The sequence below is a fragment of the Giraffa tippelskirchi genome, chromosome 10, assembly GCF_054371585.1.
Source record: "Giraffa tippelskirchi isolate mGirTip1 chromosome 10, T2T-mGirTip1v1.2.pri, whole genome shotgun sequence".
Classification (NCBI taxonomy): Eukaryota; Metazoa; Chordata; class Mammalia; order Artiodactyla; family Giraffidae; genus Giraffa; species Giraffa tippelskirchi.
The window spans coordinates 85,340,948-86,295,492 of record NC_137284.1 but is presented as its reverse complement, the minus strand read 5'-3'; the positions used below and the strand labels follow the sequence as shown (position 1 = coordinate 86,295,492).

General features: G+C 36.2%; 1 protein-coding gene, 4 long non-coding RNA genes and 1 other non-coding gene across 8 annotated transcripts; 1 reads left to right on the top strand and 5 right to left on the bottom strand.

The window, feature by feature from the left end:
• Positions 1-114,859: 114,859 nt before the first annotated feature.
• LOC145524086 (uncharacterized) lies at positions 114,860-222,374 on the bottom strand. Its single transcript, XR_014067150.1, has 2 exons — positions 220,956-222,374; positions 114,860-116,342 (listed from the first exon to the last, which is right to left on the bottom strand). It is a non-coding gene; the product is annotated as an uncharacterized LOC145524086 (long non-coding RNA).
• Positions 221,785-632,525, top strand: LOC145524088 (uncharacterized). The gene is made up of 3 exons (XR_014067151.1): positions 221,785-222,830; positions 440,847-441,034; positions 630,880-632,525. It is a non-coding gene; the product is annotated as an uncharacterized LOC145524088 (long non-coding RNA).
• LOC145524090 (uncharacterized) lies at positions 239,592-253,655 on the bottom strand. The gene is made up of 2 exons (XR_014067153.1): positions 253,576-253,655; positions 239,592-241,856 (listed from the first exon to the last, which is right to left on the bottom strand). It is a non-coding gene; the product is annotated as an uncharacterized LOC145524090 (long non-coding RNA).
• LOC145524089 (uncharacterized) lies at positions 272,224-309,767 on the bottom strand. Its single transcript, XR_014067152.1, has 2 exons — positions 309,620-309,767; positions 272,224-279,751 (listed from the first exon to the last, which is right to left on the bottom strand). It is a non-coding gene; the product is annotated as an uncharacterized LOC145524089 (long non-coding RNA).
• LOC145524913 (U6 spliceosomal RNA) lies at positions 367,059-367,164 on the bottom strand. The gene has a single exon (XR_014067946.1). It is a non-coding gene; the product is annotated as a U6 spliceosomal RNA (small nuclear RNA).
• Positions 632,526-849,384: 216,859 nt separating the features above from the next.
• Positions 849,385-933,600, bottom strand: HGF (hepatocyte growth factor). 3 transcript variants are annotated; one of them, XM_081535616.1, is made up of 19 exons: positions 933,335-933,600; positions 932,917-933,046; positions 925,817-925,982; positions 920,100-920,212; positions 917,199-917,313; positions 911,601-911,743; positions 905,322-905,442; positions 903,851-903,969; positions 885,824-885,998; positions 882,437-882,564; positions 871,424-871,526; positions 863,315-863,448; positions 859,374-859,412; positions 858,058-858,154; positions 855,570-855,644; positions 854,582-854,728; positions 854,000-854,106; positions 853,734-853,879; positions 849,385-849,663 (listed from the first exon to the last, which is right to left on the bottom strand). In XM_081535616.1, exons 1-19 carry the CDS (start codon positions 933,542-933,544, stop codon positions 849,487-849,489), a joined length of 2,445 nt encoding a protein of 814 aa, XP_081391742.1. In that variant the 5' UTR covers positions 933,545-933,600; the 3' UTR covers positions 849,385-849,486. The 3 variants fall into 3 exon arrangements, with proteins under 3 accessions (XP_081391742.1, XP_081391743.1, XP_081391744.1); XM_081535617.1 differs by lacking the exon at positions 933,335-933,600 and having other exon boundaries at positions 932,917-933,260; XM_081535618.1 differs by lacking the exon at positions 933,335-933,600 and having other exon boundaries at positions 911,601-911,728; positions 932,917-933,260.
• Between the last annotated feature and the right edge of the window lie 20,945 nt (positions 933,601-954,545).

The window sequence follows — 954,545 nt, the reverse complement described above, 5'->3', positions numbered from 1 at the left end:
ACCCCAGGACAAGCTGCCCTCGAGATACAGGAATGTGCTGCAGCAGGCTAGGGGGCCAACTAAACAACTCTGCTCCTTTCTCACTCCGCGGTGGAGTGAGCAACTTACAGGGTGTGTTCCAAGGTTTTTGTTTGTTACCGGCTGCTCTGGGAAGGCATTCAGGATTAAGCTTGGCCTTAAATATCAAAGTGCAAAGCAGTTTTTGCCAGAAAAGGATCACAGCATCCTTTTAAGGCAAATAGATGGGTTTTTAAAAGGCATGAGTCTCGTCCTTTTCCTGTAGAACATTTTCTAAAACCGGTCGACATAAAACAGTCTCATCGCAGAAGTTTATCCTTTTAATGGGTATTGTTTCCTATTGTGCTTCCTTAATGTCCCCAAAGTACTTTGTCGACCTCTCCACGTTCACTCATATACAATACCCTACCTTCCGGGATACTCCCAAAACATAATTACAAGAAATTATTTCACAGTTGTGTAGAGGAAGCTTGTTTTGAATTATGCCAACAGATAGAGGTTTACGAATCTAGACATCAAGGGTATATATTTCCAGCACTACCTTCAGGTAACCTTGTCAAATTCTGGAACTAACGTTGATGTTTAAGTGAAAATTATTTCTCTGGATCACAATTAACTAGATATTTGTACTTGGGGAGACATGAGCTTCCACCTCCATAAAATGAGCAGGTACTTGCTTAAAATTCACTGTGAGCTACAGCCAGTAGATGTCACTATACAGAGAGAACATGGAGTGTAGTTTCTCCACCTTGTTTCTTGTAATTTTCATTATGAAGTAAGTTAGATCACTAAATTCTTATAAATTATCATAGAAAATACTTCTGAGAGTGCAAAAGCTTTGATGGAGTGGGACAGCTGAGCTAAATCTCACTAGGAAGAAGAGAAGAAGTGATTAACAGACATCTTTCATGTATCTAAGCACCACTTCTTAGGTAGACATGTTATGTCGGCTAACTTTTTCTGTGCGGCTAGATATGAAGGGATTATGCCAAATAAGAATGCAAACTTATGTTCAAAAATTATATTCCATGACCAATATTATCTTCAGACACAAACTATGTTTATGAAAGAAATGTCAAATTAAGTGGATCTGTTCTTTTAAAAAAAATCTAATACAGTTAAATTATTTTTGTGATAATTAGTGAAATAAAAATGTGAGCAGCTCCTTGACATGTTCGTAATAATGAATTTAACTGACAAAACATCTGACAGTATTATAAACCAGATGTAAACATGACTAAACACTATGCATGGTTTTCTCTGAAGTACTTCTGAAACTGATTAAGATCTGAGTTATAGTGACCACTATTACTTTCCTACTAATGTATTTGTATATATCCTTCAGCATTTGTAAATTAGGGAGGGAAAAGAATAAATCATTAGAAGAATGCAGTGAGCATTAACAAACTGTATAATCCTTAATTTCAAAATGTGGAGTCATTAGACACTTGCTGCTGCAGTTGCTTAGTTGTTTTAGTCATGTCTGACTGTGTGACCCTATGGACTACAGCTCACCAGGCTCCTCTGTCCATGGGATTTTCCAAACAAGAATACTGCAATGGGTCGCCAGGTCCTCCTCCAGGGATCAAACCCAGGTCTCCTACATTGCAGACAGATTCTTTACCTCTAGCCACCAGAGAAGCCCCATTAGACACTGATTAATCTGTAAACCCATGCAAAGTAGAATATATTTACACAGGGAACCAAGATAAAGAAATGCAAGGTGAAATGCATGCCAAATTTACTACCAAACTCACTTTACTAAAGCCGGAAGAATCATCTCAATTCTTCAAAAGGCTTTAGAGAGTACGACAAATAGCTTATATTTAACCAGTCTATGAAACTTGTGCTATGATTCTCTCTTTCTTTGCTGAATAAACTTCTTTCAGTGTATTTAACTGAATGGTATTTGCCCAGTACTGAGACATTAACAGTATTTGTGCAGGACTCAGACATTTACCATTGACCATGCCTCAAAATGAGTCATGAAAATATTGATAGGCATTAGTCAAGTCAGATTCCAGCACAAGGACACAATTACTTCTCATGTTTGACTGAAACTTGGGCCATATAGTGAAATTTTAAGAGGGTCGATAGGTGACCATAATAAGATTTATCTCTTCCCCTCTTTTTCCAAACTACTTAGAAGCCTAAAAAAACCTTGACAGGACTTATATAAGAAACATTGCTGGCCAGTGCCACTTTTCTTGGATGCAGTTTTTGACCCTTTCCTCATAGGTGGGAAATAACATGAGCTAGTTGAGGAAGAGGGCCTTCCCTGGTGTCTCAGATGGTAAAGAATCTGCCTGTAATGCAGGAGACCGTAGTTTTATCCTTGGGAGGGGAAGACCCCTGAAGAAAGGAATGGCTACCGACTCCAGTATTCTTGCCTGGAGAATTCCATGGACAGAGGAGCCTGGTGACTCAGTGACTAATACTTTCACACAATCAAGTAAGCTAGTTTGGGAAAGGTGAACACTACAAGGATATACAAGAGTAATGACACTATTAAATTCTGAGGCTACTAATTACAAAGTTTACCCTCATCAAAATGTTTTTGGGAAAAAATCCTTGTTAAAATACTAAAATCGTTCTCATTGAGATATTAAAGGAATGATGTTATAGATTCTTGTACAATGAAGTTTTCCTAATGAAGTATAGTGACCTTATTTTTTATATTTTTGGTGGTTCTAAATTTAAATTCTTGCACTGATTTTGAGCAATGTATAGATCATGTATATTCTAGTACTTTTGCATATTATGTGAACAGCATTCCTGAAAGAAATTACTATTTTACACATGAGAACAGAGAAGGTTAGCCCAAAGTCTCATGGATAGTAAATACTTGACTAGAAAGAGAAACTCGGGCATGAATGACTTGTCTAATTTTTTTCAATATGAGTTATTATTGTACATTTCCTCCCTTCTCTAATTCTCTTCTCCTCTTTAACTTTCCTGCCTCCTAATTTCCTCATTTGCTCAAATTATAGATAATAGCATTTTAAATCTCCTGAACCATATCTTTAGAACGTTTGTATTGCAAACGGTTATTTACTTTGTTCACATCAACATTCACTTTTGGTTACCTTAGTTGTTCTGAGACCAAGCCAGTCAAACAGTTCTGGTCTAGAAATATGTGTGTGGAATTGCTATCTGCATGGTTAATAGGCTTTAGTATTTCCTCCATTAAAATCATTCCTATTTTTCAATACGATGAGTGTATCTCTACTTTCACTCGTAACCCATTGCTAATCTATATCCTTGACCCTTGATCTCTTTCTCTTTTGATGTGTTCTAAACCCTAGGCTTCTCAACTTGTAAAGTTCCTGGCATTAAACAAGATAAACTGGTGATAGTTTGCTCTGGAGAGAGAAACTGCCAGAAAAAAATTGCTGCTTTTTTGTAGCTTTTTGCCTTTGTAATTTTATAGCAGGTGAATGTATAAGATTTTATAAAATGTGAAATCTAGTTCAGCATTACTTTAAATACTTTTAAATTGTTCATACACAATAAAGTTCTATATTTCCCAACTCAGCCAAAATAAGAGCATGTTCTCTCTAATGTCTATATATTACTGTATTTCAAACACAGAAGTAGAATGGTAAGGAATTTCAGTAGTTAGAGTCTGTTAGTGATTTTATTTTATATTTCATGTGCACATTACAAGCTTGTAAAAGAGTGTTGTGGTCACTCATATATTATCATCACAGGGGTAAAATGTGAACTCTGCATTTGTTTTCTCCTTATAGGAATATTTCATGGGAAACTTCATGAGGGGAGTGGTATCTGTCTTCAAGATCAACTATAAACAACTGCTGCCTTCTCATACTGTTCATGGCAGAAAGTGAAGAGAAACTAAAGAGTCTGTTGATGAAGGTGAAAGAAGAAAGTTAAAAAGCTGGCTTAAAATTCAACATTCAAAAAACTAAGATCATGGCATCTGGTCCCATCACTTCATGGCAATAGATGGGGGAAAAAAGTGGAAACAGTGACAGATTTCATTTTCTCGGACTCCAAAATCACTGTAGATGGTGATTAAAGTCATGAAATTAAAAGATAGTTGCTCCTTGGAAGAAAAGTTATGACAAATCTAGACAGTGTATTAAAAAGCAGAGATATCACGTTGCCAACAAAGGTCTGTCTAGTCAAAGCTATGGTTTTTCCAGTAGTCATGTATGGAGGTGAGTTGGACCATAAAGAAGGCTGAGTGCCAAAGAACTGATGTTTTCAAACTGTGGTGCTGGAGAAGACTCTTGAGAGTTGCTTGGACAGCAGGGAGATCAAACCAGTCAATCTTAAAGGAAATCAATCCTGAATATTTATTGGAAGGACTGATGCTGAAGATGAAGCTCCAATATTTTGGCCACCTGATGCAAAGAGCTGACTCCCTGGAAAAGACCCTGATGCTGGGAAAGATTGTGGATAGGAGGACAAGGGGACAACAGAGGATGAGATGGTTGGATGGCATCACTAACTCAATGGAATTGAGTTTGAGCAAGCTCTGGGAGTTGGTGATGGACCAGGAAGCCTGGAAAGATGCAGATCATGGGGTTGCAAAGAGTCAGACAGGACTTAGCAACTGAGCAACAACAACAACAACAACTGTAGTTGCAAAGTAAATGATAGTTTCTTAATAAATATAGTTTGTTAATTGAATATATGCACACACACACACACACACCATCAGACTTTGCTTAAGAAAGGCAAACTGCTTTGCTACATCTATTGAATCCTGAGCTTTGTTTCTCTATCTGGCAGTATAAAACTCTTTCCCACATGTTCTCACAGGAGAACTACAAGAGGCCTATGTAAGTGCCTCTGATTGTCAGATGTGTGTAACAAGGCTCAAAAATAATTACCAACTGGAGCAATGAGTTCAGGATTGTTAGTTATAGCTGATTCCCATCTACAGTTTTTTAACCTGGTCAGAGGCTTTTTCCACGTTATCTTCAAATTTTACTACTTTTCTATTCTTCATGAACCTTAAGTGGTTGATTAGAAAGTAGAATATTAAACTGTATAAACAACTTTTACATCCTAACAAAGGCAGTCTCGTAATGAAAATTACATGACAAAGTCGTCTTCTCTATCATTGATCTCTGGGAGATAGAGAAGGCTGTGCAATAAATTTAAAAAGCATCAACTACTTGTTATTAATTTCAGTCATGATACTTAGTGCTTTGAAATTTCAAGTAGCATTTAATAACTTCAAAGGAGATAAACAATTTTAATTTTTTAAAAAAATGTGACATAAGATAACGCAACTTTGGGGTACATTTCAGCGAAATAGCTTTTCTTTGATGGATTGTATCCATTGCAATGGGCTTGTTGAATTTTACACCAGAAGTGTACCAGAAAAAGGAGTATGATTTAGAAGAGAATATGTTATTTAATGAGCTTCCCAGGTGGTACTAGTGGCAAAGAACCGGTCTGCCAGTGCAGGAGATGTAAGAGATGTGGGTTCAATCCCTGGTTTGGGAAGACTCTCTGGAGGAGGGCATAGTAACCCATTCCAGTATACTTGCCTAGAGAATACTATGGACAGAGAAGCTTGGCAGGCTACAGTCCACAGGGTCACAAAGAGTCAGAAATGACTGAAGCAACTTAGTACACACGCACATGTTATTTAATAGATATTTTACAAAGACTATTTCTTTTAAACTCCTTAATGGTCCTAAAAAGAAAATATAAGTGCTTACATTATGCAAATAGAAAGCCAATGCAAAAAATTGAGTCACCTGCTTTTACTTGGGCCCTGTCTCTAGGCAGGGAATTCAGGTCTGCCTGTGTCAGAGTCCACTTCTCACTACTATTAGTACATTGGTTCAGTCCAGTAAGCAGGAAGAAGTGGAAAACTTTACCTTTCCTCCTAGGCTATTTAGGTCCTGAAGAAGGTTTTTTGTTTTTGTTGGATACTAAACACTTTATCTCACACATCTGAATTATAAATTCAGATGTTTTATTATCACCATGAAATTATAGGAAGTTTCAAAGCAAAATCACTATGTATTTTTCCTTAGCATTTACAGAATAGCTAGAACTCCGATGATTAATGAACAGCCTTGAAATATAGATGGAGACGTATTTCAAGAAATACAGGTAGAAGAAGGAATCAGTAATAAATTGACTAGGTAAAAGACCACACAATTATGAAACAAAATTCCTGAATAATTTTTTATCATCTATCCAAACACATTTATAGTTATATATTAACAACTTAGTTCTGTTCCTTTAAGTCTAGTTTGTTACTTGCATAAATACAGTAATGGCCAATCCAGAAACAAATCTGCACAATGAATTCAAGCCTAAGTAACATGAGGTTCAGTGATATCAAGGAAGGTCAAACCTGATTTTTAAATGGCAAGTTACAGGTTACCTGTTATGCCAGTTGTCACTATTCAGGGTTACTGAATAGTCTTTTGTTCATTCCCTGGGGATAATGTTCCAGCTTATTTTCATGGCTCAGACATTCCTTTTCACTGACTGGTCCAAGATAATCCTTCATTCCCCTCTCACCTATTCCTTCCCCTTGCTCCTTAAACTTCTATGTATCAAATGCCCCGCCTTACAATTGTTTGACCATACTGTAGCTTGTCACCCTCTGTAGTTTTCACATGCCATTTCCTCTGTTTTCCTCTACCTCACCCACTTGGCAAATTCTTTCTCATTCATTGAGACTTACCTCAATCCTCTCTGTAGAACACTCCTATGATCCTAGGCAAACATTAGTGAAGTGTTGGATATTATACATAAAATGATAAGAATATCAATTTTGATGTCAAATACATTTTGATTTATATTTTTGATACATAACTTACTATTTTGAGTATTGTGTGGTTTCCAGTTTTATTTTTATTATTTTTAAAATGAGAATTATACCAACTGATGGTTAATTAGATATTATAATGTATGATAACACCTCTCTCATTATTCCCATAAATTTGTTTATCCCTCTGCTGTATACTTAAAAAAAATATGTATTTATTTATTTTTTGGCTGTGCTGAGTCTCTGTTGCCGCACTGGCTTTCTTCTAGTTGTGGTGAGAGGGGGCTGCTCTTCCTTGCGGTGTCGAGCTTCTCACTGCAGTGGCTTCTCTTGTGGAGCACAGGTTCAATGGGCATAGGGTCTATGGACATGGGCTTCAGTAGTTGTGGTGCACGGGTTTAGTTGCTCTGCAGCATGTGGGATCGTCCCAGACTAAACATTGAACCCGTGTCCCTGGCACTGGCAGGCAGATTCTTAACTTCTGGGCGACCAGGGAAGTCTCTGCTGTATATTTTGTTACCATCGTGCCAAAATGTTCTCCATTAACTCCGCTGCCACAGGACAGGACATAGACCTCTAGATATTTTGTAGCCAAAAGCAAAGCCAAGTCGGCACACAGTGAATGCTTGATAAATGTTTGCTCAATTAACTACATCAAACTTTTCTTTCAGTAATGTTTTGTGGACCTGCTGCTGCTGCTGCTGAAGAAGCCTAAATAATATATTTTATTGTTACTAATAGTGTTTCATTTCAATACATGGAGTTTCTTACTGGCTTTTAAAGTAACTACTTTTCAAGGTTCATAACTTTACTCCCAAATATAATTATGTTTGTATTTTCCTCTTCAGGCTGTATTTGAATTTTAATTTTAATTTGTAAAATCTGTGAGAACATTTGAATTGGCTTCATTCTTGATAATCAACTGCTATAAGAACATGTGGTATGAATTAATTCAAACTTTAAACTTTGAGGTTTAAAATTAAAATTCAGAAAACATGTTTTGAGTTCTCTGTTTAAAATTTAAAACAAGGTTCTGGGAAACTCCTATCACATTAAACATAAAAATAACAGCATACATGATTAAAAAGAACCTAGTAGCAGCAATTCTTGGCATAGAAAGGGAAAAAAATATCTATTTCCAATAACTGAATATAATTTTGTTTCTTCTCATGTTTAACTCTAGAGTTGTTTCATTTAAGCTTTCTTCTACCAAGATCTTAATTTGAAGCAACAAGAACATGATCTTTTAAGATTTAAACTTTCTACAGATTTTATTTTCATATTCTGTAGATTTTATCCCAATTTCATTACTTTTAGGTATATATCATTTAACAAAATATCATATATTAAATATCTTGGATTACCTAATGCCGTAATAGTAGCACGAGTTTTAAAAACTTGCTTTATCAAAGGGTTCTTCAATCTATCCAAAAATTTATTTAGTTAGCATTCATGTTAAAAGCATATATATTTTCAGAAAATATCTATGGTTTAAATGAAGAGCTATAAAAAATAACACTAATAATACCAATTCAGTTTTAAAATTCTATGAAGGGTCTTCCCTGACAGTGTAGTGGTTAAGTTAAGAATCTACTTGCCAATGCAGGGGACACAGGTTCAATCCCTGTTCTGGGAAGATTCCACATGCTGCAAGGCAACTAAGCCTTTGCACCACAACTGCTAAGCCCTCCCTCTATAATCTGTGAGCCACAAATTACTGAAGTCACCATAATGAGAAGTACATGCACCGCAACTAAAGAAAGCCTGCATGCAGCAACAAAGACCCAGCACACCCATAATTAATTAAAAATAAAATAAAATTCTATGATGAGTAAACTAATGCAAAACATTTATAATTATAAGCATATTATTTTAGGAACACATGGTATATTATTTTATTTATCTACAGCAAATTCATATCAGCTAGAAAAAAAAGCATTTGTACTTCCTGGTAATAGAAAATATGAAATTTTTATAAAAGTTTGATAAATTTTATAAACTTCAAAGATTTTATTAAACTTTTATAACATTTTATAAAAGTTTTTTTATAAAATCTTATTGAGAGACATTGAGCTCCAGCCATAGAATTAAGTGCTAGTGTTGGATATTTTTCTATTGATTCCTTAGAAAGTATAAATGTGCACCTGTAACCCCAGAAAATTCATTACATTGTAAGATTTTCATCTGTAGAACTTTTCTTTTCATAATGAACTATTTATTTTCCTGGAGTTAAAAACACCACCTCTCCTATCCCCATACATATCCATATATTTTGAAGAAATATTAAAAGTTTCTAGGAATATTCTGACTCTGGATCTACAGTTAAAGAATAAACACTAAAAGATAATATAATTCTATTAGAACATAGGTATACTGAAGGTATCACCTCAGTTTTGAAAATACAAATTACAAGTTGCATCCAAATATTAATGCTGTCATTTGTCTATGGATGTATGTATAGACCGAATATAAAGGTTTCTAAAAGGCAACAATTTTTGACATACAAAATATTTCATTATTTAATGTATAGACCAACTGTTAAGGTTTCTAAAAGGCAACAATTTTTGATATTAGGAAATATTTCATTATTTGACTTCCATTTAAATATCTCTTGGGGGCTCCCCTGGTAACTCAGCTGGTAAAGAATCCACCTGTAATGCAGGAGACCCTGGTTCGATTCCTGGGTCGGAAACATCCCCTGGAGAAGGGAACAGCTACCTACTCCAGTATTCTGGTCTGGAGAATTCCATGGACTATCCGTGGGGTGGCAAAGAGTCAGACAAGACTGAGAGACTTTCACTTTCACTTTAAGTCTCTTGAGTGTGCATAAGCTCTTGGTCACAATATATTGTTTCTCCATGGAATTTATGTGCTTTATATACTTTAAAATTATATGCACATACATGCCCTGGGGTATGATTTGGTTGTATATCACTTTTATACAAAATATGAATGTTTGATTCTTATAGTCTTTCATTTTCATTTAAGGCACTCTAACTCCAAAATGTTTTGTTTTTTTTCTTTTGCATTTCCTCTCTTATCAGAATTTTTTTTATTAGTTTAGGATTATTATTTGAGTGAAACCAAAACATGATGAGAGTATCTGCAAATTGAAACACAATAATTTACTTATACGAGAGAAAGTAGCCTTTGGCAATATTTTAAACACTGACTGCTTCAACAATTCACTGGCTAATACTCAGCAAAGTTTTTGCATGTGTTATGATTTTATCTTCTCAGATTTTGAAGGGCAAACAAATGTGCTTTACTATTAAAGTTTAGCATTTTCCTCATATTTAGATTTAGAGAAAATAATCCATTCACTTCTCAGTTTCACTATTTTTAAGTTATGATACAAAATCACAGACTGGCATAGATCTAAGTATAAATCTACTTTTCTCAGACTGCAAACTGGTAATTAATTGAGTCACATAGATGATCCATATTTTACTTAACTTGTCAATATATATCATAGTTTAACCCAAAGAAGATCCTCCACTAGTATAAAAGCATTTCTCGAAATGTTTGTTTAACACTCTTACAGTCAGGTACCTTGTCTCTTTTCTCTTCTACTTTTTAGTCAAAACCTCCCTGTCCGCTATTAAATATGGATGTCTCTAAGGAAACAAAGTTTTGCTGTGCACAATATCAAAGAAGGTTGGAAGTCGAGGGAAATGGTGATATTTTCTAACAGAGAGCTGTGTAGGTAAATTTGCATTTTGCAAGGAATAGCTCTTAGCATTTACAGCGTGTTACGTTCAACATATCTTACCTTATACTCCTCACCTAAGATTTAAAAACAAGGAAAGCTAAGCAAGGGAATAAATCTGAATGAAACACAGGAGAAACAGAATGTAGTACTCAGGAATCTACATTCTTTTCCACCTCCCTTAGGTCATCACTGGCCCTGCTACATCCTTTTGGACATCTTTTCTCTATGTTAAGTCATGGTCACATTGTCTTGACTATAGTTTGAATGGTTTTTTAAATTATGTCAGCCTCACTTGGGAGGAACTGTGGATTGAACTGTATCCCTCAAATGATATGCTGAAGTCTTAACCCTCATACTTGTGAATGTGATCTTATTTGGAAACAGAGTCCTTGCAGAGATAAGTTAGAAGGAGGTCATTGGAGGGGGTCCTTAATCCAATATGACTGGTGTCTTAAAAAGAAGAAGGTCATATGAATTATGGTGACAGTTTGGAGTTATGTTACCACAAACCAAGGAGCACCTGGGGCTACCAGAAACTGAAAGGAACAAGGAAGGATTCTCCTATAGAGAGTTCAGAGGAAACATGGAACTCTCAACACCTTGATTTTGGACTTCTAAACCTCGCAACTGTGACAGAATAATTTCTGTCGTCCTTTGAGCAAGAAAGAATTCTGCAGCAGATGACCACTGCTAGTAAACTGCAACACTGGTTCTTCTCTGAGTCTGCTACCTGCTAGGCCATCTTGCAGATTTTGTATTTGTCAGTCCACATTAACTGCATGAGCCAATTCTTTAAAATAAATCTCTTTCTATGATATGCATACCCTACTGGTTCTATTTTTCTGGAGAACCCTAATGCATATATCCTCAAGGGTTATGGTTAGTATATATATGTGTGTGTGTGTGTGTGTGTGTGTGTGTGTGTAGCACCTAGCTATATACATTGATAAGCAATAACACACAGTAACAGCAAGCACATCCAATACCTAGATCTTGGCTTCAAAATATTATTTTCCAATAAAAAGGTACCATGGATCCTTGGAGAAATAGCTGTTTCTAGGATCAGGGTGAAAGAAAAAAAAAAAGATAAACCCAGATCATCTTATAGCTTCAAAGAAAAGGAAATGTTCAAAAATCAAAGGATGGAAATACTTCAAAGAGACATGACTAACTTAAAAGAGTTCCCAATGGGCTAAACTGGAATAATTTGAGCAATAAAATAAATAACATCATGTGTGTGTACTCAGTCATTCAGTCATGTCCCACTCTTTGTGGCCTCATGTACAATAACCTGCCAGGCTCCTCTGCCCATGGAATTTTCCAGGCAAGAATACTGGAGTGAGGTGCCATTTCCTACTTGAGGATTTTCCTTATCCAGGAATAGAACCCACATCTCCTGCATAGGCAGGCAGATTCTTTACCACTAGCGCCACCTGAGAAGTCCAAATAGCATTATAACCTGAACTATAAAATAAGTATATATGAGTTCATACTGATATAAATAAATGACTGAATAAATAAATAAATGTTTCTTCCCAGAAGAATTCCAAATAATATGTGTAGCTACTTCATGCTACAAGAGGTAAACAGTAATTCCTGTCCCTATCCTCTAGTCCAGTTAAGACTGGACTAGACCTAAGTTCTTTACTTTCAAAGAACAGAACATCAAAAGGAGAAATAGTGAGTGTACAGTGGAGAAATGTAGAAAACACTACCTCAACCAAAAAAGAATAATGCCATGAATGATGTAATCTAAATAACATGTACTTCTGATATGATGTGAAGACAAGGACACTTCATCTCTGTTGTACTCATTCTAAAACCTTTAGCCTCAGTCTAATTGTCATTAAACAACATACAAACCAAGAGGAGAAGACATTATGCAGAATACCTGAACAGTACTCTCTAAAGATTGTCAAAGTTATAAAAACAAAGAGAGAGAAACTTCCACAAACCAAAGAAGAATGGGGAGGCCTGACAACTAAATGCAAGGTGCTACTTTGGATCTGGAATGTAAAGAGGATGTTTATGAAAATCTTGGTGGAATCCAAATAAAGTCTAGAGTTCAGTTAACAGCAATGTGCTGATGTCAGTTTTTTAGTTTTGATAAATGTATCATGGTAGTATAAATTATTAATGGGGAAAACTGAGCAAGTGTATATGAACTCTGTACTCTTTTTGCCCCTTTTCTCTAAATCTAAAGTTATTACAAAATAGAAAGTTTATTTTTTAAAAAGTAGTACCAATTTTAAAATAGTAGAGATGGACTTACAATTCTCTGGCCAAGTACTCTCTTTCTTTAGTCCCATTTTAAACATGTATAAAGACCTATGTTAATATTTCATAATTTTAGAGATAATCTTTCATGTTCATGGAATTACTGGTGGAAGCAGAGATCTCACACAATATTTAATTTACTTTCAATCTTCTATCCCTGTAAAAGAGAAACTGCTATCACTTTTTGTTACTCTTTTAGTTTTATTTTTATTATAATCTATATTCTTACACTTTCACTCCTTATTCCATCAACAATAGCCAGTATCTCCTGAATCATTGTTTAAGATTCGTGTGTTATTACCACCCACAGCCTCTCCTTCAGCTCTTCTCTAACTTCCTCTCTTCAGTCACTTGAGGATTTTCTTATTTATTGTCAAGGTTGGTTACAATATATTCTGTTCTATAGCAATAAGTGACCCTTCTGGTCTCTACCTATAGCTTAGTTTTAAAATTGAAAGGCAATATGAGGTAGTTTTTAAAATTCAGTTTCATCTAAATAGTGTTTACCATGGAACTATGTCAAAATGTGATAACATTTTCTTTTCTACCTAGTTTCATTCATTCTTTCATACCATCATTTATATTTTTCCTGTAGTTTAAGGTGACTTTCTTTTTTGTAACTTTTACATTTTCTGTTCTTTAAAATTCTCAAAATAACAAACCTATGAAATCTTCTTTTTTACCTCATGAAGTAATTTCCTTCTCTAACTTCTTCTTCTTCTCCAATATGGGCTGATTTATCCATAAAACATTTTGGTCCATATCTATATGACTCAATGATTGAATTCTTTATTTTCTATATTCTATATGTCTGTCTTCATTTTTTTGATGTTAGTTTGTTCATTTATTTCTCTTTTTTCTGGAACTCACATTTAAGGAACCACCTAAAAAAGGGCTATGTGGAAAGTAACCTCCTGATAGCTTAATTGTGTGGCAGTGACTTTATTTGTTCACCATTCTCTCCATATGGTCCAGGATGAAGACTGACCAACTTTGAAGGCATATATCACTTTATTCCAGAATTCAATTTTGCTGTTAAGAAATCTGATGGTAGTTTGAGTATTATTTCTTTGTAGTTTAAGCAGTTTGACCTTTTAAGAACTCCTTTTTGTCCTTGCTATACTGAGCTTCTATAATACTTTTCTAAATGTGTATCTTTTTCACATACTCTGCTAAACAATTAATTAGTCCTCTTAACCTGTAGACTTACACCTACATCTTTCAGAAGTATCTGTTAATTTCTTTTTAATCCCTTTCCTTGTATATTCTCTCTTTATGCTTTCTAGAGATTTTTACTAGTTTGATGTTCAGTCCCAAGGATTGATCTTCTCTGTCTTTTATCTTCTTTATCTTCTTGAGAAATTTCTTTGACTTTATCTATTAAGCTTCTTAATTAATTATTTTCGGTGCAATAAATTATTAACTGCTAAGTAATATCTTCTGTTCTCTGACTACTTCTTTGTCATAGAATGCTATATTATGAAAGCAGTATATCGTTTATAAAAATCTAATGACCCTATTAAATTCTTGGATGTTTTATTCTCTTTTGTTAATTATCCATTTCCTTAGGGTCATTTATTCATCTGTTCACTTGGCTTTCTTATAGTTCATACTTTTCTAAACTTTCCTGTCAACTTTGGTTATCCATTTATGTGGACTCATGATGATGAGTTTTTCTGATGTGTGAGGTATTTGCTCATTGTCAGCCTGCTTAGGATAAGGTCAGAAAGCTGAATTGTCACATATTTGGATCCTCAAATCAGAATGTAGATGGTCGTATTATAGGGTGGCTACACATGTAAAAACTTTAAGAGGTTAATTTTTGATCTCATAGTTAAAAAGATAGCTGTCAAGTGTTCTGTATTAAATTGTGAGAAATAGAGTAGATTAACTATTCCATTTACCTGCCATAAATTACTCATCACCTTTTATGGTAACCGGAAAATCTGGTTCCAAAACATCCTGTAGGTTTGACTCTTTCCTACTAACTGTTACTTTTTCCTCATATTCTTTAGGCCACAGATTTTTCTATCCGTCTGCAATAGTACCACTTTATCATCTGCTTTCTGTCTTCTAGAAATGCGTCAAAAGCTTATGGGTAGCCCCATTCTGATCGCTTTGTTGTTACATATCAATTTTAAGGTAAAGTTCAGTTCAGTTCAGTCGTTCAGTCGTGTCTGACTCTTTGCGACCCAGGCAGCACGCCAGGCCTCTCTGTCCATCACCAACTCCTGGAGTCTACCCAAACCCATGTCCATCGAGTCGGTGATGCCATCCAACCATCTCATCCTCTGTCGTCCCCTTCTCCTCCTGCCCCAATCCTACCCAACATTAGGGTCTTTTCCAATGAGTCAACCCTTCACATGAGGTGGCCAAAGTATTGGAGTTTCAGCTTCAACATCAGACCTTCTAATGAACACCCAGGATTGATCTCTTTTGGGATGGATTGATTGGATCTCTTTGCAGTCCAAGGGACTCTCAAGAGTCTTCTCCAACACCACAGTTCAAAAGCATCAATTCTGCGGCACTCAGCTTTCTTCACCGTCCAACTCTCACATCCATACATGACCACTGGAAAAACCATAGCCTTGACTAGACGGACCTTTGTTGGCAAAGTAATGTCTCTGCTTTGAAATATGCTATCTAGGTTGGCCATAACCTTCCTTCCAAGGAGTAAGCATCTTTTAATTTCATGGCTGCAATCACCATCAGCAGTGATTCTGGAGCCCAAAAAAATAAAGTCTGACACTGTTTCCGCTGTTTCCCCATCTACTTCCCATGAAGTGATGGGACCAGATGCCATGATCTTAGTTTTCTGAACGTTGAGCTTTAAGCCAACCTTTTCACTCTCCTCCCTCACCTTCATCAAGAGGCTCTTTAGTTCTTCTTCACTTTCTGCCATAAGGGTGGTGTCATCCGCATATCTGAGGTTATTGATATTTCTCCCGGCAATCTTGATTCCAGCTTGTGTTTCTTCCAGCCCAGCATTTCTCATGATGTACTCTGCATAGAAGTTAAATAAGCAGGGTGACAATATACAGCCTTGACGTACTCCTTTTCCTATTTGGAACCAGTCTGTTGTTCCATGTCCAGTTCTAACTGTTGCTTCCTGAACTGCATACAGGTTTCTCAAGAGACAGGTCAGATGGTCTGGTATTCCCATCTCTTTCAGAATTTTCCACAGGTAAAGTTCAGTAGGGAATAATATAATTAAGAACAGTTAATCTACCATTGTAAACAAAGCTTCCCTTCTCCCAACTTGCTTTCTGTTTGGAATTACGGTTCTTCAATCTCACCTCAACACTGGTAAAAATAGTTCCACACTGGCAAAATTTACTAAGAAAAATGGGATGCTCATAAAATAGCTTTCTGTAGGCCTTGCTTATTAGATGCTGGTTGTTTTAAGGGCTTAATATAAAAGATACTTGTTGTTCAGTCACTCAGTCATGTTCTAATCTTTGCTACCCTATGGACTGCAGCACGCCAGGTCTCTCTGTCCTTCACTGTCTCCCGGAGTTTGCCCAAACTCATGTCCATTGAGTCGATGATGCCATCCAACCATCTCATCATCTGTCATCCCCTTCTCCTCCTGCCTTCACACTTTCTCAGCCTCAGGATCTTTCCAGTGAGTCAGCTCTTCCCATCAAGTGGTCAAGTATCAGAGCTTCATCTTCAGCATCATTTCTTCCAGTGAATATTCAGGGTTGATTTCCATTAGGATTGACCGGTTGGATCTTCTTGCTGCCCACTGGACTCTCAAGAGTGTTCTCCAGCACCACAGTTCGAAAGCATAAATTCTTCGGCACTCAGCCTTCTCTGTGGTCCAACTCTCACATCCATACATGACTATTGGAAAAACAATAGCTTTGACTAGATGGACCTTTGTCAGCAAATTGGTGTCTCTGCTTTTAAATACACTGTCTATGTTCATCATAGCTTTTCTTCCAAGGAGCAAGTGTTCTTTAATTTCATGACTGCAGTTACCATCTGCAGTGATTTTGAAACCCAAGAAAATAAAGCCTGTCACTGTTTCCATTTTTTCCTCATCTATTTGCCAAGAAGTGATGGGACTAGATGCTATAATCTTAGTTTTTGAATGTTGAGTGTTTAATCAGCTTTTTCACGCTCCTCTTTCACTTTCATCAAGAGGCTCTTTCATTCTTCACTTTCTGCCATCGGGTGGTGTCATCTGCGTATCTGAGGTTATTGGTATTTCTCCTGGCAATCTTGATTCCAGCTTGTGCTTCATCCAGTCCAGCATTTGCATGATGTACTCAGTATATAAGTTAAATAAGCCGGGTGACAATATACAGCCTTGATGTACTCCTTTCTCAATTTTGAAACCATCCATTTTGAAATACAGTATATGTGGTATAAAGAAGACTATCTTCTCTCATTTAACTCTTGGCCCCAGATCCTCACCTACTGAATTAAAAAAAAAAAAAAAATCTCTGAGCTCTCTTCTAAATTGATTTTATTTTAATTTTATACATAAACTCTGTTAGAGATTGTTTTCATAATTTTAAATAACATCTCAATAGTATAACCAAACAATATTTTTCAACAATTTTAAGGAACTCACAGAAGCAGTTTTGAAATATGAAAGGAAAACATATCTTGGAATTTGTCCACATAAGTCTTCCTATTTAATTCCACGTGTGAACTTAAATACAGCTTTATTATACACTATGCTTTCTAATTTGTTAAATTAATAAGAATATAAGTACTAAACACATTCACATAAGATTTATCATGCATTCTCTAATCTTGAAGACTATGTAGTTCTCTACATCTCCTTATAATGACATTTTTTTTTTTCATCACTAGACAGTACAATTACCTTCTCATGTAGAGCAGGGCTATGATTTCAACGACATTTTAATGGATTATAAGCGGATCTTGACCCTGAACTTATCTTATTTGTGTGTGACTTTCTGTAAACCATTAGGCCTACATCCTTTATTCAATTAAATTGTGTTAAGCAAAGCTGGTACATTCATCACTTGTGATTCATTTATTTTGTCAATATGATGAAATAATATTTGTAACTGGCTTTTACACAAATGGTGAATTACTGATAAAATTAGATAGTTATTTTCAATTATGGCATAAAAAAATATTGGTGAGCCAATTTTGGATCAGTACATTTGAGCTGAAATTCCACTTGATGATGTTTCCAGTGTCAGGAATAGCCTCTGTCTAATGTACAGCCATTTTAGTAAGGGCTATGCCACCTTGTCTTTCTCCACTGGAGGTATTTAAAAGTTTTCTTATGGGCTGCCCAGTCTCTGAAGTACTTATTGTAAAAACTTGGTCATCTTTATTTTTGTATGTAAAGTTGAATTATCAACAGACGTTTTGCTTCCACCATACTCCCATATCCCAGTAAAAAAGATATTCACTCTCCATTGGCCCAGAGAACTGAAATAAATGTGTTAATATGTCAAAGGCTATTTGTCATTTATCACTGTACAGGAATTTATAGAGTCCTGGTATCACAGAATAAGAAAGATCTTAGAGGTCATGCTATATCATGTTAGATTACATTATACCTTCTGTACCCTAGAAGTGTGTGTTATATGTCATATTGTATAGACTTAATATTGATATACTACTTTCGTATTAATTTTGTATCCTAGGTATACGTTTAAATCTTAATTTTGTTATTCAATTAAAACTGCATCCCCTGGAGGAGGTAATGGCAACTCATTCAAGCATTCCTGCCAGGAAAATCCCATGGACAGAGGAGCCTGGCAAGCTACAGTTTCAAAGATTCAGACATGACTGAGTGACTGAACACACACACACACATACACACACAGGGTGCTTTACTATGTAAATGACATAATGCTTAGCACTTTCAGTTCAGTTCAGTTCAGTTCAGTTGCTCAGTCGTGTACGACTCTTTGCGACTCCATAAATCGCAGCACGCCAGGCCTCTCTGTCCATCACCAACTCCTGGAGTTTACCCAAACCTATGTCATCGAGTCCGTAATGCCATCCAACCATCTCATCCTCTGTCGTCCCCTTCTCCTCCTGCCCCCAATCCTTCCCAGCATTAGGGTCTTTTCCAATGAGTCAACTCTTCCCATGAGGTGGCCAAAGTATTGGAGTTTCAGCCTCAACATCAGCCTTCCAATGAACACCCAGGACTGATCTCCTTTAGGATGGACTGGTTGGATCTCCTTGCAGTCCAAGGGACTCTCAAGAGTCTTCTCCAACACCACAACTCAAAAGCATCAATTCTTTGGCACTCAGCTTTCTTCACCATCCAACTTTCACATCCATACATGACTACTGGAAAAATCATAGCCTTGACTAGACGGACCTTTGTTGGCAAAGTAATGTCTCTGCTTTTTAATATGCTATCTAGGTTGGTCATAACCTTCCTTCCAAGGAGTAAGCGTCTTTTAATTTCATGGCTGCAATCACCATCAGCAGTGATTTTGGAGCCCAGAAAAATAAAGTCTGACACTGTTTCCACTGTTTCCCCATCTACTTCCCATGAAGTGATGGGACCAGATGCTATGATCTTAGTTTTCTGAATGTTGAGCTTTAAGCCAACTTTTTTACTCTCCTCTTTCACTTTCATCAAGAGGCTCTTTAGTTCTTCTTTACTTTCTTCCATAAGGGTGGTGTCATTTGCATATCTGAGGTTATTGATATTTCTCCCAGCAATCTTGATTCTAGCTTTTATTTCTTCCAGCCCAGCATTTCTCATGATGTACTCTGCATTTAAGTTAAATAAGCAGGGTGACAATATACAGCCTTGATGTACTCCTTTTCCTATTTGGAACCAGTCTGTTGTTCCATGTCCAGTTCCAACTGTTGCTTCCTGACCTGCATACAGGTTTCTCAAGAGGCAGGTCAGGTAGTCTGGTATTCCCATCTCTTTCAGAATTTTCCACAGTTTATTGTGATCCACACAGTCAAAGGCTTTATCATCTAATTTAATTTTCACAATCACCCTGAAAAATTTTTTTATTACCAATTACAGAAAGGGGAGCAATGCTGAAGGAACAGTCTTTGAGAGAGTGAGCATCTCATTTCATATCTCACAGAGCAGGAAATCAAAGTCAAGTCTATCTTTCTTCACGGTCTGCATTGTTAGTCACACTGTTCTTTGGTGCTTCATACTTTTGTTCTGCAAAACTGCTGACATTGTTCTCACTTTAGGGTCTTCACTGTAACGGGTCCCTCTTCTGGGAATGCTTTCTCCTTCATCCTTGCATAATTCCCAACTTTCAGTCACTGAGATCTCAGTTGAAATGTCAGTTTTTCAGAGAATTGTTTCTTGTTCATTTATTTATCACTTTCATTTATTCATTTTTTAAATTTTTTTTTAATTGGTTTATTTTCTATGTTTTAACTTTACAATATTGTATTTGTTTTGCCATACACTGACATGAATCCACCATGGGTGTACATGTTTTCCCCTTCCAGAACCTCCATTCCACCGCCCTCCCCATCCCATCCCTCCAGGTCATCCTGGTACACCAGCCCCGAGCAAGCCCCTGGCTTACTTCACTCTGTATAATAGGCTCCAGTTTCATCGATCTCATTAGAACTGATTTGAAAGTATTCTAATGGCTGAGTAATATTCCATTGTGTATATGTACCACAGCTTCCTTATCCATTCATCTGCTGATGGGCATCTAGGCTGCTTCCATGTCCTGGATATTATAAACAGTTCTGCGATGAACATTGGGGTACACGTGTCTCTTTCAAGTCTGGTTTCCTCAGTGTGTATGCCCAGCAGTGGGGATAGCTTTCCCACGAAAAGCAAATATTCATTTTTAAAATGACTCATTTTACTTTATATTCTTACTTGTTATGATTAAAATTTCCATAACTTTTTATGTATCTTCCTTTCTTCCTTCTTTTCTTCCTTTCTTCCTTCCCTCTCTCCCTTTTTCCATTTCTTTCTTTCTATAGTCCTTTTTAGACATTTCACTAGAATGTAAATTTGTGAAAGTAATACATTTGTCTCCTTTACAACAATTACTTAGTCCAATGCCTGGCATGGAGTCGCTCTCAAAGATTATGACTTGAATGAATCAATGAACCTATATTTACAGACTCTCAGCATTTTTTTGTTATTATAGTCTCATCAAAGGAGTTAATGATATTTTTAAAAAAATAATGTATTTTCATATACACTATTTCACCTAAGATATGCACCATAATTTACTTATTCTCATTTTTAAAAATTATTTAGTTTCATTTCCTTTTTTTGTCTAGATTAAAGTTTCTCAACCTTGGCAATATTGACATTTTGGCCCAAATAATTCTTTGTTGGGTATAAAGGTTGGATGCTATCTCTTGCACTGTAGAATTTTATAGCTGCAAACTTGATCTTTACCCACTAGTAACTCCATCTCCAAGCTGTGAATACAATAGTGTATACAGATATGGCCAAATCGCCCCTAGTTGGGAACCATATCTCTAAATTCAGCTGCAACAAATATCTTTAGCTATAAAGCTTCTTTCCATATGTAAAAGTATTTTTAAGGGTTAACATCTCAGATATGTTTTGTAGATGGAAAAGCATAGGCTTAGAGAGTAAAATATCTTGCCAATGGTAACACTTATGAAGTGGCAAAGTTGGACTTTATCCCCAATCAGCATGAGTTTAGGACTTTGTGTTTAACCACTGAGTTTCAGGATCCCTAAATGAAGGTCCCATAAAGTCTGGTCCCAGACTACAGAATCTTGCATTTTGATCCTTTCCTTCACCCTACTTCTACACTTTTTTCTCAGATTATCCTGTTCTCTCCCATCTTGCTTCTAGTAATATATTTTGCTATTTTGTACTTGGAGATTCCTATTCTCTCTGTCTCTTCCTTTTCACTCACCTCTCTCTCTGTTTTGGTCAAGTTCCAAAGAAGCAGACCATCAGCCAAGGACATATGTGCAACTGATTTATTAAGGAAATGACCATGAGGGATACTAGTTAAAGAGTTGGAACAAGCAGGAGAGAGAAGGGAAGGAAGCCAAGCAATGGTGCAGACTCAGTCTAAGGCATAAGTCCTGCAGAAAATAATGCAAGCCTGATCATGCAGAGAGCTCTGGAGTTATACACATTATGCCTTAGAGGTGCCCCGACTGGAGGCAAGAAAGCTGGATTTCACAGCATCTGTCAGTCTTCTGTCATTGTGAAGGAGGTAGAAGATAGGCTGTTGAATACACAAAAACCATTAACAGCCCACCACTCCACACAGAAAAAGTAAAAAGGATCCAAATGAATGCGTGAAGAGTCCCCACACTGATGACTACATACTTCTCAGGTATTGAGTCAACTCTATCCTAAAATTTACCATCTGCTTACTGTCTTCTGTTGTTTTTACTACTCTACTGTGCTGTGCTGTGCTTAGTTGCTCAGTCCTGTCTGACTCTTTGTGACTTCATGGACTGTAGCCTGCCAGGCTCTTCTGTCCATGGGATTCTCCAGGCAAGAATACTGGAGTGTATTGCCATGCCCTCCTCCAGGGGATCTTCCCAACCCAGGGATCAAACCTAGGCCTCTCACACTGCAGGTGGATTCTTTACCATCTAAGCCACCAGGGAAGCCCAAGAATACTAGAATGGGGAGCCTATCTATTCTCCAGTGGATCTTCCTGACCCAGGAATCAAACCATGGTCTCCTGCATTGCAGGTGGATTCTTAACCAACTGAGCTTCCAGGGAAGTCCCCGACCACTCTACTAGGTCCTGGTTAATAAACCAGGAACACTTAAGCTAGCCGTGAGCAATTGTTCTGGAACCAGGAGTTCTAGGATCGTCTCCTCTGAGAATCTTTTTTCTTTGTCACATACATACACACACACAAAAACTGAGTTTGTTTATGTGTGTGGAAATTCACTGGCACTCTAATAAGAGGTCCCTGAACCAGAAGTAGCCTCTTGGGAACTCCCATCTCAAGGCTTTGTCTTAGGCAGAACTGGAATTTTTAGCTTGAGGAAAATGGTAATTCCTTTACTTAGGGACAGGTGGAACATTCATGGGGAGCTAAATTTAATTTTACAGCTAGAAACTGATCATCTTTTGATTCATAAATAGGAATTCATTGTTAAAAGGAGTATACCAGGGACAGGCAGAAAGGCCACAGCAAAGCCAATTACTGTTCTATTTTAGTGCCGTAAAGAAATTGTCACATGAGCCTTGACACACAAATTCCTAAATACTGAAGATCACGCAACTATTGCCCAATAAAACAGAATGATTATACTTGGCCTTAACTGTCCAGTTTCTGTCATAAGAATCAGGCACTGAATAATACCATGATACACAACTGAGAGACACATTTTTGAACTTCTTCACATGAGAGACTGTGAACACAATCCTAAAATAAATATCAAACCATCAAAACCCCAATGCAAAATACATATTCTCTGGCATATCCTATCACTTACAAGAAAAATTTATACAATTGATATCCTTGACAATTGATACAATGACATTGATACAATGTCATTTGATACAATGACAATTGATACAGTTGATATGACAATACAATGACAATTGATAGACAAGCATCATTTATGACATACTTCTTTCGTTCTCTCTGCTGTGCTGTTTGGTCACTTTCTTTTTCTCTCTTCTCTTTCCTCTCCCTTTCCCCATCCACCCCCTCCAAGTTAGTGTTTATTGCTTAGGAAACAAGTTTATATATCCTCTAGTTACCTCTTTTCCAACAGAGATATTTCACTTTTCAACTGCAAAAATCAAGGTATTTTTCTAATGAATCCATTCGAAAGATGAATTCTAAAGTCCACTGAAATACTTGTTTTCAATGTGTTTCAAATAAACTGATGATATTTGAGTAAGTTATTGTAAGCAGAAGACTTCTTAATATCGTAGTGCTGACAAAAAGTAAGTTTCTATAATCAGATTGTTATTAAAGAACTCTGATTCTGAATAAAAGGCTCAGTTTTCTCTTCTACATCCAAGAAACACTGCCTGATCCATGACTCTTGCCAGGACTCTCATAGCTGCTTCAGACAGCCAGTTGCAGAAACTCTGGCTGAGTCATGTCTCTGCTCAACTACTCAGTAATGACCCATCTCTAGGGACATTCCTGAAATGTGTCAGAGATGTATTTCTAGTCTCCACCCATTTCTCTGTCATGCCCTAGGCCATGTCCACATTGGTGGCATTTCCAGTGCAATGCCCACTCCAGAGGATAAAAGGAAAGTTTGCAGAATAGCTACTGAATATTACTCAATAAATCAGTTACTGAAGCAATGAATAGAATGGAATGCAAAATTCTTGGCTGCTAGCCCTAAATGGAACCACTTCCTTCCTATGAGCAAGCAGTGGTTAACAGATTGGCTTGGAGACCTGGGGAGTAGAATAACTCTACGTAGTTAATTTTACTCTGAAAATATGGAAACACCCTTTTCTAGGGGAGGAATTATGTTATTTCTTTTCCTTTTTCCCTCTTGGGCCATTGAGTATTTACTCAGATAATATACTCAATAAATAAATGTTTGCTGATTTTGATTATTAAACAAATTGATTCAAAGAGTTACTGAATGAACATTTGCTGATTTAAGAAATAACATTATGATTTATGTATAAAGTGTATTAGTTAAGTTCTGAAAATACTATATTATTTCCCTGGAACAAATATTCTACCTTTATCCCAGGAAAGCCTCCAAAAGAAAATTGATACTGCCAATCTGGAAAGATAGTCATCTGAGAATAGAAAGTATAAAATGTAATAAAAAGATGCTGGAGACAGTGAATTGTAGAGAGAATGCACCAATAACTCTTCTTTTCTCCCCTATTTTCCTAATAGTCATATCTGCATGAAAACCAAAAGATAGAAATGAACAAGTTTTCTTTCAGACTCAAGATAACTGCTTCATATCACTGTTCCCTAATTACCTTTTTCAACATGCTGGATGATGTTAACTTCTAAATTATCTCTAATTTGAGCACTTCATTTGGTGCCCCCCACCTCCATCTCCCCTCAAATGTTCTAGAGCTGTTAGAACTGCTCCCTCATGGACTTCACCCTTGATTTACAGATAAAATCTACTTCCTCCAGTAATTGTAGCCATTCATCCTTTTAGTCCATACTTCAAAATGCCACCAAGTTTTTTGTTTTTTAATATATATGAGTATTCCACGTGCATATGTGTGTGCTAAGTTGCTTCAGTCATGTCTGATTCTTTAACCCTATGGACTGTAGCCCACCAGGCTCCTCTGTCCATGAGATTCTGCAGGTAAGAACACTGGAGTAGGTTGCCAAGCCCTCCTCCAGGGGATCTTCACAACCCAGGGATCAAACCCAAGTGTTTTATGTCTCCTACATTGGCAGTTGGGTTCTTTACCACTAGCACCACCTGGGAAGCCCTGAGTCTTCTACTTCTCTGTTTAAATTTTACGTGGCATACCATTTCCCAGAATATAAAATATAAACTCTGGCATGGTAAAAGAGCTTTCCAGGGTGACCTTAACCAGCCTTTTCCTTGCTTGTCATATAGTGGGTTCCAAGCTCAGAGTGCTCTAAATCACTCATTGTTATGACATGTGGTTCCCTTTCAAGTCTCTATGGCTTTGCATTTGCTCTTCCCTTTAGCTGAAGTAACTTCCTTTCTCACACTACCACTTTTTGTCAGTTTTAGGATTTGGCTTGAATGCTATCACATATGTGATATCTGCCTGAATCTCCCAGGCAGAGATAATTATTTACCTACTCTGTTCTTCAGAAGCCAACAAAAACACTGAGTGTCTAAACTGTGTTAGGTTGCTGTACTAAGCATAAGACATGATTGTTGTCCTTTGAAAGATCATGAAGTACTTGGATCTGTGAAGGTATTCCAATTACAACTTTTGTTTTTGTTCTGTTTTTACTTTTTTTCGACGGTCCTCCCTAAACTCTGAGCTCTTTAAAGAACTGTTTGTCAACACTGAATGTGACATTTAGGCAGAAATCACTGTAGGCATAGCACATTGGTTTTGAGAGAGAGGCAGAATGCACATGTAACAAAGAGCATTACAGGATCTTCCCATTACTAGCTGAGTATTGGCCAGTTCATTAATTAAAGATAAACATTTACAACTTTCCAAAAAAACTATCAGGTTTTAAAATTATTTAAATGGAGCAACAACTGCAGATCTACCTGGGAATAAGCTTGCTATTAATTATCTTTAAAACAGAGTTAGAATAGGACTGAGAACAGTAGGCAGTTAAAGAAAGTGGATTATGGATATCATTTTAGAAGAAAGCCAAGGCATTAGATTTACTCCCTTAATAAAGCAAATTTCCTTTGAAGGGGTAACACATGAAAGAGTTATCTTAATATGCATTTATTTATTAACTTTTCAAAAAATTTATGTTGATGTTCTTCCTCTGTGTAAAAGAAAGTGTTAGATAGAGTTGATATAGCAGATAGATATAATCTCCTATGGAGTTTACAATCTGAGGGCAAAGAAAGACAATGTGCAATAACATAAATTATAAATAATCAGTTAACTATTTCATTGTAATTTTGTTTTTGTTTATTTTTTTCATTTAATTTCTATTTTATATTGGAGTATAATCGATATGGCTTAGGTGGTAAAGAATCTGTCCACCATGCAGGAGATCCAGGTTCAATCCCTGGGTTGGGAAGATCCTCTCGTGAAGGGAATGGCTACCCATTCCAGTATTCTTGCCTGGAGAATTCCATGGACAGAGGAGCCTGACAGGCTACAGTCTATGCAGTCACAAAGAGTCAAACATAACTGAGCAACTAACACTTTCACTTTCTTCTTTCATAGTTGGTTTACAATGTTGTGTTAGTTTCACGTGTACAGCAAAGTGATTCAGTTATATATATATAATTTTTATATATATATATATATATATACATATACCCATACATACTACTATATATAATCAACAAGGACCTACTATACCACACAGGGGAACTCTACTCTATATTCTATAATAACCTACATGGGAAAAGAATCGTAATTTTGAGACATGGGTGAAGAAAGAATAGAACAGAATAATGCAATCTAACCTTGTAGTCAGGTAACTTTTCTATGAAGACCTGATATCTAAGCCATGATGTGAGGAATGGCGGGACTTAGTTAGATGAAGAGGGGATGACAGAGTGTTCCAGGCTGAGGGAATCATCTATGCAAATGCCCACAGTTTAACGGTATAGAATGCAATCAAGGATATGAAGGCAGATACAGTTGGAAAAAACCTAGGGAGAACATGCATTAAGCTGGGGTGTAGAGAGTAATCAGATTTTGGAGGATCATATTCAGAAGTTTGAATTTCACTGTAAAAGCAAGGAGTAGGCATTTTCTCTTACCTATAAGAAGAAGAGATTTGAATATAACATTGATCTCATCAGATTTTCTGGCTAAAGAATCATAGCTCATACTTAGATAATGTTGATATGAGGAGTCTAGGTAGCATATAAGAAGTGAAAACACTTGAAATGAATTTGAATTTATAGGACTTGATGTTGCTGCTGCTAAGTCACTTCGGTCATGTCCGACTTTGTGCGACCCCATACACGGCAGCCCACCAGGCTCCACCGTCCCTGGGATTCTCCAGGCAAGAACACTGGAGTGGGTTGCCATTTCCTTCTCCAATGCATGAAAGTGAAAAGTGAAAGTGAAGTCGCTCAGTCATGTCCGACTCCTAGCGAACCCCATGGACTGCAGCCTACCAGGCTCTGCCGTCCATGGGGTTTTCCAGGTGAGAGTACTGGAGTGGGTTGCCATTGCCTTCTCCGGGACTTGATGTTAGATTGGACATAAAGTTAAAGGAGAGAGAAGTATCAAAGATGATTATTTGCTTCCTGGCTTAAGCAATTAGGTGGAAGTCCAAGTTACTCTATGCCAATGGAACAAATAGGAGGGGGCCTGCTGGCTATGAGGAGATGGTGTGTTTACTTTTGGATACACTGGATGTGAGGTAGCTATAGTACATCTGGATGGGGCTACCAGTAGGCAAATGGTTAATGGTAGAGTGGAGTCAGATGACATTATAGGATTCAGATTTCTATTCTAGACTCTTCTACCTACAGCAGAAAATTAACTCATTGGAGAAGATAATGAAGCCCTGGGAAAAGTGTTGAGTGGTAAAGGAAGAAGGCCAAAGAAGGAGCCCTGAGGAACTTTAGCTTTTAAAAGTTTAATAAAGAGGTGTCAGTTATCAGACTGAAAGTATATATGAAGTACTTTACCAACTATTAGCCAGATAGCAATTTAAGAGGACAGAGCACTTTTATAAAGAGAATACAAAAGACTTAATGGTGTTTTATTATGATTTTTTTCTGAAGAAAAGAGAAATTACTTTTCTAGCAAATTAGTTATGTGACTCCCAACATTGTGTTATTAGAAAAGCATTATAAATGCCTGTGTGCTGTGTTTAGTCACTCCGTCGTGTCCGACTCTTTGCAACCCCATGGCCTGTAGCCTGCCAGGCTCCTCTGTCCATTGGGATTCTCCAGTCAAGAATACTGGAGTGGGTTGTCATGCCCTCCTCCCGGGGATCTTCCCAACCCAGGGATTGAACCCAGTTATTCCACATTGCAGGTGGATTCTTTACTGTCTGAGTCAACAGGGAAGCTCATGACTACTAGAATGGGTAGCCTATCCTTTCTCCAGGGGATCTTCCCAACCCAGGAATCGAATCGGGGTCTCCTGCATTGCAGGAGAATTCTTTACAAGCTGAGATACTAGGGAAGCCCTATAAGTGCCTATAACTATTAAAATTTAAAAAAATAATTTAAAAATGTTAGTCTTGGGAAGAAATGAAGTATTTCATCCCACAGATAAAAATCTGTAAGCTAAAAATCAAACTTTTATGTCATATGTCACCACTTTGACATTCTTCATTGTTTAGATAACTTAATTAATTTTGTCTTTACCAAATATTGACTTCAGAGATGATCACATTTGTTTAAACATGAGTTGTTTTTTAAATTTACCTACCTATGATGAGATGGTATCTTTTTCTGAGAACATAGTAGTGTTCTTAGAAGTCCCTGATGGAACAGTAGTTGGTTTTAAATCTACCTGCATATGATGAGATGGCATCATTTCTGAGACCATAGTAATGTCCTTAGACGTCTCTGCTGGACTTCTAAGAAGTCCATGCTGGAATGGTGAACTAATGCTGATATGTGTAGAAAATTTGTGTACAAAATTTCATTTTGTCAAAAAAATAACATGATTAAGCATATGCCAGAATACCGTTTATAGATTTTTATGTTGGAATTTAATAATTTAGTTTAGAAAGTAATTCTTAGTTAAATCTAATTTCTGATTCACTGATTGCCTTTCTAATAAAAAATCTTTTGAGGATTAAATTTTCCTTTGCAAAAAACAAGTAAAATGGTCCAGAGACAATGTCACTATTGTCTATTAGCGCCACAGATAGATTTGAACTAGAAAGTAAACTTTGCATTCACAAATTTCTCTAAAGCAAAACCAAATATCCTGGATTTTTGGAAAGAACTTTAAGTAACTCTTGAAATGGGAGACAATTCAGAAACAGGACAGACAAATACAAACAAATCTTCCAAGTCAAGAGGGTTTCTGAAATATTCAAACAATGAGAAAGAACAATATTTGCTCTTGGAATCATGAAAACATGATTGTTAAAACTTTCATTTAATAGTAAGTGGTTTGAATATTTGAGAACTAGACAGTTCCAGAAATCTACTTCTCTTCTAGAAGAAGTAACTTTTGAGTTATATTTAGAAGAATGAGGATTTCTATGGCAGAGAATGACAAGAAGGCTGTACTACCTGAGAGAAGATATGAAGGGTATGTGAAAGTGAAAAGATGTTGGAGGAACCAGATGGTATTATGGTGTGCCTACAGCACTGGGTGCCTAAAAGGAAGTACCAAGAGGTTAGGGTGAAATGGAAGGACACTAGACAGCTGCTATTTGGTCTCCCTTATTCTGAGAAAAGTTGTCTCCTCTCTCAATCATCTGCTCCTCATCTAATTCAAAAATATGTGATTCTACTTGGGGTTGTCATTTATGTTATACTGCTTGGCTCCCAATCCCATTGCTATCACTAGAATAGAGAGGTGGCTCTTGCCAGGTTGATTGGAATTCTTCTCTAGGATTTTATTTTTTAGTTGAAACAAAGTGCAGCTACATCTTTGTCTTTTCTGCAGTTTGCAGGATAGTAACCCTCCAAGATATCCATGTTCTAATTCATGGAGCCTATAGGTATTGTTCAGTTATATGGCAAAGGGAAATTAAGGTTGCAGATGGAGTAAAGGTTACTAATATGCTGATGGGATGGGGAGGGAGGGGTGTTCAGGATGGGGGACACATGTACACCCGTGGCTGATTCATGTTAATGGATGGCAAAAACCACTACAATATTGCAAAGTAATTAGCCTCCAAGTAAAATAAATTAATTAATTTAAAAAATAAACATAAAAAAAGGGAGATTATCTTGAAGTATCCAGTAGGGCTAAGTGTAACCACAAAATCTTTAAAGGTGGAAAAGGAAGGAAGAAGTTGTTCAGTCACACAGCCGCGTCCTACTCTTTGTGATCCTATGGATGGCAGCACACCAGGCTCCCTTGTCCTTCACCATCTCCTGAAGCTTGCTTAAACTCTTGTCCATTGAGTCAGTGATGCCATCCAACCATCTTCACCTCTGTCATTCCTTCCTCCTCCTGCCTTCTATCTTCCAGCATCAGGGTCTTTTCAAATTATTCAGTTCTTTACATCAGGTGGCCAAAGTATTGGAGTTTCAGCTTCAGAATTAGTCCTTCCAATGAATATTCAGGACTCATTTGCTCTAGGATTGACTGGTTTGATCTCCTTGCAGTCCAAGGGACTCTAAAAAGTCTTCTCCAGCATGACAGTTTGAAAGCATCAATTTTTTGGTACTCAGCCTTCTTTATGGTCCAGCTCTCACATTCGTACATGACTGCTGGAAAAACCATAGCTTTGACTATATGGACCTTTGTCAGCAAAGTATAATGTCTCTGCTTTTTAATACACTGAAGAAGTCAGAATAATAAATACCAGTTTATTTGGTAGCCTTGAGAAACTGTAAGGTCTTCAGGTAATTTAAAATTTCAGTTTCCCATTCTCCCTTATATCTTGTGTTTCCTTGAGCATGTTTTCTTCCTTTGGTGTCCTTGTTAATACAGAGTTAGGTACCATATTTTCTTGGTCCTCTGACTTAAGCTTTATATCTTAAAATATTTATTAGTTTGGGATGCATAGTACCATGGACCCTTGAACAACATGGTTTTGAACTGCAATGGTACGTTTATACATGGGTTTTTTTCACTAAATGCATACCACAGTACCAAAGACACTGAGGTTGATTAAATTCAAAGATGTGGAACTGCAGATAAGAAGGGCCAACTGCAAAGTCAATACTCAAATTTTACACTTCAAGGAGAGTGGAAGTCCCTAACCCCCATGTTGCAGGGGGTCAAATGTATTATTGATATCACATTTAAAATAATACACATCATGCTCCTATTTTTCTTTGAATGTTGTTATCAAATCAATACTCCCTACAACCAATAATATCTTAGAATTGAGGAAATGTGCTAATTAATGTCTAGTTGTCATGAGAATTAAATGAGTTAGTACATGTAAAGCACTGAATGGTATTAAGTATATAAGTATCATTCAACAAATGTCAGTTATTATTGTCAATAAATATCATCATGAATTATGCTAGGTAGAATAGTGAAATCATTAGGAGCACAGTTTTTGAAGCCTGAGCTCAAATCTTACTTTGCCATTTATGGCCTGTAGGTGATGACTAGTTACATAATTTTTCTAAGCTTTGGTTTCTTCTTATTAAAAATGGAAATATAAGGCTTACATTAAAAAGGCAATGGGATTAAATGAGACCATCTACTTTATGAATCTATCATAGTGGTGAAGCAAAGCAAAATCTTAACTCAGGAAATAGCAATCTGCTACCAAATAGTTGCCAATCATTAGAACATTCAGCAATCTGAATTTTGGGCTCTGTTCTCAAGACTAGAATTTGTCAGCAGGTGTTTTCAGGAAATGGAGAGAGAAGAGAGAGCAGAATGTATCTGATGTGTCTGGTCTTGGCTTGCATCCTTATTCCTATATCTAGTATCACTGCTTCTGGTTTTAAACTTGATGACATCTCTGGGCCTAAAATGACAGATGATCTGTCTTGTTGCTGTTGTTTATAGAAAGGGATAGAAAATTGTCATTGGATATTCTGATAGTGACCTTGAATACAAGTTTTGGCAGATTCATGCTGTGATCCTTTGGCTTCTGTGTAGAGGTCTCTTAGTTTGGTGTGTGATTCCAAATGTTTTCATTGCTGTCATATAATTGGCGGGAAGATGGGTGGTTGGTAAATACGGCATGCTATGTACACTGGTACTGGCCTTGCAGAACTGATTGGTCAGTTTTCAGTTTTGTAAAGCCAGTTGTCAAACACAGTCATTACTGAAAATTAAATTACATACAATTAAATTATATTGAAAGCAAGGTAATAAGCCCCTAAACCCACCACTTTCTAATTATTTTTACTACATAATATTTATTCTTGTGTGGCTATTTACATCAATCGTATTTGTATGGTGAAATGTTATTTAATGGTATGCTATTGCACATCACCACTCTTCAACACTGCTCACTGACAGCACTTTGGTAGTCTTAAATTAGCCAAAATGGACTCCAGAATAGGGTCTTCTTTCCCAAGTTGTTTCTTAAGCATTTACCAGGACACTACTAGAGTTAGCATAAAGTTGGGCACATTAGAGTTTAATGGAACTATTGTTAAGCAATCATCATGCACAAGGGCTCTTTCTAGAGGGATATATTAGGAGTTTGGAATTAACATATACACACTGCTGCTGCTAAGTCGCTTCAGTCGTGCCCGATTCTGTGCAACCCCAGAGACGGCAGCCCACCAGGCTCCACTGTCCCTGGGATTCTCCAGGCAAGAATACTGGAGTGGGTTGCCATTTCCTTCTCCAGTGCATGAAAGGGAAAAGTGAAAGTGAAGTCGCTCAGTCGCTACTATATATAAAATAAACAGCAAAGTCCTAGTGTAAAGCACAGGGAACTATACTTAATGTTTGCAATAATCCATAAGGGAAAAGAATTTGAAAAATAATATGATTAATTGAATCGTTTTGCTTTACTCCTGGAACTAACACAACACTGTTAATCAGCTATATTCAATCAAAACAATTTAAAAAACTGAACCTATAGAAAACAGTAAAATCATTTATTGCCACAACACAGGTATATAATACAATTATACATATATATATATATATATATATATATTTCTTGTTTCAATGTTATTCTTTGCATTCCTCTATCATTTATTTCATTCGAATTCTGTCTCCTATTATGCACCTGAAAACATACTGGAATTTCTTTTTGTCTTGTTAATTGTTTCAGTCAGTAGGTAACTTTCTTAAGAGGAATAAAAAGATAAAGTAAAACGCTTTGTACTCAGTTTTCTAGACACTACTACGAAATCTACATTTTACAGAATTTGAAATAGAACTACTTACATTCCAATACATATTCTGAGGGTTAAATTCTAGAAAATAATTTTGAAAGCAAGTATTCATAAACTGGTTGCTAGAAGTTTTTCCTTGGTTGTGTTTGGCTTGGGTGATTAACTAATGATTTGCTAATTTTTGGAGATCTAAATATTCACTCATTACCTGCTGAGAGATGAAAACTAAATTATCTTCCTTTAATTACTATTTCATTTATAACACTTAAAATGCTAAAATAAGTTATCATAGAAATATAAAGTCCAATCAGTTTTAACATATCTGATAATAAACTAGCTAATAAAAAATGCCATTTACCAAAAAAATATCTGTAGGTATATTTTTAGACTTTTGGAGAATCCTTCTTAGACTATCTTTAAGAGAAGAAACAGTTTGATAATACAGAAGGTCATCAGAACTCTAGTACTTTATCTTTTAAAATCTCTAGTATAACCGGTTCTGTCTTTCCTATTTTGAGTACTGTGGATCATTGCCAGAACATGCCTGAGGCTTTTGAAACTTTATCCTCGGATTCCAGAGGGTCTCTCACATCACAGAACTTTCTTTGATTTTGTATATCTACTAATCCAATGCCTACTCAGATGATGTTCCCAGGATAGAACCAGGGGGCCCCATAGTTTGGCACTCAGTTTGTATGACATGGCATGAAGAATTATAAAAGAGAGAAAAGCTATATATTATTACCTAGAAGACTGACTAAAGTTATTTCAATAACAAACTGGATATGATTTATATATTGTATATATTTCACATGATTTTAGAATTTTCCCCATTTTTGAGATTATATTCTATTTTAAGGACCAAGAGCCAGTGCTTAGCCTAGGCGTTGAAATGATTTTGAGTGATAAAGCAAAAACTATGCAAAATCATGATAATTAATGATTAATTTTTGTGCCATCTTATTTATTCAATATCTATCGTTCATGTACTTAGAATGTGCTGGATATTGAATAGACTCTAGAGAGCAGTGATTTGTTTAAAAAGAGAGACATATTTCTTGTTCTCAGGTACTATGGAGTGTTGTGGAGAAGACAGGCACTAGAGAATAATTATGAGTACATAATAAGTGTTACAAGAAGCATAAGGTAAAGTGGTACTCTATAACACAGGACTCAACACAATCTGAAGAAGTTAGGGGATGCTTTGCAGAGGAAATGATGTTTCTATTCAAGTTGGAAGGAATCAAAGGTGTTAATTAACCAAAGAAGGGGGTCAGCATTAGTGGTTTACACGCATCTCTCTCTTACTCATATTTTATACTATTGTCCTCGTATTACTTATCTTAGTCTGTTCAAGCTACTGTAACAAAATACCACATGGCTTATGATCAACAAACATTTATTTCTCACCATTCTAGAGGCTGAGAAGTTCAAGACCAAGATGCAGGGCTGGGTGTCTGGTGAGGGCCTGCTTCCTGGTTCATAGACAGGCAGTCTTCTAGCTATAACCTCACACGGGAGTAGAAGAAAAGGAGCTCTCTGGAGTCTTGTTTTATAAGGGCACTAACACCATTCACAAGGGCTATATGTACATGATGTAATCAACTCCCCAAGCCCCAACTTCTAAAGCGATCACACTGAGAGTTAGAATTAATCATATAAATAATGGGTGAACATAAACATTCAGTTTACAGCATCACGGTTTGAACTATTCTGGATAATATGGCTGTTGAGGGGATTCATTTATAAAGAGAAGTGAAGAGACTACGTTTAAACTGAGTGTATACCGAAAATATATACAACTGAGTGTATACTGAGAATACAGTTAAACTTACAATCCCCTACCCTCCACCCCATGCCGCCTCATACCCATAACCTCATTTTCTATTATTCTGAAACTTAAGCAGGAATGCTCAAGTTTAAGTCAGGAATCCACTGGGATAACCTAAAAGAAACTGATTTCTGGGGGAAGGAATGAGAGTAGTCTACATGACTTACTACTGATACATTTCTTTATCCTCTACTCATTTATCCCCTCTCCAATATTTATGTATTAAATATAATTATAAGCAAGATGTTTTATGTATGCATATATATGTTTCCCTTCCCCTCCTAGAGAGATGCTTCATAGCCAGTCACTTAATTTTCAAATAAGTCTGAGCTTAAAATAATAGGATTGTCAAAAATGTCAGAAAAATGGACTAACTTAACTATCATCAGTTAAATATTTACCTGTGTTTTCTTCTTATTCTTTTGTGGCATAATTTGAAATTTAATTATTTAAATACATATGGTTTAGTTTGTTATATACTGTAAGGCAAATATTGATTTTATCCTATATTATTTGTAGAATAATAAATGTCCTCATCATCAATTTGCAAGGCATCATTTGTTATGTACTATGTTCCCATAAGTTATAAGGCTTATTTCAGGGTTCTTTATAATTATCTTTTAATCTGTATGCTGCTTTTTAGAACAATCTCTTTGATATTTTAAGTCTTAGAGTTTCATACAAACTTGCACAGCTGATCTAATTCTTTTTTATATTTTCTTTTTTTTAATGTATACGTTAAAACTGTTCTGTTTAGTTACCAAAAACAGTGCACTGAGGTAGTGATTTGGAGATCTTTAACCTATAAAGTCATCAAGAAAATTAATCACTATACAAAATAAGACTTCATTCAGTGACCTAGCTTTCACATACACACACACACACACACACACACACACACACACACACACACACGTATTTCTTATATAGTCTGTGTATTTATTGTTAAAGTTATTCCTAACATTGTAGATTTTAGATGCTATCACAAACGTGGTTTTTCTCGATGGTCATTCTAACAAGTTCATTCTAAAAGATATAAAGTTAAATCCTTTATTTTTTTTTTACATAATATACAAATAATTCAAATGTAGATTCAGTTCAGTTCAGTTCAGCCGCACAGTCGTGTCTGACACTTTGTGACCCCATGAACCCACAGCACGCCAGCCCTCCCTGTCCATCACCAACTCCCGGAGTCTACCCAAACCAAGGTTCATCAAGTCGGTGATGCCATCCAACCATCTCATCCTCTGTTGTCCCCTTCTCCTCCTGCCCTCACACTTTCCGAGCATCAGGGTCTTTTCAAATGAGTCAGTTCTTCGTATCAGATGGCCAAAGTATTGGAGTTTCGGCCTCAACATCAGTCCTTCCATGAACACCCAGGACTGATCTCCTTTAGGATGGAGTTGGATCTTCTTGCAGTCCAAGGGACTCTCAAGAGTCTTCTCCAACACCACAGTTCAAAAGCATCAATTCTGCGGCGCTCAGCTTTCTTTATAGTCCAACCCTCACATCCATACATGACCACTGGAAAAACCATAGCCTTCACTAGATGGACCTTTGTTGGCAAAGTAATGTCTCTGCTTTTTAATATACTGTCTAGGTTGGTCATAACTTTCCTTCCAAGGAGTAAGCGTCTTTTAATTTCATGGCTGCAATTCACTATCTGCAGTGATTTTAGAGCACAGAAAAATAAAGTCAGCCACTGTTTCCACTGTTTCCCCATCTATCTGCCATGAAGTGATGGGACCAGATGCCATGATCTTAGTTTTCTGAACGTTGAGCTTTAAGCCAACTTTTTCACTCTCCTCATTCACTTTCATCAAGAGGCTCTTTAGTTCTTCTTCACTTTCTGCCATAAGGATGGTGTCATCTGCATATCTGAGGATATTGATATTTCTCCCAACATTCTTTATTCCAGCTTCTGCTTCCTCCAGCCCAGGGTTTCTCATGATGTACTCTGCATAGAAGTTAAACAAGCAGGGTGACAATATACAGCCTTGATGTACTTCTTTTCCTATTTGGAACCAGTCTGTTGTTCCATGTCCAGTTCTAACTGTTGCTTCCTGACCTGCACACAGGTGTCTCAAGAGGCAGGCTAGGTGGTCTGGTATTCCCATCTCTTTCAGAATTTTCCACAGTTTATTGTGATCCACACAGTCAAAGGCTTTGGCATAGTCAGTAAAGCAGAAATAGATGTTTTCCTGGAACTCTCTTGCTTTTTTGATGACCCAGCAGATGTTGGCTATTTGATCTCTGGTTCCTCTGCCTTTTCTAAAACCAGCTTGAACATCTGGAAGTTCACGGTTCACGTATTGCTGAAGCCTGGCTTGGAGAATTTTAAGCATTTCTTTACTAGCGTTTGAGATGAATGCAATTGTGCAGTAGTTTGAGCATTCATTGGCATTGCCTTTCTTTGGGATTGGAATGAAAACTGACCTTTTCCAGTCCTGTGGCCACTGTTGAGTTTTCCAGATTTGCTGGCATATTGAGTACAGCACTTTCACAGCATCATCTTTCAGGATTTGAAATAGCTCAACTGGAATTCCATCACCTCCACTAGCTTTGTTCAGAGTGATGCTTCCTAAGGCCTACTTGACTTCACATTCCAGGATGTCTGGCTCTAGGTGAGTGATCACACCATCGTGATTATCTGGGTCGTGAAGATCTTTTTTGTACAGTTCTTCTGTGTATTCTTGCCACCTCTTCTTAATATCTTCTGCTTCTGTTAGGTCCCTACCCTTTCTGTTCTTTATTGAGCCCATCTTTGCATGAAATGTTCCCTTGGTATCTCTAATTTTCTTGAAGAGACCTCTAGTCTTTCCCATTCTATTGTTTTCCTCTATTTCTTTGCATTAATCTCTGAGGAAGGCTTTCTTATCTCTCCTTGCTATTTTTTGGAACTCTGCATTCAAATGGGTATATCTTTCATTTTCTCCTTTGCTTTTCGCTTCCCGTCTTTACACAGCTATTTGTAAGGCCCCTACAGACAGCTATTTTGCTTTTTTGCATTTCTTTTTCTTGGGGATGGTCTTGATTACTGTCTTCTGTACATTGTCACAAACCTCCATCAGGTACTCTGTCTATCGGATCTAGTCCCTTAAATCTATTTCTCACTTCCACTGTGTAGTCATAAGGGATTTGATTTAGATCATACCTGAATGGTCTAGTGATTTTCTCCACTTTCTTCAATTTCAGTCTGTATTTGGCAATGAGGAGTTCATGATCCGAGGCACAGTCAGCTCCTGGTCTTGTTTTTGCTGACTGTATAGAGCTTCTCCATCTTTGGCTACAAAGAATATAATCAATCTGATTTCAGTGTCGACCATCTGGTGATGTCCATGTGTAGTCTTCTCTTGTGTTGTTGGAAGAGGGTGTTTGCCAAGCTGGAATCAAGATTGCTAGGACAAATATCAATAACCTCATATATGCAGATGACACCACCCTCATGGCAGAAAGTGAAGAGGAACTGAAGAGCCTCTTGATGAAGGTGAAAAAGGAGAGTGAAAAAGTCAGTTTAAAACTCAACATTCAGAAAACTAAGATCATGGCATCTAGTCCCACCATTTCCTGGCAAGTAGATGGGGAAACAATGGAAACAGTGACAGACTATTTTCTTTGGCTCCAAAATCACTGCAGATGGTGACTGCAGCCATGAAATTAAAAGACACTTGTTCCTTGGAAAAAAAGCTATGACAAACATATGCAGTATATTAAAACAATAATGAACTGAACAATAATGTAGATTCCCATCCTGTAATCTTTAGTTTTTGTAATCTTTATTTTTTGGGGCTCCAAAATCACTGCTGATGGTGATTGCAGCCATGAAATTAAAAGACGCTTACTCCTTGGAAGGAAGGAAGGTTATGGCCAACCTAGATAGCATATTTAAAAGCAGAGACATTACTTTGCCAACAAAAGTCCGTCTAGTCAAGGCTATGGTTTTTCCAGTGGTCATGTATGGATGTGAGAGTTGGACGGTGAAGAAAGCTGAGCGCCACAGAATTGATGCTTTTGAACTGTGGTGTTGGAGAAGACTCTTGAGAGTCCCTTGGACTGCAAGGAGATCCAATCAATTCATCCTAAAAGAGATCAATCCTGGGTGTTCATTGGAAGGTCTGATGTTGAAGCTGAAACTCCAATACTTTGGCCACCTCATGCAAAGAGTTGACTCATTGGAAAAGACCCTAATGCTGGGTAGGATTGGGGGCAGGAGGAGAAGGGGACGACAGAGGATGAGATGGTTGGATGGCATCACTGACTCGATGGACCTGGGTTTGGGTAGACTCCGGGAGTTGGTGATGGACAGAGAGGCCTGGCGCGCTGTGGGTTCATGGAGTCACAAAGAGGCGGACACAACTGAGAGACTGAACTGAACTGGACTGAATCTTTAGTTTTTTGTTTTGTTTTAATAATTTTATTTATTTGTTTGTTTGTTTATGACTGTGCTGGGTCTTCATTTCTGCCTGGGCTTTTCTCTAGTTTGGGTGAGCAGGGGCTACTCTCTAGTTGTGGTCCTTGGGCTTCTCACTGCAGTGGCTTCCTTTGTTGCAGATCACAAAATCTAGGGCAAGCAGGCTTCAGTACCTGTGGCACATGGGTTCAGTAGTTGCAGCTCTTGGGCTCATCATTTGTGGCACATGAGCTTAGTTGCATCATAATATGTGGGATCTTTATGGATTGGGGGTCAAACGTATGTCTTCTGTATGGGCAGTAGGATTCTTCACCAGTGAGCCCTCTCATCCTGTTATTCTGTTATCTTTTATATGATTCCAATGTATTTAACGATTCCTAATATAGTTACATTCATTCTTATTCAACTGTTGCTTTTTACATATTTCCAAGAAATGCTGCATCTCACTTAAAACACTTTAACTCATGAGTAACTATTATGCACATTTTAATTAAAGTGAGTTGCTTATGTGTGTGTATTTATGAGCTACCATGCACAACATTGGTGACAACCAAGGAATATAGCTCAAATTTCACTTCCTCCATGAAGCTTCTGTTTACCACTTAAATATAAATAATTCTTCCCTTGTAAACTTCTAAAATATTTTGTTTCCAACACTCACACAGACTTACCACATACAATTAAATAGAATTTACTTTTATGAATAGTTTTCTTTTCATTCCTTTTTAGCAAAGTATAGTGATATCAGTCACAGGGTCAGAAATTAGACTAACTGGTTTCAGTTCTAAGCTCTGTTTCTTAACTATATGTGTGACCTTCAGCAGGTTTCTAGTGCACATTTTCTGATCTCTCTGTACCACAATTCCATCATATGTAAAATAATATTAAATAATATTTATAATTTACTTAAAATTTTAGACTGTTTTCTAAAAGTTAATGAAATATATTAAATCTCTTAGAACACTTCCTGGCACATAAAACACGCTCAATTATTTGTAAGTAGATAACAACAGTAGTTGTTTAAAATAGGTTACCTTTGTGTTGTACTTTATTGTTAATGTTAAATATATATTTATATAGTATATATATATATACACTACATATGTATATACTACATATATATATATTTATTATATATGTAATGTTTATACATATATATATACACATATACTACATTTCATTTAGTCATCCCAATAAATTCACAAGAAAGTTGAAGCTTGTAGAGATTAAATTACTTGCCCAAAGGCACATTCTTAGTAAGTGAGGGAATTGCAATTCCAACTCATTTGGTCTCATGGTAAAACCTCTGCTCTTTAGCAGCATACAGTTCATGTTTCCAACCAGCACCAAAGGACAAGGGTCTCTTCTGTATAAAGTTACAGATTCACACATGGCATAAGAGAAGCCTTATACAGACAACTCAAATATCACAACTGCTAACACATATGCCAGTGGTGCGCAAATTTTGTTGAACTGTAGAAACACTTTGGGTTGGAAATTTTTTTTTTCCTTTTTAAAAAAAAAAATCCCAATGCTCAGGGTACTCCTCAATCACTTAAATATGCATCTCTGAGGGTGGGATCAAGCCATCAACACATTTAAAACATCCTAGATGATTCCAGTGCATAACCAAGATAAAGAACCAGTGATTTAGAATAGTGATTATAATTGGAACCAGTCAAAATTTAGAGAAATCAATCCCCTAGTCTTCTAGAAGGGTTAGACAGGGTTTTACAGAAGAGGTTATTCTTGACTTAATATTTGGAAGATAAGTTTGCTAAGGACTCCTGGGGAAAATAATGAGTAGGGGACTGAAATAAATATGAATGAACAGAATGCAGAGAAAGTGCATGGTGTACTGGGGCAATTGCCATAATTCTGCACTCCTGGTTGTACTGTACCATCCCTTGAATGATTTTGTTTGTGTAATAATGTTTGCAATTCTTCATTCATCATTTTTTATTCTAAAAACATGACTTCATTTCTTCCCACTTGCCCTTTGAGAAGCCATCCATGTGTGTTTTGACTATTCAAACTAATCCCACTTGATCATTTTCTTACATTTTGCTTATCATTTATTTGTATCTGGTTTTAATTAAAGTGTTTATTATAATATATTGAATTTTTGTCATCTGTGTACATGTTCAATCAGTTCAGTCATGTATGACTCTTTGTGACCCTATGGACTGTAGCCCACCGGGCTCCTCTGTCCATGGAATTCTCCAGGCAAGAATACTGGAATGGGTCGCCATGCCCTCTTCCAGAGGATCTTTCTGACCTGGGGATCCAACTGGCATCTGCCTGTGTCTCCTGCATTGCAGGTGGATTCTGTACCCACTGAGCCACCTGGGAAGCCCTTCTGTAGTCTATTTACTTTAAAATATCAGATAATAGATCTATTCTATTAGATTGTGCACACTTCAATGTAGGGTAATTTATTTTTTCAGTAATATATCTGTATATATTATGTACCCCGTAAATCATTTTTTAGGGACTTTCCAGGTGGTGCAGTGGTAAAGAATATGCCTGCTCATGCAGGAGACACAAGAAACACTGAGTTGATCTCTGGGTCAGGAAGACCCCTAGAGTAGGAACAAAGATCACTTTTTACTTAAAACAGTGTTTGTTTCTAGAGAGGGAAATGGTAACCCACTCCAGTATTCTTTCAGGGAGAATCTCATGGTCAAAGGAGCCTGGTGGGCTGCAGTACATGCAGTTACAAAGAGTCAGACACAACCGAGCAACTGAGCATGCAGTGTTTGTTTACTGTGGAATTGTTGTGCATAAATCTGTGTTTTTTTTTTAACTTTCACCTATACATCTTTTCTATATTTCATATTTCTATAACTATTAAATATCATTTTTGAAGAGTACAATTGAAAATTTAATGCCTTAAGATGATGTGTATGTGAGTAAATGTATATACCTATATAACATATCTATGAGGTAAAGTGTTAAGTTAAAAAATATCTGGAATTTTGAAAAATGCGTTAAAATTTAAGTCTATGACAAGAAGACATTCTGCTCCAGTAATTCACATATGTACTTCAAGCTGCGTTACTAATAAATCAGAGATTAAAAAAAAATGGTTACAGATGGGATAACAAGTTGGGTGTAAAAGAAATGTTTGTAAGGCCTATTGTTATGCTTCAAACTTATATGCAAATGACTTCCAAGAATAATTGGGCAGAATGTGATTTGAGTCATAACTTAAAATTCAAAAGAAAACAATAAAAAAACAAACTAAAATTCTATGCAAGTCTAAGAGGGAAAAAGTTGCTTACTACATATCCAAAGTAGAAAACATAAAGCACTGAGATTTTTTTTTTTCAATGGGAATTAGTAGCAAAATGCAATGTATGGCTTGAAATCACATGGTTGACAGTTTTTGAAATACTCACTGGTTTCCAGTATGAAACCAAAAGATAAACATCTCCTGTCTTTAAAATGTAGTAAGCCAAGACGTGTCTGAACTATCGAATGAAATTCTGCAGTGTTAATTGCCCCTGTGAGAGAAACATAATGTACAAGTGGAACTAATAAATTAAAAGTTCATTGACCAATTTGAAGTGGGATCTTCATAATCTGGTTGCAAATTTCACATATTCAAAAGAAACAGCTGTTGACATGACATTTCAAATAACAGGACAAATTTTACAGGCTTTGGTGAAGCCCTGGAAACATCCTTTGGATGGAATGGAGTATTCATGAAGTAATTGCTCTAAAACAGTATTCCCTGGAACCATAATTAATAGTTGTTGCCAAATCCATTGTCACCCAGATATCTTGTTCTACAGAAAAAGACAAAGAAAGCAACTGATTTTCATTTTACCTCCATAACATGGTTTCAAACATGGTACATCAGAGATTAAAAAAATGAAGATATGACAAATATATATTTTTAAAGGTTTCCATCAATGAAAAACGTAAATTCTTAGGACTTCCAAATGCATATCACTCTTACAAATAGTCCTCTAGAACTCTTCAACTTTATAATCACATTAAAAGATGAATCTAGTATTTTCAAAGCTGACATCATATACTGACAAAAACAAAGATCTAGGGATCGGATTTTGTATGTGTGTGTGTGTCTGTGGTTTCCCTCACAATTTGTGTGACCTCAGGTAAACCACTATATTTTTGTGAGCCTCTTTTATTTTTTCTGCAAACTAGCAATTATACTAGATCAGTGGTTTTTCACTTTTTGGACATTGTGGTTTACATGCAGTAAAAGGTTCATTTCACTGCTGAGCCAATGCACCGGGGTCTTACTAGTAGGGCTTGATTCAGGTACAAGTCCCTGAGTAACAGAATCACTTGTACTAATTTGCATTAATGAATATGCTCAGGATTGAATTTGGTATTAAAAAAAATCAAGAAACATAGTGCTGAACTTCACTTTCTTAATTGATAACAACATTTACAAAAAGTTCAAGTACATGTATGAAGATGACTGGAGACAGTGTGAAATCTGCACAAGATGAGTTAACTCTGAAGAGAAAGTTAATGTGTTAATGGTACTACAGGGTGGCCATTTAACATAAAATACATTCTCTGTGGATGTTGTCTCCCAATCCAAGTTTCAAAGCGTTAAAATACACTTTACAAAATTTAAATTCTAATTAATTAGTTGCAGAGCCCTCCCAAATGCCACAACAGAACTTCTTGTATTTTTGAAACCATTAAACTAAACAACATTGTATAGCAGTTACATGATTTACAATTACAGAATTCTAAAAAAATAAAAATATATATTATTGGTTAATAAAATTGTTGCTGGATTACTTTATTATTGGCAGATATTTTGACAGAAGTCACTGCAGTCATGACCAGCTCCTTGCGACTCTATGTATCATAGCTCACCAGGTTCCTCTGTCCATGGGATTCTCCAGGCAAGAATATTGGAGTGGGTTGCCATGCCCTTCTCCAGGGGATCTTCCCAACCCAGGGACTGAACCCATGTCTCTTACATCTTCTGCATTGGTAGGTGTGTTCTTGACCACTAGCGCTGCCTGGGAATCCCCTTGACAGATGTGCTTTGCTTATTTTCTTTGTAAAGGAAACATGTAGAAAAATAAGTTCCATATTTAAGCTTTGTTCCTCTCATGCTATATTGTTGAATTTTTATGTAGTAAAATTTGAAATAATATGGAAAAAATTGGTTACATAACCAATTTCTATGGTGATCCAAACTCATTTTGAGTCCAAAGTGCTTACACCAATGCAAAAATACCTTGTTTTTTATTCCTAAAAATTGTTTGTGTTCTTGTATGTATGTGGGTACAAAGAATATCAGTGGAGGTTTGCACAGTCCAAAACTAAAAGCATTGAGAAGGTTTGAAAATAAGTAGAAAGGCCAAGACTAAAAGAATCTTGTTTTTGGATGTGTTTATAAAGAAAATCTTTCAACGGGTCTTTGAACATGTATCATTTTGATCCTTTTCTTCTCCTCTAACTATGTATAAGTGATTAACCTGCCAATTACACCTTCAGAATATCTTATATATCTGCTTCCTATCTCATTCTCGTTGTAGGCCACATAGTCCTGCCTATCTGTTTGTATTACTGCAAAAAATATGGTCTCTGTGCCTCCAAAACTCTGCCTCTTTTCTCTAGTTCTCTAGATTAATCAATATGAAAATGATTTTATATTGTCAATTTCTTTAACAAAAATAATAGAGAAATGCCACATTCCTCCTATGATTATTTCCAAGCAGTTCAGAGTGAAATTCATAACATATACACACATATACAGAGTTTTCCAGTCTAATCTATGAACATTCTTAAACACACTGCTGCATATATTCCAGTCTCCTTAGTGTTTCACCTTTTTCTCTTATTTAAAAATTCCAAGTTTATCTTAAGGTTTAAAAAGATATATTCTTCCTTATTTCAACAGAATTTTCATACTCTTAACAGTAATGAAGGATTTTCATTTCATTGTATTCATATAATTTTATTTTCTATTTATTTATTCTGATTTTATTTCTTCTTTTGAGGATATGGTAATTTCACCTGAGATGTAGCTCTTGCTTCATTGATCTTACTTCCCTGTGAGAATTTTTTTTTTGGAAAACTTGCAGCACTTTTATTTCACGATATAGGAAATACAGTTGCCATACACAACAGTAACAGGACATTAGCCAAATGATGTGAGAGAAATTTATGTTGGTCATGTTAGTTTAAACTTTCCTACAATGATTAGCCTTGTAAATACTAGACCCAATTGCAATTTACTCACATGTGCTATATGATTTTTTAGTGATGTTCAATTACTTCCCTGTAATTCATTTGTTCAACAAAGATGCATTATGTTCTGTTCAAGGTGCTAATGATATAAAGGTGAACAAAGAAGAGACAGCCCCCTACCTCTTGAGAGTTTAGATTCCAGTCTGGAAGAAAGGCAATAATCCAAGATAGTTCAAGTGGATATGACTGGGGATAAAGAGGCACTGTAAGAGCTTACAGCAGGGCTTTGACCTAAGGAGGGATCCCAGGGAACTTTCCCTGAGGCAATGCTTGCACTGAACTCAGAGGAGGAACAGGCAGACATTAATTTGTTAAAGAAGACAGGGAGAAGTATTCCAGCAGAGGATATAGCATTGTTAGCGATCTTGCAGTAGAAGGGACCAGGACTGGTTCTGGACCTGAAAGAAGAGCAGAAAGGTTTAAAAAGGGTAAGTGAGGAGGCAAAGTGCTAGAATTTGAGGCTGGGGAAAGCGATGCAGGCCAGACCCAGTTTGGTGTTAATATCTTATAATGAGAGTTCTTATCATGCTAAAAGCATAGGGAAGCCAAAGAGGAGCTTTAAACAGGGCAAATGATATATGCAGAAAAATGACTCATTACTAACTGGTGACTAAGCATATAGGATTTGTAGGCTTTAAGCATTCACAGTAAGAGTAAGCACTTGGGAACTGTTAAAAAGCACATTAAATGCTATGCTATTTTGTTTATATTAAACACTTAAGTTACAACACAAAAGCACATTGTTTGTGCTGACATTTGGAGACTGTATGATATATCCAATAAAATGGCAAACCAGAGTCTTTTATAAATAATCCATTAATTAAAGTCTAGGGCTGGCTCAATGTTTTTTAAATTAAAATGCTGGGACTAAAGAAGTGACTAAAATGTTTATGTAACAGGATTTTGATGTATCCATGGATTCTTAAGCAATTTTACTTCTATATTACTGGTTTGCTTCTGGCTTAGGTTAGAAATGACTTGAAATTGTTACCTCTTGACAGCTGCTGACATATTTGAAATTAATCTATTCTAGGCTTAGCTCCTAGAGCAGATGTCCATGTAGCAAAGCCAACCTTCTAACTGCCACCAATTGGTTTCTTCTTCAACAAAGTCACTAAAAAAGCTGGGATCAAGTTGTTTAATCACATCAATAAGAAGTGGAAGAGAGCACTTGGATTATTTTTTCCTCATCCCTTGAGACAACAACAAACCTGCTTTCCAGCCTTTATCCTGAAGTATTTTGCCTAGTCTGATTTAAATGTATTAAATGATATGAATTCTTTGCTTCTTTCATAAAGCCTCTAAACAGTCTGCTCTCCTTACCCCCAGTTATCCATGTCTTTGCTTCCTTAGTAAACATATTAGAGAATTCCCGCTTTTTTTCTGTATTCCCAGGATTCAGACAGTAAACAGGAAGGCTCATTAAAGTCATGAAGAAGAAATGAACTGGAGAAATGAACTGCCACCCACTCAGTGGGTGGTCCTTGTGTATGGAAATAAAATTTATCAGAAGGGAGGAACTGTAGTAACTGTGAACCATCCATAACACAGTAAGTATGACATGACAATCAAATATTGGCCAAGAAAGAAAATCACTATAAATTCTAAACAAATATAAAATACATTAAAGGTTGGAAAGCAAAGTGGGAATCTGTGATCAGGAATATTCTGTTTGCTTTATTTTTGAGGCTGAGTAAAATGCATATGACCGTAACATGTTCATTTTCAATAAGCACACCTTACAATGTGTTAGTGGGTAAGTAGTGTGGAAAGAAGTTACCAGATGTGCTGCAGACTGACTGTTTGTGTCTATCCCCATAATTCATATGTTAAATACTAACCCCCAGTCTGATGGCAGCATTTGGAAGTAGGGGCTTTAGGTGGTTATTAGGTCATGAGATCAGAGCACTCATGAATGGGATTAGCACATTTGTAAAAAGAGACCCTGGAGACCTCCCTTCCCCTTCCCATTCACCATGTGAAGATACAGGGAGAAGACAATTGTCTGTGAGTCAGGAAATATACTCTTAAAGACACCACATGCACCAATGTTGGACAGCCCAGACTTTAGAACTATTAGAAATAAACTTGTGTTGTTTATAAGCCACTCACTCTATGATATTTTGTTACAGCAGCCCAAATGGACGTGTGTGTGTGTGTGTGTGTGTGTGTGTGTGTGTGTGTGTGTGTGTGTACTCAGTCATGTATGACTCTTTGCGACCGCATGGACTGTAGCTCATCAGGTCCTCTGTCCACGGAATTCTCCAGGCAAGAATACTGTAATGGGTTGCCATTTCTTCCTCTAGGGGATCTTCCCAATTCAGGGTTCAAACCTTCATCTCCTGTGTCTCCTGCATTGGAAGGAAGATTCTTTACCACTGAGCCTGGGAATCCCCTCCAAATGGACTAAGACAACATGTATTTGAAATTACCAGAAAAAAAGCATTTCTATTCATTAAGAGTAGGTTTCATCACTTTATGGCAAATAGAAGGGGAAAAGGTGGAAGCAGTGACAAATTTCCTCTTCTTGAGTTATAAAATCACTGTGGATGGTGACTGCAGCCATGAAATCAGAAGATGATTGCTTCTTGACAGGAAAGCTATGAAAAACATAGATGTATGTTGAAACGCAGAGACATCACTCTGCCAACAAAAGTCAGTATAGCCAAGGCTATGGTCTTCCCAGTGGTCACATATGGTCATGAGAGCTGAACCGTAAAGAAGGCAGAGCACCAAAGAACTGATGCCTTCGAATTGCGGTGTTGGAGAAGACACCTGAGAGTCCCTTGTACAGCAAGGAGATCAAACCAGTCAATCTTAAAGGAAATCAATCCTGAATACTCATTGAAAAGACTGATGCTGAAGCTGAAGCTTCAGTATATTGGTCACCTGATGCAAACAGCCAACTCATTGAAAAAGTCCCTGATGCTGGGAAAGATTGAGGGCAGACGGAGAAGAGGGTGTCAGAGGATGACATGACTGGATGTATTACCGATGCAATGGACACGAACGTGGGCAAACCCCAGGAGATGGTGAAGGACAGGGAGGCCTGCTGTGTTGCAGTCCATGGTGTCACAAAGAGCTGAACACAACTGGGTGACTGAATAATAACAACAACAGGTTCTTTCTACATTTTGAGAAAATAACTTTTAAAGGTGTTCTCATGTTCTTATAATATGACATCATAAGATTTCTTATTTTACAATGTAGGGAACTGAACTTCAGTAGTGTAATAAGAAGCAAATCTAGAATTAGATTCAGGGATCTTATCTTTCAAAGACTACTTATTTCTCTTTTATCTTTGGTTAAGTTTTTTCTTTTATGGTAGGTTTTTTTTATCATACATGAAAGCCAGTGAAATGATTCTGAGCTACAACAAAGAAATCTTGAAGTAATGAGGGTAGAAGTAAGGAGGGGGAAATCTGTGTGATGGGCAAAGTATTTAACAGTTTGCTGTTTCACACATGGAAAAACAATCTTAAGTTCATCTAACACCTGTTTTTTCCAGATTCTGATATATCTGGCTTACATAAACTCCTTTATTTTCCTTTTTGTGTAAAGGATTTTTACTGCTAATTGGCTATGGGGAAACAATGTCAAAGGCAAAAATACTGTGGAAAATTTACAAAACTCATGAGTTTGATCCCTTATCTTTATCTTCTCACTTCTTTATAGAGTTTAATAATAATTCTAAACAGATATTGTGAACGTTCCATAAAAAGGAGAAAGAAGAGTTTTAAGAACCAATACTTTCCCTGTAGAAATTGTTCACAGATATTCAGGCTTTCTAGTGTTCGCTTGTTGGGAGAAAATTAATAGAAAAAGTCTGATGACTTTGTAACTATGCCATGATGTAGTAAGTCTATATAATTCCTATTTTGATTTAGATGTTACCAGTATGACTCTACAAAAATTTATCCTCCACAGAGTATCTGGCAAATGAATTCACCTCTTGATCTGTTTTAAAAATGAAGTGTTTGGAGGGCAAACTTTGACTTAATCAATAGAAACAGTAGGTTGTATAAATCTTAGATTAACTAGAAAGTATGTCAAAAAATAGTTTAAAGAATTAGGTTGTTCTTTGTGATAGAAAATCTTTAGTAAAATGTATTGCTTGGCTTGCATTACTGGGAGCATCATGCCTTAATTCAGCTATCCCACCCTCACATAGCTCACGAAGATTTCATGTTACTTTTTCTCCATGTTTGATTTTCTATACACACACATACAGATTGAAAAATTCCTTGGTCCAGAATAATTTTTAGTAAAATTAAAAATAATAGTTATATCTAATGAAGGAGGAATAAAAATGTGGTTCTTTAGTCACAAAGTATTGTTATTATTGGAGAAGGAAATGGCAACCCACCCCAGTATTCTTGCCTGGGAAATCCCATGGACAAAGGAGCCTGGTGGGTGGGCTACGGTCTATGTGGTTACAAAATAGTTTAACATGACTTAGCAACTAAGCAACAACAATTGTTATTACTCTTGTGGAAACTGGTTAAATAACTACTCTAAAGTGAATCAAATCAAATATTGTATAAATCCAAATCCAATTAGGAGATAAAACCACACAGTTATCTGAGCAAGAGAAGTTTACTGCAAACACTTGTTAACTGTAACAGGGGATTGAAAAAACAAGGTATTGGCTAGTAAGAAAGAGAACTCTAATGAATCTGGCAATGAAACATATGAGGAATAGTTAGTAGCCAAGGGCTGAGGTAAGGTGTCCAAAGAAGAGTCTCCTTTTCCCCACCCCAGGTCTGAGATCTCAGCTCACTGGAAGACAGAGGAGTTATTACGGTGGATCTTGTAGGAATCTGTCCTTCAGGATTTGCCAGTAGTAACTATCTTGATATCTGGGGAAAGTTTCTCATGGGGAGATTTCATATCAGAGGCACTCCACTATGCAATCACCCATGGGGTATGCCAGGGGTAGCTGCTGGTCCCTGAGTGCTGCTGATAACTGTTTGCAGAAGCCTAGGGCAGGGGAAGCCACCAGTTTCAACATATAGGTTTTGTTACTCAGGATTGGTAATACCAACAGATCAGGAGATTACTGACTTTGAAAAGATAGATTATTTTACTCACATATCCCAAGAGGAGAGAGCATGCCAAGGTATCAGCATCAGTGAAGAGGTAAAAAATTAGGAGAAAATAGGGGAAAGAGACTCCATGGGAAGGAAAAGGTAAGGCAGTATAAGCAAACTCATGATTGGTTAGTTTGAATAATTCAAGCAGGCTCTGGACACAGGATCTATCCTGAGTTGTCTGGTACCTGATCCTGGGAATATTAGAGCAGGGGGATAGTGGCCCAGAGTGTGAGTCTGATGAAGATGTTTGGGGATATGGGCTCTGGACTGGTTAGTATGTATATATATATGAAATAAGTTCTTGAAGGTGAATTGTTTGCTAACTTTGGAAATCAGCTAACCCTGGGAAAGCAGTCTCTTCAGGGTCAGCAAAGTTCCAGTATGTCAAATTTTCAGTATAGAAAATAAAAGACATGGTAATACACAACCCCCCAGTGTAGAATCTGGGCACTAGGAATGCTTCATGCACTGTTAGAATTAGGTGCCTTTATTGTTGGAACCAAGCACTGGAGAAGCTGTCATTGTCTAAATCTTCCAGGAGAGCACACTAGAAAACTCTCACCGACAATATCTTTTCAGCTCCTTCCATAAAGCTTAACGTCAGGCCAGGGGATAACAGTAAAATCTTTAAAGGGACCATCTATGTTTTTGCAGAGTAGGTAATTAAATTTGGATTTAGACCTAAAAGCAATATAGATCTATGTTCAGTTGTTGACTCTGATATTTGAATGTTTCTATTCAAGTTAATTTAACACACTGTCTTTTAATTCAATTTATTTATTTTAATTGGAGGCTAATTACTTTACAATATTGTAGTGGTTTTGCCATACATTGACATGAATCAGCCATGGGTGTACATGTGTTCCCCATCCTGAACCTCCTCCCACCTCCCTCCCCATTGCATCCCTCTGCGTCATCCCAGAGCACCAGCCCTGAGCACCCTGTCTCATGCATCGAACCTGGACCGGCAATCTGGTTCACATATGATAATATACATGTTTCATTGCTATTCTCTCAAATCATCCCACCCTCGCCTTCTCCCATAGAGTCCAAAAGACTGTTCTATACCTCTGTGTCTCTTTTGCTGTCTCGCATATAGGGTTATGGTTACCATCTTTCTAAATTCCATATATATACGTTATTATACTGTATTGGTGTTTTCCCTTCTGGCTTACTTCACTCTGTATAATAGGCTCCAGTTTCATCCACCTCATTAGAACTGATTCAAATGTATTCTTTTTTAATGGCTGAGTAATATTCTATTGTGTATATGTACCACAGCTTTCTTATCCATTCATCTGCTGATGGACATCTAGGTTGCTTCCATGTCCTGGCTATTATAAACAGTGCTGTGACACACTGTTTTAAAACCTCATTTAGTGAATCAAAATGGAGTTAGAGCGGTCCTTTGGGTCTGTCCAAATTTCAGTTGAGATAGCTGGTCCTTTATATCCCTACATTGATCTGTCTTGGATATAGTTGCCCAAGTAGGGTCAAAACTGAGGCAGGGTCTTGTGTATAATGGTGTTTGAGAAATCTGTTTTTAATTCATGTTGTTATTGTTATCATTAACACTATGATTTATTATACAATGCAATGGAATTCTTGTTCTATCCTCAGTTGAAAATTTCTCCCACTTTGAGAACTAGGATTTCTGAATCTTTAATGCATAGAATTGCAAGGACAGATAGCACAGACTCCCAAGTGGATCACTGGAAATGATGCTAAGTGAAACTATTTTTGCTACTATCATTTTGTTCCTGTATTGTTATTTCTATGAGGAGTAAAGTGCTATGTAAAGATATTTATGAAGAGTTTATACTCTTCTACTGCATCCTAGAAGATAGTACCCCATTATCATACATTATTATAATGTGTCATCATCAAATTACCTCTTTAACGGGACTTAAACATGCTATTCTACCTGACCTGTTAGGCCAATAGATTTTAGATTGTGTGGTGTATGAAATGATAATTGCCCATGGTCCAACTCTGAAATTTCCTTTGCTCTAAAATATGACCCTTGTTCTGATGTCATATTCATGTGCGGTCTCACAAAAGTGAATCCTACAGAAAAGAGAAACAAAAATGTACCAGAATTATCTGTCTGTTTCTATCAGCATGAATTTCTGGTTGTCCCTTCCGTGTTAGAAGAGGTCCAATGTAGTCAGTTTGACACTTGTCTTATATAAACAATTCAACATTAGTCTCTGTTTCTAGAAGATTGATTTCTGGGACCTATGCATAAACTCTATCTCTACTTCCACGGCTGCTTTACTCAGGTGTCCTCAGAGCCAGCACCAGAGTGGTTAATGAGAAAGGCTTGACTAACTACAACTAGACAAATAATTTTGTCTGTTGAGTTGTTTAGTGCCTCTTCTCTGGTAGATGCTCTTTGATGCATATGAATGTGTGATAACACAGATTTCATACTTCATTCCTACTTCTATATGCACATTCACATGTCTCTTTTCCAGAACTTCTTTGTCCTTCTAAGATCCTGATCAGCCAGGCAAGCCCTTGTCCCTGCTGTTGATTTCAAGCATATTCTAATCCATAGTCACTTCTTGTTTCTTAAAAAGTGGAAGACAGGGTGAATTTCCCAGAGTTTTGTCCTTTGGGAGGACCCTAACCTGCCTTAGATGCTTTACATTCATTTGAATATACTAGATCATAAGCAATTGGGAATAAAGCTACTCAAACTTCAGACTGGTTCACCTGGAGAATTGTCTCTTGCTCTGAGTCTCATGATTTTAGGATTTCAGTTTTATTTAGAGTGGGCTCCCAGTGGGTTCTTCTTTAAATCAACTAAGTAAGTGAATTATTTACATTTGACCTTAGCCAAAAGGCTGAGAACTGATAAGTGAATAATTTAAATAACTCCAAATTCTATATGGTTAGCACACTGAATTGTATTCCTGCTAAGGACCCCCATATCAATAAATTCTGGTCCAACTTACAGAAGTTAGAATCTTCCGTATTTATTCTAGCTCCCTCAAAATTAACTTCTACCCACATTACTCCAGAATCTGTTATTAGCACAGTGCAAACTTGAGAGTAGGGTATTTGTAGAAGTAAAATAGAGTTATGGCCCAGGCTAACACAGCTTGCAGGTCTAGAATTCCCACAGCATAGTAGTTGCCAACCAGGGACAATTTTATCCCCACGCTTTCTCCAGGATTGTCACTGTCAGGAGACATTTATGGTCGTTACAGCTACAGAAGTGCCAGTGGTATCTACTGGGTAGAGTTCAGAGGTGCTACTGGGTATCTGTTGGGTAGAGTTCAGGATGCTGTTAAACATCCTACAAAACACACAATAATCTACACACACTCACACAATTATTTGGCCAAAATGCCAATATTGCTAAGGCTGAGAAACATACTGAACTCAGAGAAGTGGTTGTGTTGAGAGAAGATCCACTGTTGGAGGGGCTCGATGATAAACCTTTACCGAAAGGATTTGGTGATGGCTCTCTAAGCCAGAGATAACTGAAAGAGAAATTATTATAGAACTAGAGTCACTAGTGTCAATGGAAATGATAGAACAGTTATTAGCCAGAATCCTGAATATATATTTAGAATAATTGGTAATTGGCACAAATCCACTTTGGGTCCTTGGTCTGTGGGTTAAGAGTTATCATTGTTCTGTATTTCTATAGGCATCTACCTCCCTTTCCAAATCACTCTGCTCTGATGAAAAATCTATATGATTAATAGAGGATAAATATGTTCCTAATTAGAGAAGGACCAATAATCAGCAACCATGATAGGAATATAAATAACCGATATTTCCCACTAAGAATTTAAAAAAGATTCCCTCTGATCAGCAGACATCATCTGCAGTTATGCATCTACACCATCTTTCCCTGCTCATAACAACATGGGCTTCTCATTCATAAGGATCCAGAAAAATTAGAGTTTATTTTGTTTTAGGTGCAAATTTGTCACAATAACACATCAAACAACAGTAATAGAAATAAGAACAAAAGTAAACTTGGTTCTGCTTATTCATCTACATACCAAACATACTATATTATTCTTTTACTTTTTCTTCTTAGGTCCAGACTGACAACATAAGCATATATCTCCAATTCAAATAACTTAGCTGCCACCTATAGAGTAACAAATTCAGAATTTTATACCCAACAGCAGTCTTACAGTTTCATTTTAAAGATAAACAAATTTTGTCTAAGGAAACTGAAATCACTTTCCCAAGGTCGGACAATGTTTCAGTAGGCAACAACCTAGATTTGCATATTTCTGTTTAATGCTAAACAACAAAATAATAGTACCAGAGACAGTCAGACTAACTTGACTTAATTAAAAATCATGTTATGTAATTCCATTTTAAATGAACTTTATTTACTTGAGCCTAAACATATTACTAGGCAAAAATTAAGACATTCATAGTAAATATATGCTATATTCTTTATTAGATTTAGCAGTTTATTTGATATGCCCCAAAGATTACTTTTGTTTCTAATGTAATTTTCAATTTTCAGCTGAAGACCAAGAGAGTCCAGAAATTGAGAAAGTGCATATCAGGGTTTTGCTTTGATAATGAACATACTCTTGACAATTGCTTTGTTCTTTGTGCTTCTGTTTCAACACTAATAACTCTGCCTTTGTTCTCCACCTAATCACAGTGGGGTGCACATAAATAAAAGTTCAGGAGAGTGGTTGTTGGAAAGACAAAGTAGTATGAGATAAAGATCTTAAATAGAATTTTTCTGGTGCATAATTTGAGAGAAACAGGCTAAATAGTGGCTGAGCATGTTTGAGCAAGATATTCAGTGGAGAAGAGAGGTAAAAGGAGAGTGGGGATTAATAGAATGTGTAGGATAATTTCTTGCTCCTAAAGGCTTACGGTATAAACCTCTTTTTCCTGATTTGGTGTAGCCATTGGTACTAAAGGTCATTGGTTCTCATCCAATTCAGGGAAAATAAAACATAATTCTATGAGTCTAACGGTACAAAGAAAAATAAATGTGCACACTAAAAGTGTAATTTCATGGATACTCTCCAAAACCTGACTATACAAATGTGAACTGTAAAACATAAAGTAAATATTCCTATTTTATCATATACACTTTTCTAATACCATCCAAAATGCTGCAGACTGGAATTTCAAACAGGATAAAGAACTTGACTAAAGCCTATAATTTTGCTTAATGACAGGTATGTCAAAAGCTTCCTTTATTCTGGCTACTGTAGTTCTCCCTCATCTAAATTTAGTTCTAAATTTCTTCCTGTGTTTATTGTTTCATTTTCTGAACTAATGATAACAGTATTCATTCTACAAATAGTTACTGAAACACCATTAAGCCACAAAACTAACTGCTAAATATCAGAGGGGAATTGTCCCTGCCCTAATAAGATCTTACAACATTAATTAGTAAAATTAACTGCAAGCACAACTGTGTTCAGCAACCCAATCCATGCAATCAGGTGGCTGAAGAGAAACTCAAAACTATTTATTATAGTTTGAATTTTCAAATAACCAATTTACCTAAAAAGGCCATTCTATTCAGTTATTAAAAAGCACAGTGGCAAAAGATCACTGAAAAAAAATTACATATTTTCAATTTCCTCATATAATACACATCCTGAATGTTTATCTGATTTTTAAAAGTGTTAATCCCATTCCTCAAATATATTCAAAACTCTTCTTTCATATTTGTATTGAAAGATTAGTTTAGAAAGCTCTGTGTGATTTTATATTTATCTTATTCTAAGTTATTTAATTTCATTGTGATAGAAGAGGATACTTTATGAGATTAGCTTCCTTTTTAATGAAACACTTTATATTGAATATATTGTCTATTTTAAGAAATATTTCATGTGCACTAAAAGAATATTTCTTCTACAATTTAGGGGTAGGGTCAAAATGGTTGATAGTAATGTTAAATTAATTAATTTGAGCAATCACTTACACAGAGATGACTGCTGAAATCTCCAAATACAATTTTGTATTTGTTATTTTCCTCCTTTTTCTGTCAAATTTAGCTTTATCTTTGTAAAGAATGAACTCTTATTATTTTACAATTCAATCTATCTTTATTTTTAAAGTACATGTTTTATAGATAGAATATAGCTGAGTCCTTTTTCTTTTTTAAATTATGGGTCTTACAGAATTATCCTTCTAAAAATCTCTGCCTATTAACAGAAGGAAGAATATTAATAGAAAAATTCAGATGGCTTTATAACCTTGCCATAATATAAAAACTCTATATAATTCTTATTTTGATTTAGGTGTTATCAGTATCATTCTACCAAAATGTATCCTCCATAACATGTATGGCAAATGAATCAATCTCTTTATCTGTTTGAAGAGTGAAATGCCTGGGGGGCAAACATTGGGTGACTTTCAGTTATAAATCTGTGGAAAAGAAAATATAGTATTTTTTAACACTGCATGGCCACAATGTCCTTTACAGCAAAATGACCTGAGAAATGGATCCTTATATCACAATTTTACAATCAATTATTTTGTAAATGGAAATAAAAATGTGATGAAATACCTTATGCACAGTCTTTTATGTTGTTGTATGAGAATAAATCTGTTCAAAGAAAATGTCAGATCATAGTCTAATAGGAAAGTAAGGCAAAGAATCCAGTTTCATCTGATTTTAATAGAAAGGAGAATGACTTGTTATTAATTCAAGTGGACACTCTGACTGCTCTTCCTCTGCCCTTACATGATGGCACCACTGTTCCTCTGTGGTCACTGCCTGAACCAAGCCTCAGGCTCATCTGGAAACAACGCCTGACCCCACCCCCTCTGCCCCCATCCCCATCTCGAAGGGTGCAGAAATAGTAACTGTCTCTACTTCCCCCTCTCAAATTTTTAATAGCTTATTTAAGTGTTTAATCCATAGTCTTTACTGTATATTTGCCTTTACTGGTGGGATTTTTCCTTTCCTACAAATTCCTACTTATTGTAGCCTGTACTTTTCCACTTAGTGAAGAACCTGTAACATCTTTTTAAGGGTGATTTACTATTGGTGAACTGTTTGTCCGAGAAGTTTATTATCTTTTCTTCAATTCTGAATAACTGTGGCCGTTAGATCATACTAGGTGTATTTTTTTTTTCTTCCCTTTCAGCACTTTAAATATATCATGCCACTTCCCCTGGTCTGCAAAGATTTGCAGAAATACCAGCTCATAGCCTTATGGGGGTTCCCTTGCATTCCCTCTTTGTTTTTCTCTGCTGCCTTTAGCACTCTCTCTTTTTCTTTAATCTTTGCCATTTTAATTGTGATATTTCTTGGTGTGGGTCTCTTTGGGTTCTTCTTGTTTGGGACTCTGTTTCCTGTACCTGGGCATCTATTGCCTTCTTCATTCGGACTTAGGAAGTTTTCAGTCACAATTTCATAAATACATTTCCATCCCTTTGTCTCTTCTCCTTGGGACCCCTACAACGCTATGGTTCCTTAAACTTGCCTCATTTTTGCTTGTTTGCTTTTCATTTTGCTGTTTTGACTGGGTGATTTCCATTATTCTATCCTTCAGATCACTTATGTCTTCTAAATCACTTAGTCTGCCATTTATTCCCTCTCTAGTGTGCTTTTCCTTTCAGTTATTTTATTCTTCAGCTCTGACTATTGTTTTTTATATTTTCTAGTTCCTTGCGAAATTCTCACTGTGTTCATCTATTTTTTTTTCCAAGTTCAGTTAGCATTCTTATTAAAAACGCTTTAAACTCTTTATTTGGTACATTATTATCTGTTTTATTAGTTTCTTTTACAGTTTTTTTTTCTTGTTATTTCATTTGAAACAAATTCCTTTGTCTTCTCATTTTGTTTAAATTTCTCTGACTCTATGTAATTAGGTGAAACAGTTACCTATCCAGCCTCAAAGGGGTGTCCTTGAGTGGGAGTGTCCCTTTGCAGTCTGAATGTGCCCAATGGCTTCAATGAGAGAGCTGGATCTGAGGTGGGCATGGATCATGCCTTCCCCTAGGTCTTGTTGGTAGCCATCCCCTTGATGGAAGGTAGGACAGGGATGGGAGAACTAAAGCCAGAGCCAGTTGTGAGCTGGGGCTTCTATTATACTCAGTACTCTTGCCTTCATTTTTGAAGGACGTTTTCATTAGCTGAAGAACTGAGGATAGGGTTTTTTCCGCAACATTTTAATAATGTTCTTCTATTATCTTCTGGCCTCTGCCATTTCCAGCACTCTTATAATTGCTTCCCTATATGTTCTATGCCTTCCTCTACCTCTGACTGACTGAAATATCTTGTTTGTTTTTTCTTTTTAGCAATTTGATTGTGATGTCCAATGTGCAATTTTCTTTATATCTATTTGTATTTGGTTTTGATGAGCTTCTTGTTAGTGTTTTGCACCAAATTTAAAAGAGTTTCTATTATTTTTCAAATATTTCTCTTTCCAAGTCTCTTCATATTCATTTTTACTTCAAGTATAAATACACTAGGTGAATTGATATTATCTTGTGTTATCACATCAGTTTGTTAAATTTTCAAATATTTTCCCCCTTTCTGTTCTTCATATTAAATAGCTGCTACTGATTTTTCCTCAGGTTTATTAACATTCCCTTCTACTATATCCAATATAATATTAAGATCATGTGATGGGACTTAAATTTCAGATAGTGTAATTTTTAGTTATAGAAATTCTATTTGATTCTTTTAAAAATAATTTCCATTCTATCTCTGAGATTCCTCTCTGATTCACTTCAGTTCAGTCATTCAGTTGTGTCTGCCCCTTTGCAACCCCATGGACCGTAGCACGCCAGGCTTCCCTGTCCATCAAACTCCCGGAACTTGCTCAAACTCATGCTCATTATGTCAGTGATGCCATCCAACCATCTCATCCTCTGTCATCCCCTTCTCCTCCTGCCTTCAATCTTTCCCAGCATCAGGGTCTTTTCCAATCAGTCAGTTCTTCACATCAGGTGGCCAAAGTATTGGAGTTTCAGCTTCAGCATCAGTCCTGTGAATATTCAGGACTGATTTCCTTCAGGATTGATTGGTTGGATCTTCTTGCAGTCCAAGGGACTCTCAAGAGTGTTCTCCAACACCACAGTTCAAAAGCATCAATTCTTCGTTGCTCAGCTTTCTTTATAGTTCAACTCTCACATCCATACATGGATGTACAGAAAAACCATAGCTTTGACTAGATGGACATTTGTTGGCCAAGTAATGTCTCTGCTTTTTAATATGCTGTCTACGTTTCTAGTAGCTTTGCTTCCAAGGAGCAAGCATCTTTTAATTTCATAGCTGCAGTCACCATAGGCAGTGATTTTTGAGCCCAAGAAAGAAAGTGTGTCACTGTTTCCATTGTTTCCCCATCTATTTGCCATGAAGTGATGGGACTGGATGCCATGATCTTAGTTTTCTGAAAGTTGAGTTTTAAGCCAACTTTTTCACTCTCCTCTTTCACTTTCATCAAGAGGCTCTTTAGTTCCTCTTTTCTTTCTACCATAAGGGTGGTGTCATCTGTATATATGAGGTTATTGATATTTCTCCTGGCAATTTTGATTCCAGCTTGTGCTTCATTCAGCCAGGAATTTTGCATGATGTACTCTGCATATAAGTTCAATAATCAGGGTGACAATATACAGCCTTGATATACTCTTTTCCAAATTTGGAACCAGTCTGTTGTTCCATGTCTGGTTCTAACTGTTCCATTTTGACCTGCATCCAGATTTCCCAGGAGGCTGGTAAGGTGGACTGATATTCCCATCTCTTGAAGAATTTTCCAGTTTGTTGTGATCTACACTGTCAAAGGCTTTGGCATAGTCAATAAAACATAAGTAGATGTTTTTCTGGAATTCTCTTGTTTTTTCTATGGTGCAATGGATGTTGGCAATTTGATCTCTGGTTCCTCTGCCTTTTCTAAATCCAGCTTGAACATCTGGAAGTTCATCGTTCACGTACTGTTGAAGCCTGGCTTGAAGAATTTTGAGCATTCCTTTGCTGGTGTGTGAGACGAGTGCAATCATGCAGTCGTTTGAACATTCTTTGGCATTGGCCTTCTTTGGAATTGGAATGAAAACTGACATTTTCCAGTCCTGTGGCCACTGCTGAGCTTTCCAAATTTGCTAGCATATTGAGTGAAGCACTTTAACAGCATCATCTTTTAGGATTTGAAATAGCTCAACCCGCCTTGCAGGGCTGCTGCCTCAGGCAGCTCCATCCGGGGACGTGATTCAACAGGGTGCTGTTGCTGGGTGGTGTGAACAGGACGAGGGGAAAGGTGAGCCAACAGTGAGGGGCTGTGGACTTTGTGAGTGTTCAGGAGTCTCTGGAAGAGGCGTGGGTTGGCAGTGGCCTGCTGCAGGGTCAGGGGCACTGAGTGCAGCAGTGCATGCATGGGACCTTTTGAAGGAGGTTGCCATTATCTTCATAACCTCCACCATAGTTTGGTCTCAGGTCAAACAACAGGGAAGGAACACAGCCCTACCCATCAACAGAAAATTGAATTGGAGATTGACTGAGCATGGCCCTGCCCATCAGAACAAGACCCAGTTTCTCCCAGTCACTCTCCCCCATCAGGAAGCTTCCATAAGCCTCTTATCCTTTAGCAGAAGGAAGACAGAATGAAAACCACAATCACAGAAAACTAATCAAACAGATCACATGGACCGCAACATGTCTAACTCAATGTAACTATGAACCATGCCACGTAGGGCCACCCAAGATGGTCATAGTGGAGAGTTCTGACAAAAGGTGGTCCACTGGAGAAGGCAATAGCAAACCACTTCAGTGTTCTTGCCTTGAGAATCCCATGAACAGTATGAAAAGGCAAAAAGATAGGACACTGAAAGATGAACCCCCTTGGTCGGTAGGTGCCCAATATGCTACTGGAGATCAGTGGAGAAATAACTCCAGAAAGAATGAAGAGACAGAGCCAAAGTGAAAACAACACCCAGTTGTGGATATGACCAATGATGGAAGTAAAGTCCAATGCTGTAAAGAGCAATATTGCATAGGAATCTGGAATGTTAGGTCCATGAATCAAGGTAAATTGGAAGTGGTCAAACAGGAGATGACAAGAGTGAACACAGACATTTTAGGAATCAGTGAACTAAATGGACTAGAATGGGCGAATTTAATTCAGATGACCATTATATCTACTATCGTGGGCACGAAGCCCTTAGAAGAAATGGAGTAGCCCCCATAGTCAACAAGAGTCTGAAATGCAGTACTTGGGTGCAGTCTCAAAAATGACAGGATGATATCTGATTCACTTACTCTCATAATAATTTCCTTTAAGCCAGTCATTGAACATATGTAGTAGCTGTTTTAAACTCCAAGTCTGATAATTCTGTTATCTAGGTGGTCTCATGCTATGGGTATACTGAACACCTTTTATCTTAATTATGGATCAATTTTTTCCTATTCTTTGTACATTTAATATAATTTTAAACTGTATACACTAACCACTGTGAATGATACATTATACAGATATTGGATTCTGTTATATTCATCTGAGAAGTAGTCATTTATCTTTTGGCATTTAGTTAAATTACCTACTGATGCCATTAACTTGTAAAAGCTGGGCTTAATACTTTGTTAAAGTGTTTGAATTTTGGCCTTTTTTTTTTTTTATACGTGTTTCTTTTTTTTTTTTAAATTTTTTTAGTTTACAATATTGCATTGGTTTTGCCACACATTGACATGAATCCGCCATGGGTGTACATGTTTTCCCCTTCCAGAACCCCCCTCTCACCTCCCTCCCCATCCCATCCCTCTGGGTCATTCTGGTGCAACAGCCCTGAGCACCCTATATCATGCATCAAACCTGGACTGGCGATTCATTTCACATATGATAATTTACATGCTCCAATGCCATTCTTCCATAGCATCCTGTCCTCGCCCTCTCCCATAGAGTCCAAAAGACTGTTCTATACATCTATGTCTCTTTTGCTGTCTCGCATACAGGGTTATCTTTACCAACTTTCTAAACTCCATATATATGCATTAGTATATTGTATTGGTGTTTTTCTTTCTGGCTTACTTCTCTCTGTATAATAGGCTCCAGTTTCATCCACCTCATTAGAACTGATTTGAATGTATTCTTTTTAATGTCTGAGTAATATTCCATTGTGTATATATACCACAGCTTCATTATCCATTCATCTGCTGATGGACATCTAGGTTGCTTCCATGTCCTGGCTATTATAAACAGTGCTGCGATGAACATTGGGGTGCACGTGTCTCTTTCAATTCTGGTTTCCTCGGTGTGTACTCCCAGCAGTGGGATTGCTGGGTCATATGGCAGTTCTATTGCCAGTTTTTTGAGGAATCTCCACACTGTTCTTCATAGTGGCTGTACTAGTTTGCATTCCCACCAACAGTTTAAGAGGGTTCCCTTTTCTCCACACCCTCTCCAGCACTTATTGCTTGTGGACTTTGGATAGCAGCCTTCTGACTGGAGTGAAATGGTACCTCATTGTGGTTTTGATTTGCATTTCTCTGATAATGAGTGAGATGAGTGCAATTGTGCGGTAGTTTGAGCATTCTTTGGCATTGCTTTTCTTCGGGATTGGAACGAAAACTGACCTTTTCCAGTCCTGTGGCCACAGCTGAGTTTTCCAAATTTGCTGGCATATCGAGTGCAGCACTTTCACAGCATCACCTTTGAGGATTTGAAATAGCTCAACTGGAATTCCATCATCTCCACTAGCTTTGTTCATAGTTGGGCTTTCTAAGGCCCACTTGACTTCACACTCCAGGATGTCTGGCTCTAGGTGAGTGATCACACCATCGTGTTCATCTGGGTCGTGAAGATCTTTTTTGTACAGTTCTTCTGTGCATTCTTGCCACCTCTTCTTAATATCTTCTGCTTCTGTTAGGTCCATTGCACTCATCTCACATGCTAATAAAGTAATGCTCAAAATTCTCCAAGCCAGGCTTCAGAAATACGTGAACCGTGAACTTCCAGATGTTCAAGCTGGTTTTAGAAAAGGCAGAGGAACCAGAGATCAAATTGCCAATATCCGCTGGATCATCGAAAAAGCAAGAGAGTTCCAGAAAAACATCTATTTCTGCTTTATTGACTATGCCAAAGCCTTTGACTGTGTGGATCACAATAAACTGTGGAAAATTCTGAAAGAGATGGGACTACCAAACAATCTGACCTGTCTCTTGAGAAACCTGTATACAGGTCAGGAAGCAACAGTTAGAACTGGACATGGAACAACAGACTGGTTCCAAATAGGAAAAGGAGTACGTCAAGGCTGTATATTGTCACCCTGCTTATTTAACTTCTATGCAGAGTACATCATGAGAAACGCTGGGCTGGAAGAAACACAAGCTGGAATCAAGATTGCCGGGAGAAATATCAATAACCTCAGATATGCAGATGACACCACCCTTATGGCAGAAAGTGAAGAAGAACTAAAGAGCCTCTTGATGAAGGTGAAGGAGGAGAGTGAAAAAGTTGGCTTAAAGCTCAACGTTCAGAAAACTAAGATCATGGCATCTGGTCCCATCACTCCATGGGAAATAGATGGGGAAACAGTGGAAAGTGTCAGACTTTATTTTTTTGGGCTCCAGAATCACTGCTGATGGTGACTGCAGCCATGAAATTAAAAGACGCTTACTCCTTAGAAGGAAGCTTATGGCCAACCTAGATAGCATATTTAAAAGCAGAGACATTACTTTGTCAACAAAAGTCCATCTAGTCAAGGCTATGGTTTTTCCAGTGGTCACGTATGGATGTGAGAGTTGGACGGTGAAGAAAGATGAGCGCCACAGAATTGATAGCGCCACAGAATTGATGCTTTTGAACTGTGGTGTTGAAGAAGACTCTTGAGAGTCCCTTGGACTGCAAGGAGATCCAATCAATCCATTCTAAAAGAGATCAATCCTGGGTGTTCATTGGAAGGTCTGATGTTGAAGCTGAAACTCCAATACTTTGGGCACCTCATGCGAAGAGTTGACTCGTTGGAAAAGACCCTAATGCTGGGTGGGATTGGGGGCAGGAGGAGAAGGGGATGACAGAGGATGAGATGGTTGGATGGCATCACCGACTCGATGAACATGGGTTTGGGTAGACTCCGGGAGTTGGTGATGGACAGAGAGGCCTGGTGTGCTACAATTCATGGCGTCGCAAAGAGTCGGACACGACTGAGCGACTGAACTGAACTGAACTGAACTGATAATGAGTGATGTTGAGCATCTTTTCATGTGTTTGTTAGCCATCTGTATGTCTTCTTTGGAGAAATGTCTGTTTAGGAAAATTCTTTAAAAATTGTGTGAGAGTGTGTTCTCCCTTGGTTTCAGTGGCAACCCATCTAACCTAGCACATTTCAAATTTCAAACTATATCTCTCCAGCAGTGACTGGCAACTGAAATCTTATTCAACATATTCTTTCTACTTTTTGTACCTGCTGGATTTCTTGTAGTCTTTCTTGCTAGTCAAAAGGTAAACCAAGGATAAGAGGGGACTTAAATGCAAATTTACAGGCTTCTATGTTTGGGCTTCCAACTTTTCTGAGTTCATCTCCTCAGTTTGTAGCCACCTGGCAACCCCAAACTCTGTCCCCTGGCACTAGACCTCAAATCAATTATACCGTAGTTTTCTGCTTGATCTTTAATGTTTCCCCTGAACATGCTGGATTGAGTAATGCTCAGGGAAAAAAAAAAAAAAAAGGAAACATAGGCCTCACCCAGAAAAGTTCATTTTCTGAAGCACCAAATTCCATCAAACTTCTGTGTGCTTTGTGCCATTTTCTAGTGCTTTCATTTACTTTAAAAAAATATAATTTGTTAATATTTGTTGTTTTTAGGAATCTTAGTTTTATATAAGCCACTATAACATCAGTAAAACTGGCAAATGATTTTTGGAATTCTATTCCTTGAAGACTTACTGGGTCCCTGATATGGTTCACAAATAGCTACAGAAGGTGAAGGAAAATTTAGGTGCATAGAGAGCCTCATCTTTCTATTGCTACTTGAGAAACAGCTGATCACTACTTTATGTTTTATTTTATCCATCATTGTTGTTCCTTGTAAGATTTTGTTTAGAAAATAAAATCTGCTGAGAGTAAATTGGAAAATCACTAGGCCCATAATTTATTCAACAAATTTTAAATAAAACCATGACATGTGCTGTAACAGACTTTGAATTTTAATTTCAGTTAATAACTGATGATAAAGTCTACAGTAAAATTTTTAGTGATATAATATATTGCATTTTTTTATGTCCAGTATTTACTATTCATATGTCTACAGATACTGAAATGACTATCACTTTCAGATAGAAAAAAAAAAAAAAAAGAAAAAACAGAACTATTTCACATTTTACTAAGGTGTATATTTTATATGTAAGTTTTAGGCCATGAAATTTTTTGACATAAATTGTTAGAGTCTTCCTATTCCAGATTTCTAATAACAGGGATAACTATTTTGAATCTCCTAAAGTTAATCATATAACAAAAGAAACAATTATGATAAAGTCACTATGAAAAAGGTCAATAAATAATTTATTACATAATCAACATAAGGATAGTTATACAAGATGACAGTAAATATTACATAGAAAATTTTGCTATTTAAATTTAAACAGTGACATGTGTATCTAATTACTTAACTACTGTTTCTTTCTAAACATTTGACCAGGCAGCATAATGTTCTTATTTTGAGACAGACTATTCTAATACCTCCATTTTTTTTAATCAGGAAAAAGTCTCTATCAACGAAAAATATAAAGTTCATTTCCAAATAAATTGGGTTTAAAATTTTCAGTTAATATGCTAATAAATAGTGTTACAACTTTAATAACACTTGTTTGGGTGAGAGGAAGTGAGTTTTGCATTTCAGCTGAGGAAGAAAAATATGAAAAAAAATTAACCATCATTAGAAAAAAACTTATCTAATCTTTTAAAGAATGTTGGGAAGCATATTTTTGAAACTTTTTTTCATCAAGTTGTTTTGCAAAGTAAGTAACTCAACTTGATTTTGCTTAAATACACTATTTTACAAAAATTAAATTTACACCTATGCTGACTACAAATTTTTGTTAATGGAAAATATATCACAATTGTCTAAATGAGGCTGAACGAGAATTTACAGTATAGTTGGCTGGTGGTGAATTTAACTATCAAAAATATTAAATAATTAAAACCTACCACACTAACAGGAAATTACAAAATTGAGAGACCGAATGTTGAGGAACATTTACCAATTTCCCTTGGAATTATCCTTTCCTCAAAGGAACAGTATCTTATCCCTCTTCATTTTGTTCTTATAGTGCTTATTCAGCATTGAAACAGAGGATGAGATGGTTGGATGGCATCACCGACTCAATGGACATGAGTTTGAGCAAGCTCTGGGAGTTGGTGATGGACAGGGAAGCCTGGCGTGCTGCAGTCTGTGGGGTTGCAAAGGGGCGAACACGACCGAGTGAACTGAACTGAGCATTCAAACAAGACCTATGTGCTATATCACGAAAAGCAATGACTATATATTCATTTAACCTTATATAAATGCATAGTTAAACACATATATTTTTCCAACTTTAAATTCTGTAACTGCTTCCCCTAAAGGTTTCATAAGGGTGCAGAATTACTCAGAGCACACACCTAGATTAAAAGACAAACCGCACGTTCTGTAGACTGTAAATCCGAGAGTGTCTCATAGTAATATCATTCCTGAATGTGTTTTAGAAACTTCTGCCAGATCCCAGGTCTGGAACTTGTTACACATACAGGCAAGTGAGCTAAATTTTGAACAAAGGCAAAGAAGAAAAACTGCCAGCACAAATTCAACCCCTAAAGCACTGAAAGATTCTTGTATGTCTAATCACCATCTAGGGAAAGGAGACAGGAGTAGAAGATGAAGTAAATTTGTCTTTGGATCAGTTGTAAGCATGACCTCTTTCATATAATTTATGCCTTTGTGCTGATGTGACCTGAGAAAACAAATTGACTCTAAATTCCGTAAACAAATAGCATTTTCTTTTGGAACACAGTGTTTATTATACAAGGCAATTCTTGCTTCATCTTTTATTTGAACAAATTTTTATCTCATAAATATCAATGACAAAAAAGAATGCGTGTAGTTGTAGCTGTGAAAAACAAACTGTCAGTTTAAGGGCTAGTGATGGAATTAGTCAGGCAGGGATTTGTCTTTTCCTGAGCACTACTTCTATAAGCCATATTTAATTAAGAAAGATAGAATTCGGCCCTCTTACAAGGATAAGGTGTGTTCCAGATTGTTATAGTAAAACTAAGTTTCTCCACATAATAAATTTAGAATAACCTACAGCTTTCCAAAGCTGCTCATAAAAAGAAGTATATTGCCTGAGATTTTGAAGCAGCTGGAGTTGATGAGAAGGGCAGGCAAGGAAAAGGCCAACAAGACTATAGACATATGGGGCAATGAAAGAGTCAACTATGAGATACTGTCAGCTTTGAGTATGGTACAAATATTCTGAACATGCATGTCATATTTTGAATGTAAGAATGGTAAGTATTAGGTTGGTGCAAGCATAATTGTGGTTTCAGATCATGAATTTTAATTCATTAAAACTAGGCTCAAACACATCTTTATTAATCAAAATAGGAACCATTACAATCAACACACCTTTGCCAATGAGAAATGCATTTGCTTATTCCTGTAACATAAAAATCCATGCTTTGGGATTTGATGTACTCTTAGAAAGCATTTTCTACATTCTGATGATTGAGGAAGTGTTTTCCTTGCACAAAGCTGTTGGAAAGCTTGAAAAAGTGGTAGTCGAGAGGTCAGGTGAACATGGTGGATGAGACAAAATTTTGTAACCCAATTTGTCCAACTTTTGACACATTGGTTGGGCAACACATCATTGAGGATTGTCATGGAGAAGAATAGGGCCCTTTCTGTTGATCAATGTCCACTGCAGGGATTGCAGTTTTTGATTCATGCCATCAATTTGCTGAGCATACTTCCCAGATGTAATGGTTTCATGGGGGTTTAGAAAGCTGTAGTGGAACAGACTGGCAGCAGACCCTCAACAGTAACCAGGACCTTTTTTGGTGAAAGTCTGGCTTTGGGAAGTGCTTTGGAGCTTCTTCTTGGTCTAACCACTGAGCTGATCATTGCTAATTTCATATAAAACCCATCTTTCATCGCATGTCACAATCTGATCAAGAAATGATTTGTTGCTGTTGCATAAAATAAGAGAAGATGACACTTCAAAATGATAATTTTCTTGATTTGTGGTCAGCTCATTAGGCACCCACTTACAGAGCTGAATTTTTCACCTTTCCAATTTGCTTCAAATGTGCTGATTGTAGAATGGTCAACTCTGAATTATTTGCCAATTTTTCATGTCGTTGTAAGAGGATCAGCTTCAATGATTGCTCTCAATTGGTAGTTGTCAATTTCTGACGGCCAGTCATTATGCTTCTCATCTTCAAGGTTCTTGTCTCCTTTGTAACACCTCTTGAACCACCACTGCACTGTACGTTCATTAGCAGGTCTTGGGCCAAATGCATTGTTGATGTTGTGAGTTGTCTCCACCACTTTATGAATTATTTCAAACTCAAACAAGAAAACTGTTTTAATTTGCTTTTTGTATAATGATTCCCATAGTCTAAAATAAATATAAAATAAGCAACAATAAGCCATTAGCAAAAAAAAGTGATAAATATGCATTAAAATGATGTATAACATAACCACATTTATTTAAGAATGTATTCCAATATCAAATAGCAAATTTCAACAGTGCAAAAACCACAATTACTTTTATACCAACATAATAGTTATGCTATACTATGTTCTGTGCACTTGAAAGTAATGCTCCATTTCACCACATACTTCAACCTTTACTCCTGACTTTTAAATAAAAATTTTTTGTATAAAATGCTCCTGTGCAAACATAATTTGAGATTTATAAATAAGGAGAATATCCCATCATTGGGTTCATGTAGAACAAAGAAAAGGAAAGGCTGCTAAGTCTATTTCAGGCAAAGACTATGACTAGAAGAAATATAAGAACCATTTGGGAGGATTGAGAGTAGTATGCTTTACTATTGGTAGAAGAAAATTTTGATACCCTTTCTTAAAATTGCTTCCTGGTGGCTCAGATGGTAAAGAATCTGCAAGCAATGAAGGAGACCTGGGTTTGACCCCTCGGTCGGGAAGATTCTGTGAAGGATATAGCTACCCACTCCAGTATTCTTGCCTGAAGAATTCCATGGACATAGCAGCCTAGTAGACTACAGTCCATGGGGTCACAAAGCGTTAGACACAACTGAGTGACTAACACTTTCTTAAAATAAATCAAGTGATTAAAAAATAAAATGAGATATGACAAGTGCTGAAATGGGAGGAGGGTTTTTCTTCAGGCAGTGTGGGCAGACAAAACCTCTTTGGGGAGATCATATTTGAGCTAAGGCATAAATGAGGAGCAGTAGGAAACCAATGAAGAAATAGGGGAAGAGTAGTAGAGGAGGAAGAAAAATTTCAGAAAAGAAGCCAGTGTAGCTAGAATACAATGGATCAGGTTGACTGGTGAGATAAGAAAAGAGGACAGGTAGGCTGTGCTCAATCACACTGGCCTTGCACATTGTCATACACAGGTTTCCTTAGAAAACAGAACCTGAGATAAGCTTGTATGCTAACACTGTATTGGGAAGAGGGTAATCTCAGGGTAACAAACGTGAATAGGAAAGGCAAATGAGGCAGGAAAGGAGTAAAAGCAAGTACAAGTAGAGCTTTACTAAGCTAACCACAAATTGTTGCTCAATTATGAAAGGCATCTCTGAAGGGCCCGTACAGAATACCACGACAGTCTTTTATCACAACAGTCTTTTAGGGTAAATGGAAAATGACAAAATCTATTTCCTTCCACATTTTGTCTTTCATTTATCAGATTCTGCCACATGGGGACTACTGTCTTAGCATCCCTGGCCTATGTAGGCACCTGCTGGAGGTACCAGAGACCTTGTGTGAAAGGCTGGGTGAACATTAGGCAGTGTAGTTACAGTAGCCTCTGCTACAAGATGGTAGGATGAAGATCATGAGGAATCCAGACTAACTTGGAGGTGAGGCTGAGACAGCTGGGGAAATTAGGAGATAATGTTGTAGACCAGTAGCTAGAGTTCTTCAAAGATTTAGGATATTTTTCTAATTTCAAATTAAGCCACCAGGATTGTTTTAAGCAAAAAAAACAATATTCTCTCATTTGTGAATTTAAACAATCACTGTCTGCTGTGTGGTTAAAGAGACATGGAGAACAGCTTGATAGTGGGAGACAGAGATTATCAGCATAGTGTACATCTGTGTGTGTTTAACTTGTCACTTCCACCGAGAGTTTGAAAAGATGAGAAAGAGAATTTTCAAGTTTTCCCATTATGGAAGTCTTCAATGGTTTTTATATGAAATATTATTGTTATGTGTTGAAACAAAAGCATGATCAGAGAGAGTCAAGAAAAGAGAAGGTTATAATGTGAAGGCCCTGAAGGCACTAAAGTAAGACTAGGCAACCATTTGGAGACATTGTAGGGTAATTTTGTCCAAGACAATGCTTTATTTTTAAAGGGATAATTTAAAGGAATATCTAAGTATCAGAAATGATCCAATCTTGATACAGAAATCTATGAAGTAGGACAAAATGCAGTAACTGTAGGACAATTCCCTAGAGTGTGGTGAGAGATGAGTTGGGATGGAAATGGAAGAGTTGGCCCTGGAGGAGTAGAGGTGCTTCCGCAATTTCAACATTAAAATTCTAGTCAAGAACTATTTCACATCTAGATATGACTATAAAAATGCCCACTTACTTATCAACTTAGAGTCAATCTTTTAGGAATCACAGAGCTAAGCTTTAGAATTGAGGTCCAGGTTCCACATATATGTCAAGACTGATATTTGCCACCAGAGAAAAACTGAAGAATCTTATATTTAAAAATTGTCAACTGTTGCTATCATTTACAAAAACTAATTACGTGGAAAACCACATACTCTTTCAAAAGAATGTAATATGAATCTTGCATTCTGAATTGTGTTTTCAGTAAATTTAAGCCAATTACTTTACTGTCTATTATACTTTTCCCAATAAGGATGAACTGAAATGGGCATTTTCATATATGAAATAAAACTGAAGGTAAAACTGAAAACTGAAACAGCCTTGTGAAAAGAAATTTCGTCATTATGATATCCATAGCATCACACCTGTACATGCCGTTTGATTACAATATGCTTTTTTTCAGAAACGTATCTACGAAAAAAACCTTTAAAATAAGTAGAGAAGTGTATGGTATAAAATGTTTATTGCACTAGTGTTTATAATAACAAAATATAAGTGATGATGCAAGTATCTAATAATAATAATAATAGTTGTTGTTGTTCAGTTGTTAAGTCATGTCTGACTCTTTGTGACCCCATGGACTGCAGCATGTGAGGGTCCCCTGTCCTTTGCCTCTTTTGGAGTTTGCTCACATTCATGACCATTGAGTCAGTGATACTATCTAACCATCTCATCCTCTGCCACCCCTTCACCTTGTGCCTTCAATCTTTCCAAGCACCAGGGTCTTTTCCAATAAGTTGGCTCTTTCCAACAGGTGGCCAAGGTATTGGAGATTCAACTTCAGCATCAATCCTTCCAATGGATATTCAGGGTTGATCTCCTTTAGGATTCACTGATTTGGTCTCCTTGCTGTCCAAGGGACTCTTCTCCAGCACCACAATTTGAAAGCATCAGTTCTTCAGTGCTTAGCCTTCTTTTGGTCCAACTCTCCCATTCACACATGAATACTGCAAAAATCATAGCATGACTATACAGACCTTCGTTAGCAAAGTGATGTCTCTGGCTTTCTAACACACTGTGTAGGTTTATCACAGCTTTCCTTCCAAGGAAGCAAACGTCTTCTAATTTCATGACTACAGTCACCATCCACAGTGATTTCGGAGCCTAATATAAAATCTGTCACTTCTTCCACTCTTTGCCCTTCTGTTTGCCATGAAGTAATGGGACCAGATGCCATGATCTTAGTTTTCTGACTGTTGAGTTAAACCCAGCTTTTTCATTCTCTGCTTTCACCTTCATCAAGAGATGCTTAGTCTCTCTTCACTTTCTGCCATTAGAGTGGTATCGTCTGCATATCTGAGGTTATTGATATTTCTCCAGGCAATCTTGATTCCAGTTTGTGATTCATCCTGCCTGACATTTTACATGATGTACTCTGCATATAAGTATATAAGTTAAAAAAACAGGGTGACAGTATACAGTCTTGTTGTACTCTTTTCCCAATTTGGAACCTGATTGTTGTTGCATGTCCAGTTCTAACTGTTGCTTCTTGAGCTGCATACAGGTTTCTTAGGAGACAAGTAAGGTGGTCTTGTACTCCTATCTTTTTAAGAATTTGCCACAGTTTGTTGTGATCCATACAGTCAAAGGCTTTAGCCTAGCCCAGGTGTTTTTCTGCAATTTACTTGCTTTTTCTATGATCCAACAAATGTTGGCAATTTGATCTCTGGTTCCTCTACCTTTTCTAAAGCCAGCTTGTACATCTGGAAGTTCTAGGTTCATGTACTATTGAGGCCTAGCTTGAAGGATTTTGTGCATAACCTTGCTAGTGTGTGAAATGAGCCTAATTGTATGACAGTTTGAACATTCTTTGGCATTGCGTTTCTTTGGGATTGGAACGAAAATTGAATTTTTCCAGTCCTGTGGCCACTGCTGAGTTTCCCAAATTTGCTGGCATATTGAGTGCAGCACCATCTTTTAGGATTTCAAATATCTCAGCTGGAATTCGATCACCTCCACTAGCTTTGTTCATAGTAAAACTTCCTAAGGCTCATGTGACTTCACACTTCAGGACGTCTGGCTCTAGGTGAATGACCACATTATCGTGGCTATTAGGGTCATTTAGACCTTTTTTGTTTATTTCTGTGTATTCTTGCCACTTCTCAGTCTCTTCTGTTTCTAAGTCCTTACCATTTCTGTCCTTTATTGTGTCCATCCTTGCATGAAATAGTCCCTTGATATCTCCAATGTTCTTGAAGAGATCTCTAGTCTTACTCATTCTATTGTTTTCCTCTATTTAAACTAATAATACATGTTTTAATAATAATATTTACAAAAATATTCAGTTCAGTTCAGTCGCTCAGTCATGTCCGACTCTTTGCGACCCCATGAATTGCAGCACACCAGGCCTCTCTGTCCATCACCAACTCCCAGAGTCTACCCAAACCCATGTCCATCAAATCAGTGATGCCATCCAGCCATCTCATCCTCTGTCGTCCCCTTCTCCTCCAGCCCCCAATCATACCCAGCATCAGGGTCTTTTCCAATGAGTCAACTCTTCGCATGAGGTTGCCAAAGTATTGGAGTTTCAGCTTCAACATCAGTCCTTCCAATGAACACCCAGGATTGCACCCATTAAGTTAGTTTTCTTATTGTTATGTAACGATATCGATATATTTTGTTAGACTTTAATAAAATACTTTGTTAGATCATTTCTAAGTAAGACATGATGGCAAATAGGCACACATACTGCGAAGAAAATGGTAGTTTCTCCATTCCAATATTCTTGCCTGGAGAATTCTATGGACAGAGGAGCTGGCAGGCTATAGTCCACAGGGTCATAAAGAGTCCCACATAACTTAAGTGACTTAGCATGCACACACGGGCACACATATCATTAAACATGCTTAAATTTATACAAAAAAAGTGCCTAAAAGAAAATGCATGCAGATTCACAGAAACATGAAACACAGTTACAACTCCATTGCCATTTACTACTAAATATTCTATGAGTTTTTTTGAAAGGACTTTAAAAGCATGTATGTTGTATACCTGTAACAATTCCCTCAATGCCATTAGATACAATCAGCTGAAGCACAATGGAAGGTATTGATGTTTACCAAAAAATGAAAAGTCATGCTACTATACATGGATTTGATCTGCACATTAGTAAATTCCAACTTAAGACAGAAGCAATAGTGTCTTTTCCACATACTACCAAGTGTTTCTTTGTTTCTGAGTAGGCCTGATTTGCTACCCAGTCATGTAACAAATCTCATGTTCTTGCCATCTCTCCACTGAAATCCCTAACTATGGGATTGGAAAGCTTTTCTTAGATTCATGTTGACTGTTTGTTTTCAATCTGGAATTTCTTTTCCAAATGATTATTTTGGGTCCTGCCAAAAAAATCCATAAAAGAAATTAGAATGTAGTGTCTCAGTAATCAAACGCACATTTTCCATAGGCTCCCTCTCTTTTTTTAAGAAACACTGAATTTTAGAGTTCAATATAGGCAACCAGACTAGTTAGAGGGAAAGGAAAACTAAAAGAAACAAACAAATGGATGATTCCCTTCTCATTAGTTAAATTTGAAAATGATTATTATCCACTACAATCTTTCTTCTTATCCCTGGGAAGTAGTAGAAAACAATGAATCCATTTGTTTTACACTGACCTAATTTGGAGATGTAATCTTTGCAATATTTCCTGAGGTATCTTCCTTTCACCCCTTCATGAGTCTAATTTTTCCAATTGCCTATGAATAAGGAGGCCAAGGCAATTAGGGGTTTTATCACATAAATAGAGTTACTTAAATGCTATTTTCTTTCCACTATATATCAAGCACCATCATAACAAGCTCATTACAAGTTACCACACTGGATGGTCTAAGAATTGATAAGGTTTGCACCATCATGTTTTTGAAGATGAGGGGGTAAAAAAGTAATTGTGACAACAGCCACATTTTCTAGAGGATGCTGAGAATTGATGCTTATCCATTTTTCTGGATGATTTCTTATACCTCTTCAAAAGAAAAACATATCAAATTTTATATATCAGCAATATGAAGTGAGGACAGTCAGTGAGAAGCATTAAAGCCATGATATTAAAAATTCCTTCACTGGGTGGGCTACATATAGTAGATATGTCTTTGTAGACATATTCTTTAGGGGTTTCTGCAATGGTACAAATGTAAAACCCAAGAAATACAATTGTGCAGTGAGATGGAGAATAAATGTTGCCAAATAATCAATAAAATATATAAAAACATCTGTTTTGAACTACTATTAATGGTTGAAGAACCACCAGTATGTAAAAATAGTAAGAGAAATATCCTATATTTATTTTATCTCATAAGAATCTAATTTTTTAGGTTCTTAGGAAATGAGTGAAAACTATTTCACTAGATATACTTATCTGAATATTCTCTACCTATATGTGTTGTTATTGCTGATGATTCTTTGAAAATGCAATATTTTGAAATGTACAAGATTTTGATATTTCATAAATTACATGAATCTTTACCCTTCTGGGATAAATTAACTGCTAAAAATACACTGCTCTTGTCAATTGCTATCTATTCTTATCAGTTATTATCTTTTCTCATGAATAAATATCACTTTTGCTTTTTCCTAAAATATTAAACAGAATCCTACTCTATGTTATAATTATATTTGGCCCTTGAATTGCAAGGGTCTATGTATCTGCATCTGAGACACAGATCAAAATTTCTATCTGTGGTTGGCTGAGCTCATGAGGGCAAAGCCCCCGACAGGAAATCCCCATTGGGAAGGCCAACTATGGCGCTGAATCCTCTTGGATACTAAGGGACAATTGTATATACAATTTGCACATGCAGATAAATTACCTTCAGAATAACATTTATAGAGCTGAAACTGATGTCATTGATTAACTAGTTCATTTTTGTCATGTTTCAATAATTGGTAGCATTTAGTTGCTAAGTTGTATCTGACTCTTGTGACCCCACAGACTGTAGCCTGGCAGGTTCTTCTGTCCATGGGGTTTTCCAAGCAAGAATAGTGGAGTGGGTTGCCATTTTCTTCTCCAGGAGATCATTCCGACCCAGTATCAAACCAGCATCTCTTGCATTGTAGGTGGTCTCCTGCACTGCAGGCAGATTCTTTTCTGCTGAGCCATCAGGGAAGCCCGGTTCCAATAATTAATATATCATAATTGTTATGACTTTAAGTAGCTACAAATTCTATGCTTTCAAACTGTGGTGCTGGAGAAGACTCTTGAGAGTCCCTTGGACTGCAAGGAGATCAAACCAGTCAATCCTAAAGGAAATCAATCCTGAATATTCATTGGAAGGACTGATGCTGAAGGTGAAGCTCCAGTAATTTGGCCACCTGATGCGAAGAACTGACTCACTGGAAAAGACCCTGATGCCGGGAAAGACCGAGGACAGGAGGAGAAGGGTGCAACAGAAGATAAGATGGGTGGATGGTATCATCGACTCAATGAACATGAACATGAGTTCGAGCAAACTTCAGGAGGTAGTGAAGGACAGGAAGACAGTGTGGTGCAGTGCATGGAGTTGCAAAGAGTCGGACAGGGCTGACTGAACAAGAAAAAAGCTCATTAATCTATAAGTCTCAGATATCTAATATATCTGAAGTATTTCCATTAAACATATATTTTAGCATATTTAAGGCAACTTAATTGTTTTACATTTTCAGACTTTGAAGCTTTGGCTCTCAATCCACTTCTTTAAGTATCTCTGTTGAACAAACCATAGGAAAGGTGTTAGGTAGTTAGAATAGAAAAAGGAGTCCAGAATGGCGGTGGCTAAAAAAACAAGGAAGGGAAAAGCCCATGAAAATAGAACAAAGGAAGGTCGGAGGACAAGAATGAGGACCTCAGGTAGAACAAACAGCATTCCCGGCTAGCCCAATTTACATAGGGCAGGCCCAGGGGGAGGGAAAAAGCATATAGAAAGAGGAGCCAAAGGGCCGGGGGCCTCTCTCCCTCTCTCCCACTCTCTCGGCCCCTCGCCCGCTCTCCCTCTCTCTCTCCTCTTCGCATCTTTTGGGTTGGCATGCCCTCACGCCTCGAGGATGTATTTTCCTTTAGTTTCTAAATAAAATTGAGCTGTAACACTGATCTGTCTGAGAGCTGTGACACGGTCTGTCTGAAGGCTGTAACTCTGGTCTGTCACTTCAAATTTTTGTTGTGACGAAACAGAACCAAAGAAATTACACACTCCCCTAACAAAGGGGTTCATGTGAGAATGAGAATTTAAGGTCAAATCAATTTGGGATTATTCATAAAAGTAGTAAAAAGAAATGACAACCCACTCCAGTAATCTTGCTTGGAAAATTCCATGGACAAGAGGAGCCTAGTGGGCTACAGTCCATGTGGTTGCAAAGAGTTGGACACGACTGAGTGCCTGAGCACACACACATAGTAAAAAGAAAGATGTATTTTTGATTTATGGGTTTAATTTAATGCCAAACTAAAAGAGAATTAGGCAGTATTTCTCCATTTCTTACCCCTAGTTTCTTTTGTATATCTAACTCATGCACACATTTTTAATTTAGTTTTTATTTGTTTAGATTTTTAAGAATCAGAGTTAAATGTGGACTAAGCAAAACAAAGAAATATAACCATTCTACTAATAAATATTTTTAATTTTACAATTCAAATAATGAAATCTATATTAAGTCCAGTTCAAAAGAAAGGGAAAACTCAGAAAAACCTAAATGGTTGTGTGTGTGTGTGTGTGCTGACCAAATATTCTTGTATGTGTACTTGGTTTGTATTCTGAATATATATCATCCAAATTCTTGAGAAATGCAGGAAGAATAATTGTTAAGCATATTTCCAAAGAAGACATACAGATGGCCAACATTACTAATCATCAGGTAAATCAAAATCAAAATCACTGTGAGATGTCACCTCAGACCTATCAGAATGGCTATTATCAAAGAGACAACAAATAACAAGGGCTGGTGAGGATGTGGGGCAAGGAGAATCCTTGTGCACTGCTGATAAGAATGCAAATTGATGGAAATACTATGGAAAACAGTATGGAGATTCCTCAAAAAATGAAGAATAGAAAACTACCAGGAAGCCCACTTCTGGGTAGTTTTCCAAAGAAACAAAAACACTAATTCAAACAGATATATGACCCCACTATGTTCACCACAGCATTATTCACAATAGCCAAAATATGGAAGCAACCTAAGTGCCCATGCAGAGATGAATATAATGTAATATATATTGGAATATATGGAATGGAACATTACTCAGCCATAAAACGGAATAAAATCTTGCCATCTGGGAAACATGGACGGGGACAGAGGGATTTATGCTAAGTGAAGTAAGTCAGACAGGTAAAGACTCATACCATATGATTTCACATATATAATAAATTTAAAAAATAAAAAAAATAAGTGTATCAATATAACAAAAGAGAAACAGAGTCATAGATACAGAGGACAAATCATTGCCAGAGGAGAGAAAGGTAAAGGGGTGAGTGAAATAGTTGAGGGAAATTAAGTGATATAAACTTCCAGCTATAAAATAAATGAGTAATGGGGTGAAATATAAAACATTGGGAACAGAATCGATAATAATGTAATATCTTTGGTGACAAAGGTGCTCTAAAGGTACAAACTTTCAGTTACAACATAAATAAGTACTAGGGATGTACTATACAACATGATTATTCAAATTAAGACATGTCGGTTCTACTGAGATGGATGAAACTGGAGCCCATTATACAGAGTGAAGTAAGCCAGAAAGAAAAACAACAATACAGTATACTAATGCATATATATGGAATTTGAAAGATGGTAACGATAACCCTATATGCGAGACAGAATAAGAGACACAGATGCATAGAACAGTCTTATGGACTCTGAGGGAGAAGGTGAGGGTGGGACGTTCTGGGAGAATAGCATTGAAACATGTATATTATCATATGTGAAACAGAACACCATTCCATGTTCGATGCATGAGACAAAGGCTCAGGGCCAGGGCAATGGGATGACCCAGAGGGATGGGATGGGGAGGGAGGTGGGTGGGGGGTCCAGGAAGGGGAACACATGTAAACTCATGGCTGATTCATGTCAATGTATGGCAAAAACTATTACAATATTGTAAAGTAATTAGCCCCCAACTTAAATAAATAAATTTATTAAAAAAAATAAATAAATAAAAATAAATAAGTACTAGGGATGTACTATACAACATGATTATTCAAATTAAGACATGTATATCATTATGAAAGTTATTAAGATTGTAAATACTAAGAGCTCTCATGATAAGGAAAAGTGATTTTTCATTGTATCTATTTGAGTTTATGAATACTCACTATGCTTATTGTGGTAATCATTTCATGATATATATACATTAAAAAATTATGCTGTAAACCTTAAATTTAAGTGATGCTATATTTAGAAAAGGCAGAGGAACCAGAGATCAAATTGCCAACATACATTGGATTATCGAAAAAGCAAGAGAGTTCCAGAAAAACATCTACTTCTGCTTTATTGACTATGTCAAAGCCTTTGACTGTGTGGGTCAAAACAAACTGGAAAATTCAAGAGATGGGAATACCAGACCACCTTCCTTGTCTCCTGAGAAATGTGTATGAATGTCAAGAAGCAACAGAAAGAACTAGACATGAAACAACAGACTGGTACCAAATCAGGAAAGGAGTACATCAAGGCTGTATATTGTCACCCCGCTTATTTAACTTATATGCAGTGTACATCATGAGAAATGCCAGGCTGGATGAAGCACAAGCTGGAATCAAGATTGCCGGGAGAAATATCAATAACCTCAGATATGCAGATGACACTACTCTTATGGCAGAAAGTGAAGAAGAAGTAAAGAGCCTCTTGATGAAAGTGAAAGAGGAGAGTGAAAAAGTTGGCTTAAAACTCAACATTCAGAAAAAAGATCATGGCATCCGGTTCCATCACTTCATGGCAAATAGATGGGGAAACAATGGAAACAGTGACAGATTTTATTTTGGGGGGCTCCAAAACCACTGCAGATGGTGATTGCAGCCATGAAATTAAAAGACACTTACTCCTTGGAAGAAAAGCTATGACCAACCTAGACAGAATATTAAAAAACAGAGACATATTACTTTGCCAACAAAGGTCTGTCCAGTGAAAGCTATGGTTTTTCCAGTAGTCATGTATGGATGTGAGAGTTGGACTTTAAAGAAAGCTGAATGTTGAAGAATAGATGCTTTTGAACTGTGGTGTTGGAGAAGACTCTTGAGGGTCCCTTGGACTGCAAGGAGATCCAACCAGTTCATCTTAAAGGAAATCAGACCTGAATGTTCATTGGAAAGACTGATGCTGAAGCTGAAACTCCAATACTTTGGCCACCTGATGCAAAGAATTGACTCACTGGAAATGACCCTGATGCTGGGAATGATTGAAAGTGGGAGGAGAAGGGGATGACAGAGGATGAGATGGTTGGATGGCATCACTCACTAGATGGACATGAGTTTGAGTAAGCTCCAGGAGTTGGTGATGGACAGGGAAGTCTGGCATGCTACAGTCCATGGGGTTGCAGAGAGTTGGATACCACTGAGCAACTGCACTGAACTCAACTTATACTACATTGGCCACAACAGTGAAATAAATGCTACTCACCATTTAACTAATGAATATAAAAATGAAAATTAAGATTTTGTGAAAACTCTTTTTCAAGTGTCCAGAAAGTCTGACTCATTAGAAAGAGGCCAGAGAAGATAGCAGATTATACAAATCATTACATAAGTTCTTAGAAGCCAGAATAAGACTGATTTGGTGAGAGAATCTGCACAGAAAATTGAGTGAGTCAAAGGATCGGAATAAGCTAAAAGACAATCTTTCACTAGTGGCAGAATAAATGCAGATAGAATATTCTGTGTATTCCTTTCCTATGAAAAACTTAAGGCACTGTTCCCCACTCCCTCAGATGTAATGATTAATTCAACTACAGTCCTGAGAGTGGTGGTGGTGGTCATGGTGGTTTAGTTGCTAAGGTGTGCCTGACTCTTGCAATCCCATGGACTGTAGCCTGCCAGCCTCCTCTGTCCAGTAGTTGATGGTAAAACTAAGGTTGGGAAAGGGAATCTTTGTTACACTCAATCTTTCATTCACTTGACCTTGGAAGTCCTTCTCTCTCTGAAACATGGATCAGATAGATCCCATGATGATTGTGTTAATTTAATTAATTCAGACCCTCTTCTCTGAGAACATCAGGAACAAGTGAAAGCAATATTCCCATTAAGCACAATTCATCAGAAAAGTAAGTACAACTCTTGGAAAAAGCATGGCAGGAGCTGTATGGCCAAAGTGAGACAGCCTTGAAGAGCACCCTCATAAAGCTAGAGAACAAAATGAATCTGGCAATGAGGAGGGGTGTAATAATGCAAAGGCAGAATCTAAGTCCTTCAGCAGATGACAGTACCCAGAGGTGCTGCAGAACTGTGGGGAAACATCATTAGGAATGATGGGAAAAGCCATCATTGTAAGCAAAGAGAGCATCTAATTCAGGGTTTTAGAGTTAGAACACACTAGGATTCAAAGTGGAGAAGGCAATGTCACCCCACTCCAGCGCTCTTGCCTGGAAAATCCCATGCACTGAGGAGCCTGGTAGGCTGCAGTCCATGGGGTCGTGAAGAGTAGGACATGACTGAGCGACTTCACTTTCCCTTTTCACTTTCATGCATTGGAGAAGGAAATGGCAACCCACTCCACTGTTCTTGCCTGGAGAATCCCAGGGATGGGGGAGTCTGGTGGGCTGCCGTCTGTGGGGTCGCACAGAGTCGGACACGACTGAAGTGACTTAGCAGCAGCAGCAGGATTCAAAGTCCTATTCAGCAAATGAATTACAAGTGAGAGGAAAACAAGGATTTGGAAGGCCATTATTTGGGCAATGACAATGCCTGGCTATATGCAATCCTATGATGCTCACTTAAATGATGAACTATTCAATGCTCGGAATACTCAAGACTGTGCACGTTCTGTTTCTGGCTTGGGGAAATCTGTAGAGTAGCAAAAGAAGGATGGGAGGGGGATCAAACGTGAGCTCTGATTTAGAATAGAACTTTGTGACTACACATACAACATGAAAAGTCGTGAAGGTTTTGGTTTTGATGTCTTAGTGAAATGTCAGGTGAAGAACTTTACTCTCTCTACCGTTAAACTCTGTATAATGTAGTTCTTGACTACCATGATGCTGTGAGAAAACCATTTGATAGCTCATTTTCATAAATCATTAGAGACATGCAAACCCATTAATAGTAAATCTAGGATTCACTAGACTCTAAAGGAAAAAAGAAAACCCTAAAACTATTCTATAGACAAACATATTTAGAAATTCAAATCTTCAACCTTTGAGTATAATTTATATGTAAGCTCAAACCATGTGAGAAATTAGAGGCTGCCAAGGAATTAGAAGCAGAAGAGAAACAACCCAGAAAACATTTTCTCATTCTGAGGTGGCCGGTTGCCTGCCATTTCCATGTGCAGCAGATGGCAAAAAGGCAGTGAGGGTGGGAATGGCTGGCACTTCATAGACTGCCAGGCTCCGTCTGGGCTCTTGACAAATATTAATTAAATGAACTGAATCCATTGAAGAGTGCTGTCCGTGCTGCCAATTATGACAACCATTCTGTTTTATGTATTATCCTCATGTTAGCATGGCTTTGGTATATCTTTATAAAGACTGAATGGGCTACCAAGAGGTGACACTCAAAGTCACACTTTTTTTTTTTAAATCTACTTTAGAAACATCTTATTAAAGCCATATTCTAGTGATATCTTGATTGGCATTTCATCTGCAAATAAAGTTATACTACTTTAGCAAAATCAATCTTTTTTGTAATAGAGACTAGGAGAATTTCAGGTTTTTTCTTTGCTTGGCCTGGGCATGTGGTGGACAAGGAGGAAAAGGACACAACACACAATAAATGCATGAAGGGGATTTATATTCCTGGGCTTCATAATCCATGTAACTTCAAAGTTGTGAAAGTGTTACCCGGGCTCCTGAACTGAAAATGATTTAGAGGGATCTGTGTGCCTCTCTTCAGCAAAGAGGAGGTTATAGAGCTGCAGCCTCCAGGTGATCTGGGGATTAGCAATTCCCTGAAAGACTAGAATTGAGCAGCCACAAAGAAATCTATATGTTAAAAGCACCCCCAAATTAAGGTGTGTTGATTCTATTTTATATGAAAGGATTTCCCAAGTTAAAGTGCCTTAGGAATACACCCTCTTTGTTATAGCAATCTACCCAGAATGTATGCTGGCCTCACAAGCCTGTGGGTTCAGACAAGGATTCATTAATATTAATGCCCAAATCCCATGGGCTGTCTCTCAATGGCAAGATACCACTTTCCCTCCTAGTGTGAAATATCTGAAAATGTTGGCTGGTTACTTCTTGGAGCCCTCTGTCTCAGTTCTGTTCCCTTTACTCCAGCCTCTTGTTAATGAACACTGTCAGGCAATATCTTAAGGGGAGGCACCTGGTCACTGGCATTTTCCCAGAATTTTTTAAAAGGAAAGATTTAGGCTCCAGAGTTGCCTATGGGAATGATGTCTCTTTCCTCTGTTATGTCCTGTCATTTGTGCTCCAACATAGCACAGTTAGTGCCTGGAGCCCCGCCTGAATGCAGCTCCCTCTAGTTTTGGTTTATCAATAAATAACATTCAGGAATGAGGATAAACATTGCTTTCCCAGGGAAGCATTTCCTGACTTGTAGAATATGTTAGAACATGAGAATATTTATGAGCTCATAATTCTCTATATGTCTATCATGGTAGTAAGTAATTCCATTTTCCCTAGCTTCTTGTCTGTCTCCCCCCTCTAAACTCTTTATTTGTAAGGGCAGAATCTTTGTATGTTTATATAGCATAGTGTTCCTTACCAGGGCTACCACTGTACTAGTTCAGTGGACACTATTCACATTGGATTCTCTGAAATTGGGTAGCAAAGGTCCTGATTCCCAGCATTAATAAAACATGGTAGAGATTAATAAGTAATTTTCAATGAGTAAATCCTCTTACGCATTTCTATCTTTCAGCTACAGCTTTATTTAAAATCACACATAAAACAAACTTCCACAAATATCAAATAGTGCCGACACTCCTGGGTGATGACGTCCTTTGGTTGAGCAGACACTTACATTCTGAATTCTAAATTATACTTAAATAGGACTTTCCTTCCAAACATTAAAAAACAAACAAAACTGAGCTCATGGCATCTAGTTCCCTCACTTCATGGCAAATAAATGGGGGAAAAGTGGAAACAGCTATAGATTTCATTTGAGCTTCAAAATCACTGTGGATGTTGACTGTCATCAGGAAATTAAGAGATGCTAGCTCCTTGGAAGGAAAGCTGTGACAAACATAGACAGCATATTGACAAGCAGGGACATCACTTTGCTGACAAAATTCCATATAGTTAAAGCTATGGTTTCTTCCAGTAGTCATGTACAGATGTGAGAATCAGACCATAGAGGAAGGCTGAGCACTGAAGAATTGACACTTTCAAATTGTGATGCTGGAGAAGACTACTGAGAGTCCCTTGGACAGCAAGATCAAACCAGTCAATCCTAAAGGAAATCAACCCTGAATATTCACTGGAAGGACTGTTGCTGAAGCTGAAGCTCTGATACTTTGGCTACGTGATGTGAAGAGCAGATTCATTAGAAAAGACACTGAACTGGGAAAGACTGAGGGCAAGAAGAGAAGGAGGTGACAGAGGATGAGATGGTTGGATTTATCGCCAACTCAATGGACATGAATTTGAGCAAACTCTGGAAGATAGTGGAGGACAGAGGAGCCTGGTGTGCTATAGGCCATGGGGTCACAAAGAGTTGGCCATGACTTACAGACTGAACATCAACAAAATATTAATATTTAGACAATGTCTTATGAAGAAAATTCAGTAGAGCCACAGGATAGAGCATGATACAGATGTATAGATATTTAATACAATTTGGTAAGAAACTAACCTCTCTGAATAAAGAGAAGTGAGCATATAAAGATTATTTGAAAAAATACACTGCAGAAAAGGAAACAGTATACTGAGGCAAATGAGATAATACCAATGGGTAAAATGACCTTTAATTATTTGGTGAATTAGAAAAATAAATGGATGAAAAACGTACACACGTGCAACTTACAACAATGCCTAAGTTATTGATGCTCCATGCACTCTGCAAAGCATTATATTTAACCATCTCAAAAATCTGGCTCAGGAAACTAAAACAGGGGCTCTGTATAAACCTAGAAGTGTGGGATGGGGAGGGAGTTGGGAGGGAATTTCAAAAGGGAGGGTGTATATGTATACCTATGGCTGATTCACGTTGAAGTTTGACAGAAAACAGCAAAATTCTGTAAAGCAATTATCCTTCAATAAAAAATAAATTAATAAAAAAAATCTCATGTTGAAAGTATAAATATTACCCCTATTTTACATGTGAAGATATGAATAAAGCCAAAATTTAGGAAACTTTCCCAAGTGCACAAAATCAATAAATGATAGTGCTGTGACCCAAATCCCAAAAGCCCAACTACAGAATGTATTCTATTAATTAGTATATATATATGGTCTCTAATGTATTTTCAATTTCAATGTCATTTAAGGTGTCTAGACAAATGGGGATATTATGTATTTCAATATATGTATTATTTAAAGTCATTCTTTTCCTATCTAGTGTCAATAATTTGATTTCCCTCATTGAAAAACATGAACATATTTTTATGTTTTATTGTGTACTATGTAATCGTAATGTTTGTGTCAGAAATATCTATAATTCAATGCAATGATTTCTATTGTTTACACAGCTGGCATTATTCAGCATCACAAAATAATAAATTAACTAGGGTGTGTGTGTTAGTCACTCAGTCGTGTCTGACTCTTTGCGACCCCATGGACTGTAGCCCACCAGGCTCCTTTGTCCATGGGATTCTCCAGGCAAGAATATTGGAGTGGGTTGCCATTTTCTTCTCCAACTAGGGTAGATGGTGTCAATCACTAAAGCACCCAAATAAACGGGTCACTTTCATTTCAAGTGAACAAATAATAATCTATAAATGTAATTCAGCAAGAATTTTAGTATTAGTCAAATATGCTTGTAACACTCTTTTGGCAAGAGAAGAAACAATAAAAAATATCAATTTAAAGTTGTGTGTCTGTGTACATTAAGTTGGGTTCTAAATATGATTTAAGGAAATATTTTTAATGGATTAATGGAAGTAGTACTAGAGGAAAACCTAAAAGAGAATATAAAAGTAGAATCAGCATATGGTACAGCCCAAAGAAGATGGTTCATAATATATTGCAAATAATTTCTGTCAGTGGTTCTGGATATTTCTTGGAATTCTTCTTTTGGGCAATGTAAACAATAAAATATCAATACTGTTATTTATGAAAATATCAATGGTAATGAGCAAATAGATAAATTGTTGACTTAATTCATGGAACATTTATATTAATTTCATTTATTAAAAATATGGCTGCTATTATTATTATACACTCAACAGTTCATAGTTCAGTGGATGGAAAACTGGTATCGAACTGCTCTCTTCCTCCAAATATTGAAAAAGAAATCTACCATTTCTTAAAAAAAGGACCAGCAATAATGACCCTATCTGCTGCTTGCACATTTTCTGCTTTGTAGAAATCACTTGAAGTGCTTTCCCAGGTTCAATTCCTGGGTTGGGAAGATCCCCTGGATAAGAGAATGGCTACCCACTCCAGTATTCTTGTTTGGAGAATTGCATGGACAGAGGAACCTGGCAATAGGGTCGCAGAGTCAGACATGACTGAGTGACTAACACAACACACTTGCCCATCAAACAAATCTATGGTAGTAGGTACGATTTATTTAACAGATATGCACTGTAATAGCTGAAAAATAATGACTTGGGGAGATCACAACTGGGGGAGGATTTTAATGTGAAAAGCCACTCTGAATGTTCCAGTGGGCAGTGCCAAACAGAAACACGGTAGATGACAGATGGCAAATATATCCCTGCCAACTGACAACTGCAGTTCCCATGGTCAAACACTTCCTATGCTGTGCAGTTCCCAGGTCAAGGAGTCTTCATTCTATACCTGGGTCAAAGATACATGTAATTATCTTTAAAACACAAATGTTTTGAGTTATTATATATCATACTATGTATGTTCCATATAATGAAAATATAAATAATTGTTTAAAAAGTTAGGGTATTGAAAAATCTATTTGATCATTCATATTGTGCTACACTATTCTGGAATGTGTTTTAAGTATTATAGAGTACCAAGTCTTCAGTCTTTTGAAAAAAATATTTTCCCACAATGGAAACTAAAATGGAAAATCATTCAAAAATGTTTTGCCAAGTTACATGCTTTTATGGGCACTGGAATTAGGGAAATGACTAAAACTGTCTAAGAAGAAATTTTTATTTCAAGCTTTTCTGTGTGCAACTGATGTTTTAGAAAAAATTATTTGGTCCAGAGTTTCTCCAGATTTGTATACATTAGATTAGTTGAAATAAAAGTTACTGTGTTCTGTGTTGATATTGCTATGTTACACTTATATAATTCTTTATTCTAATTTACTAAAAGGAAAAGGATTACTTGTTCACTTAGAAAAATATGATCATTAGCAGATCTTCAAATATGTAACCACAGATTAGAAATGCTGACAGTGGTGGTTAGTTAAATCCAAAAATCTTTTTGTATTTCAACTTTGGCATTACATGGAAGTCACATGTTAGTCTCTAACAATTCCTCTGAAAATGGAGATATATACAAAGAAAGGTGACACATCCTATGCCCACAATTGATACTGGTCATAATGAAAAGCAGCCACTCCTCCAGATCAGCAGTATTTCCTATGACATTTTTTCTCATTCACTCTGAAAACAGAACTGAGAAGTTTGGCCAGATACAATCTTGCTGCAACTTGGAAGCTAATAGTTTCCAGTTGCTAATTTATATTAAAGCTTAGCTATGCCAGCCTCAAAAATGAGACTGAATACAGAGCCAGATGACCTTAAATAACCAGAAATGAGCAATCACCTAAGCATTAATAATTTGCATATGACATGCTCCTATTTGGAGCCAAGATACATAATGAAGAGCAGAACTCAGAAATGAGTCCCTCAATTTGTCTATCCATGTCATCATAGTAATCTAATAATTGCCTTATTTCTACATAATTTCCCTTCTATCCAAGTCATAGCCTAGTATCAAGAATGAATCATTGAGATTTCATTTTTTTACTATTTCAGAGGACTAATTATTTATATAATCATAAAAATTTTTTCAAAGGACTGATGCTGAAGCTGAAACTCCAATACTTCGGCCTCCTGATGTGAAGAACTGACTCATTGGAAAAGACCCTGATGCTGGGAAAGATTGAAAGCAGGAAGAGAAGGGGACGACAAAGGATGAGATGGTTGGATGGCATCAGTGACTCAATAGACTTGAGTTTGAGTAAACTCCGGGAGTTGGTGATGGACAGGGAGGCCTGGTGTGCTGCAGTCCATGGGGTCGCAAAGAGTCAGACACAGCTGAATGACTGAACTGAATATGTCACCCTTGAAACTTAGTGGTTTAAAATAAGAGCTATTGAGTTAGCTCACAATTTGTCAGGTTGAAAAAATGGGCTGAATTTGGTGGGCAGCTTTCCCACAGATCTCAGCTAATTTCATTCATGAAGGACTCACTTGGAGATTGATGGGCACTGGTTGGTCTGGAATGACCCCAATCAATACATTGGTAGATGGCTGGTAGGTGGCTGGTGCAACAGAGGTGACTGGGTCTTGGATTTCTCTTCATTCAGTGGGCTAGCCTGGGCTCACTTACTTGGTGGTTGCAGAGTTTCATGAGCAGCAAGAAAAGGACAAGCCTCAATGCATAAATATTTTCTAATTCTCTGCTCTTCGCATGTCTGCTATTGCCTTATTGGCACAAACAAGTCACATGGCTAAGCCCAGCAACAGAGTGTGTGGACATCCAGAATTTCAGTGAAAGGAAATGTGGATATTGTGGTTATTCTTGCAATCAAACATGCTTATAAAACAAGATTTTAACACAGAGAATTGAACTCTGTCTGGGTTTATAGTTTTAGTGATGCTTATTAGAAAACATGGAGAAGGAAATGGCAACCCATTTCGGTGTTCTTGCCTAGAGAATCTCATGGACAGAGGAGCCCGGTGGGCTGCTGTCCATGGGGTTGCACAGAGTCAGACATGACTGAAGCGCCTTAGCAAGCATGCATAGCATTAGAAAACAAGGCCAAAAGTTGCCACAGGGCTCGGTTTTCAATAGGTCAAAAAATTAGATAAATGCCTTAATCTTCAAATTTAACACTGAATAACATTTACTGAGCTTTTACTACTTGCAGCATATCAGCATTTTACCTACATTATTTCATTTTACTGAGAAAACACACAATGAGGCAGCTGAGTGCATTATTTATGAGTACAGGCTTGAAGTCCAATTACCTTTGTTCAGTCCTAGCTATTACTTATTACCAGTGGGGTTTTGGTTAAATAGTCTGTTTCATAGTGCTCTTGTGTTTTCATGTATTAGTATACAGACTCCCTTGAACTGTGCTAACATATCCTGAGTATTATATAAGTTACCACTACTATTATAAATTACATACTATTATCTTCTCCATGTCATAGGGAAATGGAGAATTAACTAATCAGAATAGGGAAATTAACTAAGCAAAGAAACACAGAGTATGCATTCAAGTAGAAGAGAGTTTGATTCAAAATTCCATGATTAATCTAATGAATTCTTTTTTTTTTTGTAATGGAAAGATGAATATGGAGAGTATTTTTATACCTACATAATGTTTTAAATGTAAATAATTACCCACTATATTAAAGAATTTAAAAATTCAAACCATGGTATTCTTTTTCTTATTAACATTATGCATATTTTGACCTGAAGAATTTTGAATAATTGCCTCTACTCTAACATATGATTTCATAATTAACAATTCCCAAGTTATATCTGTTAAATTTCTATAAAAATAATACATGCTCTTTCTTTCTGAGCATTCTACTTATACATATGTACTTTGCCATGTTCTAGTATTGAGGATTGATTAGCCTATTGAAAAAGATGCTGAAAATAACATGTGGTTAAAAACATTTGGATTTTAATTCCAAATCTTCCACTCATTTGATCTATGAAAAGGCAATTTCATGTGATTCAACTTAGTATACATACTTAACTTAAAAGACTGAGCAAATTCTAGTTATTATTATTACTATTATTAGTATAATACCATGAAAAGATGTAATTTTCTTGATTTCTCCTTAATTAATTAAAGGCAAGTGCATTTTAGTTAATGTGACATCAAAGTATAAATGAATGGAAAGTGACCTAGAAAGGGAGAGGAAAAAAAAAGAGACTAGAAGATGCTATTGTTGCTAGCTTTGAAGACAGAGGGCAAGAGGCAAGAAACGTTAGGTGGCTCTAACGTTGTAGAAGTCAAGAAGCAGATTTCCCCTCGAGGTTCTAGAAGAGACTAACCTTGTCTAGACTTTAAAACTTTTGGACTCTAAGAGTACTTGTGTTGATTTATAAGTAAATAAATAAAAATTAGTAAAAACTAGAATATCTATGACATGGAAACATTCTAAAAGAAAAAAAAAATGCCAGTAAAAAATTCAAATGAATCCAAATACTCTGAAGATGTATTTTCTTTCTCCTAAATATTCCACTTGATTTCATTTTAATCTGAGGAAGCTGATGTTTCTATCAAATAATATATTAACCTTTGCTGAAAAGAAGTAGAACATAAATACAAGAAAAATAACTGAAGAGGCATCTTCTGAAAATTAATCACAAGTCAAAGAAGCCAAACATTTCTGTTTAACTGTCAATAGACTTCTTGGTAAGTTATATCAAAACACTTCCTCCCACTCACCTATGAGCACCTTTGACATAGGAAGCAAGACTATACAGTGGAGAAAAGGCAGCATCTTCAATAAATGGTGCTGGGAAAATTGGACAGCTAGGTGTAAAAGAATAAAATTAGAACACTTCCTAACACCACACACAAAAATAAACTCAAAATGGACTAAAGACTTAAATGTAAGGCCAGAAACTATAAAACTCTTAGAGGAAAACATAGGCAGAACAGTCCATGACATAAATCACAACAAAATCCTCTATGACCCACCTCCTAGGGTAATGGAAATAAAAACAAAAATAAACAAATGGGACCTCATTAAACTTAAAGGTTTTGCACAGCAAAGGAAACAAAGCAACTGGTAAAGGATTAATCTCCAAAATACATAAGCAGCTCATACAGCTCAATATCAGAAAAAAACAAACAGCCCAATCAAAAAATGGGCAGAAGAGCTAAACAGGCATTTCTCCTAAGAAGACATGCAGATGGCCAATAAGCACATGAAAATATGTTCAATAGCAGTCATTATTAGAGAAATGCAAATCAAAACTATAATGAGTCACACCAATCAGAACGGCCATCATCAAAAAAGCTACAAACAACAAATGCTAGAGAGGATGTGGAGGAAAGGGAACCCTACAGTCCTGCTGGTGAGAATGTAAATTGATACAGGCACTATGGAGAACAGTATGGAGATTCCTTAAAAAACTAGGTATAAAACTACCATATGATCCAGCAATCCGACTCCTGGGCATATACTCAGAGAAAAACCATAATTCAAAAAGACACATGCAACCCAATGTTTATTGCACCACTGTTTACAGCAGTGAAGACACGGCAGCAACCTGAATGTCCATCAACAGAGGAATGGAAAAAGAAGATGTGACACATATAGACAATGAACTATTACTCAGCCATAAAAAGGAATGAAACTGGGACATTTGTAGATAGGTGGATGGACCTAGAGACTGTCATACAGAGTGAAGTTAGTTAGAAAAAAGAAAAACAAATATTATTTATTAACACATATATATGGAATCCAGAAAAATAGTATGGATGAACCTATTTGCAGGGAAAGAATGGAGACACACACATGGAGAATGGACCTGTGGACACAGTGGGGAAGGAGAGGGTAGGACAAACTGAGAAAGTAGTATTGGCATATATACCTTATCATGTGTAAAACAGATAACTACCAAGAAGCTGCTGTATAACACAGGGAGCCCAGCCCAGTGCTCTGTGATGACCTAGAGGGGTGGGGTGGGAGGGGGAAGGGAGGCTCAATAGGGAGGGGATAGAGAGATAGATAGATAGATAGATAGATATAGGATATATATATATATATATATATATACATACACACACACACACACATATATGTATATGTATGTATGCTGCTGCTGCTGTCGTGTCAGTCATGTGCAACTCTGTGCGACCCCATAGACGGCAGCCCACCAGGCTCCTCCATCCCTGGGATTCTCCAGGCAAGAACACTGGAGTGGGTTGCCATTTCCTTCTCCAATGCATGAAAATGAAAAGTGAAAGTGAAGTCACTCAGTCGTGTCCGACTCTTAGTGACCCCATGGGCTGCAACCTACCAGGCTCCTCCATCCATGGGATTTTCCAGGCAAGAGTACTGGAGTGGGTCGCCAGTGCCTTCTCCGATATGTATGTATGTATATAAGTTATATATTGGAGAAGGAAATGGCAACCTACTCTAGTGTTCTTGCCTTGAGAATCCAATGGACAGCAGAGTCTGCTGGGGTATAGTCCATAGGGTTGCCACGAATCAGTCACAACTGAAGTAACTGAGCACGCAGGCAGATATAGGTATGTATATATACAATTATGACTGATTTGTGTTGAAGGGCAGAAACCAACACAACATTGTAAAGCAATTATCCTCCAGTTAAAAAACAGTTCCTATATTTACACATTATATAATAGCAATATTCTATATTTTGTACATGACATAATAAAATTTCACAATATGTTGCTTTTTTGTTTGTTTCTGTACCAAGACATCTTTTTCTTGGCTGCCACACATTTGAATGTATCACCTTCAGCTTCTGTGATTTCTTATTATCTACTCCTGGCACTGTAACTACACCTCTTCAATTTTCCTGACCACCACATTCATATTCATATTCTCTAAAGAATGGAGCTAGGTGATATACTGGTGGCTCAGATGGTTAAGAATCCGCCTGCAATGCTGGAGACCTGGGTTTGATCCCTGGGTTGGAAAGATCCCCTGGAGAAGGAAATGATAACCCTACCAGTATTCTTGCCTGAAGAATCCCATGGAGAGAAGAACCTGGTGGGCTACAGTCCACGGGGTCAAAAAGAGTCGGACATGGCTGAGTGACTAAGCACACACAGGTGATATACCATCCCTGCTTGTAACTATCTATATCCACTAATTTACATTGGAACTAATGAATAAATAATTTGAGTTAATGTAACTACTATGATACGAACATACTAAAATGATTTCAAGAACTGGTTTACATATGTGAAGTTGATGGCCTGGAGCAAGAAAAGGGTTTCCTAGAGAAAAGTCAACCAAAGGAAGGAATTATGATGGTGAGCCAGAGGCAGACACAGAGACAGCTGGTAGAGCAAAGGAAGTTCAAGTGTAGGTTCATGAGTTATGTTAATTCTAACCCAGGTGCCTTGGCATTGTATTTCAGTGCTAGAAGATGGAGGCTCTTTGCATAATTTGAAGAATCTGCTCAAGGTATAATCTTTTAAAATAGAAGCAAATTTAGTTTAGTATGCTGCCTATTTACCAAGTTTAATGTTGCATATGAGTGTTGTTTCCTTACTTTATCAGAGTAGACATGTTGTACATCTGCTACAGTGTCCAAAGGTAGGTTTCCAAATCTATTCCAGAGTGGCACATTTCTGATTTCACCAGGTCCTGTAACAGTGATGCCCTCAGAAGGTGAACTGGAAACCATAAGCATTGTACTTTGGAAAACTGGACCAGCTGCACTCTTCTGACTCGCCTTCTAAGAACCACTGACAGAACTGTTTTAATTTCTGTAATATTCTTTGTCTTAAGCAAGCTTTTGTTGGATGTCCTAAATGGGCATAACATGGGAAAAAAATGCTCCTTTTTATTTTGGAAGAGCAGAATAAAGGTAGAAGATGATGCCTGAGATTTACCAACATCTAATGTCCTCTTGGGAATGACCTCATAGAAATATTAGTACCACATCTATGGATCTGTGGCAGACTTGGCCACCCAAATCCAGCTCTGCTGCTTCCGGGGAAAATTACACTGTAAAGTGATTCATAGGCAGCAATGTTCTTGCAGGTAGGCAAGGTGATTCTACGAGCATGGAGACTTGGGTACTATCACTGTATGTTTGCAGAGGTTGGAGAGTAAGGCCTCAGTCCACATTCCACAGGGGTTAAAAAACTGAGGCTCATGTTACAGCTCAAAACTTAAAATTATATATTCATAAAATTTTATAAAATAAGTACAAACTTGGTACATTTATTACTACTTCAAACTAACTAACACTCTCAAGAATGGATCTAAATATCAGTGTAAATTGTTACCAGACTTTTCTTCTTTCTACCTGGAAAAATAATGTAAAATATGCTTTTTAAATGCACACAATATGGTTTAATAACTTTTGATTCTTGCTCCCTTCTCTTTCCTCCCTTTAGCTCTTGGCTGACCTAACCAAGACTAGAGCCACTCCCTTATTTTCCACCAAAGAATGTGTTCACTCGTCTAACCTACAATAGCCTGATGTTTCTAATCAAATCTAAGGATGTGGAATTTAGTCTGAAAACATCAGCATTTCAGTATAGATGAGTGACTACAAGTGTCACTCTCTGCTTCTTAAAATACATTAAAGATAATTGAGGTGATTCTCCAAGTTCAGATTGTTTTAGTAGTTTTGACTAATTTAATCAGTCAAATTTTATTTGCTTTAAATTAAGGTATTTTTCTTTTATGATATTTTAATTAGTATGTGCATAGATAAACTTCATTTCCTATGGCACAAATTCAACTCAATTTGTTGAAAAACCAAAGATTCTCTTTTGGAGGTGGCAGTATTGGGCACCAGAGAGTTTTGCTGTCTATTTCTTTAACTGGAATGTCTTTTACATAATGGATGTTCAGTATACAGTTACTGAGCTGAACTACTGAATTGATCTATGATTTAAAATAGTGAAACCAGTATGTAAGTTTAGACCGGCTGATAATTTATACAGCAATTCAAGGGTTCAGAGGCAGTGTCATAGTAGAGGCTCAGTGTCTGCAAAAGAATCAGATGATTTCAGGATTCTCCTCTGTTATCCAAGAGAAAGCACATGCTCGTCATAGATAAAGAGCCAGTGATTCTTTGCTCTGGTGACAGATGCATGGATATCAGACTACAAATTCATTTGGTCAGATGAATCACAAAGAACATACGGATGGCATCAATATTTTGTTAACCATGTTAGGCATATTAATATAAAATATTAAATATCAGTATAATTGACAATTAAAAGTAGATAGGTAAATGGTACCAGAAGTCTGGGAAACTGGGAGGCAAGTGAGAATATTATTAAAGTGATCCAGGCTTATTTCACTCAATAATATAGATTTTGCCCTGTTCTTATGTGGAACATGAGTTTTGCCTTTTTTTAATTTATTTTTTAATTGGAGGAAAATTGCTTTACAGCATTGTGTTGGTTTCTGCTGTACAACAATACAAATCAGTCATAATTATATCTATCTACAATATCTATATCTATCTATCTATATCTATACCCCACCTAATGAGGAGTTTTGTATTTTTTAAAGTTTATTTTATAGTATTCCATTTTAAGCACCTACCACAATTTATCAATTTCATTATCGATGAACATTTCCCTCCCCAGTTTGGGACTCTTAGGAATAATGATTCTATTAACATCCTTGAATTTGTCTTGTGGTGCACATCTGAATGCAGTTCTGTCAGGTATACACCTAGGAATGGAATCATTGGCTATGTATAAGTCTAATATTACAAAAGATTGCCAAACAATTGACAGAGTAATTGTTTTCCTTTATTTGCCCATTGGCAGTGTATAAAAAGTCCTATACTATTAAATTTGCACCAACACTTTGTTATGGTCTTTTAATTGTACCCATTCCTACAGGTGTTTAGGGGTGATCTGCAGTTTAAATTTGAATTGTTTATCTCATTGGTAATGATGTTAAAAAATACTAAATATTTTATATGAGAATTTATTATCCTTCCTGAAGTGCTCAAAATAACTTTTTTAGCTGAAGCATAGCTGATTTACAATATGGTGCTACTTTCGGGTATACAGCAAAGTGACTCAGTCATATGTATATATACACATACATATGTGGTGGTTTAGTTGCTAAGTCATGTCTGACTCTTTGTGACTCCATGGACTGTAGCCTGCTTGGCTCCACTGTCCATGGGATTTCCCAGGCAAGAAAACTGGAGTGGGTTGCAGTATCAGAGGCATCTTCTCGATCTAGGGATCAAACCCGTGTCTCTTGCATTTCCTGCTTGGCAGGCAGAATCTTTACTATACATATGAATATACACATATATGCATACACATATGTAATTATTTTCCACCATGCTGTGCTTTACTCATTTGCTTTAGTGGTGTCCAACTCTTTGACCTATAGACTGTAGCCCGCCAGTCTCTTCTGTCTATGGGATTCTCCAGGCAAGAATACTGGAGTGGGTTGCCATGCCCTCCTCCAGGGGAATTTTCCCAACTCAGGAATCAAATCCAGATCTCTGGTGTCTCCTTCATTGCAAGCAGATTCTTTACCCACTGAGCCACCTTGGAAGCCCTATTTTCCACTATTGGTTATTAAAAGATACTGAATATAGTTTTCTGTGCAATATAGTAAATCTTCAAGCATTAGCTTATTTATTTTATGTATAACAGATTGTGAATATTCCTAATTTATCCCTCCAACCCCTTTCTTCTTTGGTAACCATAAGTTTATTTTCTATGTCTGTGAGTCTGTTTATGTTTTGTACATAGACTCGTTTGTATTATTTTTTGATTTCACATATAAATGATATGTAAAATTTGTCTTTGACTTATTTCAATAACTATAGCATTCTCCAGGTCCATCCATGTTGCTGCAAATGGCAATATTGAATTATTTTCTATGACTGAGTAATATTCCATTGTATTTACAAAACATCTTAAGTCATTTGTCTGTTGATAGGCACTTGGGTTGTTTCCATGTATTGGCTATTGTAGATATTGTTGCTAGTAACACTGGTGTGCATTTATCTTTTTGAATTCAAGTTTTCACCTTTTTTGGATATACACCCAGGAGACGGATTGCTGGATCATACGGTAGCTCTATTTTTATTTTTTTAAGGTAACTACAAACTGTTTTGCATAGGGACTGCACCAGTTTATATTCCCACCAACAGTATAGGAGGGTTCTATCTTCTGCACACTTTATCCAGCATATTTAATTTATAGACTTAATGATAGACATGCTGATAGATGTGGGGTGATATCATACTGTGGTTTTGATTTGCATTTATCTAATAATTAGTAATGTTGAGCATCTTCTCATGTGGCCATTGGCCTCTGTATGTCTTCTTTCGTTAAATTTCTATTTAGGTCTTCTCTCTATTTTTTGATTAGATTCTTTGTATTTTTGATATTGAGTTGTAATAGCTGCTTGTATATTTTAGATATTAATTTTCCTTTTCCTATTTGCTTTTGTAGTTCTTTGTTCATTTCTTCCTTTTGTTGGTCCTTTTGCGGCTTGATGGGTTTTTTTGTATCAATAGCATGCTTGAATTCCTTTTGTTTTGGTTTTTGTGACTCTTTTGTATGTTTTTAACTTGTAGCTACTCTGAAGTTCAAGTATGTTGGCCCGTACCTATATCCACTTGATTTAAACTGATAGTCATACAAGTTCAAACATCCTCAAAGATCTATATTTTTATATTGTGTTCCCCATTTTGTGATTTTTGATGTTTTACATCTTCATGCTTAACCTTCTACTGCTAACAGTAGTTATAATAACTTTTACAAAAATTTTAAATTATTTAAAATCTATGTACTGGCTTATTTAAATGCTATTCAATCCTTCTATATATTTGCCTTTCAGATTTGTTTTTTTCCTTTGCTACAGATTCTTGCTTCTTTTCTATTTAGAGACCTTTTCATATTTCTTTTAGGCTGTGTGCTGTTCTTAGGCACTGAGTCATGTCCAACTCTTTGCGATACCATGGACTATAGCCTGGCAGGCTCCTCTGTCCATGGGGACAGTCCAGGCAAGAACACTGGAGTGGGTAGTCATGCTCTTCTCCAGGGGATCTTTCCAACCCAGGAACGAACCCAGGTCTCCCTCATTACAGGTGTATTCTTTACAGTCTTATTCACCAGGGAAGTCCAATATTTCTTTTACATTAGGTTTAGTATTGCTGAGTCTTTTTAGTTTTTGCTTTTCTGAGAAATTTTTATCTCTCTTATTCTAAACGACACTCCTGCTGAGTAGTGTCCTGGTTTGCAGGTTTTTCATTTTCAAACTTTTGATATGTCATGCCACTTTCTTCTGACTTGTAAGGTTGCTGCAGAAAAATCAGGCAAAAAGATAGGACACTGAAAGATGAACTCCCGAGGTCGGTGGGTGCACAATATGCTACTGAGGAGAGTGAAGAAATACTCCAGAAAGAATGAAGAGATGGAACCAAAGCAAAAACAACGCCCAGCTGAGGATGTGACTGGGGATGGAAGTAAAGTCCAATGCTGTAAAGAACAATATTGCATAGGAACTTGGAATGTTAGGTCCATTTATCAAGTTAAACTGGAAGTGGTCAAACAAAAAATGGTAAGAATGAACACTGACAGTTTAGGAATTAGTGAACTAAAATGGAACGAAATGGGCAAATTTAATTCAGATGATCATTATATCTACTATTGTGGGAAAGAATCCCTTAGACAAAATGAAGTAGACCTTGTAGTCAAAAAAAGTGCCTGAAATGCAAACTTGGGTGCAATCTCAAAAATGACAGAATGATCTCTGTTTGTTTCCAAGGAAATCAATATCACAGTAATCCAAATCTATGCCCCAACCACTGATGTCGAAGAAGCTGATTTTGAATGATTCTACGAAGACCTACAAGACCTTCTAAAACTAACAAAAAAAATATGTCCTTTTCATCAGAGGGGATTGGAATGCAAAACTAGAAAGTCAAGAGATACCTGGAGCAACAGGAAGTTTGGCCTTGGAGTACAAAATGAAGCAGGGCAAAGGCTAACAGAGTTTTGCCAAGAGAGCCCACTGGTTATAGTTAACACCCTCTTTCAATAACACAAGAGACAACTCTACACATGTGTATCACCAGATGGTCAATACCAAAATCAGACTGATTATATTGTTTGCAGTCAAAGATGGAGAAGCTCTATACAGCCAGCAAAAACAAGACTGGAAACTGACTGTGGCTCAGATGATGAACTCCTTATTGCCAAATTCAGGCTAAATTGAAGAAAGTAGGGAAAATCAGTGGACCATTGAGGTATGACCTAAATCAAATCCCTTACAATTATACAGTGGAAGTGACAAATAGATTGAAGGGATTGGATCTGATAGAGTGCCTGAAGAACTATGGATGGAGGTTCATGAAATTGTACTGGAGGCACTGATAAAAACCATTCCCAAGAAGAAGAAATGCAAAAAGGCAAAATGGTTGTCTGAGGAGGCCTTACAAATATCTGAGAAAAGAAGAGAAGTAAAAAGCAAAGGAGAAAATGAAGGATATACCCATCTGAATGTACAGTTTCAAAGAACAGCAAGGAGAGATAAGAACACCTTCCTCAGTGATCAGTGCAAAGAAACAGATGAAGACAATAGAATGGGAAAGACTAGACATCTCTTCAAGAAAATGAGATATACCAAGGGAAGATTTCATGTAAAGATGGGCACAATAAAGGACAGAAACAGTACGGACCTAACAGAAGCAGAAGATATTAAGAAGACGTGGCAACAATACACAGAAGAACTATACAAAAAAGATCTTCATGACCCAGATAATCACGATGGTGTGATCACTCACCTAGAGTCAGACATCCTGGAATGAGAAGTCAAGTGGGCCTTAGGAAGCATCACTATGAACAAAGCTAGTGGAGGTGATGGGAATCCAGGTGAGCTATTTCAAATCCTAAAAGATGATGCTGTGAAAGTGCTGCACTTAATATACCAGCAAATCTGGAAAACTCAACAGTGGCCACAGGAATGGAAAAGGTCAGTTTTCATTCCAATCTCAAAGAAAGGTAATGACAAAGAATGTTCTAACTACTACACAATTGCACTCGTCTCACATGCTAGCAAAGTAATGCTCAAAAGTATCCAAGTGAGGCTTCAACAGTACGTGAACCAAGAACTTCCACATCTTCAAGCTGGGTTTAGAAAAGGCAGAGGAACCAGAGATCAAATTGCCAACATTCACTGGATTACAGAAAATGCAAGATAATTCTAGAAAAACATCTTCCTCTGCTTTATTGACTAAGCCAAACCCTTTGACTGTGTGGATGACAACAAACTTTGGAAAATTCTTCAGGAGGTGGGAATACCAGACCACCTTACCTGCCTCCTAAGAAATATGTATTCAGGTCAAGAAGCAACAGTTAGAACCGGACATGGAACAACTGCTGGTTTCAAACTGGGAAAGGAGTGCATCAAGGCTTTATATTGTCGCCCTGCTTATTTAACTTATATTCAGTGTACACCATGCAAAATGCCAGGTTGGATGAAACACAAGCTGGAATCAAGATGGGAGGGAGAAATATCAACAACCTCAGATATGCAGATGACACCACCCTTATGGCAGAGAGCAAAGAAGCCTCTTAATGAAAGTGAAAGAGAAGAGTGAAAAAGCTGGCCTAAAACTCAACATTCAAAAAACAAAGATCAGGGTATTCAGTCCCATCACTTCATGGAAATAAGATTGTGAAACAATGGAAACAGTCAGTCCTTCTTCTCTTGGGCTCCAAAATCACTGCAGATGGTGACTGCAGCCATGAAATTAAAAGACGCTTGCTCCTTGGAAGAAAAGCTATGACAAAAGTAAACAGTATGTTAAAAAGCAGAGATTACTTTGCCGATAATGGTCCGTCTAGTCAAAGCTATGGTTTTTTTCAGCGACTGAACTGAACTGAACTTAGTTGTATAGGAAATCTTCTGCCAGTTCACTGTTGGTTTTCTGTGAGAAATGTTATACATGTAGATGTATTTTTGATGTATTTGTGGGAGGAAGTGAGCTCCATATCTTCTTACTCTGCGATCTTGATCACCCTCCCCCATATAATTTTTAATCTTTTATTTTTTTAACTAGGAGTCTGCCTTTCCCTTCATGATTGTAGGGATTTTGCTTGTATGTTTTTGTTTGTTTTTAATATACACACTAAATAAAAATTCTTTGTCAGGTTGATATATTGCAAATATCTTCAACTCTAAGACTTACTTTTTCATTGTCATAAAGTTATCTCCTGATAAACAGAATTATTTATTTTTTAATGTTGTTGTTCTGTCACTAAGTCATGTCCAACTCTTTGTGACTCCATGGTCTGCTGCACACTAGGCTTCTCTGTCCTTTATTATCCCCTGTGGTTTGCTCAAATTCATGTCCATTGAGGCAGCGATGCCATCCAACTATCTCATCTTCTGTTGCCCCTTTCTCCTTCTGCCCGCAGTCTTTCCCAGTATCAGGGTCTTTTCCAATGAGTTGGCTGTTCACATCAGGTGCCCAAAGTATCGGAGCTTCAGCTTCAGTATCTGTCCTTCCAATGTATATTCAGTGTTCATTTCCTTTAGAATTAACTTGTTTGATCTCTTGCTGTCAAAGGACTCTCAGGAGTCTGCAACCAACTTTTCAGAACTCAGCCTTCTTTATGGTCCAACTCTCACATCTGTACTTGACTACAGGATAACCATAGCTTTGACTACATGGACCTTTGTTGGCAAAGTGATGTCTCTGCTTTTTAATATGCTGCTTAGATTTGTCATAGCTTTTCTTCCAAGGAATAAGAGTCTTAATTTTATGGCTACACTCACCACCTGACAGAGACACTGCTCAGAGAATGAAAGTTGCTCCCAGAAAGTCAGCTCATCACATTGTGGTCCACTTCCCTGGGATTCTGGCCCCTTAAGTCCTAATAGCTTCAGCAACTCTCCAATGATTTCAAACAAATCCCTTCCCGCCTTTGTAGTTTTAGCCGTCTGTGCTAGCTCTTCTCTCTAGGAATGTTAGTCAGCCAAAGTTATTGGGAAATTCCCAGCAAATTGGTTTTGATCATTCAAGAGTTATACATTGTTTTGAGTGTCAGAACTGAGTGATTTAACAAGTATTGCACAAGTTTTAATAAAATCCATAAAAAAATATGAAAAAAAATTGCTATATATGTGAAATCCTTAAATAGGCAACCCAAACGCATTACACCAATGGAATGGTTCTCATTTCTGAAACATAATTGAAACAGAATAAAAAATATTCAAGTTTTTCAGAGTCTGAGAAGAGATCACATATGATATAAAATGGCAAAAAAAAAAAAACCCTTATCAATACATAGTTGCTTGGATTTAAAATGGAAAGGATATACTGAGTGCAGTATAGAGGAACTTCTTTTGCAATCAGTGGAAGACCTGAAATATTAACTGCTCCTTAGTTTTCTGACTAGAACAGAGCCAAGAAATAGGATTGTGCTGTAATCAAATGTATAGTGAAAGCTTCAATGACAAGAAATAACAATTTTACAGAAGTTGAGATGTTGCATATCATGAGGTTCAGGAACTGTTACTGTTGGACAGACTACTTCAATTTTATTCTGCCAAGGGGCATTAATAAAGAGCTGGCTATTGCCAACAAGATTAAGACAATGAAAACAAACTTATTAAAATAATTTTAAAATCCTGTTGATCACTTTTGGCTGAAATTATACTTAGGATGCAAATTCAAAAAAATCAATCCTGTATTGCTGGGAGGGATTGAGGGCAGGAGGAGAAGGGGACGACAGAGGATGAGATGGCTGGATGGCATCATCGACTCGATGGACATGGGTTTGGGTGGACTCAGGGAGTTGGTGATGGACAGGGAGGCTTGGCGTGCTGTGGTTCATGGGGTTGCAGAGTCAGACACGACTGAGTGACTGAACTGAATTGAATTGATTCTCTATTTGCTATATTAATTCTTCCAGGACTAGATCTAATACCAATTTAAATGTAAATCAAACCACTCATTCCTTTTCAGAGTTAGACAGGACAATATTCAAATGTTTTAGAGGGGTGGAGAAAACATCTATGCTTTTATTTTATGCATCAGAGTTGTATTTTCCTAAAAATAGGGTTCAAATTTTTAAAAATTTGGAGAAAAATTATTTTAAATTTGTGGAATATATATTTTAAGTCTGAAAAAAGTCTATATATATAGAAAGTAATATTGTTACAATATTTTTATTAACAAAGAATCATCTATTCATGCTCTAATAATTGGATGTTACCCAAAAATTCCTATATATTTTAGAGACATTGTAGAAATTTATAAACATAAATAAAAGCACTAAATATTCAAATAGCAACAATTGGGAAAGCCAAGAGAGAAATGATTTTATTTCCAGACATAAAACCCCTGTACTGTTATGATTTGTAAATGTAGAGGCTGCTGACTCATTGGTGACTTACATACTCATGACAGAGTAAAATTATGACTCAGTGTTTCCATTTCTTACTCACTCTTGTTTATAATTTGGTATTACTTAAATCATTATTTTACATAATTTATAAACACTTCTTCATCTTTCATGAATGTAAATCTATTATTTTATAAACTCTATATATTTGTTTCCTGTATCTAATTAGACACTTTCTAATGTGCCAAACTCATTTCTGTTTTCTTATGATTTAACCTATGAATGTTGTGTTGTGTTGTGAAGAATTTACATGAGAATTAGAAAACACAAAATCTAATCCTTGTTGTCCAACTACTGACTGATTTGGGTTGGGTGAGACACCTTGTAGTCTTTGAGTTGTTTGTTTTTAGAATGAAGTAGTTTTTATATATGGTCTCTGAGCTTTAATTTAAATTATATGATTTTACTCCATTTTTTCTCCTTTCATTTAGAGTAAACTTATATTATAACTTAATTATTCTCAACTGGATAGAGTTTAACATTTATATCATTGAAATTTTGTTTATATCTAAAACTATTAGACTCCAGACTCTCAGGAAATCTGATTAGTTATTTTATAGCTTTTGGACATTGTCATTGACTTTATCTCCCATGTGTATTTCAGGTGAGCTGATTATGCAATAAAAGAAAAAAAACATTTTTAAAGAAAACATACTGTCAAAGATTTTACTAACAAACAGACGACCAATTGCCAAAGCACCATTTATTCAGAAGTCTCTGCATTGATCTGTAACTTCAGCTTTGTCGAAAATTTAGTTTTTATTTGTATCCATCTGTTTTAGGCTACAATATTCTGTTATACAGTTCACATTATTCATTGTCTTAATTATTGCAGTTTCAAATTAAGCCTTGATATCTGGCAAAGCAAATTCAGCCAGTTTTCTCCTGTTACAGTATTGTCTTGACTTTTCTTGACCCTTTGAACTCCCATATATAGTTTAGAATTTACAAATAAGTTCTACCAAAAAGACTTTTTTGGTCTTGGTCAGGATTACACTGACTCAAAGATCAAAGTGGGGAAAATGAGATCGTTAAAATATTGAATCTTCCAATCCATGAACAAGGTATATTTCTCCATTAGACAAGTTTCTCAATATTTTATTATATTAATAGCTTTACACAATATGCACAAATATTGTGCCCCTATTTTGTTAAGTCTAATTCTAGGTCCTTTATATTTGTTTACCCTATTGTAAATTATATTATATATATATATATATATGTATATACATACACACAAACACATTAGTATAATTCAGGTACATATATTTTTCTGATTGTTGCTCATAATCTTTGTATGTATTGTTACTTTTGAATATAAATGCTAGACAGAATCTTGTCTATGAAAACACTTGAAGCCTAGGATGAAGATGGGTTCTTTCAGAGATAATTTTTATTGATTTTTTTAAAAAATTCATTTTTTTTAATTGAAGGATAATTGCTTTACAGATAATTGCTTTCATGTTTTCTGTCAAACATCAACATGAAACAGCCATAGGTGTACATATGTTCCCTCCCTCATGAACCCTCCTCAGCCCACCCCTCTAGGTTGATACAGAGCCCACGTCTGAGTTCCCTGAGACATACAGCAAATTCATCGGATATCTGTTTTACACATGGTAATTAAGTTTCCATGTTACTGTCAGTCATCTGGAGGCACTGAGTCAAGGGTATTTTAAAGTAAATTCTTGGTTTAAGGGGTTTTTGGATCACCTTATTGGACTATATTATGAACTCAGGCTGTCAACCTGTACAATATCTGACTTATGGTTACAAATCAAATTTTCACAAGTGATTTTTTAAAAATCTTTTGTGCCAAGTTTCAGGACAGTCTGTTTCCTAGTAGCACTCAGCTTGGGGAAGGGGATTTCTAGTCCATCCTTACAAATCAAGTGAAGATTTTTGGTGGGTGGTCTTTAAAGTTAGTCTTCAACTCTATCCATCACCTCAGGTTCTGAAGCTGAGTTCTTGTAGCATCCAAGTTCCAAAAGTTTGCAAAAGCTGATGCTCAAATTCAAGGAATTAATAAAAAATTCCCCAGAAAAAGGCAAATTTAGTGTCCCTTTAATTTTGGCCTGAATTCTTAATTTCTTGCCAGTTCTTGGGAGAATTTAATATTTTTATATAATTTTTACAGTGGGTCACCTGGGCACTTAGATAGCCGTATTAAGTGAAGCAGAGTTTTCACATGTGTATTTATTTAATGTTATTTAATTATATATGAATATTATTTAAATAAAAGCAATATTTAAATTTTTAAAATTAGCACTAGGATAATAATAATTATGATATAATAGATAATGAATAACTACTATTATTGTTATTATTTCCAAAATCTGGTCACTGAAAAATGTCTACAAGCAATGGCAACCCAAAAGGAATAAACATTATTCATCCATGATTTGGCCCTCAAATATTATTCCCCATTAAACACAACTAAGGATTTTGCAAAAAATACTGATTTCAGACATGAAACAGAAAACACATAATGAACCTTGAGAATTTCAGCGAGCCATGAAGTATTTATCAATTGTTATTTTGTGGGAACAACATGGAGTTCAGTATAAAAGAGCTCATATTTTCCAAATACTGGGTAATTTTAACATCAAAAAGAATTTTTACTGGTAATTTTACAAAGCACATTAAAACTGTATACTGAATTAATAGTGTAGAGAAAGAATGTGTGAAAGAAAAACAAAAAAAAGTAAAAATAAGAGGAAGGAGTAGAGAAGCTCATTGTACACAACTGGAAGTAACCTGACACCAGTTCCTTACTCTTAAAATCAGCAACTAAATATTTAGGAGTATATATAACCAAAGATGTGAAAGACCTACACTCTGACAATTGTAAGTCACTCATGAAGGCAACTGAAGATGATGCAAATAAACAGAAATGTATCTCATGTTCATGGATTGGAAGAAGTAATATAGTTAAAATGATCATAGTACTCAAATCAATCTACAGATTTAATGCAATCTCTATCAAAATACCCATGACATTTTTCACAGAACTAGAAGAAATAATCCTAATATGGAACCACAAAAGTCCCCACAGTGTCAAAGCAATCTACTGAATGAAAAAAGAACAGAGTTGGAAGTAACATACTCCCTTACACCAGATTATACTACTAAGCTATAGTAAGCAAAATAGTATGGGATGAGCACAAAAACAGACACATAGATCAATGGAACAGAATAAAGGGATAATAAATAAACCCACACACTTAGAGTCAATCTCTGACAAAAGAGGCAAACATATACAATGCAGGAAAGATAGAATCTTCAATAAATGGTGCTGGGAAATCTGGAACAGCTACAAGTAAAGAACGAAATCTGAACATATTCTCATACCATACACAAAAGGAAAAACCAAAAAATTGGTTAAAACCTTAAATGTAAAACCAGAACACATAGATTTCTCGAACACACTTTGACATAAATCAGAGTGATATTTTCTTTGGACCTGCACTTAAGGATAAGGAAACAAAACCCAAACTAACAAATGTGACCTAACCATAATTAAAAGATCATGCATAATGAAGGAAACCAGCAACAAAATGAAAAGGCAACATAATGAAGAAAATATTTGCAAATGATATGACCAATAAGGGGTCAATATCCAAGATATATAAACAGTACATACAACTCAATATCAAAAAAGCCAATAAACAAATTAAAAAAAAAATGAACAGAAGTCCTGAATATATATTTTTACAAAGAAGGTATTCAAATGTCCAACAGGCACATGAAAAAATGTTCAGCATTGCTAATCCTCAGAGAAATGTAAATCAAAACCACTGTGAGGTACTACCTCACCTCTGTCAAAATGGCTATCATCAAAATGTCTACAAATAACTATTGATGAGAAGGTGGAGAAAGGGAACCCAAGTGTACTGTAGATGGGAAGGTAAATTAGTGCAGCCATGATGGAAAACAGTATGGAGGTCTTTCAAATAAATAAAGGGAATACTATATAAAATATATTAGAATATAATACTGCATAAAAAAATACCATATAATATAGCAATTCTACTCCCAGTATATATGTGAAGAAAATGAAAACACTGATTCAGAAAGATACAGGCACCTTAATATTCCAAGTAGTAGGATTTACAAGAGCCAAGATATTGAATTAAACTAAGCGTCCATCAACAAAAAAATGGATAAGCAAGAAATAGTATACATATGCAACAGAATATTGTTCAGTCATAAAAAGAATGAAATTATGAAATTCTTCTATTTGCAACAACATGGATGAATCTAGAGGGTATTATGCTTAGTGAAATAAGTCAGAGAAAGATAAATTCTGTTATCACTTATATGTGAAGTCTAAAAACTAAAATGAATAAATATAAGAAGCAGAAATAGCCACCCAGATACAAAGAACAAACTAGCAGTTGCCAATGAGGAGAGGAAAAGTGGGGACATTGAGATAGAGGTATGGGATTAAGAGGCATAAACAGCTATGTATAAAATAAATAATCCCTATGTCAGCATTTTAACTTTAGTTAAGGCTTCCTAAATTTTGGACATATTTATGTACTTCCAGATAAACAATATGTGGTAAGTGGATACAGGAGATATCCACTCAGTTCAGTTCAGTTGCTCAGTAGTGTCCGATGCTTTGTGGCCCCATGAACTGCAGCATGCCAGGCCTCCTTGTCAATCACCAACTCCCGGAGTCCACCCCAAACCCATGTCCATTGAGTCGGTGGTGCCATCCAATTATCTCATCCTCTGTCATCCCCTTCTCCTCCTGCCCTCAATCTTTCCCAGCATCAGGATCTTTTCAAATGAATCAGCTCTTCACATCAGGTGGCCAAAGTATTGGAGTTTCAGATTCAAAATCAGTCCTTCAGTGAACACCCAGGACTGATCTCCTTTAGGATGGACTGGTTGGATCTCCTTGCAGTCCAAGGGACTCTCAAGACATCAGTAAAAACAGATTTAGAGCAGAAACTTTTTCACTAGTAAAATGACTACAGAAATCATTAAACGATGGCTTTTAGCTCCCAGTGTCTGAAGTTCAAAGGAGGAAGGATTAACTTGTACTAAATCATCTGTTTTTGTCCAAATCATTTTTTAAACAAAGTTGGAATTTATGAATAGGACTGATATATTTTTCTTGGAAATAGCTAGTAATTCTCCAAAGACCAAAACTGCGGGTGTACCTAAAGAGCTTGTCTGGCTTTAATTTACTGATATATTTTGACTTACCAATTGACCTTTTCATTCTCAAATGCTAAGGATCTCTTGACTTCATACACCAGACATCCTGGAGTATGAAATCAAGAGGGCCCTAGGAAGCATTACTATGAACAAAGTAAGTGGAAGTGATGAAATTCTAGCTGAGCTATTTCAAATCCTAAAAGATGATGCTGCAAAAGTGCTGCACTCAATATGTCAGCAGATTTGGAAACCTCAGCAGTGGCCACAGGACTGGAAAAGGTCAGTTTTCATTCCAATCCTAAAGAAAGACAAAGTTAAAGAATGATCAAACTACCATACAATTGAGTTCATTTCACATGTTAGCAGAGTTATGCTCAAAATCCTTCAAGCTAGGCTTCAGCAGTACATGAACTGAAAACTTCCAGATATACAAGCTGGTTTAAAAAGGCAGTGGAACCAGAGATCAAACTGCCAACATTTGTTGGATCATAGAGAAAGTAAGGGGATTCCAGAAAAACATCTACTTCTACATCATTGACTACACTAAAGCCTTTGACTGTGTGAGTAACAACAAACTGTGGAAAATTCTTAAAGAGATGGGAATACCAGACTACCTTCCCTGTTTCCTGTGCAGGTCAAGAAGCAACAGTTAGAACAGGACATGGAACACTGGACTAGTTCAAAATTCAGAAAGGAGTTGTTTTTGGTTTCGTTTTTGAACAAAATTCAGAAATGTTGTATATTGTTATCCTGCTTATTTAACTTATATGCAGAGTACATCATAAGAAATGCTAGGCTGGATGAATCACAAGCTGGAATCAAGATTGCTGGGAGGAATATCAACAACCTCAGATATGTAGATGATATCAGTCTAATGGCAGAAAGCAAAGAGGAACTAAAGAGCCTCTTGATGAATGAAGAAGAGGAGAGTGAAAAAGCTGACTTAAAACTCAACATTCAAAAAAGTAAGACCTTGGCATCCAGCCTCATTATTTCACAGAAAATAGAACAGGAAAAAGTGGAAGCAGTGACAGATTTTATTTTCTGGGCTCCAAAATCACTGTGGACAGTGACTGCAGCCATAAATTATAAAACACTTGTTCTTTGGGAGGAAAGCTGTGACAAAACAAGGCAGCATATTAAAAAGCAGAGACAGCACTTTGCCAACAAAGTTCCATACAGTCAAAGCTATGCTTTTTCCAGTAGTCGTGTACACACGAGAGTTGGACCATAAAGACCTGAGTGCCAAAGAACTGATGTTTTTGAACTGTAGTGCTGGAGAAGATTCTTGAGAGTCCCTTGGGCAGCAAGGAAACCAAATCAGTCAATCCTAAAGAAAATCAACCCTGAATATGCATTGGAAGGACTGATGCTGAAGCTGAAGCTCCAATACTCGGGCCAACTGGTACAAAGAGCCAGCTCATTGGAAAAGACTCTGATGCTGGGAAAGATTGAAGGCAAAAGGAGAAGAGGGTAGCAGAAGAATCTCCGGCAGAGACAGGAAAATCTTGCGAGCTGCAGTCCATGGGGTCACAAAGAGTTGGACAGGACTTATCAACTTAACAACAATAACAAATTTGAGTGAAAGCACAGAACTAGTACTTATATTTAAAGCTAAAATAAAGCTATACAAAGGCTAATATGAAACACTACTAAAAGCATTAGGATACATTGGGTAAAGGAAAATAAAAAGACAGACAAACTTTATATGCATAAACATGACATTTACATTTAGTTTCAAAATAATACATTGCATAGTTTAGGAACCTTCTGTTAATAAATCCAAAAATATCATCAAGGATTTAATTCAATCAAAATCTTCAAGAGATATGACTAATTTAAGACATCTAAAAAATCTTTAAATGTAGAATTAGAATAGTTCATCTGGTGGGCTACTGTCCACGGGGTTGCAAAGAGTTGGACATGACTGAGCGATTAACACTTTAACTTCACTTTCACAAAATGTAATTATATTATATTGTCCTGTCATATTATTTAGGGTATTGTTTCCTATTCTTGGAGTAACATTTGAAGAAAGACTCTAGTAAACTAAATCATGCCAACTAGAGAATACAATGGAAATTATGATGATAAGAGGTCAGGAAATAATTTTATAAACCTTGCAAAGTAATAAACATAACTTTATGCTTTTTATTTTACCCATATGCATAGGCATAAAGCATATGCTGTTTTATTTACATATTTACATCTACATATGCTTTATGCATATGCTTTATGCTTTTTTATTTACCCATCCCCTGCTGTAAGCTTAGTCCCAACATCATTGCTGAGTTTAGCCTTAAAAAAATTGTTAAAAAGTTTCACTTGTCAAAACTCTATAGTGCCTCCATTAAGTGCTTATAAGGGTCTACAAAGCTGTGTACAACCCTTTCTCTCACACCACTCTGATGTCCTCATCTGCTACTATACTCCTGTTTGTTCACCCTGCTCCAGTCAGACTGGCTGCTTTGAGGTGCTCTTTGCCTTGGTTCTTCTTTCTACCTGGAACACTCTTCTCCCAAACTGTCGCAGAGGTAATTCTCTTACCTCTTTCAAGTTCTTGCTCAATACCACCCACCTAGGTGAAGGCGGTTCTGATTACTCTATTTAAAATTGCAAGTCACATCTATTTCAGTGCCTTCCTCCTTTTCCCCCACATTTCTTATTTCCATAGCACTTACCAGTGCTTACAAACTACATATTTTACTGATTTATTATGGCTGATGTTTTGTTTATTTGATTTGTCTGTTTTTGGTTACCTTTCTCTGTTAAAATGAAAATTCCATGGGGACAAGAATCCTTGTTTTGTCTACAACTCTATCCTGGAGTCTCAAAATAGAGCATGAAACAAATAAGATGTTGAAATTTTTAATTGAACTCAAGTGATTTGTAAGCTGATCTTTCAAAAAAAGAAAAAAAAAACAGAACACTTTAATGTTGGGAAGGCAATTAATACTGTAATAGATTTAGTCTCTTCTGCTCTGGATACAGTACTAATAGAATTTTTATGCCCTCTACAGTGTCCAGTATTAAGTATGTTCTCTACAGTATTTAGTATTGTCACCATTAGCCACATAGGGCTATTGAGATTTTAAATATGCTAAATACTGTGGCTGAAGAATTTTCAATTTTATTTAATTTTAGCTCATTTTAATTAAAATTTATATAGTCACAGAAGTCTAGTGGCAGTCATATAGAACAGTGAAGCTCTAGAAGGCATGAACTAAAGCTACTGAGTAAACATTAATAGGAAGGAGACTTTTGTTTAATTAAAGACGAACATTTCAATCAGGCTCTATCCAACAAAGAAATGAACTGCCTCATGAATAGAGTGTGCTCTACCTAAATGAAGTAACGCTTTAACAATGATTAAAGAGTCACTTACCAGAATTGCTACAGCAGAGATTCTTGCTTGGATGGGTTAGTTGTACTACTACATCAATGTAATTTCCAAATTCAATAAATCATATTATTATATGATTGCTACCTAAAATTTGTGTCTACAATAACTTAGTGGGAGGGAAATCAGTATTTCAAAAGTAACAAATGGTGTATACTAAAAACAGGTAACTTTGTTCTTTAAACCCTGAATTAGTGAAGGGCTATTGGGAAGAGAGTATATTTATAAAGATGACACAGCGAAATAAATTTCTTGCCAGTACATCTGGATATGAACTGTAAAGAGCATAGACTTTGCAGTCATACAAAAACTTGGGTATAGGTATTCTCTGATAGTTGAAGGCCACCAGATGTCCATTAATATCATTTTTCTTTACCTCCATGGTAACAGAATTTGGTTTGGGTCATGGCTGCCCACCTAGGAAGCACATGTCCCTAAGCCCCTGTAGTAGTTGTAGATATGTGCCTAAGCTCTTGGCACTGAAGTATAAGCAGAAGTGACATGTACAACTTTTGCCTTCCTAAATTAAAAGGGAAACTCTCTCTGGACATCTGCTCTTATCCTCTTTTCATTGGCTAGAATGACATGAATCAAAGTGACTTCATACATTTTTTTTTTAGCATTATAGCTTATTCAATAAATTAAGAGAAGATCTATTAAAGTTTTAATCTAAAGAAACACTAGTTAAAAGGTAAACATTTGGCATGTCCCCCAAAGCAAAATGAGAAATGTTTCAGATATCTGGTTTCCTCAGAATCTAATTTCTTTCCCGATAGATTAATGTCAGCTTCCCAAGTAGAAATTTCAGAAATATTCAGAGGTCAACATGACAAGTAAACTTTTTGACTGCTACTAGAGCTGGTGACATTTGAAATTCTTCACAAGAAAAATAAAAGGGCTATTTAAAGCAATGACAAAGATATTGGTGGGTAGGCACCTTTCCTTTTTTTCCTAAATGGTACTTAGTGTTTGACAACAAATACACTTAGATTTTAGGTTGTAATTTTAGATGGCATTCAGAGGATGTGAATCAGTTTCCTGATACAAACATGTAATTAAAATCAAACAATGAGAATAGATAAACATGGTATTGCCCAACAGATTGCTTAATGATGGACTTCCTTTTCCCCTTAGTTGAAAGGTAAGGGTTCATTGCAACTATTCAGCAATCTAAATACAATGTGTCTCTTAAAATATTTTTTGACAAAAGCTGTAGTCCTCTGATTATATATTGATATTTCCTCATGGGCAAATGTCGAGTTTAACAGGAATTTTATTAAGCAAAATCATTTCCCCAAAGAGCTTTGCCAAAAGTTAAACTGAAATGACTCACTGTTTTACTCCTTATTTTATTTCTGATATAATGAACCTAACAAGTTCACTATATTTTAGAGCACCTCACAAGTAATATCATAATAAATGGGATATTCAATTTATAATAAAAGCAAATATTAAAATTTAGCCAACTTACCTCATAAGGTAGTATTAAGATTTAAAACAAAAAAAAATCTATTTCGGCTGTTTTCTCTTGTTAGTCATAGTCTCAAAGTTTGAGCAAAACACAGTCAATTTCAACATTCATTAGAAGTTCAAGTTTAAGCAAGTTATAGAAATGATGTGTGATTAGGTCTGTTTTGTAAAGAAGAGCACTGAGATCCTGAAGATTTTCTCAAAGGTAAAAACAATCTGTTACTTAACAAGAGTTACTGTGGGAACTCTGATATGCATTAAGTTAAAAGTTGTAAATAAATATATTGTAACATGTCAGTATGCCAAAAGTCAACTTTATAAAACATAATCTTTTTGTTTCCACATAACACACAGTGATTTCAGAGATTAGAAAGTGGAAGAAACAAGAAAGATATTTAAATTTTATTATCCTTGTAAATAAGCCAAGTCTTTGCTCTAAACCTCCAAATACCCTGATAAAATGAACAAATTCATTACTTCACTTTCACAATCACTTTATTTCATTCCTAAAACTCTTCAGTAATCCAGCCACATCAAAGGCCACTTCCTAATTTTCCACTTTAAAATTAGCTTTCTGATGCCATGATCTGAAGTCCATGAACAAGAAAGTAGAAATGGAGGAAAACTGAAACATGTATAACAACTGTAAATAAAAGTGAGATGAAGATTCTACATTTCATTTTAATTTGCTATGCTTTTGTTTTGCTTCTACTTTTAGATAATTTTTCCTATTAGCACTAGTATTTTAGGTTTCAAGCTTTTTAAAACTGTTGTAGGTGAACGGTCTTTGCATTTTCATCTTTATCCATTTAAAAACATTACTTTAAGCAAATATTATTATAGTTATGTCTCATTTTATGAAATCCATTGAATACAATCTAGATTATAAAATATTTTTTTAAAAAGTGATTTTTGCATTATATACTTATTTTTCAAAGTGTTTTGAAATTAGGACAGATATTCATTCCTTTAAAAAGTAAGTTCAGGGATTCCAGCCAGAAAAGACATATAAATTCATTTCTCTATGCTAAGTATGACAATAAAAAACCTTGGAAATAACACAAGAACCAAACAAAGGAGAATTCTGAAAAAGCAAAATGAAACTTTTTAAAATTTAATGAGGAAGACAGTGTTAATTAAAGACCCCAAGGCTGCAAGAACAATATGGTGGCAGGAGTTGTTTACAAGCCCCCCACCTAACAGAAAATCACATCCTATGCCCAGCATTTCTTGACTCTCAAACTAGTAACAAAAAGGTAGTCCAGGTAGAGTACTTTCTCCTCCTCTCCAAATGAATATCCTATCATTCAACAGGTGTTAAACCAAGATGACAATCATGTTAGGATTACCTGAGAAAGATTGTAAAGTGCTCATCACAAAAATGCTTCAACAAGAAATTACAAACATGCATGACCCTAATGGGGTAATAAACTGTCTTAACACAGAAATAGAAGCTACCAAAGAAAACCATTTTAGAACTGGAAAGATAACAATTAAAAAATAAAAACTTATGAAAATTATAATATGTTCATTATTATGAAAAGCTGATATGGCTAAAAAAAAGAACATGATTAACCTTTAAGATTAGTGCTAAAATAAACTGAAATCTTTCTTGATAAATTGTGACAATAATTTCCATTTATGATGATTTTTAAATACTCAACTGATTTTTTTTTATTTTTTCAGAAGTAAGCTAATTTGGTTTTAAAAATGAGTTTACTACCAGTGATTTAAAACTAAAGACTATATTTCCCTAAAACCTATCTGACCTTAAGAGAAAATATTTGCAGAATGTGTTTGCAATTCTTTTCAAACTATCTACTAAGAAACAGTATGCTCTACTCATTGAAACCTGATTGAAGACACTTAGTATCCATTTGGATATTTTTAAAACTCAGTACAATATTTCCTACTGGAATTTCCTTGTGAAATTACAAAAGAACCCAACTTTCATGCATATTCGCTTTTAAGGTAATTAATATTATTTGATGCTAACTGTCTCTTTACTGAATGAAATAGGAAAACTTACTCTGAAAAACGGAGAAAGCAGTGGCACCCCACTCCAGTGCTCTTGCCTGGAAAATCCCATGGACGGAGGAGCCTGGTAGGCTGCAGTCCATGGGGTCGCTAGGTGTCGGACACGACTGAAGTGATTTAGCAGCAGCAGCAGCAGCAACTCTGGAAAAAACAATACTTTTATAAGACAAAATTTGTGAGCTTTTTCATAAGCTAGCTTTTTAATTCTCTGAATACTTTCAGATAGGGACTACAGGATGTAAACTATTCAGTTTTGTGAAGAACAAAACATGGCAAAAGAGAATATTTTACCCAAAGAAGATGAGGGATTTAAATAAATGGATTTCTATTAAGCTAACTGAAAGGACTGGAAGGGAATTTTTGTGCAAAAAGAGATTTGATGATCATTTATGTCATTCTTCAAAGAAAACTAACAACATTTTCCTTTTTTAAAAAGTAATTTTTATTAGAGTATAGTTGTTTTACAATGTTGTATTAGTTTCCAAGGTATAGCAAAGTAGATCAGCTATATGTGTACACATATTTCTTGTTTGTTGGATTCCTTCCCATTTAGGTCACCACAGTGCACTGAGTAGAATTCCCTGAGCTACATAGTAGGCTCTCATTAGTTATGTATTTTAACATAATGTATCAATAGCGTATATATATCAATCCCAATCTCCCAATTCATCCCACTCCTTCTCCTCCTTGGTATACATATGTTTGTTCTCTATGTCTCCATCTATATTTCTGCTTTTCAAATAAGATCATCTATTCCATTTTTCTAGATTTCATATATATATATATATATATATTAATATATGATACTTCTTTTTTTCTTTCTTACTTCCTTAACCCTGTATGACACTCTCTAGGTCCATCTACATCTCTAGAAATGACCCAGTTTCATTCCTATTTATGGCTGAGTAACAGCCCATAGTATATATGTATCTCATCTTCTTTTTCCATTCCTCTGCTGATGAACATTTAGGTTGCTTCCATGTCCTGGTCATTGTAAATAGTGCTACAATGAACATTTGGGGTACATGTGTATTTTTAAATTAGGGTTTGCTCTGGGTATATGCCCAGGAGTCAGATCGTTGCATCATATGGTAGATGGAGAAATATACAATGTTCTTGGATTGTAAGGATCAGTATTGTGAAAACGACTATACTACCCAAAGAAATGTACAGATACAGTACAAACTGCCAATGGCATTTTTCTCAAAATTAGCACAATGAGTTTTACAATTTGTATGAAAAAACAAAAGACCATGAATAGCCAAATCATTCATTTATTTATTTTTTTTAGTTTTCTGAATTTTTTTTTAATTAATTAATTTTTTATTGAAGGATAATTGCTTTACAGAATTTTGCTGTTTTCTGTAAAACCTCAACATGAATCAGCCATAGGTATACACATATCCCCTCCCTTTTCAAGCTCCCTCGCATCTCCCTCTCTATCCCACCCCTCTAGGTTGATACAGAGACTGGGTTTGAGTTTCCTGAGCCATACAGAAAATTCCCGTTGCTATCTATTTTACATATGGGAATGTAAGTTTCCATGTTACTCTTTCTATACATCTCACCCTCTCCTCCCCTCTCCTCATGATCGTAAGTCTATTCTCTATGTCTGTTTCTCCATTGTTACACTGTAAGTAAGTTCTTCAGTACCAATTTTCTAGATTCTGTATATATGTGTTATAATACGGTTTTTATCTTTCCCTTTCTGACTCACCTCACTCTGTATAATAGGTTCTAGGTTCATCCACCTCATTAGAACTGACTCAAATGTGTTCATTTTTATGGCTGAGTAATATTCCATTGTGTATATATACCACAACTTCTTTATCCATTCATCTGTCATTGGACATAGGGGTTGCTTCCACGTTCTAGTGATTGTAAATAGTGATGCAATGAACAATGGGATACGTGTGTCTCTTTCAAATTTGGTTTTCTCAAGGTATACTACTAGAAGTGGGATTGCTGGGACATATGGTGGTTTTATCCTTAGTTCTTTAAGGAATCTCCATACCATCTTCCATAGTGGCTGTATCCATTTACATTCCCACCAACAGTGCAAGAGCATTCCCTTTTCTCCACACCTTTTCCAGCATTTATTGTTTGTAGACTTCTTGATGATGGCCATTCTGAATGGTGTGAGGGGATATCTCACTGTGGTTTTGATTTGTATTTCTCTAATAATGAGCGATATTGAGCATCTCTTCATGTGTTTGTTAGCCACTTGTCTGTCTTCTTTGGAGAAATGTCTGTTTAGGTCTTTTTCCCACTTTTTGACTGGGTGGTTTGTTTTTCTGGTATTGAGTTGTATGAGCTGCTTGTATATTTTGGAAATTTATTCTTTGTCAGTTGTTTCATTTGCTATTATTTTCTCCCATTCTACGGTTGTCTTTTCATCGTGCTTAGAGTTTCCTTTGCTGTGCAAAAGCTTTTAAGTTTAATCAGATCCCACTTGTTTACTTTTGTTTTTATTTCCATTACTCTAGGAGGTGGGTCATAGAGGATCTTGCTTTGATTTATGTTATCAAGTGATCTGCCTATGTTTTCCTCTAAGAGTTTTATAGTTTCTGGTCTTACATTTAGATCTTTAATTCACACTGAGTTTATCTTTGTGTATGGTGTTAGGAAGTGTTCTAATTTTATTCTTTTACACGTAGCTGTTCAGTTTTCCCAGAACCATTTATTGAAGAGGCTGTCTTTGCCCCACTGTATATCCTTGCCTTCTTTGTCAAAAAAGAGGTACCCATAGGTGCATGGGTTTATTTCTGGGCTTTCTATCTGTTCATTGGTCTATATTTCTGTTTTTGTGCCAGCACCATACTGTCTTGATGACTGTAGTTTTGTAGTATAACCTGAAGTCAGGAAGCTTGATTCCTCCAGCTCCATTCTTCTTTCTCAACACTGCTTTGGTTATTCAGGGTCTTTTGTGTTTCCATATGCATTGTGAAATATTTTGGTCAGGTTCTGTGAAAAATGCCATTGGTAATTTGATAGGGATTGCATTGAATCTGTAGACGGCATTTGGTAGTATAGTCATTTTCACAATATTGATTCTTCCTACCAAGAAACATGGAATATCTCTCCATCTGTTTATGTCACCTTTGATTTCTTTCATCAGTTCAGTTCAGTTCAGTCGCTCAGTCATGTCTTACTCTTTGCGACCCCATGAATTGCAGCACGCCAGGCCTCCCTGTCCATCACCAACTCCCGGAGTCTACCCAAACCCATGTCCATCGAGTCAGTGATGCTATCCAACCATCTCATCCTCTGTTGTCCCCTTCTCTTCCTGCCTCCCAATCCTACCCAGCATTAGGGTCTTTTCCAATGAGTCAACTCTTCGCATCAGGTGGCAAAATTATTGGAGCTTCAGCTTCAACATCAGTCCTTCCAATGAACACCCAGGATTGATCTCCTTTAGAATGGATTGATTGGATCTTCTTGCAGTCTAAGGGACTCTCAAGAGTCTTCTCCAACACCACAGTTCAAAAGCATCAATTCTGTGGTGCTCAGCTTTCTTCACAGTCCAACTCTCACATCCATACATGACCACTGGAAAAACCATAGCCTTGACTAGACGGACTTTTGTTGGCAAAGCAATGTCTCTGCTTTTAAATATGCTATCTAGGTTGGCCATAACCTTCCTTCCAAGGAATAAGCGTCTTTTAATTTCATGGCTGCAATCACCATCAGCAGTGATTTTGGAGCCCAGAAAAATAAAGTCTGACACTGTTTCCACTGTTTCCCCATCTACTTCCCATGAAGTGATGGGACCAGACGCCATGATCTTAGTTTCCTGAACGTTGAGCTTTAAGCCAACTTTTTCACTCTCCTCTTTCACTTTCATCAAGAGGCTCTTTAGTTCTTCTTCACTTTCTGCCATAAGGGTGGTGTCATCCCCATATCTGAGGTTATTGATATTTCTACCAGCAATCTTGATTCCAGCTTGTGTTTCTTCCAGCCCAGCGTTTCTCATGATGTACTCTGCATAAAAGTTAAATAAGCAGGGTGACAATATACAGCCTTGACGTACTCCTTTTCCTATTTGGAACCAGTCTGTTGTTCTGTGTCCACTTTTAACTGTTGCTTCCTGACCTGCATACAGGTTTCTCAAGAGACAGGTCAGATGGTCCGGTATTCCCATCTCTTTCAGAATTTTCCACAGTTTATTGTGATCCACACAGTCAAAGGCTTTGGCATAGTCAATAAAGCAGAAATAGATGTTTTTCTGGAACTCTCTTGCTTTTTCGATGATCCAGCGGATATTGGCAATTTGATCTCTGGTTCCTCTGCCTTTTCAAAAACCAGCTTGAACATCAGGAGGTTCACAGTTCAAGTATTGCTGAAGCCTGGCTTGGAGAATTTTGAGCATTACTTTACTAGCATGTGAGATGAGTGCAATTGTGCGGTAGTTTGAGCATTCTTTGGCATTGCCTTTCTTTGGGATTGGAACAAAAACTGAATTATCCAGTCCTATGGCCACTGCTGAGTTTTCCAAATTTGCTGGCATATCGAGGGCAGCACTTTCACAGCATCAGTGTCTTATAATTTTCTGTGTACAGTTCTTTTGTCTCCTTATGTAAGTTTATTCCTAGATATTTAATTCTTTTTGTTGCAATGGTGAATGAGGTTGATTCCTTAATTGCTCTTTCTGATTTTTCATTATTAGTATATAGAAATGCAAGTGATTTCTGTGTATTGATTTTGTATCCTTCAACTTTGCTAAATTCACCGATTAGCTCTAGTAATTTTCTGATACTATCTCTAGGGTTTTCTATGCACAGTATCATGTCATCTGCAAACAGGGAGAGCTTTACTTCCTCTTTTCTGATCTGTATTCTTTTTATTTCTTTTTCCTCTCTGATGGCTGTAGCTAGAACTTTCAGACCTATGTTGAATAATAGTGGTGAAAGTGGACACTCTTGTCTTGTTCCTGTCTTAGGGGGAATGCTTTCTGTTTTTCACCATTGAGTATCATGTTTCCTATAAGCTAATCATATATGGCCTTTACTTTTTTGAACTAGGTTCTTTATATGCCCATTTATAGAGAGTTTTAAACATAAATAGGTGCTGAATTTTGTCAAAGGCTTTTTCTGCATCTATTGGGATGATCATATGGTATTTATTTTCACCTTGATAATATGGTGTATCACATTTATTGATTTGCATATACTGAAGAATGCTTGCATCCCTGGAAAAAACCCAACTTCATCATGGTGTATGAGCTTTTTGATGTGTTGCTGAATTCTGTTTGCTAAAATTTTGTTGAGGAATTTTGCATCTATGTTCATCAGTGATATTGGCCTGTAGTTTTCTTTTCTTGTGTTGTCTTTGGTTGTGGTATCAGCGTGATAGTGGCTTTGTGGAATGAGTTTGGAAGTGTTCCTTCCTCTGCAATTTTTTGAAAGAATTTAGAAGCATAGGCGTTAGCTCTTCTCTAAATGTTTGTTAGAGTTCTCCTGTGAAGCCACGGTCCTGGGCTTTCATTTTTTTGGGAGATTTTTGATCACAGCTTCAATTTCAGTGCTTGTAATTGGGTTGTTCATAAATTCTCTTTCTTCCTGCTTCAGTCATGGAAGATTGAACTTTTCTAACACTCTGTCCATTTCTTCCTGGTTATCTATTTTATTGCCATATAGTTGTTCATAATAGTCTCTTATAATTCTTTGTATTTCTGCATTGTCTGTAGTAACCTCTCCTTTTTCATTTCTAATTTTGTCGAATTGATTCTTCTCTCTTTTTTCTAGATGAGTCTAAGCTAATGCTAAGTCGCTTCAGTCGTGTCCGACTCTGTGTGACCCCACAGACGGTAGCCCACCAGGCTCTGCTGTTCCTGGGATTCTCCAGGCAAGAATATTGGAGTCGGTTGCCATTTCCTTCTCCAATGCATTTAAGTGAAAAGTGAAAGTGAAGTCAATCAGTCGTGTCCGACTCTCTGCGACCCCATGGACTGCAGCTTACCATGCTCCACCGTCCATGGGATTTTCCAGGCAACAGTACTGGAGTGGGATGCCATTGCCTTCTCCAGAGTCTAAGCTAAGGGTTTGTCAATTTTGTTTATCTTCTCAAAGAACCAGATTTTAGTTTTATTAATCTTTAATATTGTTTCTTTCAATTCTTTTTCACTTATGTCTGCTAGGATCTTTATGATTTCTTTCCTTCTACTAATTTTGGGTTTTTTTCTGCCTCTTTTTCCAGTTGCTTTAGGTGCAAAGTTTGTCTATTCGATGTTTTACTTGATGTTTCTTGAGGTAGGGTTATATTGCTATAAACTTCCCTCTTACGACTGTTTTTACTGCATCCCATAGATTTTGAGTTGTAGTGTTTTCATTGTCATTTCCTTCTAGAAATTTTTTTCATTTCCCTTTACATTATTTCAGTAACCTGTTTGTTATTTAGAAACGAGTTGTTCAATCTCCATGTGATTGTGTCTATTACAGTTCTTTTCTTGTAATTGATATCTAGTCTCATAACATTTTTCGATGATCCAGCGGATATTGGCAATTTGATCTCTGGTTCCTCTGCCTTTTTCAAAACCAGCTTGAACATCTGGAAGTTCACGGTTCACGTATTGCTGAAGCGTGGCTTGGAGAATTTTGAGCATTATTTTACTAGCATGTGAGATGAGTGCAATTGTGTGGCAGTTTGAGCATTCTTTGGCATTGCCTTTCTTTGGGATTGGAATGAAAACTGACCTTTTCCAGTCCTGTGGCCACTGCTGAGTTTTCCAAATTTGCTGGCATATCGAGTGCAGCACTGTCACAGCATCATCTTTTAGGATTTGAAATAGCTCAACTGGAATTCCATCACCTCCACTAGCTTTGTTCATAGTGATGCTTTCTAAGGCCCACTCGATTTCACATTCCAGGATGTCTGGCTCTAGGTGAGTGATCACACCATCGTGATTATCTGGGTCGTGAAGATCTTTTTTGTACAATTCTTCTGTGTATTCTTGCCACCTCTTTTTAATATCTTCTGCTTCTATTAGGTCCATACCATTTCTGTCCTTTATCAAGCCTATCTTTGCATGAAATGTTCCTTTGGTATCTCTAATTTTCTTGAAGAGATCCTTAGTCTTTCCCAATCTGTTGTTTTCCTCTATTTCTTTGCACTGGTCTCGGAGGAAGGCTTTCTTATCTCTCCTTGCTATTCTTTGGAACTCTGCATTCATATGGGAATATCTTTCCTTTTCTCCTTTGCTTTTCACTTCTCTTCTCTTCCCAGCTATCGAAAAAGCAAAAGAGTTCCAGAAAAACATCTATTTCTGCTTTACTGACTATGCCAAAGCCTTTGACTGTGTGGATCACAAAAAAACTGTGGAAAATTCTGAAAGAGATGGGAATACCAGACCACCAGACCTGACTCTTGAGAAACCTGTATGCAGGTCAGGAAGCAACAGTTAGAACTGGACATGGAACAACAGACTGGTTCCAAATAGGAAAAGGAGTGCATCAAGGCTGTATATTGTCACCCTGCTTATTTAACTTATATGCAGATTACATCATGAGAAACTCTGGGCTGGAAGAAACACAAGCTGGAATAAAGATTGCTGGTAGAAATATCAATAACCTCAGATATGCAGATGACACCACCCTTATGGCAGAAAGTGAAGAAGAACTAAAGAGCCTCTTGATATAAGTGAAAGAGGAGAGTGAAAAAGTTGGCTTATAGCTCAACGTTCAGAAAACTAAGATCATGGCATCTGGTCCCATCACTTCATGGCAGATAGATGGGGAAACAGTGGAAACAGTGTCAGACTTTATTTTTCTGGGCTCCAAAATCACTGCTGATGGTGACTGCAGCCATGAAATTAAAAGACGCTTACTCTTTGGAAGGAAGGTTATGGCCAACCTAGATAACATATCTAAAAGCAGAGACATTACTTTGCCAACAAAAGTCCATCTAGTCAAGGCTATGGTTTTTCCAGTGGTCATGTATGGATGTGAGAGTTGGACGGTGAAGAAAGCTGAGCGCCACAGAATTGATGCTTTTGAACTGTGGTGTTGGAGATGACTCTCGAGAGTCCCTTGGACTGCAAGGAGATCCAATCAATCCATCCTAAAAGAGATCAATCCTGGGTGTTCATTGGAAGGACTGATGTTGAAGCGGAAACTCCAATACTTTGGCCACCTCATGCGAAGAGTTGACTCATTGGAAAAGACCCTGATGCTGGGTGGGATTGGGGGCAGGAGAAGGGGACGACAGAGGATGAGATGGTTGGATAGCATCACTGACTCGATGGACATGGGTTTGGGTAGACTCCGGGAGTTGGTGACGGACAGGGAGGGCTGGCGTGCTGTGGGTTCATGGGGTCACAAAGAGTCGTACATGACTGAGCGACTGAACTGAACTGAACTCATAACATTGTGGTCGGAGAAGATGCTTGATATGGTTTCAATTTTCTTCCATTTACTGAGGTTTGGTTTGTGACCCAAGATATGGTCTATCCGGGAGAATGTTCCACATGCACTTGAGAAGAAGGTGTATTCTTCTGCATTTGGCCAGAATGTCCTGAAGATATCAGAGATCCATCTCATCTAATGTATCACTTGAGACTTGTTTTCTTATTAATTTTCTGTTTTGATGATCTGTCCATTGTTGTGAGTGGGTGTTAAAGACTCCTACTCTCAATTTCTCCTTTTAATGTCTGTTGGTGTTTGTCTTATGTATTGAGGTGCTCCTACGTGAGGTGCATAGATATTTACAATTGTTATGTCTTCCTCTGGGATTGATCCCTTGATCACTATGTGGTGCCCTTCCTTGTCTCTTGTAATCTTCTTTAAGGTTTGTTTTGTCTGATATGAGGACTGCTACTCCAGCTTTCTTTTGCTTCCCATTTGTATAGAGTATATTTTTCCATCATCTCACTTTCAGTCCACATGTGTCTTTAGGCCTGAAGTGGGTTTCTTGTAGACAGCATATATATGGGTCTTGTTTTTGTATCCATTCAGCCAGTCTGTGCCATTTGGTTGGAGCATTTAATCTGTTTACATTTAAAGTAGTTATTGATACATATGTTCCTATTGCCATTTTCTTAATTGTTTGGGGTTGATTTTGTAGATCTTTTTTCTTCTCTTGTATTTCTTGACTATAGAAGTCCATGTAGCATTTGTTGTAAAGCTAGTTTGCTGATAGTGAATTCTCTTATCTTTTGCTTGTCTGAAAAGCTTTTTATTTCTCCATCAGTTTTGAATGAGATCTATGCTGTGTGCAGTAATCTTGGTTTTAGATTTTTCCCTTTCAGTACTTTAAATATATCCTGCCCTTCCCTTCTGGCCTGCAGAGTTTTTGCTGAAATATCACCTGTTAAGCAAATGGGGTTTCCCTTGTATGTTACTTGTTGCTTCTCCCTTGCTGCTTTAAATATTCTTTCTTTGTGTTTAGTCTTTGTTAGTTTGAATAGTATGTATATTGGCATGTTTCTCCTTTGGTTTATCCTGTATGGGGCTCTTTGTGCCTCTTGCACTTGATTGAACATTCCTTTTCCATGTTGGGGAAATTTTCAACAGTAATCTCTTCAAAAATTTTCTCATACTCTTTCTTTTTCTCTTCTTCTTCTGGGACACCTATAATTCGAATGTTGGTCCATTTAATACGGTCCCAGAGGTCTCTGAGACTGTCCTCAGCTCTTTTCATTCTTTTCATTTTATTCTGTTCTTCAGAAGTTATTTCCATCATTTTCTCTTCCAGCTCATTGATTCATTCTACTGCTTCAGTTACTCTGCTGTTGATTCTTTCTAGAGTATTTTTAGTTTCATTAATTGTGTTGTTTGTCTCTGTATGCTTATTCTTTAATTCTCCTAGGTCTTTGTAAATTGATTCTTGCATTTTCTCCATTTTGTTTTCAGGGTTTTTGATCATCTTTACTATCATTATTCTGAATTCTTTTTCAGGTAATTTTCCTATTTCCTCTTCATTTATTCGGACTTCTGTGTTTGTAGTTTGTTCCTTCATTTGTGCAGTATTTCTCTACCTTTTCATATATATATATATATATATATATATATATATATATATATACATTAGTTATTGTGTTTGAGGTCTCCTTTTCCAAAGCTTCAAGGATAGTTGAATTCTTTCCTTGAAGAAGGTTGAATTCTTTCTTCCTTTTGGTTTCTGCCCTCCTAAGGTTGGTCCAGTGGTTTTTGTGAGCTTCATATGGGGTGAGATTTATGCTGAGTTTTTGTTTGTTTGTTTGTTTTTCCTCTGATGGGCAAAGATGAGTGAGGTGGTACTCCTGTCTGCTGATGACTGGGTTTGTATTTTCATTTTGTTTATTGTTTACATGAGGCGTCTCTCACAGGGTGCTACTGGTGGTTGGGTGATGCCAGGTCTTGTATTAAAGTGGTTTCTTTTGTGTGAGTTCTCACTAACTGATACTCCCTAGGGTTAGTTCTCTGGTAGTCTAGGGTCTTGGGAGTCAGTGCTCCCAGTCCAAAGGGTCAGGGTTTGATCTCTGGTTAGGAACGAAGATTCCACAAGTGGTTTGTTATGGTATTAAGGGAGAGTAAAAAAATATCCAAAAATGAGAAACCAAAGATGAACCCCAGACAAGTGGCAGTTACAAAATCAGGCAAATAATAATTAAAATAATGGAATATACACATATACATATACACCCATGAGCAAAGTGAAAACACTCCAACAAAAATAAAGCACAGTAGATTGATCTGGTGAACAAAGGAAATCAAAAATTATATTTACAAGTTAAGAACAAAACTAAATTAAGCACAAACTGGAAAACAAAACTAAAGCAAGGTGCCAAGTGGGGAATAAACCAATGAAAACAAAACTAACAAATATGCTGAGAGGACAGGAAAGAAAGAAAAGAAAGAAAGAATAGATATGCAAAGTTAAATAGGGGTAGATGAAGAAGATTTATATACATTAAATATTAACTTCAAGGGGAAAAGTACAGTAGGAAAGGCAAACGAAGGTATAAATGTAGAAAAAATATAATAGGTTTAAAAAATTAAAAATTAAAATTAAAAAAGAGAGAAGTGAGAAAGATGGATGAAGAAAGGAAAAAGGGGAAAAAAAGGAAAATTCCACAGAACTGCAAAAGCCCAATGTAGAGGCCGAGGTTTATAACAACAATAGAAAGTGTGACTGAATATACACATATACATATACACCTATAAGCAAAATCAAAACAGTCCAGCAAAAATTAAGTACAACAGATTGACCTGGCAAACAAAGGAAACCAATAATTATATCTACCAGAACAAAACTTATTAAAGCACAAACTGGAAAACAAAGCTAAAGCAAGGTGCCAATTAGGGGATAAAGCAATGAAAATAAAACTAACAAATATGTTGAGAGGAAAGGAGAGAAAGAAAAAAAAAGAAAGAATAGATATGCAAAGTTAAATAGAGGTACATAAAGAAGATTTATATGCATTAAAGATTAACTGCAAGGGGAAAAGAACAGTAGGAAAAGAAAACAAAGGAATAAATGTAGAAAAAATAATAATAGGTTTAAAAAATAAAAATATAAAAAGAGAAAAGAAAAAGAAGAGGGACACTCCACAGAACTGCAAAAGCCCAATGTAGAGGCAGAGGTTTATGACAACAATAAAAAATGTGACAGATGGAAAAAAAATAAAAGCTCAAAAGCTTAATTGGATTTGTTAGTGCCAGTAAAATCGACAACTACAACAGAGGGGGGAAAAAAGAAAAAAAAATCCAAAAGAATCTACAGAACAAGTATAAAAAAAAGAATAATAAATGTTGAGTCACTGCTGTCAGAGTCCTTTCCTGGGCTGGTAATATAGTCCACTTTACCTCCCTAGGATGCCCTCCAACACTCTACTGATCTCTGGACCTGCTGTGGGGGCAACTCAGATTCTAATCTTGTCCTACTCCTGTGTGTTCTTGCCCCCAACATCCACAGCTATCAGAGCTAGTGCATTTTCTTTAGTGGGAGCTCTCAGTGGCCTTTTATACATTTCATAGACAGAGTCTGCCTAGTTGATCATGTTGATTCAATCTGCAGCTTGTAAAGCTGGTGGGAAGGTTTTAGGTCCTCTTCCTTAGCCACACTGCCCCTGTGTTTCAATTGTGGTTTTATTTCCACCTCTACATGTGGGTCGTCGACTGGGGTTTGGCTCCTGAGGCTGCCCTGGAGGACTTGGGTTTGCCCTTGTGAGGGCCAGGTGTGGAAGTGGTGCAGCTGCTTGGTTTGCAGGGGTTCTGGCAGCACTAGGTACTCAGAGGTGTTGGCGGCTAGGGCAGCAGGAAACATAGTGTTCTAGAAGGGTATGGCAACCAGTATTGGCTAATACACTCCAGTATTCTTGCGTGGGCAACCCCCTCTCTGACAGAGAAGCCTGGTAGGCCACAGTCTACAGGGTTGCAAAGAGTCGGTCAGGAACGAAGGGAACCTGTGTGCATAAACACAAGACTTTTTTTTTTTTTTTCCTTTCACCTGTGGCAGCTCTATCCCAGTGAGAGCTGAGCATGAAGGTGGTGCAGCTGCTTGGGTTGCAGGGACTCTGGCGGCACCAAGTGTTCAGGACCACAAACCACCTCCGTGGCAGGAGTTATGACCCTATCTTTTTTTGAGCCTGTTGTAGCTGGCGATCAGAAGGCCTCTTTGGCAAGTCTCTCTTATAGCTCCATCATTTCAGGCACTTAAGAGGGATCCCTTGCCTGGGATCCTTCTCTGTTGTTCTGCACGTCAGGTACATAGAGAGGCCCTCCTAACTGGGTCCTACTCTGTAGATCAGCGCATCAGTCACTTGAAGCAGCACCCTGGATGAGGTCCTGCTCTGTGGTTCAGTGCGTCATGCGTTTGATGGGCCAGCTTCTCTATTGTTCAGCTGCCAATGCTGGTGTGTGGGGAGAGGGAGGCTATGGATGGTGCCATACGTGTGACTCAGCAGTATCGCCTTGCTTCCATGGCTGCCCGGCTTTCTTCCACAGGCATTTCCCACCACGATCTCCTCCCTCATATCCCCTCGATCTGTCCCTCCGCAGTCAACAGCAGCCCTCACACTGGGATTGCTCTATAATCCCTAAACTCCAGCTACCCACTGCCACCCCTTGCAGGAGACCTGTGTTCCTGCCCTCCACATGTATGGCTGCGGCAAGGACTGTCTAATTCTCATTCCATTTAGGCTGCCACAGATCAGCTGTTTCACTCTCAGCCTTAAATGTTTCTCCTCTGAGTCAGACAATTGCCCAGCTATGGGGATCAGACCCCTGCTTCAGTTCCCCCACCTGCAGAGGGCAGGTCCAGTCCTACTAATACTCCTGTTTTTCCCCCTAGTTCCTTCATCATACTGAGTTTTGCATGGTTCTATGTATTATTTTCCACTGGTTAGCTCCTCCTGTCTGCTCTCAGCTGATGTTCTGCATGCACTACTGTGTCTGAAGGTGTATTCCTGTTGTATCCGTGGAGAGAGATGTACTCCACATCCACCTACTCCTCCACCATCTTGTTCTCCCAATCCTGAATAGTCAAATCCTTCTTGAGAAAAAAAAATACAGCTGGAGGAATCAGGCTCTCTGACTTCAGACTATACTACAAAGCTATAGTAATCAAGAGAGTATGGTACTAGCACAAAACCAGAAATTTAGATCAATGGATCAGGATAGCAAGCCTAGAGATATGGTCCTATGCACTTATGGTCACCTAATCTATGAAAAAGGAGGCAAGAATATATCAATGCAATGGAGAAAAGACAGCCTCTTTAATAAGTGGTGTTGGGAAAATTTGACAGTTTCATGTAAAACAATGAAATTAGAACATTCTCTGATACCATACACACAAAAAAACTCAAAATGGATGATGACCTGAATGTAAGGCCAGACACTGTCAAACTCTTAGAGGTAAACATAGAACATTCTTTGACATAAATTACAGCAAGATATTTTTTGACCCACCTCTTAGAGTAATGAAAATAAGAACAAAAATGAACAAATGGGACCTAATAAAACTTAAAAGCACAGCAAAGGAAACAATAAACAAGACAAAAAATCAATCCTCAGAATGGAGAAAATATTTGCCAATGAAGCAACTGACAAAGGATTAATCTCAAAATATACAAACAGCTCATGAAGCTCAAAATCAAAAAACAAACAGCCCAAGCAAAAAAATGGGCAGAAGACCTAAATAGGCATCTTTCCAAAGAAGACAAGCAAATGGCCAAAAAAAACATGAAAAGATGCTCAATGTCATTAATTATTAGAGAAATGTGAATCAAAACTAAAATGAGGTATGACCTCACATCAGTCAGATGACCATCATTAAAATGATGTCAAACAGTAAATTTTGGAGAGGGTGTAGAGAAAAGGGAACCCTCTTGTACTGTTGGTAGGGATGTAAGTTGATACAGCCACCATGGAGAACAGTATGGAGGTTTCTTAAAAAACTGAAAGTGGAACATTTTAAAACAGTCTTTATATGCTGTGCAATAAATACATCAATGAAATCAGAAAAACCTATGTTTAACAAATTTAATCTGATTCCCTCTGTAAATATGAATGTAAGATGAAATTCTTGAAACATACAACTATTAAGTGCCTATAGTGTGTCAGATACCAAGTCAGAATATTTGTATTTCCTTCTTTCATCAACCCTATGATGTACCTAGTGTTACCTGAATTTGAAGGAATGATGAATTATGACATCAGATTAAATACCTTTCTTCAACTTATACACTTAAGATAGGAGCAGAGTCTGGAAAAAAAAAATCTGCTTTCATCCAGAATCCATCCTTTATCAACCCCATCATGCTATCTCAAATTATTGCCAATTATAATTAGGCTGCTCAGGAGTTCAGGCAGAGAAGAGCTAAGACAGATTTTTAACCACATAGCTAAATGTTGTTCTCAAATTCAGATTAGAGCTGTCACCTTTCTTCAGGGAATATTCATTTAATTTCAAAGAATACAGTTGAGAAGAGTGTCAACAAATACTCCTTATCACAAGACAGTAGACACAAGTAAGGTAAAGTTTCTGATAAAAAGAAAACAAAACAACAACAACAACAACAAAACAGCTGTTTTCCTAACTGCTTTTCTCCATTTCCAGCTGCTCTGACCTTTCATCTGGCAGTAGGAATTTAAAGACAGCTGTTGCAAAGATTATGATAATAGGCTTCCTACATTAACTGATCTTCTGGAGAGACTAATAGCTTTGATCTATTGCTATTAGGTCCAACGTAGTGCTGGAAATAGGAAAACTAGTCTTGTTCAGTTCAGTTCAGTTCAGTCGCTCAGTTGTGTCCGACTCTTTGAGACCCCATGAACCACAGCACGCCAGGCCTCCCTGTCCATCAACAACTCCCTGAGTCCACTCAAACCCATGTCCATCTATTCAATGATGCCATCCAGTCATCTCATTCTCTGTCGTCCCTTTCTCCTCCTGCCCTCAATCTTTCCCAGCATTAGGGTCTTTTCCAATGAGTCAGCTCTTCACATCAGGTGGCCAAAGTATTGGAGTTTCAGCTTCAACATCAGTCCTTCCAATGAACACCCAGGACTGATCTCCTTTAGGATGGACTGGTTGGATCTCCTTGCAGTCCAAGGGACTCTCAAGAATCTTCTCCAACACCACAGTTCAAAAGCATCAATTCTTTGGTGCTCAGCTTTCTTTATAGTCCAAATCTCACATCGATATATGACCACTGGAAAAACCATAGCCTTGACTAGATGGATGTTAGAAAAGTAATGTCTCTGCTTTTTAATATGCTATCTAGGTTGGTCATAACTTTCCTTCCAAGGAGTAAGCGTCTTTTAATTTCATGGCTGCACTCACCATCTGCAGTGATTTTGGAGCCCAGAAAAATAAAGTCAGCCACTGTTTCCACTGTTTCCCCATCTATCTGTCATGAAGTGTTGGGACCGGATGCCACAATCTTAGTTTTCTGAATGTTGAGCTTTAAGCCAACTTTTTCACTCTCCTCTTTCACTTTCATCAATAGGCTCTTTAGTTTTTCTTCACTTTCTGCCACAAGGGTGGTGTCATCGCATATCTGAGCTTATTGATATTTCTCCCAGCAATCTTGATTCCAGCTTGTGCTTCATCCAGTCCAGTATTTCTCATGATGTACTCTGCATATAAGTTATATAAGCAGGGTGACAATATACAGCCTTGACGTACTCCTCTTCCTATTTGGAACCAGTCTTGTTCCATGTCCATTTCTAACTGTTGCTTCCTGACCTGCATACAGGTTTCTCAAGAGTCAGGTCTGGTGGTCTGGTATTCCCATCTTTCTCAGAATTTTCCACAGTTTGTTGTGATCCACACAGTCAAAGGCGTTACCACTCAACTAAAAGTTGATCCAAAATTGGATATGGAAATAGAATTATCTTGTTTCATTTTATTTAAATTACAGTGTAATTTAAAAGGACTAGCAGAATAAGACTGTATACTAATGGAATATTGTTTATTAATAATCTTGGCTTTCTAGGAACAGAAAACTATCTACTACAAGAGTAACAGCAATTGGGTATTATCTTTCCAAATCCCAGAAATTATTTAGCAGCTATATTAAATAAGTCTTAAGTGACAGAAATATTTCTCCAAAAGAACATAAACCAAATCAAATATTAATGATTCAGCCCAAAGTGATTTTGAGAAGAAAATGATGTAATTATAAAGATATGTCAAAACCATAAGTAGTTTACTCTGAGTTTTATTTACTGAAGTTTTATATTTCATTTGGAACAGCCAGTGCATCTTAGAACTGGCTTTTCTAGAACTGTTTAGTTTTCCACAAGGTTCATGTCAAAAGTTTCTACTCTAATCACTCTCCCACAATTATCCCCATTACTCACTCTCCCAAAACCACCTGTCTCCTACTTGGTTGAAAATTTCTATACTTTGAAATTCCTTTATATCCCCAATCTCTCTTAGCCTCCAGATTGTTTTTACAAGTTTGCCCATGATGTTATCATTTTCCATGGTTTGAAAGGGTCTAGTTTTGGTCTAGCCTCTCCCATTGTGCTCATTAATTTAAAAACCATTTTATCCACTTTTCTTCTGAGCCAGAAATTATGCTAAGAATTAAGAATCCAAAGATGTGAGTAATGTCCCCCTGCAGGCACTTGCTACCATCTCCTCCACAAACAATTACATTCTATCCCACTTGCATCACCAGGCTTACACTTTCCATGGATTTGTTTTTCTCTGAATATAAAGTACACTGAGAAACAAAGACAAAAAACAATCTCTCCCTATTTACTGTCCTATCTCTTGCCTTGCTGTTACTTTTCAATTTCTTAGTAAGATTCGTAACTATAAAACTATAAAATTTTCATTTACTGATCACCAAGTACATTGTTAAACTTAAAACTCCTACTTCTATCACACCACTTTTCTGAAATTTACTTGAAAGTCATCTATGGTCTTCCAATGGTTTTCTTTGAAGTTCTTTGAAGTTTTCTCTATGGCTTATTTTAAAATATTTGATAGCTTTTGGAATCAGCCCTTTCATTTCTGGCTTTATGATGCTATTTTTTTTTTTATTACTGCCCTCCCAAATTCTATTTTCTTCCTTGTCTTTGCTGACACATGGGCTTCTGTTAGATCCTAAATGTAGTTATTCCCTAAGTTTCTCTTCTATTTTTCCTGATTTTCTACAAAACTTTAATTTTCCTCTTTTTTGGGAGGTAGGGGGTTTAGAAATAGCTAACCTCTTTTAGGGGTCAAGATGCATGTATCTAAGACAGAGGGTAGAAAGAAGGGTTTGGCAAGAACTCTAGAAACTTTTTCTTTTTATTTAATTTTTTTCAATTTAACCTGATGATAGGTTCTTTTATATTATCCAAAAGTTATACTAAATCAACACTAACTCCATAATTAATGAAAATAATTGTTTATGTGATGTTAGCATTTAACAATGGACTGGTTCTACATTGAGAAAGGAGTACATCAAGGCTGTATAACACTCTGCTTATTTAACTTGTATGCAGAGTACATCATGCAGAATGTGGGGGTTGGATGAAGCACAAGCTGGAATCAAGATTGCCAGGAGAAATATCAATAACCTCAGATACGCAAATGCGATCACCCTTATGGCAGAAAGTGAAGAGGAACTAAAGAGTCTCTTGATGAAAGTGGAAGAGGAGAGTAAAGAAACTGGCTTAAAACTCAACATTCAAAAAACTAAGATCATGGCAACTGGTCCTATTACTTAATGGAAAATAGATGGGGAAACAATGGAAACAGTGACGGACTTTATTTTCTTGGACTACAAAATCACTGCAGATGGTGACTGTAACCATGAAATTAAAAGATGTTTGCTCCTTGGAAGAAAAGCTATGACCAACCCAGGCAGCATATTAAACAGCAGAGATATTACTTTGACGACAAAGGTCTGTCTAGTCAAAGCTATGGTTTTTCCAGTAGTCATGTATGGATGTGAGAGTTGGACCATAAAAAAGCTGAGCACCAAAGAACTGATGCTTTGAACTGTGGTGTTGAAGAAGACTCTTGAGAGTCCCTTGAATTGCAAGGAAATCCAACCAATAAATCTTAAAGGAAATCAGTCCTGAATATTCATTGGAAGGACTAATGCTGAAGCTGAAACTCCAATACTTTGGCCACCTGATGCAAAGAACACTGGAAAAGACCCTCTGGAAAGACTGAAGGTAGGAGGAGAAGGGGAGGACAGAGGATGAGATGGTTGGATGGCATCACTGACTCGACGGACATGAGGTTGAATAAACTCTGGGAGTTGGTGATGGACAGGGAAGCCTAGTGAGCTGCAGTCTATGGTATTGCAAAGAGTCAGACATGATTGAGTGACTGAACTGAGCATTTATAAAGAAGAAACCATTGGATGATAAGTCATATACTTCTAATATCATTATCAAAAAGGAGAGAAGGGTGCATTCTATAGGGAAAGAACCTTTTTAATCAATGTTCAGATACCAATTATTCAAAAGGTAGACCTTGCCTACAGCAAGGCATTGAGTAGCCTGGGTCATTGTTTTATAAACCTCAGGCAAGTTGTATTTATTATTGAAGAGAATTGGGGGAGAATTTGGGGAAGAAACAACACATATCTGTTGTATGTTCCAGTATGGTTTGGTTTAGATGTTTCCATAGGATTTTTTCTTTTATACCAAAAGCATCAGAACTTTCTGATATCTTATTTCAAGACAGGATACTGACATCTTGGTTAATCATAATTTTGCAGCTGAACCCACAGAATTGTTAAGTATCATTCTAAGACTAATAAATTTTATGTCAAATAAATAGTGTATCACTTTTACATGTGTTGTTGTTAATATATTTTAATTCCTCTTGGTATAACAAACTCAAGATTTATTTGATTCTTCCTGAGGATAAAATAGAAACTTAGTATCTGACTGCCTCATGTTCTCTAAGAAAATTTCTGCATCATAAACTTCGTCTTTTTATTCTATTGCCAAATAGAAAGACTCCTCAAAACTGTAATCCTATATTATTTTTAATGTGAAACCCTGCCACTTGAAGTTCATGAGATGATTACTAATGTAAATAAATTCAGGCCCCAAAGGCATATTACAAAGGAATAATAACAAGTTATTTAATTAACACTTAGTTAAATTTCCTATTACGTTTATTGTAGCTTGAGTTTCATTCACATAATTACTACTATTCTATAATGATATTTTGCCTAGACATGTTTTAGTAAACTGATTAATTGGTCTAATAATCTTGAGTGCAAATGTTTCTGTTTTCATTCATTTTATCAGTTTTATCTAACAATTTGTGTGAAATATTGAATATTTTATAGTCTATTAGCTATAGTGAATAAACTATAAAGGATAGAGGATGAGATGCTTGGATGGCATCACTGACTCGATGGACATGAGTTTGAGCAAGCTCTGGAGTCTGTGATGGACAGAAGCCTGGCATGCTGCAGTCCATGGGGTTGCAAAGAGTCAGACACGACTGAGCAATTGAACTGAACTGAGCTGTAGCTAAGTTAATTTTTACTTGAATATATACTACTTTGGACACTCTCTTTTGGAATTGCTATGTAAGTCTAGACAAAAGTTAAATATCATGTTATTCCCTAGGATTAAAAAATAAACATCTTTGTTGAAAAGTACATTTTTCTTTTTAAAAAGTCATCTTGATAATAATTTATATATTGTAGATACTTAAGTAACCTTAGGCCATAATCTTGCTTCCAGAATTTCTGCAACACCAACCCTCCTGGTTATCTGATAAGTAGCTACTATTTACCAACAAATATTTTTCAAAAATTAATCCTTTTTTAAAATCGGTATGTGATATAAAAGAGTAGGAGGCATTTAAGTTAAACATTTGCTTCTTTGACTTTATTAAATGGGAGATGTATTCAAAGACAACCTGCTCTAATGTGCTTTCAGTTGCTAGCCTTTGTGGAAATAGCCTCAGGTAGGAATCCTAGTCTTAGAAAGATGGGCCTGTGGTCCTAAGATTGGATGAATAATGCTTACCATGATATCATGGGGATATGAATACCACTTACTTAAAAAGGTGTATGATATACCTGAATCTTAAGGCAGGGTAGAATGTCAGTAGGTGGCCAAATAGAGAGAAACATGGTTACTGCAGAGGTCACTATAATAATCCTATCTAGCCCAGTGAGGGTATCCATTATTTTAGGTGACACTGCTTTTGAATTTAGCTTTAAAAACAAACAAACAAAAAATATAAAATTAATGGTTATGGGGAGGCTAGTATAGGCAGGAAGAATTGTATGCTTAAAGGTGAAGAACTTTGTAACATTAAAGATTTGGATAGTATTTCAGGTTAGCTTAATGTAGATGAAGGTATATAGTGCATAGCTATTAATATAGCAGTCAGTCAGTTCAGTCGCTCAATTGCGTCCGACTCTTTGCGATCCCATGGACTGCAGCACGCATGCCGGGCTTCCCTTTCCATCTACTAATATATAGAAAGCTAATATGGTAACAGATTATGTCATGCCCTATAGATTTGTACTTTATTTGTTAAGTACAATCATTGGCAGGAGGGAGACCAATAATTTTCGTTTCCCTGACCTTTTTAAAAGGGTGATATGAAAACAGCTTTGTTTTTAAGAAACAAGCAAAGCAGCCACTGGAAAAGAATTTGCATGTTATGTACTGGGGCAAGGAAACCAGTTTCAAGAACTTATTCTTTCTCTTTCTTTTATCTTTTTCTTTCTTTCTTTTTTGGTTAAAGAAGTAGGATAGTGATCATTAAGATAGGGTAATTATCATTGGGATGGATAAGAAAGGATAGAGGGACAGATATTAGCAAACAAAAACAATAAATCACAAGAACATAGAAAACAAACTTAATGTGGGAGAAATGAGAGCCTTTGAGCCAGAATAAATGGGACAACAATGCAAAATAGGAACTGGCAAGTGTGGGAGGAGGTGTAGCTCAGAGGTGGAGGGCAAGAATTGTGGATTTGTTTTCAGGCATGATGAATTAGGGCAAAAGGATAACAACCAGATGAGAAAGTTCAGGAAACATTTTGAAAATCAAAAGGGAAATGGTAAGAGACTGAGATTTGAAAATCATGCATTACAAAGTCAAACAAACAAAACTAGTAAATGTTTTTGATAGTCAATGATATTTATGTTTTAAAATGAGTATTGTACTGCCACACAAATTCTGGACTTCATGTCTTTTGCATGAGTACTTTTCTAAATAATTCAGTGTAATAATTATGGTGCAAATGTTATGCTGTAGTATGGGGTCTGTTCTTAGGAATAAGCTTTAATTGTAATTGTTTAGTATTTTCTATAACCAGCTTTATCTGTGCAAAGTTTCTGCTTGTGCTTGAACTTCCCATGCTAGTGCTTTCACCATAACAAGCTGAGGAATGCAGAACACTCCTCCAAATCTTACTTTGGCAGAAAAATCTTTCATGGGATTTTAAGCTTAAATTCAGTTGTATTTGTGATCTCTCAGAGCAACATCACATTTAACTGGATTTAATAATTTGTTTTTTTTTACATGATCAACAACATGAAATTCAACTAACCTAACCTATTAACGTAAAAACACAAGAGTAGTGGGGGTAGAATCATATGATATTAATAGAATTTCTAGGAAATATTTTAGAAAGATAGGAACTAGGATTACGTAGCAACTAACTGAGGCTTTTGTGGGAATCATATTTTAAAAATTTAATAGTGAAGGTAACAGCTAATAGTCAAATGAATGTAAATTAAAATGAGAGATCATGCTTAATCCTATCAGTTTGATAAGTAAGTAGATGCAAGAAATATAAAAATAGATTTATCATTGAAACCTATTATTATAGGGAAAATAATCCTCTCCTACATTGTTAGGAATTGAAAACTGGTTACATTTTTGCAGGGAAAACTGCATATATGAAAATTAAAAATACTATCTTTTCATTCTGAGTCCCATTTCTAGGAACACAGGATGCCAAAGATAGGGACATTAATAAAGATAGGGCTGTTGTTTAGTCAAAAATTGAAATTAAAAACTTAGCTTCATAGGAAGGGATAAACAAATTTGGGAACACCATGTGATTAAATATGCAGTCATTTAAACTAACAATTTAGATAAAAAAACTCACAATGAATTTATTAAATGAATAAAACTATTAACTATAGAAGAATATGGATGATTTTATACATGTATATATGTTTAATACTATATGCATGGCTTCACTTTGATTAGAACAAAAATGGTCAAGTATTTACAGACTCTGACCCCATAGCTATCAAACCAAAGGAAATTTGTCCCATAAAATAGCCTCTTTTCCCTCTTCTAAATCTTGGCCTTTTTGGATATACATCAGGAGCTACAGTCATTGAAGAGGGAAAGCTCTGGGAACTATTCCAGTCTACAATACCAATTTTCAATCATGAAATGAATTTATTTTACAATATTTGTATACTTAGAGAAGGTTTTTATTCCAAAGAACCTACCAATTTGTGCCCTGGCAATCTGAACTATTCAAAACGGGTTTAGGGATGCCTAAAGGTGGGCCCCTCCACCTTTGGTTTGGCACAGTTCTTGGGCTGATCTCCTAGACCTAGCAAAGACTTCTCCTATACCTCAGCATATATTGAAATGTTATAATTTACTGAATGTATTGAAACTTGTAATGTACTTATGCTTCATCTTTCTAACTAGACTGCATCTCTTAAGAGCAAGGACAAGTTTCTTTCAGAACCTACAAGGTCATATAGAATTGCTGTTGAGAATTTTTGATTGATAATCAATATAAACACATTATCTTTGCCTGGCATATATGACCTAGGCATATGCATGAATAAATTATGTCTTTGCCATTTTGTTAACAAAGAAAATTGTTAATGTCTCTCCTATTCCCTTGGTGATATCTGCACTATGTGTGCGTGCTAAGTCACCTCAGTTGTGTTCAACTCTGTGCAAACCTATGAAGTGTAACCTGCCAGGCTCCTCTATCTATGGAATTCTCCAGGTGAAAGTACTGGAGTGGGTTCTATCACTGAGTTCTGGTGAGAGCTCTCTTCCTGGCTTATAAAACCACCTTCCTCACATGGCAGAAAATAAAAATAAAGTTCTCTAATATCTCTTCTTTTAAGGGCACTAATCCCTTATGAGGGCCCTACCCTCCTGATCTCATCTAAACCTATCTCTGAAGGGCACCATCTCTAAATACCAACATATTGATGGTTAGGTCGTCAACATATGAATTTTGCAAGGAATACAGTTAGGTCTCTAGCACTAAACTTCACCAATTTCAAGCTATTCTTGGTCTCTTACGGTAACTACTGCTAAGCAAGAATTAACATTGTTTCCATACATAGAAATACTTAGATGTCAACTTTCAACTCTTCATCTAACCAAACAAGAATCCAGCTAAACAAATGAGTTTAAATACCTTCCATAATCCCACAGGGAAAGAGTATCAACTCCTACATAAATAATGCATTACAGCTTGAAATATCCTTATTTCTCATCAGTTCTTGCATTTAGATGCTGTAGCAATTTGAAAATAGATATAGGAGCTAGATAAGGAGGATATTAACAACTTCATTGGATGTAAAGCTAGATTTCAGGACTGAATTTAAAGTCCAACTGGACTTCTACTCTTTTCTTCCTGAATGGAACCAAACCATACATTTACAGGTTGAGTTGCTGGACAATGGACATATCCTACAACAGGGGCAGAGCTGCCTGGGTGAGATCACAACATAGAAGCAGCATGGAGAAGAACAAGTATAGCCTGTGGGTAAGCCCATTCAAGAGAGTATCCCAGGTAGCCTCAGATACGTCTACTCAGAAACTTTCCAGTTTTCCACTCTAAAAATGTCCCTTCTCCTTCTATGTGGAAGAATTAATGATAAGTAGATCAAAGGTAGACACCTATACACAACTAAAACTTTCTCAATTAATGAGCTGAGGCAGGAATGAGAAAAAGTGGGAGAGCTGTTCTGTGTTGTTTTTTTTTTTCTTTTCTTGTTCATTAGTTTTCCATTCAGAATGTACACAGAAAACTCTCAGAGAATAAAAAGCTGAAGTACTACAAGTTCAAGCAACATTTTTCTAATTATATAGAAAGATTATTTATTCTTTCATAAGTGACAAGGAATGATGCATCAACACTTACAAGTTATGCATCAAGCGAATGGACAAGGCAAGACTAAGATCCTTTAACAATGAAAAGATAAAATAGTCATGGTTGAAATAAAAATTTCTTTAGATGGGAGCTTTTTTTTGTTTAGCAAAATATACTGATAAAACATTTAGAGTGAAAGACTCTGATAAGAAAAAAGAAAAGTTTTAAACTATTCTACTTAGAAAATGAATTAAAATGGGATAAGGCCTCATAGTAGAGACAGGATGGGATAGAGAGAAGAGATCAACAGTTTCACAAAAACAATGTATTGCAGTTTGGAGGAACTTATTTCTACTATTTAGATTGTAAACATAATTGAGAAATTGATACAGAGATGAGATAAGAATTAACATATTAACATTAAAACTGAATTGGAGACTGTGACTTGAATGTGGAGGCAAATGGGACTTCCTACTTCTTCCCTCCCATATTGAACTAAGCCATAAAGAAGCCAGAGAAAAAAGGATGGGACTGCATATAGGCAGAGGAAATCTTCTCCCACCTTTAATTGCTGTTCATAGAGGGTGGCAGTTATTAAGAAGTCTCAGGTACTGACCTGGCTGCTAAGTGTGTGGTGGTTCAGAGGGAAACTGAGAGATGTGGCAGATGTGGTATAGAGAGGCAGATGTGGTAGGTAACTGTTGATTATGCCTTTTGCCAAATACACAGTCTTGGGGGTGGCTGCTGCTGCTGCTGCTAAGTCGCTTCAGTCGTGTCCGACTCTGTGCGACCCGACAGACGGCAGCCCACCAGGCTCCCCCGTCCCTGGGATTCTCCAGGCAAGAACACTGGAGTGGGTTGCGATTTCCTTCTCCAATTAATGAAAGCGGAAAGTGAAAGTGAAGTAGCTCAGTTGTGTCTGACTATTAGCAACCCCATGGACAGAAGCCTGCCAGGCTCTTCCGTCCATGGGATTTTCCAGGCAAGAGTACTGGAGTGGGGTGCCATTGCCTTCTCCTTGGGGGTGGCAGTAGTTGTTAATTGCTGGGTTTTACTCAGTAAAGCAAGCACTGAAGCAAAAATGAATATCTCAGTCCACATTTCATGAGACAGTAACTGGCTACAGGAGTATTGTGGCCCTTCACATCACTGAGCCTCTAGAAGGAGAGAAGATGTATTCTTCATCATTAAGGAGAAGGTTCCAATTGAGACAAGTACACAAATGTTTCAGAGATAGAAGAATGCTAAGTAAATTAAATTGCTTGCTCTGAGCATAGCTAGACCTGGTAGATATCTGTCGAATTCTAAGGCAAAAGGAAAGGGGTGGGGGTTAAATATACTTTCCTCAGTATCATGTTTATAGCTATCTCTAGCAGTCAATCTGAGGAATTTAGACTGTTTTTTCAACACAGAAAATTAAAAACATAACATATGGTCACTGTCACCTTGAGTGATTTGCAGTTTTTGAGGCACCAGCAGAATAAAGTCCTTCTAGGAGGTATTGATATAATGGCAATGGTGGGGTCTCTTCACGTTTTAGAACTAAGGACTACAGATGAAAGAACATGACATACAGTGAGGAGAATTGGGAGGGGGTGATAGGTCATCCAGCTATAAAGGACAAACTAGCAAGGTTTAGAAATAATGTCACTGTGATCACAATTTGTACCCACAGTTTTGTTTGGCTGGATTATCAGATTATATTTAACTTTTAAAATTTACTTTTTCTCTTTTAACCTCCCTCCTGATATGCTTTTCCTGTCTTTGATGACTGGAAAGTAGTGTGACATTTTAAGATTATCCTTCACTCAACACTTTGGAGATGACAGTGGTGTCAAGAAGTCTAAAACTGAGGAAACACAGGGGAAAGAAGTGGCACTCTTAGTGGCAGCAGTGTCCATGAGGCAGTAGCAAGAGCAACAACGGTTCATTCATTCTTCACTGATGTGCTAGTGCAGCAAATGCAGATAAAAGTAAGTATATTTTAAGACTGAGTTCCGTGAGTAGTGCTAATGACTCAGTTCTCATACAAGGAGCATTATATGTTTATAGAAATAATCACATAGGACCTCGTCCACCTTGTGTGTGTGTGCGTGTGTGTGTGTGTGTGTACTAGGTTCTGATATCAATCTATAAATCTTCTTTACTCAGGTAATTACCACTGGCTAGCATGGATAAGAAAATTGTTTTGATTAATCCTGCTATAGTTTTGAAGACCATCCTCATTTGCTTCTGGCAAGTCTAAGAAAGGACTGAAGGAAATTCCCTGTTTTCCATATGCTGGTACCAACTGTTACATAATCTAGTCATGCCATCTCCTGCCAATGTTTAAAAAAAAAAACCTCATTTAAAAACGTTTGCTAACATTTTTAGTTAAATTTGAGAAGATATTATTTTATTTAAAATAGAAATGTCTTATCCTCAAATAAAATATGAACATCTTAAGTTTCCATGAAAAATGTTCAATGACAAACACATCTGTAAATCTCTCGTATGTCCAGTCAATGTTATTTTGGTTATACCACATTGGTTTATTTAGAAATGAGGTCAACCTCTTTCATTACATCAAGATGACCATCAAAAAGAACATTTTTAAAAAAAGACAACAGCACGCACTTATATGAAAATATACGCATTTCCAGAGCAATGGCGTATTGAGGATACCTTATAATATACCAAGAACTACAAAGCAAAATTAACCAACCTCTTCTAAAATAACTCAAAAAAACCAAAAAAGTGTTTTCACAGTTGTCAGAAGCCCTAGTCAACAAGGAATCCAGCTGAATAAAGCAATAGAAAAAGTGGCTGGTAACATGAGTTGACATCAAAAGTTTTATGAAATTCCAAGCTTGAATAAATTTCTTGACAAACAAAGTGTAGAACAAAAAATGAAATAGTATATTACATTGTTCCTTCTTTGGGGCTCAAATGAAGTATATTTTAAAGTTTACACAGAAGTTTTAACCACAAATTTCACACTTAACGAAAAGACAGCTTGCTCCAAAGGACTAAGGGAAACAAAAAGTGTGAATGTGATGCAAATTTTCTAAGGAAGCTACTGTAGAAACAAGGTGTAGAAACTGTTGCAGAAACAGTCTAATTGGTAGTTAAATCTGTGACATAAAAGTGGTATTCATACATAAGAGCATAAAGTAAAATATAAGCTTAGGATCATAAGAACAAAATAAAACAGAAAGCAAGAGGATATTAAAGAAGAATTTTATAACATTTTAGTTAAGTATTTAAATATTTCAGTTGAATTGGCCAAACTCTGTGAGAAGTTTTCTCAAATTATTTTGGCTAAAATTGTTTGGATCAACTGACTTTCATCTTTATATAATTGGCAAAGTTATTTATATCATGGGAAAGAATTTTAATATGCCTTAACTACACGATATAGATGATAGATATAGACAAATACATACATACACATATTCACAGGTAGATGGTTTTTTGTCTTTTTTTACACTTACCAAAGCATATTTCGGATGCTTGACTTTTCATATAGCATAACCCAAGGAATGAATGTTCTGATAATTTGGACTTCAATTACTATGATTCATGTCACAGCTGTCTCTCATCATAAACTAATAAACTTACCTCTTTATTTCTGAGCACTGAAAGCTGGTTTTTGTTTGTTTGTTTGTTTGTTTGTTTTAAGGCACAGGGCCAGAGTGTATACTCAATGTTTTATTTAGTTAGGCCCAGTCAGAATTCAGCAGTCTTCCTATGTATAAGGTATAGTTCGAGATGAGGCAATGAAGAAAGGAAGATGACCTCAACGGAGACACGTTACCTTTATTCAGGCAAGGAGGGGCGACAGTCAGTCTAACAACCAGGCTAAGCGTGTGCGGGATGAGGGAGGCTTCATATTTAAGTGAAGGTTTTGCAGAAGCGATAGAGGAAGATTTAGTCAGGCAGGGCGTTTTGGGTAATCTTTAGCTGAGATGGCAATTTGTGGATGAACAGGGGTGGTTGTTCTCGGCCGGGGGTGCAGGGTCCTGGGCTGATGCAATCTGCCTGGAGTGTCAGAGTGGGACTTAAAGTTCAGTTTTGTCATCCCTGAAGTCAGGTGGTTCAGCAAGGGCCGTTGAAGTCATTATCTTCTTTTTCCAGGCCTGAGGACTTTGAGGTCTTTACCTTCTTTTCTAGGCCCGAAGACTCCTTCATTCCAGACCCTGAAATCATAAAAAAGATGGGGAAAAAGGGCGCTGTATCTCTCTGGCTACTTCCTGCTGGGTTGGGGCAACGGCTCTGGGTCTGGAATGGAGGATTGTCCTAGGGCCTAGGGTCCCCTTTTTCTGGTGTTGAGATGAGGCTCTCAAGAAGGAGAATGGTGTTGACCTGGTCTCAAGAGATGGTCCAAATCCGATCTTGGAGAAACCTTTGAAAGAGATTGAAGAAACACAGTCCAAATAAGAGGAGAAAGATAAAAAGTACTAATGGTCCCAAGAGAGGGAGCAACCCAAAGTAGGTCCAGTTGGAACAGGTTTTGGGGATGGGAAGATTTTATAACTCTTTTTTTGCAGCATTTGATTCTGTCCCTAAGTTCTCTGACCCTTTCCTGGACTATGCCTGTTTTGTTAACAAAATAGCAGCAGTCCTCTCCTAGGAAAAAGCAGGTTCCTCCCTTTTCCGTGGTGAGAAGGTCCAGGGCTCATCTGTTTTGTAGGCCACAGAAGCTAATGAGTTAATTTGTTTTTGGACTGAAACAAAGGATTCCACCACCTGTTCCATATCCTCATTAAGTTCTTGGGATAGCTTGTAGTAGAAATGGGCTGAGGTCGAGATGCCACCAATCCCTGTGCCCAGGGCTGCCGCTATGCTGGTCCCTATCAGGAGGGGTGCCACGATAGCTCGTTTTTTCCTGTGGGAATGTTCCACTTGGGGGTCGACTATCTGTTGTATCTCTTCTTCTTTGAGGATTGTTAAACCTGGGGTCAGGAAGACCAAGACGCAAAGTCCAGGGGAGTCAGGGGGGAGACATGAATATGCACAGGTTCCACAGAGAATGAAGATTCCTGGGTTGGTGCAATTATTTGTGCTGTTCCAGAGAACCCAAGTGGAACAGAAGGAGGGAGTGGAGTTTGTAAGACCAGTGTAGTTGGAGCTAGAATAGTTGATACAGGTTAGGTTTGAAGGGGCTGAAAGAAGGATATTGCCAGAAACTGGCCCAATGAGTTGTGTGGTGTTTTGTTGGGGAGGGGCGGTATAGTTGCCCTGTGACAACCACATGGAGGGTAAAGGGATTGCTATGTGTGGTGATGGAGACAGTGACATGCATATCCAGCACAGGGATGTGTGTTGTGTGTGTTGGAAGAATTGGAAGGAGGAGTTAAAAAGGTGGGTCAGGTGTTGCTTGTCAGAGGGAGGATTTAGGAGAGGCTGTAGTTGGGAAAGGAGGTCCAGGCGTCTATAGGGCTTGGAGGTCATCTGTAACTGGGAAATTAGGTTTTCCATAACCTGTTCTTGGTTCTTTTTATGCTGCTGATCTTGTGCCCCTCCCCACTACCTAGTGGGTAGTGGGATAGAAATATATGTCTTTTCCATTTGGCTTATAGCAGTTGCTCATGGCACTCCATGTCTCCTGTACTTTAACAGTGAGTAGGGCTTTGGACTTTCTTGCCATCATGTTCATGGTGCATGGTTTAGAGGCCATGTTATAACACGAGGAATGGACATAGGAATGAATTTCATCGCAGGGGTAGGAACTAGCCAGAAGGCCGGGGAGTGTAGCAAGGATAAGGAAGAGTCATGGGTCTGGTAGTTAGGCTGTGCAGAGGAAATAGAATCCTAGGAGTAAATTTTACTGCTGTAACATAGGTGGCACCGATGATGAGATGGAGGATGGGTGACCAGTCCTGAGGGGAGACAGTTGTTAGGCCTATAGCAAGGGCTAAGGTTAAGAGTGCGGTTATGGCTAGAGAGACGGGGAGAGACCAATCAAGGCAAGAGGTGGAAGGCCTCGAGTTTGTGGTAGCTTGAATCTGAAAAGGAAGGATGTTCATAAGGATGTAGAAAGATGTAGAGAATGAGAGTAAAGAAATCAATTTCGGGGAGAGGTCAATCAAGGCAAGAGGCAGAAGGGCTTGAGTTTGTGGTAGCTTGAATCTGAAAAGGAAGGATGTAGAATGATGTAGAGAATGAGAGTAAAGAAATCAATTTCATCTGGAGTCAGGTTGTAGAAGGTTCCCTGAAGCCACAGTTGAGACACCAGTGTGGTCAGGTCTTCGAAGGACGTTCCTGTCGGGTCGCTGGTCCAGAGGTCTTATAGTAGTTGGGTCAGGCATAGTCGTAGGTTGAAGAGTGTCCAGGTCATTCAGTGTCTTCTTGGATGGTCGACAGAAGTTGTCACTGGGTGATTTTTAAGGAAGTGGGCCCTGTGAGGGAGACCTGATAGGTGTCCAGTAAGACGAGCAGCACAGAATTAGAGGTAACGCTTTTTAGGCGAGAGAGGTGTAGCAGGGAAGCAAACTTTTCGAGCTTAGCTGCAGCTGGGGTAAAAAGGATGATTTTGAATAAACTCTGACACTTTGGGGTTAGGTCACCCTGGGGATTTTCAGACAGATAGACCATGTCCCCAATTTGTAGAGGGGGTGAGGGGGATTGGGGGTCAGGAGCGGGCAAGTTGTGGTTGATGTATTCCCAGAGGGCACTGCGGAGTTCTACTAACAGAGGGGAGTGCAGGGAGTTTGGTATGGGAGGAGGTTTAGGGGGAAGTCTGGGAGGGATTATGGGTCTTCTGTACATAACTTCAAAGGGGCTTAGCCCAAAGAGTTGATTTCTGTGAGGAGAACCTGGGCCACAGTGTGGGCTCTTTTGTTTGTGGTGGGAAATGCTTCTATCCATTCTGAAACTGTGTCTACAAGGACCAGGAGATATCTGACTCTCTGAACTGGGGGCATATGAGCAAATCTTGTGCTGGGAGACTGCTTCGCATTTGATGGGTTGGAAAGGATGTAGCTTTAAGGTTGGAATTGGGATTAGTTTCTTGACATGTCTGACAGGAAAGGGTAAGGTCATCTAAATATTTTTGGTCAGCTGTCAATAAGGGGAAGTGATTGTGGATGAACTGTTGGAGTACCTTGGATGAAGGGTGGAAGAGTGAGTATAGATAGGAGATAATTTCTCTTGTGGTGGGAGGGTCGGATGGGGTCAGGGCTAAAATGACAGGGGACTGGAGGGAGGGATGGGATAGGGCTACCTCCTTTGCTTTTTGGTCTGCAGTATTGTTATAGGTTGATATGAGACTCCCCTTTTGATGTCCCCTACAGTGGAGGATGGCAGCTCTGTCTGGCAAGAGTGCAGCCTCTAGAAGTTTGTGGATCATGCCAGAATTAATAATGAGGGATCCCTTTTGGGTGTGGAACCCTCTTTCCCTCTGTATTAGGATGTTTGAGTGAAGGATGTTATAGGCATATTTGGAGTCTGTGTAGATGTTAACTCTTAGATTTTTAGCCAGGGTCAAGGCTCAGTTGAGGGCTATTAGTTCTGCCTGTTGGGAGGTGGTGTGAGGTGGCAGAGGTGAGGCTTCAATTATCTGTATCCCATGGTTGTGATGAAGGTCTCTCTGAATGATAGCATATCTTGCCACAAAGGGTGGGGATTTTTGAGAGCTGCCATCAATGAACCAGTATGGGGTGTTAGGGTCTAAACCAGCTGATCTGTCAAGTGTTGGAAGGGATTTTGGGTAAGATCCACTGTTAGACTACAGTTATGTAGGGGAAGGCCTGCTGTAGAAGGTGTGATTAATAAACTGACAGGGTTAAGGGGAGCACAGGGAGAGAATACAAGCTGGGGATCGAGGAAAAAGGCATGTAGAATCTGTACCCTGGAAATGGGAAGGGAGACAAAAGCCGGGTGTGATAGTAGGTCTGAGGGTGTGTGGAGAACAGACTGTTAAGGGGGCATGCCTAGAGAATTTGCTTGCTTCAGGTACCAGGGCTGCAATGGCAGCCATGGCTTGTATACAGGGAGGCCACCCCTTGGTCACCATGTCAAGTTGTTTTGATAAAAAGGCTATGGGAGCCCAGATGTCTCCAGCCCACTGGCATAGAAGTCCCAGGGCCTGTACTTGGTTGGAATGGGCAGAGAAAAAATGGCCTGGTGTAATCTGGCAGGTGGAGAGTTGGCACTCGGAGGAGGCTATGGGTGAGCTGGCGAATAGGATAGGCTAGTGAGGAGGGGTTCATCTAGGGATCCTTTAGTTGCCTCATAGAGCAGCTTTGCAATGGGGGAGACATTAGGGATCCAGATACAGAAAAAGTTTAGGAGGCCAAGGAGAGACAGGAGTTCCCGTTTTGTTTTTGGAGGAGGAGAGTCAATTAAGGCCTGGATTCTGTCTGGAGGAATGGTTCTTTGTTGGTGGGATAGGGAAAGCCCCAGGTAGGTGACTTTTGCCTGGGCTATTTGGGCTTTGAATTGGGATACCCGATAATTCCAGGACCCCAGGGCCCCGAGGAATTTGGCAGTATGTTGGAGGCAGAGTTTTTGGGTTGGGCTAAGAAGGAGGAGGTCATCTACATATTGGAGGAGGTAACTAGGGGCCAGGTCGAGTGTTTCTAAGTTCTTTTGTAAAGCCTGTCCAAAAAAGTGGGGGCTGTCTCTGAACCCTTGGGGGAGAACTGTCCATGTTAGTTGTTGGGAGACATGTGTCTCGGGGTCCTGCCAGGTGAAGGTGAAGAGGGGTTTTGAGAGGGGATGAAGGGGGATGGTTAAGAAGGCATCTTTGAGGTCTAATACCGTGAAGAAGGTTGTAGTCAGGGGAATGGCAGACAGAAGGGTGTAAGGATTGGGAACTACTGAGAATGTTGGAATGATGGCCTCATTGATTTTTTCGTAGGTCTTGGCCAGTCTCCAAGAGTTTGGTCCCTTTCTTACCGCCAGGATGGAGGTGTTGTGTGGTGAATGGGTAGGAATTAAGATGGAGGCTTGAAGAAGATGGTCAATGATAGGCTTAAGCCCCTTGTGGGCCTCCGGGGTGAGAGAGTAGTGTTGTTGGATGATTATAGTCAAGGGGTCTTTTAGGGTGATGTGGACTGGGGGATGATGTTTGGCTATGGATGGGTGATCAGTATTCCAGACTCGGGGGTCTATGGCGGGTAGGTCTAAGGGGAGGTCAGGGGTAGGGGATGGGATGGTCTAGGTGCCATCTGCATGCAGAACATAGAGACTGCATTGAGAGGTGTTATGGTTATAGAAACCACTAATTTGGATAACAAATCTCTCCCTAGGAGCGCCACTGTGCACTGAGGCATTATGAAGAATGAGTGTATGAGGGGCAAGTTTCCAAATTGACAGTAATGGAAGGCTGATTCTTGGACTCAGTGAGACTCCAGAGACCCCCTTGATTGTGATCTCTGAGTTTTGGGTTGGGCCAGAGTAGAAGGTTAAGAGAGAGAAGGAGGCTCCAGTGTCTACTATGAAGGAGATCTTTCTCCTGGCTACTATCCCGTCAATCCTGAGTTCCAAACTCATGTCTGGGACATGGGCCAGGGGGCTGGAATGGGCCAGGTCCCGTCATTGGAACAGTTCTTGTAAGGTTGGGCTGGGGGTCTGGGGAGATGTGGGGACCTCCCCAGGGGCACCAGAGCATCCCTGTGGACATTCCATCCTCCAAGTCTGGGAGTTAGGGACCTCCCCAGGGGCACCAGAGCATCCCTGTGGACATTCCATCCTCCAAGTCTGGGAGTTAGGGACCTCCCCAGGGGCACCAGGGTGTCCCTGGGGACAATCCATCTTCCAGTGTCCCCACTGGCCACAGGTCGGGCACACTTTTGAGGGGGGCTGTGGGTTTGGGCATGCCTTCGCCTAGTGTCCTGGCTGGCTGCATCAGAAGCAGGGTCCGGGGGGCGGGGGTGGGGGGTAGGGCAGAGTCTTAAGCCCCGGTCTGGGATGACTTGGGCCAGGCTGATCTCGTCCCTTAACTGCTGCCGCCAAAAAGGCATATTTAGCTTTTCTCTCAGGGTCTTTTTCTCTGTTAGCCTCCTCCTCTCTATTATTGAACACCTTGAAGGCTACTTCTAGGAGGTCCCTTAAGGGGGGCGGGTCTCAGGGCCCTTCTCTAGTTGTTGAAGCTTGAGTCTAATGTCAGGGACGGACTGGCTGATGAATTGAACATGAAGGTAGAGTAACCCAGCAGGGGTGGTGATATCTAGGTTGGTATACTTCTGGACAGCCTCGGTGAGGCGTGCCAAGAATAAGGTTGGATTTTTGTGCAACCCTTGGGTGACTTCCCTGACTTTATAATTGACATAGCTATGAGCATTTTTCTGCATGCCCTCTAGGAGGCAGGTGATCATGTGATTGAGTCTCCTAATGCCTGGGTCACCGGGCTGGTATGTCCAGTGGGGTTCTCATCAGCCACTGGGTTAGCACGGTCTTGATTATGTAAGTGATCAGTCTTTTTTCATCTGGAGTGTGAGTGGCATTTAGAATATAATATACATCACTCCATGTGAGATTATAGGCCTGGGTGAGCCTCAGGAATTCTTTTCTGTATTTGGTATGGTTTTCACAAAATGATCCTAACTTTTCTTCGATCTGGCTCATGTCTGACAATGAAAATGGCACATGGACGCGGGTGGGGCCCTCTGGTCCTGCCACCTCTCTCAGGGGAAACATGTGTTGGGTATGTGATCACGTGGCAGAGAAGGAGGGAAGGAGGGAGGGGGAATTGGAGGAATGGGGTAGCAGGGTTGGGGGAGACTCAGGAGAAGTTTCAGAGTCAGTATGTGAGTTCGGTGAGTGGGAGGGGGGGGTTGATGGTGTGTCTGTTAGGGAGGGGGCTCGTCTGCAGGGTCAAACTCCAGGGGTGCAGAAGGTCACGGTTGGTTGTTAGCTGAAGAAGAGCCCTTTTGTTTGGGAGGCAAGGTGTATAGAAGGACCTCATAGGTGGAGCAGGCCTTGCATAGGGAGGGCCTTCTCCAAAGGCCCCAAAATGATTGAGCATATGGGACTTCCGACCACTTGGCATTCCTTTTGAGGACGCTGGTAAGATTTTGAAGGATGTAAAAGTCAAATGTGCCAAATTCAGGCCAGTGGTTTTGATTGTTCAATTGGTACTGAGGCCAGATCTGTATGCAGAGCCGTTTCAAGAGGCTAGCTTTGAGTTCAGTGAGTATGAGTGGTTTGAGATTTCTGAGGACACAGGCCAGAGGGGAATCTTTTGGGATAGATAGGCCAGACCCCATGATTGGGAGGCAAGCAGAGGCTCCTATTGTGAGTTTGGGTCATCACCCGTAGTCACAATAGGAGTTATGAGAAGAGAGCTCTGTATAGAGGCGGAGCATCCCCCGCCGTTGCTTACAGAGTGACCTTATGCCAGGGGTCCCCGGGACCCGGAGAGGACAGTATTCTAGGGTACCTCTAGAACACTATCCAGATCTTACCTTAATCTAGGGGCTGGAGTGAGTGGAATGTTGGATGCGGAGTGGTCGAATGGCAAGGGTTCCCTGTTCCGGAGGTCATCAGAGAGAGAGAGAAGAGGGGGATAGAGCCAGAGGCCTGGGGATTTGTGAGTCACCAATAAAACCTTAGGACAAGGTTTGCACTGCTTACAAAGGCACAGGGCATCCCCGAAGGGATGCAGAAAGTAAGCTCCATGAGTGGCCACACTCCCAGATTCTGGGATAACGGAAACCAAGGAGAGAGGGGGAGAGAGAGAGGTGGGGAGAGAGGCAAGTGCCTCACCCTCTCCCAGGTTTCGGCACCAAAAATGTAAGTAAAGCTCCAGACGAGACAATCAAGAAAGGAAGACGACCTCAACGGAGACAGGTTACCTTTATTCAGGCAAGGAGGAGCGACAGTTGGTCTAGTGACCAGGCTGAGCGTGTGTGGGAGGTGCTGATACCCGGGATGGAACAAGGGACCTCCTTACACTATGAACACCAGTATTGACATCCATCTGCTTGTTTGTTACACATTTTTTAACTTATATGTATTATTTATGGTGACTATAGGCTTTTACCACCTTAGACTATAACAGCAGGGCTGCCATATCTATATCTAAACTGATGTTTCCTATACTTTTTCTGCCCCAAGGGTAACATTAGTTGAAAGAAAGGACACTTTCAAATAATCTATATATAGTGTTTCCTTCATTTAGCAAATATATAGAGAATATATGTTGTGTTGTAGAAATAATGCTCAACACTAACCAAGTGAGAAAGAAAGACCAGCTTCTTGGAGTTTATATTCTCATGGCAGACACAGATGATTAAATACACAATTATTCTGTGATGTTTATGATACTGAGCTTGGTAGGTCAGTAGAATTTTAATAGAGAAAGTGATGTGTCAAAATTAAAACAAAGAGAATGAGTAGAATTTTACTAGAGAAAAGAACAAGTGGAGTAGTGGAATGACTTTTTTTTTTTGGACAACAGGTATTCATTTATATGCCATGTGTCAAACTTAGCCTCTGAGGACACAGCAGTCAACCAAACATACCACGTCCTTGTTCTCATGGATTTGCATTCTGTTTGAGGAGACAAAGAAAATCAATTTAAAAACATATAAGTAAATTATTTGAGATGGCTAGAGTGATATGAAGAATGAAAATTGGGTAGTAACGCAAATTGTTTGCTTCCCCAGCATCTATTTGCTCTGATTTTTTGGGGGCACCGGGAGTGTTTACTCTTTTCTCATACAGCTCATAAACTTCTAGGAAAGCTGACGTCTCACTCAGTAAAAGGTATGAACACAGTAGTTCTAAGAGTAATTTCATTTCTTTGCAAGTGGTTGGTTAAGCAACCCAAACCTAATTAAAGCAGCTTTTGCATTCACCTGATTTTATGTCATTTCAGGAATAGTAATATAACACAATCATAGCTGATGAAACATGAGGGGAATATTGTACTTAACTTCTAGGGAAAAAGTTGCTTTACTCTTAAGAGAAATGAAAAAAAAAAATGGCTTCTTTCTTTCTATGGTTGGGATTCCTACAGCTGGTGCTGCCACTGCCATATCCCGAATGAGGCCGAGATAGAATCTTAGAGAAACCAAGCAATCAATCTCTAGTTGAATGATATTGATTTCCACCTTGATATTCGGTTACGTCAGTGACCATAGTTAAATAAATCAATTTAACTCTTAACTTCTATTACTAATCTGAAACTGCTATACAGAAACTGGAGAAATGTTTGATGTATGTATTAGAAAAGAAGTCATGGGAACAGGGGATAGTGTAGGTACTGCTTCAGACTAGCCGGTCAAGAACTGTCTTTCTGAAGAGGTGATACTTAAGCTGAGATAAGAAGTCAGCCATGCTAAGCCCTGAGAGCAAACCCATCCAGGAAGCACAAATAACAAATCAACAGTCACAGGATTCAACCAAGAATAAGAAGGTATGACACTCAGTTCAGTTCAGTCGCTCAGTCGTGTCCGACTCTTTGCGACCCCATGAACTGCGGCACGCCAGGCCTCTCTGTCCATCACCAACTCCCGGAGTCTACCCAAACCCATGGGCATCGAGTCAGTGATGCCATTCAACCATCTCATCCTCTGTCGTCCCCTTCTCCTCCTGTCCCCAATCCTTCCCAGCATTAGGGTCTTTTCCAATGAGTCACTAGAGATGAGCAATGTTCTGAAGATACGAGATTTGTGACTCATGCAGATGTTTAAGATTCATTCTGCTGCTGCTGCTGCTAAGTTGCTTCAGTTGTGTCCGACTCTGTGTGACCCATAGACGGCAGCCCACTAGGCTCCCCCGTCCCTGGGATTCTCCAGGCAAGAACACTGGAGTGGGTTGCCATTTCCTTCTCCAATGCATGAAAGTGAAAAGTGAAAGTGAAGTAGCTCAGTCGTGTCCGACTCTTAGTGACCCCATGGACTGCAGCCTACCAGGCTCCTCCATCCATGGGATTTTCCAGGCAAGAGTACTGGAGTGGGGTGCCATTGCCTTCTCCGAAGATTCATTCTAAGAGCCATTAAAGCATCTGAAGTTTGGGGATGACAAATTATTATATTTTTTCTTCTAAGTAATATTAAATCTGATGTTTTCAACTACCATTAAAATGTGTTGCATACTTTATGGTAATCATGTTTCATTTTAGAGTGTTTATAAAGTTAAAAATTAACATTTTTCTTATGTGAATTTCTCTTGTAGCAAAGCATCTGATGGCAGGAATTTCTTACAGAACAAATGGCAATTAGTAAAATCAGTTAAGAAGTAAAGATCAAAGAGAGTTTAATTTTAATGAAAAATAAATGAAGTTTAGAAAGTTTGTTTTTTTAAAATTCTTGTAGAAATCAAAATACATTAAGATTGCTGGGAAGCACTGCAAAATAATGTTTTTGTTTTAACCTAAAATACAGCACACACACACACACACACACACACATACACACACACATATATACATACATACGTAATAGAAAATCATGTTAGACAGAATAAGACAATTTTGAAACAGGTATTAAAATCAATTACAAGAAGATCACCTTTCCTATAGAATCACAAAAGGCAGGCATTTCAGAGGAATCTTCAAACAAAAGCCAGCTACTTAAAGATGTGGCAGAAGTGTTCAGAGAAATTTTGAATTAAATAATGGATTTTTTACTGGGTGTTTATCATGACTACAGGATTACTCTTGTCTGATTCACCAACTGTTAATCTCAGGAAACAATTCATATTTAGACTTGCCACAGGGTGTTACAATTAACTTTATATGTGCCCTGATACACTGTATACATGAAGGTTAAATATCAGAAATATATTTCTTGATATCAAGAAATTAGCAATATGACACAAATCCAGAGGAGAAAAACAGAGACTTTTGTAAATAAGTGACAGGAAAGGAAATATAGAGATGATAGCGACCTGGGGTAGCCAGAGACACTGTGAGGTATATTTGAAAAGAATTCCAGTTCCAATTGTTCCATTTAATGCCTGTGTGATCTTGCTTAAAACCCTTTGCTACCTCTACTTTTAGTTTTAACATCTGTAAACTGGAAATAATGCATGCATTTTTGTTCTAAGAAATGAGACTGTGTGAAAGTATTTTTTAAGCTCTAGAACGGTGCTAACATGGTAGCCACTAGACATATATGGGAACTTAAACTGAATATAATTAAATAAAATTAAAAATTAAATTTCCTAGTCACACTAACCACATTTCAAGTACTAACAGCCAATGTGATTGGTGGCTACTATATTGGAAGAACCACATGGACATAGAATATTTCTATCACCACAGAAAGTTTTGTTTGACAGCACTGCTCTGGACAGCAGTGAAACAAATATCAACTGCTTTTCCAACTTGTCTTCATGGTCACATAATAAGATGCTCCAGTTAATAAATGAATCCTTTTAGTAAATGAACACTATTAGAAATAAAAATGGAGAAGTTACAACTAACTGTAGGACAGAGAAGGAAAAGTGGCAAAAATCTATCTTATTACTAAAGAGCTAGTTATACAGTGCTGTGTTAACTTTCTCCAAAACCTCAATCATTTTTATTGCAATTCCAAGGAGAAAATAATTCTATTTTATAGGCTCAGAAAACGCAATCAGGAGTAAAAAATAATTCTGTAGTCATAAAGAAAAGTTGAAATCATATCATATTTTAGAAGAGGCTTCAAAAAACTATGACATTATAAATTTTGAAAAATTTTAACGTATAGCATATTCAACACTAAAGTGTACATCTTCAAAGTCTATAGCTGAATAAAATCCTACTTGTGTATGTATAACTATGACCCTTTTAGTCCCAAGAAGGCTCCCTTGTGGTCTTCCCACTCAATAAATCCCCCTCCACAAAGATAACCACTCTTTTGACTTCAATTACTAAGAGCTTAGTTTTGCTGGTTTTTGCCTTCATATAAGTGACACTATGTAGGCTATACACTCTTTCTATGTCTTCCTTTCCAATGTTATGTCTGTGGTGTTAAGTCATGTTTTCAGAAGTAGCAAAAACTAAATAATTCTTTTCTAGAAATAAGATCAATTTTGATATTAAGCTCTCCTGTTCTGGTGAAGTGAGATCACCACCAGGAAAGCATAGAAGAAAAAAAGGGAGAGGGTCTAAGCCAATACTATCAGAAATGAAAATGGAGAAGTTACAACCAAAACTACAGAAATAAAAAGATCATAAGAGACTATTATAAGCAAATTATACAATGGACAATTATATAATTGTTTTATACAATTATAAAATGGACAATGTAGAAGAAACGGACAAATTCTTATTAATAGAAAGGTATACTCTTCTATGACTTAACCAGGAAGCGACAGACAATATGAATAGATCAAATACAAGTACTGAAATTGAATCAGTAATTTAAAACCTTACAACAAACATAAGTCCAGGACCTGATGGCTTCACAGGTGAATTCTACCAAACATTTAGAGAAGAGTTAACACCCATCCTTCTGAAACTATTTCAAAAACTCCAGAGGAAGGAACACTTCCAAACTCATTCCGAGAGACCACAATCACCCTGATACCAAGACCCAACAAAGACATCACCAAAACATGAAATTACAAGTCAATATCACTGATGAACATGGATGTGTGCATGCGTGCTGAGTCGCTTCAGTCGTGTCTGACTCTTTGCAATCGCATGAATTATAGCAAGCTAGGCTCCTCTGTGGAGAAGGCAATGGCACCCCACTCCAGTACTCTTGCCTGGAAAATCCCATGGGTGGAGAAGCTTGGTAGGCTGCAGACCATGGGGTCGCTAGGAGTCGGACACGACTGAGCAATTTCACTTTCCCTTTTCACTTTCATGCATTGGAGAAGGAAATGGCAACCCACTCCAGTGTTCTTGCCTGGAGAATCCCAGGGACGGCAGAGCCTGGTGGGCTGCCATCTATGGGGTCGCACAGAGTCGGACATGACTGAAGCGACTTAGCAGCAGCAGCAGCAGCAGGCTCCTCTGTCCAGGGGATTCGCCAGGCAAGAATACTGGAGTGGGTTGCCATGACCTACTCCAGGGGATCTTTCTGACCCAGGGATCAAACTCACATATCTCATGTGTCCTGCGTTGGTAGGCAGGTTCTTTAGCACTAGCGCCACCTGGGAAGCCCAGAACATGGATGCAATCCTATTTAAAGAATAAACAATCACATAATTGTCCTCTAGAGCATCCAACTATCTAAACATTAGAGCTGGATAGCTTTGAGGTTTAAAACTTTTCCTGTGTACAATAGTGCATGCAAATAGAGTTACCACATCTTAATAGGTGCTAAGTCATCTGATACTATTTACATAATCATTATTCTGTAAAAAGAAACAAAACAAACAAACAAAAAACCTCTCTTTGCCCATTTTGCACGTCTATGAGCTTGTGAGGTAAGACATTTTCTTCTCATTTATAGATGGAGAAACAATGCTCACGGATCTTAAATAATCTTCCCCATTAAGCCAATGACAGCCTGGCTTTACTGCATCTGACACCAAACTATGATTGCAAACATCTATCCTTCTTTGTGTTTCTTTGAGTGTGAAAATAATTTTAAGGCAATATTATAAGTTCTGTGCATCTTTATATCTCAGTTTATATATAAAACCTTATCCTCTAAACCTCAAATCAGAACTTTTAGAAAAGAGAGAATTTATCTACTTATAAAAGCTAAAGGGTAATGCTGGCAAAATGGAAATGATTTTATAAACAGTGTAAACAAAACACATCAAAATAGAAAGCTTAAAATTTTGTGGATCTCAAATGATGTTTATATATTTTTATAACTTAGGAGCTGTATTGTTATAAAATGTGAAATTGTATTCTATAAAGCTATGTACTAATGTAAACTTCCAAGTTTCTTTTTATTATTTAAAGCAAGGGTTCCTCTTATAGAACAAAGAAATAACAAAGCCATAAAATAAGGACTTTGTTTATATCCACTGAATGGTTTTGCATTGCATATTAGAGGGTAAAATTTAAGAATAACACATATAGGTATTATTACTCTCAGCATGACAATTCAGTTCAGTTCAATCACTCAGTTGTGTCCGCCTCTTTGCGACCCCATGAACAACAGCATGCCAGGCTTCCCTGTCCATCACCAACTCCCAGAGTCCACCAAAACCCATGTCCATTGAGTCAGTGATGCCATCCAACCATCTCATCCTCTGTCATCCCCTTTCCTCCTGCCCTCAATCTTTCCCAGCATCAGGATCTTTTCAAATGAGTCAGCTCTTTGCATCAGGTGGCCAAAGTATTGGAGTTTCAGCTTCAGCATCAGTCCTTCCAATGAATATTCAGGACTGATTTCCTTTAGGATGGACTGGTTGGATTTCCTTGCAGTCCAAGGGACTCTTAAGAGTCTTCTCCAACACCACAGTTCAAAAGCATCAATTCTTCGGCACTCAGTTTTCTTTATAGTCCAACTCTGACATCCACACATGACCACTGGAAAAACCACAGCTTTGACTAGATGGACCTTTGTTGACAAAGTAATATCTCTGCTTTTCAATATGCTGTCTAGATTGGTCATAACTTTCCTTCCAAGGAGTAAGCGTCGTTTAATTTCATGGCTGCAATCACCATCTGCAGTGATTTTGGAGTCCAGAAAAATGAAGTCAGCCACTGTTTCCCCATCTATTTGCCATGAAAAGATGGGACCGGATGCCACGATCTTAGTTTTCTGAATGTTGAGCTTTAAGCCAACTTTTTCATTCTCCTCTTTCATTTTCATCAAGAGGCTCTTTAGTTCTTCACTTTCTGCCATAAGGGTGGTGTCATCTGCATATCTGAGGTTATTGATATTTCTCCCGGCAATCATGACAAGTAGACATATTCTAATTCAAAGGTGGGGAAATGGGTCAATCTGTGTTGGGAAAGTAAAGCTAATTAATGTAGAATATACAGAATTAGATGTTGGTAATAAGTTGACACAATTTAGGTCTCCATTTCGGGGAGGGGGAAATCCTTTAGAAATATTATTTAAAGTTAAAGGCATAATAGGTTCTCTTTTGTCATGTCAGCTCAGCAAAGTTAAGAGCTATATGATACGCAACGTTGTACATGGTAACTATAAACATATGAGATAACAGCTGAGCTATTGTCTTGGTCTCCAGGATTCACTTTAGAAAACTCTTGAGATCAAAATATAGAAGCTTTTACACTTGGATATTTAATACAAATATCTTTTTGTCTTCTTCTAAACTTGTAGCTTTTGTCTAAGGCTTTTTCTGTTTAGCTTCTTTTAGATATACTGAGGTCTCAAGAAACAATTAGACAAAACTATTTCATAAATGTGCCATGTTATATGGGGGATGGAGAGAAGTCTGAAAAAAAACATAGAATTGTTAATGAAGCCCGTCTTCCCTGAAAAATACTCACTTTCAGTAATCTCAGAGAGGACTGAGTCAATGAATCTGATACATAAGTATGTTTTGAGTAATCTAAATAGTTGCCATGATGTTTACACAGGATCTAAACTTTTTAGAAAATTCAGCACATTTCACCCAAGCACAATCATGTTCAGGTCATTTTTATCCCATTTTGTATCCAGGGCCTTGTTAAGTAGGTAGCTTTAAAAATATCTAAAACAACTAAAGAATGAAAAGTGAGTTCACTCTAACATTTCAAGAGGAGGAAAAAAGGGGCCATAGCAATGGTTTAAGCCAAAGAACCTTTAAATAAAACCACTTTAGATAACTGCCATGATAAATGACTGGATTTCCACGTGTAGGTCTTGCTTGGCTGGCTTGCTTAACTGTGGTAAGGATTTTTATTTCTAAAATTCAGGAAGGCAGATTTTCACAAAAACAGTTCTTGTGAGTTAACTGATCTCTCACAAGGCGTGTGTTCCAGCTCTGGAGACTATAGTGTGTTTTCTGTTGGATTGAGCTAAAACAGACATTTATGAGGGAATTCTTCCACTCTACTCTCAGCTGCTAGTTGGTTGGAGTTTGCTGCCAGTGAGCCAAAGGTCATGAATTTGATACCTGAACAGATCATTTTGTTTCACAGAGAGAAAGCTCTGTAACAAAGACACAGATTACTGGTTTATTCTTGCCAGTGCCAGCTGAGTTCCAAGTGTGAGGCTATTCCTGTAAGAGGGACCAGGCTTTCTAAAGACCTGATGGGTACCCCAGGGAACAACAAATACATGCTCTTCCATATTAAAAAAAAAAAAAAAATCTACCAAAATGTAAAAACAACCATTCACAAATAAAATAGGATATGATTTTTTATTGTGATATCTGGAAAAACAATATTAATGCAAATCAACCTTGAAAAAAATAATTTCCAAAATTTTAACTATTATGTGTATTTTTAAGGGTTTTCCTGGTAGCTTGCCTGGTAAAGAATCCACCTGCAATTCAGGAGACTCCAGTTTGATTCCTGGGTTGGGAAGATTCCCTGGAGAAGGGATAGGTTACCCACTCCAGTATTCTTAGGCTTCCTTTGTGTCTCTGAGGGTAAAGAATCTGACTGCGATGCAGGACACCTGGGTTCAATCCCTGAGTTGGGAAGATCCCCTGGAGGAGGGAATGGCAACCCACTCCTATATTTTTACCTGGAGAATCCCCATGGATAGAGGAGCCTGACAGGCTATAGTCCATGGGGCTGCAAAGAGCTGGACATGTCTGAACAACTTTCACATGTTTTTTTAAAGTTGTGTTTTTTATAAAGTTGACTAGACTTTTGGCGGGTGAAAATAAGTAACCTATTTCTGGTCTAACACATTAAAGTTAGGATGGTTAACAAAGAATCAATCAATTGTTTTAGAAGAGTGTTTTAACATTATATTCATCTGTGGTAAATTTTAGAAATGTGTGACTTATTTATGTGACAAACTTTAAATGCATTATTCCATTTCCATCTTTGCAACTATTTCCCTTAATTAAATAAGTATTTTGTCAGTTCTACATGGCAGAATATTGTTTTTACCTTTTATTGTACATTTTAAAATTAATTTTATTTAAAATTGGTGTTAATTACCCCTCCCATCACATAACTGGTAAGTAATCCAATTAATTTTATATCTGATATATCTCTGGAAACAGACTTTAGGGCAAAATCCTTCACCTGAACTTAATGTTCTCTTGTTGGTCAGTTTGCTTCTAAAATCACAGTAATCTTTCCAAAATGATCTTTCTAGAACACAGTTTCACAGTAGGGAAAACGTGAGATTCTATGATCCATATTCTTTCCTGTTTTTCTTGTTCACTATAACCCTATTATGTCGAACTGCAGTTTCCTAAATATGCATGCCTACTAATGGTTCCACTCTTTACACACTGTCTGAAATTTCTTTTGTCTTCAATAGACATTCTCATCCCATTTCCCCTGTAAAACAAAACACAAACAGCGACTGAATTGTTGGCTTCCTGTATACAGTATTCACATACTAGAAATTGAGCAGGAGCCAATAGGCCCCTCCACAGCTCCCAGGGATGAATCATGATTAGTCTACATCCATCATAGTATTTCTCTCTTCTCCTTTCTTTTGCCAGTGGTCACTTTCAGCATAAGCATGTGAGTCTCTGAGCCAGAGGGACTGTGTTCTGGAGGCTCCCAGTAAAGTTCCCCTCACTCTAAAAGCAAGGAGACAAGATAGGAATTTCACTATGTTTCTACTGGTTAGAGTTTTGGGAGGATGCGGTAACTCTAAATACTTTTGGGGGAAGAACTCAGGGAAAAAACTAACTCTGAGAATGGCAGAGAAGAAAAGGAAAAGAAACTTAGTTCCTTAATTATGTCCTTAAGCCACTAGATTAACCCTTGACTAAACTTTCAGTCTTGCTATTAAAGATGAAAATTTTCACATTATTTAAGCCACTTTTAAATAAGTCTTCTGTTCTTTGCCATCAAAAGCATCCTGATACAAGCTCCCATAGCTCCCAAGACACATATCTTTGGTGATACATACCTTACCTTAGCTTATATCCATTTACTCTGCAAAGTCTTCCTTTAATTCCCACCCTCTTAGAATTCACCTTCCCTTTTTGTCATTAAGGTCACAATCTTTTGCTGAAAAATCCAAGACACTTCTTTGTGTGAAAGTGTTAGTTGTTCAGTTGTGTCTCACTCTTTGTGGTCCCAAGGACTGCAACAAGCTTCTCAGTCCATGGAATTCTCCAGGCAAGAATACTGGAATGGGTTGCCATTCCCTCCTCCAGGGGATCTTCCTGACCCAGGGATCGAACTTGGGTCTCTTGCATTGTAGGCAGATTCTTTACCGTCTGAGCCACCAAGGAAGCCTACTTTGTGTGCTTAGCACCTATTTCGTTCTTGCCATGTGTATGTGAACAACGCATAAAAAAATTAGTAACTACTGCAATTAATCAATTTCTTTAGGCACACAGAGTTCCAGGTCTGACCTTCATATAAATAATAAGCAAATTATTTTTGTTGATGAAGATAAATGACAATTCTATATGTATATAAGTGTTATTTAACCATAAAACACCAAAGCCACGGGGAAAAAATAAATCACATTTTTTAAGAGTTTTGATATTAGTAAATGATTTTGTTATAACATCTTATATTGGTTAAAAAAAAAAACTTTGCCCTTCAAAGCTCATAATATACATAACTGCATTTTGTTCTTTACAGTACCTTGTAAATGTAGGGGAGAGTATAATTTCACATACATCTTCCAGGTAAAAACCCCTTATTTATAGAGAGGTTAATTAACTTACCCAAAGGATTGAACTACCTAGAGCCTCTGTAATAGGAAAGAATAAATCTGACTCCATATTGGATTTTGTTTCTTTTCTATTACAGAGGCTCTAGGTAGTTCAATCCTTTGGGTAAATTAATCCTTTAAACTTTGCATTTTAATACTTTTTCTACAGGTTAATCACTAAACACATGCTGCCTACAGTTTAAAGTATACATAATTGTCCATCCCTGGAATCCCTGGCTCTCATGCCAGTACGTTTGTTTGGCTTGCGGGAAACATCCTTACCAGGTCAACCTATAAATGGTTGCAGGAAAGAAGAAATTAGCATATCCCCTCAGACAAGGACCCTGGAGAAGGAAACGGCAATTCACTCCAGTATTCTTGCTTGGAGAATTCCATGGACAGGGGAGCTTGGCAGGCTACAATCCATGTGCTCAGAGTGTTGGACATGACTGAGCAACTAACACTCAGACAAGGAAATATCTGCAATAACTCATCACCTTTTTTACTTTACCCCTCAGCCCCCCAACCCTCACTTCTATAAAAGAAACTAGCATTCAAACCCAGGCAAGATGGTTATTTGGGCCACTAATCCACCATCTTCTCTGCCGACTTTGCCAATAAAGTCTCTTTTTTTCTTGCCCCAATAACTTGTCTCTTGATTTACTGGCCTGTTGTGTGGTAGGCAGAATGAGCTCAGACTAGGCAACACTTCCTTTTCCAAAGCACCCTTAGGCTTACATCCTTTCTTCAGGTCAGTTCTCTTTCTCTCATTCTATCTGGGTACATTATCTATTGAAAGATTGCTACCAATGGATTAGACCCATAGTTCTTACACTGCTGCTGCTAAGTTGCTTCAGTCGTGTCCGACTCTGTGCGACCCCATGGACGGCAGCCCACCAGGCTCCGCCATCCCTAGGATTCTCCAGGCAAGAATACTGGAGTGGGTTGCCATTTCCTTCTCCAGTGCATGAAAGGGAAAAGTGAAAGTGAAGTTGCTCAGTCGTGTCCGACTCGTAGTGACCCCATGGACTGTAGCCTACCAGGCTCCTCCATCCATGGGATTTTCTAGGCAAGAGTACTGGAGTGGGGTGCCATTGCCTTCTCCGATAGTTCTTACACAGTGCTGATAAAAGTTTGGTCCTATACCCCTGCATCAGAGCCATCTGACATTCTTGTTAAAATTGCTAGTCCCAGTGTCTCATCCTAGACCTTCTTAATTATACTGATTGGGTTTTTTGAAGCTGAAGAAACAATGCTTCTGCGAGTGTATCAGGTGATGGAGACATAATTTTCAGAACCACGATTCTGTGGTTTCATTCTTACACTGTTTTACTTGCTCATAGTAGCTATCACCTATAATCCTTATTTTGTAATTAATTGTAATTTAATCAATTGTAATCCTTATTTTCCAAGGTCATGACTTTTGTTAAAGTAAGACTAACACTAGTCCCTTTGACTACATCTCCATCAAGACAGACTCTTTTAGAAGGGATATATTCTCTTCAGTAATAGATAAGCAGAAAATATAAATACAGATGTCCTCTGAGAAGTTAAATTCATCACTCTGTACTGAAATAGTCAGGGCAAAGTTGCTCTCCCACTGTCCATTTTCTGTTTTGGCAAATGCTGTGGTGGTCACTATATCCCCACACATGGGAGCTGTATTGTGAGAATTTAATTTATGGGATTCAATTCTTCTTATTTGGTAATAAGAGAAAAATTTCTTTACCATTTTGTGCTTAAACCTATTTGCTGGTGCATAGACAGTACTCAATTGCATTTAATTTTTTATAAGTACATATCAAATTACCAAAGATTTAGCAACTCAAAACAATACAAATGTATTTTCTCCTTATTTGTGATCTTAGACTCCAGAATAGCTTAACTAGGTCCTCTGCACAGAGCCTCAGAAGGTTGCAATCAAGATGTCATCCCGGAAGCACCCTCAGAAAATCAAAGTTGCCTTCAAGTCCTGCCACATAGGCCCCCCCACTTCACCCTCCACAACATACACAGCTTACTTCTTCAAGGCCAGAGGAATATTCTTATGATCACTAAACTCTTTTTTAAAGGGCACACTTGATTAGGTCAGACTCCCCCAGGAAATTTCACTTTTCATTAACTAGAAGTCAATTTTTTAGGGACTTTATATTTATAAAAGCCTTCCACCTTTATCATATAATGTAACCTAATTACAGAAGTGAAATCCATCATACTAATAAGCCCTGCCTACACTTGCATGGGTTGGGAATTATGCGAGTATGTACATCAGGACGCAGAAATCTTGGAGCCCATTTTATTTTATTTATTTTATTTTATGCTTGTATAATTGTACCTTGACAAAATCCAATATAATCAACTGAAAAATTTATAAAACAATCAGTTAACATAAAATGTCACTAGTAATAAAATTACTAGGAACCCATTTTAGAATCCTGGCTACCACAGCAATAAGTATTTGCTTGTTTTGAATTTCTTTGTTTTTTCACTGGTTGTTGTGTTTTATTAAAATAGCATGTCTATATGTCTAGCTATCATCAATGACTTTTGGTCTCCTTCCCTTCATGTGGGAAATCATATTTTAAATATTCTTATATATGCTTCCAGAATATTCTATGCATTTAGAACTAATTTTCACATTGCTTTTTTTCACCTAACAATCTCCAAAATCTATCAATAGCAGCACATATACATCCACCACATATATATGTATATATGTGCACGTAATATTTCATTGCATATATGAACTACATTATTTAACTAGTCCTGTATTAATAGAAATATATTTAATCTTTTATCATTATACATATTTTTCTATTTAGATCATTTTGCTTGTGTTCATATATTATGGGATAACTTCCCAGAAGCAGAATTCAGATAGTAAGTGCTCTTAATCTTCTGATATATATAGCCAGTTTTTTTCTTTTTCAAAGACGTTGTATAAAATGTATATGGTTTCTTTATATTATTATTGATACAGCACTGGAGAAGTTGTAGCATTCCCAATCTGATAAGTAAACAATGACACTTTATTATTACTATACTTTGTGTTTTCTTAACTATGGGTATGATTGAGTACCATTTGATATATTTAAAAACCATCACGGCATCTGGTTCCATTCCTTCACAGAAAATAGATGGGAAAAAAATATGGAAACAGAGACAGACTTAATTTTCATGGGCTCCAAAATCACTGTGGACAAAGACTGCAGCCATGAAATTAAAAGACACCTGCAAACCTAGATAAAGTATTAAAAAGCAGCAACATCACTTTGCTGACAAAGGTCCATATAGTCAAAGCTATGGCTTTTCTAGTAGTCATGTACAGATGTGAGAAATGGACCATAAAGAAGGCTGAGCACTGAATAATTGATGCTTTCCAACAGTGGTGCTGGAGAAGACTCTTGACTTGAAGAAGACTCAAGAAGGCTCTTGAAGACGCTTGGACAGCAAGAAGATTAAAACAGTCAATCTTAAAGGAAGTCAGCCCTGAATATACATTGGAAGGACTGATATTGAAGCATCCATACTTTGGTTCCCTGATGCAAAGAGTTGACTTATTGCAAAAGACCATGATGCTGGGAAAGACTGAGGACAGGAGGAGAAGGTGGCAACAGAGGATAAGTTGGTTGGATGGCATCACCAACTCAATGGACATGAGTTTGTGCAACTCCAGAGGAGAGTGAAGGACAGGGAAGCCTGGTGTGTTGCAGTTCATGGGGTCACAAAGAGTCAGACATGATTGATCGACTAAACAACAACATATTTTTCTTGATAAAATGTTTACTTAAGCCCTTCACTAACTTCTATCCTATAGCATTTCTTGTCCTCTGGAACATAGTGGAATACTCAAGGAATAGAACTTATCCCAGAGAAGCAGAAAGTGTACTCTTCTAATGCCTTCAAAGCATAATGTGTCATGTGAGGTTTCGCATCATCAGGAAATTCTATGATTGGCACTTCAGTCCATGGGACGACTGTTTTCTTCTCACTCCCTTCTATTGCACTCAAGCACAATCATGTGCACATCATTTTGTTTCTGGGGCCTTGTAAGTAAGTAGCTTTAAAAATGCTTATGTTGAAATAAACAGGCACAAACTCAGAAAAATCTGCCTTTGAACCCCAGTTGTGATATCAGTCCATGTATAAATCTTTTAACCAGGCTAAAGCTCAGTGGTTGTGAGGCTTAAATTATTTATGTGTGAATAAGTTAAAGTATTTCATGAAAACAAGTCATCTCACTTTTGGATACTGGTTTACTATACGATTTACTATACGATTGACTATACTATACGGTTTACTTTTGGATACTGGTTTACTATACGATGCCAACATTTTCTAAAAATTCTAATTTTAATCCACAGGTGTTACAAATGATGTAGCACAAATAAATATACACAAATGTCAATCTTCTTTGTTATTTTACTCAGAAGAAGATGAATATAAGCCCTAAACAAAAAATAATGTTTTGGGAGTTTGAAGTCTACAACACTATGAAAATATAAGATTTTGCAAAATTCATTTTCTTAAGTTGTTAATAACATTTATCCATTTCATCAACCTGAGCTTAAAAATGCTTATTCTGAAATAAGTACTATAAAAATGTAAAGAAAAATAACCTTGTGGTCTACAACAATATGAACAATACGAGAAATAACAGTGTTCAAATGAAATTAAACAGTGTTCAAATGAAATTAAAAGATGCTTACTCCTTGGAAGGAAAGTTATGACCAACCTAGACAGCATATTAAAAAGCAGAGACATTACTTTGTCAACAAAGGTCCGTCTAGTCAAGGCTATGGTTTTTCCAGTGGTCTTGTATGGATGTGAGAGTTGGAGTATAAAGAAAGCTGAGTGCCGAAAAATTGATGCTTTTGAACTGTGGTGTTGGAGAAGATTCTTAAGAGTCCCTGGACTGCAAGGAGATCCAACCAGTCCATCCTAAAAGAGATTAGTCCTGGGTGTTCATTGGAAGGCCTGATGTTGAAGTTGAAACTTGGTGTGCTGCGGTTCATGGGGTTGCAAAGAGGCGGACACAACTGAGCGACTTAACTGAACTGAACTGAACTGAAATGGGGGACAACACCTGAAAAGTTACGTCAATAGATAGGAGTAAAGGAAACTCTTTCTTTGAAAAGCTTAAGAGGATAAATTTGTACTGTCATTACACTCAGGCTTTTACTAAGGCCCTAAAGAAAAGTATCACCTTAAAACTTTCTTTAAATGTGCTTTCTAAAACATTTTATTTAAAAACATTAATGACTATCAGCAAGTAGCATTTTTTAAACTTCATATATTAATTTGGGAGGAAATCCTTAGTAACTAAGACTTTACACTGGAAAACTCTGAGATCATAAATATAATGACTAATCTAGCCCCCTGCTTCACCAGCCCTTCAGCCTTCACATCAGAAGTGTGCTTGATTTCTACCTGAAGGTTTATTCCCACCTCAGATCATTTTATGTTGTAAAAACAAATAAGGACAGATTCATGTTTCATAATCAAGGCAGGCTGTCTGCTGGTCCCTTCCACTGGGGTGAGGAAATGTGTGTAGGGTCGATGGGCATAAAGGCCGTGTGAAAGGTTATTCCCTGCTAACCCTGGGCTGGGCGTTCTCAGTGGTGTCAATATGATACTCATGAACCTGACTCTTCAATTATACATTGATTTGCTCTCAGACCAGGAAGTGAGGAGAGGCTGCCATAAGAACAGTATGTAAGATGCTCACATGCACCTTATAAAATACACTCAGAAAATATACAGACTTTAAGAACTCCACAGTATGTTTAACTTGGCCAGGATTGCTACTCCATCTGTTTCTCTAACAGTAAGACTCTAAAATGGAAGGGAACTATATGCTTGTCTAAAAGTAAAATACTCTGTTGGAAGAAAGGGGAGAGGTGGGAAGAGCTGAGGAAAACCTCTCACTGCAATTAGTGTGGGGTACCCTGTTAGAAAATCACCTACTTAAAGGCAGAAGTTGAGTCAGTCTTATTCATATTTGTAATTTCAGTGACTGCACTAATGAACAAAGATGTCAACTTTATATATAATGAAGATTCTGAAACCTGTGGCTAGGGAGTAAAGGACCAACGAGGCTATTTAGATGGAAAATTTTAAAAACGTTTAGTAGAAAGGGACTGGGGGTTTATGAAATTTCCCCCTTACTGTGTATATGTATAATCCATAATCTTATAGCTTTATACAAAATCTTTTAGTTGAATTCATGTCTCCTATCTCAGGCCATTTGACTCTTCAACTCACTGTCTTTCAAAGAATCAGATTAAGTTAGAAGCATAAAGTCATTTACTGACTATTTCAGTGCATTAAGCAAGCTGCTTGACTTGCTGGAGCCTCAGTTTCCTCAACTATAAAATGGTAACAATCATATCAACTTCACTGTTTCTCAATAATTTCAGGCTGCCTTGCATATATGATAAATTGTTATTATTCTGACAGTCATGAAAGCATTTTATCTGGGTTTCTAAAACTGTTTGCTAAAGCCTTCTATCATCTGACACTTCTATTATCTTTGTCCTCACTCTCCAAGATCCTGTCTGTCAACAATGTGTGGATCTCTTTGACAGAACAGGCTTTTCTTGTTGAATTTCCTTGTACTTGCTGCCAATGAAACCTGTCCTGACCACCTGTATCCAACATCAGCTCCCAAGGGATCTATTAATATCCAGAACCTGGAACTCCCAGTCTGGCTACCTCCCTGACTCAAGGTTCCATCACTGGTTTCCTCAGTGAACACATTTTTGAATTTAGCAAAACGCAGTGATAAATTCAACATATATTCAAGTGAAATTCACTATGAGTGCTTTGTGTGAAATTTCTTCACTTCAGATCCTCCTTTTTCTAGATAATTTATGAACTCACTTTAAGCTTCCACAATGTCAAAGTGGAAACTGTGAGATAAAATGTCATGGCTTAGCATAGCAAAGGAATACAAATAAGCTAGTACTTTTATTAATATGCCTAGTATATTCTCGTGTGGTTGCTTTCAAATGTAATTTGGAGTTTATGCTGAGTTGTGTCATAGAATTGGACTTGTTTGACAGACTCAGAAAATTCAAAATCCCAATTATAGACACAATGTTTTCCAAACTCTAATATATGCATACATACTTCATTAGAAAAACCTACTTCAAGTGGTATTCTGTTCACCCATTCTTTAGCAGTTTTGTTATTTAATACTATTTATTGGTGCTGCTGCTGCTAAGTCGCTTCAGTCATGTCCGACTCTGTGCGACCCCATAGACAGCAGCCCACCAGGCTCCACCGTCCTTGGGATTCTCCAGGCAAGAACACTGGAGTGGGTTGCCATTTTCTTCTCCAGTGCATGAAAGTGGAAAGTGAAAGTAAAGTCACTCAGTTGTGTCTGACTCGTTGCGACCCCATGGACTGCAGCCTACTAGGCTCCTCCATACATGGGATTTTCCAGGCAAGAGTACTGGAGTGGGTTGCCATTGCCTTCTCTGAATACTATTTATTATTATTACATAATTACAGTGTTACATAACATTATTACTATTAACATAGAGATTACGATTAAATGTTTTCTTATCAGCAAAGAAAATTAAAATGTACTTGTTACACCTGTCTGCCGCTGCCCCCGGTCCCTGGCCCAGCCTAGCCCCTGTCGGCCGCCGCCCCCGGCCCCCGGCCCGGCCTAGCCCCTGTCGGCCGCTGCCCCCGGCCCCCGGCCCCCGGCCCGGCCTAGCCCCTGTCGGCCGCCGCCCCCGGCCCCCGGCCCCCTGCCCCCGGCCCCCGGCCAGGCCTAGCCCCTCTCGGCCGCCGCCGCCGCCCCCGGCCCCCGGCCCCCGGCCCGGCCTAGCCCCTCTCGGCCGCCCCTGGCCCCCGGCCCCCGGCCCGGCCTAGCCCCTGTCGGCCGCCGCCCCCGGCCCCCGGCCCGGCCTAGCCCCTCTCGGCCGCCGCCCCCGGCCCCCGGGCCCCAGCCCGGCCTAGGCCCTCTCGGCCTTCGCCCCTGGCTCCCGGCCCCCGGCCTGGCCTAGCTACGGGCTAGGCCGGGCCGGGGGCCGGGGACGGCGGCGGACAGGGCCTAGGCCGGGCGGGGGGCTGGGGCCGGCGGCAGTGGCTGCGGCGAGAGGAATTACCCAAGGCCCAAGGTAAGAGAAACCCAAGTAAGACGGTAAGTGTTGCGAGAGGGCATCAGAGGGCAGACACACTAAAACAAAAATTACAGAAAACTAGCTAATCTGATCACACGGACCACAGACTTGTCTATCTCAATGAAACTAAGCCATGCTGTGTGGGGCCACCCAAGACGGATGGGTCATGGTGGAGAGGTCTGACAGGAAGTGGTCCACTGGAGAAGGGCATGGCAAACCACTTCAGTATTCTTGCCTTGAGAACCCCATGAACAGTACGAAAAGGCAAAAGGATAGGACACTGAAAGATCAACTCCCCAGGTCAGTAGGTACCCAATATACTAATGGAGATCAGTGGAGAAATAACTCCAGAAAGAATGATGGGATGGAGCCAAAGCAAAAACGATACCCAACTGTGGATGTGACTGGTGATAGACGCAGAGTCCGATGCTGTAAAGAGCAATATTGCATAGGAACCTGGAATGTTAGGTCGATGAATCAAGGCAAACTGGAAGTGGTCAAACAGGAGATGGCAAGAGTGAACGTCGACATTCTAGGAATCAGCGAACTAAGATGGACTGGAATGGGTGAATTTAACTCAGATGACCATTATATCTACTACTGTGGGCAAGAATCCCTTAGAAGAAATGGAGTAGCCATCATGGTCAACAAAAGAGTCCGAAATGCAGTACTTGGAGGCAATCTCAAAAACGACAGAATGATCTCTGTTCGTTTCCAAGGCAAACCATTCAATATCACGGTAATCCAAGTCTATGCCCCGACCAGTAACGCTGAAGAAGCTGAAGTTGAACGGTTCTATGAAGACCTACAAGACCTCCTAGAACTAACACCCAAAAAAGATGTCCTTTTCATTATAGGGGACTGGAATGCAAAAGTAGGAAGTCAAGAAACACCTGGCGTAACAGGCAAGTTTGGCCTTGGAGTACAGAATGAAGCAGGGCAAAGGCTAATAGAGTTTTGCCACGAGAACGCACTGGTAATAGCAAACACCCTATTCCAACAACACAAGAGAAGACTCTACACATGGACATCACCAGATGGTCAACACCGAAATCAGATTGATTATATTCTTTGCAGCCAAAGATGGAGAAGCTCTATACAGTCAGCAAAAACAAGACCAGGAGCAGACTGTGGCTCAGATCATGAACTGCTTATTGCCAAATTCAGACTTAAATTGAAGAAAGTAGGGAAAACCACTAGACCATTCAGGTATGACCTAGATCAAATCCCTATGAGTATACAGTAGAAGTGACAAATAGATTTAAGGGACTAGACCTGATAGACAGAGTGCCTGACGAATTATGGACAGAGGTTCGTGACATTGTACAGGAGACAGGGATCAAGAAAATCCCCATGGAAAAGAAATGCAAAAAAGCAAAATGGCTGTCTGAGGAGGCCTTACAGATAGCTGGGAAGAGAAGAGAAGCAAAAAACAAAGGAGAAAAGGAAAGATATTCCCATCTCAATGCAGAGTTCCAAAGAATAGCAAGGAGAGATAAGAAAGCCTTCCTCAGCGATCAGTGCAAAGAAATAGAGGAAAACAACAGATTGGGAAAGACTAGAGATCTCTTCAAGAAAATTAGAGATACCAAAGGAACATTTCATGCAAAGATAGGCTCGATAAAGGACAGAAATGGTATGGACCTAACAGAAGTAGAAGATATTAAGAAGAGATGGCAAGAATACACAGAAGAACTGTACAAAAAAGATCTTCATGACCCAGATAATCACGATGGCGTGATCACTCACCTAGAGCCAGACATCCTGGAATGTGAAGTCAAGTGGGCCTTGGAAAGCATCACTACGAACAAAGCTAGTGGAGGTGATAGAATTCCAGTTGAGCTATTTCAAATCCTCAAAGGTGATGCTGTGAAAGTGCTGCACTCGATATGCCAGCAAATCTGGAAAATTCAGCAGTGGCCACAGGACTGGAAAAGGTCAGTTTTCATTCCAATCCCAAAGAAAGGCAATGCCAAAGAATGCTCAAAATACCGCACAATTGCACTCATCTCACATGCTAGTAAAGTAATGCTCAAAATTCTACAAGCCAGGCTTCAGCAATACGTGAACTATGAACTTCCAGATGTTCAAGCTGGTTTTAGAAAAGGCAGAGGAACCAGAGATCAAATTGCCAATATCCGCTGGATCATCGAAAAAGCAAGAGAGTTCCAGAAAAACATCTATTTCTGCTTTATTGACTATGCCAAAGCCTTTGACTGTGTGGATCACAATAAACTGTGGAAAATTCTGAAAGTGATGGGACTACCAGACCATCTGACCTGTCTCTTGAGAAACCTGTATGCAGGTCAGGAAGCAACAGTTAGAACTGGACATGGAACAACAGACTGGTTCCAAATAGGAAAAGGAGTCCGTCAAGGCTGTATATTGTCACCCTGCTTATTTAACTTACATGCAGAGTACACCATGAGAAACGCTGGGCTGGAAGAAACACAAGCTGGAATCAAGATTGCCGGGAGAAATATCAATAACCTCAGATATGCGGATGACACCACCCTTATGGCAGAGAGTGAAGAAGAACTAAAGAGCCTCTTGATGAAGGTGAAGGAGGAGATTGAAAAAGTTGGCTTAAAGCTCAACGTTCAGAAAACTAAGATCATGGCATCTTGTCCCATCACTCCATGGGAAATAGATGGGGAAACAGTGGAAACAGTGTCAGACTTTATTTTTTTGGGCTCCAGAATCACTGCTGATGGTGACTGCAGCCATGAAATTAAAAGACGCTTACTCCTTGGAAGGAAGGTTATGGCCAACCTAGATAGCATATTTAAAAGCAGAGACATTACTTTGCCAACAAAAGTCCATCTAGTCAAGGCTATGGTTTTTCCAGTGGTCACGTATGGATGTGAGAGTTGGACGGTGAAGAAAGCTGAGTGCCGCAGAATTGATGCTTTTGAGTTGTGGTGTTGGAGAAGACTCTTGAGAGTCCCTTGGACTGCAAGGAGATCCAATCAATCCATTCTAAAAGAGATCAATCCTGGGTGTTCATTGTAAGGTCTGATGTTGAAGCTGAAATTCCAATACTTTGGCCACCTCATGCGTAGGGTTGACTCATTGGAAAAGACCCTAATGCTGGGTAGGATTGGGGGCGGGAGGAGAAGGGGACGACAGAGGATGAGATGGTTGGATGGCATCACTGACTCGATGGACATGGGTTTGGGTAGACTCCGGGAGTTGGTGATGGACAGAGAGGCCTGGCGTGCTGCGATTCATGGGGTTGCAAAGAGTCGGACACGACTGATCGACTGAACTGAACTGAACTGTTACACCTGACTCCATGTACTTGAGTTCTGGACTTTCCTCTCTTAGGTGGAAATTGTTTGTTTTTGTGGCTAAATGGTGGAAGAGCTTCTTGAAGGCATCCTTTCCTGGTCTCTAATTTGGAATATCTAAGTAAGCTTTTGCATCTGGTCCCATCACTTCATGGCAATTAGATGGGGAAACAATGGAAACAGTGACAGATTTTATTTTCTTGGCCTCCAAAATCACTGTGGACAGTGGCTGAAGCCATGAAATTAAAAGCCACTTGCTCCTAGGAAGAAAAGCTACGACAAACCTAGACAGTGTATTAATAAGCAGAGACATTACTTTTTCTACAAAGGTCAAAGCTATGGTTTTTCCAGCAGTCACGTATGGATATGAGGAGAGTTTGACAATAAAAAAGACTGGGTGCCAAAGAATTAATGTTTTTGAACTGTGGTGTTGGAGAAGACTCTTGAGAATTCCTTGGGCTTCAAGGAGATCAAACCAGTCAATCCTAAAGGATATCAACCCTGAGTATTCATTGGAAGGACTGATGCTGAAGCTGAAGTTCCAGTACTTTGGTCGCCTGATGCAAAGAGCTGACTCAATTGGAAAGGATCCTGATGCTGGGAAAGATTGAGGACAGGAGGAGAAGGGGATGACAGAGGGTGAGATGGTTGGAAGGCCTCACTGACTCACTAGACATGAGTTTGAGCAAACTCTGGGAGATGGTGAGGGACAGGGGAGCCTGGTGTGCTACAGTCCAGGGGGTCACAACAAGTCTAACATGACTAAGTGACTGAACAAGCTTTTGAAGCTGAACTATTGTATAATCCTTGTTTGAACTTCAGGAAGGGAAGAGACTTATCTGATCCTTGCTGGCTATTGAGATGGTCATGCATTAACTAAGCCACCCCTATAGGTTCCTGAGAATGCTGGAAAGGGAATTGTGCAGGTTTGTCTCTGAGAGCTCTAGCCTTGAGGTCCTTGAGGCAGTCAGTACAGAGGGACACTGTAAGCTAATCTGTGACCAGAGAACAATGCTTGACTAAAAAAAAAACATGAGGAGCACTTGTGGTGACAGTGAGCAGCAGGAACTGAAATCAGACATTTTCTCCCCCACTTTCTTTAGCCTGAGCAAAACCATAAGATTCTTGTGTACTGCAAAGAATGGGTAAGAAGGCTATACACATGAGCTGCTATTGGGCCTGGAAGGTAAGGTCACAAGGTTTCCCTAACCATAAAAAATACTCACTGATATAACTTGACTTATGATTTCATTTGTTTCATGGGTCCATGTCTCTGACCCATTTATGTGTTCACCCATATGTACTTTAGAAACACTTGAGAGATTATTCTAGAATTACTGTTTCTGCCTCCACCTGAAGCAAAACTCAGTAATGGGTTTCTATGAAGTCACTCTATAATGAGTTCATGTGAGTGCAGAATACCTGCCCCTGGCAGGAAATATAAAGCACAAGTCAGATATCAGCTATTCTCAGTCAACCAAGCAGTTCAACACTGTTGGTTTTCTACATTCCACAAAATGAAGTCAGAGGAAAGTCTGTCTGACCCAGCTTACAAAGTCTTGCTTAACTGTCCTCTATGGCATCTCTTTCAAGGTGGATACAGTCCACAGACACACATCTTGGTGATGGCATGGAACCTCTGTGCAAAACAGAAAATTACACCCTTTCTCTTCCTGTGTGGCTGTAAGCTAATGGTAAAGTTTCAGGGGGTTGGTACGCAGCAGGCAAGCTGAATTCCAGGCGCCAGTTTCCTCTGTTGGCTGGATACTCTCATATTCAGGAGATAAACCACACAACCCTGTGTGGTAGCCCTAATTCCTTGTTCAGCTTTCTGAAACTGGTGATCCTTGGATAGAAATCAATAAACCTTTGTAATGATTTTTAAAAGTATTCTCACTTACTTATAATTCCTCTTTTAAAGTATCAGAATACATATATAAGCAGTGGAAAATTAGTTCAATGCACTAAGAATCACCTGCATATATTTCACAAGGCATATGCATCAACACATTATGAATGGTTTTACTATGGAAATTTAAGAATAAAAATAGAATTGTGGTCTTGCAATTAACTTTAGGAGTAGAAAAGCAAATTTTGATAGAAAAGAAAGCAGATATTAGGAAAAGACAGGATGTTGGTACTGTGGAGGATGACAGAAAGGATTTGGCAACAATGCCAGGAGGATGGACCCTGGGTGTTATCCACTTAGTTTTGGGGTTTGGAACCCCGAGCTGTGACAGCACCTTCTTGTGAAAGGGCTTCAGAAAATTTAAACAGGTCTCTAAGCAACAGACACATCAAAAATGCATCTACATGTGGAATAACTCTCACAGAACATTTACTGAACATTGCAGAAGACCTTAGGCTTCCAAAAAGGCAAGACAATCTTCACATAACTGGACTTCAGTGCTGGATGCCTCATGCCAAACAACCAACGAGAGGAACACAGCAGACCAGCTGTCTGAAGTCATACCAAGTTCATTTACACTCAAAACACACCACCTGACATGGCCCTGCCCATCAGAGGAATAAAATTCAGCTAAACCCACCAGAGTCCAGGCACCAGTCCCTCCCAGCAGGAAGCCAGCACAAGCTTCTGGACCAACCTCACCCACCTGGGGGCAGACACCAGAAAGAAGAACTATAATCCTGCAGCCTGCAGAAAGGAGACCACAAACACAGAAAATTAGACAAAATGAGATTACACAGAAATATTTTGCAGATAAATGAGCAAGGTAAAAACCTACAAGACAAAATAAATGAAAATCAAATAGACAGTCTACCTGAAAAAGAATTCAGAGTAATGATAGTAAAAATGACCCAAGATCTTGGAAACAGAATGGAGACATGGGTCAAGAAAAGACAAGAAATGCTTCACAAGGAACCAGAAGAACTAAAGAACAAACAGTGATGAACAACATAATAATTGAAATAAAAAAACAACTCTAGAAGGAATCAATATCAAAATAACTGAGGCAGAAGAATGGGTAACTGAGCTGGGAAACAGAATGGCAGAAATAACTGCCACAGAACAGAATAAAGAAAAAAAAAAAGAATGTAAGGAAAAGAGGACAGTCTCAGAGACCTCTGGAACAACATTAAATGCAACAACACTCAAATTACAGGGGTCCCAGAAGAATAAGTGGAAGAGAAAGGATCAGAGAAAATATTTGAAGAGATTATAGCTGAAAACTTCCCTAACATGGGAAAGGAAATAGCTACCCAAGTCCAGGAGGTGCAGAGAGCCCCATTCAGGATAAACCCAAGAAGAAAAATGCAGAGACACATATTACTCAAACTAAAGTAAATAAATACAAAGAAAAATATTAAAAGCAGCAAGCGAAAGGCAACAAATAACACACAAGGGGATTCCCATAAAGTTATTGTGAAATTTTCAACAGAAACTCTGCAAACCAGAGGAGAGTGGCAGGATACATTTAAAGTGAAAAAATAGAGAGGCCTACAACCAAGATTACTCTACACAGCAGAGACTTAATTCAGATTTGAAGGAGAATAAAAAGCTTTACGACGTGCAAAAGCTAAGAGAATTTAGCACCACCAAACCAGCTTTACAACAAATGCTAAAAGAACTTCTAAAGTTAGGAAATGAAAGAGAAGAAAAAGATCTACAAAGACAAATCCAAAACAATTAAGAAAACGGTAATAGATACATACATATTAATATTTACCTTAAGTATAAATGGATTAAATGTTCCAACTAAAAGACATAGACTGGCTGAATAGTTATGTTAGTTATTTCGAATACAAAAAGGAGTCCAAAATGGAGGTGGCTAAAAGAAGACAAAGAGAGGAAAAAAGCCCGAAAAAAAGGCAACAAAGGAAAAATCCATAGACCAGAGTGGGAACGTGAGATGAAACAGACATGCCCCCTTCCTGACTGGTGACAGGTGCTAGCCCTAATTTGCATAGTGCAGGCTTTGGGGGTGGGGGTGGTGTTGAAAGGGGGAAAAGACAAGAAGTATGAAAAGAGGGAGCCAAGACTGGTTGAGGCCTCTCCTTTGGGGTTGGCCCACCCTCACTCCTTGGGGTGTCCTATCCTTTGTTTACTGAATAAAACTCTGAGCCATAACTGAGCTGTAACACTGGTCCTCCTTTTCAAATCTTTGTTGTGGCAAGACAGAACTGAGGAAATTATGTACTCTCCCAACATACCCAAAAGCAAGACTCATATATAGCTGTCTACAAGAGACCTACTTCATTTGTAGGGACACATACATATTGAAAGCAAAGGGATAGAAAAAAATATTCCATGAAAATGGAAATCAAAAGAAAGCTGTAGAGTGATACACATATCAGAAAAAATAGACTTTAAAGTAAAGAATATTATAAGAGACAAGGAAGGACAATACATAATGACCAAGGGAACAATCCAAGAAGAAGATATACCAATTGTAAATATTTATATGGGGGCTTCCCTGGTGACTCATTGGTAAAGAATCTGCCTGCCAATGCAGGAGATGTGGGTTTGATCTCTGGGTTGAGAAGACCCCCTGGAGAAGGAAATGGCAACCTACTCTATACTTGCCTGGGAAATCCCATGGACAGAAGGAGCCTCACAGGCTATAGTCCATGGGGTCACAAAAGAGTCTAACATGACTTAGTGATTAAAGAACACAACAAAATATTTATGCACCCAATATAGGAGCAACTCAATACATAAAGCAAATGCTAACATCCATTAAGGGGTAAATTAAGAGGAACACAATAATAGTGGGGGACTTTAACACTCCACATATATAAATGAATAGATCATCCAAACAGAAAATTAATAAGGAAATACAAGCCTTAAGTGACACATTAGATCCAATATAATTAATTTATGTGGCATTTCATCTGAAAGCAGCAGCATACACTTTATTCTCAAGTGCAAATGGAACATTCTCCAGGACAGATCACATCTTTGGTGACAAATCAAGCCTTGGTAAATTTAAGAAAACTAAGAATACATCAAGAATTTATTTTTCCAACCACAAAGCTATGAAGTTAGAAATCAATTACAGGGGAAAAAAAACTAAAAACACAAACACAGGGAGGCTAAACAATTGCTACCAAATCTAACTAATGGATCACTGAGAAAATTTAAAAATACCTCGAAAAAATTGAAAATGAAACACAATGACTCAAAACCTAAGGATGCAGCAAAAGCATTTCTAAGGGGGAAGTTTACAACACTACAACCCTATGTCAAGAAACAAGAAAAATCCCAAGTAAACAACCTAATCTTATACCTAAAACACCTAGAGAAAGAAGAACAAACAAAATACAAAATTTGTAGAAGGGAAGAATTCATAAAAATAAGAACAGGAAAAAAAAATAGAAACAAAGAAAACAATAGCAAAGATCAATGAAACTAAAAGCGTTTCTTTGAGATCTATCAAAAATGTTGATAAAGCTTTAGCCAGACTCAGCAAGAAAAAAAGGGAGAGGGCTCAAATCAACAAAATTAGAAATGAAAAAGGAGAAGTTACAACTGACACTGCACAAACACAAAGGATCATAAGAAACTACTACATGCAAATAAATACATGCCAAATAAACTGGACAACAAACAAAAAGTGGACAAATTCTTAGAAAGGTGCAAACTTTCATGACTGAGCCAGGAAGAAATAGACAATATGATCAAATCAATTTCCAGTACTGAAACTGAATCAGTAATTTAAAAACTCCCACAGACAAAAGTCCAGTACCAGATGGCTTCACAGGTGAATTCTATCAAACATTCAGAGAGGAGCTAACACACATCCTTCTCAAACTTTTCCAAAAAACTGAAGAGGGAGGAACACTCCCAAGTTCATTCTACAAGGCCAATATCACACTGATACCAAAACCAAAAATGTCACAAAAAAGACAGCTACATGCCAATATCACTGATGAAGATAGACACAAAAAACCTAAACAAAATACTAGCAAACAGAATTCAACAACACATTAAAAGGATTATATATCATGATCAAGTGGGATTTATCCCAGGGATGTAACAATTTTTCCATATATGCAAATCAATCACTGTGATACATGATATTAAGAAATTCAAGATTAAAACCATATGATCAACTCAATAGATGAAAAAACTTTTGACAAAATTTAACATCTATTTATGACTTAAAAAAAAAACCTCTCTAAAAAGTAAGAATATAAGGAACTGCTTCAAAATAATAAAGGCCGTATATGAGAAAATCACAGCAAAGATCATTTTCAATGGTGAAAAGTGAAAGCATTTCCTCTAAGATCAAAAATAAGACAGGGATATCCACTTTCACCACTATTATGGAAAGATACAGTAACCAAGACAGTATGGTACTGGCACAAAAACAGAAATATAGTCAATGGAATAGGGCAGAAAGCCTGGAGAAAAACCCATGTACCTATAATCACCTGGGAGAAAGGAGCCAAGAATACTCCAGTATTCTTGCAATGGAGAAAAGAGTCTCCTCAATAAGTGGTACTGGGAAACTGGATAGCTACATGTAAAACAATGAAATTAGAACACTCTCAACACCATACACAAAAATAACTCAAAATGACTTAAAAGAACTAAGTCTAAGCCTGGATACTATAAAACTCTTAAAGGAAAAGAGGCAGAACACTCTGATATAAAATGCAACAATATCTATTTTTTTGACCCACCTCCTGGAGTAATGAAAATAAAAAAAAAAATTAAACACATATGGCTTTATAAAACTTAAAAGCTTTTGCAAGGGGAAGGAAACCAGAACAACATAAAAAAAAACAAACAGAATTGGAAAAAATGTGTACAAATGAAACAACTGACAACTGAATTAAGTTTCAAAATATAAAAACAGCTCATGAAGCTCACTATTAAAGAAAAAAACTGCAAATAAAAACAACTCAATCAAAAAATGGATGGAAACCTAAATGGACATTTCACCCAAGAAGACATACAGAAAGCCCAGAGGCACATGAAAAGATGCTCAATATCACTAATTATTAAAGAAAACAAGTCAAAACTGCAATGAGGTATTTACCTCATACCAGTAAGAATGGCAATCATTAAAAAAAAAAAAAACTACAAATAATAAATGTTGGAGAGAGTGTAGAGAAAAGAGGACCCTCTTACATTGTTGGCAGGACTGTAAACTGAAAGCTACTATGGATAACACTATGGAGGTTCCTAAAGAAACAGAGATAGAACTACCATATGACCCAGGAATCTCGTTCTTGGGCATATACTTGCTGCTGCTGCTGCTAAGTCGCTTCAGTCGTGTCCAACTCTGTGCGATCCCATAGACGGCAGCCCACCAGGCTCCTCCATCCATGGGATTTTCCAGGCAAGAGTACTCGAGTGGGTTGCCATTGCCTTCTCCGTGAGCATATACTTGAATAAAGCCATAATTCAAAAAGATCCATGCACTCCAAAGTTCACTGCAGCACTATTTACAATACCAAGGTTATAGAAGTAACCTAAATGTCTATCAACAGTAGAATGGATAAAGATGTGGTATATATATATACAATGGAATATCACTCAGCCATAAAAAGGAACAAAATTATGCCATTTATAGAGACATGGATAGGCCTAGAGATTGTCACACAGAGTTAAATAAATCAGAAAGACAACAACAAATATTGTACAGTATCATTTATATGTGGAATCTAGAAAAATTATAGAGATGAACCTATTTGCAGAGCAGAAATAGAGACACAGACATACAGAACAAATGTACAGATACCAATGGGGTAAGTAGGGGTCGGATGAATTGAGAGTTTGGGGTTGATATATATACAGTGTGTGTGCTAAGTCACTTCAGTTTTCTCTGACTCTTTGTGAACCTATGGACTGTAGCCTGCCAGGCTCCTCTGTCCATGAAGATTCTCTGGGTAAGAATACTGGAGTGGGTTGCTGTGCCCTCCTCCAATGCAATCTCAAAAACAACAGAATGATCTCTGTTCATTTCCAAGGCAAACCATTCAATATCACAGTAATCCAAGTCTACACCTGACCGGTAATGCTGAAGAAGCTGAAGTTGAACGGTTCTATGAAGATCTACAACAGCTTTTAGAACTAACACCCAAAAGGATGTCCTTTTCATTATAGGGGACTAGAATGCAAAAGTAGGAAGTCAAGAAACACCTGGAGTAACAGGCAAATTTGGCCTTGGAGTACAGAATGAAGCAGGGCAAAGGCTAATAGATTTTGCCAAGAGAATACACTTGTCATAGCAAACACCCTCTTTCAACAACACAAGAGAAGACTCTACACATGGACATCACCAGATGGCCAATACTGAAATCAGATTGATTATATTCTTTGCAGCCAAAGATGGAGAAGCTCTAAACAGTCAGCAAAGATAAGACTGGGAGCTGACTGTGGCTCAGATCATGAACTCCTTATTGCCAAATTCAGATTTAAATTGAAGAAAGTAGGTAAAACCACTAGACCATTCAGGTGTGACCTAAATCAATTCCTTTACGATTATACAGTGGAAGTAAGAAATATATTTAAGGGACTAGATGTGATAGACAGAATGCCTGATGAACTATGGATGGAGGTTCGTGACACTGTACTGGAGACAGGGATCAAGACCATTCCCAAGAAAAATAAATGCAAAAAAGCAAAATGGCTGTCTGAGGAGGCTTTACAAATAGCTGTGAAAATAAGAGAAGTGAAAAGCAAAGGAGAAAAGGAAAGATATACCCATTTGAATGCAGAGTTCCAAAGAATAGCACGGAGAGATAAGAAAGCTTTCCTCAGAGATCAGTGCAAAGAAATAGAGGAAAACAATAGAATGGGAAAGACTACAGATCTCTTCAAGAAAATTAGAGATACAAAGGGAACATTTGATGAAAAGATGGGCTCAATAAAAGAAAGAAATAGTACGGACCTAACAGAAGCAGAAGATATTAAGAAGAGGTGGCAAGAATACACAGAAGAACTGTACCAAAAAGATCTTCATGACCCAGATAATCACGATGGTGTGATCACTCAGTTAGAGACAGACATCCTAGAATGCGAAGTCAAGTGGGCCTTAGGAAGCATCACTACGAACAAAGCTAGTGGAAGAGATGGAATTCCAGTTGAGCTATTTCAAATCCTCAAAGGTGATGCTGTGAAAGTGCTGCACTCAATATGCCAGCAAATTTGAAAACCCAGCAGTGGCCACAGGACTGGAAAACATCAGTTTTCATTCCAATCCTAAAGAAAGGCAATAGCTCAACATTCAGAAAAATAAGGTCATGGCATCTGGTCCCTACACTTCACGGCAAATAGACGGGGAAACAGTGGCAGACTTTATTTTTTTGGGGGGGTCCAAAATCACTGCAGATGGTGACTGTAGCCATGAAATTAAAAGACGCTTACTCCTTGGAAGAAAAGTTCTGACCAACCTAGACAGCATATTAAAAATCAGAGACATTACTTTGCCAACAAAAGTCCATCTAGTCAAGGCTATGGTTTTTCCAGTAGTCACGTAAGCATGTGAGAGCTGGACTATAAAGAAAGCTGAGCACTGAAGAATTGATGCTTTTGAACTGTGGTGTTGCAGAAGACTCTTGAGAGTCCTTTGGACTGAAAGGAGATCCAATCAGTCCATCCTAAAGGAGATCAGTCCTGAGTGTTCATTGGAAGGACTGATGGTGAAGCTGGAACTCAAAATATTTTGGCCACCTGATGCGAAGAACTGACTCATTGGAAAAGACCGTGATGCTGGGAAAGATTGAGGGCAGGAGGAGAAGAGGACGACAGAGGATAAGATGTTTAATTGGCACCAGTGACTCAATGGACATGAGTTTGGGTAAATTCCGGGAGTTGGTGATGGACAGGGAGGCCTGGCGTGCTGTAATCCATGGGGTCACAAAGAATCGGACACAACTGAGCGAGTGAACTGAACTGAACTGACTATGGACGACAATATGGAGGTTCCTCAACAAAACTAAAGTCAACTATGATATGACTCACCTATTCCACTCCTGGGTATACATCCAAAAAAAAAAAAAAAATGAAAATACTAAATGAAAAGATATGTGCAACCTAATGTTCATAATACCATTATTTACAATAGCTAAGATAGGGAGCAACCTAAGTGTCCACCAATAGAATGTTAAAAATTTACATAGAAGCCTTAACCAGGATCAGTTGTATATACTGTTCAGATGGCCTCAACACAACATTACTCTCTCACAGCTATGTTCCTAGGCAGCTTTTAACACAGGGAAGGCAAGCAGAGTGCACATCTCAAGGACAAGCAAGGGCTTGATGGGCCTCTGCCCAGGAGGTCTAATTCATATGTCAACCAGTTGTAATGTCCTTTCAAAGACCTCCCCCACAAAAAATTAATCTTCCAGATTGTTTTGGTTTAAGATGTTTAATATGAATTTCAAAACTAGTGAAATATTATAAATGACTTTAAATGTACAACTTTAAAGATGATTTGATCCCACTTTATTAGCAAAACTGATCCTTAATATAATAATTCAAATAGAATTGAACTGTTTTGAAAAACTGAACTGTTTTATTCCAAATGAGTTAATTTCAGCCAAAAAAAATAGCTTACCATATATTCATTGAAGTTCACAGTTGCTAATCTGAAAAGTGGTTTGGCATCATGAAAATAAACCTCAAATTCTATTATGACAGTCTAAATGAGAAAGAGGATTGAACTGAGATGGTATTTCAGGCCAAAAACTCACAAATAAATCCAAAATCACTTTTCTGTAAACTACCCAGACACTTAATTATGTAGAACTTTAAAAAATTTTATTTTCCCTGTCCTTGATAGTAAAATCCTAGAAGCTAGTTTTTTTTCAGAAATTATAAAGTTTTATTTTTAAAATAGTTTTTTAAATATTAGATCTTATTATTCACTGTGTTTTAGAAATGGAGCCAAGAGAATATATCTGCTGTGAATATGATACATGAATCCATTTAAAGGTTAAATATTAAACTAAATATAATAAAATAAATATTAATAAATATCAAACTAAAATATTAAACAATATTAAAGTTGAATATTTAATACAAACATAAGAATTTAAGGATGTCAGATGTGCAACACTGTTAAGATTTTGTAAAATAATTAATAGTAAAATTAAAAGCCATTTCCTATATTATTTTGCAACACATAAAACGTCACAGTATCTTAACACATATGTATCATATATATACCTATACATTCATACCTACATATTATATTTTATAATATGTTTATAGGTAATGAATTTATATTTAAATGAACTTTAGGTTTGAAAATGATCTTTAAAGTCAACTTCTACTTAGTAGAGAGATTCCCTGAAAGAGGTCTTATGATGTTTTTTGAATGGGACAGGGACTTTACTTCTTCCAAGGAATTTCATTTATTGTTGAACAACTGACTTGCTGTATTCATCAAATATTCTGTCCTCGCATATAGTTGTTTCTCAGCAAATGTATAATGAATTTACAAATTGAAAGCCACATAATTCTTAACTTTCATCAATTAATCCTAGTTCTACTTCTGTAACTACATAAAATCAGTCTCATCCTCTACTCTGTAACACTTGAAAGTAGCTGTTTTGAGCTTCCAAGTCTACTTATTCAGCATAAACACATCAACAAATAATTTTCCCCAGGGCAAAAACTATTTCACAAAGGATATTCATTACATTCAGATTTCTATTTTCTTCAAATATAAAGCACACAATGAAACAGCCTAAGTGCAAATTAAACAACTGAAATACACTCTGGGGTTATATTTCTATTAATGAAAGTCAAGATTTTATTTAGTGAGTCTCAGCAGACTATTAAGATTCATTGCTCTTGTGGTTAAAATCATTTCTATTGTTGTAGTTGTTCTTGCTTGTATGTTTGGCTTTCAGTTTTGTTTTGTTTTTAAACAATTAAGCTAACTTTTGCACATCCTATACTTTTAAAATCAGGACAGATGAAAACATAGCCCCTATAAAAGACACAGGCCATTGATTACAGTCCTTTTCCTTGCAAGCCTGAGATGCCAGCTCAGAATTTTTCTCATCTTTTGGTGCTGACTTATAATATTATACTAATTTGTCTACACTTCTAATCTTGATTTCAGGATGTACATATATATATATACAGTTAAACTTTAAATAATGTGGGGGTTAGGGTTGCCAACCCTCCTAGCACTCGAAAATCTGTGTAATTTTACTGTGGGCCCTCTGTTTCCATAGTTCCTCATCTCCACATTCAACCAACTGCAGATCGTGTGGTACTGTAGATGTATTTACTGAGAGAAATCCACATACACGCAGACCTGTACTGTTCAAACATGCTGTTCAAGGGTATTCACTAACTAAATTGCATTTAACTAAATTAGTCTGTATTGCTATCTTATTTGATATGTATTTGATTCTCAATTTTTCCAATTAACTTATAAGCTACTGTCCCTAACTTGCTCTCTGAAAATAAGATTTTTTTTTTCATCTTTTTCTAGATTGTCCCAATCTGATATTGGTCCACTCTTCTATTGTTTTTGAAATATACAGTTGGCAGACAATTACTTATCTTATATTCTTTATATTTTTATACTAATAGACTTCATTGCGGGCCTATTAGTTATTGGCCCTATTTTCAACTACTCCTTCCTCACAAACTTTTTTTTTCTGAAAATTGCTTCCTTCCCTTTCATTTGATCATAACTGCAGAGAGAGAAATGTTAACATTCATAAAGCGGGAAATGGTTGCATTAGGAGATGATCATTTCTTTCATTTTCCTGGTTAAGAATTTAGTCTATGTAAACTTGTAGTCCTTAAAATAATTATGAAGAGTCTAACTTTGATCTTTAGTTAGTCCAGTTTCTTCTATTCTTTATCTCTGAAGATTGTTAATCTTAACTGAGGAAACAAGAGTGAAAAAAAGTCTTTGTAATAGAAATAAATTTATTGCATGTCCATATTTTAGAGGATTGAAAAGAAACTATTTAGGGTATTAAATTTAATTATGATGGATATTGACTCACTGTTTACAGATTTAAAATATATCCTAGAGTGATTAATTTTAAATATTGTCTATGATACACAACATATTTTTATAATGAGAGCACATTTAGATGACTGTTTATGATGTGTAATCTACAATTTATCTCAATATTCTTTCTGCTTAATGCCAATCATTGTAGGGCTAATATTTTAAATAAAAAATTCAAGATCTATGTTCCTGTATGTGTATCCAGATGCTGGCAAAGTCTATTTCAAAGTATTAAATCATACAGTTCAGTTCAGTTCAGTCACTCAATCGTGTCCGACTCTTTGCGACCCCATGAACCGCAGCAAGCCAGGCCTCCCTGTCCATCACCAACTCCCAGAGTCCACCCAAACCCATGTCCATTGTGTTGTGATGCCATCCAACCATCTCATCCTCTGTCGTTCCCTTCTCCTCCTTCCCTCAATCTTTCCCAGCATCAGGGGCTTTTCCAATGAGTCAGCTCTCCACATCAGGAGGCCAAAGTATTGGAGTTTCAGCTTCAACATCAGTCCCTCCAATGAACACCCAGGAGTGATCTCCTTTAGGATGGACTGGTTGGATCTTCTTGCAGTCCAAGGGACTCTCAAGAATCTTCTCCAACACCACAGTTTGAAAAGCATCAATTCTTCGGAACTCAGCTTTCTTTATAGTCCAACTCTCACATCCATACATGACTACTGGAAAAACCATAGCCTTGACTAGACGGATCTTTATCGACAAAGTAATGTCTCTGCTTTTTAATATGCTATCTAGGTCGGTCATAACTTTCCTTCCAAGGAGTAAGCGTCTTTTAATTTCATGGCTGCAATCACCATCAGCAGTGATTTTGGAGCCCAGAAAAATAAAGTCAGCCACTGTTCCCCCATCTATTTGCCATGAAATGATGGGACCAGATGCCATGATCTTAGTTTTCTGAATGTTGAGCTTTAAGCCAATTATTTCACTCTCCTTTTTCACTTTCATCAAGAGACTCTTTAGTTCTTCTTCACTTTCTGCCATAAGGGTGGTGTCATCTGCATATCTGAGGTTATTGATATTTCTTCTAGCAATCTTGATTCCAACTTGTGCCCAGCGTTTCTCATGATGCACTCTGCATATAAGTTAAATAAGCAGGGTGACAATATACAGCCTTGACGGACTCCTTTTCCTATTTGGAACCAGTCTGTTGTTCCATGTCCAGTTCTAACTGTTGCTTCCTGACCTGCATTCAGGTTTCTCAAGAGTCAGGTCTGGTGGTCTGGTATTCCCGTCTCTTTCAGAATTTTCCACAGTTTATTGTGATCCACACAGTCAAAGGCTTTGGTATAGTCAATAAAGCAGAAACAGATGTTCTTTTGGAACTCTCTTGCTTTTTCAATGATCCAGCAGATGTTTGCAATTTGATCTCTGGTTCCTCTGCCTTTTCTAAAACCAGCTTGAACATCTGGAAGTTCATGGTTCATGTATTCCTGAAGCAACCACAATCATAAGTTGGAAGTCATCCAACATTGATAAGAAACTCTGGGTCTCAAAAAGATTTTTTTCTATCCTCTTTCAGTGTACGGCAATGGCTATTGATTAATTCATTCCTTCTATTATGACTTTTCAGTTTTCGATAAAAACAGAAAAATCACTAAATGGTCAAACACTATTCTAATACCTATTCCCTAACTCTGACTGTTCCAGCTTACTTTAATTCAAGGGACTCTCTTGCTTGATTTTTTCCTTCTTCAATATTCATGGCTGGTTGGGCTTCCCTGGTAGCTCAGCTGGTAAAGAATCCACGTACAATGCAGGAGACCCCGGTTCGATTCCTGAGTGAGGAAGATCCTCTGGAGAAAGGACAGACTACCCACTCCAGTATTCTTAGGCTTCCTTGGTGGCTCAGGCATTAAAGAATTCCCCTGACAAGGCGGGAGTCCTGGGTTCGATCCCGGGGTTGGGAAGATTCCTTGTAGGAGGGCATGGCAACATATTCCAGTATTCTTGCCTGAAGAATACCTGTGGACAGTGGAGCCTGGCGAGCTACAATCCATGGGGTCACAAAGAGCTGGACATGACTGAGTGACTAAGCATAAAGGGCTCTGTTTGGCCCCTTTGACATTCCACAGACTGATTTTTAAACTTATTTGTTGGTGTTAAACATCTGAGTGATAGAAAAAAAAAAACTCATATCTCTGATAATGAATCATAAAACTATGGACCTTTTAGAGTAGGTTCTTTAAGAGGCATCCTGGAAATTCTTAGAAGCAAAATGCCTGAACAAAGGTTGAGTGTAGGAAGGACAACCATTAGCTGCTAGAGCCAGAGCCAGGGATGCTTTAAATCTTCCAGTGGGTAAAAAAGGATATCCAATGCAGTAGGACAGTAACTGTAAACTCAGAATAATCTATAGCAAATGTATAACAGGGGAGAACTGAAGCAACTTTCATCAGACTTAGGGAAAATATTATTATTAAACTAAATAGTACACTAAATTCAGTGATCTCATCTAATTTTGCCAATAAGTATCATTTAAAATATATTGTAAAGAGAGCGTATAGGAGTTTCAGCTTCAGCATCAGTCCTTCCAACGAATATTCAGGACTGAACTGAGTGACTGAACTGAACTGAAAATATTTTGTAGTATTGCATAAAATATTTCCGCAACAATGATTATATAGCTATGTTGAAAAATATTTATACTGAAAATAAATTTATCTTTGGATTATTTGTAATTTTTCAGCATTCTGATATCTGAAACTAGTCTTAGAGGTATAGCATACATAGCCTAGATTCAGTTCAGTTCAGTCCGACTATTTGCGATCCCATGGACTGCAGCATGCCAGGCCTCCCTGTCCATCACCAACTCCGAGAGTTTATTCAACCTCATGTCCATCCAGTAGGGAATGCCATCCAACCATCTCATCCTCTGTTGTCCCCTTCTCCTCCTGCCCTCAATCTTTCCCAGCATCAGGGTCTTTTCCAATGAGTCAGTTCTTCACATCAGGTGACCAAAGTTTTGAAGTTTCAGCTTCAGCATCATTCCTTCCAATGAAAACTCAGGACTCATTTCCTTTAGGATTGACTGGTTTGATCTCCTGGAAGTCCAAGGGACTCTCAAGAGTCTGCTCCAACAGCGCAGTTCAAAACCATCAATTCTTCGGTGCTCAGCTTTCTTTACAGTCCAACTCTCACATCCATACATGACTACTGGAAAATCCATAGCTGTCACTAGACAGACCTTTGTTGGCAAAGTAATGTTCCTGCTTTTTAATGCACTGTCTAGGTTGGTCATAGCTTTTCTTCCAAGGAGCAACTGTCTTTTAATTTCATGGCTGCAATCACCATCTGCAGTGATTTTGGAGCCCAGAAAAATAAAGTCAGCCACTGTTTCCATTGTTTCCCCATCTATTTGCCATGAAGTAATGGCACTGGATGCCATGAATCCAGTTTTCTGAATGTTGAGTTTTAAGCCTGCCTTTGCACGCTCTTCTTTCACCTTCATCAAGAGGCTCTTGAGTTCTTCTTCACTTTCTGCCATAAGGGTGGTGTCATCTGCATATCTGAGGTTATTGATATTTCTCCTGGCAATCTTGATTCCAGTTTGTGCTTCATCCAGCCCAGCATTTCTCATGATGTACTCTACATATAAGTTAAACAAGCAGGGTGACAATATACAGCCTTGACATACTCCTTTTCCTATTTGGAACCAGCCTGTTCTTCCATATCCAGTTTTAACTGTTGCTTCTTGACTTGCATACAGATTTCTCAGGAGGCAGGTCAGGTGGTCTGGTATCCCCATCTCTTTAAGAATTTTCCATAGTTTATCGTGATCCACACAGTCAAAGGCTTTGGCATAGTCAACAAAGCAGAAGTATATGATTTTTCTGGAACTATCTTGCTTTTTCGATGAACCCACGGATGTTGGCAATATGATTTCTGGTTCTTCTGCCTCTTCTAAATCCAGCTTCAATATTGGAAGTTTACAGTTCATGTACTGTTGAATCCTGGCTTGGAGAATTTTGAGCATTACTTTGCTAGCGTGTGAGATGAGTGCAATTGTGTGGTAGTTTGAACATTCTTTGGCATTACCTTTCTTTGGGACTGGAATGAAAACTGACCTTTTCCAGTCCTGTGGCCACTGCTGAGTTTTCCAAATTTGCTGGCATATTGACTGCAGCACTTTAACATATGTAACTTTAACATCATGGGCATGCATGTGCCGGAGGCCACACTATACCATGCCTCAAAAGTGTCTATTCACTAAAAAGACATAAAAATCTTAAATGTATATGCATCAAGCAACAGAGATTCAAAATATCCTATATTACTATTTCTTTTTCCAATCCATTCCCTATTCCAACTTATATATGAAATATAAGCTATTCAATTTAGTTCTGGGCACCAGCGATAAAATATATATTTTGGCATGTGGCATATATAGGAATATACACTTTATATAGGATAGTCCATCCTATCAAATGTTGTAAGATAGGGGATTATTTTGACACTACATTTCTAAGATAGATTTTGATTGTGATGCTACTTTATTGTCTCATTTTAACAGCTAGCAATTTATTGATGTGATATCTGTTTCAACTAAGATAATTTTTATCTTCTATGTGTAAATAAGTCTCATTTTAACTTATCACTTGTATTTACTCTAGTGTTCCTCCTTTTACACAGCTCTCTTGATCATAAATATCTTTGTTATGGAATGGCTTTCTCTTTCTGCTCTTTAAACTTACTTAAAAGGTTGTAAGCATATGATTAATTTATTATATATTCTAATACACTTGTAAACATGCATTTATGTATTTAAATACATACATAAATTATAAATTATTTTTTTTCACTTTTCATTTTATTTTAGTTGATGCATCATGGTAATTATTTCTAAATTGTGTACTTATAGTATAAAATCATTTTTATCTATAATTTCATTTATGAGTAGTAAAGAGAATATATTTGTCACATAGAAAGTATATTGAGTTTCATAGGTTTGAAAACCACTGTCTTATAGTATATAAAAATTTTTGGTACATGAACACATGTGCACAGAGCTGGCTTCATAGCCATGAGACCTATATAATTATATAGAACCCTATGCTTAGAAGGTCCTCACAGTTAATTTAATGATCTTTGTCACCACAGCACAACTTTTAATACATCTTGAACAAGGGCTCCACATTTCATTTTACTCTGGATCTTGCAAATTAATACAACAGACAATTTGAAGATGGCTCACAGAAAATGCTGATATTGCTTTCTCTGAATGAGCATATTTCTATAGCTACTCTCTTTCTAGATAATTTCATCAAATATCAATTACCAAATTCAAAAATTAGATGATAATTTTCCCAATAATAAATTCTTGTTCTTGACTCATTCTTTCTAGAACTCCACACTCATGTTTTGGAGTGCCCAATAAATATCTCCCCACACTTCAAGTCAGCTTTTCCCCAAATTTCCAAGGTTCAGTGACCAATAACATCACACATTAATTCACCATGTTGTACAATTGCGACCACTAATTCATTATTTCTCCCCATACCACATCATCTTCCTCTTCTGTGACCTAATTGAACCTCATCATATTGGTAACTTTGTTTGCAGACAATGTCTTCGATCCATGCATCTACATTATTATATCCTCTTTATTAACCCGCTTTTGATTTCTTATTTCAAAATACCATCAGTTTCTCTGGTGGCTCAGATGGTAAAGAATCTGCCAGCAATGCAGGAGACCTGGTTTCGATCCCTGGGTTGGGAAGATCCTCTGGAGAAGGAAATGGCAATCCACGCCAGTATTTTTGCCTTAGAGAATTCCATGGACAGAGGAGCCTGGCAGGCTACAGTCCATGGAGTCGCAAAGAACTGGACATGACTAAGCGACTGATGCTTTCACTTGACTAATTATAAATAGGTTTTCGATGTACATGAACTACTGTATGACTATTACAAATTGCAAACAAAATGGGACGATTTTTGGTAGTTTTGTTCACATTCTGCAGAATGTCTGTTACCCCTGGCAGTGGTGCTGCTTAATCATTGTGGAAGCAAAAAATACTCCTCTAAATTTCCAAAACATTTTCTGAAGTCTGAACTTTCCCCATTGATAACTACTGTTCTAGGCAGTATGTATGGAGATAATAGAGATTCATCCACAAGATAGCCACACTAAAATTTCCTCTGCAATTCTGGAGTACTGATGAGGAATTTTTCTTAGCTTCAGCATTCTAAGAAAATAAAAACACACTTCTCATAACAAAAATGTGTCTGTATAATGAAATAAGAGTTAAACTCATGAAAGGGTGCCAGGAAAGTGCTAGTAGAGAGATGGAACAAAAATTTATATAAGGTCCTAGAATTAACACAATACAGTACAAGGAATGTTGTTGGTTCTAGAGGATGGTAGAAGGAGGAAGAGAGAATGGGAGAAAGTTTTGAAAGTCATTTTACCTACTTTTACTAAGAGCAATGAGAGCCATTTTTAATGAATGATAAAAATCAGAATGATAAAATCAGATTTTATGAATGATAAAATGATAAATGATAAAATCAGATTTGTATTTTGTAATCTTGATGTAACTTGGAGTGGGGAACAACAAGCTTGGAGCAGGTGGTACAGTTAATTTTCTGATGGCTTCAAGTGAGAGATGTTACTGCCCTGGACAGGACAGGTCCTGTGTATGGAGCAGAGTAGAAGACAGAAGAGCTGTTTAGAAGGCAGAATTCCCTGACCTGGTAACTGGGTATACAAAGTGAGAGTGAGAGAGAGAGATAAGTCTGGGATTTTTCCTAGGTATTTGGATCTTGAAACTGGGCTAAAGTATTCCACTCACAGTCCATTTTTCATAAGAATGGGAACAAGACATTTAGATTGAAGGGCAATAGGGACACAAGTTGGAAGAAGGTATAAAGTGAGATTAAAGATTATTGAAGGAAAAAGGACCAGTCCACAGTATCTACATTGTTTCTTTCTCTTTCTCCCTCTCTGTATCTACTCCACTCCCCAAACTGGAAACATTAATTTTCAAAAGAGCACATTATATCTTTGTTGCCAAGAATATTTTATTTTTACATACCCCAAATGGATTTTAAAGTCATGACAAATTCACAGATAATAAGATCACATCTGTGCACTTAGTAACAACAAAGTAAACACAAATCAGAGTAGTATACCTTTAGTGCCAGTATTATTTTGTACACTATTTAGACTCACTAGCCTAAAAACAGCAAACTTTAGATAAGACAATTTATATATGAGATAAACAAGAGAAAGCAAGAAATATTGCTCTGTAGAGTCTTTTATTTGCTAGAGAACAAAATTTGATGTCTGACATTGCTGGGCAGGGTGATAACAAAAAAGCTAAAAGCAAGTTTCAGATTTAAAAATTCTAGTACCAGATGGGCAGTTGAAGTGTCCAATTGGCTGCAAACAACAAATGATAAAGGAATCTTTTAAAAAGATTTTTAAAGACTTTAACTTCTTTACAAAACTCCAAATTAAATGATCTAACAATAAAAATATACCTCTGAAATATTACAAACAGAATAATAACATCTCCAGGAAAACTTGTAAGGAGTTAAGACTAATTGGGATAATATGAACACATGCATTCATTTTATGTTATAAGGAAGTCCAAAGAGGACTTATAATGCAAAGAAAATACGAAGAATGACATTTATTTGTCACTTTGTTTATTTAAGCTCTGATGCTGATGAGAGCAATTTTAAGCCAATATTGTTTTGCTGTCTTTGAGCTCCTGAGGCATTCTGTTAGCACTTTCATTTTACAGCCTGACAGATTTAGTCAGTTTTCACTTTTCATAAGTCTGTGAACCTCTCAAGATCTGAAGCCCTTTAAGGAAGAAAACATCTTATTTTTCTATACACCAGAAGACTAGCACAGAGTCTCCAGAAGACTAAAAGTAAACACTAAAAGAAAGATATATATTAAATCAGTTTTGTGTACTGAAGATTGTAATATGAATGAAAACATTAATATCATTCTAATTTAACTCTGACTTTTACTAGATGTGTTAGATACAGGAATAAAACTTTTATTGTTGAAATACTATTAATTGATTCTTGACTCTGATAATTAATGATTTATGGTATATTTTCAAGGTAAAGAACATGTCAGAAGAACTGGCAAAATAATTTTTTCTTTTGCTTTGAGATTCAAGATTTACAGATTTCCAATAGCACATCAATAGTAACATTCTAGATTCTTATGTTTTGTATTTTAGGTCCCCTGAAGACATATAATCTATTCTTTAGGTGAAATAAAGTTTAAGTAAGTAACATTTGTTTACTTAAACAATCTTTGCTTAGTAACTTGAGTCTCCATATTCAATACACACTTGCCAGGCTGTAGACAATAAAATTCAATAAATGGGATGAAGACATTTCTCATTTTAAAAGTTTGTTTTCATTTTAAACTTTTTTCTAAGAAAGGCTTTTGTTAAGATGTAGTCAGCAGTTGGCCTGTTTGACTCTTCTTCAGTTTGAGAAATGAGGATAAAACTGAAAATTTTTAAACTTGACTTACTGAAAGGATGGAAATATGAGTACAACTTAATCCTCATACTCAATAATTTTACAGTCCAGCAAGAGAGGAAAAAAAATAATAAATAAACAAACACAAATAAACACTTCAAATATTGAAAAGTAAAACCAGAACAAAGAAAGCAGCAATCTCTGGGTGAATTTCCCAGTGAAAATTGTATCCCTCTCCTTGAAAAAAATACAATAAAATTGTATAGTTATACAGCTATATTATTTATTATTTGTTTGTAGTGATCTCAAGCTTATATACCTGAGCTACCTGGTGTGTATTATCATATATGTTATCTCTACCCCTCACCTCCCAATTTAACATATCCTAACATCTGAAAGATTTTGCTTCTATTTGTGGAATCACTCTTCTTACCACTTCATTTCATAAATGTATCCATACAAGTACTAGTCCTGTGTTTTAAATCACACTGAGAAGGGTTACTTGAGAGTGAGGCTCTCTAACAATATCTGTTGAGGTAACCAAATTTTACACAGGAACCTACCTATTGGACTATTTACAAAGTCTGTGTGCATTTTTTTCTTTTTATTTTTTTATTAAAGGATAATTGCTTTACAGAATTTTGTTGTTTTCTGTCAAACCTCAACATGAATCAGCAATAAGAATAGATATATCCCCTCCCCTTTGAAACTCCTTCCCATCTCCCTCACCATCCTATCCCTCTAGATTGAAGCAGAGCCCCTGTTTGAGTTTCCTGAGCCATACAGAAAATTCCTGTTGGCTATCTATTTTACATATGGTAATCTAAGTTTCCATGTTACTCTTTCCATACATCTCATCCTCTCCTCCCCTCTCCCCATGTCCGTAAGTCTATTCTCTATGTCTGTTTCTCCATCGCTGCCGTGTAAATAAATTATTCAGTAATATTTTTGTAAACTCTGTATATATGCATTAGAATATAATATTTATCTTTCTCTTTCTGACTCACTTCACGCTGTGTAATAGGAGGTTGATGCATCATCAGAACTGACTCAAATGTTTTTTCTATGGCTGAGTAATATTCCATTGTGTGTATGTACCACAACTTCTTTATCCATTCCTCTCTCAATGGACATCTATGTTGCTGCCATGTTCTAGCGATTGTAAACTGCTGCATTGAATAATGGGATACATGTGTCTCTTTCAATTTTGGTTTCCTCAGGGTATATGAGTAGGAGTGGGATTGCTGGGTCATATGGTAGCTTTATTCCTAGTTTTTTAAGGAATCTCCATATCATCTTCCATAGTGGCTGTATCCATTTACATTCCCACCAACAGTGCAAGAGCATTCCCTTTTCTCCACACCCTTTTCAGCATTTATTGTTTGTAGACTTTTTGATGATGGACATTCTGACTGGTGTGAGGTGGTATCTCATTGTAGTTTTGCATTTCTCTAATAATGAGCAATGTTGAGCATCTCTTCATGTGTTTGTTAGCCACTTGTCTGTCTTCTTTGGAGAAATGTCTGTTTAGGTCTTTTTTCCACTTTTTGATTGGGTGGTTTGTTTTCTGGTATTGAGTTGTATGAGCTGCTTATATATTTTTGAAATTAATCCTTGGTCAGTTGTTTATTTACTATTATTTTCTCCCATTCTGAGGGTTGTCTTTTCACCATGCTTAGAGTTTCTTTTTGCTGTGCAAAAGCTTTTAAGTTTAACCAGGTCCCACTTGTTTACTTTTGTTTTTATTTCCGTTACTCTAAAGTGGGTCATAGAGGATCTTGCTTTGATTTATGTCATCAAGTGTTCTGCCTATGTTTTCCTCTAAGAGTTTTATAGTTTCTGGTCTTACATTTAGGTCTTTAATCCATTTTGAGTTTATTTGAGTAGTGTGCTGAGAACTATTCTAAATTAATTCTTTTACATGTAGCTGTCCAGTTTTCCCAGCACCATTTATTGAAGAGGCTATCTTTGCCCTATTGTATATTCTTGCCTCCTTTGTCAAAAAAGAGGTACCCATAGGCGCATGGGTTTATTTCTGGGCTTTCTATCTTGTTCCATTGGTCTATATTTCTGTTTTTGTGCCAATATCATACTGTCTTGATGACTGTAGCTTTGTAGTATAATCTGAAGTCAGGAAGGTTGATTCCTCCAGCTCCACTATTCTTTCTCAAGACTGCTTTGGCTACTGAAGGTCTTTTGTGTTTCCATATGAATTATGAATTTTTTCACTCTAGTTCTATGAAAAACGCCATTGGTATTTTGACGGAGATTGCATTGAATCTGTAGACTGCATTTGGTAGTATAATCATTTTCACAATATTGATACTTTCTACCAAGGAACATGGAATATCTCTCCATCAATTTAAGACATCTTTTATTTCTTTCATTAGTGTCTTATAATTTTCTGTGTATAGCTCTTTTGTCTCCTTAGGTAAGTTTATTACTAGATATTTAATTTTTTGTTGCATTGGTGAATGGGTTTCATTCCTTAATTCCTCTTTCAGATTTTTCATTGTTAGTATGTAGAAATGCAGGTGATTTCTGTGTATTGATTTTGTATCCTGCAATTTTGCTAAATTCACTGATTAGCTCTAGTTATTTTCTGACACTATCTTTAGGGTTTTCTAGGTACAGTATCATGTCATCTGCAAACAGTGAGAGCTTTACTTCTTCCTTTCCAATCTGGATTCCTTTTATTTCTTTTTCTTATCTGATGCCTGTAGCTAGGACTTCCAGAAGTATGTTGAATAAGACTGGTGATAGTGGACACCCTTGTCTTGTTCCTGATTTTAGGGGGAATGCTTTCAGTTTTTCACCATTGAGAATAACGTTATCATATATGGCCTTTACTACGTTGAGATAGCTTCCTTCTATGCCCATTTTTTGAAGAGTTTTTATCGCAAATGGATGCTGAAATATGTCAAAGGTTTTTTCTGTATCTATTGATATGATCATATGGTTTTTATCTTTCAATTTGTTAATATGGTGTATCACATTGACTGATTTGCAGATATTGAAGAATCCTTGCATCCTTGGAATAAACACAACTCGATCATGATGTTTGAGCTTTTTGATGTGTTGCTGAATTCTGTTTGCTAAAATTATGTTGAGGGTTTTTGCATTTATGTTCATCAGTGATAGGTCTACAGTTTTCTTTTTGTGTGTTTTCTTTGTCTGGTGATGGTGGCCTCAGAGAATGAGTTTGGAACTGTTTTTCATCTGCAATTTATTGAAAGAGTATTAGAAGGATAGGCATTAGCTCTTCTCTTAATGTTTGGTAGAATTCTCCTGTGAAGCTATCTGGTCCTGGGCTCTTGTTTTTTTGGGAGACTTTTGATCACAGCTTCAATTTCAGTGCTTGTAATTGGGTTGTTCACAATTTCTCTTTCTTCCTGTTCAGGCTTGGGAAGATTGAACTTTTCTAAGACTCTGTCCATTTCTTGCAGGTTATGCATTTTTATTGCCATAGTTATTCATAATAGTCTCTTATAATCCATTGTACTCCTGCATTGTCTGTTGTAACCTCTCCTTTTTCATTTGTAATTTTGTTGATTTGATTCTTCTCTCTTTTGTTCTTGATGAGTCTGGGTAAAGGTTTGTAAATTTTGTTTATCTTCTCAAAGAACCAGCTTTTAGTTTCATTAATCTTTGCTATTGTTTCTTTCATTTCTTTTTCATTTATTTCTGCTCAGGTCTTTATGATTTCTTTCCTTCTACTACTTTTGAGGGTTTTTTTGTTGTTGTTGTTCTTCTTTTTCCAGGTGTTTTAGGTGTAAAGTTAGGTTGTCTATTCAAAGTTTTTCTTATTTCTTGAGATAGGATTTCATTGTTATAGACTTCCCTCTAGGAACTGCTTTTGCTGCAGGCATTTTGAGTTGTCATGTTTTCATTGTCATTTATTTCTGTGATTTTTTTTCCTTTTTGATTTCTTCAGTAAGCTGTTGGTTATTTAGAAATGTGTTTAATCTCCATGTATTCGTATTTATTACAGTTTTTTTTTCTTGTAATTGATATCTAGTCTCATAGCGTTGTGGGAAAGATTGAAGACGGGAGAAGAAGGGGACGAAAGAGGATGAGGTGGTTGGATGTAATCACTGACTCAACGGACATGAGTTTGGGTAAACTACAAGAGTTAGTGATGGACAGGGAGGCCTGGCATGCTGCAGTCCATAGGGTCATAAAGAGTTGGACAGGGTCTTTTCAAATGAGTTAGCTCTTCACATCAGGTAGCCAAAGTACTGGAGTTTCAGCTTCAAAAACAGTCCTTCCAAAGAACACTGAAGAGCACGGCAGCTCCAACAGCGCAGGAGCACGGCCAAGAGGAGCTACCCCACACCCAAGGTCAGGGGAAGCAGCCAAGAGAAGCTACCCTACGTCCAAGGTCAGGGGCAGCGGCCAAGAGGAGCTACCCCAAGTCCAAGGTAAGGACCAGCAGCTGTGCTTTGCTGGAGCAGCTGTGAAGAGATACTCCATGTCCAAGGTAAGAGAAACCCAAGTAAGACAGTAGGCGCTGAGAGAGGGCATCAGAAACCACAGCCACAGACAACTAGGCGATCTGATCACACAGACCACAGCCATGTTTAACTCGGTGAAACTAAGCCATGCCGTGTGGCACCACCCAAAACGGACGGGTCATGGTGGAGACGTCTGACAGAATGTGGTCCACTGGAGAAGGGAATGGCAAACGACTTCACTATTCTTGCCTTGAGAACCCCGTGAACAGTATGAAAAGGCAAAAAGATAGGACACTGAAAGATGAACTCCCGAGGTCTGTAGGTGCCCAATATGCTAATGGAGATCAGTGGAGAAATAACTCCAGAAAGAATGAAGGGATGGAGCCAAAACAAAAACAACATGCAGTTGTGGATGGGAATGGTGATAGAAGCAAGGTTCAATGCTGTGAAGAGCAATATTTCATAGGAACCAGGAATGTTAGGTCCATGAATCAAGGTAAATTGGAAGGGGTCAAACAAGATATGGGAAGAATGAACATCGACATTCTAGGAATCGGCGAACTAAGATGGACTAGAATTGGTGAATTTAACTCAGATGACCATTATATCTACTACTGTGGGCAGGAATCCCAAAGAAGAAATTGAGTAGCCATTATGGTCAACAAAAGAGTCCAAAATGCAGTACTTCGATGAAATCTCAAAAACGACAGAATGATTTCTGTTCGTTTCCAAGGCAAACCATTCAATATCACGGTAATCCAAGTCTATAATCTGACCAGTAGTGATGAAGAAGCTGAAGTTGAAAAGTTCTATGAAGACCTACAAGACCTTCTAGAACTAACACCCAAAAAAGATGTCCTTTTCATTATAGGGGACTGGAAACAAAAGTAGGAAGTCAAGAAACACCTGGAGTAACAGGCAGATTTGGCCTTGGAGTACAGAATGAAGCAGGGCAAAGGCTAATAGAGATTTGCCAAGAGAATGCACTGGTCATAGCAAACACCCTCTTCTAACAACACAAGAGAAGACTCTACACATGGACATCACCAGATGGTCAACACCGAAATCAGATTGATTATATTCTTTGCAGCCAAAGATGGAGAAGCTCTATACAGTCAGCAAAGCCAAGACGAGGAGCTGACTATACCTCAGATCATGAACTCTTTATTGCCAAAAAATCAGACTGAAATTGAAGAAAGTGGAGAAAACCACTAGTCAATTCAGATATCACCTAACTCAAATCCCTTATGACTATACAGTGGAAGTGAGAAATAGGTTTAAGGAACTAGATGTGACAGACTGAGTGCCTGATGAACTAAGGACGGAGGTTCATGATATTATACAGGAGACAGGAATCAAGACCATCACCAAGAAAAAGAAATGCAAAAAAGCAAAATGGCTGTCTGAGGAGGCCTTACAAATAGCTGTAAAAAGAAGAGAAGTGAAAAGCAAATGAGAAAAGGGAAGATATACTCATCTGAACGCAGAGTTCCAAAGAACAGCAAGGAGAGTTAAGAAAGCCTTCCTCAGCGATCAATGCAAAGAAATAGAAGAAAACAAAAGAATGGGAAAGACTAGAGTTCTCTTAGAGTAAATTAGAGATGCCAAGGGAACATTTGATGCAAAGATAGCCTCAATAAAGGACAGAAATGGTATGGACCTCACAGAAGCGGAAGATATTAAGAAGAGGTGGAAAGAATACACAGAAGTGTACAAATAAGATCTTCACAACACACATAATCACGATGGTGTGATTACTCACACTCAGTTAGAGCCAGAAATCCTGGAATGTGAAGTCAAGTGGGCCTTAGGAAGCATCACTACGAACAAAGCAAGTGGAGGTGATGGAATTCCAGTGGAGCTATTTCAAATCCTGAAAGATGATGCTGTGAAAGTGCTGCACTCAATATGCCAGAAAATTTGGAAAATGTAGCAGTGGCCACAGGACTGGAAAAGGTCAGCTTTCATTGAATCCCAAAGAAATAGAATGACAAAGAATGTTAAAACTACTGTACAATTGCACTCATCTCACATGCTAGCAAAGTAATGCTCAAAATTCTCCAAGCCAGGCTTCAGCAATACGTGAACCATGAAATTCCAGATGTGCAAGCTGGTTTTCAAAAAGGCAGAGGAACCAGAGATCAAATTGCCAACATCCGCTTGATTACAGAGAAAGCAAGAGAGTTCCAGAAAAGCATTGATTTATGCTTTATTGACTATGCCAAACCCTTTGACTGTGTGGATTACAAGAAACTATGGAAAATTCTTAAAGAGATGGGGATCCCAACCAACCTGACCTGCCTCCTGAGAAATCTGTATGCAGGTCAAGAGGAAACAGTTAGACCTGGCCATGGAAGAACAGACTGGTTCCAAATAGGAAAAGGAGTATTTCAAGGCTGTATATTGTCACCGTGCTTATTTAACTTATATGCAGAGTACATCATGAGAAACACTGGGCTGTAGGAAGCCAAGCTGGAATCAAGATTGCCAGGAAAAATATCAATGAACTCAGATATGCAGATGACACCACCCTTATGGCAGAAAGTGAAGAAGAACTAAAGAGTCTCTTGATGAAAGTGAGAGAGCAGAGCAAAAAAGTTGGCTTAAAGCTCAACATTCAGAAAACTAAGATCATGGCATCTGGTCCCATCACTTCATGGCAAATAGATGGGGGAACAGTGGCTGACTTTATTTTTCTGGGCTCCAAAATCACTGCAGATAGTGATTGCAGCCATGAAATTAAAAGACGCTTACTCCCTGGAAGGAAAGTTATGAACAACCTAGATAGCATATTAAAAAGCAGAGGCATTACTTTGCCAACAAAGGTCCGTCTAGTCAAGCCTACGGTTTTTCCAGTGGTCTTGTATGGATGTGAGAGTTGGACTATAAAGAAAGCTGAGCGTCGAAGAATTGATGCTTTTGAACTGTCTTGTTGGAGAAGACTCTTGAGAGTCCCTTGGACTGCAAGGAGACCCAACCAGTCCATCCTAAGGGAGATCAGTCCCGGGTGTTCATTGGAAGGACTGATGTTGAAGCTGAAACGCCAATACTTTGGCCACTTGATGTGAAGAACTGACTCATTTGAAAAGACCCTGATGTTGGGAAAGATTGAGGGCATCAGGAGAAGGGGACCACAGAGGATGAGATGGTTGGATAGCATCCCCAACTCAACGGACATGGGGTTGGGTAGACCCCAGGTGTTGGTGATGGACAGGGAGACCTGGTGTGCTGCGGTTCATGGGGTTGCAAAGAATCGAACACGACTGAGAAACTGAACTGAACTGAACAGTGAGGACTGATTTCCTTTAGGATGGACTGGTAGCTTTGTGTTTTAGTGATGCTTCCTAAGGCTCACTTGACTTCATATTCCAGGATATCCGGCTCTAGGATGTCTGCCAACATCCGCTGGATCATTGAGAAAGCAAGAGGTTTCCAGAAAAGCGTAGATTTCTGCTTTATTGACTATGACAAAGCCTTCGACTGTGTGGATCACAACCAACTATGGAAAATTCTTAAAGAGATGGGGATACCAGACCACCTGACCTGCCTCCTGAGAAATCTGTATGCAGGTCAAGAGGCAACAGTTACAACTGGACATGGAAGAACCCCTGGCTCCAAATAGGAAAAGGAGTACATCAAGGCTGTATATTGTCATCCTGCTTATTTAACCATTGTGATTTTCTGGGTCATTAAGGTCTTTTCTGTACAGTTCTTCTGTGTATTCTTGCCACCTCTTCTTAATATCTTCTGCTTGTTTTACGTCCATACCATTTCTGTCCTTTATTGAGTTCATCTTTGTATGAAATGTTCCCTCAGTGTCTCTAATTTTCTTGAAGAGACCTCTAGTCTTTCCCATTCTATTGTTTTCCTCTATTTCTTTGCACTGATCACTGCAGAAGGCTTTCTTAGCACTCCTTGCTATTCTTTGGAACTGTGCATTCAGATGGGTACATCTTTCCTTTTCTCCTTTGCTTTTCACTTCTCTTCTTTTCACAGCTATTTGTAAGGCCTCCTCAGACAGCCATTTTTCTTTTTTGCATTTTTCTTGGAGATGGTCTTTATCCCTGTCTCCAGTACAATGTCATGAACCTGTGTCCATAGTTCATCAGGTACTCTATCAGATCTAGTCCCTTAAATCTATTTCTCACTTCTACTGTATAGAAGATTTGATTTAGGTCATTCCTGAATGGTCTAGAGCAAAAGAGAAAAGAAAAAAAAAAAAAAAAAGAAAGAAAAAAGAAAATAGGGAAAAATAAGGAAAACTGCACAGAACTGCAAAAGCACAATGTAGAGGCAGAGGTATATGAGAACATTAAAAAGTATGACTGAATATTCATATCCATATACATCCCTACGTAAAGTCAAAACAGTCCAACAAAAATAAAGTACAATTGATTGACCAGGTGAACAAAGGAAACCAAATATTATATCCTCCAGAACAAACCTAACTAAAGCATAAGCTGGAAAAGAAAACTAAAGTAAGGTGCCAACTGGGGAATAAAGCAATGAAAATAAAACTAACAAATATGTTGAGAGGAAATGAAAGAAAGAAAAGAAAAAATAGATATGCAAAGTTATATAGAAGTAGATAAAGAAGATTTATATAAATAATATCTGCAAGGGGAAAAGAACAGTAAGAAAAGCAAACAAAGGAATAAATGTAAAAACAGTAATAATAGGTATTAAAAATTAAATTAAAAAAAAAAAAAAGAAAACTCCCCAGGTCTGCAAAAGCCCAATGGTGGGGTAGGGGTTTATAACAATAAAAAATGTGACTGAGAAAAAAAAAAAGTTCAAAAGCTTAATTTGATTTCATAGTGCCAATAAAATCAACGACAACAGAAGGGGGAATATTAGGGGAAAAAAAAGAAAACAATTCCAAGAGAATCTACAGTAGAAGTCAAAACATAAAAAGTATAAATGTTTTTCTTGCATCACTGCTGTCAGAATCCTTTCCCTTGCTGGGAGTCACAGTCTTCCTCCCCTCTCTAGGATGCCCTCCAACAATGTGCTGATCTCTGGAGCTGCTGTGGGAGCAGCTCAGATTCTAATCTGGTCCTACTCCTGTGTGTTCTTGCCTCCAATGTTCACAGCTATCAGAACTAGTGTGTTTTCTTTAGTGGGCACTCTCAAAGACCATTTATGTATTCCATAGAGACAGAGTCTGCCTAGTTGATCCTGTGGATTTAACCTGCAGCTTGTACAGCTGGTGGGAGGGTTTTGTGTCTTCTTCCTTAGCCACACTGCCCGTGTTTCAAGTGGTTTTATTTCCACCTCTGCCTGTGGGTCATCCACTGGGGTTCGCTCCTGAGGCTGCCCTGGAGGACTTGGATTTGCCCCTGAGGCCAGGTGTGGAGGTGGTGCAGCTGCTTGGGTCGTAGGGGTTCTGGCAGCACCTGGTACTCAGGAGAGTTGGTGGCTAGGGCAGCCAAAAATATAGTGCTCTAGAAGGGTATGGCAGCCAGTATTGGCCAATATGCTCCAGTATTCTTGCCTGGAGAATCCCCCTCCCTGACAGAGAGGCCTGGCAGGCCACAGTCTACAGGGTCACAAAGAGTCAGACACTACTGAAGCGACACTGTGCACATACACACAAGACATTTTTTTGCCTGTGACATCTCTTCCCAGTGAGAGTTGAGCCTGAAGGTGGCACAGTTGGTTGGCTTGTGTGTACCCTGGTGGCACCAAGTGTGCAGGGACATGGATTGACTCTGCCGCAGGAGTTATGGACCTATCAGAGTCTTTTTTCGAGCATCTTGTAAGCTGGTGATCAGAAGGCGTCTTTGGCCAGTCTTTCTCATAGCTTCACCTGTTCAGGCACTTAAAGGGGCACCCTGGGTGGGGTCCTGCTCTGTATTTTGGTGCATCAGTCACGTAAAGGAGCACCCTGGGTTGGAGTCCTGCTCTGTAGTTCAGTGTGTCATGGGTTTGATGGGCCAGCCTCTCTATTGTTCAGCTGGCGATGGAAGCATGTGGGGAGAGGGAGGCTATGGTGATGGCTCCACCCCTTATGTGTTACTCAGCAGTATCGTCTTGATTCCATGGCTGCCGGGCTTTCCTCCACAGGCACTTCCCACCACAATCTCCTCCCTCACATCCCCTCGATGCGTCTCTCCGCAGTCAACAGCAGCACTCATCCTGGGATTGCTCCACTATCCCTAAACTCCAGCTCTCAGCTGCTGCTCCTTCCAGGGGACCTGTGTCCCTGTCCGGGGTATGTACGGCTGAGGTAAGGATTGTCTGATTCTCATTTCATTTAGGCTTCCACAGATCAGCTGTTTCACTCTCAGCCTTTAATGTTTCTCCTCTGACCCAGACAATTGCCCCGATGTAGGGATCAGACACCTGCTTCAGTTTCTCCACCTGCCAAGGGCAGGTCCAGTCCTACTAACACTCCTGTTTTTCCCCTAGTTCCTTTGTCCTACTGAGTTTTGTGTGGTTCTATATATTCTCACCACTGGTAAGGTCCTCCTGTCCACTCTCAGCTAGTGTTTTGCATGTACTTCTGTATCTGAAGGTGTACTCCTGATGTATCCATGGAGAGAGATGTACTCCATGTCCACCTACTCCTGTGCCATCTTGTCCTTCCTGTGTGCATTTTAATATGAAATTTCATTTAAGTAAATTTATATGGATAGCAGGAATTGTCTTTGCCATGACATTTTGAAGAAAACAGAAGCATTATTATTTTTAGCACATAGACAGAAAATAAATAACATCCCCTAAATATTACAGACTCTATTTTTTAAAGCTCTAGGATATTTGGGATAGCCTTGAAATGTGTTTTCTAATTTATTTTCCAATACTATTTTTTATGGATCAGAATTTTTATAAACCATAAAGCACGATTTATTCATTTCCTTGGTTCTTCTATCATCTGGCTTTTGCTAAACTCTAAGCACCTAGAGAGCAAGACATATTTTTTGCTTCATATCCTAAAAGCTTACTTCTATTTCATGGACCTCATAGGAGTATCATAAAAATTCATAAATTATTGAAGAGTATCTAAAAGTTGGGTTTCAATCTCTCCAAAGTTGAGATTCTTCACATTAAATTAGGCCATTAGGAATGTATAGTTTTATTTCCAGGCAATTAAGATTTTCATCAATCTGATTTATTATTTATACTACTAATTTTGGGGCTTCCCAGGTGGTGCTAGTGGTAAAGAACCCACCTGACAAAGCAGGAGACATAAGAGATGCAGGTTTGATGCCTGGGTTGGGAATATCCCTTGGAGGGATACATATATCATATATATCATATATGTTGTGTGTGTGTGTATGTGCACGTGTATGCTTAGTTGTGTCCAACTCTTTGCAACCTCATGGACTGTAGTCTACCAGGCTTCTCTGTCCATGAAATTTTCCAGGCAATAATACTGGAGTAGTTTTCCACTTCCTTCTCCAGGTGATCTTCCCAAGTATCGGACATGGGTTTTCTACATCTCCTGCATTGGCAGGTGGATTCTTTCCCACTGAGCCACCTGAGAAGCCCCATATATGTCCTAGTAACATACAAAGAAGCCTACACTTTTTTGTTGCATTGCTCTTTAAGATCAAAGTAAAGCTTTAACAGATTTCTAAATGCTCACTTAAACTACCTAATGGTTTCTCACCTGCCCTGAGCAAGGGCTATATATATCCTTCAGGATTAAAAGGGAATAATAAGAATGAAAGGAAAGAAAAAATAAACTGTTGACTAGGAAAGACTGATGAAGGTTAAAATTTGATCAAGAGTTGGACATGAATGTTTGACATCAAAGCCTTCAATAATTCTTCCAGGATGGAAATACCTAGAGGCTGAATTATTTGACTGAATTCAACTTTGTTGTATTATGATAACTGAAAACTGTTTATTCTCCTTTACTTTTACTAAAATAATCAATACCACAAACCATTGGTTCATATATTTCAAGAAGTCAAGAATTCCCTGTGGTTTTTAAAATAAGTTTGAATAATTTTTTCTTAATAACATATAACTTGAAGATAGATCTAACTGCGTCAAGTTAGGTACAATAAGCAAGCATAGCTATACTTTGAAATAAGCTTGGTCTTAGAGATATAGAATTTGATATGCTTAGAAACTCCATAACCAAGGGCTATGATTGAAGAAGAGTAACAAAAATGTTATATTGATAAAATAAGATAGCTAAGAGATATATTGAGTACAATATTTTTATTGGTTTTCCTCAAGGTGTAAATTTTATATATAGCTTTATATTTTATCCTTGTTGTTCAGTTACTAAATCGTTTCTGACTCTTTGTGACCCCATGGACTGCAGCATGCCAGGCTTCCCTATTCTTCACTATATCCCAGATTTTGCTGAAACTCATGTCCATTGAATCAGGGATGTCATCCAACCATCTCATCCTCCTTAACTCGCCATATTTCCTATACAAAGGAAAGTGTTTTCTAAACTACTTTTTATCTTTTATAATAATTTTTAACTGATTTTAACAGTTATCTTTCTATATATGTATACATAAGTACTTTACATAGAATAGTTTTCATTTTCCCAGTGAAGTTATAACATAGATATGTGTCACTTATTAAAGGTCCAACTTTTTGCAATCACACAGACTGTAGACCTCCAGGCTCCTCTGTCCATGGGATTTTCCAGGCAAGATTACTGGAGTGGGTTGCCATTTCCTATTCCAGGGGATCTTCCCAACCCAGGGATCAAACCTAGGTCTCTTAAGTCTCCTATAGTGGCAGGCAGATTCTTTCCTACTGTGACACCTGGGAAGGCCACAACATAGATATTTTTTTTATTGCTTAGAGATAAGAAAACATTAGAGAGTATAAAGATAATATAATAACATAGACATTATTATTTAAAGATTAGAAAACTGAGACACAGAGAGTATAAATTGAAAGAGAGGTGCCTGACTAGTAAGAGAGGAAACTGTCTAATCTTAATAGTTAATCAAAAGCCATTTATGCCATGCTGCCTTTCAAGAATACATGTTTTAGTGAATGGGCTTATGAAATTAATACATTTATCAACAAGTGTGGAGTTTGAACAAAGAAAGAAATAGAAAGAAAGGGGCAAGAAGGAGAAAGGAAGGAAAGTACGGAGAAAGGAAGGAAGGAAAGATATTTCTATAGGACAAAATAAATTCCTATGAGTTTGAGATAGCAGGTTATATAGATACATATGCTTATATATGTATAAAGGAGGGGGGTAACCAACCCAACAGCATAAGCATATCAAATATTAATATTTTTATTAGAAGAAAGAGTAGTGATACAATAAATATGTGATACAACAAATAAAAAGGGATACAATAAATATACCTTAAACTTGTTTTAAAATCAAACTACTAGTGTTTTTTCCATATGTTGGTATCAGCTTTTTTTTTTTTTTCCAATGATATTTCTATTTTTAACTCTTCCAACCTTCTGGATTAAGACTAAAAACCAAACTAGAGTTTGCTTCCAGAAACAGCAATAGAATGGACAACTGCAAAATTTTGGTGCTATCAGCAGAGAATATACCCAAAATCACATGGGTAAAAACAAAATTGTTTGGAAGAGTTTTTGTCCAATGTGGAAAGTGAAGGATGCTAAAATATAACTGAGAAACATTTTACTTTTTTAAATGGGAAGTAGAGTGGTAAATTTTTAATAAAATATTTCTTCACATTCTTAATTATTCATAATAATCCTAAACATTCAAAATAAAGGATGAATGTACCATGTTGTCTTACCTTATCAATCAGTCTTTTTTTTATATCAATCAGTCTTAATGCATCTTTTAACACCATGAAAAACAACCTCTTTTATGAGATTTTTTAAAATAAAGTAATATCATTTTGAATGATACCCTATTTGATAGACCCAAATACTTTAAAGAGTTAATGGATATTCTTTTCACTTAAAATTTGAAACAAAAATTTTCTGCATTAATGTAACAAATATCAAAGACACTTACTTCTAAACTATTAAGATGTTTTGAGTATCAAATGTATATGAAGAAATTTTAGAAAGTATTAAATGCTGTTTTTTTAAATGTTAGGTAATATAGTTTTCCTTATTTTTCAAATTGATAAACAAGTATCAGATCAGGCAGTGACTAATTTTCCATAATAAATTGTCTATGATTTAAGTTAGCTTTCCTGTGTTGTTCATATCCTTAACATCTGTTTCTTTCTGCCATCTAAGTCATTTTTTGGCATACATGTATATCTGTGTACATACATTTGTGTGCTTATGCTTTACATGTATAAGCACTGTTTATGTCTGAAAAAGTATATTTAGAATAATTTTCAGACTATAACAATATAATCTCAACATCATTTTTGACACGTTCTGGATATGCTTTTCAGAAGTATTTTGTAAAATGGCAGGAAGCCAGCAGCAATATATCAAAATTTATGATAGAAATGATAAAATTAATCATTTTAGACTTCATTATCTCAGATCCTTAGATATTTAGAAATAAACACATTATTGATTTAATTTCACTCTCTTCACAGATATTTTCTTAGTATGAGTATAGTCTCTTTTTACTCCTATATAATATATTAAAGTTGTAAAAATAAATGTTTTTACTTAAATTATAGTAACCCTTTGGGCAAAGTTGATGTTGAAAAAAAACTCTTAAATATATGTCATAAGTTTGACCTACTCCACATTTGTTGAGTAAAAGTAGCAAGTGTTACGTCATGATTTTTTTTTACAGGAATGATGTTTTAACTGATTAATACAATTCTATTCAAATCAAAATCACACAATTGCCTTTATCAAAAATTAGTAACAGACATGGAATAACTTTTCTATTGTTTTTACAATTTGGTTTCATTAGTAGGTGTGGACAAACTTGGAAAGAAATACCTGCAGACAAGTGCTGATGGTCTCTATCAACATGATAAAAGATTGAAGATATATAGAATGATATTTTTGACAGGAACAAAGGTAAAAGAAATGAAATGTACATACTATAAACAAAATAAAATATTTGCATTTCTAAGTACTTTTTAAGCTATTTTTAAAATCAGAATACAGCATATGTGGTTGATCTGTGTAAGATTCTCTGAGATAAGCAAAGAATTCTCAATTTTTATTGTTTGACTTGCTTTATCTATTTATCCTTTAATTCATTCATCAAGCCTACAGCAAATATTATTGAATGTATAAGTCAAGTTTTGAAAATAATTTCAATTAGAATTTGCTTTTTGTTTTCTTAAATTGATTTTTAACTTTAATCTGCTAAATCACTATATTTTGACTCTCAAGTTAATTTACATACTTAAAAAGGATGAATCATGGAGCTTGCTAAGAAGTGATTGTCACATTTATATTTAGGGATATGATTTGGTTTTCTTCTTTTTAAAAAGCTATTGCTATTTTAGTTACTTTGAAAACTGAGAAGACTGCTAAACCACTCTTTAAACTTTGGTTGTTTGTTTGATATATTTCCTCACTTAGACATTACACTAAACTCTGTACTATAGTTTCTATAAGCCAGGATATACTTCTGAAAAACATATATTAAAATTTCATTTTACAATTCCCATTCTCAACAGAATTTTCATTTAAATTCCTCTGTGTAGAAGTCTAAGGGCAGCGAGAATAGAGCCAAGCCCATGTACTGAGAAATTATATTTCCTTATTAATATGTGAGCTTTTTTTATCTTGAATGATCTAACAATCTATGAAGTCACTTGCATTCTTTGTGATTTTAATTTGCTAGTGTCACTCAAAATTAGGAAAATAATTTTGTTTTTACTTTGGAATCTAATTTCTTGATATTTTCTTTGTATGAAATGTCAAGGAAAAAAGTACTGCAAGTTGCAACAGGTCATGCTGTCACATAAAGTAACAGGTTAAGTACAATGAAATCTTATTACCAAATGTAGGAGCAAATGTACTTGAGGCTAAGATAATCGCTGTGGGAGAGTCAAAAGCATACTTTAACTTCCTCTTATTTTTTCCTTTCATCACTGCCCAAGATAATATTAGAAGTAAGCACTATGTGAACAATAACTTGACACCTTAATGCCTCATGGAATTAGTAGCATTCTTTCAGCTTACTCTAAAACATTTTCCATATAATTTATTTGGAATAAATAATTTGCTAACAATTTATTTATTTATTTTGTCTTAAACAGTCACTCTGTTAAGGAAAAACCTGCCTGTTTTAGGAAAGATCTCTCAAATGCCCGTGGTAAATATTTCTTTTGTAATTTGGGCATTGGCTCTGATTTCTTCCATGACAAGTCAAATTTGTTTCAACCTTTAAAAATAAATAAAGTAAACACAGAAGTAAAAAAGAAGGGTGAGATGAGGAAGAAAGAAGTTCAAAGTTTATATCATCTTAGTCTACTACCATGATTAACTTCTTATTTCAAAAAGAGCTTACCTGGTAATACTAGATAAGTCTAGTAGCATCCACACATGTATACATACATACATATGTAAATAAATAAATGGTTTGAAAACAAACATTTCCTAATAGGAAACAACAGGAAGAACAGTGTTTAGAATCACAGTAAATTCTTGTGAAATAAGTAAAAACTTCTTATGCTCCAGTCAAACCAACTTGAAAGTTAGAAAAACGATTGGCCAAAATCACTCAAAGGTGTGAGAATTTTGTCACTGTTTTCTTCAGAAGCTAAAACATGTAGTTTTCACCCAAATATAAAATAATAATGACAGCCTCCTCCATTTTAAAGTGAATTTTAAAAGTTACATTAATTTGGGAGTAATTACATTAATTACTACTATTATGATAAAGGATACACAATTTAAAGGACTGCCTCATTTTTATTCTTTCAGCTTCAGATTGATCTTGGCATTCTATACATCTTATTTGGAAAAGTGTGAACTTTTCATTGCAGTGTGTATTTTGCCTTATTCTGTACTGTGCTGTTGTGTTTTGTTTTTTTTTTTTTAACTTTTCTCATTATAGATGTACCTTGCCATTGCCTGTTGCTTAGCAATTGGTATAACTAATTAAGTGCTCAGAAAGAGTCATGTGCATGGTACCAATTACTATAAATAATATATAAGAATAATTGATTATATTTAAAAGGTGCTTCTACTAAAGCAATTTACTCTAAAGGTTTTATAATGAATGAATGATGGCACTTGAAATGCGGATTCAAAGAACTTCTTCAGGTGGATGCACTACAAACCCCATACTGAAATAAATGTAAAATAAAACCAATTCTTTGCTGCTGCTCCTTCTAAGTCGCTTCAGTTGTGTCCAACTCTGTGCGACCCCATAGACAGCAGCCTACCAGGCTCCGCCGTCCCTGGAATTCTCCAGGCAAGAATACTGGAGTGGGTTTAAACACAGCATTCAAAATAGATTACATAAACATTGCGTTACTTAAAATAGTTTAAAAGACAGCAAAATAGTGACCCAGAGAGTTTCAAGTGACTTTCCAAAGTAACAGATAAATATATGTTTGAAATCCATGAAGTTTTTTCATTGCATTCAACAGTTACAAAATAATTGAGGTCAATTTTAAAGCTGCAAATTTCTTTTTTTTTTGAAAAGGGCAAGTAAGGAGTTAACTCCTATTTTTACCTTGTACAAATGCAAACTGCAGCAATTTTTATTTATTTAATTCACTATTCCAGAGAAAACTCACTATATTTAGTGCAATTATCTCCTATGAGAACATAAATAAAGTTTTCCAGGAGTGGTGATAGATTCATTTCAATCATTTTACTCTGAGGCAGACATCCTGATTGATCGATATAGCATTTGACCCAATTCTTTGTCCAAACACATACAATTACAGAATGATATCATTTGGGAATTTGCTCTAGGATTTATCATTTGATGAAGGGCTAATCTTTTACTTCTTGACTTTGCTATTTCCCGTCTAGACAACTACACAATGGCATTTTTGAGGATAACAATGCTGTTCTTTCAATTTTGTCTTCAAACTTTACAAAATGATGCAGTTGATTTTTAGCATCATTAACTTTCTGGAGTAAAACTTTTCTCTAATGATTACAAATAACCATGAGGCAGTCTTCTTCATCCTTTTCCTTGACCCCTATTCCTAGCTCCCTAATCCTTCTCTCTCTCTCTGCCAGGATATACAGCTATACAGTTCATACTCTTTCCATAATTTACACAAAGTTTTTGGTGTTAATTGTATTAAGGAGTAGCCAGACTAGTATTAAATATCTGAAATCAGCATATTCGGGGGGGGTGTATCATATTTTCTCCAGTGATATAAAAATTGTCATATCCTCTAATTCTATTAAATAATACATTAGATGTTTGTGCTCCCTTTTAAAAAGCTTTAGAAGACTGATAATAAATTAACATGAAAGAACATTTCAGAAAATTAAATTATAGTAACTTAAAAAAAAAAAAAACACAACTTCATTGTACTAAAAAGTCAGGAATGGTCTGATACCATTATAAGAATCAGTACCATGGACCAGGAAGAGCAGTTTCCTACATTTGAGTGGTGTCAGAGCATAACTCTAGATAGAAGTTGGTTATCTACTTATAAACTACTTCCTTTTAGTACTGTATAAATTTAGGTTTGTTAGGAAGGGGTGATGATGTTTAACTATATGGCTGGTTTCGAATATATGAGTAGCTTCCTTGATATCAATCATACTCCTCACAGAAACATTTAAGTTTTATTTTATTCGGTTCTACCTTAGCTACTTATTACTGAATGAAATATATATTTCTGATGTAGACTGCTTAATAAACATTCTTCCTTTACAGTTAAACTTCATTTTAGGCCTATACTGCGTGCTAAGTAGCTTCAGTTGTGTGACTCTTTGCAACCCTATGGATGGTAGCCTGCCAAGCTCCTCTGTCTATGGGATTCTCCAGGCAGGAATACTGGATTGGGTTGCCACGGTCTCGACCCAGGGACTGAACCCATGTCTTTTTTGTTTCCTATATTGTCAGGTGAGTTCTTTATTACTAGCACTACCTGGGAAGTCCAGGTCTATAGTAAGGGAATTTCATTTCTCTTATGAGAAATCTCTCATGTGTACAATTTTTTTTTCTCAAGGTCTTATAATGAAAAAATAAAAAAGAAAAACAGATAAGATTTTAATAAAACTTCATATACAATGTTGGTTGCTTTAGCCTAAATGTTATCTATTAAAAAAACAACAGCACTCCATTTTTCAGGTCTGAAAATAGATTAAAAGGCAATTAAAAGACAACTGTGAGAACTAGAACAACAACAACAACAAAAATACACTAAAATTTGTATGCAAACACAGAAGACCCCAAATAGCCAAAGCAATGACAAAGAAAAATGGAGCTGGAGGAATCAGGCTCCCTAACTTCAGACTATCCTACAAAGCTACAGTTATCAACACAGTATTGTACTGGCACAAATATAGAAATATAGATCAATGGAACAGGATAGAAAGCCCAGAAATAAACTCATGTACCTATGGTCAATTAATCTAAAACAAGGGAAGCAAGACTATATGATGTTGGAAAGACAGTCTCTTCAACAAATGGTGCTCAGAAAACTGGACAGCTACAAGTGAAAAAAAAAAATGAAATTAGATCATTCTTTAACACTATACAAAAAAAAAAGCTCAAAATAGATTAAAGATCTAAATATGAGACCGCACACTATAAAACTCCTAGACGAAAACAGAGGCAGAGATAAATCATAGCAGTATCTTTTTCACTTCATCTCCCAGAAGCATGAAAATAAAAACAAAAATAAACAAATGGGACCTACTTAAACTCAAAAGCTTTCCCAAAACAAAGAAAACAGTGAAAAAAACACTTGAAAAGACAACCACATATTGGGAAAAAATAATTGTGACTGATGAGACTTACAGGGGAATAGTATTCAAAATTTACAAACAGTTCATGAGGCTTAATCTCATCAAAACTAACAAACCAATACAAAAATGGGCAGAAGACCTAAACAGACACTTCTCCAAAGAAGATAAATAGATGGCCAAGAGCTACATGAACAGATGCTCAACATCACTAATTATTAGAGAAATGCAAATCAAAACTACAATGAGATATGACATCACACCTGTCAAAAATAGCTATCATCAAAAAAATCTGCAAACAATAAATGCTGAATACGGTCTGGATAGAAGGGAAACCTCCCACACTGTTGGTGGCAATGTAAATTGATACAGCCACTATGGAGAACATTATAAAATTTCCTTAAAAACTAAAAATAGAGCTACCATATGACCCTGCAATCCTATTCCTGGGCATACACCCAGAGAAACACATGATCCAAAAGGATACATGCACCCCAATGTTCATTGCAGCACTGTTTATTATAACAGCCATGACATGGAAGCAGCCTAAACATCTACAGACAGAGGAATGGACACAGAAGAAATGACACACATATGCAATGGAATGTTACTCAGCCATTAAAAAGAATGAAACAATGCCATTTGCAGCAACATAGATGGATCTAGAGATTATCATATTAAATGAAGTAAGTCAGAGAAGGTGAAATATCGTATGGCATTCCTTATTGTCGCTCTTTAGTCACTATGTCCAACTCTGCAACCCCATGCAACCACCAGGCTCCTCTGTCCATATTTTCCTGGCAAGAATACTGGAGTGGGTTGTCACTTCCTTTTTCAGGGGTTCTTCCCAACCCAGGGATGGGACCTGAATCTCCTGAGTTTTCTGCATTGGCAGGTGGGGATTCTTTACTGCTGAGCCACCAGGGAAGCCTGATGTTCCTTATATGTGGAATCTAAAAAGACATGATATAAATGCACTTATTTGCAAAAGAGAAACACACTCACAGACTTAGAGAATGGCCCTATGGTTACTAAGTGGTAAAAATGGCAGGGAGAGATAGGGAGTTTGAGATCAACATGTACACACTGCTATATTTAAAATGGACAATCAACAAGGTCCTACTGTATACCACAGGGAACTCTGCTCAATGTTATGTGGCAGCCTGGATGGGAGGTGAGTTTGTGGGACAATGCATGCATGTATAAGTATAGCTGAGTCCCTTTGTTGTCCACCTCAAACTGTCACAACATTGATAATCAGCTATACTCTAATATAAAATAAAAAGTTAAGAAAAGAAAATGAAACTCTTACAAAAGATAAAAATTAAAAAAAAATGAAATAGAACTGTGAACTACCTTTTTTTGGGGGGGAAAGGGGAACTGTCCCAAAGTTTTGTATTGTAACATTTGTTAAAGCAAGTACTTTGGATGGTATTACTCATGTTATCTATGGAATGCTAATTAAGTTTCAAAAAAGAAATCAGTTAAATGTAGCTTATACATCATTATTCTCATTTTGTATTTTATTTTAAAAATTAAAATGTATATAATTTATAAAAAACCTACCTATAAAAAAATATATTGTGATAATTTCTATTAACCAAATTGATTTTCAAATGCAATAAAATAGATTACAAATGATATATATGTATGTATGTGTGCATAAATAAATCTCTTTCTTGGATCACAGCCTTGTCATGGCTAAGGGGCTTGCATAACTTAATGAAGCTATGAGCAATGCTGTGCAGGGTCACCCAAGACGGATACATCATAGTGAAGAGTTATGACAAAATGTGGTCCTCTGGAAAAGGGAATGGCAAGCCACTCTAGTGTTCTTGCTGCAAGAACCCTGTGAGTGGTATGAAAAGGCAAAAAGATATGAAACCAGATGATAAGCACACCAGGTCAAAAGGTGTCCATTATGCTACTGGGGAAGAGCAGACAGCAATTACTAACAGATTCGGAAAGAAAGAAGTGGCGGGGCCAAAGTGGAAACAAAATTAAAAGATGCTTGTTCCTTGGAAGAAAAGCTATGACAAACCTATACAGTGTTTTTAAAAGCAGAGATACCACTTTGCTGACAAAGGTTCATATAGTCAAAGCTATGGCTTTTCCAGTAATTATGTATGGATGTCAGAGTTGGACCAAAAAGAAGGCTGAGTACCAAAGAATTGATGCTTTAGAGTTGTGGTGCTGGAGAAGACTCTTTAGAGTTCCTTCAACTGCAGGGAAATCAAACCGGTCAATCCTAAAGGAAATCAACCCTGAGTATTCACTGGAAGGACTGATGCTGAAGTTGAAGCTCCAATACCTTGGCCATCTGATGTGAAAGCCAACTCACTGGAAAAAGACCCTGATGCTGAGAAAAATTAAAGGCAAAAGGGGATGTGAGTGGCACTGGATGAGATGGTTAGATACCATCACTGACTCAATGGTCGTATGTTTGAGCAACTCTGGGAGACAGTGAAAGTAAGGGAAGTCTGGTGTGCTGCAGTCCATGGGGTCTCAGTCAGACATGACTTAGAGATTGAACAACAACAACAACAATAATATATATAAATGTATAGATATAAAAACTTACTACTTTTTAAAACATTACCTCATAAGGCTCTAGTTAAATTAATTTAATAGACAAAGTACATATTTGTATTTGATTATACAGACAAGTGTTAAGGCCAGATTTCTAGGACATTAAAAAACATACCATTATATAGTGAGTTTCTATGGGGTAGATTAAAATATTTGGCAATTTTTCAAAACAGAATTTTAAAACGAAGAGACATATTTTGTATTTTCAGAGATCTGTGTTACTATTTCCCATTTTTAATAAAATAAATTTGATTGAGTCTCCTTTTGTAAATTTATATACCTTTTTAATGAAGAAGTAAGAGCCTCTTCATTTTAAGTAGTGATTCTAATTACATCCAAGTTGGACTTACTAAATTAGCAAACACAATTCACCCATGTCTGTAATATATAAAAGAAGACTAGAAACTTGAACAGAGAATTCAAAGTAGTAGTGAGTAATCAGCTTAGGCAAAGTGCTGTGATGTTTCCCTTTCTTCCTATATCTACAATCTCAATACAAACAAGAAGTGCTCCAAAAGGGTTTCATGCTACTGACTCTGCTCCTGGAAGCTTTCTAAACAGCAGAAACTCACTAGGCTATCTCTGGGGCTACTAGGCCAGAGTATATTGAAATAATTTTTGAGCAAGTCTGACATACATTGCCATAGCTTGGGGAATATTTATGAACAAAACATCTGGAGTTGAGTATCATCTGGGTCCACAGGGCAAGGTAAGGAGAAAGTCATGCAACAAAAGCACCCTGCACCCTTGTAAGCAACATCTGGTAAGGATATAGATCTATCCATTGGCCTAGCAAAAATGCTGTACAAATAGCCAGGCTCGAACCATCCTGACAGCATCCTATGAAAGAGGGAGCTGTGTTGGGGAAAAGGAGTCCAGAAATGTAACTCTACAGAGAGTACTTCCAGGAAGTGGGAAACTGAATGGAACCATGACATATGCAGAGGTCCATGGGAGTCTCAGAAGTACCCATTAATACAACCAATAAAAGAATTCACATTTAGGGCCTAACACACAGAATGCTCAGATGATAATAAAACCAATCAGAAAAGATATGTTCTCATCTTCCCTCAAAATACACTGGAAAAGGAAATGAGATGCAGAAATAAAGGGTAAGAAGTTGAGAGGAAAGAGTGAAAAATACCATGTTTGCCTCCCCACTATCAGTCCCCAAGCCAAGTGAGATCACAGCTACATTGGTAAGTGGGGAGAGGCTTTGCATTATGAGATTTAAGTTTTAAATTAAAGTGGACTGGACTTTTTAATACCAAGAGGAGTCAATTTCTAAAATGAGACTTGTTCTTACAACTGAAATTTATATCAAAAGATTCTATGCAAAGCTAGGAAGGAACTATCAGAAATGTTCTAAAGCACTAGTTAGGAGGAAAGGGGGAAAAAAGCCATTTTCTTTTCTGTTACTTCACTAGATTCAATTCTTTTATTAAAAGGGTTAAATGCATGTCACTTCTCCAGAAATTCATAGTCCAATGAGGAATTAGTTGTATAAGTTGTTTTAATACAAGGGGAGAAGTGAAAAGCAGCATATGCATTCACTAACAGGAGAGGAACCCTATCTAGTGACCTTATGAGAGATACTTATGTCTAAACTGGAACCTTAAGTGTGAATCTCTGAGTTATGTAACACATGGCAAAAGCTGAGTGATGGGTTGTAATGAGTGTATTAGCCAGAGGGAGTTCTTTTCAGGAAGATTCCTATGTAAGGAAAAATAGTACATTCTTAGGAACTCAGTCCAGTGTGAATATACCTCTCTGAAGAAATATCTTTCTCCTCCTCAAAATATTTTGTGGAGAGATGTGTGAGAAACCTAATGGGTAAGAAGGACCAGCACAAACAGTAATTTAAAAGCCGTGTTTTGTTTTGGTTGTCTTCATCTCTGCAGAAACATTTGCTAATCATGCATAGGAAAATCAATTAATGGATCTCGAGCCCTTCACCAGAGACCAGCCAAAACTCAGTAACAAGGTACAAACTTCAAATAAAAATAAATTTAAAGAACAGCTAAGTAAGAAGTTCACTTACCAGATCCAGTGTAAGGAAACACCACATCCTCATAGGCACCATAATGGAGGTCAAACTACGTTGGCCAAGACAGCTCTTCCTTCTCAGGATCCCCGCCAACATCTTGTTTCTCTGCTTCAGGTGTCGCTCCATCTCAGAGGCGCCATTTTCTTAGTCCGATGCGGCGGCGGGCACCGAGGCCTCACGCTTCGAAACTTCCTCTTCCAATTGGGGTTCGCCAGCACCTGCTGCCTGTCCAGGTAGCCCTGAGCGCTTTCTCTATGCGCCTGTAGGCCTTAGTGTCCAGCAGTTTTGCTTTGTGGCCCATTATCTGCTGGAGGTCCTGGCTGAAAAGCACCGACAACTGTGAGGCTTTCAGATGCCTCCGGGAAGGAGAAGGGCTGGATGCTCAGTGCCACACCAGACTGCTTCCCCGTGGAGTGGGTGGTGCGGGTGACCTTCCTTAGGGCCTCCTGTGGCTGGGAAGGGTTCTTGTTAAAGGGGATGGTCCTGGACAGCCTGCGGCTGCCTAGGGCCATGCACACTCTCTCAATTAGCAGCTCCTTGGTGAAGCGGGGCTGGTTTCTCTCCAGCAGCAGAACCAAGCCCAGAGCAGCTTTTGTCTCTGGTACAGAGAAGCCTTTCAGCACCGCCTCCGTGTGTACCAGCAGCCAGCCAACCCAAGCATGGCCCAACTGGTGAAGCGCAACCACGTCCCCACGACCCTCTGAGAAAATCCTGCTCAGTGGAGTGGCACGGGCAACACTGCGTGGCGTGTGGTGCTGGAGGGAAAACCCGTGTTGGCCGCGAGATCTTCGCCGAACTTCCCGCGAGGGTTCCATACAGAGCTCGGCTACGCTGAGCCGGGATTGCCGCTGACAGACACTACCGGTGAACACGGCGGGCCCAGGTCAGTGCCAGTCTTTTCAGGTGCTGCTTGAAAAAACCTCTTGCCTTTCCCGCCGTGTGAAAAGGTGGGTGAAGACTTGGTCCAGCGGGCCTGGCCTCAGCTTTGTCAAAAGTGTCGGTTTGGTTGGTGGACGCCTGAGCTGTGACGTGGTTCGTGGTGCCCGGTCCACCCATTTCCACAGAAACTGGTTCAGAATACGTCCCTCTTCCTTGTTGGAGAAGCCAGACCTGGTAGTGGGGCGCTTCTTGCCCACGGAGTCAGTCTCCTCGATGTACACGACTCCCGGGTGTGGGGGCGGGGGCGGGCTTCCCTGAAGAGGCTGCATAAATGCGCAGAGCTGAGGCCTCGGTTGACCGCCACAAACTCCTGACTGGCCAGTGCCAAAGAAGACACAGGCTTCCATCTCTGCCATCTTGGTCAGCGGCATGTTCCCACAGCCCGGGAGAACAGCAGTGCCCCCTTTGGAACTTTGGCACCGAGCTGAAGAAAGCTCTCCAGGCTCTTCAGATAATCACAAACATATCGGCTGCATTCCTGCCAAGTCTTTACGACTGACTCTTCTGCACCTTGTTGTTCACAGTCATGAAACGTCCCTCCCCATCACTCCAGTCAAATGGTAACATGCACAGGCAAGCCCATCGCTGATTTCCCCAAGGCCGAGGGAGCATTTCCTAAGAAACCCTGTGCTTGTAAGAAATTTGGGTCCTGGTCTTGCTTCCGTATTCAGTTCATCTTCAGCCTCCAGATGTTTCTCTTCTAAACTGTCCATAACTGCCCCTGCATTTAGTACATCCAGGCCAGTTGAGGCGGCCAAACACCACAAGTCCGGCTGCAGGCCGACTTCCACTATATCTTCCCCGGGCACCCAGTGGACTCATGGGGCCTCGCTTGTGGCCAGCACCTGATAGACACAGTCGGTCCAGGAATGTTGGTCCCGCCAGCAATGAGGAGTGCGGCAGCTCGGGCGCCACAGCGACGGGGACAAGGTAGGGTGGACCTCCTGCCTCTTGCGTAGTTTCCTCTTGTTCATGTTCAGGGCTCTTCCACCTAGTTTACGCAGAATTCGTTGTTTCTGCTTCATCCTTGAGGTGTTAAAGAGGTTAGATACCACCTAAAAGTCTCCTGAGTCTGACCGGCTTTTGGACTAGGTGTATCAGCAAGAATCCGCTGCTGCTGCTGCTGCTAAGTCGCTTCAGTCGTGTCCGACTCTGTGCGACCCCATAGACGGCAGCCCACCAGGCTCCCCCCGTCCCTGGAGATCTCGTCAAAGGTCTTGGAGAGCTGAGGCACCTGCCAGCTCTGTGAGGCTTGGCTTCCACCTGTGAAGCATGTTTGTCTCCTCCCTGCCTCACGCATGCCTGGGCTCCTCCCCAGACCCTTGTTAAAAAAGTTTAGACTATAACTGCTTACTTTTTAAGGGGAAGTTATTTTGCATGGAAATTATGTTCTTGATAGAAATTATGTTCTTCTCCCTTAAAGCACTCCTCAAAATATCATACAATGTGGTATACTTTTGGTATACATTTTTGTGGTATACATTGTTGTTCTAATAATCTTCAAGCTTCACTACCTTTCCAACCAGATATTTTTCCCTGAGATTGTCTCTGAGAGAAATTCCAAACCACTGTGTAAATATTATCAACCTTTTAATTGTATATACATTATAGATTTAGAGAATACTAATACAGCTTTCATTTCATTGAATTGTACTATTTTAGCTTTTTTGGAAGATTATGGGTTAGTTTCCTGTTTTGTTTTAATGGAAATACAAGTGCAGTGAAAACAACTTGATAAACGTGTGGAATGATTTAAATTAATAAAAGCCTACTATGTGTTTTCTAAGAGACCCAAACACTAGATGTTTGGCCTTCCTATTTCTATGTAAGATGTTGATTAATAGCAGCTACTGCTTTTGCATCTCTCCCAAGGCTTATGAATAACAAACTTTACCTCATTTTGTTAGGCATAAAATGCATGACTTTTGGTTCTTGTCTGGGGATCTATTTGACTCACATTGTACATGTTTTAGAAACATTACTGAAGATTTAGACTGAGTGAATACCCAAGGGCCTAGGTAAACCAGTATCTAGATTGAGTCATTATTTAAGTACTATTTAACAAAATTACACTTGAATCACCTGGGAATATTTTGAGGTGGCAGCTACTCACTTTAATTTATTCAAGAGGGAATCAAGTCATAGAAGAGGAAAAAAAATCTCTTTATTCGTATAACTGTCACTGCTAACCAGTGATACAACGGACATTTTTTCCTAGGCGGGGTTATTGATTTGGAAAGGACAATTCTTTAGCTGCTGTATAAGTAAACAAAACTGTCAGGGCTATGTGTGTGCTTTTTTACCAATTGGTAAACTCTACAGTAAAGGATTGGGCCATTGCATTTTATTTAGAGCTAAAAAGAGAAAGTAAATATTTCTACAGAGTATACATGTTTTATCCCAAATTATAGCTTCAAAATGTTACAAATTTTTACATACTGACTGTGACTAGGGCATTATATAATTACTATCAATTTTAGTTTTTTTTTAATATAATTACCTCATTTAATGGTTACAATATTAATATTTTTCATTTAAGGGGTTACATAATGGGGAAATGCTGAATAGAATGTTTTCCTGATAGAACACTGTAAAAATGATCTGCTTATCCCTTTTTATAGCTGTTCTTTTGCAAAGGCTGATTATAATTTTAAAAGAAAGACAAATGCATATTTTACCTGCTGAAAAAAATATGACTATACTAGTCACATTTAAATATAATTTGCCATTAAAAGAAAGCATTTTGTAATTTGAAATTATGAGAAAAATGTTTAGATACATTTATAAAAATTTACATTTAAGAGAGACTCAATTCCCAAAATATCATTCATGAAATCTTTAGTAAAAAGCTTATGACTTTATCATAAATACATTAATAATCTGTGCCCAGTAACTACCTGTGATAAATATTAGACATTCTAATAGAAAACAGGAGTAATGTCAAACATTGATTTCTAATTTCCCAAAGGTCTAAGAATAAATAGTGTTAGTCTTTCTTTGGGATTTTTCAAAAATAGGTTAGAGTTCCAATAAGTTCTTCTCTGGCTGCAAACGTCCAAATAAAGTTGTATATAACTATATAAAATAATATGATTAAAATATCTAGTTTTAATATAAAAATATAAAATATCTGATATATCATTTTCCTACTCTTAAAAATGTTCATAATTTTCTTAATTGCCAGTTCTGCTTAGTTGTAGGTTATTTTTAAACGTGACTATTTTAAGTAACATTAATTTAACATCTCTTAGGCTTATTATCTAAGATATATTTTTCCCTAGAGTTATAATACAAACAATTTTTAAAAATAAGTAAAATACATGCATTTATAATAGAACATACTTCAAGTTGCAGCTTCTTGTACTGGAAAAAGAGTGCATTGTTCATAATGGTTGTACCGTTTACATACCCACTGATTGTCAAGAAGTGTTCCATTTCTCCGCGCTTTAGGTACATAGACTTCTGATCGTAATTTTCTTGTATCTTCTAGTATCTATACTATTTTTATACCCCTCCATAATTTTATGTTTTCACTCTCTAAGTTGTATTTTTCCAGTGAACTTTGTAATCTTTTCATTTATTCCCATCCTTTTCCCTCATATCATAGATTTTCACTTCCCTTGTTTGGAATTAATCATTTGCATTTTTTTCTCTATCTAATAATTATACTACTTGTGGTTCCAATTTTTTTCAACAAAAGTGTTAAAGTGAATATAAAAATCTATATGTTCTATTTACTCTTATTTTAGTCTCAATGGATTTGAGGAATTTTTTCTTAGCAGCAAATCCATAGTTTTTATAATCAAACATGACATTTCTAATTAATGAGGTGTCTAAAATGAGCAATTTGTTTAAACGAGTTTCTCCTATTTTTTCCCTAATTTATCTTATTGAAGTATAGTTGATTTACAATGTCCTGTGCCTATTTTGATAAGAGGAATGTATTACTAACTTTTAAAATCTGTTTATAGAGATACAAAAGGAATAGAACTACCATAAATTAACAATAACATTCTGTATCATGAATATCTGACTAATATTTTGCATATATTTTCTGGATCAATTTAAGGACATCCTGAGGTTGTTTAAAGAAATACTTTTACATGTAAAAAGGGACAGATCAAATAACCTTTCTTATTTTACTAGTATAGTATTACTTTGATTTCTATTTTATGTAAATATAGTAGTATCTTAGTTCATTTGTTCAATCTCTGATTTCCTTTTAGGGTTGGTGAAAGGAGCCATGATCCACTGATTCAATAATATATACAAGTTTAGCAGAAGTATGTACCTTTAGAAGTTATGCATGAAAGGATATACTAAATAACTTGACTAGGGTGGCCACTGACCTTAGAGTTTAGGAAAGCATATGTCTTTAGGATGAAAAAAGAGCAAACCAAAATGAGAGGCTATGAAAGAAGATTAGGAGGAATTTAGAGCAATAGTATAGATTGAGCATCTTCTCTGTGTAAAGGATTACTTAGGTGTTGTGGAGAAGGGCACGATAACAAAATTAAAGAATAAGATTGCTTCTCCCATGTTGAAAGGAATCTAGAGATTCATGGAAATAAAGAGCAATAGTAAAAGGAAAAACATCAACAGCTTAAATTACACTTTTCTTAAGTGCTCTGCCCTTTTCAGGTTCAATCCCTACAGCGTCAACAAATGACTTGCCAATGATACTGTGAAAGAAAAGTCAAAGGTCACTCTACTAACTGATCAACCTCAGTGTCCTTTTACATAAACAAGAGGGCTGCTCTTCTATAGGATCTATGGTTTAAAACTATGTCCCTAAATTTGAGTATTGCCAGATATATTCATTCTTTTTTTTCCTTCAATAGTATAGACAGTTTAAATGTATTTCTGGAAAAAGCTGGTTAGGGATTCATACAGATGTACTTTGAGAAAAAGTATTGTTTTGGAGATCATTAAAGGTGTGAGTCAGCAATGGAGATATCAAAAGTTGGAATTATTTTAAATGTGATAAATTAGTTTTAAATGTTCTTTAGGCATTTTAGTGAAATTTTACTTGCATAATTACAGGATGAAGGGTCAAGAAAGGGTTGATATATCAACATAAATAATACACAGTGTTTGCGCTTAAGTAGCTAAGAGTCTGGTCAGAAAGACACCTACATTACTAAATATAATGCACATGTGATGTATTTAGTTAGTGTGATCAAGTCCAGTGGATTGCAGGAGAAGAATTCCTAGTGGATGGCACATTTATCTTAGAGTTACCAGAATTTCCTATGGGGTATGTGGTGTGTGTGTAGCATTAAGAAAGATAACCAAAAACTCAAGATAAGATAGTAAGAATAGATACAAAGTGTGATAGCCCATAGTCAAGATGTCTCCTTTAAAGGATACTGCAAATTAAAATAATGAGTTCAATTGATGAGTTTTCAAATTATTAGAACAAGGTCCTTTTAAGATACTCAAGGAAAATGGAAATCTAACTTTTGAGAGTCTCAGTGCAGCATGCTCTTCTCCATTCGGTATTCCCCAGACACATGTGATTTCACAGATCTCAGAGGCAAATGTCACAGTTATTTTGTTCTCATTGATGTAAACTATATTAACCACACAGCAATGCATATTTATACTAGTCTGTTTCCGGACACACAAATCTGCTCTGTTCTCTTTCCTCTACTCCCACCGCTGATATACAGATGCATGTGACTGCACACAAGAACATAATACTAAAGAAAGATTTATGTTTCTGCTTGATGACTGTTAAACACAGCCCTTGGCTATGTGAAGATCACTAAAACATACACAGGTAGAACATATTTATAGAAAGAGAAGCAGCATCAAGTTCAGGAAGTTAATTCTAGAAACTAGCTATCAAATAGGATTAGCTTAGCTTCACTAGAGACTTTTCCTTCACATATTATGCTTTCTTTCCTTCTGTGAAGATTATTATTTTGCCCTCCAAACATCCAGTGCTAACTGAACAAAATAACTTCCTTGTCTAGACATTGCCTAATAGACCATGGTGGAGAGGGCAGGAGGATGTGGAAGGTTTACAACAGAAATTAATATCTGTACAATCAGTTAAAGTCTACATGAGCAGATGTTTTCAGAATAAAAGTATTGCTTTGACTTGACATGTACTTCTTGTGGAGGAGAATTAATTGACTAGAAGGAATATATTCAGAATAGAGCACAGGACACTTCAAAACTTTGTTTATGAAAATAGTGCACTTTCAATTTTGGAGAAATGAGTAATTTAGTATAATTAAGTAAGCAGTAGGATATATAAGTATATATAAGATAGTGGATTAAAGAAAAGAAAAAAAAGAAAGCAGGTACTACCTTGTTCTGTTATTGTATGTGCACACCAAGAGTGAACCTCTGTTCACCAAAACTAACAATTTTTCCGTCGATGTCTGAAACCTCCTACTGTGATCAAAAAGATTTTGAGCAGGACTTGTATGTATCTCATTGGATTTTAAATTCCCATAACAAGCCCTTTTGTTCTCTCTTAGAGTGTCCCTGCCCTTGATGCTGTAAGATAAAACTAAAGCTACTTTCATATTCTATGCATTTCCAAAAAGTTTTTGTCAACTATATGACAGAAATGGGTATAATAATTAATGTGTGGATAAGCATAGCATCCCTTCTTTGATTTCAACACAAGAGATTGTCTACTAGATTAACTGCAGAAATTGTGTGAAATTATGGTTAAAAATTGAGATATAGTAGTGTGTGAGAAACAAAGACCCAAGTTTAAAACACATAGCAAAGTACAGATGAGATAGTATAACCTAAAAGAAGACTGATACAAGAAGTAGTGGATGAAGAGAAGAGGGTTTGGAGAGTGGGTGAAGAATTAATTGGAAGGTGATGACAGTTGTTTGTCTCTTTCCTACTGTATATGTTTGTGTATATGACTGTAAGAAAGAGAAAGTAGATTTTTAAGAAATTTTGCTATTCTGAGTATTATTGCCTTTTGGCATTTTTAAGAAAATTCATAAGGGTAACTGACTACATCTGTAAATACTATATTTGGGTCTTATAAGTTTTGCAAAATAAAATCAATCCTCTCATACAAATAGGAAATGAACATGTGCCAAATATTTGATTTAACTCATTTGTTAATAAGGGACACAGTTAAATGTTACAGAGAATGGTTCAGGGAGACTTCAAAGTACTACACATATAGGTAAATTAAGAATACCAAAATGGGAGAACAAGATGGCTGAGGAGTAGGTGGACGTGGAGTACATCTCTTTCCATGGATACATCAAGAATACACCTTCAGACACAGAAGTGCATGCAAAACACCAGCTGAGAGTGGACAGGAGGACCTGACCAGTGGAAAAGAATATATAGAACCATGCAAAACTCGGTAGGACAAAGGGACTAGGGGGAAAAACAGGAGTGTTAGTAGGACTAGACCTGCCCTCGGCAGGTGGGGAAACTGAAGCAGGGGCCTGATTCCCTACATTGGGGCAATTGTCTGAGTCAGAGGAGAAACATTAAAGGCTGAGAGTGAAACAGCTGATCTGTGGAAGCCTAAATGAAATGAGAATCAGGCAGCCCTTGCCATAGAAATTCATACCCCTGATAGGGATGGAGGTACCCTGGAAGGAGCAGCAGCTGAGAGCTGGAGTTTAGGGATTGTGGAGCAATCCCTGTGCGAGGGCTGCTGTTGACTGCTGAGAGACAGATCGAGGGGTTATAAGGGAGGAGATTGTGGTTACAAATGCCTGTGGAGGAAAGTTGGGCAGCGGTGGAAGCAAGGTGATACTGCTGAGTCACATGTAAGGGGTAGAGCCATCACCATAGCCTCTCTTTCCCCACACTACAGGATTGGCAGGTGAACAATAGAGAGGCTGGCCCATCAAACTCCTGAGGCACTGAACTACAGAGCAGGAGGACCCCACCCAAGGTGCCCCTTTAAGTGCCTGATGCGCCGATCTACAGAGTAGGACCCCAGACAACGTTGAAGGGGGTGGGGGAGTGGAGGCCTTTATGTGCCTGGCGCGCTGAACAACAGAGAAGGACCCCAGGCAAGGGAGCCCTCTAAGTGCCTGAACGCGCGGAGCTATGGAGAAAGACTGGTCAAAGGCCTTCTGAGCGCCAGCTACAAGAGGCTTGAAAAAAGACTCTGATTCGCCCATAACTCCTTTGGTGGAGGCAGTCCATGTACCTGCACACTTGGTGCTGCCAAGGACCCGCAAGCCAAGTAGCTGTGCCACCTTCACACTCAACTCTCACTGGGGCAGAGATGCCACAGGCAAAATAAAGTTTTGCGTCTATGCACACAGGATCACTTTGATAGTGTCTGACTCTTTGCGACCCTGTAGATTGTGGCCTGCCAGGCTTCTCTGTCAGGGAGGGGATTCTCCAGGCAAGAATACTGGAGCATATTGGCCAATACTGGCTGCCATACCCTTCTAGAGCACTAGATTTCTGGCTGCCCTAGCCGCCAACTCCCCTGAGTACCTGGTGCTGCCAGAACCCCTACGACCCAAGCAGCTGCACCACCTCCACACCTGGCCCTCACAGGGGCAAACCCAAGTCCTCCAGGGCAGCCTCAGGAGCAAACCCCAGTGGATGACCCACATGCAGATGTGGAAATAAAACCACAATTGAAGCACAGGGGCAGTGTGGCTAATGAAGACCCAAACCCTCCCACCAGCTGTACAAGCTGCAGGTTAAATCCACAGGATCAACTAGGCAGACTCTGTCTCTATGGAATATTTAAATGGTCATTGACAGCGCCCACTAAAGAAAACGCACTAGTTCTGATAGCTGTGAACATTGAAGGCAAGAATACACAGAAGTAAGACCAGATTAGAATCTGAGCTGCCCCCACAGCAGGTCCAGAGACCAGCACAGTGTTGGAGGGAGGTGAGGTGGACTGTGACTGTGACTTCTAGCAGGAGAAAGGACTCTGGCAGCAGTCACTCAAGAAAAACATTTATAATTCTTATGTTTTAACTTCTTTTGTAGATTCTTTTGGATTTTTTTTTTTCTTCTCTTTTCTCCTTTTCCACTTCTGTTGTTGCTGTTGATTTTATTGGAACTATGAAATCTAATTAAGCTTTTGAACGTTCTTTTTTCCTCAGTCACATTTTTTATTGTTGTTATAAACCCCTGCCTCTACATTGGGCTTTTGCAGTTCTGAGGAGTATTCCAGTTTTTTCCTCTTTTATTAATTTTAATTTTTTAAACCTGTCATTATTTTTTCTACACTTATTCCTTTATTTCCTTTCCCTGCTGTTCTTTTCCACTTGAAGTTAATCTTTAATGTATATAAATTTTCTTTATCTACCCCTATTTAACTTTGCGTATCTATTCTTTCTTTCTTTCCTTTTCTCTCAACATATTTGTTAGTTTTACTTTCATTGCTATATTCGCCAATTGGCACTTTGCTTTAGTTTTGTTCCCCAGTTTATGCTTTAGTTAGTTTTGTCGTGGTAGACATAATTTTTGGTTTCCTTTGTTCACCTGGTCAATCCATTGTACTTTATTTTTGTTGGACTGTTTTGATTGTGCTTAGGGGTGAATATGTATACGGGTACATTCAGTCACACTTTTTATTGTTGTTATAAACCTCTGCATTTACGTAGGGATTTTGCAGTTCTATGGAGTTATCCTTTTTGTTTGTTTGTTTGTTTTGTTTTGTTTTCTTTCTTCTGTTTTTTTCCTCTTTTTTATAATTTTAACTGTCAATTTTTTTAAATCTAGTATATTTTTTCTATATTTCTTCCTTTGTTTTCATTTCCTACTGTTCTTTTCCCCTTGCAGTTAATCTTTATGTATATAAATTTTCTTCATCTACCTCTATTTAACTTTGCCTATCTATTCTTTCTTTCTTTTCTTTCTTTCCTTTCCTCTCAACATACTTGTTAGCTTTATTTTCATTGCTTTATTCCCCACTTGGCATCTTGCTTAAGTTTTGTTTTCCAGTTTGTGTTTTAGTTAGTTTTCTTCTTAACTTGTAAATATAATTTTTGATTTCCTTTGCTCACTGGGTCAATCTATCATACTTTATTTTTGTTGGACTGTTTTGACTTTGCTCATGGGTGTGTATATATATATATATATATATATATATATATACTCACACACACACACACACACATATATATATAATGTTTATATTCCATTATTTTAATTATTATTTGCTTGATTTTGTAACTGCCATTTGTGTGGGGTTCATCTTTCTTTTCTCATTTTTGGATATTTGTTTTAATCTCATGTAATGTCATTAAAAACCACTTGTGGAATCTTAGTTTCTGACCAGAGATCAAGCCCTGAGCATTTAGAGTGGGAGCCCTGACTCCAAGACGCTAGACTACCAGAGAACTAACACTAGGGAGTATCAAATAGTGAGAACTCACACAAGAAAACCACTTGAATACAAGACCTGGCATCACACAACCACCAGTAGCACCCTGTGCAGGACACCTCATCTAAACAACAAACAAAACAAAAATACAAACCCAATCATCAGCAGACAGGATTAACACCTCACTCAGCCTTTCCCATCAGAGGAAAACCAAACAAATAAACAAACAAAAACTCAGCACAAATCTCACCCTATACTAAGCTTACAGAAACTACTGGACCAGACTTAGGAGAGAAGAAACCAAAAGGAAGAACGAATTCAACCTTGAAGCTTGGGGAAAGGAGACCTCAAACACAATAAGTTATAAAAAATAATGAAAAGGCAGAGAAATACTATGCAAATGAAGGAACAAACAAGAAACATAGAAGTCCAAATAAGTGAAGAGGAAATAAGCAAACTACCTGAAAAAGAATTCAGAATAATGTTAGTAAAGATGATCAAAAACTTTGAAAACAAAATGGAGAAAATGCAAGAATCAATTAACAAAGACCTAGAAGAATTAAAGAATAAGCATACAGAGACAAACAGCACAATTACTGAAATTAATAATACTCTAGAAGGAATTAACAGCAGAATATCTGAAGCAGAAGAACGAATCAGTGAGCTGGAAGATAAAATAGTGGAAATAACTTCTGAAGAGCAGAATAAAGTAAAAAGAGTGAAAAGAACTGAGGAAAGTCTCAGACCTCTGGGATAATATCAAATGCACCAACATTCGAATTATAGGGGTCCAAAAAGAAGAAGAGAAAAATAAAGGGTATGAGAAAATTTTTGAAGAGATTATAGTTGAAAACTTCTCCAACATGGAAAAGGAAATACTCAATCAAGTGCAAGAGGCACAAAAAAGTCCCATATAGGATAAACACAAGGAGAAACACACCAAGACACATACTAATCAAACTAACAAAGACCAAATACAAAGAAAGAATATTAAAAGCAGCAAGGGAGAAGCAACAAGTAACATACAAGGGAAACCCCATTTGCTTAACAACTCATCTTTCAGCAGAAACTCTGCAGCCCAGAAGGGAATGGAAGGATATATTTAAAGTTCTGAAATTTAATCTTTAATGTATATAAATTTTCTTTATCTACCTCTATTTAACTTTGCGTATCTATTCTTTCCATTCGTCTCAACATAGTTGTTAGTTTTACTTTCATTGCTTTATCACCCAATTGGCACCTTGCTTTAGTTTTGTTTTCTAGTTTGTGCTTTAGTTTTAGAAAGGGAAAAATCTACAGCCAAGATTACTGTACCAGGCAAGGATCTCATTCAAAATTGATGGAGAAATAAAACCTTTTCAGACAAGCAAAAGTTAAGAGAGTACAGTACCACCAAACCAGCTTTACAACAAATGTTAAAGGGACTTATATAGTCAAGAAATACAAGAGAAGAAGAAAGATCTACAAAATTAACCCCAAACAATTAAGAAAGTGGCAATAGGAACAATATATATCAACAATTACTTTAAATGTAAATGGATTAAATGTTCCAACCAAAAGACACAGAGTGGCTGAATGGATATAAAAACAAGACCCATATATATGCTGTCTACAAGAAACCCACTTCAGACCTAAAGACACATATAGACCGAAAGTGAGTGGATGGAAATATATATTCCATGCAAATGGGAAGCAAAAGAAACCTGGAGTAGCAGTCTTCATATCATACAAAATAGATGTTAAAATTGGAGAAGGAAATGGCAACCCACTCCAGTACTCTTGCCTGGAAAATCCCATGGGCGGAGGAGCCTGGTAGACTACAGTCCCTGGGGTCCCAAAGAGTTGGACACGACTGAGCGACTTCACTTTCACTTTTCACTTTCATGCATTGGAGAAGGAAATGGCAACCCACTCCAGTGTTCTTGCCTGGAGAATCCCAGGGACGGTGGAGCCTGGTGGGGTGCCATCTATGGGGTCGCACAGAGTCGGACACGACTGAAGCGACTTAGCAGCAGCGGCAGCAGATGTTAAAATAAAGAAGATTACAAGGGATAAGGAGGGACACTACATAATGATCAAGGGATCAATCCAAGAAGAAGATGTAACAATTGTGACTATCTATGCATCCAACATAGGAGCGCCTCAATACAAAAGACAAACTCTAACAGACATAAAAGGAGAAATTGACAGTAACACAATAAGAGTAGGAGGCTTTAACACCCGACCCACACCAATGGACAGATCATCAAAACAGAAAATTAATAAGGAAACACAGGTCTTAAATGATACTTTAGAAGAGATGGATCTCATAGATATCTTCAGGATATTCCCTCCAAATACAGAAGATTACACCTTCTTCTCAAGTGCACATGGAACATTCTCCAGGATTGATCACATCTTGAGTCACAAATCAAACCTCAATGAATTGAAGAAAATTGAATGACATCAAGCATCTTCTCCAACAACAGCACTATGAGACTAGATATCAATTACAAGAAAAAAAATATAATAAGTAAAAACACATGGAGATTAGACAACACATTTCTAAATAACCAACAGCTTAATGAAGAAATCAAAAGGGAAAACAAAAAATTCATGGAAACAAATGAAAATGAAAACATGATAACTCAAAACATATGGTATCAGCAAAAGCAGTTCTAAGAGGGAAGTTTATAGCAATACAATCCTACCTCAAGAAATAAGAAAAACATTGAATAGACAACCTAAATTTACAACTAAAACACCTAAAAAGAAGAAGAAAAAAAAATTAGTAGAAGGAAAAAAATCATAAAGATCTGAGCATAAAAAATGTAAAAGAAATGAAAAAAACAATATGAAAGATAAATAAAACTAAAAGCTGGTTCTTTGAGAAGATAAACAAAATTCACAAACCTTTAGCTATATTTATCAAGAGCAATAGAGAGAAGAATCAAATCAACAAAATTGGAAATGAAAAAGGAGAGTTTACAACAGACAATGCAGAAATACAAATGATTATAAGAGACTATTATGAACAACTATATGGCAATAAATGAATAACCTGCATGAAATGGACAGATTCTTAAAAATTTTCAATCTTCCACAACTGAACCAGGGAAAAATAGAAATTATAAACAACTGAATTACAAGCAATGAAATAGAAGCTGTGATCAAAAATCTCTGAAAAAACAAAAGCCCAGGACCACATGGCTTCACAGGAGAATTCTACCAAACATTTAGAGAAGAGCTAGTGCCTATCCTTCTAAAACTCTTTCAGTAAATTGCAGAGGAAGAAATCCTTCCAAACTCATTCTACAAGGCCACCATCACTCTGATTTCAAAACGAGACAAAGGCAACACACAAAAATAAAACTACAGGCCAATATCACTGATGAGCATAGATGGAAAAATCCTCAACAGAATTTTAGCAAACAGAATTCAGCAACACATCAAAAAGCTCATACACCGTGATCAAGTTGGATTTATTCCATGGATGCAAGGATTCTTCAATATACACAAATCAGTCAATCTCACCATATTAACAAATTGAAAGATAAAAACCATATGATCATCTCAATAGATGCAGAAAAAGCCTTTGACAAAATTCAGCACCTATTTATGAGTAAAACTCTTCAAAAAATGGCATAGAAGGAAGCTACCTCAACATAGTAAAGGGCATATATGATAAGCCTACATTCTCAACATCATTCTCAGTGGTGAAAAACTGAAAGCATTTCCCCTAAGATCAGGAACAAGACAAGGGTGTCCACTATTTCCAGTCTTATTCAACATAGTTCTGGAAGTCCTAGATACAGCCATCAAAGAAGAAAAAAGAAATAAAAGGAATGCCTATTGGAAAGGAAGAAGTAAAGCTCTTACTGTTTGCAGATGACATGATACTGTACACAGAAAACCCTAAAGATGGTGTCAGAAAATTACTAGAGCTAATCAGTGATTTTAGCAATATTTCAGGATAGAAAATCAATACACACAAATCACTTGCATTTCTATATACTAACAATGAAAAATCAGAAAGAGCAATTAAGAAATCAATCCTATTCACTATTGCAACAAAAAGAATTAAATATCTAGGAATAAACTTACCCAAAGAGACAAAAAACGTGTACACAGAAAATTATAAGACACTGATGAAAGAAATCAAAGATGGCATAAACAGATGGAGATATATTCCATATTCTTGGATAGGAAGAATCCATATTGTGAAAATGACTATACGACCAAATGCAATGTATAGATTCAGTGCGATCCCTATCAAAATACCAATGGCATTTTTCACAGAACTAAAACAAAAAATTTCACAATTCATATAGAAATACAAAAGACCCCGAATAACCAAAGCAGTCTTGAGAAAGAAGAATGGAGCTAGAAGAATCAAGCTTCCTGACTTCAGGTTATACTACAAAGCTACAGTCATCAAGACAGTATGGTACTGGCACAAAAACAGAAATACAGACCAGTGGAACAGTATAGAAAGCCTAGAAATAAACCCATGCACCTATGGGTACTTCTTTTTTGACAAAGGAGGCAAGAATATACAATGGGGCAAAGACAGCCTCTTCAATAAATGGTGCTGGGAAAACTGGAGAGCTACGTGTAAAAGAATGAAAGTAGAACACTTCCTAACACTGTATACAAAGATGAACTCAATGCGAATTAAAGACCTAAATGTAAGACTAGAAACTGTAAAATTCTTAGAGGAAAACATAGGCAGAATATTCGATAACATAAAGCAAGATCCTCTATGACCCACCTCCTAGAATAATGGAAATAAAAAACAAAAGTAAACAAGTTGGAACTGATTAAACTTAAAAGCTTTTGCACAGCAAAGGAAACTCTTAAGCATGCTGAAAAGACAACCCTCAGAAGGGGAGAAAATAATAGCAAATGAACAACTGATAAAGGATTAATTTCCAAAATATACAAGCAGCTCATGCAACTCAATACCAGAAAAACAAACCACCCAATCAAAAAGTGGAAAAAAGACCTAAACAGACATTTCTCCAAAGAAGACAGACAAGTATCTAACAAACACATGAAAAGATACTCAACATCACTCATTAGTAGAGAAATGCAAATCAAAACCACAGTGAGATAACACCTCACACCATTCAGAATGGCCATCTTCAAAAAGTCTACAAATGATAAATGCTGAAAAGGGTGTGGAGAAAAGGGAACACTTGCATTTTGGTGGGAATGTAAATGGATAGAGCCACTATGGAAGACAATGTGGAGAGTCCTTAAAAAACTAGGAATAAAACCACCATGTGACACAGCAATGCTGCTCCTAGGCATATACCCTGAGGAAACCAAAATTGAAAAAGACACATGTATCCAATTGTTCATCACAGCACTATTTACAATAGCTAGAACATGGAAGCAACCTTGATGTCCATTGACAGATGAATGGATAAAGAAATTGTGGTATATATACACAATGGAATATTACTCAGCCATAAAAACGAACACATTTGAGTCAGTTCTGATGAGGTGGATGAACCTAGAGCCTATTACATAGAGTGAAATGAGTCAGAAAGAGAAAGATAAATATTGTATTATCACGCACATATATGGAATCTTGAAAAATGGTACTGAGGAATTTTTACAGGGCAGCAATGGAGAAACAGACATAGAGAATAGACTTATGGGCATGCGGAGGGGAGGAGAGGGTGAGATGTATGGAAAGAGTAACGTGGAAACTTATATTACCATATGTAAAATAGATAGCCAAAGGGAATTTGCTGTATGGCTCAGGAAACTCAAACAGGGGATCTGTATCAACCTAGAGGGATAGGATGGGGAGGGAGAAGGAAGGGAGGTTCAAAAGGGAGGGGATATATGTATACCTCAGATCATGAACTCCTTATTGCCAAATTTAGACTTAAATTGAAGAAAGTAGGGAAAACCACTAGACCATTCAGGTATGACCTAAATCAAATCTCTTACAATTATACAGTGGATGTGAACAAATATATTCAAGGGATTAGATCTGATAGAGTGCCTGATGAACTATGGACAGAAGTTCATTACATTGTACAGGCAGTGATCAAGATCATTTCCAAGATGAAGAAATGCAAAACGGCAAAATGGTTGCATGAAGAGGGCTTCTAATTGCTGTGAAAACCAGAGAAGTGAAAGGCAAAGGAGAAAAGGAAAGATACATACCCATGTGAATGCAGAGTTCCAAAGATTAGCAAGGAGAGATAAGAAAGCCTTCCTCAGTGAACAATGCAAAGAAATAGACAAAAACAATGGAATGGGAAACACTAGAGATCTCTTTAAGAAAATTAGAGATACCAAGGGAACATTTCATGCAAAGGTGGGCACAATAAAGGGCAGAAATGGTATGGACCTAACAGAAACAGAAGATATTAAGAAGAGGTGACAAGAAACACAGAACAGCTATGCAAAAAAAGATCTTCATGACCCAGATAACCACGGGGGTGTGATCACTCACCTAGAGCCAGACATCCCTGGAATGCAAAGTCAAGTGAGCCTTAGGAAACATCACTAGGAAAAAAGCTAGTGGAGGTGATGGAATTCCAGTTGAGCTATTTCAAGTCCTAACAGATGATGTTGTGAAAGTGCTGCACTAATATGCCAGCAAATTTGGAAAACTCAGCAGTGGCCACACGACTGGAAAAAGTTAGTTTTCATTCCAATCCCAAAGCAGGCAATGCCAAAGAATGTTCAAACTACGACACAATTGCACTCACCTCACACGCTAGTAAAGTAATGCTTAAAATTCTCCAAGCCAGGCTTCAAAAGTATGTGAACCATGAACTTCCAGATGTGTAAGCTGGATTTAAAAAAGCAGAGGAACCAGAGATCAAATTCCAACATCTGGTGGATCATCAAAAAAACAATAGAGTTCCAGAAAACACCAACTTCTGCTTTTTTGACTACACCAAAGCTGTTCATTGTGTGATACACAACAAACTGTGGAAAATTTTTTTTTTTTTTTTTTAAACTGTGGAAAATTTTTAAAGAGATGGGAATACCAGACCACTTGACCTGCCTCTTGAGAAATCTTTATGCAGGTCAGGAAGGAACAGTCAGAACTGAATGTGGTAGAACAGACTGGTTCTAAATAGGAAAAGGAGTATGTCAATGCTGTATATTGTCACCGTGCTTATTTAACTTATATGCAGAGTACATCATGAGGAATGGTGGGCTGGAAGAACCACAAGCTGGAATCAAGATTGCCGGGAGGGAGAAATATCAATAACCTCAGATATGCAGATGACACCACCCTTATGGCAGAAAGTGAAGAAGAACTAAAGAGCCTCTTGAAAGTGAAAGAGAAGAGTGAAAAGGTTGGCTTAAAGCTCAACATTCAGAAAACTAAGATCATGGCATCCAGTCCCATCTCTTCATGACAAATAGATGGAGAAACGGTGGAAACAGTGGCAGACTTTATTTTTGGGGGCTCCAAAATCACTGCAGATGGTGATTGCAGCCATGAAATTAAAAGACGCTTACACCTTGGAAGGAAAGTTATGACCAACCTAGACAGCATATTAAAAAGCAGAGACATCACTTTGTCAACAAAGGTCCATCTAGTCAAGGCTATGGTTTTTCCAGTAGTCATGTATGGATGTGAGAGTTGGACTATAAAGAAAGCTGAGCGCAGAAGAATGGGTGCTTTTGAACTGTGGTGTTGGAGAAGACTCTTGAGAGTCCCTTGGACTGCAAGGAGATCCAACCAGTCTATCCTAAAGGAGATCAGTCCTGGGTGTTCATTGGAAGGACTGATGTTGAAATTGAAACTCCAGTACTTTGGCCACCTGATGCGAAGAGCTGACTTATTTGAAAAGACCCTGATGTTGGGAAAGATTGACACCAGGAGGAGAAGGGGACAACAGAGGATGAGATGGTTGGATGGCATCACCAACTCAATGAACATGAGTTTGGGTAAACTCTGGGAGTTGCTGATGGACAGGGAGGCTGGCCTGCTGCGGTTCATGGGGTCCCAAAGAGTCGGACACAGCTAAGCGACTTAACTGAACTGAACTGAGGGACAAACTGAACTGAGGTGTTAATTTGTTTTAAATTGAAGTTTTCACTTCCAGGTCCTCAGTTTCAAAGAATTAGAAAAACTACATCAATTTGCCTAATGAATAGATATTGAGCACCAAATGCTAAATAAAGATGTAAGTAATTATAGTACTTGGATGGCCATTAAGTTGAACCTATACAATTGATTTTCTCCTTTTCTGGGAAGTCCTTACAAAACTGTAGTTAATCATTTATTTGAAAGATATGTGATAGGTAAAAGTGTTTTACAGATTCACAGGTATCATTCTATAAATATATTTGTGGTGATATGCCAGTATCTACTGATTTTCAATTTTGATGCATGAGACTTAAGATTTAAAATAATATAGCATTTTAATTAAAGCTAAATTGTAGTTATACCTAAGAAAATCAAAACATTTTTTTTAACATTGTCTGATTAAAGGCTTAGTCTTTAAACATAAAAGCCAATCTAAACATGTACAACACCACATCATGAGAATGAGTTACCAAAGTGCTTCTGGTTTGCTTCATCTATGTTAATAACACTTTCATTTCAAGTATGATGTATATCCCTATTAAAATGATGTAAATATAGGAAGTTTAGTCTGAGAATTGCTTGTGTAATTTTTCTTGTTTTGTATTTTGTTAGTACCTTGAAAATGAGATTAGTCACTTTAAAATAGTTTTGTCATTTCCCAGACGATTTACTGTGTGTAGATTTTAAGCTTTAGTTTAGGGTTTGTACCAAATAACTCACTGAGTCAATAGGAACAAATTTCAGAAATTAGTACATTTAACAATAACAAAACACGAAAAATAATTTGAATTGTTAATTTTAATTAGGTTTTTGGATAAAACTTACATTATTCACCAATCTTGCCTCAAATTGGCCATGGAGGACATAAATTTAATGACTTAAGAACAAATTACTACTACGATTTTCCAAGCAAATAGCAAGCATAGCATCATTATATGGGAAACACACATTAAGTAGCTTGTTAACAGCAAATACAAAACTGCGGGTTTTTATACTTTGTCCTATGTTGAGGGGTTAAAAAAAAAAAGCAATAAACTGGTGCAAGTAATAAAATAGCTGCTGCTAAACATCAAATTAGGCTCAAAGAAACAGCACACTTATTAATCATCATTAAAGTTATTATCAGGCATATACTGTGAGAAGTTTGTAGTTTAAACTCCTTTCTTTCAAACTAGGTACAATTGAAATTATAGTACCATATAATGCTGTGGTTCTGACCAAGATTCTCTCTTTAACCAAACATTAGTCAGACTCCTTTGAGCCCCTTTTCAGACTACAGTTTTTCTTTGGGCCTTGTCCCGAAGCCCTCCTACCCAGTTTTAGCAAGAATCCTGCTAAATCATTTTAGACAGACTTTCTACCCTCAACAGAAACAACAACAGAGAAAAATTCCACTCTACCTTTGATGTCTTCTGTTAGTTTCCATCCACTGATATCACGTTCCCCAGCCTCTATTCAATAGCTGTATCTGCAGCTGTCCTTGCTGTACTTAGGGTTGAGCTTAAATTCTCTCCCTCTTTACAGTAATCTTGACACCTATAGCAGTAATCTCGAATAAAGTCTTCCTTATCATTTAACAAATGTCAGAATATTTTTTCTGTAACAAATCAAAGGATATATTTGAGCCAGTTTAGTACTTCGTATGTCTCTGATCAATAATTGACACAATAATGATGATTGGGTTTACTCCAGATACCTATTGCCCTACCCACTATATCATGTCTCTATAAAAGGTTCTTCACTTTGTGATAATAGGGTTGAAATGAGTTAATTGGCTTTTTCCCTAGTCATTTGAATGTCTGAATGAAGATTTCATGCTATTTCCTTCCCAGCACTACTTTGGAACCAGAGTACCAAGTCTCCCTTTTATTTTTTATTTGGATGCTATACATTTTGAGTGTATATCACTGTTAGCATTCAACACCACATAATTTACTTCTGTCTCTGTGAATAACTTCAGTTGATTGTTCATATATATATCTTCCAACCACTTCTACTGACCTCATTCTCATGATTTCCAAGTTGACATTGGCTATCAATGCAGCTCTTCAAGTTCACATCATCTGAATCTCCTCAGTAACCCTGACCTTTACTTATCTTTACTCTAGATTGACCACCCAGTAATACAGCCCTGTTTTGAGCCACATCATCATATTCACATTCAGCAACTCAGACTCTGTAGTATATGTAACCAAAACTTCCTGTCTTGTTTTCTTTCCCATTTCCCATTTCTGAAGACCCACTAAATCTATTCTCTAACTTGGCTAAGAATACCAGTTTCTCAAGTTCTGTTTCTTTAATTCTCTCTTTAAATATATACTTGTGGATTTTTTGCATCTTTTCTCAGAAAACTTTTTGTAAAATCCTTTTTTCTGGGTTCTTTGGACCATTCTAATTATTTGTACTAATTGAATTCATGGTAGTTTTTGTGGGTGAGCCATCCAGAATTTCCTTGTTAATGCCTGCAATCTAAGTCTCATTCTTCAGTCTTCTTTAGGTATATGAACCCAAATATCTATTGGATAATTTTGCTGTTATGCTTAAACTATAAAAAAAAAAAAAAAATCTTTGGTACCATGAATTCTCATAAACATAGTCTGTAAAACCCCAGGGCCCACAATAAGCAGTTTAACTTGGCTAAAGCGCAGGGCATATTTGCACCAGTAAGGAAGATAAGGCTTGAAAAAAGGTTTGGGAGCTCTCTAAACTAACATTTTTATCTTTTCTAGTGATTCTAAAATTGGAGTTTAAAGTTACTCAAGGGATCTGTGGATAGAAATATATTTAAGAAAATTGGTTTTCTTAGGGAACAATCAAAGACAATATTGAGTTTATAAATGCATTTCAGAGTCCAGAATCTATAGTTGATAAGCAGCAATGACTCCATTGGGATGCTATGTGGCTTCTTTTGGCCTTGAGACTTAAAACTAAGAAGAAAAGTTATCTATCCCATATACACCCAATGAATGATGGTAAAGCAGGGCCACAAAACCACACTCGTGCAAAATTAGTCCCACTTGAAAGAGAATAGGAGTCAAGAAACAGTCAATAGTCTATCTCCTGTCTGAGCTTACTGTGAAGGCCTCTTATTCTGGAGGTCAGAAATTTCTTTAAGGAGGCTATGCTTCTCCTGGAGAGCTATTTTGTACCTCTCCTTTATTTTTCCATTATTTATAAAAATAAATATCATTCTCTTTTGTATTTTATTATTCAAAGAGAAATGTCATTTCTGTTTGACCAGGCCTAAAGTAAAGTGGCATAACTTTCTTAAGCTCACTTCCTTCTCCTTACATTTGAGGAAACACAGTTCAGTTCAGTCACTCAGTCATGTCTGACTGTTTGCGACCCCATGGACTGCAGCACGCCAGGCTTCCCTGTCCATCACCAACTGCCAGAGCTTGCTCAAACTCATGTCTGTCCAGTTGGTGATGCCATCCAACCATCTCATCCTCTGTCGTCCCCTTCTCCTCCTGCCTTCAATCTTTCCCAGCATCACGGTCTTTTCCAATGAATCAGTTCTTCACATTAGGTGGCCAAAGTATTGGAGTGAGGAAACACAGTTTACTGTAATTCCCAAAGAGTCACATGCATTTCTAAGTTCAGATTCATGACTTCTTGGGCAGTTACTACCCTCTCACTCTGTTTGGTTCAGGTCTGTTCTTGTGTTGGGATCATCTAGCCTCTTATTAAAAATGCAGATTCCTGTACTTTACTCAGTCACAATCTCAAGAGGTGAGGTAAGAAGCAGAGTCTGACGATATGCATTTTACAGACCTGTTAAATAATTTTGTTCCTGCGTGACTTTGGGAAACTATTTGATTACTTGGAATGTGATTCTTTTAAATAGGTGACATTTTTGAGTTATTCAGAGGTAAAAAGGTGGGGCCTGGGAGCCTAAAATAAGGTAATTTCAGAGCAGCTTCATGGAAATAGATTCCAGAAATATTTTGGAGGTAGAATCCACAAAAGCTGGAAACATTATAGGTAGGGAATATTTACAAAATTAAGGATTCAGGATGAAATTCCAAGTTTTGCATGGGAAAAAGCTGGCTTAAAACTCAACATTCAAAAAATTAAGGTCATGGCATCCAGTCCCATCACTTCATGGCAAATAGATGGGGAAAAATGGAAGCAGTGACAGACTTTATTTTCTAAAATCACTGCAGACATTGACAGCAGCCATGAAATTAAAAGGCGCTTGCTCCTTTGAAGAAAAGCAGTGACAAACCTAGACAGCATATTAAAAAGCAGAGATATCACTTTGCCAACAAAGGTCTGTCTAGTCAAAGCTATGGTTTTTCTGGTAGTCATGTATGGATGTGAGAGTTGGACCATAAAGAAGGCTGAACACAGAAGAATTGATGCTTTCTAACTATGGTGCCAGAGAAGACTCTTGAGAGTCCTTTGGGCAGCAAGGAGATCAAACAAGTCAATCCTAAAGGAAATCAACTCTGAATATTCATTGTATGGACTAATGCTGAAGCTGAAGTTCCAATACTTTGGCCACCTGTTATGGAGAGCTGACTCACTGGCAAAGACCCTGATGCTGGGAAAGTTTGAAGGCAGGAGGAGAAGGGGATGACAGAGGATGAGATGGTTGGATAGCATCATTGATTCAATGGACATGAGTTTGAGCAAACTCCAGGAGACAGTGAAGGACAGGGAAGCCTGGTGTGCTGCAGCTCATGGGGTCTCAATGAGTTGGACACGACTGAGTGACTGAGCAACACCAAAGAGTGCAAAGGAGGGTTCTCCATCAAGGTAAAAATACGAAAGAAAGTTTCTCTTGTTGATTCACAGGTGTCTGTGAAGCCCAGGCAGGGAGCATCTGTTAATTGAGCGATGAGAAGGTAAAAGAAGAAAGTAGAGTTTTCAGTCTCTGAAGACAGAGAATTTTGAATGATTCTGTTCCAGTGATTTTCATCTGAGGCTTGATTAGCATACACTTTCCCCAGGTCCTTATGCTAAAAAAGAACTAACTCTTTGTATAGCCTTTTATACACTGGAAAGAAATTGTAGTTCTTTTAAAGTTTTGAGATTTCCTTGAAAGGATGATGTTCTATGATGTATTTGTGAGGGGAAAAAAAAAGACTTTTGCTTGGCAAATTGTTTTTGAGCCTTAACAAGTCAATTCTCTTCTATTAACTATGAACTAGAATTTTGTTGACATTCAAAAGAATGTGTTATCCTGTCTCCTACCTTGTTTAAGACCTTGAAAGCATTACCTCTTTTACCTCTTTTCAGAAGTAGATGTTAACAAACAAATTTAAACTAGCAGTTTTTCCACAATTTCAAGACAAAAATTCCCTTGCCTGGAAATTGCACAAAGTCTCAATCCCCCAGATCCTTGGTTAGACAAAAGGATAGATAAAATGTGTGGCTGCAACCATATATGTAAAGTATCTGCTGCTTGTGCTTTTATTTATCAGAAGTATATATTCACTCGATTCACTCTGACTTAATTGAATCTTTCCATTCGCTCTGACTGTCCACAGCACTTCTCCATTTAATAAAGATAAAAAAGAAGAGAAGATTCAGAAAATGTGTCCATGCCATAGGAAGATAAAGCAAAAATGTCCCTGGAGGCTCTCTCAAATGATTCTGACAATTATAGCAGGGTACTATGGGGACATATCAATATATCATTGTGTCTCCCAGAAGCGCTAGTTCAGCTTTCCCCTCCCAAGTGGGATCATTTTGCCTGACCCAAGTACTCTGACCTTTATACTGCCCCACTGACTTGTCATCCTTTCTGCCACCGTTCCACGTACCCTGCCTGTGTTTTGAGACAACCTGCAAAATCTATAAGACATCTGTACTTTCATTCTAGAGAAAGTTAAGAAATTAAAAAATTAATGAAAAATATGAGGTGTTAAAATATATATATATGTGTATATATATATATTTACTCTTTTTTATCTGCTGAAGATGTATGTATCTGGATACATTTTCAATGATACTCTAACTTATCTTTGTATTTTTTTAAATGTTGTGTCCATTTCTATTATATGTTAAGCAATTATGAGCACTTCATTTATTCCACACAAAATTTTGTGTGTGTTAAATAGAATAGAAAAAATATGTAGGTATTTTTTGGGGGCTCAGTATAAATCATTTATAGTTTCTAAGGACAAAACAAGATTTGCTTAGTTTGATGTTGGTAGGTTATGTTTTTGTTTTTTCTATGATTGTATAACAGTAGAATGAAATATATTCACAAATGAGAGGTAAGTATTTATTTACTTTTTGAAAAAAAAACCCTTAAGATCCACTTAAATCTGTCCTTTATCTGAGAGGCCTTGAAACCTGACCTGGAGGTTGAGGTTTGTGAAACCACTTTCAATGTCTGGTTCTGACATTCCCCACATGGAATAGAGAGAATATCCTGTTTTTACAATACATTAAGAACAAATAGTTTGAAGCTGTATTGAATTATCTGTAATCAGTAGAACACTGATGTGATTAAAAATGATAGATCAGTGGAAAAATTCTCCCAGAGAACTAAAAGTAATGTCTTATTGGGAACGATTTTATCTGATAATCTCAGTTCACCAGTATTCAAAATATTCAAATTTTGAATCAAGAAAGTATTCTTTGTTGGTGTAACACATATATACCTTTAATATTCAAATAAAGTACAAAACATTTGAAAACTGTTGAAAGAGAAAAAAACTGTTTGAAATAATAGAAGAGGTTGGGAATATTTTATTCGACAAAGTAATGCAGTAAAAAATCCATAATGACAGAGTTCATTGATTCAAAAGTTTTGATCATTATTAAGAATTTTACAAATATTTGTTTATTAAGAGACTGTTTAGATAGTAATTTTGGAGATATTTTGGACTGTTTTTTTTATCGTTTTCTATTACTAATTATATTTACTAGAGACATCCTAAATAAGTCAATAAGATGGTGTGCTCCTAATATACAAACAGTTTTAGCACTCTACAAACTTCAGAGGGGTTAAAAAAATAGCTATAGATCATTTGAAATTATGGAAAATAATTTCTTCTGAAACACACTTCACTGCATTTTTTTTGTTTACAGCCAGACATGTAATTAATTTTATACAATTTGTATTTGAGGTTGTTTTTATTTAACTAAGTCATATGTTCATATCACATATGTTTGAATTTGAGTTTTATAAAACATTTTTTTTAGGAAGAAAGAAATAGTTCCAAATAGTTTTCTTAAAAAGTTGATTATTGTTTTCTTAATGTTTCTGAGGCCAAAATGCTAATTTATGGCTCTTGTACTTTTTGATGTTAATACTCATTTGAATCAACTTCTGATGAAAGAGGAAGACAAGGTACTTTGCTTAACCGTAATCTTTAACAATGAAGAAAGAAAATAAAGTAATCTTTTCCACATATTTTTGGCAAATAATTTTTCAAAAAAATTTATTTTGTCTCCCTCACATGACAGCTACTATATGAGGGAAGATGCTTTGAGTACTGACATCACTTGTTACTCAAAAGACTGTTCAACCTAGCAGCATTGATTACATATTTTTTCATGCATTTACTTTTTTCTTCTTTATCTCATTCTGTAAAGATAAATATATTGAGCACCTACTGTGGGTCGGGCACTAGCACATAGATTACTCCTGTAATTTTCATCAGTTCAGTTCAGTCGCTCAGTCGTGTCCGACTCTTTGCAACCCCATGAATCGCAGCACGCCAGGCCTCCCTGTCCATCACCAACTCCCGGAGTTTACCCAAACTCATCTCCATCGAGTCGGTGATGCCATCCAACCATCTCATCCTCTGTTGTCCCCTTCTCCTCCTGCCCCCAATCCTTCCCAGCATCATGGTCTTTTCTAATGAGTCAACTCTTCGCATGAGGTGGCCAAAGTATTGGAGTTTCAGCTTCAACATCAGTCCTTCCAATGAACACTCAGGACTGATCTCCTTTAGGATGGACTGGTTGGATCTTCTTGCAGTCTAAGGGACTCTCAAGAGTCTTCTCCAACACCACAGTTCAACTGTTCAAAAGCATCAATTCTTCGGCCGTCAGCTTTCTTCACTGTCCAACTCTCACATCCATACATGACTACTGGAAAAATCATAGCCTTGACTAGACGGACCTTTGTTGGCAGAGTAATGTCTCTGCTTTTCAATATGCTATCTAGGTTGGTCATAACCTTCCTTCCAAGGAGTAAGTGTCTTTTCATAATAATGCTATTAATTTGATGCTATACTTACACTACAGATGAGGAATGTTAAGAGTTAGTTCAGTGACTGATCTGAGATCAAAATTTTCCTCAGTTCTTTAAAGTGAAGAACAAACAGTTTTACAGGCTCTTGAACACAACTATTTGTCAATAAATAATGGATTAATTGATTTAGTCTTTATTTGATTGCTATAATTACTCTCTTATAATGTATTCCCCAATATTATTGCCTTGATTTTACATATATAACATATATAAATAAGTTAACTGAATTTCATACTCAGCATTTGTTTCAGGAGTTCTCAACCAGGGGTAGCAACAGAGCACTGCCTCTTTCCAAACCTTAGAAATGTTGGAAGGGGGGTGGTTTTGGTTGTTACTAGTTGATGGGCTTCCCAGGTGGCTCAGTGGTAAAGGAACTGCCTGCAATTCAGGGGATGCTGGTTTTAAAGATCCCCTGGAGAAGGAAATGGCAACCAACTCTTGCCTGGGAAATTCCATGGACAGAGAAGGCTGGCAGGCTACAGTCTGGGGTCACAAAGAGTTGGACATGACTTAGTGAATGCCTCAATCACTCACTCACTCAGTTGATGGGTACTTCTAGTATTTATTATCTCAGGATGCAGAGGAGACTTCCATATAATAAAGGACTATCCTTCCCAAAATGCCAACAATAATACTTTGGAATAACACTGAGAGAAAAATCAGCACAAAACTCAAACTGATGTTTTTTGCACTGATGCTTCCATAATGTGATCTTACTAGTTCATGCAATGTTTTTAAATTTGGGGTCTGATAAATCCATTAGTGAGTCATGAAATCAATGTAAATTTTGTGATTGAGATTTTTAAAAATAAACAAAATAGACAGTATCAAATTGTACTGCATATAGTTAGGGTAAGTATTATTATAAACACCTTTTATTCCAGTTATATATTTTTTCTTCTAGTTTTATTGAGATATAATTCCCATATAGCACTGGGTAAATTTAGGATATATGGCATAATAATTTTGCTTTCATATGCCATTAAATTTTAACCACAATAAATTTAGTGAACATCTATCATCTCATATAGATACAAAATTAAATAAATAGAAAAAAATTGCCTGTGATGACAACTCTTAGGATTTACTTACCAACTTTCGTATATAATACAGAGCATGTTAATTATAGTCATGTTGTACAGTACATACCTAGTACTTATTTATCTCACAACTGGAAGACTGTACCTTTTGAGTGCCTTCATCGAATTGCCACTCCCTCCAATCCCTGCCTTTAGTAACCTCAAATCTGATTTCTTTTTCTGTGATTTTATTTGTTTGTTTTTGAAGTATAGTTGACCTACAAAATTATATTAGTTCCTGGTATACAACATAGCTATTCAGTATTTCTATACATTTCAAAATGATTACTATAATAAGTCTATTTACCATCTGTCACCAAAGATATTACATAACTATTGACTATATTCTCCACAATATAGTCAATGAATAGATGAATGAAGAATATGTACTTTTCATAACTTTGACTCATTTATTTTGTAACTGGAAGTTTGTACCTTCTAATCTCCATCATCTGTTCTCTCCCTCCCTTGACCTTTCCTCTGGCAACTATAGTTTGTTCTCTGTATCTTTGACTCTGTTTTCTGTTTAGTTATGTTTGTTCATTTGTTTTTTTAGATTCCACATATAAATGAAATCATACAATGTTTGTCTTTCTCTATCTGACTTATTTTACTTAACATAATTACCTCTAGACTCATTCATTTTGTCACAAACTGGCAAGATTTTGTTACTTTTCATGGCTGAGTAGTATTCCTATTTAATATTTTTATTTTTTATTTTTTTAATATTTTTAAATATTTTTGAGGAATCACCATACTGTTTTCCATAGTGACTACACAAATTTACATTCCCATTAATATTTATGTGTAAATGTCTTATGTATACAGGGTTACTAGGAACATTTATTGCTTTCTTAGAGTTGGCAAAAAGAAAAAGGAAAAACTTTAAAAACCATGTACATAAGCTAAAGTTGGCTTTTTTTATGTTATTACATATGATCTCACTTGGGGACATTAGACAATTAAGTCACTCCCAGCTCATTAAATCAGATACCAGTTAAACATGAAATAATTGTATGTAAGTCAAAGCAACAACTTAATGTTATTGAGAAGATTTTAATGAAGGAAACAAGACTTCATTAACAAAGGAAAATGAAGAAAAATATGTAAATATATTTCAACACAAATGATCTAAGAATTCTGAAAAAGAAAGATCAATATGGACTTAAATAGTCAGGATGTTGAATGAACTATATTTTGAAGGAATAGCGGAATTTTACTTGAGCAAGAAGAGTAAATAAAAAGTAATTTCTCCTTTGTTGAGAGACTAGAAGAATATAAGTATATAACTCGTTTAGTTTCATAACTCATTTATTTATTTGAAAGTAACCTGAAAAATTTAACTTGCTTATCTTGTTTTTTAAATTTTTGATACTTGCAAATTCATAATATATAATTTAAAAATAATTGGAAGCTAATTCAGGTGACTTTCTCCTAATGGCAGTAGATTCTAACATAGCAAAAGATGTAAGTCTCCAAAATAATGTAACAAACAGAAAGTGACCTAGTATGAATGCCAAATATGAGCTTTGTGTTTCCATCATCTTTTCATCACATGCTCAGTGAGCTATGTAGCATTAGCATAATATTTGGTGTCAGTATAGTGCCAACAAATACTTGTGGAGTAGATGAATGAATGAAATTCATTCATAGAAATTAATTTTTCAGTGTATTAAAACATTATATATTTAAACATAAACTCTTCAGAACTCTATAGTGACAGTGAAAGTAGCTCAGTCGTGTCCAACACTTTGTAACCCCATGGACCATATAGCCCATGGAATTCTCCAGACCAGTATACTAGAGTGGGTAGCCTTTCTCTTCTCTAGGAGATCTTCCCAACCCGGAGGTCGAACTCAGGTCTCCTGCATTTCAGGCAGATTCTTAACCAACTGAGCCACAAGGGAAGCCCAAGAGCCCAGAACTCTATAATAAAAATGGAAAGTAGATTACTTTTATCTTTTTTATCTTCTTAAATTTTAAGAACTTTATCAGTCAGTGATCATTTCCTCTATTTAAATAATTCAATGTGGTGTTTTCTGAAACAAGTTCATTTTCATGAGGGAAGTGAAGCCATAAATTGTTTTCATTATAAATATTTCACAAAGTATTAAATTTTGAGTATATAGCTCCAATAACATTTCAATTCATATGCATTTTTATTTGTTAACTATTATTTGGGAAGAATATATATTTATGTGTAAATATATTTTAACACAGATGATCTAGCAATCCTAAAACAAAATTCTGACACAGCTGTCAGAATTCCTACATTATGAGACAGTCAAAATTATCCCATGAATTATTCCCTTCAAAACTCTTGCTTACATAATCTACATGCAGTCACTTTAGAGCCAACAGCTGAATTGCATTCTAGTTTTTGTGGTAAAAACTTTTATAGAAAAAAAAAAATGAACTTAATTCTTAGTTTGTGCTGCCTCTGTGGAACTGAAGAAATTATGGTGGTGTTTGTAATGATTAATGAACAATTGATCAAAATGACAGCTATTTTTCATATTTAATTTGTAGCTTTGGAAAATTATTGTTACATACAGATAAGAAATAATTGTTACAACAGATTTATCCATAATTATATTTATTCTAGCTAGGTTTATATTAGGATAGTTTTTTCCTAATAAAATAAAGTATATTACAAAAGATGCCTCAAAGAAAAACTGATATCTTAGAATTTTATAGCATTCATGTGATTTTATACAACCATTTTATGTCCTTTTACATAAGCAAACAAATTTATAAAACTCTTATTCTGATTTTTAGATTTAATTTTCACCATTTTTATTTTTGCAGAATCTGTTGCAGAAATTCTGTCTCTGAAACTGTATTTTAACTAAATATAAAACACTCCACATTCATTCATACAAGCCTGATATGTATGGTTATTCATCTTTCAGATGTTCAGTGACTGATGAATATGGAGTCCATGCCCACTGTAACATGTATGTTTTTTTCATTACTACCCAGAGTAAGTCTGGGTAGTTAGATTTGTAGCACAAACAGTTTTTCTTGGCTGTAGCTCCTTGGTCTGTGGTTGAGCACTTGGCTCAAAGAAACTCATCAAACTACAGGTGAAACTTTTCCAAGAATTTTAAATACATTGATGGTGGGTTCTGAAGTTGAATGGTGATGAACATTGTTAGTTTGGTGTTTTGACAAAGGAATATAAGTTGCAAGTTGATTATGGGGATGAGAAAATATTCATTGGGCAGGAAAACCATAGTGTTAAGTGAATGGTATTAACTAGCTGAGAGTGTGAGAAAAGGAAAATCTCTATAGCCCTAAAGAGAGAAAGAGGAAATGTGTTATGTTTTCTGCATAAGAATGCCTGTACCGCCTGTATTTTGACTTCAAGTTGATGTTTTAACATTTTTCTATTATTGTTCTGTGTGAGTTTCCATCCTTTATAAGAAAAGAGCTTTGACACAGTATTGCTGTAAATTGACTTACTACAAAATCCTTTTACTTTACTTTATGCAGCAAAGGAACAAAGAACATGATATAAGGTAATATAACTGACTAGTTATAACCATTTGTGTCTATATAAAAATAATACTAGTGTAAAGATTACTGTAGGATAGTTGCATTTTTTTTTTAATTGCAGTGGCATTTAATAGCTTCCAATTAGCAAGGAATTATATTCCCAGGATTTAAATCTAGATGTTAAATACCCTGATGTGCAGAACCCTTAGAATAAACTAGCTGGAATTTGTTCAATTAGAATAAATTAGCCAGTTCTTTTTTGAATAATGAGATGATCTGAACTTGTGTGCCCTGCAACCATCTCCCCATTCATATGTTAAAAACCTAATGCCCAAGGTGAGGTTAATTAGGAGATGGGATCTTCGGGAGGTGATTAGGTCCACCAGATGAAGGCAGAGTGCTCTTAAATGGGACAGAAAGCCCCTACTCACAAACATTAAATCTCTTTCAAATAACAGTGGACCTACTTTATAAATGTAAAGCAGGACCCATTTGTTTTAACCCATTTCCTAGCCACTTACTTTGGGCAGCAGTGGATTTTCTGTATCTTAAGGAACTCTTTCTTCCTTTTTTCATCCATTCCCCAGCTAAAGGCAGTTTACTATGAGAGATTAAAAAAAAAATCTAGGATTAAAGAAGCGTTATCCCCTGATTTTTTTTTGATACGGTGGCTGTGTCTTAAGCAAACACCCACTCCAGTATTCTTGGGCTTCTCTGGTGGCTAAGACAGTAAAGAATCCACCTGCAATGCTGGAGATCTGGGTTTGATCTCTGGGTTGGGAAGATCCCCTGAAGGAGGGCATGGCAACCCACTCCAGTATTCTTGCCTGGAGAATACACATGAACAGAGGAGCCTGGCGGGCTACTGTCCATGGGTTGCAAAGAGTTGAACACAACTGAATGACTAAGCATAGCACACAGCAAGAAGCAAACACTGAGATTTGTAATTGCAGAATTAACTCACTGATTGGAGAATTGAAAATGACTAATTTCAGACATTTTCAGGTAGCATGCATGTAGAATATATATCATTTTATCTTACCTAGAAAAATAAAAGCAGATTTACCTGTGTACCAGTTTTATTTGTGTAGTGTGTAGTAGTCAATCAGTCATGTCCATTTCTTTGGGAACCCATGAACTGTAACCCATTTGGCTCCTATGTCCATGGGATTCTCCGGGCAAGAATACTGGAGTGGGTGGCCATTCTCTGCTCTAGGGGTTCTTCCTGACCCAGAAAACGAACCCAGAACTCCTGCATTGCAGGAGGATTCTTTAACATCTGAGCCAAATTATGTAGTACATACATATTTAAATCCACAAACTCCACTACAACTTTAACTTGTTATGGTGGGTGATCTTTTTATCCTAGTTTTATTATTAAGGAAACTGTGACTTAAAGAAGTGAAGTAATTTGAAAATATTAGCTAATTCAGTTCAGCTCAATTCAGTTGCTCAGTTGTGTCCCACTCATTGCGACCTCATGGACTCTAGCATGCCAGGCTTCCATATCTGTCACCAACTCAAGGAGCTTGCTCAAACTCATGTCCATCCAGTCAGTGATGCCATGCAACCATCATCTCATCCTCTGCCGTCCTCCTCTCCTCCTGCCTTCAAACTTTCCCAGCATCAAGGTTTTTTCCAGTGAGTCTGTTCTTCACATTAGGTGGCCAAAGTATTGGAGTTTCAGCTTCAGCATCAGTCTTTCCAGTGAATATTCAGTGCTGATTTCCTTTAGGATTGACTGATTTGATCACCTTGCAGTCTAAGGGACTCTCAAGAGTCTTCTCCAACAACACAGTTCAAAAGCATCAATTCTTCAGCGCTCAAATTTCTTTATAGTCCAACTCTCACATCCATACATGACTATTGGAAAAACCATAGCTTTGACTAGACGGACTGTTGTCAGCAAATAATGTAGCTGTTTTTTAATATGCTGTCTAGGTTGTTCATAGCTTTTCTTCCAAGGAGCAAGTGTCTTTAATTTCATGGCTGCAGTCACCATCTGCAATGATTTTGGAGCCCCCCAAAATAAAGTCTGTCAGTGTTTCCATTGTTTCCCCATCTCTTTTCCAAGAAGTAATGGCATTGGATGCCATGATCTTAGTTTTTTGGATGTTGATTTTAAGCCGACTTTTTCATTTTCCTCTTTCACTTTCATCAAGAGGCTCTTTAGTTCTTTGCTTTCTGCCTAAGGGTAGTGTCATCTGCATATTTGAGCTTATTGATATTTTTCCTGGCCATCTTGATTCCAGCTTGTCCTTCATCCAGCCCGGCATTTCACATGATGTACTCTGTATAGAAGTTAAATAAGAAGGGTGACAATATACAGCCTTGACATACTCCTTTCCCGATTTGGAACCAGTCTGTTATTCCACGTCCAGTTCTAACTGTCACTTCTTGACCTGCATACAGATTTCTCAAGAGACAGAAAAGATGGTCTGGTATTCCCATCTCTTTCAGAATTTTCCACAGTTTCTTGTGATTCACACAATCAACGGTTTTGGCATAGTTAATAATGCAGAAGCAGGTGTTTTTCTGGAAGTCTCTTGCTTTTTCTGTGATCCAACGGATGTTGGCAATTTGATCTCTGATTCCTCTGCGTTTTCTAAATCCATCTTGAACACCAAGAAGTTCTCTGTTCATGTACTGTTGAAGCCTGGCTTGGAGAATTTGGGGCAGTACTTTGCTAGTGTGTGAGACAAGTGCAATTGTGTGGTAGTTTGAGCATTCTTTGACATTGCCTGTCTTTTGGATTGGAATGAAAACTGACTTTTTCCAGTCCTGTGGCCACTGCTGAGTTTTCCAAATTTGATGGCTTATTGAGTGCAGTACTTCCACAGCATCATCTTTTAGGATTTGAAATAGCTCAACTGGAATTCCATCACCTCCACTAGCTTTGTTCGTAGTGATGCTTCCTAAGGTCCACTTGACTTCACATTCCAGGATGTCTGGCTCTAGGTGAGAGATCACACCATTGTGGTTATCTCGGTCATGAAGATATTTTTGTATAGTTCTTCTGTGTTTCTTGCCACCTCTTCTTAATATCTTCTGCTTTTGTTAGGTCCATACCATTTCTGTCCTTTGTTGTGCCCATCTTTGCATGAAATGTTCCCTTGTTATCTCTAATTTTCTTGAAGAAATCTCTAGTCTTTCCCATTCCATTGTTTTCCTCTATTTCTTTGCACTGATCACTGAGGAAGGATTTCTTATCTCTCCTTGCTATTCTTTGGAACTCTGCATTCAGATGAATATATCTTTCCTTTTCTCCTTTGCCTTTTGCTTCTATTCTTTTCTCAGCTGTTTGTAAGGCCTCCTCAGACAACCACTTTGCCTTTTTTGCATTTCTTTTTCTTGGGGATGGTGTTCATCACTGCCTCCTGTACAATGGCATGAACCTCTGTCCATAGTTTTCAGGCACTCTATCAGATCTAATCCCTTGAATATATTTGATCACTTCCACTGTATAATCCTAAGGGATTTGATTTAGGTCATACCTGAATGATTTAGTGGTTTTCCATACTTTCTTCAATTTAATCTGAATTTGGCAATAAAAATTCATGATATGAGCCACAGTCAGCTCCCAGTCTTGTTTTTGCTGTCTGTATAGAGCTTCTCCATCTTTGGCTACAAATAATATAATCAATCTGATTTCAGTATTAACCATCTGGTGATGTCCATGTGTAGAGTTTTCTCTTGTGTTGTTGGAAAAGTGTGTTTGCTATGACCAGTATGTTCTCTTGGGAGAACTCTGTTAGCCTCTGCCTTGCTTCATTTTGTACTCTGAGGTTAAACTTGCCTGTTACTCCAGGTATCTCTTGACTTCCTACTTTTGCTTTCCAGTCCCCTATGATGAAAAGGACATCTTTTTTTGGTGTTAGTTCTTGTAGGTCTTCACAGAACCATTGAGCTTCAGCTTCTTCAGCATACTTGTTGGGGCATAGACTTAGATTACTATGATATTGAATGGTTTCCTTGGAAACAAACAGAGATCATTCTATCATTTTTGAGACTGCATCCAAGTACTGCATTTTGGACTGTTTTGTTGAGTATGAGGGCTACTCCATTTCTTCTAAGGGATTCTTGTCCACAGTAGTAGATATCTAATTAGTAAGTGATGAAACTGAGTCTTGAACTCAAAACTTTTGATTACAAAGCTTTGGTTCTTTTCATTCAATGAAAATGTCATCCTTTTAGAAAAATGCTTCACAATATAATGACACCATATACATTTTTAAAACTCCTGTCTAGGAGGATATCAAATCTATTTGTTTATTCATTAATCAGAAGAAAATATATAAAAGAAGCAAAATCACATGTTTTATTTATATTATCCATATTTTCCTTACATCTGCTTCTTTCTCATAGTTTCTCTTGAGGCAAGGGAGACTTTACTCTGTGTAAATCAGATACAGATTATTTTACATATTATATACCTTAAAGTTATATTAAATTTTTCATTTTGAAAATCTTCAAAGTATCAAAAAATTCTGTTTGTTTATTAACAACAAAAGGAAATTCTGAAGTTGCATTCTCAGATTAAAAAAAAACAAAGTGTTGTGAAGTCCAAAATGTAGTCACTAGTTACATGAATACTTGGTGGAAAATAATTAAAATTAAGTAAAATTTAATTTTCTTCCGTTTCACTAGCCACATCTCAGGGGCTTAAAAGTCATTTGTAACTAGTGGCTACCAAATTGCACAGTACAGATATAGAACGTTTCCTTCAAAGTAGAAAATTCTGCCAGAAAACACTGAGATATAATCTTAGCATTATGATTTAGAGTGAAATCTGAAGGCCAAACTGGCTTTCCACCTGTTTTTGTAAATAAAGGTTTATTGGAATATGTCCATATCCATTTTTTTTACATTTTTTATACCTCTGTTTGCACAAAATGGCAGAGTTGAATAGTTGGGAGAAAGACTACATGGCTGCTAAAACCTAAAATAGTACTTTATTCTTCATAGACGAACATTTGCCAGATTCTGAACTACAGCCCCTCTTCTAAGCAGTTGATAATTGGCATGATTTTCTGGACATGAACATTTGTCATCTTCTTCCTCTTCAGTTTCCTCTTCCTTATTCATCTTTTCTCTCATTTATGTTGTTTCAATCATATATTCCTTTACTTGATTTGCAAAGCTTGAATGAAAATCTCTTTAGAAATTTCTTAGTAACTTGTTAATGTAAAGAAATACCTAGATCTAGTTTCCTGAATACTTTCATAAATTTTTAGCCACTCAGACATTACAATAAAAATATAGTAGTGTTTTCAATAAAAGTCACAGAGAATATCATTATCCTGACATCTGCATCTCAGATGTGAAAAGGAAGTCATCTTTCTGTTTTATGGGCCTAACTAAAGAAGAAATTTCTTTAGGGGTGCAATCCCATACATATCTCTCTTTGCTTATTTCTTTGCAAGAGAAACTTCATATTTCCACTATCAATGCATGATACTATTTTTCATTCCAGATAGATTTATTTTAAAAATGTCTGAAGACAAGGCAAAGACAATCCTTTCTTCTTATTTCTTTCTTATACAATAAGATTATAAGACTGCCATTGGCTCTTTCCTGTAATGGAATGAGAATTTTCTTTGACTAATCTCATATGGGGCAATAATAGGTACATAAAATACAAGTTTTTATTGCCAAAAACATCCCTGCTGCTGTAGGGTAATTGCAGTTAAAATTTGAAGTTAACTACAATCTTGAGTTATATAGTCAGTCAGTTCAGTCCCTCAGTCGTGTCCGCCTCTGTGACCCCATGGACTGCAGCACACCAGGCTTCCCTGTCCATCATCAACTCCTGGAGCTTGTTCAAACTCATGTCCATCCAGTTGGTGATGCCATCCTACCATCTCATTCTCCGTCGTCCCTTTTTCCTTCTGCCTTCAATCTTTCCCAGCATCAGGGTCTTTTCCAGTGAGTCAGTTCTTTGTATCAGGTGGCCAAAGTCGTGGAGTTTCAACTTCAGCATAAGTCCTTCCAATGAATATTCAGGACTGATTTCAATTTAAGTTTGAATTTGGCAATAAGGAGTTCATGAACTGAGCCACAGTCAGCTCCCAGTCTTGTTTTTGCTGACTGTATTGAGCTTCTCCATCTTTGCCTACAAAGAATATAATGCTCCTGTTGATGAAATTGTTGGAGAAGGGAATAAATCAATACCTGTAAAACCCGTAGAACAGATCTTTGATAAACTCTTACTAAGTTTTAGAAAGGTCTGTTTTATACAAGTAGAAAGATAATGTGCATCAGAATCAGAGAGTTTTGTTTTTAATTCCCAGTTCTGTACTTCTAGTCATGTTAAATTCTCCAAGCCTCAGTTTCTTCAGCTTTGAGTGTAGTTGTACTTGTCTTAGTAGCTATAGTAAAGGTCAGTGACAACACGTGTAATACAATGCTTGTTATATGATAGATACTTAATAAATGACAGTTTATAATAACTTAGTAGTGTAAGTACAGAGATTCCAAATTATTAATAGCTGACTGATTTAGTCAGTCTGGCCAACAAACGAATGTACAATTATGGGTTGATTTACTCAAATCTCCTATGAGACCTGTCTTGTAAAATCTGTTGAATAAATGTCTAACTAGTGAATTTCTGCTTGCCTTTCAAGAAAGGCTTACTTTTTATTTGCTAATGTGGGGCTTCCATTCCAGTGGAATAAGCTGAGAATCATGATTTCACAGATTTCATGATAACTGGAAACAGGCTGAAATGTATGTAAGCTAACCCTCTCATTCACAGATGTGGACAGGGAGGTCCAAAAACTTTAAACTATCCCCCAGAGTTGTACAGCTATTTGGTCAATAGTTTGTACAGCTATTTCTTCCAGGAAGCTGAACTGACCCCAGCCCATAATGTTCCTTCTATTACTTTGCATTTAGCATTTATTACATATACCTTTTGTATATTTGTTTATATATCTTCAGAGTTGCTCTACAGCTTCTCATATGTACATGTAATTTTTCTCCAGGTTCTAAGGTTCTTGAAAGCAAAGATCTTGGGGTCTTCTCCTTTAAACCCTTCCAAACAAACACAGTAGAGTTATGGGGAAAAATGCCTTTTTAATCAGTGAAAGGATTATTATAAGTTCCACAGTAGAGTTAAAATTCTAGCATGTAGGGTACCTTAGTCAGCTTGGGCTTCCATAATAAAACACCATAGACTGAGTGGCTTAAACAACAAAAATTAATTTCTCACAGTTCTGGAGGCTGGAAAGTCCAAAATCAGGGTGACAGCAAGGTTGAGTTTTTTGAGGGTTCTTTTCGTGGCTTGCAGATGGCCTCCATATTACTGCGTCCTCAGACAGGGAAAGCCAGCAGGCTCTCTGGTGTCTCTTTTTAAAAGAAAACTAATCCAGTCATGAAGGTCTCACCCCCTATGCCCTCTATATCTAATCATATCCCTAAGGCCCCATCTCCAAATCCCATCAGATTGGGGGTTAAACCTTCAACATAAGAATTATGGGAGCACACAATTTAGTCCATGGTATAGGGACAAGTTTTCTAATATAATTAAATAAGCATTCCCATTCAGATCAATCTTTTCACATCTAAACATTTCAGACATTAAAATTCAACAACCACATAAATATATGACCATAACTTTCAGAGCTGGCTCTATTTCATTGTTCATATTATTACCCAATTTTGGAATATTTTAGTAACAGTTGTTTGAATGGAGAACAGAAAACACATCTTCTATTCCTAAAATTCTGATATGAACCAGTAGATTTCCTTGCCTCCTGTTCTCCAGTTACCACGATTATGAGCCAACATATATGTTATACTGTGATTTTAACGAGGCCATTTTCACTAAACATTAACAAAAGTTAAATGTAAAGCTTTTAAAATTGCTAAGTGATGTGTGATACAGACTTTCTCAGTCCTTTCCTTAATCAAACATGCTCTCTGATCTTAATCAGTGATTGCTGTTTCTTGGTTTCATGGGTATGTTAAGGTGAAGGTTATCTGAGTTAGAAACCAGGTGTAAGGGGGGCCAGAACTAAGATCAAGGTAATAGAATGAGCTAATGCCATGTTTGTATGTTCATGTTACTGGGCTAATAAAAAAATGATTCTACATTGTAACAGATCTGCATTTATTATACCAAACAACTATATCAAATAGACATCAACAAAACGTTTTAGTCAGTACTTATCATTAATGAGAATAGTCATGTCCTAGTATTGGGCTAGAAAAAATCGTTGACAATATTTCACCTCATTCTCTCTGTAGTTTTTTTCCCACATATTCTCAATGACCTGCACATAAAGTCATTTAAGATTATATATTAATATATTATTGATGTACACATTTATATATCTTGAAAATAAAAATGAACAAGTGAATGATTTGTTTTTCTTTCCCAAATTAAGGGACTTGTATTAGCAGCAATTTATCAAGGTCTTATACTGAAGAATTCAGTAATATACAGATTCTCCAAATTATTTAGATTAAGTTCACTTTCTTCCCTGTAAATACCTGATATATTCATACACTAATGCTTGTAGATTTCAGGTGTACTTTAAATTTTCTGATTTCTCTATTAAAGATTAGACTAATTTAGACTATATAAAACATTGTATTAAAAAAATTATCAGGATTACAAATAAGGATTAGAATCTTGCTATCATGAGTATCTGGCTTCCCAGATGGTGCTAGTGGTGAAGAACCTGCCTGCCAGTGCAGGAGACATAAGAGACATTGGGTTTGATCCCTGGGTTGGGAAGATCCCGTGCAGGAGGGCCTGGCAACCCACTCCAGTATTTTTGCCTGGAAAATCCCATGGACAGAGGATCCTGATGAGCTACAGTCCACAGGGTTTCAAAGAGTCAGACATGACTGAAGCAACTTAGCATGCATACATGCATCATGAATATCATAAGTGTAATTAAGGAAGGGTTATTAATTTCAAACAAGTGAAACCAACTCTGATTAGTTTAATGGAAAGATAAATTATTGAAAAGATATCTGTTACCTTCCGGAACCAGCAGGAAGGCTACTGAACTGGGCTAAGAAAAAAATAGCAGGGCTAAAGGGAGACCAGGCAGCCAGGAATAAAGCTACCAGGACATCATGCTCTCAGCCTGGTTAGAAAATTGTCTCTGTTGCAAGGACCACTGGATATTCCCTGCTGAGCTGCTGGAATTCAATGAAGCTGCTGCTGTGGTCACTGAACTGTGGCTATTTTTACTACCACCGCACTGTTTCTGAGGATTTGTAAACTGTCAGTACAGAAGCACAGTCTAGGGCAGGCGAATCTAACTGGTAAACTGGAGATCTCAGACTTGGACTTTGTCACATGTCTATGTCTGAGCTGCCAAGGGTTTATGAGAACATGAATCTGGCCCTTTCAGTTTCAGAAGAAAGACTTAACTAGGCCTTATGAAGAGTCCAACTGCCTAACCCATAGGAGAATTGTTTCAATGAAAATCAGCCAAAACAGCAAGCAATATCTATCTCACTGTCTTTTGTTGATTTTAACTTTCTGCCTCTACTATGACTCTAATCTTTGGCTACTTAGAAGCCTCAAACAATTGTATTTTTCCAAATGATTAAACTTACCTAAACTGTTGTTTATACCTCTACCTGAATTTCTCAGGCATTGGTGATGATCTTTATTACCAATAATTTTGTTTTTCAAAATTATTCTTCCTACACATTTCTAGGTTTTAGTACAGATTTTCCTTCAGCTTTGACTCACTATCAATAATAAAAAGTTAAATTAGACCAAGGTGACATCTTCTTCATAAGATGACCTTAATTCTACTGTATTTAGTTTAAATTGTGGTGAACAAATTGAACTAGTATCCTACTAGATAGTTTCTCTTTTATTAGGTGTTAGGTATGGTATTTGGCTGTTACTTGTGAATTCTAACTAAGAATGTGTTATTGATACACAGACAGAGGAAAATTGCTGTTTGTTCTCAGATGACCTGGTCTTTTCTATATTATCAAACATACCAACATAGTCTTAAATTAATAAACAACTCTGTTATTCAACTTCCATAACAGAACCCATCAATATTAATTTTATCCAGATAGGCTTATTAACCTCTCTTTGTTGATCAAGCTTATTTATTATTAGTATAAAAGCCTATCTATTGGGTAAATGAAAGAAGTTGAATTTATGAGCATTAGCAATTGACAATAAAGGGGAATATTAAAAATAAGACAAACACATACATGTAACCAAATTTGGAAAAAGAAGGGAAAGAGGAGAAGAGTAATGTAAAGTAACTTTAAATTCATTGAAAGATCTCATCAGACATGGGTTACATTTAATAAATTATGATATAGTAAAAGCATTCCACTTAGAGCTATATAGTCTAACTTCAGAAGAAGTGTGAACAGAATTATTCAAGTGCTGTTACCTCTTAAGAGTTAAATTTTGTGTTGGTGTTATATATATATATATAATGTATAATATATATATCTATGTAGAGAGAAGAGATGAGTCAGTGATGGATATAGTGATTTTATTCTATAAACTTAAGATTTTGTTGTTTTGTTTGTATATGTACATATTTATATGAAATAAAAATATACTAAATAAAACCCACAACAAAACATCTAACCAATATTAAGGAAATAATTTTAATGATGATAAAGTGAATTCAAGCTTCTTTTTATTGGAGTAAAAGAGAAATGAAAGCAGAATAAGGGGGCACAATAAAAAGAGATTAGATAATAAATAATGATATAGTTATATGAATTCCTTTACCATTATGAAATATGATGTTTTAAATATTTTATTGACTGCATATCAGTTAGAACTATGTTTGGATCATGAAACAGAAAATTCCAAAAGAACAGTTATTTAGTTAAATTAAATTTTCTGATTCATAAAAGAAGCCTGGGGAGAAACAGACCAGTGCTCTTGTGGACTTCAGTTTACTCTCTTCCAGCTGTCATTCTAAGAACATGGCTGCTAGACTCAGAACATGACTGCACCTCAGAACATGGCTGCTACTCTCTTTTTTTTTTTTTAAGAATGCTTTTTAAAAAGCAGACTCAGAAGAAACAGTATCTGCCTCCTAGACAGAAGGTGTGTATGCTTACGGACTGAGAATGAAAATTTCAGCTCCATGAGTGCGGATATTACCTGGGCTTCTTCTCATAGCCCTAGGGAAGGGCTATGAATTGGTTTTCAGAAAACTAAGAAAATACTGATATTCGACCACTACTATTGCTGTGAGAAATAAAGGTCTTTATCTATGTCCCAGGCATCTCATATCTTCAGCTAGCTTCTGAGAGACTGTAGTAGGCTAACTTGCTTGCTTGCAGGAAGTTTGAAATCTCAGAAACTTTGCAGTTCTTGACAGCCTCACACAATATTTTGGCTAATATTCCTTTGTACATAACTTAGGCACATAAGCACACCTAGCCCGAAAGGAGGCTAGGAAATGTTATCATTTAGCTTAGCACTAAAATTGGTATCCCTATTGGCTCAGACAGTAAAGAATCTGCCTGCGATACAGTTTGATCCCTCAGTTGGGAAGATCCCCTGAAGGAAGGCACTGCAGTTGTCTTGCCTGGACAAGAGTTCCGTGGATAGAGGAGCCTGGTGGGCTACAGTCAATAGGGTCACAAAAAGTTGGACATGATTGAGTGATTGACACTTTCACTTCAAAATTGGTGTGTCATTACCAATGGAGGGGGATGGTAGGTTTACTAGTAGGACACAAAAACTCACTGCTGTTTCCTAAAAATGTTTGTTCATAATTTATTTTTAAGTGGAAAAAAAATGCATGTGTGTGTTGCATAAATAAGTCGCAGTTTAAAGAATTTATAACAAACATTCATAGAAATTTTGTTTGGGTACTCCAGTGTTCTTGCCTGGAGAATCCCAGGGACGGAGGAGCCTGGTAGTCGGTTGTCTATAGGGTCACACAGAGTTGGCCACGACTGAAGCGACTTAACAGCAGCAGCAGCAGCAGTGAAGGTACATTAGCTTGCTAGAGCTGCTATAGAAAATACCATTATCTAGGTGGCTTAAACAACAGAAGTTTATTGTCTTATGGTTTTGGAGGCTAGATATTAGATCAAAGTGCCAGTAGTGTTGGTTCATTCTGAGAGTTAGGAGGGAAGGATCTCTTTCTGCACTCTCACCTTGGCTTATAGATAGCCATCTTCTATCTATGCCTTCTCACGTGATAGTCTCCCTTTGTGCCTGCCCCTCTGTCCAAAATTTCTTTTTTTTTTTTTAATAAGAACACAGTCACATTGGGTTAAGACCCACTCTCATGATCCCATTTTACTACACCTAATTACATCTGCAAGGAATCTATTAATATTTCCAAATAAAATCACATTTTGAGGGACTGGCAGTTGGAATTTCAATATGAATTTTGAAGGAGCATAACCCATAACAGACAGTATGGAAGATTTTTTCTTTATTTTTTCTCTCCAAGTAATATTATATCGCTTTTTTATTATTATTTTGATAATTTTAAAAGACATATTTAAAAAATAGAAGTCCAGAATGTTTTATGTGTTTATTATGTAACAATATTCTTAATAATCTCAAACTATGGTTTAATGTTACCCACATTTTTTTTTAATCTTTAGTGAAAAATGTTTAGTATCTGTATCAATAAGTAGATGACTGCTTCCAGATTTGCCACAACAGGTTGTTGCTCCTCTCTTCTAGTACGTTTTTATAATACGTGTTCTATTTTGCTTTGCCTTACCAGTTTGTTTAAATCCTCAAGGCTCCATATATTCACAAAATTATTCAACACGTATACTTAGTCTTTGAACTTGTGTCCTACAATAGAAGTGTCTTCAACTCTGAGACTTAAATCATGCACTGTATTTCTGACTTCAGTGCTGAATTGGTGGGAAATCTATCAACTATGCTTCATTCCCGGTGACGCAGACACTGAGTGGGAGTTTGTGAGTGATGACTTTTCCAGTAGAATGTGAAGGTAATTGTAACAGTTTGACACACAAGAACAAAGTGACTGCTTTAGGCATGAGGACATAGGGAACCAACCAAGATAAAAGGAAGACTTGAAAACAAAGACTACATTCTGAACTAGTTCTTTCCAAATACTTTACTGTGGAAGAGAACTTGTAAATGAATAACCACTATTGAATAGCTGCCATAGAAACAAACAGAGAGCTATTCTACTATTAGTTGCATTTTCACTCAAAGGTTACTTATTTGTTCCTGAAAACTCAAATATCCCATATCACCCGAAGTATGGAGTGCTTAGGAGGAATGCTTAGGTAACCAACTTAGACCAAAAGAAGAGGTAAGAAATGAGAATAATGAAGAATATAATTTGACCACAAATGAGGAAGTTTAAAGCCAAGGACGAGAAAGGGATGGAGGAGAGGCAAGCTCACATTTGATGTGGGGAAATGTGTGGTTCATTTTACTAAGCCCCAGAATAAAACATTAAAGTTAACATGATATTCAAGGTTATGTAAAGATGGATCATTATATTCTTAGAAGTACCATTCCCATATAGCAATATGTGTGTGTGTTTTTAACTCTGGTTACCATAAAAGACTAGAGCTTCATGTAAATATTCTTTTGTTTGACATCAGCAATATGATGGAACTCTTAAACATCAATCTCCTTTTAGCAATTTAATACTGTATGCATAGTTCTGTGTCTGATTTGTTTTTTTTTATTTAGAAACAAATTAACTATTTCTATAATTTATTTTATTTATTTTCTTAATTTTAAAAAGATATTTTATCTCTCATAAATCTGGTTTATTTACTTATTCTCCAGTCAATCTCTAGTGTTATTTTATGTTTCCTGTAAAACTTTCACTGACAACTACCACAAACCTCCCATGAGAAATCACACAGAAAATCAAAGGATTTCACAAAACTTGTCATTTTGGTTAATAAAATGTTAATTTTAATTTGTTTATCTAACAGTTACATTTATTAAGAATTCATACATTCAGTTAATTTTTAAAGTTTATTGAGTTTTTCCATAATGAATGATTCAATATCAGTTTCTTAATGACTCCTCTCAAATTTCAAAGATGAGTCAAAAGTTCAATAGAAACTTCAACCTCAGGGGTTCAGGTATGGAACTATATAATACTATTTATATGTAAAATATAGAGTAAATGGAATTTTATATAAGCAATACTTTACATGCTGTTGGCTTCCAAGAAGCATGACTCACACAGAGTCTAAATGTGTCCTTTATATTCTACTCTAAGTGTCAGTTTGAAGACCTGTTTCAATGTTAATAACTCAAGCCAGGAGGGATTTATCATTTTCCAAGCTTTAAAATGAGTGCATCTGAGAAAATAAAATATTTTGTATCAAATCTCATAAATAATAATTTTAATCTCAGTGAGATGCCTCAATCATAAAAAAGAGGAAAAAGAAGCAACTACTTTAAAAAATACTAAAGAGAAATGTTCTGATATGATAAATACTGTTAGGTATCTATATTTTATACCCCAACTTCTTCTCCCCTTTTGATTTAAACAAAAGCATACATTGTGTGTTTGATACCTAACTAGATCATTTTTAGATAACTCCTACATTTCCATAACATATCAGTAATAATCCTGTAACAATCACTAATAATCGTTTAAGTCATTTTTAAATTCAAAAGCAAATGTGAATTTTAAAGAGAGTAACATTTAAACTTTAAAAATATTATTCAAATTCAATAAAATATTTTGTATTATTTGAAATATATCCTTTATTGCTACTCCCCAAGCTACACTACCCCTGTCATATGCACTATCTATTTAACATAAAAAAAAAGTAAATACTCACCTGGTTACATGGAATGATAGAATTAAACTTACTTTTTTGCTTTTTTTTTTTCATTTTTATAGTCACTCTGCTTTCACCATTTGCTTAGAATCTGCTAGTTTAAATACAAGACAATGTGAATACATGTGGGAGATGTAGACAAGATCTTTATCCGGAATGAACTTGAATGATACAGAAACATTAGGAACTTAGTATAGGACAAACACATGTCACAGAGTCTGTGCCTATGTTTACATTGAAGAATACAGATGTAAAAGAGTTGGTTTAAAAATACTTGGGAAGAATCTCAAAGTTACTTTCCCAATAAATATTATTTATATGCTCATAGGATGTGAAACATTTGTATTTAAAGAGACTACTTGATTTGCTGGGCCTTTTTTCAGATCTGTTCAACATTAAAAGCACAGATATAAAAGATTTTTCTTTTTAACCTTGAAAAATGATCTACTGAATTTGTAGGTTATCTGCAAAACTAGATCAGAGGATGCTAATCCATGAGAAGTGGTGTCTCCTCCTCCTATTTTTTCTATCCATTAAAACCAAGAAATGCATATAATTTAACCATGCTTGCTTTGGGTAATAACCAGCATGAGGTTGCAATGCATTGAATCTGCTTTCTAAGGAAGTACAATATTTTACATTTTTAATGCATCACTGAGCAGAGGTCAGATAGAGTAGTTCTAACAAAACACATCACAGCACATCAAACTACCCACAGTATAGTAACTCAACATGCCCTGTGTATATTTCTCCCACTTTAACGAGTGGGTCATCAATCTCTCAGCCAACATAAACCCAGCTGTAAATTTATGGTATTATGCTTCCTGACATGTTCCTGCTCAGCTTTTATGATTGTTCCTAATATATGATCATTTGACCAAAAAAAACCCAAACAAACAAGATATTTATTTTTGATTGGAAGATCAACTTAAAATGATTAATGAGAACTTGGGTAAGCCACATAAACTATCAAAAATAGTAAGTGTTTGTCCAATAGAAGAGTTATAATTATTCATCTGGTTTTCTTTAAATTTCTTTAGAGCTGTTTAACTAAATTAGTAACGAGGGCCATCATCTTGAGTAGATGTAATTCATGTCAGATGGTAGAATTTACATAATCCCTAAATTGAAAATTTAAAAATTGCACAAATACAAATAAGATAATTAGAAATTCTGTAACTGAGAAAATAAATATTTCACTTAGTGTACATGATAAATAGCCTATATATAAATACTACCTAAAGGTAGTTCATTTTCCTTGCTGTTTAATATATGTTTGGAGAAATTTATATATATATATATGTACATACATATATATATATAATTTTAAGAACAAAACTGATATCACACTTCAACTGCAAATGAGAATAATTGAAGAGTCTGTGGCTTATTTGAACAATTCTTTCATGGATATATGATTGTATTTTCATACAGTAAAATTTTAGGTTTAGATTTTTATTCCATCTTCTTTTCAATAAATCTAAGCATCTAACATGTGTACATATAACATCTAACACATGTACATATATGTTTAATTTAAAAATACATCTATTAAGCAATTATTTAATAACATTTGAGCATTATACATGTTTCGAGGATATGAAATGAGTAGGATATGAATCCTCGTTTAAAGAACTTTCAGTCTAGTGAGGAAATAATGTTGTTAGATAAGGTGTTTTGTTTCTCTTTAGATAACACAATAGGAAGTATGCAATTCAGGCACCTTAAAAACCCATATTCTCTTAATCAATGAGATAGAGGTCAAATGTGACCTCTATCTCGTTGTTATATATGTGTGTGTGTGTGTGTGTGTGTGTGTATATATATATACATATATATATATATAATATATATATATAGTTAATTTATAATTTGCATTTGCAGTGCACAAGAAAAGGACTCAGATATTCTTTTTTAGATTCTTTTCCAATACAGGCCATTTCAAGATATTGAGTATAGTTTCATGGCTATACAACAGGTCCTTATTATCTACCTAATTTTTCTATAACAATGTTTATATGTTAATTCCAAACACCTAATTTACTCACCCACCCTTCCATGTTCCTTTTGGTAATCATAAGTTTGTTTCTATGACTGTGAGTCTAATTCTGTTAGTAAATAAGTTAATTTGTACAATTATTTGAGATTTCACATATCACATGATATGTGATACTTGTCTTTCTCTGACTTACTTCACTTAATATGATAATCTCTCGGCCCATCCATGATGCTGCAAATGGCATTATTTCATTCTTTTTTATGGTTGAGTACTATTCATCATGTATATGTCTCTCAGTTATGTCCAACTCTGCAACCCCATGGACTGTAACCCACCAGGCTCCTCTGTCCATGGAATTCTCTAGGCAAGAATAGTTGAGTGAGTAGCCATTCCCTTCTCCAGGGAATCTTCCCAACCCAGGGATTGGACCCGGGTCTCCTTCACTGAAGGCAGATTGTTTACCTTCTGAGCCACAGGGGAAGCCCTATGTATATGTACCACATCCTTTTATCTATCCATGTGTCAATAGATATTTAGGTTGCTTCCATGTCTTGGCCATTGTTAATAGTGCTGCTATGAGCATTGTTGTGCATGTATGTTTTCAAGCTAGAGTTTTCTTTGCATATATGTGCAGAAGTGGGACTGCAGGATCATATGGTAACTCTATTGTTAGTTTTTTAAGGAACCTCCATACTCTTCTCCACAGTGACTGTACCATCTAACTCAAATTGTTTTGATATGTTCTAAAGATTCATGGGAAAAGGAGTATGCCAAGACTGTATATTGTCATCCTGCTTATTTAACTTATATGCAGAATATATCATGATAAACACTGGGCTGGAGGAAGCACAAGCTGGAATCAAGATTGCCGAGAGAAATATCAATAACCTCAGATATGCAGATGACACCACCCTTATGGCAGAAAGTGAAGAAGAACTAAAGAGCCTCTTGATGAAAGTGAAAGAGGAGAGTGAAAAAGTTGGCTTAAAGCTCAACATTCAGAAAACTAAGATCATGGCATCTGGTCCCATCACTTCATGGCAAATAAATGGGGAAACAGCGGAAACAGTGGCTGACTTTATTTTTCTGGACTCCAAAATCACTTCAGATGGTGACTGCAGCCATGAAATTAAAAGATGCTTACTCCTTGGAAGGACAGTTATGACCAACCTAGACAGCATATTAAAAAGCAGAGACATTACTTTGCTAACAAAGGTCTGTCTAGTCAAGGCTATGGTTTTTCCAGTGGTCATGTATGGATGTAAGAGTTGGACTGTGAAGAAAGCTGAGCTCCGAAGAGCTGATGCTTTTGAACTGTGGTGTTGGAGAAGACTCTTGAGAGTCCCTTGGACTGCAAGGAGATCCAGCCATCCTAAAGGAGATCCGTCCTGGGTGTTCATCGGAGGGACTGATGTTGAAGCTGAAACTGCAAAACTTTGGCCACCTGATGCGAAGAGCTGACATTTGAAAAGACCCTGATGCTGGGAAAGATTGAGAACAGGAGGAGATGGGGATGACAGAGGATGAGATGGTTGGATGGCATCACCGACTCTATGGACATGGGTTTGGGTGGACTCCAGGAGTTGGTGATGGACAGGGAGGCCTGGCGTGCTGCGGTTCATGGGATCGCAAAGAGTCGGACATGACTGAGCGACTGAACTGAACTGAACTGAAAGATTCATGTTGGATACCTGACCTGGCCACTGGAAATAATGAAAATGCTGCTGCTGCTGCTGCTGCTAAGTCGCTTCAGTCGTGTCCAACTCTGTGCGACCTCATAGACGGCAGCCCACCAGGCTCCCCCATCCTTGGGATTCTCCAGGCAAGAACACTGGAGTGGGTTGCCATTTCCTTCTCCAATGCATCAAAGTGAAAAGTGAACGTGCAGTCACTCAGTTGTGTCTGACTCTTAGCGACCCCGTGGTCTGCAGCCTACCAGTCTCCTCCGTCCATGGGATTTTCCAGGCAAGAGTACTGAAGTGGGTTACCATTGCCTTCTCCGAAAAATGATGCTATCTCCTGAAAATAAAGAGTGTTATACTCTATAAGAGTATAATACTCTATGTAAAGAGTGTTATACTCTATACATTTGTTTCACTTATAATAAAACATTGCTAAGTTTCATATTATATTTATGATCCATCAAGTAATATTCTATGTATGTAATGGCATGTTAACTCACAACAAATGTATGAGGTAGAAACTATTATTATTCTCACTCTACAGATGAGGATACTAACATTCCGAAAGGTTAGATTAATTGTCCAAGTTCATAGGGCTAATAAGTAGCAAAACTGGAATTTGAACCCAGGTATCGTTGCTCTAGCAAGCATTTTCTTAATACACTGTCTCATTAAGAAGTTTAAGAATTTAAATAAATGTATATTTTTTACAGTTTTTTCCTAAGATTTGTGTGCTTTTTTAATGATTTAAAATTTTACATACTGTAAATTTTTCTGTTATATAATTCCATGAATTTTAATATGTTCTTAGATTGGTATAACCACCACCAAAGAACGGGTACAAGACAATTCTGTTACCTCCAAATTCCCTCTTATTGCCATTCATAGTCAAGCACTTCCTTCATTCCTACCCCCGAACAATCACTGATACATCTCTTTCTTTAGTTTTTCTTTAAGAGAATGCCATATTCTCTTACATTATACATTATATAATCTTTAGACTGACTTTTTCACTTAGCATAATGCATTTGAGATTCATTCATATATCAATAGTTCATTTGTTTTATTGCTAAGTAGTATTTTATTTTATGGATGAACCACAGTTTGTTTATATATTTACCAATTGAAAGATGTTTGAGTTGCTTTTCCTATTTTGGAGCAATAATAAATAATGCTATTTGTATGAATAATGCTATTTTTGTAACAAACCTTTCATTTTTCAAGGACAGGGTTTCTCAACCTCAGCACTGTTACAATTGTATTGGTTAATTTCTTATTATAGGGAACTATCCTGGGGATTATAGGATGTGTTTTAGCATCCCTGGCCTCTACCAACTAGAGACCAGTAACATAAAGAGGTATGACAAACAAAAATAACTCAAGACCAATAGATATTCCCTCAACATTATTCTAGGATAAATACCTAAATGTGGATTACTGAGTCATATCAGTATATATTTAACTTAATAAAACTGGTACAACTTTATTCCAGGGTGGTTGTATCAATTTACATTCCCACCAGCAAAAAGCATCAACAGACCATGACATTGTTAACTTTTTTCTTTGTTACTTCAAAAAGAATTTAGCCATTCTAATAGATGTGAATGAGCTAATTCCCTGGTAGCTCAGCTGGTAAAGAATCTGCCTGCAATGCAGGAGACCCTGGTTTGATTTCTGGGTTGGGGAGATCCCCTGGAGAAGGGATAGGCTACACACTCCAGTGTTCTTGGGCTTCCGTGGTGGCTCAGACTGTAAAGAATCTGCAATGCAGGAGACCTGGATTTGATCCCTGGGTTGGGAAGATCCCCTGAAGAAGGAAACAGCTACCAACTCCAGCATTCTAGCCTAGAGAATTCCTTGGACAGTGGAGCTTGGTGGGCTACAGTCCACGGAGTTGTAAAGAGTCCACCATGACTGAGTGACTTTCACTTTCAGTAGGTGTGTAGTTGTACCTCATATTTTTAAATCTGCAATTCTTTATAACTATTTTTGTTGGACATCTTTTCCATGTGCACACTTGCCATATGTATATCTTTGGAAAGAATCTGTCTGGATATTTCACTCATTTAATTTTAATTTTTTTATTGTCGAGTTTATATGTTCTAGATACAAATCATTTATCAGATATTTGATTTGGAAATTTTTAATCTCAATATGTGGTTCATTTTTTAGAAAAAAATCTTTTGTGAGGAAAACACTTAATCAATGAACTCCGACTTACCAATTATTTGTTTTACAAATCATGCTTTTGTTGTCTTATTTAGGAACTCTTTGCCTAATCCAAGGTTATAAAGACTTCTCCTATGTTTTCTTTTAAGATTTTTTAGTTTTATGTTTTCTAGTTATTTTTATGTTCTATTTTGAATAAATATTTTGTATTGAATGAAATATAGTTTGAAATTCTTTTATTTGGATCCATTCATATGTATATTCAGTTGTTCCAGCACTATTTGTTAAAAAATATTCTTTCTCCAATAAATTGCCTATGCACCTTTGGTAAAAATCAATTGATTCTATTTGTGTGGGTCTAACTCAGCATTATATGTTCTGTCCTTTCTATGTGTCTATTTTTTCACCAAAACAATCTTTTAATAACTGTGGGTCAGCAATCAGTCTTAAAATGGGTAATGTGATGCCTCCAAGTTTATTCTTCTATTGAAAGATGTTTGACTTTTCTTATACATTTTTTTCTGTATAAATCGTAAAACTAGCTTGATTAAATTTGTAAAATCATTTGAAATTTCAATTAGGTACTGTGAAGCCTCTAGATCAATCTAGGGAAAATTGCAATTTTTTTTTTTTTGGCTTTATCATACTGTCTAGAGCCACTAATACAGAGTTGAGTAGCAGTGAAAAGAATAGACCAGTTCAGTTCAGTTCAACCACTCAGTCGTGTTCGACTCTTTGCGACCCCATGGACTGTAGCACACCAGGCTTCTATCACCAACTCCTGGAGCTTGCTCAAATTCATGTCCATCTAGTTGGTGATACCATCCAACCATCTCATCCTCTGTCGTCCCCTTCTCCTCCTGCCCTCAGTCTTTCCCAGCGTGAGGGTCTTTTCCAGTGAGTCAGTTCTTCTCATCAGGTGGCCAAAGTATTGGAATTTTAGCTTCAGCATCAGTCGTTCCAATGAATATTCAGGACTTCTTTCCTTTAGGATTGACTGTTTGATCTCCTCACATCCAAGGGACTCTCAAGAGTCTTCTCCAATACCACTGTTCAAAAACATCAATCCTTCCACGCTAAGCTTTCTTTATAGTCCAACTCTCACATCCATATATGACTACTGGAAAAACCATATCTTTGACTAGACAGACCTTTGTCAGCCAGTTAATGTCTCTGCTTTTTAATATGGTGTCTAGGTTGATCAGAGCTTTTCTTCCAAGGAGCAAGAGTCTTTTGATTTCATGGCTGCAGTCACCATCTGCAGTGATTTTAATGCAACACTCAACTCAACACTCAATACGCGGCATTCAAAGAATAGATACCCCTGCCTTATTCTGCTCTTAGGTATGAAACATTCAATTTTCACCATTAATTGTGAAGATAGATTCAGTTATTTGTTGATGTCCTTTATCAGTTTCAGAATTTTCCTTCTATATCTAATTTCCAGGGAGTTTTTATCATGAATGGACAATGAATATTACCCATCTCTATTGAGATGATTAGGGGTTTTTACTTCTTTTAATATGTAATATATAATTTTAATATGTTGGATTTTTTAAAATGTCGAAGTAACTTTGCAGTTTTGAGATAAACTCCATATGTTCATGATGTATCATTCTTGTTTATTTATTGTATTCACTTGGCTAACAATTTGTTGAAATTTGTGTTTTCATGAAGAATATTGGACTGCACTATTTTCATTTACTGTCTTTATCTAGTTTTGATATTAGAGTAATGGTTACCTTATAAAATGGCTTGGGAAATGTTTTTTTTTTTCTGTTTTGTTTTCTAGGGGAAATTTTGTAGACTTGGTACCATTTAGAAAGTTATTGGAAAAATATACTAAGAAAACCATCTGGTCTTGGAGTTTTATTTTCCTAGAGGATTTTAGAGTATGAATTTAATCTGTTCAATAGAGAATGATTTTAGTTATTTAAGTTGTATTGAAATTATTTTTTTAATCTGTCTTTCAAATAATTAATCCAGTTTATCTAATTTGTTTGTTGAATGTATGTATGCTCACAGGGTTCTTTGTAGTGTTTTTTAGTATCCTATTGATGTCTGTAATATTCTCCATTTTGTTTCTGATGATGCTAATTGAGTCATCATTTTTAACCCCCTCATTTTGACTAGATCCAGTTGATCTTTTCAATCAAGCACCTTTTGATTTAATGCTTTTCCCTAAGGTCTTTTGTTTTAAATATCATCCATTTCTCCTTTTATTGTTATTATTTCCTTCCTTCTGTGTGTGTTGAGTTTTGTTTGCTCTTTATTTCTTGTTTCTAAAGTAGAAAGCTTAGCTTATTGATTTGATTTCTTTTTTCTTTCTAACATAGTATTTAAAATATAAATTTCCCTCTATGCAATTGTTTATCTACATCTCTCAATTTTGGTTATGTTACATTTCCATCTTTATTCAGAACAGACATTTTATTTCTTATTTCACTTGTGACTTTTCTTTGACTTGAGGATTATTTAGAAATATATTGTTTACTATCAAAATACTTGAGTTTTAACATATACCCTTCTGTTTTTTTAAAAAAAAAAAATTTCATTATGGTCATGGTATATAATTTTAATCTTTTAAATTTAATAAAATTTGTTTTCTGACCCAAATATATTTTTTCTTGGTGAATGTTCCATGTGTACCTGAAAAGAATGTGCATTCTTTCTGATACTAGGTGCAGTGCTCTTTATATGACAAGTTGGTTGAAGTTTTCCATATTCTTACTGATTTTCTGTCTACGTGTTCTGTTGATTACTGAGAAATGAGCATTGAACTCTCTAATTGAAGTTGTGGTTTTGCCTATTTCTCCTTTTATTGCTTCATGTATTTTGAAGCTCTTTTTTTAGCGTAGACACATTATTATTAGATCTTTATGATGAATTGTCAGTTTTATAATTATGTGAAGTGACTGAGCCCACATGCATACAATGTCCTTTTTTATTTCTGCTAGTTTCTCCTTTTTTTGAAACCCACTTTTCAGATATCATTATAATATAACCACTTTGGCATCTTTTTATTAGTGCTTACATGCTGAATCTTTCCCTATTTTATTTTTCCTTTAACCTTTTATCATTATTTTTCAAGTAATTGAGGGCAGTGTATATTCTGGTCTTTTAAAATAATTCAACATGACAATCTCTTTTAACAAAATGTGTTAAATTATTTACATTTAATAAAATCATTGATGTGGTTGAATTTAGTTCTATTTTTTATTATTAATTTTTTGTTTGTACTCTCTTTTTTTCTATTTCTGTATTCTTGTCTTCTTTTGGTTATTTAAATTATTCAAGTATTTAATTTATCTATTGAATTTTTCATTATATGTCTTCTATGGTTTTTATTCATTGCTATAGTGCATTAAAATATACACACCTACATTCTACTTGAGGTAATATTTTACTTGAAGGAAAATACAATGGTAGAACCATATAGGTCCCTTTAACATTCTTCCTTTATGCTGCAGTTGTGATATGTATTTCATCTATGTCCCATTTTAATTATAAAACTACTGAAGACTCTCTGGAAAGGATTTCCTCACTCTTTAAAAGTACTCAAACACATTTCAATTTGCTTTCTTTAGTGGTTCCTGGAAATGTAATGTTTTTAGGACTGTGGAAAAATTTGCGAGAGGAAAAAGTTAGCATGTGGAAGAAGTAACATGGAAGGAATAATTTTTCTTTTTTTTTTAAAGAATGAGAAAATCCCTACCAGGTAGTCTCTTGCAAGTTTCCTTTATGGCTTATTGGGGAAAATTAGAACTGAATTAGGAATTTATTCCAAAATGAATAATCTTACCCTCATTCTTTTAAATTATTCCATCTTGCAGACTCTCCAGTTTCATATTGTTGTAAAGTGAAATTATCTTACTAAGCTGCATTTATGCTTTTTCTTGAATCCTAAAGCATCCTACATTTCTAGAATTTAACTGAAATCAAAGGATAATGCCATTCACTTAGGCAAAATAATAGATTGGCACTAACTATTGTATTTATTTACATTACCAGAAAAAGTGGAATTTTTGTACAAGGAAATTATTGTTAGGAGTGGAAGGACAGGTTCAGAAACTTCTCTTTAGGAGGATGTATATGTAAAGAGAATTGTGTTTGCCTTTTGTGTGTGAAAAATTGGGATATGTAATTATAATCTCTTTGGGGTTAAAAAGAGGTATCTCATCTAAGTATTAAGCATTATTTCTTTGACACTCACTGTCAATGCATTTGTAATTTCTAAAATCTCTGTTGAACATATTTTTCCTCATTTGTTACTAATAGTCTTCAAGGATTATTCTATTATGTTCGTGAGCAAGTCTTCTCAATTAGACTACAGCAGGGCAAACTATTGCCTGCATACCAAATCCTGTGCAATGCCCGTTTTTGTAAATTAAAGTGAAAAATGTTAGTTCTCAGTCATGTACAACTCCTTGTGATCCCATGTACTGTAGCTTGCCAGGTTTCTCTATCCATGGGATTCTCCAGGCAAGAATAATGGAGTGGGTAGCCATTCCCTTCTCCAGGGGATATTCCCGAACCAGGAATCTAACCCAGGCCTCCCACATTGCAAGTAGATTCTTTACCGTCTGAATCACCAGGGAAGCCCCTTTTGTAAATTCAATATTATCCAAATTCAGCCACATCCATTCATGTACCAATTATCTATGGATCCTTTTTCATTACACTAATAGTTGAATAGTTGCACTAGTGACCGTACAGCCCACAGAACCTAAAATATTTATTGTCTGGCCTTTTACAGAAAAGTTTGCTGACCCTGACCTAGGTATCCAGTAGCTGTTTTCCTGTATCCTACCTTACGCTTATACAGTGATGTGACACTCTACATGATTATCATCCCTGCATCTGATACTCACATTATCAATTCAGATATTAATGTTGTTCATAAGTCTAGAAGCCACTAACATATGGGCCTTTATAATTACATGTTTACAGCCATGTTGTCAGAGTGCCAGATATGACTGGTTGTCATTTTCAAGGATATTTGTGTTCCTTTGAAATCCTTGACATGATAGAGCTGATCTGTGTTCGCGTGTGCCCTAAGTGTACATTGCCATGCCAAGTTAAGTATATAAGCAGAAATTATACAAATCTCTCCCTTTTGTGACACTGTTTTGAAGTTACTATTTTTCATGTCTGATATGTTCAGAATCTTAATGAAACAGCTTATTTCCAGGTTTGGATCCTGTTTTCTTTTATACATTGTTTCAAGCTTTGCTCATGATTCATTGACCAGGACAGAAAATAGATCTTGGTTACCAACACTATTTTGGACACAGACTTTTCTTTCTTTCTAGGAAACCAAAATTTTTTTTTCTTTACATCTTTTGTGCCTTTCTCTCTCCCCTGCTTGAGAATGAATTTCTTGTAAGAAAGTTGCTTGTGCCTTTAGGTAAATAAACAGCTAGCAGATCATCTTCACCAATCCTCTAGAGGCTTAAATGCATATGTCTGCATTTCAGCTGGGCATAATTTAAGTTCTAATTGTAAATCATTTAATCATGAGTCCACTGTACTCAATCCTTAAAACAGCTCTGGAGGAAGATATTACCCACACTACTATATAAAGGGAAAATTAAAACTTAGAGAGATTATGTAAATTCTGTTTTAAACAATATAAACTGAGTGAAAACAGCCTTCTAACTTGTATTCTTGCTATCAGACCAGAGTGCCAACATCTGGGATAGTCACAAACTTCTTTTTATATTTAATCACTGTATTTCTATATTTAAAAATCAAAACTACTGTAGAAAGACTAAAAAGTAGCCCTAAGTCAAGGAAATAAGACAAAATGGCAGCTTTGAAATTGGGAAAGAACAGTTTCATGATTTACCTGTTGTGACTTAGCATATTAATTGATTTATGTGAAAGAGCTTCAGAATTTTTTCTGTAAGCAACATCTGCTAGAGCTCTTTCCTTCCTCTGAAGGCTTCTTAAATCAATGATAATGTCCCAAGCGCTTGGTCCCACAGCAACATGGCCTTCCTTCACTAAGCCAGTACCTTGGTCTATTACATAAGTCATTAAATTTCACTGAATTCCAACCATTTAGAGTACCTGTAATGGGCGGAAAGAAGAACAAAGCACTTTCGCTACATGATCTATTGTTCTGGTCTTCAAAGATAGTATCCTTTCAAACTGGAGAGAAGCAAATGGGCTCACACAGGCAGTCCATCAAACCTTTGTGATTAGCTCGTTACTCTCTAAAAAAAAATTAAACTTATGGGGGTGGGGGTAAAATATTTTACTTTGTTGTTAAAGATTTCTAGTCTTTTGACTGAAGCTTTTGAAAAGCTATAAGCAATAGTAAAATAGCCTGCCAAGTAAATAGTTCCTTGAAATGGAATTTAAACAATATAATTTATACAGTTATAGTAGTCATATAAAATAACAATAAAATTTAAAATTATTCAGAATTTCATTTTAAACACCTTTACAAGATTTGCAACTTAGTAAAGTTTGCATCTCTTTTCTATTGAAGCTAAATGGAAATTTATCAAGCACTGGCTGATAGTTTTTATTTTGTCTTAAATAAACTGAACAAAAGATTTTAAGCATTTTATATATTTTCATGAAGTATGTGAAAAACATCAACAGTGCTTTTCCATAATTTGCTATTCTGTCCAAGAACTGTAAGCTTGGTCTGTAGCATGTCAGCCTTTCTTTATCTGAACTGTATTATTTATACTTCTGTTTTGCTGCAGTTTTGTTGTTCTTAATTCTATCACCTTTTTTAAGAATAAAAAAGCATGATGGTTTAATTTGTAAAGTCAAGAGTTATTTGTTCTTGATTACAACACTCAACATGAAAATTGCTTTCATCTCTTGGTACAGAAATGGCATCATGACATTTTCCTGGGATATTTAATCCAGATAGACTTTTTCCTGAATAACTTTTATCTTTGTGTCTTCCACCAATTACCTTTTCTCCCATTTCACAATGATCTGTAAACTTTTCCATCCAGGACACTTGAGAAATAAGGTCCTTAGTTCAGCTGAGTAAACATAGATGGTGCAAAATCATTGATTTTTCAATGGATTAATATAGTGTCATTCCTAGCTCAAGATCCTAGCTTAGTCAGCTTGTCTTTTGATGATTTCAAAGGCACTTGGAAAATGAAAGTTAAGTAGTCTGCACCATTATCAGTATGCAACAGGGCTTCAATTCAAATTCAAAGTGTCTGTTTCTAAAATCTTAATTTTAGCATAATTTGAGTTAAGAATGAATTACTTACTGCAACAAAATTATGATCAGAACATTAATTTTACCTTTGGTTTACCCCATACTCTTTAATATCTTTCAGTATTTATTATTATACTGCCCCACTGTGAACTCGTACCACAGTTGAAATGCTCTATGAACACTAATAAAATTTTAAACAAAAATTCCAGGTCAGAATTCATAGATTCTTACATTCCAAGTCTACCTTGTAGTCTTATATGCAACAGAAATTAAGGTCTATCAAAAGTAGAGAGTCCAAGCAGGAAAAAATTAGCTATAGTTTATATAATAAGCATTAAACAATCTAATATATGACAAGATTTTTGTTTTCTAATCTGCTATAGTCATTCAAGTGGATACTATAAAAAACCAACAACAATAGGTTGTACTTGGAAATTGTATGAGTCTAGCATTGAGGGCTTGGATTATAGACTCATCTTAATATACCCCAAATATCCTTGTAGAAGTCCTATCTCATCTCTCACTTTCAATTTATCACTGGTTAACAATAGTGTAGACTTGTTACTATGCCTGAGGGGCTCCCTTCTAGAACTTGCTTCGTGTCTAGTTTCCTCTCTTAATTAGATGGTTTATGATATTATACAAAGATACTATACTGCAAGTAAATTCATTAACCTATGAGATCATCCAGAGCTCATTCATTAGTCATAGTTCCAGATACATGGTTGATAGTCAACAATTATATTAAATAAATTCACCTATAAATAAGAAAGCTTCTGGATGTTATTTTAGAGTTCACTTATCTCTTATCATTTGAGTATCATTTGTTAAATGATCGTCTATCTTGAATTTCCTGAAGACAGTACAGTGGATAAATCATTTGTCCTTAGAAAGTAGACTTATTATGAATCAGAAACTGTAGATATTCAGTGATTAGCAAAAGAGACAGGCTTCCTTTATAACATAAAATTTTCATTCTAGTTCAGGAGACTAAAAAAAATTCAGACTAAGCAATTGCAAAGTATTAATGTCACAAAGAAAACAAATAAGGGACTAGAAAAGGCAATAATAGAATGAAAATTTAGTTACATAGAGTGGTCAAAGAAACAAATCTGATTAGATAATACCTAAGCTGAAAACTTGAGGATGAGAAGAAACTGATGTGGAAAGCTAAGAAAAAACATTGCAAACACACTGAAAAAGGAATGTTTTAATGTGTTCAAACCAGAAAAAATACCAGTGAGGCTACGGTGTAATAAATAGAGAAGTATACACAATGAAGTTAAAGAAACAGACAGTTGCTACATATTGGAGGTCTACAGCCATGGAAAAGAATTTCAGTATTGTTCTATGTATAGGAAGAAACAAAAAGTTTTTATCCGAGAAATGATATGACTTAACTGTAGAATGTAAAGATTATAAGTGGGAAACTCAGTTTGAGGTGTCTGATCTTGTAATAAATAGTGGTAAAAGATAGTAGTGGCCTGTGTTTCAGTTCAGTTCAGTTCAGTCATTCAGTTGTGTCTGACTCTGTGTGACCCCATGGACTGCAGCACACCAGGCTTCCCTGTCCATCACCAACTCCCAGAGCCTGTGTTTGGGTAGTGGCAGTGGAGAAGAGCCCATTATACAAATTTGAAATATATTTTTGTAACTATTATAAACAAGATATTATGCCATATCATATGTTGAGGATGAGGGCAAGTGTGGAATTTATGATGAGTCTCATATATTTAGTTTTAACAAATTGATGAATAGTGATGCCATTTACTGGAGTGTGGAATATTGGAAGTGGGTAAATATTTGGGGGGTAGGGTTCGGTGAGACTCTGTGAAGATGTCTGGCAGACAACCTGATGGATGGAATACAATGCAAATACTAACTCTGAGCTTGATATTAAAATCTGTGAGTTAAACTTTCAGTAATTTAAAGAGAGGAGTATGGATGACATCACCTTTAAAAAAGGATGGCTTTTGTTTGTTTGTCTTTTGGTGAGAAGAAAACCCAGAACTGAATTTTGAAAAGCATCACAATTAAGTACCCAAGTGGACAAAGAAGAACTACAAAGCAAGGAGGAAGACCAACAAGGTATTAGTGTTGTTAAATCGCTCAGTCGTGTCTGACTCTGCGACCCCATGGATTGCAGCACTCCAGGCTTCCCTAATTCCAACAACACAAGAGAAGACTCTACATGTGGACATCACCAGATGGTCAACACTGAAATCAGATTGATTATATTCTTGCAGCCAAAGATGGAGAAGCTCTATACAGTCAGCAAAAACAAGACTGGGAGCAGACTGTGACTCAGATCATGAACTGCTTATTGCCAAATTCAGACTTAAATTGAAGAAAGTAGGGAAAACCACTAGTCCATTCAGGTATGACCTAGATCAAATCCCTTATGAGTATACAGTAGAAGTGAAAAATAGATTTAAGGGACTAGATCTGATAGACAGAGTGCCTGATGAACTATGGACAGAGGTTCCTGACATTGTAAAGCAGACAGGGATCAAGACAATCCCCATGGAAAAGAAATGCAAAAAAGCAAAGTGGCTGTCTGAGGAGGCCATACAGATAGCTGGGAAGAGAAGAGAAGCGAAAAGCAAAGGAGAAAAGGAAAGATATTCCCATCTGAATGCAGAGTTCCAAAGAATAGCAAGGAGAGATAAGAAAGCCTTCCTCAGCGATCAGTGCAAAGAAATAGAGGAAAACAACAGATTGGGAAAGACTAGAGATCTCTTCAAGAAAATTAGAGATACCAAAGGAATATTTCATGCAAAGACAGGCTTGATAAGGGACAGAAATGGTATGGACCTAACAGAAGCAGAAGATATTAAGAAGAGGTGGCAAGAATACACAGAAGAACTGTACAAAAAAGATCTTCACGACCCAGATAATCACGATGGTGTGATCACTCACCTAGAGCCAGACTTCCTGGAATGTGAAGTCAAGTGGGCCTTAGAAAGCATCACTCTGAACAAAGCTAGTGGAGGTGATGGAATTCCAGTTGAGCTATTTCAAATCCTCAAAGGTGATGCTGTGAAAGTGCTGCACTCGATATGCCAGCAAATTTGGAAAACTCAGCAGTGGCCACAGGACTGGAAAAGGTCAGTTTTCGTTCCAATTCCAAAGAAAGGCGATGCCAAAGAATGCTCAAACTACCGCACAATTGCACTCATCTCACACGCTAGTAAAGTAATGCTCAAAATTCTCCAAGCCAGGCTTCAGCAATACGTGAACCGTGAACTTCCAGATGTTCAAGCTGGTTTCAGAAAAGGCAGAGGAACCAGAGATCAAATTGCCAATATCCGCTGGATCATCGAAAAAGCAAGAGAGTTCCAGAAAAACATCTATTTCTGCTTTATTGACTATGCCAAAGCCTTTGACTGTGTGGATCACAATAAACTGTGGAAAATTCTGAAAGACATGGGACTACCAGACCATCTGACCTGTCTCTTGAGAAACCTGTATGCAGGTAGGGAAGCAACAGTTAGAACTGGACATGGAACAACAGACTGGTTCCAAATAGGAAAAGGAGTCCGTCAAGGCTGTATATTGTCACCCTGCTTATTTAACTTATATGCAGAGTACACCATGAGAAACGCTGGGCTGGAAGAAACACAAGCTGGAATCAAGATTGCCGGGAGAAATATCAATAACCTCAGATATGCAGATGACACCACCCTTATGACAGAAAGTGAAGAAGAACTAAAGAGCCTCTTGATGAAAGTGAAAAAAGAGGGTGAAAAAGTTGGCTTAAAGCTCAACGTTCAGAAAACTAAGATCATGGCATCTGGTCCCATCACTTCATGGTCTGTAGATGAGGAAACAGTGTCAGAGTTTATTTTTGGGGGCTCCAAAATCACTGCAGATGGTGATTGCAGCCATGAAATTAAAAGACGCTTACTCCTTGGAAGGAAGGTTATGGCCAACCTAGATAGCATATTTGAAAGCAGAGACATTACTTTGCCAACAAAAGTCCATCTAGTCAAGGCTATGGTTTTTCCAGTGGTCATGTATGGATGTGAGAGTTGGACAGTGAAGAAAGCTGAGCACCGCAGAATTGATGCTTTTGAACTGTGGTGTTGGAGATGACTCTTGAGAGTCCCTTGGACTGCAAGGAGATCCAATCAATCCATCCTAAAAGAAATCAATCCTGGGTGTTCATTGGAAGGTCTAATGTTGAAGCTGAAACTCCAATACTTTGGCCACCTCATGCGAAGAGTTGACTCATTGGAAAAGACCCTAATGCCGGTAGGATTGGGGGCAGGAGGAGAAGGGGACGACAGAGGATGAGATGTTTGGATGGCATCACCAACTCGATGGACACGGGTTTGGGTAGACTCCGGGAGTTGGTGAAGGATAGAGAGGCCTGGCATGCTGCAGTTCATGGGGTCACAAAGAGTCGGACACGCCTGAGCGATTGAACTGAACTGAACTGAACTGATGCTTCCCTATCCTTCACCATCTTCCAGAGCTTGCTCAAACTCATATCCATCGAGACAGTGATGCCATCCAACCATCTCATCCTCTGTTGTCCCCTTCTTCTCCTGCCTTCAGTCTTTCAGAGAATCAGGGTCTTCTCCAATGAGTTGGCTCTTCGCATCAGGTGGCCAAAGTATTGGAGCTTCAGCTTCAACATCAGTCCTTCCAATGAATATTCAGAGTTGATTTCCTTTAGGATTGACTGGTTTGATCTCCTTGCTGTCCAAGAGATAGTGTTAAGGAATTTAACAAGATATAGTGTCAAGGAACTCAAGAGAACTTAAGTTCTGAAGTCCTTAAATGTTAAGGAACTTAAGATAAAACTGTGTTTCAAGAAAGGAGGATGGAAACATCCATATTAATGGTAACTGCAAGGTCTGTTAACATAAAGAGAAGGTAGTATTCATTGGATTTGGCAACATGGAAGTTTTTGATGACCTTGATGTGTACTTTTGGAAAAGTGATAGAGCTAGAAGACAGACTGAAGTGCATTAAATGCATTAAAGGTAACTGGAAAGTAAACAAATGCAATATATTTTCTATAAAAACAGTCAGAGAATTGGAGTTGAAAGCAGATATAAGGTCAGTGGAAGGCTTTTATAATATAGCCTAGAGTATAATATGCCTTCATGCTTATTGGAATGCTTCAAAAGATATGAAAAGCCTGATGATGATGGAATGAGAGGAGGCAAACTAAGGTTCATTCATTGGGAAGACAAGTGTAGAGGGGATCCTGGAAACTTATAGATAGATAGTTCTTTGATAGATGTTGGTGGATATGGGGTATTTACTCCATTGTTACAGTTGGAAAGAAAATGGAATGCCTATTAATGTAAGTCTACAAGCTTACCAATGGTAAGGTGAAGCAGTTTGAGTTTAATGTTTTCCATTTTTCAAAGAAAGATGAGTATAGATAATCTGATAGAGACTCTAAGAGTATGAAGGGAGTTAATAATTGAAGAGGAGATGTAAACTCTTTTCTTGGTATACAAAAAAAATGAGAAACATATTAGATTTTCTTGGTAGAAATGAGTATCTGTCTGAAATTTGTGATTTAACATCTGTATCTGCCTCTGTCTTCACATGGCTTTATCCTCTGTGTCTTCACATAGCCTTCTCCTCTGAATCTCTGGCTTTGACTTCCGTATCTTCTCTTTCTCTGTCTTATAAGGATAACTGTCATTATATTTAAGCCTCACCTGAATAAACATGAATGATCTCATTTTGAGATCCTTAACTGAATTATATCTGCAATGACCTTTTTTTCTAAATAAGGTCACATTCATAGGTTCTGGTAGACATATATTTTCATGGGGGGCATCATTTGACCAACTGCATTAGGGTTTACTGAAGCACCATTATTTTATTTATTAAACCATCTGATATGTTGAAAATACTACATGCTGAATGTTCAAGTGTCAGCATATGTCAAGATGTAAGAGAATGGACTATCAGAGTATGTGGCTTTATTTTTAAACACTGCACAGAAGTTAATGGACTGAACACTTTTAGGCTCCTCACTTTTAATATGAAAATAATAAAGTTTATCTACTTGAAGGCTAGGAATCATCAAAAACAATCCTCTGTGGTCTCTTTTGCTTAGAAGACTTCTGTATATTTCACCCAAAGCATCGTGTTTTTTAAAATTATCTTAAGACATGAAGGTGTGGTACCAAATGATAAAATAATACACATTTTTTCCTTCTGAATCACACTATGAAAACATGGGACACCTCCTACTAAAACACACATTTTCACTTAGAAGTAATGATAAAGAAGTACACATCATTTATTACTGAAAAATTATTTTGAACTCATGTTCTAGATTACACGGATATTTTTCTCACAATTATCTCTCTCAAAGGGAAAGAAAAGCTATTCTCACATACTTTACTTAAAATGTATTAAACTCAACTTATATTTAAAGCAATAGAAAGATCATTAAAGTATGTGTTAGACAATTTTAAAATATATTGTGATTCTATATTATGATCAGCTAAGACAGATCAAGAGCCAGGGAAAGTGAGAAATAAATGTAAATAATCAGAAGGAAATAGAAATTCATTAGAAATGAATCTTGGTGAGCTAAAGTCTCTCATCACAATTTTGTCATTACTGTGTGCATTGTCACAGCAATCCCCAACCTTTATGGCACCAGGGACCAGTTTCATGGAAAACAGTTTTTCTACAGCCAAGGATGGCAGAGGTAGGGAGTGGGTATACTTCAAGCAATAGTGGAGCGATGGTTCAGGTAGTAATGCAAGTGATGAGGAACCACAGGAAGATTAAGCTTTGATCACTTGCCCACTGCTCACCTCCATCTGTGTGGCTGGGTTCCTGACAAGCCTCGGACCAGTACCAGTCCATATCCCGGAGGTTAGGGACCCCTGGATTATCAGTTTACTATCACCTGTTATCTGTGTTCCTTCAGGAATTAAAAGACACTGCTATTCAGGGCACAGTAGGTATTGGGAACAATAAACTCCTATTCTCAGCTATTTATTCTTTATTCTTGGAAATTTAACTCTAATGATGGATGTTAACTAGACTTAAATTGTAGTGATCATTTCACAAATGATGTATTTGTGTTGTATGCATATATTGAATAATTATGTTGGAAACTTGATACTGATAAAATATAGTTATATATCAATTATACTTAAGACACTTAAGAAAATGTTTAAATACTATAATAGCTCTACAACACACATTTAAGGGAGAGGGAGAACTATTTCTGTACTTAAGAGTCAGCAGCAAGGAGAAATCAAGCCTAGGACTGTATTGGATCCCAGGCTCACGTCTTTTTCCTCTCTTACTTACCATATTTGAGGGCCAAATCCAGAATAAAATTTTATATTAACAAATGGAATTCAGAAACCACTACATTTTGTAATGAATAAAAAATTAACATAACAATTTAGAATATTTATTAGATAAATAATAACAGTCACTAATATAAGCTCAATACATACTATCTACTAAAATTCATGTTTACTACTTATATAAATAAGTAAAGAATTACCTCATTCGATCTTCACAAAAACTCAGTGAATTAGTATTGCTGTTCTCTTTTATAAAGGAAAAAAACAGGCTAAATGAGATTAAACCACTTGCCCAAGCTAACAGATAACAAATGGAAGACATAAGATTCAAAGTCAGATCAATTTGTCACATCATCTTTTCCATGGGAGCATTTTCTAGCATATTTTTCTTACTCAGCAGTAAAAACAGAGCTAGTAGTTCAAGATTATTTCCTACTACAAGTTGAAAAACTTTAGTAGTCTTCTAAGGCACCATAAAATACACCATTTGTTGCAAGTCAAAAGTCATCAGATAGTTGTCATCATAAGACTGGCCAGGGATATTGCCTTCCCTATCTGTACCTTGATTGAATTGCCAATTTCTCCTACATTAATGTTCCCACAGTTCTTACCTGGCAGTCCTGTCATCTTCTAAATTTGGAGAAGAGGGACACTGGTAGTGATGTCTAATACAGCCACAATCGTATCTCAAATAGAAACAATTTCCACTACCATAGGGCTTCCCTGGTTGCTCAGCTGGTAAAGAATCTGCCTGCAATGCAGGAGACCTGGGTTTGACCCCTGGGTTGGGAAGATCCCCTGGAGAAGGGAAAGGCTATGCACTCCAGTATTCTGGCCTGGAGAATTCCATGGACTACTCCATAGGATCACAAAGAATTGGACATGACTGAGCGACTTTCACATTCACCACTACCATAGATAGAAATTAAAAAGTACAGAACCTATTTGATTTTCTAATTACTCTCTACAATTAAGTTATTAATTCAGCATAAAACTCTAAAATTTGAAAAGTTTCTGATTTATGCAACATTTTTACAGTATTCAAATAAACATTTTAATAAATTTTAAATGAGAAAATATCCTCAACCATATCAACTTAAATATTATAATTAAAGTGCACAACCCTCAATACTTTCTTGTTCATATTGTAATATATTAATCAGAGTGTAACAAACAACTATTTAAATACTGGTCTGTGCCTATTGGGTTTCCCAGGTGGTGCTAGTGGTAAAGAACCCACCTGCCAGTGCAAGAAACATAAGATACGAGTTCAACCCCTGGGTCAGAAAGGTCCTCTGGAGGAGGGCATGGCAACTCACTCCAGTACTCGTGCTTGGAGAATCCTATGGACAGAAGAGCCTGTCAGGCTACAGTCCATAGGACTACAAAGAATCGGACACAACTGAAGTGACTGAGCATGCACAGTGTGCTGCCTGTCACTGTTATTTTCACCTTTTAGCTGAAGCTAACATTGGTCAACATTATGTAAACAGTTATTTTATTATTCTCAGTACAGAATTTAAACTGAGAACAAGATAAAAACCAGCTGCTAAAAGCCTGAAGCTCGTAGTAAATCAAATGGAGGTACACAGAATATCTCTGAAACTTCAAATTATAAGAGTTTTAAATGTAACCCATACAAGTACATGCCTCCTGAGAAATCTGTATGTGGGTCAAGAAGCAATAGTTAGAACTGGACATGGAACAATGGACTGGTTCCACATTGGGAAAGGAGTAAGTCAAGGCTGTATATTGTCACCCTGCTTATTTAACTTAAATGCAGAGTACATCATGAGAAATGCTGGGCTGGAGGAAGCACAAGCTGGAATCAATATTGCTGGTTGAAATATCAATAACCTCAAATACACAGATGTCACCACCCTTATGGCAGAAAACAAAGAAGAACTAAAGAGCCTCTTGATGAAAGTGAAAGAGTAGAGTGAAAAAATTGGCTTAAAACTCAACATTCAAAAAACTAAGATCATGGCAACCAGTCCCATCACTTCATGGCAAATAGATGGAGAAACAATGGAAACAGTGACAGACTTTATTTTTGGGGGACTCCAAAACCACTGCAGATGATGACTGCAGCCATGAAATTAAAAGATGCTTGCTCCTTGGAAAAAAACTACAGCAAATTTAGACAGCATATTAAAGAGCAGAGACATTACTTTGCCAACAAAGTTCTGTCTAGTCAAAGCTATGGTTTTTCCAGTAGTCATGTATGAATGTGAGAGTTGGACCATAAACAAGGTTGAGCACCAAATAATTGATGCTTTTGAACTGTGGTGTTGAAGAAGACTCTTGAGAGTCCCTTGGACTGCAAGGAGATCAAACCAGTCAATCCTGAAGGAAATCAGTCCTGAATATTCATTGGAAGGACTGATGCGGAAGCTGGAATTCCGATACTTTGGCCACCTGATGCGAAGAACTGACTCATTGGAAAAGACCCTGATGCTGGGAAAGATTGAAGGCAGGAGGAAAAAGGGTTAACAGAGGATGAGATGGTTGGATGGCATCACTGACTGAATAGACATGAGTTTGAGCAAGCTCCGGGAGTTGGTGATGGACTGGGAACCCTGGTGTGCTTCAGTGCATGGGATCACAAAGAGTTGGCCATGACTGAATGACTGATCTTAACTGAACTGAGTAAAAGTGTTACATTTAAATATGCCTATATGTGGAGTTTGAGATACATCCAAACTTAAATTAGAACCTAGCCAACATATAATCTATTTCTATAATGCTCCATAAGATAAATAATTATGTTAATAATTGAACATAATGGAGATTCTAAAAAAAACATGTTTTAATACTTGAGTTTTGTGCTTATTCATTCTAAATATTGATATCTTGTTGTTGTTCAGTTGCTAAATCATGTCCGGCTCTTTGTGACCCCATAGACTACAGCATGCCATGCTTGCCTGTCTGTCACTATCTCGTGGAGTTTGCTCAAGCTCATGTCTATTGAGTCAAATGATGCCATCCAACCATCTCTTCCTTTGTTGCCCCCTTTCCATCCTACCCTCAGGGTTTCCCAGCATCAGGATCTTTTCCAGTGAGTCGGCTTCTTCACATCAGGTGGCCAAAATTTTAGTTTCAACTTTAGCATCAGCACAGCTTTAGCATCAGTCCTTCAAATGAATATAAGGGTTGATTTCCTTTAGGACTGATTGGTTTAATGTCATTGCAGTCCAAAGGACTCTCAAGAGTCTTCTCCAGCAATACAATTCGAAAGCATCAATTCTTTGGCACTCAACCTTATTTATGGTACAACTCTCATATCCACACATGACTACTGGAAAACCATAGCTTTGACTATATGGACCTTTGTTGGCAAAGTTACGTCTCTGCTTTTTAATATGTTGTCTAAGTTTGTCACAGTTTTTCTTTCAAGGAGAAAGTGTCTTTTAATTTCATGGCTGCAGTCACTGTCCGCAGTGATTTGGAGCCCCAAAAATAAAATCTGCCATTATTTCCACTTTTCCCCCATCTATTTGCCATGAAGTTATGGGACCAGATACCATGATCTTAGTTTTTCTGAATGTTGAATTTTAAGCCAACTTTTTACCTCTCCTCTTTCACGTTCATCAAGAGGATTTTTTTTAGTTCCTCTTTGCTTTCTGTCATTAGCATAGTATCATTTGAATATCTTGAGGTTGTTGATATTTCTCCCAGCAATCTTGATTCCAATTTTTGAGTCATCCAGCCCAGCATTTCACCTGATGTACTCTTCATGTAAGTTAAATAAACAGGTGACAATATGTGGCCTTGATGTACTCCTTTCCCAATTTGGAATTGGTCCATAGTTCCATAACTGGTTCTAACTGTTGCAACTTCACCTTCATACAGTTTTCTCAGGAGGCAGGTAAGATGATATGGTATACCGATCTTAAGAATTTTGCAGTTTGTTGTGATCCACACAGTCAAAAGTTTTAGTGTAGTCAATGAAGCAGAGTAGTTTTCTGTTTTTTGTTTTTTCTGGAATTCCCTTGCTCTTTCTATGATTCAGCAGATGTTGGCAATTTGATCTCTTTCCTCTACCTTTTCTAAATCTAGCTTGTATATATGGAAGTTCTTGATTCGTGTACCTTTGAAGCCTAGCTTGAAGAATTTTGAGCATTATCTTGCTAGCACATGAAATGAGTGCAATTGTATGTGAGGCAGTTTGAACATCCTTTGGCATTGCTTTCTTTGGGATTGGGATGAAAACTGAGTTTGCCAGTCCTGTGGCCATTGCTGAGCTTTCCAAATTTGCTGGCATATTGAATGCAGCACTTTAACAACATCATCTTTTAGGATTTTAAATGGTTCATCTGGAATTCCATCACCTCCATTAGCTTTGTTCCTAACGCCCACTTGACTTCACACTCCAGGATGTTTGCTTCTAGGTGAATGACCACACCATCATGGATATCCGGGTCATTAAAACCTTTTTTGTACAGTTCTTCTTTGTATTTTTGCCACCTCTTCTTAATCTCTTCTGCTTCTGTTATTTCTATCCTTTATCGTGTCCACCTTTGCATGAAATGTTTTCTTGGTATCTCCAATTTTCATGAGGAGATCTCTAGTCTTTCCCATTCTATAGTTTTCCCCTATTTCTTTGCATTGTTCACTTAAGGTTTTCTTATCTCTCTTTGCTGTTCCCTGAAACTCTGCATTGAGTATGGTGTATCTTTCCTTTTCTCCTTTGCCTTTTGCTTCTCTTCTTTTCTCAGCTATTTATAAGGCCTCCTTAGACAACCACTTTGCCTTCTTGCATTTCTTTTTCTTTGGGATGGTTTTGGTCACTGCCTCCTGTACAATGTTACATACTGATATCTTGATCTATATTAAAAATTAAGCAACGAGGATCATATGTAATGAGAGTGTTTATTCCTAAAGAGATCATTGGTGATTTTTATTCAGGAAACAAATGATGCTTAAGCACCTAGTCCTGGAGAAAAATCAGCCATAACTCAGTGGTTCTCGTTTCCTCTTCCCATTTGAATACTGATTTGGTTTAGCACACCATTCTCAGTCAAGCAGCAGACATTACATGAAAACTGTAACAATGGAAAGCAGATCTCTGAGACTCCCCTCCTGAAAAGATCTGAGAGCTCCCTTTTTAAAATTCTGTTAAATTCCTAGATTCTTTAATTCTTCCTATGTCACATTTCAACTACCAATTCCAATTTGAAAAAGGAAGATGTTTTAAAATATCAAAAATTGTCTCCTATGAATGAGGAAGAAAATTTACAACATTAATAGTTAATACTGCAGACCAAAGACAGGGAATGAAACCTATTGCCTCCTTCCAACATACATATTTTAACAAGAACATACATATCCATGATCCAGTTGTAACCAGTTTGTATGTTACCCAGGTTGTTTCATTTTCTAAAATAATCCTGCCTATGATATAATAATGAAGACCATAAATGTGCTCTCAGCTAATCCCTATGGCTTGAAATGCATTATAAAATGAACTTTCTATATAAAAATATTTACTGAATGAGAAGAAAATATTAACAAAATTTGTATTATTACATTATGAAGCTTATTCATTCTTTTTTTATGCTCATTAAGAAGTCATATTATGAAGTCATCCTTCTTGATAAAGGAGAAGTCATCTTAAAGTAGTTTGGGTTTGTCTCCTTTCCCATTTTCATACCTAAGTATAATAATCACACACAAAAATCCACATGGGGATTTATGTTATTCAAAAGGTTCCCTTTTCATATTCCTAATTTATAATGTTTTTAAAATAGTGTTATTATTTCCTTGCCATTTGGAGCTTTTTCACATGAGCATATGCATTGTGATCTAGAAAAAATTGCTTAATAACCAATGAAACATTCTGATAGCTTATTTACTTTCACATGTCACCTATTTCTCTTGTTAGCTTGTATATAAATTTTGGATTCGTGATTAGTTCTAGTGGTTGCTAATTTTACTTTTAATAATTTAAACAGTTCATGGTAAATTTACCTTCTCTATCTTCCTTTTATATTCATTAATACCCACGTCTTATCAAACACTCCTGAATGAATTTTTTGACTCACTGAGGTTTTACTAAGTTTCTGGGCAAGAATCCATATCAGATAAAGTGACACATTCATCTGTGATGGATTTCTGCATGCATCACTGGTGAAATCCTGGAAGGGCCACTGGAATCAATGGATCATGTTCTTTATGTTCAAGGTACAGATTGCCTAGGTTCATCACACACAGAAACTCTTGGTTTTGCTTAAACTTGCTTTGAGTCAAATAGCCCCACACACATCCAAGACAAACACTACCGAGGGATTTATTTTCCTCAAGAAGCTGTGCAGTACCAGCCAAAGAAAGCAAACATCAAGGGAAAAAAGCTCTTATGATGTAACTAGAACTCACTCTCAAAATTCTATTTCTCCCTCTCCGAGAGAATAATTGAAGGCAGTTTGGTGGTCAAAGGTCAATCTATGCCTAAAAGGATTTATTGCAGAACTTCTTGACTTTTTTTTTCACCACATGTTTGAAAAGTAAGATTAAAAACTCCTTATTTGCCTGAAACAAAGAGAGTTCCTGCATGAGGTCAATAATCTGTCTGTCATTCTTTTCCTTCACATTCTTCCTAAAAGGGAAAGAGAAAAGCTACACTGTCTTTGGTACTGGGATTTTTTTCTTTCTTTGAAATAGTCTCATCTATAAAAATGTTATAATTTTTATTCATTTGTTATCAATTTAATGATATTACTGATTGTTAGAAAAGTAACTTTAGCCTGAGGTTAAATTCATTAATATTTTATAATAAATTTTAATATGAGTGGTATAATTTACTGTATACAACTCCAGGGAGTGTAATATATGTAGATTACAATGTGAATGCCCACCAAGAAATTATGTAGCTAATGCAGCACTGTAGCAGTTGAAATAATATGACAAATGACACTATCATGGAATGAAAAAGAGAAAGAGAAGGAAGAAAGGAAAGAAAAAGAAGAAAGGATATACAAAACTTTAAATTCTGTATATATGCCTCATAATATCATTTCCCTATCCTCAGAATAAAAAAACTTATTTTCATTTCATTATTTTGAGTCCACAAAACTCTCTTGGACTAAATGCAATGTGAGTCTCAGACCAAATTCTGTAAGATAGTATATAAACTTATTGTACAAGCAAGTAAATTGAAAGAACAAGATATATATACTGTTTTGGATGATAATTTTTCCTGAGAAAATATTTTCATGAGTTAAAAGCAAACTACTTAGTAACATGTGGATTACATTTTTTCTTCAAATACACAAGGGTTTAAAGAAATATTAGTTTGAGCATTTGGCAAAATAGTTGACAAATTTTTTGAAAAGTTATCTGGCTTAAAATATGACCGAGTTCACCCATCCCTTTCAGAGACCAGCTGTTGATGTGTCATGAAAGCAGAAAAAAAAAAAAAAAAAAGGTCAGTTCAGCTGTGTCTGCAAGCAGGCGTGTCAGATGCAGATACTTATGCAGGAGGTCACTTTATGTGTGTGCCTGCATTGCCAAAAAAAGAATGAAAAACGTTCAAACTCTAGTAGCAAATTTGTAAACTTATATTGGTAGATGAGGTATTTACAGAACATAGCACATTCTTTTCAAAGCATACATTTTTGGAATGGCAACAATGAAGAATTTCATCTTCATGGAGAACCCATGTTTACATCTTATGGGACGGGCAAATGTGCTAAACCTGCCAGCATGAAATAATTGGCAGCAAGGGTGAGAAAAAGAAAAAAAAAAATCATTTTAATGGTGAATTAAAATCTCAGGAGTCCCCAGACTGCTTCTTCCTTAGGGGAAATGCAAACAGTGAATTGAATAGAAGTTTTCAATGGCTGAGATCAAAAGCAAGCTTCCACAGTGTTGCCCCAAAGGCAGGGCAGGCTGAGGGAATAAGCCGCACAGGGTTGGTTGCTTAGGTGATTTGATTTCTGAAGCTGCTGACTGTTTATCAGTCAACCACCATCATTCGTTATTGTCCTGAATATTACTTTTAAAAAGTTTATAGTTTAGGCCATTGTAAAACAACTTTAATTTTCCTGTTAGTGATTTAACAGGGAATAAAGTATAGGATTGCAGATGAATGAGCGCTCCCCATAGTAAACCTTGCTCAATCTACAATTTTTCCAAGATGTGGTCTTGATACAAGGTGGTAGATATGGCCACTGATGTGCTCTGTACTCTTTCTTCAGGTAGATATTCAACAAGGATAACTCAGAAAAACCCTAGCTGAGAAAGTAAAGTGCTCTAGTGTGGAAGATTAAGTAAGGGCCATTAGAAGAAAGGATAGTAACAGTATTATGCCTTTTATTTGGAGGTTTATAGTTCTTCAAAACTACCAAATATATTATTCATGGATTTGATCCTTACAGCAGCCCTAGATTCCTGACTAAACTGAATAGAAATAATAACCATGTCAACACAAGGTGTTCATATGATTTACTGTGATGTTGACTTGTAGACCCCGTCTCCATTCAAATTGTAGTAGTCATTCTTCATCTCTCCAGGTTGTTTGCTTACATCAAGGATTGTGTATTAATTTCAGCTTCAGGTAAATGAGCATGTTTGATAGTTTGTTTCAAACTTCAAAGAAAGATCCAACGTTTCTTTTCCTTGTATATGCCTTACATTCTTCACCCTTAGAAAAATAACTGTTCTTACACAGTTTCCAAGCCATATTCTACTTGATGAGTAATTGGTGAGTGTATCGTATAGATTTTCCTTGCTGCAAGAGAGTGAGAAATGAGTGTGGAGCTGGATTGGGCATATTTAGCTCAGCCAACCTACAGCATGCATCACAGACCCAATTCTATAACTCATTGGGAGAATGAGTGGGGCAATTATGGTCCTGTCTAGACTAGTGATGACTATCAGGAGGCTTTCAAGCTCACCTAACTTCATAATATGATGGAAAATTTTATTTCTAATGCTGTCTTTTAGTCATTCAAATTAGGGGATTAAGAAAACTAAAAAGAAAAAAAAGAAAAACCTGTCTGGCAACCAGATAGTTTTTTAACAAGCCCATTTACTTCCACCAGAAGAATAGTTCAAGGCACAGAGAGTGAGGATTGATGGGGACATCAATTCATGGGAAGGTTCATATTTTACATCTTTTAGAGCTGGGACAAAAATTCACAGCAGAATTAGGCATCTAAATTTTAGGAACTAGTATGTTAATTCTCTTTCTGATTACCCATTTTGAACTCCTCTTAAATGCCCAGAAAAAAAAAAAAAAAACCCTACAGCTTAAGAGTTAAAGGTATAACTTGGGTACAATAGATAGAATTGAATCTGATTATCTCTGCTTTCACAGTATATAGCAAAGTGTGCTAAATGATGCAGGGAAAGCTTTCTTGCTTAAGCTCTGAAATTAACATTGTATTATGTCTTTGAACCTCAATTTCCTCTTTAGTTTCTTTGAATGACTGATATATAAGGTATATAAACTCACTTTGAAATTTCAAAATATTACATATATATTATGAATATTTTAGAAATGCAATGAAATATATCCAATTTCTTAATTATACAGACATAATATTTAATAGCTTCAAATGCTAGGGATATTCTCCTTGACATCTTTCTATACCATAAACAGGTAAAAATATGATTCTTTTTTCTCTATAAGTTTTAATAAAAATAATTTCATATTTATTTAAACTATGAGTTTTGAACTTTTATATTTTCTTAATTGTCATTTGTAGAAATGAAGTTTATCAATGATCTAGAGCAAGAGAAGAGCTTACAAATTGAAAATAATAGCATGATAAATACCACTAGGAAAACTCATTATTTTGGTAGAGATTGATGAAGCTTCAACTGTAATTCTTAATATAGATACACTTTGCAAGCATTTGCCTTTTTGTTTATATCAGGCATCTGAGCATTTCTGTTTTGGAGAGAATACTCTCCAGTATGAGTCTTCATGAGAAGAAATATTCTCTACCTAAATATGTAAGACAAGGGAGACAAATATAATCTCTTCCCTCTATGAGTCACCAGGGCATGGATAGTGCCCTATACTTGGCCACTGCTGCTAAGTCACTTCAGTCGTGTCCGACTCTCAGATCCTTATTAGAGATTTTGGATCTTAAATTTATGACACTAAGATGTAGAAACAGTTGCAAAGTCATTCTTGGAAAAGGGGGAATGGTAACAGTTCGCAGTGATGGTAGCCTTCTGAGCCCAGCAATTGTACTGTGTGCCAAGTGGCAGAAATGTCACCCCAGTTGCTACTGATAGTTTATGAATTTGGCTATTTGTGGACGTGGCCTTTGTTGCACTTCTTTTTCTCTACTTCCCTTAGTACCTGCCTGTTTACTAAAACATTGTCAGGTGCATCCATCAGTTTGGTGAGCTACTTAATATTGATACAATATATTGTATTTTGTTTTGTTTGTGGTGGTTAGTTTTTATCCTTCACAAGACTCCCACCTGATCCTTACACAGTTATCTCTGTGAATGTATCTATTCGCTAGCATCTTAATGCCATATGTAAAACAAATTCATGCCTTATTAATGATCACTCTCCCATGTACTTAACTTTAGTATCTCAGTTCAGTTCAGTCACTCTGTCATGTCCAACTCTTTGCGACCCCATGGAATGCAGCACACCAGGATTCCCTGTCCATCACCAACTCCTGGAGCTTGCTCAAACTCATGTCTATCCAGTTGGTGATGCCATCCAACCATCTCATCCTCTATCATCCCCTTCTCCTCCTGCCTTCAATCTTTCCCAGCATCAGGGTCTCTAACAATGAGTCAGTTCTTTGCATCAGGTGGCCAAAGCATTGGAGTTTCAGCTTCAGCATCAGTACTTCCACTGAATATTCAGGACTGATTTCCTTTAAGATTGACTGGTTTGATCTCCTTGCTGTCCAAGGGACCCTCAAGAGTCTTCTCCAACACAACAGTTCAAATGCATCAATTTTTCGATGCTCAGCTTTCTTTATGGTCCAACTCTCACACCCATACATGACTACTGGTAAAACCATAGCTTTGACTAGACGGACTTTTCGGCAAAGTAATGTCTCTGTCTTTAATATGCTGTCTAAGTTTGCCATAGTTTTTTTCCCAAGAAGCAAGCATCTTTTAATTTAATGGCTGCAGTCATCATCTGCAATGATTTTGGAGCCCAATAAAATAAAGTCTGTCACTGTTTCCATTGTTTCCCCATCTATTTGCCATGAAGTGATGGGACCAGATGCCATGATCTTAATTTTTTTAATGTTGAATTTTAAGCCAATTTTTTCACTCTCCTCTTTTACTTTCATCAAGAGGCTCTTTAGTTCCTCTTCACTTTCTGCCATAAAGGTGGTGTCATCTGCATATTTGAGGTTATTGAGTATTTTAGTATCTGCTCTATGATTATTTTAAAACACTAAAAAGTTCTTTAATAGATGACAGAATGAGAGCTGTGTCTTCCAAAGGTAATAAAAGGAACAAGCAAACAAACAAAAACCCATAAATTATATAAATTCAGTGAATCATTTCAGTACTTTGGAAAAATCAAATAATATGTTAACTATTTGGTTATAACTTTTGTTTTAAAATATATAAATATTTACAAATAAATAACAGCATTACCTTTAGGACAGAATTGGGAAATCATTCAAGCTGAAAAATAGATAAATAGAGCCAATAGAAATATTTAGACTAGCATTTCTAGCCTCATTTTTATGTTACATCATTTTTTTTCAGGAAATAACTTTGTATTTTATATTGGACTATAATTAACAAGGTTGTGTTAGTTTCAGATGTACAGCAAAGTGATTCAGTTATATATATATATATGTATGTGTTCTTTTTCAAATTCTTTTCCCATCTAGGTTGTTACCTAATATTGTATTTAGGTTGTTACATAAAATATCCTTGTGCTATACAGTAGGTCCTTGATGGTTATCCATTTTAAATATAGCAGTATGTACTTGTCAATCCCAAACTCCTTAACTATCCCTTCTCCCCATTCTTCCCCCTGGTAACTAAGTTTGTTCTGAGTTTTTGAGTCAGTTTCATAGATAAGTCCATTTGTATCTTTTTTTTTTTTTAGATTCCACATACAAATGATGTTATACGATAGTTCTTCTTCTCTGTCTGATTCATTTCACTCAGTATGATAATCTTAGGCCTACCCATTTTGCTGTAAATGACATTCTTTCATTCTTGTTAATGGCTAATATTCCATTGTATTATATATATGTACACATCTTGTCCATTCCTTTTTTGATGGATATTTATGTTGCTTCCATATCTTGACAACTGTAAACAGTTCTACAGTGAACATTGGGGTATGTGTATTCTTTCAGATACATGTTTTTCTCCAGATATATGCCTAGGATTATGTTGTAGAATCATAAGGTATCTCTATTTTTAGGTTTGTAAGGAAACTCCATACTGTACTCCATAGTGGCTATATCAATTTACATTCCCACTAACAGTGTAGGAGAGTTCCCTTTTCTCCACATCCTCATCAACATTTATTGTTTTTAGATTTTTTTGATGATGGCCATTCTGAGTGGTGTGAGGTGATACCTCATTGTAGTTTTAATGTGCGTTTCTCTAATAAATGCTCTAGCAATATTGAGCACCTTTTCAGGTGCCTCTTGGTCATTCGTATGCTTTTTGAGAAATATCTGTTTAAGTCTTCTGCCCATTTTTTGATTGGGTTGTTTGTTTTGATAACATTAAGCTGCATGAGCTGTTTTTAAACTTTGGAGATTAATCCCATGCTGGTAACATCATTTGCAAATATTTTCTCCCACTATGTGGGCTATCGTTTCATTTTATAGTTTCCTTTCCTGTGCAAAAGCCAAAGAAAGAAAGAAAGAAAGAAAGAAATACAGATGGAAATACAATGGAACAGGATAGAAAACCCAGAGATAAAACCACACCTATGGACTGATGGTCAATTAATCTGTGACAAAGGAGGCTTGATTATACATTGGACAATCTCTTCAACAAATGATTCTGGGAAATCTGGACAGCTACATGCAAAGAAATTAGACCATTCCTTAACACCATTCACAAAAATAAGCTCAAAATGGATTAAAGACCTAAATGTGAGTTGAGACAGTATAAAACTCTTAGAGAAAAACACAGGAGGAACACTCTTTGACCCTAATCACAACAATATATTTTTCTGTCTGTCTCCCAGAGTAACAGAAAAAAAAAAAAAAAAAAGAAATGGGACCTGGTTATTTTATATTTCAAGTATCAACTCTGCATCTGATGCTTCCTATTTTCTTGGGAAATGTATCCTTCTCAGTGGGCCATGTTTATTTAATTTTAAAAAGTAAGTGGTGGATTGAAAGTTTCCAAACTTCTCTTTCAGTTTGGAAGTTCTGTGAATATGATATATATGTAACAGATATTTAGCCAACAAATCTTTCATCCTCTTCTTAAAGGGCATATATTGAAATTGATGGTATATATATGTGTATATATATATATATATACATACATATGTACATATATATGTGTGTGTATGTAATTACATAGGAATGATCCTACTAAAAAGCAGTGATCCTGCCATGTGTGAAATAGACATAGCATGGGAAGCTGCTGTATAACACAGGGAGCTTAGCTCTGTGCTCTATGATGACCTAGAGGGGTGAAATGGGGAGCATGGGAGGTAGGCTCAAGATGAAGGAAATATATGTATACTTACAGCTGATTCACTTTGATGTATAGCAGAAATGAACACAACACTATAAAGTAAATATCCTCTGATTAAAAATGTTAATAATTTTTTTTTTAATATATCCAATGGGGGGAGAAAAAAAGAAAGCAATGATCATCAGGATGAACAAGCTAAGATACATCCATTGTAGCATGATTTTTAAAAAATGGGATACTTCCACTTAACCAACATAGATTTCTTCCCTGCATCTCCCCAACTGAATTGCTGACTTAAAACTCTCACAATAAAACTGATGTTAGTAAACATATTTTAAGGCACCTTTTAGCAAGAATAGGCATTGTCAAAATGCAAATTTGGAATCCTATATAAGAATGAGGACAAGAATTTGAAGTTCCTTTCTTTAAAACTTGACCATTCATTGATGTTACTATTTCTGTGAAAATATTAGATATTCCTATTATTAGATATTAATTATTAATAACTATAATGCCTAACATAGTGAGGCTAGAAAATGGTGCACAAAGATAGAAGAGGTGAAGTTCTTATTCTCAGGAAATGTATAGTCTCTGCTGCACATGAAGAAGAATGTGTAGAATAGTACAGAGCGATATAATTGTATAGCAGATAACTTCTAGATTCAGTACATGGATTTTTGCCACCAACTCAAAAATCTCTGGGACTACATACGTACTTTGCTTTTGAAAAGAAAAAGAAAAAGTTTATAATGTGATATCAGCATTTCTCATTTTGTTTCACCAAAGCAAAATAAAAATATTATTTACCTCCTAGACTATTAGTGACTCAGTGAAAACTGGCAGATGCTGGCCTCTTGGATCTTGCAGCTCAGGGTGAAGTCAGCTTTGGAATTTTTATTATCTAATTTTGGCCTTAAGGGTTGGCTGCAGAAGCTGCCTCAGAAGAGGCGCAAGAGAAAACAACTTCTCTTACAGAAAATCCCCACCCTTTTTCAGTGAGTCAGGGTTACTGGGTGGATCTTTGGCAAATCAACCCAGAGCTATCTGTTGAATGAAGTTAAAAAGAACCTGTTATTTCCAAATTATTATTTTTCAGCCGAAGCAATGTGACAAAATAGAACAAAAACAAAGTATGCTAAAGAGAAATTAGGAAGTAGATTTAAAAGCTGCTAATCTTTTGAAAGTGAAATTCGTTCAGTAGTGTCCAACTGTTTGCGACCCCATGGGCTATACATAGTCCATGGAGTTCTCCAGGCCAGAATACTGGAGTGGGTAGCCTTTCTCTTCTCTAGGAGATCTTCCCATCCCAGGAATCGAACCCAGGTCTCCTGCATTGCAGGTGGATTCTTTACCAGCTGAGCCACTAGGGAAGCCCCAAAGTGAAAGCGAAAAGCGTTCAACTTTTAAGTAATGCCAAGTCATGTTTTAGTTCATTGTTCACTTGTCAAGTATACAGTTTAACTTTTAATGGAAATGATGCATTTGCATAATTAAAAAGTAAATTTTTTCACTATAGCTTAAGATAAATAACTGAAGTTTATTTAATGCCTCCACTTCCTTCCCAGAGGCTTCCCTGATAGCTCAGTTGGTAAAGAATCCTCCTGCAGTGCAGGAGACCCTGGTTCAATTCCTGGGTTGGGAAGATTCGCTGGAGAAGGGATAGGCTACCCACTTTAGTATCCTTGGACTTCCCTTGTGGCTCAGCTGGTAAAGAATCTGCATGCAATGGAGGAGACCTGGGTTCGTTCCCTAGGTTGGGAAGATCCCCTGGAGAAGGGAAAGGCCACCCATTCTAGTATTGACCTAGAGAATTCCTTGGACTATATAGTCCATGGGGTCACAAAGAGTCGGACACGACTGAGTCACTTTCACTTTCACTTCCTTCCCAGTGCCCAACTCCCCAGATCCAAGTGTTTTCAAATCTTTCAGCTGTTTCTTCTGGTCTTCACTTTCATATATCTAAATAATAAAAACTAACATCATGGCAACCAGTCCCATCACTTCATGGCAAATAGATGGGGAAACAATGGAAACAGTGACAGACTTCATCTTCTTGGGCTCCAAAATCACTACAGATGGAGACAGCAGCCATGAAATTAAAAGACGCTTGCTTCTTGGAAAAAAAGCTATGATACGACTTGACAGCATGTTAAAAAGCAAAGCCATTACTTTGTCAACAAAGGTCCATATAATCAAATCTATGGCTTTTCCAGTAGTCATGTATGGATTTGAGAACTGGACTATAAAGAAGGCTGAGCACTGAAGAATTGATGCTTTTGAACTGTGGTGTTGGAGAAGACGCTTGAGAGTCCCTTGGACTACAAGAAGATTGAACCAGTCAGTCCTAAAGGAAATCAGCCCCAAATATTCATTGGAAGGACTGATGCTGAACCTGAAGCTCCAAAACTCTTCACTTTGATGTGAAGAGCTGACTCATTTTTAGAAGCAGCAGCATTGATTACATCAATTATTCTCAAAGTGTTGTAGCGCCAGTGTTGACATCACCTGGGAACTTCTTAGGAACACAAATTATTGTGCCCTGCCCCAAACCTGTGAACAACTTTGGGGGCGGATTCCAGAAATCAGTGATTTAATTAGACTTCTAGGGGATTGTGATGTATACTAACCTTTGAGACCCACAGTTCTCTTAGAACTTGTGTGTACTCAATCATACTGACTCTTTGTGACCTCATGGACCATAGACCACAAAGCTTCTCTGTCCATGGGATTTTCCAGGCAAGATATTGGAGTAGGTTGCCATTTCATTCTCCTGGAATAGCTCTTTTACATTTGGACCTTATGATGGACTAGTGAAAATGAAATGAAGATGCTGATACTGATATGCTAAAGTATTAAGGTAGATGTCAAAAGACCCAGAGAAGTGGGCATATTAGAAGAGAATTATTATATGATATCAGGAACTATGTTACCCACGTGGCCCAAAGGTCATTTTCTTTCCTAAGATAATTAAAATGAATTAGTGAGAGGACATAAGCATCTTTGAAGATGTTGTCCATGTTGTCAGCTATAATATAGTGTTGATAGCAAGAAGTGCTATCCTAGAATTGAACTTCTCATTAACAGTAGAGCTGATAAGTTCCCATAATAGGAAAAAAAAAAAAGTGATGATACCTAATCGTCAAAGTGTATATAATTACCATAATGGCAAGAAAGGTATGGCAGTCCTGATCCTTCTATCTGTAAGAAGCTATTGTGATGACTAATAGATCATGTTTTTCCCAGTAGTAAGAGAGATGAGCTGCCAACTATTGTTTGACTTGTGCAACCAGAAACAAGTAAATTTTTTAAAAAAGTAACTAGAAAAATATCCAAGTAAATAAACAAATAAAAGACCTACCACAGCAGAAAACCATAATTTCTTGTCCAATTCCTACATTTGAGCCAAATTACAAACTCAGAATTTATTCTCACAGTAATATGGGTTCTTTTGAAGAGCTTCATAGTCTTAGTTCAGAACTGTACACATATATACTATTCCCACGAAACCTTTCCCAAAGGAACTAGAATAAAGGTATCATGAGAATGTAGAAACTCAACCTTCAAGAGTTGTGCCCTACAACTGAGAGCTGAGACTTGAGCTGTAGCTCAAGCTACAAGTTTGAGCTGAGACTGCCTGTGAATTTGACATACCCTGATGTACCTCAGTTTGCGTGGAGTATTATTATTATAAAGGCCAGTTGATAAGCTAAGTTCTGTCCCAAATTCATTTCACAGTGATGTCAATGGGATGCTGGACTCATCCAGTGGTCATTTTCCCAGCTCACAAGTATATAATTGGGAGGGTTATACTAAGAGACAGGTGGAACTTGCATTGCATCTCTAGTCTGTGGAATAGGAGCTATTAGGATAGTAAAAAATTTCAAATGAATGTCCTTAAAATTTCTCTCTTCTCTACCTTCACTCAAGATATTAAATCAGAAGCAAAAGTCACGAGGAATTATAAAGATTGGTGCCATCCTCAAAGAATTACAAGTGTGGTTATCTTTATCATATTAATTAATTCACCTACTGCATCCTGGAAGAAATCAGACTGATATGGAAAATGATAATAGATTACTCTGAACTAAATTTAGTATTAGCTCCAATTACAGTTGCTTTGCCAGATATAATATTTCTGTGTGCTAATATAGCATCTTGCACCTGGTTTATTTGATCTAACCATAAAATATGATCTAAAGCAGCTTGCTTTTATATGAGAGGGACAGCAGTACACACTGTTTGCCTTTGTCCAAGGCTTGTGTTAATCCTTCTTCTTGCTATCACTGTATTGTGTAAAGAAGTTAGTTAGTTTTATGTTTTGTAGAATATTCTACTGATCAAATATGTCCATGACTATAGGCTAATTTAACTTGTTAGACAAGAAATGCTGAGTTCTCTGAGTCTACTAATGAGATAATGTCAGAGTATAGAAGCTAAACTCTAGAAAGATCTATTGGCCTACTGTATTAGTGAATATTTTAGGGATCAAATGATCAGGAGCATGCCATGGTAAATGACAAGTTACTATATCCTGAATATCCTGCTATTGAAAAAGAGACATAGAGCTTTTTGGACCTCTGAGTTTTGGAGAAGTATATTCTCTAATTGAGAATCCTTCTGTGACCTATTTATTTTATGACTCTGAAGTCTACAGATCTTGAATGAAACTTTAAACGAGTCAGGGCTCTGCAACAGGTCCAGAGTGCAGTGTAAATTTCTCTGCCACTTGACAGATCTGATAGAGCTAGAGGTATCCTTGGAAGACAGGTATAGGTTGATAAGAATTCTACAAGGGTCTGTAATCAAACACGATAGGAAATGGCAGTATGGACCTCTAGTGTTCTTGAAAAGAAATAGTAAGATGGTAGATCTATGCTATATCAATAGTTGCAATTCACATATAGTCCAAATATTCCTATTGAGAAGCAAACATTATAGGCTGGATTGAAGAAAAATGTAGCTGTGTATTGCTTACATTAAACACACTTCAAATCACACCAATAAGTACAAAACAAAAAGGAAAGAGAATGATTTATTAGGCTAACAGCTAACAGTAAAAGGGTACTAATACTAAAGTAGATTTTATAGCAAAAATATCAATACAATGCAAGGATTCCTCTTTAATAATGAAGAGACCAATTTTTAAAGATAACATAATTACAAATGCTTATATACCTAATAACAATGCTGCAAAATACACTAAGTTAAAACCAATGCAACAGGAAAGAATAAGGGAATAAATATGCAATATAGCTGGAGATATAAACAACCTACTCTAAATAGGTGATACAATAAGTAAATAATCAGTGAGGGTAGAGAGACTTGAAAAACACTATTAACTTGAATTAATTGGCATTTATAGAACTGCCATTTCAAATAGATTGTACATTTTTTCTCAATTGCACACAGAATATCAGAAAATCCATATTTGGGCTCATAAGACAAGTGTATATTGTTTTAAAATAATTTAAGTAATAAAACATATTGCATAATCATAATGGAATTAACTTAGAAAACAATAACAAAGATAATGTGTAAAACTACCACAAACTTGGAAAATTAAAAAACATAATACTTAATACATAAGGGCCAAAGAATTCAAAGAGGATATTAGAAAATGTTTTGAACTAAATTAAAATTAAAACATGTAATATAAAAATTTGTGGGCTACAGCTAAAGTATTATTTGAGGAAATTTTATAGTGCCAAATGTAGAAGAAAATGAAGGTCTCATAATAGTGACTTTAGCTTCTGCCTTAAAAGGCCAGAAAGGGAAGAGCTGGTTAAACAAAGTGAATGAAAAGGGATGAAGATGAGAGTAGAAAACAAATAATTGGAAAACAAAATAACAGAGAAAAGTCAATAAAACCAAAAACTGTTTCTTTGAAAAGATCAATAATCTTGATAAAGTTTTAGTCAGGTAAGTAGACTCATAAAGGAGAAACATTGGGAGGATGCACAAAGTACTAATATTACCTCAGAAATGGAGATGGTGACATCACTCCAGATTTAGAGGTGTTAAAAGACTAATAAGGGAATGTTAGCAATACCTTTTTGCCAATAAACTTGACAATTTAGATGAAACTGACAAATTGGTAGAAATATACAAATTAGGAAAGATCTCTGGAGAATGAATCAATAAACTAAATTAACCCCATGTGTATTTAAGAAGTGAATCAGAAGTTAAAACTCATTGCCCAAAGAAAATTGTCACCTCAGATGGCTTTTGGGTTTTTACTGTGGAATTCTACATTTAAGACAATTTTATTGAATCAAACCAAATATTTCCAGAAGTGGGAAAAAGAAACCTAACAACATTATTTGTTGGAAAACTTTTTTTTCATGGCCTGTTCTAATTTAGAATTTAATATTCTGTGACTCAATAGATTTCTTATTTGTTTGATCTAGTTTTAGTTGTGTTTATTTCATGCTTAACTAAAAATATCATGCTTATACATGTAAAGAATCCACCTGCAACTGAACCACCCCGGTTTGATTCCTGGGTCGGGAAGATCCGCTGGAGAAGGGATAGGCCACCCACTCCAATATTTTGGGGCATACTTTGTTGCTCAGCTGGTGAAGAATCCACCCACAATGTGAGAGAGACCTGGGTTTTATCCCTGGATTGGGAAGATCCCCTGGAGAAAGGAAAGGCTACCCACTTCAGTATTCTGGCCTGGAGAATTCCATGGACTATATAGTCCCTGGAGTCACAAAGAGTTGGACACGACTGAGTTACTTTCACTTCACTCCACTTGATACATGTGGAAACATATTTATGTAAATACATAGAAACATGTAATCTGGTTATCAAAAGACAGTTATGATATTATTCTATTATAAAAATGATATTTCATAGGGGAAGAAAAAAAATCAGTGAAATGAAATGAAAGAAGTTTATGAAAAACCAAGACAATATTTATACTAACAGGAATAAAACTATTCAAATATGGGCAAGACATTTATGGAGAAATCATTTATATTTTTGCTAACTGTCCGTAGAGAAGAGGTATAGAGATGGACTTTTACATTGTATACATTGATAAGAGGATGCAACGTTTTTATAATGTTAATTTTCTTTAAAATTATATATTGAGTCAATGCAGTTCCAGTCAAAATTCAAATATTTTTAGAATCTTGATGAACTTATTCTAAAGTACATGTGAAAAAATAAGAGGTGCTTAAATACATAAATTTAAAATGACATTTATCTTTATCAAGTAGCAAAGATTGCTTTTTCCTTTTTTTTTTTTAACATGATATTCAATGTGGTTGGTATCTACAATGTGACAGATGCTTTTAATACTACTGGAGTGTAAGCTGTTATCACCATTTTGGAAATATCCTATGAAAATCCTCCTTATGTCTCTGAATGGCTAATGTTTCATTAATTTAAAGACTGTGTAAAACATATAAGTAAGTTATGAAACATAATAAAATATACACCCATGAAACAAGTACTCAGTTTTAGAACTAATCCACTATTGCTAATGTCCTAGGTACTGATATGATATGCCTATATTGCATCCTCTTATCCTCATGCTATTTCCTTCAAAAATAATTTAAATTTTGGATTTTTCTCTGTTATGTATTTTTTAAATGAAGTTTTAACAAAATAGAAATATATTTTGAAAAATATATTACTTATTTTACTGTTTTTATGGGAAATCCTATACAGGATGAGGCCATAATGAGAGATATTAAGAGAAAGATTGACTCTTTTTTAATTCTTTAAATGTTTAAATTTTTATAGTGAATTGAATGATGGACCCCTAAAAGATATATCTACATTTTAATTTCCAGTATCTGCAAATGTTACCTTTTTTGAAAAAAGCATCTCAGCAGATGTAATGAAGGATCTAGAGATGAGAGACACCACCCTGGATTATCTGGATGGGCCCCGAATCCAGTGCCAAGGGTTTTAGTGAAAGTCAACAGAGGGAGACTACACGCAGAAGAGAGGCCATGTGACCACCAAAACAGATTGGAATGATGAGGTCACAGAGAAATCCCTGGAGCCAACAGAATATGGAAGAGGAAGGAAATGAATTATCTCTTAAAGCCTCTGGAGGGAGCATTGCCTTTCTGAATTTCAGATTTCTAGCCTTCAGGACTGTAGGAGAATAAATTTCAATTGTTTTAAACCATCACATTTGTGGTAATTTGTCTGCAGTGTCAGAAAACCAAGTGCAGTGTTTCAAAGTAGTTTAAATTTTTTTTTCCGTATATATTTCTTTTTGTCCAAAGTTTCTATAATCAATCTGCTTACAATAATTTTGGTAATAACATAGAGTAATAAAAATTTTAAAAGACATTTAAGAGGATTCCATAATTGCAAATATAGCATGCTAGGGTACTTTTTCTTCTACCAGTGGTTTGGAATGTGAAACTATGCTCAGAAATTAGGGAGACAATCTGAAGTTTTTCTGGAGATTAACACAACTCTTAGCTGTAAGGGAAGTCATATAATTCTTTTTCTTCAAGCAGTGTCAGATCCCAGTAAGAAATCAGAATGGTTTTAGTACAATAAAGAGCACAAAGGCAGACGATGTAACAGTAAATGGAAGTTGAAATGCCTAGGGAAAGTGGACTAAAAACTTGATGCTAACCTGGGCTGAGATACAGCAGGCTTCTCTTGATTTTAAGAATGACTTAGAGCAGGTTTTACTCAAGCCTGAGATAATCTCAAAATTAAATTACAGTGATTAAGAATACTTGAAAAAAACTACGAATGGAGCCTAACTTTAGCTAGTTTATACTTTTTTTCTAAATTGTTTTGCTAATATTTAAGTACATGATCAGATACTGTACTTTAATTTGCTGTTCTAATAGAAAATTTCCTTTCTATAGGAAAAGCCCAAGTGAGGTGGAAAGATTTGAGAGCTGAAACTAAAACCAAGGCATCTCCATGCATTTGTTGGGTGCAAACCAAAATCTAGATCAGTATATCTATGGAGTAATAGTCTCTGGAATGCTGGCTTTACAACTTCAAATCTGTTGGTAAACATCACCAAATGTTAACTAAGGAAAGTAGGATGTGGTCACTGTCCTCTGGATGGCAAGAATATAGGGAGACAGGGACTCTCACTTATTTTAAAACTACATTCCTTTGATAGTAAATGTGATTTTGATAAAGAGTTTTATGAAAGAAAAGATACAGGCGATTTTATTAACTTGGCATTCATTTAACTCATGAAAAATTCATGAAATTATAATAAGCAAATTCTCAGGTAGATTAAGTTGATTAATTTCTAGATATCATCAATTAAAAAATATTTTCATATGAAATATGAAATACTTCATATGAAATACTTTTCTTGTACTTTCATATTCTCTTCAAAATTAAGCTAAAGTACCTTAATTTATATAAATCACAGGTGTGTTAAGTATGATTGAGGCCATATTTTTTTTTCAGATGACTATTTTTGGCACTTGTTTTTGTGTAAGACATATTATTATATATAAGCTAAGGAATACATGGTGAAAAAATTTCAGTTATGTTTGTTTTTCCTTATTGAGTTTTATATTCAGGTTCCATTTATTTGCACAGGTATTGAATAGAACCTAATTAAAGGAAATATTTAAATATTTCATTTCATATCAGATTTTCATATCATGCCTCCTCCTTGTTGACAATACCCGCCAGATGGGAATGTACATGTATAATCTGGAAATCAGCTATCATCACTATCCCTAAAGGTTTAAATCTCTTTGTATGCGTTTCTTTTCCCACATCTCTGAAAATCCCAAGAGGAACTTTCCATCACCAAGATCCCTTCTGGCTCTATTTTTCTACTTCTGCTTAATTAGTTTAGTGTATAGATTATCTTCCTTTTCCCCAAATGTAGTTCTTATTAGACCTCACATGGACCCAGATGTCAACCTCAGGCCATTTTCTTAATGTTCACAGATATAACCTCTTTCACTTAAAACTGTGCTTGTGTGTAGTCCTATGCATGATTCAGTGGAGGGGAAGAGGGAAGTATCTCAGAAACAGAAACAGCTTAGAAATAAGAATTGAACACCCTGTCCACAGTAGTAGGAATCCTTTTCTCCCACCATTGTAATTGCCTAGTACCATCTAACCAGTTTCTATCTCTGGTTTTTGTTTTTTTTTTTTTCCTTTCACAGTTCTTTTCTTCTTCAACCCTTGCAAGCTAACTGAGTAGAAACTTGCATATTCATGTATGGACCAAAGGCAATGGCTTAACTTGGGGACTCTAAACTAAGGAGTTTGGTAAAGCCATTGAAATGGCAAAAAAATGAATGGATAGAAAATAGACTATAACAGAGGAAAATCCAGCATTTCAAAGTAGAAGAGAGAGTGGAATTAGCAAAGGGACACTGAAAAAAGTAAACATTGGTGTTGGAGGAAATCCAGTGGAGTGTGGAATCTTAGAAATCAATTTATACAATCATTCTGAAAAGGAGGAAATTATCAGCCATATCAAATGGTGGTGGAATTAAACAAGAATATAATTTAAAATTGACACTCTAAGAAGACAAGGTAAAAGTCATTGATAACCATGTCAAGAGCAGTTTTAGTAAAATGTTTTGAATAAAACTTTAGGATGAGTCAGAGGAGAAATTTGGGGGTAAGAAATTAGAGATAAGGCATATAGGCCTTTACAAGTTCTATTCTAATGTAATTTTAATTAGATTTTATTTCAACTAAAGAGAGAGATGGGACATAGGGGACTTTATTATATTAAGATAGATGAATTTCAGAATGATTATAGGCTGATGATAATGATAAATCAGAGGAGGGAAAATTATGATACAAATAAAAGAAAAATAAAATAAGAGATGTGAGGTATAGAAAGGGTTGAGTTTAGGTAGAAGCTGAGAGAGTTCATCTCTTTTGATTAGAGGCAGAATATAGCAGTAGATGAAGACAAATCTCTAGACTGTGATATGGAGTATTTTTTGTTTAATTATCTACATTTTCTTAGTGAAATAAGAGCATATATTATTTATTGAGCCAAGAGAAGGGAGATAGTATACTTTCCAAATTGCTTGCTTTAGTATAAATTGTAGCAATGTATGTAGTAGCGAGTTATCTGAATATCACCTTCAACAGTGTTAGGCTTTTTGTATGACTTCAAAATTTTAAATTTGCTTATCTTTGATAATCTGAAAGTGAACTTTAAAATAATTATATCCTTATAAAAAAATAAAGGAGAGACTAAACGTAGAAAAGGATCAGTTTTACTGAAGGTATGACTTCTCAGGGGTTTCCCAGGTGGTGCAGTGGTAAAGAATCCACCTGCCAATGCAGGAGATGCAAGACACATGTTCAGTCCCTGGGTTGGAAAGATCCCCTGGAGTAGGAAATTGATATCCACTCCAGTATTCCTGCCTGGAAAAGTCCATGGACAGAGGAGCCTGGCGGGCTACAGACCATGAAGTCATGAAGAAGTGTTGGACACGGCTGAGTGCCACACACACGCACGACTTCTCAAGAAATTTGTGTTTGTTTTACAATCTTTGCGTTATTGGTAACTGTGCTTTGGAATAAAATCCAAGATTCAAGAATGACTGGATCTTACTCAAGTTGTACCTCATCCAAGAAATTCATGGTAAATAGCCCTGTGGAAACAATCAACACCAGGATAAGAGTCTATACAATCTGCCCTGAAATGAACTTTTAACACAATATTTCTGATTTCCTTTCTTCAGTTAATAAAAATACATACATAATATTATGAATATGTTCTCTCGCAACTCCATAAAATTAAAAGTCTAATAAAACTATTAAGCCAGATAACAACATACAAAACTTGAAACCAGTTTTCCAATACATGGTTATGGAAACTGGATTTATTTACCTTCTAATTTTTGTGTCATGTTGCTTTCCTTAGCCATTGAGAAAATGATCAGTAAAAGAGGGAAAATTAAAGCTGAATAAATATGGAAGTTTCTTTCCACTTCTGTCACTATTTATTGGTTCAGTAAGGGATTTCCATGGTGATTTAAGATCAATTCCCTGAAGATTAAGCTATAAAATTTAGACTACATGAACACTACCAGAAGTTAAATCTCTCATGGATAGGTGGTTAGCTGAGGCATATTTAGCCAAAGATCCAGTCTGTGAGTTTGAAATTAAGTGTGGTTTGCCAGAGACAATATTGCTGAAAGTAGCTTTGCCAAAATATTTTTGGAGTTAAAGTTATGATGTGTTCTCCTTAAAGATACAGTTACTTAGGTAGTGTATAAACTGCAATTCAAGATTTTAGGGTTCAATTGTGATTTATTTCCTGCATACTTCCCTAGGCTGAAAGTGTTGCTTAACCTTTACATTGGGTTAAAGGGATTTAAATATAATACCTAAGAACATAGTCAAATTTATTAGGAATGTATTAATAATGTATCTATTCTTTTTCAATATCCATGAAATAATTTTCCATAATACTTTTTTAAAAAGCAGAACACATGCACATACATGTACATACATATAATGTAAATCTCTCTCTCTCTCTAGATATATATATATATATATATATATAGTGTGTGTGTGTGTGTGTGTGTGTGTGTGTAAACCTATATACACATGTGAAAATGATAGTCGCTCAGTCATTTCCGACTCTTTGCTACCCCATGGACTATAACCAGCCAGGCTTCTCTGTCCATAGGATTCTCCAGGCAAAAATACTGGAGTGGGTAGCTATTGCCTTCTCCAGGGGATCTTCCTGACCCAGGGATAGAAGCTGGGTCTCCAGCACTGCTGTCAGATTCTTTATCATCTGAGCCACCCTGGTTCGATCCCCTATAAAAAGGAATGGCTACCTACTCCGGTATTCTTGCCTGGAGAATTTCATGGGCAGAGGAGCCTGATGGGCTGCAATCCATGGGGACACAAAGAGTTGGATATGACTGAGAAAATAACATCTTCACTTTCATATACATATATATACATGTGTGTATTTGTGTGTATGTGTATTTTACTTCTTCCCAAATTAGTCTTAGAACTTTTGCTTGGGAGTTAATGTTATTAATTAATAGGATTCTTAATTTGATTTCTTTTCTATATTTGTAACCTTTCAGTCTCAATGACTTCTCCTCTACTTTGACCCTCTTATTGAACCGGTTCCTAAGCCTTATTAATTAATCTTTTCTGATATTTTCTATTTAATTATTCATATCTATTCTTTTATCCATCTTGGTCCAAGTCCATTGTACTTTATATCTAGATTACCAAAATTGCCTCCTATAGCCCTCTTTCCCCTTTTTCTTGGTCATAGAGCCATAATTCTTTCCCTGAGCTTCTTCATGGTTACATGTGCCATATCACTGATGAACAGACAATGCAATATAAATGGGAGTAACATGTATCACCTATAGCTGACATTCTTATTCTGCTTTGTTATACTGTATGGATACTTTGTGATGGTAAAAAATATTCTAAAGCTTAACTTTGAATATAAAACTTCATTATGCTTCAGTGGTAACTTGATTTGAATATTTCATCAAATATGTGTGTGTGTGTGTGTGTGTGTGTGTGTGTTTTAATCAACTTTGGATTTCTTTTTCCAGAGAATCCTCTAATATAGATTCTGTGTACATATACAAGGCACCTTCACATAATTAAAATTTTGTGTAAAAGCAAAAAGCTAACATTAACAGAAGGTAAATGATATTGCCATTTATTTTGTTTCTTAGATTTTAGATAGTTTCAGTTCTTTGTTTCAGGATAATTTTTTCTTCATTTTTCCATAGTAGAGGCTATATCTGAGGGGTGTAAACAGGTAAAACACACAATGCTTTAACAATGTGGTTTCCTAGATACTATATGATAGAAGCCCTAAGGTAAAATCAGACTGTTCCTTGTTGTCTGCTTCTAAAGTAACAGAACACTCATCATAACAACCTGGAGGAAGTCTATCAGATAGTATGGCTACAGATGATGTATGTTTTAGAGTTCTCAGAGGCACTTTTTAGGTCAGTAATGCATTTTTTCTCATAAGTTCATTCAAAAGTGAACCAATTCTATTCTAGAAACTCTTCTGTCATATTTATAAATGACATTACAGAAAATCAATCTGTATTTTGGTAGCCACTAAGATTGTCCCAGTAGGAAATGGTCTTATTCTTTTTCTGAAGTGAATCAATTTCATTCTGCATCTTCCTTAACCACCCCTTGGAGACTTTCCCACAGTCTTATGCTTCTTTAAATAGAGTGCTCATGAACCTTGACTTGCTCCAGACAGTCTTGGAACAAGCCAGTTGTTCTGGAATAACACTTACAATAGGGTGATGAATTGTAATTTAAAGGTAATGCCTTTAAATCTCACCCCAATCTTTACTTCCTTTAGGTATGGTCACTGCATATACTATTTTATAATATAATTCTTTCATATCATAATATTATGACACAATTATAAGTATTTTAAAAATCCTTAAGATCACTTTAAAGCAAGTTTTGTGTCTTATTACTTTTGTATTCCTTAGATACATATATTCTAGAGCACTCCTTCACATGTCTTAGTGCTCAAAAAGTACCTATTGAATGAATAAGTGAATGAATCAGTGTGAGGAATTTAAGAAGGAAAACTTGGAGTCTGTTGAGCAGAAATTTAGTCGCTCAGTCGTGTCTGACTCTTCGCGACCCCATGAATTGCAGCACGCCAGGCCTCTCTGTCCATCACCAGCTCCCGGAGTCTACCCAAACCCATGTCCATTGAGTCAGTGATGCCATCCAGCCATCTCATCCTCTGTCATCCCCTTCTCCTCCTTCCCCCAATCCTACCCAGCATTAGGGTCTTTTCCAATGAGTCAACTCTTCGCATGAGGTGGCCAAAGTATTGGAGTTTCAGCTTCAACATCAGTCCTTCCAATGAACACCCAGGACTGATCTCCTTTAGGATGGATTGATTGGATCTCCTTGCAGTCCAAGGGACTGTCAAGAGTCTTCTCCAACACCACAGTTCAAAAGCATCAATTCTGCGGCGCTCAGCTTTTCTTCACCGACCAACTCTCACATCCATACATGACCACTGGAAAAACCATACCCTTGACTAGATGGACTTTTGTTGGCAAAGTAATGTCTCTGCTTTCAAATATGCTATCTAGGTTGGCCATAACCTTCCTTCCAAGGAGTAAGCGTCTTTTAATTTCATGGCTGCAGTCACCATCAGCAGTGATTCTGGAGCCCAAAAAAATAAAGTCTGACACTGTTTCCACTGTTTCCCCATCTATTTCCCATGAAGTGATGGGACCAGATGCCATGATCTTAGTTTTCTGAAAGTTGAGCTTTAAGCCAACTTTTTCACTCTCTTCTTTCACTTTCATCAAGAGGCTCTTTAGTTCTTCTTCACTTTCTGCCATAGGGTGGTGTCATCCGCATATCTGAGGTTATTGATATTTCTCCCGGCAATCTTGATTCCAGCTTGTGTTTCTTCCAGCCCAGCGTTTCTCATGATGTACTCTGCATATAAGTTAAATAAGCAGGGTGACAATATACAGCCTTGACGTACTCCTTTTCCTATTTGGAACCAGTCTGTTGTTCCATGTCCAGTTCTAACTGTTGCTTCCTGACCTGCATACAGGTTTCTTAAGAGACAGGTCAGATGGTCTGGTATTCCCATCTCTTTCAGAATTTTCCACAGTTTATTGTGATCCACACAGTCAAAGGCTTTGGCATAGTCAATAAAGCAGAAATAGATGTTTTTCTGGAACTCTCTTGCTTTTTCGATGATCCAGTGGATATTGGCAATTTGATCTCTGGTTCCTCTGCCTTTTCTGAAACCAGCTTGAACATCTGAAAGTTCACAGTTCACGTATTGCTGAAGCCTGGCTTGGAGAATTTTGAACATTACTTTACTAGCATGTGAGATGAGTGCAATTGTGCGGTAGTTTCAGCATTCTTTGGCATTGCCTTTCTTTGGGGTTGGAACGAAAACTGACCTTTTCCAGTCCTGTGGCCACTGCTGAGTTTTCCAGATTTGCTGGCATATCGAGTGCAGCACTCTCACAGCTTCACCTTTGAGGATTTGAAATAGCTCAACTGGAATTCCATCACCTCCACTAGCTTTGTTCGTAGTGATGCTTCCTAAGGCCCACTTGACTTCATTCCAGGATGTCTGGCTCTAGGTGAGTGATCACACCATCATGATATCTGGGTTGTGAAGATCTTTTTTGTACAGTTCTTCTGTGTATTCTTGCCACCTCTTCTTAATATCTTCTGCTTTTGTTAGGTCCATACCATTTCTGTCCTTTATCGTGCCTATCTTTGCATGAAATGTTCCTTTGGTATCTCTGATTTTCTTGAATAGAACTCTAGTCTTTCCCAATCTGTTGTTTTCCTCTATTTCTTTGCATTGATCGCTGAGGAAGGCTTTCTTCTCTCTCCTTGCTATTCTTTGGAACTCTGCATTCAGATGGGAATATCTTTCCTTTTCTCCTTTGTTTTTCGCTTCTCTTCTCTTCCCAGCTATCCGTAAGGCCTCCTCAGACAGCCGTTTTGTTTTTTTGCATTTCTTTTCCATGGGGATTGTCTTGATCCCTGTCTCCTGTACAATGTCACGAACCTCTGTCCATAGTTCATCAGGCACTCTGTCTATCAGATCTAGTCCCTTAAAGCTATTTGTCACTTCTACTGTCTACTCATAAGGGATTTGATCTAGGTCATACCTGAATGGACTAGTGATTTTCCCTACTTTCTTCAATTTATTTCTGAATTTGGCAATAAGCAGTTCATGGTCTGTTAGGTAAGTACTATCCTTGCTCTTGCAAAGAATAACCCCATACCAACATTTTCTTCATCAAAAAGTGTTTGGATTAAAGAAATATGATGTGGTTTGCTTTTATTTTCCAGTTTATTCTTTCCATCTTCTTTAAGAAATTAAGGTTTAAGATGTTAAAAGCACATAAGGATTTTGTAGGGGGATGTTTTCTGTTTCTCGATAACAACTCATATTTGAATTTTGAAATATTTCCAATAACAGAAATCCTCTGGAAACTCTTTTTCCAGGTTAAAAACCGTTGGCATTTACTTTACTAAAAGTATATTTTCATGTAGTTAGCTCTAGCCATTGACAAAACAGAATTGGCTAAAAAATACATGCAGCAAGAGCACTGCAAACATTTTTTGAAACTATTCTACAAATGAGAAGATAAAATGGTAAAATGCATTGTAAAATGGTATTAAATACACATTTAAGATTCTCATTTTGTATGGAGTACATTTATTTTAAAACTTGTTTAATGAAGAATAAATGTTAATTTCCTATGTTCTTCTGTCACGTTAATGGAGTTTCTTTCAGAAGCATGTGTTTCTAATACAGATTTGCTAAAAAAAAAATAAATTCTTCAACAGATTTGATGTTCAGTAAATCAGAACTCATAAACCAGCGACTGTATCCTACACACATGTGAGATGGCTCCTGTAAATATAGTATTTATTAGATTTCTCCTTACGTTTACTTCAATCACATTTTAGCCATTTAATTTTTTTCTTTTAAATCTATATTGAAAACCATGACATCTGTATTTAAGCAAAACTGTGTTTCAGAGTATCATGAAGTATATATATCCTGCATAGCTTTCAATCCTCCATATTTTTAATTGTTTTTTTCATAAAAGTTTAAACTATAGAATTTTTATTCAATAATTTCTTGAGTAAGCCTCACAACTAGAAATATCTTGTTTGTGTAAGTTGCTATATGCATATAAAATTGTAATATATCTAAAAAGCAATTCATAAAAATACTTCAAGACCTTTGAATTTAGTATTTATTTTGTGTTGTGTGTATATACTAAAGCTTTCATTTTAATGGAAAATTAAAAACAAATATAAAAACAAAAATAATGTATGTTGCCTATCATATGTGTTTCTTATGTAAACCTTAAATGCTTCTTGGTGGTAATATAAAATTTCTTTTCACTACTTAATGAGAAAGATGTTGAAGTCTTAAATGACTTTAACAATTTTAAATGTCTTCTTCAATATTAAAATTGGAAGGTGTTAAATTTAAGATTTAGTCCAAATATGTCTATATATTCCATGTTCTTTATGCTGTATCATGTTGCCTCATTTGTATTGCTACTGAAAATGAGTTTTTAAAATTAAAGTTCATTTATCAAGGGTAAAGAAACAGAATTGAAGTTCGAGATTATACAGATTAAATCCTAAAGTTAGATTGCATGAATTGGTTCTCCTATTATTTTTAACCTTCTAATTAAGCTTTATGTTAATTCAAAAATCAATTAAATGTTGAGCACTTAGCTATGGTTAACATTGGTGAGGGTCAGCTTTGCCAACCACTAGGCCATTTGCATACAGTAGAATAAGAACTATTATGATTCCCATAATACAGATGACGAAAATAAGACAGTAAAAAGTTATGTAGCTTGCTCAAATTTTTTTTTTTTAATAAATTTATTTATTTTAGTTGGGGGCTAATTACTTTACAATATTGTAATAGTTTTTGCCATACATTGACATGAATCAGCCATGGGTTTACATGTGTTCCCCTTCCTGGACCCCCCACCCACCTCCCTCCCCATCCCATCCCTCTGGGTCATCCCATTGCCCCGGCCCTGAGCCCTTGTCTCATGCATCGAACATGGAATGGTGTTCTGTTTCACATACGATAATATGCATGTTTCAATGCTATTCTCCCAGAGCGTCCCACCCTCACCTTCTCCCTCAGAGTCCATAAAATTGTTCCATGCATCTGTGTCTCTTATTCTGACTCGCATATAGGGTTATCGTTACCATCTTTCAAATTCCATATATATGCATTAGTATACTGTATTGTTGTTTTTCTTTCTGGTTTACTTCACTCTGTATAATGGGCTCCAGTTTCATCCATCTCAGTAGAACCGATTCAAATGTATTTTTTTTAATGGCTGAGTAATATTCCATTGTGTGTATGTGGTACATTTATTTAGTGGTACATTCTGGTTTACTAGAAATGAGAATTGTTCCCTAAACATCATGTAGCATATACTCATCTAGTTACAGTGAGTTGATTTTATAAATCAGGCTTTCAGTAAATAATTCTTATGCAAAAGATGCATGAGACAGTTTATTGATGAGATTTTTTTTTAATGGAAAAAGAACAATGAAATATATAATTTGAGAGCAGGTAATCCTCAGGTTAGGTTAAATATCCATGTTATGTTGTGTAATAGAATATGTGTGTTGTTGTTGGTGGTGTTCAGTTGCTAAGTCGTGTCTGTTTGTCACTCCATGGTGTGACTCTTGGTAGCAGGCCTGGCTCCTCTGTCTTTCACTGTTTCCCAGAGTTTGTTCAAATGCATGTCCATTGAGCTGGTGATGCTATCTAAACATCTCATCCTCTGCCACCCCCTGCTCCTTTTGCCTTTAATCTTTCCCAGCGTCAGGGTCTTTTCCAGTGAGTTGACTCTTCTCATCAGGTAACCAAAGTATTGAAGCTTTGGTTTCAGCATCAGTCCTTTTAATGAATAATTCAGGGTCAATTTCCTTTAGGATTGACTCGTTTGATTTCCTTGCTGTCCAGTAGACTCTAAAGAGTCTTCCTCAGCAACACAATTTGAAAGCGTTGATTCTTTGGCAGTCAGCCTTCTTTATGGTTCAACTCTCACATCCATACATGACTACTGGGAAAACCATAGCTTTGACTATATGGACCTTTGTCATACATCAAAGATGTATTTGTCATGGTATCAAAAGATGTCTCTGCTTTTTAAAGTGCTGTCTAGGTTTATCATTGCTTTCATTCCAAGGAGCAAGCATCTTTTAATTTCATGTCTTCAGTCACCATCTGCAGTGATTTTGAAGCCCAAGAAAATAAAATCTGTCACTGCTTCCACTTTTTACCCTTCTGTTTGCCATGAAGAGATGGGACCAGATGCCATAATCTTAATTTTTTGAATGTTGAGTTTCAAGCCAGGTTTTTCATGCTCCTTTTTCACCTTCATCAAGAGACTCTTTAGTTCCTCTCTGCTTTCTGTCATTAGAATAGACCTACATATCTGAGGTTGTTGATCTTTCTTCTGGCAATCTTGATTTCAGCTTGTGATTCATATAGCCTGGCCTCTGCATGTTGTACTCTGCATGTTAAATAAGCAGGGTGACAATATACAGCCTTGTCGTACTCCTTCCCAATTTCGAACCAGTCCTTTGTTCCATGTTCAGTTCTAACTGTTACTTCTTTACCTGGATATAGGTTTTTCAGGAGACAGGTAAGATGGTCTGATATTCCCATCTTTTAAGAGATTCTTGTCCAGAGTAGTAGATGTAATAGTCATCTGAATTCAATTCATCCATTCCTGCTTGTTTGGTTCACTGATTCCTATGTTCACTCTTACTCTTACCCTCTCCTGCTTAAGTATGTGCAATTTACCTTGATTCATTGACCTAACATTCCAGATCTATGTAATATTATTCATTATAATATTGGACTCTGCTTTCACCATCAGACACATCCACAGCTGAATATTATTTCCACTTTGGCCCAGCTGCTTCGTTTGATCTGGAGCTATTAGTAACTGCTCTCCACTCTTCCACGGTAGCATACTGGACACCTTCCAACCTTTGGAGCTCATATTCCAGTGTCATATCTTTTTGCCTTTTTATTCTGTTCATGGGGTTCTCCTGGCAAGAATATTGGAGCAGTTTGCCATTTCCTCCTCCAGTGAATCACATTTTGTCAGAACTCTTCACAATGATCTGTCTGTCTTGGTTGGCCCTGAACAGCATGGCTCATAGCTTCATTAAGTTACACAGGCACCTTCTCCACAAGGCTGTGATTCATGAAGAGAAGTATGTGTATGTTATGATCTTATTATAAGCTCATTTCTTGTCATTAAAGACAATAGTGTAATCTGTTTAGTTATAGAGCAGTGTGAATGTACTTAAGACTATTGATCTATACACTTAAAAGTGGTTAAGATGATAAATTTTATATTATATGTATTCTGCTACATTTATGAAAATGTCAGATTGGGGAACAACCAGCATTTATGTGCCTCATCATGGGCTGCACTGAAAAATACAAAAATATATGGTGAATGATAAAGTATGTATAATTGCTCATTCAAACTTCACGTTAAAGTAGTGAACTAAAAATAAACCTTAAATAAGTGTAATTGAGAGCAGTATTTTTCACCACTCTAACAAAAACCTATATTTAATTTTGCATGCAGTTACCATTTACATGGGCTTCCATTTAAATGGACTTCCCAGGTAGTGCTAGTGGTAAAGAATCTACCTGCTAATGCAGGAGATGTAAGAGACTCTGGTTTTATCTCTGGGTCTGGAAAATCCCCTACAGGGGCATGGCAACCCACTCCAGTAGTCTTGTCTGGATAATCCCTTGGACAGAGGAGCCTGGTGGGCCAGAATCCACAGGGTCTCAAAGAGTCGAACATGACAGAAGTGACTTGGCACGCACACACCATTTATATACAAAACACACATGTGTACAATATCTTTTTTCTAATGCTAATGTTCATAGAAATCATTTATTTTTTTTTGTTTTTACAAAATTGATGGGAAGATTATATACATATTATCACCAATTTTTAGGTGTGTCCACTTAAGTTTTCAAAATCACTTAATTAGAGAACACAGGATGATTAGTTAGATTATGTCCTAACCATTTTATGCAAATTCCCAAAATTAAAGAAATAATTTTCCTTAGTAATATATCTTTTGAAAAACAAGCTAAAAAATAAAATTTACTGTATAATTATTCATACTCAAATGGGAATAGTGGTATTTTAATGGCATTTTGTATAAATAATAAATGAAATCATTAAGATTACCCCCTTCTCTTTCTAATTATACTTCAAGTTTCATTCCTTTTTTTTTAAAAATAGCTCTATTCTTGATCAATTAAAGCATGTAAAGCTTTTAAATAGAATCTTATTAGTGAACAGCACTGCTTTTTTGTGGGGGAAAGGTATCTTGGGTTTTGTAAACAAATATGGAACAAAGTTTAGGCTTCCCTGTCCATCACCAACTCCCAAAGCTTACTCAAACTCATGTCCATCAAGTCGATGATGCCATCCAACCATCTCATCCTCTGTCGTGACCTTCTCCTCCCACCTTCAATCTTTCCCAGCATGAGAGTCTTTTCCTGAGTCAGTTCTTCGCATGAGGTGGCCAAAGTATTGGAGTTTCAGCTTCAGCATCGGTCCTTCCAGTGAATATTCAGGACTGATTTCCTTTAGGATGGACAACCTGGATCTCATTACAGTCCAAGAGACTCTCAAGAATCTTCTCCAACACCATAGTTCAAAAGCATCAATTCTTCGGCGCTCAGCTTTCTTTATAGTCTACCTCTCACATCCATACATGACTACTGGAAAAAACAGATTTTTGGATAATTTTAAACAGATAGAAATACCAGACCACCTGGCCTGTCTCTTGAGAAACCTGTATGCAGGTCAGGAAGCAACAGTTAGAACTGGACATGGAACAACAGACTGGTTCCAAATAGGAAAAGGAGTACGTCAAGGCTGTATATTGTCACCCTGCTTATTTAACTTGTATGCAGAGTACATCATGAGAAATGCTGGGCTGGAAGCAGCACAAGCTGGAATCAAGATTGCTGGGAGAAATATCAATAACCTCAGATATGCAGATGACACCACCCTTATGGCAGAAAGTGAAGAAGAACTAAAGAGCTTCTTGATGAAAGTGAAAGAGGAGAGTGAAAAAATTGGCTTAAAACTCAACATTCAGAAAACTAAGATCATGGCATCTAGTCCCATCACTTCATGGCAAATAGATGGGGAAACAGTGGAAACAGTGTCAGACTTTATTTTGGGGGCTCCAAAATCACTGCTGATTGTGATTGCAGCCATGAAATTAAAAGACGCTTACTCCTTGGAAGGAAGGTTATGACCAACCTAGGCAGCATATTAAAAAGCAGAGACATTACTTTGCCAACAAATATCCGTCTAGTCAAGGCTACGGTTTTTCCAGTGGTCATGTATGGATGTGAGAGTTGGACGGTGAAGAAAGCTAAACGCTGCAGAATTGATGCTTTTGAACTGTGGTGTTGGAGAAGACTCTTGAGAGTCCCTTGGACTGCAAGGAGATCCAATCAATCCATCCTAAAGGAGATCAGTCCTGGGTGTTCACTGGACGGACTGATGTTGAAGCTGAAACTCCAATATTTTGGCCACCTCATGCGAAGAGCTGACTCACTGGAAAAGACCCTAATGCTGGGAAGGATTGGGGGCAGGAGGAGAAGGGGATGACAGAGGATGAGATGGTTGGATGGCATCACTGACTCGATGGACATGGGTTTGAGTAAAGTCCGGGAGTTGGTGATGGACAGGGACGCCTGGTCCGCTGCGATTCATGGGGTCACAAAGAGTCGGACACGACTGAGTGACTGAACTGAACTGAACTGAACTGAAAATTCACTTATTAAGCTGTTCATTTTTATATGAAAAATGAATGCTTACAAAGTATTTATACATGCGTGCTCAATCGTTTGTGACTCTTTGCAACTCCATGGACTGTAGCCTGCTAGGCTCTTCTGTCCATGGAATTTTCCAGGCAGTAATACTGGAATAGGTTGCCATTTCCTTCTCTAGAGAATCTTCCTGATCCAGGGAATGCACCCTCATCTCTTGTGTCTCCTGCTTTGGCAGGCAGATTCTTCACCATTGAGCCACAGGGGAAGCCCTATAAAGTGTGTGATAAGTGAACTTGCTCAGTCATGTCTGACTCTTTGCAATCCCAAGGACTATAGTCTACCAGGTTCCTCCATCCATGGAAATTTCCAGGCAAGATTACTGGAGTGGGTTGCCATTTCCTTCTCCAGGGGATCTTCCTGACCCAGGGATCGTACCCAGGTCTCTTACATTGCAGGCAGACATTTTACTGTCTGAGCCACCAGGGAAGCCTGTTATACGGTGTGTGCTACTGCTACTGCTAAGTCGCTTCAGTCGTGTCCGACTCTGTGCGACCCCATAGACGGCAGCCCACCAGGCTCCGCCATCCCTGGGATTCTCCAGGCAAGAATACTGGAGTGGGTTGCCATTTCCTTCTCCAGTGCATGAAAGGGAAAAGTGAAAGTGAAGTCGCTCAGTCGTGTCCGACTCTCAGCGACCCCCACCAGGCTCCGCCATCCCTGGGATTCTCCAGGCAAGAGTACTGGAGTGGGGTGCCATTGCCTTCTCCGTGTAGGACGGTTCAATTTCTTTGTTGACTTCAGTGTTTTACAGACCAAATACTCTGGCAAGCACTGTGTGAAGAACTCAAATGTAAAATTATGTAAAATTCATTTATGTTTTCGTGTTTTTGTCTTTTAGACATTAAAGAACCAGCAGGATATATTATTATTTAAGATATGTCAAACATGCTTCATAATTTATAGTAAAAAAAGTTAATTTGCATGTGACTTCCAGATATAGTTGATGTTTTTGTAGTTGATTTTTTTTTTCTTTTGTATTGTTGAACTATCTCAGTCATTTATAAACTGCTCCTTGATACCTAGTTTACCTGTGAAATTGGAGCTTATAAACATACATAAGCTCTAAAGTAGAATATTCTTGCCTTACTTATTTACATATTCACAAATAGTGCTCAGATGGTAGAGTAACAAAATTAAAAAAGGCAGAGAAAGAGAGAAAGCGAAAGAAATAGATGGAAAAGTAGATCTTCAATGAGTATTCATTTGTAACTAGAGACAATGCCCCTGCTACAAATTAGATGGGGCAGAGTTAATCCAATCTAATAGGACTTCTTTTCTTTTCTTTTTTTGTTTTTCTGTCTTGGGTTTCCTTTCTCCATCTCTCTTAAGGAAACTTCTAAATCACCACAAAAATCAGAACAAAAGAAAAACAGTTTTAAGGAATTCAGGTTATCACATCTCATTTATAAAAAATATCATTTCCATACTTTCTCCTACATAAGTCAGGGATCCACTTTTGTTTTTGCAATTTTTTAAAATATATTGGGGTGATATTTCAGTAAAGGTTTATGTTGGATTTTAAGTAGAATTACTCTTCATAGAAGTATGAGTTAATATGCATAGATATCTTCATGCACTCAACGTCTCACACTAGTGTCTAATAGGTACATGAATTTGATTACAGAATCCTGAAATATATGTACTGTTTTATACTTTTATTTGTTAAGTAACCATTTATTTTGGCTGCTTCTAAGAAGTTTGCTGGGAAATAAGAATACACATATGCATAAGACAGTGTTTTTCCTTCAGAAACTTGTGATTCAGTGGAGAGAATGGAGACTATTCAACACATTTTATATTAAATGATTTAGAAACAGAAAGAGGGTGCCATGAATTGACATTATCACTTGAGGTATCTAGTTTACACTTATCAATTAATAGGCTTTTTGAAGGAAGAGGTACCTGAGATGGATTCTATAGGCTAAGTAGGAATTCCCCCTGGAGGCAGGAAGAGCTCTTGGGTTTAGAAAAAGCATGTATAGTGAGACCAGAGGGTGGAAATATTTCAACATGGCTGACAGCAGATGATGACACAACTTGTAAAATATGTTAAAAAGATTGTTCTTTAATCCTAATGCTGTTTAGTGCGGTAGCATGTTTATATTTGCATGTAAAAACAATCACTCTTTGACAGGAGAAGAAGTAATCTAAAGGGGAGTAACAGCAGATAAAACAACATCAATTAAGAAGTTTTCCATAGCACTTAAGGTAAACAAATGTTGGTGGCTTGAGTAGCTTCCAAAAAAATGGAACAAGTAAACAAGTTGGGGAGAGCATTAAGAAAGACAAGTAAAATGTGATTCCAAAGTAAAGGCTAACCAGGAAGATAGAGGTGGTGGTAGTTCCACAGAAGTAGATGTGAAATCCGAGAAGATGATTTATTTTTAGGTACATTGAAGCAACAGTTAGAACCCGACATGAAAGAGTGGACTGGTACAAAATTGGGAAAGGAGTACATCAGGCTATGTATTGTTCAGTTCAGTTCAGTCGCTCAGTCGTGTCCGACACTTTGCAACCACATGAACTGCAGCACACCAGGCCTCCCTGTCCATCACCAACTCCCTGAGTCCATCCAAATCCATGTCCATCCAGTCGGTGATGCCATCCAGCCATCTCATCCTCTGTCGTCCCCTTCTCCTCCTGCCCTCAATCTTTCCCAGCATCAGGGTCTTTTCAAATGAGTCAGCTCTTCACATCAGGTGGCCAAAGTATTGGAGTTTCAGCTTCAACATCAGTCCTCCCATTGAACACCTAGGACTGATCTCCTTTAGAATGGACTGGTTGGATTTCCTTGCAGTCCAAGGGACTCTCGAGAGTCTTCTCCAATACCACAGCTCAAAAGCATCAATTCTTCGGTGCTCAACTTTCTTTATAGTCCAACTCTCACATCCATACATGACTACTGGAAAAACGATAGCCTTGCCTAGACGGACCTTTATTGATAAAGTAATGTCTCTGCTTTTAAATATGCTGTCTAGGTTGGTCATAAATTTCCTTCCAAGGAGTAAGCATCTTTTAATTTCATTGCTGCAATCACCATCTGCAGTGATCTTGGAACTCAGAAAAATAAAATCAACCACTGTTTCCACTGTTTCCCCATCTATTTCCCATGAAGTGATGGGACCAGATGCCATGATCTTAGTTTTCTGAATGTTGAGCTTTAAGCCAACTTTTTCACTCTCCTCTTTCACTTTCATCAAGAGGCTCTTTAGTTCTTCTTCACTTTCTGCCACAAGGGTGGTGTCATCCGCATATCTGAGGTTATTGATATTTCTCCTGGCAATCTTGATTCCAGCTTGTGCTTCCTCCAGCCCAGTGTTTATCATGATGTACTCTGCATATAAATTAAATAAGCACAGTGACAGTATACAGCCTTGACATACTTCTTTGCCTATTCGGAACCAGTCCATTGTCCCATGTCCAGTTCTAACTGTTGCTTCCTGACCTGTATACAGGTTTCTTAAGAGATAGGTCAGGTGGTCTGGTGTTCCTATCTCTTTAAGAACTTTCCACAGTTTATTGTGATTCACACAGGCAAAGAATTTGGCATAGTCAATAAAGCAGAAATAGATGTTTTTCTGGTACTCTCTTGCTTTTTCGATGATCCAGCGGATGTGGGCAATTTGATCTCTGGTTCTTCTGCCTTTTCTAAATCCAGCTTGAACATCTGGAAGTTCATGGTTCACGTATTGCTGAAGCCTGGCTTGGAGAATTTTAAGCATTTCTTTACTAGCATGTGAGATGAGTGCAATTGGGCGGTACTTTGAGCAATCTTTGGCATTGCCTTTCTTTAGGACTGGGATGAAAACTGACCTTTTCCAGTCCTGTGACCACTGCTGAGTTTTCCAAATTTGCTGCCATATTGAGTGCAGCATTTTCACAGCATCATCTTTCAGGATTTGAAATAGCTCAACTGGAATTCCATCTAGCTTTGTTCGTGGTGATGCTCCCTAAGGCCCGCTTGACTTCACATTCCAGGAAGTCTGGCTCTAGGTGAGTGATCACACCATCATGATTATCTGGGTCGTGAAGATCTCTTTTGTACAGTTCTTCTGTGTATTCTTGCCACCTCTTCTTAATATCTTCTGCTTCTGTTAAGTCTCTACCATTTCTGTCCTTTATTGAGCCCATTTTTGCATGAAAATTTCTGTTGGTATCTCTAATTTTCTTGAAGAGATCTCTAGTCTTTCCCATTCTATTGTTTTCCTCTATTTCTTTGCACTGATTGCTGAGGAAGGCTCTCTTATCTCTCCTTGCTATTCTTTGGAACTCTGCATTCAGATGGCAATATCTTTCCTTTTCTCCTTTGCTTTTCACTTCCCGTCTTTTCACAGCTATTTGTAAGGCCTCCTCAGACAGCTATTTTGCTTTTTTGTGTTTCTTTTTCATGAGGATGGTCTTGATTCCTGTCTCCTGTACAATGTCACGAACCTCCGTCCATAGTTCATCAGGCATTCTGTCTATCAGATCTAATTCTTTAAATCTATTTCTCACTTCTACTATATAGTCATAAGGGATTTGATTTAGGTCATACCTGAATGGTCTAGTGGTTTTCTCCACTTTCTTCAGTTTCAGTCTGAATTTGGCAATAAGGAGTTCATGATCTGGGCTACAGTCAGCTCCCAGTCTTGTTTTTGCTGACTGTATAGGGCTTTTCCATCTTTGGCTGCAAAGAATGTAATCAATCTGATTTCAGTGTCGACCATCTGGTGATGTCCATGTGTAGAGTCTTCTCTTGTGTTGTTGGAAGAGCGTGTTTACTATGACCAGTGCATTCTCTGTGTATTGTTGCCCTGCTTATTTAACTTATATGCAGAGTACATCATGCGAAATGCCTGACAGAATGAAGCTAAAGCTGAAATTAAGAATCCCGGAAGAAATATAAATTATAGCTTCAAATATGCAGATGACACCATCCTAATGGCAGAAATCGAAGAGGAACTAAAGAGCTTATTGATGAATGTGATAGAGGAGAGTGAAAAGCTCGCTTAAAAAGCTGGCTTAAAATCAACGTTCAAAAAATGAAGATCATGGCATCTGGTCCCATCACTTCATGGCAAATAGATGGGGAAAAAATGGAATCAGTGACAGACTTTATTTTCTTGGACTCAAAAATCACTGCAGATGGTGACTGCAGCCATGAAATTAAAAGACCTTTTCTCCTTGGAAGAAAAGCTATTGCAAAACTAGACAGCATATTAAAAAGCAAAGACATCACTTTGCCAACAAAGTCTGTATAGTCAAAGCTATGGTTTTTGCAGTAGTCATGTATGGATGTGAGAGTTGGGCCATAAAGAAAGCTAAGCACCGAAGAATTGATGCTTTGGAACTCCTGTGCTAGAAAAGACTCTTGAGAGTCTCTTGGACAGCCAGGAGATCAAACCAGCCAATCCTAAATGAAATCAGCCCTGAATATTCATTGAAAGGACTGATGCTGACACTAAAACTCCAGTATTTTGGCCACCTGATGGGAAGAGTCAACTCATTGAAAAAGGCTCTGATGCTAGAAAGATTGAAGGCAGGAGCAGAAAGGGGATGACCAAGGATGAGATCGTTGGATAGCATCACTGACTCAATGGACATGAGTTTGAGCAAACTCCAGGAGATGGTGAAGGGCAGGGAAGCCTGGCGTGCTGCAGTTCATGGGGTTTCAAAAATGGAACATGACTGATTGAGTGACTGAACAACAACAGCATTGAGCTTGAGTAGTGAAGAGAATCATTATATACTTGAATAAATATTTCTGGCATTTAGGAATGAAAGTCAGATTTAGAACAGTATTTTCAATCATTAAAATATAAAAGAGATAGCTCAAGCCATGTAAATAGGATGGCATCTCTCAATTCAAAATCCTGGGAGCATTAATTTTTTAAAGAATATCTAAAGAAGAAGAGCTAATAAAGGAAAATAAATTGGCCAGAAAGACAGAACTAAGAATGAAAATATATTGTGTATGTGTGTTCAGTTGCTCAGTCATGTCTATTTGTGACCCCCATGGACTATAGCCCATCAAGCACCCCTGTCCATGGGATTTTCCTGGCAGAAGCACTGGGTTGCCATTTCCTATTCCAGGGGATCTTTCCCACTCAAGAGCTGATTCTTTACCACAGCACCACTTGGGAAGCCCAGAAATATATTACAAAATGCAAAAATCTATAGAGCATATTTCAGAAGGTAAATAAGATTGTAGAGTGTCTTTAAATTTAGGGATAACTCAGTCATTAGAGTTTTGCAAAAATATTTTGGGGATGATTGTGGACAAATCTATTTTAAACAATGAGTATGTGCTGTGTGCTGTGCTGTGCTAAGTCACGTCAGTCCCGTCCGACTCTTTTCAATTCTCTGGACTGTGGCCTGCCAGGCTTCTCTGTCCATGGGATTCTTCAGGCAAGAATACTGGAGTGGATTGCCATGCCCTCCTCTAGGGGATCTTCCTGACCCAGGCTTTGAACCAGTGTCTCTTAAGTCTCCTACGTTGGCAGGTGGGTTCTTTACCACTAGTGCCACCTGGGAAGCCCAAACAATGAGTATATATTGAGGTAATTATATTAGCTATAAATGTAAATAGAGTAGTAACTGAGAATCTGTAGAGTTGAAAAGGGCTGTGTGTTTTATTCTCTTACATATTTTACTTAATAATTTTGTGGTGGGAGATGTTTGTACATGTTTAAAACCTAATGTGAAAGAACTGATAGGATAGGATGGGTTTATTAGACAGAGAAAATAGAGTCAGATCCAGGTAGTGAAGGTGGATGTGAGGATTCAGGAGATAGATGCATCATGATTTTATCTTTTATTGTGGTAAGAAAGTGGGTAAAGAATTGTGAAACCCAAGATTCCATGAGAGGAGAGGTTCATGAGGCTGTTCCTGGTCTCAGTATGACTCCATCTTGATACAGTGTGTATACAAAAAGCCTAATGTGCTTTAAAAAACAAAATGAAACAAAAAATTATCAACCTGATCCTTCTGAGTCCATGTGTGTATGTATGCTAAGTTGTTACAGTCATGTCTGACTCTTTGGGACCCTAGGGACCATAGCCCTCCAGGCTCCTCTGTCCATGGGTTTTTCGAGGCAAGAATACTGGAGTGAGTCCATACACAGCTGTTCTCTGAAAAATAAATACCACCTCTTGTGAAAGCTTAGAATCACAATTTCAACAATCCTTTTAGTTTATCTTGTATAAAGTTACTCAGCCCTTCCCTTGCTTCTGATCTGAGATGATATCAGAGTTGTCCCTAAAGGAGTGTAAGGACTTGCTCTCCTTGAAGAGTTAGGGAAAATGACCATCTTATGCTGATCCTTGGGTCTGAGCTGTCTGTTGCTCACTGGTCATTCCTGCAGGCTAGGTTGTCCTCTGATGCACAAGTCCAAGTTGGATGAACTGTTATTCATTTTGCTCAACCAATATTGGTAGGAAGTACTGCGCATTTCTCTTTTATGAATGCAGTTTTCACTCTGTTCTTGCCAGCTCTGGACCCAGGATTAACCACCTCTCTCCACCCTCTACTGTGAGGTCATCACACTCTTCCTTGGAGGCTATAAAGCAATTCTTCAATAATTAGAGTTCATGTTTCCTAGGGACTGAAAGCAGCTTAGGCAAAGTTAAATGCTTTACATCTTTTATTTATTTATTTATTTTGTTCTGACCAAGTGTGCCAAGTTGCTGTGTGTCAGGGTTATAATGTACTTTTTCCCCCAGAATCCAGAAATAGATTCAAGCCCTTTTGCTTTACAGTACATATTATCCTCACTTATTTAAGAAACTTCCCAGTAAAGAGTTTCAATGAGTCAAAGAAAGTTTGTACATTTTTCTGTCATTTTCTTAAGAGTTACCTTTTACTGTACTAAATCCTTCTTTCTGAATCGTTGTTAAGCCTTACGTGAGGCTTAACAAAAAAGCCTCACTTTTTTACCCTATAAATAAATCCTAGGAGATGGTCCTCCAGGCTTGTGCTTGATATGATAAATAAGAAAGAAAAAAAATTAGCAAATTTGCCCTACTTTGCCAAGAGATCTAGTACCAGCCTTCTCTTGGCCTAAATAGAAGTTGTTATGAAACCAGGAGCATGAGTAATGTATAAACACCAACAGACTTGTTATGAGCCTAGTATTGGAATGTCCATGGCAGAGCAACTTCCAGACATAAGTACCAATGATCCATAAGCTGCATCTTCAACAGAGTCAGATGTAACAGATTTAGAACAGAGCACCATTGCCTTGAGATTAACATCTGGTTTATTTCCTAAAGCAGAAGGATAATAAGGCAGCTATCTGAAATAGGTGGTAGAGTCAACAGCCCAAATACATTAGTGAACATGTCTTGAGACTTTACAAAGGACTGCTAGTCTAGAATTTCAGCCCAGGCTGTATATTAGAATCTCCTGAGCCAGCTCTTAGTGATCCAGATGCCCAGGCAATGCCCTATTAGAATCTCTAGGTTGAGGACTCATATTTTTAAAACTTGCTGCTGCTGCGGCTGCTAAGTTGCTTCAGTCGTGTCCGACTCTGTGCAACCCCATAGACGGCAGCCCACCAGGCTCCCCCGTCCCCGGGATTCTCCAGGCAAGAACACTGGAGTGGGTTGACATTTCCTTCTCCAATGCATGAAAGTGAAAAGTGAAAGTGAAGTCGCTCAGTCGTGTCCGACTCTTAGCGACCCCATGGACTGCAGCCCTCCAGGCTCCTCCGTCCGTGGGATTTTCCAGGCAAGAGTACTGGAGTGGGTTGCCATTGCCTTCTCTGTTAAAACTTGCTAGGTGATTCCAATGTGCAGCCTAGTTTGAGAAACACTGCATCATAGGATGAAACCTAAAAAGAGATCGGAAGTCATGCTTTTGTGAAATCAGGGGCCGATATGCTTTTGAAATGTGGTGCTGGAGAAGACTCTTGAGAGTCCTTTGGGCTGCAAGGAAATCAAACCAGTCAATCCTACAGGAAATCAGTCCTGAATATTCATTGGAAGGACTGACACTGAAGCTGAAGCTCCAATGCTTTGGCCGCCTGATGGGAAGAACTGACTCATTGGAAAAGACCCTGATGCTGGGAAAGATTGAAGGCAGAAGAGGATGAGATGATTGGATGGCATCACTGACTCGACGGACATGAGTTTGAGCAAGCTCCAGGAATTGGTGATGGACAGGGAAGCCTGGTGTGCTGCAGTCCATGGGATCTCAAAGAGTCAGACATGACTGAGTGACTGAACTGACTGACTGACTGATGCTGTCATAACCTCTTTTCAATGTGGACATATGTTTTTTTTACAAACTTTAAGATGTTGTTATACTTATTATTTCCCTAAAGCTTGTGTGTAGTGGGACACGTGGCCCTTTGCTATGTTTTTCCTGTGTTGTTCTAGACCTATGATACCTTTCCATACTATTTTCCAAACTGCATTTGTGAGAAACAAGAAACTCTTGGTTAAAATACATGAAAATAAGTCTGAAAAATTAAATAACAAGATAGAAGATTCATAGTTCTTAAAAGAGTTATTTTTAACAGAACTTAAACTAAATTTTTCACCTTTATCACTTAAATGAAAAAACAAAATGAAAAACCCCTTAGTTTCCAGATGCAAACCACCAAAGTTCTAAGCTCTGAATTTAAGGAAATTAAATTATGTGCAAAAACTATCAATTACAGAAAAATTATCATTCAGAAGTTCTGGAAAATAGTTCACTAATATTTGTAAATCAAACCAGTATTTCAGTGCAATGACAAATGTGATCTAGTTCACTTAATGAATATATTCTCCAGGGAACCTACAAAAGCCTTTACATTATTTGATTTCCAAGACAGGCCCATACATTGTTTATCAATGCATACTCTCCTTTTTAAATTGATATTTTTTATAATGCAAAAATCATGTTTCCTTGTGTAAGTATTAATTCACATATTTCACTGTTGCTGTCATCCTAACAGCATTCATGGTGAGAAAACATTACACATTGCCTAATGTGAATGTTAGCCTTGTAGGAGATAGCTCAGGATAAATTCCACCCTTTTGGGTCCATAACAGCCATCGCAAGGAAAGTGAGTATGATTAACAAATTTTGGAGAGATTAATAAGCCTTCATGTCTAAGAGTTTAAAAAACTAAAATACATATGTTTTATTTTATATGTTTATATTTACATGAAGACATACATAGAATATAGGTACTATATACAAAATAAGAGATGCGAAGAGGAGAGAAGACATCTGGTAAAGTGTTTGGGTTAGCAAGCATCCAGTTCTGTTGCCCAAAATAATGTTTTCAAACAAACCACAGGTAAGAAAAAAAAAAAAAAAGAATATATATATATATAATCTAATAGATGGGCTTCCCAGGTGGCACTAGTGGTAAAGAACCCACCTGCCAATGCAGGGGACATAAAAGCTGTGGATGGGTTCGATCCCTGGGTTGGGAAGATCCCTTAGAGGAGGAAACCCACTCCAGTATTCTTGCTTGGAGACTTCTATGGACAGAGGAACCTGGTGGGCTATCATCCATAGGGTCACAAAGAGTTGGATAAGACTGAAGCGACTTAGCACATGCATAATCTAATAGATAATTAGATGTATTATATTGGAATAGTCCGAAGCTTACTTCAATTGCAATTTTGACAGTTAATTCCCTTAAGACCTTAGATAAGTTATTTATACTTTCTGACAGTGCTAAGAGTGTGATATTTGAACAAATGGCATACATTAAGTGTCCAACCCATACATCATGCTCCAGAAGCGTTAGTTGGGTAATTCACAGACTAAGACTTGAGTGATGAGTTCTAGGCAGCACGACTACTCATTGGCAGAGCTGAGCCCAGAATCACCTGTTTTTGGCTCCTCTCAAATATTTTTACTTTTCATTCTACCTCTTAAAAGGCAGAAGAGAGGTTCTAATTCTTTAGGCTTCTTAGAATTTGCATCAGAACCCCCAAGCTCTTTTGAAAGGAAGAGACCACAAAATACCTTTTAATGTAAGATGTCTGGAGGTAACTATAGAGATAATTCTCAAGTTCTTTAAAATTAGAACTTTGAGGTCATGATAGGAAAATATTTTGAAATACTCATCAATGTGTTTTTAATTTTGAATTTTTCCCCATATGCTGCTTCTCCCCATTTCAGGGAGACTATTTTAGGTTTACTATCTCAAGGAAGAGAAAATGGAGCAAGGAGAAGACTTAAGAAAAAAATAACTTTTTGTGTTTCAAATTTCAAAGTATACTTTTGAATTCAAGGGAGACACAATAGTCTTGACCAAAAACGTTGTAAGTTGCATGATAAGGAGTCTGTTAAGCTTTGAAACTAAGATCCTGACCTAAATAACGGACATAGAAAAATAAATATTCTGTTAGGATGAGTTTTTCTCACCTGGTAAATCTTCATAAAAAATCTGGGAGTGAGATGAGTGAGATAGAAAAGAAAGATAGCTATGGACAAATGCTCTCTTGAAGTAAAAATTATTGAAGTCATTGTACCCCTGGACAGAACAAGAGAATGTTTACCTTCTTGTTTGGGAGACTATTAACACTTAGGAAATTCCTCAAACCATGGTTTTGAGAATACAAAAGTGATGCTAAAATGGGTTTTTTTACTGATAGACATGAGTCCCAGAGCTTCTCTGAGCCCCAACAGATCCTAGAAGTGAGCATTCATATCATTTTATTTCTCTTGCATTACTCTGAGTGTCACAGCTATGATCTGGAAAGTGAGCACTCTGGAGGGACAGAGATGAGGGGCCATTGTGGAATGTAGCACAGAAACTTCCAAATATAACATGAAAGCCTCAGCTTGTGTGGAAATAAATGAAGGACTGATTATACCCAAGGCATAGACAACAGTGAGAGGCTGCAGAGCAAAGAAATGTGAAGCTCTAGTTCTGGAGACCCACTATTATGTTCAGACTTCAGCTCTGTCTCTTAATTGCTCCTAAAACTTGGCTCAGGTTTTTAACTGCTTTGTGCATCAATATTTCATTATGAAAACATGGATAGTAATAACTGTACTTTATTGAAAGTGAAAGTCCCTTCAGTCGTTTCCGACTGTTTGCAACCCTATGTACCATGGCCTGCCAGGCTTATCTGTCCAGGAAAGAATATTGGAGTGCGTTGCCATGCCCTCCTCCAGAGGATCTTCCTGATCCAGGGATTGAACCAGTGTCTCTTACATCTCCTGCATTGGCAGCAGATTCTTTACCACCAGGGCCACCTGGGAAGCTCCAGTACCTAGTATAGGGATGTATAAATATTCCATTAATGTTACAACACTTTTATTTTTAATGGTTTTACTAGCAGTGCCTGCTATGGACAAAAAAGACTAGATTCCTACTCCCCACTTTCACAACATCCTATTAGATTACCTATATTCCCTGCGATTTAGAACTTATAAGCAGGTCAAAGGTTGGGGAGGGACAGGAAAAAACTATAAATTTACTGGGGAAAATTCAAAGGACTATTTAATAAGGTTCAGGTTTCTGCACACAGGTAGTAGTATAAATTAAATTTTATGTATCTAAATCTATATTCATGTATGTTGTGTATATACTCATATACTCATTTATTTGACATTTAAATATGTGGTCTGTGAAACTCATGCCACCAAAAATTAAAGTTTTTTTAACTGAAAATTGATTTTTGGAATGGAAGTAAGACATTTGTTACTGATAGCTATATATCTCTGTCTATATATGTGTATGTCTCATGTTTGAAAGTTGATGTTATTATTGCAAAATAATTAAAGACTCTGCTAAGTTATTAAGTGACATAATGGCATAGATTTGGGACTAAAATTATCTATAATAATGTTTTTAAAATAATCTGTTTCATAGCTCTAATTTACTAGCAGGTAATAATAAATGACTATTGTCTATCCACTGGCAACTCACCTGAGAATAAACCCATTTTCAATTTGTTCCATAAATTTGATCATTACATTTTGATTCTGATTTAAAAAAGGAAAAATAATATTTTTGACAAAATATTGGTATATGGTAAATATATCTGGGAAGACTGAAAGCCAAAATATCAGAAGTTAATCATGTTTTACTGAACATGCTTACCATTTTAAGGATCTAAAACTTGTAACTGGAAAATTCCTAAGACTTTCAGCCTAAATAAAGGAGTATAAAGAATGTCAAGTTGCTTTTAATCTTTATAAGAGGAAAGTGTAAGTACCTCTATTCATTCATGTGTCTAACTGCAATTCTGTGAGGCACCTCAACTCACAAAGGCAGATGTCAGTAATTAAAAGCTTGGTTTTGAGGCTGTAGGAATTACTGCATTCTGTAGCATTCAACGTGGGAAAAGATACATTCATAGGAACTCAGAAAATAAAATAGTTTTAAAGAGAGGAGGGCAGTGCAACAAAATTCATGTTTTACATATTTTATCCAAAATTGTAAGTTTGTTTACCGAAGAGCCTTCTCTGTTCCCACTCCCCTCTTCATCTCCGTTCTCCTTTTCCTTCACTTTCTCAGTAATCCCGTTTTAGATTGCCTCTGGGCTAACAGGTACACTTAGATGCAATGCTTTAATAACAAACAACTTCTAGGTTATATACCAGGAATTTTATAGCTTCAGTTCATTCTGCAACTAGACTTGAGAAAGGAAATGTGGCATAAAAAATACTGGATCACTTTCAATCAGATAAAATTATGGTCTATAAGAGGCAGTGTTCAACACCTGCAAATGACTGTAAGCATTCATTCATTCTGTAGGTAAATATTGATCTCTGACTGCCAGACACAGTTCCATTACATGATGGTGTTAAATCTTTTTAGCTAAATGCTTCCAAGGTCCATCTTAGTGAAGATTAATAAATGTCAAGATTATCCATCAGTTTCATGGAATACTATGAATCAGTAATTTATATGTATATTTTATTTCATATATCATGCAGTTGCCACAGGGAATGTGAAAAAAAAAATAGAGTGTAGTGGCTGATAACTCTCTTTAACACAAAAAGTAAAATATTGGATGATGGTTGTAATGAGAAGAACATATGAAGAAAGGTCACAGAAAAGCATGTTGGCATAAACAGAGCAGGCAGTGCTAGATTTACTAACTTGGGTGAAGAGAGTACACTTTTGAGAAGCGAGTGTCAGAATGTGTTAGCTGCAACACTCTTCTGCTCAAAACTTGGCAATGGTTAAGATCTGAAGGTGTAATAGGGTCTTAGCCTCCTTTCATAAACAAGTAGAAAACTGGACAAACAATGTCAAACAGTTTTAGATGTTACCAGAAGTGCAAGACTATTATCCTTGGAAAACAAAATCACAGTAACTTTACGCTTGGAGAAAATTTATAGAATGTAGTACAGTGAGGGGAACCTAAACTGATATCAGTGGTTTTGTTATGTTGACAACATTAGAACTGGGCTTTTAGTATGCTAAAAAGGACTTTTAGGATGGCTCAGATTTACAATATAGAAACATAAAATGAGAGAGAGACACTAAAATAGTTCCAGAAATCTACCTAGGGGCCTTCCTGATTTTTAAGAATTCTAATCTGCATACATTAAGAGTAAAACCCCAAAGAGCAGACAAAGAACATCTTCAAAGGAAAGAACAGTTACCAAGGAGTTATAAGCCAAACAGTTCCCAAGATCATGCAAAGCTAGGCAGTATTCAAGTTCTAATCATCCAGAGTGGAGACACATTAATATAAGGGACATTGCGTGGAGAGACAACAGAAGAATCATGTCTTAGTTGCAGGGTAAAATTAACACCAGAGGAAATACTACTCTAGACTTCCTCTTGAAAAACTTTTAAAAACTGTAAAAGGATCAAACTAATCAACAAGTAACTTAACTGCCTACTAAAACAATGTCCATTACTCTTTAAAGAAATATCAACACTTAACAACATAACACAGATGTCAGCACTTGACAATATAACATTCACAAGCATCTAATGCAAAAATTACACTCCTGAAGAATCAGGAGAATGAGTGTGGTATCGAGAGACATTCATCAATGTAAATATTCTAAAAAAAAGAATGACAGGAGTTTGGAAATTTGCCAACAAAGACATAAAATCAATTACAAACATGCTCAGAGATTTAAAGGAAAATATGAACATAATGAAAGATAAACGGAAAATATAGAATAACTAGGGGCTTCTTTGGTGGCTCAGACTGTAAAGAATCTGCCAGCCATGTGAGGGACCTGAGTTCGATCCCAGGGTTAGTAAGATCCCCTGGAGAAGGGCATGGCAACCCACCTTAGCATTCTTGTCTGGAGAATTCCTCGGACAGAGGAGGCTGACGGGCTGTAGTCCATGGGGTTGCAAGGAGTCGGACACAGACTGAGCAACTAACGCTTTCACTTTCAATATAGAATAACCAAATGGAATACCTGAAAATATAAATATAAATCTGAAATGAAAACTTCACTGGATAGGGTTAGTATCAGATTATACTCTCCAGAACAAAGCAATATTAGTAAACTTGTAAACATGGTATCATAAACTATCATAAAATGAAATATAGAGATTAAAAATGAAAAAAATACAGAGAAAAAGAAACTGGTGGAGCAAGATTAATATATGTGGGCAATCTAACATATGTGAAATTGGATTCCAATAGAGGGGAAAGGGTAAGAAAAAAAATGTTTTGAATTATGGCCAAATTTTTATAAATTTGATGAATATAAGCCCAAAGACCCAAGAGAGTCAGCAAACACCAAGAGAAAGTGTGAAGAAAATTACACCAAGGCAATTCATAATTAAGTTATTTTTTAAATTAGTAACAATACAGAGAAAACCTAAAAAGCCACAAGAAAGATACAAAGCAGGAGTAAATACAATATGATCCACGTGCCAGAATTGTCATGAAGCCTGTTTTTTGTATGACCCAAAAGATGAAAACTTTTTATATATTTTTTTAAAGTAGAATATGCAACAGAGACAGTATGTGGCCCACAAAACCTAAAATATTTATCCCTCTTATGGAGTAAAGGTGGCCTTCCTAGTGGCTCAGTTGTAAACAATCTGCCTGCCAGTGCAAGAGATGCAGGTTTGATCCATGGGGCAGGAAGACCCTCTGGAGAAGGAAATGGCAACCCTCTCCAGTATTCTTGCCTGGGAAATCCCATGGACAGAAGAGCCTGGTGGGTTGTAGTCCATGGGGTTGCAAAAAAGTAAAGCACAACTTAGTGACTAAACAACAACAGTGGAGTAAAGGTAAATATTATTGTAGACTTCTCTTCAGAAATTATTGAAGCCTGAAGACAATGCGATAAAAAGGGAAAAACAAAGAACTGAAAGAATAAAAACCATCCCCTAAAATTCTTTGCTTAATTTATTTTATTTATTTATTATTCTTAAATATCTTTCATAAATGAAGCCCACATAAAACCTTCACAATACCAAAGCTGAATTTCTATGCAGAACTGCAGTGTAAGGGATGTTAAAGCATTCCCTTCAAGCAGAAGAAAAGCAATTTCAGATGGAAACATTGATCTATGCAAAATTGTGAGAGAACCCAAATTGCTAAATATGGTGGAGAGCAGGGACATTGTTTTCTTATTGTTTAATTTATATAAATAATAATAAGTAAGGGTAAAGGATAACTCTTCCTTACAGGAGAATTTCAGTTAATAAATGTAAACATATGAGGGAAATGCAGTATCACCATTAGAACACTATAATATTTATTGCAGACCAATGCATGCTAAGGGTTTCCCTGGTGACTCAGATAGTAAAGAATCCGCCTACAATGCTGGAGAACTGGGTTCGATCCCTCGGTTGGGAAGATCCCCTGGAGGAGGGCGTGGCAACCCACTCCAATATACTTGCCTAGAGAATCCTCATGGACAAAGGAGCCTGGCAAACTGCAGTCCATGGGGTCACAAAGAGTTGGACATGACTGAGAGACTAAATTCAGCACAATGGATGCTAAAATAGTAGAACAAAAGTTTAAGGTGAAATACAGTATTTTATAGCTTCAAATTACATCATCCCAAATATTTATTAGTTACAAATGGAAAATAATGCTATCTTTATGTGAAGAAATTTGGCAGAGATTACCTTAACCAAGTGGTAAATGTTAACATAAATAATACTAAGCGGTATATATATACATCGTATTTCCCAGAAGGCACCAAATGGACTTTTCTTCTTAAAGTCCATAACCTCAATCTAATCATGAGAAAACATCAGATACACAAAAAGTGGAGGACATGCTACAACATACCTGACCATTATTGTATCAAAGTGTTAAAATCATTGAGGATCAGGAAAGACAGAACTGTCACTGATTACAAGAGATTAAGATAAGAAAACTAAATACAGTGTGGGATCCTGGACTGGATCTCAGATTAGGAAAATGATATTTAATGGGAAAAAACGGTGAAATGTGAAAATATGTATATATAGTTTAGTTAATAAATTATAACAAAGTTAATTTCTTAGATTCTGTAATTGTATAATAGCTATGCAAGCTGTTAACATTATGGGAAACTGGGTGCAATGTGCAAGAGAACTCTCCACACTACCTTTGCAACTCTCTGTGACAAACTGTTTCAATATATAAACTTAAAAACATTAAGTGAAAATTTAAAATAACAACAATATATTGTGATCAAACAGCTCAAAGAACAAAAGCCCCTCAAGCTAATTTATATCCTGTCTTTCCCATTGAGTTACAGTATAACCTGGGGAAAATCACATAACCTTGCTGCAATCATGAATGGAATTCTCTTTATTGGACAGATTAAATTTATTACTATATGTAAAGCCCTTGATGTATGACCTCCTAGTACTTGGTATACATACTGCCTGAAAATACTAAATAATGCTGTTAGGATAAATATGTGAGGAAAAATTACAGGAATATAAAATTAAAAGAAAATCTCTAGCCTAGTACTACAAGATCTTTCAAAATAAAGTTAATCAAGCAACATTCTGTTACATTTACTGTTCGCTGGCTAAATTGTTATCTGAGGCAGGCAAAAATAAAAACCAAAAAAAAGAGAAAAAATATATACTAAGTTTGGCAAATAAATTGGGAAATGTAATTTTACTTTATTTTATTATTTATTTTAGTTGGAGGCTAATTACTTTACAATATTGTAGTGTTTTTTGCCATACATTGACATGAATCAGACATGGGTTTACATGTGTTCCCCATCCTGAACCCCCCTCCCCCCTCCCTCCCCTTCCCATCCTTCTGGGTCATCCCATTGCCCCAGCCCTGAGCACTTGTCTCATGCATCGAACCTGGACTGGCGTTCTGTTTCACATATGATAGTATACATGTTTCAATGCTATTTTCTCAGATCATCCCACCCTCACCTTCTCCCACAGAGTCCATAAGACTGTTCTATGCATCTGTGTCTCTTTTCCTGTCTCGCATATAGGGTTATCGTTACCATTTTTCAAATTTCATATATATGCGTTAGTATACTGTATCGGTATTTTTCTTTCTGGCTTACTTCACTCTGTATAATGGGCTCCAGTTTCAAACACCTCATTAGAACTGATTCAAATGTATTCTTTATAATGGCTGAGTAATATTCCATTGTGTATATGTACCACAGCTTCCTTATCCATTCATCTGCTGATGGACATCTAGGTTGCTTCCATGTCCTGGCTATTATAAACAGTGCTGCGATGAACATTGGGGTGCACGTGTCTCTTTCAATTCTGGTTTCCTCGGTGTGTATGCCCAGCAGTGGGATTGCTGGGTCATATGGCAGTTCTATTTCCAGTTTTTTAAGGAATCTCCACACTGTTCTCCATAGTGGTTGTACTAGTTTGCATTCCCACCAACAGTGTAAGAGGGTTCCCTTTTCTCCACACCCTCTCCAGCATTTATTGCTTGTGGACTTTTAGATAGTAGCCATTCTGACTGGCGTGAAATAGTACCTCATTGTGGTTTTGATTTGCATTTCTCTGATAATGAGTGATGTTGAGCATCTTTTCATGTGTTTGTTAGCCATCTGTATGTCTTCTTGGAGAAATGTCTGTTTAGTTCTTTGGCCCATTTTTTGACTGGATTGTTTATTTTTCTGGAATTGAGCTGCGGAGTTGCTTGTATATTTTTGAGATTAATTCTTTGTCCGTTGCTTCATTTGCTAGTATCTTCTCCCATTCTGAGGCTGTCTTTTCACCTTGCTTATAGTTTCCTTTGTTGTGCAAAAGCTTTTAATTTTAATTAGGTCCCATTTGTTTATTTTTGCTTATATTTCCAATATTCTGGGAGGTGGGTCATAGAGGATCCTGCTGTGATTTATGTCGGGGAGTGTTTTGCCTATGTTTTCCCCTAGGAGTTTTATAGTTTCTGGTCTTACATTTAGATCTTTAATCCATTTTGAGTTTATTTTTGTGTATGGTGTTAGAAAGTGTTCTAGTTTCATTCTTTTACAAGTGATTGACCAGTTTTCCCAGCACCACTTACTAAAGAGATTGTCTTTTCTCCGTTGTATATTCTTGCCTCCTTTGTCGAAGATAAGGTGTCCATAGGTACGTGGATTTATCTCTAGGCTTTCTATTTTGTTCCATTGATCTATATGTCTGTCTTTGTGCCAGTACCATACTGTCTTGATGACTGTGGCTTTGTAGTAGAGCCTCAAAATGTAATTTTAAAATTAACTGTTTCGTGGGTATTGTTAGATATACAAATCTATTGTTTAGTGTACAAAAAAAAATAAAAATGGAAATTTTATTTATAGAAAGTTGCAAATGAATAATCTCATTTTAAAACTGTCACAAAGCTAGCAAGAATAGGTTTCTTTTATAGACTACCTTAATTTTGTTAAATTAGACTACTGAAATGTCAAAATTTTATCAATGAAGATATTTAAAAGAATTATTGATAGCAATCATTTTCCATATTTTTAATTATGTTTAAATTTCCAATAAGATTTTTGTACATGGGCTTTCTTAATAATAATCTAGTAAGAAAATTACATGTAAATAAGGAACGATTTTGTTTTAAATTTCAAAAACAATGGCAGCATTTTTCAATGCAGCAACTAAATTTTATTTAATATATAAGATTTCCCAGAAGTTTTTGATTTTGGGGCAAAGGTTACATATTTTATTATAGAAAAATAACAAATCTTGATTTTTATCTGCCAAATTCACTACTCTACTTAGGAATTCAAACATTTTTATAGAAATATACTCAAATATTTTCAAGAAATCATCAAAGTACAGTAAGAGTAGATGGAATAGGAAGACATTTCTCTCTTTATTTCTGCCCTAGGTTGAGAGAAGCCAGAGGGATGAAAAGTAAAGTCAAACATTACAATATACTCATAAAGAATGTTCTTATTTTAATTAATTAATGAGTCTTTCTTAAAGAAGGAGTTTTGAAAAGATTCTTTTTGAAGTTATTTGTAAAAATGTCAGATTAAAAAAATCATTATCCAAAATAAAGAAAACTAATTCGAAGAAAAATCAGGGTTATGTGCAGTTGTTAAATCCCATACTCTCCAAGTTTCTACTTTGTGGAATTCTTTGTGATCTTTCCTCCACTGTGAATTTGTTGCTTTTGGTATTAAGCCTATACATTTTGATGTTCATTATCTTGATTTCACTTTCTATTTATTTCTCCAATTCACCAACTCACTTTCTCATTCTCTTCTGCCCCTTATTTTCTTGTTCCCAGTATTCAGACATTTGCTAGAGTATTATTTTAGGCCTTCCCTGGTGTCTCAGGTGGTAAGCAATCTGCCTGCAATGCAGGAGACCTGAGTTCTATCCCTGGGTTGGGAAGAAACCCTTGAGGAGGAAATGGCAACCCACTTCAGTGTTCTTGACTGGAGAACTCCATGAACAGAGGAGCCCAGCCGGCTACAGTCCATAGGGTTGCAAAGAGTTGGACATGACTAAGGGATTAACACTAGAGTATTATATATCATCATGTTCATAGTAGAATATAGCCTATAAAATCATTAGAATCTTAGCATAACAGAGGGAAGAAGGCATAAACAAACATTTCTAGCACTATAAAGTCTACATTTGAGGGGAGAAACATAAACTTCTATGGAAAGAAAATTGAATGATAAGTAAATAATTGTTTCCTTAATAGTCTCAAGAATGTCTAGTACAAAGTGTGGGAGTCAAAAATGTATATGTATACAGGGACATGTGCACATGTCTTTGCTTTGCGCATGTTTTCATTTATGTGTATACATACATTTGTATGACATGTATGTATGTGTGTGTACATGCACATGCTCTCATGCACACATATGTATATGCAGATACATATTTGTATGTATATGTGTGTTTTCTGATGTCTGTACATGTATAGGTATACAAAAGGTATAAATAATATATTCATGAGCATGCCTGTGTTTTCAAATGATGTGCACACATGAAAATAAGCAAGAGAAACAGTGATTTTTATAGCAGTAATCGACATGAATGACCAGTTGTAGCCATTGAAAACACAAAAGGAAGACTATGAAAAAATATCAAAAGTAATATTTGCCACATTGTATTGGCCATGAGATAACCTTTATTTGTTGGTAAAATGTTCTCTTACATGTTGAAAATATTTGGATGATTTCTTACTGAAATAAAGAGCAATTTGTTTTGAGGACCTTTTGTTGTACCTTGAAACAATTGCAGAGATAATAGCTACAATTTTAAATGTATATAGCTGGTGGAACAAAACTGATGTAGAATCTCTAGCAAGCATTTCTAACTCAAGTGTTTTCAAGCTGCTGTATACTTTAATCTGGCTCAGGTCAAAATGTTAATTCTTAAACTCTAAACCTAGGGATTCAGTAAATATTGATTGTGTTCCAGAAATCTAAAATTTTATGTACCCTGGGTAATTTTTGCAGTTGGCTGATAGATCACACTTTGAGAAAGAGTACAGTGCTGCAAATTGAATTTCATAATTTTTCTCCAATATAAGAAATTAAATAGAGCAGAAAATATGAATTTCTGTGTAGGGTGTGCCAAGTAGACAAAGATCCTATAAAGTTACTTCTTGTATTAAAAATGTTAACATTTGTGGGCATGTGTGTGACTACATGATTTTGGCTAGTATGGGAATTGCATATGTTATGTTTTAATGTTAAGCAAGGAGTAGGCTATATCAGACTTGGACCAATAGACTTTCAGGACTCTTTTGATGCATGTTAATTAAATAGCATATGCTTGTGAGGTACCAGGACCAAAGGTAAGAGACAGAGTTATTTAAAACACATATTTAAAGCCATCTCAGAATTCAGTCATTAATCATTCATCTACTGATAAAAGTATGGTAGCAGTCAAGTGGAACCCACCTGCCATACTTCACCTGGAAAAGTCCATCTTGAGGTTGCAACAGTCCAGTGGAATGTTGATGGCAGCACTGGCTAAGCATATGTGACAGGAGAGTGCCACTGACTGCAGCAGTCAAAAGAATCCAGAGCCACTTACTGAAAATGCACATTAAATAACACATTAGACCAAATCCAATGATTTGGGGCATTCATAGTCTTTGAAACACTATATTATTACTGACTGTTCTTAAAGGACAAGCTATGCTAGTGGGGATATGGATGTCCTGTGCTGCCAATTCTTTGTGTCATTTGCCGTAAACATGAATTCAGACAAGCTGTTACTCAACTACATTGTATTTCAACAAAAGCTAGAAACTCTATTACTCTGTGTACTTGCCTTTTGTGGAACAGAATAAAGAGCAACATATGTACTAATGAAATATACTGGAATCCTTTGGCCCCACTGTGATGGTCTTTGGATGTATAGCAGTTCACAGGCAAAAGACAATTTCATATGTTCATTTTGAGGAAGAAAAGAAAGCTGGTCAGTCTCTATTCTGCTAGTAACACTAACATATCAATCTTGTCAAATCATTTTAAATATAACCAAATTCATGAATGGTCAGTTAATTTGATGACATTCAGAATAGTGGAAAATCATGATACAGTATCCAAATAAATTATTTATTTTGCTTCTGTGTAAAGCTATTTTAATAAAATGTCTGTTAATTAGAGGAAGTCAAATATAAGTAAGCAAGATTTTCAGAAATAAAGTCAGCAATACCATGAATCATTCTCATATAGTGATACTCGTTAAGAATGTATTCTAACACGATGTTAAGTAAAGCACATGAATAAAATTATTTCTTTCATCTCATCATGACATATGGATAGTAGAAAATAGACATAAAATTGTCTAATGGAAATAAAAGAATAAATAGCAGAAACTGTACTCAAATAGGCATAAGTTGTGCTTAAAAGTGAATATGATTAAAAGTATTAAAGAATATATACTTTGTATTTATTTATTCTTAATTTATTCACTTATTCTATAAGGGCAAACATATTCTAGATACTGGGGATATAGCAGTAAACAAAAAAGGACAAAATCCACTGTTCTCATGGAGCTTACATTTTAAAGGAGGTAGGAAGATATGTGAAATAAATAATACATAAGCAAAATACAATAATTAGCAAATACAAAATACAAAATACAATAATTAGCAATACAATAATTGCAATCTGTAATTGTTAGGGAGGAAAATAAGTCAGGGACACTGCATATATGTATTTGGACTTTTGGTGAGGACAAGTTGAAAGTTTAAACAGTGGGCCGGGAAATATGTCATTGAGAAGCTTAGACTTAAGTAGAAATCTTAGGTTGTTGAAATTTATGTGGATATCTCTGGGAACATCTTATCTCTGAAAAGACCCTGATGCTGGGAAAGATTGAAGGCAGGAGGAGAAGGGGACGACAGAGGATGAGATGGTTGGATGGCATCACCAACTTAATGGACATGAGTTTGAGTAAGCTCCTGGAGTTGGTGATGGACAGGGAAGCCTGGTGTGCTGCAGTCCGTGGGGCCGCAAATAGTCGGACCCGACTGAGCGACTGAACTGAATTGAACTAGGAACAGCATTCCAGTCAGAGGGAATAGTAACAGATAAGACCAGCATAAGCTGATGCCAAGTGTATTTAAGAAAGGCAAGGAGACTGTTATGGGAATAACCAAAGGAAAAATATTCCAGGAAAATAATTCAAAAAAAGCAAAAACTAAACAACAGAAGAGCTAGGTTGTGTAGTCTTGTAAGATAATGTAAATTAAGGACTTTGGCTTCCTCAGTAACAAGTGAAGGCTTTTGAAGGCTCTCAAATCTTAATCATTTGGGAAGGTATAAAATTCCTCTTTATAACATTTATAGTATTGCTGCTGCTGCTGCTAAGTTGCTTCAGTCGTGTCCGACTCTGTGCGACCTCATAGACGGCAGCCCACCAGGCTCCGCTATCCCTGGAATTCTCCAGGAAAGAATACTGGAGTGGGTTGACATTTCTTTCTCCAGTGCATGAAAGGGAAAAGTGAAAGTGCAGTTGCTCAGTCGTGTCCGACTCTTAGTGACCCCATGGACTGTAGCCTACCAGGCTCCTCCATCCATGGTATTTTCCAGGCAAGAGTACTGGAGTGGGGTACCATTGCCTTCTCCTATTCAAAATGTCAGTAAATGAGCTAGAAACCAGAAACATGGGAGTGAAGAAATGAGATGTAGTACCATCCCTCACTGAGCTGACAATCTGGTTGGAAGATAATCATTTAAAACAAGCACACTTATTTAAGTAAGGGACTAGGGAGCAATGTGAGGTCTTTTAAGAGCACTGTGAGGTCCAATTCTCATGTCTAATAATCTCCCAAAAACCCTACCTTCTAAATATCATATTGAGTGTTAACATTTAAACATTAATCATAGAGGGGGCTGTAGCAAACATTCAGACCATACAGAGAAAATGACTAACTAATGTTTAAAAATACTCCCAAGAAGTCAAGTAATTCAAGAATTACAAATCATCTACTATATTTTCAGAGAAGCCATTACTAGAGCCTTGTGGAAAACAGTTTCATTGAAATGGCATGAACTGTAGAGCTGAAAGTGTGAATGTGAAGAAAAAATAGATGTAGAAATTGTTGTAAACTGGTGTGGTACTCACATACTAAAGTTTTGGAAAGGAGGTTCTATTTTGTCCCATCAGTCAGCATACAAATTCTGAATTAAGTTTGCCCAAAGAAAGGCATAAAGTTGCTCTTTGCTAGATGGTAGGCATCAGATCACATCCTGATGAGTTTGGCCCAGAAATAAATACAGTGTTAACTGGAGAGGAAAACATGCAACTCCAGAGGGTCACTGGACAGCTGCATGGTTTGCCAGTAGCATACCTTATTGAGGGCAAATTCTTCAGATAATTGCAAACACAAAGTCTGCAACTCAAGCCAGGGTTATGTTTCTGAAACCCATCTATAGAGAGTAGGAAACGAAAGTTTGCCAAACACATGGGCCAAGAGTGAAGCCGGTGTTGTTCCAGTTGAGTTACTGCCAAGGAACGCAAACTATAGAGGAACTGGGAGAATTTAAGGATCTAAACTGTCAGAGCAATAGATTATATACAAATGGGTGAACGAAGGAGGAAGACTGGATAATATCAAACACGATGCTAAAGACGAGAACAACGGGAAACTAGGAGACAAATTGTGTCTGACAAGAGAGGAGCAGCAGCCCCATCTGGGTTCTGAGTCATGAGCCAGGGCCTTGGCTCTGCCCTTCTAAAATGTTAAATCAGTATGTCAGAAAGCAAGCTCAGAAAAATGAATGACTGATTGTTAGCTTCCCTGAGTCCCTGTACCCTGTTATATCCTCTCTAGGGTTCTTAAACTTTAGATACTCAGGCCTGAGGATCTATCATGAACAGAGAGAGTAGGGGGAGAGATTTATTATATTTTTTACAAGTTAGTGACAGGATTTGTTGAAAAATTACAAAGAGTCCTTGACATGTAGAAAAATCACAAAGCGTCCTTGACATGTAGAAAAATCAGACAGATGAATTCAAGCAATAATACATTTAAGAACTATGCAAGTGAAGGAAAATATGAACACCCATCTATATATGTTTTCAGGGGCAAAATCTGCCCCCTAAAGAAGTAAAGTACTCTAAGGGTAGTCATAACTCTGGCCACTTGATTGATTCCATTGACGTCTTGTCACCAGTGAAATTATGCTGGGAAAAGTTCTGATTCTCAGAGTTCTCCTAGGAAGCTGCAAAGTTACATCTACTTCACATTTGTCCATAATTAATTGTTGAATCAATTTTAAGATCTCACATTAGAAGCCAGTAAGATTAATAGCATTATTCTTCCAATGGGGAAAGTGAAAGTGGAAGTCTCTCAGTCATGTCTGACTGTTTGTGACCTCCTGGACTACACAGCCCATGGAATTTTCCAGGCCAGAATACTGGAGTGGATAGCCTTTCCCTTCTCTAGAGGATCTTCCCAACCTGGGGATCAAACCCAGGTCTCCCGCATTTCAGGCTGATTCTTTACTAGCTGAGCCACAAGGGAAGCCCAAGAATACTAGAATGGGTAGCCTATCCCTTCTCCAGTCGATCTTCCCAACCCAGGAATCAAACCGGGGTCTCCTACATTGCAGGTGGATTCTTTACCAACTGAGCTATCAGGGAAGCCTTCCTTCCAAAAGGGAAGTCATATTTTAAATTTAGTTATATTATTCTTGGTAAATATGAGATTATGCTCAATTTGGAACTACTGTATTACTTGTTATAAAATAGTAAAACATTCTAAAGCAAGCATGGGGGATATGTATGTCCAAATAAGGCAAAATTATTATTCTCTGGAAGTGAGGATAGCAGTTCATAGCAGATGCATCATGTATTTTCCCCATGGTGAATCAAGAGAACATGCATAATAAAATACAAGTGACAATACTCTTAGCAATAAATGGTTTAAATTGAAGTAAGAAATTCCCTAGTGGCTCAGCTGGTAAAGAATCCGTCCGCAATGCGGGAGACCTGAGATCGATCCCCAAGTTGGGAAGATCCTCTGGAGAAGGGAAAGGCTACCCTCTCCAGTATTCTGGCCTGGAAAATTCCATGGGCTGTGTAGTCCATGAGGTCGCAAACAGTCGGACACGACTGAGAGATTTTCACTTTCAAACTTTGAGGGAAAACATCAAAAGCATCAATAAGGATATTTCTTATTTCTTCAAGATAAACTGGTCAAGATGAAAGTAACAGTGAATGACTAGTCAGTGAATGGTGTGACAGAGAGTAAATATTCACTTCACTAAGTGAATATTTGACCATTTTACTTGGCACAGCATTCATATGCTTCTGTTATAACAAAAACATGAGGTCACCAAGAATTACTGATCTTTGTGAATATTTTGTATAATAAAATATATATGTGCATACCTATACATAGAGTTTTGACAAGCTAGAAAAAATGGAGTAGAAATGTCAATTATAACTAAAAATTTCCATTATTCTACTAATATAAAGGAAGTATCTCTCTCTTGAGATTTGAACTCACCCTCAAAGAATTCCACAGCTTTGCCCAACAGTGTCTGTCCAGTTTATCACAAAATTTTATTCTGCCATGCATGTTAAGTTTTAAAACCAGGCATTTATGAGCATATACTCCTGCTGTTGCAGATCTTTGACTACAGTACAGAGTTGCTTCGATCTTTCAACCAAAGCTACATCTGGTTTACACCACTGTGCACTGTACTTTGTTTTTCAAAGATCAGCTGTTGACCTCAGAGCCACAAGGAGTCCTCCATAACATTCCATCTCCTCCATCTTGAAACACTGCCATCAGTTTGAGGTTTACATGTTAACTCTTAACCTCTCAACCGTCCTAGTTATAACATCTACCAATACTCATTGTTGTTTCACTCACTAATAAGCTTTTGCCTTATAAGCATGTTCTCCTGCATAGATAGCATCATTCTTGACAATATCAACATCCATGTGGCTGGCACATCCAGCACCTGGTCTTTCATTTCTTTTTAAAATTTTCTCATTTAAATGGCTTTTTCTTCTGCCCTATCTTTCAGTCACTCCAGTGGTTGTTACCTTCTGGAAATTGTGATTATCAAAAGCTACATTATAACTTAATTTTCTAAAACTGAGATTCCACTTTCTGATTAGTTATTAAAATGTGTTCTGATTTTTGATCCATTGAATTCAAACTCCATATCCTGTTTTACAAAGTCTTGTTTGACCAAAGATAAACTTATGTGCTAGGGTTAAACCTACCCTTTTTCCAGTAGCATGCCTCCTGTCTCACCTGCTTAATGATTTTGTTCCACTTTGCCTCTCAGTCCTTGTCCAGTACCCCTACAAGATCAAAGCTACAAGATCGTATCTATCAAAATGTCATATTTCCATCTTAAAAAGCAAAAACAACTACAGCAAAAAGCACTTGACCCCACATTCCCTTTGCTGCTATTAAAGCAAAACTCTTCAAAAGATATCTGTAGTCACTGATTTTACCTCCTATTCTCCTATTTCTTCTGATCTCTCTCCAGTTATGCTTTTGCTTTCGCTGTTTTACTGAAACTTCTTTTGGCAAATTCCCCAGTGTGGAAAAAGATTTGTGTAAGTTATGTGATATTAAATTATCCTTGACTAGAAATTATAATTGAAGCCACAAACAACAGACTTCAGTTAATGTTTTAGTGAGGAAACTTGAATAGAATTAGAAAGATCTTGACCCAGATTCTTGGAAAAGACAAAGCCCTTACTTAGCCTATATATTATTAGGTTTACATAGATAAGGGGAAAAAAAGTTAGCAAACCATTGCATATTTTTTCCTACATAAATTTTAACTTAAATTTATGTTTTTTTGTGTCTTCATAGAGAGGAGTTTCTAATTGTATTTGCCAAGTAAGGCAGAGTTTTCAAGTAATGCTAAGAGGATAATTTTAATGTTTCTCAACACTGTGCATGTAAACTTTGAAACTATTAAGGTTTCTTACAAGAAATTACATTTGTTAAACTATGTCCTATAAAAATATTTTACTCATCTAGATTGTAAGAATGTTTGTCCTAGGAAATTATTTATAATAGTTAACTCGCAATCTGTACACTGACTTTTTTTCTGACTTCATAGTCAAATGGATTGACTTTACTTATGAATCAGCAAGTATTTGAATACTCTTTGATTTCATTTTCTCCCTAAGAGTCCATTGCTAATGAAACTCACGACTCAAAAAGCAATAAAATTGAATTTTTCTCTATCAACAATAACTTATAGTTTGTCAAATCTAATGAATGATTTTCAATTCTCAAATTATATGACTTCTTAGATATCATGTCTGCCTTCCCCAAAGGCTTTCTTCATCTGCTTGATGCTCTCCTGATCTTTTCACTGAGTATATTAGCTACTCCCTCTCAGGCTTCTTTGTGGAGCCTCTTCATCCTCACCAACTTCCCTCAGGGCTTTTCTACTCATCCAGTAAATTCAGTACTTTGTATACTTTAAATTTGTATCTCTGGTACTCGACTCTACTCTGGAATACTGAGTCACTCTGTGTGTGTGTGTGTGTGTGTGTGTGTGTGTGTGTGTGTGTGTGTGTGTGTGTGTGTGTGTGTGTGTGTGTGTACACTTAATCAAGTCCAGTTCTTTGCAACCCCATTTACTGTAGCCCACCAGGCTGCTCTGTCCATGGGATTGTCCAGGCAAGAACACTGGAGTGGATTGTCATTTCCTACTCCAGGGGATCTTCCTGACCCAGGGATCAAACCAGCATCTGAATCATTCCCAATTCACTACCTCCTCTTGGCATCTTAGGCAGAACTCCTATTTTCCCTACCCATACATATCATAAAATTGAGCCTCCAATCTAAATGACACTTTCTTCCTTTCTTTCAGTTACTCAAATATAAAATATAAGTGATATCTCTTACTTTATCTCTCACTTAATATCAGCATATCAAAAAATCTTATCCTCATCCACCTAAAATATATACAAGTGTGACCACTCTTTCTAACCTCCAGTCTATCACCATGGATAAACAGCCATCATCTGTTGGCTGGACTATGTGCTCCCTTTCAGTCCTTCCTCAACCACACAACAACTAAGATGCCATGATCTTAGTTTTCTGAATGTTGAGCTTTAAACCAACTTTTTCACTCTCCTCTTTCACTTTCATCAAGAGGCTCTTTAGTTTTTCTTCGCTTTCTGCCATAAGGGTGGTGTCATCTGCATATCTGAAGTTATTGATATTTCTTCCAGCAAACTTGATTCCAGCTTGTGCTTAATCCAGCCCAGCATTTCTCATGATGTAATCTGCATATAAATTAAATTAGCAGGGTGACAATATACAGCCTTGAGGTACTCCTTTCCTGACTTATAACCAGTCTGTTGTTCCATGTCCAGTTCAAACTGTTGCTTCCTGGCCTGCATACAGATTTCTCAAGAGGCAGGTCGGGTGGCCTGATACTCCACTATCTTTCAGAACTTTCCACAGTTTATTGTGATCCACACAGTCAAAGACTTTAGCATAGTCAATAAAGCAGAAACAAATGTTTTTCTGAAACTCTCTTGCTTTTTAAATGAGTCAATAGATGTTGTCAATTTGATCTCTGGTTCCTCTGCCTTTTTAAAATCCAGCTTGAACATCTGGAAGTTCATGATTCACATACTGTTGAAGCCTGGCTTGGAGAATTTTAAGCATTACTTTACTAGTGTGTGAGATGAGTGCACTTGTGTGTGGTAGTTTGATCATTCTTTGGCATTGCCTTTTTTGGGGATTGGAATGAAAACTGACCTTTTCCAGTCCTGTGGCCATTGCTGAGTTTTCCAAATTTGCTGACATATTGAGTGCAACACTTTCACAGCATCATATTTTAGGGTTTAAAATAGCTCAACTGAAATTCTGTCACTTCCGCTAGCTGTTCATAGTGATGCTTCCTAAGGCTCACTCGACTTTCCACTCCAGGATGTCTGGCTCTAGGTGAGTGATCATAACATAGTGATTATCTGGGTCAAGAAGATCTTTTTGTATAATTCTTCTGTGTATTCTTGCCAGCTCTTCTTAATATCTTCTACTTCTGTTAGGTCCATAACGTTTCTGTCCTTTATTGTGCCCATCTTTGCATGAAATATTGCCTTGGTATATCTAATTTTCTTGAAGAGATCTCTAGTCTTTCCCATTCTATTGTTTTCCTCTATTTCTTTTCATTGATAGCTGAAGAAGGCTTTTTTGTATCTCTCTTTGCTATTCTTTGGAACTCTGCATTCAAATGGGTAGGGTATATCTTTCCTTTCCTCCTTTGCCTTTCACGTCTCTTCTTTTCACAGGTATTTGTAAGGCCTCCTCAGACAACCATTTTGCCTTTTTGTATTTCTTTTTCTGGGGCTGGCCTTCATTCCTGCCTCCTGTACAATGTCAGGAACCTAATCCATAGTTTTTCAGGCACTCTGTCTAGCAGATCTAATCCCTTGACTCTATTTCTCACTTCCACTGTATAATCATAAGGGATTTGATTTACATCATACCTGAATGGTCTAGTGGTTTTCCCTACTTTCTTCAATTTAAGTCTGAATTTGGCAATAAGGAGTTCATGATCTGAGCCACAGTCAGTTCTCAGTCTTGCTTTTGCTGACTGTATAGAGCTTCTCCATCTTTGGCTGCAAAGAATATAATCAATCTGATTTCGATGTTGACCATCTGGTGATGTCCATGTGTAGACTCTTGTCTTTTGTTTTTGGAAGAAGGTGTTTGCTATGACCATTGCGTTCTCTTGGCAAAACTCTAGTAGCCTTTGCCATGCTTCATTATGTACTCCAAGGCCAAATTTTCCTGTTACTCGAGGTATTTCTTGACTTCCTACTTTTGCATTCAAGTCCCCTATAATGAAAAAGACATCTTTTATAGGTGTTCTAGAATGTCTTGTAGGTCTTCATAGAACCATTCAACTTCAGCTTCTTCAGCATTACTGGTCAGAGCATAGACTTGGATTACTGTGATATTGAATGGTTTGCTTTGGAAACGAACAGTGATCATTCTGTCGTTTTTGAGATTGCTCCCAAGTAGTGCATGTCAACCCACTCCAGTGTTCTTGCCTGGAGAATCCCAGGGACTGCGGACCCTGGTGGGCTACCCTCTATGGGGTCGCACAGAGTCGGACACGACTGAAGTGACTTAGCAGCAGCAGCAGCGGTGCATTTCAGACTCTTTTGTTGACTATGATGGTTACTCCATTTCTTCTAAGGGATTCTTGCCCACAGTAGTAGATATAATGGACATCTGAGTTAAATTCACCCATTCCAGTCCATTTTAGTTCGCTGATTCCTAAAACGTCAACGTTTACTCTTGCCATCTCCTGTTTGACCACTTCTAATTTGCCTTGATTCATGTACCTAACATTCCAGGTTCCTATGCAATATTGCTCTTTACAGCATCGGACTTTACTTCTATCACCAGTCACATCCACAGCTGGGTATCGTTTTTGCTTTGGCTCCATCCCATCATTCTTTCTGGAGTTATTTCTCCACTATTCTCCAGTAACATATTGGGCACCTACCGACCTGGGGAGTTCATCTTTCAGTGTCCTCTCCTTTTGCCTTTTCATACTGTTCATGATGTTCAAAGGTAAGAATACTGAAGTGGTTTGCCGTTCCCCTCTCCAGTGGACCACGTTTTGTCAAAACTCTCCACCATGACTCGTCCATCCTGGGTGGCCTTGCAAGGCATGGCTCATAGTTTCATTGAGTTAGACAAGGCTGTGGTCCATGTGATCAGGTTGGTTAGTTTTCTGTGAGTGTGGTTTTAAGTCTGTCTGCCCTCTGAGGGAGAAAGATTAGAGGCTTGTGGAAGCTTCCTGATGGGAGAGACTGACTGAGGGGGAAACTGGGTCTTGTTCTGATGGGTGGGGCCATGCTCAGTAAATCTTTAATCCAATTTTCTGTTGATGGGTGGAGCTGTGTTCCCTCCCTGTTATTTACCTGGGACCATGAAGGAGGTAATGAAGATAATTGTGACCTCCTCAAAAGGTCCCATGCAGGCACTGCTACACTCACTGCTCCCAACCCTGCAGCAGGCCACTGCCAATCCACGCCTCCGCCGGAGACTCCTGGACACTCACAAGAAAGTGTGGGTCAGTCTTTTGTGGGGTCAGTGCTCCTTTCTCCTGGTTCCTATTGTGCACAAGGTTCTGTTTGTGCCCTCCAAGAGTCTATTTCCCCAGTTCTGTGTAAGTTCTGGGAGCTCTATGATGGGGTTAATGGTGACCTCATCCAAGAGGGTTTATGCTATACCTAAGTCTGCTGCACTCAGAGCCCCTGCCCCTGAGTCAGTCCACTGCTGACCTGTACCTCTACAGGAGACACTCAAACACAGTTCTGTCTCAGTTTCTGTGGGGTCTCTGGGTCCTGGTGTGCACAAGGTTTGTTTGAGCCCTCTGAGCATCTCTGACTGGTATGGGGTTTGATTCTAAATGCAATTTTGCCCCTCCTACCATCTTGCTGGGGCTTTTCCTTTGCCCTTGGATGTGGGTATCTCCTCAAAGTCACTCCAGTGTCACACAGCTGCCACTCCTTGTTAGCTTGTCCTGAAGATCCTGGAAAAGCCCCCAAGATGATAGCTTATGTGAATGGTGTCAGTTTTGTGATCTCCAAAGAAGAAGATTTTGCTTCAGGCCCAGGGACCAGGCTTGATCACTCAAGAGCTTTTTTAATAGCAGAATTTTATTAAAGTATGAGAAGGGACAGAAAGCTTCTGACATAATATCAGAAGGGGGACAGACAGTGCCCCTTTATATATATATATATATATATATATATATATATATATATATATATATATATATAACTAGAAAATATTTCAGAAATGCCGGCTTACCTAGATGATGAAGAAACGGTTTGCAGAAGAGAAAATCTGAAAGATAATTAATATGAAAAATGTTTAACAAAACACTTTGCAATCATTAGATTTTCAAAATTCAGATAAAGGAAGGATGAGGAAACAAGATGTCCTATGCTGCATATGGTAGTACTCTGGGCATCAGTTTGGCTTTACCTGTAGATGCTGATCCAATATCCAATGATCCAATATCCAATATCCGATGATCCAATATCCACTGGATCATCAAAAAGCAAGAGAGTTCCAGAAAAACATCTATTTCTGCTTTATTGACTATGCCAAAGCCTTTGACTGTGTGGATCACAATAAACTGTGGAAAATTCTGAAAGAGATGGGAATACCAGACCATCTCACCTGTCTCTTGAGAAACCTGTATGCAGGTCAGGAAGCAACAGTTAGAACTGGACATGGAACAACAGACTGGTTCCAAATAGGAAAAGGAGTCCGTCAAGGCTGTATATTGTCACCCTGCTTATTTAACTTATATGCAGAGTACATCATGAGAAACGCTGGGCTGGAAGAAACACAAGCTGGAATCAAGATTGCCGGGAGAAATATCAATAACCTCAGATATGCGGATGACACCACCCTTATGGCAGAAAGTGAAGAAGAACTAAAGAGCCTCTTGATGAAGGTGAAAGAGGAGAGTGAAAAAGTTGGCTTAAAGCTCAATGTTCAGAAAACTAAGATCATGGCATCTGGTCCCATCACTTCATGGGAAATAGATGGGGAAACAGTGGAAACAGTGTCAGACTTTATTTTTTTGGGCTCCAAAATCACTGCTGATGGTGATTGCAGCCATGAAATTAAAAGACGCTTACTCCTTGGAGGGAAGGTTATGGCCAACCTAGATAGCATATTTAAAAGCAGAGACATTACTTTGCCAACAAAATCCGTCTAGTCAAGGCTATGGTTTTTCCAGTGGTCATGTATGGATGTGAGAGTTGGACGGTGAAGAAAGCTGAGCGCCGCAGAATTGATGCTTTTGAACTGTGGTGTTGGAGAGGACTCTTGAGAGTCCCTTGGACTGCAAGGAGATCCAATCAATCCATCCTAAAAGAGATCAATCCTGGGTGTTCATTGGAAGGTCTGATGTTGAAGCTGAAATTCCAATACTTTGGGCACCTCATGCGAAGTGTTGACTCATTGGAAAAGACCCTAATGCTGGGTAGGATAGGGGGCGGGAGGAGAAGGGGATGACAGAGGATGAGATGGTTGGATGGCATCACCGACTCGATGGACATGGGTTTGGGTAGACTCTGGGAGTTGGTGATGGACAGAGAGGCCTGGCCTGCTGCAATTCATGGGGTCGCAAAGAGTCGGACACGACTGAGCGACTGAACTGAACTGAACTGTAGATGCTGAAAGTACACGCACTGCATGTGACCTATGCAGTGACCCAGCATTCCCCGGCCTTGGTTTATGTCCAAGAGAAATTCTGGCATATGTGCATGTGAAGACTCCTTATTGCAAGCTTGTTGCACATTATAGTGAAAAATGGGAACTATTTCAAATACCGTGTGAAATTTATAGTATAGTTGTGTGGTGGAATACTTTAAAGCAATTTAAATGAATAAATAAGATCTTTAACAACATAGATAGAATCCAAATAATAATGTTGAGTGAAAAAGAAAAAAAAAAGTTAAAGAGCATCACATAGTATGTCATATTTATAAAATACAAAGCTGAATATTTATGGATGTGCTAAATAAAAAAAAAATGGCCTATGTAAATGTCAAATTAATGCTAGTAGGTGTTCTGAAAGTGGAGGATGGTGACTGGGCCTATGAGAGTCATATTAGGGATCACAAACTTGCCTGTGTTACAAGCTGTGTAAAAATGAAAGAAATTCTGTAAGACATGTATATTGTTACTGGTTTTATGAAAATTGTTAAGCTACTTTGGTAATTTAATATTTTTTTTTCAAAAACAGCTAACTGAATAGTAATAAAGTAGATTGAGTTTTTGGTTGTAAATCAAGATTCTTGAAATATAAGTGAGAAACTAGTTGTAAGGGAAAACAAATTGCAAAGGGGAAACTAATAAATAACTAGAACCTAATACTACTAAACTCCAAGCAGCAACTAAAACTTAGGGTGAGGAGGTAAAAAAAGGGGAGAAGAAGAGAGAAGGCAGGAGTCATGTTAGCTCTGAAGCATTTTGTGAGTATCATTTTTGTTATTTAGTTGCTCAGTCGTGTCCAACCCTTTTGCGACCCCATGGACTGTAGCCCACCCGGCTCCTCTGTCCATGGGATTTCCCAGGTAAGAATACTGGGGTGAGTATCCATTTCCCTCTCCAAAGGAACTTTCTGACCCAAGGATCCAACCTTGATCTCCTTCATTGCAGGCAGATACTTTACCATTGAGCCTCTTGGAAAGACCATCATCTTATTTAAATCTTGTTAAAATCAACAAATAGCTGGCAAGTTGTAATCTTCGCTAAGCCTAAATGTCAGGGTAAAGAGAAGCTCAGAGAGTTAAAACAAGCTCCAGGATACAAAAAGTTCTTTTGATTCTAGGGCATTTAAATATGTACTTTAGTTTTGACTGACTCAAGGATCAGGGAAAGGAGTAAAGACTTAGAGAGAGACAAATAAGAGTATCTTCTATAGCAGCAGGCCCCCAACCTTTTCAGCTCCAGGGATGGGTTTAATGGAAGTGGATGGTTTCCGTATGATTCAAGTGCATTACATTTATTGTGCACTTTATTTCTATTATTATTACATTGTGATATATAAGAAATAATTATACAACTCACCATCATGCAGATTTAGTAGGAGGCCTGAGCTTGTTTTCCTGTAACTAGAAGGTCCCAAACGAATAACGAATATATATATATTCACTTCAGTTCAGTTCAGTCACTCAGTCGTGTCCGACTCTTTGCGACCCCACGAATCACAGCATGCGAGGCCTCCCTGTCCATCACCAAATCCAGGAGTCTACCCAAACCCATGTCCATCGAGTCAATGATGCCATCCATCCACCATCTCATCCTCTGTCATCCCCTTCTCCTCCTGCCCTCAATCTTTCCCAGCATAAGGGTCTTTTCCAATGAGTCAACTCTTCGCATGAGGTGGCCAAAGTATTGGAGTTTCAGCTTCAACATCAGTCCTTCCAATGAACACCCAGGACTGATCTCCTTTAGGATGGACTGGTTGGAACTCCTTACAGTCCAAGGGACTCTCAAGAGTCTTCTCCAACACCCATCAATTTTATATATATATATATATGTGTGTGTATGTATATATGTATGTATCTGTTATAAATTCTGTATAGGTATGTATATTTTGAGAGATCTACAAAAGAATGTTCACTAAAATTAATGTTATTTTATTCCTTTGAAAAATATCATTAGATGCCATGTTCCAGGCACTGTTCTTGGTATTGAATTTACAAATGTCATCAATAAAAGACATACTTCCCTGGAGAAAACATTCTATTATAGAGTTATTATAAGAATTAGTGTTTCAAACAATTTCTCCTTTTGTTTCTTTTATTTTTAATTTCTGAGAAGAGATTTAAATGATAATAATATAGCTTTTTTTCTGAAAATAAGCAGAAATTTCTTTTTATAAATAGCATTGAGATTTAAAATAAAAATGATCAATACTCATTTATTTGATTTTAAAGAATAAATGATGGTAATTTAGCAAAATTAGAATGTGTAAGAAAATCCCCCCCAAAATAAATATATAGTCACTTAAGCAAGGGTATTGGAAAAGTAATTCTCTCACAGATTGTGGTATTAAGTGTGCTTGGTATAGATTTTTTGGATGCCAAGGTGTCCTTCATTAAAGTCTAAATGTACATATGAAGGGTAACCTAAAGAAGTAATCTACTTAACCTAAGTAAATACTCTAGAATGGGCATAGTTGATTGTGAAAGCATATTTACGGAAAAAATCTACAGATTTAAAAATTTTATGTTGACTAAATAAATTAAAGTATTATATTACATAGCCAGGAAAGAATGTTCTATATCAGAGATCATCAAACTACAGCCCGAGGACCTAATCTAGCCCACTACCTGCTTTTATAAATAAATTTTATTTGAAAACACTCATGTAAATACATATAAGTATTATCAATGGCTGCTTTCATGCTAAAATAGCAAAGCTGAGTAGCTTCCTTAGAGACTTTTAGGTACTTAAAGCCTAAAACATTTATTCTCTGGCTTTGGGCAGAAAAAGTTGCTAATACTTTGTATTGATAATTATAGAAATGAAAATATATTTGTAGTTTAATAGATTGTATTATATGATACCTCCTTTATCCTGTAAACTATGCGTATATACTAAAATACACATTCTTAGCAAAACAACCTCTATTGAGTATTATGTGAGTAGTAGTAGTTAGTTTAAGTTTATGTGTATAATTTAGTTCTCACAGCACTCTTATGCACTGTTAGTCCATTTTACAAATAAACGGAGGCTCTGGGAAATAGAATTTGTAAAAGATGACAGTGAGCTGGTAACAGAGGTAGGATTCAAAAGCTTGCACATGCATTTTTTTTTCTTTATAGCTATACTTCAAAATGTTAAAAGTTTCTGGATTCTTAGATTACTCTTTTAATCTTAATGTTCTTTTCTTATACTTATGCTATTAAATTTATTATTAAAAAATAAAACTCCAAATATTCAATAGCTGTGAACTTGAAAGTTGACCAAATTTAACTCCTGTCATTTGTTGACTATTTCTTCATTTTGTACTTCAGAAAACTACACTTGCATGTTTTTAGGGTTCTTGGTGTTGGAGAAGTGATACAATAACTGTCAAACCAAAGCACCAATTATTTTTTGTCATCAATGAAACTCTGATAGGGCTGAGAGATATAATTTTATATTGCTTTGTTGCAAGGACTCTGATACTTAATGATAAAAGTCTATGAGCAGAATATTAAGAAATGAAGAAATCAAGATTGAGCATTTTTCCTTGTTCTTCTCAAAATTTCTTGCAAGAGTAACTTATTTTCCCTGTTGGTGGTTTCTCTCTTACACCTTGAAGTAAGAATTCCACACTACATTGTGATGTCAGAGGACATAGACATTGTAAGTTGGTAACCTTTTGTCAGCCATCTTTAGCCTCATCTTTTTCTTTAGCATTTGACATTATAGTTTTCCTCTTCTTTAAATAATTCTCTCCTTTGAAATATTTTACCTTGCATTATTTCAGCACTCTTCCTACTCATCTGCAGTGTTGTTCTTCTCTACCATGTCAGTTCCTTACCCTCTCATGCATGGCCTCTGTGACAGGTCCTTATCACCTTTTCATGTTCCCTTTCACATTATGTCTTAGCAACATTGAGAAGCTTTTGGTTTGAAGAAACAGCATTATGTTATCATCTTTGTGTTGCTGCTCAGTTTGTGCCCTTCTAGCACATATTTTCTCCCTTCTTCCAATGATTAGTGTCTGCTCATTTTTTGACCCTTTACCGAGATGTTCCAGTCTCCAGAAAAGCCTCCTTAATTTACTAAAGGAAATATAGTTTTTACTTTGTTTGGATCTTCATTTTAGATTTTTTATAACTTTTAAAAAGTGTATTTTGAGAGCTGTATTCTGCCAATTCTGTTTCCCTATGTACAGTGGGCAACATGAGTGCTTATAGGGACTGCTTCTTACCCATTTTTAAGACATTTCTATAGCACATACTACATTAAATATGGTATGTGTACAATAACAATTTGTTGTTGTTAATATTTATTTAAGCAAAAATTATGAGACTAGCAAAGCACATTTTTTTTTTTTTTTTGGTCATGTTCTGTGAGTAAATTTGGGTACTACAAATTTTTTGTTAAGCATACCTGAGAAAAGTCCTTGATTTCCATGTGTAGCTAGTATGAAAGGGTAGAGGTATATAAGAAAATGTGCAAGGCTTAGGAATTTGTACTTCTTACACATAACTCACAATTTTAGATATGTTCTTATCGTGATGAAATCTGTGTTTGATTATAACATATATAAATATGTATTAAAATCTGTATTCTATTACTGTATAAAATTCAGGTATTTTGAATTATGTATTGTGCCTATATTTCATTAATTGGAGATATTATTTGTAGTATATGCCAGATATTAGATACACTTTTGGTATTTAGAAAGGTGAGAATAATAGGTTATTGCTGCTGCTGCTGCTACTGCTGCTGCGTCGTGTCAGTCGTGTCCGACTCTGTGCGACCCCATAGACGGCAGCCCACCAGGCTCCACCATCCCTGGGATTCCCCAGGCAAGAACACTGGAGTGGGTTGCCATTTCCTTCTCCAATGCATGAAAGAGAAAAGTGAAAGTGAAGTCATTCAATCGTGTCTGACTCTTAGCGACCCCATGGACTGCAGCCTACCAGGCTCCTCCATCCATGGGATTTTCCGGCAAGAGTACTGGAGTGGGTTGCCATTGCCTTCTCCAAATAGGTTATAGTAGCTGGTTTTAATATTTTATGTTGAATTTTATAAGAGTAATTTGAATAGATAAATCTCAGAGATCTTTAATGTACTATAAGTTGTTGTATCTATCTTTGTCTTAAAAAGAAAAAAGACCTTTTATTTCATTTATCATAATTAATCAAATCTAAAATACTGTCTGTCTTAATGTGGGTTATTCTGAAAATAGAGCCTGGGATCTTTAGGTTGAGCCCAGGAACTGCTACAGTAACTGCAACTGAAATCATGGTGCATCCAGAGCTGTGGGATCACACATTATAAGTGTCTAGTCAAAGCTATGGTTTTTCCAGTAGTCATGTGTGGATGTGAGAGGTGGACTATAAAGAAAGCTGAGTGCCGAAGAATTGATGCTCTAGAATATGGTGTTGGAGAAGATTCTTGAGAGTCTCTTGGACTGCAGGGAAATCCAACAAGTCCATCCTAAAGGAAATCAATCCTTACTATTCATTGAAAGGACTGAAGCTGAAGCTGAAACTCCAATACTTTGGCCACCTGATGTGAAGAGCTGACTCATTTGAAAAGACCCTGATGCTGGGAAAGATTGAAGGCAGGGGGAGAAGGGGATGACAGAGGATGAGATAGTTGGATGGCATCACCGACTCAATGTACATGAGTTTGAGTAGGCTCCCGGAGTTGGTGATGGACAGGGAAGCCTGGTGTGCTGCAGTCCATGGGGTCGCAAAGAATTGGACATGACTGAGCGACTGAACTCAACTGATACCGAAAACACACCATTATTTTCTTTCTTAATAAGAAAGAAAAAAAAATGCTGTATTTATACTATGGTATAATGCTTTCTTATCTCTTAGACATTTTATTTTATACTTATTTAAAATGATCTTTTAGATTTTATACATAGATTTTTAAAATCCCCTTTACATATATGTGTGTGTATGTGTGTGTGCAAAATAAATTAAGTAATGTATTTGTAAAATTTAATATTCATAGTCTGACAATTATGAATGATATTTTGACTCAGAGTTGTCAATATTTTTATTTTATATGTAGATTATAATGTGTGACATGAAGAGTTTTGACAGTATAGCAAATCTTAAAAGTGTGCTCCTCTTTTGTCTCTTGGACTTTCAAGTCCCAATATCCTTTCTGCTTTTTTTTTCTTTTTAACTTTTTATTTTGTATTGGAGTATAGCTAATAACAATGTTGTAATAGCTTCAGGTGGACAGCAAAGGGATTTGCCATACATGTACATGTATCCATTCTCCCCCAAACTCTCCTCCCATCCAGGCTGCCACGTAACAGTGAGCAGAATCCCCCATGCTATACAGTAGGACCTTGTTGGTCGTCCATTTTAAATATAGCTGTGTGTACATGTCGATCCCAAACTCCCTAACTATCCCGTGCCCCATCTTTTCCCCTGGCAACCATAAGTTCATTCTCTAAGTCTGTGAGTCTATTTCTGTTTTGTAAATATGTTCATTTGTATCATTTTTTGATTCTGCCTATAAGCAATAGCATGTGGTATTTCTGTCTTACTTAAATCATTCAGTATGACAATTTCTAGGTCCATCCATGTTGTTACAAATGAGATCATTTCATTCTTTTCAACGGCTATATAATATCCCATTGTATATATGTACCATATCTTCTTTATCCATTCCTCTGTTGATGGACATTTAGATTGCTTCCATGTCTTAATTATTGTAAGCTGTGCTGCAGTGAACATGAGGGTGCACGTATCCTTTGGTGCCATATTTTTCTCCAGGTATATGCCCAGGGGTGTGATTGCAGGGTCATGTGGTAGTTCAGTAAATATGGAACACTTCGCAAATTTGTGTGTCATCCTTGCACAGGGGCCATGCTAATCTTCTCTCTGCTTGTTTTGATTCACATGGACAGGCAATGACAACTGTCACAACTGCTTCCTGGCTGGAGCCATTTTAGGACCCATCCTGATTTCAGAGATTTTTAAATGTAAAAAGAAAATCTTCACCTTAGATTAGATGAAACATGGCATTTAGACTATATAAAGTAATCACTGAAAACATTCATTAACTGGTTAACATATCTATTGCTCTCTCCATTTCTGTAGTATATATGTTTATATGTTAGTGTGTATGTTTATTATTAAGATAAATACTGATCAAAGATTATTTAAATCAAACAATGCCAGAGGGAGTGTTCTAGGTTGTTTTTATTAAATTAAAAAATATTATGTAGTTTTAAAGTTGAATAAAGTAAAATTTCACTTATTTCTTTAGCAAAGTAATTTTTTGTACATTGTTCCAAATGGTGATTAAACTATTAAAATTGATAAATATTAGCATTATAACATTTTATGGTTTTGATCTTTAGTTCCTAGGTGTGTTCATATTTCATAAGCCTAGAAGTCTATGAAACTGAGGGGGAAAAAGGAAAAACAGATGCCATTTATTAAAACTGCATGTTTAATGTTGAGTCCTTTTAGGAAGAAAATGAAGGGTAGGTTACATGGAATGGAGACAGAGCTAAAATACATTGAGGATTGAAAAGTCGGTAATCTATGCTGGAAGAATCTTGTTGCTGTCATATTCTTGGAATAATGTTTCTAGTTCATATTTTTACATGCAACCATATTTAGGAAACTGAGTTGCCAAGGTTATAAATTTGATATTTCATTATTTTAAACAACATACCATCCTGATATGTCAAATATTTCTTTATAGATTTCATAAAAACACTACATCTAAAAGTTGGAAGAAAAAGAAAACTTTGAAATATGATCATTAAATATGTTACACAAATATTTTAAGACTTTGAAAGTTGTTTTCAAATTTTTGCACACATTTTGATACTTAATTTTGGTAAGTTTCATAAAACGCATACCAAGGTCATTTAAGCTGTCCTCAGGAGATAGTCTTGAATATTTTCATTAAAACAATTCCTTCCATGTGGGACTAAACCCACATTTAACAATACTTAAGAGATCAATAGAAGCTGTTCTCATTTTTCTTTAGTTATATTATTTTTAATTTTTTTAAAAAATTTTACTTAAATAGGGTTGGTTTTTGTACCTTTTGCTTAGCTTTGAACAGAAGAGTAAATTGCCTCTTAAAGATATGTGAAGGCAAACTTTACAGAACATCACAGAGGATCAATAAGGAACGTTGCTTTTACAAAGCTTACAGTTGTCTATATTATAAACCATTGAAACTAACGATCACTTCTTATACTGTTTATGCATAAAGAAGGTGATTTTTAACTAAACTTGTGTCATAATTAATTATGTAATTACCCTTTCCAGTTACCAAATATAAATTTAATTTTCAAATTAAAATTTGAGCTAAATTTTAAACCACAGTTTTTAAATGTATTTATTATATCTATTCAAGCTTTCATATATATCATATACACACACACACATATATATATATATAAATTATAAAGGCAGCATACTAAGTTGCTTCAGTTGTGTCCGACTCTTTGTGACCCTATGACCTGTAGCCCACCAGACTCCTCTCTTCATAGTATTCTGCAAGGAAGAATACTAGAGTAGGTTGCCATGCCCTCCTCTAGGGGATCTTCCCCACCCAGGGTTCCAAACTACATGCCTTATGTCTCCTGCAATGACAGCAGTTTCTTTACTTCTGTCACCACTGGGTTGGCCCACAAATTACATATCAGTTCAGTTCAGTTCAGTTGCTCCATCGTGTCCGACTCTTTGCGACCCCATGAATCACAGCACGCCAGGCCTCCCTGTCTGTCACCAACTCCTGGAGTTTACCTAAACTCATGTCCATCGAGTCGGTGATGCTATCCAACCATCTCATCCTCTGTTGTCCCCTTCTCCTCCTGCCCCCAATCCTTCCCAGCATCAGGGTCTTTTCCAATGAGTCAACTCTTCGCATGAGGTGGCCAAAGTATTGGAGTTTCAGCTTCAATAACAGTCCTTCCAATGAACACCCAGGACTGATCTCCTTTAGGATGGACTGATTGGATCTTTTTGCAGTCCAGGGGACTCTCAAGAGTTTTCTCCAACTCCACAGTTCAAAAGCATCAATTCTTTAACATATAATTGTTTATATTTATGTATGTATATATTTATATATATATGGGCTTCCCTTGTGGTTCAATGGTAAAGAATATTCCTGCTTTGCGGGAGACCTGGACTCTATCCCTGGATTAGGAAGATCCCCTGGAGGAGGGCATGGCAACCCACTCCAGTATTCTTGCTTCGAGAATCCCCATGGACAGAGGAGCCTGATGGGCTGCAGTTCATGGGGTAATAAAGAGTTAGACACAACTGAGCAACTAAACACAGCACAGCACATGTGTGTATATATATAATTGATGTGTATATTTCAGTAGGGTTAACACGGAGTTAGTTGATGATAGAGTATACAATATAGGACAAAATATTTTGATTTGGTCTTTAAACTTCTTGTATCAATTTATGCCTTAAGCCACTTAACTGACTTGATCAGTGTGTGTGGCAAGTGAAAACACAACAAAAACTTCATATCTTGCTTCATTCCTTAATCTGGTTATCCATTTCAAGCCACTATTTACCACATAGAGGCAGGACCAAACCTCAGTGGAAGCCTCAGAAGTATGGGAAGGAACAATGGATGGAGAGTCAGAAGAACTGCAGGTGTGTGCTTCAGTGTTATCTTTTATCACTCAGGTAACTTTGGAAGTGACACATCTCAGCAGATCTCAGTCACATGAATTTTGAAATGAGAACAGTGGACTGGTGATCTCTACTATTACTTAATTATGAAATATTGTCCATAATCCAATGCAGATATTTCACTATTACTAAAAAAATCAAAGGTGCATCCCAGAAAATGAATATTATCTTAATTTTAATTATTGAAGTCCATATTTGCACTTCATTTTCAAACATAATCTACTCAATTCCCTAAATTTCTATTATTATAAATTATATGCCTTTTATGAAATTAACATTGAGAGAAAATGACACCATTATAATCAAGAAAATTTAGATGTTGTCAGTTTTAAAGAAAAAATTTGGAAAAATACAAAGAAAAATGACCTGTAATGAAAATATCAAAAGACAACCACTCAAAAATAATATTCTGATCATACAATCACAAATGATGCCAGTAGAAATGAGGGGGCATCTAAAGATCAGCATAGCTACATTTTGAAAGAAAGAATGGAATCCAGAGATGAGTAAAAGCTTGGAAAATTGTGTATTTAGTAAACAAATGAGGGAAAGACTATAAAATATTTGGGCATATTTGAAGGGCTTTTCCAGGCCTGATTTGGTGAATGCAAAACTCCACTGGAGGACTAGATTAATAGATGACAAAGAGGAAATAGAAAAACTTTTACAATGCCACTCTTGCTATTACACCTAATAACTTTCTTTAAGTTGTTGGGTAAATCAAATTTATTTTTTCTCAAATATTTAATATATTCTGTTCTCTCTGCATATGTGGTTTTCCCTCTCTTTTCTGGCTAATTTTACTCTTCCTTCAAGACTGTGTGCAGTCTTCCTGTTATAATCTTTACACATCCAATTTAGCTTATAATTTTTTTTACATTTTTATTTTGAATAGTTTGTTTAACCAACCATACAGAAAAAAATATCTGTTTGGGAATAGGAGGCATATTTGGGATAACTCAGTGTCAGCCATCCAGCACTGTACCAGGCACATAAGAAAAAAAAAAAAAAGAATATTTGAAAAAATTAAGCAAATGAAGAAAATATTTATGGCTACTAGACTAGAGATTGCATATTGTCTCCCTATAATCCACGTATCTCCTCACCCTTTAGTATAGATTACTTTCAATTTGTCTGACCATTTAGCTGGAGAAGGAAATGGCAACCCACTCTAGTACTCTTGCCTGGAAAATTCCATGGGCTAGAACCCATGGGGTCGCAAAGAGTCGGACACGACTAAGAGACTTCACTTTCACTTTCAACTGCCAAACTAGACATTTCCAGACTCGCTTATAACTAGGTTTGTCCACATAACTGAGTTCTGGCAATGATATGTGAGCAGTAAAGCTATAACTCCAGAGCTGAGCCCTTAAATGAAAGGACAAGTCCTCCCTTTGCTATGATCTATATATGATGGGAGCTGGTACAATCCTCCTGGAACAGAAAATGAAAGCTATATTTTGAGAATGATAGGACAGAAAGTGAAAGAGCTAGATAATGTTGTGGAATTAAATATTAGGCATGGTCCATTTACCTCAGATTCAGCCATGAGGAAAAAAAAAAAAAAGTTTTCTTAAGCTATGGTATTATTTGTATTCTTGTCATAGTACTTAAAACCTATATTTTAACTAATACAGCTTTCAACAGTATCATCTAAAATGGATTCCAGGGATATTTCAATTACTTAATGATAATTAAGCACTGGTACTTGAAAACAAAAGCCATACTTTTCTTAATCATTCACTGAAGAATAATTAGTGATTTTGTTAGATGAGGGGGAAAAAAAAGCAAATTTAAACAAGAGCTGGATTGAAATTAAACCTTTGTTCCTTTTTAACTTTCTTCTCTCATTCCTTTTATGTTGGGCAACATTTCAATTATAATTTCAACCTCTGTTGTAAAGAGCAATTTTAAACAAACGGAATATGAGCAATAGAATTGTTAAGGGAAACCATGGCAATAGAAAAAAGCTTTCTAAAACTTAAGGCAAAATGCATTTCAAAGGAAGTGTGTTAGTCTTAGAAAATATTGATAATAGTTCAAAAGCTTCATGGAGTCTGGCTGTTTTTTTAATTTTAATATACCTAAGTAATCTAGATACGGAGACCAGCTGCAAATATATTTAATTTGTTGATACCCAAAGATGAAGTCTGGGGTAAGTGTAAGGTGAAATGAATGAGAGGTTAGAATCTTCTTGGTAGAGATATAATATCTTACATGTGGTTAAAGAGAAACTAAACAAAAGAATACAGGATTTGAAATAAACTCAGACTTAAAATATAAATGAAAATACATTACAACAATATCAAAGTATCACCTTTAAGTCATGACTATAATGCAGTTATAGTAGCTAACTTATCACAAAGTAAAAATGTCCTGGTAGAATTAGTAACCTAAATTAGTATTCTTGCATATGCATATCTACTTGAGACTATAATAATTTGGCAAATGTTACACTGGTATCTAAGATGATTTCACTAATGGGTATAGTGGTTACACATATGACAATAGAAAAAAGGATGATTTGCAAAGAAGTAAACAAAGCACTGAACACAATTGGAAAATTTAAAACAAGTTATATACATCAAGGAGTGTTTTTTTTTTTCCTTTCTTTTTTCACAGCTAATCCTAAATGGTGAGAGTTTTGGCATAGGAGAATTTGAGTTCCTATGACTGATTCTTATGGTGATTTTGCTCAAGTCCTTTATATTTCAAAATGTGGTTCAATATATTTTTTTCAGAAGTAACATGAAAAATTAATAAATATTTTAGCAGCAGTAAACAGTATTAATCATTTTCTGATATCTATATTTTTATGTCAGGACCCCTCATTTGGACCACAACCTTGTCTAACTCAATGAAACTATGAGACATACCATGTAGGGCCACCCAAGATGGATGGATCATGGTGGAGAGTTCTGACAAAATGTGGTCCACTGGAGAAGGGCATGGCAAACCACTTCAGTATCCTTGCCTTGAGAACCCCATGAACAGCATGAAAAGGCAAAAAAGATAGGACACTGAAAGATGAACTCCCAAGGTCAGTAGGTGCCCATATGCTACAGAAGAGTGGAGTTATAGCTCCAGAAAGAATGAAGAGAAGGAGCCAAAGTGAAACCATTGCCCAGTTGTGGATGTGACTGGTGATGGAAGTAAAGTCCAATGCTGTAAACAGCAATATTGCATAGGAACCTGAAACGTTAGGTCTATGAATCAAAGTAAATTGGAAGTCGTCAAACATGAGATGGCAAGAGTGAACATTGACATTTTAGGAATCAGTGAGCTCAAATGGACCGGAATGGGTGAATTTAATTCAGATGACCATTGTATCTACTACTGTGGGCAAGATTCCCTTAGAAGAAATGGAGTAGCCCTTATAGTCAGCAAAAGAGTCTGAAATGCAGTACTTGGGCGCAATCTCAAAAATGACAAAATGATCTCTGTTTGTTTCCAAGGGAAGCCATTCAGTATAACAGTAATCCAAGTCTATGCCCCAACCACTAATGCTAAAGAAGCTGAAGCTGAACGGTTCTATGAAGACCTATAAGACCTTCTAGAACTAACACACATAAAAGATGTCCTTTTCATTATAGGGGACTGGAATGCAAAAGTAGGAAGTGAAGAGATTCCTGGAATAACACTTAAATGGAGAAAGTCGGGAAACCACTAGACCATTCAGTTATGACCTAAATCAGACACCTTACGATTATACAGTGAAGTGACAAATAGATTCAGTGGATTAGATCTCATAGTCAGAGGGCCTAAAGAATGATGGGTGGAGGTTCACGACACCGCAAAGGAGACAGTGATCAAAACCATCCCCAAGAAGAAGAAATGCAAAAAGGCAAAATGGTTGTCTGAGGAGGTCTTGCAAATAGCTGAGAAAAAAAGAGGAGCAAAAGACAAAGGACATAAGGAAAGATATATCCATCTGAATGCAGAGTTTCAAAGAATAGCAAGGAGAGATGAGAAAGCCTTCCTCAGAGATCAATGCAAAGAAATAGAGGAAGAAATCTTTGCTCCTTGGTCAATGATGAGTTGACTGTATTTGTATAAGTCCATGTCGGACCTATTTCTTGTTTTCCATTGCCCTATGTCTTATTCTAGTATCACCAATGCCATACTGTCTTGAGTACAATAGCACTGAATAGTCTTGAAAATGAATGGTGTGAGTACTTCGAGTTGTTGTTTTTCTTCAGTATTGTGTTAGCTATTTTGAGTCATTTGCTTTTGCTTGTGGCGCTAGTGGTAAAGAGCCTGCTTGTCAATGCAGGAGACTTTTGAGATGCAGGTTAGATCCCTGGGTCAAGAAGATCCCTGGAGAAGGGAAAGGCAACTCATTCCAGTATTCTTGCCTGGAGAATCCCATGGACAGAGGGGCCTGGTGGGCTATGGTCCATAGGGTCGCAAACAATCGGACATGACTGAAGCGACTTAGCACAGCACAGCACATAAACTTCCCGGTTTGTTGATATTGGTGAAGTGTTAGTTGCTTAGTTGTGTAGCTTGCCAGGCTCCTCTGTCAATGGAATTCTCCAGGCAAGAATACTGGTGTAGGTAGCCATTCGCTTCTCCAGGGGATCTTCCTGATCCAGGGATTGAACCCAGGTCTCCTGCATTGCAGGCAGATTCTTTACCATCTGAACCACAAGGGAGGTCCACTGATATTTACAAAGGAGGTATAAATTTCAAGTAGATCCAGGTGGTGGATAGTGCTGATCGGGTTAACTGTATCTTTACCAACTTTTTTCCTACTTATCTATTACTGAAAGAGACTGTTGAATATGTTATTTATAATAGTGAATTTGCCTGTTTCTCCTTTTAGTTCTATGAAATTTGTCTCACATATTTTGACATTCTGTTGTTGCATACATGTTAAACATTTGTTGTGTTCTTAGAAAATTAACTCCTTTATCATTATGTGATTTTCCTCTGTATCCATGATGTTTTTTTGTGTTTTGATGAAGCGGGCCTCTCCTGAAATCAATATAGGTACTTCTGCTTTCTTTAGATTGATGTTAGTATAGTATGTCTTTCTTCATCCATTTATTATTGATTTGTCAGAATCTTTATATTTAAGGTTGATTTATTGTAGACAATGAGTAACTGTTGTTTTTTTTTTTTATCCATTCTGATTGTCCTTCAGTTTTACTAGGTTTATGGCATTTACACTTAAAATTTATTCTTATGTTTAAATTAATGTCAACAAGATTGGAAATCATTTTCTCTTCATTGGATTTGTTTGTGTTTCTTTTTTTTCCCTCTGTTTCTTCCTATTCTGGTTTAAGCTGAGCATTCTATATGATCTAGTTTTATCTACCCTCTTAACATACCAATTATACTTAAAAAATTTTATGACTTTTTTGGGGTTTCCAATATACGTTTCAAATTAATACATTAATCTAAGTCCACCTTCAAATTATACTATGCCACCTTATACATTTCCAATTTCTCCTTTTTGTAATTTGTTGTATTAATTTAACCTACCTAAATAGTATAATCACACAAAATGTTACTGTAACTACTTTAAAAGTTATCATTTGTCTTCTCTTTAAAGGATTTCTTTGAATGTTTCTCGCAAAAGAGATGAGCTGGTGATGAATTCATTGTTTTTATTTCTCTGAAAAACTATTTATTCATCAATTTTAAAGAACAATTTTATTTAAAGCATGTAGACTTATGGATATCTTTCTTTTTTTTTCTTTCAACAATTTAAATATTTCATTCCATTTTCTTCTTGTTTGAATGCTTTCTGATAAGAAGTCTGTCATAATTCTTACCTTTATTCTACAAGTAATGCATTCCTTTCTCCCCTGTCCTGCTCTCAGCCCTGACTTCATTCAAGATTATCTTTTTGTCTTTGGTTTTCTGAAATGTGACTGTAATAAGCCTAGATATAATTTTAAATATATTTAATTTGCTTTATGTTCTCTGAGTTTCTTGCATCAGTGGTTTTTCTAAATTAGTGGCTATCACTAATTTTGGAAAGTTTTAGGCTGTTATAAATTTACATATTTCTTTGCTCCATCCCCTCTCTTTACCTTCTAGTTTTCCATTTACATGTTATTGTTGTTGCTGTTTAGTCTCTAAGTCATTTCCGACTCTTTTTGTGACCCCATAGACTAAATTCCCAAGCTCCACTGTCCATGGGATTTCTCTGGTAAGAATACTGGAGTGGGTTGCTATTTCCTTCTCCAGGGCATCTTCCTGACTCAGGGATCAAACCCACATCTCCAGATTGCAGGTAGATTCTTTACCACTGAACCACCTGGGGCTTCCCAATCTTTTGAAATGATGCCTGCTCCTTTTAGTATTTTATTCTTTTTTTTTCTTTGCAATTTAGTTTGAATGGTCTCAACTGATATATCTTCAAGCTTGCTGATTCTTTCCTCAGCCATGTCTACTCTGATGATTAACCCGTTAAAGATATTTTTCATTTCTGAAACAATATTTTTGTTCCTATCATTTTCTATGATAACTTCTTAGAGTCTCCATTTCTATTCTGATGTTACTTATCTGCTTTTTTCATTGGATCCTTATGTTAATCATAGTTAATTGTTTTAATATTGTTTATTTTTTGGAGTGCTTTATAGTTAATAGAAAAACTGAGAGGAAAGTAACAAGATTTTCCATATATCCTCTGACCTCACATATACACAGTATCAAAATCTCACACCAGAGTTTTGCATTTGTTACAGTTGATGAACCTACACTGACATGTTATTATCACCCAAAGACCATAGATTTACATTAGAGTTCATTCTTGGTGTTGTACGTTCTTGGTTTGGACAAATGATATGTATCCACCATTATACTACAATACATAACAGTTTCACAACCCTAAAAACTGTGCTCTGACAGTTCATCACCCTCTACCCCTTAACCCTTAGCAACCATGGCTCCTTCTACTGTCTAACTGGTTTCATCTTTTCCAGAGTGTCATATATTTGGAATAATACAGTATATAGACTTTTCAGATTAAACTCTTTCACTGAGAAATATGCATTGAAATTTCTCCATGTCTTTTTATGGCTTGATAGCTTATATCTGTTCCGTGGTGAATAACATCCCGTTGTCTGTATGGTTCACAATTTATTGTTCTATTCGTCTACTGAAGGACACCTTGGTTCCTTCCAAGTTCTGTCTATTATGAATAAAACTTCTGTAAATATTTGTGTGCAGTTTTCTGTGTGAGCATAATTTTCAACTTCTTGGGCAAAGGAGCAAACTATCATCCAAAATGATTATATCATTTTGCATCCCCACTAGCGGTACATGAGAATCCCTGTTGTTCCCATGCTGGTCAGCACTTGGTAGTGCTAGTGTTTTGCATTTTGGCCATTCCAGTAGGTATGTAGTGTTAGCTCCTTGTTTTGATTGGCAATTCCTAATATGATACTGAGTATCTTTTAATATGCTTATTTGATATCTGTATGTATCCCCCCACCCAATACATTGAGGTATAGTTGACAAATAAAAATTGTATCTATCTACTATGGTCTGAATGTTTATACCGCACCAAAATTTTCATGTTGAAATCCTACTGTCTGATGAAGTGGTATTAAAAGTGGACCTTTGTCAAGGGCTTATGCCTTGATGGTGGAACCTTCATAAATGGAAATAACGCCTTATAAAAGTGGTTCCAAGAGAAATTCCTAATAATTTTTGCCCTTTGAGGATACAGTGAGAAGTCTAAAACCTGGAATAGGGCCCTCACCAAAGTATACCAGTGCTATGATGTTGCACTTTCATCCTCGGAAACTAGGAGCAGTACATTTTTGCTGTTTATAAGCTTCCTGTATGCTACTACAGTAGCACAAACAGACTAAGATAATATTTAAGGTATATAACATGATGGCTTTATATGCTTGCACTGTGTATCTTCCTTAGCCACATATCTGTTCAAATGGTTTCCCCATTTTCTATGTGGGCTATTTGTTTCCTTACTGCTGAGTTTTAAGAGTTCTTTGTACATTTGGATAACAATTTTTTTTTTATTTAATATGTCTTCTGCAAATATGCTTTCCCAATGTGACCTGCCTTCTTATTCACTTGAGAGCATTTTTCCATAACATATTTTAATTTTAATGAAATCCAGTGTATCACATTTTTTTTCTTTCATGAATTATGCCCTAGTGTTGTGTTTTAAACATCATCACCATACTTAACATTATCACAACTTTCTCCTATGTTCTCTTCTACGAGTTCTATAGTATTTCATTTTATATTTAGGTCTATGATCCATTTGTGCTATTTTTGTGAAGAGTGTGAAGTGTTTGTTTAAATTATCTCTTTCTCTCTCGCTCTCTCTTTTTTTTTTTTTTTTGTTATGTGGGTGTCTAGTTTTTCTACCACCATTTGTTGAAAAGATTATTTTTGCTCCATGGCATCCTTTTTCTCTTTTGTCAAAGATTAGTTAACTATATCTTTGTGGATGTACTTCTTTTACATTGACCTATTTGTTTATGCTTTTGCTAATACCACACTATCCTAATTATTGTAGCTGTATAGTAAATCTTTAATTTGGATAATGCTAGTCTTCAAATTTTTGTCCTTGTTTAATATTGTGTGGCTATTCTGGGTATTTTGGCTATTCTGGGTATTACAGAAGGAAATGACAACCCACTCCAGTATTCCTGCCTGGAAAATCCCATGGACAGAGGAGCCTGGTAGGCTACCGTCCATGGGGTCGCAAAGAGTCGGACACAACTGAGCAACTTCACTTTCACTTTCATTCTGGGTATTTTAGCTTTCCATATAAACTTTAGAATCAATTTGTTGATATCCACAAAATATCTTGCTGAAATTTTGACTGTGATTGTGTTAATAGATCAATTTGGGGAAAACTGATATCTTGGCAACCTTGACTCTCCCTATCCATGACCACAGGATAGTTCTCCATTTGTTCATTTTTTAAAATTTATTTTATTCATCAGAGTTTTTTTAGTATTTCTTACATTGATCTTGGGTGTTCATTGGAAGGACTGATGTTGAAGCTGAAACTCCAATACTTTGGCCACATGATGCGAAGAACTGACTCATTTTGAAAAGACCCTGATGCTGGGAAAGATTGAGGGCAGGAGGAGAAGGGGACAACAGAGGATGAGATGGTTGGATGGCATCATCAACTCTTTGGACATGGGTTTGGGTAGACTCCGGGAGTTGGTGACGGACAGGGAGGCCTGGTGTGCTGCAGTTCATGGGGTCGCAAAGAGTCGGACATGACTGAGTGACTGAATTGAACTGACATTGATCTTATATATTTTTGTTAGATATATAACTAAGTACTTAACTTTGGTGTGCTATGATGTTATAATTTTAAAAATTTCAAATTACATTTGTTCCTGGCTTGTATGTAGAAAAGCAGTTTATTTTTTTTATATTAATCTAGTGTTCTGCAAATTTTCTAGGGTGATTATTATTTCCAGAAGGGATTTTTTGGTCAGTTTTTTTTTTTAGATTTTCTACATAGGCAAGCATGTCATCCTTGAAAAAAGATATTTGTATGACTTTATTTCTAATATGTACATCTTTTAGTTCTTTTTCTTATCTTCATGCATTACCTAGAAGTTCCAGTACAATGCTGAAAAGAAGTAGTAAGAGAGGACATCCTCATCTTGTTCCCAATCTCAGCATAAAAGCTTCTAGTTTGTCAACATTAAGTACAATGTTAGCTGGGTGGATGTTCTCTATCAAGTTGAGAAAGGTCTCCTTTATTCCTAGTTTACTGAGAGTTATTATGAATAGGTGTAGGATATTGTCAGTTGTTTTTCTGTATCTATTGATATGACCACATGAGTTTTCTTCTTTAGCCTGATGTAATCGATTACTTTAATTGATTTTTGAGCATCATACCAGCTTTACATACCAGAGTCATGGTGTATAATTATTTTTATATGTCGTTAGATTTAAACTGGTAATATTTTGTTGAGGTTTTCACAAGAGAAAATGGTTTATAGCTTTTTGTTGTTGTTGTTATTGTTGCTATTGTTTTCTGTAATGTCTTGATCCGGTTTTGGTGTTAGGGTGATGCTATCCTCATTGAGTATGTTAAAAGATATCCCCTCTACTTCTATCTTTTGGAAAATATTATGGTGAAGTGATAAAATTTCTTCCTTAAATATTTAGTAGAAATTTCCACTGAAGCTACCTGAGTCTTGCCCTTTTTTTTGGAAGATTATTAAATTTTGATTCAATTTATTTAATAGATATAGGCCCATTCAGATGCCTATCGTTTCTTGTATGAAATTTGGTGGATTGTGTCTTTCAAGCAATTGGTCCATTTCATGTACATTATCAAATTTGTGAGCATAACATTGTTTATAATACTCCTGTATTATCCTTTCAATGTCCATGAAATCCTTAATTATGTCCTCCTACTTTCATCTCTGATATTAATGATTTGTGTCATCATAGTTATTTTAATTTGCTTGTCAGTTAATTTTAAAAATTGTGTAGTATTTAAGTGTGGTTCATGCATTTGCTTTGTCTTTAGAGACTGCATTTTTTCTGGCATGCCTTATAATATTTCAATGAAACTCCGACATGTGGTATTGAGCACTAAAAACTAAAAACTGTGGTAAATAGGTCTTAATGTGAGATCTTATGTTAATCATGCTAGCAGTCAGACTGTGTTTGCTATAGCCATAGGGTTCCAGAGGCTTTAGTGTCCCCCTATTGTCCTTGTTTTTATCTCCCTTGGTGCTTTGGCACTTTTATAGGTACTAATCCTGAAAGGAACTTTGTGTCTTGCATCTTTTTTGTCCATAATAATTGTATATCTGCTATTGTGCTGTATCCCTGTTGGTGTGATGATAAGGTGTGGGGAGAAATGTTCTATGACTGTGATTAAATTTTGTTCTTCTGGTGGACCTATGTCCTTGAGTTGTGATCTTAACTGGTGTTTCCAAGCATCCCCCACCACCTAGGTAAGGTAGAAATGTTAGAAGGTTCTGGAGTGGGAGAAATGCCATTCCCCCAGGTAGATTAAAAATATGGTAAAATTATTTTCTCCTGGAGAGGACACCTTTGTTATGGAAAGTGCTCTGGTATCATCATATTGGTTACTTTTCCCTTCTCAAATGCCATATGTATAAGAGGATTTTTTTTAGTTATGCATCATGAAAACTTGATCAGGTTTCTGAATGGAACACTTATGAAAGTGTGGGAACACACTTACAACCATGTTCCCCAGGAGTTTCTCACTCTCATAATAGTCTAAACTCAGCCTCTAGCAATTGTGTCCCTCCCAGTATACAGATAAGCAGATTATAATTGTGATTTTCTGAGTTTGCCTAACTTTCCAGATCATGGAGTACAGGTTTGACTTGTAAACTCAATTCTCTGATGGGTCCAAGAAGAATAACTGACTTGCAGTTTATTTAGTTTTTACCTGTAAGGATGGAGTGATGATTTTTAAGTTCCTTACATGTCTGAGCTAAAACTAGAAGTATGTAATAAAGTTTTTATTTCTTTTCAGCATAGAGGAACCTGGAAAATGTTTTAAACATTCTTAAATGTCTATTGTGAGTCAGATACTATTTTAAGCTTTGGCCATGTAGTATTGAAAAAAACTGGTTAAAATCAAGTACTATTTCCTTCTAATTTCTACCCTCTGGTCCTGTTTGCCTGACAAACTTTAAAAGGAAAAATCATAACAGACACCCTTGATTGCACACAATTTAGTAACTGTTTTTAAGCATGACCTCTTAGAGTTGGAGGTAGGACATAATGGAGATACTGTGGAGTGCCATTTTTTTTTTTTTTTTTACTAGCAGTATTTGGATTTGAAGCCCACATTTTATTTAATTAGCACACTGCTTATTCCTACTTTCCTTTCCTCTTCTGCTTTCAACTGTGAGTCATCCCAAAAGGGAAGATAGACCTACTTGCGTTAGGAAATGAGTTCTATTAAGAGATAAGAAATAGAAACTTTGATGAAGTTTCACATATATTGAAATCTCTGATATCAATCATTAGGGACAGCAGATAATTCTGTTTTTTCATTGCAGCATTTATTCAACAGGCACTTCTAAATAGCAGCTTTACTTCAGATTCTGGTTTAGTTGTAATAATAATTAAAGCATATTCATTACTGCTAAAAATTTCAAAGTCTATTAATGGAGATGCACATACTAAAAAATTAGTGACATACATAAAGATAAAGTCTGTGTTAGATCTGTCTACCTACAGACTAAATATTTACAAGAATCACATATTAGTGCATAAATTTGATTTAAACAGTATTGTTCACTTATTATAATAGTTCACTTGTTAATGTATTTTCCAACTTAAGAAACTTCCTTTTCACTTGATTCTTTCCATTTTACTTAAGTGTTTACTCAAACATAACTTTAGTGAGCACAAGGTAACATTATTTCTGAAAGTCATGTCAGTCCTTAGGAGATAAAGTTAGAAAATAGGCAACTTTACACTCATGGATGGTATTCCACATTATAATTTATTAGACTTTACCTGCTTAATTCTAATGCTAGAAAAAGTAAATATCCCTATATTTCTGTGTCTTATAATCAGAGATTTTTTTTTTTCCAAATGGAAACAATGTGTATATAACTAATGTGACTATATGAGTTTGCATATGAGTATTTTGGAAAGAATGAAAATTGGAAGGTGAAGAGAAAGTGGAAAACACTTTTATCCATGAGTTAATTTCAATACCCTGTTGATTCTGTATTTTCATATATTGGATCTTGTCACTGACAGTATTAATGAAATAATAAGAGAAACTTATAGCTGGGTATAGTTACCCATGTTTCAAAGCCATCTGGTTTAAATCTCACTAGATCTCTAAAGATCTTAATTATATTTTAATAATTTACTCTTAAAAGAAAGTATTGTTTTAATCTGATTTTAAAAGCATGAAAAATATTTGCCAAAGCCTATTGTTATTAATTTCACTGGCTTACAAAGTAAAAAAAAAAAAAAAAAAATGATGCACACAGATATCATAATCTAGAAAGACCATTTGAAATTTAGTTCAGATTTTGGTGTTAATAATATGACCTTTCCATTGTATATAATAATATGAGGAAGGGAATGCCATGGTTAGATAGTTTTTTTTTTAAGAAGAATAATATAAAAATATTGAAAATATGTGCTGATAGAGTAAGAAATAATTATAGAAAGAAAATTTAGAAATCTGTCTTAATAATTATTCAGGAGATGGGTAATGAGTATCATACTTTATTTGTGATAATGAAAATAGAATGAAAGACACATTGCCCTTCAGTCGTATAAGCAATAAAGTGAAACTGAAGATAAAGTTGACTACTCTTTAAGTATCAGGTGTGTGGCAAAATGTTTGAAAACATCACTTAATGCTAAAGACAAAAATAATATAAATATTATTGTTCCATTTTAGTAGATGTGGGTTTTAACTGTGATCATTATATGATATGTTCACTATATGATTTGCTCACTATTGAACAGTGATATTGTTGGGAGTCCACCTGGTCTAAATCCACAAATTCTCAAATAGTGTTTGCCACTGTTGATGCTGTACTATTTCAAGCCTAAATGACGGTAATGCTCTTATCTCTGGCAAGTGGTAAATGAAAAATACCAAGTATACAGGGGATGATAGTAAGTTTTAGCTTGCATTCGTTTGAGTTTAAAGAGCCTGTAGATTTTTTTTCATTCACAGAAATCCTGTCTGTTTTATATGTGATTATAATGGAAAATTTGCTGTGATTCATAAGCACATTTTCCCAAAACATGTTTTCCAAAACAAAGAAAATGCACCTGAATACAGTATGCACTAACTTAAGTAATTATGTGATACTCATTCAGTCTATGCTCCTTTGCATCACATCCTCTTCGTAAGTGCTTCTTTCCTCCCTTTTCTTATTTTGACACATCTCTATAATTTGGACTTGGTGGCTCAATGGTAAAGAATCTGCCTGCAATGAAGGACACTTGGAGGAGACACAGGTTTGATCCCTGGGTTGGAAGATTCCTTGGAGAAGGAAATGGCAACCCACTCCAGTATTCTTGCCTGAAAATCCCCATGGACAGAGAAGCCTGGTAGGCTACAAGTCCCTGGGGTTGCAAAGAATAGGACATGACTATGCACACACTGCACTGCATAATTTGGATTCATTCCTTCTTATGCTACCATAAAATCACCTTTATGTTTTTAAGGTCAAATCTTTATTTTCTGGAATATTTTTCCATTAATTAGGAATTTTACATCTCTTTTAAACTGCTAACTATTTTTATTGGAATTTTTATTGTTTTGTTAGTACTCTGGCACAAAGTAGCATAGTTCTTAGTGGTGTATTCCAGCCACAGTTTTCCCTTAAGCCCTGTTATTTTTAAGGCGTGATTCTGCAGGATAGGAAGTGTGTTCAGTCACACTATATTGTGGTATATTGTACTATAACAGAAACACTTGAGTGAGTTTTGAGACTTAAAAGTCAAGATTGATACTGATATATAAATTTGGGAGAAATCACCATATAAGAAGTTGAAGTAATGGAAATAAATAACGGTTGTCCTGTTGAGAACTAGAAGAGAAAAGAACTGATGACAGAACTGTGGGAGACATTTTCAGGAGAGGTTTAAGGAAGAAAGGGTCAATGAAAGAACTGATTCTTCTTGGCTCGTTTGTTCCTTGTACTATTTATTCATTTATTCAACAGATATTTACTAGGCTATGTTCTCATGGAGGAGGAGATTGTGAAAGTGGCCTGGTTTCTTCTTTAATGCAGTTATAAATTTTAAATAAGCACAGATTACATAAACTCTATCGTTAAATCAGATTGTCCTGAATTTTTGCACCAGTCCCTTGTGAAATCCAGTTCCTATTCAAAAGGGACCAGAAGCTCTGCCTTTGATTTCCTGTAGAATTTGAAAAACAAGTATGACTGGCTCCAAGTTGGCTTGAATTTCATTGGTACCAAGGGTAGAAATTGGGATACTTTGCTTGCCTGATTCATTTTCCAGTCTGTATTTCCCAGGTATAAACACCTTAAAATAAGTCATCATTCCTTTGTGAATTAGCCAAGAGACACAACAGAGCAGCAGAAACTAATTAATTCTGTTCTCTTAACTTTCTTTGGTGAAGCAAGTCATTAAAGCAAATGTGTAAGTGTATTGCATGCACTAATTTAGAGCTTGATAGGGTCGTGCTATCTGGCAACCAATATGTTTATTTGCATTTATTTTTTAGTCAGTACTTATAGATCTCACTAGAGTTTCCAACCATGATCAGTGTGCTATTAGAATACAATCTCTCTTTTTCAGTCATGGTGGTCTTTTCACATAAATGTTTCAAGATATACAGCTGCCAATTTCAAGCTATAGACTATATTTTTATAATTTCAACTCAAGATATTAAAGTATATTGATTAAATATCCAGATTTATACAATATTTAAAGAAATGATCCTCCAATTAAAAAAATTAATTAATTTTTAAAAAGAATTGATGAATTGTTGATAAATATAGTCTATTTGAAATTTCCTAATTTTGGTTTTTAAATTATGGTGTCAGCATGGTTACTTAAAAAAGTAGTTTTATCGTCAAAAGCACTCCTCTCTCAACACCAGTCTATTAAAAATCTGGTGGAGATTGGTTCCCAGCAATAATGTTGAAAATGATTTTTTAGAGTCTTTAATAATATCAAGATAATTAATTATGAATAGCAAAAGTGAACTAGCTTGGTAAACCTAAAAAAGCTTTATTTATTTTATCCCAGAATACATGAAATATAAATATTTTGTAAAGGTATATGTTTTATATATATATGCATGTTTATACCAATGCATAATACATTATTATATACACCAATATGTAATGTATACCATAATATATATGTGTGTTTATGTGGGTGTGTATATATGTACATAACATATATGTAATGTAATGTGTATATGTGTATATATATCTAGAGAGAGAGATTTGTTTACCTATTTGCAAGATTTTTTGATTAGCTTTATATTATCAAATATCACAACTATGAATTCATGCTGAACAATTACAGTGGTTATATACTGTCCAAAATAATTTGTATTTTTCTATGAAGAACTGTACAAAAAGGATCTTCATGACCCAAATAATCATGATGGTGTGATCACTCACCTAGAGCCAGACATCCTGGAATGTGAAGTCAAGCGGGCCTTAGGAAGCATCACTACAAACAAAGCTAGTGGAGGTGATGGAATTCCAGTTGAGCTATTTCAAATCCTCAAAGGTGATGCTGTGAAAGTGCTGCACTCGATATGCCAGCAAATCTGGAAAACTCAGCAGTGGCCACAGGACTGGAAAAGGTCAGTTTTCGTTCCAATCCCAAAGAAAGGCAATGCCAAAGAATGCTCAAACTACCGCACAATTGCACTCATCTCACATGCTAGTAAAGTAATGTTCAAAATTCTCCAAGCCAGGCTTCAGCAATACGTGAACCGTGAACTTCCAGATGTTCAAGCTGGTTTCAGAAAAGGCAGAGGAACCAGAGATCAAATTGCCAATATCCACTGGATCATCGAAAAAGCAAGAGAGTTCCAGAAAAACATCTATTTCTGCTTTATTGACTATGCCAAAGCCTTTGACTGTGTGGATCACAATAAACTGTGGAAAATTCTGAAAGAGATGGGAATACCAGACCATCTCACCTGTCTCTTGAGAAACCTGTATGCAGGTCAGGAAGCAACAGTTAGAACTGGACATGGAACAACAGACTGGTTCCAAATAGGAAAAGGAGTCCGTCAAGGCTGTATATTGTCACCCTGCTTATTTAACTTATATGCAGAGTACATCATGAGAAACGCTGGGCTGGAAGAAACACAAGCTGGAATCAAGATTGCCGGGAGAAATATCAATAACCTCAGATATGCAGATGACACCACCCTTATGGCAGAAAGTGAAGAAGAACTAAAGAGCCTCTTGATGAAGGTGAAGGAAGAGGGTGAGAAGGTTGGCTTAAAGCTCAACGTTCAGAAAACTAAGATCATGGCATCTGGTCCCATCACTTCATGGGAAATAGATGGGGAAACAGTGGAAACAGTGTCAGACTTTATTTTTTGGGGCTCCAGAATCACTGCTGATGGTGACTGCAGCCATGAAATTAAAAGACGCTTACTCCTTAGAGGGAAGGTTATGGCCAACCTAGATAGCATATTTAAAAGCAGAGACATTACTTTGCCAACAAAAGTCCGTCTAGTCAAGGCTATGGTTTTTCCAGTGGTCATGTATGGATGTGAGAGTTGGACGGTGAAGAAAGCTGAGCACCGCAGAATTGATGCTTTTGAACTGTGGTGTTGGAGAAGACTCTTGAGAGTCCCATGGACTGCAAGGAGATCCAATCAATCCATCCTAAAAGAGATCAATCCTGGGTGTTCATTGGAAGGTCTGATGTTGAAGCTGAAATTCCAATACTTTGGCCACCTCATGCGAAGGGTTGACTCATTGGAAAAGACCCTAATGCTGGGTAGGATTGGGGCGGGAGGAGAAGGGGACAACAGAGGATGAGATGGTCGGATGGCATCACCGACTTGATGGATATGGGTTTGGGTAGACTCTGGGAGTTGGTGATGGACAGAGAGGCCTGGCGTGCTGCAATTCACGGGGTCGCAAAGAGTCGGACACGACTGAGCGACTGAACTGAACTGAACTGATGCCTAAAATATTTGGAATATTATGCATTTGATTTATTTTAGTTATAAAATTGAAGTTTAGGCTTTGATAGTATTTTTTTTGAATTACCATCTTTATGTATAAGGAGCCAGTGAAATCAATGATATTTCATTCAGTTTGAAATTGGTCTATTTGATGACTGATATTTTTATACATTCACACGTTAATTAATATAATTAAAATTCACTATGTATCCTTATTCAAGTGGACAATACTAAAGGAAATATTATCATTGTGTCTCGAAGTCGCTCAGTTGTGTCCGACTCTGCGACCCCATGGACTGTAGCCTACCAGGCTCTGTCCATGGGATTTTCCAGGCTAGAGTACTGGAATGGGTTGCCAGTTCCTTCTCCAAGGGATCTCCCTGACCCAGGGATGGAACCCAGGTCTCCCACATTGTAGGCAGACGCTTTATCATCTGAGCCACCAGGGAAGTTTATTCTTATCATTAAGGTCATATCAGATGACATCTGTAAGAAGTGGAGAGTTTTTTAAATGATATGAGAAACATATTGCAATATTTCATGGACATAATCAAATGTGTTTTCTTTATATTAAGTCATGTTCAGTTCAGTCCATTCTGTCGCTCAGTTGTGTCCAACTTTTTGCGACCCCATGAATTGCAGCACGCCAGGCCTCCCTGTCCATCACCAACTCCCGGAGTCTACCCAAACCCATGTCCATCGAGTTGATGATGCCATCCAGCCAGCTTATCCTTTGTTGTCCCCTTCTCCTCCTGCCCCCAATCCTTCCCAACATTAGGGTTTTTTCCAGTGAGTCAACTCTTCGCATGAGGTGGACAAAGTATTGGAGTTTCAGCTTCAACATCAGTCCTTCCAATGAACACCCAAGACTGATCTCCTATAAGATGAACTGGTTGGATCTTATTGCAGTCCAGGGGACTCTCAAGAGTCTTCTCCAACACCACAGTTCAAAAGCATCAATTCTTCAGTGCTCAGCTTTCTTTATAGTCCAACTCTCACATCCATACATGACTACTGGAAAAACGATAGCCTTCAGTAGATAGACCTTTGTTGGCAAAGTAAGGTCTCTGCTTTTAAATATGTTATCTAGAAATAAACCTACTCAATTATAAAAAAGAAAACTACAAATTTATTATTTGATTGAATACATTTAGAGTCAAATTATGTGAAGAAATGAAATAAGTTCATGTTTAATGTTTTGGCAGACTACAATAAAATAAAGGTAGTTGCAGCATTAAGGACACTGATAAAGAATTCGAGTATTCTTATACATTACTTTTAATATTTCCACAATCTATGGTCTTACTTGCTCTTTTATTAAATTAATTATTTGACTTGCATAGATCAAATATTATGCAAGTGCATTTTGTATGATATATTAGGGAAATATTGAATAGAGAGATCACATTTCTTTTAGATATATAAACTGCTTCACTTAAATATCTTGAATGTACTAGTTAAAAGAAAATGTTAGATTTATACCAGTTGAAAAATACAAATTGGAGTGATTTAATTTGAGGCATAGACTTCACATCACACTTCCCCATTCACTCATTCACCTGCTCATGTGGTGTGCATATGTAGAGTGTAATGTAGACCTTTAGATCCTATTCAAATAGATATTTGTGTCTGAACAAATATTAAACATCCTATGTGTCCAATTTATTTTTTAAAATGCCACCATTTGACATACAGTAGCCCTTTCACTGCCTTTCACATAATATCTTTTGCAGTTATGTTTGTTAAGATATGGAGCTACATATCAAAATGTGTTTGTCAAAATGGATTTGAATATTTCATTGTTGAGTTAAATGGCTTTAAAATATGTCATGAAAAATATTTATCAGAAAATATAAGTTCTGTAGAATATTTTTAAGTAATCAAATATATCAACATTGTAAAAATATAAATTCTTCATGTAAAATATGAAAATAGCATAATCTAATTTCTTTGTTTCTTATTGATAAACTTTGAGATATAGCTTTTTTTAGCTAAATAGACTTATTAAGTAACAATTTTAAGGAAGAAAACTTGAAATATATTTTTGCTTTTACAATACTTTACTGTTTTCCATCCAATCTATTTACATTTTTAATTTATTCATCCTCAACCTACAGAGTATTTAAAACTGTACATTTTCAGATGTAAAAAATTGCTCTCATTTCTCTTTTTTGTTAGATGCCATATATTTCATTATTAGAAATTAATACAGAAGAACTGTGGATTTTTCATCTTTATTAAGGATTATTATGACATTCTAAGTGTTTTTATTGTGTGATGCTTCATCTAGTATTAAAATGCAAACAAAATTTTTGCAATCTTTTCCATGTCAGTTATACTTAAATATCCAGGTACTCATGGCATTTCACTTAGTAGTCATTCTCAGTAGGGTGCATCACCCTCCAGGGAGGATTTTTAACACATACAGAGAGTTTTTTGGTGGTTACAATGAATGGAGTCTTTATGACATTTAAAGATTGGAGGGGATCTTCTATTTCTTCCTGGTTCAGTTTTGGAAAGTTATACTTTTCTAAGAATTTGTCCATTTCTTCCAAGTTGTCCATTTTATTGGCATATAGCTGTTGGTAGTAGTCTCTTATGATCCTTTGTATTTCTGTGGAGTCTGTTGTGATCTCTCCATTTTCATTTCTAATTTTGTTGATCTGATTCTTCTCCCTTTGTTTCTTGATGAGTCTGGCTAATGGCTTGTCAATTTTGTTTATCTTCTCGAAAAACCAGCTTTTAGTTTTGTTGATTTTTGCTATGGTCTCTTTTGTTTCTTTTGCATTTATTTCTGCCCTAATTTTTAAGATTTCTTTCCTTCTACTGACCCTGGGGTTCTTCATTTCTTCCTTCTCTAGTTGCTTTAGGTGTAGAGTTAGTTGATTTATTTGATTTTTTTCTTGTTTCTTGAGGTATGCCTGTATTGCTATGAACCTTCCCCTTAGTAGATGTCCATCAGCAGACGAATGGATAAGGAAGCTGTGGTACATATACACAATGGAATATTACTCAGCCATTAAAAAAAAATACATTTGAATCAGTTCTACTGCAATGGATGAAACTGGAGCCCATTATACAGAGTGAAGTAAGCCAGAAAGAAAAACAACAATACAGTATACTAATGCATATATATGGAATTTGAAAGATGGTAATGATAACCCTATATGCGAGACAGAATAAGAGACACAGATGCATAGAACAATTTTATGGACTCTGAGGGAGAAGGTGAGGGTGGGACGTTCTGGGAGAATAGCACTGAAACATGTATATTATCATATGTGAAACAGAACACCATTCCATGTTCGATGCATGAGACAAGGGCTCAGGGCCGGGGCAATGGGATGACCCAGAGGGATGGGATGGGGAGGGAGGTGGATGGGGGGTCCAGGAGGGGGAACACATGTGGACCCATGGCTGATTCGTGTCGGTGTGTGGCAAAAACTATTACAATATTGTAAAGTAATTAGCCCCCAACTAAAATAAATAAATTTATTAAAAAAAAAAAAAAAGATTGGAGAGGATAGATTAGCTAATCCTAGAATGTTTGGCAAAGCAGTCCTTCATTATGTTCGAGTTTCCTTTGTAATATATATGTAGGTAAATAATTTACTTACGTGAGCCTGGGCTCTTTTTTTATTTTCCACTTAAGCACAAAATACATTTTATACATTTTGTATATACACTAAAATTTCCAGAAATATAAATATTATGTATAATGAAGGGAAGATCATAATTTTCCCCTTTTGACTTAACCTGAATTAACCATTGTCCAAACCACATCACTAAAGGCAATGCCATGCTAGTTTTACCTGTCTACACAGTTAAATCAGTTGGCATTGATAGTATTTGCAGTTACGATTATTAAACACAAAAGTTCAAACATTTGACTACTTCAGTATGTCTCCCAGTTAATCATCCCCAAACACTAACATTTTGAAATATCTTACTTTATTTTTTACTTTTTTTATATTAAATTAGACTAACATTTTTCTGTAGTTTTTATTTAGGTTTATTATCTAAGAATCTCACAGTTGAAGAGTAAATTTCTGTTTTAAAAAAGTATATATTGCTTTTGAAAAGTCTGTGACTAACAATGAAAAGTTATGCTTCACATAAGTCTTTTCTGTGAACTTCAAATAAGTTTATATGGAGGTATATAATATACACGAGGGCTTCCGTGGTACTTCAGTGGAAAAGAATCTGCCTGCCAATACAGGAGATGTGGGTTCTATCCCTGAGTCGGAAAGATCCCTGGAGAAGGAAATGGCAAATCACTCCAGTATTCTTGCCTGGGGAATCTGATGGACAGAGGAGCCTGGCAGGCTCCAGTCCATGGGGTCGCAAGAGTCAGACACAACTTAGCAACTAAACAACAAAAATAATATACATACAATAATGTGATGGATTTTAATTTATAAACATTTATGTAGCATCTCAGTCAATATACCCCTGAAAGAAAGAAACTCTTGCCTTCATTCTTAATTCTATCACCAACGCATTAGAGACATTAGTATTAGTTAGTATTGCCTGTTCTTGACTTATTGATAAATGACACTCACATGTTTGTATATTGATTTTTCCATTTTGAAACACTTTTCTGAAGTTTCTGCTTAGGTTTTTTTGGGTTGTTTGTCTTTTATTACTGATTTGTAGGAATACCTTATATAGGTAAAATACTCTGGATGAGTCTTTTATTGAAGATTTTATGTGTGTGTGTGTGTGTGTGTGTGTGTGAGACTACAGTCCATTGGGTCACAAAGAGTCTGACACGACTGAGTGACTAAGCACAGCATAGCACAGTACATATGTGTGTGTGTGTGTGTGTGTGTGTGTTTTAAGTCAGTTTCAGTCATGTCTGACTCTGCGACTCTATGGACCAGCCCACCATGCTCGTATGTCCATGGGATTCTCCAGGCAAGAATACTGGATTGGGTTGCCATGGCCTACTCCAGGGGATCTTGCTGACTCGGGGATTGAACCCACCTCTCTGTAAATCTCCTTCACTGGCAGGCGAGTTCTTTACATCTAGCACCACTTCGGAAGCCTATATATATATATATATATATATATATATATATATATTTAGGTATATTTAAATATATATGACGTTATACTATGATAAATACTCTCACTAAGTCTCAGTTATGCCTTTTCATTCTCTGAATGGTGTCTTTTGATGAAAAAAGAAAGAGTGTTCCAGAAAAACATCTACTTTTGCTTTATTGAGTATACCAAAGCTTTGAGTGTGTGGATCACAACAAACTGGAAAATTCTTCAAGAGATGGGAATACCAGACCACCTGACCTGCCTCCTGAGAAATCTGTATGCAAATCAAGAAGCAACAGTTAGAACCAGACATGGAACAACAGACTGGTTCCAAATCGGAAAAGGAGCATGTCAAGGCTGTATATTGTCACCATGCTTATTTAACTTATATGCAGAGTACATCATGTGAAACACTGGGCTGGATGAAGCACAAGCTGGAATCAAGATTGCTGGGAGAAATATCAGTAATCTCAGATACACAGATGCTGCTGCTGCTGCTAAGCTGCTTCAGTCGTGACTGACTCTGTGCGACCCCATAGATGGCAGCCCACCATGCTCCCCCGTCCCTGGGATTCTCCAGGCAAGAACACTGGAGTGGGTTGCCATTTCCTTCTCCAATGCAGGAAGTGAAAAGTGAAAGTGAAGTCACTCAGTCGTGTCCGACTCTTCGTGACCCCATGGACTGCAGCCTAACAGGCTTCTCCGACCATGGGATTTTCCAGGCAAGAGTACTGGAGTGGGGTGCCATTGCCTTCTCCGGATACACAGATGACACCACTCTTATGGCAGAAAGTGAAGAAAAACTAAAGAGCCTCTTGATGAAAGTGAAAGAGGAGAGTGAAAAAGTTAGCTTAAAACTGAACATTCAGAAAACTAAGATCATAGCATTAGGTCCCATCACTTCATGGTAGATAGATGGGGAAACAATGGAAACAGTGACAGACTTCATTTTGGGGACTCCAAAATCACTGCAGATGGTGACTGCAGCCATGAAATTAAAAGACGCTTGCTCCTTGGAGGAAAACCTATGACCAACCTAGAAACCATATATATTAAAAAGCAGAGACATTACTTTGGCAACAAAGGTCTATCTAGTCAAAGCTATGGTTTTTCCAGTAGTCATGTATGGATGTCAAAGTTGGACAATAAAGAAAGCTGAATGCTGAAGAATTGATCCTTTTGAACTATGGTTTTGGAGAAGACTCTTGAGAGTCCCTTGGAGTCCCTTGCAAGGATATCCAACCAGTCCATCCTAAAGGAAATCAGTCCTGAATATTCATTGGAAGTACTGATGTTGAAGCTGAAACTCCAGTACTTTGGCCACCTGATGCTAAGAACTTAGTCATTTGAAAAGACCCTGATGCTGGAAAAGATTGAAGGTGGGAGGAGAAGGTAATGATAGAGGATGAGATTATTGGATGGCATCACTGACTCAATGGACATGAGTTTGAGTAAACTCTGGGAGCTGGTGATGGACAGGGAGCTCTGGCATGCTGCAGTCCATGGGTTGCAAAGAGTCAGACATGGCTGAGCGACTGAACTGATGAAAGCAAATTATACATTCAGTGAAGGAATTTATGAATCATTTATTTTATGGTTAGTTCCTTATTTTACCCTCCTTAAGAATTGTTTGCCTAGCAAGCATTATGAAGGTATCTATATTTTTCATTAGTTTTATTGTTTTAGCAATAGCATTGGCCCAGAGTACTGTTGCAGTACACTGTGTGAGATTGTATGCTATAAGCATCAGAGATCATCTATTCCATTCCATTTGACAAATGTTTATTGAGTACCTTGCTGTGCAAAATGTAAGAATAATATTTTAAAAGTTGAAATCTGCTCAGATTCTCCCCATCCTCAAGAAGTGTAGACATAATATGGAAGGCAAAATAGATAATAAGGTTAAAGCATAGTAAAATGACTTCTTAATTTAAATAATTTACTGTTTGAATATAAATATTTACCTGGAAATCAGTGAAGGCTGCAAAGTTATGCTGATATTTAAATTGGAAATAGGTGATAAATAATACAGTAAGGATATAAGAATACTTAAGTATACCTAAAGCCAAGGAGTGGTTGGGGCACTTTAAGAAATGTAAGTTATATTACACTGTATATATGTACCATATCTTCTTTTTCTATTCATCTATCAGTGGACATCTAGGTTGTTTCTGTGTCCTGGCTATTGTAAATAGTGTTGCAATGAACATTGGATACATGTGTCTCTTTGAACTGTGATTTTCTCAGAGTATATTGCCCAGTAGTGGGATTGCTGTCTCATATGGTAGTTTTATCCCTAGTTTGTTGAGGAATCTCCACACTATTCTCCGTAGTACCTGTTCAAATTTACATTCCCACCAACAGTGTTGTAAGCTTCCCTTTTCTCCACATCCTCACCAGCATTTATTGTTTATTATTGGAGCATTATTCAGCCATTAAAAGGAACAAGTTTGAGTCGGTTGAGTGAAGTAGATGAACCGGAAGCCTGGTATACAGAGCAAAGTACATCAGAAAGAGAAAAACAAATATTGCATATTAACACATATATATGAAATCTAGAAAAATAGTACTGAAAAACCTATTTACAGAGAAAAAATGGAGATGTGGATGTAGAGAACAGACTTGTGAGCACAGCAGGGTAAGAAAAGGGTAGGACAAATTCAAAAGAGTAGCATTGACATATATACACTATCATGTGTAAAATAAATAACTAGCAGGAAACTGCTGTGTAACACAGGGAGCCCAGCGGGGCACTCTGTGGTGACCTAGTGGGGTAGAATGGGAGGAGAGGCTCAAATGCAGAGGATATATATATAGTTATGACTGATTTGTGTAGATGACCATCACAACATTGTAGAACAATTATCCTCCAATTAAAAATAATAAAAAGAAAGCAACATTGGTTAATAGAAGGATATAGATAAATTAAGATAAAAAGATAATTTGAACAGTCACAAAGACTATGTAAAAGACTCTAGAGTCTATACTTTTGGCAGTTGATGTAAGTGAAATTCTCCATGTTAGGGAGTTAAATAATTTGAGTTATGTTAAAATTTTAACACAAGGAAAGGATGGAGATGTCAAATTGAAGACACTTACTTAAACAGGCTAATTGAGTGACTTAGACACCAACAAAAGCAATTGGAATGGAAAAACAAGACAGAAGGGACATTGAGTCAACTCACAAATATAGGTTAAGTAAAAGTTTCATATGATTAACTTTTGCAACTAACCAGACATGTGGCTTGTGGTAAGAGACCTGTTTAGAGATGGTGAGTGAAGAGTATATGTTTTAACTAAAATAACTAAATAATGTGGCTTACTCCAACAAACTAGAGAGGAAAAAACAAAAATATATTTTAATGTAAATCAGAAAATAAAGTCAGATATAATGAGTTGGAAACTCAAGGTTGGCTATCTCTGTAATATGTGTATGTATGTTTACTCTGTCGTGTCCAGCCGTTTGTGATCCCATGGACTATAGCCCACTAGACTCTTGTGTCCATGGAATTTCCTAGGCAGGAAATACTGGAATGGGTTGCCATTTCCTACTGCAGGGGATCTTCCAATCCAGGCAGGAATCAAACCCATGTCTCTTGCATCTCCAACATTGGCAGGCAGATTTTTTTTATCATTCTGCCACCTGGGAAGCCTATCTCTGTAATAATGACAACCATTAATTTATAAAGAGCCTGCTTTTTGGTTGGTATACATCATCTTGTTCAGTCCTCACAAAATAACACTATGAGGAGGACAATAGTATTAACATTAAACAGATAAGAAAGCTGAGTCTTACAGAAGTCATGTAATTTGTTCAGTTTGGTACTAACTCACTACCTAGGTGGTAAGTGGCTGAATCAGGATTCAGTCCCATTTTTCTGTGACCCTAAATGCCATATTCTTTCCACTGATAGTCACTTTGCATAGTTGCCAGTTGCTAAATTAATACTCAACTGAACTAACTCTTCAATATATGAATGAAAATGAGAGGAATGACTGAAGCTTAAACAATCACCATAACCCATTCACTACATTCCCTCTAAATAAAACTATAGATCTATGGAGGGCCACGTAGAAAAGTTAGGAGGATAGTTACATTATGTGTATAGGAACCCTACCTTTCATCTTAACTCTATTCTTTTTAATTTCTTTTCCAGAGAGCTATTGGTTACATAGATATGTAATTTTGTTTCTTATCAGATTATAAGAAGGTACTGTTTCATTGAAAACCATAATTTCTGTGCTAATCTTAATTTTATTGTTCCTTTATAACCAAATAATACATACACTTTTGACTCTCTCCCTTCACCACATATGAGACCCACTGAACACCCCAATTGACTCAGCCCTGTCATCATTGTCTGTCTTCATCTCCCGGATCAGTAAGGTACTCTAATGTCATAAGCTTTGGTGACCTAGAATCAAATTCACTATATATTTAGCCCAACTCTGAACTTACACATCATATCTAATAACTGGGCTTTGGGATTGATTTTCTGGTGATACAGTCCTTCCTTTAGTTTCTTGGTCTTACTTACCTAATTCATATGCTGATGCTTTAGTTCCTACCTTTGTAACCAATGCTATACCCTGATTTCTCCAAGATTGGGGACTTTTCTTTTTTTCCTAAAGTTCTAATCTACTGAAATCACAGTACTTGTAGGCCACCTGGCCTTCATAGGACATATTGACTACTTCTGTGTCACCATTTAAGATCTCTGTTCTTGGGCTTTCCATTACTAGTCAGAGTTCATCTGCAAAGATACTTAGATGTTACTATGTTTTGAACAAACTGCTATTTGACTAGACTGCTGCATATCATAGGTCCCACTATTCCATTTCTTTGTTTCGAGCTTTTTTTCACCATTACTGAAGGCAGGAGATGCTTTTTCTGAATCTTTAGTTTCCCATAGTTTCATATGCATTATTTTTTATGTATTTTTATTTGTATAATTTGCATTGTAGAAATATGTATATAATTTTGCCTGACTGTAGAAAAATTTGAGTTACAATCTCATTCTCTCACTCAAATCTTCAGTAGGTCAAACTTAACGGCCCTTTCTATCTAATGTAGAATCAAAATGCCATTTTTGCCAGCAAAGCACAAAATAATATATGAGCATAAATTATGTTTGTTTGCTTAATAAACAGTTACAGAAAAACTTAAATATTAGTTTCTCACTTGTAAAATGGGAGAAAGAATTTCTACCTCGTTGAGTTTTTTTTTTTTTTTTTTTAATATTTATCCGTTTCTGGCTGTGTTGGGTCTTTGTTGCTGCTCCTGTGCTCTCTCTGGTTGCAGAGAATGGGAGCCACTCTCTACTTGTGGTGTAGGCACGTCTCATTACAGTGGCTTCTATTGTTACAGAGCACAGGCTCTAGGGAGCTTCCCAGGTGGCGCCAATGGTAAAGAACCCTCCTGCCAATGCAGGAGACATAAGAGATGTGGGTTTGATTCTTGGGTGGGAAAGATCCCCTGGAGAAGGGCATGGCAACCCACACCAGTATTGTTGCCTGGAGAATCCCATGGATAGAGGAGCCTGGCAGGCTACAGTCTCTAGGGTCGCAAAGAGTCCTACACGACTGAAGGGACTTAGCACATCCACAAGCACAGGCTCTAGGGCATGTGAGCTTCAGTAATTGTGCTATGTGGACTCAGTAGTTGCAGCTCCGGAGCACGTGACTCTGGAGCACATGCTCAGTTACTAATGCAGCAGCTTAGTTGCTCCATGACATGTGGGATCTTCCCAGACCAAGGATAGAACTGTGTTTCCTGCATTGACAGATGAGTGCTTTACCATTGAGCTACCAGGGAAGACACCTCACTGAATTTTTATCATAAATTGTGTTAGTACCCCTAAAGGGCTTAGAACAGTGCCTGTTATTGAACATATTAAATGTTCGATAAAGTGAACTTATTTGATTATTACTATTCAACTATTTATTTGATTTTATTCAGACTTGCATAATAATGGGTTCTTTGTACATAGATTCATAATAAAAACTAGTGTGATTTAATCATTTAAAAAATAAAATTAACATTAGAGTATGCTTTATATTGATTATTTTAAATTACTATTTAAAAGGAGAAGTTCTAACAAGTGAAAAGTAATCCCAACCTCTTTTTCTTTTATATTAGAATTGTATATGCCAAAATATATATGAGGAACAAAGTGAAAATATGGTAAAAGAACCATTAAATTGGTTTTACTCAAAGTTGAATGTTAAAGATTCACTATTACTTCACTTACACACTGTAAACCATGGTTGAATTTATTAGCATTTACTCATAAGAAGACTTTATAGGTTGATGCTGTAATCTTGGTATTCAGTTCAGTTCAGTTCAGTCACTCAGGCATGTCCGACTCTTTGCAACCCATGGACTGCAGTATGCCCATCACCAGCTCCCAGAGTTTACTCAGATTCATGTCCACTGAGTTGGTGATGCCATGCAACCTTCTCATCCCTGTCCTCCCCTTCTCCTCTCACCTTCAGTCTTTTCCAGCATCGGGGTCTTTTCAATGAGTCAGCTCTTCACATCAGGTGGCCAAAGTATTGGAGTTTCAGCTTCAACATCAGTCTTTCCAATGAATATTCAGGACTGATTTCCTGTAGGATGGACTGTTGGATCTCTTGCAGTCCAAGGGACTCTCAAGAGTCTGCTCCAACACCACAGTTCAAAAGCATCAATTCTTCAACACTCAGCTTTCTTTATAGTCCAACTCTGACATCCATACATGACAACTGGAAAATCATAGCTTTGACTAGACGGACCTTTGTTGGCAAATAATGTCTCTGCTTTTAATATGCTGTCTAGGTTGGTAATAACTTTCTTCCAAGAAGCAAGTGTCTTTTAATTTCATGGCTGCAATCACCATCAGCAGTGATTTTGGAGCCCCCAAAAATAAAGTCTGCCACTGTTTCCCCATCTATTTGCCATGAAGTGATGGGACCAGATGCCATGATCTTAGTTTTCTGATTGTTGAGCTTTAAGCCAACTTTTTCACTCTCCTCTTTCACTTTCATCACGAGGCTCTTTAGTTCTTCAATTTCTGCCATAAGGGTGGTGTCATCTGCATATGTGAGGTTATTGATATTTCTCCCAGCAATCTTGATTCCAGCTTGTGCTTCATCCAGCCCAGTGTTTCTCATGATGTACTCTGCATAAAAGTTAAATAAACACGATGACAATATACAGCCTTGAGGTACTCCTTTTCCTATTTGGAGCCAGTCTGTTGTTCAATGTCCGGTTCTAACTGTTGCTTCCTGACATGCATACAGGTCAAGAGGCAGGTCAGGTGACCTGGTATTCTCATACCTTTCAGAATTTTCCACAATTTATTGTGATCCACACAGTCAAAGGCTTTGACATAGTCAATAAAGCAGAAATAGATGTTTTTCTGCAACTCTCTTGCTTTTTCGATGATCCAGCAGATGTTGACCATTTGATCTCTGGTTCCTCTGCCTTTTCTAAAACCAGCTTGAACATCTGGAAGTTCGCGGTTCATGTATTGTTGAAGCCTGGCTTGGAGAATTTTGAGCATTACTTCACAAGCGTGTGAGATGAGTTCAATTGTGTGGTAGTTTGTGCATGCTTTGGCATTGCCTTTCTTTGGGATTGGAATGAAAACTGACCTTTTCCAGTCCTGTGGCCACTGCTGAGTTTTCCAGATTTGCTGGCATATTGAGTGCAGTATTTTCACAACATTATCTTTTAGGATGTGAAATAACTCAGCTGGAATTTCGTCACCTCCACTAGCTTTATTCATAGTGATGCTTCCTAAGGCCCACTTGACTTCACATTCCAGGATGTCTGGCTCTAGGTGAGTGATCACAGCATTGTGGTAATCTGGGTCATGAAGATCTTTTTTGTTCAGTTCTGTGTATTCTTGCCACCTCTTCTTAATATTTTCTGCTTCTGTTAGGTCCATACCATTTCTGTCCTTTATTGAGCCCATCTTTGCATGAAAGTTTTCCATGGTATCTTCCATTTTCTTGAAGAGATCTCTAGTCTCTCCCATTCTATTGTTTTCCTCTATTTCTTTACACTGATCAAAAATAATTCTTCTTTACATGTAGAGAAAGCAATGGACATTACAGTTATTAATATTATGAATACACTAATGTATTTTCACTTTTACAGAAGCAAAACTTTTTTCTATTCTTTACCTAGATGGTTTAAAGAAAAATAAAAATTGCCCTGTTAATTTATTTTCAGTGATAAAAATGTGAAAAACATTAATGCTTCAAAAAATTCATAGAATCAACTAATGCATTTGTATTTTGTATATCAGTATAAAATTGGAAATAAATATAAAACAATTTCTTCAATTTTCTCCTCCAAGATTTGCTTTTACCTCAAACTTTTTTTTATTTTATAATATTTTTCTCCTTTAGCTTAAGTAGTCTACAATGTGAAATGGATCTATAACAATAATGATGGCATCTGGAAGACATTTTTAGCAATAGACAAAGCCAAAAGTCAAAGGAATGCAACATGTGGAGAAAATATTATAACTTCAGCTATGTGGTTAGGTATTTAAATGCCCTTGGGCAGTTGATTCCTTCCCTTTGATATGCAATTTTAAAATGCTAATGCTAATACTGCACTGTTATTTCCAAAATATTGACATATTTTGGTATCTATCATCCAGTTTCATTACTCTGCAAGACTTGAACTAGACTGCATCATATATGATGAGAAGAATCCTTCATTTACTTTTATTACTATTTTTGTGAATTAAATCTCTTGAACATTCACAAATTCTATGGTATTAAATAATTGTGGGTAAATATTTCAGGAAATAGATTTATTCTCTGTTATGCAAATCAAATGCAGGGTATCAGAGTAAATTCAAACCACTAGATTAAGAGGAAATAAAATGCAGATATGCTGTCTAAATCTGTCCTTTGAATATGTGAGAGATTCTTAGACTGTCCCAGAGAGAGAGTGAAAAAGGAAAGAGACAGATGGCATTTAATGTTAAAAATGAAATTTGTTCAATGACTTTGAAAGTCTAAATTTTAGTCTTTTATTTCATTTCCTTTGGATATCTTAATGTCTCATCATAGAGTGCTCATATCTCTTTTTATTTCAATTTTTCCACTGTTTCTGTGTGTATATGTATATGTATAATGTTTATAAATATGTATGTGTGCATATATCTATCTACCTACTACTTATCCACCTACCTACCCAGGCTATGCACAGAGAATGAGTTGAAATGGAACATGAAAACAGCTGGAATCTGCATAATTACAAACATAGTTCTATAATTATGAAAGGAAAATAAAATAATTTTAAAATGTGACCTTCTGAGTAAAGCAGTAGATTCCAAGCATCTGTCTAATTCTTCATTTAACTTTCCCTATTTCAAGAAGGATCCTCCTGTTCACTTGTATCCCCTACCTTTCTCAGTGTTTACCTCAGCACATTAATCACAGGGACAGTCTTGCAATTCTTCTTTGTTCTGGTCTTAGTATTTTATTAGTAGAGGCTGAGCTATTCCAAATAGGACCTTCTAGGCAGCCTCATATCTTAAGGATATGAAGACAAAAGTAGTATTGGCTCTTTCTTTTCCTTATACCTTATTTCTAAAATACTAAACAACACTCTTAACCCTATGGTAGATGATTACAGCTTTTCTCTTTAGACCGCTGTGAAGCACATTCAGTATATAACTCAGTTCTTAATTCATGGACTGTTAATCTTCTGGTTCATTTTATTCACTGAAGAAGAAGTGTATTGTTTCAAGACATGTCTATATTCTATAGACAAGATATGTCTATATTCTTATAGCAGAAGTTCTCTCTCTTAACTGCCCAGCTTTGCAAACATAAAGACTCATCTTTTGACTGATAGGGTCAAAGATGAGACTATATTATTCTTTTTCTTTTCCAATGTTTTGATGTGGTTTCCAACAATTTTTGTTTGTTTGTTTTCATTTCTAAGGTAATGAAAATTGGCTTTGGAAAATTCATTAATAAATATTCCTGTTGGGAGTTGTGAATGGGGAAAATTAACATAGCTTAAACTGATCATTGAAAATTCTGAAATCTTTTGGACAGATATTTTCAGGGCTTGTCATTCTAGGAATAGAGGATGCCTTGTTAAGCCTTTAATTCTGCTCCCTGGAAGTAGCTTCCTTATTCATCAGTCTCTTTCAGAGACTTTTCCTTTTCTAGTCATCATTAGCTACCTGTGACTATGCTGTGACATTAGCTTATTGAAGGCTGACCAGCTTTCTTAACGTGCTTTTGGCTCTTACCAAAAGAGCTATGATTTTGGTTTTACCCACTGGTTGTTTAGGGCTTAATTTTTTATGGTCTCAGCTAGTGGTTCTGTGACAATACAGTAGAGTAGAAAATATCGTAGATTTATCTAGTTGATTCTCAGTTCCATATGCATAGAGTTCCATTACACTTTTCATAATATAATTCTATAATCTGCTATATTTCTTTGTCCATTCCTTTAGATCCTTTATCTTTCCATTTAAGATTGTACCTTTCAGGCTTTGGGAAGAACATACTTTTAGTTTTCACAAACAATCCCCACCCCTAGCCATTTTGTCCAACTGAAAGCTCCTACTATGTGCCACCTTATCTATTCAAAGTTTTAACAATGAACTATATAGTTCTTTTGACAGATGAGAAAATTGGGAAGTTAAGTAATTTGCCTAAGACCACAAAAACTGTCAAGTGACAGATCTGGCATTGAACCTGGGCAGTGTGATTCTATATGCTACACAATTAAACACTGAGTTCCACTACTTTCTTGATGAAAACAATCATTTACTTTTCCTAGAGCAGCACAGATGTGAGCTATGTGAGCATCTTTACATTAGTACACCTAAAAGCATCACAATTCATCAAAGATGTTACTCTAAACTTTTTACTTGAAATCATTGAATTTTGAATTATTTTACTGTCATTTTTCTTTTAATTTCTTCAGCTCCAAGGGATATAAAACCTATTTTTCAAATGTTAATAACCCTGTGTACTCTAGTGTTATAAAAATCTAGTTCAGACAAGGAAATGATTTTCTCTTACCAGATTGCCATGAAGCTCAGAGAATATGCTACTTGTTTAAACAAAAACAGAGGTTGTATGCATTTTACAATATGAAGATAAATTGAAATATGAACTGTATTTGAGGTGATCTCAACTCTTACAAATGAACTTTCTATGTAAGCACTCAAATCTAGGTTTTTGCTTTCCCATTTATGCATAAATGAGTCTAATATCATAGAAGATCTAATTTGAGAAAAGTTATTAACAAAGTTTACAGTTCAAGTACAATATAGTACAACTTATATAGTATATGGCCACTTATTTTTAATATTCTATACTGTCTTTCCTTTGAGATGAATCACACCAGTTTCCAGCTATTCCTGATACTTCGTATCTAAATCTTCCAGCAAAGAAGACACATATACTTCAAATTTTTCTCCTTCAAAATGCACTAGTCTTATGTCTTGTTTCCCAGCTTTGTTCTCTTCTGGGGTATAAATAGGAAGTTTATGATTAAGTTGCATATACTAATGGGTAAATGGATACTAATGGCTAAACTTATGTTCTTTTTCAAGAGATCTAATCGCATTTTAACAGAGCTTTCTAATTTTCTAGGATTTCTAATGTCACAATCCAAGATATTGAGATGAAAGCAGTAGTAATTTCAGACAACCTTCAAGTTAATAGGATAAATAACTTCCAAAATTTAGATTGAGTACTGCTCAAATCATCTGAAGCAAAGACATTTTATAGTCACTATTAAGTCTAATTATTAGTACTCTTAGAAAGTCATGTTTCAATATTTTTAGTAATATACACTACTCTTTGAATAAACAGATTAAACCATTTAGATATGAAAGGTTGAAATAAATTTAGCTATTAATTTATGATTTACTTTGATTTTCTTTACCCATGAATAGAGGATACAATAATAATTGAATAATTAGCATTTGCTTTCTAAATTTTTTAAGAGAAAATATACAATATTCATAGCATACAATAATGAGGTATGTGGAATTAATAGTAGGCTTTTGAGGTGAGAGAGAGACAGAGACAAACACAAAGAGACAGATAGATTGTGTGTTTCAGTGGGAGTGATTTTGAAAAAGTCACAGTCTTTTCTACAAGTTTTCCAATAGAAGATAAGATTTACTGTATAAGACCAATTATTTAGAGAGTTTGTTATTTTATTTCTTCTGCTCTGAAGTGTCACTGAAATGGAAATTGTTGCAGTGAGACTGACTAGTGATGATAACTCTGGTCAAAACTGACCTTTACTCACTTGATTCGTGACAGTCTAACAAGTCTTGGCTTCGTTAACAGCAGTGTATTCAGATAGATTCTCTAAAATAGGGTGACAAAGCTTTATTTTATTTAATTATAATTGATTTCTCTTATCTTGGTTTCATGTACAGAGAAAGAGAATGACAAGAAAAGAGAAGGAAAACTTTTGAAAAATGTTTATAGTTTTATTTCCTGACTCTCAATTGTAGAATAGAAGTATTTATTTTTGAAATATTTATTTTGAAAATTGATTCATATAACAAATATTAAGACTTTGTTATGTTTTAAGAACAAACCACAAGGTAAAAGGATTATACCATCAATATGTAGGTAACCGACTGTCCTATTTTGTCGAAGACTATCTTGCTTTTAAAACTGAAAGTCCCACATCCTGGGAAACTTCTTTAGTTCAGTTCAATTGCTCAGTTGCGTCCGACTCTTTGCAACCCCATGAATTGCAGCACGCCAGGCCTCCCTGTCCATCACCAACTCCCGGAATCTACCCAAACCCATGTCCATCGAGTCAATGATGCCATTCAGCCATCTCATCCTCTGTCGTCCTCTTCTCCTCCTGCCCTCAATCTTTCCCAGCATCAGGGTCTTTTCCAATGAGTCAACACTTCGCACGAGGTGGCCAAAGTATTGGAGTTTCAGCTTCAACATCAGTCCTTCCAATGAACACCCAGGACTGATCTCCCCTAGGATGGACTAGTTGGATCTTCTTGCAGTCCAAGGGACTCTCAAGAGTCTTCTCCAACACCACAGTTCAAAAGCATCAATTCTGCGGCGCTCAGCTTTCTTCACTGTCCAACTCTCACATCCATACATGACCACTGGAAAAACCATAGCCTTCCTTTACCAGACGGACCTTTGTTGGCAAAGTAATGTCTCTGCTTTTAAATATGCTATCTAGGTTGGTCATAACTTTCCTTCCAAGGAGTAAGCGTCTTTTAATTTCATGGCTGCAATCACCATCTGCAGTGATTTTGGAGCCCAAAAAAATAAAGTCTGACACTGTTTCCACTGTTTCCCCATCTATTTGCCATGAAGTGATGGGACCAGATGCCATGATCTTAGTTTTCTGAATGTTGAGCTTGAAGCCAACTTTTTCACTCTCCTCTTTCACTTTCATCAAGAGGCTCTTTAGTTCTTCTTCACTTTCTGCCATAAGGGTGGTGTCATATGCATATCTGAGGTGATTGATATTTCTCCTGGCAATCTTGATTCCAGCTTGTGTTTCTTCCAGCACAGCATTTCTTATGATGTACTCTGCATATAAATTAAATAAGCAGGGTGACAATATACAGCCTTAACGTACTCCTTTTCCTATTTGGAACCAGTCTGTTGTTCCATGTCCAGTTCTAACTGTTGCTTCCTGACCTGCATACAGGTTTCTCAAGAGACAGGTCAGGTGGTCTGGTATTCCCATCTCTTTCAGAATTTTCCACAGTTTATTGTGATCCACACAGTCAAAGGCTTTGGCATAGTCAATAAAGCAGAAATAGATGTTTTTTGGAACTCTCTTGCTTTTTCGATGATCCAGTGGATGTTGGCAATTTGATCTCTGGTTCCTCTGCCTTTTCTAAAACCAACTTGAACATCTGGAAGTTCACAGTTCATGTATTGCTGAAGCCTGGCTTGGAGAATTTTGAGCATTACTTTACTAGCGTGTAAGATGAGTGCATTGTGCAGTAGTTCGAGCATCTTTGGCATTGCCTTTCTTTGGGATTGGAATGAAAACTGACCTTTTCTAGTCCTGTGGCCACTGCTGAGGGAAAAGTCAAAGTATTACTCTTTGCCCACCTACTTCTAATAGAACTTAATTGTAAGGAAAAGTAACTTCAAATAATCTGCTTTTTATCATTATATACTTTTATTTTATCCAATACTGTAGCTCCTTGTCTAATTTGGTTTACAGACTTGTTTTGTTTGGTGTGTTTTTTGTTGCGACATAAAAAAATTGCCCCAATACCAACAACACAGTTTTTATCTCAGTTTCTATGGGTCATGGATCTGGTCATAATTTAGAGGTTTGTGACTGAAGACTTCATTCCTCCCTTGCAATTGTTTTGAGGCCACCACCCTCAGTTGCTTGCCAGTGGGGCTCGCCAGCGTGCTAATTTGCTTTATCAAGGGCAGCAGAAGAATGGGCCTGCTTGCAAGACAGAAGTCATAATCTTATTTAACAGCAGTAAAGCAATTTGCTGTATTTTATTCTTTAAAAACATGTCATAGGTTCAGTCCACATTCAAGGGGAGGAAGTTACATAAGAACATAAATAGTAGGAGGTAGGGACCAAAGGAAGGCATTTTAAAGGCTTATCTATCTTACTTGGCTGTCAGAGAGAGCCAAGTAAGAGAAATTAGTTATATATATATATATATAAACTAATATATATATATAAACTTTGTGTATATATAAATTTTTATATATATATAAAGTTAAATATATGTTTATATATTTAGTCATATATATATATACTTAAGAGAAATTAGTTATATATATATATATATACAAAATTATATATCATCATTATATAGCATCATATTCTATGTCTATAACATACCACCCCTTCTAGTCATCATTCTTTCTCCCAAAGTTAATGATTTTTCTGAATTCAGGCACTATTTATTGCTTTCATCTCATTCTGACCTTCATATGAGTGAAAACATACAGTCAGTACTGTTTCGTTTCTAGCTTGTTTTAGTCAACATTTTTTCTTTGAGCTTCATATATATCACACATATATCATCAGCTTATTTTCCACATTGTTATCCAATATTTCCTGTACTAATATCTCATGATTTACTTATTTATTTATTTGGCCTTACTGTACAACTTGTGCTTTCTCAGTTCCCTGACCAGGGACTGAATCCAGGCTATGGCAGTGAAAGCCTGGAATCCTAACCACTAGGCCACCAGGGAATTCCCAATGTCTCATGATTTACTGATACATTACACTGTCTCAATTAAGGAATAGATGTTATAAAGAATCATACTGCATTATAAACTTTTAGGCCTCCATTTCCTCTTCTAAACCTTTTCCCTACCTCAGGTTTACTTCTCTTCCAGTCTTTCATGTCCTCATGGTGTCCTAGCCTTGCATGGTGTTCCTGATTTAATGTTACCATATTTTGTAAGATTTATACTCTATGAAATTTTTTAAAGGAACTTTTATAATAATATCTGCATGTTAATGGAAAACACCTCCTAGCTGAGAGGATAATTAGGGAGGAGGAGGCTATCTATTAAAACACACCTGACCAAATATATTCACTTCATCTGTTGGTGAGGATAGGTTAGACTTTCAAGATGCTTATCATACAGTAGTTACAGTTGAGAAATAATTTCTTCCACAGAATATCAAATATGATTATATGTGATAATGTGCTATCAAGTCCTTCACCATATGCGCTAAAGTAAGGTGTGTATTCTCTAAGTATGTGTGCGCGCTCAGTCGCTTCAGTCATGTCCGACTCTTTGTGACCCTATGGACTGTAGCCTGCCAGTGTCCTTTGTCCATGGGATTCTCTAGGCATGAATACTGGAGTGAGTCGCAATTCCCTTCTCCAGGGTATCTTCCTGACCCAGGGATCGAACCTGGGTCTCCTGCATTGCAGGCAAATTCTTTACCACTGAGCCACTGGCAAAGCCCATTCTCTATACCGAGGTGGTACTGAAATAAAAACAGAGACATATATGTGCTCTCTTGAATAGAAGATGTTGGAGAATGTAGAAGGAGAAAAATACATTAGCTACAAATTCAAGAATTAGTTATTTGAAGTGTTTTAAAATTATTAAGCCCTTTATGCAGTTCTTTAAAGCTTATTAATATGTTGAAAGTATTACAGGAACTTCAAATTTATTCCCCTGGAGAATACTGAACATATTTCCTAAGTTCTCCCATTTAGTATTTGTGATTCTGTTTGCTCCAAATTCTGCCTTTCTTGTTCATGTTTGGTGAGTGATTTCCATTTTAATCTTAAAACTCAGATGTATATGTGTGCTGATTTTCAGAAAAACAAACTGAATATTCAGTTATGGGTGTGGTAACTTTCATGTTTGCACATTTGGAATTTCCCATGTGTTGAAATCCTTGCTTTGCTTTTAGTTTTGGGAGTATTCATATCTCCCGAATAATCTCAATCAGCATGATTATTGAGGAGGAGAGTGGGGCACTCCCTTAAAGTTATGTGCCACGAGGAAATTTCGACACTTTCACCATGTAGCTTATTTCAAATAAACAAAAAAAAAAAAAAAAATGGAAGTGGTTCCTGCATAATAAATCCCTGCTGTGCTATGCTGTGTTTTCATGACTAATTTCTTCACTAACCACAGCTTTGCAGCCCACAACTTTAAAACACCAGGCATTCTTTATAAAAACATGGGCTTACTGTTAGGGTTGTGCTTTTTCTTGTCCACAAACTCCCCAGTGACTTGTTAACTGACCAAACATAAATGCCTTCAAAAGACTATGGAAAATGCAGTTGTAAGATATTTTTGGAACCATAAAGGAACCTTCCTATTATAGAGTCAAAAACTAAAATAACAGTAAAGAATAAATTATTACCCTAAAAATTGATTTGATACCTTTAATTTCTCTTCACAGAAATATTAGTTCTGCTAGAAACATTGAGGAATTATCTAGTCATTTCCCATGATTAAACCAAATGACAGACCATCTCCGTTAAGATGTCTGAGTGATTTACCTGAGGCTAAGAGCAGAATTTGAAATAAGTAATTGAACTAGTATTTGTTTTACCTCATATCTGCTTTATGACTACTTAAAAAAACAGAATCTCCAGTCCCAAATACTTGTCTAGCATTTTCTACTTTCTTCATTTTCTGTTAGCTCCACTAGATATTGTTAACATCTCTTGAATATTTTTGATTTTACAGAAAAAAAAGCTATTTGTTTCAAGTGAAATCTAGTTATTTAGCAGTGAGGTCCTGATCAAAACCAGGAGTCTTCTCTGTCAAGCTTCTCTATTCCCAAGAACAGAACCAAGGTTGTTCTCAAATTTCAGATAAATATCTTGAAATTTGTAATTTGTTTTTCTCCTTTAGCATTCTCCATGATTCAAGCACAACATCTTCTTTCCATTGTCATGGGCTGGGAATCTCTTTAGGAGTCTGCTGATTGTGCAAATGAGTGGCAAGGTTGAACTAAGGTACTGACTGAATAAGTAGTGAATACAGATATTTAAAGTGTCCATTAATGGAAAAAAAAGCAAGCAAAGTGAATTACCTCACTTTCTTGTCCCTTCTCTTTAGCATTTACAGATAATATATTAAAACACTTTTTCAAGCTTCAATATTGTTGGCATTTGCTTTGCTCCTACTTCTTGCTGGGAGAATTGCATACCATCCACCTTTAGAAGCTTAGTTCTGTGAGCATGCTATTTTATGTTATTCTTTCCTTTCTTACTCATTGCTAACTGGAGCAGAGTTAGACAGCGGGTACCCAATCCTTTGGCTTGGTGGAGGCAATCTGTTTCTTCCCCTGATAGCTTGGAATAAGGGCAAGGGGGTGATAAGGGTGTGGCGGCTTGTGCTGGAGCTAAGAGGAAAATCACATATTAATGATCTCATTCATAACTATTTGTCCCTACTGTGTTCCTGTTGTTTGCATTCCTCTATTTCAGCCCTTATGAATATTTTGAACTTACAGCTTGCATTTTGCACGTGTGTGTGATAAGTTATTTCAGTCATGTCTGACTCTTTGTGACCCTACGGACTGTAGCCTGCCAGGCTCCTCTGCCCATGGGATTCTCCAGGCAAGAATACTAGAGTGGGTTGTAATTTCCTTTCCCAGGGATCTTCCTGGAGCAGGGATGGATCCTGCATCTCCTGCATTGGCAAGTGGGTTCTTTACCACTAGTGCCACTTGGGAAGCTCGGTTTGCATTTTATTTTGTTTATTTCTGCTTCCTTACAATGGAAGAGACCTTGCTAGGTGCTGTGGTTTACTCATTTTTATCCTATTCTGTTTAGGATAATTAACTATTAAATAAAGTATGAATTGAACAATCTTGCTACTTTTTTAAAAATTAAATTTTTGTCCTCTTTTATTCAGTTCTTTTGTTCACCCTAAGATGTATTACAATGATCTTGTAACTTTATTCAATTATGTGTATTTATAATCCTTTTAAAGATAATGAAGACCAGTTTAAAATTTGAACATGTGTTCTGCCAGCCATTGCTTCTAGCTCTGAAACCCAATTGTATGATATCTAATCTATCAATGCTGAAAACATGAAACAAAAATCCTCTGTGAAATATTATTTATACTCTCAGGTCAGGTCACTGACTCATGGTATTTACTTTTTAGTGTATTTCCACAACTTTCGATACCAACCTAATAGTTTTATAGTTTAGATAGTGTTTATTAGTTTAGAATGAATATACAATATTGAGATGTGATCAAAATTACTCTAAAGTTCAAGTAAAACAGAAATATAAAGTGCCATATAATATCTCAGTCTAGTACTGTCTCATAGGAGATATTTTATATGATAAAAATATACTATACATATTGAGAAAAATAATTTACTCGAAATTATTATTTTTTTGCAGAAGTCTCTTTTAAGGTTATTTCCACAAAACACTTAATGGTAGATAGTTTTGTATGAAAATACAGCATGGAAATAAATGGTTAGATGTGTAAATACTTACATTATTTCATAAATTTATTTATTTCAAATTACTTACAAAAAGGATAGTGTGTTCCAAAATACATTCTTATTATCTTCTATGGGTAAGTACTATTCTATGACATGAGGATATAGCAGTTAAAAATAGACAAAATTCCCAACCCTCACAGAACTTTACATCCTAGAAAGAGAAGAAAATGTAATTAATGACTAGTACTCCAGTACTAATGACGCTGTAGAAAATTTAAAGCAGAAATTAGCAGACTGTGATGCCACAATTTCAAATAGCAAAGTGAGTGGGCTCACAGAGAAGAAAGGATCTGTAAAAGGAGAGGTGAGATACTATGCAACCATTAGGGGAAGAGCAGTCAAAAGCCCTAAAGTCTTGAGCTTGCTGATTTTAAAGAAGAGAAATGAGGCAAGAGCAGTTGGAGTTGAGTAAGTTAACAGGAAGAGCACACAGGAGACTGAGAGGTGCTGGTGACTTGGAAGAGGTTATTAGCAGTGGAGGTGGTGAGGTGGGTACTGCCCTATTATGAATATACATTTGACCCTTGAACAACAGGATTTGAACTGCTCAGGTCCACTTACACTAGGATTTCTTTCACTAAATATATACTATATTACTCTAGGATCTCTGGTTGTTTGAACCCAGGGATGCAGAACTGGGGGTGAGAGGGCCAACTGTAAAGTTATATTTAGATTTTCAACAGTGCCTAAGGTGGTGCCCCTATGCCCAAAGTTGTTCAAGGATTAATTGAACTTTGAAGTTCTACCTGACAGGATTTACTGATAATTAGGTAGAAGTTGTGAGAAAAAGAGAGGAATTCAGGGTGACCAGGATTTTGGTAGAGAAACTGGATTATTTATCTGTGTGCTGTTGTTCAGTCACCCAGTTGTGTCTGACTCTTCACAACACCATGGAATGCAGAACCCCAGGCCTCCCTGTCCCTCACCATCTCCCAGAGTTTTCCCAAGTTCATGTCCATTGCATTGGTGATGCTATCCAGCCATCTCATCCTCTGACATATCCTTCTGCTCTCAATCTTTCCCAGCATCAGGGTCTTTTCCAGTGAGTTAGCTGTCACATCAGGTGACCAAAATATTAGAGCTTCAGCATCAATCTTTCCGATGAGTATTCATGGGTGATTTCCTTTAAGATTGACTGGTTTGATTTATGTCTGTAATAATGAATAAAATACAATTGAAGTCTAACTTTATGTATTTTTATTGTTCCATTGAATTTCTGGAAATTCTGACTGAAGGTATCAGAAAAAATTAGTAATAAGATGAAATAACTCCTTTGGCATTATATGATATTTCCCTTTATTACTCATGATTTTGTAATATTTAAGATTTGTTTGGTTTATCTTTTATTTCGTGCTTTGAAATTTTGTTTGTTCTACATTAACTTTTCAAATTCTCAATTTAAAAATTTCACTGTTCTATACTATCATTGATTCATCATTTATCTGACTGAAATAGGGCAGAGCTTCAAGTTAAGGCTAAACCAGTATGACCACTACGGGGTGCCTGGGGATCTAAATTGAAACACATTTATTAATAAGCATTTATAACTCATGTTGTACTCATTTTTCAATATTTAATCCTCATTTTTCACATCCATGTTTTGTGGTAGATAAAACTTTCCCTAATTTAAAGTATAAACAATGGAGTCCATATTACTTACTGTACCCAGGGCTATGCAGGTATTAAATTGTGAACTAGTATGGAAATAAAAAGTAGAGAAATCTTTCACGTCTATATATTATTGATACACAAACCCAAAGTGCTCTGTTCACTACTTAGGTAGTCACTGTGTCTCCCAGAGTGGAAAGCAATAGAGCACAGGAACAGTAATTGACAAATCATTTTAATTTGCTTGTAAGATGAATAGCTACACGTTTAACATAATTAAATTTTAGATATGATGTCCCTAGATCACTTTTACCAATTGATATATAAATTATGCAATTTCTTGGCAGTCTTCCATTTCTCATTTATGACTTACAATTTCATGTGAAAACAGTGCTAAACTTATAATCAAGGGAACTGGTTTCAATCCCAGTTCTACAATTTGCTGAATTTGTGATATTGAACAAATGTTATTTATTCTGTGTCTCATTTCCTCATTAGTAAAATGGAAAAAATAAAAAAAATTTGTTTGTTTCACAATTTGTCATGAGGATCAAATAGAATAGATTATGTGAAAAACTTTGGAAAGTTAAAAATCTCTATTATTGATCTGTAGAAAATTAAAAAATTTCCATTGAATTTTCCCTGGGGACTTAAAATATTCTGTGGAGCTCTATTAACTTCTGATATTCCAGTTTCTAGCACAACTACATCATGAAACTTTGGCCTGATTTCCTCCTCCAGGTGTAGCCATTCTTTGCTGGTTACTTAAATTTTTAAGGTTGAAGTCTCAGAAAAACCTTTTGCCTTAATGAGATTTGGCTCCCAATTCCCTCTCAGAAAAAGAATTTCCAGTCAGGAAATGACTCACAAACTTATTTAATTTCATTTAGAATTTACCTACCTGAAAATTCTGCTGTCTCTGTCCACTAAGAGAGCTGAGTCCTAGTCCAAGCTATTCACTTTCAGAGTTCAGTGGCTTTAGTAGGTTGCTTTATCCTTCCAGGTTGCATTTTCTTAACTTCCACAAGTAATCACTAATAAAAGTAATTCTCACATTGTGTCAATACGTCTTTAGAGTGTCATGTTTAACTGAAATAGGAAGAAAATAGTTTGTTACTAATCAGAATCTACTAATTTTTGGAAATCATTTACTTTTATTTTTCCAATAAATTAGAGAATTTTCTGTTTGTTTCCCTAAGTGGGAAATAAAATGGTTCCCAAATGTGGCGTACAAACTGTTACATCTAAAAATGCACATTGCAATGGAAAAATATGAGACTCACTGGTTTAGAAAAATTACTTCTAAATTCTATGACTCTTAAATTTTTGAAATTTTTTAAATGTTCATTTCTTAGGGCATCTAAAAGCATCAAAGTATAAGTGGTATCTTAGTATTGATTGTGGTGAAATGGGAATTATTAGAACAATTTAAATAGTACCTACCTGCTCCTATGCAGGCTGAGTGAATGTCAGGTGTGATTATAGACATGAAAGCAGAGAATGGGAGGAACTTAGCAAAGAGGGATCTTGTTCAGTTGTTCAATCGTGTCTGAACCTTTGTGACCCCAAGGACTACAGCACAGAAGGATTCCCTGTCCTTCACCATCTTCCGGAGATTACTCAAACTCATGTTCATTGAGTCACTGATGCCATCCAACCATCTTGTCCTCTGCCATGCCCTTCTCCTCTTGCCTTCAATCTTTCACAGCATCAGGGTCTTTAACAATGAGTTGGCTCTTCGCATCAGATAGCCAAAGTATTGGAGCTTCAGCCTCAGCATCAGTCCTTCCAATGATTATTCAGGAATGATTTCCTTTAGGATTGACTGATTTGATCTCCTTGCTGTCTAAAAAACACTCAAGAGTCTTCTCCACACTACAGCTCAAAGGCATCAATTCTTCATTACTGTGCCTTCTTTATTGTCCAGATCTCACATGACTACTGGAAAAATCATAGTTTTGACTATACAGACCTTTGTTGGCAAAGTAATGTCTCTGCTTTTTAATAAACTCTCTGGGTTTGTCATAGTTTTTCTTCCAAGGAGCAAGTGTCTTTTAATTTCATGTCTGCAGTCAGCATCCACAGAGATTTTGGAGTCCAAGAAAATAAAGTCTGTCACTGTTTCCATCGTTTCCCCATCTATTTGCCATGAAGTGTTGGATCTGGATGCTTTGATCTTAGTTTTTGAATGTTGAGTTTTAAGCCAACTTTTTCACTCTCCTCTTTCACCTTCGTCAAGAGGTTCTTTAGTTCCTCTTTGTCTCTGCCATAAGGGTAATGTCATCTGCATATATGAGGTTACTGATATTTCTCTCAGCAATCTTGATTCCAGGTTGTCCTTCATCCAGCCCAGTGGTTCTCATAATGCATTCTGCATATAAGTTAAATAAGCAGGGTGGCAATACATAGCCTTAACGTACTCCTTTCCCAATTTTGAAACAGTCCATTGTTCCATGTCCACTTCTAACTGTTGCTTCTTGACCTGTGTACAGGTTTCTCAGGAGGCAGGTAGGGTGGTCTGGTATTCACATCTCTTTAAGAATTTTCCAGTTTGTTGTGATTCACACAGTCAAAGTCTTTAGCATAGTCAATGAATAAGTGGACTTTTTTTCTGGAATTCTCTTGCTTTTTCTGTGATCCGATGGATGTTGGCAATTTGAGAACCCCCAGAGAATTTCACTTTGAAGGACGATGGAATTTGATTATAGAACTTCCAAAGGACTGGGGAAACAGAGACTCTTGGAGGGCATAAACAAAACCATTGGTGCATCAGGACCCAGGAGAAAGGAGCAGTGACCACATAAGAGATTGAGCCAGACTTGCCTGTGAGGGTTTGAAAGTTTCTGGTGGAAGTGTGGGTGGAGAGTGGCCTGAAGGGTCAGGAAACTGACTGCAGTGGTACTGGGAGGAATGGTGTGCTGGTGTAAGTCCTTCTGGAGGTGGTCATCATTACCCATTTGTGGTGTAAGATGACAGAGTAGAAGGACGTGTGCTCATCTTCTCCTGCGAGAACCCCAAAACTACAACTCACTGCTAAACAACTGTTGACAGGAGAATGTTGGATCCCAACAAGAAAAGATACCCCACATCCAAGCACAAAGGCGAAACCCCAACAAGATGGTAGGAGGGGTGAAATTGCCTTTAAAGTCAAACCCCTTACCTGCCAGAGAGGATCAGAGGGCTCAAACAAACCTTGTATGAACCAGGACCCAAGACCCCACAAAGACTGAGCCAGAACTGTGTTTGAGTGTCTCCTGTGAAGGTATGGGTCAGCAGTGGCCTGCTGCAGGGTCAGGGGCTCTGGATGCATCAGACATGGGTATGACATAAGCCCTCTTGGAGGAGGTCACCATTAACCCCAGCATAGGGCTGCCAGAATTTATACAGGACTGGGGAAACAGACTCTTTCTTGGAGGGCACAAACAGAATCTTGTGCACACCAGGACACGAGAGAAAGGAACAGTGACCCCACAAGAGACTGACCCAGACTTGCCCATGAGTGTCCAGGAGTCTCCAGCAGAGGCGTGGGTCAACAATAGCCTGCTGCAGGGTTAGGGGTGCTGAGTGTAGCAGTGGGTGCATGGGACCTTTTGAAGGAGGATCCCATTATCTTCATTATCTCCACCATAGTTTGGCCTCAGGTCAAATAACAGGGAGGGAACACAGCCAGACCCATCAACAGAAAATTGGATTAAACATTTACTAAGCATGGCCTCATTCATCAGAACAAGACCCAGTTTTCCCCTCAGTCAGTCTCTCCAACCGAAAGCTTCCATAAGCCTCTTATCTTTCTCCATCAGAGGGGAGACAGACTTAAAACCACAGTCACAGAAAACTAACCAATCTGATCACATGGACCACAGCCTCATCTAACTCAGTGAAATTATGAGCCATGCCAAGTAGGGCTACCCCCAAGAGGGACGGGTCATGGTGGAGAGTTCTGACAAAACGTGGTCCACTGGGAGAAGGGAATGACAAACCACTTCAATATTCTTGCCTTGAGAACCCCATGAACAGCATGAAAGGCAAAAAGATAGGACACTGAAAGATAACTCCCAAGATCAGTAGGTGCCCAATATGCTACAGGAGATCAGTGTAGAAATAATTCCAGAAAGAATGAAGAGATGGAGCCAAAGCAAAAGCAACACTCAATTTGGATGTGACTGGTAATGGAAGTGAAGTCAGATGCTGTAAAGAGCAATATTGCATAGGAACCTGGAATGTTAGGTCCATGAATCAAGGCAAATTGGAAGTGGTCAAACAGGAGATGGCAAGAGTGAGCCTCGACATTTTAGGAATCAGTGAACTAAAGTGGACTGGAACGGGTTAATTTACCTCAGATGATCATTATATCTATGAATGTGGGCAAGGATTCTTTAGAAGAAATAGAGTAGCCATCATAGTCAACAAAGAGTCCAAAATGCAGTACTTGGATGTAATCTTAAAAGCAGCAGAATGATCTCTGTTCGTTTCCAAGGCAAATGATTCAATATCACAGTAATCCAAGTGTATGCCCTGACCAGTAATGTTGAGGAAGCTGAAGTTGAATGGTTCTATGAAGACCTACAAGACCTTCTAGAACTAACATCAAAAAAAGATGTCCTTTTCATTATAGGGGACTTGAATGCAAAAGTACGAAGTGAAGAGATACCTGGAGTAACAGGCAAATTTGGCCTTGGGGTACAAAGAAAGCAGGTCAAAGGCTAACAGAGTTTTGTCAAGAGAACACACTGGTCATAGCAAACACCCTCTTCCAACAACACAAGAGAAAACTCTACACATGGACATCACCAGATGGTCAATACCGAAATCAGATTGATTATATTCTTTACAGCCAAAGATGGAGAAGCTCTATACAGTCAGCAAAAACAAGACCAGGAGTTGACTGTGGCTCAGATCATGAACTCCTTATTGCCAAATTCAAACTTAGATTGAAGAAAGTAGGGAAAATCACTAGACAATTCAGGTATGACCTAAGTCAAATCATTTATGATTATACAGTGGAAGTGACAAATAGATTTAAGGGACTAGATCTGATAGAGTGCCTGATGAACTATGGACGGAGGTTTGTGACATTGTACAGGAGACAGGGATCAAGACCATCCCCATGGAAAAGAAATGCAAAAAGGCAAAACGGCTGTCTGAGGAGGCCTTACAAATAGCTGTGAAAAGAAGAGAAATGAAAAACAAAGGAGAAAAGGAAAGATATTCCTATTTGAATGCAGAGTTCTAAAGAATAGCAAGGAGAGATAAGAAAGCCTTCCTCAGCGATCAATCAAAGAAATAGAGGAAAACAACAGAATAGGAGAGACTAGAGATCTCTTCAAGAAAATTAGAGATACCTAGGGAATATTTCATGCAAAGATGGGCTCGATAAAGGACAGAAATGGTATGGACCTAAGAGAAGCAGAAGATATTAAGAAGAGGTGGCAAGAATACATAGGAGGACTGTACAGAAAAGATCTTCACGACCCTTTTAATCACAATGGTGTGATCACTAACCTAGAGCCAGACATCAGGAATGTGAACTCAAGTGGGCCTTAGAAAGTATCACTACGAACGAAGCTAGTGGAGGTGATGGAATTCCAGTTGAGATATTTCAGATCCTGAAAGATGATGCATTGAAAGTGCTGCACTCAATATGCCAGCAAATTTGGAAACCTCAGCAGTGGCCACAGGACTGGAAAAGGTCAGTTTTCATTCCAATCCTTAAAAGAGGCAATGCCAAAGAATGTTCAAACTGTCTCACAATTACACTTATCTCACAAAGTAATGCTCAAAATTCTCCAAGCCAGGCTTCAATAGTACGTGAACCGTGAACTTCCAGATGTTCAAGCTGGATTTAGAAAAGGCAGAGGAACTAGAGATCAAATTGCCAACATCTGTTGGATCATAGAACAATCAAGAGCATTCTAGAAATACATCTACTTCTTTATATGAAACACCAAAGCCTTTGACTGTATGGATCCCAACTAACTGGAATATTTTTAAAGAGATAGGAATGCCAGACCAACTGACCTGCCTCCTGAAAAACCTGTATGCAGGTCAAGAAGCAATAGTTAGAACTGGACATCGAACAACAGACTGGTTCCAAATCGGGAAAGTGGTACGTCAAAGCTGTATATTGTCACCCTGTTTATTTAACTTACATGCAGAGTACATCATTTGAAATGCCGGGATGGATGAAACACAAGCTGAAATTAAGATTACTGGAAGAAATATCAATAACCTCAGATATGCAGAATGACACCATCCTTAATCATGGCATCCAGTCCCATCACTTTGTGGCAAATAGATGGGGAAACAATGGAAACGGTGACAGACTTTATATTCTTGGGCTCCAAAATCACTGCAGATGGTGACTGCAGTCATGAAATTAAAAGACGCTTGTTCAGTGGAAGAAAAGCTATGACCAACCTAGACAGCATATTGAAAAGCAGAGACATTACTTTGCCAAGAAAGGTCCATCTAGTCAAGGTTCTGGTTTTTCCAGTAGTCATGTATGGATGTGAGAGTTGGACCATAAAGAAAGCTGAACGCTGAAGAATTGATGCTTTTGACCTGTGGTGTTGGAGAAGACTCTTGAGAGTCTTTTGGACTGCAAGGAAATCCAACCAGTCCATCTTAAAGAAATCAGCCCTGAATATTCATTGGAAGGACTGGTGTTGAGCTGAAACTCCAATACTTTGGCCACCTGATCGAAGAACTGAGTCATTTGAAAAGACCCTGATGCTGGGAAGAATTGAAGGCAGGCAGAGAAGGGGACGACAGAGGATGAGATGGTTGGATGGCATGACCGACTCCATGGACATGAGTTTGAGTATGCTCAGGGAGTTGGGGATGGACAGGGAGGCCTAGCGTGCTGCAATCCATGGGGTCGCAAATCGTCTGATACAACTGAGCAACTGAACTCAACTGAACTGAAAGAACTGTAAAATATGGTGGTTACCATAATAATTTGATGCTTTTTAAAAATGTAATTTGTTGTTTGCCTTTATTTTTATGTATTTTTAAGACACTGTAATGCAGAATCAAGTACGTCAGAAAGAGAAAGACAAATACATTGTATTAACACATATATATAAAAAATTTAGAATGATGGTACCAATATCCTACGTGCAGGGCTGGAAAGGAGACGCAGATGTAAAGAACAGACTTTTGGACTCACTGGAAGAATGGGAGGATGAGATGATTTGAGAGAAAAGCATTGAAACATGTACATTACAATACGTAAAACAGATGAGCAGCACAAGTTCAATGCATGTAGAAGGGCACCCAGAGCCAGTGCTCTGGGACAACACAGAGGGATAGGGTGGGGAGAGAGGAAGGAGGGTGGGGTTCAGGACTGGGGGACACATGTATACCTCTGGCCAGTTTATGTTGATGTATGTCAGAATCCATCACAATATTATAAAGTAATTATCCTCCAGTTAAAATTAATTAATTTAAAAAAGACAGTGTAATAGATATTGTTATATACATTCATTATAATGTCATTAAAATGAGTATGCATGTGGCTTACAAATATTCATAGTTATATTTTTTATGGAATCTTCTGTAAGTGTCCTTATGGCCAAGTGGAAGAACATTTTTAAATTAAACAAATATAGGCATGAGCTGAGATTTTGCCACTTAATGGCTGTTAGACTTTGAACTTTAGTTTATTCATCAGTAAAAAAAAAAAAAAAAAAGGAAAATTAACATCAGCTCTTTAAGATTGCATACAAATCTCTTTAAAACTTCTGTATACTTAAAATTCCTTTCCCATATCTGTTTATTCATTAGGAAAGAAGCAAAGTAAAAGTAACTGACTTTTCCAAAGCAAGTACATTATAAACTGGGATCTCTCCTTTGTTATGCTGGCTTCTTTTTTAGGGTCTTCTTGTCTTATTATTAATCAGATTTCTATTTGAGAATATGTATGTGGTCATAATCAAGTATTTAGCTCTCTTTGCTCTTCTCCACTATAACATTATTTTTAAACTGTCTGTTTTTTTCCAGTTGTAGGCAAATGATATGAAGCACTGAATATATTAAGTCATTTAAAAATTGTTCCATCACTAGAAAGAGGTTGGTGATAAAGTTGTTTACTTACTTTTTTTCTTATGTATGAACTTAAAATTATTACCTTTTCTGACATTCATCTGCACAATTGCCTAGATGGATAATAAAACCCCTTTTCACTTACTGCAGTTTCCCATGGGGCTGAAATTCATCTGCTTTGCATTATTGTATATCCCTGCCACGTGGATCGTTTATATCATGTTAACTTTAAAAGGGACTGAAATTGTGCTTTACAGATAAAAAGGAGAAAGGAATTGAATCAAAAGTTCAGGATAAACAAATGATATCCTAACATTTAACAGAATTATTTTAATATATTCAGTTAAAATTACCATTCCTATTTGAATGCAGAGTTCTAAAGAATAGCAAGGAGAGATAAGAAAGCCTTCCTCAGCGATCAATCAAAGAAATAGAGGAAAACAACAGAATAGGAGAGACTAGAGATCTCTTCAAGAAAATTAGAGATACCTAGGGAATCTAGGTATCTATGCATTGAGAGTATCACACATAATTTTTATGCACTACATAAAAATTAACATTGGTTGTCTGTGTGCCAAAAAGTTCAAATGGCATAAAATAAAAACAATTAACTAGAAAAAATTTCTTCATTTATTGTAAACAATAAATTTCTATGTCTCTGAAAACACAAATCAAAACCAAAAACATACAAAAATTTCAATTTAAAATTGAGTGAAAGACACTAATAAACAGTCCAAAAAAAGAACAACAAAGTCAGTAAGTACTTGAAAAGATATAACACAAATACAAGTTAAAGCAAAATATTTTATTTGTGTTATACTGGTAAAATTGTTAAGAGGTTACCAAGAATGCAGAGGAAAGATTATCCCCCTATGCTTTCAGTGAGGGAATAAGATAAAAGGCAAATCCTTTCAAGAAGCAAAAAGAAAAAGAGAATGTGTGAAAAGCCACACACACACAAAATGTTTCTTGATCTAAAAGTTTTAATTTCATATAATTATTCTGACACTATATTTAAGAATAGGAATAATTTGTATACTGTTGTTTATAATAGCTATTAAAATAAAGCTTTTTATTTGTATCTGTTATCATGGAAATATGAACATGTTGTGCTATTCATTTTTAAATGATCAAAAATATATTCAGAATAATCTCTTTGTTGGAAAAAAGACTATATATACATACACACACGTAAATGTATACGCCTACATTCAATTCAGTTCAGTCACTCAGTCGAGTCCGACTCTTTGCAACCCTATGGACTGCAGCATGCCAGGTCTCCCTGTCCATCACCAACTCCCGGAGTTTACCCAAACTCATGTCCATTGAGTCGGTGATGCCATCCAAATATCTCATCCTCTGTCGTCCCCTTCTCCTCCTGCCTTCAGTCTTTCCCAGCATCAGGGTTTTTCAAATGAGTCAGTTCTTTCCTTCAGGTGGCCAAAGTATTGGAGTTTCAGCTTCAGCATCAGTCCTCCCAATAAATATTCAGGGCTGATATCCTTGATGGACTGGTTGGATCTCTGTACTGTGCAAGGCACTCTCAAGAATCTTCTCCAACCACAGTTCAAAAGCATCAATTCTTCAGCATTCAGCTTTCTTTATAGTCCAACTCTCACATCCATACATGACTACTGGAAAAACCGTAGCTTTGACTAGACAGACCTTTTGACTAGACACCTATACAACAGGTTGTTTACAAAATAATTCTCTTTAGGTGGTAACATTGATGAATTTAATATATTATTTATTTCATTTACTCATTGTTTTAGTGAATATAGTATTTAATTAGAAAATAATACAAGCTCTAATAAATTAAGTAAAGTAGTAGGTGAGGATAAAGAAGACAAATACAAGCAAAACAAAAATAATTAATTTATACTATGAATTCTAAATACCTGATCACTGACTATCATTGGTATTGTATGAATTCCTTATTTATGTTTGCTATAGTCCTGTCTTTTTATAGTCCTGTATGTTTGGAAATATTGATGAAACATTTTTTAGTCTAAATTTTAATAAATCTATTATAGACTTCCATAATTTCAAACACTTATATGAATCTTTTGTACATAGGGATTACATAAAAGATGACACATGCCCAACAGTTCTTCCATCACTGTTGAACTTGCAAAGGTTCCTTTGCATCTGAAGCTTAAAGAACCTCTGATTTGTGGTTCTGCATTTTTGCTTCGTAAAGTACTCACCTGCTTGTATATTCTGCACCTATAAGTTGACACATTGACTGCTCAATTACCCATATTTCTTTGGCATATTAAATAATGTTAAGGTTAATGTCTCTTTTTTGCATTGTTTTTGAAACTTGGAAAGCTTCTTGCCCCAACTATTTTCCATAAGTATTTATTTAAGATTCTAAAAGCAGGCCTTTCCCATTTTACTATATCCTTGGTTTCTGGCTTGGCAGATTGGTTAGGTTATGTGACTATATTTTGGGTTATCCTTTTTGGTATTCAGTGTTGACTTATGACTCATAGGTGGCTTGATTTTTAAATGATACGTGCAGAATATATGAAAGAGGTGTTTTGAAAGGGTTACGTAGTATGACATAATAACAATAGAAAAAGGGTTCTATGGCATGACATAAAAAGAAAAAATAATATTTGTTGAGATACAAAAGAAAGTAGAGTTATATTGGTGATAATACATCTTAACAGAAGGACATACCAATCAATGTTTTCAATTACACAAAATTCTTCCATCTGGTACAATTCTAGCAAGAAAATAAATATGAAGGTGGAGTACTGAATTTCATTTTACAGGGTTAATAATAATAATAAAGTAGAGCAGAAAAAAAGTCTATTCATGTACTCATTTCTTTTGCAGCAGCATACAGCTGGGTTCTATCTTTTATTGTATATATTATTTAAGAATTCTATTTCTTTAAACTTTGATCATGTGGTTTTCTTACATCTGGTTTTATTTGGCACTTGTTAGAAAGAGTGTATAAAAGGTTAGTTGAACGTGTATACTCATCTATAGTAAAAAGAGTGTGAATCTTTTACAAAATATACATATATAATATTTATGTGCAATTTAATTGCTATTTATATTGACTTAATAAACATCTGTCAGTATGGTTTAAAATGATTTAAAGTAGTTAAAATGATAAGATGTTATTTTAATTCTAAATCTCACTTTTGGTTGTTACTACCAATCTATTTCATATATATTTAATCTACTACCATGTATATATTAAAATATGTGTATTTTTTCTGTAACTTAGCATTGATTGTGAAACAGTGTAATTACAAGTTGAGATTTCAGATTCTGCTCAACTCTGTGACCCTGAGCAAGTAACCAAACCTCTCATTGACCCAGTTAACTTAGCTGAAAAATGGGTTTAATCATAACATTTACCTCACAGTGTGATTGTAAGTATTCAAAGTGATAATGCACATAAAATATTTAGAATGGTAGCTGGTATGTAAACACTCAAAAATGTTTGCTGTCACTATTTTACCTTTACCATTATGTTGCTTCTGTAAGTATTTGCTGTCTCTTTAGAATAATTATTTTAGGATGAAGTGAATCAAATAATTGTTATCAAAACAGTATTATCCAGCAAAGTTTATCATTATTGAATTCCAAATGTTACTCAAATGCTGTATTCTTTTTTTCCAAAGTAATTGTTCTAGTCTTTATTCATTGTAAGGGCATTTATTTGAAAAAAAAAATAAGATACACAAGAACAGAGAAAAGTAGAATGGTATCTTTTGTAAAAAAGGGGAAACGAGAGTATTCATATATATTAGATACTAATTTAGAGCCAGTTAAATATTTTGTACTAAACTCCATGTAAGCTAAATAGAGTACCACTGCATACATATCTAATGACCTTTGTATGCTTTTTTGTTTGTTGATAAAACCTTGGATAATTAAACAAGTAACTAATTCAAAGTACTAGTAAAGAAAGTATTGTTCTCTGTACCAGTGTACGTACCAAAGGTGATCCATGAACTTTGGAAAAAAAAACAATGCTGTGCTTTCATACCTGATGAAAAGTGCAGTTCTTCCTTCCCCCGCATTTGATAGCTTAAAAAATAAACATCTTTTTCAACAGTTTCTGTGGGACAAAAATCTGGGAGCAACTTAGCTGAATGGTTCTAGCTCAGGGTTTCTCAGGGCCTTGCAGTCAAGTTGTCAGATGAGACTACTGTTATCTCAAGGCTCAACTAGGACTGGAGAAACTGCTTCCAAGCTCACTTTTGGGGTTGTTGACCAGTTTCACATTATCCTGGCTATTGAGTGGAGGTCTCCATTTCCCCCTACATCACTGCCTAAATATCTTTACAAGGTTGTGATTGGCTTCCCCCAGAAGAAATGATCTAAAATTGAGTGCACCCTAAAAATGGAAGCTGCAGTCTTTTTATAATGTAACTTTGGCAGTGATATAACTCATCACTTCTGCCACTTTCTCTTAAAATCAAGTCACTAAGACCAGTCCACACTCAAAGTTAGGGGAATTAAGTCCCACTTCTGGAAGGATAAAGGATGAAAAAAATTTTGGACATACTTTAAAAATATCTCACCGTCAGAATAAAATCAGTGAGTTGTCCTTTTTCTCTTTAACATATCATAATTCAAAGTATCAGGTAAGGTGACTATGGATGAGAATTAATCTATAATAAACAACATAAAGAACATCTATTTTTTTAGAGAGAAATTGAAACCTCTAACCAAAGACTTCCACACATTTTCATATTTCTGCACTTGTATTTTGTCTTTCATATTTTGAAGTTGATTTGAAAATATATATATACATATGTATGTATAATACATACATTTGTATATTTGGATAGGAGTAAATACTTTAATATTGATATATGAACACTAAATATTTTAAATTATTTAAAATTAAAATGGTTGTTTATAAAGTTACCATAGTTAAATTATGCTCTCTAAATACAGATATTTGATGCTTTATTTAAAATTCCTATAATTCATTTCTATTCACAGGTTTCAAATTGAATCATTTCCCATACATATCATAAGTTAGGCAAAACTTTAATTCAACTAATGCATTTTTATCTGAGGATATTTTTATTTAGTAATTTATATTAGTATTTCCTTCTTTAAGGCACTTATGCTATTAAAAAGTCAACTATTTTCCTGAACTGCTTGTTACTCGTACTTTTTCTTTTCAACTTGGGAAAGTGCATCATGATGTTGCTATTGTTTTAACTATACATCCCTGACTCCTTTGCATCCTCGTATCTATTCCTTGTCCATCATAGTTTGGTTTATATAAAATTTGGAGATAATATTGAAAAAAGAAATACAAGCAATTACCATTTGAAATCCTTAAGTTAGGATGTCTCAAATGAATATTGACCTGAACATTAAAGTAGGAAATCTAAAGACATAAAATATCAAGAAAACTAGGAGGAAGAAAGGGAAAACAAAGTAGTATTTCAGCAGTATTATATGATTGGGAAATGGATTTGAACCGAGGCAAGAAGGATAATCCTAGTCTTCAGTTCAGTTAAAAGAAGGGTTTCTCATACTAAGTTACTCAGATTGGGAGTTAGAGGGGAGAAATCCAGGAGCTGTTTACTGGATCTTCAGGAAAAGACCTATTCAGTGCCACAAAATAAACATATTCATTTGCTTGATCAGGTGCTGGAGCAGTTAGATTAATTTGGCTGCTGTATAAACCAACTGCTGAATTAGGGATTTTAAATATTTACAGTATACATTTAAATATAGAAGATAATGTACTATACTGAGAGCAGGAAGAACTAGTTTAAATTTTAGATACACTACCAATTTTATATGGTACATCCAAATCATACAAATATTCATATTGTTTTGGTAGCATCTAGAGACTTTCCAACATGCTTTTCTGACCTATATCAGAGGTTGATTGTCACTCTTTGCTACAATCAGAGCCCTATAATAGCTATTTGCACTTAGCACTCAGTGTCTACAAGCTTCTCTGCATACTCCCATGGAATGTAAAGAAATTAACAGAGAAAATATTTGCATATCACACTTCCTTTATAATAGGATTTTTTTTTTTTTTTTTTTTTGTCTACACAGCTGTGTTAGCAGGCAGCAGTCTCTTGCATAGTTCTCATTGCATACAATTTCAGTGGTATTTTCTGCCTGGCTGACTTGGATATATAGGATTTTTCTAACACCCACTCTAAATGGTATGCTGGACACAGCACATACTAGCTTATAAAGGCTGATTGCTAAACTTTCAGAATATTTACCAAATGGCAGTTAAACTATTGGTAGCTTGAAATTGGCTATAGTGGGATATCAATGTCTTTCCCCTCTCCAGTCTCCACCTGGGCCTCCAAATTTCAGGAGCATCCTGCCCTCTATCATAGCCAATCTGAGATCTGCTTTCTCAGCTGGTTTTTCCCAAAAGCTTAAGTTTGAGAAACTGGATTGCAAACTTCTTTTCTATCTTTTCTTGAAAACTGATTTTGTTGTACTCTTGCTTTGCTTGAACTTAACACACCCTTTTGAACTGTGGTGTTGGAGAAGACTCTTGAGAGTCCCTTGGACTGCAAGGAGATCCAATCAATCCATCCTAAAAGAGATCAATCCTGGGTGTTCATTGGAAGGTCTGAAGTTGAAGCTGAAACTCCCAATACTTTGGCCACCTCATGCGAAGGGTTGACTCATTGGAAAAGACCCTAATGCTGGGTAGGATTGGGGGCGGGAGGAGAAGGGGACGACAGAGGATGAGATGGTTGGATGGCATCACCGACTCGATGGACATGGGTTTGGGTAGACTCCGGGAGTTGGTGATGGACAGAGAGGCCTGGCATGCTTCAATTCATGGGGTCGCAAAGAGTCGGACATGACTGAGCGACTGAACTGAACTGAACTGAACACACCCTCTGAACTCTTATTTCTCCCTTGCACATCATACATGCCTACAACTGAAATTGTGTAGATTCCTTGTGTCCTTCGTTAATTCTACTTCATGATTATTGGTTTCCCTCTTCATTTTCCTATATTTTCTATCCCTTCTTACATGTCTCACCAAAAGTTCAAGTGAGACCTGAGTGTCAGAGGATGCTCCTGATAGCTAATGTTAACAGAGATAAAACTTTTTTAGAAAAAGGGATATGTGTGGGAATTTGATTCTTTCTTTGATGCTCCAGTGTATAGTATTTTCTGACATGGCTTTAGAAATTTCATTTTTGTAATCTGTGGAAATGGAGACAGTTGGACTCATTGTGCATTTAGAAATCCAGCCTCTAATGGATCTGAATTATATGGATCATTAATTGGGAATGTGAAAAAAAGTTTTCTTGGCACTATAACAAAAACATATTTGAAAAGTTGTAGCCAGACTGTCAGCATGACGACATGATGTCATAGGAATTGACTTGGATGTGAAAAGTACCTGAATCAGCCATTTATTCTAAATTTAGTTAGTAGAGTGATGATTGCCAACAGAATTTGTAGCTGAAAACACTGAATACCTACGCTTATTTGCCTATACATATTTCTCTAGTATAATTTAATGTTACCTCCTTCAACATATTATTACTTTCAACAATAATCTAATTAATTTATGAATATTTTAAAACTATTCAAATAATTTAGAAATATAAAGATACACTAAAGCTCTATTCACCTCTCCTCAATTGCAATTACATTGTCTTCTCCAGAAGGGTTACTGTCAACAATTTAATATCAATCCTATTATCTAAATACCTTTCATTTTAAAAACTTAAGTACTTTTCATAAGTAGGACTTTATTATGCAAATTATTTTATAATCATTTCATTAAAATGTATATATTTGAAATTTTCATTTCATTATATATAACTCTTCTTAATTGGATTCATAGTGTTTTAAAACAAGTATATACCAAATTTATTTAATTATTTGCTTTTTGATGGATACTAGGTCAGTTTAATTTTTTTTGTTGTTCAGGTGCTAACTCATGTCCAACTCTTTGCTATCCCATGAACTTCAGCACTCCATGCTTCCCTGTCCTTCACCATCTCCCAGTTTGTTCAAACTGATTGTCCATTGAGTCAATGATGCCATCCGACCATCTCATTCTCTGTTACCTGCTTCTCCTTTTGCCTTCAGTCTTTCCCAGCATCTGGATGAGCTCTTAGCTTCAGTATCAGTCCTTCTGATGAATATTCAGGGTGTATTTCCTTTAGGATTGACTGATTTGATCACCTTGCAATCTAAGGGATTCTCAAGAGTCTTCTTCAACACTACAATTTGAGAGCATCAATTATTTGACATTCAACTTTCTTTATAGTCCAGCTCACATCTTAACATGATGACTGGAAAAATCATAGGTTTAACTGTATGGACCTTCATCGGCAAAGTGATGTCTCTGCTTCTTAATATATTGTCTAGGTTTGTAATAGCTTTTCTTCCAAGGACCAAATGTCTTTTAATTTTGTGGCTGAAGTTACCATCCACAGTGATTTTGGAGCCCAAGAAAGTAAAATCTGTCAATATTTCCACATTTTCCTCATCTATTTGCTATGAAGTGATGGGACCAGATACCATGATCTTAAATTTCTTGAATGTTGAGTTTTAAGTCAGCTTTTTCACTTTCCTCTTTCACCCTCATCAAGAGGCTATTACTCTTTGCTTTCTGCCACTAGAGTGGTATTGTCTGCATATCTGAGGTTGTTGATATTTCTCCTGGCAGTGTTTTTCCCATTATAAAAACTCAGAGTTGAAAACTTGCAACATAAGTGTTTGTATGTACTTTTGTAAAATAAATATCTAAAAATGGAATTACTGAATTAAAATGAATATCATGTTAAACTGTGAGAGATACTTCCAGATTGTTCACCAAATGAGTATGTACCCTTGTCCTCCTGTGAAAACTGTATACAAATATCCATACTCCACTTTAAAATAATCAATATCATATTCTAAAGACATTTTTATTCCCATTATTCGTGAGAACATACCATTTTAGGTATAGTAAAAGTTATGGTCTTTCTAGTAGTCATGTGTGGATGTGAGAGTTGGACCAGAAGGAAGGCTGAATGCCGAAGAATTGATTCTTTCAAATTGTGGTGCTGGAGGAGACTCTTAAGAGTCCCTTGGACAGCAAGAAGAACAAACCAGTCAAGCCTAAGGAAAATCAACCCTGAATAGTCATTGGAAGGACTGATGCTAACGCTGAACCTCCAGTACTGAGGCCACCTTATTGAAACAGCTGATTCACTGGAAAAGACCCTGAAGCTAGGAAAGATTGAAGGCAAAAGGAGAATAAGGTAGCAAAAGATGAGATGGTTGGATGTCATCACTGATTAAATGGACATGAACTTGGGAGAACTCTGGGAGATAGCGAGGGATAGGGAGGCCTGGCATGCTATAGTCTGTGGGGGTCACAAAGAGTCGGGCACAACTTAGTGACTGAAAGAACAGTAACAACCAGTTCATAAAGGCAAATGTAAATGTGATATGAACTTAATTGATTTTCAACTTCATTGATTTTCTCCTCTCTACTCTTTAAGGGAAAAGGCATCCTATACCATGGGGGAAGGTAACGAAATGGAAAAATCCAATATTTGGTTGACCATTGGGAGGATAGACAGGAATGTGAATAATCTACAATTAAAATGACTGGAAGTAAGTGCTGCCTGGGAGGGACATATGTAAAGAGAAAGATGCTTGATAAATATTTAACACAGAAATAAGTAACACTTGGCCATTACTGATGGTTTTTCAAAGAGATGTCATGCAAATAGTTCAAGTTTCAGAACAATGATGAAGAGAGGTGAGGATAGAAATGAACCTGGTCAGTTGTAGTTTGGAAAACACTGAGCAGAAGGAAGCTTATCTGTGTGTGGAGAAATTGTACCTTAGCCATGAGGAACTCCCAAAGAACTTCCACCTCTACAAACTAGATATTAAAACCCATATGGTTATATAAGAACCAGGATGGATTAATGGATTTAATGAAAAATTGGAAAATGGTCATGCAGGATAAATACAAAAAAAGCTAGGTTAAAATGCAATAAAAATATTCTTAAAAGGGAGATTGCTTCTAATAATATCTAGAAAGTCTTTGTTGAAAAGACTTCTTTTCTCATTCAATGGTCTTAGCCACTTTGTCAAAGATCAACTGACCACAAATTTATGAGTTTATTTCTGGACCTTCAGTTCTATACCATTTGTCTATATATCTATCCTTATGCAAAAGCCACACTATCTTGATTACTATAGATTTTCAGTAAATTTTGAAATTAGGAAGTGTGAGTACAATTTTATTCTTCTTTTTCAATATTTTTTTTAGCTTTTCTGTATCACTTGACGTGCCATATGGATTTCATAATTAGCTTCTATTCAATCAATTACTGCAAAAACAACAAAAAGTAGAAATTTTGATAGAGATTTTGTTGCAAATATAGATCAACGTGGGGAGTAAAGCCATTTTAGCATTATTAAATTCTAATTCAAGAGCATAAGATCTTTTATGTTCATTTATACAGATCTTGTTTCCTCTCTTTCAATAGTGTTTTATAGTTCTCAGTGTACATGTCTTGCATTTTTTTGGTTGAATTTATTCCTAAGTAATTTATTCTTACTGATGCTATTGTAAATAGAATCATCTTTAAATTTTCACTTCTGGGATTATTTATTGTTACTAGAAAAAATGAAACTTTTTTTTCTATTAATTGTGTATCCTTTAATTTTGCCAAGCTCATTTCCCAATTGTTTAGTGTGTGGGTGTGTTTGGATTTTTTAGAATGTTCAGCATATGAAATCACATGATCTGTGAATATAGATACTTTCACTTCTTTTCTTCCAATCTAGATGCCTTCTATTTCTATTTCTTGCCTAATTTTCCTAACTAGAAAATTCAATAGAGTGTTTTAATAAAAGTGGTAAAAGTGGACATCCTTGTTTTGTCCCTGATCCTTGGGGAAATTTTTCAGTGTTTCACTGTTGAGTATGATATTAATGTAGATTTTTAACGGATGCCACATATTATATGGAGCAAGTTCCCTTATATTCATAATTTGTTGAGTATTTTTTTTTTCTGTGTGTGAAAGGGTGTATGTTTTTTATCAAAAAACTTTTCTGTGTCAATGAGATAATCATGTTGATTTTTAGACTTTGTTCTACTAATAACATGTATTTTGTTGATTAATTTTCATATAACAAACCACCCTTGCATTCCTACAATAAACTTCAATTGATCATGATGTATCATCCTTTAGCTATATTTTTGGATTCAGTTTCCCAGTATTTTATTCAAGAATTTACATCTACATTCATAAGAGACATTAGCTTGTAGTTTTCTTGTGATGTCTTTGACTGGCTTTGGTGTCAAGATGATCTTGGCCTCATAGGATGAGGCAGGAAGTTTCCTTTTTGTTGTTCTGAAAAAGTTTGAAAAGGATTGATGCTGATTCTTCTTAAGTGTTTGGTAGAATTCCCAGTGACGCTATCTGGTTCACAGCTTTTTTTAATTCAAGTTTTTTTTGTTACAATTTATTTACTTGTTACAAATCTATTCATATTTTCTATACCCTTTTGAGTTAATTTTGATAGTTTTTGTGTTTATAAGATTTTTTACATTTCATCTAGGTTGTCTAATTTGTTGGCTGCTTCAAGATCAGCAGATGAGAACTTAGCACCACATAAGGTCTTTCCTGAGCATGCAAACAGCTCTAAACATGCATTTCACTTTCCAGGTTCCCAGGAATATGTTGGAGTTTTTCAAAACCCTTAATAATATATCATTCCTCAGCCTTTTCTCCTAAGCATATTGATTATTCTGTTACTTAATCAATTGTTATTTATTTCCTCTGGCAGCAGCACCTAAGAAATTAAAATAGCCTATAAGTATTTTTGAAAAATGACCACCTGCTGCCCTCTGGAAGAAATTTTAGCACTGGAATAGTTCTAAATCAGATGTTAAAAAAAAAAAAAAAAGTCTTTTGAGCTGTTCTTCCAAGGAGCTACCAGCCAGATCAGAATAAAAAATTAATTGATTCCTTATGAATGAGGTTCATTGGGGTCCTGATTCTTTCAATACCAGAAATGTGGACTGTTATTTTTTGACTATTATTAGGCACAGGAGTGGAAGATGGGACTAGATGCCAAATTTTTACTGCTCTTACTTGTAATCAGCTGTTTTCTTGAATGGATATACCTATGTTGCTGTAAGCTTTCGATAAATTTCAAGAGGTCTGTTCATTCAGACAGATTTTGCCCTTTCTAAAATTACTTTCGTGGAAGGTTGTATTTTGGAGATCCCTTCTCTGCTGGTTTGGTGATGTCACTAATTCAAATTTTGAAGCCCTAGCAACTTAACAAACACAATAAATGTTGGTTGGTTGAATGAACACTCTAACACATGAATAAATTTCAGGTGGCACAACACTTCATGTAAAAAAAATGAGTTCTTTATAAGCTAAATAGTATTTCAGTGGAATAGGATGTAAGATGTAAAATTACTTACTTACCAACATTTTAATTCCTAAAATGATATTTTCCATGAAGGTTACATATTTTCAAGGCTGTCATTATGTATTGTTCTGACATTGGTCATCAGAAAGCAAAACCAGTTATACAGTTATGTTCTGTTGCATAGATATTCCTAACATCTCTTTATAAATAGCATGAGGTCAATACAATAGGAAACATAAGAAAACATGGTCAGTTCTTAAAAATGAAAAGAGAAGGCTAAGCCATGCATAATCCAGCAAAAGGAAATATAGCTGTAATCTTGAAGTATACAATTAAAAATAAATTCTGACAAGAGTTTAAAGAGAAGGTTTATGCAGTGAGCATGATACTAAAAATACTGTTTTATATTTTTAAAGCTCACTAATTGCTATTAAAAGTATTGGTGAAGAAACTTCTAGGAAGTATACAGATATCTCAAAATAAATCTATATTGTGTAGCTATCCTGGTACCAATAAAATTAATATTCAGATTAAATAGTTGATTGTTTTTGCTAGAAAGAAGAGCATCTTTGGTATAATTAAGTTTTGCCATTTAATACCTTTGTGATATTAGGCAAGACATTTAGTTTCTTAGTTGATAAACCATTTTATATTTAATATGGAAATAAAGATAATTTATCCGATTGATGTAAATATTGAATGCAACTGAGAATGGAAAAACATTGCCTGACATAGAAGACATTCAAAAAATATTTCATTTTTATTTTTCAAACTGAAATAATATATCTATTACATTTTTGATTTGTACTAGTTGAATTTTTCCAATCTCAATTAATAAAATTCTTTGTACTATCTAATAAATATTATTTGACAGTTTTGTTTTTGTGTCTCTTTTCCCTAAATGATGGTAAAATATGAAACCATATATAATGTGGAAAGAAAGAAGGCATTTATCACAGCAAGAAAATGCAGCGGTGATTAGCATCTGTATACCATGCCTGAAAAAAATATTTTAAATATTTATTTTATCTATTCATTTACTTTTTTATTAAGGATAGTTTATTGACAGTATTATATTAGTTTTTGTTGTACAACATAGTGATTCAATATGCACAATACAGTGTTATTGACTATAGTCCCTGTGCTGCACATTACACCTCTGTGACATTTATTTTATAACTGTTAGTTTGTACCTCTTAACCCTCTTCACCTGTTTCACCCATTCCCCCATTCCCTCTCTTCAGCAACACCTAGTTTGTTCTTTGTATCTGTGAGTGTTTCTGTTTTGTTTTATTTATTCATTTGTTTTCTTTTTTTAGATCTCACATGTAAGTGAAAGCATACAGTATTTGTCTTTCTCTGTTTGACTTAAAAATATATTTGGAAAGACTAAAATATGAATGTTTGAAATATTATTACTTTCAATGTTTTATACAATTAGAGTCTTCTAAGAATCGGTTTTTTAACTGACAAATAAAACTATGTAACCATGTGATAAACTTGGCACCAATAATAATGGATGAAGTCTGATTTTAGTTGAAAACGTTATAAACTGTGAAATATTCTTTCAAGGCTAATTTTGACTATATAGTCACTATTTGAAAACTCCTAGTTTCCTAACAATAGAGATCTGCCTGCTCTCAAATCAAAGCATGGAATCATTATTCCACCATTCAAACATAAATTGATGAAGGTTCTTTTATTGTTTTTCATTCTGTAATGGATAAGCCATATTCTTATTATCATTATTGATCCTGTGATATACTACATTAGAAGGCTTAAAATCATTGAAATGTAACATCCTCCCCCTATCAATTGTTGCCTAGAATATATGATCAAAGGAATAGGTAATATGCTTAAATCTAATATCATTATACTTATAGTCAATCTTGCTGGCAGTCTTCTGCCAGTCTAATTTAATAACTCAGTAAGAATTATTTTTGTGTTGTTTCTATATTGGTCTAATATGGTTCACACTGACATATCAAGCAACTCTCTCTATACTGTTGCTGTTCCTGGAAGCCTCATATGTAATGCATTAGAAAAATTGAGGGGATAAACAATTTAAAGGCAATACCTGCCTGTGTAAGGAAGCAGCATCTTGTTTTATGCATATGAGAAGCAGCAGCAGGAGCATCTAATCAGATGTCCTTCTTATGTTCCAATTTTGCTTTTCACTATGTTGTGAGAAAGTATAAAACTATGCTTGAGGAGGTAGCTGATAGATAAATTAAATGCTGGGTTGAAATGAGTGAAAGAAATAATACTCGTGCTTTTCACACAGTGGTAATTAAGATAATTAAGACCATTCCCCTAAAAGTATAAGGAAATTGGAGAGCAAAGCTATTAATATTTATAGTTCTAGAGAATAAAAATCCACTCAGGTAAAGCTTCCATTGGGCTTCCCTGATGGCTCAGTGGTAAAGAACCTGCCTGCCAATGCAGGAGATGTGGATTCAATCCCTGGGTTGAGAAGATCTCCTAGAGTAGGAAATGGCAACCTAATGCAGTATTCTTGATTGGGAAATCCCATTGACAGATGAGCCTAGCAGGCTATACAGACCATGGGTTAGTAGTAACTAAACAACAGCAACAAAAGCTTCCATTAGGCCTAAAGCAGCTGAAATAAATTGATTTGATTGTATCCTATGTAGTGAGTACTGTGGGTATGTTAACCTCTCTAGTGTCCTCTTTTTCAATTTAAATATGTCACCTTATAAATAAAAGGATCAGATATGACATTTATGCTTGTTTATTAACTAACTGTACTCTGACTGAAACCTACTCATGCAAATATTTTTTAATAAAACAGAAAAAGAGCCACAGACATAAAGAACTGACTTTTAGACTCAGCGCGAGAAGGAAAGGGTGGGATGATTTGAGAGAATAGCATTGAAACATACATTATTATATGTAAAATAGATGACCAGTGCAAGTTTGATGCATGAAGTAGGGCACCCAAACTGGTGCTCTGGGACAACCCAGAAGGACAGTGTGGGGAGGGAGGTGGCAGGGTGGGGGGATTTCAGGGTGGGGACACACATGTATATCTGTGGCTGACTCATGTTGATGTATGGCAAAAAATCCATCATGATATTGTAAAGTAATTATCCACCGATAAAAATAAAGTAATTAAATTAAAAATTTTATTAGCTTTTGTCATGTGCTGTATGCTGTGCTAAGTCGCTTCAGTCATGTCTGACTCTTTGCGACCCCATGGACTATAGCCTGCGAGGCTCCTCTGTTCATGGTATTCTTTAGCCAACAATACTGGAGTGGGTTTCCATGCCCTCCTTCAGAGGATCTTCCCGACTCAGAGATTGAACCCACGTCTCTTGCATCTCCTGCATTGGCAGGCAGGTTCTTTACCACTAGCACCACCTGGAAGCTTTTGTCATAGTTGTGAAATAAAAACGAAGATATTTGAAACTTGCTAGATAAGTGATTGGGAGATTCGTGAGAGTAGAGGGGATAGGTTGGTATTTTGGAGAGGAGAGTAGCCTGAAGTTGGTAGTATCATTAGTTGAATACAAAATAAGTCTAAAAGGCTGCTTGAATATGAATAAGGTGTTTTGTTTTTTTTTTTTAATATTATTTGGTACCCAGGAAGTACCAAGCTTCTCTTCTAAGTGATTATTTCTTTTTCCTTTTTATCTGGCAGCTATTGTTGTTCTTTAAGGGTAGGAGAACATCTATATCAGATTCTCCAGAGTTAGGTTATTTTCCTTTCTTATTGCAAGCCTGCCACATGATCGCTTCCTTGAGAATGTCCACTATTTCATTTTTTCTTAGAACTTTTCTGAATATTAATCAAAACTTCTTCATCTATTTACTTCCAAAAAATTGTACAAGTACTGCAATGAATATGATATTGTTTTTCTACCCTAGCATTTAATAATTTGTGTTTATGGTTCAACATTTCTTATCTCTATCTTTTCATTCTCTGGTTTTGAAACTGGGATGCAATCTCTTTAAAAAAAATAGGGATATTATTACATCAGCAAAAATATTGACATTTTCATTGTGAATCACGATGCCTCTAGGAATCAGCCAGATGCTGATTGTAGTGATTTCAGAGTTGCACCATATGTAAAGAAGCAAAGCAAGTGCCAGATGATTCATAATCATGCAGAAATATTCAGGTAATAATTGCTATATCAGCTAGGACAGAAATAGTTCCAATAGAATCTAATTATTTATCTATCTATCATCATCTATCCACCTCAGAATGAAAGAAAGATTTATTATAAGGAACTGGCTTATGTGATTGGGACAGGGGTAGGGGGATTGACTAAGCACATTCAAAATCAGAGTAGGTTGTCAGGAAGGGCAGGCTAGAATTCTTTGGCAGGAGCTGATGCTGTTGTCCATAGATAGAGTTTCCTTTTCAAAGAAACCTCAATTCTGCTCTTATATTCTATCAACTTATATTCTATCAAGACCAAGCACTCCTAGATAATCCAAAATGATCTCCTTTAAGGTCAACTGATTTTTAATGGTAATGATATCTAGAAAATGCCTTTACAGCAACACCTAGAATAGTGTTTGATTGAATAACTGGGCAGTCATAGGCTTTCCAGGTTGAAAGATTAAAGTAGCCATCAAAGTTGCCAAATTTGCTTTTTTAAAGAAAAACCTAAAATCCTGACTTTTAAAAGTGTCAAATAATCTGATTTTTAAATGAAACAAAATGTTTTCATTTCAAGTTAGATGACTAACTCTGTTTATTTGCTCAGGACTATGATTTTTACTGGGACATTAAGACTTGCAGTGCTAAACCCGAGATCATCCGAACTGAGCAAACTAAGATGGTTGGTCACCTACTTTCAAACAAACAAAATTTATATATTTTGAGACTGTCTCTTTGAATTTAAGGCCATCCTAAATTCCCAGAAGATAAAGAGGTGCCAATGCAACTAAATAACCCTGAGCAGATGTTATCAATCTGTTATCTGTCCCAGCCCATCTTGGGAACACAAGGTGTTTGCATCAGTAGCATTTTCACTGGACCAAGATTGTATCAGTCAAGGCAAGGGATGAGAGTTTAGGGAGTGTAAGTCCCTAGCGGAATATTTATTAGAAATTCCATGGAGGTACATTTAAGGAAAAATTTTCACTTGATTGTGATATGTATTTCTGTTTCAGTGGGGCAAAGTGAAGTACTATACTATGGAAATACATGGTCTTACAAAGTTGTTAAGGCCATCACTAAAGAAAGGTAAATCTAGCATGAGAACTGAAGAGTGAGGATAGAGTTCTACATGTGAAAACTTAGAGGGAAAATGGAAATTAGAGGGCCTATGACATACTTGGATAATATATGTCTCAACAATGTTTGCATGTTCTGAATATAATGTGAATTTTCTTGGTTTGTTATCAAAACATCTTTGGATGTAGGCTGATTAGATAATAATCAAGCTCAGTTAAATAGTATAAATTTTATAGGGTATTAAAAATATATGTTCCAAATACAAAATCCCTTGGTGAGCTCAGTATGTTCAACTTGAGGCTGACTTCCACGTAAGAAAGCTTGAAGATTTAACCCAAACACATTCTTCAGTAAACGGCTACCTTATTTCTGTAAGTAGATGCACTACCACCTGTATGGACCTGGTAGAAGCATTCAAAATTCGTTAGATGCACTTTGATTTTTAAAATAATAAGTAGTCCTAATTTGGGAATTATTTTTTGATTATTAGATATATATTTTGAACTTGGCTGTGTTGATCCTCTTTAAAACAAAAATTTGAGCCTCATTTCAACATAATTTTTTGTCCTTGTCTTGTGTATTATTAAATTAATCCACAGAATAAATATCCTAAGAAATATCTAGAACTTTAATTGCTTCTTTTGTCAATAAGCATCACTATGTTATCTGGTTATTCTGTGAAGTCTGCACAGTCTTGACTTATTTACTTTAGAATGGGTTTCTATGTTCTGGAAAAGGCTCTCTTTTATTTATAAAACTTACTTGGAAAATAAAATGTGACGAAAATATAGCTGTAAGATAGCCCCAAATGTGCTACTTTAAATGCTTAACTAAACTCAAATTAATAGTTGTTATGCTTAGGACTATGTGAACTTTTAATTGTTTCAGCAAAATAAAAAAAAAAAAAATGTCAAAAATTACAAAATAAAACCTATGCCAAAGACATGAATGCAAAACTGACAGAAGAAAGGGAATCCATAATCAAGTTTTTGGGTATTGGAAATGACAGTTTGGGAATTGAAAGTGAATTTTGTTCCAGTGTTCTTTATGCTGCCTTGCATATGAATGATTCCATTATTTTTGAATTTGCAATTGAATTAACTGTGGATTGATGATCATATTGAAGATAATTTTAACTTTTTAATGGTATTTCTCTAGACATATCTATTTGCTGTAGCTACTTAAGACCAGAAAGAAATTCAATATCTTTTCTGATATAGGCTTTGTATAGTATAATGAGCTCATTTTATAATCCATGCCAAAACATTATTCAGTATCACAGTAGACTCTCAAGGGGTAGTAAGAGTACAGCATGAAGCCATGCATAAAGCATGCTTTTTTAAGAATTATTTTTCTTTAGTGTTATAATCAAGACATATGGGATACATTTAGATCTAGTTTGCTTTTAGTAAAACTTGTCTAATTTTGACAATTGTTTAAAGCAGGCACCATTATAATTAAAAGCTGTTTATTATTCCAAGTTGTAATGAACAATTGATGCAAATAATTGTCCCTGTTTCTAGTAACTAGAAGTTGTATATCATCACAAATTAAAGAATCTTAATTTTAGAGTTGTATTCTATTACTAGAATACCTTCTTTTCAGCAAGTTAAAATCTTTAGATGAATATATTATTAATGGCTTTAGAAGCCAAATCACACATGGAGTATTGTGTTTTATAAAGTGAATTCATCAAAATACAGATGAATTGGTTAATTAATTAGTACTAAACAATTATTTAACCTTAATAAAGTCCTTGGCAGCTGTGGGATTTGAACCCATGCCCTCGAAGGGACTAGAGTCTTAATCCAGTGCCTTAGACTGCTTGGCCATACTACCTGCTCAAAACAGCAGAATAATCTCTGTTCGTTTCCAACACAAACCATTCAATATCACAGTAATCCAAGTCTATGCCCCAACCACTAATGCCGAAGAAACTGAAGCTGAATGGTTCTGTGAGGACCTATAACCCTTCTAAAACTAACACCAAAAAAATATGTCCTTTTCATCATAGGTGACTGGAATGCAAAAGTAAGAAGTCAAGAGATACCTAGAGTAACAGGAAAGTTTGGCCTTGGAGTATAAAATGAAGCAGGGCAAAGGCTAACAGAGTTTTGCCAAGAGAACACACTGGTCATAACCATCACCCACTTCCAACAACACAAGAGATGACTCGACTCTACACATGGACATCACCAGATGGTCAGTACCGAAATCAAATTGATTAATAATAAAAATACTTGAAAGTAGCATTATATATATATAATGCATACTGTGAATTATAGGTTATATCTAGTCTATTAGAAAGAGGTAAATCACTAGCCTACATGAGGATGCATCTACTCATACTATATACTTTGTCAGTCTAGAAAATCATCTTTAATATGCTCCGACTGTAAGGAGCTCTACCTTAAAAGTTATAGCAACGCTTTAAATATGTTCAGATTTTTTTAGTGTAAAGTTTGTTTTGAAATAATGTGCAATAATGTATTAGACTCTTTGGCATAAAAATTATTGTTTATATAATGGATATATTTTGTTTATATAAAGACTCCAAATGAATTTAATTTTAAATTGCATTGTGAGGTGTTGTTTTTTTTTTTTTTTGGTATATGCAATTAGGAAGACAACACAAAGTATGATGAGAAAAAAGAGCTGAAATATCTTAAAGCATTGTAATTTCTCATTACTCCATTTTTTGAAAGTTTTCATCATTCTCTGACTGGTAAATCCTTTTATATTTCTAGAGTAGGATGAAAGCTCTAAAAACTGCAATATTAAATATAAAGAGTCATTCTGAAGTAATCAATCCTTTAGAAAAGATTTAAAGTTTTAAATTAGGAGTTAGTGACTAAAGATTTTTTAAAATACTATAAATGTTGACTATCTTTTCTAGCTGTTCATGTTAAGATTTATACATTTAAGCTATTTGAATTTTAATGTTTAATTTTACTTGGAAATTTTTTGCATCCTGATATAAGTCAAGCACTGTTTTAGGTTGTACTGTGGGTATTTATGATGACATGATGCTAGCAAAAATTATATTATTTAAATGTTCATGAGGAAAATAATTTTTATTATTCAAAGTGACAATATTATATCTTAATAATATTATTGTTAGAAATATTATATAAATATTAAATTTAATAGTTCAGAAACTTTTCTTTTTACATTTAACAATAATCCATATGTCAAAGAAAGTGGCACCATATTGCATATTCTGAGTTTTTCTATGCATTAAACAAAATGCTAAAACCAGAATTATGATTAATATTTCCTGTAAATGAGAAAAATTGTCCACATTCTCAAGGTTTTTTTTAGAGCCAAGGTTTATAGTAACTTGAGAGGAAGGTACAGACCTTTCCCATATATTCACTATTTACATACATGCCCAGCTTTCCCCATTAACAACATCACTCACCAGAGTGGTGCATTTGTTACAAGTGATTACCTGTATTGAAATACCTTAATCATCCAAAGCCCATATTTACATTAGATTTCTTGGTGTTGAACATTCTGTGAGTTTGGACAAATATATATATAAAGACATGGAACCATTCTTAAAGTATTTTCACTGCCCTAAAATTGTGCTCTTTGTCTTTATCCCACCAAATTCTGGCAATTATTGATCATTTTACTGTCTCCCAAGATTTTGTCTTTTTCAAAATATCATTTAGTAGTTGAAATCACATAGTATGTAGTCTTTCCAGATTACTTCTTTCACTTTTTAATATGCATTTGAGTTTCCTACATTTCTTATTGGGCTTCCCTGGTGGCTCAGACAGTAAAGTGTCTGCCTGCAATGTGGGAGACATGGGTTCGACCCCTGGGTCGGGAAGATCCCCTGGAGAAGAAAATGGCAACCCACTCCAGTTCTTTTGCCTGGAAAATCCCATGGACAGAGGATATATCTTATCATGTCTTGAATATTCATTTATTTTGGCATTGAGGAATATTCCATTGTCTGGATGTACCCACCTTTTATTTATCCATTCACCTATTGAAGGACATCTTTGTGGCCTCCAGTTTTCGGCAATGATGAATAAAGCTGCCATAAACATCCATGTACAGATATTTGTGTGTATATAAATTTTCAACTCTTTTGGATAAATACCAAACCCAAGAAGTTGGTATAGGAACAATATTATTAACTAAACTAAAAAATAAAATACCTTAAGTATATAGCTCAATGGATTTTCACAAACTGAATATACTGGGTAATTTCATTCATACAAAGATCAAAAACAGGCAAAGTGAATCTATGTGGTTGGAAGTTAGGATGCTTATGGAGGGTAGGTGAGATGACTGGAGAGGGCGTGAAGACAGGCTTTTGGGGTACTGATCATGTTCTAAAAAATTTGTTTTAATATCTTGCAAGGCAGTTTTTACTTCTGCTGAGAATCTCTGCTCAAGGGAGGCATGATGCCACATATTCACCTGTTTCTCCAATCTTGGAGCAGTGGTTTGTCCTGTGTCTTCACCTCTCTTATGAATCCAAGAAAAGTTGGTTCTGTTCAGCTTTGTTCTTATTGTTAGGACAGAATGGTGACTTCTAAATCCCTTACTCATGAAGCCAAAAAACAAAATCCATTTAGAGACTTTTTACAAATCCTTATTTGTGTTATTTATATATAGTCAGCACCCAATATAGAACACTTTAAATATAAAATTATGTTACATTTTTATTTAGTTATGAAATACATTTGAAAGTGTAAATGGAATGGAATTCTACATTATTTATTTAAAGATCAAATATTCTTGAAAGGAATTTGGATAAATCAAATTCTCTGATTAGTGTCCAAAACAAAATCACAGCTATGTAATTTCCAAACATATATATCTTTCTTCTTAGCTATATTTGGCACAGAAAGATTATATATGTGAGCAAATAATACAGTAAACAAGTAAGAGAAAGACATAAGCAAGCAAAATAAGCAATTAGTGCTACTTCTGAATTCAGATTCTAGAAGCTAAATGTTGTTCTATATCTGTTTTTATCTCTTATTTTTATAACCAATTATCAAAAAAATGTAACTTGTCAAACTAATAGGGACGAAAAAATGCTACTTACAGTGATGACTAGTTCTAAAAGAATAAAAACTGCTTTACCAAGATTGTACATAGACTGGATCAACATCACAGATCATTCTAAGTATATATAAAAATTCTGCAAAAAAAATAATCTTAGTTCAGTAAAAGGCAAAAAGAGAGGCATTGGCATAGAATATGATGTTTTCCTTTTATGACGAGTAAATTGTTCATGTCATACCCTTCATCTAACTCTCATATTAGCCTTCTATTTCTAGAGTGCTGATTTTGTAATCACTCTGTACTCTTCTTTTTTAAAATTTATTGGTATATGAATTAAATATAAAATGTGCTCATAGGATGAGGTGAGTTATGAATAATTTTCACAGTCTGCTAGTTTTTGTTTTCCTAAAACTTATTTTTTTATTGTTTGAAGAATTTGGTTCAAATACTGTTTGGAAATATAATATTAAATTGACCTCAGGCATTTCATGTGCAACTTTTGAACAGTCACTTCTTGTTTTTACATTTAAGATGGAAGATACTGTACTTAGTAGGTACTGTACTAAACTGTACATCTTAGTAGGCTTATGGAAATCATTAAAGAAAAACTGACATTTCAGGATAGAGGAGATACCTGAAAAACTGATATTTTCAGATAGTCAGAAAAAGAGTGGGATTTAATTAGAGAGGTTGGCTTATATGGGTTTTAAGAATAGTTAAAGTAATAAAAGTGCAGTGGGAAATATGTGCAATTCTCTTTTGATTGCTTATGAGACTAATTCATGGGTTGAGAGTAAGGAGAAGGGAAGGATTACCAGGTATTAGAGAGGGAAGGAGAAGCTATGAAATTAAATCATAGAGAGTCAGAGAGCAAACTGACTAAGGAAATTTAGTTGGATTACTTGTAGCAATAAGAGCAAAATTGATGTCAGGTAATCATGACTTTAAAGTCAGTATAATGGTATAAAGTGTTTGGCAAGGGAGTTGAGGAGGCGTTTGAGGATGTTATTACAAAAAGGGGCCATGGAACCAAGGACGTGTCTGGAGGCTTTAGGAGCAAAACAGATGTGAGAAACAGTGAAAACTGTGTAGGTCCTGGAAAAGTGAAGACTGCGTTTAGCAAAATCTATCTTGTAACAATGGAAGTAGATGCCTGAACAGAGGTTGGGGATGACATCATTGGTAAGGAGGAGATAAGGAAATAGTGATGTGAGATTGGAAGCATCATTTCCAAGCATACTGAAATCACCAAGAACATTTACAGTACTGATTAAGAGAGAGGAAATAATTGTTTTTTACAAATCTGTGGGTGTTGGTGACTTTCTAGGAGAATGACACTCACTGAGGGTCACTGTTTTAATCAGCCTCTGATGGCAGAATTGAGTTTGATAGAAGGTGGGTGACACTGAAAGCATAAGGATCTAAATAGAATCACCCAAATTATGATGAATTATTAACATAGGTAAAATATTGCCTAATAGATTGGTCTGCATTCAGTTTTGCTCTTTAATTTTAGTTCCTAAAAGTTGATAAAAATTGCTCATTAATTCAGATATGTAATTCTTTATATGTTTCTGATAAAACAGAGGAAAAACTTTTAAACATTTTCAAATAACCAAAAGCAAGGTCAATTTTCATTTACTATTAATTGCAGAATTCATAACCAGACTACAGACTGTAAGTATGCAGATGAGCCTCACAATGGCCAAACATTGTGCTGTCACTATGCAGCTTCTCTGGTGTTTTAGCCTTCAGGCTGAATGAGTGCATGCTCGGTTCCTTAGTTCCTCGGTCCCTTAGTCCATAGGGTCTTTGCAACCCTATGGACTGTAGCCTACCAGGCTCCACTGTCCATGAAATTTTCTAGGCAAGAATCCTGGGGTGGGTTGCCATTTCCTCCTCCAGGGGATCTTCCCAACCCAGGGATCAAACCTGAGTCCCCTGTGTTGGCAGGCAGGTTCTTTACCACTGCACCAGGTGGGAAGCTTAGTCTGGGTACAGGGACTAAAAACTCATTTAGTGGAGCTCTAAAAAACTTTCATTTTGTGAATATGAAGAAGGTAATGAAAGAAAATCTGAAATAAAACTGACTCTAACGGAAATTGAATTGTCGTAGAGCAGTTTTCTTTCTCACTCACTTCTCTCTTCTAGCATTCATTTCTCTCTAATCTCAAACTGTTCTTTCATACCTTTTCTTACTTTATTGTCTTTTTTGCAGACCAGTTCATTATTGCTGCATGAGTGCATTAATGAGTGCATGCTCGGTTCCTCAAAAGTGGCAGTCCTCAGCCTTGATTCTCCTCACAGTAAACTCATTCCAGTTAAAAATTTAGCATAAGCCCCAGTTTGTTTTAAGGAAAATGAAAATTAACATGTAATGGTGCTTCTGTCCCTATGGAATAGCATTCTAGGATCAGAAAAATCATATTGATGTAATGTGACATAACTTCTTGTTTTTATGCCCTTACCTTGACTAAAAGCATAAACAAATACATTTATTAAACCTTGTTCATTGATCTCTAGGGGCTTCCTAGGTAGCTCAAATGGTAAAGAATCTGCCTACAATGCGGGAGACCCAGGTTCGATCCCTGTGTCAGGAAGATCCCTTGGAGAAGGGCATGGCAAAACACCCCAGTATTCTTGCCTGAAGAATTCCATGGGCAGAGGAGCCTGGTGAGCTAGAGTTCACAGGGTCTCAAAGAGTCAGACATGACTGAGCGACTAACACACATTGACTTCTAAGGTCATGAGCAATTTCTCAAGTAGAGTTCCATTGAGAGAATCTTCTTCAGAGTGCATTTTCATCTATTAATTATATACATTTTTAAAAGATAACCATGAGTTGAACCAAATGATAGTAGAATAACATTCCCCAAACAATTTTACACTACACTTTAAGGGCAAAAACAAAGTCATGACTTCTTTTTCTGAAGTAGAAAAGGAAGTTAAATTTTCTTTCATTTCAAGGTACTGAGACAAGGCCATCATTTGAGAATATAATGTGAATTAGTATAATTGTTCTTAAATGATAAATGAAGTAATGTCTAGTAGCACATGTTAGTAATCTCTTCAGAAAGGTGAAAGGGATCTTAGTTAAAAGATTGGACATGGAGGCTGATGTCACTTCAAACAGCAAAAAATTTGAAAGAAGGTTTATTAGTCACATAAGGGACTTCTGGAGAGAGAAAGGTATGTGTAAGGCAGGGTGGAAAGGCATATGCAAAGAGCAGAGAAAGAGTTGGCCCTCATGGGAGCTAATGAATGTGGCTGGACAATGGTTCCATCCAAGGCAAGGGCTGGAGAATTCAAACTTGCCACCAGTGACTAGTTTTGTATATATAAAGAAAGTATAAAAAAAATTCTGTGTGTGTATTAGCAGAGAAAGGAAGGGTGCAAGTTTAAATGTTTTTGTCAATAAGTAAATAGTTGAACATCAAAAATGGAGTTAGGCTCTTACACCAAGTTAGGAAAAGTATTGATACCTTGTGTGTGTGTGTATTTGTGATTTTGCGACACTCCTTGTTGCTCATAAAATGACATGTTTAATATCTAGCAAATTTTCAGAATACTGGTACAATAGGATTTAAGAACTTAAAGAAGACTTTGAAATCATCTGGTTCAATTCTTCCATTTTATAAAGGGTACTAAAGTTTCTGAGTTTCAGGGACTTATTAAAGATAACCCAGCTTGAAAGTGTCCAGAGGTCCAGGTCAGTCCCTGGGCTACTAATTTCAAAACCAGTACTCTTTCTAGTTTCATGTAATTACTGCTTGCAAAGAAACTAACTTGGTAAATTCAGATGTATATGAAAAAATTCTTAATTAAATATTTCTGATAAAACATTTGAACAATATGAAGTTTCTAATTCCAATATACCATGAAACCATTTAAATTTGACTTATTTTATATACATCCACTGTACTACTTCCTGGTGTATATGAGAAGTTTCATTAAAAAACTATATAAGGGAATTAAGCATGAACTCTGAATATATATGTAATAATTAGACTTGACTCTGCAGAATTGTCAGTGTTTTCCTTTGTCTGATTCAGGGTGATAGGATGCTATATCCATAGAGCCCCCAGGAAGCCTCTCAAGATCTGTGATGTAAAGGCATATGTCCCTGGATTGTGGTCTAAAATAATCACTCCTGGGAAATGTTCCAGGAACCACATGCTCTTGGGTAACTGAAGAAGCTCCCTTTATATTTAGAGGTCTTTGCTGTTCTTCATCACACTGAGGGGTTTGTTTTAGACAACTTGAGAGCAGGTGAAAATTATAGAGATTCCAAATTATTAAATAATTATGTATTATTTATATAAATGCAGCTTATGGTTAGAAACTAAACTTTTATTATTAATTTTATGATTAAAATATTTGGCAAACATTTAAAATTGCATTTTAAATCTCTGTTGCATTTTAAATCTACTCAGCACCTAGATCTTGGTTTATAAAACCATTCTTCAATGAAAAGAAGCAGGGCTCATTGTAGAAATAACTGAGTCTAGGATGGGGGACAGGATCATTTTGTGTGCCAAAAACTAAGGAATTGATATAAATGTTAAAGCCTGCAATGGCGGAGTCTATCAAAGGGCTATAAGGGGCATCCAAAACAGTTGTCAATGACCAAAGCTGGAAGAATTTGAGCAAGAAAGTAAGTAAAGTGGTATTGGATTATAACCCAAAGTATAAAATAAATATCCATAAATTTATACTGATGTAAACTAATTAATCAGCTAGCCAGTGAATAATGTAGGAGAGATAAATCTCCCACTCAAAGTAATTCCAAATAATTTATATAGCTATTCAATTCTTCAGTCTTAAAGATGGGTAGCATAATTCTCCTTTCCTAAAGTTTTAACTTCATTTAGATTTTCTTCCAAAGTGTACAGTATGAAAAGTGAGAAAACAAAAGAATAACTTGATATGGAAAAACCAGGCAAACTACATCAAAATAACTAATCAAAGTTAACAAGTGATAAGTGATAACTCATGCTGATACTATACCCTTGCTATGATGTGATGAAAATGACAGTTGGCCTCTGTCGTCTTCCTCCTTAAAACAAATTACCCTTGTGTACTCATGTCCCAAGTTGAGGGGCATAATACAAAAAAAAAAAAAAAAATCTGACCAGAAATCCTTAAAACTCTCAAGGTTATCAAAAAATAAAAAAAATCTGAGAAAATGTCACAGTCTAGAGAAGTCTAAGGAGACATGATCTTTAAATGTAATCTAGTGTCCTGGATAGAATTCTGGAATCAATAAGAACAGTAGGGGAAAACTGAAGAAATCTGAGTGAAGTATGGACTTCAGTTAATAACAGTGATTCAATATTGGTTAATTAATTGTACCACACTAGTGTAAGATATTTGGATGTGGGGTAGATGGGAACTCTCTATAGTATCTTCACCTTAATTTTGTAAACCTAAAATGATTCTAATATAAAAAGCTCATTAAAAATACTTCTGAGTGAATGATACACATACATTTAAATATGTTTCCATAATATATGCTATTATGAAGTTTGGATATAAATATATATTTATTCTCTTTTAAGAAAAAAATAAGAAATTCTAAATACCTCTATTTATACGTAGATTTTTTCTTATTGATCTCACTATGATTACCTGGTTTAAAAATAGCTGGCTCTGTACTTTTTTTTCTGAACAAATTTTACAATTAAACTTTTTAAATTATAAAAACAAATTTATAAATTAAAGTATTTACAATTAAATACAGTTAAATGAATTGGCTTTTTCAACAGTGAACAGATGTATGGTATCTGATAACTCCTTAGATTTTTGACAGTACTTTGAGTACAATCTGGGAATCTTTGTAGTAGTATGATTATTAATTCTTGTAATGAATAATTCTAAAGTATTCATTGTTCATTAGAAAGGTATTTCTTAATATCAGAGAACCAGGCACAGGGTATTTTTAACTGGTTTTTATTGTTGTTTTCTTCCAAATGTTACAGAATTTGGAGTCTTTTTCAAATGTAAAACAGGTTTATAATTTGGAGAAAACTCTTAGCACTTAATTTATGCAATATGTGTGTCTTGTATGTAGATGAATATATGTGTATCATATGTGTATTTATAAGTCTGAATATCCTGTTCTTTCCAGGAAAATAGTTATACAGATTTAACTGATAGAAACCTTAAACTGCAGTTTGTTTATTTATTCAGATGCAAAAATTTAGGGCAATAGATCATAGCTATTTTTAGGTAAATGACTACTGAAGCTACAATTCAGTCTTTCTTGATTTACAGAGTAGAATTAACTAGCCTGGTGGAAAATTCTATAAAGAAGGTGTGAAATAGAAGAATCTTACATCATCAAACATGAGTGAAAAGTATACACATTTTTCTGGTGAGAGCACACTGATTTGAACTTCCATTGCTCTCTAAAATGTCTGTATTCTAAATTTCTATAGTTAATTTTTGTACATTTATCATTAACAATGTCCAAAGCTTTTGCTTTCATACTTTTATGATTAATTTTCACTCAATCAAAATAGATGTTGGGGAGAGTCATGAAGGGAGTTTATACATAATTTGATTCTAGAACAGTGGTATTTTAAAGTTATAATCTAAGTTTGTTTGAACGTGTATTTGAAACTACTTTGTAACCTGTAGGGTGTGAATAGTACTTGTTTGTTTCTTTTTACTTTTTTTTGTTTTTTAACACCTACTGGATGGCTTTACTGCATTTTCTCCTATTCAGTACTACCATCAAAAATGACTAGAAAAGAAAAAAAGATCATAAGAATGTAAAACTTGCATAGTTGGAATTTTAGAAGACAGAATCTCAAACATATTCTTACTGGAGGACAGAGTCTCAAGGAGATGAAGTGGCTGCCGACGTACATAAAACTGCAGTATTGGAAACTGGAATGTCTTTTCACTCCTGGTCCAGTACTCTTTCTGAATATTTGCATTATTTCTAGGTAATTTATAGACTATAATCTTTCTTACACCTCATGCGTGCACACACACATATGCATAAATATCACACAGCAACAGCTGTGTTTTTTTTTCTTTCAGACTGATGTTTAAAACTGCTTTACACAGATGTCAATTTTATATTTACAGCCATGTAGTTTAATTCTTAGAACAAAAGTATGAATGCATTCTTTAGATAGCAGCCAAATTTGTATATGTTCTGTTGGTGTGTGTGATTTGAAATGGGTTATTTTACATTAAAGGATCTGTAGTTAACAGACTTACTTTGGGAAATATCAGGTCCCTTGATCACTTCTCTTGATTTTTTCATTGAAAAAGCAAGAGAGTTCCAGAAAAACATCTACTTCTGCTTTATTGACCATGCTAAAGCCTTTGACTCTGTGGATCACGACAAACTGGAAAATTCTGAAAGAGATGGGAATACCAGACTACCTGACCTTTCTCTTGAGAAATCTGTATGCAGGTCAGGAAGCAACAGTTAAAACCGGACGTGGAACAACAGATTGGTTCCAAGTTGGGAAGGAATATGTCAAGGCTGTATATTGTCACCCTGCTTATTTAACTTATATGCAGAGTACATCATGAAAAATGCTGGGCTGGATGAAGCACAGGCTGGAATCAAGATTGCTGGGAGAAATATCAATAACCTCAAATATGCAGATGACACCACTGTTAAAGTGAAGAAGAACTAAAGAGCCTCTTGGTGAAAGTAAAAGAGGAGAGTGAAAAAGTTGGCTTAAAGCTCAGCATTCAGAAAACAAAGATCATGGCATCTGGTCCCATCACTTCATGGCAAATAGATGGAGAAGCAGTGGAAACAGTGACAGACTTTATTTTGGGGGCTCCAAAATCACTGCAGACAGTGACTGCAGCCATGAAAATAAAAGATGCTTAGTCCTTGGAAGAAAAGTTATGACCAACCTAGACAACATATTGAAAAGCAGAGACATTACTTGCCAACAAAGGTCCATCTAGTCAAGGCTATGGTTTTTCCAGTAGTCATGTATGGATGTGAGAGTTGGCCTATAAAGAAAGCTGAGTGCCGAACAATTGATGCTTTTGGACTGTGGTGTTGGAGAAGACTCTTGAGAGTCCCTTGGACTGCAAGGAGATCCAACCAGTCCATCCTAAAGGAGATCAGTCCTGAATAATGAAAGGACTGATGCTGAAGCTGAAACTCCCATACTTTGGTCACCTGATGTGAATAACTGACTCATTTGAAAAGATCTTGATGCTGGGAAAGATTGAAGGTGGGAGGAGAAGGGGACAACAGAGGATGAGATGGTTGGATGGCATCAGTGACTCAATGGACATGCGTTTGGGTAATCTCCGGGAGTTGGTGATGGACAGGGAGTCCTGGTGTGCTGCAGTCCATGGGGTCGCAAAGAGTCGGATACAACTCTGCGACTGAGCTGAACTGAATTGATCACTTGTCACTGCTGTTCACTTTCAAAATTGGTCTTAGTCATTTAAAGAAGGATTAATCCACAATTCCCTAGAGTGTGTACTCGTTTAAGTAAATTTTTGAAAATGTTACCTGTCTGCAAAAAAAAGTTTAATAAGTTGATTATTTTCCAATCCTCAATGCTATCCAACATTTCTTGGTGGTAGAAGAGCTCTAGAATACATAATGAGCTGTTTTGTCCCCCTACCCTTGGTGTGTATATGTGGTGTGTGTGAGGCAGGAGGCAGGAAGTGCGTGTATGTGTGTGCTTGCTAATAACAAACAATGAAAGAGAACCCTTACTAAATATATGAAATAGTCTGCTTAAAGGGCAGAACATTTATTAAATGTTGGGGAATGTATCTGAGAGTTCACAATTTTTCTCTTAATTCTTACAGTTATGGTTTACAGAGGCGGTCCAAAAGCTGATGTGGAAGGAGTATTCCATTTGGTTATAAAGCATCAAGAAGACACAATTAATCTTAGTTAGATACATAGTCTGATTCATGCATTCTAAGCTGATTACAGTCTTATTCTAGTACAGCAAACTCATATTTCTTTTCCTTTAGAAGAATATTTTATAATAATAAAATTGAAGCCACAAAGTATGAGATAATTAAGAGAAGAAACTTTTAACATCACCTTCTGCCTAATGCCTTAGAGATGCATTTTCATCAAAACTCCACCTAAAAGGATGCATGTTTTAAGATTTGGCTATTTTCCTTTCAAATGTGGTGGAATGTATTACTGGCTTATTACATTTTTGCTTTTTATGAGCTGTATGCTCCCCTCCCTAACCTCACACAATTAAATGTCATATCCCTGAGGATTCTGAAAATGTTTTTAAAAGTTGGCACAAATATTAAATTTAACCTCTATTTCTACCTTAGTTATCATAGCCGTTCTAGTAGTTATAGAGGAGAAAGGGCATGCCTTTGTCCACAAGATACCTAGGAGTCTTGTGGACTCTAAATTTGTAGGGCATCATACAAACTCAGAAGAAAAAAGTCATATTGGTTCATGTCTTCATTTCTAACACACACACACACACACACACACAATCACACACATTTCTAAAGAATTGTGATTTATGTATCGTGTGAAAACAAACTTTTGTTGTTGTTCAGTCACTAAGTCATATCCAAGTCTTTGCAACCCCATGGACTGCAGCACCCCAGGCTTCCCTGTCTTTCACTGTCTCCCAGAGTTTGCTCAGATTTATGTCCATTGAGTCAATGATGTTATCTGACCATTTCATCCTCTGCCACCTCCTTCTCCTTTTGCCTGCAGTCTTTCCCAGCATCAGGGTCTGTTCCAATGAGTTGGCTCTTTACAGCTTCAGAATCAGTCCATCCAGTGAATATTCAGGATTGACTTCCTTTAGGATTGACTAGTGTGATCTCATTGCAGTCTAAGGGACTCTCAGGAGTCTTCTCCAAAACCACAGTTTGAAAGCATCAATTCTTCAGCATTCAACCTTCTTTATGGTCCAACTCTCACACCAGAAACAAACTGCTTAGGGAAACAAAATGTAGTGAACAATACTTGACTTGAGATCATCTTAGGTTTATCAAGTAAATAAAAATTTTCATATTTAATAATCAAACTTTAATTTTATTTCCCAGAAAGAGGAATATATACCACTATGTAAAGGTTTTACCCATTCCAGTTGGGCAAGCCTGTTTAATCTTGACTCAGCCACAAAGGAGTTGTAAAATCATAGGCAAGATTTTTTTTTACTTTTTGGAGACTCAGTTTTTTCTCAGCTAATAGAACTAGCAGGATTGTTTTCATTGTTAAATAAAACATCATGCATAAAAGGCTGGTATACTTATAGCATATACTTAAATGCCAATGATTAAATGACAGCTATCCTTGTTGAGAAATAATTTTGCTATCATAATGACATTTTTAGTTAGCATGCTTATTATTAAAATGATGTCTAGATACTATAAGTAATTTGAGGGTAGGTCCATATCAGTGCAAGTTGAATTAAATTGAATTGATTTTACAAAACTTTTGCAAAATATATGTTAATTTTAGCGAGTTTCTTCCATTTGAAGCATAGTGAATTTCTTTTTCATTTCTAGGGCAAGTGAAATTCATGCTGGATATGATAATTATTAATTAGATTTAAGCAGTCTGTCAAGCTAGATTTGTGACTAAAGTCCCACACTGAGAAAACTTCAGCAACAAAAGGGAAATAAATAAATGATGAGACTGTTGAACAATTGAAGTTGTATACAGAAAGATATTCCAAGGTCTTCAAATTGTTTAGATATCCTAGGCTTATTTGGAAATGATCTGTAAATTTTATAGACATAAAGAATTATTCCCACTGTATTTAAATCAGGACTGGACAACTGAGTCTAATTTAAGTGATGCTTTTATATTTGGATCTTCCCCAGATTGAATGGATGACTCGAAATACTTAATCACTAGACAATTCTAAAAGAATTTACACACATGTTTGGTTCACTCTAAATGGTCACAATGAATACTGAAAACCAGTATTCATTTCCAGTGTACAGGGAGCTAATTAAATAACTGAACTCTAGTAAACATGTTCTGTGAGATTAATACAAGTCATTCTTATAATAAATTTTGTGTTATATTTTTATAAAACCAGGAACACAAACCAATTTTACTTAAAATAAAACTGGAATACTTTCTGTTTCCATGCAGAATAAAAACCTTAAAAGTATGTGTAAAATTTTAAATATTATGTCTGAGACAATTTCTATAGTGATTTTTTTAGCCTAAAATTCAGGGCCACCGAAAACAGACAGGTCATAGGGGAGAGTTCTGATAAAATGTAGTCCACTGGAGGAGGGAATGACAAACCACTCCAGTATTCTTGCCATAAGAACCCTACCAACAGTATGAAAAAGCAAAAATATATGACACTGGAAGATGAAGCTCCCCGCCCCAGGTTGGAAGGTGTCCAACATGCTACTGGGGAAGAGCAGAGGGCCATTACTAATCCAGAAAGAATGAAGCATCTGGCCCAAAGAGAAAATGACACTCAGTTGTGGATGTGTCTGGTGGTGAAAGTAACGCCTGATGCTGTAGGGAACAATATTGCTTAGGAACCTGGAATGTAGGTCCATGAATCAAGGTAAAGTGTAACCTTTGTCTTATGTTGATAAGAACTGAACCTTTCTCAGTTTGGGCTATAGTCCACAGGGTTGAAAGAGTTGGACATGAATGAGCACACATGGAATTTAAATCTCCACCTAGATTTTTGGTAAGCTTTATATCTATTAACAGTATCTAGTCTTACGGGTAATCCTTTACTTCCCAGAAATGCAATTACAGATAGTTCCTACCATCATAAGTATATGTCCTCTTGAGTCTAGAAAATCCTACAAGAGGCTTCAGTGTACTATGGGCTTTGATGTAGAGAGTCTTGACTGTAAAGAAATGGCATGCCTCTTCACTCTCTCTTCTAACTTCCAGTGGTTGGTTAATTACTAGATGTAATAAACACACACACACACACACACATCTGGTGCCAAGATGATTAAATAGAACATTTTTGAATGTTTACAAATTACTAGTCATTACTTTGATGCAAGTTTGCAATGATTTAAATGTATTGTTCATCTTCAAATATTATTTTGATATTTTACAACTTTTATCTTGAAGAGGAAGATGGTAGAATTGTAAACAAGATAACCTCTGAAATGATTAAAGATTGTGTGTGTGCATGCACACCTGCACTCAAAGCGCAATGGGAGAAAATGCAGATATTTCAGAAAATAACAAGTCTTTTATTTTTTGTTCTGTCTTCCTAATTCTTAATTTTCAGGTTTTAGAATCTCATTAAGCATTATTGTCTTTTGATCCAGTACCCGCTCGAACTCTGTCAGATCATTCTCTCTTGTTGTTTAGTCATTAACTTGTTTCCAACCCTTTTGCGACCCTGTGGACTGTAGCCCTCCAAGCTCCTCTGTCCATGGGATTTCCCAGGCAAGAATACTGAAGTGCGTTGCCATGTCCTTCTCTAGGGGGTCTTCCCGACATAGGGATAGAACCCGCAGCTCTTGCACTGTCAGGTGGATTTTTTTTACCACTGTGCCACCAGGGAAGCCCTGATTCTCTCTTACTTCTATCCAGTTTAACCCAAGAAAACAAGAATACACTGAGGACGCTCTCACTGTGGATATTTGTTCTGGTGAACATCTAAATAAATCACTCCACCGCCTGCAAGTTTCATTCTGTTTCTTCCTGTTTTCTTTATCGAGGCCTTTCCTGGACTGCCTTAATCCAAAACAAGCGACCATCCTGTCACTTGCCTTTCCCTGTCTCTTTGGATCTACCTATTGGTTAGGCAAGGCTATGAAAGTGATCCTGAATATACTTATCTAGGAGTATATTAATGGAGCTATGGAATTATTTTATAAAGAATGAGCCTTTAATCCTAAATTAAAGATGAAAGTTCTAAACAATACACCAAAACAAAAAATTTTATGTAGTACACAGGTCTGTTTTTGCTTTTGTTCTGTAGGCTTGGGTGTCATATACAAGAAATCATTGTGAAGAACAATTTTAGGAAGTTTTTCCCTATTTTTTTTTCTGGAGTTTTATAGTTTCTGGCCTTAACATTTAAGTCTTTAATCCATTTTGTATATTTGTGTATTTTTGTATATGATATAAAATATGGATGCAGTTTTATTCTTTTGCAAGTGGGTATTCAGTTTTCTCAATAACATTTGTTAAAGAAACTATTATTTTTTCACTGTTAGGTATTCTTAGTATCTTTATAAAAATTAACCATATGTGTGTGTTTTTTTCTTTTTATAGGAGGAATATTGCTTTACAATGTTGTGCTGGTTTCTGCCATACAAAAATGCAAATCAGTCATATGTACATGTATGTATATATATATATATATATATATATATATATATCCCCTCCTTTTTGAATGCCTGTCCACTCACCCAGTCTTACCACTGTACATCATCAGAGAGCTTCAGGCTGAGTTTCCTGTGTTATATAGCAACTTCTCACCACCTATCTGTTTTATACATTTTAGTATATATCTTTTGATGCTACTTTACTACAGGCACAGATTTAAACTGTGTGTGTAGTAAAGTGGACTACTTCGTCCCACTCTCCCCTTCCCCGCACTCTGTCCACAGGTTCATTCTCTATATCTACATCTTCATTCCTTCCCTACAAATAGGTTCATCAGTACCATTTTTCTAGATTTCATATATATGTGTTAATATACAGTATTTGTTTTTTCTCTTTCTGAGTTACTTCACTGTATAACAGGCTCTAGGTTCATCCACCTCACTACTACTGTTCCTTTTTATGGTTGAGTAATATTTCATTGCATATATGTACCACATCTTCTTTATCCATTCATCAGTCAGTGGACATCTAGGTTGCTGCCATGCCCTGGCCTTTGTAAATAATGCTACAGTGAACATTGGGATACATGTGTCTTTTAAATTGCAGTTTTCTCAGGATATATGCCCAGTAGTGGGATTGCTGGGTCATATGATAGATGTATTCCTAGTTTTTTTTTTTTATTTTAAGGAATCTCCATTCTGTTCTCCATAATGGCTGTATCAGCTTACATTCCCACCAACAGTGCAGGCAGTTTCCCTTTTCTACACATCCTCTCCAACATTTATTGTTTGTAGATTTTTTTTGATGGTGGCTATTCTGACTGGTGTGAGGTGATTACCTCATTGTGGTTTTGCTTTGCAGTTCTCTAATAATGAGCATATTGAGCATCTTTTCATGTGTATGTCTTCTTTGGAGAAATGTCTGCTTAGGTATTCTGCCCATTTTTTGACTGGATTGTTTGTTTGTCTGATATTGAGCAGCATGAGCTATTTATATATTTGGAGATTAATCCTTTGTCAGCTGCTTCATTTGATTTTCTCTAATTCCGAGGGTTGTCTTTTTATCTTATTTACATTTCCTTTGCTGTGCAAAAGTTTTTAAGTTTAATTAGGTCCCATTTGTTTACTTTTGCTTTCATTTTCCATTAGTCTGGAGGTGGGTCAGAGAGAACCTTCCTGCTATTTATGTCTAAGAATGTACTGCCTATATTTTCCTCTAAGCTTTATAGTTTCTGGCCTTACATTTAGGTCTTTAATCCATTTTGAGTTTATTGTTGTGTATGATGTTGGGCTTCCCTTGTGGCTCAGCTGGTAAAGAATCCACCTGCAATGCAGGAGACCTGGGTTCGATCCCTGGGTTGGGAAAATTCCCTGGAGAAGGGAAAGGCTGTGCTTTCCAGTATTCTGGCCTGGAGAATTCCATGGATTGTACATTTCATGGGGTCACAAAGAGTCAGACACAACTAAGCAACTTTCACTTCACTTATGATGTTAGAAATTTTTTAATTTCATTCTTTTACATGTAGTTGTCCAGTTTTCCCAACACCAATTATTGAAGAGGCTGTCTTTTATCCATTGTATATTCTTGCCTCCTTTGTCAAAGGTGCCCATAGGTGTGTGGGTTTATTTCTGGGCTTTCAATCTTGCTCCATTGATCTGTGTTTCGGGTTTTGTGCCCCTGCTATACTGTCTTGATGACTGTAGTGTTGTAGTATAGTCTGAAGTCATGAAGGTTGATTCTTCTAGCTGTTTTTCTTTCTCAAGATTGTTGTGACTATTCGGTCTTTTGTATTTCCATACAAATTGTGAATTTTTTTGGTTCTAGTTCTGTGAAAAATGCCATTGGTGATTTGATAGAGATTACACTGAGTCAGTAGATTTCTTTGGGTAGTATAGTCATTTTAAAAATATTGATTCTTCCAGTCTAAGAACAACAGGGTGTATCTCTCCATCTGTTTGTGTCGTCTTTGATTTCTTTCATCAGTGTCTTACAGTTTTCTGCATACAAGTTTTTTATCTCTTTAGATAGGTCTATTCCTAGATATTTTATTCTTTCTGTTACAATTATAAATGAAATTGTTTCCTTAATTTCACTTTCTTATTTTTCACTGTTATGTATAGGAATGCAAGGGTTTACTATGTATTAATTTTATATCCTGCAACTTTACTAAATTCATTGATTAGCTCTAGTAAATTTCTTGTGGCATTTTTAGGGCTTTCTATGTATAGTCATCTGCAAACAGTGAGAATTTACTTCTTTTTTTTCCAATCTGGGTTCCATTTATTTCTTTTTCTTATCTGATTGCTGTGGCTAAGACTTCCAAAACTGTGTTGAATAATAATGGTGAGAGTGGACACCTTTGTCCTGTTCTTGATCTTAGAGGAAATTATTCATTTTTGAGAATAATGTTTGCTGTAGGTTCGTTGTATATGGCCTTTATTATTTGGAAGTAGGCTCCTTCTATGCTGATAGGAAATAAGAAATCTATGTCAAGATAAAAAAGGCATTTTAAAAAGTTGTACTTCCATACATTAATTAATCCCTTAAGTTAGAAGAAATTTTGCTTGGAAAATTTCAAAAAATCACTACAAAAAGAAAATATTTCTGCTGAATCCAGGATACCAGGCTCTATTAGAAGGGAAATACCTTCTGAGCCATAATTCTGCATCATTTTATGGCTTAGATCCATAGAAAATAGTTCATTTAAAAATAAATATCTGCGTTGTTGTTAACAGATTTTTCTGATGAATCAGCTAATTCTGGCTTTGTATAAAGCTCTGATCTATACTCAGCTTAAAAGTCACCAAATATTTTCTTAGCAGTGCGGAAACCAAAGAGCAAAGGAAACAATCATATACTATATCCTTTATACCCTTCATAAGAAAATATTATTATATAATCTAATCATTTGATTTTGCTTAATGTTAAGTTTATATAACTTGTATTCCTTATTCCAAAGTTTTGATGTCAAAACTTACATAATATGGAAAAGAACATAAAACTGGTAAGTAAATGTCTTCATAGCCCAAATGTAATATACCTATTACTTTCTGAGCTTAATTTTTTTTATGAAAGACAATTGTTTTTATATTATTATTGTATTACAATCTCTCATGTAAACACAGGTAATTTTAGGAAAGAAAAATAACCTTTGCATATTATTATAGAGCTTTATTTCATCATTGAAATAAAAAGGTTATCAAAATTTGAGATTCTTCAAATTAAACACTTTTTTCATGGTACATCTACCCTTCTGAATTATTTCACCAAAGTTACTTATTCCCACTTACAGAATATTAAGTTGTCTAAAACTCATATTCATAGTTCAGTTCATCTAATACCCATTTCTACTTTGAATATTTTTTATCTTGCTCCTTGCAGCTTGTATCATCCTGAGACCAACAATTTAGTAATTTCCTCACTTATTTTACAAATATTCATATTCGATAATAATATACATAATATATAACAGTGAAACATATTAATTGTCGTGTTACCAAATTATATAGTATCTAAACTTGAACAATTTTGAGAGTGGGTTGGAAAGATGATAATAAATGCTCCCTGGATATCAGGAGTAAACTGAGATTTGTTTCCCCAGGCAAACTGCCTTACTTGACCAACCTAATTATGTAAGTTGAGTGAAGGTCAGAAGCACAGAGCGTTTGAGACATTTTAGCTGGAGAAAGGAAATAAATACAAAAGCTGAAAAAAATTGCACCATGGTGTATTTTATTGAAGACTAAAGTGTTACAGTTTATATGTGTTCTCACAGGTGGGCCTCTCTTGTGGCTCAGCTGGTAAAGAATCCGCCGGCAATGTGGGAGACCTAGGTTCAGTCTCTAGGTTTGGGAAGATCCCCTGGAGAAGGGAAAGGCTACCCACTCCAGTATTTTGGCCTAGAGAATTCCATGGACTGTATAGTCCATGGGATCACAAAGAGTTGGACATGACTGAGTAACTTTCACTTTCACAGGTAATAGACATAAGCATTTGTGTTTTCAAATCTTCAATGTCAAAAACAAAAATGTTAGATATTTTGATTGTCCTGCTAGATGGTGAATATGCAGAGGAAATAAAGAGAGGAATAAGGAAAGAAAACACAGTATCAACATGAAATTTGAAGTCGCTGACATCAGTCTATTGAGTGCCAGGCATTTTACTATATACTGCAGACCAAAGATTACATTTCAGTCACTGTCCTTGAAAGGCTCACTCTGGTGAGAAGACCAACACAATCAAATATTTAAATAAATGGCAAGTGCTATAATCAACATTCATAAAGTTATGTAAAAACATATATGATGGGGAAAAAATATCTTTGAGAACTAGGGAGATGGTTCAAAAATGTCTTTTGCTAGATACAGATGAAGGACAGAGGAGGAGAGTATGGGTTAACTATATTCCCAGAAAATGAACAGAATATTCTAAGCCAAAAAATGCCTTTAGTTATGGTTGTAGTATAGAGTACATGTTTGAAGATAGTGTAAAGGTGGAGATGGTTGCAAAGTTCATGACATGAAAGATTTTTGTATACAAAATTTGGAATTTTACTGAATTTGAGATTTTAGTGAATGTGACAGAATGAATTTATTTTTATTTTTCCAGAATTTGTGGTAGGGAAGTTTTAACTAGAGAGTTACCCTTGAACTTCAGAAATATTATGCTTATGCTGATTATAAGAATGGATTAGGGAGTTACCATACCAGAACCAAGAGGACAATTTAGAAAGATTTTGAAGCAAGAAATTATCAAGGTCTATATTAAGGAAATTTAACAAAATATGCAACAAGAAAAGATAAACAGATATTACAGAAGTCAGGTGAGGTGAGTTGGTTAAAGATGACTTTAACGAAAATCTCAGGGTTCTTAGGGAGAATGGAGATCCAGGATGCTGTGGCGTTTCTCAAAAAAGAGAAGTTGAGGCTGAAAAACCTACAGAATATTTAGGTGGAGATACCCAGTAGAAAATTAGAAACCTAAAGCTCAGGATAAAAAATTAGGAGTAATAATCAATTGAAAATTATACTTCATATGAATTTACCTACCATATATTTGTGAATATCATCCATCACCAGCCAAGATCATCTTCCACTCTGATGATTTTTTTTCAGTTAACTTATTTTTCCTATTGATCTTTTATTGATTTTTCAAGATTCTAGTTAATATGCTTGGTTATAGACACTACTGTGTGAATTTCTGCCTGGGGGAGGGGAAGCACTACTGTAAGAAATAAATGGAAAACATATTTTACTGTCAGCATAAACAATTTTTCATGATTAAACAAAGATTTAAATTTGGGTCAACAAATATTTATTGAATTTATCTCCAGGCACAATGCTGGAGGTAAAGAAAATATATACTATCACTCTTAGTCATCAAGGAGTTTGCAGTTAAATTGAAGAGAATTGAAATTTAGATATATCAGTGTAAAAACAGAAGTGTGTAAGGTATCCAGGTGTTACAAAGAAGCATTGATCAACTCTATCTTTGGATAGAGTTAAGTTCAAAATGGACTCGACACATGATGGTTCTAATTTTTTCATTTATTTTTAATAATTTTATTTAAATATTAAAAAATACAACTAGAGAAGAAGACATGTTTCTTAGAATTGTCCCCTAAATTTGTCTTAAAGTTTATTGACTAACCACTAGGAAAGTGAAACTTAATAGTCATCTATGTATAATGTTAATCCCTAACATTTTGTTACAGATCATGAAAAATACATTCAATGAAACACATGTCTTAGGTTTTTCTTGTTTTTTTTTTAATACTGGGTTAAGTTTTATCAACATTCTCTTACTTCACTAAAGGAATCTGACAGCATGCATTATAACCATATGGCTTTTCTCTCATCTCAAAATAATGGTTTACATGGATTTTTATTATAAAAATAAAAACAACTGGCTACAGAGTAAGTGATTTCTCAGAATCACACCTAACTATGATATAATGTTACGAGATTCAAGGAGAAAGTAGCCAAGTTTTTCATAGTGAATACTTTAAATAAAAGAAAAAAATCTTTTGTTCCAAAGAGAATTCTATTTCACTTTTTCACATAAACATTCTCTCCTACTGAAATCTAAAGTAACTTAGAAAGTTGACATAAATGTTAGTATTTGCAAATTATTTATAAAATTATAATTGTAAAATTAATTATGTTTTGTGGAAACATATGTAAATGGATTTAAAATTCTCTTATTGGTTCTATAAAATCAAATAAGCCACTCTGTGTCTCAGGTCTATAACAGAAATATCAAACACTGAGATTGGATACACTGTGACTCTAATTGAATTCTCAGTAGAATTGCCTATTAAAGTTGTAAGAAGTATTTTTGTCTATGAATTTTATATAGGATAAAACCAAAGCACAATGCTACTTTTTATGATATACATTAGAGCTGTCATAGTTCAAATATGATTCTAAATGTACTTCTTTTAGGAAAAATCAATTTTAAAAATTCTTTATTATGGTTAAATTTGTTTAAACTATTTTATTTTATATTTGTACTTAATAGTTAATAAAAATTTTATTTTAATATTTCTTACAAAGCCCTTTTATTTTTTATTAAAATACCCAAAGAACCTCTTGCATTTCTTCTACTTAATGTTTAGAACAAAATTAAATAAATGTTACATACTCAGAATCAATTTCTAAAATAGAATGAATGCTGCAGTTGATGGATCTTCTTATTGGAAATAAACAAAGGAGTTATTTAGGCTTCAAATTGGTAGTAGAATTGTTATAATTTTCATACCATTATCTCAGCTCCAATAATTCTGTACAGGATTACAATTGGAGACAGATGGTTCTGTGTCTCTAGCAATTGATTATATGATTTTGTAAACAGATAATATCAACTTAGAAGAAATCATAGTCACAACCTTTCGTTAGCATTTGAGAAAATCAGCCCCTAATCCAGTTTAGGTAGATCAAATTTAATGTGGGAGAGGACCCTTTAACCTTGCAAAAGAACACAGGCAAGCGGAAAGAGCTACTGCCAGAACAGATTTTGCATGTGAACTCTTACAAAAATTCTATCTTACCTTTACTTTTCATGTGAATGAGTAAAACATGAATATTAATAGCACCTATTTTGTAAGCTTGTCATAAACAGTGTCTGTTTTGTAGGTAAATACCATGTAAATTTTATGACCCCATTTCTTCATTTTCTTTCTCTGATGGTTCCTAGGAACTCCAGATTCTTCTCACTCTATTATGCAAAATAACTAAACTCCTCAGACTCTTACATGTAGGTTTTTTTTATCTCTCTTAAATGTTCCTGAAATATACTGAATGTATTCTGATACAATACTTAGACTCTGATGAAGCTGCTTAATTAATTACCCTTCTGTAAGATCCAATAAGACGTGAAATGTGCCTGTCCTATTTATAGTTGTATGTCAAGTAGGTAACACTACTAAGTAGGGAAGAGAGAGAGGAAGGCAGGCCGGCAAACTACTCCAGCTGTTAATTCATCTAAGTGCTATTACCCAAACCTTCATTTACTTAATTCTGAGCTTTATAATTCATTTCACTCTAGATCCAAGGGGCTTCCCAGGTGGCCCTAGTGGTAAAAGAACCTGCCTGCCAATGGAGGAGATGTGAGAGATGCAGATTCGACACCTAGATGTGGCAGATACCCTGGAGAAGGGCATGGCAACCCACTCCAGTATTCTTGCCTGGAGAATATCATGGACAGAGGAGCTTGATGGGCTGCAGTTTATAGGTCACAAAGAGTTGGACACTACTGAAGCAACTATGCACAAATGCATAGATCCAAAAATGTTTAGACCCTTTCTCTTCCCTCTTGGCAACAGATGAGTTTCGAAATTCTAATTTAAAAATATATTTTAGAAAGTTATATATGTTATATATTATGGAATACTTCCTTACGGAAGTGTACCCAGAACTATAATTAAAATATTAAAATAATGACATATGAATATTTACACTAACCTGTCTAACAAGTAAAATATTGTAAATAGCCTCATATCAATCTAAATCAGATCTTTCTTTCTTTTTCATCCTTTCTTCCTTCTTCCTCTTCTTCTATCCTCTCTTTCTCTGTTTCTTAACAAGTGAGAGGTTTCCTCAGTTTTCACTACTGATAGGATACATTAAAAATAGGTTTTCAGAAATTTTAGGATTTGGGAATTGCAAGTAAAGGATTGTAAACTTGTATAAGAGTGGTTAAGAAATTATGAACTGAAAATTTCACTTGGATTGAAGGACAAATATTAGGATAAAATTATTTTAGGAAGTTGTGATAAAGATTAGATTTCTTTAAAGTTCTCTTTGAGTAAAAGGCTTTTCATATACTAACTGATATATATATATAGCTGCATGTAAGCCTAGTTCATTCTCCACGTGGAATGGAACAGAGACTGGACATTTATATAACTCAAAAAGTCAATTGCTAACTGAATAACCTCCGTGCTTTCCCTGCTTAGGATGATCTTACCTTATCAGTTATATACAAATGCCATTGATTTAATAGCTTATGCCAGATCTCCTTATCTTCTCTTAGGGAGTAACTTAGCATTAATTCATATGTTCTCTTATACTCATCTGAAACACTACTGAGATTCCTCTCACTTTTCTTTAACTTTTCAGTCTTATTCTCCTAAATAGCCCCATACAGCAGCTGCTCTTTCAAGATTTCACATAAGCCAGAAGCTACTTTGTCTTTATTACTACTTACAGGACCACAGAGCTTCCTTGTGATCACTCTTCATGCTCGCAGTATGTTACATTGTTCTGGTTAATCAACATTACTTCACACCAACAGGATGGTACTCTCTCTCTTAATTTCTCTGAAGGTATTCCACAAAAGAATTGCTTGGGCTTCTTATTCTTTAAAAAAAATTATATACACACATAAGTGCCTTTTCTCTCAAAGAGTGACAAGGGGTTATCCACAATGAGCCTGAAAGTATTTTCTCCCCTAGATCTTGTCAGGGCTAGTCCATCAGACCAGATTCTTTCTTTTACGATGGAGATTTCCCAAAGGTATTTCATTGTTAATCATATGCCTCACCCCACCATGGCTCTATCTTAAATTTTGCTTTTCAGTGCCTCCTACCTCCTAGATATGTGGCACACTTGTACCAGCCTGAAACTATCCATGTTAATTATTGCATTTGGTTCAACTTCTCTGACACATCATAGCCCCAATTTTGATATGACAGAGACCCTCACTATTAACATAGCCATACTCAATACAGGGTGGGAATGGGAAGAGTAGGTAGGTGGAAAGCTTAGCATTAGTTGGATAGTTGTTTTCATTTCATGCTTTGTTCAAGAGAGCTGGCTACAATCCCATGTAAGGCAACTTGTCTCGCTTCCATCCTATGAAGAATCATGCTCTTAAAGAGTAATTCTGTTGATGGAAGTGTGGTCTATTGGTGCTTTAAAAAGACTGAAAAATCAGTTAATCAGCTGTTGAGTGATATCCGTAAAGTGCTTTACTTTCTCTAAAATTATGGACTCTTGGCTAGCTACTTAAATAATTCAGTTTTCCACCAATAATACCTGTACTTTTCTACCAAAATATGTTATACTATGCATTTGTAACCTTCATTTTGATATGAAGAATCAATACATAGAACTACAAAAAATAAGTTTTAGAGTCTAGCTAGGTAAAATTATGGACATAAGTAATCTATCTTTTCTTATGTCATTATAAAATATGTTTGTGATTTTTGTTTATTATTAAAGGAATCAGATAACAAAATCACTCTTTTTTTCTTAAGCTAGTAAAACAAATGTATGATGAAAAGTGTATTTGTTTACATTGTTATTTAGTCCTATACTTATTTATTACCCCTGAAGTTTAATGTAGAATTAAAAACAAAACTATATAACTGGCAGAATTAATTGCCTAGAAGTATATTTCTATATACAAAAAGCAGATAGTTATTTATATATGGCTGGTGGTTTAGTCGCTAAGTTGTGTCCAACTCTTGTGACCCCATGGACTCTAGCCTGCCAGTTTCTGCTGTCCATGGGATTGTCCATGGGATTCTCCAGGCAAGAATACTGGAGTGGATTGCCCTTTCCTTCTCCAGGGGATCTTCCCAACCCAGTAATCGAAACTGAGTCTCCTGCCTTGCAGGCAGATTCCTTACTGACTGAGCTATGAGGGAAGATTATATTTGGCTAATACAACATAATTCTTCAGGATGAATAGGTTAATAATAGCTATATTTATCCCCAGTTTCACAAAGGGCATTGTATTTCAGAGATTAATAGGAGTATTAATAGGATAACTAATTTGTCAGCACCCGCCCTTATTTAGTTATAATTATTTAGTTTCAGGTAATAAAACATTTACATTTCTTAAAGACAAATATTTCATTTTGAATCTAGAGAACAAAATCTGGAATAGTTGTGCATAATGCTTTTAGCCTCAACCAAATGACACTTAAGAACAAATAAAATCAGACTCAGGTGTTTCCAAAATCTTAAGCAATACCTAAATACAAAATTCAGATTGACCTTTTCTCATACACAATGAATATTAAGATATTTAAGATAGCAGATTAAATGAAACATTCAAACAGCTTCATTTCAAGAAATCTGAGACTGTAAATATGTGATTGAGTGCCATAATTTTGGTAAAGCAAAACCTGCTTTTTAAGACAATATAAACTTTAATATTTTAAAAATAAAAGTGACTTTATTTGAAAGGTTAAAATTCAAAATGAGTCTCAGCAAGGCAATGAGTCAAAATAACAAATAAAAAAGTCAGGGGAACAGCTGGTACCCAAGTATATACTGAGAGACCAGAGCTCAATAAAGAGTAACAGATAAAATCCAAGAATTGTTAAGATTCAGTTTCTTTTCAATGCAATGACCAATCTGGTTCCCTGCTTTCATTAATGTCTAAGCTTCACCACTGAGTACAATTTGATTCCCATGTCTTATTCCAGTCCTCGACTTTAAATAACGTTATTTATAGTCAAGGATTCTAAGGAATCAGAAACCCAGTGGTATGAAAACATGCCAGGTTCCTCTGCTCCCCTAATAACTCAAAGCCAAGCTTGAGTACACACTTTCTCACTTTCTTGACAAAAGCAAGCCATTTTGAGACTTGCTTCAAGAAACTTGGCCTCAGTTTTAAACTTTAATGAGTACTTAATTTTTTTTTAATAGAATTGCAGTCCTGCTTTGCTTTCTTTAGAGATGAGGACATTGCCTCTTGCATAATGAGGAAGCTCTGGCTGCTATAGATGCCATTTACATAACTACACCTCACTTATAAATCACACTGGTAAAATGGATGTCCCACACTATGCCTCTTGACAATTCTGGATACTGAAACCACTGTTCATTTGCTTCAGAAAACTAAACACCTTCTTATCTACACTTGCCAGCAGAAATGATATTTGCATCAAAAGTTGGTTTCTGTTCACATCCATTTTCCAATATCATGTAAGGCCAGTCTTATTGCCTGAATTTAAATCCCAGTTGGAACCCCAGTTCCAGAGGTCTGGGAACTGCAGTCTGTAGTTTTCCATCTAAACTCAAAAGATACTAGAAGGAAAGTAGAATACTTATTGAATGCCAGTCTACTATATCCATACAAGATGCCATAATATTTTTTAAACCTGAACCATATGTTTGTGTCATATCCAACAGCCACCAGACTACAAAATGATGACATTAAATAAAATAATTTTAAGTTATGGTGTATTAAACTTAATTGGTTGTGACAAATGCAGAAAAGAAATGCAGATTGGAAATGTAAAGCTTCAAGAACTGCTTAGGTGCATTCATAGATAAGTGATAGGTTTTTTACTGCAAACTAAATGGCACCCCACTCCAGTACTCTTGCCTAGAAAATCCCATGGACAGAGGAGCCTGGTAGGCTACAGTCCATGGGGTCGCTAAGAGTCGGACACGACTGAGCGACTTCACTTTCACTTTTCCCTTTCATGCACTGGAGAAGGAAATGGCAACCCACTCCAGTATTCTTGCCTGGAGAATCCCAGGGACGGCAGAGCCTGGTGGGCTGCCGTCTATGGGGTCGCACAGAGTCGGACACGACTGACGCGACTTAGCAGCAGCAGCAGCAGCAGCAAGGATGTTTTAGATTTCGTGTTTATAATCTTTTGAGATGAATTTCAGGACAGCATCTCTCAACTCATGTGTGAGTGCATGCTCAGTCTCTCAGTCATGTCCAAAGCTTTGCAACCCCATGGACTGTAGCTCGCCAGGCTCCTCTGTCCATGGAATTTTCCAGCCAAGAATACTGGAGTGGGTTGCCATTTCCTACTCCAGGAGATATTCCTGGCGCAGAGATTTGATCGAGCCCATGTCTCTTGCATCTCCTGCATTGGCAGGTGGATTCTTTACCACTGTACCAATTCTATAATCACTTAAAGAACTTTAAACAAAATGCCAATGTTCAGGCTACTTTGGTTTATTCAGTCAGAATTTCTGTGTGCTTAAAGATTCATGGGTTAATCTAACATGCATTCAGCTTGAGCATCACTTGCTTCACATGAAAATCAGTCCTGTTGGAGACACATCTCTATTAACTAAAAACATAAAGGCTGTTGAACCCATGGGTTCCATCTAGAATAGTATTTATTATGATTATTAAAAATGGAGTATATATAGAGATGTAGGTTTTATTTTTAGGTACATTATCACTAGATTACAAATGAGAGGCTATATAGAGTATTTTATGATGACAAATTAGACTTGATTTGGAATTAACTTCAGAAATGGAAATTCTGATTTTGCATGGACTAATATATCCATTGCTTTAGATGGAAGGCATTACATTTTGAGGAAAATACAAACTTTCCTTAAAATTATTTCCTTAAAATAATTCTGTGATTTAAGAAAAAAGTGATCATATATCACTAATAAAATATAATCTGTTAAAAATAGGCTGTATAAAGCTGTATAGTCTCATGGTCATTTTTTATTATCACATATTAAATATAAATACATATTTTAAAATTATGACACAGTATAGGAAAATTATTAACATTTTGTAAAAATTAAACATGAATTCTTCTAAAATTCAACATTTAGCATGGTGTTGCACACTATAAACATCTAATAAACTGTTTTTTTTAGTAGATTCATATTAGAATTATGCAGCAAGGGAAAAGAAAATCACTTCCAAGAGAGAAAAAGCACATTACTCATCTTCTTGAAATTCTCTTTACATAAACTAAGGCTCGTTTCTACACAGTATTAAGTAGTTTTCTGGGGTGGAGTTGCGTTCCTTGTGTTTTTCTACATTCCATCATTATTTATCAAATGTCCCAACTTGGGTTTTGGAAATATTGATCATACACATTGCTTAATAAACCTTTGAAACTTTATGAGTAAATAGGAAAAAACGAAAAAGATTTCAAACTGTAAAATTAAGGGGATGGTACAGTGATGAAAGATAAAAGAATATCAATGTACTGGATCTAAATAATCTCTTCAATGATTTATAATTTTAAAGAAAACAATTAAAAATAATCCAAACCTCATGTTTTTCTTTAAGATTTGGCTTATTCTTATTTTCCTCCATTTTTTTAATGCACAAACCTGAAATTTTTAACAGCCTAATTTAAAAAGTACCTACTTTTCTACATAGTTTGATCTAGTCAACAGGATTCCTCATGCCAAAAACAAGTAAGCTTTAATATTCACAAGTAGGGGCTTCCTGGGTAGCTCAGCTGGTAAAGAATCCACCTACGATTCAGGAGACCCCAGTTCAATTCATGGATTGGGAAGTTCCCCTGGAAAAGGGATAGGCTACCCACTCCAGTATTCTTGGGCTTCCCTGGTGGCTCATATGGTAAATCCACCTCAATGTGGGAAACTGGGTTCGATATCTGGGTTGGGAAGATCCCCTGGAGGAGGGCATAGCAACCCACTCCAGTATTCTTGCCTGGAGAATCCCCATGGATGGAAGAACCTGGTGGGCTACATTCCATGGGGTCACAAAGAGTCAGACACAACTAAACACTGCACAGCAGCATTCACAAGTAAGTCTATTTGAGCTTTGATGATTTATTGGTTTTTGTCACTATGTTCTTATTCCCACTGAAAAATATTTACAATATTTAGGTATTTGGACTATTTTGATTACATTCCCTCCCCCTTATACTACTCTGTGTAAGCAAGTAGCTGATATGGAACTAAATTTTTCCAGAATACATTGTGGGTTGGGTTGCTCAATATCCACTCAACTCCCTTCTAGCATGCCATTCTAAATATGGGCAATGTTTGAGAAACAAAAAGTAAATGTAAGAGACTCCTTTGCAGCCACTGTTTTAGAATCTTCCAAACAGAAACTCTAGCAGAGGATTTGGAGAAGGAACAACTTGAGCTACAGGTGTAGATAGGTACAATGTGTGAGTATATAAGAGCAAGCATTTTGTTCTGTGATAGCTCAAGCAGAGACTCTAGCATCTGGTTCTTGTTGTCATAGATGCCAAGTGGCCTGAGCCAAGGCCTGTATGGTTTCCACCGGAACAGCCTTGCAGTTGAATGTTTACGTTGGCTGCCTTTGTTCTAGGCTGCATCTAGCCACTCTCCCACCTCTAACTACTTTAAAGTTGCTATCAGTCACACAGTATGTTCTGATAAATCTTTTCGTGCTTAAAATAGTTGAGCACAAAGTTAACCCAGTTAAAATGGATTTTATTGTCTTCTTACTGAAATGCTAACCAAAGAGTCTGCTAAAGATGTTTGGTAGCAATTTGTACTTAAACACTTTAGGAAATTGGGAAGGTGGCACAGAAAAAAAGGCAGTACAATTACTCTGAAACATAGTCTAGAAGGAGTTGCATTGTGACTTGTGATATCTCAACAGAAATTTCGCCCATCAACTTAATTGTCTTACAGGAATTTCTGTCTTTAAGTGACCTCACCCACAAAATTTTCCTTGGTTGTGTGTTCAACCTTAACTAAAAATAGGCATGCGGGTTTTTTCAGCACCATTTACTTGACAACAAACAGGACTTGAAGTCACTTTGCCTCAAGTCTTTTCAGTCAGTGAGTGGAATCACCCACAGATTTATTCATTTATTCATCTTAGTCCCAATAATAGACTTAACTTCTGATTATAGTTTGGTTTGACTCCATATGTTGGGCTAGGTGCTTACATAAATCCCCTTGCTTTAGGACCTAGTTGGTCTCTTTCTCTATTTTCTTAGAGAAAATAGAAATTATATTATTTTCTCTTTTGGCCACTGAGGCTCTTTCCTACAAAAGTTGACTCATATATCTTATGCTATAAACAGAAAGAGATATAGCATTTTTATAGAGCAAATTTTTTAAATAGAAATAACTGTTACTTCACGTGAAACAATGAGTTTAGATGTTAGTTACTTATGTAATATAACAAAAGGGCAAATTATTTGTGTATAAGCATGATTTGCATGAATACTTGGCGACTCTTGATAAGGGGCATAATCATACTTACTTAGCCCGATATAATCAGTGATGCTCTCTACATAGCTCCCCAGCTCAGATTTCCATCAATAAAAATAATCCAAGTTTTTAGTGGACAATTAATCTATCAAGTCAACCTGATACTATTATGGCTATGATTGTGTTATATTTGTTAGTAGCAGTAAATACAAAATAAACAAGATAGTTTATCACTATAAAATTATAGCGATAGGGGCTAAAACTATCCTAAAAATAACACAGTATATATGTATAAGGGGTTTAAAAGATATAGAAACTAATGAGACACCACAATTTCCCTCTGCCAATCTTGCCTCACCACATCTCAGTACATATAATCTCTACATCTTTAGTTTATATTAGTAAAAGGCAGCTCTCCTTTTCTGAGTCTTTACTATTCTAGCTGTAGCAAACCAACTGAAGAGGACAGAATATTGAAATATTACATCGTTACTCTGTTGAATTCCTTAGCAAGTGCTATCCCAAACTTGATGTCTTATAACCCTGAAGATATATGTCTTCTAGTGGTATTAGGGTTGGAAAACCACCCCTGGAGTAATAAGATCAAGTATGATCAGTGTGATTGTGACATTCTGGCCCAGCTTCACTCAAGGTCTTGTATGACACAGACTCCACAATCTCAGTTAAAATTGAAAACCACAGCTTAATGAATTTGTATTTTAATACTTAGAAAGAATATGATCCACGGAGTAGTATTATCTGTACACTCACAAGGAAGTCATTAAAGTTACTTTTGGATGAGAAGTTAAAACATTTAGGAATGTTTTCATTTTGGAAGAATGTACTCCTAATCTAATTATAAGACTATTGCTAAAATCATGGCTGGGTACCAGGTAGTTCCTGCATGTCATTATCTCTTCTGATAACTGTTAGACAGGAGAATGTATTAAAGGAGGCCAGAAGATATTTTCACTTCACTTCCAAATCTATGAGAACACATCTAATTTCAATCTATGTCTCTAGCATCCTGACTTTAAGAGATTTTAAGAGGTAAATTTACAGTTTGGCACATCTCTGGAACTGGCAGGCAGTCTCAAGGAGGTTAATAGTGAGATTGATCAAATTAATATGCAGTTTTCACACAAGTTGTTGTTGTTCCAGTTGCTCCATCATTGTCTGACTTTGCAACCCCATGGACTGTATACAGTGCACCAGGCTTCCCTGTCCACCATTTCCTAGATCTTGCTCAAACTCATGTCCATTGAGTCAGTTATGCCATCCAACCACCTTGTCCAACCACCACAGATTTGAAAGGGAAAAAAAAAAAACAAAAAAACAGCATGGTCCTTTCAGGAAATAGAGGGGATGTTTTGATGGCTAGACCATATGAGTGGAGAAACAATAGAAGATAAAGACAGAAAGGAAAATATGGGCTTTGTGATAGTCTACACTGAAATATATGCTAAACATTCCTACATTATTCACAGTAGACAGTTCAGACCTATTGAAAGATTTTCAACAGGAAAGCAACATTTTTAGATTTTACATTTTGCTATATAATTCTGGTAGAGGAGTAATTAGTTTTTAAAAGGTGACATTTGTGGAAATAAATAAGAAGTTTTAAAAAGGTAACATTTGTTGAAATAGCGGCAAGTTGGAAACTAACTACTCTGAGTATTTGCTTGAGAGTATGTATGTGAGATGCTGACGAGGCATTCTTGACACAGTATATTTTAATACTAGAGCTTTTGACTAGGCTGGTGATTAACACGTTAATGGTTTGATTGATTGATCTTTGTAGGTATATATACACACATATACATATATGGATGGATGGATATATAAATAGAAACTAACTTACACTCCTCTTTTCTTGTTCTATCTCTTTGATTGGGAATGGTTTTTATGACCACATGTGACAACTCTAGAGCACACCCCTCATTTAATGTTAATGTTTCTGTATTAAAATATAAGAAAACAAAACCTATTTTTAACGCCGTATAGCATGCATGTTGTAGGTCTTAAGTAAAATAATTATGAACACTTGAAACACATTTAAGTATATCTGGCTCAAATAAATGATTGAGATCATAGATCATAGCCAAAACCCTTTATTTCTATCTTATATTTATGATATTAAGAAAGTACAATTGTCTACATTGGCCAAAAAAATTAATAAACAAACTGTGATTTAGTTAGTCTTTGATAAAAATTAATAGAATTATGAATTCTAACTATTGGGATACTTGAAAATTAAATGATTGGGCTCTATGAGTTTATTCTGGAAGATGAAGATATGAACCTATAAAAAAAGTGTAACTGTTACCGCAGAAGTTTTCAAATATGTGAAAAAAATTCTTTGTTTGAAAGAGAATGGTGAATTTTCATAGGTAAGGTTGGTGCTTATTTGTTGTTGTTGTTCAGTCGCTCAGTTGTGACTGACTCTTTGCGACCCCATGGATTGCAGCATGCCAGGTTTCCCTGTCCCTCACCATCTCCTGGAGCTTGCTCAAACTCATGCCCATTGAGTTGGTGTTGCCATCCAACTATCTCATCCTCTGTCATCCCCTTCTTCTCCTGTCTTCAATCTTTCCCAGAATCAGGGTATTTCCTAATGAATTGGCTCTTCGTATCAAGTGGCAAAAGTATTGGAGCTTCAGCTTCAGCATCAGTCCTTCCAATGAGTATTCAGGATTGATTTCTTTTAGGATTGACTGATTTGATCTCCTTACACTCCAAGGGATTCTGAAGAGTCTTCACAACACACAGTTCAAAGGTATCAGTTCTTCAGTGCCCAGCTTATTTATAGTCCAACTCTCACATCCTTACATGACTACTGGAAACACCATCGCTTTGACTATAAAGACCTTTGTCAGCAAAGTGATGTCTCTGCTTTTTAATATGCCATCTAGGTTTGTCATAGCTTTTCTTCCAAGGAGCAAGCATATTTTAATTTCATGGCTACAATCACCATCTGCAGTGATATTCAGTTCAGTTCATATTGGAGCCCCCCAAAATAAAGTCTGTCACTGTTTCCATTATTTAGTTTTATATAATTTGCTTTTGCTTTATGTGGGTTTAGAGAAAGGCACCAATGAAGCAGAGAGGGAAATAGGGAAAGCTTAGGCTTGTAGAAGATGTAGGGTCAAGGAGATCTTCTGTACAGCCAATTTGGTGATTTTCAAACAACAAACCAATACCCTCATATTTTAATATTACTATGTTGGCTGCTAAATGGATGCAGCAAGTTGGCAGTAGATATTGTGTTGCTTCAGATGCAGACTTAGAATCAAGGTAGTGAAAGTAAGGATATAGAGAAATGCAAAGATAAGGAGGCATTGTTCAACTGAGAAAATAAAAAGTGATAGATTTGATATGGAAGGTGAATAAGGAGATGTTGAGAGGTCCAAATAACTCCCAGGTTTCTGATTTTGGAATCAAAATGATTGGTGACCTTTATTTTACTGAGCAGCTTCTTTGTGCCAAAACTATTCTAGATATTGGTGATAGTTCGGTGAAGTAGACAAGCCAAGTCTCTATCTTCATAGAAATTTTATTCTTGTGATAGAGACCAATTATAATCAAATAAGCAAAAAGAAATGGCTTTTTTTTAAAGCAAAAATAAAGTTTGACAATGAGACAGAAATAAAAGAAAGAGATATAAGAAAGAGCTATTTTCAGAAGAGGAGTAGGATGGCTCACTGAAAAAATGACATCTGAGCCAATACTTGAGAGAAGTGAGAATATCAGTGAATGGTATTTCTATTACCTTTGGCCTAATTATATCCCTATCTGGACTTTGGGGAGATTCCAATTCCAATTTCCAATATATTCTCTTTTTTTCTGTTTTTTTAACAATGCAACTGGGGAGCTACTTTTCATCACTTGTTAAGCCAAGTTTTGAAACCAGTGCAGCTGGCTAGCTATCTTAATGCTTTCTGTTACAGTATTGCTGGTAACTTCCTTTTCCAAACTTTTCATGCTGTTCTATACACATTTTATTTAAATCATGATCCCCAGAGATGAATAATCATTTCTTGAATTCCAAGAATGTTGAATCTCTAAAATAAGAAATGAGGATATTAATCATTTCTCATCTCTCCCAATCACCACCATACAGGTGTGAGCTTAACTTAGTCTTACATTAAGATCACAAGCACACTGCTAGTTTCTTCTTCTAGAGATTTGTTCAGATTTTTTAAAACATCTTGTCAAAGCTCTGAAATTTTCAGATGGTTCTGGCTGTGAATGAAAAAAATAAATCTTTGTTGTAATATGTTTGTCCCTGTTACCCATTCAGTGATTTAAAGAGAATAAAGAACAGTTACAGCTAAATTTAAGTTTGTGTTCATGTTGTTATTGATGGGGTTAGAAGACATGTATAGTACATATATATGTGTGTTTTATTAATATATGCCTATGTATATACACTATATTATCTAGATTATATATAAATTATAGATGGAATCACATGGATAGATTAATTAAAATCTTTCATATTCACCAAGTAGCTTTGGCTTCCCAGGTGGCGCTAGTGGTGAAAAACCCACCTGCCAATGCAGGAGACAGACATAAGAGACGTGGGTTTGATCCCTGTGTCAGGAAGATCCCCTGGAGGAGGGCATGACAACCCATTCCAATACTCTTGCCTGGAGAATCCAATGGATAGAGGAGCCTGGCGGGCTACAGTCCATGGTGTTGCAAAGAGTTGGACACAACTGAAGCTACTTAGCACAGCAGAGCACAGCATAAGTAACTTTTCGTGAAAATTCCTGTATTTCATCTTATTTGAAGTTTATCAGTGAATTACTTTAAGTGTTAGAAGTTGTGCTTCTTTGAACCTGAATTCTTCCTAAAACTAAAGACATAAAATTATCTAATATGGTTGGACTCTGATAATGACAAAGCAAAATTAGAAATCATATTGATACTACACGAATAATATTACTTCTCCTCCATTACTCTGCTATGTCTTCTTCCCCTCTTTCTTTTTTATGATCTAATGTTCATCAGGTATGAGGCTAATAACATTCTCAACACAAGGATTTAGCACATACTGGAAACATCTACATTCCAGAGATGAAAGCCGCTTTACAAATAATTTAATTAATATGATGCACTGCTGTGCAAGGAATACATCTATTGCTGAGCTCTATATAACTCATTTATCTACACTTTATGAATTTAAAAAATAAATGCTTAACATTCTAAACAACTTTATTTCAATTAGTGTACAAACCAGAAGAAAAGGACATTTACCAAGGAAAGTTGGTAACCACTTTTTTCTATTATTACACACCATGAAAAATTCATCTTATAGGTTCATACTTAGTACTTATTTACATACACATTTGTTTCATGCACATATACTTCTGCATGTTTATATAAACTCACATACCTTCATTCACATATTTTAAAAATGTTTTAATGGAAATAAAAGGTTGATGAAGTGAAATAGGCTTACTACAATTTGTTATTTATGATACTGTAATATTTTCTATTTCTTTCCACTCTTTTTGTTTGTTCATTTTTAATGCTTGAATTTTTAAGGCTGCTAATAATCATTGAATTGATTTTACAAATTGCTAATGGGTTGTAACTCACAATTAGTAAGATATTAGTGTACATTATATAATTTATATGAAAATAATAAATAATGGAAGAAAGAGAAAGAAAAGGAGGGAGAGAAGGAAAGAAGAAAGGAAGAAAAACATCTCTGAATACAAATACATGCTCTATAATCTTATGAACATAAAAAAATATGGAAGAGTATAAACCAAATTATTAATCTTGATTGCTTTGGAGAGGTAAGGATAGGAATTGAAAATGGAAAATATTTGAGGTCTCAGTATAAATGTTTTATTTACACAACTCTTTTCACTGGATTTCTCTTACATTTATAGTTTAAAAGATTCAATAATTATATGTATAGATATATATTTATATATGTGTGAGTGTGTATTTTTGTGTTGTTTTAGTTGATAAGTCATGTCCAACTCTTTTGCAACTCCATGGACTGTAGCCCCCCCTGGACTGTAGCCTGAAATCCTCTGTCCATGGGATTTCCCAGACAAGAGTACTAGAATGGGTTGCCATTTCCCTCTCCAGGGGATCTTCCCGACCCAGGAATCAAACCTTCATCTCCTGCATTGGCAAGCAGATTCTTTACCCCTAAGCTACCAGAGAAGCCCCGTGTGTGTGTGTGTGTGTGTGTGTGTGTTTGTGTGTCTGTGTGTGTGTGTGTGTGTGTGTACATATATAGATATAGTATTTGATATATATAGGGCATATATATATATATATGGAAATATTGAAAAGTGCAATATTTATATGTGTCTGAGAAAGAAAGATTTTGAGGTAGAGATAAATACGGACAGAAATTTTCAGTGTTGAATTTAATATACTGTCATAGATTTAACATTGTCACTTATTTTGCAAAAAAAAAAAAAAAATCATAATGAATGCCCTGACTTTTGCAAAGTTTAAAATCCATTTCATGAAGCCATATAAGGGCAACCAACTTCCTGACAAAAATTTACTTGGCATCCCCGTGCAAAGAATCCAACCAGACCAAGGTGATCGTAGGCTGTTTTGGTTAACGTGCACATCTCACGAGAATATATGCAAAGAATATTTTCATGATTTGCCCAAGAAAAGGCCCTAGAAACAGATTTATTAATTTCCTTGTAAGATTTTATTTTTTATTCTACCAGTGGAGAATTGACTAATTAATATTTAATTTGAGTCATTTAATAGGTTTCACTCTAATTCATGCTTTTACCTCTGAAGGCTTTTTTATTTGTTTCCTTACAGAATTACAACTCCCCATCACTTGTAAGGTTTTGCCAAAATCCACAGAATGGTAAGAATTGAAAACATCAAAGATACTTTAAAATTGTCTTGCACACCAAGATGATGACCATATTCATACTGAGAATTTCCAAATTCACAGAAATACTTTTACATTAAATTAGTAAATTTATCAATTTCTTTCTATCTCCTGTGTGGAATCATTTATGTCAGTGTAAAAATGTTTTTGACTCTTGATTTGGATGCTTACTTTAATGGATGGTAAATTAGCTAAGAAAGATAGTTAAAAGCATTGTTTAAATTATTTATGTGTAGTTAAAAAGATATTTTGGAATATATTCTTTAGTTCCTTAATGATATGGTGCTATTTTCAAAGGCACCTCTTTCAGATAATCACTGAGTGAGAGAGAAGCTGAATTGTGAATTAACTTGACAACACTCATTTTATTATTTTTCTTTCCCGAAATAAGTCATGAAAGCACAGAAGTAGAGACAGATTTTGATCAATCTAGACTACTTCTTATTTTACAGATTTCTAATTACTTTAACCTAATTTGTCTTTTATTCTTAGTAAAGTCAGTGTTCAAAGTGAACATTCCTACCCTTTTTGACAAAATTTCAAGTGAAAAGTTTAATCGTACTACTTTAGTGTCAGAAAACAAACATCGTTTTATGTTGCATTTGAATTGAGTCATATTCTTTAATAGACTCTTTAGTACACTTGAATATTTAATAGTATATTCTTTTTAATATCGTGTAATATCTGTCAAATATAGATGCCCTATAAATATTTGTTGAGTTAATGAATTAATGATTAATACTTGAATTCTTAAATTGATTTCAGCTAGGCAAATAGACATTTAGTAGTCTTTAGTTGGATGTATTTCCAGAGCAATTTTTAGAAATTACCTTGGTACAGAAGTTATTTTCTGAGTAGAAAACTTTAGTGATCCCTTAATTGTGCAATTTTAAGCTTGAAAACTAGTCTACTATCCTTCATGATACAACTTACAAGACACCTTGTATTATTGCTGTATTTTATTTTGGCGAGGGTAACAATCAGATCTCAAGCTAGGTAGAAAATAGTCTTGATACCAATTTCTCACATACACTAATTTAGGAAATTTTTAAGAATTCTGGAAAAATAATGAGAAATTGTATATAGAGGCCAAGAGGACCTCATTAAAAAGGGGCTAAGCATAGTCAAAGCTACGATTTTTCCAGTAGTCATGTATGGATATGAGAGTTGGACCATGAAGAAGGCTGAGGACAAAAGAATTGATGCTTTTAAATTGTGGTGTTGAAGAAGACTCTTGAGAATCTCTTGGACTGCAAGGAGATAAAATCAGTCGATCCTAAAGGAAACCGGCTCTGAATATTCACTGGGAGTACTGATGCTGAAGCTCCAATACTTTGGCATCTGATGCAAAGAGCTGACTCATTGGAAAGGACCCTGATGCTGGGAAATATTGAGAACAGGAGAAGGGGGCAACAGAGGATGAGATGGTTGGATGGCATCACTGTCTCAATGGACATGACTTTGAACAAACTCCAGGAGATAATTAAGGACAGGAAAGCTTGGCAAGCTGCAGTCCATGAGACTGTAAATACTCAGACATGACTAAGCGACTGAAAAATAACAGCAAGGATCTCTACCCTTTCCCTTTCTACTTCATTAGTCTATTTCTATCTTAATTATCCTGGATAATCACACTGGAAGGAAAGTGAGACCCCAAGGAGATTTTTACTTCCTTAGAAGATGTCTGAACCAATTGTCATGGCTGTTAAGATCAGGTGGATGTAAGGGAGACGTAGGTCTGATGACTCAAAGGAGCCAATACTGGCATATCTTCTGATCATGCTACAGGGCCCTGATCACATAACTATGCTGTGAAGAAAAAGCTGTTTGTATAATCAGAAAGACTGAGGACATTAGGAGCCCAAGTGCACTTGGGTCTGAGAACACTATAGCTGATTGTTAGTTAGTTAATTACTTCAGTCGCTCAGTCATATCCGACTCTTTGAGACTCCATGGACTGCAGTATACCAGGCTTCCCTGTCCATCACCAACTCCCAGAGCTTACTAAAACTCATGTCCATTGAGTCGGTGATGCCATCCAACCACCTTATCCTATCCTCTGTCATCCCCTTCTTCCTCCCGCCTTCAATCATTCCCAGCTTTGGGGTCTTTTCCAATGAGTCAGTTCTTTGCATCAGGTGGCCAAAGTATTGGAGTTTCAGCTTCAGCATCCATCCTTCCAATGAATATTCAGGACTGATTTCCTTTAGGATTGACTGGTTGGATCTCCTTGCAGTCCAAGGGACTCTCAAGAGCCTTCTCCAACACCACAGTTCAAAAGCATCAATTCTTCTGCGCTCAGCTTTCTTTATAGTCCAACTCTCACATCCATACATGACTACTGGAAAAACCAAAGTTTTGACTAGACGGACCATTGTTGGCAAAGTAATGTCTCTACTTTTTAATATGCTGTCTAGGTTGGTCATAGGTTTTTTCCCAAGGAACCAGTGTCTTTTAATTTCATGGCTGCAGTCACCATCTGCAGTGATTTTGGATTCCAAAAAATAAAGTCTGTCACTTTCCATTGTTTCCCCATCTATTTGCCATGAAGTGATGGGACTGGATGCCACGATCTTAGTTTTCTGAATGTTGAGTTTTAAGCCAACTTTTTCACTCTCCTCTTTCACTTTCATCAAGAGGCTCTTTAGTTCTTCTTCGCTTTCTGCCATAAGGGTGGTGTCATCTGCATATCTGAGGTTATTGATATTTCTCCCGGCAATCTTGATTCCACCTTGTGCTTCATTCAGTCCAGCATTTCTCATGATGTACTCTGCATATAAGTTAAATAAGCACGGTGACAATATATAGCCTTGATGTACTCCTTTCCCAACTTGAAACCAGTCTGTTGTTCCATGTCCAGTTCTAACTGTTGGCTCTTGACCTGCATACAGATTTCTCAGGAGGCAGGTCATGTGGTCTGGTATTCCCATCTCTTAAAGAATTTTCCACAGTGTTTTGTGATCTGCACAGTCAAAGGCTTTGGCATAGTCAATAAAGCAGAAGTAGATGTTTTTCTGGAACTCTCTTGCTTTATTGATGATTGTAGCACTGGTTAAAAACTTTATCTGTTCTTCTTCTGCCCAAACTATTGAGCCTCCTGTTTTGCTGGTCTTAGTGTACCTTCATTACCCCATTGCTTCCTTCACAGAAAAAATGAGACACTAGACTCCAGAGTTTTGTATTCACAACTGAAGAATTAAGAAACACAAGTTATAAATGTAGTCATTCAGATTTAGAATTTGAATGCAATAAGTTAATGAGGAAACAGTGTCAAGTTTCTTAAACTGAGGATAGCTGAATAGACTTTTTCAGTTCTTGGCATTTCTTAAAGGGCATGCTATGTCTAAGAATTTTAGGGGTAAAGCTTGATCCAATTAATAACAGAGGAAAGGGACTATTTGGGTAACAGTTTCTTTTGTTTTGTTCTTGTACTCTTACATTCAAGCCCTCATAGATACTGATCTCATTTCAAGGACTTTGTCTTTTCTCCTATGCATATCTGGAGGTTTTCTAATTTAGAGTATTTGATGATCCCTCTCTCTATAGTCATCTATTGCTGATTAACAAATTACCCTAAAGTATAATGGCTTTAAACAAGAATCAGCAAACTATGTTCTCCTAACCAAATCCCACCTGGCCTTTTGTATAGCCTGTGAGCCAGGTACTTATAGTGGTACTTATATTTGTATGTGGTTGGCAAAATAAAAATAAGTGTAATATGTTCTGATATGTAAAATTTATATAAAGTTCAAATTTCAATGTCCATAAATACATTTTTGCTAAAATATGCCCATGCTTACTTGTTAATTATTGTCTATTAAGGCTACTTTTATGGTAAAATAACAGAATTGAATATTTTCAAAAGACACCATTTTTTCTGCAAAAGCTAAAGTTTATTCTGTCTGGCCGTTTACAGAAAAGTTTTGCTGACCCCGTCTTAAAATGATGATGACCGTTTATAAACTCTCGTGATTTCTGTTTGTAAGGATTCAAAGCAGCCAATTCAACAGTTCTGATTTAAGGTTTCTTATGAGGTTTACAGTCAGATGTTGGCTGAGAATGCAGTTGTCAAAAGGCTTGACTGGAATTAAACAACATCCCCAGCCGACCTCTGACCATGAGGCTGACTGCCACAGTCCACCCTCTTTCCTTCAAATATTCATGTGACTTTCTTAGAAAAAAATAGACTCAATGCCATCCAAAGGCCCCAAAGTTTCCACTCTACAAATCATCAACTCAAATGCAAGGATCTTATCTTCTATAATAGTTACAGGTATTCCCTTGCTTCCTTGGAACCGTTTCCTCCTGTTCTGAAGGCCTGTGAACAAAAAGGGCCTAGTTATGGTTCCCATATACTCAGCATAGGACAGTGGTACAGGCAGAGTGAAACTACAGAACAGTCCTGATCTAAAGGAAGGAGGGAGGCACATAAGGAATCAGTCAATCAGTAGCACTTCTGAAGACCAGCTGGCACAGTTGCTACAACCACATAGGTCTCAAAGCCAACTAGGACCTGGGCAGCCAGCTCTTACAGTAAGGGAGGGGTACACTTATAGTCTCCAAGAGCATCAGGTGTGCAAGCTTGTTTGAGAAATTTCAGGAAACTGAACTTCTTCAGGAGCCTAGAGGAATTTGAGAAGATTTTACAGATCTTGCTAATTAAGTTTGGAGATATTTAGTCTTTTTAGAGATAATATGCCTTGTTGTTCTACTCAATTTGATTTAGCCTAGGAAATACAAATTCAGATGTTGCAGAAATCAAACTTTCCTCTGAATAGAATGTTTGTTATGCTTGTTACCTTATGGAGGAAAAGGTTAATTGTAAATAGTTATTTTAACATCCCTCATGTGGAGCCTAAACATTTCCAAAATCTCTCTTTTAGAATATGTGTGTGTGTGTGTGTGTGTGTGTGTGTGTGTGTTCACATGTTCACTGTCCTCTAGATTTCTCCAATATATTTAGGTATTCCAGACTTAGGAATGATAAATCTAATGGTTGACTTGCTGAATAAAGTGGAGAAAGGTTAAATTAAATAAAGATAAGAAAATATCTAGGTCATTACTAACATTAAAAAAATCTATTTCAGAACCATAAGAAAAAAATGAGATATTGTACTTTCATAAGTCACCTAGTAAACAGACCCACAAATAGCCCAAAGATTTTATTTTTTCAAGTTGAAAATAGCTTGTTAACTTGAAGGAATGTATATTAAATTTTTAATAAAAACATAAATATGTAAAATAGTATTTTAAACCATTTGAAATATTTATTTAAAAATGAACAATATAGATGTATAATATATAAAGTGAAGCTCTTCCCTCATGCCTCTCCATACAGAAGTAACCACTTCTTACCCCTTTGTACAATTCAGTCTGGTTTTTGTGCCACACAATATTTCTCCCTTAATAGCTGGTATTACTAAATATATTGTTCTACAACTTATATTTCTCAGTTTGAAAGCCCAGAGATCCTATTTTTTTCATGTGCATGCATGCATATACTTTTGCCTATTCCTTAATGACTAAATCATTAAAAGTTCAATCCACTTTATCCAGACCACATCTCCCATACCAAACAATGTGAAATGACCTTAATGTTTCTTTGCTCTCCTATACACTATGGTCTAGATAACAATTACTTTAGAATTATTTTCTTATTTATTCCCCTTGTAACTTTCTTTATGACTCTTCATAATTTGTTGGACATATGGAAAGTGCTCCATAAATATTTTTTGTTTTATGCTGCATCCCATTTAAACTGAGCTAGAGTCAGTTCACTGTAAAATTAAGAGCATTGTCTTTGGCCAGAAGCATTTGGGTTCAGGCCCTGGACTTACCATTTTCTAGCTAATATATCATCATCTTGGGCAAGCTACTTAACTTATCCTCATGCTCATAAAATGGTGCCAATTATTAGTTTTTCCCTTCTCTATTTTTATTTTTCCTTCATTGTCTTAGAAACAGCTCATCTCTCTGAACACTTCTGGCTGTCTCTTCTTCCCCTGGGTAACCAAAGTAACTATAGAACCAGCCCCCCTTATTCCAGTTGCATTTGAATAGCTTCCCCAACAGAGTCCTCCATGACAGAGCAGTGGAAAACATTTGGGAGTCTCATACCACTTTCAGACTCAGGTGAAGAGCTGCCTTGTGGTATGAGCTTCATCTTAAAGAACTGGAGATTTAGTAACCTATGGAGAGAAATTTGACCAGTGAGAGATAAGACTCAGGAGGTGTCCACAGATCATTTTGTTTCTATTACTGAGAGTTAATGTGAGAACTAGTACTAGAAAAATACCTGTACTTAAAAAATCTATTGCCTTATAAAACAATGCAAATTATATTTTAATGGTATATATAAATAAGTGGTATGTGTGTGTGCTTAGTCACTCAGTCATGTCCGACTCTTTACCATCCTATGGAATGTAGCCCGCCAGGCTCCTCTGTCCATGGGATTCTCTAGGCAAGAATACTGGAGTCAATTGCCATGCCTTCTTCCAGGGGATCTTCCCAAACCAGGGCTCAAACCCAGGTCTCCCACATTGCAGGCAAATTCTTTACCATCTGAGCCACCAGAGAAGCCCAAGAATACTGGAGTGGGTAGCCTAATCCTTCTCCAGGGGATCTTTCCAGCCCAGGAATCAAACTGGGGTCTCCTGCATTGCAGGTGGATTCTTTATCAGCTGAGCTACCAGAGAAGCCCAAACATATGATATGGGATAGAAAATATACTTTATTCAGATGTACGATTTCATTGGGAATCCATATGTAATAATTTACAAATTATTCTTAGTCTATTCATAAAGTGAATATATTCATATTCAGTGTCTTCACTTTTAGGCCCAATAGTTCAACCATCTTTTAATTGCTGTCATAATTGAATTCTTGCTATCTTAATGAATCTTTACTTTTATCTATAAGTATTTTATCCCATCCCCAAGTTCTATTATAACATATCCAGATGTACACATAATATGAAAAGACCAAGATTTTATATTCCCCAATACTTGCTGTTATAACCCCCAAGGAAGCATCATTGTCTAGTTGAAAAAATAAACCAAAATACAGAATTCTAAACTCAACTTACCATACCAGTGTACGTTACTTGTTAGAAGTGTAAGTACAGCCAGGAATGTTCCTCTTTGAGTGTTAGAGCTGTGACATGAGCTACATTAGATGGCTTCAAAAGAGCCTTCTAGCCCTAATACACTATGAGTTTTCTTGCAAAGTGAGTGTATACATACCTACACCCACACACGACTCCTACACATAACCCAGTATATTTATCTTGACCCCCAAATAGCTCATTCAACTTAATGTTTATTCTATCATAGTTTTTTAAATTTTTATTTCACTTGGAATTTCATTTTTTCTACTATTCATCAAATACGTGTCAAGCAACTACAATTGTATCTTTCATTGAAAGGTGTTGGGGATATGATGGTAAGTAAAACATGGCCCCTGCCTTCGCAACTAAGACTTCTTACATGGTTCCTTGGGGCAATAATCCTCAGTTCGCTTATGACTTCTTGCTGGTGATACTCAGATGTGTCCCCCACAGCAAACCTCTGAAACTGCTGACCTCTGAGCAACTCTTCTTTTAAGACTGAGATGCATCTAGTCTCTCCTTGTTACAGGTGCTAAACTAGAGACCTGATGTCCTTGGCTGGGATCCAGATAGTTGAGGCAGCTTAGAGAAATATGGTTTGTAACCACTGTGGCTGTTCCTTGCTGTCTACAGTGTCATCACCCCCAAGTAGTGCTTATTTTCCAAGTCATAGTGGCTTGACTGTGGTGATTTTTTAAATGTAACTTTCATTAAGGTTTATAATCAGTAAAAAACTCCCTTTGTCTCCAAAATTTTAGTTTGAATAATCCACCTTTCGATGTTCATATGCAAAAGCATATTCCCAAAGTGTGTCAGGGACAGACAAATGGCTATATAAGGAGAATTTTCGCTAGTTAGCACATGCTGACTCTTGACACAGCCTGTTCTTCTGGGAAGTAAAGTGTGATAATTCCTATAATCAGAGATGGCCAGAGAATTGGTATCTAAAAGACAGAAGGGGAGGGAAAAGTTTAGCACTTTAAGAATCCTGAAAATACTTAAATAGAGCTGAACATCTAGAATCAACTTGAACTGAACATTACTATTCTAGACTTCAAGCAAATGGCATGTAGGCCATTGTTCAGCAAAATCCTAAATAAAATTAAAATACTACTTTTTCTCATGGGAGTCAATTGTTTAAACTTCCAATGTCAATTATTTTACAATACAGAAGCAGTGATATTCTGAGATGATAGTAATAATAATATATTATATGCAAGCTTCAGCATATATTTATGTGTATATATGTACACAACACATTGTAGTATTTAGCACTCTGTTGTGAACCTCTATTACTGTGTTTATCAACATACTTTTAATTTGTTGTTTACTTTTCTGTTTCCTCTGTGGATTCCAGACAAGGATATGTAGGGACTGTATTTATTGTTCAGTGTTTCATTTTGGTAAAAATGCCTGACAGAAGAATGGCTGCTATCCAAAAGTCTACAAGCAATAAATGCTGGAGACGGTGTGGAGAAAAGGGAACCCTCTTACACTGTTGGTGGGAATGCAAACTAGTACAGCCACTATGGAGAACAGTGTGGAGATTTCTTAAAAAACTGGGAATAGAACTGCCATATGACCCAGCAATCCCACTGCTGGGCATACACACCGAGGAAACCAGAATTGAAAGAGACGCGTGTACCCCAATGTTCATCGCATCACTGTTTACAATAGCCAGGACATGGAAGCAACCTAGATGTCCATCAGCAGACGAATGGATAAGGAAGCTGTGGTACATATACACAATGGAATATTACTCAGCCATTTAAAAAAAATACATTTGAATCGGTTCTATTGAGATGGATGAAACTGGAGCCCATAATTCAGAGTGAAGTAAGCCAGAAAGAAAAACACCAATACAGTATACTAATGCATATATATGGAATTTGAAAGATGGTAACGATAACCCTATATGCGAGACAGAATAAGAGACACAGATGCATGGAACAATTTTATGGACTCTGAGGGAGAAGGTGAGGGTGGGACGTTCTGGGAGAATAGCATTGAAACATGTATATTATCATATGTGAAACAGAACACCATTCCATGTTCGATGCATGAGACAAATGCTCAGGGCCGGGGCAATGGGATGACCCAGAGGGATGGGATGGGGAGGGAGGTGGGTGGGGGGGTCCAGGAAGGGGAACACATGTAAACCCATGGCTGATTCATGTCAATGTATGGCAAAAACTATTGCAATATTGTAAAGTAATTAGCCCCCAACTAAAATAAATAAATTTATTTAAAAAAAAAATGCCTGACAGAATCTGCTAAAGCTAAATATACATGTTCTCTGACTCAGAACTTTTATTCCTGGGTATATATTCAACACAACTGCATACAGGTATGCATCAATAGATTTGCCCATGAATATTCTCAACTAGATGGTGTTTACTAAATACTTACTGTGTGATTGAATTCACTGATGTGTTTTATTTATGACAATGTACTAACAAAAATGTTAAAGTATAGAATTTGAGTACTATTTCAAAATCTTATGACATCTCACCAAAATAGTTTTGCCTGCTTCTAAAGATAAATCATACCTAAGGTTTTTTGTTTGTTTGTTTAATGTAAAGAAATAAATTAATTGGAAATGTATTAATATTCATTTCAAATGCTCAGTTTTAATCTGACAATTTTATGTATGATTGACTATTTCAGAGAACAGATCCAGTCTGAATTCACTTTTCAAAACAAAAATATGGAAATTACTTGTCATTTATCCTTTACTTATTGAAAATATGTTTGTTAGATTTTTAAAAGAATATTAGAAAAGTAGAGTGAATGCTTATTAAAGTGATCTTTGTGCCTTGGATATCAATGTAATATAAAATTTCTGACAACATTCAAAGAAAAATTTGAGACCAAAAATAAATAAATAAATAAATCAAAAACTCTTACCTTCAGTAAGAGCCAACTGATTTCTTTTTTATATAATTTTTATTGGAGTAGAGTTCAGTCAAAATGTTGTGTTAGTTTCTGCTGTACAGTAAAGTGAGTCAGTTACATCCACTCTTTTTTAGATTTTTTTCCCATGTGGGTCATTAGAGAGTATTGAGCAGTTTCCTGTGCTATACAGTAGTTCCCATTAGTTTATCTATTTTATATATAGTAGCATGTATGTTAATCCTAATCTCCTAATTCATCCTTGTCTCCCATAACCATATGTATGTTTCCTACATCTGTGAGTCTGTTTCTGTTTTGTAAATAGATTCATCTGTACCATTATTTTGTAAGATTCCACATATAAGCAATACCATATGATGCCTGTCTCTCTCTGTGGCCTTCCTTCAGTGAGTGTGACGATCTCTAGACCCGTCCGTGTTGCTGAAAATGGCAGTATTTAGTTCCTTTTATGGCTGAATAATATCCCATTGTATATATGTACCACATGTTTTTTATCCGTTCTTCATTGATGAACATTTAAGTTGCTTCCATGTCCTGGCTATTGTAAATACTGCTGCAATGAATAGTGGGGTTCATACATCTTTTCAAATTATAGTTTTCTCCAGACAGATGCCCAAGAGTGGGATTGGTGCATCATATGTTAGCTCTATTTTTAGTGTTTTTAAGGACCCTCCATACTGTTCTCCATATTGACTATCAATTTACATTTTCACCAACAGTGTAAGAGGGTTCCCTTTTCTCCACATCCTCTCTAGCATTTATCGTATGTTATTTTTTTGGTGATAGCCATTCTGACTGGTGTGACGTGACCTCATTGTAGTTTTGATTTGCATTTTGCTAATAATTAGTGATGCTGAGCACCTTTACATGTGTGTTTTTGCCATTGTATATCTGCTTTGGATAAATACCTATTTAGATCTTCTGCCCGGTTTTTTATTTTTTTTAATTGACCTGCATGAGCAGGTTTTATATTTTGCAGATTAATCTCTTGTAGGTCAATTCATTTGAAAATATTGTCTTTCATTCTGTGGATTGTTGTTTTGTTTTGTTTATGGTTTCTTTTGCTGTGCAAAAAAGTTTTAAAGTTTAATTAGGTCTCATTTGTTTTTCTTTTTGTTTTCATTACTCTAGGAAATGGATCAAAAAAGACCTTGCTGTGATTTATGCCATAGAGTGTTCTGCCTATGTTTTCTTCTAAGAGTTTTATAGTTTCTCATCTAACACTTAGGTCTCTAATGCATTTTAACTTTATTTTTATATATGGTGTTGAAGAATGCCCTAATTCCATTATTTTACATGGAGCTGTCTAGATTTCCCAGCAACACTTATTGAAAAGACTGTCTTTTTTCCCCTTTTTATATTCTTGTCCCCTTTGTCATATATTAGGTGATCATAAGTGCATGCCCTCATTGGTAAACTGTCTATCCTGATCTGTTGAATATAAAAATATTTCTATTTTTGTGCAAGAACCATACTGTTTTGTTTACTGTAGCTTTATAGTATAGTCTGAAGTCAGTGAGCCTGATTCTTCCAGCTCTATTTTCTTTCTCAAGATTGCTTTGGCTATTTGGGGTCTTTTGTGCTTCCATACAAGTTGTATTTTTGTTGTTTTGTTGTTCTAAGTCTGAAAAATGCTGTTGGTAATTGGATAGGGGTTACATTGAATTTGTAGATTACTTTGGGTAGTTTAGTCATTTTAACAATATTGATTCTTCCAGTCCAATAACATTGTATATCTTTCCATCTGTTTGTGTCATCTTTGATTTCTAAGACCAACTAATTTCTTAAAAGCAAATGTCTTGATGTTTCAAGTTTATTTTCCTAACTTTATTTGTATTCCTACTTGCACACCATAATAGAGTTAATTATCATGTTTCTTGGATCATATTGCATAGTGGGTTTCAAATTAATATTTTTAATGCAAGATATCTTGTGAGAGCAAATACTAAGTAAAGTATTTTTCCAAGTTATGAACACTAGATCTAAACACTTTTTGTGTATAGGATATTATTGACTACTGTTTCTTACCCTTCCAAATTTTTCTTAGCTTTTGCTTGGTATAGAATCTAAGTTCAGTTCAGTTCAGTTGCTCAGTTGTGTCTGACTCTTTGTGACCCCATGAACCGCATCACATCAGGCCTCCCTGTCCATCACCAACTCCCAGAGTTTACCCAAACTCATGTCCATTGAGTCAGTGATGCCATCCAACCATCTCATCCTCTGTCGTCCCCTTCTGCCACCCTAAATCTTTCCCAGCATCAGGATCTTTTCAAATGAGTCAGCTCTTTGTATCAGGTGGCCAAAGTATTGGAGTTTCAGCTTCAACATCAGTCCTTCCAATGAACACCCAGGACTGATCTCCTTTAGGATGGACTGGTTGAATCTCCTTGTAGTCCAAGGGACTCTCAAGAGTCTTCTCCAACACCATAGTACAAAAGCATCAATTCTTCGGTGCTGAGCTTTCTTTATAGTCCAACTCTCACATCCATACATGACTACTGGAAAAACCATAGCCTTGACTAGATCTAGCACATAGTAAATATTTAGAAAAGTCCCTGGTTGCTATTGTCATTGCCCTTATTATTGTTGGATAAGATAAACTATTTTTGTATTTATTATTTTAAATTAAACTTTTCATTGAATATAACACACACATAAAAGTTATCAGTTCATGAGTGAACAGTTTGATAAACTTTCAGAAACAAAAGAAACCCCTTTTAACTTTCACCCAAATAGAGAAATAGAGCATAGCAGTAGCCCAAGAACCTTAGTCATACTCCTATTTGGTAAACAGTCCTAAAGTTAATGATTACCTGATTTTTAATCAATATAAGTTAGATTTCTTGTTTTTGAACTTGAGATGAGTGGAATTATGCAATATACTCTCATTTGTGTTTGGTTTATATTGTTCAACACTGAGATTTTCCATGTGTGTCAGTGTTTCATGCGTTTTAATTTCTTTCCCATTATTAAAAGCACATTAAAAAGATGCACAAATTCTTAGTCATTAGGAAATGCAAGTTATTAAAAGCATAATGAGATACAACTATACATCTATTGGGCTTCCCAGGTAGCACTAGTGGTAAAGAACTTGCCTGCCAATGCAGGAAACCTAAGAGATGGGGATTTGATCTCTGGTTTGGGAAGATTCCCTGGAGAAGAAAATGGCAACTCACTCCTGTATTCTTGCCTGGAGAATCCCATGGATAGAGGAGCCTGGAATATTACACTCCATGGAGTCACACAGGGTCAGACATGACTGAAGCAACTTAGCATGCATGCATGCATGCACACATCTATTAGAATGTTAAAATTATAAAGCTTTTAACTTTACCAAGTTTTGGTGTAGCTATGGAACAACTGGAACTCTCATACATTGCTGTAGTTTAAAGTGGAACAAATACTTTGGAAAACATTCATTTTTCTTAAGTAAGGACTTACTGTATGATTACAGTAACTTACTGTACAATTCAGCCATTCCAATCTTAGGAATTTACCCAAGAACACTGAAAGCATATGCCCTTAAAAACGCATATCCCAAGATTGATGATACCAGATTTATTCTTGAGAGTCCCAAACTGGAAACAACCCAAATGTACATCAACAAGTGAACAGATTTAAAAATTGTGATATGCCCCTACAATGGAATGTTACTTTATTTCATTCAAAATCCAAAAGAATGAGCGATTTTTATGTAAAATAACAAAGAATTTCAACATAATTGTACTGAATAAAAGAAGTCAAAAAAGAGTATGTACTGTTTTATTTCCTTTTTGTTTCTTTTTGAAAAATGCAAAGTATTACATTGTGAGAGAGTATAAAGCAGTGGTTGCCTGGGAAAGTGGGAACAAATAGTTAAAGGAGAGAGGATTGCATAAAAACTTGGGGAAACTTGAGGGTGATGGATTCATTTGATATCTTGATGTAGTTATAGTTCTGCAGATGCATGATGTGTCAAAGCTTATAAAATGAGTATTTTGATTGTGTGCAGTTTGTTGTATACCAATTATACTTCAATAATGTGTTAAAATATTTTCCTTAGTAATTTTAAAAAGTAATTTGCTTCCCATTAGTAATTATAATCATTGAAAGAGTAAATGAACTGAAACATTCATCTCTAGTGTTCTGAAATTTTGGTTAGCTTCCTAGCTGCTGCTGCTGCTGCTGCTAAGTCGCGTCAGTCGTGTCCGACTCTGTGCGACCCCATAGACGGCAGCCCACCAGGCTCCCCCGTCCCTGGGATTCTCCAGGCAAGAGTACTGGAGTGGGTTGCCATTTCCTTCTCCAGGGCATGAAAGTGAAAAGTGAAAGTGGAGTCGCTCAGTCGTGTCCAACTCAGTGACCCCATGGACTGCAGCACGCCAGGCTCCTCCGTTCATGGGATTTTCCAGGCAAGCTTCCTAGCTACTTGGAAATAAATGATGCATTTCATTAGCTGAATAAGGAATTAGTATGGGTATGAGAAGTCCATTTATGCAGTTCATGAGGTGCTCACAGCAGGTATACTGGGGTGGTTTGCCATTCCCTCCCCCAGTGGATCACATTTTGTCAGAACTCTCCACTATGACCCAACCATCTTGGCTGGCTGTACATGGCATGGCTGATAGCCTCATTGAGTTGCACAAGCCTCTTTACCACAACAAGGCAGTGATCCATGAAGAGGATCTTCTGATGAAACATCTACCTCTGTTTCATAGACTATGCTAAAGCCTTTGAATGTGTGGATCATAACAAACTGTAGAAAGCTCTTAAAGTGATGGGAATACCAGACCATCTTACCTGTCTCCTGAGAAACCTGTATGTGAGTTAAGAAACAACTGTTGGAACACTGTATGGAACGACTGATAGGCTCAAGGTTCAGAAAGGAGTACGACAAGGCAGACTGCTGTCACCCTGTTTTTTTTAACATATATGCTGAGCACATCATGAAAAATGCTGGGTTGGATGAGTTTCAAGCTGGAATCAAGAAAGACGGGAGAAACAACCACCTCAGATATGCAGATGATACCATTCTAATGGCAGAAAGCAAGAGGAACTAAAGAACCTCTTGATGAGGGTGAAGGAGGAGAGTTAAAGAGCTGGCTTAAAACTAAATATTAAAAAAAAAAAAACTTAGATCATGGCATCCAGCCCCATTACTTCAAGGCAAATATAGGGGAAAAAGTAAAAGTAATAGATTTCCTCTTCTTGATCTCTAAGATCACTGTGGATGGTGATTGCAGCCATGAAATCAGAAGACGATTGCTTCTTGTCAGGAAAACGATGACAAACCTAGATAGTGTGTTGAAAAGCAGAGACATTACTCTGCTGACAAAGGTCTGTATAGTCAGCGCTATGATCTTCCCAGTGGTCATATACGATTGTGAGAGGTGGACCATAAAAGAGGCAGAATGCCAAAGAATTGGTACCTTCAAACTGAGGTGCTGGAGAAGACTCATGAAATTGTCTTGGACAGCAAGGAGATCAAACCAGTCAGTCATAGGGGAAATCAACCCTAAATACTCATTGGAAGCACTGATGCTGAAGCTCCTGTGTTTTGGTCACCTGATGTGAACAGATGACTCATTGGAAAAGTCCGTAATGCTGGGAAAGATTGACTGCAGAAGGAGAAGGGAGCGTCAGAGGATGAGATTGCTGGATGTCATCACCAGTGCAATGGACATGAACCTGGGCAAACTTCGGGAGATGGTGAGGAAACAGGGAGGCCTGGCATGCTGCAGTCCATGGGGTGGCAAAGAGTCAGACCTGACTGGGTGACTGAACAAGAACTGAGAAATCCAAAGGATGATAAGTAGACATACTTCTATCTGCTTGTTGCACAGATACTAATTTTTACTTGATATGTGCTACAATTTAGGAGTTCCACATGCAGAAAGGAACAGATAAAACACCTCTCCTCAAGTTGAATTCTATTGAGAAACAAGTAAGCCTGAATTTCTGCTCTGGGTTGTGTAAAGTTATGATGTGAATATTTTGTTACAAGTGTGCTTTTTGAGGGAGAGGTCCTACCCTGTGATGAACAAGCATGCATTAATTTTTTTAGATAATCCAGAGAAGGAGAGAAAATTTTCTGAACCAAGCAGAAGTAGTGAGAGAAATAAATTTGAGGAAGAACTCCAGTTGGAAATTATTATGGTGCTTAATGTCGTATCAGTCTCTGGTTTATGCTAGAAGTTGTGATCATGAATTTTCTTTTTTTACCTTTATTTTTTTTTTTTTTTTTTTTTTTTTAATAAATTTATTTATTTTACTTGGGGGCTAATTACTTTACAATATTGTGGTGGTTTTTGCCATACATTGACATGAATCAGCCATGGGTGTATATGTGTCCCCGCATCCTGAATCCCCCTCCCAACTCTCTCCCCACTCCATCCCTCAGGGTTGTCCTAGAGCACCAGCTTTGAGTGCCCTGCTTCATGAATCAAACTTGCACTGGTCATCTATTTTACATATAGTAGTATGCATGTTTCAATGCTATAGGATATCGAGGGAACCAAGTGTGTGGACTATGTAGTTTAGGAAAAATACATAGAGGGAAAAAACAGGCTAAGAAAGGTTAAGGTCAACATTCATTATAGCCCTAAGAAAGACAACAAGCAAAGGGTCTAAGTAAGGTCAGTCAAAGAATTGAGTAATAAATAGAAATAAAATGGAGAGAAGAAATATACATCACAATAAGGACATATTTGAAGTTTGGCTATGGAAAGCATATTCAAATGGTTCTGCTAAAGGGAAAATGGCATGCAAAGACCTTTTTGTGTTGAAAACTTGGGACAATCTATATATTCCAATGTTTAAAAAAAGTTAATTCCATGGAGGTCAAAAATTAACACAAATATAAATTGACTAGCAGTGCAATACATAAACTTGATGTTTCTATGCATTTATCAGATTTTCTTTCTCATTATCTGACTCAGATATTAGCAACTATTTATTTTTGATCAGATGTTTTTAAGGCCTGTAACATTAGAGACATTTTCCTGCTAATTATACTTTTGTGCCTAAACATTTCCAAGTGCTAATTAATGACTGAGATGAATGTGGCTTTAAAAGCTTCCAGGATTTTACGAGTTCTTTTCCAGGTGGAAAATCCAGCTGACACTTAGAAAATAAAAGAATTAGAGGAGAATGAAAAAGTCAAATGCCAAAAAAGTTTGAATGTGTCTCAAAAGCATTTTCTAAGAAAGTGGCACAAAGGAAAGTGACAGTACTAAAATAAGAGCTAATAGTTTTAGTAGCTTCAAAATCTTGAGCTGAGAAAAAAATAGCTATCTTAGAGTTTAAATCAAAATAATTAAAGTTGAGCTAATTTGTGTCTTTATTGTTAAAGTACAGAATAATTATGATCCCTGTTTCCCCCAAAATAAAGAAGTAATAAACTACAGGACACTAAAGTTTCAAATTCATTTATATCTTCTGAATGGGATTTCTGAACTTTTTTTTCCCCAAAATACTCAATGTATTTTAATTTTATCAACATAGGGAAAAAATGGGAGAAAATTATGGTGTTTTTTTTTTTTTTCCTGCAAAGAAAGAAGTAACTTGGGTACGTTTGCCATTGCTGAACAATATATATATATGTGTGTGTATATATATACATATATATATATATACACACACATTTATATATATATATATATATATACACACACATTTACTACATTAATAGTTACTATGTGACATTTATATGTTCTTGTTTACATATGCCATGCCTTTCACAAGATGTGTTAAATTGAATGTCTAGGATAAGCATTTTAAACTATATGATTCAGAAATATAGGCTTCTTTTCAGAAGACCAAACGTCAGGACTTCTTGCAAAAATGTTTTTACACCTGATCTTAGCCAAAAGGCCGAGAAGCGATGCAAAAATGTTTTTAAAGAAATCATCTTGCTATTCACAAAATCATATCACTATTATGAAAATGAAATGTTTGACATTTTAGACATAAAAATTTTACTATGAAATGATATTTAGATTAGATTAGAATAAACAATTCTGAGAGGTATGGATTAAACTCTCTTTACCACAAATATGGCTTTAAAATCAAGGTTCGGTTATTCAAAAAACAATAAAAAGAGAATTTGAGGTTCTGCCAAGCAGATTTGCTGCTCAGTTTTTCCAGATTCCAGAGCCTTATGAATGCCTATCTGTGTCTCCAAATGGAAACAAGCCAGGCAAGAGGTGAAATACTGTTTATGACTGCGGTTCCAATTGTTTCAGGAAACACAGAGCACTAGTCTGCTGATGAGGGAGTTTCACATTACCTGCAATAATTTGAAAACATTTGTATATGAAGATAACCATTCAAACTATTGTCCTTATGGAATCCATCTCCCTCTCTCTTTCTCATGTCTTCTGAAACCGAGGATGATGCTACATTTTTCATTTACCTCAAACATTTCACTATTATGTTTGATATTCAATGTGTCTGAGTTTTGGGGCATGTAAATTCTATCTGTCCATTCAACATCCAGGGAAGCCCCAAATTTAAATCTACTTTTACCTGATTATTCATATTGTACTTTTTAATATGAAGGGAGCAAAATGAAAAGCAGCGAAAGCAGATCTATATCTACTTCCAAGAAATAACACATATGTAAATATTTCAGAATGAACATTGGAAAGGATTACTTAATATACTGTGATACTCACAATATGGATTTATAGACCCCTGGAAATATTGCCTGTTGTAATCTTTCAGTACCCCTTGAAATACATTATTTCATGGCAATTTCAATGCAGCACCAGGAAGGAAGGGACATTATTTTAAATACAATCCTAACATCACATTTTTCAGTTCCCCCCCCGCCCCCGCCATGGCAAATATGGAAGGGTAATACAAGCCAAAGTGGGGCATGGGTACAGTATAGGAGCAAGAGTGTCTCTAAATGGAATCATCTGTTCTCTTAAATAGTTTGAAAGGTCTCAATGTGTTGGTCTAAACAGTTGTTTATGTTTTCAGGATATTTTGGATCAATGTGCGTTTGTATTACATTGTTTACATATGTGTGTGTGTATATATATGTATATACATGAGTTACATATATGCATATGTGCTAAATATATTTCATAGTGTATGTAATGTACAAAGGAAACGCTCTATACTGTATCTCTCGGGGGGACATATAAATGTTGACTTTCTGTTTGCTTTATTTGGTCAAGTTTAAACCAACTTTTACCCTACTTTATGTTGTTCTTCACAGTGATATTTGCAATTACCCTCAAATCTGTGTTCCTATAATGTTTGTCTATTTTTTCCATAAAGTTTGCTATGTTTCTAGGAAATACAGATATCTCTTTCGCTGAGCTCTGATGTCCCATGAAATCAATTCAACAAAATTTGATACTAGGTTGTTTTTTTTTTTTTTTTTAGTTTCTATTTCTCTTAACCACAGTTCATGGGACCAATAGAGTAATGAGGATGTGGTAGGTACATACTAAGCATATGTTTATTAACCAAATGAGCCCTTTTAATGACAATAAATGGTTGGACGGCATCACCAACTCAATGGACATGAGTCTCAGTAAGCTCCAGGAGTTGGTGATGGACAGGGAAGCCTGGCACGCCACAGTCCATGGGATCACAAAGAATTGGACACAACTGAGCAACTGAACTGAACTGAACTGAATGACAATAAAAGATGTAAAGACAGGAACAAAATAACTTCATGGTTATTATTTTTTAGATAAAAACTACAAGCAAAGGAAGACTTGTTCTCTAAAGGCACAGACTTACTACAATCTCAGCATTGATATGTAAAAAACTAGAACTTTGACATCAAAATATAAAGCATATGATGGAGCTTAAGCTTATATTGAGTAAGAAGACTTTGGTCCTTTAAAAATATACTATATATTACATCATCTGAGAAAAATAAGATTTATTGACCTTAGACAAAATTTTATAACTTACTGGAATCATGATATTGCTCCTTTTGTTCAATTATTAACTTCCAATAATGTGGTTATTTTCATACTATTTTGGGGGTTTTCAAGGCAAGAATCATATTGTTCATGGGGTTCTCAAGGCAAGAATCACTTCATGGCAAATAGGTGGGGAAAAGGTGGAAATAGTGACAGATTTTATTTTGGGGGACTCCAAAATAACTGTGGACAGTGACTGCAGCTGCAAAATTAAAGGACTCTTGCTGCTTGAAAGTAAAGCTATGACAAACCTGGACAGCATATTAAAAAGCAGAGCCAGCATTTTGCTGACAAAGTTCTGTATAGTCAAAACTATGGTTCTTCCAGTAGTCATGTATGATGTGAGAGCTAGACTGTAAAGAGGCACTCAGCCTGCTTTAGGGACGAAAGAAGGCTGAGTGACTTTCAAATTGTGGTGCTGGAGAAGACTCTTAAGAGTCCCTAGGACAGCAAAGAGATCAAACTCTGTCAGTCAGTCCTTAAAGAAATCAACCCTAAATATTAATTGGAAGGACGGACAATGAAGCTGAAACTCCAATACTTTGGCCCACTCATGGGAAGAGCCAACTCAATGGAAAAGACCCTGAGGCTGGGAAAGTTTGAGGGCAAGAGGAGAAGGGGATGGCAGAGGATCAGATGGTTAGATAGTATCACTGACTCAATGGATGTGAGTCTGAGAAAACTCTGGGAGAGAGTGAAGGGCTACAGAGAAGCATGGCATGCTGCAGTTCACGGAATAACAAAGAGTTGGACATGACTTGGCAGCTGAACAACAATATAGTTATTGCATATCTTGTCATATGCTGCTTAGGATCCACTCCCTTTCTCTGCCTTCTTTGATCATATGTTGACCTGTTGTGTGCTTCATGCCTCCCATATCATGAGCATGTTTGGGCAACACTTGACTCTTACTGTGATCCTTCTGTTCATACAGTGTCCAGATTCTCTGCCTGAGTCTATGGAACATGTCAGAACTTAGTCATTTTAGGTTAATTGGAAAGGGCATGAGAAGTCACACTTTATGCTTCCATATTATGTCATGTTTAGGTTAATTTGTTTTAACTCTTGTGACATGGCCAGTTATTAGAAAATTGACATATATTAATATTATATCTCATCTAATTTCTCCTTCAGTAGAAACCTGGAGAAAAGAAAAAGTTAAAGTGAGAATTTCCATAATTCCATTCACTTCACTTAAAAATATAAACATGTACAGAATTACTTTCATCTCCATGGTTGTTCTGCACTCTCTCAGTATGGGTCTAGGTTTTTATTCAAATCATTATTTCTTTCAACAATTTAAATATCACAGAGTCCAGGTCCCAGCTTAGTGAGCCTAAAAAAATTTTTCTAATTTCTTATACTTAGGCTAAAAAGCATAATTCTAAAGTTAGCTAACTTCAAATAATAAACTCTCAATTATTTATGAATATTTTCCATTGTTAACCAAAATACAAAGGACAAAAAAGTGTAAATTGATTCATTTCCAAGTTATATATGTTTTCAAGTAGCATAGCTTATTCATGGTGTGTTAAGAAGATAACCATCGATGTAATGTTAGTATGTAATTTTCAATATTTAGGAGATATTTTTTATTTCATTAGAGAGATATATTATCACTGCTTGCATGGTAAATTGCTTCAGCCATGTCCGACTCTGCAACCCTATGGACTGTAGCCTGCCAGGCTCCTCTGTCCATGGGATCCTCCAGGCAAGAATACTGGAGGGGGTTGCCATTTCCTTCTCCAGGAGATCTTCCTGACCCATGGACGTCTCTTATGTCTCCTGAGTTGGCAGGAAGGTTCTTTACAATTAGCACCACCTGGGAAACCCTATATTATCATTCAGTTAATACAAAGAAGGTGAAAATCCTACAAATTTCTTTTTTAAAATAAATTTGATTAGAGATATTATTTCTGATGATAAAATAATGTAAACCTTCATACAGTAGACACTTTAAATTTTACAATCCCCTTACATTTTCTTTTGGTAATGTAATAATTTCAGCTCTTATGTTTAAGTCTTTAATTCATCTTGAGTTTATTTTCGTATATAGTGTTAGTTAGGGAATGATTTCCAACAAAAATGAACACCGATTACTTCTAGGGCTTCATATTTTATTCTTTTAATTTTTTTCATAGCATTCTCTATGCCTTGAATTTTCTGCACAATATTTCCTACTATAATCATAAAAATTAATAAAAGTATTCTAAAGTCAAAGAAGAGCTATTCAGATTGCAGATATTAGTAACCTGTAATATCAGCAAGAATTTTCTAAGTATACTGGTGATGTCATAATCTTTTTCCATAGAAGAACTCAAAAGGTTTTTGGCTTTCTCTCTCTCTTTTTTTTTTAAATAGTTGCAACTCGCTTAACTATTAAAGGATACAAATCCAAAATGTTGTAAGATATTTCATGAAAATTTTCTAAGAATAAGGCAAACAATCCAACAGAAAAATAGGCAAAGACATGGATGACTACTTCACACAAAAGGCCGATAAACATTTTTAAAATGTTCAAGCTCAGTGAAAGAAAGCAAATTAAAATAAAAATGAAATTGTATAGCCTCTAGGTTTAAAAAAAAAGTCTGTCAACACCAAGTCTTGGCAAAGACTAATAGCAATTTTCACACATGGCTAGTGGACATAGAAATTGGTAAAATCATTGAGATAAACAATGTAGCATTGCTTAAGAAAGTATTTGTACACACTATGACCAGATTTCTACTCTTACTTAGAAACGCTGGAGAAATCATATCATACATATTCAAGAAACATTAAAATTATACTAATAGAAGTATTGTTCATCATTACAAATGAGAAAAATAAATATCTTACATTCATACAGTGGAATTAGAGTCATCCCCTTGCTCAGCTATTGGGCACTATTTACATTCTCAGCATATTTATATAGAAAATTCTTCATGGTTAGTACATGTAATAGTACATATAATAGTTTGCAAGCAAAATTATATGCAGGTCATAATACTGCTCATTCTTAAATTATAAGAAAAATATTATTCTCCATAATTTATAGGGTTAAAGACTCTCAGATAGTGTGTATGTGCCTGCATGCATGCATGTGTATATAAAATCTCTGTAAAAATTTTACAGATGAAATCCTGTCCAACAGATAGCATTGTTCCTTTCAAATATGAAAGATAGGGAGGGAACAATAAATATGATAAAATTTCCTATTATGCAAGGACATGATCATTACTTGCCTGAATATACTCTCAAAAGACAGTTATAAAAAGTTTCAACAGTGAAAATTATCTGTCTCCTTAATTTTAGGTATTTGTCTCATAAATCCTTTTCTTAAAAAAGAATTTTACTTTTCTAATCTTATCTATGAATAGTCTACTTCCAATGACCAATATATCAAAAAGAAAATCAAAGACCTTCCATAAAATTAAGAACAAAATATTATGTTAAAAATTGTTTATTTTGTCCAATATTTTAAGTTGAATTAGTAATTCAAACAGGATACCATAGTGGTAGATATGTTTGTGTGTGTATATATATATATATGTATATATACACACACAAACACACTTAAATTAAGACATTATAATCTCAGAAGTTTGATTTTCTGGTAGAAAGCTTTCAGTTCCATTCAGTCACTCAGTCACGTCTGATTCTTTGCAACCCCATGGACTGCAGCACCCCAGGCTTCCCTATCTGTCACCAACTCCCAGAGCTTGCTCAAACTCATGTCCGTTGACTTGGTGATGCATTCCAACCATCTCATCATCTGTCATCTCCTTCTCCTTCTGCCTTCAATCTTTCCCAGCATCAGGATCTTTTCCAATGAGTTAGTTCTTCGCATCAGGTGGCCAAAACATTGAAGTTTCAGCTTCAGCATCAGTCCTTCCAGTGAATATTCAGGACTGATTGATTTCCTTTGGGATTAACTGGTTGGATCTCCTTGCCGTCCAAAGAACTCTCAAGAGTCTTCTCCAACACCACAGTTCAAAAGCGTCAATTTTTTGGCGTTCAGCTTTCTTTATGGTCCAACTCTCACATCCATACATGACTACTGGCAAAGCCATAGTTTTGACTATACAGACCTTTGTCGGCAAAGTATGTCTCTGCTTTTTAATATGCTGTCTAGGTCGGTCATAGCTTTTCTTCCAAGGAGAAAGCATCTTTTTATTTCATGGCTGCAGTCACCATCTGCAGTGATTTTGGAGCTCAAGAAAATGAAGTCTGTCTTTAGTGATATTTATTCTTGTCACGGTTCACGTATTGCTGAAGCCTGGCTTGGAGAATTTGGAGCATTACTTTGCTAGCATGTGAGATGAGTGCAATTGTGCGGTAGTTTGAGCATTCTTTGGCATTGCCTTTCTTTGGGATTGGAACGAAAACTGACCTTTTCCAGTCCTTTGGCCACTACTGAGTTTTCCAAATTTGCTGGCATATGGGTGCAGCGCTTTCACAGCATCATCTTTTAGGATTTGAAATAGCTCAGCTGAAATTCCATCACGTCCACTAGCTTTGTTCGTAGTGATGCTTCCTAGGCCAACTTAACTTCACATTCCAGGATGTCTGGCTCTAGGTGAGTGATCACACCATTGTGATTATGTGGGTCATGAAGATCTTGTTTGTATAGTTCTTCTGTGTATTCTTGCCACCTCTTCTTAATATCTTCTGCTTCTGTTAGGTCCATACCATTTCTGTCCTTTATTGAGCCCATCTTTGCATGAAAAGTTCCCTTGGTATCTCTAATTTTCTTGAAGAGATCTCTAGTTTTTCCCATTCTATTGTTTTTCTCTATTCCTTTGGACTGATCACTGAAGAAGGTTCTTATCTCTCCTTGCTATTCTTTGGATATCTGCATTCAAATGGGTATATCTTTCCTTTCTCCGCAAACTGGGTCAAAAAGAAGGACCATTATTCAAATGAGAATATTTGCCAGCAAAGGTCTATCTAGTCAAAGCTATGTTTTTTCTAGTAGTCATGTATGGATATGAGAGTTGGACTGTAAAGAAAGCTGATCACTGAAGAATTGATTCTTTTGAACTGTGGTATTGGAGAAGACTCTTGAGAGTCCCTTGGACCTCAAGGAGATCCAACCAGTCCATCATAAAGGAAATCAGTCCTGAATATTCATTGGAAGATCTGATGCTGAAGCTGAAGCCCCAATACTTTAGAGCCTAGATTCATAAAAGTCAAATATTCCACATATGTGAAGTTAATCCTTTTAGTCTTGCCTTTCTTTAGTAGCATTTTTTAAAAATGTATATGATATTGAACCAACTAACTTATCTTAGGCCACCTGATGCAAAGAACTGACTCATTGTAAAAGACCCTGATGCTGGGAAAGATTGAAAGCAGAAGGAGAAGGGGATGACAGAGGATGAGATGATTGGATGGCATCAGCAACTCATTGAGCAAACTCATCACTGATGAGTTTGAGCAAGCTTTGGGAATTGGTGGTGGACAGGGAAGACTGGCGTGCTGCATTCCATGGGGTTGAAAAGAGTTGAACATGACTGAGTGACTGGGCTGAACTGATAGAAACTTTACTTTCTTATTTAAAAAATATAAACGTTTGAAATACTATAATAAAGACAGCTGCTAACAAGACCGCTCTAGTAACAATTTATATTCAAGACAAAAAAACTTACCAATGGCCACTAGCAAAGTCTTATTTTATTCTCTGCCATGTATTCTACCAGCTTTCTTCTGTACCAGCTGCTTTACAACATTGTCAAACACATGCTCCTACAGTTGCAATATGTCTTTAGGCCACAGAGTAGTAGAACTGATAAGATATCTGCAAAACTTTAAATTTAGTAAATATATCTGATTTCTGGGCCTGACAGGAAAAAAAAAAAAAAAACACCAAAAACATACCCACACAACTTTAAACTCATCAGTGAAAACAAAATTACTGATCACATATTTTTGATTGTATAATGAGTTTTAAATTACTTAAGTTATTTTTGGAATCTCCCTGAAGTTAAAATTAAATAATGTCTTATTGTAGTAAGACATTAAAAGAGGCATGAGGTGAATGGTTTTTCATCATTTGTTTTGTCATGAGTTGTTACACATGTGAAAATTGTGTACATTCAATCTCTCATCCATGGTGGTGGTAAGGGTAATACAGATACTGCTCAGATAAGTCAGTTGGTTCAATATCATATACGGTTTTTAAAAATTCTATTAAAGAAAAGCAAGACTAAAAGGGTTAAGCGTCACATAAGTGAAATATTTGACTTCTATGAATCTAGGCCTTTTAAAAAAAATATATTACCAGCATTATAAATTTTCCATCCTGTGTTGTTCAAGTGGCTATTAAAATAACCTGTATGATGATACCAACTATAAAGAGATTTAGAAAGTCATAAATGTGGAATTAGATTCAAGTTAAATCTTTAAAGAAATCAGTATCTGATGTTTCTATTGTTTGGTTTCAACTGATATTTAAATACAAAACCTAACGTGGACCTGAGCTTTCTTTGACACTAAATTCTCCAAGCCAGGCTTCAGCAATACGTGAACTGTGAACTTCCAGATGTTCCAGCTGCTTTTAGAAAAGACAGAGGAACCAGAGATCAAATTGCCAACATCTGCTGGATCATCCAGAAAGCAAGAGAGTTCCAGAAAACATCTATTTCTGCTTTATTGACTATATCAAAGCTTTTGACTGTGTGGATCACAATAAACTGTGGAAAATTCTAAAAGAGATGGGCATACCAGACCACCTGACCTGCCTCTTGAGAAATCTGTATGCAGGTCAGGAAGCAACAGTTAGAACTGGACATGGAACAACAGACTGGTTCCAAATAGGAAAAGGAGTACGTCAAGGCTGTATATTGTCACCCTGTTTATTTAACTTATATGCAGAGTACCTCATGAGAAACGCTGGGCTGGAAGAAGCACAAGCTGGAATCAAGATTGCCAGGAGAAATATCAGTCACCTCAGATATGCAGATGACACCACCCTTATGGCAGAAAGAGAAGAAGAACTAAAGAGCCTCTTGATGAAAGTGGAAGAGGAAAGTGAAAAAGTTGGCTTAAAGCTCAACATTCAGAAAACTAAGACCATGGCATCCAGTCCCATCACTTCATGGGAAATAGATGGGGAAACAGTGGAAACAGTGGCTGATTTTGTTTTTTTGGGCTCCAAAATCACTGTAGACAGTGACTGCAGCCATGAAATAAAAAGATGCTCCCTTTTTGGAAGGAAAGTTATGACCAACCTAGACAGCATATTAAAAAGCAGAGACATTACTTTGCCAACAAAGGTCTATCTAGTCAAGGCTCTGATTTTTCCAGTAGTCGTGTAAGGTTGTGAGATTTGGACCATAAAGAAAGCTGAGCACAGAAGAATTGATGCTTTTGAACTGTGGTGTTGGAGAAGACTCTTGAGAGTCCCTTGGACTGCAATGAGATCCAACCAGTCCATCCTAAAGGAGATCAGTCCTGGGTGTTCATTGGAAGGACTGATGTTGAAGCTGAAACTCCAATACTTTGGCCACCTGATGCGAAGAGCTGACTCATTTGAAAAGACCCTGATGGTGTGAAAGATTGGGGGCAGTAGAAGAAGGGGATGGGATGACAGAGGATGAGATGGTTGGATGGGATCTCCGACTCAATGGGCATGAGTTTGGGTAAACTCCAGGAGTTGGTGATGGACAGGGAGGCCTGGTGTGTTGCAGTCCATGGGATGGCAAGGTGTCGGACATGACTGAGTGACTCAACTGAACTGATAAGCTAAGAAGCTAATGGAGAGTCCAGATCACATTTATGGCTGTTATTTTGCTGTAAATAATGGTAATCTTGGGCTAAATTTTGACCGCACAAAAAGGTATGTATATGTTTATTACAATGAAGTTGTCATGGAGGAGAAGGAAAAAAAAAGTAGTAACAGTTGGGCTGTTTTTCAAATTAAGTTTCTATGCTTTTAACCTCTTTTCCTATACAAGGGGAAGAAATTTTTTGTTTACATGCCATATCAACAAGGCTTAAACCAACCCAATGAGACAACAAAGCAAAATCATTCAGATTTGATCCAGTAAAAATAAGATTGAATAAAGTATTTCATGTTAATTTTGGAAACATTACCACCAAACTGGATACGTTCTTGAAATCCTGGGCCAGTTTTCTCATCTGGCACTGTGGTCAGAAATCTGTTCCAAGTGTAGCACTCAATCCCACTGGCTCACCAACTTTTTGGAAACCACCCTTTCTAAATGGTTCTCGTGAATGAGAGAAGAACCAGACATTCTGTCAGTATGTTAACCATCAGGACATCTTTGTGTTCTTGTTTGTATCTACTTACAATCTTCAGTGTTGTGTTAAACTTACTTCTGTCTGCTTGCATCTTCTTTCTCTTTTTTTTCTGCAAAATTATTTAAATACTTTATACACAGGAAGTTAAATTCTAATCTGAATACATTTTAACAATGCCTTTTAAAAAATGTGGCCATACATTGCAATTTCACTGACTTAGAGTATATATATATATATATATATATATATATATATATATATACACTTCTTTTTAAGAAGCTCTTGGCTATTGTACTGACATTTATTTATCATATAATGTTGCCCTATATCCAACTATCCCTTTTATTTATTCTTTCAATAAAAGAGTAATTAGAATGGATTAATTTAATAAAATGTTTTAAAAACATGTCAGCAAGTAAATTTTCACTGGTAGTACAAAGTCAGTTAGCTATGGAATGGACCTTTATAATGAAATGTATTAGCTTTGATTTATGCAATGTTTTAAATCAGAAATTTGTTAACTAGACCACTGAACTCCATTTTCCTTTGTTCTAAACAGTTAAATAGTCCAACATTTGGGGAAGAGATGAGGGCCAATGGTAAAAACATTTTAAAGCTGACAGTTGTATGCCATATGCCAGGATCCTTTTACAAGTGGAATACTATTTAAATTCAAAATCAGTTTGAACACAATGTTGTTTTTTAAACATATCCATTTAAATATTAACCTGTGATTATTGGTGAAAAAGAAACTAATAGAATATGTTTGTCTTCTGCAGACTCTAATCAAAACTGCATTTTTTTTTTTTTTACCACATTTGCTGTCTTATTGGAGTACTGTTAGCAATTAAAGACAAACTATGAAAAATCACTTAGACTCCTTCTTCTACCTTTACTCCAGTATCCAATAGTTCTCTGTTTTATTTCAATTTTATTTCTTAACATTTCACCATGCATCCTTAGTATATCAGTTTAGGGCCTCAGTGTCCCTCCTCATAAAAGTTGCTTGTAGAATGCAGCAGTTCCAGTGGAGTTTGAGAATGGTATCCCTAGAGCTGTGTAGGGCACAACCTCTTGGGCATATGAGATGATCACAATTGCAAAAATAATTACTGGTACCTCCATTCTGTGCATGGAGAAGAGAATGGCAACCCACTCTAGTATTCTTGCCTGGAGAATCCCATGGACAGAGGAGCCTGGCAGGCTATACACTACATGGGGTAGGGTCGCACAGAGTCTGACACAATTGACAAGACTAAGCAGCAGCAGCAGCCACTGTATGCAACTGTTCTCTAATCCTCCATTACAGTTTTTTTTTTCTTTTTTTTAAGTGAAAATTGTATTTATAACATCCCTAGTATCTTTCTTCTAGTGACTGTGCGCTCAGTCACTCAGTTGTGTCCCACTGTTCGCGATCACCTGGACTGTAGCCTGCCAGACTACTCCTCCTCTGTCCATGGAATTTTCAAGTAAAAAATACGGGAGCGGGTTGCCATTTCCTCCTCCAGGGGATCTTCCTGACCCAGGATCAAACCTGCATCTCTTGCATCTCCTGTATTTGCAGGCAGATTCTTTACCACTGTGCCAGCTGAGAAGCCCAGTTACTTCTTATACAGGATGATTCTCATCACCACCTATAGATTAACCTGTTTCCTCCATGAATGCAGTTTTTGCCATGGGCTTACCAAACTACTTTGAGTTCTCTAAATATGTTTATTGCCTCTATTAAGCCGTGTTACCTTATCTGAAATGTCAGTTGCACACTTGTCCAAGCAAAAAATACAATTTATCCTTCAAACTTTATTAAGTCTTTGTCCTCATCTGACTTTGCTTTCCTGATTCCATACTAAATATAATCATCATTCTTTCCTCTATGCTTAATCTGGGGGCTTCCCAGGTGGCATTAGTGGTAAAAAAAAAAAAAAAAAAAAAATTCACCTACCAATGCAGGAGGTACCTGAGATGCAGATTCAATCCCTGGGTTGGGAAGATCCCCTGGAGAAGGAAATGGCAACACACTCCAGTATTCTTTCTTGGAAAATTCCATGGACAGAAGAACCTGGCAGCTACAGTCCATAGGGTCACAAAGAATCAGACATGACTGAAGCGACTTAGCAGCAGCAACAGCAACATATAGGTATTTATCTGTTGTATGAAAAGGTAAGCGATAAAGCCAACATACAAACTAATCTTTTTTAAAAATAATAAATTTTTTCAAGCCAATTGATTATGCATTTCTTAAAATTTCAGTTGTTTGAAATCAAAATTAATTGTTGATTTTGTCACTGTATAGTTTGCTGCGGTGTAGTTAAGCAGCACAAACTGGGTGGCTTAAACAACAATTATGGGCTCAGGGCCGGGGCAATGGGATGATCCAGAAGGATGGGATGGGGAGGGAGGTGGGTGGGGGGTCCAGGAAGGGGAACACATGTAAACCCATGGCTGATTCATGTCAATGTATGGCAAAAACTATTACAATATTGTAAAGTAATTAGCCCCCAACTAAAATAAATAAATTTATAAAAAATAAAATAAAATAAAAAAAAAAAAAAAAAAAAGCAGCTTGCAAGCAGAGAAGTGCTTTGCACGTCCAAGTTGGCATTTTTACTAAAAAAAAAAAAAAAAAAAAAAAAACAACAATTATGTATTGCCTCACAGTTCTAGAGGCTAGAAGTCCAAGAATCAAAGTGTCAGCAGAGTTGATTCCTTATGAGGACTGTGAGGAAAGAACCTACCCCCTGCCTCTCTGGTTCCTGCTGGTTTGCTGGCTATCTTTGGCATTCCTTGGCTTGTAGAAGGGCTTGTAGAAGCATTAGTCTTATCTCTGCCTTTATCTCCACATGACATTCCCCCTGTGTGAGTCTGTCTCCAAATTTCCCTTTTTTATGAGGACATGTTATACCGGATTAGAGTCCCTCCCAATGACCTGGACAGCATATTAAAAAGCAGAGACATAACCTTGCTAACAAAGGTCTGTCTAGTCAAAGTTACGGTTTTTCCAGTAGTCATGTATGGATGTAAGAGTTGGACCATAAGGAAAGCTGAGCACTGAAGAATTGATGCTGTGAACTGTGGTGTTGGAGAAGACTCTTGAGAGTTGGACTGCAAGGAGATCAAACCAGTCCATCCTAAAGGAAATCAGTCCTGAATATTCATTGGAAAGATGGATGCTGAAGCTGAACCCCCAATACTTTGGCCACCTGATGAGAAGAGCTGACTCATTGGAAAAGATCCTGATGCTGGGATAGATTGAAGGCAGGAGGAGAAGGAGACAACAGAGGGTGAAACAGTTGGATGGCATCACCGACTCAATGGACATGAGTTTGAGCAAGCTCTGGGAGTTGGTGATGGAAAGGGGAGCCTGGTGTGCTGCAGTCCATGGGGTTGAAAAAAGTCGGACATGACTGAGCGACTGAACTGAACTGAACGATGACCTCATTTTAGCTGAATCCCCTCTATAAAAACACTGTTGCCAACTAAGACCACATTCTGAGATACTGGGGATTAGCTCTTCAACATACACATTTTGGGGACACAATTCAACTCAGAATTAAGCCATCATATGGAAAAACTAGAATATGTGCTATGGAAAACTATATACCACAAAAAATAAAAGAATATGCAGAGTACATCATGAGAAACGCTGGGCTGGAAGAAACACAAGCTGGAATCAAGACTGCCAGGAAAATATCAATAACCTCAGATATGCGGATGACACCACCCTTATGACAGAAAGTGAAGAAGAACTAAAGAGCCTCTTGATGAAGGTGAAAGAGGAGAGTGAAGAACTTGGCTTAAAGCTCAATGTTCAGAAAACTAAGATCATGGCATCTGGTCCCATCACTTCATGGGAAATAGATGGGGAAACAGTGGAAACAGTGTCAGACTTTATTTTTTGGGGCTGCAAAATCACTGCTGATGGTGATTGCAGCCATGAAATTAAAAGACGCTTACTCCTTGGAAGGAAGGTTATGGCCAACCTAGATAGCATGTTTAAAAGCAGAGACATTACTTTGCCAACAAAAGTACGTCTAGTCAAGGCTATGGTTTTTCCAGCGGTCATGTTTGGTTGTGAGAGTTGGACGGTGAAGAAAGCTGAGCGCCGCAGAATTGATGATTTTGAACTGTGGTGTTGGAGAAGACTCTTGAGAGTCCCTTGGACTGCAAGGAGATCCAATCAATCCATCCTAAAAGAGATCAATCCTGGGTGTTCATTGGAAGGTCTGATGTTGAAGCTGAAACTCCAATACTTTGGGCACCTCATGCGAAGGGCTGACTCATTGGAAAAGACCCTAATGCTGGTTAGAATTGGGGGCGGGAGGAGAAGGGGACGACGGAGGATGAGATGGTTGGATGGCATCACCGGCTTGATGGACATGGGTTTGGGTAGACTCTGGGAGTTGGTGATGGGCAGAGAGGCCTGGCGTGCTGCAATTCATGGGGTTGCAAGGAGTCGGACACGACTGAGCGACTGAACTGAACTGAGGTATATAAGATATCTCCAATGATAGAAAACTGCAAGTAGGAAATTTCTCCTGCATGTTGCAAAAACAATAGATGGTTTTTGTAAACAAAGTCTTACTGATTCTGTAATAGTTACAATTACATATGAGTAAAACATAAGAAAAAGTAATGGGCAAAAGAAAATGAAAGGATTGTCAAACTGACTGACTGACTGACTGACTGACATGGTCCATATCTGGTTTTAGAAGTTTCATTTTTCTCTTACATTGATTTGCATTTGATAAAAATTAAAACATATTTAACCTATATTTTTAGGCTAACCATATTTTTATTTTCTATTAAAAAGAAATTACCATTAGAAATATGTAAGTTAAACACTTCATAGCTTATTTTTTTGTTATCTCACTATCCCCTTACCTTATACTTCCCAGTAAACTACTTTTTCAAAAAATAATCTATTTTGGTTACATTGATAAATTGGAAATAGAATATTTTCCTTGTTATTTCCACAAAAGTACAGTCAGTAAGTTTGGTTGCTCAGTCGTGTCTGACTCTTTGGACCTCATGGACTGCAGCATGCCAGGCTTCCCTGTCCACCACTAACTCCCGGAGCTTCCTCAAACCGATATCCATCCAGTCAGTGATGCCATCCAACAATCTCATCCTCTGTTATCCCCTTCTCTTCCTGCCTTCAGTCTTTCCCAGCATCAGGCAGGGTCTTTTCCAAGAGTCAGTTCTTTGCATCAGATGGCCAAAGTATTTGAGTTTCAGCTTCAACATCAGTCCTTCCAATGAATATTCAGGACTGATTTCCTTTAGGATGGACTGGTTGGATCTCCTTGCAGTCCGAGGGACTCTTAAGAGTCTTCTTCAACACCACCGTTCAAAAGCATCAAATTTTTGGCACACAGCTTTCTTTATAGTCTAACTATCACATCCATACATGATACTGGAAGAACCATAGCTTTGACTAGATGGATCTTTGTTGGTAAAGTAATGTCTCTGCTTTTTAATACGCTAAGATGGTCATAGCTTTTCTTCCAAGGAGCAGTTCAGTTCAGTCGCTCAGTCGTGTCCGACTCTTTGCGACCCCGTGAATTGCAGCACGCCAGGCCTCTCTGTCCATCACCAACTCCCGGAGTCTACCCAAACCCATGTCCATCGAGTCGGTGATGCCATCCAACCATCTCATCCTCTGTCGTCCCCTTCTCCTCCCGCCCCCAATCCTACCCAGCATTAGGGTCTTTTCCAATGAGTCAACCCTTCGCATGAGGTGCCCAAAGTATTGGAGTTTCAGCTTCAACATCAGACCTTCCAATGAACACCCAGGATTGATCTCTCTTAGGATGGATTGATTGGATCTCCTTGCAGTCCAAGGGACTCTCAAGAGTCTTCTCCAACACCACAGTTCAAAAGCATCAATTCTTCGGCGCTCAGCTTTCTTCACCGTCCAACTCTCACATCCATACATGACCACTGGAAAAACCATAGCCTTGAATAGGTGGACTTTTGTTGGCAAAGTAATGTCTCTGCTTTTAAATATGCTATCTAGGTTGGCCATAACCTTCCTTCCAAGGAGTAAGCGTCTTTTAATTTCATGGCTGCAATCACCATCAGCAGTGATTTTGCAGCCCAAAAAAATAAAGTCTGACACTGTTTCCACTGTTTCCCCATCTATTTCCCATGAAGTGATGGGACCAGATGCCATTATCTTAGTTTTCTGAATGTTGAGCTTTAAGCCAACTTTTTCACTCTCCTCTTTCACCTTCATCAAGAGGCTCTTTAGTTCTTCTTCACTCTCTGCCATAAGGTTGGTGTCATCCGCATATCTGAGGTTATTGATATTTCTCCCAGCAATCTTGATTCCAGCTTGTGTTTCTTCCAGCCCAGCGTTTCTCATGATGTACTCTGCATATAAGTTAAATAAGCAGGGTGACAATATACAGCCTTGACGTACTCCTTTTCCTATTTGGAACCATTATGTTGTTCCATGTCCAGTTCTAACTGTTGCTTCCTGACCTGCATACAGGTTTCTCAAGAGACAGGTCAGATAGTCTGGTATTCCCATCTCTTTCAGAATTTTCCACAGTTTTTTTGTGATCCACACAGTCAAAGGCTTTGGCATAGTCAATAAAGCAGAAATAGATGTTTTTCTGGAACTCTCTTGCTTTTTCGATGATCCAGCGGATATTGGCAAGGAGCAAGCGTCTTTTAATTTCATGGCTGCTGTCACCATCTGCAGTGATTTTGGAACCCTAAAAAATAGTCTCTCAGTTTCCATTGTTTCTCCATCTATTTGCCATGAAGTGACGGGACCAGATGCCATGATCTTAGTTTTCTGAATGTTGAGTTTTAAGCCAACTTTTTCACTCTCCTCTTCACTTTCATCAAGAGGCTCTTTAGTTCTTTGCTTTCTGCCTTAAGGGTGGTGTCATCTGCATATCTGAGGTTATTGATATTTCTCCTGGCAATCTTGATTCCAACTTATGCTTCATCCAGCCCAGCATTTCACATGATGTACTCTGCATATGAGTTAAATAAGCAAGGTGACAATATACAGCTTTGACATACTTTTATATAATTTGACAGCCAACTCATATTCTTTTGAATAAAACATGAAACATAATACATTTAAAAACATATATCAAAATATAAATTCTTATCCCTCAAAGTACATCTATTTTGTTCTGTATTTATTTTGGTATATCGAAAAGAGAGCTTAAGAATTAATGAGGAAAGCTATATTATCAGCAAACATTTAATCCAACCAGTTTATTAATAAGGATTAATCAAGCAATCATTGCATGTATAACACAACATATGAAATAGAAGACATGGTTCTTGCCTTGAAGACCTTAGCATGGTTTTTCCAGTGGTCATGTATGGAGAGACATAAGGAGTATGTTTAGAACGTAAGTGAGGCAGACTCTAATCTACATCTGCAAAATGTGTTTAGTGCCAAAATAGAGCAATACTAGAATGTTACACTGAAGCTTTTATCTTAAATTCAGAATTTTTTCTAAGCTTCAAAGTCTAACAAGATAAAAAACCAAGCCATACTAGAGACTGAACTGAAAGGGAAAAAATCTGTAACACATTGTTTTTATGTAATTTTTTAGATTGTTTCATCGAATTTTGGCATTGTTATTTTAAAAATATCACATTAGATATACCTTGATTATTGAAGGTTTTGCTATTCTCTTAAATTTTGCACCTGAGTTGAGTACTTTACTATGCTTATCCTATTGCCAGCCCTGCATACTTATGCTAAATACTCCTTTGTCTTGTATACCTTGTGTATCATCAGAGATTTCCTAGGTTTTTTAAAAAAAATGCATATGTAAGCATGGAGTTTGTATTTTTTTAATGTTCCTTGCCTTTTATGAACTACTATACCCCACCAACCTAGAGCAAAGAAGCCTTTTACTTACTGACAAAGTGGACAGTTTAGATTAATGCTAACATCTCAGCTTTCACTTGATTTTTGTGTAGTCTACTTATTCATGTGAAAGCCTTGAGCATAGCCACTAAGGCATGTTAATATCTTTGTCAGTTTTGATTGTGAAATGTTTGTAAAATATGTTTTCGAAAACATGACTGGGACATCTTAGGGGGAGAAAGGTGGCTTATGAGAAGAAAATGTATAGATTTGCTTATTGTTCAGTTTATAGTTTGTAAGCCTACAACATATAGCCTTTCAGTCAGGAAACTGTCTTTGATGCACAGTATGAGAATACATGCAGTAGAAAAATATATTATTAATTTAGATCTCATATATTTCTGGTGTGAGTCTGAATTGTTAACTTACCATCATTCAGTAATATTTAGAGGGGACTTTGTGCTTTGGCTGGAAGTCATTTTGGTGGAAGAAAAGCTCGAGTGATCATACGCCCCTGTCTGAGAGGATATCCATCCTTACCAAATTGCTGTGTGGTGTTTTCTCTCCTTGGCATTCCTGCTAAAGACTGCACTGGCATTAAAAGGCAATTATTTCTCATTCTTAGTGTTCTATAAGTTTTCCAGCGTCACATCACAAAGAGGCATACAGGCCCCCTACCAGCACTGTGCTTATGGGATTATTTAACAGCACAGATTGGACTAATAGTATAGCCTGCAGGACTCCTGGCTTTTTTGGTGTAAGGAGAGTTTCCAGCAATTAGTATAAATTTAAAAAAAAAACAAAAAAAAAAAACAGCTTTCTCTTTACTCTTTAAGATCATTTTTAAAAAATATTCTAAAAATATTGCTGTCTTAAAAATGATTTTTGAAATACTTATTGCTAAAAGTGTCTATTTGGGGGAGCTTTAAAGTGAAGTAACTGCACTGATAAAATATTTTACCAACCATTGCATGGCACATGCTACATTTTTCAATCATATAATCAGAACTTTATAAATGAGGAATTTTTTAGAAATCATCCAGCTAAATATCCTTATTTTTAAAAGAGGAAACTAAAGCATCAAAAAACTAAATGACTTACGCAGTAGCTCTGTCTGCTTAGTAACAGAGCCTGTATTGCAACTGAGCTCTCCTGTCTATAACTGCACTGATTGCATTTCCAGGACAATTAAGTGAAAATCTCAATAAAACTTCATCAATGATAAAAATGTTTAAGGGAAAGATGTCCTAATCAACAAAAGTGTTTTTTTGTTTTGCCTTTTTTCTGACTGTAGTGTAGCCATTAAAAATAGCTGCTGTAGACTGAATGTTTGTGTCTTCCCCAAATTTATTTGCTAAAATCTTAATCCCCAATGTGTTAGTATTTGGAGGTAGGGCCTTTGAGAAATAATTAGGGTTAGTTTAGGTCATAAAGATAGAGACCCCATGATGGGATTAGTACCCTTACAAAGAAATGAAGAAACTAGAACTTTCTCTCTGTCACATGAGTATACAGGGAGAAGGTAGTTGCCTGTGAATCAGAAGGTGGGCCCTCACCAAGAACAGGTCCATGTTGACACCCTGATCTCAGTCTTCCAGGCTTTGAAACTGTGAAAAATAAATGTTTCTTATCTAAACCACACAGTATATATTATTCTGTTAACAGTTTAAACTGACCAAGGTAGGAAGAGAAAATATTTATTGGTAAAATCACAAGGATGTGGGACCTCTTAAGCAAAGAACTTTAGCTCTACTCCATGTAGAATAAAGGGACATGAGGAGTTTCAGTCTAGAAAGGGAATATGGCTCTTTTGTTTAGGATCACGTCAACTACATGGGATGAAGATATTTCTCTACCTTTTTCCTGCTGTCTTTCATCTCTGCTTCCTATCTCCTCTAGGTAACTCTTTACTGTGATATACATACTTATAGGCACTTATGTGTGCATTTACCCCAACCACACATGCAAACAAACACACATACACCGTCACCCACCCCTCACTTCTTCCATGAATAATACTCTTCAGAGATAGTACTATCAACATATATATTTAGAATAAAAGGGAAAAAAACCCATAAACCCAAAATAATAAATATTTCTCTCACTCTTCAAGGAAGTAATTCTGCTAAATAAGCATTCCAGTGTTTTAAGTCATAGTCACTATTTAAATATGAGGTCAGTAGAAAATTCAGTTTTTTCCCAAGAACAATGGATGAAAAATCACTTTGTATTTCTATAATAAAAAAATAATTTTAGGGGATTTTTCCAAAACAAATTGAAACTCTTCTTCCCAAGATTTAATTGCTGTGTCCAAAAAAATTGCTAGCAGTTTTAAAATTACATTTTGAAGCTTCATAGAAATTATTTATATTCCAAATTACCTGGATGTATAATTCTTAAAGCAAGACTTGATGCTTAACTGGTATAGTATGAAGTGAAGTGAAAGTCATTCAGTCGTGTCTGACTCTTTGTGACCCCATGGACAGTCCATGGAATTCTCCAGGCGAGAATACTGGAGTGAGTAGCCTTTCCCTTCTCCAGGGTATCTTCCCAACCCAGGGGCCGAATCCAAGTCTCCCAGGTTGCATGTAGATTCTTTACCAGCCGAGCCACGGGGGTTAAACATTTTTGGCTTGGACAAATGTGATACCTATAAGAAAATCCAGAACTTATTTCTATGAAACAAGTTGGAATATGATGCCTATTAGAAAATCCAGAACTTGTTTTCATGAAATTAGTGAGTATATGTGATTATGGAATTAAAAGGGGATAGAAAAATACTATTGGATTCCTCAACATACAGATGGTAAACAAAGCCAAAGGAGTAGACAAGATAAGGGGAGAGTAGGCAGATTTAGAAAAGATGGGTACAAGGACTATGCCCTCAACATCACAAACTTTTAAGGCACAGATTTGAAAAGAGACCAAGGGGTAAACAACATAGGATAGGATTCAGTCAATTGTGATTTTACAAGATTAAAAAGAAACCCCATCACAAAAGAAAAGCAGGTCAATAGTATCAAACCTTACTAAGATAGCAAATGAAATATGGTCTAAAAGTCTTCTACACTTTTAGGACAAAAGCTGTGACAAACCTAGACAGCATATTAAAAAGCAGAGACATTACTTTACCAACAAAAGTCCATCTAGTCAAAGCTATGATTTTTCCAGTAGTCATGTATGGATGTGAGAGTTGGACCATAAAGAAAGCTGAGTGCTGAAGAATTGATGCTTTTGGACTGTGGTGTTGGAGAAGACTCTTAAGAGTCCCTGGACTGCAAGGAGATCCAACCAGTCCATCCTAAAGGAAATCAGTCCTGAATATTCATTGGGAGGAATGATGCTGAAGCTGAAGCTCTGATACTTGGGTCACCTGATGTGAAGAACTGACTCATTAGAAAAGATCCAGATGCTGGGAAAGACTGAAGGCAGGAGGAGAAGGGGATGACAGAGGATGAGATAGTTAGATGGCATCACTGATTTGATGGACATGAGTTTGATCAAACTCCGAGAGTGGTGATGGATAGGGGAGCCTGGCGTGCTACAGTCCATGGGGTTGCAAAGAGTCCAACATGACTGAACGACTGAACTGAACTGAACACATTTAGGAGTAAGGCAATAATGTGACACTTTGTGGAGGGCAGTTTCAGTGGTGTTATGACAGGGCAATATAAATGGTAATATAAATATAAGTAAGCTGAAGGTAGGTGAAATGTGTTCACCTTGAACAGTAAGTGTTTAGAGTTTTATTTTTTGGCATTTTAAATTTAGGTTTGTTTTATTTAAGTTTAATGTTAATACATGCTGTGTTTCAGTAAGAACAATACAGATTCTGTATCTGTGGCTCCAGTCAGATATCCAGTAGTACAAATTAGGTTCAAGTTACACATACTGAATAAAAGAGGTTGAGGCAGTGAAGGAGGGGAGGGGCGGGGCCCAGGGAGAGAGGGAAGGAGAAGAAACAAGGAATTGAACAGGCATGCAGGCTTTTCCATTCCACCTTCAATGCTAACCTGTTTCAGAGGGAGAGGAAAAGTAGGCAAGAATGAACAGTCACAGATTGTTGAACTGTTACCAGCACCATGCTTTTCAGCAACATTTCAGCAGAGTTTGAAACACTTTTTTACAGCAAAACCATTACAACAAACTCCCCAAGCAATCTTTTACCACCTCAAGCTAACATCCAATTAATTTTAAACATTGGTATAAAATTCAATTTAAACAATTAGAAAAAGGGAAAATAATACCACATACACCTCTATAGTGTGATTAACCTTTCTCTTAGATGCTTGCATCATGTAATATTCTAATGACTTTCGAATGTAATTTCCATTTCTAATGGTGATTTGCTATATCTGGCAGGAGACTGTACAGTAATGCTGAAAAAACTTCTATGCAGTCCTGTTAGTGTTCTTAAAGAACCTAAAAGCTGGGACCAGTAAAATCCACAGAAAATCACTCTTGCCTTTAAGAACTTTTGAAAACTGTTAAAAAAGAAAGAAAGAAAGAAAGAAAACCCAACAGGGCAGGAACTTAAATTCTGAGACCAAATGTAAAAGTCAGATTTGGTGGTTCTCAGTAACAATGGGAGAGTTTCCAAGAGGGGTGCGATGGGAAGGTCTAGGGTGGTCAGAGATGGTTTCTCTTGTTGGCTTTTTTATCTCACTGATTTTCATTTTCCACACCCTGCAGTGCTTCTTTATTCTGCTCTTCACCATCACCCTGCATGTCTGAAGTCCTTAGTGTCAGATTATCACATAACAACTGCATGATAAGTGTAGAGTCCTTATAGCTTTCTTCACTCAGTGTGTCCAGTTCTGCAATTGCATCATCAAAAGCTGCTTTAAATAAAAGAACCCAACAGACTTGTAGCTGAAAGGGAAGGGGTTTCATGAGGGAATGGTAGATCAAGTTTAGGTATTTGGATTTATTTTATGCTGTTTATCCTAATATGGAAATAGTTTGTGTCTGTTGAAATATAAATGAGAGGTAGAAAAAAGAAAGGGAGAGCTTGAAAATCCCAGAAAGAAAAGAAAATCTATGGAGTGAAGTCTCTGGAAAATAGAACCCAGAACACAGGCCATAGATAAGGTAGGAAAGTTTTTCCAGACAAGGAGAAAAGGAGAGTTATGCTTGCATACCAGTTTGTGAGATAGGTTCCAAGCAATTAGGAGGCTTCCTTTTGACAATTAGGTCTGCAAATAAAGAGGCATGGCTATTTTCTAAGAATGGGATGAGGGATTATTGAGATGAGAAGTTTGATCTATATGTGTGTGTGTATGTGTATATATATGTGTGTGTGTGTGTGTGTGTGTATATGTATATATATATAAATGTAAATATAAATGTAATAGGTTAATATATATATATATATATATATATATCCTCAGTTGTCTTTCCATCATGTAAAAGTTTAAAATTAATTCTTTCAAAATTATCCTTTATTTCAATAGTCTCAATAGTCTTTTTTTTTTTACTCTTTCTGTAATATTCAATTCTACAGATTTTCTAGCATTTTTAGACTCCTTTCTCCCGCTTTGTTTCCATTCCCTGTATACTTTTAACACCTCCAGGAAGTCACCAGTCTCATTGTTTCTTTTTCCTAGTCTTGCATCATTATTTCCACTGTGCTGACAGGATAAAATCCAGTCTCTTATCATGAAATACAAAGCTCTTTATTATGGGCCTCAAACTACTTGTAACAATTTATGTTCAAGTAATGCCAACCAAATTGGCAACTTTGACAATGACAAAAGCTCTATTCTTTTTTATCCATATCTAACTTGAGAATTCATAGCACTTTTTTTGTCATATTCCTTAGTTTGGAATGCAGCCTCAGTATAACCAGTTCTGTAAAAAACTGACCTTTCATGTATCTTGTATCCTAAGAAATCTATCTAAACTATCTCGCATTCATCTCCTTCCTCTAACTTAAATAACATTTATGTTGAATATGTACAGATGACCAAGAAGCACCTGAAAAGATGCCCAATATCACTAATTATTAGAGAAATGCAAATCAAAACTGCAATGTGATATCATCTCACACCAGTCAGAATGGCTGTCAGCAAAACTTCTATAAGCAGTAGATGCTGAAGAGGGTTTGGAGAAAAGGGAACTCTCCTACACTATTAATGGGAATGTACATTAGTCCAGTCACTATGGAGAACAATATGGGGATTCCTTAAAAAACTAAAAGATTCCCCATGATCCAGCAATCCTACTCCTGGGTATATATTTGGAGAAAAACATGGTTTGAAAGGATACATGTGCCCCAGTGTAGCACTGTTTACAATAGCCAAGACATGGAAGTAACCTAAATATCCATCAACAGACAAACAGATAAAGATGTGGTACATATATACAATGGAATATTATTCAGCCATTAAAAATAATGAAATAATTCCTTTTGCAGCAACATGGATGGACATGGAGATGATCATACTATGTGAAATAAGTCAGAGAAAGACAAATATCATGTGATATTGCTTATATGAGAAATTTAGGAAAAAAATGATACAAATGAACTTATTTACAAAATAGAAACAGACTCACAGACTTATAGAATGAATTGATGGTTACCAGGAAAGAAAGGTGAGGGAGAGGGAAAGATTAGAAATTTGGGACTGACATGCACACACTGCTATATTTAAAATAGATAACCAACAACCACCTGCTATATAGCACAGGGAACTCTGCTCAATAGTTTGAGATAATCTAAACTGGAAAATAATTTGAAAAAGAATAGATACATGTGTATGTATAACTGAATCACTTTACTGTACACCTGAAACTAACACAACATTGTTAATCAACTCTATTTTGATATAAAATGCAGGTTTTTTTTAGAAAAGATTAGAAACATTAAAAAATTAAAAGGAAAAAATAACATTTATGCTATTTATCATTGATTTGGCAAACATTCCAATGTTTCTTTTTATTATATGTACAGTGATATATGATAAAGTTTAAGAGCCAGGGTTCAGAAGTTAATTTCCATTTAAAACTCAGTTCCCTGGTGGCTCAGATGGTAAACCGTCTGCCTGCAATGCAGAAGACCCGGGTTCGATCCCTGGGTCGGGAAGATCCCCTGGAGAAGGAAATGGTAACCCACTCCAGTACTCTTGCCTGGAAAATTCTCTGGACGGAGGAGCGTGGTAGGCTACAGTCCATGGGGTTGCAAAGAGTCGGACACGACTGAGCAACTTCACATTAACTATTTAAAATTAGTGACTTTGGTAAGTTTTTCAAACTTCTTTGTACCTTAATGTCTTCATCTGTAAAATGATTTGTGAAAATCAAAGAAAATTTATATAATTTTATATATTGTTTGCCAAGTGTCTTGAACATGACAAATGCTCAGTATGTCTCAGAAGTATTTCTTGTTGCTGTTACTACCACTATTTTGAGGTTTTTAACTTTTCACTTTCTTCTCAAATGAAATTTGATGATTTTTTGTAGCCCCTAGAGTGAAATATAGTCCCTTGCTTAAAAAGGTGTTCGGAAAATACTCATAGCAACATATAATAAAAAAAATCATGATACTTCATTAATTTGGCAGTATTTAGTAGTTTTTATATACAGAGTATAATGGTTAATTCAGACAGAGCTCTCTCTTTGTATGCAGAAACATACATATTCTCCTGTACATACATAATTCATGCATATAAGTGCAGTATCTCTAAAAGTGAATCATGGTATCTGTTTGCACATCAAACCTGCTTTTTTAAATTTTGCTGTCATCCCCCCAAAGACTGCAGACAGGAAATTAGAATTTTAGAAATCCTTAACTCCTCTCTTTTTCATCCCCTGCTTTCTCTGTACCCCTTCCTAACCACATGTTCATTCAATATAACCATCAAAGTCTGTCAAATTTAGCTCTGAGATATCTAGGGAATCTGACCCTATTCTTTATTCCCATGTTTTGTCACCTATACTCTGCGATATCCTTTTAACTTCTCTTCCTGAATGTTGTAAACTCCACATACTCCATCTTTCACACCATCTCTAAGTTTATTGTTTGAACTCAAAGCAGGCACTTAACACATATTTGTGGAAGGTGTTAAAGACCTAAATAAAGTTAACCTCTGATTATGTTATCTGAAAAAACTTATAGTCCATTTGGCACCTTTGTGAGACTTAAAGAAAGCTCTCCTTTCTCGAGTATAGGCAAATAAATGCAAATATATATATACATATATTAATTAAACTTAGACTATTATTGCACAGTGTAATATCCTGCTGCTGGGGAGCTTTTCAGAGCCCATATTTCCACGTGTGCCAAGACTTGCCTACTCACAATGCCTCTCACCTGAAGGATCACACATACTATCAGCAACAAGCACACTCCACATCTGACTTCCATCCCACATAATATCATATTTACAGCAGGAAGAAATAAAAGTAACTGTGGGGATATTCAAAGTATGGCCCAGATGGAAAATATCTGATATCACTGATTGTGCCAATGAGTCTATGTGTCCATGCTTTTCTGAGTGTGTGCCTGACAACATGTACAGAATAGGGTTATAGAGTATAGGGTCATCTCTCATTGTGAGGGCTAGCACTATTCCTGCTTACTCCTAAGCTCTCACATAGGTAGGACATGTCCAGGGTGTGAACATGCCTAATAAAATGACATCCATGGAGTCATGAGGCCCTTGTGGGGGGCACAACCCAAACAGACACAGGAAGAACTTTTATGTTACACTTCCATTTCTACCCATCTTACTTCAGGATAAAATCTAAACAATCTTTGGCATTTAAGTTACTTGTCTGGGCTTCCCTGGTGGCTCAGATGGTAAAGCGTCCATCTGTCTGCAGTGCGGGAGACCCAGGTTCAATCCCTGGGTTGGGAAGATCCCTTGGAGAAGGAAATGGCACCCACTCCAGTACTCTTGCCTGGAAAATCCCATGGGCAGAGGAGCCTGGTAGGCTACAGTCCATGGGGGTCACAAAGAGTCAGACATGACTGAGTAACTTCACTAAGTTACTTGTTGGTTTGGTTCCTGTATCCCCAGCCTTATCCCCTTCTACTCCTATATAGAAAGAAAATTTCAGTCTTGAGAAACTATTTTCAGATCACCAAGTAATGTTATAATATAGTATAATGATATGGTAATATAATAATAAAATCCCCACTTTAATCATGTACTAGCTGTGTGATCTTAAACATGTAACATATTTCATCTTAGTTTAATTTCATAGAATTTAATTTTTATCATATGTTCAAATTTATAAGATTTCTTCTGGGTAGAATAAAATTGCACCCTTTTGCTTGTTTAAAATTCCTACATATAATTAAAGTAAGCACACTGAGTGAATATTGATAATACAATCTGAAAAATAATAAGGAGCCATTAAACAATTTTACTTAAAATAAGGTGGTAGGTAAAAAACATGAAGGTAATCATAGAGGGCTTCAAGAAGGAGGTACCACTTAAGATGGGCCTGAAAAAAGGATAAACAATAAGGAGAAAGGTCACAAGAAAGGAGGTTTCTATTTAGACAAAAATATATTGAAATAGAAAGTCTTGGGATTTGTAAAAGGAAAGAGATTATTGCTTTTCACAGAATCATGAGATATGAGAAAAAAAAAAGTAGAATAGTATAGAAAGATTGTTTAACCCAAAGCTGTGGGTTCTAGTTTAACAAGGTTGACCTTTGTTTTATGGATCATAAAAGGTCCTACATATTTCTTGAGGAGAAAGTAGACATAACCAGAATTGTACTTGAGGAAAATGTATCTGATAGTGGCAAGTGAGATGAGTAGAATCGTGTGGAAGGGGGTTATATAACTTTCTGTCCTGCTTGCACTTACTTTCTTTCTCTTTTACTTCCAACATATTGCTACTCCAAAATTTTCTTCATGGGAATGAATGCTGTTCATCAGTCAATACACCACCTCCACACCCACCAAAATTAGTCACCAATTCTTGGCATTTCTTCTTATGAACAAAGTGCCTCAAATAGTACCTTGCTTATATTAAGTGTGTTAGAATTGATCAAAACACTGTGATCTGAGCCACAGCCATCTTTCTCCAGAATTACTGTAAACATACTCCTAATTGGTCTCCCTGTTTCCATTACTAACCCTGCCGAGTCATTCCTCAGTAAGGGACCTTCTGCCCTGTGCTTTTCAAGCCAATAGATCATTACCCAGATCAGCTCAGAAGCAAAGGGAAGCTTTTTCCTTTGAGAGATGTAAGATCTAGAGCACATGCTATCCAGAGAGACTAGGGGCAAAGCTGCTTTTATTTTATTTTTTTAATTTTTAATTGAAGAGTAATTGCTTTACAATATGTTGATTTCTGCCATTCAACAATGTGAATCACTGATAAGTATACATATGCCCCCTCCCTCTTAAACCTCCTTCCCACTCCCCACCCCATCCCACTTGTCTAGGATGTTACAGAGCACCAGGTTGAGCTCCATGTGTTATACAGGCAACTTCCCACTAGCTATTTTACATATGGTAATGTATGTGTTTCAATGCTCAATTTGTCCACCTTCTCCTTCCCCACTGTGTCCAGAAGTCTGTTCTCTACATCTGCATCTCTAGTCCTGGGCAGGGGCTTCCCTGGTGGTTCAGATGGTAAAGAATCTGCCTGCAATGCGGGAGAGACAGGTTTGATCCCTGGGTCAGGAAGATCTCCTGGAGAATGGAATGGCAACCTACACCAGTATTCCTGCCTGGAGAATCCCATGGATAGAGGAGACTATGGGGTTCAGTCCATGAATTGGCAAAGAATCAGACATGACTGAGCAACCAACACCAGTCCTGGGCAGGGCTGCTTTAAAGGGGTCGGGTCAGCAGAAGGGACCAGAGTTCCCCCGGGGGTGGGGAAGGCGCATCTCTGCTGTAGGCTGAGGCTCTAGATCGCAGTGCCCAGCGCAGCGTCTCTGCACATGACCTGCCTGCACATCTTGAATTGAGGGTCCTCTACGGAGCTTATTCATACAGCTGGAAGAGCTGAGGTGTAGTTACCACAGCCGTTTCTCTCCGAGAACTCGGGTCTGAAGTACCAGATTAAAGTTCTCTATATGGGGCACTCTGTGAGCAAGTCAAACTACACTAAGCACAAAGGAAAAAAGGTTAGACTTTATTCTATTACCCAGATTCTAGTTTCATTCCCCTGGAATTTTTTAAAAATTTATTTATTTATTTTTGGCTGCCTTGGGTCTTCCTTGCTGTGCAAACTTTTCTCTAGTTGTTGTGAGCAGGGACTAGTTCTGCACAGGCTGCTTATTGCAGTGGCTTGTCTTGTTGCAGAGCTCGGGTTTCAGTAGTTTTGGCTCCTGGGTTCTAGAGTGTCATATTTCTTTTTTTTTTTTTTTAATTGGAGTATAATTGCTCTACAACCTTGTATTTGTTTCTGCTGTACAACAATGTGAATCAGCTGTAGGTATACATATACCCCTTCCTCTGAAGCCTCCCTCCCAATGAACTATTTGCAGGGCTGGAATAGAGATGCAAACACAGAGAATGGACTTGCACTCTTCATTCTTGAGGGGCGCCGAGGGGCACAGTTTTGATGTCTGTAACTTCTTCTGGCTAAGTGTTGGCATCGTCATAACCCAAGTAGAGGAGAACTTTTCCCAGGTGTTCTTAGATGGGTTTGATGGTTACCAGGACTCAGCCTTAACTGTACCCCTCAGCAACCACAATTTGTCTAACCTTTTTGAGACAAAGGACACCAGACAATTTAAGATGCATGCCCAAATATTAGCAAGGGAATAATGGTCACATGTCAAATTTCTGAAAATGAAAGTATCTAGGTTTGTTGTCTGTAGGCAAGTGTGCCGTGAGGTTGAGGTCACTGCTGTGGCTTGAATATCCCTGGTTACACTTTGGTTGTTTTTCAGACGAGCAGCTTGAAGAAGAAAGAGAGTCACATGAGTAGTCAAAGAAACCCATTGCCAAAGGTTGTCTCTTGGGAGGTTGGAGATTGGGGGCCCTCTTAAATCCAGTGTGAACTCCCCTGCAACTTCGGAGAAGAATTGATGATTAGGATCACTAAATGGGATCTGTTCCACTTAGGGGTGAGCTGACTTTGTGGGTTCCTTGTTTTTCAGGTTTTTTAGGTACACCCCATTTCCTGGCTGGAAGGGGTGGAGGGCCAGGTTGATGGGCATGGGCAGTACCTGGTCATCATATTCCTTGAGAGCTTTCCTCGCTTATTGGGCCTCCCTGATGGTTTGACAAGCTGCAGTTTAGGGGAAGAAGTATGGCCCATGTTCATTAACTAGACACCCATGGCTTCCTAGATTGAAGCCCAACTTGGTGGTTTTATCTAATTATCCCTTTGTGCAGATTGGAGAATAATTGGATGGATCTTGTCTTTGAGGTGTGAGGAGGACTAGTTGCCAGGTCACTGGCTCAAGGTCACCCTTTTAGCATTTGCACCTGTCTGTTGTTTTCTTTTGTTACCTCTGCACCCCCCTTTTTTGGTGAATCCTACAAGGAATTACTGCCACATTTTTTTGGAAGCTGAACTGCTTCTAAGAGCTTCAATATGCTTTAAGCCATGTTTCATCTGTTAATTCTCCACAGTAACTATGGGCTTCCCCAGTGGCTCAGCAGGAAAGAATCTACCTGCAATGCAGGAGAAGGGGTTGGGATATTCCCATGGGTTGGGAATATCTCCTGGAAGAGAGCATGGCAACCCATTCTAGTATTCTTGCTTGGAGAATCCCATGGACAGAGAAGCCTGGCGGGCTATAGTCCATGGGGTCACACAGAATCAGACACAACTGAAGTGACTTAGCATGCACGTACACATGTGTGTGATGTCACATACATTTGGGGAATCGATATAAACTTTAAGATCCTCTCTATCACAAGCACTAAGGCTCAGATGATGGCTATCAGCTCCACTTTCTATGCAGAAGTCCCTGAGAATAGGGTTCTTGCTTTTATGACTTGTATCTGGGAGGTCACTGTGTATTGCACCAGGCTTTTCCCCCACTCTCATAAAACTTCTCCCCTCTGTGAACCATTCCTCTTCAGCATTTAGGAAAGATTCACTTCCTTGGTCAAGTCAGGACATCTGTAATAGATGTGCCTATGATTCCTAGAAAGTCATACTTCAGGGTCCCTGTTTCTCTGGGTAGTAGGGTGGCCTGATTTAGTGTGTGACAGGTTTTTATGGTAGCCACTGGGTTGTCTAAAAGCATAACCTGACCTTGAATGGACCTTCTGGGGGATAGCCATTCACTTAGAACTTTTTACACCTGAACCTATTGTGGAGTCCGTGTAGTAATTGACTGACCGATCATTGACTTTTCAGCTTCCTTCAGCAGGGTTGTAATAGCTGCTACTGCCTGTAGGCAAGGAGGCCATTCCTTAGCAGTTTGATCTAATTGTTTATAGAGAAAAGCAACCACCAAGAAAAGCGGTCCCAGTTTTTGAGGCTGATTTCCCTTCTCTCATGAATGTAAAGGTCAAAGGATTTAGCTAAGTCTAGGAGGACCAGAGTAGGAGCCTGAAGACATTGCTTTTTCAATGTTTTAAAGGCTGCTTAATATCTAAATTGCATTCACAAGGATCATCATTCTTTCAACTTTTCATGTAGAGATCTAGCTATGAGGCCGTCGTCAGGAATTCAGATGCAGCAAAACTCAGCCAGTCCCGGGAATCCCCTAAGCTGTCTTCTAGTTTTAGAAAGGCAAGGCTGCAAGTGGCTTCTTTCCTTTCCTGGTGTAAGCTTCTCTGGCTTTATGTGAGAATGAAGCCTAGGTAGGTCACCCTAGTTTATGATATTTGGGCCTTTTTCTTGGGCACCTTATATCTTTTATTAGTTAGGTGATTAAGAGTGGTTACATTATTTTTGTCAGAGGCCTCCTTAGTAGGTCTGATTATCAGAATGTTGTCTACATACTGGAGGAGGATTAGGTCTTTAGCTAAAGTTTCTCAGAATATGGTGGGAGAATTTTTAAATCCTTAGAGCAAGACTGTCTAGAAGTATTGTTTTTGTTGTGTATTTGGGTATTCCCCAGTGGGTTTCTTTACAGAAAAAGTGAGGCTATAGGCTGATTGACATAGTTTAAAAAGGCCCCAGTCAGTTAGGCCTAATGGATCTGTGAATGCCAATTCTTGGGCTTTCCCTGACACACCCATAGCTTTACAACTCTTGTGATCAAGTTTGCCTGAACTGGTGTTCAGTACTGAGTAAATGGCATCAGTATCGACTAGGAATTCTATAGGCTTCCCCCTATATCCAGTGTCAGCTGGGGATTCTCGAGGGTCAGTTGGAGTGCCAACTAAGAGTTAAATGGAGCTGACTAGCCCCATTGATTTTTTATCTGTTTGGACCATCTGCCTTTGAGGGTAGTGTCCAGGATCTGCCATTCCCAGCCTCCTTCAGGTGTGGCTAGGTCATTTTCTCTTCCAGTGTTCCTCTTGTTTACGTATGGTGCACTGATTGCCTTCTAGTTTCCTGGGCTTGTTATCCCATGGTGGTGACTGGGACATCCCATTTTACTCTCAATAAGATCTGTTAGAGTTCTTCCAGTAGCTAACAGCATCCTATATCATCTAGTCACACACACACACACACACACACACACACACACACACACTGCCTCCTACTCATCTCTTCACCTCACTGATACACCTCTAGTCAAGCTAACCTTCTTTGCTGTTTCTCCACACGTCCAAGCATTTTCCCCTACTTTAAGACCTATATATTGGCAATTTTTTCTGTCTGGAATCACTCCGACATTTCTCTGCATATGTCTTTCACCTTTATAAGGCCTGGTTTGAACATTCTCTTTAAAATTTCAACCTGTCCTGACCCTGAAACTATTTATCACACTCATCTGCTTCTACATATCACCTTTCTATACACTCTTAACATTTATAAATATATTATTTTTAGTTTAATTATTTATCTCTTCCTTCTAAAATAGTAGGTCCATGAGAACAAGAATATTGTATTGCTGTTATTATGTCCAATGATATATCCCAGTCCCTAGAGCTTTGTAGGCATATAATAGATATGTGATAAGTATATATTTATTGAATTAATAAATTAATTTAGGTTTACTCTGTGAAATGACTTTACAATAATATTGAAAAGACAATCAGTAGAAGGCACTGATTTCCCATAATAGGAAATTCAACCTAGGCACTTTATTCAAATTAGATACTTAACTTACTGGGGATGCTAACATTGAAAAGATAATTGCACTCCAAGAAAATAAAGTCCTTCTGTTTGTAAAATGCTCAATCGTCCATGCCCAGTCAAGGGGAGTTGATAGAACCATTAATGAAATTAAATAATTATTAAAATATTTATTCAATATCTAGTATGTGACAGGAGAAGGCAATGGCACCCCACTCCAGTACTCTTGCCTGGAAAATCCCATGGACGGAGGAGCCTGGTAGGCTGCAGTCCATGGGGTTGCTAAGAGTCGGATATGACTGAGCAACTTCTCTTTCACTTTTCCCTTTCATGAACTGGAGAAGGAAATGGCAACCCCCTCCAGTATTCTTGCCTGGAGAATCCCAGGGACGGCGGAGCCTGGTGGGCTGCCGTCTATGGGGTCGCATTGAGTCGGACACGACTGAAGCGACTTAGCAGCAGCAGCAGCAGTATGTGACATGTGGTTTTCTGGAATTGGCCTATAGAAAGGGAACACGATAAAAAGATCCCACTAACATAAAGGTTAACTCTAGGGAGAATACAGGGAAAAGACAACCAAATGATCATGAAAATTTTAGGAAGTTTAGATTACTATTTAGAAAATAGCAATTGCTATTAAAACAATAAAACACAGAGTGAAATTATAGAAAACAAATCAATGTTAATGAAGCTAATTAGAGAGTGTATTCAGGAAATGAAATTTGAGCTAAATCCTGAATAGTGAGATGTCACTAGTGCAGATATTCAGATACTTGGGGAAGGAAAGTCACAGGAGAAGGATACAGCAGTGCCTAAACCTTCTGAGAGTAGCTGGCATATTTGAGGTACAAAGAGAATGCCTGTGGATGAGACTGAAGCATGTTGTGAGGTCAAGAGGTAAAACGGCTGGGGTTATGAAGATCACCGTAGACATCTCACTACTTTTGGAAAATCATATTTTTTTCACATTTATGGAAAAGAATAGCTTGAAACACTTTGTTTGGACAACTATATATGTTCAATAATATACTTGGAGTCATTATGAAACAGATATAATTAATGTTTTCTTGTTAGACTTTTATTTTTGACATGTTTTTCTTAACTTCTGAAATTAAACAGACTCTCCTCCTTAAATATTTTTTCTTAAGCTAAATTTACTTTTCTGTGGCTAAAATGTTCTCCTTTATTTGATATTTTCTTCCCAAATGTAGTAAGAAAGTCAATCCTTTACTGTATATAACTATTTTTCTGAGGTTTCAAAAGAAGACATTATGTTTTAATACCCCGAAGATTTATTTGTAAAACTTCTACAAGGAAAGAAGGGAAACCACAGAAAATTTTGAAGCAGGAGATGAAAAGTCATACAGTAGCTTGTTGAAATATGGTTGGCAAATGATGAGGTGAACTGTAGAATAAGAACTAAGAATTCTCTTCAGGCCTGGAAAGTTGTTGAAGTTAAGAACCCATGAACTGATAAGTCAGGGAGGGAATGTTTCAGTTAAAGCAAAATAAATAGATTCCAAGAGAAAAGGAAACTTGTGAATCTATTCCATCATTAACTATCAAAAACATATTTTCTCCTTTTCTTCTTTTAAAACATTACTCAAATGTTAAATACTTAACTTTAAAAATGAGCTTTAATCCTCAATATTACCAAATTATAGAAGGTGATTTAAAAATATATATATTTTGTTGATGACCCTTGGTTTCCTAAAAACATTATCTTGGGTTACAACACTAATTTTATTTTTTAAAAGGGTAAGAAGAATGAGAATCTTTTTTTTTTTTTTAATATGTTATTGTCTGGCTATTTAAACTTTTAAGTTAGTTATTTAAAAAATGAAGCTGACCCCAGTTAGGTTTTGCTAAGAAAAGACTATTTATGATCTTATTTTCTCGTTAGGTATTCTTTTAGAACATATCTAGAAAAACTACATTAGGCAAACTACATATGTCCAGACAATAAATATTTAAAATCATATATTTTATAGGATATACCTGTGTAAACTAGAGTACTAATAGAGTAGATCAAGCTATAAAATATACATGGACATTTTATGTATTGCTCTTTAATTCAGACTGTTTAAATATATTTATTTTACACATTGAAAATAATTCTTAAGATCTCAGTATTTTTTCTCTTTTGTTCTTGAACTGCCCTGCTACTCTAGAAATATCTTTACTCATGTTTGGCTCATATATAATGCAAATGTTAATAGTATTTAACTTCAGTGCTATGAAACTAAGGATGGGGGACAGATGGAGGGTGGAAAGATTCTCATATTTAGCCCTTTATACTTAAGGATTTGTTGAATATATTGTCAATATATATTAATTTGTTATCTTCTTAAGGATGAGTACAAATATTTCTGTTTAAAGCAAAACAAAACAAAACCCAGACTCTGTACACAGATGTTTATAGTAACTTTATTCATTCATTGTCAAAACTTGGAAGCAACAAACATGTCCTACAGTAGGTGAATGGATAAATAAACTGAATGGAATATTATTCATTGCTAAATATAAATGAGCTATCAAAGCATGGAAAGACATGGAGGAAATTTAAATGCATATTAATAAGTAAAGAAGCCAATCTGGAAGGCTACATGTTGTATGATTCCAACTATATGACATTCTGTAAAAGGCAAAACCACGGTGACAGTAAAAAATTCAGTAGTTGCCACACATGGGAATTGGTAGAGGAAAGGGATGAATAAGCAGAGTAGAGAGGATTTTTAGTTCAGTGACAGTATTCTGTATGATGCTACAATGGCGGATACATGTCACTATACATTTGATCAAACCCATAGAATGTTCATCATCAAAAGTTAACCCTAAAGTAAAGTATGGACTTTGGATGATTGTGATGTATTCATGTAGGTTCATCAGTTGTAACAGGTATACAAGTTTTGTGAGGAATATTGATAATGAGAGAATTATGCATGAATGGAGGAAGGGAGTATTTGGAAAATCACTGTACTTTTAAAATTTTGTTGTGAATCTAAAATGACTCTTAAAAAAATAAGCAAAAATATCTTTTAAAAGAGATTTATGAGATATAAGAAACATATTTAATCTTTGTATGAATATAGAATAACGTTTTAAAGATGTTAATTTAAAGACTGAGAAAAGCAATCTAGCTTGAGGGGTGAGGGGAAATCATAATTTGGAGGCTCTTAGAATGACTTGTATAAGAATGTGCACTTTGGGGATTAGATCCCCAAAGAAAAGAAGCCTCTTTACTAGGGCTAATTCTTGTTGGAATGTGTAGAAGTACATTATGAGGACTTCATGGTGATTTTGGACAATAATGATGGGAGAATAAAATGAAACTCAGGATTATTCCAATAAAACAGTAGGTCTGGCCTCTCTACAGAAAATAAAATGTCTCTGACATCTACAACTAGAATCATAGAATTGGACCCTGACATACAACCATGATTGATCAGATAAACTATATACACAATGTTTTTTCAAATATGGAAAATAATTTTGCATCTCTGAAATCAATATCTGAATTGGAATGCTTCATATATGTTTACATGTTGAATTAAAGGAGGTTTTACATTTTTAAATATTCTGCTATAATTCTAAGCCTGAAAGACCTTGCAAATCACTTAGCAATTGAAAATTTTCCGCTTACACAATGTTTTTTTCAAATATGGAAAATAATTTTGCATATCTGAAAATAGTATCTGAATTGGAATGCTTCATATATGTTTACATTTAGAATTAAAGGAGGTTTTATATTTTTAAATATTCTATTATATATCTAACTGTGAAAAACCATCTCTTAGCAATTGAAAACTTTTCAGTTTATATTTAATTTTTTCTACAACAGAATGAAAGACTGATAATTATTTAAATTGTAAATAGTGTTATGGATGCACATAATAATTTACATTCTTTAAGTAAATGTGGCTTAGTACTTATGTTCCAGGCCTTGCCCAATTCCATCCCAGTAATCATGAGTTTTACTTTGTGAAGATAATGTACCCTAATCCTATTTGCTTATGCTTCACCATGCAATAAAATCCAAAGGCAAGAACTCTCTGAGTATGAATATTGGCCCTTCTTTCAGTTCAGTTCAGTCGATCAGTCATGTCTAATTCTTTCAACCCATGAAATGCAGCATGCCAGGCTTCCCTGTCCATCACCAACTCCAGGAGCTTGCTCAAACTCATGTCCATCAGGTCAGGGATGCCCTCCAACCATCTCATCCTATGTCGTCCTGTTCTCCTTCTCCATTCAATCTTTCCCAGCATCAGACTCTTTTCCAGTGCGTCTGCTCTTCACATCAGGTGGTCAAAATATTGGAGTTTCAGCAACAGCACCAGTCCTTCAAATGGATATTCAGGATTGATTTCTTTAGTATTGACGGGTTTGATTTCCTTGCAGTACAAGGGACTTTCTTTTTTTTTTTTTTTAATTAGTTTATTTATCTATCTTTTAACTTTACAATATTGTATTTGTTTTGCCATACATTGACATGAATCCACCATGGGTGTACATGTTTTCCCCTTCCAGAACCCTCCTTCCACCTCCCTCCCCATCCCATCCCTCTGGGTCATCCCGGTGCACCAGCCCCGAGAGCCCTGTATCATGTATCGAACCTGGACTGGCAATTCGTTTCATATATGATAATTTCCATGCTTCAGTGCCATTCTCCCATAGCATCCCGCCCTCGCCCTCTCCCATAGAGTCCATAATACTGTTCTATTTATCTGTGTCTGTTTTGATGTCTCACATACAGGGTTATCTTTACTGATTAACTAAATACCATGTATATGTGTTAGTATACTGTTTTGGTATTTTTCTTTCTGGCTTACTTCACTCTGAATAATAGGCTCCAGTTTCATCCACCTCACTAGAACTGATTCGAATGTATTATTTTTAATGGCTGAGTGATATTCCATTGTATATATGTACCACAGCTTCCTTATCCATTTGTCTGCTGATGGGCATCTAGGCTGCTTCCATGTCCTGGCTATTATAAACAGTGCTGCGATGAACATTGGGGTACACGTGTCTCTTTCAATTCTGGTTTCCTCGGTGTGTATGCCCAGCAGTGGGATTGCTGGGTCATATGGCAGTTCTATTTCCAGTTTTTTAAGAAATCTCCACACTGTTCTCCATAGTGGCTGTACTAGTTTGCATTCCCACCAACAGTGTAAGAGGGTTCCCTTTTCTCCACACCCTCTCCAGCATTTATTGCTTGTAGACTTTTGGATAGCAGCCATTCTGACTGGTGTGAAATGGTACCTCATTGTGGTTTTGATTTGCATTTCTCTGATAATGAGTGATGTTGAGCATCTTTTCGTGTGTTTGTTAGCCATCTGTATGTCTTCTTTGGAGAAATGTCTGTTTAGCTCTTTGGCCCACTTTTTGATTGGGTCGTTTATTTTTCTGGAATTGAGCTGCAGGAGTTGCTTGTGTATTTTTGAGATTAACTCTTTGTCCATTGCTTCATTTGCTATTATCTTCTCCCATTCTGAAGGCTATCTTTTCACCTTGCTTATAGTTTCCTTTGTTGTGCAAAAGCTTTTAATTTTAATTAGGTCCCATTTGTTTATTTTTGCTTTTATTTCCAATATTCTGGGAGATGGGTCATAGAGGATCCTGCTGTGGTTTATGTCGGAGAGTGTTTTGCCTATGTTTTCTTCTAGGAGTTTTATAGTTTCTGGTCTTACGTTTAGATCTTTAATCCATTTTGAGTTTATTTTTGTGTATGGTGTTAGAAAGTGTTCTAGTTTCATTCTTTTACAGGTGGTTGACCAGTTTTCCCAGCACCACTTGTTAAAGAGATTGTCTTTTCTTCATTGTATATTCTTGCCTCCTTTGTCAAAGATCAGGTGTCCATAGGTGCATGGATTTATCTCTGGGCTTTCTATTTTGTTCCATTGATCTATATTTCTATCCTTGTGCCAGTACCATACTGTCTTGATGACTGTGGCTTTGTAGTAGAGCCTGAAGTCAGGCAGGTTGATTCCTCCAGTTCCATTCTTCTTTCTCAAGATTGCTTTGGCTATTCGAGGTTTTTTGTATTTCCATACAAATTGTGAAATTATTTGTTCTAGTTCTCTGAAGAATACTGTTGGTAGCTTCATAGGGATTGCATTGAATCTATAGATTGCTTTGGGTAGTATACCTATTTTCACTATATTGATTCTTCCGATCCATGAACACGGTATATTTCTCCATCTATTTGTGTCCTCTTTGATTTTTTTCACCAGTGTTTTATAGTTTTCTATATATAGGTCTTTTGTTTCTTTAGGTAGATACATTCCTAAGTATTTTATTCTTTTCGTTGCGATGGTGAATGGAATTGTTTCCTTAATTTCTCTTTCTGTTTTCTCGTTGTTAGTGTAGGAATGCAAGGGATTTCTGTGTGTTAATTTTATATCAAGGGACTTTCAAGAGTCTTCTTCAACACCATAGTTCTTCGGCACTCAGCCTTTTTTATGGTCCAACTCTCACAACCATACATGACTACTGGAAAAACTATAGCTTTGAGTAGATGGACCTTTGTCAGCAAAGTAGTGTCTCTGCTTTTTAATAAGCTGTCTAGGTTTGTCATAGCTTTTCTTCCAAGAAGAAAAAGTCTTTTAATTTCATGGCTGAAGTCACCATCTGCAGTGGTTTTGCAGCCCAAGAAAATAAACTCTGTCACTGTTTCCTTTGTTTCTCCGTCTATTTGCCATGAACTGATGGGACCAGATGCCATGATCTTAGTTTTCTGAATGTTGAGTTTTAAGCCGCTTTTTCACTCTCCTCTTTCACTTTCATCAAGAGGCTCTTTAGTTCCTTTTTGCTTTCTGCCGTAAGGGTGGTGTTATCTGCATATCTGAGGTGATTGATATTTCTCCCGGCAATCTTGATTCCAACTTGTGCTTCATCCAGCCCAGCATTTTGCATGTTTTACTCTACATACAAGTTAAGTTAGCAGGGTAACAATATACAGCCTTGATGTACTCCTTTCCAAATTGGAACCAGTCCATTGTTCCATGTTTGGTTCTACTGTTGCTTCTTGAGCTTCATACAGATTCCTCTGGATGCAGGTAAGGTGGTCTGATATTCCCATCTCTTTAAGAATTATCCATAGTTTGTTGTTATTCACAAAATGAAAGGCTTTAGCATGGTCAATGAAGCAGAAGTAAATGTTTTTCTGGAATTCTCTTGCTTTTTCTATGATCCAATGGATGCTGGCAATTTGATCTTTGTTTCCTCTGCCTTTTCAAAATCCAGCTTGAACATCTGGAAGTTCTCAGTTCACATATCATTGAAGCCTAGCCTTGAGAATTTTAAACATTACTTCTCTAGTGTGTGAGATGACTGCAATTGTAAGGTAGTTTGAACATTCTTTGGCATTGTGTTTCCTTGGGGTTGAGGCTTCCCTGCTGGCTTAGGTGGTAAAGAATCTGCCTGCAATGTAGGAGGCCTGGGTTCAATCCTGGGTTGGGAAAATCCCCTGGAGTAGGGAGTGGCTACCACTCCAGTTTTCTGGCCGGGAAAATCCTTGGACTGTATAGTCCATGGGGTTACAAAGAATCGGACACAACTGAGTGACTTTCACTTCACTTCACTTCTTTGGGATTGGAATGAAAACTGACCTTTTCTAGTCCTGAGGCCACTGCTGAGTTTTCCAAATTTGTTGGCATATTGAGTGCAGCACTTTCACAGCATCATCTTTTAGGATTTGGAATAGCTCAACTGGAATTCCATCACCTCTACTAGCTTTGTTCATAGTGATGCTTCCTAAGAGCCACTTGACTTCATACTCCATGATGTCAGGCTCTAGGTGAGTGATCACATCATGTTTATCTGGTTCGTTAAGATCTTTTTTTGTGTAGTTCTGTGTATTCTTGCCACCTTGTCTTAATATCTTCTGCTTCATTTAGGTCCATACCATTTCTGTCCTTTATTGTGCCCATCTTTGCATGAAATGTTCCCGGGGTATCTGTTTTGAAGAGATCACTAGTCTTTCCCATTCCATTGTTTTCCTGTATTTCTTGCACTGATCCCTGAGGAAGGCTTTCTTATCTCTCCTTGCTATTCTTTGGAACTCTGCATTCAAATGGACATATCTTTTTTGCATTTAGCTTCTCTTCTTTTCTCAGCTACTTGTAACTCCTCCTCAGACAACCATGTTGCCTTTTTGCATTTCTTTTTCTAGGGAATGGTTTTGATCACCTTCTCCTGTACATTGTCATGAACCTCCATCCATAGTTCTTCAGGCACTCTGTGTGTCAGATCTAATCCCTTGAATCTATTTGTTACTCAACTCTATAATTGCAAGGGATTTGATTTATGTCATACCTGAATGGTCTAATGGTTTTCCCTACTTTCTTCAATTTAAGTCTGAATTTGGCAATAAGGAGTTCATGATCTGAGCCACAGTCAGCTCCTGGTCTTGTTTTTGCTGACTATATAAACCCTTCTTTAGAGACCCCCAAAGTGAAATTTACAATGCTTCTTTCTACTTCCTCTTTAGAGAACAGTTCGAGCTCTTTTCATCTCTCTCTTTAGCCAGTGGTAGATCTCCTTAATCTTCTCTGGGTTGCTGAAATTATTATAAGAGACTTCATATTTTTTAGAAAACCTCAAATCAATGTATATGCAAATATTCAAACTCATTGTTTCTGTTTCACTGAATGCAGGGTAGAATTAATCTTAAATATTTCCCAGATAAGGGGCATATTTCTTCTAAATGTGTGTCTCTTTGTATGTGTGTGTATGTGTGCATAGGGGCAGATGTGTGTGTGTGTGTGTGTGTGTGTGTGTTGACATTGTTTAATGAAGAGAATAAAGGAAAAATAAAATAGTTGAATTATGCTGAAAAGTCCTATTGTCTGTTACCTAGAACATGAACAATTAAAAATATATAAATACTCTTAAAAGAGTATTTTTTTTGAATCAAGTTGGATGGGGAAAATTTACCAAGCTATTATGATGATATAAATATATGAAACTATGGAAGCATGTAAACATGATAGGAATAATTTAATAAGAGCTCATGGTCACTAGTTTTTAACCAGTTAAAATTAAGAGACAAATGTGATTATTCACCTTGGACAGGGTCTATGTATTTTATATCTGTGAAGATTTAGTCATTCATTTAACAAATATTTGTTGAATATCCCTAGCACTGAGAATAAATAAACAAAACAGTAGTGGTCTTTATGCATAAAAAAGCTCAGAGTTTAGGAGGACCATAAAGCTACTGTAGGGCTAGTTTAATAATATCATTTTGAGCAAGTAACTGCTTACATTTAGGTGATTCATTTCCAAGGCCCTGTGGTAACCTCTGCTCATTAGTAAAGGAACATCTCTTAGGGGGAAAAAAATCTTACTTTTAAAATAGGAGAAGCTGTGGTAAAATCCTGAGTGGAAGTCTTGTTTTCCCTTCCCTTGGGTTCACGTACAAGGCAGTACTCTGATATTGTCAAAAGGGTACGAAACCTGACTTACTGAGCACCTTTCATAAGACACTTTCTTCAGTTATAAATGTAAAGAAGTAGAAGGACTCTGAGACACTGGAGAGTCTCTCTGTAATTCACTAGTAATATGGTGGCCATTTTTATTTAAATTAATTTAAATTATCAGATAAGTTAGGGTGGAACTTTTTTTGTGTTTTTTGTTCCAAATTATATTAAATTTCTATTCAAAAGTTCACTCCCAAGTCACTGTCTGTTGAGTCAGTGTTTGCTCCAAATTCTTGTCTTGGTGGAGGTGATTCTAGAAATGAGCAACTTGTCAGTGATTTCCTGGAAATGTCTCCCATTCTATTATTTCATGATTTTCTTTTCAAATTGCTAGTGAACTGAAATTCTGAACCAATGAATGGTCTCCCATCTAGCTTTCCATAAGTCTCCTGATTTGCATGTTTTACTTTTCACTCACAATCTTTTCCTTGGACTGTATCTTTATAATATCAACTAAATAATATTGGAAACAAGTAATAAAATTCAAGAAGAACTCTAAATTGAATAGATAAGAGTCTACTTTCTCTTACCAATGATGTTTGCCCAAGTCTTAGCTGAAACAGATAAGCAGGGTAAATGTCCAGCAGCTTACTTTTCAATAGCTATTTGCATTTTAGACCTTTAATCTGATCCTTTTTTAAGCAGCTTTCACATTAACATAGCTGACAATCTTATCTAAAATCCAGAAAGCCCCTGGGAGAGGGAAGAATAAGGAAAGTCATTTTGAGGAGACCACATCTTTCTCTTGAAAGTAATCAAACCTCTAAAAGATTTTATGCAAGTAACTTAGTGAAAAGCTCACCTATTTGAGGAATGTGTTTGTTTGTTTGTTTTAATCCAAAACCCAAAGCTAAGAGTAACTTATTTTGCTTCATTTGTTTTTATTTACTAGATGATCTTTAGTATCCTAAGTACCCCCAGGACATTCAGCTTTCAAGGCTTTCTGCTTTCTGGCCATATGGATTTACAGAAAAATAGAATATTAAATATATTTGTACCTAAAATTAATTGGTTCTTGATTAGAACTTTCCAAATATATAGTTGTCAGACCCCCTAAAGGGCTTCCCATATGGTACTAGTGGTAAAGAACCCGCCTACCAATGCAGAAGGTGCTGGAGATGTGGGTTCAGTTCCTGGGTTGGGAAGATCCTCTGGAGGAGGGCATGGCAACCCACTCCAGTATTCTTGCCTGGAGAATCCCATGGACAGAGGAGTCTCGCGGGTTATATCCATAGGGTCACAGAGTCAGGCATGACTGAAGTGACTTAGCATGCACACATTTACGCAGCCCCCACAAAAGGGCAAGATACATGTAAACTGTGTCTTTCTCTGTATGTCAGTGTCTTCTAATTATATGTAATTAGTCAAAAGGCAAAAAAAAACAAAAAAAATTCAAGCGTGTCTTAACTGAATGTGTTTTTATTACATTTATTAATGAATGCACTGCAGCTAAAGTGAATAGCTGGAACTTATTTTAAAGCTTCCAATTAGTCATGTTTAAAGTGAGCTTCCAAATGATAATATAGTCATTATCCAAATATTACTGAGTAGATTCTTTGACTCTTTGAGTTTTTAACAAAGATTATAGACAATATAAGCCAAAGGAAATAGTATGAAAGATTCTACATATTTACACTAAATAACATACCTGGCCCAGAGAAAGAAGATGAGATCTGCTTGAAGCTCTTTAAGCAGATGACAGATCCCGTATTTGGGGAAGGTTGTGTTTAGAGATCAAAGGAGATCAAACCAGTCAGTCTTAAGGGAAATCAACCCTGAATACTCATTGGAAGGACTGATGCTGAAACTGAAGCTCCAGTATTTTTTTTCACCTGATGCAAACAACCAACACATTGGAAAAGACCCTGATGATGGGAAAGATTGAGGGCAAAAGGAAAAGAGGATGTCAGAGGAGGAGAAGGCTGGATGGCATCATCGATGCAATGGACATGAACCTGGGTAAACTTTGGGAGATGGTGGGGGAAAGGGAGGCCTGTCATATTGCAGTCCGTGCGGTCGAAAAGAGTCAGACACGACTGGGTGACTGAACAACAGCAATGTTTATACTTGTGGTTCTTTACCTTTATTGAGATACAGAGCTTCCTGTGATTTACAAGTACTATTATTTCCCTTTCTTAAGAAAATAGGACATAGATATACACACATAAAATGCTCACTGATCTCATGAAACTCAGATTATCTCATTTGGAAAAAAAAAATGAAATCAAAATCAGATCCACATAATGCTTTCTGATGCATGTGCATAGTTTTTCCATCTAAAGAGGATGTGAATTCCAGCGGCCCTCAAAACCATGTTATTTTCTCAATGGGTTATTTACAGTTTTAGTATTGATAAAGAAACCTAACACTTTAAAGTAACTTTAAAGATTATAAATTGGACTATTTTGGAAAGCAATTTGGAAGTAAGGGTCACTGACTTTTGAATGAGCAAATGAAATGAATATTAATGTACAAAAACTATAGCAGTGCATATGTGCTAAGTCGCTTCAGTCATGTCTGACTCTGCGACTCTATGGACCATAGTCAGCCAGGCTCCTCTGTCCATGGGACTCTCCAGGAAAGAATACTAGAATGGGTTGCCATGCTCTCCTCCAGGGGATCTTCCTGACCCAGGGATTGAACCCAGGTCTCTTATGTCTCCTGCATTGACAGGGAGTTCTTTTCCTCTAGTGCCACCTGGAATTAAATTCTAATATAAGCTAGCATGTCTTTAATACTTTCTATATACTGAGCTCATGCTTTTCTATGGGTTTTAAGTCACTTAGTCCTAAAAGCAGTCGCCATTAGATACTATTTATTATCCATCATTTTAAGAATCAAAAAGAAAAAAAAAATACCCTGAAGGTTAAAAGTATTAATGACTAACCCCACAGTTCAAGTAGTAAATGGCATAGTTGAGACATGATCCAGGTCTGCCTACTTATGCTTTTACTAGTGCACTTTTCAGGGTATGGATTATGTTAATGGAAAATCTGAGGTGGCCTAAATATTCAATAATAAAGGAAAGTTTAAGCACTGTGTAATTATAAATATAAGATGGAATATAAGAAAGACAAAAATTGAATTTAACCAAATACAGTAATGTGGTGGAAATGCTTATAATAGGAAATTAAGTGTATGAAAGTAGTGTAAAAAAATACTCATGTTGGAAATATATGCGTGCAATATGAAAATAATTTTGTATGCCACTTGACAGAATTTGCCAGGTATTAACAGGAATTCCTTATGGATTTTGTCTCTATAATTTATACTACTAAACAATTTATAATTGTTTATAGAAAGCTTGTATTCCTCTTATAATGATAAAAATAAATTTTGAGTTATTTTTGTAACTGTTACTAATTTCAAAGTTCATCACCTGTTACTAGGACTGCTTAAAATTATAAAAACAAAATTTAGTGCCATCTCTCTGATAAGAAGATAAAACATGCCCCCTAGTGGTCACTATGTTTTGTAAATTCTTTGTTAACCTTTTTCCTGTGAGGAATTCTGGTTTACCTTTATCTGCTATTTAATGATGGTAGGAAGGGAGTGGGCATCAAAATAAAAGGAGGAATGTCGTGGTTTCTAATTAGGATCTGAGTTGTTTGGAACATGTTTACTTGTACCCCAGTTTGGAGAAATATTTAAATTAAATCAATCAACTTGAATATTTAGCAATATATAAAAAAGTCCTTATTTTTCTGTTTATTTTGCCTGCTAACATTTTGAACCCATATTTTTTTTTTTTTTTAGGATTTTCTAGAGAGAAACATAGATTTACTTTTACACAGGCTAACTTTGCTGCCATTTAATAAGGTACTTTATTTCTGAAACCAATTTAGTCACTGTTTTAGGTATGTTTTTACATGTCAGTACACACACACACACACACAATGGAGTATTGTTCAGCCATGAAAAAGAATGAAATCTTGCCATTTGCAACAACATGGAGGGACCTAGATGGTATTATGCTAAATGAAATAAACCAGACAGAGAAGGGCAAATATTGTATGATTTCATTTGTATGTGAGATCCAAAAAACAAAACAAATGAAAAAGCATAAAAAAACAGAAACAAAGTCATAGATTCAGAGGGTAAACAGGTGGTTGCCAGAGAGAGGAGGGGATCAGGGAGAGAAAAGAAATAGGTGAGACAGATTAAGAGCTATAAACTCCCCGTTTCAACATAAATGAGTCTAGGATATGAAATGTACAGTGTGAGGAATACAGCCAATAACTATGTAATATCTTTGTATGGTTACTATATCATAACTAGACTTAATCTGAAATGTTTAGAAATATTGAATCACTGTTATTGTATAATAGGAACTAGGAGAAGGCAATGGCATCCCACTCCAGTACTCTTGCCTGGGAAACCCCATGGACGGAGGAGCCTGGTAGGCTGCAGCCCATGGGGTCGTGAAGAGTCGGACACGACTGAGTGACTTCACTTTCACTTTTCAGTTTCATGCACTGGAGGAGGCAATGGCAACCTACTCCAGCATTCTTGCCTGGAGAATCCCAGGGACGGAGGAGCCTGGTGGGCTGCCGTCTATGGGGTAGCACAGAGTCGGACATGACTGAAGCGACTTAGCAGCAGCAGCAGCAGCAGCAGCAGCAGCATAGTATTGTGTATCAATTATATCTCAAAACTAGAAGAAAAAAAATATTAAATGAAGAAAAATAGTAAATGATCCATAAAACAGTATAGTATATAATTATATATTTAAGGAGTTACACATTTACAGGAGAGAATTTGAACAAATATAAATCGAGTTGTTAATTGTGTTTGTTTCTGTGGAATATCATCAGGTAGGAAAAGGGATTTTCTTATATATCTTTGGATGGTCAAGGAATGTGTTAATTTTATAATGAACTACCATATGCATGGGACATAAATGGAATGAAGAGAGGAACTGACAATTTCAAAAAGCAAACTTTGCATTCTTTTTTAACATATGACTTGAAATAAATTAGGGATTAGGTAAAGATGGAATAAGAAGATAGGAAAAATTGCCATGACTCAGGCAAACAATTGCATTGTTTTTATACATGCATAAAATATTTTACTATTTTTTGTTTTATTTTTGTTATTTTATTATTGTTTTTATATTTCATTGTTTATTTTTGTTTCTATAAATAGATATTTCTGTGTATGTGTATTATAGTTATTAATTCCTATCCAGTCTGCTTCCTTGTTGTTCCTGGAATCCACCGCTACCTTTTGGTCATCACTACTTGCCCTAGCCGAGTCCAGGAAAGACAAAATAATTGTCTTTGGGACAGATCATGTGCACAGGCAAAATTTGTTCAAACCAGATACTGTAGCTAAAATTATAGATTAGTTAACAAATCATAAAATTACAGGATTTTTTTTGCCTTTCTCTATAGGACTAAAAAATCTCAAATGTTTAGTCCACATTTGCACATAACAGTTAGTTTCTGGAACTGAGTAGATGATATCTTCCTTAGATGTAGTGTGTGCTCTCAGTTTTCCATAGTTCTAACCAGCCCTGTTTCACTCATTTAAGTTACCTGGTTGAACTTTGATACTGACTGTCATTCATGGGTCTCTTCAAAGTGTTATTACAGCCTCAAAAACTGGTCTGGAGTTACTCCAAGCTACCAATCCTGTTCTATTTGCCAAAGATAATCATGTCACTCTTGGCTTTAGATGAGACACTTGCAAATCTGCCACCATTTCTTCTCCATCACTAATTTCCTTGTATGTCCCTTGCTTTGTCTAGAGTTCCTGTTTTTTGTTTTTTTTGTTTCTTATCCCATTTCCTCTGTGCTCCAAATGCACACCTCTGTCCTAGACTTCCACCTGCTGCTTCATCTTATTATTGCGTATCACTTTTTATAAATTTATAAAGATTTCAGTCTTTGAAGGATGAAAGTCGGAATCTTACTAAATGCACCATTGTAAGTTTAATATCATTGTGGTATCATGGATTAAATTACTATTCTCAATAACATATGTAATGCTAAATCTAGATATTTTTTAAAGATTTTCTAATCCAAAAAATTAAGGGTAAATCAAGAAACTTAGTGCTCTATTTATCAGAGCATCCTCAAGTATAAAATATAGTTTTAAAAAGATATCACAATTATACATTTATTACATAATTTTGTACAGATACATGCACATTTTTCTTTCCTAAGTCAATATATGTGTGTGTACTCAGTCATGTCTGACTCTGCGACCCTTTGGACTGGAGCCCGCCAGGATCCTCTGTCCATGGGCTTTTTTTGGCAAGAATACTGGAGTGGGTTGCCACTTCCTCCTCCAGGATGGCTTCCTGACCCAGGGATTGAACCTGCGTCTCCTACATTGCAGGTAGATTCTTTACTGCTGACCCATCAGGGAAACCCAAGTCAATGTATAATTTGCTTGTTTTTCGTTGTATTTTAAGTCATGCTTTCCAAGTAAGAGAACTCAAAGATAGAATGGAGAAGGATTCTAGCATTAAATGATCTAAACATTTTTAGAGGACCAATAATAGCTTCAGAGGCAAAAATAGAAGAAAATATTCCTTGCGGAAAAAAAAGAGGATTGTTTAAGCAAGATATGGACAGCTATTTGTATGTAATATGATTTCTGTAAGAAAATCAGAAAAGCTGAAGCATGATGTTGGTGTCAGAAAGTAGGGAGAAAAAAAGTGACAATGTATATCTGAAGAATCTTAAGTATCTAACTAAGGAGTTAGTTTACTTTTATGTGAAAAAAGTACTCATTTTCAAGTGTAAAAGTGGATTATGTGTATGTATAATATTATTGGTAGTAGTATTTCTGGAGGCAGAAGGCTTAATAGACTTTGACTCTCAGTGTGCTTATGGAGAAAATGAAATAATGCATCTTATATACAGTTTATTATACATATGTGAAGTATTGCATTATCCATGATGGCAGGTTGACATGCTGTGACTGAAAGAACAAGTTTATTGTAGCTAAGCAGACCTGAATATGAATCCTAGATATAAGTTGTGTATGTTCTCTGACTTTTCCAAGTCTTTATATTTTTCCCTTGTGCATGAGTAGTTGTTTTACAAATTTCATCACATGCCTAAATTCCCCATGGATCTTGTCCACAGATTTATGTCTCCTCCCTATGTCTCCTCCCTATGTCTCCTCTTCTAGTTTAGGGTTTCTAGACCTCCTTGTTGTCACCAACTCGCATGTCAGGATGGGCTCTGTATTTCCAGTTGAAGGTGAACTTATTCCTCAGAAATTCCCTGCTATACATTCTCTACCTTCATGCATTCCAGTCATTCCTTCTCTCTTCTGTACTCCCCTTTCTTATACTTATATGTATTTTGTTGTTACCTAAATATTCCTAAGCACACCATGTTTCCAAAAATATGAATATCTTATTTTTATCTTAGCTGACTCAATCATTTTCTTATGAGTTTCAACTGCCATATAAAAATTTGCACAATCAATATTATTTTTCTCTTTACCAGTAAGCCTGTTGACCTGAAAGCTGAACTCCCTGAAAACACTTTATACTTAGAAAACAAATGTTTCTTTTAGTACAACTTTGATCCAGAGCTTTCTTTTAAATTCTGCATATTGATTAGTCTTTTCCAAAGTTTTACATAGACATGTTTAAGTCCCTCCTATCTTAGTTTTTAGAAATAAATAAATAATCCATAGCCAAACCTAGAAAAACTTTTCTTTGAACCTACTCATGGTTTGAATGCCAATCATATATTTTTTTCTCCCATTTTGAACCCAGCTTTTAAAGGCAGCTATCTACTTTCGGGCTTGTTTAGTTTTTTCTTTTTTTCACTTCTTTGCTTTTTACTTGCACTCCTGCTTCTGTCCTCAGACTCTACATGAACTTCTTTGCCATATTACCGACAACTTTTGTATCCTAATCTAGTAGGTGTTCAGTCTGGATGCACTCTGGATCTCTGCTTCTTTTGTAGTGGTCACTCCTTCACTCCTTCAAACTCTCAGATTTTTTGGTTAGCCTTTCTCATTTATGTTAACCGTCCTACATTTCAAATCTAGATTTATATTTTGTTTCTAACCTCGACTCACTTTGTAGTTTTAGGCAAGTAAGCTACTTGATCTTTTCTAAAATTAAGAGGGTTTTTTTTTTTTCATTTTTAATTTGAGAAGTGAAGATTATGTAGAAATTTCTCATAGCTATTGAGAAAATTAAGTCGCAAAGTACATGAAGTATCTAGTGGAATTTAAAAGAAACTCTTTTCATTATTTGTTTTTCTTCTGCTCACATCTGATTTATAGAATAATTAAGTAAAGTATTCCAAATGAAATGTGAATTAGAAAAATAAACTGAACATAATTTGAATTTCTTCCAAATTTCAAGCCAGGATAAGAAATGCAAATTTTTTGAATTTGATTATAATTCCCTGAATAGCTTTTAACTGTTTTGAGAATATCTTTATTTAATTAATTATTGGAAAAATATACAAAAGTACTAAATATGATTAAGGTCTAAAGCATTCATTTTTTTAAAAAATGATCTCATTATTAATGCTTTGTAAGAGAAATCTACACAGCTAACTTCTATCAGAATCTTTCCATTGGAGTCCTTTCTTGTGTCAAAATGAGTATGTCAAAGTGTGTACTCTAGTGAAGTTGTAGTCATTTTTTGTTAGCTTCATAGGTTTGAACAAACTTCCTCACATGATCTAACCTTAAACTGTCATCTGCTCTAGAACAGTAGGCTGTTAACACAGATGCTATGACTTTTTGACACATTGCTGCCACATCTGGCTATCATGTGCTCTTTCCTCTTTCTACCCTTACCTGTCAGGACCACATGGTTGTCTTGTTTCTATCTTTTTATTCTCCTGGAAGAGATAATCTCTTCTATGACTGCAGCTGTCCTATTAGAGCGTTCAATAAAACATTACATAAAGAAAAGGAAGAAAATTAAATTTTGAATCTGATAAAAATGCTCTGGCATTTTCAAACTATCATTATATTACATTCTAATAAAATTATGCAGTAGTTTAATGAGCTTGAAGGACTCTTTGACTGAATATATTATTTTGTATTGAATTAATCTCAGAAAAGGGTGTTCAGCTAGGCGTTTTCCTTGTCCTCTCTTTTCTGATTCTCTTCCCTGTGAATTCTAACCAAGTTGAGCTTCCTGAATTTCAACTCTGTCTCATCCATTTAACTACAATCACCAGGCTTTGTTTGAGTTCTGCTTCTTACTGCTGTGAACTGAAATTTCAGACAATGAGCCGACAATCTCTCAAAGGGCTGATTTCTTGTTTCCCTTCCCTGAGGCATCGCTGTTCTGTGCTGCCTGTTGTCCAGTGTGTCAGACAACAATTGCATCATATATTTTGTCTTGTTTCTTTTAGGGTTTTTTTTTTTTTTTTTTTTTAATGCAGGTGTGTAAAACCAGTCCTGGCTACTACATTTTGAACAGAAGTAAGTTGAGAATTTATGTATTTTAACTATAGTAATTAGCCTAACATAACTGAGGGTTCCAAAACAGAACAAACTGGAAACATTATAAGCCCTGATTATGTAGAAATGACATAAATAAGAAAAGGAAGGGAAAGTAAAAGTATTATATGGAAGTTGTTTCCCTTATGTTTTATTGTAGGGAGTAAATACCAATTATATATACATATGTGTATATGTATCAAATAATAGAGATTATGTAGGTAACCAAGAAAAAGTCAACACAATTAACTAAAATGGGAAGGTACAGATGAGGAAAAAGAGAGGAGACAGTAGAATGTATTAGTTTCATCACTGCTAATAGTATGGAGTCAAGCATTAATGTATAAATAAATAGAAATTTAAGTACATTATACCTTATAGTTGTAATGTAACTACTCAAATGAACATACAAACCACTCAGTTATCAAAATATACACACAAGGATAATGCAAAAAAAGGGGGCAGAAGGAGGGCTACAGTCCATGGGGTGCAAAAATTCGGACACAACTGAGTGACTGAGCATGTACACAAATATTGACTGGCTCAAATTATAAATTGAAAGAAAAAGTAGTCTCTCACTGTTATAAATTACAAAGTAACATGATATGCAGTTGAAGGAAAGTTCAACAAAGTCTTGGGGTAGCCATGAGCCAAGTTTCTGATCCAGTTCAGTCACTCAGTCATGTCCAACTCTTTGCAACCCCATGGACTGCAGCACGCCAGGCTTCCCTGTCCATCACCAACTCCAAGAGTTTGCTGAAATTCATGTCCATTGAGTCAGTGATGCCATCTAACCATCTCATCTTCTGTTGTCCCCTTCTCCTCCTGCCCTCAATCTTTCCCAGCATCAGGGTATTTTCCAATGAGTCAGTTCTTCACTGGTCCAGTGAGTCCCTTTTCTACCAGGAGTGAGGCGGGGTCCCTGGTCTCTCAGGGTCCCTGCTGCCTTCAGTCTTGGCTGGGAGCAGTTCCTGGGAGGTGTGCCCTGAGCATATACACTCACTGACAGATTCCAGAGTACAGACATGGAGCCCTAGGTCAATTAAGCTCCCACAGTTGAAGGTTTTTGAGGCCCGTTCTCATGTATAGATGGCTGTAAAGAAGCATTGTTTTAGAGACTGAAATACAAACAAAATACCAAAATACTATTTAACCTCCTGAAACCATAGATCATTTCGTGTGATGGTTCCTCCTCAAAAACTCCTAATGCTTTGTTATTCCCTTGTGGCATGTTTCACACTTAATGTTTATAATGTATGTAAATTAATAAACTTGATATTTGTCCTTGGCTTATTAAATTATCACAGATAAATAGCCAAAGCAGTTGACATACAAAAACACAGGCTTTGATTTTATTGGGGGACAGTGGGAGGGATCAAAATTAATATTTATTACAGCTTTTTTACTATATTCCTTGATTCTTCATCAATGTTACATGAAAAAAATGAAAGTTAAAAAATTGGAAAAGAAAATTATTAGAAACTATTATAAATTAAATGCAGCAAAAATAATACTGTAATTTTTTTAGAAAATCATATACATTGTCTTTCTAACCAGCAAAATATACTGCCACATACAATGGAACACTCAGCCATTCTTTTTCCTTTAAGAGAGAGAAATGTAAATTTATATTCCAAATATTGTGGGTAGATAAATGTTTCTGTAAAAATAATTCTTCTAAGATATTACAGAATGCACTACCAATACACTTCAGATTCTGAGGATGAAATGCATTATGATGTTTTTAATTTCTATAATAGGTGCTATAGCCACAATTACTTTTTAAAAAATTCACAGAAATTCAAAACAAAGAACAAAGTCAAATGAGACTTTCATAATCATAGCAATGTTTGATATAAATCAAATTTCAATACCATCCACATGGCTTCTAAAAAAGCTAAGCTTAACTTCCAAATTCTTCGTTGTTTGACATGAATGAATAGAGTTCTTCATGGGGATGATAAATCGTCATTGTCTTTGAAAGAAGTAAATCTTTTCTTGTAAATGCTCCCTCTATGTGTAATGGCATCTCTGTCTTCACATTCAGTCTTTCATAGCATTTGCTACTTTATCCCTTGTAGTACTAACGTTACCAATTTCCATATACTTGAACTCTGTAGTCATCAAATGATGCTTCAAAGGATGGTTAGAGTATTTAATCTAAGAAGATCCGATCACTTCTTTCTCTGCTATGAATTAAATGTTAGTTATCCTTTTCATTTTTTTTTCTTCTTTTCACACTGGCCAATATCACCCTTAAATAATTAATGTTTATTAATTAATTCATATTAATTAAGTCTTCCATAAATAAATGGATATGTTTGTTCAGAGCCTTTAATTCTTCTGCATTACCAAACTTAGCAATCAACTGCAGGACTGCTTGTCAAGTTTTGCTTTTAGTGTTTTTAAAACATCACTGTTGCAACTGGATTTGCAATCTTGTGATTAATTTCTGTTTCCTCATCTTGCAGTTTAGTAGTAGGAGTGGTTTATGGTGCCATATCTGCAACTTAGATGAACTTGATCATACCTAGGCTTTGATTTTTAATCAAACTGCTTGTCACTCTTCCAAATGCTCTTGGGTCTCTTGGATGGGTACTAGGTTGTGCAAAAGTAATCGTGGTTTTTGTATTGTTGAACTTTGCTGTTTGATATTGGAATACATTCTTAAATAAATGCATATTTCTTGCTTATTTTTTGCTAATGAATTATTACTTGTGGTTTATTCTATATGTATTTTAGACTATGAAAATGATGTTAGACAAAAAGCTAAATTTAGCAATTTTCTTGTTGGAGTTCAAAATGGGTTTTGAATAAAGCAACAGAGACAACTTGCAACATCAACAACACATTTGGCCCAGGAACTGCTAATGAACATACAGTGCAGTGGTGGTTCAAGAAGTTTTGCAAAGGAGATGGAAGCCTTGAAGATGAGGAGCATAGTTGCTGGCCATTAGAAGTTGACAGCTGCCAATTGAGAGCATCATCAAAGCTGATGCTCTTACAGCTACAGGAGAAGTTGCCCAAGAACTCAACATTGACCATTCTACAGTTGTTTGGTATTTGAAGCAAATTGGAAAGTGAAAAAGCTCAATAAGTGGATGCTTCATGAGCTGACTGCAAATCAAAAAAAATCATTGTTTTGAAGTGGCGTCTTCTCTTAATCTATGCGGCAACAATGAAACATTTCTCGATTGAATGGTGGCGAGCAACAAAAAGGGGAATTTACATGACAAAGTGCAGTGACCAGCTATGTCACTGGACTGAGAAGGAATTCCAAAGCACTTCCCAAAACCAAACTGTCAACAAAAAATAGGTCATGGTCACTGTTTGCTGACCTAATCCACTACAGCTTTCTGAATCCTGGCGAAACCATTGCATCTGAGATGTATTCTCAGCAAATCGATGAGATGCACCAAAAACTGCAATGCCTGCAGCCAGCATTGGCCAACAGAATGGGCCCGATTCTTCTCTGCAACAACACCCAACCACATGCCGCACAACCAACGCTTCAAAAGTTGAATGCATCGGGCTACAAAGTTTTGTCTCATCTGCCATATTCGCCTGACCTCTTGCCAACTGACTACCACTTCTTCAAGCATCCTGACTTTTTTGGAAGGGAAAATTCTTCCACAAACAGCAAGATGGAGAAAATGCTTTTTAAGAGTTCATTGAATCCCGAAGCACAGAATTCTTTTGCTACAGGAATAAAACCTTCCAATTGGTGAAAATGTGTTGATTGTAATGGTTCCTATTTTGATTAATAAAGATGTGTTTGAGCCTAGTTATAATTATTTAAAATCCAGGATCCAAAAAAAAATAAAATAAAATAAAATCCAGGATCCATATGGCTGATTCATGTTGATGTTTGACAGAAAACAACAAAATTCTGTAAAATGATTATCCTTCAATTAAAAATAAATAAATTTAAAAAAAAAGACTTCCAGTAAAAAAATAAAATTCAAGATTCAAAATTGCTATTACTTTTGCACCAACCTATACAGACAATGATTTATGTACAGCTTTTTGGAAATGGTTAATAATTCTCCAGAAGCTTTTTGTAAGTCAGTGAGGTATACATAAATCAATAGAAAATTGGTCTTGCATTTACATAGGTGACAGAGTAATTTGTAAATAATATCATGTCATTTATAATATTGTAATTATATACCACATGCATACATCATTTTTTACAAAATTAATTAATCCATTTCAAAATTTTATAAATGCAGAAACATACCTCAGAAACATTTTTTAAAAGAACTTTTATTTTGTATGGTTTTATATTTACAATAAAGTTATAAAGATAGATCAGGAGTTCCAGATACCCTCAATTCAAGTTTTCCCTGTTTTTGACATCTTATATTGTATATTTGTCATAACTAATAAGCTGGTATTGATATATTATTATTAATGAAAGGCCATATTTCATTCAAATTCTCTTTGTTTCTACCTAATGCTCCCAAAGACTAGAGTGAATTCTTCCTTTCAGCCACTGCCTGATATGGAGAAGCAACCCCTATCTCCTCTTGTGTATAAGCTAGCAAAACAATATAGAATCAGGAGGAAATGGGAAATCATAGCTTTAATGATGACTCAGAGGGCAGTGATTGTACCAGAAGAAGTAAATTCCTAGCACAAGGGTACCACCTGCCTGCAGCAAATAAATTCCTTCTAAAAGGGATTGGAGGACATGGGGTAGGGAATTTTCTCTAGCTCAAGCTCCACACCTGGAACTTGGCAGTTTTTAGTCTCCCAAATTAACTGGCGTCCCTCATTTTAGGGTATTTAATATCAAACTCCATGACTAATAAAGAAAGGTCCTAGCAAGCCTTGCTTATCAGATGGAAATGGGATAACAACCCTGACCCCAGTGGCATCTTGGTTTTATAAGAGAGGGTAGCTACTCTTTTAGACTGAACTGGTCTTAGATAAATCATATATGGCAATTAACATTGGTACTCAGTGATTCTTCCCCTGTGACATAATTAAATGAATTTAATATGATCCAAGTTAAGTTTAACAACAAATCCTGAGCCTCTGCAGATAGAATTTGTATGTAGGGAAGATTAGCAATGGAATGTTAGTTCCTTTTTGGCCCATGTATTACTTGCTGTAATCATTGGCAATAATGGTAAACAATAATAAAACCCCTATGGTGAGTCTATCTCTTTTAAGACTTTACAGTATGAACTTAATTGTTTCTAGACTTAACTCTTGACATATAAACCCAAGTCTTAACAGGTAAAACACTTTTATCTTAAAAAAACATCATTTTATCTTATGTTTTCAGAAATCAGATTTAAAAATCATGGTTGAATAAGTACTTCTTTGTTCAACCATGGTATTCACCCTTCTGGAAAATTAAGTATACCTTTTGGGCAGTAAACTAAATCACACTGATGGAAAACTACAGAGTAATATGATTCATGGCTTTCTTTTTTTTTTTTTTTTAAGTCATTGATTTCCTCTCTTGAGGTATTATGGTTGACTAGGAACAGTGGCTCAAAGAGCATGTCCTGTGAAGAATATATTTTCTGTGAAAGAGAAGGTTCCCTCAGAGTTTTTTAATCAACCATATATTGATAAAGGGAAAAAAGAGTAGGGAGCTGGGGCCAACAGAAACAGCATGACACTAAAAGCTGAAGTCCCCAGAACTCTTAGGGTGCTGAACTTTTAGCCAGCAGTGAAAATGTGAATTTAGTATACAGTCTGTGCAACATCAGCATGAAAAAGTTAAATTCAGTACAAAAAGTGACTTTGAGAAAACTAGTTTGCAATATGGTGAGAAATAAAATTGTTTTCCTCTTACTTTTGAAAAGTAATTCCTAGATAGTTTAAAAACTACGTAAAAAAATTACATATAAGGTAAAATGAATAACAAGAAGTATTTCTTAGACATATCAGAAACTACAAACCATAAAATGAAAAAATTTAGTAGATTTGACAACATCAAAAAAATAACACAACACTTTCTTTTGAAGATAAATTTTACAAATGTTCAAAGGGCTGTCAAAAGATGTATATACCTCACTGAAGAAGAAATAAGACTTGCCAATAGATATAGTCATCTTTAGAGATGTCCAACTTCTTTACTAATAAGAGAAAAAAAAATTTTTTAATGAGGCATTACTTAAATATCCATTTTAGAGACAACGAATACAGTTCTAGATAAGCCAATATTTATGATGGTGTGAAATGGAAGCAAAAACTTGGAAAGCTGTTCTAGAGTGCTATCTTGAACTATGAAGTGAAATTAAAGTTGTCTATACCTCAAGCTCCTTTAATATCTCTCCTGACATACATCTTACCTAGACACACTCTTGCATAGATGCATTAAAGGATATATATAAAGACATATTTTTCCATAGTTTATATGGTAATTCTAGGCAACATAGCTATCTATCACTAAACAAATATGCAATTGCATTTGCTGACTGACTGCAAAAGAATATTATTTAGATAAAATATTAAAAGCATCAATGTGGATATATATATATGAAGCAGTATTCATGGTTCTTAAGAAAATAATTGTAAGTTTAAAATAGCAACAGAATGAGATTCATAGTATAATTTCATTTATGGAAATTAAAATATACATATAAAATATCATTGTGTATTTTTCAATTTGAATACTTATATCAAACCCATTACAGTTGGCCACTATTTTAGGAAGAAGAATGAGACAAGGCATGGGTAATATGGAGAAATTAAATGATATAAAGTAAGGAAAAGGCCTAATGCAGACCTTTAAATTATATGACTGTAATTTTCATGAAGCAAAATGTATGGTAAACTCACTCTAGTGAGATTCTTCACTCTAGTGAGATTCAAATATGGATGGGGGTAGTGCCAACCACAAACTTCCCCCAAACCCCTAAATTTCCAAGGAGCAAGGTAATAGAGGCTTTCAATGTTTTAAATCAAATGACTGATTAATTTGTAGACTTCAAAATAATAAAATATTTTTATTAGAAGTTTTAAATGTTTCCAAGCATATACCTCTCTTAAAGTTGACAAAGCAGTAACCATGAAGTGACAAGTTTTATTTACCCTGAGCTCTGAGGTTTTTTGAAGATGCCTTAGAGGCTAAGTAGATGAAATGTTGATATCCTCTTTTAAAAACACAATTTCTAATATATTTATCTTAATATTTATTCTGACACAAGAACTCATCATTAAAAAATCATGCCAATTTTATATTACTGAAAACAATCTTGAAACAATTCAGTGTAACATTCCTCCTTTGAATTATTTATAAGTATTTTTGTATATAAAAGCTGCCTTTATTAAACCTTCATAATTTATTTTGTAAGAAAAAAATTGTATATATAAGCAGTTATTTTTTGAGTTGTGGTCAAATTGGGTTACAATTTAGTATATTCACACAAAAGCCTGCACACATATATTTTCGGTAGCTTCATTCATGATTGCAAAAACCTGGAAGCAACCCATATGTCAATTTTTAATAAAGATAAACTTTAAAAAAAAATCTTGCATTTACTGAAATGTTAGGACATTTATGTTTTTAGCTATGACTCTTTAAATATCTAAATCATAAAATAAAGTATTCTATTCTTATGTTCTATATTTTCAAATTAATATAATAATAATTCATTTTCAAATCAAGATGTGTTTCTCTTGTTGTTGTTTTGTTTTTGTTATTGTTAACTCTTTTGGTACAAGCTCATTTGAGTTTACGATAAAAGTCTGTTCTAATTTTCCCAAAATGCTGTGCTCTCTGATACTGTCATTTACATATGATCATAGTTAGCAATTACTGAAAGTCTGTTTCTTCCTAATCACTTCTGATTGTATAGTTCTATGTGACATATGCAGAACAGGAAGAACAACAGAATTCCAGTTCCAATTCCAATGTAAAGTAACGATTACAAAATAAGCATACTTCCCTTTACTCATTAAAATGTAATTCAGTTTCTTCAGTACCGGTCTATAGAAATGTCTGTGGGGTTCTTAAAATTTATTTAGAAATAACTTTCCCTCCAGCTTTATTTTGGAAGTATAACATCATCTTTGACCTTTATTATTTCTCTGCAGAGGTGATTTTCTTCTTATAGAGCTAGTAATTTTCTTAGTTCACCTGGTCACAAGGCAAAAAGTAGAATCATCATGTATTAGGTCCTTGTTTCAGAGCACAGGTGCAAGTTTGTGAAGGCTTCTATTCTGTCACAAAAATTTTCCGTCTCAAATGTGAGGCATGAGGAGTGGGAATGATCAATGCTTTAATTCAAAGATGTGATATATGTTAGACAAGAAAGCTGTACAGTTTGTAAAGAAAGATATGGCAAGAAATTCCATGAAGATGAAACTCAAAAGCTGTTTAATTTTGTATTTTTTAAGGAAAAAAGAAAAGAAAGAAAACTATAGTGTGAAAACTGAACTAGTTTCTAGATATTTTTCTAAAATTTTCACAATTTATTTGCTATATCATCTTAAAAGCATATTTGTATTAGTATGTCACAGGAAGAAAACGTTTCTGGTTTGATAATCATGAAGTTGTGTTTCTTGGGTGAGAATTCAGGCTTAAATAATTTACATTATGATTTAATGACATGATAATCGTAACTTTCTTATAACATTTTACCCATAGGTAAGTTCTTTTTAAGAGCTTTGGGGGAAATTTTTTGTTTTACTTTCCCTACAGAATGACATAGAAACAGAAACAACTGAATCCTGTTGAATACTGAGAAATGAAGACTATAATCAAGAAATTATGTGCAATTTATTTTATTGCCACTAGATGGCGGATGTTAGCTGTGGATCTCACCAACTACACGAAGTTTAGATTTAACATGACTTGTTTCCCCAGAGTATCTACTACACTTTCCCAACTATCTTCTTTCATCCTTGATCATTTTGAGATGTTGTTTTAGATTAACAAACTTTTACATATTTTTACAAATACTAGAATCTGGTGCAATTATTTAATAATTAATATCACATGATTCTTTCTATATCAAGTTAAAATAAGGAGAGGTTTTTATATAGATACTGTTTAATGTATGAATTATATAGGGAAAAAATGGTGTTCCCTCTTGATACTGCCCTGTGGGGGGGAAACCCTCAAGCATTTTCAATATGAAGAGACTAATTTGGGTGAAGTCTTGAAAAATAAATCACGTCTGATCAGATACTACAGGAGATAAAGGGAAGCTTTACTTTTTTTTGAAATAATCATATTTAAAAAAAAAGATTATCATTTGGGTAATAATTACCAGAAAATCTTTTGATGATTATTTACTTTGAATGAAGTAATTGTCTCTATTTAGGAAATAGCCATGTGTGTGCCTGTGTGCTAAGTCGCTTCAGTTGTGTCTGACTTTTTGTGGCCCTGTGGACTGTAGCCCACCAGGCTCCTTTGTCCATAGAATTCTCCAGGCAAGAATACTTGAGTGGGTTGCCATGCCCATAAAATCCAAAATCTGAGAGGAATTTCCCTTAATAATATGTATTAGCATATACAAGAATCAATTAAGATAATTCTCACCCATCTTGAGAGAAGAAAAAAGAAGAAATATTGTACCCAGAGCTTGGTACTTTGTTGAAGTATAGATGGGACACCATTTGAAACTTCCCACCTGTCATCTTTAGCAACCAGAAGTCAATAAAACCAGGCTCAGGCCAAGAGTATGTTTATCAAGGTAGTGGAGCTCCAGTGAAATTTTAATTCTCAATCCATGCAGGTCTGATCCACCAAGGTCAGGACCTTGACTGGGGAAAAAAAAGTAAAACTTGAAATCAAGATATCTGGGATGATAACCTTGATGAACTTGAAACAACATCTCCTCTAGGCCTATAGAAGTGGCCCATTTCTCCCTGTAAAAAATGAGCATTCCACATTGGCTTGAAGACAACATCTTGCAGTTTAACTTGCAGGTCATTTGGCATCAGTCCCCACTGCCTCAACTAACTACCAGACCAATAAATACTGTCAAATCAAAACATAACTCAACTGAGCAAGTGTTAATTCTGCCAGGGAAGGAAAATGATTGTGTCCCAGAGAAGCTGCAGAACTTAGTATGTTAGTCCGGGAGTTGGTGATGGACAGGGAGACCTGGCGTGCTGCAATTCATGGGGTCGCAAAGAGTCGGACACGACTGAGCGACTGAACTGAACTGAATGAGATAACAAAATACTATGTTAATTTTGAGAAGACACAAACATTCAGACTATAGCACCTAGCTAGTATGTGCCATCAGAAGCTGCAAAGTGTATGACACTCCATCCTGAGGGTGCTGATGTTGATGAATCTAAAGCCCTGGAACATAAAATTTTTAACGGATAATTCACTGATATGACAGTGGTGATTAATAGCCTGGCAAGGACCACAGGAAACAGTGTTAGTATGCTCCTGGAAGCTTAGAAAGATAAAGAGCCATACTAAATGAAGTAAAAATTGTGTAACTTTCTTGGTTCAGGAAAGGACCAAGTGGCATTCTAGAGGAGATGTATTATACAAGGGCAGAAAACTCCCAGCTATTATCCACAGGAGACTCCAGAGTGCACTACATTTATCAATCAATAATGTATCTGTTGGTGAGATGACATCTCTTTGAGAACCTCAGTGGTGCCTGTTTTTTATAGGCTGATCTGACAGTAGGAGTTTCATTACAGAATTAAGCACTTTTACTGTGATGTGGGGGTTTCCCTGGTGGCACTAGTGGTAAAGAAGCCGACTGCCAATGAAGGAGACATAAGAGACGCAAATTTGATCCCTGGTCCAGGAAGATCTGCTGGAGGAGGGCGTGGCAACCCACTCCAGTATTCTTGCCTGGAGAATCCCATGGACAGAGGAGCTTGGTGGGCTACAGTCCATGGCATCTCAAAGAGTCAGACATGACTTCGCACACACATGTTGTAATGGAGGTAATAGGATATCAATATGAGGAAACTTGTGCGCTTAAGAGCCAGAAACAAGAAACACTGTAATGAGCAACATGGTCAGAGTAGCAGATGCTAATGCCTGGTTTACAGAGAGTTATAGAGGTGCTTATTAGGACACATTATTCCATGTATAAGATATATGGACAGCTAATTTGGGTATTTCACAATTTGTACAATTGGAAGGATTAAAACATTCATAATCTGGGAATTTAGGGCCACCATTTCAATAAGAAGTTATGAGCCCATGCCCAGTACTCAGAGCTGAGGTATTCTGAAGATCCAGAGCCCATTATCTGAAGGAGTGACTGCATCCTCATGGGGAAGTGGAAAAAAATAATACTACAGAATGTACACATGGCAATAATTCCCCAATAGGTCTTTCTCCAAAGAAAACTTAGATCATTTTCTTTTGCAGGTTATCAGTGTAAAAAAGGGAAACCAGGTATTTTTATAACAGCCAAATACAAACTTCAAGTTAAAATTAATTACTAGGGTCTGAAACATCACCACATCTCAGCTTTAGGGCTTACAGAGGCCAGGTGAAATAAATGAAGTCCTAGCCCAAGTCCCCCTCACTTTTGGTCTACTCAGCTCATTCCCACTTTGTAAGAATTTCCATGATGATCTATTTCCACATTGGATATATTTGGTTGTTGGAAAAACTACATTAGTTCCTTGGCCTATTGCAAAGGCCAAATGTTAGTCTCTGAAATTGCCCTTTCCCTGGCAAAGATGGTAACTAAAAAATAATATCATAATCTAGGAGTAGGTAGAACATAACAGGGATTAGTGCTACCCTTAAATATATGAATGATGGTGGTGGTTCCCATACAAGCCTCATTTAGTTCATAAGTCCTTCCTTGATAAAAATTATATGGCTTCTTGTCGATTAGAGGAAGCTCTCAAACTCAACCGAGAGATATCTTCAGTTGTAGCTGTTGATTTGGATGCAGTAACTACTACAGCATATCAGTATAGTCTCAGTTAAATTATGTAAGGACATTTATATAGTGAATAAATTTTCATCCATATGAGAAATGAGTTTACCTTCATGGAATAGACAATAATACACATTAATATTTATTGTCTTGTTCGGGCTTCCTTGATGGTTCAGTGGTAAAGAATCCACCTGCAATACAGGAGATCCCTCGGTTGGGAAGACCCCCTGGAGGAAGAGAATGACAACCCACTCCAGTATTCTTGCCTGAAAAGTCTCATGGACAGAGAAGCCTGGCAGGCTGCATGGGGTGGCAAAGACTTGGACACGACTGAAGCAACTGAGCACACATTGTCTTGCTCAGGTTAGGGTTATTCTCTCACTTTCTGTCATAATATTCTCCAAAGGGTCCAAGATTGTCTGGACATAAGATCACCGTGTTCTATTATGTCTGTGTCATCATATATGAACAAAAAATGTAAGAGAGTTGGAGGCCTTGGTAAGACACATGAGCATCAGAGGATGGGGAATGAATCTTACAAAGACTCAGGGGAAGGCTACCTTAGTAATTTTTGTTTTTAGACTTCTCATGTTTTGGTGTAGCAGAGACATTCCCCCTAAAGTACAGGAAAATTGTTTCACTTTGTACTTCTCACACTGATTATTTGCTATGTAACAGTAAAAGCTAACAAATACAAGTGAGACTAAGAGTAAGAAAGGGCTCTGTAGCAGGTATTGGCTGCCTCTGCCTCTGTGCTAGCTGACCTAGCTTGAATCTATAATACCAAAGGAATTGGTGGTGAGAAAAACATCATGTAGAATTTGTGCAAAACCTCAATAAAAGAATGAGAATGTAAACCCATAGTGTTTAATGGCAAAGCCATTTCGTCTGTGGGAGAAAGTCCCTCCCTCCCCCGCCCCATCAGAAAAACAGCTTCTTGGTGAACTAATTTCAGCTGTCTGATCATGGAATACTAGGTGACTATGGGGCTACAGCTGGCCATCAGGAGCTAAGTTCTGTCAAACCAATCAAGTCAAAAACTGAGTGGAACCAACAACAATTCAGGGTAAAACTTAAGAACATCTATGATCAGGCATGCACAGAGCGAGAAGAAAAAAGCTGCTTGATCTGGTGGCCCAGACCTTCTTGCCTTTCACTACTCTTGCACTAGCACTGCTCCCTCAGCTCACATCTATGGCAGGATGGGTTGGAGGAGCAGAAAGACTGAGTTTACTTCACTGATGAGCTAGCTGAGTATATGGATGCAAGAAGGAAAGGGATTTCTGTTGCAATAGTTGGTCTGAAAGTCACAACTGTTATTTCATCACTCCCTTCCTTACTACCTATTTTTAGATTGCTCTCACTCTAGGCTGGAACCTCTGAGGAGTCCTCTGTTGAAGAGTATCACAATTCTACTTCTCTCCTCATTGCTTTAGGTGTTGTTCCCCAAAGCACTCCTGCAGTGAACCTCTTGCAAACAAATTTCTACTTGAGAATTGTTTTTCAGGGAATCTGACCTAAGAACTCTCTTTCTTAGGAAAAACCTATGCAAGTGCAAACTTGCTTTTTTTTTCCTTTCAGTATTGCTACTCTCATAAAATACCACTAATTTTGTGGTAGAGCTCTGTAGCTTTTGAAGTATATTAGGACACTTAGCATATGTTTTGTCTCAAAATTTATCAGACAAGTTCATCATCAAAAAGGGATGAAATTGTTTACCACTTAGATTTTTGATCTTGTCCTTTGAAAAAGAAAATCAAATCCAGTTTCTGAGTAGTCTAATAAAGAGTTCAGTCTGATTTCATGATATATTATTTAATGAATAAATAATTTCATGTGAATGCATTCTATTTTTAAATGTCTTCATTTAATGTTCATTTTTGAAATACAATCACATTCTGAGTACAAGTGGAATCCTCAATTTATTTTCTCTTTGTGATTAGTCTGTTATAAAATTTTTAGCTAAAAAACTACCATATCTATAGCACATAAACTTTAGCATAATTGCAACATTAAAAATCAGATCTATAAAAATATGACAGTTATGTTGATAAAAAGTAGACATTGTTTTATTGTTAAAGCTGCATTTTTAGAAGACCTTTTCAAATATAGCAGATGACATGATGATATGATGACCTTTATGCTGGTGAAAGTCAAATGTTTTCCACTGGAATCACTTTCTTTTTTTAATTGTTCAGCATCTTGACATCTCTGACTTTTGAATAGATACTGCATTTCTGTCACTGAAAAGAAGGGAAAAAATACTTAGTTAAATATTTATAAAAGCTTTAGTGACTATTAAAGATAGAAATGTAGATTTGACCAATAAAATAATAGATTTGTAAATATTTTATAAAGCTAATGTTTTGGAGGAGATAACTTCTGTAATTAACCATTGATCCAGAATCTGTGTATGCATGACACCTGGTACATCAATAATTAACAAAATCTCAGGTTCTTTACAACTAATGAACAAAGAGAGGAGGTAGGGGTTTGGATTAGTACATATATTGAAAACTGCTTATCTCTCCACTCCACTAATGAATTTCCCTGACTCTATTCTAATAAACCTGACATAGTTACTCCCTATTCTTGAATGCTTTCTTATCTTTTTGAGAAATTATGTTTTCAACTGCCACTAACATCCGTTGACTCCATCTCCCAAGAATCTGAAGAAATTTCTCATTGAAAGAAGTGAAATCTTTAAAGTGGTGCAAAGTAAACACATAGTCCAGCTGTCTGTCCATGGTTGTGCTCAGTCATGTCCAACTCTTTGCAACCCTGTAGATAGAAGCCCACCAGGCTCCTCTGTTCATGGGATTTTCCAAGCAAGAATATTGGAGTGGGTTGCCATTTCCTCCTCCAGGGGATCTTCCCAACCCAGGGATCAAACCCATGTCTCCTGTGTCTCCTGAATTGCTGGCAGATTCCTTACTTGCTGAGCCATCTGGAAAGCCCTAAATAATAGTAGGTGTATTCATATGCACACCCAAACACTACAGTGAATCATTTAAAGTAGTCTAATTCCCATTTACTCATTCATTGAATATCATCTTGGAGAGACTGGGATTGTAGGCTCTGAAACTCATCACTGGGATTTTAATCCTGTCTCCATTATTTACCATGCATATAACATTATGCAAGTTATTTGACCTTCTACTGTTTCATTTCTTTATATGCAGAAGGGCATTAGAAAATAAAACACCTATCTTCCTGGTTAGAAGTGAACATTAAATGAGTTTAGGCATATTCTGGTACATAAAGAGTAATCAATAATCCAGAATGTTTTTTCAATTACTAGAAGAAAGGAAGTTTTCTCCTCTTATGCACATATTGTCCTATGCAGCTACTTACCTTCAAGACGTGAAAGGTTTAGCTCATATATACCTTTAATGAAGAAATTAATTAAGCAACAGAATGGCTTGGGGTGTGGAATCGAGAAATAATAAGACTAAGATTGAGAAAGCAATGAATTTAACACTTAATATGGGAGATACTGTCCTAGAATCGGTGGCGTTCACTGAATGAACACTTTATGGAGTTGGGGTGGCTCAATTTCTTTGTAGAATGTACCCTGGCATTTAGCATTGGGAATCATTCTTTTTCCTTCCTCTTGAAATGGTCATAAAATGATACATTTTCATGGCAAATGTGGTATACTTACCACACCCCTTCACTTTTATTAATTTTTTTCCCACATAAAGGTCACAGCTGTTCACAAAGGCATGGAATTATGTAAGAGAGACCATGGTGAACAAATTCAAAATGAATGATTTTTTATCTAACTAAAGTAAAGATTGTATGGGTGAGTTGGCCCCAATTGGGTGAGGGCAATCACTTTGCCAGTTATGAAAAATTGATTCAGAAGCTTCTTTGTTCAATACAAAAATGTACACACGCATGCACACTTATAAACACAAGTGAAATAACCATTGGTCTTTAATAAGATAGCATAATTCCAGTTCTAATTACAGTGAAGGAGAGTATCATGATGGAAACAAATTATTGTAATAATTTTCCAGTTTACACAGAGAGATAGATGGATAATTCTGGAAAGGAAATCTTTGGGGGAAAAAAGTTGTGTTGGGATTGGATTCTATATAACAGGCACAACTAGAAATAAAATTAATGTGAGAAGTTAAAACATGTTATTTTTTGGTCAGTAAGGAAATAAAAGTTAATTAGAATCCCTGACAAAAGCAAAAGCTTTTTCATCGAGTCATGGTTCAAATGTGAAGCAGACGAAAACACGCCTTTATTATAGAAATGGATAGAAAGTAGGAAAAATAGTGATTTGACTTTGATGATAATAACAGCCTCCTTCATGCAGCACATGGTCTGTAGAGCAATGGCTCCAAGGCTGGGGAAACACATGACAGGGGGTGCGCAAGACAATCCAGTGACTGCAGAAAGTTTGTTAGAAGATTCTTTTCTTATTTTAAAATATTATTTTTCTATATTTTTGATGCACATATAGTACAGTACTTCACACAGAAATCCATATAAAATATGTAAAAAACATTTATTGAAGTTGTTGCTCTACATTTATTTCCTTATAAGATCACATAATGAAAAAGGTTTGGAGAATAATAATGTAACAAAATGACATCATTGTATATTATTTGGCTTTTCGGTAAAGGGTATTGATATAATCACAATATAGCATGGCTTATAGTTTATTAAGTTTTAGAACTGAGTTATTAGAATGAAATTATGGTTACCACCAGAGACTGAGACTGAGATGAGCGGTGGGTGCCATGGGACCAGGTAAAAGGCTGCTGTTTTTCATTATAAGCTCTTACATACCGTATTAGTTCCATCATGGTTGTATATTACTTAGCAATTTCAAAGAAAACTGTTGTTTACTTCCTTAAATTGAGTTTAAAGTTGGCTTTTGTGCTATAATGGTGACTCATGTGGTATATTAGCTATATATAATTAATGTGATATGTGCATCAAGATATTAGGCAATTATTCTGACTTAGTGACTGAACAACAAATTTCCCAACTATTCTATTCATTACAATAATTCAAAATATTTGTTAGAAATATACATTTCCAAGTCCCCTCTTGTGAAGATATTTATTTAGGCAGTGTGGGGCCTAAATAAGTTTGGTAGATAATCTTCTTATTAGAAAAACTTGGAAAACATTTCTCCTGAATACACTTAATGAATTTTTAATGGAAACCTGAAATTGTTATCTTGACAAATTTTCTGTGGCACACAGGATGCCTATCTAGATTTATTTGACAGTTAAATTTAAAATTAACATGATACTTTTAATTGTACATGTCATATTCAAAGTATGTAATGAATAATAAGTAGTAGATAAGCTTTATTGTTTCATTTTTTTAATTATTTACATTTTATTCCAAACTCAAGCCAATGTAATGCTTCTCTCCATCTACATACCAATTTTTTGATGCTTCTCTTCAAATATAGTTCGCATCCAAGGAACAAACAACTTATTCTTACTGTTGCTTCTCTCATCCTTACTATTAGATCCTGTTTCACTTCTTTCACTTTCACACTTCAGAGTTCTGCTCACTTGTACTTCTGATGGGATACACCAACTCTGTTCATAAGCCAGTAATCAGTACTTGAACAAGAAAGATATTAAGTGTCAATCCCTCTTCATAGAGCAGTGCTTCTTAATCCTGGTTTCACATTATAATCATCTAAGGGACATATAGGGTTTTAAACACACTTCAGTCCTGGTGAAGGAGAGCTTCTTTGAGTAGGATATGGACATCAGCATGTTTAACGTAAGACTGATAACTCTTATTTACAGATGAGGAAACTCAGGTTCAGATAGACCAAGTAGTTTCTCCAAGATTATATTGAAATTAAATGATGCTATGACTCTGATTTACCTCTTTTACCCTAACCTATATTCTTCCTTCTATGTCTCTAATACCTGAACAAAATATCATCTATTATTTATTCCATCTATGATTCTAGTAAAATTTTCCCTTTAACTTATCATAACACACATACACACACACAACACACACATGTGAAAGAGATACCAATATGCACAAGTCTCCTCTATTCTAGAATAGAAATATTTTGTAACCGTCACTTGAATTCATTTATGTTGCTCTACTATCCCATCTCTTTCTTTCACATCTGTTAGAAAAATCTCTGGAAGGAACATTTTATGCCTGATTACTCATTTCCTTTGTCACTGCATGGTATTTACCTTCTGAAAGGTTACCAGCACTAAACCTTCTGTTAAGCAAAGATAATTTGAGTGCCTGGTATTTTATTGGCACTGGAGATAAACACTGAATTAATATTTCTAGCTCCTCCAAGAAGTTATGGTAAGAAAAAGAGAGAGATCAATGATATTATATATGATAATAGATGTTTTAGGAGTAAATGAGGGCATGCCCATTCAAGGAAGTTTATCCAAGGAATGTGATGCCTGAGTTATCTTGCTTTGCAAGTAGAAGTTGTTGAAGAAGAGTGGAGAGAGTCAGAAAGGGCATAAAGCAGAGAGGTTGTATAAACTGAATATATTCAGTCAAGTCCCATGCAAAAGAATAAGGGCATAACAGACTTAGTGAGCTACAAGTGTTGCCATAATCCCAGAATTAGTGATATATAGCTGAGATTCTACATCTTTAGGGATAGTGAAGATCATGATCACTTTTATTAGCTAAGAATTTGGAATTTTGGCAATGTGAAATTGGCCCCAGGTCTTTATTTCTTTATAGATTAAATTTACAGTTTTCCTTATAGGTTAATGTTATGTACCAGGCCTGGCACGTAGTACATGCTTGCACAATGTTGTTGTTCATAAATAGTTTATGTCATTATATAGTAGCAAGGGAAGCAGTATGTGAAGATTTGAAAGAAATGTAGGAAAGAAACAGTGAGGCCAATTAGTAATCTACTCCCTTGATAAACAAAAAGTGGTTAAAAATTTTCAAGTAATAATGGAGATTAGTGGGGGTTAAAAGAAGGCATTTGAACTTACTTTGGATGGGGTTATATATATTTTTAAAAAATTAAAGATTTCATTGTGTATATGTACCACAGCTTCCTTATCCATTCATCTGCTGATGGGCATCTAGGCTGCTTCCATGTCCTGGCTATTATAAACAGTGCTGTGATGAACATTGGGGTACACGTGTCTCTTTCAATTCTGGTTTTCTCAGTGTGTACGACGAACAGTGGGATTGCTGGGTCATATGTCAGTTCAATTTCCAGTTTTTTGAGGAATCTCCATTCGAATCAGTTCTAATGAGGTGGGTGAAACTGGAGCCTATTATACAGAGTGAAGTAAGCCAGAAAGAAAAACACCAATACAGTATACTAACACATATATATGGTATTTAGTCAATCAATAAAGATAACCCTGTGTACGAGACATCAAAAGAGACACAGATAAATAGAACAGTATTATGGACTCTGAGGGCGGGATGATATGGGAGAAAGGCATTGAAACATGGAAATTATCATATGTGAAAAGAATCGCCAGTCCAGGTTTGATGCATGATACGGGGTGCTCGGGGCTGGTTCACCAGGATGACCCGAAGGGATGGGATGGGGAGGGAGGTGGAACGGGGGTTCTGGAAGGGGAAAACATGTACACCCATGGTGGATTCATGTCAATGTATGGCAAAACAAATACAATATTGTAAAGTTAAAAAAAAGAAAATAAACTAATTTTAAAATTTAAAAAAAAATTAAAGATTTTTATCAGTTCTTTATTATAGTTATAATTAAGAAAAATTAAATTAATGAATATTTGAATAGTAGACCAGTTATTATAATGTACCTGAATCTTTAAACAAAATAAGCATTTATAATTCCCTTAATTTAATCATAGTTTGCATAATTAAAACTTAACAGTGTAATAATTAATCATTCCATAATGCTTCTCTTCAGTATTGTGAAACCTTTTATGCTTTTAGAACACTTTTGTGCTTTTAGAACATAGGAACGTTGATATTGTATTCTGCTTCTTACCTGGATCAATTGCATGTCCGTCATGAACTACTGATGTATGGAAGAAAGTAATTTACAATTATTATTCAGTGCTAAATATGTATTCATATATATATATATAGATAGATGTTGCATTACCAGTGATCATTATAATTCCTTATAGGATTACTACTTTGTCATTCACAAATTCACTATAATAGGGTCATTTATTCAACAAGAAACCTGACAACTGATTAAAATGATTGTCTTATTTACTCCAGTTACTATGTTTTAAGCAAAAACTTATGCTGAACATTGGAGAAGACAATGGCAACCCACTCTAGTACTCTTGCCTGGAAAATCCCATGACAGAGGAGCCTGGTAGGCTACAGTCCATGGGGTCGCTGCGAGTCGGACACAACTGAGCGACTTCACTTTCACGCATTGGAGGAGGAAATGGCAACCCACTCCAGTATTCTTGCCTGGAGAATCCCAGGGACAGGGGAGCCTGGTTGGCTGCCGTCTATGGGGTCGCACAGAGTTGGACACGACTGAAGCAACTTAGCAGCAGCAGCACGCTGAACATTTCCTCATAGTGTCATAGCATTTTGCTTGTTGATATTAAAGCTTTACTCAGGCATATCCAAGACACTGGTCACTATTACACTGTCTCCAGGACAGCTAGAAAGAATGAGTGTCGTTGCCTTTCTATTGACTCCTTAACAAAAACAATAGACTTAAAAAAATCACAATTAGGCCACATCTCCTCTAAACTGTAGGACATTGAAGACATTGATAGGTGCTGTTTCGATGGAATGTTAGAGAACAAAGCTTTAGGATGAAGGAGTAGATATTTGGCAGCAAGAAATTGTACATAGCCAAAATAAATAACTCTTTCAATGGTCTTATTATTAATAACAGAAATGGAGTGGTTACTCAAGGGAAAATGGAGTCAAGGGAAGCATTTTGAAAGTAGAATATTATAAGTCATGTCGGGCAATGTGAATGATCTAAGAGAAAGAGATGGAGGGAGATAGAAAGTAAGAAAGTAAAAGAGAGAGAATTTTTTCCCATGAGAATATTGGAGTCATAGGTACTGAAAACATAAGTGGAAGGATTGGCCTTAGAGAGGAGCAGGGAGATTTGTGGACTGGAAAGGAATCAGGCTGATTCCTGTACTGATGCAGGCAGGTTTGTGATATTGGTTCTGGAAGTCTGAGAGAGTTTGCAAATATAATAGTGTCTTTTTTGTTTATGAAATATGATGAGATTTCACAGTTCATTGTGAAAAGAGATGCGAATATTGGAGATTTGAGAAAGCAGGAAAGCTCTGACACTGTCATCACTGAAAATGGTAAAGTGAATTTATTAGGAATACATAGACAGTTATGACTGTATTGAGCTACCATTTGAAATCATGATCATAAACCTGAATTGAGTCCAGAATGCATAGTTTTATTCTTTTCAATAGGAACATACTGCTGTTTAGGTCATTAAAGAGCAGACAATAATTGGATTTAATCAGAAGTTTGTTTGTTTTTTGTTTGTTTTTCCCTAAGTGAGTTTGAAGGAGGCCAGCAAATGTTAAGTGTTTACAAAAAGAGCAATAATTCTGGACAATGAATCCAAGTCACATATGAAGCAAAATAATGTTTGCGAGTAGTAATAAATAAAGAAAAAGTACTAGCGCTATCAGCATGGAGGATTTTAGATAAATAAGGAAATACTTAAATATTTCTGATTAAGCTGTGTAAAGACCAGAGCAGGATAGTTGTCATCTAGATTTCTTAATGTGTTACAATTATTAATGATGACAAAGTCCTGAAGGTAAACATGAGAGTGGTTATCTGGAATAAGAAGGGCAAAGAGTAGGGGTAGAGGAGTTAAAAGAACTGATCAGGCATGACACCGGTGGATCATTTTTGTGGAAGTTCAATATGCCATGAAATATACTTGGAACAGTGCTGGAAGTAAGCCCAGTAAAGTCATTGATGAATTTCAGGATAACAGTAACAACAATTAATTCCTGTTAAAATATGGTGAAAGTGAAGTCGCTCAGTCATGTCCGACTCTTTGCAACCCCATGGACTCCTCCATTCATGGGATTTTCCAGGCAAGAGTACTGAAGTGGGTTGCCATTTCCTTCTCTAGGAGATCTTCCCAACCCAGTGATCGAACCCAGGTCTCCTGTATCTCCTGAATTGCTGGCAGATTCCTTGCTTGCTGAGCCATCTGGAAAGCCCTTAAAATATGGTGATACACACCTAAAAGGGCAGCGATTTGTGAGAGAAAAGAGACATGCGCCAAAAAGAAAGAAACGGGGGTAAGCCACTTACTCCATTTCTAGGCTCTGAAATATTATTACAATGTGTTTGCCAAAATAACATTCACAATGGTGTTCTTAAAGGTAAATATATATATATATATATATATATATATACACACACACGGAGAAGGCAATGGCACCCCACTCCAGTACTCTTGCCTGGGAAACCTCATGGACGGAGGAGCCTGGTAGGCTGCAGCCCATGGGGTTGCGAAGAGTCAGACATGACTGAGCGACTTCACTTTCACTTTTCACTTTCATGCACTGGAGAAGGAAATGGCAACCCATTCCAGTGTTCTTGCCTGGAGAATCCCAGGGATGGCAGAGCCTGGTGGGCTGCCATCTATGGGGTCGCACAGAGTCGGACACGACTGAAGCGACTTAGCATATATAGCATATACACACACACACACACATATATATATATTCAATTCATTCAAGAAGGTGAAAGGAATATCATGGTGAAAGAAACTGACACATGTATTTTAATACAGTGTTAAAAATGTTATGATGTATGTATACATAGGTTTCTATGTTATTTTTCAACTGCTGTCATGTCTGATTCTTAGGTTTATATAGATGCATCTAACTTTTACTACATAATGTGATGAAGAAGGTGGCAGTGCGGGTATCTGAGTCTAGTTCCAAAGTATCAGAAAGGCAAAAAAGGGAAAGCTGGTTCAGTTGGAGAGAAAGCTTGTGAAAAGACTTTTAGTTTGTAACATCATACTTAATGTCAAGTTCAACCTCCTCTCCACTGTTCTTCACCTGTAAAATGATGCATATTCTTCACGTGAATCCCAGTGGTAATTCTTCTACAGCTTTTCCTCTGACTGGTATAGCTCACAAAGACCTCACTATTTTCTGAATACCTATGAAGCTTATTATATGCATGCTGTACATATGCTCAGAAGCTCAGTCGTGTCTGACTCTGCAAACCCATGGACTGTAGCCCACCAGGGTTCTCTGTCCATGAAATTTTCCAGGGCAGAATACTGGATTGGTTGCTATTTCCTACTCTAGAGGACCTTCCCAACCCAGTGATTGAACCTGAGTCTCTGTTTCTCCTGCACTGGCAGGCTGATTCTTTACCACTGCGTCAATTGTATGCATGTTGGCAAGAATTAATAAACTGCCATATATTATCCCCTAAAATATTTTACTTATGTTTTTTCCCATATGGAATAGAATCTTGGTGAATGAAGACCATGTTTTATACTTGTTTAAATTCTTCCAAGTAATCTGCAGTTAAGCATTTCATAAATGACCGTTGAATAAATCTTGTTTATTACACTAATTTAAGTGAAAATTACTTTGGTATTAACTGGAAAGTATCTTAATTTATCCAAGTCATTGAGCCAAATTAGTTCTATAATTCAGTAAAACCTGATTCTTTAGTTTTAATGTTTACCTCCAATTTGAAGTAAATATATGCTAAATGAATATTGCAATGGAAGAACCACTATAAAACAGTTTGTCCTGTGGCATATATTTGTTTGAATATCTGAGTGGTATAAGATATCCTTAGCTATACCACCCCAAATTACCTGTGTAACCTAATTTAACTTTTTTTGAGGGGAAGACTTTAGAAAAGAAACAAAGAAAGAGCAATAGAAATTTAAAAGCCACCTCACCAACAAACACAGTCAATCTATTCTTCCACAGATATATCAGCATTAGAATATTATTTTCCTTATCACTATAGCAAAAATGTCAGTAACTTGAAATTGAGTGTTAGCTTGTTTCTCCTTCAATTTCTGTTTCCATAAACTCTTTCATTGCTCTTTATGAGTTACCATTCACTGTAATTTATTTTCAAGTACTTTTTATTGTCTGGATGCTATTAAAAAATGAAAATGTAGCTTTTATAATATCTATGACATGGTGTTTCTCTTTGCCTTTACCTGATAATTTCCAGGCAGCAAATCTGCCTTTGTGTTTGGTTTGGGATCATTATTCAATAACTTTCCATGCCTATAAAAGATATTAAAGAAATAAAGAGAATATTTGTTTTCATCTTTAATACAAATATATATATATATTAGTGCTTATATGCATAAGTAATAAATAATTCAACAGTTCAGTTCAGTTGCTCAGTCATGTCTGACTCTTTCAACTACATGGAATGCAGCACACCAGGCTTCCCTGTCCATCACCAACTCCTGGAGCTTGCTCAAACTCATGTTCATTGAGTTGGTGATGCCATCCAACCATCTCATCCTCTGTTGTCCCCTTCTCCTCCCACCTTCAAACTTTCCCAGCATCAGGGTCTTTTCAAATGAGTCAATTCTTCGCATCAGGTGGCCAAAGTATTGGAGCTTCAGCTTCAGCTTCAGTCCTTCCAATGAATATTCAGGACTGATTTCCTTTATGATGAACTGGTTGGATCTCCTTGCAGTCCAAGGGACTCTCAAATGTCTTCTCCAGCACCACAGTTGAAAAGCATCATTTTTTCAGCGCTCAGATTTCCTTATTCCAACTCTCACATTCCTAATTTCCAACTCTCACATCCATACATGACTACTGGAAAAACCATAGCTTTGATTATACAGACCTTTGTTGACAAAGTAATGTCTCTGCTTTTTAATATATTGTCTAGGTTTGTCATTGCTTTTCTTCCAAGGAGCAAGCATCTTTTAATTCCATATCTTCAGTCACCATCTGCAGTGATTTTGGAGCCCAAGAAAATAAGTCTCTCACTGTTTTTTTTTTTTTAAATGTTGCATTTTAAGCCGAATTTTTCACTCTCCTCTTTCGGTTTCATCAAGAGGCTCTTTAGTTCCTCTTCTCTTTCTGCTATAAGGGTGGTGTCATCTGCGTATCTGAGGTTATTGATATTTCTTGATTCTAGTTTATACTTCATCCAGTCCAGCATTTTGCATGATTTACTCTGCATATAAGTTAAATAAGCAAGGTGACAATATACAACCAATATATTCCTTTCTCAATTTGGAACCAGTCTACTGTTCCATGTCCAGTTCTAACTGTTGCTTCTTGACGTGCATACAGGTTTCTCAGGAGGCAGATAAGGTGGTCTGGTATTCTCATCTCTCAGAATTTTTCACAGTTTGTTGTGATACACACAGTCAAAGGCTTTAGGGTAGTCAATGAAGCCAAGTAGATGTTTTCCTGGAATTCTCTTGGTTTTTCTGATCCAACAGATGTTGGCAGTTTAATCTCTGGTTCCTCTGCCTTTTCTAAATCCAACTTGAACATCTGGAAGTTCTCGGTTCACATACTGTTGAAACCTCACTTGGAGAATTTTGTACATTACTTTGCTAGTGTGTGAGATGAGTGCAATTGTGTGGTAGTCTGAACATTCTCTGACATTGCCTTTCTTTGGGTTTGAAATAAAAACTGTCCTGTGGCCACTGCTATTTTCCAAATTTGCTGGTATATTGAGTGCAGCACTTTAACAACATCATCAGTTTACATTTATAAATTAGTAATCAAGCACTATATAATGCTATATTTAAATAAGACTTTAATTGGCTCTTGATAACTTCCCATGATAACGCACCTCATGCGAAGAGTTGACTCATTGGAAAAGACCCTGATGCTGGGTGGGATTGGGGGAAGGAGGAGAAGGGGATGACAGAGGATGAGATGGTTGGATGGCATCACTGACTCGATGGACATGGGTTTGGGTAGACTCCGGGTGTTGGTGATGGACAGGGAGGCCTGGCGTGCTGCAATTCATGGGGTCCCAAAGAGTCAGACACGACTGAGTGACAGAACTGAACCGAACCGAACCTCCCATGTGTAATAAATCATAATCATTTAAGTTTTATAACATTTATAATCATTTATGAATGATTATAAAAACATTTATAATAATTTATGTAAACATTAATGAAAGTTTAATTATTAATAATACTTTCAGATAGCATCTCTTATTCCAGAGAGAGATGGATGGATCTTGATACTTTTCTAAGACAAAAATTTATATATAACATCTTACATTCTTGAATAAAGTATATTTGTTTTTGTTCCTGTGGCATTTATGTCTCCTCAGCATTAAACAAACAGGTTCACTTGAAAATAGTTACAATATTATGCAATTGGCAATTTAAAATGCCATTATTAGATCTTATTGCTCATCTGTAAATCTGATTTTCCTTTCTGCTTGTCCTTATGCCTGCAATATTATTAGGTAGTCAGTTCAGTTCAGTTCACTCAGTTGTGTCCAACTCTTTGCGACCCCATGAATCGTAGCACGCCAGGCCTCCCTGTCCATCACCAACTCCCGGAGTCTACCTAAACCCATGTCCATCAAGTCGGTGATGCCATCCAGCCATCTCATCCTCTGTCATCCCCTTCTCCCCCTGCCCCCAATCCTTCCAAGCATTAGGGTCTTTTCCAATGAGTCAACTCTTCGCATGAGGTGGCCAAAGTATTGGAGTTTCAGCTTCAACATCAGTCCTTCCAATGAACACCCAGGACTGATCTCCTTTAGGATGGACTGGTTGGATCTTCTAGCAGTCCAGGGGACTCTCAAGAGTCTTTTCCAACACCACAGTTCAAAAGCATCAATTCTTTGGCTCTCAGCTTTCTTCAACATCCAACTCTCACATCTATACATGACTACTGGAAAAAACATAGCCTTGACTAGATGGACTTTTGTTGGCAAAGTAATGTCTCTGCTTTTAAATATGCCATCTAGGTTGGTCATAACTTTCCTTCCAAGGAGTAAGCGTCTTTTAATTTCATGGCTGCAATCACCATCTGCAGTTATCTTGGAGCCCTGAAAAATAAAGTCAGCCACTGTTTCCACTGTTTCCCTATCTATCTGCCATGAAGTGATGGGACTGGATGCCATGATCTTAGTTTTCTGACTGTTGAGCTTTAAGCCAACTTTTTCACTCTCCTCTTTCACTTTCATCAAGAGGCTCTTTAGTTCTTCTTCGCTTTCTGACATAAGGGTGGTGTCATCTGCATATCTGACATTATTGATATTTCTCCCGGCAATCTTGATTCCAGCTTATGTTTCTTCCAGCCCAGCGTTTCTATTAAATCAATATAGAGCTACTTTAAAATTACTTTGATAAAACATTTATAGGTGAAATTAAACCATTAAAATGCAAATCACCATTTTATCATCTAGACTTGAAATTTAATGAAGCATAATGAATGAAAATCTTAAAGCCTAAAATTTCTTTTTTAAGGCATCAAGTTGACTTTTACCTTGGTACTTGCCCATATTCCTTGGTAGTTAAATCTGGTTGGATCTGTTGATGTTGGTAATAGTGGGGAAGAATTTTGAACAGGCAGAAATACTATAAAGGAAAAATAAAAAAGAAAAATTAAAAAAACTGAGTGCCTATTTTGTAATCAAAGTTGTCAGATTATCAAAATCAATTATCTGCTTTGATATTAATCAAAAAGCATTGAGCTTCTCAGTTAACACTGTGGATGCATGCATGCACATGCAGACACACACAGTGTAATGTAAACAAAATGACAATAAGTATTCCTTTTGTTCATGAAAGTGAAATAATATCCTTAAACTTTTCTAATAAAATTTCCATGAGAAAGTATAAGCTCATTAGATGCTAAAGATATTTCAAATTGCTTTGCCATTTCTGCAGTGAGGGGAAAAAAAAACACAACTATGAATATGGTAGATGGTATTATAATACTTGGAGAGATGTTTGTACTTTAAAAGATGCTATGTTGTAGCAATATAGTTGGTCATTCTCCTTTTGGTGATAGCACATCTTCACTTCCTTTTATATGATAGAGGATTTCAGATCAGAAATCTATTATATAGAGAGGAATGGATGGAGAACACTTTTAAGCCCACTTATTACATTCTTAGTTTACTGTTTTTTTCAGGCAAATGTCTTTTAGTTTGACTAGTTTGATTGATGCCTTAAGGAAAAGAGTATTATTTTTGGAACCAGAAGATCTTTGTTAGCATCTTAGTCCAGTTCAGTCGCTCAGTCAAGTCCAACTCTTTGCGACCCCATGAACTGCAGCAGGCCAGGCCTCCCTGTCCATCACTAACTCCCGGAGTTTATCCAAATTCATGTCCATTGAACCAGTGATGCCATCCAACCATCTCATCCTCTGTCATCCCCTTCTCATCTTGCCCTCAATCTTTCCCAGAATCAAGGTCTTTTCAAATGAGTCAGCTCTTTGCATTAGGTGGCCAAAGTATTGGAGTTTCAGCTTCAACATCAGTCCTTCCAATGAACACCCAGGACTGATCTCCTTTAGGATGGACTGGTTGGATCTCCTTGCAGTCAAGGGACTCTCAGGAGTCTTCTCCAACACCACAATTCAAAAGCATCAATTCTTTGGTGCTCAGCTTTCTTGATTGTCCATCTCTCACATCCATACATGACTACTGGAAAAACCATAGCCTTAACTAGATGGAAATTTTTTGGCAAAGTAATGTCTCTGCTTTTTAATATGCTATCTAGGTTAGTCATAACTTTCCTTCCAAAGAGCAAGCGTCTTTTAATTTCATGGCTGCAATCACTATCTGCAGTGATTTTGGAGGCTAAAAAAATAAAGTCAGCCACTGTTTTCACTGTTTCCCCATCTATTTGCCATGAAGTGATGGAACCAGATGCCATGACCTTAGTTTTCTGAACGTTGAGCTTTAAGCCAACTTTTTCACTCTCCTCTTTCACTTTCATCAAGAGGCTCTTTAGTTCTTCTTCACTTTCTGCATAAAGGTGGTGTCATCAGCATGTCTGAGGTTATTGATATTTCTCCCAGCAATCTTGATTCCAGCCTGTGCTTCCTCCAGCGCAGCATTTCTCATGATGTACTCTACATATAAGTTAAATAAGTAGGGTGACAGTATACAGCCTTGACATACTCCTTTTCCTGTTTGGAACCAGTCTGTTCCATGCCCATTTCTAACTGTTGTTTCCTGACCTGCATACAGGTTTCTCAAGAGGCAGGTCAGGTGGTCTGGTATTCCCATCTCTTTCAGAATTTTCCACAGTTTATTGTGATCCACACAGTCAAAGGCTTGGGCATAGTCAATAAAGTAGAAGCAGATGTCTTTCTGGAACTCTCTTGCTTTTTCGATGATCCAGCAGATGTTGGCAATTTGGTCTCTGGTTCCTCTGCCTTTTCTAAAACCAGCTTGAACATCTGGAAGTTCACGGTTCACGTATTGCTGAAGACTGGCTTGGAGAATCTTGAGCATTACTTTGCTAGCATGTGAGATGAGTGCAATTGTGTGGTAGTTTGAGCATTCCTTGGCATTCCAAATCTAAAACAGTGATGTTGTTATATATCTCTCAGCTTTTTGTGTGATTATCAGCAAGGATAATATATGAAATGCATAAAAGTAGTAGGTGCTCACTACATTTTCCCCACTCTCTTCCCTCTACTTCCACCATGACCTCTTTAAGACATTCTTGATAGTCTTTATGAGCAATGAGCAAATTTAAATAGAAGGAGCAATCCAAGTCTGACTCTTTGATGAGGCACCATGCAGTAGCATAGAGACACATCACATAAAGAAACACTGTTAGAGTTAGCACCGCAGGTATCCAGTTATCCAGGCTCCAATAATACAAAATCTTTATTAAGACAAAAGTAGTAATTTGAGAAATACAATAAATATTAATAGCAGTATAGTACACAAAAATGAAGAACAATATACTGAGTAAAGTGCTTTGCACATTTCACTGTTTGTTTTAATAATATTAAAATAATATGCTGATACTTACTTGAAAATGAAAAACACAAACACAGCAAGGCATGATAAACAAACACCCCTTTCTACCAACAACCAATAAACAAATATCTTTCTTTAAAACAGGTATCTTTGTATATAGTCGTGCCACTGACTGGAATCCTCTTCTTTGTCATGGTACACTCCTGGTGAACACCTGTTCATTTAATAGGGTTATCCTCCATTACTGCCTTCGCAAGCCTGATTTCTGGGTAAACATTTCCATGCTTCTTTTTTCATATATCCACTGTAACAAATAGAATAAATTACTACATTTATATACTTTAATCATGACTCTTCTACTGGGAAAAAATTCCTGTTACATAAGGACTATTACTTGCTATGTATTGATATGGATTGTACAGAATTCCTGGCCCAGAAAAGGTATTAATTAATTTTGGCTGAATGACTGAATGGTTTAGCAAGTTATTTACAGAGTAAAGTATTATATACCTAACAACCTTAAAAATAGATTGTTGCCTTTTCTTGTTCCCTATCATAAAAGCACAAAAAGATTTGTTTTCTCAGATAAATTCTCATCAAATGTTGCCATTAAAGAAGCAACTAATATGAAGTTTGATGTCAAACAAAGCTCATAATATTCCCAGCAGATGGCAGCATAGGATAGGATAAGTTTTGTGAACATAGGCAGTAAGTATGTCTTTTCTTAAGCAGCAAAGTCAGGGGACGGATTTAACAGAAATGAAAAACAAAGAAAACAGAACTTTGAAAACAAATATCCATCAACAGAGATGGTAACAGAGATAGCACTACTTACATAAGTCAGGAAGAGTAATCCTGTTTACTTTGTGGAATTTTGGTAGTTGTTGAGATTACCTATTACATGATTAAACCTTGTATTTTATACTACAACAATCTGTGCATGTCGGGACAAAGAAAGATCAAGCAATCACTTATTTTAGTAGTGGCCTAGTTTTCTTAAATAAGTAATATACTGTATTTCCAAGTAGTAAACAGACCAAAAAGGTGCTAAGTTGGTTATGTCTTAATCATCTAGCTCTACTTTTAGCTCATTAAGATAATATATTCCTACGAACCACATTGAATTTGAGCAAGCTCCAGGAGTTGGTGATGGACAGGGAAGCCTGGCCTGCTGCAGTCCATGGGGTGGCAAAGACTTGGACACGACTGAGCGACTCAATGGAACTGAACAAAACAGGTTTGGAAAGAATGTTCCAACCCTAAAATTGTTAAGTTAGCTAGCTTGCTTTCTTTTTCTTTTTTCTTTCTTCATCCAACCCTCCCAGCCACTCTCTCTCTAAAATATTTATTGACCGCTAATTATATTTCAAGTACTGTGCATCAGAACTGCCACACAAAGAAAATAGAAAACCTTAAACTGAAAAGGATAGAACTCTCATTTATTTAGCATCCGATCCACTCTGTGCCAATATTGATGGCTTTTAGCTATATTATTTCAGTTTCTTCTAAAGCCAGTACCAAAAGAAAAGTGTCTGCTGCTTCCAGCTTACACAAAGAAAAATTGGGTTCCACATAACTAAGTGGCAGATAGTTCAGTCACTCAGTTCTGTCCAACACTTTGCAACCCATGGAATGCAGCACGCCAGGCTTCCCTGTCAATCACCACTCCTGGGGCATACTCAAACTTATGTCTACTGAGTCAGTGATGCCATCCAACCATATCATCCTCTGTCATCCCCTTCTACTCCTGCCTTCGATCTTTCCGAGCATCAGGATCTTTTCAAATGAGTAAGCTCTTCACATCAGGTGACCAAAGTATTGGTGTTTCAACTTCAGCATCAGTCCTTCTAGTGAATATTCAGGACTAATTTCCTTTAGGATGGACTGGTTGAATCTCCTTGCTGACCAAGGGACTCTCAAGAGTCTTCTCCAACACCACATTTCAAAAGCATCGATTCTTCGGCGCTCAGTTTTCTTGATAGTCCAACTCTCACATCCATACATGATTACTGGAAAAACCATCATCTTGACTAGATGGACCTTTGTTGGCAAAGTAATGTCTCTGCTTTTTAATACGCTGTCTAGCTTGGTCGTAACTTTTCTTCCAAGGAGCAAGCGTCTTAATTTCATGGCTGCAATCACCATCTGCAGTGATTTTGGAGCTCCACCCCCCCAAAAAATAAATTCTGTCACTGTTTCCATTGTTTCCCCATCTATTAGCCATGAAGTGATGGGACCAGATGCCACAATCTTAGTTTTCTGAATGTTGAGTTTTAAGCCAACTTTTTCACTCTCCTCTTTCACTTACATCAAGAGGCTCTTTAGTTCTTCGCTTTCTGCCATAAGTGTGGGTGTCATCTGCATATCTGAGGTTATTGATATTTCTCCCAGCAATCTTGATTCCTGGTTGTGCTTCATCCAGGCCAGCATTTTTCATGATGTGCTCTGCATATAATTTAAATAATCAGGGTGACAACATACAATCTTGACGAACTCCTTTTCCGATTTTGACCCAGTCTGTTGTACCATGTCCACTTCTAACTGTTGCTTCCCAACCTGCATACAGATTTCTCAAGAGGCAGGTCAGGTGGTTTGGTATTCCCATCTCTTGAAGAATTTTCCAGTTTGTTGTAATCCACGGTCAAAGGCTTTGTCATAGTCAAAAACAGAAGTAGATGTTTTTCCGGAACTTTCTCGCTTTTTTGATGATCCAACGGATGCTGGCAATTTGATCTCTGGTTCCTCTGCCTTTTCTAAAACCAGCTTGAACATCTGGAATTTCACAGTTCATGTACTGTTGAAGCCTGGCTTGGAGAATTTTGAGCATTACTTTGCTAGCGTGTGAGATGAGTTTAATTGTGCAGTAGTCTGAGCATTCTTTGGCATTGCCTTTCTTTGAGATTGGAATGAAAACTGACCTTTTCTAGTCCTGCGTCCACTGCTGATTTTCCCAAATTTGCTGGCATATTGAGTGCAGCACTTTCACAGCATCATCTTTTAGGATTTGAGATAGCTCAACTGGAATTCCATTACCTCTACTAGCTTTGTTCATAGTGATGCTTCCTAATGCCCACTGGACTTTGCATTCCAGAATGTCTGGCTCTAGGCGAGTGATCACTCCATCATGACTATATGGGTTATGAAGATCTTTTTTTGTATAGTTCTTCTGTATATTCTTGCCACCTCTTCTTAATATCCTCTGCTTCAGTTAGGTACATAACATTTCTGTCCTTATTGTGCCCATCTTTACATGAAATGTTCCCTTGCTATCTCTGATTTTCTTTCTTTCATTTTTTTAAATTAATTTATTTATTTTAGTTGGGGGCTAATTACTTTACAATATTGTAATAGTTTTTGCCATACATTGACATGAATCAGCCATGGGTTTACATGTGTACCCCTTCCTGGACCCCCCCACCCACCTCCCTCCCCATCCCATCCCTCTGGGTCATCCCATTGCCCCGGCCCTGAGCCTTTGTCTCATGCATCGAACATAGAATGGTGTTCTGTTTCACATATGATAATATACATGTTTCAATGCTATTCTCCCAGAACGTCCCACCCTCACGTTCTCCCTCAGAGTCCATAAGACTGATCTATGCATCTGTGTCTCTTATTTTGTCTTGCATATAGGGTTATTGTTACCATCTTTCAAATTCCATATATATGCATTAGTATACTGTATTGGTGTTTTTCTTTCTGGCTTACTTCACTCTGAATTATGGGCTCCAGTTTCATCCATCTCAATAGAACCGATTCAAATGTATTTTTTTTAATGGCTGAGTAATATTCCATTGTGTATATGTACCACAGCTTCCTTATCCTTTCGTCTGCTGATGGACAGCAGGTTGCTTCCATGTCCTGGCTATTGTAAACAGTGCTGCGATGAACATTGGGGTACACGCGTCTCTTTCAATTCTGGTTTCCTTGGTGTGTATGCCCAGCAGTGGTGCTGGGAAAACTGGTCAACCACTTGTAAAAGAATGAAACTAGAACACTTCCTAACACCATACACAAAAATAAACTCAAAATGGATTAAACATCTAAATGTAAGACCAGAAACTATAAAACTCCTAGAAGAAAACATAGGCAAAACACTCTCCGACATAAATCACAGCAGGATCCTCCATGACCCACCTCCCAGAATATTGGAAATAAAAGCAAAAATAAACAAATGGGACCTAATTAAAATTAAAAGCTTTTGCACAACAAAGGAAACTATAAGCAAGGTGAAAAGACAGCCTTCAGAATGGGAGAAAATAATACCAAACGAAGCAACAAACAATTAATCTCTAAAATATACAAGCAACTTCTGCAGCTGAATTCCAGAAAAATAAACGACCCAATCAAAAAATGGGCCAAAGAACTAAACAGACATTTCTCCAAAGAAGACATACAGATGGCTAACAAACACATGAAAAGATGCTCAACATCACTCATTATTAGAGAAATGCAAAGCAAAACCACAATGAGGTACCATTTCACACCAGTCAGAATGGCTGCTATCCAAAAGTCTACAAGCAATAAATGCTGGAGAGCGTGTGGAGAAAAGGGAACCCTCTTACACTGTTGGTGGGAATGCAAACTAGTACAGCCACTATGGAGAACAGTGTGGAGATTTCTTAAAAAACTGGAAATAGAACTGCCGTATGACCCAGCAATCCCACTGCTGGGCATACACACCGAGGAAACCAGAATTGAGGAAGGTTTTCTTATCTCTCCTTGCTGTTCTTTGGACCTCTGCGTTCACATGGGTATATCTTTCCTTTTCTCCTTTGCCTTTCACTTCTGTTCTTTTCACAGTTATTTGTAAATCCTCCTCAGACAACCATTTTGCCTTTTTGCAATTCTTTTTCTTGGGGGTGGTCTTGATCACTGCCTTCTGTACAATGTCACAAACCTTTGTCCATAGTTCTCTAGGGACTCTGTCTGTCAGATCTAATCCCTTGAATCTATTTGTCACTTCCACTGTATAATTGTAAGGGATTTGATTTAGGTCGTACCTGAATGATCTAATGGTTTTCCCTACGTTCTTCAATTTAAGTCTGAATTTTGCAGTAAGGAGTTCGTGATCTGGGCAACAGTTTGCTCCTGGTCTTGTTTTTTTCTCACAGTCTAGAGCTTAACTGCAAAGAATATAATCAGTCTGATTTCAGTGTTGACCATCTGGTGATGTCCATGTGTAGAGTCTTCTCTTTTGTTGTTGGAACAGGGTGTTTGCTATAACCAGTGTGTTCTCTTGGCAAAATTCTGTTAGCCTTCGCCCTGCTTCATTCTGTACTCCAAGGCCAAGTTTGTCTGTTACTCCAGGTACTTCTTGACTTCCCTCTTTTGCATTCCAGTCCCCTGTAATGAAAAAGATATCTTTTTGGGGTGTTAGTTCTAGAAGTTGTTTTAAGTCTTCATCGAACCATTCAACTTCAGCTTCTTCAGCATTATTGGTCAGGGCATAGACTTGGATTACTGTGATATTGAATGGTTTGCCTTGGAAACGAACAGAGATCATTCTATCGGTTTTGAGATTGCATCCAAGTGCTGCATTTTGGACTCCTTTGTTTACTATGAGGGCTACTCCACTTCTTCTAAAGGATTCTTGCCCACAGTAGTAGATATAATGGCCATCTGAGATAAATTCACCCATTCCAGTACATTTTAGTTTGCTGATTTCTAAAATGTCAACATTTACTCTTGCCATCTCCTGTTTGACCACTTCCAATTTGCCTTGATTCATGGACCTAACATTCCAGGTTCCTATGCAATATTTTTCTTTACAGCATTGGACTTTACTTCCATCACCAGTGATATCTGCAACTGGGCTTTGTTTTGCCTTGACTCCATCTCTTCATTCTTTCTGGAGTTTTTTCTCCTCTGCCTTCCAGTAGCATATTGGGCACCTACTGACCTGGGGAGTTCATCTTTCAGTGTCCTATCTTTTTGCCTTTTCATACTGTTCATGGGGTTCTCAAGGCAAGAATAATGAAGTGGCTCACCATTCCCTTCTCCAGTGGACCACGTTTTGTCAGAATTCTCACCATGACCCGTGCGTCTTGGGTGGCCCTACACGGAATAGCTCATAGTTTCATTGAGTTAGACAAGGCTGTTGTCCATGTGTTTAGGTTGGTTAGTTTTCTGTGATTGTGGTTTTCATTCTGTCTGCCCTCTGATGGAGAAGGATAAGAGGTTTATGGAAGCTTTCTGATAGGAGAGACTGACAGAGAGGGAAACTGCGTCTTGTTCTGACGGGCGGGGCCGTGCTCAGTAAATCTATATTTAGGTTGCTACCCACCCCCCCAAAAAAAAATCAAGACCATATACCTTTGTCCATAGTCTCTTAAGGTTCAAGTGCAGGAACTATCTAAAACCTGGTATATAAGGCACCCTATTCCACTTTTTTCTTAAGAGAAATCTTTCCTTGGTTCTTGCAGTTTTTCAGTGAGTCTGTCCTTTGTCTCCTCCATCTTCTCTGTGAGGAGCTCCTTTGTCTACTCCATCTTGAACTGATGTTCTTATCTAGATTTGTATATCTCTAAAGACTATGTTCTTTCTGGTAGGCAATGCTACCTTCTAAGAAAATGAGAACAATGTGAGAAGTTTGAGAAAAAATTCAATTCCTGCATCACATAAAAGTAATTACAATTTTTTTTTTCCAGGAAACGTCATTAGTATAAATCCAATTAAAGGTATTTGAAAATTGCTTAGATGTTAGATGAAAGAACCATCTTTACTTCTTGTATTTGATTTGTCTGACTAACAAGTGTAGATTTTCTGGTTTCTTTATTCTTTTTTCCTTCTTTCTCTCATGCATACAGATCAAATATGAAGTTTTTATTAAAAAATAAAGTGGCATTTTAAAAATATTTGGAAGTAAGACAAGCTGCATTATTACTTTTCAAGGACTATGTAAAATGACAAAATCTTTCTATGGGGAAGAGGAATATAATATCAATGGATTTTATTTATATAATATGTTTATTACAAGGTCTTTCATGTCTCTTGTATCTTTTGATCCTTTTCCTTTGTACAATACTAAAAGCTTTTCTAATTTCTTTAGTAATCCTTACACACATAGTACATAGTTAAATGTGTGTTATTTGAAGACTTGCCTCTCTCAGTTATATACTGTTTTAGTTGGTGATTCAAAACAATTTAAAAAAAAAGAAAAGTCTGCGGCTTAGAATTTGACACTTCCAGGCTCCCATAGTTTACTAAATTATTGCTTTCTGTTTTCTTTTGTTTTTTTACCTTTTTGGAGTCCCCAGCACTAATAATCATGCAGACTAGGACATTCACTCTTGCTTTACTTCTTGCATTAGCAACTTAACTGTTCTTGCTGTCCCCATCTTTTCCTCTTCCCCATTCTGTCCTCCACTCTATTGGTATAGTTTTAATTGTGAAGTTATTCATTTGCACTTCTCAGAAATCTGAATTGGCTTTGTGTTGTCTATAAAAGAAAGCCCCAAATCCATAGCATTGATGCCAGATGTGTATCTATCTACTCAATATCTGCTTTCCTGGGCTTACCTCTGGCCAACCCTCCTCACATATTTTAGACACACTTGGCTTTTCTTCTTTTAGGAGCAAGCCATATACTCTCACAACCTATATTCCTCTATTTCTACCAGTTCTAAATAGCTTTCTTCTCGTTCTGCCTGTAAATTCCCATATACAATTTAGATATGTCTTCTTGGAACTTTGCATATTCTCCAAGTCAGAATCAGTGGCATTGTCTGTACTACCATACATTTGCTTACTCTTCCTTTTCAACACCTATCAAAATGACATGTCATTTGACTAATTAGAAATAAATCTAAATGTTTACTGTGGCTTATAAATTTTTACATGATATGACTTCTGTCAATCTCTTAATTTCAAGCTTTTCTCTAACTCATCTTACTGGTCAGAAGGTTGCTCAGATCATAGCCATTTTTCTTTTTCCAGTTTTCTTGGTTCTATCAATTACTAGATCTTGGATTTGGGGAAGTTATTTAAATACCTGGAATCTCAGTTTTCTCCCATGTAATATGGATAAAAGTAATTGAAACTTTGAATTTGATTAAATCATAGTAATGTTTCTTTATTTACCCATGTGAAAATTTTACATGTAGACAGACATACATTTATATAAATTTATAAAAATAAATTTAGAGTAGGTAGGAAGTTTTTTTTAATATATTAATGGTATTATTTTCTCATAAGAAAGAATTGTTAAAATTTTATTAATTTGTAGTATCCTAAAATTTCTGGAAATCATTTTAGATCATATATATATATATTTTATTGTGCAGAGTATCCCCTTTTTATAGTTACATTTTAAAAATGGGTTGAAACTTCTTTATTTCTTATGAGCTTCCTTAAGAAGAAACCATGAAATCAGCCTTATAGTTGAACAGTTGAGCCATTACCCTTCTCTGTCACAGACATGAGGAGTGAGGAAAAACATGGTTAAAGGTTGACAAGATACTGGACTATGTATGTCATCAGACATTTATCTCACCGTTAGGTCAATCACCAGTGAAAACAAAAGAATTTCCCATCTGTTATTTGGTCACGTACTAAGCTTCTTACAGCTGTGTGCAGTTAATCTGGTTTGATTCATAACCTTAATTACTTAATTTGTTATATATTACAGAAAGACAATAATAATAATCTTCCCCATCATGAAATATTTTGTCAGTGGGTATTAGAGGCATAACAGATGTGCAAGGTTATAACCTATTAAAGTACAATTTGCATATTTTGCTGACTTTCAAATTATTAATATTTCACTTAACTTTCATCGAGAAGAGGTTTTAAAATTGTGCCAGTAAGAACTTCTGATTCATATTTATACGATAGTTGCTTCTTATGTTGTGCCTAAATACTTGAAGTTGCATATAGACCAGACTTCAAAAGAAAATAAGTAATTTTTAGTGGCAAGACATTGGTAATTTAAAGAGAAATGGTGTTTTTACCCATTTGCCAAAAGGTACTACAAAAGTTAATAAATACTATCATTTTTTTTAAATCAATACTATAAAGAAAACATGGACATTTTTCTTTTTCCTTTGTGTGAACTGCAAGAAAACTAATTTTCCCTTTACCCTTCTAGGTTTTTATCTGAGACACCCCTATAATAATAAAAGACAAGTTAACAGAAAAACAAACAGAGGTTTAATAACATGTATCCCTCCTGTATATATGGGAGATACCCAGGAAAACTGAATTACTCTCTGAAATGGGCCAAGCCACCATCTTAAGTACTGCTGCTGCTGCTGCTAAGTCGCTTCAGTTGTGTCCGACTCTGTGCGACCCCATAGACAGCAGCCCACCAGGCTCCTCTGTCTCTGGGATTCTCCAGGCAAGAATACTGGAGTGTGTTGTCATTTCCTTCTCCAATCTTAAGTACTGTCTTCAGCTAAAGACAAAAGATGTTGGGGTGGGGAAGCCAGTTGTGGGAGGCTAACCAAAAAGGCACAGTAAACAAAAGTAAGGTTGCTATGCAGATTTAGATCCTTGCCTTCAGCACTGACAAGTTTCTAGATATTTGGTCATCCTCCTCTACTTGGTACAGAGAGGGAGACACCTTTATAGATCAAAATTTCTCTTATAGATGTAAATATCTCTTACAAAAGAATGGTATTCTGTTTTCGAGCTTTCCCTGTGTCTGCTGTTTCTTAAAAATAATCAGGCAAAAATGCTTCTTACATTAAAGAAGCATATTTTGGAGTGACATATTCTAGTCCCCTTTAACAGGTTTGATAACCATATCTCCCATCACTTAAGACCAATGTTTTCAAACAATTATTTTCTGTGTTTTCAGTCAATTAATAAATATTTATAAAATAATTAATGTAATTCTACTACTTATTTATCAATTAGTGACAGTCATTAACCACTACTACAGTGTCATTATTCCTTCATATTAGAAAGAGACAAAGAATAACAAGAGAGATTTAGTTGAGAGATGAGAGATGTTGGGTGATTATAAAAATACCACAATGAACCCCACTTCCTAAACATATAAGGCAGAATGGCTGTTAAAACATAGCTCACAACAAGTGATATATTTTCCTAATTTTTTCTGTAATTTTCATGGATATAAAAAGTAAAGACTAGACTCAAGTCAGCAGAAAGTACTAGTGGCTTTCATGGACAATCCGACCTAATTAAAATATATGGCTTTAATTCTATATTATGCCCTGAAATGAGAAGTCAGAAAATAAAGCAGATTAGCTATTTGCTATTGTTAAAAAAACAATTTTGCCATTTTTTGAAGGCTAAATTTTTGCTTATCATACATATGTATTTGCTAATTCCTCTAAAATCTTCTTCCTGCCTACTTTAAATTTCTTCTTCCTTCCTAAATCTGCTGAGGTATAAGATGAACAGATCCAGTAGTATACTGGTCAACTAACTCTTAAAAAATAAAATGTAAAGGAAAGATGGAAGAGAAGAAGGAAGAAACGAAGAAAAGCTAGATCCTACTATATCACATTTACCAATTTTGCACTGTTAGTATTCTCACTATGACTGATTTCAAGCTGGCATAACAACTGGCCTACAGAATTTATGAATATATAACAAGAAGTTGTCATTAACTTAAATAAGCCAACTCCAGCACACCACTGTTTCAAATTATCACTGAAAACAAAATTTCAGACATATTCTGTTGTAAATTATTTTATGAGGTATGTGCTAGTAAAGGATTGGTCTTTGATAAGTCAAAATCAGCCTTGGGAAAGTAATATGCCTCTGCAGTGAGCACAATTGTGTAGAAAGATGTGAGGTTATAAAGACACAACACCTCATATCTAAGCATATGACTCTAAGTAGCCATAATATCCATAAGTTGAGTCTTTAAAATTCAGATTAAGTGAAAGAAACTGAATAGTTCTAATTTTCTCACTCCATGTATCTAATGCCTTTTTTTCAATTCCTCGTGTATGGGTTAAACGTCTATTCATTATGCTGATACACATCATGAAACATGGATGGGCTAACTAGGATGAGTTGATTGATGGAAAGACTGGACAGTTACTTATAAAAACGTCCTCCTTTCTATTCTTTAACCATGCACTGTTTATATAAATCAGAGTTTAAAAACATAGTTATAAATTAGTATGATTTAACACTTTTATTATCTTATATATTTTGAAAATTGATTCTGGGCTTTTTATTATGAACTCAATTTGCTGCATGCAAATAGTTTCAGGAATTTTGATTCATAATTCTTTGGGGGTTATATTTGCAGGAAATGGTGTCTAGCCAGTTACCTCATTGTCTCTTTAGCCAATCTAGACTTAAATTGGACAAGTTTAATTCAATTCATGAAACGTGACTTAGTTTCTCTCTTCCTGCCCTGAGAGGGACCTCTGAACAAACAGGTATGGGTTCAAAGACAAAGGTTGATCAAGGGACAGTTTGCAACAATTCTGTTTATTTTTCTTCATTTAAGGTTAAGCTTATTTATTATTAGCTTCTTTGATTACATTCTACATTAGAGATAAAAGGGTTTCTTTCTATTTTTCTAAGCTTTAAGATATTATTTTAGTTATTGTAATGTCTAAAGGAGAATGCGAAGTATTAACATACTTAAGGAATATCTTGTGTAAAATTTTCTCTGTAGTTATTTTAGTGACTTACATTGCTTTGTTTATAACAGTGGAAATATATTTTGCTTATGGAAGCATTTTTCTCTTTATACACAAGTTGAAAAGAAGTAACAAGCCCTTGTTTTCCATGCAAGTTTCTTAATCTGGATTATATGAATGAGTTTTACAAGCCTCTAAAGTCAAATATAAAAGTGTATGTACATAAACATGTACATGTGTACATTTTTCTAGAGAGAGAGAGAGACCATAACTTTCATCAGAGTTGCAGCAGGTCATGAATCCCCCTCTCTCAATTAAGAACTTTCACATACATTTTGTATAGCATATGTCCTTGTCCTTTACTTATCAAGTACCATACTCGGCATCATAAAAGATGCAAAGGTCTTATTGAATGACTTAACGAGATTCCAATTTGTGAGATGACCTATATTTTTTTTTTCAAGAGCATAGAAGAGCTTTTGTTGCTATTGTTAAAAATAATCTGCATTTATAGGTTATTTCATGCTGAAGATATTTCCTACAGTGTTTATTATATGGTTGAATTAATTTTTAATTACTTTGAGTTTTTTAATCTTCAATTCAGTTCAGTCGCTCAGTCGTGTCTTTGCGACCCCATAAATCGCAGCACACCAGGCCCCCCTGTCCATCACCAACTGCCGGAGTCTACCCAAACCCATGTCCATTGAGTTGGTAATGCCATCCAATCATCTCATCCTCTGTCGTCCCCTTCTCCTCTGCCCTCAATCTTTCCCAGCATTAGGGTCTTTTCAACTGTCAGCTCTTCTCATCAGGTGGCCAAAGTACTGGAGCTTCAGCTTCAACATCAGCCCTTCCAATGAACACCCAGGGCTAATCTCCTTTAGGATGGACTGATTGGATCTCCTTACATTCCAAGGGACTCTCAAGAGTCTTCTCCAACACCACAGTTCAAAAGCATCAATTCAGCGGTGCTCAGCTTTCTTCACAGTCCAACTCTCACATCCATACATGACTACTGGAAAAATCACAGTCTTGAGTAGACGGACCTTTGTTGACAAAGTAATGTCTCTGCTTTTTAATATGCTGTCTAGGTTGATCATAACTTTCCTTCCAAGGAGTAAGCATCTTTTAATTTCATGGCTGCAATCTTAGGCCTTAATTTTTTTATAACATACACACATATTGTTAACAATTTGGCTTTAAGAATGTTTTATTTTTGTAATGAGGCTTTATAGTTTTATCTTAGAAGCAGATAAAATTCTGGCAGTATATTCTAACCATTTAGAAATGTTTTTAAGTTTTCATATCTCATTCAACATTCTAAATGGAAAGATCTCTCTTATTATTAAAAAAAAAACAAACTACAGTCTAGTAATAATGGCTAAATCTTAAGAGAAATTCTATTTCTCTGTGTTACATATTGTAACACAAAAATTTCAAATACAGTAAATGGTGAATTTTATTATTTGTGTGTATTTCAGATCAGCACTGTATCTCCACATATAGTACCACTGCCTGATTTTAGGGTCTAACTCTCTTATCTAGAAGAAAGTAAAATCTAAATTGGTTTCACGGGTACTTCATTCACCAGTCTTTGTGTTTTCACCAATACCTTTGTGTTTTCACCAATACCTTTGTGTTTTCTCCACATTTTATTCTAAAATAACTCATATATCAGATATATCTGATCCTATCACCCTTCTCCTGCAATTTCTCTTTAGATCCTCCCTGATTGGAGGATAAAATTCATATTTCTTAAGATGGTACACAGAGATCTTCACACTTTTGCCTTAATAGTCCACTGTTTTTCTGAACCCGAGTCTATCTTATTTAAGTCATTTCAAGTTGGATATTCTATTATTTATAACAAGAAAGTTTTTCTCTGACTTACTCAGCTTTGTACTCTAACAACTAACATGAGGCTTGGCCTTGCAGTTGGTGAATGGGTATCTGGAGACACAGGTGATCTTTATTGGGTAATTTTATAACATCAGTTCAGTTCAGTCGCTCAGTCATGTCTGCCTCTTTGCAACACCATGGACCGCAGCACACCAGGCCTCCCTGTCCATCACCAACTCCTAGAATTTACCCAAACTCGTGTCCATTGTGTCAGTGATGCCATCCACCATCTCATCCTCTGTCATCCCCTTCTCCTCCTGCGTTCGATCTTTCCCAGCATCAGGGTATTTTCAAATGAGTCAGTTCTTCACATCAATTGGCCAAAGTATTAGAGCATAATTAAATATAAATTACAGCTAATCAGTAATACATTAAACCCTTCAGAAATATATTTTAAGACTCACCTTAAAACGGGCAGGTATTTTGTGTGTCTGTTTGCTCACTCTCAAGAAAATGGATAAATGGACGTTACAACCTGTGTGGATATCACTCCCGCACAATGAATGAATTAAACTATAGAATATCTGAGGTTACTTCTGGTTTGGTAATACTTTTTGCGAAGAAAGGGACATATATCTCCCTGCAGAGATGTGTGTATTATATAAGTGCATGTGTAAACATAAAAGCTGATATGGCTTATGGATCATAGCAAAGACCATTTGCCACAGTCTTGGGGAGTAAATTCATAAGTCACAGATTGTGACTCATTTCCAGGCAGAATTGATTTGCTTCTTTTAGCAGCCCAGTATAGTTTGCCAAAAGGTTTATGAGGATTGTGATACTGCTCAACTACAAATCTAAAAAATCTTTTACATCTTTCTGGATAAATTGTTTATTCTATTATGTTTTATTATAAGCCTTCTCCTTTGCTGGATTTTGCTTTTTTTTTTTCAAATCTATTGAGATGTAATTGATATCACAATATTGGATAAGTGCAATGACATAATGAGTTGACTTATATACATCATAAGATGATTATTACAATAAATTTGGTGAATATCTATTATCTCACATAGATACAAAGTTAAATAAACAGAAAAAAAAATTTTCTTGTTAAGAGAACTCAGGATTTTCTCTCTTAACTTTCATATATAACATACAGCAATGTTAACTGTATTTACCATGTTGTATGTTACATTCTTAGTACTTATTTTTCTTATAAATGAAAGTTTGTACCTTTTGACTACATTCATCCAACTACCTCTGGTAACCACAAAATCTGATCTTTTTCTAAGAGTTTGTTTCTTTGTTTTTAGGGTATAATTGATCTATAACACTGTGTTAGCTTGTTACACAATGCAGTAATTCAATACTTCTGTACATTTCAAAATGGTCACCATGAGAAGTCTAGTTATGATCTGCAACAGATAGTACATAATTATTGACTATATTTCCCACACTGTACATTTCATACCTGTGACTTATTTGTTTGCAACTGGAAATTTGTACCACTTAATCTACCTCATATATTTCTTTCTTTACCCCATCTCCCTTCCCTCTAGCTATGACTTGTTTGTTCTACATATCTAAAAGTCTGTTTCTGTTTTGTTTGTTCATTGTGTTTTTTATATTTCACATATAAGAGGTATCATACAGTATTTATCTTTCTCTGTCTGACTTATTTCACTTATTTACTCTCTAAGTCCACCCATACTGTTGCAAATAGTAAGATTTCATCATTTTTTAAATGACTAAATAATATTCTAGTATGTTGTTGTTGTTTAGTCGCTGTCATGTCTGACTCTTTTTGCGACCCCATGGATTGTCACCTGTAGGCTCCTCTGTTCAAGAGAGGAATGCGTTGCCATTTCCTTCTCCAGGAGATCTTCCTGACTCCAGGATCAAACCCCGGTCCTCTGCATTGCAGGCAGATTCTTAACCACTGAGCTACCTGGGAAGCCAGTATTCCATTATATACCACATAGTCTTTATCCATTCACCTATTGATCGTCACTTAAGCTGCTTTCATATCTTGGCCATTGTGAATATGGTGCAATGAACATTAAGGGTGCATATATCTTTTTCAATTAGTGTTTTCATTTTCTTTATGTTAGTAATTTTCTTTATTAGTCATGAATTTGGATGGTAGAAGTCCATGTGTTAATGTAGGTTAGACTGTTTTTTTCCACCATGGTAGATAGCATATTTAAAAGCAGAAACATTACTTTGCCAACAAAGGTCTGTCTAGTCAAGGCTATAGTTTTTCCAGTGGTCATGTATGGATGTGAGAGTTGGACTATAAAGAAAGCTGAGTGCTGCAGAATTGATGCTTTTGAACTGTGGTGTTGGAGAAGATTCTTGAGAGTCCCTTGGACTGCAAGAAGATCCAACCAGTCCATCCTAAAGGAGATTAGCCCTGGGTGTTCACTGGAAGGACTGATGTTGAAGCTGAAACTCCAGTACTTTGGCCACCTCATGCGAAGAGTTGACTCATTGGAAAAGACCCTAATGCTGGGAAGAATTTGGGGCAGGAGGAGAAGGGGACAACAGAGGATGAGATGGTTGGATGGCATCACCGACTCGATGGACATGGGTTTGGGTAAACTCCGGCAGTTGGTGATGGACAGGGAGGCCTGGCGTGCTGCAATTCATGGGGTCGCAAAGAGTCGCACACTACTGAGTGACTGAACTGAACTGAACAAGCTAAAAATAATTTCTCTCAAAGGAGCAAGATTTGTCAAGACTGAGTCAGAACAGGTAGGTGAGATTCATGCTGAACCAAAAATGAAAAGCAATAACTTTACTTGTTTCAAATGTTGATATACTATCTTAAAATTACTGATGTTATAGCTTAGTCTTAGACAATATTTACCTGATTTATAAAATGATTTGAATATATATTTGTGGAATGTGAAAGAAAGTTCTATGGCCACGTATCCTGGGGTGGAGGAGGGGCTAATAACTAGTTTACTGAGTTTACTAATTTACCAGGAGCATATTAATGCCTGAAATAATAAATTATAGCAATTGACTATAAAATACATGTTTAAAAGCTGCAAAGCAGTTTTAATGAAGCTCCCAAGGATATTTAATTTGTGAGATTATTTTTGGAAAAATTTACAGTATTAAATGCTTATCACTTGACAGAATAACATAGGCTTCTCAGATTATTTCCCTTTTTGTTATTTTACAACTAATTTTTGTGATACCTACATATATGCAAATGTATAAAATAGTAGTCCAATAACTCTCCAGATACCTGTAACACAATCTCAATAATTATCAACTTGTGCCCAGTTTTGTTTAAGTTTACTTACACTCAGTCTTCTCCATTGAATTATTCTGAAGCAAAAAAAATCACATAGTCAAATATCCTATCATTTCCTCCATAATACAAAGTTCTTAAGATAATATATTCAGTTTTCCAGAATTTTTCCTTATGGTTATTTTTTGGGTTATTTGAGAAATATTTTCCTACCCCCAAATTATTAAGATCATCTCACTTTTTCTAAAATTTCCTTTATTTGTTTTGATGTTTAATTGGCATACCAGTTGCCCAATATTATTTGTTAAAACTGTCACCTTTTTACCATGGTGGTATATTGCCGCTTTTGATGTAAGTCATAAATAAATCCATATGTTGTGGATATTAGCTGGACTCTATATTCTGTTCTCTTGTCTTTCATGTACCCATGCTACACTGTTTTAATTATTGTATTTTATATTAAGTCTGTATTTGGGGCACAGAAAATCCTCACACCTTGATTTTCCTACATTGACTATATTGACAAAGGTGTTCATAATACTCTCTTGCATCCATGCTAAGTCACTTAAATTGTGTCTAATTCTTTGCAACCCTATGGGCTGTAGCCCACCAAGCTCCTCTGTCCATGGGATTCTCTAGACAATAATACTGGAGTGGGCTGCCATGTCCTTCTCCAGGGGATCTTCCTGACCCAGGGATGGAACCTACGTCTCTTTGTCTTCTGCATCAGTAGATGGGTTCTTTAATACTATCAACCACCTGGGAAGCCCGTAATACAATGCTCTCTTAGGATTCTCTGTTTTTTTTATTTTTACAGGACCTAGTGATGTTCCTTTTTCATTCCTCACAATGGTAAAACGTGCATTAACTCATCTTTATCAGCTTACTCAGAGTAATGTAGACTTTAGTATTATTTTCAAGTAATTGACTATGGGCCTTACTTTTGTATGTTTACTTTCTATTTCTTTTTCTGACTTCAAATGAAATGCAGTTTTAAATAACATTCAGGGAAAAAGAAGAAATTTTGAGAAATTAGGTAATAATTTTAAATGAACAATGACAAAAATACTACATATTAAAATTTGTGAGATACAGTTAAAAATGGTACTTAGGGGAGATTATATAGCTTTCAGTTTCATTTTTAACTGCATCTCATGGTTTCATTATAAAAAAATATTCTCTATTCCTTTAACTTCTAAAGATATAGGGAATATTCTAAATAATTATTTGTTTTGATCTCTAGGATGGTTATTGATATATAAGATTACAGATAATATTCAGCATGTTTTCAACCCACTGAAATCTGTTGAGACTTGTTTTATAACCCCTAATATATGACCAAATTTTTTAAATGTTCACGTATGTTGGGAAAAAGGTATATTTTCATTAATCTTTGAGTGTAGTGTTTACATATTTTGTAAGTCAATATGGTCAAGTTTTAGTTTCAGTTGTTGTATTTTTAATTTCTAGATATATTTGATATATTTTCATATATTATGTGTTACTTTTATAGTATTCATTGTGCTTGCTTGCTAAGTCACTTCAGTCGCCTCGGACTCTTTGTGGCCCTATGGACTGTAGTCCGCTCCTCTGTCCATGGGCTCCTCTGTCCATGGGATTCACCAGTCAAGAATATTGGAGTGGTTGCCATGTCCCTCTCCAGAGGATCTTCCTGATCCAGGGATCGAGACTGCAACTCTTACATCTCCTGCATTGGCAGGCAGATTCTTTATCACTAGCAGCACCTGGGAAGTCCATAGTATCCAGTACTCTAACCAGATTTCAAACTTGGTTTATATATCATAATTATTTTACACTTTAAATTAAAAAATGCTGTAGTTTACGTGTTTCTGCTTTTTGTGGTTTTGCTGCTTCTTGCTCATGGTATCTTATTTTCTCACATTATATTTAATCATGTGGTGATTACTGGATTGAAAAATTGTTAGAAATAATCAGATGTCTAGGTTACTATGGGCTTCCCTTGTGGCTCAGCTGGTAAAGAATCTGCCTGCAATGCTGGAAGCCTGGGTTTGATCCCTGGGTTGGGGAAATCCCCCGAAGAAGGGAAAGGCTACCCACTCCAGTATTCTGGCCTAGAAAATTCCATGGACTGTATAGTCCATGGGGTCACAAAGAGTCGGACACGACTGAGCAACTTTCGCTTAGGTTATTTCCATCCCACAGGGAGTTTTTTAATTTCCTTCTGCTGGGCACTTGGAAGGATTACCTGTCCTACACCACTTTAATCCAATTTTATTTTTTAAATTAATAATATTCAGATTGTCTTATGATAATTTTATATAGCTAATGTAAAACTTCTTGACTGTGAAGTCAAACAATGGAAGCAACTTTATATAATGTTTTCACAAATGGCTATTTGAATTCAAGTAGCTTTCATAGTGTTAACTCAGTTATATGAAGAGCCATATAAAAAGCACCATAATAATGTTACTGAGGGCATGGATGTCAATAACTACCTGACTGTTTAAACGCCACTTGTTTAATATCAAACAAATCCATACAAATCAATCCCATCCCCTCATTGATATTTCTCTTTGTGTTTATATTAGCAAAGTTTATGAGGTATAGTAAGTCTCTCTTTCCTGCTTGGAAAATGTTACAACTTCCTGCCTTCAGTAATCATCCAAATTTTTTTTCACGTATAAGATATGTCTATGCTCAAATATGTTACAAGTGTACCATGAACTTCATTTTTCCTGATATTAAATCTAGACTTCAGCTTCACTGCCTTCTCAACATTCCCCAGAATATATTCTATTCTTTCCAGCATAATTCTATGACTTTTCTCTGAAAAGCATTTCTTCTTATATTTACATGGAAAAAAATCTGTTTTCAAAAGAACTGCATTATTGTTTTCTTCCTCTCTTTGTAGACAGTTTACTGCCTCAGTTCAGTTCAGTTCAGTTCAGTCACTCAGTCGCTCAGTCGTGTCCGACTCTCTGTGACCCCATGAATTGCAGCACGCCAGGCCTCCTTGTCGATCACCAACTCCCGGAGTCTACCCAAACACATGTTCATCGAGTCAGTGATGCCATCCAACCATCTCATCCTCTGTCGTCCCCTTCTCCTCCCGCCCCCAATCCTACCAAGCATTAGAGTTTTTTCCAGTGAGTCAACCCTTCGCATGAGGTGGCCAAAGTATTGGAGTTTCAGCTTCAACATCAGACCTTCCAATGAACACCCAGGATTGATCTCTTTTAGGATGAATTGATTGGATCTCCTTGCAGTCCAAGGGACTCTCAAGCGTCTTCTCCAAAACCACAGTTCAAAAGCATCAATTTTGCAGCGCTCAGCTTTCTTCACCGTCCAACTCTCACATCCATACATGACCAGTGGAAAAACCATAGCCTTGACTAGATGGACTTTTGTTAGCAAAGTAATGTCTCTGCTTTTAAATATGCTATCTAGGTTGGCCATAACCTTCCTTCCAAGGAGTAAGCGTCTTTTAATTTCATGGCTGCAGTCACCATCAGCAGTGATTCTGGAGCCCAAAAAAGTAAAATCTGACACTGTTTCCACTGTTTCCCCATCTATTTCCCATGGAGTGATGGGACCAGATGCCATGATCTTAGTTTTCTGAACGTTGAGCTTTAAGCCAACTTTTTCACTCTCCTTCTTCACCTTCATCAAGAGGCTCTTTAGTTCTTCTTCACTCTCTGCCATAAGGGTGGTGTCATCTGCATATCTGAGGTTATTGATATTTCTCCCAGCAATCTTGACTCCAGCTTGTGTGTCTTCCAGCCCAGCATTTCTCATGATGAACTCTGCATATAAGTTAAATAAGCAGGGTGACAATATACAGCCTTGACGGACTCCTTTTCCTATTTGGAACCAGTCTGTTGTTCCATGTCCAGTTCTAACTGTTGCTTCCCTACCTGCATACAGGTTTCTCAAGAGACACGTCAGGTGGTCTGGTATTCCCATCTCTTTCAGAATTTTCCACAGTTTATTGTGATCCACACAGTCAAAGGCTTTGGCATAGTCAATAAAGCAGAAATAGATGTTTTTTGGAACTCTCTTGCTTTTTCGATGATCCAGCGGATATTGGCAATTTGATCTCTGGTTCCTCTGCATTTTCTAAAACCAGCTTGAACATCTGGAAGTTCACGGTTCACGTATTGCTGAAGCCTGGCTTGGAGAATTTTGAGCATTACTTTACTAGTATGTGAGATGAGTGCAATTGTGCGGTAGTTTGAGCATTCTTTGGCCTTGCCTTTCTTTGGGATTGGAACAAAAACTGACCTTTTCCAGTCCTGTGGCCACTGCTGAGTTTTCCAGATTTGCTGGCATATCGAGTGCAGCACTTTCACAGCATCACCTTTCAGAATTTGAAATAGCTCAACTGGAATTCCATCACCTCCACTAGCTTTGTTCGTAGTCATGCTTTCTAAGGCCCACTTGACTTCACATTCCAGGATGTCTGGCTCTAGGTGAGTGATCACACCATCGTGATTATCTGGGTCGTGAAGATCTTTTTTGTACAGTTCTTCTGTGTATTCTTGCCACCTCTTCTTAATATCTTCTGCTTCTGTTAGGTCCATCCCATTTCTGTCCTTTATCGAGCCTATCTTTGCATGAAATGTTCCTTTGGTATCTCTAATTTTCTTGAAGAGATCGCTAATCTTTCCCAATCTGTTGTTTTCCTCTATTTCTTTGCACTGATCGCTGAGGAAGGCTTTCTTATCTCTCCTTGCTATTGTTTGGAACTCTGCATTGAGCAGAGATGGGAATATCTTTCCTTTTCTCCTTTGCTTTTTGCTTCTCTTCTTTTCCCAGCTATCTGTAAGGCCTCCTCAGACAGCCATTTTGCTTTTTTGCATTTCTTTTCCATGGGGATTTTCTTGATCCCTGTCTCCTGTACAATAAATTTACCTGCTTTTCAACCTCAAAGTTATAACAATTACACTATCATTTGACACTGACTAGTATTTATTTGAGTTGTTCTAAGTACTTATCTTCTTTTCCAGTGGGACTGTATACTTTAAGGAAACAAGTTTGTCAAATATTTGTTTTTTTTTTTTTTTTTCTTTTTTAATGGACCAGTTCTTCAGTTTTATTTTTTTTATTTTTTAATTAGTTTATTTATCTATTTTTTAACTTTACAATATTATATTTGTTTTGCTATACATTGACATGAATCCACCATGGGTGTACATGTTTTCCCCTTCCAGAACCCCCCTCCCACCTCCCTCCCCATCCCATCTCTCCAGGTCATCCCGGTACACCAGCCCCGAGCATCCTATATCATGCATCGAACCTGGCCTGGCGATTCCTTTCACATATGATAATTTACATGCTTCAATGCCATTCTCCCATATCATCCCGCCCTTGCCCTCTCCCATAGAGTCCATAATACTGTTCTATTTATCTGTGTCTCATTTGGTTTTAAAACGTTATATGGTGCTTTCACATAAGAAAACCTTCAGGTATATTCAGCTAATTATAGAAAAGTGTACTATGATGAAAATCAACAGAATTACTAAGAATCAAAACTAAAAACAAGCAAAAGAGCCTAAAAAATTATCAACATTGATATATTTACCTTGATTCAAAAAGACTAACATCTATAATAATCTTTCCTTATTTTAATGATGGAAATTTTAATGTATTAAAGTAACTGTTTTATTGATGCCTTTTATTGCCAAAATATAAAGATAACTCCTATGAGAGTTCCCAAATACTTTTATGCTTATGACTAATTCAACTACTTTAGAATTATATTTTGTAACTAAGTACTTACTGTACTTGTAGTTGTTTTTGTGGAAGAAGTTGGCTCTGTTGTGGTCCAAGAAAACACATGAATTATGACTGTTATAGTGGCTGACAGCTGACTAGTTTTATTCCCACCTAATTCATCAGTAACTTCAATAAGTAGCTGAAATGTCACAGAATCTTGAATCCCTTGAAATACATCATTCTGGAAATTCTGAGTAGTAGCCAGATAAGGAGGATCAACGCCTAGTCTCCAAAGGGTGAACTGATTGTTTATATTTCCTGAAGATGATTAAGTAATAAATCAGAGAGAAGACTACATTGCATATTATTTTATTTCTATTGTTTTATTGAACTTCTTATTTAAAAATATCTTCCATGATAGTATGTTTTCAACAGCTATAAAATATCTCATATAGGGATCTTTTAAAAGAGAATAAAAGTGAATTATTTCAAATTGTGTCTTACCTCCTATAATTGAATAGCTTAGCTGTCCCTGTGGAGAATCTTTTCCTGAACAGTTGAGCTGAATAAAAGGAATATTAGTAGTGGAATTAATCAGTGTTTCCAAAAGAGGTTCATCATTCATATTCTATAACACAAGAATATTATCTGTTTTAGGTTGTGTCTTAAAAATATTACCATATGTAATCAATCGCTTGTTCAATTTTTATTATTCATTATTTTCATCTTCACAATATTTCTCAGGTATACTTTTACAATTTATCTTACTTATTTTACATTTGAAGACTATATTTAAGTGTTTCATCATGCAAAATTTGTTTTGATGTTACCCATCAATATAGTTTATTGCCTCTTCTTAATTTATGAGCAAGGAATCAATTTTTAATAAATGTCTATAAGCTACACAATATTGCTAGGACAAGAACTCATGACAGTCATGAGATTATTAAGTTTTACAATCAAATTGAAACTTGTTATGGCTCAGGGGGTAAAGCGTCTGCCTACAATGTGGGAGACCTGGGTTCGATCCCTGGGTCGCGAAGATCCCCTGGAGAATGAAATGACAACCCACTCCAGTACTCTTGCCTGGAAAGTCCCATGGATGGAGAAGCCTGGTAGGCTACAGTCCATGGGGTCGCAGAGTCGGATGCGACTGAGTGATTTCACTTTAATCCAGATGCTATATGTCATCAGGTGGCGCTAGCGATAAAGAATCTGCTTGCCAGAGCAAGAGACATAAGAGACGCAGGTTTGATCTCTGGGTCAGGAAAATCCCTTGGAGGGGGAAATGGCAACCCACTCCAGTATTCTTGCCTGGAGAATCCCATAGACAGAGGAGCCTGGTGGGCTACAGTCCATGGGGTCGCAAAGAGTCAGACATGACTGAGTGACTAACACTTTCACTTTCTTTCATATATCATCTTATATTGAACATTTCCTCAAAAGGGATACTCACTGTATAAAAGGAAGCATATTTCAGCATTGGGAACTGTTATTTATTAGAAATATTCATTTTTATTGATCTCAAGGGTTTTTTTGTCTGCATATACAACCTTCTATTTCTAGCTCTTGTTCAGAAGAAACTCAAAATTTAGTAGAGCGTGTGTCTTAAAGTTGAAACGTGGAGATTCCAGCAATGAGATTGAAAAAAGAACTATATTACCTCTGGGAATGTTTAAATTCTAAAGTTCTTTGACTCAATAATCTAGGATAGAAAGTATCTGATAAACTACTTGCCATTATTACAACCTCCTTCTTTCTTGTAACAGATATTGTCATTCTATCCACTTTCCCAAAGAATAAAAACATGACCTCAGAGATATTATTAAAGTAGTCCTCAGTGGAGACACTATAGATTCATCAGAATAGAATGTGAAATGAAACCAATTTATGTCCTTGATTTAGGAAAATGAAGTGTCTAATTTTATCTAGGCTCTCCTTTCTGCCTTTAGGAATATTTCTTGACTATTCTTGGACTCCTTTACTTTGAACAGTCAGTTCCTTGGAAGCCACCTGAACAGAGCGAATCCAGTCTTTTCTTTCTTTCTTTTTTTCTCTCTAGTACAGTGCAGTTTGGTTTGTTGGGTTGACCATTGGGGGCCATAAAGAGACACTTGCTAACATTTAAACTCTGTCTCACTAATTAAATACTAATTTCTTTAAGATTAAAGCTGTTATAACCATATTTAGCTGAAAATGAATCGTTAGTCTCCTTCCAAACATAGTTCAAAAACAAGAAAAATATTATTTATTCTTTCACAATTTCTCTACAACTGCTTTTGTAATAATTACAGCTAATATTTATTGAAAGCATAATATGTGATAGACTCTAATTGACCTACACTAGTATATATTCAACAACTCAATGAAAGTGCAGTATTATTATTATAAAACAGAAGCTGAAAAGAGAGAAAATAGCTCAGACACACTAAAAAGTGTGAAAGTATCAGAATTCAAAAACAAGATTTTAACCTATGTGCTATACTGTCTATTTAAGACTGCTTTCTACTTAATCATATCAATTTACACTACTCTGACACTAGCCTACTCTGTTTTGTGTTCTTTTCATTTTATTGAAGTATAATTGCTTTACAATGTTGTGTTAGTTCCTGCTGTACAGCAAAGTGAATCAGCTATGTGTATACATATATCCCAACCCTTGTACTCTTTAAAAGGTAGAAATTCTGAATGATTTTAATTCATTAAAGGGGACGTTTCATTATTTTTTAAATGCTGATTTGGTTTAAATGCACTCTTAAAGCATTTCTGGTTCTAAGAAATTATGGATTTTATGTTTTATAACTTCTTCATATATGATCATGATCTGAAGTGAAGTGAAGTGAAGTAAAAGTCGCTCAGTCGTGCCAGACTCTTTGCGACACCGTGGACTATACAGTGCGTGGAAGTTTCCGGGCCATAATACTGGAGTGGGTAGCCTTTTCCTTCTCCAGGGGATCTTCCCATCCCAGGGATCGAACCCAGGTCTCTCATATTGCAGGCAGATTTTTACCAGCTGAGCCACAGTTCAGTTCAGTCGCTCAGTCATGTCCAACTCTTTGCGACCCCATGAATCGCAGCACACCAGGCCTCCCTGTCCATCACCAACACCCGGAATTTACCCAAACCCATGTCCATCGAGTCAGTGATGCCATCCAACCATCTCATCCTCTGTCATCCCCTTCTCCTCCTGCCCCCAATCCTACCCAGCATCAGGGTCTTTTCCAGTGAGTCAACACTTCGCATGAGATGGCCAAAGTATTGGAGTTTCAGCTTCAACATCAGTCCTTCCAGTGAACACCCAGGACTAATCTCCTTTAGGATGGACTGGTTGGATCTCCTTGCAGTCCAAGGGACTCTCAAGAGTCTTCTCCAACACCACAGTTCAAAAGCATCAATTCTTCGGTGCTCAGCTTTCTTTATAGTCCAACTCTCACATCCATACATGACCACTGGAAAAACCATAGCCTTGACTAGACAGACCTTTGTTGGCAAAGTAATGTCTCTGCTTTTAAACATGCTATCTAGTTTGGTCATAACCTTCCTTCCAAGGAGTAAGCGTCTTTTAATTTCATGGCTGCAATCACCATCAGCAGTGATGTTGGACTCCCAAAAAATAAAGTCTGACATTGTTTCCACTGTTACCCCATCTATTTCCCATGAAGTGATGGGACCAGATGCCATGATCTTAGTTTTCTGAACGTTGAGCTTTAAGCCAATTTTTTCACTCTCCTCTTTAACTTTCATCAAGAGGCTTTTTAGTTCTTCATTTTCTGCCATAAGGGTGCGTCATCTGCATATCTGAGGTTATTGATATTTCTCCCGGCAATCTTGATTCCAGCTTGTGTGTGTTCCAGCCCAGCATTTCTCATGATGTGCTCTGCATATAAGTTAAATAAGCAGGGTGACAATATACAGCCTTGATGTACTCCTTTTCCTATTTGGAACCAGTCTGTTGTTCTGTGTCCAGTTCTAACTGTTGCTTCCTGACCTGCATACAAGTTTCTCAAGAGACAGGTCAGATGGTCTGGTATTCCCATCTCTTTCAGAATTTTCCACAGTTTATTGTGATCCACACAGTCAAAGGCTTTGGCATAGTCAATAAAGCAGAAATAGATGTTTTTCTGGAACTCTTTTGCTTTTTTGATGATCCAGTGGATGTTGGCAATTTGATCTCTGGTTCCTCTGCCTTTTCTAAAACCAGCTTGAACATCTGAAATTTCATGGTTCACGTATTGCTGAAGCCTGGCTTGGAGAATTTTGAGCATTACTTTACTAGTGTGTGAGATGAGTGCAATTGTGTGGTAGTTTGAGCATTTTTTGGCATTGCCTTTCTTTGGGATTGGAATGAAATCTGACCTTTTCCAGTCCTGTGGCCACTGCTGAGATTTCCAGATTTGCTGGCATATCAAATGCAGCACTTTCACAGCATCATCTTTGAGGATTTGAGACAGCTCAACTGGAATTCCATCACCTCCACTAGCTTTGTTCATAGTGATACTTTCTAAGGCCCACTTGACTTCACATTCCAGGATGTCTGGCTCTAGGTGAGTGATCACACCATCGTGATTATCTGGGTCGTGAAGATCTTTTTTGTACAGTTCTTCTGTGTATTCTTGCCACCTCTTCTTAATATCTTCTGCTTCTGTTAGGTCCATACCATTTCTGTCCTTTATTGAGCCCATCTTTGCATGAAATGTTCCCTTGGTATCTCTAATTTTCTTGAAGAGATCTCTGGTCTTTCCCAATCTGTTGTTTTCCTCTATTTCTTTGCATTAATTGCTGAGGAAGTCTTTCTTATCTCTCCTTGCTATTCTTTGGAACTCTGCATTCAGATGGGAATATCTTTCCTTTTCTCCTTTGCTTTTCGCTTCTCTTCTTTTCCCAGCTATTTGTAAGGCCTCCTCAGACAGCCATTTTGCTTTTTTGCATTTCTTTTCCATAGGGATATTCTTGATCCCTGTCTCCTGTACAATGTCATGAACCTCTCTCCACAAGGGTTCTGAAATTTTCATAAAATACCAAATAGGTTCCCTTTGCTATTCAAATGCTATCTTTCTTTAGACAAACACATTTTATATAATTTAAACCGAAAATTACTTATAAACACACTTTAAATGCAAATATCGGTGTCTATGTAGATGGGGAAACAGTGGAAACAGTGGCTGACTTTCTTTTTGGGGGCTCTGAAATCACTGCAGATGGTGACTGCTTTCATGAAATTAAAAGATACTTACTCCTTGGAAGGAAAGTTATAACCAACCTAGAAAGCATATTAAAAAACAGAGACGTTACTTTGCCAACAACAGTCCGTCTAGTCAAGGCTATGGTTTTTTCAGTAGGCATGTATATATGTGAGAGTTGTACTCTATAGAAAGCTGAGCGCCGAAGAATTGATGTTTTTGAACTGTGGTGTTGAAGAAGACTCTTGAAAGTCCCTTGGACTGCAAAGAGATCCAACCAGCCCATCCTAAAGGAGATCAGTCTTGCGTGTTTATTGGAAGGACTGGTGTTGAAACTGAAATGCCAATACTTTGGCCACCTGATGTGAAGAGCTGACTCATTGGAAAAGATCCTGATGCTGGAAAAGATTGAAGGCAGGAGGAGAAGGGGACTACAGAGGATGAGATGATTGGATGGCATCACCAACCCAATGGTCATGAGTTTGGGTAAACTCCGAGAGTTGGTTATGGACAGGGAGGCCTGCCATGCTGCAGTCCATGGGGTCGCACAGAATCGGAATGACTGAGCGACTGGACTGAACTGAACTGATGAAAAGAAAAGTCATTGCCTAGTACTCGACCTTACTTTTCATTTTATCTGTTAATTTTTTCCATTTTTGTGGAAAGGAGAAATAATAGGTATACAGATATATTTGGAAAAAATGCCTTTAAAAGGCTAGATATAGAAATGCTATTGGAAGCATAAAAGAAAACACTGCAGAAATGGATACTAAATACACATAGTAAGAAGTAGGTGGAAATTATGCCAAAATAAACTTTTTCCATACCATTTTCTGTTTTATTGTATGTTCTTATAGTCTGATTTTCTCCTGGAGTATAATAAATGATTCAGAAAAACTTGTTTCTTTTGGTAACAGAAATATCATGTTAATACTCAGGTACACTGAACTTCACTCAGTATTTTCTAATACTGTCGTGTGTGCATTTTATTCCAATTTCATATTAGCTATAAGATCCATACTAGGAAGATGATATTCCTTCCGTATAATGGATGCTTACTAACCTAACTTTGGGTAAGTGAAGAGAGTCCTTCAGGGAACCATATTATCTGGACCAAATGATCTGTGTAGCTTTTTTCCTTTTGAGAGTGAGACTGCTCAATTATTCTGTAGATAATTTGATGCAAATTACATAAATAAGTATGTAGTGTATTTATGTAGCAATATATAGCTAAACACACACCCACTCATGCGTATCTATATCCAGTGGCTCGGATTCTATGATTTGTGAATAGTTAAGATGATTTAAATGCTCAAAACTGGAGTTCTTCACCTCTACAACTTTGCACAGTATGCTCTCTTCACAGAAAATTTCTGTTATCTTTCCTATTGGACTCATTCATTCATTTACCTTTTCTTCTATTTTCACATTACTCATTTGTGAAAATAGATATACTTGACTTCTGATAATATTGGTTTGAATATGCAGTAGTTCTTTCCTAAAAATTATATAGGAAAACATAATACTTTAAAGTGTCTCATTCTAAAGCATACCAGTTAAAAACCCTGATGGTTTTATTCTGAATGTTTTAGCTTAGTACCATTGCTGTAAGGATACTGAGAAATTATGCAGAGAAAACCAGAACTTAAAAAGAAAAAGCACTTTATGGTTACTAAGGACAATATCAAATGAAAATGGCAAGAGTTAATTAAATGTGTTGACATTATTCTTTAATTTTACTGTGAAGTTTGTTACCTTTAAAAGTCAATCCTCAAAAAATAAATAAATAAATAAATAAAAGTCAATCCTCCTCATAACTTTAGAGATAAATTAACAAACCTAAAGAGTAAAAGCATTACTAAGAAGCATAGAGGATTTAGGATCCACAGACAGTTCTCAGCTATAAACTGTTTAAAAGCTTTCAGAAAAAAAAAAAAAAATTATGTCATTTGTGGCCTTTATTTATTGGTGGCTCCCAAATTCATCACTTGACTTTATTTTCTAGACCTGTAATTTTCAGCAGTCATTTTGATATCTCCATTGAGAAACATGGTGGAAGGAAGAATTCTTTTTTCTCCAAAGTTATTATGACAAGCCTTTTAGCTAGTTCTTAACATTGAGTACAGGAGACTCTGCCAAGCTTGAATCATCAGCTCCTGTTTCTGGGGTGCTGTTTCTATGGCCTGACATTTAATATTTAATGCCAGTGTTGCTTGTCAGAATAATTTTGGCCAGAGACCATTATTATCCTGACCGAGTCTCCAATTACAGGATAATGTAACACATTTACTGCTCTAAATGTTTCTAATTAAAATATTAGAAATACAGTTATCAGATTATGGAATATTTTTCAATACAAATTCTACAAGAGAGCAAAACTAAGTTTTAGCTGTTTGTACATTTCAAAGGTTTAGAATTATTAAACTTGTGGAATGGTAATGGCTGAACAAGAAATTCTTTTCACTAAGAAAAAAAGGATAGGTAACGTTTAACTTTTCTTGTTACTTGCAATATAAAAATGTAAATAATAAGGCAAGCTAACATAATTTGTAACACTATTGTTCATACCATAGAATTTTATTATATAAATTTATTAACCAAATTTCAGTAATTAAAACAGTCAATTTATCTAGGAAGTTCCTTCAAAAGTGTTCCCAATTAAAGCTAAATAAATTAAGATTATCATTAATTAAAAGTCCTTTTCAATTTCTTGTTTGTGAAGAAAGCAAAGCTACCTATATTTTTATATTTGATAATTATGAAACTATTGTCAATGTAGAAATTACAATTCTTGCTAATATTATTTTTTATTTTATCTTCTGGACATGTAATATTCTTTTAAGTGTAGAAAATGTATCAATTATTAAAATAAAAGTTAACTAGTGGGTCATTTATTCAGTTTTGAGCCATTTTCTTAATATAAATAGAAATTAATCAAAAAATGTCAAATGGAAATTTAGGTTAAGCAAGTTTTCTGATAGTAAAATGCTATGCTAGCATGAGTACTGTACACTGATTCTTATTATACAGAACAGAGTGCTACATATATAATAATGAAACTAATAATTCTGCAAGAGGAAATTGTAAGCTCTGATGTTTTTAGACAGGACAGTCTCTCACAGAAATGTTTAGATCAGATAAGAGGTTTTAATGTATAATTAAAAATAATAGCCAACTCTTTATATGAATGTTCATGAAATTCATAAAGAGACAAATGAGGTTTTATATTATCCAGGGTTTTTAAAATCTTGCTCCTCACAGATTGATTAAATAAATTATGATAGTAGGCAATAAAGACTTTTTTGTAATTCCACAAACTGTAATCCTACAATGCAAATTTGTGACAGGTTCTTTATGTTTTCATTTTGGTGTTTAAACATTTGTACCCTACACCCCTCTACACCCCCCAGAAAAATAGAATTCTGGATTTATCAAGTGAAGCAAAGCTATTTGCAAATTTTCCAGTTTACAAAATGATCAGTCCTAGTGATAAATCATGCTGTATTTCATTAATTATACTTTACATAATGCCTGTCAAGAACAAACCATCTTCAAAAGTGAAGGACAATTATACCTTATAAATATTACAAATATAATAATTCTTGAATTTATATATTTCTTATTTGAGTTTAGTCATTCTTTGAATTTTTGGTTAACATAAACTAGTCTTTTTTCATTCTTGTTGAAATTATTCCTTAAACTAGTCAATTTCTGATATATAGTGATCTAATGTTTTAGTTTTAAATATAACTTTAATAATCAAAATTAGTCTATGGCATAGTGCCTAAACTCAAGGATTTTATTTCTATTCAATAGGTTAAAACTATGACACATGAAGAGAAAAACTATGCTAAACCATGTGTTATTATTAAAGTTTAGAAGACATAGTGGTAATAGTTGGAAACATTTGAAGAGATAAGGAGACAATACAGTTCAGAAATTAAAGCCACAGTCTCATAGAAATATTTGTGACTTGTTGGCATTTTGAATAATTGGGAAAGAAAATCTCCAGAAAATTAGGATTTGACTATGTAAGTTAGTGTTAGACGCTTAGTCATGTCCAGCTCTTTGCGATCCCATGGACTGTAGCCGTCATATCCTCTGTCCATGGAATTCTTCAGGCAAGAATACAGGAATGGATTGGCATTCCCTTTTCCAGGGTATCTTCCCACACAGGGAGCAAACCTAGATTTCCTGTATTGCAGGCAGATTCTTTACCATCTGAGCCACCAGGGAAGCCCTAAAAATAAGTATATGTGCAGTTATCAGTTAATGAAAACCCAAAATACTTCATTTATTTTGAAAGAAGAAACTTAGAGATTGTCTTTATTAGAAGTCATCAACTTGTCTATACAGAAAATTCTGAGTTGAACTTTTATATTTATTTTAGTTATTTTATTTTTAATTGGAGGATTATTGCTTTACAATATTGTGTTAGTTTCTGCCATCAATCAACATGAATCAGCCATAAGTATACATGTATCCCCTCCCTCTTCTACCTCCCTCTCACTTCCCACTCCAACCCATCCCTGTAGTTGTCACAGGGCACTAGATTTGAGTTCCCTGTGTCATACAGCAAATTTCTGTTGACTATCTGTTTTACATATGGTAATGTATATGTTTCAGTGCTACTCTCTCAATCTGTCCCTCCCTCTCCTTGCCCCACTATGTCTGCCCTCTACGTCTGTGTCTCCATTGCTGTCCTAGAGATAGGTTCATCCATAAATGCCATCTTTCTAGATTCCATATATATGCATTAATATATGTTGTCTTTCTCTTTCTGACTTACTTCACTCTGTATAATAGGCTGTAGGTTCATGCACCTTATTAAAATTGAGTCAAAATGCGTTCCTTTTCCTGGCTGAGTCACATCCCATTGTGTGTATGTACCACAAATTCTTTATCCATTCATCTGTTGATGGACATGTGCATCGCTTCCATGTCCTGGCTATCATAGATAGTGCTGTGATGAACACTGGGGCGCATGTGTGTCTTTTTCGATTATGGTTTCCTCAGGGTATATGCCCAGTAGTGGGATTGGTAGATCATATGGCAGTTTTATTCCTAGTTTTTAAAGGAAACTGCATACTATTCTCCATAGTCACGATATTAATTTGCATTCCCACCAACACTTGCAAGAGGGTTCCCTGTCTCCAAAGCCTTTCCAGCATTTATTGCTTGTAGATTTTTTGACGATGGCCATGCTGACCCGCATGAAGTGATATTTCATTGTAGTTTTGATTGGCATTTCTCAAATAATGAGTGATATTGAGCATCTTTCATGTGTTTATTAGCCATCTGTATGTCTTCTTTGGAGAAATGTCTGTTTAGGGCTTCTGACCACTTTTTGATTGGGTTGCTTGTTTTTCTGGTTTTGAACTGTATGAGCTGATTGTATATTTTGGTGATTAATCCTTTGTTACTTTCATGTGCTATTATTTTCTCCTATTCTGAGGGTTGTCTTTTCACCTTGTTTACAGTTTCCTTTGCAGTGAAAAACTTTTTAGTTCTCCCACTTGTGTTGTTTTTATTTCCATTTTTCTAGGTGAGCCGTAGAAAGGTTAGAATGTAGCTACTCAAACCTTTTTCTAACCACTCAGGTCCTCTCCCTAACTAAATTTGTACTTATGGTGCAAAAGCCTTATTATTAAAAAAATTCAAATTAATGTGTTAAAAAATCCAAAGGAAGGATATATATACATAAAATATATGGAGAACATGCTACAATAAACAAACAAACAAAAAATTCACATTGTTATTGTCCAGTTTAGGAGCTTGAGAATTAGATGTTTTGATCTACTGCATACAACTATACTATATATATATATGGCTAATAAATTCTAACTTTAAAAAACCTCCAAAATGCTAATCTATATTTTAAAGACATGGTGAAGCTTAGTAGTGGAAATGTTTTTGTGAAAATGCATGGATAAGGATCTTGTTTCTCAGAACAAAAGATAATATTACACTTACTATACCTATTGGGAGGAAGCTATAATCTCTGGAAAAGAACATAAACCAAGATGTGGAAAGGAAAGAGATTCCAGAAGCTATCTGAGGTATAGTTGTATGCAGTAGATCAAATGACCTAACTCCCAAGCTCCTAAACTGGACAACAACGATGTGATTTTTTTTGTGTGTTTATTATAGTGTGTCCTCCATAAATTAAAAAAATAAATTGAAATATAATTGCTGCATTGCTTGTACATAATTATATATATGAAATCAATCATAAGATTATCCACTGAAACTCACATTTATATACTTTAAATATGGTTCTACTAACTGTGTGAAAACATAATAATATATAGCATCAGTCCCTAATCCCAAGAATCTAGCTTTAAAGATAAAATGGTTTTATATGAAATCTACAGGAAATAAGTATGCTAAATTATGAGGGACTGTTACAGACTTTTAAAAGACAGGGAGATAGTAGTTAGAAAAGAATTCTTACAGGAAGAAGGGGAAGAACACAGTTCAGAAATTTATAATAGGCCAGAAAAAAAAAATAGGCATGTTGTTTTATTGTGCTTCATGTATACTGTATTTTTTACAAATTGAAGTTTTGTGGCAACATAGCATCTAGCAAATCTATTGGCACCATGTTTCTAACAGCATTTGTTCAATTCTAGTCTCTATGTTACGTTTTGGTAATTCCCACAATATGTCCAACTTTTTAAATTATTATATTCATTACAGAGATTTGTGATCAGTGATTTTGATGTTACTGCTGCAAAAAAAACATTATGACTTTCTGAAAGCTCAGTGGTAGGTTAGCATTTTTTAGCAATAAAGTATTTTCTAATTAAGGATGTACATCTTTTTTTTAATTGTGCTATTGCATACTTAATAAACTACAATATAGTGTTAACATAATTTATATGTGTACTGAAAAACTCAACAACTTCATGCAACTCACTTTATTGCAATATGCCCTGTATTGCCAATGTCTGGAACTAAACCCAAAATATCTCCAAGTCATGCCTATAGTTGCTTTGCTTTGTTTTGCCATTGTGAATGGTCTGATCAGTAATCCTCTCCATAATTGTGATTTGGAGACTTTATTGTTTATCTTCTCAAAGAACCGGCTTTTAGTTTTATTGATCTTTGCTATTGTCTCCTTTATTTCTTTTTCATCTGTTTCTGCTTTGATCTTTATGATTTATTTCCTTCTACTATGACCCACCTCCTAGAATAATGGAAATAAAAACAAAAATAAATAAATGGGGCCTAATTAAACTTAAAAGCTTTCGCACATCAAAGGAAACTGTAAACAAGATGAAAAGACAACCTTCAGAATGGGAGAAAATAATGCCAATGGAAAAACTGACAAATAATTAATCTCCAAAAAATAGGAGCATCTCATTCAGCTCAATACCGCAAAAACAACCCAATCAAAAAGTGGACAGAAGACCTAAATAGACATTTCTTAGATGGCTAATAAACACATGAAAAAATGCTCAGCATCACTCGTTATTTGAGAAATGCAAATCAAGACTACAATGAGATATCACTTCATACTGGTCAGAATGGCCATCGTCAAAAAATCTACAAAACAAAAAATGTTGAAGAGGCTTTAGAGAAAGTGAGCCCTCTTACACTATTGGTGGGAATGCAAATTGATACAGCCACTATGGAGAATAGTATGGGGAGTCCTTAAAAAACTAGGAATAAAACTGCCATATGACCCACCAATTCCACCACTGGCCATATACCCAGAGGAACCCATAATCGAAAAAGACATATGCATACCAATCTTCATCACAGCACTATTTACAATAGCTAGGACAAGGAGGCAATGTATATGTCCCATCAACAGATGAATGGATAAAGAATTTGTGATACATAAACACAATGAAATGTAACTCAGCCAGAAAAAGGAATATATTTAACTCAGTTAAGGTGGATGAACTTGCAACCTATTATACATAGTGAAGTAAGTCAGAAAGAGAAAGACAAAGATCATAGATTAACGCATATATATAGAATCTAGAAAGATAGTATTTATTGACTAACCACTCTCTAGAACAGCAGTGGAGACACAGACATAGAAAGCAGACACAGCGCAGTGGGGCAAGGAGAGGGAGGGATGGATTGAGAGAGTAGCTTTGAAACCTATACATCACTGTGCCAGTGGAAATTTACTGTATGATGCAGGGAGCTCAAATTCAGTGCTCTGTGATAACCTAGAGGGGTGGGGTGGGGTGAGAAGTGAGAGAGATTTTCAAGAGGGAGGGGCATACACATACCTATGGCTGATACATGTTTATATATGAAAGAAATACAATATTGTAAAACAATTATCCTCCAATTAAAAATAAATAAAAGAAAAAATAAATATATGTCTAATTATTGATTAATGCAAGTATCCAAGTTATATCATAGAATTTGAATGCAAGAATTAAGTTAGAGATCATCTATTTTAGAGTTCTCAAATTGTTTATTCTAGAATTACCTGAAAATCTTAAAATCTATATTTATCAAGCTCCATGTATAGAGATTCTACTTGCGTGTCTTTTGTGAATTCCAAGAATCCCTATTTTGAACAAACTGCTTGTGAGATTGTGGTGTACACTATGCATTAGACCACTGATGCAATGAATTGATTCTAGAAATTCTAGAATTCTAGAAAATATGGTTGAGAATTTGATGAAAAATTCTGAGTCAATAGGGTTCTAGATTCAAAACATAGGTACATAGTACTAATATTTTTCACTTTCTCAATTGAATTTTAGGATTAAGACTTTCTATTTATTGTTTATGTGCACGTGTCTTTTGTGAAGTGACAAAAATTTCAGAATAAGCTACATTTTGTGAATATTTTTCCTAATGCTATTATAGTGGATGACATTGTTATACCCTTAGCTTCCCTGGTGACTCAGTGGTAAGGAATCTGCCTACAATGAAGAAGACATGATTTCGATTCCTGAGTTGGGAGCATTTCCTGGATGTCGGGGCCAGCCGACGAGTCAACGTAGGCACAAACGCGGGATTCCTCGGCTGAGAAAGAAATAGACACAGACACAGCGGGGGTTGAGAGGATCACTGCAATCTGTAATGCCAGTGATGCTTGTTTATTTTTACACACAGAATTTTATACCCTTATACCAGGAAATTCTTATACAACACAATCATCAAAAATCACCTAAGTAACATGCACCAAAAATCACCTAAGTAACATAAAGCTATCAATCAAGATCTCATGACTCTGTATCTCAGGACTCGGGTCGTATCTCAGGACTCAGGTCATAAAAGCCATTTGTCCTGCGTCAGATGCGCTCCAGGGGCTGCAAGAAGTTTCCTTAATAATTAATAAGAGGTGGCGGGACAGAGAGCTATGTCTGGACTTGACCCTTGAGTTAACAAGGCAGCTCCCAAAGCAGATCCTGCTTGTTGAAAGGTTGCCCCCCGCAGCTCCCCCTTATTTATTTACTAAAGCACTGATTTTGTGCTTTAAATGATCAGTATGAATAGCTGCTTTAATGTTAAGCAGCTCTGAAGCTAAACGCTTGATGCAGCATGGAATGAGACACATCAAAAGCAGTAAAACGGCCAGTACAACCATAAGACCGAGAATATAGTGCCAAAATGTACTCAGGGTAGGGAAATGGGAAAATAGCCCTTCCAGAAATCCATTAACAGTGGAACCAATATCAGTGTTTGGAGAGAGCGCATTTTCAATGTTTAGAATTTCTTGATGTAACTTTACCAAATCTATAGAAAGGTTATCGTGACTCCATATTCCAGCAAGATGAGCTTTAATATGTTGCCACGGTGTATCTGATTTATTATACTCTTTTTGAGTGACACATATCCAATAATAATTGGCATGACATCTCAATTTACTCCTAAGCTTCAGCTCTTGCAGTTGTTCTCCTAAGTATAATACAGAATCATACAGGGCATTTAAGCGATCTTCCAATCGTTTATCAATATCTTCTTGTATTCCTAAAGCATTGGATGCATTTTTGGCAAGCCCATCTACAAAAGCAGCAGCATGAACAGACTGACCAAGAGCAATAGAAGCAGTAATAGCGGATGCTGTTAACGTTATCAGAGAGACTACCCCTAGTATAACTAAACCTACTCCTCTCCGAGGCCTGGAGAGTGCATCATTCAGGCGTTTCCACAATTCTATTCCTGTATCTTCATACCAGGATTCTGACACATTTACAGGGATAACAACAAAAGGAGGTTGCTTTACTATAAGCAAGCCTGAATTGTCAGCAATTCCCCGAATACAATTTGACAATGTACAGTTTAAACAGGTAATATTGTACATACCAGACTGTTTACGAATAGCAACAGACCCTATTATTATCATGAAGGGAAAAGGTACACAAGCACGAGGATATCTCCAAGTCTCATTCAACACAATTCCTTCAGGATTTTCTGTGCCTGTTTGCGACAAGAGCACTTTCTCGCCTGCAGCGGCGGCGAGCTTCCACAGTTCTGTCTGGAAGATCTTATTACCGCCGAGATTCCAAATGGGAGGATGAAGGTCTCGGTGGTGATATGCTTGGGCACTCATCAAGTCAGGAGCCCAGTCCCAAAGCCGTTGTGTGTCATTATAGATAGTATACGTGGTAGCAGTTTTATTCCTACATAATGTCCAAGGCACATAAATCTGCTGTTCCCTTAGTCCACGTCCACAAAAGGGAATATCCTTAGGCCCTGTTCTATTCCACTGCTGGTCTGTCCAGCCTTTTTTGTTATTGATGGGAAACGTAGAATCCATGTTCTCTGAGCAGTCTTGGCTCTGTAGAAAGTCTCTGTAAGTAAAAGGCAGCTAGAAGCATTATAATTTTTATACATACATATGGGAAGTTTTGCAGAGAACCCTGTATAATTTAGAGAAACATTTTGTGGAATAATATGTTTATCCGAGGATCTTCCCAATGTGAAGGTGTCATTAACGTATACAAGAATGAATGCCATCTCCCAGGTGACTGGCTGCAGCAAGAGGGGGTCAGGGACATAGGCCCAGTATACCTTTCCCTGAACACCAGAAAGATTTTGCAAAAGCAGTAATAGTTGAATCAACACTCTAAAAGGAGAGGTGTATTGATCAGACCCCTGTTGGGCCAGCCTCAAAAGGGCTTGTACTTGCTGTGGTGATGGAAGAGACGAATCAACGTTGTCCGTTATTGTTAATCGCCCTTCTTCATGACTAAAATCAAGGCAATCACGAATTAAAGTCCACAATGAGAAAGTTTCTACTGGAACTTTGGAAGGGCCATAAAGTGTATAATGTGTTTGAATCTGCTTACCAATCTTCTTCCAAATCTCTAAACTCATAGTTCCTTCCTCAGGGAACCAGGACAGACTTCCTCAACAAACTGCAAGAATGTGCGTAATTTAGTTTTAGATACTTTGACCCCTCGATCTTTTAACATTACATACAACATGTGTACAAACAATTGACGACTATGATCTTGCCCCATTTTTTACTCTCAACTATAAACCTTCCTGCCCCTACCGTATTTTTTCTTCACGCTAGAAATGTGTACTTAGGTGCACCTCCGGGCAGCGGCCGAGAATCTCCTAAACGTCGTGCCCCACGTTGGGTGCCACTTGTCGGGGCCAGCCGACGAGTCAACGTAGGCACAAACGCGGGATTCCTCAGCTGAGAAAGAAATAGACACAGACACAGCAGGGGTTGAGAGGATCACTGCAATCTGTAATGCCAGTGATGCTTGTTTATTTTTACACACAGAATTTTATACCCTTATACCAGGAAATTCTTATACAACACAATCATCAAAAATCACCTAAGTAACATGCACCAAAAATCACCTAAGTAACATAAAGCTATCAATCAAGATCTCATGACTCTGTATCTCAGGGCTCAGGTCGTATCTCAGGACTCAGGTCATAAAAGCCATTTGTCCTGCGTCAGATGTGCTCCAGGGGCTGCAAGAAGTTTCCTTAATAATTAATAAGAGGTGGTGGGACAGAGAGCTATGTCTGGACTTGACCCTTGAGTTAACAAGGCAGCTCCCAAAGCAGATCCTGCTTGTTGTCAGGTTGCCCCCCGCACCTGGAGAAGGAAATGGCACCCCACTCCAGTATTCTTGCCTGGAAAATCCCATGACCAGAGGAGCCTGGTGGGCTACAGACCATGGGATGGCAAAGAGTCAGACACAGCTTAGCAACTAAGCAAGAACAATAATGTTATATGAATACAAGTTAAGATTGAATATGGCATATTAAGCTAAATCAAGAAGAGCTATATTAGCAGTGAAAGTGAAAGTCACTCAGTCGTGTCTGATTCTTTGACACTCCATGGACTATATAGTACATGGAATTCTCCAGGCCAGAATACTGGAGTGAGTAACTGTTCACTTCTCCAGGATAAATGAGTTAGTGTGTTAGTTGCTCAGTGGTGTCTGACTCTTTGTGACCAACCAAGCTCCTCTGTCCATGGAATTCTCCAGGCAAGAATACTGGAGTGGGTTGTCATTCTCTTCTCCAGGGAATCTTTCCAACCCAGAGATTGAACCCAGGCCTCCTGCATTACAGGCAGATTCTTTACCATCTGAGCCACCAGGAAAGCCCATATTAGCAGTACTGTTATTAATATGAAACCTTTCATTTACGATAAATCAAGTTTCAGTAGAGTGAATTATTTGTTGTTCCCACAAATTTATACACTTGAATTTAGCTTCTAATTTTTACTAAATGTAATTCAAAATAAAATAGTTCTTTTATCTATATGACAAAGTATTTAGGTAGCTATTTAAAAAAAAAATCATCTGGAACATGCATCAAAATATCTCTTCAAGTTGAATATCATTATATTTTAAAATGATGTTTAAAAATCTCAAATGGAAATTCAGGAGAAAAATAAATGATGACCCTCATCCATTTAAAATTAATGACAGTGATGAATAGCTCTTAAACATTTTAATCAAAATGCAAAAACTTTACCCTGAAATATGCTTCAGTGCCTTGACTGCATACACCAATAATTCTTAGCGTTCAAATTTTTACAGAATCACCAGCATATATTAATTGAATTTAAGTAATCAAAAAATCAATAGGCAATACTAGGGTGGGTAGCCTTTCCCTTCTCCAGGGGATCTTCCCAACCCAGGAATCAAACTGGGGTCTCCTGCATTGCAGGTGGATTCTTTACCAACTGAGCTATCTGGGAAACCCTGATAATGCTCAAAATTCTCCAAGTCAGGCTTCAACAGTACATGAACCATGAAATTCCAGATGTTCAAGCTGGATTTAAAAAAAAGCAGAGGAACCAGAGATCAAATTGCCAACATCCGTTGGATCATCAAAAAAGCAAGAGAATTCCAGAGAAAACATCTACTTCTGCTTTATTGACTACGCCAAAGCCTTTGACTGTGTGGATCACAACAAACTGTGGAAAATTCTGAAAGAGATAGGAATACCAGACCACCTTACCTGCTCCTGAGAAATCTGTATACAGGTCAAGAAGCAACAGTTAGAACTGGACATGGAACAACAGATTGGTTCCAAATTGGAAAAGGAGTGTGTCAAGGCTGTATATTGTCACCCTACTTATTTAACTTATATGCAGAGTGTATCATGAGAAACACTGGACTGTATGAAGCACAAGCTGGAATCAAGATTGCCAGAAGAAATATCAATAATCTCAGATATGCAGATGACAACACCCTTATGGCAGAAAGTGAAGAAGAACTAAAGAGCCTCTTGATTAAAGTGAAAGTGGAGAGTGAAAAGTTGACTTAAAGCTCAACATTCAGAAAACTAAGATCATGGCATCCGATCCCATCACTTCATGGCAAATAGATGGGGCAACAATGGAAACAGTGACAGACTTTATTTTTTTAGGTTCCAAAATCACTGCAGGTGGTGACTGCAGCCATGAAATTAAAAGACTCTTGCTCCTTGAGTAAAGCTATGACAAACCTAAACAGAATATTAAAAAGCAGAGACATTGCTTTCCTGACAAAGGCCCATCTAGTCAACACTGTGGTTTTTCCAGTAGTCATGTATGGATGTGAGAGTTGGACTATAAAGAAAGATGAGCACTGAAGAATTGATGCTTTTGAAATGTGGAGTTGGAGAAGACTCTTGAGAGTCCATTGGACTGCAAGGAGTTCAAACTAGTCAATCCTAAAAGAAATCAACCCTGAATATTCATTGTAAGGACTGATGCTGATGCTGAAACTCCAATACTTTGGCCATCTGATGTGAAGAACTGACTTATTGGAAAAGACCCTGATGCTGGGAAAGATTGAAGGCAGAAGGAGAAGTGGATGACAGAGGATGAGACGGTTGTCTGACATCACCAACTTGATGGAAATGAGTTTGAGCAAGCTCTGGGAGTTGATGATGGACAGGGAAGCCGGTCATGCTGCAGTCCAGGGGGTGGCAAAGAGTCAGACATGAGCTACTGAACTGAACTGAACCAAAAAGTCTACTTGAGCATCTGCTCTGTATAGTGAACAGACAGTTTCTCTGTAAGTCTGTGCTTATACAAATAAATAGATTCTATTAGTTTGGTGTGAAAGTAATTGTGGCTTTGCATTGTTGAACTTTGCCACTGTATATTAGAATACTTTCTTAAATGTGGTTATGTTACACATCATTTTAATGTGCATTACTTCCTTTATGATTTTGCTAATGATTTATGACTTGCTGTTTATTTTATAGGTATTTTAGACTGAGGAGATGATGTTAGTCAAAAAACAAATTCGAGCAATATTCTTGTTCAAGTTCAAAATGGGTCATAAACAGCAGAGACAACTTGCAGCATCAACAAAATATTTGGCTCAGGAGCTGCTAATGAATACAGTGCAGTGGTGGTTCAAGAAGTTTTGCAAAGGAGACGACAGCCTTGAAAATCAGGAGTGTAGTGCCTGGTCATTGAAAGTTGACAACGACCAATAGCGAAAAATCATCAAAGCTGATCCTCTTATGACTATAGGAGAAGTTGCCTAAGCATTCAGTGTCAACCATTCTACAGTCATTTGACATTTGAATCAAATTGGAAAGGTGTAAAAGTTTGATAAGTGGGTGCCTCAAGAGCTGATCAAAAATCAAACAAATCGTCATTTTAAAGTGTTGTCTTCTCTTATTCTGTGTAACAATGAACCATTAGTTGGATTGTGATGTACGATGAAAAGTGGATTTTATACAACATCCAGTGAAGACCAGCTCAATGTTTGGATTGAGAAGAAGCCCTAAAGCACTTCCCAAGGCCAAACTTGCACCAAAAAACTTATTTCTGTTTGGTGGTCTGCTATGCTTCTCATCCACTACAGTTTTCTGAATCCCAGTGATACAATTACATCTGAGATTATGCTCAGCAGATCAATGAGATGCACCAAAAAATGCAAGGCCTGCAATAGGCATTGGTCAACAAAAAGGGCCCAATTCTTCTCCTCAACAATGCTCAACCACACGTTGCACAATCAATGCTACAAAGTTGAACAGATTGGGCTACGAAATTTTGCCTCATCTGTCATATTCACCTGACCACTCGCCAACTGACTACCACTTCTTCAAGTATCTCAACAACTTTTTTCAGGGAAAATGCTTTCACAACGAGCAGGACACAGAAAATGCTTTCCAAGAGTTTGTCAAATCCCGAAGCCTGGTTTTTTATGCTATAGGAATAAACAAACTTATTTCTTATGGGCAAAAATACGTTGATTGTAATGTTTCCTATTTTGATTAATAAAGATGTGTTTCAGCCTAGTTATAATGATTTAAAATTCAGGGTCTGAAAAGATAATTACTTTTGTGCCAACATAGATAAAATACGATGCCTTTAAAGAATTAATATTTTATGATAAAGAGAGATAAACTGGAATTCAACTTTGTAAGTAAATGCTAAATCTGACAGTGACCATTTTGGTATGTGATCCCGAGACTCGTATTTGAAACCAGGAAAGCTGAAACTAAATTATTTATGTTAAGACAAGCTGCATGAAGGAGACTGTAGTAGTTTTTAGCAGGTAATGAGTCTTTCTCAAAGCAGAGGTAAAAAAGTCAACTCTTTTTGAAAGAATGCATTCTCAGTTTCATTTCAGTGTTACTTTATGGGAAGAGTGTTCACATGTGAGTCAAAACCAACTATCCCATACAGGAAAAATGTCTAATGAGTGAGCATTTGCTGAATAATAAGAGGGCATTTCCAGTAGCTGCTTATTGTTGGCAGAGATCCTGACCCATTCTCAGTGCTGTTGGGCTTCCCTGATATTGTCAGAGTCCTATTCTGCCCTAGGGCAGAATAAGCCTACCTGACCTTCCTTCTGTTGTTAGGTTGAAGTTCAAGAAATGAGGGATCTGGGTCACTCTCTTCTGTTGGGTGGCCACTATATAGTTCCTCAAATCCTGGTATTCTAAACAAGTTCATCTTCTTCTTAGAACCTTTGAGAACTCTTCTTTGATTGTGTCTTGTGTTATTTCCAAGGTTTATAGTTGTACTTAGCAGGGAAGAGGAAGAAAGGGGACTACACCATCTTGAGTAGAAGTTAATCTACTAGAAGCTTCCCTGGTGGCTCAGTGGTAAAGAATACACCTGCCATGCATGTGACATGGATTTGATCCCTGGTCTGGGAGGATCCCACATTACACAGGGCAACTAAGCCCATGTGCCACAACTATTGAGCCCGTGCTCTAGTGCCTGGGAGCTGCAACTACTGAGCCCATGTGCGTTCATGTTCGGCTGTGTCCGACTCTGCCACCCCATGGAGTGAGGCACGCCAGGCTCCTCTGTCCATGGACAGGCAAGATACTGGAGTTGGTTGCCATTTCCTCTTCTAGGGTATCTTCCTGACCCAGATATCAAACCTGGGTCTCTCCTGCACTGACAAGAAGATTCTTTACCACTGCAGCACCTAGGAAACCCAACTGAGCCCATGAGCTGCAGCTACTTAAACCTGCACACACTAAAGCCCGTGCTCCACAAGAGAAGCCACCACAATGAGAAGCTCACACTCTACAATTAGAGAGTAACCCCTGATCCCTGCAACTAGAGAAAAGCCCACATAGCCTTGAAGACCCAGCACAGCCTAAATAAATAAAATTATTAAAAAAGAAGAAGTTAACCTGCTACTTATGAAAAAACTTTAATAACTAGTCTATTCTTCAGAACTACCAGGCTAGGGAGAAGTCAGGGAGAATATTCTGAAAGTTAGAGGGAGTAGATTAATTTACCATCAGTTCCACGACACTCTTTGTCCACTTAGCAATTGTAAATTTCCCAGATAGTCACCAAAGACTTGATTATTTTTTCCTCTCTCTGGAAAAAAAGGTGGGAATAACAATTTTTTTTTTCTGTTACAGTAAGTCCCCTACATATGAATAAGTTCCCCTCTGAAATCGTTAAGTCTAACAAATTTAGCCTACGTACTTACCTCACACAATTAACTATATAGCACTATATTGTAATAGGTTTATAATATTTTTCACAGGAATGATACATAAAAAACAAAGACAAAAAATAAAGACAACATTTTTACTCTTACTGTATAGTACCTTGAAGAGTACAGCAGTACAGTACAACAGCTGGCACCTGTTAGCAGTACCAGCTACATCACTGCTGCTTTTGTGCTTGTTTCAGGACATCCTGGGCTTGAAATAAACACATTGTACAGTAAAGTGCACAAAAAATTTTGTAGAAGATCCATGCACATGACAACATATGCCAGACACATGAACTAACTTATGTGATTACACATGCAAACTCATGTTTGCATCTTTGAAAATTCCCAACTGAAAGGTTCACATATAGGGAACTTATGTATTTATCTTTTCTCTATAAAATCATATTTTCTTCATCTTTCTCAAGAAGTTTGATTTCACTTTATTGCCACAGATGCTGTTTATTTGCCTTGAAGTGATGGGACTGCATGCCATAATCTTAGTTTTGTTTTTATTTTTTAATGTTGAGTTTTAAGCCAGCTTTTCCATTCTCCTCTTTCACCTTCAACAAGAGGCACTTTAGTTCTTCTTCACTTTCTGCCATAAGGGTGGTGTCATCTTCATATCTGAGGTTATTGATATTTCTCCTGACAATCTTGATTCCAGCTTGTGATTCATCCAGCCCAGCATTTCACATGATATACTCTGCGTATAAGTTAAGTAAGCAGGTTGACAATATACAGCCTTCAGTACACCTTTCCCAATTTGGAACCAGTCCTTTGTTCCATGTCTGGTTCTCGCTGTTGTTTCCTGATGTGCATACAGGTTTCTCAGGAGGCAGGTAAGGTGGTCTGATATTCCCATCTCTTTAAGAATTTTCCACAGTTTGTTGTGATCTGCGCAGTCAAAGGCTTTATCATAGTCAATGAAGCAGAAGTAGATGTTTTTCTGAATTCCCCTTGTTTTTCCTATGATCCAAAAAATGTTGGCGATTTGATCTCTGGTTCCTCTCCCTTTTCTAAATCCAACTTGAACATCTGGAAGTCCTCGGTTCATGTACTGTTGAAGCCTTGCTTGGGGAATTTTGAGCGTGACTTTGCTAACATATGAAATGAGTGCAATTGTGTGGTAGTTCGAACAATCTTTGACATTGCCCTTCTTTAGAATTAGAATGAAAACCTAACTTTTCCAGTCCTGTGGCCATTGCTGAGTTTTCCAAATTTGCTGGCATGTTGAGTGCAGCACTTTCCCATCATCATCTTTTAGGATTTGAGATAGCTCAACTGGAATTCCATCACCTCTATTAGTTTTGTTCATAGTGATGCTTCCTAAGGCCCACTTGACTTCCCACTCCATGATGTCTGACTCCAGGTGAGTGATCACACAGTGGTGGTTATCTGGGTTCTTAAGATCTTTTTTGTATAGTTGTTCTGTGAATTCTTGCCACCTCTTCTTAATATCTTCCACACTGTTTCTGTCCTTTATTGTGTCCATCTTTGCATGAAATGTTCCCTTGGTATCTCTAATTTTCTTGACGAGATCTCTAGTCTTTCCCATTCTATTGTTTCCCTCTACTTCTTTGCATTGTTCACTTAGGAAGGCTTTGTTATCTCTCCTTGCTATTCTTTGAAACACCGCATTACATAATGTTATTTTGAGTTGGTAAAAAAAAAAAAATCTGCATCTAACCATGTAGTCTTTCATACCATCCTATTCTTACAAAAGTTTCCAGATATCACCAAAGGCAAACTTCATCCTGCAATTAGTAGTCAATAATAGCTTGCTTTGTTTTGCTTTCATGACTTTTGAAAGTGAGCATGTGCTGTGCTCTGTGCTGTGTTTAGTCGCTCAGTTGTGTCCAATTCTGTGTGACCCCATGGACTACTATAGCCTGCCAAGCTCCTGTGTCCATAGGGATTCTCTAGGCAAGAATATTTGAGTGGTTTGTCACACCCTCCTCTAAGGGATCTTCCCAAACCAGGGATTGAACCCAGGGCTCCTGCATTCCTGGCAGATTATTTTCTGTCTGTGCCACCAGGGAAGCCCAAAAGTGAGCATAATAGTGGTATACACTTTTGGAGCTTATTAACACTTAATAGCTTATCGTTAAGATTCATGTATATGACAGGATCTTACTGTGAATTTTTCATTTTTACTGCTCATTCAAAATCATTCATTTTGCCCACTGTTCTAACCTATCATCAATATCTTGAGTATTATTTAGTGATAGTCTTGAACATACTAATTATTCAAACTGACAAGTAAAAGCAGGCTGCAGAAAAACAATGGTAAGAGTTATGAACCATGGATTACAAAAGTATCCAAGTCTGTGCACCTAATGTCTATTTTATAAAATAAATGCAAAGGTCCTTTCAGATTTCTAGGAAAATAAGAGGTATATCTTCTACTACAAACTGACTAAAATGCTGAGTTTGAGCCTACTGAATTGAATTTAGAAATAGAGGGAAGTCCCTAAATGCTATCCAATGGAAAGGAAACTAAAAGGAAGAGCAATAAGGATACAAACTCATTCTGCCCAGATACTGGAGGATCATCAGATTTGCACAATATCTAAATAGTAAGAATCTTGAAGTTAATGTCTGCACAGTGGGGATGGAAGAATACATCTGAGACTATATGAGGCAAAGAGTTGAAAGTGAAAATTCTGTGCAGAGTCAGAACTCATGAAAGCTTGTAGTTTCATTTGGAGTAGAATACATACATTCTGTCCACAACAAGAAAATGTTTTTCTCCCTAGGGATCTGAAAGGTAAAAATGAAAAGTTTTTTGGAACAAATAAATAACACAACATCATATTTGTTCTGGTATGGAGTTCAAATTTACCCTACTGTGGGAAATCCTTGTAAGATTAATATAAAATTGGATCCAGAACACATGATATTTAGAGAGTGCAGAAAAGAAATAAAGGCAAATCTGTTCTAGAGAGATAATTTTACAAGACAGTCAGTGGACTTTCTATCAAAAAACAAAATCCCTGCAAAAAGATAAGTGCACAATGCAAAATAATAAAACACAAATAGAAGTAATCCTCCAGCAAACGATAATTATCTAGAAGGGACAATTAAAGTAAGTATTCTTAAATTGACTGAAGTAAATTTTAAATATTATAAACCACAGAAAAGTATAAGGCCTTATGAAAAATATAAAATTTGATAAGATACCATTATTTTTTCATCATTTCCTGTTTCATTTGAAATTAATAGTATAAATCATGTAAAATATTTTATATAAGGATGGAGTTTATGCTGATTGTAGTTTATACTCTCACCATTGAACTCTACTCTGCCTTATTAACTGTAAGCAAATAAAATGAATAAATAAATACCCAAAATGCAGTGATGATTTATTTTCTCCCTATTTATTGGGAGACTCCTTACAGCTTAAACAAGATACACCTTTACTTGAAAGAAAACATAAACACTAATCCAAAGTAACTTATAGTACAGGAAATCTATGAAAGTAATCATATCTCTCCCTCGGAAAAACTGATTTATTTTTACAAAATGTATCAGACTGTAGCAGGTTTGCTAAGATAAAAAGAAATGACACTTCAATTACTAATCAAATGATCCCCTTTAACTGATCATATTTTTTAATTAGGTTGAAAAGCAGGACTATATCACTTAACTGGCATAGTGGGATTCAAAAGATATTCCTTTATTGTTTTTCTTCTTAGTTTATGGGATCAGTTTTCCATATGGTATTTGTAGTTCTTACAGGCAAGTTTGTATTTTGGCTTTCTTTCTTGTAAAACACATGTTCTTGAGTTCCTGGAATCTGATTGAACATCCTCTCTCTCAGAGGATGCCCATAAAGCCATTTTTATGTTATCTCTGGGGTTTATACACATACAGCCTCCAGCCAGAAACTGGACTTTAATTACTGTAAAAACTAGGGAGGGTTTTCCAATTGTGGGTGGGCATAGACATAATTTTCTCTTTGCCTTTTGTTTCCACACTGATTCTTTGAGCCAAAATAACAAAAAATGTAATAATAATGTTTCCCACCCATACTTTCATTATGCTGTTAAGATTTGCTGCATTGTAAAAAGGAAAGTGAAGTCGTTTGGACTAAACAACAATAGCATTGAAAATAGAAGCAAACTCATATTCTGGTTCAAACAAATAACAAAAATAAACCTCCAAACCCTTCAGGCTTTATTTCTGCATTTTCTTATTTCAGCCAGTGAAGCAAAAGCAAAAACTCAGAAAGGAAAACTCTGTGGGTATATGTGTCCAAAGTTGTTGTCATCCTAATGTTCAAAGTCTCATGAGAAATCTGTTTCCATAGTGAGTGGAATTGTATGTCTGACACACTAATAGAAGATGGTATGAATGTTGACAGACTAAATAGAAAGTAAAATGGCACTGAAGCCAACATAAGAGTATCTGCTAAATCATAATCTGGAATTTCCTTTGTTATGGTCTGGCAAATGTCCCATTATCAAACTAGGGTAAAAATAGTAGAACTACTGGGGATCATCCAGTATTAACTTGTTCAGATCTTTTTTCTGTCTCTTACGCTTCCAATGCTATAGCTCTTCCTTTTTAGTATATGACCCCATCTACATTAATGAAATAATCAAGGGCATTCAAGATTAAGCCACTTAATTTTTATCCTCTAAACATTCTTATGTCCTTTTGTCTATTTTTTTAATGAAAAATATTCTGCGTATCTGTCATACTTTAATTTTCATAAAGTACAATTTCAAAATAGCCCTGGAATTTAGATGGGAAAGAAAACATTATGCCTGTTTGTTGAATAGGGAAATGGAGAGCAAAGTAGTAAATGAGTTGGGTAAATTATCAAACAGGTCTCTAGTTATAGGTTTCTGTCTACCAGCCTACATAATCAGGAGTCAGAATTTTGGGTAAAATTCTGTATCTTTGGCAGATACAGAAATCTCTCAGTTCCTAGTAAAAATAGGAATTAAAAAACTGCCTAACTTTCGGATTTTGTGAGAATTAAAATATATATTGCACATAAAACATTTAGAAAAACACTTATGTTATCCTTAGTAAAAATTAACTATTCTTATTATTTCCTGAAACTAATGATTAAAAAAAAATTGTCATACTAATACCCCTACTTTTTTCCCTTTTCCCATTTCAGTCTATAATATCCTCATATCCTCCCCATTTGAATATCCTCCCCATTTAAATAATCTATCCACTGTATACCTTGGATCCTTTCCTTTCTCTCTACCAACCTAATCAGAACTCTTCCTTACACATAAGGAAACAATCATGATACTCTCTCAGGTATCATCTTTTTCTCTCTCCTTTAATTTTTTTCAAAGAGCCACAAATCATTTAATTTTCCAGTTGGAAATGACCTTCTAATTCATCATGCTTGTTTCACAGATTAGGCACATATCGCTCAGAGAAGCTGGTGCTTTCTACGAGGAAACAAGGCAGCTACCTGTAGGAGCAGACCGAAGTCTGAAGGGAACAGGTTCTCCAAAGGGAACAGTGCTCTTTAATGCCTCCATTTCTACCCCCCAATTTATTAATCTGTATCCTGCCTTTTGGATTTTTGCCCCAGAACTCTTCTAAAAATGAAGGCTTTGTCTCACTCTTGTCAACATGTAAAAGTTTTTATTTCTTCTTATATCTCTGCCATCCACTATAATGAGCATATTGAGTTTCCTATTTTAATTCTCATTTTAAAATGCATTCTTTTTTTTCTTGCTATCTGAGAGAGATGCCTTACCAAATTCATTTCAACTTTATTTCTCACTATGCTTCCACCTAAATTCTCTCAGTTGGCTTCAATCATAACATCACTGCATATCATTTTCAAATGCCTTCATCAGTTCAACCTATATTTTTCAAACTCTAATAATGAGTCATGGACTCTGCTACACACTGAAAATGGAATCAGAAGAAAGAAGGTCTTGTCAATCTGAGGTTTCAGAGATCTTACTGGTGTCCTGCTGTTTAACAGTTGACTCTACATTCCTCCCCCAAGGACTAAGACTCTGATTCATAGAATTTTCCATATTCCCTGGTATGAATACTTCCACCATAACTGATGTTAGGTGACCTGCAAGACATTACTGAAGGCAGAGTTGGGAAGGGACACTAATAATCCACTCTTGTGAACCAGTGTGAGCTGTCTCTAGCATCCATGAGCTTATGACTGTTAAACGTAAAATAAATACCCAAAATAAAGAAATACTTTCAAACTATATAAATTCTGTGTCCAACTTTTATTTCTTACATAAGGATTTACAAAGAGCCTAGGTTAATTTTTCCATTATAGACCACGAATCCTCACAACAGTCATCATATGTTTGTTTCTTCCTCTTTTAGAAAAAAGTACAACTGTTTCTACAACTATTCTTTGGAAGTAAGTCACACTTTCATCTGTGAACAATTTTTTTTTAAATTAATAAACTTTAAGGTATAGAGTTAGATTCATTTAAGTTAAGGTTTAGACTTATTTAAGTCTTAAGACTCAAAATACTTTGGCCACCCGATGAGAATAACTGACTCATTTGAAAAGACCCTGATGCTGGGAAAGATTGAAGGCAGGAGGAGAAGGGGACAACAGAGGATGAGATGGTTGGAAGGCATCACCGACTCAACTCACTGGAGTTGGTGATGGACAGGGAAGCCTGGTGTTCTGCAGTCCATGGGATCACAAACAGTTGGACGTGACTGAGCAACTGAACTGAAACATCCATTTGCAGGTTTTCATGTGGAGATGTGTTTTCTGTTCCTGAGGAGGGCATGGAAACCCACACCAGTATTCTTGCCTGGAGAATCCCCATGGACAGAGGATCCTGGTGGGCTACAGTCCATGGGGTCACAAAGAGTTGGACATGACTGAACAACTAAGCACAGCACAGGTAAGTACCAAGGAGAATGATTGTTCAGCTGTATTATAAGAGCATATCTAAGTCTTGTGCTATATTCTGAATGTCAAACTGTGGTCCAAAGTGTTGGTACCATTTTGCTTCCCTGCAAGAAGTGAATGAGAGTTCCCATCGCTCCACATCCTTGCCAGTATTTGGCATTGTTAGAGTTTTGGATTTTGACCATTCTGCTTGGTGTGTAGTGGTATTTCAGTGTTATTTTAATTTGAAATTCCATAATGATAAGTGATGTTGAACATGTTTTCATATGCTTACTTGCTATCTGTATACCTTCTTCAGTGACGTGTTTGTTCAAGTCTTCTGACCATTTTAAAATTAGGCTGTTTGGTTTCTTATTGTTGAGTTTTAAGAGCTATTTAGACATATTATGTAACAGTTCTCTATTGGATATATCCTTTTCAAAGAGACTCTTCCAGTATGTAACTTGTCTTTTTATTTCCTTGACATTGTCTCTTGCAGAGCAGATATTTCTAATTTTAATTAAGTACAACTTTCTATATTTCTTCTGTATATCATGTCTCTTGTGTTCTATCTAAAATTCATCACCATACTCAAGGTCACTCAGCTTTTGTTCTTTATTATCTACTAGGAGTTTTATAGTTTAGGTTTTATGTTTAGATTCATTTTAAGTTACTTTTCATGAAAAGTGTAAGGTCTGTGTCTAGATTCCTTTCTTTGCATGTAGATGTCCAGTAGCCTTTATCAAAGATCAGTCCAAAGGTTTACATCGGTCTATTCCTGACCTCTCTGTTTTGTTCTGTTGATCAATTTATCTCTTTTTTCACCACTATCACACTATCTCACTTACTATAGCTTTATTAGAAACCTTGAAGTCCAGTGGTAACAGTCCTCAAATGTTGTTCTTATCCTCTAATATTGTGTTGGCTATTCTAAGTCTTTTAGCTGTCCATATAAACTTTAGGATTCACGTTGTTCATATTCATAAAACAAGTTGCTGGGAATTTGGTTTGGATTGCACTGAATCTATAAATCAAGTTGGGAAGAACTGACATCTTGACAATATTGAGTCTTCCAAACAAAACATTTTGTTTGTAGGTTTTAGTGCTAATAATTTCAGCAGCAAAATCCCTAAAAATCATCTCTAATGTCATTCTGAATACTGTAATAGATAAACTTTTTAGATGTATTAGTGTTAAAAGTATATGTTTAAGAGATTAGATTGTTCACTAATATCTGTATTATTTAAGCCACATTATTGTACTTTTTTTTTTGATTTTATTTTACTCTCAGTAATCTATTACTTGTCTACATTATTTCTCAATGCGTGTTCTAAGGAATGTACCTTCCCCAAGATGCACCATAAAAATTTGGTTCATGGAGGCATTTCCCTGGTGATTTGGTAATTAAGACTCTGAGCTTCCAACGCAGGGGTTGTGGGTTTGATCCCTTGTCAGGGAACTAAGATCCAACATGATGTGTGCAATATAGACAAAAAAAAAGATTCATGGAAAGTGAGTTTGGATACTGCTATATGATATTACTTTCAACACCCTCACAGATTCACACTGCATTTTAGCCTATTAATACCCCATGAATTTGAGCAGAGGATAAAAAATGTTTGCTGTTACTGATTCTATATTTTCTTATATGTACCTCTATCTATCTATCCATTCATCTATCTTTATCATGTTTACTTTAGTTCTAAACTGATCATTGTTATTGAATTCTGGCCAATTTTTCAAATAGCCTTTACCAAGATGTATGTTTATTATATTAACTGGTAAATGAACATGATATTGTAAAATTAGAGAGAATTTCAGTCCTTCTATGGAGCCATTCCATGAAACTTGTTGAAAACTCAAGTAGTTGTAGTAATAGGAAGAACAGACACTGAAATTTACTTTGCATTTACTATATCCCCGGCACTCTTCTGGATATAATCATTCCTAAAACCTTTTACGTGTGTACTATTGTTAGCACATGTTCCTTGTGAAGAAACAGAGGCCCACAGAGTTAAGTAAGTCTCTTAAGGTATATATCCATAAAGACAAAATGGTGATTACTAACAAGTTTATCTAATACTGTGTTCCTATCAATGATTTTAAACTTCCTTCTCAAAATAGAATTGACTAAGATGATATATGTGACTGTTATGGGTTGAATTGTGCAGCCCCCCAAATATATGGTCAGATACTTTTCCCCAGATATCTGTGAATCTGATGTATTTGGAAATCGAGTCTTTCAAATGTAATCAAGTAAAGATGAAGTCATATTGGAGTAGAGCTGGCACATAGTGTGGTATTGTGGGAAGAAGAGGAGAAGAAACACAGAAAAGAGACACATAAGAAGAACCATATATGAAGATGAAGGTATAGATTGTAGAAATGTAGTTACAGGCTAAGAAAGGAAAGGGATTGCTATTGACAGCACAAGCCAAATGAAAGGCATGGAGCAGACTATCCCCTAGAGCATTCAGAGAGAACATGGCTCTGGGGACACCTTGGTTTCAAACTTCTAGTCTCCAAGCTGTGAGAGAATATACTTCTATTGCTTTAAGGCACCTAGTCTGTGTACTTGGTTGTGACAGTCATAGAAAACTAATAGCAGTGAACATGTATATTCAGTATTTAATAGGATACACACCTTGCTTATATTTGCAGAAATGTTTACAGAGTTATTAGGAAAGGTTAATATAGAATATAAATCTCATCCCCAAGATTGCAATGTAATTTAACATAATTAAAACCATTTTCAAGTTAATGTATCTAAATTATTAATAACATAAAAATTTTAATTCAGGAAATAAATATACATGTTTTCATTTAAAAATGGGTCATATATGCTTGTGTGTATTGTCAGTTGTTTCAGTTGTGTCCGACTCTTTGAGACCCTTTAGACTGTAGCCTCCTCTGTCCATGGGATTCTCTAGGCAAGAATACTAGAGTGGGTTGCCATTTCCTCCTCCAGGGGATCTTTCTGACCCAGGGATCCAACTGAGTCTCTTATGTCTCCTGCATTGGCAGGCAGGATTCTTTACCACTAGTGCCACCTGGGAAGCCTACTTGTTATCAATTACCCTAAAATTTAAATTACATAACAGATGTTTCATTTATCATAGTAACATATTGTCAGAAATAAGTCAAGCAATTTATTTCTCCTCTTCTTGACCATGTGATACATAGAGAAGACTTTTAAATTGGCAAGACAGGAAATGTCATTTTATAGTCACTTTTATGTCTTTTATGGTTTTTGTTTAAAGTAATTGTCAAATTCTGTCTCTCAAAAAATTGTGTTTTCCCAGAAATACACTGGTTTCTTATTTTATATATACATCTTATAAAACATCAAGTCATTGCTCTCAGGACAGTTATATTCCAGTAAAAATAAAAGATAAGAGCAAATTAGAGACAATGTTCATCTCAAGAAGTTGATCCCATAAATCATATAATATTTAAATAAAAATCCCAATATAGGTAATACATTTTAGAATGTCACAAATATTTATCTCAGTCTTTGTGATTTTGAAAGATTTATTTTTGTTGTTATTTTTGTTATATTTATTTCTTATTGTTGAAACTGAAATAATTATTAAATTGTATCCAGAAACTTCTGAGTTTCTCTTTATCATTCACTAACACTGGAAAAATTATGAAGCAATTATTTAATCATGTACTTTTACATAAAATTAGCTGATAAACATTTATATTGATGATTTTTCTGAGAAAAAGTTTCTTATGTAAATGTTTATGTACTCTTATAACCTAAAAAAACCATGAAAGTGTGTCTTGATGTTATAAAAAGGTTGTCGGTTACTCTCAAAGCCACAAGAACGTAGAGATGGAAAGAATTTGTGAGAATTCCAACTATTTGGGAAAATCCAACTGTCATCCAGAAAAATTCCACATGAAGCACAGTGGGCTAGACTATGCTGCAGTAACAATTAAAGCATGAAATCTGATTGACTTAACATGAATAAGGTTAATTTTTGCCCATGTTACAATCGAACATTTTAAGTGGGTTTTCTTGGAGGCTCTTTCTCAAGAGTGACTTCCATCTTGTAATTTTTTTTTTTTCATATTTAAAAGATGGGTTTTGAAAATCACCTTGCCAAGGGAAAGTGGTTATCATGTTGGAGTTTTCACAGCCGGGCTTGGGGAAGGGGTTCAGCCTATATACAAATCACATGGCAGAAATCTCACTGAAAAGTAGCCAGAAAATGTAGCCTTCCTGTGTACTCAGAAAACCAAACAGGATCTGGTGAGCAAAAGCAATGTGTCTGCCATTACCTCAACTACAAACGACACATTTGGGGAATCTTTGATGATTACAATGATTTTCAGCTTCATTAAGGTAAGTCTCTTTTGCATAAAATGAAAGAAGAAGAAAAAAAAAAACTAGATTTTTCTTAGGTTTTCTCCAGCCCTCAAATTCTCATACTCAATGACAGTAAGTACTTAGGCTCTTTTTTTTCCCCCTATTCAGAATTCCAGTTGAATTTGTAGTCATATATATATTCAGTAAATAATTAATGAAACATTATGCTTCAGTTCAGTTGCTCAGTCGTATCCGACTCTTTGTGACCCCATGAACTGCAGCACGCCAGGCCTCCCTGTCCATCACCAACTCCCGGAGTTTACTCAAACTCACGTCCATTGAGTCGGTGATGCAATCCAACCATCTCATCCTCTGTCTTCCCCTTCTCCTCCTGCCCTCAGTCTTTCCCAGTATCCGGGTCTTTTCCAATGAGTCAGCTTTTCATATCAGGTGGCCAAAGTATTGGAGCTTCAGCTTCATCAGTCCTTCCAGTGAACACCCAGGACTGATCTCATTTAGGATGGACTGGTTGGATCTCCTTGCAGTCCAAGGGACTCTCAAGAGTCTTCTCCAACACCACAGTTCAAAAGCATCAATTCTTCAGCGCTCAGCTTTCTTTATAGTTCAACTCTCACATCCATACATGACTACTGGAAAAACCATAGCCTTGACTAGATGGACCTTTGTGGACATTATGCTTAAATGCATAGGGGGAAAAAAAAAAAGAAGGGCTTTCCTGGTGGCTCAGATGGTAAACAATCTCCCTTCCAATGCAGGAAACCCAGCTTTGATCCCTGGGTCAGGAAGATCCCCTAGAGAATGAAAGGGCAACCTATGCCAGCATTGTTGCTTAGAGAATGCATGGACAGAGGAACCTGGCAGGCTGCAGTCCACAGGGTCACAAACAGTCAGACACAACTAAGCATCTAATACACACACAAGAAAGAATAATACACACACAAGAAAGAATTTAGAATTCAAAAACTTAACAAGTTAATAGAATAAAAAATAAAGAACAGTTTTTATAATCTAAGTCAGAAAGACTTAAGTGACAAAATATAGATATAAAAACTTTGGACCACTAAGAAAGAATAATTGATTTTTAGTTCAGAGATCTACTATAACTGTGTGGGTGAGATGTTAATTTTAAGTGTCAATCTGACTGGGTCATGGGATGTCCAGATATTTGTATGTGTTTCTGGATGAGATTAGCATGTTAATTGTGAGACTGAGTAAAGCCTTCCCCAGTGTGAGTGAGCATCATCCAATGCATAGAGCTGAGTAGAGGAAAGAGAAATTGCTGTCTTTGCCTGACTGATAAGCTGGGACATGTTTCTTCTCCTGTGCTCACACTGGGACCTGTACATTGGTGCTCTTGGTTTTCAGACCTTCAAACTCAGACTGGAACTACACTCAGTTTTCCTGAGTCTGCAGCTTGCAGACAACAGAACGTGGAACTATACATCCTCCATGATCATGTGAGCCAATTCCTTATAATAAATTCTCTTTATGTAGAAAATAGATGATGAATAAATAAATGATAGATATAGAGATATATACTTCTCTAGAAAACTCTAACACAATGTTTTTTTTTCCTTTTGTTTCCTTCAGCTTGAATTGTTTAAAAGTTTTCCCAAAATGTGATCTCATACATGTTATAAATAAAATCTGTAGTAAGTTAGTTCTTTATGCTATATATTAAAATTCTTTAAACCATGTCATATTTAGTACATGAAAGAAATTGATTTACAGTTTCAGTTTCATAATAGTATAAATAATGCAAGAAGTATTACGCTTTTTAAAATATGCAAGCTTAGTGACTTTCATGCTGTAGCATTATTCTATAATCTACAAAAAAATAACATTTTGAAGTGCTTATCCATCATATTTAAATGGTTTCTGGCCTTTGTTTAATGGTTAAATGATAAAAATCCAAACTTAATCAAGTGTATAGACTCAATAGAACAATAATCTCCATCCTTTTTTCCCCAGCTGTGAAAATGCTTCTAGTTTATTTATTTACCAAACACTCATATGTTGGTTACTATGAGACAGTCAGTGCATTATAAATACTTTCTAAAATCTCATCTCTGCCTTCTGGGATAGGCAATGTTATTTTCATACTTTAATGACTAAACAAGGATTCAGCAACCTGCACAATAAATTCAATAACACATCCAAGTTCACAAACACAGCTTAAACACCATGGAATGCCATAAAAAATATTTAGAAACACTGTCATCTCTAAATCCATATGAATATAGTTTCTGGCTCCTGTGGTTAATAGACATTCAGGTTAAAAAGATATGCATGTTCAATATATTTCTTTGGGATCAAGAGCTCTCCAAGAGAAAAATAGCCATGGAGAAACAATCAACTCTTGGTAATGCCTTGTCATCTCAAGTGATTATTTCTGTTTTTTCTAACACCTTTCTGTTAGAAAAGTTAGTAAAATTTGCCCAACCAATAGACAGTTTATTTATAAAACCAGATAAATTAAGCGTGGCCATTTCCATGCTCTTGCATTCTAGTTCCTTTAGAACTGGCATACATTCTAAAAGTTTGAATAGTCTTATAATCATATTCAAGGAAGGACAAGGATTAATCTGTATGTATTCCACTGTTACTATTTTAGAGGTAAAGAAAATAGCTTATATATTTACATGTTCTAGAAATGAAGTAAGCATCTGGCCAGGGGAGAGCCACTGTACTCTGATTTGGAAAAAAAGGGAATGTGCTTGGTAATAATTTCTTCAAAAGAATCATGAAAAAGAGACAGTGATGATTTAGAATCTATCCTCTGAGGAAATATATCATGCACTTTGCAGGAGACAAAACAGCCTTCAGTTTTGTATGCACATTCTTGTCAGCAAGTACACAACGGTGCAATAGAAAATGTACGATCATGCTACGAAATTGTTTTTACTACTCTTTTTTTTTTTTTTTACATAAGTAAAAAAAATCCTGATTTGTTGCACCTCAGATCCAAGCAGGAGTGTTATTTGTGAATATTGATTTATTTACTTTGAGTGTTATAGGTGCAAACATTTTGACTCTGACTAGATAAAAGCACATTTCCTTTTAGCTATATTCTTTCTTCTGTGGTCACTTTCTAACTGATCCAAGCACAAACTAACAGTTGACTGAAGCTACCACTCAGACAGGTCATATTCACCTGAAAGGACTAGTTTTTCAATCTTTTCAAAAACTCGTTTCAGATATGATGTTCTAGCTCATAAATTACCACTTGATGAGAAAACTTGTTGAAACTTCTTTGGTACATCTAGTCTCAACACCATTCTTCAGTCTTCTAATATTAGTTTAATAGTATGGTTTCCTAGCTTTTTAGATACTACATGAGACTCCTTGTCACAGAAAACTTCAACTTGGTTAGAAGCTTATAATAACTTCTCAATCAGGACATTACTAAATGACCTCCAGCTTCTATCACTGTAATGAAATAGTGCCCTTCTAAACGTCAGAAGCATATCTGAATTTTTTACTACTGTCTCAGTTCAGTTCAGTTCAGTCGCTCAGTCGTGTCCGACTCTCTGCGACCCCATGAACTGCAGCACGCCAGGCCTCCCTGTCCATCACCAACTCCCAGAGTCCACCCAAACCCATGTTCATCGAGTCGGTGATACCATCCAACCATCTCATCCTCTGTCGTCCCCTTCGCCTCCCGCCCCCAATCCTACCCAGCATTAGGGTCTTTTCCAATGAGTCAACCCTTCGCATGAGGTGCCCAAAGTATTGGAGCTTCAGCTTCAACATCAAACCTTCCAATGAACACCCAGGATTGATCTCTTTTAGGATGGATTGATTGGATCTCCTTGCAGTCCAAGGGACTCTCAAGAGTCTTCTCCAACACCACAGTTCAAAAGCATCAATTCTGCGGCGCTCAGCTTTCTTCACCGTCCAACTTTCACATCCATACATGACCACTGGAAAAACCATAGCCTTGACTAGACGGACTTTTGTTGGCAAAGTAATGTCTCTGCTTTTAAACATGCTATCTAGGTTGGCCATAACCTTCCTTCCAAGGAGTAAGCGTCTTTTAATTTCATGGCTGCAGTCACCATCAGCAGTGATTCTGGAGCCCAAAAAAGTAAAGTCTGACACTGTTTCCACTGTTTCCCCATCTATTTCCCATGGAGTGATGGGACCAGATGCCATGATCTTAGTTTTCTGAACGTTGAGCTTTAAGCCAACTTTTTCACTCTCCTCCTTCACCTTCATCAAGAGGCTCTTTAGTTCTTCTTCACTTTCTTCCATAAGGGTGGTGTCATCCGCATATCTGAGGTTATTGATATTTCTCCCAGCAATCTTGATTCCAGCTTGTGTTTCTTCCAGCCCAGCGTTTCTCATGATGTACTCTGCATAGAAGTTAAATAAGCAGGGTGACAATATACAGCCTTGACGTACTCCTTTTCCTATTTGGAACCAGTCTGTTGTTCCATGTCCAGTTCTAACTATTGCTTCCTGACCTGCATACAGGTTTCTCAAGAGACAGGTCAGATGGTCTGGTATTCCCATCTCTTTCAGAATTTTCCACAGTTTATTGTGATCCACACAGTCAAAGGCTTTGGCATAGTCAATCAAGCAGAAATAGATGTTTTTCTGGAACTCTCTTGCTTTTTTGATGATCCAGCGGATATTGGCAATTTGATCTCTGGTTCCTCTGCCTTTTCTAAAACCAGCTTGAACACCTGGAAGTTCACGGTTCACGTATTGCTGAAGCCTGGCTTGGAGAATTTTGAGCATTACTTTGCTAGCATGTGAGATGAGTGCAATTGTGCGGTAGTTTGAGCATTGTTTGGCATTGCCTTTCTTTGGGATTGGAACGAAAACTGACCTTTTCCAGTCCTGTGGCCACTGCTGAGTTTTCCAAATTTGCTGACATATCGAGTGCAGCACTTTCACAGCATCACCTTTGAGGATTTGAAATAGCTCAACTGGAATTCCATCACCTCCACTAGCTTTGTTCATAGTGATGCTTTCTAAGGCCCACTTGACTTCACATTCCAGGATGTCTGGCTCTAGGTGAGTGATCACACCATCGTGATTATCTGGGTCGTGAAGATCTTTTTTGTACAGTTGTTCTGTGTATTCTTGCCACCTCTTCTTACTACTGTCTGCTTTGTTAAAATGTTCAGAATGCATTGGTGACTTGAGACCAGGTGCCATGTAAACATTATAGTCACTAAATTCTGTTTTCATCATATAAATGATCTAATAAGAATATAGTAAAAACAAAACAAAGAACCAATATGTTATTTTCCATGTATGTTCCTTCCATAAAAGACATCTCCAAATATGCCAATGTTACCTAGATGTGGTATTCAGATTTAGTATGATGTAAACATTGTACAATGTGTTAATAATTAGTAACCAAATGATGTAACAATTAGCTAACTAATATAAAGCAAAACATAACCTTGTCAGATCATCATCTGTTCATAAGTCAGAAATAGACTCTATAACACAAGGAAGCAAACCATCCCTGGTCATGGAGTCACCTCATAGAGGTGTGCTGGCTGTACAGGTCACCCAGGCTCCCATCATTCCAGCTTACATTCCAGCTAGTGAACCAGGACCAGGCATGAAATACTATGCACTAGTGAAATTAGTACTCTACATATTGTGATCTTTTTCTTAAGAGTTTTAGATTTTACATTCTAAGCTCATATTTAACCAAGGTTTATCTATAAGATTTTTTTACAATTCAGGTGGAAGTTAGGCCTCTCCTGAGAAATTTTGATTCTTTTTCTGCCAGAAATTCCTCAAAACAAAACATTCAAGACAACTTTTTCTGCTAATGTCTAGTCGTGGGTTTTCTGATATCTAACAGTGTGCGTAATTCAAACAGAATAAATTTGCTTTGAATTTCGGGAGCATGTTTTTCCATTTAATTTAAGCCCAGGTCTAGATGGGCAAGCCTTGTGCCCTTCTGTGGGCCAGTATGTTAAAATGTTCTTTCATTTTTGACCATTTTAAAGGCCCCATTGCTATAAGGGATTCCAGTTCTCTGCCTTGTCCCCGCATTTTATTTCCTGTCCAAGTAACTGTGAAAATGCAAGCTTTTTCTTTATAGAGAATAAAATGGTTCCAGGACAATTGGCAGCTTTGAATAGCTTCTTCATTTTTTGCTTCCAAAAATTTCCCTTAATTTTTTGGAGGTCAGTCTTCTAGCTTAAAGGCTTATGTGTTAAATTTTATCACACATGTCAAGTTGTTTTGTGCCATGGGATTCTTTGAGGGTATTTCCTTTATCTTACAGGTGAAATAGAAATAAATTGTAAACTGTATAGATTGGAATCCTGCTGATCAGGAACTCCTAGACTGAAGAGCAGCAAGAAGCAGCATCAGTTTTTTATTTTATGGATTAATTTGTATTTTCTGTAATTTGCACTCTGAACAAATTTGTAGATGTCACAATCCTGGAAGGAACATCTTTCATGATGGTACCTTAGTGAGCTATGTGCGCCCTAGCCAAGAATAACTGGTCCACGCTACAGACTTTTAGAGAGCAGAGAAATGAGTTCAACTTTGAGTATAGACCTGACATACAAATTCACAAAATACTTGCATTTCATTTAAAAAGTAAGCCTTCTAGAAGTAATATACTGGAATTTGAAGGACATGTAGAATAGTAATAGAGACAGAAGAAAGTATAAGACATATTAAATTGGGAACAAAATTTAGAAGCCTGGAATCATATGTTATAGTGTATTTGTTGTTCAGTTGCTCAGTAGTGTCTGACTCCAGTCCCATGGACTGCAGCACGCCAGGCTTCCCTGTCCTTCACCATCTCAGAGCTTATTCAAACTCATATCCATTGAGTCAGTGAAGCTATCCAACCATCTTTCCTCTGTCGTCCTTCCTTCTCCTCCTACCTTCACTCTTTCCCAGCATCGGGGTCTTTTCAAATGAGTCAGTTCTTCGCATCAGGTGGCCAAAGTATTGAAGCTTCAGCTTCGGCATCAGTCCTACCAATGAATATTCAGGACTGATTTCATTTAGAATTGACTGGTTTGATCTTGCAGTCCAAGGGACTCTCAAGAGTCTTCTTCAACACCACAGTTTGAAAGCATCAGTTCTTTGGTGCTCAGCCTTCTTTAAGGTCTAACTCTCACATCCATACATGATTACTGGAAAAACCATAGCTTTGACTATACGTACCTTTGTTGGCAAAGTAATCTCTCTGCTTTTTATAGACAATAGTAGATATTCATCTACTGGGTAACAGTAGATGTCATTAGGTAATGACTGTAGCCTAGAGATATTTTCTAATTTCCTTGGGAGGCATGGTGTTTAGGATTTATCTTTTTATAAAACAGATAATAATTCCCTATAGGATGAGAACGAGATGAATTCTTCACTTCTTTCTAAAATGATCCTAAAAATTTGGGGCTCAATTTTGTCAAAGTAAAAGCATGTGTCTACAACTTTTACTTCTACGAAGCATAGCATTTTCCAACAAGCCAATTTATCCTCATGATGCTGTTTATTATCATAATTTATGAGTTCTCTTAGAATTATGTGACCCAAGAAGATAATTATTCCAAAAAAAGGAACTGCAGATGAACTAATCAACTGACAATAATAAATTTGAATCTGGCAATAGCTGATGAAATCTATCAAATTCATCTCACTACAACAGTTTAGCATATATTTTGAAACTGGTTTATCTTGGAAGATATAGCAGGAGATTGTTTACAAGCTTTTAGAGCATTTCACTGGGGAGTGTTTTTGATTGTCCTTTTGTTACAATTTTAGAAACAAAGATAAATACTCTGTACTATAATTATTTCTATTAAAATGTTTAAATGACATAGATATGATGGCAAGAAGAATATTTAATGACATGGAAATATATCTATGGCATATTTTCAAAAAATACCATTTAAAACTGACATATTTGCTATGATTTGAAATAATTTTCCATTGTAGGAGTTGGAAATATGTATAGTCTTTGTATTGATGCTTTTGAAAAAATACTTGAAGAGTTCAGTAATTAAAAGATTAAGGACTGACTCTTCTTTTGATAGCCATGCTAGTCTGAGGTTTATTAACCTCTGTGAATATCAGCCTCTTCACATTTGAAATGTGAATTTATATCCATTCCCAAAAAGTGCTCCAGAAAAATTGTGCCAACTTAATTTAAATTCCCAGAGAAATGGGTTTTCTGTTTCTTATATTATTTCCAACACAAAATATCATCTACTTATTCTCTCTTTGCTAATTTAATATGCAGAAGTATATTCGTTTTTTAAAATTTTTCATTCTTTAGTTTACTTAGTAAAGTTGCTTTTTCTTATGATTATAATAATCTTATTGACTAAAGATATAAATAAGATTTTCTTATTGACTAAACTTATAAATATTTGAAATTCTGTTATAAATGCTATGAATATATTTTTGTCAACTTTCTGTTTGCCTTTCAGTTTGCTTTCTGCTGTTTTTGAAATGCAAGCAGTTTTCATGTTTTGTAGTTAGATCTAGCCATCTTGTCCTATATGATGGCTCCTTGTTATAATACTTAGTAAAAGCCCTTCCTCAAGTTCAAGATTTTGTAAATGCTTACATATTTTTCTTCATACATATATATATTTATTTATAGCTTATTATTTTGCATTTATTTCTCTAAGATTCCTATTTAAAATAAGAAATAGCATTCATTTTTTTGCCAAAAATTTTGTATTAGTTATTCTAACACAATATGTATAAGAATTTATCATTAACCTACTATCTTATATCTTGGATCCCAGATTTCCCAGTATGTTACACTGATATAGCTATATATCTATTATTTACTAGGAATATATCTTTTAATACTATAGTTTATAACATCTTTATGTTTTTTTAAACAAATTATATTTGCTTTAATATGCTTGGGATATCATAACAAAATTCTATAGGCTGAGTTGCTTAAATAGTAGAAGCTAGAAAGTCTAAGATCAAAGGCAAGCAGGTTTTAGCATCTGGTGAGAAGTCTTTCTGGCTTGCAGATAGTCACCTTCTTGACATGTCCTTACATGGCAGGGAGAGAAAATAAGCTCTCTGATATCTCTTCTAATAAGAAAATAATGTCATCAGACCAGGGCCTCATCCTCATGACCTAATCTAATCTTAATTACCTCCTAAAGGCCTCATTCTCAAATGCTGTCACAGAGGGGATTAGGACTATAACATATGAATTTTGGTGGGACACAAGCATTCAGTACATAATAATATTCATCCTGCATTTTATAAAAGATACAAATTATTCTTGTTTGTTTTTACAGATGAAATTTAGATTTATTCATCTCATTTTAATTTAAGTAGTATTGTTATGTGTGCTTATCTTTTGTATGAGCTTCAGTCTTTTTTGGGACAAACCGAAGTATAAAAATAATTACATTGTACAGAGAACTTTGGCCTCAGTTTTTTTTTTTTGAGTAAAACATTTTTGTACCTTCCACTCATAGTTTGGTTGGAAGTATCTTTAGAGGAAGGGTATTTGAATTCAGTGTCAACATCTTAGGCAAAAGTTTACCATACTATCTGATAGTAGGAAATGTATAGTCTTTTTCTTAGTGCCAAGAAACCAGATATTCATTCCTAAGTGAATCTTTCTAGCTCCACAAGAAATGTGAATGCTTTTAAAGCTGAAGAACAAAGATATTTTGTTCTATACCAATCCAAGTATAAGAATTAGCAAACATATTGTAAAGTAATTAGCCCCCAAGTAAAATAAATAAATTTATAAAAAAAAAAAAAAAAAAAAAAAAAAAGAATTAGCAAACAAAATGAAAATGGAAACAATCAGTTTTAGAAGCACAAATGCAAAAAACATCTATTGAAACTTGTAACTTAAAGTGCACTTGGAGTATATTACTGAAAACTTACAGAAAGAGAGCAGGTTCATTAGCTTATGACATCCTCTGAGTCATGGCTGAAACCACTCAAATCACTTCATTAAATTTTTCTCCACAAAGATCTTTGGCCTGGTTTATCATGCTTTCCAGACATAATGATCTTATAGTGGGGATTGTGACACTGAGTCATGGGCTCCAGTAAGGATTTTAGCTCACCAAGAACACATGTGAAAATGTCTGCTGTGTAGGGGTATGCATAGACTCTAAACAGTGTTTGTGGTTTTAAATCATCTCATTAAAAGTCATCGCCTGCTTCATGGGATCTCCTGTTAGAATTCTTACTGCTCTCAAGTAGCAAGAAAGGGCACAAATAAAGTCATAATATAAATAAAATTTAGCAGTATCTATAAAAGAGAATTTCTCCTTTTGTATAGTCCTACCAATATAAGTAGTGTACAGTCCTACCAATATTAGTAGTGTACAGAATTGTATTGGTATGTCTTAAACCAAGTCAAAATGTTTTTACTTTGAATATTTAAATAGTGTTTACTTACAAGTTGAAGTTCTTGCCTCTGTGGTTCATGTCTGTAAACTTCTAATCTCTCAGAATCTTCATTATGGAAAATATTAAAATATTTCTTAGGTGAAAACTAGAGAGGGATAGGGCAACCAAATGAGCATAGAAACAGAGTTGTTGTTGTTGTTGTTTTTTAATATCAAACAGAGTGACCTCCTGAAACTCTAGAATATACGTGTGTCTGTTTATGAAACTATGTGTGACAAAGGGATGATGCTTCCAGCAATTTCTTACATAACAACTTTAGGTATCAGGCACTCTAAATAAAAGTTCAAATTTGTGTGTGTGTTAGTGAGTCAGTTGTGTCCGACTCTTTGTGACCCCTTGGACTGTAGCCCACAAGGCTCCTCTGTCCATGGAATTCTCCAGGCAAGGATACTGGAGTGGATTGCCATTTCCTTCAGGGCAATCTTCCCAACCCAGGGATTGAACACAGGTCTCCCACATTGCAGGCAGACTCTTTACTGGCTGAGCCACCAGGGAAGACATCTGATTGTCTCACATTTGTGAGACCATCAAATTCAGAATTCAAACAAATTAGTTTGTATATAATGACAGTTTTCTCATTGTGCGTTACAATTTTTGAACCCATGTATCACTCTCTGAATTGGGTCCATTGCTGAGGGGACTGAATTTAATCATTCATAATTTTCCCATTTTTAGTTCCCAAGAATATGTCTCCTAAAGGATAACACTATTACAAGTAATGATTCATGCTTACCAGAACATTGACAGTCACCTGTGCAGTACTGCTGCTCTATCTGAGGGGTCAGGAACAGCGTCATTATCTAAGTCTCTTATTCTCACATCTATCTTGTACTGTGTTTCAGATTCCCTGTCCAGTGAATCCAATAGCTTTATCATTCCTGACAGAAAAATGAAAGGAGAATGATTATCCAGAATCACTAAATGTCAACTTATGCTAAATTATAAACTATGTGAATGAGCTAATCATTATAATAAGAAATGGGAATGAACTAATACAAATCAACTTTCATAGTCCCAGCATGTATATCCAACAATAAAACTATTGTAGACATTAATTCACACACCATTTTAGTTACCCATTATGTATTCTTAGATACATGGAAGACATACATGGCATAGGCTTTCTGAAGATCTGTATACCAAAGATTAAAACTCCAGTGCTTTTCCTGAAGTAACTAAGAATTTATAGATACAGCTAACAAACCAAGATGAACATTTACAGTTAAAGAGAAAGCTGTTTAAAAAAAAAAAAACTTCCACTATCAACTATTTCTCAGTAAAATACATTTTAAAAGACTATATATGAGTTCTTTATTTTTCTTAATGATACCAGCATTCTTACAGTACCTGACTGGTTCAATGTAAAATTTGGGAGGTGATCCTAAATGTCCTCTACCAACTGTATATTTTATATTATTGAATGGCCAACCTCCATCTGTAAATGTCAATTTTCCAACTAGGGTATCAACTGGACTGTTTTTAAATACAGTGAAGGTAAATGCCAATGTAGTTCCAATCAGATTTAATCCATTTATGTGACTTACCCTTATAATAACTGTAATAGTTGCTATCAAGAAAAAGTACATAAAGATGTAACTAAGGTGATCATGTGCCTTCCATAATTCTCATATTTTCTTTTCTTTTTAATTAACATCTCATATAAGTATATAAATTATACACATATATCTATATTATTAAGTTTTAGTTATTAAATTACCTTTTAAATTATTAAACATTTGAAAATAAGTTTAGGATTAAAATACTGTATTAACTGATTTTAAATGCCTGTCAAAACAATCACATTTTATAATATATTTATGCATAATGTTACTATTGTGAATTAACAATTATAGTTTCCAAAAGCAATTCAATTTCTAATTGAAATATGATTATAATACTTCAGTAGGACAATATAATAAAGAATATGAAGGATATGAAATTTCTATGAATGTGAATATTAATGCTTTCTCTAAGGAAAAATAAATTTACTCCCTGAGATATCCTTTAAACAACAAATATTTCAGAAAAGTTCAACTTTGACAATGCCTTTAAATAGCTGCAACATGCTGTAATAGCATTTGGACATTATTCTCTCAATTATGTTCCAATTTTTATTTGGACTTTCTTATTTAAATAGCAGTGCATATGCACTAAATAAATTAATATATGTAATAATTTGTATACTTATTATAACAGATCAACAGAATGTTTAAAAGTATAATAAATTTCTAATTTCTTAAATTTCTTGTTATAAAATTGTATTTTATAAAACTTAAAACATTTTAATATGTCAAACTAGTAACTTCTCACTTGAGAGTACAGGACTTCCTTCTCAGATCCTCTCACAAGTAATGTATATTTGAATTGCATTTCTGCAAAAATAACATTATCATAATCTAACTGTGTAGATCCAATCTGCAGATGAAAAATAATCACGTTGATAGTTACTTTTTAAAATTAAACACCATTTTGTCAGTTACATGAATTTGAAACTAAGACTTGTGAAACTTTTGGTAAAAAAAAATAACTTAAAATAACATTCTTTAGCAATGGTATTCAACGAGGATATATTTGTTAGTAAGTAAATCATTGGATCACAACAAAATGTGGAAAATTCTTAAAAAGATGGGAATACCAGACCACCTGACCTGCCTCTTGAGAAATCTGTATGCAGGTCAGGAAGCAACAGTTAGAACTGGACATGGAACAACAGACTGGTTCCAAATAGGAAAAGGCATCAAGGCTGTATATTGTCACCCTGCTTATTTAACTTATATGCACAGTACATCACAAGAAACGCTGGGCTGGATGAAGCACAAGCTGGAATCAAGATTGCCAGGAGAAATAATAATAACCTCAGATATGCAGATAACACCACCCTTATGGCAGAAAGCGAAGAAGAACTAAAGAGCCTGTTGATGAAAGTGAAAGAGGAGAGTGAAAAAATTGGCTTAAAACTCAACATTCAGAAAACTAAGGTCATGGCAGCCAGTCCCATCACTTCATGGCAAATAGATGGGGAAACAGTGGAAACAGTGGCTGACTTCATTTTTTTAGGCTCCAAAATCACTGCAGATGGTGACTGCAGCCATGAAATTGAAAGATGCTTGCTCCTTGGAAGAAAAGTTATGACCAACCTAGACAGCATATTAAAAAGCAGAGACATTACTTTGCCAACAAAGGTCTGTCTGGTCAAAGCTATGGTTTTTCCAGTAGTCATGTATGGATGTGAGCATTGGACTATAAAGAAAGCTGAGCGCCGAAGAATTGATGCTTTTGAACTGTGGTGTTGAAGAAGACTTTTGAGAGTCCCTTGGACTGCAAGGACATCCAACCAGTCAATCCTAAAGGAAATCAATCCTGAATATTCATTGGAAGGACTGATGCTGAAGCTGAAACTCCAATACTTTGGCCACTTGATGCAAAGAACTGACTCACTAGAATAAGACCCTGATGCTGAGGAAGATTGAGGGCGGGAGGAAAAGCGGATGACAGAGGATGAGATGGTTGGATGGCTTCACCGACTCAATGGACATGAGTTTGAGTAAACTCTGGGAGTTGGTGATGGACAGGGAGGCTTGGCGTGCTGCAGTTCATGGGTTTGCAAAGAGTTGGACACGACTTAGCGACTGAACTGAACTGAATGTGAGTCATATATGTAATTATAAGTTTTCTAGAAGCCATGTTACCATCACATCGACAGGCTAAAAAGGAAAGATAAAAAAATCAAGTTCATAATAAAAGCTCGCAGTACACCAGAATTAGAGGAAAACTTGCTCAACTTGATAAAGCATATATACAAAGAATTACACCTAACATCATATGTAGTAGTGAGAAACTCAGAGCTTTCCCACTAGGCACAAGGCAAGGATGTCCCATGCCATCTTTCCTTTTTGACATTGCACTGAATGTTCTAGTAGGCACATTTTTAAAAAGTAAGAAGAAACAGGAACAACTTGTGTTTAACAAAGTATTTTATTTAATAAAAATGTCTAAAATACTATCATTTCAACTTGTAATCACAATCAAAATTTATTAATGATCCAGATATTTAGCATAAACCAAAATTTATTAACAGGATGTTTAGCACAAACATGCATTTGTGCTAATTCTCTGAAATTCATTGTTTACTTCATACTTGTATCATACCTCAGCTCAGACAAGCCATGTTCTAGGTGTTCAAAAGCACAAGTGACTGATAGCTTCCATACTGGCAAGCAAAGCTTTTTTAATACAAAAACTATAAATTTATTGTAAAACCTAAGATTATATTACTGTATATTCTGGCAGTTTGTAATCATTATTTCATACTGTGAAAGTATATTGGTAGCAAACTAGGCTTCTACATTTGATATGCATTTATTCATGCTGATTCATTTGCCATACATTGTATTCTTCCTATTTCATACATTCTCTTCATAAATAACTGCTCTGATGTATAATTAAGATGTAAAATGTAGTTGTCATAAATTTATTTGCACTGTTAAAAAGTGAATTAGCTATGAGTTAGTATTAGCAAGAATAATCTCTCAGAAGCAAGCTTTAAATTGCAAGCTTTGAAATGCAAAACCAGAATTTGAGGTACACTCTCTGTGAGAGGTCAAACATCTCACATATCTGTTTTTCACTTTACTCTCCTGAGAGGGATGTGCAGGGCATGCATGATGCATTAAGGATCTTTCCTCAACAAACAGCTAACACCTATTAGGGAGGAAAGTTATGTGTAGCAATGAGGTGATAAGTTGGTGCAGAAAAGCATACGTGAAAAGCATTGTTTTCTTAAGATTCTAAGATGTTCTTACAGTGCTCTAAGAATTATAGAAACCAAGTACTGTAAATGAATTGTCAAATTGGGAAAAAATGTTTCTGCATGAATAAAGTATAATATTACATGTTCTCTAAACTACTTTTCAATGATAAAATTCTGTAGTCTATATTCTAAGTAGGTAAAGAGAGGTGATGTGAAGAGCACTGAACCAGACTGTTAGTTAAGAAGTTAATAATCCACAGAGGTACTGCTCCTATTACTTTGCTGTGTGCTTTTTTCACCCTATTTACATTAAAATAATATTAAAAATATAAATAAATTGAGCACTGAGAAGAAATACAACAAAAAATAAGAAAATAACAGGTGCACAAAAATACACAAAAAGTCTATCTATGTCCAAGTTGGCAGTGCAGATGACTGCAGAAATATCATGGCAAGTTAGTATTAAAAGTGGTGAAAAAAAATCAGTGAAATCCCTACTTCACTTCAAACCACAAAATTAGTTCTCCTGTATTTAGAAAACTTATATATGAAAGACCTCTTGTTAAAATATTTACAGAAAATGAGATATTTTCCAGAATGTATTGTTTGAATCAATAAGGAAATAAAATAAGAATGGATAAATATATACTTTGTGTATCACACAAAGGAAACCACTCAATTGATTAATATATGAAGATATGTTTAGCCTCATGGCTAATCAGGCAAAAAATATGTTAAAATATGCAAGAGTACCTGTTATTGTGAGAAGGATATTGATCAAGAAAATCCTTATACATTGCTGGTGAAAGTATAATGTGATACAAACAGTTTGGAAAATAATTTGTCACTACATCTTGTAACTGACCATTTACATACAATATGGCAATGTTAAGCTCTGTCCTTAAGTAGATACTCTTCCAAATGTGTTGCATGTAAGCACCATGAAAAACATAAAAGAATATTCATTGCAACCTTAAGTGAAATCCAGGAAGAAATCCAAATTCCAATGGGAAAATGGTTATAGTCACACAATGGGATATTAAAGCATGTAAGAAAACATTATAGCCACTAGGTAGGTAGGTAGATAGAAGAAAGATAGATAGATAGATAGATAGATACAATACATAAATGACTCTTCATTCTGGAAAATATATCATTTTCTGTAAATATTTTAACAGAGTTCATTTTAATGCTATGTGTCATAGCTTGAAGATACATTATCTTATAAATACCAAATATTACATCATAAAATAATATTAATAATTAAAAATGAATTGGCTGATACAATATTTTGGGATGACTTTTTAGGAATACTAATTAAAGAGAAATGACCTAATAAAATATGTGATTAGCAATACTAATATAAAGAAACATTTATTTTTTTATTATTTTATTATTCTATTAAAAAATATATGAATATAGCAATTTATAGCCTGACTTTTGTCTCAAAAAATTGTTTAAAATAAAGTTTAGATTTACTGAATTGTTAAAATATTTAAGCTATTGTATTTCCAAAATGTAGTAATTAAATATGCATATTCTATTTTATATAGTGCTCAATAGTTATTTAATATATTTATTTATGGCAATTATGGTAACTTTAACACGTTCCAAAAGAATAGGCAGTACTTTATCACAGAACCATTTGTTCTAGGAAATTTATAACCTTATTAGTTCAGTTCCCAAGATCAAAATTGCATTCCAGCATTCATCCTAAGCTAAATATTTTGTTGGCAATTTAAGGTTCAGTTGAAAATACAGGAACAAATTCAGCCATCAGCTATTTGAACTACTGTAGTTCATTAAGAATTTTGCAATAATAAAAATAAAATGTTTTTCATAGTTCAGTCACAGGGCCACAATCAGAGAGAATTTTTAGAATACGAACTTTCAGTTCATTGTTTGTGAGGATAAAGGTTTCATTTGAAAAAGTATCCATAATCAAATGATAAGTTATTTTGTTATCTGGGACAGTTTTGTCCTTATCTGTACAAGTTAAAGAGACTAAGAGTTTCAGCTGGAATATTTTCAGGAAGTTCAATTCTGTAATAAGTAAAATATGAGAAAAAATGTGATATAGCATGTTAATTTAGATTTATGCAAATGATAATATTTAATTTCAAATATGTTTTAAATATATTCATATTTTAGATAACTACCTTTGCCAATAATAAAATTATAATGTTGGGGAACAATTGTTAAAGATTAAAAAAATATTTGGCATTCTTGCTTTAAGGTCTAGGAAAAATGAACAGCTATTATGTTGGATTAGTAAGCAGCAACTTTAGTAACATTCACACATATATTATCATTGAAGAAATGACAGTAGTACCCCAGCTTCATACATTTTTTATTTATACATCCTAGAGCTAAAACTGATCTGAAATTACTTGCTCCATGCTCTTGCCTTTAGGCACATAAATTATCATTTTCCCCATTTTTAAAACTAGAACATTGAGAACCAGAGTAGTTAAATGACAATTAAAAAGACTGAAGGAAAGAATGAACTTTTGACTTTTTACCTTCCTTGCAGTATAATTTTCTTTGTATTCTTGGTATTTAAAACTGTCTTTTTAAAGAAATTTCCTAAAATTAATATTATACTTGAAAATTAATATTGCTTTGATCTCTCTAGGCACAGTTCAAGCTGTAGTAGTCCTGTTACTGTCTATTAAATTTGCTTAATGGTTAGCAGGGACTGCTAATATTTATCTATATTATGCTGCTTGCTGTGTCCCAGTTTTCCAACAGCTTCTGCAGTTAGCTAATGGAGGTCAGGAGGAAGAGAGGATGTGCTTAAAAATGAAATATAAGTTGAAAGGCTGTGTATAAGTCTATGCAAGGTGATTAAATATGTTGGGTACATTCCACACGATCTCTCTGTCCAAGTGGTTGGAAGCAAAAGGCAACAATAGGACCAGGACAGAAATCCAGGACTCAATAAGCCAGGATCCCTGTGCTCCAGCATAGAGAAAGGAGTGCAACGCCCTAGAGCCAATCAACCTTTATTACTGCTTGCATAAGGGGCAAAGAAATGCTGATTGAATTTAGCCACTGATTAAAAAAAAAAGTTATTGGTATTACAGAAACTAGTGTTAGATATCCTGACCAATAAAAACAGATTTATATTTTTAAGAGAATATTTCTCATTTAATTACTTAAACTACTTTAAGTTTGAAAATTAGATGGAATAAAAAGTGAGTTGTCCAGTTTGTTTACAGAATGTTTTAGAAAGCAAAAATTCTAATATTTTTCCAGTAAGAATCAGTAAACTACTAGCTATAATGGGAAATGAAAGCAAACTACAATTGGAGTGTCCACAGAATTATTGTTTATTCTTTTCATCTCTTGGGTTTTTAATAAAATATATTTCTGGCAAAAAGTTTACAAACTAGAAATTGATTTTTGAAGTAACAGTAGTATAATGGCACTATTTCTATATGTGGATTTTGGACTATGTTTTGTTTCTACAAAGTTATCAAATATATGTCAGCAGTAGTGTTTCTAAAATATTGTTCAAATGGTTTAAGTAAGTTATTCAAGAACAGACCACCAAACAATTTTATAGGATTGTATAAATATTGTTTCTGCTCTGTAAGTTAAAAGTCTGATTAAGCAGAGGCTTCTATTGCTTAGCTTGCAGTCAGGACTGTCAAAAGTTCTACTCCATGTAGTTGATTTTAATTCCATCTAGATTGTCTTCTGTTGCTGCTGCTGCTGCTGCTGCTGCTAAGTCACGTCAGTCGTGTCCAACTCTGTGTGACCCCATAGACGGCAGTCCACCAGGCTCCCCCGTCCCTGGGATTCTCCAGGCAAGAACATTGGAGTGGGTTGCCATTTCCTTCTCCAATGCATGAAAGTGAAAAGTGAAAGTGAAGTGGCTCAGTCGTGACTGACTCTTCTCAACCCCATGGACTGTAGCCTACCAGACTCCTCCGTCCATGGAATTTTCCAGGCAAGAGTACCAGAGTGGGTTGCCATTGCCTTCTCCGTGTCTTCTGTTACTTGATGATATAAAGCACACATATCTATGGTTTTCCTCAAGGGTGAATCACTGAATACACTGTTGGAATGAGCTATGTGACAAGAATACCGGAGAAGAGTATGTTACCAGAATTCTCCCAGAACAGGTTAAGAATTTTCCAAGCAATCAGGTATTCTGTAGGGAATGTACTAAGGATCAGGAAATCTGTGCTTCAGTGAATGAAATCTGACAAATTTGGTACACCTTTTATATAATGGAAATAATTTCTCATGCCTGCACCTTAAAACCTCTCTGTAATTAAAAATCCATTTGTATGTAGCTTTATATCTATCTTTAAAATAATGCCAATAATATTTTTTAAATGCATGGTGGCACTAATGGTAAACAATCTGCCTGCCAACACAGGAGAGGAGGGTTCCATCCCAGGGCCAGGAAGATCCCCTGGAGGGGAAAATGACGTCCCACTCCAGTATTCTTGCCTGGGAAATCCCATGGACAGAGGAGCCTGATGGGCTACAGTCCAAGTAGTCTCAAAGAGTCAGACACCACTGAGCGTGTGTGGGCACGTGCACGTGCACACACATATACACACACACATCCATACACATGTATAATTTTTAATGTGATAGTTGTTTTACCTCCCTGTAATCAAGGGGTTAGACAAATGTCACTTTTTGTGCTCCCTTCTAGCTTTATTTTTGTAAAAATCTGAGTCAAAATAAAGCAGGTCTAACTGTACCAGAGATGCTTAAAATTAGTTAATAATACAGTAAAGAGGGAAGGAAGGGCTTATTCTTCATTCCAGGAATAATATGTTGCTTATACATTTATTTTTCTTTCAATGCCAAAATCTGAACAATTTTGCTGTAATAACTTACATGTAAATATCCTGAGTTGCATTGAGGGGGATTGTCATTAACATCTTGTAGAATCACTGTGAGTATTCCAGTTGTGGAATACACTCGTTCATTGTCATAAAGTCTAAAATATAATACCCAAGAATGTGGGGTGGCTGTATCTTCATAATCCAAAGGATAGACAGTTGTAACCTCTCCTGAATCTAAAAGGCAGATGATGCATATTTGTTCAACATTTACCAGGTGAAAACATTATAAATTGGAATAGTGATATGGAGAAAATAGTTCTGCAGATAAATTAAAGGGCAAATCACAGTTGCTGATTTGGTGAGGCTTATAAATCAGTCACCATTCAGTATCTATGGGGAATGGTTAGTGACATACAAGGGAAAGCCTCCTGAACTACATAAGTCAGAAAGTATTTCATAAGAGGGTCATGTTGGGAGGGGTGATGGGTGCACGGTGAAGCCTATACTGAGTGCTAAAAAACAAGCACAGGAAATCCAGGTAAAGAAGATTGGGTGAGAGTGGAGGTTGCAAGGAGGGAGTTATGGCAAAGAGAAGCCAAAGGAGAAGAAGAAATAGGATGTACACTCCAGATAAATGGAATAACACATGGAGGGGCAGAAATATGTACAAGAACAGAGTATTTTGAGAAAAGCAAATTGCACTGCTGAGGACAAGGTGAGAGTTTGAATTACAATAGTGATGGAAAAAAAAGGATTTTAATCTGTATTTAGCAGATAGTATTGATAAACATATTCTAGCTGATTAGGCATTTGTGTCTTGGAAGGAACAACAGAAGTAGAGTGAAAACAATAAAAGAAATTCTTGATAATTTTACTATATCCCATCCATTTTTTATTTATTTATTTTCTCACAAGTACCACATTTATTTCAAGGCTTTAATGTATTTAGAATCTGTTGCATGGAGGGAAAATTGAACTATTTTAAAAGATTTTCAAATATATAAATATTTTATAAGGATGGATTTAGAAAGAGAAAAGCTTTCAAAATGAACACGTTGAAAAGATTTGAGAAGACTTGGTAAATGCAACTCCAAATAGTGTGCTAGACAATGTAGTTAACAAAAACTGTTTACTCACTAGACTTCTGTAATACTTTCATGCCTTTTAATAGGAATTATTTTCATGAAGCACATTAATAACACAGTCTTGGTTAATAAAGTCTTTCACTGTTTCCAGTTTCCCCATCTATTTGCCATGAAATGATGAGACCGGATACCATGATCTTAGTTCTTTGAATGTTGAGTTTTAAGCCAGCTTTTTCATTCTCATCTTTCACTTTCACCAAGAGGCTTCTTAGTTACTCTTTGCTTTCTGCCATAAAGGTGGTGTCATCTGCATATCTGAGGTTATTGATATTTCTCCTGGCAATCTTGACTCCAGCTTGTGATTCATCCAACCTGGCATTTCACATGATGTGTTCTGCATTTAAGCTAACTAAGCAGGGTGACAATATACAGCCTTGACGTACACCTTTCCCAATATGGAACCAGTCTGTTACACATGTCTGGTTCTAACTGTTGCTTCTTGACTTGCATACAGGTTTCTCAGGAGGCAGGTAATGTGGTCTGATATTCCCATACTTGAAGAATTTTCCAGTTTGTTGTGATCCACACAGTCAAAGGCTTTAGCGTAGTCAATGAAGCAGAAGATGTTTTTCTGGAATTCTCTTGCTTTATCTATGATCCAACGGATGTTGGCAATTTGATCTCTGGTTCCTCTGCCTTTTCTATATGCAGCTTGAACATACGTTATATATCCTTTAAGTATTCTTGCTACTTTTATAATTTATTAGATACTGGTTTTCTAAATGGCCAGCTCTACTGAATTTGAGAAGTTACAATGCTCTAACCCATGTTGGATAGTTGCCAAGTTGTATTAAATTGATTCATGTCAATGTATGGCAAAAACCACTACAATATTGTAAAGTAATTAGCCCCCAACTAAAATAAATAAATTTATTTAAATAAATAAATAAATAAAATAAAACATAAAAAATAAAAATAAATGTATTTATTTATTTATTTTGGATTCTCTTTTTTGTTCTTAATTTTTTGAAGGATAATTGCTTTACAGAATTTTGTTGTTTTCTGTCAAACCTCAGCATGAATCAGCCATAGGTACACATATATTCCCTCCCTTTTGAGCCTACCTCCCATCTCCTGCCCCATCCCACCCCTCTAGATTGATACATATTTGAGTTTCCTGAGTCATACAGCAAATTCCCATTGGTTATCTATTTTACGTATGGTAATGTAAGTTTCACTGTTACTCTTTCCATGCATCTCACCCTCTCTTTCCCTCTTCCCATGTCCATAAATTTATTCTCTATGTCTGTTTCTCCACTGCTTTAATAAATTCTTCAGCCCCATTTTTCTAGCTCCATCTATATGCATTAGAATATGATATTTACCTTTCTCTTTCTGACTCACTTCACTCTGTATAATAGGTTCTAGATTCATCCACCTCAACAGAACTGACTCAAATGCATTCCTTTTTATGGCTGAGTAATATTCCATTGTGTATATGTACCACAACTTCTTTATCCATTCATCTGTCCATGGACATCTAGGTTGCTTCCATGTTCTAGCTATTGTAAATAGTGCTGCAATGAACAAAGGGATACATGTGTCTTTCTCAATTTTGGTTTTCCTCAGGGTATATGCCTAAGAGTGGGATTCCTGGGTCATATGGTGACTTTATTCCTGTTTTTAAGGAGTCTCCATGCCATCTTCCATAGTGGCTGTATCTATTTACTTTCCAACCAACAGTGCCAGAGCATTCCCCTTTCTCCACACCCTCTCCAGCATTTATTGTTTGTAGACTTTTTGATGATGGCCATTTTGACTGGTGTGAGGTGATATCTCATTGTAGTTTCTTGATTTGCATTTCTCTAATAATGAGTGATTTTGAGCATCTTTTCATGTTTGTTAACCATTTGTGTGTCTTCTTTGGAGAAATGTCTGTTTAGGTCTTTGGCCTATTTTTTGATTGGGTCGTTTGTTTTTCTGGTATTGAGTTGTATGATTTGCTTGTATATTTTGGAAAGTAATCCTTTGTCAGTTGTTTCATTTGCTATTATTTTCTCCCATTTTGAGGGCTGTGTTTTCACCTTGCTTATAGTTTCCTTTGCTGTTCAAAGCTTTTAAGTTTAATCAGGTCCCACTTATTTACTTTTGTTTTTATTTCCGCTACTCTTGGAAGTGGGTCAAAGAGGATCTTGCTTTGATTTACATCATAGTGTTCTGCCTAAGTTTTTCTCTAAGAGCTTTATCGTTTATGGTCTTACATTTAGGTCTTTAATCCATTTTGAGTTTATCTTTGTGTATGGTGTTAGGAAGTGTTCTAATTTCATTCTTTTACATGTAGCTGTCCAGTTTTCCCAGAACCATTTATTGAAGAGGCTGTGCCCCATTGTATTTTCTTGCCTCCTTTGTCAAAAATAAGGTACCTGTAGGTGCATGGGTTTATTTCTGGGCTTTGTATCTTGTTCCATTGGTCTATATTTCTGTTTTTCTGCCAGTACCATACTGTCTTGGTGACTGTAGCTTTTATAATCTGAATTCAGGAAGGTTGATTCCTCCAGCTCCATTCTTCTTTCTCAAGACTGCTTTGGCTATTCAGGGTCTTTTGTGTTTCCATATGTGTTGTGAAATTTTTTGTTCTAGTTCTGTGAAAAATACCATTGGTAATTTAATAGGGATCACATTGAATCTGTATATTGTGTTTGGTAGTACAGTCATTTTCACAATATTGATTCTTCCTACCCAGGAACATGGAATATCTCTCCATATGTTTATGTCTTCTTTGATTTATTTCATTAGTGTCTTATAATTTTCTGTGTACAGTTCTTTTGTCTCCTTGGGTAAGTTTATTCCTAGATATTTAATTCTTTTTGTTGCAATGGTGAACAGGATTGATTTCTTAATTTCTCTCTCTGATTTTTCAGTGTTAGTGTATAGAAATGCGAGTGATTTCTGTGTATTGATTTTGTATCCTGAAACTTTGTTAACTTCAATGATTAGCTCTGGTAATTTTCTGATAATATATTTAGGATTTTCTATGTACAGTATCATGTCATCTGCCAACAGTGAGAACTTTACTTCTTCTTTTCTGATCTGAATTCCTTTTATTTCTTTTTCTTCTCTTATTGCTGTAGTTAGGACTTCCAGAACTATGTTGATTAATAGTGGTGAAAGTGGACACCCTTGTCTTGTTCCTGATCTTAGTTGGAATGCTTTCAGTTTTTCACCACTGAGAATAATGTTTGCTGTAGGCTTATCATAGATGGCCTTTACTATGTTGAGGTAGGTTCCTTCTATGCCCATTTTTAAAGCATGTTAATCATAAATGGATGCTGAATTTTGTCAAAGGATTTTTCTGCATCTATTGAGATTATCATATGGTTTTTATCTTTCAGTTTGTTAATATGGTATCACATTGATTTATTTGCTTATATTGAAGAATCCTGGCATCCCTGGAATAAACCCAACTTGATCATGGTGTATGAGCTTTTTAATGTGTTGTTGAATTCTGTTTGCTAAAATTTTGTTGAGGATTTTTGCATCTATGTTCATCAGTGCTATTGGCCTGTAGTTTTCTTTTTCTGTGTTGTCTTTGTCTGGTTTTGGTATCAGGGTGATTGTGGCCTCATAGAATGAGTTTTGAAGTGTTCCTTCCTCTAAAATTTTTTGAAAGAGTTTCAGAAGAATAGGCATTAGCTCTTCTCTAAATGTTTGATAGAATTATCCTGTGAAGCCATCTGGTCCGGGCTTTTGTTTTTGGAGAGATTTTTTTATCACAGCTTCTATTTCAGTGCTTGTAAGTGGATTGTTCATAATTTCTATTTCTTTCTGGTTCAGTCTTGGAAGATTGAACTTTTCTAAGAATCTGTCCATTTTGTCCAAGTTATCCATTTTTTTGCCATATAGTTGTTCATAATAGTCTCTTATAATCCTTTTTGTTTCTGCATTGTCTGTTGTAACCTCTCCTTTTTCATTTCTAATTTTGTTGAATTGATTCTTCTCCCTTTTTTCCTAGATGAATCTGGCTAAAGGCTTGTCAATTTCATTTATCTTCTCAAAGAACCAGCTCTTAGTGTTATTAATCTTTACTCTTGCTTGTCTCATTTCTTTTTAATTTATTTCTGCTAAGATCTTTATTATTTCTTTCTTTCTACTTATTTTCGTTTTATTTTTTGTGGTTGTTGTTGTTGTTCTTTTACCAGTTGTTTTAGGTATAAAGTTAGGTTTCTATGCAATGTTTTTCTTGTTTCTTGAGGTAGGATTTTATTGCTATAAACTTCCCTCTTAGAACTGAATCCCATAGGTTTTGAGTTGCCAGGTTTTCCTGTCATTTGTTTCTAGAAATTTTTTTGATATCACTTTTGATTTCTTCAGTAAGCTATTGGTTATTTAGAAAAGTTAAAGTGAAGTTGCTCAGTCGTGTCTGACTCTTTGTGACCCCATGGACTGTAGCCTATCAGGCTCCTCCATCCATGGGATTTTCCAGGCAGGAGTATTAGAGTGGGTTGCCATTTCCTTCTCCAGAGGATCTTCCCAACCCAGGGATCAAACCCAGGTCTCCTGCATTGTAGGCAGACGCTTTACCATCTGAGCCACCGTGGAAGTGGTTATTTAGAAATGTGTTGTTTAATCTCCATGTGTTTGCGTTTCTTACAGTTTTTTTTCCTTCTTGTAATTGATATTGTCTCATAGCATTGTGGTCAGAGAAGATGCTTGATATGATTTCAATTTTCTTAAATTTCCTGAGGTTTGATCTGTGACCCAAGTGTGGTCTATCCTGAAGAATGTTCCATGTGCTCTTGAGAAGAAAGTGTATTCTTCTGCATTTGGATGGAATGTCCTGAAGACATCAGTGAGATGCATTTCATGTAATGTATCATTTAAGATGTGTTTCCTTATTAATTTTCTGTTTTGATGATCTGTCCATTGGTATGAGTGAGGTGTTAAAGTCTCCTACTATTGTTGTGTTACTGTCAATTTCTCCATTTATGTCTGTTAGTGTTTGTCTTATGTATTGATGTGCTTCTGTGTTGGGTGCATAGATATTTACAATTGTTATGTCTTCCTCTTGGATTGACCCCTTGATCATTATGCAGTGTCCTTCCTTATCTCTTGTAATCATCTTTATTTTAAGGTCTATTTTGTCTGATATGAGGATTGCTACTCTAGGTTTCTTCTGCTTCCCATTTGCATGAAATATATTTTTCCATTCTCTCACTTTCAGTCTATATGTGTCTTGAGGTCTGAAGTGGTTTCTTGCAGATAGCATATACATGGGTCTTGTTTTTGTATCCATTCAGCCAGTCTGTGTCTTTTGGTTGGACCATTTAATCTATTTACATTAAAAGTAATTGATATATATGTTCCTATTGCCATTTTCTTAATTGTTTGGGGTTGATTTTATAGATCTTTTTTCTTCTGTTGTATTTCTTGACTAAATAAGCCCCTTTAACATTTATTGTAAAACTCATTTGGTGGTGCTGAATTCTCTTAACCTTTGCTTGTCTGAAAAACTTTTTATTTCTCCATCAATTTTGAATGAGATCCTTGCCAGGTACAGTAATCTTGTTTGTAGATTTTTCCCTTTCAGTAAGTTAAGTATATCCTGCCATTCCCTTCTGGCTGGCAGAGTTTCTATTGAAAGATCAGCTCTTAAGCATATGGGGTTTCCCTTGTTTGTTGCCTGTTGCTTCTCCCTTGCTGCTTTTAATATTCTTTCTTTGTGTTTAGTCTTTGTTAGTTTGATTAGTATGTGTCTTGGTGTTTGGGTAAACTCCAGGAGTTGGTGATGAACAGGGAGGCCTGGCGTGCTGCGATTCATGGGGTTTCAGAGAGTCGGACACGACTGAGCAACTGAACTGAACTGAACTGAACTGGTGTGTTTCTCCTTGGGTTTATACTGTATGGGACTCTTTGTGCCTCTTGCACTTGATTGACTATTTCCTTTTCCATGTTGGGGAAATTTTCAACAGTAATCTCTTCAAAAATTTTCTCATACCCTTTCTTTTTCTCTTCTTTTTCTGGGACCCCTATACTTGGAATTTTGGTGTGTTTGATATTATCCCAGAGGTCTCTAAGACTATCCTGTTCTTTCCATTCTTTTTACTTTATTCTGATCTTCAGGAGTTATCTCCACCATTTTATCTTCCAGCTCACTGATTCACTCTTCTGCTTCAGCTATTTTGCTATTGATTCCTTCTAGAGTATTTTTAGTTTCAGTAATTGTGTTGTTTGTCTCTGTATGTTTATTCTTTAATTCTTCTAGGTCTTTGTTAATTGATTCTTGCATTTTCTCCATTTTGTTTTCAAGGTTTTTTATCATCTTTACTATCATTATTCTCAATTCTTTTTCAGGTAGTTTGCCTATATCCTCATCATTTATTTTGACTTCTCTGTTTCTAGTTTGTTCCTTCATTTGTGTACTATTTCTCTGCCTTTTTATTATTTTTTTTAACTTATTGTGTTTGAGGTCTTCTTTTCCCAGACTTCAAGGTTGAAATCTTTCTTCCTTTTGGTTTCTGCCCTCGTAAGGTTGGTCCAATAGTTTGTGTAAGCTTCATGTATGGTGAGATTTGTGCTGAGTTTTTGTTTGTTTTTTCTCTGATGGGCAAGGCTGAGTGAGGTGGTAATCCTGTCTGCTGATGATTGGGTTTGTATTTTTGTTTTGTTTATTGTTTAAATGAGGCATCCTGCACAGGGTGCTACTAGTGGTTGGGTGATGCCAGGTCTTGTACTCAAGTGGTTTCCTTTGTGTGATTTCTCACTATTTAATACTCCCTAGCGTTAGTTCTCTGGTAGTCTAGGGTCTTGGAGTCAGTGCTCCCACTCTAAAGGCTCAGGGCTTGATATCCAGACTTGCCTGTGAGTGTCCAGAGGTCTCTGGCAGAGGCATGGATCAGCGGTGGCCTGCTCCATGGCTGGGGGTACTCAGTGCAGCAGTGCATGCATCTGTATTAACTTTAGATAACTGGGATACATATCTTATTTTGCAAAATTTGATGGTATAAAGTTCTAAGCACCATTTATCATATAAAGTGGATGACAGCAGTGTGGTATCTAGATGCAGAAGCACAAATATAAATAATGAAACTGAAGAATCTATAATAAGTTACTTCAGGTGGTGACTCTGGAGGAAGTCAGTTCTCTCACAGACACACCAAATCTATAGAAACGTGTGAAATCCATCCTCTGCCCCAGAGCCCGGTATGGAAGAGCATGGAGGGAGGAGTGCCCAGGCATCCTGTAGAAGGCACTCACTTGCTCTCCTTGGAGCGTCAGCCTTCCATCCAATTTTTAAATTGTGTTGTTTTACAGATGCAGTTTATTGCAATTGAAAGTATATTTACTTTTATTATGATAGGGCATATATTTTCCTGAATAAAATATTTTAGTTAAAAATTCACATATATTAAATCCAAGTTCAATTCAATTCGGTCACTCAGCCATCTCCAACTCTTTGCAACCCCATGGAAGGATAATGCAATAAACTCTTACGTACATATCACTAGCTTTGACAATTACAAATTTATGGCCAATTTTATTTCACCTATAGCATCGCCTACTTTATCTCCTACGTGAATTATTTTGAAGAAAATCCCAAACTATATGTTATTTTATTTGTAAATATTATATTATCTATTCTTAAAGGCAAAGGACCCCTGTTTTAAAATATAACTATGATATAATTAGCATACCCAGGAAATCACATTAAACCCTTAGCATCATCATATATTCAGTAATTATAAAATTTTTTGATTGTCTTATGAAGTTTTATTGCTTTTCAAATCATTATCTAAGTTCACACTTTTTAATTAGTTGATATGTCTCTCAACTCTCTCTATTCTATAAAATTCTTCAGGGTTTAAAAAATTTTGTTATCTAATTGTATATTCTTTCCTTGATAAGTTTAATGGCAACACACTGTGCATACTTTTTCCACCTTTCCCCTCTAATATAGTATCTCAGAGATCATTACTCTGGGATATATATATATATATATATATAATGTAAATAATATATAAAGAGAGTCCTTATTTCTATGGACATATTCCATTGCCTATTATCATAGTCTATACAGTCACTACCCTATGGATATGCTCAATCTTGCTATTGAATAATGATGCAAAGAATAGCTTCTGCATACATCTTTTATATTTTTGCCAGTGTATTTTGAGATATTTTCTAGAGGTGAGATTGTGGCGTTAAGGTGTAAATGCATATGCCGTTTTCCTAGATTCTACCATATTTCTCTCAGTAAGGGTTGTAGTAGTTTTCATCCTCACCAATAGTTATACGAGGCCTGTTTTACACAGCATTACCAAAAGAAAATATCGTCAAACATGAAATTTTGGTAATCTTACAGGTTACAAAATGTATGTAGTATTATTTTAATTTTAAATTTTATTATGTTAAAATAGAGCATATTTTCCTATGCTTTAGAGTCATTTGCAGCTCCTCTAAGTTGTTGATTCTTATCTTAGTTCATTTTCATATATGATTATTTTAGTTTCTAATATGCAAATATTTTCCCATTTTCTCACTTGTATTTTTACTTTTAATATGGTGATTTTATTTGTTTGTCATACAAATGTTATTGTTATTGTTGTTGCAGTTGTTGTGATGATAGTGATGATGGTGATTATATCATGATTTTGTCACATTCATGAATTTATTCCCATGTAGTTTCTGGATTTTGAGTTGCAGTTATAAGAGTTTTTCCTACTTCCAAGTAATAAAGAAATCCATTCATATTTCGTTCTATTATGTGTATGACTGCATTTTTCAAAAAGTCTAATCAATTTGATTTTCTCTGCTCCACGGTACAAAAAAGTTTTATTTTTCCTATTGCTATCCTGTTATTGCATAGTTTTAAAATGTCTATCTTTTCTTCACTTTTATGTTTTCATGAATGTATTCTTACCCTTATCAAGATTATATATTATGTTCCATCTATCTATCTGAATAGTCATCTATCACTATCATGTTTTTGTGATTTAGAGGTGTTATAACATGTTTTAATATATACTAGAGTAGTTTCCCCTCGTTGCACCTCTGTTCCAATTTTTTTTTCCTTCTAATTCATAGTTCTAGTTCTGGCTTCAGGTAGAGTAGAGTTAGGTTAGGGATGTGTGTGCCAAGAAAAATACATAAGCAATAACAAAAAAGAGCAAAAGTAACAACTGGTAATATTTTAATTAATAGTTGCTTTATAATTTGATTTATTTATATTTGCAGCTAATGCAGCCTTTATGTGTAGTACACTATACAGTTTTTTTATTGTTATTTTTGTAAATAAATTTGTATTTGTCTTTCACCATAATTTCTTCGGCTGATAATTCTCCAGTTATTTTGATTATCTATAGAGTTCGTTCTCTAGCAAATTCCTCAGGAAGAACTCATAGGAATAATATTTCTTGGGTGCTTCCATGTTCCTAAAATTTTATATGCTTTCTTTATCCATGAGGTCATTTTCATTTGTAAAAATTTTTGAAGTCACATTTGTGTCCTCAAGTTTGCTAAATATGTTACTCCATTAAATGTGGAAAAAGTCTTGTGATAAAGTCTTCTTACAATTTGATTATCACTCTCTTATATGTAACTTAACCTTATTGTGCAGAGGCTCAAATATTTTTTTTCTTCTTTCATTAATATCTAATGGTTTACTAGAAAAATATTTCAGATTCGGCCACTCTGTATTTGTCGTCCAGAAACCTAGAAACCTTTTTTAACTGTGTGGCCTCAAAACTGCTTTTATTTTAGAAATATTTTCTTGAACGTGACTTTTCAGTATTCTGTTCTACTGCTTTTATGTGCTTTTTCTGGAGTTTTTATAGTATGATTTAAACCTATTGCCTCTTTTCTGCCTGCCTTCAATCAATTTTTCATTCTTTATTTCTGTTCTTTAGTCTTTATAAGAGTTAAATATTTTTAATAATCATGAACATGTAGGAATTTTTTTTTTCCCTAACCCATTTGAGAATAGTTTGCTGACCTGATGTCTCATCATCTCCAAATACTTTAAGGTATATTTGCTAAGAGCATCCCCCAACATTATCACAATAAAAATAACTAAATCCAGAAGTTAACATTAACACACCTAATACTGAGACTTCCTTTCAAGCTTTAGTAATTGTCTCAATATTATTTTTATAGCAGAAAGATTGGATTGTCAGTTCTTTTAGTCTCCCTTAATCTCAAAAGTTCTTAAATCTTATCAAGATCATTTCGAAGATTAAAGGTTGGTAATTTTGAGGAGTTCAGTTCAGTTCAGTTCAGTCACTCAGTCGTGTCCAACTCTTTGCGACCCCATAAATCGCAGCATGCCAGGCCTCCCTGACCATCACCAACTCCTGGAGTTTACCCAAACTCATGTCTATCGAGTTGGTGATGCTATCCAGCCGTCTCATCCTCTGTTTTTCCCTTCTCCTCCCGCCTTTAACTTTGCTAGCATCAGGGTCTTTTCCAGGGAGTCAGTTCTTCGTATCAGGTGGCCAAGTATTGGAGTTTCAGCTTCAACATCTGTCCTTCCAATGAACACCCAGGACTAATCTCCTTTAGGATGGACTGGTTGGATCTCCTTGCAGTGCAAGGGACTCTCAAGAGTCTTCTCCAACACCACAGTTCAAAAGCATCAATTCTTCAGCACTCAGCTTGCTTCACAGTCCAAATCTCAAATCCATACATGACTACTGGAAAAACCATAGCATGACTAGACAGAACTTTGTTGGCAAAGTAATGTCTCTGCTTTTTAATATGCTCTCTAGGTTGGTCATAACTTTCCCTCCAAGGAGTAAGCATCTTTTAATTTCATGGCTGCAGTCACCATCTGCAGTGATTTTGGAGCCCCAAAAAATAAAGTCAGCCACTGTTTCCACTGTTTCCCCATCTATTTGCCGTGAAGTGATGGGACCGGATGCCATGATCTTAGTTTTCTGAATGTTGAGCTTTAAGCCAACTTTTTCATTCTCCTTTTTCACTTTCATCAAGAGGCTTTTTAGTTCCTCTTCACTTTCTGCCATAAGGGTGGTGTCATCTGCATATCTGAGGTTATTGATATTTCTCCCGGCAATCTTGATTCCAGCTTGTGCTTCTTCCAGCCCAGCGTTTCTCATGATGAACTCTGCATATAAGTTAAATAAGCAGGGTGACAATATACAGCCTTGACGTACTCCTTTTCCTATTTGGAACCAGTCAGTTGTTCTATGTCCAGTTCTAACTGTTGCTTCCTGACCTGCATTACAGGTTTCTCAGGAGCAGGTCAGGTGGTCTGGTATTCCCACCTCTTTCGGGATTTTCCACAGTTTATTGTGATCCACACAGTCAAAGGCTTTGGCATAGTCAATAAAGCAGAAATAGATGTTTTTCTGGAACTCTCTTGCTTTTTTGATGATCCATCAGATGTTGGCAATTTTATCTCTGGTTCCTCTGCCTTTTCTAAAACCAGCTTGAACATCTTGAAGTTCACAGTTCACGTATTGCTGAAGCCTGGCTTGGATAATTTTGAGCATTACTTTACTAGCGTGTGAAATGTGTGCAATTGTGCGGTAGTTTGAGCATTCTTTGGCCTTGCCTTTCTTTGGGATTGGAATGAAAACTGACCTTTTCCAGTCCTGTGGCCACTGCTGAGTTTTCCATATTTGCCGGCATACTGAGTGCAGCACTTTCACAGCATCATCTTTTAGGATTTGAAATAGCTCAACTGGAATCCCATCACCTCCACTAGCTTTGTTCGTAGTGATGCTTTCTAAGGAGAATTATCCTCAAATTGGATTTGCCTGATGTCTGCCCATGATAAGATTTGGGTGCCAATTTAAGCTAATTTCTCTGTGTGTGTGTGTGTGTGTGTGTGTGTGTGTGTGTAACATACCCTCAATATTCTCTGAGTCTGTTTTTGCTTTCTGTCACAACCAGATGTTTCAAGTCATCTTATATTTTAACTCCTATCAAATTCAAAATGAGTTATTTCTCTAGGGACCTCTTATAAGGTAAAATGGTATGTAGAAGTCAGTATCTGAGTACTCAATGTGCTCATTGCTACTGAGGTATCATCCTCCTAAGTTCTTTCACTCTTTTAGTATACATAACTATAGAAGTGTATCCGTGTATAGATGTGCCTGTGTGTGCAGTTACATTAGTATTTATGTAACTATATATACACACATACACATGCACACTTCTTGTACCTAAACATATAATGAAAAACATGATTACTCTAACACCTTCAATTTTCATTTATTCTCATATTGTTCATTATAGTTTTCTCATTCTCTGCTTTTGTAACTCACGTGTCTGACAGGAGACACCAGCTTTCATTTATGTTTCACACGTAGGTTTTACTACGATCATACTTTATGTAATGAATCTATTTCTGCTGCCACTCCCTTCCCATCACTTCTGACTTGAATATCTTATCCCTTTGCTATCGCTCTGTCTTTCCATAGGTGGCTCTTCCCTTCCATGTCCCCTTACTCACCTTTCAGATTCCACTCCCTTTGTGGGACTCTTCACCAATATGACAGACACTATGTTTTTAATCGTTCTCTTTGTAAGCATACCAAATGTACAATACCTCTTAAGAAATGAAAAAACATTTCTTTGTCCCATCCCTTTTTTTATGCCAAAATTATTAAAGGCATGAATTTTTTTTTTTTTGGTAAATTAATTTTTTTTATTTTAATTGGAGGCTAATTACTTTGCAGTATTGTAGTGGTTTTTGCCATACATTGACATGAATCAGCCATGGGTGTACATGTGTCCCCCATCCTGAAACCACTCTCCCATCCCCCTCCCCATCCCTTCCCTCAGGATTGTCCCAGTGCACCGGCCCTGAGCACCCTGTCTCATGCATCGAACCTGGACTGGCGATCTGTTTCACATATGATAATATACATGTTTCAGTGCTATTCTCTCAAATCATCCCACTCTCACCTTCTCCCACAGAGTCCAAAAGACTGTTCTATACATCTGTGTCTCTTTTGCTGTCTTGCATATAGGGTCATCGTTACCATCTTTCTAAATTCTATATATATGCGTTAGTATACTATATTGGTGTTTTTCTTTCTGACTTACTTCACTCTGTATAATAGGCTCCAGTTTCATCCACCTCATTAGAACTGATTCAAATGCATTCTTTTTAATAGCTGAGTAATATTCCATTGTGTATATGTACCACAGCTTTCTTATCCATTCATCTACCTATGGACATCTAGGTTGCTTCCAGGTCCTAGCTATTGTAAACAATGCTGCAATGAACATCGGGGTACATGTGTTTCTTTCAATTTTGGTTTCCTTGGTGTGCATGCCCAGCAGTGGGATTGCTAGGTCGTACGGCAGTCCTATTTCCAGTTTTTTGAGGAATCTCCACACTATTCTCCATAGTGGCTGTACTAGTTTGCATTCCCACCAACAGTGTAAGAGGGTTCCCTTTTCTCTGCACCCTCTCTAGCATTCATTGTTTGTAGATTTTTTGATAGCAGCCATTCTGACCAGTGTGAGAAGGTACCTCACTGTGGTTTTGATTTGCATTTCTTTGATAATGAGTGATGTTGAGCATCTTTTCATGTGTTTGTTAGCCATCTGCATGCCTTCTTTGGAGAAATGTCTGTTTAGTTCTTTGGCCCATTTTTTGATTGGGTCGTTTATTTTTCTGGAATTGAGCTGCATGAGCTGCTTGTATATTTTTGAGATCAATTCTTTGTCAGTTGCTTCATTTGCTATTATTTTCTTCCATTCTGAAGGCTGTCTTTTCACCTTGCTTATAATTTCCTCCATTGTGCAAAAGCTTTTAAGTTTAATTAGATCCCATTTGTTTATTTATGCTTTTATTTCCATTACTCTGGGAGGTGGGTCATAGAGGATCCTGCTGTGATTTTTGTCAGAGAGTGTTTTGAAAGGCCTGAATTCTTAACTTACAGTCATATATAATGTACTTAGAGTTATAGGTCTTATATTCAAGGATAGTGAATTCAGATGTGGGTTCTGATTTGCAGATTAGCTGCATGAACTTGGGTAAATTCAGATTTCTCTCCAAGCATCATATGTTAGATGAGAATTAGGATAGTAAACAAAGAAGTTATTATATATGCAAAGTGCTTATGAGAATGTATAGTGAAAGTGAAAGTCGCCCAGTCGTGTCTGACTCTTTGCAACTCCATGGACTCTAAGTCCATGCTAGTCTCTAGGCCAGAATACTGGAGTGTATAGCCTTTCCCTTCTCCAGGGGATCTTCCCAACCCAAGAGTTGAATCCAGGTCTCCCACATTGCAGGTGGGTTCTTTACCAGCTAAGCCACAAGGGAAGCCCAAGAATACTGGAGTGGGTAGCCTATCCCTTCTCCAGAGGCTCTCCTCACCAGGAATCAAACCGGGGGTCTCCTGCATTGCAGGTGGATTCTTAACCAACTGAGCTATCAGGGAAGCCCCAATGAGAAAGTATGATATAGAATAAATATTCAATTTATGTGAATAATATTTTGGTTTCTTTGGGAAAAGCTACTTCTCAGGGAAAAATCATACAATAAAATCTCAGGGAACTGTGCTGAGGATCTGAGTTGTTTGGGAGTCCCCTGGAGAATACACATTGTACAGACTATTTCCATAATTCTGAGAAGGAAAGAATGATCACTTTTTACTCACATAAAATATGCTAAATATTTCCTGAATATTTTAAAGATACTTTTATCTTCATAGAATGGCAATCAAGCTTATTTTTAACTATGAGAAACACATTTTATAATATACTCTATAAAATGATTAGCAACAAAAATTATTATACCTTCGTTTATTGAAAATTCTCTTTGTATACATATAAATTCATAATGTACCAAGTCCCCTATGTCTCAATCAGTTACTGTCAGCTTCACTAGCTTTGTTCCAACAGGCAGATTTTCATAAATATTTATAGGTGCATCTGGTATATATCTATGGGACAAAAGGGATTTTTTTTATCACTTAGTGTAAACAAATGTCTCTTTTCATCTGTCACACAACAAATATTTTAAATCATACTTATTTTGTAAGAGTCTCAAGTCCCTGGCTTCAAAATTCTTTTTCTTTATAAATTACTACATGTATTAGAGAATGTTTAAGTATTATAAAGTGCAGTTGAAAATTTTCTCCTACCTATGCCCTTTCTGTAGTCCTTCTACTGACTGGTAAATTATACCTTTTTGTTATTCCAGATAACAAAATTACTACAAACACTTTTGAGATCACTGTTTCATTTCATATTTAGGCATACCCCATTTATTGCATTTACTTTAATCTATTTTGCAGATATTGTATTTTCTTACAAATTGAAAGTTTCTGGCATTTGCCCATTTCATGTTTATGTATCACATTTAGGCTTCCCTGATATCTCAGTTGGTAAAGAGTCTGCCTGCAATGCAGAATACCCTGGCTCGAATCTTGGGTTGGGAAGATCTGCTGGAGAAGGGATAGGCTACCCTCTCCAGTATTCTTGGGCTTTCCTTGTGATTCAGCTGGTAAAGAATCTGCCTGCAATGAAGGAGACCTGCGTTTGATCCCTGGGTTGGCAAGTACCCCTGGAGAAGGGAAAGGCTACCCACTTCAGTATTCTGGCCTGGAGAATTCCATGGACTGTATCCACAGGGTCGTAAAGAGTCAAACACAACTGAGCAACTTTCACTTTCACATCACATTTTGGAAATCCTCATAATATTCCTTTCTTCATTATTATTATTATAATATTGATATTTGTTATGATGATCTGTGATCAGTGATCTTTGAATTACTATTACAATTGTTTTGGGACACCACAAACTATGCCAATATGAGACAATGGACTTAGTGGGTAAATACAGTGTGTTTTCTGACTGCTCCACTGACCAGCCATTCCTTTGTCTCTTTTCTCCTTGTCCATGCATTCCCTAAGACACAACAATATTAATTACCCATCAGTAGTGTCTAAATGTGCATATGAATGAGTGGCATCTCTCTCACTTTAAATCAAAAGCTAGAAATGATTAAGCTTAGTGAGGAATACACATAGAAAGCCAAAATAGGCTGAAAGCTAGGCCTCTTGTGCCAAACAGTTATCAAAGTTCTGAATGCAAGGGAAAAGTTTTTAAAGGAAATACAAGTGCTGCTCTAGTGAATCACTAGTGGTAATAAATGAAACAGCTTTATTTCTGATATGGAGAAAGTTTTAGTGGTCTGGATAGAAGATCAAACTGGCCACAATATTTCTGTAAGCCAAAACCTAATCCAGAACAAGTTCCTAATTCTCTTCATTATGAGTGTATCCATGTGCATTTCCTACAATATTTTACTTATTAAGGAATATTTACAATATATTAATATTAAAAGAGAAAGCCTTGAATTCTTATTCCATAAAAATTGACTCTTCTATGGTTTCAAGCATAAAAAATGAATAAGGTTCACCTTCACTGTGTGTAAAAAGAGTTACAGTATAGAAATAATAGAGGTTTGCCTCTAGGTTACTTTGAATATTTGTATAAAAAATGACAATAGAAATAATAGCAAACCTCTGATATTTCAATTCAATTCAGTCGCTCAGTCATGTCTGACTCTGCGACCACATGAACCTCAGCACACCAGGCCTCCATGTCCATCACAAACTCCCGGAGTCCACCCAAACCCATGTCCATCGAGTCGGTCATGCCATCCTGCCATCTCATCCTCTGCCGTCCCCTTCTCCACCAGCCTTCAATCTTTCCCAGCATCAGGGACTTTTCCAATGAGTCAGCTCTTCGCATCAGGTGGCCAAAGTATTGGAGTTTCAGCTACAACATCAGTCCTTCCAATGAACACCCAGTACTGATCTCCTTTAGGATGGACTGATTGGATCTCCTTGCAGTCCAAGAGTCTCTCAAGAGTGTTCTCCAACACCGCAGTTCAAAAGCATCAATTCTTCGGCACTCAGCTGTCTTTATAGTCCAACTCTCAAATCCATACATGACCACTGGAAAAACCATAGCATTGACTAGACGGACCTTTGTTGGAAAACTAATGTCTCTGCTTTTTAATATGCTGTCTAGGTTGGTCATAACTTTCCTTCCAAGGAATAAGCATCTTTTAATTTCATGGCTGAAATCACCATCAGCAGTGATTTTGGAGCCCAAAAACATAAAGTCAGCCACTGTTTCCACTGTTTCCCCATCTATTTGCCATGAAGAGATGGGACCAAATGCCATGATCTTAGTTTTCTGAATGTTGAGCTTTAAGCCAACTTTCTCACTCTCCTCTTTCACTTTCATCAAGAGGCTCTTTAGTTCTTCACTTTCTGCCATAAGGGTGGTGTCATCTGCATATCTGAGTTTACTGATATTTCTTCTGGTAATCTTGACTCCAGCTTGTGCTTGTTCCAGCCCAGCGTTTCTCATGATGTCCTCTGCATATAAGTTAAATAAGTAGGGTGATAAAATATAGCCTTGACGTACTCCTTTTCCTATTTGGAACCAGTCAGTTGTTCTATGTCCAGTTTTAACTGTTGCTTCCTGACCTGCATACAGGTTTCTCAAGAGGCATGTCAGGTGGTCTGGTATTCCCATCTCTTTCAGAATTTTCCACAGTTTATTGTGATCCACACAGTCAAAGGCTTTGGCATAGTCAATAAGGCAGAAATAGATATTTTTCTGGTACTCTCTTGCTTTTTCGATGATCCAGCGGATGTTGGCGATTTGATCTCTGGTTCCTCTGCCTTTTCTAAAACCAGCTTGAACATCTGGAAGTTCATGGTTCACGTATTGCTGAAGCCTGGCTTGGAGAATTTTAAGCATTACTTTACTAGCATGTGAGATGAGTGCAATTGTGCAGTAGTTTGAGCATTCTTTGGCCTTGCCTTTCTTTGGGATTGGAATGAAACCTGATCTTTTCCAGTCCTGTGGCCACTGCTGAGTTTTCCATATTTGTTGGCATATTGAGTGCAGCACTTTCACAGCGTCATCTTTCAGGATTTGAAATAGCTCAACTGGCATCCCATCACCTCCACTAGCTTTGTTTGCAGTGATGCTTCCTAAGGCCCACTTGACTTCACATTCCAGGATGTCTGGCTCTAGGTGAGTGATCACACCATTGTGATTATCTGGGTCATGAAGAGCTTTTTTGTACAGTTCTTCTGTGTATTTTTGCCACCTCTTCTTAGTATTTTCTGCTTCTGTTAGGTCCATACCATTTCTGCCCTTTATTGAGCGCATCTTTGCATGAAATATTCCCTTGCTATCTCTAATTATCTTGAAGAGATCTCTAGTCTTTCCCATTCTGTTGTTTTCCTCTATTTCTTTTCATTGATCACTGAGGAAGGCTTTCTTATCTCTCCTTGCTATTCTTTGGAAGTCTGCATTCAAATGGGTATATCTTTCCTTTTCTCCTTTGCTTTTCCCTTCCTGTCTTTTCACAGCTATTGTTAAGGCCTCCTCAGACAGCCATTTTGCTTTTTTTGCATTTCTTTTTCTTGGGGGTGATCTTGATTCCTGTCTCCTGTACAATGTCACGAGTCTCCATCCATAGTTCATGAGGCGTTCTGTCTATCAGATCTAGTCCTTTAAATCTATTTCTCACTTCTACTGTATAAGGGATTTGATTTAGGTCATACCTGAATGATCTAGTGGTTTTCTCTACTTTCTTCAATTTCAATCTAAATTTGGCAATAAGGAGTTCATGATCTGAGCCACAGTCAGCTCCCAGTCTTGTTTTTGTTGACTGTATAGAGCTTCTCCATCTTTGGCTGCAAAGAAGATAATCAATCTGATTTTGGTGTCGACCATCTGGTGATGTCCATGTGTAGAGTCTTCTCTTGTGTTGTTGGAAGAGGGTGTTTGCTATGACCAGTGCGTTCTCTTGGCAGAACTCTATTAGCCTTTGCCCTGTTTCATTCTGTACTCCAAGGCCAAATTTGTCTGTTACTCCCGGTGTTTCTTGACTTCCTACTTTTGCATTCCAGTCCCCTGTAATGAAAAGGACATCTTTTTGGGTGTTAGTTCTAGAAGGTCTTGTAAGCCTTCATAGAACTTTTCAACTTCAGCTTCCTCAGCATTACTGGTCGGGGCATAGACTTGAATTACTGTGATATTGAACGGTTTGCCTTGGAAACGAACAGAGATCATTCTGTCGTTTTTGAGATTGCATCCAAGTACTGCATTTCGGACTCTTTTGTTGACCATGATGGCTACTCCATTTCTTCTATGGAATTCCCGCCCAGAGTAGTAGATATAATGGTCATCTGAGTTAAATTCACCCATTCCAGTCCATCTTAGTTCACTGATTCCTAGAATGTTGATGTTAACTCTTGTCATCTCCTGTTTGACCACTTCCAATTTGTCCTGATTTATGGATCTAACATTCCAGGTTCCTATGCAATATTGCTGTTTACAGCATCGAATGTTGCTTCTGTCACTAGTCCCATTGACAGCTGGGTGTTGTATTTGCTTTGGCCCCATCCCTTCATTCTTTCTGTAGTTATTTCTCCGCTGATCTCCGGTAGCATATTGGGCACCCACTGACCTGGGGAGTCTATCCTTCAGTGACCTACCTTTTAAAGTTTCAGTTATAAAATCTAAATATTTAGATTAGTCATTACTTATGTAAGAACAGGACTCTCATCATTAACATTCCTAATGTTTAAAATGATGGTGCCAGTGCATGAATCCAGGGACAGGTTCTCTCTGTTTTTAACAGCAAACACTATTTGGAAATGCTAAAATAAATAATACATGACAGAATATTTTTTTTTTGAGTCCTTAAAATATGCAATTTCTCTTTACAAAGGAACGCTTTATATATACAAGTGAAAAGTGCTTTAAAAATTGCTGCATAAGAATGTAGGTCCATTCCTAAAGAAAACAAAAATTAAAAAAAATGGTTCACCAAAAGGAGTATCTTTTTTACCCTCATATAGATTTCTGTGTTTAAGCTACCTACCAATTTTTACAGAATTTTGACAATGTTTTTAAACTTCAGGTTTGGTATGCTACATTTAAGGTAACATAGTCAAAATTGTTGAAATAGCAAACTAAAAGAATAACTAAGTTTCAGTATTTAGGAAAAAACTATGTGAAGCTAAACAGCTGTTTTTTGGAAAAAGATGAAAAATAATGCATACTTTAGAAACCCAATTAGAAAGTTGTAAAATTTCATATAAAAAGTCGATATTCTAATGTCATAATAATTAAAAATATGATAAAGTCAAAGAATGATTTTAATTTCTGTTTTATCAAAATTAATTATATAATTAATAAGTAGAATATTAGGAAAACAAATCTAAGTGCTTTAATTATAGAAGGGTATACCTTATTGAGCCCTCTATTTCAAGAATATTTCAAATAAATGAGAAAAAACTGAAGATTACAAGGAATATGTAACAAAACTGTGGCTTGACCAAAAACGTATTACCACTGAAGTAAATTATTGTTCAAAAAATAAAAACTGTCTAAAGAACAAGGGAAAAGGGTAATTTAAAATGAAAAGTTTATCCTCAAATATGGCAATTTTCTGTTCATTGAAACTGTCTGAAAATGTGGGATTCCCTATGACAGCACAGCTCTTCTGAATTAATCATTCAATCATTCGTTCATTTATCCTCAGTACATCATTTAAGTACCAAACACTGATATTTAAAATAAGCAGCACACACAGCTTCTGCATATACAGAGATTACAGCAGAGCATGAAAGTGTGAGGGAGGATAGTAACATATTTTTAGAAGAGATGAGAAGCCAATAGTGGCAAGATAGCAAAGTGGTGAAGAACCCATGCTGAAGTTAGGCTGCTTGTGCTGAAATTGTTATTCATCCATTTACCAGCTGGGTGATCTTGAGTAGGCTACTTATTTATTTGGACTTAATGTTTTCATCCATAAAAATGGAGGTTAAAATGGTATCTACCTCAGCATTAAGTTATAATTTGTGAAGCACCTTAATAACACATACTCAACCTAATGCAAATATTTTGCTGCTCTAGGAAAAAAATAAACATGTGATGTCTTGAAAATCAAGGTAAGTGTTCCAGTACAATACTTGGCAATTCAAAAATGATTTCAAACTAATGAATCTATTGTTTCTCATTGTTTTAAGTTTTAACAAAATATATGAACCCTTGAAATTAGTAGAGAGAGTTCATGCTTTCATTCAATATATATTTCTTGAGCACTGATTATATGATGCAACAGTGCAGTACACCATTGTGCGAAGTCACTTCAGTTACGTCCAATTCTTTGAGACCTATGGAATATAGACTACCAGGTTCCTCTATCCATGGGGTTCTCCAGACAATAACATTACAGTGAGTTGCCATTTCCTTCAGGGGATCTTCCTGACCCAGGGATTGAACGGTGCACTGCTAGGCGGGCTCTTTACCTTTAGCGCCGCCTGGGAAGCCAGTACATCAGAGATAAGAACTAAATTAGAAATAACCTTACTATGGTGGAAATCACATTCTAATGGGGAAGACTAATATGTAGATCAAAGGAAGAGGAAAGTTTATCAAATGAAGGGCTTTTTTTTTTTTTTAAGAGCAGATTGGTGGACAGAGTAAATTCATTTACCATAATCCTTGCAGAATACCACTGAAATTAAATTATAGAAGAAAAAGAAAAAGAGAGAGAGAGAGATTCATAAAAGTTAGGCTTTTTACAACACATTTGATTCAGGAATAGCCAGGCTATTCAGTTCAATTCAGTTCAGTCACTCAGTCATGTCTAACTCTTTGTGACCCCGTGGACTGCAGCATGCCAGGCTTCCCTATCCATCACCAACTCCCAGAACTTACTCAAACTCATGTCCATCGAGTCAGTGATGCCATCCAACCATCTCATCCTCTATCATTCCCTTCTACTCCCGCCTTCAATCTTTCCCAGCATCAGGGTCTTTTCTAGGGAGTCAGTTCTTTGCATCAGGTGGCCAAAGTATTGGAGTTTCAGCTTCAACATCAGTCCTTCCAATGAACAACCAGGACTGATCAGCTTTAAGGTGGACTGGTTGGATCTCCTTGCAGTGCAAGGGACTCTCAAGAGTCTTCTCCAACACCACAGTTCAAAAGCATTAATTCTTCTGCGCTCAGCTTTCTTTATAGTCCAACTCTCACATCCATACATGACTACTGGAAAAACCTTAGCTTTGACTAGATGAACCTTTGTTGGCAAAGTAATGTCTCTGGTTTTTAATATGCTGTCTAGGTTGATCATAGCTTTTCTTCCAAGGAGCAAATTAAATTAACACATAAAGTCAGTGATGTCCTAGCAATGCCAAAAGGTATATTCTTTTGGAGAGACAATTGCTCAACACTGTTTAAATGTGTAAACATGTAGAAGCTCTTCTAAACATGAGCTCATATGTTGGGGGAAAAAATGAGAGAACAAACTGCCTTGAACTTTAGTCCACATGGAAAAGAGAACATTTAGGTTTGCAATCCCTAAATTAAATTAAAACATTAGCAAATTGAATCAAGTAACCTATACTGAAAACTACCTTATATGGGGTAGGGTATATACCAGAAACACAAATATGATATAGTAGCATAAAATGTATTAAAGTAACTTGGAAGTTTAATAAATTTTAAAAACAACCATATAATTTTCTAAGCAAATGGAGAAAAATATAATAAAATTCAACATCAAATTCCTGATAGAAATCCTTAACAAACTAAGAATTAAAAAAAATACTTGTCTTATTAAAAAAAAAATCTTCAATAGCCCTATAAGAAATACCATTATTTGAAACCTTTAAGCAATACCTTTTAAAATCATGACAAAACAATGATGCCTCCTATTACCATTTCTAGTAAACATTGTTCTGGAAGTCCTCATCAAAAAAATAAGTCATGTGGCTTAATCAGTAAAAAACCCTGCTGCCAGTTCAGGAGATGAGGATTTGATCCCTGAGTCTGGAAAATTTCCTGAAGAAGGAAATGGTAACCCACTCCAGTATTCCTGTCTGAAGACTTCCAAGGACAGAGGAACCTGGTGGTCTACAGTCCATGGGGTTGCAAGAATGGGACACAACTTAGCAACTAAACCACCATCACCATGATATAAATAAAAAGCTATAAGAAAGAATTAAAGAGAAAAAAATGTCATTCTTGACAGTTATTTTAACTATGAATGTTGACACATAGAAAATGAAAGATCATATAGAAATTATCTGAATTAATACAAGGAGTTAGGAAAGCTACTATTAAATATCAAGGTATAAAAATCAAGTTTCCTCCATAACCTTGAAGAACAATTAAGGAATGAATATTTAGCAACAAAAGTCAAGTTGCCTAGGAATGTCATAAATATTAATATAATGTCTAAAATTAAAAACTTTTGTGAACAAAAGTATAAAATATAGGGAAGGAATTAATGAAGTTCTGAATAAGTTAATAAATCATCCTTCTTTATGAATGATAAGAATGCTAATTTTCTTCAGTCTAATTTATAAATTCAGTGCAATTAAAATAAAATGTGAATCAAGCTTTTTTCCTAAAGTTAATTTTGAACATAATATGAAAGAGTGAAGAAGCAAATAGAACTGAGGCACTTTGTTTCAAAGTGACTAGAAAACAACAAAGTTGGATATATGAGAGATGATCCTACAATATCAAAGTTAAAAGTAATGTTAGAGACTATTAGCCAATTGTCCTAGAGCACCAGTTGTTGCTTTATTTTTTTCCTCTGTCACACAGTGAGAAAATCCTTGTCAAAATATTTGCAACTTTTTTTTAAAAAAATGCAGCTTATAAAGGCTTATTTTAGGTAATATGATGTTTTTTAAAAATTGTGCTTGATAAGTCTACTACTGGAAATTTTGAGAAATGTTTAAAGACACTGGTAAACATTTGAAATTTAAGTGGTCCCATTTCCCAGAATGACTTTGTAGGAAAAGTGATTTGTTATGTTTTTCCATTCATTTATACCTCTCTCTTCTTTCCAAATATTTGCAAATTTGAAATTTGACCAGGACATTGGGGGGAGAAAAGACTTAGGGCAAATTTCTATAGTCAAGTAAAGCCAAGGATAAAAGCAACACTCCAGATAAATCATGACTGCAAAAAAGGGCAATTTTATTTAATTACCTAAAACATTGCTTAAGCTTTATACTTTTGAATATGGAGACAGTCCCTTCTCCAACTTTTTTATGCTTTTGAATGTGGAGATAATCCCTTCTCTATCTTTTATATCCACTTAAAGAAAGAAGCAAATACAAAAATGAAATGTTATTTTTAAAAAGTCTAATGGAAAAAGTACAATAAATCAAATAAACATCTAAATTTATTTTCTTAAAGTGAATTTTTGCTTGATCTGTGTGAATATGAAAATATAATTTACATGAATTTGGTGTGTTTTGTTTGAATTTAGGTAAGTTTTCAAAAGTTATTCTTATTAAAAATATTGAAAATTATTCATATTGTAGGGCATTTAAATATATTTATTATTTTAATATTGTTTCATATTTATTCTTACCTTAGGATTTGTTTCATAATCCAAAGAGGTTTCATAGTTTTAGAAATGACGCCATTATGGGAATCCAAAGCAAAGTAGACAGTGGCATTAACTGAAGAATTTGTTATTAAAAACTTTTAAGAAAGCACATACAAAATAATGGTTAATATATTATTGAAAAAGCATGAATTTTGAACTGACAGTTTTGATGCAATTATTTGGCATACCTAACTAAACCAAAATTAATTTTGTGAAGACAGTGCCCATAAAATAAAAGCTAAACTTTCTTTTCCAGAGTTCAAAAGCAATCTGAAATTTTTTCACCTTTTTAGGTTTTTTTTTTCCCCCAAGGTTTTTATATTTAAATATTAGAACATTTTTGGTAAACATCCATTATTGGTTTTATAATTAGTTTATTTCTAGTGTTGCATTTACAGATTTTTCTAATATATAAAACAGCCATTCCTTCTTGTATACATGCACTGAATTATTTGAAAAAATCCATTAGATATCATCTCTGTATTGATTTTCTGTATGGCACAATAAAATATTGCTTTAGACAGATATTTTTATGGGCATCATCGTGTTCCTCTCTATTGTTACCACTTTGCTTATAAATCGAATCAGTTTCAAGATGAATATTAAAGATTTTTTAAAGGATTTAGTAAAGATATCATATTTTTAAAAAATTTACATCTATTTTCTGGTCCAAAGAAAAACAATAAGACCTGGGAGACATTTCCAATGCCATTTCCAAAAAGACATCACAGTCATTTTGATGGGCATGCTAACTGATTTTTATTTGTCTATAAGTGAACAACCAAAGTTGGCTTATGTTAGACTAAATCCATTAAATGTTCTTATAGGAAAATCTCATTTGCCTGTTTTTCTCCATATTATTATACTTTGGGATTTGTTTAGAAATTTATTTTCCAAGTCTTTGTTTTTCTTTCCCAGTGACTTTTACAATACAATTCATATAATATTTAGTTATGAAATATATACATGCAAACACATAAAATTATAATTGGTATTTACATAGAAACTCCATCCTCCTATATGGGTGTAATCCTGGCTTAAATCCCCATATATATCTTCACATCCTAAACGCACGTAATCCACATATCCTGATCCTATGCTCTCACAAGCATTTACACATCCACATAAATGGAGCTTCTGAATTGAGTAAATGAGAAATATGTTTTTCCTGTGTTATTTTCTTTCCTCAATCTAAAATTCACATGAGCAAAAAAATGAAACTGGGAATATTGATCATCACTGTAATCAGATCACCAGAAAAATTGTGTACAGACTAAATTTTCCAACAATGCCCCCTAAGCTATCACTTAAGCTTTATTCTCCAAACGATGTTTACAAGCCAGTTACTAGAGTAAATATGAGCCAATGGAAAAAACACAGTTAGCGTTAAAGAGAATTAGAGCAGAATAGTCCATTGTACTAATATGATTTATAATTCTATAATCAAAAAATCAATTTTTTCTTACAATTAGAATATCGTTCATATGTATACCATAAAAAATTCCTGAGAAAATCTAGACTAATTTTCCTGAATTTCTTCTTCTTTACTGCCTCTTAATCTGTAATTATTTTGTCATCTATTATTTATTAAATCACTATTATTTTTTATTTTTGTAACTAGAAATTATATGAAGATATATTGGGTTGCCTGAAAAGTCCATTTGGGAACTTCTCTGGTGATCCAGTGGTTAAGAATCTGCCTGCCAAGGCAGGGGATACAAGTTTGATCCCTGGTCCAGGAAAATTTCACATGCCATGGGGCAACTAAGCCCATGTGCCACACCTACTGAGCTCATGCTCTAGAGCCCGTGAGCAGCAACTACTGAAATGTGCATGACCTAGGACCTGGGCTCTGCAACAAGAGTTGCCGCCGCAATGAGAAGCAGACTACCACAACTAGAGATATCCCCTACTCGCCACAACTCGAGAAAGCCAGCATGCAGCAACCAAAACCCATCGAAGCCAAAAAAACCCCAACAAAACAAACAAACAAACAAAAAACTCAGTAAGTTCATTCAAGTTTTTCTATAACATTGTACAGAAAATCCCTAATAGACAGCCAATCCAATAACGTATCATTTATTCAAATTATATGTGTAGTAAAGAAATTATGCCTGATCTAGGATGAATAACAGGTAATAAACATGAAAGGATACTCTCTCAGCTGTATAAATATCAAATAAATGTATGCTCTAGTTTTTCTAAATACCTTTTAGAATATCTTACAAGGTCTATTACTTTCATTTCCAAGTCATCATTTTTAGGATGTACTTATTCAAAGGTTTAAATTCTTTCTTTTACTTCATTGACTACCATAAGATATAAAGATGACATTAATTCAAAGTCTGATGAAATAATTTTTTGCTCATTGAATATTTGACCACTTTTTAAAAAGTGAAAGTTGGAAAAAATTAATAGATAATAATGAAATGCTTACCTCAACTTCTTGCTCTGGATCTGGATCTCTTGCAAGAATCATATATATAAAAGCAGATGCAGGAACATTTTCAGGAACAGACACAGAAACACCTATAAAATTATATAAACCACGAGCAGTAATTTAAATTCAAACATTCTTTCACCATGTTTTGTTTCATAATGGTTCCATAAATTGTCATGCTGTAAGAATTTCTCTCTGTGGTAGTTTTCTTAATGATATTTATTTAAGAGGAAAAAAGATCACAAATAATTTTTCAACTAACATTCATTTTGAGAAAACCAACATAAAAATACCAGTTTCATATTTCTACATTTAAATTTTGAGCTAGTGTGTGGAATAGGATATAATTGCTCAGTGTCTGGCACAAAGTCAGTGACCGTTAAGATATGCTTTCAACTCTGATTCCTTTGTTAGATAATTGGTCTTTTATCTCTTTTCATAATAATGTACAAGAAATAGAGCAAAAGCTGTGGAGTCAGGAAAAAAATAGTGTTGAATTTTTAATCCATCAATATTCTTTTCTATATAATAGGATAACATATATTTTAAACCTTAGAGTAGTTCTGAGGATTAAATATTATACATAATGCATCTCACAAGTGCTCAATAAAAGTTACTTTCCTTTCTTCAACCACTGCTTCTTATCTTTCTTTCAGTGTTACCAATTGTGATTCTGTCTCACCTCAAAACCAAATTACACAAACACACACACATTAGACCACAGGAATTTTTTTCACCTGTTGTATGATTCTACAAATGATACTCTTTTAAAATTATTCCTGCTTTCTGGTCACTGGAATATTGAATATAGTCTATAAACTAGACTAGGAAGTCCTGAGAAAGCCTCATGCAATTTGATTATTTCTAAGAATGTAATGGAACAATTGTTATGTGAACAGGTCTTGCTTATTTTGAACTCATTGTTTCAAACTCCACATGTAAACGGATTCCCTAATTTAGTGGTTTGCTCTAGTTAATTAAGGCCATTGGATACCTTATCTTAAGAAATCTCACAGAGAGCTGCAGATTTACACTATGTTAGATAGAAGGTAGAATTTTATTTTCTGCTACTTCTCTGTCACAAGGTCCATGAACCCACATGATAGAAGAGAAGAGAATCTTGATCTTGATCCTGCCAAAGCAGTTTATGCTGGTTAAGACAAGTCTGTAGTAGAAACTGGGTCAGAATGACCGCCTTGTGATCCATGTGTATCTTTTTAAAGCTTTCCATGATTTGGGGAGACCAGAAGAGTAAATCATGAAGAACATCAGTTCGATTGTCTCTAAGTGATCCAAAAGATAAAGTTTTTATAAACACTAGGCCTATAAAGTGATTCATTGCCAAGGCCTACTAGGAGGTTTTTCTTTCTTAGGTTTAGCATCTATGAACAAGTCCCTTTAACACAAATTCTTATTTCAGATAGATTTATAACATACCAGAATATATGTTTTAGGTCAAAGTAAGAAGTGTGTGTGTGTACACACACACACACACACACACACACACACACACACACACACACACACACACACACACAGAGAGACGTGTGTTTTGGAAAATTTCCATTTCTTAAAGGGTGATATTTCTAAAAAAATGGAGAAATGAAAACAATGGCTGTGTGAAATGAAAACAAAGCAATAATGGACAGGAATTTTTTGAAAAAAGCAAAAACAAACTGTTTTAATAAAGCTTGCTATGTTCCATTTACCCTCAACTTTATTATCCTCTCATTGTTTCCTAGTTAACTGGATAGTTTCTCCTAAGAGAAACAGCTAGAGAAATAAAAGGAGTGAGACCAGAGAAGACAGAAACAGGAGAGAGGGTTCGACTATGATATATAAGTAAGCAAGTAAGATTAAAGATACATGAAGGAAAAGAATGGAGAGAGTAACTAGCAGAACAGATTTAATTAATGAGTTGAATTGACCAAACCAAATTCAAACCAAGCCAACTTGGATTTTCTGATATCCTACTATGTACAAAGTCTCAGGTATTAATGCATTTAAATGTTTAAAATTTTATTTTCAGGAGGTTTTTATGAAAAACATAAACACATATAAAGTCAGAAAACAGTGAAGTTGTGATTGGTTTGGCGCTATTGAAAACATAATTCATTTTCTTACGCATGACAGTATACTGATTATAATTAACATATTATGAATATTTTTTAATGGGTGAAATTTTTAAGATGAAGTACACTTGGCAAAATTTTAACTTATACCAAGCTTTTCAGGAACATCTCTTTTACTCCTACTGAAGGGTTCCTCCATATATTACTTTAAATATCTATTCTATTGCAATTTATATAATTGAAAACCTATTTTAAGCAAGTACTCTTTTGGAAGCAAAAATATCAGATGAGATAGCTACAAACTATCAGGAGTATGATGGTGATTATTCAAGAAGTTGAAATTTATAACCATAGCTAGAGTTTTAACTTGAGAAACATTTACAAATTAGCAATAGATAATATTTTTAAAAATATTTTTGAAATAAAGAATAGTTTTGTAACTATACAAAAATAGAGATAAATATGATCATATATATAAAATGATATTTACAATTATTGGCTAATATCACATAGCATTGTATTCAACATAATTAAGAAAACTTTTTACAGTTTATTTCATCTCATGCTTTTTATTTTTTGTAAAGACAATTTTTAATTGCTAGGTAACATTTCATCAAATGGATATACTATCTTTTAACCAATTTTCTGTTGTTAGACATTTTGTTTCTTTCAAATGTTGCCATTTTTTAGTCACTAAGTCATGTGCAACTCTTTTGCGACCCCATGAACTGTATGTAGCCCACCATGTTCCTCTGTCTATGGGATTTAACAGGCGATAATAGAGTGGTTTGCAATTCCCTTCTCCAAGGGATATTCCCAACTCAGGGATCCAACCCACATCCCCTGCATTGTAGGCTGATTCTTTACTGCTGAGCCACCAGAGAAACCCCTCTTTATACATGCTTTCATTTTATTTTACATGTTGTCACATCTTTGTATTTGGGACATTGTTTTGTATGGCTTAAAAAGAACCTGAAACACTTCATACATGTTTGAGGATTAAAAAATGAACGTTAAGATATTATGTTACTATAAATTTTGCCAATAAACCTTGAATACATGTCTAATTCTGTAAAAATAAACCAAGAAACAAAAATAATGAAATGAAGATAATAATTTTAATACTCTTTATAAGCAAGTTACTAAACAGTATTTTAGATTGCTAATCAAAATTTTGCTTTCTGAAGTGTTAGTTTCTTAGTTTCTTTTTTATTGAATTATAGTTGCTGTATAGTATTATATGTTACAGGTATATAATATAGTGATTCATAGGCTTCCCAGGTAGCTCAGTGGTAAAGAATCCACCTGCCAATGCAAGAGACAGGAGATGTGGGTTTGATCCCTGGGTCAGGAAGATCCCATGAAGTAGGAAATGGAAACCCACACTCCAATATTCTTGCCTGGAAAATTCCATGGAGAGAGAATAATGGTGGGTTACAGTCCATGGGGTCACAAAGAGTTGAAGACAACTGAGTTAATGAACATGCACGCATGCACTTCATTTATAGTTATTATAAAATATTTGCTCTATTTTCCATGTTGTATAATGTATTTTTGTAGCTTCTTTTATACCTACTAATTCGTTCCCCTAAATCCCTTCCCTTTATATTGTTTCCTCTTTAACTGCACTCTTCCCACTGGTAGACACTAGTTTGTTCTCTAGATCTGTAAGTCTGCTTCTTTTTCGTTATATTCACTCAGTTCATTTCAGTCGCTCAGTCGTGTCTGACTCTTTGAGAACCCATGAACCGCAGCACACCAGGCCTCCCTGTCCACAACCAACTCCCAGAGTCCACCCAAACCCATGTCCATTGAGTGGTGATGCCATCCAACCATCTCATCGTCTGTCGTTCCATTCTCATCCTGCCCTCAATCTTTCCCAGCATCAGGGTCTTTTCAAATGAGTCAGCTCTTCGCATCAGATGGCCAAAGTATTGGAGTTTCAGCTTCAACATCAGTCCTTCCAATGAACACCCAGGACTGATCTCCATTAGGATGGACTGGTTGGATCTCCTTGCAGTCCAAGGGACTCTTAAGAGTCTTCTCCAACACCACAGTTCAAAAGCATCAATTCTTCGGCGCTTAGCTCTCTTTATAGTCCAACTCTCACATCCATACGTGACTACTGGAAAAACCATAGCTTTGACTAGACGGACTTTGTGGACAAAGTAATGTCTCTGCTTTCTAACATGCTGTCTAGGTTGGTCATAACTTTCCTTCCAAGGAGTAAGCATCTTTTAATTTCATGGCTGCAATCACCATTTGCAGTGATTTTGAAGCCCAGAAAAATAAAGTCAGCCACTGTTTCCACTGTTTCCCCATCTATTTGCCATGAAGTGATGGGACCGGATGCGATGATCTTAGTTTTCTGAATGTTGAGCTTTAAGCCAACTTTTTCACTCTCCTCTTTCACTTTCATCAAGAGGCTCTTTAGTTCTTCACTTTCTGCCTAAGGATGGTGTTATCTGCATATCTGAGGTTATTGATATTTCTCCCAGCAATCTTGATTCCAGCTTGTGCTTCCTCCAGCCCAGCGTTTCTCATGATGTACTCTGCATATAAGTTCTAGTTTGCTGTTTTTTTTCCAGTTCCACATTAAGTCATATTATACAATGTTTGTCTTTTTCAGTCTGACTTATTTCACCTAACACAATGCCCTCCAAGTCCATCCATATTGCTGTAAATGTAAAAATCCATTCTTTTTTATGTCTGAGTAGTATTGCATTGTGTTGATTTGTTTATACCTTAGTCAGCACTGCCTTTTCCCCTAATTATCTTAAGCCTTGGTCAATTTAGAAGATGGAAGTTATATTTTATAATTTAGATTTTCACATATGTTAATATTGTGAAGCTTCCTGTTAACATCATATGTTATGATAAACTTAAAATAAGTTTGTAACTATTCCTATGTCCAGTCTGCCCCATAAAGAAACAATTATTTGAATGTTATTTTAAATCACACTAACTCTAATTTTTTTTTCTTTCTTCTCTTTCATTTCATGAATGTTATCAATAAAATAGACTTGTAGTATACCTGCTCCTATTGAAAAACTTGGGTCACAGACAATAGGATCATCTACATCCTCCACAAAAACTGAAAACACATAAGTACTGGTATTATTCTCATCTATGGCCTCAATTTCCAAAGAGTAGGTTTTAGGATTATCTGAGTTGTCAAGATTCAAAGGCTGAAGAAGAGTAATTAAGTAATGAAAAGAAATAAAGAAAAATTACCAAACTCAAATAATTAAGCATATGTTAATTTATTCAAATTGATGGTAGTTTAATTCATTTAATAGTGTATACTTTTAGTGAATAAGGGAAGTGATGTTTAGCAGTTCTATATTCAATGAAAATGTTTGTTTAAGAATGCTCACTTGCTTTATACTTACCTTTAAAATATAATTTAATATTACAAAAATGATTTTATCATATTGTTATCCAAATCTTTAAATTGTAATTTATGGATTTATCAAGTACAGGTAGCATCTCTACTTTAAAATACTAGATTATAATATTTTATTTTAGTTACAATAATAAAAATTTATTAGTTTTTTTGAGCCTGAAAAAACTATGTTAAAATCCTAATCATGTATTGTCTCTGCCATCTCACTTAACTTATTCCTTTTTTAAAAATTTTTATGAGAGTATAATTTACTTCTAATTTTTATTAGTTTCAGGTGTACAGAAAAGTAAATCAGTTATACATATACATATATCCATCTTTTTAAGATTTTTCCCATATAGGCCAGTACAGAGTACTGAGTAGTATTCTCTGTTCTGTAGTAGGTCCTTGTTGGTTATCTATTTTATATATAATAGTATTTACATGTCAATCCCAATCTCCCAATTTATCCCTTTTCCCTTTACCCCTTAATAACAATAAGTTTGTTTCTACATATGCTTGTGTGTTCCGGTCTACCCTTAATCTCCTCTACATCCATCTTCCCTCCTGATTTCTGGGCTTGTGAACTTCAAGTTCCCTGATTCAGACAGAGAGAGAACAGTCTTACACAGTCTGCTTAAGTAACTCTCAGAGTGGTGTTGCTGATGGTGTTTTTTTTTTCCTCTGGTTGAATGCTGAACAGTTAAATCAAGTACTATGACAAGCCATAAGAAAGCGGTATCTTGGAGTGGTAATTCTGTCCACATATATAGGAATATATCCATAATCAAGTATTCAAAATATAATTGTTAAGGAAAAGTTCTGATTTTCTCAAGAGAAATTAAGGAATTATATATGACTTATCTGTCCTATAGTCTACAGAGATTTCACAGAAATATTGTATTGATTGCTTCTGTAAGCCAATAGCCAGTTATAAAAATAAGTTATTAGGATAGTCACTATTTCATAAGGAGGAAAATAGCAACTGTGAAATACCACACATTTTTGGTGTTTCCTTCTCCATGTTTAATCTAATTTTGAAAGAGTAGTTTTACTAGACCAATTTCTAAAGGAAATGCAGAGATTAGATAGTGAATGCTTAAATAAAGAAAGCTAAAAGTATGTATCTAAAACTTACAAGAGTCCAAAACAAACTTTTCCTGCTGTGTTCTAAAGGAATAAGTGATGCTGTTGTCTTCATCTCAATCTGTTGCTTTTACTCTTGCTATAATTTCTCCAACAAGGTTTTTTCCAGTGACATTAATAGAATTCAGAAGAAATGGTCTACAAAATATGGTGATCAAAAGATGTTGCAAATGCAAATCTGTATGCACATACCTGCCTAGTTCTTATAACTTGCAAACAATCTTTTGGATTTGTAATAGTAGTACATTCATCATGTCAAGAATTTGACTTCCAAAGGTAATCAAACGTTAAGAAAATCCTTTTCTGGCAGTAAGTTGTATAATCTTTGCATAAGCAATATTTTTTAATCATTTAGTCTCTGAAATCATTACAGACATCAAAGATTACCATGACATCAAAGAAATAAAGCTGAAAGACAGATTGAAATAGTGCACCTTTATTATTCCAAATATCAAATGTACGGAACATTTGGCAACTGAACATAAGGGATTACATATCTTCATTTTCATCTTGCTATCTGGTATGTTGAAATGATTTCCAAAGTCATAACTTACTAAAGCAAGTTATCAGGACATTTATTTTAAATTTATTGTTCATCTATTTAAAGTATAGTTCAAATCCCTGATCAATTTCTAGAACATTTCTGAAACTTAAATTTCTTTCTTATTAAACCTTCCATTCAAGCATCAGACATGTATCTATAACCTACAGTATATTATTCCAGTTTATACACATAATAAGCTGGTTTTTGCTTATTAGATCTCATTGCTAGTGGTGAACACATGTATAAATAACTACAGTACTGTGTAATAGATACCATAACTTTGCTGCATATTTTAAAGGAAAGGAAAGGCTAAATCTGAGGTCAGAAGAGAATTTCAGTGGGATTAAAGGAAAAAGGAGGTGAGTGGGTGAGGCCATTCCTCTGAGCAACTTTCTTGACCACCACAATCTAATGTGGTTTCTCCTTTGCAATGTGATTTCTCCTTTTACCATAGTATAATATAACTCACAATATCTACATCTGTACCACTTTGAATCATTTTCTTTTCTATTTCATTAATTGTGATTTAATATACTATGTCTCTTAAGAAATGAAAACAATATTTTTTGGCCATACCAATATTTTTATAATTTTGATATTGCTTATAATATCTAGCATTGAAATCTACTATGCAAGTAAAATAAATTTATGCTTATAAAAAGCATGCAGGTGACAAAAATTATTTTAAAAATTGATAGCATCTCTAGCCCAAATGTAGGTAGGCAGATAGGGTAACTATCCCCAGAAATAAGAGAAAAGCTAAGAAATAAAAGCTCCATATTTGCTTTTATTGTTCAGATAATATAAAAATGAATTTGAGGACTGAGACAATGTAACTCTTCTTAGTCATCTGTAGAGATATAACTTAGGGGTAGAAGTAAAATAATTTGAATATTACAATGTTTCTTTTCCTCTTCATCAATCTAAGAAGTATTTAATTTTGCTTAGATTGTAGTAATGTATTTGGTTACAACACTTTGATGGATAGAAAAACATCTAACAGTCATTCATAATCTGAAAATGTTTTCGAAAGCTACAATTATACCTCAGACTATGGAAGTTAAGTAGTATAAATTAAAACATTTAAAACTACATTTTGAGGTATACTTTTCCTATAATTTAAAATTAATATATAACAAGACAACAATATAAAACTTTTGCAGAAGAAAACTGAAAGACACACAAAAGTGATTTCACCATATTACAATACTGTTCACTTCTATATTTATTTTCCAATATTTTATAAAATGTATTTTACTTTATATTGCTACATATATCAAATTTTATATAGAAATATATTTTAATGTAACCCTGTAATATATTTCTATGTAGTTACATAATCTTTATTATTATTATTTATAATATATGTGAAAAGTTTAGTTAGCAATTCTCTTATGGTTACACTTTAAAATAAATACACTTACTCAAATTGAGGTTTCTCATCATTTATGTTTCTAATTGTGATAATCAGTGTCCCTTGACAGAACAGACCTGTTGAATATGTTGCTCTCAGTGTGAGCTGGAAAACCTGGAAAAGAGTTTAAAAAAAATTATACTATTTAGTAATACATATATATCTTTATAGTATGTCTCCTGTTAGGTTTTTGTTGTAGTATTCTCCGGTTAGATATAGACTTGTTTTTCTCCTAGGCAATTAAAAGAAATATGTGTGCTTTCTCAGTTAATAGGTTAATTGTATATTTAAAATAGCTTCATTTCATATGCCATTAAGCCTCACTCAAATGTGTAGCTTAACTGTATGCCTAGATACAGATGAAATTGAACGCAAAAGATAATGAATGAATCACAGAGTCAGCAACTAAAAGTACAATGCACCTAAAATATTTACAAAGCAAGTTGTTTAATTCTAACTCCTGGAAACAAAGCTGAGTTACTCTTTGGGATCAAGAACAGGAGATACTTCTAAGAATGTCATCAGATCTCAAATATTTTCCTCATTATCCTGTCACACATCTTACCCTTTAGACATTATTTGTTCATACATACAATAAGTGTTCTTTTGAAAAGAAAAAAAGCACTCCTGAGACAATAAGGTATCCATTATACTTTTCTTAAGCAAACATTAAATGAGCCCTTACAATGTATAAGAGCATGTGCTGAGTGAGGAGTTGTCAATTATTGTTCTTAAATCTCTTGGATAGGTACTAACATATAAATGTCATAAAATTAATTGGTTAATTACATAGTAGAAAGATGAGTAGGTCTTAAAGGACTCAGTAGAGGTTTGGTTGAATATGTGGGTCAAGGCAAGCAAGGGAAGTGAGGTAGGGAATGAGCACAAGTATGGAGCTCAACTGCTTAATAGCTCGTATGTACAATCTTCATTTTTCTCACCTAATTTTAACCTCATATTGTAGTCCTAAAACTCAAATCACTTAAAAGATATGTATCATTGGCTTCTCCATCCTTCTGTGACATTTAACATCTCCAAATTGAAATGGAAATCATTGGCTTTCTTTTACCTTTTGTATTCTTTGGGCTGGAAGGTTGCGATTATCTTGTTATTAATACCTCCTTCTCCTAAATATCTATTCAGCAGCAAATTTACTATTTTTTCTATAAATTCTTGCATTTGCTCTCTATGACTATTTTCTCAACCATATTATTTAAATAATACATGTGGAGGATTTCTGAAAGTGAAAATGTCTTACCAATGCCAAGAATAATAATTTATCCCTAATTTCTCAAATTTCACACTCCATTTCTGTGTGCACAGGGTATCACAATAACCATCTAGCTATTTCCTTTCCAATCAATTGTGCCTACTAAGTACATCATTCTCTACTCAGAAAAATCTTCTCAACAATGCTTTCCTTATTTTTCTCATGGAAATATTAGATTTTGTTCCTTCTTTCCTACCATATTAGTGTCAGATTCATCTATAAAGTTAATACATCATCTTTCCTTGGGCTACCTGTGTGTTTTGCCATTCTAAGTAGGATAGGGTATGAACGTTCAATAAGAAACTTGTTTCAGTAAGAAACTTGACTTTTAATTTTTTTTTCCATCTGTGATGTTCAGAATAAATGTTAATGTATTGATTTAACTTTACCTAGTTAGAAAGCTATTTAAAGTCTTTTTTTATGAAACTTCTTTAGCTAGATCTAAAAAAAACTAGGACATGACCCCTATGCTTTCATATCTGCAAAGACTGGGTCTTGATATTTGGTTAGCTGCATAATCCTTATTAATGGATCACATACTATTACTCTTCCTTTAAAATAATAGTGTGTTTAATTTTTCAGGCAGAGTTCAGAGTTACAAATAATCTTGTCACTCTGTAGAATAATAAATATATTAATTACATGATATCCAGAATCAAAGTCCAAGGGATCATTACCTCTCACGCTAACAATGCCCATTATAGAATCCACGCCAAAAGAATTTGCTCCTTGCTTTGGTCCAGATAACTATGTCTCAATGTAGTACTAGAAAAAGAAAATAATACATTAGTCACACTGAAATGTAAAGGTATTTGGAAGATCACTAAGATACAACAATGGTGCAAATATATAGTAATAGAAAGTTCTTTATTTTCACATTAATTTCTCTCTTTATTATCTAAGCCTGTATTAAAACCATTGGAATATACTGATGCAGAATACAAGAAAACTAAGTGTTGTCTAGTTCATTAACCCAACCAAAAGATTTGTTTTATTTTTATAGAGCTACATAACACTATACATATTTCTTTACGAGAATTCCAAAAATAATATCTGATTTTGCAAGTTAATACACCTCTGAAAGAATGTACAAAATAAACTCACTGTCACTGTTTGACTTCTTAGAAATGAAATAAGAATTATAATGATATAAACCAATTTAAAATACTAATACAGTTGAATACAGTTTATAATTTATCTTACTTCTTGATTGCACTTTTTATTTATTTGCCACCATGTTTGACAAGAGGTGAGAGTAGATAAATCTTTCTTAAAAGTGTCTGAAAAAATATTTGAAATTAGGTTAAATTTGATTAAAGAAAAGTTCAATTATAACCATATATTTTTAAAATGTGATAAGGATCTAGACTTTAACAATGTAACTCTATCTATCCAAACACTAAATTTTAAAATACATCTGCTGGGCTCTCTTCTTGCAGATGACACAATTGGTAATGACTATTTTCAACTGGATCATAGGTTATTTTTTAACCTATTGGAAAGATATTATCAAATAGGAAAAGTCCCATATTTCTTAACAGTTTCATATTAATTTTATACTGGCTGGTCTACAGCAAGCTATTTTTGAGCAGAGCTTTTGAGTACCTTGGCTGACAACAGCCCTATATCACTGGAGGTTAACTATAAATCATGGGAACGAGGGATTAAGTGACTTCCCCAGTATTAAAGTGCTAGTTAGTGGTAAAGTCCTAACTTGACCCAAGTCACCTGAAGCACCATTACTTCACCCCCATTCAGTGCTCCATCACTTCATCCTATGAATTACTAAATTAGAAGAAGACTCTTTCAATACATGTTTAAAAAGAACAGCTGCAGAGCAAGCATGCTGGCTTTTGTAGTCCAGTGTACCACTAAAGTCTCCATTTAGAGATTTATAGGTTCTTTTTATTTTGCCAAATCTCTAAGAGACTTTGCAACCATGAGTCAATTATGAGAAAAGCAAGTTTCTTACAGTTAGATATCTGGTAATTAGGATAATGAAAGATCAAAAAATATAATCACATTCACATGTGACATTGGAATAACTAGAAAAATGGAACAGTTCTGAATAGAATCCCAAAGGCAAAGCGCCAGTTTCAGCTCAGTGTTGACATCTTTCTTGCAGCTGTCCACCTCTATTAGAAGTTGTATAATTTTCTTTTTTTCATCAAGAAAAATTCTTCTTATAAAAATGTTATTTCCAGCATTAATGTGAATATTGTAATAGAGTGTTTGGCAAATTCATTGTGCCCTCTTTTAATTATCAAATTAAATATATTAACCAATCTTGAAAAATATCTTCAAAGCATAACACTGTGCCCAGAACAGTTCCAAACAATGCTTTCCTGATTTTTCTCATAGAAATAACAGAAATTGTTCTTTCCTATCACATTAGCTTCAAATTTATATAAGACTTATATCCCATCTTTCATTGGCTACCTATGCGTTTTGCCATTCTAAGTGCATGCTGAAGTGATATATGTTTTTCACACAATGATCACCACCTACCATCTGTCTATCACCATTTGAAGAGTCCTCATCTGTGGCTGTCACTCTATAAATGGACTGATATATGAACAGTTGTCATCAATTTCTAAGGTAGCTGTGAAACAAAAATCAACATGTATCAAAAATTAGCATATATGATGCTTTCATTAGGTCTTTATATAATAAATAAAAACAGGACAAAATTCATTTTAGATTGTGTGGTAGGGCTGGGATAATATTTTAAGATAGGAATCTATTTTTTCTTATTTTTGTATTTTTCCCTTTAGCTTCCTGCCATCTTTCTTGTTCCTTTTCCTTACTTCCTAGCACTGTCTGTGGCAACTATAGCTTAAAAAAAAGAACAAGACATATATACTGACAGATTACTCCATGAGAAGCCAGCCAGGTTATCTAAAAAAGAGTTTTGTACTCCAGTTTCTAGAACTGATGTAGCCATGTGTGGAGGAACTCTTTCTTACAGAAATATGTTTGTGGACATCTGTGATTGTTGTGGTTGACCTCCAGCTCTCACACACCTTCTAAAATCTCCCCAAAACCTTGACCAATTGGGTTAAAAAAAAAAAAAAGCCCACAAACTACAATGTAACATGGGTAGAGTGACTTCAAGAAAGATGCAGGTTAATTGTTTTATTTATTTATTTTCTGGTGTTTTGTGTGTATCATATGTGTTTGTGTGTGTGTATTTTGTTACAATCCATAGAGTAGAAGTTTGGAATAGAGTTTAACACAAAGTGTATGACACTTGCAACTTTTCTGTTTCTTACACACCTATGTTTTTGAACTAAATTTATACATCATGATACATTTTAACGGGTTGGCCAACTAAATTTAATTATCTTTGTTTTTCTAATGTTGTTCAATCAGCAAGTTCAATCCAGCTCTTTTCAACCCTAAGGACTGAAACACACCAGGCTTCCCTTTCCCTCACCATTTTCTAATAAAATTACATTTAAAGTGAGTGACCAGGAAATGCCAGTGTAGGTGAAGCTGAGATAATAAAATAATGGTAGCTGTCTTAAAGCATGTAGCCAATAATTTCTCCAAAAACAATACAGTAATAAGGAAAAAATCTGTCCTCAGAGTAACCAGGAGAGAGAATATGACCAAACTTCATATTAAAAAAAAAAAAAAAAGAAATGAAAAAGTTTAACAAATCCTGACAAATAATATCACAGGTGTTCATCCCACCATGAGGCTTGTGTCTAGCAAAGGATGATGCAGAAAAGTTTTTGGTAAGAGAAAAGATAAAGCAAACTACAGGCCTAAGATTGATGTAAAATTACCGTCAGAAAGAGTAAGTGAAAATGTAAACGAAAAGCCCTAAAGCTTCCATTATGTTGAAAGCACCATGCTTAGTACTCTAAAGAAATGCATAATGAAAAAAGCAAAGTTCATATCCCCCAGTTTTTTTCTTAAAGGCAAGTAATAATAAAAACAAAACTGATTTTAAGATATAAATATTTTTAAACAGAACAGTGAATGAAGTAAAATGTGCCCTAGAGATATACTGGGGGCTTCCCTAATGGTTCAGCGATAAAGAATCTGTTTGCCAATGCAGGAGGCACAAGTTTGATCCCTGGGTTCAGAAGATCCTCTGGAAAAGGCAATAGCAACCCATTCCGGTATTCTTGTCTGGGAAATTCCATGGACAGAGGAGCCTGGCAGGTTATAATCCACGGGGTCCAAAGAATCAGACACAACTTACTGACTAAACAACAACAAGATATACTGGCATCTACACACTATCTCAATCAGAAATTTGCACTTAAAAGTTGTTTTTTTTTAATTTTCCAACATTTAGACAAAAGTCAGATTCTGTAACACATCATATGTATAAGCCTGAACTATTAATTGAAAAGAAAGTTAATACATAAATAAGTGCATTGGCCTCTCATTGCTGTTAAGCAAGTCCTATTCTATTTATTATCCACCTTTCTACAAAAATTACTTCAAATTTAGCCTTTTGCCCCAAGCCTCTTACTCCTTCCTGTCTGTCCTACTTCCCAAAGACAGTCTCTCTTCTTACAACACAGAGTAAAGAGAAACTGTTAGACTAGTGATAGCTTACTTTTTCTAATAAAATCTGTAGTCCCACTTACATCTGCATCATTTCCCCTTCTTTTATAGTAAAAGGATAGAACTGCTTGTTATTAATGATAATCCCTGTCTACTGGAACGTATCTTCCCCTTCTTATTTCTCAGGGACTTTACTCTATATCCCTCTTTGGAATACTCCCTTGCTACTGTCTACTTTGTATTACCATTTAAACATGCTCAAATCTCATCCTTTAAAAAAAGCAGCCTAATTGTAAACTCACTTTAGCTATGCCCCTATCTCTCTACTAGAATTTTGTGTACTTCTTCACTTCCCACTCAGTCTTTAGTCCGGTGTACTAGAGGTTCTACCCGCTATGAACACCAATTTTGTTTTCCAAAATGTCATCAAAAGTCTCCATATAGATAAAGCCAATCATACCCACTGTCCATCTTATTTCATTTCTCTTTGACCTTTATACAGTTGATGCTTGCTTTTTCTCTTGGCAGAAAAACATTATTGCAAATCTGTAGGATGTGCTCTAAAATTTTTAATACCTCTGGAAAAATTGCCCTGGAAAATTAAACTTGGCATAGTTCCTGAAGAGCCATTAAGTTCTCAGATTAGACAAAATACTGGTACAGCTTTTCAAATCTGAATTAACAACTTCTAAATAACCTGAAGTCTCCTTCAACTACCACCCTAATCTGTAATCATTGAGTGCACACTTTTCACCACCTCATATCTTGAACCTCATATCCTGGGCAGAGCCAGCACTAGGAACAGAAGCAGTAAGGAGTCAAGTGCCCTCAGTGTGACAGAGAAGGAGGCTGAGAGCCCAGGAGAGCTTGGGATAGATTATGTAGAGTCTTAACACATTGATTAAGAGAGAAAGGTGAAAAAAAAAAAAAAAAACTATGAAGGGATTCTAGTTAATTGTTCACATCCATAGCCAATATCGTTATTGAACTTGTGTATATTTTTAGATTAGTTTTATTGGAGTATAATTTATTTACAATGTTGTGTTCCTTTCTGCTATATACCAAAATGATCAGTTGTGTGTGTGTGTGTGTGTGTGCGTGCACGCGCACGCTTACTTGTTCAGTTGTGTCCAACTCTTTGCAACCTCATGGACTCATGGACTGTTTGCTACCAGGTTCCTCTGGTCCATGAAATTTTCCAAGCAAAAATACTGGAGCAGATTGCCATTTCATACTCCAGGGGATCTTCCAGACCCAAGGATAACCCAAGTCTCCTGCATTGGAAGGCAGATTCTTTATTGCTGAGTCAACCGGGAAAGCTTATATATATAACAGTTTTTCTTCTTCTTTTCCAATTTAGAGTCCTTTAATTTCTTTTTCTTCTCTGATCACCATGACTAGGACTTCTAAAACCATACTGAATAAATTGGAATGGATATACTTGTCTTATTCCTGATCTTAGAGGAAATCCTTTCATTTTTCATCATTGAGAATGATGTTAATGTGGATTTGTCATATATTGCCTTTATTATGTTGAGGTATATTCTCTCTATGCCCACTTTCCAGAGAGATTTTATTTTTTATCATTAATGGGTGGTGAGTTTTGCTAAAAGCTTTTTCTACATCTATTGAGATGATCGTTTGGTTTTTATTCTTCAATTTGTTAATGTGGTTTATCACATTTCTTGATTTAAGTATATTATCGTATCATCCTTTTATTGAGTTGTTTTAATTTGGTTTCCTAGCATTTTGTTGAGTTTTTTTTTTTTGCATTTATGTTCATCAGTGATATTGGCCTGTAATTTTCTTTGTGTGTGTGTGTGTAATATCTTTGGTGGGTTTTGATATTGAGGTTATGGTGTCCTTGTAGAATACTTGGGAGTGTTCCTTCCTCTATGATTGTTTGGAATAGTTTGAGAAGGATAGGTGTTAACTCTTCTCCAAATTTTGTTTGAAAGACTTTGCCTGTGAACATGTGTATGTTTTTGTGTTTGTATGTGTGTGCAAGTTTGTTTTGAAAATTAATAGCACATGGTATCAGAGAACTTTAATTGTGAAAATTAGAAAGAAGAATGCTTTTGAGTCAAAATAGTAAATATTACATTTCTGAATGTAATCAATATGGTGTAATCTACAGCTTTTAAGAAAATGAATGTGATATTTGAGCACAGTATAGTAGAAATGTGTGTAAAAAATCCTTATATTTTTATAATTAACTTTCAAGATATGCAATAAGACAGTTTAATTAAATAAATAATAGATTTTGGCTTATGTGATCCAAACTTCAAAATGGTAAATTTAAAATTTCTTTAATATCTTTAAAATAAATTTATAATTTACATTCATGGTTCTTCAGAGAAAGAGATAATAATCCATGTTTCCAAAATACTATATATTTCATTATCCAATATAACTGATATACAGTACTGTATAAGTTTAAGGTGTACAGCGTGATGATATAACTTACATACATCATAAAAAGATTATTACAATAAGCATACTGAACATCCATCATTTCATATAGATATGAAATTTTAAAAATTTTTTAAAAATTGTCATGAGAATTCAAAACAACTTTCATATATAATAGGCAGCAGTGTTAATTATATCTTCATGTTGTAATTTACATCCCTAGAAATTATAACTGGAGGTTTGTACCTTTTGACTGTCTCCATCCAATTCTCCCTCCCTCCAACTCATCTCTGATAACCACAAATCTAATCTCTTATTTGTGAGTTTTTTTGAAATATAATTGACACTACGACACTATGTTTGTTCCTGTTATACAACATAATGATTTGGCATTTCTATACATTTCAAAACTATCACCATGATAAATCTTACCATACAGAGATGTTGCATAATTATTGACAATATTTCCCACACTGTGTGTTTTATACCTGTGACTCATTTATTTTGCAATCTGAAATGTGTACCTCTTAATTTCCCTCATCATTTCTTTCTTCCCTCTTTGGCAACCACCTGTTTGTCTCCATATTTATAACTATTTCTGTTTTGTTAATTCGTTTTGTTTTTTATATTCCACATACAAGTGATATCATACAATATTTGCCTTTCTCTGACTTATTTAGCACAACATACTCTAGGTCCACTCATGTTGTCACAGACAGCAAGATTTATTTTTTCATGCCTGACTCATATTCTGTTGTTCATATATAGACAACAACTTCCTTATCAATTCATCAACTGATAGTTTGTTTCCATATCTTTGCCATATTAAATATTAATAATACTCCAATGAACATAGGGGTGCATATATCCTTTCTAATTAATGTTTTTGTTTCCTTTGGATAAATACCCAGGAGTGAAATTGCTGGATTATATGGTAGTTCTATTTTTAAATTTTTGAGGAATCTCCATACTGTTTTCCATAGTGGCTGCAAAAATTTACATTCCTACCAATGGTGTACCAGGGTTCCTTTTATCCACATTCTCATTTCCCTGAAGTTTAGTTATGCTGAGCATCTTTCCATGTGCCTATTTTTCATGTGTATGTCTACTTTGGATAAGTGTTTATTCAAATCCTCTGCCATTTTTAAATAAGGATATTTGTTTTTTTTCTTTTTTTGATGTTGAGTTCTATGAGTTCTTTGTATATTTTGAATATTAATCTCTTATCAGATATACCACTTCCAAATATATTCTCTCATTTAGTTTGCATTTCATTTTGTTGATAGTTTGCTTCACTGTGCAATAGTTTTCAAGTTTGTTGGAGTCTAATTTTCTTATTTTGAATTTTATTTCCCCTGAGGAGGCATATCAAAAAATATTCCTAAGATTCATGTCAGAGAGCATATAGCCTATGTTTTCTTCTAGATGTTTTATGATTTCAGATCCTACATTTAAGTCTTCAATTTACTTACAGTTTATTTTTGTACATGTTGTGAGAAAGTAGTCCAGTTTGATTCTTTTTTATATAACTATCCAGTTTTCCCAACACTGTTTATTGAAGAGACTGTCTTTTCCTCATTGTAGATTCTTACCTCCTTTGTCATAGATTAGCTGACTATATAAGTATGGGTTAATTCTAGGCACTCTATTCTGTTCATTAATCTATGTGTCTAAGTCTGTGCTAGCACCATACTATTTTGATGACTATAGCTTTGTAGGACTGTTTGAAGTAAAGGACTGTGATACTTCCAGCTTTTTTTTCTTCCTCAAGATTGTTTCACTGTTTAGTGTCTTTTGTGTTTCCAAACACATTTTATATTATTTTTTCTAGTTCTGTGAAAAATACTATTGATATTTTGATATGGATTGCATCTAATCCCCAGATTTCCTTGGATACTATGGTCATTTTAATAATATTAATTTCTGCACTTCATGTACACAGTGTCTCCATTTGTATTATTTTTAGTTTCTTTTATTAATTTCTTACAGTTTTCTGAGTACAGGTCTTTTGCTTCTTTAGTTAGCTTTATTCCTATGTATTTGTTTGTTTTGACACAATAGTAAATGTGATTGTTTTCTTAATTTATTTTTGTAATGGTTCATTTTTAGTATATAGAAATGCAACAGATTTCAGTATATTGATTGTGCATTCTGCAACTTGACTGAATTCATTGACGAGCTCGGGTAGTTTCTTGGTGGCATCTTGAGAATTTTCTATGTTTAATATCATGTCATCTGTGATCAGTGACAATTTTATTTTTTCCTTTCTAGTGCAGATTACTTTTATTTCTTTTTCTTGTTTGATTGCTGTATCTACCACTGCCAGTGCTATTTTGAATAAAAGTGTCAAGAATGGACATCCTTGTCTTTTTCTTGATCTTAGAGGAAATCCTTTTGGCATTTGAGCACTGAATATAATTTTAACTGTGGGCTTATTATGTATGACCTTTATTATATTGAGGTATGTTCCATCTATACTCACTTTATCAGGTGTTTTATCAAAAATGGATGCTGAACTTTGTCAAATCTTTTTCTGTATCTACTGAGATGATCATAGGATTTTAATTCTTCAATTTATTCACTTCTCAATTAATGTGGTGTATCATTGATAGATTTGTGGATATTGAGAAAAACCCTTCCATGTCTGGGATAAATCCCACTTGATCATTGTGTGTGATTCTCTTGTATGTTTTACATTTTATTGGCCTATAATTGTTTGCAGTAATCCCTTATGATTCTTTTCATTTCTGTGGTGTTGGTTATAACTTTTTTTTTTATTTCCGATTTGATTAATTTGAGTCATCTGTTTTTCTTGATGAGCCTGGGTGAAGGTTTATCTATTTCATTTATGTTTTCAAAGAATCTCTCTTAGTTTTATTAATCTTTTTCAGTGTTTTTAGTTTCTATTTTTATATATTTCTGCTCTCATCTTAATTATTTTTTTCCTCTTATTCAGGCTTCCCTAGTAACTCAGCTGGTAAAGAATCCACCTACACGGCAAGAAACCCCAATTTGATTCCTGGGTTGGAAAGATCCCCTGGAGAAGGGATAGGCTACTCACTCCAGTATTCTTGGGCTTTCCTGGTGGCTCAGATGGTAAAGAATCCACCTGCCATGCTAGAGACCTAAGTTCAATCCCTAGGTTGGGAAGATCCCCTGGAGGAGGGCATGGCAACCCATTCCAGTATTCCTGCCTGCAGAATCCCCAAGGACAGAGGAGCCTGGCAGGCTACTGTCCATGGGGTTGCAAAGAGTCAGACACAACTGAGCAGCTAAGCACAGCACAGCACTCACTCTGAATTTTGTTTGTTCTTATTTTTCTCATCTCTTTATTTGTAAGTTTAGGTTGTTTATTTGATATTTTTCTTGTTTCCTGAGTTAGGCTTGCATCATATAAACGTCCCTCTTAGAACTACTTTTGTGCTGCATCCCATAGATTTTGGTTTGCTGTGTTTTCATTTTCATTTTTGAAATGGTATTTTTAAAATTCTTCTTTGATTTGTTCAGTTATCCATTGTGTTCTTTAGTAGCATGTTGTTTAGCCTATATGTTTGTGTTTTGCAAGGATTTTTTAAATATATAATTTATTTCTAGTCTCATAGTATTGTGGTCAGAAAAGAGGCTTGATAGTATGGCAGTCTTCTTAAATGTATTGAGATTTGTTTTGTTTCCTAGATTACGATCTATTCTGGAGCATGTTCCATGTGCATTTGAAAAGAATGTATTCTGCTTTTATTGGATAGAGTATTCTAAATATATGTGTATTCAGCCTCTTTTGTATAGAAGGTTCTGTATGTATCCGTTAAGTTTATTTTGTCAAATGTGTCATTTAAGACTGGTGTTTCCTTATTGATTTTCTGTCTAGTAGATCTGTCCACTGATATAAGAGGGGTTCTAAATTAAGGGATAGTATTGTGGTTCCAAAATACTGTATTTTAATTGGATTGATAAAGAAAATTTCTGTCAGGCACATGATCAAATGAACTGGTACCTTCAATTCACTCATTGTTTTCCAACTATTCGAGTTGTAAGTACATTCTGAAAGGAGAAAAGTTGAAGGTTCAAGGCATTTTGAATTATAAAATGTGAAAATAAATAGAAAATATAGATAGTAGTCATAGTATTAAAAAAGAAAAGCAAAAAATGCTTATATTATTTAATAAGACCATGCCCATTCGTATGTGTGCTGTGCTTAGCCTCTCAGTCGTGCCAGACTCTTTGTGATCCTATGAACCATAGCCTATCAGGCTCCTCTGTCCATGGGATTTCCAGGCAAAAATACTGGAGTGGGTTGCCATTTCCTCCTCCAGGGGATTTTCGCAACCTAGGGATTGAATCCATGTCTCATGATTTCTGCATTGGCAGAAGGGTTCTCTTTACCACTAGTATCACTTGAGATTAATTGTTGATTAATTACACCTGGGCTTTGATCCCACCTGTCTTTTACTTTTTCATGTATCCTCAATCACCAAGTCAAGTGGATTCTCCCCAGTTGTTTGTAAATTTACCCGAGCATCATCCTTTAAAACCAAATGCCACAGACAAAGCTTTTACCCAATATAGTTCTGCCACTGACTTCTCTACAGTTTCATATGCAGATTTCTGAAACATAGTTTCATTTTTCACAACCTCACTCCTAATTCTGTTCCATTCTGGTTTCTTCCTCTAAAACACCAATACAATAGTTATCAGTAGATTCATTACATTTCATTATCCCCATATCACTAAATAAATGCAATGAGCATTTTAATATCATCTTACTTGACTGTAGAATTCAAGTCTACTAACCATTGGCACTCTCTTTCAAGAACCTCCCTTTTCCATTCAGGGCACAACTTTCTCTTTTTTCTGCTACCACTTTAGCTGCTCCTTACTGTCCTTGGCAAGCTAAGCTTCTCCCCCACGTCATTAAGTGTAGGATTCTCTCAAGGTTTGGCCCTATGCCTTGCTTTCTTCTAATTCTCTACTCTCTAGCTAGGTAATTTTACCCAGTTCATGTTTTCAATTACAAAACATTTATAGCCCCAGGCAAGACCTGTGAGCTTCACTGCTTACTTAAATCTATCCTTTGATATAACAAAGGCATAATTAAGCAAAATGTTCAAAAGTGAACTCATAATTTTGCTCCCCAAATTTGATCTATTTCTAGATTTTCCTAGAATTTTTCTGAGAATCTCCAAGCCACTTATGCAAAACATAAACCTCAGAGTCCTCTTCACTTCTTTTATATTTAATTCAGTACCAGATATATTGATTGGTAAATAAATTGTTTATTTACCCTTTACCTATCTCAAGACTATCCTTTTATCTCCATCACCTTCCTTGGTCAAATTATACCATCTCTATTCTGAAACAACCTGATAACTGGACTTCCTCCCTATTCTCCATGAGTCTTCAAGCTACTGCTCATAAGTCATATCTACACTGTTGCCTATTTCTGTATGGCCTTCTGAGCAAAGAATGTTTTTTTCATATTTAAGTGGTTTAAAAAATAAAAATAAAGAGTAATATTTGTGGCACTGAAAGTCCAATTTCAGTGTTTATCAAGCATTAACAGAACACATGTATCTTGGGCTTCCCTTGTAGCTCAGCTGGTAAAGAATCCACCTGCAATGCGGAAGACCTGGGTTCGATCCCTGGGTTGGGAAGATCCCCTGGAGAAGGGAAAGGCCACACTCCAGTATTCTGGCTTGGAGAAGTCCATGGACTATGTAGTCCGTGGGATCACAAAGAGTTGGACATGACTCAGTGACTTTTGCTTTTACTTTCAACAGAACACATACACACTCAATAGGTTATGTAGTGTCTGTTGCTACACTTTTGCTATGCTGGTAGATTTGATAACAGAAATAGAGAGCATAAATGATGCTCTCATCACTTCACATAGTATAAATTGCAGTAATAATCCAGTCAGAATAGCATTCCGAGTACCATGTTATTTCTTTGTTACCATGCCTACCCATCATGGCTAAATAAAAGAAAATAGAAATGTGGACTTTGAATGCCACACTTAAAAGGTATGAGGGAGTGTGGATTACTTTCAAGGCATAATGGATGTGGCAAAGCATTGTGCTTATTATACAAAGTGTTACAGCTGATAAAAAAATACAATCTATAAAACAAGTGTAAGTTTAAGTACTCATCTCTATATTCCCATTTGACATAAAAACAATGGTCAGAAAAAATGGTAAATGTATAACAAAATATCTCATCATGACAGCTTTTATTCACAAAAATAAAAATGAAGCTGTCACCAAAATAAGATTCTGAGTGGCTCATTTGTCATCCAAGCAAGGAAAACTATTCACTGATGTTGACTTATTAACCCCCTTTAACAATTAAAAGGAAACCTTTCCTTCCAAAAACAAATACATTCTTCTCAGTAGTATATTTGTGTTAAAAATCATAACCAATTGTTAGTATTATTATATTTTAAAATTTTATTTCTTAATAAGAATTTATACAGATTTGTTTCCTTCATTTTTATATAAGTACAACATAAATAAATTTTTGATCTTGTCTTTTAGACTTCAAAACTCAACTTATTTACTCTCTGACCCTTCACAGCATCTACTGATACCTATTCTACCTTTGTCGCCTTCAAATCTTTCTCTCCCCTCAAACAGATGGATCTTTTTAAAACACCTATCTGCTTATAATGTTTCAAAGAATTCCTGCTGCCTTAAGGGCAAAGATCAACATTCTTAAAATACCTGTATTACCTTTCAGTATTCATTTTGTGTCATATTACAATTTTCATTCCAATCCCAAAGAAAGGCAATGCCAAAGAATGTTCAAACTACCGCACAATTGCACTCATCTCACCCGCTGGTAAAGTAATGCTCAAAATTCTCCAAGCCAGGCTTCAGCAATACGAGAACCATGAACTTCCAGATGTTCATGCTGATTTTAGAAAAGACAGAGGTACCAGAGATCAAATTGCCAACATCCACTAGATCATCGAAAAAGCAAGAGAGTTCCAGAAAAACATCTATTTCTGCTTTATTGACTATGCCAAAGCCTTTGACTGTGTGGATCACAATAAACTGTGGAAAATTCTGAAAGAGATGGGAATACCAGACCACCTGACCTGTCTCTTGAGAAACCTGTATGCAGGTGAGGAAGCAAGAGTTAGAACTGGACATGGAACAACAGACTGGTTCCAAATAGGAAAAGGAGTATGTCAAGGCTGTATATTGTCACTCTGCTTATTTAACTTATATGCAGAGTACATCATGAGAAACACTGGGCTGCATGAAGCACAAGCTGGAATCAATATTGTGGGGAGAAGTATCAATAATCTCAGATATGCAGATGACACCACCCTTATGGCAGAAAGTGAAGAAGAACTAAAGGGCCTCTTGATGAAAGTGAAAGAAGAGAGTGAAAAAGTTGGCTTAAGGCTCAACACTCAGAAAACTAAGATCATGGCATCCAGTCCCATCACTTCATGGCAAACAGATTGGGAAACAGTGGAAACAGTGGCTGACTTTATTTTGGGGGGCTCCAAAATCACTGCAGATGGTGATTGCAGCCATGAAATTAAAAGATGCTTACTCCTTGAAAGAAAAGCTATGACCTTCCCAGACAGCATACTAAAAAGCAGAGACATTACTTTGACAACTAAGGTTCGTCTAGTCAAAGCTATGGTTTTTCCAGTAGTCATGTATAGATGAGAGAGTTGGACTATTTAGAAAGCTGAGCACCAAAGAATTGATGCTTTTGACTGTAGTGTTGGAGAAGACGCTTGAGAGTCCCTTGGACTGCAACAGATCCAACCAGTTCATCCTAAACGAAATCAGTCCTGAATATTCATCGGAAGGACTGATGCTGAAGCTGAAACTCCATTTGGCCACCTGATGGGAAGAGCCGACATTGGAAAAGACGCTGTTGCTGGGAAATATTGAAGGAGGGGGGAGAAGCAGATGACAGAGGATGAGATGATTGGATGGCATCCCCGACGTGAGGGACATGAGTTTGAGTAGGCTCTGTGATTTGGTGATGGACAGGGAAGCCTGGTGTGCCGTAGTCCATGGGGTTGCAAAGAGCCAGACAGGACTGAGTGAGTGAACTGAACTGAACTCCTGTAAAAATACATAAAAAGGGCATTTTATGAAACGGGGTTCAGGATGTATACTGAAATTTCTTCCTGCAGGGAATTATTTCTTAACTAGTGCCTGAAAAATGTGAAGAAGTTGGTCACATGAAGTGAAATGAAGAAGGAAAAAGACATAATATGTGTAAAGGCACACAGGCAGAAGACAGTTTTTGCCTTAGGAAATGTTGCACATATGTCATATGTGTGTGCTCAATCATGTCCAACTTTTTGCAACCCCATGGACTGTAGCCCGCCAGGCTCCCCTTCCTTGGAAATATATAGCATGTAATGAAAAGTGATTCCTTTGAATATGGAGAAATAAACAGGAACCACATCTTAAAGAAATTTGTATGTCAATTTAAAGAGTTTCCATTTTACCTTGAAGGAATAGAACTGTCAAAGATTATAAGTGGAATAGTATTGATAAATGGTAAATGATAGATAACAAATAATCAGTACTATTGATCTATTTGTACCTTAATAATTTTACCAACTCTGTGAAGGGAAAATTGTTGAATTGGTCTGGAGATAAGAAGACAAATGAGGTAGATGCAAAAATCTAGAGAAAAGTTAATGGAGAAGTAACTTAAAATAGTGATAATGGGATTTGGATGAATATACCAGATTTAAAATCCAGAGATTTTGGTGATAATCAGAGTTGGAAGGTCTGGCAAAATAAGTCAGTAAGTCATGCCTACCACACAGTTTTTTTGAAAGGTAGATGGCAACAAATTTATTACATATGAAGGTGTTTGTGATGTCCTGCAAAATAGTAGATGATAATTAGAGGTTTCAGAATTCTTTGCCTTATTGTTTTGACTGCTTCTGCTCTCTAGGTTACTTTAACACAGAAGTTAAAGTAGTTTGGGGGGTAAAAAACAGTCCAGGTTTGAATAGCTAAATTTAATATTAACTGTGACTATTTCGGTAAAGTAAATATATTAGTCTGAATTCTAGTCCGAGTGTTTGAGTTTGTATATATACTTGAGGATCATCAGAATATATGTTGTAACTGTAGTCAAGAGATAGATGAGATTGCTCAGAATATGAAGAGTTTGAAGAAAAGGAAACCTTAAATAGCCTTGAAACACACATACATGGACAAAATAAATAGGAGAAAAATACATATAAAAAAAAGAACATAGAGGAAGAGTTGGAAAGGCAAGACAATCAAAAGGAGGATCACAGGGATGGGGGAAAACCACCAGCAGAATGTAGTGTCAAAGGAATCAAAGGATGAAAGTGTTTCAAAAGAATAGAATGCTACTAAATGTTCCAAATGCCAAATTCTGTGAGATGAGGGCCAAAATATGGTATTGTATTTAACAATAAGTAGGATTGGTACATATGGTGACATGTCTCAGTGGCATGATTCATCAAAATTTACACTGAACTTTGTTCAAGAATAAACGGAGGTGCTGCAGTGGTAAAAGTACTGTAGAGAATTGTTTAAAGACGTTAGGGCAGTTGTAGGAGGAGTGAGACACTTTATAAAAGGTCAAAAGGAAGACAAAGGAAAGATACAGTAGTCAGGAGTGGATTTTTTTTAACATGGGTGGGGAGCTTAAGAGACTACTGAAAATTTGATAGAAGGGAACCAACAGAAAAGAAAAAAATATATAAGAAAAAGTGTATCAACTGTATAGCAAGATGTCTTAAGAGGGTAAAAAAGTAGAATTAAGAATAAAATTGAACTGAATGGAAGTACATGAAAGCAAGCTTGCATCTTCCTTTATGAAAAGAGAGCAAAAAGACGTAGATCAGAAAGAACCATCTGTCGACATATAACAACAGAAGGAAATTCCTTCTCATTGCTTTTATTTTTGCTCAAATACATAAGTTGGATTTATCAAAAGATTTAACTGACTAGAAGTTTTGAGATGAGACTGGAGAACATTTTAAATAGCCAAGTTGGCAATGAAAGAAAATTTGACTAAAGGAATTTTGAAGGATTACCATAAAGGATGAGTCAAGTGAAAGTTAAAGTTAATATACCATCTTATATGATTCTCTCTAACAATACTCATTAGCCCAAGTGTAGCAGAAATAAAAGCTATTGGATTTATCTCATGTTGAGTTTTCCTGGGTAAAAGGATAGAATAACAACAAAGCAAGTTATCTAAGGATATTACCTTGGAGAGATTGAAAGATGGGTTCTAATGCTATATACAAAAGTAAAGAGGTGAATAATTGAGAGAAAATAAATCAGTGGATGTGTACCCCTGGTGATGCTGATGAGACACTACAGTAGTAAGGATAACTGAGTAAAAGAGGTGAAATGAACATCAGAGTGAGATGTCCAAGATTAAGAGTGCAGAGTGGAATTATTCTGGTTGCTGAAAGAAGTGCTGGCTGCAGCCATGGGAGGGTGTGGATGGAAGTAAATTTTGAAGTCACAAGGCTTTAGGTTCCAAGGTTTACACTAGATAATGTAGAGGGGTTGTGCTTGTGGAGTGCTGGCTGGGCCATAATGTGAATATTGAAGTAACCTAAGAGATAGTGGTAGGACTTGATATTGGGAGAAACACAGAGTGATGTATTCAAGTCCCCAGGGGTTGAGGGAGAGCGATTAGTATATTTGGTAAGGGGCCAAATGTCCTGAGCTCCTAATGAGCAAGGGAGTTTCCAGAGAGTATTGGAATAATGGTAGGAATCAGCTTGGAGAATGAGAAGAATGCTGAATTCCCAGTTGGTGAACCAGAGATATGAGATGTGTGGGAGAATGAGTAACATCAGCTTGAGGCATGCTGTGATTGTCCTACAAATAAACAAAGTTCAGTTTAAGCAAGAGGTAGAGAAATGTCACAAAATAAATTGAAAAGAAAGAGACTTATTTGTTTGTTTGTTTGCCGCATAATGGAGATTTCACAATCCATAATTGAAAGGTGTGAGAATGTAAGAAGAATGTGAGGTTAGATTAGGGGAGAGGAAGCCTGGAGTTGTATGGAGATGAAAATAGACAAAAAAAGAGGATAAACATATATTTGTTTATCTTAGGCAATTACCAAGGATAGCAGGGATATGAGAAATAGGGAATTTAAGTGGATACACATTTTTCATCTAATTAGGTTCAGATATTTCCATATTATTAAGGAAGCAATGTATAAAGTCAATGAGGAATTCTTCTGGGATTCTAGCCAAGTTTTGTGATGTCACTCCCAGCAAGGTCATTTTTTTTTTAATACTTAAGGACCAAGTGGCAGACAATCAGGAAGCCTAAGGAAGTGGGCATTATTATAGTCTGACTATAAGGAATCAGAGCTCTCCCACCAAAGGAAGTCTTCCAGTATCTTATACCTTGTAGCAGAGAAGTGGAGGGTCTAGGATTATTCAGATATTATTCAAAATTTGGAGATTTTGAGCAAAGTCTTAGTTATTGAGAAGTGAGTAGGCAAGTCAACATAATTTAGTATTGACTTCTGCAGAAAGAGGCAAGGCTTGTTATCAAAGTGTGGTACTGTACTGAGCCACAAGCCTCATGGTCAAGTGAAGTGAAGTTATGCTGTGAGTGAGACAAAAAAACTGTCTATTCTTGCTTTCAAAACCATTTTCTTAAATTTATAAAAATCATGTCTGGCAATATTTTAACATTTCCTGAGCATACCACACAAATATATACACAATATTGCCACTGTTTGAAGTGTAGAAAACAACTATGCTATTTTAGGTCTTGGTTTAGAATTAGTATATATAGTTAATTGCACTTAGCTAGAGAAATCATAACCTGAGTAAAGAGCAACCTGGTAAGAAAACAAGTGGACCCTATTTCGGAGGAATTCAGAAAAAAAACATTTGTATTATGACCGATCCTGGTTGAATTATGATTGTAAAAGCAAAGGGTTTTTTAATTTGGATTTTAACTGAGAGATACCATTCTGCTTTTTCTTTGAACTTATTGAGGACCTACTGTGTAGGCCACCGCTTTGGCCCAGGGTACGATGGGCAACACAAAGCACAGCATGTATTTCCTGTCTTAACTGACCCATTTATTAATTCCTCCTTTTAAGAAACTTTTCAATTCACTTGGCCAGAATTTTTAAAAATTATTTTCTTGAAATTAATGCAAAATATATATTCTGGATCATTTTTCTTATTACTCAAAGAACACTTTTTCTCTGAAAAGCGTAGGATGACTCTCATGAGAATTTAATAACCAAAGTTTTTATTTTTTTTTTTAAATGTTTGTGACAACACTGGAATTGTGAATCAGGGCAGTAACAAGAAGCTTCTCTAGAAATTTTGTTTATATAACTATCTGCAGCAGGTTTTAACCAAGAAATCTAATATAACACTTAGGTTTAATTAAATATTTTTCTTTAAACTCTGAATCTTAAAAGCCTAAAATAAATAAATAATGCCGAAATTCTTTACTTGTGTCAATGATAAAATCTTTTGTTTTACTCAGAAAGTGATAAGACATCTGCTTTTCCAGCTACATATTTGTCATAAGCTCTACTTAGTTGTGTCCCAGGAAGCATGTTTCAGGCAAATACACTGGGTTAATTAAGATCTGAATTTCTGCTGCAGTATGTGAAAACACTAAAGAGAAAACACAGATTTTAAATAAAATGAAAAATACTAAAATGAACATTTTATCAGTAATTATTTCACATATATGTCCCTATAAATTACATTTACAAGTGAAATTGTAATTTTGAAATGAAGTTTAATCTAAAACTAAGTCAATTTTTTTTTCTTTTAGCTCATTTCAATATTGTTCTTCTGTAGTATACTATGTGGAGCAAAACTAAGAAAAATTTGAGATACCAGCTTTACTACAATTTTATTTTAGACCTTCATTGGAAACTATAATATAGAATGGTTATTTCTGTTAAAAGCCAGTTTCGTTAATTCCTTACTCTAGCTTATTTATCTTTTCCATCAAATCATTTTGCATATTTGAATAAGCTGTATTTTTCATGTAAAAGTTTGTTATATTTTATTTTAAAATGCTAGTTGAAAAAAATCAGTGAAACATCCTTTCTGCATTAATTTTTTTAGTTATTTTTTATTGCTTTTATTTCTGTTAGGAAAAAAGAGGCTCTGTTTTTGCTTAAGTTGTGACTCATTGTAAATTGTATTATGCTGCATCTCTAGAGCAAAAAGCAGAAATAGCCATAACTTGTAACTTACTCCCAGAGTATGTAGTGTGACTAAATGGCAATGTAAATGATACTAAAATAGCGCAATATTAAAACAATGGTTAAATTTAATATTTTATATAATTTTTTTATATAATAGAGTTTTTATATAGCAAATTACTCTAGGGAAAAGAAGACTATAAAGGTAAAAAATAATACCAAAAGTATAGTCTTGTTTGAAATAATCAAAGAATAAGTCTTGAATTTTCTTTTTCATTTAAATACACAAACATACACACACAAGAAGAGACAGAGTGAGAATGAGAGAGTGAGAGAAAATAATATTCAGTGATTGAAAAGGATCTCAGAAGGGATTCAAATTCCTTAACTAACATTTAACCTTAACTTTCTTAAGAGCTAAGGAAACGTCAGAAGTTAAACAAACCTGTGACCATTAATAAAGTCTTAAAGATGTTCATGTCTAGACCTGCTTCCCTAATCCCTATAGCAATACCTACTAACAAATGTATGGCTTTGACTATTTATACAAATTCAGTCTTTACTAGAATTTAAGCCAACACATTAATAAATTATTACTCAACATTGAAACCAATAATGTTATTTTGTTTAACTGAGTGATTAAGCACACGGGTCATACTTCAGCTTGTGTTTCTGTTTCCCATATATATCGATGAGAATATTATCAGCAAAGCCAAGATTATTGTGTAACATCAATTTAAATTACAAGTATTTGAATTTGAGGTGAGGTATCCTAAGGAGATTTTCTGTCAAGCAGTCCAAGTGATTTGCAACTTAATCCCTCTTTACCTAGAAGAAAGTGCTCTATAATAGGAAAAAGAATTATTTCTAACATGACTCCGTATATATTTTTATACCCTAAGACAATTCAGTCAACATGTATTTCTGAGTGCCACTACCAATGGACTCAGTACCTGTTGATGTCTGAGGAGCTCCAGAGATGAGCAAGAACCATTCTTAGGTTTTCTGTTACCTAACAAAGATAATGGAGGGCTAAAAATAGCTACACTACAGCAGAGTGGGTGATATGTTTCAGTAAAATAGTATCAAAATTCAGGAGACAGAGAAGACACTTCCAAAAAGCGGAATAAGAAGAAAGCTTCAAGGAGGAAGTGACTTCTACAAAATGAGATTGTTAAGCATCAGAGTCTTTTGATCTTACCAGTAAAATGGTTTCAGTGGGTATCTATCAATATATGTACTTTTATATATTTATAAAGTATTTATATCAAACATGGCATAATATATAATATGCTATAAAATATAAATAAAAATTAGAATAAATTTAAAAGAATGATATAACATAATGATATAATGATATATATAATGATATAATATATTATATATAATGATATAATGTAATATAATGAAGATTTCCATATAGTGTTATGCATAATGTATTATAATCATAAATATTATTGTAATGCAAAATTACATGAATATGCTAGAATAAAAAGCTTTTCTCTCTTTAAAATATTATAAATAACATGATATAAATTACTTTTCATGATTTTATTAATAATATTTCATAATGAGGTGAAGAATCAGCTAGAGAAATCAAATAATATTTCTTTAAACTTATTCGGAGAAGGCAATGGCAACCCACTCCAGTACTCTTGCCTGGAAAATCCCATGGACAGAGGAGCCTGGTAGGCTGCAGTCCATGGGGTCTCTAAGAGTCAGACACGACTGAGCGACTTCACTTTCACTTTTCCTTTCATGCACTGGAGAAGGAAATGGCAACCCACTCCAGTGTTCTTGCCTGGAGAATCCCAGGGACTGGGGAGCCTGGCGGGTTGCTGTCTATGGGGTTGCACAGAGTCAGACATGACTGAAGTGACTTAGCAGCAGCAAACTCTTATTAATCATACAAGATACATTTGACATATTAAACTCTTATTTTATATAAAGTATATAAATATAATGTTGATTGTTATTTAATAATACTTAAGAGTGAGAGCAAATGAATATGCTTCATTATTATTGACAATCCAATTTTTGCATTTTGTGATATATTCAGAGCCAGGGTCAGTGTTCAATTTATATTTAACTTGGTGGTTGTTAAAGATGGAAAAGATGCTATAGATGCCTCGCAAAAATATGTAGCCTTGCAAATATGTGTAGAACTGAATGGATGAGGTGTATCATTTTGTAGTTAAAATATCATGAAGTCATTTTTTAGTTTTATCTGCCAGTTCCCAAAAGTATTGAATATTGACAGCATAAAATATTCTTAATCTTTGATGCAAATCTGATCATATTTCAGACTAATAGAACAGTATTGCATTTTACATTCTTTAATCAATTAGTTTAAAATGTGCTGAGTCTTTTCATGTGGAATAGTTTTAAACTGATCAGAAAATTCTGTTTTCCCGTACAAGTGGGCTGACATAAGAACTTTTGTAGGTGGCATGCTTTCAGTGATCTGAATCATAGAATGATGGAAACATTTACAAACGCATCTCCATAGCTTGAGTTTTTTTCAGAAAACAGTTGCTTTCTTATTCATCACCAAATGCCACATTTATCTTTAAGGGACTGATAAAATATATCAAGACTGTATATTGTCACCCTGGTTATTTAACTTACAGGCAGAGTACATCATACAAAATGCTGGGCTGGATGACTCACAAGCTGGAAGCAAGATTGCCAGGAGAAATAAACTCAGATATACAGATGATGCCACTTTAATGGCAGAAAGGGAAGAGGAACTTAAGGACCTTGATAAGGTGAAAGAGGAGAGTGAAAAAGCTGGCTTAAAACTCAACATTCATGAAAGAAGATCATGGATTCTGGTCTTCTTATCACTTCATGGCAAATTTATGCTGGAAAAGTAGAAAGTGTCAGATTTCGTATTTTGTGCTCCAATATCACTGTGCACAGTGATTGCAGCCACAAATTAAAAGACACTTGCTCCATGGAAGAAAAGCTACGACAAACCAAGACAGTGTATTAAAAAGTAGAGACATCACTTTGTGACCAAGGTCCATATAGTCAAAGCTATGGTTTTTCCAGTAGTCATATACAGATGTGGGAGTTGGACCATAAGGAAGGCTGAGCACCAAAGAATTGATGCTTTTGAACTGTGGTGTTGGGGAAGACTCTTGAGAGTACCTTGGATAGCAAGAAGATCAAATCACTCATTACTAAAGGAAATCTACCCTGAATGTTTATTGGACTAAATAAATGCGGCTAAGTTTATAGGACTGCTGCTAAAGTTGAAGTTCCAATACTTTGGCCAACTGATGTGAAAAGCCTACTCATTGGAAAAGACCCTGCTGCTGGGAAAGATAGAGGGCAGGAGGAGAAGGATGAGAGGATGAGATGGTTGGATAGTATCACCAGCACAATGGACATGAGTTTGAGCAAACTCAGGGAGATGGTGAAGGTCAGAGAAGCCAGGAGTGCTGCAGTTCATCAGGTCTCCAAGAGTTGGACACGATTTAGTGACTGGACAATAGTCTTTCTGTTATTGTTATCTTCCATGAAGCACTTTCGTATTACAGAAATGGTAGGCATATTTGGAAGACTTGTGTTTTTGTAAGGAAAGTTATATTACTCATCCTTAAATTTGACAATTCTTTGCACACTGTAAATATTTAGTAATGTCAGTTCAGTTCACTCACTCAGTCGTGTCTATTTGTGACCCCACGGACTGCAGCACACCAGGCTTCCCTGTCCATCACCAACTCCCAGAGCTTACTCAAACTCATGTCCATCGAGTTGGTGATGCCATCCAACCATCTCATCCTCTGTCATCCCCTTCTCCTCCCACCTTCAATCTTTCCCAGCATCAGGGTATATTCCAATGAGTCAATTCTTCCCATCAGGTGGCCAAAGCATTGGAGCTTCAGCATCAGTCCTTCCAATGAATATGCAAGACTGATTTCCTTTAGGATTGACTGGCTGGATCTCCTTGCAGTCCAAGGGACTCTCAAGAGTCTTCTCCAACACCACAGTTCAAAGGTATCAGTTAACTCTCACATCCATACTTGACTCCTTGAAAAACCATAGCTTTGACTAGATTGACCTTTGTTGGCAAAGTAATGTCTCTGCTTTTTAATATGCTGTCTAGGTTGGTCATAGGTTTTATTCCAAGGAGCAATCATCTTTTAATTTCATGGCTGTAGTCAACATCTGTAGTGATTTTGGAGCCCCCCAAAATAAAGACTGTCACTGCTTCCATTGTTTCCCCATCTATTTGCCATGAAGTGATGGGACTGGATGCCATGATCTTAGTTTTCTGAATGTTGAGTTTTAATTCAGCTTTTTCACTCTCCTCTTTCACTTTCATCAAGGGGCTCTTTAGTTCTTCACTTTCTGGCATAATATCTGAGGTTATTGACATTTCTCCCAGCAATTTCTCTTGATTCCAGCTTGTGCTTCATACAGCCTGGCATTTCACATGATATACACTGTATATAAGTTAAATAAGCAAGGTGACAATATACAGCCTTGACGTGGTCCTTTCCCGATTTGGAAACCTTCTGTTTTTCCATGTCCACTTCTAACTGTTGCTTCTTGACTTGCATATACAGATTTCTCAGGAGGCAAGTCAGGTGGTCTGGTATTCCCATCTTTTTTAAGAATTTTCCAGTTTGTTGTGATCCACACAGTCAAAGGCTTTGGTGTAGTCAATAAAGCAGAAGTAATAAATCAACATATATATTATTATTGCCTGGAAAATTCCATGAACAGAGGAGCCTGGTGGACTATAGTCAACGGAGTCGCAAAGAGCCAGACATAACTGAGTGGGCACACACACCCACAGACAGGTTTAGGAAGATGTATTCTCATTATTATCCTCACCTCTATATAAAACATTATGATTTTTAAAGATCTATTTCCTCTTCTCAATCTCCAATGTAGTCACTTTGGTGATTACTTTTTCCCTTTCTGGCTTAAGCTTCTCCATCTTTGCTACAATAACTTGCCTATGAATAATGATAATGAATGCGTATCACATATGATGCTATTTCTATCAGCTAATTCTTGATTCTTTTGTTTGTTTTTAATACAAAACAGGAATTTTATCAGAGATTATCATTGTTTTTCCTTTAATTTTATCTCCCTTAGAGTGAACATTTTATTTGTGTGCAAGAGCCCTTTTTCTTTAGTAAATTTTTCACTTAGTGGTTCAAAAAAAAGTAATTCTTCAATTTTTTTGTTACTAAAGTAGAATCTAATAAATACTATAAGCTAATAAGCATTTTTAAATCATTGACTTTTCTCCAGATCTAGTACAATAATCTCACACTAGATGGTTAGTTCTGGTAATAATTTATTTAAAACTTTAACATTTCTCTACATCTGCCAAAAAAGTCATAACGAAACAATGCATTTTACCTTGTCTATTATTACATGCAAGCTCTTTTAGCCATATGTCTACTGTATGAATACCAATTATTACTGCAATCAAATGTAGACTTTAAAAATATATATATTTGTTTATTATTTGGCTACATCAAGTCTTTGTTGCAGTATGCAGGATCTTTGTTGTATCATGCACAATCTTTCTTGCGGTCCATGGACTCTCTAATTGTGGTGCACAGGCTTAGTTGCCCCATGACATGTGGGATCTTATTTCTCTGACCAGGGATCAAACCTATGTCCTATGCATTGCAAGGTGGATTCTTAACAACTGGACCACCAAGGAAGTCCCAAATGTAGACTTTTGACTTTTTCTGTTATACATTTGTTGCCACGTTGGTAAAATTTTCTCAGGCTCCAAATATACTCCTAGTTTGCAACAATGGTAAAAATATTGCATAATTTTTACATTTTGCTAACTCTAAAATCTTCAAGTCTCCATGAGCTAACATTGCCAAGAAAAATATGCACTTCAGTTGAAACTCTTTACTAATAGTAGTAGATACAAATCCACACTGCAACAGCTTTTTCTGAATAATACAAAGGTTTTTTTGGCTGATTTATTGGTAGATCAATTTTTAGCTCCTAATACCAGCAGCAAGCATGCTCCAGTGTCAGTTCCTGTTCCCCCTATGTTTAGCTTCATTCTTGTCTCATTGAATTTACATTTATTTTTTAATTAGTAAAGGGAGATTTAATTTAAGCAAAATGATATAATGCATAAATTCACTTCAATCATATTTACATGATGTGCAAATGATTGCAACATGCCAGATGTGAGCAAATATCCCTTGTTTGTACAATGGCCTTCCTACTCTGGCCTCCATGTGACTTGTGACTGTTTGACATGAGGATCCATGAGAATACCACTGCCTAAATGAATATTAAAACTTTGGTTCTCTTTTATGTTTCAGATTTAAGTGTAAATAGAAGTTCTAATGTTTCCTTATGAAAGTACAGTAGGTTATTTTCCACATTTCCATGTGTGTGAGAGAACACCTCAGAGAATGTTATCTTAATTTACTTAATTTATATGAAATATTTCACCAGTAAATATTTGCTAATTTTTGCATTCATGTAATAAAGGGAAGAAGAAAAGGGGAGAATGAGACATCTGTCGTGAAGGCAGTATGAGCAAAATTAGGATGTTGGAAAATATTTTTGTATAACAAAATAGGCTGTGGCATGACTACAGATGCATTTTAGAAATACTCATTTAAGGGACACTAAGTGTTGACTAGCAATGTGAAAAAGACAAGAATACAATGGTAAAAAATCTTTTATAGCTTTCTATGTGAGATATAATGAGTATCCAAAATAAGTTGTCAGGAATATAGAAAGATATTTATTCTTTATACTTATAAAATAATCTCTGGTGTGTAGAATATATATTAATATTATAAACCATTTTACATGTACACACATATATAGATAGGTAAGTTAAATTGATGGATATTTATTTGATTCACTGTATTTTAAATGAGAATAAAAATGTTTTCTTTATAGAAGAAAAAAATATTATCCAGGTTAGTTTGAATAGTGTGCTTGCTTTCTTCTTATCATATAATTTAAAATACAGAATAGAAATCTTTTCTGTGCCATGGCAAATTGTTCTGTTTCTTTCCAGATTGGATCAGCTTCCCATACTTTATCCTATGTACTTCCAATGTCTTTGAGATTTCCTTTAGTGTGAAGTTTTTGACAACGTCAGTACCTCTGGGACAGTTTCATCATTTTGGCACAATCATTTTCTTGATTTATGATAATAAGTCACCTTCACTGTGTTCCTCTGGCTTCATATCTATAGAGTTTCTCAAAAGGTAGCATCATCAATATTTCCACAATCTTTTATGGTGGCATCATCAATATTTCCACAATCTTTTATTTCTTCTGTTAACTTCATCTATTTTTGATTGGAATCATGCAGTTATTTGCAAGTGTGGTAAATGTTTTGCCACATTACATGCATATTCTTTGCTATTCCTTCTTTCCTGGATGCTCTCATGATTTTCCATGCATGCTTTAACTCATATTTTATCCAAAAGTCAGATAAGGAAATTGCCTTATCTTCAATTTTTGTGTCAATAGGCTGTCTGAGAATCCATCTAAGGTTACAGACTTTACAAATTGAAATAATTTCTTGATCTTGTGACTACTGCTGCTGCTGCTGCTAAGTCGCTTCAGTCGTGTCCGACTCTTTGCGACCCTATAGACAGCAGCCCACCAGGCTCCGCCGTTCCTAGGATTCTCCAGGCAAGAATACTGGAGTGGGTTGCCATTTCCTTCTCCAGTGCATGAAAGGGAAAAGTGAAAGTGAAGTCGCTCAGTCGTGTCCGACTCTTAGCGACCCCATGAACTGTAGCCTAACAGGCTCCTCTGTCCATGGGATTTTCCAGGCAAGAGTACTGGAGTGGGGTGCCATTGCCTTCTCCATGATCTAGTGACTAGAAAAAATAAATTGTATTTGGTAGTAAAAGAAAAACTTCACATTTTCATTCATGACTCTGAGGAAATCAGGATCATTATCTAGATTAGAAGTGCTTTAAAATTTAGATTATTTTGCCAACAGTGACTATCATCAAGAACAAACAAGGTTATATATGATTCAACCAATCACAGTGTTAGAAAAATTCTTTCAAGTACTTTATCCTTTAATGATGATGTCAAGGTCTACCAAGGAATGAGTGTTTTCTATATTAGATTAAAAATCAGTTCCATACAACCTTATTAATCATGAATTGAAATCAACAAGTTTCTATATAGCTTTGGCAGTGGAACTGAACTTGGTCTGTGCTGTGTGTGCTAAGTCACTTCAGTCAGTCATGTCCGACTCTGCGACCCCATGGACTGTAGCCCACCAGGCTCCTCTGTCCATGGGGATTCTTCAGGCAAGAATACTGGAGTAGTTGCTATGCTCTCCTTCAGGGGATCTTTCCAACTCAGGGATCAAACCACGATCTCCTGCATTAAGGCGGATTCTTAATCAGCTGAGCTACCAGGGAAATTTTTTAGGAAATGTTTGCATCCCAAAGGTGCCATGGGATTCCAGGTATGTAAGGTAGAAATGGTGGTTGATTAGACTTCCTGACATATACTCCAGCATAGTTTCCTTTTGAGTGAGATCCTAGGAGACTATTCTCCATGGGTTTCTTACATTTCTGTTCGTCTTGTAAACTCAGAACTTGACCACCTTTGTTCTAGACTATCTTAAAGGATTTTGGGGTAGGGAACAATTTTGAAAGAATGAAATGGTATATCTAAAATAAGGGATTAGTTTGTTTACTGTCTAGTATAATAAAGTCTCTCTCCAATGCAAAAGTCATGCAGACGTAATAACCCTTAGAAAAACTCTGAGATCCCTAAAGTCAAAGGTCCTCTCTTATAACCTGCGGCAATATATCAGGCACACCATGGTCTCTTTGAATCGCTCGTTGAAATTCAGGACTTAAGAACCAGTGTGAATGCTGACACTCTGGCATCTATATTTCCCTTGAGTAACAATTTCTTTTGTCTCTGACCCAAGAAACTCATATTTTCTACCATGAGCAACCATGGTTCTCACAGCAGCAAACATGAAGCTGTGGGAAGCAAACCTCTCTGCTTGTAGGTATAGCAAAATCTCATACCTTTCACAAGTTCTTGCCATGATAAACCTCAGTATATCTTTCTAATCATTCAAACAGATCTCAGTGCATACAACAGAGCAAGTTCAGAATCTATAGAAGGGAAATATTTCCAATGTGTATTATCCCTTAATGGCAAACTGCTAGAGATTCTTATATAGTAGAGGCCAAATTTTCCAGGAAGTAATATAGCAAAGCATTTGCAATCAAAGGTACCCAATTCCAATAGAAGTTGTTACATCTAAGTATGTTATCTAACCTTCCTACACATCATTTCCATCATTTATAATATGTGGAAAATTATAGTAACTATCTCAGAGCTCTTATGAAGAGTATATGAGGCAATCCATGAAAGGAAAAAGCACAGTACAGTACAGGATATATGAGAAGCACTCAACAAATATTTTACATTGCTTTAAAGTTACTTAGGATACCTCATTAAATAGCTCAAAATCTAGAACAGAATCTTGTAGACCCTCACATTGTACACTCCATGGAATTGTGATTTGAATATTTTCAGAAGTAATCTATCCTATTCTGAAGTTCTGTTCAACATCAACACTTGCCATAAGATTCCTATGTAATGTTGATACACTTGAGGAGAGGGGGCTAAGATGGCGGAGGAATAGGACGAGGAGACCACTCTCTCCTCCACAAATTTATAGAAAGAACATCTGAACGCTGAGCAAACTTCACAAAACTACTTCTGAACCCAGGCAGAGGACGTCAGGCATCCAGAAAGACAGCACATTATCTTCAAAAGCAGGGAACCTCTATCTCCCACCCTCCTCCTTCTCTTCTCAACCCAATTCTGTGAATCTCTGAGGGTGTTCTGGGCACCGGAGATCACTTCCGGAACAGAAAACTGCCCAGATCTCTCTCTCCCTTCTTGATTCCTCCCTTTCTACTCATGCTCACCTCTATTACCTTCCTCCCCCCTCTCTTTGTATCTCTGTGAACTGCTCTGAGGGTTCCAGACTGTGGAGAGCACAGAGGGAAATGCTTACTGGCTAGACTGCTCTCTCCATGTTTGAGTCCCCCTCTTCTCCTCCTAATCACCTCAGACCCCCCCCCCCACTTCACCTCTCCATGTAACTCAGTGAACCTTTCTGGGTATCCCTCACTGTGGAGAATCATTTCACCATTAACCTAAAAGTTTTATTATTGATGCTGTATGGATGGAGAAGTCTTGAGGCTACTGCAAGAATAAGACTGAAAGCCAGGGGAAACATTAATTAATAAGAGATCATCCAATAGCCTCCACGTATACACTGAAACCAAGCTCCACCCAAGAGCCAATAAGTTCCAGAGCAAGACATACCACGCAAATTCTCCAGCAACGCAGGAACATAGACCTGAGCATCAATATACAGGCTGCCCAGAGGCACACCAAATCCATAGACATCTCAAAACTCAATACTAGACACTCCATTGCACTCTAGAGAGAAGAAATCCAGCTCCACCCACCAGAATACCGACACAAGCTCCCTCATCCAGGAAACCTTGACAAGCCACCCGTCTAACCCCACCCACAGTGAGGAACCTCCACAATAAAGAGGAACTTCAAACTACCAGAATACAGAAAGGCCACGCCAAACACAGCAATCTAAACAAGATGAAAAGGCAGAGAAATACTCAGCAAGCAAAGGAAAATGAGAAATGCCCACCAAACCAAACAAAAGAGGAGGAGATAGGGAATCTATCTGAAAAAGAATTTAGAATAATGATAATAAAAATGAACCAAAATCTTGAAAGCAAAATGGAGGAACAGATAAATAGCCTAGAGACAAGGACTGAGAAGATGCAAGAAATGTTTACCAAGGACCTAGAAGAAATAAAAAGGAGTCAATATATAATGAATAATGAAATAAAGGAGATAAAAGACACTCTGGAGGGAACCAACAGTAGAATAACGGAGGCAGAAGATAGGATAAGTGAGGTAGAAGATAGAATGGTGGAAATAAATGAAGCAGAGAGGAAAAAAGAAAAAAGAATCAAAAGAAATGAGGAAAACCTCAGGGACCTCTGGGACAATATGAAACGCCCCAACATTCGAATCATAGGAGTCCCAGAAGAAGAAGATAAAAGGAGAGGCCATGAAAAAATATTCGAGGAGATAATAGTTGAAATTTTCCCTAAAATGAGGAAGGAAATAGTCACAGAAGTCCAAGAAACCCAGAGAGTCCCAAACAGGATAAACCCAAGGCAAAACACCCCAAGACACATATTAATCAAATTAACAAAGATCAAACACAAAGAACAAATATTAAAAGCAGCAAGGGAAAAACAACAAATAACACACAAGGGGATTCCCATAAGGATAACAGCTGATCTTTCAATAGAAACTCTTCAGGCTAGAAGGGATGTCAGGACACGCTTAAAGTAATGAAAGAGAATAATCTACAACCCAGATTACTGTGCCCAGCAAGAATCTCATTCAGATATGAAGGAGAATTCAAAAGCTTTACAGACAAGCAAGAGCTGAGGGAATTCAGCACCACCAAACCAGCTCTCCAACAAATGCTAAAGGATCTTCTCTAAACAGGAAACACAGAAAGGATGTTTAAACACGAACTCAAAACAACAAAGTAAATGGCAACAGGATCATACTTATCAATAATTACCTTAAATGTAAATGGGTTGAATGCCCCAACCAAAAGACAAAGGCTGGCTGAATGGATACAAAAACAAGACCCCTATATATGTTGTCTACAAGAGACCCACCTCAAAACTAGGGACACATACAGACTGAAAGTGAAGGGATGGAAAAGCATATTTCATGCAAATGGAGACCAAAAGAAAGCAGGAGTCGCAATACTCATTTCAGATAAAATAGACTTTAAAATACAGGCTGTGAAAAGGGACAAAGAAGGACACTACATAATGATCAAAGGGTCAATCCAAGAAGAAGATGTAACAATTATAAATATATATGCACCCAACATAGGAGCACTACAATATATAAGGCAAATACTAACAAGTATGAAAGGGGAAATTAACAATAACACAATAATAGTGGGAGACTTTAATACTCCACTCACACATACGGATAGATAAACTAAACAGAAAATTAACAAGGAAACGCAAACTTTAAATGATGCAATAGACAAATTAGATTTAATTGATATTTACAGGACTTTCCACCCCAAAACAACCAATTTCACCTTTTTCTCAAGTGCACACGGAACTTTCTCCAGGATAGATCACATCCTGGGCCATAAATCTAGCCTTGGTAAATTCCAAACAATTGAAATCATCCCAGCCATCTTCTCTGACCACAATGCAGTAAGATTAGACCTCAATTACAGGAGAAAAACTATTAAAAATTCCAACATATGGAGGCTAAACAACACGCTTCTGAATAACCAACAAATCACAGAAGAAATAAAAAAAGAAATCAAATTATGCATAGAAACGAATGAAAATGAAAACACAACAACCCAAAACCTATGGGACACTGTAAAAGCAATGCTAAGGGGAAGGTTCATAGCAATACAGGCGTACCTCAAGAAACAAGAAAAAAATCAAAGAAATCAACTAACTCTACACCTAAAGCAACTAGAGAAGGAAGAAATGAAGAACCCCAGGGTCAGTAGAAGGAAAGAAATCTTAAAAATTAGGGCAGAAATAAATGCAAAAGAAACAAAAGAGACCATAGCAAAAATCAACAAAACTAAAAGCTGGTTTTTCGAGAAGATAAACAAAATTGACAAGCCATTAGCCAGACTCATCAAGAAACAAAGGGAGAAGAATCAGATCAACAAAATTAGAAATGAAAATGGAGAGATCACAACAGACTCCACAGAAATACAAAGGATCGTAAGAGACTACTACCAACAGCTATATGCCAATAAAATGGACAACTTGGAAGAAATGGACAAATTCTTAGGAAAGTATAACTTTCCAAAACTGAACCAGGAAGAAATAGAAGATCTTAACAGACCCATCACAAGCACGGAAATTGAAACTGAAATCAGAAATCTTCCAGCAAACAAAAGCCCAGGACCAGACGGCTTCACAGCTGAATTCTACCAAAAATTTAGAGAAAAGCTAACACCTATCCTACTCAAACTCTTCCAGAAAATTGCAGAAGATGGTACACTTCCAAACTCATTCTATGAGGCCACCATCACCCTAATTCCAAAACCAGACAAGGATGCCACAAAAAAGGAAAACTACAGGCCAATATCACTGATGAACATAGATGCAAAAATCCTTAATAAAATTCTAGCAAACAGAATCCAACATCATATTAAAAAGATCATACATCATGACCAAGTGGGCTTTATCCCAGGAATGCAAGGTTTCTTCAACATCCGCAAATCAATGTAACACACCACATTAACAAATTGAAAGATAAAAACCATATGATTATCTCAATAGATGCAGAAAAAAACCTTTGACAAAATTCAACATCCATTTATGATAAAAACCCTCCAGAAAGCAGGAATAGAAGGAACATACCTCACATAATAAAAGCTATATATGACAAACCCACAGCAAACATTATCCTCAATGGTGAAAAATTGAAAGCATTTCCCCTAAAGTCAGGAACAAGGCAAGGATGCCCACTCTCACCACTACTATTCAACATAGTTTTGGAAGTTTTGGCCACAGCAGTCAGAGCGGAAAAAGAAATAAAATGAATACAGATAGGAAAAGAAGAAGTAAAACTCTCACTGTTTGCAGATGACATGATACTCTACATAGAAAACCCTAAAGATTCTACCAGAAAATTACTAGAGCTAATCAATGAATATAGTAAAGTTGCAGGATATAAAATTAGCACGCAGAAATCCCTTGCATTCCTATACTCCAATAATGAGAAAACAGAAAGAGAAATTAAGGAAACAATACCACTCACCATTGCAACAAAAAGAATAAAATACTTAGGAATATATCTACCTAAAGAAACAAAAGACTTGTATATAGAAAACTATAAAACACTGATGAAAGAAATCAAAGAGGACCCAAACAGATGGAGAAATATACCATGTTCATAGATTGGAAGAATTAATATAGTGAAAATGAGTATACTACCCAAAGCAATCTATAGATTCAATGCAATCCCTATCAAGCTACCAATGGTATTTTTCACAGAACTAGAACAAATCATTTCACAATTTGTATGGAAATATAAGAAACCTCAAATAGCCTAAGCAATCTTGAGAAAGAAGAATGGAACTGGAGCAATCAACCTGCCTGACTTCAGGCTCTACTACAAAGCCACAGTCATCAAGACAGTATGGTACTGGCACAAAGATAGAAATATAGATCAATGGAACAAAATAGAAAGCCCAGAGATAAACCCACGCACCTATGGACACCTTATCTTCGACAAAGAAGGCAAGAATATACAATGGAGAAAAGACAATCTCTTTAACAAGTGGTGCTGGGAAAACTGGTCAACCACTTGTAAAAGAATGAAACTAGAACACTTCCTAACACCATACACAAAAATAAACTCAAAATGGATTAAACATCTAAATGTAAGACCAGAAACTATAAAACTCCTAGAAGAAAACATAGGCAAAACACTCTCCGACATAAATCACAGCAGGATCCTCCATGACCCACCTCCCAGAATATTGGAAATAAAAGCAAAAATAAACAAATGGGACCTAATTAAAATTAAAAGCTTTTGCACAACAAAGGAAACTATAAGCAAGGTGAAAAGACAGCCTTCAGAATGGGAGAAAATAATAGCAAACGAAGCAACAGACAAACAATTAATCTCAAAAATATACAAGCAACTTCTGCAGCTGAATTCCAGAAAAATAAACGACCCAATCAAAAAATGGGCCAAAGAACTAAACAGACATTTCTCCAAAGAAGACATACAGATGGCTAACAAACACATGAAAAGATGCTCAACATCACTATTAGAGAAATGCAAATCAAAACTATTAGAGAAATGCAAATCAAAACCACAATGAGGTACCATTTCACACCAGTTAGAATGGCTGCTATCCAAAAGTCTACAAGCAATAAATGCTGGAGAGGGTGTGGAGAAAAGCGAACCCTCTTACACTGTTGGTGGGAATGCAAACTAGTACAGCCACTATGGAGAACAGTGTGGAGATTCCTTAAAAAACTGGGAATAGAACTGCCATATGACCCAGCAATCCCACTGCTGGGCATATACACCGAGGAAAGCAGAATTGAAAGAGACACGTGTACCGCAATGTTCATCGCAGCACTGTTTACAATAGCCAGGACATGGAAGCAACGTAGATGTCCATCAGCAGACGAATGGATAAGGAAGCTGTGGTACATATACACAATGGAATACTACTCAGCCATTAAAAAAAAATACATTTGAATCGGTTCTATTGAGATGGATGAAACTGGAGCCCATAATTCAGAGTGAAGTAAGCCAGAAAGAAAAACACCCATATAGTATACTAATGCATACATATGGAATTTGAAAAATGGTTACGATAACCCTATATGCGAGACAGAATAAGAGACACAGATGCATAGAACAGTCTTATGGACTCTGAGGGAGAAGGTGAGGGTAGGACATTCTGGGAGAATAGCATTGAAACATGTATATTATCATATGTGAAACAGAACACCATTCTATGTTCGATGCATGAGACAAATGCTCAGGGCTGGGGCAATGGGATGACCCAGAGGGATGGGATGGGGAGGGAGGTGGGTGGGGGGTCCAGGAAGGGGAACACATGTAAACCCATGGCTGATTCATGTCAATGTATGGCAAAAACTACTACAATATTGTAAAGTAATTAGCCCCCAACTAAAATAAATAAATTTATTTGAAAAAAAAAAAGATTCCTATGTAATGTTATAAAGCCTTCCCTAAAGAGCTGAAGCATCTTTATACATGTATCTACAGGGGTCTCTTATAAACAGCTGGTAGATGTAGAAAGTTGCTTGACTAGTACAGTTCATCCTCCATATCCACCATCAAATACTTCTAATTTATAAACCTGATTATGTTAGTTTTCTACTGAAACATTCACAAGAGTCCAAACAACTAAGCATACGGTATTTCACATTTTGCTCATTTCTCCTTTCGCCCTCTCAAGTACCACATATCTAGTAAAATCAAGGCATTTTCATATTATCTTCAAAACCTGTTTTTACAGATAAGATTCTGTGCTCAGAAAAGCCTGTCCCTGCTTTAGTCTTTGTAAAAGCTTACTCATTCTTCAGCAACCAAGTCAAATATCACTTCCTCAGTGAAGACATTCATGATTTTCCCAGGATAGTTAGTCATCCAACTTACTATCATCTAAAAGAGTTTTGTACACATTCTGTTACGGTACTTATAAAGTTTAAAGATGTGCTTCCATGAGTGTTTCCTCATTGTCTAACTCATGTTTGTGTTTCCAGTGCTCAGGACAATGAAAGGCTTATTACTTACCTTTTGGGCTTTCAAATAAATGAATGAACAAAAGACTCTTGTGTCAACTATATTATGGATTAAATTATATCGTGAGAATTTACTTTCTTTGTGTCTTAAGGATGTATATTCTTACAGATTCTTATATTAAAGTCAAAAACTGTCTGGCAAGCCCATCCTAACAGAGTGCTGCCTTTGAAACGACCTTTCTCTCTGCCTGGAACATTCTTCCGCTGGATGTTCGCATGTCTCAATCCATTATCTTCTTCAAGTTTTTGCTCAATTATCATTTTCTTTTTAAAGTTGGTAAACTTACGACATAAATAGAAATTCTTCAGTCTCCCCTTCCCATCTTATTGTTTTCTACAGTAATCATCCTTTAATATATTGTGGAGTTGTTTATATTATCAATTGTTCATTTCCACTCACTGTAATGTAAACTACATGAGGTCAGGGATTTTTTTTTTCTCTCTTCATCAAGGAGTCATCTCAATAACTGGAAGAACACTAGGCTTGAGGATTATTTAAAATAATTACTGTAAGGGACAAGCTATGGACAAAATTTTCTGAGTTCTTTCTGAATTCAGCATATTATAAAAACTTATTCAGAGAAAAGTAAAAGGATCTGGTTTAATATATTGAAGTTAACTTTAGAATGCCTCCAGTACAGATTTCATAGTTCCTCCCAGGACCTGGATAGATGTATAGATAGATAAATATAAATTTATATGCTTATATAATGTTTTTATCTCTCAATGAGTATCTGTCAGTCAACTCCTAAAATATAGTTTAATGTGTGAAAAAACTGTAGTTTTTTAAAAGCATCTTTTGAAAGACAAGAACTAAAATAAGCAGCAGAAGGGCATGCTGAAAGCAGTTAATTAATTTGTGTGTTTTGGCTAAGCGGAAGAGTACTGAGGGTGGTGGAGGAAGAATAAAGAGGACTGGTCTGTTTGTTACTCATCCTGTGAGTCACTGGTTGCGTGTCTGAAAAATACAGATCTTTCGTGAGTAACTCAAACCCTTTTAACCAAAAGCTTAAGTAATCCTTGGAGGAAATGAGAGTTTATAATTGGTTTACCAGATCCTATTTAATCTTATAACTGGAACAATCCCCTTAATACATAAATTCTCTGATATAGCCTATCAAACTGACAGATATAGATTTTATACAGTAGTAGTCTTTATCTTGTTGATCTGTTTATTTAGGATCATATAATTTATTTTAGTAAGACTAAAAGAAACATTCAGGTATTTGCCTGTTATTTGGTTAGTTGGTGAGGTTTTAATTACCTTCTATTCTTAAATCTCCCAAAACATTTTAGTCCATTTTTTTAACTGCTAATTTAACTCTGGTAGAAAAGGTGTACAGTTAAAAGGCACTCTGGTTTTGGTTTTGTTTTTCCTGAATAGAATCTTTATGATGACAACTAGAGAATGAAGAGAAAAAAAATCAAGGACAAATAAGTTTTTTTTCTTTCTCTTTTGCTTCCTTAAAATGTTCCTTTGAAAGTTTCATTGTTTATATAGTTCAGAGTAGGCAGGCCTTGAAGTCTTAAAGTTATCAACCAGTATATGGGTCATGTCTAATCAATCTGTCACAAAATGAAAACTGGAAAACATTTTGCTGAGATTTAAACAGTCTTAAAAAAATCAAAGTTAATTACACTAATTGCTCTATTTCCTAAAGTAGTGATAAAAAATAATTTATTATTATACTTAAATACATGAACTGAACATATCAAAGCAGTCTAAATAGGTGATGAATCTAACAGAATAACATGGGACAATCTTTTCTGGAACTGGAGAGAATACAATATTGACTTCCAGAATCTCCTTTTGCACCTAAGAAACCAAGATTGCAAAGGATATGTTGAATGTTTCACTCCATTCTTGGAGAACTCTATTTATATACAGGGTTTTATGTGGAAGAGAACTGGCAGGCTGCTTACCACTTAATAGCTCTTATTTGTAACTTCTCCAAACACCCTCACTTTTTTCCTCTTTAAAATGAAGAAATCTTCCTCACAGGGTTTAGAAATTATTATTATATATATATGACATATGTATGACATTTCTCAGAGCATATGGTATTAAAAGTCTTCATCTCTATAGCTTCTTTCTTTATCTTCCACTCGTTATCCCAAATTTGTTCTCTGGAGCTGCATTAAACAAACTTTGCTGAAATTCTTTTTATTGTTTGATTAATTTGAAAAGGAATGTCAGTATTTTCCTTAATTATTCAATGATCCTATTTTGTACTTTAAACATACTATATCTGTCATTTTTAAGGTAATATAATCTAAGTGTTCTCCAAAATGTACTTATTTTTTCCAAAGACATGTCTGAATATTTCTGAAATGTGATAACCATGAACTCTATTAATACCTGCAATGGAAGGTTGATTGGTTCCAAGTAGAATGCAATTATATTGTGATGTATATTATACTTAATTAATAATCAGAAAACCAGGATTATGGCATACGGTCCCATCACTTCATGGCAAATAGATGGGGGGAAATGGAAACAGTGACAGACTTTATTTTCTTGGACTCCAAAATCACTGTGGGTGAGGACTTCAGCCATGAAATTAAACAACACCTACTCCTTGGAAGAAAATTGTGACAAACATAGTGTATTCAAAACCAGAGACATCACTTTGCCGAGAAAGGTCCATATAGGCAAAGCTATGATTTTTCCAGTAGTCACGTATGGATGTGAGAGCTGGACCATAAAGCCTGAACTTTTAAGAAGTGATGCTTTCAAACTGGTGCTGGAGAAGACTCTTGAGAGTCCCTCGGATAGCAAGGAGGTCAACCAGTCAATCCTAAAAGAAATCAATCCTGAATATAGATTGGAAGGACTACTGCTGAAGCTCCACTACTTTGGCCACCTGATGCAAAGAGCCTACTCATTGGAAAAGACTCTGATTCTGGAAAAGATTAAGGGCAAGAGGAGGGGGCGGCTGATGATGAGGTGGCTGTAGGGCATCACTGACTCAATGGACATGAGTTTGAGCACTCTGGGAGATAGTGAAGGAGAGGGAAGCCTGGCATCCTGCAGTTCATGGAGTCACAGAGTCAGACATCAGTGACTGAACAGCAATAAAAGAAGACAATGCTATTTTATTCTCTAGTAACTTTTGTTTATATTCTTTTATGTTGGAGAACAACACGAGTGTTAATAATTATATTCAGGGTAACCTGGGTAAGAACAAAAACTGCATAGTCACAAAGCATAATTTTTATCCTGTAATCTCCATTATATTATTTTGGGAAGTACTGTGTTTAAGTTTCCTGAGTATTTTTCATAAAATGAGTATAAAGTATTCATGTTATAGGTTGTGTTAATTATGGTATCTGGCATGTTCAGTTCAGTTCAGTTGCTCAGTCATGTCCAACTCTTTGTAACCCCGTGGACTGCAGCACAGGCCTCCCTGTCCATCACCAACTACTGGAGTTTACTCAAACTCATGTCCATAGAGTCAGCGATGCCATCCAACCATCTCATCCTCTCATCCTTCTCCTCCTGCCCTTAATCTTTCCCAGCATCAGGATCTTTTCCAGTGAGTCAGTTCTTCCCATCAGGGACCAAAGTATTGGAGTTTCAGCTTCAGCATCAGTCCTTCCAATGAATATTCAGGACTGATTTCCTTTAGGATGGACTGGTTGGATCTCCTTGCAGTCCAAGGGACTCTCAAGAGTCTTCTCCAACACCACAGTTCAAAAGCATCAATTCTTCAGCGCTCAGCTTTCTTTATAGTCCTATTCTCACATCCATACATGACTACTGGAAAAACCATAACTTTGACTAAACGGACCTTTGTTGGCAAAGTAATGTCTCTGCTTTTTAGTATGCTGTCTAGGTTGGTCAGAGCTTTTCTTCCAAGAGCAAACATTAATGGAACACACATTAATTAACTGTGATATTAGCAGGTTATTATCGTGTCATAATTTTATTTTTTTCATCAACATTGTAGATTGTTCTAGGAAGTCACATGTCTTTTAGCTGATTTTCCCTTTTGCTTCTTGAAAGGAACTGAACTTGAAATTATAGTTTTAAAATATTCCCTTTCTTCATTAGCCACAAAAATTTTAAGGTGTGAAGTCTTTTTGTTGAAGTTGAGGAAGTTCATACATTTAACGTAAAGGAGATATCTTTGATCATGCTCAGTGTTTTTTGCCTTGGCCATCACACACATTTAAATGACATGATCGTTTTCCCCAAAAAAACATAGTTACCTAATCCTTATTCTTTCAGATTTAAATTTAACATAGCAGTTCTACTAGTCACTCCTTTTACTTTCTTGAGATAAGAAATAATCTCTAGACAAAATAAAAATGTAATAAGTGCTCATCTTTTAGTAAAGTAAAATTTATATTTGCAGTATGAATTACAAATTCCTATATCACAAGTAGCTATTTTCTGTGACTCAGTTTTCTAATCAAATAATATGCCAATGAATATAGTTGTAATGATAAAGATCAGTGTTAATAATTAGCAACATTATAACTACTGTGTCAGGTTTTGTTTATTCTCACAAATCTATATTTTTGGTTTCTACCACTCCCAATAGCATCTTCTGCTCAAGCCTTATGGAACTTCTGCAGGTTTTTCCAACTGTATTCTGCTGTTTTAAACCACCTAGGCTTTCTGGACATGGCAACCCACTCCAGTTTTCTTGCCTGGAGAATCCCATGGACAGAGGAGCCTGGTAGGCTACAGTCCATAGGGTCTGATAGGCTACAGTCCATAAGGTTGCGAATAGCCAGACACAACTGAAGTGAATGAGCGTGCATACAGGCTTTCTATACTGTTTTTTCCATGCCTTTTCTCCCTGGCAAACTCCTACTTATCATTAAATGTCATCCTCAGAGAGTTACCACTACTTTTATCATTAATGCATTTATAAAAAGGCATTTTAATTGGTTATTAGTATGTCTCTAACAAGACATACTTGTTATGAGCACCTTCAAGTCAAAGATGATTTGTTTTCATCTTAGTAGAGTATGTATTGCACATGGTACAAAATTTGTTGAATAATGGAATAGTGAATGAATGTAAAAACTGAACGAATTAGTAAAGCCATAAATATATAATGGTTATTAAATCTGGAACACAACCAACTATGGAGAATGCAGTCTCTTTACTTCGCATCCATAAATATAACTAGAGGGTCAAATGGACCTCACTCAGGCATTGCATATTGGAAACTCAGTTTTTAAAAGTGAGTAAAATGACAATAATTAAAAATCGAGAGCTTGCACATAAAAAATCCAAATTCCTAACTTCCTTGGAAAATCATAAAATTTGGCAATAGATTGTATGTATTCTATTATGACAACTATTGGCTCAAGTTAGATGATAGCTGCTAGTCTGGCACAGATAATTCCTGTCCCTCTCTTCTTACATAAAGATTCTCTCATTCACCATGAATTGGACCCTGGGATTTGGTGAGTTTTATTATACTTTTTAGAAATTTGGAATTTTTCTAAATTGAACACCACTATTCGGAGAAGGCAATGGCACCCCACTCCAGTACTCTTGCCTGGAAAATCCCATGGACGAAGGAGCCTGGTAGGCTACAGTCCATGGGGTCGCTAAGAGTCGGATGACTGAGCGACTTCACTTTCACTTTTCCATTTCATGCACTGGAGAAGGAAACGGCAACCCACTCCAGTTTTCTTGCCTGGAAAATCCCAGGGACGGCGGAGCCTGGTGGGCTGCCGTCTATGGGGTCGCACAGGGTCGGACACGACTGAAGCGACTTAGCAGCAGCAGCTTTCACAGGAGAGAGGGATCAAGACCATCCCCATGGAAAAGAACTGCAAAAAAGCAAAATGGCTGTCTGGGGAGGCCTTACAAATAGCTGGGAAAAGAAGAGAAGCAAAAAGCAAAGGAGAAAAGGAAAGATATTCCCATCTGAATGCAGAGTTCCAAAGAATAGCAAGGAGAGACAAGAAAGCCTTCCTCAGTAATCAATGCAAAGAAATAGAGGAAAACAACAGATTGGGAAAGACTAGAGATCTCTTCAAGAAAATTAGAGATACCAAAGGAACATTTCATGCAAAGATAGGCTCGATAAAGGACAGAAATGGTATGGACCTAACAGAAGCAGAAGATATTAAGAAGAGGTGGCAAGAATACACAGAAGAACTGTACAAAAATGATCTTCACAACCCAGATAATCACAATGGTGTGATCACTCACCTAGAGCCAGACATCCTGGAATGTGAAGTCAAGGGGGCCTTAGAAAGCATCACTACAAAAAAGCTAGTGGAGGTGATGGAATTCCAGTTGAGCTATTTTGCATCCTGAAAGATGATGCTGTGAAAGTGCTGCACTCAATATGCCAGCAAATATGGAAAACTCAGCAGTGGCCATAGGACTGGAAAAGATCAGTTTTCATTCCAATCCCAAAGAAAGGCAATGCCAAAGAATGCTCAAACTATCACACTATTGCACTAATCTCACACACTAGTAAAGTAATGCTCAAAATTTTCCAAGCCAGGCTTCAGCAATACGTGAACTGTGAACTTCCAGCTGTTCAAGCTGATTTTAGAAAAGGCAGAGGAAGCAGAGATCAAATTGCCAACATCTGCTGGATCATCAAAAACGCAGGAGAGTTCCAGAAAAACATCTATTTCTGCTTTATTGACTATGCCAAAGCCTTTGACTGTGTGGATCACAATAAACTGTGGGAAATTCTGAAAGAGATGGGAATACCAGACCATCTGACCTGTCTCTTGAGAAACCTGTATGCAAGTCAGGGAGAAACAGTTAGAACGGGATGTGGAACAACAGACTCGTTCCAAATAGGAAAAGGAGTCCGTCAAGGCTGTATATTGTCACCCTGCTTATTTAACTTATATGCAGAGTACATCATGAGAAGCGCTGGGCTGGAAGACACACAAGCTGGAATCCAGATTGCTGGGAGAAATATCAATAACCTCAGATATGCAGATGACACCACCCTTATGGCAGAAAGTGAAGAACTAAAGAGCCTCTTGATGAAAGTGAAAGAGGAGAGTGAAAAAGTTGGCTTAAAGCTCAACGTTCAGAAAACTAAGATCATGGCATCTGGTCCCGTCACTTCATGGGAAATAGATGGGCAAACAGTGGAAACAGTGTCAGACTGTTTTTTGGGGGGGCTCCAATATCACTGCTGATGGTGATTGAAGCCATGAAATTAAAAGATGCTTACTCCTTGGAAGGAAGATTATAACCAACCTAGATAGCCTATTTAAAAGCAGAGACATTACTTTGCCAACAATGGTCTGTCTAGTCAAGGCAATGGTTTTTCCAGTGATCATGTATGGATGTGAGAGTTGGACGGTGAAGAAAGCTGAGTGCTGAAGAATTGATGCTTTTGAACTGTGGTGTTGGAGAAGACTCTTGAGAGTCCCTTGGACTGCAAGAAGATCCAACTAGTCCATCCTAATGGAGATCAGTCCTGGGTGTTCATTGGAAGGACTGATGTTGAAGCTGAAACTCCCAATACTTTGGCCACCTCATGCGAAGAGTCGACTCATTGGAAAAGACCCTAATGATGGGAAGGATTGGAGGCAGGAGGAGAAGCGGGCGACAGAGGATGAGATGATTGGATCGCATCACCGACTCGATGGACATGGGTTTGGGTAAACCCGGGAGTTAGTGATGGACAGGGAGGCCTGACGTGCTGCCATTCATGGGGTCGCAAAGTGTCAGCTGAACTGATTCTCAGTAAAAAGATAATGATAGACATTTTTAGAGATGGGGAAAAAGAACAGAAAAATATGAAAAGATAAAACTCTCATGCGAAAGATTTCTTCCCTATACCAAGAAGAAAGAAAGCTTATCATTGGAGAGGTGAAGCCAAGAGAAAATTGTATAAATAAAAAATGCTAAATTGCTTTTACCTTCCTTTAGTCTCCCCATATATTTTAGTTATTTTTCCACAGTCATTACTCTTTTTAACAACTTAGTATACCATTTATAAACACTTGGGTCTATTGGCTTTTTGAGTATTTTCCTGTAGAAGCTTCCATATTCATGTAAAAATGTATATGCTTTCATCTTGTTGATCTGTTTTCTGTCTATTTAATCCCAAGACCTAGAAAAACTAGAGTAAAATTTTGTCTTCCTTACAGGTGGGTACACCTCTAACAGACATTTTTTCATTTTGCAACTGAACATTGTATAAATTTGACATCACAAAGTTCTATACTGTCTTGTCTTTAAACGTGCATAGCTGTCGAGACACAGTACCATCTAGCAGATGACCATCAGTAGATGATGGCAGATGTAGCAGTAAGGGGTACATGATGTTTGAAAATAGTAGAACACAGCAGTTCCTAAGCAGATAAAAAGTGGTGTGGCAGTAGTGGATGTGTTCATGTATGCCTGTGACACATTTTCAGAAGCACATTTGAGGGTTAATTTATAGGTAGCTGATATTCTTTGTGAAAAGGAGAGACAAAGTTCAGTGACCCTGTTCTGATATGTGCATGAGATATAATGAAACTTAAAATGCTTTCTTTTAATATTTCAAGAACTTTCTGTTTAACTCCTTTCCTGAGTACAGGAGAGACAACTTTGCATTTACCAAAACCTGTATACGGTATGTCCTGCTACACAGCTAGGGGACAACTTTTAGGCTTCCTTCCACTAGGTATGGCCAATAAGATGTGGAAGGAATTGTAGTACACAGCTTCAGACCTAGCGTGTGAAAATATCCAGCATAATTTTTAAATTGTCTTTGATTATTCAATATAGAAAAACTTTCAGTAGTCTTTGAGCCCTACAGATTAGAAGAACCACTTGGCTGAAAGAACCTAGATCTAAAAGACAATATAGAAAGCTGCCCACCAACCAAAAACATCTGCATTAGACTTGAGTGAAAAAGAAACTTCTACTCTGTTAAGCCATTGTTATTTGGGGATTACCTATGCTAACAAATGTTCTTCCCTGGTGGCTCAGATGGTAAAGAATCCACCTTCAAAGCAGGAGATCCAAGTTCGATCCCTGGGTCAGGAAGATCCCCTAAAGAATGAAATGGCAACCCACTCCAGTATTCTTCCCTGGAGAATCCCATGGAAATAGGGGCCTGGTGGGTTGCAGTTCATGGGATCACAAAGAGTTGAACGTGACTGAACAACTAAGCATGCACGCACACTAACAAACTTAGTCAATCAAACAGTCTGAGATTCTCTCTTTTCACATCTTTTTAGTTGATTATCTCTCTATGTCAATGTAAAAAAGAAAAAAAAGAAACTATCTGAAACCAGAAACCACAAGCAATCTTTGTCCATAAATAAGTAGCTATTTGATCTGTCCTACAACCATCATTATTTCAATCTTTGCATTGTCTACCTGAGAACTATCAAAAGCACTGTCTGTCATATTTTGCCCCTCGTCTGGAAAAAAAACTAGACATATTCAAACTTCCATGGCCATTCCAGTAGTATTGTTTAAAAAAAAAATCACTGCACACTTACAAATCTGTACTTTTCTTCTTAAAATAGGGTGTTGACCTCAAACAAAAACAGTTTTAAGCTACATCTACATGGGTGACCATGTGTGGCATAAAATAGATTTTCCAGAATGCGTTTATTTGGCAATGACTTAAAAGTACAACCAGATGTTTTTATGGAGAATAACTCTTTTACCCACAAATGTTTCCAATTTAAATACGTTTGTTTTGACTGTATTTTGCTGCAGATGGAAAACATCCATTTTCTTTCTTTCCAGTGGGGATAGACAGTTAACACTGGCAAATATCATAGAGAAAGATTACCAGTGTAGACAAAACTTCAGTGAAAGCTTGTATTTCCATAAGGAGAATTTTTAAAAGACAATTTTGCATTTTAAACAGTTGGCTTTTTAAAGACCATTTCCCTTCCTCTAATTTGTACCATACATCTTAAACATTGCACGTGTTTGATCCAAAGGGAACTACCTTACTTTTAAGTGATAAGTTAGACAGATCTATTCGGAATGACAGCATAGCTTCTGGGTGTGCCATCAATGACTACTGCAAATACATATTTCAGAATGTCTTATCAAAAGGTGTGTAATGAATAAACTTTTTATCAAATTTTATTTAAAATTGGCAGGCTGAAAAATAACAAAAATTTTAAATATTAAAAAATAACAGAAAAGGTTTTTCTTATTTTTTTCAAAAACAGACTACTGTGTATGTGACAAGTAAAAAATAATCTTGGCAAAAGTATAGTTTTCTGTTTTAAGAACCTAGTTTTATTTTAAGTCATATAGTATTTTCTTTAACCAAATTATTCTTAACATTGCTCTTAACCTATGATTTGTGAGGAGATTCCTGAAAGACAAGAAGATATTTAAGATTGTATTCCCTGTCTTAGGTATCTAAATGAGTAAAAATAAGTCTAAATATTGTTTTAAGTAGAAAAATTATAATTATTTTATTTCCATTAAAAGACTGTATCTCTGTCATCCACAATATAACTCCATAGTCTGAGCACTGTGATATATAAATGTTATTTTAAAAAAGAAAGCTGTTAAAGGAGATTACAGTGCTAAAATTAACTGATTTTTTACATACTCATTAAACCGTTATTAAAAAAACAAACAAACATTATTGTTTCTTCCCCCATGCCTTTCCACTTTCAAATGTTTTCATTTAAAATATCATTCTTTGGAGAAACTATTTGTATTTATGTTATACAGCATTTTCTTCCAGGTAACATTAATTTTTATATTATATGTTAGCTATCTTTTTATTATTCTCTTCTCTCCCTGATTAGCCAATGAAATTCATTCTTCAAATAAAGGTCATGTTTCTATAATACCAGACTGTATGGTAAAAATACCGTTGTATGTTAATTGCTTAAGTTTTTGCCATATGATCACTCGGCTTAATTTACAGGATATTGGTCTCTCAATGGCTACATGTTAGGGAAAATCTGGGGCTCTTCTAGAATTCAGTTGAGGGAAAGAACACTGAGTTCTTGACTCTGTTCCAAAACTGATCCAGTGGCCCTCCCAGTTTGATATCACTGGGGAAAAAATTCATTTTTCCATATCATAGAGCTGGACATTGTCCTGAGAATGTGGAATAGTTATAGATTATCTAAGTGACCTATTGGAACTGGCTATTGGCTGGAAAAAAATATGAATTAAAGGAAATTTTTAGCAGTAGAGTAAAATGTATGTTCAGAAATATTTTTGTGTTGTCTAGAAAAGGAAAAACAATACTTCTCCACTTATATTTTTCCTTAATAGCAGTATTCTGTTTTATTTGCAATTTAAATGATAAATAGAAAATATGACCACTTTACTATTACCTCAATCAAGCATATATGCTTGTGTATGTGCTGTCAATTCAGTTGTGTCCAACTCTGTGTGACCCTATGGACTATAGCTTACCATGCTCTTCTGTCCATGGAGATTCTCCACGCAAGAATACTGGAGTTGGTTGCCATGCTCTCCTGCAGGAGAATCTTCCCAACCCAGGGATCAAACCCATATCTCTTACATATCCTGCATTGGCAGGTGGGTGCTTTACCACTGTCTCCACCTGGGCAGCCGTATATATGTGTGTGTGGGGGGGGGGATTTTAATGAAAGAATAAAAGAATAGCTCAAACTAAATAGATGATTTTATACTACATTTAATTAAGATATGTTACATCTCTATATTTTTTTTCTGAAAGTTGTACTGTTTTAATGTTATAAAAGCCCTCTTGGTTAGGAACATTGTATATTATCATGAAATATCATCCCTTCTTTTTAATTTGTTCATAGCTGCTGGAATACCTATCTTGGGTTCAAGCATAGTTTTTTGTGTTTGTTTTATGATAAGATGACTTAATACCTTTGTCTATTTTAAAATATTGTTCAGAATATTTCTGTCTAAAATTTCATATATATTAGCATACACATTTTTATATTATACCCAGCTTATCTTTTTCCAGTTTTATTAAGATAAAATTGGGTAAGTTACACAATGTGTTGGTTTTATACACTCATATATTACAAGACAGTTACTGCTATGGAGTTACCTGCATCAGCTCACCTAATATCATTTATTTTGTGTGGTGAGAAATTTAAGATATACCATCTTAGCAGCTTGCAAGTGTATAATACATTTTTCTATGTATAGTATCATGTCATTTGCAAACAGTGAGTGTTTTACTTCTCTTCCAATCTGGATTTCTTTTCTTTTTCTTTTCTGATTGCTGTGGCTAGGAATTCCAAAACTATGTTGAATAATAGTGGCAAGAGTGGGCACCCTGTCTTGTTCCTGATCCTACAGGAAATGCATTCAGTTTTTCACCATCAAGAATAATGTTTGCTGTGGATTTATCATATATGGCCTTTATTATGCTGAGGTAGGTTCATTCTATGCATATTTTTGAAGAGTTTTTATCATAAATGTATGCTGAATCTTCTTGAAAGCTTTTTCTGCATCTATTGAGATAATCATATCATTTGTATAACATTGATTGATTTGCATGCATTGAAGAATCCTTGCATCCTGGACATAAACCTGACTTGCTAATGGCGTATGATCATTTTAATGCATTGTTGGATTCTGTTTGATAGAATTTTGTTGAGGATTTTTTTTCATTTATGCTCATCAGTGATCTTAGCCTGTGATTTTCTTTTTTGTGATGTCTTTATCTGGTTTTGGTATCAGAGTGATGGTGGACATGTAGAATGAGTTTGGAAGTGTTCCTTCCTCTGCAATTTTTTGGAAGAGTTTGAGAAAAATAAGCATTAGTGCTTCTCAAATATTTGATAGAATTCACCTGCACTGTTTTCTTTCAGTTGCATGGAATATCTTTTTCCATCTCCTTACTTTGAGCCTATGTGTGTCTTCAGGCTGAAGTTAGTCTCCCATAGGTAGAATGTAGTTGGCTCTTGCTTTTTTTTTTTTTAATCCAGTGATTCTGTGCCTTTGATTGGAGAATTCAATCAATTTACATTTAGAGTTTAGAGTAACTATTTATATATAGTGAAAGTGTTAGTCACTCAGTCATGTCCAGCCCTTTGTGACCCTTTGTGACTGTAGCCAGCCAGGCTCCCCTACCCATGGAATTCTCCAGGCAAGAATACTGGAGTGGATAGCCATTCCCTTCTCCAGAAGATCTTCCTAACCCAAGAATCAAACCCATCCCTTTCATGCTTTAATGTCACAATTTACCTCTTTTTATATTGTATATTTATTAACATTATTTTAAGCTATAATTATTATAATACTCTTGGGACTTATGAAGTTAGTCTCCTGTGAATTAATTTTTTCATAGAATGTTTGCATTCTGTATTTCATGTGCATTTAAGAATAAATTGAGATAGATTTTAGGGTTTCTGAATCTATTTATATAACTTTAATTTATTCATAAAAATGTATGTGTACCCTTTTAAAATCAAAAATTAAAAAAGATCCAGCTGATACTTTAATGTTACAAATGTAATGAGAGTGTAGGTAAATGACACTTTAATGATTATCTGTGCTACAGTAATCTCCAAAGAACACAAATGTTGAAAGTCAATCTTCCATGCTCCATGAAAATGAAAATAACTTGATTTTAGGAGTTTCTAATCAGAGTATACTTGTGACATCATTTTCTTTTACACTAAGTTTAGAAAGTCATATTGAAATATATGCTACCAAAAGACTACAATGATTAATTCATAAATAATAGTTTCCTTTCATAAATGGTCTTATGGGCCTATGGGAAATTGCTAGGTTCTGCATCTGATAAATGGTGACTAAGACTGAGCAAGCAATTTAGAAGATCTTGGTTCAATAAAATTGAATAATCTTGAGGAAGTTAAACCTTCTTATAGCAACTCAATGTTAGAACACAAAAAGAAAGGTCATATAAATCAAAGAAAATTTTTTAATTCATTTAATAAATCTTTAACAATTATATTGGAATATACAGAAAATCAAAGTCCCTATTACTTTCAGCACAAAGAATTACTTAAAATTCAGTGTGTCAGGAGCCATGATCTAAAACATATAAAGTGGTTCCTAATAAATGAAATTAAAAAAAAAACTCAAAATGATAATTGAATGAACAATAGAGTCTTATTTTATGACTCATCTCATAATACTTAAATCTATGCAAATTAAACTTTGGACAAAATAAGAATAAATTAGTAAGCCCATCAGCCAATGAGTAGTAATCTTAGCAAATTCATCATATCTTTTCTTGTATCCTCTGCCTCTAAATAGAAAATACAGGAGCTTATATCCTTGATGTAGGTGATCATTTTGTAATACATACATATATCAAATCATTATGTTTTACCTTTGAAACTAATATGATGTTTTACATAATCTGTATCGCAAAAAATAGAGGAAAAGAGAAGGTACACAGTTATTAGTTCATAGTAATTTCATAAGCCAGCCATGCACACAAACCAGTTACTTAATTTGGGCTCAGTCTTTTTTCCTGAAAGTAATTCTCTGCAGCATGTGGTTCTACCTTGTTTGTGTTCACATTTGAATTTGATAGTCACAGCATTATGAGCGTATAAAGAACACAATTTCTTTTATATTGTATTTATCCCCTTCAGGGCAGACTGGTATAATTCCTTTAAAAACATCTCTTTAATGCATGATTCATAATTCAGTCCCTTAGACAAAACTCGTAACTCCAAATATCTTCCACTTAAGTCTTTTACTATTTTAGGTTCCACAACTTTGAGACTGCTGTATGAAAAACCCTTAGAACTCTTACTCTCTAACAGTATCTGCAAGGTTTAACTCTAAGATTGTTAGAAGACCTTATGACTTTCTGAAACATCTACAAGAAAGCACCTTAAATCTCTCTGGACCTCAACAAAGAATTTTTCTGTCAAATGTTGCCTTCATTTCTACTCTGAGGCCATGTTTTCTTGACAATACTCTGGATTTTATTTTATTTATTTATTTTTTCAATCTTTCTTACTTTGAGTTCCATTTGCAGTCTAGAAAGACTGTCAAAGAAAAGAATTTTTTTTTTTCCTTGAGCTTCCAATAACATTTTCCTCAGTTTCTTTCAATCTTCCATAGACAGGCTCTTTAAGAACTGGTGGGAGTCCATATGTTTACTCCCCAAATCAACATGTCATAGGCTTTTTATGAAACTCTCCAAATTTTTGATTCTGTGCCCAAATTATGGTCTGGTTTTCTACCTTTTAAATGTCAAATCACCAAAACACAATCATTTTATTTTGCTTATGGTATCATCGGTTAAGATTTAAAATAGAACAGGCTGAGGATAGCTTACCTCTGAATCATGATATTTTTAATCTCAACTGGAAAAGCCAGAACAACTGGAAGTAACTCATTTGGCTGGAGATTGAAATGATTTGAAGGCTTCACTCATTTATCTGGCACCTGGACTGGGAAGACCCAGTGCATAGGCTTAGCTGAAAGTGTTGAACAGACTTCTCCATTTGGTTTGGCTTATTCATGTCATGGACTTTTCAGGGTAGTCAGATTTCTTATATGAATACATGTTTCTAAGAGTGAGTGTTGCAGCAAAAGGTGAAAACCATGTAGTCTTTTATTACCAAACTTGGAAAATCACATAGAGTTATATTTCTGTTATACTCTTATGGATGAAGAAAAACAGAAAGACACAAAAGAAAAATTTAGAATCTACCTCTCCATAAGAGAATTATCACAAAATGTGGGACTGTGTTCTAAAGCAAACATAATAATATATAAATAATAAGCAAATAACAATGACTTTTATCTTTGGTAATATGAAATAAATATTTTTAAATGTTCTGTATATTTGCTTCATATATTTTTTAAACTCTAATATAGATTTCTTGTATAAATATCCATTTTAAGATGGATATTTAGTTTGTATCTGGTTGGAATGGGTTATGAAATACATTTTCTAGTTCTAAATTGATCAAAATGTGAATATCTAGAGTAAAAGTAACTTAAATAGAATCATATAAATTATAAGTTGTATAGACTGGCAATTTTATCAGATAACAAAATAACTTTAAAACTTCAAAAGTTTGCAAAAGATATTGCCTTTTATTTTTATTAATTTTTCCAACAATTAAAGTATATTTTCTTTTCTCATACTAACTTATTCAACAGTAAGTTCTTTTATATTATATTGACAATTGCAAAAATAGAAATTAAAAAAAAATAATTTTGGACAAAAGTGAGTGTTTCACACCAATTTTGTAATTGAAATATCTTATTGAGGCATTGGAGAACTAGAATTTCAAGGTATAATACAGAAGAGAAAATAAGAATAATTTAAGAATTTTCTCCTCTCCTCAAGGCAAATTTTTATTCTGAAAGCTAAAAGTGAGAAGCTGAGTAGCTAAGCGTTTCTTTCAGGAGAATTTAGACCTTCTAAATAAGAAGATACTAGTAAATTCAACAAGTTTTCAGATAAGACCCTTAAACTACATGACTGGAGTCAGAGTATAATGCAATAGAAATTTACCAGATTTCACAAGGCCTAAGGCCCAGATTTGAAAAATTTTGTTAAATAGAAGATATAATCACACAATAGGAAACATAAAAAATGAACTCACTGCAAAATTAAAAGTTGAAAAAATTAAATAACTGAAATTAAGAAATTGATAGATGAGATTATATAAAGTTGAAGAGACTGAGTGAATGGGAAGATAAAGCAGAAGAATATATCCATTCTATAGTCACAGATGAATGTAAGCATGGAAATTAGATGCAAAAAAAAAATACAGAAGAGAGTTTTTAAAAATAATAATATATGTGTAATTGTTTTTACAAAGGAGGAGATAGGATAGAATGTGAAGAAACAGTATTGCAAGAGATAATGGCCAAGAATATTCCAAAGAAGAAAAAAGATAAAAAGCCACAGATTGAAGCTGTACTACATCACCCCAAGTAAAGTAACTATAAAGAAAATCATATCTAATTTCTTTACATAAAATTCATGTACATTAACTTAAAACCTAGATACAAAGAGAAAGTTTTAGGCAATCAGAAAAAAAGACATATTATCATCAAAGGAGCAACAAAAAGTCTAATCAGTAACTTCTTAATAAGGATATTGGACACTACAGTAAAATGGAATTCTTGTATTTTCAAAATATACTTCCAAACCAGACATATATATCCATGAAGCTTCTAAAACAAAACACAAGAAAATAACTTCATGGATTTTTTGTAGACATTTTTATAGGTTACAGAAACACAACAGTGAAAAAATTTTAACTGAACTTCATCAAAATTACAAATTTCTATTCATGAATAGATACCATTAAGAAGTGAGTTGACAAGATATAAGTCATTAGAAAATGTTCATTATAGATTAATCTTTCGAAGAAATTTTAAGAACAATACATCATAAATGCTAATAGTAAGCAATAAAAAAAAAAGACAAGCAGTACATCTAAAATTGGTAGAAGTCTTGAAAACACACTTTATAAAAGATTTTTGAGTGGCCAAAAATTCATAAAAGTGTGATAACAATTTAGGCATCAGGTCGATGTAAATTAAAAACACAATGAGATTCTGTTTAACACATTGGAAAGCCCCTACCCCCAAAAAAAGTCCAAAACAATAAAAAACCTGTCATTACCAAATGTTGGAAGACGTGAAGCTGCTAGAATATGCATACATCATGTGGGAGTTAAATTTGATACATCTTTGAAAGCCTGATCTGGAGCTGCCTATAAACTTAAGCGGATGGACTTTTCTGGTGGCAGAGTGGTAAAGAATCCACCTGCCAATGCAGGAAACGCCGATTCAATCCCTGACCCAGGAAGATCCAGTGGAGAATGAAACGACAACCCACTCCAGGATTCTTGCCTGGGGAACCCCATGGATACAGTCCATGGGTCACAGAGAGTAGGACACAACTTAGTGACTGAACAACAATAACAATTAAGTTAAGCACACATTTGCCAATGACCCAACAATCCTTTCCTGGGTATTTACCCAACGAAAATATATTTCCACACAAACACCTTTTATAAAGGTCATAATGGTCTTATTGGAAGTGGTCAAACAGGAGATGGTGAGAGTGAATGTCGACATTCTAGGAATCAGCGAACTAAGATGGACTGGAATGGGTGAATTTAACTCAGATGACCATTATATCGACTACTGTGGGCAGGAATCCCTTAGAAGAAATGGAGTAGCCATCATAGTCAACAAAAGAGTCCGAAATGCAGTACTTGGATGCAATCTCAAAAATGACAGAATGATCTCTTTTCGTTTCCAAGGCAAACCATTCAATATCACGGTAATTAAAGTCTATGCCCTGACCAATAACACTGAAGAAGTTGAAGTTGAATGGTTCTGTGAAGACCTACAAGCCCTTTTAGAACTAACACCCAAAAAAGATGTCCTTTTCATTATGGGGGACTGGAATGCAAAAGTAGGAAGTCAGGAAACACCTGGAATAACAGGCAAATTTGGCCGTGGAGTACAGAATGAAGCAGGGCAAAGGCTAATAGAGTTTTGCCAAGATAACACACTGGTCATAGCAAACACCCTCTTCCAACAACACAACAGAAGACTCTACACATGGACTTCACCAGATGGTCAACACCAAAATCAGATTGATTATCTTCTTTGCAGCCAAAGATGGAGAAGCTCTATACATTCAGCAAAACAAGACCAGGAGCAGACTGTGGCTCAGATCATGAACTCCTTATTGCCAAATTCAGACTTAAAATGAAGAAAGTAGGAAAAACCACTAGACCATTCAGGTATGACCTAAATCAAATACCTTATGATTACACAGTGGAAGTGAGAAACAGATTTAAGGGACTAGATCTGACAGACAGAGTGCCTGATGAACTATGGACAGAGGTTCATGACATTGTACAGGGGACAGGGATCAAGACCTTCCCCATGGAAAAGAAATACAAAAAAACAAAATGGCTGTCTGAGGAGGCCTTACAGATAGCTGGGAAAAGAAGAGAAGTGAAAAGCAAAGGAGAAAAGGAAAGATATTCCCATCTAAATGCAGAGTTCCAAAGAATAGCAAGGAGAGACAAGAAAGCCTTCCTCAGTGATCAATGCAAACAAATAGAGGAAAACAACAGAATGGGGAAGACTAGAGATCTCTTCAAGAAAATTAGAGATACCAAGGGAAAATTTCATGCAAAGATGGGCTCAATAAAGGACAGAAATAGTATGGACCTAACAGAAGCAGAAGATATTAAGAAGAGGTGGCAAGAATACACAGAAGAACTGTACAAAAAAGATCTTCACGACCCAGATAATCACGATGGTGTGGTCACTCACCTAGAGCCAGACATCCTGGAATGTGAAGTCAAGTGGGCCTTAGAAAGCATCACTACGAACAAAGCTAGTGGAGGTGATGGAATTCCAGTTGAGCTATTTCGCATCCTGAAAGATGATGCTGTGAAAGTGCTGCACTCGATATGCCAGCAAATATGGAAAACTCAGCAGTGGGCACAGGCCTGGAAAATGTCAGTTTTCATTCCAATCCCAAAGAAAGGCAAGGCCAAAGAATGCTCAAACTACCGCACAATTGCACTCATCTCATTCGCTAGTAAAGTAATGCTCAGAATGCTCCAAGCCAGGCTTCAGCAATACGTGAACCGTGAACTTCCAGCTGTACAAGCTGGTTTTAGAAAAGGCAGAGGAACCAGAGATCAAATTGCCAACATCCGCTGGATCATCGAAAAAGCAAGAGAGTTCCAGAAAAACATCTATTTCTGCTTTATTGACTATGCCAAAGCCTTTGACTGTGTGCAGCACAATGAACTGTGGAAAATTCTGAAAGATATGGGCATACCAGACCACCTGACCTGTCTCTTGAGAAACCTGTATGCAGGTCAGGGAGAAACAGTTAGAACTGGACATGGAACAACAGACTGGTTCTAAATAGGAAAAGGAATACGTCAAGGCTGTATATTGTCACCCTGCTTATTTAACTTTTATGCAGAGTACATCATGAGAAACCCTGGGCTGGAAGAAACACAAGCTGGAATCAAGATTGCCGGAAGAAATATCAATAACCTCAGATATGCAGATGACACCACTGTTATGGCAGAAAGTGAAGAATTAAAGAGCCTCTTGATGAAAGTGAAAGAGGAGAGTGAAAAAGTTGGCTCAAAGCTCAACATTCAGAAAACTAAGATCATGGCATTTGGTCCCATCACTTCTTGGGAAATAGATGGGGAAACCGTGGAAACAGTGTCAGACTTAATTTTTTGGGGCTCCAAAGTCACTGCTGATGGTGATTGCAGCCATGAAATTAAAAGACACTTACTCCTTGGAAGGAACGTTATGACCAACATAGATAGCATATTTAAAAGCAGAGACATTGCTTTGCCAACAAAGGTCTGTCTAGTCAAGGCTATGGTTTTTCCAGTAGTCATGTATGGATGTGAGAGTTGGACGGTGAAGAAAGCTGAGCGCCGTAGAATTGATGCTTTTGAACTGTGTTGTTGGAGAAGACTCTTGGGAGTCCCTTGGACTGCAAGAAGATCCAACCAGTCCATCCTAATGGAGATCAGTCCTGGGTGTTCATTGCAAGGACTGATGTTGAGCTGAAACTCCAATACTTTGGCCACCTCATGCAAAGAGTTGACTCATTGGTAAAGACCCTGATGCTGGGAAGGATTGGGGGCGGGAGGAGAAGGGGACGACAGAGGATGAGATTGCTGGATGGCACCACCAACTCGATGGCCATGGGTTTGTGTAAACTCCGGGAGTTGGTGATGGACAGGGAACCCTGGCGTGCTGCGATTCGTGGGTCGCAAAGACTCAGACACGACTGAGCCACTGAACTGAACTGAACTGAATGGTCTTATTCATGATAGCCATAAACTGGGAAGAACCTAAATGTCCATTATCAGATAACAGATAAATTGTGATATATTCATATAGTGGAATAAGACTACATGCTAAAAAAGGAATAAACTACTCATATATACAGTAACATGGATGCATTTGAATGACATTACAGTAAGAGAAAGAAGGCAGAGGCCAAAGGATATATTCTATATCATTCCATTTATATGAAGTCCAAGATCAGGTAAAGTTAATCCAAGGAGACAGAAATAAGAAATTTGTTGTATCCTAGGATGGAAGTAGGAGAGTTATCAGGGATTGCTAGGAAAGGACACAAAGGGATACAAAGTTGAGTATATAATGTTATTAAAACTCAAGGAACTTAACACTAAAGATCTAGACATTTTATTAGGTATATGTTATATTTTAATGAATAAACAAAAATGATATAAACATTTTGTACTCTTTAATCATTAAAGATACTGAATAAGAAATTACTCCACCTCCAGCAAAATAAATTCCAATTTTCACACTCTCAACAAAAATAAGAGTAACACTTAATAGCTTGCTTTAAGACTATCCTAATACCAAACCTGACAAAGACAATGTAAGAAAATGCAAGTTCCAACCAATCTCTCTCATAAATATAGGTTTTAAAAATCTAAATGTAACATTGGCAATTCAAATTAATTGTGTGTGTGCGTGCATGCACACATATGTATGCATATAAAATCACAATCAATTTGAATTTATCCTAGGAATGCAAATTTATTTAAAAGTTCATTAATACAATTTACTATATTACAAGGATACAAAAGAAAGTTCATATTTTATGTGCAAAAAAGGAATTGATAATATTCACATTCATTGAATAATAATGTAAACCAGAAAAATAAAGGAACTTTCTTCAAAACTCCATGGCAAACTTATACCTAATGATGAAATTTAATTAATTACTTACTAAATTATTAACAATGAAATCTTTCTGTTTGAGTTCGGGAATTCTCCAGGTCAGAATACTGGAATGGGTAGCCTTTCCCTTCTCCAAGGGATTTTCCCAACCCAGGGATCGAACCCAGGTCTCCCCCATTGCAAGTGGATTCTTTACCAGCTGAGCCATAAGGGAAGCCCAAGAATACTGGAGTGTATAATCTATTCCTTCTCCAGGGGATCTTCCTGACCCAGGAATCAAACTGGGGTCTCCCGCATTGCAGGCAATTTCTTTACCAACTGAGCTATCAGGGAAGCCTCCCTTGGGAATGAGGCAGTACTATATCATATCATTGCTTATATTTAACACTTTTCTTGAGGCGGTTTCTATCCAATGCAATATATCAAGTAAAATAAATAATCAAAAAGAAATATAATTGTTATTTCAGATGGCATGAATTTGCCTGAGATAATCTATACTGAATTATTCAAATAAATACATAAATTTAGCAGTTTGCACTGTGGAAAACTTAATGTATTTACATAAACCAGAACAATTAGAAGCTGAAAAAAATGTTTAAATGTTTATTAACCATTACAACAAAAACCATAAGATACCTAGAATGAATCTAACCCATGTTTTGTAAGAGACCATAGAGAAAACAACAAATCACAGGGCTATTGAACTGCAAAAAGTCAAAAATAAAGAAAAAATATTAAAGGAAGGAAATCAGAGGATTTTGTCTACACCATATCTAGTGTTATTATAAAGCTGTAATAAGTAATATTTTGTTATCTTGTTAAAATATTAGATAGCTAAGATAATGCAGTATTATAGAACCCAGAAGTAGATGCAAATAAAACAAAAGTAGACAGAAGAACAGTAGGGGGAAGGATAATATTTTCAATAAACAACCTAAATATCTGTTAATTAATAGAAAATATTAATAAATTATATGTATTCACATAATGAAATATTTTACAATACAGTTATTCTCAGAAGGTGGTTGGGGAAACCCTAATGGGCCCTGAGGTTCTTGCAGGTGTTTTACAAAGGCAAAACTGTTTCCATAATAATGCTGTGATGTTATTTGATCTTCACTTCTGTACTCTCTCAAGTATTCAGAATCGGATTCCACTTATATGAAGTCTGAAACCAGGCAAAATTAGTATAAAGTGGCAGAAATAAAGTATTTGTTGTATCTAGGGGTGGAAGGGGCTTCCCTGATAGCTTAGCTGGTAAAGAATCTGCCTGCAATACAGAAGACCCCAGTTCGATTCCTGAGTGAGGAGATCCCTTGGAGAAGGGATAGGCTACCCACTCCAGTATTCTTAGGGTCTTCCCTGGTGGTTCAGATGGTAGAGAATCTGCCCACAATGCAGGATATCTGGGTTCACTCCCTGGGCTGGGAAGATCTCTGGAGGAGGGCATGGCAACCCACTCCAGTATTCTTGCCTGAAGAATTCCATGGACAGAGGAGTCTGGCGGGCTGCAGTCCATGGGGCTGCAAAGAGTCAGGACGTGACTGAGCGACTATGCACAAGCACAGGGGTGGAAGAATGGGAGATATGACGGGTGATAGTTTCAGTTCCACATTCTAATTTACCTTTAAGAAATTACCACTTGTAGAGCTTTTCTGTTGTGTCCAAGTTAAATATATGCAGAATTATCTGAAAAAAGATATTTAAACATCCTTTCCTTTTCAAGTATGTACTTGCATGAAATTACATGTCCTTCAAAATATTCAACTGAATAGCATATAACAACAAAAAAAAATGCAGAAACTAATATAAAAATCCAACTTACTTCTACTGATACACTTATTAAGGAATTTTGGAAAATGTAAAACAATGACACACTTTGTATACTTTTGTTTGGAAAAATATAGTTATTTTACACAAAAATATAGTTATTTTGCACTATATATATTACCTTTAATGATTTTATTATTGCTATGTTAATAAATATTTTATGTTTTATTTTCAATTTTAATACATTGATGGATATATATCTGTTTTTAATGTCATGATGTGCTCTGTACACTTATGACATGTGTACTTTTATATCTGTCTACTGTATTTAATTGTTGTTCAGTCCCTAAGTCATGTCTCACTCTTTGCGACCCCACGGGCTGCAGCACAGCAAGTCTCCCTGTCCTTCACTTATGGAGTTTGCTAAAACTCATCTCTGTTGAGACAGTGATGCCATCCAACCATCTTATCCTATGTCATCCCCTTCTCTCCTGGTCTCAATCTTTCCCATTATCAGGGTCTTTTCCAGTGAGTCAGCTCTTTGCCTTAGGTGGCCAAAGTATTGTAACTTCAGGTTCAGCATCGGTTCTTCAGTGAATATTTAGGGTTGATTTCCTTTAGGATTGACTTGTTTGATCTCTGCTTTCTAAGGAACTCTCAAGAGTCTTTTCCGCCACCACAGTTCAAAACTATCAATTCTTTGGTGCTCAGCCTTCTTTATGGTCCAATTCTCACATTTGTTTGTGACTACTTGACTACTGGAAAAACCATAGCTTTGAATATAGGGACCTTTATTGGTAAAGTGATGTCTCTGCTTTTGAATCCGCTGTCTAGGTTTGTCATAACTTTCCTTCCAAGGAGCAAGTATCTTTTAATTTCATGACTACAGTCACTGTATGCAGTGATTTTGGAGCCCAAGAAAAACAAATCTGTTACTGTTCTCACTTTTTCCCCATCTATTTGCCATGAAGTGATGGGACCAGATGCCATAATCTTAGTTTTTTAAATGTTGAGTTTTAAGCCAACTTTTCCACTTTCCTCTCTCACCCTCATCAAGAGGCTCTTTAGTTCCTTCGCTTTCTGCCATTATAGTGGTATCATCTGCATATCTGAGCTTGTGGATGTTTCTCCTGGCAGCCTTGATTCCAGCTTGTGATTCATCCAGTTCAACATTTCACATGATGTACTCTGCATATAAGTTAAATAACCAGAGTGACAATACACAGCCTTAATGAGCTCCTTTCTCAATTTTGAACCAGTCCGTTGTTTCATGTCCAGTTCTAACTGTTGCTTCTTGACTTGCATATAAATTTCTCAGGAGACAGGTAATGTAGTCTGGTATTTCCATCTCTTTAAGAATTTTCCACAGTTTGTTTCTGCTAAATCAAAGGCTTTAGTGTAGTCAATGAAGCAGATGTTTTTCTGAAATTCCCTTGCTTTCTCTATGTTCCAATGGACGTTGGCCATTTGATCTCTGGTTCCTCTGCCTTTTCTAAATCCAGCTTGTACATCTGGAAGTTCTTGATTCATAGACTTCTTGTTGAAGCCTAGCTTGAAGGATTTTGAATATTACCTTGCCAGCTTGTGAAATGAGCTTGCATGAGAATGGAACTCATTTCACATTGTATTAAAAAACCAATTTATCAAAATATAAAAATATTTTATTGGCAGTAATGATTTTATGTGATAGGGTAAATGAATCTGGAAATGCATAGAATCTTTACTTTTAAATTTAGAAACATCAACTTTATTTTCTCTTCATTACTCCTCTTTTCCATATTTAAACAGAGATGGAGACTAAAAAAGTATTTACCAAAGTTCTCATGATTTTTAATGAGGTAATTGTTTGGCTTTCCTTTAACCATTCTGTTATCTGAATTAATAAAGCAATCAAACAGTTTTTTGTAATTCAGTTTCAGACTGGTTGGATAAACTCACTCAAGATGATTACCAGCAGTGAAGATATTATCTCAATACAATCAAAAATTACCAAAGGAACTCAGAAATATCTTCCTAGTGTTTTAGGTCCTAGTCCAAAGATGTCAAGGAGAAGGAGCTGAGGTTTTGGAGAAAAAAAAGAAAGATGAAGTGTTAGAAAGAATGGAGAACAAATATTTGTTATCTCCTACTATGTACAGAAACTGTTGATTTCTATGAGATAGGTGATTTTTTGTTGTTGTTGGAATATAACACATCAAAGAGGCTTTCATATACAATCAATGATAAAATCAGAGGGCAAAGACAAGTCTGTCTAGTGCCAAAGTTGGCGGCTTTCTAATTATCATAAATGCATCATAATCACCAGAAGTTGTTTAAAGAAGGTAAATCTCTGTTCATAGAGTTATTATTCTATATTAATCTATTATTCTAGTAGTAGCTAGAATTACACCCTTAGAGAAGTAGAAACAAGCTTGACTGTACTTGATGAAAACATTATTCAATAAGTCAGCCCATTTTAGATATCTTTGGTGTCCCCAAAATAATCCATAGACTAAAACATATGAAAAATAGTATTCAAGAAGACATTTCCTTAGCCAAAACCCTGTCTACTTCCATATAATCACATTTCAGCAAATTTATCCTTTGGATGAACTAATTCTCTCTGGATGTAAGTGACTCTTCACTTGAGTCTCCTGATTTGGACACACTTATAAAGGTCATATAACATATTTCATTTTTAATGTATAGGAACTTGAACAGTCAGATTAAAGAACTAGAGGTAAAAAATAAAATTAGGAAAACAAAACTTTTCTCTTTTTCTTCCCAAACTTTCAACTTTTTCTCTCAGGATCCAGTATTAACTTTCACTTGACAACAATCTCAAAAGTATGCCTCTTAGTCAGTTCCCTAGAGAAAATGGTAAACCAGTAAAAACAGAGACAGTACAGTAATTTTTGGCATGAGAGCATAACTTATTTGAACATATCAGGAAGCATTAATAAAATGTAGTGACACAATATAAATGGAAATGTGATATACTGTAGAGTTATAGATTAAAGAGTCTCTTCTCCTAATATACATGTCAATCTAGCAAGGGAATGGTCTCAAGCTCTCTAGTGTCTATCAGGCCATGGGGTCATCCTGGGAAGATACAGTCCAGTTTGTGCAGAGATCCACAAATAGAACACTGCGAATAGGCAGAGGGATTTATGTCTTTGTCCATTTCAAGAGATAATGTTTCAATTGGATAATTATAGTGTTTAACTTTCTGGAATATCAGAGTCCAGATTTGAAAAATACCTTGGTTGAAGCAGCCATTTATGAAAAATAGTTAATTCATTGATTTAGAAAAAATTAAAAAGAAAAGCAAAAAAAAAAGAAGACAGCATATATTATACTCCGTTTCACAGGTTTCAAGTAATAGCCAAATACCAAATTTCTCTGAGATAATATCTATATGGTAGGTAAACTCTCAAACCCTTGATTTATATCAAAATTATTATTAATAGTTTGCATTTTGTTAAATTTTTTCTTTGTGTCAAATTTTTAAAAGTGGAACATTTATTAATTTTATTTTTTTTATTTTATTTAATTTTTTTGATTAGTTTATTTTCTATTTTTTAACTTTACAATATTGTATTTGTTTTGCCATACATTGACATGAATATGACCCAGCAATCCCACTGCTGGGCATACACACTGAGGAAACCAGACTTGAAAGAGACACGTGTACCCCAATGTTCATCACAGCACTGTTTATAATAGCCAGGACATGGAAGCAGCCTAGATGCCCATCAGCAGATGAATGGATAAGGAAGCTGTGGTACATATACACAATGGAATATTACTCAGCCATTAAAAAGAATACATTCGAATCAGTTCTAATGAAGTGGATGAAACTGGAGCCTATTATACAGAGTGAAGTAAGCCAGAAAGAAAAACACCAATACAGTATACTAACACATATATATGGTATTTAGTCAATCGGTAAAGATAACCCTGTATGCGAGACATCAAAAGAGACACAGATAAATAGAACAGTATTATGGACTCTATGGGAGAGAGCGAGGGTGGGATGATATGGGAGAATGGCATGGAAGCATGTAAATTATCATATGTGAAACGAATCGCCAGTCCAGGTTCAATGCATAATTTTATCTTTTGAAAGTAGTATATTTAAATATATAGATTGATAAATAATATTTGGCAGACTCCAATTTCACCTTATTTTTAATATTACAGTATTACACTGTAATGCAAATAATATACTATTATTAAAATGTCTGTAATCAAAGAAAGAACTAACAAGTATAAAGATTATTCCATTTTTCATACCATTTAAAAAAATTTAAGCCTTAAAGCACTTCAATTATGCATTTTTCCCCAAGGCAACATGTAGTACATATATTTGTTCAATTCAAAATGCCCACAATTATTAAGGACTCACCACCTACCTCACTACTGAACCAAGCACTTAAGGAAGGGAAGATGAATATGATACCATCCCCTCCCAATGGGAATTATAATTTCATGGGGAAATAAAGAGGCAAAAATCATTTAAATCTATTATAGTAGTTCAGGTGAGGAATTAAGTCTAAAAGTTAGAAAACTCCTCCTCAGTAAGTAATGTAAGAGTCGAGTCCAAATGCATTATGTATTCTAACCAAGAAATGAAAGGAAGTCTCTCATGGGAGAGGAAACGATATGGACAAACAGAAGTATGTAATGATAGAGTACCTTCTGTCCTCCATCTGTGTGTGTGTGTGTGTGTGTGTGTGTGTGTGTGTGTGTAAAAGAGAAGAGAAAGTCAGTTCAAACAATGAATGAAGAGTGAAGAAGGTCATGACAGATGATGCGCCTTGAATAGAAGTTGTTAGGTGATGACTTTTATCCAAGCATGATATAATCAGATGTGTGTTTTAGACTCATTGATTTGAGTGTGTTGCAAAGTTCTGAGGGGTAAAATCCAATACAGAAATCACATGGAACTCTGTTGTAGTTACTCAAGTGATAAGTAATAAAGATCCAAGCTAAGTCAATATAAACACAAATGAAACAAAGGAGGACTGCCTTTGATTGTGCTCGGATTTTCTAGTCGCACCAAGGACTGCCCTGGTGGCTCAGACAGTAAAGTGTCTGCCTACAATGCGGGAGAACTGGGTTCAGTCCCTGGGTTGGGAAGATGCTCTGGAGAAGGAAATGGCAACCCACTCCAATACTCTTGCCTGGAAAATCCCATGGATGGAGAAGCGTGGTAGGCTACAGTACATGGGTTTGCAAAGAGTTGAACACGACTGAGCGACTTCACTTTTTCTTTCTTTCTTTCTTTCTTTCTAGTCGCAGAGAGTTGGAGTTACTCTTCTCATTGTGGTGGCTTCTTGTGGAGCACAGGCTCTAGGTATGAGGGCTTCAGTAGTTGCAGCAGGCTGGCTCAGTAGCTGTGGTGCAGGCCCTAGAGAGTGTAGTAGTTGCTGCATGCGGGCTCAGTAGTTGTAGTGCATGGACTTAGATGTTCCACAGCATGTGGATTCTTCCCAGAGCAGTGGTTGAACCCATGTCCCCTGCATTGGCGGGAGGATTCTCAACCACAGCACCACCATGGTAGCCTAGGAACCACTTTTTAAATCGTATGTAAATGATGAAATGGTATATGTGGCTAGCAGGATTAAAGTGTAGCCTGACTGGCTCCACAAATTCCTGTCTTGGGTATTATATAGATGGAGGTGTTATTAAGTAATATGAGAAATGCAGAAATAACACTGGGATATTGACTGAGAGCAAGGAGAGAGTAGTGAAAGATTATTTGAGTTTGGGTCACATGTGAAACATCCAAGTAGTTATTCACTAGGTAATTTGAATAAATATTTTTCTAAAGTTTAGAATAGAGATCAGGTCAAGAAGCAAATATCTGGCATATAAAATAGCACACATTTTTAAGAATACAGCACACTTAAAAGTAAAAAGCTACTATTTAAGAAGTCCTAAAAAGACAATACCACAATGGAGGATGGTAAAATATGATTTAAAAATACAAAAGACAAAATAAAGAAGGCTGAGCACCAAAGAATTGATGCTTTCAAATTGTGGTACCAGAAAAAAAAAAACTCTTGAGAGTCCCTTGGACAGCCAAGAGATCAAACCAGTCAATCCTAAAGGAAATCCGCCCTGAATATTCATTGGAAGGACTGATGCTGAAACTGAAGGTCCAATACTTTGACCACCTGATCAAAGAGCCTACTTATTGGAAAAGACAACATTGCTGGCAAAGATTGATGACAGGAGGAGAAAGGGGTGGCAGGGGATGAAATGGTTAGATAGCATTATTGACTCAATGGACATGAATTTGAGCAAACTCCTCAAGATAGTGAAGGACAGGGAAGCCTAGTTGCTTCAGTTCATGGGGTCACAGAGAATCACACACGACAGCAACTGAACAACAAAAAGACAAAATCAGTAGAAAGATTGTCAAAATGATGAATAGGAAGGCTGACTTGTAGATTTCACTCAAAATAACTCCTCTGAAAAGGGAGAATGGATGAGAGAAGGGAAGAGAGTGAGGGAAAGAATGACTGAACAAGCAGAAAGAATTTTCTTTGAAACAAAACTGAAGAATAGATACAAAGTTATTTAGAATAGGAGGAACTTGAACAATGCAGCTGATAGAGAAGAGCATTGGTGTGGTGCTTCTAAAGAAGAGATGAGATGGAATCAGGAGCCCAGAATTGATCTCCTTCTTCTGGAGAAGGGGAAGACGTCTCAAGTATTGAGGATAGAGAGAAAATATTACCATAGGGTAATGTAGATAAATTGACCTGTAGGATATGAATGAAGTTCGGTTCTTTGTGATTGTTCATACCAATTTCTTGAAGAAAAATAGGATGGAAGCTTGTAGAGGTTGAGTAGAATAGGTCTGAGTAGATGGATTAAAGAAGGCATTGAAAAGTATGACAAGGAATCTAGCAAAAGAAAAGAAAGGTAAAGAAACACAGTATTGTGCATTGTTCGTTAGAAATTGACTGACAATGTTAAATTCAGTATATAAATTCAGCCTATTCCATCTATCCAGTTACTTATACATCTAACTGTATATGAAATGGACTGTAATATAATGGCTTAGAAAACCTGAAAGGGAACCCTAAGCAATCTGAAAATTTTGAGAAAATGCTTGAAGATGTAAAACAAATGGAATTGAATTGCAGGAGAAATGGAAGAAAGAATATTGTAGCTCAAAACCTAAACTAAAACCAATAGGGCCCTTAAGTGAGAAGCTTCAAGTTGGGAGTCAATAAATTCAAATTCTGAGTAGGCCTTAGGCTAATCATCAGAGTTTAGAAAGAGAACTTCATTCTAAAGAGCTGAATCAGATGAACCCCCTGGATTTGGCCTTCAATCCACAAACCCAAGAACTGCTCTGGAAGCAAAATGAGCCATCTGCCAAGGGAGTTGTACAAATATGGGGTTTCAGATGAAAAAATCTGCAAAGTAGACCTTAAAGTAGCTCTGGAGTCTGGACTACCACATATAAGGCTGTATAAAAGCAAAGACAGACTTATCTGAGAGTGAAATACACTGAAGTTCTCAAATGCCAAGGGCAAATCTCTTCCTCTTGTGTTAAGGGTGGAGATTCAGGCCTTTTTTGCTCCTGTGGACTCAGACACACCCCACTGAATCCTAAGTGACAGTAAGTATGAATGAGAGCCCTCAGGTGCTCTCCATTAAAAAACAAATTCTTCGGTGTGGAGATTGCTTAAAAAACTGGAAATAGAACTGCCATCCAACCCAGCAATCCCACTGCTGGGCATACACACCCAGGAAACCAGAATTGAAAGAGACACGTGCACCCCAATGTTCATTGCAGCAGTGTTTACAATAGCTAGAACATGGAAGCAACCTAGATGTCCATTGGCAGACGAATGGATAAGAAACCTGTGATACATATACCCAATGGAATATTACTCAACTATTAAAAAGAATGCATTTGAATCAGTTCTAATGAAGTGAATAAAACTGGAGCCTATTATACAGAGTGAAGTAAGTCAGAAAGAAAAATACCACTACAGTATATTAATGCATATATATAGAATTTAGGAAGATGGTAACAATGACCCTATATATGAGATAGCAAAAGAGAGACACAAATGTAAAGAACATACTTTTGGAGTCTGTGGGAGAAGGCAAGGGTGGGATGATTTGAGAGAATAGCATTGAAACATGAATATTGCCATATGTGAAACAGATCGCCAGTCCAGGTTCGATGCATGAGACAGGGTGCTCAGGGCTGGTGCCCTGGGATGACCCTGAGGAATGGGATGGGGAGGGAGGTGGGAGGGGTTTCAGGATGGGGGACACATGTACACCCATGGCTGATTCATGTGAATGTATGGCAAAAACCACTACAATATTGTAAAGTATTTAGTCTCCAATTAAAATAAATAAATAAATTAAAAAAAAAAAAAAGCAAGTTCTTTTGAGAAATTTACCTAAATCAAGGCAGAGGAAAAGGACACCAGCTACTTAGATAATTAACCTAGCCCTTCATTTTCAAACATGAACAAGCAGCCATGTATCGTCAGATAAAGAGAAGAAAAGGCCTGAATGGGAAGGATCAAAGTAAAGAAATCAACCTGGAAAACAAAAATAATTCAAGGACGAGAAAAGACGTTTGTTTCAAGTTTGTAAAGAGTATAACCACAGACAGATAGTTAAAATAATAGTTAACAATGCTTGAGGGCTAACTATGTTTTGGCCACAGTGTTAAGTGATTTGTAAGTTGAATATATGTAATCCTGTTTAAAATCTAATAAAGATAGAGCTGGGCACTATTTTTATCCTTATTTTCCACAAAGATCAACACAAATTTTAGAGTTTGGATTTGAACACAGATTATTTGATAAATTGGGCTCAACATTCATGTAACATCACTTAAAAACAGGTTGCTGAAAAATAGTGCACCAAATAAACAGAAATATTACTGGAAATTAAAGGTATGATGGAAATTAAAATCAGAAGAAATAATAATGAATCACACACTAAAATGAATTAAGTTGTGCTATACAAGATAAAATCAGTAACCATCACAAACTTAAAGAGATAAAGACATGCAGTGTATCTGAGAAAATTTGGGAGAGAGAAATAGAGGATAAATCAAGAAATTTCATGAGTCGAGAGACAATGTAGGGGAGGAAATATTGAAAGAAACACACTCCTAAGTGAAGTTGATTAAAAGGATATGTTCTGTTCTCAGTAAAATGAAGGGAAAAAGCCCTTACTACACAATTAGAAAATCTCTCCCAATCCATACCTCTGACCCCTAACTATAATACCCAGAATTATTTATTTTTGTGTTTCCTTCCAAACATACAGACGAAACTGTCACTTTTAATGCAAACAGTTAAACATTTTGTCAAAAACATTTCATTTATCCATTAAAATTAATAACAGCTAAAGTATACTAAACATGTAAGAAAAAACAGGAAGCATAGCAATAATTACCTTACCCCAACTTACTCCTAAAATAACAAGTTTGTTTTCAAAATCAAAGAACAAACAGTAATGAGAGAGCAGCGTGAGTGACCATTTCACTATACAGTATTTTATTTGGAAAGATTAAATCTCAAAAAATAAAGATTGCATGATTTATAAGATATACTCCATAAAAATATTATTTTATACAGGAATCCTTTTATAGATATAAAATTATAAAATCTCCTACAAGTTCAAAGTGAAATTTTTAATTCAGATTGTACTTAAATACAGTTAAAGCAAAAATAATACCTGGTTTGAAAAGGATTAGATGTATGGTAGAGAGAATCTCCTCTAAAAGAAAACATGAAATTTTATCAGTTTTTAAGAATCATTCAGATTATTGTTGCTCAGTCACTCAGTCGTGTCCAACTCTGCAACCCCATGGACTGCAGCATGCCAGGCTTCCCTGTCCTTCACCATGTCCTGGAGCTTGCTCAAACTGATGTCCATTGAGTTGGTGATGCCATCCAACCATCTCATCCTCTGTCATCCCCTTCTCCTCCTGCCTTCAATCTTTACCATCATCAGGATCTTTTCCATTGAGTTGGCTCTTCGTGTCAGGTGGCCAAAATATTGGAGCTTCAGCTTCAACATCAGTCCTTTCAATGAATATTCAGGGTTGATTTCATTTTGGATTTACTGATTGGATCTTCTTGCTCTCCAAGAGACTCTCAAGAGTCTTCTCCAACACCACAGTTCAAAAGCATCAATCCTTCAGCTCTCAGCCTTCTTAATGGCTATATGAATGGTCATTCAGATAGATCAATTTAAAATTTTCAGAGACAAGAAAATATTACAAGAAAATTTTAGATGTGAGCAACATACAATGGGGTTAGAAAAATTTAATTTCACCAAATTATAGATTTATTGTCCACTTAAAATTTGAATGAAATCAGTGAATGGAAAAGAAAAAAAAATGTTCTCATCTTTATGATATAATGAGGACTGTTTCTAAATAGCATTGTTTAGGTCTATGATTTTTTTTGTATAATGTATATGTAGCAGCACTTTGTGTTTTGGCATACATTCCCTGTTATATCTCATCACAAAGTACATAATACCTGGTTGTTCCATTTTTAATGATGTTAAGAATGATCAGAGGAATTGGGAAACTGAGACCCAGGTGCAAGCCATGCCAATTAAATCTGCATATCCATGGCTGAGAATCCTCAGTGGTTTTTAGAATTCACCAGGAAATGCTACTATGTGACAAAGTTTGGGATCCAGTGGATCAAAGTGATGCTAACTTAATCTATGTATTTACTTAACTCTGTTTTAGTATACTGATCATTGCTTAGATCTTTTATTTTATCATGGTATACAAATGATGGCTTTTTAAAGTTCTATCATTACTTCTATCATCATTTCTGAACTCATTAGCTGGACTTTGATAAAGAAAATTTTCTCATTAACTATTTGGTTAAGGTAAAGTACAGTTTCTACAAGAAATTTAGATAAAATTTGTCATATTTATCTTGACTTTCTTTAGAAGTGGTGTTGGTAACTATAGTCTATATACCGTATATGGCTCATGCCTCTTTTTTTATGGCCCATAAGCTAAAATTGTTTTGTACATTTTTCACTGGATAGTAATAAGAAAGAAGAACATGCAACATTAAGTAGACTTGTTGAAGAAGAAGGAGGAGGAAAAGAAGAAGTAGGAGAGGGAGAAGAAACAGAGACTGGATGTGCACCTTAAATTCTAAAATATCTACTATGTGGTCTTTTACAGGAAATTTGCCACCCCCTGGTTTAGAATAAAGAGTGTGTGTCCTAGCAAATCACCAAAGGTAAAGATAAGCAGTAAGATTTTAAATATATATATATATATATATATATATATATATATATATATATATATATACTCATGAACTTTAAATATATATATATACTCATGAACATAACTTGTGGTTTCAATCATTGCAGTTACTATTTTCTTTGACACTATAGTTTTCCTAATATTAAGCAGTGGGAACACATTCAGTGGTTTCCTAGTTTTTTTAGTTAGTTTTCTTTGGAATGTTACTGGATTCCAGTGATACTTGATAGCGTCCTTTGTTTCTGGCACAAGATGTTCCAGGACCATCTTGTACTTTTCTTGCTCTAGACTTGTAACCAACCATTTCTTTAAGAGTTCTGGTTCCTTTTAGTAGGGCATCATAATTAGAGATCCAAATCTGGGTGTTAGTGGTGCTAATTACTATTGAATCATCTATGTTTGTAGACTAGGTTGTTATTTTTCTATGCTTTTTCAATGAATGGAGTTTTAAAATAGTTATTTGTTTTAGAAATATAAAAATAAAGTATTAAATCTTTCTGATATTCCAAAATAATTTATAAAACTATAAATATTTTTCATAACATTTGATTTTATGCAACATCTCTTTTGTGCTGAAATCTTAATTGATAATATTAGCATAATTTCTTGTTTTATCTATAATATGTTTAAAAATAATACTATTAATGGATATAGTTAAAATTATGTGTCCTTGTTTTATGTGTATTTTTGTTTAAAGACACATTATTTAATGTGTGTTGTTGTTTCATTAACATTGAACTCAAAGCCAACAGCATTATTATGTATTTTAAAAGTAACTTTTCTAAGTTACAGATACATTTTCTCTGTAAGGCACATAATAGCCTACTTGCACTTAGGAATACTAGATACCACTTTAGCACTATGCTTGGGGTCCATTTTAAACAGCAAATTCACCACCAACCAAAAGCACAAAAATGTGGACAACACAGCACTAATGAGAGGGTGAAGAGAACACATTTTTATAGTAACCGAGCTAAAACAAGGCAGTGCATCACCTTTCTGACCTTCACTGAGAATTTGTATATTGGGGAACTCAAATAACATGAATGATTGTGAAAGATCTGTGAGTAATGATTTTGTGGTTACAAATAAATTATAGCAACTAGACAGATTCTCAAATATGGAATCTGTGAATATTGTGAATCTGTATGTGAAAGATTCACAGGTAACATATAAATAGGGAAGAGATATGATATAGGAAGAGTAGGAAAAGGTTATATCAGATTGACTCCAAGCTTAGAAATTTTAACCTGGAAGAATCTGTGAATGAGACAAGAGCATTACAGATTTTACACTGCTAAGTGATAAGACTATAGTTTGGTTTTATAATGATCACTCTATTTATGTGGTGGGGGAGGGAGGTATGGTGAGAAAGAAGTTAGAGACAGATCCAAAACTATAATGCTAATCCTGGTAAAAAATTGTAAGGCCTACCTATAGCAAGGAAGTGGCAGTGGCTCAATGTGAAAGGGTGGACATGATGACTGATTCAGTGAAAGATAAATAAAAAGGAAGAATCAAGGCTGACTTTATCTGTGAGAGATGTGCCATGTATATATATCCCTCTTTATAAAGAGCCAATTTCTAGAAGAAAAACTGGAGAATTAAGTTTAGTCAGTGTAGGGGAGAAAATTTTTTCTGTACTCTCTTAGTAAACTGACATAAGACAGGTAAGAGAAAAAGCCATTAAAGTTTTTTTTTTTTTTTAACATATACATGGGAACCTTCACCAGAAATATGAAGATTCAAAAAAGAAGAATTAAAAGCTTACACTGAGTTGGATAAAAAGTAGTAATCTGTGAAAATGTGACAAGGCAAAGGGACTTAGGCTGGGGTAGTTAATTGATGGAGAAGTCACCAGAAGGATAAAGATTAGTTTAATAAGGCTTGTGAAAATTTTTCTTGTTCTTTACCTCCCATCCTTGGTGATGAGAATGTTTCTTTCCTTCTGATATAGAGAGGACACCTTTTACATAAAAATGTCATCTGCTTTTAAGAAAAAGAAAGAAAGAGTGTCATTCTTGCATCTGATGCTTTTCAACTACATTTGACTCAAAATAGTCAATATGCCAGAATGGCATATTTTGACATAGTGCATTCTATACTGCTTCACCATGTTGAGTTTTAGTTGCCTATAAGATATCCAGGCATAGATTTCCAGAAAATACTTAGGCATATGAATTAGCTTTTCAATGAAATTAAGTAATGACAACTGTGCTGAGGACTGAGTTCAAAAACAAAACAAAAACAAAATACAACTAAGAGGTTGAATGATATGGAAGAGTATGTGAAAGAAGCAATTTTTTTAAAAGTGGCCAGAATGTTAAGAAGGAAACATAGGGTGTTTTCATGGAATCTGAACAGGAAAGAGTTTCAACAAAAAAGTAGATAATGATGTTAATTATAGTAAAGAAGTTAAATTCAGAAAGGCATTCAAGAGATTTGGCAATTAGGAAAGACTTGATGACCTTACCAAAGAGAGTTTTACTGTAATGAAAGCCAAATTGGTTTAGATTGAGAGGGAAACAGGTGGTTAAAAATTCTAGGCAGCCTATTTATGATCAAGCACAAAACAAGCTTCTCAAGGTTCAAATCTCAATTGTGCCATTTGAAAACTGTGTAGATTTGGAAACTGGTTCAGAGTCTCATGCTATTGTTTTGTCTTCTGTTTGATAGATTTGATAATAGTACTTACAGAATATTGTTCTGAAAATCAATGAGTTAATGCACTTGTGTTTAGAATATTGGCATGCATTTGTATGCATGCTTAGTCACTCAGTTGTGTCCTACTCTTTGCGACCCCATGGACTGTAGCCCACCAGACTCCTCTGTCTATGGGATTCTCCAGGCAAGAATACTGGAATGGGTAGCCATTCCCTTCTCCAGGGGATCTTCTTGATCCAGAGATCAAACCGAGGTCTTGCAGGCAAATTCCTTACTGTCTTAGCCACCAGGGAAGCCTAGAATATAGGCACAGAGTATGTGATTAATGAGCTAATAAATTGTATTCTGACCCTACATTTTTATATTTACTAAACACTATTAAAAAACACAACAATCAAAAGGAGCCTCTACATAATTTTAAATCTATTCATTGAAAACAGAAGATTTGTAAACACTACGAATATCTTTAAAAATTGGGAAAGTCCTTGTTTACTATTAAGCAAAAACAGACTGTAGAAAATTTGTAATACATTGCAGTTTCACAAAACCAAAGTTTATTTTTGACTTTGAGATCAGGTTCTCTTTAAAGAATCTTTACAATATTTCTTATACATATTTAACTTTAGCATTTATCATTTTAAAATGCATTTTATACCATACTTTATAATGTTTTACATCTTAGTTTTACTTAGGCTTAAAAGTCCATTAAATTTCTGTATTAAAAAATTAGTAAGAAGAAAAAATGTACCTTTATTTTATTTGATTTCCAGTTTAATCAAAATGTTATGTTTTATTTATTTATCCTTTCACATCATGAAGTGTTGAAAATTTTTTTAATGTTGTGGCTTTCTTGGACGTTGCATTACCATGAAACTGCAATGTTTTAAGTGTGAAAGCATTAGAGTTTCAAGTTTGATTTGGCAGGAATACTTTTCTTTGGCAAACCTTCAGCTTCAAATATATACATGCCTATTTGTGGTTTCTTATGGTTTTAGGCCTCTGGGGAGAAAGAGATTGGCTTAATATGGTTAAAAATATCTTTGTGGATTGCTGGCAGGTAAAAAAGGAAACAGACAAGAAAAAAAACTGACTACATAAAGGATTCTCAAAAGATGTCCCAAAAGGAAAAAAAAAAAAAAGTATTCTGTTAACTATGTTAAACAAAATACCCATATTAGGTATAGTTCATACTTGACAAAATTCTGCTTGATATTTATTTTAGCTAGATTTGCCTTGGTATTAATCCCAGCTATTCAGTTTTCTATTTCTGGAACTTACTGTTAGAATTGTCTTTACAATAGAAAATGCCTCTTCTCTCCTGAGCAATTCACAGTTGTCTCACCAGATCCTCAAGCTCAATTTCCCCAAATACATAATTATCAGCTCTCTCTTATCATTCCATTTCCTCCTATATGAGTCGATTTTTATCATTTTGGAGGGTCCAGGATCCCTTTCATTGTTCTAGCATAATTCAACAAAAAGTTCTGGGTAGCTAATATGTGCTGTATATTAGTTACATGCTCTTGTGACCGAGAAATGAGGAAAATATGTTCAAAGATCCCAGTATGAGACCTTCAACTTAGAGAACAGTCAAGTCTACAGTACTTATTTGAAATCATTATAATCAAATATTTCTAATGATAACAATTCATTAGAAGGCTTAAACTCGCTTGAAATCAGAAAATAAAGCCACATTCTAGAAGTGAAAGCAGAAATCAGTAGATGTGAATTCTCTAGGGAATAATGATCTCATGGCATTCACAAAAGTATAAAAAGACCAGTAAGGCTGGAGTTTGGTGAAGGAAATGGCATCCCACTCCAGTGTTCTTACCTGGGAAATCCCATGGACAGAGGAGCCTGGTGGGCTACAGTCCATAGGGTCACAAAAGCCAGACACAACTTAGGGACTGAACGACCCCCACCAAGGCTGGAATTAAAGCTTGGTTGGAGGGCAGGCATTTGGGATAGCTTGTGAGATAAATATGAAGATGAAGGCAGGGGTTATACTATGCAGAACTTAAAACTTGTTAACGTATTTTTTGAGTGCTTTGTGTAGATACTGTTTTAACTCTACTATTATTTAAATTCATTCAGTTTTCATAATAATTTCATAGTGTTGATATATATACAGTGTAACTATATAGTACTCAGTCAACTTTTTTGCTGGTTGAGCCCTGGAAACAAAACACAGATCAGTGTATTCTTTTGTCTTATTCTTCCAATTGTGATTGAGTTGTTTTTAAAAGACATTCTCCTGCAGTGAATAAACATAAAAGCTATAAACATTAAAAAAAAAAAAAAAAAAAAGCTATTAAGAGGCACTGAAAAGCACCTGAAGGCAGATAGGACTTGAGGAACTAGGTTGTTAAGACAAGACATAAATATAAGTCCTAAATTCTTCACTGATTTTAAACCCAAGGTGTTAGCATATGTATAACTTAAGCAAGCTGATGTGTAACTTATACAGGCTGATCAGTAGCTCAGTGCTTTTGTTAGACTGAAGAAAGTGGGTAGACAAAACAATGGAGTCGAGGACTACAAATTGGTTCTACAAATTATAACTATAAGTTACAACTAAAGGGCTGAGATCACAAAACAAAACTATAGAGAAATGAGTGTGGAATTGCGCCATGCTTTTTCTGGAGTATTTCCTAATCCCTCTGTTGCATAAGGTAAGTGACCAAGAAGCCAAGTTAAGCAGAAGAATCTGAAAAACTAGGCATAACTTTAATAGTAACATAGTGCTTCTTTTTCTGTTGTATTCACTCATTTTTGGGGAGAAGGCAATGGCACCCCACTCCAGTACTCTTGCCTGGAAAATCCCATGGATGGAGGAGCCCAGTAGGCTGCAGTCCGTGCGGTCGCTAAAAGTCACACGACTGAGCGACTTCACTTTCACTTTCCACTTTCATGCATTGGAGAAGGAAACGGCAACCCACTCCAGTGTTCTTGCCTGGAGAATCCCAGGGACGGGGAGCCTGGTGGGCTGCCGTCTATGGGGTCACACAGAGTCGGACACGACTGAAGCGAATTAGCAGCAGCAGAAGCACTCATTTTTGTGTATTCTTTAGATTCCACATATAAATGATGTCATACAGTTTATGTCCTTCTCTGTATGACTTGTTTAATGCCCTCCAGTCTATCCATGATGCTGCAAATGGTAAAATTTTGTGTTTTGTATAGTTGAGTAGTATTCCACTTTCTATATAAACCACATCTTTCTCCTTTTTTTCTGTTGGACACTTAGGTTGCTTCCATATTTTGGTAATTGTAAATAATGCTACTATGAATATTGGGATGCATGTATCTTTTCAAATTAGATGTAAATTAGAAGTAAAAAACTGTCACTGTTTGCAGGTAACATTATACATTAAAAAAAAATCCTACAGATGCCACCAGTAAATTATTTGAGCTTATCAATGAATTTGGTAAAAATTCAGGATACACAATTAATATACAGAAATCTGTTGCATTAGTATACATAATGAAGTATCAGAAATTAAGGAAAGAATCTCATTTACCACTGCATCAAAGAGAATAAAATGTCTATGAATATAACTACCCAAGGAGGCAAAAGCCCTAAACTCTGAAGAATGCAAAACGCTGATGAAAGAAATTGAAGACAATGTAGATGGAAAGATATACCATGTTCTTATACTGGAAGAATTAATATTGCTGAAATGACCATACTACCCAAAGCAATCTACAGATTCACTGCAATCTCTATCAAAATACTAATGAAACTTTTCACTGAACCAGAAAATAATTTTCTAAATTTGTATGGAATCGCAATAGACACAAAATAGCCAAAACAATCTTGAGAAAGTAGAACAGAGCTAGAGAAATGACTCTCCCTGACTTCAGACTACACTACAAAGCTGAAGTCATCAAAACAGCATGATACTGGCACAAAAACAGACACATAGATCAATGAAGCATAATACAGAGTCCAAATTCACACACTTATGGTCAATGAATCTAGGACAAAGGAGGCAAGAGTATACAATGCATAAGACAGTTTCTTCATAAGTAGTGCTGGAAAAACTGGACAGTTGCATGTAAAAGAATGAAATTAGAACAATCTCTAACATCATATACAAAAGTAAACTGAAAATGGATTGAAGACCCAGATGTAAAACTGGGTACTATAAAACTGCTAGAGAAAAATAGAAGTAGAACATTCCTGATGTAAATCACAACAATATTTTTGGATCCATCTCTAAAGTAAAGGAAATAAAAGCAAAAATAAATGAATGAGACCTAGTTAAAAACTTTTGCACAGCAAAGTAAACCACCAACAAAATGAAAAGACAAGCTCTTGAATGAGAGAAAATATATGCAAAAGGTGTGACTGATTAATATCCAACATATATAAACAGCTCATACAACTCAATGTCAAAAAAATAAGCAACCAAATTAAAAAATAAGCAGAAGAACTGAATAGACTTCTTTACTACAAGGAAATGCAGATGATCAACAGACACATGAAAAGATACACATCACTAATTATCAGGGAAATGCAAATCAGAACCACAATGAGATATCATCTCACACCTGTCAGAATGGCTATCATCAAAAAGAACACAAATAACAAACATTGGTAAGGATGCGGAGAAAAAGGAATGCTTGTACACTATTGGTGGGAATGTACATTAGGCAGATGCTGTGGAAAACAGTATGGAGCTTTCTCAAAAAAGACTAAAAATAGAGCTATCATATGACTTAGCAATTCTACTCCTGGGTAAATATCTGAAAAAAGAGAAAGCAATAAAAAGTAAGATTCTACAAATAAAAAATAATTTGTAAAAATTTAATGAAGGTATTTTTCTGTCTCCATCCTTGTGTTACTAAAAAGAAGTACCTCATGATAAAAGGTTGAAAGCAAATGAAAGATGTTTTCAGGGAAAAAAAAAAAAAAACCAGAGAATTTGGTTTAAGCAGAGGCTTCCCAGGTGACCCAGTGGTAAAGAATCTTCCTGCCAATGCAAGAGCCGCAGGAGCCCCAGGTTCGATCTCTGAGTCAGAAAGATCCCTTGAAGGAGGCAACCCACTCCAACATTCTAGCCGGGGTAATCCTGTGGACAGAGGAGCATAGTGAGCTAAAGTCCACGGGGTTGCAAAGAGTCAGACATGACTGAGCATGCACACACTTCTAAAGGACCTCTTCAAGTAGAGGGAAAAATAGCTATAACAAAAGCATAATATTTGCAAAGGAAGAAGAGCATCAGAATGAGGAAATAAATAGGCAAATATCAATTAATATTGATTGTATAGAATATTATGAGTCAATATATTAGAAAAAAGCACAAAGAACAAAAAGAAGCAAAAGAAGATCTTACTAATCTAAGATCACTGCACTGTCTTAGAAATGATGAAAATACTAATGTACATTACACTATAGGAAGTCAAGGATGTATATTGCTATTTCCAAAGTAACCATAAAGAAGTTGAGAGAGTTTCATGATAATTAGAAGAAAATTATTAATAAAAGATGAAGAAAGGCAAAAGAGACATAGTAAAATGGTTATAAAACCATTAGCTGTAAAACTAAGTATATCACTAATTGATTACAAGTATATAGATTAAAAAGTACTAAGAAAAGAAAAGATTGCCAGATTTCATTAACAGATCAACAATTACATACTGCTTAAGAAGATGTGTGTGAAATCTAATGATGTAGAAATATTAAATTTTTTTGATATTTAAAAGTTTATTGTGTGAACACTACCCACAACTACTAAAAGTTTGAATAGCCATACGATAACAGACAAAGACTCTGGCAAGAAACATTACTAGAGATGAAATACATATTTAACTGTGATAAAAGAGTCAATCTATCAAGACAATATGAAATTCTAAATGTGCTTATATCTGATAACATGGTCATAAATTATATAAAGCAAAAATCTATGTAATTAGAGAAACATAGAAAAGTCAACAATTATTGTGGAAATTTTTAATAAACATTTCAAATAACTAGTACAAGATATAGAAATATAGATTTAAATAACACCATTAACAAACTAGCTCTAATTAACATGTACAGGTTACCATGTCCAATAATTGCAGCAAAATGGCTATTTTCAAGTGCAGATGGAACATTTACCAAAATGCTGGAAGGAAATCTGAATACATTTCTAAGGATAAAAATAATAGAGAATATATTTGTAAACTAATTGAATTAAACAAGAAAGCAATAGGAACAAGATGACAAAAATATTATGTAAATTTTTTCAAAGAATGTAAAAAGAGGGGAAACTATTATTCTTCATGACATGAGCATAAGCATGATACAAAAACCTGACAAGAAATACATCACGAGAAAGGGAGATTATGAGTCAGTCTTTTTCATAAGCAACATCACAAATGTCAAAATAAATATTTGCTAATTGAATCCAGATACATATATATGAGAATTTCTGAATATTCAGAAACAAGCAATTAAAGAATATATTCTTAATGTGAGATAAAGCATCTGCAATACAAAAACCTTCATAAAATGTACACCAGACGACCCAGCAATTCCAACCCTGTGCATTTATGTGGAGAAAACCATAATTTCGAATAGATACATACACTCCAATGTTCATTCCATCACTATTTACAATCGACAGTACAATATATAAAATAGATAATTAATGAGTACCTACCGTATAGCAAAGGGAACTCTACTCAGTGCTCTGTGGTGATCGAAATGGGAAAGAAATCTAAAAAAGAGTGAGTATACCTGATTCATTTTGCTGTACAGCAGAAACTAACACAACATTGTAAAGCAACTATACTCCAATAAATATCAGAAAGCATGCATACTTAATTTTTTTGAAAAGAAGACATCTATATTTTTGAAAAACTGGAAATATCCCTCACACTCCAATTTATAAATAAGGCAAGAATAGGCGTTATCATCATTTCTACTGATCATTGTTCTGAATATCTTAGCCAGAAAAATAAGAAAGGTAATTTTACTACTAAAACAAATAAATTGGAAAGGTTAAAGATAAAGATTAATATGAAAATCAAATGTATTTCTATGGTGTTATGTATTGAATACATATTTGAAAACAAATGCTGGGAAAGATTGAGGGCAGAAAGAGAAGAGGAAGTCAGAGGATGAGATGACTGGATGGCATCACCAGTGCGATGGACATGAACTTGGGCAAACTTTGGGAGAAGGTGAGGGACAGTGAGGCCTGATGTGCTGCAGTCCAAGGGGTTGCAAAGAGCTGGACATGACTGGGTGACTGAACAACAGAGAATAACCTTAAAAAGTGATAATATATACAGCATGTCAGTAAGAAATTTACAATTTCTCAACATTTAACCTTTATATTACTTAGGAAAATTAATTATACAGAATGTACAGTGGTAATAAATATATGTAATAACTAACAGCATCTCCATATTTGTTTCCAAACCCATAGAATAAGGACTCTTGTGATAGGAAATAAAAAGTGTCATTCCCTGGAACCACTCCCACCCATTCCAGTTAACACTGAGTTAAAAAACAAAAGCAATACCATGTCTCTGGGCTGTGCAGATCAGGATATTAGGTTACACCTAATTTCCATATGAGCTATAGGACACTGTGTGTAAAGTTCCAGTTTCAATTGTTAGTGCCATACTTGTCAGGCAATGCTAGACTAGTTGCTCTGAATTCTATTCTGCATTTTAATCTGGAAGTGCAGGAGCTAAATCCTTAGATTCATGTGATTGTCCACAGGATTTTAAGGTTCATTTTCCACCTTATGGTCTTACGTTGTTCTTAAATTTGTCTATTACATAAATTCTGATAACTTCTTTGAAATTAGAGACTTAACATTTTTTCATTTTTTTGAAGTATAGTTGACTTACTATGTTGTGTTAATTTCTAGTGTGTAAAAAGTGATTCAATTATACATATACATATAATCGTTTTCATTTTATTTTCCATTATGGTTTACCCCTGGATGTTGAATATAGTTCCCTGTGCTATATAGTGAGACCTTGTTGTTTATCCATTCTATATAAACTAGTTTGTATCTGCTAATCTGAAATTTCCAATCCATCCCTCTTCCACCAGCCCTCCCCCTTGGCAACAACAAGTCTATTCTCTGTCTAGAGTCTGTTTCTATTTTGTACATAAGTTCATCAGTATCATATTTTAGATCCCACATATAAGTTATATCATAGGGTATTTGTCTTTCTGACTTATTTCACTTAGTATAATCTTTAGGTCCATATGTGTTACTGCAAATGGCATTCTTTCACAGTTTTTATGGTTGAGGAGCATTCCATTGGAAGCTCGGAGTCTTAACCACTGGAAAGTGAAAGTGAAAGTTGCTCAGTTGTGTCGGACTCTTTGTGACCCCATGGACTATACAGTACATGGAATTCTCCAGGCCAGAATACTGGAGTGGGTAGACTTTCCCTTCTCCAGGGGATCTTCCCAACCCAGGGATCAAACCCAGGTCTCCCCCATTGCAGGCAGATTCTTTACCACCTGAGCCACAAGGGAAGCCCCTTAACCACTGGACCACCAGGGAAATCCTAAAATTTTAAATCCTAAAAGATGATGCTGTTAAAGTGCTGCACTCAATATGCCAGCAAATTTGGAAAATTCAGCAATAGTCATGGGACTGGAAAAGGTCAGTTATCATTCCAATCCCAAAGAAGGGCAATGCCAAAGAATGTTCAAACTACCATACAATTTTGCTCATTTCACTTGCTAGCAATGTAGTGCTCAAAATCCTTCAAGCTAGGCTTCAAAAATAGGTGAACTAAGAATTTCCAGAGAGACAAGTAGGATTTAAAGAAGGCAGAGAAACCAGAAATCAAATTGCCATCTGTTGGATCATAGAAAAAGCAAGAGAATTCCAGAAAAATATCTACTTCTGCTTCATTGACTACGTTTAAGTCTTTGACTGTGTGGATCATAACAAACTGGAAAATTCTTGAAGTGATTGGAATGCCAGACCACCTTACCAACCTCCTGAGAAACCTGTATGCAGTGCAAGAAACAACAGTTAGAACTGGACATGGAACAATCAACTGGTTCAAAAGGAGTGGAAAGGAGGACATCAAGGCTGTATATTTTCACCCCACTTATCTAACTTATATGCAGAGTGCATCATGCAAAATGCCAGGCTGAATGAATCACAAGCTGCAATCAAGATTTCCAGGAGAAATATCAATAACCTCAGATATGCGAATGATACCACCCCAATAGCAGAAAGCAGTTCAGATCAGTTCAGTTGCTCAGTCGTGTCTGACTGTTTGCCACCCAATGGATTGAAGCATGCCAGGCCTCCCTGTCCATCACCAACTCCTGGATTTACTCAAACTCATGTCCATTGAGTCGGTGATGCCATCCAACCATTTCATCACCTGTCTTTCCCTTCTCCCACCTTCAATCTTTCCCAGCATCAGGGTCTTTTCCAATGAGTCAGTTCTTCGCATCAGGTGGCCAAAGTATTGGAGTTTTACCAATTCCAGTCCCTCCAATGAATATTCAGGACTGATTTCCTTTAGGATTGACTGGTTGGATCTCCTTGCAGTCCAAGGGACTCTCAAGAGTCTTCTCCAACACCACAGTTCAAAAGCATCAATTCTTTGGTGCACAGCCTTCCTCATAGTCCAAGTCTCACATCCATATATGACTACTGGAAAAACCATAGCCTTGACTAGATGGACCTTTGTTGGCAAAGTAATGTCTCTGCCTTTTAATATGCTGTCTAGGTTGGTCATACCTTTTCTTCCAAGGAGCAAGCGTCTTTTAATTTCATGGCTGCAATCACCATCTGCAATGATTTTGGAGCCCCCCAAAAAATAAAGTCTGTCACTGTTTCCAATGTTTCCCTGTCTATTTGGATGAAGTGATTTGACCAGATGCCATGATCTTCATTTTCTGAATGTTGAGTTTTAAGCCAACTTTTTCATTCTCCTCTTTCACTTTCATCAAGAGGCTCTTTACATTTTCTTTGCTTTCATCCATAAGGGTGGTGTCATCTGCATATCTGAGGTTATTAATATTTCTCCCAGAAATCTTGATTCCAGCTTGTGCTTCAGCCAGCCCAGTGTTTCTCATGATGTACTCTGCATATAAGTTAAATAAGTAGGGTGACAATATACAGCCTCGATGCACTCTTTTTCCTATTTGGAACCAGTCTGTCGTTCCATGTCCAGTTCTAACTGTTGCTTCCTGACCTGCATACAGATTTCTCAAGAGGCAGGTCAGGTGGTCTGGCATTCCCATCTCTTTAAGTATTTTCCACAGTTTGTTGTGATCCACACAGCCAAAGGCTTTGGCATAGTCAATAAAGCAGAAGTAGATGTTTTTCTGGAACTATCTTGCTTTTTCGATGATCCAATGGATGTTGGAAAGTTGATCTCTGGTTCCTCTGCCTTTTCTAAATCCAGCTTGAACATCTGAAAGTTCATGGTTCACGTACTGTTGAAGCCTGGCTTGGAGAACTTCGAGCTTTACTTTACTAGCATGTGAGATGAGTTCAACTGTGTGGCAGTTTGAGCATGCTTTGGCATTGCCTTTCTTTGGGATTGGAAAGAAAACTGACTTTTTCCAGTCCAGCTAAGAGGAACTAAAGAGACTTTTGAATAAAGGTGAAAGAGGAGAATGGAAAAGTTTACTTAAAACTCAACATTCAAAAAACTAAGATTATGGCATCTGGTTCCATCATCTCATGGCAAATTGATGGGGCAATAATGGAAGCAGTGACAGACTTTATTTTCTTGGGCTCCAAAATCACTGTGGACAGTGACTGCAACCATGAAATTAAAAGATGCTTGCTACTTGGAAGAAAAGCTATGACAAACCTAGACAGCATATTAAAAAGCAGATAACCCATTTTGCTGACAAAGGTCCCTCTAGTCAAAGCTATGGCTTTTGCTGTAGTTAGGTATGGATGTGAGAGTTGGAACATAAAAAAGGTTGAGCACCAAAGAATTGATGCTTTTGAAGTGCAGTGATGGAGAAGACTCTTGAGAGTCCATTGGACAGCAAGGAGATGAAAACAGTCAATCCTAAAGGAAATCAACCTTGAATATTAGTCAGAAGTACTGATGCTGAAGCTAAAGCTCCAATTATTTGGCCTGATGCCAAGTGCTGACTCACTGGAAAAGAACCTGATGCTGGGAAAGATTCAGGGCAGGAGGAAAAGGGGACGACAGAGGATGAGATTGTTGGATGGCATCTTAGACTCAATGGACATGAATTTGAGCAAATTCCGAGAGACAGTGAAGGACAGGGAAGCCTGATGAGTTGCATTTCATGGGGTCACAAAGAGTTGGACCTGACCCAGTGACTGAAAAGCAACAACAATGGTTTCCTTTGCTACATAAAAGCTTGTAAGTTTGATTAGGTTCTATTTGTCTATCTTTTGTTTTTTATTCCCATTGCCTTGGGAGACTGACCTAAGAAAACATTGGTATGATTTGTCAGATAATATTTTGTCTATGTTCTCTTTGAAGAGTTTTATGGAGTCATTGTCTTGTACTTGTCTTGAATCCATTTTGAGTTCATTTTCTGTATGGCATAAGGGTGTGTTCTAACTTTATTGATTTATATGCAGCTGTCAAACTTTCCGAATACCACTTGCTAAAGATATTATCTTTGCTACATTGTATATTCTTGCCTCTTTTGTTGCAGATTAATTGATCATATATGTGTGATTTTATTTCTGAGCTGTTCCATTGGTCAATATGTCTGTTTTTGTGCCAATAACACACTATTTTGATTACTGTAGCTTTGTAGGTTTTTCTGAAGTCTGGGAAGGTTATTCCTCTTGCTTTGTTCTTTTGCCTCAGGATTGTTTTGGCAGTTCTGGGTCTTTTATGATTCCATATAAATTTTAGGATTATTTGTTTTAATTCTGTGAAAAGCTTATGGGTATTTGATAGTGTGTGTGTGTTTAGTCACTCAATTGTGTCCAACTCTTTTTGACACTATGAATTGTAGATCACCAGGCTCATCTGTCATGAGATTTTGGCAGCAAGAACACTAGAGTGGGTTGCCATTTCCTCCTCCAGGGGATCTTCTAGATCCAGGGATTGAACTGGATCTCTTGTGTCCCCTGCATTGCAGGTGGATCACGTTAAATCTGTAAATATTATGGCCATGTTAGCAACTATTAATTGTTCTAATCTAAGAAGATGAGATGGTTGGATTTCATCACTGATTCAATTGACATGAACTTGGGCAAACTCCAGAGATGGTGAAGGACAAGGAAGCCTGGCATGCTGCAGTCCATTGAGTCACAGAGTCGGACATGACTTGGTGACTGAACAACAACAACAATCCAAGAGCCTAGGATATATATTTATTTCTTTGAATCAGAAATCTAGGACTCTTCAGTCTCAAATTCACCCAGAGAAACATTATAGCTTTCCTCCATGAACAAGTAAAAGGAATGTAGATATATATTATAAAGGTAATATACAATCTTTTTTGGTTAAAATCAAAAATCAAATTTTGGTTAAAATTACACAATCACACACATAGAAGGGTAATTAAACAGGGCTTTTATAAAAACCCTGCCTAGCAATCAGGTTTCCTCAAAGAGAAAAAATGGTGACTTGCAAAAAATGCTCAAATGAAAAGGAGTAGTAGATGAATAAGAGAAAGAGAGAACAAGAGAGAGAAGGAAGGAAGGGATGGAAGATGGAAAGGAGGAGCAGGAAGGAATATGTGATTCAACTGGAAGAAGAAAGACATCATTTTGGAAAATATCAATCCAATATTTACAGATATAAATTGGAAAAATGATATATTAAATGAAAAAGTTAATGCCTTCAGATATAATTACTCATAAAGAGATATATAAAGGAGGAAACTGTATTAGCTGTTACCAAATCATATTTAGTCTCCAGTGGAGCAAATTCTGGAAGAATAGATTGGATCATTTTTCCAAAGCAAGCTAAGATCCAAAAAAATAATTGAGAAATGCTTCTTAAATTTCCATAGTAAGAGTAGTTTGGAAGGTATCTCCTTAAAGATTGAGACTCTAGGCTACACAATTATAAAAAACAATTCACTGACTTGAGAAGGGATGACTGGAAATATTGAAATAAAATATTCAGGCTTTAATAATTGATTTTCGAGATATTATAAGTGGAGCTACAGATACTGCCTAAGGGATGTGTAAAATTAGACCTCTAAATGAGGGTTCACAAAAGGAGACACATTAAACATAGAGGATAGAAATGAAAAAAGACAGAATGATTCCAGGCCTGGGTAAAGTTTTGATGGGAGAATATCTTCTGGGTGTCATTTTTCCAAGTCAAATAGAATTTAAAGATGAAAAGAATTATTTGGACAGTGAATGGTTTGGAGAGTCAATGAACTAATTTTTTTAATTATTTGCAAAAAAGCAAAATGGCTACCTGAAGAGGCCTTACAAATAGCTGTGAAAAGAAGAGAAGTGAAAAGCAAAGGAGAAAAGGAAAGATATACCCATATGAATGCAGATTCCAAAGAACAGCAAGGAGAGAAAAGAAAGCCTCCTTCAGTGATCAATGCAAAGAAATAGAGGAAAACAATAGAATGGGAAAGACTAGAGATCTCTTCAAGAAAATTAGAGATACCAAGGGAACATTTCATGCAAAGATGGGCTCGATAAAGGACAGAAATGGTAGGGACCTGACAGAAGCAGAAGATATTAAGAAGAGGTGGCAAGAATACACAGAAGAACTGTACAAAAAAGATCGTCATGATCCAGATAATCACAATGCTGTGATCACTCACCTAGAGCCAGACATCCTGGAATGTGAAGTCAAGTGGGCCTTAGGCAGTATCACTATGAACAAAGCTAGTGGCGGCAATAGAATTCCAGTTGAGCTATTTCAAATCCTAAAAAATGATACTGTGAAAGTGCTGCACTCAATATGTCAGCAAATTTGGAAAACTCAGCAGTGGTCACAGGACTGGAAAAGGACAGTTTTCATTCCAATCCCAAAGAAAGGCAATGCCAAAAAATGCTCAGACTGCCACACAATTGCACTCATCTCACATGCTAGTAATGTTCAAAATTCTCCAAGCCAGGCTCCAACAGTCCATGAACCATGAACTTCCAGATGTTCAAGCTGGATTTAGAAAAGGCAGAGGAACCAGAGATCAAATTGCCAACATCCACTGGATCATCAAAAAGCGAGAGAGTTCCAGAAAAACATCTACTTCTGCTTTATTGACTATGCCAAAGCCTTTGACTATGTGGATCACAATAAACTGTGGAAAATTCTGAAAGAGATGGGAATACCAGACTGCCTGACCTGCCTCTTGAGAAATCTGTTTGCAAGTCAGGAAGCAACAGTTAGAACTGGACATGGAACAACAGAGTGATTCCAAATAGGAAAAGGAGTACGTCAAGGCTGTATATTGTCACCCTGCTTATTTAACTTATATGCAGAGTACATCACGAGAAATGCTGGGCTGGATGAAGCACAAGCTGGAATCAAGATTGCCGGGAGAAATATCAATAACCTTAGATATGCAGATGATGCCACCCTTATGGCAGAAAGTGAAGAAGACCTAAAGAGCCTCTTGATGAAAGTGAAAGAGGAGAGTGAAAAAGTTGGCTTAAAGCTCAACATTCAGAAAACTAAGATCATGGCATCTGGTCCCATCACTTCATGGCATATAGATGGGGAAACAGTGGAAACAGTGGCTGACTTTATTTTTGGGGCTCCAAAATCACTGCAGATGGTGATTGCAGCCATGAAATTAAAAGACACTTACTCCTTGGAAGGAAAGTTATGACCAACCTAGACAGCATATTAAAAAGCAGAGACATTAGTTTGCCAACAAAGGTCCATCTAGTCAAGGTTTTTCCAGTGGTCATGTATGGATGTGAGAGTTGGACTGTGAAGAAAGCTAAGCACAGAAGAATTGATGCTTTTGAATTGTGGTGTTGGAGAAGACTCTTGAGAGTCCCTTGGACTGCAAGGAGGTCCAACCACTCCATCCTAAAAGAGATCAGTCCTGGGTGTTCATTGGAAGGACTGATGTTGAAGCTGAAACTCCAATACTTTGGCCACCTTATGTGAAGAGCTGACTCATTGGAAAAGGCCCTGATGCTGGGAAAGATGAGAGCAGGAGGAGAAGAGGACGACAGATGAGATGGTTGGATGGCATCATTGACTCAATGGATATGAGTTTGGGTGGACTCTGGGAGTTGCTGATGTACAGGGAGGTCTGGCGTGCTGCAGTGCATGGGGTCGCAAAGAGTCAGACAGGACTGAGCAACTGAACTGAACTGATACTACAGGAGATAAAACATGACAACAAATAGAACATTATTAAAGTAGAGGGCAGGACAGATATTAGAGTAAGAAAGAAAAGGGGAAAGGAAAATGAAAGAAAACATAGACTCAATTTTAGTCCAAGTGCAGTAAAGATGGAAAGGAAACAACTGGAACTTGTACCCACTCAGTTAAATTGTCCCAAAAAGGATAAATAATATAGAGAAATTCAATATTGTAGGCATTATCTACTCCTGCTGTTCAAAGTCTTAAAGCTACACCAGCCTTTCAAATGCTGAAGAAAGACAATGCCTAGGAAAGTACATGTTCTGGTTCTGATTTAACTATGGGGTTCAAGAAGTATCACCTGCAACCTCAGTTCAGAAATCTCTTGATAACAAATATATAACTGAAACAAATTTGGAGGTGAGGGATAAACCTTTCCTAGGAGTCAGGTGTCAAGTGAAAGCCTGTGGAAGACGTGTCATCCCCAGAGATCATATCCAGCTCAGCATAGAGGGAACTTATCAAGTAGGAGAGTTTGACATTTTGGATGTGCACATTAACTCTGGGCTGGCCAAAATGTCATTTTCTGAGAGGAGAGATAATATGTATCAATGACTTTTCCCTCAACAGGATCGTGTGTGTGTGTGTGTGTGTGTGTGTGTGTGTGTGTGTGTGAGCACGGGTGCCCATGTGCACGTGCTCGGTCACTCGCTCATATGTAACTCTTTGCAACCCTATGGAGTGTAGCCCACCAGGCTCCTCTGTCTGTGGGATTTCCCAGGCAAGAATACTGCAATGAATTGCCATTTCATCTACTCCAGGGGATCTTCCCAACCCAAGGATCGAACCTGTCTCTCCTGTGCCTCTTGCATCGGCAGGCAGATTCTTTATCACTGAGCCACCTGGGAAGTCCCCAGCAGGAACATGCACAGTGCCAAACTGACCACTTGAAAGGAGTCTCCCAATTAAGTCTAACACCTCAAGTTGTACACTCTGGACAACTAGCACAGAAAAGCTAGCATCAATTGAGGCAAAGACAAATTTTCTCCATATACCCTCCTTATGTAAAACACCTCTACATCTCCCTTTTATATTTTAGAGTCATTCTTGAGTCCTGTGTTTACCTGAAATAATTGCTTTACTGGCTAGGGCTTGACAGTTTTACTGTTGTTGTTGTTTTTAATATAGGGGGTGAGGGGCCAGTGTATGATCATCTTAATCATTCTGCTGATGCAATATTTAAGTGAAAGAAATTATTCTAGACACTGAGGATATGGTCAGGAAAAGAAAGAGAAAGGTCTCTGCTCCCCTGGGGACTACATTCTAGAGAGAAAAATGTATAGTAATCAGGCAAACATAATAATAAGTAAGATAATTTTTGTTAGTAAATACTTTTTAACATAAATTTTCTTTGTTATGAATTAAAAATGCTGGCCTCTTTATGGCTATTGCTGTTATGGTTTTTCCAGTAGTCATGTATGGATGTGAGAGTTGGACTATAAAGAAAGCTGAGCACAGAAGAATTGATGCTTTTGAACTGTGGTGTTGGCGAAGACTCTTGAGAGTCCCTTGGACTGCAGTGAGATCCAACCAGTCCATCCTAAAGGAGATCAGTCCTGGGTGTTCATTGGAAGGACTGATGTTGAAACTGAAACTCCAATACTTTGGCCACCTGATGTGAAGAACTGACTCATTAGAAAAGACCCTGATGCTGGGAAAGATTGAAGGCAGGAGAAGGGGACGACAGAGGATGAGATGGTTGGATGGCATCACCGACTCAATGGACATGAGTTTGGGTAAACTCTGGGAGTTGCTGATGGACAGGGAGGCCTGGCGTGCTGCAGTTCATAGGGTCGCAAAGAGTCAGACACGACTGAGCGAATGAACTGAACTGAACTGAGATTAAATAAGATAATATGTGGAAAGCATTTAGTGCAGTAAAATTATAGCTCGACTACAACTGTTTCAATAGGAGTGCATGTTTAACTTCTGTTTGACTCTCTCTGTAGAGTTTTTTTTCTTGCCTATAAAGTAGCACATGCATACTTTAACAAGATTTAAACAACGTAATAATTTCTTGACTATAATACAATGAGAATTTCAGTTTAACTTTGAGAATCTAGGCCCTCAGTATCCCAGGGTTTGTAATATTCTGTTGTCTGTTTAAAGTCTTTACCTTCATTAGTAGCTTTAAGGAATTTAAGATAAATATTTGCATACGAAAGGATATTTATTGAAATGATCCCAAATCAACATATACTTTGTTATTTGCAATATTCCCCCTAAGAAGTAGGATGAATAATAAATGGCCAGCCAGATGTAGAACTTATTTAAGTACTTCAAAAATGTTTATATTTCAGGCATTTAACCATAACCTAACTTCAGCTGTGTTTTTGTCTTGAGACACATATTTTTTTTCCTAATTGTATGCATACAAAGAGCTTCAAACATCTACTGTCTATTTTGATTCTTTTTTTTTTTTGGCTCTAGCGGAATTCGGTAGTAAGAATAATTAAATGGGGTAAAGAATACAATTTTGCTTTCATCTGATAAGTTGTGTTGCTCACAGGGAAGCACCTATAGGTCAGTGGTTGATTAATATGAGTATGGAAACATTGTAAAATAGTCCTAGAGTGCTTAACCTTACATACAAAGTATTCTAAGTTTATACACTATACACTAGCAGATAGTTTTACTGTTCATTTTTAAAAATAAATATGCTGAAGGCTTTAATTTAACAGCCATTTAGTGTCACTTACTGTGTGCTGGGCAATGTTTAAAGCAATTTACAAATATTAACTATTTGTAATACCTAGTAAGAACTAATGAATAAGCTAATACAGCCTCTATTTTGTAGTTAAAAAAACTGGGGCAATAGAAATAAAGTAAATTTCCCAAGTTGCACAGCTAGTAAGTAACCAAGCCAGAATCAGCACCAGCAGATGAGCGTCTGAGTCAGGGTTCTGAACCTTAGGCCTCTGCTGCCTCTTGCTTGAAAGGCATGTAGACAAGGTCACTTATGGGTCGTGAAAGAAAAGTCAAAGCTGTTTTTGTTTAATAGTATAAATCCCTGAACTTCTGCTATCTCTTTTTAAAAATATTATTTTTTCTAATATTAAGTAATAGTATTCTAAGATAATTCTTGTATTTCTCAATAGTTACTTGATCTACATAGTTATTGAATTTGGCATGATTCTGCAAAAAGGAATGGATTGTTATTTTCTAGGGAACAAGAGATATTCTCACACTAATAGAATGTCCAGATATGTTTTATCAGACTTTTTTACATTCTTGCTAAAATGTAGGATGCAAGAGCTTTTTATATGTAACACCAAATACATAATGGATTTTGTGAGGGTTGACAAATAATATGGTCTAAGAGAGTCATATAGTGTGTAGAGAACGGTAATTATAAGTGACTTTATTTCACTAATACTATATCCAAAGGAAGACTGTATATACTTGGATTGAACTTTCAACTTTTCTTTTATTTTTATTAATTTGTGACTCATCTTGTGTCCTAGTGGACTTTAATTATTTAACTATCAGCAATAATATAACAAAACCAAATGTTTATAGTATTAGACACTAAAGGGTTTTGTAGCTCTGGTCCACCCACTAATTACTTGAAAAGTCTGGAAAAAAGAAAAGAAAAAAAAAATCATAGGAAAAAAGGGCACATTTCAGCTAATTAATAAAGAGAGGAAAAATGAAGGATTACTGAGTTAATGACATCTCACACTAAATTTGGATAATTTTATTATTCTAAATAATATTCTAAATATATTAAATAATATCTAAATAGAAATGAAATTGTTGTTAGTTACTATTACCTTGAATTTTTTAGCATAGCAATGTAGGTAAACCATTAATCATATGTAACTTTTTCCCAATTTGAGCTATCATGTTCTGCTGTAGTGTAATTCCATAATATGTGATTGGCTCTTCCCAGATGGCACTAGTGATAAAGAACCCATCTGCCAATGCAAGAGATATAAGAGACTCGGGTTCTATTTCTGGGTTGGGAAGATCCCCTGGAGAAGGACATGGCAACCCACTCCAGTATTCTTGCCTGGAGAATCCCAAGGACCTAGGAGCCTGTCAGGGTCACAAAGAATGGGACACTACTGAAGCAACTTAGCACACATGCACGTGACTGGCCCTTAATCCAGGGCACCTGCTTACTAAAGCACAAAATCTCCAGAGTAAACTGACAAAACTAAATAGCTCTACAAAAATACTCTGAAGTTTAATCTTAAATTTCTTTCACTTAATGTTTGTCAAAACTTCATTATTGAACAGTGGCTGATGAATTTGCATCACAATCCCTTTTCTAAGTCAGTCACTGGACTAATCTAGAATCTGGATGACCAGAGAATAGTCTGCATGCTTAGTCACTTAATATTTAATTAATAATTAAATTTAATTAATTAAACTTATACTGAGTTTATACCTTTCTCAGTTCAGTCACTCAGTTGATCCGACTGTTGGCGACCCCCTGGACTTCAGCACACCAGGCTTCCCTGTCCATCACCAACTCCTTGAGCTTGCTCAAATTCATGTCCATCGAGTTGGTGATGCCATCCAACCATCTCATCCTCTGTCATCCCCTTCTCCTCCTGCCTTCAATCTTTCCCAGCATCATGGTCTTTTCCAATGAGTCTGTTCTTCATATCAGGTGGCCAAAGTATTGGAGTTTCAGCTTCAGCACCAGTCCTTCCAATGAATATTCCGAACTGATTTCCTTTAGGATTGACTGGTTGGATCTCCTTACTGTCCAAAGGACTCTCAGGAGTCTTCTCCAACACCATAGTTCAAAAGCATCAATTCTTTGGTGCTTAGCTTTCTTTATGCTCAAACTCTCACATCCATACATGACTACTGGAAAAACCATAGCTTTGACTAGATGGGCTTTTGTTGGCAAAGGTATAAACTTTGTAAAGTATAAACTTTATAAAGGTATAAACTTTAGCATGTGTGCCAAACCACTTCAGTTGTGTACAATTCTTTGCAATCCTATGAACTATAGCCCACCAGGCTCCTCTGTCCATGGGGTTCTCCAGGAAAGAACATTGGAGAGGATTGCCATGCCCTCCTCCAGGGGATCTTTGACATAGTGCTCTAACCTGTGTCTCCCGCATCTTCTGCATTTCAGGTGGATTCTTTACCACTGACCACCAACCAGGGAAGTCCAGAGAATAGTCTATCTGGATTATATTGGGTGCATTTTCCTCTTGGAAAAGATTCCTCTGAAATGATTTTTTAAAACTTTCCTTTACCCTTTTCAGTTCTTCTGGCTGGTCTAAGAGTCAAATTGACATGAGATAGGTTACCAAGAGAAAAATCACATTTAACTTAATATGTAAGAGAATTCCACATACATGAGATATTCAGGGACAGAAAGGTAAATGAAGTTTACATGCCATCCAGAGCTAAGGAATGGGGAAAAGGACATGGATCTTCCAAAGATAGGAGGGTCAGTCACAGGAATATAAGAAGGAGAGGTGTTTGGTAATAAGATATTTACCCTGCAATATAGATGGGACCATTAATTTATCTCCAGGTCCAGGAATAACTCTTTGTATGTAAAAAAAAAAAAAAAAAAATCCCTAATTTATAGTCACCTAGGTAGTTAAGGAAGGGGCAGTAATTTCTCTTGAACCTCTAGATTGTCTTTGGCTCAAAATAATCCTCATGCAAAAGTGGATCACTTTAAGGAAGCTCTTTCTGAACCCCTACAGTTCCCTCCTCTGGAACTTCTCTGAAAGTTTCACATTTAAAAAGCTGAATGGTGACTATGAGGTCTTCCCTGGTGGCTCAGACAGTAAAGAATTCACCTACAATGGGGGAGACCTGGGTTTGACTCCTAGGTTGGGAAGCTCCCCTGGAGAACAGAATGGCTACCACTCCACTATTCTGGCCTGGCGACTCCTGGTGACTGTGAAGAGGAGAATGGATAAGTAGAGTCCACTTTTTCATTAAAATAGTCTCTTAGTTCTGAGACCAAGTCAGTTTAGTTAAATAGTTGTATCTCATTTCAGTAAGTAGTTATACAGGTGCACTTACAAAGCTAGGCCTCTAGTGCAGGTAATCAGGATTTAATAAAAGGTATTTCTATGGAAACAAAAGAAAACAATAGTTAGTGATTAGAGTAAACTATAATCCCAATTTTTGAGTTCTGAAGCTACCCAGTCAATAAGAATTGTAGATGACAGTCTCAAAGCATTCTCAGACTGAACAAAAGCAGGCAGTGACAATTTACAGGTTTTCCTAGGTTGTGGTTTGAATGTCTTCAGTGATCTTTCTGATCAGCCCATACAAACAGGTATGAAGATTGTCCATACATAAGGTTATTTCTCTGAAACTTATATCATATTATCCAACTTCAGTTTTCATAGCTTCAGAAAAGGGACAGCTTTAGTTCTCCATCAGTGATTCTGAATAAGAAGGATAGGAGAAAAACTGGGAACATTAGTCTGGAAAGTCATAGCCAGATATTGAAGGAAACTAGAAAAATTCAAGATCTTATCCAGTTTACAAGTAGAAAGTTTAAAAGACAATGGACAGCTCTAGAATCTAATATTCACAAATCTGAATTACTGAAGTTAATTTACCTAATATCCACAGATGTGTATTACTGAAGTTAATTTTTTCTCTCTAAAATGACCTTTTTTCTATCAAAGATAGCCAAATTAAGATTAAGACTGTTTACTAAATAAGTCTGGTTTTAATAAACTTGGCCTGATTATTTACAAAGATGTAACAAGAATAGGAACTGATTATATAAGCTTTTAAAAATTTGCTCTGCTGGAACTTTTCCTAAGGAATCTCTCATTAAATATTTAAAAACTTCTCAAGGCCAGGAAAGCTAAGCCAAAAACTTGCTATCAAACTTCACCTGTAATACCTATACATTGTGTTGACCAGAAAGTTTGTTCAGGTTTTTCTGTAATATCTTACAAAAATATTTGGGTGAATTCCTCTCTTTTTGAGATCATCAACATATCTTGAGGTTCCAGCACCTGGCAGGAAATGACCTTTGTTACTCACATGGTAAGGCTGCTGGGAACCCTATAAGCAAAGTACCAGGCGCTTTTCCTGAGGGGCTTTATTGGCTCCATAAAGTCAGTCTTAGTTTCTTAAAGCTGACTGGTCATATCAGATTTTATGCATATTCCTAATATGACATTCCAGCTAAAACCTTGGTATTAAACAATGTTTCTAATTGTGTCCTATTATGAAGAGAACAGATTCTTATTGAGCTTAAGCAGATAACTATATAGCCATCATAATAACAATACTAAGAGTTTCCAAATTCTAAAGGGATCAGGTAAAGAGAAAAAGATAAGTATTTCAACACTGCTTATAAAGGTATAAGGGCTTCCCAGGTGGTGCTAGTGGTAAAGAACCTACCTGCCAATGAAGGAGATGTAAGAGACCTGGGTTCAATCCCTGGGTCGGGAAGATCCCCTGGAGAAGGGCATGACAACCCACTCCAGTATTCTTGCCTGGAGAATCCCATGGACAGAAGATCCTGGCAGGCTACAGACCATGGAGTCGAAAAGAGTTGGACACTGCTGAAGTGATTTAGAACATATGCACATAACAGTATAATTTACCAAATTACTGTAAGTTATGTGTAGCTTAGGAAAAAAAACCTCATATCTGAAAAACAAATATTCGATTGTATGGTGTTAGGGAAAAACCCAAATGAACTTTTTGTCTAATCCAGTATTTTAGATAAAGTCACAAAAGTATAATCATACTCATTAATTCATTCAGTTCCATATAATTAATTCTTGTTTGCTTGAGTCCAGTTTTTCCATTAATTCTGTTGACCTTGTCTGATGATTGAAAATGATAAGGACAGTGATGATTCCAAGAAGTTTACAAGGCAGCAGAGCAATGCTTCAACCCATCAGGGAAACATATATACAATAACAAGAAGATTTTAATAACCTATACTAAGTGACAGTTGAATGAGGTTCAGCTGCAGATGTTCAAAGGACCCAGAGAGAGGAAGTCTGAGGCCTTTGACGACATAAATATTTTTCCAGCGTTATGGCCTTGATAGGTCAGAGATTGCTGGTAGACAGTTTTCATAATTTTATAGAAATCTTTCCGGCAATGTCTACTTACAATTTGGGTTAGGTGGCATTAGTGGTAAAAAACCCATCTGCCAATGCAGGAGATGCAAGAGACCCGGGTTCAATCCCTGCGTTGGGAAGATCCCCTGGAGAAGGGCACGGCAACCCACTCCAGTATTCTTGCCTGGAGAATCCCATGGATAGATGAGTTTGGTGTGCTACAGTCCATGGGGTCACAAAGAGTCAGACATGACTAAAGCGACTTGGCATGCACACATTTACAATTTGAGTCATCTTAAATGCTTCCCTAGTGGCTCAGTGGTAAAGAGTATACCTGAGATGCAGGAGATACAAGAGTCGTGGGTTTGATACCTGTGTGGGAAAGATTGTCTGGAGGAAGAAATGGCAACACGCTCCAGTATTCTTGCCTGGACAATCCCATGGGTAGAGAAGCCTGGCAGGCTACAGTCCATGGGGTCGCAAAGTGTTGGTCACGACTGAGTGAATGAACACACGCCTACAAATGCACTATGGTCGATGAAGGAATGCCAAAAAAATGGGGCTCACCAGGGAGCTAAGAAGGATCAGTGGCCTTCTAGGAATGCCTATAATACTGACTGTTTAATTTATAGCTATTATTTACCCATCATAATGATAGCTTATGGTGAATGATGTCAGATTCGTGATCTCCGAAGAAGAAGATTTAGCTTCGGGACCAAGGACCAGGCTTGATCGATCACTCAAGAGCCTTTGTGTGGCAGAGTTTTATTAAAGTAAGAAAGGGGACAGAGAAAGCTTCTGACATAGACATCAGAAGGGGGATGGAGAATGTCCCCCTAGTTAGTCTTATCAAAGCCTTATATACTTTTTTTCAGACCCACTCCCACAACAAACATCTTAAATTAACAAAATTAGAATGAACAATAGAAAGATCTTACCAGGCCCAATCCCATAATATACATTTAAAATGATAGGATTAGTCAGAAGGTTCTTGTTAAGGAGAAACATGTCCTCGAGCAAGATACATTGTTATATTGACTAAGACAAAGCAATGTAGAAAAGAACCTTTGTCCTTTTCTCCTTGAGAGCCCCAGATCCCTTTCCCCTTCTCAAGGGCTCCGGACCCCTTTCTCCTCCTTGGGAACCCTGGACTTCCTATCAACCTATCTAGGAACTGACTTTCCCAGTAATTTCTCTGATTCAGGAGCAGACTGATGCCCTGTTACAAAAACATCAGGTTGATCAAAGTCTAACAATGAGGGGTCAATTTGTTTTTTTGCAGAAGTGGAATGGACTTCATTCACATGTGACACAATCTTTACAGATTCTTCTGCTACTGCCTTTACATGCAAGTCATCTAGTGGATTTTACTGATACACAGATTCAATCCTTTTTAGGGTTTGCCCCAGTTTTGTTGATAGATAACGTTTTATGTCAAGACACATCAAACTTCCAAGAATTTCACAAAATTTCTGAAACACTTGATAACATATACCTATACAGACACAATTAAGAAGGTATAACATTAATTTTTTTTTTAAATTTTACTGGGGTATAATTTACAATGTTGTGTTAGTTTCATGTGTATAGCAATCTATACATATATCCTCTCTTCTTTAGCTTCTTATCCCATATATGTCATTACAGAGTATTGAGTTCCCTGTGCTGTAGAGTAGGTCCTTAGTTATCTGTTTTGTATGTAGTAGTGTGTATGTGTCAATCCCATTCTTCCAATTTATCTTTCCCTCTCTTAGCCCTGGTAGCCATAAGTTTGTTTTTTATATCTGTAACTCTTTCTATTTTGTAGATGAGTTCATTTGTAGCCTTTTTTTAGGCTATACATGGTATCATATGATATTTGTCTTTCTCTGACTTGCTTCTCTCATTATAAGAATCTCTAGGTTCACCCATGTTGCTGCATAACATTATTTCTTATTTGAAAATATTTCCCATGTAACTAAACATATCTAATATATCTAATTAATATAATACCTATCTTTTTATAAGGAAAGATAACACATTTTTTAAGATATGTCAGAGACTTTCTGTGGAGAAGGAAATGGCAACCCACTCCTGTGTTCTTGCCTGGAGAATCCCAGGGATGGGGAATCCTGGTGGGCTGCCATCTATGGGGTTGCGTGGAGTCAGACACGACTGAAGCGACTTAGCAGCAGCAGCAGAGACTTTCTGAAGTATCTCATATCTCAAAGTTAGTTCTAAATCAAAAAGACTTCATTTACAATTTGATTTTGGGAAGGTTGTCAAAAATATCCAAAAGGTTTTAAAACACTTTGTCAAATAGGATCATAGGTCGCTGTGAAACAATGTTTAGTTATCCATTTAACCAAAATGACAGTTAAAGGCAAATATAGGCAAATATAGAAGTTTATATAGTTCTGAGCATCACTTAGCTCTTTTAATATAGAGCAGACTAGATTTACTCAAGTATTCAAAGACAACACAGAACATAAGTGTTTGTTTTCAGAAAACAAAAGATATTTTTTTCTAGTTGGATTACTTAATACTAAAGAAAAACCTTTCATAATCTTCTGTTATCAAGAGCAGACCAATAGGTAAAGATAAAGCAACTTTGTTTTCTAACAGAGAGAAAACCAAATTCCAGTTTTGTGCCAGTTTATTCTTGATATTAAAACTAATTTGCTTGGTTAAATTCATTCCAGTATTATCCAGTCCTTACAACACACAAAATTTATTTTCAAAGACTCCTTTTTCATAAATTTTGTTTTACCAAAACACCCATCTTACTATCTTGCCTACAGAGGTGCCCCCCTTCTTTTTTACCCTTAGAAAATTATAGTTTCTAGTGAAAATCAAGAACTAACCAATTATGAATTGCGTTTTACATTATAGCATTCTGTAGATTGGCAAAAAATAATTTTTCTAATTTCTTGCTTGCTCACAGAAAACTCAGTGTGACACCAAACATGTTTACTAATAGTTCTGAATATCTTTAGTTTCTCTGTAAAAAAGAAGACTATGTTCAGTAATTAATGTTTCAGTATCTCATTTGGGAATGATCTAAATATTCAATGAATTTCATTTAATTAATCATTAACTTAATTTAGCAAAACTCTTAATGGTGAAAATTACCAGAGATTCGGAAAACTATTTTAAGTAAATAGGTCATAAAACAGTTAGGCTTCCTTGGTGACTCAGCAGTAAATAATCTGCCTGCAGAGCAGCAGACATGGGTTCAATCCCTGGGTGGTTTAGCTGTTAAGTTATATCCAACTTTTTCGACCCCATGAACTGTAGCCCATCAGGCTCTTCTGACCATGGAATTTTCCAGGCAAGAATACTGGAGTCATGAAAATTCGCTGAAGAAGGAAATAGCAACCCACACCAGTATTCTTGCCTAGTAAATCCCATGGACAGAGGAGTCTAGGGGTTACAGTCCATGGAGTCACAAAAGAGAAGGACATGACTTAGTGATTAAACAACATAAAACAATTATTGCTAAAAAGTTCACCTAAAAACTGTAATCAGTTCAGTTCAGTTCAGTCGCTCTGTCCTGTCCAACTCTTTGTGACCCCATGAACAGCAGCACGCCAGGCCTCCCTGTCCATCACCAACTCCCAGAGTCCACCCAAACCCATGTCCACTAAGTTGGTGATGCCATCCAGCCATCTCATCCTCTGTCATCCCCTTCTCCTCCTGCCCTCAATCTTTCCCAGTGTCAGGGTCTTTTCAAATGAGTCAGCTGTTCTCATCAGGTGGCCAAAGTATTGGGGTTTCAGCTTCAACATCAGTCCTTCCAATGAACACCCAGGACTGATCTCCTTTAGGATGGACTGATTGGATCTCCTTGCAGTCCAAGGGACTCTCAAGAGTCTTCTCCAACACCACAGTTCAAAAGCATCAATTCTTTAGCACTCAGCTTTCTTTATAGTCCAACTCTCACATCCATACATGACTACTGGAAAAATCATAGCCTTGACTTAGTTGACAAAGTAACGTCTCTGCTTTTTAATATGCTATCTAGGTTGGTCATAACTTTCCTTCCAAGGAGTAAGCATCTTTTAATTTCATGGCTGCAATCACCATCTGCAGTGATTTTGGAGCCCAAAAACATAAAGTCAGCCACTGTTTCCACTGTTTCCCCATCAATTTGCCATGAAGTGGTGGGACCGGCTGCCATGATCTTAGTTTTCTGAATATTGAGCTTTAAGCCAACTTTTTCACTCTCCTCTTTCACTTTCATCAAGAGGGTCTTTAGTTCTTCTTCACTTTCTGCCATAAGGGTGTTGTCATCTGCATATCTGAGGTTATTGATATTTCTCCGGGCAATCTTGATTCCAGCTTGTGATACTGACATTTATTTTATTCATATGTTCTTGACAACTATGCTTAAATTACCTACCAAAAAAAATAATCTTTATTAACAAGGCTTTAGGCATCATCAGTAATCATCCTAAATTACTTTTCTGGCTGAGAGTAGTTTTTGTTACAGAGCCTATTTGACTTTAAGTAAATCTAGGTAGAATAAAAGTTTTATAATTAATGGTGACAAGTCTAATGGCATATTTGTTTTAAGTAAACCAACAACCCTTAAATTGCCTTTTATTTACTGAAGGTTAATCCTAAAACACACGAACCTGAAAGACATTTGAGTTAATTTTTATTATATTTTGAGAGTGTATATATATATATGTCACTCAGTCGTGTCTGACTCTTTGCGACCCCATGGACTATACAGTCCATGCAATTCTCCAGGCCAGAATACTGGAGAGGGTAGCCTTTCCATTCTCCAGGGGATCTTCCCAACCCAGGGGTCAAACCTTGGTCTCCCACGCTACAAGCAGATTCTTTACCAGCTGAGCCACAAGAGAAGCCCCATATGTGTGTGTGTGTGTGTATATATATATATATATATATATATATATGCTGCTGCTGCTGCTAAGTCGCTTCAGTCGTGTCCGACTCTGTGCGACCCCATAGATGGCAGCCAACCAGGCTCCGCCGTCCCTGGGATTCTCCAGGCAAGAATACTGGAGTGGGTTGCCATTTCCTTCTCCAGTGCATGAAAGAGAAAAGTGACAGCGAAGTCGCTCAGTCGTGTCCGACTCTTAGCGACCCCATGGACTGTAGCCTACCAGGCTCCTCTGTCCATGGGATTTTCCAGGCAAGAGTACTGGAGTGGGGTGCCATTGCCTTCTCTGATATATATATATATATATATATATATATATATATATTCAATTTCTATAGGGCTTTTTAAACAACTCAATAGAGCTCTTTTACAAAATAATTTTATCAATACCATCAAGAGGTATGAAAAAAACCCACATGTTTACAAGACATGTATGTATAGACACACATGAATATACAGACGAATAAAAGCAGAGGTCTTATAATTTTTTTGTTTAAAATTTTTCCTTGAGCTAGATTTTTTGGTAAGGGTGCTTCTATAGCAGTTCATATGTTTAAAAAGACCCCTTGCTATGTTTTTTTTTTTTTTCAGTCTTAGTAATTGAAAATGGTCTAGATCAGTGTTCCTGGAGAGGTTAGAAGCCTTTTGAGATAAAAGGGGGAGGTTTGGGGTTAATGAAAAAGAATGGGTAGAATTTGAACTACCTCGAGCTATGTTTCTGGTTTTGCAAATATTTGTAAGATATAGTTTAAATGGCATCATGGGTTGATCCACCTGTCCAACTACATTATCCTCAATTTTCTTTTTTATATCATGGAGATTTCCTGGATGCAAACCATAATGTTTTTATGTTCTGCTCAGGTATTATTCTTGTTTCCTATAACATGTCCAATTAAAATTGCTTGAAGAGTAGATATGCATGTCTTCTGTTTTATAATACTAGGTAGGGGAAACATTCCCCAGTGAAATACAATGTCCGTCCCCATAATAGAATCAGATACCAGAAATGCAACCTTTTATATAAAGACTGTTCAAATATACCAACTCTCCTATAAACTTTTTGGCTTAACTCTATCAACTCTTACATTTCTAACTGTAGCCCCCATTAGGACTTCAAATATAACTTTTCGTTATGCAATATTGTTCCAGACAAAGTATTCACAGTCAGATATAAATATCTATCCCATAAAACATTCAGGTAAAGTTACATAATTTTGTCAACACTTACATTTCTATTATATATTCTTTCAACCTAATTTTAGCCTGAATCAGCTTCACCAGTGAGTTTTGGTACCGCAGTTCATGGGTTTCCCATATCAAAGGGTCCTGGAAATTTCTCCTTTCTCTCGCCTGCCCATTTTACCCACTCTTGTGCAAAAGGCTTTGCATCCCCAGTGAAGAGGCAGGCCAAAGGATCCTGGCTCTTTTAACTTAATTAACCATCCTACTAAAGTTGAGTCACTTTGGCCCACCCAGCCTTTTGTAGTTCTGTATTAAAACCTTTATTTTAATCCCATCAGTGTTCATTTTATTCATCCCATTTCTTTGATCTTTTTTTATTTATCCATTAATCTCAGGAGGTAATCTGTTTAAAAAGAAATTTTTTTTTTTTTTTTTAAGATTGTCCCTGGGTTTAAGAAAAAAGTTGTTTCTTACATGCAGGACCAGCTGTATTTCCAATGCCCTGTTTTGTTTGTTTGTTTGTTTGTTTTTACAAGTATTTTCAAGTGTTTGAAGGCAAATAGAAAGGGATGTTAGTAGATTTTGATTTTTGTTCTACTATCTTCAATCTTATTAAAGGAGTCCTAACACGTAGTCTTTATACAAATATTAGAGCTATCGATATTTGTTTTTAACTTAACCAATTCAAATAATCCATTATGTGGCCATTATGATGAGTAGTATCTGTTAATCTTAATAACAGCTCAGTCCAATAAGCCTTTTTGTGGCTAAACCATGTAGGTAAGTGCTATACTATAAAAGAGTGCAAATATTGCAGCCCTTACAAGATCCAGGAAGTTCACTCTCAGAGTTAAGCCTAAGAAAGTAAAGGCAGTAACCATGAGGGGCTCTGTTTTCAAGCAGCAGAGAATCACGTTTTCCCCCCTATTGAATAGAACAGAGTGACTTACCAACCCATAAATCATCCATTTCTTTAGTTCCCTTAGCTTGGATCCACACCTACACAGCTGCCCACCAGGTGCATATGTATCCTCTGACTGGCTGCCATCAGAGAGAAAACAGTGACCATCTCCGGCAGGAACAAGATCAACAGAAAACCAGAATATAATATTCAAATATTTTCTAGAGTCCCTTTAGCCCAAAGAACTAGCTCCATGTATACTTTCTTTTGCTAATCTGAATTTGTTTATCTATTTTTGGCTGTGGTTTTTTTTTTTTTTTTTTTTTTTGCATGGGCTTTTCTCTAGTTGCAGCAAGCGGTGCATGGGCTCAGTAGTTGCAACTCCCAGAATATAGAGCACAGGATCGATAGTTGTGTTACATGTGCTTAGTTGCTCCGAGGCATGTGGGATCTTCTTGGATTAGGGATTAAACCTGTGTGAAATATACCGTGTCCATGGATTGGAAGAATTAATATAGTGAAAATGAGTATACTACCCAAAGCAATCTATAGATTCAATGCAATCCCTATCAAGCTACCAATGGTATTTTTCACAGAACTAGAACAAATCATCTCACAATTTGTATGGAAATATAAGAAACCTCGAATAGCCAAAGCAATCTTGAGGAAGAAGAATGGAACTGGAGGAATCAACCTGCCTGACTTCAGGCTCTACTACAAAGCCACAGTCATCAAGACAGTATGGTACTGGCACAAAGATAGAAATATAGATCAATGGAACAAAATAGAAAGCCCAGAGATAAACCCACGCACATATGGACACCTTATCTTCGACAAAGGAGGCAAGAATATACAATGGAGAAAAGACAATCTCTTTAACAAGTGGTGCTGGGAAAACTGGTCAACCACTTGTAAAAGAATGAAACTAGAACACTTCCTAACACCATACACAAAAATAAACTCAAAATGGATTAAAGATCTAAACGTAAGACCAGAAACAATAAAACTCCTAGAGGAAAACATAGGCAAAACACTCTCCGACATAAATCACAGCAGGATCCTCCATGAACCACCTCCCAGAATATTGGAAATAAAAGCAAAAATAAACAAATGGGACCTAATTAAAATTAAAAGCTTTTGCACAACAAAGGAAACTATAAGCAAGGTGAAAAGACAGCCTTCAGAATGGGAGAAAATAATAGCAAACGAAGCAACAGACAAACAATTAATCTCAAAAATATACAAGCAACTTCTGCAGCTGAATTCCAGAAAAATAAACGACCCAATCAAAAAATAGGCCAAAGAACTAAACAGACATTTCTCCAAAGAAGAAATACAGATGGCTAACAAACACATGAAAAGATGCTCAACATCACTCATTATTAGAGAAATGCAAATCAAAACCACAATAAGGTATCATTTCACACCAGTCAGAATGGCTGCTATCCAAAAGTCTACAAGCAATAAATGCTGGAGAGGGTGTGGAGAAAAGGGAACCCTCTTACACTGTTGGTGGGAATGCAGACTAGTACAGCCACTATGGAGAACTGTGGAGATTCCTTAAAAAACTGGGAATAGAACTGCCATATGACCCAGCAATCCCACTGCTGGGCATATACACCGAGGAAACCAGAATTGAAAGAGACACGTGTACCCCAATGTTCATTGCAGCACTGTTTACAATAGCCAGGACATGGAAGCAACCTAGATGTCCATCAGCAGACGAATGGATAAGGAAGCTGTGGTACATATACACAATGGAATATTACTCAGCCATTAAAAAAAACATTTGAATTGGTTCTACTGAGATGGATGAAACTGGAGCCCATTATACAGAGTGAAGTAAGCCAGAAAGAAAAACAACAATACAGTATACTAATGCATATATATGGAATTTGAAAGATGGTAACGATAACCCTATATGCGAGACAGAATAAGAGACACAGATGCATAGAACAATTTTATGGACTCTGAGGGAGAAGGTGAGGGTGGGACGTTCTGGGAGAATAGCATTGAAACATGTATATTATCATATGTGAAACAGAACACCATTCCATGTTCGATGCATGAGACAAGGGCTCAGGGCCGGGGCAATGGGATGACCCAGAGGGATGGGATGGGGAGGGAGGTGGGTGGGGGGTCCAGGAAGGGGAACACATGTAAACCCATGGCTGATTCATGTCAATGTATGGCAAAAACTATTACAATATTGTAAAGTAATTAGCCCCCAACTAAAATAAATAAATTTATAAAAAAATAAAAAAAAATAAAATTAAAAACAAAAACCTGTGTCTCCTGCATTGACAGGTGAATTCTTTACCACTGATTCAACAGGGAAACTTGCTAACCTTAATTTAGAAAACAGAGAAGGGGGGTGGAAAAAGACAATTCTTACTACTTTCACTTCTAACATACCCTACAGCAGGCTGAATCTGGGAAACTGATATGGCAAGAAATGTCACCTCATTATGCCTGCTGTTGTCAGATGTCCCAGAATCTATTCAACTGCCATATTTTGGGGGAGAAAGCAGTTTTCCAGCCAGTGAATGCCCACGTTAGGTACCAAAACTGTCAGGAAGGGGAAAAAGAAAATTTTTCTCTACCCTCCTAGGTTCTTCTGGCTGGCATGTGAATTAAACTGACATGAAACAAATTAACAGTAAAGTTCAGTTCAGTTCAGTTCAGTCGCTCAGTCGTGTCCCACTCTTTGTGACCCCATGAACCGCAGCACGCCAGGCCTCCCTGTCCATCACCAACTCCCAGAGTCCACCCAAACCCATGTCCATCGAGTCAGTGATTCCATCCAACCATCTCATCCTCTGTCGTCCCCTTCTCCTGCTGTCCTCATTCTTTCCCAGCATCAGGGTCTTTTCCAGTGAGTCAGCTCTTCACATCAGGTGGCCAAAGTGTTGGAGTTTCAGCTTCAACATCAGTCCTTCCAATGAACACCCAGGACTGATCTCCTTTAGGATGGACTGGTTGGATCTCCTTGCAGTTCAAGGGACTCTCAAGAGTCTTCTCCAACACCACAGTTCAAAAGCATCAATTCTTCAGCACTCAGCTTTCTTTATAGTCCAACTCTCACATCCATACATGACTACTGGAAAAACCATAGCCTCGACTAGATGGACCTTTGTTGGCAAAGTAATGCCTCTGCTTTTTAATACGCTATCTAGGTTGGTCATAACTTTCCTTCCAAGGAGTAAGCATCTTTTAATTTCGTGGCTGCAATCACCATCTGCAGTGATTTTGGAGCCCAGAAAAATAAAGTCTGACACTGTTTCCACTGTTTCCCCATCTATCTGCCATGAAGTGATGGGACCAGATGCCATGATCTTAGTTCTCTGAATATTGAGCTTTAACCCAACTTTTTCACTCTCCACTTTCACTTTCATCAAGAGGCTCTTTAGTTCTTCTTCACTTTCTGCCATAAAGGTGTTGTCATCTGCATATTTGAGGTTATTGATATTTCTCCTGGCAATCTTGATTCCAGTTTGTGCTTCCTCCAGCCCAGCATTTCTCATGATGTACTCTGCATATAAGTTAAATAAGCAGGGTGACAATATACAGCCTTGATGTACTCCTTTTCCTATTTGGAACCAGTCTGTTGTTCCATGTCCAGTTCTGACTGTTGCTTCCTGACCTGCATACAGGTTTCTCAAGAGGCAGGTCAGATACCTTATATGGAAATACATAAAATTCACCAAGAGCATTGTCATGGTCTAACTAGGAATATAGAAACTGCTCTAACCATGTTTTAAACAGTTAGTTTAATGACAGAAATTGTTTACACAGGGGATAAACTAGTGAGAGTCCAAATAGGGGACACTGAGGCAACAGAGAAATTATCAACAACAGGAAGTAGCTACCATCTTCAGTTGAAGAAACAGGGAAATAAAGCTGCATTAGGGATGTAAGGACTAGAGTCTCCTCATAGGAACTAGACCCACTGCAGGTCTGTCTGAAAGGAAGGAGCCAGGTCCATGTGAAAGAAGAAGTTACTGATCGCAATCCTGCAGAGAAAGAGCTAAGAAGTGCTGTGGCTTCTACCATCCTGTGGACTCCATCCTCTCTTCCAAAACAGCCTCCTATAGGCAGAAAAGAGTAGGAAACCAGCTGAGGGAAGCAGGAAAGTGTAGGCTACAGGAGTCAGTCTCGCTGTGAAGAACAGACTAGGGCAAGGTAATAATTGATACATGTGAAGTACCCATGAGGGGTATATCCAGCTTCTAGCAGCTGGCTACTGGCTAGAGTTACTGCCTTTCTTTAAGAGAAACAGAGTGGAATCTACTGGGTGAGTTCATGGAAGGACTGTGGTTAAAACCAGGTCCAGAAGTTAAAGGTCACTCCACACTTCCTGTCTGTATCACACCACAGGCTCCAGAGGAATTCCCTCTTTTCCCATGTTGGGCTCCAGAAATTACTGGCTTTCCAAGGTCCTTCTGCAACAAGAGGGAAGAGGGCAAGGCACAATCTTTAAAAGAATGACACAGCTATTGGATATGACAAAAACTGGTTCAGTTCAGTTCAGTTCAGTCGCTCAGTCATGTCCGACTCATTGTGACCCCATGAAAGGCAGCACTCCAGGCCTCCCTGTCCATCACCAACTGCCAGAGTCCACCCAAACCCACGTCCATTGAGTTGGTGATGCCATGCAACCATCTCATCCTCTGTTGTCCTCTTCTCCTCCTGCCCTCAGTCTTTTCCAGCATCAGGGTCTCTTCAAATAAGTCAGCTCTTCGCATCAGGTGGCCAAAGTATTGGAGTTTCAGCCTCAACATCAGTCCTTCCAATGAACACCCAGGACTGATCTCCTTTATGATGGACTGGTTGGATCTCCTTGCAGTCCAAGGGACTCTCAAGAGTCTTCTCCAACACCACAGTTCAAAAGCATCAATTCTTCACCACTCAGCTTTCTTTACAGTCCAACTCTCACATCCATACATGACTATTGGAAAAACCATAGCCTTGACTAGACGGACCTTTGTTGCTAAAGTAATGTCTCTGCTTTTTAATATGCGATCTAGATTGGTCATAACTTTTCTTCCAAGGAGTAAGCATCTTTTAATTTCATGGCTTCAGTCACCATCTGCAGTGATTTTGTAGCCCAAAAACATAAAGTCAGCCACTGTTTCCACTGTTTCCCCATCTATCTTCCATGAAGTGATGGGACCGGATGCCATGATCTTAGTTTTCTGAATGTTGAGCTTTAAGCCAACTTTTTCACTCTCCACTTTCACTTTCATCAAGAGGCTCTTTAGTTCCTCTTCACTTTCTGCCATAAGGGTGGTGTCATCTGCATATCTGAGGTTATTGATATTTCTCCCGGCAATCTTGATTCCAGTTTGTGCTTCTTCCAGCCCAGCATTTCTCATGATGTACTCTGCATAGAAGTTCAATAAGCAGGGTGACAATATATGCCTTGATGTACTCCTTTTCCTATTTGGAACCAGTCTGTTTTTCCATGTCCAGTTCTAACTGTTGCTTCCTGATCTGCATACAGGTTTCTCAAGAGGCAGGTCAGGTGGTCTGGTATTCCCATCTCTTTCAGAATTTTCCAGAGTTTATTGTGATCCACACTGTCAAAGGCTTTGGTGTAGTCAATAAAGGAGAAATAGATGTTTTTCTGGAACTCTCTTGCTTTTTTGATGCTCCAGCGGATGTTGGCAATTTGATCTCTGGTTCCTCTGCCTTTTCTAAAACCAGGTTGAACATCTGTAAGTTCATGGTTCGTGTATTGCTGAAGCCTGGCTTGGAGAATTTCGAGCATTAATTCCCTAGCGTGTGAGATGAATGCAATTGTGCGGTAGTTTGAGCATTCTTTGGTAGAACTGACTAGATCCAAGACAGCAGAAGATTTGACTTCCAACAGACCTTGAACTTTGTAATATGCTCATTGTACTACATCAGCATTCTAAATGACACACCCACCTGAACTGTGACAGTTCTGAGATAAAACCATAAAAAAATCAAAAAGTGAGGTATACCCCAATTCCTGGAAATCCCAGCCCCTCCCCAGAAATCCCCACCTCTCCCCAGAAATAGTTGGAATACTCCTCCCCCTCATTAGCCTATGAAATTGCCCAGCCTGTAAAAACTAAGCACCCCATACTTGAGGCCCTCTCATCTTCTGAGATGGTCCACAGTCTGTGGTATGTGTTTCTACCAAGGCCATTCTTGCCTTTTGAGATGGGCCACATTCTGTCTATGAAATGTGTATCTCTCTAAATAAATCCACTTCTTACCTATCACTGTTGTCTCTCACTGAATTCTTTCTGTGATAAGACATAAAGAACCTGAGTTACATTAAGTCCTGAGGCCAGGTATGTGATGTCAGTTAAAAGACACCATGGATTCAAGTCCCAATCTGGTTTAGACTGAGTTCAAGTCCCAACCTGAGATGCACCATTTCACCTCTGTACCTCCTCTTTTCTCCAGGCCCTACTCTCCAGCTGCTATTTCTGGCAGCTTTCTGCAAGGCCAGAGTTTTCATCATAATTGGGGCTGGTGATTTCTATGAGTACCACTACGAAGATAGAGAAGACATCTGTGATATCTATCCCTGCAGGAGGGCTTGCCTATCTGACCCAGAGCGGGGCGGGAAACAGAAAGGAGTGTATTAGAGAAATTTCAAAGGAAGAAGTGATAGGAACATAACACTGAGCAAAGATGAGGTTAGTATAATTTACTGTGTGTCCTAAATCGATTCAGTTGTGTCCGACTCTGTGCACCCTATGGACTGTAGTCCTCCAGGCTCCTCTGTCCATGACGATTCCCCAGGAAAGAATACTGGAATGGGTTGATATTTTCTTCTCCAGGGCATCTTCCTAACCCAGGGAATGACCCATACCTCTTATGTCCCCTGCATTGGCAGGAGGGTTCTTTCCCACTAGGGCTACCTGCAAAGCCCTAATTTAGTGTGAGTACCTGACAATCAGCTTTTTGATTGTAATGTAAATGACTGACATCAAGCTTTTGATTGCTGAGACATCCATTTCAAAGACATTCGTCTCAAATAAACATATTGCCAGCTATACAACTAAATGAAGATTCAGGCCACTCTACCCATAAAGTTACTTTTAGAAAGCCCTGAGTGACCTAGATTACTGACCTCCTGAGGGAACACTCTTTTCCATTCCCACGCTTTCATTCCTACTCTTATGTTTTAAATTCACTAGTAAAGAGTAAACCCACAAAACCTGGGGACTCCACTCATGACCCTAACAAAGGCAGAACCCCATGTTGTTGCTTTCTCTCTGTCTTTCTGTTTGACTTAGTTGTGTGGCCCTGGGCATATTGTGTACCCTACAGGACCTGTGAGTAATAAAACTTGTTTTTCAAAATTTCCTGATAGTTGTTGCTGAGGTGCATCCTGCAATCATAATAAGAACCAGAAGGGCTGGTCCAGCCACAACATTGGCTCCTTCTGGAGAAATGTTTATGGCAGATCGCCGCAAGTAGTACAGTCCCTTGTGGTGCCCCAGTCAATACTAGCTGAGAGCTGAAACCCAGCTAAAGCATATACAGACGGGCCATAAAATTTTAGTAAATTATAAATGGAGGCAGCCATTTTTTAAATCTTCCTTACCAACAAATCTAAGACTAATGTACAGGTAGCCATATAGCTTACAGAGACAAAAATTAATCAGAAGAGGCAGAACTTTCCTGATGCCAAAACAAGAAATGAGTTTGTTCTAAGTGTTTTAACAAAAAGAGTTTAAAGTAATGAATACTGTCCTCAAAATCCTTGTAGTGATGAATTTCATTCTTCATGATTTTTAGAAGTCTAAAAGAATATTACTGAACAAGAAACAGTAGGGGTTCAGAACAAGCTTTCCCCCAAATATATCACATTTGCAAGAGGATTATTTTGAGCTAAACACAATCTAGATAGAGGTTCAAGAGAAACTATTGCCTAGCTCTTAACTACCTAGAAGAAATTAAATTGAGGATTTTTCCAAGAAAAATAATTATTACTAGAGATAAATTTTATCTAAGTGGTTCCATCTATATGGCAGGGCAAAGATATAATTACTAAACATCTGCTCTTCTTATCACCCTGTGAATGACCCTCTTGTCCTTGGAATCCCTGAGCTCCTATCCCATTCCTTAGACAAGAATGCCATATATATATAAATAAAAAATTTATATATATAAAATTTTATCTTTCTGTCTCTCAACTTCTCATATGTGTTAGATTCCCATATGTACAGAATTAAGTTTAATTCTTTACAAATAGCTGTAAAAAGACGGAAAGCGAAAAGCAAAGGACAAAAGGAAAGATATACCCATTTGAATGCAGAGTTACAAAGAATAGCAAGGAGAGATAAGAAAGCCTTCCTCAGCGATCAATGCAAAAAGTAGAGGAAAACAATACAATAGGAAAGACTAGAGATCTTTTCAAGCAAATTAGAGATACCAAGGGAACATTTCATGCAAAGATGGGCTCAATAAAGGACAGAAATGGTAGGGACCTAACAGAAGCAGAAGATATTAAGAAGAGGTGGAAAGAATACACAGAAGAATTGTACAAAAAAGTTCTTCACGACCCAGACAATCACGATGGTGTGGTCACTCACCTAGAGCCAGACATCCTGGAATGTGAAGTCAAGTGGACCTTAGGAAGCATCACTACCAACAAAGCTAGTGGAGGTGATGGAATTCCAGTTGAGCCATTTCAAATCTTGAAAGATGATGCTGTGAAAGTGCTGCACTCAATATGCCAGCAAATTTGGAAAACTCAGCAGTGGCCACAGGACTGGAAAATGTCAGTTTTCATTCCAATCCCAAAGAAAGGCAATGCCAAAGAATGCTCAAACTACCACACAATTGCACTCATCTCACACGCTAGTAAAGTAATACTTAAAATTTTCCAAGCCAGGCTTCAGCAATACATGAACGGTGAACTCCCAGATGTTCAAGCTGGTTTTAGAAAAGGCAGAGGAATCAGAGATCAAATTGCCAACATCCGCTGGATCAACGAAAAAGCAAGAGAGTTCCAGAAAAACATCTATTTCTGCTTTATTGACTATGCCAAAGCCTTTGACTGTGTGGATCACAATAAACTGTGGAAAATTTTGAAAGAGATGGGAATACCAGACCACCTGACCTGCCTCTTGAGAAACCTGTATGCAGGTCAGGAAGCAACAGTTAGAACTGGACATGGAACAACCGACTGGTTCCAATTAGGAAAAGGAGTACATCAAGGTTGTATATTGTCACCCTGCTTATTTAACTTATATGCAGAGTACATCATGGGAAACGCTGGGCTGCAGGAAGCACAAACTGGAATCAAGATTGCCGGGAGAAATATCAATAACCTCAGATATGCAGATGTCAACACCCTTATGGCAGAAAGTGAAGAAGAACTAAAGAGCCTTTTGATGAAAGTGAGAGAGAGAGTGAAAAAGTTGGCTTAAAGCTCAACATTCAGAAAACTAAGATCATGACATCTGGTCCCTTCACTTCATGGCAGATAGATGGGGAAACAGTGGAAACAGTGTCAGACTTTATTTTTGGCGGCTCCAAAATCACTGCAGATGTTGACTGCAGCCATGAAATTAAAAGACTCTTACTCCTTGGAAGGAAAGTTATGACCGACCTAGATAGCGTATTAAAAAGCAGAGACATTACTTTGCCAAAAAAGGCCCATCTAGTCAAGGCTATGGTTTTTCCAATAGTCATGTATGGATGTGAGAGTTGGACTATAAAGAAAGCTGAGTGCCGAAGAATTGATGCTTTTGAACTGTGGTGTTGGAGAAGACTCTTGAGAGTCCCTTGGACTGCAAGGAGATCCAACCAGCCCATTCTAAAGGAGATCAGTCCTGGGTGTTCATTGGAAGGACTGATGTTCAAGCTGAAACTCCAATACTTTGGCCACCTGATGTGAAGAGCTGACTCACTGGAAAAGACCCTGATGCTGGGAAAGATTGAGGGCAGGAGGAGAAGGGGATGACAGAGAATGAGATGGCTGTATGGCATCACCGACTCGATGAACATGGGTTTCAGTGGACTTTAGGAGTTGATGGATAGGAAGGCCTGGCATGCTGAGGTTCATAGGGTCGCAAAGAGTGGGACACGACTGAGCGACTGAACTGAACTGAACTGAACTGAACTTACTTTTGGAACACAGCAGGTTCTGGATAGAGAGGAAGCAAGAGACAGAGAGAGGCAAAGGGAGAGACAAAGAGAGACACAGATTCAGCAAGAGAGACCATACGAATATTATGTTTGTAATGATTGTAAATAGATTTCTAAGGCACAATTGCTTTTGAAGTTGTATTTTATTTTGCAATTCATTTTTTTTAATTCATTTTCACTTTCTTTATAAGATTGTTCTAAAAGGATGGTAAGGAATCCAATTTATAAGAAGAAACAACTTTGTTTGCATGACTACTCTGAAAATAACTGTAATCTTTTAATATTTTCCATTTTCATTTGGATTTATTTAAGACATCATTCAGTCTTACATAAAATAACACATCTTAGTCTTATAATTTGAGTCAATTTAAAATTAATATGCCAAGTCTCATGTTTCTCAAAGTTAAGACATAGTTGTTTTCTTTTTAATGTCATGAATATTAATTACTCTGAGAAATCCCTGATATTTATATATGGGGATTATAATATAGATATTATAAATCTGTTTCACTTTTAAAAGGCAACCTAACAGTTGTCTAATTCCATATGTGCTCCAGATATTTTTCCAGAATCCTTTGATGATACATAATTATATTATGATGTACCCATGATTTTAATGTGTTTGATAGGAGTTTACGTTTTTTTATTTTTCATTTTTTTAAACATTCCTTTCTGACATGCTGTTTGTCAAGAAAAGACATATGATGTGTGAACTGCAGCTCTTCAGTAGCAGATGTATACCATAAGAGACTTCAAGTTTCTTTTTGATAAATATTTATGTGACTTTAACACCACAAATTAAACTCTAAACAGGCCACACTGATATTTTTCCTCTAAAAAAAGTCTTTAGATAATAAATACATTGACAAAGACAACTACTCTCTATTTTGACAAATATTAACTATGATCAAAAATCAGCAGTTATTACTAATTATGATGTTTAACTTTTGAGACAAAGACTCTTTAAAATAGAAGCTAACATTTTGCATATTGGTAATTATGAATTCCATTAATAATTGTGGTATATATTACATGGAAGTATTTATTTTTTTAACAGTGTATTTTTTTGCCTAACTTATTCAGTGTAATTCTTTCTTTTATTGAAATATAGTTGATTTACAGTATACTGTTAGTTTCAGATGTACAACACAGTGATTCAGTTATGTACACATATAATGTGTGTGTGTTCTTTTTCAGATTCTTTCCTCTTATAGATTATTATAAATGTTCTTACAAAATATTGAGTGTAGACCCCAGTGCTGTACATTATTAGGTCCTTGTTGGTTGAGAGGTTAATTCCAACCTTCTAATTTATTTCTACCCACCCTTTTCCTTTTTGGTAGCCATAAATTTGTTTTCTATGTCTGTGAGTCTTTCTGTTTTGTAGATAAGTTCCTTTGTATATATATATTTTTTATATTCCACATGTGAGTGATATCATATGATATTTGTCTTTCTCTGCCTGGCTTACTTCATTTAGTATGATAATCTCTTAAGTCCATCCATATTATGCAAATGGAATTATTTCATTCTTTTTATGGCTGAATAATTGTCCATTGTGTATGCCTGTGTTTGTGTGTGTGTACCGCATCTTCTTTATCCATTCAAATATCCATCAACATTTAGGTCACTTCTATGTCTTGGCTATTGTAAATAGTGCTGCTATGAACACTGGCATGCACGTGTCTTTTTGAATTATAGTTTTCTCTGAAGATATGCTCAGGAGAGGGATTGCAGAGTCATATGGTAATTCTATTTTTAGTTTTTTTAAGGAACTCCCATACTGTTCTCCATGCTGACTCTTCCATTCCCACCAAGTGTTAGAGCATTCTTTTTTCCCACATTCTCCCCAGGATTTAATATTTGTAGACTTTTTTATTATGGTCATTTTTGATTTGACCATTTTGATTATGATCACCGTTGATACCTCATTGTAGTTTTGATTTGAAAGTGAAAAAAAATGAAAGTGTTAGTCACTCAGTTGTGTCCAACTCTCTGTGACCTCATGAACTGTAGCCCACCAGGTTCCTCTCTACATGGGATGCTCCAGGCAAGAATACTGGAGTGGGTAGCCATTCCTTTCTTCAGGGGATCTTCCCATCCCAGGGATCAAACCCAGATCTCTGGCATTGGAGGCCAATTCTTTATCATCTGAGTCACCAGGTAACTTCTTTAATAATCAGTGTTGTTCAGCATCTTATCATGTTCATGGTTACCATCTACATGTCTTCTTTGGAAAAATGTTGATTTAGATCTTTTGCCCATTTTTGATTGGTTTTCTTGGAGTGTTTTCTTATAGTCACAATGTATTTATCTTATCTCAATTTACTTATGATGATTATTATCCTCCAATAAGATTTTGGGAAGAATAAAATCAAATACACAGGAAAAGGGGGGAATAATATGAAATTTAAAAATAAATGTAAGCCACAGATATAAGGAGTTGTCAAGCCCTAGATTGAAAAATTACCAGTATTGTGATAAGTGATTACACATCTTCTGAAAATTAAGGCCAAAGAAGGCAAACAAACACTGTGCCACTCACAAATTTTCCTAATTCACATGTAAATACACAATTTCCCCCCTCAGAAATCAACTGAAAATTTGCCCTCTATGACACTTAACAGCAGAGTAGAAAATATCTTTAACTACTACAAAGGTATCTTAATTAATTTTAATTATTCTAATAATACCTGTTTAAATAAAAATTTTCAGAAGATGCATAATCACTGTTTTATGGTTAATACTTAAAGAATTTTTCTATGAAGTGCAGGCTATGATATTATATCAATATAGAAGACTGAAACAGAAGGCCCAGACACTTTTTTTTAATGTCCTCTTATGTAATACTGGGCTAGAACTTGGAAAATATTTTCTGATGGATATTAAAAATGTCTGCTAGGCTGTCCTCAGTTGTCACTCTTAAAGGAGGCTTTGGCAGGTATTGAATGGCAGTAAGACATGAATGAATCCCTTGATAAGTATGTCATTTAAATATGTTGCTAAAGTGAAATTCAATTGCTTTATATGGCAGAAGCAAGGGAGAGAAAGTCATCATACTTTGAACTTTTAAGAATTGGATGTTTAATCCCAAAGACAATTCAGAATTGATGCAAACATTATGCATCAGGAGTTAGGTGCAAATTTGTACTCAAAAAGCTTTGTCTCCTCGGTGCTATGAGAGGATGTTAGAAGTATGAACTTTAAACCACAGGAGATATGACAAAGTGAAACGAAAAATAAGGAAGTGTTAGCAGTTCTGTATAACTCATAGAATGTCTAAATTGTATAAAGGATTATACTAGGGCATAATAAACTGTAACACTGAAGTAAAATTTTGATGCTATTGTTTAAGTCTACTGCTTTAAATGTTGGAGAATACATATGAAACAGAGACCATTTTTCACTGATGCTGAGATGCTTTTCGAGGCATGAATCCGTCATGAAGCCCAATTTCAACACAAGTCCACTACAAAAATGCGATAAATACGAAGGTGAAGTTTTGTCCATTTCATGTTTTCATAGAGTTAAGGTACTTATTCAATTCACTAACAGATATAGTAATGATAATAGATTAAATAGTAAAAATATATGAGGAAACACCATTTGACAATTTAAAGTTGGATTAATACCTGAATATAGGTGATATGGTAATGTAAACATTAAAGGTAACTAGTAAAACTTTAAAGAATTAGTAAAAATTGTGCAGAAAAAAAATGAGAAAATTAGAATCAATGCTTAAAGAACCTTGATAAACTGTGCTCTGTTAGCTAACTCTGGAAACTAGTTCAAGAGATAGGGGAATTATAATTAAGAAGAAGACAGCAACTAGCTTGTAATGTCTCCAAGAGTAATTTTGCTTTAAACACAAGGCTTTATGTGGTTGTTGTTCATTGTTGCTCAGTCACTAAGTCGTGTCTGACTCTTTGCAACCCCATGAACTGCAGCTTGCCAGGTTTCCCTGTCCTTCACTATCTCCCAGAGTTTGCTCAAACTCATTTCCATTGAGTTAATGATGCCACCCAACTGTCTCATCCTCTGTCACCCCCTTCTCCTCCTGCCCTCAGTCTTTCCCAGCATCAGGGTCTTTTCCAGTGAGCTAGCTCATTGCATTAGGTGGCCAAAGTATTGGAGTTTCAGCTTCCGCATCAGCCCTTCCATTGAATATTCAGCATTGACTTCCTTTAGGATTAACTGGTTTGATCTCCTTGCTGTCTAAGGGACTCTCACGAGTCTTCTCCAGCTGCTGCTGCTGCTGCTAAGTCGCTTCAGTTGTGACGGACTCTGTGCGACCCCATAGACAGCAGCCACCAGGCTCCGCCGTCCCTGGGATTCTCCAGGCAAGAACACTGGAGTGGGTTGCCATTTCCTTCTGTAATGCGTGAAAGTGAAAAGTAAAGTGAAGTCTCTCAGTCGTGTCCAGCTCTTAGCGACCCCATGGACTGCAGCCCACCAGGCTCCTCCGTCCGTGGGATTCTCCAGGCAAGAGGACTGGAGTGGGCTGCCGGTGCCTTCTCCTCTTCTCCAGCACCACAGTTCAAAAACATCAGTTCTTCGACACTCAGCCTTCTGTATGATCCAACTCTCACATTTATACATGACTACTGGAAAAACCGTAGCTTTGACTACACGAACCTTTGTCAGCCCTAAAGTATGTTGTTCTATAAACCTTAACTTCTTCTTTTTTTTTTAAATAAATTTATTTATTTTAGTTGGGGGCTAATTACTTTACAATATTGTAGTAGTTTTTGCCATACATTGACATGAATCAGCCATGGGTTTACATGTGTTCCCCATCCTGAACCCCCCTCCCACCTCCCTCCCTATCCCATCCCTCTGGGTCATCCCATTGCCCCAGCCCTGAGCATTTGTCTCATGCATCGAACATGGAATGGTGTTCTGTTTCACATATGATAATATACATGCATAAACCTTAACTTCTAACTAGTGTGAAGGACTGAAAGAAAGTAGACCAATCCATTAGGGTGGGTAAAACTTTTTCTGAAACTATATTTACTTTACCATTATAACTCACTAGCAATTTTCCTCTTTGAAGATCTCTATTTTGTAATGAAGTAATTGGAATTGGTATATACTTAGTACCTGCTGAGAGTGTGTGATTATTCAAAGTGTGGAGGCAGGATGTTAAGAAAAATCAAGTCCTTTTGGGGGAGGGGAGAATGCTACAATTTAATGAAGAAAATTACTTTAACAGCTCAGTTTTGTTGACAGTAAGTCTTAAAGACTTCTCTTTAAGAAATGATTCTGGCTTTCTTGTTCTTGAATAAATTTACTTGTCTTCCAGTAAAACTTTCAATTACCTCCACCCAATCCAACTGAAACAGAAGTGCCGTTACCCCTTCACTGCTATCTGTTGTCACTAATCATTTGAGTTGGAAAATCATAGCTATGAAATGCATGGTTGTGCCAAGAAAAATATTTCATAATTTTAAAGTAGTAGTATTACTTGAATTCCTCTATTATATATTTCCTTCTATGAAAACTGGGACCACAACTAAAATATGATACCAGACACAAACTCTTATTCAAAGATTGTAGTTCTCGCAATGGATAAAGATAAAGCAAACTGATCATTTTAATCTCAACATCAACTATGAAGAAGATTGATTAGTAATAAGACAGCTGAATTTACCCAACAAAATCCCTAGAGTAGAAATTATTTGTTCATATACACAGTGCAAAATCCTTGCATTCCAAATTTCTAACAAAATTGCACACTAATTCTAAAGAAAACTTTAAATTTAATTACAGATAAAATGTCTGTCTTTAAGCCAAAGGTGAAAAGAATTAGAAAGTACTACAGTATTTTGGAAGTCAAACTTGGTGACTTCCATTCTGTAAAACGACAGGAAAATGATTCCTTGACATTCACAGAGGCATATATTATAGTTTAAGGGAATTTAGCTTAATTAGCCATTTGATTTTTATTTTTTTGGGCTCCAAAATCACTGCTGATGGTGATTGCAGCCATGAAATTAAAAGACGCTTGAAGGTTATGGCCAACCTAGATAGCATATTTAAAAGCAGAGACATTACTTTGCCAACAAAAGTCCGTCTAGTCAAGGCTATGGTTTTGCCAGTGGTCATGTATGGATGTGAGAGTTGGACGGTGAAGAAAGCGGAGCGCTGCAAAATTGATGCTTTTGAACTGTGGTGTTGGAGAAGACTCTTGAGAGTCCCTTAGACTGCAAGGAGATCCAATCAATCCATCCTAAAAGAGATCAATCCTGGGTGTTCATTGGAAGGACTGATGTTGAAGCTGAAACTCCAATACTTTGGGCACCTCATGTGAAGGGTTGATTCATTGGAAAAGACCCTAATGCTGGGTAGGATTGGGGGCGGGAGGAGAAGGGGATGACAGATAATGAGATGGTTGGATGGCATCACCGACTCGATGGACATGGGTTTGGGTAGACTCCGGGAGTTGGTGATGGACAGAGAGGCCTGGCATGCTGCAATTCATGGGGTCGCAAAGAGTCGGACACGACTGAGCGACTGAACTGAACTGAACTGAGCCATTCGATCTTAATATGATTTAGTTAAAATGCATATACATATATCTTATATTAATTTATTTATAAAGAAAAATATTTTTTGCTCAACTGTGGTAATGTTCACTTTTTCTCTGATGAACAAAAAGGGAAAAAGAAAGGAATAAAAAGAAGGAAAGAAGAGGGGAGGAAATTTGAAAGTTATGTTAATGAAATAACTTGAAAATACACTACATTTTATTATATATCAGCCTAGTATTTGTGCAAGAGAAAAAAATTGTACTTACATATGCCAAAGAATAAGCATTAAAGAAAGAAAAAAAAAGCCAATTTGTGTCAGCAATTATATCAGGCACATCAGAGCCCTGAGCTAATTGGAGCAAGGAAGGCAACAAGTTGGGATGAAAATTTTCAGATTTAAAATGTACACGTCTGTCCTTCATTATACAGAAATAGTTGTTTAGTTGCTGTCTTCTTCACTGTTAGGATTTATCTTTTTCTCTTCTTCCATGAAATTCTTTTTCTTTCTGTAGTCCCTTCTGAAAGGGAATAGGAATGCTGATCCTTCCTCTATCAGGAGCCACTCTACTCCAAGAACTTTCAGGGGAATTCCCACTTGATGAGCCATAAGTTAAAATCTAGCAAATGGATTTACCAATTGTTAGGAAAATAAAATATAGATGTTTATAAGCTTAATAGCTTGTACTACAACATTAACACTACTTCCTTGATAATATTAATGGCTCAGACTGGACATTATTTCAATAGCCAGCTTAGTTCAAAGCCAAAAGAACTTAATTTATAAAACGGCTTTGTATTTATAACAGATAAATGTGCAGGACAGTTGCATTTGTGCTTGATTGAAAGCTACATTGAATTATATGCCATTCTTTGGAGAGAATTCTTTTAGATTTATTTTTTGGAAACAAACAGCTGCTTTTAGTTTAAATAGTTTACTCTTGCTAAAAGTGATGGCAGTCCAGAAACATTTTTCTATCAAGGTTTATCTCCACTTGTTAAAGTTTAGATAAGAGACTGCCAGATTTTCTGCTTCAAAAGAGATAAGAACAACTGTAACCACAGACACTGCTCATTTATCACTAGTACATATGGTTTTACAGAACAAAGTAAAAATGCATCTATCTCTGCTTAGGCAGAGGATACATTCGAATTAGACCAAGGAAGAAATATTGGATATTTAATTTCAAAAGATAGTGACACAGTTTTTGTATGGGAGGAGAGAATAATTTATATCTAATACAGTAATGAAATTTCAAAGATAAAGTTGATAAGTGAGTTTTGAACTCCACTAGTTTCAGGTGTTTTAAAGGTTTTGGAGAAGACTGGATGTTCAAAATAATCACTTATTTTTATTCTAGTGTTCAGAATTGAAACCTAGTGATTTTTCTATTCAAGGAGATTTGCAAATATTTTTCATGACTACATAGTATCCTTTTTCAATTCAGCCTCCTACATTTATGTGCACTTAAATTATTGAAGATTGCTAATTACTATAAACAAAATAATTATCAGGAATTACTGTGTAGGTGGTATAGTCTAGGCATGATGCTAACACAGAGGATTAAAAGACAAGAAATAAAAGAATTCCAGAGGGAGAAGTGCTAGAAAAAGTACGAATAATCATAATGTAGTATGATAGGGATTATGGGAGAATAATGAATAATTAATTTATTGATAAAGCAAGATTCATGGAAAGGAAAATATTGGACCTAGGATTTGAAGAATAATTAGGTTTATGCCAGAAAATGAGAAAGGGAGAGGCATACTATTTAAGGGGCATACTATTTAAGGGGCATACTATTTAAGTAAACGCACTGGATCATAAAATATCAGGGGTTTAGGGACAGAAATACAGTATGACTTGATCAAACATTACTGGGTGCTGAAATGCTCTGATAGAAAACATGGAGGAGATATAGATTTGGGCCAAATAATCAAGAAAATATAATTAAAACTTTGGCAAAAGTACATCGTACACTTTTGTCATGGCAAATGGGTCACTCTGGCTATATCTTTAAGTAACCAAGGAAAGAAGAAGCAGAGAAAAAAGACTAGAGACATACGTTTGCAGCAAATTGACAAGCACATCATGTCATACTAAAAGGCTTATATTTAACTTCAGACAGTGAGTTTAAGCTGGGAAATAACATGATGAGATGTTAATAGAGAGAAACTCCACTGATGCTGTATAGTATAAGAATGTGAAGGAACTAAATTGCTTAAGACCAGAGTCATGTTAATTTTGCCTTCCCATCACTCTTCTTCCCCCTTTTAGTAAATGCACTTTCCCTTTTCTTTCTGAATGTAGAAGGAAAGAGCATCCTACCTTATCTTGACTGGGTTAGTGATAAATAATAATCATTTATCCATGACCACAGTGAAAGGACCAGAGAAGACTGTATGCTAGCTGCCTGAAAATTACAGATTAGAGCTGAACAGAGAAACGAGTTCTATCCTTCTATCTAACCTTCTCTGAAAATAGCTTCATCCCATTTCTAAATTTTGTTTATATGAATATAGTATATTGAGTGTGAAAATGGCACCTAGTCTTCCTCTCTCTCTTTATCCGTGCCCTTTGCAATGTGAATTTTCATCTCTTTCCTTCAAAATGTTGCGTCTGTTTCTCCATGCCTTAAATCTGGCATAGCTGTGACTTGCCTTGGGCAACAAAATGAGGCGGAAGTGCCTATGTTCCAGTTATGAGCCTGGGCCTCAGAAAGCCTAAGACAATTTGTTCTTTAGAAACCCTGCCATTGCCATAAGAACAAACTGAGGGCAACGTGCTGAAGGTTGAGAAACCATATAGAGAAAAGTTGAGTCAACCAAATGCTGGGCAGCCGACCTGCCAGTCTACCTCAGACACATCAACTAGCCCAGCCAAGGTTATTCACACCCAGTCCAATCAACAGACTGCTCACCTAATTCACAGACCTACAGCGCAAAATAAATTTTAGTGTTATATTTCACAGAGATTTTGTTTTATTTTCTGATGCAGCATTGTTGTGGCAGTACATAGTTGGTACAATATGCCAATAAATCCCATCCCCCCTCTGAACTTTTTAAAGTAAGTTACCTGGATTTGAGATTCTGACCCAAGAGCTTAAGAAGGCATTCTGATATCGAGGTGAGAGTTCAAGCCAGAAATACTGTGGAATGCACAAGACATTAACATTAAAAATCAATCTAATGAGTAATGAACAAAACTTTTAGGTAGTTGGAAATGGTTTGGGACAAAGTGGGCATTGTTAGGAATGATGCTAAAATTTATGTCTAGAAAAATTGGGTGATTTATAGTTGAAGTGGGGAATAAAGAAGCAGACCAGATAAGGGTGGTCTAGGAAAAGAGTAAGCATAGCAAAGGTATTTTGCCATCTGATGACCTGTAGTTTGGGGTTATTATGGATAGTGCTGCTATAAGTATTTTAGTACTCATCTATTGGTGAACATGTTTATGAATTTCTATTAAGTATATATCTAGGAGTTGAACTGCCAGGTCACAGGGCATCAATATGCTCACCTTATTTTATAAAACTAGTTTTCCAAAGGGGCCGCACTAACATATACTCCCCCCAGCACAGATACAAATTCTAGTTACTCTATATCCTTTCCAACACTAAAAATTCCAAGCTATTTCCTTTCTCTTATACTGTAGCCATTTTGGAGGGTATATAGTGATATCTTAGTAAAGTTTTAATTTTTGTTTCCTGGTCTTCCATTCCTACCTTAGTGTCTTCCCAAGACAGTTGACTGAGACCTAAGACCCAGGCACAGCTCTCACATGACTACGCTATTTTATATCCCATAGTAATAGTAAGCAATTAGTAAATTTAAGTCTTGCCCCACAAAAAAAGTCCAGAATATCATGAATTAATTGGTTAATTGCATTTACAGAATATATAACATCAACACTTCACAATTTTTTTTCAGAAAATAGAGGAAAAAGCAACACTCTTCAACTCTCGGAGGCCATATTACCCTGATACTTAAGCCGTTAAAAATATATTATTAAAACAAGGAAAGAAAACTAGAAATGAATATTCATTATAAATAGAAATGTAAAAATTTTCAACAAAATATTAGCAAATGGAATCCAGCAACATATAAAATAATTATACCTCATGACCAAATGGAGTTTGTTCCAGTGATACAAAACTACTTCAACAAAAGTACTACTTCAACAAAACTGATTCAAAAATCAGTCAATGTAATCTACCATATTACACATTACAACCTAAAGAAGAAAAATCACATGAAATATAGATTGAGTACAACTTTATTAAATTTATTAAATTTCCAACAGGCTTTATTCCCCAGAAACTGATAAACTAATCCTCAGATTTATATAAAAATATAAAGGACCAAGAATAGCAAAGAAAGCATTGCCAAAAAGCAAGGCAGAAAACAGCTGTCTCCCAATTTCAAAATTATTAAAAACTACAGTAATAAAGACACTGTGGTACTGGCATGAAGTAAATTCTCCATTTGGATAAGCAAATAAATGAGTACTCAAGCAAAACAAAACAAACAAAAACCAAACAACAACAAAAACTCAACAGTTTGCCTGAATGCAAAGTAAAGTTATATGGAATATGATCAAGGAATTTCATCAGCTTGATTTTGCTGGAGCATAAATTGTGCTGTGGAAGTTGCAATCAGTGAAGTCAGGAACAAAAACAAAGTCCAGATGATGAAGACCTCTGTACATTCCTAAGATTGGAATTTGTCCTATAAAGAAGCTTAAGTTTGAATGATGCTTAAGGCAAAGGGCTATAGGATCAGATTTTTATTTAGAAAGATAACTCAGGGGACAGTATGGAGAGAGAAAGAAGTAGGAATGAGGCTAGGTGCCAGAGTCCCACTCCAGCTGGTCCAGGGGCACCCAAGGGATGAACGGCATTGGCGAAAGGAAAGAAAGGAGACAGAGTTTTTGATGGCCCAAGGACCATTTGTCCAAGGACAAAATCCTTATTGCTTTTAGTTTCTACTTATATAGCACATGTTCTTCTACATAATGACTCTTACAATATTTTTCCGTTCAGATCAACATCCCCTGATTCTAAGATGTGTTAAAAGTTTTTTCCTAGTCCTTTGTCACATTATGGCTACATGTTTACCCTGAAACCTATTTTTATTCTACTAAAACATAGTCTATGAATCATATTATTCCATCAACTTATTCTGTACAGTCTGCTGCTACAGCGAATACAGCGTCTTGCTTCAGTGAATAAGTACTATAGTGGTGTCTAAGGGCAAAAGTTTCTCATAGTACAGCCATTGTCAGTGGTGGTTTGTTTACCATCTACCCACATAACACAAGGCTATTTCTGGCAGGGACAAGTCTTTTGCAGTTTACCTAGAAACCATTTACAATACAATTCACATATTTCTTTCTGTTTATGCTTAGATTCTAAGGGGCACAAACATCTCTAGCATCCCAATCTTTATGAGAAAAGGCAATTGGCTTAGTTTTTGTAATTTTCCCTGATACATGACCCAAGTTTTCCAGTCATCAATAATAATCTCCTCATGAGGCCAGGTCACAATAGGCTTAGGGCTTGTTTTCCAAATGAACATGGCTTTATTCCCTGGCTGAGTGTTAGGGACTCACCAGCCAGGGGCCTCAGTAGGTTTAATCATTTTTGGAATGTTTCTCTGGGGCAAGGGATCATTTTTCTTTTTCCTGGACCCTCGTGACCTCATCATGGAAGCCCCTACAACTCCAGCCATCAAAGAATTAAACAGAGTTAGCCACAACAAAAGCATAGAAACAGGAAGGAGTAAAGGTTCCGATCCAGGGGAGAAACCACTTTGCAATTTCTTCTTGAGTGGTGCCGTGACTTTGTCATCCGGCAGTAGTTCCAGAACGGCTCCCAACAGCTAGGGTATAAAGACAGTCCAGGTAGCATACTTTTCAAATATCAGTTATTCCCATAAAAGTCATCAAGATTATTTGCATTTAAATGTATGGCCTATATGTCCTTTATTTAATCCTTACTTTTGTATCAACTTGCTTTAAAATTCAAACCTATTGATTCATAAAGAAAATTTATATATCTTAAAATAAAACAAATAACTGCTCCTTTTAAAAATTTATTCTTGCATGCAATCTAAAATAATCTTCTGTAGTGCTAGTGGCATGTGTACAACTTGGAAAATAATACTCTGTCATTCAGGGGTAACACAAAGGAGACGATAGAGTTAAGAAATACCAAGAGAAAAGATTTGTCAAGGCCTGGTAACTGATTGGATGATAGTGGGAATATTATCTAATCTTATGTTAGACAGTTAATATGCTGAACACAATTGTAAGCACTTTACCCTATAAGAATTCCATTATCATTTCCATTTTATGGAGGGAAGGTCTCATTGAGAGCTTTGCTCTTTGATAAAGACTTGAAGAAAGTAAAGTCATGATATAACCAAAGTAAAAATATTCTAGTTAGAGGTGGAGAAAAGGAGCTGAAAGTATTAGCTAGAATTTACCCATTTAGCTGCCTGTAAAAAAAGAAAGTGGAAGATAAAATAAGTGAACAATGGCAAAGTGAAAGTGAAAGTTGCTCAGTCGTGTCTGACTTTTTACGACGCCATGGACTGTACAGTCCATGAAATTCTCCAGGCCAGAATACTGGAGTGGGTACACCCTTTTCCCTTCTCCAGGGGATCTTCCCAACCGACGGATCAAACCCAGGTCTCCCGCATTGCGGGCAGATTCTTTACCAGATGAGCCACAAGGGAAGCCTGAACAGTGGCAACAACATGTTAAGTTTATTATGACTCCATTTGCTGGTTATTATGGATTATAACATACTTGAGCTCTGAGCAGAGACCAGCAACTAGCTCTTCCTTGAGGAAACACTAAGAATGGGCTTAACAGAGGCAGGCAGGACATGAGAAAAAGGTAAACATATTGTCCCCAGTGCTAGTCTCCTGTTACTAATAGAGTAGTAGGGGGGTCTTTGTACAAATAACTTCAGTTTCTGCCAGATTGTGTTCAAAGGATTGTTTTTCCAAATTAACTTCCCTGTGTTATCATCATGTATGCATCTACTTGACTTAATTCATCATTGAAATCAAGTCAATACTATGCTTAAATACAGTAGCTGTTTTCTAGTACATTATGGAATAATCAAAGGTGGGAAGTTTAAACACAATAATAATGCAGTTAATCACTATTTTGTTAGCGTTCTCTCACTTAAGAATTATCTTAGTGTTAGTAAAGTATTGAATTTCAGTTTATAAAAATCAATAACTCTTTGGAAAATAATTTTATGACAGTATAAATATCTGTTCAACCAGTAAAGTTGCTCATATGAGGAAAACAGCCTTCAAATATAGGATGTTATTGAAATGAGTTTCTTATATTTACACTATTTCTAAAATCATAAGAAGAAGGTGATTATAAAAATGAATCAAAAGTCACTGAAATGTCAGTAAAATCTGATGAAAGAGACACTACCCTCACGTTCCAATGTTAGCTTCACTAGAACTAGATAATTAGAAATGAAGAAGGTACAGTTCAGTTCAGTTCAGTTCAGTCGCTCAGTCATGTCCGACTCTTTGAGACCCCATGAATCGCAGCACGCCAGGCCTCCCTGTCCATCACCAATTCCCGGAGTTTACCTAAACTCATGTCCATCGAGTTGGTGATGCCATCCAGCCATCTCATCCTCTGTCATCCCCTTCTCCTCCTGCCCCCAATCCTTCCCAGCATCAGGGTATTTTCCAATGAGTCAACTCTTTGCATGAGGTAGCCAAAGTATTGGAAGAAGAAGAAGGTACAGCTATCATGAAACGCTTCTGTTACCTTTAAAAAGAGGCCAGGGGAGTCTTTCCTTAGGTCTTCTTCCTGTGGTCAGCAAAACAATATACATGATTGGGACTTAAGATAATAGTACACTCTGGCAATATCTTTTGGCTTCTTTGAGTTATCTTATAAAGAGATGTCTGTATTGTGTTCTGACCTTTTTCATTATCAATTCTGGAGTACAATAGGCCACAAAAGTGATGTTTTACACCATGATTAGTATCATCTATGGTTTTTCCAGTAGTCATGTATGGATGTGAGAGTTGGACTATAAAGAAAGCTGAGCGCCGAAGAATTGATGCTTTTGAACTGTGGTGTTGTAGAAGACTCTTGAGAGTCCCTTGGACTGCAAGGAGATCCAACCAGTCCATCCTAAAGGAAATCAGTCCTGAATATTCATTCGAAGGACTGATGCTGAAGCTGAAACTCCAATATTTTGGCCACCTGATGCGAAGAACTGATCACTTGAAAAGACCCTGATGCTGGGAAAGATTGAAGGTGGGAGGAGAAGGGGACAACAGAGGATGAGATGGTTGGATGGCATCACTGACTCGATAGACATGAGTTTGAGTAAGCTCTGGGAATTGGTGATGGACAGGGAGGCCTGGCGTTTTGCAGTCCATGGGGTTGCAGAGAGTCGGACACAACTGAGTGACTGAACTGACTGACTATCATCTACATGGTACAGACATATAGCCCCACAAAAGATGCAGATTTACCTTTAATCAATATTCTTCTTATAGATTTAGTGATTTCTTAGTCTGTTGTCAGAATTGGTATATAACCTTAAAATAATTATTTCATGGGATTTATTTAGCTCTCATTTCTTGAGCACTAACTATTTTAACCAATGGGCTAGACTGTTGGGAAGACAAATATTAGCCTCAAACAGTGTTCTTACTTTCCAAAGTTTGTGTTCTCGTGAAAATAAAAGCATAGTGGTACTATCTTATGATATGTACTATGATAAAGGTATATAGAAATTGTTTCAGAGGTTCATAGTAGAAAATGATTTTTTTCTCTGAAGAAGTCTTGGGAAACATCCCTGAGGTGGTAACAATTCAGTGGTATGTGAAACATGAATTTAAGTTCACCATTTGTAGGAGTGAGATGAGATAACATGTGAGAAAACATATGCAAAGTTGTAAAACAGTATGTCATGTTTAGTGAGTGAAAGTTAGTTCTGCATGATTATGGTATAGGGAAGTGAAGTGAAGTGAAAGTCACTCACTCGTGTCTGACTCTGTGACCCCACTGACTATATAGTCCATGGAATTCTCCAGGCTAGTGGGCAGCCTTTCCTGTCTCCAGGGCAACTTCCCAACCAAGGGATCGAATCCAGGTCTCTTGCATTACAGGTGAATTCTTTACCAGCTGAGCCACAAGGGAAGCCCAAGAATACTGCAGTGGGTAGCCTATCCCTTCTCCGGTGGATCTTCCCGAAGCAGAGGACAAAAAGAGTTTGAATGGCTTTTTAATATTTTTGTTAATTTAAGCCTAGATCCTTTAGAGAATTTGAAGCCACTGAACGTTTTTAAGTATGATTATTAAATTTTATTTTCGAATATAAAATGTGGAGCAGTGTAAAACAAATGTTTATTATGAACACTTAAATAAGTGACATTAAATGGCTTAATGGACAGATTAAAGGCTATGTATTTATACAGATATGTTCATATACTATCATAGTCATTTATCACCTTTACTTTTTAAAATTTAGAACCAGTTTTCCTCCCTCTTGTAAAATATGATTATATATTTAACTTGCATGATAGCTGGAAATCACAGAGTATCAGGTACATGGTAGATGTTCAATAAATATTTTATCACTAATGGCTTTTATTCACAGGGTTGTTATGAAGATAAAAAATAATTTATACAGTTTAAGTTCCTAGTATAAATGCTGGCATATGTAAAGCACAACGTTTCATTTCCCTTTTTCTTTCTTTTTAAACTAAAATAGAGATTTTTCATGGTGTTGTTCATGAGAAAAAGCAAAAATAATAATTCATTTTGAAGGTACCATAAGGAAATCTTGGGGAATGAGTAGTGTGATTAAAAAGAAAAAGTGACATGACAAAGTTATGTGATATCCATTCAAACAAAAAAGTAATAGTTTTTAAGTGAAATGCTTACAATAATGTACAAACTAAAATACAGAATGATCTCAGATATGAGAGAAAGAAATTGTCTATAAATGTGATCATGGAAAGATGCACTGCCCTATAGTCTTCAGCGCACAAAAGTATATATATGTATGTAATATAGATATAATTTAAAAGATATATGCCAAACTGTTAATATAATTTCTATGATGATGTGTCACTTTCAGTTTTACCTTATATTGTTACATTGTTCTGCATCTCTTGCTTTTGTTGCAGGCATGTATGAGTTTTTTATGAATACAAAACTTGGTTATACAAATGCACGTGCACACACACACACACACACACACACACACACACAATTTTGCCCTAAGATAATACCCTTATGGCAGAAAGCGAGAAGAACTAAAGAGCCTCTTGAAAGTGAAAGAGGAGAGTGAAAAAGTTGGCTTAAAACTCAACATTCAGAAAACTAAGATCATGACATCCAGTCCCATCATTTCATGGCAAATAGATGGGGAAACAATGAGAGACTTTATTTTGGGGGATTCCAAAATCACTGCAGATGGTGACTGCAGCCATGAAATTAAAAGATGCTTGCTTCTTGGAAGAAAAGCTATGACCAACTTAAACAGCATATTAAAAAGCCGAGATATTACTTTGCCAACAAAGGTGCATATAGTCAAAGCTATGGTTTTTCCAGTGGTCATGTATGGATGTGAGAGTTGGACTATAAAGAAAGCTGAGCACAGAAGAATTGATGCTTTTGAACTGTGGTGTTGGAGAAGACTCTTGAGAGTCCCTTGGACTGCAAGGCGATCCAACCAGTCCATCCTACAGGAAATCAGTCCTGAATATTCATTCGAAGGACTGATGTTCAAGCTGAAACTTCCAATTTTTTAGCCACTTGGTGCGAAGAACAGACTCATTTGAAAAGACCCTGATGCTGGGAAAGATTGAAGGTGGGAGAGAAGGGCACGACAGAGGATGAGATGATTGGATGGCATCACCGACTCGATAGACATGAGTTTGAGTAAGCTCTGTGAGTTGGTGATGAACAGGGAAGCCTTGCGTGCTTGCACTCCGTGGGGTCGCAAAGAGTAGGACAGGACTGAACTGAAATGAAGATAATACACCAAAGATAGCATTAAAGAACAAAACACCAATTCCTTTTACAAAGAGATCTAGCTCACAAAAATGCAAAGGGGAAGTGGTGGCTTTATCTCAATGATAAGGCTGACATTGAGAAATTCCAGGGGAAAGTAATTGAAGAGACATGCAGAGCCTTGTCTCCACTCGTTTATGGTTGGTTGGTTACCAACACTGCTGCCTCACAAAGATAGCAGAGGAAATCTGTGAGGCTTACAATTAAATAAGTAAAGATAAATCTCCCCCTTTATTCTACGCTAAATTAGAGGCAGAAAGGGTCAGGGACTGAGGTGATAAATAGCATGAAATTAAACTTTAGCAAACGGCACCTACAGTGACACAAGATATGTCTTCAGAGACTCAGCTAGAGTTAAAGTTTTCATCATTTTCAAATGATAAATTGATGGTATAAGATTATGAAGTGGATTAATATGGAGTCATGAAGAGTCTCATTATGAGTTGCACTAAAGAATGTTGGCAATGTTAAAGGGAAAATGCTATTTTTCATGTAGATGAGAACTATGATTTTCTCTTTAAAACACTTACTTTATGAACATTTTGCATTTGTATATACTATGTTTTTCTGCTTAGAAAGCCCAAGGCTGAGAGGGAACATCTGGAAAAACACAAACTAAAGTTACCTGCTAATTTAATACATAATATTTAATTTCTTTTCACCCTCAATTGAATCTTGTCTTCCTAAGATCAATCATAACATTCAACTTTCCAAATCTATAACCCCTGTTTCTTCCTTCTTAAAATGTGGGTGCATGCATATACTATAAAGTAGTAAAAACTGTACAAAGTAGCAAGACTAATTTGAAATCCCTTCTTTTTTCCTCATCCTCATAGTTGTCACCATTTTGGTTTCTTGCCATCCCACAGTTTTCTCTTTGACTTTGTACTTTTACTATACTATATATAGACTTCACAAGCACAAGCATTTTACATGTAACCTCAGCAATGTAGTGTATTTTAATAGCAGCAAAATATATCTATGAGTTTGTGTTATACATTTCATCATTCTAAAGCTGGCCATTTAGGGTCTTTCAGAGTTGAAATATTATAAAATTGCTATGCTAAACATATTTACATGCTTTTTTTCTCTTTCTCTCTCTCTATGTATACACAATAATAATTTCCTTAGACTAGATGAGTTAGTCTTCTTAGCCATACTATCAAAAATCAATAATAATATGTATAAAAATGACTCCCTGACATCACTGACCCTGGCGCAAACCAGAATGGCCTATGAGAAACAGGTCAACTCTAAGTCAACACCTTTTTATTTAGAGTATCTGCCTAACTGAATTTTAATTTTGTCTTCATACATGAAAACCATCTTTTGTTTTCTCATTCCATAGAATCTTTTCTTTTTTTTCCCAGTCTTATGGAGGTATAATTGACAAAATTGTCCTGGATTTTTTTTTTAAGGATACGGCGAGTGGATAAGTGGAGAACAGGGGATTTCTTTTAAAAATTTAATTATTATTTATATTTTTGGCTGTGCTTGGTCTTAGTTGGTGTGCATAGCTTTCTCTAGTTTTGGTGAGTGGGGGCTATTCTTTGTTGTGGTACACAAGCCGCTCATTGTGGTGGCTTCTCTTGTTGTGGAGCACAGGCTTTAGGCACATGGGCTTCAGTGGTTGTAGCACACAGGCTCAGTAATTGAGGCTCATGGGCTTTAGTTGCTCCACAGCATGTGAAATCTTCCTGGACCAGGGATCAAACCTGTGTCCCTTGAATTGGCAGGTGGATTCTTATCCACTGTACCATCATGGAAGTCCCTGTCATTGAATCCTAATGCTTATTGTATGCTGTTGTTGATCGACCTCCAAGTAGGGTGTCTTAGTGTATCCTAGTTGTGATCCTCAGATGCATGGTTTTATCAGTCAAGGTAGGCTAGGTTATGTCATGGTAATAAACAAAATGAATATCTTAAGTGGTTTTCAAAACAAAGTTTTATTTTTTTCATCCCCCATATGCTAGAGGAGAGAGCATGGGAAGGGACATCTTAGGAACTAGAGAGACTTGCAGGGGCATTCAAACTCTAGCTCAGGAGTCCCCAATCTCTGGGGTCTAATGCCTGATGATCTGGGGTTGAGCTGATGCAAAGATGATAGAAATAAAGTGCACAATAAATGTAATGCACTTGAATCATCCTAAAACCATCACTTGTCACCCCCCCCCATTTGTGGAAAAGTCATCTTCCAGGAAACCCATCCCTGATGCCAAAATGTTGCTCTAGCTCCTTTTGGAAATCAGAGTAGAAGAAAGTGTTCCTACTGTGCTGTGTGAAGAAATGAAAATACATGAAGCTAGAAAACAAACTACTAATTATACTCCAGTGACACTTAAGTTTTCATATGTTGTCGATGGAAGTTTAAATTCATCCTACCTAATTTGAAGACAAGTTGATTATATGTGAAGAGCTTCTAAAATAATTATCTCAATAATCCAGCAATTATTTTCCTAGAGTTTTAAACAAATAGAAATTTTGACCTGTTTGTTTGATGGATATGTTTGTTTCTGAAATAGCTGGAACTTTGGTAGGTTTCTTTTTTCTTTTTGCAAAATTTAGAAAATTTACTTAAAATTGTGTGATTTAAATTATATGCATATTTGAGATTTATTTGGTGGGGAGGGCAGAAGACCCTCAAAGTGACACCTACTGTGATGCATTATGTTTTTATTCATAAACGTTCATTCACAGTCCGTAGGGAAGGATTACACCATCTGTCTCATGGACGCAGGCTCAGCCTGCTGTGACATGCTATCATCAATGAACTGAATCCAGAAGCGAAATGTGTTGCCTGTGGGCAGCAGCTTAAAGTCCTTTCTACAGTGATGACTGGAAGGAGTCCAGACTGAGACTTTTCCATCAAGCTGACTAGGTAGAGCTTCCTATTACATTTAGAATAAACTCAAGCCCCTCACCATGGCCTACGAAGCTATAGATGATCTGTCTCCTGTCTGCATCCAAACCTCATCTTTCACTATTCTCCAAATCCTCCTCTAGACACTCAGGCTTTCTTGCTGCTCTCATTCTATAAGAATTTGACATCTCATGTCTTTTATTTTCTCTTCTCTCCCTGTGGAGCACATTGTTTTCCTCCCTATATTCTCTTTCTCTACTCAGATATGATCTTCATGAAGGAAGAGGTCTTCCCTGATTATAGATCTAATACCACAGAATTTTCTTCTGATCTTCCTACTCTTTTATTTATCAGTTCTAAAACCATTATTTTTCTATTTTTAAAAATCTGTTTACTTGTTTATGCCTGGATCATTCACTGCTATGTTCCCAGTGCTTAGAAAGGTACCCAACACATGACATCTGTTCAATAAATATGTGCAAGTTAAATTAATTAACAAATGTTGTAACTTAGAGCAGGGCCTAGTTTCACATTCTTGAATAAATGGCTTGTTGTACTGCTTCAAGAAATTTTCATGAGTATCAACAAGCAAAAAATAATTGCCTTGGCATATGTACTTAAAAACCAGGAATGTAGACCATAAAAATACAGCAACAACACTAATATATCTGTCAAAATAGATGTTTTAGCTATTTCATCCTGGTATTCTGAAATAATGAGAATAAAGTGCATGTCACAGTAGAGGAAGATGAAAAAAATCTGTGGTTAAAAATCACAAATTGGATGTGAACATTCAATAACTATCAACCATACCTACTTTCTAATGTTCCATTAACTTGCAAGTAAAATGAAGATATACAGATATTTTTAAGGATTAAATTAGAAATCTATATTCATTTCTCACTCTAGTGTCTGTCATATAAGAAGCACCCAATAAATACTAGCTGTTTAATTTTTAATAAATATACTTTATATGTTGGGTATATAGCACATCACTTCTTTGAAGTAGATTACCAAATCATAAATATTTTTCAAATCAAACGTATTTGATAATGAAAAAGTAGGCGTTGCATTGGATATACACTTTAATGTAGAATTTGGCATTGTAGAATAAAACTTTCTTCCTCATAAGTACATAGACTCCAAATAAGAAATTCCTATAGAGTATCAGGCTTTGGTAATATTTTTAATCTACTACATGTTTTATCATGAGAATATAATTATGTTTATTTAAATGGAGCATGCATAAAAAGTGTTATTCCACTTTCTCTTCTGCATAAAATCCAACTCTTTCATAATTATCCAATATACAGTGGAATCACATGAGTTTGCCTGAATACTCATGACAAGATGATAAAAACAGTTTTGTCTTTCCAATTTAAACAAGATATTGTTTATCAGGCACAGAGGGAACATACCTTAACATAATACAGGTCATATATGACAAACCCACATTTAACATAATACTCAACAGTGAAAAGCTGAAAGCATTTCCTCTTAGATTAGGAACAGGACAAGGATGCCTACTCTCACCACTTTTATTCTACATAGTTTTAGGAGTCCTGGCAACAGAAATCAGAGAAGAAAAATAACTAAAAGGAATCCAAGTTGGAAAGGAAGAAATAAAACTGTCACTGTTTGCAACTGACATGATACTACACATAGAAAATTGTAAAGACACCACCAGAAAACTACTAGAGCTCATTAAAGAGTTTGATAAAATTGAAGGATACAAAATCAATATACATAAATCTATTTCATTTCTATACACTAACAATGAAAGATCAGAAAGAGAAATTAAAGAAACAATCTCATTTACCATTACATTAAATATCATAAACTACCTAGGAATAAACCTAACTAAGGAGACAAAAGACCTGTACTCTGAAAACTATGACTCTGATGAAAGAAATTGAAGACAGCACAAGCAGATGAAAAGGTATATGTATTCATGGATTTGAAAAATCAATATTGTTAAAATGACCATACCCAAGACAATCTACAGATTCAATGCAACCTCTATCAAAATACCAACGATTGTACACTATACATTTTTCCCCACAAAATTGATTACTATAAAAGTATACATAGTGAAAATTAAACTGTTTTAAAAAGTGAAATTTCAGGACTGTGATCAGATGAAAACAGTAAAAGAATGAATATAAAAGGAAAATGTGAGGGGATGTGAATTTTCTTCAGCGTATATTCCCATTCTCTGTTTAAATAACACGGAGTACTTATTTGAACCCATTACAAATACCTGATTGTCCCTTTATATAGCCTGATCCTGTCATTTAAAGAAAATGTTATTATTACTAGGTGAGTTACCTAATTATGTCACTACTTCCTCTAAGTATGTGCATGCCTGCTAAGTTGCTTCAGTCATGTCTTTGTGACCCCATGGACTGTAGCCTGCCAGGCCCCTCTGTCCATGGGATTCTCCAGGCAAGAACACTGGAGCGGGTAGCCATGTCCCTCTCCAGGGGATCTACCTGACACAGAGATTGAACCTGTGTTTCTTATGTCTCCTGCATTGGCAGGAGGGTTCTCTACCACTAGCGTTACCTGTCTAATAATACTGATTTGTTATCTTTCCACCCTTTTCCTCTAAGCCCCACTATGCAAGGAAGAGAGAGCTATATGTTAAGTAGTCACCTAAAAATTTAAATGTTTTCTTTAAAAAAGTAAATCTTCCCATCACATAGTTTGTTCTCAATAGCATTCCCCCAAATTCGTTCTCCACTTCTTCCTTAAAAATAGCATCCACAATATTTACCTGGGCATATGGAGCCCAAGAGTCTACCAACTCTTTCAGCTAAAGTTTGGTCATGAGACTAAGTTATGGCCAGGGGACTCCTGGGAAGTGATCTCAAATGGAGGATGTCCTTCTAGCCTTCCTTTCTTTTTCCCGCTGTCTGGAACACAGACTTAATGATAGAACTCTGAGCAACTACTTTGGACCTGAAAAAGAACTGAGTACTGAAAATAATACAGCAATAAAATAGATTCCTTGATGATTCCCTTAATTTACCATGCCAACTTACCTCTAGATTGCTTTTATATGAAACAGGAATAAAATTATTATTTTGAATTTTTGTCAATTGTAGCCAAACCGAATTTTAACTGAAAAACCCACTGCCATGGGATTTTTCTTTGTATTAATAAACAGAAAATTACTGTCAAAATACTTAATATTATAAACTATAACAAAAAAAGAACCCACAAAAGTATAGATGGAAATTTAAGTACTGATACTTAACTGAAGACTTAAGGTGATCCAAACTACTATTGATTAACTTAAAATCTAAAATTAAAATAAACCCAAGGTCATAATTATTTTTAAAATCATTCATGTGTATAGTTTTCTAAATTCCATTTCATAGAAGGGAAAGCAAAATATCAGAATCTGTGATTCATTGATAAGCACCTGTTCCCCCTGCAGTCCTGAACGTATTAGGTGACACTTGATGTGGAAGCAGAAGCTCCAAGAAAGAGGGATCAACTATGAAAATAACATCACAGAAGTTTTACATGTGACTGTTGTTCAAATTCCAAGGGATTAGTCTCAGCTAACAACCACAGAACTGAGATCGTGTTGCCCCAGGGAAAGTAGGTTCTTTAAGGATATTCATCTAAAAACAGATGGAATTGATCTAGAGCAGTGTTTTGCTCCCAGACAACAGGTCTGGCAGAAACTGAACAAGAAAGTGGGACCCAGCCAGTCAGCTGGTCAGGATAAAGGACAAGAGAAGGTTACATCTAGGGTCAATCTCAAAACTTACGAAGTTAGCAACTAATAGAGATGGTAGGCAGAACTACGTCAGGAAGACAGAAGACCATGACAAAGTTATTGAGGGAAGAAACAGAGGAACAAATAAAAAGAAACAAATGGTAAAACAAATCACCATTTTTTCAAGCAGCTACCGTGATATCTGTTTGCATGAAGCAGAGTTAACAAGGAGGGAGGAGGTATGGAGTGAGCTCTGAGGTCACTAAGAAGGTTGATGTCTGCCTCCTGGCAGATGGAGAGTCATATTTATGATCTGCCCTTGGAAATGGCAACCCACTCCAGTATTCTTGCCTGGAAAACCCCATGGACGGAGAAGCCTGGTAGGATACAGTCCATGGGGTCGCAAAGAGTTGGACACGACTGAGCGACTTCACTTGTCATGTGTGCCTTTTAAAAGGATCGCTCTGACAGTATGGAAGAGGATTGCTTAAGGGAGAACCAATTTGTATTTAGCCTTTTACGATACAGAGGCAGTGGAGGGAAATAATGAGGGCTTCAACTAGGGGAGAAGAGGTAAAACGGAAGAGAAATGAGCCTTTTAAGACATAATTAGATGTCAAAATCAGCACACCTGGAGATCTGAGCTGTAGGGAGCAGGGAGAAGAATGGTATGAACCAGGGCTGTCACTGTAAGAAGCCAGTGCTCTTGTTTGGTGGGTTTGCAGATGGTACTGCCATGACAGAAATAGAATATATTGGAGAAAAATCAGGTTCAGTGGGAAATACAAAATTCTGGGTTTGGCAGTTCAGTTCAGTTCAGTCGCTCAATCGTGTCTGACTCTTGGTGACCCCATGAACCGCAGCACGCCAGGCTTCCCTATTTATCACCAACTGCCGGAGCTTACTCAAATTCATGTCCATTGAGTCAGTGATGCCATCCAACCATCTCATCCTCTGTTGTCCCCTTCTCCTCCCACCTTCAATCTTTCCCAGCATCAGGGTGTTGTCTAATGAGTCAGTTCTTTGCATTGTGTGGCCAAAGTATTGGAGCTTCAACTTCAGCATCAGTCCTTCCAATGAATATTCAGGACTGATTTCCTGTAGGATGGACTGGTTGGATCTCTGTGCTGTCCAAGGAACTTTCAAGAGTCTTCTCCAACACCACAGTTCAAAAGCATCAATTCTTTGGTGCTCAGCTTTCTTTATAGTCCAACTCTCACATCCATACATGACCACTGGAAAAACCATAGCCTTGACTAGATGGACCTTTGTTGGCAAAGTAATATCTCTGCTTTTTAATATGCTGTCTAGGTTGGTCATAACTTTCCTTCCAAGGAATAAGTGTCTTTTAATTTCATGGCTGCAGTCACCATCTGCAGTGATTTTGGAGCCGCCAAAAATAAAGTCAGCCACTGTTTCCACTGTTTTCCCATCTATTTGCCATGAAGTGATGGGACCGGATGCCATGATCTTAGTTTTCTGAATGTTCAGCTTTAAGCCAACTTTTTCACTCTCCTCTCTCACTTTCATCAAGAGGCTCTTTAGTTCTTCTTCACTTTCTGCCATAAGGGTGGTGTCATCTGCATATCTGAGATTATTGATATTTCTCCTGGCAATCTTGATTTCCAGCTTGTGCTTCATCCAGCCCAGTGTTTCTCACGATGTACTCTGCATATAAGTTAAATAAGCAGGGTGACAATATACAGCCTTGACGTACTCCTTTTCCTATTTGGAACCAGTCTGTTGTTCCACGTCCAGTTCTAACTGTTGCTTCCTGACCCGTATACAGGTTTCTCAAGAGGCAGGTCAGGTGGTCTGGTATTAGAGTTTTGTCTTTTTGAGTAAAACTCAGGAGAGCATTTTGGACTCAAGATACATTAAACTCAAAGCATAGCATGGCAACTCACTTCAGTATCCTTGCCTGGAAAACCCCATGGACAGAGGAGCCTGGCAGGCTACAGTCCATGGGGTTGCAAAGAGTCAGACATGACTGAGTAACTTCACTTTCTTTCACTTTATTACTTCATAGCACTGTAAGAAAAAAAATCAGTTGACTAAAATGTATGCCACATTATTATGAGGTTAATAAAAATAACATTTTTTTTTAGCTTATTGTTACTATTACCAAAAAACCCCACAAAATCAAGCTTATCCACTGGACATCATTGACCATATACTTAAGTGATAAAACTTGAAATGATCCAGGGGCCACATTTGCCAAAGCTACTCCTTCCACCTTCAGGACTATAACATCAAGGAATGAGACTTCCTGGTTCCCAGAATTGATCACTAGACTAAAGCAGGCTTTGGGTATATTTTTAGACAGATGATCATCCTGAGAATGCTCATGAGGTACATAGAGACAGAGTTTGAAAAATCAAACTGGTGAATTAAGGTAGCTGAGCAACATATAAATCATGTGTATAATATTGAGTACTGTAAGTACTATTTCAATAAGCCTTTAATCTCAATGTATGACCTTGTATTTGGGAAATTTAGAGCTAGAGTTTCAAACTCATCTCCTTACAGGTTGCACAACCACAGAACACCACTGACTCCACATGAGAAGCTGAAAGTAATTCTAATCTGCAAGTAAAACTAAACTTTTAAAAACTGCTTTAAAAAATAAAATCTCTTGGTGAGGAACTCTTGCCAATTTCTGAATTGGTTAGCTCCAGGAGGTTTATTTATCCAGGGGCTGGGAAGGACAGTCCTGTGCACATCATTTCATTTTATGCTACTGCTTGTTAGCGTATGTTTTTGCTTCTTCTGCATTTAAACTGTGTTTCTGCCAAAAAGCTAACACCTCCCCACTCCTCCCCCCACCCCCTCCACTTGTCCTTAGAAGGCTTCTTCCCAGTCAGAGATGGGATCAGACCACAGACTGAGATAGGGGAGGAAGCCAGATGACACCCACCTTGGCTTACTCCTTAGGAGGAGTTTGCTGGATCTCTACCTGGGATTGGGCCTCTCTGCCAGGAATTAGGCCAGATTCCTTTAGGCTATAAAGTAAATTGAACCTCACTTTTGTCTGGGCAGCATTTTAAATTTTTATTAACCCTTCTTTTTAAATTATTATTTTTTTAACTATAGTTCTTTTGAGGTTTTGACTAAATTTCAGTATTATGTACTTATGATCTTGGTTCAAAATAAGTAAATAATAAAACCAAAGTTTTGAATTTTAAAAAGGAGTAGATTTTGTTTCTGGAACTGGCTCTGCCTCCAGCTGTGTGACCCTGGATAAGTCATTCTGTTTTTCTTGTTTTTCCTCTGTAATTTGAAAATGTGACTTTTAGTACAGCTTTGCAGCCGTGAAAGTCTTTGATTCTACATGTGTGCTACGTCACTTCAGTCTTGTCCGACTCTTTGCCACCCTGTGAATGGTAGCCCGCCAGGCTCCTCTGTCCATGGGATTCTCCAGGCAAGAATACTGTAGTGGGCTGCCATGCACTCCTCCAGGGGATCTCCCACCCAGAGATTGAACCCATGTCCCATGGACGGAGGAGCCTTGTAGGCTGCAGGCCATGGGGTCACGAAGAGTCGGACATGACTGAGCAACTTCACTCTCGCTTTTCACTTTCATGCATTGGAGAAAGGAAATGGCAACCCACTCCAGTGTTCTTGCCTGGAGAATCCCAGGGACGGAGGAGCCTGGTGGGCTGCCGTCTATGGGGTCTCACAGAGTCAAACATTGATTCCATGTAATATAATGCAAAAAAATAAACGTGTAAATCAAGTTTTTCCAAGGAGTGCAGTGACCATTGTAATTTCCTTTGGAGCTTTTTCCCTCTTTCACGTAATACTTTCTGGTATCTGCAATTACAGGGCAAGCACCATTACACCTTTGTTTTAGAATAAATTCTGAGTTTTTTCCCCCATTGGGGGCCTTTTGAATTCTTACCACCACATGTTTCTCTATGATTTCTATTACTTGTCTCACAAGGCTGTTGTACTTTTTTTTGTCAATAGCTATTATCCAACTCTCCCATCAAAGGTAAAGAAACCTCCTCTGTTGAACTAGCTCCTTACCCCTTTGGCCTTCAACTCCATCATAAGTAGCAATGCAAGTAACTCATCTTTTAGTCATTTATATTTAAAGGTGAGAAGGTCATGCTCTTTTAGCTGATGACTCACAGAACTTTGGGGAAGGCCGGCTGAAAAGCAACTGTCCCCTGAATAGCTTTTCGCTCATTTCCTGTCCAGATGATGGCAGTGTTTTCTTGTTTAAATAAGTTTCCCCCTTTGCCCTACTTTGCTAGAAAATAATTAAATATACATTAGAGAGGCTAGAAGGCAAGAATCAAGCAGAATTAATATTGAAAATCTGCTCCTATGTTCTTTTTACAAGTTATTTGAACATCTCTTCTCTAAAATTAATATAGTTATAAAAGTGAAGTTGCTCAGTCATGTCCGACTCTTTGCAACCCCGTGGACTGTAGCCTACTAGGCTCCCCATCCATGGAATTCTCCAAGCAAGAATACTGGAGTGGATTGCCATTTCCTTCTCCAGGGGATCTTCCCAATCCAGGGATCAAACCCGTGTCTCCTGCATTGCAGTCAGACGCTTTACCCTCTGAGCCATCAGGGAAGGCCAGTATAGTTATAGAGCCTGCCTATGTAACATTGCTATGCTGATTAAATGAGATAAAACAGAGTCTGACAAATAAAAAGCGCTGAATGGACTAATCTATTGTTATTAAATTATCTTCAAATATAATTAAAAAGTTATCATGATAAACATGTATCAGTCTTGCACTAGCAAAGGAAACCTTTATAATTTCTTTTTCTTTTCTTTCTTTCGTATTTTTTTTAGGGCGGAGTGGGGACTAGCCTGGGGGTGGGGTGGGGGTGGGCAAGCGCTTTCTGCCCAGAGGAAAAAATGTTTGTGGTTCTTTGAGTGACAGCCAGACATTCATTACATGGAACAGGATCTGAAGAAAGCTTTATAATTTCATCTCTAAAATTTGTTAGTGTTCTCTCCCTTTGAGAAGTTACATTATTCCCTTGATAATAAATGCATAAACCTCTTTGAATCTACTAAAAGCGTCAGAAGATTCTTGGGAATGTAAGGAAAAGGGTGCAGAATTTAAAAGGTTAGTATCCTGGAAAACTGATTAATAAGGGAGAAGATGGAAAAAAAAGAAATTCTGTACTTCGTTAAATAATTAGTAATGCAATGAAGGAAATGTTCAAAAAATGGAAAAAAAACTAATATTCAAATTTTCAGGATTTAAGACTACAGCAGTACAGCAAGATTAAGGGAAGATGAACAAAAAGCTCAGTGAAATCTTACCATATGCTTCTGAAGCTATTCACACTTCTCAGTTAACACTTTCAGGTTCTTATGTTAGGCTTGTCTCCCAAACTTGTCTTTATTTATAATTAAAGTAGAAGCCAAATTTTATTTATTCACTATTATATTCCCAGCACCTAGCTCTATCACAGTAGGTGATTAATAAATATGAGCTGACATGAAAAAGAAGTATGTGACAGAGGCTGATAGAAACCTCCTCCTTAACACTACTACTGAAGAAATTTGGAAGTATTATTATTTTAATAGCAAACAAAATTTAGAATTTATGAAATTGGAATTGATTGAAAAGTAAAATATCCTGCAAGCAGATAATTAGTCATACATTTATTTTAAAATATTATCATGTAATACTTAGTTGGTACTGAAGATAAATGTGTGAAGAATTTAATTCTGGCCCACATTCTCAGGGAGCTTACAATCTAGTAGGAGAGACTATGCAAATAACAATTTAATTAATGGAGATAAATGTTCTGAAATAAAAGTGCATCATACTTTGTGATGTGTAACTGGGTCTGGAGCACTGGTGAGAGGACAATTTGTGACCCTTAAGTTGAAGGATGAAGTAAGCATTAGTCAGGGAGAGACTGGTGGGTGGAAGGTTATTCCAGGCAGAAAGAATAGCTGATACAAAGACTTTGAGGAAGTAAAGAGTTTAACATACTTCCACAATGGAAAGAGTCTGATGTAGCTGAAATAGAGTGAGCAAAGAGAAAAGAGTGGATGGTGATTGAGTTAAACAGTCAAAGACAGTTCATATAGACATAGTAGGCTAATAGGAATAAAGGAGTCTCTGGATTGTGATTTGGGCAAGCCAGATTGATGTGCCTTTTATTGAAAAAAGACTGAGGGGAAAGGAAGAAGTAGTCTTTAGTTTTGGAGTCATTCAGTTTAGATGATGAGAATGAATCCAAGCAGTGATGTCAAGTGGGCAGCTGAACTTTTGCCTATGTGCCTCCACTTGATACCTCAGTTCTTGACTGTTGTGCAGTCTTCCTGAAGTTCCAGCTGTGTTCATCTGTTTGCTATGGCAGAGGAAAGATACTAAAGCCCTTGAAGGTGAGAATGGTGTTATAATATTTTACAGAACAATATTAATATATTGAGAATTTTGTTTTTCCTTATTGGGTCATGGGTATGATGTATTTGAGGGAGGCAGCAAGTAAAAAAGGAATGGAGAAGATGAAAGAATAAAAATGGAACACTGACTATGAATATAGAAGATCAATACTCTTACTCTATATTTGTTAATTTTAGGATCACTTCTTATATTTAGTTTTTACAAGTGGATTTAGAAATACAAATGACTGTGACAAAGAAGGAAACAGACTAATAAAGAAAAATGCTTTACGTAATTTTGATGACTTTACTTCCAGGGACATGGAAACAACCTCTAGAAAACTTTCCCAGCTCCCCTCCAGATATTTTTTTTTCCCTTCTCCTCTTCCTTTTCTTTTTATAATCTTTTCTAGTCTTTTTTCCCTCTTGGTTTCCCCACTTCTAAATAATTTCAGCAGATGAGAGGATACTATGAGCACTAGTAAAATGGGGGGAAAATGGGCTATTTTCTTTTTCTATTTTTAGTTCTGGGTGGTAAAATATTGTTATCTTATAATTTTTGTGTTATCAATTTTGCTTTCATATTAATAATATGAGAGATCAAGTAAGTGGTACACATATACCAAGAAGTATATTACTAAATTCCCCCTAAGTGTCTAAATTTTACTCAAATTAAAGTACAAAAGGGCAAATCATGTAAAAAAAAAAAAGAGAGATTGATCTGGAAAAATTTGCCAAATGAAAAGACGGCTGAGAGATGTTTTTTGGGAGAGAGAAATTACTGTAGATTATTAAAGACAATAGAAAACTCATACTGTATAGTTACTACTTCCTTTTGTTCAGAAAATATGTAAATCTTTTCCTATACTTCATTTATCAGAACTTTAACGTGAGAGGTATAAATATCATCTTCATAATTGTAAGGAGGTTTTTGTAGCACAGTAAATTTGAAAAATCTGCTATACCATACTCCTTTGTGTAGCTTCAAAACACATATGAACATCTGAAGGCCCTTGACAATTGTACAGCTAAGTGACCTATTTAAAGCATCTGAGCATCTCTAAAAGTTATTCAAGCCCCAAACACTTTGTTCTCAGCACAGCTTTTAGTATCCTGCAGAATGGCAGTCCATGACAGACTAGTCTGGGTAAACTTACCTAAGTCAATGAGAAAACATTTACTATTTTAAGAAGTGTCCCTAGTAAGAGGTTCTGAGATTTCTTATCCATTTTTGTATTTTATAATCTTCAAAATTATGGAACCCTACCTGATACTTAAACTGACAGAAATATCAATCTTATATTCCCCAAATTCTTACTTTCTTAATCAGAAATATCTAAGCATTTATTTCCTCTTGGAATGACACTTTGAACAACGAAAGAATATGTTAAATCATGTGTGTACCTTCTCTGGTAGACAGAGTGCCTGAGAAACTATGGACAGAGGTTTGTGACATTGTACAGGAGACAGGGATCAAGACCATCCCCAAGAAAATAAAATGCAACAAAACAAAATGGTTGTCTGAGGAGGCCTTACAAGTAGACGTGAAAACAAGACAAGTGAAAGGCAAAGGAGAAAAGATATATCCATTTGAATGCAGAGTTCCAAAGAATAGCAAGGAGAGATAAGAAAGCCTTTCTCAGTGATCAACCCAAAGAAATAGAGGAAAATAATAGAATGAGAAAGACTAGAGATCTCTTCAAGAAAATCAGAGATACCAAGGGAACATTTCATGCAAAGATGGGCTCGATAAAGGACAGAAATGGTATGGACCTAACAGAAGCAGAAGATATTAAGAAGAGGTGGCAAAAATACATGGAAGAACTGTACAAAAAAGACCTTCACGACCCATATAATCACAATGGTGTGGTCACTCACCTAGAGCCAGACATGCTGGAATGTGAAGTCAAGTGGGCCTTAGGAAGCATCATGACAAACAAAGCTAGTAAAGGTGATGGAATTCCAGTTGAGCTATTTCAAATCCTAAAAGATGCTATGAAAGTGCTGCACTCAATATGCCAGCAAATTTGGAAAACTCAGCAGTGGCCACAGGACTGGAAAAGGTCAGTTTTCGTTCCAATCCCAAAGAAAGGCAATGCCAAAGAATGCTCAAACTACCACAATTGCATACATCTTACACTCTAGTAAAGTAATACTCAAAATTCTCCAAGTCAGGCTTCAACAGTACACAAATCATGAACTTCCAGATGTTCAAGCTGGATTTAGAAAAGGCAGAGGAATCAGAGATCAAATTGCCAACATCCGTTGGATCATTGAGAAAGCAAGAGAGTTCCAGAAAAACATCTATTTCTGCTTTATTGACTATGCCAAAGTCTTTGACTGTGTAGATTACAACAAACTGTGGAAAATTCTGAAAGAGATGGGAATACCAGACCACCTGACCTGCTCTTGAGAAATCTGTATGCAGGTCAGGAAGCAACAATTAGAACTGGTCATGGAACAACAGACTGGTTCTAAGTCAGGAAAAGAGTACGTCAAGGCTATATAGTGTCACCCTGCTTATTTACCTTATATGCAAGGTACATCATGAGAAATGCTGGACTGGATGAAGCACAAGCTGGAATCAAGATTATCGGGAGAAATATCAATAACCTCAGATATGGAGATGATACCACCCTTATGGCAGAAAATGAAGAAGAACTAAAGAGCCTCTTGATGAAAGTGAAAGAGGGGAATGAAAAAGTTGGCTTAAAACTCAACATTCAGCAAACGAAATCATAGCATTTGGTCCCATCACTTCATGGCAAATAGATAGGGAAACAGTGACAGACTTTTTGTGGGGCTCCAAAATCACTGCAGATGGTGACTGCAGCCATGAAATTAAAAGATGCTTACTCCTTGGAAGAAAAGTTATGACCAACCTAGACAGCATATTGAAAAGCAGAGACATTACTTTGCCAACAAAGGTCCATCTAGTCAATATGGTTTTTCCAGTAGTCATGTATGGATGTGAGAGTTGGAGTATAAAGAAAGCTGAGCACTGAAGAATTGATGCTTTTGAATTGTGCTGTTGGAGAAGACTCTTGAGAATCCCTTGGAGTGCAAGGAGATCCAACCAGTCCATCCTAAAGGAAATCCGTCCTGAATATTCATTGGAAGGACTGATGCTAAAGCTGAAACTCCAATACTTTGGCCACTTGATGTGAATAACTGACTCATTTGAAAAGACCCTGATGCTGGCAAAGATTGAAGGCAGGAGGAGAAGGGGACGACAGAGGATGAGATGGTTGGATGGAATCACTGACTCGATGGACATGGGTTTGGGTGGACTCTGGGAGTTGGTGATGGACAGGGAGGCCTGGCGTGCTACAGTGTATGGGCTCACCAAGAGTTGGACATGAGTGAGTGACTGAACTGAACTGAACCTTCTCTGTTTTGAAAAGACTTCATCAACTTTTAACACTTCATATTGTCAAATTTCTACTTTTTAAGTATTTTATTATTATTATTTTATAGAAAAACAAAGGTTTAGGTTATAGTCATATATTCCATTCTGTCATTGAATTTGAGTTTAGCCACATAAAAAATAAGATATCTGAAAGCTAGGTAATATTTTGTAAAGCATTAAAATATATGGAAAAAACCCACTAAAATCCACATCTGCCTTTTCTCTGTTTCATTTTATTGCAACATTTTATCTGAGATTTCTATCAGTTAAAATTAATCAAATGAGGATCTTTTGCTAACTGAGTAACAATATTGTGAAACTTTCAATGCACAGCAGATGGCATATTTTAACATAAGTCATAAGTGGACTATTCTTGACTCAGAATATTTTTGCAATAACTGACATAATCCCTTTCCCCTAAAAGATATGACATCAACGTTCCCCCCCACACACACAAAATCAGACCGGAAAATGTTTACCAAAATAATCAAAATTATATTAGGTTGTATGAAGTAAATATCAATAATCATTAGTAAACTAAAATCTTTTTTCCATTTTCATTTTAATAACTACATTTATAAATTTAAATGTAAAACTTTTAAAGTTAATAGTTCCTCTCTTTTCCAGTTGTTATGTTCTAGTGTGTGAAATACAATAAACATTTTAAAATAGCCCCAATTACTAATTCAAATTAATAATGCAATTAAATATAAAACCCCAAATTCTTAACCTTCAGTGTGAGGTGCACAATTTGTATAAACACTTAAAATCTCTGGATGATACTGATAAGCCTTCAAAAAGAGAATGGGCTAAAAATTATTAATAATTATATGATTGGGGTATTATCATGTGAAAACATTGTAGAATAAAGGATATACAAATATTAATGACAAGATATTGCCAATGCCTCCAAGGAATTTAAACTGAGTGGAGTTAGAATGCACATTGAAAACAAAGCAGAAGGTGTCCAGTTACTTTCTAGCAGAAATTTTGCAGGCCAGGAGAGAGTGACAAAATACATTTAAAATGATGAAGGGAAAAATCTAAAGCCAAGAATACTCTACTCAGCAAAGCTGTTATTTAGATTTGAAGAAGAAATAAAGAGGGTTACAAACAATCAAAAGCTAAAAGAATTTAGCAGCACTGACCACAGCATTAAAGGAATTACCCTAAGGGGAAAAGTGAGGGGAGAAGAGGGTGTGAGGTATGAAAAGAGTAAAATGGAAACTTACATTTCCATATGTAAAATAGATAGCCAATGGCTCAGGAAACTGAAACAGGGGCTCTGTATCAACCTAGAGGGGTGGGATGGGAGGGAGATGGGAGGGAGCTTCAAAAGGGAAGGGATATATGTATACCTGTGGCTGATTCCTGTTGAGGTTTGACAGAAAAGAGCAAAATTCTGTAAAGCAATTACCTTTCAAAAAAAAATAAATTAAAAACAACAAAACAAGAAATAATAGAAAAGGTCAATGAAGCTAACAGTTGATTCTTTGAAAAGTTAAATAAAACTGATAAACCTTTAGCTAGCTTCATCATTTCTCTTCATGGCAAATAGATGGGGGGAAAGTGGAAACAGTGACATTTTATTTCCTTGGGCTCCAAAATCATTGCAGATGGTGACTGCTGTTGCTGCTAAGTCACCTCAGTCGTGTCCGACTCTGTGCGACCCCATAGACGGCAGCCCACCAGGCTCCGCCGTCCCTGGGATTCTCCAGGCAAGAACACTGGAGTGGGTTGCCATTTCCTTCTCCAATGCATGAAAGTGAAAAGTGAAAGTGAAGTCGCTCAGTCGTGTCCGACTCTTAGCTACCCCATGGACTGCAGCCTTCCAGGCTCCTCCGTCCATGGGATTTTCCAGGCAAGAGTACTGGAGTGGGGTGCCATTGCCTTCTCCGGCAGATGGTGACTACAGCCACAAAATTAAAAGATGCTTGTTCCTTGGAAGAAAAGCGGTGTCAAACCTAGATAGCATATTAAAAAGCAGAGGCATCACTTTGCCAACAAAGGTCCATCTAGTCAAAGCTATGGTTTTTCCAGTAGTCATGTATGGATATGAGCATTGGACCATAAAGAGGGCTGAATGCTGGAGAATTGATGTTTTCAAACTGTGGTACTGGCAAAGACTCTAAGAGTCCCTTAGACAGCAAGGATATCAAACCAATCAATCTGAAAGGAAATAAACTCTGAATATTCTTTGGAAGGACTGATGCTGAAGCTCCAATACTTTGGCCACCTGATGGAAAGAGCTGACTCATTGGAAGAAACCATGATCCTGGGAAAACTGAGGGCAGGAAGTGAAGGTGGTGACAGAGAATAAGATGGTTGGATGGCATCACTGACTTGGTGGACATTAGTTTCAGCAAACTCCAGGAGACAGTGAAGGACAGGGAAGCCTGGAGTGCTGCAGTATATGGGGTCACAAAGAGTCGGACACAACTCAGCGACTGGACAATGAATAACAAGATTCATGAAGAGAAACATCATGATTTATCCAAATCAATAAAATCAGAAATAAAAAAGGAAAAGTTACCATAAATACCACAGAAATACAAAGAGTAAGAGATTACTATGAACAACTATATGCCCCCCAAAATGCACAACCTAAAAAAAATGGATAAATTCCTAGAAACAGACAATCTCACAAGACTGAATCAGGAAGAAATAGAAAATATGTACAGATCGATTACCAGTAATGACTATGAATCAGTAATAAAATCAAACATCTGAACAAACAAAAGTCTAAGACCAGATCAGATGGCTTCACAGGTGAAGTCTACCAAACATTCAAACAATTAACACTTACCCTGCTTAAATTATTCCCAAAAATTGAAAGTGAAGGAACACATCTGAAGTCATTCCATGATCAGCAGCACTCTAATACCAAAACAGATAAAGACACCATGAGGAAAAAAAAAAAAAAAACGAACTTGTTCTTCATAGTGCGTTTTATGTGTGCATGCTCAGTCCCTTCAGTCATGTCCGACTCTGTGATCCTATGGATTGTAGCCTGCCATTGAACCCACATCTCCTGTGTCTCCTGCATTGTAGGTGGGTTCTTTACTCACTGAGCCACCTGGGAAGCCCTTCTTCATAGTACGATAAAATGTTCCCAAATTACCTTAAATATAGTTTTATCTTAAAGTTATTAATGCTTTTAAAATCAGCTTTCCCAAACAACACATGCAATTGAGATATTTGCAAATTCAAGACCCAAAAGAAAAATTTATACTGGCTAAAATAAGACTTTTAATATGTTATACATGAAAGTGGTGTAACTTGGTGAAATGATGTAGAAAGCACATCTGGGGCTGTGTAGATTAAGGATGGTGCCTGTTCAGGGTAATAATGGAATGAAAGAAAGTGAAGTCGCTCACTCATGTCTGACTCTTTACGACTCCATGAACTGTAGCCTACCATGCTCCTCCATCCATGGATTTTCCATGCAAGAGTACTGGAGTGGGTTGCTATTTCCTTCGCCAAAGCATCTTCCCAATCCAGGGATCGAACCCGGGTTTCCCGCACTGTAGGCAGATGCTTTACCATCTGAGCCACCCTGTATTAAAGCACTGAGGAACTGAAAACCAATGTGATTCTATTCAGGATGCTGACAAAAGGTGACTAATTAAAGCATTATAATTTGTAAGAATAAATAAATACATTATATTAAGAAGCCAGCAAAAATACTGTCTAAGTTTTCCTTCTCAGACCCCAGATACTATCACAACTTTCTCACTTGCTCTCTCACGTCACTGAGTATCCTATTAAGAGACTTAAAGGAGCTTTCCTGGACTATTCTACTTAACATAGCACAATATAGGTTTAGGATGAAATGGAGTTTTAGAAAAGAGGGAGAAAAAAATCAAAAATTAGAAAAATCAACAGTATATACATTTGAAATGTTCTTATTGACACCAAAAATAAGTGAATACATATATTCTACTTGGATCACAACCATTAAAAAGATTAAATATTTTATAATGGGATCTAGAATTAGATATATTAATCATCACTTGAGATGAGTATTTATGCCAGGAAAATTGGTAGAGCAACCTTGAGACAGTATAATACAACTTGAAATAGTCAATGGTGTTATAGAACTCTTTTTGGTTAGATCAATTGATAATTAGTTCTTCCAATTTTGCCTCCAATTGAATGAGATAAGTGAATTTGATTCATATTTATTCTGAATTTAATGTTTACATTGAAGATAAATTCTAAAGTGATTAATTGACTTATAATCCCCTTTGTAATATATAGTAACATGGTAAAGGAATTCAGATGATCATTCATGACAACTTGTATCATAGCATCACTCTAGCAAATATGAAGAATGAATAATTATATTTTGCAGTGGAAGAAATTGAAGTCCATAGAGATTAACAGTTTACTGAAGATCACTGATATTACCATAGATAGAAGTTTTAATAGAATAATAGCTTTTGTCTTAGTTCTATACACAAGTTATATGATCTTTCTTGCAATAAAGCATATATAATTTCTGTCAGCAAGATATTGTTGTTTGTTTTCTGCATTAACCCCAGAGCAGATTCAAATATGTCCACTTATATAACTAAAATGAGGAGATCATTTTGATAAAATATTTTATTAATAATAATAAGCATGGTTATAAAAAATAACAACTTTATTAACTACAGAAAATTTATATACACGTCATAACCACAGTGTTCCCCTTTGGGTAAGCATCCAGCTATACCACTCAATAGACAGCTTATCTATTTCCTATTTACATACAAGACAAACAGTAATAACATCCACAGTATTCCATTTTCAGTTTCCTAAAGACAGAAACTTTCTGTGCAAATGGAAGTGAACCTACTGAAAATTACACTGTCAATATTTATAGGGTCCAGAGAATTTTAACATTTTTTATATTAGCAAATTCTTAGTTCAAAATTCAGTTGAATATTGAATGATAAATTCTTTTGGATTATATTATGAAACATATTCACATAGAGATTATACCTCATTCAAATTAACTTTATTTCTCAAATGAGTCTGTCTATAAATATTGGATATAATTGATTGAAAGTAGTTCTTTTTTGGACTTACATCAGTTTAAAATATTTTTAGTATGAGTTTATTAAAATTCTTCACTGCATGATCCCTATATTGCAAAGCCAGTATTTTTTTTAAATGTTTAGAAATAACAAGAAAATTCCTGACAGCAATTTCTTATTTCTTGACAGTGTTTTTTTCAAGAGAATGTTGTGGCTATAACATTCACTTTCTACAGTACCATTGGTACCAACAAGAAATATTCACAGGAATAAGTGAAATACAATTTTGTCATCACATGTCATTATTGTTATTTTTCTTGCCTTCCAGTGTCTCACATTTCCCATAGTTTGAAACACTTAGATAGCAAGCAAGAGCCTGTTAATACTAGAGATTCACTCAATATAAACCATTTTACTGAGGACCTGCCCACAGCAAACAGGTAAAAATCATTACACATTTTACAATAAAATTAAAGAAGTACACAAAAGGATTACCATTCCTTCTGCACGGCAGAGGCATTATGACAAATATTTTAATTTTACATTACTATTCCTGGTAGACATAAGAAAATGTCCCCAATTATAACAGCATATACCCATTATTCAAACAGCCAAAATAAAAATATCATTGAAACTTCTAATTTAAAGATTCTTTTTTCCATGACTCAAATGAAATGGGGTTTTACATAAATTGGATTTTTAATTTTTTATTAAGAAAAAAGAATGCCCAGGAAATAGTATCTTTCACCAGAGAAAAATGACACAGTTATTCCCCATTGCACCACCTAAAATAACATGGGTCTTGTTCATCTTGCTTTTATATCTATTCCATCAATCTCCTATAAAAAGGAAACTCCCAAAGAAAGGACTGCTTTTTACACATATCTGATAGTTTATTGGTGGTCTTGTTTTATCCTTTAATAAAATAGAAAACACTGAGTTCAAAACGTCTAAAGTTAGCTTCATTTTGTATCTATGTCATCTCCATCCCTCAGGGGAAATTTAGAGGAAAAGACATAAAAGAAATATTTTTAAATTTGAGTATTTAAAAGAATTGCAATTTAGTAAGTATTTTACAAATATCATTAATATGTGACAATAAAATTTTGCCATTTAGCAAGAAGAAACTGAAAAATACTTTAATATCTAGACAATTTACCTTGGAAATTTCTGTGTTTGATTATAATGGTATATTACATAAGGGAGAGAAAAATACAATCAGATACACTGATATATACTAGCAACTTGTTGGATTTCTCTTCACTTTCACTGTTTATTGATATCAGCACATATATTATTACAAAAAATAAAGAAAATGGCACAATTTTGAAAAGAATTTTGGATTTTCTGCCCATAATCTGAACTAAGTTCTTGAGTAAAATTAAAACCATTTTACTCAAGATTGAACAGTGTCTTCTGGAATTTTTAGAGGATCATTTGGATCCCTGGCCTTAATTGAGATCCTTCAAAAGAAACAGAGAAATGGAAATACTAGATTCAAAATACTCAAATAATTATTTTTAAAGAATTTTTATACAGGAATATTTTGTGAAACTTCAGAACATATAATAATTACTCTTTGTTATCTCATTTCTTGACAAATACATGATCTTTAGCTAATCATGATAATACAGTAATAAATATGGTCTGGTTATTATCATACAGAATACAAAATCTGAAATTTCCCATGCATTAGGAAAGATCTATGTAAAATTAAGTAAGATAAAATAAAGGTATTTTGATAAAATACCTCATTCAGCAGATTTAACTGTACTTTAAAAAATAAACAAATACGGAGTTTAAACAAACTAGTTCCTTTCCTTTTCCATTTTTTCCTTTACTTGAGTAAAGTTTCATTAGACTAAAAGACCTCCAGGTAGACAAAGTTATTTTTATTTCTTTCTTCAGTATATATTTTAATGCATAATTTGGTGAAAGGCTATTTACAAATTTTAGAAACATGGGAATTTTCCTCTTAAATATTTGTTTTTAAGTTATAGAAGATGAGAAAGAAGCCAATCACAGCAGCAAGTCTTAGACTTAAAATCCTTAAATACATCTTAAAGACCAAAACACTTTTAAATTTCAATTAGTTATCTCTCACTTTTTTATAACTACTTTAGGAAAAAAGATCTAAAAATACCTTGCATAAATAAGTGTCCCTAAATTTGAAAGAAAGAATACTAATAAACAAATAGCCTATTCCCTTTAAGAATTAGAAACTATCTAAAATAACTTGGATAATAAATATATGTAAGTACCTAGGTTAGGTGTTATTTAACTTTGTGTCATGACCACACATCAATTGCCAAGGAGTAGAGGTCATCTGCAGATTATGTGGAGGATGATCTAGTCACTTCTATCTTGTACTTTTCCTCAATATTCCTACTAGTCTTTAGAATTTTTTTTTATACTTTTCTTAAGGAAAAACTATAAATATACAATTTCAGAATATTTAGGGATTACATTAGATACACCACAATTTGAACTGTAGTGTATGCACATGTGTACTCATGTATTTGCATATAGGTATATATTTTTGTAAAAAGTATATGTGCCAGTATTACAGGATACATGATGAGGAGAAATGAATGAAATATAATGTATAGCATATTAAAGGTAATATAATTTAATATAGAGTTACAATTTAAGGACACAAGATATAAATTGTTTTTGTGAGGTTGAAATAATGTTTAACTTATGGTTTATTATTATGAAACTAACCTTGGAAAGCAGCTGAGAGAGATTAATTGATCTTTTCCATTATAACTTTAGCATCCAGCAATTATACCTTTGCATTTTTTAGTTCATTCAAGTATCTTCAGGAGATATGTTACTACACTTGCATGTACCTTAATTCACTTCAACATTTACAAAATAACACTGACAAACAAAACAGCAAACACCCATAAATATTAATGAGTATCTTAACAAACATGACACTCAAGTAGTTGTCTCAGGATTTTTAAGTTACATTTTAATTCCATGTACTCCAAAATCTTCATGTAAAAGAGACTTGTGTTATTGGAAGCTTCAGACAGTTACACCAGCTACGACTGTGGTACCTTATACGTTAATATAATTTTGTGTATCCATTTTGCATAATATGCCACTCGGACAAAAATACCAGGGCGATTTGGAATGGCACAGCCACGACCAGGAACAATGACACCAAGAACCATTCTCATTTTATGTTGTTCACAAACAAGTGGGCCACCATAATCTCCCTAGGAACAAGACATGCAACAAGAACAACAAAGTATTAATTTAGAAATAAAAATTAGCAAATAATTAACATTCTATATATCAATTTATATCTCAAATATATATATGTAAAAAAGAGAATAACTTCAACTAAAATGTGAAGACATTCAATTGATATACTAAACCATTGGTTGTCTTTCTACTAGACAACTCAAGACTGAGATAAGTACAAAGGTTCAAAAGTTTCTATCATGTGTAGTAATCATTAAGAATGACTTGTCTTTTCTATAATAGTCACTCATGTTTTAAAGTGGTTTTTGCTTTTGTTCCATGCAGACTAATTAATACATAACCACTGATAGCTTTTTAAGAAAGTATATTTTATATTCATTTTGGTTTTCTTCTGGTGTTCTGAGTATGTTCAGTATAGAAAAAATGGAAAATATAGAAAAATACAATATCAAAAAAACCTCACCTGCAATCATACAGTTTAAATGATTAAGCCACATTAACTTTTATCTAATTTCTTCCCTTCCCTCAACCCTGCCCCCAAAATGATTTTAACAAAGTTAAACAAAAACTTGTAGGTAGTAAAATAATTGTATTTACTGTTTAGAAATTGCTTTTCTGGGCCTGAAGAAGGAATGTTCCTGCACTTACTGTTAGTATTAGTAGTTAATAGAGTTGTATTTATATTTTTCTTACTCTTTGTGGAAAGCTTGTATCGTAACCCTGTTGTATAATCGTATCTTCATTAGTGATAGATGAAAGATGAATAGATTGATAAAAGGATTTGCGTGTATATTTTTTTAATATAGACGTTATGTTTATACACATTGTCATATGTCATAATTAAAATGTGTTGCATCACTTTTTTGTGCCATGTAGCCTCCTAGGATTGTAGCCACTGACTTTTAGCATCTTTGTATCTAGAAGAGTGCTTGGGACTATCTTCATTTCCCCCCAACAGTGATGAGATAAACTAAAGTACTGCAAAATTTAATTCTGTAATACAAGTGGAAAGAAGTGAGCTATCAACATTCTATGATAGATAAAATCAAGGCGGGGGTGACACAGACGATAAAATACTAAGGAAAATAGTTTATTCAAAGAGACTTGATGCAGATGTACAGAAGGGACTTGTGGACACAGCAGGGGAAAGAGAGGATGGGACAAATTGAGAGAGCAGCATTGACAGACACACACTACCATGTGTAAAATAGATAGCTAGTGGGAAGCTGCTGTGTAGCACAGGGAACTTAGCTTGGTGCTCTGTGATTACCGAGAGGAGTGGGATGGGGCAGGTGGGTAGGGATATATGTATACTTATAGCAGATTCGTGTTGTTGTACAGTAGAAACCACAACATTGTAAGGCAATTATCCTTCAATTAAAAATAAATGAATAAATAACATACAAAAAAGTGCAATGAAGTGAAAGTCTTCTGAATGCCAAAATTCATTATAAACAATGTTCAAATAAAGCCACAGATTGAAAGAACATTTGAAACTCCTACAAATCAACTTGAAAAAGACAAATGACTTAACAGATAAATTTGCAGATGAATGAAAAAGTAATTACAAAGTATGTTGAAAATAGGAACAGATGCTTAATTGTGTGAGCAGTAAAATCTGATCAAACAAAAATGAGATAAATTTTGAACTGGCTTTCCTGGTGGCTCAGACAGTAAGGAATCTGCCTGCAACACAGGAGTCCCGGGTTTGATCCCTGGATCAGGAAGATCCCCTGGAGAGGAAGTGGCTTCCCACTCCAGTATTCTTGCCTGGAGAATTCCATAGACAGAGGGCTACAGTCCATGGGGTCATAAAGAGTCAGACAAAACTGAGTGTCTAGCACTTTCACGTCTTCATTTGTACCAAAATATTAAAAATTGACAATACTGAGTCTTAGCAATGGGAAAAGAGGATTTCTTTTTCATATAGTGTTTCTGGAAGAATAATTGATATAAACTTTTGAAGGCAATTTGACAGAATATGTAAACTATCTAAATTTGCTTTAATGTTAAGTCATTCCATGTTAAGAATCTATCCTAAAGAACTTATGATTCAGACACATGCAAAAAGATTTCTCTATAATAATATCAGTTATGCTCTGTGCTTAGTTGCTTAGTCATGTCCGACTCTTTGCAACCCCAAGGAGTGTAGCCCACAAGGCTCCTCTGTCCATGGGGATTCTTCAGGCAAGAATACTGGAGTGGGTTGCCATGCCCTCCTCCAGGGGATCTTCCCAATGCAGGGATCAAACCCATGTCTCCTTAAATGCAGGCGGATTCTTTACCATCTGAGCCAAGAGGGATAGCTCTGCTAATAGTAGCAAACGATTAGAAACTAAACTAAGTATTCAATAAAGAGTAGGGGTCAATTTTTTAATTAAAAATAAAAAGGGTATATATGCATACATATAACTGGTTAACACTGCTGTACAGCAGAAATTAACACAACATTATAAAGCAACTATATTCCAGTGATTTTTTAAAAAAAGACTTAATATAAATTCTGCCACATGAATTTATCTGGTTTTTAAATTAATGCACCAGTGTTCACTGATACAAATTGTTCAAGTCAATTACATTTTTAGAGACTTTCACTAAATGTGATGCTATTGCTGTCATACAAATGTTTAAGAGATTTCTTTTTCAAGTGTCTAGTGGTTTGGTGATTAAATTATCATTTCAAATAACAGTGATGTAAAAAAAATGAAGCATTTTTCAGAAGTGGCTGAATCAATTTGAAGTACACAGATAAAAAATAGCAAATATGTGATAATATGATAAATTTTTCAGTGCTAAAGTTAGGAATCTAAGAGTATATAGATGATAAACCAGATTACAGGCTATCCAGAAGAACAGTTGTCAAAGTAATAATGGCAGTAGGATTTGAATAAATGTAAACTTCATAACTATCTCAAAGACTTGCTCTAGCTCAACATTTTTGTATTTACAGAGCTCTTTGGGAAATAAATCAACAAATAGATAAAAAATATTCCTAGTAAATTTTCATTTGTTATAATAGACGTAGTGATGTTAGATTTACTGGAACAAAAAACACCAAATTCCAAAGTGGTTATAAACACATTATCAGTTTCTAATCATATTATTTTAAAGCAATTTCAACTTTTTTTTAACTTAAAAATATTTTATTTTCTTCTCAAAGATGAAATCTCAAAGTAATATATACATAACATATGCACTTCAATACAAATTTATGCTCCATACATAGGACATTTTCCTAAAAGTCAAAAGATATTTCACTATTACTGAACTCATTCCATATTTTACTACACATAGTATTCTATAATCCCAGAGTTCTCAGGGTAGGAGAACTTGTCTCTTGCATTCAGAATACATCTAAAATAGCAGTTTAACAGCTTGTTTATGTTAAGTAGGGATAGGAACACTGCCAAGTAGAAAGAACAGTTGCCTAAGAAATGAAAATGTCCAAACTCTTAAAGTCACAAACTTTGACCTTCTGGTTTTTTAAAATAGAAATGCGCGCGCGCACACACGCACGCGCACACACACTGGCTTAACCAAACACACACACACACACACACACTGGCTTAACCACACACACACACACCCACAGACACACACTGGCTTAACCAAACACACACACATACACACACACACACACACACACTGGCTTAACCAAAAACACATTTAAAGGTTTAAAACCAGGCATGGATCTCTTACTAAAATTAATAGAGTTAAGTTAGAATTTGGGGAGATCAGATAAATTTAGAAAAACATTAGAAAAAAATGCAAGCTATGGTATCAAGCTGCACGTTGGCTACTTCTAATTTGAACAACTTTCTCTTAAAGTTTTGGCTGTATTAATTTCTTGCTATTTGAGAGATGAGTGGCATCTTAGTTTTCTACTAATGAAACATGGATTGTTCACTGTTTAGCTAAAAGAGATATACAAGAATAATAAGGGTTATATTTTCCAATTCCTCTCTCATACAACAGGCTGATGTGCAATGATTCTTATTTGATAAAAATAGGAAAAACTTATAAACAGGAAAAAATATGCTATCTATCACATGCTACTTATTTAAAAATCCCCTTTTTTTACCTCACATGGTCCTGATACAATATTTTCAGCCCCAGCACATATTTCAGACTCATTCAGAGTCACCTTCCCTTGATGATATTGGCTGCATTTCTCATTCCCCATAATATAGAGATGTGCTACTCGTAGTAGACCATCTGAGTTGATCACTGGAATGGTGAAAAATATGTATGGTTAATGAGCATAGGGTAAAGTGAAAAAATAAACAATTACAGAATATTTTTGTAAAATAAATATGATATTGCCTTATCTTTTTTAAAATAGCTTACATCCAGTGTAGCCCCAGCCATAAACACTGCAAGTGGTTTTTTCAGGAATTGTGCACCCATAATTAGGTAAATCAATTGTGCTAACAAAATCATCCAAAATAGCAGGCCTGAAAAAAGAAAATATAATGGTAAGTACTTTTGATTGGATTCAGCACAAAATAAACATATTAAAATGTAGTGTGAAAGTTTAATATGCTTCATTTAGAGAGAATAAACAATTTTGCTTCAAGTAGGTAGTAGAGAAGTGAATATTTATTTGAAAATATTTAAAAGTAAATGGTCATTACTATTTTTAAATCATTATTTTACCTGTTAAAGTTATCATATAATTGCTCACTAAGCTTTGGTTTTAGACCAGGCTAACCATATTGTTGGCCCAATTTCATTTATTCACATATGAACAATTTGAAAATGCCCCTCTCTTTGCCTCTGTATGCATATACACACATACACACACATGACACGTGTCATGTGCTTTATAATATATTTACATGAGAGAGAAAGAATAGCCACATAGCTGAAGAAAAAGTTTCAACCATTCCAGTGTATGTTAAAAATATGGAACTATCTAAAGGAACTAACCTAGCAAGCTTCAGTAATACCAGATCTGATCCTTCAGGCCCATATACCAGTTGGGTAACATTTAGAACCTGTTTGCGTTTCTCATCTCCTCTCCCATGGACATCATGAATTCCAAGCCAAGCTTCATAATCTTTCAAGTCTTTGTTTCTAAGTAAAAAATTAAAATATAAAATATAACTTTAAATTATGTAATATTTATATGTATTGTTATATTAGCTTACAAGGGCAGATAAATAATCTAAATTTAAAGTTTAAAGCATAATAAAGAGCAACACATTTGTTATTGGAAGATTCTGAATACTACAAGAACATACAAGCAGGAAGAGCCTTGAAATTTCTGAAATTCTAAGCGGCTATTTTTTTAACTTGCTTATTCTTGCTAGAAAGTAGCTCATTTATGAAAAATTCTCGGGTAAAGCATATTACAATAATTATAATTTATTGCAAGTTTTCCTTTTTATCTCAAAGGTGTATATGTTTGGCTTATTAATAAGGATTGAAGATTTATACTAACAAAATCAGTATAATCTTGATGAGAATCAAGAAGTAAGTTAACAAATACTATCTCCTTATCTTTTCCTTAGGCTAATTTACTCTGAAAATCATTCTCAGTATTATTCTGAGGCTGGCTCTACATAAGAAAGAAGTGAGGACTGAAAGAAGTGTGTTGCTAATTCAGAAAAAGAATTTCTATCTAGAAATATAGAATTCAAGAAGGAGGTTAGGGTAAAAATTATTAACATAATTCTAGCAAAATTTTCTCCCAAATGAGAGTAGTGCTAATCGTGGAAAGAGGTAGACAGAAGTAGTACTCATAAGTAAGTATTAATTCAAGCAGTTTCATAAGCTAAATCTAAAATAAAAATAGATTAATTTGTTCACCCTAAGATGGTGAATATCTGTTAAATGAATATACATTCTAGGGGGAATCTAGGGAGAAGCCATACATATTTTTAAATGCTTAAAACAAATATTGGTTTCACTTTACCGAGAAGGGAAACACTGTCTTGCAGTAAGAATCCAACTTTCCTTTATCAATGATCCTCCGCAGATATGTTTATTTCTAAAAGAAAGAGGAAAGAAAAACAAGTAACATCTGTACAGAAAGAGTGCTTGCCAATTAATGCAAAACCTATGGCTCCATTTGTTAAACATAAACACATTGAGAGGAAAATGTAGATATTAACCCAAATAGAATAAAATGAGTATTTTTTTATCAGAAGGATGATACTTGATGATGTAGCATTAGAACTTCTTTTTCATAATGTGATTATAATTTTATATAATCAACTTTATTGATCCATTCCCAAACACATGTTCACATGTATGTAGTCTATCCTTATAAGAGAAAGTATGTGCTATAAATATATGATTATTAGACCTATTTTAAATTCAATGTTTGATTATGAAAATGACAAATTTGAGTTTTTATTTAAATTCTGAAAATGATCTTGTGGTGACCATATATAATATTTATGCACTGTTTGCTTCTTTCATTACCATTATTTAGTTCTGATATGTTAACTTAGGATATAACTGAGTAAATTTGTTTCTCCAGTTTAATATCAACAATATAACATTTTGCTTATCAAATTAAAACAGTTTTTCAAGATACATCATCTAGGAAATTATATTTGTAAATAATAATAAATACTAGAATATTTATTTGATGATATCCAAAATCTGTAAATGTATTCTTTTTTGGCAAACACATGGGAAAAAGTACAACTACTCACAATTTACATTTCCAAAGAGTACAGATGTTCAGTGCTTCAGAGAGTAATAGCATAAGATTCCCATACTAAGACCACATTTATTTATGGCCTATACCACACAGGAGGATAAGAATATATACAGAGTTTTAGTTTCTATTCTCTCTATGAGTTTTGGAAGAATAGATAAACAGCTGTTGTTACTAAGAACTTGGATTTAAAAGGAAAAGAGTACTTTTTTAAAAAAGTTTACACTACACTGATCTGGTGAAAAACAGTTTCACCTACTTCTCCAACGATGGCGACTTCTAAAGGAAGTCTCCTATGAGTAAGAATAAATTCAAAAGTATTTGCCTTTTCTTCTGGAGTAATGAGATTTGCAGAGATCCTCTGATTAGCTCAAAGATGTAGATTATTGGAAATTTTTCTATAGTAAAGAAAATACCACCCTCAAATTTTACAGCCTTCATTATGTCTTCACATCGCACAATTAACTTTAATATTCTGGTGAGTTTCATAATTCTATTTTAGTTACTGTCCTACAATTATCAGCATGAAGATTTATAAAAATTGATGAGTTACTCCTTGAAAGAAAGACACACTAAGAGAACTCTCGGTCATTTTCTACCTGGTATCTGAAGAATATAAACTTCATGCTTATTAAGAATTGACTTATTCATTGAAAGAAAAATAACCAGTTTCAAGTTGTCTCTATTCTACTTTAATGTCACTGTGATTTAATTATAGTAAAAATGAATTTTATTTCTAAATTCTAGGAGGCTAGAGGTAAACAAACAGGGAAGGTTTAGAAAAAAGGAGATATTCCAGTTTGTATTTAAAGAATAAAAATTTTGTAGGCATAAAATATGGAGGAAGAAAGCTCCAACAGCACAAAGGCCAGAGGGAGAAACATGGAGTGTCTTGAAAACAAGGGAAAATGTGGCTAGAATTCAGATGCACTTTGGGGTATGTTGCATGATGATGTTCCAATAGAGACAGATACAGAAAAAAAAATTCGTTAACATTCTGATTACCATACAGTATAATATGTGTAGTATATAGAAAGTTCTAAGATCAGGTTTTAAAGGTAGCTCCTATTTTCAATGTTTACTTCTTATAATAAATAAACTTAATTTTGTATAATAGTATATTTTGAAAAACTATTTTACATAGAACATGGCATTGATTTTTACAAGTAGCAATAGATATGTTTTATCATATCAAATATTATAATTTCAAGGCTGTTCAACTATCAGTATAATTTATGTTTTTCTTAATGATAAAATATTCTAGAATTTTAAATTATTGTCATTTTTCATTAGAATGACAATGAAAAAGTCAGAAATTAAAATCAAACATAAATGTTTGCTATGATTGTGCATAAACATGTTAGAAAGTAATCTCATAATATCCTTAATTGGGAAATTAACATAAGTATTACAACTACCATGGTTATATCAAGGTATAAGTAGGTTTCCTGTGTAGTTGTGTTTTGCTTAACAAGAACTAAAATGTCACATCAGGGATAGTGCCAACACATATGGGACCTTTGTAAACATTTAAAACAGCACTATCTCTGGAGGCACAAACTGCAAAATCCAGGAATGTTTGCCAAGCAGAATGTGATTAGTCCCTCTTGTGTCCCCCTCATATGGGTGCCTTGTGCAGGGCACAACCTTCATGACTGCATATGGCCATACTGCTGGGAATACAACTATTTGCAAATAATCCAAATATGTATGATTTGTGTCTATTAATAATTACCTGTATTTCAAACTAACCATCCATCCTACATTTGTTCGTGTGGGAATTCCATTTACAACTCGCAATTGTTTTGTTTTGGCGCAAGATATTACAGGATCTAAAAAGAGGACCAAACACAACATTTTGACAAAACATTTTGAAACAACCTGTGCCTCTCAGCTTTCTTAAGTTTGTCTGACAGTAGCTATACAAATGTAACTACTGTAATTGTGTCAGAAGAACATTTTGGAAAAAATAAAAGGTAAATAATGTGACTACAGTGCCAAATCAGACCCAAAATGTTTGCTATCCTCCTCTAAGTAGATAGGTAACAAAGAAAAAGTAATCAACTCGAGGTCAGCAGAATTGACATCATAGTGACCGTGACTTTGCTCTCTATGTACAAGTTCTTCAGGTCTAACAGCAATTATATTTTCCTTACCAACCTCAACACAACAGAATGATGCTATTTACAGTGCTTTTTTTCTAAATATCAATGGAAAGCCTCAGCTGGGGGTGGGGGGGTGGTGGAATATATATATTTGGTTTATTACTTCTGAATTTGTATAGTAAGAATGTAGAACTGTTTTGCAACATGTTAACCAAAGTGATATTAATTGAAATTTTATCCAAATGACGCAATTATGTTTAAATCATTATATCCAAATGATATAACACAGACTCTTTGAACTAAACTTTTTCCTGACCCTCGTCAGTGTTCCTTGCCTTATCCTATCCACTCTTGTCCATGGTCTAAAATAGATTTCCATTTGCTTCTTCAGCCTGGGATACAGCAGGTGGTCTCTCAAACCAAAACATTTGAGTAACTTCCTTCAGCCCAAGAAATGTGTGAGAATCAGATACAAGCAGCTCCTAAATGCAGTTTAGATTTTCCTAAACTGAGGATTAACTAAACCTTTCACAGCGTGTCATCTTTTGCCTCATAGAAAATGCAAAGAGGTTTAAAGATAGAGCAGGATAAAGACAGTGCATAACTTTCCAACCTACTGGTTTCATTGTTTCTAACTTTGGCGTCCTGATTTAATTTAAAGGATGGTGAAGGTCCACTGGATACATTCTGCCCCAAGTTAAAAGCACTATACATGCTTTTTCAAAGTTTAATATAACATTTTCTGACAGAGCAATGAATTTTGATATTTAGCATGCAGTTGTCTTTGTAACACCTTTATACATTCACACAGGAAAAAGTGTTCAAATAAAACATTTTATTTTTATGATGGAAGTTTATATAATGATATTTTTATGAAGTAAATAATGACATCAATTATGACACATAGATACTAAGATATAATAAATTCTTTTGAAGGATTACTTACGGTCTAAATTGACTATTGTAGGTGTGGTATCGCCCTCACCTGTAAAAACAAATATATACATATATACATAATTCATGCATACATATTTCTGTTATATAAAAATAAAATGTACTATTCAATAGTACATCATTTTGTATTGAAACCCAAATATCCATGAAACGATAATTTAAGACAATTCTTCACTTTTTTTTTCAAAAATATAATGTAATAGTACCCCTTTGAATAATTCTGTATCACTTTTACTAGACAAAGTTGAAAGTATGGTAGTGGGTGATGTGAAGAAAGCCCTGTTTTATGATTTTTGAAGACTCTCAGGCATGTGATTTGATGACGTGGGCAGTTTGAATTACACTGCCGGCACCGAGGAGCTGCCTCATTCTCCCAACATGCCAAACATTGTACACAATGAACATTCCACTGCTTATTATTGTTTGTTTGGGCCATTCGTATAAAACATATAGCTTTACTGTAATTTTGGCCCATTTACATTTTTGCTGAAAATTACTTTTATCTTTTATATGATTAAAGATAACTGAATCTTCCCCTATGTTTCAGAAAACTTTTTTAATAATTTGAGAATATAGAAATCAAACTCACTCATGGAAAAAGAGGAATAAAAAAATATAATTATGTTTTGTCAGAATATTTCAAAGATTGGTTTTTCTAGATAGTAAAGGGAAAAGTATAAAAAAAGAGTACTGGAAACTGCAAATAAATTATGGCTAACACTTCATACTTAATTCTTTTTTATAACCTCTCTACTGAGTGGGCTTTAACTGCTGCAAAGAGATTGGCTTGGAAGATTCTAGAATTTAAAAATACTTAAGTAGCAATGAATGAGGCCCAAGACATTTCCTGGATTTTAATGTGTGACTGTTTAGAATTGATGACACAGAGTTTAGTCAGGCATTGTTTAGACCCAGCTGGTTGTTAGTCCCTAGAAGTGCCCTGAGCTCAAATAAATCAGCAACGAAACAAAAATGGCATATGGATTCCTTTGTAATAGATGCAAACTTGATTTTCATTTATGGGGAATTTTGAGAAAATTAACACATGCTAAAGCGTTTTTGTTTATGTTCATTTTCCAGATCTAGATATTTTAAGTGAATGAGCATAAAGGTGAACTATAAATTTCCTCATTTCCCTTTCCTTTTAGTTTATCCCTAGGGATAGTTTTGTCTTAGAGTCAGCTGAGGTAATTGTTTTAGTTCATAGTATAAATGTGGTCATTAAAACATCAAGGATATTGGTTTTTCCACTTAATTTCTAAAAATTCCAAACTGAAAAGCTATTTATTTCTTATATTGTTGTGGTGAGAAAAGACTAGACTATTCATTGTATTCTTTTTTACATAAATGTTTAATAAGATAACATTTGGGATAGAGCCTAAAGGGCACTTAAAAAAACAAAACAGAAAACCGAAGTTGTTAAAACAAAAGAGTTTAATCTCCGAAATTAAAAATTTTTGAGGCACTGTGATTGATTGCATATTCATTGTATTGTTAATTGCATATCAAGTTTCCTATTTCTAAGCATCAAGTTAATAGTTCTGCAAAGTATTCAGTCTGTTATTGTGCCTCACTAAAATATTTTAATTTTTTAAAATGTTTAGATATTATAATTTAGAGGCTTTAATAATTATATATATATATTTTTTTGTTTCTGTAAACCAATATTTAGAAAGGCTGTAATACCACTTAAAGTCAGATTTCTAAATATTCTGGGCAGTTTGTTAGATTGCAAATTTTTTAAAAGCATTGTAGTTTCTGCAGCTTTCAAGGCCTTTTCCCTTTTACCTTAAAATACTGTTTTCACTTCTCTTTTACTCTTCCTTCATATCTCTACCATAGTACTCAAATCTGAACAACTATATATGATACAAATCTTGTTTATATTGACTCAACTTAACTTTGAAGAAGGAAAACTTGTCAATGATAAAAGTTTTTCCTGTGGAACAGTAGAGATGTATGTGTCTATGTGTTGATATATGGCCTCAGAACAAACATGGGGTCTTAGTGAAAGCATAAAGAAAACTTTCTTTTAATAGATCCTTAAAGTTTCAACTCAAATTCTAAACTTTATGAACAACACATATTTTCCAGGCTGACATTTGTATTCCCATTTCATTATATATTTTAATATTAATATGTATGTATTTAAATGACTGTATTTGTGATTAGGTATGTAGCTGTCTCCTCTCTACATTGAAAATGATTTGAGTACAGGAGACACTGTTTATATTTTCTATACCTAGAATGTTACATAGGGCTTTGCACACCGGAACAGCTCAATTTAAAATTATTAATAAATGAATAACTAAATGCAAACTGAAGTGGAAGCAATTTACCCAAGGCACGTAAAGTGTTAGAACTACAATTTTTACCTAGGAAGTCAGAGTTGCAACTCTAAACCACTGTATTCTCTTAATACTTAGATACTTAAACATATATCTAATTAATACTTAGATACTATATAAGTAGATATATATCTATTTACTACTAAGATATAGTGTGTGTACATGTATAGACAAATATAGACATTTCTACAGTTTTACTTTTGCATCTTGATAATCTTAAAATATATAACATCATTTTGTAAATATTTTTTTAAAGGAATACAAAAAAAAGAAATGCAAACCTTTGCATGTTTTGTAATGTAAATGTACAGTGTGAAAATGATATATACAATCGCTGAAGTTAAATAGATAAGAACTGAAATCTTCTGAAGATAAATATGTTTAGGCTTTCACTAGTGATAAAAGGTAAATAAATCCTGGTTATAAATATAGTTAGAGAAATGATAGCAAAATATTTGTTGAAATTAATGTTCAGAATGCATTGAAATAAATGTTATCTGCAATAGCATTTAATCAAATACTAGTAATGCCCCCAAGTCTTTCAATACCACACTACTAATTTTTAGTTTAAAAATGTTAGTTGAACACATATGTTTTAAAAACTTTTAAATTAGGGCTTCCCTGGTGGCTCAGTGGTAAAGAACCTGTCTGCCAGTGCAGGAGACACAAGTTCAATCCCTGATCTGGGAAGATCCCACATGCCAAGGAGCAACTCTGCCTGTGTGCCACAACTATTGAGCCTGTGCTGTAGAGCCTGTGTGTGTCTTAGTTGCTTAGTTGTGTCCGATTCTTTGTGACCCCATGGGGTGTAACCTGCCAGGGGCCTCCATCCATGGGATTTTCCAGAAAAGAATACTGGAGTGGGTTGCCATTTCCTTCTCCAGGGGATCTTCCTGGCCCAGGGATCGAACCAGGGCCTCCTGCATTGCAGGCAGACTCTTTACCATCTGGGTTAACAGGGAAACCCCAAAAGTGAAAGTCGCTCAGTCCTGTCCAACTCTTTGCGACCCAGGCCAGAATACTAGAGTGCTTTTTCCCTTCTCCAGCAGATCATCCCAATCCAGGAATTGAACCGGGGCCTCCTGCATTGCAGGCAGATTCTTTACCAACTGAGCTATCAGGAAAGCCCCAAGAAGACTGGAAAGGGTAGCCCATCCCTTCTCCAGTGGATCTTCCTGACCCAGGAATCGAACCAGGGTCTCCTGCATTGCAGGTGGAGTCTTTACCAACTGAGCTATGAGGGAAGCCCTCCTGAATCAATATACATTGCTAATATCAAGTTTACTGATGGTGGAGCAAGGCAGTCTTCCTAGCCCAGTCAGAACCATGGCCGTGTATTGCTTCTGGATTCCAAATAGGAATCTTTTGAGGGAGGAAAAATATCTTTCAAAAGGTCAGCAAAATGTCTCTTTGTCTAGGGGAGAGATGAAATTGTGTGTATATGTATTGCTGTCTGGAGTGCATCCTTATTTTGGGATCAACTCTAGCCCTCCAGTATTATTTCCACCTCCAACTGAATTATCATTTTAGGTCATGCAGCATATTAAAAATAATTCACCTGAAAAAGATCACAAAATGTACTTACAACGAGAAATAGGGCAATAATCCCAAGGAATGAGAGGATTCCCTGTGTAACACCAGGGACCGTGGGCATCGTCATCAGGATTCCGACAGTAATTCTTATTCAGCTTACTAGCATCTGGTTCCCAGAAGATATGCCTGCATAAACAGCAAACTCGGAACAACCCAAGAAGTACACATCTTGTCCAAGAAAAACAAAACAAGAAGATACAACCCTAGAAGATAATTTTCATCACAGGCAAACACAGACTACCTGCTGTGAATTTTTCTTTTTATTTTTTGAGACTTTGTTGTTGTTCTTGCAGTTTGGAAGCATGTTCTTCAACTGAGGAATAAGGCTGAATAAAGATGGGCTCAGTAAAGGAGAGAAATGGTATGGACCTAACAGAAGCAGAAGATATTAAGAAGACATGGCAACAATACAAAGAAGAACTACACAAAAAAGATCTTCACGACCCAGATAATCACGATGGTGTGATCCCTCACCGAGAGCCAGACATCCTGGAATGTGAAGTCAAGTGGGCCTTAGGAAGTATCACTATGAACAAAGCTAGTGTAGGTGATGGAATTCCAGTTGAGCTATTTCAAATCTTGAAAGATGACGCTGCGACAGTGATGCATTCAATATGCCAGCAAATTTGGAAAACTCAGCAGTGGTCACAAGACTGGAAAAGGTCAGTTTTCATTCCAATCCCAAAGAAAGGCAATGCCAAAGAATGCTCAAACTACCGCACAATTGCACTCATCTCACACACTAGTAAAGTAATGCTCAAAATTCTCCAAGCCAGGTTTCAACAGTATGTGAACCATGAACTTCCAGATGTTCAAGCGGGTTTTAGAAAAGGCAGAGGAACCAGAGATCAAATTGCCAACATCCGCTGGATCATTGAAAAAGCAAGATAATTCCAGAAAAACATCTATTTCTGCTTTATTGACTATGCCAAAGCCTTTGACTGTGTGGATCACAATAAACTCTGGAAAATGCTGAAAGAGATAGGAATACCAGACCACCTGACCTGCCTCTTGAGAAACCTGTATACAGGTCAGGAAGCAACAGTTAGAACTGGACATGGAACAACAGAGTGATTCCAAATAGGAAAAGGAGTACATCAAGGTTGTATATTGTCACCCTGCTTATTTCACTTATATGCAGAGTACATCATGAGAAACACTGGGCTGGATGAAGCACAAGCTGGAATCAAGATTGCCAAGAGAAATATCAATAAACCTCAGATATGCGGATGACACCACCCTTATGGCAGAAAGTGAAGAAGAACTCAAGAGCCTCTTGATGAAAGTGAAAGAGGAGAGTGAAAAAGTTGGCTTAAGGCTCAACATTCAGAAAACTAAGATCATGACATCCGGTCCCATGACTTCATGGCAAATAGATGGGGAAACAGTGGAAACAGCGGCTGACTTTATTTTTCTGGGCTCCAAAATCACTGCAGATGGTGACTGCAGCCATGAAATTAAAAGACGTTTACTCCTTGGAAGGAAAGTTATGACCAACCTAGACAGCATATTAAAAAGCAGAGACATTACTTTGCCAACAAATGTCCGTCTAGTCAAGGCTATGGTTTTTCCAGAGGTCATGTATGGATGTGAGAGTTGGAGAACAAAGAAAGCTGAGCACCAAAGAATTGGTGCTTTTGAACTGTGATGTTAGAGAAGACTCTTGAGAGTCCCTTGGACTGCAAAGCCATCCAACCAGTCCATCCTAAAGGAAATCAGTCTTGGGTGTTCATTGGAAGTACTGATGTTGAAGCTGAAACTCCAATATTTTGATCACCTGATGCAAAGAGCTGACTTATTGGAAAAGACCCTGATGTTGGGACAGATTGAAGGTAGGAGGAGAAGGGGACGACAGACGTTGAGATGGTTAGATGGCGTCACCGACTCAATGGACATGCTGCTGCTCCTGCTGCTAAGTCGCTTCAGTCATGTCTGATTCTGTGCGACCCCATAGACAGCAGCCCACCAGGCTCCCCCGTCCTGGGATTCTCCAGGCAAAAACACTGTAGTGGGTTGCCATTGCCTTCTCCAATGCATGAAAGTGAATAGTGAAAGTGAAGTTGCTCAGTTGTGTCCGACTCTTCGCGACCCCATGGACTGCAGCCTACCAGGTTCCTCCATCCGTGGGATTTTCCAAGCAAGAATACCAGAGTGGGTTGCCATTGCCTTTGCAATGGACATGAGTTTGGGTAAACTCCGGGAGTTGGTGATGGACAGGGAGGCCTGGTGTGCTGTGGTTCATGGGGTCCCAAGAATCGGACACGACTGCGTGACTGAACTGAACTGAATCAGCATAGATAAAATGATAAAAAATTTTATTACAGTGTGTCTATTAAATAATTATACTGGGAAGGTAACAATGCACTATGCAAGAAAAAAGCAGATGATAAAGTTCTAAGTTATAAAATGTGTAAAAATACAAGCTATTGCAAAATATTTATTTTTTCATGTTTCAGAAACATGTAAACAAGCTTCACTAGCAACATTGCTATGACAACATACAGGAAGATACACTGAAAACACAATGTGCTAATAAACTTATTAAATTTGAAAATTTCACTGGTCATTTAAGATATAGTTTTTGAAAGATAACTGAGTAACATTTCAGGCTATCTCATTTTACATCTTAACTAAATTTAATACAAAAGAAAAGCAAAAAATGCTGTATATTATTTTATTAGACCATGCCCACTCATATGTGTGCTCTGCTTAGTCTCTCAGTCATGCCAGACTCTTTGTGACTCCATAGACTGTAGCCCACCAGGCTCCTCTGTCCATGGGGATTCTCCAGGCAAGAATACTGAAGTGGGTTGCCATTCCCTCCTCCAGGGGATCTTCCCAACCTAGGGATTCAACCCAGATCTCCTGCATTGCAGGTGGATTCTTTACCATTTGAGCCACCAGGGAAGCCCTCCACTCATATAATATCAACATTAATTACCATCATGCTTGAATGTAATTAATGTGTCATCTTTAAAATGTGGGAAGAACTTCAACATAGACACTTGGACTGTCTTTCCAAACTCAAGTTCACTTTTTGGACCAATAAAACAGGAAAGACATGCACATAACAGATTCTACTATGTAGACTAGCATACTTAGACCAACCTGATGAGACAGGCTCTAAAATTATGCCATTTTGTATTTGAGGAAATTGAAATCCACAGAGAACAATTAATTTGTCTAGAGTCACATTTTTTTCAGCTGTAGATCAGGTGTTTGAACATGTAGCATTTTCCAGAGTCTTCATACAAAATCATCACATCTCATTACCTCTTCACTCAGTCACAGATTTGTTCTTAAACCAAAATGGTACCATGCAACTTACTTATTCACCAATAGCCTACAAGTTGTTTCCAAATGACTTTTAACTATTCCCAAAGGCAAATCAAAACACAGTGAATTAAAGTTATAATCATCGCAGTTCCTGAATAAATATGTCATAAATTTCCAGTGATATGTTGGTAAATATTTAGCAATGGGCAATTTGAACTGTGTATGGAGAGAGTCTTTATTGGCTATCCTTGCAGATTTCTGTAGCATAACTACTTCCACCATAAAACTGTCAAGCATCTAATGCTGGAATCACTGAAGGCAGAGTTGGTTACAGTTATTTCTCACAAGCAGGTAAAGAGCTCCCTCCACCCCATCACATTTCTAAAAATGATTTTAAAACTACCAGTGTTAAAATGAGCATTAATTTTGGCCATGCCAATTCTTGCTTAAAATTCTTTAATGGACCCATATGGGGTTAGGATAAAACCCAAAATCCTTAACAGAGGTTAAAGGGCTTGTATGGCTTTGCCACCGGAGAATTTCTTCTCTGTGCCACTGACCAAATGAAACTGTTTAAACCTTATGGTTAATAAAAGTATTTCCGATTTTCAAACAGTTCAATTGAAGGGCTTTTGTACAAGTTGTGTCTTCTGCCTGATAGATTTTTCCTCCTACACTCCTTTGACCAACTCCTACCAATTATGTGTATCCTGCTAATGCCCCTTCCACTAGGAAAGCTTCCTAACCATCTAAGTCTGGCTGGCTTCTTTGCAGTCCCATAACAAAATGACCATGTGGATCACAACAAATGTGGAAAATTCTGAAAGAGATGGAACACCAAACCACCTTGACCACCTCCTGAGAAACCTGTATGTAGGTCAAGAAGCAACAGTTAGAACCGGACATGGAACAACAGACTAGTTCCAAATTGGGAAAGGAGTACATCAAGGCTGTATGTTGTCGCCCTGCTTATTTAACTTATATGCAGAGTACATCATGTGAAATGCCCAGCTGAATGGAACACAAGCTGGAATCAAGATTGCTGGGAGAAATATCAATAACCTCAGATATACACATGATACTACCCTTATGGCAGAAAGTGAAGAGGAACTAAAGAGCCTCTTGATGAAAGTGAAAGAGGAGAGTGAAAAAGCTGGCTTAAAACTCAACATGAAAAAAACTAAGATCATGGCAACCAGTCCCATGACTTCATGGCAAATAGATGTGGAAACAGTGACAGACTTTCCTTTTTTTGGCTCCAAAATCACTGTAGACGGTGACTGCTTCCATGAAATTAAAAGATGCTTGCTTGCTCCTTGGAAGAAAAGCCATGACAAACCTAGACAGCATATTAAAAAGAAGAGACATCACTTTGCCAACCAAGGTCCATCTAGTCAAAGCTATGGTTTTTCCAGTAGTCATGTGTGGATGTGAGAGTTGGAATATAAAGAAAGCTGAGCACCGAAGAATTGATGCTTTTGAACTGTGGTGTTGGAGAAGACTCTTGAGAGTCCCTTGGACTGCAAGGAGATCAAACCAGTCAATCCTAAAGGAAATCAGTCCTGAATATTCATTGGACCGACTGATGCTGAAGCTGAAACTCCAATACTTTAGCCACCTGATATGAAGAACTGACTCATTGGATAAGACCCTGATGCTGGGAAAGATTGAAGGCAGGAGGAGAAGGGGACAACAGAGGATGAGATGGTTGGATGGCATCACTGACTTGATGGACATGAGTTTGAGTATGCTTCAGGAGTTGGTGATAGACAGGGAAGCCTAGCATGCTGCAGTCTATGGGGTTGCAAAGAGTCGGACACGACTGAGTGACTGAATAACAACAACAATGGATTTTTTAAAATATGGCATTGGCATTGCTGTTTTCAGCCATTCCATACTAGAGAATAAGATCCATGATGGCAAAATTCTGCTTAATTTTGAAGTCCTAGAACTGCAATATCCAATAGAGTAACTACTAGCCAAATGTGGTTACAGACTAAGTAGTAGGTCTCCAAATTGAAAGGTGCTGTAATTATAAATGCACACCAAATTTTGAAGCTTTAATATAAAATGTAAAATATCTCATTAATAATTTTATATTAAATACATATTGAAATGAAAAGCTTTAGAAATGCTGGATAATATAAACCTATTATTTAAAATCAGATTGATTACATCCTTTGCAGCCAAGGATGGAGAAGCTCTATACAGTCAGCAAAAACAAGACTGGGAGCTGACTGTGGCTCAGATCCTGAGCTCCTTATTGCAAAATTCAGACTTGAAGAAAGTACGGAAAACCACTAGGCCATTCAGATATGACAAATCAAATTCCTTATGATTGATTATACAGTGGAAGTGACAAATAAATTAAAAAGATTAGATCTATGGATGGAGGTTTATAACAGGAGGTGGTGACCAAATCCATCCCCAAGAAAAAGAAATGCAACAAAACAAAATGGTTGTCTGAGAAGACCTTAACAAAAACCTGATAAAAGAAGAGAAATGGAAGGCAAAGGATAAAAAGAAAAATATACCCATCTGAATGCAGAGTTCCAAAGAATAGCAAGGAGAGACAAGATAGATTTCTTTGTTCACTTCTTAAGTGAACAATGCAAATAAATATAGAAAAAACAATAGAATGGGAAAGACTAGAGATGTCTTTGAGAAAATTAAAGATACCAAGGGAATATTTCATGCAAAATGGACACAATAAAGGACAAAAATTGTATGGACCTAATAGAAGCAGAAGATATTAAGAAGAGGTGGCAAGAATACAAAGAAGAAGTGTACATAGAAGATCTTAGTGACCTGGATAACCACAATGGTGTGATCACTCACCTAAAGCCAGAGTGTGAAGTCAAGTGGATCACAGGAAGCATAATTACAAACAAAGCTAGTGGAGGTGGTGGAATTCTAGCTGAGCTATTTCAAATCCTAAAAGATGATGCTGTGAAAGTGCTTCACTCAATGTGCCAGCAAATTTGGAAAAAAACAGCAGTGGCTACAAGACTGGAAAAGTCAGTTTTCATTCTAATCCTTAAGAAGGGCAATGCCAAAGAATGTTCAAACTACCCCACAACTGCTCCCATTTCACATGATAGTAAGATAATGCTCAAAATCCTTCAAACTAGGCTTCAGTAATATGTGAATCGAGAACTTCCAGATGTAGGAGCTGGGTTTAGAAAAGACAGAGGAACCAGAAATCAAATTGTCAACATCTGTTGTATCATAGAAAAAGCAAGGGAGTTCCAGAAAAACATCTGCTTCATTGACTGTACTAAAACCTTTGACTATGTGGATCACAACAAACTGTGGACAATTCTTAAAGACATGGGAATACCAGACCACCTTACCTGCCTCCAGAGAAACCTGTAAGCAGGTCAAGAAGCAACAGTTAGAACTGGACATAGAACAATGGACTGGTTCAAAATGGGAAAGGAGAACATCAAGGCAGTATATTGTCGCCCTGCTTATTTAACTCAGACCCAGAGTACCTCATGCAGAGTTCCAGGCTGGATGAAGCACAAGCTGGGATCAAGATTTCCAGGAGAAATATCAATAACTTCAGGTATACAGATGACTCCACTCTAATGGCAGAAAATGAACAGGAACTAAAGAGCCTCTTACTGAAGGTGAAAAGAGGAGAGTGAAATCACTGGCTTAAAACTCAACATACAAAAAACTAAGATCATGGCATGTGGTCTCATCAGTTCATGGCAAATAGATGGGGAAACAATGGAAACAGTGACAGGCTACTATAAAACTTAAAAGTACAAGTGCGGCTTAGATATTTGAATTGCATATTTATGTTAGAGAACAGTGCTTTAGGACTATCACTGTTCGTGACAGTAAATCAATCAAAACTGTATAATCCACTGGTGAGTAAATTTTGAAACAGAATAAGAGCTTTAAAGTGGAACCGGGAGCAAAATGAGTCAACTTGTCTAGATCCTTGAATTCCTATACACACATATAGAACTATCTTCAGTATATAATTATGATGGTCAAATGTGATAACAACTCATATAAAATAACCATGTTGTAGATATTTTATTAAAAGACACTACCTTTTTTTCTCTTAATCCTTTTGCATATAATCTGGGATATTTAATAAAAATCTCTTCTATGTGATAAACATGTCTCATATTTCTTTTATTATTTCAAACACACTAGCTATTTGCTGGGGAAAGATAAGTGGAAGGGAACCGCTTTTTTTGTGAATATGTTCAATGTCAAAATCTCATTCTCTGAAATACATAGTTTTCTTTTTCAATTCCATATCTATTCCATTAATTATAGAAAAATTGTGTGTGAAAATAAAGGTATATAGAGAAACCTATCTCAATAGGTTTTTAGTAAAGTGGAATTTTGAGGTATCTAAGAATGTGAAGATGATAACTTATCTATTTTATAAACTCCTATTAATAAATAATTATGAGAATATAATCATGTAATGTACTATATGAAACACTAGCTTTGATATTTAATTATTCACTGTCTTATCAAGTTGTGTAACTGTTTTCTCAATCTGAACATATCCTGCTTAAAGATGAAGCCAAAACATATGTCTACTTTTTGTTAATGTCCCCAAGGCACCTGTTATAGACCAGAACACACAGTAAATGCTCAATAAATATTTCCTGGTTTGAATTGTTTGCCACATAGGGAGAAAATGTTATATTGAATTGCAGTGAATAATCAATCTAATGTTTCTATTAGGTTACTAAGATAGATAAATGAATAGAAAGAAATACCAATGTATCTCCATACGTCTATCTGCTGCTATCACTATATACTATACATTTAAAGAAATAAATTTACATACCTGTGTAAATCTTCCATGTTCTTATCCCACATCGAACATGTTAGTCCAGATCGTGTTTTGGATAAACTGCCCATATAATTTTTGCCATTCCCACGGTAACAATCTAAGCATAAAATATATGAAAACTAATGAATACTAGGGAGTATAGAATAAAGACATTTTTACAAACATATGAATTCATGAAAATCAACATAAAAATGAAAGCAACACATTGAAATATGTGCAAAGCAAAGGGACTTAATTATATCTAATAAAATATTTTTTAGCCAAATTTCTTCTTAATTAAAATGAAAGTTTGTACATCAAATTACAAATTTAAAAAAAAATCCAAAGAAAAATTAAATAAGTGCTTCTTAGGGACATCAAAGAAAGAAACTTTGTGCTGTTCATTTGTTCAGTCATGATCAACTCTTTGCAACCCCACGAACTACAGCACACCAGGGTTCCCTTTCCTTCACTATCTCCCGGAGTTTGCTCAAACTTATGTCCATTGAGTCAGTGATGTCATCCAACCATCTCATCCTCTGTTGCCCTCTTCTCCTCCTGCTTTCAATCTTTTCCAGCATCAGGGTCTTTTCCAATGAGTAGGTTCTTTGCATCATGTGGCCAAAGTGTTGGGAGTTTCAGCTTCAGTATCAGTCCATCCAATGATTATTCAGGGTTGATTTCCTTTAGAATTGACTGGTTTGATCTCCTTGCTGTCCAAGGGACTCTCAAGAGTCTTCTCCAACACCACAGTTCAAAAGCATCAATTCTTGGACACTTAGCCTTCTTTCTCACATCCGTACATGACTACTGGAACAAACATAGCTTTGACTAGAGGGACCTTGGTCAGAAAAGTGATGTCTCTGCTTCTTAAAATGCTGTCTAGGTTTGTCATAGCTTTTCTTCCAAGGAGCAAGCAAGCATCTTTTAATTTCATGGCTGCAGTCACCATCTGCAGTGATTCTGGAGCCCAAGAAAATAAAATCTGTCATTGTTTCCACTTTCTTCGTATCTATTTGCCATGAAGTGATGGGACCAGATGCTATGATCTTAGTTTTTTGCCTGTGAGTTTTAAGCCAGCTTTTTCACTCTCCTCTTTCACCCACATCAAGGGGCTCTTTAGTTCCTCTTCCCTTTCTGCCATTAGAGTGGTATGATCTGTATATCTGAGGTTGTTGATATTTCTCCTGACAATCTTGATTCCAACTTGTAAGTCATCCAGCCCAGCATTCCATGTGTTGTACTCTACACGTAAGTCAAATAAGCAGGGTGACAACATACAGCCTTGATGTACTCCTTTCCCAATTTCGAGCCAGTCCATTGTTCTATGTCCAGTTCTAACTGTTGCTTCTTGACCTGCTTACAGGTTTCTCTGGAGGCAGGAAAGGTGGTCTGGTATTCCCATCTCTTTGAGGATTTTTCGCATTTGTTGTGATCCACATGGTCAAAGGCTCTAGTATAGTCAATGAAGCATATTTTTTTTTTTTTTTTTTGGAATTCCATTACTTTCTCTGTGATCCAACATATATTTGCAATCTGATCTCTAGTTCCTCTGACTTTTCTAAACCCAGATCCTACATCTGGAATTTCTTGGTTCACGTACTGTTGAAGTCTAGCTTGAAGGATTTTGAGCATTACCTTTCTAGCGTGTGAAATGAGTGCAATCGTACAGTAGTTTGAACATTCTTTTGCATTGCCTGTTTAATACTCCACAGAATAGTCACAAGAGATATAATGAGTACTCATGTACCAATCACATTTGTTAACTTGTGATTTTTGTTTTACATGAGGTTGACATTCTGGGTCATCCAAGCCAGCTGTCTTGCAAATGCTCTTTAATTTAATTTTGTCTGATTATCCTCATGAATGAAATCAAGTTAAATACAGAAATATTGTATAAGGTGATATTTGGTTGCTTTTACAGCATTATTTCATGTGACACATGATGTCAGTTTTTTCAATTATTGGTAATGAGTTTGATAACTTGGTTAAGTGATATAAAAGAAAAATTTCTCTTCATCAATAACAAAAACAAGCAAATAAAAGTTTTGAGACTGACAACATTCTATTCCCAAACACATTTTTTTTAAATGGCTTAGGAACACTTTGATTAATATTGCATGAATCAGTTCTTACTATGTTGGTTTTAAAATATTATTTTTCTTTCTTATATTTCTTTCTTTCTTGGTATTCTTCTCTAATATAGAGTTTTTCCTTTTTCCCCAACTCCCTTCATTTAAGTATTACTAAATACTCCTAGTGTAGTACTAGCAATGGTAGTGGCAGAACTACTAGTAGAAGTAGTAATGTAAAGATGGACTCATAGATTCTCTTTTTATTCAACATGATATATAATCTATTCCTGTTGTTCATTTTAATGCTCAAGTTGTTACAAATTTAGCCAGTGGAAGCCATGTTAAAATGGTTCCTGTGCCTTTTATCATGTCCCATGTGATTTTTTTCACTTTCTTTCAACTGAGCAATTTGCATTCTGTTAAACATTGATAAGAGTGGCCATATTCTTAATTTTAAAATTAATAAAAAGAAGTTAAGTTCTTTCTAATATATATGTAGCAAGTTCTACATTTGAAAAAAGCACTACATATTTTTAAATAATCTTGTGTATTTTAAAAGTAACTAAAAATTCTGATTTTTATGTGAATAAATATGATAGTTTTGACTATAAAATGTTACCTAGAAATGTACATCAATATTAAGATTATTTTCTTTTAAATTTGGTAAGCTGAAGAATATTACCATTGGTTTTAAATATGCTATGTGATTAGAATAAATAATAGGTGTTCTGTGCTTAGTCATTCAGTCATGTCTGACCGTTTTGTGACCCCGTGGACTGTAGCCCACTAGGATCCTCTGTCCATGTGGATTCTCCAGGCAAGAATACTGAAGTGGGTTGTCATGACCTCCTCCAGGGGACCTTCCCAACCCAGGGATCCAACCCAGGTCTCCCTTATTGCAGGCAGATTCTTTACCATCTGAGCCACCAGGGAAGCCCAAGAACACTGAAGTGGGTAGCTTATCCTTTCTCCAGGGGATCTTCCTGACCCAGGAATTGAACCAGAGTCTCCTGCATGGCAGGCAGAATCTTTTCTAGCTGAGCTACCAGGGAAGCCCCTAAATAATAGGTAGAAAGCTTAATAAAAATTTTAAATAAATGATAAATTCTCCAGGAATTAATTTAGTAAAAAAAAATACAGTAAGTATATTCAATAGCTGTGTTTTCGTATTCATGATTTGAACTTAAATATACAAATTCAAATGAGACAGGATTTGATACAAATAATATAGCAATCATTACGATACACAATAAAATTGTTTTCAGAAAGCATAATTTTGTAAAATCCAATTCTTGTACATATGTAGAACGTATCAGTTAAAATACTTTCCTCTGTCAATGCTATTTTTTTCTCTATTATGAAATCTTAAACCTTTGGCTGTTAAATAGTAAATTATTTAAATAAGCTCTCACTGAAGAAAACAGTTGTGCAATGCAATATATGGTACTGCTCTGTAATACATTTTTCATTTTACACCTATGTTTTCTGTATTAGAGAAAGAGGATGAGCTATAAGCTAGGCTTTTTTTTCTTGGTAAACTTTCTATTCTAGAATAGCTTTTAATTTACAAAAAAAAAGTGTAAGTTTGTACAAAGTTCTAATACACCACATAGTTTCCCCTACTATCTTATATTAGTACAATGGATTTATCACCAGTATTCAACATTATTACTAACTGAAGACTATTTTGTTCCAATTTATTCACAGTTTTTACCTAGAGTACTTTTTGTGTTCTAGGATGATACCACATGGCATTTAACTGTGATGTTTTTTAGGCTCTTCTAGATGCAACAGTTTTTTCAGACTTTCTTTTTTGATGATCCTAACAGTTTTAATGAGAATTGGCATGTTATAAAATGTCCATCAGTTGGGTTTGTCTGATATTTTCTTCATTAGATCTAGGTTATAAATTTTTGAGAGGGAGATGTGAATTTCTGAGCACTTGCTAGCTTGCTGGCAGAAGATACTCCAGCCTTACTTTGTGTTTTTCTTGCCCTAGGCATGGATTCTTCAATTTCACCAGAGAGCCATTGTTAGTGATGAAAAGTAAGAAGACAAGAAACAGGTGTGCTCATTGCTATTTGGTACCATTTTTTCTAGTCCCTTACATTTGATAGAGCCAAGCTGTGTGTGTGTGTGTGTGTGTGTGTGTGTGTGTGTGTGTGTGTGTGTGTGTGTGTGTGTGTGTGTGTGTGTGTTCATGAGTAACTGATCACTTCTAACTCCAGTCTAGTACAGGAGTTCTTCCTCTTCTTTATTTCAGTTGTGTATTTCCTTTCTCCCATAGTAAGAACACTGATTGTAGGTACGTGAATGTGTTTTTTCATTTTCTGAATTCTCCAATGCACACAAAATAATGTTAAATCTGCTACATCCTAACAACAAATTTATACTTTAAAGTTCAAAACACATTTACAGTTATCTACTTTTAAATGTATGTCAGTGAGGCTATATATAGGCAAAAAAATGTGTTTAAAAATCACTTTGAAATTTATTTTCCAAATTCTGTAGTACTCTTTGATACACTGATAGGCATATTTCTGTGCTTTTTCCCCCATCTTTCTTGAGATTACTTTTTGAACATTTAAAACACTATTAAAACATTAATATTGGTATATGAGAGTATGTATTCAGACTGTTCTCATTTTCCCTCTTGCTTCTGTGTCATATTTCTACTCACTACTACCCACTATTAGAAGTAACCAATTTCATTAGTTTCTTGTTTATGGTGCTTCTGTTTCTTTGTTTTTCCTTTTTTGGCAAAGATACATACCAAACATACGTACATATATACATATGTAATGTGAATATATAAAGTATATGTATATGTTCTATATATGTATTATTATATCCCATTTTCTTATTACTAGGAGTAAATACCTTTGTTTATTATTAATAGAATACCAAAAATATATTTTAGTGCCTTTTTTTTTATTAATAATATACTTGAAAATCACTTCATATTAATTAAAAAAAACTTCATCATTCTTGTTGCAAATCTACAGTATTCCATTGTGTGATTTTGCCAGAGTAGATTTGTGTTGTTTTGCTAACACAGAAAATGCTGAAATCAAAAACTTGTGCATATATTATTGGAACTATATATTCAGATAGTGTATTACTGGGTGAAAAGATGGATGCATATGTAATTTAATTATTGTAATAGTCCTTTCCATATGACTTTTACCATTTTCCATTCCCAAGAACAAAGTGTGAGAGTTCATATCCCCATACAGCTTTGCCAAAAGATAGTGTTGTCAAGATTTTGAATTTTTGTGAATTTATATGTGAAAAATAGAAGTCCCATATTATGAAAAATCTCTACTTATATTTTAATTTTTTCTTGTTACATGTGACTTTAAGCATAATTTTCATGTTCTCTAAAGAAATCTTTATGTTCATATGCTTTGTCCATTATTTAATTTTTTGGTCCTATATTTTTCACTTTCATAGCTTTTATATATTAAAAATATTTCTCTTTATCTGTGATATACATTTTAAAACTTGTTTCCAAACTTTTCATTTGTCTTTTGAATTTAAATATATAGGTTTGATTATGTTTTTGTCATGACACCTTTTGTAGCTTATTTTTTTTCTTTTATTGCCTTTAGAATTTGAGTGTTAATTAAAAACCACATTGCTACATCTAGGTCATAAAGGTATTTTTCCAAATATACTCCTAATATCTATATGGTTTCCATTTTTATGCTCGTATCTCTTATCCATTTGAAGTTTATTTTCAGGTATGGTGCAAAGCATGGATTAATTTTATTATTTTCCCAAATAGAACTTTATTGATCCACTATTATTTTTTAAATTTCATTTTTACCCAGTGACATATAGTGCCACATTTTAAATATAATCTCAGTAAGGAGTCTATTTTTAGATCCTGTGTTCTGTTCTAATTGTCAATTTATTCTTGTGGTAGAACTACATTTTTTAAATTATAAACTCTTTAAAAATATTTTAGTATCTGGTAAGTTTTTTTTACCTGTAATCACTTCTTTTTCACATTTCCCTTACTATAGTTACATGTTTATTCTTCTCGGAAAAATTTAGAATGCATTTGTTTGGTATCAAAAAAGATATTGATCTATTTATTACTATCACATTAAATTTACAAATTAGCTTAGGTGAAACTGATGTATTTCTGATGTTGAGATCTTACATCAAGAACAAGTGATTTTTTTTCTACATGTTAAAGTACAATTTGGGGCTTTCAGTAGTAATTTGAAATTTAATTACATAGATTTGCACATCTTTCCTAACTTTACTCCTAAGTTTTCATCAGTTTTGTTTCCTATTACAGATGTAGTTTTCTCTTTAATTATATCTTCAAACCCATATGTGAATGCTATTAAGATTTGTATATTAATTATATATCATGCTACCTTAGTGATTTTTTTATTATTTAAATTCAGATTTCCAAGAATATTACTGTATATCATTTGTACAAAGATCTTTTGCCTTTTTACTCAATCAGTAAATATGCCTTCTTATCTAATTGTGTAAAATGTCAACATTGCAATGTCAAAGAAAATATAATGTTAAAATATTTATAATATTATTTAGTAAGGGAGATAGTGGGCTTCCCTGGAGTCTCAGTAGTAAAGAATCCACCTGCCAATGCAGGAGATATGGATTCCATACCTGGTTTGAGAAGATATCCTGGAGCAAGAAATAGCAACTAACTCCAGTATTCTTGCCTTGGAAATCCAATGGACAGAGGAGCCTGGCAAGCTATAGTCCATAGAGTCGCAAAGAGTTGGACATGACTGAGGATGCTAAATATATATATACATATATATATACATATATATATATATACACACACAAACATACACATAGATATAGATACAGATATATGGATGTGTAAGTTTGTATGTATTCCGAATATTCTTGAGTATTTTTATGAAGAATGAATGAATTTTGTCACAGTAATTTCAGAATCTGTTGAGATTTGTTATATGGTTGCCTTTCTTACAACTAAGGTGAATTATATTAATGGGTTTCTAAAACTGAACCATTTTTGTACTCAGACTATATTCAATCATTATGTATTATTTTCTTAATTTCTGTATTAAACTGTTCATTCAAATTTCATTTAAGATTTTACGTTAATATTTACAAATGATATGGATCTATAGTTTTCTTCTCTGATACCTTTATCATATTTAGGATTCAATATTATAATTTCATCCAGAAATAATTCGAAAATTTTATTACATTTGTTAAGCTACAGGGCAATTTATGAAGCATAGCGGTCACTTGATCTGTGAATTCATCAGGGCATGATGTGGTTTGTGGCGGAACAATTTATTATAAATTTCCATGTTTCTTCTATAAGAATGAGTCTAAATTTTCTTTCTCTATCAGGGTCAATTCAACTAACTTGAATTTTTTTAGTGTATTATCCATTTTATTTTCATTTTCAGTTTTCATATGAGGTTGTATAAAATAATCTCATGTTTTCTAATTTTCCAGTTTCATTGGTTATCTTTGCCTTCATAATTATTATTTTTATATATTGATCATCTCGAGTCAGTTGGCTAATGGTTGTCCACTTTATTAAGTTTTTCAAAGAATCATCATTTAGCCTTATTCATTAGTTCTACTATTTTTTCTTTACTTTTATAATGTCTGCTTTTGTCCTAGTTGTTTCCCTTCTTCTGTTGCTTTTGGTTTACTTTTTTTACACTTCTTTGAGTGGGAAATTTCATTCCCCTGTCTTTATTGTATATTATTGATATAAATATTTGAAGCTGTGAATTGTTTGTCTCCTACCTTAAATGTACCTTATACAATCTAATAAAGTGTTTCATCAGTATTTTTAAAGAAATTCTTCAATTCTAATTTTTTTTTAACAGAATTATTTAATATCCAAATGGAAGAGCTTTTTTATATATGCTAATTCAGATGCTGCAAGATTTGAGCAAAAGTTTTTAACTCATCAACCTGTATGTAAAATTTATGTTTCCTGTTATATACAGAGGGATAACAGCACCATGGAACAACAGACTGGTTCCAAATAGGAAAAGGAGTACGTCAAGGCTGTATATTGTCACCCTGCTTATTTAACTTCTATGCAGAGTACATCATGAGAAACTCTGGGCTGGAAGAAACACAAGCTGGAATCAAGATTGCCGGGAGAAATATCAATAACCTCAGATATGTGGATGACACCACCCTTATGGAAGAAAGTGAAGAAGAACTAAAGAGCCTCTTGATGAAGGTGAAGGAGGAGAGTGAAAAAGTTGGCTTAAAGCTCAACGTTCAGAAAACTAAGATCATGGCATCTGGTCCCATCACTCCATGGGAAATAGATGGGGAAACAGTGGAAACAGTGTCAGACTTTACTTTTTTGGGCTCCAGAATCACTGCTGATGGTGACTGCAGCCATGAAATTAAAAGACGCTTACTCCTTGGAAGGAAGGTTATGGCCAACCTAGATAGCATGTTTAAAAGCAGAGACATTACTTTGCCAACAAAAGTCCGTCTAGTCAAGGCTATGGTTTTTCCAGTGGTCATGTATGGATGTGAAAGTTGGACGGTGAAGAAAGCTGAGCGCCGCAGAATTGATGCTTTTGAACTGTGGTGTTGGAGAAGACTCTTGAGAGTTTCTTGGACTGCAAGGAGATCCAATCAATCCATCCTAAAAGAGATCAATCCTGGGTGTTCATTGGAAGGTCTGATGTTGAAGCTGAAGCTCCAATACTTTGGCCACCTCATGCGAAGGGTTGACTCATTGGAAAAGACCCTAATGCTGGGTAGGATTGGGGGCGGGAGGAGAAGGGGACGACAGAGGATGAGATGGTTGGATGGCATCACCGACTCGATGAACATGGGTTTGCGTAGACTCCAGGAGTTGGTGATGGACAGAGAGGCCTGGCGTGCTGCAATTCATGGGGTCGCAGAGAGTCGGAGACGACTGAGCGACTGAACTGAACTGAACAGCACCATCCTTTCATGTGTGTGTGGGGGGGGTTGGATAGGTATGTGTATGTATGTGTCTCTCCATGCATACATATCATATATGTAACAATGCATACTATTAGCTTGGCAGTATTATACAATGATATAACTGTCTGATAAAATTTCACAACTCTGTTGGCTAACGGTGTCTCAATACAAATTGTCCCACAGGACCCTGCACATTGCTGAATGTATCAGGTATAATATATTGTTAAATAAAAAGATTATAATATATTGTTAAAATATTAATGAAAAGGAGAAAGCATGGGGGTAATGGAAAGGTCATTTTAAGGAGAATTCATGTAAATCCTAGTTGTGTTGGTTTGAGAATTTAGGCAAGTTACTTGAATTCCACAAAACTAATTTCTTCATCTATTAATGTGTAGGTTTATTATATAAGCAATAACATCAACTTTGTTTTCAAAACCAAAAATCTATATTCTATTACCTGATCCTTTGATAAGTGATATATCTGTACATAAAAGCATCTTAATACATACCAGAAGCTTATAAAACAATCATTCTCATTAGCTTCTATTATTCAGAAATTATCAGTAATTGTTTAAATGAATAAAGCAGGGACAAAATAGATCCAGCTGGTACCAAACCTTCTTTAATCATTGTTTTCAACTTTGTTTCCAACTGACCTTTAAAGTCTACCCAGGAAGAGTGAAATTGATTGAAAAGGGACTCATCCCTTCTTCCCTCTACTACTGTTTTCGGAGTTGTTCACGCAAAATGGCACTAAGGGAAAGTCAGGGGATGGAAGAAGTATGTATAGGGCAATAAATCCACGAAACAAAGCTTTAAATTTGGTTTGGACTTTTTAGAATGATTTAGAACTGACCATGGCCATGACCATCAAAAGTAAATTTATGTGAAAGAATATAATTATTTTAAAATCATAACTCCCAATTCATTCTATACCAATAAATGCCCAGAGGTCAACATTATTATTATTGTTTAACAAATGATTTTTTTAAACCTACTTCAATGTGACTTTTCTTAACCACTGCTCCCTGAAACAATTATTTGCAATGGTGTCTGTGTTTCCAAGTACAATGGTGATTTATCTCAAAGCCCACTGTTGCATATCATCTCGACTGCTAACACCCCTGTCCACATCACTCTCCTTTCTTGCCTAGATTACTGAAACAACCATTCAGCTGATACCGTTGTTTTGGCCCTTGTCAGGAGCTCTGGCTATTTTTCATAATGCAGCCAGAGTCATCCAGTTAGAACTGAAATCAAACGGATCATTTAATTTCCCTTCTCAGAATCCTACAGCAGTCTCTTCTCTTTCAGAATAGAAGTGTAAATCCTTCCAGTTTTTACAAGACCTATGCAGTTTTAGCTCAGCTGCTCTCTAACCTCATCTCCTGCTACTCTCTACCTTGCTCATTCTGTACCAGCCACAATGATGTGCTGTTTCTTTCTTTTTACTTTTCAAGCACTTTCCCATCTCATCTCATTTTCATCTGCAATTTCCTCTACCCAGAATGCTCTTTAAAAATATGTGCACATGGTACATGCTGCTCTCCCACTCTTTCAGGTCTTCCTTAAGTGTTACCTTAATAATGTAAGATATTCTCAGACCATTAAAATGTAAAATAGCAACATCCTCCTCTCTCCAACTCTGGGACATTTATCTCTCTAGCACTTACACAAATTAGCTTACTAGCCCCACCTCCATTTTAATTTTGCTTGTTTTTTGTTTGCTGGACATTAATTCCCTGGGGCCAGAGAATTTTGTTTACTGGTATAGCCACAGTGCCTAAAACTGTCCCTGGCACTAGTATACAGTCACATAAATAAATGGATATTGAGAAAATTAATATAAAAAAGAAATCCAACTTTGGACTTTGTGATTTTGTTTCCTAACATGTGATAAGAAATAGCTCATCTCCTATAAAATGTATACTCCCTTTAGGCATTTCCACTGAGTTTAATCATGCCCACACTGCAAAATGTCAGCTATTACCTTGTCCACTTGACACGTCACATTTTGGAATTTGGGAGCAGTAGCCAACTCGGATGTTTGGATCAGTGGTAAAACACCACGGTGACTCAGCCCCATCTGGGTTTCGGCAATAATTTTCTCTTAGGTCCCTATTGAGAATAAGCATGTTAATGTAAATGCCAGGGTTTCTTACATTGGTGAAGTCAGTGTTATTACATTTCTAGAATCCCAGAATGTATGCATTCTATAAATAGAGCTCTACATTTCAGATTTGGGATAGTTTTAACAATTTAGAATTCAGTATACACAGCTGACACTGCCCACATTACTGAAATAAATGCTGTCAGATGTCAGAATTCTTTTACTTCCACAGACCTGGAGTTTCACACAAATACTACTGCTTCATGAAAGAGAGAAATAGTACCAGTTCATTATTCTCACTCATTTTCAAGACTTGGACTCTCAACTGTTACAATTTTTAAAAACTGGTCTGTTACTCACTGTATTTTCATTGATCATAGATAATGTAGAAACAACATTCTCTTTGCAGAAGAAAGACTATTATAATTACCAGTCTTTAATTACTCTTGTTTAAAAATGAAGTTCTACCTATTCAAACATTTGCCACGAAAAACATATTTATTCTTTAAATTCTGTATTTCTTTGATTTATTTAATTCACCACATAGATTTCTTTTAATTACAAAGTAGTTCCTTCTTGATTTAGAGATACTGCCTGAAATTTTATATTTCTGTAAAATTAAGGCTTAATTACAATATAGAAAACCTACCTATAGAAAAAGTTGTCAACATAACACATGTACTTCCTTTATTTTATCAATGATATAGTTAGACATTTGGAGCTTGTGATAAGGAAAAAGTCTAAATTAATATTATCTGTATGTAAAAGGATTTTACCTTAATACAAAGTTCACATTAAATAAAATGAGGAGTTCATGATTTGTTCCCCTGGTAGTGCTCTCTAATTTGAAGAAAGTGTGTACCTTCTTTCCATAGATCTCTCTAATAATTTAACAAAATTAACATTCATTCTATAGGAAGGTACATTATTTCACTTAGGCCCAATTAAAAATACTACACATTTAATACTAATCAGTTGATCATTAGAAACTGAAAACCATTTTTTAAAACAGCTTGAGCTTGGTTATAAAATCAACAAGTAATAGTTTATCTAGCCACAATAGGTCCTGACATAAACTATGTTATTTAAGGTTGTGAGAACAGTGAGTGCCAATAGGTTTGACCATTCTATAGCAAATGTTCTTATTTATAACCCACATTTAAACCTTTACTCTTCTCATAAAATCATAAAATTATTAACTGGAAAGATGAAGAAAATCTTTTCTTCTAACGAGTTTATACTCACATTTAAAAAGGTTATGTCAGTACAATATATGTGTACTGAATTTTATATAAAGTGTACAGAAATTTGCAATTTTAAATGAATAATTGCTTAGTTAATTTTGAGCTGTAATTTAAGGCAAGATAATTAAACATATATCTAAGGCTATCAAAAAACTTCAAGTTCCCCTTTTATAATCTATATCTAGAAGTACCTCATTAATCTAGATTAAACCAGAAAGTCAAGGTTTGCTCAAATATTTTTTCTAAGTTTTTTCACCTCACTTGAAGAAAGAATCAGTTACAATTATTAAAACAAATTAATGATTGTATGATTCATGTACATCATCACAGGCAGTATTTTTCAGTTACAGTGCTTTAAAAATCGTCATTTGTAGGAAGTGTCAGTCCTGGGGCAAACTGTGTTTAGTACAACCAGAGACACCTGACCAGTACTCCATTCTCTGCTAGCCCACAAACAGTAAATGCATCAGTACTCTAAGCAAAATGAGCATCAGATTTTATGTGCTTTATAACACAACTCACTTTTTGGTTTTTCATATTTATGTTTATCTTGACCAAATAACCAATTAAGAAAGAATAGCTTGGTGGTTGTGGTGGTTTAGTCACTAAGTCATGCTCGACTCTTGCAACCCCATGGGCTGTAGCCCATGATTCTCCAGGCAGGAATAATGGAGTGGGTTGCCATTTCCTTCTTCAGGGGATGCTACCAACCCAGGGATTGAACCTGGGTCTCCTGCATTGCAGGCAGAGTCTTTATCCACTGAGCTACAAGGGAAGCCCTTCCCCCAAAATAAGAATAGCTTAAATTCCAATAATATATAGCAACTAAACTTTTGATCATTTTTTATTGTGAAATGTGTGGATTCAATTTCTATAATGATTTTATTTTTCTTACAGATGAGGTTAATTTGGTTCACATACACAATCTTGAATATTACCAGCCATTAGAAGTTAACCAGAAGTGTGCATGGCACTGATACTGTCTTCTTTGTCTCCCTTAACTATTCTTTTCTCATTTTCTTTGTTCTCTCTACTTTTATGTTTATTTCTGAGGTGTGAAACACATGGGTCAAAAATAGAGTGAATTGCTGTGAAGAAAATGAGGGAAATAAACAGAGTGGCAGCAATATATTTATTATAAAATAATTTTTAAAATACAGCAGGTGAATATTTAGTATCTAAGCAAAGAACTCTGAATTGGTGAAAAAAATTTAAATAATATAAAAAACCATAAACTATACCCCCTCTCCAGTGAATGGGCCAACTAATGTTCATAGTTCTCCATCTTGAAATGTTAAGCCCTCTTATTAAAAGTCAGTTGCATAAAGCCAATATATGTTATTTATAGGTGCTGTTTCAGCAAAGCCACTATGAATGACATGTGTGTTATAAATTTTAAAAGCAATCATTTTATGTTCCTAATAAGAAGGTGGACAATTTAAAAACACATGGCATTGTGGCTGTCCAACAAAATTCAAATGGTGAAGAAAAGCAGCTATAGAGAAGAACATAGCAAGTATATAGCTGATATTCAAAGGCAGTTTCTTCAGCTTGATTCATTTATACAATTGTTTTATTTCCCTACTTGTTAAATAAAATTTTGAAACAATAAAAAAATTTCATATAAAACTATAATTTTTTTTTCAAGGCTGAAAACTCATCAGTTTACAATGTTGACTTAAATCAAAGTATGCCTTGTAATCTCCCCTAAAGTTAATATGAAAATTTAAGGAAGCACTAGTTTGAAAGTTTCCTGGTTATCATTACCTAAAGATGTGTTTCCCAAAGCGTGGATGGTACATCAACCATCTGATTCAGAATCAGCAAGAGTGGTTGCTAAAATATATTATTTGAGGTCCAAGTTTCTGACCTGAAGAATCAAAAATTCTGGGTGGATGTATCTGCCTTTTAATTGCTAAATTTTCCCCAGGCACACTAAAGTTTAAGGATCACTAACATAGAAATTAGTAAAAATCAACCATTCTGCCTACTGAAATTTGTAATATTTCCCTAATTTACTCACTTGCACTTGAAATTTTCAGGAGTTATGTCATGCTGGTGAGGATCCTGAGAATCCCAACGCTGACAGGGAATTCCATTCCAAATGGTATTGATGGTGCCCCGGTAACCTTCTCCTTGACCTTGAATGCATTCCGTTGTTTGCATAGGGACATCTGTGTCATTCATAGTACTGTGGGCTATTGGTAAAAAGAAATATAAATTTAAATAAAATAATTTAATTTGTCATCTACCTCTTAGAGTTCACTTGCATTTTATTTGTAGGATTTTCTGTCACATAAGTTTTTACAATAATTGAATGAAATAAAAAATTCAGTTTATCATTATTACTATCTCATTCAACCAAAAGGAGGAATTAACATGGTGGACTCAACTTGCTGACATTTTAAAAATATTACTTGCCTCTAGCAGATTTATTTCTTGGCTTTTTCTTTGTCCAATTTCAGCGCTTACCATACCTGATAAAGATCCTGAAAATCTCAGTAAGAAAATATTTAAAGTACAAAATTAAACTTACAAAACTTGAGCTCTTTGTCTTAAAATACACTCACTTGTACAAAATATAACTCAAAGCATTCTGGAGCAACTTAAATTCATATACCTTCTCAAAACGTGCATGAAAATGTTTATGTTTCCATGTAAACTCACCAGTTACCTTTAACCTAAATGGTTATTCAAGATGCCTCTGGATAAAACTCATGTTGACACCCTCTAGGATAGTTTAAAAAGTGAATAATTGTCTTTGATTCATCTATTCTGGAATTTGATGTATCATTTCTCCAAAGGAGAGGTCAGAATTAGACATGTCTTCAGAGGCTAGGGATGTGTATAAAAATGTAGCATATTTAATGGTGTAAATGCTTTTAAAGTGGCTCTTTAGCTTCATTTTGAATTTCTTTCTTTCTTGCAAATAATTATTACCTTATGTGGCTAAATGCTTTATTTCATTGAGTTCCTTGCAAAGGTAGTAGAGCCTAAGTTTGGAGTTATTCTATGAAGCTTTGTGAAAAATAAGGATTAATTAATGACCATCTCAACCACTAGAATATTTTAAATACAGATTTCCACAAACTTCTCATTTAGTAATTTTTCTTTTAAAAAATCTTTTCTTCAGCTATCTTAAAATGTGTTGTTTCTTATGTATCTGCTTTAGGGACTAGAAATGCAGCTCAGAAACATCCTAAATTAAAAAGAAATCCAAATGTACATAAGAAAATGTCCACAGATTGACCCATAAAATGAGCATTGAGAGTGGATGACTTAGAAATTAGTATCTGTTGATATTGGCAATGTATATTCAGGAGGGCTTCCCTCATAGCTCAATTGGTAAAGAATCTGCCTGCAATGCAGGAGACCCCAGTTCGATTCCTGGGTTGGGAAGAGCTCTTGGAGAAGGGAAAGGCTGCTCACTCCAGTATTCTGGCCTGGAGAATTCCATGGACTGTATAGTCCATGGGGTCATGAAGAGTTCTCCACAAATGAGCAACTTTCACTTCACTTCATTGATTCAGGAATAACAAAAATTTTGAACTGAGAAACTACTTGTATAGACGTTCGTACTACTTAAGTTTATTATAATTTTAATACTACCTGAAGTTCTTTGATGAAATAGAAAATAAAATAAATTTCATAGATTATGAGGGTTAGAACTATACTTCATTAAAACAAATGCTACTAAGCTATTTTTTCTGATAATCTGAGTGGATTGTTAAGTGATTTGAGGAGACTGGGTATGTTTGGAAGTCTTTAAAGGGTGACAACTCTAAAACAGGTACTGACATATATATCTAATTATAAAACTATGATGTGAAAAAAGACAAAAGGAATGTCCCCAGGAATCTGTCAGTTCATTAGCTTAACATTTTAAGGAGAAAACTTTTGATCCCCCACTTCTTGGACACAAGCTCCTGGGCAGTAAACTTGTGACCTCAGTCAGGTCTCAGATTACTGACAGTGGCAAGAAGGTCAGAGTTAGGGCAGCCAGAGCAAAAACACTTCCGCTACTCTCATGGACTTCATTGCCTGACTTGGGTACTACAGCTCTCTTCCTTTCCTATTTATGTGTGTGTTTTGTTTTGGGTCAGTGTCATTTTGGCACTCTGAACATGCAACCGAAGAATTCAGTCAGCCAGGGCCACCTTTGGCTAGATATGGGCCTTGCACGCCCATCAGAGGCTAACACACTCTACTCCTTGTACTCCGCTGTGATTGTCTAGACATCAACCTAAACAATGTAAAAAGAGGAATGATAAAATTTAAAAGCTAGTAAAAGATAAATATTTTTCTAATTTGAGGTTAAGTTTTCAAATTTTTTGAGTCCCGATGAAAAGAAATATCTATATTACAAAAACTCTAAGTCAAAGAAAAGACTACCTGTATAAGAATATTGAGGAAAATATTTCTTTGCTGATCGATTAAAATTTCACTGTCAAGTTCAGAGACCTGAATTGTTTTACTGACCTTGCTCCTCAACTGCAGAGGTTCCCAGAAAGTTTTAAAGAATTTCACTTTAAAAGTAACTATCATAAAATCCTCATTTGAACAATTATGCTAAATATTTTTTCCTGAACTTTTATTATTATATTTGAAAAAATGATATAAACTTATTTTAAGGAGTCACTATTATTCAATAAAAGACAGTGTAAATTAAAATGGTTAGATAAAAACTAAATGTTTGGATTTGGATTAAATAACTGAATTATTGAACAGATTCTGATTTGGAGGATTATTGAACAATTTCTAATTTTGAAATTATAAAAATGTACAGAATACAAGGAAATTTTGCATATTAGTAAAAATACAATATTGTACAGAATAAATATAATTTCATTAGGTCTTGTTATAAACTGAATATTTGTGTCTTCCTCAAATTCATATGTCGATATCCCAGTCCCCATGTTATGGTACTAGACAACAGGGCCTTTGGCAGATGTTTAGGTTGTAAGAGCAGAGCCCTCATAAATGGGGTTATGAAAGAGACCCTGCGGAGCTCCCTTGCTTATCGTCCCATCTGAAGACACAGGGAGGAGTTAGCTATCTATGAACCAGGAATCAGTCCCTCTAGATCCCAAACCTGCTGGCACCTTGACTTTGGACTTCCAACCTCCAGATCTATGAGAAATATATTTCTGTTGTTTAAAATCTACCAAGTCTATGGTATTCTCTTATAGCAGCCTGAAATAAGTCTGGCCCTATCAAGATGTAAAGAATCTAAATAATATTATTGTTTTTGACTCTTATTTTAATAAGCATCTGTAACTTTGAAATATGTAACCTGAAACAACTTGATGATTTTACTTATTGTGGTGTTTTAATTAAGTAGAAATATTCTTATGATTTAACTACAAACCCTCAATATTCATATAGTATTTTTATTTACTTAAAAAGTACCCTCTGAAGTCAGTGTATCTGTATTTATCCATTTCAGCTGCTAGAAGAGGCCCCATAAACAAAGCTACATAATTCTGATGGCAATGTATAGAATAAATAATATAAGCAAAAAAAGATATATTAGTACAACAAGGTAACTACATAGCTTTCATTAATTAGTAACAGTTATTTTGAGACTTTCGGAGAAGGCAATGGCACCCCACTCCAATACTCTTGCCTGGAAAATCCCATGGACGGAGGAGCCTGGTAGGCTGCAGTCCATGGGGTCGCTAAGAGTCGGACACAACCGAGCGACATCACTTTCACTTTTCACTTTCATGCATTGGAGAAGGAAATGGCAACCCACTCCAGTGTTCTTGCCTAGAGAATCCCAGGGACGGCAGAGCCTGGTGGGCTGGTGTCTGTGAGGTCACACAGAGTCGGACACGACTGAAGCGACTTAGCAGCAGCAGCAGCAGCAGCATTTTGAGACTTTATGCAGATATTTAATAAATATTGTCTGAGGGGGACCATGAATGATTTGTCCATAGACCATTTAACTGATATAAATATTTGATCTCTGCCGCCTACATGAATACTTATGATTCAAACGAAAGGAATTATTCCTGGTCTGCAATAAAATAGACTCCCTCAGTTGTCCTACTGTATAAACATCAAAACTTGGAGCAAAAACAAAACAAATGTTTCATGCTATTTGATTTGAAAGGGCTGTTAAATGTTGGGAAATCTATTCTTTTGGACTTAATACTTAAACATTAGACCTGAATAAGGGAAGGCTTTGAAGAGTCTCCAGTGGCCTAGAAAAGTGTTAAAGAAGCACAGAAACATCCCCGGTATCAGCTGAAGATTATCAAGTTTAGCCAAAGCAACATGCTTTTAAAATATTGCATCTCCACATCCACAAATTTTTCTGCAAGTATGTCTACCAAGCTTACACTGAAAATATCAGAAACTCTTCTGAGAGTTTCTAACAAATAAAACATTTTGCCAGGGGTGTAAGTAATGGTCACCCTTTGGAAGCAGATGCAAAGATATTTGTATGATCCTCAGCGGCCTATGAGTGAAGGAATGTTTTTCTTTGATGACTGACACAAAGTTTTCTATTTGGAAATGCTTTAAGGAAAACAACATTTGCTATTGAAAAATTTCACTATCTTGTTAGAACACAATCAAATACAATGGGTGTCTCTTGGAACGTTAATTTCACTTTGCTGGCATGGATGTGCTGTGATCTTATTATTATACTATTTGGTAGAGAATTTTAAGGTCGGAATAGATTTTTTGAGAGAATGAACATTAATTGTTATGTAATTACTAGGAAAACCCTCTTGACTCCAAGACAACGTATAATAAATTGACTCTTTTTCTCTGTTAAAGGCCTAGCCAAGTCCTTGCGGAGAGACCACGAGCCCATGACAAAGGTCTGCGAAAGGTAATGGAGAATGTGAGTATACACGTATATGACAGAAAGCCACACCCAGGGCTCCATAACTTTTACACGGACAATTAGTAAATCTTTACATTTACAGTCCCCTTAGCCCTCCAAAAAATGGATTTCTTAGTGGTGACAAACTGTTGCTGTTCTTTTGCCTATAGCTAAGAACAAGTTGCTTCATAAGCCATTGGCTAAATACCTGATTATTCTTAGAATAATTCAACACAACCTACTTTTTATTCCCAGCTACTGAAGAGCAATTGAAATGTAGGATTTACTTTATGATGGTCCCTGGATATTTAGAACAATGTGTAAAGCTACTCTCCCGTCATCAGACTTCTGCTCTTTGGGCCGCAAAGGGCAGGATAAGGCTCAATGTAAATTTAAAGAGCTCCTTGTTTTAAACTGTTGTGAGAGCATAGTATAAAGACCTCCAAAACACAAACCTCAAATTGCTTCCATGTTTTCTTTCCATGTGAACCTGGGATTCATGTCTGAAACTTTTCCCTGGACTTTATCCAATTCTTTTCTGTTGTAAAATGCTCAGGAGACAAGACTTTCATGAAAGATCTTCAATTTTATCCTCTTATTCCTTAGAAGATGACTTGGAAAAGACCTCCAGTACAAGATCTTTTCCTTGAGAAAGAATATTGATATCAATTTTTTCCTGACACTGAATACAATGAGAGGACTATATTTCTATGAATCTCTGTTCTGGCCTTGAATTAATTAATAAAATTTAGACAGATAATTAGCTTTCTTTAAGAAAGAAAATGATTTGCTAAAGTCAGTTTCCCAACACACAAAGACACTGAGTTTTAAAAGGTTATATATTCCTTCCTTTAAGATGATGCCAATGTACATTGGTTACTAGGAGAAAGGATTCTTTTAATTTAGCACCAATGGCAACATAGCTTCTCAAGTCACCATGACAAAATAAAACTAGGTGGCTTAATCAATAGTAACATATTTTCTTATAATTCTGGCAGCTATAAAGTCCAAGATTAAGGTGGTAGCCAGTGATTCCCGGTGAGAGTTCTATTCCTGGCTTGTAGATGTGGGTATAGACATACCCTTTTGGTATGTCCTCATATTGTAGAGAGAGATTATGCTCATCCTATACTTTTAAGGCCACAAATCCTATTGTTTTAGGATCCCATCATTATACTTCATCATCCTTAATTGTCTCCTAAGAACCCAACTCCAAATGCAGTAAGGGTTTAGACTTCAGCATATGAATTTTGAGTAGGAGAACACAAGTCAACCCATAATGATAATTTTGATAGAAATCTTAGCTATCAGAGATCTGCCTAGGCCACACTTCTGCAGTGGGGAGTTGTTCAACAAGTATAAAGTTTCAGTTATGCAAGATGAGTAAGTTTTAGAGATCTACTATATGACATAGTACCTATACTTGAAATACTGTGTTGTATACTAAACAGTTGTTAAAAGAGTACATCTCAAGTTGTGTTCTTACCAAACACACACACAAAAAGGCAAGTGAAGTCAGGAGGAAACTTCTGAAGGTGATGAATATGGTTATTATCTTGATTGTGGAGATAGATTCATAGGCATATGTTCAAAGCTATCAAACTGTGTTCATTAAATATGTGATGTTTTTAAACATCAGTTACAGCTCAGTAAAGCTCTTAAAAATATAAAATGGCTCTGGACACTTATATATTAGAAATTTAAAAAATAAGATGGAAAAGAAAAAGGAGGCAAAAAAATATGGAGGACGTCACAAGCTTTGTTTATTTTACTGAAGGAAAACCCATCAAGACAAGCAGCAAAGGAGCAAAACTAGCTCAGGGAAGCATGAAATCTGACAGTGAGTTGAAGTGACAGGAAGACGGTAAGAAGCAAATCTTCCTAGTTGGAAATGTTTGGGAAAAGCCTATTTTTTACATGAAAATCAAGATGCATAAAATAAATTCCAAGAGACACTAAAAGAAAATGAGAAACTACCACTGATTAGGAAAGGAACAGTCATTCATTCAACAAAGACTTGTTGAACTCCTGTCACATGCAAGGCAATGTGGTAAGTCTCTGGGATACAAAAAAAGACATAGTCCTTACTCTTTTGGAGCTTAAAAATTTTGATAGAGAGAGCTATTAACCAAATAGCTTCAAAAATAAATGTGGAAACCAAACTCTGAGAAGTACATGGAAGGAGAGGTTTATGTTGCTATAAATATACAGTAAGGAATTTGACCCAGTCTGGGAAGTCAAATGAAGAAATGATAACTGACTGGAAGTTTGTACAATGGGTAGCTGTCAATTAGGTTAGGAAGGAAGAGAACTTTTTATAAGGCAGAGGAGATGGCAGGGATGAGGGAACTATAATGAGAATATGGAAGATACGAGGTATAGGAAGAAACCTATTCTGGCTGGAACAGAGAGCATGGAGAGACATGTATATGAGGCTGGAGAGTTGGGTAGAGAAGTCAAAGATGTTTTTGTTTTGTCTGTGTCCTAAGATCAAAGGCAGTGAGTGCAGAGTTTTAAACTGGTGTGTGTGTGTGTGTGTGTGTGTGTGTGTGTGTGTGTGTGTGTGTGTGTGTGTGTGTGAGTGATGTGCTAGGCATAGGGAATGATATATTCAGATTTTTTTTAAATAGTCTATTTGCCAAGTGGAGAGAGAGTTGGAGGGGAAAAGCTTGTGAACATGGATATAGCTCCACTCAGAAGTCCATCCAAATATTCAAGAAAGTTCAAAAATAATTCTGTCTTAGATAAAAGTGATGAAGTGAAACGGAGACTTGAGAGCTACATGGAAAATAAAATTCACAGGCCTTACTGCTGCTGCTGCTAAGTCACTTCAGTCATGTCCAACCCTGTGCGACCCCATGGACAGCAGCCCACCAGGCTCCTCTGTCCACAGGATTCTCTAGGCAAGAATACTGAAGTGGGTTGCCATTTCCTTCTCCTTAGAGGCCTTAATGATGTATCAACTGAGACATGAAGGAAAGAGCATGTTTAGGATTATTTTAAGCTTTTGGATTTTAAACTGTGTAAATGGTGGTATCAATCATGCAAAAGAGAGCATACTAACCAGATTAGACCGTCCTACAGGATAAATGAAGAAAATCAGAGAAAAAGATAATAAATGATGGAAGTCTCCAAGGAGGCAAGTTGTTGGTGATGAAGGGTGGGAACAGATATACAACAAGTATATCCTAATTAGAGTATTTTTATGGGACATCAGCCTTACATGTCTGACATGGAGCAAAAATAGTTCTCAGAGGGATACCTGGCATTCCGGAGATCTTTGCAGGGATATAGGAAGTCAAAGGAAATGTCAACCCACTCCAGTATTCTTGCCTGGAGAATCCCAGGGACGGCGGAGCCTGGTGGGCTGCCGTCTATGGGGTCGCACAGTGTCGGACATGACTGAAGCGACTTAGCAGCAGGAAGTCAAAACTGTTTTCATAACAATACTAAGGTGCCACTTGTCCTTTATTATAGTGGTATTTCCAGGTGCACTTTGAAGTACGATATCCCAAAAGACTTAATGCAGAAGCAAATACAAGACACTCAACTATCTTTTTACAATTAAAGTAACATTAAAGAAATTTACCAAAGAAATCTAAACCATTATCATTATTCTATTTTTCTGAAAAAAAAGTTATTTTTCTTTTAAAATGTTATATTTATTAACATCCAATGAGCTTATTATGTCTAATCAATTAATAAATGTTTTTTAATTTATTTTTTAATTTCCAATACATTAGATATTGACTCATGTAACTAATTCAGACAATTTGGTGTTCTCAATAATGTGTAAAGATATCCTCAGTTTAATTGATTTAAATAATCAATGGGATACCTAAGGGACATCAACCACAACATAAGGGACATAAACCACAAGTTAGTTTTTCAGTTGCCAAAGAGCTACTAAAGTTCACTTCAGAAAAGTACAATTAGTCCCAACAAATATTTTATTTTTCTCTGAAAAGCATGAACTAATACATAGAACAAACTCTTACTCAGAATACAGAGTTATTGTTACAGGGAAAAATCAGTACTTCATTTAAGCACTACATGGGACTTCCAATCTTACTACATGTTTGCAATGTCTTAAAATTCTGTATTCTTGGAAGTCTGTTAAAGTTATATAACAGAGTATGTGTAGGCTGCTGTCATTTGGGGAGATATCACCTTTTGAAGAATATGGTATGAAGGAGGACTGAAAAGGCCTGTCCCAGAACAGCCTGGTACACATTTGTCAGGTGATGAACTTTCAGTGATACACTGATTTCAAGATGAGAAACTCAGAAGCAAAGTGACAATTATAAATTCATAGTTCATTCAGCTTTTTAACAAATAAAAGGAACTGAGAGCAGTGTTCAGAACTTTGGCTCTGGTATAAAAACCCCATTGTCAAGGCACGTCATCTTCTACTTTACTAGTTTATGATAAAATTATGAAATTGCAATTTCATCATAGATTTTGCTCTGTTTTGTTCATTTCTCTATCCCCAGCATCTAAAAAAAAAATGACATATAAGAGCTACTAAGTAAATATTTGTTTAATGAATTCTATAGAAAAGGGGCAAATACCCCTCTTTATGCTCTCTCTATGCTTCCTGGGAGTGTTGCTATGCCCAAGGCTTTTGCTATCACTATTCACTTCTGATTTTGCATGACATTCATGGAAGCCTGAACTTAGATATGCTTTGAGCACTGACATGACGCACCTGCATCTCAATATAAACAGAACCAAACTTAATATCTTTCTCCTCAAATTTATTCCTCTTAAATATGCATCATTTAATCAACATAAGAAAAAGAACTTTAGACTTTACCTTTTCCCTATCTCATTTCCCAGTTCATCCAACTTGTCATTATATATGGGACACTTTATATCGTTATATATTTGAACTCTTTAATATTGTTCACATCCTTCTTCACCTTGTTATTGTCACTGTTTACTGCCTTAGTTCACATTCTCTTTCTTACTTTACTGTTAAAATAAGCTCTTAGGAGATGCACCTGCCTCCTTGTTCAACACTATGCTAACCACCCAGAATATATAGTAATTCTTATGGATCAATAGTCTTCAAATGTTGTTGGGTTTTTTGTTTTTTGTTTTTGCTCTTGTTACTAAAATTATTATGAAAACTTACTTATATTCCCTCTCATGTTTTTAAGTTGCCATCTACATTTTTATGCTAAGTTTAAATAGCTACAAAAGATGTGATTTCTAGCATGTTTTAACTATTGACAGTTTTAAAACAAAAAAATTTATATCACTCTTTTGAATGGATTTACTAAATACCACGGGGATTTATATCTACCTTTTTCTGTATAAATGTACATTATCAAGTTCTTTTTCTCCTCGAATCATTTTTTCCATTCCACTTTAACCACAGGATGTTATTTTAGCATAATGTATTTTATTTTATGTTGGAGAGTCTTTTATTTCTCATACTTTGCTGAAAGATTTTTATATATTTAAATCATTTAAAAATTTCTTATGACTACAAAATTCTGAGAGAAATACACACTGAACACATGCACAGGCACACATGTACAAATACTATGCACATATATATGTGTGCATATTATGAATTGTTCTTGCTGTTTAAATGCTAAATCATGTCCAACACTTTTGTGACAGCATGAACTGTAGCCCACCAGATTCCTGTGTCCATGGGATTCTCCAGGCAAGAATACTGGAGTGGGTTGCAGTTTACTTCTCCAGGGGATCTTCTCAACCCAGGGATAGAACCCACATCTCCTGCACTGCAGGCCTATTATGCGCATTATGGATTGTTGTTCAGTTGATAAGCTATGTCTGACTCTGCAACTCCATGGACTGCAACACACCAGGCTTCCTTGTCCTTCACTATCTCCCAGAGTTTGCTCAAACTCAAGTCCATTGAGTCAATGATGTTATCTAACCATTTCATTCTATGCTGCCGCCTTCTCCTACTGCCCTCAGTCTTTCCCAGCATCAGGGTATTTCCCAGTGAGTTGGCTTCTCACATCAGGTGGCCAAAGTATTGGAGCTCCAGCTTCAGCATCAATCGTTTCAATGAATATTCAGTGTTGTTTTCCTTTAGTATTGACTGGTTTGATCACCTCGCTGTCCAAGCAACTCTTAAGAGTCTTCTCCAGCACCACAATTTAAAAGCATTGATTTTTTTAGCACTCAGCCTTCATCATGGTCCACCTCTCACTTCCATAAATGAATACTGAAAAAACCATAGCTTTGCCTATATGGACCTATGTCAGCAGAGTGATGTCTCTGCTTTTTAATACACTGTCTAAGTTTGTCATGGCTTTTCTTCCAAGGAACAAGCATCTTTTAATTTCATGTCTGCAGTCACTGTCTGCAGTGATTTTAAAACCCCCCAAAAATAAAATCTCTCAATGCTTCCATTTTTTCCCACACCTATTTGCCATGAAGTCATTGGACTGGATGCCATGATCTTAGTTTTTTGAATGTTGAAATGTAAGCCATTTTTTTCACTGTTCTCTTTCACCCTCATCAAGAAGCTCTTTAGTTCCCCTTTGCTCTCTGCCATTAGTGGTATCATCTGCATATCTCCTGACAATTTTGATTACAGCTTGTGATTCATCCAGCCCAGCATTTCACATTATGTACTCTACATAGAAGTTAAATAAGCAAGGTGACAATATACAACCTTGACCTACTCCTTTCCCAGTTTTGAATCAGTCCACTGTTCGATGTGTCTGGTTCTAACTGTTGCTTCTTGACCTGCACACAGGTTTCTCAGGAGGTAGATAAGGTGGTCTAGTATTTTCATCTCTTTAAGAATTTTCCACAGTTTGTTGTTATCCACACAAAGATTTTAGCATAGTCAATGAAACAGACGAAGATATATTTTGGAATCCCTTTGATCCTTTTATTATCCAGCAGATGTTGGCAATTTGATCTCTGGTTACTATGCCTTTTCTAAATCCAGCTTGAACATGTGGAAGTTTTTGGTTCATGTCATGTATGGATGTGAGAGTTGGACGGTGAAGAAAGCTGAGTGCCGAAGAATTGATGCTTTTGAACTGTGGTGTTGGAGAAGACTCTTGAGAGTCCTGTGGACTATAAGAAGATCCAGCCAGTCCATCTTAAAGGAGATCAGTCCTGGGTGTTCATTGGAAGGACTGATGTTGAAGCTGAAACTCCAATACTTTGGCCACCTCATGAAAAGAGTTGATTCATTAGAAAAGACCCTAATGCTGGGAAGGATTGGGGGCAGGAGGAGAAGGGGACGACAGAGGATGAGATGGTTGGATGGCATCACCGACTCGATGGACATGGGTTTGGGTAAACTCCGGGAGTTGGTGATGGACAGGGAGGCCTGGTGTGCTGTGACTCATGGGGTCGCAAAGAGTTGGACATGACTGAGCAACTGAACTGAACTGACTGTTGAAGCATAGCTTGAAGGATTTTGAGCATTACTTTGCTAGTTATATGAAATGAGTATAATTGTACAGTAGTTGAAACATACTTTGGCACTGATTTTCTTTGGGATTGGAATGAAAACTGAAAATGAAAATGAAAACTGAAAACTGAAAATGAAAACTGCCCTACTGGTGCTTACCAATCCCCTATGATGAAAAGGACGTTTTTTTTTTTTTTTTTTTTTTTTTTCCCTGGTGTTAATTCTAGGAAGTGTTGTAGGCCTTCACAGAACTGGTCATCTTCCACTTCCTTGGAATCAGTGGTTGGGGAATAGACTTGGATTACTGTGATTTGAAAATTTTGCCTTGGAAACAAACCAAAATCATTTTGTTGTTTTTGAGATTGCACCCAAGTACTGCATTTCAGGCTCTTGACCACTATGAGGGCTACTCCATTTCTTCTAACAGATTCTTGCCTGCAGTAGTAGACATAATGTCATCTGAATTAAATTTTCTCATTCTTATCCATTTTAGTCCAGTGATTCCTAAAATGTTGATGCTCACTCTTGCCATCTCCTGCTTGACCACTTCCAATTTACCTAGATCCATGGACCTAACATTCCACGTTCCTATGCAATATTGTCCTTTACAGCATCAGACTTTACTTTCACCATCAGACATATCCACAGCTGAGTGTTGTTTCTGCTTTGGTCCAGCCTCTTCATTCTTTCTGGAGGAATTTCTCCACTCTTCCCCATTAACATATTGGACACCTGTTGACCTAGGGGGATCATCTTCTGGTGTCATATTTTTTTGCCTTTTCATACTGTCCATGGGATTCTTGAGGCAAGAATACTGAAGTGGTTTGCCATTCCCTCCTCCAGTGAACCACATTTTGTCAGAACTCTCCACCATAACCCATCCATCTTGAGTGGCCTTGTACACCATGGTTCATAGTTTCATTGAGTTACACAAGGCTGTGATCCATACGATCATTTTGATTAGCTTTCTGTGACTGTGGTTTTTGTTCTGGAGGCTGTGAGATTAAAGTTCTTATTTCTTCTGTCTGCCTTCTTATGGATGAGAATAAGAGGCCTATGTAAACTTCCTGATGGAAGGGACTGGCTGTGGGGAAAACTGAGTCTTGTTCTGGTGGGCAGGGCCATGCTCAGTAAATCTTGAGTCAAACTGTCTTTTGATGGGAGGGCTGTACTCCCACCCTGTTAGTTGTTTGGCCTAAGGTGAGTCCTAGAGTGCATAGGCTCTATGGTAGGGCTACTGGCAACCTCCAAAAAGGACTTTTACCAACACATGCCTCCCAGAACTGTTACTTCCTCTGCCCCTGTCCCCACAGCAGGCCACTTCCAACCACGCCTCTGCAAGAGACCCTCCAACACACACAGGCAGGTTTGGCTCAGTCTCTTGTGGGGTTACTGCTCTTTTCCCCTGGGTCCTAGTGCACACAGGATTTTGTGCCCTCCAAGAGTCTCTGTTCCCCCAGTCTTGTGGGAGTTCTGGAATCAAACCCACTGTCTTTCAAAGTCAGATTCCCTGGGGAATCCTTTTGCCAGATCCCCTGGTTGGGAAGTCTGATGTGGGGCCTAAAACTTTCACAACAGTGCGGGCAGTTCTTTAGTATTATTGTGATATTCTTTGGTATTATCTGTTATAGATAGAGTTATGTAATTGTTAGCAGTATGTAAATGATAAACACCATGAATACATAGTATTTTCAAAGGTCTCTTTGACTCATTGGAAAAGACCTTAATGCTGGGAAGGATTGGGGGCAGGAGGAGAAGGGGACAACAGAGGATGAGATGGTTGGATGGCATCACTAACTCGATGGACATGGGTTTGGGTAAACTCCAAGAGTTGGTGATGGACAGGAAGGCCTGGCGTGCTGCGATTTATGGGGTCACAAGGACTCGGACACGACTGAGCTACTGAGCTGAACTGAACTGAACTGAAGATTTTTACACCCAGGAAAATAAACCCCATTAATATTCAGGAAGGACTGACAGTTTGCCTTTTTTCAGTACAGTAGCAAAAGGCAGTTTTCAGTGGACAGTTAGGATATTGAATTTGACTGACCCCTTAGCAATTCATGCACCTCAAGCAAAAGATTTTGAGAAAGAATTCATATGGGAAAAGGAGGAGCTGGAATTGGAGGCTTTTAACCTATTCATGCCCTTAAGCCCCTAGGACAGGCTTTATGTTGCACTGGGTTTCATGCACACTGATTTGGAAGCTACTGTTGTAGATGACGAACAAGATAAGATCATTCTCCCTGCTTAATTTTTCAGTGTTTCTCATGGGAACTAGCTGGGATACTCTTAGATTCTACTTCATCTGCTTCACATTAATCTTATTTTCTCATCTCCTTCCATTTCTCTGTCTTTACCACATCCCTATCTATATCAACCTAATTACCATGTCATAAATATTGCAGTCTGCTCCACTGTTCATGTCTTTGCACACCTTTCATCACTGGCCTACCTAATCACAGCCATTTTGAGAGAGAGATTATTGTTAATACATGGAAAGCACCTTTCAGTAGATGTTAAATAAATAGTAGCAGTTATAATTTTCTTATACCGTTGTTATGTAATAAGAGTTTCAAAATGTGCCTTCAACTTTAGAGAAGATAAATGACACAATCATATACTCTATTCTTTTCTTCAAACATATTGAAAGCTCAAAATGAATTCAAGTACTTGCGACTGAGAGATAACCAGAGATAACCAGAGAGATAACCCAAGAATCAAATGATATAAGTAATACATAATAAACCAATATTCTTTTACAGCCAGTGCATGTAAACATGTGTGTGGTATACAGGATTCTAATACAGCCCTTAAGATTTCTGCCCATTGATGTATGTTCTGTAATCCCCTCCCCTTTAGTATGGGTACAACTTGTGAATAGCCACTTGGGAAAGCCACTCCTGTAATTAGTTTATCTTGTACAACAAAAGTGAGGAGATTTTTTTTAGATGTAATTAAAGTTCCCAATCAGTTGACTTTAAATTTGTTAAAGGAAGACTTCCTTGGGTGGGCTGACCTAATCAGGTGAGCTCTTTCAAAGGGTGCAGAGCTTTCTGTATCAAATCGTACACAGAGTGAGGGCAAAAACTGGCCAGTTATTTTTCAATCATTGTCCCCAATAAAATATATCATTTTCCCAGGAAAAATAAAACACTGTTATTTCTGCCTTTCACAACTCTGTGATAAGATGAAAGAAATTATATGGAAGCTCTAAAAGATACAATTTCCTAATGGACCCTTTTGAAATTCATCCCTAGTGCAGAATCTTGGAGAAAGTTGGCTTATAAAATTTTAATAACTTTGAAAAAATTCTTAGTAAATAAATGAAAGAGGGCACAGACATCAGAGGTTCAAAGTAACAGAAAGCTATGCTATTGGTCTTGAAGATGTAAACTGCCATATTATGAAGAGGGCCATATGGGAGGAAACATCAGGCAGCTTCTAAGAGCTGAGGACCTTAGCACTACAACCACAAAAAAACTGAATTGGAATGGGGACACTAAATCTTAGATGAGATAGTATGTCTGATGGGCACCAGGATTGTGGCTTTCTGAGATCCTAAGCAGAGAACACACCTGACTTATGCCTTGACTCCTGTCCCGCAGAAAACTTGAGATAATACATACATGTTATTTTAAGCTACCAAGTTTCTGATAATTTGATAGTTTCTGATAATTTGTTATATAGCAATAGAAAATTAATACACAATTGAAACCATTACCAAATTTCTTAGTTTTTCATTATAGGCTTAACTATATATATAAGACAAAATATCTGGAAGAAATTATCTGTTACATTTTCCAAAATTCCTAAATGCCACTTTATTTCACTAATTTTGATAAAAGCATAGTCTCTTTATGTAAGTTTACAAACTAAAACTTCAAATATTTTAAAAATATTCCCAAAGCTTAAAATAATTTTATTTTAACTACAATTGATCCTTGAACAGCATGGATTTGAACTGCATAGGTCCACTTATATGCTGTATTTTTTTCCTGTGGTAAATGCTATTACCTATTAGTACTATAAGATCCCAGTTGGTTGAATTCACGGATACAAGGGGAGCCAGGAGAGTCAGTGCCACCTAATCATCATGTTGTTCAAGGCCCAAATGTATAGAGGGTTGGTTGACAAATTCTACCACCATTTTCTTAGAATTAGCATCCTATAAACACCACCCTCTGTTTAACAAATCCATCAGAATTGTTGCATGTTGTATAAATAGTCAACTCTGGACAGAAGAGAAAAAAAAAATCTACCTAACAAAAGTGTCATATTTATTGTATTTTTTTTCCTCTCCCAATGTCTTTTAAATATAGCCAATCTTGTGCATGCCAGTTGAAAGGTGAATGTGCCAGTCAATATGCATGTGTGTGTGTGTGTTGCTACTGGTCTTATTCCAGAGACAATTTATGAGTACCTAAAACACACACACAAAAGGAAGGGAAGCTACTGGTTTATTGTACCTACCTGGTCTAGATAATGAACAGATTAATAAGATTTAAAAAGTCAATGAGTTGCACTAACCCAACTATACAGAGAAACACTATCACAAAAGTCATCCTTTATTTTAAAGGACCAAACAGATGGTTCAGTTTCCTTGGAACATTGAGAGCCTTCCAGATTCTGCAGTTATTTCACATATGCCAGACATGTCTCTTTCCTATGGGTTTTATTTGAGTCGTCCAAAACATTTCTTCTTATTAGAAGCTTTAAGTGGAGAGATATTTACCTTGGCAGTATCACAGTGTAGATAATACTGAATAAGTTTGTTCAAAGAAATGGTCTCATCATGCCAATCTAGGGAAATATGCAAATACCTATGCATAGCCTAGTAATTGTATAATTATCATTTGGTGTGCTGGCACCTGATTATCTGTCTTTATATTTTTCTCTCCATATATACATATTTTTATATTGGCAAGACAATTTATAACATGATTATACTTACTAAATTTTTGCAATTCTACTGATCTGAAAGCATTTTAGGATCTTGTTGAAAAAAATAAGACTTCTTATACACAGAAATAAAAGCATACCTACATCTAATTATTATCCAGGATAATTTTAGAAAAGAATAAAAATGTGTGAGTTAATCATGAAGGAGAGGACCAAGTGTACAGATTTTAAGGGATATCACAAAGCAAGTAAGAAAAGAAGCCTTTATCATAAACTCAGGAGAGTAGGGTAAAGGCCAGTATGTAGAAGGGCTATAGGACTGCTAAAATACAAGATGAAAGAGAATGCAGGCTGTGTACAAGGACAGCCAAAGCAGTGAAAATTAGCTACTAGAGATTAAAGATGTCTGTAAGAATCTTCTATTAGACTTAGTTTTCTGCATTGCCGCCTCTGTCACTCACCAGAAGTCTATACTCGGTTGACTGCTCATGTTATGTCTGGGAGGATAAGTTAGGGAAAGGATACAGGATTGGTAGGGAAGAATCTAAGGTCCTCACTCTTACAGCCCTAATGACATTATGATACTGCACATAATCCCTGATCTTTTTCTCATTCTGTTTTTTTTTTCTTCCTTTTCCTTGATAACACGAGAATGTTTAGGCCTTTACCATGAGTTTGTTTTGTGTGTATGTGGCACTTGCATGTGTATCTCAAAATAATGGCTCTCTGAAAATGCAAAAGATTGGATAAGTTTATGTAACACATTCTTACATTGTTAAAACCTATACACATTAAAGTATCAAATAAAATAGTGGTTAACCTGTCCCACTAATATTCGCCTGCTTAGATCCAGTCTGTGAGAGGAAAAGGAAGCAATAAATTTGACCCTAACTTACCGCACATTTTAATTGCACAGTACTCCCAAGGGGTGTCAGGGTCAAGAGTATAGCACCATGGCCTCGGCTTGCCATCAGGATTGCGGCAATAATTATCATCAAAGCCCTTGTCGGGATATCTGCAAACCACACCAAGAAAAGTGTCATGTAAATCTTCCTGGAACATTACCCAGCCCTCAGCTCACAAAATAACTTTTGACTTAGCTCGGATACTATTAACTGATGAAAGAAGAGATTTTTCTCTTTTGCCTTACAAGGACTGCTAATCATTGACTGCTGAGTCTATTAATGTGCATATAGTACTAAGGCTAGAGTACCATCACCTTCAATAATAAGTTAGGTCCATTTGGCACCTGTCCACCAGTTGAGGTCTCAAACTGAATCCCCTTCTCACAAGCCCAGCTAAGGACAGATTACATACACGTGACCTGTGTAGATTATTTATTAAGAAAACAGGTCCTCTTCTAGAGCAGCCTTAAACTTCAAACTGAAAGTTAGGTTTCAATAGCTATGTTACTAACGATAGCTCAATTTTGGAGCTAGAGCTTTCTAGGTCATGCCCTCACCTCCACCAGACTAAAAGACAAACTCCATCACACCACTTTCTCTATACCCACCTCCCTTTAAATTAACAGGGTCCTGAATTGGTGGTTTGCTTTTAATTGCTACCATATCCCTTCTGATCTCACTTGAAAGATGAAAGATGCACTTTAAAATAAAGCAGTTTTAATTTCATCTAAAAGACCAACAAACAAAAAAGAGAAAAAAAGAAATAAAAAACACCATTCGGCAATTTCCAAAGAAAGGTGGAGAAAGACCTTCTTCTGTATTTATTTGTATTTTTATTCTTTATAATAAAAAAGGGAAAAAATTTCAACTAAAATGTTGCCTGTGAAATTTATAGACCAAAATACACATAATTTTTAAACTCAAAATCTTCTCCTGAGGAGAAAAGTAAACTTGGTTGACTGACTTCCAGATAGGCAATTTAAAAATCTACCATAAGAAGGCAGCCAAGGAATTGTTTGTTCCACCTTTAGCCTGTGACATGGTGTCATACAATGACCCCACTTTACCTGACTCACAGGAAGGTGTGGCACAAGGAGGAGATTGGCTTTTAGTTAACAATAATGCCACCCCAGCTTGGACCTGTCAAAGTGGTTATTATTGAATGCACTTTTATCTTTTTTGCTGCCATGGAAGAGAAAGAGGAAGCATCTATTAGTGTTTCCCTTTTGTACCCACTGATGCTCCTGTGTTCAGGACCATCCTGATTTCAGGGACTCTCAACCTAATCAGCCAAAACCAGTTGAAACTGTAGTCAGCACTCTCATGTACCTCATCATAAATCCCTTTGTCCCAAGACTATCAGGAAAACATTATATAAAGAGAATTTCCATGTAATTTGTCATGGGACAAATTACAGTTCGCAAAGAGGATCACTTGGAAATGTGATTTGGTGGTATTTTACCTTTCTGGCAAGAATTTATGCCGGTGTGGTGTCTGATGATCCCAGCGCTGACAAATCTTGCCTGTTTCTGTGTGATCCATGGGACCTCGGTAACTTTCCCCATTGCAGGTCATGCATTCAACTAATAAAATCAAAGCATGGCATATTAATTGCTTCTGACAGCAAAATCAAGAGCACCACTGTTCCATTTAAAGAACAGTAAATCACCTATACAGCAAGGATATTTTTAGGAAAACTTATATACTATTTTAACTTTAAATTAGGGCTTAATGTCCATTAACAGTGGCATAAAATACTCCCTATAGAACTTTTCACAGTTTAAATGGAATTTTTGTAGTTAAGTGTCATACAAAATTACCAATGGGCCAAGATACTACCTTCCTAATTTTGATAACTATCTGAAAGGTACCTAGAAACTGAAAAGTCCTTGGGAATTTTCCCTTTGTTGGTCTATAATGCCAGGGATCTCAATATCTATACAGTCAACATAATAGTGCTCCTCTTTCAACTTACCCTCCAATACATACACAGAAAATGCACAGTTTAAAATGAGTACACATCATACTGCTACAGTTAATGCAAAGATCAGGACCACTCAGATTTGACAGACCAGCTTCAAATAGTAATCTGGTACTATTTAAAGAATACAAATATTTTAAAACATAAAAAATCACAGTTCCTTTCTATTAGTGAGCATCCACATCGAATAACTGAGCAGACTTACATTCTTATATAAACCTTAGAACAGAATGTGCCCTACTATTCAACTTCTTGTACTCACTATTTTTAAAAATCTATAAACAGATCTAACTATGCTAAATATTACTGTTGATTCTGTGAGGTTAATTAATAGTTTTCTGGCTGGCACCTTATGCCACACTGAAAACTCTGAGTCGCATCAACTAGCTGAAAAGGAGACCTCTCAAATGGACAGGTTGATTTGATGTATCACAGCAGGCATCCTGTGGAATAAATCATTGCTTGGCTTTCCTGTGAATCCGGCAAACTTCCCCAAACACATCATTTGTATCTTGTGATTACTGCTTATCCAACATTAGCTGAAGTGGGAAAAGATATCAGTGTTTCATTTTATCCACTGGGATCTAGGCTAATGAGTATTTATAGTAATTTGGGATATACTATTAGAATCACCACTTTTGAAACTTTGATTATAATCTCATAGGACATTAACAATTAAATCTCTAAAACATGAAACCATTTGGCCTGATCTATCTACTTCTTTTCATGTAGGTTAATCTGTGAAGTAAGACAAGAGACCGATTCAGCTTCCTCTCATTTGATACTGAGCTCCCCCAGACAACAGTCGGCAAACACCTGAGGGGGTCCAAGAGCATGCAGATAAAAGTGCTCTGGTTGGCAGAGATCAAATCCACATAGGTTAGGTATCATCACATTTCAGCTTTCCATCTGAATAGGATTACAAGCTTACTTAGTCTCCATTTTAAAAAGAATGTAAGGTTTGATAGGTTCACATATCATTGATCATTATTTGCTCTTTTGTATTGAATGAAAGCATAGAATAGAATCCTACAATCACAGATAAGGAATAAATATACGCATGTACAATTTCTAATCTTTTATAGTACTTAAGAATCAGAATACACCTATTTTGTGTCCATCAGAAAATGCAGTTTATAAGAGTACATCCTTTTCAAATTAGAGCGAATAAATTTATTTTTTGGGAAATTGTTGTGGGGCATTATTAAAAGAACATTTCTCCTGAAGCTTTAGAATTTTTAAATTTCTAAAGGAAAAATAGCTACACAAATGAAACAGGTGATTCTATAAGATGACCATTTTCCAGCATGAGTAGTAGATCAGAGCTTCTCCAAACTTTAATAAACGTTACTTTGAGATCTTGTCCAATAAAGGACAAGTTCTGACTCAGTGAATCAGGGTTGGGGCATTAATAGCAAGCTCCCAGTGGATGCTGATGCTTCTGGTTCTTGGACCTCACATTGAGTGGCAAGTTTGCAGATAGTTTGTTCAGTTCTGAAAGTTCTTAATGTTTGTCAGTAATAGCTTTTAGGAGAGAATGGATTTTCCTTAGACTTTGAAGAATGGATGACATGTGGATAAACTTATAAAGGGAGCAAAATAACCTAATTGTACCCCAAAAATGAACTAGTATGCTATGTTTATAGTATAGTGAAGGGAGAGTTATGAATGCAGGTGCAAACCTAATGAAGTTGAAAAAATAATAAAACTTAACATGAATAATGTTCAGTTTTGGAAGGCAATGAAAGTTGTTGTTGGGGTGGGAATTAAATGTATCCTGTGAGGACTGAGATGCTAAAAATATATTATAGTTACATATTCTTTGATTATTCAGTATTTTGAACATGTAAGAAATCATTTGATCCTTGCAGTGAGGAAAGCAAAGCTCACAAATTTTTAAGGAAAGGAAAGGAAAGTGAAGTCGCTCAGTCGTGTCCGACTCTTTGCGACCCCTGGACTGTAGCCTACCAGGCTCCTCCGTCCATGGGATTCTCCAGACAAGAATACTGGAGTGGGTTGCCATTTCCTTCTCCAGGGGATCTTCCCAACCCAGGGATCGAACCCAGGTCTCCCACATTTCAGGCAGATGCTTTAACCTCTGAGCCACCAGGGAAGCCCCAAATTTTTAAGGGACTTACCTAAAACAGAAAATGCCAGATCTGTAACTGGAACACGGGTCAGACCCGCAGTCCAGTGCTCTTTCCATTCCCCTAATTGCCTATACATCCTATATATTTAACTTGTTTCCTACACATTCTAACTGGCCATACTTTAAGATAGACTAAAAGTAAAACTTTTAGAAAGTCAGTCTCCCTGTCTTTTTTTAATATTGTCCTCATTACCTTCTTCCCTCTTTTTACAGTAGTCAGTTGTTCTCCTGTTGGTTTCTCACCTTATTGGAGGCTACAAGAAATGACATTGGCTTTCTTATCCAAGGATAAAAAATGTGTGGTTCTTCTTTTGCATCAAACCATCAGGTTAGTCATAAAAATTACTTTGAGAAAGGCAAATTTTGAACTCATATTTATTTCTCAATCTTCAAGAATTCTAAGACTCGTCTAAGTTTTCCCAGCTCATAGTCAAGCCATCCAGGTGTAAACCAAGTCCATCTAAGGACTCAGGTGAAAGCATTAACTAGATAATAGTTCAAGAAGGTAAGCACTGCATCTCCTGTCCTCTGTTCTTTTGACTCTCTCTGTTATGGCTAATGTATTACTTAATCATTCCAGAAAGCTTTCCCCTTAAAATTAAAAAAAAAATATGTCCCAGTTCTCATAAATTCAAACAAAATCTCTATTCATAAGTAGAATATGTTTTTCTAATTATAGTTCTGCCCTAATTGATAATAGAAAAGTACACAAGCTACACATTAATCATAAGCAGGATTAATTTAACACCTTTCTGGTATACTAACCAACTAAACTCAAAAATCGCTGTTTCATTTTTCTCAGTCATAAAGTCATAAGTGATCTGAGTTTATAGACTAAAACAACTATTTTGAAAGTATCTCTCAGATAAATCCATGCTGGTGATTACTTCAGCAAAACAGAATGTTTAAAATATGAATAGTCTCACAAACCCCCATTTATAAATAATAGTTTTATTCAAATCTTTGTTTTTAAAAGCCTTTTGCCACACAGGAATTACACATTTAAAGTTATGGCAGAATTATTTGGTATTTTATGTGTAAGTATTTAAAAATATGATTGACTTAATAAAATGCATTTACTTGAATATTTACCATTTTAAAAACCTGTTTCAATGACAAATGATTGCTTTATTTTAAATCCCAAGCAAACGTTAAAGCAAAAAGTCAGATTTCATATACCTCAATTTTCCATAATCGTTGAATTAAACATTAATGGTAGTCTTTTCTTTACATAGTTATGTAAGGTTTTAAATGTGATAAATGATTATTCATTTTCTTTTGGAATGCTTAATATACTTCAAAGGTTTAACTTATAGGAAAATAACTTTAATCTTTAAATATCAGACATATTTTTATGAACCAAAATTTCAAATTTCAGATAATTATTTAAAGCAAATATTTTAATATAGTTAGAAAGATTTCAAAAAATATATACTGTTTTACTTGTCCTTAGTTGTCCTTTTGCAAATAGTCCAAAGTTGATTACAGGTACTTTAATTTTAAAATATACAAAATGATGGCATCTTTAATGTTTCATTCATATAAATAACCTTTGGAACTTGAAATTTGCAATATCCATATATTAAAATGTCTCACCCATCATACTATTTAAACATTGTGAATTTTGAGGCTTTTTCCCTCATATATATATTTTAATAGAAATTTACATCATATGTACATTATTTTGCATAGTTTATATTATCCATTTTGTAAATAATTCTTTTCCTCTATTAATGTTTGACTATGCTTCTTCTTATCTTAGATCTTCTTTATTAAAATCCTTCTAAAACATTGTTCATTTTAGCATGAGCTTAAATATCAAAGCTCAATTCAATATTTAGCCCACAGGACAGGTGTTGGTTTACTTCTCTCACAGGAGAGGTTTGCAACCACTGTCAGACTACTAAGTAGTTTCCAGAAAAAGTATATCTGCAATCTTTCATGCCATGGTGACCAATAGCATCAAGTGACATTCATGCTACTGAACAATGTCCTTTAATAATAATCTCAAATCATTTAAAAAAATATTCGAGATGTATACCCTAATAAGAATTTTCCCAGTCATTTATTTTTTAGCACACTTATTTTTTGCCTGGTAGTTTAAATCTATGTGAATATATTTCGATGAAGGTTCTTCTTATAATCCAGGGGTTGAAAAATCACATTCCCACAAACTAGGCACACAGAAAAAATGCTAAACTGTTTAAAGTTTGACCAGTTTGCCTTTCCTTGAAAACACTGTTCCAGGTCAAACAAAACCAATAAATAAACTCTTTGCCAATAACTTCCAGCCTCAGAAAACTGTGATAGCGGAGAAATCCCTAAAAGTAGGGTTTTCTTCCATGTTCAAACTTAAGACAGATATTAAATACAGACTTATTCATACAAAACAGACTTATTCATACAAAACAGACTTATTCATAACGTTATCACAGATCAGTTTATTATTTTTAAAAGAAAAGAAAACAATGAAGAAGTTATGGTGAACAGAATATGATATGGAATGGAAAGTAAGAATTTACAAACAGAGTTGGGACTGGCTCTAGGACATTAATTCAAGAATTTTAAACTAACTAACAAAAAACAAATTCAACTTCTCTGTGACAATTAGCTAACAACGGCCTTTTTACGTGATAAATATCAACCTAATACTTAATGAATATTATGGAAGAAATAGTTCAAAGATATTTGGTTAATAACAAACAAGCAAGATATCTTACTATAAAAGCTGGACAGCATTCCAGCAGTAACCCCCACCCCAAGTACTTCAAAACCCTACCAAAGTTTTATCAGAATTTACTCCATGTTTCATTTTGATTTTTAGAATTTTAATTTCTGATGCAACTAAAAAGCCAGCTATTAAGTAGCCAGAAACTAAGAAAATGAAACCACGTACAATGCTGAAATAGTTACTCTTCCTTCTCTTCAGTCATTCATTTTCCACTGGAAAAGAAAGGATAGTGCCCTTTCATGCTGTGAGAGGAGATGAAAACGCAGATGTGGAGTGGCTGCCTTCAAGACAGCTGGAATCTATAGATTTGAGCTCTTCAGATAACATTCTGAATGGTACTTAGTTCCAGTCTGTGTGTCAAATTTGGTTCTAGACACATATTCACCAAAACACATACAGGGCATTCAAGATTTCAGTTACCCTCTTCTTTAGTCTCTTCTGGTTCTGTATACCCTCGCCACACTTCAGTATAGATTTGACAAAACTTCTGCAGAAGCAGGTTCTGAATGTATAGAATTAGTGTCACAAATAAAGGACTAAGTGTCATTTCGCTCCTTTCAGGTGATATATGGGAGTAGATTGAGGTATATGAGCTCAAAACAGTAGATGAGGAAGCCCAAATTTTACTCTACCCAGAGAGATACCTCAGGCTCTTTTGAAATTCAAACTAACTCCCTCCATTACATTCCATTAATTTGATGATAATCAGTTTTTAATTTTTAAAACATCCTATAAAAATGCTCAAGTAATGATCTACAGTTGCATTTGAATGGACAGCATATTCATTGTGATTTAATTCAATTCTGTTAACCTTTAATGTGAGTTGCAGTTTTACACAAAGGGGAAACCGAGTGCCCCACATGGCATTCAGGTCATTTACCTTCTGAACACTGAGGAATGTCACAGACTTCGTAGCGTACCTCTGGATTGCTTGTGAAACACCAAGGTCCCCCTTCTTCCCCTCGAGGATTTCGACAGTAGTTTTCCTGTAGGTCTTTACCCCGATAGCTCGAAGGCAAAAAGCTAGTTTTAAAATGATAATCATTACAGTATAAGAGCATGCAACTTTTAGGGGCCTATTAATTTTACTAACTAGTGGATATGTTTTCCTGAAAGTAGAGAAACTCTTTACTCTGTCTCTGACAGCCATATATATTAACTTGAATTCTATCACTTCCATCCATTCTTAAAATACTTTAAATTTTACAGACATTTACCTAACTGAATTCTCATATTCTGCACCAATAAGAATGATTCATCTCTGAATTTGCTAATCATTCTAGAACCTAATTGACATTGTTCGAACCATAGTTTCAAAGTTCCACTCAAAGGCAGCAAATGATAGAGGAGAGCTGCTGAGGAGAGAACTGTAGAAACACTGCACTAGGCCTTGACATCTCATATTACACTGTTTATCTGAGATAATTGCTTGTTTTGTATTTATTTTCTTATGAATAATACCCCCCCTTTTCTTCACAATTGATAAACAGATTGATGAAGTAACAGAAACAAAGATTTTAGACTCAAACTAAACCCAGACTCAAATTTCAGCTCTATCTTACTAACTGGAGACCCCAGTGGGCAATGTAGCCTCTTTTAGCCGGTTAGCTTACCTGTACACTGAGTATAACTTTAACATCTTATACCTCATGCGGTTGTTTTGAGAAGTTCAAAGAGACAAGAGTAACTGAGACTTCTTAAACGCTACCTATTATTAAGCACACTCCACTTAGTTTTTAGATGTCATAGTAGAAGAAATGCTATTCTCTTTAAAAATTTTTAAACTTTTCACTGTGACTGGAGCGTGGTGCTTTCAACCTTAGTTCATAGTATTTGGCCATAAACTGCAATACAGTACCCTTGTTTAAAATTTCTAATGCCCTAGTTATAATTTTGTTATCAGCATAAAGTATTTCAACATAAAAGCAGAAAAGTCCCAAAGCTCATTTTGATTCTTTTGTACTGCTTGTGACGTTGGCTTCAGTGATACTGCATGTATCTCCTAGACTGCACACAAAAATAGCATAAGTAAACAATAAACATCTGTAGGTAACATTAGTAAGCACTTTTTTGAAAATCCAACTGCATTTTCAATATTCAGTACAATTTTTTCCATAAAGCTTAATTTCTACTTTTACTGATCTCTGAGTTCTAAATGGTACTTAAACTACTGTCAAATCCAAAGCTTTTAGTCTGTCAGTAAATGCCATTCAAATATGTTTCCTATGCACTTAAACTTTTAGTTAAGAGATAATGATTTCTCATTATGCTGTAGCACACAATAAATAGGAACATGCCTTGGGTACCAAGCAACATTTTGCAAAGAAATCATTTAATTTGGACATGAAATACAACAAAGTCCTCAGAAAGTATAAATTATTGGTCAAAAATAGTCTAAGAGACTTACTACTAACTAAACAATTTCAAGATATCAATTAATTATCATTAACATTATGAAATGTCAAAATAGTTTATATTTTTATTGCACTAGCATTTTAAATACTGGGGAATAATAATTAAACATTTGGTCTTATGATTGACACAAATTATAATTAAAGTTTATCATGACTTTACAGTTCTTAACAGTATTTAATTTTAAAAGAAAACAATGTCATCTTTTGTCTTAGTTTTAGCTCTATTATTCCAGAATAACTTAAGATAATCTTTGTGCCATTGCATGAAATGTATTTTCCTTTCATTTTTGCCAGTTATCCAATTTGTCATAGTAAATTTATAATGAAATGCTCATTTTTCTGATAGAATCAAAACTGAATTTTACTTTATATTTTTTTCATAAAGCACTGCTTTAACCAAATCTACCTAAGAAAACCCCCCTATAACTCTACTTTCTTAAAAGTTTGGCATATTATAATAAGAATAGGTTATTGTTAATCATGAAAATCTACATAGTTGCCCTATATATATCACTCAACTAGTAGACAACACTAGTCCTTAGGCAATTTACTTGCTTTTTGGGTTTTCAACGTGACTTACAAAATGAATGGAGTGAATTAGATTATTATAAGGTCCTTTATTTTTTATCATTTTATGTATTAAGTTTAAAAAGCTAAGTAATGATTTAACACGTTAAATGCACACATATAAAATAACTGAAGTTTTAGAGATTTTTGTTACACACACACACACGCACACACACAACACATACATATATACACTGCACATACACAAACATATACCTTTCCAGTAGATTTGTAAAGTGAAAAAGAAGCTGTGAAGAAGTAATGAACGCATAAGTCAACAGTTTAGTAGGAAAGATGCAAGTAGGAAGGAAAAGAGATAAAGTAAAAATCTAAAATAGATATGGTTAAAAGAATAAAGTTTTCCCAACAGAGTTAATAAAAATGAAAAATGAAGAGAAAAATATGTGCTGCTTTCCACAATCCTGTATCAGTGTACATTAAACTCCTCTTTAGGACTCGCAGGGTAAAGAGCAATCTGGGTCATCTCTTCTCTTCATTCTTTGGTATATATAACTTTTACCCAACTTAACTGGCATTCTTTAGTGTTCTGAGGTTTTTAGTGTGCTTTTCTTTTACATGTCATACTTGACCAAGTAATGAAGCCTAACCTTGTTCTTTGTACTTATGTATTCATTCAACACATATTTATGAAAATCTATTACACACATGCCCTGTGCCAGGCAATAGGCTCTGTAATAAACTTTTACTCACATGCATACTATTTTTGGTTCTTTGTCCTTATGAGCAAAGCTTTATTTTTAGAGAGATAAGTGAAAGAATATATAAAATTGATTTATATCCAAATATACTTGGAAATATAAATTAGATCCTCTGGGTGCTAGCCACTTTTTCTTTTCTTTTAACATGAATTGTGTTTATAGGAAACTTGATCCATTCCATCACCTGCTTCCTTAATGAATGCTGGGTGGCCAGTGAAGGATACAGATGGAGATATCAGGTCACCTGATTTTCTTGTTAAGCTTCTATACTAATTTCATCATCTATCATCATCTTCCCATTAAGCCACTTGTAAAATATTTCAATTTAAGGAGTCGACAATAAATCACCCTTCTAGACAGAGACATATATAGGTATATATTTATATTTCCACTTTTCATACAATTAATCTTTAGTTATCACTTTAAAAGTGTTAACCTATCATGTAGATAGCTGCTAATTGATGAAAATGTGTTGCTCCCATTGAATACAAAAAATTGATTAACCTACGAAGTCTTCTCTTCCTTCAAGCTCTATATCACAAGGAAATGTTTGTTGATAAAATAGCTGATTGGACTGGGAAGCTAGTTCCCAGGGAGATCTATTTCACATGTATTCCTGTAGCAGAGAATCACAATCATAGAGAATTTGGGTTGAAATAAGACCTTCACTGGGTCAGTCCAGTGTGCTCTCCTCGACTATAGTAGGATTGATTTCAAACACTATTCCTTTGTTCACGAAATTCTTAGATCCATCCATTTAAGCAAAATGTTTTCACTATGCAGGCACTGACACCATGCAAATCCTATGAGAGGACAAAACCAATTATATTGTTTGTTTTGTACTATAATGATAAAACTATTTTTGGAGGTATTCATGCATAATTATTGAAGAAGAAAATGGCAACCCACTCCAGTACTCTTGCCTGGAAAATCCCAAGGACGGAGGAGCTTGGTAGGCTACAGTCCATGGGGTCACAAAGAGTTGGACACGACTAAGCGACTTTACTTTCACTCCAGTGTTCTTGCCTGGAGAATCCCAGGGACGGGGGAGCCTGGTGGGCTGTCGTCTATGGAGTCGCACAGAGTCAGACATGACTGACGTGACTTAGCAGCAGCATGCATAATTATAAGTAATGAATTTGACAAAAATAATTAGCTGCTTTCTGTTATTGAAACACTGTAAAGCTGATCCACTTGGACGCTTGCTGGTTGGCATTAATTAGACCAACATCAAAGGTTTCATCCCAGTATAGACCAACCAACTCTTTTTCTTTATATGTGGACCAATGAACTCTGTCTCTGTTTACTGAAGTAAAATCATCTTGCATGGTTATTCCCCACCACACGAATGAAAATGAATAAAGTGAGTTCATCAAGGCAAGGCAGTTACCACTATTGCACAAAGAAGTCACAGCATGTATCCTTCTGATTTGCTGAGTGTTTAAGGCCCTAGAGTTGTTAAAAGCACAGGTTTTAGAGTGGCACTGGCAGGCCTCAGATTCTGGATATACCACTTGCTAGCTGTGTGTGACTTCGAAAACTTACTAAGATCTTTGCCATTTGGTTTAACCATATAAAAAATAGAACTAATAAAATCACCTACTATGTGGTTCTTGGGGGCTTTCCAGGTGGTGCTAGTGGTAAAGAATTCACCTGCCAATGCAGGAGACACAAGAGACATGGGTTCGATCCCTGGGTTGGGAAGATCCCCTGGAGTAGGAAATGGTACCCCGCTCCAGTATTATTGCCTAGAAAATTCCATGGGCTGAGGAGTCTGGCAGGCTACAGTCTATGGGGCCTCAAAGAGTCAGACACGACTTAGTGACCGAGCACACAGGTGGTTCTTGAGAGGATTAAATGAGATAACCTAGGTACACTGTTTAGCAAGATACTAGGCACATGGTAATCTAAATCTTCCAGTGCATCTAATAACCAGGTAGAGCTATTTTAAACTAGTTCCTGTTACAATTATTTCCAAAATAAGCCTTGAAAAACTTTGGCTATACATAGCTCTCTAATGAGTAGATATGTTTCTCCTCCATGATGATTAAAACTCTCAGACTAATGAGCCTATGGATATTATATTTACTCATCTTTAAATAGCATTCATCTGTTATAATGAACACAATCCTTCTCTTAACTATAGACATTTAATTTCCAAGGAATAAGAAGTTTTCTCCAGTCATTAGGTGCTAGGTGAAATGGGAAAGGTGGTCATCTGAGACACGAATTTTTAGCAAAGCTTTATAGAAAAACTAGTGCCTGGGTTATTTCCCCCAAAAGATTCTGATTTAATTAGTCTGTATTGACACCCAAGTGGTAGGATTCATTAAGGGCTTTTAGCGATTTTAATGTGCAGCCAAGTTTGAGAACCACCATGGTTAAACAACATTCGGCCCCTGGGGAAGATCAGAATTTGCTCCATCTCCAACTTAGCACAGGCAACCTCTCCACTCCAGCTGCAGAGTGCTGCGCCTTCTCACAGGCAAAGAGAGGGGAAAAAAATGTATTACTTTTTTAATATTTCTTCCCAAACACCAAGATCTATAAATTGAGATTTTGAGGTGAAATAATGTTAGGCTACATCTTAATGATATATTTTTTTTATTCTTTGGCTAAATACCAGTTATTAATTCAGATAAGCCTTAGACTAATACACTTCAGCAAAGTTGGCTAAACTATTACAGAACTGTAGGATTAATCGGAAGGACTAACCTGGACCTGCTAACAGACCTGTCCAAGAAAGGCTCTATCCTCTTTCCTTCCTGCTAGTCTTACCTGTGTTCGTGTGGTATCATGGAATTCCAGGGCTGGCATTTGATGCCACTTTTAGTGATAGATACCGTTCCCTTGTAGCTACCGCCTTTACCAATGATACAGTTTCTAATGTAGTCTATCAAAAGAAAGCAGAGAAAAATGTTATAACCATGTGTAACATATGCTGTATATATTAAAATTATAAAATTCCATTTGAATGTTTAAGTAATTAATGCTTATAAACCACCACAAATACTGAAATTTCTTGCCTAAAACTTCTACTAATATTTTCAAAATAATGCATTTAGAGTAATCCAAAGCAAACAAACAAACAAACAACAGACCATTGAGAAGTTTTAATTTTGTGAGTATACACCTGGGAAAGTATAGAGATTAGTCTACCTGTTTAACGTAGATTATTCTATATACTCAATTGACGAGGCAAATTTAATTTGGCACAATTATTTGCTTAAGTGCAGAGACCATTTTAAGAAAATATTAAAAATAAAAATTTGTAAACCTATTTGAATTCAAGCAGTTTCGTTGAGGTAATGGAAATAACTGATTATTTTGATATAAATGATCTGATTCCTTTTTTTTAAATTAGAGGATAATTGATTTACAAAGTTGTGTTGGTTTCTGCTATACAATAATGCAAATGAGCCATAAGTGTATGTATGTATATATATGTGTATATATATATATATATATATGTATGTATATATCCCCTCCCTGTAGGTCATCACAGAGCACCAGGTTGGACTCCCTGTACTATACCGCAGCTTCCAACTAGCTATCTAGCTTACACATGGTAGTGTATATATGTCAATGCTATTGATTTGTCTTTATGTCAGTAAAATTGTGTGGCTTTTTGTGTATGTGTATGTGACAATTACATTATGCTGATTATTATTTTCCATATTTTTTCTAACAGATCGGCTGCTAAATTATAGGACAATCAAATAGAAACAAGCTGTATATTCTTATCAAATAACAGTGTATTCAGTTAGCAACCTAGAAGACTGAGGATGGTTTTACACTAGATTATGAATCATGTTTAGGATTTATAGAATTATTAGGGTTTATAGAGATCATCTTATTTTCTAACATGAATTAATTTTACTGTAATCTAAGCATTTTCCCTATTAACAAAGAAATGTCTATGCGTGTTACTAAAAAACTAAATTTACGAAAGTATAACAAAATATTAAAATTCAAACACATAATATATCATAAACATAATTCATGATTATTATTTTGTGTGATGAGAGATTATTTTATTGATATAAATCTGCTGATCACAATAATCTGTGGAAAATTCTGAAAAGAATTGGGAATACCAGACCATCTGACCTGTCTCTTGAGAAACCTGTATGTAGATCAGGAAGCAACAGTTAGAACTGGACATGGAACAAGGAGTAGGTCAAGGCTGTATATTGTCACCCTGCTTATTTAACTTATATGCAGAGTATATCATGAGAAACGCTGGGCTGGAAGAAACACAAGCTGGAATCAAGATTGCCGGGAGAAATATCAGCAACCTCAGATATGCAGATGACACCACCCTTATGGCAGAAAGTGAAGAAGAATTAAAGAGCCTCTTGATGAAAGTGAAAGAGGAGCATTAAAAAGTTGGCTTAAAGCTCAACGTTCAGAAAACTAAGATCATGGCATATGGTCCCATCACTTCATGGGAAATAGATGGGGAAACAGTGGAAACAGTGGCTGACTTTATTTTTTTGGGCTGCAAAATCACTGCTGATGGTGATTGCAGCCATGAAATTAAAAGACGCTTACTCCTTGGAAGGAAGGTTATGACCAACCTAGACAGCATATTGAAAAGCAGAGACATTATTTTGCCAACAAAGGTCCATCTAGTCAAGGCTATGGTTTTTCCAGTGGTCATGTATGGATGTGAGAGTTGGATGGTGAAGAAAGCTGAGCACCGAAAAATTGATGCTTTTGAACTGTGGTGTTGGAGAAGACTCTTGAGAGTCCCTTGGACTGCAAGAAGATCCAGCCAGTCGGTCCTAAAGGAGATCAGTCCTGGGTGTTCATTGGAAGGACTGATGTTGAAGCTGAAACTCCAATACTTTGGCCACCTCATGCGAAGAGTTGATTTATTGGAAAAGACCCTAATGCTGGGAAGGATTGGGGGCAGGAGGAGAAGGGGATGACAGAGGATGAGATGGTTGGATGGCATCACCGACTCAATGGACATGGGTTTGGGTAAACTCTGGGAGTTGATGATGGACAGGGAAGCCTGGCGTGCTGCGATTCATGGGGTTGCAAAGAGTCAGACACGACTGAGCAACTGAACTGAACTGAACTGAACTGAAATACCTTGAGAATACAGTATCAAATTACCAGAATAGACAAATTAATAAATAATACGGTCTCAATTCTTTTAAATATTTTTTTAAAGTATATAACTGCAATAGATCCAATTAAGTTTTCAAATCCTCCACATTTTATTATTATTCTAATAATTTAAATTATCCATAGATTAAAATTTAGTTATTAGAAAAAAAGTTGTTAAAACTTAGAATACTGTACAAATATACATTTATATATTTATATATATAAAATATCTGAAACTAATATAAATATATAAAACATCTTAAACTAATAACTTAAGGTGGAACATTGTAAAATAAATGTGGAGAATATCAGTCCCAGGAGATATTACTAGAAATAAACAAAGAAAGAGGGGGTAATCTAATTATGGAAATTTTGGGAAAAGCTCTTTTTAAAGTGCCACACTGAAAACCGTCAAGGTGTTAGTGTCATCTGTCTTAATGCATGAATCGACTACAGATCAGGATATGATGGAAAAATCAGTTAGAAAGAGAACTGTGGCAGGTAATTACATATACTTTATACTTTATTTCATTATGAAATATTTAGAGAAAAGCCAGTTACCTTTGTTTTCATAGAGGTCAAATTCATGGCCAAACTCTTTTTTTACTCCACTTGACATGCTATTGAAAGGGAACCAGAGGCATCGTTTTCTTGCTTTATCAAAAACAAAGGCCCTGAAAAAAATATCTGAATGAAAAGAAGGAATACTACTATTTATACAGCTTTTAAAGAACAGGTACATGGTTTAACCAAGGAAGATAATAGAAAAACAGATGAATTATTATGTATACAGAAACAAGGATATTTGAACCTACAATTTTGATAGCAAGATGAGACAGAACAAAATTAAATTTTTATAGCTGTAGATTTAAATACCAGATAGAGTAAAATTTGAAATGGTGTCATGTTATTCTACATGAAATGTAGAAAAATGAGGGCTTCAACAAGCACAATCAATATACAGCACAATTACTTGGCTTATTTATGAAGATTTTATTATTTTTGCAAGTACACAGAAAGTTGGAAGGTTTATTTGTGGTTATATACAAATGATTATATTTGAAATATCATGATTAATTTCCAAAGTTTATAATTATAAAAAGCACTTTCTAAACTGACATGTCCTAAAATGCAATAGACAAATCACAACCCCAAGAGATCCTGCTAGCGAAGGATTTGAAATGAAACCCCCCAAATGTTTGGGGAATTTTACATACAACATCCTTTCTTGTTGAGTTATGAAGCATAGAAACAATAAAGGCTATGAAAATCCCACTATTAGTTAGCTTTATATAAGTCAATATTTCCTAAATAGATTTGCTTGCATAAGCATTTTTAATTTTTAAACTATTAATATAATAGAGAATATGCTTCTGATATATCATCTTGACAAAAATAACTAAAATGTGTTAACTCTTAAAATCATCATTCCTACATCTAAGTATGATATTGGAATTTTGTTGCTCACTAGAAAATGTATTTCTAAAAAAAATATGTTTCTAAAGCAGAATTATAAATACAAAAATCCCTTAACTGAGAATAGTAAAGTACTTAAAATTTTCAACACATTAAGTGTTACCATTTTTTACAATACAAAAAATCAAGTTAGAACTCTGAATTATTTTCTTTCCATTAAGAAATAATATTAAAAGTCCTTCTTACCATGTTCATGCTAACTATAATGCCACCATGTATAAGCATCAAATTAAGAGAAATACACAAATTTTCTAAGAATAAATAAAGATTTTTTTACTCCCAGGCCATATATTTTGAAACCACAATTTTCTTGCAATTTGAGATAGTTCAAGTTAGTCACTTATTTCTTAACATTTCAACAGCTTTTAAATAATTTTAAATGAGGGGAAATAACTTTTATAAAACAAATTTTAAAAAGATGCTATATAATTATTTAAAATATTTTATCTATTATTTCATATTTTTACATAGTACATTTTAGTCTATAGCTAAATAACTTAAAAAAATTATATGTATAAACTCTGTGCTTTGGTTTACATGTAGACATTTTCAAATATCCACCTACAAGAACATTTTATACCTGTAATAGCATTAGAGAACAAACATAAAAATATATCATTGCAACTGATAAGAAATAACAATAAGAGAAAAACTGACTAATGATAGATTTGAATTTTGATCTGGTAGATAGTAAACTTATGCAATACGTGTTACATTTCCCTATTGTAGAGTGTTAGGGAGAGAGTGTTAAATGACTTTGAAACTGTAATAATTAGATAAAGAATACATATGAAGATAAAAAACTAAACAAACACCTAAAAAGAAATCTTAAAATTACATAATCAAATACGTGCCACTTAATTTCATATAAAAATTAAAACGGACCACACATACATAAACTATTTTCTGTCAATAATATGGATTTGACATAAGTAGCAGGTGACTCATTGAACCCCATCAAGAACATGTAAGATTGCCTATTTCATTCACCCTTTTCTCACAATCCATTGCAATTCATATATGCTCAGAAAACTGTTTTTGCTCATATCATTTTACACCTCTATATGGACTGGATCCAAGCTAACAAATTCCATGAATTGAATATCTTCTTTTAAGTTTGATTTTAGGAGTCTTTATCTTATTCATATTTTTAACTACCATCTTCCTTTCAAGAATTCATTTTGTTGAGTTATGGCAGGAGTGCAATTACAATACCATTTACTCAGTCATAGTTAGAAATTTTCATCTGTTGAGTCAGTTCTTGAACATAAATTTTCTGAAAAGCTTAGAATCAGGCATTCTGGTCATCTTTCTCATACAGCAAAAAAATATTTTCAGTCTCTATAAAATCGGTATTGTTGACACTCTCTCAAGAGGAAACAGTGTTTGAGACTTCCACCTCATGCCCACCGAATCACAGATGCTTTCACACAGCATTGTTGGTATTTTCCAAACATTTCTGTGTATTTACCATTGTTTTTTTAATGATTCTAGTTCATGTTACAAGCTGCAAGAAAAGATCTTCAATTCATGAAGAACTTACTTTTAGCGTATTACAATATGTCCATTCAATTCTGAATGGAATCACTAAATATATTAAATAGGTGTGTGTGTGTGTGTGTGTGTGTGTGTGTGTGTGTGTGTGTGTGTGTGTGTATCAGTTCAGTTGCTTAGTCGTGTCCGACTCTTTGCGACCCCATGGACTGCAGCAAGCCAGGCCTCCCTGTCCATCACCAACTCCCAGAGTATACCCAAACTCATATCCATTGAGTTGGTGATTCCATCCACCCATCTTATCCTCAGTCGTCCCCTTCTCCTCCCACCTTCAATCTTTCCCAGCATCAGGGTCTTTTCAAATGAGTCAGTTCTTCACACCAGGTGGCCAAAGTATTGGACTTTGAGCTTCAGCATCAGTCCTTCCAATAAACACTCAGGACTGATCTCCTTTTAGGATGGATTGGTTGGATCTCCTTGCAGTCCAAGGGACTCTCAAGAGTCTTCAACACCATAGTTCGAAAACATCAATTCATCAGCGCTCAGCTTCCTTTATAGCCCAAATTTCACATCCATACATGACCACTGGAAAAACCGTAACCTTGACGAGATGGACCTTTGTTGGCAAAGTAATGTCTCTGCTTTTTAACATGCTGTCTAGGTTGGTCATAACTTTCCTTCCAAGGAGTAAATGTCTTTTAATTTCACGGCTGCAGTCACCATCTGCAGTGATTTTGGAGCTCCAAAAAATAAAGTCCGCCACTGTTTCCACCGTTTCCCCATTTATTTGCCATGAAGAGATGGGACCAGATGCCATGATCTTAGTTTTCTGAACGTTGAGCTTTAAGCCAACTTTTTAATGCTCCTCTTTCACTTTCATCAAGATGCTCTTTAGTTCTTCACTTTCTGCCATAAGGGTGGTGTCATCCGCATATCTGAGGTTATTGATATTTCTCCCGGCAATCTTGATTCCAGCTTGTGCTTCATCCAGCCCAGTGTTTCTCATGATGTACTCTGCATACAAGTTAAATAAGCAGGGTGACAATATACAGCCTTGACATACTCCTTTTCCTATTTGGAACCAGTCTGTTGTTCCATGTCCAGTTCTAACTGTTGCTTCCTTACCTGCATACAGGTTTCTCAGGAGGCAGGTCAGGTGGTCTGGTATTCCCATCTCTTTCAGAATTTTCCACAGTTTGTTGTGATCCACACAGTCAAAGGCTTTGGCATAGTCAATAAAGCAGAAATAGATGTTTTTCTGGAACTCTCTTGCGTTTTTGATGATCCAGCGGATGTTGGCAATTTGATCTCTGGTTCCTCTGTCTTTTCTAAAACCTGCTTGAACATCTGGAAGTTTGCAGTTCACATATTGTTGAAGTGCATGCTAAGTCACTTCAGTTGTGTCCAACTCTTTGTGACCTAATGGACTGTAACCTGCCAAGCTCCTATGCCCATGGCATTCTTCAGGCAAGAACACTGGAGCAGGTTGTCCTGCCCTCTTCCAGGGGACCTCTGCAACCCAGGGATCAAACCCATGTCTCTTACTTCTCCTGCATTAGCAGGTAGGTTCTTTTCCACTAGTGCTACCTGGACGCCTATATATATTTAGGATAGACAAGTGTGAAGGATGACACCATTTCTGAGCAGAGAACTTTGACTGTACATTGGTATTTACTACATGTGGTTTTCTGCACAGGTTGGCTTAAATTTGATGACTAAATGTAACTCAACCAGAGTATGGTAGAAAAGTGTGAAACCTCATACACATGGGGTATGTAGAGATTTATTAATCAGGTCACATGTCTTCTCCAACACAACAAAATCATTTTAGTTTCTCCTAAATAAAACAAAGGGAAGTCTGTTTTGTTTTTTCCTAGCCAAAGGGCTGACTAGTGTAAAAATTGAGGCTTAGCAATACTTTCCTTACTTGTGGAGCCAGGAGAGTACATTTTCAGATTCAAAGTTAAAAATCAACAGTGAGATATGGTTCTTCTCCCATTCCTTTTGCCCTGCCCTTCTAACCCTGAGAGGGAAAAATAAAATAAATCCAACCTCCTCAATTGCTGTAAGAACATCTCCATAAATCTACACAGCTGAGATGTTGATTGAGAGTAGTTTTCTCTATTTTTTTTTTAAATCTCAAGACTTTCCTAAGAAAGTCAGAGAAAGATGGAATTATCATAGGAATTACTTGCAAAGTTAATTCCCCACTCCCCGTGCCAGGAAATATCTCCCTGTAAGTGGCAATTTGGCTGCTATAAGAATACTTCTAGAGGAGATATAAATGAAAAGAAAAGAGATAGTCTGTCTTCCCACTAAATCTATGGAAGACTTCCTCTGACCATGTCCTTTCTCCTCAGACCCATAACACTTATTTCTGAGAAAGGCAATTTGAATATAGGAATTCTTGCCATGACATTCCTAAAATCTGTGTTCACATCATGTGTCACAACCCAAATGTAATAGAGTAGACTTCAAAAGTGACAGGCGGCCCTGTGCAATGCTGTTGAAATGGAATGAAAGAGGGAATAAAACAGTGGAAAGTGAGGGGAGGGAATATTTTTCGAAGAACTAGGACATGAATTTTCTACGGGCAATTCGGAAGACTATTCAGAAGAAATTGTCACCTTCATGGCCCCAAACTCCAAGTTTTATGCTCTGAGAGTACTGACAAAGTGGTAAGGAATTTTCCTGGGAGGTTTCAGAAGAACTTTCAAAAGAAAAGAAAACTCCCCATTTGAGTGCCCTCATGCCTCTTTGAATTGCTCCATCACTTTTTATCTAAAACTTCATCACACTACCTCCTAACTACTTTAAGAGGCTGTTTAAGCTTTTCCTGCTAACAGCAATACCCCTAGGGTTTTTATCTAATTATATCAACACTTTTTATTTCTATCCCTAAAGACAATAAGTTCCAATAAGTTTTGACTGTTGCCCAATTTATATCCTGAAAATTCCTCCACTCCTCTTGTGAGAAAAAAAAGAAAAAGTTTACTCTGAATAGAATATTTTAAAATATTAGAAATAAAAAGTTAATCGAATTTTAGTTCCTAAAGTTCAATTGTTCATAAAATGAGAAAATACAAATTCCATAACTAAAGCCACTAATTCTAAACAATCTTTGGTCATGTGTTCTCCCTTAAACATATTTCCATCAAGTGAGAGCTAAGTCTTCTGTTGTAATGAGTTAAAACTAAAATCAAGCTTATAATTTTAAGAGCACATCCCATTGAATACAAAACCGATGATGATAATGAGCACATTCTATATTTGGAAAATTATTCTAAGAACAAAATGAAGCAACTTACTTGCAAGTGAATGGAAGTCCTTTATTCCTAATACATCTATTGGCACATTGGTCTGCAGTGTTCATTTTTTTTGTTTTTATCTTCAGTAATGGGTCCTCTTTAATTAGAGTAGTCTTTGCTGACCTTTTGAATTCATGAAGTGTGTTTCTTCTTTTCTTCTGTCCTTCTATTAATAATAATAATTTTTTTTAAAACATAGGGGAAAATATTTTAAGGGTCATATAGTAAAATATCCTTTAAGAATCATCTACAAGATAGTGATTTTGACAACATACCAGACCTCCAGGGCTTGGAGGCAGAGTGATATGGGGAATGATACTCTCAGATAATTAAGAGCAAGAAAGGAATACTTAATTGTGAAGAAAAAATAACTTCTCATACAGAGTCACTTATCTACATTCTTTCAAATGAAGGATGCTTTTAAAAATTAGGACAGAGTTCACTCTTAAGAAATGAGTAACATGATATTCTCCAAACAGTATGAAAGGAAGTGCCAGGGCATATCATATCATATCATGTTCTATAATTTAATTTGTCATTTCTTTCTACAATTGATCTTATGTAACTTATGGTATTAATACTAATTAGATAAGCCAATTCAATGACAGGTGAGAAACTTCTTAAAAATGGTGCACTGGATAAATACTTGATTTGCTCTTTAAAATATTTCATTCTATTCATATTTTAGTCTTTCTCATTTCCTACATAAGTGTTTTCTGTGTTTGGGGGCACTGTTTCTTAGTATCGCTGAACTGTTTGTTTTGAAATAAAGCCAAACGCTATAAATCAAACGAATGTAAAACTTCATCACTTAATGAAGCAATATCATTTTTCTTCATCATAGTATTCTACCAGGCCCCTAGATACATGAAGCCTCCTACTAAAAACCCAAAGAGCAGAGCCAAAACATCCCAAGAGACTTAATCTTTGAATAATTTTGGAATATGAAGAACTTACTTCTTCATTCTTAATTTATCCAAAGTTACCTGGTCTCTAATGATAGGAAATGATAATCTCCTCTTCACAATGAGGATCAAATTGTCTAAGAGATTGCAGCTATTTTATAAAGGATGGACATAACTGCGCCCCTCCCCTGCCTGTCCAACTTTCAAATACCCTTATAACAAAGGTAGCAAAAAATTTTTAAGATAAAGAAACCAAGATACAGGGGAAAACTGACAACTTAGAAGATCTTATTCAAAATCCAGCTGCCTGGATTCAGAACCCCCACTCTTAAACACTTACAATGCCATCTTCCTCTAAGGCTCGCTAAGAAAGTATATGAAAATATGGCTTGCAAATAGTTTCTGAAGATTTGGTTAAAGCTATCAATAGAGAAATAACTTGCATGTCAGAACAAGAAATTATTTCCAGTCTTTAAACATGGTCAAATGTGTCGAGAAAAGAGGATAAAAATTTTTGTGCAGAAAATTTGGAAATATGGCTTAACAGAGTGAGATAACAAGAATGGCATCATACTCTGAAGCTTGCCAGCAACCACTAGCTCCAGTTGTTTTATTAAACATGCAAATGCTACTCACTAATATCTATTCTAACCCAAAGTCCACAATAAACAAGAGAAAACATGAATTCCTCTGAATTTCTGGTTCTCTTTGAAAACTCCAGAACACAATCCCCAAAAGACTGGAACTAATTTCTATAATAATGCTTACATTTTCTTTTCTTTTCTTTTCTTCAACTTTTCTTTGCCCTACAAGATGAAATGGCTATGGTAGGAGAGATATGATTTAGAAGACATTTTAACATAGAAACTCAGTCAACCAAATAATCTATCAACATGTTATTCATTGAGTGTGGACCAAATGCCTTGCATAATGTTGGCAGACTGATGATAATTCTGGCATTCTTATTGACTTGCCAAGTGACTTTGTTTTATTACCTTAAATGCTAATATCCCATTATTCAATCTATTGATACAAAATAAAAGTTATAGTTGAACTAAAAGGAGTGATTTAAACTATAATCATTTGGAAGTCAATTTGGATTATGAAATGTGATGAATATGCAAAATTTTACTTTTGTTTTTGAAATTTCATCCTTTAATTTCTGGCATAAGAGAAGAAACTGTTGTTCTCCCAAGCTAAGAAGTGGAATTATTCTTTCAAATTTTGATTTCTGCCACATGACCATGTTAATGGGAGATAAGTTTCACCACTAAGAGTTTTTCCTTCTTTTGACCTTAGTGCACTATTTCATAGGTGCACTATTTCTTCAGATGATTTCATAAAAATCATCTGAATTCCTGTATAAATTGGAATATTTCTTAGAAACAAATAGGAATGGATGCAAAAAATGTATTCAAAAAACTGTTACCAAAATGGAAAAAATATGTAATATGCATACATATATATAATCAATTAAATTAACTAAAAGTATAGAATTTAAATTGGCCTAATGTATATTGCATTTATTACATATGTTTAAGTGTGAGAGAAGAATGTAAAACTAAATTTAAAAAGTGTAAGACAAACACTGAGTTCAGATATACATTTTACTAATTACAAAAATAGAACCCCTGGTCAGTGCTGTGTTTTGTTTTCTCAGAACCAGACAACAGAAGGCAGGCATTGAGGATGACTATAGAGAAAAGTAGTTTCTGTGGGATCATTGGTTATGTTTAATTCTGCAGATCCTCAGTTGTCCTATAGAAATGTGTTAATGTGTGGCTATACCTCATAAAAATAGTCTACTCTTGCTTGCTGACAAACTTTCGATCACTACCTTTCATCTAAAGATCAAAAAGTATCCTGAAAAACAAATAAATCTATGATTTCCCTTTACTAGATAATAAATAGGAGAGAAAAGCTTGTCTGGGGTTACAAAGCTAATCAGAGGCAATCAGAACCAGATACTAGGATTCCCTTTCCACTCTTTATTTCTAATGACTTAGAACCTTTCCCTTATAATTCAGTCATCTCTACTAGATCAGTAAATGATTACTCAAAACTGCAAAGTTCAAGCTAGTTGTACATCATGTAATCCACACATCTATAAATTAATTCCCTCTTCAATAAAAGAAAAATTCAAAACAGGAGTCATTCAAAAACAGCATCTGAAAATAAAATTCCTTTGCTGAAAATGCTTTCAACTTTCTCTTCCATATGTATTAACAACTGATGCTTGTTTTACTAAAAAACAGTTAAAACACAAACTTAATTTGGGAGGAAACTCAAAAATATCTTTGGATCAGATTTTCCCTACTATTTTTTGTGCATGACTGTTAGTTGAAGTTTATAAACAAAATACTGAAATGAAATCAAAGGGTAAGAGATCACTGCAACTTTGTCATGCTTTCCTGTATTTTAAACTGCAACTCCTTTTCCCTCTTCCCTCAGTATGGGAAAACATTTTCAAAGCTATATTTCCTAAAGAAACTGAAGTCCCAGTTTTAGAACTGAAATCATTAGGACCTTAGTGAAAACCTACAAACAGAAAGTAGGGTCAAATGTATCAAGGTGCTTGAAGAAAGACACATTTCTCCCTCTGGTCCCCAGGCCTCACACTCATTTCTCTCAGTACCTCATATATTTCTTCTCTGTGTGGACTAACCATTGACTTCAAAGGAAAATCATGCAAAGGAAAGGATTTGCAGGGTGTGGAAAGAAGCAGGAATCTGGCTCCACATATTCTGAGAAACTTACCCACGTGATTAGTGATTAACAGCTTGAAGTGGCAAGATGTTAAGATGAAAGTACACAAATAATTAATGGAAGGGAATGGTGGTGACTGGAAATTTACTTCCCAGAGGCAAAAATCATAAAAACAAGTCCAAATCTTCACTGCTGTTATCTAGGACTTGGATTCATAAGCAGACAATTTTCTCCCCTTCTTTAGAGAAGAGAACAATATCACAAGTAAGGATGTCAAGAAAGGATCAAATCAGATTTCAATCAAATGTTAGTATTTGAGAAGCAGCATAATTATCTCTTCCAAAAAGCTTTACAAATGAAATGATGTTCAGTGTGAGTTTAGGACCCTCCCTAGGTATCTCCCTCCTTGTCTACTTCATTCCACTTTCTCCTTCAGCCTCTTCCTGGTCTCTTGCTTCATTGTCTGTTTATTCCTACAGTTCTCCTCCACACCCCAACCAAAGCAACCACACTTCATTCATGTATCTTGTGAACTCAAAACCATCTGGCTGTGATCCATAATGTTTAAAACAGTGTAATTTAGTGTGATATTCAAGCATACATATGCACCACGCACTCAGTCGCTCAGTCATGTCTGACTTTTTGTGACCCCATGGGCTCTAGTCCACCAGGTTCCTCTGTTCATGGGATTTTCAAGGTAGGAATACTGGAGTGGGTTGCCATTTCCTGCTCCTCCAGGGGATCTTCCCAACCCAGGGATCGAACTTGCATCTTTTTTGTCTCCTGCATTGGCAGGCGGATTCTTTACCATTGTGCCACCTGTGAAGCCCATATACATGCCAGTCTATCTTATTTTTCCAAACCCAGGTCATACTCCTCCTCCTCAGGCACTCAGTACACCACCCCTACATGATTACCTGTCCTTTGTTGTTCTTACTCATTTCAGTACCTTCAGCCACTTTATGTTTCCGTGACTTAAGTACTGAGCATACTACTACCTATATTTTCATACTCCACTTGGGTACTACATACCCCCTAAACCTTATTTGATTTTCTAAGCTAGAAATGAACTCTCAACCGTAACATAATACCACTTCTAACACAGAATCATCCTTGTATTACTAACTAAAATAGATTTTTTTAAGTGAGTTTTGATTGATTTCACTGCTGCTGTTTTCAATATAAATAAAAGGAAAAAATGCACATTGTATATTTCGTTCACATAGATTTAGGTAGGCATCTCAGTTCTATCCATTATCTAAGATAATAAGACAAAATAATTAAGATCTTTAACTTCAGTTTCCTCATGTAAAATGAGTCAATCCAGTAATGCCAATCTTATTAGAATTAAATAAGCTTTGTTTTAGAACCAGGCCCATAACAGTTGCTCAACAAATGTAGGTCTTTTTGTCATTTGTTCATCTGTAAATCTTGCACAGACTCCTTGACAATAGGGGCTCATTTAATGTTCCTTTGTTGTTGTCAGAGGGAACTGGATATTTGTATCCAGTGCAGGTGGGATGATGGAGGATAATCCTATGTGGACTAGTTCCTTATAAAGATGGCTTGGGTCTATAACAATCAATATTTCCTCAAGTTTTTTGAAACTTTTCTAAAACTATCTCCATAATACATTCCGCTCATAACTGGTTGTCACCTCATTATAATACCCACTTTGTTTTAAATATTGTGTTATCTCACAGGATGTAAAAATGCAGACTCATCAGATAAATCAAAAAAGTATAACCTAAGCAAGTAACAGCAATAACAAAGTTCTCAATGTTCCATGTTAGATGTTATAAAAAAGAACAGACTTTCTTTGTATGTTCTAAGAGGGCTAGCCATGTTTTCTATTTTGAAGAATGTTATTTTTTAAAAAAAACTATCAAAATAAACTTGACAAAGGCAGATCCTCTTTTTGATTACAATTTTAACATTATCCACTCTAGGAATTATTCTATTATCTGTAATTCCCAACTGGCTTCTTCTTGCTTGCAGCATTCTCTTGGGTTCCATCCTCCCTATATTCAGGAAATGCAGTCATTTCAACACTAGCCAAAGCGAAATATAATTACAAATGTATATCTCCTGCCAAAGCTTCAAAATGCATGCCAAAAGCAAATCGACATTGTCTATGGTTGATCTACTGTTTGGGTTTTCCACACCACGATCCCCATGTATTAGCACAGATGACTCCAGGTAACCATATTCTACTTCAGCCCATCAACATTTTAATCTTAAAAATGAAAATCCTCAAAATGTTAGCCATCATTTCAATTTAGGCTCAAAATCCCCCAAACCAGCAATGTCATATAAGAATTAATTTTAACACAACACATCTCAAGGGTGATAACCTGCTAGACTGATATTTTCTTTCATCTCTTTAGAAATCTAACATAAATATTTTCAAACTGACCCTTTCCACAGTGTTGTCTTCCAAAAAGAACACATCACAAAATCAAAGAAAGCCAGGTGGGACTGAATGACTTTTCTTGTTATTTGCAAATTCTTAGTGTTTTCAACCTTTGGATTACATCAAAAACTAGATCAGAAGTCTGATAAATTTCATATTTAACTTATCTCAAAAAATATAGCCAGTTCTCTGTATTATTTTTTAAAAAGCCATGTCTACCATCTGGGCATTTATTCTATTCCTTTATTCCCCTGTGCCCACCTCTGATGCTCACTACCCTCTCCTGTTGGCATCCCAGCCACGACAGTGATAATACAACCAAATACAGATGTTTCCTCTTGCCCTGATAATAACAGAAAACTTTCCAAAGCAGCAAATGAAACGTCTAAACTTCCAGGCAATATGAACTCCCAAGCAACTCCTTCCCAACCTGTAAATTCTGAGGAGAAAGGAAAAGACTCAAAGGAGCAGTTCTGCAGCTATAATCAAGTCACACAATTTTTGCCTCCCTTGAACTACAGTTTCCAAAGGGCAGGCTTCCATACTCAGAAAGAATAAGACCTTAGAAAAGAGGCTTTCTCTTTCATTTTTATAACATGCATATACTCAGAGTTTAATCTGCCTTCACCAAATGAAAACCTGTATTAAGTCATAATTTGGCCCTGAATGTTGACTGAGTGATGTGGGACAGTGGACTGCCGTAGAAAATTGCCTCTGGAAAAAAAAAATTGTGTCCCTGCTGTACTGACCATCACTGTCCCCTTTCAGATCAGCTTTAAACTTCTCCAAGCCGGTGTTACCACTTCATCCCCATTCCACCATCCAGGACTATCAGGCTAAGTGAGATGGGGCTGGATCAATGGGGAGGTGGGTGGAAACAACAGGAGGGATGCTAATTATCATTTTAAATGCTTTTCAAACAGCAAAAGAATGTCAAAAGAAAGCTAAATGAGAGGTTAAAAAAAACCTTACCATAAACTGAGTTAAGGAAGGATGCTGGGAGTAGGGCAAAGGGAGAGTTAGGGAAAGGAAAAGTTAGCAAGAGTTAAATAATAATATTAAAGGAGAAAACTAACCTGCATAGGGGATGGCGATGGGAAGCAGGAGGAGGTGTAGGAGGACGTGCTGCAGCAGCAGGACTGGCAAAAGTCTGGTCACCCACATGGTCTTGCTGGGTGTGCTGGCGGATCCCACTGGAGCAGATGCCTGGGTGAAAGAATCCTGTTCCGACTCAGAGCCTAAAAGAGCCCGTCGGCTCTGAGCTGCTTTTTATTGCGATGAGCTAAGTTTGTTGTGTGATTAACTGGAAAGATCTAGGTCTGAACTCCCTCTTACGGTAAGAAACTGTTTAACAACAGCCCTTTACTCTCTCCCACCCCCCTTCCTTTCCTCACTACCCCCCCAACCCCCCCCACCCCCCGCCCACCACAACACCAAACAGATCCCAGCTCCCTCAACCCCCCCACCCCCACTCTGCTTAGGAAAGAAACTTACAAAGAAAAGGTCACCTGGCCTGAGGCCAGCTGCAATTTGGAAGTTGGAGCTCCAGATCCCAGTGGCTCCTATCCGAGTAGGGAAGGGAGGAGCAAGGCTCAGCCCAATAGCTAAATCAAGGCACAGGCAGAGGACCAATTCGCTAAGTTTAAACAGGAAAATACATGTGTTTACATATCTATTTGGGAAAAGAGGAAGGGGAAGCAGCATAAGAAGAAAGCAAAGCACTGCCTTTCTGTCAAATGTACTTCAACTCCTAATCTGTCTAGTTGCACTGCTAGAGCAATCTAGGGATTCCAAACACTGACGCAGTTTCCCTAGGGTGTTAGAGCCCGGGAAGGAGCTGGGAGGCAGTCTGGGAGGCAGACAGCAGACTGGTCCAGCCCAGGTAGAAGGAAGTCCCGTGAGAACAGAGTATGATACAGTGGGATAAAAATAAATGAACCAACAAAACAAAAACACCCATGATTGTCAGGCAGAAAAATTGCCCCTATTCAATGGGCTCAGAGCAGGTAACTTTTTTCAGAAGCTGAGCTAAGCTCCCCAGTTACAGCAAAGGTACCAAAAGCACATAAACTTGTCTGATTTGGGGACTGTGATAAAATTTGGTCATGCCCTCTTCTTAAAATGTCTAAAACGTTGAGATTATCCACTGCCTCTCCCTGACAGATAAATGTGGCATGGATTCCATGTTCCGCACCCCCCCCAACCCCCTGCCATTTTTCACCCCTCTCTTTTCCAACTCCATCCCATATGCATGCACTTCCCAGCGTCTCTCAAAGTGGAAGGGATGAAGGGCTTGCACTGGGAAGGAGGGGAGATAAGGGACGGATACTTGTGATATAGAGGTTTGTCTTGGCATCTTGAGGTATTGCTTTGATTATTTTAGGTAATAGCTTGTGTTATTTTTAATGAATTTGGGGGTATAGTTGCCCCTATGTGTTTCTGAAATGGATACAAATAAGAACAATGTCTCTATCCACAGAGGAAGGGAAAATGGGCATAATGTAGTCTGTCTCTGGAGCTGTACAGAGATGGTAGTGGGTAAAATTAAAGCCATCCTCCAAACAGCCTTTGCTCCACAGCTTTCATTCCTCATCCTTCAGTTCAGCCCACCCTCTCCTCCTGAAAGGGCCTAAACCTGAGGAAGAGCTAGAGAAGCTAGTTATAAGAGAAGTAGTCTTAAGGACGGAGAAGGCAATGGCAACCCCACTCCAGTACTCTTGCCTGGAAAATCCCATGGATGGAGGAGCCTGGTGGGCTGCAGTCCATGGGGTCGCTGAGAGTCGGACATGACTGAGTGACTTCACTTTGACTTTTCACTTTCATGCATTGGAGAAGGAAATGGCAACCCACTCCACTGTTCTTCCCTGGAGAATCCCTGGGACGGCGGAGCCTGGTGGGCTGCCGTCTATGGGGTTGCATAGAGTCGGACACGACTGAAGCGACTTAGCAGCAGCAGCAGCAACAGCAGTCTTAAGGAATCCACTTCATCTTACCTTTTCCTACTTTTAATGCTTTTCTTTTCTCATTTTCTCTATATAAAAACAAAACCAAGCAAACACAAAAATAATTTGTCAACCTTTCCTAATGTCCTAAGTACTCATGACTGTAGCCCACCAGGCTCCTCTGTCCATGGGGTTTTCCAGGCAAGAACACTAGAGTGGGTTGCCATTTCTTTCTCCAAGGGGTCTTCCCAACCCAGGGATCAAATCCAGGTGTCCTGCATTGCAGGAAGATTGTTTATGGTCTGAGCCACCAGGGAAGCCCACATACTTCCTACTACACTTCTTGGAAATTCTCAATTTCAGTATGTTATTGTGTGACCATTATCTTGATTTGCCCCATGGTAACTCCTGTGCTTCGCTAGGGATTCAGACTCCTTTTAAAGAAGCTAGATTTTTTGATAAGTAAATTCTATAGGTAAACAATGAGGGAGACCAGTCTTCCTATTTGTTTTCTCTCTCTCAGAGAAAGCAGAATCAGGGCTATAAGCATAATTGCAATTATTGTTATAGCTTGGGGCAAAATCTATCCTGGAAAAGAAACTTAGGGCACCAAAAAGAAATTGAACAATCTTATTTAATAGATCACACGTTTTCACAGTTTTTATTGTCACATTAAATATAATAAATGCTTGACCTTATTTATAATTATTATTAATATTTCTATTTTGACAAGTTATTTGGTTTATCTATATTGAAATGACAACTAATATGCATTGAATTTTCAGTGTATGCTAGGCATTGTACCAAGTACTCTTAAACAGATTCTTACTAATCTTTACAATAAACCTACATTAAAAAAATATTATAATCCCCATTTATAGTTGAAACAGCTTAAGTAAATTATTTTTATCCTTAAATAACTTGCTCAAGATCCCAAAGGAATAAAGATTGAGGTGGGAGAGCTGAACAATGTTGATCACAACACATAGGATGGGATAAATTTCTATAAATCTTATAAGAACAAGACGTTAATCACTAAAATTATCCTGAGACCAAACATACCAGAGGTGCTTAACAATAATTTACAAAATAAATGAAAGTATAAATAATTTTAGATCTCCCAAAACTATGATGAAATACACAAAGTAGTGAAAGATGCTATTATTTTACTTTGTCTTGATAATACATTCTCATTATTTTTTTCAAGTCATAATCATGATATTTTCCCCATGCTCTGCTCTTCCTTTATACTCCTTAGTTGTTAAAATGTATAAATCCCCAAAAGTGTGAAAATTGTTTGATAAAACAGAAAATCTTATGAAGATAATATTTTAAATGCTACAACTTGTATAATTCCTTAAATACAAGATTGATCCTCATTGCCTACATAATATCATGTTAAATCTTTCATAAGTTTAAGTCTAGTATTCCACATGAACTAGATTGATTGAATGGGGAAAAAAAGTACAAGTACACTGCTGATGTTTTTTAAAAGCCTACACTTGATTCCCCCCCGCCCCAAAAAATCCCTGTCTTCAAAAGCCTCATGTTTCTCAATCACAAGTGATGTTTGAGTCCATTTACATTAGAGCGAAACTGATAGGACTTTGTGTTCTGTAGACCACTAAAGAGCTCTACATTCTTGGACAACCCGTCTCATTTATTAAAGGCACATATATTGTGTCGTTCTGTTCGCTGCTACTACTTTGAAGACTCAGTTTAGTCCTACACCTGGTTTCAAATCCCAGTTACTATCTTGCCAAAAGTTTTGCTTTCATTTCAGTTTCCAAGGATTCATCAACAAAAAAAACCACTCATTACACACAAATAAACAATGTCAATATTTAGTAGAGGATTATTTAATTTCAATATACAACCATTAAAAGAAAAGCTAAATAGACACAATGGAGAGTAACAACATGTGCATCACCAAATTGGGTCAGTCAACATCCAGACTTGAACAGCATGCTGGGAATTCCCAAGTAACAGCAATCTGAAGTCCCAATTGGGAAAAGGTCCAATGCAGTGCATCCGCTCCATGGGTGAGACTTCAAATTGCAGTTTTGGGGATTCCCACTTATAATCCTAGGCCTCAAACTGATATCATCATCACTGTGCATGAAAAATGCAGCTCTGGTTTTACTTTAACATTTTTACAGTGTTGTTTGTTTTATCCTGTGAGTCATAGGATTTCGTTAAACTCCAGGCATGGTTGGCCAGACCTCCAGGGACTCAAGAATTCCAAGACCCACTCCCTTTCTTATCTAAAGTGCCACCTGACTAGCTGTGCTTGTGGGCAGGCATGGAATCTGGGCAGTGTCCAAGCAGATCAGAAGCAAAATCAGAAGACTGCTCTTCTGCTTCTGAAACCTGAACAAGACTTCCTCCATTTTAATTTTCCTTACAGTCAGCCGCAGAAATGTTGAGGCTGAAGAACATCGGAATAAGGCAATATAACACGAGCAGTCTTGTTAATTCTATAGGTCAAATAACAATTCCAAACAGCCCAAAAGAAACAAGATAATTAAAGAAACAAGCAAGGGGTTAAACAATATAGAAAACCATTTCTGAATGGTAGGGGACGTTGTAAAGAATAAGTTCCACCATGAATTAGAAGTAAGATTTTTGTACATTAACTCCTATATCAATTAACTTATTGGCTGTAATAGTAGTAACAACAGAATGTTCAATCAAGCAATGATTCCTTTTTTCTATGAAATTTTGTAATACTTTAGTTCTTTGCAAAATCTAAACATAGGGGTTCTAAGGAAAAGCTAATATTAGCAACAGACAAAGTAGGAAATAGCGTTTGAGTCAGTTCAGTTCAGTCACTCAGTTATGTCTGACTCTTTGTGACCCCATGGACTGCAGCATGCCAAACTTCCCTGTCCATCACCAACTCCCAGAGCTTGCTCAAACTCATGTCCATTGAGTTGGTGACATGGACATTTGAGTCAATGACACCTGAATTTTCATGGGGAGAAAATAATAGGTGGTCTCCTTCCAATATAAATGATCAGCACGTGTTAGACATCTGGAAAGGGGTTCCTATCAGATACATAGAGGTAGTGTTTACATCATCAGTTACAATTCATACTAATTAAGGGGCTATTTCAAAAAATATATCATAGGTTTTAGGGAAAACAATGCATTCACAATAGTTGATGGGTTCTCCAATAAGTGGAGTTCTTCAAGTGCAAGAAGTTGTTCCACATAGTAGTCCCTCATTACCCTTGTCACAGTCTATCAGTAAGTTGTTGTGACTATTACAGTGACACAGGAAATTGTCACATAATACTTGTGTTCAAGGCTTGAGCTGTATCTTTACCAGAGCTGTGTAATCTAGCAGACAGATACATTTTATCCATGGAAAGGTAAAGTTAAAAAAAGACAGGCTTTGAAGTCTTTTGGGCAGATGAAGTTATCCTGAGTTCTGGTCTGGCTCAGCTTTCTCCAGCTGAAGATTCACCAATAGCTCTCGTCATATTTTTCCTTTAATTGTAGCATATCCTTTAAGGTTGAGGCATGAAGGACAATCTGCATTATAACCAGGCTTCCAATAATAATCTATTCACGAGAATAAAAACTCATGGGCTAATTTTCTAATACTCGATTGTTTCAGGAAGTCTATTTTATGAGTTTGTAAGTTTGAAATACTCATTCTCATCAAAGATGTTTCTGATTCTCCTATAGGTTTATTATTTAAAATATTGAGGCCATTATTTAAGTTGTGTGTGTGTGTGCTAAGTCACTTCAGTTGTATCCGACTCTTTGCAACCCTATGGATCATAGCCCACCAGGCTCCTCTGTTCATGGGATTCTCCAGGCTAGAATACTGGATTAGGTTGCCTTGCCCTTCTTCAGGGGATCTTTCTGACCCAGGGATTGAACCCACGTCTCTTGCATCTTTTGTATTGGCAGGTGGGTTCTTTATCACAAGCGCCACCTGGAAAGCCCCATATTTAAGTTAGTCCTCCAGTTCTTGTAAGAGCCATCTCCAAGTTTCATTAATTGCTGTCTAAGCATACCATTCATTCTGTCAGTCAAACTGCAGCTTGAGAATGATAAGGAATATGAAAGACTCATAGTATATTATGTTCCAGGGCAAACTTTTATATTTACCTTTAAAATGTCACCCATTGTCACTCTGAATTTGATGTGCAGCACCATAATATAGATTAATTACCTCCAGTGTTTTAATAGTATTAGTCTGATTGGCTTTCCCAAAAGGAATAGCCACTAAATATTGAGAATAGGTGTCCACAGGAGTACACACTTATTGGCATCCTTTATCTCAGAATTAATGGACCAATATAGTCAATTTACCATATTTACCCAGGCAGCTTGCCACATGCCAATTTTCCTTTGACTAATTGTGGAAAGCTTCTAAGCTTACGTTGTTGACAAAATAGACATTGTAAAGAAACAGATTTAATGAGATCCATAGTTAAGGAAATCTTGATCCTGAGCCTACCTATATATTGCTTTTTCTCTCAGATGGCCACATTATTGGTGTGCCCACAAAGTCAAAGTGTTTAACTCTCTGGAGTCTGAATAGACTTCTACTGCTTGGATTTGGGTTTGTTCATCTATAATAGAGATATACCATTGTTCCATAAAATTTGGAACACTGTGAGCATCAACATGAAAGACTGAAACATTAGCAGTTTAAACAATTTCCCAAACATCAGACCATAATTCCTTTTTCCATAGTCTTCAGAGTGAATTTGCCAGTTATTTTTTACCCATAGGGGAAGAAAGGTGGCCAATCCATTGGCTACTGATAAAAAATCTGTGTATATACAGCATTCAGTTAAATTATCTTGTACTACCTGATAAACAGCATATAACTAGGCAAATTGGCTACTCTTACCTTCCTCAGCATATGTCAGCAATTTAGTAGTAACGGAGTTATATGCCACCACTTTCCAAATAGCAAGTGGATCCTATATATTTAGCTGATCCATCAGTGAATCATATGTGCTGTTTTTCTTGTGCAGTTAAAGAGTCAAAGGGCTTTCCCCATTTTACAGACAGCTCAGTTCTCATGTGTAACTATAGCCTCTTGCTCAAGGCCTTCAGTAGGAATTTCAGAAATCTTTTCATTCAAGGCAGTGACCCCATGTGGCACAGATATGGCTTGCTCATGAATATACCATTTCCATTTTATTATGCTGGACTCCTGAACTTACCCAATCCTGTGCATTTGGGGTAAACTTTGTACCCATTGCATGATTGGCACTTGATGTCTTAATATAATATTACAGTATGATCTATAGTCAATTGTTTCATATCAATCAAAGCCCGATAATAAACCAATAGCTGTTTTTCAAAGGTAATGTAATTTCTCCCAGCCTCTGGAAATTTCCTACTCCAGAAGCCCAAAGGCACTCATTTGCCATGCTGTTTATGCCATAAGCTTCGATTAGCATATAGTTCATTGATAAATACATGTAATTTTATGTCCCCTGGCTATAGTTCATGGCGTATCTGATCTCCATCCAAAGATAGATTGCTGAGATAAGCTTTAGAATAATTCAGTTAAACCTTTTAGCAATAAAACATAACAGTAACTATCTGGGAAGTGAGTCTTGGTCAACATAAATTTCAGTTAGTAAAGCTAGAATTTAATGTTCAGTAAAATACATAATTGTGTGTAGGGGCGATAGGGGGTGGGGCACTAACCCTGCAACCAGGGAAGGTTTTATAAAATAAAAAATGAAGGTTTTGAAGGAGCCTAGAAAAAACAAGTGACTGTCTTGCTATGTATTTTCCCATAGCACCTACTGTTTTGTCTTTTATTATTTAATTATTTATTTTTATGTTTGGCTGTGCTGGCTCTTTGTTGCTGCTCTGGATTTTTTTCTGGTTGCGGTGAGTGGGGACTACTCTCCAGTTACAGTGCTCAGGAGGCTTCTCATTGCAGTGGCTTCTCTTGTTATGGAGCATGGGCTCTAGGTGCACAGGCTTTAGTAGCTGTGGCTTGTGGGCTCAGTAATTGTGGCTCCTAGGCTGCAGAGCACAAGCTCAGTTGCTGTGGCACACAGGCTTAGTTGCTTTGTGGCACGTGGGATCTTCCTGAATCAGGGATCAAGCCCATGTCTCCTCCATTGGCAGGCAGATTCTTTACCACTGGACTACCAGAAAAGGCTCCAACTGTTTGATTTACAGCTATTGTTTACCCATTTTAAATTCCTTGATTTAGGAGTAGACTGTTGCCATATTCTAAGGACATCAGGATAGCAAAAGTCTGACAATTAGTGGTTAATTTTTTGTAGAAAGAGAATGAGCTTTATCTATGTCACAATATTCATAGATCATTGCAAAATAACATTTATTTTACCAAAGTAACAAAAGATTTGAAAAGCAAATATAAATAACTTAAAAGCAAAGAAATTCACATTGTCTATTATCAATAGCCACATTGCAAGAAAACTTTGTTCTCTCTCTCCTTCTTTTTGTTGTTGTTGTTTTTTAATGTGAAGGATAATTGCTTTACAATGTTGTGTTGGTTTCTGCCGAACAATTTGTGAAACAGCCATAAGTATCCATATGTCCCCTCCCCCTTGAACTTCCTTCACATGCCTCCCACCCCATCCCACACACACAGAGCACCAGGTTGAGCTCCCTGTTTTATACAGCAACTTCCCACTAGCTAGCTATTTTATATATGGACATGTACATGTTTTAATACTACTCTCTCAATTCTTCCCACCCTCTCCTTCCCCTACTGTGTCCACAAGTCTGTTCTCTATGTCTGTGTCTCTTTTCCTGCCCTGCAAATAAGTTCATCAGTACCATTTTTCTACATTCCATATACATGTGTTTACATATGATATTTGTTTTTCTCTTCTGACTTATTTTACTCTGTAAAACAGGTTCTAGGTCCATCTGCCTCATTAGAACTGACTCAAATTTGTTCCTTTTTATGCTGAGTAATATTCTATTGTGTGTATGTACCACAACTTCTTTATCCATTCATCTGTAGAGGGCATCTAGGTTGCTTCCATGTACTAGCTATTGTAAATAGTGCTGCAATGAATACTGGGGTATAGATGTCTTTCTTTTTTTTTTTTATCTGCTGCTATAATTTTGTCTGGTTTTTATTTATTTAATTATTTATTTTTATTTTAAATTAGTTTATTTATCAATTTTTTAACTTTACAAAATTGTATTTGTTTTGCCATACATTGAAATGAATCCGCCATGGGTGTACATGTGTTCCCCTTCCAGAACCCCCCTCCCACCTCCCTCCCCATTCCATCCCTCCGGGTCATCCCGGTGCACCAGCCCGGAGCACCCTGTATCATGCATCAAACCTGGACTGGCAATGCGTTTTACATATGATAATTTACATGCTTCAATGCCATTCTCCCATATCATCCCGCCCTCGCCCTCTCCCATAGAGTCCAAAATACAGTTCTATATATCTGTGTCTCTTTTGCTGTCTTTTAATTACGTTTTTGTCAGGATATATGCCCAGTAGTGACATTGGTGGGTCATATGGTAGCTTTAGACTCACCTGATGGCTCAGATGTTAAAGAATCTGTCTGCAATGCAAGAGAGACACAGATTGGATCCCTGGGTCAGGAAGATCCCTTGGAGAAGGGAATGGCTACCCACTCTAGTATTCCTACTTGGGAAATCCCATGGACAGAGGAGCCTGGCAGAATGTAGTCCAGGGGTTCACAAAGAGTCAGATATGACTGAGTGACTAACACTTCACTTCACTTCCTCATGGTAACTTTATTCCTAGTTTTTAAAGAAATCTCCACGCTGTTCTCCACAGTGGCTGTGTCAGTTTACATTCCCACCAACTGTGCAAGAGGGTTCCTTCCCTTTTCTCCACATCCTCTCCAGCATTTATTGTTTATAGATTTTTTGATGATGGCCATTCTGACTGGTGTGAGGTGATATCTCATTATTATTTTGATTTGCATTTCTCTGATAAAGAGTGATGTTGGGCATTTTTTCATGTGTTTATTGGCCATCTGTATGTCTTCTTTGGGGAAAGGTCTGTTTATGTCTTCTACCTGTTTTTTGATTTGGTCGTTTATTTTTCTGATATTGAGCTGCATGAGCTGCTTGTATATTTTGGAGATTAATCCTTTGTCAGTTTCTTCATTTTGAAGTATCGTATCCCATTCTGGGGGTTGACTTTTCATCTTGTTTATGGTTTCCTTTGCTGGGCAAAAGCTTTTAAGTTTAACTAGGTCCCTTTGTTTATGTTTGCTTTTATTTCCATTACTCTAGGAGGTAGGTCATACAGGATCTTGCTTCAACTTTTGTCAAAGAGTGTCAAGAAAACTGTTCTCTTAACCCAGAGAGAAAAGCTAATTCCAGTCTGATACCAGCTTATTGTTAATAACGAAATTTGTTTATGTATGTAATCTTAATTATCTTAGATTTGGAAGGTCCTTTCTGTAAATCTTGAAGAGGTGATAGTATTTTTTTTTTTTTTTTGCAAAGGCCATCAGAGTGAAACTACAGCTGCTGATGACAAAAGGCTTAAGAAGGTACATTTAAAACCTGATTATATCCAGGTAATAGTTAATATATGACAGAGTAACTTGGTCACTGAGGTGACATGTAACAGTTTAATGTAATATCTAGAATTATGACTGATAACATTTTACCAGGACCTATCAGAACTTTATGAATTCTATATAATTTCTAGAATATCTGTATTAGTAACATTTACCATACAATATAACCTTATTGAGAAGATTTATGACTTATTTGACAGTATTTCCCATGTAACTTTAGCATACCAAATGAACCTAATTAGTTTAATATCTTTCCTTAGGATGGTTCAAGGGCCCTCTGAGGCACCACAAAGTTAACCAGAGGTCAAAAGAAGTTCATTGGAATTTGATTTTAGGAAATTCTGTCAAAATGCATCAAAGAGTTTAGAACACTGTCAGATAAGATCATAGGTCACTATGAAACAATAGTATTCACTTAGACAAAGTAACAATAAAGATTTAAGAAGCTAATACAGGCCATATCACCTAAGAGGTAAAGAAACTTACTATCTGTTATCAAAGGCAGTTGAACATCCCGAGAAAACTTGTACCATGCATAGAACTCTTTTCTCAGGATCCACTTTTCATAAACCTTTCTTATCAATCTATATTCATCACTTTATTTTCCCATTCAGAAACAGACACATTTAAGTCAGACCTACTTTCATGTTCCTTAATAAAATGCAATTCCATTCCTCATGACTTATTTACTGAAAACATGCATCTACTTTCCTTAAGCAACTGTAAACTGTCCTTTATATTAGCATTCTGCTGATTGGTGAACATAAATACCAGTGATAATTGCTAAAACATTCTGCTTTCTTATAAGGAACGTCTCAGGATGATACCAAACATATCCAGTAATAGTTCTAAGTGTTTTGTTTCTCTGTTAAAAAAAAAAAAAAAAAGCCAGTGTTTAGTAATTATTGTTTCAGCATCTTATGTTATTTGGAAATGGCCTAATTATTTAAACTTCCATCATTTAACTTAATTTAGTACAACTCTAGAAATGCAGGTCATCAAAACCTGGAGAAACTATTTTAGGTAGAAATTCATAAAGCCTAATTATTCCTACACCTCTTCTCTCATTTACATTTTCTTTCCTTAAAAGTTTCTTCACACCAAGTTACTTTGTAAAGTGGGTTCAATATCTGGCCAAAATATGGAATATACTGTTGCCAGAAACCAATTGTCCTTTACATTTCTATATTCTTTAGCCCATTATATTTCCCAAAACTTTATAGTCTGGGTGGGTCCCTGAATTTTGGAAGGATTAATCTCCCATCCCAAGCATCAGGGTCCCAGTCTACCCCTGCTTTAGGTATTACCAGATGAACTTTCTTTTACGTTAACCTCGCTGTGCCACTTTTGATATTTAGTTTACATAAACTTTATGGCAGCTTTTTCAGCTGCCAACTGAAATATGGAGACTAGGTCAGCTAAAATATAATTTTGATATGGACAAGTGTCTTTGCAAATCACATAATAATTTCTGCAATTGTGACTTCTCTTCAACCAATTTTAATTTTTGGTTTCATGTACCTTACAGTAGACTAAGGGACACATTATTGAACTTTCTAAGTTGATGCACACCCCAAGCATACAATAACTTCAAAATGTTCAGCCCGCTTTAATTCAGAGTCCCAATTTTCATACAATCCTGTGGGGGTGCCCTATTCAGTAGTTAATGAACACTAAGGGAAATCTTCCCATTCGGGAATGAAAACTTCATTAACTTGAACCTCTTTCCTATGAGAGTGGTATTTTTTTTACAAATCCTGCTCACAGTGATAATTTATGTTTTGCCAAAAGTTTTACTTTTGTTTAAGGTTCAAAGGATTCAGGAACAAAAGAAACCACTTGTTACATGCAATTTCAATATTTAATAGAGGATTATTTAACTTAATTTCAATATACAATCTTTAAAAGAAAAGAGAAATGGAAACAATAGAGAAGAGTAACAGCGCATACATCACCAAATCGGACCAGTCCGCATCCAGCCTTGAAGAGCATGCTGGGAAGTCTCAAGTAACAACAGTCTGGAGTCTCAGTGGGGAAAAGCTCCCATGCAGGGCATCCACTCCACTGGTGAAACTTCAAATAGTGGCCTGGGGGGTTCTAGCTTATAATCCTAAGCTGCAAACTGATATCATCATCAGTGTGCATGCAAAAATGCAGCTCTGCTTTTACTTTAACATTTGTACAGTGCTCTTTGTTTTTTCTTGTGAGTCATGGGATTTTGTTCAACTCCAGGCAAGGTTGGCCAGACCTTCAGGGCTCAAGAATTCTAAGACTCACTCCCTTTCTTATCTAAAGTGCCACCTGACTAGCTGTGCTTATGGGCAGGCATGGAATCAGGGCAGTGTCCAAGCAGGTCAGAAGCAAGGTCACAGGCCTGCTCTCCTGCTTCTGAAGCCTGAACAAGATTTCCTCCCTTTTAATTTCCCTATAGTTACTAATTAAGAAAGTTAATTAATCTCCCTAAAACTCAGCTTCCTTATCACTAAAATGGGACACTATGTAGCAGTACTTTGCTCAACATTTCAGATGTATTATCTCACCCACCCACCCCAGCACAGAAGCTATATAAGACGTATTTGTTATTACTGTCTCTGATTTACATATTAAAAAACTGAGATTTAGAGATGATAAGTAACTTGCATTAGTTAAGCTGCTAATAACATGTGATTCTAAGCCACAGCAGTCCAGGTATCAAGTTACTGCTATCAAATAGTATACCACAGGGACAGAGATCCAGATTGAAAGATTAGCAACCTTCTTCCTAGCTTTAAAATTTGACTATTCTACATAATGGTCACTATACTTTTATACAATTCTGATCTTTTCACTTAAGATAAAAGTTCCTATGTAATCTTTGAGATGGCTTATCTTTCCAATACAGCCATATCTTCTCATTCTTTCCCCCTCTTATATGTTCCACCTTCTAAGTGGTAATTTTTCAAATGTAGGCCTCACCACTGATAATCGTGTTGACTACCTATAATATAGGAAATATTGCAAACTTCATTATGAGTTGTATTGATTTCCTTTCGATAATACAGAACATGTACATAAAATGTTGATCAATATATCAATTTGCTTTCACTTACATTCAAAATGCTACTATCTGAATGTTTTTGCTCCCCCCAAATTCAAATATTGAAATTATAACCCCTAAAATGGTAGTATTAGGAGGCAAAGTCTTTGGGAGGTGCTTTGGGAATGGGATTAGAGTCTTTATCAAAGTGACCAGAGAGCTCCCTTTCCTCTTCCACCATGTGAGGACACACAATAAGAGGTACCATCTATGGACTAGAAAGCAGGCCTTCACTAGACACCAACTCTGCTGGTGCCCTGATCCTGAAATTCCAGCCTCCAGCACTGTGGGAAATAAATTTCTGCTCTATCAACCACCCAGTCTTTATATAGCAGCTCAAACAGGCTAAGACACAGATATCTTTACTAGTAGTTCCTAATGAAAAAGGAGTATATGTTCTGGGGATAGAAAATGATTATTGGGTAATTGCTTTTCAGAAAACAAATTTAAAAGTATGTCTAATGTACTACAGAGAAAGCAATGGCAGCCCACTTCAGTAGTTTTGCCTGGAGAATCCCATGGACAGAGGAGCCTGGTGGGCTACAGTCCATGGGGTCGCGAAGAGTCGGACATGACTGAGAGACTTCACTTTCAGTTTTCACTTTCATGCATTGGAGAAGGAAATGGCAACCCACTCCTGTGTTCTTGCCTGGAGAATCCCAGGGATGGGAGAGCCTGGTAGGCTGCCATCTATGGGGTCGCACAGAGTCAGACACAACTGACGCGACTTAGCAGCAGCAGCAGTAGCAGCTAATGTACTAAAGTCTCAGTACTCAGTCTGAATACTGAGTCTCATGTCTAATGTACTAAAGTCTCAGTACTCAGACTCAGTACTAATGTCTAAAGTACTCAGTCTAACACTGAGTACTAGTGCAACTAAAACTTTGGACCAGATAGAAAATATTTATAAATAAGGGAAGAAGAATCAGAAAACAACCTGATAAAAGTAGGCATGATGGCATATTTATTTGAAAGTTTCTTCAAGACAGGATACAATGGCCACGTAAAAACCTTACCTTATTCTGTGCTGTCAGCATTGGGCACAAAGCCATATGTTGCTATGTAAAAACTTATATTAAGTAAAATTAATAGTAAACTTTCAAAGTTGCATTAGCCATGTTTCAAATGCTTAGCAGTCAAATTTTTGTCACTCCCATCACAAACAATACTGATAAAGAATATTTTCATCATTGCAGAAAGTTCTATTAGATAATGTGGATCTAGTCTAAGATGTCATTTAAATGTGATTATAGGGTCAAGCAGAGGGGTAGAGTAAACAATGACTGTTTAAGATGTAAGAAAAATAGAATACTAAAAAAAAATCTATATGTTGGTGACATTTATTGATACTTTGAAAGCCCTCCCCCTTTCTATTAGTATTTTACATTGTTGGAACAATTATAACAGGACTCCAATTACTTTGTCTTTTGAACTTAAAATAGCTATGACAGAAGACAGCTTGACAGCTCATCATTTGGAGAACATGTCAGGCACACAGGACAGACACACATACAGAACAATTTGTCATGAGAAAAACTTTTAAAGTTAGGTATATTTTTAACAAGACACCTGTCTACTAAGGAATGTGATACAATCCATACATACTGAGAAAGTGGCAAGTCTTTGTCTATTACATTTTTTTTTTAATGACCTAAATGAAAATGACTAGCAGGACTTAATGATACATTATAGATGTAATGTAAGGTGCTTTAAATTAATTCAACATTAATTAACCACTAAAATGATTAATGACTACTCAATCAAATCATACACTCAACCCTCACCCCAATTTTTGTCACCCTCTCAGGAAATCTGTTGCCGAATTTGTGGTAAGACCAACCACAAGGCAACATCCAAAAAAATGACAATAACATCATCACAGGGTAGGAATTGTCAAGTGTGTAAAAAAGCAGTGTTAATGTTTTTTTCCTCTAGAAATGTGTCATACATCACTTTTCTTCATGAAGTTCATTAATATCTATGAAGCAATAGCACAGTGGATTAAAAAAATTCTTCTAAAATCAAAGGACAGTCGTGATTAGAGCTGTTCCTTGCCTTTGGGGAGTAAAGAAAAGATAGGCATTGAGAACACCAGGAAATCTGAGCTAAAACTAAACTCTATGATGTTGCATTTTCAGTTTTGTTTTCTGAGTCACAAGGGGCCATTCTTTGAATCTAGGGGGCCTAGTTAACTAACACTCATCACCTTGTGCTTAGAGGCCAGCTTTTATGTATTTCCAGGTGTTGGCTGCTTTGTTAAATCTGGAGTGCCCCCAAATTTATAAAGCCTAAGCATTCCACACGTGGGATGTTGGACACTAGTATATTAGTAAAATGTATGAATTTAGGGAATCCATGTCTTTTTCCTGAATTTAGAATCCAACAATGATTAAATCATAGTGTAAGAAAACTGAAATATTCACAATGAGGTATTGTTCAAAGCAACTGTTTAATCCATTTATTTTACATCTTAAAAGCCACGTAATAAAATTGAGGTTTCCTTTTTTATGATATGTACACGTTGCATGTTTATTGTGGTCTTGGGGATAACTGAGGGCAACTCCATTTACCAGATGGCACTCAATACCAGGAATTACATTTCAAACAATAGAGAAAAAGTCTTCATCCAGCTGAGTACTGCTTTTGTGTGAATGTGTATGTGGGCAGGTGGGTGGGGGTGCTTGTTTGCTTATACTATACTATACATAGCTCATCTGGTCTATTGACTCTACTTATGAATTACTTAAAGAGATATCTAACTAATGCTATAATAGTGTAGTCCCATATAACATACTAACGGTAATTTTTTTAAACAACTGAATTTCTATATAATTTGTTTGTAAGGCAATACAAACAAAGGTTGTTAAATAAGGTTGTTAAATAAGCTTAGGTTGTTGTTGTTAAATAAGCTTAGGTTGTTAAATAAGCTTACCCTTAAATTCCTAATCTATGAGCCTGAGTCTCCTTTCTCTATATGGTAGGGTCCTTGGCTGACTTGCCTCTCTCAAGTTTGGCAGTATTTGGACCCTACAGACTTTATGAGCCAAGGGACTACCAAATCCATCAGAAATATCACTTTTCACTGGCCACGCAGTGTTGAATGAATATGTGGAGGCAATTCCCTCATGGTTCCTAAAACTATCTATATTCTTTACTTGTTTAATCTTGCTAAAATTTACATGCTTTTTCAATTCACAACAATGTGTGGAGGAGATAGCAAAATCATGTAAAATGCCAGGCTTAAAGAACAGATGCGAGAAGGCCATGGCACCTCACTCCAATGCTCTTGCCTGGAGAATCCCAAGGACGGAGGAGCCTGGTAGGCTGCAGTCTGTGGGGTCATTAAGAGTCGGACACTCCTGAAGCCACTTTAGCAGCAGCAGCAGCAGCAGAGAACAGATGAAGAATGTTACTGGATGTTTTAATCTAATCCTGAATGAAGGGAGAAAAAAATAATTCTAGAATGAACCAAATGTTGTCACCCTGAAACTCTAAAACAGAATTCTGCCTCAAATATTGAATAGGTGATGACATTTAGCAGAACACCTGTAATGGAGAACACTAGAGTGTAGTTATTTTAAACTTTTATTTTTTATGAATAAGAGAGATTATAACCTTTTAAAAATAAATAAAATATTTTCTTTAGCTATTCCATCTACCCCCCCAAAAAACAATATATTTATTTTAACATTTCTTATGTTTAAACATTTTATTTTTCAGGTTTTAGGTTTTGGATTTTTTTGTTGCTTTTGTGTTTGTTTTTTTTTTCTTTTTTTTTTTTTTTTCCTGTGTTTTTGTTTAGAAACAACTTCCTGACTCTTCTAAAGTACTCTTTCACATTATGGTTATTCTGCATAATCTGACAACTTATCAGAGAAAAAAAATTGTGTCTTGCTTAATTTTTAATTCAGGATTTCTATACAATATATAATTTTTATGCCCTACAATCTACCATTTCTGGTTACAGATTTATTTAATCCTTTCTTAATGTATGTCAACAGTACAAAGTCAAGACCAGCTAATTCAAGTCCTAATTATCTAACTTGCTGAGCAAACCTGGAAAAATTAATTGACTTTACTCATTGGCAAAATGATTATAATAAGGGTTGTAATAATTTTATTAAGTGAGAACAAATTTATTCAGGAAGATGCACACCTCATAGACAGTGCATGGGCATCACAGAGGGTGAGAGCCCTGAGACATAGGGTGGTTAGTTTTTATGGGCTGGTAATTTCATAAGCTAATGAGTGGGAGGATTATTCCAACTATTTGGGGGAAGGGGAGGAGATTTCCAGGAATTGGATCACTGCTCACTTTTTGGCCTTTTATGGTCAGCCTTAGAACTGTCCTGCTGCCTGTGGGTGTGTCATTTAACATACTTATATGTTATAATGAGGCTGAAGTTCTACTGGAAGTCAGATCTACCACCATCTTGGGTCTGGTTGATTCTAACCAGTTTTTGTCATATCCTCAATGGCTGATAGTTGTGCCGTGCTGACTTCCCTCCTGTCTCATTCCTCACTCAAAGATTTTACTACCATAATTTTATGGGAAAGAGAAGAGCCCACAACAATGTCTGAAATATCCTAATGACTAACTAGCAAAAACTATTTAGATTCTGAATAAGCTTTATGAATTTTTACCTAACATATTGAAAAAAATTTGATATTTTTCTTCAAACAGCATGACAAATAGTAGTAAATTCACCATTAATTTTATGCAGCTAGGAACACATATGCACATGAGTGTGTTAAAAAAAAATATTCTGTTGGCCAAAACTACCATAAATTCCTCTAAGGAAAGTCAGGTTACCATTTAGTAGACCACTAGATTTTTAAGTAACCCAAGGTCTGTCATTTTACAGAAAAGAAATTTAAGCTGAAAGGAAAGTTCTGCTTTTGGAGGACACTCAAAGATCCCCTATTATGTGACATACATCTTTAGACATTGATTTATGACAAAAACACAAGATCTATGTCCATTGATACTCTATTGAGATTGATTTCAGCGGCAGAAGCGAGGCGGCTGCGACGGCTGGGCGCAGAAGCGTGGCCGAGAGGAGCTAGGCCGGGCCGCGGGCCAGGAGCCGGGGGCGGCGGCCGACAGGGGCTAGGCCGGACGGGGGACCGGGGGCGGCGGCAGACAGGGGCTAGGCCGGGCCGGGGGCCGGGGGGCCGGCGGCGGCGGCAAGAGGAATTACCCAAGGCCCAAGGTAAGAGAAACCCAAGTGAGACGGTAAGTGTTGCGAGAGGGCATCAGAGGGCAGACACACTGAAACTAGAATTACAGAAAACTAGCTAATATGATCACACGGACCACAGCCTTGTCTATCTCAATGAAACTAAGCCATGCCGTGTGGGGCCACCCAAGAAGGATGGGTCATGGTGGAGAGGACTGACAGAATGTGGTCCACTGGAGAAGGGCATGGCAAACCACTTCAGTATTCTTGCCTTGAGAACCCCATGAACAGTATGAAAAGGCAAAAAGATAGGACACTGAAAGATGAACTCCCAAGGTCAGTAGGTGCCCAATATGCTAATGGAGATCAGTGGAGAAATAACTCCAGAAAGGATGATGGGATGGAGCCAAAGCAAAAACAATACCCAATTGTGGATGTGACTGGTGGTAGATGCAAAGTCCGATGCTGTAAAGAGCAATATTGCATAGGAACCTGAATGTTAGGTCCATGAATCAAGGCAAATTGGAAGTGGTCAAACAGGAGATGGCAAGAGTGAACGTCAGCATTCTAGGAATCAGCGAACTAAGATGGACTGGAATGGGTGAATTTAACTCAGATGACCATTATATCTACTACTGTGGGCAAGAATCCCTTAGAAGAAATGGAGTAGCCATCATGGTCAACAAGAGTCCAAAATGCAGTACTTGGATGCAATCTCAAAAACGATAGAATGATCTCTGTTCGTTTCCACGGCAAACCATTCAATATCAGAGTAATCCAAGTCTATGCCCCGACCAGTAACGCCGAAGAAGCTGAAGTTGAACGGTTCTATGAAGACCTACAAGACCTTCTAGAACTAACACCCAAAAAAGATGTCCTTTTCATTATAGGGGACTGGAATGCAAAAGTAGGAAGTCAAGAAACACCTGGCTTAACAGGCAAGTTTGGCCTTGGAGTACAGAATGAAGCAGGGCAAAGGCTAATAGAGTTTTGCCACGAGAACGCACTGGTAATAGAAAACACCCTCTTCCAACAACACAAGAGAAGACTCTACACGTGGACATCACCATATGGTCAACATCGAAATCAGATTGATTATATTCTTTGCAGCCAAAGATGGAGAAGCTCTATATAGTCAGCAAAAACAAGACTGGGAGCAGACTGTGGCTCAGATCATGAACTGCTTATTGCCAAATTCAGACTTATATTGAAGAAAGTAGGGAAAACCACTAGTCCATTCAGGTATGACCTAGATCAAATCCCTTATGAGTATACAGTGGAAGTGACAAATAGATTTAAGGGACTAGACCTGATAGACAGAGTGCCTGATGAACTATGGACATAGGTTTGTGACATTGTGCAGGAGACAGGGATCAAGAAAATCCCCATGGAAAAGAAATGCAAAAAAGCAAAATGGCTGTCTGAGGAGGCCTTACAGATAGCTGGGAAGAAAAGAGAAGCGAAAAGCAAAGGAGAAAAGGAAAGATATTCCCATCTGAATGCAGAGTTCCAAAGAATAGCAATAAGAGATAAGAAAGCCTTCCTCAGCAATCAGTGCAAAGAAATAGAGGAAAACAACAGATTGGGAAAGACTAGAGATCTCTTCAAGAAAATTAGAGATACCAAAGGAACATTTCATGCAAGGATAGGTTCGATAAAGGACAGAAATGGTATGGACCTAACACAAGCAGAAGATATTAAGAAGAGGTGGCAAGAATACACAGAAGAACTGAACAAAAAAGAACTTCATGACCCAGATAATCATGATGGTGTGATCACTCACCTAGAGCCAGACATCCTGGAATGTGAAGTCAAGTGGGCCTTAGAAAACATCACTACAAACAAAGCTAGGGGAGGTGATGGAATTCCAGTTGAGCTATTTCAAATCCTCAAAGGTGATATTGTGAAAGTGCTGCACACAATATGCCAGCAAATTTGGAAAACTCGGCAGTGGCCACAGGACTGGAAAAGGTCAGTTTTCGTTCCAATCCCAAAGAAAGGCAATGCCAAAGAATGCTCAAACTATCGCACAATTGCACTCATCTCACGTGCTAGTAAAGTAATGCTCAAAATTCTCCAAGCCAGGCTTCAGCAATACGTGAACCGTGAAATTCCAGATGTTCAAGCTGGTTTTAGAAAAGGCAGAGGAACCAGAGATCAAATTGCCAATATCTGCTGGGTCATCGAAAAAGCAAGAGAGTTCCAGAAAAACATCTATTTCTGCTTTATTGACTATGCCAAAGCCTTTGACTGTGTGGATCACAATAAGCTGTGGAAAATTCTGAAAGAGATGGGAATACCAGACCATCTGACCTGTCTCTTGAGAAACCTGTATGCAGGTCAGGAAGCAACAGTTAGAAGTGGACATGGAACAACAGACTGGTTCCAAATAGGAAAAGGAGTACGTCAAGGCTGTATATTGTCACCCTGCTTATTTAACTTATATGCAGAGTACATCATGAGGAACGCTGGGCTGGAAGAAACACGAACTGGAATCAAGATTGCTGGGAGAAATATCAATAACCTCAGATATGCGGATGACACCACCCTTATGGCAGAAAGTGAAGAAGAACTAAAAAGCCTCTTGATGAAGGTGAAAGAGGAGAGTGAAAAAGTTGACTTAAAGCTCAACATTCAGAAAACTAAGATCATGGCATCTGGTCCCATCACTTCATGGGAAATAGATGGGGAAACAGTGGAAACAGTGTCAGACTTTATTTTTTGGGGCTCCAGAATCACTGCTGATGGTGACTGCAGCCATGAAATTAAAAGACATTTACTCTTTGGACGAAAGGTTATGGCCAACCTAGAGAGCATATTTAAAAGCAGAGACATTACTTTGCCAACAAAGGTCCGTCTAGTCAAGGCTATGGTTTTTCCAGTGGTCATGTATGGATGTGAGAGTTGGATGGTGAAGAAAGCTGAGCGCCGAAGAATTGATGCTTTTGAACTGTGGTGTTG

Excerpts from the sequence above, each read along its gene's own strand:
- HGF (XM_081535616.1), bottom strand. The coding sequence starts at position 933,544 with ATGCTGCTTCCCCTTCCTCTTTTCCCAAATAGATATGTAAACACATGT. Across the intron at positions 854,729-855,569 it reads AGACAGTGTTTCCCTTCTCG|AAACAAAGACTTGAAAGATT; the intron begins GTAAAGTGAAAC and ends TTTTTTACTTAG. Across the intron at positions 854,107-854,581 it reads GTATTACTGAAGCTTGCTAG|GCCTGCTATTTTGGATGATT; the intron begins GTTAGTTCCTTT and ends TTCTTTTTTCAG.